General features: G+C 46.2%; 3 protein-coding genes across 4 annotated transcripts; 2 read left to right on the forward strand and 1 right to left on the reverse strand.

Moving 5' to 3' along the window:
• Positions 1 to 153,348: 153,348 nt before the first annotated feature.
• Positions 153,349 to 153,681, reverse strand: LOC138247083 (uncharacterized). The gene has a single exon (XM_069201830.1). It carries the CDS (start codon positions 153,679 to 153,681, stop codon positions 153,349 to 153,351), a length of 333 nt encoding a protein of 110 aa, XP_069057931.1.
• A 15,291-nt stretch (positions 153,682 to 168,972) lies between these two features.
• Positions 168,973 to 770,195, forward strand: LOC138246527 (uncharacterized). Its single transcript, XM_069201183.1, has 27 exons — positions 168,973 to 169,216; positions 353,615 to 353,683; positions 413,931 to 414,254; positions 415,276 to 415,590; positions 495,668 to 495,991; positions 497,044 to 497,358; positions 528,810 to 529,127; positions 536,111 to 536,431; positions 536,846 to 537,160; positions 564,551 to 564,862; positions 566,965 to 567,282; positions 569,503 to 569,823; positions 594,537 to 594,854; positions 597,518 to 597,835; positions 599,858 to 599,974; positions 610,511 to 610,581; positions 662,329 to 662,367; positions 663,211 to 663,279; positions 669,160 to 669,222; positions 686,659 to 686,721; positions 687,361 to 687,423; positions 692,914 to 692,964; positions 708,694 to 709,455; positions 713,947 to 714,033; positions 758,039 to 758,773; positions 760,413 to 760,484; positions 769,984 to 770,195. Exons 1-27 carry the CDS (start codon positions 169,159 to 169,161, stop codon positions 770,011 to 770,013), a joined length of 6,168 nt encoding a protein of 2,055 aa, XP_069057284.1. The 5' UTR covers positions 168,973 to 169,158; the 3' UTR covers positions 770,014 to 770,195.
• A 98,461-nt stretch (positions 770,196 to 868,656) lies between these two features.
• Positions 868,657 to 1,054,096, forward strand: LOC138246528 (free fatty acid receptor 2-like). 2 transcript variants are annotated; one of them, XM_069201185.1, is made up of 5 exons: positions 868,657 to 869,840; positions 941,157 to 941,225; positions 965,308 to 965,474; positions 1,039,349 to 1,039,411; positions 1,052,136 to 1,054,096. In XM_069201185.1, the coding sequence occupies exon 5, from the start codon at positions 1,052,152 to 1,052,154 to the stop codon at positions 1,053,118 to 1,053,120; it is 969 nt and encodes a 322-aa protein (XP_069057286.1). In that variant the 5' UTR covers positions 868,657 to 869,840; positions 941,157 to 941,225; positions 965,308 to 965,474; positions 1,039,349 to 1,039,411; positions 1,052,136 to 1,052,151; the 3' UTR covers positions 1,053,121 to 1,054,096. The 2 variants fall into 2 exon arrangements, with proteins under 2 accessions (XP_069057286.1, XP_069057287.1); XM_069201186.1 differs by lacking the exons at positions 868,657 to 869,840; positions 941,157 to 941,225; positions 965,308 to 965,474; positions 1,039,349 to 1,039,411 and adding an exon at positions 1,041,788 to 1,041,899 and having other exon boundaries at positions 1,052,136 to 1,053,241.
• Positions 1,054,097 to 1,153,433: the final 99,337 nt, after the last annotated feature.

Raw genomic sequence — 1,153,433 nt, forward strand, 5'->3', positions numbered from 1 at the left:
TAACAACAGCCTTTCCTGGGCAATGGTGGTCGGATGTAGGGAGATGTGACCATGGGGAGAGGTGACACTCACTGTTACCTGGCGGCTCAGTGGTTGTCAGGCCACAAGGTCGGATGTTTATGCAGAGAGGCAGCAGGGGCTCTACCACTGGAAGGTGTTGTTTTCTTCACTCCTCGTGAGATTCCAGCTTCGTTAAATCTGAAAGATGCCCATAGTGTCAGTAAAAGTATTGTCTCTGTAGAGAGAGAGAGAGAGAGAGAGAGAGAGAGAGAGAGAGAGAGAGAGAGAGAGAGAGAGAGAGAGAGACTAGTTAGGAATGAACAGAGGGACAGCCAGCAGGAGAGTGTAGGGGGAGATGGGCAACACTGGGGTGAGCAATGATCAGGGAGTAGTTCGGAGCTGATGTTTGGGAAAAAGTGGGTAAGTCTTCGGTGTGAGGGGTAAAAGTCCCAGTGGTGAGTTTTAGCACTTGTATGGCGAGCGACTGGTGAGAGATGGAGAGGGGGTTACAACAAGGAGCGTGAACCACTAAGGTAAGGGGTGAAACGAAGAGTGTTGAGTGAGGGGCTAATAGATGAGGGGTGAGGACATGGATGGTGAGTCACTAACAGATAAATAAGGTGAAGGGTACTGAGTAGGGGTTGGAGAGAGGGACGCTGAGAGAGGGGTGAGGTGGTGAATGGTGGAAGAGCGAGAAAAGGGTCTGTTAAAGGTGTAATGAATGGGTCTGTGAATGAGTGCGGACAGGCTGTGGAGGGACTGGTGGTGAGAGGGTGGCAAACAGATGAGCAGATAAGCAGCAAGTGAGGGTGAGGTAGGATGGACGAATGAATTAAGTGGGTGAGACAACTAAAGACCAACGGCGAGTCCTCCGCAATGGTGGAGGAGCATCGCCCCGCTGGCTCAGAGCCAGCATTAGAAAAATAACGAGCATTTGCAATGCAATGGGTCTTGCGTTTGCTTGAGTTCGAGCTATTAGCCCTGTAAAGTCCTAACTGGACTTTTCTGTCACATAAACTGAAAATGAAAAGTAGCACAATTTCACATAAGGGAGACGATTTAAAGTGCCACACTATGAGCGTGAAGATGACTAATCAGAACACAAAGACAGGTCAGTTTCTCCTTTGCATAGCAATAAAAAAAAAGCACGATCGCGCTGTGTAAAACCTTGAATTTGCACTGCAGCGCTGGGATAAACAATATAATTAACCTTTTATTTATAAAAAGCGCTCGATTACTGCCCAGCGAGATCATGCTGCCTACGAAATAAAGAGAAAAGTAGTCCAGAAATCATATGGAAAACTTGGAGCCTCGCATGTTCACAGTAGTTGGTCAGTGCTCTCGAGGAGGGCTAACCACTGGAAAACGCATGACGTATGCATGCCTTTTTACTAATGAAATCAAGCGAATTTTAAAACGGAAGCCCACGAACCAATGAAACTGATGGGCGTGACATGGGCATGGGTAAATGTCCACAGAAAGATTACAACAGGGAAAGAGCGCTTGCACGCTGGACCCTAAAAAGATATTTAACTATCAATGTATTTTCCTGCTGCTGGCTGAGCCAGCATGTGCAGGGAGGGGCGTTGCAGGGCAATGGAAGGAGGGTTGAGGGAGGGGGGAGTGAGTGCACTTAATCGTGCATGTCTGTTTGGCCAGACGTTCTTGGCTGCCCAAACAGACATGCGCCGCCGTTAGGTTTCTCCAACCCGGCTGTATTTGACAGCCAGGTTGGAGAAACAGCACAGACTCCCTGTGCCTGAGCGAGCAGCAATCCAGTCCACTCAGCCCTATCCCCGCGCTGCTCTCATGCTTGGTCATGGCATGAGAGCAGCGCAGGGGTTTTCACAGGGAGTCCTTGAGACCAGGAAGCAGAGGAGTGAGAGGCAGCCGGCAGCACTAGGAAAGTGTTTTTTTTATTATTTATTATTATTAAACCGTCCCCAGTGCGCCTCCCCCCTCCACCCCGCACGCTCAACTCGCACTGCCCCACGCACCTCATCCACCCGCCCCACCACTTTCATTTTGTGTCGGCTGCCGCTGCTAAAGACTGATGAGGAGAACGTCGATGACTGAGAAGTACTAAGAGAGGGTGAGAGAAAGAGACAGGAGAAAGAAATCAGGAGGCAGGAAAGAGATAATAGGAAAAAGACTGTGAGTAAGCAATGGATAGAGAAAAAATAACAGCAGTAAGTAGATGCTTGGAATGTGCCTTCCTGGGTGGTAGTTAACTCACCTTCTTTGCTCATCCGCAACAGTGACGTAGTCACGCACGCAGACAGTGGTGCGCCAATGCAGGTATGTGCGGGTTTCAGAGTGTCTACCGCCCTAAACTGAATCAAAGTGCCAACGAAAGGGCATGGCACATACAATTAGGAGTCCCTGCTCTCCTTCAAACTTTTCTCACAAAAGAGCAGGAATGTAACAGACAACCTATGCAAAACCATGTGTGCCGCGTACTTACATTAAACGTTTATACATTACTTGATTCCACTTATATGCTTATTGTGATTTCAAACTATTTTATAATATGCACTTTTTTTTCCCAAGTGGCAGTTTTCTGGTACTGGCAAAAACCGCAACTTGGGTGAATGTTTGCAACGAGGGAGGTAGAAAGAAGGATGTGGTGTTAATCGCAGAGCTGCCGACTTCCAAACTGAGAAAGCAGCTTTGAGTCTCAGCGTCGCCTAAACATCCTGTGATTCTAGGCAAGTCACCTAATCCCCCTGAGCCCTGATAAGAAAAAAAATGAATGTGCAAAGTAACTGGTGCTTATGTAATGTGCTGATATTGGTGCTAGAAGAAAAAATGCAAAATCACAAAAAATGTACCTCAGTCAGGATGGACACTAATTAAATACAATAAATCTGTATTTGGTCCATGTGCTGCTCATGCTAAAGGAAGTGACGGCATTGAACACGCTACCGAATTAGAATGCGGCAAAAGAGAATTGATAATGATGCTAACGAATGGTAAAGAGTGGATGGGCAAGAAGCCCCTTTTTGAGGTTTTATTTTCTTATTAGACACAAAGGATCGTCGCCATAGCGACAGCGCATGCGCGCTGCATGTAGCATCGACATAAAAAGTGACCCACTTGACCATGGGAAATCAGCAGTAAAAACTGGCCCAGCAAACCAAACAAGCCCGGACACCGGCCCACCCACTGACTTGTCAGACCTGTCCGTAGTGCACTTCCTAATTGCCCTCGAGGCCAGTCCACCTCCGGCCCAGCAATGGTGCAGTGGACAGAGCAGGTCCCTGCCCTTAAAGGACCTGTCTTTGAAAGTCAAATGGTCACGTTTTGTGCTCCACAAACCTACTTCACGCAATCGTACTGAAGTTGATGTTACTAAGGCCCGTATTTATACTCCGTTTGCGCCGAATTTGCGTCGTTTTTTTCGACGCAAATTCGGCGCAAAACTAACGCCATATTTATACTTTGGCGTTAGACGCGTCTAGCGCCAAAGTATTGTCAAATAGCGTCATTTTTTTGCGTGAACGCCTTCCTTGCGTTAATGAGATGCAAGGAAGGCGTTCCCGTCTAAAAAAATGACGGCGACGCAAATGCGTCATATTTATACTCCCGGGCAAAAATCACGCCTGGGAGTTGGCGGGTCAAAAATCCCCGCATTTGCGCCACTATTTAACGCCTGGGTCAGGGTAGACGTTAAGGGGCCTGTGGGCTCAAAATGAGCCCACAGGTGCCCTCCCCTGCCCCCAGGGACCCCCCCTGCCACCCCTGCCCACCCCAGGAGGACACCCAAGGATGGAGGGACCCACCCCAGGGACATTCAGGTAAGTTCAGGTAAGTATTATTTTTTATATTTTTTTACTTTTTTTTGGGTGGCATAGAGGGGCCTTATTTGTGCCCCCCTACATGCCACTATGCCCAATGACCATGCCCAGGGGACACAAGTCCCCTGGGCATGGCCATTGGGCAAGAGGGCATGACTCCTGTCTTTACTAAGACAGGAGTCATGAAATGGCGTCTGGGCGTCGTAAAAAAATGGCGCAAATCGGGTTGAGGCGATTTTTTTGCCTCAACCTGACTTGCCCCATTTTAAGACGCCCTAACGTCATTTTTTCCCAACGCCGGCGCTGCCTGGTCTACGTGGTTTTTTTCCACGCAAACCAGGCAGCGCCGGTCTGCTTGCGCCGGCTAACGCCATTCCATAAATACGGCGCCCGCATGGCGCTTCAGAATGGCGTTAGACGGCGCTAAATTTTTTGACGCTAAACTGCGTTAGCGCAGTTTAGCGTCAAAAAGTATAAATATGGGCCTAAATGCCTTGCGGCTTGTAATGTCAACGTTGAGACTCTTTGGGACTCACAAGAAATGTATTGTTGATTCGTGACTCATGCTACTCTCTGACATTACTTTTGTATACGACGTATGCCCTCATGAAATGTATTACATAAAAATGCAATACATCACTTTTTTACTTTAATACAGTAATTTTGTGTAGTTTTGCAAAATTCATGGAATTCCACAAAAGTCCATGAAAAATCACACAATTTCACACATTCCTACTCGTAACCTGCAGGCAACATCTGGTTCTCTGCATCAAATGCATGTGTCCACTAAGCTCTACTAATATGGTAATAACTTGTAACATCCAGGTCACGTACCAAAAAGTACTTTGAGGCAGCCACTTAAAAACTATGGCCCATATTTATACTTTTTTAGCGCCGCATTTGCGTCACTTTTTGATGCAAAAGCAGTGCAAACTCACAAAATACAATTGTATTTTGGAAGTTTGCGCCGCTTTTGCGTCAAATGGCGGCACAAATGCGGCGCTAAAAAAAGTATAAATATGGGCCTATGGTTTTTATCAGTATTAAAAATTAAGAGCCAGATTAATGTGGCCCTTTGCGCTACACTAATGTCATTTTTTACGCTAATGTGGCTCAACAAGGCAATTTCCGAAGCGCCAGATTTACAAAGTGGAGCAATGCATTAATTGTGCCACTTTGCCCCGCCTTGTGCAACACTATGTCTGTGCCAGGCATAATGTAAGCAAGGAGGGGGTTTTGGCATTAGGATGCCAGCAAAAATGGCGCAATTAAATCTACATGATTTCATTCTGACATTTTTGGCGTCATTTTTGACGCCAGCTCAAAGGACGCACTCATTGAAATCAGTGGGCCTCCTTGCACTTTGCTGCACTAGCTTCAAAATTTTTGATGCTAGTGCAGCAAAGCGCCACAATAGCATCACAAATGTTGACGCTATTGACCTAACGGTCGCCATGGTCAGCCATATTGTCAATACGGCACGCCCGTGGTCGCTAGGTGGTGGTGGCGAGGGGGGTGCAAGAAATCTGGCGCATCACTACTGATTCTTGTAAATCTGGGCCTAAGACCTGATGAATAAACCAGCAACTTTGTGCAAGGGCAGATAGCCCCCTAATCTAGTTTACCAGTTGGTATTCTTAGCCATCAGACTTAGCAGCTAAGGCAGCTTAGTGGGTTAACACACCTACTGTAAACATTTGTGGCCGATTTAAAAGTCACATTTTCAAATCTCCTTCTGGCTATGTCATGTTTTCATCCTTATGCAGTTGTTAAAATCTGTATTACTGAGTTGACAAATAATACTATATACTATTGACAATGCTATCCAAGTGCAAGAAAGTGGTAACAAGCAGCGTGTATGAAACAAGGGCTATTTTTCGTATGTAGAAACTTAGGGCCAGATCTACAAGAAAGTGGCCCATCTTCCTGATGTGCCACTTTTCTTGCACCACCCCTGCCCCACCAAACGACACCATGGTGCTTGTTTCCACAATAGCATCATCATTTATGACACTCATGTTGAGCTTTACTGGATTAGTGCCATAAATTATGGTGCTAGTGCAGCAAAGCGTTAGGGAGGCCCATAGGCTACTATGGGCCCGTCACTTTAACGCCTGCCCCACGCAAGCGTTAAAAATGACAGAAAAAATGGCGCAGTGAAATCATCTAAATTTCACTGCACCATTTTTTGCGGCCTTCCTGCGTGGCGATGCCCCCATGCATATATTATACCTGGCGCAAACGGAGCAGGAAGCGGAGGTAAGGCCGATTTAGGCTATGGTGGGAAAAACGGCCCGAGAGTGCCTTCCCAGCCTTCAGAAAGGCCTGGTTTGAAAGGTGACATTCTCCCCTTTCAAAAGAGGCCTTCCTGAAAGTGTTTCCTGGGCATGTCCCCCCCCCCACCCCCAGAGCATTTAAAAAAAATAAACCATGTTCGCCCCGTGGGTTTAAAATATATATATATATATATATATATATATATATATATATATATATATATATTTTTTTTTTTTTAAGGATATTGAATCGGGAGTCTGCCCTTTAGAAAATGGGTCTGCCCCCCCAATGTATTTTATTTTAAATAAGTGTGTTTACCCCTGGGGGGCAATCACATCCCTTAGGGGTTAAAAATAAAAAAAAACATTAAAGAAATGAACTTGATAGGGTGTCACCCATTAGCAGGCCTGACCCCCTTGGGGTATGTTTTTTTTTTTTTTTAATAGATGTGTGGTTTCTCTGCGGGCCACAGTCGTCCCCCCAAGGAAACCACACAGCTATTAAAAAAACTCTCTCTCTCTCTCTCTCTATATATATATATATATATATATATATATATACATATATATATATAATATATATATATATATTTAGAGAAAGAGACTCTTTCTGAAGAGGGCGAGAAATCTCGTGCACATATATATATTATTATATATATGTGTGTGTGTATATATATATATATATATATATATATATATATATATATATATATATATATCACTTTTGTCATTGCCTGTGTGGTTTCCATGGGGGCTGCGATCTGCCCCAGGGAAACCACACACATATATAAAAGTGATCTCTTTATATATACATGAGGAGAGATATGGAGACAGATACACTCTCTCCCTACGCATGTGTATAGGTCATATATATATATATCTTTTAGGTAGCAATACAAATAACTCTTGTGGTTATGTTCCTGCTAGAGAAAGAGAGATTAGACTTTTGTCTAGTGGAAGTTTTGACACCATAATATGGCGCAGAAGGTTTATATGTCTTCTGCAAAGAACAGGTCTGTATTTTATTTATGTGAATTGCTGAGTGGATTAGCAAAGCCAGCTGTTACCTGCGCTTTAAAACGAATGAAATATATGTGCAAGGGGGGATGATGATGGAGAGATGAAGGTCTATTTTGCTAGGTGGTAGTGAGGGAATGCAAGGAAGAGGTCATGGGAGGGGAGCTTCAAAAAAGCTTGTCGCACTGGCACCACAAGTGCTAAAGACTGTGATAATGTGATAATGTGTATGTGGCAAGGTGAAGTAACACACAAACACACACACAATAGCAATTTTGTCACCATATCCTCCACCTATGTAAGCTAGTGTTTTAGAGGAACAGTTTAACCAGTATCAGAGATGGCATCTCGCTGCTGCTGAAGACGTAACTCGGGTTATGGTGGACAGCTCTGACGTAGGATCAGAGACTGAGACAGCATCTGAGGGAGAGGACAATGGAGCAGAATCTGGGAGTGATTTTTCAGTCTCCAGAGTCCCATCTGACTACACCACTTTCAGAGGGAGACAATGAGGACAGCCGTGCTGTCCCTTTGCAAGCACAGTCTGTGCAGCAGGACAGCAGAGGGTTAGCCCAAACCAGAGAGCAGATGCATGTGGCGGCAAGCAAAGAGAGTTCTTTCTTTGGCAGACCCCAATTTAGTTCAGCCCCAAATTCCCCCTTTTACTGGTGACGCTGGATGTAAAGTAGATAGAGCCATCTTTTTGCCAATTGACTACATTCATCTCTTTTTCAATGTTGACTTTCTTCAGCAAATTGTGCAGCATACAGATTTGCATTCCAACCAATTTCTGAGGGAACATGGAGGGACTCCAGGGCCCGGTTCTAGGGCAAGCCAGTGGACTCCCACTTTGCTGGTAGAGTGGAAGATAGTTTGAGGCCTTACGCTCATAATGGGGTTAGTGCAGAAACCACCATGCAGTCCTGCTGTACGACTCGCATGGTTTGGGTAACCCCTATCATCGCCCAGTGCTATGACAGGGAAGACCCAAATCGTATTGTGAACACATCAAAATTATCTGTCACAAACAACCTTGTTTTGTAAGGCGGGCACCTGCGTTTTGGGTCCTGGGCTCAACAGGCATATAGGGAAACCTACTAAACCCAGATATTTCTAGGGGGAGTCCGCAGAGGTGTAGCTTGTGTGGATTCTCCAAAGTTTTCTTACCCAGAATACCCTGCAAAGGTGAAACATTTAATAAAAACTCTATTTTTCCTCGCATTTCTGTCACGCAAACTATAGGAATGTGCTGGGATCCACAAAATTCCTACCACCCGGTGTTTTCCTAATTGTCTTGATAAATATGCTACCCCTCCCGTGTGCCTGTGCCTAGTGCCTGCGTCAGAAGTGGATCACCCCTGGCTCACCAGTCGCCCTCATGAAGGACTACCATTGACCATTGTGTGATCCATTCCTGTCACAGAAAGTAAGCCCAGGCACATCAGTGGGGTAGCGGTTTTAGCGGGACAAGATAGGGAACTCTGGGTGGTAAGCAGTTTGTGGATCCCTGCATATTCCTGTAGTTTACGTCACAGAAATGCAGGGAAAAATAGGGAAAAATAGTGCTTTTATGCAATGGTTTACCTCTGCAGGGCATTCTGGAGAAAAAATATTTGGGAAATCCTCACAAGCGATACCTCCCTCGACTCCCCTTGATGTCTACTTTACAGAAATGTCTTGGTTTGATAGATTTCCCTAAATGGTTCCCAATCCCATGACTAATTAGTACACTCATCTTAGTTGTCATTATCGCCACAATACATTTTGGGATCTTCCCTGTTGCGGATATGTGGCCTACCCACACAAATGAGGTAAAATTTTATCGGGGGGAACGCTGGGTGGAAGGAAGTTTGTGGCTCTCCTCAGATTGCAGAACTTTCCATCACTGAAATGTGCGGAAAAGGTGTTTTTAGCCACATTTTGAGGTTTGCAATGGAGTCTGGATTCCCCTAGGTGTATAGTTTTAAAAAATAAATCGTTTTGCTAGGTTTCCATGGGTGCCGACTGAGCCAGAGGCCAAAATCTACAGCGAGGCTCTTTGCAAAAAGCAAGTTTTTTTCTTTGGGAAAATGTGATGTGTCCATATTGTGTTTTGGGGCACTTCCTGTTGCAGACACTCGTCCTAACCACACGAGTAAGGTACCATTTTTATCAGGAGACTTGGAGGAATGCTAGGTGGGAGGATGTTTGGGGCTCCGCTCAGATTCCACAACTTTTCAGCACCGAAATGTGAGGAAAAAGTGTTTTTTAGCCCAATTTTGAGGTTTTGAAAGGAGTCTGGGTAACAGAACCCAGTGAGAGCCCAACATGTAAACCATCCTGGATTCCCCTCGGTGACTCCTTTCCAAAAATGCACAGGTTTGGTAGGTTTCCCTAGGTGCAGGCTGAGCTAGAGGCCAAAATCCACAGCTAGGCACTTTACAAAAAGCACATCAGTTTTCAATGGAAAAATGTGATGTGTCCACGTTGTGTTTTGGGGCATTGCCTGTCGTAGGCACTAGGCCTACCACACTTGTGAGGTTCCATTTTTATTGGGAGACTTAGGGGAGCGCTGGGTGGAAGGAAGTTTGTGGCTCCCTTCAGATTCCAGAACTTTGCAGCTGGAAATGTGAGGAAAAAGTGTTTTTTAGCCCAATTTTGAGGTTTGAAAAAGAGTCTGGCTAACAGAACCCAATCAAAGCCCCACATGTCACCCCATCCTGGATTTCCCTATGTGTCTACTTTCCAAAACTATATAGGTTTGGTAGGTTTCCCTAAGTGCTGGCTGAGCTACAGCCCAAAATCCAAAGCTAGCACATTCCACAAAACACAGGTTTTCAATGGAACAATGCGATGTGTCCATGTTGCGTTTTGGGGCGTTTCCTGTCGCGGGCACTAGGCCTGCCCACACAAGTGAGGTACCATTTTTATCAGGAGACTTGGAGGAACACAGAATAGAAGAAGAAGTGTTATTGCCAATTGTCTTTCTGTACATTTTTGCCTTCCAAATGTAAGACAGCGTATAAGAAAAGTCATTTGGCGAAATGCCATATAATTCACATGCTAGGATGGGGACCCCCGAATTCAGAGATGTGCAAATAACCACTGCTTCTAAACTCCATATTTTGTGCCCTTTTTAGAAATACATAGGTTTTCTTGATATCTATTTTTCACTCTTTATATTTTACCAAATACCCGGTATACAATGAAGTCCCATTGCAAGGTGCAGTTAATTTATTGGCTCTGGGTACCTTAAATTCTTGATGAACCTACAAGCCCCTTATATCCTCACAACCAAAGGGTTCAGCAGATGTAACGGTATATTGCTTTAAAAATCTGCCATAGCTGGAAATATTTACAGAAGATAGAGTAGACAGAAATAGCTGTTTTTTTCAACTCAATTTCAATATTAATTTATTTTAACTGTTATTTTCCAGAGGAAAATCTTGAAGGATCTACACAAAGGACCCCTTGCTGAATTCAGAATGTAGTTTCCTTTTCAGAAATGTTTTGCTGTCCAGGATCCACCATTGGTTTCATACCCATTTCTGTCACTAACTGGAAGGAGGCTGAAAGCACAAAAATAGTAAAAATGGGGTATGTCCCTGTAAAATGCCAAAACTGTGTTGACAAATTAGGTTTTCTGGTTCAAGTCTGTCTGTTCCTGAAAGCTGGGAAGATGGTGATTTTATTATTGCAAACCCTTTGTTGAACCAATTTGCAGGGGAAAAAACAGATGCTTTCTTCTATGGTACTTTTTCCCAATTTTCCCCAAAAAAGAAATTTTAGACATATTTTGGCTAATTTCTTGGTCTCCTTTAGGGGAACTCTCAAACTCTGGGTACCTTTAGAATTCCCAGGATGTTGGGAAAAAAGTACACAGATTTGGTGTGGATAGCTTATGTGGACAAAAAGTTATGGGGACCTAAGCATGAATTATCCCAAATAGCCAAAAAAGGGCTCAGCACAGGGGTGGGGCAGCAACTAAGGGGTTAACGCCACATTAGCATAAAAAAATGATGCTAGTGTGGTGCTAAGAGGTGCTAAGGCCTTGTAAGTCTGGCCCTTAGATTTTAGGTATGTGAAAGTGGGTACTCGATCAGCTCCATGAACACTATTTGCTCTCCATTCACTCATGTATATATACTTCTCAACGACACTTTCATCATTCTGTCATGCTTTTTCTGCACCGAGTACCTCCAACATCTCCTCTTTACCTCCCCACCTCTGGTACTACTCAAGAAATGTTGCAAGAAAAGTAATTATTCACAAATGGTGGTACCTATTTTTATGGTGCTGAAGGACTTTTCAATATGCCAGATTAGTGCAACCATTATAGCGCCAACAGTTGATTGCAAAAATACTGTACAAACTCTGGCTACTGCTGAAGGTGAAACTGCACACTATGGGGCATTTTTCTGAGCCCCTTGTGCCGCTGTTGTGTCATTTGTGCCACAATGGCGGTGCAAACCTTGAACTCATTTCTATTAGGCCACGCAAAGCCACTTTGCGTGTATTTGAATCGCCTCATAGATATGGAGTAAGACAATGCAGGGCAAATCGCTGAGTTGCCTTACCCTGTGCAAGGAAGGCATTTTATGGGTGTTGCGGTGAGAGTTTCCATGCAGCACCCATGAATTTTGATGCATCCCCAGATTTACAAGAGCTTGTAAACCTGGGGATGCACCAAAACCTTACCCCGCCCCAGGGGAGGTGCAATGGGAGAAATATCTTTATTTCTCCATGTTTTTTCTCTTTCAGCACACATAGAAAGAGGAAAAAGCCACCCAGCATTGGTTTCCTGCAGGATGCCTCCATTGACACCAGGCTGTATTACTTTAATATGGCACATTCCTGCCCTTTCCTTTGACTCAGGCCAGGGCAGCAATGTGACTTGCTGACTTTCTGAACTGGCCTGCACCAAATAAACATGGGCCTATGTTTACAGTTTCTTGTAGTGGTATACAAGCAGGGCCTATCAGAATTAGGCCTCCAGTATCTGACCTTGGTAAAAACTTTTTTTATATTGTGTGAAAATTTGTAATCATCCAAAAATGTTTTGCTTTTTATTTTTTTACGGGCGAGTTCTGGCATCAGAACATGCCTATAAGAAAGTGATGCACCTCAGTCACTTGTAATGAGTTATCACAAGCTACATCACAATGCTCAAGGGGCTTGGCGACCTTCACTCACCTGAAGAATTTGGTGCATGTGAGCCCAAGCACTGTGTGCGAGTAGTAACCTGTAAAATAAACTGTCACTTCAGAAAGTGCTTGGGGCCGTGTTCATTGTCTCTTGGAAAGAATGCAGGCTGTCTAAGGCACCATGCAGGAAAGGTTAAAGCTGGTCAATCTCAGAAATGAAAATTAATACTTTCATGGCCTAAGGCAAAAGGAACTTGTTTGGTTGCTTCGCTACCTTTCACCCCTCAAAGTAATGATTTTTAGGTTGCGCATAAGCGTACGTCCTCTTGTAGATTCTTATATACTTCTTTGTGGGTTCTCTGATTTTTCATTGGTTTATTTCAGTGTCCTTAAAAAATCCTTGCTTGCTAGAGGTCACTCCTTCCTCTTTGTCCCACCTTTTCTCAGTTGTAGACTCCACTGGAGCATGGCCCCAGTACTTATATCCTTCCACTTGTGCCACTATAGCATCTCTTTAGGGGCTACTTTTCTCTTAGTCTAGGAGCAGTTGACCAGAGTGCTGGATGTTTTCAGTGGCTCCTGTCCCTTTCTGTAATTAGGGCTGTAAATCATGTTCTTCTCTGTTTGCATGTGCTGTGCTTTCAAAGAGGGAGGTCAAATGTTAGAGGCTGTTTTCTGATGAACCTCTTTCCACCCCTCACTCCCCCCCTTCCCGGCAAAGACAATTGTGACCACAACTATGTTTGCAGTACATGCTGCTGATCCATGGAGAAAATCGCTACAATTGCGACATTTATTGTATAATGCCCCAATTTAAGATGGAGGCCGCACGTCATGCACGATGATGTCATTAACGTCATGCGCGATGATGTCATTAACATCATGACGAGGCCGTCTCTTTCCTTTTGCCATTGCTTGTTGTTTCTGTGACCTTTTCAGTAGTTTTGTTTTCACTCCTCATGGGATCTTCACAACATTGATTGAGCCTATAATGTGAGTCTCGCTCTGCTCTGCATCGGCATCTCCACGTAAAGTCGTACAGGGCAGTCCCCACGATAGTCACACCCTGTTGCCTTTATGATCAGGCATATATTTGAAATCCGGCTTGTGTGCCTATCAGGCCTCTGAGAGGAGAGGCGTGCACCTAATGACAGTAAAGACCAGTCACGCGCATCGCATTTTTTGCGTGGGTATCCACCATGTGTGCTGAGCCCAGTGCTTAATTTGTGCTTGTTGTTACCAGCACTGGCACTTTTGAGGGCCGGGACTTATTTTTCTGCCTCAAGCATTTGCTGCAAGCGAAAGACACATATGGGAAAGACGGAGGGAGAGAAAAACGAAAAAGCGTCACAACGGGAGAAAGCAAAAAGCTACAAGAGTGAGCGGAGAGGGGCATGGAGGGGTTGTAAATGGATTGAAGAGGCTAGAGATGGCTTCAGGGTTACGCTGCCTGCCTCAGTATTCGTGTTTGTCGCGTGTTCAAGAGGAGGGCTTTGGGCACCGGCACGTTTTTATTTACAAATTAAGCACTGGCTGAGCCGTTTGTTCATAAACACCTCAAGTGAGGGCCCCGAGCACTGCGTGGCTCGGTGTAAGAGGTCCTTTCATGCGGCTGCCTCGTTCAGCACTCCCCCCAACAGGACCCCGCTAACACGGGTTAAGCGGCGCTCGCTGCTTCACGGTCGCAGGCATTGTTGACTGGGTATGTCATAGCGCTAATATAGAAACAGAACGGCATCTTGGTGTGTACTCGGACTTTTCCTCCCGCTCAATCTTATTACAGAGGGCTGATGGTGCGTGCAGGGACGGTGGGTGATGCCCTGTACTGACTGTGCCCCTGTGAGGAGGAGAACGACGTAGATACATGTTGCATGCGGGGTAAAGATTTCAGGTTCAAGCATGACCTGTCCGTGCTACTTGGTTGTAAATAAACTGATAATTTAATATAACTGCACACCGTTGCAGTACGAAGGTCCCTGGCTGCAGCGTGAAGGAATCTATGACATGGCGTTGGTCCATGATAAACGGAAATATGATTCTGCTACAATGTGAACGGTCTCTGGCTGTGAACATCCCTACAGAGGTCGACTCTCTTCCCGGTTAACTCTCAGTCATTCAGACTGGCCTCCAAACTGAAGTTACAAACTTTTCTTGTCGCTCCACCTGCCACCGAGTCGTCCTCCCTGTGCTGCAGGTGAAAGGGCTCGGGTAGAACTGGTCCACTGTGCAGCAGAGAATGCTGAAGAACAGGCGGTAGTCACAATAGTATCCTGCCATCAAAGGCATGAGGGGCAACTCTCACACCTGCCACCTTCACACCGAGTTTGTGTCTTTTGTTTAATAGAGTGCTTCATATTGAAGTTTTGTCATTCCTAAGCACTGTCAGCGACAACTTTGTGTTTCTCCCCATAATAATGGTATTTGGTTTATCTAATTTGTACACGTAGGCCCTCAGTGTGGGCTCACCATGCCAATTGAGAAATGTCAGGAGGGGTGGGGCAAGAGCCACGATTGCCACTGCAGTTTACCACCAGTGTCTGACACTGGTCAGGCAAGGGGGAATGCACTAAATGAAGTCCTAACTAGTTCCTGAGAGACGCCTTCGCCTCCATCCTCTGGTTGCACCTCGTTGCCGCCAGCGTGTAGCACAGGGTACTGATGGAACAAGGATATGTACTGAGTTGACTGAAAGAGATTCATGAAGTATTATTTGAGATGGCTTTACTGTTAATATATGTTCAGCTATGCAGTTTCTCATCCCAAATTAGGCAAATGTGAAATGCTTGGTAGTGGAGTTCCGCTAAAGCTGCATAGTAGGATGCTGTTGTGTTATCTCTGTTGATACATCCATTATACTCCAATCCAAAACACATAGGTAAAAGACTTTGGCCCTCATTATGACACTGGTGGTAACTACCACTTACTGCCATGCTGACTGCCGCCAACATACCGCCGCCGCAGCGGATTACCGCTACCCATATTATGACACACACATAGCAATCCGTCACAGCTACACACATAAGTCCACCAGCCCAAAGGTCAGTGATAAACTGGCAGTAACAAAACCCACACCGTTACGCCAATAGAACTAAACCCACAGCATTATGACCCACGAATCACAGCGGCGGACATTCAATGGCGCTAAACCTTTGGCGGTACATACCACTGCGCTCAAAATACACACACACATGCAAAACAACACTACATCGGACAATTTGAATAACACACACCTGACACCCATACACACACCACAACCACACCACTATAAAACACCCACCCACATTACCCACAACCCTTTACGACTAAAAACAATTGCCACAAGAGAGATACCAGGACCACAGACCACCATCACCTATACACCATCCACACAGCTAAAATCACACATCCCAACACATCACCCTTAACACCCTCGCCCACACCACTCACACTACACCCATGGCACCACAACAACACCCCAGGTTCTCAGAGAAGGAGCAAGGGTCCTGGTGGTTGAAATCATCCGGGTAGAGCCACAGCTGCAGCAGACACAGGTGCAGCAGACATCCATTGCAAGGAAGATGGAGCTATGGCGGTGAATCGTGGACAGTGTCAATGGCATGGGACAGCACCACAGAACAAGGGATGACATCAGGAAGAGGAGGAACGACCTAGGGTGGAAGGTGCGTTCCACAGCCGCAAGACACCAACTAGCTGTACAGAGGACTGGCGGTCGACCTCCACCTCCTCCCCCACAATCAACAACATGGGAGGAGAAAGTCTTGGAAATCATGCATCCAGAGAGCCTGGCAGGAGTAGGAGGAGGACTGAACTCCGGTAAGTCAAATATCTATTGCTATCACTCCCCCTACCTGCATTCCATCACAAACCTCCACCCTTACCCTCACTCCCATCACTCCACCACCTCACACACACCCCACCATCACAACCCACACCTCCCAATACCAAGCCCTGCATGTAACACCAATGCACGGACCCCCATCACAGACCTGTATGGACACCCATCACTAAAGCATGCACACTAGAGAGAATCACCTAGCCCACCAAATAACTGCTCACACAAGGCAAAGCTGCCAGGGCAATAACAACCATAGAGGACAACACACCCATGCACAAGATGTCACACGCAGAAACAATAACACTGCATTTACATCCCTACAGGTCCCCCACCCAATGTCACCAGAGAGGAGGTGCCAGCAACATCCACTCCCCCCCAGAAGAGGCCCACAGTGATGACAGCAGCTCTGGACACCTGGATCTGAATGACCAACCTGGCCCATCAGAGACCTCTGGACAGTTGGTTAGCCATGCACAGTCCCATACCACCCCAGAGCCTCCCCCTCAGGAAACACCAGCACAGTACCCACCCAGCAGGTGTGTGTCGCTCTCTTTTTCCTCCCCCCTCCCTTGTGTCCTAGGTGGCAGTACTCACCGTGGTCGTCTTCGCCGGTGTTGATGTTTATAATGCAGCAGAAGGTAGACAAACATCCTAAATATGTGCAGCTCGGGCTCCATGGCGTTGTGGTTGTTCCCTGAGTCTCCACAGGTGAGTCCTTTGACTTGTGTGCAGTGTTTGCGCCATGCTTTTGATGTAGTTGGTGCCACCCCAGGAAAGGTGGCGGATTAGCCGGTCATAATAGTGTGGGCGGTACATTGTCTTCCGCCTGGCTGTTAGCGGTTACCGTCGTGGTGCTTGTTGATTCCGCTGTGGCGGTCGGTGTGTTAAAGTGGCTGTCTGCCTGAGTGGTTTCCGCCGTGGTCATAATTAAGTTTTGGTTACCGCCGGCCTGTTGGCGGTATTACTGACGCTTTATCACCGACCGCCAAGGTTGTAATGTGGGCCTTTGTCATTTACAACTCCAATAGCTCTAACTCTCACCAATGAGAGACATATTGCACTCCAAATGATTGTTGGGTTTTTGGATGGGCCAGCGCTGATGAATCCTGGGGGCTGCCTAAGCAAAGCTGCTAAGCGCCCCCACGTCATGACCCATACCATCAGCACTACCTGACTTTCTAGCCTGCAGCAGATTACATTCTGGGACTTGTAGTTTTATTTCAAAATTGAAAATCTGAATATGCAAGTGCTGCAGGCTGAAAAGGCAGGACAGAAGAAGGTTTCAAACAAAACACGTGGCCACTTGCATGATTGTCAATCCCCCAAAATGCCAGGGGTAGAGGAAATGACATCAGATGCCCTTTCACCTTCACTTTCACTTACACACACATGGTTACAGACACTCTCATACTCACACACACAGTCACACATACACACACTCTCTCACATTAACACACTCTCACCGCAAGCATGCATACAACATACTTTTAAAAGCAAATGTTACTTACCTCATGGTCATATTCCAGCAAATTGTACTCCATTCTTTATTACACTAAAAGTGGATAAAATAGTATTATTCACTATTAGTTTAATAAATTGTTTTTACAGAAAACAAGGAAACTGGAGCCCCAAAAACATAGATATGGACAAACTGCCACTCTGTTCCTGGCACTGGTTTGCAAACCCTGAGGCCAGGGGTCAAAAAGGCAGTTGTGGAGGTCTCAAGGGGGAGGCCAGGGGTCGTAGCTGAAAACCCTAGCAACCCCTAAATGATATCAACGGCCACTTGTAGGCAATTTATTGTTTTCAGGAGAAAGCAAAGCTCATATACTATATGGAATACATAACCCCCTTACTATACATTAAGGGGCTTATTTACAAGCCCCCTGTGCCACCAGAGCGCCACCTTTTTTTTACATTCCTGTGGCGCACAGTACAGACCCATATCTACAAGGCATTGCTTTTCATGGCCTTGTAGATATGGAGTGAGGCAACGCAGTGAAGTTTCTCTATTGCCTCACACTGCATCTGGGAGGCGTGTCTTGGGCGTTGCTGTGGGTGTTTGCACTCAACACTCATGGTTTTTGACATGGCGAAAATCTAGGGCAGCACCAAAGACGTACACCTCCGCAAAGCAGATGTAACTAAGAGAAATGTTACATTTCTCCTCCTATTTTCCTCTATCCACTTGTGCTGCATTCTACATCATAAATAGAATGAGGAAAATGCCTCTTGTGATTGATTTTGTGCAGGAAGGGGCAAGACAATTGTGCCAACCACACAGACACCCTTGCACCATGGTGCAACGTTGCCTGTGTTGGGACTCAGCAGGCATGCACCATATCTTGTAGATACGGTGCATTCCTTCCCTTTCCATTTGACGTAGGGCAGCAATCAATCAATCAATGAATCACAAATTTGTAAAGCACACTACTCACCTGTGAGGGTCTCAAGGGGCTGAGGGGGTGGGGGGGCTGCTACTGCTCGAACAGCCAGGTCTTCAGAAGTTTCCTGAAGGTAAGGAGGTCTTTGGTCTGGTGCAGGTGGGTGGGAAGAGGCAGCACAGCTAAAAGGCTTGTGGCACTGCCCTATACCAAATGTTTCTAAATAAAGCCCTGTGAGTATACTGCAGGCCACTTTGGAGTTTCGTGACCAATAAAGGTGCTCGCCCTGTGATCCCATGCCTTTACTTGGTAGCTGAGCTACTTAGTGACTTGCAATATCCTTATAATATATAGAAGGGGGTACTTTATCCCAAATGTAACAAATGGGTGTTGTGATATCTTTAATAATCACTGTCTCTAATTTTCTTATAACATGACCCAGTAATAAAGAAATGGCATTGCTGCTCAACTGTAGTAAGCTATCTCAGTTGGGTTCTGAAGATACCTGCAGTCAGAGTGAGCAGCCAGGGTGAAAGGCAAGTCAAAGAGCATAATTGCAGTCGTAGTTTATGTAACAAAAATGGTAAGTGTCTTTCCTTCTTCTGATTTCTCTTTCTAAAAAAGAAAAAGTGGTCAGCAGACTGAAGATATTTATGTCAACATGTTTATTTTTTCCATGCTATAGGCCAGTGGTTCCCAACCTTTTAACTTCTGTGTCCCCCTACTTTATCAGTACTGGAACCCGGGGACCCCCATTGAATCATTATTGGAATCTGGGGATCCCCCCAGTGAGTCATTACTGAAAGATGGGGACCTAATCTGTTATTATTAATAAATTTTCTAAGCAGCCGTGGACCCCCTGAGGAGGATTCCCAGACCCCCAGGGGTCCCCGGACCACAGGTTGGGAATCATTGCTATAGGCCATTACAGGAAAGATAGATTTTTCAACACAATGTGAGCAGCGACATTTTTTAACCGGACTTATTATACTGATTTCTGTTGCAAAAATTCAAAACTGCTTTTTGGTCTTTTTAATTTCTCTGGTCTACAGGCTCTGCATGTATTCATCTTTTCTGCAATGAACATGAAAGAGCAGAACACCAAACCTCAGATTTATGAAAAAATCATACAACGCAGCGCAGCAACTAAAGTTGCTGCTCTGCATTACAGGAAAGGGAGGGAGAAGAACACTGCAATATCCATTAAGATATGGTCCTGTTTTCCTCTTTCCCAATGGTGGTGCACTTTAGGGCGTCATGAGGTAATGCAAATACCTTTACGCCACAGTGAATGGATGCGTGCGCTCTGTAAAGAGTAGTTTTGTACTGCAAACACACACTTCCAATACACAAACTATTCTTTAACACTTTTCCTGCTTTGTAGATGTGCTGTACAATGCAGCAAACATGCAAAGAAGAATAAACAAGGAAAAATGAAAACAATTCTTATTATTCGCGCCTCCAGGAGGTGTATGATTTTGGCACAAATCCTTGTCTAAGAATATTTGTAGACAGAGATTTGCATCAAAACCCTTGGGTAGTTGCGAGTGAGCACCCATTCACCACCCATGGAATGCCCCTTGGACACACAGTAAAGAAAAGCAGCGCATAGCACAACTTTACATTAGTTAAGTAAACTATCCAGAGCAAACCCTGATTATGTTTCACTATATCAAAGAGTAACCATATTCTAATTATCTGCTGCCACCTACTGGTAGTTTAATTGCTATTCCTTATATAGAAGCAGGTCAGCAGCACGGCGAGAACATGTTCTCATCATATTATAGACACTTTTTAAAAACACTTACCTGTGTTTAAGATACTTAGGGCCAGATGTAGCAAAGGTATTTCCCCATTCTGTGTCTAAGGGAAAAAGTGTTCGTACATATGGCCCTTAGTGGCATATTTACAAAGCCCCTTGTGCCTCCTGTCTCCTTGCGCCACATTAGCGTCATTTACATTAGCGTCATTTACATTAGCGTCATTTTTTTTACACTACTGTGGCATTAGGTAGGCATTTCCAAGGCACCAAATTTACAAAGTGGTGGAATGCTTGCATTGCACCACTTTCTAACCTCTTGCATCACATCATGTCTGCGCCAGGCATAATGTGTGCGAGGAGTGTTCTGGCATTGGGAGACCTGAAAAGAAGGCACAGTGAAATTCACAAGATTTCACTGTGGTGTTTTTCTGTAATTTTTAACGCCTATTCAGAGCAGGTGTTAAAATGACGCACCCATCATACTCAATGGGTCTCCCTGTGCTTTGCTGCACTAGCATCAACATTTTTGGCTCTAGTGTAGCAAAGTGCCACAATAGCGTCAACAATTTTGACACTATTGTGCTAACAATAGGCAGGGAATCGACAGAGCAAAACGCCCAAGTGGTTTACAACATACCTACAGGAATCCAAGCGCAAGCGGGTGATCAGCACCACCCCTTCTGTCTGGAACCACTTCTGGTGGCACACAGCTCTGTGTAACGCCCCCACAAACCATGTGCGCAACCTGGGGATCATCCTAGACTTCTCTCTATCAATGACCCACCAAGTCAACACTGTCTCTTCGTCATGCTTTTACACCCTTCGACTCCTGCAAAAGATTTTCCAGTGGATTCCTCCAAAACGAGGAAAACAGTGACCCACGCACTCATCACTAGCAAACTGGACTATGGCAATGCACTCCATGCCGGCATCACCAAGAAACTTCAATCAAGATTGCAAAGAGTCCAGAATGCAGCAGCCAGACTCATCCTGGACATCCCCCAACACAACCGCATCTCCTCCCACTCAGAGACTTACACTGGCTCCCAGTCAACAAGCGCATCACATACAAATTCTTGATCCAAGGAACTGCACAACATAGGACCAGCATACCTCAACCACCGCCTCGCCTTCTACGAACCCACAGACATCTCCGTTCCCCCCAGCTCATTCTTGCAGTCGTCCCCAAGATCTGGAAAAGTAAAGCAGGAGGAAGATCCTTCTCCTACCTAGCAGCACGGACATGGAATGCACTACTTCTCAAGCTCAGGCAGACCACATCTCTGAAGCAGTTCAGGAAGGACATCAAGACCTGGCTCTTCAACTTAGCAGCACGCCACATGCAGCACCTTGAGCCCCTGTGGATGATGAGCCGTGCTCTACAAATCTTGTTTGCTTGATTGATTTAACACCGCCATGGTGCGCCGTATTGTAAATACGGCGCAACCATGGTGTTGTTAGGTGCCGGTAGGGGGTGCAAGAAAAGTGGCGCCACTTTGTTGTAAATATGTCCCTTAGAGAAATGACAGAGTTGAAGATGAATTAAATGAATGAGAAAGTGATAAAACAAGAGAGTGGGATGGCAAATCTGAGAAAAAGATAGAAAAGGAAAGAGAAATTAGAGTAATGTGTGTGTGTGTGAGAAAGAACATTTAAAAGGCAGAAGGGAAAGGAAAGAGATGGAAGAGAGAAAAATAAAGGGAGGTGAAACTCTAAGGGGGAGGCAAATAGAGTTAAAAAGTGGGAGGAATAGTGGGAAAAGAACCAGGAACAAAAAGTGGGAAAATAAAGAGAAGGGCGGAGTGAGGCAGAAAAGGACAAAGATGTAAGAAAAAGTGATGAATAGGGAAGGAGAATGGGAAATAAAAACAGTGAAATAGAGACCAGAATACTGTCGAAAGAAGAAATGAACTGAGGGTAATAATGTGCTTAAAAGATGATACAAAACAGAATGAAAGGAATGTTTTGTTTCTTTATTACCACACTCCTAACTGGGGCATATCAGTAGTAGAGAGCGTGAAGTGATGAGGTGATGTTGTGGGTACTTAAAGGGGTGGGGACATTGGACAGCATGGAAAATGAATAGCTACTACACACAGAAGTGACAGGTGCTGCTACCAATCAACTAATGGGGTGAGGCTGTGAGTAAACATACAGGTTGAGTTGATAAAGGCAGCAGAGAAGTGGAGGCATGTCATAGCTGTAATGAGCCATGCAACTCTTGGCGATGTGATCCCTTGTTTGTTCCATGCTCGCGAATATGCACCTAACACATCCTCTGGCCAGGCATGGCTGGAGGCTATACACAGATGGGGGAACGACTGCACGGGTCTTCCACCCGCACAATATATTGAGGTGTGTGCCTTTAGTTTAAGTCACGCTGCCAATGCTACATCGCAGCACAGTGACCTCATCAGTCAGGTCACCACACTGGCGACGAGGCTCCCCTGCCCACGTTCCTCACCTCGGAGGTAGCCTGCAGCCCTGCGCGCCACCTTCACCAGCCCAAGTGGAAGCCACACACCTAGATGTCCACGCCCATTGCCCTGTTTCCTGCACTTGCCCCCTCAGGCATTTTCAACATCAGCAGTGCCTACCTGCCACCTAGGCCTGCCTCCGACACCACTGCGTCCCTTGCTATGCGGCTGGCGTGCCACCCCAACAGCAAGATATCGTGCCTGCCTCCCCGCGGCCTATTGACTGCCTCTGCAGCCGGCCCTGACACCCCACCCACACTGCTCATCTGAGCAGCAGCGGACCAGAGAAGACACTCAACGCAAGCCCTAGCCATCCACATCCATTTGGCCACCCTGATTAGTGCATCAGCCACAGCAAGCACCATTCCAGGCCCTGGAAAGCTGATCTGCATACTGCAAGAGATATTTGTGACAAGTGTGTTTTACCAAGGCACACCAAGCCAAGACTGTCCTGATTGCCATGCCCATCGCACATTCCTGCACAACTTGCTCTCTCATTGAACCTCCACGCACCATCAAGGCATGCTACCGCCCAGCATATCCCAGTGAACATTCTGGAGCCATTCTGTTTTCTGTACCACATGCTCTCTGTTATCTGCAGCCCAGGCATTAGCACGGCCCAAGAGACTTCCTGGTGTTCACCAGGTAAAAGTGTGACTGTGACAAGGGAACCCCCTGAGACGATGCGCATAGGCTAGCCAAACAGCCGTGCGACCATCCAAGACTAACAGGTCATACTACCAGAAGGCCACTGGTGCACCTCACGGCCATCAGCCATGGCAGATGACCCAGCACTGGCAGCGACCCCCATGCACCTTTTGCAACAGCATTCCGTGCTAGGAGCACTTCTACCATTAAGGAAACTTGTGGACCCCACCACAACGTCCCCTCGCTGGAAGTAATGGGTAGGGAAGCTTGAAAACTAAGTTATCCTCACTCATGAACAAGACGGAGTTGGGAAAATGTTGCTTCTCCTACACTTCGGGGTAGATAAAATATACAAACTCTTCAGACACCTCCCAAATACAGGCACTATAAATGACTATGGTTCTGCGGTGAGGGTGCTCAACACTCATTTTGACCCACAACTGAATCCAGATTTTGACTGCTTTAAGCTCCACCAGGCACACCAGAGAGAAGGGGAATCAATTGAACAATTTTACGCCTGCCTCAGAGAACTTTTCAGCACAGTAGATGACCAACCCAAAGAGATACAAGCGCAAATTATCCAGGGGTGCCATAACAAAACGCTCAGAGGCCTCATCCTGCAACAGCTGAACATTAGTTTGTATGACATCCTGATAATGGCACAATGGCATGATCTCTCAGCTGCCAGAGCCACGAGCTAGATATGGCAATAACACAAGCACCCAAAAAGGTCCCCGCTATAAAAATGGAACACACTGATGCGATACAAGCACAAAGTACAAAAGAAGAGACACATAACACCTACCACAGATTACATAATTGCGACCTAAATGGCTCCCTTTGTTTCTCCAAGTCAGACCTGAATGCCGGATACCATCAGTTATGCCTGTCTGAGGAGAGCAGTTATATAACTACCTTCTCAACACGCCTGGGAATAAGGACATACACGCATCTAAACTTCAGCATCTCCTCCGCAGAGGTAACACCAAAGTGTGGAGTTTCTTAGGAATGACCATCTACTGCTGCCGGTACATACCAAACCTAGCCAGTACTGCCCCTCACCAAGGCTGATGCCCCTGGTTGTGGGTTCACTGAGAAGAAGAGGACTTTCAAGCCCTCAAAGAAGCGCTGCTGTGAAAAACAACAATGCCATATTTTGACCCCAAAAAGAAGACAGAGATCATAGTGGACACCAGCCCAGTAGGCCCAGGAGTCATTCTGACCAAACAAATAGAGCCTGGCAGATGGATGCCACTTGCTTTTGCAAGCAAAACTCTCATGCAGACCAAGACGGGCTATGCACAGATTGAGAGAGATGCCCTAGCAATAAAATGGGCCTGCAGACATTTCCACCTCTACTTCTGCGGAAGGCCCTTCAGAGTGGTCAGCGACAACCAGCCGCTCATTCAGTTGATCAAGGACACTGCACCACATACTCCTCCATGGATAGAACGCTTAGCCATCCAACTTCAACATTACTGCATGGAAGTTAGCTATCACCCTGGTGCCAGGAACCACGCAGATTTTTTTTTCTCCCAACACCCACTGCAACTTGCCAAAGAGAGCACATCTGCTAATGAGGTACTAAAGAAAATGTGCAAGTGTTGGTCCACAACAACTGCCCCACAACACTTGACCTGAAAGAAATTTCAGACACCACCACTGATGATGTTGTACTGACCAAGGTGAAAAACGCAGTAACCAGGGGCTCCTGGCAAGATTTCCTCAAAGATCCTGATAACTGGGCAAGCCTGGAAAAGGAAAGACTGATGAAATTCTGGAGGGTCCATTATGAGCTCAGTGCAACCCGGGATGGTCTCATACTGAGAGGACACCAGCTGGTGATCGCCGACAGCCTCCAATGACGAGAGACATTGCTAGCCCATCAGGGGCGACATCAGGGCACAGCAAAGATGAAGTCAAAAAGGTGTTGTTTCCTGGCCTTGAAGACGCTGTAGATGACCTAATGAAGCAGTGCCCAGCCTGCCAACTGACAAGTACACCCGAACCATAACGAAAGAGCCATGCACAACGCCCTGCTCTAAAGTCAGTGTTGCCTTTGGGAGCTTCCCAGATGGGAAGACCACTTTAGTCCAGATGGATGGGTACTTAAAGTCATTGACTCCACTGCTTTTCCGAAGATTGCATCTCTCTTAGAGAAGGTGTTCCCAATGTTTGGACTTCCCCAGTAGATCAAATGGACAATGGGCTGCCCAAGAACTGCTGAAGCAATTAGGCTTATAACACCGACAAATCACCCAACAGTGACCAGAAGCGAACGGTGAGGTTGAGCGCTTCATGAGAAGGTTGTCCAAAGCCCTTCGGATTGTCACACTTGAAGCAGCTCATCCAGAGTTCAGTTTTCAGTGTTTTCTGAGGGAATTCAGAGGAACCCCACACCACCACGAGACGGGCCTCTTGGTTGCTCATGCTGAATGGGGAAGGAGGTGACAACCTACCAACCTACCCAGGGTGGCGTGTGCCCCCTAAGTGCCTCGAAGAGACCCAATCAAGAAGACAAGAAACAAATGTTCAAGAAAGAAAAAGAAGACATGCAACAACACAGCACCTACACTTCGGCGATCAGGTGATCTTTAGGGAAAAGAGGCCTGCATGGAAGTTCTGAATTCCCTTTGAACCTGGGATATGGTCGGTCATCGGCTTGGCTGGCACCATGGTCACTGCAAGAAAAGGAGTCAAGCAAGTGACCCAGAACATCTGGTTTTGTAAAGCAACCTTCATTGATCCCCCAGAGGTAATATGGACCAAGCTGACACCACCTGGGAACTGACCCAATCCACCACCAAGTCAGAGACCAAGGGACTTTATGTGTCGCACAACTGAGTGACCATTAATGCTGAGTTCGCGAGGGATGTAATGAGCAGCGCAAGTCTTCGGAGGCACGTCTTAAGTTGGATTTTTGGCTTTCTGAGGTGGCAGCGCAGATATGGTGTTATTTGATGAAAAGCAACATGGACAAAACAGAGACTCTTGGCATCGGGAAAGGTACTGCAGTCTGTTCTGTCCTCCAATTGGTGGCCTCAGGGCTGGCTTTAGCACTGGTGGTGCAGGTACAACAATGTTTGTTTGCACCCCCTATGACCACCTCTGCCACAGTTTCCCTCAATACTACCCTTTAACAGAGCCCCTCCAGTCTTGATAATCACGCTCTATCTCAGATGCATTTAACTAGTTTTATAGTACCACTCATACTAGTGTAGGGTGTATGAGCACTTTGAATCACACACACGTTATCCAGAGACAAGCTGACCTCCAAACTTGCGGGGAGGGCACTGCTGTCATGCTGGCGGCATCCCTCCCATCTTATTACAATGTTCCTGTCAGGTAGACCAATGGGAACATTGTATTAAGACTCTCCCGTTGGGCTGACCGGCAGGAAAAGTGCTATGGTATTAGTCTCTTCTCCCTTAAGGGATCGGAGGCCAATACCTTCGAACACCAGCACCCTTGGAATGTGCCCTTTCTGCAAAGCAGACAGTGCACATTCCGAGGGTGCTAGTCATGGGCAGTGCAGTGGCCCACCTGTGGCACCTGGCACCGGCTTTCCACCAGCCTTTCCATGGCGATGGAGTTGTGATCAGCACGGCGGCACTGAGTTCAGAGCTGCCATGGCTGTCTGCCAATCCAACTGCCGTCAGCCCGCCCGGAACAATGTTACTGGCTGGGACGGCGGTCTTGAGGTGGGCCATCCGCCAGGGTTGTAATATGGCGGTCCGACCGCCACTGAGATGCTGGCTTTCTGAGGACCGCCAGCCTCGTAATGAGGTCTTAAATGTAAAACAAATAACTAAAACTGCACTTCATTATAAAAAGCAGACCGACTCTATGGATTGCAGCCAGCAGCTAACTGTGATGTGGCCTGTAACTGGTTGTGCTCTCTGCTTTTTCTTTCTCATTTAAGCCTAACAATATAATCTTCAAAGATTACCAAAGTCTGCTCCTTGTTTGTGCTGCCAAGCAGAAAATGAAGTGAAGGGCTTTGATTTGCCTTTCTGCCTCCCCTGGGCGAGAAGCCAATCTAATCATGATGCTGAGAAAATGGCAAACACCAGTGAAAATGGGTTATGAGGTCTTCATTCACAGATTGTTTGCACACCTACGGTGTCTTTACATGTGCAGAAAATTGAAAAAACAAAGGATTCACAGGATCCGGATCTTCATATATTTCCAACTTCTAAATCGATTTCCTACTCTAGGAAATCCACCATTAGTAAGTGTAGTGTTACTGGAGGGAATATTCATGCTCCTCGTAAAGGGGGTAAGGAGCTATTTGGAAGGATGCAAATGGTTACACTGTCCTAAGTTTGTAGGTATTCTCAAGCCTATTGTGATGAATCCCTGTAGCTACTGGTCCCAACCATGGGAGCTGAGGCATTTAACTCCTGATGTCCAGAGGCCCAATTTACTATGGATTTTGAGAAGCTTGGCATAGTATCCCTTCAGCACTTCACTCTTAGTGGTAGGGTGGCTTCTCGAATGGATTGGGGGTTAAATGCATGAGGGTGAACACAGGCTCACAACTCAAAATAAGGGGCATATTTACAAGAAAGTGGTGCATCAGTCCAGATGCGCCACTTTTCTTGTGTTGCGCCTGCCCCACCTAACAACAACATGGTTGCATCGTGTTTACAATACAGCACACCATGGCGGTCGTTAGGACAATAGCGTGGAGTTTTGCTGCACTTGTGTCAAAAATTTTGAGCAGAGGGTGGTCCATTAGATTAAAATGGGTGTGTCATTTTAACACCTGCTCTGGGCAGGCATTACAATGACAGAAAAAAGGTGCAGTGAAATGTTGTAAATTTCACTGCGCCATTTTGCCAGGGCCTCCCCTGCGGGGGAATGCCCCTTCTTTCATGCAATATGCCTGGCACAGGCATAATGTGGCACAAGGGTTTACAAAGTGGTGTAATGCAAGCATTGCGCCACTTTGTAAATATGGTGTGGGAGAAAGGCCTTCCTAAAGCCGCCTTCTCGCAAAAGAAAATGACGTTAGGACAGTGCAAGGTGGGGCTAGGGGATTGTAAAAATGCCCCTTAGTTCAACAGCAGCAATAAATGATTGTTCAGTCAAACACTTGCCTTTATGAAATAAGGAGTACTTATATAATGAACACAAAATAAAGTACGGTATACACAAATAATAAACACAGCCCCTAAGGTCAGTGCCCTAGTATTTGATAGGAGGGTCCCTGAGGCCTAATTACCTCTCTCTAATGGTGGTGGTTAAAACATACTCATGATAGACAACATTCTGGTTAAGCCTCACAAGTAGTCTGAGTCTCAGGAGTCCCACTTTGACTCTTCCAAAGTCAAAAGAGTTCCAGTACCTGAAGCAATATGAGGCAGAACAAGTTCCCCTGGGCCTTTCAGCCCCTAGATCAGTCTTACCCCCTCCTCAGGGTTTGTGCTAATGGAGTACACAGGAGTGTTTCACTCTAGATGTTGCAGAGAGGTGCTGGAGCTGCAAATGGTGAGTGGCTCTCTAGGCTTTGCAGGGCAGCGGTGATAAGACAGTAAGTTTCTCTGATCCTTCATACAGCTAGGGGGATCATTTGTAGTCAGGGCTTGGGGACACGCCAGTCATCACAGCTTACGCTCCTCTCAACAACGGTGGAATCAGTCAAATTGTTTGTTCTTCACGGTACGCCCTCTGGCATACGGGGTCACACATGGGCGATAGATCAATCAGCACAGCAGTATTTTCTTCTTTAGGGCAGCCCCATCTATCATACGGGGCCACGAAATTCACTCTTCACATAGGCTACTGCCCTATTAACTTGCCAGTAATGCAATCTTCATGGTGGCCCCCTTTGGCATACTGGGTCGGGGGCATACTGGGTCACCAACATCAATCTGCACATGGGTGATTAACTCTTCATTGCAGCAGCTGTCTCCTCACACCTCTATACGAGCATCTGCTCAACAGGATCCCCTACTGAACAGCGCTCCTTCTTCTTTTCCTCACAGGGCACCCTTTTCTTAGCAAGCAGGCAGGCACTGGTACTTCAGGCACCAGGGCAAATAGTCTTGGATCCCCAGGGTGATGTCCCTTCACCCAGCTGAGAGACTAGTAGACCTTAGTCCCAAGTCTTGGTCGAAGGCAGAAGCCTTTCAAAGTATCTTCTCCCCGACATCCAGCCCAGCTGGCTGGTTGACGGTTGATCATTTTGGAGGCTTTGAGTTACCCTTCTTATACTCAATTTCCATACACAAGTTTCTGTTGGGTGTCTGCTTCCTTTTGAGGTACCCACTCCTCTGTCATGTCCTTCCTCTTAAAAGCAGTTTGTCACAGCAGCAGTGTTAGACCTTTCAGCCCTAAAGTGGTCTAACCACAAAACCTTTTGTCTTTGCCATCACTTTTTTTCTGAAATTAATTTTTGTTGGCCCTTAGGACTGACTCTGTGTACTTTACCAGTGGTAAAGTGCTTATGCTCTCTCATTTTAGCATGGGTAAATTTGCTCACACCTGATTGGCATCTTTCATTTACTTATAAGCCCCTTGTAGAGTGGTATAATGTTAGACCTGACATCTTGGCAAGGTATCCCTAGACTTTTTGCCATCTGACATCCTGTTTTTCTGACTTTATTTTTGCTGGCTTTAGGATTCTTACCAGTGCTAAAGTGCAGGTACTCTGAACATTAGACATAGTGACATTGGCTTATCCATAATTGGCATATTTAATTTACTTGTAAGTCCCTAGTAAAGTGCATTATATGTGCCCAGGGCATGTAAATTAAATGCTACTGGTGGGCCTGCAGCCCTGATTGTGCCACCCACTACAGTAGCCCTATAAACATGGCTCAGGCCTGTCACGGCAAAGTCTGCGTGTGCAGTTTTAAACTGCCAGTTCGACCTGGCAAGTGCACCCACTTACAAGTGACGGATATACCACCAGCCGCATTACGAGTTCCATAGGATATAATGGACTTGTAATACGGCTGGTGGTATATTCGTCACTTTACCGTCACTTTTGGGACGGATTAACACCTCCTCCAAAGTTGTAATCAGGCCCCTAGTGTATTTCAAAGGCATGTCTTTGAAGCTTTGCTACCCGCTTTGCTGTCCTGAGCTGCTGCCTACTGCTTCTTGCCTGGGATTGAGAAGGACTGGACCTGCCCTTGACATCCTTCAACCCAAGTTCACTTGCTGGCTGCCTCCTGTTCTCGAAGTCCCAGGGCCATCAAAAACTTTATTCAACTCTGCTTTAGCTGCTGGACTCTGTGAGTCCTACCCTACCAAGAGGTACCAATTCAGTCCTCGGCCTTGAAAGTTGGAACCAATGCAGTGCCCTTCGATGAAGATACGGGTCCCGACTGTAAGGTTCGATGACGACACAGCGCTGATCTAAAGACACTGCTGCGAGGCTCAATGGCGAAGCAGCACCTGCATCATAAGGGGTTTGATGGCGACGCAGGACCCTATTGTGAGGCTCGACCACATTGCATCTACCCGAGTACCTGAATCAGAACATATGCATCAAGTCTTCATGGTATCCTAGGGCAGTAGGGAGCGCGTGCAATACTTTGTGTTTGCTCACTCTCTTTCTGGCCGCATGCGTGAGACTTTGCGTTTACCTGCACTGCTTCCAACCTTGACGGTGGGCAAAACAGTCCCACTCACAAGAGCAAATGCACCTAGAGTAGATTTTCTACTTGAGATACATCTAAGGGCTTCATTATGAGTTTGGTGGTCAGACCACCAGATGCCATGTTGGTGGTCCTGAAAAGACGGCCATGTTGGTGGACATTCAGACTGCCCTATTACGAGTTATACAGACAGGCCCCCCAACTGCCAACCAAGAAAGGCAGACCGGCAGCTGCGTGAAGGCCCAGAAACAGGCATTCTGACCTCCAGCGCTTACAGCACCGTGACCAAACGCTGACCATATTACAAGTCCAAAGTTGGAGTGGTGGACACCCATGTGAGCCAGCCAATGGCGGGCCGAACCATGGCAGTTTGCAGTAGCAAAGTAATTCACAATGGCACATTTGATCGATTTGAAAACACACAGCTGACACACATTGTCACACTGGAAACACCTGCAAAAGACACTATAAAACACACACCTTCACATACCACAATCCTGTGCATTTACACTGCAACACACGGTTTTATAGTGTCTTTTGTTTGTTAGCTCCCAAATGAAGTTACTCATCTGGGGGATATACATTTGTCAAGTGTGTATAGTACAGGGACTAACAGGACGACAACTCCCAGCAGGCACTGCTACTGTTACCCAAACCACCAGCACAGTGTTTCCTCCAGTAAATATCCTTGTTTGTTCAGTCCCAACTGAAGTGTACTCACCTGGGAGGATAACATTTGTCAAGTGTGTGTAGTACAGGAACTGACATGACTACAACTCCCAGCAGGCACTGTTATATTGACTCCAACCCCAAGCACAGTGTCCTCTTCTCCAAATATTCCTGTTTGTGAACTCACAATTTAAGTGTACTCACATGGGAGGATACCATGGGCTAACGGCTGGGAAGTAGACGGAGTGGCATGACTGTAAAGCCCAAAAACCCTGTTTCTCCAAAACCAAACACCATCCCAGTGTTCACTGGCCCAAATACACCTGTTTGTGAACTCTCAAATAAGGCTTACTCACCTGGGAGGATACTATTTGTCAAGTGTGTGTAGTGGAGAGACTGACATGACTGCAAAACACAATAGGGACTGTTTTTATAACTCCAGACACCAGACCAGTGTTCACTTGCCCATATACCATTGCAACACACAAATGAAGTGTACTCACCTGGGGAGACAACACATGGATGGTGTTTGTAATAAAGGGACTGGCATGAATGCAAATCCCAGGAGGCTTTGGTACTATTACTTCAACCACCAGCACAGTATCCTCTCAAAATCCCCTTGTTTGCTAATTCCTAAATGAAATGTACTCAGCGGGGGGATGACATATGTATGGTGTGTGTAATAGAGGGAGTGACATGACTGCAACTCCAAGGAGGTACAGTTTTCATACTCACAATCACCAGCATAGTGTTCCCTTGTCCAAATACCCCTGTTTCTCAAATCACAAATTAAGTTTGATAAAGTGTGTGAAGAATGTAGAATAACTTGAATGCAACTCACAGGTGGCACTGTTTCTCTGAATCCAGACACCAGAACTGTGTACATTAGGTCAAAGAGCCCAGTTTGGCAAATCAAAACATACGTTTATTCAGATGTGAAGATACCATTTGTAATGTGTGTGTAGTAGAGGGAGTGACCTGACTGCTAAGGCTAGGTGGTTGTTTATCCCTCACTTCAGGCACAAGCCCAGGGTCCATATCCCATGTGTGTGAAATCCCAATTGAGGTCCACTCCCCTGGAGGATACCACATGATAAGTGGTGGGCAGTAGGGATAGTGACTAGAATGCAAAGCCCAAATGGCCGTTTACCTAACTCCAACATCAAAACTAGTTTCACTTGCCCAAATCCATCTAGTAGAGAACTCCCAAATGAACTCCACACACCTAGGAGGATGTAAATTGACAGGTGTGTGCTGTAGAGACAGTGACACGACTATAACTCCCAGGAGGCACTGTTTCCCCAACTAAAAATACCGCACCAGTGGTCACTTGATCAAAAACCCCTGTTTGCTAAGTCAGATTTCAGGTTTACTCATCTGGGAGTGACTAGGATACAGATCATGCCCAACTCTGAAATGGCTCTGGCTACCTAGCTCCATCTTGACGTGCTAACCCAAGATGTAACTATTGAGGACATGAAGGACACCTTACCCAGTGTGCAAAACAATTACCCCAAAGGCCTCAAGATGCATCGCCAAGATTGTATTTGCAGCAGACACATTAGCACTGCAGTAACCACATGATGACTCCAGTCACCTATATAATATTCTCTTGGGTCTGCCTGTACCACATTCAACTAGGAGCCAAAAACCTAGCTTGACTAGCCACTGTTTAGCCTCTAATAGTGGCACAATGACATTCTCAGGCTAGCCCCCAAAGGACAATGTTTTGCTCATCCCAGCAGCTGTTTCAGGCAAGGAGATCTGGCATGCTCCACAAACCTCATATCAATACAACCAATACCATGTGTACCTGTCACAAGTGGATTAACCACAAATCAGATAAGTACAAGGTCTTTGCAAAATGTCACTGTAAAGTTTTGGAGGTTGATGTCACAACACAACCAGTAACATTGTATCTTTCACATCAACAGGTCAAGCTGCCACTGGCTACACAAAAGCCTCTGAAGAGACTGCCACTATCCCCGTGGATGAAACCCTTAGTGATAAAGACACTCCTTGGCATCTGGAGGTAGAGGATGGTTCTGACCCATCTAGACAAACTGGCCAGACACCAGCAGTGGGCCTCACAATGGCCATATCAACATCCCCCAGCCTGGTTCCCTCTACTTTATGGGCAACCATGCGCCCCCCCAACATGTGTCCCTAGCACAGTGTCAACCATCTCGTGCCCCCAGTCCAGGATTCTGAGTCGCAACACAACACCTCTGACAATGACGGTCCAGGGACCATTAGGAGAGGGTACCCTGTGGCAAGGGGACAGGGCCGTGGGGGTAAGGTGCATAGGAGGGATGCTGTGGGCAAGCAGGGTGAGGCCACTGAGGCTGCACATGGCCAGGACACCATCATCCATGTCTTGGGGGTCTATCAGGAGTCCCAAGGCGTGATGAGCTGTGTACTTTCCGAAGTCTGGGAAATGAAGCAGCTGTAAAGGTTCTTCCATCAGGAAATGCGTGAACAGTGGGATGCTCACAATACCAACATGGTCTCCCTAACAGGACTTTTGAGGGGCATTAATACCACCCAGAGCACGGATCAACAGCAAAACTCCAGCCCTTCCTTTGGCACATCTACCCCAGGCCCTTCTGCATTGGTGCCAGCCACTGGAAGGGAGGCCCAGTCCAGGGAAGAACCCACCATGGATACCCCTGCCTCTGAAGCAACAGATCCCCCCTCCCACTCACAAGGGGGGGCATCCAGCTAAGAACCCAGGGGGTGCGGATGTCAAGACACCCACTAATGCCAGCAAGTGACCTCTTCCAAAATTACCTTTTTTGTGAGCCATATATTCACTCTGTTGACTGTTCTTAAACTACCTTCCATTTCCAATGGGAGGAGTACACTGGACTTTGGACAATGGTGTGGCATCTACTCCAATTATTTCAGCAACCATGACTGAACCCTTCACTTTTCTGTTCCATCATGCCCAATTTATATTCCTCATAAATTTCCAATAAATTCACCAATCACAAAGTCATTGTCTGCTTGCTTCTTTCCCACACTTTGCTATGTAGAGATCTAATACCATGTGAAACAAATGAGAAAGACACAAGATACTAATGCAAGGATGGATATGTTACAGGTATAGTGTCCTGCTAAGGATTTCTACCAACACACACAAGCACATTGAAACAAGTGTCCGATCACACCAAACATTTTATTGCACTGTACAGCACATAAGCACATACGCTGTTGAAATGTCTGGACTGTCATAGCCAAGAATGGCTGACTCATATTGAGTCAAGGTACACATACCAAGGTACAGCACCTCAGACCAGGGAAGGAAGGGCTCTGTCAGACGGTATCCTAAAGAATAGGCAAACAAAAACGTGGATGGTGTCACCAGCTTGAGCCTCATCACATATCACACCAGAGTAATCCACCATCACATAAACCAAGGCACAGACAAAGGAGAGTCCAAAATTCACTGATCACAGGCCCAGCATTATCCAATGACCATACATCTGGTGGTATGACACAAACACATGCCAGTGCTGTGGTATAGGCACTGTGGCCTGCAATGATGAAACACATCTACAGCTACATATACGTCACACAAAAAAGTGATTTGCCAGTGTGAAGGGTGAATGGCTTGCTTACAATTGATGACTACACATTTAGGGGGTCATTCTGAGTTTGGCTGGCCAGCCAAATGGGAACTGCCAGAATACCGCTGCGCGGTCAAAAGACCGCCGCGGTTATTCTGAGTTTCCCGCTGGGTGGGCGACCGCCAGAAGGCCGCCCGCCCGCCCAGCGGGAAACCCCTTCCCACGAGGAAGCCGGCTCCGAATGGAGCCGGCGGAGTGGGAAGGGTGCGACGGGTGCAGTTGCACCCGTCGCGATTTTCAGTGTCTGCTATGCATTGGCCCCCAGGGGCCCCACGACACCCGTTACCGCCAGCCAGGTTCTGGCGGTCAAAACCGCCAGAACCAGGCTGGCAGTAAGGGGGTCGGAATCCCCAGGGCAGCGGGAAACCGGCGGGACACCGCCGGTTTTCCGTTTCTGACCGCAGCTGTACCGCCGCAGTCAGAATGCCCATTGGAGCACCGCCAGCCTGTTGCCGGTGCTCCCGCGGTCGTTGGCCCTGGCGGTCCATGACCGCCAGGGTCAGAATGACCCCCTTAATGCCCACATGATGGCACACATGATGCAATTGGCCCAACACAGCACCCTAAATAAGTCCAATGTGCACTTCAGACCTTCCACCCAAACACTGTTCAACCTGCCTTGGCACAGGTCTCATACACCCCAAATCTGTGACCTACATTACTTGGAACAATCCCTGTCTACTTCCTATGTCAGAACAGCATCAGATACCTGCCAGTGTCACAATTCTGAAATACCCACATGAGGAAGTCATGGTGAAGGTACCTGTACAAAGAAAAAACAAGGAGTATGGGCTTGAAAACATATCTATTACACAAATCACACAGAAAGTATCTGGAAATGGAATAAGATTGCAGTGAGACTGTCACAAACAAAGCAGCATCATCAAGTTGGGGATATGTCAAAGGCTAACTCACCAAGCACTCTTTGGCTGAATATTGCAAAGAATAAGCTCCCTAGTTGTTGCCAAGACACTCAACTCCACACCTACATTATACAGTCACAGTCATGACATCACGTGTCATACACTCATGAAAAGTAGCTGTTGATGAGATGTTCCCACAAGTCAGCTCCTTCCTCTTCAACACTGTCATCCTCAATTGGCATTTCAAGAGTCTTAGGGCCATATTTATACTTTTCGACGCACAACTGCGCCAACGCAGTTGTGCGTCAAAAAATCTAACGCCGGCTAACGCCATTCTGAAGCGCCATGCGGGTGCCGTATTTATTCAATGACGTTAGCCGGCGTTAGCCGGCGGAGCTGCCTGGTGTGCGTCAAAAAAAATGACTTACACCAGGCGGCGCCGGCGTAGGGGAATATGGAGCTTGGGCGTCAAAAAATGGGGCAAGTCCGGCTGAGGCAAAATTTTCACCTCAACCCGATTTGCGCAATTTTTTTTGACTCCCAACCCCCATTGAAATGACTCCTGTGTTAGCAAAGACAGGAGTCATGCCCCCTTGCCCAATGGCCATGCCCAGGGGACTTCTGTCCTCTGGGAATGGTCATTGGGCATAGTGGCATGTAGGGGGGCACAAATCAGGCCCCCCTATGCCACAAAAAAAAATTACTTACCTTAAGTTCCCTGGGATGGGTCCCTCCATCCTTGGGCGTCCTCATGGGATGGGCAAGGGTGGCAGGGGGTGTCCCTGGGGGCATGGGAGGGCACCTCTGGGCTCCTTCCGAGCCCACAGGTCCCTTAACGCCTGCCCTGACCAGGCGCTAAAAAACGACGCAAAAGCGGCTGGACGTCATTTTTTTTTACCCGCCCACTCCCGGGCGTCATTTTTGCCCGGGAGTATAAATACGGCGCACATGCCTCGGAGTCATTTTTTAGAAGGGAACGCCTACCTTGCATATCATTAACGCAAAGTAGGTGTCCACGCTAAAAAATGACGCAAACTCCATGAACTTTGGCGCTAGACGCGTCTAACGCCAGAGTATAAATATGGAGTTTGTTTTGCGTCGAATTTGCGTTAAAAAAAACGACGCAAATCCGGCGCAAACAGAGTATAAATATGGCCCATAGCCTGTGGCACTGCAGGCTGCCCCTCCTCTGGGATGTACGGGATATTCATCTGCAGGGCAATGTTGTAAAGCATGCAGCATGCCATAGTGATCTGACACACTTTTCCAGGTTAGTAGAGAAGGGCTCCACGAGTCCGGCCAAGACAGCTGAATCTGGCCATCAGGAGCCCAAAAGCATGGTCCACTACCAGCCTTTTTCTTACATGGGCCTCATTGAAGAGGACTTTCCCTGGCATAGTTGGGTTCCTTAATGGTGTCAACAAACAAGGGTGATTTGGATATGTGGAGTCTCCTGGTAAGGCATGGGACATATGTGCAACGAGTCACTCAATTAATGATGGGGTCTCCTACTTGTTAAATGGTAATTGTGATTGCACAACTTCAGCCATGCAATTGCAGTTGTCTGAGATCCTGATTTTCGTGTGGGAAACTGTTGACAGTTCAGATGGCATGCATGTATATGGTATGACACATGTATGGTCTACTTAGTTGGAGTTTGTTGTCATGTCCTACTTGATATCATTGTAATGTTTGCTACTATGAGCTGTTGTTCAAGTGGGAGTGCCACGGGGGAGACCGAAACATCCTCTTCATCATCAGATTCTTCCTCCAGAGGACTCCCCCTAGTGGTGGCAGACCCACTGGGGCATCCCCCGTACCATCTTTATCCACTGCCCCCAGTTCTAACACCGCCCACCCTGTTGCTCCCCACCCAGTTGTCCTTGCCCTCTCTCCCAACATGGTGGGCGTCTCCTTTGCTACAGGCACCTCCGCCCCAGCCCCTGTTACCCCTGCTGCCCTCAGTGAGGAAGCTACTTGACCTCTTGAGAAGTATCTCTGTGGGTCAGGCAGCCACTGTGAATGCCATCCAGGGATTGGTAACCCAACTCCAAAAACAAATGCTATCCTGGAAGACATTCTTGGTGCAATGGCTGGCCTACAGAGACGTTTTCTGGATCTGGTCTCCTCACTGATGGCAGCCAGTCACCCCCCCCCCCCCACCTTCCATCACCCCTCCACCTCCCTCTTCTCAATCCAAAGCCCCCTTCCCATACCTACCCAAAGCACACAGGCAGATCTGCACACATCCACCTCAACACATAAGAGCAGCACCCACAGACACAACAGTCACCTCTTCCCCGGACACCCCACCACCCCATGTATTACAAGCCCAACATCTAGCATACCAACAGGTGCAACCACAACAGTCTGTGGCACACCCACCACACCCAACATACCTGTAGGCACCATCCCAACAGACACCCAGACATCCACCACAAGTACCATACCCACAGATACCACCAACACAGACAGACATCCACCACATACAGCATACCCGCAGTTACAACCCCCACAGACACACACACATCCACCACTCCGTACCGCAGCACCTCCATATCCCAGACCCCCAATACACACAGACACACTCACTCACCCACCCAACAGACACCAACCAAACACAAGCATACCTCTCAGAAGCATGTTCCCATGACATCCACACCTACACAGCAGACAACCACTACCTCGACCTCCCAATTCCCACACCCTTCTGCTGACCATTCCCATGTCCCTAAGAAAGTTTTTATGTTTGACCTTAACCTTTCTCCTGTTCCCTCCCCCTTGTTCCAAACCCAGGAGCACCTACCCACGTCCCACCCCTCCCTTCCACCTCCAAGGCCTCCCCTGAATGCTCGCAAGCACCCATACCTCTCACCCCCAAGGAAAGCCCACCCCTCCCAAAAAGCAGACCACCCCTCCCAAGCCCAGGACCAAACCCACACTCCCAAATCCGACCCCACCACCAAGGATAATCCATGAGGAGGCTGCCTGGCCACTTGATACCCCTTCCTGTGGAGGTTCCCTGGCAGCCCGAAGTCAAGTGTGGGCACAGTGATGTGCATTGCCTATTGAGTATGGAGTGGCCAATGGCCTTGGACTTTTTGAAGTTCATAATAATAAACCCAAATAGTTATTTTTCTGGGTACATATTTGTCCTGCAATTCTTTTTCTACCTTTATGTTGTTCCTGAGTAACTTGTGTTGTGTGCTGACAGTTGTGTTGTTTCAGCCTGCTTGCTGATCCATTTGCTGTTGTTTGCAGTATATGAGTTTGTAGGCAGTGCTGGTGTCTCCTTAGACAAGGGTATATATTGAGTGTATGGATATGTGGGTATAAATGCAATGGTGGTTTTATGGTATTGTGTACTGCTTCTTCAGGTAAGTATTTCATCTTGTATTGTCCAATGTGAGCATGTATGGTGTTAGACTTGCCCCATTGATATGGATTATGTATTCATCTGATGTGTGGCAGCTTGAGTTTTGTTTGTGCAGACATGGAGTGTGTTTATTTGTGTTACCTTTGTTTGCATTACACTGTGCATCTGTCCATAGTGCTATGTACACCTTGCAGTTAGTTCATATAGAGGTATGTCCCATACAGCTTAAGTTGTATGTGCTTTGTTGACTTGCACTTCCTCATTGTGCAGATAGGCTTGTCATTTGGGTCTAGTATTTTTTGTCCCAGAGATACCTGAAGGGCCAGTTCCTGTGCAATAGTTATTTTATGGGCAGTTGCAAGGTGATATGTGTCCCAGTGAAGCCACCTTCCCTGGGTGTTGCTGCTGGCCCCATCACGATTGTGCAGGTATTGTTTACATAGTGAGGTTTGTATATTTGTCTCTCTGTGTCTTATGCATCCCATTCTCCTTCTAATGTGTCCCAGAGTGTGTGATATGTGTGTCCATTGCAGGGCTTTTTTACTGGGAGTGTTTGTTAGACCTCGCATCCTTAGCGTGGTCTCCCCTAACTTTTTGCCTCTGCGTCCCAGGTTGCTGACTGTGTGCTAGACTCTGTTTTTGTTACTCTGGGCACTTTACCACTGCTGACCAGTGCTAAAGTGCAAGTGTTCCCTATGTGAACTTATTTGTGTAATTGGCTTTTCCCTGATTGGCATATTTGATTTACTAGTAAGTCCCTAGTAAAGTGCAATTGAGATGCATAGGGCCTGTAAATTAAATACTACTGGTGGGCCTGCAGCACTGATTGTGCCACCTACATAAGTATCTCTGTAAACATGTCTCTGACCTGCCACTGCAGTGTCTGTGTGTGCAGTTTTGCACTGCCAATTTGACCTGGCAAGTGTACCCGCTTGCCAGGCCCAAACCTTCCCTTTTTATACATGTAAAGCACCCCTAAGGTAGGCCTTAGGTAGCCCCATGAGCGGGGTGCAGTGTATGCTAAAGGTGGGACATGTGCTGATGTGTTTTACATGTCCTAGCACTGAAATACTGCCAAATTTGGCTGGTGGTACTTCCTTGCCCTTGGTAGCTGGTGGTGCCTCATTGCCCTAGGTAGCTGGTGGTGCCTCCTTGCCCTTGGAAGTTGGTGGTGCCTCCTTGCCTTTGATAGCTGGTGGTCCCTTCTTGCCCTTGGCAGCTGGTGCAGGCACACTGCCAGTGCTGACGGGTGTCTCCTTGGAGCCTCTCACACCTTCAGTAGCTGCCGAAACTACAGTGGCCATGGACTGGGTGGATGAGGTGCTGGCAAGGTTCTACCCACCCTAGCCTGAAGTGAAGGACGGGGGGAGGGGCAGGGAAGAGGTCAAGGCTGGAGAGGAAAAGCTTTTTAGGGACACTGGGGAGGGAAGAGGGTGAAGGTTTGGGAGTAGAGGAAGAGGGAGTGGTGGTTGGAGGTGTCTGTCTGCTGTGTTTGGGTGCAGGTGCATGGGCTGGATGCTGTTGTGAGGTGGTTGGCTGTTGGGTGTCTGAGTGCTTGCGTTTGTGTACTTTGGGAGGAGGGGGCACAGGCACAGTGGGAGAGGACACAGGGGACGTTTGCATGGATGTGGGGGTGGTGACTACCAGTGAGGGGTGTGTAGTGATAGGCGTGATGGTGATGAAGGTAGTGGATGAGGATGCAGTGCATGCAGGTGTGAGTGGAGACGCTACTGGGAGGGAGGTGGACGAGGAGGAGAAGGGGGACACAGTGAAGGCAGTGGATGTTGGCATGTCTGATTCTGGATGGTGTTTGTGAGTGCCTGTGTGATGATGTGTGGTGCTTGTGTTTGCCTGATCCACTCCTGTGTGTTGTCTTGGGTGCATGCTGGTCTAATGGTGTGCTCGGGATAGGCTGGGGTTGAGGGGAATGCGACTGGGTAGAGGAAGTTGGAGGGGGGAGGCTAGAGACAGGGACAATGGCTGCCATCAGAGAGGAGGCCAGAGCCTGGAATTATATCTGTTGGGCCTCCACACCAGAGTGAATGCCCTCCAGGAATGCATTTGTTTATTGCAAATGTCCTGCCAGCCCCTGGATGGCATTCACTATGGTTGACTGCCCAACAGAGATGGATCGCAGGAGGTCTATAGACTCCTCACTCAAGGCAGCAGGGCTTACTAGGGCAGGGCCTGAGGTGCCTGGGGTGAAGGAGAGGCCCACCCTCCTGGGTGAGCGGGCAAGGGAAACACGCTGAGGGGCTGCTGGGAAGGCGGTGCTGGTACAGGGGGTTGCAGCTGTACCTCTAGTTGGGGTGGCCACAGAGGTGTCTGCCACCACCAAGGAGCTTCCATCGGAGGAGGTATCACTTGTCAGAACTGTCCCCTCCAAACTCTGCCGTGGTGCTCCCCTCGCCCTCTGTCCCACTGGTGTCCTCACCGTCGGTGGATTCAGCCTCATGGGCCATGTGGGGTGCAGCTCCCTCCGTCGCCGGTGCCTCTGCTCCTCTGCCAGATGATGCTAATGCACATAAGGACACGGTGACAAAACAAAAAGGGGGGGAAGAGACAGAGGATACACTTGGTCAATGCCAGCAACAACAACACCGTTGGCATACACAACACACAGGTAACAGCCCTGTGCACTAGGCAATGTACTACCAGTCACAATGCCAGTCACCAGGCCATGGAGAATAATGCCTAACGCCAATATCAGCATACCTGAGACCCACAGAACCCTGCCCAGTAGTAGATGCACACTAGCATATTTGGGGGTGGAGTGCAACAGACCTGTCCCAACATGGAACCTACCCTGCAATGTTTGACCTGGCCTAGGGGCACCCACAGGCCCACATCCCCCACCCAGATAGCACCCCACCACGCGCAATTTGCAGAATTGGAAACAGTACTCACCCCCTTGTGGCTGCTGTGATGCCCTCAAGCTCCCATCCAACTCCGGATAAGCCACCGCCAGTATGCGGAACATCAGGGGGGGTCAGGGTTCGACGGGCACCCCTTCTTCTTTGGGAGGCCATTGCCAGCTGGGCCTCCGCCGTCTTCCTTGCCCAGTGTCTCAGGTCCTCCCTCTGTTTGCAACAGTGGGTCCTCCGCCTGCCGTAGACCCCCAGGGTCCGCACATCCTTGGTGATGGCACGCCATATACCCTTTTTCTGATGGGCACTGACCTGCAGACAAATAAACATAGAAAAAAGGTATCAGTCATACCGTCCGGCCTGTTACACCCATGGCCCACCATATCCCTCCCATCCCCTCCCAATTCAAATGCATTGACCACCATACAGGCAGCACTCTGCCCAGGACCCCTCAACCACTCCTCCTTACACAAGGCCTTCACACACAGCACTCCATGCATTCATGCCCCATGCATCGTGCACACAGTGTACTCACGTGTTGGTCTGGAGGCCCATAAAGCAATCCGTACTGGGGTAGGACCCCATCCACCAGTCTCTCCAACTCCTCCGAAGTGAAGGCTGGGGCCCTTTCCCCAGAGACTTGAGCCATAGTCGCTTCCAGACACAGGTCACAGAAGCACTTGCAGTGTAGGTCCTCTCCTGTTGAAGGTCAGGTAGCTAGTGAGTGATAAGATAGAAAATGGCGGTCACGTCCGCAGCGGTGTGTACCGTCACCGCCGCCGTACATCACCATTAGCTACTGTACCCCATAGGGCCCAATGATAACCAATGAGGAGTTGCACGGCGGTCCTCGACCGCCTCCCGCAACGGCGCATGTCAGTGGAATTACCTCATTTCCACCTGTCCCTCCAGACAGGACAGGCATCCGCCATTTCAGGGGGGGAGGCCATGGCACATAACTGCGTCACAGCAGACATAAGCACATTTAGGGACTACACGTAAACATACTGTTTCCGTCACAACATGCAATGCATTTTACTCTGAGGATATGTTTGAAAATGACCAGCTCCTCACCGTTTTGCCCCCTAGATTACAACCGCTGAGGATGATTAGGAGATGGAGACAACCCCCCACGTACAGGCCCCTGGTGGACTTGGCAACAATGGAGGACAGGCATATCATCCTCACCTACAGACTTAATAGGGCCACAATCCAAGAGCTGTGTGCCTAACTGGAGCCAGACCTGATCTCAGCTATCCGTCAGCCCACCGGGATCCCCTCTCTTGTGCAAGTGCTATCAGTGCTACATTTCTTGGCAAGTGGCTTCTTCCAAGTGACAGTGGCCATGGCAGCAGGGATGTCACAGCCAATGTTCTCAATAGTGCTGACCAGAGTGTTGTCTGCCCTGATTAAACACATGCACAGCTACCTCGTTTTCCCCCAGGTGGAGGATTTGGCCACAGTGAAGGCTGACTTCTATGCAAAGGGACATATCCCCAACATCACTGGAGCAATTGATGGTACACATATTGCCTATGTCCCCCCCAGGAGAAATGAACCAGGGTTCAGAAATTGAAAGAGCTTTCACTCTATGAATGTGCAGATAGTGTCCCTGGTGGACCAGTACATCTCCCATGTGAATGCAAAGTATCCTGGGTCTGTGCATGATGCCTTTATCCTGAGGAATAGCAGCATCCCATATGTGAAGGCTCAACTCCAGAGGCACCTGGTGTGGCTAATAGGTGAGCCCATGGTCCCCACCCAATGTCTGTTGGTATTTGGGTGTGGGGTTGGCCCTAAGGGTGAGTGTGTGGCTAACAGGTATCCCTCGATATTTGCAGGTGACTCTGGTTACCCCAACCTCTCATGGATACTGACCCCAGTGAGGAATTCCAGGACAAGAGCAGAGGAATGTTACAATGAGGCACATGGGCGAACAAGAAGAATTATTGAGCGCACCATTGGCCTCCTGAAGGCCAGGTTCATGTGCCTCCATCTGACAGGTAGATCCCTGTGCTACTCACCAAAGAAGGTGTGCCAGTTCATCGTGGCATGTTGCATGTTGCACAACCTTGCCTTGAGACGCCAGGTGCCTTTTCTACAGGAGGATGGGGCTGGAGATGGGTGTGTGGCAGCGGTGGAGCCTGTGGACAGTGACGAAGAGGAGGATGAGGATGTGGACAACAGAACAACTATCATACAACAGTACTTCCAATGACACAAAGGTAAGACACTTAGGGGGTTATTCTAACTTTGGAGGAGTGTTAATCCGTCCCAAAAGTGACGGTAAAGTGACGGATATACCACCAGCCGTATTACGAGTTCCATAGGATATAATGGACTCGTAATACGGCTGGTGGTAAATCCGTCACTTTTCCGTCACTTTTGGGACGGATTAACACCTCCTCCAAAGTTAGAATAACCCCCTATAACTTCACCTTCCATTGCTATTTTGAGTAGTGAATTTTCTCTGGCAGGCTGCTGTTCCCTCTTCTCTGGCCACTTACTGTACCCTTTGGCATGTCTATTTACAGATATTTGTGCCCTACTCTGGCTCCTGGTGTATTGACTGCAGCACATTACAGGTCATACTTATTTATACATAACTGTACAGTCTAATTGCAATGTCTACAGATTGTTAAACAAATACATCCTTAAATCATTTGACATACTACATACTTTTATTTTTTCAAAGGGTGTTTACGTCAGTGCTGAAAAGTAAATGGGGATGTACAATGGGCTGGGGTAATGGTGGAGGAAAGTACAGGATAGAGTATAGTCTATTTGTATCACTGGTGAATTGTCCAATGGGGCATAGGAAGGGGAGCAATGGAAGTTCAAGGTGGACAGGGTAACAGAGTGGGACACAAGGGTGACAATCAGGAGAGCCTTATTTCCTGGTGGGGGTCTTGGCAATGTTCTCTGGCTTCTGCCTGGATCACAGGGACCGTTTGCGTGGTGGTTCTCCTTTTGCAGGGGGTGGGGTGCTGGTGGCCTGTTGTTCCTGTGGTGGGGCCTCCTGTCCACTAGTATTGGCAGAAGTGGAGGGCTGTTCATCGGTGTGGCTAGTGTCAAGGGCCCGTTGGTGTGCCACTGCCTCCCTCATGGTGTTGGCCATGTCAGCCAGCACCCCTGCAATGGTGACCAGGGTGGTGTTTATGTCCTTTAAGTCCTCCCTGATCCCCAGGTATTGTCCCTCCTGCAGCCGCTGGGTCTCCTGCAACTTGTCCAGTATCTGGCCCATCGTCTCCTGGGAATTGTGGTATACTCCCAGGATCCCTGCAAGTGCCTCATGGAGAGTCGGTTCCCTGGGCCTGTCCTCCCCCTGTTGCACAGCAGTCCTCCCAGTATCCCAGTTGTCCTGTGCCTCTGTTCCCTGAACCGTGTGCCCACTGCCACTGACCCCAGGTCACTGAACGTCCTGTGTTTGTGGGGTGCCCTGGGGTCCCTGTAGTGGTGGACACACTGCTGATTGACATGTCCTGGGGACAGTGGTATGGGCCTGCTGGGTGGGTGCTGTGGTGGTGTTTTCTGAGGGGGGAGGGTGGGTGGTGGTATGAGACTGTGGCTGGGTAACTGATTGTCCAGAGGTCCCTGATAGGCCAGGTTGGTCATCCTGATCCTGGCCTGCAGAGCTGTTGTCATCACTGTGGGCCTCTTCTTGGGGGGGACTGGATGTTGCTGGCACCTCCTCTCTGGTGATGTTGTGTGGAAGACCTGTGGGGATGTAAATGCAGTGTTATAGTTTCTGCGTGTGTCATCTTGTGCATGGGTGTGTTGCCCTCTATGGTTGATATTGCCATAGCAGATTAGCCTTAGCAAGAGTTTTTATTTGGAGGGCTAGGTGATTGTCTCTAGTGTGCATGTAGTGGTGATGGCTGTCCATGCATTGGTGGGGCATGCAGGGCTTGGCATTGCGATGATTGGGTTGTGATGGTGGGGTGGATGTGAGGTGGTGGAGTTATGGTGGTGAGGGTAGGGGTGTGGGTTTGTGATGGCATGCTGGTGGGGGAGTGATAGTAATAGAGATTTGACTTACCAAAGTCCAGTCCTCCTGCTACTCCTGCCATGCCCTCAGGATGCAGTATTGTCAAGACGTGCTCCTCCCATGTTGTTAGTTGTGGGGGAGTAGGTGGGGGCCACCGCCAGTCCTCTGTTCAGCTATCAGGTGTCTTGCAGCCACGGAACACACCTTCCCCGTAGGTCGTTCCATCTCTTCCTTATGTCATCCCTTCTTCTGGGGTGCTGTCCTACGGCGTTGACCCTGTCCACGATTCTCCGCCATAGCTCCATCTTCCTAGCAATGGATGTCTGCTGCACCTGTGATCCGAATAGCTGTGGTTCTATCCAGATGATTTCCTCCACCATGACCCTTAGCTCCTCCTCAGAGAACCTGGGGTGTCGTTGTGGTGCCATGGGTGTAGTGTGAGTGGTATGTGTGAGGGTGTGTGAGGTGATGTTTTGGGGTGTGTGCTGTGAGGTGCATGGATGGTGTATGGGTGATGGTGTTCTGTGGCTCTGGTTCTGTGGGTGCTCTTGGTGTCTCTCTCTCTCATGTCTAAATTCTTTTAGTCGTAAAGGGTTGTGGGTATTGTGGGTGGGTGTTTTATAGTGGTGTGGGTGTGGTGTGTGTATGTGTGTCAGGTGTGTGTAGTTTGAATTGTCCAATATAGTGTTGTTTTGTAAGTGTGTGTGTATTGTGAGCGCAGCGGTATGTACTGCCAATGGTTTACCGCGGTTGAATTTCCACCACTGTGATTCGTGGGTCATAATGCTGTGGCCGTAGTTCTGTTGGCGTAACGGTGTGGGTTTGGGACTGTCATTTTATCACTGACCTTTAGGCTGGCAGACTTGTGTGTGTGTCTGTATAGTGACATAATACAGGTAGCAGTATACCGCCGCGGTTGTGGTATGTTGGCGGCAGTCAGCATGGCGGTAAGCGGTACTAACCGACAATGTCATAATGAGGGCCATAGTCAGCAACATACTGACCACCTGCAGATGAATCAGCACTCATTTCAGCCATTCTTTGAAAGCCTGGAAACATTTGCAGATTATTCAGCGTGGTAACAGAGTACCATATAAAGCCCTGATACAGGAGGTGCCAACACATTGGAACTCAACCAATTATATGTTGCAAAGTCTGTTTGAGCAGTACAGACAGGTCAATGACTATGCTATTCTAAGAGGAAGGGATGCAATTGGAAACGCTATGAGCATGGATGCAGACAAATGGAGCCTAGTTAAATGCCTTAAACAGATGCTGCCCCCTTTTGAGGTTTTCACGTGGTAAGTTAGGAAAGAGAACAGTAAAATGGGGCAATCTATCCCATTGTTGCATCTGCTACAGGAACAGGTAAAGAAAGTGTCTGAAAGGTTCACCCTCAGAGATGTGAACTAAAACTTAGAAGCCCGTGCCTTGGTTGAGAGCCTGAGCTATCACTTGACTTGTAAAATTGTGAATTTCTTTCTTTCTTTCTTATTTTGTTTCTTTCTTTGTTTGCAAAAATATAAGAGCTAGTAGAACATTGTATGTGTGAGATTTATGCTGCACCACCAATTTTTAGTCCCAACTGTGGTCGTATTGAAGTTGGACCCGTGTGCAATAAAGAAGACCCCACATTTGCTTCAGGACATTGGAGACAATGCCTGCCTCCCTCACATGCCATTGCCTATCCTTTTTTCCATCACCTAGTAGGGCTGCCCCAGAAGTTAATTGATTAAAGGACTGCCAATGCCAATGTGTTGCTGTAGGAGGCTGGCCTGGTATGTAGTGGGTACCTTGGGTACCTACACCTTATACCAGGTCCAGTTATCCCTTATTAGTGAAATGTAGTAGTGTTCTAGCAGCTTAGGCTGATAGAGGAAGCTGTAGTAGAGCAGCTTAAGCTGAACTAGGAGACATGCAAAGCTCTTGCAATACCACTATAGTTACACAGTACTTATACAAAAGTAAAGACAATACTCAGTGTTACCAAAAATAAAGGTAGTTTATTTTAGTAACACAAGACCAAAAATATCTTAGAGGCAATACCCCTTCTGGAGGTAAGTATTATACACAATATATACACTAGACACTAAAATAAGGTAAGTAATCAGACATAGGATAGTGCAAACAATAGAAAATACCATAGAATGCAATAGGAAGAAATAGGTCTAGGGGCAAAACAAACCATATACTAAGAAAGTGGAATGCGAATCACAAATTCCTCCCTAGACAAGTGTAGTGTGTAGAGAATCACTGGGAGAGTAAGAAAACCACAAAGGTGAGTAAAATACCCCACAACAGAGCCCAGGAAGGTAGGAGTAAAGTACTGCAAGTTTCCTTGGGACACACTACAAGTTGTGATTAGAGTTTTTGCAAGAACCAAGCAAGACTGCAAGCAACAAATGGTGGATTCCTGGACCTGAAGACCTATAAAGATAGGAGACCAAGTCCAGAAGTCGCAGAAGATTCCAGGAAGGACAGGAGCCCCTGCCAACCTAGAAGATGGTGCAAAAGAGGATTCTCTGGTTAGAAAAAGTCCACAGAAGAGCACCAAAGAAGATGGCTGTGGGTTCCTGCATGATGCAAAGAATCATGTTCCACATGGAGATGTTGGATGTAGGTGAGTTGGAGCGCTGGATTCATCCAACATGCCTTGGTTCAAGCAATGTTGCGGATTGCGTAAAAATGTTGCTGCCTGGACTCAGGAGCGACCTAGGGGCCTCAACTCAGACTGAGGAGGCAGAGGGGGCTCCCAACACTGGAGGGAACCCACAGATGACCAGGCAGCACTGACGGAGGTCCCATGTTAGGGTTTGTGCACAGCAAAGAGCATGTCCCCTCTCACTGCACTAGTGGGTTCTGTAATAGCTCCCTTTTAAACTTACTATTGAAAGCCCCCCCCTAGGCTTCTGTGTATGTTGTTTAATGTGCTGTTTTGTTTACACATTGGGCCTTGCTTTTACCAAGGCTTCTTTAAAACACTCCTCTCTAGGCCATGTGTTAATTTAACTCATTTGCATAATAACTGAAACTCTGCACACCTTTCAAGAACATGTGCAGCATGTGAGGACCACACCTAGCTCTTCAAACCACACCCAGCTCTGCACACCTTTCAAGAACATGTGCAGCATGTGAGGACCACACCCAGCCCTGTCTATAAAAGGCAGCCCCCGAGCCTCGCCCAGTGCTTGTGCTCGTCTACCTCACGCTTACCTGAGGACAGATCCCTCGGCGCTGGCACTCCTGCTCTCTACAGACTTTCATTGGCTTCAACGGGCGCAGCTGCTGGCTCTTCCTTCTTCCGGTTTCCGGTTCCTCCTTGCCTCAGCCTCTCTCCTACAAGCAACCTGCAAAAGAGAAAGAAGACAAGGTTAGACTGATCAGTATCTCTTGCCAGCAACAAGTAAGTGCAAAACTTTTATTACCTGAAAGAACTTTGACTACAATTTCTGGATTCGTGTATAGACAATTTGAAACAAGATACCTTCCACGAACATTGTGATTCAAACTCTTTGTTACAACAATACTTTGCGGAACTTTGTGAAGCAAACATTTTTTTATGGAACTTTTAAGAATCGAACCGTGGAAACCATTAACAGCAAAGCAAACAGTAAATCAAGGACTTGCACAAATTACATGCTGTATTTTGACGTAAAAGTACAGTATTTGTTTTATAAAAGATTCTGGAAATATGGGAAAAGTGAGTCTGCTATTGGCAATTTAGGCTTTAGTTATATTAAGATGAATGTTTGATATTGATAATTCTGATAACGGTATTTGTTTAATGTTTTAGAAGCTTTAGAGTAATAGGAAGCACATCCCAGAGCAGTAACACATTCCAAACCTGGAAACTAGAGACCAGGATCCAAGAGGTACTTTTAGAAGAAAATTTCTAATAAATAAAGGGATAGTCAGGAACCCAGTTAGGAATAGGATGTACTTATCTGTTCTTTGTTTATGTTTCCTTAGGCACCAGTTTCTACAGAAGTCAGAGAGGGCCGCAGATTTGTGCAGCACTTCAACAGTGGAAACGCAAGAACGCTGTTGTCTCTTTATTTTATTTTATCCACTTCCCCCCTTCCCTTGAGCTTCGGTTCTTAGTGCACTGTTTTAAAAACTAGTGTGCTGGAACAAGCAGTTTCAGGGTGGGGTCGGATTGTCTTCAACCTGCATCAGAACTGAACAAGGACTCAGGTGAGCTGGGCTTTGACAGAAGCACAAGCCTTAAATAAAAAAAAAAATTCAGTTCTGGTGGACGATGAATATCGGGGAAGAAATAGAGTGCATTGACGTCACGGATATGGCGCAGGCCCTAAATGAGGACTTGGCTCATAATGAATCAGTGTCTGGCATCTTGCAACATATGCAAGAGGAAATAGAGAGATTAAAGATGGAGAATACCTCTTTAAAACAGGATTTAAGCAGGTATAAATTTAGGGTATCTCAGTGGAACACAGCTTTTACGCCTTTGTTTAAAACCTCCTCAGAGACAGGGGCGCCATCAAAACATACAACTTTGCCTCCCCCAGTTGAGGTCACTGTTAATGTTCCTAATGCTGTGCCCTTAGCAGCACCTGAACGTTTTCATGGAGATAGTAACAAATTCCATGTTTTTATCAATTAATGTCAATTACACTTCGTTTGTAAGCCACAACAGTTCCCTACTGATGCTACGAAAGTGGCATTCGTCTTGTCTTATTTGGGTGGCACAGCAGCCAATTGGTCAATTCCTTTCGTGGAGAGAGATGATCCCATCCTCCATAATTGGAATCAATTTAAACGTACCATGACCAGCCTTTTTGCAAAACACACTTTCATGCAGGCAAGTGATAATGAGCTTTTAAATCTTAAACAAGGTAACAAGGATTTATTGACCTATCTCACTAGTTTTAATCGTTTACTCACCGAGACACACTGGCCAGAAGAAAAGCGTGTCTCCCTTTTCTATAAAGGTTTGAGAGACGAGTTAAAAGACGCGCTGGCTCATATCGTTGATTTGCCAGAAGACTATTCGGACTTTGTAGATTTAGTTGTGAAATTAGAACATAGACTAGGAGAAAGAAAGGGAGATAAATACAAACTGGAATCACGGTTAACTTTTATTAGACACGAGAAGAAAGACCCAGATAATAAACTCCCTGAACCTGAGCCTATGCAAATAGGGACACTCAGAGGTTCACTCACATCAGAGGAAAAAGAAAGAAGGAGAAAACTTCAATTATGTTTATATTGTGGAAGGGCAGGTCACTTTGCCAGAGAATGTCCAGTAAAGCCTAAAAATCCACGAAAGGGTGCTGTTTCCTCCACCTCCTCAACTGAATCGGGAAACGATTAAGCTCGACAAGGGGAGAGGTTACTTGTTCGAGAAAACATCTTAATCAAACCTCTAATGCTGCAGCCTTCATGGTACCGCACATACCTAGACATTTCATAATTCAGGTCGTTTTAATTGTTACTACCCAAGTGAGGCATTCTCTCCCTGTCCTACTGGACTCAGGCGCGACAGGAAATTTTGTGGATAATAAGTTAGCTGAAAACTTAGGACTTCCTATGTGCCTAAAGCCTTGTCCAGAAGCAGTATGTGCAGTGGATGGGTCAGAATTGACCTCTGGATTAATCACAAAACAAACAAGTCAACTTGTTATGGTCTGTCAGAACGGGCACACAGAGGTGATTAGCTTTGATCTGATAGATACTCCTAATTTTGGTTTGATTCTCGGGGTACCCTGGTTAGCAACTCATAACCCAAAAATTGATTGGGTGAATAGAAATGTTACTTTGGATTCCTCTTTCTGTAGAACCAATTGCTATCAAGAAGCAGGTACAGAACAGAGCACAGTATTACACTGTGCTAGTGTTATACAAGATGAACCAAGTCTCCCTCCTGAATATTCTGACTTTAAAGACGTCTTTGATCCAGTAAAGGCTAGTGTGCTGCCCCCACATAGGTCTTATGACTGTCGTATAGATCTTATCCCAGGGGCCCCTTTACCTAATAACAGAGTATATGCTTTGACTGACAAAGAAACCAAATACTTAAGAACCTACCTAGATGACCTACTACAGTCTGGGTTCATCCGTCATTCCACATCTCCGGTGTCATCTCCACTCTTTTTTATCCCGAAGCCGGATAAATCCCTGCGCGCGTGTACCGATTATAGAGGACTAAATAAGGCTACAATAAAGAATAAATATCCTGTTCCTCTAATACCTGTGTTGTTGGATCAGTTAAGACATTCTACTGTATACACTAAACTAGATCTGCGGGGAGCTTACCACCTGGTCCGAGTAAAAGAGGGGGATGAGTGGAAGACAGCTTTCAAGACAAAGTTTGGTTTATTTGAGTACACAGTAATGCCCTTTGGGTTATGTAATGCCCCTGCGGCCTTTCAGTTCTTTATAAATGAGGTCCTACACGAATTCCTGGACGTTTGTGTCATAGTATACATAGACGACATCCTCATTTACTCTAAGAACTCAGAAGAACATACCCAACATGTTCGTGCAGTATTATCAAAGTTAAAAGAATATCATCTTTTTGCTAAGTTAGAAAAGTGTACTTTTAATGTCAGCAAGGTGGACTTTTTAGGATACTGCCTGTCACCTCAAGGAATAACTATGGATGTAAAGAAAATCAGTGCTATTGCTGATTGGCCAGAACCATCCTCTGTAAAAGATATTCAGAAATTTCTGGGTTTCGCCAATTTTTATAGGAGGTTTATTGCACATTTTGCAGACATTGCGGCCCAATAACTACCTTGTTGCGGAAAGGGCAACGATTTCTTTGGACTGATGAGGCAGCACACGCCTTTCAACTCCTAAAACAAAAGTTCACTTCAGCCCCAATTCTGAAACATCCTGATCCTGACTTGCCTTTTTTTGTTGAAGCGGATGCTTCACAAGTAGCTTTAGGAGGAGTTCTCTCTCAACGAGATGCAGTAGATGGCCAGTTACATCCTATAGCCTTCTATTCCAAAAGGTTATTACCAGCTGAACAAAATTACACTGTGGCTGAAAGGGAACTACTAGCTATCAAAGTAGCCTTTTCAGAATGGAGGCACCATTTAATGGGAGCCAAGTACCCAGTTACAATCTTTTCTGACCATAGGAACCTACAGTTTTTTGGATCACTTAAAGCACTAACACCACGTCAGATGCGCTGGTTAATTTTTTTTAGCACATTTGACTTTGTAATAACCTATAGACCAGGTGCACAACAAATTCAATCTGATGTGTTATCTAGATACGGACATACTTCAGACATGAAACAAGATAAAATAGGAGAACCCATTATTCCTCCCCAAAAGTTTTTGGCACCAGTACAACAGAAGGATTTCATCACAGATCTATATAATGCACACATGCAAATAGCACCTCAGGATTCGTTAAAGGATTCCCATAACACAATACAACGAGGTTTATTGTATCACGACAACATGCTGTTAGTGCCCACCTCTGAATTACAAACACAGGTGATAATTTGGCATCACGCCTCACCGTTGGCAGGTCATCCTGGTTGGGTAAAAACCCTGGAAAATGTGCAAAAACACTTTTGGTGGGACACTATAAGAAAGGACATTAAGCAATTTGTCACTACCTGTCCAATTTGTGCAAGACATAAATCTTCTCATAAGGCCCCTGACGGTTTGTTAATACCAATGCCAACACCCAAGCAACCTTGGCACACTGTGAGCGTAGAGTTTATTGTAGGTTTACCACCTGTAAAATCTTACACAACAGTGTTGGTTATAGTGGATTTTTTATCTAAAATGGCACATTTTGTACCATTACGGAAATTACCCACGGCGGCAGAATTTGCCGATATTTTTATAAGGGAAATTGTGTGCTTACATGGTTTGCCAAGCAAAGTGGTGTCAGACCGAGGGAGCCAGTTCAACTCTAAATTTTGGAAAAAATTATGTAAAAAACTGAAAATAGATGTGGCATTATCCACTGCTTTCCACCCAGAGACAGATGGACAGACTGAACGACTGAACCAAACCTTACTTCAAACGCTACGTTGTTTATTGGTTGATTATTCTAGTGAATGGTTGGAAGCTCTCCCTGTAGCGGAGTTTGTTTATAATAATACTGAGCATTCAGCTCTACTTTGCTCACCATTCTATTTCTTGCAGGGGTATCATCCAAGAGCTATACCCATTTTGTTAGAAGATTCACTGTTACCTACAGTAACGGATAGACTAACAAGGTTAGGTGACATACAAGACAAAGCCAGGAAACATTTATTAAAGTACAAGGAAAGCATGAAAAGACAAGCAGACAAACACAGATCTGAGGCCCCAATGTATAAAATCGGTGACAAGGTATGGCTCTCCACAAAGAACCTAAACATAGAGGGATCCCGAAAGCTGCAACCACGTTTCATTGGACCCTTTAGTATAACTGCCATAGTAAACCCGGTAACAGTAAAATTAGATTTACCAAAAGAATATCCAGTACATACTACATTCCATGTGTCCTTGCTTAAGCCGTACAATCCAAAAACCCGACCTGAACCACCACCTCCACCCATACCAATTAAGGGAAATCTAGAATATGAAGTGAAAAGCATAAAAGACTCAAAAAGAATTAGTGGACGTCTGTTTTATTTAGTAGAATGGAAAGGATATGATGAATCTGAGAATTCATGGGAACCAGCATCATATGTACATGCCCCACAGCTGATTAGACGGTTTTATTTAAAAAATCCAGGAAAACCCCGTCCTGTAGGAGGGCCTTTGAGGGGGGCAACTGTTAGGGTTTGTGCACAGCAAAGAGCATGTCCCCTCTCACTGCACTAGTGGGTTCTGTAATAGCTCCCTTTTAAACTTACTATTGAAAGCCTTTCTTGTTATCTCACCTTCCCCCCCCCCTAGGCTTCTGTGTATGTTGTTTAATGTGCTGTTTTGTTTACACATTGGGCCTTGCTTTTACCAAGGCTTCTTTAAAACACTCCTCTCTAGGCCATGTGTTAATTTAACTCATTTGCATAATAACTGAAACGCTGCACACCTTTCAAGAACATGTGCAGCATGTGAGGACCACACCCAGCTCTTCAAACCACACCCAGCTCTGCACACCTTTCAAGAACATGTGCAGCATGTGAGGACCACACCCAGCCCTGTCTATAAAAGGCAGCCCCCGAGCCTCGACCAGTGCTTGTGCTCGTCTACCTCCCGCTTACCTGAGGACAGATCCCTCGGCGCTGGCACTCCTGCTCTCTACAGACTTTCATTGGCTTCAATGGGCGCAGCTGCTGGCTCTTCCTTCTTCCGGTTTCCGGTTCCTCCTTGCCTCAGCCTCTCTCTTACAAGCAACCTGCAAAAGAGAAAGAAGACAAGGTTAGACTGATCAGTATCTCTTGCCAGCAACAAGTAAGTGCAAAACTTTTATTACCTGAAAGAACTTTGACTACAATTTCTGGATTCGTGTATAGACAATTTGAAACAAGATACCTTCCACGAACATTGTGATTCAAACTCTTTGTTACAACAATACTTTGCGGAACTTTGTGAAGCAAACATTTTTTTATGGAACTTTTAAGAATCGAACCGTGGAAACCATTAACAGCAAAGCAAACAGTAAATCAAGGACTTGCACAAATTACATGCTGTATTTTGACGTAAAAGTACAGTATTTGTTTTATAAAAGATTCTGGAAATATGGGAAAAGTGAGTCTGCTATTGGCAATTTAGGCTTTAGTTATATTAAGATGAATGTTTGATATTGATTATTCTGATAACGGTATTTGTTTAATGTTTTAGAAGCTTTAGAGTAATAGAAAGCACATCCCAGAGCAGTAACACATTCCAAACCTGGAAACTAGAGACCAGGATCCAAGAGGTACTTTTAGAAGAAAATTTCTAATAAATAAAGGGATAGTCAGGAACCCAGTTAGGAATAGGATGTACTTATCTGTTCTTTGTTTATGTTTCCTTAGGCACCAGTTTCTACAGAAGTCAGAGAGGGCCGCAGATTTGTGCAGCACTTCAACAGTGGAAACGCAAGAACGCTGTTGTCTCTTTATTTTATTTTATCCACTTCCCCCCTTCCCTTGAGCTTCTGTTCTTAGTGCACTGTTTTAAAAACTAGTGTGCTGGAACAAGCAGTTTCAGGGTGGGGTCGGATTGTCTTCAACCTCCATCAGAACTGAACAAGGACTCAGGTGAGCTGGGCTTTGACATCCCAGGACATGGGGACAAAGAAGGTGCAAATTGTGGTTGTTGTAGCACTACAAAAGAAGGCCCCACGTCGCCGGAGAACAACTCAGCGAGTTGAGTGTCGCAGGATAGAGTGCTAGGGACCTGGGCCTGGCTGTGCACGAAGGATTCTTGCAAACACTGCACAGAGTCCTCAGGAGGTGAAGATGACGCAGTGCACAGGGGTACTGTTGCAAACGGGGAAGGCAAGCTCTAACCTCCTCCAAATTTGGACAGCAGGAAGTTAGGACAGTCCGTGTCGAAGGGGTCCACCACCTGTGTTCCAAGGAACATGCTCGTTGCCAGGAGAGGAGTCCAAGAGGTTGTCATCTTAGAAGGTGCCTGCTGGAGCAAGGAAGTGACTCTGTCACTCCACGGGAGATTTCTTCGGTCCTTCTGGTGCAAAGTGAAGACAGGGAGTCCCCAGAGTGTGCACACCATGGAAATTGTTGCAGTTGCTGGATGGAGCTGAAGTTGCAAAGTCGAAGTAGCCCTTTTGGATACTTTGTTGCAGTTACAGTGGTTCCTGGAGCAGTCTGCGGTCGATCCAAGGTCAGAGGACGAAGTAGTAGTTGCAGAGGATTCCTGATGGAAACTTGCAAGCAGAATCTGAAGAGAAACCTACACGAGAGACCCTAAATAGCCCTGAGAGGGGGATTAGCTACCTTATCAGGTATGGACCTATCAGGAGGGGTCTCTGACGTCACCTGCTGGCACTGGCCACTCAGAGGCCTCCAGAGTGTCTCCACACCTTGGAAGACAAGATGGCTGAAGTCCGGGACACACTGGAGAAGCTCTGGGCCCCACCCCTGGGGTGTTGATGGACAGGGGAGTGGTCACTCCCCTTTCCTTTGTCCAGTTTCACGCCAGACCAGGGACTGGGGGTCCCTGAGCTGGTGTAGACTGGCTTATATAAGGAGGGCACCATCTGTGCCCTTCAAAGCATTTCCAGAGGCTCTGGGAGGCTACCCCTCCCAAGCCTGTAACACCTATTTCCAAAGGGAGAGGGTGTAACACCCTCCTCCCAAAGGAAATGCTTTGTTCTGCCTTCCTGGGACTGAGCTGCTCAGACCCCAGGAGGGCACAACCTTGTCTGTGAGGAAGCAGCAGCTGTAGCTGCAGTGTAAGCCCCAGAGAGCAGGTTTGGTAGTAGTGGGGGTCCATGGTGGAGCCCCAAGGATGCATGGAAGTGGCTCCCCAATACCACATTTGGAATGCAGGGACAATTCCATGATCTTAGACACCTTACATGGCCAAATTTGGAGTTACTATTGTGAAGCTACATATAGGTATTGACCTATATGTAGTGCATGTGTGTAATGGCGGCCCCGCACTCACGAAGTCCGGGGATTTGGCCATGGACAGGGTGGGGGCACCTTTGCTAGTGCAATGGGGCCCTCACATTTATTAACTTTTCACCTAGCCTTCAGTAAATGAAGGTTAGACATATAGGTGACTTTTAAGTTACTTAAGTGCAGTGAAAATGGCTGTGAAATAGTGTGTGCACTGGTTCACGCAGGCTGCAGTGGCTTTGTCTGAGCTCTTTATCGGTAGCAAAAGAAATGCTGCAGCCAAAAAGGATCTCCTGGACCCCCGATGCCCTGGGTACCTAGGTACCACATACTAGGGACTTATAAGGCTGGATCCATTGTTCCAATTGCAATTGGTAAATGAAGTCACTAGCCTATAGTGACAAATTTAGAAGCAGACAGCGCATAAGCACTGAGGTTCTGGTTAGCAGAGCCTCAGTGACACAGCTAAGCACTACTGACAACACACACATTAGGCCACAAACTATGAGCACTGGGGTCCTGACCAGCAGGATCCCAGTGAGACAGGAAAAAACATATTGACATACAGGTAAAAATAGGGGCAACATGCCAAGAAAGATAGAACTTTCCTACACAAGCCCCCCGTGTCTATGTTCCACTGTAAAGTCAATCCCCTGTAGGGAAATGGACAACCTCAACAATTTAGGGTTATCACCTTTCATTTGTTTAAGCCATAATAGAGGTTTGTGGTCTGTTTGAACAATGAAGTGAGTCCCAAATAAGTAGGGTTTCAACTTCTTCAAGACCCAGACCACCGCAAAGGCCTCCCTCTCTATGGCAGACCAACACTTTTCTCTAGGGGTCAACATCCTGCTGATAAAAGCAACAGGTTGATCCTGGCCCTCTGAGCTAAGTTATGTTAACACTGCCCCAACCCCCAGTTCAGAAGCATCTGTATGGACAATTAATTTCTTGGAGTAATTTGAGCTTTTTAAGACAGGTGCAGTGCACATAGCCTGCTTAAGCTCCTCAAAAGCTTTCTGACAGCTGGTTGTCCATAATACCTTTTTAGGCATTTTCTTTGAAGCAAGGCCATTAAGAGGGGCAACAATGGAGCCATAGTTCTTAATGAACCTCCTGTAATGTAATGTAGTGAGAACTAAGAAGGCTCTGACCTGGGTCTGAGTAGTAGGGGGAGCCCAGTCCATAATTATCTGGATCTTCCCCTGTAGTAGTTCAATCTGTACTCCACCTACCAGATAAATCACTTTCCCCTTCCGTATCTGGCACTTTGAAGCCTTGATAGTTAGGCCTGCCTTTTGCAGGGCCTCCAAAACTTTCCAAAGGTGGACCAGGTGGTCATCCCAGGTGGAGCTAAATACAGCACTGTCATCTAAGTATGCTGCACTAAAAGCTTCCAAACCGTGGAGGACTGTGTTCACCAGCCTCTGGAAAGTGGCAGGTGCATTTTTCAAACCAAATGGCATAACAGTGAATTGATAATGCCCTCCTATGGTAGAAAATTTAGTATTTGCTTTAGCATCCTCTAATAACTTAATCTGCCAATACCCTGCAGTCAAATCAAAGGTGCTTAGAAACTTGGCAGAAGCCAGTGTATCTAGTAGCTCATCTTCCCTGGATATAGGGTGAGCATCAGTTTTGCTTACAGTATTAAAACCCCTATAGTCTACACAAAACCGCATTTCTCTCTTTCCTTCTTTGCTATGCGGTTTGGGGACAAGCACCACTGGGCTGGCCCAGGGGCTATCAGAAGGTTCAATAACTCCCAGGTCTAACATTTTCTGGACCTCAGTTTTAATGCAATCTCTGACATGGTCAGGCTGCCTGTAAGTTTTACTTTTGGCAGGTAAACTGTCTCCAGTATCAATTGAATGTTCACACCAGGTAGGTGTACCAGGTATGGGGTAAAGGAGGTCAGAAAACTATCCTAGGAGATTTTTGCAGTCCTCCCTCTGCTCAGCAGTGAGGCAGTATGCAAGCACCACTCCTTCCACTAAGCCATCAGCTTCAGTGTTGGAGGTCAGGGAGAGGGTCACTCTCTTCTTCCTGCCTCTGATCTGTGGCCATGAGCAGGGTTAAGTCAGCCCTGTCATAATAAGGTTTAAGGCGATTGACATGAAGCACCCTAAGGGGGCTTCTGGCAGTGCCAAGGTCCACCAGATACGTGACCTCACCTTTCTTCTTCACAATGAGATGGGATCCACTCCATTTGTCTTGGAGTGCTCTTGTGGCCACAGGTGATAATACCCACACCTTCTGTCTTGGTTGGAACTCTGTCAGGACAGCCTGTAACATACACATTCACCACCCCTTATCATCCACAAACAAATGGATTGGTTGAGAGGTTTAATACAACTCTCAAAGGCATGATCATGGGACAGCCTTCTGGTCATGCCATTGTTTATGGAGCTCTTGGCTGGCCTGAAGATTTTTAGTGGCCTTTTTCATGTACTCAGCCATTCTAGATCTTAGGCCAAGTACATATTCCACAATGTCTTGTTTAGGGGGCTTTAAAGGTTGCTCCCAACTCTCCTTCACAAGAGCAAGGGGACCCCTAACAGGGTGATCAAAGAGGAGCTCAAAGGGGCTGTAGCACACTCCTTTTTGGGGTACCTCCCTGTAGGCGAAAAGGAGGCATGGCAAGAGGACATCCCATCTCCTTCTGAGTTTCTCAGAGAGTCCCATGATCATGCCTTTGCGAGTTGTATTAAACCTCTCAACCAATCCATTTGTTTGTGGATGATAAGGGGTGGTGAATTTGTATGTTACACCACACTCCTTCCACATTGCCTTGAGGTATGCAGACATGAAGTTACTACCTCTGTCTGATGCAACTTCCTTAGGAAAACATTCCCAGGAGGGCCTTTGCCACTGCAGGTGATGTAGTGGTCCTTAAGGGGATAGCTTCTGTATAACTTGTGGCAAGGTCCACCACCACAAGAATGAATCTATTGCCATAAGCTATTGGAGGGTCAAGGGGGCCAACAATGTCAACCCCTACCATCTCAAAGTGTATCCCAACCACTGGCAGTGGGATTACGGGTGCCTTTGGTGTGCCACCAGTCTTGCCACTGGCTTGGCAGATGACACAGGAGGGACAAAACTCCTTTGTGTCCTCTGACATATGAGGCCAGTGAAAATGGGGAACAAGTCTGTCCTATGTTTTACTTTGCCCCAGATGTCAAGCCAATGGAATGTCATGAGCTAGCGTTAAGAGGAATTCCCTATACTGTAAGGGGATGACCAGGTTTAGGGTCCCTTGCTTCAGTAAAGAGGAGATTATTCTCCCAGTAAACTCTGTGGCTGTCGTTGACATCCCCATTCTGCTGTTTGACAGCTTGCTGTCTGAGACCCTCTAGTGTGGGACAGGTCTGCTTTGCCACACTTAGTTCCTCCCTGGAAGGCCCCCCTGCACCCAAAAGCTCAGGTGTGTCTGCTTCAAGCTACTCTGGTGTAGGCTCTGCACAGGGAGAAGACTCCTCCTCATCAAAAGGATAATCATCTGGAGAGGGAGGGATAGTGGACAAGGGTTTGCGGTTTCTACCCCTAGTTTTTGGGAGCACTTGGTCCATTGTTCCAGGATCTAAGTTTCCCTGTCCTCTTTGCTTCTTGGCCTGTGCCCTGGTAAGAGCAAAAATATGCCCAGGAATGCCGAGCATTGCTGCATGGGCCTCCAACTCCACTTCAGCCCAAGCTGAAGTCTCCAAATACTTTCCTAAGAGACACTCTACAGGTACCCCCCCCCCCAGTTGAGATTCACAACAGCCATGGGGTGGCTAACATTGTTGTTATGGGTGTCTGTCTACTGATGACCAAGTAGGTGTTGCTCAGGGGCTACCAGTTTCTCCATCACCATAGTGACACTGGCACCTGTGACCCTGTAGGGCTCCACCGCAACACCATTTATTAGGGGTAGTTGCTTGCACTTATCCATGTTAAGGGGACAAGCAACTAAGGTGGCAAGGTCAATGCCACCATCAGAGATTAAAACAGCCTCAGTGGTCTCCCTAACTAGACCAACCCCCACTACATTATCAAAAGTGAGCCCAGCTACACCCTTTGACTGGCTATTTGTAGTGGGAGGTTTGGTGTTTCTTTTTTTACAAGTGGGGTCACTTGCCCAATGGCCTTTGGCTTTACAGAGATAACACCATGGCCTTTTCTAATTGTGTGAAGAGCATTTGGACTTTTTTGTGGGCTTGATGAAGACTCTGATGATTTTTTATCTTTGTCATGAGAATTACCATCCTTCTTCTTGCTGTCTTTGTGTAGGAGGCTGGCCTGGCTTATAGTGGGTACCTTGTGGTACTTACACCTTGTGCGAGGTCCAGTTATCCCTTATTAGTAGATTAGTAGTGTTCTAGCAGCTTACGCTGATAGAGGTAGCTATAGCAGAGCAGCTTAGGCTGAACTAGGAGACATGCAAAGCTTCTACTATACAACTTATATCACTTTGCACTATATCATAAGAAACACAATACTCAGAGTTACTAAAAATAAAGGTACTTTTTTTTTAGTGACAATATGCCAAAAGTATCTCAGAGGATATACTCCCTTAGGAGGTAAGTAATATACACAAAATATACACACAAACCAAAATCAGGTAAGTAAACAGTTAGAAAAGGAGTGCAAACACTGTAAGACACAATTGAATGCAATAGGAGACAATAGGCCTAGGGGCAACACAAACCATATACTCCAAAAGTGGAATGCCAACCACGAATGGACCCCAGGCCTAGTGTAGAATGTAGAGGGTCGCTGGGAGTGTAAGAAAACACTAAGGGTGTCCAAGATACCCCAGCCCAAGACCCTGAAAAGTAGGAGTAAAGTTACCCTACTATCCCAGAAAGACAGTAAAGTCGAAATAGGGGATTCTGCAAAACCAACAACTGACTGCAAAGCACTGAAGACGGATTCCTGGACCTGAGGACCTGCAAAGGAAGGGGACCAAGTCCAAGAATCACTCAAGTGTCCGTGGGGGGCAGGAGCCCACTAAACCCCGGATGAAGGTGCAAAAGGGCTGTCTCTGGGTGGAAGAAGCCGAAGATTCTGCAACAACGGAAGGTGCCAGGAACTTCTCCTTTGGTCAGAAGATGTCCCACGGCGTGCTGGAGGATGTAGAGTTGTTTTCACGCAGAAAGACCGAAAACAAGCCTTGCTAGCTGCAAGAGTCGCAGTTGAAAGTTTTGGGTGCTGCCAAGGCATTCAGAAAATCTGAGCACGACGGTCAACTCAGCACAACAAAAGGGGGTCCCACGAAGTCAGAGTCCAAATCAGTGAGTTGGGGAATGCAGGACTGAGTGCTAGGAACCTGGGCTAGGCTGTGCATGAAGGAAGGCTTGCAAAAGTGCACAAAAGCCCAAGCAGCTGCAGTTCCCGCAGTACACAGGATTACTGTCTGGCGTGGGGAGGCAAGGACTTACCTCCACCAAATTTGGACAGAAGGTGCAACTGGTCTGTCAGGGACACTTGGATCCAGCTCCTGTGTTCCAGGGACCACGCTTGTCAAGATGAGAGGGGACCCAGAGGACCGGTGATGCAGAAGTTTGGTGCCTGCGTTGGCAGGGGGAAGATTTCGTCGACCCACTGGAGATTTCTTCTTGGCTTCCAGTGCAGGGTGAAGGCAGACAGCCCTCAGAGCATGCACCACCAGGAAACAGTCGAGAAAGCCGGCAGGATGAGGCGCTATAATGTTGCTGGTAGTCTTCTTGCTACTTTGTTGTGGTTTTGCAGGCGTCCTGGAGCAGTCAGCGGTCGATCATTGGCAGAAGTCGAAGAGGGAAGTGCAGAGGAACTCTGTTGAGCTCTTGCATTCGTTATCTGATGAGATACCCACAGGAGAGACCCTAAATAGCCCTCAGAGGAGGATTGGCTACAGAGAAAGGTAAGCACCTATCAGGAGGGGTCTCTGATGTCATCTGCTGGCACTGGCCACTCAGAGGTGTCCATTGTGCCCTCACACATCTGCATCTAAGATGACAGAGGTCTGGGACACACTGGAGGAGGTCTGGGCATCTCCCCTTGGGAGGTGCTGGTCAGGGGAGTGGTCACTCCCCTTTCCTTTGTCCAGTTTCGTGCCATAACAGGGCTGGGGGGATCCCTGAGCCGGTGTAGACTGGCTTATGCAAGGAGGGCACCATCTGTGCCCTTCAAAGCATTTCCAGAGGCCAGGAGAGGCTACTCCTCTCAGGCCCTTCACACCTATTTCCAAAGGGAGAGGGTGTGACACCCTCTCTCAGAGGAAATCCTTTGTTCTGCTTTCCTGGGACTGGGCTGCCCAGGCCCCAGGGGGTGCAGAAACCTGTCTGAGGGTTGGCAGCAGCGGTAGCTGCAGAGAAAACCCTGGAAAGTTAGTTTGGCAGTACCCGGGCTCTATGTTGGAGCCCCGGGGATGCATGGAATTGTCCCCTCAATACCAGAATGGTATTGGGGTGACAATTCTATGATCCTAGACATGTTACAGGGCCATGTTCGGAGTTACCAGGGTGACGCTACATATTGGTATTGACCTATATGTAGTGCACGGGTGTAATGGTGTCCCCGCACTCACAAAGTTCGGGGAAATTGCCCTGAACAATGTGGGGGCACCTTGGCTAGTGCCAGGGTGCCCTCAAAATAAGTAACTTTGCACCTAACCTTCACTAAGTGAGGGTTAGACATATAGGTGACTTATAAGTTACATAAGTGCAGTGTAAAATGGCTGTGAAATAACGTGGACGTTATTTCACTCAGGCTGCAGTGGCAGTCCTGTGTAAGAATTGTCTGAGCTCCCTATGGGTAGCAAAAGAAATGCTGCAGCCCATAGGGATCTCCTGGAACCCCAATACCCTGGCTACCTAGGTACCATATACTAGGGCATTATAAGGGTGTTCCAGTGTGCCAATCAGGATTGGTAAAATTAGTCACTAGCCTGCAGTGACAATTGTAAAAGCAGAGAGAGCATAAACACTGAGGTTCTGGTTAGCAGAGCCTCAGTGATACAGTTAGGCACCACACAGGGAACACATACAGGGCACACTTTATGAGCACTGGGGTCCTGGCTAGCAGGATCCCAGTGACACAGGCAAAACCAAACATACATACAGTAAAAATGGGGGTAACATGCTAGCCAAGATGGTACTTTCCTACACTTTGGCCCATATTTATACTTTTTGACGCAAAACTGAGCCAGCACAGTTTTGCGTCAAAAATATTACCGCCGGCTAACGCCATTTTGGTGCGCCGTGCGGGCGTCATATTTATACTTTGACGCACGGCGGTGCAAACCACAGGTGGAAGACATTTTTTTTTACACACACTGCAGCGGCAAGTCGTAAAGCAAAATGACGTTAACGCCGCAGACATGACTGTGGGTCGATTTACGACCCGCAAACCAGATATGCGGCGTTTTTTGACGCAGTAGCGTCAAAATTCCCCACAAACACATCCATTTCAGCAGAGGAGAGCCAAAACGGATCCCAGATACCTGTACAGACCCCAGGAAGATGACAACAGACCAGGAACCAGCCAGGAGGACCCACACAAGACTCAGGACAGTTTGAAGAAGAAAAAAAGTGTTGTTTCAGTGCAGAGGAACAGGAAATTCTGGTTAAAGAGGTGACGGAACACCAGCACCAACTGTTTGTCACCTCAAAGTTGCCAATCAGTAGAAGAGAGGCAATATGGCAACTGTTGGACCTGACATTTTTGACAGGGTAATCCCCAAACTTTTTGCCTCCTTCCTCCTATTTTTTCTGACCTGTTGTTGTTGGCTTTTGAACTCTGGGCACTTTACCACTGCTAACCAGTGCTAAAGGGCATATGCTCTCGGTGTAAATTGTACTATTGATTGGCTTATCCATGATTGGCTATTTAATTTACCTGTAAGTCCCTAGTAGAGTGCACTATATGTGCCTAGGGCCTGTAGATTAAATGCTAGTAGTGGGCCTGCAGCACTGGTTGTGCCTCCCAATTCAGTAGCCCCTTAACCTTGTCTCAGGCCTCCCATTGCAAGGCCTGTGTGTGCAATTTCACTGCCACTTCGACTTGGCATTTAAAAGTACTTGCCAAGCCTAGAACTCCCCTTTTTCTACATATAAGTCACCCCTAATGTGTGCCCTAGGTAACCCCTCGAGCAGGGTGCTGTGTGGGTAAAAGGCAGGACATGTACCTGTGTAGTTTATATGTCCTGGTAGTGTAAAACTCCTAAATTCGTTTTTACACTACTGTGAGGCCTGCTCCCTTCATAGGCTAACATTGGGGCTGCCCTGATACATTGTTGAAGTGGCAGCTGCTGATCTGAAAGGAGCAGGAAGGTCATATTCAGTATGGCCAGAATGGTAATGCAAAATCCTGCTGACTGGTGAAGTCGGATTTAATATTACTATTCTAGAAATGCCACTTTTAGAAAGTGAGCATTTCTTTGCACTTAAATCTTTCTGTGCCTTTCAATCCACGTCTGGCTAGGTTTAGTTGACAGCTCCTTGTGCATTCACTCAGACACACCCCAAACACAGGGTACTCAGCCTCACTTGCATACATCTGCATTTTGAATGGGTCTTCCTGGGCTGGGAGGGTGGAGGACCTGCCCTCACACAAAGGACTACCACACCCCCTACTGGGACCCTGGCAGACAGGATTGAACTGAAAGGGGACCTGGTGCATTTCTTAGCCACTCTTTGAAGTCACCCCCACTTCAAAGGCACAATTTAGTATAAAACAGGGCCTCTGCCCTACCTCATCAGACACTTGCTGGAGAAGAAACCTGAACCAGAAACTACATCCTGCCAAGAAGAACTGCCTGGCTGCTCAGAGGACTCACCTGTCTGCTTTCTACAAAGGACTGCTGCCTTGCTGTTGGCCTGCTGCCTTGCTGAACTCTTGTCTGGCTGTAAAAGTGCTCTCCAAGGGCTTGGATAGAGCTTGCCTCCTGTTCCCTGAAGTCTCAGGACAAAAAAGACTTCTCTTTTGCATTTGGACTCTTCGTGCGCCGAAAATTTCGCCGCACAGCTTGCTCCGCAGTGAGAAAATCACCGCACACCGACGCTGCTCGACGCGACGCCTACGGGGCGACCGGAACTTCAACGCACGGCCTCGCATGGACAAAGCCGCCCGACTTCCAGAAGGGAAATCGACGCGACGCCTGCGTGAGAAAGAAAATTCCACGCACAGCATCCCGGAACGACGCACAGCCGGAAAACAAGCCGAAGACTCCACGCACAGACCCTGGGACATCTGGTAATCCCGTGATCCATAGAAGGAGACGGTCCGCGTGCCGGAAAACGGCGCATGTCTTCCCCGAGTGAAAAATAATGATGCAAGTCCGTGTGTGAAGGGGCGCAACCGACGTACACACCATTTTTTCTCCCGAAGAACGACGCACGTCTCCCCACGTAAAAAATAACGACGCAAGTCCGTGTGTGAAGGGGCGTAACCGACGCACACACCATTTTTCCACGCATCTCCTCTTCTGCGGCCCTCTGCGGAGATTTTCCACTCCAAACCAGGTACTTTGTGCTTGAAAGAGACTTTGTTTACTTTTTAAAGACTTAAGACACTTCATATCACTTTTTAGTGATATCTTTACAAATTCATATTGCATCTTAGATCGTTTTGACCTGCAAATACCCAGATAAATATTATATATTTTTCTAAACACTGTGTAGTGTATTTTTGTGGTGCTATATTGTGTTATTGTATGATTTATTGCACAAATGCTTTACACATTGCCCTCTAAGTTAAGCCTGACTGCTCAGTGCCAAGCTACCAGAGGGTGGGCACAGGATAATTTGGATTGTGTGTGACTTACCCTGACTAGAGTGAGGGTTCTTACTTGGACAGAGGGTAACCTGACTGCAAACCAAAAACCCCATTTCTAACATTGGTGATCAGCGGTGAGGATAGGACTTGTATTTGTGCAGTTACATACAGTAGCTAAGTATTTCACTACCTACCCACAGTTGAAGGTCAACTTGATTTTTCATATTTTTGCTTTTGGTTCTCTGATGTCCTCCTGGATATATTTTTGATATTTTGGACTTTGGATTTTGGTTTTTGCCTGTGATACCTTATCAGATTGAGAATGGGAATCTACCGTGTGTCATCCTTTCTGCCTACTGAATCCCTCACTAAGGCTGACCTGAGGAGGCTTTGCAGAAAATGGGGACTTCCTATGTCAAGGAGATCTCCTAAGATGGAACTGCTAGATACCTACATAACCTGGGGGGAAGAAAGATGGGCAGAGGAAGAGGCAGCAAAAAAACAAATGACTAAGTACTCCTCAGATGAGGAGGACTGCTCAGATGAGGAGGAAGACTACTCAGATGAGGAAAGAGAACCAGTGAAAAATGAATGGCTCCTAGAGGCAGAGCGGTCACTAGAGGAGCTAGATGACTTTATTGAAAGGGCTGAGGCAGCAAGAGCCTTATCCATGGAAAAAGAAAGGATTGCAGTTCAGGAGCTGTGCTGTGAAGAGCTGAAACTGGAAGCCGGAAGGGCTGAGTCCAGTTCAGATGGTGGCAGCAAAAATCATGCATCCAGTACTGCTGAAGAAGGGCACAAGCCCAGAGATGTGGTGCCCAACTTGAAGAGGGGAGTTGACACACCCCAGGCAGTTCAAGAGTATGAGGTAGTTCCCGTTATGCACAGGGTCCCTGAGAAGGATTGGGGAACTGGCACAGGGAGTCATATTCCTACTGGGGGGAGGGACACTTTACTGGCTCTAGAAGAGAGTGACAGGGAAAAGGGTTCCCCCCTGGTGGACGTCCTGGATATAGAGTTTGGAGACATCCCAGAAGAGTATGGGTTGAGTGTCAAGGACAGTCAGATACTGTCTCACCAGTCTCAGGAGGGTGATGTAGAGTGCTTTTTCAAGGCTGAGTCACTGGATGGTTGGGTGAAGGGTACTGTGGTTAATACATGTGAAGGGCAGAGTGATGTAATTGCTGGAGAGCATATGTCTGGTCCTTATTTTCCAGAGCTACGCCAACACCAGGTGGAGTGTGAGTTCTCTGACCCCAGGGAGCTTCCAATGGAGGCAGACACTCGGGTGAATACCAGAGAGTCTGAAGAGGCATTTGGGGTGCTCCTGAAGGGAGTGGTCCAGGTGTTTCCCAACCAAGTGAGGTGGGAGAGGATTGTAGTGTCCCAGGTAGGTCCCAGGTCCTAGAGGGTTCCATGAGGGAACACCAGGAGGGAAGCCTTGCCTGTACCGTAGGGCCACCTGTTGAGGGAGGCCCTGCAGTGTCAGAAGGACTTGGGGGGGTGACTGTAGCCAGCATCCCACCAGTTCTGGTGTCTGGCAGTACCACTCCTAGTGAGGGGGTGCAGAAGTCCAGACAGAGGGTTGAGAGGGGGTTGCGGACCCCAGTGGAGGTCCTGGAGAGTCAGGGGTCAGCTCTGAGAGCAGAGCCCCCCAGGAATGACCCAGGTGAAACCGTTTCTGGTTTGGGGGAGATCCAGACTCTGCCGGATGGGCAGAGGTCAGGAGACCTGCGCCAACCAGACTCTTGTGTAGCCCTTGGGGACAGTGTGTCCCTTGTGGGGGGTGAGTGTGCCCCCCAGGAAGTCCTGGTGTGCCAGGCAATTGTTCAATCTCAGGGTGGTGACTCTGGGTTGGATGACCAGGTTCAGAGGTTAAACTCTGACCTGGTGGGGGGTAGGTGTGCCCCCCAGAAAGTCCTGGTGTGCCAGGCAATTGTTCAACCTCAGGGTGGTGACTCTGGGTTGGATGGCCAGGTTCAGAGGTTAAACTCTGACCTGGTGGGGGGTAGTTGCGCCCCCCAGAAAGTCCTGGTTTGCCAGGCAGTGATCCAGTCTGAGGGTGCAGACCCTGGGCTGGAAGACCAGGTTCAGGGTGTCCCCCCGGACCTGGAGGGAGGGGCTACTGATAACAGTGCCCCTACCATGTTGTCTTCTGAGGAGGCCACTCCTAGTTGGAGGGTCCTGGACCCCAGAAGGGAGGGCAGGGGGAGGGAAGCCTCACCCCGGGCCCTAGTCCAACCTGAAGGTACAGACCCCAGGTTGGAGGACCAGTTGCAGGTTAACAGCCCTGCGCTGGTGGAGGAATGGTACAGGGCGACTTCTATAAGCACCCTGACCATGTTGGACTCTGGGGGTACCGCTCCAGGAGGGAGGGTACAGAGCCCCAGAGGGGAGGACCAGGTTCAGGCAGTCATCCCTGACCTGGTGGAAGGGAGAGTGGTTAAAGGGTGCCCAGCACCTGGGGCTACCGCCCCCCACTCTACACAGCCACAGTGGTGGGAGAGATTTGAGAGGCCTGGGGCCTGGCTCTCATCCCTGACAGCTGTCAGTAACCACTGTGGCTTGCTGTCCGGGTGGACAGAGTTATCCCTGGGGAGGGGACAAGGGTCACACCCCGGGGGTAGAGTGGGCAACACCACTGTGTTGGTCCTGGTGGTACTATCCTGCTCCTGGGATACGTCTGTGAGCAAAGTAAGGTTAGGTGCTGCACAGATGGTATCCGCAGGTAAGGAGAAAGGTTCCCCATGGGTTGGCGTAGTGGGCACTGAGAGTATAGACAGAGGGATCCAATTGGAGTCAGGAAGGCGAAGAACTGGAGCATGCCCCTGCTGTTGTGGGCCTGGGTCCTTGTTCTATCGCCTCAAACAGGGAAGTACATCAGGATAGTGATTGTTCTCCCCTGGCTTTAGGCTGGTGGGGGGTCATGTTGGACCTGGCGTTTTTGACAGGGTCATCCCCAAACTTTTTGCCTCCTTCCTCCTATTTTTTCTGACCTGTTGTTGTTGGCTTTTGAACTCTGGGCACTTTACCACTGCTAACCAGTGCTAAAGTGCATATGCTCTCGGTGTAAATTGTACTATTGATTGGTTTATCCATGATTGGCTATTTAATTTACTTCTAAGTCCCTAGTAGAGTGCATTATATGTGCCTAGGGCCTGTAGATTAAATGCTACTAGTGGGCCTGCAGCACTGGTTGTGCCACCCACTTCAGTAGCCCCTTAACCTAGTCTCAGGCCTGCCATTGCAAGGCCTGTGTGTGCAGTTTCACTGCCACTTCGACTTGGCATTTAAAAGTACTTGCCAAGCCTAGAACTCCCCTTTTTCTACATATAAGTCACCCCTAATGTGTGCCCTAGGTAACCCCTAGAGCAGGGTGCTGTGTGGGTAAAAGGCAGGACATGTACCTATGTAGTTTATATGTCCTGGTAGTGTAAAACTCCTAAATTCGTTTTTACACTACTGTGAGGCCTGCTCCCTTCATAGGCTAACATTGGGGCTGCCCTCATACATTGTTGAAGTGGCAGCTGCTGATCTGAAAGGAGCAGGAAGGTCATATTTAGTATGGCCAGAATGGTAATACAAAATCCTGCTGACTGGTGAAGTCGGATTTAATATTACTATTCTAGAAATGCCACTTTTAGAAAGTGGGCTGGGAGGGTGGAGGGCCTGCCCTCACACAAAGGACTGCCACCCCCCCTACTGCGACCCTGGCAGACAGGATTGAACTGAAAGGGGACCTGGTGCATTTCTTAGCCACTCTTTGAAGTCACCCCCACTTCAAAGGCACAATTTAGTATAAAACAGGGCCTCTGCCCTACCTCATCAGACACTTGCTGGAGAAGAAACCTGAACCAGAAACTACATCCTGCCAAGAAGAACTGCCTGGCTGCTCAAAGGACTCACCTGTCTGCTTTCTACAAAGGACTGCTGCCTTGCTGTTGGCCTGCTGCCTTGCTGAACTCTTGTCTGGCTGCAAAAGTGCTCTCCAAGGGCTTGGATAGAGCTTGCCTCCTGTTCCCTGAAGTCTCAGGACAAAAAAGACTTCTCTTTTTCATTTGGACTCTTCGTGCGTCGAAAATTTCGCCGCACAGCTTGCTCTGCAGCGAGAAAATCACCGCACACCGACGCTGCTCGACGCGACGCCTACGAGGCGACCGGAACTTCAACGCACGGCCTCGCATGGACAACGCCGCCCAACTTCCAGAGGGGAAATCGACGCGACGCCTGCCGTGAGAAAGAAAATTCCACGCACAACCTCCCGGAATGACACGCAACCGGAAAACAAGCCGAAGAATCCACGCACAGACCCTGGGACATCTGGTAATTCCACGATCCATAGAAGGAGACGGTCCGCATGCCGGAAAACGACGAACGTCTTCCTTGAGTGAAAAATAACGACGCAAGTCCGTGTGTGAAGGGGCGCAACCGACGCACACACCATTTTTCCTCCCATAGAACGATGCATTTTCCACGCATCTCCTCTTCTGCGGCCCTCAGCAGAGTTTTTCCACTCCAAACCAGGTACTTTGTGCTTGAAAGAGACTTTGGGGGTCATTCTGACCCTGGCGGTAAATACCGCCAGGGCCAGGGTCGGCGGTAGCACCGCCAACAGGCTGGCGGTGCACCGCCGGGCATTCTGACCGCGGCGGTACAGCCGCGGCCAGAAGCGGAAAGCCGGCGGTGTACCGCCGACTTTCCGCTGCCCATGGGAATCCGCCATGGCGGCGCAGCTTGCTGCGCCGCCATGGGGATTCTGGCACCCCATACCGCCATCCAGTTCCTGGCGGTTCACCCGCCAGGAACAGGATGGCGGTATGGGGTGTCGTGGGGCCCCTGGGGGCCCCTGCAGTGCCCATGCCAATGGCATGGGCACTGCAGGGGCCCCCGTAAGAGGGCCCCACAAAGAATTTCAGTGTCTGCTTTGCAGACACTGAAATTCGCGACGGGTGCAACTGCACCCGTCGCACCTTCCCACTCCGCCGGCTCCATTCTGAGCCGGCTTCCTCGTGGGAAGGGTGTTTCCCGCTGGGCTGGCGGGCGGCCTTTTGGCAGTCGCCCGCCAGCCCAGTGGGAAACCCAGAATGACCGCCGCAGTCTTTTGACCGCGGTACGGTCTTCTGGCGGTTCCCGCTTGGCGGGCGGCTCCCGACGCCCGCCAAGCTTAGAATCAGGGCCTTTATTTACTTTTTAAAGACTTAAGACACTTCATATCACTTTTCAGTGATATCTTTACAAATTCATGTTGCATCTTTGAACGTTTTGACCTGCAAATACCCAGATAAATATTATATATTTTTCTAAACACTGTGTGGTGTATTTTTGTGGTGCTATATTGTGTTATTGTATGATTTATTGCACAAACGCTTTACACATTGCCTTCTAAGTTAAGACTGACTGCTCGTGCCAAGCTACTAGAGGGTGGGCACAGGATAATTTGGATTGTGTGTGAATTACCCTGACTAGAGTGAGGGTTCTTGCTTGGACAGAGGGTAACCTGACTGCCAACCAAAAACCCCATTTCTAACACAATGCAATTGCACATCCACTGCGTCATGTATGAGGCATTTTTTTCCCTTATTGACTGATGGTGTCTTAGTTGTCTGCCATATGCTGCGATGAACCATGTTGCCAACATGTATGTGTGAAATAGGTGTGGTCCTCTGCTATTGCCCTTCAAAGGTGAAATGTACAGGATATTTGTCATTTACAGTGTGTGTGTATGTGACTGTTGTATGATACGCATCACAATTGCTTTGGAATGTTCTGTGTCCTGATCGTATATCAGCAATGCTCCATGAGGCTACACTGTTATTCTGATAGTTAGATATAAAGGTGAGCACAAATGATTAGCCAGACCATGATATGGTGATTATTATCGGTGTTTATTTACATTAGTTAATACAGTGGTGATGGTGAGTTGTTTCAAAAGAAATTGTTCACAATATGTTGGCGCCTACGCAATCCAGCAGCTGTGTTTTGTTGTTCCCCCTCATGTTGCAGGCCAGCATCCTCCTCTTCCTCCTCTTCAGGCATGTGTGGCTCTGGTTCTAAGAGGGGAATGTTCCTTTGTATGCAAATGTTGTGCAGGATGGCACATGTTAAAATGATCTTACAGACCATTTCTGGGGAATATAGGAGGCTACCACCAGTGATGTTGAGGAACCTGAATCTCCACTTGAGGATGCCGAAGGTCCTCTCCACTATGCTGTGTGTCCTCCTATGTGCGTCATTGTAGGCACGCTCTGCTGCAGTGCTTGGGTTGCCAAATGGTGTCATTATCCATGGCTAGATCCCATACCCCTGATCAGCTGAAAAAGAAAATGAATGGGATCATGTTGATGTAGCTTGCCCCATTGATATCACCTTGCATGGCAGTAGTTGTCTTCTGTTGTCTGTGACTCTTTTGTGTTATTGTGTTCCTTCCTAGTCTTGTAGGATGTACCATCTGCATTGTGTTGTTTCCTTGGCTAAACGAGTGTTTGCCTGCTGACCGGTTGTCAGCAGTATGTTTGAGTATTTGCAGTACAGTGTGCACTCCCTAGCATTGTGACTTGTGATACAGGTGTCCCTGTGTCTTAACTGGGGGTGAGATGATAGTTCCATACACAGATTCATTTTGACAGTGGTGGTAACACGTTAGCATCTATGTACCCTGGACATCACATACCTTTAGACATATGCAATGGATTAAACATCAGTGAGATGCTTAAATTTTGCAAGGTGACAATTGGCCAAACCTCTCCAAACGTTGTGATCATTGACATCTTAACATTAGACTGTACACTAATTTCAGATGTGTGACAGGTTCACTGCAGACCTATGAAACATGGCTAGCGATGTCACGACCTCTGTGTGTTCTTGCCCACATGTTGCTGTCGTGGTCTATGTGTTGTTTGTCCTAGAGGGTTGCTGTGCAGTGTGTTTATAAGTAGGTTTCTGTACTTACCAACAAGTAGTCCATTGCCATATCGTCCATCCTGGAAGTGTTGATTGATGGTAGAGTGACAGAAGATGAATGAGTCATGGATACTCCAAGGTACTTTGCCACGATGTTGGTGATCAATCCTTGGTGATCGACAATGGCCTGCACATTGATGGAATGTGTGTGCTTCCTGTTGCGGTAGAGGTGTTCAGTTGCAGCAGGTGGCACAAGGCATACATGTGTGCAGTTGATGGCACCAAGGACGTGTGGGAATCCATTAATGAGGTAAAACCCCTGTTTTGTCTCCTGCTGCTTCTGCAGTGTGTTTGGGAAGCAGATGTGGTGGGGTGTGAGTCCAATGATGGCATCCAGTACTTTGGGCAAGAAGGCAGAGAATGATGGCTGTGATATTCCGGCAACCAGGGCACCAGTGCTTTGAAAGGAGCCACTTGCCAACATGTGAAGTACAGCCAGCAGCTTGGTTTCTGTTGGGATGGCACGGGGTGTCAGCAAGGTGGGTGCCAACTGTGGCTCTATGTTGCGCAGCAGCTGCTGAATGGCCTGCCAGTTCAACCTGTACCTCTAGATGATGTCATGTTCCCTGAGGCCATGAAGGGTTGTTCTGGTGTGGAATATCCTCTCCTGCCATCTGCACTGCCTTTGGGGTCCCTGCTGGTGTTGTGGTAGCTGCTGTTGTTGTTGCTGGGCTCTGCGTCTGCGTGCACGCTGGATGAGAAGCACCTCCATGTCTCCCTTTTGCTGCTCTGCTGTTGGTTCTGTGTGTTCTGATTAAATACAGCTGTGTTTGCCCCATTTTAACGCCTGCCCTGACCCAGGCGTTAATTTTTTATGTAAATCGGGTTGTGCGTCATTTACCGCCTCCGCCTCCCGGCTGTGCGGCATTTTTGCCCAGAAGCATAAATACGACGCACTGCCGTTTAAGTCATTTTTTGGACGGGAACGCCTACCTTGCATATGATAAACACAAGGCGGATTCCCGCATCTAAAAAATGATGCACTCGGCGGGATTTTGACGTCTTTGGGCTCGGGCGTCAAAGTTTAAATATGGGGCAAGTTTTGCACCGATTGTACGTCAACATTTGTGACGCACATTTGGAGCAGACGGAGTATAAATATGCCCCTTTGTCTCCCCCTGTATGACTTTTTCTGCTCACCCTTGTTATGACCCATTTGTCTGCCTTCTTTCCCAATTCTTGAGGAGAGGGCAGATCTGAGTCCACAAGATACTGATGCAACAAATCAGACACACAATTGTTCAATATATGCTCTCTGAGAAATAAGTTATACAGGGTTTCATAGTCAGTCACCTTACTGCCATTTAACCAACCTTCTAGGGCCTTCACTGAACAGTCTACAAAATCTATCCAATCCTGTGATGACTCCTTTCTGGTCTTTCTGAACTTTATCCTGTATTGTTCAGTGGTTAAGCCCAGACCATCCAAGAGTGCAATTTTAAGTATATGGTAGTTATCTGCATCATCCTCCCTGACAATAAGGAGTCTGTCTCTCCCCTTGCCAGTGAAAGATAGCCACAGGGTAGCAGACCACTGAACTTGAGGGACCCTCTGAACTTTACAGGCCCTCACAAGTGCAGCAAACCACTTATAGATGTCATCCTCATCCCTGTAAGGGGGAACAACTTTTAGCAGATTTCTGGAATCAAATGTAGGTTCCCTAACACTGGAGTTCCTGAAACTGCTGCTGCCACCATGGGGAGCTAACCGCAACCCCTGCCTTTCCTTTTCCACAGCCAGGGATTCCCTGTCTAAGGCCAACTGTTGCTGCTGTATCCTCAGTCTGGCCTCCTCTAACCTCAGCTTTATGAGTTCCCTATCTACGGACTCGTCCTCAGCATTAGAAGTGTGGGATGCTTCTGAAACATAAGTAGCATTGGAAGTGGTAGAGGCTGATCATTCCCTAACTTGAGCCACCCTAGTGACCTGGCCTTTAGGTGTGAAGGGAGCCCTACTAGTTTGTGAACCGTTCCCACTCCCAGCTACACTAGGGTGTTTGTTGACAGAAAGATCAGTGGAAGGACCCTCCTCAGGATTATCAGAATGCTCCTCTGAGTCTTCTTGGTTGGAATTTTCCTCTACTTCCCCCTCTGGCTGTTCCTGACACTCTTTGAAGTGTACTAAAGAGCCTGGCTCTTCCTCCTTCCATTGTGCGTCCCACCCAGTTCACAGGAATGCAACAATCACAAGTATGTCTGGGGGTTGCCTTTATCTCCTCATTGTTCTTCATTCAGCCCTGGGTTTCTCAAAATTGCACCCTGAGTCTCCCATGTATTGTCCCACTCCCAGGCACACATACACCTAGCACCTGAGTGCAACTACACAAGCTCTGCATAGCACTACATACTAATTTGCTGAAGACCGAGGGCAGGTTAAGCACCAAGCATCAGAAATATGCATGTTTGGGTCTAGAGGACTCAATCCAGTGATATAGATAAAAAGGCCTGTTTAGTCACCACACTGTATGATGCTACCACTGTCCTCATGCTACTTAACTCCTGGTATATTTGTTTTCCCTTCACCACTTGGAGGTCAGTGCTAGGGGCACCTCTCCTGGTCCAATCAAGACCGCAATCCATGAAGACCATCCTATGTCATGGCACACATGAATGATCTTTGTTCACCCATGATAACAAGAAAAGGCACTAGGGATCCAGATATCATTGCAGCTGGGGCACCTAGGGCAGGGCGCATGTCAATCAGCATGCAAGGGACCTTTATGTGCCAAGACCTGTTGAGCGATTCATACCCCTAATTGACTCACTTACATTTACTGCACCAAAGCCTCAATTAATTGTGCAAACTTCAAGCAAACACTCTAGTGTTTTAAGTGATGTAAGCAAGAAATGACTCGACTTGGAAGAATTAACAAGGATAGTTCAGGCTACACATTCTCTGCAGATTGTCCACAACACAAACAGTTTTTGGGGAGTAGGTATGGAGAAAAAGTAAGCATTCACCTTGCTTACATTGATTGTGTACTTCTGAGGTGTATTTAGTGACTGCCTGAAAATCAAACATTCTGTGGATAATTGAAAAAGACAGCCTATGATGCACATTTTTCTAAATTAAGAAATCTTCATTGTGTCTCAGGCCCTAAATGTTAAAAATATTTTTATAAAAGAGAAAGGTCAAAAACAGTGGTTTTCCTACTTTGGTTTATTAGTAGCACACATGATAACATTATAAGCAGTTCATTAAGAAGTTGAAATGCTACCTGCCTGAATCCTTCTGCAGCCCCTCTGAGGGTATCTGGGCAATGTCCATATATAGGTATTTGCATTTGACCTGTTTCTCTGTTCTTTGTGATCCCATCTATTATATTAGATTACTGATGCTACTTTTAATGGTGTACTGTTCTATGAGCTAGGTCTGCACTCTACAAATACAATAACTGAGATCAATTTAAATAAATCAATACCTTGACTGACTTGAGAGTGTGGGCTAATGAAGGAAATTGGGTTATTAGTTGTGCAGGATGTAAGGTCCTCACAAGTAGTAGGACCATAATATTCCCTTACTGGGAACCAAGGACTACTGAGGAGAGGTAGTGTAGGCTAGTAATCACCATTCGCAGGCACCCAATAATAACATTCAATAAATAATTGTCCAGTCAGTGCTTTTTCTTTAGAAAAAGGAACAGTACATTTATTACACACACAATGCTAAATACTACACATTAATTAACATATAGATACATTAGGAAGATTACAAATACCATAGATGACATTATGAAATCACATCTGAGTCCTATAGGGTCATGACCCCCACAGTCACAGTACCCCCTCTACCTATACCAGATAAGACATCACAATATAAGGGGGTATCACTTTAGATAAAACAGTCCTATTGGCTTTATCAAGGGGTCACCACATTACAAGAACAAAAAAACACATGTTAAAAACCTCGTAATTTCTTGTTACATGGACATCTAGCTAAAATCCACCAATCTCTACATGGCAAAACATTTTTCCAGTCTGGCCCCTATTGTGATTTTTTTAACGTAGGTGGTCATCTTCAGAGAGCTGCTTCTCATGTAGATTTACTACCACATGAGTAGATTCTCTATTTGAGTGGCAGCAGAATTAACTTGAATGGCTGTGCCTTTTTGGGAACCACATGGTGCGTTTGCAATGATTCTTTGGTGATGCCCCTACTACTGCCGCTAATTTGCAGCAAAGGCAGCACAATGTGCATATTTTCCACCCATTGGCAGAACTCAGTGAAATTACGCAGAGTTTTTATGTACCTCCACGGAATTCTGCGGAATGGAACTCACCATCCACCCCTTGTAAATGCAATCATGAATAATAACCACGTGTCAATGCACTTACAACAATAAAACATATAAGCTTTGATCAGTAATCACTGTCAACATTATTATATCAATAAAGCATTTTAAAATAAAGATAAAATGTGTTTTTTTTATAGACATTCAGGTTACATAAAAATAAATCATAAAATCAGCCTCTAGAAAATACCACTTTCTGGCCTCATAAAATGCAACCATAAATTTAGCACTTCACTCCATGTATCACATCCATCTCCAGATCACACTAAATGCAGCCATTAAACAAGTCCCAGGAGAATGCCACATTTCCAGCTTTAGAGCGAAATCTCCAGTCTTGAGAGAGCTTTAAAAAATATGTGAAGTTCCCAGAAGGTCATGGATTTCTTGATCTCTCAAGGATAGTACCTTAAACAATTATGTATGGGGATTGCTATACCTCTTACAGCCTCCCTCAACAATTCTTAGGTTCGCTGGTAGTGGTCCTGCTGTCCTGGGGCCAACATGAAAAGGAAACACACAAGCAGATGAGCCTCTCGTGAGGCATTATGGGGCACTCCTCTGAGGAAGCTGGGAACCTGCACACCTTTATTTCCGTTTTCTTTTTTCTTCTTGGGGTTGTCTGGTTCCAGCCAGGGGTCCAACATGCCTCCAAATGCTTGGGGTAGTTCAAGGAGTCCACCCCTGACTGCCATCTCACCGTTGGAGGAAACCCTCCTTCCTGCTGTGGTAGATGGCATCTCTTCTCCATGCAGGGAGTTTCTCTTCTGTGGTAGCCGCCCGCTCCTCCCAGGCGCAGGCACGGGGAGCAGGGGTCAGGCTCAACACCTTTGGAGGCCTGGAGTTTGGATCCAGCGGTCCCCACTCTCTTTATCAGCCTTGGAGAGATCCGGGGTCCCCGGGGGCAAAAGTATGAGCGGGGAGGGGACCCCATGCACCCCCCCTTCTGTGTAATATATGAATGAATTGTACACTGGGCCCTGGCCCACCCTGGGGCTAGCAGAAAGGAGATGCAGCAGGGCCCCACGTGCTCTGTTTATCAGAAAAAGTTACCAACCTTTACAATGCCATAGCTCTGGGCCAGGTTAGAATGGTTTGGACTATCATGAACTCATTTTACTCCTGGTGGAAAGCTCTAGCCACCAGTAGCAGTTTTAGAAGACCTCCTTGCCTCCAAAGTTGTGTAATTTACAGGGAGCCGGTTCCACTGACTCCCTGCACCAGCTTTCCTTCTGCTCATGGTCTCTGGGCACAGAAGCTTCACTGTGCATGCCCCAGCGGCCCTCTTCTGTGACTACTGGGAGTTTCTGTGACATTACACACCTGACACTTGTGGGAAGCAAAAGTCCTTTAAAAGTCAGCTGTTGTGCATTCACAGGTGACATTTATGGGCCCTTTGGGAAGCTTGTTGCTGCCTTTGTGCCTCATTGTTAATGGAGGCTTTCTGTCCTGCCCAAATATTAACAGTGACCATGCTGTCTGTCTGGCAAAGATGTGATATAGTAGAACCTATGTCATGCCTATATGTTAACAGTGACAGAGATGTGCAGTCTGGCAAAGTCCTGTGAAGAGAGACCCTGCATCCTGACTACATGTTGACAGTGGCAGAGGGGCGCAATTGAGCAAAGAAGTGCTAAGTGGGTCATTGTGTCCTTGCCTAAATGTTAACAGTGACAGAGGTGGGCCATCCAGAAAAGATGTGTATAGGGGGGCCCTCTGCCCTGTCTAAATGTTAGGATACAGGGTTCTGAATTAGCACATCATTTCTGCCCCCTGAAGTCTAAGGGGGTCATTCTGAGTTTGGCTGGCGGCGGGCGCTGCCAGCCAAACGGGAACCGCCAGAATACCGCTGCGCGGTCAAAAGACCGCCGCGGTTATTCTGAGTTTCCCGCTGGGCGGGCGAACGACCGCCAGAAGGCCGCCCGCCCGCCCAGCGGGAAACCCTTCCCACAAGGAAGCCAGCTCCGAATGGAGCCGGCGGAGTGGGAAGGGTGCGACGGGTGCAATTGAGCCCGTCGCGATTTTCAGTGTCTGCTATGCAGTGGGGCCCTGTTAGGGGGCCCCACGGCACCCGTTACCGCCAGCCAGGTTCTGGCGGTCAAAACTGCCAGAACCAGGCTGGCGGTAAGGGGGTCGGAATCCCCATGGCGGCGCTGCCTGCAGCGCCGCCATGGAGGATTCCCCAGGGCAGCGGAAAACCGGCGGGACACCGCCGGTTTTCCGTTTCTGACCGCGGCGCGCCAGCCTGTTGCGGTGCTCCCGCGGTCGTTGGCCCTGGCGGTCCATGACCGCCAGGGTCAGAATGACCCCCTAAGTCTGTCTCATCTTCCTTAGTTCTGCATGCATTCATCCTATATACTACCTTTGCTCTCTGGACCCATCCTGTTCTTGCCCAGTGCCCTTTTTTGTCTTTATGGGCTCTGTCTTTCTATCTTTTCTCCCTTTGAGCTGTGCCATCTCTATTCTCTCTGTCCTGGTGCTGCCTGTCCCTGTTAGTCTGTTCTTCCCCTATGCTCTGGTAAAGTGTCATTCAAAGTGTCACATATAATATGTACGAAATGACACACATAATAATGCTGGAAAGATGAAAATGTCGCACACGAGTAATCAAAAACGTTGGCAGCTATGAACACCCTTAATATTAGCTGAAGAAAAATCACTTCCCACAAACTTGTAAGAGAGAAGATATATTTCTGATCACCATGTGGTAGATCATCTCTGCTCTATTGAGGGCCTAAGAGCAGGTGATTGTCAAAACAAGGCAAAGATGACAAACTATGGTCAGAAACACACTGATGTCAGTAACAATAAAGGTATTGCCAGTATTGACTAAAAGTACATACATATATCACATTAGGAATATACAGCAGGATCCATAAAACCTGAGGTGATGCGTGGCCAGCAGGAGACAGGCTTCAAAGAACAGGTTTTGTGCCTGTTGGTGATTACCTCCTTGCAAATTGGAATTATGAATTACACCTTCACATTTGGATGAATGATGTGGCACACAGCATGCCTGCTATCTGAACTGAAACAGATTTCTTCCATGAACAATGGCCCAATATTGAGAGAAAAACATCCTGCGCTAGTCTGAAACATCCTATTATTAGGTATCAGTTCAAAGAAGCAGACCAGCCCACATTAGCTCAAAGAGAAAAATAAATGTAATTTCTAAATGGCTCTTTTAGGCATACTTTCTATGTGCATTTGGGAAACACATTTTGTGGCTTATGGAGACTCCTATTAGTTACCTCAATTTTCAGTGGCTGCTGCAGAAATAATTATGATAATCTTTCTCAATTAAACGTTGCGGGCACTGTTGCTGTAAAGAGCACAACCAAAGTGATGTGAATCAAGACTTCAAAAAGATGGTGGCCGTAAGCAGAGAGTATTCTTAAACCAAGCATTCAGCTCCAGGCTGGAAGCACATTAGACCTACAATGACATAGATACACAATACAGCCATATGACAAACCACCGTGAAACAGCCATGCATGTCAATTTCACAGTATACATCAGTGGGTCATAAATGGGTTCAGAATACTTGCTCATCTAAGCCTTGGACTGCCTCTGCAGAGGACCTAGAGAGCAATGGCCAGGTTTGTGAAATAAGTGTGCTAGTATATGAATGTGTGTGAATGAGGAATGCAACTTCTGAAATATTGCATGTATATGTGTGTGTGTGTGTACACAAAAAGGCCTAATTTACAAAGATGTGGCGTAGCGTGGTGCTGCTGCAAATTTTGCAGTGCTGCGCTGCGTCATTTCAGAAAGGCAGGCATGCGCCATATTTACCACAATACGGTGCACCCCTGTTTTTTCTCTAGCACTGGCACTACAATTACCTGCCCAGCCCCAATGCAGGCAACCTTGCACCACAGTACAAGGGTGCCTGCGTTGCAGGGAATGACTGTTCATGTGTCAAACATAAGAAACCACTTCCAGAGGCAAAGCAGGTGAAGAAATGTTTCCTTTCAGTATTTGAAATTTTATTTGGAAACTATATTAATAAAGCCAGTATTTTAAAGGAAATTGGCGCATTACAGCTATAGGATTCCACATGTGCAGCAGAACAGAGGCAAGGTGATCAAAGCAGTCAGAGACTCACCGTTCTTCAGCATTGCCAGGGTTGAATCCACAGAGATAGGCGATGTGGCCCAGTTATTAGTGTAGGTGAGGTACTTGGACCAATTGCTTCATGCCAAGAAGAGCTCCTGTGCCTTCTACCACTGGAAGGGCAAACAAAAGGGAAAGATATACTGGGCAGGCCATGACAGAGGCTTTGTATGTCTGCTGAAAAAGAACGTCACAGGAAATTGTTAATTTAATTTGTGCCAAGGCTCGTAACCTTAGACTTTTTAAAGAAATGCTGCAGGATTCCTAAGCTGGATATATAGACCTCTTGATGCACATTGAAACTGTGATAGCTAAGCAAATGGAAACACTTTGTAAGCAGTAGAGAACAATTATTTGCAGAACTAAAGGATGTGAAACGGCTTATAATGCTCCATTTTCTTTCAGATCTATTCAAGCACTTGAATGCTCTCAATTTGACACGTCAAGGCAAACAACACCGTATGTGATCCATGATGAATGGTATTGACTCATTTGAAAGTAGGCCTGTGCTATTCAAAGAACAAATGGATGATGCTGACTTCACCCACTTCCCAAAACTGTTCTCTGTGACTCAGAGGTCTCTAAATTCACAGGAAATGCTGTCAATGCTAAACTTTGGTGCATGTCTTGAGGAAATATCTTGGGAGATCAAATGTTGATTTTCTTAAATCAGTTCCCTCTGTTAAGCATGAGTGAAAGCACCCCAGTAGTGACTGCAGGAAATCTTGATGTTATTGAAATTATTGGTATGAAAAAGGCACAAGCACCTATAGAGCTGATTGACATGCAGCACAATTAAGCTCTTGAAGCATCTTTTTGGGGGCAGGAACCATAAGAATTCTAGAAAATTCTACCTTCTGACGAAGTTCCTCTTCTTTTTACAGTGGCTCAGAAAGTGATTTGTATGTTTGTGTCAACATATGTTTGTGAAACTCCATTTTCCACAATGGGACTGTTGAGAACACCAATAGGAGACATGAAGTGTAAAATAAGTTCCTAGTATATCTGTCTTTGACATACCTATTTTTCAGGCTCAGTTAAACCTGTGCTGCAGTGGGCCTGTGCTGAATATCCCGTTAATGAGGATTACCATGCACTGCCTCTCAGATTGCTATTGTCTGATAATAAAACTATATTATCAAAATGTCCCACTTGTAGCTTTGTAGTTACATTTGCTTTAAAAAAAGCATAATCTAGTAATGCTTTAAAAAAATGTGTTTTTTTTTTTACTACTCAAGTAGCTCTGCCCCCACCCGACCCTTCTCTCACCCGCAGGCCCATCAGTGTGGCCCTCGGCCACAAACTAGACTGTAATTTTGGCCCCTGAGTATAAGGTTGTGAGTACCCATGTTCTAAACCAACATAGAAGTGAGCATGGAGGAGTTGTAAAGACCAAGGGGGTCATTACAACCTCAGCGGTCTTTTAACAAGACCGCCGAGGGACCGCGGTGCGGAAGACCGCCAGTCGTGGCAGTTTGCCGCTCGGCGTATTATGACCGTTGGCTGCCCTCCGTTGTTTTTCCGACGGAGAGCCGCCAACAGCCATACTTGCGGGCGGCGGGGAAGTGGAGGTTGCTCCACCTCCACCGCCACGCCAACAGAACACCGCCCAGCTAATCACGTCCGGTGATTCTGCGCAGCAGTGTTCTGTTTGCGGTGTGGTGTCGGCAGAGCTGTCCCCATGGCTCCCGTCCCCTCCCGGCGGATCGACGGAACAGGTAAGTCGATCGTCAGTTAGGGGACGGGGGTGGAGAGGTGTTGTGTGTTGTGTGGGTGCATGGGGGTGTGCGTCTGTGTATGTAGGGGGGGTGTGAGTGCGTGTATGCTTGCGGGGGTGTTGCGTGTTTTGGGAATGAGTGCGTATATGTCTGTGGGTGTGTCTGTATAGATGTGTGCGTGTATGTTTGAATGTGGGTATACGTGTCTGACTGTGTGTGTGGATGTTGGCATGTATGTCGGTGTGTGCGCGTGTATGTGTGTTGGTGGTGCCTGCATGCATGTCGGGTGTGTATGTGTAAGGTAATGTCGGGGGTTGGGGTGGGGAGGGTGGCCCTGCCACCTTTGGGGGGTGGCAGGGGTGGTGGGGGATGTAGGGGAGGGAGTCGGGAGGGGGTGAGGTGTGGGGGAGATCCCTATCAGTGCCAGGGAATGAATTCCCTGTCACTGATAGTGCTTACCGCCATGGATTTCATGGCGGTTCCTACCGCTGGAAATCCACGGCGGTAAGCCAGGTGTGACGGCCGCCGGGCTGGAGACCCAGGTCTCCAGCCCAGCGGGCGGAACGGAGAACCGGCGGATAACCATGGCGGTAACCGACATGGTCATGATTCCACAAAGTAAGACCGCCAGCCTGTTGGCGGTCTTACCGCCGGTTTAACACCGACCGCCAGGGTTGTAATGACCCCCCAAATAATTTCATAACAGAAGAGCTCATGAACGATCTCTAGCTTCAAGCTACATTTGGTATACAAAAAAAATGTCATTTTCACAACCATATCATGAAGCCTAGCTGAGGTCTGTCTTTTTAGTTCACCTAGCTTTCTAGAGGAACAAACACTGACAGTGTTATTTTTCAAAACAAATTAGCAACTTTCATGGTTACTCTTTAATGCAATGCAGTGGTGATGCTTTTCAAAACCAGAATCTCCTTATTTTGTTTGATCATACAGTGGTATGAATGTGGTTGTAGCTACTTCAAGAGGCATACCCACCCATTCAATCAAACATCCGGAGACCATCAGCTCTAACATGGCCCAACAATTAGACTTTGCTGCAGTAGCATCTAAATGGACAACATTCATAATTTTCTAGACACCACCAAAACATTTTCTCCGTGCTGCTGCCATCAGTAGTACCCTTCTACAACCACAAAACACATTAGCCCAAATTTAAGAGGGCCTAGCATCTCCTTGTGCCACATTAGCATAATTCTTAGAATCAACAAGGCCAAATTTGCTGTGCCAGGTTTACAAAGTGCATGCATTGCACCACTTTGCAACCCTGTGTGCCACATTATGCCTGTGCCATGCATACTGTGTGCAAGGGTGGCGGACCGCAAAAATGGTGCAGTGGAATCTATGAGATTCCCCTGCACCCTTTTTAGCGGCTATTTTTAACACCTGCACAAAGCAGGCATCAAAAGGGGGCACACCATTACACTTAATGGGCCCCTATGTACCTTGCAGGATAGGCGCCAATATTTTTGGCACTAATCCTGCAATGTACTACAACAGCATCAAAAATGTTGACACTGTTGTCCCTAACCTGCACCATGGTGTGCAGTATGTTTAATACGGAGCACACATGGTGGCGTTAGGGGGGCGCTAAGAAGCGCAAGAAAAGTGGCGCTGCATATGATGCAGCACCACTTTTCTTAAATTTGGCCCATTGCGTATAACTTTGAAAATGTAGGAGCAGCAGAGTAGCACTGATCAAGATGATGAGCACATCATGGTCAAAAGTCCCACTACCTTCTTCATCTTCATGATATTGGTCACTGATCATCCTTCAAAGCTGTGAAGAGATTTATATGCAGAGCTCAATGACCTATTACAGCACTTAATGTCTGCACCAAATTAGTCCAACTTTGGGGGAAGCCCTAACAAGTATTCCATGACCCCTCCAGTTCCTAAACACTAAGGCCCATATTTATACTTTTTTAGCGCCACATTTGTGTCGTTTTTTGACGCAAAATCGGCGCAAACTTACAAAATACAATTGCATTTTGTAAGTTTGCTCTGTTTTTGCGTCAAAAAATGACGCAAATGCGGTGCTAAAAAAAGTATAAATATTGGCCTATGGGGTATATTTATGATAAGCTTTCACCACTGGAGCATCACTTTATTTGACTCTCCGGTGGCAAAAGCCTCTCAGCCTTATCCATGATGCCACACAAATCCACTTTGGTGTAAGATAAAGCAGCACAAGTTGCTGTGTTGCCTTACTCTGCGCCTTGTAACTGCAACATCCATGGTTTTTGATACGGCCCCAGATTTACTTACTTACTTACCTGTAAGACTTGATGTGCTGACCTACACCAATTCCCAATAAACATGGGCCTAAGGGCCATATTTATCAAAGTTTTCCATCACCCTTGCGCAACACAAGGATGATGCATTGATGAAATCTCTAGATGAGATTTACCAAGCCAGGCACGGCTTGGCTGTTACCTTTTCAGGTTCAACCAAAAATGATTTAACAATAAATTGAGAGATCATGCTATTAACTGAGGATTAGAAAACATCAAAACAACAACAATTATCAGCTATACAAATAAGAACATCAACAAGGCATAAAAACAAATAGGGTATATCCAAAAACGAATATAAATAAAGCAGTTCACAACAATGAAAGACAGAGGCATGGACATCTTATCAGTATGGATGATGAGAAAATAAATCTTACACAACCAAAGTTAAAGATTCACACATGTTGAAATGTGCAGTGCTACATTCACAACAGGTATTTTCGTTGTAGATTTCTAATATTTGAAAAGCTTGCATTTGGAGACCTTCACCATGTCTACTAGCTAAAGTTTAAAAAAACATTTTAACACTATTGCAGCTGCAATAACATTGACCACGCTTATGAGAGGAGTCTTAACAATATCTACTCATAATCTGGAATAACATTACAACCCTCAATGTGAGATTCTTGTTCGCCATCACTGTGAGTATGCTCTACAGGTGCACAGAGCGCTGAAAAATAATGCTGCTGTCAAAATGAATCCTGGGCCGTATTCGGAATTCAGGCCAGTGCTGTGCGCAGCGAAAGGAAACTGCCATTTCAGGCCTTTTGTGCACTGGCCTGCCCTATGTGCACTGCACACAGCACAGGCCGTGCACAAGAGGCCTGAAACGGCAGCTTTCATGGCCTACTTCCCTCTCCTGAATGTGCTTGCTAAACAGGGTCAGGCTTGGTTAACGAGATCAGGTGCAGTCAGGACTTTGCGGGTTACAGAACTCCGCCTCGACAGAGTTCCATGGAGATTTTAATCACCTCCTCGGAGTTCCACCTAGTTTCAAAGTATCACCTCTCTTCCACTAGACCAGCTTGAATCTAGTGGTATAGTGAGCATGGTACCCACCTCTGGGCATACCCTTCCCACTTAGGGCAACAAATGCAAAAAGAAAAGATAATTGACGGAAAGCTGAACAATGTCAAACTTTGAACCCCCTGACTGATCTGGGCCTAAATCCATAGTTTTGTTTTTGCTTGCCACGCCATTACAGTTTGGACCTAGCCATATGCAAATCAGACTTGTCCCTTCTCCCCATGGAAAAGTCCAGCTCGAATTGCCAGGTCAGGTGCTCTGAAATGCATATGTCTGGGTCCAAAGTGGGGTGGGTTGGTGGGCATTGAGCGATTGCCAGTGACTGAGATTAATTCAAGCATTCAATGTATTATTTTTTTTTGCATTTGTCATACTGAGGGGCATATTTATCCTTTTTGACTCTGAACTGTGCTAACGCAGTTCATCGTCAAAACGTTTCCCGTCGGTTGTGGCATACAAAGATGCTGGCCAGGTGTCATATTTATGGTATGACGCCAGCCAGCAGTAAGGCCATCTAGCGTCATAGAAAAGAACGCTAGCCGAGTGGGGGAGGCATTGGGGGAACAGGGAGTTTAGCATCAGAGGATGACGCTAGCACGGGCAGAGGAAAAAAAATGCCTCTGCCCAGACTAGCGTCTTTTACTGACGTTAGAACCCCATGGACATGACTCCTGTCTCAGTTAAGACAGGAGTCATGCTCACCAGCCCAATACCCATGCCATGGGGAATTATGTCTCCTGGGCATGGCCATTGGGCACAGTGCCATGTAGGGGGGCCCAAGTTAGCCCGCCATGGCACTTCGGGAAAAAAATACTCACCTCTACCTACCTGGGATGGGGTCCCCCCATCCTTACGTTTCGTCCTGGTGTGGGGGAGGTGGGTGAGGGTGTCCTTGTGGCCAGGGAAAGGAACCTGTGGGCTCTTTCCATGGTCTCTGACCATGGACAAAGGCCCACAGGTCCCCTAATGCCTGCCCTGACCCAAGTATTAAATAGTGGCACTAAGCATGCTTAGTGCCATTATTTAAGGCCCAGAGTCCCCTAGTGCTAGATTTTAACACGAGGGATAAATATGACACAAGGGCCATACCATTGTTTTCTGCACGTGAATGCCTACCTTGCATCTCATTGACCAAGGTAGGTTTCCACGTCCAGAAAATGATGTAAACTCCATAACTTTGGGGCTAGACTTGTCTAACGCCAAAGTATAAATATGGAGTTAGGTTTAGGTGGATTAGCATTAAAAAATAAAATGACACTACATCGGCACAAACCGAGTATAAATATGGGCCTATGTGTACTGGGTATGCCCAGACATAGGTTCCGGGCTCACTGTGCCACTGGATTCAAGCTTGTCTGGTGGATGAGATTTAATACTCCGAAACTGGCATGGACATGTAAAGCTTTATATTTCTTTTGATATTTTTTTTGTAAAGTGACACGTAATCCTCTCAACACGCCTATTGGCTTGAGGGGCAAACAATCAGCCCTCAAGTGTAAAATATATAGAAATTCCTAGAACAAGATTTCAACACACTGGAATCTGTAAAATATGTTCTGGCTGAAGCCCATCACGTGAATTATTGGCGGGAAAAGGAAGCTTCTCTGATAATGGATGGCTGGCACCACTATGATTGTGGTTTTCATATAAGACATTGAACAAAACTGATGTTACTCAGATCATGCAAGCATTTATGATTTTTAGCATACATTTTCAGATTTGGCATAATAGTAATTTTTTACTTACTTTGTGCAATTGTTGCTAAAAACTGCTAGCACGATTGTCGATATATTTTATTCTACAAAGCAGGAGAAATTATTTAGACCGAAATAACCTTATTTTTACACCACAGAACAGAAGCACCTACTTATATTTCGGATGTACAAAATCATGCCTTGGGAAAATTATTTCAGAAAGGTAAACTCCCTCTCTCACAATAATAGCAATAAATAAAATTCTATGAGTTTTCCATTATATAAGAGGCAGGAAGGATTTGTGGAGCATGGGCTCTACAGACGATAATCCTGGGCAAATTACTTAAATTCCAAAGTGGGTAAAAAAAAAAAAAATGTGGCGTCTTGTAATCTAACTGCTGCTAATGTGAAGCGCTGATACCTTCCCTGCAAAAAAAATGCCAAAAAAGAAGAAAGAGTACGTTATTCACAGCCCGAGCAGAGAAGGGACACTAGTTAGGTAATTGATCTGTACATGGTCCATGCGCCACCCAAACAAAAGTAAATGACGTGTCGCATATTCTGCTGAATTAGAATACAGCAGAGTGATAAGGCTGCTACTGAACGTTTAGTAATGAGCAGGCAAAAAGCCTTTTTATTTGATTTTTTTTTTGTTAGGCACAAGAGATCGTCACCATAGTGACGGCGCATGCGCACTGCCTGCAAGCGGTTCCTAATGACCATTAAGTTGTTTCTGGCAAGCAGCTTTGGCAAAACCCTTCAACGCTCAAACCAACAACCCCATCATTATCATGCACATATATTTATTTGGAAAGTTTAACGAGTTGTAGATTGGGGCATTCATGGTGATAAAAAACACAACTGTTACAATGCATCCCATATTAGTCATCAGCTGCCGCACGTGTACATACCACAGCCTCTATTGTGCTCATCAATTACTATTTGGCAGAATTTGGGTTTCATGCGGAAGTTTTTCAGATTTGGTTTTTTTGTTCTCCCTCTTAGACGGATTCTGCTGACATGTTCTGACTTAACATCAGTGACGTACTTTTTAGAGTTTGCAGCTTTGTGGCCTGGCAAACCAAAGTAGTTTAATGCGTTACTTTTAGGTGCTTTTTACACTGATTCTATGTCAGGACCGAAGGCTCAGATTATGCTTCTCTTTCCATGCTTCATTTTAACAGCAGCCAATGAAAATCATGGAAAACAAAAAACTTCATGCCCCAACACTAGCAATATCAAGTGATAAGCATAGAGGAGGAAGCCTATAAAGTGTTGCACCACACCCAGCCACTCCTCTTTCTTTGCAGCTTCGCAGCCAGTTAAGTGATTTTTTCCCGTTTTTCTTCTTATCTGTTATCGATTGTTAAAATGTATGGAGCGGTATTTCCCTCCTTTCTAAAGCGTCCATTGGATTGCTTTTTGTAAATTGTGGAGTGGGAGCAGGGGAGCGAGGGCTCGCGCGTTCCCGCGCAGTCCTCTCTTTTTGCCTGTGTTTAAAGTTTTTATTGCCCAGACGATTTTATTACACGCGTGCTACGTGAGCGCGTTGGCCGGAGCAGTGCTGTTCTTGTGCACGCTTCTCCGGAGTCCATTCTGTTCATCGTGCCCCTGCGAACAGCCGCGTTTTGTTTATTCTGCCCCGGGGGGCCTTTCAATTACTCGCGCTTGACAGCCGAGCAGAGTTTTGTCTGTTTTTCCCCCAGGGAGTCCCCCTTTCAGCTAGCGCTCGTTCCGGAGCGCGTGTTTTCACCTAATTAAGCCTTTTTAGGCCGATTGTCTTCACGCTCATGTGAGCTTCTACGGAGGCTCTGCCTCTTCAAGTGCTAGCGCTGCTGCGCTATTAACTGCTTGTCTCTTTTTACCACCGGCTCAGCTCCCCACCTACACCCCAGTACCTGGACACTGGGGTTGAAATAATTATTATTCAGGCTGGGCCTGCTTCCAGGGTTATTAAACCACTTCACAGGGCAGCTCCCTCCACATCTTATCTGATTACTTTGTTTTCTGCCCTGCTTCTTAAGACTATTTTACTGCTCCTTTGGAGCCCATTCTGCTGTTACACAGTATGGCTGCCTACGATGACCAGGCCGAAGAATTGTACTGTCTGGATGATACAACTGGGTCATTTGACCAAGATTTGGTGTATGCTCTTGATGCAGGAGTGCGTCACTCAGTCAATCAGGCTTTAGCTCAAGCCATTCAACCCATCAAACACCATCTATTGGGTTTGGTGGAGCAGCAACGCTGGGTAGCCCCGGCGAGCGCCCAACCCATTGGGGAATCTTCCCTTTCATCAAGCACTCAGGCTTCTAAACAGGTTACTAACCCGCATGCTGCGGACTTTGAATCCCTTATAAGGAACATGGCAAGGGAGCATGACTATAATGTGGGATCGCAAAAGAAAGCTGTTAGTGACCCAGCTTCTTCTTCTTCCTCTGAGCACTCCTCCGAGCAGGGTGATGCCCCCCCTCGTAAGCGCAGAAAGAAAGCTCATCATCAGGAGGCTCCTGCCCCTAAGGTTCTGACTTTCGAACCAGAGGACATAGTGCAGCCCAGATCTTCACTGTGGTTACCACCCCCTGAGGTAGCGGATTATGTGGAGGCCCACATTAGACACAGCTTCGAGAAGGATATTCGCTCCAGGCTGAGGTCTGAGTGCCCCAGGCCAGACTTTCCCTCCAAAGTTACAGAGACACCCGAATTAGATCCTACTCTGGTCACTTTCCTCAAGAAATCCGCAAAAGGGTATAGATCGTGCCTGGCGCGGATGACAAGATATGCTTTTAGATATTTCCGGTCCTTTAACAAAAATTTTAGAATTGGCTTTTCAGGCCAAGGAGTCCGGGGATCCTATCAATCCGGACATTCTAGTTGGTTGGGCTCAGAGAGCTCTTTGCTTCTTAGGCAATGCCAATTGCGCCATTTATTCGGAACATCGCAGATCTGTGTTGATACAGCTAGACCCCAAATTGGCGGACCTCGCTGCATCTGAATCAGGCCCCGTGGCCCAAGGTTTGCTGTTTGGGTCCCCCTTTATGAAAGAACTTTCCAAGTTCGTTTCCACTTACGCCAGTTTGGACAAGGCACAAGGATCCATCCGGAGAGTGCTACGTCCACTTTTTAGAGGGGCCGGACGCTACAGAGGGCGTGCCTTCGGCCGCTTCCATCAACAAGGCCCTCAACGTGGCTTCTACCAGCAAGAAAGAGGAGGTTTCCAGGAGTACAATTCCTCCTCTTCCACCTTCTACCGGTCGAGACCAAGATATGGTCGGGGCAGATTCCGCAGGGGGAGAGCCAAAGGCCAGCAATCTTTCTCTCAGGATTCGGGAGCCACAGGTGAGCTTGATTGTAATTTCAGGAGTAATGTTGGGGGGCAGAACTCAGAATTTCTTGGAGACTTGGCACCTGATTTCCTCAGATGCTTGGGTCTTAGAGACCGTGCAGAGGGTTCAAGCTAGAATTTTACGAATCCCAGTATCAACAGTGCCTTCCCAGGCAGGTATATTTTTCCCGTCAAGGACTCAGTCTCATTTCCACAGAAATTTCAGCTCTGGTAAAGAAAGGCGCCGTTGTCAGGGTGCCTTGTCACCCTTCGGGCTTTGTCAGCCCAGTGTTTCTAGTAGACAAGAAAGGTGGCGGTTCTCGTCTGGTGTTAAACTTAAAAGACTTCAACGTTTTTTTGCTATATCGTCATTTCAAGATGGAGGGCATCCATTTGCTGAGAGACGTTCTCCAGGAGGGAGACTGGTTGGTCCGACTAAATCTAAAGGACGCTTACCTGACCATTCCTATTTTTCCTCCGCATCGGAGATTTCTCCAGTTCTGTTGGGAGAATGTATATTACGAGTACAAAGTTCTCCCTTTTGGTCAGTCTTCTGCCCCTTGGTGTTTCACGAAGGTAATGCGTCCAGTCGTGGAATTCCTTCGGTCCCAAGGGGTCAGGTTAATTATTTATCTAGATGACATTCTGATCATGGCCCAGGATCGAGGTCTTCTTTTGTCTCATCTGGAATGTTCAGTGTCTCTGCTTCAGAGTCTGGGTTTCATAATCAATGCCCAAAAATCCATTCTGGTCCCATCTCAACGGATAGACTTTCTGGGTTTCCAGATAGATTCGATGCAGTCTCTATTGATTCTTCCCCCCGGTAAGATTAATTTGATCAAGATAGAGTTGAGGTCTCTATTATCCAAACAGACTGTATCCTTGAGGGCGATTGCCCGCATGGTGGGCCTACTTTCTTCTTCGATTCAGGCAATTTGTCCAGTTCCCTTGCATTACCGAGCCCTTCAACGTTTGAAGATATCTCATCTTCAGAAAGGCCTCCATTATGCGGATCAGGTTCCCCTATCAGAGGAGTCTCGTGCAGAGATGAATTGGTGGTTAGATCATATGGAAGCCTGGAACGGCAGAGCCATCTTCAGCTCTTATCCAGATGTAGTGATATAATCCGAAGCTAGTCGTTGGGGCTGGGGAGTCCGGTGCGGATCAGTGTCCACGGGAGGCAGATGGTCCAGCACAGAGTTGAGCCTCCACATCAATTGTTTGGAACTCCTAGCCGGCACTTTTGCAATCAAGAGTCTCTCTCCCATCAGAGCGAACTGTTGTATCCTCCTTCGCATGGACAATATCTTGGCCGTGAGATATGTCAACAAGTTGGGAGGAACTCGTTCCCGCATTCTAGCGGAGATAGCCAAGGAGTTTTGGCACTTTTGCCTTCAGCACAGGATTTCAGTTGTGGCGGAGTACCTTCTTGGGACCAACAACTTGGTAGCAGACTGGAACTCTCGCCATCTGAGAGACTTCAGCGATTGGAGGTTGCATCCCAGAGTTTTCAGAACTCTGTCTGCACTGTGGGGCCCCTTTTCAATCGACCTGTTTGCGTCTCGCCTCAACCGGCAGATAAAACGTTTTTTCAGTTGGAGACCAGATCCGGAAGCGTCAAAGACGGATGCCTTTCTTCAGGACTGGTCGCAGGAACGGAGTTATGCCTTTCTTCCTTTCTTGATGATTCCCAGGGTCTTGGCTCAGATCAGACGTCAACAAGCGGAGTTGTTCCTGGTGACTCCTCTTTGGAGATCTCAGGCTTGGTTCCCGTTGGCAATGGAATTGAGCTGCGATCATCCGATCCTTCTTCCCTTCCGGGAGAATCTTCTCCAGGACCCTCTGGGGTTGTTACATCCTTTAATCCTGTCGGTTCAGCTATCCCTGGTGGCTTGGCGTCTTTCAGGGAAAGATGGAGCATCCCAGGGCTTTCGCAAGTTCATTGCAAGTTCCTGGTCCTCCAGTACTCAGAAGAGATACTCTTCGGCCTGGAAGCAATGGAGTTCTTGGTGTAGTTCTAGGAGTGCGGATCCTTCTTCAGCAGGTTGCTGTCTGGTCCTAAATTTCTTATCCTCCCTTGCAGCGTCAGGTCTAGCATATCGCTCTCTCAATAATTATCATTCTGCTATTTCGGCAGGTCATTTACCAGTGGAGGGTAAACCCATTGGGGAGTCTCCAATTGTGTGTAAATTAATGAGGGGTATCAGATTGTCTAATCCCCCTCGTCCTCGTTATTCGTCCCTTTGGGATGTGAATATTGTTCTTCGTTTTTTTAGAAGCTTGGCCTTCCAATAGATTTTTGTCTAGGAAACAGTTGTCAGCTAAACTAACTATGTTGTTATGCTTAATTTCTTGTAAGAGAGTTTCGGACGTTAAGGCCCTGGATCTGGCTAGGAGAGTTTTTTCCCCTGAAGGGGTTTCTTTTTCTATTTCGCGTAGAACTAAATGCAATCTGAAGACTGTTTCTTATCCCTGTTTTGTGGACAATCCCAAGCTTTGTGTGGTGCAGTGCCTTAGAGCTTATGAGGTGAGTACAGAAGAATTTCGTTCTGATATGGGGGGTCAGTTACTCATTTTTTTTGTTAAGCCGTATCATCCTGTTTCCTCAGCCATTCTTGCAAGGTGGATGCGTTGGTTACTGAGTGAAGCAGGCATTGATATTTCTGTTTTTGGTGCTCATTCTGCCAGAGGCGCTATGGCTTCAAAATCTTTAGCTTTGGGTTCTCGTTTAGAGGACATTTTAAAGGCGGCGGACTGGTCTTCCCCGTCGACTTTTAAAACCTTTTATTTTAAACCTATTGTAGATATTGCATCAGTGGTTGTGAATCAGCTTTGAACAAGCATAATCTGAGCCTCCGGTCCTGACATAGAATAAAAAATCTTCTAGCTTTCGCGTTAAGAATTTTTCAATTCTATTAAGGACACGGAGGCGAGGATTATCCCACTGCACTGTTGTATATGTTTTATTGTGATACATATTATTTAAGTTCATGTACAAGTTACGGTATTTCAGTGCTAACCCACCCTACTTAATAGTAATATAAGTATATCTGTATGGTATGCAGTTTTTATGGCCTGAATTTTTTCCTTTTTCCTAGGAAATGATGAGAAGTAGTTCGGCTCGTTCCAGTTTCGCTCTTCTTCCTGTCAAGTTGGATTCCAGTTCTTCAGTTTTTTCAGGATTTCGTTTGCAAGTTTCATGTTAAGACTTTGACTTATCTGTTGCGAGTTGGACAAAGAAAGAGGAGTGGCTGGGTGTGGTGCAACACTTTATAGGCTTCCTCCTCTATGGTTATCACATGATATTGCTAGTGTTGGGGCATGTAGTTTTTTGTTTTCCATGATTTTCATTGGCTGCTGTTAAAATAAAGCATGGAAAGAGAAGCATAATCCTCGCCTCCGTGTCCTTAATAGAATTGAAAAATTCTTAACGCGAAAGCTAGAATTTTTTTTATTGTGTTGTGAGAAAAATAAAATAAAATACATTGCTTTGAAGTGAAGTGGAGACAACGCAGTGCAGTGAAAACAAGCTATTACACGTGATGTAGTCAAAAGAGAACTTTTAAATATTGCAGTTGTGCCAGCAGCCGTGTTGGTACGCTGCATTTTTATTACCTATCTAACTACAAAATGTGTAACATTTTATGGAATTAGGCAAAGAAAAACCTTCGAAGATGCCACAGCTCTCTCACAAATTCTAAACTGTCACCCTTTTCTGAAGCACAATCCAGCAAAAGGCCTTGTAAATCAAACGTCGGCCATCTTAAAAATGCAGGAGAACGGGTCGTATAAGGTGCCCAGATGGTCCAAATTTGAACTACACTGCTCTTTGGCACCACTCTACAATGTGCAGTTTCACTCCATTTCTCTTTGGTGACCAGTGTCGTTTCTTGAAAGCAAACATTGTTTGCATAAAGATGTGGAGTAAGGGATACAGCTGGTGACTTTGGAACTCGATGTCCAGTGATTGTGATGCAAATCACTTAATCTCCCCATGCCTACAAAAAACAAGCATTGGCAAAGTCAACTGGTCTCACTTTATGCAAGAGCTGTTGGCTTTGCCAATGTGTTTTAGTCCTGTCGTTCACCAGCGTGGCTGCGTTCAGCAAAGTTAGTGTCATAGAGTGGAATGGCAAGGAGTGGAGTGGTGTTGTAGAGTGGAGTGGCAGAGAGTATTGTGAATTGGAGTGGCATGGTCTGGAGTCACATGGAGTGGCATACAGTAGAGTAGACTGATGTAGAGTGCATTGACATAGAGTGTTGCAGAGAATAATGGTGTGGAGTGCAGCATCATAGAATGCAGTGACATAGATTAGAGTGGAGCATAGTAGAGTGCAGTGGTGCGGAGTGGAGTGGCACAGAGTAGACTAGTGTGGCCTAAACTGGAGTGGTGTAGAATGCAGTGGTGAAGAGAGCACTGTCTTAGAGTAAAGTGGTATAGGGTAGAGTAGAGAGGCGTAGTGTGAAGTGGCATAGAGTGTAGTGGCGTAGAGTGGAGTGGTGCAGAGTGCAGTGGAGTGGCGCAAAGTGGAATGGTGCAGAGTAGAGTGTAGTGGTGTGGAGTGCTGAAGTGTAGAGTGGGGTGGGGTAAAGCAGGGTATTCATGGTGTGGTAGCAGTCTGCCTTTACAGACAACAAATTTTCAATCAAAATGACCAGTACATATGCACAGACACGCCCAGATTTAGCGCTGGTGGCGCCTGGTGCAACAGTATTTTTTAGAGCTCCCTCTATCACTTTCTCCTTGGATTCCCTCACTACCACCCAGGAAAAGTGGCCTCATCTCCCCCTAGTCCCTCTCTTACATACATTTCACTTGTTTTAAAATGCAGGTAAAGGCTGCCTTTACTGATCCACTCTGCTTTACACATTAAATACGGATCTGTACTTTGCAGCAGTAACATTAACCCTCTGCGCTACTTTATGGCGAGTTAAAACTGCCACTAGAGATCTCCCCCTCTAGCAGGAACATTAATCACAATAGTTATCTTGACATTTTTATTTCTGTCTGAAAGCTGGACACACATGGAAATCTGCAGCAGTTGTTTTAAAATTTAAAGTTATTGCTCAACACCATGCCCCCCTGCCCAAGTTCAGTGCACCCTCTCCAGGTCAGCACCCAGTGTGGCCGTACCAATTGCATCCCCCTAAAGCTAACACTGTGTACATACATGCAGTTTTACTATTAAATTATATAGTGCACGGATGAAAATGTGTGGAAATTGCATCACCTACTTTGATCATTTGTTTTGATCATATTATAGTATTTGTTTCCAGCACACTTCGGAAATAATAATAAATGTGCTTTTACATTGTTTTGTGCTAGAAAAAAACTCTTTCCTACTTCCAGTATCCAACAACATTGTCACATAAATCCTGTCAAAATTGAAGTCTGAGAAAGGTAAATAAGCACCTTTGGAAGACAGCGCCTGACATTTGACCTTGGCCTTTTGAATACACAACTAATGTGAGGAGATAAAAACAAGATTTAAAGGACTGTTATCAAAAAGCAATTTTGTGGAAGGATAAAGAACAGGCAACGAGAGGGGTGAACTGAACCTGGAGAGCCTAAAGTAAATAAAGCCAGAAAATGGAAAGCCAGAAAGTGTGAGTTACAAATCACAAAGCCAATAGTAATCAACAGGCGGAATGCATTCCTAGGTCAACTACTTGAAAGTCCCCAAGACATCTTTAGCAAACCAGGAAGCTATTCTGTTAGGCTGTGACCTAATGAATGTGTCCTTGTGTAATCTAACTGGTGCTCCCGTAAAACACTCCACTACATTTAGAATGAGTTTGCACTATATAAAAACTGCAATCAAAATACTGAATGCTGTATTCTAGACAAAATGCATGTTTCAGGGCCCTGACAATGCTGTGCCACTATCTGTTTTTTTTACTTAAAGGGTCGCAATGATTGGCTATAACAGATGAGAAGGCCGATGGGCAAAGCCATCAAAGGCATCTGGCAGGGGAATTTTGGGAAGCTTTGTGTTACCAGGATTTCAGAGGGTCTGTTGGTGCCAATAGTCCTCTAGCGCTACCAACTGTCCCACAACATATGTTGCTTGTCTACTGGTGTTTCAGAGTCAACAGTGCTCTGGGGCATAGTAGGCTCTGGTACTGCCACATGATCATCATCCCTAGACCGCTCCTTCAGCTTCAAAACCAAAGGTGCATTTGGCAGTGATCTGCTTTGTCATCCAGTCAGCCATCTTTTCAGACCTGCAAACCTGGAGGAGGATGTGGCATAATGGCCAGAGCTGCTATTTTTGGACCTGGGGAGCCAGGTTTGAGTGGCAGCATTGATTCTTCATCCTGTGATTCTGGCCAAATCGCCTAATCCCCCTTTGCCTTAAAAAAAAACAAAAAAAATATTTGTCCTTTTGTAATGTCACTAGTGCTCATGTAAAGTGGAGGGATGAGTTTGAGCTATACAAAACTGCAAACAAAGATATACAAAAAATACAGCATTGATGTTTGCGACTAACACAAAATGAGATCGGTCAAAACATTGCAACCTTTCACCATAAAATATAGGATAGAGTAAAAGCACCATCTAGTAATGCTTGAAGTGAACAATTAAATCTTAACAGTTTCAATATCAGACTTCATTAACTATTTACCAATAATAAAGTGAGGTGAGATATTGTTGCTGTGACAGGATGTAGCATGGTGCCATTTGTGCTCTTCGCTCGGCAATATGTGGGGCCATAATTATGGCCAAGTGGCGCAGCTCAGTATGTCACCTTGCTACACTGCGTCACAGGGAAAGGGCATGAATGTGCTGTATTTTTACCAAGACAGCACATTACTGTCCTTTCCCCGGTGCTGGCGCACAATGGGCAGCCTAGCGCCAATGCAGGCACCCTTGCACCCTGATGCAAGTTTGCCCCTGTTGCACGTAGGATTGTTTTTGCGTGGGAAGGGGCACCTTCCTGCACAAAAACAATCCCCTGCAGAATGCAGCACAAAAAGAGGAAAAAAAAGCCTCACCTGGGGAGGTGTAGGTTATTGGCGCAATCACACGTCTACCACTTCTGATAAATATTGGAATGCATCAAAATCCATGGATGTTGCATAGAAACACTCACACAACACTAATTGAACACCTCCCTGGCGCAGAGTATGGCAACACAGCCATTTGCGCTGCATACTTTACTCCAGATTAATGAAGCCACTCAGGACTACGCAAGGTGGCCTTGCGTGAATTCATAATTCTCATTTTTGAGTTGCGTCACGCATGCACAATGTTGCATAGTGCAAGTGCAACGCAAGTGGAGTCATAAATATTGCCCATAAATTCTGTGACCTGCGCCTCACCCTTGCACTCTTGACATACTTGCTGGTTCCTACTACTGAGAGCACTGCATTGGAAATTTCATGATGGCAGTCATCTGTGATGAACTCATCACCACACTACACACTTCCTTGAATATGAACTGTTGTAATGAAACTGGTGCTAATGTAAAGTGCTGAAACCATCAGTTAGGATCATGTTCGTGCTATAAAAAAAATACCAAAAAACAAGAAATAGCACGTCAATTACAGTGCGAGCAGCACATGGACACTAATTAGGATTAATTAATCTATATTTGGTCCATGCGCCACAAAAACAAAAGGCAATCATGCGTCCCATGTGATAATGCTGCCAACGAATGGTAAGTAATTGGTGGGCTAAAAGCACCCTTCTGGTGTTTTTATTTTTTTTAGAAACAAGAGGTCTGCATGCAGGCAAGACTTAGAAAGATACATTCTCTGCAAAGTGCAGCTGAGAGTAGATGCTAGTTGTGTAGTGCACTTCCATAAGTGCGGTTGAGTTCGAATGCAGCCTACATTAGGCACAATCCATTTTCTAAAGGATCATATTGGTTCCCTCGAATTCCTGACATTCCTGTTTCCCTATATCAAGTACAATTGAATCAGTCCCTGGTCCATCCTTGTGTCTGCCTTATGTACGCCCCCTTGCTGAAGATTGTGCCCAGGCTTTCACTTAACATAAGCCGGCCAATGCCTGTGCCCATCGCTTAGAACACAGGTCTGCAGTGTACTGAAGACCATACAATGAAGACCTGCCTGGCTGTGAAATATCAAGATCTTCCTTGGAGGAATGAACATGGATCTTCAAAATGGCAGGGTACGGCCAGCTGCGTAGTGATAATTCGTATGAGTTCAAATAGAATAATGAAAAGGCCTGCAATAAAGACATGGGTCAGAGAAAAATCTGATCTTCATGCTAACAATCTCTGACAAAGTCTGTCATTTTAGCTAAAAGGTTTGTTCAGATACCCTAAGGCAACAAAGAACAGGTACTGCATGGGCATCAGTAATCCAAGCTTCCAGTGGCATGAGCAAGAATGCTATGTGTCCTAAGACAAGAAAGGAAAATGGGTCACTTTACTGTTATTTAGGTTATAAAATACAACAGTTGTTAGAGTTCAGTGGGCCACTGCTCCCAGTACAAGATTAACAGAAAAGCTCTTGCAAGCTTCCTTCTCACAGAAAACAGCAATAGTATAGATGGGAACACTGCACACTTCCCTCATCCACAGAGAACAGGCAACACTGGGGCAAACTTCATGTGCACTCAGACGACAAGGCCTTCACTAACAGCTGCAGTGCAAGATCCGCCCACCCATATCAAGTACAGCACAGGTAGCAGCCCTGCAAATTTCTCTCTCACATACACATGCACAAATGTTGCAACACAGGCAGAAGTAGTGCAAACACTTCTCAGGCACAGAGCAGGTCCTGTGTCGACAGGAGCTTTGCAAACTACTTTCATAGATAAAACAATTTTAGCCTGTACACATCAGCAATCCAAGCTTACCTCACACACAGATGAGGCGCAACTAAGGAAATTATATTCCAAGGATTCAGAATGAATAGAGCATGGCTGTATTATACATTGTGTCTGGGGGGGGGTGTAAGGAGCATGTGTGCCTGCTTTGTGCGCCTCTGGGGCACAACGATATTATAGAAGAGTCTGCAGAAGCTTGTGCACCCCTTTCTATAATACTGATAGCATTCATGCAATATAGCTCCAGCGTTATTATGAGAGGGTGTTTCCTCATTTGCATGGGGGCGTGACCCAATCCAAATGATGGAATCAATTTGTCTCGGCGCATGCTCCCTATTAGGGACGCTGTTACAGAGGCAAACTTGCCCGTAGGAAACACATTGAAAGTGTGCCACAAAAAGGCGGGACACTGTCATGGTGCCTCCTGAAGGAAGCCCGTTCAAGGGGTGAAAGGAGTTAACATGCCCCCCCAGACACACTCCAGCATGTGGGCGAAGTCACTCACTTCACCCACATACAAAGGGATGTCTCTCCCCTCTTCAAAGTGCAGGAGGCATGCCACCTGCAATGTGAAACACAGGGTGGCTTTGAAGCAGCGGCTCTGCATTTCAATGAATGTGCTGACTCAGGGCAGCACACGTTTGTGGCAAGAGCAATATATTATTTGTATCAGGACGCACTGTCCCTGTTTGTACCCAGCACAACTTTTGAAAGTTGTGCCGTGGTACAGGCAGGGAAAGTGCACTATATGCATGATATGGCCCCTGGAATCTCACAAATAATACAGCAAACTCATAATAAAGGGCATTAGACTTTAAACTACATACAGGAAGCACCCTATATCCAGTCAAGAACATTCCTAGCTGTAGGTTTTTTAAGCTGAAATAGGGTTATTCTGTAACCTTCTCTGCACTATACAGCCTGAGGAGTGGGAGTGGTTCAGTAGTCATTCTCAGCACACATCATGCCTTCTGGATTCTCCTGCAAGAAGCCTGTTTGTGAATATGTACCTCAGCTTACCACTGGCTCCTACTGTATGACTAGGGAATTGGGCCATTTGTGACTTCAAAAACCTCAAGTACATCTGGCTCCAAGTGACAAAAAGCAGATTCTACACCATGCATTCTACACGATGCACAACTCACAGTACATCTCTACGTCATCTAGGTTTCCAGCAGAATTTCCAGGCTACCACTTCTCTCCTTCTGCCGTGCCTTGACTATGCCAACGTACTCAACCAGGAGCCACACTTTCCTTGCTGCAACAGATAGAAATAATTCAGAATGCTGAAGCATTGCCACGTCACTATCTCACCTCACCAAACACCCAAGCATCAAGACCATGTGCATCACATGAAGAGCATAGCAAAAAGTCCTAAAAAATAAGGGACATATATACTAGAAAGTGAAGCAGGGCAGCGCAGCAAGTGGCCTTGCTGCGCTGCCCTGCGCTACACGGAAAGGGCAGAAATGCACCATATTTACAAAATACAGTGTTCTTCTGTCCGCTCCTCTTGTGCTGGCACTCTTTTGGCTACCTAGCACCAAAGCATGCACCCTTGCAACAGGGTGCAAGGGTGCCTGCTTTGCATGCAGGATTGTTTTTGTGAAGGAAGTGACACTTTCCTGCACAAAAGCAATCCATGTTTGCATTTTCCTCTTTCTATGTCTACTGCTCAATGTGGCACACTGTCAGTACACCCTCTGCAGGTAGCCCTCAGGAGGAGACATCTCCTTGCAGGTGGGTACAGTCACTCATGCACCTGCATGCAGGAGGACCTCTGCCCCCTCTCCAAAGTGCAGACGGGTGCTGCCAACCTCCTCCAGATTTCTCTAAATATTCTGCCCTCAGGGCAGCCCTAAGTTCATGGTTGCCCTGAGAGCAGTACCTTTATTGTAATTGGGCAAACTGTTCATGTTTGTTTCCAGTGCACCTGTTTAAAGGTCCACTGTGACCCAAACTTGAACGATGCACCCGATACACAATATGGCTGCAGGGGCCAGATTTATTACCCTGTCACACAATGCAGCATCGCACCCAAAGTTCCTGCGCTGTGCTGCATGACATGTAGAGGAGGAAAGCACCACATCTACAGAGATATGGCACTCTCCTTCCCTCTCCCTAGCACCAACGCACAATCAGGCTGCAAAGATACACACACAAGCACCTTTGCATCATAGTGCAATGACTTCTGTGTGAGTCTAACATAGGTTTTGTACTGAAAGAATACTTTTCCAGTACAAAATAATATGCCTAGACAAATTGTAAAAATGTCACTTCTTTGCATGTGCTCTACACTGTACAGGACACTTACAAAGTCGTAAAAGAAAGGAGAAATAAAAGTATTTCTCCTTCTAAAGCTAGCTTTAAAGTAGCTTTATTGTTGGGTGCAAGACCCTGTCAACTACTGTTAGTGGGTAGGGTTCTGCATCTAAAAACATGAGCGGTAGCATTGGACTGCCTCCGTACCACCCATGTAATGCATGCCCCCGTACCACCCACGTAATGCAGAGTAATGCAAAGCATTGCGCTTTTTTTCACTGGAAAGTAAATCCAACAAATAACGGTTTGCGTGTGTTTGCGTCACTTTTGTGACACAAACCAGCGCAAAAGGTTTGTAAATCTGTCCCCAGGTGTCTTCCCTTGAGACATGAAGGCCCAGATTTAAGAGGGCCTAGCGCCATTCTAACGACATATTAGCGTCATTTTTTTACGCTAATGTGGCGTTAGATGGCCAAAATCGCCACCCTATATTTACAAAATGGTGCAATGCAAGGATTGCGCCACTATGTAAACCTTTGCGCTACATTATGCCTGAGCCAGGCATAATGTATTTAAAGGAGGCTTTCCCTCGTTGGGGTGGGTGGCGGGGGAGGAATGGCACAAAGAAATCTTAGAGATTTCTTTGCATCATTTATTCCGGCACTTTTAGCACCTGCTCTGAGCAGGCGCTAAAAGGAGACTCCCTTTGGTTACAATGGGCCTCTAGGTGCTTTGCAGGACTAGCGTCAACATTTTTCAAACTAATCCTGCAAAGTGCCAAACTAGCGTCAAAAATTCTGACTGTAAGTGCCTAACTATTGTCATGGTGCGCTGTGTGGTGAATACGGTGCACACATGGTGGCGTTAGAGGGTGCACAAAGGGGTGCAAGGAAAGTGGCGCTGCACTAGTTGCAGCTCCACTTTTCATAAATATATCCCTAACAGCCTTAGGCATTACCTCAAGATCACAGGGAGGGTCTGAATTGCTAGTTATTACCTTAAATTAAAACCATGCTATCTCTTCATTTCATCTTACATTCAGATTTTAAGACGTCTTCTTAAGTAAATGACGTATCTAATTTCTAACTAACTCTAGAAGTTAATCAAGCATTGCCCCTAAACTGAAAGCCCTTCTTATTTCCAGCTGAAGAAATGACACTGTTCTGGCAGATGCGACCAAGACTGAATGAAAGCACAAGCTGGTGCTCTTCTTGGACTGCATTAGAAATCAACACCAGCCTTATTCCTGAGAGAGCTTCTACCAGTGCTTAATTTGTGCTTGTTGTTTCCGGTGCTGAGCACCGGCACTTATTTTTGAGGGCCGGTGCTTATTCTTCTGCCTCAAGCATTTGCTGCGAGCAAAAGACACATATGGGAAAGATGGATGAAGGGAAAAACGAAAAAGCGTCACAAAGGGAGAAAGTAGAAATCTTCAAGAGTGAGCTGAAGGGGCAGGGAGTGGCTTTATATGGATTGAAAAGGCCCGAGTTGGGTTCAGGATTACGCCGCCTCAGTATTCCGTGTTCACACATTTAATTGCATTAGCCACGTATTTAAGAGGAGGTCTTTGGGCATCAGCACCTTTTTATTTACACATTAAGCACTGGCTTCTACTCCAGGTCATTCTGAGTTGCCAGGTGTCACAACATCTGCAATTACCGGGTATGGAACCACCAGCCCCGGTTTTACTGGGTACATTATCAAACCTGATGAAACGGCCCCCTGAGCCACTGTAATTTCCCAACTCCTTAGATAAGTATAAAATGTCTGCACTTAAGTCATCGGAATCGGGGAGAACACGCAGAAAAGTAATTCAGGGTCCTGTGTGTTATTCCCCATTTCAGGGACTTTAAATCCCAATGGCTGGATTGAGAGGTGGAGCTACAAGACTGAATCCGTAACTAGCTATTTAGTTGGCTTTCGAATTAACATAATTAATCATGTTTGCAAGTAATCATATTCTGCTTCTTCCATTAGAAATGTAGTTATTGATTTGATGTCCATATAAAATGATATACTTTTAATAATATAAGCTATTATATTTACTTTTGTATTCTTCCTCACCTACTTTTAAGTGTAAATAAGTAAAGTATGGAGTGCAAATGTTTCAGCCATTATACTTCTCAGTAACCCATAATTCCTTCATGCAGAGCTGTGGATCAATATTTGCTCTTCATATATAATTGATACTTTCTTAACAAATCTGTGCTCATTTTATTGCCCACAGAATGCTGAAAGGATGAGCCAGCCCTGTTTCGGCATGAACCTGCTAGAAGCACAGCATGCAGGTGTGAGGAGCAAGTTTTAAACTCAATCATGCATCTACCATTGCAAAACAGGGCAAATTATGGCCCTCATTCCGACCCTGGCGGTTTCAAACCGCCAGGGTGGAGGACCGCGGGAGCACCGCCGACAGGCCGGCGGTGCTCCAATGGGCATTCCGACCGCGGCGGTAAAGCCGCGGTCGGACCGGCAACACTGGCGGTCTCCCGCCAGTGTACCGCCGCCCATAGGAATCCTCCAAGGCGGCGCAGCTAGCTGCGCCGCCGAGGGGATTCCGACCCCCCCTACCGCCATCCAGTTCCCGGCGGTTCTCCCGCCGGGAACCGGATGGCGGTAGGGGGGGTCGCGGGGCCCCTGGGGGCCCCTGCAGTGCCCATGCCACTGGCATGGGCACTGCAGGGGCCCCCGTAAGAGGGCCCCTAAATGTATTTCACTGTCTGCTTCGCAGACAGTGAAATACGCGACGGGTGCAACTGCACCCGTCGCACAGCTTCCACTCCGCCGGCTCGATTCCGAGCCGGCTTCATCGTGGAAGCCTCTTTCCCGCTGGGCTGGCGGGCGGCCTGAAGGCGGCCGCCCGCCAGCCCAGCGGGAAAGTCAGAATCACCGCTGCGGTCTTTCGACCGCGGAACGGTATTCTGGCGGCCCCCGACAGGCCGGCGGCGACCGCCGCCGGCCAATGTCGGAATGAGGGCCTATATCTTGTCTTCATGGACCTTAAGTTCAGCTTTTGACTTTGTCAGTGGGTCCAAATGATGGTGTGTGATGCTGAATCTTGGGGGTAGCAGTATATTGTTAACTTTGAGATGTCAGATATGAACTTAATGGGGAGACCACTATCCCATGTAAACTGAATAGGGGTGTCCAGCAGGGCTCCTGCTTGCATCCTTTCTTTTTATGCTATACCATAATGGCTTGCAGAAGTTCCTGGGTAATTCTAGTATAGTCCTTTAGCGACTTTATGCAGGGATAAACAGAACATTGTAACCTATACCATGCAATTTGCCTTCAACTCTGATGAAGTTTCTAGGTCATTGTGCTATGTTAGGATTGTAACTTGTGAACTGCAAGTAACAAAAGGATCTGTGTGACAAAAGCAATAACCCACTAAGCTGTCTGCATAAAATACAGTTCTCTTCTTTGCAGCAGGTATATTAACCCTCTGTGCTACTTTATGATGAGACAATACTGCATCTAGACAAAACTCTCTCTCTCTAGCAGGAACATTAGTCACCAGAGTTATCTTTACATTTTTATTCTTGCCTGAAATCTTCTAGACACACAAGGAACTCTGCAGCAGGTGCTTTTAAATCCATAAGTTATTTTTTAACAGCGCCTAAAGCCGGCCCTGCTTCAAGGTGACTAATTACCTCCTGACTATCACATTGCCTGGCACAGAGCCTTATTTAGGTTAGATCTCCAGCCCATGGCATAAATGTCTATTTACACGTTTTAGATTAGGATGCTTCACTTTTTAGGTGCCTTTCTGGTGCCTGCTCCTACTTTTTCAATTTTGTGCCCTTGTGATTCCTGCTCAGCGCAGCCAACAAGCTATTTCTGGCTCTTTTGTATGCTTATACTCTTGTAAATCTGTGAGTTTTAGGCAGTGTAAAGGAGCATTCCTGTATTTATTAAATTAGGGGCACATATACGAGATAGTCACACAGTGCACTGCAGCAAGCCATCTTGCTGCGTGCACTGCATGATAGGGAAAGGGCAGGAATACGCAATTTTAAAGTCAATATTGCACATTCCTGCCTTTTCCCCTGCACTGGTGCCCTTTTGGCAGTGTAGCCCCAATGAAGGCACTGTTGTACCATGGTGCAAGGGTGCCTCCGTTGCATGCAGGATTGTTTTTGTGCAGGAAGAGTCATCTTCCTGCACAAAAACAATCCCCTTAGACTTTTTTCTCTTTCTATGTGTGCTAAAAAATGCAGCACACACAAAAAGGAAAAAAAACAAGGAAAAATAAAGCTATTTCTCCTTGTTGCGCCTCACCTGGTACGATGTAGGTTTTTGGCCCATTCCTAGCTCTACCGCTTCTGGTAAATCTGGGAATGCATCAAAATCCATTGATGTTGTGTGGGAAACCCCTCGCAAATCCCATGGAACGCCTCGGTAGCACAAAGTATTCCAGCAAAGTGATTTACTCATAAATATGCCCCTTAGTGTCCATGCCTAACATTACTTATGTTTTGCGGTGGTGAACTATGTTTTGTGGTGGTGAGCTATACCAAGTATTACCTTAAATATAGAAGGACTTTATGAAAGGGGATTTAGGGGGTCATTACAACCCTGGCGGACGGTGTTAAAGCGGCGGTAAGACCGCAAACAGGCCGGCGGAAAAAAAATAGGGAATTATGACCGTGGCGGAAACCGCCAACAAAGACAGCCACTTTAACACTCCGACCGCCACGGTGGTACAGACAAACAGCGCGGCGGTCAACGCCAACAGACAGGCGGGAGACAAAGTACCGCCCACAGTATCACAACCTACCAATCCGCCACCTTTTCCGGGGCGAATTCACTGTGGAGAAAAACACGGCGGAAACAGCCATTTCAATGGGAAAACGCTCACCTCTACACACTCCACGAGGAAGGAGGCACAATGGAGCCGGAACTCCAAATACTTCCTGCGATAGTCTTCCTGCTCCTGTACGATCATCAGCAACGCCGCCGCCGAAGACAACGGTGAGTACTGCACCTACGACATAGGGGTGGGGGGAGGCAAAAGTCAGGGACACACACACGCAACACCCCCACCCCCACCCCGACCCTCACCCACTGCAGGAGCATCAGATAGAAATACAACAGGCACCTCAGGGGGAAGGGAAGGGGGGGCACCTCAGCCGGATGACAACACCACGCCAGATCCACGAGGGGGCTCCATGCCCATTGATGTATCCTGGGGAGTGCAAAGCCACAGTCTCTCAAGTCTCTACAGTGGGTGGGTTGCCCACTGTACCATCCTGGGGAGTGCAAAGCCACAGTCTCTTCAGTCTCTACAGTGGGTGGGTTGCCCACTGTACCATCCTGGGGAGTGCAAAGCCACAGTCTCTCAAGTCTCTACAGTGGGTGGGTTGCCCACTGTATCATCCTGGGGAGTGCAAACCCACAGTCTCTCAAGTCCCTACAGTGTGTGGGTTGCCCACTGTACCATCCTGGGGAGTGCAAAGCCACAGTCTATCAAGTCTCTACAGTGGGTGGGTTGCCCACTTTACCAACCTGGGGAGTGCAAAGCCACAGTCTCTCAAGTCTCTACAGTGGGTGGGTTGCCCACTGTTCAATCCTGGGGAGTGCAAAGCCACAGTCTCTCAAGTCTCTACAGTGGGTGGGTTGCCCACTGTTCAATCCTGGGGAGTGCAAAGCCACAGTCTCTCAGGTGGATGACAATCTCCACTGGTTCTGGAGGGGGACTGGTGCCCAGAGTGCTTCATCCTGTGCAGGGCAGACGGAGTGGATGCTGTTCTCCACTGGTTCTGGAGGGGGACTGGTGCCCAGAGTGCTTCATCCTGTTAAGGACTGAGGTAGTGGATGCTGTTCTCCACTGGTTCTGGAGGGGGACTGGTGCCCAGAGTGCTTCATCCTGCCAAGGACTGAGGTAGTGGATGCTGTTCTCCACTGGTTCTGGAGGGGGACTGGTGCCCAGAGTGCACCACTCTCCCCGTGATGGTCCCAGTTCCGTCACTGCCCCTGCCGCATATGGGCTAGCGGTGCTTGAGTTGGCGGTGCTTGCCCTGTTCAGCGGTGCTTGCCCTGTTCAGCGGTGCTTGCCATGGCGGTCTTTGCCCTGTTCAGAGGTCTTTGCCCTGTTCAGCGGTCTTTGCCCTGTTCAGAGGTCTTTGCCCTGTTCAGCGGTGCTTGCCCTGTTCAGCGGTGCTTGCCATGGCAGTCTTTGCCCTGTTCAGCGGTCTTTGCCCTGTTCAGCGGTCTTTGCCCTGTTCAGTGGTCCTTGCCATGGCGGTCTTTGCCCTGTTCAGCGATGCTTGACTTTGCTGTCTCTGACCTGTGCAGCGGTGTTTGCCATGGCGGTCCCTCATTGCCCAGCGGGGCTGTGGCTGCCGGGGCCCTCCTGGGCACTGACTCTGGCGGTGGCCTCCTGGCCACTGACGATGGGGCTGGCGGTGGCCTCCTGGGCAGTGGGGATGATGGCGGGCTTCTCCGCCGTGCTGCTCTTCCCAGACTTTGTCGCCATCTTCTGCCCCTTTCCCACCTTGGGAGGAGTCACAGCTGAGTGGACAGTCCCCCCGGGACCCTTGTGAGCGGCTTTGCCGGCTGGAGTCTTCCCCCTATCCCGTCGGGCACTGTCCAACTTCTGGTGCTGTGGCTCTGTGTCACACTGGCTGCCCTGGTGCCCGGTGCACTCCACATACCTGTAACAGGCACCACTGGTACCGGAGATTTTTTGGCTGAGGTGCTAGTACGGGACCTATGAATTGGAGGGGGGGGTGGTGGGAAAGAGGTCAATATTGCTCATGAAAAGTTTCTGACGAACACTGGGACGGGTAGCTGGAGGGGGTCTGGGAGTGGAGGAAGAGGAGGTGGTTGTAGGAGGTGTAACTTTTGTTGATTTGGGTGCAGGTGCATGCGCTGGAGGCTGTCCTGAGGTGGATGGATGTTGGGTGGGTGTGTGCCTGCGTTTGTGTACTTTGGGAGGGGGCGTCACAGACACACTGGGAGAGGACACAGGGGACGTGTAAATGGTAGTGGGGGTGGTGAGTGCAGGTGAGCGGGGTGTGGTGGTGGGTGTGCTGGTGCGGGACGTAGTGGCTGTAGTGGTTGTGCATACAGGTGAGAGTGTAGACGATACTGGGAGGGAGGAGGGAGACGAGGAGGAGGGGGACACAGTGGAGGCAGTGGATGTTGCTGTGTCTGTATGTGGGTGATGCTTGCGTGAGTGCCTGTGGGATGTGTGGTGCTTATGGTTGCCTGAGCTTCCCTTGTGTGTTGACGTGTGTGCATGCTGGTCTGATGGTGTGCTTGGGATAGGCTAGGGTACAGGGGATGGGGTCTGGGTGGAGGAAGTTGGAGGGGGGGAGGCTAGAGACAGGGACAATGGCTGCCATCAGTGCTGAGGCCAGAGATTGCAGGGTTCGATATGGGCAGTCTGACCAGAATGAATGCCCTCCAGGAATGCATTAGTGTGTTGCAACTCCCTTTCTACACCCTGGATGGCATTCACAATGGTAGACTGCCCAACAGTGAGTGACCTGAGGAGGTAAATGGCCTCCTCACTGAGGGCAGCAGAGGTGACAGGGGCTGAGGTGCCTGGGGCGAACGTGATGCCCACCCTCCTGGGTGAGCGGGCACGGGGCGAAGGCTGAGGGGCTGCTGGGAGGGCGGTGATGGTAGGGGGGGTGGCGGCTGTACCTGTAGAAGTAGGGGGCACAGATTTTGCCACCACCACAAGGGAGCTCCCATCGGAGGACGAGTCCGTGTCGCTGGTTGCTGATCCTGTGACCGCCGTGAAGCTCCCCTCGCCCTCCGTCCCACTGGTGTATTCAGAGTCTGTGGCGTGGCCCTCCATGGCCATGTGGGATGCAGCTCCCTCGTGCTCCGGTGCCACTGTACCTCCGCCTGATGATGCTGATGCACAAAAGAAGAGGGAGAGCACAAAAAGGGGGGGGGGATGACAGAAGAAAGACAGGTTGAGTGCATGGCTTACCGCTACCGTTGGCGGACAATACAGACACAGCAGCCCCCTGCACTACGCCGCGCTGTTGGGCTCTACTGATGCAGTTCCTGGGATATGGCCTACATGGCTATGGTGGACATCAGCACACATAGATGACACAGGGGCATGTATACCTGTACCTGGCACTCTACAGAGGTGGGGTGGAGTTCCACATGGCCTGCATTACGGAGGGGCCTAGCCTACGGAACTCGCCCTGGCCTAGGGAAACCCACAGCCCTCCTCCCCCACCCAGACACCTTCACTGCATGCAAAGTCCGCTGCATGAGAGTGTACTCACCCCGTTGTGTCTGCTGTGATGCCCTCAAGCGCCCATCCAACTCAGGGTAGGCCACCGCCAGGATCCGGAACATCAGGGGGGTCATGGTTCGACGGGCACCCCTCCCACGTTGGGAGGCCATCCCCAGCTGAGCCTCCGCCGTCTTCTTGCTCCAGCGGCGGATGTCCTCCCATCTTTTACGGCAGTGGGTGCTCTGTCTCTGGTGGACCCCCAGGGTCCGGACGTCCTTGGCGATGGCACGCCAAATATCCTTCTTCTGGTGGGCGCTGACCTACATGACATGTACAGGGGAAGAAGAGAAGTCATTACCAACTGCACCGTCAAAGTGAGTGGCCCACATCCCTACCCTTGCCATGTGGCACATGCATTCACAGTCCTTCATGCACGCAGAACTGTGCCCCCTTCCTTCTTACAACCCGCCCTCTCCACCCAGCCATAGCCCATACAACTTGCTCCTTGTGTACTCACCTGTTGGTCTGGAAGACCATAGAGTAGCGTGTACTGGGGGAGGACCCCGTCAACGAGCTTCTCCAACTCCTGTGCAGTGAAGGCAGGGGCCCTTTCCCTAGACGCACGAGCCATTGTCTCTTCCAGACCGAGGTCACAGCAGCACTTGCAGTATAGGTCCTCTCCTGTCGAAGATCAGGTATCGAGTGATTGAACAGATAGAAAATGGCTGTTACGTCCGCGGCAGTGATGTCCGCGGCGGTGCGTATCATCACCGCCGGCGCACTTCGTTGTTGGCTCCTGGGACCCATAGGGTCCAATGTTAACCAATGCAGCATTGCGCCGCGGTCTTCGACCGCCTACCGCGACGGTGCACAACACCAGCGCAGTTACCTCACATCCCATTGTCCCAGTTTAGAGGTCAGGCAGCCGCCATTTCAGGGGCCCACATGGCTTCATTTTCAACTGCGTCGCACATACCTAGGCCTGGACTCAACACACATACAGACAACTTTTTGGATTATGTTTCGTGTTCTGTGTAGCTGTGGGTACATACCTCTGAGCTGTTTGACTCTGTGGTCGCTGTTGTCCTTCCTAGTCACCGTCAGCTGGGACATGTGAGGAGATGGCGGAATCCTCCGGTGTACCGACCGCTGGTGGACCTATTGACAATGGAGGAGCGACATTTAATCATCACCTACAGGTTTGACCGTGCCACAATCCAGGAACTGTGTACCCAGTTGGAGCCTGACCTGATGTCATCAATCCGCCATCCCACAGGAATCCCCCCTCAAGTGCAGGTGCTATCAGTGCTCCATTTCCTTGCAAGTGGGTCATTTCAAACAACAGTGGCCATGGCATCAGGGATGTCCCAGCCTATGTTTTCCAACGTGTTGTCTAGAGTGTTGTCTGCCCTGCTGAAACACATGCGGAGCTACATCGTTTTCCCTCAGGTGGAGGATTTGGCTACTGTTAAAGGTGACTTCTATGACCTTGGACATATCCCCAACATCATAGGTGCCATTGATGGGACCCATGTGGCTTTGGTCCCCCCCCACAGGAGTGAACAGGTGTACAGGAACCAGAAGAGTTATCATTCCATGAATGTACAGATGGTATGTTTGGCAGACCAGTACATCTCCCAGGTAAATGCTATTTTCCCTGGCTCAGTGCATGACGCCTACATCCTGCGGAATAGCAGCATCCCTTATGTGATGGGTCAACTCCAGAGGCACCGTGTGTGGCTATTAGGGGACTCTGGTTACCCCAACCTGTCATGGCTACTGACCCCAGTGAGGAATCCCAGGACCAGGGCAGAGGAACGCTACAATGAGGCACATGGGCGGACTAGGAGGGTGATCGAACGTACCTTCGGCCTCCTGAAGGCCAGGTTCAGGTGCCTCCATATGACAGGTGGTTCCCTATTCTACTCACCAAGGAAGGTGTGCCAGATCATCATCGCCTGCTGTATGCTTCACAATCTTGCTTTGCGACAACAGGTGCCTTTTCTGCAGGAGGATGGTCCAGATGACGGTGTTGTGGCAGCTGTGGAGCCTGTGGACAGTGATGAGGAGGAAGCAGAGGAAGAAGACATTGACAACAGGGACTCAGTCATCCAGCAATATTTCCAGTGACACACAGGTGAGAACACTTTCTAGCCTACTACAAGTACTTTCATACTTCTACCTCTGTCCTGTCTGTCAATTTCAAGCAGTATTTGGTAACTAAGTTCTACATTTCCATTACGGTTTCACAGGTGTGGTTACCAACGTGTGTCATCTGCTTGCATTCTTCATGGACTTGTGATGTGTGACATAGATATGTTGACATTACATTTGAGTACGGATTTTGTCACTGTCATAGCTAATACACATTTTCAAAATCACAGACTGACTCCAGATTGTTTTGTGCTTCAAGGGTGTTTATTGAAGTGCTAATTATTGGAGGGGGTGCCCAGTTACTCCCTGAACCCCAAATACTGGTCCTCCTGCAGGCGCTGGGTCTCCTGAAACTCGCCAGGACCGTAGCCATCGTCTCCTGGGAGTGGTGGTATGCTCCCAGGAGAGGGCCAGGAGAGGGCCTCGTGGAGAGTGGGTTCCCTTGGCCTGTCCGCCCCCTGTCGCACAGCAGCCCTCACAGTTCCCCTGTGTTATTGTGCCTCCGTCCCCTGGACCGTGTGCCCACTACCACTTCCCCAAGGTCCCTGTTGTTGTTGGGGTGGTGGGTAATCCTGGGTGCCCTGTAGTGGTGGACACACAGCTGATTGACGTGTCCTGGGTACGGAGGTATGGGCCCACTGGGTGGGTGCTGTGCTGGTGTTTCCAGAGGGGGGAAGGTCTGTGTTGGGCTGTGCCTGTATGAGGGGAACCGACTGTCCAGAGGCCCACGATGGTCCGGGCTGGTCATCTGGATCCAGTTGGCCAGAGCTGCTGTCATCACTGTGGGACTCTTCTATGGGTGGGGTAGAGATGTCTGGACCCTCCTGTCTGGTGAAGTTGGGTAGTGGTCCTGCAGGGGTGTAAAAGCATGGTTATTGCATCCTTGTGTGTCATGGTGTGCAATGGGTGGGTGAGCGTGTACCCCAGTGCTAGCATTCCTGTGTGGGGGCTTGTGTGATGATGGTTGGGGGGATGTTATGGGTATGTGCAGTGGGCATGCTTTCGTGAGGGGTGTCCATGCTTTGTTGTGTCATGCAGGGCTTAGTGTGGGGATGTGTGGTTTGTGTTATTAGTACATTAGTGAGGAGTTGGAGTGATAGGGGCGGGGGTGAGGGTGGGGGTCTGTGATAGCATGCAGGTAGGGTGGGGGATATGATAGTTAAGATTTGACTTACCAGAGTCCATTCCTCCACCGACTCCTCCGAGGCCCTCAGGATGCATGATGGTCAAGACCTGCTCCTCCCATGTTGTTAGTTGTGGGGGAGGAGGTGGGGGTCCGCCGCCAGTCCGCTGTACCGCGATGTTGTGCCTGGAGACCACAGAACGCACCTTCCCCCGTAGGTCGTTCCACCTCTTCCTGATGTCCTCCCTATTTCTTGGGTGCTGTCCCACTGCGTTGACCCTGTCGACTATTCTTCTCCATAGCTCCATCTTCCTAGCTATGGAGGTGTGCTGCACCTGTGCTCCAAATAGCTGTGGCTCTACCTGTACGATTTCCTCCACAATGCTCCTCCTCAGAGAACCTGGGGTGTCTTTGCCGTGCCATGGGGTGGTGTAGGTGATGTGTGGGGTGGTGTATGTGGTGATGAGTGTGGTGATGTGTAGTGGTGTGTGGTGTTTTGTGCGTGGATGTAGTGTGGGTGATGGTGTTGTGTGCCTCTGTGTGGTGGGGTTGTCTATGCTGTGCAGTCTCTCTGGCCTTTATCAAAAATTTTTGGTCGTAGGGGTTTGTGGGTCATGTGGGTGTGTGTTTTATATTGTGTTGGGTGTGTGGGAGTGGTGTGTGTATGTGTATCAGGTGTGTGTATTTTGAATTGTCCAATGTGGCGGTGTTTTGGAGATGTGTGTGTATTTTGAGCGCAGCGGTCTGTACCGCCAATGGAATACCGCGGTTGAAAGACCGCCGCGTGGATTCGTGGGTCGTGATAGCATGGGCGTGTTTCTGTTGGCGTGACGGTGGAGGTTTTGTTTTCGCCAGTTTATCACTGACCTTTGGTGTGGCGGACTTGTGTGGGTGTCTGAGTTTCGGCGGATTCCGAGATGTGGGTCATATTAGCTGTGGCGGATTTCCGCAGCCGCGGCGGTGTATTGGCGGTCTTCTGCACGGCAGTAAGCGGCTTTTACCGCCAATGTTGTAATGACCCCCTTAATGTTTCCCTTTCTTTTAATGTTGAAGCCTATCCTCTATTGATGTGTAGTTTTATGCTGTATATAATTTTTGCAATTTAAATATGATCTATTTTAGCTTGCTATGTATCTGTTATGTTTACATTTTAACCCAATAAAGATTAACAAACTGAGTGACACAGATTTATCCGGCATCCAGACTTCCAGCTGTGGGTAAAACCTCACCAAAAATCTCAATCTCCATGATCTTTCCTGGTTCAAAAAATACAGATTTTGAGTATGGACAGGGCCACTGAAAGGATGCAATTGCCTGGCTGTTGCAGTTGCCGCATAAATATAGATTTCCCACATAATTCTCCATCTGCTGCATAATCTGCAGATTTAAACAAAAAACATTGTTTCTTTCTCAAATCTTTCAAAAGTTAGTAAAGTGCAGCAACACATTGCCGCACAGTGGAAGGCCCTTTGCAAAGCTGGACTTGTCACCTTTCTGCTTTCTATTGTTTATTGCTAGTTTTGAGTGCTAAACTGTTACTCATGAGGTGCAGTCAATGCCCAGAGAGTGTTAACAAGTGTAACAAGCATTTAGGTGCAATAGGTCTCACGTTTGTGAGAGCTAGAGCTATTGTAATTGTAATTGTAAATGACAATGGGGGTCATTCTGACTCCCGCCGGCCGCGGTAACCGCAGGGCCGGCGGGAGCCGCCAGAATACTGCTGCGCGGTCAGAAGACCGCCGCGGTTATTCTGTGTTTACCGCTGGGCTGGCGGGCGACCGCCAGAAGGCCGCCCGCCAGCCCAGCGGGAAACACCCTTCCATGAGGATGCCAGCTCCGAATGGAGCCGGCGGAGTGGAAGGGGTGCGATGGGTGCAGTAGCATGGCAGACACTGAAAATCTTTGTGGGGCCCTGCCAGGGGCCCCACGACACCCCATACCGCCATCCTGTTCCTGGCATCCGAAACCGCCAGGAACAGGATGGCGGTGTGGGGGTCGGAATCCCCTTGGCGGCGCAGGAGGATTCCCCAGGGCAGCGGAAAACCGGCGGTACACCGCCGGTTTTCCGTTTCTGACCGCGGCTGTACCGTCGCGGTCAGAATGCCCATGGGAGCACCTCCAGCCTGTTGGCGGTGCTCCCGCGGTCCCCAACCCTGGCGGTCTCGGACCGCCAGGGTTGGAATGACCGCCAATGTCTTTTACATATGTGTTTTGGTTTGGAGTGAAGTGGATGCGTGCTTGGTGCCACAGCAACCCTCCCAGGCCTGTCGCTGCAGAAGAGAGGACACAACAGGATCACCAATTGAGAGTGTTTTTGCCTCATTATTACAGACTGGCTGTGATACCCTAGAGATTCAACCCTTTCTAACGTGTTTACCTAAACTTTTATTGCACCAAACGAGCCACAAAGAGGCACCTTCGTGGCATTTAACCCGGAGAATGAGGGGGATCCTAAAAGTTAGGACCAAAGAAAAGGAGGCAGCCATATATTTCTGTGTGTTATACTTTTAAAGGAGTTATTCCTCTACATTGGCAATATCAGCCAAGATTTATAAACATTGTCTCTTTACAAAGAGAATACCAGAAGAGGCAGCTTAACAGAACAGGAGGCTTCGAATGTGTGCAGATTAGTGAAACATAGCTTCAATGGAAGATGGGCCTGCAGGACAGGTTCCAGAGGTGCGACATGTGTGACCTTGGGTCAGTGTTTTAAAATGAAATACAGAAGGGCTGGCACTCTGTATTCATTTAAAGCACTGCCTTGGGTTATTAGTTTCATGACAGCCCTCAGCTCAGGGCTGGACTCTAGAATAGACGTGTGTACCTGAATCCCCTGGGCCTTGATGGTGCCTTTTGGGTGCACAAATTTGTGCACTGGCTGACAGTTCTGAAGTGAGAATTATCTCTATTGGGTGGCTACTCAAAATTTGACTCCTTGGCCTTGCCATCTAGACCACTCAGAGTAGAGCGGAAAGCCTAGGTTTGAATGAAAGAGTGTTTTTTCGCCTAGACCAGTGGTGCCCAGTGAGGCTCCTACAAGGTTGGTTCATTGGCATTTTTTCAGGCTATGAAAAAGATTCAAATGTATGTTTTTCTTGGGAATCCAAGGTAGTTCTAGAACCATGTCACAGTTTCTTGATAACCACATAAATTACGTAAAAATAATTTATATGGAATTTATTTACATCGTGGTTACCCTGCAAGCCTGGCATTGATCCTGCCTTCTCAGTCCATCAATGGGCATGCATGTTCTATAATGACATGCAACAAATGTGTTCTAATAACCTCAACATATACTTATAATATGCATATGGAACATAAGAACCGTAACATAAATATGAAAAAAAAAACTGCTGTGCAGTGCACTGCTTCCTGTTTTACCTTGTGTTCTATAAATAGGCCACTCACTGTCAGCTTGTGAGGTCACTGATGCCTCTCCTCTCTGAGCAAGGAGAATGATGACAGAGGCCCAAAGCAAGCGTTTCCAGCAAGTAGAAAAATCCAGTGTTCAAAATGTTTGAAAAGAAAGTACCTTAGGCCCGTGTGAATTATGATGTGAAAAGTTACCCAGCCCGAACAAGCTTCGAAGCAGCCATGGCTCTGCAGCCCGAGCAGCAGATGACTGTTTCAGAATGCAAAGACATGCAACTAGCAAATTAGGTCAAACCTCTGTGCACAGAAGAAAACAAAGAATGTCTGGCCACAAATCACAGGCTTAATTTTAAATGGCAAGTTAGAATTACAGAAACGAAACAGTAACATAAATATTCACAGGGAGGACAGGGCATTAAGCTGTCACCTGGCCTGGAGTAATGGCTCCTCCAGTTATGTCCTACGCTTGCGTGTGTGTTTTTTTCAGACAGGAGGGGCCACATTCTCTGAGAAAGCCTACAGTCTTAAGTTTACTCCTACATTATGGGTGAAATTTTCGATTCTGGAATTCTTGAAGAATAGCAGAAGTAATCTTGGAAACCTGAAACAGTCACAACTTTTCAAAAGTACTCACAATCGGAAGCAGAAATACATACATAACTGCTTATGGAACAAAATTTAATTTGAGAAAATAATGATTAATATGGCATTTATCTTTTCTAACTTTTTCCCCCATTTTCCAACAGGAAAATGTGTTTCCCTGTGGAGAAGCCATATCTCCTACAACTCCACAAATTTTAGTGATGCCTCCCCTCATTCTGCTACTGAGACTTGATTTACTCCTGTCTGTGACCACAGTAAGTCTCTAAACTTTTCCAGGCTGAGAATGTTTGTGAGTAGTTACCAATTCATACATTTGTCAGTGTGCACAAACTCTCTATGGCGTCCCCACTGTGGAATGCACACTGCACACCCATGAGAGCAGATTTACTCCAACCTAATGTTACATAATACAAGTGTTATATTAAGTGTGTGTAAATTGAGTTATAAGCTCAAATTCATATTCCACTTTTGTAAATCAAACCATTTACACAAGTAAGTTGAACGTACACATGCAAATGACTGTGAATCGGACAATGAGTGCTATGGGGCACATAAACCCAACTTCCTGCCTCCTGGGAAATCATTTGGCAAGTAAATCTCATGGTGCTCAATTAGGTGCTGGAAAATGGATTGCATTCAAAATGTACCTGCAGACCAGTATGTTGACATTGATCCAGCCAAGGTTGGCCACTGTCCATGTTACTCTTGTGACACTGGATACTGCAGTGGCGGTGCATTGTGTTATATCATGCTGATGCTTGGTCCCCTTTCCAGTTTTGACACAGTTTGGTTGTGTGGTACAGCCGTAAATGAGAACTCACACAGACTTTTTCCAGCTGGCGAGCAGCTCTATCTGAATTGTAATATCAAATACAATATTCTGAGACATGGTGAGGCACATTCCGCTCCATCATTTTTAGCTTGTCTGTGCCATTACAGGCTGGGACAAACCATGTGAGAATTAATTTTGCCCAGCCATTCAGTGGATGTTCTGTTGGAAAAGCTGGGCCAGGAACAGTGCAATTTTCAGCTCCTTTGGCAAAGTAGAACTGTGCCAATGGTGCCGTCCCCATATAGGTTTTTAAGGTAAATTGTCAATAATGTCACCTAACCACTAGTTGACTCCATAGGGCACCTTCCTTACACCACATGGCTTGGTTAGACCATATACCCTTTGAAAGAGAACTTGTGCATCCCCAAATGCAACAAATATAAAGCATACAGAATTAGTGTACTTCTGGTGTGTAGTCATAGAACACACAATAACTATAGGCTAAGCAAGTCATGTCCCTCTCAGGCAGTGACTCAGCTCTGACCTCTCTTAAAGTCAAAGAAGATGTCCAGAAATAGTCTGGTCATGTGACAGGAATATTTGTGTATATTTAAGATGCCGTGAACTGGTGGTCTGAAACAGATCAATGTTGTTGTGATGCTGAGAGCAGATGTGTCCTAGTCTGTGAAGCATAAATAGATGTTTAACTAGCCACAAGTTCTCAGTGCCTCACAAGTCATAAATAGGAAGCATGTATTACTTTGGAGAAAATATTAACTCTTGTGTTGGAAACCTAGACTTCATCAGGTATACATAGTTCATTTGTAAAGATGCATTCCTTTTCATAACCCCATCACACAACTAATGCAATAGCAATAACAATAATAATAAAATTATAATGATCAATTATGTAGGCCACATTAAGCATGCAGTGTCTCCTCTTGGTGCATGGTAGTAAGAGGAAGGGTCACTGGAATGATGCAGTTCTGTGACTCTGGCCTATTCTGAGAGGCAGATCCTTTGCAGAGGTCACCTGATCACTTTTTAGTTGCTGCCTCTTGTGGTCATGCATTAAACTGGTACTAATAAGGATAAATATTTGTTCAGACTGTATTAATGTGTGTTAAGTGGCATGCGCTGGCTTAACATCCTGTGATCCTTGATATTACTGATTACGAGTTTGGCAGCCAGACCTGTGGTAAGGAGACGGCGGCGGAGCAGGGGGTCTCCCCACTGGCCCCATTACAAGTTTTCCACTGGGCTAACCAGCAAAAACTAAGGGTTCTGCCTGTCAGTCCCGTGGAAAATGTACGGTGGCACTGGACTCGGCACTATGGAGCTGAGTCCAAAGCAGACAGTGTGCATTCCGACGGTGCTGGGGAGGGGGACCACTGCACTGCCCACAACGATGTTGTGGGCAGTTCAGGTGCCCCTCTGTAGCCCCCTGCACTTGTTCTCCGCCAGCCTTTTCATGACAGTTGAACCACCATTAAAAGGCTGGCAGAGAACATGGTTGTAATCAGCACGGCGCCGCGGCCGTTGCTGGTTACAACCAGGACTGCCGTCATCCAATCAGGATCAATGATCCTGGTGGAGGTGACAGTCGTTTGGCAGCACTGAGCACCAATCTCGTAATATGGCAGTTGGACCGCCACAACCGCGTCAGTCTCACCTCCACATGAGTCTGGCAGTCTTCGGACCGCCGGATTTGTAATAGGGCCCTAAATCTCCCCTTGCTACTAAAAATTAATGTGTTCTTGTGTAATGGAACCGGTGTTTATGCAAAACGCTGCAATACCTTTGTATCAAGTTGGCGCTAACTGTACTCTATTTGAAGAGGCCCAATTTACATCCAAAGGCAAGCTGTCTTTTGCTATCAAGCTTGAGGCCGTAAAGTGCTCGGGTGTGGAGTCATGACTCCTTTTCCACCATTTAGGAGACAACACCTTTCGCCATCTTCTTGCCTAGAACTAAACTGTGTGCTTAGTTGGTGACCCTCCAGAGGTTATCAAGAGCCTATGCTATTGCCTAGTGTTAAGCTCTACTCAAGTCAGTTGGTTAATGCACCCACTGCAGAGGTCTTGACAGAACGAGAATCTCACAGATTACAATCCTGACATAGCTTTTTCACCTCTTCATCTCTGCAAGGTGGATGCAAATGAATTATAGCGATTTTGTTCAGAAAGGCACCTGCTTTGCAGCGCTAAGAAATGGCAGAGCCTGTATTACAAAGCGCTATCTAAAAAAATGAGTTATTCCCAGACTACCCCAACAAGTACCAGACAAAGAACTCTAGGGGAGAGGATGTGGCGTAAGGGCCAGAGCTGCTGACTTTGGAGCTGGGGAACATGGTTTGAGTCTTGGTGCCAGCCCAACAACCTGTGGCTGTGGGCAAATCACTTCACCTCCCCTTGCTACCAAAAATGAATGTCTTCTTGTGTAATGTAATCGGTGCTTATGTAAAGCACTCTAACACCTTTGTATTGAGTTCACGCTAACTGAACTCTATTTGAAAAGGCCCAATTTACCTCCAAATGCTAGATGTTTTGTGCTATCAAGCTTGAGGCAGTGAAGTGCTTGGGTCTGGATTCATGACTCTTTTTCCACCATTTAGGAGACAACACATTTTGCCATCTTCTTGCCCAGAACTAAACTATGTGCTTGGTTGGTGACCTTCCAGAAGTTATCAAGAGCACATGCTGTAGCCTAGTGTTAAGCTCTACTCAAGTCAATTGATTAATACACCCACTGCAGAGGTCTTGACAGAATGAGAATGTCACAGGTACAATCCTGACATAGCTTTTTCACCTCTTCATCTCTGCAAATTAATTATAGTGATTTTGTTAAGAATGGCACCTTCTTTGCAGCGCTATGAAATGGCAGAACCTATATTAGCGCTATAAATTTTTTTAGCTATTTCCAGACTGTCCCAACACGCACCAGACAAAGAAGCCTAAGGGGCAGGATGTGGTGTAAGGGCCAGAGCTGCCAACTTTGGAGCTGGGAAACACAGTTCTAGTCTCAACGCCGGCTCAACAACCTGTGATCCTGGTTAAATCCCATAATCTCCCCATGCTACCAAAAATGAATGGATTCTTGTGTAATGTAATGTAATCGGTGCTCATGTAGTGCGTTGCAATACCTTTGAATCGAGTTTGCGCTATATAAAACTGCTAAATAAATTAATAAATAAAGCACTCCAATATCTTCGTGTTGAGTTAGTGCTACACAAAACTGCAAAAAAAAAAAAAAAAGCATTTACAATGCAATAGGTCTTGCGTTTGCTCGTAATCGGTGCTCATGTAGTGCGCTGTAATACCTTTGTATCGAGTTTGCGCTATATAAAACTGCTAAATAAATTAATAAATAAAGCACTCCAAAACCTTTGGGTTGAGTTAGTGCTACACAAAACTGCAAAAAAAAAAAAAACAAGCACTTGCAATGCCATAGGTCTTGTGTTTGCCCGACTTAGAACTATTAGCGCTGTAAATTCCTAACTGGACTTTTCTTGCTACTTAAATTGAAAATTAAAATTAAAACAGTTGACAAAAGTGAGCCGATTCAAATGCCATGGCCGCCATGAGCATGAGGGTGAAGGAGAGACACAAAAAGAAAAAGAAGTTCGCTCATAGTCAAACGTATCAGCAATCATGCAATTATCTGTGTAACAGAGGCAGTCTGCAAGGTGGTAAAAAACCTCCCCCATGGAAGGACAAAAGTAAAGCATTTACCAATGATAAAAAAGGATTTTTGAAAGGCAAGCCCACGAACGAGTGAAAGTGATGGGCGTGAGGTGGGTGTGGTTAAAAGCCTACAATACTTACAGCAGGTCAAAGCACTTGCACTCTCGACCTAAAAAGACCCCGCAGACATAGCAAAGAAACAGCAAGAAGCCAAAAAACAAGGAAGAAACAACATAACGCCATGAGCACGAAGCAGGGAGGCCAAACAAAAAGATAGTGCCCACACTAAGGTACATGGACGATCGTACAATAATCCATGTAACAGGGCCAGTCTCCAAGGCGGTAACATAACAGTCTCAAGGTGGGACAAATGTAAAGCATTTACCAACGACATCAAGGGATTTTTGAAAGGCAGGCGCAGGAACAATGAAAGTGATGGGAGTGAGATGGGCGTGGTTAAAGCCCACACAATAGATTACAACATGTTGAGAAAAGCAGCGCTTGTTCAACCTAAAAATGACAAAATAATGAAGTAATAGTATCATAAAATGTGCCGCATTACGCTGCATAATTTGCTCTTTCTTGCCAGATAATTTACTCAACCATGCAATAATTTGGCCCTCCCCAGCAGCATAATTTCACTGGCCCTGAGTATGGCGTGCTTGTAAGAGGCATTTAGTACCCAATGCAAAAAGTGAGTTCGTCCTTCAACACACACTTATTATTGATATAACTAAAAAAACACAGATAAAGATCTTCAGTAATGCCCAACAGTAGCAATAGGTGAATTTACTTATTTAAACGTTTTGTAAAGTTCTGCCTGTAGCTATTTAGGAAAGTTTGTAGCCAAGCCACTCTTCTTTATTCACGACCCCTGATCTGTGTAAAGTTTCGTTGAACTAGATCCTCCTGAGGCTGATAAATTGCGCAGGCAATAATCCAGCTGATAAAAATAACTTGTGTTATTTTACCTTAGAAATAGCATAGAAATATGACATTAAGCAGGAGAAAATAACAGTTAATAACAGTAGCCCAGGGCCTGGGAAGCCGCAAAATGAACGCATTAATTGGTGGCATCTGTTGTCAATGTTCATACTCAAGTTTGTATTGCACCAAACACCCTTCCTGCTTTTTGGTGGCATCACCAGGACATCGTCTTCCTATTTTGCTCCCAATTTTGGCAGAGCTATGCTGGCCGGATTTGAGTTGTTGTAAAGTTTAAAATAATCATTTTCGGCAGTTGTGAGCTTCAATTCCATTTGAAAAGTCACCTTTTATGCCAAACGCAAGCGCTTTGTCAAATGTACAGTATATGAATTTATGTAGTGAGTTGGCAAACACAGGGCCAGGGGCCAGATGTATGAATCTGGCCCATTGCGATTCGGTAATTGCGATTTTTAAGAAATCGCAATTACCGACTCGCAAAGGGCCATGTATCACATTTGCGATTCGGTAATTGCGATTTCTTAAAAATCGCAAATGCAATTACCGAATCGCAAATTGCGATACTGGCCCCATTCGCATTTTTTGCATTTCGCAAATTGCGATTTCTGAAACAGAAATCGCAATTTGGGTAAAGCAAAGGGCCAGGGTGCTGGGGGCCTAAGGCCCCCTCTCCTGCACTCCATTTTTTTTTTTCCACATGTAAAGTACACACATGCCAAAAGGGCATGTGTGCTTTAAATATCAAATTTAAAAATGCAGTTTTACTGCATTTTTTAATTTTGCACCAGGTTACCACCTGGTTGCAGGTCATGGTAATTTGTACTTGCAAAATACCATTCTGCGAAAAATCGCAATTTGCGATTTTTTGCAGAATTGCATTGCGACCTGGGTTTTGCGAATCGCAAGTTGCGATTCGCAAAATCCAGGTCGCAACGCAGAAAATCGCAATTTTTGCGATTTTCTGTTTTTGGTCCGCGAATGCAGTTGATGCATTGCAGACCCCGATTTTGCACTCGCAAACGGCCGATTTCGCTGTTTGCGAGTGCAAAATCAGATGATACATCTGGCCCCAGATTTACAAGAATGTGGTGCATCAGCTTTCATGCGCCACTTTTCTTGCACCCCCCTAACGACGCCATGTGTGCACCGTATTTACAATATGGCACACCATGGCGCACGTTAGGACAATAGCGTAAAAATGTATGATACTATTGTGGTATTTGCAGGACTAGCGCCATAAATTGTGGCACTAATCCTACAAAGTAAAGGGAAGCCCACTGAAAGTAATGGGCACGTCATTTTAATGCCTGTTCTGAGCTGACGCTAAAAATGACAATGAAAATTGCGCAGTGAAATGCTATAAATTTCACTGCAGCATTTTTCCAGGCCTCCCTGCGGGGGAACGCCCCCCTTGCATACATTATGCCTGGTACAGGTATAATGTGGGGCTCGGGGAGGAATGCAAGCATTGCAACACTTTGTAAATATGGTGAAGGAGGATGGCCTCCTTAACGCCACATTAGCGTAACACAATGGTGCTAGTGTGGCACTGAGAGGCGCTAGGGCCTTGTAAATCTGGCCCACAGTTTTTTAAAGACAGCCCCAAAAAAGGGAAAACTAAAAAAAGTTCCAATGAGTTTCTAAGGCCCATAGGGGATACAGTTAATGTCTTTCATCCCCATATGAAAGCCAGTCGCGGAAAAAAGCATGACAGACGTGAGTAGAAATACCAGCCACAAAGAGAACGGGGTGCAAATGAGACGGGGAAACTAAGAGCTGGTCGACAGAAAATTTGTCAAAATTTGACCTATGACCTGTGCCGTTCAGCTGTAAATAGGTTTCTTACTGTGCAGTCGGCATTAAGGGCGCATTCCTAAGAAAGCAGAGAAAAGTTTGAAAATCAGGAAAGACCGCTTTAAAAGATACATCATTCACTTGTGCCTGTGCACATAATTCACGGTGTCCCTGTTATGTGACGTGCTGTAATTACGTGCGAGCCTCAGGAGCAGAACGTACAGAACCCACCGGAAACCTCACGACAGCACGAAGTGCAAAAAAACTAAACATTTCAAAGCCAGTGCACAGAAATGTACATTATATGGACATACCAGGTCTTTCTGATACTTTTCTTAATAGTGAAAGTAAATTAATTCACTTTAAACCAGTGTTTTAGTTTGTGGGCGCAACTCTACAAGGAGGACTGCATAAATGTTCTCAAAAAACAAAACTGGTGTTATTTATCGGGTAAAAGCAGCAAAACAAGGGTGGTTGAACTTCAGTACAAGATGGCACATGTGAACCACATGTTCAGCATGTGTTAGTTAATGATGGATTATTAATGTACTTAGAGCCATATGTACAAACACTTTTTCCCATAGACCCAGAATGGGGAAAAACCTTTGCTACATCTGGCCCTTAATGAGTACTCACAAATATTTTCCCGGGCGAAAGAAAGTGTGGTTCGAGAGCCACAACAGGATGGCAGTCGGGGTAGGGGTTTCAGGGGGGGCTGGGTTTCGGGTGGATGAAAGGCGGGTCTAGGGGAAACAAAGCATGCAATTTAAAGTTGAATTGCACAATGTTAAACAGAAAACCTGGGATTAATCCTGGTTCCCCCACTTGACCAAATTGTGTGATCCTAGGCAATAGTTTTATTTTACTTTGCCTCTTTTTTCTTCACTGTCACATGTGAGGGCCTCGAATTACCTGGCTTCAGGATATCCACTTTACAAAACCTTCTCTTGTGTACATAACAATTGATATGACTCTTAGTTCAATATTTGCAATGTTGCCAGGGTGTGGTTAAGCATGAATGTTTTTAAATTCATGTTTGTAAACTATCACTTAAAAAATACAACTTCTCAATGCACTGATATAATCTGATGTACTAAAGTGAAACGCCTCTGCATGTTAATGAAAGTCACTTTATATTGTTTAGATCTTTACACCTACAATCCTTACAAGCATGTGGTTTTCAAATATAAGTGGTAAGGACCTCAAAATTGCACTTACTATTAAAACGCCAGTGGATAACAGAGCTGGGCTGTGGAGAGCCTTGAGGGCTCCTTCTTGCTCGCTAGCCTTGTTAAATGTGTACATCATCATATGCAGACCAAACACAACTCCTACTTCAGATCAATAGAGAAGGCCTCTTAGTAAAACAAACAAGAGGGTCTTGTCCAAATCAGCTGACGGATAAGCTCTCAAACCAGACTGTTCTAGGCTCTCTCTCCAAGCTACTTCAGTCTGGATATTTCACGGTCTATGAAGTAGAAAGTCGGACAAGTTCACACTGTCTTTATCATGCTGTCCTTAAATAGGGCAGCTATTTCATTTGATGTCTTCCTATCATCGCGAGACAGGGGTTGGACCAAAAGTCAAGTCAAGGCCAAAGTAAACCAACAGCCTCTTGCTGGAACCACCCAACATCTCATTAGGAAATTGTAACTCCCATATACAGAGGTTAGAGTGACCACAGAGACCTGCAAAGATGACCATATTCTATAGGGACAAAGGTCATTGCGCTGGCTCAAACTGGAAGGTCTTATCCGATTCAGTGGCTATGCTTGGTACTTGAATCAATGGTGAAAGAACCAGACAGGAAACCAAAAACACCCTCTCCTCGCTTTCTTTCTTCTCTCTTTTTCTATCCATCCATTGTTAGGAAATAGCCCTTTCTGCAGGGTCATCGCCAGACTTTTTGCCTTCCTCCTCCTTGTTTTCTAACCTTGTTTTTGTTGGTTTTAGGATTCTGGGAACTTTACCACTGCTGATCAGTGCTAAAGTGTAGGTGCTCTGTACTCAATCATGGTAAAAAGGCTTTTCCACAATTGGCATATTTAATTCACTTGTAAGACCTTAGTAAACCACACCATATGTGCCAAGGGCCTGTACATTAAATGCTACCAGTGGATCTGCAACACTGATTGCGTCACCCACTACAGTAGCCTTCAAACATGTCTCAGGCCTGCCACTGCAGAGCCAGTGTGTGCAGTTTTAAAGTGCCATTTCGACCTGGCAAGTGTACCCACTTGCCATTCACAAACCTTCCCTTTTATTAGATACATGTCACCCCTAAGGTAGGCCATAGTTAACCCCAAGGGCAGGTTGTAGTGAATTTCACAAGCTTGATATGTACTTTTAGGTATAACTTGTCCTGGTACTGAAGAACTATTAAATTCATTTTTCACTATGTCAAGGCCTATCTCTCCCATGGGATAACATTGGGGTTACCTTGAAATAGCCTTTAAGTGTAACTTCCAATTGGGAAAAAATGGAAATTTGAAGTTTGGTGTCTCTGGACTCACAATTTAAAATTACAACTTATAGTGACGTTGTATTTTAAATTGTAAGTCTGAAAATGCCACTTTTAGAAATTTGACATTTTTTTAATTTTCCCATTATGTGCCTCTGCCTGTCTCTGAATACATGTCTGGAGTTGGTGACAGCTGAGCTTTGTGCATTCCCTCTAGACAGTAACAGACAATGGGAGCATAGGTGTGACTTAATAGGCCATTAGCTGGCTTGATTGAGGGTGAAGCTTAGCACATTTTTGTTGTTTTGGTCTTGTTTTACTCAGATAAATATTTCAGTTTTTCTATACTGGTGTGGAGTCTTTTAGTGGTGTATTTCACTGTGTTACTGTAAATTAAGTGTTGCACAAATACTTTGCACATTTTTTCTTCAATTAAACCTGATTGTTATGTGCCAAACTACCAGAGGGTTAGCACAGGTTATGTGCGGTGTGTATCTGACTAACCCTGACTAAGATTGTGGTCCCTACTTGGATAGGGTGCATACCTTTGGCAGCTAAAGACTCAATTTTTAACATGCATTCTCTGTCTTCTTCTATCCTCTCTCCCTTCTGCCACTCTGATTTCTTACGATCACTGTTCTTCTCTCTCCTAAAGCCCCTGCTGAGCCTTCTGCAATTAGGCTGGGGGAGCTGCAGAAGGTGACAGAGGCAGTGGTGCTGATGAACTTTGAAAATGGAGAGTCATAAATATCTACCTTGTACAGGACTGAGCAAAGCGATTGAGTGAGCCATAGTCCTTGTAAAGAGAATACAGCATAAACTCACAGCCAGGTGGTACATTTAACAGTACAGTAATCAAATACATTGCCTAATAAGCCAGAGGATTTAAATGAACTATTCCATTAATTTTGTCATGTGCCAGACAGGCATTGCCATCCACAGGATTGTCGGGCTTGTACGCCCCAAGACAACCATTTTTCAGAATGCACATATTACCTTTCTTTGCTTCACTTTTCCCATCCTGCATCTTCAGTGTAGATTTTCAGTCATGGGTTATAACTACATTTCTACTCAGAAAGGGGTGGAACTATAACCTTTATAAAAATCTTGCGATACTAAGCTAAAGGCACCAATGTGTACCTATTAATGCTTTATGTGACCCCTTACTGATAGTTCTACTGGGTCTACTTATGCTTTCAATGCTGTTCTAAATATCTGCAATACAGAGATGCAGGAGGTGCATGCACACACACACCCATGCACACCCACACACACACACACACCTACACACACACAGTCATGTGTGCAGATGCTCTACCAGGAACCCTGAGACAATTGGTATAAACGCAAGCCAGCAGTCAAATGATGAACTCACATGCACCTGTGCAATCCACAGTGAGACCTTCCCCAGAGAAGTGCGAAGTGCACAGTGTGCCTCACACATCTTCTGAGGTTTTTTTCTCAAATAACTAGGCTCAAAGAGATAAAGTTAACCACTTCATCTCTAAAAGTCAGTGAGTCAGACTCCACATAAGGGACCAGAATTATTGATTGATTGATTAAACAAATCAATAGAGCTCCAACAACTTACACTTAAGTAAAAAGAAGTGGAGCAAGTACTGCGTCGATTACACAGATAGGGGCATAATATATACTGGGCAATGTGGAGTGAGAGATGGTAGTGATGTAAACAACCACCACCATTAGTCGCAAACAATATAATGTGCTGCGGGTTGCTGTACCTTCGTCTTGAGATTTTCCAACTTATTGAGTAGAAATGCCAGCGGTATATGAGCCAGGACAGAAATCATTCTTATATGAGAACCCTCTTATCTCTGCATGAGCCTCAATCTCTGTTGTGCAGGACATTTTACACAATTTGTACTTAACTCTGCCTGGATCTTTTTATCCTACAGGATATTCTCTACACAATGTACATGTGTCTGCCTGAGGCTGCAACAATATCTTAAATGATAGTCTACATGCAAGAACTTATCACCAGGGCGTACAAGCACATGCTATACTACTCTCTTAAGGGCCACTGTCATCTCTATCATACAGGATACTTTAAACATTGTAGGTGAGGTTGCTAGTGAGAATGTACAAATTCAATTTTGAAGTTAAACATATTCCTGTGTCTAAGAATTCCAGGCCTGATTTCCTGTCTAGAGGCCCAGTGAGTGGAGATGAGAGTGAATAAAAATAATAAAATTATGTTTGTGTTATCAGTAAGGTTGATAGCATTATGGTTGCTGGGGGCATGATAACATTTCAGGAATACAATGTTTGTTCATTGTTCGATGCACGCTAAATAGCTTCAGAGACATTTATTACCAAGGGTGGCCTCAGCAAATAAATTTGGGTTATGAGTTCAGGTCCTACTTGAAGATCAGAGATGAATTGTCAGTGGTAATGGAGTTGTTGTTATGGGGAAATTTGTTAATTCCTCTAGCAAACTTGAGATTGCAACTGGTGAAGTTGGCCCACCAAGGACATGTAGGTATGACTGGGACCAAGAAGAGGGTACGTGTTTGTTATTGGTGGGTTGGAATGTCAATAAGATTGAGGTGATGGTGGGACAACTGCAGTGGATGCAATGGGGCTGATAAATAACATTAACATACACCATCCCCGGTTGAGCCATAAAAAAGACCTTTAATCAGCATCTCCATGTAATTGTGGGCTCTCTAATGTGGAGCTGTGAATAATTTGTGAATAAGTTCAGCTCCTGTTCGTTTTCTTTTTCAAAACTGGTTCAGAACCTGGCTTTTCACTTTTTAGTAATGTGTGTAACTTAATGTTTGTAATTTGTATGTTACACATATATTGTGTATGTTACAAATGTTTTTGCGGTGCCAATTAATCACATTAAGCATTTGTATATTGCTTTATTTGTCTTTTTGTGCATGACAAGTACATTTGATACAATTCAAGAAATTCTTGGACAAAGTTTAAAAAGTAAATTTTGAGAGTGGTAATTTGTTTGCTTGCACAGTGTAAATAATTTTTTCAAAGTACTGGCAGTGTTGGCTTTTGTTTTCTTCACTTTGTGAAAGTGGCATTTTCAAACTCACAGTTCGAAAACCAACTTCAAAAGATGTATTTTTAAATTGTGAGTTCAGAGACCCTAAACTCCAGATCTCTAACTGCTCCCAATCGGAAACTTCCCTTAAAAGTTAGCTCAAGGTAATTCCCTTGTTACCCTATGGGAGAGATAATCCTTGCTATAATGAAAAACAAATTTAGCAGTAGTTCACTATCAAGACATGTAAACACATCTGTACATGCCCGACCTGCAACCTGTCCATGGGGCTGCTTTGGGCTTACTCTAGAGCTGACTTACATGTAGTAAAAGGGAAGGTTTAGACCTGGCAAGTGGGTTCACACTGCAGTGTCAGGCCCGAGACATGTTTGCAGGGCTACTCATGTGGGTGGCACAGTCTGTGCTGCAGGCCCACTAGTAGCAATTGCTTTACAGACCTTGGGAACACACCTGGTGCACTATACTAGGGACTTAATAGTAAATAAAATAAAACAAACATGGATAATCCAATCACTAATACAATTTAGACAGGGAGCACTTGCACTTTAGCACTGGTCGGCAGTGGTAAAGTGCCCAGAGTCCTAAAGCCAGCAAAAACTAAATACAGCACACAGTCGAAAACAGGATGTCAGAGGCAAACATTTTGGGGATAACCCTGCAAAAAGGACATTTTCCAGCACCAGGTAATGGGGGTGGGTGCTCTTCTCATGGACTGAGTATGGGCAGATGCGACTATCAGCACTATGTTCTTGCTAGGAGGTAGGAGTTAGGTAGGATTCCTAAGAATATGTTACTCCAATATGCTTGGGTTATTCATTTCCTTCTCACTGGTCGTAACAATCCTAATCTTGCTATTTCTCATTGCTCTAATAATTGCACCTCATATATTTTAGCATAGGTTACAGTCTTTTGAATAACTGTATTAAAAACCATCCTGTATCTCTTCTTTGGCCTACGTCTGTGTATGAGATCTTTGCTAACGAGAGAAAGGGGTGAGATTTGTCGACCACAACTTCCCTGAGAGGTCACTGAGTGTCATGTGTCAGGCTGCCGCAAATCACCTTTGCTTTCTATGTTTGGATGAGGTGCTACTACCTAGACGAAAGGGTTGGGCCGACAGCTGCCAAGACAGTGTGGGATTGACTCAGTCACCCACAAGCTGTGGTGCTGCCACCCCGAATCCAGCAGTTTTGTTCCAATAACAAGAGTCCTACGACACCTTACCACCAAGAGGTCAAACTTCTTCTTCAGTGCCTTGCAGGCTTCTCTTATCTCCGCTTGGTTTATTTCTGAAGTCGCAAAGCCCCTTTTAATATCGCTAGTGAGAGCATGGATCATCCTCTCCATTGGAGTATTTCGACAGGAACAGGGACAGGGACAGAGACTGAAGTAGGAGTTGAGGTGGAATGGGATAAATCATCAGATAGTTCTGTTACCTGGGGGCTCTTATATTCCTGGTACTCCTAGAGCGGCTCCTGAGGGTGGGCGGTCCACTTCGCTACCCAGCTGTGGGAGACCAGACCCCCCTATGTCCCCACTGTGTTCCTCTGGAATGCCTGGTGTTGCTGGGGTAATTGTGACTGTGAGCAGCCTCCTACTTTACATTCTTCTGACCTCTTCTCGCCCTCCATGCCTAACCGACCTGGTGGGCTAAGGTCCCCAACTTCTGGTTCATTGTTCATTAGCCTTGCGGAGGTAGCCATTGCCACCGGCCTTATCTTAAAATAATACATCAACGATGCAGTAATTTTATAGTTAGATTTGGTAACAGGGCTTTTTCTCTGTTTTTTTGTAACCTTATGAAAGCTCTTCTCATTGCCCCCTTTGCTATTAGCCAGTGTTTGCCTTGGTTGCCCCCTACGGTGCCTCGTTAATTCTCCCTCACTCTAATCTGTTTCCTCCAACCTCCTTTTCCAATGAGTTACTAACTTTTCACGCCGCTCACCCTCTTCCACACGGGGGGCTGAGCCACAACCCCCTTTCTCGATTCCTTCCCGACCTCTCTGCCAGCTCAACCACTTTCTTTACCAGCTCTGCGTCTCCTGTTGTCTGCTGAAATCCGCCGGCACTCCGACTTGTGCTGACTCTGCCACAGTTCCCCTGCAGGGGAATGTGCGCCGCTACTCGGCATGTCCATCTGAGTTCCAGTGTGGCTTGTGTCCAACCTAAGGCTCCGGCAGACCTGTCAGAGCCCCCGCGAAGTGCCTTCAGGCCTCGTGCAGTACACCAACACATCAGCCAGTTGCGGGCGGTGTGTTTTCCAGCAACAACGCTCAGGAAACCCAGGTGAGTGCTCTAGCATGCTGCAGCTACCTTGAAGCCTGCCATGTTCTCCAGTGACCGAACCTTTGTGTAACTCAGGTTCTTGAAGAGTCAGTGGTCAGCAAGGAAGGAGGAATTGAGGTTACATAAGGAAGAAATACAACTTCTGAAAGAAAATGGACAAGACCTACAAAACAAACTTGAACAGTTGGAAAATAGCTCAAGGAGAAGTAATTTGAGAATTTTAAATGTTCCGGAGGGAGAGGAGGGGGACAATCTTAAATCATGTGTGGTTTCTCTTATTAAATCCTCACTTTCTCTGGAGGAAATATCTGAAGAAATAGCGATCCATAGAGACCCTTTCCAGAGAAACCCCAAAAGTAAAAAGCCCCAAAAAATCCTGTTAAACTTTCAAACATACATGTTGAAGGAAAAGATACTGACCAAGGTCCTAAGACTAAAAACTTTAAGAGGAGAAGATTTTTCATTTGAGATTAGGTCAGACTTGTCAAGGGTAACTATAGAGACGGATGGAAGAATTCAAAACGTTAGGTGCAGCAGCGCAACTCAAGTTCCCAGATGCCCTCCGAGTAATGCATAATAACAGGATGTACAATATAAGAGAGATTAAACCAGCGGATGAGCTGTTGAAGGTCATTAAAAACGGGGGTGTTGAAAAAAATTAAAAGGTTAATCTGTGTAAAGATGATTCTGCCCGGGAAACCCAAAGGCGCTCTACAATTGTACTAACAACAGTCCACTATGCAGGGGGGTTCTCCAATGGAATGGAAGGGGGGGGTCACGGTGGTGAGGTACTGGGGGGCACTGGGTGGGGAGCATGTGTGAGAAAACTAAGAAATAAATCTCATACACCTCAGCTAAAAAAAAACTGTAAACTTTGCACTTGTATAGCGCACTACTCACCCGGTAGGGTCTCAAGGCGCTGTACTCATACCGCTATGGAACCCCTCCTGGCTTTTCCCTGTGAGGTGCCCACTCCTGGGCACCCCCAGGGTGAAGCCAGGCATCCAAGCGCTGTTGGGGCCGTTGTGGAGATTAAGCAAGCTATTGCCCAGAGTTGCAGAGTGGGACTCATTAATTAGATTAGGCACCGAGGCGAGAATTATCTGGTCCAAGGGAATTGAGCCCAAGACCTGCCGAAGCGGGACTTGAACCCTGGTCTTGAGCCAGATCACTGCTTGCTAGTGTTAAATTAACCACAACTGATGGATAATATCAGTGGGGGCCAAGAGGCGAGGTGTAGAGAAATTCAGATTCTGCCATGGAATGCTAATGGACTGATAACTAGAGGGAGAAATGATAGAATTCTAAAATTCTGCAAGAAAGCACTTAACTAGAGTCAAATGTATGGAGTTGTTTAAGGCACAAAAGTGGGTTCAACACTGTTTTTGCACTGAGCACAACTTTAACACTAAGGGTGTGGCCATTCTGATTAAGCATCAGGTCAATGCAGCAATACTGGGTGTGAGGTCAGATATAGCAGGAAGATGGATAATAGTTAAGTCACAGATAACAGGTAGGAATAGTATGTTGGCGGGGTTCTATGGCCCTAACTGCGATGACATAGAGTCTCTCAGAAGGATATTTTCTCAGCTCCTGGTGTTCCCTGACCCAATTATAATGGCAGGGGATTGTAATGTAGTTTTAGATAACAGATTGGATAGATCAACGAAATGTGGATCAGTAGCTATTTGAGGGGAATGATAAGGGAACTCGAGTTGTGCAATCTACGGAGGCAGAGAGTAGGGATGAAACAGGGCTTTTCTTATAGTAATACAAAATATGGTCACACCTCACGGATAGACTATTTCTTTTTGGACCAGGTGTTGTGTGATTCAGCAGAGGATATGGTGCCAGCTCATTTGTCCGACCATGCCGCAGCAGTACTAAAAATAAGGCTATCACTGGATGCATGAAGCAAGAGATGGACGCTAGACTGTATGTTATTGTTAGATGATGTGGTTGAATCCCAGCTACAAAGAGAGGCAGAGGAGTATTTTAAGATTAACTCAGCGTCAGCTCTGGGCTCCGTGGTAAGGGATACATTCAAAGCAGTCCTACGAGGGAAACTAACGAGCTTAGCCAGCTATAGAGATAAACAATATAGTAATGAAATAAGCTGCCTGGAAGCAGAAATGGTAAAGTGTAGGAATCAATTAACCATGAGCATCGAGGGTAAGGAAAAGAAGGAACTGTTCAATAAGTTTAGTGATTTGAAGCATCAACTTGAGGATGTACTACAAAACAGAATCACAAAGAGATGTGAGGCAAATAAACTGGCTCACTTTGAGTATGGAGAAAGTGCAGGGAAGTTGTTAGCCTGGAAGATCAAAAAAGATCAAGTGAGGAATTATATTAAAGAAATTGAGCTTGATCAGTCGGGGGAAAGAACTACAAACAGTGAGAGTATAGATAGTGCTTTCAAAAGTTTTTTTCACAACTCTATAGAGAAGATTTAGAGGTTGGGGAGGAAGAGGTACGAACCAGGTTAGGAAAGGATATTTCCCCTAGACTCACACAGGAGGAGCTCCTCTTGAATAAACCAATCTCCCTAGGGGAAATAAGAGCAGCCCTAAAGAGAAGTAAAGGAGGGAAAGCAGCTGGTCCAGATGGCATTCCGGTAGAGCTTTATAAAGTTCTGGGGGAGGCAATAGCTCCGGACATATTAGAATTCTTCACAGGTATTTTCAGAAACGGCTCTTCTATACCGACTTCTTAGAATGAGGCAATTGTTTGATTGATTTTAAAGCCAGGTAAGAGTCCAGTCAAGTGCTAATCATTCGGGCCTATTTCATTGGTAAAGAGTGATTACAGGCTAAATGCAAAAATATTGGCAGATAGACTGAACGGAGTAGCGAATGGTTGGATACATGCAAATCAGAAAGGCTTTATCAGAGATAGATTCTTACATGAACTGACTTTCAACTTGGTGGGGGCAATGGATTTGACAACTACTTATAAAGTCCCTCTAGCAATTATAACTTTGTGTGCAATGAAGGCCTATGATAGGGTTAACTGGGAGTTTTTAAACATGATTTTGAGACACTACAACTTAAGTGATAAATTGTGTAGGGCCATAGGGCAGATTTATCACACTCCCTCAGCAAGGATTATGCTTAATGGGAATCTTACACAGTCCTTTGTGATATCTAGGGGCACCAGGCAGGGTTGCCCTGTGTCTCCGTTGTTACTCAATGTGTATATGGAACACTTTGCGAGGAAAATTGGGCAAGATCCCACTATTGCACCGTTTAGGTGTAATGATTGGGAAAAAAAGTTAGAAATGTACTCGGACGACCTACTGGTGTACACTGCGGACCTATCAACCGATCTTCCTGCTCTGTTGCGAATAGCAGAGGACTTTGGCAGAATGTCCGGTTACCATTTAAACCTGGGAAACAGAAATAATGTCTTGAAATCAGTGGAAGGGAACACAGCAATGAAAGGTTGAAATGAGGTACCTAGGTCTAATGATCGCACAGGATATTGAACAACTTACTGCGCAGAACCAGAAAAAGCTTTTGAGAGACTGTAGTAAGTTAATGAAGGGATGGGCGCATCTCCCCTTGACAATATTGGGCAGAGTTAGCTTGGTCAAAATAGTAATCCTGCCTAAGATACATTTTTTGCATAACTCTATTCCACTTCACATGAACAAAGGGTACCTAGACAAAATCCAACAAGCTATAAACTCATTCATATGGGCCTATAGGGTATTAGGATTTCCTGGAAAAAGCTGCGCTGAAGGGAGGATTGACGCTGCCGGATCTATTATTCTATGCATGAGCTTTTCAATTTAAAAACTCAAGGATGTTGTTCGCCTCCCTGGATGCCACAACAATCGGTGCTATGCTTAAAGCTATGACAGGCACTGTGAAAGGGGCAGCAAAACATTTTCTATATAGATTTAGAGATCCAAAATTCTTCAAAAATGTAAAAATGAAGGTATTGCGAGATCTTGCGAAGAGTTGGTATCAGCTGAGATCAGCACTGAACATTACTTACTATAGTCATAATGCCCCCATTTGGGATTCTCCGGGCACACCGGAGTGGTTAAATGATGTGCTAGCCATACCCATCAGAAAGACTGGCATAGAGTCATGGGGGGACCTTTGTAAGGAAGGATCCTTACTTTCATGGGAAGAGTTAAAGGACAAAACAGGGGGCTCCTTATCTATACTAAAGTATATTCAGTTGAAAGGTTGGTCACAGAGTATTCAAGTGAGCTTGGGAGCGGCAAACCCCTTGGAAGATAATCTGCTCAGTTATCCTTCCAGCTCAAGGAAGGCGTTGGTTTGGTACTGGGATATCCTTGAGCTATTGGATGGTGAATTTAAGTTGCCAGAAAGTCTTTGGGGAGAAAACATGCCTCGGGAACAGATACAAGTGTGGTGGCAAGCATCAATTAACACTCTGTTTGACGTAGTAAAGCCCGTCCCATTAAGAAAGAAGAAAAGAAAAAAACACCTTTACTCAATACACAGAGCTTATATCTCTCCAGCAAAGCTCACCAGAATGAAGAAAGGGGGAGCGGTAGGATGTGCTAAATGTGGAACCCAGAATGCAACAGACATTCATATGTTTAGGGATTGTCCAGCTGTTTAATCCTTCTGGGTAGAAGTGTGTAAAACGCTCTTGAATATATTGAGGTGAGAGATCCTGATCATTTTTGGGAACCTCAAAGTTCTAAAGGGTGGAGCATAGAAGGGAGGAGCGTGCTCTTCTATTCTATCATTTTGGTGAGAAGAAAAATATGTCGGAAATGGGTGGTAGTGTCTCCCCATGTGCACAATGATTGGCTCACTGCCCTTTTTTGCACGGCTAAAATGGATCCAGTGGTGGGAGGATCAAAGCAGAAAAAGGAGAAATGATGGGCCCCCCTACTGGAGTGGAGGGGAAATCTGGGGGACTAATTGAGGTTGGGTATGGGAGAAAGACTAAGGGGGTCATTCCTACCCTGGCGGTCATAGACCGCCAGGGTAGGTGACGGAGAAAGCACCGCCAACAGGCTGGCGGTGCTTCCGGGGGCATTCTGACCGCGGCGGTAAAGCCGCGGTCAGAAAAGGGAAGCCGGCGGTTTCCCGCCGGCTTCCCGCTGCCCCAGGGAATCCTCCACGGTGGCGCTGCAAGCAGCGCCGCCATGGGGATTCCGACCCCCTTCCCGCCAGCCTGGTTCTGGCGGTTTTCACTGCCAGAACCTGGCTGGCGGGAATGGGTGTCGTGGGGCCCCTGGGGGCCCCTGCAGTGCCCATGCCACTGGCATGGGCACTGCAGGGCCCCGCTAACAGGGCCCCACATTGATTTTCAGTGTCTGCGTGGCAGACACTGAAAATCGCGACGGGTGCAACTGCACCCGTCGCACACCAGCAACTCTGCCGGCTCCATTCGGAGCCGGCATCCTCGTTGCTGGTGCTTTCCCGCTGGACGGGCGGGCGGCCTTTTGGCGGTCGCCCGCCCGCCCAGCAGGAAAGCCAGAATTACCGCGGCGGTCATTTGACCGCGCAGCGGTATTCTGCCGGGGGAACTTTGGCGGGCGGCCTCTGCCGCCCGCCGAAGTTAGAATGACCCCCTAAGTCCAATGATTAAACACCTTTCCCACTCTCCAGCCAAGTTGGTCTTTCTAGGGAAAGCTGAGTGAGAGAGATCAGGTCTCCATGGTACAGGTCATCTCCACATATGAGAGGGTGAGAAGGTTGAGGTACGGAGTTTTGACTTGGAGTCTGAGGTGTATGAGGGCAAAAAAACTAGAGCCCTACGCCATCTTGATCAGGAAGATGGAGGGTCAGCGGGAGGTTGATGGTGCTTTCACAAGGGTACTTATGGCAAACATGAGTATTCCTGCTAATTGGTGGATTGAAAACGAGTGCAGAAGTGACAATTTGGATGCAGAACAAGTAACAATTTCGGGGCTACAAAGAGGTGGGAGTGCAGTTGGCGATGTGTGGTCCTGGCAATTTGGGAGTTCACTAACACTGCTCATCATAGGAGTGTGAATGCAAATACTCATGCTGTTCATGAACTGGTGGCTGGGTCCTCAAGGACAATGGGCAGAAGGGCTACAAGCTATCCCAAATACCTGCAGGGCTATATTCTGAACTAATGCTTGTATGATATTATAATGTTACGGTCATCAAATTCACCTGGAGGACAATGTTTTGAACTAATGCTTTCATGCTATTATAATATGTTTTCATATTTTGTTGAGCCATTTCACATCTGTTGTTGCTACGTAACTACAGGACCTTTACTTTTTCTTCCCCGCTTTTTAGCTTCATCGTTTACATTCCATTTTTGTTTAGTTTGGGATTTCCATTTTCTTTGTTCACTATTTAGGATTTGTTTTCGCAGTTTTTGTTCATTTTTAGTTCACGGGTAAGATGTGTGTTGTGTTATATTGTATGATGTTCATCCCAGGGTTTCAGGTGAGTTTTCCAGATCTTGACAGTTGCTGCGGGACCTGTAGCAGTCAACAATGATCCTCAGTGGTACCCTGATGTTGCAGTCTACTATCCATCCTCTAGGAAACACCACACTCCTTCCATCAGCTAGAATAAATATGCTGACCACCTCTAGTTGCTGGGGTCAGAAGATAAGAAAGAGTGATTTTTCCTTTTTAGGGTTTAGTTAATGGACTGCACTAACTCATACCCTCAGGCAAGAGGACGAGTACCTTGAATTATGTTCCGCTATGATAATATTGCCAGTTTTATGGATAGAGGCATTTCACTTCTGTTGGACTTTTGCTTATGCAGGGTCATCCCCAGTCTTTTTGCCTCCTGCCTGCTATTTTTTTCTGACCTGTTGCTGTTGGCTTTTCAACTCTGAGCACTTTACTACTGCTAACCAGTGCTAAAGTGCATATGCTCTCCGTGTAAATTGTATTTAATTGGTTTATCCATGATTGGCCTATTTGATTTACTAGTAAGTCCCTAGTAAGGTGCACTAGAGGTGCCAGGGCCTGTAAATCAAATGCTACTAGTGGGCCTGCAGCACTGATTGTGCCACCCACATAAGTAGCTCTGTAATCATGTCTCAGACCTGCCACTGCAGTGTCTGTGTGTGTATTTTTACACTGTAAATTCGACTTGGCAAGTGTACCCACTTGCCAGGCCTAAACCTTCCCTTTTCTTACATGTAAGGCACCCTTAAGGTAGGCCCTAGGTAGCCCCAAGTGCAGGGTGCAGTGTATGGATAAGGTAGGACATATAGTAATGTGATTTATATGTCCTGACAGTGAAATACTGCCAACTTCGTTTTTCACTGTTGCAAGGCCTGTCTCTCTCATAGGATAATATGGGGGCTACCTTTAAATATGATTAAAGTGTAGATTCCCCTAGAGAGTAGATGGACATGTGGAGTTTGGCGTCCCTGAACTCACAATTTAAAAACACATCTTTTCGTAAAGTTGATTTTAAGATTGTGCGTTTGAAAATGCCACTTTTAGAAAGTGAGCATTTTCTTGCTTAAACCATTCTGTGACTCTGCCGTGTTTGTGGATTCCCTGTCTGGGTCAGTTTGACAGTTGGGTTGTTTTTCACCTCACACTAGACAGTGACACAAAGGGGGCTGGGGTGTAACCTGCATTTCCTGATTAGCCATCTCTGCTAGGAGGGAGGGGTGGAGTGGTCACTCTCATCCGAAAGGACTGTGCCTGCCTCTGACAATGCCGGCTCCAACCCCCTGCTGTGTGTCTGATGCCTTGCCTGGGCAAGGCAGGATTTCACAAGTAGGTGTGAGTCCCCTTTGAAGAAAGGTGACTTCAAAGACTAAAATGGGTATAAGAAGGGCACCCAAATCTACAGACTTGAGAAACACTTCTGGAACCAAGAGGAACCTCTGCCTGGAGAAGAGCTGATAGCTGAGGAAGAAGTGCTGCCCTGCCTGTGACTGTGCTTTGTGGAGCTTTCCTGCAGTGCTGCTTCTGCCAGAGTAAGAGGGCAAAGACTGGACTTTGTGTGCCTTCCATCTTATGAAGAAATCTCCAAGGGCTTGATTTAGAGCTTGCCTCCTGTTGTTTGAAGTCTCAGGGACAGCAAAGACTTCTCTCTGCCAGCACCTGGAGTCTCTGGAGAGACCCCTGCTCTGACAAGTGGTGCCCTATCCAGTCCCTGGGCCCTTGAAAGGAAAGCTGGTGGATATCCAAGGAAATCGACTTCGGACGACTCTGGACTGACGCCGCTGCTGAATCCGGTGACGCCGCCTGCACCCGACGCCGTAACCTTCGCTGGAACGCAACGCTCTTCGCAGGCCCGACGCCGCTGCAGCCCCGCTGAAGTCCGCGACTCCGTGGAAGTCGCTGCACCACGTCGTGACCGACGCCGCACGAAGTGCACGGATTCAACGTTTCGCACAGACACAGCGATCCCCGACTTCGCGCATCGGCTTGTTTTCATTTTTCACCAAAGGTACTGCACTTGGGGGTCTACACGACTCCGTGTCCGGCGCCGCTGGTGTCGGCATGTTGGGAACGACTCCGTCACGACGCCGTGTTAACATCTCATCGAAGCATTTTTGTTTCTAAACGCTATTTTTGAGTTTAATCTCTAAAAATTCATAACTTGACTTGTGTATGTCGGATTTTTGTCGTTTTGGTCTTGTTTTGTTTAGATAAATATTTCCTATTTTTCTAAACTGGTGTTGTGTCATTTTGTAGTGGTTTTCATTAAGTTACTGTGTGTGTTGGTACAAATACTTTACACCTAGCACTCTGAGGTTAAGCCTACTGCTCTGCCAAGCTACCAAGGGGGTAAGCAGGGGTTCTCTGAGGGTGATTCTCTTTTACCCTAACTAGAGTGATGGTCCTTGCTTGAACAGGGGGTAACCTGACTGTCAACCAAAGACCCCATTTCTAACAACTTCCCTTAGAGAAAGACTTAGGCAACTCAGAACCACAGCCCTAAGAAACATAGGGGAATATTTATGAGCTGGTTGCATCGCGTTTACACCCCACAACATAGTACATGCATGACGCAAACCTTAAATGTGATTTATGAAGCCACGCAAGGCACTTTGAATGGCCACACGTGACCATAAAAGAACTGAAAAATGCTACCACACATGGCCATAAAAGAATAGCATATATCAACAAATGAATGGAAAAACTGACCTGTTGGTAGGCAAAGAAGAGCACCCGAACAGCAAAATATGAAGTTGCCAAAGCATTAAAAAATCCCTTCATTGAAGCTGCTTCTGTGAACCTTCAACTCTTTATCTATGTATGTGCCAATTTAAATGCAGACACACATTCAGTATGGGTGCCTTGGTGCATTGAAAGAAGATAAATTTGAGAATCTGTTGTGTTATTTTTCCAAGATTATCTCAATTACAGCTAGCTCAATGAAAAAAGTCGCCGGCATGATGACTCAGTTAGTTGAACCACATTTTGCCGAGGTTTGCGCTATACTAGTGCCAAGTACATACATTAGTTTGAATGCTGGTCAGACTGACACAGCCTTCCATCCTTCTTAGACTGATACATTGAGTACCATAAATGTGTGCAGAGTAACATGTGCTAATTACAGTGCTTTAGAAACGTAAGTAGTGTAGAAATATGTTTTAATCATATATGGTGATTTCTTTAACTATTCCAGTAACTGCTGACCCTGTCTCCCCTGTTAATACATCCGCTGGGAAAGTCATCCTGTTGGTCTTCAGGCATCAGATGTGCTGGGTCGTCACATTCATGTCTATTTGAACTGAAATAAGTATTGAACCGATCAGGGGAGTGACAGAGTGGATTGCATTATTGGGGAGTGCTGAGAGATGATAGAAAATCGTGGACTTCAATTGAAAAAACATTTGAAATACTATTTACCTTCCTAGACATTTAAAATTAAGTAATGCAGCAAAAAAATGCAAGAGCCAAAACCGGCTTTTAAGTGGGCGAGGTATGCGCTATATCACACCTCCTTCTCAAGGGGCAGCGGGAATGTAATCTATTCCTTTTAGAAATCTTTTTATTCTATTGCATTTATTGTTACAAAGTAGGATCTCTTGAAGACAATTATGCCCAAGGGGAAATTATTTAGGAACCTTTCATGAAATATATATACATGGACGGCTATTGAACATTCACCGTAGCAGCGTCGGCTTCTTTCGTCCCACAGCCTGGCACCGATGGCACCTATGGGCCATGGCTCTGTCCATGCTCAAAGTGCCCAGTTCATTACGCCAGAGGTTCCCAACCTGTAGTCCGGGGACCCTTGTGGGTCCGCGACTGCTTAGAAAATGTTATAATTTTAACAGATTTGGAATCCAGCTTTCAGTAATGACTTATTAGGGGGTCCCCGGATTCCAATAAGGATTCAGTGGGGGGTCCCCAGGTTCCAGTATTGATAAAGTGGGGGTCCACAGAAGCCAAAAAGTTGGGAACCACAGCATTACACTGTTCCAGGGCCGGATTTAGTTCAATGAGACCAGTACAGCCGCACTGGGTGCTAACCTGCAAAGGTGGGGGGGTGGGCTGGGAGGGAGTGCGGATCTCAGGGATGGTGCTATGTTTACCAAAAACATATGATTTTAAAGCACTTGCTGCTCAGTTCCTTGTTCATCCAGCTTTCAGGCAGCAAAAAAAATGTCAAGATAACTCTTGTGATTAATGTTTCTGCTAGAGAGAGAGCGGAGCTTTGTCTAGTGTCAGTTTTCACTGGCCATAAAGTAGCGCTAAGGGTTACTATGCCTGATGCAAGGAACAGGTTTGTATTTTATGGGCATAGCTGAGTGGATCCGTAAAGCCAGCCTTTACCAGCACTTTAAAACAAACGAAATGTGTGTGAGAGAGGGGCTATGAAGAGATGAGGGAAACTTTTCCTGAGTGGTAGTGAGGGAATCTCAGGAGGTCATGGGGAGGGTCGCCAAAAATGATTGTCACTCACACAAGGTGCCACCAGTCCTAACGCCAGCCCTGAGCCTTTTAAGTACCTAAGTTCAAATGAAATAGTGAAATGGATTTATTCACCAACGTAAATTAACATTTTCATTTAAAAAAATCTTAACGGCCCTCATAAACTTATATAGAAGGGTGTAATATTAAGTATGCGTAACGGTGGGCACTGTTGAGCTGGAATGCTATGGAAATTTGCTAACATTTACAAACTTACTAGTCTCTAGCCATTCAAAAACTTTCCAAAGGTTCATTCTTACACTGGATATAGTCTAAGATTGTAGAATATTAGGTTACTGGTTGAGGGGGGTGAAGCCCTACTCAAGCAGCAACCACAGTTTCTGTCAGGGTGTAGTCACCAGCAATCCCCAAATAAACCTTTGCCTGACCCTCCGCACCTTGGCATGAGAGCAGTCACGCTTATCATGGAGGCAATGTTTAAATTATTTATGCAGCTATTTAAACAGTAATAAAGTAAAAACCTAACACAAGAAAAATATTACACCAATTTAGAAAAAATTGAGTTAATTGTATTAAATTATTTGAGAGCAAAACCACAACGTGGATGGTTGTTGCTGGAGATTCACGTCGGTGGTCACTGTGGGCTGTCCTTGCTGTACCGCAAAGCACAGATTTCGTATTGCCGGTCTGCGCTGGCAGTCGCTGTAGCGAGACGAGTCAGGTTCACATGAGCATTGCATTGGCGGTAAGCAAGGAGGCAATATCTTGGCGTAAACAGGCCCATTTGCTATACGAAGAGTCCAAAACGTCAGGATTTCTCTTTTTCTTAAGGGGGGAGCTCAAATGATGCCACGCAAAGGATCCAGGACCTAAGGAAAACCTCTTTGAGTTCAGGAACTCACTTCAGCAGAGGCCAGCAGGGTTCAGGCAGGATCGGACAGTAGGTCAAGGCAGCAGCTCAGCTGGGCAGATGCAGGGAGCTTCTTATGTCTCAGTAGCTCAGTTACAGGAAGTGAGTCAGATGACCCTTGAAATCACTCTTACTGGGATGAAGGCATCAGGTCCAGTATTCCTTTCAGATAGCAGGGCAGACGTCAATCAGCAGGGCAGTCCTCTGGCAGCAGGGCTGTTATTCTTCTGTAGTATCCACAGGTCCAGCAGTGCACTGGAGAGTTGGTCTAAGGGTCCAATAGTACAACCTGGTGCCAGCTTTGAACTAGACCTCTCACCCCAGATGGGTCTGGAATTTCTGTCCTTTCCATGCCTTGGCTCTCTGGGGTCTGTGGTGACAATATACTATTGTGAACCCCTTTGTGAGTGTGATGAGGCAGCTCCTTTGAAGTGCAGGTGTGGTAGGAGACAGCTCCACCCCCACCCCTACTCATCCTGTAAAGATGATCCTTTCTGCCACACCCTAAGTCTCCTTTGTGATACTGTCTGGAAGGAATACACAAAGGCCAGCTGCCAATCACACCTAGTCATTTGCCCAGAATACAGTCTGCAGGCACCAAGGGCCAGATGTAGCAAGCAGTTTGCACGTCGCAAACAGCGAATTTCGCTGTTTGCGACGTGCAAAAAGCATATTGCAATGCACAAACCTCGTTTTGTGATTCTGTAACCTGGTTACCGAATCGCAAAACGGGTTTGCGAGTCGCAATTAGGAAGGGGTATTCCCTTCCTAACTGAGAGTCGCAGTGCCATGCAGGATTGGTTTGTGACCGCGAACGCGTTCGCAAACCAATCACAATTTGCATCCCTTTCCAATGGGTGGTAACCCATGCGCAAAAGGGAAGGGGTCCCCATGGGACCCCTTCCCCGTTGTGAATGGCACTGCAAAAAAATTGGACCACTGCCTGCTCTGAAAAAATGAAACAAAAACGTTGAATTTTTTTGTTTTTGTAATGCATCTCGTTTTCCTTTAAGCAACGCAAAGAACCAGAATGTGAGTGACGTTTGTTTGTGGCAATTTTGTTTGCTATTTGTATTTTTTTAAATGACAAAATGTACACTTTGGAAGCCTCTTGCATGGAAATTGTAAGCAAGTAAGCTAAGTACCTGTCCAATGCATTTGGCGGTCTTCTGTGTGAATTCAGTAATCACTTGTTGTCCTTTTGTACAAACATTTTGCAAGCTACCTGTTCAAAGGCATTTGCAGCGCAGACATACAGTTTCACAGTCCCCATAAGACATTTTCCTTTTTATTTTATTTTTAATAAAGAACTTTATTGGTTTTTCAGAAAAGGCGAGTAAAGTAATACAAACATAAAAGGGTTAATGTGTGACACCGATCGGTGCTTAGAGACGGCTGCTACCCCAACCCCAGGACAAGTCCTCGTAGACAAGCTTAACAGGTGTTGTATTTCTCTGAAGAAATTTGATAAGACCATTCAATGGGTGAACAGGAGGAGCAAGCCCCCCCCAGAGTTCCAGTAATGGTGGAAGGCACCTGGAGCTCTTAGTCCGTTTAAGTGCACACCGTTGCCTCCCATCCCCCCCACACCTTATAGTACTTATTTGGGCAGCCTCTAGCTTCATATACCAATTTTTCACGTCGGGCACACCAGTCCATGCCTCGCCTCCACTTGGTCAAGACCGGCGCTACTCCAGCCTTCCAGTTCCCCACTATGTCTCTCTTAGCCACTAGGCATGCCATTCCCAGGAAGATTCTCTCCGCTCTTCTTAACCCTATGTCCCCCATTATTCCCAACAAAAACGCCTCCGGCGCCATTTCAATACCACAGCCCAGGACACCAGAAATCTCCGGAAGGTCCGCCCTCCAGAAGGCCGCTATGGATGGACAAGACCACACCATGTGATAAAAGTCGGCATTCGGGCCCGAGCATCGAGGGCAGTCAGCCCGGGCCCTGAAGCCAGCCCTAAACAGTCTAACAGGCGTGATGTATGTTATGTGGAGATATTGGGATTGTATTAATCGGAAACGGGTGGCCATAGTCAGGGTGCGGGGGCCATTAATGCTTCTCTCCAATCTTCTTCTGCTATGGGGCCCAACCAGTCGTCCCACTTCTGGCGAGGCCCCTCGAGTGGGCGGGTTGTGTTAGCTATCAGGGAGTGGTATATCTGTGAGATCCCTCCCCTACCCAGGCTCCCCATCAGCACCTTTGCCTCCATGGGGCTGTATTCAGGTATAAAGTCTCCTACTTGGACGTGTGTCAGTATTGCATGACGGAGTTGTAGGTATCTATAGAATTGGGTTTTATTCAAGGAGAAGAGTCGCTGGAGATCTTCAAAGGATCATAAATGTGACCCGCCCCAAAAATCTCCCAGTGTGGAAATTCATATGTTATCCCAATTCCGGAATCCCTTCAGCGCAGAGGATTCTGCCAACCATTTCCCGTTCCACAATGGGGTTTGCTGGGTGAGGTGGCCCCACCAACCCGAGACCTTCTGGGCTTCCCGCTAGCCCAGCAAGACCATTCTAGTTACTTTGGGCAATGATCGGGGGACTGGGCGGCCGTATAAAGCATCAAGGATCACAGGATAGCCCAGTGTTTGAAGTTCCAGTCAATCAATCAATCAATCAATCAATCACGGTATTTATACAGCGCGCTACTCACCCGTGAGGGTCTCAAGGCGCTGGGTTGGGAGGGTCACTGCTGCTCGAAGAGCCAGGTCTTGAGATGCCTCCGGAAGGCGAGGTGGTCCTGGGTGGTCCTGAGGTGGGCAGGGAGGGAATTCAACGTCTTGGCCGCCAGGTAGGAGAAGGATTTCCCCCCTGCGTTGGTTCGGCGGATGCGAGGGACGGTGGCGAGGGCGAGGCTGGTGGAGCGAAGCTGGCGGGTGGGCGTGTAGAAGGTGAGGCGACGATTGAGGTATTCAGGTCCCTTGTTGTGGAGGGCTTTGTGTGCGTGGGTGAGGAGCCTGACGGTGATCCTTTTGTTGACGGGTAGCCAGTGCCGGTGTCTCAGGTGGGCGGAGATGTGGCTGTGGCGGGGTACGTCGAGGATGAGGCGTGCCGAGGCATTTTGTATGCGCTGAAGACGTTTCTGAAGTTTTGCAGTGGTTCCTGCGTATAGGGTGTTTCCGTAGTCCAGGCGGCTTGTGACGAGGGCGTGGGTCACAGTTCTTCTGGTGTCGGCGGGGATCCAGCGGAAGATCTTTCGGAGCATGCGAAGTGTCAGGAAGCAAGAGGATGAGACGGTGTTGGCTTGATTGGTCATGGTGAGAAGGGGGTCCAGGATGAATCCGAGGTTGCGTGCGTGGTCTGAGGGGGTCGGTGCAGTGCCCAGGGCCGTGGGCCACCAGGAATCGTCCCAGGCGGACGGGGAGTTACCGAGGATGAGGATTTCCGTCTTGTCCGAGTTCAGCTTCAGGCGGCTGAGTTTCATCCATTCTGGGACATCTTTCATTCCGTCATGCAGGTTGGTTTTTGGCGGTGGCTGGTTCTTTGGTGAGGGAGAGTATCAGTTGGGTGTCGTCGGCGTAGGAGATGATGTTGATGTTGTGTTTGCGTGCGATATCGGCGAGGGGGCTCATGTAGACATTGAAGAGAGTAGGGCTGAGCGAGGAGCCTTGTGGGACGCCCCAGATGATCTCGTGGGTTCTGAGCAGAAAGGCGGGAGGTAGACTCTTTGAGGACGGTCCAAGAGGAAAGAGATGATCCAGTCCAGGGCCTGTCCTAGGATACCGATGGAGCGGAGGCGGGTTATTAGGGTGCGGTGGCAGACGGTGTCGAAGGCAGCCGAGAGGTCGAGGAAGATGAGTAGGGTCCGTTGTCCAGTAGGGTTCGGATGTCGTCGGTGACTGCGATGAGGGCAGTTTCCGTGCTGTGGTTGGCCCGAAAACCAGACTGGGAGGGGTCCAGCAGGTTATTGTCTTCGAGGAAGTTGGTCAGTTGTTTGTTGACGGTCTTCTCGATGACTTTGGCCGGGAAGGGGAGGAGCGAGATGGGGCGGAGGTTCTTCAGGTCGTTTGGGTCCGCTGTTTTTCAGGAGGGCGTTGACTTCCACGTGTTTCCAGCTCTCGAGGAAGGTGTCAGATGCAAACAAGCTGTTAAGGATGGTCTGGAGATAGGGGACGATTCTGGTGTCGGCTTTGTTGAATATGTAGTGTGGGCAGGGGTCCGATGGGGCACCGGAGTGGATGGTGTTCATGGTAGTTTTGGTCTCTTCGGTGCTGATGGGTGTCCAGGCGTTGAGGGTGACGGCTGGGGCTGTGAGTTCCGTGGTGGTCGGGGGGATCTGTGGACCGAAGCTGTCGTGTAGTTCGTGATCTTTCGATGGAAAAAGGTAGCGAGGGAGTTGCAAAGTTCTTGTGAGGGCGTGATGGAGTTGGAGCTGGCGTTGGGATTGGAGAGCTCTTCGACGATGTTTAAGAGTTCTTTGCTGTTGTGGGTGTTCTTATCCAGTCTTTCTTTGAAGGATGCTCTTTTGGTGGTGCGGATCAGTTGGTGGTGTTCGCGGATGGCGTTTTTGAGGGCTGACATATTTTCTGCGGTGTGATCTTTGCGCCAGGTTTTTTCGAGGGTCCAGCAGGTTCTCTTGGAGTTTTTGAGGGCGTCTGTGAACCATTGGGGTTTTCTTGCGTTGGTTTGACTAGGGTGGCGTCTGAGGGGGGCAAGGTTGTCTGCGCAGTTGGTGATCCATTGTGTGAGCCTGAGGGCCACGTTGTTGGCGTCGGAGGTGATGGCAGGTTGGTTGTGGTTGAGGGTGGAGAGTAGCTGTTCTGCTGAGATTTTGTTCCAAGGTCTGCGGGCGATGGGTTGTGTGCACGGGTGGTGAGTCTTGCGTCTGAAGGTGAAGTGGACACATCTGTGGTCAGTCTAGTGTATCTCGGTAGAGTGGCTGAAGGATACGTGGTTGCTGGCGGAGAAGATGGGGTCGAGTGTGTGTCCAGCGATGTGGGTGGGCGTGTTCACCAGTTGCTTGAGGCCGAGGTTAGCGAGGTTGTCGAGCAGGCTGGTGGTGTTGGTGTCGTTGTTCTGTTCCAGGTGGAAGTTCAGGTCTCCGAGGAGGATGTAGTCAGGTGAGGCTGGGGCGTGCGGGGAGATGAAGTCTGTGATGGATTCGCTGAATAGGGCGCGTGGTCCAGGGGGCTGTACACGAGAGTTCCTCTGAGGGTGGTCCTGGGGTCGGTGTGGATCTGGAAGTGCATGTGTTCGGAGGTGAGGAGGGTGTCTTCGGTGGAGGTGGTGATGTTGATGGAGCTCTTGTATATGATGGCGATTCCTCCTCCGACTTGGTTGGTGCGGTCTTTCCTGGTGATCTTGTAGCCGTCGGGGATGGCTATGGTGATGTTGGGGGCCGATGAAGCGTTCATCCAGGTCTCAGTGATGAAGGCGACGTCCGGTGCGGTAGAGTCCAGGAGGTCCCATAGTTCAATGGCGTGCTTGTGGACGGAGCGTGCGTTGATGAGGATGCACTTGAGGTGGTTGTTGGAGCGTGGGCTGGTGGACGGGATGCAGTCGTGGTGGAAGGTATGGTTGCAGGTTTGACAGGCGAAGGGTCCATGAGTGCGTTTCGGGCTGGCTTGGTAGCAGGTGGTAGTACGTCCCGGGTTGAGTGAGTGGAGGGAGGCGGCGTCATAGCAGTGCTGGGGGTTTTGGGAGCACTGGGGGCCCCGGGGTTCTGGCGCTGCGCGCGGTCAAGGCGCGGACTGGCACAGACGGGCTTGCCTTGGCGCACCCGCGCAGCGTCCGCCATAAGAGGGAGGGGGGTAGGTGTCAGCTGGGGGCGGGAGGGAGGGTGACGAATGGGAGCAGGGGGGAGAGGGGCCGCACGGGTGGCAGCAGCGGGAAAGCAGAGAGCAGGAGGCGGGAGGCCGAAAAAAGAGAAAAAGTGGGAAGAAAAGGGGAAATTCACAGAAGAAAGGTGAAGATGGCAGGAAAAATCAAAAAGTAGAAAAAGTCAGAGGGGTAAAGAAAGCGCAGTGGAAAAAGAGGGGCGAGATACACAGAAGTAGAAAGGCGCAGTGGCAGAGTGTAGAAGGGGAAATTCACGAGGGGAGAGCCAGGAGAAGAAGAGAAAGGACGAGGAGCTGGCCAGGAGACTGCCAAGAGGAGAGGAGAAAGGACGATGAACTGGACAAAGAGAGAGCACAGAGGAGAGGAGAAAAACGGGAAACTGGACAAGGGAGAGCCAAGAGGAGAGGAGAAAGGACGAGGAACTGGACAAAGAGAGAGCACAGAGGAGAGGAGAAAAATGGGAAACTGGACAGGGGAGAGCCAAGAGGAGAGGAGAAAAGACGAGGAGCTGGACAGGAGAGTGCCAAGAGGAGAGGAGAAAAACGAGGAGCTGGACAGGAGAGAGCACAAAGGAGCACTTACTGTCTACTGGAGGTGGCAGGGGCCTGCGCAGGTGGAGCTGCAGCAGCAGGGGAAGCGACCTACCCTAGGGTCAAAGGTCGATATGCTGGGTCCGACCAACCACCCCCCCACCAGTCGTTTATCACGAGTAAATGCATTGCCAGATGGTAATAGTAAACTTTGGACATTCCCAGGCCTCCATCGAAGACATCTCTCTCACAGGTAGCTAGGGCTAATTTGGGGTGAGAGTCGCCCCATTGCAAATGACGCGCCACCATATCTATATCTTTGAACCATCTTCGAGGAATTGGATGTGGGAAGTTCTGCAATAGGTGGAGGAGCCTGGGGAGGATTATCATTTTATAAAGTGCTATTCTGCCAAGCAGGTTGAGGGGCAGGGCACACCAACGGTGGAGATCGTCTTTAATGCGTTGGGTAAGTGGGGTGATGTTTAGGGCTCACTCCAGTTCCGGCAGCAGAGACACTTGTACTCCAAGGTATCTAAAACAATTGCGCCTGATCAGGATGCCTTGCTGCCAGTCAGTGCATTCTCTAGAGGGATGCAGGGGGACCAACAGGGACTTGCCGGGGTTAAGTGCCAGGCCCGATACCTCGAAGAAGAGACCCAAGAGCCGCAGAACTCAGGGACCGATTTTGACGGGGTTGGAAAGATATACGAGCACATCATCTGCATATAACGATACGCGGTCCCCGGGTCCGGCGGGCCACGACCAGCCCTCAATCAAGGGGTCCTCCCTCAGCAGCTTCGCAGGGGCTCTATCGCAAGCACGAAGAGCAATGGGGACAGCGTACATCCCTGGCGGGTACCCTGAAGTATGGGGAACTGGTCTGAGATCACCCCATTCACCAGGACACAGGCGGTCGGGTTAGTGTAAAGGAGCTTCACCAGGCCGCGAAACCTGGGCCCGAAACCGTTGCTCAGTAGCACGTGTTCCAGGTAGGACCAGTCTACAGTATTGAAGGCCTTCTCAAAGTCTAGTAAAAGGAAAGCTAGGGGTGATCGGGTGAGGCTTTCCCGGTGGGCCAGGGCCACGTGCAGGCGTCTAATGCAGTGTCTTGTGCTACGCATGGGCATAAACCCACACTGGTCAGGGTGCACCAGTAAAGGAAGCACTTCTTTCAGTCTGGCAGCCAGGATTGTGGACAGTATTTTGATCTCGGTGTTTAAAAGATAGATGGGACGGTACGCTGATCAGTGCTGTGATGGTGGTTGGGTCTTAGGGATCACCACGATTGTTGCCTGGTCAATTCCTGATGGGAAGCAGCCAGTTTTCTCAGCTTCTTCGTACATGCTTAGCAAATGAGGGCCCAGAATGTCTCCGCATCTACCGTACTGTTCCACTGGGAACCCGTCGGGACCAGGCGTTTTTCCTGGCGCCAACGCGGCTATCACCTTATTGATCTCTTCGAGGCTTAGGGCTTCGTCTAGTTTTTCCCTGGTCGTTTGCAAAATCTTTGGGAGAGTGATTTCATTCAGGAGGGGGGATTCTCTTTCAGCCTCAGGCCGGGGGCGCTCCGCGTAGAGTCGAGTATAGCAGGAGGCAAAACATTGTGCAATGTCACTTGGTTTCCTGGACAAAGCCCCTGATTCATAGACCACTTCATGGATAACTCTATTTGCTAGTGGTCAGTGGCCAGCCAGTGTAAGAGCTTCCCGTTTTTGTCTCCCCAACCGTATATTCGGGCCGCTGATGTCCGCCAGAGATACTTTGCAGTTTCCAGCAATAGATGTTTAATCAGTGAGCTGCCTCCAAGTAGGAGCTCAGGCAGAGACCGCCTGTTGGCGCTCGAGTCGCAGCGCCCTGGCCTCGAGGTCCGACACCTGTGCGTTGCGAGCGCATTCTTGCACACGAAGGTGGTGTTTGGCGTATCCCCATAAGGTAACTTTGCACGCAACCCAGACCGTGCCCGGCGATCGCACCGACCCCATGTTTTGTTCATAGTATTGGTTAAGATGGTTCCGGATCGCCAGTGTGTATTCGCCATCTTGTACGTGCCATGCGTTCAAGCGCCAGGTCTGGCGCTGTGTGGGCTCTGCACCTCCCAGACGAACTTGTATTGGAGCGTGGTCGGAGACCCCATGTGGTAGTATTTCAGCCCCAGCTACTCCGGCCATGTCTAATGCCGGCATGAACACCATGTCGATTCTAGCGTGTGTTTGGTAGGCTGCTGAAGTGTTTGTGTATTGCCGCGTCCTAGGGTACCAGACCCACCATACCTCACACAGGCCAAGACTCTCAGCCCCATTATTTAGGCTTGCTGCTCGAGATGAGCGGATAGCGGATATGGTGCCAGATACGTTTAGTCTGGGATCCAGAACAGGGTTAAAGTCCCCACCGATTAGGGTTGTCCCCTGGGGGAGTCCTGACAGTATCCCACGGAGTACAAGTGGAAAGTTGTAAAAGGCCGCCGGGGGGGCATAGGCGCTCACTAAGTTGATCGACCTACCGTAGAGTGAACCGGTCAAAGCGGTCACTCTCCCCTGGGGATCAGTGTGGGTGGCAGTAATCGCCATGGGTAGTGAGCGATGGAGCAGGATTGCCGTTCCCCTGGAGCCCCTCGAGAATCCAGAGTGATACACTCTATTGTACCCTCCATGTGCCAGCATGGGGCATTTATTGCACATTAAGTGGGTCTCTTGTAGTAATACTATTAAGGGGGCATGCCTGCGGAGTGTGCTAAAGACTGCGGATCTCTTGAACTTGTCAAGAAGTCCGTTCACATTCCACGAGAGGACTTGTGTCTGTGAGGGGCAAGCGTGGAGCGCCAAGGTGTGTTCAAGTGTTGAGGGCCCGCCTGTGGGTCTAGGGGCAACCGTCCCAAATAAGAGAAGGGGATGAAGGAAACCTGAAAAAACCTTATTAAAACCCTATAACCTAACCCCTTAATAACTTTCTTACCCCTCAACTGCCCCCCACCCCATACTTCTACCCCGGACGCATCTGTCGCCCTATAACACAAACTAAACAACACAGCCAGGTAGTCTGCTGTTGGAGTGGAGTGGTGGACCCCTCCCTTTAGACGGATCTTCTGCAATTTTAGATAGATGCCGGCACGGGTCCGCAGGAGACGGACACCGGTCCGAGAGCCTCGGGGTCGGGGGAGGCCCCGTCCGGGGGGGCGTACATCTGCGCTGCATTACATCAGTCGTCCCCGAGGCGCCTCGAGGGAGCCATGCCTCCACCGTCAGCCAAGTGTAGGGGTCTGGCTCAAGCGCTCTCCCACTGTTACGCCGTCCGGGTCTTGGGTTTCTGAGGCGTCTGGGGGGGGGTCCCATCAGCCCGAGAGCCAGGATCTATTGATTTGTTCTTGTCCTGAAGGCATTCAGGGCTTCCTCATCTCCCACGTCGAGACCTGGTGCGCTTTCGACCTCTTCTAGTGGTCCGTCCGAGGTGCAGGGCAGCGACTTGGGATGCCCCCCGTTGGGTCAGGAGGACCTCTTCGAGCCCCGACACCTTCCTCCGTCAACCAGTCCCATGCCTCTTCTGGGGATTTGAAGAAGTGGGCTCTCCCATTCATAAGGACCTTCAGGCGTGCGGGGAAAAGGAGCATGTAGGAGAGTTGCATAGCTCTAAGTTTTTGTTTGACATGTTCATATGACCGGCCTTGTGTTTGGACTTCTCGGGTGTAATCTGGGAATGCCAGAATTTTATGGTTGCTCCAGTGAAGATCACCGCATCTTCTGGCTTCCTTGAGGATGTTGTTGCGGTTTTTAAAGTTCAAGAAGCGTGCTATCATTGGCTGTTTGGGTCCACCCGGTGGGGGTCGCGGTGTCAGAGCTCTGTGTGCTCTTTCAATTGCAAACCATGGCGAGAGAGCTTGGTCCGGGACCCAGGATTTGATCCAGAGCTCGAGGAAGTCAGGGGCCTTGTTTTCTTCCGCTCCTTCCGGGAACCCTACGAAGCGCAGGTTGTTGCGCCTGGAGCGGTTTTCGCCGTCTTCGGCACGGCGGTGTAGTTTGCCCGTTCAAGTCTGTAGTTGGGCCACCTTGAACCTGAGATCCGCAAGGTCATCTTCTGTTTGGGAGACACGGCTCTCGACCTCCGTAATTCTACCCACAGTGTTTCTGAGGTATTGCCTTATAAAGGCCATGTCTTCGTGCACCTCTCCGATCTTAGTTTCTACGGCCAACTGCAAGGAGTGGATAGCCTGAAGGATTGCATGTACCCCATCCGGGGTAGGACCCCCCGATGCCAAGTCACTCTCGCTCCGGGGGGGTCGTTGGTGCGGTGAATTGGTCTATCCTCTGCTGAGACGCCGGAGGCTGCCTGGTGGCTCTGTCCTTGCCCATGGCGCCACTGAGATTCAGTCAAAGGCCTCACTCGCCCGCGTCACAAACAGGCTTCTTCTGGGCTCTGTTCCCCCGACGGTTTCCTGGTGTTCCACCCAATTCGATGGGTCCTCTGGGGGGGCCTCACATTCAGTGGGAGGGACACCGACCAGCACCTTGTGGTCTTAGGAACCCAAGAGAGGGGGTTTCGCACGTAAGGGCACTCCGGGGTGGTATTTTCAAGCGGAGAGAGGGAAGGGCGTGCCCCCAGCGGTCCCACGCAGCCGGGGGGGCCGTCGGTCCAGCCCCACTCTGCGCCGCGCCACCCTCAGTCAATCAGTCAGGCCGGGGGTTCATGTTCAGAGGGTCTCTGAGGTTATTTTATTTAGTGACCCAGAAGAGGGGGGTGGTCTGGGGGGGTGATAGGGCACACACTCCCCTCCGTCAAGACGCCCGACGTTGGGCTGTATTGTCTGATGCCTTACACATCTCTTCCAGCCTCCACTCCCGGTGGGTTATCAATGTCTCTGGGGGCACAAAACTGCCCAGTGTCCAGGGGGTCTAGGCGCCTCACCTCTTTCACCTCTCGACGGCCGCTGGTCCACGCAGCAGGATCAGGGGGCCAGGGCTCTCTCCGTTACAGCTGGTTCTCACTGCCGCCGAGGACCACACTTTCAGGCGTCTCGGACGGCTGGTTGGATCGTTGCTTCTCTCCGTGCCTGCGGCAGCGCCTGCAACCAAGGCCGACCGCCGGAACTTGCCATGGCATGTTCTGCCAGGCAGGGCCACCCGTCCCAGATCTTTCCCAACAGGGGGGGAGGGAGCCATGCCCCCGACTCGCGGCACGGGGCCGGCTCCCGCACCTAGGGAGGCCTCCTGTGCTGCCCGCAAGACGCTCGAGCGCGTATCGGCCTAGGAGCCTGAGGGCCCAGCCCGTGCCCCTTGGTATTGCTCCCGCCCGGGGCCCCCCGCTGCAGACCGCTCGGGGATCACCCGGCCCGCCGCTCACCGGGTCCGCTCGTTGGCCCCCTCCGACTCACTCACTCTACGCCCTCTGCAGATATTGAATGTTTGGGCAGCAGCTTCTTGCGGATCACGGGACCCCGTGCCAGCCACAGCTCCCGGCCGCCATGTTTCAACCTCCACTCCGAACCCGGTCCGAGTCTGCCTCTTGTGTGTGGGCCCGTCAGCAGCCCATTCAGCAAGATCGACAGGTTCTCAGGCGATCTACGGCTCCCATAAAGACCCCCGGGGTTAATTATACAGGTAGGATGGTAATGGCTTCAACAGGTGGATGACGGAGGGGTCCGGAGCACTCTTAGAGTGCGACCGCCATCTTGACGCCCGAAGCCACGCCCCCAACATTTTCAACTCAAACTAGTCTATCGCTTACATAAATTATGCAAAACCCATGTGTAAAAAAACCTAAAATGCAACATACACAAGGGATATTTTTACCAAAACTTGGATCAAGCTTAATCTATTGGATAAAAGGATGCTGTGGTCAAAAATTCAAAATCATGTCATGAAGCTCCACTTTTCTTGTGGCCCATTGCGCCCCCCATAACGCCACCATGTGTGCGCCGTATTTAACATACGGCGCACCATGGCGCAGGTTAGGGACAATAGCATCATAATTTTTTACGCTATTGTTGTACTTTGCAGAATTAGTGCCAAAAATGTTGGCGCTAATCCTGCAAAGTACATATAGGCCCATTATAAATAACTGTGTGCCTCTTTTTAACACCTGCTCTGTGCAGGCGTTCAAAATGCCACTAAAAATGTCACAGTGGAATCTCCTACATTCCACTGCACCATTTTTGCGAGCCCCCTAATGGTGAAATGTCCCCCTTGCATACATTATGCCTGGCACAGGCATAATGTGGCGCAAGGGTTTATAAAGTGGCCATGCATGCATTGTGCCACTTTGTAAATATGGCACGGCGTTTTTGCCACACTAGCACCCAGGAGTCATAGTTCATTTGTTGCAGCAAAGACATTTGCATGCTCAAGAAGGACATTTATGTGACTGCTACAGACATTGATGTGACTTAAATGAATTGGATCTATTTAATAACACACTAGAACCGTAAACTGTATGGTTATAGTGTCACTGCTCTTCACATTACTGTGCTTGTTATTCTGAAGTCTGCAGATGTATTCACTACAAGTTCACCATAACTACAAGATATCATTCTTCAACCTTTGGACGACAATATGTCAAAATTTACATAGAAGCTATAAATATTGCCAACATACATATATGTGGAGTTAAGAATCATAAATGTATAGCTATCTGCACATATGCACATACTTACCTCCATCTTTTTTTGGAACTAAGAGCCAGATTTAAGAAAAGTGGCGCTGCACATAGTGCAGCGCCACTTTTCTTGCGCACCTTAACGCTCCCCTAACGCCACCATGTGTGCGCCGTATCTAAGATACGGTGCACTATGGTGGTAGTTAGGGAACTAGTGTCAAAATGATTGACGCTGGTGCAGAGCTTTGCAGGATTAGCGTCAAACATTTTGACACTAATCCTGCAAAGCCTATTGAGGCCCACTGTAAACAATGGTGTGCCTCCTTTTAATGCCTTCTCTGAGCAGGAGTTAAAAGTGGCAAATAAAATTGATTTCTTTGTGCCATTTTTTCGGCCCCCCTAACAGGGGAACGCCCCCTTTGCATACATCATGCCTGGCGCAGGCATGACGTATGGCAAAGGGTTTGTAAATTTGGTGCAGCGATTTTGGCCTCGTTGGGCCACATTAGGGTAAAAAAAAATGACGCTAATGTGGTGCAAGGAGGCACTAGGGTCTCTTAAATCTGCCCCTGAATATTTAGGTCACAATATTTTTTGATATTATGGTATTTTCTCAGGATTAAGCAGCAAATTAAGGGCCTGATTAGAGTTTGGTAGAGAGGGCCCTTTGTTGCAACTGCAGTGGAATACCCTCTCTACCAAACCCTCTGTCCCACTGCCACAGTTACACAGGGGCGGTCAGAGGGTTTGCTAAAGAGGGAAGGCTCTTTGGCTGACATTCTTAGGGCCTCATTTACAAGGCTCTATTGGCACACTGTGCCACCGGAGCGTCAATTTGTTTTTGACATTCTGGTGGCACAGTGTGCTACCCCATATTTACAATGCTATGCAAAGCCATCTTGGGTGGCTTTTCATGGCCTTGTAAATATGGACCCCTTTCACGCATAACAAGAAAGGAGCGTTCCATGGGTGTTCCCAAAAAACAGATTTGCAAGTCTGGGAATGCATCAGATTCCTAGGACATCTCAGGGGTGGCGTAAGAATGATGCAATGGGGAGAAATATCTTTGTTTTTCCCTCTTTTTATGTGTGCTGCATATTGCAGCACACATGGAAAGAGGAAAACACCTGTTGTGATTGTTGTTATGCAGGAAGGTGCCCCTTCCTGCACAAAAGCAATCATCGCCACAAGGCAGGCATCCATGCACCATAGTGCAAGGGTGTTGGAATTGGCGCTAGGCAGCAATTTGTGATCCATCGCAGGGGGAGAAGACAGAAATGCGCCGTATCTTATGGATACAGCCCATTTCTGCCCTTTTCCGGTGGCGCAGGGTGATGTAGCAAGTAACTTGCTGTGCTGACCTGCACCATGGGCCTCGTAAATGAGGCCCTTAATGTCTGCCTGCCTGATTTGCAGGTCGGCAGACCTTAAGTACGCCGGCGAAGGAGCCTACTACGGACCCATCGCTGACATACTCCTTCGACAGCCTGACAAAGTACTGGCTGTCAGAGGCGGACATATAAAACTATCTGTCCGAGTTAGAGTGAAAACATTTTTGGGGTTTTTTTTTTCTGCTAGTCATCACAGCTATTCTCAAAAAGGAAAAAATTAATAAGCCCCACACCATAGGAGTCATCTCCTGTCTTGTGGCAGTCGAGAAGTGTTGCTTTTTTCCACACAAAATCTGTTTGGGATTTTATTTTTTTCACACAAAAAAAACGCAATAACTTTAAAAGTTCGACTGGCAGCAGCTATGCTTGACAGAGCTGTCTCCTAAACTTTTAACACACTGACAGGAACCGACTCGAGGGCTGTTCCTGCCAATGACTACAGAGGGACAGCGGGCATAAAAAAATGCGGTGTGTGTACTCCTCTCTCTAGAACAGGCCTCAAATTCAGGGGCGACGCTTCAGAGGGGTTGTTTGGGGGTGTTATATCCCCCCCAATAAATTTATTTTCTGATGAAAAGTTTCGTATAGGTGATTTCAGTTGGGTATGTGAAGTGTCTGTTAGATTTTACCTAGGAGTTGTGCATGCACACACTGACAAAAAAACACACACACGCTCTCATCTCTGTTTTGAAAGCCTTAAAAATGTTCACTATTTCACAAAATATTCTATTTCTCTCGCTTAATACTCCTACCAAACCGCACTGCTCTCCTCTTCCACGGCCACTTAAGCCTCTCTCAGACGCCCTGCTTGTAATATAACATTACAAGTCACCTTGATTGTCGGGAAATCTGAAGTTCGCCCCGCACCAGCTTACTGACCAAACTGCGCCCCTGCTCAAGGTACTCAGCACCTTGTTAACTACACAGTGCCAAATTTGTATAAAAAAATAAAACATGCCGGTGCCCAAGCCCTTCTCTTAAACACGCGGCTGTTGCAATTCAATGTGCGAACATGGAATACTGATACAGAGTAATCCTCAAGCCATTTCGGGCCTCTTTAGTTCGTTTACAGCCACTCCCTGTCCTTCAGCTCACTCTTGCAGCTTTCTGCTTTCTCCCTTGGTGACGGTTTTCCGTTTTTCTCTTTCTCCCGCTTTCCCGTTTGTGTCTTCTGCTGCAGTAAATACTTGAGGCAAAAAATAAGTGCAGGTGCTCCGCCCCGGAAACCACACACACAAATTAAGCACTGGTTCAAGCTACATTATGTAGGAATCTTACCCTTGAATAATGTATTGACCTCGGCAGGAGGTATTTCTGTGCGCCCCTAGTGGGATTATTTATACATGTAAATGTTTCTATTCTCTTTGGAGCACGAAGTTAGTTTGGTGACTCCTACACAGACATGGCGGAGGCTCAGTTGCCAACTTGTGCAATTAGTACATGTCCAAGAAAGTCAGACCTCTAAAAGAATGGATGGTGAGACAGGGTTAACAATGTGGCCAAGTCCATGACGTCAGCCTGTCGCATTTAAATGCCGAGTAGTAGTTCAGTTGCAAAGAAGTACTAGTCCGTGGTTTGTTCAAGATGAACGGTTGGAAATTAGCAACCCTGCCTGTACTCTGCTCTGCTTGAAACTGCCCTCCGGGACAGAGAGACGGGGCTGGGGTCAGGGTCACGTCACAACATTTGTCCTTCCGTTTTGAAGTGGATTTCAATGGAAGCAACGTTAGGAGACATTCTTTCAATTGTTTGCTGACAGTTCTTATTTCTCTTTTAGGATAGTTTGGCATAACTCTTTTTTCACGTCAGTTACAGGTGCCTATTCATACCTTATCTTAACTGTCAATCCTCTTATGTTTCTTAACACTTGCCCAGGGCTTCGTCCTTCGTCATCGGGTATTTCTCAGATACCCCTCATGTTCTTTGGTATCTCATGCATTCTGTGGAATTATGCCACTCCTTTCTATCTCTTTATAGCCCCATGCTTCCACATTCCTTGCCCCATAACTGCCCCCAGACATATACAACGCGTTTGCTCTGTCATGAATTATCTTTGGTCCTTTAATCAAGCACGAGGCGTTTACTGAGCAATTTATTCAGTAGTTATGAGTAAATTATGCGGCTGAGAAAGAGCTATTGTTCAGCATATTATGCAATTTAATTTAAGTTGCACGGTTAAATCAGTGACATGTGTGTAGTTATTTTGAGGGCAACACTTACATCCTCATTAGGAGAGTAATGGTTAGGCCACCAAGCATGCGAGGGGAAAGACCCAGGTGTCAGTTCTACCATCACCACCACTACCCACACAGCAGAATTAGGTTCGTCCACTCCATAGATTTAGACTTGTTCACTCAATGGATTTAGGATTGTCCCCTTGAACAGATTGCGGCTTGCCCACTCAATCTATTCAGGCTTGTCTCCTCAAAAGATTTAGGCTTGTTCACTCAATAGGTTTAGGCTTGTCCACTGAACATATTTAGGATCGTCCACTCAATAGATTGAAACTTGTTTATTCAATAGATTTAGGCTTCTCTTTGTAAAAAATGTAGTCTGTCCACTCAACAGATGTAGATGATTTAGGCCTTTCCACTCAACAGATGTAGGCATGTCCACCCAATGGATGTAGGCTTCTCCGCTCAATAGATTTAGGCTTCTCCATTCAATAGATGTAGGCTTCTCCGCTCAATAGATTTAGGCTTCTCCATTCAATAGATGTAGGCTTGTCCGCTCAATAGATGTAGGCTTGTCCACTCAATAGATGTAGGCTTGTCCGATCAATAGATGTAGGCTTGTCCACTCAATAGATGTAGGCTTCTCTGCTCAATAGATTTAGGCTTCTCCATTCAATAGATGTAGGCTTGTCCGCTCAATAGATGTAGGCTTGTCCACTCAATAGATGTAGGCTTGTCCACTCAATAGATGTAGGCTTCTCTGATCAATAGATTTAAGGTTATTGGCTCAGAAGACTTAGAGTTACCTGCTCAATTGAAATAGGCTTGTCCTACATTCAGACTTGACTGCACTGTAGATTAGGCTGGTTCGCTCAATAGATTTAGGTTTTCCCGCTCAACATATTGAGGTCTGCCACTTCTCAGCTTTTCCTTTGGGGTCCTTGCTGTACAGTGGAGAACTGTCATGCCAAAAGTTCTTCTCCGCACACAACTTGGGCATTTTGGCCAAAGTATGCAATGCCCTGTGGCTGGCATTGTCATAGACGAATAGTTTACCCAGGCAAAATATTTTTATTTTCAAAAAGATAGCCCTTTATACCAGGATTTCCTTACTATAAACAACAAATCAATGTGGCTGACATGTGAGGAGGTTCATCCTAGCACATAAGGGACGTTGTGTCTCTTGTACGACGCATGGCGGTGCCAGCCTAGAAGACAACATCGAAAGTGGTGTTGGTTGTCTTTCTTGCCAGCAGATCTCCTGTGTTTCAAGTTCCAAAAAGCAGAGCATATGTGTGTCCACCATTGGGAACAAAGTGGCATCCCCCATTTAAGTAAGTTATGGAAACAACAGGGCAGGAAGGCATCTGTCATTCCGTTGAAAAATTCCACTTACCACACCTGTGAATGATCTCATCGATACAAATGAAATCCTTTTACTCTAGGGAATACAGACGAAAACTATTCACATTCAGCACAACCTAACCAAAATGTTATTTACTGTCCATTATTGTTTTGCCCTGGGTGGAAGTGTAGGAAACTGATTTTAATACCACAGGGAAAGATGTACTAACTTGTTGCAATTACAGTTGCAAATAGTGTATTGACATTTTGCCACCAAAACAGCTTATTTTTTAAACCAACCAATGTAATAAAATGCTGTTTCACAAAATAAAGAATCATAGTAGGTCGCAGACCAATCTGCGAAGTGAATTTGTGACCCACACAGTTGGTTGTCATCACAGGAATGTTAGCCAGCGAGGCTCATTAGACAACATCCCTGTGACTGCTTTTCACAATTAAAAACTTTTTTTAAGAAGCCCTATTTCCTTAAAAACACAGGGCTAAGCATTTCCCATTTGGAACAACTTCAGTGAGAAACTGGCAACCCAATTTACAAGAGAATGGGTCCCAAGGGGACCTCTCTCCCTTTTGTGAATTATTTATCCCCCCTTCTTGGCATGTAGCACCTGATTACAATTGGAATTCTGGGTAAAACAAATGATACTTAGGGTACCATGCTGCAATTGGAAGGGAAGCTCACTACACAATCCTTCCAAAGTGCTATACTGTATCCATTTCAAAACCTATTCCCTAGTGGGTAATACTTTACAGACTTCGATAATGTGATTAGTACATAAAATTAACTGTTTAAGTGTCACAAACCCTTTGTGGTTTTGTGAACTAGAGTATTTCCAACAGCTAAAAATGTAGTTCTTCTGGCCAATGGCTCTTTTGTACCACACAAAGTAGGTTCTCAGTAGAAAACAAGTCTACGTATGCAAACTTCTGTAATGAAATGAGCCTCTCAAGTATTCTCCACACTCTGTCTCTTTCTTAAAACCTGCCTTCTACAGCTTGGTTTTCGGTTTATTCATTCTGTGTTCACAACCTAAGACCAAGGAAACTGTTTTTATTCTACAAGAAACCACCCTGCTAAACACTATTCTACTTTGCATATTACATAAATTTCTGTCTTTAAGTAAGATTGAAGATTTGAGATGTAGAATAATTACTGCTTTGAGAACACTACAATGCAAACATAATTTTGCCTGAATTGTGTAATAATACATTTTCATGACAAAGAATGAATATTTGCTTCTACCCTGCTGAGATATCTTTAAAATTTTAGATTTTTTTAAATCTCCTGTAGAAATCAAGTCGATTACCTGAACTTGTGAACAGCATCGGGGAACAATGTTTACCTTTTTGATGCCTAAATAAATGCAAATTAATGCTGTATACAATTTGTAAAAAACACTATCTATCTGTCTGATAAAAAGAGATATGCTGAAATCTACAGATTATGCAGCAGTAAGCCTGGCAATAAGTGCAACAAAAATACTGGAACTGCAGCACAGTAGAACACTAGTGACCCTGATAATAGAAGTTAGTTCTCCACTGTCTCAGAATTGCCATGACCTTGACATATTCCATTTCTTCTTTTTTATTCCTTCAAACTTTCACACCCTTAGATCTCCTCAACACCTGTTTATTATTGTCCCCCATCCTTGAGGAGGGAAGCATTTCATTGCTTGTGAGCTCTGTGTATTTAGGGGGTGCAGAGTAGATGTAGGTTGGATTATCATAGGGGGTTCACAATTGGTCAGTGGTGTATCCTGATGGCGAGGAATTTGGGGACACGTCAAAGGATGCCTTTGTGGATTAGGCAAAGGGCTGGACCATCCCCTATGCTTTGATAGGAGGCAAGCCAACTGGCCTTAGTGAACAATAGATGAGGTCCGAGGTTGTTTTACCTCTTCTCATCTGAATGCGAGATTTTTTTATTTTCCGGATACAAAGGAGAGTGTTTGCATCATCAGAGTGAATGGATTTGTCCACAACCATTAACAGAACATCTTTTGGATGAAGGAGAGGATGCATGAGGAAAAACTGGGTGTACTGCCCACAGATTCAGTTTTGGCATCAAGGGAAGGCCTTGATTATCTACGGATGTCCAATCAAGGCTGGAGCAGTTAGGGTGTCTTAAGCTTATTGGGGGATTGAGTTGAACATTAATTCTGTTTTTGAGCTGGTTACTTTGATGAAGAAGAGAACCATTATCACAAACAAGGAGATTTCTGGGACATTATACTGGTTTTCCATCTTTGCAATATTTTTGTAGAGGTATATGTTATCAGATTAGGTGTGCTAGAGAAGGTTGTGGTTACAACTGTATTTCAGGAAAGGAAGTGATAAACACTAGCCAATCACAAACTGTCTATTATGTCTGAGGCACTCCTCTTTGGACCTGGTGAGAGCTACTTACAAAGAGGTCTGGCTTGACAAACTCTGTCATATGGGATAGGAAATAGGCAACGCACGAATTTTGGAATACTTGATTCCTGATAGGTCAAAAAGTGGGCAAAGAAGAATATTGTGCTCTACCTTGACAAGGACCATATTGAATTATGTTACTGCTAGGAGGTATGCCATACCCTTGTCAGCTGATTTGATGGGGATGGTTAAGGATATCGGGTATGGCTTTTGTGGTTCCATGCTTGAACAGATGCCACATCATAGTGGTTTGGGCATATAGATAAGGTGACTGTGAAGTAAAGATAAAATAATTTATCCAGATACACACACAGGATGGTGCAGGTTTTCACAACACTTCTTGAGTGTTGGTGTGTTTGGTGGTTTTGTAATTTGTGCTTTGAGTATTGGCATAAATGTATTATTATAGATTCAGGAAGCCGATCCTTTCCTTCTATAACTGATTTATGCCACACTAAGAAGTTGAGCTTTAATGTCCTACCCTTTAAGAGCGTTGATAGATATCATGTTGCTCTGGGTTGTTTACACGTCATGTGCCAGGTTGTTCTTCGTGGTAGAGCTGGACTGCTGTGTTGTGTTAGTCCATGGGATGTAAGGGCACAAAGTGACAGCCACCTTAGAATGGTATAACCATAAGAAAGAATACCAACCAAACAGAGTTCTAAGTCAGCAGCTCAATACAATTGGATTTTCCAATAGTTGTGCTGCATTAAACAGGGATTCCCATTGAATGTCATTATGCTTAAAGAGGGCGGCCACTTAGGTCAGCTGGACCTCTCCTCTTGAACCTAAAGGATTCCAATACAAACACTCTTTCAGTTGATGAGCACTATCTATGCACATATCAAGATGTTTAGGAAGAAGATCAAGAAATGGGGAGAACCAAGGTTTCTTCACTCTACTTCTTTTACCACTCTTCTAGTGGTCGCTTGGGCAATGACAAACAGGTGCACTGTCAAGCCAGACCTAAATAAGAAGCTAGATGATTTGTTTGAGAGTGGCCACACCCCTATTTAAAGAAGTGATGTTCATTTCAGGCCTGCTTGGACCACACCCTGGGGAAGCACTCCCTTGCAAAGGCAACTTTAGCATCTGACATTTCAAAGGATGGAACAGTAGAGAGGTCAGAATACACACGTATATTGTGGGCCTCTGAAGAGGTTACAAAAAAGCAAAATATAGATGTGAGAGATACAAGTGATGGGAAGTTGAATTGACAATTGAGAGACAACAAGTACCATAATGGCATGTGCAAACTCCTCAAAAGAAACCAAACAGAAATCACACCTGCCTGCCCTCATTGAGGGGTACACACTTCAAAAATGAGTAGCAAGCTGGCTTGTTTGAGTGTGCGGAGGCGTAGCTCTCAGTGGTACAGCAGGTGGGCTGAGGTGCACGGTGCTGCCCAGTTACACATGCACCAGGGGATGCAGAGTCCATTTTTGCCATGAACTAGGCCCTAAGGCACTCTCGCTGCAACACATAAGTGACTACCACACCCTTTCTTCATCTGTCTGGGTCCTAACTTTGGGTCTCAAGACAATTGTATCTTACCACCCTCTTTATGTGTCCTCCATGAGTGCTCTCAAGCTCTCTCTTTTGGCCCATAAACAATTGCCACCCATATCTCCATCATCTGAACTTAGAAACCATGTGAGCGTTATGAAAAAATGTAACCCATTCTTTTCTGCTTTAGCACATCAAAGCTAGGAAATATCGCTTAAGCATCTTGATGTCATGTAGCGCTATTTAACCTTACCACTGTGGCAAAGACGGGGGTCTCAATTTTTGAGACAGCCACAATATGTCTTCTCTATGAAGAAATACTGTTAGGCTGTCAAAGTTAAAAGTGCATTAAAAAATATATTTTTGGAAACAATTGAAGTGTGAAATGCTTCTTTCGCCACTTAAAAGCAATCGAGGGAAAGTAATTTCGGAAATGTGTTCACTCTGTCTGCTCCTAGTCTTTTGCATTGTACTGTACTACAGCATTTACTATTCCTTTGTGGGGCGTTGAAGACCTCGCCCATATGGGCAGCACACTACACCGTGCAGTGTGTGTGTGGTTGGAAGGAGGTTGTCTTTGTTTTGATGCTATGTGGGAAGTGTTTCATGTCATGTGTGAGGACCACCAAGGGGCGGCTCTCCTGTTATGAGACACAGCGCTGAGCAGGAGTTCCAACTGTTCTAGAGACAAAACATGCAAACCCTTTGTTACATTTTAAGATTCTGCTAAGACCCAAACACGATTCTTAAGTGGAAATGTATATGAAAATATTTGGATTGATTTCCAGCATGGAACTATCTGTCCTTTACTTTGATTCTATGTCGGTGGTCATTGACGTATGTACTGATAAGGGGATAAATACAGGCTGTGTGGCTCCGAACTGGAAATTCCAGATGCCAGAGGAGAATGCTCGCACCCTCGGGCGCTGTCGTTATATCTTCGACCTAATGTCCCTGCTTTACAACCACCTGTCCATTCTCCTCTGCACGCAGCTCCTCTGACTTGCGCTGCAGTGCCGAGCCAGGGTCTGCGCGCACAGGGACTTGTCAATCCTTCCATCGGCGCAGCCCTCCTTGGCAAGGGATGGTAACGTCGACATGATGCCACGGTAATGGTTGGCCGCCTCCGTGTTAGGACAGGGAAGGCCCGATCCAACAACGGAGCACAATGGCGAATTTATTAACGGGCAACCCGGTACCCCTGGTCGTGCTGCTGCTGTTCTACGGTAAAGTTGTGCCCTGCGCACATTTTATTTTTATTTGTTTCTTTGTCTCACGCTCAGTCTTAGTTTTAGCGCTTCGAAATTCCTGACAGCCAGCATGCAGCGCTTTGCAAAACGTCCAAACAGATAAGTAAGCGCACTTCTTAAGGTGCCCCTCATACTGAGCCAATTGCTGAAACTGGCTCGGCCTGAGCGTGGTCAGTGGGCTTGGGGCACTGCCAGCCAGGCCTGACATACAACCGACTTTCCCCAGTCCTACCAGCCCTCAGAGGCCATGGCATGCGTCCTCCTCCGTTTTCCCTCTGACTTGCCCCCCTCAGTGCCGACCCTTCCTTGCAGAGACCTTTGTTAAGCAGAGGCGCAAATGGTACAAAGATCGCTGTGTCAACATTTTTCAAGATGATTCCATTATAGGTACTGAACCAAAGTCTGCAGGACATCAGCGCCCTGTGAGCAAAGTATTGCATTCGGTACTTAGAGAACTCCGCGCAAATTACTTGTTGCCCTGCGGTATCGTGCTTCCATTACCACGTTATTCTGCGTTAATCATACCGTAGTTATCCGGTAATACTGAAAAACGTGCATTTGTGAAATTCCTATCTGTCTCCGCATATTTTCCCATTATCTGGCGATTTACCTGGTATGTATTCTACCTGTGTTTTTTTAACAGGTGGCATTGTACCTGGTTTTTACTGCAACAGGTAACTCAAGTGCAATAAAACCTAGAAACGTCCTGTAATCCTGTTTCAGCTACAAACTGGTTAACAATCAGAACAGAATTGATGTTCCATCCATAATCGAGCCTTACCGAGCGCAAAAATCATGTTTGCACCGCACTATTGGTACAGAGTCTCGCGTTTTGTGGGGCCAACTGGTACAAATGTTACTTGTGCAACTGTATCTGAAAACGAAGACACCATTATGGATACAACGTAATAAAGTAGAGAGATATTGCAGTTTTTAAAACATTTTTTTTTTAGTAATAAGTACAAAAAATACTATAACAATGTCAATTAATTGTAACTTTTTATTGGTAGATAGACAAGTTATGGCCTTTGCATACAAATGTAAAAATGAAACATAACATTAAATAAATCGTTTCCCAGAGTAGAAATATCATACATGTTCACTCATGGCTAGTTTCTGGTGGGTACCATCATGGAGGGAGGGAAGAGAGACAGAATGCATATGGGACTGACGAGTCTTTAGTGTGCATAGGCGCGGATGAATCATTTTGAATTGGTCTTTTCTCACTGGGTTTGATGTGGGTTTGTACTCCTTGCTCCAGCTAGATGACAACCCTTTGAGTTTCTCAAATCTGAAATATGAGGGTAGTTTGGATTAGATTGGAGCAGGGCCGGCTTTAGCGCTGGTGGCGCCCTGTGCGACAGTCTTTTTTGGCACCCCCCACCAGTGCTTAATTTGTGCTTGTTGTTTCCAGTGCGGAGCACCGGCACTTGTTTTTGAGGGCCGGCGCTTATTTTTCTGCCTCAAGCATTTACTGCGAGCGAAAGACACGTATGGGAAAGACGGAGGAAGAGAAAAACAAAAAAGCGCCACAAAGGGGGAAAAACAGAAAGCTGCAGAAGTGAGCTGAAGGGGCAGGGAATGGCTGTAAATGGATTAATGAGGCCCGAGATGGCTTCAGGATTACGCTGCATCAGTATTCCGTGCTCGCACATTTAATTTTAGCAGCCGAGTGTTTCAGAGTAGAGCTTTGAGCACCAGCACGTTTTTGTTTGCAAATTAAGCACTGCCCCCCACCCCTTGACCACCTCCACGGATTCCATAGGTACCACCTGGAAAATGTGCCCCTGATCTATCTGTAGCCCCGTCTCTCATACATATGTTTGTTTAAAAGTGCTTGTAAAGGCTGACTTTACTAATCCACTCAGCTATCTACATAAAATATCGTTCTGTTCTTTGCAGCAGGAATATTAACCCTCTGAGCTAGTTTATTGCGAGTCAAAGCTGCCGCCAGACTAAACTCCCATCTCTCTCCCTAGCTGGAACATTAATCACAAGAGGTATCTTGACATTTGGATTGGTTCCCAAAGGCTGGAGGCACAAGGAACTTATCAGCAGGTGCTTTTAAATTGCAAGTTTCCAAGTTATTGCTAAACACAGCACCTCCCCCCCCCCGAGGTTAGCGACCCCAATCCAGGCCAGCGCTGGTGGGGTCGCACCGCTTGCACGGCCCTAAAGCCGGCTCCGGGTTGGAGCCCTTATTCAATGAAAGTCTTTCAAGGTTCACTGTTGACAGGCACAAGGTGAGACACATCACTGTGGAAAACCCTTCCCTGTCCATGCCCTGGATCATTCTCATTGATGTTCTGCCAGTTCTCCGCTTAGCACCACAAATGGGGAACGTCGACTTTCTGGTAGTCCATAAAAATGCACTCCAACGAACCTTCTATTTCTTTTCTGTAGACTTCGTTCATGTCTTGTGGACTGATTAAACCTGAGCCCACTAATGGTCTTTGTTCTTTCGTACTCCCTTTAGTTTCTACTTATTCAGTATACAATTCTGTGATTAAACAAAGTGTTCAACCTTGCACAATTGTGCCTTTCACCTGAACCAGGTAAACTTTTGCCAAACACCTAAGAACCTTCCAGGAAATCATTTGTTGACCTTCAGAGTCCTTGCAATGTCTTTTAGAACCCATCCTCTCAGGTTGGATGGCCACAGAGTTCAGATATATGGGATATATGGTGCATCTTTTAATGGGTGCAGCTACCCTTTTGATGGAGTAGCTAATTGATTTACCATATAAGGATCACTTCTTGTGGCAGTTAAAGTTGCTAGAATTTTGTTTAAATCTTGGCCTGGTCTTCCACTTACCTGCTTGCCCATCCAAGGAAGGAAGTCCCCAATCTTGTCACAGCATGAGGGCTTAGGTGAGATATTTTCTTGAAGGGTTAGCCTTGTCTTCTCATCATTCTGTGGTTGTGGGTCTTACTCCCACACCTTCTCCTTTATTACCACCTGGGGAGATCTAGGAGAAGTTGAGAGAACTAAGGGGGTGATTCTAACCCTGGCGGTCGGTGATAAAGCGGCGGCCAACCCGCCAACAGGCCGGCGGTCCAAAAAATGGAATTCTGACCCTGGCGGGAACCGCCAACACAGCCTGCCACTTTAACACTCCGACTGCCACGGCGGGACAAACAAACAGGTTGGCGGTCACCGCCAACAGACAGGCGGGAGACAATGTACCGCCCACCCTATCACAACTCACCAATCCGCCACCTTTTCCGGGGCGGGAGCCCCGCCGATAAAAACACGGCGGAAACAGACTACGAACGGGAAAACGCTCACCTCTATACACTCCACGAGGAAAGAGGACAGCATGGAACCCGAATTAAACATCCTACCTGCTCTCGTCTACCTGCTCATCTACCACGAGTACGAACGCCGGCGCAGACGACAACGGTGAGTACTGCACCTACGACACAGGGGAGGGGGGAGGAGGACAGGTTACGGCACACACATATGCGACCCCACACCCCCCAAACTATGTACACACCAATGCAGAGCAACAAGTCACAGTGACACCACCCAAACCCCCCGGAAAAATGCAAAGACATAATTAAATAGAGAAACAAAATTTATGTAAAAAATAGCCTCTGTTAAGTCATGGTCAAATAGCAATAAAAATAATACAAAAGAAAATAAATATTTTGTGCAATCGATAAACCGAGGCAATTAGTCCTGCACATTTAACGAAATTCCAAGTGTTCGTGGGCCAAAGTGTATCAACACAAGGGCAAAGCCCACACAGGAGACCTGAGTCCGTTGGAGAGAACACTGCTGGGGCATCTGATGATAAAACTACAGGCACCTCAGGGGGAAGGGAAGGGGGGTCACCACAGCCACATGAGTCCACGACGCCAGATCCACAAAGGGGCCACCATGCCCACTGTGCCATCCTGGGGAGTGCAAAGCTACAGTCTCTCAATGTCTCTACAGTGGGTGGTTTGCCCACTGTGCCATCCTGGGGAGTGCAAAGCCACAGTCTCTCAATGTCTCTACAGTGGGTGGTTTGCCCACTGTGCCATCCTGGGGAGTGCAAAGCCACAGTCTCTCAATGTCTCTACAGTGGGTGGTTTGCCCACTGTGCCATCCTGGGGAGTGCAAAGCCACAGTCCATCAGGTGGATTACAGAGACCACTGGTCATGGAGGAGGCATGGTGGGCACAGTGAACCGTGAACAGTAGCTCGACACAGAACCGGCACTGTCATTGTGCCAGCGGTGCTTGAGACGGCGGGGCCCAGCGGAGCAGTGCTTGACAGGAAGGGCCCAGCGGAGCGGTGCTTGACAGGAAGGGCCCAGCGGAGCGATGCTTGAGACGGCGGGGCCCAGCGGAGCGGTGCTTGAGACGGCGGGGCCCAGCGGAGCGGTGCTTGACAGGAAGGGCCCAGCGGAGCGGTGCTTGACAGGAAGGGCCCAGCGGAGCGATGCTTGAGACGGCGGGGCCCAGCGGAGCGATGCTTGAGACGGCGGGGCCCAGCGGAGCGGTGCTTGAGACGGCGGGGCCCAGCGGAGCGGTGCTTGACAGGAAGAGCCCAGCGGAGCGGTGCTTGACAGGAAGGGCCCAGCGGAGCGTTGCTTGAGACGGCGGGGCCCAGCGGAGCGGTACTTGAGACAGCGGGGCCCAGCAGAGCGGTGCTTGACAGGAAGGGCCCAGCGGAGCGGTGCTTGAGACGGGGGGGCCCAGCGGAGTGGTGCTTGACAGGAAGGGCCCAGCGGATCGGTGCTTGACAGGAAGGGCCCAGCAGAGCGGTGCTTGACAGGAAGGGCCCAGCGGAGCGGTGCTTGAGACGGCGGGGCCCAGCGGAGCGGTGCTTGAGACGGCGGGGCCCAGCGGAGCGGTACTTGACAGGAAGGGCCCAGCGGAGCAGTGCTTGAGACGGCGGGGCCCAGCGGAGCGGTGCTTGAGACGGCGGGGCCCAGCGGAGCGGTGCTTGACAGGAAGGGCCCAGCGGAGCGGTGCTTGACAGGAAGGGCCCAGCGGAGCGGTGCTTGAGACGGCGGGGCCCAACGGAGCGGTGCTTGAGACGGCGGGGCCCAGCGGAGCGGTGCTTGAGACGGCGGGGCCCAGCGGAACGGTGCTTGAGACGGCGGGGCCCAGCGGAACGGTGCTTGAGACGGCGGGGCCCAGCGGAGCGGTGCTTGACAGGAAGGGCCCAGCGGAGCGGTGCTTGAGACGGCGGGGCCCAGCGGAGCGGTGCTTGAGACGGCGGGGCCCAGCGGAGCGGTGCTTGACAGGAAGGGCCCAGCGGAGCGGTGCTTGAGACGGCGGGGCCCAGCGGAGCAGTGCTTGAGACGGCGGGGCCCAGCGGAGCGGTGCTTGACAGGAAGGGCCCAGCGGAGCGGTGCTTGACAGGAAGGGCCCAGCGGAGCGGTGCTTGAGACAGCGGGGCCCAGCGGAGCGGTGCTTGAGACGGCGGGGCCCAGCGGAGCGGTGCTTGAGACGGCGGTGCCCTGTTCAGCGGTGCTCTTCTGCACGGCGGGGCCCTGTTCAGTGGTGCTCTTCTGCACGGCGGGGCCCTGTTCAGTGGTGCTCTTCTGCACGGCGGGGCCCTGTTTAGCGGTGCTCTTCTGCACGGCGGGGCCCTGTTCAGCGGTGCTCTTCTGCACGGCGGGGCCCTGTTCAGCGGTGCTCTTCTGCACGGCGGGGCCCTGTTCAGCGGTGCTCTTCTGCACGGCGGGGCCCTGTTCAGCGGTGCTCTTCTGCACGGCGGGGCCCTGTTCAGCGGTGCTTGTCCAGTAATTCGAGGGAGCCAGACCTGGCCTGGACTCCCTGCTCAGTCGCCCTCCGACCGTGCAGTTGCTGGACCCTTCGGTGACGGAGTCCTGGGCCCTTGGGTGTCCTCCCTTACACCTGGGATTGGGCTTGTGGGGCCCTCCTGCTCCGCGCTCCTGCTGGCTGACTTCTCCGCCCTGCTGCCCTTTCGCTCCTTAGATTAGGCTCTCTGGGCCTTGCCTCCCCTGGATGTTGTGGCAGGTGAAGTGGCCGAACTTTGGTCCTTGGGGGCAGCCGTGTCAGTCTTCTCACGGCGGCCCTTGAGTTTCCGGGTCCTCTTGCCAGGGGGGGGGGCTGGCTATCCCCTTGCTGCTGACAGATGTGTCACTGCTGCCAAAGGGTGGACTCCAGAACCCATGCACTACAGTGACACTTGTAGCTGGGCTGGTGGTGGCTGAGGTGCTCTTGGGACTCTTAGCAGATGGAGGGGGTGGGTCAGGGGAGGGAAAGAGGTTAAGATTGGAGAGGTAAAGTTTTTTAGGACCAAGGTAAAGGGTGGGAGTAGTGGTGATGGGAGTGGAGGAAGAGGATGTGGTTGTAGGAGAGTCAGGTGTGCTGTGTTTGGGTGCAGGTGATTGTGACGTAGGCTGTCGTGAGGTGGATGGCTGTTGGGTGGGTGGCTGCCTGCGTTTGTGTGTCTTGGAAGAGGGGGTGACAGACACAGTGGGAGAGGACACAGGGGACGTGTAAATGGCAGTGGGGGTGGTGACTGCACGTGTGCGGACTGTACTGGAGGGTGAGGTGGTGATGGAAGCACTGGCTGAGGGTGGTGTGCATGCAGGTGTGAGTGTAGACGTCACAGGGAGGGAGGAGGGAGACGAGGAGGAGGGGGACACAGAGGTGGTAGTGACTGTTGGCATGTCTGCATCTGGGTGTTGCTTGGGTGACTGTTTGTGGGATCTGTGGTGCTTGTGTCTGGATGAGCTGCCCTTGGGTGTTGAGGTGTGTGCAGGCTGGTCTGATGGTGTGGATGGGATAGGCTGAGGAACAGGAGACAGAGACAGGGTGGAGGCAGTTAGAAGAGGGAGGCTGGAAACAGGGACAATGGCTGCCGTCAGTGCTGAGGCCAGAGCATTGAACGATCGTTGATGGGCAGCCTGACCCGAATGAATGCCCTCCAGGTAGGCATTGCTCCGATGCACCTCCCTTTCTACCCCCTGGATGGCATTCAAAAGGGTAGTCTGCCCAACAATGATGGTCTGAAGGAGGTCAATGACCTCCTCACTGAGGGCAGCAGGGGTAACAGGGGCAGGGCCTGAGGTGCCTGGGGCGAAGGAGATGCCCGTCTTCTTGGGCGAGCGGGCACGGAGCGTAGGCTGAGGGGCTGCTGGGAGGGCGGGGCTGGTGCGCTGGGTGGCGGCTGTACCTGTAAAGGCGGGGGGCCCGGATGTTGCCGCCACCGCTAGGGAGCTCCCATCCGAGGACGTGTCGGTGTCGCTGGTGTCACCACCGGTCCCCGTTGTGGTGCTCCCCTCGCCCTCCGTATCACTGGTGCCCTCGGTGTCTGTACCACGGCCCACCGGGTCCTTGTGAGTTGCAGCTCCCTCGTGCTCCGATGCCAATTCTCCTCCGCCTGATGATGCTAATGCACACATGCACAAGAAGATTAAGAAAAAGGGTGGGGGGAGAAAAAATAAAACAGGTTGAGTGCATTGAATGTCAACACCGTTGGCGGAGAGGACAGACACAGGAGCCTCATGCACTACTCTGCGCAATCGGGGTATACTACTCAGTACTTGTGACCAGGCCTACAGGTCTATGCACAACAAATACACACATGGATGATGCAGGACCATGGATAGCTGTACTTGGCACCCTACAGAGGTGGGGGGCGGGGGCACTGGGCCATGCCTAAAGGAGAGGACTACACTACAGAAAGTGTCCTGGCCTAATGTCACCCACAACCCTCCTCCCCCACCCAGACGCCTCCACTGCACATAAAGATAGCAGAATGTGCTGATAGTCACCCCCTTGTGTCTGCTGTGATGTCCTCAAGTGCCCATCCAAATCAGGGTAGGCCACCGCCAGGATCCGGGACATCAGGGGGGTCAGGGTACGACTGGCACCCCTCCTAGGTTGGGAGGCCATCCCCAGCAGTGACTAGGCGGTCTTCCTGGTCCCGCGGCGGATGTCCTCCCACCTCTTGCGGCAGTGGGTGCCCCGTCTGATGTGGACCCCCAGGGCCCGGACTTCCTTGGCGATGGCACGCCAAATGTCGACTTTCTGATGGGCGCTGACCTATTTGACATGTACAGGGTGGGAAAGGAAATATCATAATTTATCTGCATGTTAGATGTGATTGCCCCCCCCTCCCCAACTTTGCCATGTGGCACATGCTCTCATCTGTCGTGCTCTGCACTCCTCATTCGCTCCCCACCCCACCATCTTACATCCACCCCACTCAACACAGGCATAGCCCATTCAGTGTGCACCCAGTGTACTTACCTGTTGGTCTGGAGGACCGTAGAGTAACGCATACTGGGGGAGGACCCCATCCACAAGTTTCTCCAACTCTTCAGACGTGAAGGCAGGGGCCCTTTCCCCAGTCGCAGCAGCCATTGTCTCTTCCAGACCGAGGTCACAGCAGCACTTGCGGTATAGGTCCTCTCCTGTGGATGATCAGGTCTTGAGTGATTAATCTGATAGAAAATGGCGGTCACGCCCACGGCGGTGCGTACCGCGGCGGTGCGTACCGCGACCGCCGGCGCACATCCTCATTGGCTCCTGAAACCCATAGGCTTCAATGTTAACCAATGCGGCTTCGTACAGCGGTCTTCGACCGCCTACCGCCACGGTGTGCCACACCAGCGCATTGACCTCACATCCCATTGTCCCACTTCACAGGTCAGGCAGCCGCCATTTCAAGGGCCCACATGGCTTAATTTCAACTGCGTCACACAGGCCTAGGCCTTGCATTGCCACACATACACGCCTTTCAATACATAGATAACCGTGTGCTATGCAAGCTGTGGTGAACGTACCTGTGATTTGCTTGACTCCATACTCCATGTTGTCCTTCCTAGGCACCGTCCGCTGGGACTTGCGAGGAGAAGGATGAATCCTCGCGTGTACCGACCGCTGGTGGACCTGTCGACAATGGAAGAACGCCATATCATACTACGTTACCGACTTGACCGTTCCACTAAACATGAACTGTGTGCCCAGCTGGAGCCAGCCCTGATGTCCCCCATCCGCCAACCCACAGGAATTCCCCCTCTAGTGCAGGTTCTGTCAGTCCTCCATTTTTTGGCAAGTGGCTCATTCCAGACAACAGTGGCCATGTCATCTGGAATGTCTCAGCCTATGTTTTCAAAGATTTTGTCCAGAGTGTTGTCTGCCCTGATGAAACACATGCGGAGCTACATTGTTTTCCCTGAGGAGGCTGATTTGGCCACTGTGAAGGGTGATTTCTATGCCCTTGGACATATCCCCAACATCATTGGTGCCATTGATGGGACCCATGTGGCTTTAGTACCCCCAAAAGACGATGAGCAGGTGTACAGAAACAGGAAAAATTACCATTCTATGAATGTCCAGGTGGTCTGTTTGGCTGACCAGTACATCTCCCATGTAAATGCCAAGTTCCCTGGGTCAGTGCATGACGCGTATGTTATGCGTAATAGCAGCATCCCTTATGTGATGGAACAGCTACAGAGACAACGTGTGTGGCTAATTGGTGACTCTGGTTTCTCCAACCTGCCTTGGCTATTGACCCCAGTGAGGAATCCCCGGACCAGGGCAGAGGAACGGTACAATGAGGCCCATGGTCGAACTAGGAGGATCATAGAAAGAACCTTCGGCCTTCTGAAGGCCAGGTTTAGGTGCCTGCATATGACAGGTGGATCCCTGATGTACTCACCAAAGAAGGTGTGCCAGATCATCGTGGCCTGCTGTATGTTGCACAATCTAGCATTGCGACGGCAGGTGCCTTTCCTGCAGGAGGATGGTCCAGATGGTGGTGTTGTAGCAGCTGTGGAGCCTGTGGAGAGTGAAGAGGAGGAAGACGACGGGGACGACACAGACAACAGGGACACAGTTATCCAACAGTATTTTCAGTAGCACACAGGTAAGAATCACCCGCGCCATTTAACATTTACTTAAAGCCTCCTGCATCTCTACTTTGTGTATTTCCCCACAGTTCTTTTTAACTGATTTTTGATTTTCCCTTCCCTTTTCAGTGCTGTATGACCCACTGCGTGACTTCTGCTTGGTTAGCCCATGGACTAAAGCTTATTGACATCGGTATGTTGTCATCACAAATTGACTGAACATTATTGAACAGTAATGTGTAATACATTTGTAAAAAATACAGGCTGACTCCTGAATAATTTCAGTGCAATGAGTGATTTATTTTTAGTGCTAGATATTGGTCAATGATATTAAAACGGTGATGGGTGATGGTGGAGTAATGTCCATGGCAGAGTCAAGTTCTCAGTTTCACAGGTGCATTGTCCATATGCCTGTGGAAGGATGGAGCAGGGGCTGTTTAAGGTTGGACAGGGTGACAATGTGGGACAGTGGGATGACATCAGGGGGTATCTTATGCTGGCGGGTGTCTTGGCATCCTACTCTGTCTTCCTGTGAGATCTCAGGTTCCGCTTGCGGGGTGGTTGTTCTTCAGCAGGAGATGGGGTTCTGGTGGCCTGTCGTTGTGGTGGGGCCTCCTGTCCACTAGCGCCGGCGGAGGTGGTAGGCTGTTCCTGGTCCTGGCTAGTGACAGGGGCCCTTTCTGGTGCCACATGGTCCCGCAATGTGTTTTCTATCCGGTTGAGGGCCTGGACTATGGTCCCCATAGCGGTACCGATGTTCCTGAGTTCATTGCTGAACCCCATGTAGCGTTCCTCCCGCTGTGCCTGGATCTCCGTGAACCTGGCCAGTACCGTCGCCATCGTCTCCTGGGAGTGGTGGTAGGCTCCCATGATGGTGGTGAGGGCCTCTTGGAGAGTGGGTTCCCTGGGCCTGTCCTCCCCCCCCGTCGCACTGCAGCCCTCCCAGTTGCCCTGTTTCCCCGGGCCTCTGTCCCCTGGACGGTGTGCCCACTACCACTGCCCCCAGGCCCCTGTTGTTGTTGGGGTGTTGGGTCAGCCTGGGTGCCCTGTAGTGGCGGACACACCGCTGATTGACGCGTCCTGGAGACAGAGGCATGGGCCCGCTGGGTGGGGGCTGTGCTGATATTCCCAGAGGGGGTTGGGTCTACTGTGGTCTGTATCTGTGTGTGGGGAACCGACTGTCCAGAGGTCCCCGATGGTCCGGGCTGGTCATCAGGTTCTAGGTTCACAGAGCTGCTGTCCTCACTGGGGGCCTGTTCTGGGGGTGGGATGGACAAATCTGGACCCTCCGTGGCGGTGTGTTGGCGTTCGGGCCCTGCAGGGGTAAAAGAGTATGGTTATTGCTTTTGTGTGTGCCATGGCGTGCATTTTGTGAGTGCCCTTGTCCACCAGTGATGGCATTCCCTTGTGGGAGGTGTTGTGAGGGTGGTTGGGGGGGGTGGATCGGTATGTGCAGCGGTCATGCATAGGTGATGGGTGTCTATGGTTTGTGTTGGCATTCAGGGGTTGGTGTTGTTTAGGGTGGGTTGTGCTGGTGAAACATTGGCAGGGAGGATGTGTGCTGGGGGTTTGAGATTGGGGGTGAGGGTGGGGGTGTGGGTTGGCATGCTGGGGGGGGTGAAGTAGTGGAGAATCGACTTACCAGAGTCCATTCCTCCGGGTACTCCAGCAAGGCCATCAGGATGCAGGATGTTTACTACCTCTTGCTCCCATGCTGTGAATTGGGGTGGAGTGGGTGGGGGTCCGCCGCCAGTCTTCTGCACAGCGATGTTGTGTCTTGACACCATCGAGCGCACCTTCCCCCGTAGGTCGTTCCATCGCTTTCGGATGTCTTCCCGATTTCTGGGATGCTGTCCCACAGCGTTGACCCTGTCTACGATCCTTTGCCATAGCTCTGCCTTCCTGGCTATTGTGGTGTGTTGCACCTGTGTGCCGAAGAGCTGGGGCTCTACCCTAGTTATTTCCTCCACCATGACCCTGAGTTCTTGGTCCGAGAACCTGGGGTGTCTTTGGGGTGCCATGGGGTGGTGTGGATGAGGTGTGGGGTGGTGTTTGTGGTTTTGTGCGTGGTGATGTGTGCGTAGATGTGGTGTGGGTGATGATGTTGGGTTCCTGTGTGTGTTGTGCTTTGCGTTCCCTGTGCTCTCTCTCAGTGTATTGCGCCTTCTCTCAGATATTTGTGGTCGTAGGGGTTTGTGGGTGATGTGGGTGTGTGTTTTATATTTAATTGGGTGTGTGGGAGTGTTGTTTGTATGTGTATCAGGTGTGTGTATTTCAAATTGTCCAATGTGGCTGTGTTTTGTATATGTGTGTGTATTTTGACCGCGGCGGTGTGTACCGCCAATAGAATACCGCGGTTAAAAGACCGCCGCGTGGATTCGTGGGTCAGAATGGCATGGGCGTGTTTGTGTTGGCGTGGCGGTGGAGGTTTGGTCATCTCCAGTTTATCGCTGACCGCTGATGAGGCGGGCTTCCGTGGATGTCGGGTTTTTGGCGGTTTCACAGTTGGAGGTCAGAATGACCGTGGCGGTTTACCGCGGCCGCGGCGGTAGAATGGCGGACTTCTGACCGGCGGTAAGGGCCTTTTACCGCCGAGGTCAGAATGACCCCCTAAATGTTGAATCCCAGCTGGATCACTTGCATCCTCCTGCACAGCAGGTAATAAAGCATACTCGTACTGTCTGGATGGGTTACAATACAAATTGAATTTGTCCAAGACTTTTCTAAATTTTACGGTAATGTAACCTGCTCCCGAATCCCTCTTCCATCCAGGTTCAAGGCAGAGAGCATTATAGAAGCCACTCGATCTACCAGCACTCTGCAGTGACGTGTGACTTCCTACTGGACAAAGAGACATGGAACATTTCTGGATGCGAAGCCTTGGCATCCCGAAGGAACATCTGCAGTGTAGTTTTTAGGACTCTTGTTACTTGTCCTATATACAAGAGGGCATCAAGGTGGGCATTGATTTGGCAGGCAACTTGCTCTTAGGCAGAAGGAGATCTTGAAACATGATTGTTTACTCTTACTGTCAGGTTGTTTTCACCAGCCACTACTAAGACCTTTAGACTCCTCCCTCCCCACTATTCCATTCTCTGTTCTCACCCCACTGATTCAACATTGGATGATCAGAGTGCAAAATCAAGGCCAAGGCGTTCATGAGGAGGCAGCACTTAATGGAAAGGCAGGTATGGAACAGGGTGAAGCCTCCTTCTGTAACCCCCACACCTCCCCACAAGACCTGTACATCTTCAGGACCCTTGCTGGCACTGTCTGCTCTCTAATGCTCACAAGCGCGTGATAGCTCACATGCTTTCAGAGGCTGGCATCCACATCAAAATGTCATCAGGGCAGAGAAAGTGTGCAGCACATTCACTGTCAGGGGCTGGTCACAATGTGGGTCTGTCTAAGGTTGTTCAAGAATGCCTGAGGAAAGGGTGACTCCACCCAGCAGCCATGATGCCACCCTGCACAGAATAATATATGTGTAAGATAACATGTGTCTCCTTTAGTAGTTCATGGCTAGGAGGAAAAACCTTGTGCAGAAATCTGTGTTGGTTATGATGGATGATGTAAATGTAAATATGAATATATTTATTTATCTTTTACGGCACCTGACAAGGCACTGGAATGCTTTTTTGTCTGGTAGCATGTTTTTCACATACCCAAGATCAGTAGTTAGTAGGTTAGTACTACGATCATTCTTTTGCTTTTCTGGTGCATTAGTTGTGTTAGGTTTGTGCCCTTGATTTGATGCATGTTTAGATAGGAATTGATATGTGTTAGAAATGGGGTCTTGGGTTGGCAGTCAGGTTACCCCCTGTCCAAGCAAGGAGCCTCACTCTAGTCAGGATAAAAGAGAATCACTCTCAGCTAACCCCCGCTCACCCCCTTGGATCTCGACACAAGCAGCAGGCTTAACTTTAGAGTGCTAGGTGTAAAGTATTTGTACCAACACACACAGTAATTAAATGAAAACACTACAAAATGACACAACACAGGTTTAGAAAAATAGAAAATATTTATCTAAACAAAACAAGACCAAAACAACAAAAATCCACAATACACAAGTCAAGTTATCAATTAAAAAACAAAAATAGTCCTCATGTAATTTTAAACACAACGCTAGAGCTGTTAGCGTGGAAATGTACCTGGGTGCATCAAAAAGGACCCCGCACGGGCGATTGTGCATCAAAAAGGGCTTGCAATGCGTCCATATCACTCACGAGCGAGACCGTGCGTCATTTCTCCTTCAGTTGAGTAGGCGTGCGCTGTTTCTTCTCTCCGTAGGAGCGCGATGCATCGATTTGAACTGCACTCTCGGGTCCGGGCAGGCCTTGCATCATTTTTCCATGGCCATCGATTTTGCGTCGGAAATCATGCCGCACGATAATCCGAAAACCACGCAGCGCGGGTTGCGATCTCACCAGCCTCAGTCAGAGATGCTGCACGTTATTTCTCCAGCCGCGGGTGTCGATCTCCCGGTCGCGTTTCAGGCGAGTGTCGATTTTCAGCTGTGAAGCCGGCGACAAGTAGATTTCTCAGCCGCAGATCGGAGTTGCGTTGATCTTTTCCCCTCACGGCAGTCGGTGCGTGGATTTCTAACTCTTGGCCTGCCAGCTTCCCCTTTCAGGGTCCCAGGAACTGGAGGGGCACCACTTGGCAGAGTAGAAGTCTCAGCAGAGGCTCCAGGTGCTGGCAGAGAGAAGTCTTTGCTGTCCCTGAGACTTCAAACAACAGGAGGCAAGCTCTAAATCAAGCCCTTGGACAGTTTTTCACAAGAAGGAAGGCACACACAGTCCAGACTTTGTCCTGTAGCACAGGCAGAAGCAGCAACTGCAGGATAGCACAGTCACAGGCAGGCCAGCTCATCTTCCCAAGCTCTTCAGCTCTTCTCCAGGCAGAGATTCCTCTTGGTTTCCAGAAGTGTTCTAAAGTCTGTGGTTTTGGGTGTCCTTCTTATACCCATTGTGCCCTTTGAAGAAGGCTTACTTCAAATAAAAGTCTCTCTTGTTTGTGAAATCCTGCCTTGCCCAGGCCAAGCCCCAGACACATACCAGGGGGTTGGAGACTGCATTGTGTGAGGGCAGGCACAGCCTCTTCAGGTGTAAGTGACCACTCCTCCTCTCCCTCCTAGCACAGATGGCTCATCAGGAAATGCAGGCTGTACCTCAGCTCCCTTTGTGTCACTGTCTAGAGAGAGATGCAAACAGTCCAACTGTCAAACTGATCCAAACAGGAAATCCACAAACAGGCAGAATCACAGAAATGGTTTAAGCAAGAAAATGCTCACTTTCTAAAAGTGGCATTTTCAAACACAATCTTACAATCAACTTTACTAAATGATGTATTTTTAAATTATGAGCTCAGAGACCCCAAACTCCACATGTCTATCCGCTCCCAAAGGGAACCTACACTTTAATCATATTTAAAGGTAGCCCCCATGTTAACCTATGAGAGGGACAGGCCTTGCAACCCAACGAATGACCCTTGAAAAACGAATTTAGTAGTATTTCACTATCAGGACATATAAAACACATTACTATATGTCCTACCTTAACCATACACTGCACCCTGCCCTTGGGGCTACCTAAGGTCTACCTTAGGGGTGCTGTACATGGGTCCACTTGCCAAGTCACATTTACAGTTTAAAACTGCACACACAGACACTGCAGTGGCAGGTCTGAGCCATGTTTGCAGAGTTACTAATGTGGGTGGCACAACCAGTGCTGCAGGCCCACTATTAGTAGCATTTGATTTACAGGCCCTGGGCACCTCTAATGCATTGTACTAGGGACTTACTAGTAAATCAAATATGCCAATTATAGATGAACCAATTACTTTCACGTTTTGTATAGGAGCACTTGCACTTGCACTTTAGCACTGGTTAGCAGTGGTAAAGTGCCCAGAGTAACAAAAACAGCAAAAACAGAGTCCAGCACACATCAACGACCTGGGAAACAGAGGCAAATAGTTAAGGGAGGCCACGGCAAGGATAAAAAGTCTAACACACGTTCCCCCCAGCTGACAGTAGGGAGCAATTACCTAACCTCAAGGGAGTTCTCATCACTAAGGTGGAAGAATCTGGACAGACCATCAGCATTGGCGTGTTCTGTACCAGGGCTGTGTTCCACCGTAAAGGCCCTCCCCTGTAGGGAAATGGACCACCTCAACAGTTTTGGATTCTCACCCCTCATCAACATTAACCATCTGAGGGGCCTGTGGTCGGTCTGAACTCAGAAATGAGTCCCAAACAATTAGGGTCTCAGCTTCTTCAGCACCCAGACCACAGCAAATGCTTTATGTTCTGCATTCCCTGGGAAGTAACCTCCTGCTAATGAAGGTCACGGGTTGATCTAGGCCTCTTCATTAAGCTGTGAGAGTACTGCTCCATTACCATGCTCTGAGGCGTCTGTTTGCACGGCAAACTCCTTGAAGTAGTCAGGTGCCTTCAGCACAGGTGCTGTGCACATGGCAGCCTTCAGGGCATCGAAAGTAGTCTGGCAAGCCTCTGTCCAGATCACCTTCTTGGGTTGCATCTTAGAAGTCAACTCAGTCAAGGGGGTAACAATGGTACCATATTCCTTGACAATCCTCCTGTAGTAGGCAGTGAGACCTAAAAAGGCTCTCACCTCAGTCTGGGTTTTGGGGGGCTCCCAAAACAGAATGGTGTCAATTATTGGCAGTATGGGTGCCACCTGGCCACTCCCTAACTGGTGTCCCAAGTATACACCAGAACCCTGCCTCATTTGGCACTTGGTTGCCTTAATAGCGAGGCCTGCCTTCTGCAGGGCCTCTAACACTCTCCAGAGGTGTTGCAGGTGTTCCTCCCATGTGGAACTGAAAACAGCAATGTCATCCAGGTAGGCGGCACTGAACTCATCCAGCCGAGCCAGCACCTGGTTGACTAACCTCTGAAAGGTAGCAGGGGCATTCTTCATCCCAAATGGCATCACTTTAAATTGAAAGTGTTTATCTGCGGTAGAAAATGCTGACCTCTCCTTGGTCCCCTCAGTCAAGGCAATCTGCCAGTACCCAGACGTTAAGTCAAACATGCTGAGGTACTTGACAGCTCCCAACTGGTCAATGAGCTCATCAGCTCGGGGATGGGGTGTGCGTCAGTCTTGCTGACTGCATTGAGTCCCGGGTAGTCCACACAGAACCTGAGTTCTGGAGTGGCACGAGGTGCAGCAGCATTTGGTACCAATACCACTGGGCTGGCCCAAGGACTGCTGGAGTGCTCAATAACCCCTAGGGTAATCATTTTGGATACCTCATCCTTAATGCATGCCCTGACCCTGTCATTCACCCTGTAAACCTTCTGTTTAATAGGTGTACTGTCCCCAGTGTCCACATCGTGTGTGCACAAGTGTGTGACTCCTGGGATTAGGGAAAACGATGAGGAAAACTGTCCCAACATGTGGCGACAGTCACCTTGCTGCTCCTCAGTCAGGGAGAGGGAGAGGATCACTCCCTCCACTGACCCATCTTTTTCTCCTGCAGACAGGAGGTCAGGAAGAGGCTCACTCTCCTCCTCTACCCCATCATCTGTCGCAAGGAGCATGGACAGTTCAGTCCACTCAAAGAGAGGTTTGAGGAGTTTGTCATGCAGGACCCTTAAAGGATTCCTTGGAGACTGCAAGTCCACCAGGTAGGTGACTTCACTCTTGCGCTCCACCACCTCAAATGGCCCAGTCCGCTTATCCTGGAACGCCCTAGGCTCCACTGGTGCCATCACCCACACTTTTTGCCCAGGTTGAAACTCGACCAAAGTGGCATTCTGGTAATACCAGCGTTTCATGTCCTCCTGGCTCGTTCCAGGTTCTCCTGTGCGAGACTGCTGAAGCGTGCAGTCTGGTTTCTCAAAGCCAGCATGTAACTGAATACATCCTAGGTGGGGTTTACTAGGAGTTCTCTCCAAAGCTTCCTTAACCAGACTCAAAGGTCCCCTGACAGGGTGGCCATAAATCAGCTCAAAGGGACTAAACCCAAGTCCCTTTTGAGGCACCTCCCTGTAGGCGAACAGAAGGCATGGCAAGAGGACATCCCACTTCCTCCTCAAGGGCTCTGACAGGCCCATGATCATGCCTTTCAAGGTGCGATTGAATCTCTCAACCGGACCATTACTTTGGGGGTGGTAAGGGGTGGTGAACTTGTAAGTTACCCCACAGTCCTTCCACAGAGACTTCATATACATGGATATGAAGTTGGTACCCCTATCAGATACCATTTCCTTGGGGAACCCCATGTGGGTAAAAACCTCCATCAAAGCACGACTTACCACAGGGGAAGTGATTGATCTCAAAGGAATGGCTTTTGGGTACCGGGTGGCAGGGTCCACCAAGACCAGGATAAACCTGTTGCCCATGGCTGTCTTGGGATACAGAGGCCCCATAATGTCAATGCCTACCCTCTCAAAGGGAGTACTGACAATAGGTAAAGGTTGGAGGGGAGCCTTACATTTCCCCCCTCTCTTGCCACTTGCCTGGCAAGTCTGACTAGACCTGCAATGTGCATCTGAGTGCCTGCACATTAGGAGCCAGTGAAAGTGGGTGACAAGCCTCTTAAAGGTCTTGTTCCACCCCAAATGTCCGGCTAAAGGCACATCATGAGCCAACCCCAGTAGGAAGGCCCTGAAGCACTGGGGTACCACCAGCACACCGGCTGACCCAGGCTCAGGAACCTTAGGCTCGCTATACAGGAAGTCATTCTCCAAATAAATCAGGTGTGATCCTGGCTCCTTTCCAGCCACCTGGTCTGCCGCCTGCTGCCACAAACCCTCCAGAGTAGGGCATGTCTTCTGTGCTGCACAGAATGCTTCTGTGGTGGGCGCCCCTTCCTGCTGCCATTACGACAGCTCAGGGACCTCCCCTAATTCAGCCACCTGTTCCCCTGTAGGCTCTGGGGTGTCACCTTCGGGCTTTGCCTCCTCCCGGACCGTTGGAACTTCTGGGACCAGTTTCCAGCGTCCCCTGCCTTTCCTCCCCAGAAGCTACACTGGCCAAACCCTGGGACAGCACACCAGTGGGTGCCGGTGTACTTTTGGGGCATTTGGGGTCCCCCCTCACATGACCCACCTGGTCACATGCATAGCATTTATGTGGAGGGCCACCTGCCACTGGCTTCCCTTTGGAAAACCATAGCTTCTTCTCGCTGGGGGGTTGGGAATCCTTACCCTGGTAATCAGTTTGGGGCCCTTTAGAGAACTCCCTCTGTTTACCCTTGCCCCCCCTTTCTTCTGCGAGGGACCCTGCCCACCCTTGGTGTGGTCTCCCCCATACCTCTTTTGGACCCTGGTGCTCTCCCAGCGAACCGCTTCCTGTGCAAGCTTCCTGGGATCAGTCAGCTTGCTGTCAATCAGGTGCTGGCGCAGCTCTGGAAAACATGAACTGTACAAGTGCTCCTAAGCTCCTCCTTCCTGGATGAGATCTTAATGGGACAGTCCAAACTTTTACAGAACTGCTTCAACTGAGTCTTGGTATAACTCTTCAATTTCTCTAGGTCAAAGTCAGCCCCAACTGCATCTCCAGCTTGGGACATGATGAAGATTCAAAAACAAGGGCAAAGTTCCAAAGGCAGAAAAACAAGTTCCCAAATGAAGTTTAAAAAAGTCAGTCAAAGGGTCATCGAGAAATAGAACAAAAAGAAGTTCCAAAGGAAAAAAAGCAAAAATCACAGGACAAGTAGTATGTGGTCATGTACTGGTCTGAACTCAAAACAGTAGTGTACACTTAATTACTGTATGTCAAGTACAAATACAAGTCCAAATCCCACCGCTGCAACCAATGTTAGAAATTTGGTCTTTGGTTGACAGTCAGGTTAACCCCTGTTCAGCAAGGACCCTCACTCTAGTCAGGATAAAAGTGAATCACCCTCAGCTAACCCCTGCTTACACCCTTGGTAGATTGGCAGAGCAGTAGGCTTAACTTCAGAGTGCTAGGTGGAAAGTATTTGTACCAACACACACAGTAACTTAATGAAAACACTACAAAATTACTAAACACAGGCTTAGAAAAATAGGAAATATTTATCTAAACAAAACAAGACCAAAATGACAAAAAATCCAGAATACACAAGTCAAATGATCAATTAGAAAGCAAAAAGAGTCTTTATGTAGTTGAAAACACACACTAACACTGTTAGCGTGAAAATATACCTTGGGTGTGTCAAAAATAACCGAGCACGGACGAGTGTGCATCAAAAAGGGCTTGTCATGCGTCGATTTCCATCATGAGCAAGACCTTGCGTTGTTTCTCCTTTTGTCGGGTCACGGCGCATCGTTTCTTCTCTCCGCAGGAGAGCAATGTGTCAATCCGGTCAGCACTCTCGAGTCCGGGAAGGCCTTGCATTGTTTTTACACGCCCAGTGAGGCTTGTGTCGGAAATCCAGCCGCACGATGATCCGAAAACCGTGCAGCGTAGGTTGCTATCTCCCAGCCTCAGTCAGCGGTACTGCGCGTCGTTTCTCCAGCTCTGTGCGTCGATTCTTGGGTCTTGTTTCAGCCGAGTTTCGATTTTCAGCCACAGTCACGGGCAGGGCAGCTCTTCTACCTCAGCTCTTCAGCTTTTCTCCAGGCAGAGGTTCCTCTTGGTTTCCAGAAGGGTTCTAAAGTCTGTGGTTTGGGTGCCCTTCTCATACCCAATTTCTCCTTTGAAGTAGGCCTACTTCAAAGTAAAGTCTCTTTTGAATGTGAAATCCTGCCTTGCTGAGGCCAGGCCCCAGACACTCACCAGGGGGTTGGAGACTGCATTGTGTAGGACAGGCACACCCTTTCAGGTGTGAGTGACCACTTCTCCCCTCCCTCCTAGCACAGGTGGCTCATCAGGATATGCAGGCTACACCCCAGCTTCCTTTGTGTCACTGTCTCGTGTGAGATGCAACCAGCTCAACTGTGAAACTGACCCAGACAGGGAATCCACAAACAGTCACAGAAATGGTATAAGCATGAAAATGCTCACTTTCTAAAAGTGGCATTTTCAAACACACAATCTTAAAACCAACTTTACTAAAAGATGTATTTTTAAATTGTGAGCTCAGAGACCCCAAACTCCATATGTCCATCCGCTCCCAAAGGGAATCTACACTTTAATCAGATTTAAAGGTAGCCTCCATATTAACCTATGAGAGAGGCATCCCTTGCAACAGTGAAAAACAATATTTCACTGTTAGGACATATAAAACACATTACTATATGTCCTACCCTACCCATACACTGCACCCTGCCCTTGGGGCTACCTAGGGCCTAACGTAAGGGTGTCTGACATGTAAGAAAAGGGAAGGTTTAGGCCTGGCAAGTGGGTACACTTGCCAAGTCGAATTTACAGTTACAACTGCACACACAGACACTGCAGTGGCATTTCTGAGACATGATTATAGAGCTACATATGTGTGGCACAACCAGTGCTGCAGGCCCAGTAGTAGCATTTGATTTACAGGCCCTGGCACCTCTAGTGCACTTTACTAGGGACTTACTAGTAAAACAAATATGCCAATCATGGATAAGCCAATTACATACACATTTTCTAAAGGAGCACTTGCACTTTAGCACTGGTTAGCAGTGGTAAAGGCCCAGAGTAACAAAAACAGCAACATGGGAGTCCAGCAAACATCAACAACCTGGGGAACAGAGGCAAAAAGTTAAGGGAGTCCACGCCAAGGATGAAAAGTCTAATAATGGGTTTACTTGACAAAAGTGGATCATTATTGAAAAGCCTCCATTGTTTAGAAATTATCTTCCTAATTGTGTTGTATTCTGTACCAAAAGCAGAAAGGAACTCTATGTTGAATTGACTGGATCTGCTTTTTTTCTTTGAGGAGCACTTTGCAATTATGATACCATGTCATTTAATGGATCTTTTTATCAATCTGATGTATAGGTCTGGGCTTTTAGCTTATTGTAAAGTTTCTTAACTTCTAAGAAATATTCTGTTTTCTTATAGCAGTTGCGTCTGAGTCATAGAAACTGACCAAATGGTAAGTTATCTTTGAGATATTTTGGATGGTGGCTATCATAACTTAACTGTGTATTTTGAGCAGTAGGTTTAGTGAAAAGGGTTGTGTATAGTGACCCATTTTCTTCAGCAATTGTTAGGGAAGGCTAAAGAGTGTTTGTCTGCCTGCCTTGTAAAAAAGAGGGTATTATTTTGAGAGTTTACCCAGTCAAGAAACTGTGATAGCAGCTCAGCATCAGCTTTCCACAATCAGAAATCAATCAATCAACATTTATAAAGCATGGCTTATCAAGGTGCTAGCTGGGGGACGGGGTCAGTCGAAGAGCCAGGTCTTGAGGTCCTTCCTGAACTGAGCCAGTGGTGTGGACTGCCTGAGGTGGAGCTGCATCGTGTTCTGGGTCTGTGCAACGAGGTAGGAGAAGGATCTTCCTCCAGCCGTGTTCTTCCAGATCCTGGGGATGGTAACGAGGGCCAGTTGTGTTAAGCGGAGTTGCCTGGAGGGTGTGTAGAAGGAGAGGTGGAGGTTGAGGTAGGCAGGTTTGATGTTTTGGAGGGCCTTCTATGTGTGGGTCAGGAGTTTGAAGGTGATGTGTTTGTTGATGGGGACCCAGTGTAGGTCTCTCAGGTGGCTGGAGATGTGGCTGTGGTGGGGGAAGTCCAGGATCAGTCTGGCCACGGCGTTCTGTGTTATCTGCAGTTTAGCTTGGAGTTTTTTGTTGATTCGGCCATAGAGTGCATTGCCGTAGTCAAGTTTACTGCTGGCGAGTACGTGGGTGACTGTTCTCCTTGTATCAATGGGGATCCACTTGAAAATCGTCTGGAGCAGGCGGAGGATGTAGAAGCATGATGAGGAGGCAGAGTTGACTTGGTGGGCCATGGATAGTGATGAGTCGAGAATGACACTGAGGTTGCGGGCGTGGTCAGTCGGAGGTGGGGCAGTTCTGAGGCTACTGGGCTACCAGGAGTCGGCCCAGTTGGAAGTGGCGGGCCCTAGGAAGAGGATCTCTGTCTTGCCCAAGTTGAGTTTGAGGCAGCTGTCCCACATCCGGTCAGTGACTGCCTTCATTTCATTGTGAAAGTTTGTTTTGGCTGTAGATTCTTCGTCGGTGAAGGAGAGAATGAGCTGTGTGACGTCGGTGTATGAGATGATGTTGAGCCTGTGGTGTGTGATGATCTCGTCTACCGGGCTCATACTGAAGTTGAAGAGGGTGGGGCTCAAGGAGGAACCCAGGGGAACTCTGCATCTGGTTTTTGTCAACTTTGAGGTGAAAGGTGGGAGCCTGACTCTCTGGGTTCGGCTGGTGAGGGCTTTGCCGTGGATACCAGTGTTGTGTAGTCTGGTGCACAGGGTGGTGTGGGAGATGGTGTTGAAGGCAGCAGAGAGGTTGAAGAGGATATGGGCAGCTGTCTTGCCGCAGTCTAGAGGGGTGCGGATAGCGTCTGTGGCTGCTAGGTGTGCAATTTTGGTGCTGTGGTTGCTCCTGAATCCAGTTTAGAAGGAGTCAAGCATGTGGTTGGCTCCGATGAACTCGGTGAGCTGTGTGTTGATCGCTTTTTCGATTACCTTGGATGGAAAAGGGAGCAGTGAGGTAGGTCTGTAGTTTTGCAGCTCAGTAGGGTCTGCAGAAGCTTTCTTCGGGAGGGGCTTTATCTTCACATGTTTCCAGGCATCCAGGTAGGTGGTGGTTTCAATTGAGTAGTTGATGGTGCAGCATAGCTTGAGAACGATGATTTCGCTGGCTTGATTAAAGATATGGTGGGGGCATGGGTCTGATGGGGCCCAGAGTGGGTGGTATTCATGAGCTTGAGGGTGTCTCCCAGGTGAGAAAGGTCCAGTGTTCCATGATTGGCTGGTGATACGTGTCCGCTGTGCTGCTGGACTGCAGGGGAGATGGTAATTTGCTTGTGAATCTTTTGTAGGTGTACTGAATTTTCAGGTGGAAGAAGGTGGCAAGACCATCAAAGAGGTCCTGAAAGGGTGGGATGTCTGTGGTGTCTGTGATGGGTTTTGTGAATTCCTTCACTGTGGTGAAAAGTTCCTTTCTGTTGTGTGCATTGGTTTTGAGTCACTCCTGAATGGCTGATTTCCTAGTTGATCTGATGATCTGGTGGTGCGATGTGACGGTGTCTTTGAAGGCATTGTTGTCTGTTGCGCTCTTGCTGTTTCTCCACTTTCTCTTGTGTGCTCTTGGACTGTTTGAGGTTGGGGGGTAACCAGCTGGATCTCCTGTCATGGTAATTGCCGGCGGGATTCCTTAGGGGACGAGGGTGTTGGTGCAGTCGGTGATCCATTGGTTGAGGTTGTGGGCTGAGGAGTTGGAATCCGCAGTGTCTGATGGTGGTGAGTAGCAGAGCGCGAAGGCGAGCTGGGCTTCGGTGACCTTGGTTCAGTTTCTGCATGGGGGCGGTGGGCTTGGTGCTGTTCAACAGTCTTGGTGAAGGAGAAGTGGACACATTGGTGGTCGGTCCAGTGGAGTTCAGAGGTGTGTGAGAAGGAGATGTGGTTTCCAGCAGAGAAGACAGGGGTGAGGGTGTGTCCTGCTGAATGTGAGGGGATGTTGACTAGTTCCTTGAGTCCAGGTGTAGCGAGGTGCTCCAATGAGGGTACAGGTGTTCAGGTCGCTGTGGTTGTCAAAGTGAAAGTTGAGATCACCAAGGAATATGTAGTCAGTTGAGGTGAGGGCATGGGGTGCGATTAAGTCGAGCAGTGCTTCGCTGAAGGGTGGGCAGGGTCTGGGGGATCGGTAGATGAGTATTCTGCAGAGGGTGGTGTTAGGATTAGTCTGGATCTGAAAGTGAAGGTGTTCGGTGATGAGGGAATGGGTATCGACGCTGGTTGTGAGGCAGAGTGAGTTTTTGTGGACAATGGGGACACCTCCTCAAGGTTGGTTGATGCGGTCTTGGTGTATGATCTTGTAGCCATCGGGAATGGCACTGGTGATCTCCAGAGCTGAGGTGGTGGTGAGCCAGATCTAAGTGAAGAAGGCAACATCGGCGGCGATGGAGTTAAGGAGGTCCCAAACTTCTATGTCATGCTTGATGAGGGAGCAAGTGTTGAGTAGTATACATCTGAGGTGTCCGGGAGGTCCAGGGGGGTGGCGTGGGGTTTGACATGCTAGGACAGGCGAAAGTGCAGTCGTGGAAGGAAAGCAGGCCTCACGCGTCCTTGGGCGAGGCACAGTGGCAAGCAGTAGAGCCACTGTTGTTGAGGGTGTGTAAGGTGCTGGCGTCATATCGGTGGATGGAGCAGGAACCAGGATCCGTGGCACTGGGCATGGTCAGGTGCAGATGGGAATGCCATCGGTGCGCCAGCACAGCGGCTGCCATTAGGAAGCAGAGGGAGATGGGAGGAGTCGCTAAGCTGGAAGGGGGTGGGGCTGCCAAAGTCACTGGGGCAGCAGCGACAGGGGAGGTGCAAGGAACGGAAAACAGAGAGAAAAAGGCATAAAGGGCAAAAGGGGTAAAAAACTGAAAGAAAGGCAACAGAGCAAAAAAAGCAGAAAAAAGGCACAGAAAAGGCAGAAGGCAGCAGAGAGAGAGAGAGAGAGAGACAGAAAGCAACCACTAAGCCACCAGGGATGAGGCACAGGCAGGAGCCAGCAGGTGGAGGAGGGCCTCAAACACAACGAGCCAGGCAGGCTCAGAGGGTGAAAGGCAGCTGCAGGTGGACATGCACGGGGGAACAAAGCTAACGCTGACCAGAGGTCAGTGGAGTCAAGTCAGTTAGTCAGTAAACAGATCATCTGTGTATTAAATCTATTTCTTGATGTTATTTTTATAAGGCTGTTGCATGTTTCATGTTGCATGTTTTAAATGTAATTAGATTCAGAATCAGCTAAAGAGAGATTGTCTATGTCTGAAGCAAACATGGCTCCCATTGCAACACCCTGTTCAAAAATGTGTTCTAAGATAAAGTAATTTCTGGAAAGTGCAATATTAGCACAGACAAGAATGAAAGAGGTTTGTACTCTGTGTGGTCCGATCCTAGATTCAACAATGTTTTCAAATATCCTGAGAGCCTCAATTTGGGGAATAGTACTACGCAGGCTCTCAGTGTCCATTGCAGCCAAAAGGCCACAGGATACATCAAATGGGAAAGCTTCAAGTGCATGGATCACAGCAGTGCTATCTTTTATGCAAGAAGGACGTTTGCATACAAAGGGTTTGACGAAAAAAATCATCATACTTTGCTAATGGTTTTAGGGCAGATTTTGGATTTAGGTTTAGTTTGATTGACAGCCAAAACGATTGAACAACCACGTGGTTCTGAATATTTTTATGGGAGTTTGGTACAATGTACACAGCAGGCACAACATAATCGTTGTAGTCAAGAAGGCACATTTTTTGTCAGTAAGACAACCTTCATCAAGTGCTTGTTTGATTAAGGAAAAATATTCCTCTGAATATCAATTGATGGGTCATTTTTCAGTTTTTTTCTAATACGTTTGTTTAAGTTGTCTCCAGATTGTTTTCTTATAAATACATTGTTTTTAGAAAGAAAGATTGAAAACGACATAAATAACAAACTAGACGAGGGAAAAAACAAGAAGAACAAACTGTAAACATCTTTGTAATTTCTTCATAGAAAGAAAACCACTGAGCGACTGCCAGGCTAGCTCGCCTCATTCATTTCCTCATTGCCATATTGAATATGTTTCAAAGTGGGGTGTATTTTACTTTTCTGGCTACTCCCATGACTTTAGGAGTGGTTCAACCTCATTGTGTTTCTATGGGCTGGTCGGTTTTCATTGCAGAGCATGAAGGGCTAATTTGTATCCGAATAATGTACTTGATCGTCAATCCTTTTCTCACCTCATATCCTTTATCTCAAAACATTCAGAAAGAAAACCTTCTTGTTATAATTTCCAATGACCTCACCTCTCCTCCACCTTGCCTACTACTGTCCTCTGACTCAGTGCTTAATTTGTAAATAAAAACGTGCCGGTGCCCCAAGCTCTCCTCTTAATCCCGCGGCTGCTGCAATTAAATGTGCGAGCACGAAATACTGAGGCAGTGTAATCCTGAAGCTATCTCGGGCATCTTTAATCCATTTACAGCCACTCCCTGACCCTACAGCTCACTCTTGCAGCTTTCTACTTTCTCCCTTTCTGACGCTTTTTCGTTTCTCCCTTCTTCCATCTTTCCCATATGTGTCTTTTGCTCGCAGTAAATGCTTGAGGCAAAAGAATAAGCCCCGGCCCTCAGAAATAAGCGCCGGTGCTCTGCACCAGAAACAACAATCACAAATTAAGCACTGCTCTTACTGCTTCTGTGCTGCACCTCTTCGCTGCCACTCAAAATATAGCACCTTTGGAAACCTACTTCACATCACACTGACGCTACCCAGTCCCCAGGTGGCTTTCTCCCACTGCAGATTCACCTTATATCATATGTCTTGGTGTACACCCTGCTCTCACCCATGGAAGCACCGCCAATGGGACAGCCAGCTTTCAGGCTGCGATGATTCTCTGACTCCATCGCAGCTTTCTCTAGGTCTAGAGGAGATGTCACTTGCTATGAAAGTTGTCACATTTTTCAATGAGAATCCACTGTGTGACTTTGGGGAGATTCTTGCAGAACAGGAATTAAAGGTTGAGCGTCGTGACCCTAACATGAGTGACCTTGCGCGCATTCCTTAACACAACAATAGCGCTAGCTATGTGGCAGTAGAGAGAATGGACCCAAATATCTCCAAGTCCGATGTTTTTTTCTTAGATTCGTCCCCTAAAGGGACATTGCCGATGTATGAGCAACGTGCATTGCTGAGTCACCGAAAATGTTAAAGTTTCCCTGTCACGAGCTTAGAGTGTCTGAGCGAAACTAAGTCATCAAAGCCTAAGAAATATACTGAGGGGCTGTTTCTGAATTGGAAAGATACTAGTTGAATGTAATTACTAGATTGGTAGAATCTACTTTGTCATAATCACAGATTAGATGGAGCTAATGCGATTACGACGTCAGTGATGATCAAAAGAGATCTTTTGTGGTTAGGACACAATATTGATGGCATCTGAAAACCATATTCTGATACTTCGCCAGGGGTCTTGACTCAGAACTACTGACTCCTAGTTGGAAGGATCCAATCAAAATAGCACCTCTGAATAAACACAGTACATAAATAAGCTGTAGTTGTCAAGGTGCACACAAGAATAGTGGTGCCTCCATAATGGCCAACACCACTTCTTTGGCATGCAGAGTCTTCTGGATATGAGTCCATTGTTTTCAGTGCGTTGTACCCTTAGATATTTTGGGTCTCATTTACGAGGCCCTGGCATCATACTGTGCCACCCTGCACCACCGGGAAAGGGAAGAAATGCGTTGTATCTACAAGATACAGCACATTTCTGTCCCCTTCCTGCGCTGGCACACAAATTGCTACCATGTGCACCTGATGATTGTTCTTGTGCAGGAAGGGACACCTAGAAAGCACACATAGAAAGAGTAAAAAATGGGGAGAAATAAGGATATTTCTCCTAGTGCGTCACTCTTAAGCCACCCCTGAGGTGGCATAGGAATCTGCCAATTCCCAGACTTGTAAGTCTGGGAATGCATCAGATTCCTTCGGTTTCCTTGGGTGTTGCGTGGGACCATCCCAAGCAACACCAATAGAACGCCCATTTCACACTGTGTTGTGTGTGAAAAGGGTCAATATTTACAGTGCCATGAAAAGCAACGCAAGGTGGTCTTGTAAATATGGGCTGGCACACTGCCCCATCAGAGAGTCAAAAAAATGACACTCCAGTGGCTCAATGTGCCGCTAGGGCTTTGTAAATGAGGCCCCTTGTATTTGAGATTCATCTGATACAATAAAAAATGTTTCATGAAAAGGTCTTCAATGTCCTTGGAGCTAGACCTTCTCTTTCTCAAATACCTATAAATTAGAAAATGTTACAGGGGTTTGCTTTCTTGTATTAAACATGTTTTTTATTAACCTTTTCAGGGTCATTTGAAATTATAGTTTCCCCCTGACATTTGTAATTCAGAAATGAGATAAATTCCAACATGTTTAAATTTGAGGTGGGACTTGCCAGAAGTGTATGCATCAGGAAGGCGAGTTTTAGTAAGTTGATCGGCTTGGGTTCCTGGTTTCATGCAGGATATCATGTGAGTCAAGGCTGGGTGACGTGGGCTGAGAAGAGGCTTGCTCTCATCCTCATTCCTGACCCCATTCAAAAAGTTGCCTACTTTGTATCCGGGATGGTGGAGGCTATCCATGGTTTAATTAACATAAAATGTAAACACAACGTGCCAACCCTTTTGACACATGGTTAGCAGGTTTTCTGTAAAGGATGCAGTAAACAAAGAGATTGGGTGGTCATGTGCTGCCATTTTGATGTCAGCTGAACAGATTTTTTTTTTTTTTTGCTTTCATAGTGCAAACTGCAAAACTTAATTGCTTATGAACTAAATTTTAATGGGTTGCAATACATGTCACCATTGTAACAGGTACAGTGACTTGATATAGGCTTTCTCAAGGCAAGTGTTCTAACAGTGGTTACATAGTTTAGGGCAGTTTTATATAGTTACCTGGTTACCTAGGTTGGATATGGGAGGTTCAATAGCTGCAGAGGTGTTATGACTTATGAACGGGTGTTTGATTGAGGTGTGGAATGTTGGGCTTGGTTTGTCTTGTGTGGTGTTCCAGACCAGAAGGAGAGCTGTGACTAAGAGTCTGCAAGCCTTAGAGGCATTATTTGTTGTTCCTATTTCGAGAGAATAAACCTGGTTTCTTCTTCACCCATATATCTCAACTATTTCATTGATTTAACCCTGCAATATATTTTGGTGGCAAGCAGCTCATTGAGCACCAAAGGGAAGAAAATGTGACCGTTCTGCCAAGACGTAATTATATTTTTGGCAATATATACTGTACTTTGCAAGCTTTTCTTTTCTACCGAAGAAGCCAGTGATTCAACATTTACCACTCTACTGCTCGTGCTGCCATTGAAGTACTGCTCGTGCACAGCTATCTGTTGCAACACCATGTGAAGTTCGAACATACGCAATAGATATTGGCGCAGTGTTTTAATCATCTTTGTATCTGCTAGCAACAGAATTTCCATTTACACAGTTTTCTTGCTCTTACTTTGCTACAACCCTGTTAGAAATGGAGTCTCTAGTTGGCAGTCAGTTTGCACCCTGTCTAAGTAGGGACCCACACTCTAGTCAGGGTAAAGGAGATGCACAGTTCAGATAACCTCTACTCAACCCCTTGGTAGCGTGGCACAAGCAGTCAGACTTATCTCAGAGGCAATGTGTAAAGTATTTGAACTAACACACACAGTGAAACCACCGGAAAAGGACCCCACACCAGTTTAGAAAAATAGCCAATATTTATCTAAAGCAAACAAGACCAAAATGTCAAAAATCCAACATACACAAGCAAAGATATTAATTTTTTAAAGTAAAAAGAGTCTTAATCTATAGAAATCAATGGATGCGTCGTTTTAGCACCAAGTATCTTGTATGCGTCAGAAATATAGCCACACAGGTGAGCGTATGTCGGAAAAGCAAGCGATGCATCAATTCCTTACTTGCAAGTGAGGCCGTGCATCGATTCTTTCTCCGCCAGGCAAGCGATGTGTTGATTTCCGGACCATCAGCCTTGGGTCCGTGCGGTGATGTTGCAGATTTCGATGCCCAGGGAAGATGCATGAAAATCTGAACACACGGCAGCAATTAATCTGCATTGAGCTGGGAATGCATCGATTTTTCAGCCACGTTGCAGGTACTGCATTGATTTTTCTGCTCCTCGGCTCCAGTGCGTGGATGTTCACTCTGGTTCTGCCTGCTTTTCCTTCCAGGGGCTCACGGACTGGATGTTAAACCACTTGTCAAGTCAGGGGGTCTCAGCAAGAGAGCCCAGGTGCTGGCAGAGGAAGTCTTTGATGTCCCTTAGACTTCTCAACAGGACGCAAACTCAGTTCAAGCCCTTGGAGAAACTTCACAAGCAGGATACACAGCAAAGTCCAGGCTTTCTCCTCTGTAGGGCAGAATCAGCAATGGCAAGCCAACCCAGCAAATCACACACAGCAAAGGGGCAGCACTCCTCCTCCAGCTCCTCAGCTCTTCTACTTGATAAGGTTCCTCTTGATCCAGAAGTGTTCTGAAAGTCTTGGGTCCACTACTTATAATCATTTCTGCCTTTGAAGTAGGCAAACTTCAAAGGAAAGTCTCTGTTGTTCACAAGAACCTGCCTTGCCCAGGTCTGGCCTCAGATACACTCCAGCCTAAAGCCAGGGGAGACCAATCAATACCTTGATGGACTTCCCTGATTTCGGCGATAGAACATGGACCCTAGCCTGCAATAGCAGGGGCGTGCTCCAGTTCTCCGCCTACCTGAACCCAGTTGGATCCCTCTGTCTGTGCTCTCAGGACCCACTAAGCTAACCCATTGGGGACCCCTCTCCTCACCTGCAGATACCATCTGTGCAGCCCCAAACCTTACTTTGCTCACGGATGTATCCCAGTAGGCAGGCAGTACCATCATGGCAAATACAGTGGTGTGGCCCCCTGCCACCCCTGTGGGGTGACTCATGTCCCCCCCAGGGGCAATTCTGTCCAGCAGGACAGCAAGCCACAGTGGCCACTTACAGCTGTCAGGGATGAGAGCAAGGCCTCAGGCCATTCAGGACTTTCTAACTACTGTGACTTTGGAGAGTGGAGGGCAGTAGCCCCAGGTATCAGGCACCCTTTGTCCTCTCTCCCTTCCACCAGGTCAGGGATGGCTGCCTGACATTGGTCCTCCCCCTCTGGGGCTTTTAACCATCCCCCCAGGAGCTTCACCCCCAGAGTCTAAAATTGTCAAGGCCTTTGTGGAAGCACTCTTGTACAATTCTCCCACCAGTGCAGGGATGTTAACCTGCAACTGGTCTTCCAAAATAGGGTCACCTCAGGTTGGACCGGGGTCAGAGGTGAGTCTTTCCCTCCCCGGCCCCCAATCCAGAGTACTGTGCCCCCCAGACCATGGAGAGTACCTCTAGAAGTCACACTGGGGGAATGACTGGGCAAACCACCCCCCCATTAGGCCAGAGATTACCCCCTGAACCTGACCATCCAGCCTAGGGTCTATACTCTTTGACTGGACCACTTTCTGGCAACCTAGAACTTCCTGAGGAGAATTCCTACCCCTTCCCCAAGGAAACACCTGGAGATCTTGCACAAGAGTCTGTCTGGTGCTGGTCTCCCAACCCCTGCCTGCCTGGCAGGGCATGGACCCCCCCAGACCAGAAGTGATTTCACCAGGGTCATTCCTGGGGAGCCCTGACCTCAGAGCTGACCCCTGACCCTCCAGGTTCTTCACTGGGGACTGCCTCCCACTTTCACCCCACTGTCTAGTCTCCTGCAGCCCCCACTGAGTGGTACTGCCAGATACCAGGAATGGCGGGACATGGGTGACAGCCAACCCCCAAATTCTCCTAACACTATGGGGTTCCCTTAAGCAGATAGCCTCACTGTACAGGCTAGGATCCACCCTGGTGTTCCATCATGGAACCCCCCCAGGCTCTGGGACTGGGTCTCAAGCAACCTGGGCCTCTGCCCACCCCCACTCCCTCTCTCCTGAGACAGGAAATTGGACCCCTCACCCATCCCACTACACAGGGACCTTCCTGGGTCACTGAAAACCTCCCCCACCTCCCTTGGTTGGGGAAAACCTGACCCACTCCCTCAGAAGCACCCCAAATGCCTCTTCAGACTCTCTGGTTCTCACCCAGAGGTCTGCCTCTGGGGTCAGAGAACTCACACTCCACCTAGTGTTGGCATAGCGGTGGAAAACAGGGAAAGAACATGTGCTCTCCAGCAATCACATCACACAGCCCCTTACATGTGTTAACCAAACTACCTTCCACCTCACCATCCTGTGCCTTGAAAAAGTACCCCACATCACCCTCCAGAGACTGGTGAGACAGTATCTGACTGTCCTTGACACTCAACCCACACTCTTCGGGGTGTCTCCATACTCTCCTACCAGCACTTCTACTAGAGTGGGACCCTCCTCCCTCTCACTCTCAGCTCCCTTTGTGTCACTGTCTAGAAGGAATTCACAAACAGCCCAAATGTCAGTCTGACTCAGACATAGATTCTGTGGTAGATGGTAGAATGTAAGGGATCTTATTCCTGAGGCTGATGTCATACTTGACATCAGATTAGAGTGTTGGGAGTAGAGGTTCCAGAGGAGCTGATGGAGAGCTGTTGGACAGATGGTGGTCTTCGTTGGTTGTGGATAAGATACTCCTATTAAAGAACCTACTCATCGTTTTATGGACTCATCTTCTTTATTACAGTTGGCGACGAGGGTGAAGACTTTAGGAGTATCTTAATGCTGTGTCAAGTCTCAAGGAAGTTTCTTTTGGAACTGTCATGACAGCGGAGATTTCAAAGTAAAACTGCTCCATCCTCAACAAACTATTTTTCTACAATCTGTTGAGCTCAAAATATATATTTTTTCCTCTCCGTTTCTCTGCTCTTAAATAATTATTTCAAATGGGGAAACCTGACTGTTTTAAAATCAACCGTTCAGTGTTATCCTCGAGCGCTTGCCTCGTGTGCGTGTATAAGCTTTGTTGCTGCACACGCGCTGGTTATGCTCGAGGGCCTTCGCTCGTAAAAGGATCTTTCACACGTGCTCCAGTGCACGTGTATTCGCTTTGTTGTTGTGCGGAGACGGACTGCACGCGCGGCGCGCATTCCTCTTACCTATGCAGCGTACACAAGGGGGGTCATTCCGACCCCGGCGGTCAAGGACCGCCGGGGCCGGGGATGCGGGAGCACCGCCAACAGGCTGGCGGTGCCCCGCAGGGCATTCTGACCGCGGCGGTTTGGCCGCGGTCAGACAAGGAAAACCGGCGGTCTCCCGCCGGTTTTCCGCTGCCCTGGGAATCCCCCATGGCGGCGCAGCTTGCTGCGCCGCCATGGGGGATTCCGACCCCCTCACCGCCATCTTGTTCCTGGCGGCTCCGACCGCCAGGAACAGGATGGCGGTGAGGGGTGTCGTGGGGCCCCTGGGGGCCCCTGCAGTGCCCATGCCAATGGCATGGGCACTGCAGGGGCCCCCGTAAGAGGGCCCCACCTTGTATTTCAGTGTCTGCGTTGCAGACACTGAAATACGCGACGGGTGCCACTGCACATACCCACTCCGCCGGCTCCATTCGGAGCCGGCTTCCTCGTGGGGAGGGGTTTCCCGCTGGGCTGGCGGGCAGCCTTCTGGCGGTCGCCCGCCAGCCCAGCGGGAAAGCCAGAATGGCCTCCGCGGTCTTTCGACCGCAGAGCGGCCATTTGGCGGCTCCCGCCACCCGCCGGGGTCTGAATGACCCCCAAAGTCTTTCAGCTCTTGTGAGCTGTGAATCGCCACTCTCTGCTTGTGGAGGTGTTGAATCGAAGGCTCCCGGAAGTATTATCCGCAAGAAGTTTCCTGAGGAACTACGAAAGAGAATGGACAAGGGAGATTCCCTTTAGAAAACAAACTGAAAGTTTTTTTTTCTGTGGAACAACGAAAGAGAGCATACAAAGGAGATTCCCTAGAGACAACGAACTCAAAGTTTTTCTTCTCTCTCTCTTCTATATAACATTATAAACAGCACTTTTACAAAAAAAAAAGATAAAGAAAACATCTGTCAAGGATCACATAGTTTTACAACATTGTATATACATAAAGCTACTCTTTGTCAATGTTTTTTTTTTTTTGGAGTGAAAAGAAACATTTTGCTAGTTTTTTTTAAGCAAACAGTAAATTTGTACAATTACACTTTGTGAAGTTTATAATGCAGAATATATCTCCTCCACCCTTTTTCCTATCCATACCGGGAGAACCACCTATAAAGTGGTCTAAGTGGAAAAAGACATTTCTTCACTATTCTAGACTATGCGAGGAGCTGAGATGAATTATTCCACTTTTACGAAGGAAGCTTTGAGTGTATATTGGGCAGTCAACAAATTAAAGAATTTTGTGTGGGGAAAAGAATTTCAGATTTTCACCGACCAAAAACCTCTCGTGGAGGTTTTCATGAATAAGGGTCTTGATACGATCTCCAGCAGGATTAGTAGGTGGGTTGTTGGACTACAGGATTTCTCTTTCATGGTGTTCTATGTTCCAGGACCCAATAACAGGATGGCCAATTGTTTATCAAGACTTAGGTGGTCATTCTGACCCTGGCGGTCTTTGACCGCCAGGGCGGAGGACCGCGGGAGCACCGCCGACAGGCCGGCGGTGCTCCAATGGGGATTCCGACCGCGGCGGTAAAGCCGCGGTCGGACCGGCACCACTGGCGGGGTCCCGCCAGTGTACCGCGGCCCCATTGAATCCTCCGCGGCGGCGCAGCTTGCTGCACCGCCGCGGGGATTCCGACCCCCCCTACCGCCATCCAGATCCCGGCGGTCGGACCGCCGAGATCCGGATGGCGGTAGGGGGGGTCGCAGGGCCCCTGGGGGCCCCTGGGGGCCCCTGCAGTGCCCATGCCACTGGCATGGGCATTGCAGGGGCCCCCGTAAGAGGGCCCCTACATGTATTTCACTGTCTGCTACGCAGACAGTGAAATACGCGACGGGTGCAACTGCACCCGTCGCACAGCTTCCACTCCGCCGGCTCGATTCCGAGCCGGCTTCATCGTGGAAGCCTCTTTCCCGCTGGGCTGGCTGGCGGTCTGAAGGCGACCGCCCGCCAGCCCAGCGGGAAAGTCAGAATTACCGCCGCGGTCTTTCGACCGCGGAACGGTAACCTGACGGCGGGACTTTGGCGGGCGGCCTCCGCCGCCCGCCAAGGTCAGAATGAGGGCCTTAGTACTGAAACAGAAGAATGTTTGAAGAAGGATCTGGAAAATGAAGTTAGTGTGTTTAGTATAACAAGAGGAATTGTAGAACAGGATGAATGGTTGAGCACGGTGTTGGAAGATTCCTTGTTACAGCGTGTGTGCAAAGAACTCAGTAATGGATGGGGGTCGAATGTGAAGCGTGATGAGGAATTAGGAGGATTTTGAAAAGTGAGAGAGGAATTGTCTATGGAGAGAGGCATACTTTTGCGTGGTGTTAGTTGTTCCAACTACTTTGAGGGAGAAAATTATAGATTTGGGACATGAAGGACATCAGGGAATGAGTAAGACGAAAGCTAGAATTCGTCTTAATTATTGGTGGCCAGGCATGGATCTTATGATAGAAAGGAAGATTAGAGAATGTCCAGATTGCTGCAATAGTGACAAAGTGTACAAAACCAGAGTACCACCTATGTGTATTAGAGATGCTTCTAACAAACCTGGGGATGTTGTGGCTGTTGATGTGGTTGGACCTATTCATGGGAAAGGTGGATTCAACTATATTCTAGTATTAGTGGATCAGTTTTCTAGATGGGCTGAAATAGGCATCAGTAGTAGCATGGAAACCAAGAAAATAATAGATTTTTACAGTGAGATTTTCAGTCGTGAGGGTTTTCCGAACACTATTGTGACGGATAATGGGCCACAATTTTTGTAATGTGAAATGGAAGATTACCTTAGGTGCAGAGGTATTGAACATAGAAAGTGTTCTTTATATCATCCCGAAGGAAATGGTACATTGGAGAGATTCAATAAATGCATAAAAGAATGTATGCAATTGGAAGTTGCAGCAGGCAGGAATTGGAAGGAGGGCCTTAAAGGTTTTCTTCACGCATACAGGTTTTCTCCTCACACAACCACTGGCAAAGTTCCCTTTGAACTTTTTAGAGGTCGAAAAGCTAACAGGCGGTTAGCACCAGGTTGGATATTTTGGGGGAAAAATGACTGTGTGCAGTGGCGAAACAAGAGTGAGAAAGATGAGTATGAGAGAAGATGTATACAAAGAAGGAAATAATATTTTGATAATAGAAAGAACACATGTAACATTGAAGTGAAAGTAAGGGGTGAGATTTTAGTTAAGAAATCAACTTTATGTAAAAGTGGAAGTAAATTTATCGGTCCATTTGAAGTCATCAAACATTTCAGAAATGCTGTAAAGGTTAAGGATGGTAGGGTATGGAATCTCAATCGGGTTGTCATTTCAAAGAAGATTTCACGTCTCTAAGTAATTGTACGTAATCCTGTTTTAGTTTTTTTTTTCCTATTTATTTGTTATGTTTTGTTTCAATATGTTAACCATTTAATTGTCTTTAAGGGGGAAGGTGTGTGGTAGATGATAGAATGTAAGGGGTCTTATTCCTGATGCTGATGTCTTACTTGACATCAGATTAGAGTGTTGGGAGTGGAGGTTCCAGAGGAGCTGTTGGAGAGCTGTTGGACAGATGGTGGTCTTTGTTGGTTGTGGATAAGATACTCCTATTAAGGAACCTACTCATCATTTTATGGACTCATCTTCTTTATTACAGATTCCACAGGCAGACAGAGGCACAGAATGGTTAAGCAATAAAATGCCCACTTTCTAAAAGTGGCATTTTCAAACAGTCAATATAAAACCCAACTTGACCAAAATACGTATTTTTAAATTGTGAGTTCAGAGACCCAAAAGTCCATGTCTCTATATGTCCCAATGGGAAACTGTACTTAAAAGATATTTAAGGGCAGTCCCCATGTTAACTTATGAGAGAGATAGGCCTTGCAATAGTGTAAACCACATTTGGCAGTATTTCACTACCAGGACATCTAAAACACACTGGTACATGTCCTACCTTTTAAATACACTGCACCCTGCCCACGGGAATACCTGTGGCCTACCTTAGGATGACTTACATGTAGTAAAAAGTAGAGTTTGGGCCTGGCAAGTGGGTACACTTGCCAGGTCAAATTGACAGTGCAAAACTGCACAGACACACTCTGCAGTGGAAGGTCTGAGAAATGTTTACAGGGCTACTCATGTGGGTGGCACAATCAGTGCTGCAGTGCACTAGTAGCATTTGATTCACAGGCCATGGGCACCTCTGGTGCACGTTAATAGGGACTTACCAGTAAATCAGATATACCATGGATGAGGATAAACCAATCACCAATACAATTTAGACAGGGAGAATATGCACTTTAGCACTGGTTAGCAGTGGTAAGCTGCCCAGAGTCTTAAAGCCAACAAAAACTGGTCAGAAAAGATAAGAGGAAGGAGGCAATATGTTTGTGGATGACCCTGCAAAAAGGGCCAGGTCCAACACACCCATTCTCATTCATCCTCATTTACTCAATTTCATTCTGACTCAGTCTTATGCAGTTTCACTCCCACCCTGGCTCGCTCAGTCTCATTCTGACTCACTGCGACTCCCTCTGTCTCACTGATTCATGCAGTCCTACTCACTCTCTTTCAGTCCAGCTTTTTCTCACTCGTTCTCTCTCACATTTTTATTCAATCTCACTCTGACTCACTTAGCCTCACTCAGTTTCACTTACTGTGACTCACCCTGATTCACCTGGTCTTTGACTCAATCAGGCTCAGTTATTCTCACTCATTCTGATTTACTTATTCTCATGCTAACTGACTCCGTCTTACTCAGCCCCACTCATTCGGACTCACTCAGTTTTATTCTGAATTATTCTGACTCACTCAATCTCCCATTGTCTAACTCATTCTCACTTGCTCACTCACTCAATCAGTCTCAGACTTTCTCACTTTTTCGCTCTCTATCACTCATTATCATTCAGTATTGCTCATTCTCACTCAAACTCGCCTAGTCTAACTCAGTCTCACTTAGTCCCACTCATTCTTACTCACTCGGACTCAGTCAGTTGCACTCCAACTCACTTTATCTCAGTCTCATTGATTCACACTCAGTTTAACTCATTCTGAGTCACTCAGAATTTGAATGACTGAGTCTCACCCTGAATCTCACAGTCTTGTACACAGTAACACTTCTCCCTAACTTACTGACATCATTCTTACTCATAATCATTCTTCCTATTCCTCACTTTCACTCATTTCTTCAGGTATTCTCTCTCACACACACAAACATAAGCACATGCTCTCCCTCATACACACTGTGAGAGTGTGTATAAGTTTTAATACCTTTGTCAATGTCTCGCAATATTGATATTTTAACTGTCAAAGGTAACATACCTAAAACATAAGTGAAACGAGGCACTATAATCATTTTCACTGCCTGGACTCTACCCCAAAAGGACAGGTTAAGATGGGACCATTTTTCATATTCTGACTTCGTTTTAGCAATGAGTGGATCTAAGTTATCTTTAACTATATGTTCTAAACCTGTGTTGATCTAAGTACCAAGATACTGCAGGCGGTCCGGTTTCCACTGGAAATTGTAGACTAAGGTAGCTACTTTTGATGTACCCCGGGACAATGGGAGAGCTTCACTCTTATTCCAATTGACTGTGTATCCAGAAACGTTTGAGATGCGAGAAATAGTAGATATAAGTGCTAAGAGTGAAGTAGGTAGATCTCTAAGTGTGAGTAATATGTCATCCGCGCATAGAAGTAGTTTTGAGATGTCTGCTAGTGTGGGAATTCCTGCTATTTGTGAACACTGTCTTATTGCTGCAGCCAGTGGTTCAAGTGCAAGAAGAAATAAGAGGGGTGGTAAATGGCAACCCTGGCAGGTAACTCTTTGCACTAAAAAGGTTTTTGAAAGGAAACTCCCACAATTCACTTGTGCAGATGGTGTCTCATACAACCATTTGACCTTAGAGTTAAAATCATTACCTAATCCCAACCTATGCAATGCACGGAACATATAGCTACATTCAATGTGGTCAAAGGCTTTCTCGGCTTCTAAGGATAATGCTACTCTGTCTTCTCCAGCATCCTTGGAAAACCAAAGTATGTGAGCCAAAGTGCGGCTATGTCTACGAGAGTTTCTGCTTGGCATGAAGCCAACTTGAGAATTATGTATGAGTTTAGAGATAACTTGTTTGAGTCTTTTGGCAAGAATAGTGGCTAATCGCTTCAAATCTGTATTCAGAAGAGAAATCAGACAATAGTTACTGCAGTATAATGGATCTTTCTCAGTTTTGGAAGGACGGCTATGATAGCTTTATTTGAGAGTGAGGCGAGACTACCACTTTCCTCTGCTTCTTTATAAACCTTGTAAAGTGCATCTATTGCTTCTGGTTTTACCCAAGAAAACCATCTTCTCCCAGTGATTTATTGTATAGGAGACTGGAGGTTCCTTGCGTAATTTCATCCTTTTTTATTTCACCCGCCAGTATGAGCTGGACCTGTTCATTGAGATAGGGGAGTGTTATTTTATCAAATAATTCCTGTTCTTTGAGGAGGTCATCATCAACTTCTGGACTATATAACTTGGTATAATAATCTGCAAACGTATTAGCTATTGCTTGAGTCTCAGTTATTAGCTTACCCTCAGGGTTAGATACAGCTGGAATAGCTGTCATAGCTTCTCGCTGTTTTAATCGTGCCACTAGTAAACGGCCTGCTTTTTCTCCTTGTTCATAATTGCGATCCTTAAGTCTATGTAGCAGATGTTCTGCTTTGGAAGTATATAGTGTATTGCGTTCCATCTTAGCTTTTTCCAATATGCATCTGGAAGTTTCAGTTGGATTACTAAAATGAGTATGTGTCAGTGTTTTGATATCATTTTCCAAAATGGCCTGTTGTTCTATTCTGCATTTATTTGTTAGGGCAGAATCTCTCATAATGTGCCCTCTAATAGTGGCTTTTGCGGCTGCCCGTAAGATTTGTGGAGAAGAAACTGAGCCTTTGTTATCTTTCATATAAGTAGTCAAATGTGATTGTAATTGTGACCTTTCTGCCAGTAGTTTGTAGCGAGATATGTTTAATCTCCATGGTTTCCTACTAGGGTGTTTCAGACCCCAATCAAGCTGGAGACTGATAGGAGCGTGATCTGACAGTGAAATTTCTAAAATATCACAATCTAGTACTTGTGGTGTAATAGAATGTGAAATAAGGAAGTAATCTATTCTAGAATAGGAATCATGTACTGCTGAGTGATATGTAAACTCCTTATCTGATGGATGTAGTAAACACCAGATATCGATCAAACCATGATCTTCTCTGATGTCTCCAAGTATGGCTCTATCTGTACCATGAGTTGTTTCCAGAGGACCCGTTATGTCTAAGATCACATCTGGAGCAAGACTCCAATCTCCTCCCATAACTATTCTGGAAATTCCCATTTCTGTTAGAATTCTATTTAGATGAAGGAAAAAGGGGGCTTTAGTCCCAACAGGGGCATAAATGGAACCCACTCCTAAAATATTATTACCAACTTTGAGCTTAGCTAAAAAAATCTACCACCCTTATCTGACCATGACTGTAGTATTTGGCATTGCAGTGTTTTCCGTATTAGAATGGCTACGCCACTTTTCCTAGTAGTAGTGTGGGATGTAGGATCTCCTGATACGTGAGAAGGGGATTTGCAGCTGTAAAGAATCTGGCCTACCCAATCTTGTTTTAATTTTTCTGATTCTATATCAGATAGATGAGTCTCCTGGATGAGAGCAATGTCAGTATGTTTGGAGGCTAAATGGGAAATAATTTTCTTCCTTTTAATGCAATTAGTGAAGCCATTGACATTGATAGAGACAATTTGCATAGGACTTGTTGTCATGAAGCTGACTGGAAATGTTAGAGTATATTTGTACTGTGTGAAACTGAGTCAAAATGCTGAAAAAGGGAAAAAGAAGTAGATAAATTATATGGTAATGTGATAATGGAAAATTACTGGAGGTAAAAAAACAAAAACAAAAAATTCTCGAATATAGTAAACCTGGAACCAATATGTGGAAATATAATCATAAAATATTGTTATCACTAAACTCTAAATGGTGTAAGTACGCCATTCTAAGTGCTAGAATGTAAAAGAACACTGCATATCTAAGAATATGTATCTTCAATCGGTGGGTCTAAACCTCAATTCGAGACCCATACTCTGCAGGGGAGGAAAGAAAAACCACCATTGGTAAACAGATTATAAGAAAAACCGCTCCATGGAGTTCTAAAGTCTATCCAAGAGAAAATCTGCATATACAAATACGGCATGAAATGTACATGGTTATTGAACAACAATATATAAGGAAAGGAAATGAATCATATCCATCAGAATGAATAACTGCAGTAAAACAGTAATAATATTATATTAATACATAGCATGTATAAATATACTCATCTAGCTGGAAGAAGTGATAGTGGAAGGTTGAGCATCAGTTACTTTATTAAAAGACGTGGATGACTTTAGAGGTGATCTCGATTTATCTCTGGAATTTTCCTCTGTGAGTACCTCTACGCAGTGGACTGCTTTCTCTCTGTCAAACTGTTTCTTAAAGGTATGGACATGTAATCTACCGGTACAATGGCTTTTTAAAATCATTTTGTAATTGAAGCGGACTATTCATAGATGTTTTGTTCAGGGGTGGTGTTGTTGAGTCCATATGTTGGTCATCCAAACTGTCCAGGAAGCGTACCAGATCCTCAGGCTCTATGTAATCCTTTGATTTCCCATAATTTGTGATCCACATTGTGGCAGGTTCTAAAAGACCATATTTGATATCCCATTTGCGAAGTCTTGGCCCAGGTTGCAGGAACACTTTTAGTTTTGCATTGGTTTCAGTGGAGAAGTCTGCAGCACTAAATAGTTTATGGCCTTCCAAGTCATACGGACCATGTTTACGAGCAGCTGTTAATATTTGGCGGACCTGTTAATGACATAAGAGGGATGCTATAATTTGTCTAGGTCTAGATTCAAGAGTTGGAGTTGAAGTTCTTGATTGAATTCTGTGAGCTCTCTGCAACTTAAGGGGATACTTAAAAGATATGTTCAGTCTGTCTTCCAAATGTATATCTTTTTGTTTTAGGTGCCAGATACCCAGGCCCCATTACGCCGCATTATCTAATTTCTCTTTCAAAAGGGTGGTTCTTTTATCTAAAATTTCCACTTTTCTAAGAAAGGAGTTTAGATCCATCCGTATTGTCTTCATTTCTGTTACGAGATCTGAAATTTTGACATCCATAGATGCCAATCTTTGCCCCACGGCAGAGATCTCTTTTAAAATAAGGTCCATAGAAGCAATGTTTCGTGGGACAATATTAGAAGTGCCTGGAGGTACAGTGTTCCCTACTATTTGTGTAAACAAAGGATTTCTATCAAATCAAATCAAATCAAATCATTAACATTTATAGAGCGCGCTACTCACCCGTGCGGGTCTCAAGGCGCTAGGGGAAAAAAAAGGGGGGGTTAACGCTGCTCGAACAGCCAGGTTTTTAGGAGTCTCCGGAAAGCGGAGTGGTCCTGGGTGGTCCTGAGGCTGGTGGGGAGGGAGTTCCAGGTCTTGGCCGCCAGGAAGGAGAAAGCTCTCCCACCCGCCGTGGAGCGGCGGATGAGAGGGACAGCAGCAAGTGCGAGGCCAGAGGAGCGCAGGTGGCGGGTGGGGACGTAGAAGCTGAGGCGTCTGTTGAGGTATTCCGGTCCCTTGTCGTGGAGGGCTTTGTGTGCGTGGGTGAGTAGTCGGAAGGTGATCCTTTTGCTGACTGGGAGCCAATGCAGGTGTCTCAGGTGTGCGGAGATGTGGCTGCTGCGGGGTACGTCTAGGATGAGGCGGGCCGAGGCGTTTTGAATGCGTTGCAGGCGATTTTGGAGTTTGGCTGTGGTCCCGGCGTAGAGGGTGTTGCCGTAGTCCAGGCGGCTCGTGACGAGGGCGTGGGTCACGGTTTTTCTGGTGTCGGCGGGGATCCAGCGGAAGATCTTACGGAGCATGCGGAGGGTGAGGAAGCAGGCGGAGGACACGGCGTTGACTTGCTTAGTCATGGTGAGAAGAGGGTCCAAGATGAAGCCGAGGTTGCGGGCGTGGTCTGTGGGGGTCGGTGCGGTGCCGAGGGCCGTGGGCCACCAGGAGTCGTCCCAGGCGGACGGGGTGTTGCCGAGGATGAGGACTTCCGTTTTTTCAGAGTTCAGCTTTAGGCGGCTGAGCCTCATCCAATCTGCGACGTCCTTCATACCCTCTTGTAGGTTAGTCTTGGCGCTGGCGGGGTCCTTGGTGAGGGAGAGTATAAGTTGGGAGTCGTCGGCGTAGGAGGTGATGATGATGTCGTGCTTGCGTACGATGTTGGCGAGGGGGCTCATGTAGACATTGAAGAGTGTCGGGCTGAGTGATGAGCCTTGAGGTACGCCGCAGATGATCTCGGTGGGTTCTGAGCGAAACGGAGGGAGGTAAACTCTTTGTGAACGGTTTGCGAGGAAGGAGGCGATCCAGTCCAGGGCCTGGCCTTGGATCCCGGTGGAGCGGAGGCGGGTGATTAGGGTACGGTGACAGACGGTGTCAAAGGCAGCCGAGAGGTCGAGGAGAATGAGGGCGACTGTTTCACCGTTGTCCATCAGGGTTCTGATGTCGTCTGTGACTGAGATGAGGGCGGTTTCAATGCTGTGGTTGGTTCGGAATCCGGTTTGTGAGGGGTCGAGCAGGTTGTTGTCTTCCAGGAAGGTGGTCAGCTGTTTGTTGACGGTCTTCTCTATTACTTTGGCTGGGAAAGGCAGAAGAGAGATGGGGCGGAAGTTTTTCAGGTCGCTCGGGTCAGCCGTAGGTTTCTTTGGTAGGGCGTTGACTTCGGCGTGTTTCCAGCATTCGGGGAAGGTAGCAGAAGAAAAAGAAGAGTTGATGACGGTCTGGAGGTGCGGGGCGATGATGTCGTCGACTTTGTTAAAGATGAAGTGCGGGCAAGGGTCCGAAGGGGCGCCGGAGTGGATAGAGTTCATGATGGATTTGGTTTCTTCTGTGTTGATGTGGGTCCAGTTGTTGAGGGTGATGGCCGGGGGTGCGGGTTCGGTGGTGATTGGTTGGGTCTGGTGTCCGAAGCTGTCGTGGAGGTCGCTGATCTTGCGATGGAAGAAAGTGGCAAGGGATTCGCACAGATCCTGTGAGGGCGTGACGGCGTTGGCGCTGGGGTTGGAGAACTCCTTGACGATGCTGAAGAGTTCTCTGCTGTTGTGGCTGTTTTTGTCCAGTCTGTCGGTGAAGAAGTTCCTTTTGGCAGCGCGGATCAGGTGGTGGTGTTCGCGGGTAGCGTTCTTGAGGGCATTCATGTTGTCAGCGGTGTGGTCCTTGCGCCAGGCTTTCTCAAGGGTGCGACAAGTTTTCTTTGATTCTTTGAGGGTGTCAGAGAACCAGAGAGGTTTTTTGGTGTTGGTCTGTCGATGCGTGCGTTTGAGGGGAGCAAGGTTGTCTGCGCAGTTGGAGATCCAGTTTGTGAGTTTGAGGGCTGCGTCGGTGAGGGTGGGTTGGTTGGCGGCTAGTGCGGAGAAGAGTTGCTCTTCAGGGATCTTGTTCCACTGTCGATGAGGGATGGGTTGAGTGCAGAGGTGGCGGGTCTCGCGTCGGAATGTGAAGTGGACGCAGCTGTGGTCGGTCCAGTGTAGGGCGGAGGTGTGGCTGAAGAAGACGTGTTTGCTGGCGGAGAAGATAGGGTCGAGCGTGTGTCCGGCGATGTGGGTGGCGGTGTTCACCAGTTGTTTGAGGCCGAGGTTGGCGAGGTTGTCGAGCAGGGTGGTGGTGTTGGGGTCGTTGTTTTGTTCCAGATGGAAGTTGAGGTCGCCTAGGAGGATGTAGTCCGGTGAGGCGAGGGCGTGCAGGGAGATGAAGTCGGCGATGGCGTCGCAGAAAGGGGCGCGTGGTCCGGGAGGACGGTAGACGAGGGATCCTCTGAGGGTGGTCCTTGGGTCGGTGCGAATCTGAAAATGCAGGTGTTCAGCGGCGAGAGGGGTGTCTTCGGTGGAGGTGGTGACGCTGATGGAGTCTTTGAAGACGATGGCGATACCTCCTCCTGCTTGGTTGGTGTGGTCTTTCCTGGAGATCTTGTAGCCTTCGGGGATGGCGGTGGCGATGTCTGGCGCAGAGGAGGCGTTCATCCAGGTCTCCGTGATGAAGGCGACGTCCGGTGCTGTGGAATCCAGGGGGTCCCAGAGTTCGACGGCGTGTTTGTGGACGGAGCGAGCGTTGACTAGGATGCACTTGAGGTGGTTGATGGCGTGTGGGCTTGTGGTCGTGGTAGTAGCGTGGTGGAAGATGCGTTTGCAGGAGTTGCAGGCGAAGGGTCCATGGGTGCGTTTGGGGTGAGCTTGGAAGCAGGTGTTGGAGCGTCCTGGGTTGAGGGCGTGGAGGGTGGTGGGGTCGTAGCAGATCAGCGAGGCTTGGGAGAGCTTGGGACCAGGGGTCGTGGCGCTGGGCGCGGGCCAGGCGCGGACGGGCGCAGACGGGCTTGCCTCTGGCGCGCCTCTGGCGCGCCAGCGGCGCTGTCGCGCAGCGGCCGCCATATGAGGTAGGAGGGGGGGAGGCTGGGGGGTCAGCTGGGGGCGAATGGGAGCTGGGGGGCGGGGGCGTGCAGGAGGTCGCGGCAGGAAAGCGCGAGGGAGGGGGGACAGGTAGAGTGAGAAGAGCTGGGGGAGGGGGGTTTAAGGGTGGAGGGGGGTGAGTGTTAGGAGGTTTAGGAGATTAGGGAGAAAGATAGGAGTAGGGTTGTGAAGATAGGGGAGGGGGGGTTGTAGAGGTGGGTGAGGGTGAGAGGTAGAGTGAGAGGATAGGAAGATAGGTAATAGAGGGGGTGGCGGGAAGGGGGGGAAAGATAGAGAAGTAGAGAAAATAGATAGATAGAGAAATCGATAGATAGGGAACTAGATAGAGAGATAGGAAGATAGGAGGAGGTGGAGAGTGAGGGAGATTAGATAGTGGGATAGAGAGATAGAGAGATAGGTAGATAGGAGGAGTGAGGGAGGTAGATAGTGAACGGGTTAGATAGGGGAGATAGAGAGGGGGATGCGAGTGAGGGAGGGGGATGAGGTAGGAGCAGGAGGGCAGGCGCGGGGAGAAGAAGACGGAGGAGGCAGAAGAGCCGAAGGCAGAAGATAGAAGACCAGAGGACCGGAAGAACAGAAGAACAGAAGAACAGAAGAACAGAAGACCGGAAGAACAGGGAACAGAAGACCGGAAGAACACAGAAGAACACAGAAGAACACAGAAGAAGATACAGAAAATGAAGAACAGAAGGCAGAAGACCACAGAAGAAGATGAGGAAGAAGAGAAGAAGAGAGAAGACGGGGAAAAGAAGAGTACAGCAGAAGATTACAGACGAGGAGCGAGGAGGAACAGCAGAGAAGAAGAAAAGAAGCAGGAGCAGGAGAGAGGGTGAGTACCGCGAGGCAGAGCGAGGGGCTGGGAAGTGGGGGGGTACTTACTGTTAGGTGGGTCTCAGGAACTCAGGAACCTGGAGGAGCTGCAGCGGCAGGGGGAGCGACCTACCCTTGGGTCAAGGGTCGCTACCACTGTCGCGTAGCGGCCGCCATATGAGGTAGGAGGGGGGGGAGGGGTCAGCTGGGGGCGAATGGGAGCTGGGGGGCGGGGGCGTGCAGGAGGTCGCGGCGGGAAAGCGCGAGGGGGGGGCAGGTAGAGTGAGAAGAGCTGGGGGAGGGGGGTTTAAGGGTGGAGGGGGGGGAGTGTTAGGAGGTTTAGGAGATTAGGGAGAAAGATAGGAGTAGGGTTGTGAAGATAGGGGAGAGGGGGTTGTAGAGGTGGGTGAGGGTGAGAGGTAGAGTGAGAGGATAGGAAGATAGGTAATAGAGGGGGTGGCGGGAAGGGGGGGAAGATAGAGAAGTAGATAGAGAAAATAGATAGATAGAGAAATCAATAGATAGGGAAATAGATAGAGAGATAGGAAGATAGGAGGAGGTGGAGAGTGAGGGAGATTAGATAGTGGGATAGAGAGATAGAGAGATAGGTAGATAGGAGGAGTGAGGGAGGTAGATAGTGAACGGGTTAGATAGGGGAGATAGAGAGGGGGATGCGAGTGAGGGAGGGTGATGAGGTAGGAGCAGGAGGGCAGGCGCGGGGAGAAGAAGACGGAGGAGGCAGAAGAGCCGAAGGCAGAAGATAGAAGACCAGAGGACCGGAAGAACAGAAGAACAGAAGAACAGAAGAACAGAAGAACAGAAGACCGGAAGAACAGGGAACAGAAGACCGGAAGAACAGGGAACAGAAGACCGGAAGAACACAGAAGAACACAGAAGAACACAGAAGAACACAGAAGAAGATACAGAAAATGAAGAACAGAAGGCAGAAGACCACAGAAGAAGATGAGGAAGAAGAGAGAAGACGGGGAAAAGAAGAGTACAGCAGAAGATTACAGACGAGGAGCGAGGAGGAAGAGCAGAGAAGAAGAAAAGAAGAAAAGAAGCAGAGCAGGAGAGAGGGTGAGTAGCACGGGGCAGAGCGACGGGCTGGGAGGTGGGGGGTACTTACTGTTAGGTGGGTCTCAGGAACTCAGGAACCTGGAGGAGCTGCAGCGGCAGGGGGAGCGACCTACCCTTGGGTCAAGGGTCGCTACCACTGTCGCGCAGCGGGCGCCATATGAGGTAGGAGGGGGGGAAGGGGTCAGCTGGGGGCGAATGGGAGCTGGGGGGCGGGGGCGTGCAGGAGGTCGCGGCGGGAAATCGTCAGGGAGGGGGGGACAGGTAGAGTGAGAAGAGCTGGGGATGGGGGTTTAAGGGTGGAGGGGGGTGAGTGTTAGGAGGTTTAGGAGATTAGGGAGAAAGATAGGAGTAGGGTTGTGAAGATAGGGGAGAGGGGGTTGTAAAGGTGGGTGAGGGTGAGAGGTAGAGTGAGAGGATAGGAAGATAGGTATTAGATTTGCCACTGGCCATACTGTTATACTTTAATGTTAGAGAAGACAATAAATAAGTACAGCTTAGTAATCAAATATGGTATCCAATCGACTCACAAAGTAGGTAGATATTAACACTGTAAATGGTGACAGACATCTGGGATTTTAAAATTATGGTTATTTGTTTTCTAGTGGGTGTCGCTGAAAAACAGTGCATCAGAAATGTTGTAAAGTTTTCGCCTGTGCTAGCGCGCCTTATCCTTAGTAAGTAAACTTACAAGGGGACGCGTATTGGTCGATTAATCTTTTGGATCGCATAGAGTATCCTAGTTAAGCGGTAACCAATGGAACATCAATAAACATTATAATCGACAAATAAAACCATTAAGAAACTTTACCTAGCAAGAAAAATACCATCACTCTCAAAAAGGTTAATCGTTTTATTCACTATTTGTTACAATTCTAATCAAAAACCTTTATTTCGACTTTATTGTTAATCAAACTTTATTAGCATCATGAGCAACAATTTCACCAAGTGTTATTGATAAGTAAAAACAATCATCAACATAAGTCAGCAAATTCTTTAATATTGAATAATTCAGCAATGAAAGTCAATCAGTCTACCGTCACCATTGAGTCACCCTTGTCGGCCTACCCATCTCAAATTAGCATCAGCATGTGGGTCTTCATGCGAAAACAATTTAGAAAAAAAAAATCGTTAAGTTGGAAATAATCTATCTAAGAGAGAAAAACATTTTAAAACAGCGCAGTTGGTACCTAGAAGAAAAAGTACACATTAGTCAGTCAACATTTTATAGCTACCTATCCAAGATAGATCAGCAACGAGTCAGTCTTCGTCTCCAGGTCATCAGTCATCAGCAAGTATCAGGCCCACAAATAGTAAGCCCAATTATCAGCACTTCGGACAGCGTCTTCCGACGTCATCAACCTTCGCCTCTCCGCTCTGAATTCCCTTCTTGTGTCATGACTTTTTATTAGGGTCTCTCAGTCCGTCCCACAAATTGCTAATTGGTCAACCTCATCAGGGGTTATGATTCTAACCTATAGTTTTTGTTTACCACTTGTTGGCGTCAGTTCAAGCATCAAGTTCCATTAATATGATTGGTCCTTCTATCGATGAGAACATCATCCGGCTCTTCAGGTAATGGAATTGTTGCCCACAGTCTTTTAGTCAGTGCTTCCATTGTTTAAGTCCTTGGAAAGTACATTTAGCCTACTCTACACATAATTGTATCAATTTGTTCTGATCGTCTCCTGTCCGCTGGTACACTGCAGAAAATTCTAGCAGAGCTCATCTGAACTCTGTACAGTTCAAGGTCCCTTTTTTCCAGTTCCAGTCCTCGGTAGCTCATCGCGTCTTCACGGTTAATCAAGCAAGGCCCAGCGCCTACCAGGCCTCTAGTTCGGCTAAGTTAAGGATACGAAGCATCATAAAACATAGATTATATCATCAATTATGGCATATTAATACAACATTTTTATAATTCACATTATTTTAGTACGTGTTAACATTCATGGTGACCACTCCCAGTGGGCACATTTTACTCATTGAACGTTATTTTCAATTATTCAAGTATTTTGTCATAATTTGTTCATCAGTATGTATACGCAAATCATTTGAATATTCTCATATTAGCATATCTGCTCCAACACCTGCCTATCCAAATTCACTTTACCCCCTCTGCTGATAGGAATTCCTGTGTTTACTTAATTTTGTAGTAGAGTCTGAATTGTCAAATTTAGAGAAATACCTCAGAAGTGAAAGTTCCTTTGCTTCTCATTCAGCAGCCTTTCGACATTCAAAAAACAGAATTTCACTTATCTCTTTAGAAACTGTCTGTGTTTCCTAATAGAATGAGTCATTTTCACAAACTCAGCTGTAGGAACGGTGTACAACACTCACTTGCCAAACTGTATTTACGCCACACACCTGTAGACAAGAAATTCCTGCACTTACATAATCACGTAATGGATTCTGAACAGTTAAGTGAAGAGAAATACCTCAGAGCTCACATTCTCATATGCTTCGCTTACAGCAGCCTTTTCACTTATCTCATCAGCAGCTGGCTGTGTTTCCTGACAGAATTAGGGGCATATTTATGCTCTGTTTGCGCCGAATGTGTGTCAAAAATTTTGACGCACATTCGGCGCAAACCATGCACCATATTTAAACTTTGATGCCCAAGCCTGCGGACGTCAAAATTCCTCGTTATGCGTAATTTTTTGGATGCGGGAAACAGCCTTGCGTTAATGACATGCAAGGTAGGCGTTCCCACCCAAAAAATGGCTTTAAGGCCTGTGCGCCTTATTTATACTCCAGCGTCATTTTGACACACAGGAGGGGGCGGGCCTTAAAAAATGGCGCACAGCCTGAAGTGCGCCGTTTTTTAACGCCTGGGTCAGGGCAGGCGTTAAGGGACCTGTGGGCTCACTTCCATGGTCTCTGACCATGGAAGGAGTCCAGAGGTGCCCTTCCCTGCCCCCAGGGACACCCCCTGCCACCCTCGCCCAGCCCTGGAGGACGCCCATGGATGGGGGGACCCATCCCAGGTAAGTTGAGGTAAGTATTTTTAAAAAATGTTTTAAAGCGGCATAGGGGGGCCTAATTTGGGCCCTCTACATGCCACTGTGCCCAATGACCATGCCCAGGGGACAGGAGTCCCCTGGGCATGGCCATTGGGCAAGGGGGCATGACTCCAGTCTTTGCTAAGACAGGAGTCATTTCAATGGGGGTTGTGCGTCAAAAAAAGGCGCAAGTCCGGTTTGAGGCATGATTTTTGCCTCAAACCTGACTTGCACCTTTTTTTGACGCACAACCCCCATTTTCCCGTACACCGGCGCTGCCTGGTTTGAGTCATTTCTTTTTACTCTGACCAGTCCGCAGCGCCGGCTAACATAATTCCTTGAATAAGGCGCCCGCATGGCACGTAGGAATGGCGTTAGCCGGTGGTAAAATTTTTGACGCAAACCAGCGCCGGTCAAAAAGTGTAAATATGGGCCTTAGTCTTTTCCACAGACTTCTAGAATTAAAAAAAATTAATGACTGAATGCTTTCAGACAGGTGTCCCTGAAAACCAGTGCATCAGAAATAGCTCACATCTTTTGCCTGCCTATCCAAATTCCCTTTACACCCTCTGCTGATAGGAATTCCAGCATTTACTTAAATGCATAGCTAAACTGTCAAATGAAGAGAAATACCTCAAAAGTGAAAGTTCATATGTTTCCCCTACAGCAGCCTTTCAACTTTCAAGAAAGGGAATTCCACTTATCTGTAAAGAAACTGGCTGTATTTCCTGACAGAATGAGTAACTTCCCTGTACTGTGTGGAGAGTTCAACCAAAGGTCAACAGTCATTTAATTCCCCTGGAGCAGCTTCCCAGTTTAACCCCTAGGGTGCCTTGGACGAGGTCACCTCGTCCTACACCCAGGAACTGGGGGGAGCGCTAGCGCTCCCCCCATGTGCACCCCACCCACCCCCCCAAGGCAGGGATGGAAGGAGAAGCCTTTCCCCTTCCACCCCTGATCCCCCCACCCCCCCTGTGACGTCAGCACGTGATCGCGCGCTGATTTGTCACAGGGCCTCCTCCAATCGTGCTGGAAGCTCAGCTTCCAGCGCGATCGGAAGAGAAATGCTTTGCCTTTCTCTTCCGATCACGGGGGGAGGCCGAGAGAGGCTTCAAAGGGAAGGAAAGTTATTTCAAAGTTATTGCAAAGCAATCCGGCTTTTGAAACGCCCACTAGACACCAGGGATTTATTTTTTATTTGTGAAAGTGGAATAAGGGAGCGGCCCCTTGGGCAAGGGTCGCTCCCAGGCGGGGCATTTTTTGGGAAGGCCTTTTCTGCCCCCCCTGGGGGCAGATCGGCCTATTATTAGGCCGATCTGCCCCCAGGGGGGGCAGAAACCTCTAGGCACCAGGGATCATTTTTTTCCTTTTTGTTTTGTTCTGTTTTTTAGTAGGTGGGGAGTGACCCCTTAGGCAAGGGTCGCTCCCCTAGGGGGCAAATTAGATTTAGGCCATTTCTGCCCCCTTTTTTGGGCAGATTGGCCTATTTTTATGAGGCCAATCTGCCCCCAAGAGGGACAGAAACCACTAGACACCAGGGAGTTTGTTTTTTTTACGTGAATTTCACGCAAGGGGAGCGACCCCTTAGGCAAATCGGCCGATTTTAGGTCAATCTGCCCCCAACGGGGCAGAAACCACTAGGCACCGGGGATTTTTTTTTTGCGCCAATGTCACGCAAGGGGAGCGACCCCGTAGGCAAGGGTCGCTCCCGGGGAGGGGGTGGGGGGGCAAATTTATTTTAGGCCATTTCTGCCCCCCTGGGGCCAGCTGAGCTAGAGGCCAAAATCCACAGGTAGGCACTTTGCAAAAAACACCTCTGTTTTCTGTGAAAAAATGTGCTGTGTCCACGTTGTGTTTTAGGCCATTTCCTTTCGTGGGTGCTAGGCCTACCCACACAAGTGAGGTACCATTTTTATCGGGAGACCTGGGGGAACGCTGGGTGGAAGGAAATTCGTGGCTCCTCTCAGATTCCAGAACTTTCTGTCACCGAAATGAGAGGAAAAAGTGTTTTTTTGGCCAAGTTTTGAGGTTTGCAAAGGATTCTGGGTAACAGAACCTGGTCAGAGTCCCACAAGTCACCCCATCTTGGATTCCCCTAGGTTTCTAGTTTTCAAAAATGTGCTGGTTTGCTAGGTTTCCCTTTGGTTCCGGCTGAACTAGAGGCCAAAATCCACAGGTAGGAACTGTTTTCTGTGAAAAAATGTGATGTGTCCACGTTGTGTTTTGGGCCATTTCCTTTCGTGGGCGCTAGGTCTACCCACACAAGTGAAGTACCATTTTTATCAGGAGACTTGGGGGAACGCTGGGTGGAAGGAAATTTGTGGCTCCTCTCAGATTCCAGAACTTTCTGTCACCGAAATGAGAGGAAAAAGTGTTTTTTTTGGCCAAATTTTGAGGTTTGCAAAGGATTCTGGTTAACAGAACCTGGTCCGAGCCCCGCAAGTCACCCCTCCTTGGATTCCCCTAGGTCTCTAGTTTTCAGAAATGCACAGGTTTGGTAGGTTTCCCTAGGTGCCGGCTGAGCTAGAGGCCAAAATCTACAGGTAGGCACTTTGCAAAAAACACCTCTGTTTTCTGTCAAAAATTGTGATGTGTCCACTTTGTGTTTTGGGGCATTTCTTATCGCGGGTGCTAGGCCTACCCACACAAGTGAGGTATCATTTTTATCGGGAGACTTGGGGGAACACTGGGTGGAAGGAAATTTGTGGCTCCTCTCAGATTCCAGAACTTTCTGTCACCGAAATGTGGGGGAAAACGTGTTTGTTTAGCCAAATTTTGAGGTTTGCAAAGGATTCTGGGTAACAGAACCTGGTCAGAGCCCCACAAGTCACCCCATCTTGGATTCCCCTAGGTCTCTAGTTTGAAAAAATGCACATGTTTGGTAGGTTTCCCTAGGTGCCGGCTGAGCTAGAGGCCAAAATCTACAGGTAGGCACTTTGCAAAAAACACCTCTGTTTTCTGTCAAAAATTGTGATGTGTCCACGTTGTGTTTTGGGGCATTTCTTATCGCGGGCGCTAGGCCTACCCACACAAGTGAGGTATCATTTTTATCGGGAGACTTGGGGGAACGCTGGGTGGAAGGAAATTTGTGGCTCCTCTCAGATTCCAGAACTTTCTGTCACCGAAATGTGAGGAAAATGTGTTTTTTTTAGCCAAATTTTGAGGTTTGCAAAGGATTCTGGGTAACAGAACCTGGTCAGAGTCCCACAAGTCACCTCATCTTGGATTCCCCTAGGTCTCTAGTTTTAAAAAAGGCACAGGTTTTGTAGGTTTCCCTAGGTGCCGGCTGAGCTAGAGGCCAAAATCTACAGGTAGGCACTTTGCAAAAAACACCTCTGTTTTCTGTCAAAAATTGTGATGTGTCCACGTTGTGTTTTGGGGCATTTCTTATCGCGGGCGCTAGGCCTACCCACGCAAGTGAGGTATCATTTTTATCGGGAGACTTGGGGAACGCTGGGTGGAATGAAATTTGTGGCTCCTCTCAGATTCCAGAACTTTCTGTCACCGAAATGTGAGGAAAACATGTTTTTTAAGCCAAATTTTGAGGTTTGCAAAGGATTCTGGGTAACAGAACCTGGTCAGAGCCCCACAAGTCACCTCATCTTGGATTCCCCTAGGTCTCTAGTTTTAAAAAATGCACAGGTTTTGTAGGTTTCCCTAGGTGCCGGCTGAGCTAGAGGCCAAAATCTACAGGTAGGCACTTTGCAAAAAACACCTCTGTTTTCTGTCAAAAATTGTGATGTGTCCACGTTGTGTTTTGGGGCATTTCTTATCGCGGGCGCTAGGCCTACCCACGCAAGTGAGGTATCATTTTTATCGGGAGACTTGGGGAACGCTGGGTGGAATGACATTTGTGGCTCCTCTCAGATTCCAGAACTTTCTGTCACCGAAATGTGAGGAAAACATGTTTTTTAAGCCAAATTTTGAGGTTTGCAAAGGATTCTGGGTAACAGAACCTGGTCAGAGCCCCACAAGTCATCCCATCTTGGATCTCCCTAGGTCTCTAGTTTTAAAAAATGCACAGGTTTGGTAGGTTTCCCTAGGTGCCGGCTGAGCTAGAGACCAAAATCTACAGGTAGGCACTTTGCAAAAAACACCTCTGTTTTCTGTCAAAAAATGTGATGTGTCCACGTTGTGTTGTGGGGCATTTCCTGTCGCGGGCGCTAGGCCTACCCACACAAGTGAGGTATCATTTTTATCGGGAGACTTGGGGGAACGCTGGATGGAAGGAAATATGTTGCTCCTCTCAGATTCCAGGACTTTCTGTCACCAAAATGTGAGGAAAATGTGTTTTTTTAGCCAAATTTAGAGGTTTACAAAGGATTCTGGGTAACAGAACCTCGTCAGAGCCCCACAAGTCACCCCATCTTGGATTCCCCTAGGTCTCTAGTTTTAAAAAATGCACAGGTTTGGTAGGTTTCCCTAGGTGCCGGCTGAGCTAGAGGCCAAAATCTACAGGTAGGCACTTTGCAAAAAACACCTCTGTTTTCTGTCAAAAAATGTGATGTGTCCACGTTGTGTTTTGGGGCATTTCCTGTCGCCCCCGCTAGGCCTACCCACACAAGTGAGGTATCATTTTTATCGGGAGACTTGGGGGAACATAGAATAGCAAAACAAGTGTTATTGCCCCTTGTCGTTCTCTACATTTTCTCCTTCCAAATATAAGAGAGTGTGTAAAAAAGACGTCTATTTGAGAAATGCCCTGTAATTCACATGCTAGTATGGTCACCCCGGAATTCAGAGATGTGCAAATAACCACTGCTCCTCAACACCTTCTCTTGTGCCCATTTTGGAAATACAAAGGTTTTCTTGATAGCTATTTTTCACTCTTTATATTTCAGCAAATGAATTGCTGTATACCCGGTATAGAATGAAAACGCACTGCAGGGTGCAGCTCATTTATTGGCTCTGGGTACCTAGGGTTCTTGATGAACCTACAAGCCCCATATATCCCTGCAACCATAAGAGTCCAGCAGACGTAACGGTATATTGCTTTAAAAAATCTGACATTGCAGGAAAAAGTTACAGAGTAAAACGTAGAGAAAAATTGCAGTTTTTTTCACCTCAATTTCAATATTTTTCTTTTTCAGTTGTTATTTTCTCTAGGAAACCCTTGTAGGATCTACACAAATTACCCCTTGCTGAATTCAGAATTTTGTCTACTTTTCAGAAATGTTTAGGTTTCTGGGATCCAGAATTGGTTTCATGCCCATTCCTGTCACTGACTGGAAGGAGGCTGAAAGCACAAAAAATCAAAAAAATGGGGTATGTCCCAGTAAAATGCCACATTTGTGTTGAAAAATTGGGTTTTCTGATTCAAGTCTGCCTGTTTCTGAAAGCTGGGAAGCTGGTGATTTTAGCACCGCAAACCCTTTGTTGATGCCATTTTCAGGGAAAAAAACACAAGCCTTCTTCTGCAGCCACTTTTTCCCATATTAAAAAAAAACACGAAATGTTCACTGTATTTGGCTAATTTCTTGGCCTCCTTCAGGGGAACCTACAAAGTCTGTGTACCTCTAGAATCCCTAGGATGTTGGAAAAAAAGGACGCAAATTTGGCTTGGCTAGCTTATGTGGACAAAAAGTTATGAGGGCCTAAGCGCGAACTGCCCCAAATAGCCAAAAATAGGCCTGTTACAGGAGGGGGAAAAGGCCTGGCAGCGAAGGGGTTAAACACAAGAAAGCCCCTTATCTCTTCAGCAGCTGACTCTGTTTCCTGACAGAAAGTGTTGTTCTTTGCTCAGCTGAGGGGCCAGTGTTCAGTTGGTTTGTAGCCAGGCTCCACTTAAAAACTCAGTTTCAACTGTCATCTCTCACTTCAGAAATAACTTCAGAGTTATGTCGCTGTTATCAAATTTATATTGCCTTTCATTCTGGCTCCAAGGAGGCTTTTTGACAGCTGTTTGGGTGATCCTTCTCCCCTCGAGTCTCGGAGCCCATTTCAAACGGCAGCCAGACTCCGCTCACAGTCATTCACTCTTGATATAATAAAAACAGCCCATAAAACATGGCTTGTGTAGCACTGGAGCCCATAAGGGAGAGCCACTATTGATGGATACGTTGTGTTCCACAGATTCCATCCCTTATAAATGTTCTCCAGGTGCAAAACTGGATCTGGAAACGTATCCCCCAGGTGGCTTCATGTGGCCTAACCCACTACTCAACCCATCCTAAATGTGACAATATCATAGTATATACCACACCATCTGGTGTGCTGGAGTCAGTTCTAAATACTTTTTCCACACTCCATTGAGACAGGCAGGGAGGGACCAAAAGAGCATCAATAACACAGTATATGACATGATTGCAAGCCTTGTGATCTTATTAATTATGGTACTACTTCGGATTGGAGAAGGGATGGGATGGGCGGTGTAGAAACCACGGGAAAATACAGTATCCATCATAAATATTCTCATCCAAAGTAAGTCTTGGTTCTGAAGATTGTTGTTTCTGGAGATCCCTCTTTTTAAAAATGAGTCTGAAAACAATGCCCTGATGGAGGTGGGACTGAATATAGCCAAGGATCCAAGCAAATCATGTAACACAGCCTTATAAAATATCCACCACTGCATGCTTGAGCTTTGAGGCAGCAATGTTTAGTGCAAGTAAGCAAACATAATTGTTTGGCTACACAGCAGATGTTAACTAAAGGAACACCTCTCGTGAGAGACGCGGAAACAGGCTTGGCCCTAATAGAATGGGCCTGAAATCCAGCTGGCGGGTCTTTTGGGGTCAAGATATAGCAGATCTTAATGCAGTATGTGACCCAATGCAAAATGGTGTGCTTGAGTAATGGTTTGCCTTCTTGCCACAAGAAAAGCCCACAAAGAGTTGATTATCCTCTCTTTCAGATCCCGTGTAGTCGATGCAGGAAGGCACCACACACCCAGGATCCAGTCTATGCAGCCACTCCTGCTGAGTTATGGAATAACCCAACTGATAGTCATAAACAATTTTCGGTAGAAATATTGGACAGGTGCGAAGAACCAGTTTGATCAGGTAGCATGCCCTTAACAATGGCTGAGCCGAAAAGGCATGAGGCTCGCAGACTCTCCAGGTTGAAGTCACTGCCATAAAGAAGACAGTTTCAGAGTCAGAAGCTGCACTGAGTAACTGAACATCAGCTTGAAAGGAAACGCTATAAGGATAGCAAATCCCTCTGAGGATCAATAAATGGACAGAGGGTAACCAGTTTTGTAAACCTTTCAGAAAATGTGGCACTAATAGCAGCTTAAGCAAAGAAGGCTGGTCAAGGAGACACATAAAAGTGAACAGAGCAGCCACATTGCTTTTAAAGTAGAAACTGCTAGGCCTTGCTGGGCAAGAAACAGTGTGAAGCATAGAACTTCGAAGCTGTGATTGAAATGAGTTCCTGTCTTCCAGCTCACTGAACAAGTTTGTAAGAGCAGAACGAGCAGGTCCAGCATGTATAAAATAGGACGAAAAGGCGGAGTGCTAAACCCCAGACAATCAACGTAGCAAATCCTCATCTCCCAGTCTCAGGTGATCAGGATCAGCTGTGCACAATCATCCAGCACCTTTTAATGACTCTAACCAAAGTCAGGTTGTGAGGAATGTGTAAAGCAGGCCCTGTGATCAGTGAAACCTGAATGTATTACAAAGGAAGGGCAAGCTGATAGGCCCATAACAGAAGCAACTGAAGTCAATTGCCAGCAAGGGGATGATACATAAAACAGAGGGCCAGATTTACAAGGCCCTTGCGCCTCCTTACACCACATTAGCGTCATTTTTTCTGATGCTAATGTGGCATTAAGGAGGCCATTCCTGTTCGCCATATTTACAAACAGGGTGCAATGCATGCATTGCACCACTTTGTAACCCCTTGCGCCACATTAAGCCTATGCCAGGGGCCGTTCCAGCACTGGGAGGCCGCAAAAAATGGCACAGTAAAATCTACAAGGTTTCACTGAGTCATTTTTTCCATCTTTTCCACCTTTTTTAACGCTTGCACAGGGTAGGCGTTAAAGTGAATGGGCCTATAATAACCAATGGCCCTCCAAAGTGCATTGTGGAAATGTGTGCCACGGTGCACCGTATTGTAAATACCGATGCACCATGTTCTTGTAGATCTGGCCCAGAGTGTATTGGTCCATACATTTAGGCATTTATGATATATGACTCATTCAATTGAATCATAAGAACCAAACACAATCAAGTGTTCAACCATTTTAAAACAACTGCACAAATCAATTGAATTTGATAAACATAATCACTCGAGGGTCACAAAATAAATGAAAAAAATGAATAAAAACAGGATTCCATAAATAACACTATTGCATTCACTTCATGTATATGACAGAAAAACATACATTAGTAGAGGTACAGAGAAAACTAATCAGACACACGTATCTCCAATGTGTAGTTTGTCCATATTGGTGACGAGTGCCTACACCACTCTCAAAACACAATCAGAAGAACATATCCAGGAGCTGTAGAATTTGTTCTAATGGTAATTAAATTGCAGAAGGGTAGTAGAACTGTGTTGACATTTCGGTCTCTATAGTGTTAATGATGTGAGATCATCCTCAAGGCTAATAGCATTTGTGAAATCTGAGGTCTCCTAAAATGTACCATTCCCCATGAGGTGAGAGAAATAGACCAGATTTTATTAATTAACATTGACAGAGTCCTAAGCTGTAGGCACCAGCTCCAGTCTGGTGTGGAAGAACTCACACCAGTAGCCAGCCTTGAAAAAAAAAAGCCAGCTCTCCTGCCACAACACAGCATTTCGCTGAACAGCGTACTGATGGAATAAGGATTCCTTTGAGCTACTCAGGGGCAGGGCAAAAGGGAGCCCTGTCTCCCTCTCCTTTTTTACTGCAGTCAGGTACCCCTCTGGAAATCTTTCTCAAGCAAGCTTAACATTCTTTTAAAGGTTTAGGTACATATAGGTAACCTTCTTCTTGTACTGAAAAACCCTTGACAATCTGTGCTTCTTGAGCATCAGTGACACCTTCTCCCAAGTCAGTATTCCAATTACAAGATAATCTGGAGCACATCTTAGTTGTTGACTATCGCTGCATTCTGTCTCAAGCATGTGTTTGTCAAATTTATAGTGCATTGCAATGTGCTGGGATTAATGAAAACCACTAATCTTCAATCACCTGGGTCAACAGATAATTTTATAAAATTAATGTTGCCCCTAAGGTCCATTTCCTGCTTACATTGATACCTTTACTACTATTCTTGTCTGTCCTCAAATATATTCTTAGAATGTGGAGGAATCAATGTGGAATAGGAATTTAGCTCTGTGGAACTTGCATTTTCTATCATCAATGCAAGGTGTGAATTTTTCAAATTTAAAGCTACAAATTGACCTTCTCTGTCAGCACAGACACTAATGACTTTGCAATAGAGACGATGAAAGGGTGAAGGTAAATGCATATAAATCCTCTTGGATTGAGCACAGGCTCCAATATGTTGGAAAGCAGGCTTATGCTCCTTCCTGACCACCTGCTCTTCATTTGAGCAGTATAAGAATTTGGGTTGCTGGTGGAGTAGAGTGTTAACCCTGGTCCAGCAGCTACCACAATTCTTGTCATGGTAAGCTCAAACAAACCCCAAATTAATCTGTCCTCACCCTCTTATAGCTACTCACAGAGCAGTCAGGCTTAACTTGAAGGCAATATGTAAAGTTTTTGTGCAACACTTCAAACAGTAACAAAGGTGAAAACACCACACAAAAGGATCCCACACCAAGTTAGAACAATAGAGTAAGTTTCAGTAAATAACACAAGACCAAAATGACAAAACTCCAATCAGTAGAACATGAAATATGAATAAAGAATAAACTGAATATAGCACCAAAAGCAAAAAGCAGCAAGTGGGGCTATCAGGTCATGCCAGACCAGAACAAAATCAACATTTTAGCCCAACTATGATGGAGCACGGGCCGGGTATAAGGTCCCAGTTGGGCCCACTGACAAAGTACTTTAAATCATGGTTGCAGAGCGTTGCGTGGATCTGAGTCAGATGCGTCCTGCAGCCGAGGTGATGTGCCATTTCTGAGATGCGAAAAGGCTGCGGTGCAAGGTACTGTTGCGTTGATGATGGGGATCCCTAGATGGAGCTTGTGATGTGAAGGCAGGTGTCAGGGATGTATCACACAGTCAAGACGATGCGTTGGTTCCAATGAACAGTGAGGCTGTGACATGGAGCTTTGGTGTCATTGTCAAGGCTATCGTTGATGAGTGGTGCAAGCACCTACTCCGGGGAGGCATCACACAACAGCATTTCCAAAGGTGATAAGTGGAACCCAAGATGTGGGATGCTTTGGTGATGCAAGTCTTTTGCGCAAGGTCCAACCCACGCAGCAGCAGTGATGCGTCGTTTATGCTTGAGGATGCACCACTCAGCCGAGGGGATGCATCATTTCAGCTCAGGGACGCACCACTCAACAGGTTGTGTCAGTTCTGCTGGTAAGCACCTTTGGCCCACTTCCAAGGGTCCAGCGCTGGGGTGGAACAACTTGGCAGGGTGCAAAAGAAGGATGATCGGAAGTCTTTTATGTCCCTGAGACTTCAGATCAGGAGGCCAGCTAACTAGCTGTTTGAGTCACTCTGGATTGGAGAGATGCAGGTCAAGTCCTTTTCACTCCCAGGCAAAAGAGCAGCAGGCAGCAGGTCAGCACAGCAAAACAGGAGTACATCACAGTGGCAGTCCGTCAGCAGCACAGCAGTCCTTCTTCCTGGCAGAGTATCCACAGGTTAAGAAGTGTGCTGAAGTGGTGCTGTCTAAGGTCTAATTGTTATACCCAATGGTGCCTTTAATGTGTGGGGGACTTCAAAGACATACCTTTGAAGTGCACATATGTCCTGCTTACCTGCCTTGGATCGAGGCTAATTATAGGGGTAAGCCGCCCTTTGTGTGGGGACTGGGCACAGGCTATTCTGGTTTAAGTGAAGCTGTGTCCAGCTCCTCCCTCCCATCTTGCCCAGGATGGTCCATAAAGTCACGTCTAAGCTCCTTTTGTGTGTGGTTGTCTAGGAGGAACACACAAAGCCCAACTGCTAACTACACTTGAGCAGAGACAGGCTATAGGCACCAAATGGCTAAGGAAAAAAAAGTCAGCTTTCTAAAAGTAGCATTTTCAGAATTGCAGTTTAAAATCAGACTTCACCATAAGTTAGGATTTTAAATTGTGATTCCAGAGACACCAAACTTGAAGTGGTTATCTCTTTCCATTTATAAATTACATTTCTAATGTTTAAGAAGGCAATTTCAATGTTAACATATGGAAAAGATAAGCCTTGAATGGTGAAAAATGAATTTAAGAGTTTTTACCACCAAGACATTTAAAACACAAGTGCATGTCATATCTTTTAAGTACCTTGCACATTGCTCACTGGGCTATCCAGGACATACCCTAGGGGTGAAATATGTGTTAAAAAGAAAGGTTTGGGCCTGGCAAAAGGTCTATTTTGCCAGGTCGCAATGGCTGTTTAAAAGTGCACACACAAGCTTTGCAATGGCAAGCCTGAGACATGTTTAAAGGGTTACTTGAATGAGTGGCACAATCAGTGCTGCAGGCCCACTACTAGCATTTAATATACAGGTCCTGGGTACATATGGTGCACTTTACTAGGGACTTATAAACAGGGCTACTGGAATTACGCAATTGTGCTGTTGCAGCAATTTTCGCATCAGAATAGGTTTGCCTCTGTTGCCACATTACCCATCATCTGCTGCCTAACCTGCAAATTTTAACAAAACAACTTGCTGCTAGATCAAACGGTTCAAAAGTTACTAAAAAATCAGAAACGTGTTCACAGGCACGAGAAAGCCCTTTGCAAAGCTAGACTGGTTATCTTTTTTTAGCTTATTGTTATATTTGGGTATTAAAATGGTACTAATGAGGTACAAACAATAACCAGACTTACCAAGTTTAAAAATGCCAAAATAATGACTATTATTACTATTACAAAATGTGCTGCATCATTGCGCATAATTCGCCTTTCTTGCTGCATAATTTACTCAACCCTGCCCCATAATTTGGCCATCTCCTGCTGCATAAATCCAGTGGCCCTTCTTATAAGCCAATTAAATATGCCAATTGGTTACATGCCAATGTCAAAACGTTTTAGGGAAAGAGCACAAGCACTTTAGCACTTGTTGTAAAGTGTGCAGAATCCTAAGGAAGGCAAAAATGAAGTCAGCAAAAAGAGTAGGTCTGAAGGCAAAAAATTAGGGGGAAACTATTCCAAGGATGCCAGGTCTAACAATCAGCCATATACATTTATATGAACGTGATCCATATATGTTTGCTCTGACATTCTTGGCCAGATATACTTTGAAAGCACAGGGCACAATTTCATCTATGAGAGACACAAGGTCCGTTGCCATAGTGTAGACCATTACCTACGTCATCCCGAACGTACTTCGCCCATCAAATTTAGAGATGACTGATGGCCTTGTGGTTTCGGCATATACGCCACCATACAGGCTATGTCAATGTGAGGAGTATACAGTTCAAAAATGAAAAAAAAAAAAGGAAGATATAGGTTGCGCGTAGCCTGAGACAACAGATTGGAGGAACTGATTACTCAGGAACAAGAGCCCTCACACGCCCAAAAGGGTGTCATTCTTCATCATCGGGCAGCTCCTCGATGGGCCGGCGCTGCAATGTCCAACCGGCCCCACCAGTGGGCTCTTTGCCGGAGTTCTTTTGTATTATGCCAGGGTGAAGAGTGAGGTGCAATGCACAGTGTGATTATGTGATAAAACTGGTGTAGACTTGTGGGTTGACTTTTGTCCCACAGACTTTTACACTTTTTTGTTTTACAGAAACAAACTCCAAAGCTGTGGTTTGTTTCTGACAAACAAAAAACTGATGACTCCCACACCCTGTGAGTTACCTACAAGGGAGTTAACTCTTGGAAGTGTCAGGTAGAAAAAATAGGACATTTCGTCATCCAACCTAAATAGGGTGAGCAATATAATGTTCTTCTTGCATTAACCCCCTACTCTGTCGGCCCTTCAGAGGAAGCTTTCTGTTGACGGAGCCAATAGGGGCTCTCTTGATGGAAAGGTTACTGCCCACCCACCTGTCAGTGAGTTTAGCGATCAGGGTACTCTGACGCATTTGCAACAGAGTATGCTGCCTAACAAACTCTAAATCAGGCCCTTAGATTTTAAAATTGCAAAAATATAGACAGTCTAAACTGCAACCTTAATAAATACTCTCCAACAGTTTCCAGTGTGTGACTGGGTAGGAAATAAGCCTATAAACACCAACACAAGTTTTTATGTTTTCTCAAACTTTTCATTCCAGACCCACAATGGAACACCCACTCTTCACTCCTTGAGTAATATTTACATATGAGTAATAGAGGGTAATATTATGAAAGTGCAAAATCCATTTGGCAGTGCCAATTTGTATTTTGTGAATACCAGACCTAGATATGCATTTGTAAAGCCATTCGTTTTCACTGGCTTTGCGAATCAGACCCTAAATATTTGAAATAATGCTGTACGAAACAACAGAAAAACACAAGATGTTGTGGCCTAACTTCTAACTTCAAACCAAACTGATTGCAAATCTCTCCAACGGCTGTTACTAAAGTAGAGAAGAAAATGTAGAAATAGGGGTTTCGTATACACCGTTTAACATTCACCAACATGCACAATATGTGAAATAAAAACTATGAGAAACCGCAATACAATTCTGGAATGTTTTGTGGAGATTCATCAAATCAATGGAATTAGCTCTCCAAAAACACTTTCCTATGGGCTAAGCACCCCATTGTCGCTCTTCTGTAGTATATGAAATAGTGGTCCTCATGGTAGTATATGAAATAGTGGTCCTCATGGCTTGGAATATTTACGAAGGTTGGCTTTGCCAGGGAGAGCTCTAGACAGGCTGGTGCTGGCTTAGAATCACACTCACGAATTACCAGCTAGGTGAGAACTCCGACTTCGAACATAACCACCAGGCTGACATCACCATAGACTGGTTATACTGCAGCAAGAGCTGGTTATCTAGTCAGGTGCACCAGAAAGGAAAAATCATTAACTTCAAGAAGTCCAGAAATCAGACTCAATCTAAACCTTCAGAACAGCGACAACATAATTAAAGTGCAAATGAAATGGTATCTTCCTTACAAGAGCAGCTAATCTAATCGTCCCCAACAACTGTGTCCTGGTCATTAATCCATTCTATTCTGCTTCCTAAGACATTCATAATTTCCTCACATATCTGCCATGTTTATCCATGATCAATGGTTCACAGGTGATGTTTTTAAACTATACCATGTTAAACTGGAATGTGGAAGACTTGGCACACAGATTGGTAGATGTGGGCCTGTGTGTTTAGTGGATAAGGCAGTGGTATGTACACTGCATGAGATATTATGTTAGGCAGATTTGTAGAGCACGCAATATCACCCTGTGGAGTTTCTTGGTGCTAGCCACAACTAGGGACTACTTGAGAAGTCACATCTTCAGGTTCTTGTGGAATTCAGGAAATGAGGAGGAGGAAGCTGATATGTACAGTGACTGGTCGTGCTATGCTCAAGGCCTGCTGTTTTGGAGAAGGCTCAACACCCTGATCTGGTTTTTCATATACAAGGGATTTGTGCAAGTAGAAGTCTGTAGCAGCAGAGGTGTCTAGTAAGCTTGTGAAAGCAGGTGCAAATGTTGAAGTAAGCTGGGCCATTGAAAGTGTTTGAAAGGAGTTTGAATTGTGCTTGTTTTTAATTGGGGAGCCAGTGGAGCTCCTTCAAGTGTGGTGTGATATGAGTGCAGTGTGGGACGTTGAGAGTGATTCTGGCCACCAAATTCTGAATGGTCTGCAGGTGCAGAACTCTGGTGAGTTTTTTGTTGCCCCCAGCATAGAGGGTGTTCCTGTAGTACAGCTTGTTTATGACCAAGTCATCCTGGAATTCCTGGTGCTGACTAGGAGCAATTGGAACCCCCCCCGTAGCATTTTCAGGTTATGAAAGCATGAGGTGTGGACAGCCATGACTTGGGCAGTCATATTGAGTTTGCTGTTGACAATGATCCTGAGGTTCTTGGCGTTGGTGTAGCTCCTAGCTCTGTTGCCATTCAGGTGGAGTCCCATGGTGATCTGCTCTTCCAGAAGTTCACAACTTCGGTCTTGGCGTTCATCGTTAGACAGCGTTCTTCAACCAGTGGGTGATTTCAGTCATATAGACATTGAACTTGGACCTGGGTACTGGGTGTCTTGTCTGTAAAGGTGTTTTGTGCCACTGGCAAAGGAGATGACATTGATGTCATGAGAGCGGATGATGCTGGCTAGATGGATCATGTATGCGTTGAATAGGATCAGGGAGGATCTTTGCAGAACCCTGCAGATGAGATTGTGCACATCTGAGGTGTACAGTTCCAGGCTGACTGACTGGGTCTTTACAGTCGGAAGGCGCAAATCCATTGAGTCCATAAATTCCCATATCGTCTAGGCATTGGATGAAGATGAGATGGGAGACTGTGTCAAATGCTGTACAAAGATCAAGGAGGATGAGGGTTTCTGCCCAGAGTCATGCAGATGTCATCTGTGCCATTGACAAGGTCAGATTCCATGCTGTGATTGAGTCTGAAATCAGACTGAGTGGTGTCAATGAGTCATCAGTCATTGAGGTATTTGGTGAGGTGTCTGTTAAAGATCTGGGCCGGTAATGGTAGTAGGGCGATAGGCCTGTAGTTGGCGAGTGTTGAGGGGTCCACAGAGGTTTTCTTCATCAATGGAATGGCAGTTGAGTGTTTCCAAGCATCTGGGAAGGTCACAGAAGAGGTGGAGACATTAAAAATGGGTTATGAGCATGCTACTGATGGATTGCAGTCCTCCTGAGTAGAAGTGGTGGCGGAAACGGTCTGATGAGGCCCCTGAGTGGATGGACTTCATGGTTTCAGCGGTTTCTTCTGGGGTGATGATGGGGCATGTCATTAGCATTGGTTCTTTAGATAAGATTGGAAGGTGTTTGGAGAGGTCTGTCAGTCGGATATTTTTTTTTTACCTACATTGGCCCTGAAAATGCTGTGCCAAAAATAGCAGCGCTGCGTTGCACCACTTTTGAAACTGAGGTATGCGCTGTATTTACAGGAATACCGCGCACCCCTGCGTTTCACCCTGCACTGGCGCTGAACTAAGCTGCCTGCGCCAACTCAGGCATCCTTGCACCATAGTGCAAAGGTGTCTGCGCTGAAGGATAGATTGTTTCTGTGCAGGAAGGTCTCCCTTCCTGCACAGAAACAATCTATAAGGGTGATTTTGCACTTCTGTGCGCGCTGCAAAATGCAGCACACTTGGAAGCACACATGGAAGTACCAAAGCATTATTTTAGAATGATTGTTTATGTGCAGGAAGGGACATCTTCCTGCACATAAACAATCATCCATGGTATTTTGCTTCTTCTATGTGTGCTGCAGAAAGCAGACGAGGAGGAGTAAAAGCATTCCTCCTCGTTTTGCCATGCTAACGCTCTCCCTGGTGAAAACTGCGTCAGCCTTGTAATTATGGAGCAGGGGTTAGCACCACTGGAGCGTCACAAAAAGTGACGCTCCTGTGGCGATAGGGGATCTTAAATCTGCCCCACTGTGTATATGTAAAAAATTATTCAAATCTACAATGCACTATAAAAGAAATATATCACCATACACCACAACTTACTTTTGTTTAAACTTTTCCTTTCAACAGTATTAGAGTTCCTGTTATCTACGAAGGGAGATGTAAATAATTGGTCAAACTGATGATGAGAAATAAGTTGTTTCACCAGGACATTGCTACCCTATTGGTTTTACTATAAAATGCATGTACACAAAGCTGTAGCCACGTGGAGGCTATTTTTCTTTGTTGGTTTGTAGCCCAGGTCCTGTGGGATGATGTGGGCAAACCCTTTTCTTGATGAGAGGGAGTCCATGTTGTGGCAGCCATTAGGTAGGTCTTGTGAGGGGACAGGAGTGATGTCACTTCCCATGCAGATCGATGATGGGAAATCCATGATGTCACTTCCTGTGCAGGCAGACGATGGATGATGGAAATGAGATGTGTGTTTATATACTCATCTTTTTCAATGGCTCTTCAAATTATTGCATTAAAGCTTCCCCAAGCCTGAGAGGAAGCCTGATTGTAGGGCTGATATCTAGACTGTAGGGTTACAACAAAATCAACTCAGTCATTTCGCATCTTGATGTTACATTTTTATTTCCAACTTGAAAAAGCTAATTAGTTTATTTATTTGTGGAACCAAGGAAAAACACCTACCATATAGTACACAAGCCTATATTTGCTACAGGATCCATTTACAATGAATGTAGGCAGTAATATGGGTCTTTGATCATGGAATGGATCACTGGCAATTTCAACACGGACTCTGAGCTACTAGTGGTTAACTCAAACTCATTAGCAAAGAAGTGGATCTGTGGGGCTTCTTCACCGACTCAAATTGCCCCATTTAATTTGCACAAAGAACTCTCACTAGTTGGCCTCTGTTCAGCTGCTGGAGTTTGTAACAGCAGAACCCCTCAGACTTGACCCCGAAACTGATATGTAGACCTGGGGAGCTCATTTGTCCCATTGGTGGCGTTCTAGTCAGTCCTGACAATTAGAATGTGTTGAAAGACATGATGAGGCTCTACTGTGTCAAGAGAGATGATACCACTCGGGTCTTATCCTTGTTTTCATATCATTCCTCAGACCTAACGAGCTGCTAAACTTTGTAGCTTACAAAACCACATTTGATACTGAAGTGGTATTGTGGGATACAGTGCAAACCATGCGTCTTTCACATAATTTTCTCTTTATAATCAGTACACTACATAAAGCAAACATCGCAAATGTCAGATGTAATGCAACATAGCAGAGGAGATCTGGCTCCAGTTACTTTGATGATTTATAAATTATGTTTTTTCAATTTGGACCCAATTCGTGACTGATGTGCATGAAGAATGAATCTTCATCTTTGAGGATGACACATTTCTTGTCTCTAAGTCACCAATGGGACTTCAAAATCTTGTGGACGGGTTTGCAGTATTTGTGATCTACTTGAGTACTACAGTTAACCAGACTAAGACCAAACACATTATTGAAAACCTACATCCGTCCTATAGGCTTAAAATCCATCTTGGTGGGCCACTGCTACAGCGGGTTACTGGGGATATGGCTGATTGATAATGACAAGTGAACTAGAATTATATGGTTTGCTCCATAGCCCTTTATGTATCTATGACTCGTTGACATGTGAAGTGAGATAAACTGACAATGACCACTTTTTGAAGAGCATGCTCAAATTGTCCACTAGTATCCCAATATCCGCTTTCACACAGAGATAACTCAGACTAAATTATTTGTGAGCATTAGGCCCACTTAAAATCTTTCTCCGTCTGGATTAGAATGTAAATTACAAAAGAGCTTTTGAATGATATGAATATCCTAAAATAAATTGAATTTTGATCTCAAAAGATCCAGATATAGGCGAAAAGATAGGAAAACAACTTCTATGACTTTTTTAAAAGCACCACAATTAAAGGATATATTAGGCAGAAGCCATTTCATGTTCTTCATCTTGAAAAACATGCAAAATTGGCTGGAAGAATTGCAAAAAAGAGTCACAAAAATAAACATGTAAAGCATGCGAAATTGGCAAAACATTTGCATAATTTTTTTTTACGCTAATGTGGCCTACTGAGGCCAAAATCGCTGCACCAGATTTACGAAGTGGGGCAACGCATGCATTGCGCCACTTTGTAACCCCTTGCGTCACTTTATCCCTGCCCCAGGCATAATGTATGCAAGGGGGCGTTCACCCCGATAAAGGGGGGGGGGGCGGGAACAAAAATAGTGCAAAGACATCTAAAAGATTTCTTTGCCCCATTTTTTGTGGCATCTTTAACGCCTGCTCAGAGCAGATATTAAAAGCGGGCACACCATTATTTATAATGGGATCCTACGTACTGTTCAGGCATAGCACCATAATTTAGCCCTGAACAGTACATTCATAGTGTCAAAAAGTTTGACGCTATTGCCCCCTAACCTGCGCCATGGTGCACTGTATTTTAAATACGGCGCACACATGGTGGCGGTAGGGGGCGCTAAGAGGCGCAAGTAAAGTGGCACTGCACTGGGTGCAGCACCACGTTTCTTACATCTGCCCCTTAGTGACAAAGATAATCAGATGCTAAAAATCACCAAATGGTAACGTTCGTATCACAATATGTGGTTTATGTTCTGGAATGTCACTGTGGACTGAAATGTACAGGAAGCACAGATAAAGAGAATTCTAGAACACATGAGATCAATAACAAATAAGGACCCAGCATAGTCAAGAGTTGTATGAAAAATCTTGGGGAAGGATGGGACAAGATGAGACATGGTCTAGATATTGTAGGAAGCTAGGAATCTATGAAGTGTACCAATATAAATGGACACTGTGCAGATAGCCAGGCTGACCCTTATTGGCTGAGGGGGGTTAAATAATAACCCTAAAAGCTGTCTTTTGTGGTTGTGTGGGTGAGCAGTTAGGCTTATTAGAGGACAGTGTTAAGAATTTATTGCAGACTCAGCCAGTAAGCGAGACACACACTCAATAAAGAAATCAAACACCAATTTATAAAAATTAACACTTAATTTTCTATGACTTTAATTACCTAGATCATCAGATAAGTACTTTTTGAGTTATGGATTTTCATATGTTTCAAAAGTTGACAGCGCCGTTTTTGGAGCAGGAATGTTATCCTATGGCAGAAAACAATTTTTGCTTTCGGGCATTTGTCGGCGACTTACAGGACTGTTCTTCCGTACTTGAGGTGAGTATGGGTCAAGGTCCAAGGTGACACCAACAGGTCACCTCAGAGGGCTTTGGAGCATCTGGGTGCAGAGGTGTGTCACACCGTTGGATGTCCCAGTCACTTCAATGGCAATCGGTACGGTTGGAAAGAGGCTGAAGGCAGAGAGTCAGGGGCCAGTTCTGGGGAACCCACAGGGGGGGCTCGACCCTTGAGATGCTTGGGCACCTAGGGACACAGTTGGTCCAATTCTCCTCAGGCTGTGGGGGGGTCAGGTGCAGTGATGTCTTTTGGTATCGGTTTGGGTGCTGGAGTCACTCGCGGTTGGAGGAGGGCCTGCAAAAAAAAGGCTGCAGGCAGTGACTGGAAGTCTAGTCTGGCCCGACCCAAGGATGGGCTCGGCTTTTGTGGGTCTCAGGACCCTGTGGTCACTGTCACCTCCCCCAGACTCCGGCTGTGGGACGTGGGTGCAGAGTCACTTTAAGGTGTCGGTCTGTGGCAGTCAGGGACTCACTCTTTGTCTTGGGTTCCGCAGAAGAGGGAAAGCAGGTTAGCTGGGCCACTCTTGATGTGGGTCTGAATGCCCCTCGACATGCAAGTTGGGTTTCCTCGCGGACTGAAAACAACATGCCTTGACTGCTGCAAGTGGTCTGGTACGTCAGGTGTTGGTGCTGTGACTCTCTGGTCAGTTCTGGCATCCACACACATGGAAGGAGGATGAATCTGATCTGTTGGAGCGGCAGGACTGTGAACCGGACCTTGCTTCTTTTGTGCCTGTGGCTCCAGGGGAGTAGCTCCTCTACTCCAAGGAGATTATCTGGTGATTAGTGAGGCACTGGCAGCCCTCTGGGGTTCTTGGAGTCTGCACAGCAGCAGGATGAGTCTGTTTCTTCCAGTATTGTCAGGGCAGCTGGCAGGCTGGCAGGGTTGGCGCCAAGTCAGTTGTGGCTCTGTGGCTCTGTGGCTCTCAGGTCAGCATTCTTCTTTATCTACCTTTTATATGTACCTCGAAATCTGTAGTCCTCATGTCAGGGGGTCCACTAAATACTCAATCTAGGGGCATTAAGGGGAGTGAAGGGTAGTAACCAATGGACTACTCACTCCTACGGTCACTACACCCCCTAGATGACCACTTCCTTTGCTTCTTTTGGAGAGGTGGCATCACTCTGTCCCATCATTTCTAATTCCACCACACACAAGAAGGTGGAATTCCTAACTTTGTGTTCACTTCAGGATGGTCACCTTAGCGGTGTGTCCAGCCTGGCAGTGCAGCACCTTTCCTGCATAGCTAGTTTTTCCCACCTGTCCTGGTGCCAAATGGTCTCAGGGTAGGGGGTTGCCTCTTCCAGGTCTGAGTGTAGCTGGGGGTCGTATACCAAAGACGGCAGGGACTTTGAAGTCCCTGGCCTTGATATGCAGATTTGCTAGCTGTCCCGTTGGCAGAGGTGATAACACCTCCTGCCAGAGCAAGCATTGTTTCTGACCTCGGAAAGCAGAGGCTGTCATCCCCAGGGGGTCAAAAACTCATCTGTGGTGGCAGGCTGGTCCATACCAGTTAGCCAGCACACAAGAGGACTACTAGGTTTCAGGGGGCACTTCTAAGGTGGCATAGTATACTGGCATCAGTATACTATGCATCAGTATGGATTTATTAAGACAAGGTGTTTGACGCCAAACACCACTATTTTCCGTGTAGCCATCATGTAGCTGGGTCACTCGTGCTGACCGGTGTCCAGTACATGCTTCAAGATGGTTGCCTGGTCACTTGCAATGTCTAGGAGTAGAACTAGACATCACGAGGGCATACCTGCTCATGCCCTCATATGTATTATAATGCACTCTGCCTTAAGGCTCTTAAGGCCTGCTGAAGATGTGACATAGATATAATGCATGCAGTGACTTTGGCATGGCACACAATGTGTGCGATGTTGTGTTTTCACTCAGGGTTTGCACCCTGACATGCAGTCTGCAATGGCAGACTGTTACCCATGCCCTTTTAGGGGTGCTAAAGTCCTGTGCCAGTTGGGCAACAACCAGGCATGCTTTGTTTTAAGGAAATAGCACTGGCACTGAGGTTAGCAGGCCTCAGTGCACTGCCAAAGTTGAAAACCAGCATCTAGTAGTTCTAAAAAGGGGCATAAAGTGTGGGGGGTTCCTGCAGAGAAGCTCAGTTTCCTACAGATATGATCATGAATAACGAAAGAGTTTGTATGCCAATTACACCAACTGGAGTTAAAGTATATAATACACATGAAGACAAGCAGTATGGCCCCAATAATGATGGAGAACTGCATATACACCTTTGAATAATAGTCGAATAACAAGCAGATGTATTAATTCAGCATGAAGACAGCCAAGAGAAACAGTTGCAAACCCACTGCTGCTCAGTGGATTGGAGTTGGATCCCAGTAGACCTTCCAACCAAGGCCTATGTCAATTGAAAAACAGCAAATATAAGAAAAACTCAGTGGTAAAGGAAGAAGCCATAAAAATATGCTTCTGAAATTTAGATGGCTTGAATCAAAAGATAAATGATCATGATGTGACATGTTATTGGAAAAACGTTCACATAATTATGCTACAGGAAACACAAGACAGTATGTAATTTATCCACCCACCATGATAAGCAATGAATGTAATATTTCAGTACAATAACTTAAAGACCTACTAAGATCCATTAAAACTATTTCATATATAAATCCAATTAACGCTTAATAAATATAACGATACACACAAAAGATGCATCCAAAAAACAGTAACATAAAATCAAATTAAAACCTCACAGTTAAACACATGCATAATCGTTAAACTTCAAAGGTCTTGACTTGATACAGGTTTTTAATCTAGCCCTCATATAAGCTTCCAAGCCTTACCACTATACGCGGAGTTCTTTTCATCAAAGCTGGAACAGCAGCTGTGCAAGCAACTCTGCCTTTCAACAAAAAAACTGTGTCTCCTGAGTGGCCTATTGTGGAGCTGTTCTATAATATCCTTTGACTCTCTTTTCCAGCCTAAACCGTAACCCAAGGCTAGCTGTATGCATTCTCCTAGTACTCAGTTCTGGCATTCTCACATGGGTTGTACATGGCAGTCTTGTAACGACTGACACCTTCATTTCTGAGAAAAAAATCATATTCCTCAGATACAAACAGAGTTTCATTATCAGACACAATAATGCTTGGACATCATTCTCTTCTAACTATTTCTTCACCAAACAATACTCTTGCTGTTATAACATCTCTCAAAAAAGCAACTTCAAGCCATCTGGAAAGTAGTCCACCATTACAATGGAAAACCCAGTTTCTGGACCAAGACTGTGAAATGGCCCACAAATATCAATTGCCACCTTCTCCCATGCGTTGTTACAGAAGGGACCAGTACTATGGATGTCTGTGACACAACGTGATGTTTGTCACTGCATGAACAAAGCACACAATCATGAACAAACCTATCTATTTATTTACCAATTCCAGGCCACCAAAAATCGCAACATGCCTTCATCACAGAAATATCCCTGTGTCCTCCATGTAATATCTTCAATAGCCTTTGCCATCATGAACCAGGTATAACCAATCTGTCACTCCTTCTAGCAATACTATTTACTATTGACAATTGAGACCACTTAGGTGAAAATTCACTCCAACTGGCTCTATCTTCACAATTGAGATTTTATTTTATTTATTTTTAATTTCATGTGTATGCTCTTATCCTCTTCTATAACATCTCTCCATTCCTTTTCCCACATAGCCCCTTTACTAGCTTCCTGAACCTCAGCTACCATCTCTCATCATGTTCTTCAGGCTCACTGTTGCACAATGGTAGTCAAGATAAGCAATCTGCACTAACATTCTTAGACATTCTTGGACCCTGGTAGACCAGGTCTTAGACCCTGGGTCATACTTAATGGTAAACATGTACTCCTGCAACTGATATAACCACTTTTATATTCATGGAGCCGCTTTCACAGCTCCTCATGTAGTAAACAGATCTATCAGTGGTCTATGATCAGTCTGCAATTCAAATTGATTCCCCCAATCATTTGTTCTGAAACGCTCTACTCCCTCCAACATACCAATGCCTCCTTATCAGTCGTGGAGTAGGTGCCTTCAGCACCCTTGAGAGTATGTGATGCAATTGCCACAGCTCTTTCATGTGCAGTTTCTCCACTTGCATTAGTACTGCTTCTAGGCCATACCCACTAGAATCTGTCACTACCATAGTTTCATCATCAGGATTTAAAGGTTTTAACACATTTGTATTCACAATTGACTCTTTCATAACCTCACATGCCTTTTGACATGAATCTGACCAGTCATACATGACACCCCTTTTCAGCAAGGATCTCAACACATGCACCTTTTCTGAATAATGACTCACACACCTGTAGTACTATTCAACGATTCCTAAAAAGGGTCTCAATTGCTGCTTGTCTTTGGGTGGAGGTGCCATTTCAGTGGCTTCAATTAGTCTTAACTTAGGCTTCGTACTTTGCCACAAATATTCTACCTCTTCTTGTTCAAATTTACATTTGTCAATACCCACAGTTAACCCAGAACTCTCTAGTTTTTCAGGCCCTCTCTCTAGAGCCATATTATGCTGCTTCTTATCAGAAACCTATACTAATATGTCATCATGGAAGAACACTACATTTGATGAAGACCTGCAGCACACTTTACATGATTCTCTGGAAAACAGTGGATGCCGAAGCTAGATCAAATGGCATGCAAACAAATCAATATTCCCCCTCGGTCGTGATAAAAGGCATTAGGTGTTTTGAATCAGAACATAATTGCACCTGGTGATAGGCACTAGACAGGTCCAATGTTGTGAAGCACTTGGCATCCCTAACACACATCAACATGTCATTGATTCAAAGCAAAGGATGCTGATTCACCCAAATGCTGGCATTCAAATCCCTCAGATCTACTCTTATTCTTAAATCCCCATTAGGTTTAGTTGCTAAAACAATTGGGACTAAGCCACTCAGATGAATCAGTGGGTTCCATGATTCCTGTTTTGCATAACCTTTCCAATTCATCTTTCAGTTTCTTTTGAAGAGTAAATGGAACATTGTCTCTTTATGTATCTTCAGAATTGCACTTACATTCAGACCTATTCACTGTGCAAATTTCTGTAAACATCATAACTCATGAGCAAATAATATGGAATAACTGGCTGTCCATGTTTTCATGGAAGAGTGTGAAATAAGCAAAACCTGATTAGGGTGATTGAGATCAAGTCGTATTCCCAATGCATATTGTTCTTTCCACCCTAATAAAGTCTTTCCCTTCTCCACAACAAACATTTCCCACATGTTTCCTGTTTTTGTACATTAACAGAATATACAATTGCTGGAAATTTAACTCCACAAAATCCTCACTGTTCCACATCAGGGGAAATCAAATTACATTCTTTTACTGTTTCCCATATACATTTGTAAACCGATGTATATGGAGAACAGGAATCTGCTGACATGTGAACTTCCAACTCAGTAGTCAGGACAGCGCACTTCGGTGGATGATTAATATCACCCTGATCAATGTGTCTTTTTAAAATATGTTTTTCTTTTCTTTGGGAATCATCCTCACTCACTTCCAAAAGCCCCACTTCATCCGAGTCTATATCATCACTGTATGTTTTATTTCTCAGTCTCAGGCCCCCTGATTAGATTCACTTTCAGTACACCCTTATTACAAATACTCATCCTACACACTCTAGAGAAGTGTTTCCATTTTTTACATTGATAACACCTAGCTTTGACATCAGGTTACACAGCCAACTCATTTAGATGTCTTATACTACCACACCTGTAACACTGTTTTTTGTAACATGTTGTGCTTCCATCGCATGGTCTCCTGCTGACTTATTTTCCTTGACTCTATATTATGTAACCCATTCACATCACTTCTATCATTCAAACCACTTTTATTCTGACCTTCACTGACCTCCCAGACATATCAATATGTGTTTAAATCCACCACTCAATGTCAATAGTTTTTTCCAAAGATGGATCCTTTAGCCCTAATAGCATTTCTTTTATTTTCATGTTATTTGTTATATTAATCATTTGGCCTCTGATAATTTCTTCATGCAACTCCATAAATGTATGAAGCAGCCAAAGTTCTTAATATAGCAATATATTGTTCAATAGATTTGCCTGGTAATTGGGCACAAGAGACAAAATATGTGCCTTTTTACCACTATATTTACTTGCCTCCTAAAAGTATTTTCCAGAGCTTTCATGGCCTCAGTATATTCATCTTCAATTACATCACCATCATCCGATCCTGCTTCTCCATTAACACCCCATCTTCATTGATGGGCATTGGCAAGGTTTTTAAAGCCTTCCTACATTCCACTTCTAAACTGTGGAACATATTTATGAGCCCTGTTGTGTTGTGCTGGCACCACGCAATGTGGTGCAAGTGAGATACAACTTAAATTATGGATGTATGAAGCTGCATAAGGCCACTTGACATGGCAGACGGCATCAGTCACTCCTGGATGGAAGCCTCAGATCATTACCTTTCCATCTTCATGCATGTGGATTCTTCCTCCATCACACCTGTGTAGACTTTATGGATCACTTAACGTGACGGCATGTGTCCAGTAATTGCTTGTAGATTGATCCTCTGTCAATCCTGAGTGGATGCTTCAGATCTTTGCCAGAGCTGCCGGTATCCAGTGCATGCCTGCTGTGGCTCCTCTGCAGTTCCACCCGACCAAGAAGCATAACCATTGTCATGGCTATACCATGTGGCCATATACATACAAGTATAGTTCTTGTTGTAATGGTAAAGGCAGGAATGATGCAAGAAGTACCCAGGCGGGGCTCATGGGCATGACCAGACACAATATTAGCATTGCCTCTTTTTTGACAGCTCTGCTATAGGCTACTAAGTTAGACTGACTGCCAAGTATTCGAGGCAGTGCGTCTCATGTGCCTTCTGCTTACCAGAGCTCACTCAATATAATCTGGCACTTGAGAGCCAGTCAACATAGGCCCTTTACATTAGGATTGATTTGGGAGCTACTGAGCGCCATTTGGATGCTTTGAGTTCATTCAGTGACTTGGGGCTTTGCTTGGTCTGCAAAGTACTGAACCCTCTGCTAACTTTTTTGATAAATCATTTACACTAGGAGGACTAAAATCACAATAATGCCTGGAGATGTCTTTTACTCAGGTAAACCTGAGTAGGGTGAGTGTTTTCTGGGGTTTGGTTAGTTGTTTGTAGGTTTGACACAACCCTCCCCCTGCCAAATGCTGCCTAATCTGGACCTCAAATGTTACTGAGGGTAACTGCTCACAGAAGCAGCCTAGCAGTGAGTGCCAATTGGTCACCTCGAGGTTCAAAGTTTTAGAAAAGGGTTTCATTCGAAAATATGGGCTGCAAAGGCTTAGGCCCATATTTATATATTTTTTTGCGCCACATTTGTGTCACTTTTTTGCGCAAAAATGGCGCAAACTTACAAAATAAATTATATTTTGTAAGTTCGCGCCGCTTTTGCGTCAAACAATGATGTAAATGCGGTGCAGGAAACTTTAAGTATGGGCCTTAGTGTAGAAATATCTGTGGTCACACATTTGAGAGGTATCGCCAGACAAGAGGAGAGATGGGTTAACAGCACAGACGCTGCATTTGCATTTTTATCCCTGCACTCCAAAAATAACATTGGTGTTGGCATGCACCCACTGCATTGTTTCTCATTAGCCTTGTGAGCATGGTGAGAGGATTCTGCTGATGTCAGCAGATTTCTTCCATCATATTCAAGTTACCCAAAGACGTAAACTGACTGCTTTGGACCTCATTAGTTTGTATTTCCTCCCCTGCCTCAGTAGTGGAATTCTGTCACAGAAACGCCTGTTTATGTGCTGCTTGGGAAAACCATTTTCACAATATGGTCCTTTGGTACAATTATAGAGAGTGTCAAAAATCTAGAGTACTTAAACATCAGCCCAGATATTGTCCAACCAAACTCACTTCCCAACGATTGTAGGACTACATTAATACATTATAACGATTCCATTTCCCAGGTCTATACATGGGGCAGAAAACTGCGAGCATGCAGGGTGGAAGACTTGAGAACTTACTGTATACCACTTTTTTGTTGACAGTTTTCAAAGTAAACTCCTCTGATTGGTGGAGTCCTTCCTAAAAATTGCGGATGATGTGCCTCTTTCTGTATAATACTCATATTGTAGAGGAAATGCCACTAGAACTCTACTCTATTTAACATTTTCGTCACAAATATTAGGATATTCCTTTACCACACACCTCTACATCAGGAGTAGACAAGAGTGTGTTAGGCCATGTTGGATTATTTTGAACTTTTAATTGACTGTTGTTTCATGTGTCAGGTAATTATTTGGCAATTGTAAACATCAGTTCAGCTCGCAGCATCAAGGTTGCAGTTCATACTGGCTCACCCAGGTGTCCAATTTAATCTGATGGGACTGCGAGGTATTGCTTCTTCCAGTGCAAGTTCCTGAATTCTTAACCCAACTAAAGTCAATACGTATCAATACATGTCTGTGTAGCATAATTGTTGCTTAATTTGTGCCAGTGTTTCCGGTTCACAGCACTGTCATAGGACTCTTACCTTGGAGGTAAGGCTGCTTGGTTTTGGGCTGCAGCCCCATCACATGTGGGTAACTAAGTCCGTCCCACACTGGCTGGAAGTTGTTGGCCTAACCGTTTCGGCTAGTTAGCAGCACCTCACCAAAACCTAGAAAGTAAAGGTGATTTGTGGCAGCCTAAATTCATGACACTGTGACTGCTCAGGGAAGTTGTGGTAGACAGACCGTACCCTTTTCTCTCAGTTACAGAAAGTTTTCACAAATGGGTAGACAGACAGAGAGATGCAGGACAAGTTTTAGTGCATTCTACACTACAAAACATGAGCTGCGATTATGAGTAGGATGAAACATCTCACAGAGATGATAGAGAACAACGGATAAACAGTCCCAACATCCTCGAATAAACATGTGTGTAAGAATTCCTATGTACACCCTATTCTCTAACATGAGAGTATAGCAGTGTTAGCCTTTTCTGCCCATCCCAATGTTATGGAAGGAGCCCATACCCGAGAAATAGGCCAGGGTCTTGCCTGTTGGTCTTCTTGATAATCCTCCCGATTGGCTGGAAGACAACGCCAAGATCAGAGAAGCTGCAATGAAGTGGCACAAGGCATAAGATGGCTTCTCTGGCTGGAATGTTCTCTTTGACTTCCTTTGGTCTTCGTGGTGTTTTTATAAAAAAACATGTCCTGACAACAGGCCTGACATGATTGTCTCTGTTACGCCGTGCTCTTGTAACAGCAATACGCACTACACTATTGTGGATAAATATAACAGCCTTGAGCAGAGCACAGAACGAAATGTATGCAAAATGCAGATAAATGTAGAACACAAAAAGAATGTGTTTTCTAAGAATGTCAGCTGATAAAACATAAAAACAACAAGCTGAAAAGCTAGCTGTGGTAAAATATAATAAAGTGAATAAAAGCGAATAAAACATGTGTGTGTGTGTCTTAAAGGCACAGGCTATTGGCCTAAATACTAAAATATGGGTACCCAACCTAGGCGCTAAAATGTGAACTCATGGCAGCACTGTCACTTATTTTTAATCACCTGCCCTTATTTATGAGATTACACCACACAGTGGCATCCTCAGACTATGGGGGTCATTCTGACCCTGGTGGCCGGTGACCGCCAGGGTCACCGACCACGGGAGCACCGCCAACAGGCTGGCGGTGCTCCCAAGGGCATTCTGACCGTGGCGGTTCAGCCGCGGTCAGAAAGGGTAAACCGGCGGTCTCCCGCCGGTTTACCGCTGCCCCATTGAATCCTCCATGGCGGCGGAGCGCGCTCCGCCGCCATGGGGATTCAGACACCCCCTACCGCCATCCTGTTCATGGCGGGAAACCCGCCATGAACAGGATGGCGGTAGGGGGTGCCGCGGGGCCCCTGGGGGCCCCTGCAGTGCCCATGCTAATGGCATGGGCACTGCAGGGGCCCCCGTAAGAGGGCCCCATAAAGTATTTCAGTGTCTGCTTTGCAGACACTGAAATACGCGACGGGTGCAACTGCACCCGTCGCACCCCTGCAACTACGCCGGCTCAATTCTGAGCCGGCGTCCACGTTGCAGGGGCATTTCCGCTGGGCCGGCGGGCGCTCTTTTGGAGAGCGCCCGCCGGCCCAGCGGAAATGTTTGAATGGCCGCCGCGGTCTTTTGACCGCGGTGCGGTCATTTGTCGGCGGGACCTTGGCGGACGGCCTCCGCCGTCCGCCAAGGTCTGAATCAGGCCCTATGTTTTTTAAGGACAGCACACATGTTTACCAATCTAGGCCCCGATTTATCAAGGGTTTCAGTTGCCCTTGGGTCACTCAAGGTGACACAAGCCCTTAAGTTAGATTTGCTAGGGCACTCAAATACACCTTGCGTGGCTCTGAGTGACATAGTAAATCTGGAGTAACACAAGGGACTAGGAAGCAACAGTCATACCAATGGTCACAAGGTTGCCTCATTACATTTTAGACAATAAAGTAGTTTCTTTCCATAGGGGACGCCATTGCCTATTTTTCACACATATATATAACAGCCCTTTCAGGCTATGTGCTGCTTTGGCACACTGTCATCATGACCCTGAGACATTCCAACAATTCAATGCAGACACCAGCTGAAGCTTGGCAAGCTCAGAGAAGAAGTAGTCACACATGAAGAAAGGAAGCCTGTCAGTAGTTTGGGTCTGCAAATACTTACTTTAGATTGTGCATGTGAATATTTTCACAGTAGTCACTTATCATCAAGCTCTTGTATCCATACTTAGCAAATTCAAACTCAAGATGCTCCTCACATGGAGAAGTGAGGTTTGCGGCTGCGGCTTATCTGTTTAAAAATAGCCACTACTCTGGAAAAAAAAGATATCCACATGCTGCACAGGCAGACATCATAAAGGCCTCATATAAAGGTCTACACCTTCTGATTGTAATGGAACTGACTGACTTAATTCATGCAAGATTTCAGGAGGGCCAATACCACATATTGACATTGTGTTCTTTTTGAAATGCATGCCACAGGACAGGTTTCATACTCAGGAGTACACACCTGGTTATTTCTAAAAACCAAGTTGTGCAACATCCCCAAGAGCATCATTGAGTTACAGCAGCTGCTAAAAGAATTAAAGAAAAACGTGTGGTTTCTTGCTCTTGACCAACTTGTAGGGAACATGCTTAATGTCCATCACTTTTGAAAGCACCTGGAGAAGGACTGTCCTCCTCTGACAGTGCTAATACTTCCTGTGCAAACCTGAGAAGAGACCATTTATTTTTTTGACTTATCGGTGTAGGGTCAGCAACATCTTGAGGTATTGGATGAATTTTCCAACACTTTATGGTTGTCGCCAGCACATAAACCCACAAGGTACTTCTACATTTCAACAAAGTAGTTTCTACTTCTGGCATTCCTGAAACAGTCACTGGTAACAGTTTCCACCATTCAAAGTTAAGGTCTTTGAAAAATTTACTGAATACTCAGGGTTTCAACACCTTTATGGCCTCTCTCATTGAGAAGCATATAACTTGAAAATTACAAGTGTGCTTCTCTATGGCTCTGAAATCTTGGTAGACAAAGAAATAAAACCACTGGAAGTAACTGAAGTGAATATTTGGAAGTCATGGTTAGGTCTTGCTTTTGACTTAAAAGTCTTAAGTGTAAATACTTTGAAAGATTCAAATGCGGGCCCTTACTCACTGTGCTACTGGATTCAAGTAAACCTGGCTGATGAATGGTGATACCCTGAAACCGGTCCCAGGATGCTTGTTTCTGGTCCAGGGAGGACCTGGCCTGGCAGTTCAGGCTGCACTGTTCCCATGGAGAACAGGGTCAAGACTGATTTGCATATGGCTAGGTCCAAACTGAGGGGGCATGGTGAGCAACAGAACAATGGATTTGATCCAGATCTGTGACTTGGGGTGAATGTTTGAAAAGTTTCAGCACTCCGTCCGTTATCTTTTTGTATTGCAAGTTTCCAAGGTGACAAAGTCCCCCATACCCGAAGCTTTGGAATTAATGTTTGGCTGTAAAGTTAGGATTTGTATCCAGAGGCTGTGTCTGAATCATATTTTGATTCTGAGAGTGTAAGACAGCATGACCAATACAAGAAGAGAAGGATGACTGTTTATGGAAATAAGAGGAGAAATGCAAGGAGCTTTATACACATTCTAGAAGTGCTCACCCAATCAATACCTCCTCACAACCATGATCCATCATTTGAAACAGAGCCATATGTTGTAACTGACGTAAAGGGATCCATGCTCACAGGATAGAGACAGACACATGGTCACTGGCACACTTCTGTATGCTGCATGACGATCTCTGTGAACATTCTTCCAATTATGAGTTGTTTACCATTGAGGAGATCCCTGAAGAAACTGGCCCATCTGATGACTTTGCATCTGACCCTACTGATTACTTGACATTTCATCTCTGATGGGACCGGAAATGTCCCCTGCATGATGATCTCACATGTATTCCTGCCCTTGGTTCCAGCCCATTAATGAATCTGATATCCTGACATTTATTTTGTCCAACTCCAACTTATGCACACCTACCCTATATCAGATTACCTAAATAGAATTGGTTGAAGGAATTCCTATAGGAAAATTGCATATTCATTGATTTTAGAGGAGGAGAGGGGATATTTCAGAATTCGGCTGCTAAATAACTGGAGACATGACTTTCATGGTGCGCTTTCTCAAAACAGGTTAGATGTAGACTGTGGTCCTGAGCAGACTTATGAGATCAAGCTTGCTAGTATCCCTGAAATTTATCTTGGAGATAGAGAGAACCTCTTTCATGTACCGCTTGATGTACCAGACAAAGTGATTTAAACAGGTTTCTTTTTTCAACAGGAAGCCAGTAGAGAACAGACCTATATGTTGAAATATGCATCTACCTTTTGAGGTCAAAAGAGTAGTTGGAACTTCCTAATAAGCACAGTGGGAGCCCCAAAAGCAGGTTGCTGCAATAGTCCTTTCTCAATCATATTAGGGCCCGTTACCCTCATGAGAAAGAACTTTAAACATTTTGAGGTGGAAAAAACATGCATGCAGACACCGCCTTATAAACTTGCTGAGATAAAAGAAGGTTATCATCCAGGGTTTAAGGGAAAGGTATGCGGCAAAGCTGAGTTTGCCACCAAATATCAGACTCATTAGTCTTATTGCTGCCAAGAACAAGTACTTCTGTTTAGTCTGTATTATTTTTAATGCATTGTTCTTCATTCACTTGGCAGCAGCTGAGAAACAAGCTTTGACAGATACACTATTCTGCTGTTGATCATCATATAGGCAGGTAAAAAGCTGAGCATCATCAGCATACATTATAAAATGATACCCAATACAAAAAGATCAAATTAGTTTGGCCAAGGAAGGTTGCATACCATGGCAAGCCCTGTGTTACTCTAACAAACAAGAATATACCTTAATTCTTCGGTCACTAAGATATGATGCATGTTGGCAGGAGCCTTGGCCTGTCCGTGACAATCGAGGTTTTGGACATGTCCTGTGAAGTGGAGGGGCACATCAAGCATCCCTTCATAGTGGACAGATGACCAATGTTCCTGGCCTGGATATAGCACATAAAGCAGTTGTGACAACATACCATGTTTTGATATAGTGACCTGACTTTTTCATCTGTATTACAAAAGAGTGTGGCATAGAGGCATACAGGCCCCTCTTGTGTAAAAGCTTGCTGTTATGTGAGGCCTGGAACTAGTGCTGACTTCCTATGTGTATATCGATTGCAAGTGCATATACAGTGTACATTTAAAATATGTGTGGTAGTAAGAATCTGTGTGTGTTTGTCTGAGTCCTTTTTGGATGCCCCTGGGTTTGGCATGGCACAATATGGAGGATTTCCCCAATCAGTTGAAGTGAATTGCTTGCATTTCCTGTGGCTTGAGAGTGGAGATCCAGACACTGAAACGAAGAGATGAACCTATGGGATTTAGGTTTCGGTCGACAGGATATCCATCACCGCTGTGACGGATTAACCTGTACGCTGAGTTCTAAATCAGGCCCTTAATCATGAATGTGAAAGACCGTATGGATAAGGCAAGCTGTTTTAAAAATAACTTGTTGTTTACAGGAAGCCTTTGTGGCTTTGATGATAAGATATAATCCTATTTTGAAACCAGGGGAATTCCTGACAGCAAATTTTGAAAAAGTTGATTTTTTTAAAACAGGAATCCTGGAAAGCCAAGGCACAGTCTGTTGCCTTAGCATATTTAGGAGATCTTTCAGGCTGAGATGATCTTGGATTAAGCAGTGTTTTTGAAGTGTATGGGAGCAAGAAGACTTAACCTTATTTTTGTGAGGTTCAAAAGATGGCTCATCATCAATATGAACACCTAAGGGTCTGACATGTGAAAACTGGATGAAAGGAGGCATTTAGGAGGACCAGAGACAGTTAGTAAACACTGTTACTTGTAAGCTCCAGTATCTTCTTTCGGCTTAAAGTTGTGTCTCAGTCTGCAACAGATAATTATCAGCTATGGCTTTTGCAGTTAAGTTGTCTGATCCAGCCATCAGTGTTTAATCAATGTACAATACAATGTGCATATTGACTTGAGATCTGAAAAGAAAGTACAGCTCATATTTCTGCAACAATGTTGTGATTATTAAGTAATGTAGTGGCCATTAGGAATGATTGTAGTGGGGAACATTAAATCCCAAATATCGACGTAACAAAATATCACTATCACAATATTGAAATACAGAATATCGAAAGATAAGTGCTCAGGGAGAGGCAAGGATTTACTATTCTTAACTTCACATCTACGCACCTTGAATACATGTAGATCTCCAAGGTACGTATATATGGAGTTGTAGAACATGTATAGAAATTTACCTTTCAACATTGTGTCCCTCGAAATTGTGGTAATGATATTCTGTGCCATCGATATCTGCGATGCGATATTTACAGCCTACACCATTAGGAATCCCAAGATTACACTATATTTGCCTCCAACATTTTGAATACTTACAGTAGCATGTCAGAGAAATTGCTTATGTCAGATCGATGTGACATCTTAAAATTCTCCTTTGTGTGCGCCACGCATGCCTGGAATCTCACCCCTCACTGCTAGTGAACCCTTGTTTCTCACAGAGTGCCTTTCCCTTGCACTGCTGCTCTTTGTAAATATGTGAAGAACACTTGCCCTGTTCCTGTATTTGCTCCTAATGTTCTGCAGCTGGTATTGTACAGGAGTTGCAAAATGGGTTCCACCCATATAACACACCAATATTTGTTGATATTTTGATCACCTGTTTTTGGGCTTTTTGCTGTGGGTGAGTCTCTCTACTTGTGTCTCACCCACGGTAATCACATGGTTAATGGACTGTGCCTATTTACCATCAGTTGCACCTTTTATGATAAGGCTTCCGAGACTCAGCTATGGTAAGGGGCGCTTGACTCATTACACGTGAACAGTAAACATGCATGCACACATATGTGCACACATGTGCGGGCTGCATGTGTGGCACAACTGTCATGCACCACACTGGTAGCCTGCCACAGAAGAGACTGTGCATGGATAGCTACCGACCTGGGTAAGCCTTACAATAGTAGTGGGTACTCATAGGTAAAGTCAGTATAATTTACTGTTTTGTCTGCAGTGACCCTTTATTATACACATGGGGGAAATCTGTCTTTGAGTGCAGTTCCACTTACTTTTGGCCCATAACATCCAGCAAGATATCAAAATGGGGTGAAACATGTGCATCAGGATTGATTATGTAGGTGCCACACAGACATATGTGCATGTTTTGGGGTGTTCAGAAGTTTTGAATTTCTCTAGCTCAGCTCAGGATTAGATCACAGGTATTTTGCCACCATGTTTAGCCAATTTAATTACTTTGGTCCCCAGCAGAGGTAACAAATGCTTCACAACGTAAAAGGAGTAATTACCAGTGATTCCCTCAGGTCTTGAGGAGGACGTGGTGGGAAAGAAAATCTGCATCTGTTAATAACTTGTCACACTGATTCAGGGCAGGCCCACTGAACAAAGGAGGAAGCCCAGACAACTGGAGCCAACACAGGAGGGGGCTTCTGTTTGAGGTTTTGGTGGGGAACACCCTGGCATTGATGGCAGTTTGGGGCTGAGCAAAAGGCTCCCAGAGGAGATGCGATCAATGTCTTCTGAACAACTCCATCTTGAGCTGTCCCAGCATGCTGTGCTGGAGAAATGATGTAGCACTCTAGGATTGGCCATGTGTGCCTTGCTTATAGAACCTTTCACCCCATTTTCCATTTAGAAGCTCTTGCATAAGGGGAAGAATGCTTTTTGCTGTTGCACTCTGGACACTGGGGCTGCAATGATGGCAGCTACAATAGACAGGCCCCCTGATGCCCTAAAGGACTAAGGACTATGCCCCCAGTTGACCCAGGACCAGTGGGTCTCTTCAAGGGTTATTGGGGTTGGCCCTCTTACATCCCCAAAGGACTAGGTGGGGGAAGTTCTGGACTTATGTATCCCAGCAAGAGGAAAGGTGCACCACAGAGAAATGATAGGAGTAGAGCTGGTACAGAGAGCAGAAAAAACAGCTCCCGAGAGAATGTGCCACCTTGGAGATGAGAAGGTATGCGAAAACTGCTCCTGGTGGCTAGAGTACCCCACAAGGAGTAACACAAGCCCAAGGACATTGAAATTGGTCCATCAGAGTCCAAGTTATGCTCACTTTAAGGATTTGACTCCCAGCTACGATTGAAGCGTGTGGCGGTCTACCACAAACACTCAGATAACTCTTGGGGTGGCCAGGCCCGGGGGTAGAGGCAAGCTTTATTAATTTTTAATAAATCTGGGAGGTGATGTGCGTGGAGTCCTCTTCCCTAGAGCTCCCTTGGGATATTATCCCTGAGATTGTATGCTAAAGGGGCCAGAGACCCAATCTCTAGGCCCCACCCAGAAAATGGATGTGGGTGGGCCATAGCACTACCCGAGAAGAGGAAAGGGGTTCCAGGCCTCCGACACAGATAAACCACTGCCATGCTTCCATTAACTGTAGTGGGCTTGTCCCCATCCCTTTGCCCGTGTCTGGGAGATGTGGGGCAGCCACCACAGAGAAGACACCCTGCCCTCATAGAGCAGGCAGGGGAGAAGCATGCTGCTGGCTCCAGCTCCATAAATAAAGGAGGCTGTCTGGGTGCAGAGCTGGCGAGGGTTGCAGGGGATAGCCTCCCCAAACTGAGCCCAATGAGGAGACAAGTTGGAGTGTCCTGGAGGGACTGCGACCCCCATAAAAAAAGAAAACCATAAAAAGCCATGAGGCTGCAAAGGAAACTGTCAAAGCCACTATTATAATATTCATGCTCTAAGGTGGGAGCACCCCATGATGCCCTGCGGGGCTTGTTTGATTTTACAAATGGTGTTTTGCGGTTGCCCCAAAATGGTTGTGTGGACTGCAGGAGGCACAGCAACCCCCCCCACTATCTGTTTAAAAACTGACCATATGTGCCTTGGGTTACGATATTTATATCAGTATTTTCACCATTTTTTTAAAGCACTCCCAAGGCTGGAGATTTTGCTCTTTAACTGGGAGTGTCCTGCTCTCTAGTGGCTGGATCTATGGCTGCATTTTATGTGGCCTGAGAGGATATAAAAGACATATGTTATATTTATTTCCACATCCAATTAATTATTATCAATGTTGAAATGAGTTATTTACATTATTAATTGCATTTATGCACAATTTTAATTTACAGTGAAATTATGGTGGTTTTAACAGATGGATTATTTGTCTTTTAATGGGATGAACCTGTGACTAAGTGGGGTTGCCAGTATATGTGGATGTGATGACCCTTAATAAAGCCAATCGGCTCGAATTGTGATGTCTGCCTAGTATAGATGATTATAAGAGTCATGGCCCTCTAGGGGTCAAATGTGATTTCAGGATTTCATCTTAGGTATTTTTAACCTGCCTTATGTATATATTTGCAAATTAATATGTAGTATTCACTAGAACGTGTGTAGCAAATGTACTTTTTATTTTTCGTAGGAAAAGCTCTGACTGCACAATCATTTATTGAGTGTTATTATTGCTTGCCAGTGAATGTTGATTACCAGCTCAAACCACCTCCTGTAAGTAGGCCTTGGACTACTCTGCTTCACTACCCTGTGAGAGTCAAGCGCTACAGTGGGGTGCTTAGTTCCCAGGGAAGGGAGAACTGTGTACCTCATATCATGCACAACTTATAGCCCAATTTTCTACAGTGGATGTGCGTCAGTAAAGATTATTCTGAATAGTATGCAGCAATGTCGATTTCATTTATGGTTGAAACATGAACCATAATGGTTTCAAATTTTAGTATTGCTTCCTGCAGAGGAAGTTAGTATGAGTAGTTAGCAGTCCTCAACATACCATTCTCCCATTACTGAGACATTCAGAGAGCTCTTCAGTCAGGAATGTTCTAACTCACAGTGCCTGCTGGAAACTCCATAGGTACATCCACTGCTCTCTTGAAGAAGTGTTTTGCCCAAAGCGTTTCAGTGGTAAAACTTGTTCGTCATTACTCATCGGGTTAAATAACATGTCAGCTGAATCGCTACAGTTACACTTTAAAAATCTGAAGTGGCTAGCTCAGCTTTATCCTTTGGAGGTCAACAGAGCGAATACTAATGGGTTTGGTAAAAATATCTGTTGTTAAAGGGCTTCACTTTTAATGAGCTGAGCAAATTCAACTGCCTTACTCAAGCACATGAGCAGCCTAGCACTTGATTAGGAACAATTGTATGTGTCAGCTGGAGAATCTCAAACTGGGAGCACTGTTTATAGAGCCATATAGTATATATTGAATCATATATGCACTGGATGAGACCAGATTTAGCAATAAAGTTTTAGAGTCCCTTGAGTGAGATGTGTTGGTACAAAGGAACATTATAAAGGTCCAGGAGGGTGTGTTTCTCTGCCTGGAGTGCTGATAACTCAAGAATTAGAGGACAGGCATAACTACCGACCCACAAATGTACTCCTGAGGTGGATCCCACCTCTAAACGTTTGAGAAGATAGACCTGAGTGTTCAAAAACCACATTGAAGATTTTGTCAATACTTGTAGCAGCTGGGGGATGGACTATGATACTGTTCTGCAGCGGTACAAGATGAGGAAACCAATCAAAAGAAATTATTGAGTATGGGTTCACACAAAAAGCTGTTGCATGATGGATATCTCTACACGAGGATTTGGTAAAATTGTACAGGCTGTTATGCCACGCAACAAGACTAGTGATCACTTATTGGACAAGTTATTCAATCTGGTGGATGGCAGATATGTGCAAAAGAAGACACAAAGGGCCTGATGTAGACCTCAGTGATAACGCAAAATAGGAGTCGATTTAGCCAGATTAATTTCGCCCAAAATGGTCTTGTGGATGAAATTCAGATGGTGGATTATCATCCACATTTTTGTTGCAGAAATTGGAGGGCTTCTGAGGCCCACCAAGCTCTAATTCAGGGCACAATATATGGATTGGAAGTTTCACCACCAGCAGTGATAAGTTGATATATAGGTCTTTGAGAAAAAAGCTGACTTGGAACGGGGACATTGTAGGCTGTGTTAACAAATTAGCCTTATTCATATACCTTTCAGGTTGGTGTTGCAATGATGGATATTTCTAAGTGTGTGCAAAATTAGTATTCTACCAATGAAACTTTACGCTAGTGATACAACTTATAGCCTGGTAAAGCTGGAAACCTACGGGCATGTTTACAAGCCCCTAGCACCACCGGAGCGTCACTTTTTGTGACATTCCATCGGCGCTGTGCCCTGCGCCATATTAACAAGGCTGCACAAATCCACTTTTTGTGGCTTAATGCCATCTTGTAAATATGGACCCCCAACAACGTTTTCTGTGGCAGAGGGGCATGCATTGGGTGTTGCTGCGGGCGTATCCACGCAAAATCCATTGCTTTTTGACACTGCCCCAGAGTTTCAATGAGGAGAAATACTTTTATTTCTCTGAGTTTGTGCTTTTTTATGAGTGCTGCATTATGCACACATAGAAAGAGCAAAAGGCCATTCATGATTGTTTATGTGCAGGAAGCTGTCCCTTAATGCACACAATCATTAAATAATGACAACTTGTTACTTTTAGTTACTTTTAGTCTAGCGCTACAGTGGGGTGCTTAGTTCCCAGGGAAGGGAGAACTGTGTACCTCATATCATGCACAACTTATAGCCCAATTTTCTACAGCGGATGTGCGTCAGTGAAGATTATTCTGAATAGTATGCAGCAATGTCGATTTCATTTATGGTTGAAACATGAACCATAATGGGTTAAAATTTTAGTATTGCTGCCTGCAGAGGAAGTTAGTATGAGTAGTTAGCAGTCCTCAACCTACCATTCTCCCATTACTGAGACTTTCAGAGAGCTCTTCAGTCAGGAATGTTCTAACTCACAGTGCCTGCTGGAAACTCCATAGGTACACCCACTGCTCTCTTGAAGAAGTGTTTTGCCCAAAGCGTTTCAGTGGTAAAATGTTTTCGTCATTACTCATCAGGTTAAATAACATGTCAGCTGAATCGCTAGAGTTACACTTTAAAAATCTGAAGTGGCTTGCTCAGCTTTTTCCTTTGGAGGTCAACAGAGCGAATACTAATGGGTTTGGTAAAAATATCTGTTGTTAAAGGGCTTCACTTTTAATGAGCTGAGCAAATTCAACTGCCTTACTCAAGCACATGAGCAGCCTAGCACTTGATTAGGAACAATTGTATGTGTCAGCTGGAGAATCTCAAACTGGGAGCACTGTTTATAGAGCCATATAGTATATATTGAATCATATATGCGCTGGATGAGACCAGATTTAGCAATAAAGTTTTAGTGCCCCTTGGGTAAGATGTGTTGGTACAAAGGAACATTATAAAAGTCCAGGAGGGCGTGTTTCTCTGCCTGGAGTGCTGATAACTCAAGAATTAGAGGACATGCATAACTACCGACCCACAAATGTACTCCTGAGGTGGATGCCACCTCTAAATGTTTGAGAAGATAGACCTGAGTGTTCAAAATCCACATTGAAGATTTAGTCAATACTTGTAGCAGCTGGGGGATGGACTATGATACTGTTCTGCAGCGGTACAAGATGAGGAAACCAATCAAAAGAAATACTTCAGTATGGGTTCACACACAAAGCTGTTGCATGATGGATATCTCCACACGAGGATTTGGTAAAATTGTACAGGCTGTTATGCCACGCAACAAGACTAGTGATCAGATATTGGACAAGTTATTCCATCTGGTGGATGGCAGATATGTGCAAAAGAAGGCACAAAGGGCCTGATGTAGACCTCAGTGATAATGCAAAATAAGGAGTCGATTTAGCCATATTAATTTCGCCCAAAATGGTATTGTGGATGAAATTCAGCTGGTGGATTATCATCCACATTTTTGTTGCAGAAATTGGAGGGCTTCTGATGCCCACCAAGCTCTAATTCAGGGCACAATATATGGATTTGAAGTTTCACCACCAGCAGTGATAAGTTGATATATAGGTCTTTGAGAAAAAAGCTGACTTGGAACGGAGACATTGCAGGCTGTGTTAACAAATTAGCCTTATTCATATACCTTTCAGGTTGGTGTTTCAATGATGGATATTTCTAAGTGTGTGCAAAATTAGTATTCTACCAATTAAACTTTACGCTAGTGATACAACTTATAGCCTAGTAAAGCTGGAAACCTAGGGGCATGTTTACAAGCCCCTAGCACCACCGGAGCGTCACTTTTTGTGACATTCCATCGGCGCTGTGCCCTGCGCCATATTAACAAGGTGGCGTAAATCCACTTTTTGTGGCTTAATGCCATCTTGTAAATATGGACCGCCAACCACGTTTTCTGTGGCAGAGGGGCATGCAGTGGGTGTTGCTGAGGGCGTATCCACGCAAAATCCATTGCTTTTTTACACTGCCCCAGAGTTTCAATGAGGAGAAATACTTTTATTTCTCTGAGCTTTTGCTTTTTTATGAGTGCTGCATTATGCACACATAGAAAGAGCAAAAGGCCATTCATGATTGTTTATGTGCAGGAAGCTGTCCTTTAATGCACACAATCATTAAATAGTGACAATTTGCTACTAAAAGCAAATTGTCACTATTTAATGATTGTGTGCATGTTATTTAACCCGACGAGTAATGATGAACAAGTTTTACCACTGAAACGCTTTGGGCAAAACACTTCTTCAAAAGAGCAGTGGGTGTACCTATGGAGTTTCCAGCAGGCACTGTGAGTTAGAACATTCCTAACTGAAGAGCTCTCTGAATGTCTCAGTAATGGGAGAATGGTATGTTGAGGACTGCTAACTACTCATACTAACTTCCTCGGCAGGCAGAAATACTAAAATTTGAAACAATTATGGTTCATGTTTCAACCATAAATGAAATCGACATTGCTGCATACTATTCAGAATAATCTTCACTGACGCACATCCGCTGTAGAAAAGTGGGCTATAAGTTGTGCATGATGTGAGGTACTCAGTTCTCCCTTCCCTGGGAACTCAGCACTCCACTGTAGCGCTTGACTCTCTCAGGGTAGCGAAGCAGAGTAGTCCAAGGCCTACTTACAGGAGGTGGTTTGAGCTGGTAATCAACATTCACTGGCACGCAATAATAACACTCAATAAATGATTGTCCAGTCAGAGCTTTTCCTACGAAAAATGAAAAGTACATTTGCTACACACGCTCTAGTGAATACATAAATAGTGACAATTTGCTACTTCTATGTGTGTTGCATTCTGCAGCACACATAGAAGTAACACATCGCCATTATTGATTGTTTATGTTCAGGAAGGGACACCTTCCTGACCACAAGGATCATTCCCTGCGTTGCACTGTGGTGCAAGGGTGCCTGCGTTGGTGCTAGACAGCTAAATGTAGTACCAGCGTTAGGGGAAACACAGGGGTGCGCTGTGTTTTTGTAAATACGGCTCATACCTACATTTCAGAGGTGACTCTGTGAATAAGCCAAGTGGAGAGAGGATGGAGCCATGACAGGACCTACCGGTTGTTGCTGTAACCTTAATGCCTAAAAGCATATAAAGAACTTACTGCCAACAAGTGGACTCAGACTTGTGTATGAAGACCCTGCCCTCTGGCTTCAACACATTGTCTTAACAAAGTATCTTGATGGACTAAATGGCATAGTAGTTATCTTCAAAATCCATTATACATTGGGGCTGCACGCACTCGAGCCATCTTCAGTGTATTTTTGCTCCATGCAAGAATGCTATTCATAACACCATATATGTAGCACCTAGTAAAGAAGTGTAGTCATTTCTTGTGTTCAATAATTAAAGGAGATATTGCTAACTATAAAGTTCCTGGACTGTATAAACCTCAGCGCTGGAGGAGTTACACTTGTGAATATTTCAGAAATGCATATATAGGTCTCAGCGCACCACATTCATGCTTCGGACCTCATTTACAGTCTGGCAGACTGGGAGCCTAGCTGTAACGTGCTAGTTCTCACATCCCCTACCAAAAACTAGTTTCCCCTGCCTCATTTAGAAGTGGGGGAACTGCCATGTTTCCAATGGCAGAGCCTTAGGGCCAGCTTTACAAGACCCTAGCGCCTCCTTGTGCCTCCTAGCGCCTTCTAGCGCCTCCTTGCACCACATTAGCATCCTTTTTTAATGCTAAAAATTGCCACGGCATATTTACAAAGTGGTGCAATGCATGCATTGCACCACTTTGTGACCCCTTGCACCACGTTATAATATAATGTATGCAAGGGGGGCATTCTAGAGTTTGGAGGTACGCAAAAATGGCGCAGTGAAATCTACAAGATTTCATTCCGTGTGCTCTTAGTGTAGCGCATAGAGGTAGATATTAGGGTCCTAGATTGTAGATTACATTTTAACCATGTTAGAAATGTTCATTTTATTCTTGCTATTTATAATGTGCCTTCTTACTGTTTTTTATAATGTTGTGTGAGGTTGTCTTAGATGTACTTAGAAACAGGTTGTTCCTGTAGTAATAAATACTTTTACTTAAAATTGTTGATCCTTCTTAGTGCAATGTGTGTGTATGTGATATCGTGAACAACAAATTTGGTTTGTTACTGTTTCCAGGGTGCTTCTGATCCCTTTATGGGCGTTTGTTGTGACCCAAAAGCAATAACTATATAAATAATACATCAATTAGGGTTCTGTGGGAATACAATAACATGTCTTTCACATTCACAGTGATGTAACAAAGGCACATTGTGAAAGGGCAAATACCCTTAAGAAAGGATGGAGGTCCTAACACCTCAAAAGAGACTGGTGTCGGATGTTGCATATTACCCAAAAGGAGAGCTGTCCTTTCCGACATACAGGACATGGGTGCCCGCAGTGGCACACAAGTGAAAGACACTCATGATATTGAGTTTATGGAGGATGTTTATTGGAGATTAAATAACCTCTCTTAAACCTAAAGCATCTGGTTACTACTATTGGTTGAACCTCAGACACTGCAAGACGTTTCTGCATCAATCTCGCTAGGTCTTCTCCCCCTCTATGTGGCAATAATCCAACCACCAACAAAATATGAGGCCATATTTAATCATTCAGGCTTGGTCTTAGATTCTATAAGTTACCTCTGCATCAGTAACATGTAAATATACTTAATATATTTGCAATTATTAATTCCATTGATTTGATTCATTTCCATACAATGTTCTTTTCAATCTGTCCAACTCGGAAAAAGGCCTTATTTATTTGGCTTTCATCTTTGAGGTACTGCACAACATATTTTGGAGCATTTGCATCATTGCACCTTGCACAGCTCCTTAGTTGGTTGCTGTGACAGTTAATCACAGGCATTAATGAACAATACAAATCCCTCTGGTTCAGGGGTCTCCAAACCTTTCTGCAATAAAAGCTACTCCTGTTTAATGAAAATCATCCAGAGCAACTAATATTATTAGTGTGGTAATGGTGGTCATTTCACACAAGGTTACATTAGTGTTCAGGCAAATACAAGAATACCAGCAGTATTCACCCCAGGGCATCAGGTGGGCCGCCAGCTCTAATATCAAAAGGCTTTTTCAATTTGAAATGCCCCTACAAGTGTAATACATGATACCCACAGCTACAATCCCCGACGTAAAACGCCCCTGAGGTCCGACTCCATTTTATGTAGGCCCTGGCACCATCATAGATAATGGAGGTAGCCTTTTTCTCAATCTTAGATAATGGAAGTCACCATCTTTCCTGATTTATGCTGAATCATTGTGATGTCTTCCATTTGACACACATATCATCTGACCTTATCTTTCAAAGAACTGTGAGAATGTTGTGTAATTTGACTAACGGCATAGCTATAGTACCTGATGTGATATTAGTCTGGGGCAAGTGTCTGCTTTTTACAATGTCAAGAACAAATACAGACATATCGCCGAAATAGTGTAGTCTGAATTGATGTCCTTTTACCTTATATGTTTTTAAGGAAATGTCTGGGAGGCACACCTTGATGCACCTTATCGATGACAGACATTCCTAAACGTATGTCAGAAAATTACAACTGCTGATAAGATTTAGTAAGGACTGCAAATTGACAACTTGTTGGAAGAGGTCCTTCACCTAGATTATTACACAACACTCTGCCAGAGACGGTCTTACCTACTGCAAGGGCACTATGCAGATGTCACAGCTCGCCTGAAGTTGATAATGCCGAGTCCTGAAGGAAGAACGCTAATGCATCGTGTGTGTGCGCCATTCACAGGGAACACTATCTTCACATCTTCGCTGTTAAAGACATCCTTTGCTATCAACAACATATGCAATGCACCTCTTTTCTCTTTCAGAAACACTAGACTACGGGGGTCATTCTAACCCTAACAGGCCGGCGGTCAAAAAAATGCAATTCTGACCCTGGCGGGAACCGCCAACACAGGCCGCCGCTTTAACACTCCGACCGCCACGGCGGAACAAACAAACAGCGCGGCGGTCACCGCCAACAGCCAGGCGGCAGACAATGTACCGCCCACCCTATCACGACCCACCAATCCGCCACCTTTTCCGGGGCGGGAGCACCGCCGATAAAAACACGGCGGAAACAGACTACGAACGGGAAAACGCTCACCTCTACGCACTCCACGAGGAAGGAGGCCAGCATGGAACCCGAATTGAACATCATACCTGCTCTCGTCTACCTGCTCATCTACCACGAGTACGAACTCCGGCGCAGACGTCAACGGTGAGTACTGCACCTACGACACACGGGAGGGGGGAGGACGAAAGGTTACGGGCACACACATATGCGACCGCCCCCACCCCCCCAATATGTACATACCAATGCAGAGCAACAAGTCACAGTGACACCACCCAAACACCCGTAAAAAATGCTATGACAAAATCAAATTGGGAATAAATATTTATGTACAAAGTAGCTTCTGAAAAGTATTTTTCAACCATCAAAAATATTTACATTTAAAAAAAAAAGTACACAGCAGTGGATAACTGAAGCAAGTAGTCCTGCACATCTGACGAATTAAATATGTCCGTGGGCCAAAGTGTAGCGAAACAAGGGCAAAGCCCACACAGGAGACCTGAGTCCTTTGGAGAGAACACTGCAGGGGCATCTGGTGACAAAACTACAGGCACCTCAGGGGGAAGGGAAGGGGGGAGCACCACAGCCACATGAGTCCACGACGCCAGATCCACGAAGGGCCCACCATGCCCACTGTACAATCCTGGGGAGTGCAAAGCCACAGTCTCTCAATGTCTCTACAGTGGGTGGCTTGCCCACTGTGCCATCCTGGGGAGTGCAAAGCCACAGTCTCTCAATGTCTCTACAGTGGGTGGCTTGCCCACTGTGCCATCCTGGGGAGTGCAAAGCCACAGTCTCTCAATGTCTCTACAGTGGGTGGGTTGCCCACTGTGCCATCCTGGGGAGTGCAAAGCCACAGTCTCTCAATGTCTCTACAGTGGGTGGCTTGCCCACTGTGCCATCCTGGGGAGTGCAACGCCACAGTCTCTCAATGTCTCTACAGTGGGTGGCTTGCCCACTGTGCCATCCTGGGGAGTGCAAAGCCACAGTCCATCAGGTGGATAAATGTCTCCACTGGACAATGAGGATGCATGCTGGGCACAGTGATCCGTAAACAGTGCTTGAGACGGCGGTGCCCAGCGGAGCGGTGCTTGAGAGGAAGGCCCCAGTAGGAGCGGTGCTTGACACGGCGGTGCCCAGCGGAGCGGTGCTTGACAGGAAGGGCCCAGCTGAGCAGTGCTTGAGTGAAGGGCCCAGCGGAGCGGTGCTTGAGATGAAGGCCCCAGCGGAGCGGTGCATGAGAGGAAGGGCCCAGCGGAGCGGTGCTTGAGAGGAAGGGCCCAGCGGAGCGGTGCTTGAGATGAAGGGCCCAGCGGAGCGGTGCTTGAGATGAAGGCCCCAGCGGAGCGGTGCATGAGAGGAAGGGCCCAGCGGAGCGGTGCTTGAGATGAAGGGCCCAGCGGAGCAGTGCTTGAGATGAAGGGCCCAGCGGAGCGGTGCTTGAGATGAAGGGCCCAGCGGAGCGGTGCTTGACACGGCGGTGCCCAGCGGAGCGGTGCTTGAGAGGAAGGCCCCAGCGGAGCGGTGCTTGACACGGCGGTGCCCAGCGGAGCGGTGCTTGACAGGAAGGGCCCAGCGGAGCAGTGCTTGAGATGAAGGGCCCAGCGGAGCGGTGCTTGAGATGAAGGCCCCAGCGGAGCGGTGCATGAGAGGAAGGGCCCAGCGGAGCGGTTCTTGAGATGAAGGCCCCAGCGGAATGGTGCTTGAGATGAAGGCCCCAGCGGAGCGGTGCATGAGAGGAAGGGCCCAGCAGAGCGGTGCATGAGAGGAAGGGCCCAGCGGAGCGGTGCTTGAGAGGTAGGGCCCAGCGGAGCGGTGCTTGAGAGGAAGGGCCCAGCGGAGCGGTGCTTGACAGGAAGGGCCCAGCGGAGCGGTGCTTGAGATGAAGGCCCTGTTCAGCGGAGCTTGAGACGGCGGTGCCCAGCGGAGCGGTGCTTGAGATGAAGGGCCCAGCGGAGCGGTGCTTGACAGGAAGGGCCCAGCGGAGCAGTGCTTGAGATGAAGGGCCCAGCGGAGCGGTGCTTGAGATGAAGGGCCCTGTTCAGCGGTGCTCTTCTGCACGGCGGGCCCTGTTCAGCGGTACCTCTCTTCACTGCGGGGCCCTGTTCAGCGGTGCTCTTCTGCACGGCGGGCCCTGTTCAGCAGTACCTCTCTTCACGGCGGGCCCTGTTCAGCGGTACCTCTCTTCACGGCGGGGCCCTGTTCAGCGGTACCTCTCTTCACGGCGGGCCCTGTTCAGCGGTACCTCTCTTCACGGCGGGGCCCTGTTCAGCGGTGCTCTTCTGCATGGCGGGCCCTGTTCAGCGGTGCTCTTCTGCACGGCGGGCCCTGTTCAGCGGTGCTCTTCTGCACGGCGGGCCCTGTTCAGCGGTACCTCTCTTCACGGCGGGGCCCTGTTCAGCGGTACCTCTCTTCACGGCGGGCCCTGTTCAGCGGTACCTCTCTTCGCGGCGGGGCCCTGTTCAGCGGTACCTCTCTTCACGGCGGGCCCTGTTCAGCGGTACCTCTCTTCACGGCGGGGCCCTGTTCAGCGGTGTTCTTCTGCACGGCAGGCCCTGTTCAGCGGTGCTCTTCTGCACGGCGGGCCCTGTTCAGCGGTGCTCTTCTGCACGGCGGGCCCTGTTCAGCGGTACCTCTCTTCACGGCGGGCCCTGTTCAGCGGTACCTCTCTTCACGGCGGGCCCTGTTCAGCGGTACCTCTCTTCACGGCGGGGCCCTGTTCAGCGGTACCTCTCTTCACGGCGGGGCCCTGTTCAGCGGTGCTCTTCTGCACTGCGGGCCCTGTTCAGCGGTGCTCTTGCAGTATGTCAAGGGAGTCAGACCTGGCCTGGACACCCTGCTCACTCGCCCTCCGACCGTGCTGTGTCAGGCCCCTTCGGGGACGGAGTCCTGGGCCCTTTGGTGTCGTCCCTTGCAGCCGGGATGGGGCTTGTGGGGCCCTCCTGCTCCGCGCTCCTGGTGGTTGTCCTCTCTGCCCTGCTGTCCTTCCGCTCCTTAGATGGGGCTCTCGGGCCCTTGCCTCCCCTGGCTGTTGTGGCAGGTGAAGTGGCCGGAGTTACCTCCTTGGGTGCAGCCGTCTCTGTCCGCTCACGGCGGCCCTTCACTTTCCGGGTCCTCTTGCCTGGGGGGGGGCTGGCTGTCCCCTTGCTGCTGACCGAAGTGTCACTGCCGCCAAAGGGTGGACTCCATAAGCCATGCACCACTTGCACCTTAGAAGCTGGGCTGGTGGTGGCTGAGGTGCCCTTGGGACTTTTCCCAGATGGAGGGGGTGGGTCAGGGGAGGGAAAGAGGTCAAGATTGGAGAGGTAATATTTCTTGGGACCAAGGTAAGGGGTAGGAGTAGTGGTGATAGAAGTGGAGGAAGAGGATGTGGTTGTATGAGAGTCAGGTGTGCTGTCCTTGGGTGCAGGTGACTGGGACGTAGGCTGTCGTGAGGTGGTTGGCTGTTGTTTGGGTGTCTGCCTGCGTTTATGTGTCTTGGAAGAGGGTGTGACAGACACAGTGGGAGAGGACACAGGGGACGTGTAAATGCCAGTGGGGGTGGTGACTGCAGGTGTGCGGACTGTAGTGGAGGGTGTGCTGGTGATGGAAGAACTGGCTGATGTTGGTGTGCATGCAGGTGTGAGTGTAGACGTCACAGGGAGGGAGGAGGGAGACGTGGAGGACGGGGACACAGAGGTGGTAGTGACTGTTGGTATGTCTGCATCTGGGTGTTGCTTAGGTGAATGCTTGTGTCTTCTGTGGTGCTTATGTTTGGATGAGCTGGCCTTGGGTGTTGAGGTGTGTGCAGGCTGGTCTGATGGTGTGGATGGGATAGGCTGAGGTACAGGAGACAGAGAAAGGGTGGAGGCAGATAGAAGAGGGAGACTGGAGACAGGGACAATGGCTGCCGTCAGTGCTGAGGCCAGAGCAGTGAACGCTCGTTGATGGGCAGCCTGACCCGAATGAATGCCCTCCAGGTAGGCATTGCTCCGATGCACCTCCCTTTCCACCCCCTGGATGGCATTCAGAAGGGTAGTCTGCCCAACAATGACCGTCCTCACGAGGTCAATGAGCTCCGCACTGAGGGCAGCAGGGGTAACAGAGGCAGGGGCTGAGGTGCCTGGGGCGAAGGAGACGCGCGCCTTCCTGGCCGAGCGGGCACGGAGCGTAGACTGAGGGGCTGCTGGGAGGGCGGTGCTGGTGCGCTGGGTGGCGGCTGTACCTGTTGTTGCGGGGGGCACAGATGTTGCCGCCACCGCTAGGGAGCTCCCAAACGAGGACGAGTCCGTGTCGCTGGTGTCTCCACCGGCCCCCGTTGTGGTGCTCCCCTCGCCCTCCGGATCACTGGTGCCCTCGGTGTCCATTTCAGTGCCCACCGGGGCCTGGTGACTTGCAGCTCCCTCGTGCTCCGACGCCAAATCTCCTCCGCCTGATGATGCTAAAGCACAAGAAAACAAAGAATAAGGGTGGGGGGAGAAATAAAACTAAGTTGAGTGCATGCCTTATCAATACCCTTGGCGGAGAGGACAGACACAGGTGGCTCATGCACTAAGTCGCGAACTTGGGGTACACTACTCAGTACTTCTGACTAGGCCAACAGGTCTAGGGACAACAGACGCGCACATGGGTGATGCTGGTCCATGGGTAGCTGCACTTGGCACCCTACAGAGGTGGGGGGCGGGGGCACAGGGCCATGTCTAAGGGAGGGGACTACACTACAGAAAGCGCCCTGGCCTACTGTCACCCACAGCCCTCCTCCCCCACCCAGACGCCTCGACTGCGCGTACAGATAGCAGAATGTGCTGATACTCACCCCCTTGTGTCTGCTGTGCTGTCCTCAAGCGCCCATCCAAATCAGGGTAGGCCTCTGCCAGGATCCGGGACATCAGGGGGGTCAGGGTACGACTGGCACCCCTCCTAGGTCGGGAGGCCATCCCCAGCAGTGACTCGGTGGTCTTTCGGGTTCCGCAGCGGATGTCCTCCCACCTCTTGCGGCAGTGGGTGCCCCGTCTGGTGTAGACCCCCAGGGCCCGGACTTCCTTGGCGATGGCACGCCAAATATCGATTTTCTGATGGGCGCTCACCTGTTTGACATGTACAGGGTGGGAAAGAGAAAAGGTCACATTTCTGCATGTTTGGAGTACATGGCCCCCCCTCCCCAACCTTGCCATGTGGCCCATTCTCTCATCTGTCGTGCATTGCACTCCTCATTTCCTCCCCACCCCACCAACTTACATCCCCCCCCACTCCACACAGGCATAACCCATTCAATGTGCACTCAGTGTACTCACCTGTTGGTCTGGAGGACCGTAGAGTAGCGCATACTGGGGGAGGACCCCATCCACAAGTTTCTCCAACTCTTCAGACGTGAAGGCAGGGGCCCTTTCCCCAGTCGCAGCAGCCATTGTCACTTCCAGACCGAGTTCACAGCAGCACTTGCAGTATAGGTCCTCTCCTGTGGATGATCAGGTCTCGAGTGATTAAGCAGATAGGAAATGGCGGTCACGCCCGCGGCGGTGCGTACCGCGGCGGTGCGTACCACGACCGCCGGCGCACATCGTCATTGGCTCCTGAATCCCATAGGGTTCAATGTTAACCAATGTGTCTTCGCACAGCGGTCTTCGACCGCCTACCGCCACGGTGTGCCCCGCCAGCGAAGTGACCTCACATCCCATTGTCCCACTTCACAGGTCAGGCAGCCGCCATTTCAAGGGCCCACATGGCTTAATTTCTAATGCGTCACACAGGGCTAGGCCTTGCTTTGGCACACATACAAACATAGCAACCCATACATTTACCTGTACTGTGCAAGCTGTGTTGTACGTACCTGTGAGTTGATTGACTCTGTACTCCATATTGTCCTTCCTAGGCACCGTCCGCTGGGACTTGCGATGAGAAGGAGGAATCCTCGCGTGTACCGGCCGCTGGTGGACCTGTCGACAATGGAAGAACGCAATATAATACTCCGATACCGACTTGACCGAGCCACCATCCATGAACTGTGTGCCCAGCTGGAGCCAGCCCTGATGTCCCCCATCCGCCAGCCCACAGGAATTCCCCCTCTAGTGCAGGTTCTGTCTGTCCTCCATGTTTTTGCAAGTGGCTCATTCCAGACAACAGTGGCCATGTCATCTGGAATGTCTCAGCCTATGTTTTCCAAGATCTTGTCCAGAGTGTTGTCTGCCCTGATGAAACTCATGCGGAGCTACATCATTTTCCCAGAGGAGGGTGATTTGCCTACAGTGAAAGCTGATTTCTATGCCCTTGGACACATCCCCAACATCATTGGTGCAATTGATGGGACCCATGTGGCTTTAGTCCCCCCAAATGACGATGAACAGGTGTACAGGAACAGGAAGAATTATCATTCTATGAATGTGCAGGTGGTCTGTTTGGCTGACCAGTACATCTCCCATGTAAATGCCAAGTTCCCTGGGTCAGTGCATGACGCGTATGTTATGCGAAATAGCAGCATTCCCTATGTGATGGAACAGCTACAGAGACAGCGTGTGTGGCTAATAGGTGACTCTGGTTACCCCAACCTGCCGTGGCTACTGACCCCAGTGAGGAATCCCAGGACCAGGGCAGAGGAACGGTACAATGAGGCCCATGGGCGTACTAGGAGGGTGATTGAGCGAACCTTTGGCCTCCTGAAGGCCAGGTTTAGGTGCCTGCATATGACTGGTGGATCCCTAATGTACTCACCAAAGAAGGTGTGTCATATCATCGTGGCGTGCTGTATGCTTCACAACCTGGCTTTGCGACGCCAGGTGCCTTTCCTGCAGGAGGATGGTCCAGATGGTGGTGTTGTAGAAGCCGTGGAGCCTGTGGAGAGTGAAGAGGAGGAAGACGAAGAGGACGACACAGACAATAGGGACAGAGTGATACAACAGTATTTCCAGTAGCCCACAGGTAAGAATCACCCACACCATTTCACGATTGCTTAGAGCCTCCTGCATCTGTACTTTCTGTATTTCCCCCAAGTTCTTTTTAACTAATTTTTGGTTTTGCCTTCCCTTCTCAGTGCTGTATGACTCAGTGTGTGACTTCTGCTTTGTTTGTCCATGAACTACATCGTATTGACATTGGTATGTTGTCCTCACTAATTGACAGAACAGATATTGAACAGTAATGTGTAATACATTTGTTAATAATACAGCATGACTCCAAACTGATTTGTGTGCAATATGTGATTTATTTACAGTGCTAGATATTGGTACATGTGATTATAAGGGTGATGGGTGGGGGTGGAGTAATGTCCATGGCAGAGTCCAGTTCTCAGTCTCACAGGTGCATTGTCCTTTTGCCTGTGGAAGGATGGAGCAGAGGCAGTTCATGGTTGGACAGGGTGGCAATGTGGGACAGTGGGAAGACTTCAGGGGGTATGTCCTGCTGGCGGGGGTCTTGACATCCTACTCTGTTGTTTTTTTGGATCTCAGGCTCCTCTTACGGGGTGGTTGTTCTTCAGCAGGAGGTGGGGTTCTGGTGGCCTGTCGTGGTGTTGGGGCCTCCTGTCCACTAGCGCCGGCGGAGGTGGTAGGCAGTTCCTGGTCCGGGCTAGTGACAGGGGCCCTGTGTGGTGCCACATGGTCCCGCAACGTGTCTTCGATCCTGTTGAGGGCCAGGACGATGGTCCCCATTGCGGTCCCGATGTTTCTCAGCTCGTCCCTGAACCCCATGTAGCGTTCCTCCTGCTGTGCCTGGATCTCCGTGAACCTGGCCAGAACCGTCGCCATCGTCTCTTGGGAGTGGTGGTAGGCTCCCATGATGGTGGTGAGGGCCTCTTGGAGAGTGGGTTCCCTGGGCCTCTCCTCCCCCCCCTGTCGCACAGCAGCCCTCTGAGCTGCCCGGTTTCCCCCGGCCTCTGTCCCCTGGACGGTGTGCCCACTACCACTGCCCCCAAGTCCCTGTTGTTGTTGGGGTGTTGGGTTAGCCTGGGTGCCCTGTAGTGGCAGACACACCGCTGATTGACCTGTCCTAGAGACAGAGGCATGGGCCCGCTGGGTGGGAGCTGTGCTGGTGTTGCCAGAGGGGGTCGGGTCTGGTGTGGCCTGTGGCTGCCTGAGGGGAACCGACTGCCCAGAGGTCCCCGATGGTCCGGGCTGGTCATCAGGTTCAGTGTCGACAGAGCTGCTGTCCTCACTGTGGGCCTGTTCCGGGGGTGGGATGGACATTTCTTGACCCTCCTGAGCGGTGTGTTGGCGTTCGGGTCCTGCATGGGGTAAGAGAGTTTGGTTATTGTTTCTGTGTGTGCAATAGCGTGCGTGTTATGGGTGCCCTTGTCCCCCAGTGCAGACATTCCCTTGAGGGAGGTGTTGTGAGGGTAGTTAGGGGGGGGGGGATGGGTAAGTGCAGTGGTCATGCTTAGGTGATGGGTGTCCATGGTTTGTGTTGGCATGCAGGGGTTGGTGTTGGGATGGGTGGGTTGTGCTGGTGAGACATTGTCAGGGAGGATGTGTGCTGGGGGGTTGGGGGTGAGGGTGGGGGTGTGGGTTGGCATGCTGGTGGGCTGGGGGGGATATAGTAGTTGAGATTGGACTTACCAGAGTCCATTCCTCCGGCTACTCCAGCGAGGCCCTGAGGATGCAGGATGTTCAAGACCTCTTGCTCCCATGATGTAAATTCGGGAGGGGTGGGTGGGGGTCCGCCGCCAGTCTTCTGGACCGCGATGTTGTGCCTGGAGACCATCGAGCGCACCTTCCCCCGTAGGTCGTTCCATCATTTGCGGATGTCCTCCCTATTTCTGGGATGCTGTCCCACCGCGTTGACCCTGTCCACGATCCGCTGCCATAGCTCCGCCTTCCTGGCTATACTGGTGTGCTGCACCTGTGAGCCGAAGAGCTGGGGTTCCACTCTTAGGATTTCCTCCACCATGACCCGGAGTTCTTGGTCCGAAAACCGTGTGTGACTTTGGGGTGCCATGGGGTGGTGTGGGTGAGGTGTGGGGTGGTGTATGTGATGATGAGTATGTTGGTGTGTGGTGCTTTGTGCTTCTATGTGGTGTGTGTGATGGTGTAGTGTGCCTCAGTGTGTATTGCTATATATTGTTTGCTGTGTCTCTCTCTCCTTCGTCCAAATTTTGGTTGTAGGGGTTTGTGGGTGATGTGGGTGTGTGTTTTATAGTTGATTGATTGTGTGGGAGTGGTGTGTGTATGTGTATCAGGTGTGTGTATTTCGAATTGTCCAATGTGGCTGTGTTTTGGTGCTGTGTGTGTATTTTGACCGCGGCGGTGTGTACCGCCAATGGAATACCGCGTTTGAAAGACCGCCGCGTGGATTCGTGGGTCGTAATGGCATGGGCGTATTTCTGTTGGCGTGACGGTGGAGGTTTGGTCATCTCCAGTTTATCGCTGACCGCTGATGTGGCTGGCTGCAGTGGAGGTCGGATTTTTGGAGGTTTGGCCGCTGTGGGTCAGAATGACCGTGGCGGCTTACCGCGGCCCCGGCGGTGTTATGGCGGTCTTCTGACCGGCGGTATGCGCCTTTTACCGCCGAGGTCAGAATGACCCCCTACATGTTGCTATTTAATTGCACCATTTTTGCGTCATTTTTAACGTCATTTTTAACCCCTGCTCAAAGCAGGAATTAAAGGGATGCAGACATTGAAATCAATGGGCCTCTTTGCACTTTGCTCCACTAGCGTCCACATTTTTGATCACAGTGGAGCAAAGCGCCAAAATAGCATCAAATATTTTGAAGACATTGGCCTAACCTGTGCAATGGTGTACCATACTGTAAATAGAGTGCACCCATGGTGTCGTTAGGTGGCAATTGGGGAGGGCACAAGAAATGTGGTGCATCAGTACTAATGCACCACTTTCTTGTAAATCTGGGCCTTAGTTTGTTTCTCTATCATAAACCTTTAGCTCAGCAGCCCAACCATTACAACGTTGCCGATTCACCCTGGCAGAATGTCTGAGCGAATTTCCAGGGAAAAAGACAGAAGATCTCCGCTGGACAAGAAGAAAACTCACTGAACATTCTTTGTTTCTGAAGCAAATCCTCGTTTTGGAGGTATGTTTCTGAAAAACAAAAAAGAATGCTGAGAAGGACACAACAACATATTCTCAACAAGGCTCTGCCTGCCTAATTGTTCTTCTAGACCTCTCAGCGACTTTCGAAACCGTTGATCCTAAAAGACTCATTCAAATTTCTGAACACCGCAGGTGATTCATATTAAAGTTCTAACGGTCTGATTTAGATATTGGCGGACAAGTTAATCCGTCTCAATAGTGACTGAATCTTGCCTGCCGAAATCTAAATACTAGAAGGAGGTAATGGGATTTAGATTTTGGTGGACAGGCTATCCATCCGCTAATAATCAAATCAGTCTGAATCTTTTTTAAATGAGGAAGATCTTGGTCCAATGATACTCCACTTTCAACATGTCTAACAAGGCTTCATTCTAGTGACCACTCTTTTAAGCCTGATCTTCTATAACTAAGGTGTGGCCCTCACCAATATGCAGATGACATGGAGCTTCACCTAATATCTGCCAAATTAACGGATGTTACGCTCCTCAGAAACTGCCAAGACAAGAGTCTTGCTTCTTAACACAAACAAAACTAAGTTTCTCCTCCTCTTAACCTCCATCAAAACAGCTTTGACCTCACGCTTCCTGAGCGTCATTCTTAGGGTTACTTGGCTTCTCACTTGATCCATCATATCAGTAAGGTGGCAAAAGACACAAACTTTAATTTCCATGCTTTCAAATAAAATTGTTCCTTCCTGATCTGCTATAAATCTTCCACTGGTGATTTAATGGCTTGGTTCAACAATTCTCTCTTCTGGCTCAGGTTCACACTCAAAGGCTTACTTAGTCCATTCTTCTGGCAACCCTGGTGATCTGTGTTAAAGCAGCGGTAATACTGCCAACAGGCCGGCGGTAAAAAAAATGGGATCATGACCACTGTGGAAACCGCCAGCACACTCCAACCACCACGGCGGTAGCAACAAACACCGCAGCGGTCACCGCCAACAGACAGGCGGAAGACAATGTACCACCCACCCCATTACAACACACCCATTCGCCAGCTTTTCCAGGGCGGTACCAACCCCATCAAAAACATGGCGGAAACAGTACTTTGAAGGGAAACCAATCACCTCTCGACACTCAACGAAGAACCAGGACGCCATGGAGCCCGAGCTGCACGTTCTGCCCAAGCTGGTGTATCTTCTCATATATCAGGAGCACCAACGGCAGCAACGACGACCACGGTGAGTACTGCACCTAGTAGACAGGGGAGGGGGGAGGAAAAAGAGAGTGACACACACACACAACACGCAACATCCCACCCCCACCCTCACCCTTAACACCATACACACAAACACATGCAACAATATTACATATACACCCCGTAACCCTCTGGAAGAATGCAAGGACAAAAGGAATTGAGTCAAATCAGTGTAATATTAGAATTCCGGAGTAATACGTTAATAAATAAATAAACAGTATGTACAATATATACAATATATACAAAATGATGGACAACGTCCACACAAAAATAGTCCGCGGCCCACTGGGCCATAACACATAGGCCAAGCCCACACTTGACTCCTGCCTCAAAACGGAGAGAACACTGCAGGGGCATAAGGTCAAAAACACAAAGGCACCACAGGGGGACGGGGGAGGGGGCGCACCTCAGCCGGAAGATGGTACAACGCCACTGCTCCTGGAGTGGGCTCCATGCCCACAGCGATGTCCTGGGTAGTGCAAGGCCACAGTCTCTCAAGTCTCTCATGTGGGTGGTTTGCCCACTGCTTGGGCCTGGGGAGTGCAAGGACACAGTCTCTCAAGTGGGTGGTTTACCCACTGTCGGGTCCTGGGGAGTGCAAGGCCACAGTCTCTCAAGTGGGTGGCTTGCCCACTGCTTGGCCCTGGGGAGTTCAAGGCCACAGTCTCTCGAGTCTCTCAAGTGGGTGGTTTTCCCACTGCTTGGTCCTGGGGAGTGCAAGGCCACAGTCCCTCAAGTCTCTCAAGTGAGTGGTTTGCCCACTGCTTGGTCCTGGGGAGTGCAAAGCCACAGTCTCTCAAGTGGGTGTTTTTCCCACTGCCTGCTCCTGGGGAGTGCAAGGCCAAAGTCTCTGAAGTGGATGGCTTCTTCCACTGGTTCTGGAGGGGGCATTGTGCCCAGTGTGCTTTATCCTGCTAAGGATAGGGTGAGTGGATGCGTTTCTCCACTGGTTCTGGAGGGGGCTTTGTGCCCAGTGTGCTTCATCATGACAAGGATAGGGTGAGTGGATGCCTTTCTCCATGGTTCTGGGGGGGGGGGGGGGCTTTGTGCTGAGTGTGCTTCATCCTGCCAAGGATAGGGCGAGTGGAAGCCTTTCTCCATTGGTTCTGGAGAGGGCTTTGTGCCCAGGGTGCTTCATCCTGCCAAGGATAGGGTGAGTGGCTGCGTTTCTCCACTGGTTCTGGAGGGGGCTTTGTGCCCAGTTACGCAGCACGTGGGGGGTGCCAGGTCACAGTCCCTCACCTGGGTGTCAGACCCAGGAGATTTGCAGTGGTCAGGATTCATGATGGTCCATGGAGGCAGGGCTACTGTCCATCCGCCAGCGGCTACAGCTGCACAGTGGTGGTAGTGGCGATGCTGGTGGGGGTGCTGCAAGTAGTAGGGGGAGGCCCCAGCCCTTCCTCTGCAGCCTCAGACGGCTGCCCACTGGGGCTGCTGCTGGCAGTGGTGCCACTTTCAGCAGTGCAGGTTGCGGTGTTTGCGGTGGTGCTTGCGGCAGTGCAGGTGGCGGTGCCCTTCTCCTGCAGCCTCGGACGGCTGCCCACTGGGGCTGCTGCTGCTGACAGTCGTGGTGCTTGTGGCGGTGCAGGTGGCAGTGCAGGTGGCAGTGTTTGCTGCGGTGCTTGCGACGGTGCAGGTGAAGGTGCTAGCGGCTGTGCTGGTAGCCACCAGGCCTTCACCTGCAGGCTGGGATGGCTGAAGTGCCTTGGCTGGTGTTTTGTGCCTCTTCCTGCCCTTGGCAGATGGTGGTCTCACCTTGGGTCTGGCAGCTGGAGTCTTTGAGGTGGCCTTGCTGGGTGGTGTTGGCTCTTTCCCCTTACTGGATGCTGTCCCCTTCTTCACCTTTCACTTTGCCAGGTGGCAGAATGTTCTTAGCCTTGGCAGAGGTTGATGGCACACTGGCTGGCCTGACGGGTGCCCCCTTTGAGCCTTTGACAGCTGCAGGAATCACAGCGGATGTGGACTTGGTGGCAGAGGTGCTGGGCTGGGTTTTGGCCACCCTGGCCCGAGGGGAAGGACTGGGGGGGAGAGGTAAGGAACAGGTCATGTTGGCTAGGGAAAGTTTCTTAGGGACATTGGAGCGGGAAGAGGGTGAAGGTGTGGGAGTGGAGGAAGAGGGAGTGGTTGTAGGAGGTGTCAGTCTGCTGTGTTTGGGTGCACGTGCATGAGCTGGATGCTGTTGGGAGGTGGATGGCTGTTGAGTGGGTGCGTGCTTGGGTTTGTGTACTTTGGGAGGAGGGGTCCCAGACACAGTGGGAGAGGACACAGGATGTGAGGGTGGTGACTGCCAGTGAGGTGTGTGTAGTGATGGGCGTGCTGGTGATGGAGGTAGTGGATGAGGATGTAGTGCATGCAGGTGTGAGTAGAGACGCAACTGGGAGGGTGGTGGAGGATGAAGAGGAGAGGGACACAGTGGAGGCAGTGGCTGTTGGTGTGTCTGCATGGGGATGGTGCTTGTGTGAGTGCCTGTGAGATGAAGTGTGGTGCTTGTGTTTGCCTGGGCCACTTTTGTGTGTTGATTTTGGTGAATGTTGGTCTGAAGGTGTGCTTGGGATTGAGGGGATTGGGACTGGATAGAGGAAGTTGGAGGGGGGAGGCTAGAGACAGGGACAATGGCTGCCATCAGTGCGGAGGCCAGAGCCTGAAATGGTCTCTGTTGGGCCGCCACGACAGAGTGAATGCCCTCCAGCTATGCATTTGTTTGTTGAAAATGCCTCTCGACAACCTGGATGGCATTTAGAATGGTTGACTGCCCAACAGTGAGGGATCTCAGGAGGTCAATAGCCTCCTCACTGAGAGCAGCAGGGCTGAATGGGGCAGGGCATGAGGTGCCTGGGGTAAAGGAGATGCCTACCCTCCTGGGTAAGCGGGCACGGGAAACACGCTGAAGGGCTGCTGGGAGGGCGGTGGGGGGTGTACCTGTTGCTGGGTTGGGCACAGAGATGTCTGTCACCGCCAGGGAGCTTCCATCGCAGGAGGAGTCGCTGTCTGTAGCATCCCCTCCTGTCTCCGTCGTGGTGCTTCCCTCACCCTCTGCTCCACTGGTGCCCTCACCCTCCATGGATTTGGCCTCCAGGCCCATGTGGGATACAGCTCCCTCCGTCGCTTGTGCCTCTGCTCCTCCGCCAGATGATGCTAATGCACACAAGGACAGGGTGACAAAACAAAAAGGGTGGGAGACAGAGGATACCCTTGGTCAATGCCAGTAACAACACTACCGTTGGTGTACACAACACATAGGGAACAGTCCTATGCACTAGGCCATGCGCTACCAGTTACAATGTTAGTCACCAGCCCATGGTGGACCTGGCATAACACCATCAGCTGCACACCTGAATCCCACAGGACATTGCCCAGTTAGATGCCCACTAACACTATTGGGTTTGGAGTGCTTGAGAGCCGGCCCAACAAGGGACCTACTCTACCATGTTTGCCCTTGCCTAGGGGCACCCACAGTCCACATCCCCCACCCAGGTAAAACCTTAACGCATGCCAACTCATGAATCTGAATTTTTACTCACTCCCTTGTGGCTGCTGTGATGCCTTCAAGCGCCCATCCAACTCCGGATAGGCCACCACCAGGATGCAGAACATCAGGGGGGTCAGGGTCTGACGGGGACCCCTTCCTCATTGGGAGGCCCGCCCCAGCTGAGCCTCCACCGTCTTCCTAGCCCAGCGTCGCAGGTCCTCCCACCGTTTGACATTCATGGCCCACGCATCATGCACACAGTGTACTCACCTGTTTGTCTGGAGGACCATAGAGTAAAGTGTAGGTGGGGTAGGACCCCATCCACCAGTCTCTCCAACTCCTCCGCAGTGAAGGCAGGGTCCCTTCCCCAGACACATGAGCCATTGTCGCTTCCAGAAACAGGTCACAGCAGCACTTGCAGTGTAGGTACTCTCCTGTTGAAGGTCAGTTAGCAAGTGAGTGAACAGATAGAAAATGGCGGTCATGTCTGCGGCGGTGCGTACCGTCACCGCCGGCATACATCGCCATTGGCTCCTGGAAACCAGGGGGCCCAATGATAACCAATGCGAAATTGCGCGGCGGTTCCCGACCGCCTACCCAACAGCGCACTATGCCAGCGGGATTACCTCATTTCCACTTGTCCCTCCTCACAGGTCAGGCAGCCGCCATTTCCGGGGGGCACAGGCAATGGCACCTAACTGTGTCACAGTAGACATTGGCACATCAACTGACTCTCGGAATCAGATACTGGTTCTCTAAATGAAGAGATACATCATGATTGCAATTGATGTGTGAATATGACCCTCTGCTCACCGTTTACCTCCCTAGGCTTCAACCGCTGAGCATGAATGTGAGATGGAGACATCCTCCAGTGTACAGACCCCCGGTGGACCTTGCGACAATGGAGGACAGACACGTTATCCTAACATACAGACTTGATTGGGCCACAATCCAAGAACTGTGTGCCCAATTGGAGCCAGACCTGATGTCAGCTATCCGCCAGCCCACAGGTATCCCCCCTCTAGTGCAGGTTCTGTCAGTGTTCCATTTCCTGGCAAGTGGTTCCTTCCAAACAACAGTGCAATAGCATCAGGGATGTCTCAGCCAATGTTCTCAAACGTGTTGACCAGAGTGTTGTCTGCCCTGCTGAAACACTTGCACAGCTACATCGTATTCCCCCGGGTGGAGGATTTGGCCACAGTGAAAGCTGCCTTTTATGCCCTGGGACATATCCCCAACATAATTGGTGCCGTTGATGGTACACATGTAGCCATTTGTCCCCCCCCCCCCCTGGAGAAATGAACAGGTATTCAGGAATAGAAAAAGCAATCACTCTATGAATGTGCAGATGGTGTGTTTGGCTGACCAGTACATCTCCTATGTGAATGCCAAGTATCCTGGGTCTGTGCATGACGCCTTTATCTTGAGGAATAGCAGCATCCCATATGTGATGGCTCAACTCCAGAGGCACCAGGTGTGGCTAATAAGTGAGCCCAAGTTCCCCACCCTGTATATGTTGGTGTCTGGGTATGGGGTTGTCCCTAAGGGTTAGTGTGTGTCTAACAGTATTCTCTTGATGTTTGCAGATGACTCTGGTTACCCCAACCTCTCATGTCTACTGACCCCAGTGAGGAATCCCAGGACAAGGGCAGAAGAACGTTACAATGAGGCACATGGGCGAACAAGGAGGATTATGGAGAGAACCTTCGGCCTCCTGAAGGCCAAGTTCTGGTGCCTCCATCTGACAGGTGGATCCCTGTTCTACTCACCCAAGAAAGTGTGCCAGATCATAGTTGCATGTTGCATGTTGCACAACCTAGCCTTGAGACACCATGGCGGTCATTCTGACCCTGGCGGTCAAAGACCGCCAGGGCGGAGGACCGCGGGAGCACCGCCGACAGGCCGGCGGTGCTCCAATGGGGATTCCGACCGCGGCGGTAAAGCCGCGGTCGGACCGGCACCACTGGCGGGCTCCCGCCAGTGTACCGCCGCCCCATTGAATCCTCCAAGGCGGCGCAGCTTGCTGCGCCGCCGAGGGGATTCCGACCCCCCCTACCGCCATCCAGATCCCGGCGGTCCGACCGCCGGGATCCGGATGGCGGTAGGGGGGGTCGCGGGGCCCCTGGGGGCCCCTGCAGTGCCCATGCCACTGGCATGGGCATTGCAGGGGCCCCCGTAAGAGGGCCCCTAAATGTATTTCACTGTCTGCTGCGCAGACAGTGAAATACACGACGGGTGCAACTGCACCCGTCGCACAGCTTCCACTCCGCCGGCTCGATTCCGAGCCGGCTTCATCGTGGAAGCCTCTTTCCCGCTGGGCTGGCGGGCGGTCTGAAGGCGACCGCCCGCCAGCCCAGCGGGAAAGTCAGAATTACCGCTGCGGTCTTTCGACCGCGGAACGGTAACCTGACGGCGGGACTTTGGCGGGCGGCCTCCGCCGCCCGCCAAGGTCAGAATGAGGGCCCATGTGTCTTTTCTGCAGGAGGATGAGCCTGGAGATGGTCTTGTGGCAGCGGTGGAGCCTGTAGACAGTGAGGAGAGGAGGCAGTGGAAGAAGATGTATACAGCAGAAGTAATATCATACAGCAGTACTTCCAGTGACACACAGATAAGACACTGTAACTTCACTTTTCTTTTCAGTTTTCTGTTGGACATTGTACATGGCAGCATGATTTCCCTATGTCAATGGCAACTTACTGTACCCTTTGGCATCTCTTTCAGATCTCTGTGTCCCACTCTGGCTCCTGGTATGTTTACTGCTGCCCACTACAGGTCATACCAATGTATAAATTACTGTATATAAGATTTGCAATGTTTTCAGAATGTTGTACTAATACATATGTCAACCTATTGACAGACTCCAGATTTGTATTTGTTCCAAGGGTGTTTATTTAAGTGCTAACAAGTAGAGGGGGATGTGAAATGTGCTGGGGTGATGGTGGAGGAAAGTCCAGGGTAGAGTCCAGACTCTTGGTATCACAGGTGCATTGTCCTACGGGGCATAGGAAGGGGAGCAGTGGCAGTTCAAGGTGGAGAGGGTGACAGAGTGGGACAGAAGGGTGACATTCAGGAGAGTCTTATCTCCTGGCGGGGGTCTTGGCAATGGTCTCTGGCTTCTGCCTGGATCGCAGGGACCATTTGCGGGGTAGTTCTCCTTCTGCAGGGGGTGGGTTGCTGGTGGCCTGTTGGTCTTGTGGCGGGGCCTCCTGTCCACTTGCGCCGGAGGAGGTGGAGGGCTGTCCATCGGTGTGGCTAGTGTCAGGGGCCTGTTGTTGTGCCACTGCCTCCCTCATGGTGTTGGCCATGTCAGCCAGCAACCCTGCAATGGTGACTAGGATGGTGTGGATGTCTTTGAGGTCCTCCCTGATCCCCAGGTATTGTCCCTCCAGCAGCCGCTGGGTCTCCTGCAACTTGGTCAGTATCTGGCCCATTGTCTCCTGGGAATTTTGGTATTCTCCCAGGATCCCTGCAAGTGCCTCATGGAGAGTGGGTTCCCTGGGCCTGTCCTCCCCCTGTCGCACAGCAGTCCTCCCAGATTCCCTGTTGTCCTGTGCCTCAGTGTCCTGAACCGTGTGCCCACTGCCACTGACCCAGGCCCTTGATCGTCCTTTGTTTGTGGGGTTGCCTGGGGTCCCTGTAGTGGTGGGAACACTGCTGATTGACATGTCCTGGGGACAGTGGTATGGGCCCGATGGGTGGGTGCTGTCATGGTGTTTCCTGAGAGGGAGGCTATGTGGTAGTATGGGACTGTGGCAGGGTAACCGACTGTCCAGAGGTCCCTGATGGGCCAGGTTGGTCATCGTGATCCAGGCGTGCAGAGCTGCTGTCATCACTGTGGGTCTCTTCTGTGGGGGGACTGGTTTTTGGTGGCACCTCCTCTCCGGTAACGTTGAGTGGGGGTCCTGTGGGGATGAAAATGAAGTGTTATTGTATCTCCGTGTGACATCTTGTGCATGGGTGTGTTTCCCTGTATGGTTGTGATTGCCCTGTCAGCTTTGCCATGGGTGCGTGGGGATTTTGTGGGCTAGGTGATTCTCTCTAATGGGCATGCTTTATTGATGGGTGTCCATGCAGGTCTGTGATGGGTGTCCATGCATAGGTGGTACATGCAGGGCTTGGTATTGGGATTGGTGGGTTGTGATAGTGGGGTATCTGTGAGTTGTTGGAGTGATGGGGTGAGGGTAGGGGTAGGAGTTTGTGATGGCATGCAAGTAGGGTTGGGGATATAGTAGTAAAGATTTGACTTACCAGAGTGCAGTCCTCCTGCTACTCCTGCGAGGCCCTCAGGATGCATTATTGCCAAGACTGGTGTCTTTCAACCACGGAACGCACCTTCCCCCGTAGGTCGTTACACCTCTTCCTGATGTCATCCCTTGTTCTTGGGTGCTGTCCCACGGCGTTGACCCTGTCCACTATTGTCCACCATAGCTCCATCTTCCTTGCAATGGATGTCTGCTGCACCTGTGATCCGAATAGCTGTGGCTCTACCTGGATGATTTCCTCCACCATGACCCTTAGCTCCTCCTCTGAAAACCTGGGGTGTCTTTGGGGTGCCATGGATGTGGTGTGAGTGGTATGTGTGAGGATGTGTGGGGTGATGTGTGGGGTGATGTGTTGTGGTATGTGCTGTGAGGTGCGTGGATGGTGTATGGGTGATGGTGTTCTGTGGCTCAGATTGAGTGGGTGCTCCTGGCTTGTCTCTCTCTCTCTCTGTTCGCAATCTGTTTTTTTCATTGAAAGGGTTGTGGGTAATGTGTGTGTGTGTTTTATAGTGGTCTGGGTGTGTGGGTGTGGTGGGTGAATGTGTGTCAGGTGTGTGTGTAGTTTGAATTGTCCAATGTGGTGTAGTTTTGTAAGTGTGTGTGTATTTTGAGCGTGGCGGTGTGTACTGCCAAGGTTTACTGCGGTTGAAAGACCTCCACGGTGATTTGTGGGTCCTGATACTGTGGGCGTATTCCTGTTGGCGTAATGGTGTGGGTTTTGTTACCACCATTGTATCACTGACCTTTGGTGTGGCGGACTTGTGTGGGTGTCTGTATAGTGGCGGATTTCTCTGTGTGGGTCATAATACCCGTAGTGGTATACCACCGCGGTCACAGTATGTTGGCGGCCGTCAGCACGGCGGTAAGCAGCATTTACCACCAAGGTTGTAATGAGGGGCTTAGTCTTTTCTTTGTGAAATACATAGGCTACCCACTGTCGACAGAGTTAAATTCAAATTCTGCTTCTTTGTCCACAAGGAGGTAAGAAGTCACAGTTCTCTCCTACTTGACACCCCCCAAGTTTAGAAGCTCAACTGCTCAAAGACAGACATTTTCCAGTATGGACCCAATAACCTGGAACTCTATTTCTCCAGCCCTCATAACTTTGCAAACATACACCACCTTCTAACAATATCTAAATGCTCATCTTTTCAAATATTACATCCTATATTATATCACAAAAACTGATGGTTTCGCTCAAACTGATCGCCAATGCACTTTCTAATTTGTTCTCCCACCTCATTGTGGTGTAACCCAGTAACTTTTGAGTCTTTAATTGTAAAACTTCCTAACACCATTAAGGTTCCCGGTGTGCTATATGAATATCAAAATAAAATGTTAAAAATAAATAAAGTACTATGGCACCCCATCCAGAATTTTGCTGAAAGTTGTGCTCAGGCTGATAAACCTTCAGTAAAAAACATTTCCACTAAACAGGTGGGGATCTTTAAACAGGCAGACAGTCATTCACCAAACCAGCAACCTAGCAGCTTGCCCAGTAAAGTGTAAATGATACCCATAGGCCTGACCACAATGCTCCCTATCAAACCCTGTTTGGCTGACCATGGGGCAAGTACGCTCTACTGGAACACAGAACTCAACAATCATCCAGCAGTGCAGTAACAGATTGTCCAACCCAGTGCTTTACTTTAGAAAAGAAAAGTACTTTAATCCAAACACTATTGAATTCTGCCCACTCCACCTCTTTCCCACATATCCCCACTCTCATGGGTCTAGGCAAGTTCCTCTAGGTTTAGAGTGTCTATTAGGCATGTTTCAAGACTCAGGTGTAGATTATCCTGAATCAGTATGTTTGCCCTCAGTTCAATAGAGACTTCTTTTATTCAGTCTCACCTCAGCGAAGTCTCAGTATTTACTTTCAATGGCCAACAAGGACCTACAGTATGTGTCCCTCTTATTACCACTTCTGGAAGAAGATACAACAGCTATGAGCTTGTCCCATACTCCAGGTGTTCAGCAATAAAATAAATACAGCATCAACGACCACCGCCTGATCTCCTCGCAGATGGGTACAGGCAATGCACATTAACATAGGTTTATGAGGTTTCTGGGTATTGAAGTGAGATGCAGCAAATAGGCCACCACAGGGTTAGAGGTCAACCATGTAGCAGCATGAGAGAAAGCCTTCAAATGCGACCACAGTATTCACCTTGGCACACTGGGCACAACTCTAGTCAGAGTGGCAATGTAGACTTCACAGAACTCAGGTCACAGCAGTGACATCTGCCATGCACAACTCATGCCACAGTAGTAATGTCCACCTCAGGTACAGCTCTTGGTCACAGGGGCAACAGCTACTTTCAATGATTCCCACTCAAAAGTGATCCTGGGGAGACTGCGCCCCCCAGTCCTTGAACTTGCAGATTGTTCTCCTCATTCTTACTTCTGGCAGATCCTCACTTCACAAAAGTCAAGCTGCTTCTGGCAACCCTCTAACAGTGGCACCTCCTTCAAGACTGGCAAGCTCCTGCCCTCTCTCAGTAGACGAGCTGTCATGTAGGCATTCAGGTCAGAGTAACAGCTTCTTCTAGCAAGGCAATACTTCAGGTGATCTCTTCTTACCTCTGGGAAGCTGGCTGTCAAGTGAACATCAGCTTTGATTACCAGCAGTTCTTTGAGTGCTCTCTGAAGTGCTCCCTTCCTTCATCAAAGAACTAGAAAAACAATTGGGTCAGTGGTATCCTCCTCTTCTCTACAGTTAAAGCATGCAGGAGATGTGGATTCCCTGTCCTTACTTTTTGAACCCGATTGGAGTGATTCTTCTTTCAAGTGTCTTTTCTAGGACACTCTCCTGACAGCTTCTGTGTCGAATGACAGAATTGCACGGTAGTCTCCAGCATGGGGCATTAATACCAGTAGCACAAAAAGCTGTGGGCCCTTTGTGCCTGGCTATAAACAGCTGCGCTGAACAGTGATTAGGAAAGAGACAAAAGTTAGCCTTGTTAATAGGGGTAGCTTTCACCTTGAATAACAGACTGCACTCCACCTTTTACACTCACCGTCTACTAAATGGCAAAGCTACAGGGAGACTCATTATCGACTCCTCTCTGAAGAAGGACAAACTGCACTTCAAAAGGATATCCTAAGCGTCCTACATTGAGCATCAGGAACATCAGCAATACACTTCCCCTACCTGGAAATAAAACCTTAGCCCCATCCTCTGCTGGGCCAGATGCTTCCAAAATTGAATCACACAGCTCCATTATTCTGGATTAGTCATGCATACAGTGCATGTACCACACAGGCCACATACACAAACATGCTCAACATACACTGGATGGTAGTCTTCTGATCTGGGTTAGTGCATTGAAGCAGAAATTTACATAGGTGGGCCATGAGACCTCCAATCCAGTGGTACACATAAAATTATGGATTCCCAACTGTGGAGTCACAAAACACAATACACTGCTACCGCCGCTCTGCCTGGTAAGTCCACAAAAGAGATAATTGTCCACTAACAGTAAAATGGGGACACTCTTGGTGCACTCATCCAGATCACAGGACAGGTCCAGGTCCTCACTCATGTCAAGGCATTCTCTATCTTATTGTAAATCTAAGGTCAAAATAAAAAACCAGACACCAGATGCTCACAGTCAGGCACTCAGTGCATGGGACTGTACATCGTGGAGAGGACATTCTTGTCTCTACACTCCTCTTTTAGGCTGTATCAATCCCACTCCCTCCTGGGAGGCAGGTACCTACACCCTGCCTTGTGGCCCTCACTCTACATTGGACACCAAAGAGGGACAAGTTGCTACGGAGGGTGATGATATGTTAATTGATGAATTGTCTCACATTTATTTGTAAGAGTTTGATGTTAGTGGTTAAATTATAGACATTGGAAGATTATACTTAGTCTTTCCACCATTTTGAGCATGTTACAATAGATGTTGGTTCACTAGTTGACAGCAATAAGTCTTAGTGAGTGAACACTCGCTGCTGACTTTGGATGTTATGTGCAAGCCATGAGTCCCAAAAGCCAACGGACTGTTCTATCTTTTCGAAGTGAGTAAATCAATTACTGCTATTTTATTATTGGTATTATTCATTACCTTTGACAGAGTTGCTCATAAAAATAACATTATCTGCAGGAGGTTGTGATGGTGTTGCTAACAGAGTTCAAGTAAGGCTCCCACATCATTGCCAGGAAAGGTCATCAGTCATGCCATTGCCTTTGAATGTCATGAGGTGTGTTCCATTGGTACATTTGTGAATTCATAGTTGTAAAAGAAAGTGTTAGTAATCTTGACTGGGTGGCTCCCAAAACATGTAATGATGGTGTCAGCGCTAAAGGGCAGGCACAGTGGCATAACAAAGGCCCCTGCAAGCCCTCCAGTGCGGGGGTTTAAGCTCCAGGGGGCCCCCTCAGCACAGTACACTATGCACGGATGGGAGGCCCCTGACTGGGTTCAGGGGGGAAGGGCCCTCATACTAATACTTTGCAGGGGGACCCCCTTCAGTTTCATTACACCACAGGACAGGTGTAGTCAGCTGAGTTTCTGACATGAAATGTACAAGGCACTCGAGCATCAGACACGGATTGATGGTTCTGAACGCTAACATGCAGCAGTAATGTACGATTCACAGCATATGATCCTGTAGGATTTTGCTGGGTGAATGGGGGAGGATGTAGCGCAGCAGTCAGAGCGACTGGAGATCTGGATTCAAGCCGAGGGGTTGGTGCAATGTCCTGTGATTCTGGGCAAATCACCTAATCTCACTGTGCCCATGGACAGTACCTTGATACCCTCAGGAGTGATAAGCCGTGCTATATAAATCTACATTTCAACAATCTCAGGTGCTAGTACAGAAATGAAAAGGGGTTCCACTGCTGCTGCACCAACACAGGACAGGCTTTCGCACTTGTGGTGCGTGGTGCAACAATCTTTATTGCTCCCCCCTCAGCGATAACCTCCTCTTCCGCAGGCTCCCTCACTAACACCCCCAAAGTTGAATCTAACCTCCCCATAGCCCCTCTCTCACATGTGTTTGATTTCTTTCATAGCACTAGTCACCCCAATATAGGGTATCAAATCGCTTTACATCATAGACATACAGAGCCAATCAATCAAACAAGTGTGTAAATCGATGTATAGGAAACGTTACATAAGCAATTGAGGACTGGAAGGTGTAGTAGTCACATGTCATCCATACGGGTAAACATTAAACGTGAAGAGGGCATGGTCTGGAGAAACACAACCTTAGAATTTAAATTGTAACACAGTGGCTGAAGTTTTCTTCACTAATTTGAATGTATTACTGCCAAAAGGAACCCTTTTTAGCAGCCTTAGAATAATGAGATTATGGAAAACATAAGGTTCCAGCGCCCTGATACATTAGGATTGCAATTTAGGATAAGCAATTAAATAAAGGATCTCTCTGACAAAAATAGTCGCCCACTGAGCTAGTTGCATCAGTGGATCTAAACCTTTTGACTTCTGAGGGCCCCCACTTAATCATTACTGGAACCTGGAGACTCCCACTGAATCATTACTGGAACCTGGAGACTCCCACTTAATCATTACTGGAACCTGGAGACTCCCACTGAATCATTACTGGGGTCCTGGGACACCCAGTGAGCCATTACCAAAACAGGGAACCCTGGTCTAAGCAATTGCAATGTTTTGAACTCCAAAACAATACACAAAGTTACAGAAACGAGCATTAATCAAACAAATACACAAATGTGAAATATTTTATTTAATTCGCAAGTATAAAAAAATCACGAATTAAATTTTAATAGGAAGGTTAACGCATTTCTAAATTCACTTTAGGCCACTTATAACCCATATTATAATTGGTCTGCCAAATCTGCGCTGATCCCATGAATCAGTCTGAGGACACTAACTTAATTATTAACCTCCAATTTCAACTTCCTTCACCGTCGCAGACCCAATAGGTCCCTGGACCACAGGTTAAGAACCACGGAACGTTGTGCTTTGCAGGAGGCACCTTAACTCTCTGAGCTAGTTTATGAAGATCTCTCCAGGTGGTACATTATTCACCAGCGATATCGTGACATTCTTTTCATCTGAAAACTGCCAGGCACACATGAAACTCAACAGCAGATGTCTTTCACCCCTCAAGTTATTGCAAAATGCTCGCTCCCAAGCCTGGTGCCCGGTGCAGCGACATTGGTCACGCTACCCTATGGCCGGCCATAGACAGATACATTTGTCGAAGGGCAGCCGGAAGGTATGTGTTGTAGAATGAAGAAATGTCGCATTCCACCCAAGTACTACCTCTTGCAGACGTCACAAGGCTATAAATTTTGCTCTCATGGGACAAAGGATTTAGGGCCAGATGTAGGAAGAAAGCAAATTGCGAATTGCAATTTGCGAGTCCGTGCGACTCGCAAATTGCAAGTCGCAATTTGCTATGCAGAAAGGTGTCTCAGACACCTTCTGCAACTCGCAATGGGGTCGCAAAGACCCACCTCATAAATATTTATGAGGTGGGTCGCAGTTTGCGACCCCATTGCGAGTATGGGCACTCACGGGGATGGTGGCCTGCTGGAGACAGCAGACCACCATGTCCGTGACTGCTTTTTAATAAAGCAGTTTTTTTTTTTTTCTATCTGCAGCCCGTTTTCCTTAAAGGAAAACGAGTTGCACTTAGAAAAAAAAACCGAAACCTTTTGTTTCGGTATTTTTCAGAGCAGGCAGTGGTCCATAGGACCACTACCTGCTCTGAAAAATTGTTTTTGTGATCATTCACAAAGGGGAAGGGGTCCCATGGGGACCCCTTCCCGTTTGCGAATGGGTTACCATCCACTTCAAGTGGATGGTAACAGCGATTTCATTTGCGACCGCTTTCGAGGGCGCAAATGAAATTGCATAGCATTGCGAGTCGCAAATAGGAAGGGAACACCCGTTCCTATTTGCAAGTCGGAAATGCATTTTGCGAGTCGGATCCGACTCGCAAAATGCATTTCTGCATAGCAGAGAGGCTTTTGCGCCTCGCAAACGGCGTTTATCGCCGTTTGCGAGGCGCAAACCGTTTGCTACATCTGGCCCTTAGTGTTCTCTCAGTGGACACATGTGGTACCAATAATAATAGTCACATGCCACATATTGCGTCAGAGATAACACTTTTTTAGTATGCTTTATTGAAACATGGAATTCAAGACGTACAGGAATCTTATATGACCAAGAGATACAAAAGTAACAAAAAATATGCACATGGAGTTTACCAGCATTATATGAACACAGATTTTAAACAAAAGACCTGAAAACTCACCATAGTGGTGCTGCTGTATACAATATAGATTGCAGCCACTCAGAACAATATACATGTTTGTAAATTTTGCATGCGGTAAAAAGGGAAGAAAGACAAGAAGAATTACAACTGCAGGTATTACAGGAGCTGGAAACTAAAAAGGAAACAGTATATCAATCGAAATAATGTGACCTAATACTCTTAATACCTAAATAACAATTTACTATAAAAGCATAACAATATGTTATTAAAAAGATAAATACGAAAGTACCAATTTCCAAGGAGGATCAAAAATATCAGCTATTGTGGGAACCCTCTGAACATGTTTTTAGAAAACGACACGATAAGGGCATCCACAAAAGACTCTTTTGATAGCTACTTGGGCCCATTAGGTGTTTACCCTGTCCTATTTGTGATTACAACAAATCATATTCCACCTTTCTGCATTTTTCTAATTGGCTCTGATAACGGATAGAGCTACAGCAATTAGAAGGTCTACAATCCTTCCAATCATAGGCCTATAAGACCAAAATGTAAATGCATCACCGAAAGAGACATCTGTTATTTCATAGGGCAAATTTACAGTACGTGTGTCTGTAATCTTTCCCCATGCTTGCGTCCATAACAGGCTTATCTTAAACATTCCAAAAACATATAAAACATGTAAAACGTCACAATTAGTTCCACTGAATGACCAACGTTTACAGTTTCAACTTGCAAAAGATATTCTGCAACAGAAACAAACATGGTTTGAGTTGCACTCGCAGAACGAGAAGTAGAGTATAACTTATAAATATTTTATCCCAAGAGAAAATACGAAAAACTTGATTTAATTATTTTTCCCACAAAAGTTCTAACTTGAGTTTCAATCTCTTAGAGCTGTATTCAAGTGTGTGTGTGTATGTATATATATATATATTGTTTTGCAATATATATATATATATATGTATATATATATATATATATATATATTTAGGTAAGGAGATAATATATAGGTAGGTAATATATATTATATATATAGATAATATATATATCTAAGTAGGTATATGTATATCTATATATTTATATAGATATACATATTTATTTTACATTTTATAAATTATTTTTTTGCCGCAAGTTCGCAACATTTGAAAATTTGCAGCAAAAAAAGAAAAAAAAAGCAAGCGCAGGCTCCCGTACTTGTTTTTTTTATAGGCCCCGTGTTGGACAGGTCCCAGGGAACTTAAACATTTAGTGTGGGGGCCTCCTGGCCCACACCACTGCTCCAGGGACCGCCACCTCCCCGGAGATTTTAGTTTTTTTATATGCGGGGCGGGGACTGCAGTCCTCCCGCTGCCCTGGGAACCGCCACCTCCCCAAGGGTCTCAATTTAATAAATACCGGGGGGGGCATAGCCCCCGCACCCTGGGGACCACCACCTCCCTAGGGCAAAGTGTAAAAAATTAACACCACCACCCCCTGCGTTATGTCCTGTTGGAGGGGGGCTGCGCTGGCCCCCTCGTGGAGCCACTGATGGTCCGAGGGACCGACACCCCCCAGGGCCAGCTCCTGCTATGTCCCGGGGGTGCTTACCCGTGGGACATTGCTGTTTGCTGTGGCTTGGCTGCAGCACTGCAGCTGCAGCCAAGCCACAGCAAACGCTTCGAGTTTTGACAGCAGGACCTCTGAGGCAGGTCCCGCTGTCAAAATCCGAAGTTTCATCTCTGTAATAAAAAAAAAATGATGATATTTAAAAAAAAAAAAAAAACATTTTTTATTTTAAATTTGAGACAAATAACTCATTCTAAGTATATCAGACATCAAAGCCTAAAAAACTCTCTCTCTCTCTCCCTCTCACTGCCTTTCTCTCTCTGTCTATCTTTCAATCAATTCTCCCAATCACGCACCCAATCAGACACTTACGTACCCACTCACAGACCCACTCAGAAACTCATGCATCCACTAACAGACCCACTCAGAGACTCATGTATCCACTCACAGACCCACTCAGAAACTCATGCATCCACTCACAGACCCACTCAGAGACTCATGTATCCACTCACAGACCCACTCAGAGACTCATGTACCCACTCACAGACCCACTCAGAAACTCATGCATCCACTAACAGACCCACTCAGAGACTCATGTATCCACTCACAGACCCACTCAGAGACTCATGCATCCACTAACAGACCCACTCAGAAACTCATGCATCCACTCACAGACCCACTCAGAGACTCATGTATCCACTCACAGACCCACTCAGACCCTCATGCACTCACTCACAACCCCAGCCAGACCCACATGCAGGCACTCAGACCCACTCAGACAGTTATGCATTCACTCATACACCCACTCAGACCGTCGCACACCCACTCACACACCCACTGACACCCTGATACACCCACTCACAGACTGCGCACATACTGATGCATCCACTAAAACACTGATGTACGCACTCTCACACCAAGACAGACACTCTGACAGCCACTTTTACCCCCAGATACAGCCTCTTGCACCTATTGTCACACCTTAGAGGCCGCGGCTAACTTCTGCCGTGCATGCGCACAGGGACGTACACAACATCGGGTTGGGTGGGTTGGCCACAGGGACTGGTTACAGGCCAGCCCTTGCCAGCAACCCCTACTGCGCACGGGAGAAGGCAGTGCACGGTGCAAGGTTGGGTGCTTATAGGGGGTTAGCCTCAGGGTCAGGCTGAAGGCTGTGTGCGGCGGTGGTTGGATTCACATATAGCAATTCAAATTACTATACGTTAAAAAAAACATAGAAATTCACTGAAAAAAAACAAAAGTTACAGGGACGTTATAGTTAGGTTTTGAATTTACTCGTACAAAACCATAGAAATTCAGCAGTTAGAGTTGTTTCAAGTAACTAAAACTTGCACCCTAGGGTAACTATGACTGGCGCCTTCACTATGCACAGTTGTTGCATCAATGAGTTATTGCAAATGTTGCATTGAGAGAGTGAAAGATGGCATAGAATATCTCATCAATTATATAATATGGGATTAATTAGCTGTGAGTTGCAAAGGCACGAGTTATAGTTACTTTAAGGTGTTTTTTTATATATATATATATATTTTTATATATCTATATATATAACTATATATATATATATATATATATATATATATATATATGGATATATATATATAAATATATATATATATAAAAATATATATATATTATATATGAAGCTCTAATGTCTGAAGTAAGGTCATATTTGGGAGTAGAGGTTTCTGACAAATGGTTATTAAACCTATATTGTATAATTGTATATATATATATATATATATATATATATGTGTGTATATATATATATATAATTAATTTACATTAATTTGGAAAATTGTAAAATCTAAAAACTGTAAACTATTTTTATGTTAAATATTGATATAATGTAAATTATAGATTTATTTTGTAGATCATCATAAAACTGCTACAGCTGTATTAAACTAATGTTGAATTTAATCTTTAATTAATTTAGATATATTACTTTGAATAAAAATATTTTACGGAGTTTAAATTAAAAAAAGTAAATCCTAAATAAAGTAAGAAATATATAATTTTGAATAAATATTATTAATATTGATGTAGAGAATAAAAGTAATTTAATTATATTTTAATAAAATATGTTATATTCATTTATAAATTCAAAAAGTGTGTTAAAATATGTTATAACTAAACAATAAATGTTTAATCGTTAAATTGTTTTAACATTAAATTATATTTATTTTTAAGTTTAATTTTTTGAAATATTTAGGGCCTTATTTATACTTTTTGGTGCAAAACTGCACTAAGGCAGTTTTGCCCCAAAAAGTTTTGCACCGGCTTGCACCATTTTTTAGCACCAGCTGGGCACCATATTTATGGAATGGTGCAAGCCGGTGCAAAGGGTAGGCTAGCTTAAAAAAAAAATTACGTTAGGCAGTTTTGAGTCAAAATAAATGATTCTGACCAGATTAGCATCATTTTTTGACGCTAAGGGGCGTATTTATACTCTGTTTGCAATGAATTAGCGTCATTTTTTTTTTACTCTAATTCAGTGCAAAACTAACTCCATATTTATACTTTGGTGCTAGACCCGTCTAGCACCAAATTTATGGAGTTAAAGTCATTTTTTGGAAGTGGAAACCTACCTTGCCTTAATGAGATGCAAGGTAGGCGTTCCCGTGCAAAAAAATGACTCTATGGCCTTAACACCATATTTATACTCCCATGTAAAAATGGTGCAAAGGAGGGAGGAAGGGTCAAAAAATGGGGCAAAGCTTGCTTTGCCCCATTTTTTAAGACCTGGGTCAGGGCAGGTCTTAGGGGACCTGTGGCCCTATTTCCATGGTGGAACACCATGGAATAAGCCCAGAGGTGCCCTCCCTAGGCCCTAGGGGCACCCCCACCCACACTAGAGGGACTGCGAGGATGGGGGACCCCATCCCAGGTAAGTACAGGTAAGTGCATTTTATTTTTGAAAGTGCCATAGGGGGCCCTGAAATGGGCCCCCATATATGGCACCGGGTGCAATGGCCATGCCCAGGGGACCCCTGTCCTCTGTGCTGGCCACTGGGGTGGTGGGCATGACTCCTGCCTTTCCTAAGGCAGGAGTCATGTGGCATGGTAGGTTTAGCACCATAAAATGACGCTAATCTGGTTAGAGTCATTTATTTTTACTCTAACCTGCCTAAAGCCATTTTTTGGTGCTAAACCCTCTTCTTCTATACTGCCAGCCCCACCCGACTAAAGTCATTTTTTTAAACTCTAGCCTACCCTTTGCACCGGCTTGCACCATTCCATAAATATGGTGCCCGGCTGGTGCACAGAAATGGTGCAAGCCGGTGCTCAACTTTTTGGTGCAAAACTGAGTTAGTGCAGTTTTGCAGCAAAAAGTATAAATAAGGGCCAATATTTTGTAAGTTTGCGCCACTTTTGTGTCATAAAATGACGTTAATGCGGTGCAAAAAAAGTTTAAATCAGGGCCTTGGTGCTAGATGGGTCTAGCACCAAAGTATAAATATGGAGTTAGTTTTGCACCGAATTAGAGTAAAAAAAAATGACACTAATTCGGTGCAAACAGAGTATAAATACGCCGCAGAGTATAAATATGCCCCTAAATATGGTGTTAAGGCCATAGAGTCATTTTTTGCACGGGAACGCCTACCTTGCATCTCATTAAGGCAAAGTAGGACTCCACTTTCAAAAAATGACTTTAACTCCATAAATTTGGTGCTAGAGGGGTCTAGCACCAAAGTATAAATATGGAGTTAGTTTTGCACCGAATTAGAGTTAAAAAAAATGACACTATATTGGTGCAAACAGAGTATAAATATGCCCCTTAATTTAATATTATTTCCTAATCTGTTTTATTTTAAGTCCCTATCTTCATTATTTTCTATAGAAGGATGTTGCAGTACCAGCGACTGGCCATGTGTGCTACTTCTGTGATAGAGTACTTTACTACTGTGTTGGGTCCGTTTTTGGCTGTAGTAACTTTAGAAGTGCAGTTTGTGAATAGCAATTGACCATCTCTTTTGTGGGTGGGTGCATGCTCTCCCTTAATCCTTCCGTAACCTTAACTAAACTCCTCCTTAGCGCCTCTATAAACCCACCCGCTATTTAGTAGTAGGTATGACCCCTTTTTAACCACTTCCCCTAGTCCCTCTAACATTTATCACTAAGTAGTAAACTTATTTGAATGAAGATCTCTCTGTAGAAAAGATAGGAGAGATGGAGGTAGAGATTTACACTTGTAACTTTGTGAATAGGTTTTTGTAGAACTTTAGTATTATTGTACTACTACTACAGGTACATACAATTTCGGTTTGGGAGCATGCCCCTTTATTTTTTAGAACTCCCTAGAAGCCAGAATAATTGAACATATGTTTAAGGCAGGTAATGACCCTGCACCTCCTTTAGGGTTGACTCTCTGAGGCAAAAATACTTTTTTAAAACTTAACATAGCTACTAAGGAGCAAGGAACTCTTTAATCCTTCCTGAATAAATCAGTGTGTTCCACTGGAATGAACTGCCTTGGAATAATGACTCTGCCACTTTGTCTATCACTGCTTTTACTTGATATTTATTATCAAGCTTCTTTGGTCTGATTTGTTCTGCTTCCACAGTGTGATCACTAACACTACTGAACACATTTTTCCAGCATAATTTATACAATTCTGTAAAGGATGCTTTGTGCTTTATTACATATATGGTTATAAAGTAACTCTGCTCCATACACGGTCTAAAGGAAATACTTTGTATTGTATATTAATTGATTATCTAGATAGAAGTTACAACTATTGTACTAATCATATCTATTGTTTTATTGATACCAGGTTGGACACTGTTGTTTTCTATGCGCTATATCCCTATCCTCCCCGGATCTATTCACTGCAAACCAAAAGCAAAATAGCAGCTACAAGGTGCAGTGTAAGAAGTGACTCGAAAATCAGCTAAAAATACTTGTAGACTCCATACAGGTCGGAACTTTTCACCACACCGCTTCCCAGCTGAAACGGTGCCCACCGAAGTCTTGAAATAGTGGAGCAACACAGCACTTTCATCTCCTGCTTTATTTCTTGGAACTCGGGAGTGCATGGTTCACACAACGATCTTGAGGCTCATCAAACCAAACCCTACATTGTTTTGTTTTTTTCATTTTTTCTGGTAGTGGATACCATCACTATATTTTACCATCATCCTGATGTTGCAGGAGAGAAACAGTATTAAAATACATCTATTCATCCCAAAATACAATAAAAAAACAATCTGAAAGAATTATGCCCCATGTTCAAAATGTGAAATTAATCTTTTGATCCCTCACTACACCCTCACAGAATACCACATGCCTCCATTTTGGTCCGACTGTTTTCAGCTTGTGCATTGAAACCCCGAATGAAAAACTCAGCTACATAGATTTTGATGGACACCAAGATGCTAGTGCTAATCATCTCTCCTTAAAATTATTGTTACACTTCAAAGCTGATAGCTTTCTAAGGCTCACCACTCTTAAAAGCTGCTCTTTCGTGTGCCTGTTACTTTTTGTCTTCTAGCGGGTCTTTGTTCCTAAAAATTAAAATATCATAGAGTGAACATTCAAAGCTCTCATAGAGAAAACACCAATGCAAAAGTTCTGCACAATCAGAAACCTTCCTTCTCCGCTCTCCTGCTGATTCCTCACCCAGGGCAGCAGTCAGTCTGACATTTAAATTTTTTGAAAAAGGAGAGTGAATCTATTTTTCTGCAATCCTCTGTACAAAAAGAAGCATATATTTTATTTCTATACCTACTGGCTTTCGTTGTTATTTTTGAAAAAACAGAAGTAACTGAATGTAATATTTTATGTTAGGGGGGCCCTTCAGTCCTCACTCGAGTTTCCTTATGATTGGAGAACCTAGCTAGATATCATTGTGGGGCCTTCAGATTTTTTCTTATGAAATATGTATATTTTTTTATGAAATTTTGTGAGTTTTGCAAGAAATATATTTTGTCATAATCTTGACTTACCTTTTACTGTAAATGGCTACCTCTCACACAAAATGGTCATGCGGGATACAAGGAGGAGAGTGGTTTGGAGAGCATTGTCTCACTGGAGGAGATAAGGGGGTCATTACAACCCTGTCGCAGTGGCGGTCTGACCACTGCAAAAGCGGTGGTCCGACCACTTTGGAGGTGGTTTGACTGCCACATTATGACTGTGGGGGTTGCACCACAGTCGGACCGCCAGCACCGTCAGTTTCCCTCCACAGGAGGGACTGGCGGGGCTGGCGGTCTGAATCCTCCAGGGCAGTGCGTCATGCAGCGCCGTCCTGGGGATTACGACCCCCCCTCTCTGCCAGCTTTGACATGGCGGTAGCACTGCCATGTAAAGGCTGGCGGAGACAGAGTGCAGGGGGCCCCAGGGTGGCCCCCTGCACTTCCCATGCACTTGGCATGAGCAGAGCAGGGGACCCCATAGCCAGCCCCATTGCGCTGTTCACTGTCTGCTTTGCTTTGCAGACAGTGAACAGCGCAATGGGTATTGGTGCACCCTACTCATTGCAGCATTGCTGCAGGCTCAATTATGAGCTGGCGTCAATGTTGAGGGCTGTTTCCAGCTGGACAGGTTGACGGAAACACCATTTCCGCCTGCTGACCCAGCGGGAAAACTACTAATGGGGCCCGCGGGAAGACAGAAGCACTGGCACTCCAAATGACCCCCAATGTGTCTCAGAGAGACATTTTTTACTCATACCAGTCTCCCACAAGCAAAAGTTAAACAAAATTCCATATTATGAGAATTGTGAAACTATCCTACATCTCTTATATTTTTCTAAATGTAAAATTCACAGATTGCACAAACTACGCCAAAATAAACTTTTTACACTGGTGTCATCTTATTGACTCAATAGAGTTTCATTGATCTTTTTGTGACTTTCCACATCCATATTATTTCATTGAAGGAACAAGTCAAGGTATGCATTTTGTAAGGCATCTGGCTTTGTAGTTTGAGCCATAGAGCACTGCCCTTTCTGTTGATCCTTATTGAAAGAATGTGGCTGCTGTGTATCCAAAATTACACTCCAAAATGGATTGACTTGTAATCTGCACAAAACTGAAGTCTACGCATTTAGGCCAACTTTAGCCATGAAACTGTTCTGCTAACCTCAGAGAAAAAGACTAAGAGGGCATGGGGAAATGTCAGGACTTTTAAAACTGGATGCTGATAGTTGTATGAAAGGAATTCAAAGAATCTTCTTGGGCCATAATGGTATCTTTAGCAGATGAGTCAGTTACCAAAACAATACTTTTTAATGTCAACCAGTTAATACTTTCTAACTGCATAATTGTGTCTCCTTTCCATCACGCCACTTCAAGGCAATTCCATCCTCCCTATACATTTTGTAATAACACCCTTTCCCTGATCCAAGTTCAAGAGAATGAACTCTTCTTGTTCTATTCATTATGCCAACCACATATTTATGATCCTAGTTCAAGATTTTCTTCAACACTGATCAACCTCATTTGCATTTTCCTATCCTTGCTCACTGTCCTGAGATTTCCTTTTACCAATAACTCTCATGACAGCAGACTCTCCCTGCTTCCCCATTTGTGCAATCTCTTTTACAAACTCCATTCATTGGATGTGGCAGCAGAATTTCATGCACAAAATCTTGTGCTACAAGAATATTGTAGGAAAGATACCATCAAGAAAAATATTAACAAGGTAATTTTGAGAAATTGGGTTGTTGCCTGAAAAAGCTAAGCCTAGGACTCTCCAAAACTGAAATGATTCCAAGTCAGATTGCCCCAGAACTATACAGCACGATTTCAAGTGACTCCCCAGCCTCCCTTTACGCACTTAAAGTTCAAGATATGGCATTTGGTTTTCAGAAGGCATGGGGTAAGAACCAAAACTTATATGTACTAGATCAGTTGAGTGACATGCAAGAGCTGCAGCAAACAACAGCAAGCACAGATTCCAAACAATAAGGAGGAGACAGCACAAGTGTCATACACAGGTGAGGTAGCTAATACGTTAGCAAACAGAAGCACCTATGGCTGGACCACATCTGCACACTGAGGTGGTCATTACAACCCTGGCGGACGGTGTTAAAGCGGCGGTAAGAGCGCCAACAGGCCGGCGGTAAAAATTTAGCAATTACGACCGTGGTGGAAACCGCCAACAAAGACAGCCACTTTAACACTCCGACTGCCACGGCGGTACAAACAAACAGCGCGGCGGTCACCGCCAACAGACAGGCGGGAGACAATGTACAGCCCACACTATTACAACCCACCAATCCGCCACCTTTTCTGGGGTGGATTCACCGCGGATAAAAACACGGCCGAAACAGGAATTCCGAGGGGAAAACGCTCACCTCTACACACCCCACGAGGAACGAGGACACCATGGACCCGGAACTCCAAATTCTCCCTGCGATAGTCTTCCTGCTCCTCTACCAGGAGCACGAACGCCGGTGGCTAAGACCACGGTGAGTACTGCACCTCCGACACAGGGGAGGGGGGAGGGAAAAAACAGGGACACACACACGCAACACCCCCACCCTCACCCACTACAACACACACACTAATGCATATTGATACATCACAGTTACACCCCCCACCCACCCGGAAGAATGCAAAGACAATAGAAAATGAGTGTAACCATTGTAATATATTAAAATCAAGTAGGCAAAAATATATATATACACCATTTACAAAATATATACCAAGCATAGTAGTCCAGGTAGTGCTCCATTTAAGTCAGTGGAACACTGGGCCCACACGGTATGGGCGAGGCCCACACAAGATCCCCGACCATGACGGAGAGAACACTGCAGGGGCATCAGAGAGCAACAAAACAGGCACCTCAGGGGGAGGGAAAGGGGGGGCACCTCAGCTGCTTGAGTGCACAACGCCAATTCCACGAGGGGGCCACAGGCCCACTGTACAATCCTGGGGAGTGCAAAGCCACAGTCTCCCAAGTCTTTACAGTGGGTGGGTTGCCCACTGTTCCATCCTGGGGAGTGCAAAGCCACAGTCTCTCAAGTCTCTACAGTGGGTGGGTTGTCCACTGTTCCATCCTAGGGAGTGCAAAGCCACAGTCTCTCAAGTCTCACAAGTGGGTGGATTGCCCACTGTTCCATCCTGGGGAGTGCAAAGCCACAGTCTCTCAAGTCTCTACAGTGGGTGGGTTGCCCACTGCCTTATCCTGGGGAGTGCAAAGCCACAGTCTCTCAAGTCTATACAGTGGGTGGATTGCCCACTGTTCCATCCTGGGGAGTGCAAAGCCACAGTCTCTCAAGTCTCTACAGTGGGTGGGTTGCCCACTGCTTTATCTTGGGGAGTGCAAAGCCACAGTCTCTCAAGTCTATACAGTGGGTGGATTGCCCACTGTTCCATCCTGGGGAGTGCAAAGCCACAGTCTCTCAAGTCTCACAAATGGGTGGATTGCCCACTGTTCTCTCCTGGGGAGTGCAAAGCCACAGTCTCTCAAGTCTCACAAGTGGGTGGCTTGCCCACTGTATCATCCTGGGGAGTGCAAAGCCACAGTCTCTCAAGTGGATAACAGTCTCCACAGGTTCTGGAGGGGGCTTTGTGCCCAGAGTGCTTCATCCTGCCAAGGACTGAGGTAGTGGATGCCTTTCTCCACTGGTTCTGGAGGGGGCTTTGTGCCCAGAGTGCTTCTTCCTGCTAAGGACAGAGGTAGTGGATCGATCTCTCCACTGGTTCTGGAGGGGGCATGGTGCCCAGGGTGCTTCAGCCTGCTAAGGACAGAGGTAGTGGATGGATCTCTCCACTGGTTCTGGAGGGGGCATGGTGCCCAGAGTGCTTCATTCTGCTAAGGACAGAGGTAGTGGATGGATCTCTCCACTGGTTCTGGAGGGGGCATGGTGCCCAGAGTGCTTCATTCTGCCCGTGACGGACTCAGTAGCGTCAGTGCCCTTGGCACTCATGGGCCAGCAGTACATGAGACGGCGGTGCCCTGTTCAGCGGTGCTTGAGGCGGCGGTGCCCTGTTCAGCGGTGCTTGAGGCGGCGGTGCCCTGTTCAGCGGTGCTTGAGGCGGCGGTGACCTGTTCAGCGGTGCTTGAGACGGCAGTCTCCATTGCAGTGACTGCTGGCGGACCTTCATGTCCCAGCAGGGCTTTTTCTGGCGGTCCTTCATGGCTCAGCGCGCTTGTGCTGGCGGTGGCCTCCTGGGCAGCTGGGCTGGTGCTGGCGGGGGCCTCCTGGGCAGCTGGGCTTGTGCTGGCGGTGGCCTCCTGGGCAGCTGCGCAGGTGCTGGCGGTGGCCTCCTGGGCAGCTGGGCTTGTGCTGGCGTGGCCTCCTGGGCAGCTGGGATGATGGCGCTCTTCTCCGCCGTGCTGCTCTTCCCAGACTTGCTGACCTTCTTGTGCCCCTTCCCCACCTTGGAAGGTGTCACAGCTGACTCCACACTCCCACCTGTACCCCTGGGAGCGGTTTGGTGGCTGGAGTCTTCCCCCTCTCCCGCCGGGCACTGGCCAACTTCTGATGCTTCACAGGTGGGCGACTGTCTGTGCTGTGGCTCCGTGCCACACTGGCTGCCCTGGTGGCCGGTGCACTCCAGATTCCGGTGACTATAGGCACCACTGGTCCCGGAGATGTTGTGGCTGAGGGGCTAGTTCGGGACCTAGGAGACGGACGGGGTAGGGGAGGTGTGGGAAAGAGGTCAAGGTTGGACAGGAAAAGTTTTTTGGACACACTGGGACGAGTAGCTGGAGGAGGTTTGGGAGTGGAGGGAGAGGTTGTGGTTGTAGGAGGTGTTCGTTTGCTTACTTTGGGTGAAGGTGCATGCGCTGGAGGCTGTCGTGAGGTGAATGGCTGTTGGGTGGGTGTGTGCCTGCATTTGTGTATCTTTGGAGGAGGCGTCACAGACACACTGGGAGAGGACACAGGGGACGTGTGAATGGTAGTGGGGGTGGTGACTGCACGTGAGCGGGGTGGGGTGGTGGGTGTGCTGGAGAGGGACGTAGTGGCTGTAGAGGTAGTGCATGCAGGTGTGAGAGTATACGAGACAGGGAGGGAGGAGGGAGACGAAGAGGAGGGGGACAAAGTGGAGGCAGTGGATGTTGCTATGTCTGCATGTGTGTGATGTTTGCATGAGTGCCTGTGGGATGTGTGGTGCTTATGTTTGCCTGAGCTTCCCTTGTGTGTTGACGTGTGTGAATACTGGTCTGTAGGTGTGCTTGGGATAGGCTGAGGTACAAGGGATTCGGTCGGGGTCGAGGAAGTTGGAGGGGGGAGGCTAGACACAGGGACAATGGCTGCCATCAGTGCTGAGGCCAGAGTCTGAAAAGCTCGCTGAAGGGCCGCCTGACCAGAATGAATGCCCTCCAGGAATGCATTTGTTTGTTGCAACTGTCTTTCTACACCCTGGATGGCATTCAAAATGGTAGACTGCCCAACAGTGAGGGACCTGAGGAGGTCAATGGCCTCCTCACTGAGGGCAGCAGGGGTGACTGGGACAGGGCCTGAGGTGCCTGGGACGAAGGTGATGCCCACCCTCCCTGGTGAGCGGGCACGGGGCGATGGCTGAGGGGCTGCTGGGAGGGCGGTGCTGGAAGGGGGGGTGGCGGCTGTACCTGTAGATGGGGGGCACAGATGTTGTCTCCACCACAAGGGAGCTCCCATCAGAGGATGAGTGCGTGTCACTGGTCTCAGCTCCTGTCCCCGCCGTGGAGCTCCCCTCACCCTCCTTCCCACTGGTGAAGTCCGATTCCGTAGTGTGGCCCTCCGTGGCCATGTGGGATGCAGCCCCCTGGCGCTCCGGTGCCACTGCTCCTCCGCCTGATGATGCTAATGCACACAAGAACAAGGAGACCACAAAAAGGGTGGGGAACGACAGAAGAAAGACATGTTGAGTGCATGCATTACCGCTACCGTTGGCGGTCACGATAGACACAGAAGCCCCCTGCACTACGCTTCACTCTTGGGCTCCACTGTTCAATTCCTGGGAAATGGCCTACAAGGCTATGGACGACATCTGCACACATAGATGTCACAGGGGCATGACTAGGTGTACTTGGCACTCTAGAGAGGTGGGCTGGGGTGCCACATGGCCTGCCTTACGGAGGGACCTTGCCTACGGAACTCGCCCTGGCCTAGGGAAACCCACAGCCCACCTCCCCCACCCAGACCCCTCCACTGCACGCAAAGCCAGCAGAATGCGAGTGTACTCACCCCATTGTGGCTGCTGTGATGCCCTCAAGCGCCCATCCAACTCCGGGTATGCCACCGCCAGGATCCTGAACATCAGGGGGGTCATGGTGCGACGGCCACCCCTCCCACGTTGGGAGGCCATCCCCAGCTGAGCTTCCGCCGTCTTCTTGCTCCAGCGGCGAATGTCCTCCCATCTTTTCCGGCAGTGGGTGCTCCGTCTGTGGTAGACACCCAGGGTCCGGACGTCCTTGGCGATGGCACGCCAAATATCTTTTTTCTGGTGGGCGCTGACCTACATGATTTGTACAGGGGGAAGAGAAAGTTATTACCAACTGCACCATCAAAGTGATTGGCCCCCATCCCTACCCTTGCCATGTGGCACATGCACTCACCGTCGTTTCATGCATGCCGCACTCTCCCCCCTTCCTTCTTACATCCACCCCTCTCCACACAGGCATAGCCCATACATCATGCTCCCATTGTACTTACCTGTTGGTCTGGAGGACCGTAGAGTAGCGTGTACTGGCGGAGGACCCCGTCCACGAGTTTCTCCAACTCCTCCGATGTGAAGGCAGGGGCCCTTTCCCCAGACACTCGAGCCATTGTCTCTTCCATACCGAGGTCACAGCAGCACTTGCAGTGTGGGTCCTCTCCTGTCGAAGATCAGGTATCGAGTGCTTGAACAGATAGAAAATGGCGGTCACGTCCGCGGCGGTGCGTACCGTCACCACCGGCGTACATCGTCATTGGCTCCTGGGAACCCTAGGGTCCAATGTTAACCAATGCAGCATTGCGCTGCGGTCTTCGACCGCCTACCGCGACGGTATACAACGCCAGCGCAGTTACCTCACATCCCATTGTCCCACTTTACAGGTCAGGCAGCCGCCATTTAAGGGGCCCACATGGCTTCATTTTCAACTGCGTCACACATACCTAGGCCTAGACTCAACACACATACAGGCCACTTTTTGAATATGAATGGTGTTCTGTGTAAGCTGTGGGTACGTACCTCTGAGTTGTTTGACTCTGTGCTCGCTCTTGTCCTTCATAGGCACCATCCGCTGGGACATGTGAGGAGATGGCGGCATCCTCCGGTGTACCGACCGTTGGTGGACCTGTCGACAGTGGAGGATAGACATGTGATAATCACATACAGGCTTGACCGTGCCACAATCCAGGAACTGTGTACCCAGTTGGAGCCAGACCTGATGTCAGCTATCCGCCATCCCAAAGGAATCCCCCCACAAGTGCAGGTGCTGTCAGTACTCCATTTCCTTGCAAGTGGGTCATTTCAAACAACAGTGGTCATAGCATCAGGGATGTCCCAGCCTATGTTCTCAAACGTGTTGTCCAGAGTGTTGTCTGCCCTGCTGAAACACATGCGCAGATACATCGTTTTCCCTCAGGTGGAGGATTTGCCCACAGTGAAAGGTGACTTCTATGCCCTGGGACGTATCCCCAACATCATAGGTGCCATTGATGGGACACATGTGGCTTTGGTACCCCCCCACAGGAGTGAACAGGTGTACAGAAACCGGAAGAGTTATCATTCAATGAAGAGTTATCATTCAATGAATGTACAGATGGTATGTTTGGCAGACCAGTACATCTCCCATGTGAATGCCATGTTCCCTGGCTCAGTGCATGACGCTTACATCCTGCGGAATAGCAACATCCCTTATGTGATGGGTCAACTCCAGAGGCACCGTGTGTGGCTATTAGGTGAGCACCTGGAAGCTAGTCAGTGGGAATGGTTGTCTGGGTCTGGGGATATCCCTCCAGGTTAGTGTGTGTCTAACAGTTGTCCCTCGCCATTTGTAGGTGACTCTGGTTACCCCAACCTGTCATGGCTACTGACCCCAGTGAGTAATCCCAGGACAAGGGCAGAGGAACGCTACAATGAGGCCCATGGGCGAACTAGGAGGGTGATCGAGCGGACCTTCGGCCTCCTGAAGGCCAGGTTCAGGTGCCTCCATATGACAGGTGGTTTCCTATTCTACTCACCAAAGAAGGTGTGCCAGATCATCGTGGCCTGCTGTATGCCTCACAACTTGGCTTTGCGACGACAGGTGCCTTTTCTGCAGGAGGATGGTCCACATGGCGGTGTTATTGCAGCTGTGGAGCCTGTGGACAGTGAAGACGAGGAAGCAGAGGAAGAAGACATGGACAACAGGGTGCTCAGTGATCCAGCAATATTTCCAGTGAGACACAGGTAAGAATACAAACCTGCTTACTACATGTACTTAAACACTACTACCTCTCTACTGTCTGTCGCTTTCACCCAGTGTATGGTCACTGAGTTGTCACTTTCCCGTACGATTTCACAGATGTGGGTCCCACTGTGTGACATCTGCTTTGATTCCTCATGGACTAGAGCTGTGTGACATAGGTATGTTGCCATTGCCAATGAAAAAGCTTTTTGCCACAGTTATTGCTAATACAGTATTCCGAAATCACAGACAGACTCAGATTGTTTTGTGTTTTAAGGGTGTTTATTTAAGTGCTCAATATTGGAGGGGGTTGTAAAATGGTGAGGGGTGATGGTGGAGGAATGTCCATGGCAGAGTCCAGTCTATTAGTCTCACAGGTGCATTGCCCAAATGGGCATAGGAAGTGGAGCTGGGGCAGTTAAAGGATGGACAGGGTGACAAAGTGGGACAGTACAGTATGATGACAATCAGGGTGGTCTCATTTCTTGGCGGGGGTCTTGGCATCGTTCTCTGTCTTTGTCCTGGATCTCAGGGACAGTTTGTGAAGTGGTTCTCCCTCTGCAGGGGGTGGGGTGCTGGTGTGGTGGTCCTGTGGCGGTGCCTCCTGTCCACTAGCACCGGCAGAGGAGGTGGGCAGTTTATCGTCCAGGCTAGTGTCAGGGGCCCCTTGTAGTGCCACAGTGTCCCTCCTGGTGTTGAGTACTTCCTTCAGCACCCCTACGATGGTGCCCAGGGTGGAATGGATGGTTCTGAGTTCCTCCCTGAAGCCCAAATACTGTTCCTCCTGCAGGCGCTGGGTCTCCTGAAACTTGGCCAGTACCATTGCCATCGTCTCCTGGGAGTGGTGGTAGGCTCCCATGTTGGAGGAGAGGGCCTCGTGGAGAGTGGGTTCCCTGGGCCTGTCCGCCCCCTGTCGCACAGCAGCCCTCCCAGTTCCCCTGTGTTCCTGGGCCTCCGTCCCCTGGACCGTGTGCCCACTACCACTGCCCCCAGGTCCCTGTTGTTGTTGGGGTGGTGGGTTAGCCTGGGTTCCCTGTTGTGGTGGACACACTGCTGATTGGCGTGTCCTGGGGACGGAGGTATGGGCCCGCTGGGTGGGTGCTATGCTGGTGTTTCCAGAGGGGGGAAGCTCTGTAGTGGCCTGCGACTGGGTGTGGGGAACCGACTGTCCCGAGGTCCCCAATGGGCCGGGCTGGTCATCTAGATCCAGTTGGACATAGGTGCTGTCATCACTGTGGGCCTCTTCTGTTGGTGGTGTGGACATGTGTGGACCCTCCTGTCCGGTGATGTTGGGTAGGGGTCCTGCAGGGGTATAAAAGCATGATTTTTGCATCTGTGTGTGTCAGGGTGTGCAATGGGTGTGTGACCGTGTACCCCAGTGCTAGCATTCCTGTGTGGGACCTTGTGTGATGATGGTTTAGGGGGTTGTATGGGTATGTCAGTGGGCATGCTTTAGTGATGGGTGTCCATGCTTTGTTGTTGCATGCAGGGCTTGGTGTTGGGATGGGTGGGTTGTGATGTTGGGACATTTGTGAGGAGTAGGAGTGATGGGGGTGAGGGTGGGGGTATGTGATGGCATGCAGGTAGGGTGGAGGATGTAATAGCTAAGATTTGACTTACCAGAGTCCATTCCTCCACCTACTCCTGCGAGGCCCTCAGGATGCAGAATCGCCAAGACCTGCTCCTCCCATGTTGTTAGTTGTGGGGGAGGAGGTGGGGGTCCGCCGCCAGTCCCCTGAACCGCCAGGTGGTGTCTGGAGACCACGGAACGCATCTTCCCCCGTAGGTCGTTCCACCTCTTCCTGATGTCCTCCCGATTTCTTGGGTGCTGTCCCACTGCGTTGACCCTGTCCACTATTCTTCGCCATAGCTCCATCTTCCTTGCAATTGAGGTGTGCTGCACCTGTGATCCAAATAGCTATGGCTCTACCCGAACGATTTCCTCCACCATGACCTTGAGCTCCTCCTCCGAGAACCTGGGGTGTCTTTGCCGTGCCATGGGGTGGTGTAGGTGATGTGTGGGGTGGTGTGTGGGGTGATAAGTGTGCTGATATGTAGTGGTGTGTTGTGTGAGGTGCGTGGAAGTTATGTGGGTGATGGTGTTGTGTGCCTGTGGATGCTAGTGTTGTTGATGGTGGTGTCTCTCTCTGGCTTTCGTTCGTGATTTGTGGTCGTAAGCGTTTGTGGGTGATGTGGGTGTGTGTTTTATATTGTATTGAGTGTGTGGGAGTGGTGTGTGTATGTGTATCAGGTGTGTGTATTTCGAATTGTCCAATGTGGCTGTGTTTTGGAGATGTGTGTGTATTTAGAGCGTGGCGGTGTGTACCGCCAATGGAATACCGCGGTTGAAAGACCGCCATGTGGATTCGTGGGTCGTGATAGTGTGGGCGTATTTCTGTTGGCGTGACGGTGGAGGTTTTGTTTTCGCCAGTTTATCACTGACTTTTGGTGTGGCGGACTTCTGTGGGTGTCTGAATTTTGGCGGATTCCGAGCAGTGGGTCATAATGACCGTGGCGGAATTCCGCCGCTGCGGCGGTGTGTTGGCGGTCTTCTGCACGGCGGTAAGCGTCTTTTACCGCCAATGTTGTAATGAGGGCCTGAGTGCCTAAACACAGCAGTTAGTCTCAAACTCCATTTATAAGAGATGCAAAGAACTGAACTAACAAAGATACACAGAAGAAATGGTGAAAAGGGAAAACAGTTTGTGGCCAGGGGAAAAAGACTGCCAAAGCTATACTAGGAGCCAGTCACTAAAGCGATACATTAAAGCAACAAAACAAAAGGGGCATACTACAGTAACTTCAGTGCGGGTTACAGCTATATGGAAAGGAAATGTAGTAATGTGGAATAGAAAGGCTGAGGGAAGTGGTGCCTAAATTGTAAATTTACAAGTAATACCAGAGACTTATAGTTGAAAAAAAAAGTTACAAGTCCTTAACACCTGAGAAGACACTTGCTAAATTGCAAATGGACCAGAACCATGCAGCTCAACTCATATTTAGCGTAGGAAGTAATGACCAAATTGCACCTGCCTTCAGGAAATTCCACGGGATCTCGGTTAAACAGATAATTGAATGCTAGACCCTTGCAAGACCATTTCCTTCATCCACAAATTGCCCTGTCACTCCCCAGGTACCTAAGCAAACATGTTTGATCTTTCAAACCCCAATGCAAAGTCTTCCTCCCGGAACCTGCTGGCTACCTACTTGCATAGGCTCAGTATTTGGCAGATCACTCCATGTGCAATAATTTACTCTGGTATGGCCCCTCACCTCTCAGCTGCCCTCTTCCCCAGCAGATACTGTGCTTGCCCAGTCCGCACCATTGCCATTCTACACATGAAAACACGCTGGCTGGCTGTGTGAGCATGGTCAGACTGACTGCACATACCAACCTTAAGGCTGCAGCAACCTTTTGGATTGTGTAACAAAAGCCAAGCCAGCCTAGCAAGGAGGCAGTTTATCCACGGTCATTAAAAAATCAGTTCACCAGCCAGCCTGGTCATAGGCGTGTTGGTTAATTGTATTCCACGTGTTTCCTACTTAATCTTAGCCCCTTCCATGGGCCTCACAGCACTGAGTCTTTCAGGCTGGAATACCATCCATTCTCACTTTGCAGGACACTTTGCACACACAGAGCTATTGTAAGATGTTTGTTGGGTATTCGGGGACCATTAGTCACAGAACACATTCTTTGCTGCTTCATCCCAAAACCATCTATTATAAATCAGTCCCTTTTAAAAGCATAGCTAGGCTGGCTGGATATGGTGGTAATCAGGTATGATTAATATGACATAGTCTATTTGAAGTCCAGTACCTTTATTACCTTCTGAAGCAAGAGTTGACTGCTCATCATTGCCATCTTTGGAGAGACACGTTTCTAAAAGGAGGAATAACTCTTAACCAAATCAAATAGTCAGCTCTGAAACAGCAATATTAATCAGCAGTATCCTCCACAGATGCTGCTACTTAATCACCTATTGCCTCTGACCAAATTAAAGATCTCAAAATACTTCTGCCTTTTTCCTGTTACAGAAATATACTGTGGGACTTTCAAGAAAAAGGTAGTAAAGAGATGTCAGAGGATGTGGAGAGTTTTTGAGCCTGCTGAAGATTTCTTGAGCAGAGTTTATTTCGTTTTTACACTGGTAGGAACATAGGTTGAGGCAAGCAAGATATTGCAAAAGGAGTTGAGGACAAGAGTTACGATCTCTAGATCTCCACTCAGGACACAGTCAGGAAAGGGTCCAAATGGGAGTGAGATTTAATAGAAAGGTCAAGAGGGATAGTACAGTACACAGACAGCAGGATGAAGTTCAGCAGATACATTAAGGATGGTTCAAGATTGCAACCCTTACATGCATCTCAAAACTAAGATTTTTTTTTTGCATTTTGTAGCAGGAAAATAAAGAGATTGGGAATTGCAAATTTCTGCAGATGGTTCAATGGCCTTAGAAGCACACACTGGATCAACAACCTATTTATCTCTTCTCCAGCCTCTTACCTTTTTGCTGATTCTGCCCGCTTACATCCAGACCTCTCACCTACATGCTTTCCTTTTCACCTCATCTCTTGACCAATCTATCACCTACTCTTGCTGCTTCATACCCCTCTTATATCCACTTCACCTCTGCATTATCTCCTGTTCACTTATCTCTCACTAAGCACCTTACCTTCTCTCTTTGATTCTGCCACTCTTACATCCATCTTCCCCTCAATCCTCTACTCCTTTCCTCTCTTCTTTCCAAACAGCCTTTTACGTTTTCCTGCCTCAGAGTTTTTGCTGGTTCTCCCCCCTTTACATCAATCTCTCCCATTTCCCTAACCTCTTATTTCTGGTTCTGCCCTTCCTACATTCACATCTTGCTGCCATATGCTGCTGTTTATCACTCTTCGCGCCCTAGCCTCTTACCTTATTTTAGCTGTTCTCTTCCTTTTGATCTTCCTCTCACACACTCTGAACATTTTTGCATGGATTCTGCCCCTCCTAACATTAATCTTTTATGCATGCTATTGAAGGCGGGCAAGCCACTGCAAACTCAAATCAGAGGCCTGGCTCTTAGAAGCTCTTGGAAGCTCTTGGAACCTCGAGCCCAAAATAAGCTGAGCTTTCACAGGAGGCGATGTGGCCTAGTGGCCACATCTTCCCACCATACATCAATGGAAGCCCGTCTTCAATCCTAGTCTTAGTCAGGATCCTCTTAATTCCAGCTAAATATCTGTGCTTGAAAAAAATTACTGTAGTCTGTGTCTGTTGTGACTCATTCTTACGTCCATGTCCAACATTTGTGGTATGTTAAGCTATCAAAAATACAATGTGGACGCTGCCTCTCAATCAGACAATAGTCCGTAATTAGGGCAGTGGAATGAGTGAAGGGCTGTGCATGGGGGCCCCTTCACTGCCCATGCAATGTGCATGGGCAGTGAAGGGGCCCTCAGGGGCCCGAGTCCCCTATTCAGCCAGCCTTTTCATTGAGGTGCAAACTGCCATGAACAGGCTGGCAGATGGGGACTCGTAATCCCCAGGGCAGCTCTGCTTACAGTGCTGCCCTGGCGGATCACAACTGCCGGGACCGCCAGGCTGCAGGCTGGTAGCAGTGTCGGCGGTTAGATAATGGCGCCACAGTCATAATGTTGCGGTCGGCGGCGGTCCAACTGCGACCCTGGAGGTCTGGTGACCACCAGGGTCATAATGAGACCCTGGGTGTCCATTTTATTTATTATCACTCATCATAGCACATTCAAATACGTGCAGTAAGGGTGTGTACTGTACAACAGCTCTTGTGTTTGATCTAATGGACTATAATTTTTCAGCATATGTAATAACAATCTAGTCCACACATAGAGCACACCTCCTGGTCAGGGTCACTGGCATTATTTGAATTTGTGGTCCCTGTTTCCTCATTATCATGGCTTTGTTGCTTTTGCCACATAAACTATCTGCTGCATAATCTGCAGCTTTTAGCAAAAAAATAGTTTCCAGCTCAAATGTTACTAAAACATAGCACTTGTTTCTGCACAGTGGAAAGAAAGCACATTGCAAAGGTTACATTCTCATCTTTCTGTTGCTTATTGCTGTATTAGGGTGACTGACAATATAATGAGGTAATACTATCACAAAATAATTCCCATTATGCCACATAATTTGCATTTTCTGGCCACATAATTTAGTAAACCCTGCTGCCTAATTTGGTCTTTTCTTGCCACATACTTCCTGTGGCCTTGCTTTTAGCTCACTAATACCATTATCATCAGGGCAGAGGCAACAGTGTTCTCAGTTCATGTTTAAAAACTCTCACTTTTACTAAATGCATCTCAATGCAGTACTATAGACCCATGTAGTAAGGTAAAACACTTCTCTGTGTTAAAGAAATGTGCCTTTTTTTAATAATGATGACGTCTGTCTTCCTTTCCTGCATCCCAGGTGATGGGATATGATTCTCTTTCTTTTGTTGTGAGCTCTGCAGGGCACCATGCTTTACATTCAGGCAGGGGCAGGACTCACTTCACACCTAAGGGCACTTCAAGTGCCCATCTAACTGCTGCTTTCATGCAGATGCATCAATTAGATTTCTAAAGCTCTTTCAGGCCATGGATGCCCCCTCTCTCCCTCCCCCTAGGCCTTGCAACACTGCACCTCGGCTGCTTCCTGGGCCTTGTAACACAGGAGTCTCTTGAAAGGCAGTGCGAGCACCTTTGTTGTGAGCAGTAGCGGGGCACTGGGCACTTGCCCACACGATCCATGGCTAGCACTGGCTCTGGTATTGTCTGTCAACTCTCTCCCCGTTCTGATCCTTACAATTTAATAAATAAGCAAATTTAGCTATTCAAATGGTTATATCTTCAGCAATAATGTCCTAGTTCTCGTCCTTATTTAACAATGTTGTTTGACAATAGGAATTCAGATCATACAAATGTTTCTTAGGCTTTAAAAATCTGACCATTATTCCTGCACTAAAGGATTCAGGTACTTTAACTCTCTTTAATATGTGATTCGCTAATCTCCACCCATTGACCTGCTAAATAATTTGATAATACTCAGCAAAGTATTCATCCCTGTCAATAGGCTTTCCAAATGGATGTTAAACTTACAATTGAAAGCCAACTTCATATGTCAATCTTGAGATGAGTAAGGAAAGATCCCATGCGATTGGTATAAATTTATTGGTTCTGGGTATAAATCCTTCAATAATGATCTAAACATATTTCATTCTTTTCTCTTGGATTACCTATTCTCACACCACTATTTGGATTTCAAATGGACCCAATATTGTTTCTTGTGTCCAAGCTAAAGAATTACTATAATATTCACCTTTTTCATAGCATTTTTTATGCAAGTATTTTCATTTAGCTGCAGGTGCTTCGTATTTAGCTTTTTTCCACTCCTGTCTATACAGTGGGGAATGATTTATAAAAATACCTTTATTATGAGCATGACGGATCTTTCACTCTATTTCAGCAGTCTCTGCCTTCTTTTTTTGTTAGAAAAGATTATTCTTTCCCTTGAAGTTTTTTTAGAAGCAACCCAAATCACAGAAATGTCTGGTATGTTTTGATTGCATGAAACAAATTAATCCACACATTTTTTAGCATCATTACACCACTTTTTCAAGTTCAAAAAGAAAAGTATTACTCTCTCTGGCTGCCTTTGTTATCTTAGTGCTTAGCTTAATAATTAGCATTATGGCAATCAGATCAGAGAAACCACATTCGTGAAATTCCTGATCTACAAAATTTAAAGAGGTTAAGACCATTAAAAAATCTATTGCCTACAAGAATTGATTACATTAACATCAGACTTAAATTGTTAGAATACTTAGGCTTATTTTGCTTCCTGTTGATACTCAAAATATCAAGGGAGTATGACTGAATACAAATAAAATTGAACAGTCTCCCTGTTATCACTTTACCTTTTAAAGGCATGAGAGACAAAAGTAAGAAAATAATTTGGATAGGCTTATCTCTCACCAAAGCCCAAATGTTTGCAAAAACCATTGTTCTCAAGGAAACAAAAAAGCAAACCCATACTCATAGCACTTGTCTATCTAATAACTGGTAACTTTTAGCCTAGGCATTTGTTACTTAGCTTTACCACTTATATTTATTTGATATAATAGCTTAGACTTTCTGTCCATCATCTTCCAAAGGGCCTTATACTCAAGAACTTAAAGTCCCTATTTTGACTGGCCATTTTCTTATGCTCCTCTAAACCTACCTACTCTCGTGACCCTTGTCTCTCCCCTCCGCCCTCACCCAAACCCCCTCAATTAATCCAAGTCTTCATTGGTACCATGTTGTGCATTTTTGGTCAGTGTCATAGCACAAAATAGTCACAAGCATATGGAAACTTTGCCAAGTTCTTATACTGTGTGAGTAACATGTGGAATAATCAGTTCTAATAAAGTAGCTTGTTTAAAAAGTCTTTTAATATTGAGACGTCTGCAACAGTAGACCATTTTTAATCATATTCAAGTTTACTTCTTAGAACAAAAAGCTTTGGCTACCACTGCTATAAAATCTGGAATTGATTGCTTGAAATCTCTGCATCGCTTTAAGGTTTCAAACGTTAGATCTGAGTAAATCTGAAAAGAGAAGTCATTTCCTGACCTATAAGAGCAGCACTAATATTCTGATGTAAAATGTGTTCTTCAACTCAAAATCTTCAAAATGAACCAAGATCATTTATGGTCGCTAATGCTGTGTAGACGGGCCCATAAGAAATCTGGTAGATGTCAAATCGCTTTGAAAATCAGGTAACACTTTTCTTATCAGTTGGTCAGTTAAAATAACATCTGAGGCTGCTGGCTGAATTCATTGGAATTCCCATAAACTGAAGATTCAATCTCTGAGGTCTATCTTTTAGATCCTCCTGCATTCATTTCAAGCCTGCAATTTCTTTTCATAAATTAGTGGTTCTCCTGTTTGTAAATTGCTGATGGTCTTTGACAGATTCTGCTCATTGCCCTCCTTTTTATCCATAAACAAATTCAATTTGGTATTATAATTTTAAAATTACCCATTAATGGACAAAGCAGAATGTCCTTGTGACTTTTCTGTTTCACATATTTCTTCCTATATATCATTTAGACGGTCTTCCTGTTTCCCGTCCATTTGTAGGAACCTCTAAATCTTTGTTACAACAGTGAAAATTGAGTTATTTGTAGTTTTTGGGCTGGAAGATAGATTCTGGTCTGAATCTTCAGGCCCTAAGTCACAGTGGTTACCTTAATGCGGTAACATATCTTTGCATTCTGATTTTTTGCTTCTGTGATATATTTGACTTACAATCATTTAGTGCTCAGTTTTGACTTTCACAGTATTTGTCAATTTTCTGAACAGGGTGTAAGAACGTATTAGACGGTAGGGTGATAACACAGCTACCATTTGTTCTGATTGTTGTAATCACTTACAATTCTTGACTTGCTCTGCCAAATCCTTAGCCTAACTACTCAGATGTCTGCTCTTTGTTTATGACTATGAAATTATCTACCTGTGTTTTGTCTACCTCTATTTCTGCTTTTCTTCATTTGCTCTAAGAAAGGTTGGGAAGCCAACAACTTCTATTTTGTCAGCTTCTTTGATGGTATAATCAGCTTCTAATTCATCACCTGAATTGTTTCTGTGTAGTTGATTACTGCCCCTTACCTTTTTCAAAAGTTCAAATCATAGCAGAGGTACTACAATAGTTGATTCTATTTTCTCATATAATTACTAATATTGTTGGAAATACTCTGCTAAAGTTGGGTTAAACATATGGGGCTTATGTATGTTTTCAGTCTGTCTAGCAAGAAATCTTGATTTTTACTTGTTTACTTCACATAAATGACACATAAGGGGTCTCACCTTCCCCTTTGCCTCACCACTTATTACTTCCTCAACTTAAAACAAGGAGCAAACCCTTATTCAGAGAAAATGGATTATGTGCAACAATGCCCTGTTGGGATAATGGCACCATGGTTAATACACTCCCCTTAAAGATTACACATATTATAGTTTTGTGCAAGTCTTCTCTAAAAAACATATTTGGAATATTACTGGGTTAAGGTCTGCCAAGACAGCAGTATGATGTGGACAAACCATTGTGCCACTAGCCCACCTGGGAATTATTGGCATGTATAGTGGTTCATAGGGAAATCTGGTGGGAGGGTTATGTGCCCACTTGGGCTAGATTGGTATATTTCCTCGCCTGCTGGATACGATGTTGGAGAATGAGATACCCATGGGACCAACATCATGTACTTATGCAATGGAGTCCATAGTGTTTTGATTTCACTTTCCCCACCACTACATAACGCTATTAGAATGATAAAAATACCTATACTCTTGTTTTGACTGCGCAGCCCTAATTAGATAATTCCTGAAGCCTACACCCTTGGGGTTATATTATTTGAATAATGATGTTAGAGCCTCTTTCATAGATACTTGAAATGTAACGGTATATATTATTTGAACATATTCCCTTTTTTTTTACAACTGTTGAATCTATCTGTGTATAGTGTAACATGTTGTATATAAGGCAAAAAATCTGAGGCTAAATATCTATGGAAATTAGGCATCGACTGAGTGGATAGAATGTTTGCAAATGATGGCATTAAACACCCTGAGTGTTTTACAAAATGGCTGCCACATTTGTTGATGCTCGAGCATGTATGGGTTTTGTTGTCCCTTTTCCATGTTTATGTTTTAATACCCTTATAAGGTGGTGCTAAGCACAAACATTATGCAAGACCCAGGCCAGGATATATATATTCACTTAAAATAAAATGTTACTGGGACATTAGAGTTAGGCTTACATTTTAAATGCACAAAACCATATAAATTCACCTGTTAGAGTTATAGTTACTTCAAGTAAATATAACTTATGCCCTAAGGTAACTACAACTTGTGCCCTCGCCATGCACAGTTTTTTTAATGAATAATTTACAGCAAATGTTGCAGTGATGTTGTCAATGATGTTATAAAAGATGTCGTGAATACTGTACTATCTGAGGTAATTAGCAGGGGTGTGAGTTATAGTTGCCTTGACCATGAGTTATAGTTACTTGAAATAACTCTAACTATAACAGGTGAATTTCTATGGTTATGTATTTTTAAAATGTGAGCCTTTCTATAGCGTACGTTTTTTCAATTCTATTTCGTAACTGTAATGTCCCTGTAACCTTTGTTTGTAATTTTAATTATTCTAAGTGTATCCCATCACCGCCACATATGGCCTTAGGCACAGCAGGGGTCAAGAACCCATCTCCAAAACAAGTAGGAAAAGCATTCAGGGAGCCTTTTTAGTAAGCTGTCCAAATTCATTGGAAAAGAGATAACACAATATCTGGTATCAGCAGCAGATGACTAGAAAGAACCCACTCATCACTGTTACTTCATGAGATATAAAAAAAAGGCAAGGATGCAAATACCTCATTCAAAGTTACCTCATTACTTTTCATGGTGAACATGCATTTAAACACACTTTCTTTGCTTTGGCCATGCGCACGAACTTGGGATGATTAGTACTTTACAGAAAGGGAGCTTCAACTTGGGCACCTGCTATGTTTATATGTGTAAATGCTTCCATTGAGCTTTATTTTCTGTGAAATGAGCATTGTGCCAGAATGAATCCTGCCTTGCACATTTATCTAAGAAGAGGACAATGTTTTCCTCAGAATGTCTACCCAACGGGAGTACTTTCTACTGGCTAATTCGTAAGTGCTATCTCGTTGGATAAATGTATTGTGCATCTCCTACACTACAGCTGCATAAAGGATGCCAAAGTTATGTCTCCAGTTACCTTGTGTGCCTATAATTTTGCTAATGTGATTGTTCCTCAAGCAGCTCCATCAGATAACTTTACAGGGTAAACCTGCAGAGAAAACACACTTGGATGATTTGTTCTTTACAGACGTTGGTGCTTCTTTGTTTCTATTTATGAAAGAGACCATAGGGGAAGCCTCAAGGCCCCTGCAGTCCCATTTGTCTCCCCGCCTCCTGGGGGATCCGGCATTGCTCCAGCATGCAGGAAGCTGATGAAAATGCAGCTCACTATGCCTGGGCAGGAAAAGAGATGAAAACTCTACTTACAGCAAGCGTGAGCATTTTCACAGCTGTCAATTGCTGGAAGTGGAGTGTTTGCTTTTGCATATGTTCCCAAAAGGTAACTATCAAAGTGGTGGAAGATGATTTCGCAGAAAAAGCATATCACTATGGGAAGAATTCCACCAAGTTGCGAGCACCTCTTTCCTGACCTACCGAAAGAATGGGCGGAACACAATGCTCATAGCCCACTAGGCCTGGTTAAATTTGTAATAAAATATGCAGAATTGGACAGAAATGGACGTAAAACAAATTAAAGAACTAAACGAGCAACTTGACAAACAGGAGGATAAAGATAAAGTTGGCAAAGAAAAAAAACCTATAAGAGAGTTGGAGGAAGTATGAAGAAACGGTGAAAGCAAGGAAAGCATTAAAGTTCCAAAGAGACTGCCTAGATTACAACAGAGGTCTGATTTCTACTATTGCTAAAATATTTGATTTCCTCAGGAGAGAGAGAGAATGGGGGATTTGAACAAAACCAAACAGTACGTCCGGGCAAGTTCTGGCTCTTAGTTAGAATCATATGAATAGGAAAGTCTAATTTAACCTATGATGGTCCCCACACATCAGTAGCGGATGACCTGAGTTATTTTAAAATTAGAACAAAGAACTAACCACAGACCCAGACAAACAAGGGAAAGAGGAAAAGGTGAAGATGGTAGAGGAGAGGAGGAGAGAAAACTGTGGAAGATTGAACAGCAAAAACACAAGGAGCAACAGGAAGAAGTGATGAAGTAAGGCCAGTAGTAAATCTTACTAAAGAAGTGACATCTAAAGCAGAATTACATATTTTGAGTTTGGGACTCTCCTTCTGTACTGAATCCTGTTTTGATTATGTTCAGAGTAAGGTACACTTGTACAAGTATATTAGAAAACTGAAATTGATGAAAATATTTGAAAAAAGAAAGTGTAAAATTGTTTAAATTCAGTCTAAGATAAGTGAAGATATACATGTCCCCGAAAGTAATCTCTTGGTCTCAGATGTAGGTTTTATGTTGGATTTAATAGAATTGGACCTGGGCCCTGAAAGGGACCAATCAGAGAACCTTGACATGTTGTTCTCTGACTTGTCTATGATAGAAACAGATGCATGGGGGTGGTCAGGACTGAGAATGAGGTCTAAGTTTATCTCTCACACACCTCATGACAACATTGATACCTTTTCTTTGGTGTTAATCAAGGAATTCAAAAGCATTTGGAATAAGGGTGTTAGAAATAAACCCACATTTTGTGCAACAGAAAAGTTGAATAAAAGTGAGACCATAGTGGTAAGATCTTCTGATAAAGGCGGAAACATGATAATCGGGCCTAAAGATTTCAATGAAGCATATAAACAATTGAAAGATACCAGCTGTTGTGAGAGGATACCTATATAGTAGTACTATGATATCAAGGGCAAATATGATGGCCTTTTGAGTAATTGGAGAGATGAACGTTTAATTAATGAAGATGAGTATTTGTTTCTAAAAGAGGATTCGACCAGAATGCCAATCTTCTACCTCATCCCTAAAATTCATAAAAATTCTAGTAACCCTCAGGTAGACCCATAATTGCAGCACAAGGTAACACATTTGAGAGGGTATCCAAATATGTAGATTCATTTCTGAACCCTATAGCATGCAGTTTACCTTCATGTATAAAGTATACCTCCGATTTTTTATGCAGGATATTTGATATAGGATGGGATGATGAGATGCTATTGATATCACCGGCTATTGCTTCCTTATCTACCAGTGTTAATCATGGGGGCAGTAAAGCAATTCCTAAGAATGCAACCAATAAAGCTTTACACGAGATATTATGGACTATGATGGAGTACTGTTTGAAAAGCAATATTTTGATGCTCAGTAATGACATTTTCGGTACAAAAGTGGGAGCCTGCGGTGCTCATCTACTTTGCCCCCAGCTATGCTAATTTACCTATTGGCTGCTGGGAGGAGCAGGTGGTTGGGGGGCCTCAATTCGAAAGATGGTTTGAAAATATCACCTTATGTGTAAGGTTTATTGATGACCGTTTTATTATTTGGAAAGGGAGTTGAGTCTCTGCAGAAGAATTTATAAGTAATGTTTGTAATAATGATTTAAACTTGGGCTTTATTTACAAAATAATTGATAAAGGAATAGAATCTCAAGATGTGAGTGTGAAAACTGTGGAGTATCGAGTTAGTATAACACTGTACAGAAAGCCCACAGTGGCAAACAGTACCCTGCGTGCGCGGAATTTCAATCCAGGCCCTCTCATTAGACATATACTATTTTACGAATTATACAGAGTCAGACAAATTTGCAGCAGCAAAAGTGAATATGATATGACAGAAAAGTAAATTTTGTTGTGTTTCAAACAGAGAGGATACAATAAAGATATCCTACGCAGCGCTTCAATGAGAGCTAGGACTTGTTGAAGGGATGATGTTTATTTGTTGAGAAGACGAGGAAAATACAGATAAATACGGGGTGGACACCTTAACTGAGCACAGATACATCCCAACATATACTCGGCAACATCAGCAAGTAAGGAGAGCTTTATATAACCATAGGCACTTAGTACGAGGTGATCCCGTGATAAGTGACTTAGCGCCCGATTACAAGTGTGGCGGTTCTAGAACACATTACAAGGTTGGTGGGCAGACCTGCCAGCCTACTGCCAACCCCCACAGGATCCTGGATCCTGACATGCTGACGGAAGTGCAGGTTGTAATCAGCCAGGGCAGTGCTGAACTCAACACTGCCCTGCTGATTACAACCTTATTCTCTGTCAGCCTTTTCATGGCAAATGTAGGGGACCACATGGGGCCCCTGCCCAGCACCCGTGAAATGCTTATTGTCTGCTGCGCAGAGCACCCTTATAATGTGCCCTGTCTGCTGAGGCCAGACTCATTCTAGAAATGGACAGTAGAGAACCGAAAGTTTTTAACATTGATGAGGAGTTTCATGTTTTTCTGTGAGAAAAATGGATTAAAGATTTAGGCCCTCATAATGAACACAGTGGTTTTCACCGCCGTGTTCAGGCCAGCGGTCATTTTTATTGACCGCCAGCCCCCCTGGGATCCCGCCGGCCGCATAATAAACATTCTGCTGGGCCGGCGGGCGGAAGCAATGTTTCCGCCCGCCGGCCCAGCAGAATGCCTGTCCGGGACATTGCCAGCGGCACCACATGGAGCCCCCGTCAATGCCTCTGTGCGGCAGGTGCACCTGCACCTGTCAAACGGATCACTACACTTAAATCGGGCAGTGACCCGCCAGGGAAAGGCTGGGGGCAGTAGGGATCATTATCCGACAGGGCAGCAGCGCTGCCCTGTCGGATAATGATTCCTTCCTCCGCCAGGCTGCATGTCAGAGGCAGCCTGCCGGTGGACAAGGGCCCCCTATGGCGGCCCTCCATGTGTCCATTATATAACGGTTCAGCCCGCCATGCCGGTTTTTCACCTGCCGCCGGCATGGCGGGCCGAACCGCCGGGGTTCGTTATGACCCCCATAGTGCTGTTTTGTTCCCTAATAGTTCTGTTTTCAGATAATTGTTATTAGAATTTTTAAATCCTAATTCTAATTTCATCATTTTAGATAGGCATGTGTAAGGATACAAAGGAATCACCCACTGGGGATAATATACTGTGAGGTTGAGAGAACCTGCTTGTGATAGCGATGCAAGACGAGCCAGTACATTTAGCATGTCTATTATATATCGATATTGATATGTAGGGGGTACCTGTGAAACCCGTATTATGACATCAATTGTAAAGACCCACTGGGGATTTGAGCCAGCATGTTGAGTAATCTATTATGGTCAAAAATATGAGCCTTGACAGCAAAGTGTATGCATAATGTGTTAGGCAATAAATTAATTTGATCAAAGTTATATGTTGAATTGTTATTTTCAGGTATTGTGCTCAACTTAATTGTTATTGCCGATATGATTATTTTTTTAATGGAATGTATTATTTACTGAGAGTGGAATTCAAATTCATACAATGGTGTTTAGGGGACTCCAGCAGTGGGGAGAAGAGAACAAAATATGATTAATCAATAATGTAGTAATTGGATAAAAAGAAGATTGCAAAAAATGAACATACGCACATATAAATAAGACCAATACAAATACCCAATGTATATTGATATTAGCCCTCTAATTGCAAAAATGAATTGTAAGTTGATAGAGCGGTCCGTACTAGTAATTTTACCTGTATTCGGACGCTCTTTAGGCCGATGAATCTTTTGACTAAGTGGGACTCTCCGTACTCTTAATCGGTCACCTTAATCAAATCAATAATCAATATCGAACATAAGCAATACCTTGATCAACATAACACTTAACAATTAATCCAGAATACATTTCGGCGAACCCTGACCTTTCAGTCAGGAATAACCACACCAGTTTATTGCAAAGTTAGTGAATTTATTTCCCTATATTAACAAAGCTAGCACAATATAAATGTGTCTCAACACCAAATGATAAACGTAAATGAACATTAATAGCTGTCCATAGCGGCGAAACAAGTGCAATCTATTCAGCATTTGAATCACAAGGCATTCGATAATAGCAATGCAAATCACTAATACTATAATCTGTAATGAACTAATTGCATACATTTAGTCAGCATAACAAGGTCTCAAATTGCATCGTGCAACAAAAGGAATCCTCGTCTAACCTCAAATTAGCATCGGCATGTGGGGCTTCATGCGAAAACAATTTAGCAACATTAATTTAGTAAAACTCCTAGCTAGGGCTCTTATCAAAAATCAGCAGTTGGTTACCTAAAAGAAACACAATGCAATTGTATAATTTCCTTTCATATTTACCAATTACGCTCAGCATACAAGGAAGTCTTCGTCTCACAGGTACCGTTTCTCGATCAGCATGGGACGGGGCAAAGGGGCAAGGGTGGACGGGGCAATTGCCTCACGGCGGCAAGGTGAAACTATTACTTCATGCAAAGGGACAAATCAAAGTTAAAGTCTCTAGGGCCAGAATCATTTAAGTTCTCTTTCTCTCGATTAGAGAAAGCATCAAAGTCTCTTTCAAAATGGCGTCGCAGCAAGGTGGGCCATAATAGCTACGAAGTCTGCAAATGGCGGGTATCGAGCTGATAATGGCCGTAATGATCTAATTTCTTCTCGTGCACCTGGTTTTTATAGACAACAGTTCAAATCCAGTAGGGTCTCCATTGGAGGGTTCATAGGTTAGCTTCAAATTGACCAATCAAAAACAACAGTTCTCAAGCTTTTACTTAAGCATACATTATCCTTGGAGATGGGTACGCAAGTTGCAACATTTTATACCAATTAGCTCACTTTCAGAGCCTCCATTGTCCGCACCTGCAGATCGACCTTGGAGTAAAGAGAAAAATGCCAAGCTGGCACGAAACTTTAAGATAAGCATGTGAACGATCTCAGTGGAAAAGTACAGCTTCAAGCAAAAATACACGTTTAATAGCACATTGGAAAAATACGAGCATCTAAACCGTGAGACCAGGCAACTAGGCCAAAGCCTCCGCTAAAGTAATGCTAAGCTAAAACATTTCAAGCAAGCAAATCGTAGCACACGTTTATAATTATGTCGGATTAGTGCAATTCTAGTACATCACGTTATATAAAGCACGCTTATAAATGTTGGCAAACTACTCTAAGGGCACATTTGGTCCCCGTACAATCTTTATTAGTTCGGTTAGAGTCACACATGATTATTGCAGTACTACGTTTAAGCGCTAATAAATGTAAAACCTTCATTTCTGCTTCATCAAAGTACACCATTGCAAGATGACAGAGTTATCATAAGTATGATGTTGTCCTTCAACAGTTTCTGGGATTCTGGAGTAACACTTCCTCACAAGAGTTTGTTTGTGCACAGGAACTGGTGAGCATATCTAAAAATTATGAATTCAATATGGCACCCCTAATGTGAAAAAGGCTTGTGCCAAAACATGTTGTTAGTCAAGAGAAAATAAACCTTTTCAAACATCCGTTGCAAGCAGAGTGGCAATCTTTTTCAAAGAAGTTTTGGAGATAAATGTGTGTGTTATATATATATAGATATATATATATATATATATTCACAGAAAAAACCAAAGGTTACATAGGCGTTATAGTTAGGTTCAGAATTTACTTGTACAAAACCATAGAAATTCAGCAGTTATAGTTACCTGAGCTAACTATAACTGGGGCTCCCGTAATGCACTGCTTATGACCTTACATATTACATCACTCATGACATGATCAGTGACATCACTGATGACATCTCATATGACATCACTGATGACATCATCCACACAAACAGTCACACACCCACCCAGCTCAGGTAACTATAAGTGCTGAATTTCTATGGTTGTGTAAGAGTAATTTCAGAACCTAACTATAACGTCCCTGTAACCTTTGTTTTTTTCAGTGAATTTCTATTTATTTTTGTTAGATTTAACAAAAAAATTGTATCTAATATATTTTAAAAAGTATATATTTTTGTAATAAAAAAAAAAAAAAATGGAAATGAGTGCAGCTGGAGTCGAACCCCCATAGCTCGCGTGCAGCGGACTGAGATGAAACGTCAGATTTTGACAGCGGGACCTACTTTAAAGGTCATGCTGTCAAAACCCGAAGTGTTTGCTGTGGCTTGGCTTGGCTGCAGCCAAGTCACAGCAAACAGCTATGTCCCAGAGGTGGGCACACCGGGACATAGAAGGAGCTGGCCCTAGCAGGTGGCAGTCCCCAGGGCCATCAGAGGTTCCTCGATGGGGACTGCCCAGTCCCCCTTCAAGGAGATCTTATCCCCGGGGTGGTGGTCCCCTCCGCTCCAACTACAGTCTTGCCCTAGGGGGTGGTGGGACAGCGGGGGAGCCACAAGGCCCCCTGCATTAATGACAAGATCGTCCCGGGGAGGTGGTGGTCCCCACTTGGCCCAACCGGCTCAGTTTTTTTAAATTTTACAAGCGGATTCACAGATCCGTTGTGTCTCAGCTTGTAAAATCTTTAAACAAAATGCTTTTTAGCCTTGGGTGTTTGTACCCTGGTCCCTTTTGTTAGGGTCAAGGGCCCAAGCGCTCTGGCCCCTCTTGTGATCTCTCTCTGGGCTTTTAACCAAGCCCATGTCACGCCCATCAGTTTTGGTTGGTTTGTGGGCTTGCCTATTAAAATTCGCTTGATTTCATTAGTGAGAGGAATGCATACGAGAGTACTTGTTTTCTGCATGGCTTCTGGACTACTTTTTATTTTTATTTCTTATGCAGCGCGATCTTGCTGGGCAGTAGTCAAGCGCTTTGCATGACATCAACACTGTTACATGGATAATTGCACTTTTGCCTGTTACATGGATAATTGCACTTTTGCCGATAGGTTTGACTGACAAACTTCTGTTTCCTTTTGTTTAACTCCTTCATGCTCATGGTGGCCATCGGCTTGCTTATGTGAAACTGTTTTACTTTTCATTTTCAGTTTTTGTGGCAAGAAAAGTCTGGTTAGGCGTTTACAATGCTAATAGCTCTAACTCGAGCAAATGCGATACCCATTGCATTGCAAATGCTTGTTTTTTAATACTTTTATTTTTGGATTACCAAGATGACTGACAACACTTCAACAGCTTCTGTTGTTGAAGTGTTATCAGCCAATCAGATCTCAGCAAGAGATTGTTAGGGGTCTTGAATCCTTTACCTCCAGAGATATACAAATTTGTTTTCCCCTTAATTACTCATAAACTACTGAACGCAATTACACCAAAACAAAAAAGCACTCTTTCTGGACCAGGACATACCTTCCTGCCACATTTGGTGTAATTCCATCCAGTCGTTTTTGCGCTATCGCTGTTCAAAATCCCTAGGGAAAAATGAATGGGGAAAACGTGTTTTGGGACCCCATATAATTTGTTTTGTGTCAGCAGTGTTGGAGCGCTCCTGGCTGCCGTAGGTGCTCCGCTAAGCATGACCGCCTGCACACTGTTAATTATTCCAAGAGTTCCCTCATATGGGTAACCGAAGCGGCAAATACAGTACACCAGAGGTCTGCAGCAATCTTTATTTAGTTAGGCATCCCGCATCAACGTGTTTCAGTCCCACAGGGACCTTGATCACAGTACTGGGCTCCATATTGCCCCTTCCTTTTAACATTTTGTGCTCTGCATCATAACAATCAACATCAAAAAAGGACCAGAATTCATCCTACTAACATGGCAGACATTTGGGTACTTGCACGAAAGAGAGAGTTGCGTGCTGATTTTCTGACAATAATTAAATGAATAAACATTTTTAAATGTGCAATATTGCAAATTTGTGCATCCATCCTTATTAGTAACATACAACTCAGTAATCCTGAGTCACATTACTTCACTTTTCCACCTATGCTTTCGTCCGGATTTTCCATGAATGGAAGCATACACATAAACAAAGGACCAAAATTCATTCAATTACATTGGCAGACATTTTGGAATATGGAAAGTAAGCCACCTAATTATACTTGACTTTTACAAAAATACTTAATTCTTGATACTTTTATATTAAATAATTTTATGATCCCTGTGTACATATATTGAGACATGTCTCTGAGTTAGAATATTAACACTCTTTGGACATACCTGATCATACATCACCACCCTGCCCCAATCTTCCTCATGCTGGCTTTTTATTTGTCCCTTTTAGATAAAAGGTCCTGTAAATAAAACACACACAAAAAACTACTTAACCCCAAATACACACAAAAATGTTTTAAAACTTTTTTTTTCCATTATAGTTTTCATTACAACCCACTTTCTTGTGTGAGTAGGAGAAGAGCTGAATGAACACATGTAATTCCGCATCCACATTCAATCCTTTTGATTCTAAGGCATCCATCCTTAAGATATATCTAACCTCTAATCTTCGTAGGCCTCTCTCTCGGTTTCCCCCCCTTGTGTTTTTTGGAACTCTATGTATTACAGAATAACGCAGATGATCTGCCTTTCCATTATGTATTTTCCAAACATGTCTTACCAAGGGGTAACTGATATTTCTATTTTTAATGGTCCTAAAATGCTGCTAAATCATTTTGTGCACCTGCTGGACTGTACTCCCTATGTAAATGTTTTCACAATTGCACTTCAACATATAAACTGCAAACTCAGACTTATATGTTAAGTGTTTGTTTACTTTTATACTTTGTCCAGATTGTATACTTATGGAGGTAATGTTTTCCCCGTATTTGCATGCTTTGCACCATTTTTGCAGATGGGCCATCACACAAGCACTCATCGCCAGCAGGCTTGACTACACTCTCCATGTGGAAATCTCCAAACAACTCCTACACAGTCATTTTCAAACTTTTCACACACAGATCCAAAGGCCTACACAAATTCTGACCAGAATATCTGAACAGCTGCATACACTTTCACTAATCTACCAGACACCCCACCTCTTCCTCACACTTACACACTCCTCCCACTCGCAAAAGCAAAACTGGAGGTTGCTCATTCTCCTACATCGCACTTTAGACACGGAAAGGGCTCCCTTCACACATCAGAGCCTCCTCCTTACTTCTTGAGTTCCACAAGAAACTGAAGACCTGGCTCTTTATATAAGCACCTTGAGGACCACACAACTACACACGGCCCAAGTACGTGGTTATGGTCTTGAGTGATTGTGCGCTGTTCAAATCAACATAACTTAAAACGACGCCACATAGCATAACAGGTGGTAGGAAATTGGGTGTCCAGGTGTATCTTGCCAATACTTTCCAGTATGGAAAGTTAACAGCATGATCATTTAATATGTCATAAGTGATGTAATATATGAGGTCATAAGTAGTGCATGGTGTGGGCAAAAGTTATAGTTACCTCACTGAACTATAACTGGTAAGTTTTTAGTACTTTTTTATTTTTATAGCTTTATTTTTTTACTTATTTCAACACATAACTAAATTACTTTGGTTCTAAGGTTTTTTTTATCATAAGCTAGGACTGTTTTACCATATCTAACTATATCATCACTTTAACCTTTAGATTTTTCACTGAATTTCTGTTTCTTTTGTTATTTTAGGGAAGATCATATTACCATAACACACTTTAACATCTATTTACCCTTTGTTTTTTTCCCAGTGAATTTCTAGGGTGTTTTGAACATGTCCAGCCAACAATACCATTGCACACAGCTTTCTGTCATTCACAACTAGAGAATGGTACAGGCCTACTCTCTGCTTGCTGCCCTTTCTTTTCTCCTGCTTGTCATATGTTTTCCATCTGCATTTTCCCTCCCTCACCTCCTGCTCTGAATGATGAGCTTGCTGCCTCTGCCTTCTTTCTTCCTGCCCTGTTATCCATATGCATGCTCTGGCTTCTCTTGCCTACCCTCCCTGGTCCATTGTACTGTCCCTGCCCCTGCCGGCTTGCCATCTGTGGTCATCTTGATACCCCTACTTATCTCCTCAGTTGTCAGTGTGAGTACTCCTGCCCCTCCCTCCTGCCCTGCAAGGTCCATTGTGCTAACCATGCCAATGCAGGCCTGCTCACTGTGGTTCAATTGCTGCCCCTGCCCCTCTCCCCCCCTGCATGCTCTCCATTCACCATCTGCATGCCCCTGTCCCAGCCTGTCAGCCCTCTATGGACAACATACTGCCCCTACCCATGCCAGCCTTCCCTACGTGGTCCACTAGCTGCCCGGCTCCTGCACCCATCCTCTTTGCCCTTCATTTTCTGTGTGCAGGGCTCTGCCCCTTTCTTCCTGCTCTCTGTGGTTAGATTGGAGTCCCTGGCCTTTCTGTCTGTTGTCCGAGTCCATGTACCTGCGCCCTTACCCAGTCACTGCCCTTACCTGCCTGTCTTGCGTAGTCTATTGTGCAGGCACTACCTCTTCTGTCTGCTGTATGTGGTCAGCTTGCTGTTCTGTTCCTTCCTCCTTCTCTCCACTGTCCAAGTTTGTGCCCATACCCCCTCCCTTCTGCCCCCATTATCTATTGTCTTGACACTGCCCCTACCTACTGCCCTCCACCATCCACTCTGCTGTTTTCACCCCTTCCACTTCAGCTTGTTACACTGTCCTTGCACTGTCTCCCCTGCCTTCAGTTGTCTGAGTCCATTGCACTATCCCTCCCCTCTTGTCCTCATTGATCCATTGGTGTGCCCCCGCCCCTTCCTCGTGCCCTCCATGGTCTGTTATGCTGCCACTGCCCCTCCTGCCTATCCTGTGGTCAGCTTGCTTCCCTTGCCTCCTTTCCGCCTGCCCTCGACTACATCTGCAGAAGTCCCCTGCCCTCTCTCGTCTGCTCTCTATGGGTTGTTGTTGCACCACTCCCCCTTCTACATACATCCCAAAATGTTAAAACAGGAAAGTGTGAGTAAACAAAATCAGGGTAACTGTATTTTCCACTTTGACTTCTATTGAAGCAGAGGAAACTACAGGAGGGAGACATCTAAAATAAAGCCATTTTTGGGAGTGTTCCTTATGAATTGGGTCTGTAGGCCTGTCTGTTTCCCCCTCCTTGCATGGTCAACTTGTAAGCCTTGCCCCCTTCCTCTTGCCCACCATGGCCTGTTGTGCTGTCACTAACCATCCCATCTGCCATACACAAATGGCTTTTAAACTAGTGGCCATTTTTATGCTTTTATCACTTTATTATTTATTGCATGAGTTACTTAAGGATTTTGCAGACATTGATTCAATTGGGCTATATTTGGGCTACTTTTGGGTGCTATTCGAAGTACATTTGTGCTCTCGTTTTGGAAGTGGCTATCTTGGCAGACTTTTTTTTTTTACAAGCTGCTGCATTTCATTTACTGCAGTATCCTCTGTGGGAAATGTGTTCTCTTCCACAGCTGTGATTACTTACAGATAGCATGCAGGTGCATGATACTGTTTTGTCATAAATAGAGAATGCCACTGGTGTTAAAAGTACGTTTCAGTCTGCATGACAGAATATGTTACTGAAATGGAAGAGGAGGGTGTTAAAGAACACATAGAAAATGTGTCCTAATTTTACTATCCATAGCACTAATCATGATTTCTATGACAAAATAAACCCCCTCATTTTGTTAATTTCTAAGGGAAATGTTTGAGGTTTTGCAGCTTCGATCCCATCCATATAGCTTCAGGCGTGCCCTACATTTGTCATAAATACACAATGTTAACCCTCTGGTTGTTCATTAGAAAACTGTGGGAAACTGCAGAAGAACACTGGGGAATCAGCTGACAGGCTGCTGCTGCTGCTGGATGTAAATGTTTTACTCAGTACGTCAGACTTTCTTCTCACATGGCTGAAGAAAATCTGTAACACCTTCCACGGCCTCTATGAGAAAATCATGAGATAATCCAGTTTTCTCTCAAACATGATTGATCAAAGCTCAGCAGGGAAATTGGATTTAAACAAAATAAAATCACCTCAGCATATACCACAATTACTAAAATAGGTACAGTACCACAAACAAATGATTTATAATGTGACTAGCATATGTCATCACACTATATATGTACTCCTTTTTTGTGCACCTGATAAAACAGTCTTTCATTATAATGCATTTCAACAGAGACCATGTCCAGAGTCCTGAAAAGGTAATGGCTGTCTCAACATGTAGTTAAGCCAATTGGGGGTGGGGGATTGTTTTGAGACCCCTTCTCCCACATGTCCTTTGTGTTCTGAGAATATTTACTCTGTCCCACTTATTTATTTTTGTAATTAACTTTCAGAACATAGGGGCCATGCAGTGGTGCGGCAGGACCCCGAGCTCCAGGGGGATCCCTTGGTACAGTAACTCGACCCTCTGGGTGATTTAGGAGAGGAGAGCCCTTGATGTACTGTGAAGGTGGGCCCTCAAGTTTCATTATGCCTCTGGGGCTATGACCTTGAGTCCTTTAATGGCTGCCACAACATATTGGTCAAGTTGTAGCCAGCCAATCAGGATTGGTCAATCAAAGCTTATCTAGACACCAACACCCCAGAGATCTATTCATTTTTAACCTTGATTTTCAAAAGTTACTAAACTGATTTACACTAAATCAGAAAAAAAGAATGATGCTTTCTGGGTAAAAATTTAGTTTTCAGGCAAATTTGGTGTTATTCTTCTGTATCATATACTTTTTCCTGTGGAAATTACCTGGGGGAAAAGGTTCCCTGCTAGTCCTTCTCAGAGCTTGCTTGACAGGTCACCTTGAAAATTTTCAGTAAGGAGTTGAGGAGGATACATTTTTGTTTAAAATGTTTCATGAAGATTTGTCAGTGTTCTTAGCAAACTTTCTCTAGAAAAGTCTGACCTAACTATAACTATGCAATGCCTTTGTGTAATATATATATGTATATATATCAGTTGCATATAATTTGAAGTGTGCATTTTCAATTTGCTGATCCATACAGAAAGTAGTCCATTCATTTTGCAGTACTTGCTAATCAGTTACAACTCTTGTTGACAGTGTGGGGTGGCCTTCAAGAGCCCTCCCACACCCTGTGCTAGGGAGAGTGGTGATGATGACAGTAGCATAGTGACGGTGTGAACCATTGTGCTCCTACTTGAGGGCTGACAAAGGTTGGCGTGGTCAGCATGGCACTGTGACCCATAATGTGCCTTGTAATGTTAGCATATTATTGGCAGATTTTGCACTGATAAATCCTTTGCTCTTCCTTAAGTGATTGTGACGGGTTAGGAATCCACTGGCAGCGATGCACTACCACAAGCAGACATAAGAGCTTGTGGCCCATACCTTGCCTTGCATTCAACAAGTCAAGTCCTGTTTGTGACATACCCTCTTAACCAAGGCATTTTGTGGTTTGCAAATGCTGGTCACCTATCTCTCGCATTATCACCAATTGAAGCATGATGCATGTATGTGTTTCTGCTTTGAGCGGTCTCTATTCATGGATCTAAATATAGCAGGTGAATAATATTTGTCAACAGTCATTTAACATGGAGTCTATAGCTGTCTCTCAATCTTTCTCCTCTGATACTCTTGCTCTCTCTTTATCCCCTTCTGTCTATTGCTCTAATCTGTTTTCAGATGTTCTCTTTTAAGCTCCCCATGATCTGCTGTGCTCATGTCACTCCCATTACTTTATCTGTCTGCTTTTGTAGCAGGCCCTCTGATGCTCTTGTTCTCTCACTATGCCTCTGACGCACTTCCTTCGTCTCAGACTATCTCAAGGGCCAGATCACGATCTTGGCTGATGGGTTACTCTGAGACAAACATGACAGATAGCTCATCCGCCAAATTACAAATGCATTATATCCTTTGGAATTCATAATACGGCGGACAGAATACTGCATCTACCACAATCGTGTTCAGACCCTTAGGGGCAGATTTATGAAAAGTGGTGCTGCACCTACTGCAGCGCCACTTTTCTTGCGCCCCTTAGCGCCCCTCTAATGTGCTAAAGGACACACCATGGTGGTAGTCAGGGGTACTAGCATCATACTTCTTTACACTAGGCAGCACTTTGCAGGATTAGCGTAAAAAATGTTGACACTAATCCTGCAAAGCACCAAGAGGCCCATTGACAACAATAGCAGCCTCCCTTTAACGCCTGCTCTCAGCAGGCATTAAAAATGCCGATAAAAATGATGCAAAGAAATCTCTTTGATTTATTTGCACCATTTGTTCGGCCTCCCCCTAGTGCTGAAACGCACCCCTTGCATACATTATACTGGCACAAGCATATTGTGGCACAGGGGGTTACAAAGGGAGCAATGCAAGCATTGTCCCACTTTGTAAATATGTTGTGGAGTTTTTGGCCTTCCAATGCCACATTAGTGTAAAACAAATGACGTTATTGTGGCATTGGAATGGCGCAAAGCCCTCTTAAATCGGGGCCTTAGTCTGTTTGTCACTCTCTGCTGCTTTTCTGATCTTTATCAATCTGCAGCTGATTATCAGCTACTTTCTTAGTATCCCAGACGTTTTCTGGGAAATGCTTCAGATTTTCACATCTTTACATCCATCTCCTCCCCCCATGCAGAATTGCAGAAACATCTTTTGAAGTTTCGGGAAAATGTTTGTTGCTTTTTTTTCAGCTCCATGTTTTTGCCAATACTAAAGTATGAATTGATACCATGCACTACTAATAGATTAGATCCTATATCTAAAGAGTGTTCAATCATAAGTGTGTTTGTGTGCCTATGCTGATGTATGTCTGTTGAGTCTGTGCATGTGTGCCTGTATGCATAATGGTATGGTGCATGTATACTTGCACGTATGTTGATTTGTGTTCATGTTTTGTTATGTTATGTTGATTTGTATAGCACGGTAATTACCTGAGAGCATATCAAGACGCATAGGCAGGTGTGTAGGTGTGTGGATCCGAAGGTGCTTATATGAAGAGCCAGGACTTTAGCTTCTAGTGGAACTCAATAAGTGAGAAAGAGGTTCTGATGTGTTGATGGTGCTCGTTCCATGTCTTTTATGCAATGTAGGAGAGCAAGTGACTTCCAGTTTTGCTTTTGAGTATGCAAGGAATGTGTGCGGGTGAGAGTGAGGCAGCAGATAGTTGTCTGGTGATATTGACAGTACATCTGCAGGTAAGACAGATGTATTTTGGGCAGAGCAGTTTGTCGGGAGGGTGCCATGTTTTTTTTACCCCGCTTCTTAAACTGGTTTGTTTTGGTAGTTTGTTTTAGAAAAACAAAAATATAGGGGGTCATTTCAACCCTGGCGGTACAGGACCTCCAGGGCTGAAATGACGGAAGCACCGCCAACAGGCTGGCAGTGCTTCCAGGGACATTACGACCGCGGCAGTTGCGCTGTGGACGCACCTCCGGGGCCGGCAGTTTTCCCCCACATTTGCCCCGGCGGTGATAATCCGCCTGGGCAGCGCTGCTAGCAGCGCTGCCCAGGGGATTACGAGACCCCGACCCTCAACCCTGGCGGTACAGGACCTCCAGGGCTGAAATGACGGAAGCACCGCCAACAGGCTGGTGGTGCTTCCAGGGACATTACGACCGCGGCGGTTGCGCCGTGGACGCACCGCCGGGGCCGGCAGTTTTCCCCCACATTTGCCCCGGCGGTGATAATCCGCCTGGGCAGCGCTGCTAGCAGCGCTGCCCAGAGGATTACGAGTCCCCGACCGCCAGCCTTATCCTGGCGGTTTGAACCGCCGGAAAAGGCTGGCGGTACGGGGAGTCGCGGTGCCCTGGGGGCCCCTGCACTGCCCATGCCACTGGCATGGGCAGTGCAGGGGCCCCCTGACAGGGCCCCATGCAGCTTTTCACTGTCTGCTATGCAGACAGTGAAAAGCGCGACGGGTGCAACTGCACCCGTCGCACGGCCACAACACCGCCGGCTCCATTTGGAGCCGGCTCCCATGTTGCGGCCCAGCGGGGATGTCAAAATGGGCACCACGGGAGTGCGGCCACATTGGCTGGCGCACGGCGGTTACAACTTGGCGGGCAGCGGTTGCCGCCCGCCAAAGTTGTAATGAGGCCCTTAATGACCCTGGTGAGCAAGGAGTTTTCTTTCTGTTTGTGGGGACCAATGATTGACTCCCTGCTCTAAGGATTGGGCAATTGCCAATATGACCTGGAAGCTCAGAGGCGGAGATCAAGGATTTCCAGTGCTGAGGGTAGATATGCTATTTCTTTGCAGATACACTATGGCCCTCATTACAACCCTGGCGGTCGGTGTTAAAGCGGCGGTAAGTCTGCCAACAGGCCGGCGGTAAAAAAAACTGGAATCACGACCATGGCAGAAACCGCCAACATAGATAGCCACTTTAACACTCCGACCGCCACAGCAGTAGAAACAAACACAGCGGCGGTCACCGACAACAGACAGGCGGAAGACAATGTACCGCCCTCACTATTATGAGAGGCCAATCCACCACCTTTTCCGGGACGGATTCAACGCAAACAAAAACACGGCGGAAACAGGACTTGGAAGGGGAAACACTCACCTCTACACAACCCATGAGGGACTAGGATGCCATGGAGCCAGAACTCCAAATACTCCCTGCGATAGTATTGCTGCTCCTCTACCAGGAGCACGAAAGACAGTGGCGACGACCACGGTGAGTACTGCACCTACAACACAGGGGAGGGGGGAGGGAAAAGAGAGTGACACACACACGCAACAAGCAACACCCCCACCCTCACCCTCACCCACAACAACATACACACAAATACATGCTGCAACATTACATTTACACCCCCCAAAACCCCTCTGGAAGAACGCAATGACAAAAGGAAATGATTGTAACAATTGTAATCAATAAAAAATCCATTAGTCAAAACATTAAATACAGTATAAACAATTATGTACACCAACTATTCAAGTCAGGGTAGTGCACCATTCATAGTCCTTGGACCACTGGGCCCAAAATGCAGACTCGAAATGGAGAGAACACTGCTGAGGCATCAGATCGAAATGAAACAGGCACCTCAGGGGGAAGGGAAGGGGGACACCACAGCCGGATGAGTGCACGACGCCAGCTCCACGAGGGGGCTCCATGCCCATTGATGTATCCTGGGGAATGCAAAGCCGCAGTCTCTCAAGTCTTTTCAGTGGGTGGGTTGTCCACTGCTTTATCCTGGGGAGTGCAAAGCCACAGTCTCTCAAGTCTCTCCAGTGGGTGGGTTGCCCACTGCTTTCTCCTGGGGAGTGCAAAGCCACAGTCTCTCAAGTCTTTTCAGTGGGTGGGTTGCCCACTGCTTTATCCTGGGTAGTGCAAAGCCACAGTCTCTCAAGTCTTTTCAGTGGGTGGGTTGCCCACTGCTTTATCCTGGGGAGTTCAGAGCCACAGTCTCTCAAGTGGATAACAGTCTACACATGTTCTGGATGGGGCTTTGTGCCCAGAGTACTTCATCCTGCCAAGGACTGAGGTAGTGGATGCCTTTCTCCACTGGTTCTGGAGGGGGCTTTGTGCCCAGAGTGCTTCATCCTGCCAAGGACTGAGGTAGTGGATGTATCTCTCCACTGGTTCTAGAGGGGGCTTTGTGCCCAGAGTGCTTCATCCTGCCACGGACTGAGGTAGTGGATGTGATACTCCACTGGTTCTGGAGGGGGCTTTGTGCCCAAAGTGCTTCATCCTGCCAAGGACTGAGGTAGTGAATGTGACGCTCCACTGACGGTGGTGCAACATGCAAGCTGCCCAGGCTCCTGGAACTGACTACCAGCCTTGTACGACTGACCACTGGGGATGGCAGCCATGTCTGCGGTGGTGCCACTGGCTCAGGATGTTGCGGGGCCGCCGGCGGTGCTGGCGGTGGGGGCAGTAGCGGCGGTGCTTGCGGCCGGCTCTGTGGCATTGGTGCTGGCGGCGGTCTTTGTGGCGGCGGTGCTGATGGTGGCCTCACTGACTGCGGTGCTGGTGGCGGCCTCACTGACTGCGGTGCGGGCAGCGGTGTCAGTAGCGGTGGTGCTTGTTGCAGGCTCACTGACTGCGGTGCTAGCGGCGGTGTCAGTAGAGGCGGTGCTGGTGGCAGACTCACTGACTGTGGTGCTGGCGGCGGTGTCAGTAGCGGCGGTGCTGGTGACGGGCTCACTGACTGTGGTGCTGGTGAAGGCACAATGTCTGCGGTGCTGGTGAAGGGCTCAGTGTTTGGGGTGCTGGCAGCGGTGTCTGTGGAGGCGGTGCAGGTGGCGGTGCCGGTGGTGGTCTTGTCCACCGTATAGGTTGGCGACGACGTGGACCTGCCTTTGATTTTCAGGCCCTTCCGCACCTTGGATAGTGGCGCAGATTGTAAAGAAATGGCTCCCTGTTGCAGTTACCCCCCACTTTTTGCCTGATACTGATGCTGACTTGACTGAGAAGAGTGCTGGGACCCTGCTAACCAGGCCCCAGCACCAGTGTTCCTTCACCTAAAATGTACCATTGTATCCACAATTGGCACACCCTGGCATTCAGATAAGTCCCTTGTAACTGGTACTTCTAGTACCAAGGGCACTGATGCCAAGGAAGGTCTCTAAGGGCTGCAGCATGTCTTATGCCACCCTAGAGACCCCTCACTCAGCACAGACACACTGCTTACAAGCCTGTGTGTGCTAGTGAGAACAAAATGAGTAAGTCGACATGGCACTCCCCTCAGGGTGCCATGCCAGCCTCTCGCTGCCTATGCAGTATAGGTAAGACACCCCTCTAGCAGGCCTTACAGCCCTAAGGCAGGGTGCACTATACCATAGGTGAGGGTACCAGTGCATGAGCACTGTGCCCCTACAGTGTCTAAACAAAACCTTAGACATTGTAAGTGCAGGGTAGCCATAAGAGTATATGGTCTGGGAGTCTGTTTTACACGAACTCCACAGCACCATAATGGCTACACTGAAAACTGGGAAGTTTGGTATCAAACTTCTCAGCACAATAAATGCACACTGATGCCAGTGTACATTTTATTGCAAAACACACCCCAGAGGGCACCTTAGAGGTGCCCCCTGAAACTTAACCGACTGTCTGTGTAGGCTGACTAGTTCCAGCAGCCTGCCACACCAGAGACATGTTGCTGGCCCCATGGGGAGAGTGCCTTTGTCACTCTGAGGCCAGTAACAAAGCCTGCACTGGGTGGAGATGCTAACACCTCCCCCAGGCAGGAGCTGTGACACCTGGCGGTGAGCCTCAAAGGCTCACCCCTTTGTCACAGCCCAGCAGGGCACTCCAGCTTAGTGGAGTTGCCCGCCCCCTCCGGCCACGGCCCCCACTTTTGGCGGCAAGGCTGGAGGGAACAAAGAAAGTAACAAGGAGGAGTCACTGGCCAGTCAGGACAGCCCCTAAGGTGTCCTGAGCTGAGGTGACTCTAACTTTCAGAAATCCTCCATCTTGCAGATGGAGGATTCCCCCAATAGGGTTAGGATTGTGACCCCCTCCCCTTGGGAGGAGGCACAAAGAGGGTGTACCCACCCTCAGGGCTAGTAGCCATTGGCTACTAACCCCCCAGACCTAAACACGCCCTTAAATTTAGTATTTAAGGGCTACCCTGAACCCTAGAAAATTAGATTCCTGCAACTACAAGAAGAAGGACTGCCTAGCTGAAAACCCCTGCAGAGGAAGACCAGAAGACGACTACTGCCTTGGCTCCAGAAACTCACCGGCCTGTCTCCTGCCTTCCAAAGATCCTGCTCCAGCGACGCCTTCCAAAGGGACCAGCGACCTCGACATCCTCTGAGGACTGCCCCTGCTTCGAAAAGACAAGAAACTCCCGAGGACAGCGGACCTGCTCCAAGAAAGGCTGCAACTTTGTTTCCAGCAGCCTTGAAAGAACCCTGCAAGCTCCCCGCAAGAAGCGTGAGACTTGCAACACTGCACCCGGCGACCCCGACTCGGCTGGTGGAGATCCAACACCTCAGGAGGGACCCCAGGACTACTCTGATACTGTGAGTACCAAAACCTGTCCCCCCTGAGCCCCCACAGCGCCGCCTGCAGAGGGAATCCCGAGGCTTCCCCTGACCGCGACTCTTTGAATCCAAAGTCCCGACGCCTGGGAGAGACCCTGCACCCGCAGCCCCCAGGACCTGAAGGACCGGACTTTCACTGGAGAAGTGACCCCCAGGAGTCCCTCTCCCTTGCCCAAGTGGAGGTTTCCCCGAGGAACCCCCCCCTTGCCTGCCTGCAGCGCTGAAGAGATCCCGAGATCTCTCATAGACTAACATTGCGAACCCGACGCTTGTTTCTACACTGCACCCGGCCGCCCCCGCGCTGCTGAGGGTGAAATTTCTGTGTGGGCTTGTGTCCCCCCCAATGCCCTACAAAACCCCTCTGGTCTGCCCTCCGAAGACGCGGGTACTTACCTGCAAGCAGACCGGAACCGGGGCACCCCCTTCTCTCCATTCTAGCCTATGTGTTTTGGGCACCACTTTGAACTCTGCACCTGACCGGCCCTGAGCTGCTGGTGTGGTGACTTTGGGGTTGCTCTGAACCCCCAACGGTGGGCTACCTTGGACCAAGAACTGAACCCTGTAAGTGTCTTACTTACCTGGTAAAACTAACAAAAACTTACCTCCCCCAGGAACTGTGAAAATTGCACTGTGTCCACTTTTAAAACAGCTATTTGTCAATAACTTGAAAAGTATACATGCAATTTTTATGATTTGAAGTTCCTAAAGTACTTACCTGCAATACCTTTCGAATGAGATATTACATGTAGAATTTGAACCTGTGGTTCTTAAAATAAACTAAGAAAAGATATTTTTCTATACAAAACCTATTGGCTGGATTTGTCTCTGAGTGTGTGTACTCATTTATTGCCTATGTGTATGTACAACAAATGCTTAACACTACTCCTTGGATAAGCCTACTGCTCGACCACACTACCACAAAATAGAGCATTAGTATTATCTCTTTTTACCACTATTTTACCTCTAAGGGGAACACTTGGACTCTGTGCATGCTATTCCTTACTTTGAAATAGCACATACAGAGCAAACTTCCTACATTGGTGGATCAGCGGTGGGGTACAAGACTTTGCATTTGCTGGACTACTCAGCCAATACCTGATCACACGACAAATTCCAAAATTGTCATTAGAAATTGATTTTTGCAATTTGAAAAGTTTTCTAAATTCTTAAAAGACCTGCTAGGGCCTTGTGTTAGATCCTGTTTAGCATTTCTTTTAGAGTTTAAAAGTTTGTAAAAGTTTGAATTAGAACCTAGAACTAGTTGTAGATTCTTAAAAAGTATTCCAACTTTTAGAAGCAAAATGTCTAGCACAGATGTGACTGTGGTGGAACTCGACACCACACCTTACCTCCATCTTAAGATGAGGGAGCTAAGGTCACTCTGTAAAATAAAGAAAATAACAATGGGCCCCAAACCTACCAAAATACAGCTCCAGGAGCTTTTGGCAGAGTTTGAAAAGGCCAACCCCTCTGAGGGTGGCAACTCAGAGGAAGAGGATAGTGACTGGGAGGAAAATTCCCCCCTACCAGTCCTATCTAGGGAGAACAGGGTCCCTCAAACCCTGACTCCAAAAATAATAGTCAGAGATGCTGGTTCCCTCACAGGAGAGACCAACACCTCTGAAATCACTGAGGATAACTCCAGTGAAGATGACCCCCTGTTAGCCAGGATGGTCAAAAGATTGGCTTTGGAAAAGCAGCTCCTAGCCATAGAAAGGGAAAGAAAAGAGATGGGCCTAGGTCCCATCGATGGTGGCAGCAACTTAAATAGGGTCAGAGATTCTCCTGACATCCTAAAAATCCCCAAAGGGATTGTAACAAAATATGAAGATGGTGATGACATCACCAAATGGTTCACAGCTTTTGAGAGGGCTTGTGTAACCAGAAAAGTAAACAGATCTCACTGGGGTGCTCTCCTTTGGGAAATGTTCACTGGAAAGTGTAGGGATAGACTCCTCACACTCTCTGGAAAAGATGCAGAATCTTATGACCTCATGAAGGGTACCCTGATTGAGGGCTTTGGATTCTCCACTGAGGAGTATAGAATTAGATTCAGGGGGGCTCAAAAATCCTCGAGCCAGACCTGGGTTGATTTTGTAGACTACTCAGTAAAAACACTAGATGGTTGGTTAACTGGAAATGAAGTGTGTGACTATGTTGGGCTTTATAATTTGTTTATGAAAGAACACATTTTAAGTAACTGCTTCAATGAAAAGTTGCATCAGTATCTGGTAGACCTAGGTCCAATTTCTCCCCAAGAATTGGGAAAGAAGGCAGACCACTGGGTCAAGACTAGGGTAACCAAAACTTCCACTGGGGGTGACCAAAAGAAAGGGGTTACAAAAACTCCCCAGGAGAAAGTGGGTGACACTAGAAACAAAGAAAAAGAGTCCTCTGTAGGCCCCCAAAAACCAGAACAGGTGGGTGGGCCCCAAGACACAACCCAAAACAAAGGTGGGTACCAGGGTAAGAACTGGGATGCCACTAAGGCATGGTGCCACAACTGTAAACAGTCTGGGCACCACACCAAGGACACTTCTTGTCCCAAAAACAAACCCCAGAACAAAATTCCAGGGGTAACCAGTGTAGCCATGGGAGATGACTCCTCAGATGAGGAGGTCTTCATAGCCTTCAACTGGAAACAGGGCCCAACAGGTGAGTTGGAGATTCCAGAGGGAAGTAGACACTTCCACCACCTACTGGTGAATGGAATCCCAACCACTGCCCTGAGAGACACTTGTGCCAGTCACACTATTGTGCATGACAGGCTGGTGCTCTCAAACCAGTACATCCCAGGTGAGACTGCCAGGGTAAGAGTTAGCCTAGACAGGGTCACTAAGAGGCCTGTGGCTTTAGTGCCCATAGAAGTGGGTGGCACTCTTAGCTGGAGAAGGGTAGTAGTCAGTACAGACCTCCCCCTTGATTGTCTCCTTGGAAATGACTACCCAGAGGTTAGTCAGAGCCCAAGAGAGGAACTGGTCCAGTGCCAGTCCTCTCCCAAGGATTCTGGAAGTCCTGCCTCTGCAGTAAATGCAAGCAGGCCCCAGAAGAAGAAGAAAAGAAAACAGAGTAGGAAGGGTGGACAACCTTTAGCCAAGGTTACAGCAAGCCAAGGAGATTCTGCTCCAGTAGGGGAGAACTCCAAAAATGGCCCTGATAAAGTCCAACCTGACCCACAAGAAGTCCTGGCTAGTCAGGCAACTGTTAAACCTGAGTGGGTGGCTCCTCAGCTAACAGAAGAAAGAGTGGAAGAAGGGTGTTTACTACAAGATGTGGTAACCCCCCACTCTAATACAGCAGACAGGCAACCTGAACCCAAAGAGGCCTGTAACTTAGCCCCTTCCCTTTTAGGTGAAGAGCTAAAGGTGTGGTTCTGGGCACTGACAGCTGTCAGTGGCCTCTGCTGGGTGTTAGCCTTTATGGCTGCACTATCCTTAGCATGGTGGTCTGACCCCATGCCAAATAGCAAGTTAGGCCCCCTGACCCTATTGGTCATGGTGGGGTTACTCCAGCTCTGGGTAACCTCTCTGGGTAAGCTAGGGGTAACCCTGGCCAAGATAAGGTTAGCAGAGGTGGATACCTCTAAGACCAAAATAAAAAGAATGGGTGGAGACATTGAAGAGGCAGACAAGAGGCAATTCAGACTAGGTCCTATCACTGTGGAAGTAGGTCAGTTCCCCAAAGGGAATGACCTGAACAGAAGGATGTAAGGCAGAGTAGGCCCTGCAACTAACCAGCCTATTTCTCCTACTCTTCCTCGCCTGACAGACTAGGAAGACTCTCCCAGCTTGGGCTGAGTCTCCTGGCCTGTGGGCTGGGGGGGGCTTGTGTAAAGAAATGGCTCCCTGTTGCAGTTACCCCCCACTTTTTGCCTGATACTGATGCTGACTTGACTGAGAAGAGTGCTGGGACCCTGCTAACCAGGCCCCAGCACCAGTGTTCCTTCACCTAAAATGTACCATTGTATCCACAATTGGCACACCCTGGCATTCAGATAAGTCCCTTGTAACTGGTACTTCTAGTACCAAGGGCCCTGATGCCAAGGAAGGTCTCTAAGGGCTGCAGCATGTCTTATGCCACCCTAGAGACCCCTCACTCAGCACAGACACACTGCTTACAAGCCTGTGTGTGCTAGTGAGAACAAAATGAGTAAGTCGACATGGCACTCCCCTCAGGGTGCCATGCCAGCCTCTCGCTGCCTATGCAGTATAGGTAAGACACCCCTCTAGCAGGCCTTACAGCCCTAAGGCAGGGTGCACTATACCATAGGTGAGGGTACCAGTGCATGAGCACTGTGCCCCTACAGTGTCTAAACAAAACCTTAGACATTGTAAGTGCAGGGTAGCCATAAGAGTATATGGTCTGGGAGTCTGTTTTACACGAACTCCACAGCACCATAATGGCTACACTGAAAACTGGGAAGTTTGGTATCAAACTTCTCAGCACAATAAATGCACACTGATGCCAGTGTACATTTTATTGCAAAACACACCCCAGAGGGCACCTTAGAGGTGCCCCCTGAAACTTAACCGACTGTCTGTGTAGGCTGACTAGTTCCAGCAGCCTGCCACACCAGAGACATGTTGCTGGCCCCATGGGGAGAGTGCCTTTGTCACTCTGAGGCCAGTAACAAAGCCTGCACTGGGTGGAGATGCTAACACCTCCCCCAGGCAGGAGCTGTGACACCTGGCGGTGAGCCTCAAAGGCTCACCCCTTTGTCACAGCCCAGCAGGGCACTCCAGCTTAGTGGAGTTGCCCGCCCCCTCCGGCCACGGCCCCCACTTTTGGCGGCAAGGCTGGAGGGAACAAAGAAAGTAACAAGGAGGAGTCACTGGCCAGTCAGGACAGCCCCTAAGGTGTCCTGAGCTGAGGTGACTCTAACTTTCAGAAATCCTCCATCTTGCAGATGGAGGATTCCCCCAATAGGGTTAGGATTGTGACCCCCTCCCCTTGGGAGGAGGCACAAAGAGGGTGTACCCACCCTCAGGGCTAGTAGCCATTGGCTACTAACCCCCCAGACCTAAACACGCCCTTAAATTTAGTATTTAAGGGCTACCCTGAACCCTAGAAAATTAGATTCCTGCAACTACAAGAAGAAGGACTGCCTAGCTGAAAACCCCTGCAGAGGAAGACCAGAAGACGACTACTGCCTTGGCTCCAGAAACTCACCGGCCTGTCTCCTGCCTTCCAAAGATCCTGCTCCAGCGACGCCTTCCAAAGGGACCAGCGACCTCGACATCCTCTGAGGACTGCCCCTGCTTCGAAAAGACAAGAAACTCCCGAGGACAGCGGACCTGCTCCAAGAAAGGCTGCAACTTTGTTTCCAGCAGCCTTGAAAGAACCCTGCAAGCTCCCCGCAAGAAGCGTGAGACTTGCAACACTGCACCCGGCGACCCCGACTCGGCTGGTGGAGATCCAACACCTCAGGAGGGACCCCAGGACTACTCTGATACTGTGAGTACCAAAACCTGTCCCCCCTGAGCCCCCACAGCGCCGCCTGCAGAGGGAATCCCGAGGCTTCCCCTGACCGCGACTCTTTGAATCCAAAGTCCCGACGCCTGGGAGAGACCCTGCACCCGCAGCCCCCAGGACCTGAAGGACCGGACTTTCACTGGAGAAGTGACCCCCAGGAGTCCCTCTCCCTTGCCCAAGTGGAGGTTTCCCCGAGGAACCCCCCCCTTGCCTGCCTGCAGCGCTGAAGAGATCCCGAGATCTCTCATAGACTAACATTGCGAACCCGACGCTTGTTTCTACACTGCACCCGGCCGCCCCCGCGCTGCTGAGGGTGAAATTTCTGTGTGGGCTTGTGTCCCCCCCAATGCCCTACAAAACCCCTCTGGTCTGCCCTCCGAAGACGCGGGTACTTACCTGCAAGCAGACCGGAACCGGGGCACCCCCTTCTCTCCATTCTAGCCTATGTGTTTTGGGCACCACTTTGAACTCTGCACCTGACCGGCCCTGAGCTGCTGGTGTGGTGACTTTGGGGTTGCTCTGAACCCCCAACGGTGGGCTACCTTGGACCAAGAACTGAACCCTGTAAGTGTCTTACTTACCTGGTAAAACTAACAAAAACTTACCTCCCCCAGGAACTGTGAAAATTGCACTGTGTCCACTTTTAAAACAGCTATTTGTCAATAACTTGAAAAGTATACATGCAATTTTTATGATTTGAAGTTCCTAAAGTACTTACCTGCAATACCTTTCGAATGAGATATTACATGTAGAATTTGAACCTGTGGTTCTTAAAATAAACTAAGAAAAGATATTTTTCTATACAAAACCTATTGGCTGGATTTGTCTCTGAGTGTGTGTACTCATTTATTGCCTATGTGTATGTACAACAAATGCTTAACACTACTCCTTGGATAAGCCTACTGCTCGACCACACTACCACAAAATAGAGCATTAGTATTATCTCTTTTTACCACTATTTTACCTCTAAGGGGAACACTTGGACTCTGTGCATGCTATTCCTTACTTTGAAATAGCACATACAGAGCCAACTTCCTACACAGATGTCTTGCCACTTTCAACTTTTGTCTTGCCTGAGCCCTTGGTGGCAGGCGTTTTTGCCTTCTCCCTCCGGGATGTGGGCAACTTTTTCAGTTGTGGAGGTTGCAGAATGTCCTTGCCCTCGCTCCTTGGGACACTGGCAGCCCTGTTGCTTTGCGCACTCTAAAATCCCGCTATTGCTGGCACCACTGTGCCCGGTGATGTGGTGGCTGAGGTGCTGGGTTGGGACCTGGAAAGGCGGGCCCTAGGGGACGGACGGGGGGGGGGAAGTGTATGGAAGAGGTCAACATTTGATAGGAAGAGCTTTTTAGACACACTGGGACGGGTAGATGGAGGGGGTTTGGGAGTGGAGGAAGAGGTAGTGGATGTAGGAGGTGTTCGTTTGGTGACTTTGGGTGAAGGTGCATGGGCTGTAGGCTGTTGTGAGGTGGATGGCTGTTGGGTGGGTGTGTGACTGCGTTTGTGTACTTTGGGAGGAGGGCTCACAGACACACTGGTAGAGGACACAGGGGATGTGTGAATGGTAGTGGGTGTGAGAAATGCACTTGAGCGGTGTGTGGTGATGGCCGTGCTGGTGATGGAGGTAGTGGCTGAAGATGTTGTACATGCAGGTGTGAGTGGAGACGTGACAGGGAGGGAGGAGGGAGACGTGGAGGAGGGGGACACAGTGGAGGCAGTGGATGTTGGTATGTGTGCATGGGTATGATGCTTGTGTGAGTGCCTGTGGGATGTGTGGTGCTTATGTTTGCCTGAGCCACCCTTTTGTGTTGATGTGTGTGCATGCTGGTCTGATGGTGTGCTTGGGATAGGCTGAGATACAGGGGATTGGGTCTGGGTGGAGGAAGTTGGAGGGGGGAGGCTGGACACAGGAGCAATGGCTGCCATCAGTGCAGAGGCCAGAGCCTGAAATGCTCTCTGTTGGGCTGCCTGGCCAGAATGAATGCCCTCCAGGTATGCATTTATTTATTGCAATTGCCTCTCTACACCCTGGATGGCATTCAGAATGGTAGACTGCCCAATAGTGAGGGATCTCAGGAGGTCAATGGCATCCTCACTGAGGGCAGCAGGGCTGGCTGAGGCAGGGCCTGAGGTGCCGGGGGTGAAGGAGATGCCCACCCTCCTGGGTGAGCGGCCATGGAACACATGCTGAGGGGCTGCTGGGAGGGCGGTGCTGGTAGGGGGGGTGGCGGCTGTACCTGTAGAGGGGGTGGGCACAGAGGGGCCCGCCGCCGCAAGGGAGCTCCCATCAGAGGAGGAGTCGGTATCGCTGGTCTCTGCTCCTCTCCCCGCCGTGGATCTCCCCTCGCCCTCCATCCCACTGGTGACTTCAGACTCCGTTGTCTCGCCCTCCACGGCCATGTGGGATGCAGCTCCCTCCTGCTCCGGTGGCACTGCTCCTCCACCTGATGATGCTAATGCACACAAGAACAGGGAGACCACAAAAAGGGGGGGACGAAGAAAGAAGAAAGACATGTTCAGTGCATGCAATATCACTACCGTTGGCGGACACTACAGACACAGCAGCCCTCTGCACTACGCCATGCACTTAGAGTTCCCTAATTAATCACAGGGACATGGGGTACAAGGCCTATGCCCGATTGCTGCATACATGGAAGTCACAGGAGCCTGACTAGGTGTAGATGGCTCTTACCACTGGTGGGGTTGGGGTGCCACATAGCCTGCCTCACAAAGGGTCCTTGCCTACAAAGCTTGTCCTGGCCTAGGGTAACCCACTAACCATCTCCCCCAACCAGACACCTCGTAATGCGCGCAGAGTCAGATGAATGTGACGGTACTCACCCCCTTGTGGCTGCTGTGATGCCCTCAAGCGCCCATCCAACTCCGGATACGCCACCGCCAGGATCCGGCACATCAGGGGGGTCATGGTGCGACGGGCACCCCTCCCACGTTGGGAGGCCATCCCCAGTTGGGCCTCCGCTATCTTCTTGCTTCAGCGGCAAATGTCCTCCCATCTTTTACGGCAGTGGGTGATCCGTCTGTGGTGGACCCCCAGGATCCGGATGTCCTTGCCGATGGCATGCCAAATATCCTTCTTCTGGTGGGTGCTGACCTAGAGGAATAGTACAGGGGAAAAGGAAAAACTTTACCCGTCCAGACCGTCACAGTCATTGTCCCACGTTCCCACCCTTGCCCTAACGCACATACGCTCACCGTCCGCTCATGCAGGCCTCAGTCCCCCCCCCTGTATCTTCCATGCACACCACTCCAAACAGGCATTGACAATACAGCATGCTCACAGGGTACTCACTTGTTTCTCTGGAGGACCATAGTGTAGCGTGTACCGGGGGAGGACCCCATCCACTAACTTCTCCAACTCCTCCGAAGTGAAGGCAGGGGCCCTTTCCCCAGACACATGAGCCATCGTCGCTTCCAGACACAGGTCACAGCAGCACTTGCAGTGTAGATCCTCTCCTGTCGAAGGTCAGGTATCAAGTGAGTGAACAGACAGAAAATGGCGGTCACGTCCGCGGCGGTGCGTACCGTCACCGCCGGCGTACATCGTCATTGGCTCCTGGGACCCATAGGGCCCAATGTTAACCAATGCAGGATTGTGCCGCAGTCTTTGACCGCCTACCGCGACAGTGCATTTACCTCATATCCCCTTGTCCCACATTACAGGTCAGGCAGCCGCCATTTCAGGGGGCCTCATGGCATTATTTTTAAATGTGTCACACATATCTAGGTCTTGCATACACACAGAGACAGGCATATAGCGGATTGACAAATGTGTGCAATACATTCATTTTTTACTACCTCAGTGTTGGCTGACTCTGTGTTCGCTGTTCTCGTCCATAGGGCACGTCCGCTGGGGCAGGTGAGGAGATGGCAGCATCCTCCGGTGTACAGACCGCTGGTGGACCTGTCGACAATGGAAGAGAGACATGTAATAGTCACCTACAGACTTGATCGTGCCACAATCCATGAACTGTGTGCCCAGTTGGAGCCAGACCTGATTTCAGTTATCAGCCATCCCACAGGAATCCCCCCTCTAGTGCAGGTCCTGTCAGTACTCCATTTCCTGGCAAGTGGGTCTTTTCAAACAATAGTGGCCATTGCATCAGGGATGTCCCAGCCTATGTTCTCAAACGTGTTGTCCAGAGTGTTGTCTGCCCTGCTGAAACACTTGCGCAGATACATCGTTTTCCCTCAGGTGGAGGATTTGCCCACAGTGAAAGGTGACTTCTATGCCCTGGGACATATCCCCAACATCATAGGTGCCATTGATGGGACACATGTGGCCTTGGTACCCCCCGCAGGTGTGAACAGCTGTACATAAACTGGAAGAGCTGCCATTCAATGAATGTGCAGATGGTGTGTTTGGCCGACCAGTACATCTCCCATGTGAACGCCAAGTTTCCTGGCTCAGTGCATGATGCTTACATTCTGAGGATTAGCAGCATCCCTTATGTGATGGGGCAACTCCAGAGGCACTGTGTGTGGCTAATAGGTGAGGACAAGGACCCTATACCCTGTGAATAGTTGTCTGGGTCTGGGCTTGTCCCTACGGGCTAGTGTGTGTCTAACAGTTATCCCTCGACATTTGCAGGTGACTCTGGGTACCCCAACCTGTCATGGCTACTGACCCCAGTGAGGAATCCCAGGACAAGGGCAGAGGAACGCTACAATGAGGCACATGGGTGAACTAGGAGGATTATAGAAAGAACCTTCGGCCTCCTGAAGGCCAGGTTCCGGTGCCTCCATATGACAGGTGGTTCTCTGTACTACTCACCAACGAAGGTGTGCCAGATCATCGTGGCCTGCTGTACGCTGCACAACTTGGCTTTGCGACGACAGGTGCCTTTTCTGCAGGAGGATGGTCCAGAAGGAGGTCTTGTGGAAGCTGTGGAGCCTTTGGACAATGAGGAAGAGGAGGCAGAAGAAGAGGATATCGACAACAGAAACAACGTGATCGAGCAATACTTCCAGTGAGACACAGTTAAGAAGACATCACTGCCTCCTACATGTCATACAATTGTTAGACTTATCATATGTCTGTCACTTTCACCCAGTGTATGGACCCTGACCTGTCACTTTGCCTTTCCATTTCACAGATGTGGGTCCCACTGTGTGACCTCTGCTATGTTACCTCATGGACTAGAGCTGTGTGACATAGGTATGTTTACAATACAATGGACATTGCTATTTTCCTCAGTTATTGCAAATACACATTTGTGAAAGCACAGACTGACTCCAGATTGTTTTGTGATTCAAGGGTGTTTATTTAAGTGCAAATTAGTGGAGGGAGTTGTAAAATGGTCAGGGGTGATGGAGGAGAAATGTCCATGGCAGAGTCCAGTTATTTGTCTCACAGGTGAATTATCCAAAGGGGCATAGGAAGTGGAGCTAGGGCAGTTTAAGGATGGACAGGGTGACGAAGTGGGACAGAAGGATGACATTCAGGGTGGTCTCATTTCTTGGCGGGGGTCTTGGCATTGTTCTCTGTCTTGTGTCTGGATCTCAGGGACGGTTGCGGGGTGGTTCTCCATCTGCAGGGGGTGGGGGGCTGGTGTTGTGGTCCTGTGGCGGTGCCTCCTGTCCACTAGCGCCGGCGGAGGTGGTGGGCAGTTCATCATCGAGGCTAGTGTCAGGGGCCCCTACAATGGTGACCAGGGTGGTGTTGATGGACTTGAGTTCCTCCCTGATCCCCAAATACTGTTCCTCCTGCAGGCGCTGGGTATCCTGAAACTTGGCCAGTACCGTTGCCATCGTCTCCTGGGAATGATGGTACGCATTATGATGTTGGAGAGGGCCTCGTGGAGAGTGAGTTCCCTGGGGCTGTCCTCCTCCTGTCGCACAGCAGTCCTCCCAGTTCCCCTGTTTTCCTGTGCCTCTGTCCCCTGAACCGTGTGCCCACTGTCACTGCCCCCAGGTCCCTGATGTTCTTACATTTGTGGGTTTGCCTGGGTTCCCTGTAGTGGTGGACACACTGCTGCTTGATGCGTCCTGGGAACAGAGGGATAGGCCCGCTGGGTGGGTGCTGTGCTGGTGTTTCCTGAGGGGGGAGGCTCTGTGGTGGCATGTGCCAGTGTGTGGGGAACCAACTGTCCCGAGGTCCCAGATGGGCCGGGCTGGTCATCTAGATCCAGTTGGACGGAGCTGCTGTCATCACTGTGGGCATCTTCTGTTGGGGGGGTGGACATGTCTGGAACCTCCTGTCCGGTGACTTTGGGTAGGGGTCCTGCAGGGGTGTAAAGGCATTATTATTGCATCTGTGTGTGCCATCGTGTGCAATGGGTGGGTGACCCTGTACCCCAGTGCTTAAATTCTTGTCTAGGACCTTGTGTGATATTTGGTTTGGGGATCTGTGTGGGTATCTGTCGTGGACATGCTTTGGTGATGGGTGTCCAAGCTTTGGTGTTGCATGCAGGGCTTGGTGTTGGGATGGGTGGTTTGTGATAGTGGGACATATGTGAAGTGTTGGAGTGATAAGGGTGAGGGTGGGGGTATGTGATAGCATGCAGGTAGGGTGGGGGATGAAATAGTTAAGATTTGACTTACCAGAGTCCATTCCTCCAGCTACTCCTGCGAGGCCCTCAGGATGCAGTATAGCTAAGACCTGCTCCTCCCATGTTGTTAGTTGTGAGGGAGGAGGTGGGGGTCCGCCGCCAGTCCTCTGAACTGCAATCTGGTGTCTTGAGACCACGGAGCGCACCTTCCCCCGTAGGTTGTCCCACCTCTTCCTAGTTCTTGGATACTGTCCCACTGAGTTGACCCTGTCCACGATTCTGCACCATAGCTCCATCTTCCTAGCAATGGAGGTGTGCTGCACCTGTGATCCGAATAGCTGTGGCTCTACCCGGGTGATTTCCTCCACCATGACCCTGAGCTCCTCCTCAGAGAACCTGGGGTGTCTTTGCGGTGCCATGGGATGGTGTCGGTGATGTGTGAGGTGGTGTGTGTTGTGATGTGTGAGGGGATGTGTTTGTGTGTGTTGTGTGAGGTGCGTGGATGTTGTGTGAGTGATGGTGCTGTGTGCCTGTGGATGCTAGTTTGTTGATGGTGGTCTCTCTCTCTCTGTGCTTCTTTCTCAATTTCTGTCGTAGGGGTTTGTGGGTGATGTGGGTGTGTGTTTTATATTGTATTAGGTGTGTGGGAGTGGTGTGTGTATGTGTATCAGGTGTGTGTATTTCGAATTGGCCAATGTGGTTGTGTTTTGTAAATGTGTGTGTATTTTGGGTGCGGCGATGTGTACCGCCAATGGAATACCACGGTTGAAAGACTGCTGCGTGGATTCGTGGGTCATGATAGTGTGGCCGTATTCCTGTTGGCGTGACGGTGGAGTTTTGTTATCGCCAGTTTATTACTGACCTTTGGTGTGGCGGACTTGTGTGGGTGTCTAGATTTTGGCAGATTCCGAGCTGTGGGTCGTAATAGCTGTAGCGGAATTCCGTCGCCGCAGCGGTGTGTTGCCGGTCTTCTGCACGTCGGTAAGCAGGATTTACCACCAATGTTGTAATGAGGGCCTATATCTGCTAAACTCAAAATGACCCATCAGTACTTAAGTACATTCTGCTGTCTGTTTGTGACAGTCTCACAGGTGATGTTAAGGATTCATACCTATTGAATAACTAACACTAGTTACTCCTTCAGCTGTTTTGGGATATTATTTCCTGTGATAATGTTCTTATGATCTATTGCATAATTATGGAGAAACAATAGTAAACTCTGGTGATGAATGCCCTGTTTTCTGACAACTAAAGTTATACATGCACCTTGTAATTTAAGGCTTTCTCGTTCTCCCCTGCAGGATCCTTTAGCCTGGAAAGGCTCAGCTCTGCACTGGAAGACCCCCACAGGGAGAAACGAGAACTAACAGGTGAATGAACACTGCATTCGTGGGGGGGTAAAGCTATCTCAGGACATTTTTCACAGCCTTCCTTAATGAGGGGAAGTAGATGTTATTTCATGGTCTGAGACACTAGAATCATTTGGCAATCGAAGCCCGAATTCAGGAACAATTTTGACTGAATTATGCAGCACATTAGGCTGTACTGTATTTGATTAATGGTAAATTACACATAAGGCTGACAAGTTTCCCCAGGCCTATGCGTGATGTGTCACGCCAGTCCACAGTTTTTCTTTGAATGCTGGGAAGAGTAGTCCTGTTTTCTAAAGGAATAAACAAGACTATACGTCCCAGAATTTAAATAAAACATCTGGACTGGAGTGTCACACCATGAATGGACATGAGAAACCTACCAGGGCTGTATGCAACATACTCTAGATTACTTTGTTATAGCAAATTTAACATTTTAAACAACGGTCGGGTACAAAATGCATTCAAATCCTACAGAAAACACAGATTAGTGGTTAACTAAAAAGGAAAACATTTACACAGTCGCCAGATCATATTCAAATTGTTAAACATTGACAAGTATTTTTTGTCATGCATAGAAGTGCAGGAGTACCATTAAATGTCTCAGATGAAGGCAGTTGGCATAAGGGAAATATGAACTAGCATTCAGCACACGAAAACGCTTACATGTATACACATTTAGAAACAAAAAGCACTCCTGGCTATGTTTTCTGGTGCTGATTTTCCTGTTTATTCAGCCTTAAGGCAATCTCAACCAGTTGTTTAACTCCCCATGCTATGAATCTGCCCAGCTGTTGGCCTGGAAATCATGAATAACAGCATGGTGAGTCACTCAAAAGATGCCCAAATTTCTTTATTTTTCTACTTTCAAAAATAAATACAGAAAGGAAGCACATTATTTTCTGTCTGTATTTATCTGTAAAAATGGAAATCTGGGAGTCTTACATATAATGTAATGAGAGCACTGGGAGCACGAAGTTAAGACAGTGGCTGCCACAGTCATGAATTGACTTGTTTTCTTATGTAGCTAAAGAGTGGGAGCAGTGCTATTTTAGCACCTCAAACAGTGGTAAATCGTTGCCTCCCGTGGGAACCTTAAATTAATGTACTACTTTTGGTAAATTTAGTAAATAAAACAAAACATAATGCACAGAAAAGAACTCAACACAACAGTCACAGTCCAGCACAACAAAGGTATAGTGCAATAATGCAACACAAATTCACAGCAACACAAAAACACAACAGAACACATCACCACCAAAACAAAATGCTAAACAGCAAACATGCTCAAACCTTACTGTCACACAATAACACCTCATGAATCCTGTTTTCATAACATATTAGTAAAATGTGTTTAGAGCAAGCATTGCCTTAAATTACCAACTAGGACATGAAGTAATGTGATCTGGCCAAAGACGGTTATGCCTTAAAAAATGACAAAATTGTTTTCCTCTCTGAGTGTCAATTTGAAATAATTGTTACTTTGGGAACACTGCAATTTAAATATGGATTTTATGACTGTAAATAAAATAAATTTGGGGCACACAATGAAGCATTTTCCTCCCATTCCAAACTGTTTTAAAGTATGTAGACATATCAGACCTGATTAACGAAGGTAAACTTACACTTTTGGTCTAAGTATAGAACAAAAGTTACAATTTTCAGGTATTCACAAATGTAAGTTACGATTGGAATCTTTACATCCGCACTCGGGCGGATCATCCAATCTGGAGCTGGATTCATTGTAATTACATGCACCTGCACATAATTAATGTCATATGCAACCCTGAACCAAAATTCAGATAAAAGCAGCCCACAAGCAAGATTCAGGTTTCTCAACAACAACACTGAGTTTACCTGCTCGGCCTCTACAGAAGACATGCTATCCAACAAGGAGGAAGAAGACCTACACAGAGGAGGAGACCACCATGATTCACCAATATATCATAGGTACTACAAGAGCCTGCATGGTCTCCCACCCTACGGCAGCAGTTCCGCACAGAAGGCAGCCCTATGTCAGCAGTTGGCCATGGCAGTAACTGCATTAGGGGAAAACACCTGGACTGTCAATGACATGAAAAATAAGTGGCAGGATGAGAAGAGCAGGGTGAAGAAGAAGTACACCAGGATAGAGGTGGCCAGAGCTCTTTCTTATGTATCTCATGAGCCCGCCTCCCACTCACCCCACTTGAGAGGGACATCCTCTCCACCATTGACCCCTACTTGCTCTATGGACTGCCTGTGAGTGATGCCCTCAATGTGGTGCCAGGTAATATGTGATAATACTAACAATGACACCAACAAAGCGATGTCAATGATACTCTACTAATGTGACCATGAATGTTGTCCCAAGTATGTGCAATCAGCATGGTGAGTCAGACCCTCCTGGAATCGTACAAAGGGTGATGCTCCGGTGCATTGAGGGGCTCATAAATATGTCCCCAAATCTCTCATAGAGACCATGACATGGATACTTTGTGACCAAATCTCCGGAACAAACAGCTACAGTAATAATGTGGATGAGAGGTGCGCTGATACCAGCAGACATACGTTCGGGGAGTTGGGTTGTGGCAGGTAAGGTGGATGTAGAGCATGGGTACTCACAAACATTTTCCCAGGGGCCACAAAGTTTGGTCTGTGGTGTGACCGAGGGCCGCACTGATGCTAGCAGCATGGCGATCAAAGGGAGGAGGGGGGCTCTGGATGGGGAGGGGTGGTGGCATTCTGGGGGATATGGGGGCAGCAAAGCATAAAGATCTAGTGGCTGAATTGCTTAATGTGAAACCAGAAAACCTGGCATTAATCCTAGCTTCCCCAATTTACCAAATTGTGTGATCCTAGTCAATTGTTTTATTTCACGTTCCCTTCATTTTCTTCATTATTGTATGTAAGAGGACCTCACAATGCATGAATTCAGTATGTGTGCTGTGCGAACCCTTCTCCTGTGTTTTATTTAGTAAACTATGAAGTTGTTCATGTATAATATCAAATCAGGCCTATCAAAGAGTGCAGATAACAACTGTCTTAATTCATTATTGGCATTGTTATCAAGGTGGGGGTATGAATGAATGTATCTGAATTTATATTTGAAATCTATTGTTTAAAAAAAATTACTTCTCCATGCACTGACAGAATCTGAAGTAGTAAGATGAAATGGTCCTGCGTGTAAATGAAAAACACTTTTTGAATTTTTAAGAACCCTTATCATAGTGGCAAGATTTTATTTTAAAAATGAAAGTGTTCCTGCAGGTAAGCGGTTCAGGACAAATTCCTCACTTCCTTTCTTTATCTTCAATAATGTTTAAATAAAGTACTGCCTGTGACACTCCAGTAAACAGCAGCCTAGTGCTACAGCTGCAGTGGGGCCGCATGTAAAGGTCAAAAGGGCCCCATGCGGCCCCCGGGCCGTACTTTGAGTATCACTGGTGTAGAGGAAGCAAAGCCTATACATATAGTGGGTGAACTGCACAACATGAAACTAGTAAAGGTGGTGATCACCCCAGCTTCCTATCAATAGATGTGACCTGCACACCATGAAAAATAAGTATACATGACAAAACATTCAACCTTGTTCTTAAATTATTGCATGCTGCATAGGGACGTGTCTTGCCAATTGCACGTTACAGTAATGCAAATGAAATAGCGGATCACAGATGTGGTCAGGAACCAATGCGGACAGCATAAAATAAATAAATTCTCAAATATCCCCAAAAACATTTTGACAGAATTTTCCAAGCAAATTTACAATGTGTTAATCCAAAAAATTTAATGACAAAACTCTCTCTGGAAAATCTTCACAAATACGATTAAATCTGTGCTGATATTATTCCATCTATCTAGCTACAGCACACCAAATGATGATTAAATGTCCATGATTGAAACATTCATAACAAAAACAGCATTCCAGATGTCGAAAGTTACCTGATGCATTTCAGGACTGAATGTCCCTTCTTGAGGGGCAATGCCGTAAACTGAAAGAATCGAAGAAAAATAGAAAAGAGAAACACAGAAACAAGCAACCAAAAGAGGGATTATCTCTCATAGACATACGTACCATGACAACAACCCACCCTCAAGCCTGTCCTCATGCATGCATCCTCTTGGTCATATCCAGCCCCCTAACTGCACCCCAGTCAACCCCTAAAGAAGATATAGAGGGGCAGATTTATTAAAAGTGGTGCTGCACTTAGTGCAGCCCCACTTTTCTTGCGCCACTTATCGTCCCCCTAACACCACCAGGTGTGCACCATATTCAAAATACCGCGCACCATGGCAGTATTCAGGGGGACTAGCATCATATTTGTTTACGCTAGTCCGGTGCTTTGCAGGATTAGTGTAAAGAATTATGGCGCTAATCCTGCAAAGCACCCAGAGGCCCACTGTAACCAATGGGAACCTCTTTTTAACGCCTGCACTTAGCAGGTGTTAAAAAATGCCGATAAAAATGGTGCAAAGGAATCTCATATATTCCTTTGCACCATTTTAAGGCCCCCCTAGTGCTGGAATGCCCCCCACTTGCATACATTATGCCTGGCGCAAGCATAATGTGGTGCAAAGGGTTACAAAGTGGCATTTTGTAAATATGGCATGGCGTACTTGCCCTTCCAACGCCACATTATCATAAAACAATGATGCTAATGTGGCGCTTGAATGACTCAAGGCCACCATAAATCTGGGCCTAAATGTGAAAGTTGATGTTGTGCCAGGTAAAGTGGGTATGGTGGAGGCAAAGCCTATTCATCTTGTAGGGTGAACTGCACAGCATGAAACTAGTAAAGGTGGTGATTACCCCAGCTTCTCCACCTGGCCAAATTGTGTGATCCCTGACCAATGTTTATTTCACTTTGCCTCCCCTTCCCCATAATCAAAAATGGGTTAACTTTTTAATACAGGACCTCAGGATGTGTGCTTTACATAACCGTATCCAGTGTCAGGTAAAATAGACAATGATGTTGTTCACGTACATTTTGAACACAGGCAAGAAGAGTGCACAACAGAAATGGCTGACCTCACGGTCCACAATGGGCAATGTTGTCCTGTCGGCGGGGGAGTAAAACAAATGTTAGCCATAGCTTGCTTGATAATTGTGTAAATCAAACATGAACCAGCTCTGCAAGTTGTGGAAAACCCCTTTACAAATTAGAAGACACCACTTCATACCTAGGATATATGATGCCCCTAAAAATGGAGGTGTGTCCAAAGCTAGGCAGGGCAGGATACCCTAGATGTTTCTGTAATGTAGCTTGCAGTAAGCTCTAAAACATGTTTGCCTGTAAGTGTGATAACTGGTTAATATGAGCGTTGTCTGTAACTTGTAGATCACTGAAATGTACATGTAGATTCATCAACATCATCCTTTGCACTTAGTTACATATATGTATGTTACATTACAGCTCACATCTGAGCTGCAAGGGCTTTGTCAGTGATACAGATGACAGGGGATGAGGAGACATCCTGGCAACAGCAGTCAAACTCACTGCCATCCATCAGTCAAGTACGTCTGCCATGTAGGGTTGTATACTATTGATACACTACCCATTTACAACCACCAAATCCTTGTGGAAGGGGATGAGCAGATGTTGCATTTTCAGCATTACATCTGAAGATGGTGTGTCAAATGTACCCGACATAATCAGTGATGTGTGTGCCAAGTGTGTATTTCTCATATGAATCCTGCAGGAAATTAACTATTGTGCCGTTTCTTTCACAAGTTGCTGTCTCAAGGATCATATTTTCTGCAACACACTCAAGAGCTCGGTCCAGCAGCTGACATCAAGGGGGATCTCAATGCCACACTGAGATGTGACCTCAATGCCACACAGAGATGTGACCTCAGTGCCACCAGAGATGTGGTTGGACCTGGTGAGTTTGCTTTTTCATTTCACATCTGCAATAAACATTACAATTCCACAGTGTGAGCTATCACGTGTAGGGGTACACAAACCAAGTCACATGTGGAACATCAGTTGATGTGAAGAGAATTTGACTCAATCCCTGTGTTGCACTGCATCATGTTGTAAGGCAAATACTTAGCCTGTTGCAACCAATGTCTTACAGGTGGTGAGGATGATGACTTGAGTCTGGAGAAAGGGCTATCTACCAGTGGCGGGCTACGGGAAATCCAAAGGGAGAACCCACTCCTCTTCCAAGCTACCTTGTCAGCTGCCAGAAGAGCACAGGAGGAGGAGGAGGAACTAGAGAAGGATGAAGATCAGGGCCTGATTCCAGCAGATGTAGTGGCCTATCCCCTGAGCACTAATGTTGGCCACGCAGCATACCATGAAAGCCCTCATCTGCTCTGGTCAGCATGGTGCCTCCTTCTACATCCCCAAGGATTGCCCATTCCTCACTCACCACCAAACGACCATCACCTCCTCACAGCCCTCACATATGTGTCAGACATGTGGGTTCCCCTACACACTCGCACTCTGACAGTGTCTCCTAAGCCTTGTCTCCAACATCCGAGGTACATGCCAGCCCTGGTGAGGAGCAGGTAGCCCCTAGGCATGAATCTCCTCCTCATAACATCCCCCTTGCCACACCCCTACCCCTTGCTAAGGGACCTGCAGGGCACATCTGAGGCCCTTTCAGGCAGAGAGAGCTGGCAAGTATTCTTGGTGGAGAGTGGGAGGAAGATTTCTTCCAACAGCAGTCGAATGTGAGGCAGGACATAATTGCCATAGGGGCTACACTGTCTGACATGTCTGCCTCACTGCAGGACATGTGTCAACTCCCACAGGTGGTGCACAGAAGGACCCAGGTGTTGGAGAGGATGGATGCATCCTGGAAAGACATGGGGAAGAGGCTGAATGACATCATGGCCATACAGAAGGAAGAGCGTGCAAGACACCATGCATTGGCTATGAAGATGGTAGACTGGAAATTCGACATGATACAAATTCAACCTTCACAGCCAATGCATGGCGGGGAGCAAACACATCTACTTGCACCTCCTCACCGCTAGCCCCTGCTTAGGCCACCTGCACAGGGCCCCCAACTATTGATGACGAATACACTCCCCTTGCACATGTACCCCACCACACAGACACATCCTCACCCTGTACATGCACCACTACACCCTGTCCAGGACTCACCACCCCCTGTTCAGAATGCACCCCTCCTGTCCAGGACCCACCACCGACTCTTCGGAATGTACCCCCCCATATAGGACCTGCCACCCTCTCCCCAGGATGCCCCCCGTCTAGGACCCACCACCCCCTGTCCAGGATGCACCCCACTGTACAGGACTCACACCCTCCCGTACAGGACCCACCACCACCTGTCCGGGATGTACCTGCCCTCTGTTTAGGACCCATCATCCCCTGTCCAGGATGCACTACCCCTTGTCCAGAACCCACCATCCTGTGTACAGGATGATACCCCCCATTAAGGACCCACCAGCCTCTGTCCAGAATGTACCCCCATGCACAGGAACCACACCAACCTCCAGTGAATGGCCAAGCTCACAGCCCACAGGCGCAAAGGAGACCTTCCTTGAGCACTGTAATATTTTTGCACAAAACAATGTAAATAAAATACATAATCAACATTTAATTTGAGTTGAGTAATAGTTGATGAAGGTCATTTGCTTAATGTTGTTATAGGCCGTATCTGTTGACAAACATGGTGAAGACATTTCTATTAGCAGAATCATCTGTGTACAAAGGTATCATGTTGAAGGCATAGCTAAACCACTCCAGACGTATACTTCCCTACATGGATACAATGAACAACACAACACAGTGATTGTTCTTTTTATTTTTTGTGTGATTTGTGAATGGAATGAAAAAAAACGTCCATTGGAAAGTGAGAAACAAAATCAAATTATCCTCTTTATCCAGAATGGGCAGTGGGACTTAGGGGTTGGAACAAAAAAACATAAAACACATCAAGAAAAGTCAGGGGAAACAGTCTATTTACAAGGGCAAAAACAAATGTCCAGTCAAAGTCAACTGTCCATGTCATCTTGGTCATTCTCCTTTTCGATGATCACAAGTTCCTCTGCCTCTGTGGCCTCTTCCTGGCTGGCCGGTGGAGGATCTGACACCCCACGGGGATGGGACACATGAGGGGTATGGGTGAAACAGAGTGAGAGGACAAACAGAGAGACACATGGAGGGTTTTATGGGTGGGGAGTTGGGACAGGGTAGCCATCATGGCTGTACCCAAGGAAGTGAGGGTTGCATTGATGGCAGCAAGGGCATGTGCATTCTATTTAGGTAGGTAGAAATGTAAGACCATGTGAACCATACGATGAGGATACAAGCTACTTGTGCAAATAGGGATATGTTACAGGTACACAGTATCCAGCTCAGGATTACAACCCATACACACCAAGAATGAGTGACTCATACTGAGTAAGTGAACATTTTTTCAGGTACAGACCCCCAGGCCATAGTGGATGGCATTTGCCAGACATTTTCCTGTAGAACAGGCAAAGTGGTTGATGTCAGCAGCTTGAGCCTTATCACATACCACACCAAAATAAACCAAAATAAACCAACATCACATAATCCAAGATACAGACAGATTGCACTAAAACAGTCCCTGATCACAGGGACATTATCATCCAGTTCCCATGCATCTAGTGTTATGACACAAACATATGTCAGTGTTGTGGCACAGGCACAGTGGCCTGCAATGATGAAACGCACGGACAGCTATATACAGGTCATACAAAAAGAGAGTTTAGCCAATGTGAAGGAAAAATGACTTGGTCAAAAGCTAGGACTACATATTTTATGACGATATGATGACACTCATGATGCATCAGGCCCACCACAACACACCAAACAAGTGCAATGGCCACTTCTGTACCTCCACCCAAACACCGTGCAAACTGGCTCGATACAGGTCTCAAACATCTAAACTCTGTGACCTACATTACCTGGAACAACCCATGTCCACTTTGTATGTCAGAAGAGCATCAGATACCTGCCAATCTCACAATTCTGAAATGCCCACATGAAGATGTCAGGGTGAAGGTATATAGGTATATAGGCTTAAAACCATACGTATGACACAAGTCGCATAGAAGGCACCTGAAAAACAAAGTACATTGCAAGGAAACTGACACAAAGAAACCAACACGATCAAGGTTGGGATGTGTCAAAAGCTATCTCATCAAGCATCCTTTGGCTGAATACTGCAGAGTATCAACTCCCTCGCTGTTAATAAAATGCTCAGCTCCACACATTCTCACAACTACAGTTCATTGTATAGTCACAGTCATTGCATAATATGACATACTGATACTCATTAAACTTAGCTATTGATGAAATCTTCTGGCAGTCCAGCTCTTTCCTCTTCACCACTGTCATCCTTACTTGGCACTGAAGCAGTCACACCTGGTGATACTGCAGTCTCACCCTCCTCTGGGATGTATGGGATATTTTGCCACAGGGCAATGTTGTGGAGCATGCAGCATGCCACAGTGACCTGACGTACTTTCTCGGCCGAGTAGAGGAGGGCTCCACCAGTCCATTCGAGACAGTGATATCTGTCCTTCCGGAGGCCAAAAGCCTGCTCCACTGGCCTCCGTGTTCTTCCATGGGCTTCACTGATGCGGACTTCCCCTGGCGTTGTTGGATTTCTCACCAGTGTCAATAACCAAGGATGGTTTGGTTATGTTGAGTCTCCTGTTAAGGAATGAGGCATAACGACAACAATGTGTCAATGATCTGACATTGCACACACACATCAGCACAGACGTGACTTACCAACCAGACAGGCCCTCTCTTGGTGCAGTTGTGACATCAGCTGGTGTATGGTGCTGTTCCGCATTATGAAGGAATCATGGGCCGATCCTGTGTAATAAGTACAGACATGAGAGATGTAAAGATCCGCCAAGCATACACTTGCACATTGATGGAATGGAAGTTCTTTCTGTTGCAATAGACTTGTTTAATGGCCTGCGGTGGCACCAAGCCAACATGTGTGCCATCACTGGCCCCCACCACATGTGGGAGGCAGCCATAACCAAAAAAGTCACATTGGCCAAATCCTCACGCGGGTGAACTTGAAGTAGCTGTCAATGTGTTTCAACACTGCTGAGAGGAAATCCTTCAACACCAGACTGAACATAGGTTGGGAAATAACAGCAGATAGGGCCACAATATGTTGTAAGGACAATGTGGCCAGGAAGCGTAAACCTGACATGACTTGTACAATAGGTGGCATGCAGGTTGGATAACTAACAGCTGGCATCACATCTGACTCCAACTGACGGCATAAGTCCACTACTGTTTGTCTCTCTAGGTAGCAAGACATAATTATATGACATTGCTCCATGATCTGAAGGTCTGACAGTGTACGGTAGACAGGAGGTTGTCACATACTCCCTCTCCTAGGGTACCTATGTGTGACAAGACATGATTTGTAACATTAGATAGAGTGTCCACAGCAACATACATTATGCATGCCAATCATATCATGTGACAAAGCATTTCTTACTGGATAGACATGACACCCTGTACACAGCACAATTGGCAACTACACAAGGGTTCACATGTGACCTCCTTGATTGTCAACACGTGTCCACAATACGCATTTGGATGAAACTCAAAGATGTGCTACACAATGGGCCCTTGCAAATTGTATATTCCATCCACCAAAATGACCGTTGGCAGCAATGGACAGTGCACCACCATCAAATGCCATCTGTGCCCTGCAACACACTACACTGGTACAAAGGACATTCATGACTAGATAGAATAAGGATGTTTGTAGTGCCACATATATTGTAGGTGTGACGCAGTTTATAAAGCCAAATATTGTATTTCATGCCAGCAAAATGGCGGATGCCTGAATTACTCCACTGGACATTAGAAACCGGCCGCAACCACCGGTGGAAGTCATCAGGGTGGTAGGTGGTTCCAACTGCAGCGGACATAGCCATAGGCTAACGTAGTTGCCTGTGGCAGTCCTGGCCTAATGGCTGTGTCCACCAGTGGTGATGACCCCGTACGTGGCACATGTGCACATCTGTTAGACCTGGCATCCTTGGTGTGGTCTCCCCTAACATTTTGCCTTTCTTCCGAGGTTTTTGCTGTCTGAAGGAATCTGTTTTGCATGACGCTGTGTTACTCTGGGCACTTTACCACTGCTGACCAGTGCTCAAGTGCAAGTGCTCCCTATGTGAAATTATAAGTGTAATTAACTTTTCCATAATTGGCATATTTGATTTTTAGTAAGTCCCTAGTAAACTCCCTAGAGGTGCCTAGAGCCTGTAAATCAAATGCTACTAGTGGGCATGAAACACTGATTATGCCACCTACCTGAGTAGCTCTGTAAACATGGTTCAGACCTGCCACTGAAGAGTCTGTGTGTAAATTCAACTTGGCCAGTGTACCCACTTGCCAAGCCTAAACCATCCCTTTTTATACATGTAAGGCATCCCTAAGGTATGCCCTAGGTAGCCCATGGGCAGGGTGCAGTGTATGTTAAAGGTACAACATGTACTTGTGTGTTTTTACTTGTCCTAACGGTGAAATACTGCCAAATTCGGTTTTCACTGATGCAACGCTTATCTCTCTCATAGGTTAACATGGGGGCTGCCTTTAAATATTCCTAAAGTGTAGTTTCTCTTTGGGGGCAGATAGAAATTTGGAGTTTGGGGTCTCTGAACTCACAATTTAAAAATACATCTTTTAGTGAAGTTGTTTTTTAGATTGTTAGTTTGAAAATGCCACTTTTAGAAAGTAGGCATGTTCTTGCTTTAACCATTCTGTGACTCTGTCTGGTTGTGGATTCTCTGTCTGGGTCAGACTGACGGTTGGGCTGTTTGTTAATCTCCTCTAGACAGTGACACAAAGGGAGCTGGGGTGTAGCCTGCATATTCTGAAGAGCCATCTGGGATAGAGTGGCAGGAGTGGTCATTTACACTTGAATGGGCTGTGCCTGCCCTCAAACAATGCAGTCTCTTCCCCCAGATGTGTGTCTGGCCTGTGCAAGGAAGGACCCTGTAAACAACAGACTTTTATTTGAAGTTGGGCAACTTCAAAGCCAGACTTTAGATTTCTTCATGATTTGCTACTGGAACCAAGAGGAACCTCTGCCAAGGAGAAGAGCTGAAGAGCTGAGGAGTTGAGGAGTAGTGCTACCCCTGTCTGTGACTGTGCTTTGTTGGGCCATCCTGCAGTTGCTGCTTCTGCCTGTGAATCTCCACGGTCTGAAGTCTCAGATCCATCAAAAACTTCCTCTGCCAGCACCTGGACTCTCTGCTGAGAATCCTACCCTGCCAAGTGGTGCCTAATCCAGTCCATGGGCCCTCAAAAGGAGAAACTGGTGGAAAACCAAAGAAAACCAAGTGAACCCGACTTCCACCAACTCCGGACTGACGCCGCTGCAGAATCCTGTGCGCCACCTGCAACCAAAGCTATGGTCCTCGCTGGACTGCGATGACCCCGCAGACCCGGCACCGCTGCAGCCCCTCTGAGGCCCACGACTCCGTTGGAGTCACTGCCCCACGTCGTGACTGCCGGATACTGACTCCGCGGGAAGTGTGCAGATCCAACGCTTCACACTGAAGCCACCTCACCTTCACCACTCCGCAGCAAGGACCCAATGCCTCTTTGTGACGCCTCCTCTCCTTTGCTCCACAACACCGGAACTGATGCCGCCTCGAATCCAGTGACGCCTCAATCCCCGACTCCATGCACTGGCTTGTTTGCTCATTTTCACAAGGTATTGTATATGGGGGTCCGTGTGACTTCATGACCGGCGCCATTGACGTCGGATTGTTGGGAACGACTGTCACGATGCTGTGATATCACCTAAATGAAGCATTTGTGTTTATAAGTGCTATAGTGAAATGTAATCTTTAAAAATTCATAACTTCGTCTGTGTTTGTTGGATTTTTGTCATTTTGGTCTTGTTTTGTTTAAATAATGTTTGCTATTTGTCTAACCTAGTGTAGGAGGCTGGTCTGGTTTGTAGTGGGTACCTTGGGTACTTACACCTTACACCAGGTCAAGTTATCCCTTATTAGTGAAATGTAGTAGTGTTCTAGCAGCTTAGACTGATAGAGGTAGCTACAGCAGAGCAGCGTAGGCTGATAGAGGTAGCTACAGCAGAGCAGCTAAGGATGAACTAAGAGACATGCAAAGCTCACGCAATACCACTTATAGTTACACAGTACTTATGCACAAGTAAAGAAAATGCTCAGTGTTACCAAAAATAAAGGTAGTTTATTTGGGTGACACAAGGCCAAAAATATCTTGGAGGCAATACTCCTTCTGGAGGTAAGTATTATACACAATATATACACTAGATATCAAAATAAGGTAAGTAATTAGACACAGGATAGTGCAAACAATAGGAAATGCTATAGAATGCAATGGGAGAAAATAGGTCATGGGGCAACACGAACCATATACTAAGAAAGCGGAATGTGAATCACAAAGTCCCCCTAGACAAGTGTAGTGTGTGCAGAATCGCTAAGAGAGTAAGAATCCAGTAAAGGTAAGTAAATTACCCCACCCCAGAGCCCAGAAAAGCAGGAGTAAAGTATTGCAAATTTCCTTAGGATAGATCACACCTCGTGATTGGAGTTATTGCAAGAGCCAACCAAGCCTGCAAACAACAAATGGTGGATTCCTGTACCTGAAGACCTGCAAAGGAAGGAGACCAAGTCCAGAAGTCGAAAGAAGTTCCAGGAAGGACAGGAGCCCCTGCCAACCCATAAGAGGGTGCAAAAGAAGAGTCCTCGGTTGGACGAAGACTGCAAAAATGCACCCAAGGAAGATGTCAGCTGGTTACTGCATGATGCACTGGATGTCCTACGTCGTGAAGTTGGATGCAGGCATGATTTGGCACTGGAATGCTCTAACAAGCCTTAGTTCCAGCAAAGATAGCGTTTTGTGTCAAGTAGGTGCTATCTGGACCCAGGAGGGACCTGATATTGGGGGCCTCAACTCTGTGTGAGGAGGAAGAGGGGGCTCTCAACACTTCAGAGAGCCCTCAGAGCACCAGAGAGCACCCATGGGAGTCCCAGGACACGGGGCAAAGGAGGAGCAAAACGCGGTTGGTACAGCACTCCAAAGGAAGGTCCCACACCACCGGAGAACAACTCAGCGAGTTGAGCGTCGCAGGATGGACTGCTGGGGACCTGGGCCAGGCTGGAATTTTGCAAATAGTGCACAGAGGCCTCAGGAGGTGAAGAAGACATGGTGCACAGGGATACTGTCCTTCTGGGGGAAGGCAAGGTCTTACCTCCTCCAAATTGGAACAGCAGGACCTCAGGACAGTCTGTGTCGATGGGGTCCACCACCTGTGTTCCAAGGAGCATGCTCATCACCAGGAGAGGAGTCCAAGAGAACCGGTTGTCAACTTAGAAGGTGCCTGCATCAGCAGGGGAGTGACTCCATCACCCCACGGGAGATTTCTTCGGTCCTTCTGGTGCACGGTGAAGACAGGGAGTCCTCAGACCGTGCACACCATGGAAACTGTTGCAGATGCTGGCTAGAGCTGGAGTTGCAGAGGAAAAGTATCCCTTTTGGATACTTTGTTGCTGTTACAGCAGTTCCTGGAGCAGGCTGCGGTTGATCCGAGGTCAGAGGATGATGTATTAGTTGCAGAGGATTCCTGCTGGAAACTTGCAAGTAGAATCTGAAGAGAACCCACAGGAGATACCCTAAATAGCTCGGAGAGGGGGATTGGCTACCTTATCAGGTAAGGACCTATCAGGAGGAGTCTCTGGCGTCACCTGCTGGCACTGGCCACTCAGAGGCCTCTAGAGTTCCCCCACACCTTGCAAAGCAAGATGGCTGAAGTCTGGGGCACACTGGAGGAGCTATGGGCACCACTCCCCTTTCCTTTGTCCAGTTTTGCACCACAGCAGGGACAAGGGGTCCCTGAACCGATGTAGACCGGCTTATGCAAAGAGGGCACCATCTGTGCCCTTCAAAGCATTTCCAGAGGCTGGGGGAGGCCACCCCTTCTCAGCCTGTTACACCTATTTCCAAAGGGAGAGGGTGTAACACCCTCCTCCCAAAGGAAATGCTTTGTTCAGCCATCCTGGGACTGAGCTGCTCAGACCCCAGGAGAGAAGAATCTTGTCTGTGAGGTGGCAGTAGCTGTAGCTACATTACAAGCCCCAGAGAGCTGGTTTGGCAGTACTTGGGGTCCATGGTGGAGCCCCCAGGATGCAAGGAATGCAGTACCCAATCCCAGATTTTGAATGGGGGAACAATTCCATGATCTTAGACACCTTACATGGCCATATTCGGGGTTACCATTGTGAAGCTACATATAGGTAATGACCTATATGTAGTGCACGCGTGTAATGGCATCCCCACACTCACAAAGTCCTGGGAATTGGCCCTGAACTATGTGGGGGCACCTTTGCTAGTGCAAGGGTGCCCTCACACTTAGTAACTTTGCACCTAGCCTTCATGAAATGAAGGTTAGACATATAGGTGACTTATAAGTTACTTAAGTTCAGTGAAAATGGCTGTGAAATAATGTGTGCACTATTTCACGCAGGCTGCAGTGGCAGTCCTCTGAAAGGGTTTTTCTGAGCTCCTTATGGGTGGCAAAAGATATGCTGAAGCACATAAGGATCTTCTGGTACCCCAATGTCCTGGGTACCTAGGTACCATATACTGGGGACTTATAAGGGGGGTCCAGTGTGCCAATTGAAATTGGTAAATTAAGTCACTAGCCTATAGTGACAAATTGAAAAGCAGAGAGAGCATAAGCTCTGAGGTTCTGATTAGCAGAGCCTCAGTGCCACAGTTAAGCACTATACAGACACACATTAGGCCATAAACTCAGCAGCAGGATCCCAGTGAGACAGGCAAAAACATACTGACATACAGGTAAAAATGGGGGTAACATACCAAAAAAGATGGTACTTTCCTACACCTGGTGTTGAGTCATTTTGTGGTGTATTACTGTGTGTGTTGGTACAAATACTTTACAGATTGCCTATGGGTTAAGCCTTTCTGCTTGTGCCAAGCCACCAAAGGGATAAATGGGTGTTAACTGGGTGTGTTTCCCCTTTGCCCTACTAGAGTGAGGGTACTTGCTTAGACAGGGGGTAACCTTACTGGCCACCAAAGACCCTATTTCTAACAACATTCACTCACTTGACTCCTGATACTGCTGCCAGCAACACCTCCACTACCTGAGATGCTGTGTGCCGCCTCTGGAAGCAATCATACCATGTCTAGCAGGTAACAGAGACACAGCCTTCTCTCCAGAAGAGCTGGGGAGGCTTGTTGATGAGGTCCTACCCCTGCATGAACAGCTCTATGACTAACCAGAGGAGCAGGTAAGATTATCATGGGCACAATTGTGTCCCTCCCCACAGGCTACAATGTGCCCATGTGTGCCAGTAAGACTTCTTGTGTGCCTGTTGTTGCAGCCCGTGTGGCATCAGTGGGCTGTACACTGTGTAGGTATTGGTAGCCAATACTATATGTTAAGTTCAGTCACATTCTATTGTGTGAGGTTTTTGATGTCCTAGATCCTCCTTGTGTTGAGTGCATATGACTAGGTAAGGAGACTTTACTGCCATGCAATGGCATCTCCTTCTTCGTGATTGTTGTAAATGTTGGACAACATGTATATATGACAGCATGAGCCATCTATGCTTCTTGTATGATTCATTCGAGGATCTTTTTAAAAAAAATATCTTTATTAACATTTTTATTAACATTTGCCATTTACAGGTTGCATTCTTTACTACATGTACAGTTTCAGACATTATTTGTGCTTCTACATCATTATTCTTTTTTTCTTTTCTTTTTTTCTTTTTTTCTTTTCCACATGCGTCATTGTCATTTGTTTCCTATATATTCGATGTCTTATTCTGCATTCAGTTTAGTGAGGTGTAGTAATTGACTGTCCTTACTATTATCCTGCCGGCTTACCTAAACTTAAACATGAACTTAAACTTTCTGATGCCATTTTCCCAAATGTCTTTTTATGTGGGTGCGGTTTGGAGCATTGTCCTATTCCATCCTGCTCTTGATTAGTTCTTACCCCTTCTATTGACATTTTGGGTCAATTCATTCGAGGATCTTGTAAGCAATGTACCACATAACTTCCAACCCACATCCAGCCTTGACAAACTGTTGTCTGGAATCCACATCCTGACTAACTCTGCTTTTCAGACTGCCACACAAACCACATGCCAAATTGCTGATGGCCACATGATGTATTCTCATGCATGTAAGTAATAGAAATATGAGTGTCATATAGGTTCTGTATGCTTAGCCTGTCAATTGTATCTCCCAGTATGGGACCTAATACAGGCTGTCGGACAGTCACTGTGTCTATGCAACTGTGGCACTGTGCCCACTCCCTGTACACCAGCAGATCTGTCATGGTGACAATATGATGATCTAATGGCAAAATGTGCCCTGAATGCATCAGTCTATTAACTAGATTAGGAATGGGTACTGAGGTACATCCCAGAAGTAGTCCATATGTGCATTTTGCCTTATTGTCAATGTGTGTCTTTGATTCTTGAGAGGTCCTTTACTCCCACAGCTTTGTTGTCACCTTCACAGAAGTCAAATTGGTCCTGTACAGGCTTATTACACTAATGACAGTCCCACAGTGCAGAGAAGGTGTTGATTCCTAGGAAGCCATGCTATGTGAGTCAGTACCTTGGTCACATCACAGAAGTTGTACAATTTATACCTTTGTATGTTGGATGCTGTAGGAGGCTGGCCTGGTTTGTAGTGAGTACCAAGGGGTACTTACACTCTGCACCAGGTATCCCTTATTAGTGTAGAAGAGGTGTCTAGCAGCTTTAGCTGATAGAAAAGGGTAGCTTAGCAGAGCAGCTTAGGCTGAACTAGGAGACATGCAAAGCTCCCACTATGCCACTAGTGTCATATGCACAATATCATAAGAAAACACAATACACAGATATACTAAAAATAAAGGTACTTTTTTATGACAATATGCCAAAAGTATATCAGTGAGTACCCTCAGTATGAGGATAACAAATATACACAAGATATATGTACACAATACCAAAAATATGCAGTAATAGCAATAGTAAGCAATGCAAGCAATGTACAGTCACAATAGATTGCAATGAGAGCACATAGGTATAGGGGCAACACAAACCATATACTCCAAAAGTGGAATGCGAATAACGTATGGACCCCAAACCTATGTGAGCTTGTAGAGGGTCGCTGGGACTGTAAGAAAACAGTGAGGGTTAGAAAAATAGCCCACCCCAAGACCCTGAAAAGTAGGTGTAAAGTGCACCTAAGTTCCCCAGAGAGCACAGAAGTCGTGATAGGGGAATTCTGCAAGGAAGACCAACACGAGCAATGCAACAACAATGGATTTCCAGACAAGAGTACCTGTGGAACAAGGGGACCAAGTCCAAGAGTCACACTCAAGTCGTGAGTGGGCAGATGCCCAGGAAATGCCAGCTGAGGGTGCAAGGAAGCTGCCACTGGATGGTAGAAGCTGTAGATTCTGCAAGAACGAAGAGGACTAGGAACTTCCCCTTTGGAGGATGGATGTTCCACGTCGTGAAGAAGCTTGCAGAGGTGTTCCCACGCAGAAAGACCACAAACAAGCCTTGCTAGCTGCAAGGGTTGCAGTTAGGGTTTTTGGATGCTGCTGTGGCCCAGGAGGGACCAGGATGTCGCCAATTGCGTGAGGAGACAGAGGGGGCGCCCAGCAAGACAGGGAGCCCTCACAGAAGCAGGCAGCACCCGCAGAAGTGCCAGAACAGGCACTACGAAGAAGAGTGATCCGGAGCTCACCCGAAGTCACAAAAGAAGGTCCCATGACGCCGGAGGACAACTCAGGAGGTCGTGCACTGCAGGTTAGAGTGTCGGGGACCCAGGCTTGGCTGTGCACAAAGGAAATCCTGGAAGAGTGCACAGGAGCCGGAGCAGCTGCAAATCACGCGGTACCCAGCAATGCAGTCTAGCGTGGGGAGGCAAGGACTTACCTCCACCAAACTTGGACTGAAGAGTCACTGGACTGTGGGAGTCACTTGGACAGAGTTGCTGAGTTCCAGGTGCCACGCTCTTCGTGCTGAGAGGGGACCCAGAGGACCGGTGATGCAGTCTTTTGGTGCCTGCGGTTGCAGGGGGAAGATTCCGTCGACCCACAGGAGATTTCTTCAGAGCTTCTAGTGCAGAGAGGAGGCAGACTACCCCCACAGCATGCACCACCAGGAAAGCAGACGAGAAGGCAGCTGGATCAGCGATACAAGGTTGCAGTAGTCATCTTTGCTACTTTGTTGCGGTTTTGCAGGCGTCCAGAGCAGTCAGCGGTCGATTCATTGGCAGAAGGTGAAGAGAGAGATGCAGAGGAACTCTGATGAGCTCTTGCATTCGTTATCTAAAGAATTCCCCAAAGCAGAGACACTAAATAGCCAGAAAAGGAGGTTTGGCTACTTAGGAAGGAGGATAGGTTAGCAACACAGGTAAGAGCCTATCAGAAGGAGTCTCTGACGTCACCTGCTGGCACTGGCCACTCAGAGCAGTCCAGTGTGCCAGTAGCACCTCTGTTTCCAAGATGGCAGAGGTCTGGAGCACACTGGAGGAGCTCGGGGCACCTCCCAGGGGAGGTGCAGGTCAGGGGAGTGGTCACTCCCCTTTCCTTTGTCCAGTTTCACGCCAGAGCAGGGCTGGGGGATCCCTGAACTGGTGTAGACTGGCTTATGCAGAGATGGGCACAATCTGTGCCCATCAAAGCATTTCCAGAGGCTGGGGGAGGCTACTCCCCCCCAGCCCTGACACCTTTTTCCAAAGGGAGAGGGTGTAACACCCTCTCTCTGAGGAAGTCCTTTGTTCTGCCTTCCTGGGCCAAGCCTGGCTGGACCCCAGGAGGGCAGAAACCTGTCTGAGGGGTTGGCAGCAGCAGCAGCTGCAGTGAAACCCCGGGAAAGGTAGTTTGGCAGTACCCGGGTCTGTGCTAGAGACTCGGAGGATCATGAAATTGTCTCCCCAATGCCAGAATGGCATTGGGGTGACAATTCCATGATCTTAGACATGTTACATGGCCATGTTCAGAGTTACCATTGTGACGCTATACATAGGTAGTGACCTATGTATAGTGCACGCGTGTAATGGTGTCCCCGCACTCACAAAGTCCGGGGAATTTGCCCTGAACAATGTGGGGGCACCTTGGCTAGTGCCAGGGTGCCCACACACTAAGTAACTTAGCACCCAACCTTTACCGGGTAAAGGTTAGACATATAGGTGACTTATAAGTTACTTAAGTGCAGTGGTAAATGGCTGTGAAATAACGTGAACATATTTCACTCAGGCTGCAGTGGCAGGCCTGTGTAAGAATTGTCAGAGCTCCCTATGGGTGGCAAAAGAAATGCTGCAGCCCATAGGGATCTCCTGGAACCTCAATACCCTGGGTACCTTAGTACCATATACTAGGGAATAATAAGGGTGTTCCAGTATGCCATTGTGAATTGGTGAAATTGGTCACTAGCCTGTTAGTGACAATTTGGAAAGAAATGAGAGAGCATAACCACTGAGGTTCTGGTTAGCAGAGCCTCAGTGAGACAGTTAGTCATCACACAGGGAACACATATAGGGCACACGTATGAGCACTGGGGCCCTGGCTGGCAGGGTCCCAGTGACACATACAACTAAAACAACATATATACTGTGAAATATGGGGGTAACATGCCAGGCAAGATGGTACTTTCCTACAGATGCCATCTCTGTAGGCCAGACACATATGTCCAAATTAGTGTTCTGTGGTACAGGTGCATACCTCAGAACCCACCCCTGAAATGGCATGAGTCTGCATTTGGTAGGCCACATGTCAACACATGTTAGCATGTATCCCTTTCTCTTTTGACAAAATGTGTACACTGATGTGTCATGTATGGTCTACCTGTGTCAACAGGATAATTTCTGCATTCCCTCACATATATGTGCATGCCAACCTGTTTGTGGAATAGGACATTTGAACTGGGGCTACATTTCATGTGGTGCCAGAGACAGGAGTGTTCCACCATTGATTGTTGGCTGACACATACCCTCAGCCATCATTGAATGTCATTTTTGCATGTACAGCTGCAGGTGCAATGAGAGACAAGACGTGTATGACCAGATTTTTTAGCCACAATGTGGATTTCCAGGCCAATGATGGGGCATCATGTAGCAAAATGCACTGCACATGTGTAATGGGGAAGGTTTGTAACATAATTGTTGGCATGCATCATGGAGTGACTTGTAGTTATGTTGAAATCACACTTAGTTGGGTACAACCATTCATCCACAGACATCTGGGTTTGCATGACCAAAATGGATGTATCTTCCCATTCGGCAACATGTTGGGGTCCTTCTACAAGTACTTACATATCTCTGGGCCTCTCCAACATACAAAGGACTAATGGTGTTTACTGATGCAATCAGAGCATGTCATTGTAAGGGGTGCCGGACATTAGTGGTGATTTCCCTGGGGCTTGCTGATTCATTGTATTGTGGATTTGGGGGACATTTCTCCCTCGCAATTTGCACATTATATCTACAGTGTACATTTCCATGACAAATGTGTGACATATCAGAGCAACATTAGTACTACCTCCATGACTCTATTAGGACAAATTTCACTTGGTGAAGTGTGCATTGTTGATATGTTTCCAGTGTGACATGAGTCATTCCATGTCACCTTCTCCAGGTTACTGTACTGTTGTCAGCAACATGGCATGTTCTGGAAGCATCATTTCACATTGTTGTGTAGTTCTGTATGTGACAAACAAATGTCTGTATGACCTTGCGTGGGAATGAATTTGGGATCAGGCTACTATTATCTGACAGCAGGTAACTGAGGTATGCTTCATGAGGCAAAGCATTGAAGGTGATGTGGTGTCCTACTTCCTCAGTGGTTACTGTGGTTGCACAATGTCAGCCATTCAAATGTAGTTCTCTGAGATCCTGATTTTCCTGTGGGCAACTTCTGACAGTTCAGATGGCATGCATGCATATGGTATGGTACATGTAGGGGCCACTTTGGTGAAGTTTGTTGATGGGGCCTACTTGACATCATGGTAATGTTTGCTAATCAAAGCTGTTGTTCAAGCATGATCAGGAACATGTGGTGACCATTTTTCTAATTGCATTTGCAGTGTCAGCCCAGGCAAGCGGAGACAAGACCCAAACAAGTCGGGAAACCTTTGACCACGGTACATTTGGTCAAGACGCCACCAACACAGAGGGACCTAGTGGCCAGTAGGATGAGGGAAATTCCACAGAGGAGACCGGATCTACATTCTCATTTTCATTTTCAGTGGTCACTCGCTAGTGGTGGCGGACCCATCGGCATGTACTCCTGTACCATCTTTGTCCACCACCCCAGTTCTATCACCGCCATCCCTTTTCCTCCCCAGCCAGTTGGCTGTGCCTGCTCACCCAAGAGTGTGGGCATCTCCTTTGCCACAGGGACCTGCGCCCCAGCGCCTGTTACCCCTGCTGCCCTGAATGAGAAGGTTAATGACCTCCTGAGGAGCATCTCTGTGGGGCAGACTGCCATTGTGAATGCCATCCAGGGGTTGGCCAGCCAACTTCAGCAGACCAATGCTTTCCTGGAAGGAATTCATAGTTCCATGACAGGCCTACAGAGATCTTTGCAGGCTCTGGCCTCCTCACTGATGGCAGCCAGTCACCCCCCACATTCTGGCCCCCTTTCACCTCCCTCTTTCCAGTCCAAATTCCCCATTCCTCTACCTATCCCAAGCACACAGACACATCCTCATGCACTCACCTCAACACACACAAGCAGCACACATTAAAACAAACACTACAAGACACACTGTCATACAGACACTCACCACATACCCACTAACACAACATCCGCCACCACTTCAGCAGATACCCCCACCACCCCCACTGACCCACACACCACATGAAGCAATCTCACAGGGCCACCAAAACAGCCAGTGGCACATCCACCGCCTCCAGTATACCTGCAGACGCCACCCAACAGACACACAAAAATCCACCACATCCACCAATACCCCTCCCTCCAAGATGAAACCCACCCCTCCTAAAGAAACATTTCACCCCTCCCAAACCTAATCCCAGCAACCCCAAATCCGACCCCCCACCCCGCCCAAGGATGATCCCTGAAGTGCCTGCTTGCCCACTTGATGCCTCTTCCTGTGGAGGTTCCCTGGAAGTAATAGGAGTCAAGTTTGGACACAGTACTGTGCAGAGACTTAAAAATGGACTGGCCAATGGCCTTGGATTCTAAATATTCTGTCTTTAATAAACCCAAGTTGTTTTTCATGTACACATTTTTCCTGCAATTCCTTTTCTACTTTTATGTTGTTGCTGAGAAACTTGTGTTATCTGCCTATAGTTGTGTGTGTTTCAGTCTGATTGTGGATCTATTTGTTGTTGTTATGAAAATCTGAAACTCACTGTGTTGTCAATTCTTGCACTTCCAAATTTCTCTTCTGAGGCTGCTGACTCTTTGGGGCTTCATACATTCTTTTTGTACCTAAGGAGACACCAAGAGTAGAAGGGGGTATACCAAGAGCTGACTGTTCCCCTAAGTTGGTAAGGTGCATGATTACCATACATTGTTGGATAAATACTTGCTGTCCAGTGCTGTGACTCCATGATCTCTTGTGGATGATGACTGTTATTTGGAATTTTTCTACTATGGCAGAGTGATTGAAATTTAAAACGTTTGTTTCTAGACACTTTTTGGCACTCCATGGAGCATTACTCCAATCCCTATGCTTATAGATATTTGTTTTTGAGAGACGTTGCAGGAATGATTTAATTTGGTCTGCCTTAGATCCCTGTTCTTTTTTTTTTAGGTAAACTTTGGGTGTTGTAGTGAAGTGTTGGTAGTAGTACATTGTTAACTTGTTTTGATACCCTTAGGAATTTAGCTTCTAAGCCAGGAGGTAAAACCTCCAAATAGGATAAACCTGGTTTCTGTATCCAACCTGTGTACCATCATGGTTTGCCTCAAACAGTGCTGAGGTCCCGGTCAAGTGCTTAATGCTTTTTGGTGGTATTTTCATTTAAAACTTTAACAATTCATAACTCTGATTCTCCTTACTGTTGTTTTGGTGTTATTGTGTTCACTAAATAATTCTCTGTTTTCATAAATTGCAATGGGATTGTTATTATGTTGTTGATGTTTTAATTGCTTTGGTACTGGTACTTCCAAATGTTTTACACGTTTTCTTAAGTTAAGCTCTGTGCCATGGCTGCTAAGCACTGAGCTCAGATATATAATACTGAATTTTTACTTGACCTAACAAGAATTGTGGTATACTGCCATCCATCCCAACTAATTATCCACTTTCTTACAGGAGGTGACACCAACCATTGATTCACAGTGCCAAGCTCAAGTTCACTAGATGGATCCAGAGGGGATGGTGTAGAAGAGACTGTGCAAACAGCAGAAGAAACTCAAAAAGCAGAGGTTGTGCAAGAAGCAGAAGAAGCACAAAAAGCAGGGGAAGCACAAACTGTGCAAGTCACACTGTTTCAGTTGAAGACAGCACAGACCCAGAGGCACGTGAAAATGAAGATGCGGCAACTGTCATAAATAGGTTTGAAGATGAAAACTGGCCCCAAAACAATTTGCCTGTAAGCATGAGAAGGAGGGGGAAAGTGCCAAAAGAAAGCCAAAGACATAAAACAGTTGAAGAAGAAAAAGGACAAAGAGAAGCACATTTGAGTGATAGAGAGTTAGAGCAAACAGTGATCAGAAGATCCACAAGAGTAAGAGTGCCAAACGGGAAGTACGCAGCACATGAATGGACTTATCTGCCCAGGACTGAGCCAGATTAGAGAGACATTTACTTGAAAGATTATTGCTTTATTTTTTAAGAAGCACTGTGAACTTGTTGTGAAACATGATTGGAGAAAATCAACTATGAATAATTCCAGATGAGCAAATATTTTTTTGAGATTTGTTGAAATTTTCACAAATGCATACACTATGGGCCTCATGACATTGGAGGTAAGTGGCGCTTACCACCATGCTGACTGCCGCCAACATATCGCGACCGCGGCGGTATACCGCTACCCGTATTATGACCCACACATAGACATCTGCCACTATACATACACCCATACAAGTCTACTAGCCCAAAGGTCAGTGATAAAATGGCGGTACCAAAACCCACACGTTACGCCAACAGAAATACGCCCACAGCATCATGACCCACGAATCACTGCGCGGTCATACAACCGTGGTAAACCATTGGTGCTACATACCGTTGTGCTCAAAATACACCCACGCATGCAAAACATTGGACAATTCAAAATACACACACCTGGCACACATACACACAACACACACACACACCCACACCAATATAAAATACACACCCACACTACCCACAACCCTTTACGACCCAAAGATTTTGGCAAGTGAGAGAGAGACAAGCCAGGAGCACCCACTGAATCTGAGTCACAAAACACCATCATGCATACACCATCCACGCACCTCACAGCACACACCACAACACATCACCCCACACACCCTCACACACACCACTAACACTACACCCATGGCACCACAAAGACATACCAGGTTCTCTGAGGAGGAGCTAAGTGTCATGGTGGAGGAAATCATCCGGGTAGAGCCAGAGCTATTCGGATCACAGGTGCAGCAGACATCTATTGCAAGGAAGATGGATCTATGGCGGAGAGTCATGGACAGGGTCAATGCCGTGGGACAGCACCCCAGAAGAAGGGATGACATCAGGAAGAGGTGGAACAACCTACGGGGGAAGGTACGTTCCGTGGTTGCAAGACACCAGATAGCTGTACAGAGGACTGGTGGTGGACCCCCACCTCCTTCCCTACAACTAACAACATGGGAGGAGCAAATCTTGGCGATCATGCATCTTGAAGGCCTGGCAGGAGCAGCAGGAGGACAGGACTCTGGTAAGTCAAATCTTTACTACTTTATACCCGCCCTTACCTGCGTGCCATCAAAAACACCTACTCCTGCCCTCACCACCATCCCCCACCACCTCACATATACCCCACCATCACAACCCACACATCCCAATACCAAGCCCTGCATGCAACACGAATGCATGGACCCCCATCATAGACCTGCATGGACACCCATCACCACAGCATGCACACTAGTGACAATCACTTAGCCAACCAAATCACAGCTCACACAAGCCAAAGCTGCCTTGGTAATAATAACCATATAAGGAAACATACCCATGCACAAGATGGCACACACAGAAAAATAACACTGCATATACATCCCCACAGGACCCCCACTCAATGTCACCGGAGAGGAGGTGCCAGCCACATCCAGTCCCCCCACAGAAGAGGTCCACAGTGATGACAGCACCTCTGCACACCTGGATCACGATGACCAACATGTCCCATCAGGGACATCTGGACAGTTGGTTACCCAGGCACATTTCCAACCCACAACAGAGCCTCGCCCCTCAGGAAACACCACCACAGCACCCACCCAGCGGGCCCATCCCTCTGTCCCCAGGACACGTCAATCAGGTGTGTGTCCACCACTACAGGGAACCCAGGCAACCCCACAAACACAGGATGATCAGGGACCTGGGGTCAGTGGCAGTGGGCACACTGTTCAGGCGACAGAGGCACAGGACAACAGGGAAGCTGGGAGGACTGCTGTGTGACAGGCGGAGGAAAAGCCCAGGGAACCGACCCACCACAAGGCACTCACCAACATCCTGGGAGCATACCACCATTCCCAGGAGACCATGGGCCAGATACTGGCCAAGTTGCAGGAGACCCAGCGGCTGCAGGAGGGACAGTACCTGGGGATCAGGGAGGACCTGAGGGACATCCACACCACCCTGGTCACCATTGCAGGGGTGTTGGCAGACATGGCCAACACCATGAGGGAGGCAGTGGCACACCAAAGGGCCCCTGACACTAGCCACACTGAAGAAAAGCCCTCCACCTCCGCCGACGCTAGTGGACAGGAGGCCCTGCCACAAGAACAACAGGCCACCAGCACCCCACCCCCTGCAGATGGAGAACCACCCCGCAAACGGTCCCATTGCCAAGACCCCTGCCAGGAAATAAGACTCTCCTGATTGTCACCCTTGTGTCCCACTCTGTCACCCTGTCCACCTTCAACTGCCATTACTCCACTTCCTATGGCCCCTTGGACAATGCACCTGTGTTACAAATAGACTGAACTCTATCCTGGACTTTCCTCCACCATCAACCCAGCCCATTGCACATCCCCATTTAATTTTCAGCACTAAAATAAACACCCTTGGAAGTATTACAAGTATGGAGTCTGTCAATTATTTGAGACATATATTGTTCCAACAATCTGTAAACAGTGCAATTCAAATGTACCATAATATTTACATAGGTATGACCTGTAGTGGGCATCAGTAAACACACCAGGAGCCAGAGTGGGGCACAGAGATCTGAAAATAGAGATGCCAAAGGGTATAGTAAGTGGCCATAGAAATAGGGAAATCAGGCTCCCATGTTCAATGTCCAACACAAAACTGCAATGGAATGTGAAGTTACAATGTCTAGCATGTGTGTCACTGGAAGTACTGTTGAATTACTGTAGTTCTGTTGTCCACATCCTCTTCCTCTGCCTTCTCTTTGTCACTGTCCACAGGCTCCACCACTGCCCCACAACCATCCCCAGGCTCCTTCAGAAAAGGCACCTGGTGTCTCAAGGACAGGTTGTGCAACATGCAACATGCAACGATGGTCTGGCACACCTTCTTGGGTGAGTAGTACAGGGATCCCCCTGTCAGATGGAGGCACCGGAATCTGGCCTTCAGGAGGCCAAAGGTTCGCTCAATGATCTGCCTTGTTCGCCCATGTGCCTCATTGTAACGTTCCTCTGCCCTTGTCCTGGCATTCCTCATTGGGGTCAGTAGCCATGAGAGGATGGGGTAACCAGAGTCACCTGTAAATATCGAGGGAAATCTGTTAGCCAAACACTCACCCTTACGGCCAACCCCACACCCATATACCTACATCAACTGGGTGGGGACCATGGGCTCACCTATTAGCCACACCCTGTGCCTCTGGAGTTGAGACATCACATATGGGATGCTGCTATTCCTCAAGATAAAGGCATCATGCACAGAGCCAGGATACTTTGCATTGACATGGGAGATGTATTGGTCCACCAAACACACCATCTGCACATTCAGAGAGTGAAAGCTTTTTCTATTTCTGAACACCTGCTCATTTTTCCAGGGGAGAACAAATGCAATATGTGTACCATCAATGGCACCAATGATGTTGGGGATATGTCCCAGTGCATAGAAGTCAGAGTTCACTGTGGCCAAATCCTCCCGGGGGGGGGGGGAAACAATGTAGCTGCGCACACTCTGGTCAGCACGTTTGAGAACATTGGCTGTGACATCCCTGATGCCATGGCCACTGTCGTTTGGAAGGAACCACTTGCCTGGAAATGAAGCACTGACCGGACCTGCACTAGAGGGGGGGTACGTGTAGGGTGGCGGATAGCTGAAATCAGATCTGGCTCCAATTGGGTACACAGTTCTTGGATTGTGGCCCTATCAAGTCTGTAGGTTAGGATAATGTGCCTGTCCTCCATTGTCGCCAGGTCCATCAGGGGTCTGTACACGGGGGATGTCTCCATCTCCTATTCATCCTCAGTGGTTGAACTCTAGGGTGAAAAACTGGTGAGCAGAAGGTCATATTCAAACATTTTCTCAGATTTATTTGCAATTTTTGCTTTACAGAAACCTTATGTGAACTTGTAATTCAGTTGATGTGCCAATGTCAGCTGTGACGCAGTTAGGTGCCATGGCCTGTGCCCCCCTGAAATGACGGCTGCCTGACCTGTGAGGAGGGTCAAGTGGAAATGAGGTAATTTCGCTGGCGTTGTGCGCCGTTGCGGTCGGCGCTTGACGACCGCTGTGCAACACCGCATTGGTTATCATTGGGGTATATGGGTTCCAGGAGCCAATGTCGATGTACGCCGGCAGTGACGGTACACACCGCCACGGACATGACCGCCATTTTCTATGTGTTCACTCACGTGCTACCTGACCTTCAACAGGAGAGGACCTACAAAGCAAGTGCTGATGTGACCTGTATCTGGAAGTGACAATGGCTCGAGTGTCTGGAGAAATGGCCCCTGCCTTCACTTCGGAGGAGTTGGAGACACTGGTGAATGGGGTCCTACCCAGTACCCTTTACTCTATGGTCCTCCAGACAAACAGGTGAGTACACTGTGAGCATGACATGTGGGGCATCAATGTATGGATTGCATGTATCGTGGTCAATGTATGTGCGTAAGGGGATGGGGGGATATGGTTGGCCATGAGTATAACAGTTCGCACGGTATGAATAATACCTTTTCTGCTGTATTTTTTCTGCAGGTCAGCGCCCATCACAAAAAGAGTATTTGGCGTGCTATTGCCAAGGAGGTGCGGACCCTGGGGGTCTTTGACATGCGGAGCACCCACTGCTGCAAACGGTGGGAGGACCTGCGCTGCTGGGCAAGGAAGACAGCAGAGGCCCAGCTGGGGCTGGCCTCCCAACGAGGAAGGGGTACCCGTCGTACCCTGACCCCCCTGATGTTCCGCATCCTGGAGGTAGCCTATCTGGAGTTGGATGGGTGCTTGAAGGCATCACAGCAGCCACAAGGGGGTGAATACAGATTCAGATTCATGACTTTGCGAGCGTTAAAGTGTTCCCTGGGTGGGGGATGTGGGCTGTGGGTAGGCGGACAAGGTAGGGTAGGTTCAATGATGGGCAAGCTCAGATGAACTCCAACCCCAATAATGTTAGTGGGCATCTACTACTGAGCAGGGTCCTGTGGGTTTCAGGTGTGCAGCTAATGGCGTTAGGCATTGTACCCCATGGCCTGGTGACTAGCATTTTAACTGGTAGTGCATGGCCTAGTGCACAGGGCTGTTCCCTGTGAGTTGTGCACCTCAACAGTAGTTTTGTTGCTGGCATTGACCAAGTGTATCCTCTGTCTCTCCCCCCCTTTTTGTTTTGTCACCCTGTACTTGTGTGCATTAGCATCATCTGGTGGAGGAGCAGAGGCACCGGCAACGGAGGGAGCTGCATCCCACATGGGCCTGGAGGTAGATTCTACCAATGGTGAGGGCACCAGTGGGATGGAGGGCGAGGGGAGCACCACGGCGGAGACAGGAGGGGACACTACCGACAGCGACTGCGATGGAAGCTCCCTGGCGGTGGCAAACACCTCTGTGGCCACCCCAACTACAGGTACAGCTGCCACACCCCGTACCAGCACCGCCCTCCCAGCAGCCCCTCAGCGTGTTTCCCTTGCCCGCTCACCCAGGAGGGTGGGCATCTCCTTCGCCCCAGGCACCTCAGGCCCTGCCCCAGTAAGCGCTGCTGCCCTCAGTGAGGAGGCTATTGACCTCCTGAGATCCCTCTCTGTTGGGCAGTCAACCATACTGAATGCCATCCAGGGTCTAGTAGGGCATTTGCAAGAAACAAATGCATACCTGGAGGGCATTCACTCTGGCATGGCGGCCCAACAGAGAACATTCCAGGCTCTGGCCAACTTACTTATGGCAGCCCTTGTCCCTGTCTCCAGCCTACCCCTCCAACTTCCTCTACCCAGTCCCAATCCCCTCAACCCCAGCCTATCCCAAGCACACCTTCAGTCCAGCAATCACCCAAATCAACACACAGAAGTGGCCCAGGCAAACCCAAGCACCACACTTCATCTCACAGGCACTCACACGAGCACCAGCTACATTCAGACACACCAACATCAACTGCCTCCACTGTGTCCCCCTCCTCCTCCTCGTCCACCTCCCTCCCAGTAGCGTCTCCACTCACACCTGCACGCACTACAGCCTCATCCACTACCTCCATCACCAGCACGCCTATCACTACACACCCCTCACTGGCAGTCACCACCCCCACATCCATGCACACGTCCCCTCTTTCCTTTCCCACTGTGTCTGTGACCCCTCCTCCTAAAGTACACAAACGCAAGCACTCAGACACCCAACAGCCATCCACCTCACAACAGCATCCAGCCCATGCACCTGCACCCAAACACAGCAGACTGACACCTCCTACAACCACTCCCTCTTCCTCCACACCCAAACCTTCATCCTCTTCCCACCTCAGTGTCCCTAAGAAGCTTTTCCTTGTCAACATTGACCTATTCCCTACCCCTCCTCCCCGTCCTTCACTTCGGGCCAGGGTGGCCAGAACCCAGCCCTGCACCTCAGCCACCCAGTCCACGGCCACTGTGGTTTCTGCAGCTACTGCAGGTGTGAGAGGCTCCAAGGAGGCACTCGTCAGCCCAGCCAGTGTGCAAGCACCACCTGCCAAGGCCAAGAAGGGTCCGCTACCTAGCAAGGGCAAGAAGGGGACACCAGATAGCAAGGGAGGCACTACCAGCCAGCAAAGGAAAGGAGGCACCACCAGCCAACAAGGGAAAGGAGGCACCACCAGCCAGCAAGGGTAAGAAAGGGTAAGAAAAAGACACCAGCTGGCAGAAGCAAGGAGGCACTACCATCTTCCAAGGGCAGGAAGGGGCACACAACACCAACCATGGCGCTTCAGCCATCCGAGGCTGCAGGTGAAGGCCTGGAGGCTACCACCACCGTGTCCAGCACCGCCACCTGCCCCGCCGTCAGCAGCACCACTGCGAGCAGCAGCAGCCCCAGTGGACAGACATCCGAGGCTGCAGGTGAAGGCCTGGAAGCTACCACCACCACGGCCAGAACCGATACCACCACCGCAGCCAGCACCGCGACCTGCCCCGCCGCCAGCAGCACCACTTCCAGCAGCAGCAGCCGCAGTGGGCAGCCGTCTGAGGCTGCAGGTAAGGGCCTGGAGGCTCCCACCACCACTGACAGCACCGCCACCTGCAGTGTGTAGCAGTGACTACATGGGCTGCAGTACGTCCTGGCCCCTGCAACACCTGTCGGTGTGACACCCAGGTGAGAGACTGTGACCTTGCCCCATCCAGTATGGAGGCACAAAGCCCCCTCCAGAACCAGTGGAAGAAGGCACCAACTCACCCCTTCCTTGGCAGGATGAAGCACACTGGGCACAAAGCCCCCTCCGGAACCATTGGAAGAAGGCATCCACTCACCACCTCCTTGGCAGGATGAAGCAGAGTTGGCACAAAGCCCCCTCCAGAACCAGTGGAAGAAGGCATCCACTCACCCCCTCCTTGGCAGGATGAAGCACACTGGGCACAAAGCCCCCTCCAGAACCAGTGGAGAAGCCATCCACTTGAGAGTCTGTGGCTTTGCACTCCCCAGGACCAAGCAGTGGGCAACCCACCCACTTGAGAGACTTTGGCTTTGCACTCCCCAGGACCAAGCAGTGGCCAAACCACCCACTTGGGAGACCAAGCAGTGGGCAACCCACCCACTTGAAAGACTGTGGCTTGCACTCCCCAGGACCAAGCAGTGGGCAAACCACCCACTTGAGAGTCTGTGGCTTTGTACTCCCCAGGACCAAGCAGTGGGCAACCCACCCACTTGAGAGACTGTGGCTTTGCACTCCCCAGGACCAAGCAGTGGACAGTGAGCCCCCTCCAGGCCAGTGGCATTGTACCATCTTCCGGCTGAGGTGCGCTCCCATTCACCATCCACCTGAAGTGCCTGTTTTTTTTCGACCCGATGCCCCTGCAGTGTTCTCTCAGTATTGAGGCAGGAGTCAAGTGTGGGCTTGGCCTATGTGTTATGGCCCGGTGGGCCTCGCACATTTTGGACTGGGCATTGTCCCTCCTTTTGTATATATTGTATATATCGTACATACCTTTTATTGTTTAAAGACGTGTATATCTAAAACTGTACTATTACACTTATCTTAATACATTTCTTTTGTCCTTGCGTTTTTCCTGAGGGGTATGGAGTGGATGTGTAATGTTGTTGCATCTGTTTGTGTGTATGTTGCTGGGGGTGGGGGTGTTGCGTGTCATGTGTGTGTGTCACTCTCTTTTTCCTCCCACCCTCCCTTGTGTGCTAGGTGCAGTACTCACCGTTGTCGTCTTCGCCGGCATTTGTGTTCCTGGTGTATGAGAAGGTACACCAGCATTGGGAAAAAGTCCAGCTCGGGCTCCATGGAATTGTGGTTATTCCCGGAGTGTCGAGAGGTGAGTTGTTTCCCTTCAGAGTACTGTTTCCGCCGTGCTTTTGATGGCATTGGTACCGCCCCGGAAAAGCTGGCGGATAGGCCTGTTGTAATGCTGTGGGCAGTACATTGTCTTTCACTTGACTGTTGGAGTTTACCGCCGCGGTGTTTGTTGCTACCACCGGGGTGGTCGGTGTGTTAAAGTGGCTGTCTGTGTTGGTGGTTTCCGCCGTGGTCATGATTCCATTTTTTTTAACGCTGGCTGTTGGCAGTGTTACCGCCGATTTATCACTGACCGCCAGGGTTGTAATGAGGGCCTATATTCCTTATTTAAAGTCTGATTCCTTATTTTGAAGAAGATTAATTTTGTATCTCAGATGTACAATCAAAGATAGGAAGTTTCTTATGCACATTTCTTGAACTTCAAATCGTATTGATGGAATTGGAATTCTGAAATTCTGAAGGATTTTTAGTGATTGGTTTTTGCACCATATTTAGTAGTTTAGATTTTTGACTTTCAGTAGATATTTTTTGAGAAGGAGTCATATCCGAATTGAAAAGAGCTGTTATTTAGCCTTAAAGATATTTTTCTATAAGATTTTTGCTGATTACCTCAGTATGTACTACGGTTAGTCTTCATTCTTCTGTTTGATATGCGCCATCTAGGTCTAAAATTGTTTACTGACCGTAATAGATCTTTGGATAAGAAGTTTGATTGTAATGTGCCTATTAATGATTACGAAGAAAGTGTGCATATTAGCTTGTTAAAAATGAATATACAGGGAGTGCAGAATTATTAGGCAAGTTGTATTTTTGAGGATTAATTTTATTATTGAACAACAACCATGTTCTCAATGAACCCAAAAAACTCATTAATATCAAAGCTGAATATTTTTGGAAGTACTGTAGTTTTTAGTTTGTTTTTAGTTTTAGCTATGTTAGGGGGATATCTGTGTGTGCAGGTGACTATTACTGTGCATAATTATTAGGCAACTTAACAAAAAAAATATATATACCCATTTCAATTATTTATTATTACCAGTGAAACCAATATAACATCTCAACATTCACAAATATACATTTCTGACATTCAAAAACAAAACAAAAACAAATCAGTGACCAATATAGCCACCTTTCTTTGCAAGGACACTCAAAAGCCTGCCATCCATGGATTCTGTCAGTGTTTGGATCTGTTCACCATCAACATTGCGTGCAGCAGCAACCACAGCCTCCCAGACACTGTTCAGAGAGGTGTACTGTTTTCCCTCCTTGTAAATCTCAGATTTGATGATGGACCACAGGTTCTCAATGGGGTTCAGATCAGGTGAACAAGTAGGCCATGTCATTAGATTTCCTTCTTTTATACCCTTTTTTGCCAGCCACGCTGTGGAGTACTTGGACGCGTGTGATGGAGCATTGTCCTGCATGAAAATCATGTTTTTCTTGAAGGATGCAGACTTCTTCCTGTACCACTGCTTGAAGAAGGTGTCTTCCAGGAACTGGCAGTAGGACTGGGAGTTGAGCTTGACTCCATCCTCAACCCGAAAAGGCCCCACAAGCTCATCTTTGATGATACCAGCCCAAACCAGTACTCCACCTCCACCTTGCTGGCGTCTGAGTCGGACTGGAGCTCTCTGCCCTTTACCAATCCAGCCACGGGCCCATCCATCTGGCCCATCAAGACTCACTCTCATTTCATCAGTCCATAAAACCTTAGAAAAATCAGTCTTGAGATATTTCTTGGCCCAGTCTTGACATTTCAGCTTGTGTGTCTTGTTCAATGGTGGTCGTCTTTCAGCCTTTCTTACCTTGGCCATGTCTCTGAGTATTGCACACCTTGAGCTTTTGGGCACTCCAGTGATGTTGCAGCTCTGAAATATGGCCAAACTGGTGGCAAGTGGCATCGTGGCAGCTGCACGCTTGACTTTTCTCAGTTCATGGGCAGTTATTTTGCGCCTTGGTTTTTCCACACGCTTCTTGCGACCCTGTTGACTATTTTGAATGAAACGCTTGATTGTTCGATGATCACGCTTCAGAAGCTTTGCAATTTTAAGAGTGCTGCATCCCTCTGCAAGATATCTCACTATTTTTGACTTTTCTGAGCCTGTCAAGTCCTTCTTTTGAACCATTTTGCCAAAGGAAAGGAAGTTGCCTAATAATTATGCACACCTGATATAGGGTGTTGATGTCATTAGACCACACCCCTTCTCATTACAGAGATGCACATCACCTAATATGCTTAATTTGTAGTAGGCTTTCGAGCCTATACAGCTTGGAGTAAATCAACATGCATAAAGAGGATGATGTGGTCAAAATACTCATTTGCCTAATAATTCTGCACTCCCTGTATATTGAATATTATAAAATATTTTGTTTGCATATATTTGTCTGTTTTACTTTGCAGAGAGGGAGGCCTACAAACAACTATTGTTTGTATGCTTTGTCCTGCTGTATATTAATGTTGATTCTTTGTGATCAGAACTTTCTTAATGTTTTAGATGTAGATCTTTGATTAAAGAAATGGCTCCATACTAGGAACTTGTTAAAACTATTAGCATTACTAACATGACTGTTGAGAAGACTTGTCTGTTATTTGAGTGATGAAGAACTGCATTGTATTAGCAAATTCAAAGAAAAGAGTGCACATTAGTTGGAATTTGAATGAAACAAAAGAGATTTAGTTGCAAGAAGACGCTGAAGAGAGAAAGAAACATTCAATGATGCATTCTAGACTTAGAATTGAACACGAGAGCAAAGGAATTGTGTGCATGATGCATGAGAAACCTAATAGTGTGGAGTCATGCTTTGTAAGAGTGAATGTAGTTATCATGTTGTGGTTGAGGAAGGCAAAAACCTAATGTAAAGGGGTTTATTATGTTTTTGATAAAATAGCTCATTTTAACCTACCACAAAATTAGGTGGATAGCTGCTATCTTGCTCTAGTGCTTCCTTGGTGTACTATGTAAATGAAATAACTGAAAGTTGAATCGAAGGACAGTGTTCTGTGTATATGCCAGATAATAGTAGGCTCAAAGGGCAGTGTTGTGCATATGTCTGATAATAGCAGGTTTATTCATCGTTAGATTTTTACTATTACAAATGTTTCACATGAGGCAACATCTCTTAAAAAAATAGTTGTGTGAGAAACGGTTGGTTCATGGTTTAGTGCAGATGGTAAAGGATTTTCAAAAGCTGGTGAATGGTTTGTCAATTTGGGCAGTGAAATTGTGAGAAAGGTCCTAACATTACTAATTATAATCATAAGTTTCATTGTAGTTATCATCCAAAAGCATCTGAGGTTGTGGAGGGATTCAATGGTACACTAAAATTAAAGTTGGCTAAAAATTGTAACTCAACATCACTGAAGAGGCTAGATGCATTCTCATTAGCTTTAATGTCTGAGAGGCAATCCAGTAAGGTGACAAGGCTCTTCCATCAAGCGATATTTATAGGGTAAGTAGTGCAACATTTTCCTACTTCTGCTCTTGTAAATGTTTCTGATGATCTTGAATTGGACTGTTGCAAAGGCGTGTTTGATGTGGGAAGCTCTATCTCTCACCAGGTGAAATTGAACACACCATTGACAAGTAAGGAGCACTGCCAAGACACATAGCCTGGAGATTGAGTTATGGTGCAGAAGCCTGTGAGTAAGGGATGCCTAGATAGATGTTTAGACAAAAATATTTTAAAAATATACTGTGGTACAAAAATATTGTGTGAAGAATATTGGGATATCAAAAATTTTGTTGGCAGGAATATTGAGGGTTTTTTTTTTTTTTGTTTTTTTTTTATTATCGTTGTACAAACAATTAATGTAGAAAACATTGTTTGCAAGTTTTACTGTGTCTGTAATTTCTTGTAGTAAGTTTGATTGCATATCTTTCTTTTGTATTTGTGTTTTAGTAGGATAACTTTCTTAGTTATAAAATTGTTAAAATTTGTATTTTTAGTTGTATTAATGTATACATTTAATTGTTGAATACTTTTTTATAGTAGCAGGTTATTTTTGTTAGGCAATTCGGGGGAATTTAAAAAAAAAAATATGGTTTACATTTTAATTTTATTTTTATAATTTTAAAGATGCGCAAATTAGTAATTTGGCATTCTTGATCTATTTTGTCATTTTTTACATTTTTTATATTTTTGAATTTGATGTTAATCAGCATATAAATTAATGGTATTATACATTTCTAAATGAGATTGAATACATATTATAAAAATAAAAATGTAAACGTAATTTAATAAAGTAGAAATAATTTAATGTTGAAATATAAAATGTTATTTTTTTCAAGTATTTAAAATTGGATACACATTTTCAGCTTACATTTTTAATTTTTGTTCAAATTGTTTTAATAGTTTTTAAAATATAACATTTATTTTAATACTGATTACATTTTTTTTGTTAATTTTGTGTTATGATTTTATTTTTAGTTTATTGTTTAAAGTTTATGAATGGTAGTAATTATTTTCAACAATCTATTCATTTTTAATAATAATTAAACTATTAATTTTATATTTTAATATGTATATAAAGGTTTCTAGTTTATATTTGTGCGTTTTTGGATCACATGTTTGGTAATGTTCATTTTATACTAAAAAAAAGTGAAAATAGAGTATTGATTGTGTATGTACATTTTTTATTTTGTGTTACCCTGTGAAAATGTTTTATTTTGAAGTTACTAGTGGAAATTTAACCTCTTTAGCGCTCAAAACCTTCTTCAAATAGCCATAGTTTGGAGTGGGAATAGTAAATGTAAACCCTTTAGTGTCCAACACTTCCCCAATATGATTAATTCGAACTAAGAATAGTAAATGTCACCCTTTAGTGCCCCACACCTTCCCCAAATTGGTTTAGATTAGAGTGGAAATAGTAAATGTCACCCTTTAGTGTCCAACACTTTCCCCAATATGGTTATATTGGAGTAGGAATATCAAATCTCACCCATTTGTATCCAACACCTTCATCCAATATGGGTAGATTGGGCTTGAAATGGTAAATGCCACCCCTTTAGTGTGCAATGCCTTCCCCAAATTGGTTTAGATTTGAGTGGGAATAGTAAATGTCAAGCTTTTAGTGTCTAACTCCTTCCCCAAATCGGGTTCGATTGGAGTGGGAATAGAAAATGTCACTCCTTTAGTGTCCAACACCTTCCCCAAATGATTCACTTGAAGTAGAAATAATAAATGTTACCCTCTCAGGGCTTAAGTACGAAGTTGGTGGTCCAACTTCTGGCCCACTAGCCCCATGGAGAGGAGACTGCCCCAGAGCTGGGGGTCTCCCTCCAGTTCTATTAGAAGTTGTCCACTGGACTGACCGGCAGAACCATCCTTATTAGAATAGTAAATATCACCCCCCTTTAGTGTCCAACCCCATCCGGAATTTGCTTTAGATTGGAGTAAGCACAGTAAATATCACCCCTTTGGTGTCCAACACCTTCCCACCAATATGGTTAGATTAGAATGGGAATAGTAAATGTCACCCCTTCAGTGCCCAACACCTTTGCCAAATTGGTTTAGATTGGAGTTGGAACAGTACATTTCACCCCTTTAGTATCCAAAACCTTCCCCCAGTAGGGTTAGACTGGAATGGGAATTGTACATGTCACCCCTTAAGTGTCCAATGCATTCCCCAAATTGCTTAACGTTGAAGTATTAATAGTAAATGTCTCACCTTTAGTATCTAAAACCTTCCCTAAATATGGTTATGGACTGGAAATAAAAAATTACACCCATTTAGTGTCCAACACTTTTCTCCAATATGTTTAGATTGGATTGGGAATAGTAAATGACACCTCTTTAGTGTCCAGCACCTTCCCCGAATTTGTTTAGATCTGAGTGGGAATAGTAAATTTCAACCCTTTAGTGTCTAACGTCTTCCCCAAATAGGTTTATATTGTAGTGATAATGGTAAATGTCAATCCTTTAGTGTCCAATATCTTCCCCAAAATGGTTCAATTGGAGTAGGAGTAGTAAATGTCACTTTCTTAGTGTCCAACACCTTCCCCAAATTAGTTCAGATTGGTGTGGGAATAGTAAATTTCAACCTTTTAGTGTCTAACTCCTTCCTCAAATCGGGTAAGCTTGGAGTGGGAATAGTAAATGTCACTCCTTTAGTGCGCAACACCTTCCCAAAATTAGTTCAGATTGGTGTGGGAATAGTAAGTATTACCACTTTAGCGTCCAACACCTTCCCCCATTATGGTTAGATTGGAGTTGGTATAGAAAATCACAACCCTTTAATGTGCAACACCTTCCACCTATTGGTTTTGATTGGAGTGTGAATAGTAAATGTGACCAGTTTAGTGTACAACGCCTTCCCCATTGGAGGGGGAACAGTAAATGTCACAGCTTTAGTGTCTAGTGCCTTCCCAAAATTGGTTTAGATTGGAGTGGGAATAGTTTTAGCCTTTAGTGTCCAACACCTTCCCCCAAATGGTTTGATTACAGTAGGAGTAGTAAATGCCACCCTCTTAGTATCCAACACCTTAGATTGGAATGGGAATGGTAAATATCCCCCATTTACAGTCCAACATCTTCCCCCAAAATGGTTAGATTGGAGTGGGTATAGTAAATAACACCCCTTTAATGTCCAACACCTTCCAAACATTGGTTTAGATTGGAGTGGGAATAGTAAATGTCACCCCTTTAGTGCCCAGCACCTTTTCCAAATTGGTTTAGATTGGAGTGGGAAAAGTAGGTATCACCTCTTAGGACCTCATTTCAAGATTGTCGGTCGGACCGCGCTGTGGAAGCAGCGAAAAGACCGCCATGTGGATGGTCATACAGACCAGTGTATTAGGGGTTACACAGCCCGGCCCGCCAAAAGACAGCTAATATCCCAACACTGCCAGGACCCTGGAGGGCGGGAAAGAGGCCGTCTGACCACCAGCACCGCCAGCCCGTAAACCAACCACCGAACCTATTACAAGTAAAAAATCACCATGGCAGTCTTACCATGGCAGTGCGAACTGCGGGGGTCAGTGGTCACCTCAGTAATACACCACACGACATTGGATAGATTTGAAAACAACACAGCTAACACACATGCAGACACCCGATACACCTACCAACCACACTATGAAACACACCCCTCCACATGCCACGATCCTTTGCATCTCCCACGCCAAACACAGTAGCCAGAGTAACATTGAAGCAAACCAAACCATAGATCAGGCAGCCCACCATCTCTCACAGAGTACATATCACAAATCCTCACAGCTCCCCCAACACACATACTTGCACCCTACCAAAGTTTGTACTCCCTGTCACCCCCTCATCACACAGTGCGATCAACTTATCACATCCATCATTTCATTACCACCACCATGTCACCACAAAAGCATCCCTGTTTCACAGATGACGAGTTTGGAGTCATGGTGGATGAAGTCATTAGGGTAGAGCCACATATATTTAGAGCTCAAGTCCAGCAGACTACTATCACAAGGAAAATGGAAATGTGGCAAAGCTTAGTCGACAGAGTGAACTCTGTAGCCAGCTACCCACGCACAAGGGATGATAACAGGAAGAGGTGGAATGACCTCAGGGGCAACTTTTTTCCATGTCTGCCCGGCACCAGCTGGCGGTCCACAAGACTGGTGGCGGTACCCCACCACCTACCCGACAGTCCACAACATGGGAGGAGAAGATCTTGGCCATTCTGCATCCTGAGAGCTTGACAGGGATACCTGGGGAATTGGAGTTGGGTAAGTCATATCAACTAATGTAGTTCAACAATATGTATTGCCATGCATGCTCACTGATCACCTTTCCCCACCTACAATGTCACCCCATTCAACAGTCCAGTGTCCACCTGCTCATAAACCCCTCTCTGGCCTCCAACATGCCAACCACACCCACCCAGGGGAACTACATCTCCATATAGTGTGCGTAGTTCAGGGTTTGACAACACTACAACTCCCAGCAGACACTGTGTTACTATAACTAACACCAGACCAGTGTCGTCCAATCCAAATCACCACCCTTGTCTACCCCACATAGGACTATACCCACCGGAGAAGATATCAACGGAATTGTGTGTGTTCAGGACAGGCAAAGGCAGCAATGACAAGCTCAGCAGACATAGGTAATGTCATACCACTCAGCCAAGACTGTCCTCTCTACTACTAGGACCATTCGCCCTCTACTCAGCCTTTGCCATGTTCCACCTATGGGGAGATCAACTGTATAGTGTGTGGGTAGGACAGGCAAAGACAGCAATGCCAAGCTCAGCAGGCACTATCTGCAAAACACCTGATCACTGTGCATCTCTCCTAGCATTCTTGAACAGCAACTCGTCTACTCACCTGAGAGGATGACTCATGTATGTTGTGTGTAGTATTTGCTGTAAAATCACTGTAAACCCCAGGAGGAACAGTCCTGTTAAATCAAATTACCAGGTCACTGCCCACAACAACATTGTACAGCTGTCTGTTGAATCACGAATGCAGGATTGCTACCTGCGAGGGACCAGCATACACAACATAGTACACTCTGTGATGTACCTAATCAACTAGGTCCATCCTAAGCAGATAAGGTACAAGAATAATAATGTGGAAAGGAAGGACAGCCCAACCTATGTACACAATGAATGAAGCACAACTCAAAGCTACCAAGATGCTTCAGTTAAATACTTGTGGCACAACACATATACTCAATGCACTGAGCACATGTAGACAATTAACATATATATCAACAAAGATCCAGGCCTGCCCGCAAAACAGTCTGCTAGGTCTTGAGATGACCTAAGCTACATTATGTCCAGCCACTGTTTTAACTGGACTGCAGGAAAGATAGGAGTCCATGAACTGACATCCAAGTGCAAAGATACCCAGCCCTCCTGTAGCAAGGTGACTTGATATGGAATTGGTCTGTTCTCCAGATGTCAGGTCTATATAGGTAATACCAGGTGTGCCCCTCACATAACGGACTAATGCTAAGCCAATGTGTACATGGCCCTAATCAAATATCACTGCAAACTTTTGGAGGTACATGTCACAATACAACCAATAACATCATCTATCTCACTTCAACAGTTCTACCTGCTACTAGGTACACAGACATCAGTCAAGATACTGCCAGTCCCCCCAATGAATCAAGCCATCAGTGAGGATATCACTGAACGCTGGCCCATCTGGGGAACCTGGTCAGATGACACCTGTCAGCCTCTCCTTGACCACATTGCCTCCTCTCAGCCCTGTTGCATCGACATCTCAGGCAACCAGTCACCCCCAAACCTGTGTGCCGAGGACAGATTCACAATCATGTGCCCCCAGTCCAGGTACCAGAGTCACATCTAGACACTTCTAACAATGACGGACCTAAACCCAGTGGTAGGGCCCAAACTGTGGTACGTGTGGGTAGGGTGTGTGGGAGGGATGGGTTGGGCCTGCGGCATGAGGCTGCTGGGGATGACTCTGGCCAGGACACCGAGGGACAGATACTTACTGAACTCAGGAAGATCAAGGAGCTGCAGACAGAGAGATCACCAGCAGGAAATATTGCAAAAGTAGGAAACCCACAATGCCACCTAGGCATCCCTAACAGGGGTGCTGGGGGACATCAACACCATCCTAAGCAGGGATCAAGAACAACACCAGAACCTGTCCTTTGACCCTGTAACATCAGCCACTTCATCCTCTATGGCAGCCAGTGGAAGGGAGGCCCTGCCAGGGGAAAGACCTGCCTCAGACACCCCTGCTTCTACAGCTGACAAACTCCCTGCGAGCAGGGACATCCACCCAAACATCCAGGAGTTGCAGATGCCAGGACCTCATCCACTGCCAGGAAGTGACCTCTTCCTTATGGACAACCTTTGTGTGCCACAGAATCACTCTGTTGACCATTCTTCAAACACAAACCATTTTCCAGGATAGTAGGACACTGGACTTTGGACTCCAAATGTTGTGGCAACTACTGCATTGATCACATCCACTATGACTGAACCCTTCACTGTTTGACTCCTCTTTTTTTACTTAACGCCTGCCTTATGTTCTGAGTACATGTGAATAAGCACAACTAATACACAATCAATGCTTAAGAGTGATTTCTCTTCATTGTGGGATGTACAATGTCAAATTCATGTGATGCATAGGATGTTCTTATAAGATGGAAACGTAAGAAGGGATATGTCACAGGCAGTGTCAGGCTGATGATTACTAGCAACACGACAACACACTGTACAGTCCATAGTCAGCAACAATGTCTGGACTGTCATTGCCAAGAATGAGAAAACATTGTTGCTTCTGGCTAGTCATCTCAAAGTAACATCCCCCTGGCCACATGGGAAAGGGCTATGTCAGATGCTGCCCAGTAGTATAGGTATATTACAAACCACACAGGGTGACCCAGTAATCAGACCAAAGGATATGGGTTAATTATAGTACCAAACAACACTGATTCATCCTGTGACAAATATTTTCATTAGTCCTATCATTTTAAAAACTGACATCACCCAGGTAATAAATCATTATGCCCCTCAGCTCTGCACATAAGCGGCCAATGTAATTTGGATGTGGGCTACATGATGTACATCATGTACTGTGATGCATGCGATTGAGTGGGCATGGTATTTTGATTATGTTTGTCTGCTCATTCTGAATAGAATAGAATGGGACTAGTGTTTTGTCATTCACTCCACAAGTGGACATTTGGGCTTGAACCTTCAAGTGTGACACTGTGCCTACTCCCTGTATCCCTGGACAGCATGTGATGGTCCCAAATCATGCCACACTGCCATTATTCCACTTCTTGAGCCTATGTCCAGTGATTACTATGGCAATTGAGTTTGGACAGGCTCATCATCTGTGAGTGATTTGCTCGTATCATCTGACAATATATGTCACTTAGCCTTGACAGATCCCTTGATCCCACATGCCTGTTGTCTCTTTCATCCAGCTCTGATGTGTCCAGTGCTAATTTTTTTTTTTTACATTTTACATGGCACATCTACAGGCAGAGTGCTGGCGAGTGACGGGCATGATTTAGGGCTCTGTGGGTATGGTTATTGATCTAAACATGTACAGTACATGGCCAGGTTTTACCTTATGTGTTATTGGTTTAGGGAACACACCTGTGTGGTTGTGTTTACCTCAATGTTGATGTGACACACAGACCACCACCACCAGAAGTAGAAAGTGCCTACATCTGTATCTGCACTTGTGCACACATGGACAGACTTGCATCTTGTCTGCTTAACATGTCACTCCCTTCAATGTGGTTGAAGAAATTGGTCTGTATGTAGACTTGCTGTGACATGGTAGGACTGTATACAGCATGTGGCATTAAAAGGTGTTGGATGTTGCTGCCCATTGTTTGCAGTGTGCTGTACCTGTCACCTGTCACATTGTGAGATGTGTGCCATTGTGTTCCTGGTAAATGCCATGTGAATGACTCATGTGTCAACAAGGTCAGTGGTTAACTACCTAGTCAGTGCAGGGACTAAGCTGTGGTGTGTGTAGGGTACCCTAATGGAGAGTGTTTGCAGTTATGTCCCTGTGTCCAATGTATTCTTTGTGCCACAGGTGGAGAGGATGGTCAGGACAGGATGTCTGCAGCTAGATGCACTGACATGTATGTGAACCTGCCATTTCGTGTGGGGCTTGTGGACATAATAGTCTGTCTTGTCATTTGCATCCATGCAGGTCAACGCCCATCAGAAGAAGGGGATCTGGTGAGCCATCGCCAAGAAGGTGCGGACCGTGGGGGTCCACAGCCAGCGGAGCACCCACAGTTGAAAAAGGTGAGACATCGGTCCCGGAATACCACAGAGGACCAGCTGCGGATGTCCTCTCAACAGGGATTGGGTGCCCGTGGGACCATGGCCCCACCAATGGTCTCCATTTTGGGGTGGCCTACTCAACCTTAGATGGATGTTTGAAAGCAGCCACAATGGGGTGAGTACATGGCAAAGTAATGTTTGTACTTTTAGCAGGTGATTGAGGGAGCAACAGACTGCACCCCTTGACAATGTGGCATATGTCATGTGTCACATATCTTCTGGATTCAGATAGGTGTAGACAGGCCATGTGTTTCCAACTGGTGTGCTTATCAATTTCGAGGTGAAACCTAGGACTGAACTAAGGTGAATCCTCAGTCGATTTGCCCAGCATGGAGCAGATCTGACTGTGTTTATTGACCCAGGGCCAGATGTATCATGCATTTTTGCAATCGCAAATGGGCCAACATGAGGTTTGCGATCGCAAATGCGACTACATACCGATTTGGTATTATGAAGGGGCGTATCAAGGACGTCCCTTCCTTAGACCGAATAGCAGCGGTATGAAGGAATATTTTGTGACCCAAATGCGGTTGCAAAACATTCGAGGAGGTGGTAACTTATTTGCAAACTGGAAGGGGTCCCTAAAGGACCCCTTCTCCTTTGTGATTGCATGTGAAAACATTTTGTAAGAGCAGAGATTGGTCCCACGGACCACTGCCTGCTCTTAAAAAAATGAAAAGAAAACTTTTAATTATTCTTTTTTACATGCATCCCGTTTTCCTTTAAGGAAGGAGATGTCAGGCGAGGCTACCCACCCCACCAGAGCCCCCGTGGTGTTGTGCACGGGCAGGGGGAAAGGAAGCCTCAACTGAGGCTCCCCCTGCCCCCTTGAAGTCCTAATTTTGTTTGAGGAGATCGCGGGTAGGGCGGAAGCCTCGACGGTGGCCCCCGCACGGCAGGTCCCCTTCTACGGCCCTGGTTGTTTTGTTTGGGGCTTGTCTTGCCCCAATTGTTGAGGTCCAGTGAAGGCCTGGGATGGGGTGCCTCCAGATATTGCTGGCCCTAGGAGGGACCTGTTATAAAACCACAGGAGAGGGTGCAGACAGCCCCTCTCCCCCAGGATCAACTCGTGGCCCTCATTTCCCGCAGCGCAGGGGGCCCCACATTTATCTTTGTGGCACTGGAAGTGTCTTTCCATTACCAAACAGGTACCTTTGAAAGGACACATGATGTAATGTTATGTTAAACTGTTTCTTTCCGTGATGTGCCATATGTTTGCTAAATGTTCCTTTTATGGACATTACAGGCTTATATGTGTTGTGGGACTTGCCATAGGTTTTTATAATGCTCTCAATATAGGCATTTATTATATTTCCATGACAAGTGCATTTCTTTTATAATGTGATACCTGACTACTGATTATGTTGCAGAATCCTGAGTATTTACGTCTAGTAGTGTGACTACTGCTTATTGTTGCAGAGTATTAGTAACCTGTGTAACGTTCTGACAACTGCTTAGGTAGCAGGCTATTACTGACATGTAATGTTTGGTCTAATTATGTTTTGTGCAATACAGTTTATTTTTACATAGCTCAGTGTTGTGTTTACTTTGTGGTATGCATATTGCCTCACATGTGTTGTGTGTGTTGTGCAAACCCTTTACACATTGCCTCCAGGTTAGGCCTGACTGCTCATGCCAAGCTACCAAGGGGGTGAGCAGGGGTTATCGTGGACGTGTAACTCCCTTGCCCTGACTAGAGTGTGTGGATTCTGCCTGGCTTAGGTGCATACCCTAGCCAACCAGAAACCCCATTTCTAACATTGAGACATTATTTTGGATGCATGTTGGATGTGTGGCTGGGCCAATAGGTAGGTTACCTAACTAAGGGATCCAAATTTTGTCTACTGGTTCATTGGGTTGTGCTGTATGTGGCACTGTTTTGTCATGTAAAGGTCACCTAGTTGTGTTATGGTCAGTGTGTTACCCTGACTCCAGCCATGCTGTTGTAGTTATCTGAGAGCACGATTTGCTAATGTTTTACCTTAGGGAATCCAGATGGCATGCATGCTTTTGTATTGGCACATGATGGTACCACTCTGCTGTCAGCTAATGCAATGTGCCACTTGACATTATGGTATTTTCTGTCTCTCTGGTTGATGCGTCATCATGAACATGTTATAACCTTACTTCACTTCCTTTCTGCAGCATCAGCACCGGCAGGTGAAGGAGACTGCACCGAGCCAAGTGGGGAAGCATCTGGCTACAGAACCTCAGGTCACGAGACCACCGACAGCGAGGGACCCAGTGGCCTGGAGGACAAGAGGAGTGCCATTAGGAAGACCAGATTTGCCTCTACCCTCTCGGATTCCTCCTCTTGTGGCCCCTCCCTAATGGTGGCGGACCCCCAAGTACCATCTTTGTCAGCCACTCCCATTCTATCATTGCCCACCTTGTTGCTTCCCACCCAGGTGGCCGTTTCCTTTGCCACAGACACCTCTGCCCTTGCCCCTGTTAGCCCTGCTGCCCTCAGTGAGGAGGTTACTGACCTCCTGAGGTTGATCTCTGTGGGTCAGATGGCCATCCTGAATGTCATCCAAGGACTGGCAAGCCAGATCCAGCCGAGAAATGTGTTCCTGGAGGGCATTCATGGTGCAATCTCTGTTCTACAGAGATCATTTCGGGCTGTGGCCTCCACACTGACGACAGCCAGACACCCCTTTTCTTCTGTCCCCCCGCCACCTTCTTCCTCCCATTCCAAATTCCCCATTCCCTGACCCACCCAAAGCACACAGACAGAATCACATACATCCACCTCAACAGCCGGGGGACCGCAGACAAACATAACCACCACAAGACACACCACCGGCACACACACAAACAACATCCACCTGCAGACACAGCAACAGTTACGACTTGCCCTGACACTCCCCCAGCATCACACACACAACATCTGGCACAGCTACAGACACCACCAAATCAAGAGTCACCGATCCAGCCACCATACCTATCATATTTGCAGACACCATCCCAGCTGACCCTCAGACATCCATCAAAGGCACAACACCTGCAGACACCACAACCATAGACACACCAACATGCTACACATCCACCATACCTGCAGTGACCACCCAAACAGATGCCCACTTACATACCACGGCATCACCCTGCACCTAGACCCCCTCTCAGCCCAAAACAAATAAACACCCTAATTCACCCACCCAACAGACACCCATCACACACAGGCACATCTCCCACACACTCGAGGCATCCTCACCTACATGTCAACCACTCCTCAACCTCCAAATCCCAACCCCCTTCTGATGACCAGGCCCGTGTGCCTAGGAAAGGTTTCTCTGTGGTCTTGTCATTACCCCTGTTTGCTTCCCTGTACCACCCCCAAAAGCTAATTTCCCCCCCAGGCCATCCCTTCCAACTCCAAGGCCTCCCCTGCCCCCCTGCAAGCACCCATGCCCCTCCTCCCACCAATAAGAAGTCGACCCACCCAAACCCAAACCCCCACCTCCCAAACACTCTCCGACTCCAACCCCTGATCATCCCTGAGGTGCCTGCCTGTGCTCTTGATGCCCCTACATGTGGAGGTTAATTGGCAGTCAGGAGGTACGTTTGGGGCCCAGAACTGTGACTTTTGGCCCTGTGTTGTTTTAGACTGCCCGATGGGCTTGAGCATTGCATTTATGCCAAAGCATTTTTGCTTAATTAAAAAAACAACCTGTTGTTGGTGTTTCAAAGACAACTTTGTCCTGCATATCCTTCCATGGGTTTCTGTTCTTTCTGGCAACATTGATTGTGTGCCTGTAGTTGTGTGTGTTTGCCCTGCTTGCTGCTCCTAGTAGTTTCTGTTACCGTATGTGAGTTTGTGTGAAGTGCGGTTGTCCCCCAAGGTTAGGGATGTGTGATGGGTATGTGTATGTAGGATGAATGTTGGTGTCATAGCATTGTGTTGTGTTTGTAGTGGTATGTTTCTTTTGTGAGTTGTGATGTGGGCATGTGTGGTCTCTGACTTGTCCCCTGATATGGCTATTGTCAACATGTGGTATGTGTGTTCTTGGGTTTTGTCAGTGCAGACCTGGAGTGTGTTGAATTGTGCTAATTTGCTTTGCACGTGAGTGCACGTCTCTATTTAGATGTGTGTCCATCACAGCTGGCTGGTGTAGAGCTATGTCCCATGGAGTGTGAATTGTGTGTGATTTGGCGCCTTGCCCTTCCTACAGTGTATGCCTGTGCATGACAATTGGTATTGGTATTCATTGTCCCTGATAATCTATTGTGGCCAACTGCGGTGCTGTTTGGGGCATTGCTCACCGTGGTATCTGCCCCAATGCAGTCTCCTATGAGTTATTGCCCTGCTGCTCCCATCCCAGCTGTGCAGGTGTTGCTGTGGTGATGCGCTTTGTGTCCTTTTTTATTTGTCTCTTTGTGCATTGTGCTTTGTGTGTGTATGATGTGCGTGTCACTTGCAGTGTTGTTAGTTGTTTGGTGGTGGTGTCGTGTGTGTGCCATGGCAGATGATTGAATTTGTGTGTTGTACCCCTGGCCAGTGTTGAATGTGAATGTGTGAAATGTATTTGTTTATGTGCAGTAGTTGTATTGTTGTTGCTGTGTGTGTGTTGTTTTGCCTTCAGTGTCCCTGATCCTTTGCTGTGTGGCCATGCGTATTTGTGTGGTATTGCCGTGTAGTGTGTGTGTGCTGGCTGAAGTGTGAACGTGTGGGTGTCTGTGTTGCAGTATGTGTGTGTGTGTCTGGAAGATCAGTGTAGCTGCTGCCCTGGCCGCTCCCCCCTGAGATGTGTTTTGTAGCGGTACAAATTTGTTGTACATGTTAGTAATACAGGTAGGTGAGTGTACTAACGGTTGGTGTCGTCCACGTTGCCGTTGGAATTGTTGTCTTTTGGCAAGCAGCAGCATGACGTTCAGGAATGGCTCCATGATGGCGCCAGATGCGTGGGGCTGTCTGCAGGTGAGTGTCTCCCTTTCCACTGCTAGTTTCCGCCTGCTGATCTGTGGTGGTTGGACCACGGCGGTCATATTGACGTGTGCTACCTCGTAATAGGTCCGGCGGAAACAAGTTCTCCGCCGGTCTGTTTGTGCCTCCGGAGGACTTTGGTGGTCTGTGCTGCTTGGCAGTGGCCCACTGGTGGTATTCTATTGTTCAACTGCCAAATTCATAGTGCGGCAGTCTGCTCTGCCAGCCTGACGCAATGCAGATTGGAATCAGCCAGGGTGGCGCTGAAGTCAGTGCTGCCCTGCTGATTACAGGCTAGTTTCTTGCCAGGCTTTTCATGGCGAATTCACTGCAATGAAAAGGCTGGCGGAGAACAGGTGCAGGAGGCCACAGGGGGCCTATCACTCTTGTAATGCGCACTGTCTGCTGTGCAGATATTGCACATTACGAGGGTGCTGTTGCCTCCCATGGCGGCTCGATTACGAGACGGCAACAATGCTGCTGCTACTTTCTCCTGGGCTGACTGGCAGAAACTTTGCTTTCCACCTGTCAGCCCAGCAGGAAAGTCCTAATGGGGCTGATGGGAAGGTAGACAGTACAGTGGCAACCACCCTGTCAGGAGTTTGGTGGACTGGTGTTCCCGTCCACCAAAGTCATAATCGGGCCATTAGTGTCCAGCACCTTTCCCAATATGGTTAGATTGGAGTTGGTATGGAAAATTACACCCCTTTAATATTTAACACCTTTTCCACATTAATTTAGATTGGAGTGGGAATAGTGAATATCACTCCTTTTAGTGTTCAACACCTTCCCTAATTTGGTTTAGATTGGAGTGGGAAAAGTAAATATCACCCCTTTAGTTTCCAACACCGTCCCGCCAATATGGTTAGATTGGAATGGGAATACTAAATGTCACCCCTTTAGTGTTCCATATCTTCCCTAAATTGGTTTAGATTGGAGTGGGAATAGTAAATGTCACCCATTTAGTGTCCTTCACCTTCCCCCAATATGGTTAAATTGGAGTGGCAAAAGTAAATGTCACCCGTTTAGTGTCTAAGGCCTTCCACAAATTGGTTTAGATTGGAGTAGGAATAGTAAATGCCAACCCTGTCAACATTTATTTAAATGCTTTAGGTTGGAGTGTGACAATTTAACTATATAAATTTAATTAAGGCTCCCAGTTTTCCGTTTAAACTGATTTTTACTTATAAATACAGATGGAAAAATGTTTTTCCTTTGTCTGTATGTATAAATAGAAACAGAAAAATGGCTATAAAATATTTTTACTTTGCTGCTGTTTGCAGGGAGAAGACAAGCCTTTCCGGGTGCAGGCTGGGAGATGGCTTATTCGATTTCAGCTGGGCCAATAACAAAGGTCAACGTTAAGGGGCCATCAGGCCTCCTTTTGTTTAAATATCCTGAGTTGGAGCTATGAGGTGGGTGGGGGGAGTGGCACACCTAAAAGCAATTGAGAAACAACAAATGCACACAGGTTATCACTTCACAGATATTTAAGAGAGGCATGCTTTTGACTTTGTTCAGTCTCTAACAAAGCGTTTTTTTTCTTGCAACAAAATAAAATACCAGCCTCCTGGTAGGCTCGATGGGCATGGTCCAGCCACGCCAGCTGTATAACATCTAGGTATGCTGTGAGATCTGGGTCATCCACCACTGAGGTCCCCTGGGAAAATTTAGCATAGAATGATTAAAAGACCTGTGCAACCTCCGGTATGGTGGATACTAAGTTGTCTTCAGAATTTAAGATCTCTGCTAAATGAGGGGAGGTTAAGTTGGGGCGTAATAATCTCGCTAGTGTTCTGCCCGGTCGGTCCCCTTCACCATATGAACGTGCTTGCGCATCCCTATTCAGGTAATAAGTTTCCCGGATGGGTAACTCCTGGAATTCTTTTAATTTGGCATTAATATCTGCCAGAAGGGCCATGCTCTTAAGGTGAAAGTATCGCATTTCTAGAGCGCGGTTCTCGCTTTTGAGATTAGGAAGCGTCTTACGGATAGACTTCAAAACACCCACCTGATGTGCTATGCATGTGCCTCCAATGCACACCTTGAAGTGTGTACGTTATGGGCAAAAAACTCTACAATACCTTTCCATATCTCTTTCCAGAATATGGCATCATGCAAGGAGCCTGACTCTAGGTGGCAAGAGAAGCGTTTGGGTATGGATTGCGGAAAATGAAGCACAAGAAGAACCGGTGGGTGGTCTGATATTATATGGGGATGGTGGGTGACTTCCACTGACCACGATCTCACCTCATGCGATACTACCCAAAAATCTATTCGGTACCATGTTCTGTGGTATGTGGAGATGCATGTTCTCTCTAGCGCATGTGGATGTGTCAGCCTCCAGATGTCTTGTAGTTGGTTGTCCTTCATAATCGTATGGAGCATCTTGGAGGCACAAGGGTGAAGCTCCCGGGAATTGCCCGATCTGTCACATTGGTCTTCCAGAACGGTGTTAAATTCCCCGCCCATATGAGATTCTGTGGGCCCAGCCCCTGTATCTTGGACCATAGTGCAGGATAAAATTCAGGGTCATCCGCATTTGAGCCGTATACGGCAGCCAGTGTGATTGAATGCCAACAAAGTGACCTCGCAAGGAGTACATAACTGTCTTCAGAGTCAAGGACCTTATCACTTACTTGCCATGCGAGACGACTGCGTAGGATTATCGCGACCCCACTAGTGTAGTTCGAATATGTGGATGAGAAAGCAGCATCCCAAACCTTTGGCTCTTAGGCGTGGGAACGGTGGGTCAGTGACGTGTGTTTCTTGTAGGAAACAGATGTTGATATTGTGTCTATTGAGGTATGAATATACTAGGTGTGCTCTTCTGGCATCATTAAGGCCGCGTACATTCCAGGTTACCCACTTTAGGGTTGTCATATTAGTGTGGTCTGTGCTATTTGAAGGGTCCGTGCAGTGTCACAGGCCATATGTGGAGAATTTCTATTTGTCTACCCTGCTGGAAGCTATGAAAACAAACGGGTAACGAAAATTCATAACAAGCAAACCATCCCACCCCCACCCACTCCTACCTACCCAACTTGGTCAAGATGCAGTACCTTCCTCCCCAACTACCCCGCACCCTGGAAAGGAGAGTAACATGGAAAACTTCCCTGGGGGTGAAGTGACTACAGGCATAAGCCCAGCCAAATGGCTGGGTGGCCGGAGATGGGTTTTTGTCCAATTAGAGATAGTGTTCAGGAGCGGAAAGGGCACAGTACACAAACAGCTCTCAGTCATCGGGGGCATGTTCACTTGATCCTCCGCCAGACCTCGTTTTTTAGGTACACTTTTGGCAAACTTCATTGTTGACTTGGCATCCGTTATAAAAGTGTGGTTTATCCTCCACAGTGACTCCGAGTTTGGTGGGATACAGCGTGGCGTATGGGATTTCAGCGTTTTGCAAGAGATTTTTTACCGGTATGAATTTGTGGTGTGTGACCTGCACACTCTGAGTAAAGTGAGGGAAAAAGGATATGACATTGCCATCGTGCTCTATCTGGCCTTCTTCTCTGGCTTCAGGATCGTATGTCTGTCCCAATAGTTCAGTATGTGGGCGATTATGGGCCGGGCTAGCGCCCCAGGTTGTGGTCAAGAGCCCAGCGATCGGTGGGCTCGCTCAACAATGAACACTGGTGATAGATCTGTGCCAAACAGGTTGCACAGCAGTGCCTCAACAAAGTCTTCCATTTTTAATATTGCAGTGGACTCCGGGATTCCAGTGACGCGAATATTGCTGCGCCGAGACCTAGCCTCCAAATCTTGTTTTTTGGCCTTAATGACATCTAGTATCTTGACCATTTTTAACTGGTGCTCATTTGATTCGGTTTGTTGGTCGTCCATGTCAGATATACGATTCTCCAGACCATCCATCCTGGATTCATGCATGTCCCATGTTGTTTGATCTGGTCTAGGCGAGCACTTGCCGTAAATGGTCCTTAAGTAGTTTTCACATCCATGAGTATACCTTTAAGATCGAGCTCATCTAGGTCTACTTCCAATGGAGGGTTTATAGTTGTGCCATGGAACCTTTCGACTTTTGTGGCACGATTTAGTTTCTTGCCCTCGAAGATGAACTTTGCTTGCTTGGTGTTTGTTTTACCCATGATTTCAGCCAGTAAGCGCCGTCAGCCTGCGCCTAGTGTCATATTTCATCACCGCTCAGAACTTTGTGGGGGTCATTGCGTTCAGCAGGCCCATTCGTGGGTCCAGGGGCTCAAATGTTACAGCCACGCGGGCCCCGCCACTCCCCGTCATCGAAGGTGGGGGGCACGAGCAGGCCACCGCAGCCTCTTCCGGCTTTGGGCGGCTTCCAAACTTCCTCTTCGCCCAAGGCCACTTCGTGCAGCAAACTGATGGAGCGCTGCAAAGCCTAGAGGGCCCAAGACTCTCCGCCGCATGCGCAGTGAGGTATTGCTTTGCAATTAAGCAAGGGGGAGAGCCAGCTGCGACCCTCCAGCGTTCGGCTTGCTTCGACTTCAGAGACCTGAATCTCTGACCCAGAGTCCTACCAGATAACACCACCACTTAGCTCCTTGTGTGCTTATGATTCTACGTTGACAGAGCCCTACCTCACTCTGAGCTGCTTATACAGCCCTCCTCAGTGTGCGACTGTGCACCACTTGCTGGGCTGGCATCCTAGATCCTCACCAGGCTGCGCCAAGCCCAAGTGCTGCAGAGCACCCCCCGGATCCTCCACGGCTCCTCACATTGTCTGCAACAGCCTCTGTGCACTGTGCACTGTGCTCCGCACTTGTCAGTCACAATGTCATAAGATTGTTCAGATTTATACAGGATTATTAACTCCGGTTTGCGAAGCCCCTCTAAAGAGCAGCCACCTTGCAGCCCAGCGAGACTGCACCCCAGTTTTCAACATTATTTTGACATTTTTATTAGTATATATTAAGTACATGCATATGTTTTTATTTTTGTTTGAAGATTTAATCAACATTTTTGGGTGAAGGTTTGCCATTCAAAATAGTATTTTTTTATGTTTCATTTAGTGGCCAATTTTTTTCACTGCTTCCTTCTTTTTTGTAATCTGTTTGTGTTTTTTTAGTTTATTTGCAGTGAGGGGCTTCTGTTCTTTGGAACAGGTAAGCCCTTTTTCATGGATTTTTAATGTAAGGGTTTTGAGGGTAGGGTCGATTTAAGAGGGAGGTCTAGAAGTTAGTCAGTTATAGTGTTATTTGTGGGGGTCTTTTGTATATTTAGATGCATCACTGTTCCCTATACATAACAGTTCATCAAACTATAACATGACACAATTTAACATAATATACTGATACATTTCTAAAATAGTATAGATAATGCAAAACTACAAATAGTGAAAAACACTAACCAAGTCATGAATGTTTTATTTACTTTTTATTTTCAAAAGTGCATACACTATTTCCTTAAAGTCTCATTCTTTGTTTTGAAGATGTTGATGATTAATCTTGGACCTTAGGTATTCTCTCAAAGATAGTAAGTTTCCTATGGACATTTATTGGACTGACCCTGTTAATAATGACATTACCATTCTGAAGTTCTAAAGGTTTTTGTGATTGATTTTTGCACCATATTTAGTGGCTTACATTTTTTACTTTTTGTAGAATTTTTCATGGCTGAATTAGGAAGAGCTGTATTTAGTGTAAAAAATATTTACTACAATACATTTGATGATTATCCTAATAGGAATTCCGGTTGAGTATTCACTATTTATTAGGATATTCTTCATTTAAGTATAAAATTGAATTATATATTGGTACTATTAGTTGTGGGATAAGGGGTTTATTATAATGTGCATAGTATTACAAAGAAAATATGTATGCTAGTAGGCTAAATGAAATTTAACAATAATTATTGTGCAAAATATTTTTATTTGCATCTATTTGTCTTTTTCTGTTGCAGAGATGGCGAAGTGCAATCCCCCACTCCTTTCATATGCTGTGTCCTGTGGTATATTAAAGTTGATCTGTTGTAATAAAGACTTTCTTGAAGTAAAATATGTGGATGCAGACCTTCCATTCGAGACATTACCAAATATTTTGGATTTAGTTTCTGTTGCAGAACATAGGAATTATTACACCGATTAGCATTATTAACATAACTATTGAGAGGAGTGTGTGTAAATTTACTGGTGTAGAAATTACTTTTATTAGAAAATACAATGACAGAAGAGTGAAAATGAGTGGGCATATGTAAGAAGCTAAAGAGATTGAGCTGCACGAATAGGCTGATGAGAGATTAGATAGTCAAAGATGCATCCTAGACGTATATTTGAACAAGAGAGAAAATGAATTTTGTGTATGATGCCTGAGAGTTCTGATAGTCTAGGGCCACATGAAATGGTTAGGAAGAGTGAACGTTTGTGGTTGATAATGAATCTGTGAACATATATATAGAGGCATTTATTATGTTTGTGGTCAAATTGCTTTTTTTTTAACCTACCGCCGAATTTGATTGGTAGCTGCTATCTTGCTCTAATGTTTCCTCGGGTGTACCACGTAAATGAAATGAGTGAAAGTTGACTCAAAGGAGTGAAACATGATTTTGGACAAATGTGTGTGGATATTTTCGGGTTTTGATTCCTTCTTTTGATGTTGCCTTGAATATTGATAAGATTAGAAAGTTAATCGAAATGCAACTAACCAAGATTAACGAAGAAATTATTTCTTTGTGTGCAGTTGTTTTGCAGTATGAACTAGCCTTAGATATTCCTCTTGCAAAAGAAGGAGTTGTGTGCCATGTGTTGAAATTGAAACGGTGGTGTGCTTACACGCCTGATAACAGCAGGCTTGGTAAATAAGATATTGTTAATATTACTAATGTTTGTCAAGATGCAAAAGCTCCAGAAGAAACTGGTATGGGGGAAACAGTTGCTTTATGGTTGGTGATGTGGGTGTTGGAATAGTGAGAAAGGTCCTACCATCACTAATTATAATCACATTGCTTGTAATAGGTTCCAAAGTTATTGCTGGACTGATGTGTTATGAAAAAGGGGTTACAATGGAGGCCTAAGAAAGAAGAAGTGACAACTGATAAAAGAAGGAAATGCTCCGCATATGAAATGGAGAACATCAAAACAAAGCTTTTAGTCGAATTGCAGGAATCAGAGAATTTAGAAACAGAAGAGGCAGTGACTGAATTATGAAATGGTTTTATAGTGTGATTTCTTGCGATGAATATCATCAGAGGGATTGATTCTCGCAAAGTTTCCACAATTAATAATTCTGCACTTTTAATCAATACGAGAGAATCACAAATGAAATGTTTTAACTGTGTTTAATATGATGAAAAAGTTAAGCTTGACATTAGTAGGCCTTGGCGTACTTGTGTTTTCAGATGGCGCCTTTCAAATGCGTGTGAGGCGCTGATGGCACTGTTTGGTCTTTCTTTACCTACCTAGTCACCGATGAACCTCAATATTTAATTAATATACAATATTCAGTTATATGGTCTTGTCAGCAGTGTAACACTTCTAAAATGATTTAATGTCTGCTCAAGTTGTCTCTGATGTTCCTGGAGAGGATGGATTTACAAATGAATACAGAATTGAAGGACACTTTCTTCATCCGAATGGAGATAGTATTTATGTTTTCAATGTGTCATTGTGTCTAAAGAGCGTGATAGCACCCTGGCCTGGTATGTGACATGGTGCTTCTGTAAATGGGCGGCCCATGTGCTGACTAGGACAGTGCAACCTATCACAGGTAATGTTTAGCCCACTGTGCAGCTCCAACCTTCATCCTGACCTTTTACAGCACATTGTTGAAAGGCAAAAGGCTATGTGGAGCACTGTTCCTCCTTTCACTGTGAAGTCATCCCCCTGCAGGCTGATTCAGTGAGCTACTGCACCCACCTGAAGATGGATTGCTGGGGCATCCCTGGTACCTCCATTGTTCCCTCAATAAAGGTGCCCTCAGGCAGCACTGATTATACACCACCCCTATGTGTCGTGCAATCAGTGCTCCTCCTTTTGCATCTGTACCTGCATCTATAACAACATATAGGGGCAAAGATAAAGGGTTCCCTCATTTGCATATGAGTACGCCCTGTGCAAATGAGGGAGTTCCTCCTTGATGTGGCCAGCCCACATTTAGCATTCGGAGCAATCTGTATTACACAAAGAGCTACACAAGTGTCTGCGACCCCTTTTGTATTATCAAGCTGCCTTGGAATTGAAAAAGAAGGTGCACACACCCATTGCTCCCCCCAGCACTTTTTTATATTATAAACCCTAATCTAGTCTGTGTGTCCCAAATGACAGGAGAGTGATTTGAAGAATATCAGATCCCAGAGAAGGAAATAATCTTACAGGTGTGTCCTTCATGTTTGTCCTTATAGCATGGTGTAGCTTTGGACTTTAGATTAGGTATTAATTTATTAGGTATGCCCTTCATGTTTGTTTTAGTGTGGCAGATATCAATAAGAAGAGGGGAGGAAGATTGGGGCCATCTCAAGAAGAGTTTCAGATGTATATCGAGGTAGCAGGCAAATCTCCTAGCAGGTTGCAAACCGTGAGTAGGCCTTGGACGCTGCAGAGATAGCAGGATTAGTGTTATGGGCATCAAATAGTTTTTTTGTCAGGAATGTTTTGAATAGCAGGTCTGTAAGAAATGGGGGTATTATAAAGGGTGGGCTGCTGCCCGCCAAAAATAATAATCACAACTCTTGTCAGGGTGAACCCTTAAAATCACTACCTTAACCTGAGCTCAACCCATTGCACCCTAAAGTATGGCATGGAGAAGACAGGCTTAACTTGGGTCTATGTATAAAGTATTTAGGCAGTACCAAAACAGTTGTAAAGACAAAATGCAAAACAATAAAAGTCCTACACCAAATATAGTAAAAGACTTTCCGGTTTGCAAGCAGAGGCCAACAGCAGGATTCAGTCCATGTCTAGTTCCTACTGGTCAGCTCGGTACTTCCAGAAAAAGGCCTCTAGCAGCTTGTTGTCTCCTTGTAGCCATACAGGAGGTGAGCCAACAGACCCTTGCAGTCCAAAAGCAGCGTCCTTCAACAACCAGGCAGTGGATACACAAGCATTGTCTTGTCATCCTGTTCTCTCCCTTTCAAGTTTACCTTAAGTGTTACATTTGGAACAACAGGTCCGACAAGCAGGATTTGACACTGTATTGGCAATAGGAGGCCCACAGCCCCCACCCATCATATTCTGTTGATCTTGTAGGAGTAATCTCTTCCCATGCAAGCCAACCTAGTGTTTGCTCTTGGTGGCATTTCACAACTCACTCATACCTATCCAAGGCATGAGCACAGGCTGAGAGCTGGCAGAGACTTATGGCAATTAGCCTTCTGACAGTTCAGGCTACTAAAGGGTACATTTCTGAAACTTACTTCTCCTTAGTATTTATAAAAAATCTGACCTCAACATTGAATTGGATTTTAATAACTATTTAAATATTTGTTTAATTGATTTTCTAACTGTTCCCTTTTCCAAGTTAGCATTATTGGTATTTCAATCTGCACTGTAATTTTCTGTGTGGACAACTAGGCCAGCGACAGTGAAAATATCGTTTTGAGCCTTGTAACTATAGGGACATCATAATATTAATTTTGTATATGCCCCATTTTTTAATTCCATACAGTCTACTTTAAGGGCTACAGGGTTAATATTGAGGTGACTTACTATTTTATTTAAAAGAGAGGTTTTTTCAATTGAATAGTGTTATTTTGATAGGTCACACTGCAGGATTGCAGCTGCAGCAGTCAGGCTACATGGGGTAGGCCTGAAGCCATGTTTGCTTTGCAACTGTAGTGGATGGCACAATAGGTGCTGCTGTCCTCTAGTCGCATTTAATAGCCAGGCCCTGGGTTCCCTCTTTGGACACCATATTAGGGACTTATAGGCAAGTTTAATATATCAATTAGGAATAGGCAAATTCAATTATGTTTAAAGGCGGAGCAGAGGCACTTTACTACTGGTTAGCATGGGTAACGAGCACAATTTAAAAAAACAGCATAAATACAAAGGTACCTTAGTTATTACGTGACATGGTGAGAAAGGAATGGAGGGGCAGATCATAATTGGCAGTGAGGTCCCGATTTGTGGGGTCACTGAGAACTTGTCCTTTTTTTAACTTTGCAAATGTCAGAGAAGTCAGGGAAATCTGTGATGTCAGTGCTGCAAATGTGCCTCCTCTTTAGGAGTTAATTCCAACTACCCACATTTTCCGACAGTACTTCTACAATGACCTTTAGAAATGGTGGAGATGTCATCCTGAAATTTTACACTTAAGCTGTCTCCTGCTATGCCAGAAAGAATAATTGCTAGGGTAAAACAAAAGCAGCTGGGGTAACAAAGTTTAAATTGGGTGGAATTCCCTCTGCTGGTGTTGCAGATATACCTACTGAGCCACACGAGTGGCCGGAAGGTTCTTCTACCACTTTCTAAACCTTCTGATTTCATTTATTGTCTTACTTTTCTTGCATGCCATACTTTCTCTTTACATTTCATTTCATTGATCTTTTCCCATTTTTATTACTTGTAACCAGAGCACCCTTCTGTTTCCACAGCGTTTAACATTTTCAACATTTCCGCCCCCAGCATGCTGGGCCTCTTGAAAGGATATGTGATCTCCATTCCAATCACATACACTTTCACAACACTGACTCCGACAATCATCTGGAAATTGAACTCAACCACTCTGGTGACATGGGTGGTCAATTCTACAAATCCACTGATCAATGACGCCTACAAAGACCGACTAAAGATCTTCTACCCAGGCTTTATCAATATTTCCAGTGCTGAGTTAACAGACAGCGGCAACTACACGGTAACAGCGAAAGGACCACTTGATCAGATTCTGGCAGAAGCAACGACCCAAGTAAACATTCAGGGTGAGTGAGTTCTGCATAGTGAGTATGAGTACATTCAAGTGAATTTGCAGTCCAAGCTGATTGAGAAAGCAATTTGATAGATCACCAAAGGGAGAAAGTGGCTACTTTGGAAAGTCCCCTGGTGGGGGTAGGTTTAACATGCTAGCCTCCAATTTTAAAATTATTTCTTTCCAAGTACTTGAATTATACATGTGCTTATTATTATCAAAATCAAATGTATTTATTTTATTCAATTCAGAACAGTGAGTCAGCCATAACTAGATTAAAGCATGTGATGACCATGTTTCCAGGAATTAGCTCTCTCCCATATGCTGTGTCTACTACCACCAATCTCATGTATTTTTTGTATCTATTCCACTATTTCTATGTGAAGCTTTGGGAAATATGCTGTTGGTGGTTGAGAGTTTGTGCTTAAAGTTGCTCTTCTATTACACTTGGGTTTGACCGGTCCTCTGAGAGGAAGGCAAGGTTTTCGATTTCTACAGTCATTAGGATGTGAATATTTCCATCTTGCCTATTTCTTTTGGCATTCAGACTAACCAATGTTGATGTTCCTATTGCCTTCACTCCCAAGTGTATTGTCATGTGAGTATGAATGATGGAACCCTTTTAGCTCCTGAAGGACTCAGCAGAGCTCTGATGTAAATGTTAGATTGTGGTGAACTGAATGTAGGTGTGAATGTTGAGTTCGCTGTTACACGCAGATTAATAAAGACTTGTAATAGATAGCTCTGTGTATGACATATTCATTGCCAGGTATTCAGGCTGGGGAGGTTGCTACACCAAGGTCTTTTAAGTAACATGCACACATGTGAGAGTGGAGTGGACAGGATCTTTCACCTTATTTTCTCCCATAAGGTTGCCAGCTCAATGATCTGTTACTCTTTAATGGTTTTATCAATGCAAAAATCATATATCAATATTTCTTATACTTTTGCTCCTTTGCATAGCTTTCCCTCCTCGCTATCTGAGGCCTTCACTAGACTGTGCAAACCTGCAACACTGTTTTCTTTCATTACAGACAAAATCACCATATTTTCCCCGATTGCTGTTGAAACTACAGTAGGTGGCTTAATTTCCCTGCCCATCACATTTTCTCCACCCTTGTGGAGACCCATCATCACTTGGACCCTGGCTAAAAAAAACCTTGTCACGTGGGACAAAGGCAATGACTTTCTGCTGATTGATGAAGCCTACAAAGGACGATTGGAAGTCTACGGTGATGGGTCCATTAACATTTCCAATGCCGAACTTTTGGATTTGGGCATCTATACTGTGAGCGTGGAAGGAGAGAATACCGGTCCAGTGACAAGAAACATCCAAGTCTCTGTTAAAGGCAAGTTCGCGTCTACATATTTAGTTCAAGTATGGTAACCTGTTCAGCAGAGGTAACAAAGCAAGTTGTCTATTATTACAATAGATTGAGCCATCTGTGGTAGAGTTTGGTTACCCCTTAGAGGCATCAGTTTTTTTACAACCTGCATTTATACATATTTCAAACCAATTGACAAACAATACCAACTTTCCACAAGAATGTTTATATCTAAATATGATATTCATATGATTAGCAGTATTAGTCAGCACATCGTTCTGACATTTTCTTTTAATTTGGTCAGTTGTAGTCATGTACTTGAAATTAAGAAAAAAGAAAATAAGGTAAATGCCGCCAGCCCAGCGAGGAAATGCCCAGTGCAAAAAACTGACAATTCAGGCAGGGTATGGGGCTATGTCTGTTGGGTCCTATCCTGTTCCTTATTATTTTGGGGGTTTGGGCAGTCTCAGTATGTGTGGGTGTTGTATTTCTATCTGCATGCCAAATGTGGCTAATACTGATTCTAAGGTCTCTTTTTACTTCACTGTGTAATGCAGAGCTTTCGCTCGTCATCCAAATTTTAATTTCCCTTTGTCTGCACTGGAGTGGTGAGGCTATTGCTGATCGCCAGGATATAGCTATGGCTCTTTTTGCTAGCAATAATGCTAGATCTGAGAATACATTTCCAGTCTTCTATGGTTTAGGAGAAGTATGACAGTATATGGAGGACAAAAATATCGCGTGGCCAGTATATCATAGCAAAAATATCGAGGACAAGAATATCAAGAAGCTAAGCGCAATTAGGTAAGGATAAATTTACTATTCTTAACCCTACAACAACGCACCTTGAAGATACATTTGATATATATTGCCAAGTTAACGTTTTGTTGAGTTACGCATAGGAAAGCTTTACCTACCCATAGAAACTTACCACCACTATTCTTGTCCTCAGTATTCTTACCACCATATTTTAGCTGCACAATATTTCACCTTAACTATTGTGGTCAGTTACTGGTTTAGGGCATATATCCAGGCCCAGCATGCAATGTTTTGGTGACTTCACAATGGGATGATGTAGTTCTTCCTTTAGAACATGTTACTTTTTTCCAATATTCATTGACTATAGTGCCTGCCCCCATCATATGAAAGAAGCCTGTGTAATTAAGGGCAATCACGTACAGCTCCCCAATCCAGGTCTAGTCCAGGTCTCCAATTGTTAGGCTGTAAAATGGCCTTGATTACTAGGCAGACCTATCAGTGGAAGCAACAGGGCATGTAGTGGTAGATGTTTGGTCTCTATGTTGCTTTTCTTCCTGCATATCAGTCCCATCTAGAGTAATTTCCTTCCACTTTCTTGTTCTTCCATCTCCTTTTATATTCAGCAAAGGAATGTTTCTTTAGTCTTATCTACTCCCAATTGGCCTCTTTCTTCAAGGCACTTTTCTGCAACCTAAAGCGCTACCCACTTCAACTGTGTTGATTTATGATATTGTTCAAAATCTGGTGTGCTGAGACAATCCAACCATAATTGGGAGTTTTGAGGTTTGGTAGTCCAACCCAATGTCTATCAGATCTCCAGATCTGATTGGGCAGTAGAGAGTCTGTTTTCTTAGGTGTCTGTACCCACTGTGGTAGGATTTTTGAAGTCATGTAGGTGGCAAGCAGCATTACCAATTTGGAGAGATCTATTTCAACAGGTACCAATATTTGTGAGGTGTTCCAGGATGCTGTACATTCCTTGGGGGATTGTAATACCCTGTCCATGTTTGCAGGCAGTAGATCAAAGTCTGAGTGGGTGCCCAGTTATTAAAACATATACATTTTCCAGGTTATACCTGTATCTACCAATTTGGGTGGGAGATTATCCTATATAAGTATGAGTGGGAAGGTACACATGTTGTTCCAATTAACCCTATAATCCGACTATTGTCTCACCTTATTATGACTATCTGTCATCTGAGGCAGACCTGAGTTTCAGTCTCCTACACAAAGCAAAACATAATCTTCATATAGAGTAATGGTATGTTCCCTATTGGTCAGCTGTAGCCTTCTCTCATTTCATTCCGCTCACATAATGCTAGCAAAAGGCTCTACCGCCAAAGCAAAAAAACACAGGCTGAAGCGGACAACTCTGCCTTGTTCAGCAGAATATAATTATGGTGGCATTTTTTTTACCCATCTTGACACTTGCAGTGGTGTCACTGTATAGTAAAGAGATCCAGTACCATGCACCAAACATATGAAATGCCTTTTCCGGGTCTACAGAAAACACTGTTGCACCTGGATGGTCACATGGAATCTCCTCTGCAATTCTGAGAGATGGCATGAATTTAAAGAAGTGTGGAATTTGGTGATAAATCCATTTTGATGTGGATGTGATAAGTCTGGTAACAGTGACTTTATAACTCTTGATAACATTCTGCTGAATCTTTCATAATCACTATTGAGCATAAACAATAGTCTATGTGAGGCCCTGTCTAAAAGGTCCTTTTAAGTTTTCATTAATGAGGTTATTACAACTCCCCTGATAGAGTTAGAAGTGCACCCATCCCAAAGCAGCCAAATACATGGAGGCCACCCACGGCCCCAGTATATATGCGTATGTACAATAACATTTTTCTGAAGAATATTGGGTCTCGGGATTTTATATTTTTGGTTGTTTCTTTCATAGCTCCTTTAAATTCCCCATTGGTTATAGGATTGTTCAACAGTTCACTATCATTCTCCAAAATTCGGATTAGTGTTACTCATTCGAGATACATGTTGATAGAGTCATCTGTCTCTGTTGTTTTTTCCCTGTATCATTCAAAATAGAACTTTAGGAAGGCATAATTAAGTCCAATTTGTGCAAACTCTATCATGCCTAAGTCATTTCTGATCTCTGTAACTTTTTGTGCTTCTCTGTTTAGGTTTAATAAGCTACAACAATAGGGAACCTACCCTGTCTGTCTGTTTGTGGAAATGTGTTAGGTACTTAAGGGCATATTTATAAGGAACTGGCGCAGTGCAATACTGCGCCAAAATTGGCAGCGCCGTGCTACCTCAGTTCTGAAATGCAGGTATGCACCCCTGTGTTTTAGCTACCAGTGCCAATGCAGGCATCCTTGCGCCATAGTGCAAGGGTATCTGTGTTGTAGAGAATGATTGTTTATGAGCAGGAAGTTGTCCCTTCCTGCACAAAAAACAATCTACCATGCTGATTTGGCACTTCTATGTGTTCTGCAGAATGCAAGAAGTAACTTGTGTCTGCAGTAGAACACAGGGGAACCAACTGACAGGCTGCTCCTGTTGAAGTACAGCTGGAAGATATTTGAGAACTCACTAAAAACTTGTCCTATTTTTTCTTTCTACCGCACTAACCATAATTTCTATGACAAAATGAACCCCCTCATTTAGTTCCTTTCCAAATTAAGGGCCTCATTTACAAGGCCTCTGAGCCACAATCGTGTCATGTCTTTTTGACGCAACAGTGACGCAAGCAATGCTCTATACAGCTCTACTCTGCTCCACATGTGCAAAATGACGCTTTGGGCCCAATGCATCAGTTTGAAAAGCCTTGTGTCATAGTATAACAGTGCCAGGCATTGCTTCAGTAGCATCATTTGTTTTACGCTAGTCCAGCAATGCATGAGTTTACCACTACAGATGTGTCAGAATTTCTGAAGCATCTGTGAAAAAGTGTGCCACGGAGCTCTGTTTGTAAATACAGTGAATCCATTGCGTCATTAGGGGTCATAGGGCAGTGCCAATGCGTCAGATTCTTGTAAATGAGGCCCTAAGGGGCGGATTTCTGCAAAGTGGCGCTGCACCGAGTGCAGTGCCACTTTGCCTGCACCCATTAGCACCCCCCTACCACCACCATGTGTGCCCTGTATTTAAAATACAGTGCACCATGGCGCAGGGTAGGGGGCAATAGCGTAATTTCTCATGACGCTATTGATGTACTTTGCAGGAGTAGCGCCAAAATGTTAGCGCTACTCCTGCAGAGCACATAGGGGCCCATTCTAAAGAATGAAACCCCCTTTTAAAGCCTGCTCTTGAGCAAGCGTTAAAAGTGCCGTAAAAAATGGCGCAAGAAATTCTCATAGATTTCTTTGCTCTATTTTTCCAGCTCCCCTAATGGGGGAAAGCCCCCTTTGCATACATTATGCGTAGTGCTGGCATAATTTTGCGCAAAGGGTTACAGAGTGGTGCACCATTCTATAAATAAGGCGCAGGGATTTCGGCCTTGTTGGGCCACATTAATTTAAAAAATAATGCTGTTAATGTGGTGCAAGGTGGTGCTAGGGGATTATGAATATCCCCCTAAATGCTTTAAGTTTTACTAGCTTGATTCAATCAAAATAGCTTCAGACGTGCCACACTTTTGTCATAAGTAAGACTGTTAAGCGCTCTAATGTCAGACTTCATTTTCATATGGCTACGAAAGATAGTGTGAATTTACAGAAAATATGCTTTCATTTTAGCTTCTGGAGCACCTTTCATAACCTCTATGGGAAAATCATGAGAAAACAGTTTTCTCTCAAACATGATTCATGAAATCCCAGCACAAGCCTTTTTCACGTGATAAAATCATCTTAGTAACAAATGATTTATATTGTAACTAAAATCTGTTATCACCCTCCATATATTCTCCTTTTTGTACCCTGAAAACCTGCCATTCACTACAATGTATTTCAATGGATGCTATCATGTATATTGGTCCCAAGACGGCTGCCATCACTTTGTGAATGAAGTGCTGACAGCCAATCAGATCTCACCATGACATCTGTGCCTAGGCTCCCTCAGATATAAACATTTGGACCACCAATAAGTAATATATAAAACCAAATTTGTATATACAGGGATGCAGATCCTCCTTGGATCTTCCACAGATCCTCCACGGATTTGGAGGAAGGCCCTGATTGTCTGGCCGCAACTTTAGAGAAACGTTTTATCTGACATTTTGTTTTTCTCATTGACTGGTGGGGGGACTGTGTAAAAACATTGGTTTCCGTCACCGGCAGGGAGGTAGCCAACACAGTGGCAACCACTCCATCTGGAGTTTGGTGGACTGGTTTTCCTGTCTGCCAAACTCATAATCGGCTCCTTAGTGTCCAACACTTTCCCCAGTATGGTTAGATTGGAGATACAAAATTACACCCCTTTAATGTCCAACATTTCCCCAACTTGGTTTGGATTGGAGTAGGAATAGTAAATGTTACCCCTTTCACGTCCAACGGCCTATACAAATTTATTTAGATAGGAGTGGGAATAGTACATATCACTTCTTTAGTGTCCAACACCTTCCCACCAATATGGTTAGACTGGAGTGGGAATAGTAAATGTCAACCTTTTAGTGTCCAACACTTTCCCCCAAATGGTTTGATTGGAGTAGGAGTAGTATTTGTTACCCTCTTAGACTCCAACACCTTCCTCAACTTGTTTTTGATTTGAATGGGAATAAGAATGATCACCCCTTTAGAGTCCAGCACCGTCCCCTAATATGGTTAGATTTGAGTGGGTATAGCAAATAACACCCCTTGTATGTCCAACACCTTCTCCACATCATTTTAGATAGGAGTGGAAATAGTAGATATCACCTCTTTAGTGTCCAACACCTTCCCTAATATGGTTAGATTGGAGTGGGAATAGTAAACATCACACCTTTAGTTTTGAACGCCTTCCCTATATTGGTTTAGATTGAAGTAGGAAAAGTAAATATCACCTCTTTTATGTCCAACACCTTTCCGCCAATATGATTAGATTGGAATGGGACTAATAAATGTTACCACTTTAGTGTGCAATGTCTTCCCCAAATTGGTTTAGATTGAAGTGGGAATAGTAAATGTTACCCATTAAGGGGGTCATTCCGACCGGGGTTGGAGGATGCACCGCCAACAGGCTGGCGGTGCATCAAGGGCAATTCTGACCGCGGCGGTTTCCCGCCGGTTTTCCCCTGCCCCTGTGAATCCTCCACGGCGACGCTGCAAGCAGCGCCACCATGGGAATTCCGACCCCCTTCCCGCCAGCCTGGTTCTGGCGGTTTTCACCGCCAGAACCAGGCTGGCGGGAACGGGTGTCGTGGGGCCCCTGGTTGGGGGCCCCTGCAGTGCCCATGCCAATGGCATGGGCACTGCAGGGGCCCCCTAACAGGGCCCCACATTGATTTTCAGTGTCTGCCTAGCATACACTGAAAATCACGACGGGTGCAACTGCACCCGTCGCACACCAGCAACTCCGCCGGCTCCATTCGGAGCCGGCTTCCTCGTTGCTGGTGCTTTCCCGCTGGGCGGGCGGGCGGCCTTTTGGCGGTCGCCCGCCAGCCCAGCGGGAAAGTCAGAATGACCGCCGCGGTCTTTTGACCACGGTACGGTCTTCTGGCGGTTCCCGCCAGGCGGGCGGCTTCCGCCGCCGGCGGGGGTCAGAATGACCCCCTAAGTGTCCAAAACCTTCCACCAATATGGTTAAATTGAAGTGGGAATTGTAAATGTCACCCCTTTAGAGTCTAAGAGTTTCCACATATTGGTTTAGATTGGAATAGGAATAGTAAATGCCAACCCTGTCAACATTTTTTATTATTTAGGTTGGAGTGTGACAATTTATCTATATAATTTTAATAAAAAAGTTTTTATTGTACTTTTATTTGCCTGTTGTAGAAATGCTTTTGGAAATATAAAAAAAGCTGTATGTTTATAACCAATACTATTATTATTTACTTTTTTTTTAATAATAAAGACGCCCCACATTTCTTTATTTTTGTTTATGTTTTCAATTTTCATTTATGGTATATTTTACATTTGTAATCTTACATACTTCAAGTAAAACACAATGAGGCAAATAAAATATGTTTCATGTTTTTATCAAAAATAAAATATGTAAAAATGTATATACATTTGTATGCTGTATATTTTCAACTTTTATTTTCCATGGTTCAGCAAATTTTTTATATAAATATTTTCAACATTATTTTAACATATGTTTTATTAGTATATATTAAATACATGTATTCATTTTATACTATTATTTTATACTTTTTGCATATTTGTATAACATTGTTTCATATGTGTTACACATTCAATATTTTTTTACATTTGTTTGAACATTTAATCAACATTTTGACAATGTTGGCCATTCATTTCCCTGGGGAGATAGTATTTTATTTAGTTTCATTTAGGGGCCAATTTGTTTTCACTGCTTCCTTTTATTTTGTAATCTATTTGGTTATTTTTAGTTATTTTTCCTGTAACCAATTTGCAGAGAATGGCTTTGGAACAGGTAAGTCCCCTTTTAAGGATTTTTAATGTAAGGGTTTTGAGGGTATGGTGGATTTAGGAGGGAGGTCTAGAAGTTAGTTATACTGTAGTGTTATTTGTAGGGTCTGTTGTATATTTAGATGCATTACTGTGTCCTATACATACCAGTTAATCAAAATATAACATCACACAGTTTAACATAACGTACTGATACATTAGTAAATACAGTATAGAAAGTGCAAAACTACAAATTAGTGAAAAACACTAACCAAGCCATGATTTTTTTAGTTTTTTTAATTTCCAAAGTACATACATTATTTTCTTAGAGTCTGTTTCTTTGTTTTGAAGATTATTAATCTTGCACCTTAGTTATTCTGTCAAAGATAGTAAGTTTCCTATGGAAATTTATTGGGAAGACAATGTTAAAAATGACATTGATATTCTGAAGTTCTAAAGTTTTTTGTGATGGATTGTTGCACCATATTTCGTTGATTTTTTATTTTTAGTAGAGGTTTTCACGGCTGCAATTAGGAAGATCTGTATTCAGTGTTAAAAATATTTGATACAATACTTTTGATGATTATCTTAATTGGAATTCTGGTGAGTACTTACTATTTAATAGGGTATTTTTCACCTCGGTCTAAAATTCTAAAATTGAATTGTATATTGGAATTAATAGTTTTGGGATAAGAGGTTTGATTATAATGAGGCTATTATTACAAAGACAATATGTATGCTAGTTTGCTAAATGAAGTTTACCAATAATTCTTGTGCTCAATATTTTTATTTGCATGTATTTTTCTTTTCCTGTTGCTTAGATGTCGAACTACAATCATCCACTCCTTTCAGATGCTTTGTCCTGTGGTATATTAAAGTTGATTTGTTGTAATCAGGACTTTCTTTAAGTAAAATATGTGGTTGCAGACCTTCCATTAGAGAAATGACCTAATATTCTGGACTTAGGTTCTGTTGCAGGACATCTAAGAATTATTACACCAATTAGCATTACTAACATAACTATTGAGAAGAGTGTGTGTAAATTGACTGGTATGGAAATTATTTTTATTAAAAAATGTAATGACAGAAGAGTGAAAATTAGTAGGCATTTGGAAGAAGCTAAAGAGATTGAGCTGCACGAATAGGCTGATGAGAGATTAGATAGTCAAAGATGCATCCTAGACGTATATTTGAACAAGAGAGAAAATGAATTTTGTGTATGTTGCCTGAGAGTTCTGATAGTCTATGGCCACATGAAAAGGCTAGGAAGAGTGAACATAGTTATACTTTGTGGTTGATAATGAATTTGTGAACCTATATATAGAGGCATTTATTATGTTTGTGGTAAAATTGCTTTTTTTAACCTACAGTGGAATTTGATGGGTAGCTGCTATCTTGCTCTAATGTTTCCCTGGGTGTACCAAGTAAATGAAATGAGTGAAACATGACTCAAAGGAGTAAAACATGGTTTTGGACAAATGTGTGTGGATATTTTTGTGTTTTGATTCCCCCTTTTGATGTTGCCTTGAATGGTGATAACATTAGAAAGTTGTTGACTTTGGTTAATCGAAATGTAACTAACCAACAATAACCTAGATTAACACAGATATTATTGATTTGAGAGCTGTGGTTTTGCAGTATAAACTAGCTTTAGATAGTCTTCTTGCAAAAAGGGGAGTTGTGTTCTATGTGTTAAAATAGGTTTAACACTTTCTGTTAAGTTTTTTGGACTGTGTTATAAAAAGGGGTTACACTGGAATCTTAAGAAAGAAAACGTTGCACCTGATAAAAGAAGGAAATGGATGAGTATGAAATGGAGGACATCAAAGCAAAGCTTTTCATCGAATTGCAGGAATCAGAGAATTTAAAAACAGAAGAAGCAGCAAGTGAATTATGAAATGGTTTTATAGTGTGATTTCTTATGATGAATATCATCATTGGGTTGATTCTTGGCACAGTTTCCACAATTAATGACTCTGCACGTTTAATTAATAGTAGAGAATCACAAATGAAATGTTTTAACTGTGTTTAAGATGATGAAAAAGTTAAGCTTGACATTAGCAGGCCTCGTTGTTTTCAGATTGCACATTTCAAATGCGTGTGAGGCACTGCCTGGCACTGTTGGGTCTTTCTTTAACTACCTAGTCACCGATGAACCTCAATATTTGATTAATATACAAAATTCAGTTCTATGGTCTTGTCAGCAGTGTAACACTTCTAAAATGTATTAATGTCTGCTCATGTTGTTCCTGATGCTCCTGGAGAGGGTGGACTAAAATTTATACAGAATTGAAGGCCACTTTCTTTGGCCAATGGAGATACTATTTATATTTTTAATGGCTCATTGTGTCTCTTATAGAGCATAACACAGCATCATTCAATAAATGTAGAGTAAACGTCATATTGCCATGTGATGAGCTTTCTGTTTTATTATTGGATAGAGGTCAATGTAACGTCCTTTGTCAGACCTCAGTGACTATATGGTTTCATTGTCAAAAAGTGTAGATAACTCACCATTTGGAAAAATTAGCCTGGTGTTCCTCTGGCCCTCTTAGACAGCAGACTCTACACTAGCCTGTTTATCATTGTGAATCTAGAATATTTCTTGTGTTCTTTACTTAACCTTACTGAGCAGTCCTTACATCAAGATCTCTTTATTTCTCATCTTCGTTGTGCTTGACCGTTGTTGGTGCTGGCTTCTGATTTAGCTTAGGTTTCAGTTTCCTCTACCAAGTTATATTTCAACATGTATTTGTATTTTGAATTGACTGACTAACTGTTAGACCTGACTGCCTTAGGGTGGTCACCCCTAACGTTTTGCCTGCCTTCCTCCACTTTTTGGATATTGTTTTTGCTGGTTTTAGGACTCTGCGCACTTTACCACTGCTAACCAGTGCTAAAGTGCACATGCTCTCTCCCTTCAAACATGATGACACTGGATCATACCCAAATGGATTATTTAATTTACTTATAAGTCCCTAGTAAAGTGCACTATATGTGCCTAGGGCCTATAGATTAAATACTACTAGTGGGCCTGCAGCAATGATTGTGCCACCCACTTAAGGACCCCATTAACCATGTCTCAGGCCTGCCATTGCAAGGCCTGTGTGTACAGTTTCACTGTCAATTCGACTTGGCATTTAAAAGTTCTTGCCAAGCCTAAAACTCCCCTTTTTCTACATATAAGTCACCCCTAAGGTAGGCCCTAGGTAACCCATAGAGCAGGGTGCTGTGTAGACAAAAGGCAGGACATTTACCTGTGTAGTTTACATGTCCTGGTAGTGTAAAATTCATAGGCTAACATTAGGGCTGCCCTCATATACTGTTTGAGTGGTAGCTGCTGATCTGAAAGGAGTAGGAAGGTCAGATAGTATGGCCTGCATGGTAATACAAAACTCTGCTGCCGGTGAAGTTGGATTTAATATTACTATTTTAGAAATGCCACTTTTAGAAAGTTAGCATTTCTCTGCACTTAAATCCTTCTGTGCCTTACAATCCACATCTGGCTAGGTTCTGCTGACAGCTCCCTTGTGCATTTACTCAGAAAGCCACCAAACACAGGATGCTCAGCCTCACTTTCATACATTTGCATAATGAATGGGTCTTCCTGGACTGGCAGGGTGGAGGGCCTGACACTTACATGTCAAAGGACAGTAGCCTGCCCTCACACAAAGGACTGCCACACCCCCTACTAGGACCTTGGCAGACAGGATTGGACTGAAAGGGGGCCTTGTGCACTTCTAAGCTTCTCTTTGAAGTCTCCCCCACTTCAAAGGCACATTTGGGTATAAAACAGGGCCTCTACCCCTACCAACTCAGACACTTCCTGGAGAAGAGAACCTGAACTGGAACCTGCAGCCTGCCAAGAAGAACGGCCTGGCTGCCCAACAGACTCACCTGACTGCTTTCTGTGAAGGACAGCAACCTTGCTGTTGCCCTGCTGCCTTGCTGCTCTCTGGCTGTGCTGAGAAGTGCTCTCCAAGTCTCAGGACCAAAAAGACTTAATTTCTGCAAGAAGAACTCCCTAAGCTGCGGATATTGACGTACAGCCGCCAGAAAAACCCACAGCCCACTGGATCGACACACAGCCAAGCTGGAACGACACAGCCTGACTTCCTGAGAGGAATCGACACAGCGCCTGCCATGCAGTAGAATTTTCCACGCAATGCGTGCTTGTGTGAGTGCCTGTGAGATGAGGTGTGGTGCTTATGTTTGCCTGAGCCACTGTTTTGTGTTGATTTGGGTGAATGCTGGTCTGAAGGTATGCTTGGGATAGGTTGGGGTTGAGGGGATTGGGACTGGGTAGAGGAAGTTGGAGGGGGGAGGCTAGACACTGGGACAATGGCTGCCATCAGTGCTGAGGCCAGAGCCTGAAATTCTCTCTGTTGGGTTGCCACGCCAGAGTGAATGCCCTCCAGGTATTCATTTGTTTGTTGCAAATGCCTCTTGACACCCTGGATGGCATTCAGAATGGTTGACTGCCCAACAGTGAGGGATCTCAGGAGGTCAATAGCCTCCTCACTGAGGGCAGCAGGGCTGAGTGGGGCACGGCTTGAGGTGCCTGGGGCTAAGGAGATGCCCACCCTCCTGGGTGAGCGGGCACGGGAAACATTCTGAGGGGCTGCTGGGAGGGTGGTGCTGGTAGGGGGGGTGGTGGCTGTACCTGTTGTTTGGGTGGACACAGGTGTCCTCCACCGCCAGGGAGCTTCCATCGGAGGAGGAGTTGCTGTCACTGGTTTCCCCTCCTGTCCCTGTCGTGGTGCTCCCCTCGCCCTCCGTCCCATTGGTGCCTTCACCTTAAGTGGATTCGCCCTCATGGGCCGTGTGGGATGCAGCTCCCTCCATCACCGGTGCCTCTGCTCCTCCGCCAGATGATGCTAATGCACACTAGGACAGGGTGACAAAACAAAAAGGGGGGGAGACAGAGGATACACTTGGTCAATGCCAGCAATACCACTACCGTTGGCGTACACAACACACAGAGAGCAGCCCAATGCACTAGGCCATGCCCAACCAGTCACTAAGGTAGTCACAAGCCCATGGGGGACAATGGCTAACACCAGCATCTGCACACCTGACACCCACATGACCCTGCCAAGTAGTATATGCCCGCTTACACCATTTGGTTTGGAGTGCTTCATAGCCTGCACACAAGGGACCTAGCCTCCGATGATCACCCTAGCCAAGGGTTACCCACAGTCCACATACCCAACCCAGCTACCTTCTAAAGCGCGCAAAGTCAGGAATCAGAATCTGTACTCACACCCTTGTGTCTGCTTGTTCTGCTTTCCTACATATCTCATATCGGAGCTCTCTGGAATGCACTTCTGAGTTCAAAGAAGACCTTTATTGTTGTTAATTCTTCCCCACCCACAAATTCTTGAGAGACAAATTAGTAGATTTCAAGCACACAACGTAGTCGCAGCAATGAAAGCAAAATATATCATAGTACTTCTCAGTTGCAATGTACACAGCAAATATATAATATATTCAAAGCAAAGCATAAAAGTCAAATTCATCACCGTTTGAGCAAGGCGTCAGGGCCTAAATATTCCGCTTCATCTTTCTGGGGTCTGCAAGTTGATGACTCCGGTCAACTGCGAGAAAGAGATTATCTACCCAAACGGGAGACTGGCAACTGACGTCTAGCTCCAGCCTGAAGTCAAGCAGATTTGAATCTAAATCACTGTAGCCCAGAGTCATCCTTACAAAAGCGTGCCCCCTCCTCTCAGACTCCGTAAAACTACGCAGGCCTTTGGAGACTGGCCAGATCTCCTAGACTTCTCCTATTCCCAAGGCTGAGCAGAAAGGAAAACACCAAATGTACTCTCTCTTATCAGTTGTGAAGAAAACAGCTTGGTTCATCTTGTGGAAAAACACAGCTTGGAAGAATACAGACATCTGCGATGTTTCAACTGCAATGTCTAATTCCACATTAAAGCCAATAGGCAGCTAACCTAAATATCAAATGTAATGTCTAATGTCATGTCAAAGCCAATAGGCAGCTAACCTAAATATCAAATGTAGGGCCAGATGTAGCAAAAATAAAAATTGCGACTCGCATTTTGCGAGTTGATGCGACTCGCAAAATGCGAGTCGCAAAGTGGAATGCCAGAAAAAAAAGCGATCTGATTTTGCGACTCGCAGCCGGACTCGCAACGCTGTGTGCGAGTCCGCAGTTTGCAAGGTCGCTGTTTGCGAGTGTGCAAAAACGAACTCGCAATTAGTGAGTGGGTGTCGCAAATTGCGAATACCTTCAAAATTGCTTGCAGATGCAGCGGAACACTCCAGAAAGCATACCAGAACACCCTGGAAACACTTCCTGGCACATGATGATGACATCACAGCCAGGAAGTTAACAAATACACCTGGGAGGAGGGCTCAACAGTGAGCAGTGTCTCTGCCACTCACAGTAGCGTGCTGAGGAGTGGTAGGCACAGCACCATGGACGCAGCAGGGACCAGCCAGGCTGGCAGGAGGGGCAGGAGATCATAGATAACAGCCAGGACAGATTCATGTGGCACATGGCATTAATGTGCCACATGACTGGTTGGCATTTTCCTGCCCATGGACAATTTCAACTTGTATATAGTTTCTTCATGACATTAATAAAACAGTTATTTTTGTTCCACTTAACAAATGGTTAATAGGTGAGTATGGTGGGAGTTGACACGTACCGTCCAGAATATTGCGTTGCAATGTGGTCCCGTCTCAGTCTGCCTTGATTAGCTATACTCCTATCCCCATGATGGCGATGTGGTTGTTCTTGCTCTTCATCATCAGGATCTGGGTCTGCAGGGGTGAGAGGTAGCCCACGTCGGGTGGCTATGTTGTGGAGGATGGCGCATGCGACCACCATTTTGAAAGCGGTAATGGGGGTGTATTGGAGGGCGCCTCCGCTGCGGTGGAGGCATCGGAATCTTGCCTTCAGGAGGTCGAAGGTGCGCTCTATGAGGCTCCTGGTCCTCTTATGCGCACTGTTGTATTGCCTCTCTGAATCATTGCTGGGTGTTAAAAATGGAGTCATGATCCATGGCCTTAGAGCATATGCACTGTCACCTGTTGGGCACAAAAGTACACTGTTAGGAAGTCCAGATAATCGTGCACAGTGACCTGTGTGTATGTCTGCAAGGTGTATGCAGCTCTACCTAGGAGGTATCCGTCTCCAAACTCCCCACGTTCCAGGCGTTGATGTATCCCACTATGTCTAAAAATGTATGAGTCATGGGTACTGCCTGGAAACTTAGCTATGATGTCCGTGATGACGTAATGGGCATCACAAACAACCTGTATGTTGAGTGAGTGGGTACACTTTCTGTTGCGGAAAATATGTTCCAGATTAGTGGGGGGGCATATTTCAATGTGTGTCCCATCTACACATCCAATTACATGGGGGAAGTGGGCAATGCGGTAAAAGTCCAGCTTCGTGCTGTTAATTTCTGCCTCATTCCTTGGTAAGTATATGAACTGAGACCTGTGCGCTACTAAGGCATCTAGGAATGCCCTGAGGAACCTTGACACTGCACTTTGGGATACCCCACCTGCCACGGCAATGACCCCCTGATAGCTCCCTGAGGCCAAGAGGTGCAGTGCGCATAGTACTTGCACATGCGTAGGGATGGCGCAGCCACGCAGAGTCTTGTGTTCTAACTGTGGTTTTAGTAAATCTATTAATTCTAGAATGGCAGCGCTGCTAAGGCGGTATTTATCATAGATCTCCTCTTCAGTTTGCTGGAAAAGGGTCTGCCTTGTTCTATATATCTTCTCCTGTCTGTGGCCCCTCCTCCTCCTCTGCTGGGCTGCGTAGACTCTCCTCCTCACTGCTATCAGGTATATGTCCGCCATCTTGAGTGACCCAGATGCCTTCTGGGTCTCCTTTTATACTTTGGTAATGGTTACCACCTGCTCTGAGTTAGTGGGAAATGCGACTTGCAAACTGGGCTTTTTGCGACTAGTCGCAATTTGCAAGTTGCAATTGCCTAAGGTTTGTGACTCGCAAATTGCGACTTGCAATTTGCGGGTCGCAAAATGGGGTCGCAACGTATGCGACTCGCAAACGGGTCCCATTGCTTTTTGCGATTCGGAAATGGGCTTTTTGCATCCCATTTCCGATTTTGCACTGTTGCAAATTGCGAATCGGCCCGTTTGTGAGTCGCAAACGTTTGCTACATCTGGCCCGTAATGTCTAATATCATGTCAAAGCCAATAGGCAGCTGAGCTGAATACAAAATGTAATGTCTAATATCATGTCAAAGCCAATAGGCAGCTAAGCTGAATACAGAATGTAATGTCTAATATCATGTCAAAGCCAATAGGCAGCTAAACTGAATACAGAAAGTAATGGCTAATGCCATGTCAAAGCCAATAGGCAGCTGAACTGAATACAGAATGTAATGGCTAACTCCATGTTAAAGCCAATAGGCAGCTAAACTGAACAAAACATATAGGTGGTCATTACAACCCTGGCGGACGGTGTTAAAGCGGCGGTAAGACCGCCAACAGGCCGGCGAAAAAAAAAATGGGAATTATGACCTTGGCGGAAACCGCCAACAAAGACAGCCACTTTAACACTCTGACCACCACGGCTGTACAAACAAACAGCGCGGCGGTCACTGCCAACAGACAGGTGGAAGACAAAGTACCGCCCACAGTATCACAACCTACCAATCCGCCACCTTTTCCGGGGTGGATTCACCGTGGATAAAAACACGGCGGAAACAGGAATTTCAAAGGGAAAACGCTCACCTCTACACTCTCCACGAGGAACGACGACACCATGGAGCCGGAACTCCATATTCTTCCTGCACTAGTCTTCCTGCTCCTATACGACGATCATCAATGCCAGCGGCGAAGACAACAGTGAGTACTGCACCTACGACATAGGGGAGGGGGAGGCAAAAGACAGGGACACACACATGCAACACCCCCACCCCCACCCTCACCCACTACAACACACACACCAATGCATATCCAAACATTACAGTAACAACCCCCAACCCCCCCGGAAGAATGCAAAGACCAAAGGAAATGAGGGGAACCATTGTAATATATCAAAATACAGTAACCAAATAAATCCATATATATATATGTACACATTAAACAAAATATACACCAAGATTAGTAGCGCAGGTAATGCACCATTCATTGTCCGTGGACCACTGGGCCCAAAATGCATGGCCGAGGCCCACACTAGATACCTGATCAAAACGGAGAGAACACTGCTGGGGCATCAGATAGAAATACAACAGGCACCTCAGGGGGAAGGGAAGGGGGGGCACCTTAGCCGGATGAGTGCGCCACACCAGATCCACGAGGGGGCTCCATGCCCATTTATGTATCCTGGGGAGTGCAAAGCCACAGTCTCTCAAGTCTCACAAGTGGGTGGTTTGCCCACCGCTTTATCCTGGGGAGTGCAAAGCCACAGTCTCACAAGTCTCTACAGTGGGTGGTTTGCCCACTGCTGCATCCTGGGGAGTGCAAAGCCACAGTCTCTCAAGTCTCTACAGTGGGTGGTTTGCCCACTATACCATCCTGGGGAGTGCAAAGCCACAGTCTCTCAAGTCTCTACAGTGGGTGGGTTGCCCACTGTACCATCCTGGGGAGTGCAAAGCCACAGTCTCTCAAGTGGATAACAGTCTCCACTGGTTCTGGAGGGGGACTGGTACCCAGAGTGCTTCATCCTGTGAAGGACAGAGGTAGTGGATGCATGTCTCCACTGGTTCTGGAGGGGGACTGGTGCCCAGAGTGCCTCATCCTGTGAAGGACAGAGGTAGTGGATGCATGTCTCCACTGGTTCTGGTGGGGGACTGGTGCCCAGAGTGCTTCATCCTGTGAAGGACAGAGGTAGTGGATGCATGTCTCCACTAGTTCAGGAGGGGGACTGGTGCCCAGAGTGCTTCATCCTGTGAAGGACAGAGGTAGTGGATGCATGTCTCCACTGGTTCTGGAGGGGGACTGGTGCCCAGAGTGCATCACTCACCCCGTGACGGTCCCAGTTGCGTCACTGCCCCTGCCGCCCATAGGCTAGCGGGGCTTGAGTTGGCGGACTTTGCCCTGTTCAGCGGTGCTTGCCATGGCGGTCTTTGCCCTGTTCAGCGGTGCTTGAGTTTGCAGTTTCTGACCTGTTCAGCGGTGCTTGCCCTGTTCAGCGGTGCTTGCCATGGCGGTCTTTGCCCTGTTCAGCGGTGCTTGAGTTTGCAGTTTCTGACCTGTTCAGCAGTACTTGCCCTGTTCAGCGGTGCTTGCCATGGCGGTCTTTGCCCTGTTCAGTGGTGCTTGAGTTGGCAGTTTCTGACCTGTTCAGCGGTGCTTGCCCTGTTCAGCGGTGCTTGCCATGGCGGTTCTTCATTGCCCAGCTGGGCTGGCGGTCCTTCATTGGGCAGCTTGGCTGTGGCTGCTGGGGCCCTCCTGGGCAGCTGGGCTGTGGCTGGCGGTGGCCTCCTGGGCACTGACTCTGGCGGTGGCCTCCTGGCTAGTGACGATCGGGCTGCCCTCCTGGGCACTGACTCTGGCCTCCTGGGCAGCGGGGATGATGGCGGTCTTCTTCGCCGTGCTGCTCCTCCCAGACTTTGGGGTTTTCTTCTGCCCCTTCCCCACCTTGGAAGGACTCACAGCTGAGTTGAAACTCCCCCGGGACTCTTGTGAGCGGCTCTGCTGGCTGGAGTCTTCACCCTCTCCCGCCGGGCACTGTCCAACTTCTGGTGCTTCACAGGGGGGGGACTGGCTGTGCTGTGGCTCCGTGTCACACTGGCTGCCCTGGTGCCCGGTGCACTCCACATACCTCTAACAACAGGCACCACTGGTCCCGGAGATTTCTTGGCTGAGGTGCTAGTACGGGACCTATGAATTGGAGGGGGGGGTGGGAAAGAGGTCAAGCTTGGTCAGGAAAAGTTTCTTAGGAACACTGGGATGGGTAGCTTGGGGGGGTTTGGGAGTGGAGGAAGAGGTAGTGGTTGTAGAAAGTGTTGGTTTGGTGACTTTGGGTGAAGGTGCATGCGCTGGAGGCTGTCGTGAGGTGGATGGCTGTTGGGTGGGTGTGTGCCTGCGTTTGTGTACTTTGGGAGGGGGCGTCACAGACACACTGGGAGAGAACACAGGGGATGTGTAAATGGTAGAGGGGGGGGTGAGTGCACGTGAGCGGGGTGTGGCTGTGGGTGTGCTGGTGCGGGACGTAGTGGCTGTAGTGGTAGTGCATGCAGGTGAGAGTGTAGACGAGACTTGGATGCAGGAAGGAGACGACGACGAGGGGGACACAGTGGAGGCAGTGGATGTTGGTGTGTCTGTATATGTGTGATGCTTGCGTGAGTGGCTGTGGGATGTGTGGTGCTTATGTTTGCCAGAGCTTCCTTTCTGAGTTGACGTGTGTGCATGCTGGTCTGATGGTATGCTTGGGATAGGCTGGGGTACAGGGTATTGGGTCTGGGTGGAGGAAGTTGGAGGAGGGAGGCTAGAGACAGGGACAATGGCTGCCATCAGTGCTGAGGCCAGAGTTTGCAGGGTTCGATGAAGGGCAGCCTGACCAGAATGAATGCCCTCCAGGAATGCATTTGTGTGTTGCAATTCCCTTTCTACACCCTGGATGGCATTCAAAATGGTAGACTGCCCAACAGTGAGTGACCTGAGGAGGTCAATGGCCACCTCACTGAGGGCAGCAGAGGTGACAGGGGCGGGGGCTGAGGTGCCTGGGGCGAAGGTGATGCCACCCTCCTGGGTGAGCGGGCACGGGGCGAAGGCTGAGGGGCTGCTGGGAGGGCGGTGCTGGTAGGAGGGGTGGCGGCTGTACCTGTAGAAGTGGGGGGCACAGATTTTGCCGCCACCACAAGGGAGCTCCCATCGGAGGACGAGTCCGTGTCGCTGGTTGCAGATCCTGTGACCGCCGTGAAGCTCCCCTCGCCCTCCGTCCCACTGGTGTATTCCGAGTCCGTGGTGTGGCCCTCCATGGCCATGTGGGATGCAGCTCCCTCGTGCTCCGGTGCCATTGTACCTACACCTGATGATGCTGATGCACACAAGAACAGGGAGACCACAAAAAGGGGGGGGACGACAGAAGAAAGACATGTTGAGTGCATGGCTTACCGCTATCGTTGGCGGACAATACAGACACAGCAGCCCCCTGCACTACGCCGCGCTGTTGGGCTCCACATATGCAATTCCTGGGATATGGCCTACATGGCTATGGTCGACATCTGCACACATAGATGACACATGGGCATGTATACCTGTACTTGGCACTCTACAGACGTGGGGTGGGGAGCCACATGGCCTGCATTACGGAGGGGACTAGCCTACGGAACTCGCCCTGGCCTAGGGAAACCCACAGCCCTCCACCCCCACCCAGACACCTTCACTGCGCGCAAAGTTCGCTGAATGATGTTGTACTCACCGCCTTGTGTCTGCTGTGATGCCCTCAAGCGCCCATCCAAATCAGGGTAGGCCACCGCCAGGATCCAGAACATCAGAGGGGTCATGGTTCGACGGGCACCCCTGCCATGTTGGGAGGCCATCCCCAGCTGAGCCTCCTCCATCTTCTTGCTCCAGCGGCGAATGTCCTTCCATCTTTTACGGCAGTGGGTGCTCCGTCTGTGGTGGACCCCCAGGGTCCGGACGTCCTTGGCGATGGCACGCCAAATATCCTTCTTCTGGTGGGCGCTGACCTACATGAAATGTACAGGGGAATAAGAGAAGTCATTAGCAACTGCACCGTCTAAGTGAGTGGCCCACATCCCTAGCCTTGCCATGTGGCACATGCATTCACAGTCCTTCATGCACGCAGAACTGTGCCCCCTTCCTTCTTACAACCAGCCCTCTCCACACAGGCATAGCCCATACAACGTGCTCCCTGTGTACTTACCTGTTGGTCTGGAGAACCGTAGAGTTGCGTGTACTGGGGGAGGACCCCGTCCACGAGCTTCTCCAACTCCTCTGCAGTGAAGGCAGGGGCCCTTTCCCCAGACGCACGAGCCATTGTCTCTTCCAGACCGAGGTCACAGCAGCACTTGCAGTGTAGGTCCTCTCCTGTCGAAGATCAGGTATCGAATGATTCAACAGATAGAAAATGGCGGTCACGTCCGCGGCGTGGCGTAGCATCACCGCCGGCGTGCATCGTCCTTGGCTCCTGGGACCCATAGGGTCCAATGTTAACCAAAGCAGAATTGTGCTGCGGTCTTCGACTGCCTACCCCGACGGTGTACAACGCCAGTGCAGTTACCTCACATCCCATTGTCCCACTTTAGAGGTCAGGCAGACGCCATTTCAGGGCTCCACATGGCCTAATTACCAACTGCGTCACACAGACCTAGGCCTTGTCGCACAACACAAATACAGGCCAGATTCTGTTTATGAATGGTGTTCTGTGTAGACTGTGGGTACATACCTCTGAGTTGTTTGACTCTGTGGTCGCTGTTGTCCTTCCTACGCCCCGTCCGCTGGGACATGTGAGGAGATGGCGGAATCCACCGGTGTACCGACCGCTGGTGGACCTGTTCACAGTGGAGGACCGACATTTGATCATCACCTACAGGTTTGACCGTGCCACAATCCAGGAACTGTGTACACAGCTGGAGCCTGACCTGATGTCAGCAATCCGCCATCCCACAGGGATCCCCCCTCAAGTGCAGGTGCTATCAGTGCTCCATTTCCTTGCAAGTGGGTCATTTCAAACAACAGTGGCCATGGCATCAGGGATGTCCCAGCCTATGTTTTCCAATGTGTTGTCCAGAGTGTTGTCTGCCCTGCTGAAACACATGCAGAGCTACATCGTTTTCCCTCAGGTGGAGGATTTGCCAACAGTGAAAGCTCACTTCTATGCCCTTGGACATATCCCCAACATCATAGGTGCCATTGATAGGACCCATGTAGCTCTGGTCCCCCGCCACAGGAGTGAACAGGTGTACAGGAACCGGAAGAGTTATCATTCGATGAATGTACAGATGGTATTTTGGCAGACCAGTACATCTCCCAGGTAAATGCTATGTTCCCTGGCTCTGTACATGACGCCTACATCCTGCGGAATAGCAGCATCCCTTATGTGATGGGTCAACTCCAGAGGCATTGGGTGTGGCTATTAGGGGACTCTGGTTACCCCAACCTGTCATGGCTACTGACCCCAGTGAGGAATCCCAAGACCAGGGCAGAGGAACGCTACAATGAGGCCCATGGGCGGACTAGGAGAGTGATTGAACGCACCTTCGGCCTCCTGAAGGCCAGGTTCAGGTGCCTCCATATGACAGGTGGTTCCCTATTCTACTCACCAAGGAAGGTGTGCCAGATCATCGTGGCCTGCTGTATGCTTCACAATTTGGCTTTGCGATGACAGGTGCCTTTTCTGCAGGAGGATGGTCCAGATGACGGTGTTGTGGCAGCTGTGGAGCCTGTGGACAGTGATGAGGAGGAAGCAGAGGAAGAAGACATTGACAACAGGGACTCAGTTATCCAGCAATATTTCCAGTGACACACAGGTGAGAATACATTCCTGCCTACTACAAGTACTTTCACACTTCTACCTCTATCCTGTCTGTCGATTTCAACCACTATATGGTAACTGAGTTGTACATTTCCATTACGGTTTCACAGGTGTGGTTTCCAACGTGTGTCATCTGCTTAGATTCCTCATGGACTTGAGATGTGTGACATTGGTATGTTGACATTACATTTGAGAACACATTTTGTCACTGTCATTGCTAATACACATTTTCAAAATCACAGACTGTCTCCAGATTGTTTTGTGCTTCAAGGGTGTTTCTTGCAGTGCTAAGTATTGGAGAGGGGCTGATGGTGGAGGAATGTCCAGAATCCAGTCTATTAGTCTCACAGGTGCATTGCCCATATAGGCATAGGAAGTGGAGCTGGGGCAGTTCAATTATGGACAGGGTTACAAAGTGGGGCAGTAGGATGACAATCAGGATGGTCTCATTTCTTGGCGGGGGTCTTGGCATTGTGCTCTGTCTTATTCCTGGATCTCAGGGCCCGTTTGCGGGGTTGTTCTCCGTCTGCAGGGGGTGGGGTGCTGGTGTGGTGGTCCTGTGGCAGTGCCTCCTGTCCACTAGCGCCGGAGGAGGTGGTGGGCTGTTCATCGTCCGTGCTAGTGTCAGGGGCCCCTTGGAGTGCCACAGTGTCCCTCCTGGTGTTAAGTATCTCCTTCAGCACCCCTACGATGGTGCCCAGGGCGGTGCTGATGGTTCTGAGTTCCTCCCTGAACCCCAAATACTGTTCCTCCTGCAGCCGCTGGGTCTCCTGAAACTTGGCCAGGACCGTTGCCATTGTCTCCTGGGAGTGGTGGTATGCTCCCATGATGGAGGAGAGGGCCTCGTGGAGAGTGGGTTCCCTAGGCCTGTCCGCCCCCTGTCGCACAGCAGACCTCTCAGTTCCCCTGTGTTCCTGGGCCTCCGTCACCTGGACCGTGTGCCCACTACCACTGCCCCCAGGTCCCTGCTGTTGTTGGGGTGGTGGGTTATCCTGGGTTCCCTGTAGTGGTGGACACACAGCTGATTGACGTGGCCTGGGGACGGAGGTATGGGCCCGCTGGGTGGGTGCTGTGCTGGTGTTACTAGAGGGTGGAAGGTCTGTGGTGGGCTGTGCCTGTGTGAGGGGAACCGACTGTCCCGAGGCCCACGATGGTCCGGGCTGGTCATCTGGATCCAGTAGGACAGAGCAGCTGTCATCACTGTGGGCCTCTTCTGTGGGTGGGGTGGAGATGTCTGGACCCTCCTGTCTGGTGACGTTGGGTAGCGGTCCTGCAGGGGTGTAAAGGCATGATTATTGCATCTATGTGTGTCATGGTGTGCAATGGGTGGGTGAGCGTGTACCCCAGTGCTAGCATTCCTGTGTGGGGGCTTGTGTAATGATGGTTGAGGGGGGTGCTATGGGTATGTGCAGTGGGCATGCTTTAGTGATGGGTGTCCATGCTTTGTTGTGTCATGCAGGGCTTGGTGTTGGGATGGGTGGTTTGTGTTATTAGTACATTAGTGAGGAGTTGGAGTGCTAGGGGAGGGGGCGAGGTTGGGGGTCTGTGATAGCATGCAGGTAGGGTGGGGGATATGATAGTTAAGATTTGACTTCCCAGAGTCCATTCCTCCACCGACTCCTGCAAGGCCCTCAGGATGCAGAATAGTGAAGACCTGCTCCTCCCATGTTGTTAGTTGTGGGGGAGGAGGAGGGGGTGCGCCGCCACTCCGCTGTACCGCGATGTTGTGTCTGGAGACCACGGAACGCACCTTCCCCCGTAGGTCGTTCCACCTCTTCCTGATGTTGTCCCTATTTCTTGGATGCTGTCCCACTGCGTTGACCCTGTCGACTATTCTTCGCCTTAGCTCCATCTTCCTAGCTATGGAGGTGTGCTGCACCTGTGATCAAAATAGCTGTGGCTCTACCCGTACGATTTCCTCCACCATGACCTTGAGCTCCTCCTCCGAGAACCTGGGGTGTCTTTGCCGTGCCATGGGGTGGTGAAGGTGATGTGTGGGGTGGTGTATGTGGTGATAAGTGTGGTGATATGTAGTGGTTGGTGGTGTTTTGTGCGTGGAAGTAGTGTGGGTGATGGTGTTAAGTGCCTGTGGATGGTAGTTTGTGGATGCTGGTGTCTCTCTCTGGCCTTCTTTCAGATTTTTTTGTCGTAGGGATTTGTATGTGATGTGGGTGTGTGTTTTATATAGTATTGAGTGTGTGGGAGTGGTGTGTGTATGTGTATCCAATGCGGCTGTGTTTTGGAAATATGTGTGTATTTTGAGCGCGGCGGTGTGTACCACCAATGGAATACCGCGGTTGAAAGACCGCCACGTGGATTCGTGGGTTGTGATAGTGTGGGTGTATTTCTGTTGGCGTGACGGTGGAGGTTTTGTTTTTGCCAGTTTATCACTGACCTTTGGTATGGCGGACTTGTGTGGGTGTCTGAATTTTGTCGGATTTCGGGATGTGGGTCATAATAGCTGTGGCGGATTTCCGCGGCCACAGCGGTGTGTTGGCGGTCTTCTGCACGGCGGTAAGCGGCTTTTACTGCCAATGTTGTAATGACCCCCATAATGTGCTACTGGTGAACATTGAGCAACTAATATGCGCAGCGGTGAAACACAAAGTCATTGGTCAAACACAATTAATAGCATCACATTGCACTCTATGACCAATGAATTTTTGTTTCACATATCTCTTGTTTCAAACAACAAAAAAAACATCAACACAAAAAAACATTATCAGAAAGTCAGATTTGAATGATAAAAGCAGTCACTGTAAAGCAATGGAAGTGGATTAACATATTGATCTCCTAATCTTTCACATCAGATACATCTACACAGAAAAGACTGAAATTATATACTCTGATTGAGATAATAGTGTCTCTAATATAGCAATTTGATGTAGCATGAGTACTACTCATGTAAAGGTGCACGGTCCATCTGAAAGGTTTGCTGGAATGTAAGTCAAAGTCAGAGTTCCACACGAAATAACACAGACAGTTAACTGTTAAGGTTGCTTAGTTCCAGTGAAAGAATGCAATCAAACAAGTTGAACTTGAACTGAAGGCGCCATTTGTGCAAAATGGATCCATGGTGCTTGCACTTTACTCAGTCAGGTTCAGGTTGGGGGTTCGGTCCCTTCCCCGACCCCACACGCACACACCCGAAGGGAGACCACACAGCACACTCAGGGACAGTGGCGAAACGTGGTAGGATCTGCAAAAGAAAAAAGTATGACTTTTCTTGTAAATAACATTTATCCTGGGGAGTGCAAAACCACAGTCTCTCAAGTCTCTACAGTGGGTGGTTGCCCACTGCTGCATCCTGGGGAGTTCAAAGCCACAGTCTCTCAAGTCTCTTCAGTGGGTGGTTTGCCCACTGTACCATCCTGGGGAGTGCAATGCCACAGTCTCAAATCTCTACAGTGGGTGGGTTGCCCACTGTACCATCCTGGGGGGTGCAAAGCCACAGTCTCTCAAGTGGATAACAGTCTCCACTGGTTCTGGAGGGGGACTGGTGCCCAGAGTGCTTCATCCTGTGAAGGACAGAGGTGGTGGATGCATTTCTCCACTTTTACTGGAGGGTGACTGGTGCCCAGAGTGCCTCATCCTGTGAAGGACAGAGGTAGTGGATGCATGTCTCCACTGGTTCTGGAGGGGCACTGGTGCCCAGAGTGCTTCATCCTGTGAAGGACAGAGGTAGTGGATGCATGTCTCCACTGGTTCTGGAGGGGGACTGGTGCCCAGAGTGCTTCATCCTGTGAAGGACAGAGGTAGTGGATGCATGTCTCCACTGGTTCTGGAGGGGGACTGGTGCCCAGACTGCATCACTCACCGCGTGACGGTCCCAGTTGCGTCACTGCCCCTGCCGCCCATGGGCTAGCGGGGCTTGAGTTGGCGGTCTTTGCCCTGTTCAATGGTGCTTGCCATGGCGGTCTTTGCCCTGTTCAGCGGTGATTGAGTTTGCAGTTTCTGACCTGTTCAGCGGTGCTTGGCCTGTTCAGCGGTGCTTGCAGTGGCGGTCTTTCCCTGTTCAGCAGTGCTTGAGTTTGCAGTTTCTGACCTGTTCAGAGGTGCTTGCCCTGTTCAGTGGTGCTTGCCATGGCGGTCTTTGCCCTGTTCAGTGGTGCTTGAGGTGGTAGTTTCTGACCTGTTCAGCAGTGCTTGCCCTGTTCAGCGGTGCTTGCCATGGCGGTCCTTCATTGCCCAGCTGGGCTGGGGCTGGCGGTCCTTCATTGGGCAGCTTGGCTGTGGCTGCCGGGGCCCTCCTGGGCAGCTGGGCTGTGGCTGGCGGTGGCCTCCTGGGCACTGACTCTGGCGGTAGCCTCCTGGCTAGTGACGATCGGGCTGCCCTCCTGGGCACTGACTCTGGCAGTGGCCTCCTGGGCAGCGGGGATGATGGCGGTCTTCTTCGCTGTGCTGCTCCACCTAGACTTTGGGGTTTTCTTCTGCCCCTTCCCCACCTTGGGAGGAGTCACAGCTGAGTCAACACTCCCCCCGGGACCCTTGTGAGCGGCTTTGCTGGTGGAGTCTTCACCCTCTCCCGCCGGACACTATCCAACTTGTGGTGCTTCACAGGGGGGGATTGGCTGTGCTGTGGCTCCGTGTAACACTGGCTGCCCTGGTGTCCGGTGCACTCCACATACCTGTAACAACAGGCACCACTGGTCCTGGAGATTTTTTGGGTGAGGTGCTAGCACGGGACCTATGAATTGGACGGGGGTGGGAAAGAGGTCAAGCTTGGTCAGGAAAAGTTTCTTAGGAACACTGGGACGGGTAGCTGGAGGGGGTTTGGGAGTGGAGGAAGAGGAAGTGGTTGTAGGAGGTGTTGGTTTGGTGACTTTGGGTGAAAGTGCATGCGCTGGAGGCTGTCGTGAGGTGGATGGCTGTTGGGTGGGTGTGTGCCTGCGTTTGTGTACTTTGGGAGGGGGTGTCACAGACACACTGGGAGAGGACACAGGGGATGTGTAAATGGTAGTGGGGGTGGTGAGTGCACGTGAGCGGGGTGTGGTGGTGGGTGTGCTGGTGTGGGACGTAAAGGCTGTAGTGGTAGTGCATGCAGGTGAGAGTGTAGACGCGACTGGGAGGGAGGAGGGAGACAACCAGGAGGGGGACACAGTGGAGGCAGTGGATGTTGGTGTGTCTGTATGTGTGTGATGCTTGCGTCAGTGCCTGTGGGATGTGTGGTGCTTATGTTTGCCAGAGCATCCCTTGTGTGTTGACGTGTGTGCATGCTGGTCTGATGGTGTGCTTGGGATAGGCTGGGGTACAGGGGATTGGGTCTGGGGGGAGGAAGTTGGAGGGGGGAGGTTAGAGACAGGGACAATGGCTGCCATCAGTGCTGAGGCCAGAGTTTGCAGGGTTCGATGAAGGGCAGACTGACCAGAATGAATGCCCTCCAGGAATGCATTTGTGTGTTGCAATTCCCTTTCTATACCCTGGATGGCATTCAAAATGGTAGACTGCCCAACAGTGAGTGACCTGAGGAGGTCAATGGCCTCCTCACTGAGGGCAGCAGAGGTGACAGGGGCAGGGGCTGAGGTGCCTGGGGCGAAGGTGATGCCACCCTCCTGGGTGAGCGGGCACAGGGCGAAGGCTGAGGGGCTGCCGGGAGGGCGGTGCTGGTAGGAGGGGTGGAGGCTGTACCTGTAGAAGTGGGGGACACAGATTTTGCCGCCACCACAAGGGAGCTCCCATCGGAGGACGAGTCTGTGTCGCTGGTTGCAGATCCTGTGACCGCCGTGAAGCTCCCCTCGCCCTCTGTCCCACTGGTGTATTCCGAGTCCGTGGTGTGGCCCTCCATGGCCATGTGGGATGCAGCTCCCTTGTGCTCTGGTGCCACCGTACCTCCACCTGATGATGCTGATGCACACAAGAACAGGGAGACCACAAAAAGGGGGGGGACGACAGAAGAAAGACATGTTGAGTGCATGGCTTACCGCTACCGTTGGCGGACAATACAGACACAGCAGCCCCCTGCACTACGCCGCGCTGTTGGGCTCCACATATGCAATTCCTGGGATATGGCCTACATGGCTATGGTCGACATCTGCACACATAGATGACACATGGGCATGTATACCTGTACTTTGCACTCTACATAGGTGGGGTGGGGTGCCACATGGCCTGCATTACGGAGGGGACTAGCCTAGGGAACTCGCCCTGGCCTAGGGAAACCCATAGCCCTCCTCCCCCACCCAGACACCTTCACTGCGCGCAAAGTTCGCTGAATGATGTTGTACTCACCCCCTTGTGTCTGCTGTGATGCCCTCAAGCGCCCATCCAAATCAGGGTAGGCCACCGCCAGGATCCAGAACATCAGAGGGGTCATGGTTCGACGGGCACCCCTCCCATGTTGGGAGGCCATCCCCAGCTGAGCCTCCGCCGTCTTCTTGCTCCAGCGGCGAATGTCCTCCCATCTTTTACGGCAGTGGGTGCTCCGTCTGTGGTGGACCCCCAGGGTCCGGACGTCCTTGGCGATGGCACGCCAAATAGCCTTCTTCTGGTGGGCGCTGACCTACATGAAATGTACAGGGGAATAAGAGAAGTCATTAGCAACTGCACCATCTAAGTGAGTGGCCCACATCCCTAGCCTTGCCATGTGGCACATGCATTCACAGTCCTTCATGCACGCAGAACTGTGCCCCCTTCCTTCTTACAACCAGCCCTCTCCACACAGGCATAGCCCATACAACGTGCTCCCTGTGTACTTACCTGTTGGTCTGGAGGACCGTAGAGTTGCGTGTACTGGGGGAGGACCCCGTCCACGAGCTTCTCCAACTCCTCTGCAGTGAAGGCAGGGGCCCTTTCCCCAGACGCACGAGCCATTGTCTCTTCCAGACCGAGGTCACAGCAGCACTTGCAGTGTAGGTCCTCTCCTGTCGAAGATCAGGTATCGAATGATTCAACAGATAGAAAATGGCGGTCACGTCCGCGGCGTGGCGTAGCATCACCGCCGGCGTGCATCGTCCTTGGCTCCTGGGACCCATAGGGTCCAATGTTTGCCAAAGCAGCATTGTGCTGCGGTCTTCGACCGCCTACCGCGACGGTGTACAACGCCAGCGCAGTTACCTCACATCCCATTGTCCCACTTTAGAGGTCAGGCAGCCGCCATTTCAGGGCCCCACATGGCCTAATTACCAACTGCGTCACACAGACCTAGGCCTTGTCGCACAACACAAATACAGGCCAGATTCTGTGTATGAATGGTGTTCTGTGTAGACTTTGGGTACATACCTCTGAGTTGTTTGACTCTGTGGTCGCTGTTGTCCTTCCTAGGCCCCGTCCGCTGGGACATGTGAGGAGATGGCGGAATCCTCCGGTGTACCAACCGCTGGTGGACCTGTTCACAATGGAGGACCGACATTTGATCATCACCTACAGGTTTGACCGTGCCACAATCCAGGAACTGTGTACACAGTTGGAGCCTGACCTGATGTCAGCAATCCACCATCCCACAGGGATCCCACCTGAAGTGCAGGTGCTATCAGTGCTCCATTTCCTTGCAAGTGGGTCATTTCAAACAACAGTGGCCATGGCATCAGGGATGTCCCAGCCTATGTTTTCCAATGTGTTGTCCAGAGTGTTGTCTGCCCTGCTGAAACACATGCGGAGCTACATCGTTTTCCCTCAGGTCAAGGATTTGCCAACAGTGAAAGGTGACTTCTGTGCCCTTGGACATATCCCCAACATCATAGGTGCCATTGATAGGACCCATGTAGCTCTGGTCCCCCGCCACAGGAGTGAACAGGTGTACAGGAACCAGAAGAGTTATCATTCGATGAATGTACAGATGGTATGTTTGGCAGACCAGTACATCTCCCAGGTAAATGCTATGTTCCCTGGCTCTGTTCATGACGCCTACATCATGCGGAATAGCAGCATCCCTTATGTGATGGGTCAACTCCAGAGGCACTGGATGTGGCTATTAGGGGACTCTGGTTATGTCATGGCTACTGACCCCAGTGAGGAATCCCAGGACCAGGGCAGAGGAACGCTACAATGAGGCCCATGGGCGGACTAGGAGAGTGATTAAACGCACCTTCGGCCTCCTGAAGGCCAGGTTCAGGTGCCTCCATATGACAGGTGGTTCCCTATTCTACTCACCAAGGAAGGTGTGCCAGATCATCGTGGCCTGTTGTATGCTTCACAATTTGGCTTTGCGACGACAGGTGCCTTTTCTGCAGGAGGATGGTCCAGATGACGGTGTTGTGGCAGCTGTGGAGCCTGTGGACAGTGATGAGGAGGAAGCAGAGGAAGAAGACATTGACAACAGGGACTCAGTTATCCAGCAATATTTCCAGTGACACACAGGTGAGAATACATTCCTGCCTACTACAAGTACTTTCACACTTCTACCTCTATCCTGTCTGTCGATTTCAACCACTATATGGTAACTGAGTTGTACATTTCCATTACGGTTTCACAGGTGTGGTTTCCAACGTGTGTCATCTGCTTAGATTCCTCATGGACTTGAGATGTGTGACATAGGTATGTTGACATTATATTTGAGAACGCATTTTGTCACTGTCATTGCTAATACACATTTTCAAAATCACAGACTGACTCCAGATTGTTTGTGCTTCAAGGGTGTTTATTGCAGTGCTGGGTATTGGAGGGGGGTTGTAAAATGGTGAGGGGTGATGGTGGAGGAATGTCCATGGCAGAGTCCAGTCTATTAGTCTCACAGGTGCATTGCCCATATGTGCATAGGAAGTGGAGCTGGGGCAGTTCAATTATGGACAGGGTTACAAAGTGGGGCAGTAGGATGACAATCAGGGTGGTCTAATTTCTTGGCGGGGGTCTTGGCATCGTGCTCTGTCTTGTTCCTGGATCTCAGGGCCCGTTTGCGGGATTGTTCTCCGTCTGCAGGGGGTGGGGTGCTGGTGTGGTGGTCCTGTGGCAGTGCCTCCTGTCCACTAGCGCCGGTGGAGGTGGTGGGCTGTTCATCGTCCGTGCTAGTGTCAGGGGCCCCTTGGAGTGCCACAGTGTCCCTCCTGGTGTTAAGTATCTCCTTCAGCACCCCTACGATGGTGCCCAGGGCGGTGCTGATGGTTCTGAGTTCCTCCCTGAACCCCAAATACTGTTCCTCCTGCAGCCGCTGGGTCTCCTGAAACTTGGCCAGGACCGTTGCCATTGTCTCCTGGGAGTGGTGGTATGCTCCCATGATGGAGGAGAGGGCCTCGTGGAGAGTGGGTTCCCAAGGCCTGTCCGCCCCCTGTCGCACAGCAGCCCTCCCAGTTCCCCTGTGTTCCTGGGCCTCCGTCACCTGGACTGTGTGCCCACTACCACTGCCCCCAGGTCCATGCTGTTTTTGGGGTGGTGGGTTATCCTGGGTTCCCTGTAGTGGTGGACACACAGCTGATTGACGTGGCCTGGGGACGGAGGTATGGGCCCGCTGGGTGGGTGCTGTGCTGGTGTTACCAGAGGGTGGAAGGTCTCTGGTGGGCTGTGCCTGTGTGAGGGGACTCGACTGTCCCGAGGCCCACGATGGTCTGGGCTGGTCATCTGGATCCAATAGGACAGAGCTGCTGTCATCACTGTGGGCCTCTTCTGTGGGTGGGGTGGAGATGTCTGGACCCTCCTGTCTGGTGACATTGGGTAGGGGTCCTGCCGGGGTGTAAAGGCATGATTATTGCATCTGTGTGTGTCATGGTGTGCAATGGGTGGGTGAGCGTGTACCCCAGTGCTAGCATTCCTGTGTAGGGGCTTTTGTAATGATGGTTGAGGGGGCTGTTATGGGTATGTGCAGTGGGCATGCTTTAGTGATGGGTGTCCATGCTTTGTTGTGTCATGCAGGGCTTGGTGTTGGGATGGGTGGTTTGTGTTATTAGTACATTAGTGAGTAGTTGGAGTGATAGGGGAGGGGGTGAGGGTAGGGGTCTATGATAGCATGCAGGTAGGGTGGGGGATATGATAGTTAAGATTTGACTTCCCAGAGACCATTCCTCCACCGACTCCTGCAAAGCCCTCAGGATGCAGAATAGTCAAGACCTGCTCCTCCCATGTTGTTAGTTGTGGGGGAGGTGGTGGGGGTCCGCTGCCAGTCCGCTGTACCGTGATGTTGTGTCTGGAGACTACGGAACGCACCTTCCCCCGTAGGTCGTTCCACCTCTTCCTGATGTCGTCCCTATTTCTTGGGTGCTGTCCCACTGCGTTGACCCTGTCGACTGTTCTTCGCCTTAGTTCCATCTTCCTAGCTATGGAGGTGTGCTGCACCTGTGATCCAAATAGCTGTGGCTCTACCCATTCGATTTACTCCACCATGGCCCTGAGCTCCTCCTCCGAGAACCTGGGGTGTCTTTGCCGTGCCATGGGGTGGTGAAGGTGATGTGTGGGGTGGTGTAAGTGGTGATAAGTGTGGTGATATGTAGTGGTGTGTGGTGTTTTGTGCGTGGAAGTAGTGTGGGTGATGGTGTTGAGTGCCTGTGGATGGTAGTTTGTGGATGCTGGTGTCTCTCTCTGGCCTTCTTTCTGATTTTTTTGTCGTAGGGGTTTGTGGGTGTGTGTTTTATATAGTATTGAGTGTGTGGGAGTGGTGTGTGTATGTGTATCAGGTGTGTGTATTTTGAATTGTCCAATGTGCCTGTGTTTTGAAGATATGTGTGTACTTTGAGCGTGGCGGTGTGTACCGCGAATGGAATACCGCGGTTGAAAGACCGCCGCGTGGATTCGTGGGTTGTGATAGTGTGGGCGTATTTCTGTTGGCGTGACGGTAGAGGTTTTGTTTTCGCCAGTTTATCACTGACCTTTGCTGTGGCGGACTTGTGTGGGTGTCTGAATTTTGTCGGATTTCGGGATGTGGGTCATAATAGCTGTGGCGGATTTCCGCGGCCACGGCGGTGTGTTGGCAGTCTTCTGCACGGCGGTAAGCGGCTTTTACCGCCAATGTTGTAATGACCCCCATAATGTGCTACTGGTGACAATTGAAAAAACTAATATGCGCAGCAGTGAAAAACAAAGTCATTGGTCAAACACAATTAATAGCATCACATTCCACCCTATGACCAATGAATTTTTGTTTCTCATATCTCTTGTTTAAAAAAAAAAAAACATCAACACAAAAAAAACATTATCAGCAAGTCAGATTTGAATGATAAAAGCAATCACTGTAAAGCAATGGAAGTGGATTAACATATTGATCTCCTAACCTTTTACATCAGATACATCTACACAGAAAATACTGAAACTTTTATACTCTGATTGAGATAATAGTGTCTCTAAAATAGCAATCTGATGTAGCATGAGTACTACTCATGTAAAGGTGCACGGTCCATCTGAAAGGTTTGCTGGAAGGTAAGTCAAAGTCAGAGTTCCACATGAAAAAACACAGACAGTTAACTGTTAAGGTTGCTTAGTTCCAGTGAAAGAATGCAATCAAACAAGTTGAACTTGAACTGAAGGCGCCATTTGCGCAAAATGGATCCATGGTGCTTCCACTGTACTCAGTCAGGTTCAGGTTGGGGGTTCGGTCCCTTCCCCGACTCCACACGCACACACCCGAAGGGAGACCACACAGCACACTCAGGGACAGTGGCGAAATGTGGTAGGATCTGCAAAAGAAAAAAGTATGACTTTTCTTGCAAATAACATTTATCCTGGGGAGTGCAAAGCCACAGTCTCACAAGTCTACAGTGGGTGGTTTGCCCACTGCTGCATCCTGCGGAGTGCAAAGCCACAGTCTCTCAAGTCTCTACAGTGGGCGGTTTGCCCCTCTACAGTGGGTGGGTTGCCCACTGTACCATCCTGGGGAGTGCAAAGCCACAGTCTCTCAAGTGGATAACAGTCTCCACTGGTTCTGGAGGGGGACTGGTACCCAGAGTGCTTCATCCTGTGAAGGACAGAGGTAGTGGATGCATGTCTCCACTGGTTCTGGAGCGGGACTGGTGCCCAGAGTGCCTCATCCTGTGAAGGACAGTGGTAGTGGATGCATGTCTCCACTGGTTCTGGAGGGGGACTGGTGCCCAGAGTGCCTCATCCTGTGAAGGACAGAGGTAGTGGATGCATATCTTCACTGGTTCTGGAGGGGGACTGGTGCCCAGAGTGGGGGGAGGAGGTGGGGTCCGCCGCCAGTCCGCTGTACCATGATGTTGAGTCTGGAGACCACGGAACGCACCTTCCCCCGTAGGTCGTTCCACCTCTTCCTGATGTTGTCCCTATTTCTTGGGTGCTGTCCCACTGCGTTGACCCTGTCGACTATTCTTCGCCTTAGCTCCATCTTCCTAGCTATGGAGGTATGCTGCACCTGTGATCCAAATAGCTGTGGCTCTACCCGTACGATTTCCTCCACCATGACCCTGAGCTCCTCCTCCGAGAACCTGGGGTGTCTTTGCCGTGCCATGGGGTGGTGAAGGTGATGTGTGGGGTGGTGTATGTGGTGATAAGTGTGGTGATATGTAGTGGTGTGTGGTGTTTTGTGCATGGAAGTAGTGTGGGTGATGGTGTTGAGTGCCTGTGGATGGTAGTTTGTGGATGCTGGAGTCTCTCTCTGGACTTCTTTCAGATTTTTTTGTCATAGGGGTTTGTGGGTGATGTGGGTGTGTGTTTTATATAGTATTGAGTGTGTGGGAGTGGTGTGTGTATGTGTATCAGGTGTGTGTATTTTGAATTGTCCAATGTGGCTGTATTTTGGAGATATGTGTGTATTTTGAGCGCGGCGGTGTGTACCGCCAATGGAATACCGTGGTTGAAAGACAGCCGCGTGGATTCATGGGTTGTGATAGTGTGGGCTTATTTCTGTTGGCGTGACGGTGGAGGTTTTGTTTTCGCCAGTTTATCACTGACCTTTGGTGTGGCGGACTAGTGTGGGTGTCTGAATTTTGTCGGATTCAGGGATGTGGGTCATAATAGCTGTGGCGGATTTCCACGGCCACAGCGGTGTGTTGGCGGTCTTCTGCACGGCGGTCAGCGGATTTTACCGCCAATGTTGTAATGACCCCCATAATGTGCTACTGGTGACAATTGAGAAACTAATATGCGCAGCGGTGAAACACAAAGTCATTGGTCAAACACAATTAATAGCATCACATTCCACCCTATGACCAATTAATTTTTGTTTCTCATATCTCTTGTTTCAAACAAAAAAACACATCAACACAAAAAAACATTATCAAGAAGTCAGATTTGAATGATAAAAGAAATCACTGTAAAGCAATGGAAGTGGATTAACATATTGATCTCATAACCTTTCACATCACATACATCTACACAGAAAAGACTGAAACTTTTATACTCTGATTGAGTTAATAGTGTCTCTAAAATAGCAATTTGATGTAGCATGAGTACTACTCATGTAAAGGTGCACGGTCCATCTGAAAGGTTTGCTGGAAGGTAAGTCAAAGTCAGAGTTCCACATGAAAAAACACAGACAGTTAACTGTTAAGGTTGCTTAGTTCCAGTGAAAGAATGCAATCAAACAAGTTGAACTTGAACTGAAGGCGCCATTTGCGCAAAATGGATCCATGGTGCTTCCACTGTACTCAGTCAGGTTCAGGTTGGGGGTTCGGTCCCTTCCCCGACTCCACACGCACACACCCGAAGGGAGACCACACAGCACACTCAGGGACAGTGGCGAAATGTGGTAGGATCTGCAAAAGAAAAAAGTATGACTTTTCTTGCAAATAACATTTATCCTGGGGAGTGCAAAGCCACAGTCTCACAAGTCTACAGTGGGTGGTTTGCCCACTGCTGCATCCTGCGGAGTGCAAAGCCACAGTCTCTCAAGTCTCTACAGTGGGCGGTTTGCCCCTCTACAGTGGGTGGGTTGCCCACTGTACCATCCTGGGAAGTGCAAAGCCACAGTCTCTCAAGTGGATAACAGTCTCCACTGGTTCTGGAGGGGGACTGGTACCCAGAGTGCTTCATCCTGTGAAGGACAGAGGTAGTGGATGCATGTCTCCACTGGTTCTGGAGGAGGACTGGTGCCCAGAGTGCCTCATCCTGTGAAGGACAGAGGTAGTGGATGCATGTCTCCACTCGTTCTGGAGGGGGACTGGTGCCCAGAGTGCCTCATCCTGTGAAGGACAGAGGTAGTGGATGCATGTCTTCACTGGTTCTGGAGGGGGACTGGTGCCCAGAGTGGGGGGAGGAGGTGGGAGTCCGCCGCCAGTCCGCTGTACCGTGATGTTGAGTCTGGAGACCACGGAACGCACCTTCCCCCGTAGGTCGTTCCACCTCTTCCTGATGTTGTCCCTATTTCTTGGGTGCTGTCCCACTGCGTTGACCCTGTTGACTATTCTTCGCCTTAGCTCCATCTTCCCTATGGAGGTGTGCTGCACCTGTGATCCAAATAGCTGTGGCTCTACCCGTATGATTTCCTCCACCATGACCCTGAGCTCCTCCTCCGAGAACCTGGGGTGTCTTTGCCGTGCCATGGGGTGGTGAAGGTGATGTGTGGGGTGGTGTATGTGGTGATAAGTGCGGTGATATGTAGTGGTGTGTGGTGTTTTGTGCGTGGAAGTAGTGTGGGTGATGGTGTTGAGTGCCTGTGGATGGTAGTTTGTGGATGCTGGTGTCTCTCTCTGGCCTTCTTTCAGATTTTTTTGTCGTAGGGGTTTGTGGTTGATGTCGGTGTGTGTTTTATATAGTATTGAGTGTGTGGGAGTGGTGTGTGTATGTGTATCAGCTGTGTGTATTTTGAATTGTCCAATGTGGCTGTGTTTTGGAGATATGTGTGTATTTTGAGCGCGGTTGTGTGTACCGCCAATGGAATACCGCGGTTGAAAGACCACCGCGTGGATTTGTGGGTTGTGATAGTGTGGGCGTATTTCTGTTGGCGTGACGGTGAGGTTTTGTTTTCGCCAGTTTATCACTGACCTTTGGTGTGGCGGACTTGTGTGGGTGTCTGAATTTTGTCGGATTTCGGGATGTGGGTCATAATAGCTGTGGCGGAATTCCGCGGCCACGGCGGTGTGTTGGCGGTCTTCTGTACGGCGGTAAGTGGCTTTTACCGCCAATGTTGTAATGACCCCCATAATGTGCTACTGGTGAACATTGAGCAACTAATATGCGCAGCGGTGAAACACAGAGTCATTGGTAAAACACAATTAATAGCATCACATTCCACCCTATGACCAATGAATTTTTGTTTCTCATATCTCTTGTTTCAAACAAAAAAAAAACATCAACACAAAAAAACACTATCAGCAAGACAGATTTGAATGATAAAAGCAATCACTGTAAAGCAATGGAAGTGGATTAACATATTGATCTCATAACCTTTCACATCAGATACATCTACACAGAAAAGACTGAAACTTTTATACTCTGATTGAGATAATAGTGGTGGTCATTCTGACCTCGGCGGTAAAAGGCGCTTACCGCCGGTCAGAAATCCTCCATAATTCCGCCGCGGTCGCGGAAATCCGCCACGGTCATTCTGACCCGCAGCAGCCAAACCGCCTAAAATCCGACAGCCACAACAGACCCCCAGACCAGCGGTCGGCGGAAAAGTGGAGGTGACCAAACCTCCACCGTCACGCCAACAGAAATACGCCCATGCCATTCTGACCCACGAATCCACGCGGCGGTCTTTCAAACGCGGTTTTCCATTGGCGGTACACACCGCCGCGGTCAGAATACACACAAACGAACAAAACTCAGCAACATTGGACGATTTGAATTCCACACACCTGATACACATACACACACCACTCCCACACACACAATACAATATAAAACACACACCCACATCACCCACAAACCCCTTCGACCAAAATCCAAAAAGAAGCACTGAGAGACACAGCAGCGATCATAGAACACCATCACACAGAGGCACACTTCACCATCACCCACACAATATCCACACACAAAACAACACACACCACCACACTCAACACACTTAACTACACATACTCCACCCCACACATCATACACACCACTCCATGGCACCCCAAAGACACCCCCGCTTCTCAGACGAAGAACTCAGGGTCATGGTGGAGGAAATCCTTCGGGTAGAGCCCCAGCTCTTCGGCACACAGGTCCAATACACCAGCATTGCCCGGAGGACGGAGCTATGGCAGAGGATTGTCGACAGGGTCAACGCTGTGGGACAGCACCCCAGAAATCGGGAAGACATCAGGAAGCGATGGAACGACCTACGGGGGAAGGTGCGTTCCATGGTATCCAGGCACAACATCGCTGTGCAGAAGACTGGCGGAGGACCCCCACCTCAACCCCCACAATTTACAACATGGGAGGAGGAAGTCTTGAACATCCTGCATCCTGACGGCCTCGCAGGAGTCGGCGGAGGAATGGATTCTGGTAAGTTGAAGCTTCAATACTGCTTCCCCCCCACCTGCAAGACAAATCATACCCCAACCCTCACCCCCATCCTCGAACCCCACCCTCACCCCCACCCCCATCTTCACCCCCACCCTCACCCCCACCACCATCCTCACCCCCACCACCATCCTCACCCCCACCCCCAGCACACCTATTCCCTGCCAATGTCTCACCATCACAACCCACACATCCCAAAACCTAGGCCTACATGCGTCCACTAAGCATGGACACCCATCACCAAAGCATGCCCAATGCATATACACATCCCCCCCACAAGCCACCCTCACCAAAGCCCCCACACACGAATGCCAGCACTTGGGGACACGGGAACCCACAGATACACCCATATGGCACACATTGAAACTATAACCATACCTCTATACCCCTGCAGGACCCGACCGCCAACACACCGCCACGGAGGGCCCAGAATTCTCCACACCCCCCACCCAAGAGGACGTCAGCGATGACAGCAGCTCTGTCGACCTGGACACTGATGACCAGCCCGGACCATCGGGGACCTCTGGACAGTCGGTTCCCCTCAGACAGCCACAGGCCACTACAGACCCAAACCCCTCTGGGAACACCAGCACAGCTCCCACCCAGCGGGCCCATGCCTCTGTCTCCAGGGCGCGTCAATCAGCGGTGTGTCTACCACTACAGGGCACCCAGGATAACCCACCACCCCAACAACAACAGGGACCTGGGGGCAGTGGTAGTGGGCACACCGGCCAGGGGGCAGAGGCCCAGGGAAACAGGGGAACTGGGAGGGCAGCTGTGCGACAGGGGGGGGACGGGCCCAGGGAACCCACTCTCCACGAGGCCCTCACCACCATCATGGGAGCATACAACCGCTCCCAGGAGACGATGGCGACGGTACTGGCCAGGTTCCAGGAGATCCAGGTACTGCAGGAGGAACACTATCGGGGGTACAGGGAGGACATCAGAGCCCTCACCTCCACCCTGGTTACCATGGTAGGGCTGCTGCAGGAACTCATCAACACCAGGACGGACACTCAACAACAACAAAGGGCCCCTGCCACTAGCCTGGACCAAGAACAGCCAACCACCTCCGCCGGCGCTAGTGGACAGGAGGCCCCCGCACAACAGCAGCCCACCAGACCCCCACCTCCTGCAGGAGAAGAACCACCCCGCAAGAGGGCCCTGAGATCTCGCAAGAAGACAGAGTAGGATGTCAACACCCCCGCCAGCAAAGGATACCACCTGATGTCATCCCACTGTCCCACATTGTCACCCTGTCCATCCTTGAACTGCCCATGCTCCATCTCTCCACAGGCCTATGGACAATGCACCTGTGTGACTGTTACTCTGGACTCTGCCATGGACATACCTTCACCATAGCCCCCACACACTTGAAACCACCCATCCCATTTTGAGCACTGAAATAAACACCTATTTTGCACAAAACTATCTGGAGTCTGGCTGTGATTTCAAAATATTGTAATTGACATGACAGTGCAAATATGTCCTTGTACATAGTGAAGTCAACAAACCGCTGCCACAAAGCTGTAGTCCATGGGGAAACGAAGCACAGGACTCGTAGTGGGGACCCCAGATCTGAAATAGGGAGGGAAAAGCCACAACTCAGTCATCATACACTGGGGCAAATAGACAGGCAGCAGAGATGCAGGAGAGTAGTTTACATTTACTAAATTATGTTTGAATTGTTACCTGTGTCCTATTGGAAGTACTGTGCAATGATTCTGTCCCTGTTGTCTGTTTCAGCCCCGTCGTCTTCCTCCTCGTCACTCTCCACAGGTTCCACAGCTGCCACAACACCACCGTCTCGACCATCCTCCTGCAGGAAAGGCACCTGGCGGCGCAAAGCCAGGTTGTGAAGCATGCAGCAGGCCACGATGATGTGACACACCTTCTTAGGTGAGCACATTAGGGATCCACCTGTCATATGCAGGCACCGAAACCTGGCCTTTAGGAGGCCGAAGGTGCGTTCGATCACCCTCCTAGTACGCCCATGGGCCTCATTGTACCGTTCCTCTGCCCTGGTCCGGGGATTCCTTACTGGGGTCAGTAGCCACGACAGGTTGGGGTACCCAGAGTCCCCCAATAGCCATACACGGTGTCTCTCTAGCTGTTCCATCACGTAAGGGATGCTGCTATTCCTTAGGATGTAGGCGTCATGCACTGACCCAGGGAATTTGGCATTGACATGGGAGATGTACTGGTCAGCCAAACACACCACCTGGATGTTCATAGAATGGTAACTTTTCCTGTTCCTGTACACCTGCTCACTTCCTTGGGGGGGAACCAAAGCCACATGGGTCCCATCAATGGCACCAATGACGTTGGGAATATGTCCAAGGGCATAGAAATCACCCTTCACTGTAGCCAATTCGCCCACCTCAGGGAAAAGGATGTAGCTCCTCATGTATTTCATCAGGGCAGACAACACTCTGGATAACACCTTCGAAAACATGGGCTGAGACATCCCAGAAGCAATTCCCACTGTTGTCTGAAATGACCCACTTGCCAAGAAATGGAGTACTGACAGGACCTGCACCAGAGGGGGAATCCCTGTGGGTTGGCGGATGGGGGACATCAGGTCGGGCTCCAGCTGGGCACACAGTTCATGTATAGTGGCACGGTCAAGCCGGTAGGTGAGGATAATGTGGCGTGCTTCCATTGTTGACAGGTCCACCAGCGGTCTGTACACGGGAGGATTCCTCCTTCTCCTCGCCAAACCCAGCGGACGGTGCCTAGGAAGGACAACATGGAGCACACAGTCAAGCAACCCACAGGTACGTACTCACAGCTTGCACAGTAAACGATTCTCTATGCAGTGAATGGCGTGTATGAGTGGCTATGCAAGGCCTAGGAATGTGTGACGCAGTTGAAATTGAGCCATGTGGACCCTCGAAATGGCGGCTGCCTGACCTGTGAAGTGTGACAATGGGATGTGAGGTCAATGCGCTGGCGTGGCACACCGTGGCGGTAGGCGGTCGAAGACCGCGGCGCGAACCCGCATTGGATAACATTGAAGCCTATGGGTATCAGGAGCCAATGGCGAAGTGCGCCGGCGGTGGCGGTACGCCCCGCCGCGGTACGCACCGCCGCGGGCGTGACCGCCATTTTCTATCTACTTATTCACTCGCGACTTGAACTTTCACAGGAGAGGACCTATACTGCAAGTGTTGCTGTGACCTCGGTCTGGAAGGGACAATGGCTGCTGCGACTGGGGAAAGGGCCCCTGCCTTCACTGGAGAAGAGTTGGAGAAACTTGTGGATGGGGTCCTCCCCCAGTATGCGCTACTCTACGGTCCTCCAGACCAACAAGTGAGTTTAATTCAATATGGATTTGGGGCCACTGGCTGGCTTGGGGGCCTGGCGGGGGGCATGTTGGGCCTGGCGGGGGGCCTGGCGGGGGGCCTGGCGGGGATGGGGGGCATGTTGGGCCTTGGGGGGGGCCTGGCGGGGGGCATGGCGGGGATGGGGGGCATGTTGGGCCTGGCGGGGGGCCTGGCGGGGGGCATGGCGGGATGGGGGGCATGTTGGGCCTGGCGGGGGGCATGGCGGGGATAGGGGGCATGTTGGGCCTGGCGGGGGGCCTGGCGGGGGGCATGGCGGGATGGGGGCATGTTGGGCCTGGCGGGGGGCATGGCGGGGATAGGGGGCATGTTGGGCCTGGCGGGGGGCCTGGCGGGGGGCATGGCGGGGATGGGGGGCATGTTGGGCCTGGCGGGGGGCATGGCGGGGGGCATGGCGGGGATGGGGGGCATGTTGGGCCTGGCGGGGGGCATGGCGGGGATGGGGGGCATGTTGGGCCTGGCGGGGGGCATGGCGGGGATGGGGGGCATGTTGGGCCTGGCGGGGGGCCTGGCGGGGGGCCTGGCGGGGGGCCTGGCGGGGATGGGGGGCGTTGGGCCACTGGCAACGAAAATGCAGACAAACTTGAACGTGGTATTTCTCCCTCCCTGTACGTGTCACATAGGTCCGCGCCCATGAGAAGATCGGGATTTGGCGTGCCATCGCCAAGGAAGTCCGGACCCTGGGGGTCCACCATCGACGGGGCACCCACTGCCGCAAGAGGTGGGAGGACATCCGCCGCGGGACCAAGAAGACCGCCGAGTCTCTGCTGGGGATGGCCTCCCAACGTGGGCGGGGTGCCTGCCGTCAACTGACCCCCCTGATGTTCCGGATCCTGGCGGTGGCCTACCCTGATTTGGATGGGCGCGTGAGGGCAGCACAGCAGACACAAGGGGGTGAGTACAAGCATAATCTACTCTGTTGTCGCGCAGTGGAGGTGTCTGGGTGGGGGAGGAGGGCTGTGGGTCCCCCTAGGCCAGGGCGATATCTGTAGGCTGGGCACCCCCGTAAGCCCCTGTGTCCCCAGCCACCACCCTCGGTAGTGTTCCAGTACAGCCATCCCTGGGCCGTGTCATCCATGGGTGCAGTTGTCAACTCTAGGCGTGTAGGGCATGTTCCACGGAATGCGTAGCGGACCCCAAGTGCGCAACTTAGTGCAGGGGGCATCTGTGTCTGTCATGTCCGCTAACTGTACCGGTGATCCATATACTCAAAATCTCTTTATTTCTCTCTCCCCCCCCCTTTTTGTTTGTCTTTCTGTGCTTGTGTGCATCAGCATCATCAGGCGGAGGAGAAGTGGCATCGGGGCAGGAGGGAGCTGCATCTCACATGGCCCAGGAGGGCCATGCCACAGAGTCTGACTGGACCAGTGAGACGGAGGGCGAGGGGAGCTCCACAACGGGGACAACTGGAGCCTGCAGCGACACGGACACGTCCTCGGAAGGGAGCTCCCTTGCGGTGGGGGCAACCTCCGTGCCCCCCGCCATTACAGGTACAGCCGCCACCCAGCGCACCATCTCCGCCCTCCCAGCAGCCCCTCAGCGTTCGCCCCGTGCCCGCTCTGCCAGGAAGCCGGGCATCTCCTTCGCCCCAGGCACCTCAGGCCCTGCCCCTGTTACCCCCGCTGCCCTCAGTGAGGAGGTCATTGACCTCCTCCAAACGCTCATTGTTGGGCAGTCTACCCTTTTGAATGCCATCCAGGGGGTGGAGAGGGAGGTTCATCGCAGCAATGCGTACCTGGAGGGCATTCATTCGGGTCAGGCTGCCCATCAGCGATCGTTCCAGGCTCTGGCCTCAGCACTGACGGCAGCAATTGTCCCTGTCTCCTGCCTCCCTCTACTAACTCCCTCCTCCCAGTCTCCTGTTCCTCTGCCTGTCCCACCCACACCATCAGACCAGCCTGCACACACCTCAACACCCAAGAGCAGCTCATCCAAACATAAGCACCACAGATCACGCAGACATTCACACAAGCAACATTCCGATGCAGACATGCCAACAGTCACTACCACAGCTGTGACCCCCACCTCCTCGTCTCCCTCCTCCCTCCCTGTGACGTCTACACTCACACCTTCATTCACCTCACCATCAGCCAGTGTTTCCATCACCAGCACACCCTCCAGTACAGTCCGCACACGTGCAGTCACCACCCCCACTGCCATTTACACGTCCCCTGTGTCCTCTCCCACTGTGTCTGTCACCCCCTCTTCCACACCACACAAACGCACCCACCCACCCACCCAACAGCCATCCACCTCACAACAGCCTATACCTCCTGCACCTGCACCCAAAGACAGCAAACGTCACTCACCTACAACCACATCCTCTCCCTCCACTCCCATTCCCACTGTACCTATCACTCTCCATTGTCCCAAGAAAATCTATCTCTCTACTGCTACCTTCTTTCCTGACCCTGAGCCCCCCCCTCCTTCTCGTCGGGGTAAGAAGAGCACCTCAGCCACCACCAGCCCTGCAGCCCCCTTGACAAGGGTGCAGGGGTATTGGAGCCCACCAGCCCGCATGTCTGGATCTTCGCCCAGCAGCAAGGGGACAGGCAGCCCACCCCCTGGGAAGAGGAGCAGAAGGCGGAAGGGCCGCCGCAGGAGCCCGGGTTCTATATCCCCCCAGGACACTAGCCAGCCACCGTCAACAGCCACAGCTCCAAAGGGAGGAAAGGGCCACAGACTCCCGACTAAGGAGGGCAAGGGCAGCAAGGCGGAGAAGTCAGGCAGCAGGCCTGCTGCCCATGGAGGACCCGTCACAGCTGCCCAGGAGGAGCCCACAACCCCCATAGCCGCTGCCCAGGGAGGAACCGTCACAGCTGCCCAGGGAGAGCCCACCACCCCCATAGCCGCTGCCCAGGGAGGAACCGTCACAGCTGCCCAGGAGGAGCCCACAACCCCCATAGCCGCTGCCCAGGGAGGAACCGTCACAGCTGCCCAGGGAGAGCCCACCACCCCCATAGCCGCTGCCCAGGGAGGAACCGTCACAGCTGCCCAGGGAGAGCCCACCACCCCCATAGCCGCTGCCCAGGGAGGACCCAGCCCAGCTGGCCAGGAGGGCCCCACCACCCACAGCCCAGGTGGGCATTGAAGGAGCACCATCCCCGCTGCCCAGGAGGGCACCACCAGGCAATGAGCAGTTGGCCATAGAATGGCCGCCGTCTCCAGCACCGCTCCGCTGGGGACCGCCGTCTCAAGAACCGCTGAACTGGGCCCTTCAAGGCAAGAACCGCTGAACTGGGCCCTTCAAGGCAAGAACCGCTGAACTGGGCCCTTCAAGGCAAGAACCGCTGAACTGGGCCCTTCAAGGCAAGAACCGCTGAACTGGGCCCTTCAAGGCAAGAACCGCTGAACTGGGCCCTTCCAGGCAAGAACCGCTGGCCCTTTGGCAGACGTGGCAGGGCAGGATCTGTCTCGGGCATGGCTGCAGGATGTCCTCTGGCCAACATGCCTCCTCCAGTGGCAGTGGAGTCTTTTATGGACTGTTTGGACTGTGGCTTTGCTCTCCCCAGGATGGCCCAGTGGGCAGGCCACCCACTGTATGGACTGTATGGACTGTGGCTTTGCTCTCCCCAGGATGGCCCAGTGGGCAGGCCACCCACTGTATGGACTGTATGGACTGTGGCTTTGCTCTCCCCAGGATGGCCCAGTGGGCAGGCCACCCACTGTATGGACTGTATGGACTGTGGCTTTGCTCTCCCCAGGATGGCCCAGTGGGCAGGCCACCCACTGTATGGACTGTATGGACTGTGGCTTTGCACTCCCCAGGATGGCCCAGTGGGCAGGCCACCCACTGTATGGACTGTATGGACTGTGGCTTTGCTCTCCCCAGGATGGCCCAGTGGGCAGGCCACCCACTGTATGGACTGTGGCTTTGCACTCCCCAGGATGGCCCAGTGGGCAGGCCACCCACTGTATGGACTGTATGGACTGTGGCTTTGCTCTCCCCAGGATGGCCCAGTGGGCAGGCCACCCACTGTATGGACTGTATGGACTGTGGCTTTGCACTCCCCAGGATGGCCCAGTGGGCAGGCCACCCACTGTATGGACTGTATGGACTGTGGCTTTGCTCTCCCCAGGATGGGCCAGTGGTCATGGAGTCCCCTCGTGGATCTGGCGTCGTGTACTCAAGTGGCTGAGGTGCCCCCCCTTCCCTTCCCCCTGAGGTGCCTGTCCTTTTTTCTTTCTGATGCCCCTGCAGTGTTCTCTCCGTGGAGTTCTTGTCGTGGGACTGGGCCTTGCCCCTTTGCTCAGAACCCCTGTGGTCCACGGACAGTGGTTGGACTACATATAGTAGATGTATATATTTTGTACATAGTTTATTTATTTATTTGGATTACTGCTGTCCATTTTTCAATATATCTGCCCGTTTAAGATCTCTTCTTTTGGTCTTTGCATTATTTCGGAGGGGGGGGTTTGTGGGTTGTGACAGTGATCTGTGGGAATGCATTGATGTGTGTGTTGTAGTGGGTGTGGGTGGGTGGGTGTGTGCCGGTAATCTTTTCCCTCCCCTGTGTCGTAGGTGCAGTACTCACCGATGTCTTCCGCGCCGCCGGGCGTGCTCCTGGTACAGGAGCAGGTATAGGAGTGCGGGGATGACCTGTAACTCGGGTTCCATACTGCCGGAATCTCGCGTGGAGTATGTGGAGGTGAGCATTTTCCCGTTCGTAGTCTGTTTCCGCCGTGTTTTTATCGGCAGGGATCCCGCCCCGGAAAAGGTGGCGGATTGGTGGGTCGTTATCGGGTAGGCGGTACATTGTCTCCCGCCGGGCTGTTGGCGGTGACCGCCAGGCTGTTTGTTTGTACCGCCGTGGCGGTCGGAGTGTTGAAGCGGCTGGCTCTGTTGGCGGTTCCCGCCAGGGTCAGAATTCCATTTTTTGGACCGCCAGCCTGTCGGCGGTATGGTCGCGGCTTTAACACCGACCGCCAGGGTTGGAATGAGGGCCAGTGTCTCTAAAATAGCAATTTGATGTAGCATGAGTACTACTCATGTAAAGGTGCACGGTCCATCTGAAAGGTTTGCTGGAAGGTAAGTCAAAGTCAGAGTTCCACATGAAAAAACACAGACAGTTAATTGTTAAGGTTGCTTAGTTCCAGTGAAAGAATGCAATCAAACAAGTTGAACTTGAACTGAATGCGCCATTTGCGCAAAATGGATCCATGGTGCTTCCACTTTACTCAGTCAGGTTCAGGTTGGGGGTTCGGTCCCTTGCCCAACCCCACACGCACACACCCGAAGGGAGACCACACAGCACACTCAGGGACAGTGGCGAAACGTGGTAGGATCTGCAAAAGAAAAAAGTATGACTTTTCTTGCACATAACATTTATCCTGGGGAGTGCAAAGCCACAGTCTCACAAGTCTCTACAGTGGGTGGTTTGCCCACTGCTGCATCCTGGGGAGTGCAAAGCCACAGTCTCTCAAGTCTCTACAGTGGGTGGTTGCCCCTCTACAGTGGGTGGGTTGCCCACTGTACCATCCTGGGGAGTGCAAAGCCACAGTCTCTCAAGTGGATAACAGTCTCCACTGGTTCTGGGGGGGGACTGGTACCCAGAGTGCTTCATCCTGTGAAGGACAGAGGTAGTGGATGCATGTCTCCACTGGTTCTGGAGGGGGACTGGTGCCCAGAGTGCCTCAACCTGTGAAGGACAGAGGTAGTGGATGCATGTCTCCACTGGTTCTGGAGGGGGACTGGTGCCCAGAGTGCCTCATCCTGTGAAGGACAGAGGTAGTGGATGCATGTCTTCACTGGTTCTGGAGGGGGACTGGTGCCCAGAGTGGGGGTAGGAGGTGGGGGTCCGCCTCCAGTCCGCTGTACCGTGATGTTGTGTCTGGAGACCACGGAACTCACCTTCCCCCGTAGGTCGTTCCACCTCTTCCTGATGTTGTCCCTATTTCTTGGGTGCTGTCCCACTGCATTGACCCTGTCGACTATTCTTCGCCTTAGCTCCATCTTCCTAGCTATGGTAGTGTGCTGCACCTGTGATCCAAATAGCTGTGGCTCTACCCGTACGATTTCCTCCACCATGACCCTAAGCTCCTCCTCCGAGAACCTGGGGTGTCTTTGCTGTGCCATGGGGTGGTGAAGGTGATGTGTGGGGTGGTGTATGTGGTGATAAGTGTGGTGATATGTAGTGGTGTGTAGTGTTTTGTGCGTGGAAGTAATGTGGGTGATGGTGTTGAGTGCCTGTGGATGGTAGTTTGTGGATGCTGGTGTCTCTCTCTGGCCTTCTTTCAGATTTTTTTGTTGTAGGGGTTTGTGGGTGATGTGGGTGTGTGTTTTATATAGTATTGAGTGTGTGGGAGTGGTGTGTGTATGTGTATCATGTGTGTGTATTTTGAATTGTCCAATGTGGCTGTGTTTGGGAGATATGTGTGTACTTTGAGCCCGGCGGTGTGTACCGCCAATGGAATACCGCGGTTGAAAGACTGCCGCGTGGATTCGTGGGTTGTGATAGTGTGGGCGTATTTCTGTTGGCGTGACGGTGAGGTTTTGTTTTCGCCAGTTTATCACTGACCTTTGGTGTGGCGGACTTGTGTGGGTGCCTGAATTTTGTCGGATTTAGGGATGTGGGTATTAATAGCTGTGGCGGATTTCCGCGGCCACGGCGGTGTGTTGGCGGTCTTCTGCACGGCGGTAAGCGGCTTTTACCGCCAATGTTGTAATGACCCCCATAATGTGCTACTGGTGACAATTGAGAAACTAATATGCGCAGCGGTGAAACACAAAGTCATTGGTCAAACACAATTAATAGCATCACATTCCAACCTATGACCAATGAATATTTGTTTCTCATATCTCTTGTTTCAAACAAAAAAAAAAATCAACACAAAAAAACATTATCAGCAAGTCAGATTTGAATGATAAAAGCAATCACTGTAAAGCAATGGAAGTGGATTAACATATTGATCTCATAACCTTTCACATCACATACATCTACACAGAAAAGACTGAAACTTTTATACTCTGATTGAGATAATATTGTCTCTAAAATAGCAATTTGATGTAGCATGAGTACTACTCATGTAAAGGTGCACAGACCATCTGAAAGGTTTGCTGGAAGGTAAGTCAAAGTCAGAGTTCCACATGAAAAAACACAGACAGTTAACTGTTAAGGTTGCTTAGTTCCAGTGAAAGAATGCAATCAAACCAGTTGAACTTGAACTGAAGGCGCCATTTGCGCAAAATGGATCCATGGTGCTTGCACTTTACTCAGTCAGGTTCAGGTTGGGGGTTCGGTCCCTTCCCCGACCCCACACGCACACACCCGAAGGGAGACCACACAGCACATTCAGGGACAGTGGCGAAACGTGGTAGGATCTGCAAAAGAAAAAAGTATGACTTTTCTTGCAAATAACATTTATCCTGGGGAGTGCAAAGCCACAGTCTCACAAGTCTCTACAGTGGGTGGTTTGCCCACTGCTGCACCCTGGGCAGTGCAAAGCCACAGTCTCTCAAGTCTCTACAGTGGGTGGTCTGCCCCTCTACAGTGGGTGGGTTGCCCACTGTACCATCCTGGGGAGTGCAAAGCCACAGTCTCTCAAGTGGATAACAGTCTCCACTGGTTCTGGAGGGGGACTGGTACCCAGAGTGCTTCATCCTGTGAAGGACAGAGGTAGTGGATGCATGTCTCCACTGGTTCTGGAGGGGAACTGGTGCCCAGAGTGCTTCATCCTGTGAAGGACAGAGGTAGTGGATGCATGTCTTCACTGGTTCTGGAGAGGGACTGGTGCCCAGAGTGGGGGTAGGAGGTGGGGGTCCGCCTCCAGTCCGCTGTACCGTGATGTTGTGTCTGGAGACCACGGAACTCACCTTCCCCCGTAGGTCGTTCCACCTCTTCCTGATGTTGTCCCTATTTCTTGGGTGCTGTCCCACTGCATTGACCCTGTCGACTATTCTTCGCCTTAGCTCCATCTTCCTAGCTATGGTAGTGTGCTGCACCTGTGATCCAAATAGCTGTGGCTCTACCCGTACGATTTCCTCCACCATGACCCTAAGCTCCTCCTCCGAGAACCTGGGGTGTCTTTGCTGTGCCATGGGGTGGTGAAGGTGATGTGTGGGGTGGTGTATGTGGTGATAAGTGTGGTGATATGTAGTGGTGTGTAGTGTTTTGTGCGTGGAAGTAATGTGGGTGATGGTGTTGAGTGCCTGTGGATGGTAGTTTGTGGATGCTGGTGTCTCTCTCTGGCCTTCTTTCAGATTTTTTTGTTGTAGGGGTTTGTGGGTGATGTGGGTGTGTGTTTTATATAGTATTGAGTGTGTGGGAGTGGTGTGTGTATGTGTATCATGTGTGTGTATTTTGAATTGTCCAATGTGGCTGTGTTTGGGAGATATGTGTGTACTTTGAGCCCGGCGGTGTGTACCGCCAATGGAATACCGCGGTTGAAAGACTGCCGCGTGGATTCGTGGGTTGTGATAGTGTGGGCGTATTTCTGTTGGCGTGACGGTGAGGTTTTGTTTTCGCCAGTTTATCACTGACCTTTGGTGTGGCGGACTTGTGTGGGTGCCTGAATTTTGTCGGATTTAGGGATGTGGGTATTAATAGCTGTGGCGGATTTCCGCGGCCACGGCGGTGTGTTGGCGGTCTTCTGCACGGCGGTAAGCGGCTTTTACCGCCAATGTTGTAATGACCCCCATAATGTGCTACTGGTGACAATTGAGAAACTAATATGCGCAGCGGTGAAACACAAAGTCATTGGTCAAACACAATTAATAGCATCACATTCCAACCTATGACCAATGAATATTTGTTTCTCATATCTCTTGTTTCAAACAAAAAAAAACATCAACACAAAAAAACATTATCAGCAAGTCAGATTTGAATGATAAAAGCAATCACTGTAAAGCAATGGAAGAGGATTAACATATTGATCTCATAACCTTTCACATCACATACATCTACACAGAAAAGACTGAAACTTTTATACTCTGATTGAGATAATATTGTCTCTAAAATAGCAATTTGATGTAGCATGAGTACTACTCATGTAAAGGTGCACAGACCATCTGAAAGGTTTGCTGGAAGGTAAGTCAAAGTCAGAGTTCCACATGAAAAAACACAGACAGTTAACTGTTAAGGTTGCTTAGTTCCAGTGAAAGAATGCAATCAAACCAGTTGAACTTGAACTGAAGGCGCCATTTGCGCAAAATGGATCCATGGTGCTTGCACTTTACTCAGTCAGGTTCAGGTTGGGGGTTCGGTCCCTTCCCCGACCCCACACGCACACACCCGAAGGGAGACCACACAGCACATTCAGGGACAGTGGCGAAACGTGGTAGGATCTGCAAAAGAAAAAAGTATGACTTTTCTTGCAAATAACATTTATCCTGGGGAGTGCAAAGCCACAGTCTCACAAGTCTCTACAGTGGGTGGTTTGCCCACTGCTGCACCCTGGGCAGTGCAAAGCCACAGTCTCTCAAGTCTCTACAGTGGGTGGTCTGCCCCTCTACAGTGGGTGGGTTGCCCACTGTACCATCCTGGGGAGTGCAAAGCCACAGTCTCTCAAGTGGATAACAGTCTCCACTGGTTCTGGAGGGGGACTGGTACCCAGAGTGCTTCATCCTGTGAAGGACAGAGGTAGTGGATGCATGTCTCCACTGGTTCTGGAGGGGGACTGGTGCCCAGAGTGCTTCATCCTGTGAAGGACAGAGGTAGTGGATGCATGTCTTCACTGGTTCTGGAGAGGGACTGGTGCCCAGAGTGGGGGTAGGAGGTGGGGGTCCGCCTCCAGTCCGCTGTACCGTGATGTTGTGTCTGGAGACCACGGAACTCACCTTCCCCCGTAGGTCGTTCCACCTCTTCCTGATGTTGTCCCTATTTCTTGGGTGCTGTCCCACTGCATTGACCCTGTCGACTATTCTTCGCCTTAGCTCCATCTTCCTAGCTATGGTAGTGTGCTGCACCTGTGATCCAAATAGCTGTGGCTCTACCCGTACGATTTCCTCCACCATGTCCCTAAGCTCCTCCTCCGAGAACCTGGGGTGTCTTTGCTGTGCCATGGGGTGGTGAAGGTGATGTGTGGGGTGGTGTATGTGGTGATAAGTGTGGTGATATGTAGTGGTGTGTAGTGTTTTGTGCGTGGAAGTAATGTGGGTGATGGTGTTGAGTGCCTGTGGATGGTAGTTTGTGGATGCTGGTGTCTCTCTCTGGCCTTCTTTCAGATTTTTTTGTTGTAGGGGTTTGTGGGTGATGTGGGTGTGTGTTTTATATAGTATTGAGTGTGTGGGAGTGGTGTGTGTATGTGTATCATGTGTGTGTATTTTGAATTGTCCAATGTGGCTGTGTTTGGGAGATATGTGTGTACTTTGAGCGCGGCGGTGTGTACCGCCAATGGAATACCGCGGTTGAAAGACTGCCGCGTGGATTCGTGGGTTGTGATAGTGTGGGCGTATTTCTGTTGGCGTGACGGTGAGGTTTTGTTTTCGCCAGTTTATCACTGACCTTTGGTGTGGCGGACTTGTGTGGGTGCCTGAATTTTGTCGGATTTAGGGATGTGGGTATTAATAGCTGTGGCGGATTTCCGCGGCCACGGCGGTGTGTTGGCGGTCTTCTGCACGGCGGTAAGCGGCTTTTACCGCCAATGTTGTAATGACCCCCATAATGTGCTACTGGTGACAATTGAGAAACTAATATGCGCAGCGGTGAAACACAAAGTCATTGGTCAAACACAATTAATAGCATCACATTCCAACCTATGACCAATTAATATTTGTTTCTCATATCTCTTGTTTCAAACAAAAAAAAACATCAACACAAAAAAACATTATCAGCAAGTCAGATTTGAATGATAAAAGCAATCACTGTAAAGCAATGGAAGTGGATTAACATATTGATCTCATAACCTTTCACATCACATACATCTACACAGAAAAGACTGAAACTTTTATACTCTGATTGAGATAATATTGTCTCTAAAATAGCAATTTGATGTAGCATGAGTACTACTCATGTAAAGGTGCACAGACCATCTGAAAGGTTTGCTGGAAGGTAAGTCAAAGTCAGAGTTCCACATGAAAAAACACAGACAGTTAACTGTTAAGGTTGCTTAGTTCCAGTGAAAGAATGCAATCAAACCAGTTGAACTTGAACTGAAGGCGCCATTTGCGCAAAATGGATCCATGGTGCTTGCACTTTACTCAGTCAGGTTCAGGTTGGGGGTTCGGTCCCTTCCCCGACCCCACACGCACACACCCGAAGGGAGACCACACAGCACATTCAGGGACAGTGGCGAAACGTGGTAGGATCTGCAAAAGAAAAAAGTATGACTTTTCTTGCAAATAACATTTATCCTGGGGAGTGCAAAGCCACAGTCTCACAAGTCTCTACAGTGGGTGGTTTGCCCACTGCTGCACCCTGGGCAGTGCAAAGCCACAGTCTCTCAAGTCTCTACAGTGGGTGGTCTGCCCCTCTACAGTGGGTGGGTTGCCCACTGTACCATCCTGGGGAGTGCAAAGCCACAGTCTCTCAAGTGGATAACAGTCTCCACTGGTTCTGGAGGGGGACTGGTACCCAGAGTGCTTCATCCTGTGAAGGACAGAGGTAGTGGATGCATGTCTCCACTGGTTCTGGAGGGGGACTGGTGCCCAGAGTGCTTCATCCTGTGAAGGACAGAGGTAGTGGATGCATGTCTTCACTGGTTCTGGAGAGGGACTGGTGCCCAGAGTGGGGGTAGGAGGTGGGGGTCCGCCTCCAGTCCGCTGTACCGTGATGTTGTGTCTGGAGACCACGGAACGCACCTTCCCCCGTAGGTCGTTCCACCTCTTCCTGATGTTGTCCTTATTTCTTGGGTGCTGTCCCACTGCGTTGACCCTGTCGACTATTCTTCGCCTTAGCTCCATCTTCCTAGCTATGGAGGTGTGCTGCACCTGTGATCCAAATAGCTGTGGCTCTACCCGTATGATTTCCTCCACTATGACCCTGAGCTCCTCCTCCGAGAACCTGGGGTGTCTTTGCCGTGCCATGGGGTGGTGAAGGTGATGTGTGGGGTGGTGTATGTGGTAATAAGTGTGGTGATATGTAGTGGTGTGTGGTGTTTTGTGCGTGGAAGTAGTGTGGGTGATGGTGTTGAGTGCCTGTGTATGGTAGTTTGTGGATGCTGGTGTCTCTCTCTGGCCTTCTTTCAGATTTTTTTGTCGTAGGGGTTTGTGGGTGATGTGGGTGTGTGTTTTATATAGTATTGAGTGTGTGCGAATGGTGTGTGTATGTGTATCAGGTCTGTGTATTTTGAATTGTCCAATGTGGCTGTATTTTGGAGATATGTGTGTATTTTGAGCGCAGCAGTGTGTACCGCCAATGGAATACCACGGTTGAAAGACCGCCGCGTGGATTCATGGGTTGTGATAGTGTGGGCGCATATCTGTTGGCGTGACGGTGGAGGTTTTGTTTTCGCCAGTTTATCATTGACCTTTGGTGTGGCGGACTTGTGTGGGTGTCTGAATTTTGTCGGATTTCGGGATGTGGTCATAATAGCTGTGGTGGATTTCCGCGGCCGCGGCGGTGTGTTGGCGGTCTTCTGCACGGCGGTAAGCGGCTTTTACCGCCAATGTTGTAATGACCCCCATAATGTGCTACTGGTGAACATTGAGAAACTAATATGCGCAGCGGTGAAACACAAAGTCATTGGTCAAACACAATTAATAGCATCACATTCCACCCTATGACCAATGAATTTTTGTTTCTCATATTTCTTGTTTCAAACAAAAAAAAAACAACAACACAAAAAAACATTATCAGCAAGTCAGATTTGAATGATAAAGCAATCACTGTAAAGCAATGGAAGTGGATTAACATATTGATCTCATAACCTTTCACATTAGATACATTTACACAGAAAATACAGAAACGTTTATACTCTGATTGAGATAATAGTGTCTCTAAAATAGCAATTTGATGTAGCATGAGTACTACTCATGTAAAGGTGCACGGTCCATCTGAAAGGTTTGCTGGAAGGTAAGTCAAAGTCAGAGTTCCACATGAAAAAACACAGACAGTTAACTGTTAAGGTTGCTTAGTTCCAGTGAAAGAATGCAATCAAACAAGTTGAACTTGAACTGAAGGCGCCATTTGCGCAAAATGGATCCATGGTGCTTGCATTTTACTCAGTCAGATTCAGGTTGGGGTTTCGGTCCCTTCCCCGACCCCACACGCACACACCCGAAGGGAGACCACACAGCACACTCAGGGACAGTGGCGAAACGTGGTAGGATCTGCAAAAGAAAAAAGTATGACTTTTCTTACAAATAACATTTATCCTGGGGAGTGCAAAGCCACAGTCTCACAAGTCTCTACAGTGGGTGGTTTGCCCACTGCTGCATCCTGGGTAGTGCAAAGCCACAGTCTCTCAAGTCTCTACAGTGGGTGGTCTGCCCCTCTACAGTGGGTGGATTGCCCACTGTACCATCCTGGGGAGTGCAAAGCCACAGTCTCTCAAGTGGATAACAGTCTCCACTGGTTCTGAAGGGGGACTGGTACCCAGAGTGCTTCATCCTGTGAAGGACAGAGGTAGTGGATGCATGTCTCAAATGGTTCTGGAGGGGGACTGGTGCCCAGAGTGCCTCATCCTGTGAAGGACAGAGGTAGTGGATGCATGTCTCCACTGGTTTTGGAGGGGGACTGGTGCCCAGAGTGCTTCATCCTGTGAAGGACAGAGGTAGTGGATGCATGTCTTCACTGGTTCTGGAGAGGGACTGGTGCCCAGAGTGGGGGTAGGAGGTGGGGGTCCGCCTCCAGTCCGCTGTACCGTGATGTTGTGTCTGGAGACCACGGAACTCACCTTCCCCCGTAGGTCGTTCCACCTCTTCCTGATGTTGTCCCTATTTCTTGGGTGCTGTCCCACTGCATTGACCCTGTCGACTATTCTTCGCCTTAGCTCCATCTTCCTAGCTATGGTAGTGTGCTGCACCTGTGATCCAAATAGCTGTGGCTCTACCCGTACGATTTCCTCCACCATGACCCTAAGCTCCTCCTCCGAGAACCTGGGGTGTCTTTGCTGTGCCATGGGGTGGTGAAGGTGATGTGTGGGGTGGTGTATGTGGTGATAAGTGTGGTGATATGTAGTGGTGTGTAGTGTTTTGTGCGTGGAAGTAATGTGGGTGATGGTGTTGAGTGCCTGTGGATGGTAGTTTGTGGATGCTGGTGTCTCTCTCTGGCCTTCTTTCAGATTTTTTTGTTGTAGGGGTTTGTGGGTGATGTGGGTGTGTGTTTTATATAGTATTGAGTGTGTGGGAGTGGTGTGTGTATGTGTATCATGTGTGTGTATTTTGAATTGTCCAATGTGGCTGTGTTTGGGAGATATGTGTGTACTTTGAGCCCGGCGGTGTGTACCGCCAATGGAATACCGCGGTTGAAAGACTGCCGCGTGGATTCGTGGGTTGTGATAGTGTGGGCGTATTTCTGTTGGCGTGACGGTGAGGTTTTGTTTTCGCCAGTTTATCACTGACCTTTGGTGTGGCGGACTTGTGTGGGTGCCTGAATTTTGTCGGATTTAGGGATGTGGGTATTAATAGCTGTGGCGGATTTCCGCGGCCACGGCGGTGTGTTGGCGGTCTTCTGCACGGCGGTAAGCGGCTTTTACCGCCAATGTTGTAATGACCCCCATAATGTGCTACTGGTGACAATTGAGAAACTAATATGCGCAGCGGTGAAACACAAAGTCATTGGTCAAACACAATTAATAGCATCACATTCCAACCTATGACCAATGAATATTTGTTTCTCATATCTCTTGTTTCAAACAAAAAAAAACATCAACACAAAAAAACATTATCAGCAAGTCAGATTTGAATGATAAAAGCAATCACTGTAAAGCAATGGAAGAGGATTAACATATTGATCTCATAACCTTTCACATCACATACATCTACACAGAAAAGACTGAAACTTTTATACTCTGATTGAGATAATATTGTCTCTAAAATAGCAATTTGATGTAGCATGAGTACTACTCATGTAAAGGTGCACAGACCATCTGAAAGGTTTGCTGGAAGGTAAGTCAAAGTCAGAGTTCCACATGAAAAAACACAGACAGTTAACTGTTAAGGTTGCTTAGTTCCAGTGAAAGAATGCAATCAAACCAGTTGAACTTGAACTGAAGGCGCCATTTGCGCAAAATGGATCCATGGTGCTTGCACTTTACTCAGTCAGGTTCAGGTTGGGGGTTCGGTCCCTTCCCCGACCCCACACGCACACACCCGAAGGGAGACCACACAGCACATTCAGGGACAGTGGCGAAACGTGGTAGGATCTGCAAAAGAAAAAAGTATGACTTTTCTTGCAAATAACATTTATCCTGGGGAGTGCAAAGCCACAGTCTCACAAGTCTCTACAGTGGGTGGTTTGCCCACTGCTGCACCCTGGGCAGTGCAAAGCCACAGTCTCTCAAGTCTCTACAGTGGGTGGTCTGCCCCTCTACAGTGGGTGGGTTGCCCACTGTACCATCCTGGGGAGTGCAAAGCCACAGTCTCTCAAGTGGATAACAGTCTCCACTGGTTCTGGAGGGGGACTGGTACCCAGAGTGCTTCATCCTGTGAAGGACAGAGGTAGTGGATGCATGTCTCCACTGGTTCTGGAGGGGGACTGGTGCCCAGAGTGCTTCATCCTGTGAAGGACAGAGGTAGTGGATGCATGTCTTCACTGGTTCTGGAGAGGGACTGGTGCCCAGAGTGGGGGTAGGAGGTGGGGGTCCGCCTCCAGTCCGCTGTACCGTGATGTTGTGTCTGGAGACCACGGAACGCACCTTCCCCCGTAGGTCGTTCCACCTCTTCCTGATGTTGTCCTTATTTCTTGGGTGCTGTCCCACTGCGTTGACCCTGTCGACTATTCTTCGCCTTAGCTCCATCTTCCTAGCTATGGAGGTGTGCTGCACCTGTGATCCAAATAGCTGTGGCTCTACCCGTATGATTTCCTCCACTATGACCCTGAGCTCCTCCTCCGAGAACCTGGGGTGTCTTTGCCGTGCCATGGGGTGGTGAAGGTGATGTGTGGGGTGGTGTATGTGGTAATAAGTGTGGTGATATGTAGTGGTGTGTGGTGTTTTGTGCGTGGAAGTAGTGTGGGTGATGGTGTTGAGTGCCTGTGTATGGTAGTTTGTGGATGCTGGTGTCTCTCTCTGGCCTTCTTTCAGATTTTTTTGTCGTAGGGGTTTGTGGGTGATGTGGGTGTGTGTTTTATATAGTATTGAGTGTGTGCGAATGGTGTGTGTATGTGTATCAGGTCTGTGTATTTTGAATTGTCCAATGTGGCTGTATTTTGGAGATATGTGTGTATTTTGAGCGCAGCAGTGTGTACCGCCAATGGAATACCACGGTTGAAAGACCGCCGCGTGGATTCATGGGTTGTGATAGTGTGGGCGTATATCTGTTGGCGTGACGGTGGAGGTTTTGTTTTCGCCAGTTTATCATTGACCTTTGGTGTGGCGGACTTGTGTGGGTGTCTGAATTTTGTCGGATTTCGGGATGTGGTCATAATAGCTGTGGTGGATTTCCGCGGCCGCGGCGGTGTGTTGGCGGTCTTCTGCACGGCGGTAAGCGGCTTTTACCGCCAATGTTGTAATGACCCCCATAATGTGCTACTGGTGAACATTGAGAAACTAATATGCGCAGCGGTGAAACACAAAGTCATTGGTCAAACACAATTAATAGCATCACATTCCACCCTATGACCAATGAATTTTTGTTTCTCATATTTCTTGTTTCAAACAAAAAAAAAACAACAACACAAAAAAACATTATCAGCAAGTCAGATTTGAATGATAAAGCAATCACTGTAAAGCAATGGAAGTGGATTAACATATTGATCTCATAACCTTTCACATTAGATACATTTACACAGAAAATACAGAAACGTTTATACTCTGATTGAGATAATAGTGTCTCTAAAATAGCAATTTGATGTAGCATGAGTACTACTCATGTAAAGGTGCACGGTCCATCTGAAAGGTTTGCTGGAAGGTAAGTCAAAGTCAGAGTTCCACATGAAAAAACACAGACAGTTAACTGTTAAGGTTGCTTAGTTCCAGTGAAAGAATGCAATCAAACAAGTTGAACTTGAACTGAAGGCGCCATTTGCGCAAAATGGATCCATGGTGCTTGCATTTTACTCAGTCAGATTCAGGTTGGGGTTTCGGTCCCTTCCCCGACCCCACACGCACACACCCGAAGGGAGACCACACAGCACACTCAGGGACAGTGGCGAAACGTGGTAGGATCTGCAAAAGAAAAAAGTATGACTTTTCTTACAAATAACATTTATCCTGGGGAGTGCAAAGCCACAGTCTCACAAGTCTCTACAGTGGGTGGTTTGCCCACTGCTGCATCCTGGGTAGTGCAAAGCCACAGTCTCTCAAGTCTCTACAGTGGGTGGTCTGCCCCTCTACAGTGGGTGGATTGCCCACTGTACCATCCTGGGGAGTGCAAAGCCACAGTCTCTCAAGTGGATAACAGTCTCCACTGGTTCTGAAGGGGGACTGGTACCCAGAGTGCTTCATCCTGTGAAGGACAGAGGTAGTGGATGCATGTCTCAAATGGTTCTGGAGGGGGACTGGTGCCCAGAGTGCCTCATCCTGTGAAGGACAGAGGTAGTGGATGCATGTCTCCACTGGTTTTGGAGGGGGACTGGTGCCCAGAGTGCTTCATCCTGTGAAGGACAGAGGTAGTGGATGCATGTCTTCACTGGTTCTGGAGAGGGACTGGTGCCCAGAGTGGGGGTAGGAGGTGGGGGTCCGCCTCCAGTCCGCTGTACCGTGATGTTGTGTCTGGAGACCACGGAACGCACCTTCCCCCGTAGGTCGTTCCACCTCTTCCTGATGTTGTCCTTATTTCTTGGGTGCTGTCCCACTGCGTTGACCCTGTCGACTATTCTTCGCCTTAGCTCCATCTTCCTAGCTATGGAGGTGTGCTGCACCTGTGATCCAAATAGCTGTGGCTCTACCCGTATGATTTCCTCCACTATGACCCTGAGCTCCTCCTCCGAGAACCTGGGGTGTCTTTGCCGTGCCATGGGGTGGTGAAGGTGATGTGTGGGGTGGTGTATGTGGTAATAAGTGTGGTGATATGTAGTGGTGTGTGGTGTTTTGTGCGTGGAAGTAGTGTGGGTGATGGTGTTGAGTGCCTGTGTATGGTAGTTTGTGGATGCTGGTGTCTCTCTCTGGCCTTCTTTCAGATTTTTTTGTCGTAGGGGTTTGTGGGTGATGTGGGTGTGTGTTTTATATAGTATTGAGTGTGTGCGAATGGTGTGTGTATGTGTATCAGGTCTGTGTATTTTGAATTGTCCAATGTGGCTGTATTTTGGAGATATGTGTGTATTTTGAGCGCAGCAGTGTGTACCGCCAATGGAATACCACGGTTGAAAGACCGCCGCGTGGATTCATGGGTTGTGATAGTGTGGGCGTATATCTGTTGGCGTGACGGTGGAGGTTTTGTTTTCGCCAGTTTATCATTGACCTTTGGTGTGGCGGACTTGTGTGGGTGTCTGAATTTTGTCGGATTTCGGGATGTGGTCATAATAGCTGTGGTGGATTTCCGCGGCCGCGGCGGTGTGTTGGCGGTCTTCTGCACGGCGGTAAGCGGCTTTTACCGCCAATGTTGTAATGACCCCCATAATGTGCTACTGGTGAACATTGAGAAACTAATATGCGCAGCGGTGAAACACAAAGTCATTGGTCAAACACAATTAATAGCATCACATTCCACCCTATGACCAATGAATTTTTGTTTCTCATATTTCTTGTTTCAAACAAAAAAAAAACAACAACACAAAAAAACATTATCAGCAAGTCAGATTTGAATGATAAAGCAATCACTGTAAAGCAATGGAAGTGGATTAACATATTGATCTCATAACCTTTCACATTAGATACATTTACACAGAAAATACAGAAACGTTTATACTCTGATTGAGATAATAGTGTCTCTAAAATAGCAATTTGATGTAGCATGAGTACTACTCATGTAAAGGTGCACGGTCCATCTGAAAGGTTTGCTGGAAGGTAAGTCAAAGTCAGAGTTCCACATGAAAAAACACAGACAGTTAACTGTTAAGGTTGCTTAGTTCCAGTGAAAGAATGCAATCAAACAAGTTGAACTTGAACTGAAGGCGCCATTTGCGCAAAATGGATCCATGGTGCTTGCATTTTACTCAGTCAGATTCAGGTTGGGGTTTCGGTCCCTTCCCCGACCCCACACGCACACACCCGAAGGGAGACCACACAGCACACTCAGGGACAGTGGCGAAACGTGGTAGGATCTGCAAAAGAAAAAAGTATGACTTTTCTTACAAATAACATTTATCCTGGGGAGTGCAAAGCCACAGTCTCACAAGTCTCTACAGTGGGTGGTTTGCCCACTGCTGCATCCTGGGTAGTGCAAAGCCACAGTCTCTCAAGTCTCTACAGTGGGTGGTCTGCCCCTCTACAGTGGGTGGATTGCCCACTGTACCATCCTGGGGAGTGCAAAGCCACAGTCTCTCAAGTGGATAACAGTCTCCACTGGTTCTGAAGGGGGACTGGTACCCAGAGTGCTTCATCCTGTGAAGGACAGAGGTAGTGGATGCATGTCTCAAATGGTTCTGGAGGGGGACTGGTGCCCAGAGTGCCTCATCCTGTGAAGGACAGAGGTAGTGGATGCATGTCTCCACTGGTTTTGGAGGGGGACTGGTGCCCAGAGTGCTTCATCCTGTGAAGGACAGAGGTAGTGGATGCATGTCTTCACTGGTTCTGGAGAGGGACTGGTGCCCAGAGTGGGGGTAGGAGGTGGGGGTCCGCCTCCAGTCCGCTGTACCGTGATGTTGTGTCTGGAGACCACGGAACTCACCTTCCCCCGTAGGTCGTTCCACCTCTTCCTGATGTTGTCCCTATTTCTTGGGTGCTGTCCCACTGCATTGACCCTGTCGACTATTCTTCGCCTTAGCTCCATCTTCCTAGCTATGGTAGTGTGCTGCACCTGTGATCCAAATAGCTGTGGCTCTACCCGTACGATTTCCTCCACCATGACCCTAAGCTCCTCCTCCGAGAACCTGGGGTGTCTTTGCTGTGCCATGGGGTGGTGAAGGTGATGTGTGGGGTGGTGTATGTGGTGATAAGTGTGGTGATATGTAGTGGTGTGTAGTGTTTTGTGCGTGGAAGTAATGTGGGTGATGGTGTTGAGTGCCTGTGGATGGTAGTTTGTGGATGCTGGTGTCTCTCTCTGGCCTTCTTTCAGATTTTTTTGTTGTAGGGGTTTGTGGGTGATGTGGGTGTGTGTTTTATATAGTATTGAGTGTGTGGGAGTGGTGTGTGTATGTGTATCATGTGTGTGTATTTTGAATTGTCCAATGTGGCTGTGTTTGGGAGATATGTGTGTACTTTGAGCCCGGCGGTGTGTACCGCCAATGGAATACCGCGGTTGAAAGACTGCCGCGTGGATTCGTGGGTTGTGATAGTGTGGGCGTATTTCTGTTGGCGTGACGGTGAGGTTTTGTTTTCGCCAGTTTATCACTGACCTTTGGTGTGGCGGACTTGTGTGGGTGCCTGAATTTTGTCGGATTTAGGGATGTGGGTATTAATAGCTGTGGCGGATTTCCGCGGCCACGGCGGTGTGTTGGCGGTCTTCTGCACGGCGGTAAGCGGCTTTTACCGCCAATGTTGTAATGACCCCCATAATGTGCTACTGGTGACAATTGAGAAACTAATATGCGCAGCGGTGAAACACAAAGTCATTGGTCAAACACAATTAATAGCATCACATTCCAACCTATGACCAATGAATATTTGTTTCTCATATCTCTTGTTTCAAACAAAAAAAAACATCAACACAAAAAAACATTATCAGCAAGTCAGATTTGAATGATAAAAGCAATCACTGTAAAGCAATGGAAGAGGATTAACATATTGATCTCATAACCTTTCACATCACATACATCTACACAGAAAAGACTGAAACTTTTATACTCTGATTGAGATAATATTGTCTCTAAAATAGCAATTTGATGTAGCATGAGTACTACTCATGTAAAGGTGCACAGACCATCTGAAAGGTTTGCTGGAAGGTAAGTCAAAGTCAGAGTTCCACATGAAAAAACACAGACAGTTAACTGTTAAGGTTGCTTAGTTCCAGTGAAAGAATGCAATCAAACCAGTTGAACTTGAACTGAAGGCGCCATTTGCGCAAAATGGATCCATGGTGCTTGCACTTTACTCAGTCAGGTTCAGGTTGGGGGTTCGGTCCCTTCCCCGACCCCACACGCACACACCCGAAGGGAGACCACACAGCACATTCAGGGACAGTGGCGAAACGTGGTAGGATCTGCAAAAGAAAAAAGTATGACTTTTCTTGCAAATAACATTTATCCTGGGGAGTGCAAAGCCACAGTCTCACAAGTCTCTACAGTGGGTGGTTTGCCCACTGCTGCACCCTGGGCAGTGCAAAGCCACAGTCTCTCAAGTCTCTACAGTGGGTGGTCTGCCCCTCTACAGTGGGTGGGTTGCCCACTGTACCATCCTGGGGAGTGCAAAGCCACAGTCTCTCAAGTGGATAACAGTCTCCACTGGTTCTGGAGGGGGACTGGTACCCAGAGTGCTTCATCCTGTGAAGGACAGAGGTAGTGGATGCATGTCTCCACTGGTTCTGGAGGGGGACTGGTGCCCAGAGTGCTTCATCCTGTGAAGGACAGAGGTAGTGGATGCATGTCTTCACTGGTTCTGGAGAGGGACTGGTGCCCAGAGTGGGGGTAGGAGGTGGGGGTCCGCCTCCAGTCCGCTGTACCGTGATGTTGTGTCTGGAGACCACGGAACGCACCTTCCCCCGTAGGTCGTTCCACCTCTTCCTGATGTTGTCCTTATTTCTTGGGTGCTGTCCCACTGCGTTGACCCTGTCGACTATTCTTCGCCTTAGCTCCATCTTCCTAGCTATGGAGGTGTGCTGCACCTGTGATCCAAATAGCTGTGGCTCTACCCGTATGATTTCCTCCACTATGACCCTGAGCTCCTCCTCCGAGAACCTGGGGTGTCTTTGCCGTGCCATGGGGTGGTGAAGGTGATGTGTGGGGTGGTGTATGTGGTAATAAGTGTGGTGATATGTAGTGGTGTGTGGTGTTTTGTGCGTGGAAGTAGTGTGGGTGATGGTGTTGAGTGCCTGTGTATGGTAGTTTGTGGATGCTGGTGTCTCTCTCTGGCCTTCTTTCAGATTTTTTTGTCGTAGGGGTTTGTGGGTGATGTGGGTGTGTGTTTTATATAGTATTGAGTGTGTGCGAATGGTGTGTGTATGTGTATCAGGTCTGTGTATTTTGAATTGTCCAATGTGGCTGTATTTTGGAGATATGTGTGTATTTTGAGGGCAGCAGTGTGTACCGCCAATGGAATACCACGGTTGAAAGACCGCCGCGTGGATTCATGGGTTGTGATAGTGTGGGCGTATATCTGTTGGCGTGACGGTGGAGGTTTTGTTTTCGCCAGTTTATCATTGACCTTTGGTGTGGCGGACTTGTGTGGGTGTCTGAATTTTGTCGGATTTCGGGATGTGGTCATAATAGCTGTGGTGGATTTCCGCGGCCGCGGCGGTGTGTTGGCGGTCTTCTGCACGGCGGTAAGCGGCTTTTACCGCCAATGTTGTAATGACCCCCATAATGTGCTACTGGTGAACATTGAGAAACTAATATGCGCAGCGGTGAAACACAAAGTCATTGGTCAAACACAATTAATAGCATCACATTCCACCCTATGACCAATGAATTTTTGTTTCTCATATTTCTTGTTTCAAACAAAAAAAAAACAACAACACAAAAAAACATTATCAGCAAGTCAGATTTGAATGATAAAGCAATCACTGTAAAGCAATGGAAGTGGATTAACATATTGATCTCATAACCTTTCACATTAGATACATTTACACAGAAAATACAGAAACGTTTATACTCTGATTGAGATAATAGTGTCTCTAAAATAGCAATTTGATGTAGCATGAGTACTACTCATGTAAAGGTGCACGGTCCATCTGAAAGGTTTGCTGGAAGGTAAGTCAAAGTCAGAGTTCCACATGAAAAAACACAGACAGTTAACTGTTAAGGTTGCTTAGTTCCAGTGAAAGAATGCAATCAAACAAGTTGAACTTGAACTGAAGGCGCCATTTGCGCAAAATGGATCCATGGTGCTTGCATTTTACTCAGTCAGATTCAGGTTGGGGTTTCGGTCCCTTCCCCGACCCCACACGCACACACCCGAAGGGAGACCACACAGCACACTCAGGGACAGTGGCGAAACGTGGTAGGATCTGCAAAAGAAAAAAGTATGACTTTTCTTACAAATAACATTTATCCTGGGGAGTGCAAAGCCACAGTCTCTCAAGTCTCTACAGTGGGTGGTCTGCCCCTCTACAGTGGGTGGATTGCCCACTGTACCATCCTGGGGAGTGCAAAGCCACAGTCTCTCAAGTGGATAACAGTCTCCACTGGTTCTGAAGGGGGACTGGTACCCAGAGTGCTTCATCCTGTGAAGGACAGAGGTAGTGGATGCATGTCTCAAATGGTTCTGGAGGGGGACTGGTGCCCAGAGTGCCTCATCCTGTGAAGGACAGAGGTAGTGGATGCATGTCTCCACTGGTTCTGGAGGGGGACTGGTGCCCAGAGTGCCTCATCCTGTGAAGGACAGAGGTTGTGGATGCATGTCTCCACTGGTTCTGGAGGGGGACTGGTGCCCAGAGTTCTTCATCCTGTGAAGGACAGAGGTAGTGGATGCATGTCTTCACTGGTTCTGGAGGGGGACTGGTGCCCAGAGTGGGGGGAGGAGGTGGGGGTCCGCCTCCAGTTCGCTGTACCGTGATGTTGTGTCTGGAGACCACGGAACGCACCTTCCCTTGTAGGTCGTTCCACCTCTTCCTGATGTTGTCCCTATTTCTTGGGTGCTGTCCCACTGCGTTGACCCTGTCGACTATTCTTCACCTTAGCTCCATCTTCCTAGCTATGGAGGTGTGCTGCACCTGTGATCCAAATAGCTGTGGCTCTACCCGTACGATTTCCTCCACCATGACCCTGAGCTCCTCCTCCGAGAACCTGGGGTGTCTTTGCCGTGTCATGGGGTGGTGAAGGTGATGTGTGGGGTGGTGTATGTGGTGATAAGTGTGGTGATATGTAGTGGTGTGTGGTGTTTTGTGCGTGGAAGTAGTGTGGGTGATGGTGTTGAGTGCTTGTGGATGGTAGTTTGTTGATGCTGGTGTCTCTCTCTGGCCTTCTTTCAGATTATTTTGTCGTAGGGGTTTGTGGGTGATGTGGTGTGTGTTTTATATAGTATTGAGTGTGTGGGAGTGGTGTGTGTATGTGTATCAGGTGTGTGTATTTTGAATTATCCAATGTGGCTGTGTTTTAGAGATATGTGTGTATTTTGAGCGCGGCTGTGTGTACCGCCAATGGAATACCGCGGGTGAAAGACCGCCGCGTGGATTCGTGGGTTGTGATAGTGTGGGCGTATTTCTGTTGGCGTGACGGTGGAGGTTTTGTTTTCGCCAGTTTATCACTGACCTTTGGTGTGGCGGACTTGTGTGGGTGTCTGAATTTTGTCGTATTTCGGGATGTGGGTCATAATAGCTGTGGCGGATTTCCGCGGCCACGGCGGTGTGTTGGCGGTCTTCTGCACGGCGGTAAGTGGCTTTTACCACCAATGTTGTAGTGACCCCCATAATGTGCTACTGGTGAAAATTGAGCAACTAATATGCGCAGCGGTGAAACACAAAGTCATTGGTCAAACACAATTAATAGCATCACATTCCACCCTATGAACAATGAATTTTTGTTTCTCATATCTCTTGTTTCAAACAAAAAAAAAACATCAACACAAAAAAACATTATCAGCAAGTCAGATTTGAATGATAAAAGCAATCACTGTAATGCAATGGAAGTGGATTAACATATTGATCTCATAACCTTTCACATCACATACATCTACACAGAAAAGACTGAAATTTTTATACTCTGATTGAGATATTAGTGTCTCTAAAATAGCAATTTGATGTAGCATGAGTACTACTCATGTAAAGGTGCACGGTCCATCTGAAAGGTTTGCTGGAAGGTAAGTCAAAGTCACAGTTCCACATGAAAAAACACAGACAGTTAACTGTTAAGGTTGCTTAGTTCCAGTGAAAGAATGCAATCAAACAAGTTGAACTTGAACTGAAGGCACCATTTGCGCAAAATGGATCCATGGTGCTTCCACTTTACTCAGTCAGGTTCAGGTTGGGGGTTCGGTCCCTTTCCCGACCCCACACGCACACACCCAAAGGGAGACCACACAGCACACTCAGGTACAGTGGCGAAACGTGGTAGGATCTGCAAAAGAAAAAAGTATGACTTTTCTTGCAAATAACATTTATCCTGGGGAGTGCAAAGCCACAGTCTCACAAGTCTCTATAGTGGGTGGTTTGCCCACTGCTGCATCCTGGGGAGTGCAAAGCCACAGTCTCACAAGTCTCTATAGTGGGTGGTTTGCCCACTGCTGCATCCTGGGGAGTGCAAAGCCACAGTCTCTCAAGTCTCTACAGTGGGTGGTTTGCCCCTCTACAGTGGGTGGGTTGCCCACTGTACCATCCTGGGGAGTGCAAAGCCACAGTCTCTCAAGTGGATAACAGTGTGCACTGGTTCTGGAGGGGGACTGGTACCCAGAGTGCTTCATCCTGTGAAGGACAGAGGTAGTGGATGCATGTCTCCACTGGTTCTGGAGGGGGACTGGTTCCCAGAGTGCCTCATCCTGTGAAGGACAGAGGTAGTGGATGCATGTCTCCACTGGTTCTGGAGGGGGACTGGTTCCCAGAGTGCCTCATCCTGTGAAGGACAGAGGTAGTGGATGCATGTCTTCACTGGTTCTGGAGGGGGACTGGTGCCCAGAGTGGGGGGAGGAGGTGGGGGTCCGCCGCCCGTCCGCTGTACCGTGATGTTGAGTCTGGAGACCACGGAACGCACCTTCCCCCGTAGGTCGTTCCACCTCTTCCTGAGGTCGTCCCTATTTCTTGGGTGCTGTCCCACTGCGTTGACCCTGTCGACTATTATTCGCCATATCTCCATCTTCCTAGCTATGGAGGTGTGCTGCACCTGTGATCCAAATAGCTGTGGCTCTACCCGTACGATTTCCTCCAACATGACCCTGAGCTCCTCCTCTGAGAACCTGGGGTGTCTTTGCCGTGTCATGGGGTGGTGAAGGTGATGGGTGGGGTGGTGTATGTGGTGATAAGTGTGATGATATGTAGTGGTGTGTGGTGCTTTGTGCGTGGAAGTAGTGTGGGTGATGGTGTTGAGTGCCTGTGGATGGTAGTTTGTGGATGTTGGTGTCTCTCTCTGGCCTTCTTTCAGATTTTTTTGTCGTGGGGGTTTGTGGGTGATGTGGGTGTGTGTGTTTTATATAGTATTGAGTGTGTGGGAGTGGTGTGTGTATGTGTATCAGGTGTGTGTATTTTGAATTGTCCAATGTGGTTGTGATTTGGAGATATATGTGTATTTTGAGCGCGGCGGTGTGTACCGCCAATGGAATACCGCGGTTGAAAGACCGCCGCGTGGATTCGTGGGTCGTGATAGTGTGGGCCTATTTCTGTTGGCGTGACGGTGGAGGTTTTGTTTTCACCAGTTTATCACTGACCTTTGGTGTGGTGGACTTGTGTGGGTGTCTGAATTTTGTCGGATTTCGGGATGTGGGTCATAATAGCTGTGGCGGATTTCCGCGGCCACGGCGGTGTGTTGGCGGTCTTCTGCACGGCGGTAAGCGGCTTTTACCGCCAATGTTGTAATGACCCCCATAATGTGCTACTGTGGAACATTGAGCAACTAATATGTGCAGCGGTGAAACACAAAGTCATTGGTCAAACACAATTAATAGCATCACATTCCACCCTATGACCAATGAATTTTTGTTTCACACATCTCTTGTTTCAAACAATAAAAAAACATCAACACAAAAAAAACATTATCAGCAAGTCAGATTTGAATGATAAAAGCAATCACTGTAAAGCAATGGAAGTGGATTAACATATTGATCTCATAACCTTTCACATCAGATACATCTACACAGAAAAGACTGAAACGTTTATACTCTGATTGAGATAATAGTGTCTATAAAATAGCAATTTGATGTAGCATGAGTACTACTCATGTAAATGTGCACGGTCCATCTGAAAGGTTTGCTGGAAGGTAAATGAAAGTCAGAGTTCCACACGAAAAAACACAGACAGTTAACTGTTAAGGTTGCTTAGTTCCAGTGAAAGAATGCAATCAAACAAGTTGAACTTGAACTGAGGGCGCCATTTTCGCCAAAATGGATCCATGGTGCTTGCACTTTACTCAGTCAGGTTCAGGTTGGGGGTTCGGTCCCTTCCCCGACCCCACACGCACACACCCGAAGGGAGACCACACAGCACACTCAGGGACAGTGGCGAAACGTGGTAGGATCTGCAAAAGAAAAAAGTATGACTTTTCTTGCAAATAACATTTGTCATCTGAAATGTACCCTTCCTCTTTTCCCTGTTTTATAATAAGCAGGAAGTTTTTGGGGCCCTTTCTTATAGTTTCTGCAGGTTGTGGAGGGTCACTTGGGGCTTCAACCCACACCTCAGCACTGAGGTTTCTATCTGCTTCACCACAGCTTCCCTTTTCTTGCACTGTCAGAAGGGCTGGTGCAGACTCATTCTTTACCAAACCTCCATTCACTGCACTTTTGACAAGTTGGGCCATTCTGTCTCCAATTTGTATGAATGAATCAGATTATTTTCTAGTCATCAGCATAATTTTGATTTCTCCATGGTAATCTGCAGCAATCAATCGCCCTAAAACCTGATCAGTTTGCCATATCTGTCCTGGTAACTTTCCGCTCCCCAACTGCTCTGTGACTGCTTGTGGGACAGATCTCTCTTGTGCGTGCTGCACAGTGTTTATCAAATCTAGGAGAATGTGCATCTCTCTCATCTCTGCCCACCTGTAAGTGGCTTTTTCTCCCAGCTGTCCACATTTCTGGTGCACCCACCTAGCCATCCCCACTAAGTCAGAATTCTGGGTGTACACTTCAGACTCAGAATTTTTCTCTTTAACATCTGCAAGGGAATTGAACCAATTATGCACAAGCCATGTGGAAAACCAAACAGCTAAACCATTGGCAGTGAACCAAGAATCAGTGTAAAAATGACACATCTCACGCAGCTCTTGCTTTAAAATCTGACACACATTGTACAACACTGATCCTTCTCCTGTGCTCGAAAACAGCATTTCAGTCAATGAATCATTAGTCAAACAAACATGCTTTTTATCCTCAGGGGACATGAATTCAAATGGTGCACTCAATTTCACTGGTGACTCTTTTACCTGTGGTACTCTAGCCCTGTCTTGCACATACCAGATCCAGTGTATGATCCTAGCTAGGGGCACTCTTTTCTTCCCCTGTTCCTGATTTACATGTAAATCAGTGTTTCCCTCTTGAACTGCGCAGAAATCTAAAGTCATTATTTAATTTGCCAAATCACAAGCGCGCAGCTGCTTATATTTTTTCATAGTGACTATATACCAAAGTGTTAGGATTTCACTCAGATGAGGGCTATACTGTTTCCAAAAACCAAACAAGCAAATGAAACTCTGTGTCTCTTGCTTAGTACAAACAGTAAGAAACTCTCAAATCTTTCGACATTACCTCGTAAATCACCTTCTGAGCTCTGTTCTCCCTGTTATCAGTTAAGGAATGCACTTCAGCTGCCAAAAAGTCAGGCTCACACGGAGGCTCAGACTGGCTCACAGCTGTCTTAACCCTCTCATTACTGGAATGGGAAAAGACAGATTCTTCTAAAACAGCAGTTTTATAACTTTCAGCATTATCTTGCATTAATGTATTCTGGCTAATTTGCTCACGTAAATTCTTATTTTCATGTTCTAACTGCCTACATCTCTCCTGCATTTTTCTGTAAGCAGATAAAAGTATCCAAACCCTTCTGTCCAGAACAAAAGGAACATCATTTCTATCAAAAGGCACATTTTCTAAATATGCTTCATCACAGCAAGAAAACATGTTTCTCACAGCACCATCAGGCAGTTTAACTGCACATGTATTTTCAAACATGGTCTGCCGTGCTTCTGAAATTCTCTAAACAACAAAAAACAATTACACTTTTAAATTGTGCACGTAGAAATCTATAATTCGACTTTCAAGACTGCTGACTACGCCAAAATGTTCTGCTTTCCTACATATCTCATATCGGAGCTTACAGAACCTCTCTGGAATGCACTTCTGAGTTCAAAGAAGACCTTTATTGTTGTTAATTCTTCCCCACCCACAAGTTCTTGAGAGACGAATTAGTAGATTTCAAGCACACAACATAGTCGCAGCAATGAAAGCAAAATATATCACAGTACTTCTCAGTTGCAATGTACACAGCAAATATATAATATATTCAAAGCAAAGCATAAAAGTAAAATTCATCAGCGTTTGAGCAAGGCGGCAGGGCCTACATATTCAGCTTCATCTTTCTGGGGTCTGCAAGTTGATGACTCCGGTCAACTGCGACAAAGAGATTATCTACCCAAACGGGAGACTGGCAGCTGAAGTCTAGCTCCAGCCTGAAGTCAAGCAGATTCAAATCTAAATCACTGTATCCCAGAGTCATCCTTACAAAAGCGTGCCCCCTCCTCTCAGACTCGGGAAAACTACGCAAGCTTTGGAGACTGGCCAGATCTCCTAGACTTCTCCTATTCCCAAGGCTGAGCAGAAAGGAAAACACCAAATGTACTCTCTCTTATCAGGTCTAGTCTGGTGTGAAGAAAACAGCTTGGTTCATCTTGTGGAAAAACACAGCTTGGAAGAATACAGACATCTGTGATGTTTCAACTGCAATGTCTAACTCCACGTTAAAGCCAATAGGCAGCTAACCTAAATATCAAATGTAATGTCTAATGTCATGTCAAAGCCAATAGGCAGCTAACCTAAATATCAAATGTAATGTCTAATATCATGTCAAAGCGAATAGGCAGCTGAGCTGAATACAAAATGTAATGTCTAATATCATGTCAAAGCCAATAGGCAGCTAAGCTGAATACAGAATGTAATGTCTAATATCATGTCAAAGCCAATAGGCAGCTAAACTGAATACAGAAAGTAATGGATAATGCCATGTCAAAGCCAATAGGCAGCTGAACTGAATACAGAATGTAATGGCTAACTCCATGTTAAAGCCAATAGGCAGCTAAACTGAACAAAACATATAATGCGCTACTGGTGAACATTGAGCAACTAATATGCACAGCGGTGAAACACAAAGTCATTGGTCAAACACAATTAATAGCATCACACTGCTGTGATGCCCTCAAGTGCCCATCCAACTCCGGATAGGCCACCGCCAGGATGCGGAACATCAGAGGGGTCATGGTGCGACAGGAACCCCTTCCACGTTGGGAGGACAGCCCCAGCTGGGCCTCCGCTGTTTTCTTTGTCCAGCGGAGCAGATCCTCCCGTCTCTTGCGGCAGTGGGTGCTCTGCCTGTGATAGACCCCCAGGGTCGGCACCTCCTTGGTGATGGCACGCCAAATTCCCTTTTTCTGGTGAGCGCTGACCTAAAGGGAAAAGACAGGAGGAAAGGAAATAACTCACCCGTCTGGACCAGCATACTCATTGCCCCCCAGTTCCCACCCATGCCCTAATGCACATACACTGACCACCTCTCATGCAGCACTCAGGCCAGGACGCCTCAGCACCCCCCAACATGTGGCTTACATCCACACCACTCAAAACATGCATTGCCCACACATCATGCTCTCAGTGTACTCGCCTGTTAGTCTGGAGGACAGTAAAGTGACGTGTACTGAGGTAGGACCCCATCCACCAGTTTCTCCAACTCCTCCGCAGTGAAGGCAGGGGCCCTTTCCCCAGACACTGTAGCCATGGTCGCTTTCAGGTCACAGCATCACTTGCAATGTATGTCCTCTCCTGTTGACGGTAAGGTAGCAAGTGAGTGAGTTGTTAGAAAATGGTGGTTACGTCCGCAGCGGTGCGTACCGTCACCGCCGGCGTACATTGACATTGGCTCCTGGAACCCATACGGCCCAATGATAACCAATGCAAAGTTGCGCGGTGGTCATCAACTGCCTACCGCGATGGCACACAACAGCAGCGCACTTACCTCATTTCTACTTGTCCTTCCTCACAGGTCAGGCAGCCGCCATTTCAGGGGGGCACATGGCATGGAACCTAACTGTGTCACAGCAGACATTGGCCTATCAACTGACTCTCGACTTCACACACTGCTTGTGTGACTTAACTTCAGCAACAGTTGTGCATTCTATGTGGAAATATGACGTTCTGCTCACCGTTCTCCTCCATAGCCTACAAGCACTGAGGCACATGATGAGATGGCGGCATCCTCTGGTGTACAGACCCTTGGTGGACCTGTCGACAATGGAGGACAGACACATTATCATCGCATACAGACTTGATCATGCCACAATTCAAGAGCTGTGTGCCCAATTGGAGATAGACCTGATGTCAGCTATCTGCCAGCCCACAGGAATCCCCCCTTCTAGTGCAGGTTCTGTCAGTGCTTCATTTCCTGGCAAGTGGTTCATTTCAAACTACAGTGGCCATTGCATCAGGAATGTCTCAGCCAATGTTTTCCAATGTGTTGAGCAGAGTGTTGTCTGCCCTGCTGAAACACATGCGCAGCTACATCGTTTTCCCCCAGGTGGAGGATTTGGCCACAGTGAAAGCTGATTTTCTATGCCCTGGGACACATCCCCAACATCATTGGTGCCATTGATGGTACACATGTGGCATTTGTTCCCCCCGGAGAAATGAACAGGTTTACAGGAACAGAAAAATCTATCACTCGATGAATGTGCAAAAGGTGTGTTTGGCAGACCAGTACATCTCCCATGTAAATGCCAAATATCCTGGCTCTGTGCATGACGCCTATATCTTGAGGAATAGCAGCATCCCGTATGTGATGGGCAACTAAAGAGGCACCGGGTGTGGCTAATAGGTGAGCCCAAGGTCCCCACCCACTATAGGAAGGTGTCTGGGTATGGGGTTGTCCCTAAGGGTTAGTGTGTGTGTAACAGTTGTCCATTGATATTTACAGGTGACTTTGGTTACCCCAACCTCTCATGGCTACTGACACCAGTGAGGAATCCCAGCATAAGGGCAGAGGAACGTTACAATGAGGCACATGGGCGTACAAGGAGGATTATTGAGAGAACCTTCGGCCTCCTGAAGTCCAGGTTCCGGTGCCTCCATCTGACTGGTGGATCCCTGTACTACTCACCCAAGAAGGTGTGCCAGATCATCGTGGCATGCTTATGTTGCACAATCTGGCCTTGAGACATCAGGTGCCTTTTCTGGAGGAGGATGAGCCTGGAGATGGTCATGTGGCAGCTGTGGAGCCTGTGGACAGTGAGGAAGGGGAAGCAGAGGAAGAAGATGTGGACAATAGAACAAACATTATAGAGCAGTACTTCCAGTGACACACAGGTAAGAGACTGTAACTCAAATTTACATTACAGTAAACTTTTGGAAATTGTACATGGTATCCTCTTACCCTCTGTCTATGGACACTGACTGTTCCCTTTGAAATCACTATTTTTAGATCTGTGTACCCCATTCTGGCTACTGCTATATGTACCGCTGCCCACCAAAGGTCATCCTGTGGTATATTTCACTGAACACAGACGTTGCAATGCTTTGATAATGGTGTAATAATACATCTTTATAATCATTGCACTGACACCAGTATGGTTTCTGTTTCAAGGGTGTTTATTTTCTGTGCAAGATAGTATGGGGGTAAGTGCAAGGGGCTTGGGTGATGGCAGAGGAATGTCCAGTTAGAGTCCAGTCTATTGGTATCACAGGTGCATTGTCCAATGGGGCATTGGAAGTGGAGCAATGACAGTTCATGGTGGACAGGGTGACATAGTGGGACAGAAAGGTGACAATCAAGAAAGTCTTATTTCCTGGCGGGGGGTCTTGGCAATGTTCTCTGTCTTCTGCCCAGATCGCAGGGACCGTTTGCGGGGTGGCTCTCCTTCTGCAGGGGGTGGGGTGCTGGTGGCCTGTTGGTCCTGTGGCCGGGCCTCCTGTCCACTAGCGCCGGCGGAGGTGGAAGGCTGTTCCTCAGTTTGGCTAATGTCAGGGGCCCTTTGTTGTGCCACTGCCTCCTTCATGGTCTTGCCCATGTCAGCCAGCACCCCTGCAATGGTGACCAGGATGTTGTATATTTTAGTTAGGTCCTCCCTGATCCCCAGGTACAGTCCCTCCTGCAGACACTGGATCTCCTGTAACTTGGCCAGTACCTTGCCCATGGTCTCCTGGGAACGGTGGTAAGCTCTCAGGATGTTGGAGAGTGCCTTGTGGAGGGTCGGTTCCCTGGACCTGTCCTCCCCCTGTTGCACAGCAGTCCTCCCAGCGTCCCTGTTGTCCTGTGCCTCCGTCCCCTGAACCATGTGCCCATTGCCACTGACCCCAGGACCCTGATCATCCTGTGTTTGTGGGGTTGCCTGGGGTCCCTGTAGTGGTGGACACACTGCTGATTGACGTGTGCTGGGGACAGTGGCATGGGCCCGCTGGGTGGGTGCTGTGCTGGTGTTTCCTGAGGGGGGAGGCTCTGTGGTAGGTTGGGACTGTGGCAGGGTAACCGGCTGTCCAGAGGTCCCTGATGGGCCTGGTTGGTCATCGCGATCCAGGCGTGCAGAGCTGCTGTCATCCCTGTGGGCCTCTTCTGGGGGGGGGCTGGATGTAGCTGGCACCTCCTCTCCTATGACGTTGGGTAGGGGTCCTGTTGGGATGCAAATGCATTGTTAATGTATTTGTGTGTGCCATCTTGTGCAATGGGTGTGTTTCCCTGTATGATTGTGCTTTCCCTGTCGGCTTGGCCTTGTGTGAGTGGTGATTTTGTGGGCTGGGTGAGTCTCTCTATTGGGCATGCTGGGATGGTGGATGTCCATGCAGGTCTGTTATGGGGGTCCATGCATTGCTGTTGCATGCAGGGCTTGGTATTGGGATGGGTGGGTTGTGATGGTGGGGTATATGTGAGGTGTTGGAGTGATGGGGGTGAGGGTAGGGGTAGGAGTTTGTGATGGCATGCAGGTAGGGTGGGGGATATAATAGTAAAGATTTGACTTACCAGAGTCCAGTCCTCCTGCTACTCCTGCAAAGCCCTCAGGATGCATGATCACCAAGACTTGCTCCTCCCATGTTGTTAGTTGTGGGGGAGGAGGTGGGGGTCCACCGCCAATCCTCTGTACCGCAATATGGTGTCTTGAAACCACAGAAGTAGCTTCCCCCCTAGGTTGTTCCACCTCTTCCTGATGTCATCCCTAGTTCTTGGGTGCTGTCCCACGGCATTGACCCTGTCCACGATTCTCCGCCATACCTCCATCTTCCTTGCAATGGACGTCTGCTGCACCTGTGATCCGAATAGCTGTTTCTCTACCCGGATGATTTCTCCACCATGACCCTTAGCTCCTCTTCAGAAAACCTGGGGTGTCTTTGGGGTGCCATGGATGTGGTGTGAGTGATATGTGTGAGGAAGTGAGGTGATGTGTGGGGTGATGTGTTTGGGTGTATACTGTGATGTGCGTGGATGGTGTATGGGTGATGGTGTTCTGTGCCTCTGAGTGAGTGCGTGCTCTTTGCTTGTCTCTCTGTCCTTGGTCTCTGTTCTTTTCGTTGTAAGGGGTTGTGGGTAATGTGGGTGTGTGTTTGATAGTGGTATGAGTGTGGGGATGTATGTATGTGTGTCAGGTGTGTGTATTTTGAATTATCCAATGTGGTGTGGTTTTGTAAGTGTGTGTGCATTTTGAGCGCAGCCATGTGTACTGTCAATGGTTTACCGAGGTTGAAAGACCGCTGTGTTGATTCTTGGGTCGTGATAGTGTGGGCGTATTCCTGTTGGCGTAACGGTGTGGGTTTTGCTATCGATAGTTTATCACTGACCTTTGGTGTGGCGGACTTGTGTGGGTGTCTATATTATGGAGGATTTCTATGTGTGGGTCATAATACCCATGGCTGAATACCGTCACGGTCATGGTATCTTGGCGGCCATCAACATGGCGGTAGACGGCATTTACCACCAGGGTTGTAATGAGGGCCTATATATTTTTCTAAACACTGTGTGGTGTATTTTTGTGGTGTTCTACTGTGGTATTGCATGTTTTATTGCACAAATACTTAACACATTGCCTTCTAAGTTAAGCCTGACTGCTCGGTGCCAAGCTACCAGAGGGTGGGCACAGGATAATTTGGATTGTGTGTGACTTACCCTGACTAGAGTGAGGGTCCTTGCTTGGACAGGGGGTAACCTGACTGCCAACCAAAGACCCTATTTCTAACAGTAACCATTGCCTTTTCTCTTCTGTATTGATTCTTAAATTTTAATAAATCTTCCTGATTTGCATTTTGAACCTTGTCTCATGTTTCTTTCTTGTGTCAAGTTTTCTATATAATTTCTCTGCGTTAAAATGAACTTTATATTTAGGGTTCTTATCTTTCAAGACTCACATACAGTCCTCATCCATCAATCAGCACTTTTGATGTAAAGAGCGTGATAGCACGCTGTCCTGGTCTGTGCCATGGTATTTTTGTAAATGGGCATCCCATGTGCTGACTGGGACCGTGCAACCTATTATAGCTAATGTGAAGACCACTGTGCAGCTCCAAACTTGATCCACACCTTTTCCAGCACATCACTGAAAGGCAAAAGGGCTATTTGAAGCACTGTTCCTCCTTTCACGGTGCAGGGGCAATATAATGGGAGGGAAGTCACCCCCCTGCAGGCTGATTTAGTGAGTTACTGCACCCACCTGAAGATGAATTGCTGGGGAATCCCTGGTACCTCCATCACTCCCTCAAAAAGGGTGCCCTCATGCAGCACAGGCAGCACTGATTACACATCACCCCTATGTGGCGCACAATCAGTGCTCCCCCCTGTACTTCTGTACCTGCATCTATACCAACATACAGGAGCAAAGGTAAAGGTTTCCCTCATTTGCATGTGGGTACGCCCTTTGCAAATGAGGGAGCTCCCCCTTAATGTGGCCAGCCCACATTTAGCATTGAGAGCGATCCGTATTACACAAAGAGCTACACAAGTGTCTGCGACCCCTTCTATACTATCAAGGTTCCCTGGGGTAAAAAAACTGGTGCACACACCCATTGCTCCCCCTTGACACTTTCTATATTATAGACCCCAATCCGCATTAACCCAGTCTGTGTGTCCCATGTGATTGGAGAGGGGTTTGGAGGATATCATAACCCAGAGAAGGAAGTAATCTTGCAGGTGTGTCCTTCATGTTTGTCGTAAGGTGTAGCTTTGGAGTTTAGATTGGGCATTTATTTAAAAGGTATGCCCTTCATGTTTGTTTTAGTGAGGCAGTGTATGAGATATTAGCAAGAAGAGGGGAGGAAGATTAGGGACATTTCAGATGTATATCGAGGTAGCAGGCAAATCTCCTAGCAGGTTGCAAACCATGAGTAGGCCTTGGATGCTGCAGAGATAGCAGGATTAGTGTTATGTGCATAAAATTTTCTTTTTATCAGGAACGTTTTGAAAAGCAGGTTTGTAAGACCTTGGAATATCATAAGGGGTTGGCTACTGCCGCCGAAAAGAATATTCACAACTCTTGTCAGGGTGAACGCTTAAAATCACTACCTTAACCTGAGCACAACACCCAAACCTTACCCCCCCGAACTATGGCATAGAGCAGATAGGCTTAATTTAGGGCTATGTATAAAGTATTTATGAAGTACCAAAACAGTTGTAAAGACAAAATGCAAAACAATAAAAAACATCAACCAAATTAGAAAAATGTAGTAACATTTTATATGACACAAAAATTACAAAAATCTATAAATGGGGACCAAACATATGATTTTTAAAAAGTTTTAAGTAGAGATAGTTCCAACAAAAAGTGAAGCACTAATGCTCATCAATGGTCATGGTAGACCGGGACCAAGGTGCAATTTCAGGCTGACGACGAAGGAGCCTGGGTCAGAGGCACCTGGTGAAAGTCTGGATCTCAGAAAGTTTGAAAACGTTTCTAAGTCTCACTGGTCTGAAGGAACGGTTTTCAAAAGTTTCCAAACTTTCTTCTTGACAACCACAGGAGTACACTTCTGACATCCCCAGAACCTCCGGGGATGCACATAGAGATTCGTCGGTTTGCAAGCAGAGGCCAACAGCAGGATTCAGTCCATGTCTAGTTCCTACTGGTCAGCTCGGTACTTCCAGGAAAACCCCTCGAGCAGCTTGTTGTCTCCTTGACGCCATACAGGAGGTGAGCCAACAGACCCTTGTAGTACAAAAGCAGCGTTCTTCAACAACCAGGCAGTGGATACACATGAATTGTCTAGTGATCCTGTTCTCTCCCTTTTAGGTTTACCACAAGTGTTACATGTTTATCAACAGGTCCGACAAGTAGGATTGGACATTGTGCTGGCAAAAGGAGGCTCACAGCCCCTGACCAGCATATACTGTTAAATTTACAGGAGTCATCTCCTCCAATATCTTCCCACCTGGAGCAACCCTAGCATTTGCTCCTGGTGGCATTTCACAACTCATTCATACCTATTCAAGGCTTGAGCACAGGCTGAGAGCTGGCACAGACTTCTAATTATCCTTCAAACAGTTCAGACTAATAAAGGGTAAATTTCTGAAACTCACTTCTCCTTAGTATTCATAAAAAATCTGACCTCAACATCGAATTGGATTTTAATAACTATTTAAATATTTGTTTCATTATTTTTCTAACTGTTCCCTTTTCCAAGTTAGCATTATTGGTATTTCAATCTGCACTGTAATTTTCTGTGTGGACAACTAGGCCAGCGACAGTGAAAATATTGTTTCGAGCCTTGTCACTATAGGGACATCATAATATTAATTTTGTAAATACCCCATTTTTAAATACCATACAGTCTACCTTGAGGGCTACAGGATTAATATAGAGGTGACTTACTATTTTATTTAAAAGAGAGGTTTTTTTAACTGAATAGTATTATTTTGACAGGTCACACTGCAGGATTGCAGCAGTCAGGCTACATGGGGTAGCTCTGAAGCCATGTTTGCTTTGCAACTGTAGTGGATGGCACAATAGAATAGGTGCTGCTGTCCTCTAGTAGCATTTAATAGCCAGGCCCTGGGTTCCCTCTTTGTACAGCATATACTAGTGGCTTATAGGCAAGTTTAATATATCAATTAGGAAGAGGCCAATTCAATTATGTTTAAAGGCGGAGCAGAGGGACTTTACTACTGGTTAGCATGGGTAACGAGCACAATTTGAAAAACCAGCATAAATACAAAGGTACCATAGTTATTACGTGACATGGTGAGAAAGGAATGGAGGGGCAGATCATAATTGGCAGTGAGGTCCTGATTTGTGCGGTCACTGAGAACTTGTCCTTTTTTTAACTTTGCAAATGTCAGAGAAGTCAGGGAAATCTGTGATGTGAGTGCTGAAAATGTGCCTCCTCTTTAGGAGTTAATTCCAACTACCCACATTTTCCGACAGTACTTCTACAATGACCTTTAGAAATGGTGGAGATGTCATCCTGAAATTTTACACTTAAGCTGACTCCTGCTATGCCAGCTAGAACAATTTCTAGGGTAAAACAAAAGCAGCAGGGGTAACACAGTTTAAATTTGGTGGAATTCCCTCTGCTGGTGTTGCAGCTATAACTACTGAGCCACACGAGTGGCCAGAAGGTTCTGCTACCACTTTCTAAATCTTGTGATCTCATTTATTGTCTTACTTTTCTTGCATGCCATACTTTCTCTTTACATTTCATTTCATTGATCTTTTCCCATTTTTATTATTTGTAACCAGAGCACCCTTCTGTTTCCACAGCGTTTAACATTTTCAACATTTCCACCCCCAGCACGCTGGGCCTCTTGAAAGGATATGTGATCTCCATTCCAATCACATACACTTTCACAACACTGACTCCGACAATCATCTGGAAATTTAACTCAACCACTCTGGTGACATGGGTGGTCAATTCTACAAATCCACTGATCAATGACGCCTACAAAGACCGACTACAGATCTTCTACCCAGGCTTTATCAATATTTCCAGTGCTGAGTTAACAGACAGTGGCAACTACACGGTAACAGCGAAAGGACCACTTGATCAGATTCTGGCAGAAGCAATGACCCAAGTAAACATTCAGGGTGAGTGAGTTCTGCGTAGTGTGTATGAGTACATTCAAGTGAATTTGCAGCCAAAAGCATCTTAAAAACTTCTCATAACAAACTGTCAATCCAAGAGGGTTGAGAAAGCAATTTGATAGATCACCAAAGGGAGAAAGTGACTACTTTGGCAAGTGTCCTGGTGGGGGTAGGTTTAACATGCTAGCCTCCAATTTTAAAATGATTTCTGTCCAACTACTTGAATTATACATGTGCTTATTATTATCCAAATCAAAGGTATTTATTTTATTCAACTCAGAACAGTGAGTTAGCCATAACTAGATTAAAGCATGTGATGACCATGTTTCCAGGAATTAGCTCTCTCCCATATGCTTTGTCTACTGCCACCAATCTCATGTATTTTTTGTCTCTATTCCACTACTTCTACATGAAGCTTTGTGGAATATGCTGTTGGTGGTTGAGAGTTTGTGCTTAAAGTTGCTCTTCTATTACACTTGGGTTTGACTGGTCCTCGGAGAGGAAGGCAAGGTTTTTGATTTCTATAGTCATTAGGATGTGAATATTTCCATCTTGCCTATTTCTTTTGGCAATCAGACTAACCAATGTTGCTGTTCCTACTGCCTTCACTCCCAAGTGTATTGTCATGTGAGTATGAATGATGGAACCCTTTTGGCTCCTGAAGGACTCAGCAGAGCTCTGCTGTAAATGTTAGATTGTGGAGAACTGAATGTAGGTGTGAATGTTGAGTTCGCTGTTACACGCAGATTAATAAAGACTTGTAATACATAGCTCTGTGTATGACATATTCATTGCCAGGTACTCAGGCTGGGGAGGTTGCTACACCAAGGTCTTTTAAGTAACATGTGAGAGTGGAGTGGACAGGATTTTTCACCTTATTTTCTCCCATAAGGTTTCCAGTTCACTGATCTGTTACTCTCTAATGGTTTTATCAATGCAAACATCATATATCAATATTTCTTATACTTTTGCTCTTTTGCACAGCTTTCCCTCCTCACTCTCTGAGTCCTTGACTAAACTGTGCAAACCTGCAACACTGTTTTCTGTCATTACAGACAAAATCACCATATTTTCCCCGACTGCTGTCGATACTACAGTTGGTGGCTTAATTTGCCTGCCCATCACATTTGCTCCTCCCTTGTGGAGACCCATCATCACTTGGATCAAGGCTAAAAAAAAACTTGTCACATGGGACAAAGGCAATGACTTTATATTGATTGATGAAGCCTACAAAGGACGATTGGAAGTCTACGGTGATGGGTCCATTAACATTTCCAATGCCGGACTTTTGGATTTTGGCATCTATACTGTGAGCGTGGAAGGAGAGGATACAGGTCCAGTGACAAGAAACATCCAAGTCTCTGTTAAAGGCAAGTTCGCGTCTACATATTTAGTCTCAAGTATGGTAACCTGTTCAGCAGAGGTAACAAAGCAAGTTGTCTATTATTACAATAGATTGAGCCATCTGTGGTAGAGTTTGGTTACCCCTTAGAGGCATCATTTTTTTTACAACCTGCATTTATACATATTTCAAACCAATTAACAATACCAATTTTCCACAAGCATTTTTATATCTAAATATGATATTCCTATGATTAGCAAAATTACTCAGCACATCTTTTAATTTGGTCAGTTGTAGTCATGTACTTGAAATGAAGAAAAAGGAAAATAAGGTAAATGCCGCCAGATCCCTGGGGAAATGCCCAGTGTAAAACACTGACAATTCAGACAGGGTTATGGGGCTATGTCTGTTGGGTCCTATCCTGTTCCTTATTATTTTGGGGGTTTGGGCAGTCTCAGTATGTGTGGGTGTTGTGTTTCTATCTTCATGCCAAATGTGGCTAATACTGATTCTAAGGTTTCTTTTTACTTTACTGTGTAATGCAGAGCTTTCGCTCGTCATCCAAATTTTAATTTCCCTTTGTCTGCACTGGAGTCGTGAGGCTATTGCTGATCACCGGGATATAGCTATGGCTCTTTTTTCTAGCAATAATGCTAGATCTGAGAATACATTTCCAGCCTTCTTTGGTTTCGGAGAACTATGACAGTATATGAAGGACAAAAATATCACGTGGCCAGTATATCATAGCAAAAATATTAAGGACAAGAATATCAAGTAGCTCCGCGCAATTAGGTAAGGATAAATTTACTATTCTTAAACCTACAACAACGCACCTTGAAGATACATTTGATATATATTGCCAAGTTAACGTTTCGTTGAGTTAAGTATAGTAAAGCCTTACCTAACCATAGAAACTTACCATCACTGTTCTTGTCCTCAGTATTCTTACCACCATATGTTTGCCACATGATATTTCATCTTAACTATTGTGGTCAGTTACTGGCTTAGGGCATATATCCAGGCCCAGCATGCAATGTTTTGGTAAGTTCATATTGGGATGATGTAATTCTTCCTTTAGAACGTGTTACTTTTTTCCAATATTCATTGAGTATAGTGCCTTCCCCTATCAAATGAAAGAAGCCTGTGTAATTAAGGGCACATCTAGAGCAAGACAGGGTTATTTGTGCACTTATTTGGTTTAGCCTCTTGGGGGCAATATGTGTCCTGTGTCTGTGTTTGAATTAAAGGTACTGAAATAAAGTGCTCTTTGAAATTTTCTAGGTACAGTCTAGTTTTATTTCCTATTCTTTATAGGTTATTCCCTTCCCCAAGCTTACTTTCCATTTATGTATCACACCATCCATATCACCCATATTCCACTGCATCCATATATCGCTGGTAATGGAGCAGCTGTTTGTTAAGAATTTATGGGGTGGAATTCCTCTATCAGCTGTTCCATTTTAACATAGCAATCACCTACAGTTCCCACTTTAGCTCTAGTCCAGGTCTCCAATTGTTAGGCTGTAAGATGGCCTTGATGACTAGGCAGGCCTAGCAGTGGAAGCGACAGGGGATATAGTGGTAGATGTTTAGTCACTATGTTGCTTTTCTTCCAGCATATTAGTCCCATCCAGAGTAATTTCCTCCCTATTCCTTGTTCTTCCATCTCCTTTTATAGTCAGCAAAATAGTATTTATTTAGTCCCATCTACTCCCAATTGACCTATTTCTTCAAGGCACTTTTCTGCAAGCTAAAGCGCTACCCACTTCAATACTTCAATTGTGTTTATTTATGATATTGTTCAACATCTGTTGTGCTGAGACCACCAACCATAATTGGGAGTTTTGAGTTTTGGTAGTCCAACCCAATGTCTATCAGATCTCCAGATCAGATTGGGCAGTAGAGAGACAGTTTTCTAAGGTGTCTGCACCCACTGTTGAAATAGATCTCTCCAAATTGGTAATACTGCTGGCCTCCGACATTACTTCAACTGTGGTAGGGTTTTTGAAGTAATGTCGGAGGCCAGCAGTATTACCAATTTGGAGAGATCCAACACCTCACCAATATCGGTAACTGTTGAAATAGATCTCTCCAAATTGGTAATACTGCTGGCCTCCGACATTACTTCAACTGTGGTAGGGTTTTTGAAGTAATGTGGGAGGCCAGCAGTATTACCAATTTGGAGAGATCTATTTCAACAGTTACCGATATTGGTGAGGTGTTCCAGGATGGTGCACATTCCTTGGGGGATTGTAATACCCTGTCCACGTGCACAGACAGTAGATCAAGGTCTGATTGGGTGCCCAGTTATTTAAACATAAATTTCCCAGAGTATGCCTGTATCTACCAATTTGGGTGGGAGATTATCCAAAATCAGTATGAGTGGGAAGGTACACATGTTGTTCCAGTTAACCCTATAATCCAACTGTTTTCTCAACTTGTTATGACTATCTGTCATCTGAGGCAGACCTGGGTTTCAGTCTCCTACAAAAAAAACAAAAAATCATCTGCATATAGAGCAATGGTATTTTCCCTATCGGTCAGCTGCAGCCTTCTCTCATTTCCTTCCGCTCACATAATGCTAGCAAAAGGCTCTACCGCCAAAGCAAAGAACATAGGCTGAAGCGGACAACTCTGCCTTGTTCCGCATAATATAGTTATGGTCACACTTTTTTACCCATCTTGACACTTGCAGTGGTGTCACTGTATAGTAAAGAGATCCAGTACCATGCACCAAACATATGAAATGCCTTTTCCGGGTCTACAGAAAACACTGTTGAACCTGGATGGTCACATGGAATCTCCTCTGCAATTCTGAGAGATGGCATGAATTTAAAGAGGTGTGGAATTTGGGGATAAATCCATTTTGATGTGGATGTGATAAGTCTGGTAACAGTGACTTTATAACTCTTGGTAGCATTTTGCTGAATCTTTAATAATCTCTATTGAGCATAGACAATAGTCTATGTGAGGCCCTGTCTAACAGGTCCCTTTAAGGTTTCACTACTGAGATTATTACAACCCCCCTGTTAGAGCTAGAAGTGTACCCATCCCCAAAGCAGCCAAATACATGGAGTCCACCCATGGCCCCAGTATATATGCATATGTACAATAACATTTTTCTGAAGGATATTGTGTCTCGGGTTTTGTATTTTTGGTCATTTCTTTCACAGCTCTTTTAATTTCCCCATTGGTTAATGGATTGTTCAACAGTTCACTATCATTCTCCAAAATTCGGATTAGTGTCATTCATTTGAGGTTGATAGAATCATCTGCCTCTATTGTCTTTCCCCTGTATCATTCAAAATAGAACTTTAGGAAGGCACCATTAAGTCAATTTTGTGCAAACACTATCATGCCTAAGTCATTTCTGATCTCTGTAACGTTTCGTGCTTCTCTGTTTAGGTTTAATAAGCTACAACAAAAGGGAACCTACCCTGTCTGTTTGTGGGAATGTGTGAGGTACATACGGGCATATTTATCTGGCACTGGCGCAGTGCGACACTGTGCCAAAATTGGCAGCGCCATGCTACATCAGTTCTGAAATGGAGGTATGCACCCTATTTACAAAAATACGGCGCACTTCTGTGTTTTAGCTACCAGTGCCAATGCAGGCATCCTTGCGCCATAGTGCAAGGGTATCTGTGTTGAAGAGAATGATTGTTTATGTGCAGGAAGGTGTCCCTTCCTGCACAAAAAACAATCTACAATGGTGATTTGGCACTTCTATGTGTGCTGCAGATTGCAAGAAGTAACTTGTGGCTGCAGTAGAACACAGGGGAACACACACACAGGCTGCTCCTGTTGAAGTACAACAGGAAGATATATGAGAACTCACAAAAAACCTGTCCTATTTTTTCTTTCTACCGCACTAACCATACTTTTTATGAACCCCCTCATTTTGTTCCTTTTCAAATTAAGGGACTCATTTACAAGGCCTCTGAGCCAAAATCGTGTAATTTTTTTAAATACAAGCGATGCTCTACACTGTGCCACATTTACAAACTGACACTTTGGGCCCAATGTGTCTGTTTGTAAAGCCTTGTGTCACATTATACTTGCACCAAGTATAAGGTATGCAAGGTAGGCAATTCCACAGGAAAAGCCATGCAGATCTGACACAGTGAAATTCACAACATTTCACTGTGTCATTCTGCGACTTTACTGCATCAGAATTTTACCTCCTCCTCAGAGCAATAGTAAAACTGACACAGGGCTTTTCTCAATGGGGGCCTCCTGGCATTGCTAGAGTAGCGTAATTTTTTTGATGCTAGTACATCGATGCGTGAGTTTAGCACCACAAATGTGTCAGAATTTCTGACTCAGTTATGGAAACGTGCCATGGAGCTCTGTGTTGTAAACACACCGCATCAATTTGTGTCATTAGAGGGTTGTAGGGCAGTGCAAGCCAACAGGGAAGTGTAAGCCAATGCGTCAGATTCTTGTAAATGAGGCCCTAAATGTTTTAGGTTTTACCAGCTTGATTCAATCAAGATAGCTTCAGATGTGCCACACTTTTGCAATAAGTAAGACTGTTAGCGCTCCAATGTTAGACTTCATTTTCATATGGCTGAGAAAGATAGTGTGAATTTACAGAATAAATGCTTTCATTTTAGCTTCTGGAGCACCTTTCATAACCTCTATGGGAAAATCATGAGAAAGTTTTTTTCTCTCAAACATGATTCATGAAATCCCAGCAGAAGTCTTTTTTGCAGGGTAAAATCGCCTTATCAACAAATGATTTATGTTGTAACTAAAATTGGTTATCACCCTCCATATGCTCTCAATTTTGCACCCTCAAAACCTGCCATTCACTTCAATGCATTTCAATGGATGCTATCATGTATATTGGTCCGAAGATCGCTGCCATCACTGTCTGGTTGAAGTGCTGACAGCCAATCAATCCCGGTAATTGTACTTAGAGGCCCACCAAGGGCAGAATTGGTATTTAACAGAGTAATTAGGTGCCTGCAATTATATGCTGAACTCAAGCATTTGGCCTGTGAACAAGGACAGAGATGTCTGAAGCGCTTAAGGCCTGAAGAAATGATAACAAATTCTCTGCATGTTGCTGGCTTCGCTGTTGGTTGCTGGCTTTACTGCATTCCAAAATAAATATTAACCTGTTGGGAGTGTTCTTTTGGTCCGAGGACAACTTTCTTTGCATTTATATATGTGTATATCTTGTGCTGAAGTATCTCAAGTATACTTCTAGTATCAAAAGCAGTCTACCATTTTCTCAGTAAAAATATTTGTGTAGTGCCCCTTTTCATTTTTTCCTCCCATAACTATTGAATTAATGTTTCAACAACCCTTAACACTCATCCCATATTTAAATATTTGAACTTACTTACTTACTTTATTAACGTGCTTGGTTAATTAAAACCTTTACACAGACCATAATGCTCATTAAACACAATACAATTTCATATCAAACCCATACCCAATGTCACAGATATATTTTATAATACAAAAGCTTGTAATTTGTACAATCCTTTAAAACTCCAATTAAAATTCCATTACACTTTTATTGATACATATAAAAATAAAAGATCAATACTTTTTCTCCTTAAAACAGTCCAATGTTGATTTATTTAATAAGGTAAAAGTCCGAGCATACCAATATCTCACTGGCTAGAACCCTATAAACTAAAACAACTATATGTCGGCTGGTGTCTCGTCAGTTATGACTCTAAAACTAATAAAATCTTATGACCAGAACTCAGACTCATTCAACACCCACCACTGATTTTAACGTACTTCGAGCTTCCAGCTTTTTCGAGGCCTGACTTAGAAACTTTACTAACCTCGCATTCAATGAAGTATCCGAGGAGTTAAAGCAGGCAATCACAGCCTGCCTACAAGTACGTATGCGTCTCTGATTGAACAAGACCTTAAGGTACCTTCTTCGTTTTTGCCCTAAGATTTGGCATATTCAAATCAGGTGTAAAAGATCCCCAAATCCACTCCGGCCTAGAGAGCAGGATGATCATCCTGAGCTAGCCTATTGTGCAAAATCTTGACCTCCAGGAAGTTGACCAAATCTATATTTAATAAATAGATCTTTTTCTTTTGTTGACCAGCCCAGGTCCAGGTACAACCGGCATTTTAACCCTCTATACTCCTTTATTATAGATCATGAATGGGACCTACCCACAAGGAGACTCTTATCCACAACCAAGGACTTTTTGTTTCACCATATGTTGATTAGTTTTTTCAAAAAATGGCCACTGGCAAGCTCTGACCCCATAACGAATGGGCACCCAAATCATCCAGAGACTGTTCTAAATATAACCGTGAGAGGGACCTCAGGTTCATATTTAACTCTTTCCAGAGAGCTTGACTTAACCCATTTTCGTTTGCAAGTTGCATGCTTTTCCAGATTTTAATGTATTTAATGTCTTGCAATCACTTGATTCACATACCCAAACTCCAGCCTTATTTGGGCCTGAGATGCTTTCTTGGGAAGGTGGAAAAGGGATCTAAAAACGTTCCCAATTATCCTATTCAGGGTGATTGTGTCTCTACCCCTCAGGGCTTCGCTATCATAGGTAACACTTGGAATTAACTTAGCAGCTATCACTTGTAACAATGGTCTATAACTGGGGCCATCTAGCACTCTTAATAAAGAATGAAAAGCAAGCAGCAGAGTGTTTCCTTTTCGTACTAAGTCAATTTTTTTTGGGGGAAAAGACCCCCTCTCATCTAATTAAACCCCCAAGTGTCTGTACAATTTAACTTGTTGCAGTTTTGAGCCTTGTAGTTACCACTTATATGCTTTCTTTCTTCTGCTGCTTATTTCTATAATTTTTGTTTTCTTCTTATTCATAACTAAACCATTTTGTATTGCAAAATCTGCCAATTTCGTTATCAAATGCTGTAATCCAACTTTTGTATAGCTTAGAAGAACAACATTGTCAGCATAAAGCAAATTTGAAATTAAGAGATCCCCAATCTTTGGGAGGTGCGCATTTACCCCGTTTAATATATAGGACAGATCAAATTAAAAAAAGATTGAAAAGATAGGGTACTAGGACGCAGCATTGTTTAAGACCACGTTCAGTCCCCACCTTCCTTAATAGAAAGGTACCATCCCCAATTTTCACTCTAATCCATGTGTCGGAGTACAGCATCTGTCCTGCTTTTAATAATTTCAACGGGATACCTCAGGAGTTTAATTTTGCCCACAGCAGGCTATACTGTACAGAGTCGAAAGCGGATTTAAAATCCACAAAACATACATACAGAGGTTGTTTTCTTTGTTTACATTTGCCTGTAATGGCGGTAAGGGATAAGATGTTTACTGCTGTTTCACGCCCTTTGATGAAGCCTGATGGGTTGATCTGAATAATGTTTTTTTCAGCAGTCCAAGTCTGAAGGTCTTCCAAGTGGGCATCCGCATAGTATTTGGCCTCTGAGTCGGTTAGTGTGATTAAACGATAATTCTCGGGGTTGGCATGATCACCTCCCTTACAAATCGAGTGGATAATGGTGCCCTTCCAGGAGCATGGGATAGTTTTGCGCTCCAATGCACTATTATAGATCGTGACCAGCCTCTCTGCCCAGAAGTATGGATTGGTTTTATATAAAGCATTTAGGATCCCATTCGGACCTGGGGCCCCGCCCTGCCTGGTTCTATTAATAAGTTTTGTAATCTGAGGAATGGAGAATATTTGATCAATGTCATCCCTAGGTCTCTAGCTGACTGAATTATTGTCCGATTGCAACCCATGAGTCACTGATAGACTCCATATGCAAAATGCCTCTTCTTTCAGTTGTATATCTTGATTAAAATGCTGAGTCAGAAAATTGTGCCACGATAACTCAGAGATATCTGAACTTGATAGAATTGTAGGTGCCTTGTTTAGGTTATTAATCATTCCCCAAAAGGCCTCAGAGTTATTTTGGTTACTTAAGAAATAGGCCTTTGCCCAAAAGACCTGCCTTTTCTTTATTTTTTCTTATGATATTGACTATTTATGACTTTTAAGTCTTGTTGTATATGGGGATCATTAGAATACTCTTTGGTCAATCCTAATAAGCTGTTCCTCTTTTTCCTCAATAGTGTAGTAACAGCTGTTATTTTAATTTTATCTCTGTTTTTTACCTTCTCTAACTCATAGTGCAGGTAAGGTTTACGCGGGGGTCAGAAAGAAATATAGCTTCAAACTTCTCCAGGAATAATGACCATAGGGTTATTGGTTCCTTTGTTGAATCACATCTAATTTGGTTAAGTAGTTCATCAGAAGTTTTCCCAATAATTTTGATTAAATCCACACGCCACCGAAGTTTCTTGTGATTGGTTGAGATAAGGTTCCTAGGAAAGGTAATAGCTGTTTTATGCTTAAAGAACACTATAATTTATCTAAATGCTTTGCAAGTCATAATCACTTAAATCTGTCCTTAAGAAGCAATTAACACCAGTGGCAGGATAACCATTGCACAATCAATTAATGACTGATATCCCAAGGCATAGCAGTTAGGAGCTTGAGGAGTGTCTTGTGGGTATCTCCTGTTCAAGATTCGGAGGCCGGACCCTCCAAATCTTTGACGAAAGTGACCACTTTAGCCTCTCCCCTGCCCTTAACTTGATTCCCTAAAGTTTTTTGTTGAACAGACCATATGAAGTCCTGATTTACTATCTGTTCCTCTCTGTCATATGGTTGCAGTAGCTTCATGTTAAAATCTCCTGCTATTAGCAGCTCCGCGACATCGGGTTCTTGTAACCCAGTTAATAGTAGCGCTATAAGTTTAAGGACAGTAAATTCTTACCCAAAAAGCTATCAAATTTGAAAGATTTTGTTGCCCAAGTCTCCCGAATAAGGACAATTTTATAGGCTTTTAACAGGAATAGGTCTTTTCGCTGATTATTAGTACTTATCCTGTTTATGTTAAAGGAACAGATTTTTAATGCGTTACAATGACAATTAACTTTGGGAGATATAAATGAATAGGAATTTTGTCAGGGGCTTGCACCGTGGTGAAGAGCCGCTGAAAGCCATCCTATATTTAATTGCCCAGGGCCCTGTCCATTATCTAACGTGTCATTTATTGGATGATAAATAGCTGGTGTAAAATTTCCAATTGCCTTCCTCAAAATTGAATAAGGTTTTAAGGGTTTACTCATTCCTGTGGAATCTGCCATGCAGCTAGCTGAAACCAGGTTACCGAATCGCAAAACAGGTTTTGTGCATTGCAAAGTGCATTTTGCTTGTCGCAAACAGGTATTTTCACTGTTTGCAACGTGCAAAATGCTTCCTAGATCTGGCCCCAAGTCACCAGAGTGGATTCTTGGTAGGGGCTATGTGATGTCCTTTCCTCAGTTAAAAATTCTGTGGAGTCTATGTCTGCAGATTGAATATTCTCCAGCGGGGTATGGCTGGCAAGAGTTTTAATATGTTCCCACGATTTAATATGTCATGCATACCCCATTATTGATGTAGCCTCTGCCTCTTCTAAACGAGGGGAGGACACGCTTGACTCTAAAGTGAAGGACCCCTCTTTTTGATTGTTGAATAAAGGGTACACCTTAGTCGTTAATAATTCCCCCATTATTTGCATTGTTCTTAAAATTGTTCCCTTTTTCGATATTAATACTAGCAGAAATTGGAATAATTTGCATATCTACATCGTAGGTCCTAAGAGGAACTTTCAACCTTTTTCTAGCCTTTCTTTTTTTCTTTGCCTTTTAGTTTCTGATAATTCAGTTAACTGTTGAAGTTGGGTTTTTACAGGCAGGGACGAGGGGGAAGAGAGAGACAAAAGAGATTGGTCGGATGCCCCCCCCCCATGCTCCTAAAAACTCACTTACTGATGGCACTCTAATACATTTGTTAAAGGGACTATGATAATCCTTACTTTCATCATCCACTGTTATACCAAGTGACTGTATAAAATCTTCATTACCATGGTAATGACAGTCCTTTTGTTTACCAACCTATATTTTATCCCCTTCTTCCTCTTCACTGTTTCCAATCCCGACCTGCTCACCCATACTTAACTTTAATTTAAATCCATATCATAACTTTTTGAGGTGGCCAGATTAGCTTTAAAGTCGGTCATCAAAGTTTTTATAACCTCAAGAAGAGAGGGTAACCTGTTGATTTTAGGGGCGCAGATAAGATCATGCGCTGTCGTTTCGGCATAGGTCTGGGCTCATTTGATGAAAGCATTTAATTCAGCCAATGTTTGGTCAATACCAGCAACCGAGTGCGCCATTATGTTTAGTAAGTCCATCTGCACTTCCATCTTTCTAGACTGATAGGATAGAGCTTCCAGAGTTAATTGTGACATTTTAAAAAAGGTGTCCCAAACTTTATCTTGGTCTAAAGGACCCTTGTTGATCTCTTCAAGAATGGGACAGTCATATTGTTGACCTAACATTGGGTCACTCTCCTTTGAGCCTAATTTGCCTTGAGATGGTAAATTGGACTGATAATTGCTTGCAGTGATCTGTGCTGTATGTGGCACATCCACAGACTCTGATATAGAATAATTGTTTATGTCGCTGGATAAGCATTTACCTTGGCCCTTATGGGAACATATCTGCTCTTCATTACATAGTCTCCCACTGCCCACACTGGAACTTATGACTGCTGTTTCTAAGGAGTGCGGAAAAGTTTGCTACTGATTGCTGGGATAACTTTGAGAGCCCCCGTTGGCTATTTACTACCCAACATTTTGGAATATTCTGGGGCTGTAGTCTTTTTAATAATGACATGTACATCTAGAGGGATCAGATCTTTAGTCTTCAGAAGATTTTTGGCTTTATTGAGAGAGGGTGATGGTAGAGGAAAGGGTGATCTCATCATCAATAGCTCCAAATCAGTAATTGAGCCCTAGTCATTTCCTTTATCAACCAATGAATTACTAAGATTTTCAGGGGAGTTTTTTGCCCCTTTCCCATCTGATTCTATTTCGACTTGATTCCTGCAAAGATTCGTCGAGTTCCTCCCCGTGGTGTCATTTGATTTCAATGAGGTCAAAATATGAGATGCCCCTCGGGCCTCGAGAGCTTGAAGAATGGCAAAATTAACCTGGACATTTGTTGGGTCCACTTGACCAGCATCTAACCCAGAGTTATCTCCCTTTCCCATTACAGTGCTGCATTTGTTTTTCGTTGGTGAAATGGGAAGTGGAAGAGCTGTTTGGTCTTTGGTGGAGGAAAAGATCGCTTCCAAGGGGTCTGGCAAAAGGTCACATTTACGCTGCGGTTTTGCTCTCTTCTGAAACATACGTGCAACGGGGCAAATCAGAGTCAAACTTTCCTCCTCTGAGATTTTTGATCGCCTTGACTTCACAGATTGCATAATAGGCGATTTTTGTTTCCTCTTATTTCTTTTTGCCTGTGGGTGCAATGTTCTCTCTCTCCTTGATCACATACTCCCTTGCGAGGAACGATTAAATCCTTTAATCTGGGATTTCCACCAATATTCAGTATATTCACTTTGCCACTAAGCAAACTGGAAAAAATACTCAATCGATGTGGTATACTAAAATACCCTGAAAGTGCTGCCACACCTCAACAATCGAGGGGCAGGAGCACGCAGAGCAGCACTAGTTGGTCGGGGGAAGAGGAGGAGGGAAAATAAAGATTACTATGGATTATTGAAGTTTGAAGGGGGGGTTTTGACATGCTACCTGATTGCGAGGAGCTCCCCTAACCACTAACATGAGGACATAGCCTCTTAATAGGTCTCTGGGAGACCAAACCTACTGGCGCAAGTGGGGCACTCAGGTCACATGGCAAGCCGTACCCGAGCCTACTCGGGCCGCTTCCGCAGTGGGCCTTGGCTCACTCTCTGTAGTGGACTTCCCTCTTCCAAGCACTCCTCGTGCCCTTTTTGCCTTTAAGTGCTGATGACTGTTCTAAAATGGATGCCGATGCTGGTACTTGTGGAGCAGGAACACGGTGGTGATGCGGGTAATACGCGCAAGGGACTGGGTGCGGGTGACTAAGGAGATATCTGGACAACTGTTACCCCCCTTTTTACTCCCTTTTTTGCAGTTTTCCGGTCTTTTTTTTTCATTATTGCCCTCCACACCTCTGTGCCATATATCCGTACCTCTGTATCCATATTGCTGAGCCTTCTGGGGCTTCCGGGGCCACAACCACACGACTCCTCCTCCTCCGGCGCAGCGTGGGCAGAGACCTCTGCAGCTTGGACCTTTGCAGACCTCTGCAGACTTCTGCTGCGGACCTCTACTGGTTCTGGAGGGGAGCGTCCGCTGGTCCTGTCACCACAGGGGGCCGTATAGCAGGCGAACAGCCGCTCCTCTGCTCTTCTCCACTCTCCTCCGCTCTCCTTGCTAACTTGCCCGCTCTGCACTGCACTTCCCAGTTGCTGCGAAAGCCATGTTTCTCCAGAGGCACTCCAGCCGTGTCCTCCTGGAAATGGAAGCTCCTGACCTCACAACAGTATTAATCTCCACGGAAGTAGCCAGAAACAGGGAACGTGATGTCAGAATCTGCTGCTGGTGCTATCTCTGCCGAACATGCAGTTCCCCACTCAATAAGAGAGGGTAGAATTTAGAGTGAGGTAGATTAGCCTGAAGATCTCCCTCAATTCTGTTGCTCCACTCCAATTGTATCTATGAGCTTGTGTTTGATGTCTGATGTCTCTTAAGTATCCTATTTATCTTCCATCCTCACTTCTTTCCTGATGCTTTAGCAGACAACCTTAGCACATGTCATTTACAAATCTCAGGGGCCAGATGAGCAGCTCATTGCAATCAGCTAAAGACTGTTCAGAGTCAGAGCCAGTACTCAAGCCAACAGGTGCTTCAGGAGTAATTTTAAGCTTTGGTGTCTTCCATTGCCTGTACTGCCTCCACCGCCACAATTCTCTCAGCTTTTTCAAATTCCAGGAGGGTCTTTTCTTGGTAGGCTTTCTGAGATTCTTTTTTCAGTTGTGTCTGGCGTAGGCTGTTCCTGGACAGTGATTGTAACACATATAGGTCTAGACAGCCCCAGGCCAACTTGGGGATCTGCAAAGAAAGATATCTTATCTTGTACTATTGTATCCTGCTGTGCTAAATAAAATAGCATGTATTTTACATCTGCTTCACCTAGGCATTTTTTCTGTGAAAGATGCTCACTCTGCTATACCATATTTTGTTCTCTCCAGCTGTGTGCCCCTACTGAAGCAGTGTATTCTTGTCTTTATATTGTAGTAGTCTCACCACCACTGGTCTACGGGGAGCACTCATAGGAGGGAGAGCATCCTATATTCCTGCATGCTTTCTTAAGGTTGATGAACTTAGATAGTCTTTATCGTGCAAAGCCTAGCATCAGCCAGTTGTCCAGGTAGGTTTTCATGTTGTTGTCTTCAGTACCTTCTGATAAACCCATTGGAGGAAAGTAGCCTCTTTCTAGCTTGGCTACACCTACTTTTGGCCTATTTGTCAGTGTGTTTGACTGTGTCTACTGGGATCCTGCTAATCAGGACCCCAGTTTTATGCTCTCGCCTTGTAAATTTGGTTGTTGGTTACTGTTAACACAGTATTTCACCCACAATTTGCATACTGGTGCCCCCCTATAAGTTCCTAGTATAAGGTACCTAGGTACCCAGGGCATTGGGGTTCCAGGAGTTCCCTATGGGTTGCAGCATTTCTTTTGCCACCCACAGGAAGCCCATGCAAACACTTCTGCTGGCATGCCATTGCAGCCTGCATGAAAGGGTGCAAGGCCCTTTTCACTGCCATTTACACTGCACCAGGTCTCTTATAAGTTGCACCTATGGCAGGCCCTGCAGCTATGAGGGCAGGGTGCAAAGTACCAGTGTGTGAGGGCACCCCTGCACCAGCAGAGGTGCCCCCATGACCTCCAGGACCATTTTCCCAGACTTCGTGAGTAGGGGGACACCATTTTCTGTGTGTACTAGACATAGCTACATAATGGTAACCCCGAGCATAGGCAAGTTTGGTATCAAACATGTTGGAATCATACCCCAAGGCTTTTGCAAGCATTGGTTGTATGATTCCATGCACTCTGGGGGCTCCTTAGAGGACCCCCAGTATTTCCATTCCTGTGGGTTTTCAGGCAGCCCACACCCGCTGCCACCTCCTGGACAGGTTTCTGCCCTCCTGTTGCTTGAAAAGCTCGAGCCCAGGAAGGCAGAACAAAGGATTTCCTTTGGGAGAGGGGTGTTACACCCTCTCCCTTTGGAAATAGATGTTGCAGGACAAGGGGTCGCTTCCCCAAGCCACTGGAAATGCTTTGAAGGGCACATTTGGTGCCCTCATTGCATAATCCAGTCTACATCAGTTCAGGGACCCCAAATCCCTCCTCTGGTACGAAACTGGACAAAGGAAAGAGGAGTGCCCCCAGGGGTGGTGCTCAGAGCTCCTCCAGAGGTTCTGCCATCTTGTTTGCAAGGATGGTAAGGAACTCTGGGAGCATCTGAGGGGCCAGTGTCAGCAGGTGATGTCAGAGCCCGCACTTGATAGGTGCTTACCTGGTTAGGTGACCCATCACACTTTCAGGGCTATTTAGGGTCTCTCCTTTGGGTGGTTCTTCAGATTTGGATTGCAAGACTCCAGCAGGATTCCTCTGCATCCTCCACTTTACCTTTTCACTGAAGAAACTGCATCTGGACCCTCCAGGAACACTACAAGCTGCATCAAAGAGGCCAAGACGACTTCTGCAACGTTGTATCTTCAACTCCTGACAGCATCTGCAACTGTTTCCCAGTCATGCATCCTCAGAGGACACCCTGTCTTCAGCCTGTACCACAAGAGCGAAGGAATCTCCCTAGGGGTGAAGGCATCACTCCCCTGCTTCAGCAGGCACCTACTGCATCAACAACCGGTGGCTTGCATCACCTCTCCTGCAGAGCTGCATGGATCCTGCATCATGGGTGGTGAATTGAAGTGGTCCCATCGGTCCTGACATCCTACTATCAAACTTTGGTGGAGGTAAGAGCTTGCCTCCCCGCGCAAGACAGTACCCCCATGCACTGTGATTTTTGCAGTTGTCAAGGCTTGCTGGCATCCTTCCACAAAGTTCTTCGTGCACCATGCAGCTCCTACCCCCAGCACTCTGTCCTGCGACGCACAGCTTCCTGAGTGGTTCCCCGGCAGTGTAGGAGCCTTTGTTGTAGTGCTGCATGGGCCTTCTTTCACACCTTCTTTGTCCCCATGCGGTGGGACTCCTGTGTGCGCTGCCTGGTCTTCTGTGGGCTCTCTGAGTTGCTGAGAGTCCCCTCTGATTCCCCCTCATGGGCAGAGTCTACCTGGTCCTTCCTGGTCCCGGGCAGCACCATTTTCCGCTAACTGCAACCTTTGCGTTAACCAAGGCTTGTTGGCGGACTTCAGCAACACAAACCAGACTGCAGTCTTCCATCCGTGCGTGGGACAACGCTTGCACCAACCAGGAAACTGACTGTGCCTTCTTGGGTGCAATCCTGAATGTTCTTCTTCACCTGTGGTTCTGCTTTTGCTCCTTCATCCAGGTTAGCAGGGGCTCTCATTTTTTCCTGGACTCTTCTGTGCTTTTTGGACTTGGTCCCCTTCTTCCACAGGTCGTGATGCCCATGAACCCACTGTTGGTGTCTTGCAGTCTCTTCTGGTTCTTGCATAATCTTCTTTCTCATGTCTGTGTGTCATCTGGGAAAGTTACTGTGTTTTACTCCTGCTTTCCTGGACACTGGGGTGGGTTCTAGTACTTACCTTTGTGGCTTTCTAGTACTCCCAGGACCCCTCTACACACTTGCCTAGGTGGGAAACCAACATCCGCATTCCACTTTCTTAGTATATAGTTTGTGTTCCCCCTAAAGTCCTTTTCTAACTATTGTCATTTTCACTAATTGCACTGTTTTCTTGCCTAATTTTGGATACTAGTGTATATAATTTGTGTATTACTTACCTCCTAAGGGAGTACAGTCTCTATGGTATTTTTGGTATTTGTGTCACCAAAATAAAGTACCTTTTTTTTTGTAACACTGAGTATTTTCTTTCATGTTTGTGAGTACTATGTGACTGTAGTGATATTGCATGAGTTTTGCATGTCTCCTAGTTAGGCCTTGGCTGCTCATCCACACTACCCCTAGAGAGCCTGGCTTCTAAGCACTGCCTACATTTCACTAATAAGGGATAACTGGACCTGGTATAAGGTGTAAGTACCATAGGTATCCACCACAAGCCAGGCGAGCCTCCTACACCAATTACATGAATGTTGCTGCAACTGAAGTGCCTGGAGCACCCCTCGCAGCACCCCCTCGGAATCTTTAGCCCTGTACTTGAAGGAGCACACCCTTTCAGTCAGGTCCCACACTTGTTTTGTGAGGTGACGTTGGTCAGTTGCAGCCTGCTTAGGGCCACATCTGGTTGATTGATCCTATCTGACAATTTACTCTGATCATCCCTTAGTAGTCCACTATCTACTGAGCAGCACCAATCATAGCCACTAGTGCGTCCCTTGTCACCATAGTGCCATCCAGGTTAATATCCAGCTCATCAAACCCCAAGGGTTGTCTCTTTAGTTTCATTTGTTTTGTTTCATGTCTATACTCAGTGGGATCAAACTTAGAGGATCATCTTGAAACAATGATTCCTTCAGTACCTTAGGCTTGGCCATTTTGACTTGGTTTAAGATCCTATATTTTGTGTTTGCAGTTATGAAAACCAAGGTACCAGTGTCTCAGTTGCTCCTTGTGTATTCAAGTCTCATCCTGAATTTTGTTTACTTTTGTGATTCTGAGTATGGGTCTCCAGTTGTCTACCCTGAGACAGTGCTGTGAACAGAAAAACAATCTTACTTGTTGTCAAGGGTCTCAACTCCAAAGGAGTTTAGATTTGATTCTGACATTGGAGGGATAGGGGGCACCTTGAGTCCCACTCAGTGTTTTTCTCAATAGAGATCCCTCATTCTCTTGTGTGGGTTTGTCTTTTGGTGCATGTACATGTCCTGATTTCCAGATAGTAAATGCAAAATCCAGCTGGAGTGCCACATAATCCCCAAATGTAACAGAGCCGGTGTGACCCCAAAATACCAAGCTACATGTACTCAATGAGATTTTCAGTCACATAAGGCATTGGTATGATTACACCACCCATGGAGTTCTTTGTTTCATCACAATCCCCCAATTCAGGCCAGACTCTTCTGGCACACACAGTCCCAAGTCTCAACCCATAAGAATGCCATATTCATTCAGGAGTGGTGGAACCCCCTTCCCCCCAAGTGAATGGAGAAGTCATCCTGGCCTTTGCAGCTGTTTAACAGGGGGCACTTGTGGCAAACCTGGTCCTCATCTTCAAGCCGTGAGCACTTTACTGACATACCAGTACAGTGTCTTGGCATTCACTGTGGCAATCATGGTGTAGTCCCTCGATCACTCTGCCTGTCCTTTGCTAGAGCTTTACTTCACTGTGGGATATTCCAGGTCTCACTCTCAATACCCTTTTAGATATTTGAGATAGGATCAGCTGATATGTCTTACTTTTCCCCTTGCTGTACACTGTTTGTTGTGGCCAACATCTTGCGTTATGGTTAGCCCAGATCTGCCAAGGTCTCAGCCTTGTTTTTGCAGTGCTGACATTTAATTTCAGCAGCAAAGGGCTTGCATGGGGTGCAAGGGTTTTCAGTGCTTTACTCACATCAATACCCCTCTGGCTCACTCTGTTTTTTGAGGGTGGTGGTGAATTCAGTGCAGCTGTCGGTAGCTTCAGAGTGCATGCTCCTCCATGTTGCCTTTGTTCGCATCCACCGCCTGCATGTGTCAGACTACTCAGCAAAGAGAAATATTGTAAATGTTTCCATATCAGTCATATTTCGTCCTCTTTTTGACAAATTCTATTATTGTCTTTTCCATCATTTTTGTGTTCATATTTCAGTCCCTGTATCTAATATAAAACTAAGCATGACTGCACAAAATTGAGTGCTCCAAAAAATGTTGTGAGCTCACTCATGTAAAGGCTTCAAAAACCATATGTGCTTTAGTGTTGCTATGGTACTTGAAGTCCATGATAGCTTCTCAGGTTTAGATGAACATGCTATAAAATATTGTGGGCTATTGTGTATTTTGACTGTTTTAAGTTCTCTGGGCATGTTTAACCTAAAGTTGTAACAAGGATGTCATCAGAATGAAACCAATTGCATTGTGACTTTAGAGGTCTTAATAAGTTGTGGTGGTATTGCTGTTCCCCCAAAAAAAGAATTGGGGTAATTATTCCACTTTGAGAAGATGGTACTATTGTGGATTACATGCTATTGTTGCTCAAATGTAAATTTACCTTGAAAAAACAAGACAAAGACAAGAGGCATTTGGTAAAACAGAAACAGTTGGTTTAATCAAACAGTACAGCCGGGAGAACAGTCTGAGGACTGTTTCAAAGTACAAACGATCTGAGTGGTGTTTGATACATTTTCTCTGGGCATCATAATACAATTTCAGCATTCTTTTTCAGGTAAAGAATGTGGACCGTTGTCTTGTAGTCATAAAAAAGGTCTCTGATAACAAATGCTGGTGGGCCTCGATCTTGCGTGGACACAATGAGGGCCAGTGGGTAACATAGCATTCCCATCTTCTTAAACAATTGTGCGTGTCGGGGAAATTCCACTTGTGATCTCCCTCTCTGTTCTGGATGCAGTCTTATGCAACGGCCATGTTCTCTGGTTCGAAAGATCCTTCCTCCAGCCAGGTTCTATTGTACTGGTCTCTTCCCTAGGAACAGTGGGCCAGCAGGTGACAGATTGGCCATTTAAAGATCTCACCTTCCTCTCAGGCCCCTATCTCCCTTGGGGTCAGTTTGGCTGTCCTCTAGGGCCACTATCTCTCTTAGGGCCAGTTTGTCTGCCCTGCACGTTCAGGGGGAACAGAGGACGCCTTCCCCAGTGCTCCCCTAGAGCACACACAAAATTGCAATCTTGGTTCTCCTGAGTCTAAGTTGAGTTTTCACCAGGCTACCCTTATCTCCTATTGCCTGGTCAGCCCCTGTCCTATTCTGCCGACCTGGTGAGGCTCAGATCGCAGTCAAAAGCCTCTCCTCTAGTCCTGCCTCGGACTCTTCCCCAAACAGTGCTCTGTTCCTACCCCCACTCTCCTCAGGTGGAGGGCTCTGTTTTCTCGTTGTGTTTCCAGGGTGTGAGCTCTCTCTCCCACACCTTAGTTTGCACCTTTCCTCGAAATCCAACCAAGGTTGCCTCCTTCATTCTGAGCTATGCTCTGTTCTTTTTGATTAGGACTTGCCCTCAAACTCGCTTTATATTGTTTCTTTGGCGACTGGAGCAAACCCTGTGCCACCCCCTCGTCATCGGATCCCGGAGGACCGGGATCCCTTTCCTCACTCCCGCTAGTTTTGTCACTGAACGGAACCGATTTGAATCTCTCTGTCACTCAAGTGTTTTTAATGGAACCAGTAGGTGTGCATGTGTTCTCCTTGCCGCTGGGTTTCGCTGGGCTGAGCACGACAGAAAGGGGGGGGCGAACTTCAGGGAACTCTAGGATTGGACTGGGGTGGTGCTGGTAGTCCCCGGGCCTGCTGGCCTATTCATTTGTCATGGCTGGACCTAACAGTTCATTGTTTGGCAGAAAACCCGCTGAATCCCTAAAGTGGTGAATTGGTATAACATAATGGGGGCTTAAGAGGAGCACCTCCATTTCTGCAGATGGCAAGGGAGGTGCGGACGCCTTGCTTTCTGACTGTGGGATAGGATTATTGGTTTGGCTCCTCGAAGAAGGCCCATAGTTATAATAGTGCTTCTCTCCTGTCCTTTTTTTGTCTTACGGATTTTGTGCGTACGTGTGTCCTCATGTGTTCAATTATGTTAGTGTCAAAGGTTTGCTCCTTTGACCATGGAAACACATGCACCTTAGTGTGGGTGTGCTATTCGTGGCACAACTTGTTTTTTATAATACCACTAAAGAGAGGTAAGAGAGTTACCCATCCCCAGTCACTCCTAATCTATCAAGCACTACCACAAATAGAGATGATGTATTTATCCACTCTTATATCCTTCGGATGTCTGTATCACACCTGGTATATACACCTCCTTACCCCGAGAGGTTTTCCCTTTATGGATGGAAACGCCTCACCCACTTAATAGTGGCAGGCTTCATCATTGGCTAGTCCAACCCACCGGGTTCAAATGGTATTAACCCAGTGGTCTCAACCATAGTCCTCGGGGAGGGTTACCTCCCGTTAGGTCAGGGAGATCAGAATAAATTGTTGTCTGGTCAGTAGGGTAGCAGGTTGGTAGTAAGTTAATTAAAACTACCTCAGCATCTATACAACAACAATTCTTTATAGGGGATGATGTTGGGTAGGGTTAAAAGGATTACAAACACCCTGTCAACTAGGAGGGTGATAGCGGTGATATATGGATCTATAATGGATCCATGCACCTTGTATGATCTGCCAACATGTTTCAGCCACTGGGGAGGTACTTGCCAGGAAATACTTCTCAAAGCATCCATCCTCAGGCCTTCTTCAGGCCACTATATTCTTCTCCCTACTGTCTTCATATGTATAGTTAATCAGCATGCATAAAGGAACCAAGACTAATTCTTACCTTAATCCTCTAGTTGTCTCCTGAAACAATAAATCACATTGGGACATTTAACAAGGAGAATGTATGTATATCTAAACACACCCATTGTGTCCATTTGACAACCCAGGTGAAGCTTACATTCATGGCTAACTCTTCACACGTTGTCTAAAAACAGTGCACAAGAACCCAGTGTGAACCAACATAATTAACAAGCATTAGCAATGCAATAGGTCTCGCAATTATTTGAGTTAGAGCTATTGGCGTTGTAAATTGACAACTGGACTTTTCTTGACTTATAAAGTGGTCAACCCTGCTTCATAATTTGGTATTTTCCTGCCACATAGTTCCATTGGAACTGCATATAACTGAAGCACTTCTGTTTACATTCGAAGCGGGCGCGGCAAGAGCAAGTAGCCACCTTATGAAACAAACAACTCTCTAAGTTCCAGATAATTCACATTCAGCTGGTCCTCAAATATGTTATTTTTTACAAAGTGTTGCGTAACCAAATCTTCTTGGTGCTAAACAAATTAAACATAAACACAGTAAAAAGGAAACTCACAGGTTTTAATAATTGTTAGTCTTTTATCTATTATGTTTACTCAATGCTATATTAGAGTAAATGAGAGCATGTTTGCGCGCTGCTATGCTCAACCTAAAAATTGTGTTCAGCAACAATTACAAAGTACTACACACCAAAAGAGCATATAAGTAACTATGGAGGTTTTGACAAACATGTTTGAATTTTATGTGGTAAATCCTCTGTCCCTATGCCGACATTCATTTGGCTGAAAACAAATCGGATGACATGAAAAAACACGCTAAACCAGGGTGGGGGACATGAAAACCATCACTTTTAATAAGTGCCTATCAAGGTGTTGATATAATCAATGTGCTAATGTGAAACACCTTCGGTGTGTTAATGAAATATAGTTGTTTGGGTTTTAAAGTGAGTTCATCATATTTTTTAATCAAAGTTCGTTAAACTATTTACATGCCCCGTGGTGCACGGTCTCTTAAAGCCGAGCCAGACTCTTGGCTCGACTCTGGCTTTGCTCTTTGTTTTAGTTCCTTGACTCGCCCACCTCTAGTGCCCACTGGAGTGATTGCGGAGTGTGCGCGTCCCCATTGCTCCCCAGGGGTTTGAGAATATTGTGCCATTGACTTAATACAAAAGGAGAGTAGATTCCAGTGTGCAGCAGGTGCAGTGGCCCTGGGGCTTGAGGGGCCCACTGAGCACTGATTATTGCTGAAGGTTCATAGAGCGCACTTCCTGCGGGATGCAGGGCTCAGGTCTGTATGGCATCTTTCAAAGCTGGGCCATCTTTTTATCCTGTATTCCTCTTTCCACCAGGAATGAACACGAAACACAGCCCACATTGTGCGTTTAAATACTCGCTGTTAATAAATACATGAGCCCTTTCCATCTTAACATAAGAGAGGTGTGGTATTGTATGCCTTTGTTTAGCGAGGGGCATGAGGGCTGAGAATAGTCTGCATGTTGGCATCAACGTCAATGGTGTCTTTTTTGTATATGCTGTGATAATGTAAGATAAACTAAAGCAGCCACTCCCTGTCCCTCCAACACAGACACCCCCACAAAACACAGGCACACAAAGAAACCATATAAACACCCATCCAAACACAAATCATATAAAGCACACACACACACACACACACACAAAGGTGCGAACCCACACACGCACACGCAGACCCTTTAAATATTATTTATGTAATCAGTTCTATAAGTGATTTTATTTTGTAAGACAATTATCAGAGATTCCAAAACCAGTTTGTGTTTTGTCTCGATATGTTGGTATTGTACCCTTCGTGGGAACAGCAAACTAAAGATAATAAACATAACCAGAAAGGTAGACCAGATGAGGGATTAGGAATAGAACAAACCCTGCCCCATCCTCATTTAGAAGACCAACGTGCGTTCGCAAAGTAAGTGAAAAAAAATCACAAAATTACTACTACTCCTACCTTGTTATTGTTTGTCATTATCCCAGCTCAGGATCAGCTTGAATGACGTGACTCTTCCTCTCTCAGGGAAGATAGACGCTGCCCACTCACGAGCTCTGAGTATGCGCGTGCCTTTGCAAAGCGTTTTTCATATAAAGATGCTTCTGATAATCCTAGAAAGCAGAGTGAAAGCAGGAATAAAACAATGCAACAGGTCTCTCATTTGCTCGAGTTAGAGCTATTAGCGTTGTAAACTTCTTACCGGACTTTTCTTGCCACAGAAATTACAAGAAAAAACAAGCATTTGGAATGCAATGGTGTCGTCTGACTGGACTTTTATTGCGGGACAGACTGAAAATAACAAGAGGAAGAGAGCAAGAGCGAGCTGGCCCTGGAAAAGCCCCCCTCTAGTTTTATTATGTTTGCAGAGGGAGATGGTGGTGAGGAGGAACTGAACAAGCACCCACACTGTTGAGGTGAAACAGGAAAATGCCAAAAAAAAGTCCCTTACACAAGAGATAAACAGGATATAGCGTAATTACACAGTACTTTGTGCTGCTCCCAAAGTGAAAAAAGGCAGGACAAAGAGGCAGAACTGACCACCAGCAAGCAAGGATTTTTGAAGGACACTGCAACTAACAAATCAAATAGCTTTTCTTCACAGTATAAGTATACTTAAATATACAACACGTCGAACGCTAACGCTCGACCTAAAAATAGTTAATTGTCATAATTTAAAAACACCTTACCGCTTCAGTTATTCTCATCTTGCTGACATTTCTATACCCATCCTGCAACTGTCGGAGAAATGCCTCATCATTCATTAGGATGGGAGGATTCCCCTATTGTCACACTCCGCAGGTAAAAACAATCTCATTAACACAGTATTTCCAAACGCAGTTTTTCAATCTCTTTTTACAATTATCTTACTTCCTTAAAAACACGACCAGTACTGCACTTCTGTATCCTCTTGTCGGGTCTGACATCAACTAACTCATCGTCCCTTTGCTTTTCCTCATTCCATACGGGTGTGGTGCAGACCCACTTACACTTGGGATCTTATACTGGCGTCCCATCTTTACTTGGAATTTTTGAAGTTGTTGTTGAGATGTAAGATACTCAAAAACAAGCTATGATCCCTCTGAGTTTTTGCATTTGTTATGCTCTCGTAACCTCATGAAAAATGGTGTTTTTGGCATCATTAAATCTGTTGTGTCTACACCAAACTAAACTCCCACAATACCAATTGTATAACCGCATTGCATATTGCAACTAGGATAACTTTTCTAAAAACATAATTTTCCCATGACATATCTTGAATTTTTTTGTATCACCCAGAACCTTACCTCACTAATATAGCAAACCATTGTTGCACACACACACATTCTGAAAAAAAAACGCTCTTGCACAGATCCCCTTCTTGGTCATATTAAAACATTTTTATCTTCCCAGACTCCTAGTTGCGATGATCCCAGTTTTCCCATTGTATAAGTTCTCTTTAAATTTAGTACTTCACACCATAGTAGAAACAGGTCCAGAAGACACCTCTAGATCATAACAGAGCTTATTGCTTCCACTCCTTTAGACCCCCTTGTCCTCCTTAAATCATCAAGGGGAGACCTCTGTATTTCCACCTCATTCCACCGGGGCATCGAGCAACCTCTAAGTTGTTTTTCTTAAAAGAGAGGAATTCCTGAACTCTTTGTTATTTTAATAGTAGAACGAATTGTGACTTAGTTCTGGGCACATATTTCTCTTACTGACTATATATATATATACTTATACTACTAAGTAGGTGTTCTGCATCTTATTCAGCACTTGGGGTTGCTTATCTAAATGTCACAGGGGTTAGAGTCACTCATTTCCCTTTTCTCTACCCTGATCAAGATGTACACCTGATCCTATGCCACTCCCAGACACTTCTCCAAGGTCACAGTGTCCCTGATTCAGGAATTCTTTAAAAAGGGTACAGTAGCCTCTTTATTGCCAGCGAAATTACACTGTGTGTAACGGGTATGTTGCAACTTTCCTCTCTACCTATTATTTACCTGTGCCCATGGTATTTCATCCTGTGGACCATGGTATCTGTATGGAGGCGAAACACCCATCTTTGTTCTCTTATGAATAGTGCACAGGCAGGGTCTGGAGTGGTGATGGTTACATGTTCGATGACTGACCATAAGAAATCATCTACTCCATGTCCAGTATCAAAGAAGTGGTACATCAGTTTGGCTGAGGTCTTCTTACACCTAAATGTACTTCTATGTTCATTGATCCGTGTTTTAACTGCTAAAGTAGTCATGCATATCTGAGTCCCCACCTGCATGTGATTATATAAACCACATTCTTGGTGTTAAAATTCTGAAGTTCCCATGATGTGCGTAACCCCGGTTTATCACCTTTTGTTTTCTAGTCAAGTGACATACGGTGCTTTCTCCCATGTGAAATGACCTACCACCTGAGGAAGATCCCAAAGTGGCCTTTGTTTATTACTTTCTGATGTTATCCTTGGTCCCGTATGAATGATCCAATCTCCTAGACTTTCAGGACATTTTAAAGAGAACAATGGTATTTCCAGATACAAACCCCGTTTTTAAGAATTTCCAATATCTGTGACTATTCTCATCACTGTATTAGATAGAGAGGTGTACGTGGTCACACAAATGACAATATTCTGAGGCTCTTTTACACGTCCTTCCAAAAGTGCTTCCCTATTGCTATTCCATGCCCTTTTGTCAACTGTTTTAATGACTTTTGATGGGTACCCCCTTTCTCTAAGGCCCAGATTAAAGAGGGCCTCACGCCATTCTAATGACACATTAGCATTTTTGATGTTAATGTGGTGTTACATGGCCAAAAATGCTAAGTCATATTTACAAAGTGGTGCAATGCATGCTTTGCATGCACCACTTTGTAACTCTTTGCACAACATTATGCCTGAGCAAGACCTTATGTATGCAAAAGGGGTATTCCCCCCTTGGGGGGCCGAAAAAATGTCGCAAAGAAATCGAAGAGATTTTTTTGTGTCATTTTTTTGGGGCACTTTTAACAGCTGCTCTGAGCAGGCGTCAAAAGGAGGTTCCTGTTGATTACAATGGGCCTCTGGGTGCTTTGCAGGATTAGAGTCAAAAAATTTTACACTAATCCTGCAAAGAACCGAACTAGCATAAAAAATTCTGATGCTAGTTCCCTAAATACTGCCTGGTGGCCATGGTGCATCGTATACTAAATATGGTGCACACATGGTCGTGTTAGGGAGGTGCTAAGGGGTGCAAGAAAAGTGGGTTTGCACTAGGCCACTTTTTATAAATATGGCCCTAAGTTTGTTGGTAAAAAGGTCAGCATATTTTCTGTAGTCTCTTCTAAGGGTGCAGTTTTTTCTGTGCCTAAGAAACTATCCTACTGGAAGGTTATCCCTAAGGCTCTTCAGGTGGAAACTGTGGTACACGGACAAGTTATTCCTGTCTGTAGGTTGGTATAATACCTCCGTCTGCAATATTGTGCTGTCTGCAAATATCCTTAAGTCAAGAAAATTCAGTTTGTTATTGCTCATGGTACTGGTAAACCTTAAATAAGGATTAATGTCATTTAGCCATAGGCAGAAACCCAGTGCCTCATCTCTTGTTCCGTACCAAATCAGAAGTACATCATCAATATATCTTTTCCATATATGGATGTTCTGCCGATATGGATTTTCTTGTGTTTGTATCTTGGATCTCTCTAGATGGTACACGTAGAGACAGGCCGGGATCGGGGCATATGTACTGGCCATCGAGGTCCCATGGACCTGCAGAAAGTATTTACATTCATAAGCAAAATGTAAGCATGTAAGTGCCAAATGAGCACAGTCTATAATGTAATCCTTTGGTGTTATAAAGTTCAAGTTGGACTCTTGTAGGATAGAGTCGATTACCTTCAGTGTCTCGTCTTGTGGGATACTAGTCTACAAAGCGTCAACATCAAGTCTAACCAGGAGTTATGAATCAGGGCAGAAAGACATCTCTTTGATCAGGTTCAGCACTTCTTTTGTGTCTTTTGAATAGGTTGGTGTCTTTTGTACCATGGGTCTCAATAAAAAATAGTCACTAAGGGGGTCATTACGACCCCGGCGGTAACATGGCAGGTAAGTACCCTCAAAAGGCTGGCAGTACTTACTGCCATATTATGACATTGGTGGGTTGGCTGAAGCCAACCCGCCAATCTACCACTCCGACCGCCACGGCGGTAACAGCCGCCGGGCTGGAGATATACATCTCCAGCCCAGCAGCCGTCACTGTACCGCCTGCGGGATTATGACCCCGCCTACCGCCATGGTTTTTGTGGCTTCCTTACCACCACGAAAACCATCGCGATAGGCACTATCAGTGACAGGGAATTCCTTCCTCGTCACTGATGGGGGTCTCCCCCAACCCCCTTCCCTCTCCAGTTACCCCCATCCCCCTGCCTGTCCAAAGCCCCCCACCCACCTACATTCACGCCCCCTCTTGACAGACTCACACATACACACACCCTTTTCACACAAACATCCACGCATGCATACATCCACTCACACACACCAGCACACACTTTCAAACATGCACGCACACACGCATTCACAAAACACAACATACATGCACTGACACCTCCATACATGCACACTCACATTCAACACGCAACACACACCCGCATCCACGCACATACAAACATACACACACACACCCACACACACACAACACTACCACCTCCCTCCCCTGTCGGAGACCCAACTTACCTGTGTGCAGGGGGTCCTCCAGCAGGAGACGGGACGCGGCGATGCTGCCACCAGCAGCGTCCGCCAGCAGAACACCGCCAGGCCGTATTATGGTGGCGGTCTACTGGGGAGGCCACCATCTGCCGGCATGGCCACAGCCGGATTTCCACCATCCTTCTGGCGGAAATCCGTCTGTGGTCATAATACGGCAGACGGCTGGTAGCCGCGGCGACGGTCTTTTGGTGGGCGTTGCCACGGTGTTAGGGTTTTTTTACCCCAGTATCAAAATGAGGGCCTCAATTTTAAAAGTGGTTCTAACAGTGACCCTATCCCCGAGATGATAATAGTGATTTGATTTTGTTTTTATATACGACTGTATCATTGTGCACATTGACATTTTCAATATTATTACTATCAAACCACTAGACGAGGCTGTATACCGTTTCATGGATTTACAACATGAATGACCCACAATGCAACATTTATATTTCTCTGGAGCCTCTTTAATTTGTTGGCTGTTACCACAATATCCCAATGATGATACACAACTTAATTAGTAGTATCTTTTAAGTACAATTCAAGGATGATCTGAACCATACTCAGGGTATAATACATCTGAGGAGCCTATTGAAGAAGGGTCTTGCATTTGTGAATGAAGGCTACTGAAGAGAGTTTGAGGAGGTGATGGACTACTGCTAGCAGGTTTTCACTCTAAAGACATTTGTTTTCCCTTTGCTAAGAAGCTCTTTGGCATAAAAGCACTCCATTAATGTGGCATACATTACACCACATTACATTCAAGAGTTCCACGGTCCCTCACCTATGACTATGGATTTGGCGTGGCACCTATTCAAGAGAGTGTTGCAAATGAGCTTACTTTGGCAATTGCATCTAGTATACTCATAAAGGTTCCAATATAAAAATTGAGGCACAAGATTGTGGGATCGAAGGGGATTGACATTCTGAAGATTTTTATGTGAGACTTTTCTTTATTATACAATGTGATATGGGATATTAAAGACAGTTTTAAAGACTATAAGTTATTTCTTCTACAATATGCAGCTGGTTTAACAATGGCAATATCCTATGTTTGATATGGAGCTTATTCGACATATGGGAAATTACCACACACTTGGGCATGATTGCCATATATTAAGGAGAATAGTGCTTAGGATAAAGCAGAGATGAAGAATGTCTTTATGGTGGTTGTGAAGGTAGTGATGGAAAAGGAATTGAAGGGTTCAATGCTATAAGAATTTACTTTATCCAGGTGTGCTCTTATGACAGTTGGTAGTGGCCTCCCAGTAGAGAGGTAGTGGAGTAAGTTTCTTTGTCAGGTTCAAAACAAGCTGAACATTGTCAATTAGGTACACCTTCAGAGTGTTTAAGATCTGGGGTGTTGAAAATGGTTCATTTTGAAGACTGGGGGAGCGGGGGTTAAGACCCAGCAGAGGCTACAGGTTAACTTTTCGTGGCATGAGGCAGACAGAAAGCTTAAATAGTTTATTAGAAAGTATGTGCTACATGAGAACTATGGTAGAGAGCTGACATTTTCCACCTGTGTCATGGTACAAAGATACATCTCAAACTGTAATAGTTGTTTTTGACTTTATAGGTCAATTTGAAGTGTTGACTGACCATTATTAAAAGAGCCCTTCGCTCAGGATGATTGCAGATATCCCACACAGGAGTGTCCCCCACAGGATGAAGGATGTCCATCATCTATTGTGAATAGCAATAGGGTCCACTTATGCTGAGGGCAGGGCAATTGGTTACAAACAACATTACATTGCCTTAAATCCAATAGCAAGGACAAATGTTTTAATAGGGCCACTGAAGGGTGTGCAAAATTGGCACTTGTGAATGGGAGTGCCAAAAATGACATTACCTTTCAACATAGGCTTAATACCCTTTGAAGTGTTACTGACCTGAACGTTTAACACCAAATATGTCCCAGGCAGATGAACATGGTAAATTGGATATGTTTGCATAATAACTAGATACATTCTATTTTCTCAATTGCTGTTTGTCTAACATCTCCTGATGTTTTCCTTGTTTACCATTTCCTCGTCATTGGATAGTTAACCACCTTTTTAATATTTCAATGTCACCACGTTTCAAGGCTATAAGGCTCCCCATAACCCTTTACCATTAATCCCTTATCATTACTCTTAATCCTTTACCTTTAATACATTGCCTTTTACCTCTTAACTTAAATCCTCACCTGCTAAGCACCTTGCTCCTTAACCCCTATGTTTAACCTCTTATGCAATGCACCTAAGTCATAACCCTTACTGTTATCCTCTTATTCCTTTACTCCTTAATCTTAGCCCTTTTATTTCCCAACCCTTATAGTTAACCCCTGCCTGTAACTACTTATCTATAATCTTACCATTGACCCTGTACCTTTACCCTCTATCTTAACTCCTTGTCCCTTGCTTTAGTACCTTACCCTATTACACTTAACAGCTACCCTTCACACCTTCCTTAACCCTTTACTGCTTCCTCTCATTCTCATATTCTTTTACCATTGTCCCTGTACCCTTCACCCCTAACCTTTTTTGCCTTTTACACTTAACCCCTTACCCTTATCTCCTTAGATTCAGGCTTACCCCTATCCCAAGTCCCTTGCCCTTACCTGTAAATTCTTACACTTACTCTTAACCACTTACCCTGTGTTGTTAACCTTTCCCGTTAGCCTCCTACTCGTATTTATCTTTATCTTTCACCTCTTACCTTTAATCCATTACGTTTACCCCTACCCCTACCCATAACTCTTACAACTTACCATTAATCCCTCATAACCCTTACCTTAGCACCTTTCCTTTGCCCTTTATCATTAACCCTAACACATTATCCTTATTACTTTTAATCATTTTACCTTGAACTCTGTAGCTTCTACCCCTTGCCCAATTACCTCTTACCCCCAACCATATTGTAAAACAATTATGTATTACTTAAACATTTTTTATCGTATGACATTCGCGATCAGATGTTCAAATTAATGCCCATGTAGCAACAGCATGACAATGAAATGGATGCAGACAAATGGTATCTTCCCAGATAACTGCATGAGACGTAGGGTGCAAAGCTTACAACAACAGGACAAAGCTAATTTGGCATATTAAAGTGTGCAAAGGAGTAGACTTAACAATTGGTGAATAGTTAAAGATCAACCTTCTTGGTATTATCTGGAAGACCTTGTCTAGGTTTCATGAACTCATCAATGTTGTGGGGATGTGCACATCAAATAAACATGTCTGATAAACATGTTTGAAACATAAAGTATGTTCTCAACACTGGAGGAATTCATGTTGGTGTCCATGAATACTGCAGAGCCAACATGGGTAGCAGCGTCTTGAAGGTTTTCTAGTAGTGCTGCTTTATTGGAGGAAGATGTGTTGCCTACCACATGTTTCTCCCACATAGTAGATCTCTACCACGTTTGTGCTTCCTGTTCCAGCCACTGTTGGATTCTGCTCCCTCCTACTTACCCCGTTCTCCCATCTCTATTTCCCTCTAACCTTCCTCAAACTTTTTCCTCTTCTAAACCTCTATTATACCCTTCATCCCTGCTTCTTCACCAGCCTCACACATGATTGGGCCTCCTAGCCCATACATACTCTCACTTGTACTCGGTGCTTTGTAGGCTGACATGGCCTCACTTTTCCCCCTCCAGCGCCTAACATTCTCCCCCTCCCAGAGTTCTTTGTTACATGAGTCTCATCTTACTTTGAGTCAGCTCCTATTAACTGCTGCTTCACTGCCTTCCCTACCACTTTCCCTCCCCCACCCTCTCCTACTATTTGATTTACCTTGCATTCATCTAATTAGAATACAACTTGTTCAATGTAAAACAATTTTGGGCATCATGTAAGGAACTGTAATAATTTTCTTCAGTGTTCAGTATATTCCTCAATTAGTATATTTGAGCCCCAGCATTAAGAATTTAATTTCTACTTACTCAACTTTCTCTTGGTCACAACTACCCACGTGCTTAGGTTTGACTATGATTTGACCGCTTGTGGGATAGTGAAATCGATGATGGGCACAGCAAGAACATTTGGAATAGTGGTTCTGCTAACCTGTTAGGGTACTTGACACTCTTGTGTCTACATGTTCCATACACCTGTTGGTGTAAGCCATCATATAACCTACAATTTTCAAATAGCTAGAAGTCACATTGTTATTCTGTATGGGCAAAGATAAACTGTTAAAGTTTAAGCCATATGTTGTTATTTCATAGACAGTGATAAGGTTTGATATACTCATTTTTTTAATGTATCTATTCCTTTAGCAACTGAGCTCATCAACATATCTGCCCCAACTGTTTTGAACGTCTTGGTTGGAGAGATGGTCATCATACCGATTTCATACCCTTCCAATGTTTCTAATCCTGTGATTTCCTGGAGTAAAGGTGTGTCCCCTTTGGTCGCTTGGAAGGGGAATGCAACTCTACAGATAAATAACTCCTACATTGGACGGCTACAGATCTACTATCCCGGCTCCATCAATATATCCAATGTTGTGGTAACAGACTCTGGCAACTACACAGTGACAGTAGAAGCTGCAAATATAATCACTGCACAAGCAATTGTCCAAGTCATGGTTTATGGTAAGTTTCAGTTAAAGGAGGACTGGATTCAGTATGTGATATTCCTAATGGCCAAATTCCGCAAACAGTGAGCATGGTCAGATATGGAAAACTTTAAACCCCTGAACAGCATGTTGCCCTTGTTTGTCGTGGCATCTGGGACAGACCTTCTTATAGATAATGTTTGTAATTATAGCAGTACCTTGATCTGCGAAGGACATAATTGTAATTGATCAGAAGACATTGAAATTCTTAAGTCATATCAGCCTCATTTTTGTATCTTTGCCTAGGCTTCACATTTCAATAATAAATACTTTTTACTTACAATTTCCATAACTGAGCACATTAGTAAATGGGCAGGCACCAGGTACATACAGTGTTACGAAAACCAATTAAGGGTAAATTGAACAACAAGATTTGTTGGAGGCACTTACTAGGAATTATTCTGAATTAATTATTTCCAAGCTTGAATCTCAGAGACAGACCACCTTACTAAAGAACAACCCCACCAAAAGTCAGATATTTAGCCGCTGAACAATTTATGTGATTACCACCTGTATTTTTCATTTAAAAATTACTCTTGAGAGACCTACAATTCAAGAAACACCTCCTCCCAGTAATTTCCCAGCCCTCCAACATTTTCATGGAGTTCTCCTCTACCACTGAGGATGAAGCTTTAGAATTCTTAAATCCTTCAAGAAATACTCCCCATAGTGTAGTGTCTGCAGCACCAAAATTGGTCATCCCTGCATTTCATCCACGCATAACCAAGGTAATAAAGGCCTCATTTTTTAGGGGTCTCATCTCTCATCGCTAAAGTAATCTGTCAATAAATCAGCCTGAAAAAATGTTCCTTGGACTCTGAAACCTTCTTACACAAAACTAATCCCTGCAGGCATTTTATTTCTATGTGTGCTACAGAATGAGCAAACACATAAAGTGGAAGTAGCAAGGAAAAATAAACATATTTCTCCACGTTACGGCTGCTTCAGGGAGACATAGCTTTTTTAAGCATTCCAAGGTTTACAAGTCTGTGTAAATCTGGGAATGCACCAAACTACATGGGTAGATGCATGGGAACACTTGTGCTGCACCCATGTAATGCCTCCCTGACGTAAAGTAACACAAGGCAGCTTTCTGGTCTGCATTGTGTTCCTTTGCAATTTCTAAACCACGCAAAGTCACAGAAGGTGCTACACCATAAATGTGATACAAAACCTTAGTAAATATACCCCCATATCTATGCTGAGGATGCTCATCTACATGTAAAGCGTGACAGCAGTTCTGGCAAAACTTTGGCAGTCTCACAGTGCTCATCTCAGATCTACTAGGGGAATACAGAAGAAATTGACTATGCCTGAGTGGTGAGGAGGCTGAAATTGTGTTAATGGGATCTATCACTCTGGCCCATCAACTTTTTTTACTGGGCTGATCCCATCTAACCCCTTCCCCAAAACAGTAGTGAAAAAATGTTACAACTTGAATGTGTTGTTCGACAGCAGCGGTTTATTCATTCTTTCTTTATATGAACACTGTTTTAAAAGTTGCCTGTCACCACCTCCACCTACTGCACGGTGTCCTTCCTCTACTCTTATGGCAATTTGAAAGTAGCCATCCTACTTGCAGTGATAGTATCCCAAATTAACTATTATAACAACCTCTAAACTGGCCTCCCTAGAACGCCTCTAAGGTTCCCTATGCCTCTAAGACCTGAACCTGCCTTTGGCAAATTCAGAAAACTGCTAAAAACTCACCTAATATTAACACTCCTTTTTGGTCTCAAATACAATATTATGAGATGTTCAAGATCCATTTTTATGACTGTGATACACGAAGTTCCTCAAAATACAAGAGTGATACCCAAAATATAGAGATACCAATGACTTAGACAAATATATTAGCAAGGCCTTTATTTACTAACATTTTGTGTCATGTGTGCGCCACTTCTGTAATGCAGCAATGAAGTCAAATGCTAGTAGCTATTTACAAAGCGATAAAGGAGCGATTTGTGCCACCTTGTGTGACTTTATAAAGCAATGTAACGCAATGCAGCAACTTGCACTGCATTGCGTCACACATCGCTCTAGGAGACGTTCCAGAGGTGAAGCATGGGTGTTCCCATCTATCCACCCACGGATTTCATGCATCCCCAGATTTACAAAGGTTTGTAAACTTGGGATTGTGTGAAATTGCTAAGTCTCCTAGAGGATGGCTGTTAGAAATGGGGTTTCTGGTTGGCTAGTGTATGCACCTAAGCCAGGTAGAACCCACCCACGCTAGTCAGAGCAAGAGAGTTACACGTCCAAGATAACCCCTGCTCACCCCCTTGGTAGCTTGGCATGAGCAGTCAGGCCTATCCCACAGGCAATGTGTAAAGCGTTTGCACAACACACACAACACGTGACGCACTATCTCTACAACAAAGGAAACACAACACCAAGTTATATAAAAATAAACTGTATTGTACACAACGTAATTATTAGACCAAAATCATGTCAGTAGTATCCTGCTACCCAAGCAGTTGTCAGAACGTTACACAATAGTTAATCTGCAGAACCAGCAGTAGTCACACATAACACACAGGTTACTTATTATTCTGCAACATAAGCAGTAGTCAGGAATCACATTACTAAATAAATGCACTTGTCATAGCAATATTATAAACGCCCATATCAGGAACATTATAAAACATGTGTCAAGTCAAGAAAACATATCAGCATGTCATGCCCATAAAAGGAACATCAGCACATATATGTAGCACATCAGAAAATGAACAGGTTAACTTAATAATACACCATGTCCATACCAGGAACATTATAAATTATATGTCCTTTGAAAAGTACCTGTTTTTCATGATAGGACACTTCCAGGGCCACAAAGTTCCAAAAAGGGGGCCCGGCTCTCCTCTGTGCCAAACGGGGGCCTTTCGATCATTTGGAGGGAGGGGTACCTGCACCACCTCTGGTTTGTATAAAGGGCCCCTCCTGGGGCCTGCGATCTCTGGGGCCCCCTGCCACAACTGGCCCTCCAAAAAGGAGGCGTGGGGGGTGGCTAAAGCCAGCAACAATGATTGGGCCCAAATCAGTATGGGCCTTACCTGACTCTCGCGGGAGCCTGACTGGGGAGACCTTGCAGTGCGGGAGGGCTCCAGCGAGGCTTCCTCACCGCCCGCTGTCTCAAAAGATAAATGGGGTCTCTGTTTGGGGCAGGTGGAGCTTCCGATGCGGCTTCCTTCCCCACGCCCGTTCACCAAACAACTAGGGGCTCCAGTGGGGCGGGAAGCCTCCGATGAGGCTTCCTTCCTTGCCTGTTTTGTAGAACAACAGCAGAGCCCACCCAGGCCTGCGGCGGTGAAGGATCACCGGGGGCGCTCCTTGGAGCATGCTTCACCCTGGGGCCACGGTAGGAGCGCACTCGCTCCTTTCCTCAAACTGGTTGTGCCCCGGGGGTCCCGAGGGCAGTGCAAATCACTTGTGATCAGAAAGACAGCCCGCCCGGGCTGCGGTGATGATTTCGGATGGCAGAAAGCACTCTTGTGCTGGGGGCAATTTCTTGGCCACCAGAACGCGCTTTCAGAGCGCGTTGCAAATCAGTAGATAAGCGTTCCTCCAGGTGCTAGATTAATGACGAGAAAGTGCTGCTCCTTGCACTACCTGATTCAAAAGAAAGACTTGAAGCAGACCTTTGCAGGGATCAGGGGCCATGGCTCCCTGCCCCTGGGGGACAACAGCAAACAGGGAGCACAGCGCGGCAGGGCCCAGCAGCAGGCCAGCACAAGGTGAATGCAGGCAGTTGGCAGTTACTCCTCATGAACAAGCAGGTCACAGGTCAGCACAGCAGCAGCAGTCCTTGGTGGTTCCTGGTGAGTCCCTTCAGCAGCATTCTGTGTCCAGTTCCAAAATGTCACCGAATTGTGGGGAAAACTCCCCGGTACTTCTACTCAGTTCTACAGTGTGTTTACAAAGAAGAGGAGAGGAGGTTCCAACCAGTTATAACTGGTTCTGCGAGTGCCCCCTCTCTCCTCCCGCTCAGACTCCAAACATCAGTTGAGGGGAAACAACCCTTTTGTGTGAGGCCAGGGCACAGCCTTTACAAATGTAGGTGTGCCCTCCTCTCCCTTCCCTCAGCCCAGGAAGACTATTCAAAATGCAGATGCACCTCTGTGACACCTCCACCCTCCCTGTGTATAGGCTGTCTGAAAAGTATGCACAAAGCCCAACTGTCACTCTGCCCAGACGTGGATTGGAGTAAAGCTGCAAAACACCAGAATCATAAGCACAGAGAAATGTTCACTTTCTAGATGTGGCATTTCTGTAATAGTAATAAAAAATCCACTTACACCAGAAGCAGCATTTCTCACTACCATTACAACCATACTAAACATCCCTATGCTACCCCTCATAAATCAGACAACACCCCCTAGACATGAGGCAGGGAATTTCCAATGCAATCCTATGTGAAGGCAGTACTCACAGCAGTGAAAAACCAAATAGGCTGCCTGTCACTACCAGGACAGGCCATGCAACCAGACACACGTTCTGCCTTCTACATACATAGCACCCTGCCCATAGGGCTAGATAGGGCCTACCTTAGGGGTGACTTACATATAGTAAAAGGGGAGTTCTGGGCCTGGCAAGTAAATTTAGATGCCAGGTCCCTGTGGCAGAAAACTGCGGATGCAGGCCCTGCGCTAGCAGGTCTGGGACAGGTTTGAAAGGCTTCTTCAGTGGGTGGCGCAAGCAGCACTGCAGGCCCACTAGTAGCATTTAATTTACAGGCCTTGGGTATAGAGATACCACTGTACAAGGGACTTATAGGTAAATTAAATATGCCAATCAGGTATAAGCCAATCATACTAACTTTAGATGGGAGAGAACCTACACTTTAGCACTGATCAGCAGTGATAAAGTGCTCAGAGTCCTAGAGCCAACAGCGAGAGGTCAGAAAAAATAGGAGGAAGGAGGCAAAAAGTCAGGGGATGAACCTGCCAAAACGGCCAGGTCCAACAATAGCGTAACAAGGAGAAAAACGTTTTTTCTCCTCATTAGTTCCTCTTTCTAGGTGTGGTGCATTCTGCAAATGCCTTGAAGCATTGTTTTTGTGCAGCAAGGTATCCTTTGCGGCACAGAAACAATTCTGCTTGTAACACAGGCACCCATGCAGCGTGGTGCAAATGTGTCTGCCTTGGCACTAGCTAGGCTACCTGAAGTGCACCAGTGTTATGAGAGAGCATAAGTGTACCATATCTTAGATATGTCACATTTCTGTACTTCCCTTTCACGCAACACAGAGCAGCAAGTTGCCTTGCTACACTGTGTAACATGAAAGATTAGTAAATCCAGCCTTTTTAGGTCGAGCTTAAGCGCTCGACCTGGTGTATACTTTTAGTATAATGCTTATGGCTTAAACAATTTCATTTGTTGGTTGCAGTGTCCTTTAAAAGTTATTGCTCTCTCATGGTCAATTCTGCCCTTTTCTCCCTCCTTAATCTGTTTCAAAGTAGTGACCAACTTCTGTATTATTCCACTTTGGTTTCTTTATCTGCTGCTGTGATGTTTTTCACTGTGGGTGTTTTAGGCTTGTAGCTTCCTGTGTGGAGCATTCCGCTCCTCTCATCTCCTCACATGTCACCGACATTTGTTTTGGCTTTCTTCTAGTGCTGTCCTTGTTTACCTCTGACTTCTAAAAGCAGCTTATTTTACAAAAGAAACACCCAGTGCCTTAACATTTAGATCAATGCTCTTGCACAATGTAGCTAAACCTAGAAGCAACGATGTGAAACTTGCAGAGCCCCACATCTGGAGTCTGTCTCTCCAGGCCCCCTACCAGCCAGCCCTCAGAGACATCAACACATAGGGCATTGCTTATCACCTTGACTGGGGCCATAAATCTTCTCAGGCTGGTCTGCTATTGTTAACTTCATTAGAGCTTTGTGAAATGCAAGGCAAAAAAGCTTGCAAGACCTTTCATTCTGTTAACATAAAACAAATACTTTTCCACCCTTATTTTCCAATTTCTGTTCAGATGTTTACACAACTCGCGGTAGTGCTACTCGAGTTGTGTAAACAAGTCCTTGTCTCTCCTCAAGGGCTTGTGATTTCTGATGTCAGTAGCTGCCAGTGACCACCAAAACATGGCAGGAAAAGACGAAATTATGAGGCAGGGCTGACCAGTTTATATGGCAAGAAAAGACAAGATCTTAACTTACAATGCCAATAGCTCTTCCTCAAGAAAATGTGCAAATGCTTGTTCTTTTTGTTAGGTTTTTCTCAAAGTCAACATTAAAATATAATGGCAGAGTTTAAAGAAGCAATTAAAAGATCAAAAAGTGTCAGTAAAATAAAACAACCAGCTAGCATCACACCATTTGTACATCATTTGTACACCCAGTCTAAATTCTTCAGTCTTGAATATAAATCAGTTGACAGACTCATCTCAGCTTACATTGTACCAGCTATTGAACAACATATGTACAACCACTCGCACTCACCATGTGGTTTACCTCCATCAACTCTTTGCTGCCTCCAGATATTAGTGTCCACCATCCGGCAGTCACTCCATTGGACTATCTGAAAACACAGGCCTGATGTAGACACCATCCTTATGCCATGACCCCTAAGTACGTCACCCTTATACTGGAAGGTCTATGACTGCTTTAGTGCAACTATTCGCAGCACCTGAGAACACATTATTTGCACTCTGGACTTCTAGATAGAAAGCATTATGTCTCTCACCACTCCCCTACCTGCCCATCACATTTTGGATAACCCTGTTTAGCCTTTCTAACCTCAGAACCACATGCTTTGTAAAGTTATTTTCTTTATAAACCAGCTTATTTCATGTTTCTTTTCTAATCCACCCTCTCTCTCCGACTCTTTCCTTTATCATGTTTCTAGTCTCTATAGTATATTTATAAATCATTACTTTACACTTTACACTCATCATATTTAGTTTCTTTTAATTTTGAAGAAAAAACGATTAACCCTCTCTTATTGCTACTGCAGCAAAAGCGGTCACTGTTTCTTATCCCACCATGAGGGAAGTCGTTGAGGGAGCAGTACTCTCCTTTCCAATTGCATATCCTCCAACTCTCCTGCCTGCAACCATCTCCTGGAAGAGGAATTCTGACTTACTCGTTACCTGGGTGGTAAATTCAACCCTGCTGCAAATAAACACAACCTACCAGGATAGGCTGCAGATCTTCTACCCAGGATCCATCAATATTTCTAGGTCAGAAATCTCGGACGCAGGCAACTACACAGTGATGGTGTCAGAAGGAGCTGATGTGCTTCCTGCACTGGCAGTCATACAAGTGACTGTGTATGGTAAGTTTTCTTTGATGGTTTCCTCTAGGACAAGAAATTGTATTCAAGTATTTTAAGGGGCTTTATACAACTTGAGGAAGCATGTAATTTTTCAAACATAATTTATGTTTTAGTGCTTAGACCCTCAGCAGGCACAAGTAACTATCAATGGTAAGCTTGCGTTGGTCGTTTCAGTAGGACAGGGAATTACATTTAAGTATTTTAAGAGATTTATGCAACTTGAAGAAGCATATAATTTTTGTGTTACATTTTTTAACATAATTTATGTTTTATTGCTTAGGCCCTCTTCAGGCGCGACCTGACCACTTCATTCTGATGGGGCCATTAATTAAATCTCCTCTAGACCTTTTGCTCTTGAATATCTGTGTCTCTTTATATCTGTCATGCTATACACACAGTCTTCTCGATTTGCAGAGAAAATCAATCTATCTGCCCCTTCTGTGCTGGAGGTTTGGGAGGGTGATGCAATCTTCATACCCATCACATACCCTCCGGTTGTGCCGAACGCTACCATCACTTGGAGGAATGCTTCTAGCACCATGGCTATCTGGGATTCTTCTAGAAACATGCTGACTATAGAATATTCCTATCAAGGGCGGCTGGAAGTTTACGGTGATGGCTCCATCAATATCTCCAATGCCTTGGTTTCCGATGGCGGCCTCTACACTGTGAAAGTGGAAAGAGGAGGCCAAGTGTCTGCAGAAAGAGATATCATGGTCCATGTACAAAGTAAGTTGACTGTTTCGAGACCTTAGTTTGAAGATTCCAGGTTAATTCTTTATTTCTCAGATACTGAGCATTTGACAAACTAAGTAAATCAAAAAAATGGATCTTGCCTTGTCTTAGTATGGAAAGCTGACATCAACTCAGTTCTTTATTAACATTCCTACTGGGTGTCTAGCCTCTTCTTTTTACTGTTTTGGGTGTTTTTCTTCATTCACACTTCACTATCTCAAGACATTGTGTTGATGGAACACAAAAAAGTGATATATACATTGCAGTTGGTTCAGAGGTGGGCTGGCTGATCATGCATCAGTTTGTAGGAGTCCCATCACATCCAACCCAAAACATACATTTATAGACCAATAAGCTGTGATAAGACACGACATAGTGACTCTGTAAATGTCTCCTAGTGATTAAACATTTATATGTCCAGAAGATTGAAATTCTTTGTAATGTTGAATCAATGAAAAATAAAGTGACATAGGTTTTTTTAAAGATGGAGCCTCTAAATTATGTTAGTACCGTATAATTATACAATATTATAATTGCACTGAACAACATTGAACAGTTCTGAAACACTTTACGTTTTTTGCAACGTAGTTATTTTTTTGGCAAAATGCTGTTATCCACAAGACTTGTTGGGCAGGGTGTACCCCACCATTGTCATCAATTCACTGAAATGCCAGAGGATTGCAGAAGCGACATCACAGGCTCTCTGACCTCCACTTTCACTCACAAACACATACCTCCACATACTCACAAATTTACTCTTTTTGACATTAACACTCTCACCGCATGTTTTAAAAAGGCACCCTGCGATTTTACAAAATGTATTAAACACAATGTTGTTCTTACCTCGTATTCATCATTGCACATTTTACTGTTTTCAAATCACTAAAAACACCAGCATTGTTCTAAATCTTCAGTAAAGCTTGGCAAAATAGTTTTATTTTTGGGATGTTCGTCAACTATAATTGCTACCGCCTTGAAGGATAGAAAGAAAGCACTCCACCCCAATCCGCCAAACCTAGAAATGACGGGTTCTGGCAGTTCGAGTCATTCTCCCCTTAGTGTTGGCGACGTTAGGAATGACGGGCGCTGCAGAGATGCCGCCGCTCATCAATGCGCAGACCACGCTCACTGCAGATTAACGGTCCGGCAGGTCACTTTACACCCTGTCTTACCGACCCCGCCTCCCCACCTAGTCACTTTTATATTGACCTCGGGTCAGGTGACCAGAAGGCTAAAACCCAATACCCACACAAGGGTGCATCATGAAATACCCCTATTCAGTCTGTGTTTCATGGTAGTACTTGCGACCCTGTTTCGTCACGGGCAGAAAAGAAATTAAGTAGTCACATTAAACTAACTTCAGCAATTGCAGGCGACATAACAAAAACAACATACCTCTGTCCAGTCCACAAATACCCACCCACCAGTCACACCAGGTGATCTTTCAAACGGACTGAAGGTGCACGATTACTTCACAGTTCATATTGGGTGCAGGTGGCACGACTCACAGGTGACTCAGACTGGCAGCTGAGGGAACTGGGCTCAGGATCCCTCTCCTGGGGCTATACGTCACGGCTAGGAGAAAAGTTCAAGGGAGTAAGCATATCAGACTCCCCTGACTCAGACCTTCAATTTGCATCATCTGGTATTGAATTACGCCCATTGACAATCCCAGTTACCGGGAAGTAAAATCTCTTCAACCAGGAAATGTTACGAGTTACCTGTTCAGTCCCTCGGCAAGCAACCACTAAGGATTCTTGGTTACCTAACAATAACCTCTGGGTAGCACTCCAATGCTAGCTGGAACTTGCCGGTCCTTGATCAATACCTGATCTCTAACTTGCAAGTCAGAATGGCGGCCCGGCGATGGCAAGTGGCCTTCTAATTGGAGTTCTTCCTTTTTGTGGTACGCTAGCCTTTCATCTATGGGGGTAGGCGTCTAATACTAATGATGAGGAATGCCATCAGCAGTGATGCGGCCCATGGAGTGATGTATAGGGGCTCTTCCAATGGTGGAGTGGGGGTTTGATGATAGCCTCGCAGAAATGAATACACAGCGAGATCAGGAGCTACCTGGCTGGCAGAGGCAATTCTTATTACCTTATTTCGAGGTCTCATAAACCTTTCTACTTCTCCATTCACCTTGGGCCACCTTGCAGTAATCTTCCTTTACACTATGCTGAGTTAACCCAGATATTCAGCAAACTCACGACTCTAAAATGGAGGACCATTGTCAGTTTTGAGTTCTTTGATCAGACCATGGGTAGCCAGGTTTTTCTCAATCTTCGGGATAACTTCACTGGTAGTTAATAACGTAACTATTTCCACCTCCGGGTATCTTGAAAAATCATCGATCAGCACCGTTGTGTGTCCGCCATCAGGTAGACTTCCAAAGTGCAGGCTAGCTGAGATCCAAGGTCGTTGGGGTCCTCTTTCCTTCTCAACTGGGGATGCCGTGCACGGCTCCCCTGTCAGTTGACACTAATGGCATGACCCTATCAGGTCCTCTACTTTCTCATCCATCACTGGAAACCATACTTTCGTTTTTAGCCGACTCTTGGTCTTCACCATGCCCTGGTGACCAGCATGGGCTAGCTGAACAGCTCTCTCAGTGAGGCTGGTGGGAATTACCAGCCAGTGTCCTCGGAGACATCCATCAACACCGACTTTAAGGTCTTGTTGAACATGGTATAGACTTTCCATAGTCTTTCAGGCTTCTGGGGTAAGGTGGGGGCATTGTTTCGGTGCCCTGTGCCACTTGTTGCTTTGCATTGCCTCCAGAATCCTTCGAAGGCTTTCATCTTCTTTGGTCGCCTGGCAGATGGCCTCTAAGGAAAGGGCAATGGTTGAGATCTTTCCACCACACACTTCACATATTCCTCAGTTTTCTTATCCTCATCTTCTTCAGGTGATGTTGCTGCCCTAGTGTACCTCAACAAATAATCTGCAGGATTAGTTGGCCCGGGGCAATATTCCAACATTCCTGTAGCCGTGGGGAGGCTTAGAGGTGGTACCATTAAAAAGAGGGATGAGAGGCTTGTGATCAGTAGTGACCGTAAAAGGATACCCATAAATGTCTGAATCCCCAATGAATGGCAATGGCCTCCTTTTCAATTTTGGAATATCTCTGCTCTATTTCAGTGAGAGATCTGCTGGCATATGCCACCGGGGCCTATTCTTCTTCATTCACCTTTTACATCAGCACCACACCCAACCCTTTTGGGCCAGCATCAATGGCAACAGTGGTGTCTCTTTTTGGATCAAAGTATTGCAGAGTAGTGTCTGCTGAGAGAGCATCCTTAGTGGCCTAAAATGCCTCCGCTTGAGCAAGACCCCAGGACCATGCTGTTATGGCCTTGGTTTGGTCCCTCAGAGGTTGTGTTAGAGAGGTAAGACGCTTGATAAAGCATCCACAATAGTTTATCATTCCCAAGAAACTTCAGACTTCAGTCACATTTGTAGGTGGGGGTGCTTCTTTGATGTCAGCGACTTTCTTGGGATCTGGAGCAACCCCCTCCAACGAGAGTACATAGCCACAGAATTATAGATTTTGCTTTAGAAATTCACATTTTTCTTTATGAAGCGTGAGTCCTGATTCATGTATTTGCTGAAGGATATTCCATAATAGAAAATTATGTTCCTGAATGGTCTTGGCATGTATTAAAATGTCATCGCTGATGTCACAGGGGTGGTCCGCTAATAGCTCATGGATAGTGTTCTGAAACACTTCTGCAGCATTGGAGATGCCAAAACTCAACCTCTTGTAGCACTGGAGGCCCACAAGGGTAAAAAATGTGGTGATATATTGGGACTCATCAGCTAGAACCAACTGGTGGTAGCTGGATCTCAGGTTTAATTTTCAGAACCAGCTTGCTCCAATCAATTCTCCAATTAGATTGTCCATTGTGGGAGAGAGATGTCTCTACCTCTTTATCGCTGCATTGGGTAACCTCATATCCACACATATCCTCTTCTCTCCCAGTTGCTTTGGTATTTTGGCCATGACAACTGGCAATACCCATGGTGTTGGTCCTTCAACCCTCTTGTTGATTCCCGCAGTTTCAAGTTTCTCCAGTTCCTATTCCAAAAGAAGGTTCAGGTGAAATGCTATGCGCCTGTGTCGGAGGGCAACAGGTTGTATTGAGTGGTCTGTGTGCAGGGTGGCTTCTTTACCTTTAAAACAGTCTATTCCTTCAAATACTTGAGGGAAGGTGTCTAGAATGTCATTGAGAGATTCGATGTATTCGTCAAACATGAAAGTCACTGCACCAAGAACTTCGGTCTTGCAGCATCCAAGAAGGGTGTGTTGGCCCTCTTCAGTAACGTATACCTGCGCCTTTATTTCCCGGGAGTCATAGCGTACTAGGGTCTGGAACCTCCCTTTCATGGTGAGCGGTCGCTCTTGTCCATAAGCGAACACTTTGACTTTTGCTGGTTTCGGTAAAGGCGGTGGCATGAGTCCCTGGTAAGTGGTGTATGATATGACATTGATGGACACCCCTTTGTCTACTATGGCAAGGAGAGGACACCCTCCTATCAACACCTGGCACTTCCGATCATCTGAGCAGCAGTGCTGATAGTCAAAAAGGAGTAAACTGTCTGCTCCTCTTCCTCATTATCGTCCATATCGCTGCCTCTTGCTTGAACCTCGAGGGCAGCATTTACCATGGCCAGTGTGGGTCCTCCTCTACTTGAGTGGCACAGTCTAACATAATGATTAAGTTTGCACCAGTTGGTGCATTTTTTTCCTGCAAGTCGGTGTGATGGTCATCCGCAGCGACCACATGTTCTCTGAATCGGTGTCATTATGCAAAGGTTTTGGTTTGTTGGGGGCGAGCATCACTGCGGTGACCTGTTCAACTTTGATTGGACTCTGTAGTGCTGCTTCCATATAGGAGGCCTGTGGTTTTGATAACTCTTTCGTCCTCCCCATGGTCAGGATGTCAGCTAGGGATCGCCCTGACTCTTCTGGAATGCATTCTCTTAATTTTGATGATTTGTCCCCTCATTTCCTCGTTCAGCTATTGAAACCACACGTGCTCTTGTAGAACAAATCAGTGGACTCCTCAGGTTGCTGCCTGGATTTCCTGACAACTAACTTTTCATAGTCAGTGTTAGCCATTGACTATGAAAGGTTAGTTGTGCCTTTAGGGCCTCGATGAGAGTGAGGTGTATCTTTGGCTCAGCTTCCTCAATTGATTTGGATATGCGGTGTATGTCTTTACCCCCGAGATGTAATATCATAGCTCTCTCATTTTCAACTTTCGTGGCTTTGAAAAAAAACAGTAGCACAGTCTCTACCCAATCATTTCATCTTGACGCCTGTGCTGATGGGGTATCCTCTACAACGAACGGCTCAATGGAGAGTATGGTGGCCATTGAGATGTGCTATTAATGGTAGCGGTCACTCAACTGTGCTGCATCTGTGGTTGTACTTTCACTATAAGCAGATAGTCACTTTATTTCTTGTGGGGCCTCCCTTTACTGGTGTATTTATTGTTTTATTTTTTTGATGCCTTAAGTGTTTCCACATTGTTATTCTGCTTCAGTTCTTGTTTGTGTTAGGATTCTCTTGTTTGGTCCCCTCTCACCTTTCAGAAACGGTGATGTACCACATGATGCAGCACACAGGGCGTCTCCACTACTTTAAAATGCTTTCCCAAGTGCTCGGCTCCATGTTCAGGCATGGGGCGGGGCCAAGATACACTCCAAGGCCTTCTCCTCCTCAGAATGAGTCGCATTCAGCAATCCTCGTGAGCTCTTCCTTCCCTGGGGCACACACGCAGTTCAGCAGCTCTGCTGGTGAGGAAAACAACAACAGCGATCAGGTAGGCTCCGATCCCCACACCACCAAGACAGCAGGCCTTACTTCAGATGCAACATGAGCACCGCCGGCCATGTCCTATGGCAAGCTGCTGCCGCATCAGAACCTGCATGGGTGGTAAGCCATCCTGGTCGCCAGTGTAGTGTCTGCAATGTTAGGTACGACGGGCGCTGCAGAGACTACAGCGTTAATAAATATATACACAGACCACACTCACTGTAGATTAATGAATACGGTCCAGCAGGTCACTTTACTCTTTGTGTTACTGGCCCTGCCTGCTGGCCAGGTCACTTTTTATTGGCCTCGGGTCAGATGACCAGAGGGCTAAAAACAACAGTACCCACACAGGGGTGCCTCATTAAATACCACTAATTAGTCTGTGTTTCATGCTAGAACTTGCGACCCCTTTTCGTCACTGGCGAGACACTACACTCCCTAGCAAAAAGACGTTCATTCAAACAGTTAGTTTGGTTTTCTCTGTACCTCATTAGGCCAGGTGGACCCACCAAAGTGCATCATCTGAGAAATCCCCTGTTTCTCGAGTTCACAGACCTAACAAATTTGGGCAGTTTTTGTTGTCCAGTTTTACTGAGGATGTTGCTTTTTTTTTTTAAATGGGTGGATTTTACATATTTTCAGGTTTACAAAATAGTTCTGACCAATTCTAGTAAGAAGACTTTGCACACATACTTGCACAGAAGTGTAGTCCTTCCTCAACTGAATTCTTTGGAGATGTGTAGCACTTGGCAGCTTCTGAAGTTTGATGATCCAGTAATGTCTGGGGAAACTGAATATGGTTTGAATAAATATTTCAATATCATCCAAGGATGCTTTTACTGTCCTACAACCAATTCATAAGCTTCTTTAGAAATAACATAAATGAAAAAAGCAAAACTATCAAAGCAACCATACTCCTGTCATGCTTCAAACCTAAGTAACTCTTTAGCAATGCCTTTTGGCTAACTAGACTAACGCACTCACTTCAGGGTTCTGCACTGATCTCCCTCAGTCACAGGTATGGGCCCTGGCAGACCAGTGGTGCATGGCCAAGATGGACCCCAAGTGAAGAGCTCTGCGCAGCCTACTCGCCCGACGCCCTCCTGTCCAATGTCAGACCCTTTCTAGAGTGTGCGTGGCCTGTTCACACCTTCCTGGACTGTACCAGTAAGAATCTGATGCCCTATGGTCCATCAGTACAGAGCGGCAAACGGAGGTGAGACGCAGACTACTTCATACAAAAGCTGCCGGCTCATGTAGGTCTCTGGCAGCCCAGCCGCAACCTGAGCCTCAACCCCAGATACACGGGTGAACTCAGGAGTGTTCATCTAAGCGGAGGCCCCTCCAATGCCCCCACTTTATTTGCCTTGTGGGGGCCTCTCCCCATCTTCTGTAGGGGGGAAGGGCCCCTCCCACTCTACTCATTGGCCTTTGGGGGCCCTCCCCCTCTACTGCAGAGCGGTTTCACTGAGGAATACCCCCACAGCTCCCCCTGCATCAAATACCAGTGAGGGGGCCTGGAACGCCAATAGTAGGGACTCAGCATGGGAGTAGGCACTGGAGCAGCCCCTCTCCCTGCCAACCATGAGAGTAACTATCTCTGGCATGGCTGCTCACTACCTGCCTACTGAGTACAGGGGCGGGCTTTGCTGCCCCATCCAGGTTGATCTCGGGGTGTGGCATTGTGGTTCGCACTACAGCCTTCCCTCCTGCATATACTGATAACAGGTGGGCTAGAGGTGACATCTGCGCCTCACCACCCGAGGGCCCCTCCACCCATGCCACTAGATTACAGAGCAACCTACTGGAGATCTCTATCTGATCTCATGATTTGAGGATTGCATCTGTTTGGATTAGTACTCCCCTCTTGTTTATGGAACGCAAAGGGCGTACACCAACAGGGCCCACAGAGAAACAGAGAGGCCCCTCCACGTCCTGCTGTTTCCATTTGTTGGCTTCAGTATAAGTGCTGACTTGGACTGAATATCACCTGTATCTGTCCTCCTCAGCACAACGTAGCCATGGTAAAACAACAACACACCAAGGGCTGTCCGAATGGGAGGGCTGCGACCCACTCTTCCACGACCTCCACTGCATTAGAGGGAGTGTATGGTGCCTCAACCTCTACTGCATAGGCACAAACATAATGGTTTGACAAATTATTGCAGGCCATTCTGGACTTCAAATCTTCTTTGGAATCCAAAATGGACTCTCTGATTGACATGGGACTTCTGTGGGCTGACCAGCCAAATCTACGCCGAAAATCAATCCACACTGGCCCGAATATGCCTGCACATCAAGGCCCTACAATTGGTGGTCTCCATTATGCGCACTAAGGCCAATGGCACAGAGGACCAGTCGCTCCAAAACAATATCCGTGAGGAGCACCAACAGTGAACTCCTCCTGGAGGACTGGTTGCTACACACTATCCTTGGCTGTATTCGATCTTCCTACTTATCAGTCAAGAGAGCACATAGGTTCCTGCTAGGGCCCCACTCAGGGTACCTCCTAGGTCAATAGTTGCGTGTCTGTTTAATTACTGAGATTGCTAACACATTTTACAAGTTGCCAGAACCTTGTGCCCCTGGCAGATTGATAATAATCAATGAACATTCATCTGCACTGCACTGTCGAAGTACAGAGATATGTGGGCTCATTCATGCTGATCAAACAGAAACTTAGCCAGTTGGGATTGTGATAGTCTCCTATGTTTGTGTCCAAAATAAGTGTCATAGACTTTGAACTACATAGGGAGACACCTGGGAGAGGCTGGAATCAAAGGGATTATATCTGGCACCCAGTGACTTTCTAACAAGCACAGATTGGTGCTGCCAGAGATCACGACGACAACAATGCAGAGGTCTCAGAGGCAAACTCATGAGTGAGCAGGTGGCAAGAAGGCAAGCACGAGCAGTGGTGGAACTGGAATCACCCCACGGCCTAGACACAGGATCCCCTGATAACAAGCCGGGCTCCCCGAGTGAGAGCTAGCCATTGCCTTATAGAAAATATCAGTGGAATAACAGTCAGGACCTCATCTCACTCCAATGACGGCGAACCAAGTACTCTGAATACTGGCATTATATCCCATTAAGGGGGCCGCCGCACACACAATGGAGAGTGAAGGGAGGTTAATTGCCTACAAATAGGGAAGTAGGGAAACCATTGATGTGTCACGAGTGTGGGCTGTATGCGGGTACAGTTGCCCTTGGCTGCAATACCTCCTTTGATTCCAAATGGAGCAGACTCTTTCTGTATTTGTTGCACTTTTCATTTGATCATGAGCTTGTTCCTGTCCTAGACATGGGAGTTTTTGGGTACAAGTTTTTAATATTTTTTTTGTAAGCTGATGACACCACATCACTGTTACAAGATGGGGACCAGACATACAAATGGTCAGTAATGGGCCGCCTTCTAGGGGTTTGAGGGATAGTGTCACATTTTGCTGTGGCTTCACATCACATAAACACTTCCCCTGTGTATAACATCATGACATAGAATGCCCGAGGTATGGCCACCCCTAAGAAGCAGCGCCATCAGATATATTCCTTCTTGAGACAAAGAGAGACACATATTGCATACCTGCAAGAAATGCATATGTCTCAATTTATGAAACTATAGAAGAGTTGGAGAGGCCAGGTTGTGGGCACATTGTACTCTCCATAAGCAAAGGGGGGGCACTCATTTGGCTGGCACCTCCAGTGCCTCTGGTAATAATCCATACAAGAATAGACCTGGATGGGTGCTATGTAATGGTTGGGGGAGTATTAGATGGGGCACCGATTACTCTTGTTGCCCCCCACCCAACAGCAGTCAGCAACAATTCTTAGCAATCCTTGCTCCTTCAATGATACACTAACTGACAGCGCTGAGCATATGCAGTGGGGATTTTAATAGTGTACATGACACCAACCTAGACAGGTCACTCCCCCACCCTCTGCAGAACACATCAGCAGCTCAGACCTCTAACACCTTCATAGATTGGCTCGAGCCTTGACACTTGCACAGTATATGGTGCATATAATACATATTTGCCACTATTTTGATGACAATAATGAGACCGCTTCTGACAGAAGGATAGAGTGTGATTCATTTATGACAGTCATACAATGCCCATGCCTGAAAACATTTGGTGTGAAACTTACACTATGCAGCAGATCTTAGATACTAAGTTTACTATAAGGGAGACTAAGGTGCAGGTCTGGGAAGGTGTAGGCAATGAATGCAACATTGTGCCTCTTAGGAGAGACCACAGGGCTGTAGTGGACAAGCTTACACAGCTAGACAACATGCAGAAGGGCACACAGTGGTTCATCTGCTGGCATGGATTCTAAGATCAGAGGTCCCTAAGTCCCATATGAACACTATTAGATCCCAGAACAAGGAGATACCTAATCCATAGGTGACTATATAAAGTCTTCTTGAATTGTTATAGAACCCTATAAAAATTGAGTGAGGGGATTGGGGTCCTTACTTTGCAAGAATACCTAGACAGGTTGCCGATCCCAAGACTAAACCCCCTCTGAAGACAAACTTTTGATGAACCACTCACATTCGAAGAGGTATGTCTTGTGATTTACAAGATGGTATGCTATAACACCCCTGAAAACCCCTGTGATAGATGGACTCCTGGTGGAATTCTATTCAACCTACAAGATGACACTGGTTCCAAAGCTCTTTCAGATGTTCCAGCTCACAAAGGACAAGGGCACTCTCTCAGCATCTCTGCAGGAGGCACTGACTGTGGTCCTCCCCAAACCAGTTAGAGATCCACTGGAAGTGTGCTTGAATAGACTGCTGTCCCTCCTCATTACTGACATTAAGATACTTGGGAAGGTCATCACAAATAGACTAATCCCATGGCTCATCATTCTGGTCCATCACAAGCAGAACAGCTTAATTCCGGGGAGGAACATGTTCTTTAACTTGAAACACCTCTTTAGATTTAAAGAGGAAAATCCACAGGTGAACTCACCATGTACAGCTTTACCTTCAGACACTGAAAAGGCTTTCAGCAGCTTGTGGTGGCCATATGGTGGTTTTGCACAGGATGGAATTTGGACCTGAGATACTGCAATGGATAGGCCTATTTGATGCCAGTCCAGTGGCCCAGGTTTGCATTGGGCAGGGAGACCTCTGATGTATTCGGAGTGTGCAGTGCCACCAGGTAGGGCTGCCCACTATCACCAATCATATTTGGCCTGACAATTGAGCAATTAGCGGGGGCCTCTTTTGGATGTAAAGCCCCCAATGGAAATACCGAGTGGGGACTCCTGGGAGACAATCTTGCATTACAGGGATGGCGCACTGGTACACTTGCAAGATGTATGTAGAGATCTGCCACAAGTGATGGGAGAAGTAGGACGCTGTGAACGTTATCATTACTAACCAGGGCTTCTGCTCTCTCTTTTAAACATGGTTAAATTGACTTACACCCCATTGACATATTTAATTTACTTTAGATCCCTTGTAGAGTGGTATATCATATACCCAGAGCCTGGAAATTAAATGCTACTAGTGGGCCTGCAGCACTTGTTGTGCAACCCAATTAAGTGGCCCTTACAACACGTCCCAGGCCTACCATTTCAGCCTGTGTGCAGTTTTTAAGTGCCCATTTGACTTGGCAATATGACCCGATTGCCAAGCCTCAAACTCGCCTTTCATAGCATATACACCACTTCTATGGGAGGCCCTCGTACCCCATAGGGCAGTGTGCATTGTATTTAAAAGGGTAGACATGTATTTTTGCGTGACCTGGTAGTAAATCTTAAACTCTTTTCTCACTACTGTAAGGCCTAGCTTTCCCATAGGATAACATGGAGCCGCCTTATTACATTTAATAAATGCTAACCTTTGACTGGGAACTGGTAAGCATTTCATGTTTTCAGGTTTGTTGCTTGGGAAATTGTAATTTAAAATCCTCTTTAATGATAAAAGTGGATTTTTAGTTACAATTTTGAAAATGACACTTTTAGAAAGTTGTGTTTTCCTGCCCCAAACTGTTTGATGCCTACAGCCTAACCTGCGTCACATGACTGGGTGTAGTTGGACTTGTTTATTCCTCCTAGACAGCCACAAAATAGATGGATTAGATGTGCCTGGATGGGCAGGATAAGGGAGTGAGCCCCACTTGCAAATGCATAGGCTGTGCTCTGCGTTCACACAAAGAAATTGTCACCCACGCAGCCAGCTTGGAGCCAGGGCAGGGGAGTCAAGAAACTTCAAGCACTTTAAAGGGAATTCTCTAGAAACTTCTCCTACTTCATGTATAAAATGGGGACCCTCAGACCCACTCTTCAGTACACTCTCGGTCCTGTGGATCTGTGGATACTACAGAAGAAGGACTGCTGTGCTGCTTTGCTGCCAGAAGGACTGCCACTCTGCTGCCCTGTTACTCTGCTCGTCTGATGCCTGCTGTTCTACTTGCTGAGAAGAATGGAACTGCACCCTTCATGCCAGGCTGAAGTGACTCCACAGGGTCAGCAAACTGACCTCCTGTTTTGACCTACAGAGACCTTACAAGCTCCAGGGGCTCACTGCAACTGCCCAGCTGGCATTTTTCGTGGACCTGCATCTGGACCTTCCTGAGCCCTGCTGACCTCTGCTGGACTCCAAGAGGTGCTTCTCAGGTTCTGGACCCTTGATGTGACCTCAGTTGAACTCCTCTCCTGAGAAGAGGAGAAATCCTGAAGATTTGGGCTCTTAGCAAACAAGCCCATTTTTGCCAAGTTCTTGCCTCCCACCCTGCCAACCAATGTGAAGTTACAGTGAACCTGACTGTTCTGCTACAGCGACCGGTGATGAGACCAGGCAGCATGAAATCTGCACTTTGCACTGCAGCATCAACAGTTTGCGGTGATCGTCTATTCAAAGCTCCAGCAATGACCGTATGAGATGCCCAACAGGATCTTTGAGCTAGAGCAATGACCGTCCATGACACCCAGCCTGCTGTTCTTGCTATATCGACAACCAACGCAATGCACTCCCTGCCCTTCCTGGTGCAGGCATAATGTGGCTGAAGGGGTTACAAAGTGGCGCAATGTAAGAATTGCGCCACTTTGTAAATATGGTGCGGCTTTTTTGGCCTTCCAACGCCACATTAGCTATCTGCCATTGGATTGGCGCTAGGCCCAGTTAAATCTAGGCTTTTATCTCTTCCCAAGTCTTAACTACAAAAAAATAAGATATGAGTATAACAACTTAAGTAAAATCAAACTACTACTTTAATTTCTATAAATATGGAAAAACGTTAGCTAATTATTAATGCATTAAAAAAGATAAAAATCAAATCATTGCTATTTAAAAATCAGATGATAGGTCTTTTTTGTAAATCAGAAGAGGCAGCAATACAATTTTTATCCTACTATTTGTGCTTTTTGACAAAGATGCACTCCTCCACACCGATACCCTTACCTCAGAAATATACTGAAGATTTACTCAACCTGGAAAATCCAATAAGTATCCAAGGAATTCAATTATCAATCAACTCACTAACCTCAAAAAGTCACCTGGTCCACCTTGTATGGCAGCAGAATTTTACAAATTTTCCAGACTTTACTTTCCTTATTTTAGGATTTTCGTGGGCAGCGCATTTTCACAGCAGCCACAGGAGGAGGGGCAGGCCAAGGAGGACCATTAACTTTGAACTCTCGCACTTCCCACTTCGCGGGCAGCGCATTTTCACAGCGGCCATGGGAGGAGGGGCAGGCCAAGGAGGCCCTTTAACTTTGAACTCTTGTGCTTCCCGCACGCGGGCGCCGCCCGGGCCAAGCCCGGGCCCGTCCTTCACCCGTCATCGCCAGGAAGAGGCTGGGCTGGGCCACCCCCCTGACATCTCCTCCACGATTGTGCTATTGTGACATTCAACCTTCCGCTGTCTGAAGGTACCCTTCTTAATAATTTTCTTAATTTTGGTAAGGTTGTTCCATTTTTATAGTCATTCTACGTTTAATTCCTGTTGGTAAAAGTCACTCTTGCGTTAGCGGTTGTTGGGGGTGGAACCAAGCCCCCAAAGAGCTGTTTCCATGCTCCGCCTGTGCAGGAAAGCGCTGGATTCTGTCTGTGGCAGTTGGGGGTGGCCCAAGCCCCTACAAACTTGATACTGCAACTGTATATTTGGGAAGTGTTAGACTCATCTGTGATTGTTGGGCGCAGGTCAAGCCCCTATAAACTTGACAGTGTGCTCCTTTTTGCCTTATTTAAATTTGTGAAATTTATTTATTGCAGTCAGGATGGGGAAAAGGAAAGCTAGCGGCAATCCCACCGGGCGGGGGGGGTGAAGAAAATACCTCGCCATGCCGCCGAAAATTGTACTGTATCACAAACTGATGACCTAATAGAAGAAGTCGAGAGTATGTTAGCCACCAAACCGTCCAAGCACCCTAAGGGAAGACCTGATGCTGTGACTAAAGATATAAAAAACCTTTTTTATTTCTGTGACTCCTGCAAACAATGAGACCCCGTTTGTGCCACCACGGGGGCCCCAATTATAGCACATCATGCCAGATACTCTGGCTAACCGCATAGAGAGCTCGAAATTGTGTGTGGCTAATCAGCAGGACAGTGTATCTCCCCATATAAACTGTTCTAATTGTTTCTTACCTCTGGCTTCATTGGTAACCCCTAGCCCAGAGAAAGGTACATCAAGGGAAGTTGAGGAGCCAATAACACATTTAGCCATTCAGACGGAACGGCCTGTAGAGGCTCAGTTAGTACAAATAATGTCCGAAATAATGAGCTTAAAAGAGTATCTCACTTCCCTTAGTCACATGATCCATGCGAAGCTCGACGGCTTAACAGCCGTGATCGGGGACATAAGGAAATCTTCTCTTAACCCCAAGTTTAACTCTTCATCCACACAAACCCAGCAAATTGACATATCTATGAAGGGAACGCATAGGGGAAAGAATGCAGGAGTGGTATCACTACCCTGTCAACGGGAAGTGTGCGTAGCTCCTGTTGTGGCTAAATCAAACAAATATGATACTAAATTGATTAGAGGGGCTAACCAAGAGAAGCCCAGTGTTAAGCCTCTAGCCAACGTTAATAAAGCCTCCCAGTCAAGCACCCTGTCTAGCCAGTTGACGTATGGTCAGTGTGACGTCTATATGACGAACATCCCTAAGTTGAGATATGGAGCAAGGGAACTAGAGGATTCACTGAAGAACAAAGTAATTCACTGGATAAGGGGTGTAAAAAATGTAGGTCCGTTATACGGGATGACATAATAACCGCCCAGAGATTTATAAGCGATACCTCAGAAACGGACCTCAGAGGGTTGCAGCTGAACAGTCAGAGTTTAGTAAAGGGCCTTTTAGCTCTTGAGTTTAGATCGAGACCAGACACCTTGTCTCAAGTAACTCTTGTCCAGTCGATCCCCCTTCCAATGGCTAATTTGTTCTTTAGAGGTAGTCCTAATACCAGACCTTCTCCCAATACATGCACCACAAGATGGGGACGTAGGAGTAGTTCAACCACAATTGTAGATTGACGTAAAGCCCCATCAGTGGAGGTAGGGAAGGATGATATTTCTGGCATAAGGCCTTTGGAACTATGCGATCTAAGTACTCTACCGTTGGGCACTGTGGGAGCAGAGTCAGGAGTATGTTGCAATGTCCATGTAGAAGGGAGGCATAGTGGAACTATACCCCTTAAAGACAAGCGAATAGTGAGATTGCTCAACACTGGGGATAGCAACGAACCTTTAATCAATTTCTTATCCTGGAATGTGGCGGGTGTGTCATCTAAGAGAATCAATCCAGAGTGGTATAGCTTTATGGATCAACATCACATCATTTTCCTACAGGAGACATGGGCCCCCTCTACAAGTTATAGAGCAGGATATTGGTCCTTCCAGAAGGCTGCACTTCCATCTCCATCTGGTAGAGCATCCGGGGGTTTAATAATCTGGCTCAAGCATGATTTATTTCCCAAGGCAAAGGAGTTGCCCTCCCCTCTAGGGATATACTAGCTATGGAGGTCGTATTTAGCGGCCCATGGGGGCCAGTTCGTATAGTATTTGTAAACATATATATTAGGCTGGCCCACAAAAGTCTCAGACCGTCCAGATAAAAATGCTTATTGAACCATTTACCTTGGGGGGCAGGGTTTACTTGTTGCAGGAGACTTCAATACACAGTTGAATTGTGAGGATGATTTTCAGCAAAAAAGAATTCAGTTTGTCCACCCATGGGACAGATCAGGTCCGAATCAGGTTGCAATAAAGCCACCAGGGGGAGTATTAGATCTAGTGGAGGACTTGATAAAAAGAATGGGGCTTAGAATAGTCAATGGGAATACGAAATCAGACACTCCTGCATTGCCTACATATAGGAAAGGCCTATACAAGAGCCGCCTAGACTATGTTCTAGTAGATGATTTTCTTTGGAATTTCCTTATTGACATTGTAGTTTCTCCACGTGACAACAGTGATCACCAAGCTCTTTCTATATCCTTCTCAATCTCCCCATTCAAATGTAGTCTTCTTTCCAAGTGGGTGAAGGATAGTACCTTAGTTGCGACAAATGATTATAAAAATGTAAGGTGGGAAATGGTGGCAGATGACATAAACTTTCAGGCATCAATATATAAAGTGGTGATATCAACGCTTTTCCCTTTGAAGTATATTGACTTGGTACCGGTTGACTTAATTAATTTGCACAACATTATGGTCAACCAGCTAAGGCCCTTCTTCCAGGTAACAAGAAGGGGGGCAGAAACCAGGGTTAGATCCTTGAGGTGGTTCTCTAGCTCTTGTCGACTGGCCAAATTACGGCTTTTGGAAGCACTGAAGGCAGGGAGTTGCTGTGCGATAAGAGCCTCCAGGTCTGTATACAAAACAGAACTGAAAAAAGCAAAAAAAGAGTGGGAATCTAAACACTGGAAGGCTTTGGAAGATGCTTTACAAGTAAAGGACACAAAATTGTTCTGGAAACTAGTGGCAGATAAAGGACATTCTGACAACGCGGAGACTCACCAAGCAATTCAGCCAGCACTCTGGGTGTCATATTTCGGAGCTGTGTATAGCGTGGCTCAAATTAGTAGTTTTACTGTCCCACCATCTTTCGAGGGGCCCCTCCATCTACCTATTTCCGGGTTAGCTACAGCATCTAAATTCGATCTGGCTCCTTTCTCCTTAAAAGAAACAACTCTGGCACTCCAGACGCTACGCAAAGGGAAGGCCCCAGGGCTGGATGGTATCCCTGGTGATTTGTATTTGTCCCGACCTAGAAACTGGTCCCTATATTTAAACACATTTAGTAATGAGATTCTGAGAGGCGGGGGTCCCCTTCCACATGGCAAGGAGCAATTATAATTCCCGTTTTTAAAAAGGGCTCAAGGGAACTTCCTTCCAACTATTGGACAATAAGTTTAATCCACATTAGCCAAAAAGTTTTTTGTAAGCAAATCTTGACTAGATTGCAGGCGTGGATAGAGGACTCATATATCCTCTCTGACCTCCAGGCAGGTTTTAGGAAGGGCGTGAGCACAAACGATCAGGCATTTAGGTTTAATCTCCTTTGTTGGAAACATCTGACACTAAATAAGGGCCACTTGTACGTGGCCTTCATTGACCTAAAAGCTGCGTTTGACATGGTCCCAAGGGATCTACTGTGGAACGTCCTTGAGACCTATAAACTTGACAGAGAAATGCTGAAATTGATCAGGTGTCTCCACGAGGGCACTCATGCCCAGGTACACTGGCCCCAAGGCGGAGATCTGACAGAAGCCATACCTATTGACAGGGGGGTAAGACAGGGGTGTGTTCTGGCCCCCACGCTGTTCAATCTTTATATTAATGGTGCGGTCGACCTGCTGATGCATTCCAATCATGATGCCCCAAAGTTAGCAGGAACTTCCGTTCCTATTTTAATGTTTGAGGATGACACCTTACTGATCTCACGAACCCCAATGGGCCTTCAAAACGAACTAGATGCCTTTTCTAAATTTTGTATTAAGAGGGGCCTAGAGATAAATTCTTCTAAGACTACATTTATGGCTTTTAATCCTCACAAGTCTTTTAGGGGGAGTATGACTCTGGTAGGTCAACCGATAGAGAGATTTAATCAGTTTGACTATCTGGGGATTAGGATATTGGACGAACAACGGTTGCAAAAATTGCTAACACTACGGAAGGAGAAATTTCACCTGCTATCACAGTATACAAGGCAGCGGCTGTGGCTGCTTCAATTTATGGTGCTGAATTATGGGGGCACTGCAACTCTAGTTGCTTGACGATGGTGGAAAATCGCTTTATGCATAACTTTCTGTGTTTACCGACAAGTACTCCACTCACACCCCTTAGATTTGATTTTGCCCTAAATGAGATCCACAACGAGGCTGCCTTAAGACCCCTCATGTATTGGGTCCGCCTTTGGACATCCGAATATCTGTCCCACTACCAAGCAGCAGTTGCCGAGTTTTTAGCGGACTGTGGCGTGTTAAAAATTCCCTGGTTCAAATACATCAGAGACACGTGCCAACTTATCAAAATGGACGAGGTGTGGAGAGACCCCACAACTTAACACAGGAAGCAAAGGCACGAATAAGGCAGTGTTACTGGGAGTTCATTTTGACCCAACTTTGGTCCAAAAAGGACCATGGTAGCAGGACGCTACTGTTCCTGGACCACAAACGTAGCCCCAAGTTTGAGGCTTATATGGACAATATCAATCCCCCCTATGTCAAAACTCTCTTTATTAAATTCAGGTTAGGGATATTGCCTCTTAATACATTTACTGCAAGATGGTGCAAAGAGGTTCATAAATCGAGTTTCTGCCACTCCTGTCCTGAGCAACCAGAGACATTGGCCCATTTTATGTTTTTTTGTCCTAGATATTCGGCGCCCAGAAAGAAGTGGATAATCCCTTTATGTAGATCAATGGGGATAAGGAAACATAACACATCCTTGCGAATTCTTGCAAGTGACACAAGCGGCAAGGTGGTCTTTGCCGTTGCTAGGTACCTACAAAACGTATGGGCCATAAGAACTAGAGAAAACATTGCTGACCGATTGGATTAGCCATAATCATCCTATGCCATAGTCGATCATTATGGGCATGAAACCGTGAAGGCTCTCCTGCTAAAGAAAAAGAAATCTTGACGTTAGTTTTGTATTGCTGCTACAACTATGTGTACCAACAACTAATTTTAGCTTAAATTATCGTAGGAAGAAATAGATCACTATATGGAACCAAGTCTAAACAGGCCCTTAGGATTTTAAAATGTAGATAGTTGCCCTGAATCGTGTTAATAATTGAGTTTTAACATTTTAATCCAGTAGAATCATTTGTTTTTCCTTTTAATGTTCTATGTGAATCTGTATCTTTCACTAATTTATAATTTTATTGTACGGTTATTGTTTGTTGTTTATTGGACACTTTTATGGCTTTTAGCCGAAATAAAGTTATTTATTGATTGATTGATTAGGATTTTCAGATAATTTCTTCTGTTGGAGATTTTTCAAAGAAGCCATTGTCCTTGTTATAGGAAAATTAGATCCTACTTCAGTTACCAACTGTGTATGGTACAATAGTAGCTAATAGAATAACTCTCAGTCTAAATTCTATTACACATCTGATCAAACAGGTTTTTTGAAAGGGCAACTTCTACACTTAATATACCACTCTTATGTCATGTTTTTCCCCAGATGATAAACTCAAATGTCCGGCTGATTGGTTAGCTTTGGTTGCAACAAAAGCTTTCGATAATATGAGTTAGCAGTTCTTATTTCAAACATTGGAAGCGTTTAATTTTGATTCTAATTTTCTGAAGATGATTAAAGCATTATGCACTTCTCAGTCAGCTAGACTTCATATCAATGGCATTACTTCACCTTCCATTAATTTGCCTAGAGTTACTAGACAAGAATGCCCTATGTCACCTTTTTTATTCATAATTGCCATTGAACTTCTAGTATGCTCTTTTCACATTATAAAAAGGTTCTACAGGTATTGCTATCAATATTGTTGTTTTATAAGTTTGAACCTATTCTGCTGTATTGTGCTAACCCTTCTAATTATGTTCCAATTATTTTACAGCTTAATCATTAATATGCCCATGTAAATGATTATACACTAAATATCGGCAAAACAGATTTTTCTACTTCCCTTAAATATTTAGGTATTAGATTTTCTAATATACTAAAAAAAGTCACTACTAAAAAGACACATGTCTTTTGATTAAATGTTTAACGCCAATATGAGATCTTTTAAAAAGATGTTCCTTGATCCCCATAGGGCTTTGCTGTACTGATGATGTCAGTGCCATAAGGGCTGTGACATCTTCAGTTTGGCAAACCTTTGCTAAGTGGGACAAATGCATCAGCGCATGAACAGTGCCTGGATATCTGACCTTGACTTGACGGTGTCTGATCTTCTCTCAGTCTGACAGACACTCTTCATTCACTGGTAAAATTAGGAGGATTAAGTCCCGCTGACAGCGCAACAAGCTGCCAATGAGCCAAAATAGAATATTCATCAAAGTATTTTTATCTCGTCCTTGGTTTTTGTGGGCTAAGATCAAGATTTATGTTGATGGAGCTGTTTACGGTGTAAAGATCAACAATTCAAAGGTAATAAAGCTGAAAGAATAAGGAGTTCCTAGCAAGGTTCATATAAAAGAGTAATGTATCAAGGTGAGCTGTAACTGCTGGTGATAGCTTCTATTCTGTACTGGGTAGGTGTGCCACTATGCATGCATGCCATCAATGCCAACCTTCTGTCCAAATTGAGGTACAGACACTTTCAAAAGCAGTGAACATGTGCTAGCCTTTCTGATCTCCCGCTTATCGCTCATCTGCTGGTAGATAGCAGTAAACATTGTAAGATTGAACCCATCTAACACTGAAATCATACAAATGAAGAATCCGTGCTACAGGATCTAACCTCTTGGCCTTCTTTAATGAATACTAACTACATTCTAGCAAAAACAGGGGTCAAATTTTGAGTCCTCCTGTTTCAACCATCTTAAGCAGGCAAATGTTGACTTTTTTTACTATAATTTCCACACAATGATGACCAATGCCCTCATTAAATCCTGACTGAATGGTGGCAATAGCATCAATCTTGATATCTCAGAAAAGATCATAGCAAACTACAACGTGTCCAAAATAAAACAGCATGATTTATCATGGAACTGCATAAGAAAGTGTCAGAGTCACCAGATCCTCGGGGTCTGTGCACGTCCCCAACAGGTCCACCACTGAACAGCTCCAAGACTCTGATAGATAAATCACAGAGACTGAGAGAGTTCAAGAGGGGAAGAGGGGATTAGGAAGGGAACAGCTGGGAAGGAAACCTGTAGTAAGAAAAAGGTTAGAACACACAATATGAAAATTATATCTCCTGAAATCAATACTAGACTATGATTCTAAGCCTAGTCACTCTGAAAACATGAACAATCTAAGAGTTAAGTTTAAAATGACTAAGTTTCAAGATGGCAGGATACCTGTAGGGGAATCAAGATGAATTAAATGAAAACTTTCTTATTCAAGTACTTTCCTTTACATGAGAATCAGAAAAAACATTCTGACTAAATTTTAAACCAGTCGTATAAATCCTGTTTTGAGAATGTATACTAGGACCATACAATTGTGCATCTAGAAAGTCTGGCCTTCTGTGTACTCTTAAAATGTTTCAACACAAATTGCGCATATTGCAGATATATATATATATATATATATATATATATATATATATATAGTAAACACCATAAAAGGATTGTGCACTATGAATAACACAATATGGATTCAGGAAACAAATCACATAACTTGTCAACTCGAATATTACATAATAAATATCTTAGAATAGTGGCATACAATAAACAACATGAATGAAACTCAAGGAGAGAATCGTGCGTCTTGCCAATTCGAGTGTTACCATGTAAAATACCAAGAAATGGTAGCACGCAATGAATATCAAAGTCAAATCATCATTAATCGAATCACGCGTCTTGCCGATCCGTAAAACATGATGTAAATGTCGAGGAATAACAGCTCACAATAAATAACAAGATCAAAGTATAATGAAACAAATCGCGCTTCTTTTGCCGATTCTTAAACCACCATGTAAATGTCAAGAAATGGTAGCGCGCAATGAACAACAAAGTTAAATGCTCATGAAACGAGTTGTGCGTCTTACCAATTCGTAAAACATCATGTAAATGTCAAGAAATAGTAGCGCGCAATGGACAACAATAGTTTAAACACCATAAAACGAATCGCGCGTCTTGCCGATTCTTAAGCCACCATGTAAATGTCAAGAAATGGTAGTGCGCAATGAATAACAAAGTCAAACCTTTATGAAATAAATTGCGCGTCTTGCCTATTTGTAAACTACCATATAAATGTTAAGAAATGGTAGTGCGCAATGGACAACAATGTTTAAATACCATAAAACGAATTGCGCGTCTTGCCGATTCTTAAGCCACCATGTAAATGTCAAGAAATGGTAGCGCGCAATGAATAACAAAGTCAAACCTTTATGAAATAAATCGCACGTCTTGCCTATTTGTAAACTACCATATAAATGTCAAGAAATGGTAGCGCTCAAGTAATCTGTTACTCATTTAAGAATTTAACCCGAGAATATGAAAATTCTCAATAACGGTGTCGGGACAGTCCAACCACCGTTTTACCGCCTGGAACAATGATCACCAATGAAGGATTAGGGCAGAAGACTGGAAGATCCAAATAGGCCGCTGGGACAGGAGCTCAGGAAGAAGCTGCTGCTCTGCACCGGAACCTCTGAATAGTGAGCACTGGGAGTTGGGCTGGCTCTCTTTTATAGAGTCTTGGCCCAGCCCAGAACCACGCCCAGGCATGTTGCAGGGAAAGTCTCTGGAAGGCCCTGGAAACCTACAGCAATACATTGCAAAGGAACAGTATTTGTAAGCATATTAAAAATAAGTTTTCAGGATTAAACTCTGCAAAGCAAAAGGTTAAACCACAACATATCAGCTCAATGCATTAATTACTTTGTTTTGAGAGTGCTGGATTTTTGCATTTTTGTCGCCAATTGAGCGCGTACTGCTCTGGTGTTGACAGAAAGACCACATTTTGGCTACATTATGTAATCACTATTGTATGACTTTGAGGAAGTTGGAGCATGGTGATTGTTTCGAAGACGTCAGCAGGAACAGAACCCAGCTTTTAGGTGACCAAGTTTAAACAATGAACCCCCTTTGTTCTTTGAGATTCACCCTCTAAAATCCTTTAATAATCTCTCAGACAAGACATGCTCAAATGAGTAGGAGAGTATTTTTTTGTGGTGCTAACCAAGGTTGTGGAACTCCTAGACACAAACTATATTTAGCAACAATCACTTGAAATTATGAAAGAAATTAAATAACCTTTGTTTTTAATCAATAGATATGAGGTTGGTGGTATGTTAGGGTTTTACGTGTTCTCACAATGTCATTAGGATGTGCCAAGTGATTCTTGATAAGGAATTATGTTTAGTACTCAGTTTGCTGAAACTATAAAATAGTCCACATCCGCCAAACATAAGGATGAATCGGTGCCTTAGAGATCCAGGGCCATGGGAGTGCTGCCCAGGGATGCGCTTCTCAGAGTATAATACATACACATAAACACACACAGACACACACAATTTGTATATTACTCCAGAGTTTTAGCATTGCTGTTGCAGAACATAACAGTGCAAGGGCGATGGAGTATACCATTTATATGGGCCATCCTAATAATGTGTGGTTGTTTTACCTGGCATCCTTAGGGTGGTCTTACCCCAGACCTTTTGCCTTTCACCTCCTGGTTTTGCTATACCTCTTTGTTGGCCTTAGGGCTCTGAGAAGTTTACCACGATTGACCAGGGCTAAAGTGCATGTGATTCTCCCCTAAATTATGGTAACATTGGTGTATCCACAATTGGCATATGTAATTTGTCCCTTGTAAAGTGGTATACCATATTCACAGGACCTGTAAATTAAATGATACTAGTGGGCCTGCAGCACTGATTGTGTCACCCACTTAAGTAGCACTGTAAACATGTTTCAGACCTGCCACTGCAGGGCCTGTGTGTGCAGTTTTACTATCACTTCAACTTGGTATTTAAAACTACTTGCCAAGCTTTAACCCTCCCCTTGTATTACATATGAGTCACCCCTGAGGTAGGCCCTAGGTAGACCATAGAGCAGGGTGCTATCTAATTAAAAGGCCCAAAATGTACTTTTAAGTTTTGCATGTCCTGATAGTGTCAAGCAGCCTATTTCGTTTTTCACTACTGTGAGGCCTGCTCCTCTCATTGGCTAGCATTGGGAATTCCTTTGCATATATTTTTAAGCTGTAATTCCTAATCAGAAAGGAGTGGCTGCATCATATTTCATATCATTGGAATGGTAATGATAAGTCCTCTTTATTGGTAAAGTGAGATTTATTATTACTAGTTTAGAAATCCCACTTTTAGAAAGTGGGCAGTTCTTGACTCTCACTGCTCTGTGTGCCTGACAGCCTGTCTCCAATATACCTCTGGACTGTGCTGGGTGACAGCTATATTTATTCATTCCCTTCAGACAGCCACAATACAGGACACTCAACTGCATCTGCCTTCATCTGCATACTGATGGGTTTTCCTCAGCAGGAAGGATGGGAGGGCTTCAAACTTATACTTCAGGGGGTACCACACAAAGTACTGAGTACCCCCAACCGATAGTCAGGAGCCAGGGTTGGGATGAAAGGGGGACCTGTGAACTTCAAATGGCTGATTTGAATTCACTCCCACTTCAAAGGCACTTTTGGGTATATGTACTGAGGCTCTCACCCTAGGAAATCAGATCACTACTGGAATTGGGAAGAACTCTGCTGGAGTAAAGACTGCTGTGCTGTAAGGTTTGCTCCTCTGGCTGGACTGACTGTTCCAAGGAACAGCTTATCTGTTTTGCTGAGCTGCCGTGCTTCCTGCTGATTTCTGCCCTGCTGAGGACAAGGACTGGACCCATCCTGCTGAACCAGAGTAACTCCAAAGACCGACGCATCTCCCGAGTGTGTGAGAAATTCGTCCGCATCGCTCCTCTGACATCGATGCTGTTCAACGACAGTGGATTCACAGCCTGCATGGCTCAACGATGACGCATCGCATTCACTATAGGGAAGCTTGACGACGACGCAGTGATCCAACTGAATGGAAAATATTTAGACATCGTGCCCTTGTTGTCAACCCTTTGTTGCATCAAAGGTACTGTTTAAGTGGACCTGCATGGGTTCTGTAGCTGAAATACACTCTATCGTGGTCGACCTGAACTATAGATTTGCACCTGTCCCTCGCAACCTCAAGTAAGCATTCAACCGCTAGTGACTTCTAAGCACTATATTTGCATTTATTCTTTAAAAATTCATATCTCAACTTCTATTGATTGGATTTTTATCGACTTGGACTTGTTTCACTCAGACAAATATTCTCTGGAGTCTTTTGTGGTGTTTTCATTATGTTACTGTGTGTGTGTGTGTTGCACAAATACTTTACACATTGCCTTTTATGTTAAGCCTGACTGCTCTGTGACAAGCTAACGGAGCATAAGCACAGGTTAATTTAAATTGTGTATCTGACTTACCTTGACTAGGATTGTGGTCCCTACTTGGACAGGGTGCATACCTCTACCAGCCAGAGACCCTATTTCTAACTGTGGTTGTACAAGTGTCAAATGCAAAAACAACAAGGTGATCGCTGAAATGCTTGAATTAATCTCACTCTCTGGTAAGCACCAGGGCACACACTCCAATCCATCTCTTTTTGCCCACGATACCACCTCGGTTTAATTTAGACTCAGTCATTTGCAAATCAGTCTTCACCTTGATCCTCATGGGTATAGTTCGGCTTGAACTGCATGGCCTGTTCCTCCCTGAGCCAAGCCACAAGCAACCCAGGACTTGTTTTCCCTTTTTAGGGCTCTTCAGATGGTTGTAGCTTGGTTCCAGTGGCCCAGTGAGCCCGGGACCCCCTTCTGGGCATACCTGGTGCACTTAGAGCATCACATGAAAAATCAACAAGATGATGTATGGAACGGATGAATTAATCTCAGCCACTGGCCAGATCCTCCCTGAACAGGAACACAAGCAACAGGGACTGGTTTGCCCCTTATTTGAGCCCAGGAACCATGTCTGGGCATACTCCACATACTTAGGGCATCAAATGCAGAAACAACTAGGATGGAATGCTTTATTTAATCTCAGCCACTGGCAAATGCTCAGGAGTATTTCACCCCCCATGCCACCTCAGTTTAGACCCAGTCATATGCAAATCAGTCTTGACTCTGCTTCTCATGGCAACATTCCAGCTCAAACTGCCAGGCCAAGTCCTCTCTGAGCTGGAACACAAGCAGCCGAGGACCAGTTTCACCCTTGTTAGGGCTCTTCTTTCAGGTATAGCTTGATTCCAGTGGCACAGTGATCCCGGGACCCAGGTATGGGCATGTGTTTGATTTGCAAGTTATCCAGCATTTGGCATCGCAGAACTAACTTTGAGGCTGTATGTCTAAAATCAAGATTGTGACTGACGAGCAGACTACTTGAGGTTAATGTTATAAAGCTACCAGTTTGGGTAAATGTAAGAAATGAAAATAAGGGGCAATCTAACAAGACAGGTAAAGCAGATGTATTTGCAGAGGAATGTATGGTGACCTTTCAGCTCACGGATGAAGCAAATATCCACAAATAGACCACAGATAGAAAGAAATATTCTATCTTTGAAGATTTATAAAGATTTATAAAAAACAATCTGAATTAATTATTATTTTTTCTCCTTGCTAGATAACCTAGATTCTTATTGATAGAGGGTCACTCCTACGTTTTATATGATTGACAAACTCAAGCCAAATTAAAAAATGGCCACATGCAATTTGCCTTATGCCAGGTGCTTTTAACATGTCTCACTGTGTCCCAACCCTGAGTCACAAGCTCATCAGTTTCCACACTGTGTTGTAGTGGAAGGAAGAATTTATATTTATTGCCATTCATTTTGACCAAGGTCAAATCGTGTTAGATCCCTAAACCAAGCATTCCATCTACAGTGGTCAATTGTAAGGCTCTGTTTCCTCCACTGTAAGACTTCACCATCAGCATATTTGGTTGATATTTTGTTGTTGTTGGCAACATTATGGCCCTATAATTGATCACCATACTTAATGTATCATATCCTAAGAACTCTGATGTGACCACGAGTATTTTTCATTAGTTTACAAAACACAAAAATCAAATCAAATAAAAATAAAATAAAACAAATATTCACCAAAGATCTTCTTTACTCCCCCATCTCTCTTTCTCTGATCCTTTTCTGAAATGATGGTGCTGTAGTTCTACTACTTCTTTGTTTGTATCTTTTGCATTTTCAGATTCACATCTATACTCTTTGCTTTATGTTTAGTCAGTATAAAATTGTCTCCATTGTCAAATATCTCATCTTTTATTGTCTTTTTCCACATTCTTCATTCCGCCCATTCACACCTCTTAGATTCTGCTAACTTCAGTATACATCTTTAAAACAAATGTTTTCTTGTAGCTATCCCTTTGTCAACAGTCATTAAATTACTCTTTCTATACCTTTTGTTACAGAAATTGTCATATCGGCTCCACTTGCAATAGAGATCCTAATTACAGATGATATCTTGATACCAATTACGTACACGCTCACAACTCTGACTCCCACTATTTCGTGGACCATGGATGGCATTACCCTGGTGTCTTGGGTTGTAAATTCCACAGCTCCAGAGATTGAGGCAAACTACAAAGGCCGGCTTCAGATCTCCTACCCCGGATCCATCACCATTTCAAAAGCTATCTTCAACGACACTGGCAATTACACCGTGATAGTGGCATGGGCAGACAACATCCTGGCCCAAGCTGAGATTTTTGCAAATGTCTATGGTAAGTTATTATGCAGCAATTCACAGTAAAACGCCAACCCAAGAAGCAAGATGACACAAATTTATTTTGCAAGCAGGAACACTTTCAGAACTCTGAAATACAACTGAAAAGCAGCAACACAATAATTAGGAATACAGTAATGCAAGGAAATGTTATTGATCTCGAGTATATGATGGCCCTGAAGATGGGAAACAGTACTAAGGAGTAACCAGCTCAGGAAGGAGTGATTCTGAAACGTGAATTGGGTCATGTTTCTAAAAAAAGACTGTGAGTTACAGCAGAGTAGAGAGTAGAGTCATATGCAGGCAAAATTACTCTAAGGGCATCATTGCAAGGCTGATTGTCGGACTGCCGCAGAACAGGCAGTCCAACCGTCACATTACGACCCTGGGGGTCGGACCGCCAGAGGGTTCGCCATCCCTGCCAGGAACATGGTTTGCGATGGGCTGAGTGAAGTACCGCTGTGCTGACCACCAGTCCCTTTTCTGACAGCCTTTTCATAGCATTTTAACTGCCACGAAAAGGCTGGCAGGAAGGAAGTTCAGGGGGGCACAGGGGGCCTCTGCATTGCCCACGACCATGTCAAGGACAGTGCAGGGGCCCTCTGCCCAGCACCCTCAGAATGCGCACTCTCTGCTTTGCATTCTGAGGGTGCTTTTAAGACATGATGTTGGCTTTGGCCCCCTCAAGGGAGGGAGGAAGAACCGTTACCAAGGGAGAAAGCAGGAAGCTGCAAGAGTGAGATAAAGGTGCAAAGAGGGTCTAGTAGTGGATTAAAGAGTCCTGCAGTGGATTCAGGACTAGTTGTTATCTGATGTACTGACATTTAATAGCACCAGTGATGGACCTCTGGGCACTCACATTCATTATTTTACAAATTAAGCACTGCATGCAAGATTATGATGTGGTCAACAAACTGCACATGCAATTCTCTCAAATTTCCCAACAAGTCTATTTAATAGTTTGAATCCATGCTAAAAGTTTATGGAAGTCAAACTAGTGTATTTGCATTAACAGAGAGTATTCACAAAAATGGTCTAGAATGGTAGCTAGGTCAGGATCTCAATTTATTAGCATGAACAGGGTCTACTCTGTCTATAGTCATATGCGATGTTACTGTTGATTACAAAGCCCAGGATAAGGGGACACTCATGCCACTATCCTGGAGACAAATGGGGGGTTAGGTGATGGTGTAGCACAGAGGGCCACCAGTTATCAGTGGGACAAAATGAATTCCTTTATCTGCTGTAATTCCTGTGACCGCACATATTAGAATTCACAGAATTCACATTTTTGTGGTCTTCACTCCAACTTCCCGAATGTTCCCCCAGTAAATTGTATTTGGTCAAAACATGCTGAAATTGGGGAAAAGGAGCTGGTAAATACTGATACATGCCAAAATCAATCCTGTAAGTACTAACTTCCCTGCATGTGCACTTTGGAAGAGAAGTAAAGGAGAGTAGTAAGGTTTGCTGGTGTTTCATCGCACCCACGTCTTAGGTCTAGCTTACAAAGGTTTGAGGTGGGCAATGGTGGGGGTGTATAAAGAGACGAAGAGGGATTTGTTGTGCTTGCACACCCTTTTGATCCCACATGTAAATATACAGCTGTTATGCTATTCAGTCACATATTTTGGGTCTCAGGGACTGTCCTGTTGCTGAACAGTTCACGTTTTAATGTGTCTCCAAGAATATGTTGGTTTACCTACGCTGGGTCAAATGGATTAAACAGGGAGAAAGATCCCTAAGAGTGCAAGACCTAAGGCTGTGGGATGCCCTTGTCCTTTCCGTGATATCTGAAATCAATAGCATGCCTTTCAGAAAACGTCTGAAAACTGAACTGTTCATACACTTGTTGTAATAGATCTGCTAGACTACTAGGATGAGTGATCGCAGAAGTTCAGCAACCCTACCTGAACCAACAGGTTCTTTGTCCCTATCATTACTCACTCTATTTAAAATATTATCTGAGCTGTTAAGTAATCATAGGTCACACAATGCACTCTACGAAGGGCTATACGAGTGAAAAAATCTATGCTAACACCCCCTTCTCTTCTTGTAACATTGAAAGAGTTAAACTTATCTTCTCTTTGTAATTCACAGTTACGGATGTGAAAATATCTGCCCCAAGTGTGGTGGAAGTCTGGGAAGGAGACATGATCTCCATACCTATTGAGCACACTTACACAGCTTTCACTCCTATTATCACCTGGGTAAAGACTGAAAAGACACTGGTCACCTGGACGGAAAACTCAACGAATCCACACATTGAGAAAGCCTACAGTGACAGACTACAGATCACCTATCCTGGAGCCATCAGTCTTTCCAAAGCAAGTTTGAATGATACAGGATTCTATACAGTGACGGTGGAGGTAAATGGTAAAGTCCTGGCTGAAGCCACTATTGAGGTGATTGTTAAAGGTAAGTAGACATGATGTCTGGATTTGAATTTATATTTATATGCAACATATTTTCAGCAAGCATATATGGAAAGTGGATAAGGTGTGGTAGTGTAACTAGCAAATATGATTCTTGTTTCTTTTTTGCAGCTTTTATAGCACAAACCTGGCCTCAGGGAACCACAGCACTTTATAACAGAACCAAAAGTTACACATTTGTGTTTTTTAGCTACAGGGAGATTAAATGATTTGCCCAGAATCACAGGCTGTTGAGATGAGGCTGGGATTTGAGCCGGTCTTCCCAGTTCCAAAGCCAGAAGCTGTAGTCTCTAGTCCACATATCATCCCCTTGACTTTCATGGCTGATTTCCCAGCCCACCTTTCCCCATATAGGAATGTTTTTACACTACCCCCCTCATTTTGGATAATGGAGAGGTGGTTTGTCCAAGAAGCTAGAACAGGACCACTGGTATTCATCCACAGGGCAAACCTAACTACAGCACAGTGGCACATCATTATAGGCAAAGCATTTAAAGTCTCTGACGTCAATATTCTTTAGCCGCTGGTCCAAATTCTCACCATGAGCTTCGATGTTCACAGTCACCATTATCATGTTATTACTTGTACGCAATAGAAAAACACAAAAACGAGTATTAATGAAAGGGTAAAAGAGCATGTACCTACCCTTGGCAATCATTCCTGTTTCATAAAACTGAGAAATGTTGTTTGTACTTCTGCTTAGTATCTAAACACCATGAGAAGAACAGAAATGATAACCAGTGGTCAGTCAATAAATCTCCCATTTTTCCTACAGGTCAGGCTACCCTGTTAGTTATGAAAACAGATATTTGGGATCATTTGATCACACATGATCCATTCTAGCAAATTTGAACAAGCATCTTCTGCCCTTATTGTGAGTGGGACAGAATTTGGTGTGGCGCTACTAGGGGTATCTCTGCACCAAATGCTCGCTTTTATGAGCTTTTTCCTGAACTGGGGAATAACTTCTTGGGTCCTGGGTTACCAAATCCTTTATGGGCAAGTTTTCCCCGTTTTTGCAAAAACTGATATTTTCTGTCTACTTTGGGCAGGTGGAAAGTGTTGACTCGGGCAGGTGGAAGTGCCTACTTTGAGCAGGTGGTAGGGCTGGTGGGGTGGAGGCTAGTGGGGTGGGATAATAGTTTATGGGGGAGGAAGGATGCAAGGCATGCTACTGTTTGTCCAGTGGAAGTGTTGTCACGTCCCCTGGAGAGACGCAGCAGCTTTCATGGCTCGCGGGCCAGATATGCCTGCTGACTGCAGCCGCTGCCCATACAGCAGCTGTGACGGGCCCTTGTACCTAGGCTGTAATTTATCACCTCCAGATTTCTGGGGATTTTTTGGGCCCTGGCACACTTAAAATTGTATCTTACGTGATTTAACTTGGAGCTATCACTATGGGTGAAATACCCCAAAGAGGGTCTTAGAGACTGTGACCAGAATATGATAACATTTACACACAAGAATAGGTTACATTCACTGGCACTGAGGTACATTGAGGATCTCCCTGTCTCATTTTGGTGTCCCTCCCTGGCTGCATCCATCCTTTAATTTCCAGTTTTCCTTTTTCCCCTCCATTGGTATAGCTTGCTATATTTCCTTCTTCCATTCCTACCTGTCCCCTTCTAAATGACTTTGCTGCTGTCTTTAAATTCTTGTATACATTTCCCTGTTGGTCTGTCTCACATCTCTGTATACATTCTTCCTGCTGGTCTGTCTCCCTCTAAACCACTCACTACTAAGCTCCCTTCTTACTTTTCTTCCCCTTACTTTCATACCTTCAAAACATCCTTTCTCATAACCTTCCTCTCACCTTTTCATCCCCCGCCCCCACAGTCAAATCTAATGGTTTCTTAATTTATCACTTGCTTTCCTATGGATTATTTATTAGTGTTTCTTTGATCATTTTTGTACCTTCTTTCACGTTTTCTTTTTTTCTTTTCTCCCTACATTTAACTACCTCTGCTGTCTTCTGCAGCCTTATTTGCTTCCTAAAAATTTCCTTCTAAAATATGCGTTTGTTTTTTTACTTATTCCTGCTCACACTATGGAACAATATCTCTAAACCTCTGCTTTTCTTCTTTACTTTATTCCCCCTCCCCCCCCCCCAGCAGTCCCTCCTATTCAGTCCCATCTTTGCCCCCTGGATTTCCACCTCGACATCCCTTCTCATCAAAACTATCCACCTGTTTTGTCTCCACAGCTTCTGAGGTTATCAACATTTCCGCCCCCAAAGCACTGGACGTCATCCACGGAGACGTGCTCTCAATTAACATCTCCTATTCCAACACAATTTTCCCGCCCACAGTCTCCTGGAGCATCAATTCAACGTCACTGACCACCTGGGTGGTCAATACGTCATTACTGCAGATAAACACGACCTACAAAGATAGGTTGGAAATTTACTACCCGGGTTCCATTAATATTTCTGAAGCACAGTTTTCCGATTCTGGTAACTACACAGTGAGGGTGGAGGCGGATCATGCCCTTCCGGCGGAAGCAGTTATCCAAGTGAATGTTTCTGGTGAGTTGGCTTCTCTTGGCCCAAAAGTCCGAACTGTATGCTAGCTCACCAACATCTAAGGAATGTTTTCCTGTACATATAGCTATGCATGTTATTATTTTATTTTGTGAACAAATGTATATACCATGTGAAGCTAGACTTATGGGTTTAGGACAGCTCCATTTAAAACCACAAGACCAAAACGATCGAGAGAAGTAATTTAATGTGTAAATCTGCTGAAGGAGACATGCAAATTTCAGAAGCTCGTTTGAAAAATTAGGAACTTAGAAAGTTGGCAGATTTCTTCTGAGAAAAAGTTCTACATTGTAGGGGCAAACCAGACAACAACATGTTTTAAGGGTGTCATTCTCATGACTGGATTTCAAGAGCGAGGATGACCTTAAAGTGCCCCAGGAATGGCATCTTTGTTCTTCAGGTGAATGACCCAGGTTTATCTCTCAAAACTAGCCACCAATCAATGAAACTGAGACAGCCATCATAGGAGAGCAGATTAAGTTAGGCCAGGAGGTAGTAGATGCTGGGATCTGTGTGGTTAACCGGTGTAACCTTTTATTATGCAGGAACGAAGAAGAGGTGCCTCCGAAAGGATGCTTTGTAAACTGTGAGAAATGTTGCACTCTAAACCTCATCAGGCAGTAATATTGGTCTTAACTTATACGTTTTAACTATAAATGTTGGCGGAATGTTGTGAAGAAATGAGTGGTGCATCTTCAGGCATTGGTGAGAAATGAATGATGCATTTTCAGACATTGGACTAGTAGAATTGGTCATAACTATAATGCTTGCGCCGGGGGAATTGGGGTGTTCTGTGGGTCACCTTCCCCAAGGGGGATTGACTGTCCCAGCTGAGCAGCTGCAACACTTCCCTTTTTTCATTTCCACTCTCCTTCACTGCAGCCTTTTCTTCCAGCCTTTTGCATGAGCTCTTTCTTCCCAGCTGAGCATCCAGTACAGATTCCTTATTGGTACCAAGTTCCTTTCTTCCCCCATCTCTTCCTTAATTCCTTATACCTCAGCTTCCTAGTCCATCGCTCATCCTGGGTCTTCTCTCACTCCCTCTTTCACACAAACTCCTTTGCCTTTTTCAAGATTCATTTTTCTTTCCTCGGAACACAGCTACCCCGCCTCACCTCTGCTCCCCTCTACCTCCTTTACTCTAGTTGCCTTTTCCACCCACATTTATCTGTCACTCTCCTCTCCACTTTTCCTCAAACACACCTGCTCTTCCTCACCTGCATTAGGTGTGACTGAGCTCCCCTTTCTGATCCCTTAATCATCTGTAGTGTCCTGCTGGACACATTCCAGTTTTTCCACCAGCCACTCTGCAGAGGGCGGTCTTCCACACTCACCGCACGCCCATCCATCACAGACTTCACCAGTCAGATGACCCTGCTAATAAAAAGGGTTGGGAGCATGTGCCCTGGCCACTTACCAGTCACCCTACCATTGTGTCCGTGTCACTTATTTGAGAAGCACAAGGGCCTATGGGCCCAACACTACAATAGCGATGAGTGGGTCTACCCCATGGATGAGCTGGCTGCAACTCGGTTGCATCTCATGGAGAAAATTATCTAGGCTCCTCTGTGCCTGCCAGCCATCTGTGCATGCCCCTGGAGCCCCACCTGCCGTGATTCCATGCCAGCACACCAATGCATGGTATCCCCCGATGCAAATGGGGGGAGCTGGCCGAATGTCCTACCCTCCTTAACCCAAGCAACGCACTAGAGGATCAGGAGAGTACTCGCTGACACATAGGGCATGAGGTGAGCCCTGCAGGCAGAACCGAGATAAAGCTGGGTGGAAAAGAAGTGTGCTTTGGGGAGGAAAAGTGCCCTCCTGTGAGGTGGTCTCTGCCATTATGAAGGTGGTCGAAGAAGCTACCGCGTTGCAAGTGAGTGTATCCCCCTCGCCATCGCTGCTGCCCTGTTCCGTGAGAGGTGGACTCACTTCCCGCACTGACAAGTCCCATGTGTGGCAAAGAGGCTTCACTTCAGGGAGCCCCTGCTGCAGAGCAGCTTGCCTGCTGACCCACCTGCCACCATCTGGTCCCGAAGAAAAGAGAAGAGCAGCCAGCGACCACATTGCAACAGAGGGGACCCCCATCACATTAGAAGCGAGGAAAACAGGTGTGCAGCAGCTGCATCGGAGGGTCACTCCTCCCCGAGGCCTGCATGGACAGCTCCGAGTCCTGGAGAGGCCTGCCACACAGACACTGAAGTGGCCCCACCGCCCTCACCATCCCGTGGTGCAGTGCCAACACCGTACGGAGGAAAATACGTTTGCAGCCGGTCGCTGCCAGAGAGTGGCACCGCATTACTTTAATAATAAAATTGAGCACCCACCTTTTCTGAATGCTGTGAGGCCGCATCATGCCCAGCGCCATTGTGGACTGCAAACAAGCGCACTGTGCACCGCCTGGCATCCATCTGCTGGCTTGTGCCACAGAGAGAGACATTGATCTCCTGCAACTGCCCTGGCACGGGTAGACAGAGCCGGTGAACCGGCGGATGGAATCCTTGCCTGGTCTGCTCCATGAGAAGAGCTTGGCCCTCCAGAAAGAGTCAGGCTGCAGTGTCACCCAGTGGCCACCGGTGGTTACTGCAGTCCTTTAAATGGAAATACAAATAAAAATAAATAAACTGCAAATTAGCCAAATTAAAAACCTGCAGCGCCAAGAAAGCTGCCATGCCCACAGTTGAGGTGGTAGCAGCACCCAGAGACATTGACTGCCACAAGGAGAGATGTGTGCACCTCCTGCACAACAAATTGAGAGACTGCTACCGCTCAAAGCTGCCCCAGCCAAGCAGCAAAGCCTCTGAAGGCTGCAAGCATAACGTGGCCCCCAAGGAGAACATGCGTGGCATGCGCAGCCCCTAGTGGCTGTCTGCTGTCACCACACCTAATGAGAAGATGGCACTGCATGCACCCAGCGGTAAGTGGCCCGTAGAATGGGCATGCCAGGCGCCAACAAAGGGCGCCCATAGAGGAAGAGACAATGTCAGAGGTGCGCTGAGGGCCGCACCGGGGAGCCTGACAGTACAGGCAGGAGCCCGAGCGACAGTGAGCCCTCTGAGAGCGAGATACAACGCCAGTCAGAAAAGGCTATGCCAGCTGGCCACACTGCAGCGCAAGATGGCCACTGTTGGCCCATGGGTAAGCAGGTCAGGAGAAGTGACCAACCCTGCCAAGCAAGGAGCAAGCGCTGCAATAGTGCAGTCTCAAGAAGCAAGCACTGCACCCTCAAGTGAAGACAGGAAGAAGAGAACAGTGATCCTGCTGTCAGGGAACGGACCACCAAGAAGATCCTGGAACGGACCAGGCCTGCAAGAGTTCTGAAGGGTGAAAGGATCAAGTCCTACTGACAGGACTAAACCTGTGAGAGGCCGCAACAGAAGACAGTGCACCGGCTGAGGTGTAACACATGACCAGCGAACGGTCCATGTGGTGCAACATACGACCCATGGTGCAACGCCACATCAAGAAAGGAGAAGAGAGAGAAATGTGGCACGACACCATGACATGAAGAACCAAAGAAGAAAGGGTGTGACAGACCTGTCAAACAGAAGATTAGGAACACCACAGATGCGCAAGAGAAAGGGAGATGAGTGACAGGGCTGAGGACTCATCTCAGCATAGGAGAGGGCATCCATCACCACAAGCCAGCCACCGGGGTAAGCAGACGTCACTGGAGACAGCTCTGTGGGTGAACCAACTGTAAACCACCAGCATGCGCAAACTGTGTTCAGGCCCTGCACTTCTCAGTATAACTGTCCTGCCACCTGTCACCGTCTGCTTGACATCAATGGCATCCCTGCTGCCAACTGCACAAGCCACGCAAGCCATGCAAGAACTGCATGTGGCCACGAAGTCCCTTCTCCAAGAACGGCTCCGCCACCTGTTGATCTAACTACTATTTGGTAAGATCGTCATCCTTACAATGTACATCAACCAAACCACCTAAGGAGCACAGCACCATCAGAGTAGAGCCAAAGTCAGCAACAAGACCAGAAGTTCACAATGCATCCCTGGCACCGTGGGAGGCTGACCACCCAGAAACCTGCTGTGAGCCCCTGTAAACCAGACACCTGCTGAAGAGAGCATACTCAACCATTTGGATCATCCACCTTCAGGGTTGCACAAGGCTGGATGTGGCCCTGTTAGGAGTTCCGCAGCGATCCCCTTGGCGCGGCCTACCAATGGGCTGCATAGCCCACGCGTTCCCATGGCAATCCATGGGCAAGGGCCTCAAGGGAATTCAGAGGAATCCCGCGAAGAGAGATGTGTCTGAAGCAGCTCCACGACAGGCACCGGGAAGCAATGAGATCACGAACTGAGACTGGTTACCCAAAGACTATTGCACGAAGGTCAGAGCACCTGAGTCCTGACAGCCAGAGAACGCAAACCCTGTGACAACCACCCTTGTAGCTCTAAGCGCGACTTGGATGTGGTCCAGTTGGCAGTTCATCAGCGATGGCTCCGCTTGGCCTGGCCCAGTCCACATGGTCCTGTGGCAGCCCGCCAAAGGGCCTTGAGGAGACTTCTGTCGGATGGAGTTGTGGCACGAGAGGGAAGCCTGAAGCTGCTCTACCAGCGGACATTAGGAGAACCCAAGGCCTTCAAGGACAACGCCTTTTTATCCAGGTCATTCTCAGTCTTTGAAGGTTTGCCACCCATGGAGCCTGAACGCCTTCCCAGAGATCCTTTAAGTGGACTCCCTACTGCTCCTGATGCACCTGCATCGAACTTTGTAAACAGACTCCAACGCCGTGAGCCCAGGCGGGACAGGACTGACAGTCCCAAGTGAATGGTAATGTTTGGGACAGGCAATTGAGGTATCCGGACTTCATCAACATTGCCATTCATGTCCAGAGCAGCCTGGTTAAGTGACAGAGTCATGCCGTAATACCGGGCACCCCCAGCTGTACCTGTTCCATGCATCCTGTCCGGCGGACTTCCTGGAGAGACTCAGTGATTGTTTTAGTGTTTATGTTTTCTCTCCAACAGGTTGGACTTGGTTGTTTGTTTTTCAATAAAGTTTGGGAGGGATATAGTGTCCTTCTGGACACATTCTAGTGTTTCCACCAGCCACTCTACTGAGGGCTGGCTCCCACACTCACCTCACACCCATCCATCACAGGTGTCACCAGTCAGATGATCCTGCTAATAAATAGGGCAGGGTGCACGTGTACTTGGCCAGTTACCAGTCCCCCTACCATTATGTCTGTGTCACTTATTTCAGTAGCATGAGGGCCTAGGGCCCCCAACACTACAGTCATCTATTCTGTTCCTTCTTCGGTCTTCTTTCCCTCATCATACACCTCTCTCCTTTCCATCCCCCGGCCGCATCTCATCTTTCCATCTACAGCACCATGAAACATCCACCTCCTTCAGAGTGTGGGCCCCCTTTCCCCGTCATCTTCTTCCCATGGCCTCAGCTTCTTGAAGAACCAGAGCACAAAGACTCCTGGAGAAAACAAGTCTAGTTATTCAAGGTAAACCGGGGGGGAAAGATAAATTGGCGGGTTCACTGGTGCCAATTTGTAGATGTGGGTGTATTGGCAGCTCTGCATGATGTGTTGAATTAAAGCAACTCTGATGGCCCCAGACTGTTGAATCTCTGATTTGGCAAATTGATCTAAATGCTGACATGCAAACATCTTACAAGTTTCCTACAAATAGTACTAGACCAGTATTGAATTCCAGGTCAGGTGTCGAAAAATAAACAACAAAATGCCTTACATTAAAAAAATGAAAGCATGGTGTGGATATACATAGAAAGAGATGCAATAGTGTTTTTTACTCATTTCATGGTCTAAACAGAAAGGAGAGACAAAGCAAAGACAAATAACCAGGCCAGATATTGTAGCGGGCAGATGCAAGGGAAACCTGTGTAACAATAAGGAGGCAAGGGCTTAATAAGCAGAGATGATTAGGAAGGGCAGGTATTGGTCCTGTGTTCATTGTGTTCTGGTTCAGGGAGGACCTGGCCTGGCAGTTCAAGCAGGAGAGTTCCTGTTGGAGCAGGGTCAAGACTGATTTGCATTTGGCTGGGTCCAAACTGAGATGGTATGCTGTGCAAAACAACCATAGACTGGGTTGAGAAAATATCAGTGGCTGAGATTAGTTCAAGCATTCCATCCAATACCTTTTTGCATACTTCAGTAGAAGGGAGGGAGGTGCCAGAAAAAAAATGAATAATAGGCCAAGGGGACAATGTGAACACAATTATTGGGCAATAGAAACTTTTTTTTGTTACGACAAATGTTTGGAAATAGTCAGGCGACTTTGTGAGAGTTGCCCAAGTTGTCCTATAAAAAATACAGCATCTTAGGATGCAACATTACAGAGTTTGAAAGAAGGGCCTCTTTGCTGAACATATTTCACCAACATAGTTTAGCTTTATCCTCAAAGAGGAGAGTGAAGATAAGGAGTCAGAAGGGAAGATTGTACTGCAAGTGTGGAACGTAAAAGCCATACAAGGCAAAACATTGCACATAAGATCCTTTTGAGAAAGATATTTTATTTTCACTTGCAAAACCTTTATGCACATGTGCCTTTACGTTGCGAACAACAAAAGCTGTAAACCCAACAACATGGTATTACAGCAAAGTAAAACAAATGAATGTGCATGGGTGATCACTGATAAGTTCTTTGGCTTCCTGACAAGCTTATTTGGCCAACCAACACTCACTCCCTAAATAAATTAGTAATCAAAATGTCATCTGATTAGAAAAGTAAATACAATGAAGGACACGCACTGGCTCTCACTTAGAAGCTACACATCATGTTACAACTGCCCTCTAGCATACAGTTCTTTGATCTCCAGCACCAACACTTGATGGGAACTTTAATGAGCTGTGTAGCAATCTTCAAAATGTAATGGGCTTGATGGACAGTCCATCCAAACAATGGCAAAGCATTAAAATATTAAGGCTGCGAATGAATGACGCAAGCTGACTGAAAGACCCTCCTCTGTCTGACCTTTTTCTAATACTTTTTAAGATAATTTATAAACATGACATCTAGACAGCAAATGTGGTCTGTAGTCAGACATAAAATTGAGAAATAGAAGTAATGGCGCAGCAGCAAGAGGACAAACAAGTGGAGGAAGGGTGCAGGGAGCACTAATGTTATGTTACGTGGATTTGTAGAGCACAGCTAATCACCCATGAGCATATCCAGGTGCTTAGTAGGGCAGGCCTGAGGTTGGGGGAGGAGATCATGACTATTTCCTCTGAAAGAGCCATAACATGAGGTTCCTTCGGAAGTACATGAGGGAGGGAGCAGTTGAGAGGTGTAGTGGGAGATTGTTCCAGGTCTTGGCTGTGATGTAAGAGAAGTGCTCTCTGCTTCTTATCATCTTGATGTGAAGGAGGGGTGTCGTTGCCTGGGACGCAGGTATCTGGTGGCTTGGTAGAAGCTGAGGCGGTGGTTGTGGTACACTGGACTGGTGTTGTGAAGAACTTAGGGCCTCAATATGACAGGGTGCATACCGCCACATTATGAGCACAGCCAACCCTCCACATCTCAGCTCATACCGCCATGGCAGTATGAGCCAGAGGGCCGGAGATGTTTCTGTCCGACCCAGCGGCCCACAGATTACCGCCGGTGGCATTATGAGCCGGCATACCACAATGGTATCCATGGCATTAGCAAAGCCACGAAAACCATGGCGGTAGGCCCTACAAGTGACAGGGAATTACTTCCCTGTCACTTATAGGCGGCTCCCCCACCGCCCCAACAATCACCTGACCCCCCCCATCTAAACCCCCCACCCCCTCTAATACACACACTAACCCCCCACCTCCCAAGTCAAACACCCCCCCTCCAATACACACACTAACCCCCCACTCCCCTGAGTCAAACACACACACCTACCCCCTCCGATACACACACTAATCCCCCAACCCCCCATAAATGCACACACACATGACAGCCATTCAAGCTCACGCAGACAAGCACCCACCACACACCTGCCCCACCCGCCACAGCCACACACGCACACATCACCCCCTCCCTCCACCCCCACTACAGTCACAGCGCCCCTCACACCACAGCCCCCCTCCCCGCATACACACACACAGACACCCAGATGCACCACACATACACCTAATCACGTACACTGGCAGAAATGCATTCACTCATTCACTGGCATATACACATTCACATGTTCACTGGCATACACGCATTCACACATTCACTGGAAATCACGCATTCACATACGCATTCGTCCAGACATACTCACACACATTCTTACACACAAACACACTGAAATGCAGACATGCACTCACTTCACCATTCTTACACACATTCACTCACATGCATACAACCACGCATATAACACAAAGCACACAGGCGCCTTCACACATGCACTCACACACTCAGATACACACACACACATACACCCCCTAGCCTCCCTCCCACCCCCCCATCCTGTCAGACGGCCGACTTACCTTGTCCGACGAGGAGGTCATCCAGTAGGGAACGAGTAGGGGTGCTGCTACCACCAGTATCGCCCCCCCAGCAGAACACCGCCAGGACGTATTTCAGGTCAAAATACGGCTGGCGGCTTCCTACTGGTGGGGCGGGGCTGTTGTTAGCAGCGCCAGATCACCATCGTCTGCCAGCATTAACACTGCCAGATTTCCGCCCTTATTGTGGCGGAAGTCAGGTAGTGCTCATAATCTGGCGGACAGATGGTCGCCGCTGCAGTGGCATGTTGGAGGCCGCCGCCACGGCGGTAGGCAGTTATTACTGCCAAAGTTATAATGAGGGCCTTTCTATGTATGGGTGAGTAGTTTGAACTTACATCTTTCTTGGACTCGCAGCCAGTGGAGAGTGTTGAGGTGTGGAGAGATATGGTTATTTTGCAGGATGTTCAGGATGAGTCTGGTAGCAGTGTCCTGGGTAGTAGGGTGATCAGTGAAGAACATGGGCTGGGAACCCAAAGTAGAGGCCATTTCCATAGTCGAGTCTACATGTGATAAAAGCCTGGGTGACTGTTCATCTGGTGTTAAGTGGGATCCACTTGAAAATCTTTTGTAGCATTTTCAGGATGTGGAAGCATGATGAAGCAACAGCGTTGATCTGTCTACACATGCAGAGGTTGGTGTCCAGGATGATCCTGAGTTTCTTGGCATGGTCCGCAGGCATGGGTGGCAGGCCTAGTTTGGAGGGCAGCAAAGAGATGTCAGACAGGGAGTGGTTGTTGCTGAAGATAAAGACTGTTTTTGTTTGTGTTGAGCTAGAGGCAGGTGTTTTTCATCTAAGCAGGGACATTGCTCATGAAGTTGATGAACTTTGTTTTGGCGGTGCTGGTTGAGTCGGTAAGGGAGAGGATGAGCTATTGGTGTAGAATACTGTTTTGATGCTGTGGGTTGTGGTGATGTCAACAAGGGCCGTCATGAAGATGTTGAAAAGTGTTCAGCTGAGCGATGAGCCCTGAGGGACTCCGCAGATGGTATAGGGGGAAGTCTAACTCCTTGAGTTCTGTCTGTGAGAAAGGAGCTTATCAATTTGAGGACCAGTCCACACATACCCAAGTGCTGAAGTTTTCTGATGAGTGAGTAGTGGGGGACCAAATCAAAAGCTGCAGAGAGGTCAAGGTGGATGAGTACGCCCATTTCTCCTCGGTCGAGGATGCTTCTGATGTCATCGGTGGCTGCAATGAAGGCTGTTTCTGTGCTGTGGTTGATATGAAAGCCAGATTGAGAGCTGTCTAGGAGTTGATGGAGTTCTAGGTTTTCTGCCAGTTGGTTATTGATGGCTTTCTCTATAATTTTAGCTGGAAAAGGCAGGAGCCAGATGGGTCTTAAGCTACTGAGGTTGTTGGGGTCCACTGTTTCTTTAATAGGGCATTGACTTCTGCATTTTTGCAGCAAGATGGAAGGTGTTGGTGGTTATGTAGGTGTTTCTGATAGCAGTGAGCACATGGGAGATAATGGTTCTTCCAAGGTTGTATATGAAGTGGGGGCATATGTCTGAGGGGGCTCCTGAGTGGATGGTATTCATTAGGGTAGTGGTGTATTACTTCAATTAGGACTCCTAGGCCCATATTTATACTTTTTTAGCGCTTTTGACGCAAAAACTGGGCAAACGTACAAAATATTGTATTTTGCAAGTTTGCGCCGCTTTTGTGTCATAAAATGACGCAAATGCAGCGCTAAAAAAGTATTAATATGGGCCCTAGTTTCTTAGCTTCTGTCTGGCAATGAGGGTGGTGCCCTGCTGGGCATTCATATTGGAATGCTGTGGGTTGAATGTGCGGTAGATCATAGCAATCTTCTGTTCGAAGAAGTTTGAATGGTCTTTGCAAAGTGCTTGGAATGGGATGATGTTGTTGGCAGCTGCAGTTTGGAAAACTCCTTGATGATGGTGAAGAATTCTTTGGTGTTGTTGGGGTTGACTTTGAGTATGAGAGTTAGGGCCTTTTTCTTTGTGTCTCATAGGTGGTGGTAGCAGTTGAGGGTGGTTTTGTATGTGGATCTTGCGATTGTGTTTTTTCAAGTCTCCATTTTCTCTCAAGTTGGTTGAAGTGGAGTGTTTCTGATGGGAGTGGAGCGGTTGGCGCAGTCTTGTGAGCCATTTAGTGAAGAGATTGATGTATGCATCAAGGTTCACAAGGTGGTTGGGTGGACATTCCTGTAGTTTCTTGGTCCAGTTTTCTTTAGATATTTTGCTTCAGTGTCTTGATAGTGCTTTGTTTTTTTTTGGTGGGGTGGCTTGGTGGGTGGGTATCTTGAAATATATGATGTGGTTGGACCATGTGAGAAAGGTCATGTAGGAAGTGGTGTTCCCGTTGTTGAAGGGGAAAATAGAATTGAGAGTGTGGCCTGCTCTGTGGGTTGGTTCTTGGATGTGTTGGGTAAGTAGGTACCTAGCCTGCCACTTGCCTTTGGCCTCTAGTTCCTGTTCTTGCTTGATCCAGTTGCCACCATTGACCAAGTGACACTGACGCTGTCTGGATTTTCCTGCCTTGGATTTCCCGCTCAGTGTTCTTGCTGCCAACAGAAGCCCCACCCACCCCAGGACCTACTTAATACAGGCTGCAGGGAAACCACAATAGTAGGCACCTGGGCACCTAGTCTGCCTGTCACTTGCCTTTGGACTCCAGTCCCTGCTTGTTCCAGCCTGATACAGTTACTGCTGTTTGACCAAGTGACACCACTGCTGCCTGGGTTTTCTCACCCAGGTATTCCCACTCACCGTTCTTCCCATCAACAAGAGCCTGCCCACCCAAGGACCTACTTAATGCAGGCTGCAGTGTGACCATGCAGCAGATGCACGTAGAGGGAACGCCTCTGGTGCACTGAAGGCACGTCAAATGCAAGCCAGTCTGTATCCGTCTGTGCCTGGACCGCACCCAGTGCTATGAACCCTGGCCCCACAAGCATCTAAAGCAACACCAAAACTACAGCCACAACCACCACTTGAGTCACTGAATTCTGCCACTGCTCCTTCACCATCCACTGGGACCCAACAATACACACCGGCAAGCACACTGCTGCAATGTATCCACCAGCACCACAGTAGGACTTTTCTCCTGCACCCATTGCGACTTCACCTCTGACACCTCAGACGCTGACACCACTACCTTCAAACAACTGACACACGCCACCACCCCACATCAGCTGTCTGTCATGCTCCTTAAATCTGATCCCTCGAGAAACACTCCACCAAAATCTGGGACCTCAACAGCAACACACCTGACCTTTTCCTGAGCGAAACATGACTCAACACAGCCTCCAACCCAGACATCGCTGAAGCCATCCTGCCTGCCTACAGAATAATACATCAGGACCAAACCTACAAACCAGGAGGAGGACTTCTGATCATCTAGAACTGCACCATCTCTATGGACTCGGACACCAACCTCATGGAGCACTTCCACTTCAGAATAGGAAAGGACTACAACGCCACCCTGAAGGTAACCTTCGCCTACTGTCCCGTGGGCCCCCAAGTGAAACTCTGCAACCACATTGCAGATTTCATCGCTCCCCTCACCATCAGATTAACCAACTACATCCTTCTCGGGGGGCTCAATTTCTACCTGGAAGACACCCCAGACCCCAACTCTGTCACATAGGCTCGATTATCCTAATGAGACTGCTTGATTCAGGTGGCAGAATCACCTGAATTGTGGTGAACTGAGTCCAATCCCACACCATGTGACAACTGTCAGCCCAATCCAGTTTTACGGCTTAGTAGAACCGCCTCACCTCTCCCAATAACGGGTGATTTGTGGCAGCCGGGCGCATGACAGAAATGACTTTTCAGGGAAATCGGCGTGGATCAGATCTCAGTTACATTAGTCTCACACATGCAAAGACAAACAGAGGCAGAGAATGGTTCAATAAGGTTTATTAAATTAGCTGCATCTTAGATAAAATGGCATGACTTGAAATAACTAGGCTGATAAAACACGATAGAAGCAAAATGGTGACAAGAAGAGTGAAATACAGGAAAAGTCCCACCATACTGTTACTATGCATAATAAATGTGGTTCCTACGTAAGCTATGTTAGAGCACAGTGCAATATGCCCTAATCTGCCCTTCAGGTTTCCCCCCTGGGAAGAAATCATCCCCCATACCTAAGCAAGGAAGCCTGTTATCTAGAAAGACACCATCCCCATGTAGGCCAGGGGTCCGGTAGTCTAAGCAAGCAGCTGTAGTGCAGGCAATCAGCATGCAGTTGTGGTCGTCTGGCTGAAATCTCCCTCTAACGTGTGTGGGACAGGGAAATGTTTTTACAATGAAATAGCTGATGTTCTGAAAAGATGTCCTCATGTAAGACTGTGTATGTTTCTGTGAATGTCAGAGATGCAGTATACCACTTTGCAGGTAACTCTATCTCGGTGCAGCCTTGAGGAAATCACAAAGTGAAAAGAATGTCTTGCTATAAACGCAATGCTTTCCCAAGAGAAAGAACAACTATATAAAGAAAATAAAACAGCACTGCAAATGTGGCCTATACTAAAATAATAAAATGAAGCTGACTAAAGGCCCAGTTGCTAAAATAACGTGTCTAAAAAAACATGACTAAAATGGCTATACAATAACTCCACAGCCCTCCTCAACAGCCTTGACAGCCTCTGTATTATTAGACAAAAGTATGTAAAGACAGGGGAGGGAGACATGGTAGGGAGATCAAAGATTGACATTACAGAAAGTTCATCCATAATTACAAGACTAGAAATATTCAGCAACAAAGCATGTAACCCAAAAGATTCATCAAAAAGAACAAATATTGACAAAGTCAGATCTAGTTAATTTTAGCTGTATGTGTGCTTTGTTATGATACATGTTGTTGTACCATATGTTATGAAGCACAAGCAGATATCAGACTCAGAGTCAGAAATGAAAACAGCACAATACAAAGAGAGCTATGCAAACACAACTCACATACAGGCACACATGTGGAACGGCATCCACCAACCCAGATGTTTTGATAGATGTGTGAATGGATTTATGTTGTTGAATGGTTGTGGTGAATGGATGGGCATGGTGATGGGATAAGTGCATTCCATGGCCCAAATAAAAAAACAATCTGCAGACAACTTTTCACTCTTACAAAGAGCCCTTCATGCATTGATGATGGAAGCAGTTCGCTGAATCTGCCCTATAACTGTTGTTGGCTTCCACCTTTGTTCTTGTTTACCTATGATGCATGTTAGTGAAGATTGGTGAACACCATTTCACTACTGAAAAGCAAACACAACTGTTAGAAATTGGGTCTCTAGTTGGCAGAAGTATGCACCCTTGCCCAAGCCGGGACCACAATCCTAGTCAGGGTAAGTCACAACACAACACAAATTATCCTATGCTCACCCTCTAGTAGCTTGACATAGAGGAGAAGGCTTAACGTAGAAGGCAATGTGTAAAGTATTAGTGCAATAACTCATAGAGTAACACAATGAAAACACGACAAAAATGCACCACACAGGTTTAGAAAAATAGATAATATGTATCTAAATACAATAAGGTAAAAATGATGAAGATCTAATGTACACAAGCAAAGTTATGAATTTTTAACAATTAAATCCCACTAAAGTGTTTAGAAACACAATAGCCCCAATTGAGGCTATCACGGTATTGTTGACTAAGTCATTCCCAATAGTCCGATGCCACAGATGCCAGTCACAAAGTTGCACAGACCCTCAGGCACAGTATCCTTGAAAACAAAGTAACAAAGATGTTGTACGAAGTCATGGAGGTGATGCATCACTTGAGCTGCTGTGGCGTCAGTCCCTTCTGGCATCCAGGGAAGTGAGGCGTCAGTTTTGTACTGCGAGGCAGGGGAGGCGAGGCATTGGTTCCGTCCGGTTGCAGAGGGAGTTGGTGCGGTGTTAGTTCCTTATGACCTGGTGGGGTAGATGGATCCAGTGGGTTAAGACATGATGTGTTCACTTCACAGTGTCTCGATCACACTGAGGGACATCAGCAGTGTCGCTGTGATGTAAAGCCGCGGCCGATGTGTGCAGTGAGGACCACAGAGAGGGCAGTGGTGTGGCGTCGGGCAGTGGCGCTGGTGCTGGAGTCGCTGAACTAGCTAAAAGCTAGTAGATGAAGTCTTTGTTGGTCCTGATACTTCAGAACAGGAGGCAAGCTCAGTCCAGGTTCTTGGAGAGCACATTTGGGGAAGGCAGGGTCCTTCCAGCAAAGTCAGAGGCCAGCAGGCAGCAGAGCAACAATCAGGGCAGCAGTCCTTCTCAACAAAGCAGCCCAGATGAGTCCTTTGGGCAGCCAGGCAGTTCCTCTGACAGAGTTCAGGAGTAGATCCCAAAGTGTCTGATTTGGTGGGGTCAGAGACCCAGTATACATACCCAAAAGTGCATTTGAAGTGGGGGAAACTTCAAAGAGTGGCTTTGAAGTGCATAAGTCCCCCTTTCAGCCCAGTTCTCTATGCCAGGATCCTTGTGGGGTGTTACCAGTCCTTTGTGTGAGGACAGGCCACTGACCTTTGAAGTGTAACAGAGAGCCCCTCCATCCTTCCGGCCCAGAGAGACCCATTCAGTATGCAGATGAATGCAGATGTGACTGAGTGTCCTGTCTTTATGGCTGTCTGGGTGGAATGCAAAAGGGGAGTTGTCAACCATCACAGACCAGACATGGATTGCAGAGAGGCTGCAAGGAACAGATGGCAGTCAGTGCAGAGAAATGCCCAGTTTCTGAAAGTGGAAATTTTAAAATAGTAATATTAAATCCAACTTCATCAGTAAGCAGGATTTTCTATTACGATTCTGGCCATAATAAACATGACAGGGCTACTCTTTACAGATCAGAAAAGTATATGAGGGTAGTTCTAATTTTAGTGTATGAGAGGAGCAGCCCTCACAGTAGTAGAAAACAAATTTGTGAGTTTTTCACTACCATGACATGTAAAACACAAAAGTACATGTCCTTTCTTTTACTTACATAGCACCCTGCCCTATGGGGTATCTAGGGCTTACTTTAGGGGTGACTTATATGTAGGAAAAGGAGAATTTAAGGCTTAGCAAGTCGTTTTAAATGCCAAGATAAAGTAGAAGTGAAATTGCACACACAGGCCTTGCAATGGCAGGCTTGAGAAGTGGGAAAGGGGCTACTTATGTAGGTGGCACAATTAGTGCTGCAGGTCCACTAGTAGCATTTAATTTAAGGCCCTGGATACCTGTAGTGCATTTTACTAGGTACTTACAATTGGATATGAGCCAATGTTACCAAGTTTTAGGGAGAGAGCACATGCACTTTAGCACTGGTTTACAGTGGTAAAGGGCCCAGAGTCCTAACATCAACAAAAACGATGTCAGAAAAAGAGGAGAAGGAAGGCAAAAGGTTTGGGGTGATCCTTCAGAAAGGGCCATTGTTCAACAAGTGACACTAAGGAGTGATCTCAGGGTGCTAGCTTTCTTTGCATACAACAAAGAGACACATCACAGCCAGGACTCGTAGAAAATATGTCACACTGCTATGAGGGTTCAAACCTTACAAGCGTACACAGAACAGTGATAGCTAAAACTGCATGTAAAATATCCCTAAATTAAGATGTCCAGTTTTGAAGGAAACCACAAAAAATCATGTTCCGAAACAGAGAATAGGGTTCTTCTTTTTAAAAGGCAGGCAGGGCATTTCTAATTCCTGGCCAATATTATATAAACTCTATTCATTTTATGTTTTAACTTCAGCTTAGAAGGACGTGCCTAGCTTACATTTGTTCTCCATTTTGGCAGGGCTTGTGTAGTGCAGTCTTTTAATGGTGAGAATAGCAGGAATTTCAAGCAGGGGGCATGTGTATGTTGAACGAGAAAGGCAATGAGATCTTCCTTATGTGACATGAGGTGTTCAGGCCCAGACTCACCTTTGCTGTTGTCTAATGAGGATTGTGATGGTTCCCCCTTCTGCTGCCTTCATATATGTCAGCTGCACCGTCACAGTGTCTGTGTTCCCCTCCAACACAGTAACCCTACAGATGGCTGCTTTGAGTAAGGCTGTATGGGCACTTCCTGCAAAGAAAGGAGACTGAAACAATCAGAAAGGTGATTGTTAGAAATGGGGTCTTTGGTTGGCAGTCAGGTTACCCCCTGTCCAAGAAAGTACCCTCACTCTAGTCAGGGTAAGACACACACAATCCAAATTATTCTGAGCCCACCCTCTAGTAGCTTGGTACTGAGCAGTCAGGCTTAACTTAGAAGGCAATGCGTAAAGTATTTGTGCAATAAATCATGCAATAACACAGTATAGCACCACAAAAATACACCACACAGAGTTTAGAAAAATATATATTTATCTGATAAAATGCAGGTCAAAACGATCAAAAGGCAATAAGCATGCATTGAGATATCACTATAAAAGTGATTTAAAGTGTCTTTAGTCTCTTTAAAAAATAAATGTCTCTTGCAAGCACAAAGTACCTGGTTTGCGTTCAAAATCTCCGCAAGGGACTGCAGAGGAGGCGATGTGTGGAAAACAGGGAGGTGTGCATCGGTTTCGCTCCTTCGCACACAGACTTGCGTTGTTATTTTTCACGCAGGGGAAGACTTTGTGTCGGTTTCCACCTCGCGGACTTGGTTCCTCTTCGGGATGCAGGGTTTTTGAACGCCCTAGGGATGATGCGTGGAATCCTGAGCTTGCGGAGTGAAGTCACAGGGGCTGTGTCGATCAAGTGGGCGTTGCGTGGAAATTTCTCCCACACCGCAGGCGCTGCATTGATTCCTCTCTGGAAGTCAGGCTGTGTCGTTCCGGGTCGTCTGTGTGTCGATCCAGTGGGCCGTGTGTCGAAGTTCCGGTCGCTACGCTGGCGCTGCGTCGATCTTCTCATTGCAAAGTCGGGCTGCGTCGTTCCGGGTCGGTGTGCAGTGAATTTTTCACTGCGATGCAGGCTGTGCGTAGTTTATAGCAGGCTGTGTGTCGAATTTTCACTGCACAAGGAGTCCTGTTGCAGGAGTGAAGTCTTTTTGGTCCTGAGAATTCAGGGAACAGGAGGCAAGCTCTATCCAAGCCCATGGAGAGCACTTCTCAGCACAGCCTGAGAGCAGCAAGGCAGCAGGGCAACAGCAAGGCAGCAGTCCTTCTCCGAAAAGATGTCAGGTGAGTCCTTTAGGCAGCCAGGCAGTTCTTCTTGCCAGGTTGCAGGTTCTGGTTCAGGTCCTCTTCTCCAGGAAGTGTCTTGATGAAGTAGAGTGTCTACCTTAGAAGTGTCTAAAGTCTGTGGTTTTGGGTGCTCTTCTTATACCCATTTTGGCCTTTGAAGTAGGCTTACTTCAAAGGAAAGTCTCACTTGTTTGTGAAATCCTGCCTTGCCCAGGCCAGACCCCAGACACACACCAGGGGGTTGGAGACTGCATTGTGTGAGGGCAGGCACAGCCCTTTCAGGTGTGAGTGACCGCTCCTCCCAATCCCTCTAGCACAGATGGCTCATCAGGATATGCAGGCTACACCCCAGCTGCATTTGGTCACTGTCTAGAGAGAGGTGCAAATAGCCCAACTGTCAAACTGACCCAGACAGGGAATCCACAAACAGGCAGAGTCACAGAATGGTGTAAGCAAGAAAATGCCCACTTTCTAAAAGTGGCATTTTTAAACCCACAATCATAGAACTAAAAGAAGTATTTTTAAATTGTGAGTTCAGAGTTCCAAAACTCCACATGTCTATCTGCTCCCAAAGGGAATCTACGCTTTAATCATGTTTAAAGGCAGCCCGAGGTTAACGTATGAGAGACATAGGCCTTGCAACAGTTAAAACCGAATTTGGCAGTATTTAACTGTCAGGACGTATAAAGCACATTAGTATATGTCCTACCTTAACCATACACTGCACCCTGCCCATGGGGCTACCTAGGGCCTACCTTAGGGTTGTCTTACATGTAGGAAAAGGGAAGGGTTAGGCCTGGCAAGTGGGTACACTTGCGAGTCGAATTTACAGTTTAAAACTGCACACAGAGACACTGCTGTGGCAGGTCTGAGACATGATTACAGGGCTACCTATATGGGTGGTACAACCAGTGCTGCAGGCCCACTAGTAGCATTTGATTTACTGGCCCTGGGCACCTCTAGTGCACTTTACTAGGGATTTACTAGTAAATCAAATAGTCCAATCGTGGATAAACCAATCAACAGTACAATTTACACAGAGATCATATGTACTTTAGCACTGGTTAGCAGTGGTAAAGTACCAGGAGCCCTAAAACCAACAAAAACAGGTCAGGAAAAATAGGAGGAAGGAGGCAAAAAGTTTGGGGATGACCCTGCAAAAAGGGCCAGGTCCAACAGTGATGTGCTATATTATCCCTTGACATTTATGTATATTGTATTCCCTTTGATGTCTTGGCCTATGTCACTTCTTGACAGCACCCAAAGCCCTTTGGGCCTTGTAGTTTTTAACAGGAAGGAACTAGGCAGCTCTGTGAAAATAATTACTGCACTGGTGGGAGCAGCCACAACTATACCCAACCATCCCTTACCCGTCCCCTGCATTTCCAGGCCATGATATCTCCATCCTTGGCCTCCTGCTAGGAACACTGGCTGAGAGCCCATCTGGACTACCTGCTGAGCTTCTCCCCTTGGAGCACAGCAGTGGAAAGAGTGGTGGCTGCTGGCGCCTGACTACTGTCACTATTGACAACTCAGTTCCATTGTGCAGCAGGTGTCATTGGCAGGGAGACTGCGGCTAGGGCTGGATCATGCTCTGTGGGGCAGATGCCACCACATCGATTGATTTTTCCAATTCATTGTAACCAAAATAGCTAGTTATCTTCTCACATAACTTTGCAACATGAGTTTATGTGAGACTGTAGAGATGGTAGACCCTTCTTATTAAGGCTTGGCAGCTGTAAAGGCAGAATACACTATATACGCATATAATCCCCTACGCCACTACTTCAGAGCCAGAAAAAGTGCAGGGGTTATTGAAGCAGTGTCATGTATGGTCACCATTTTTCTTTAGGATACAATTGGTATGACTGAATTGGTATGGCCAACCATCTTATAACAGGACCTCTGTAATCCATCTACAAGTCACTGAGTTCCCCGGTACAGGCCACAGTTGCTTACTGCCCTCCTAATCATCTTGACATCAACCCACCCTCCCATGCAGCTTTCTCTTAGTAATACTGTATTGGGCGGAGGGGTCCTGTGTGGAATCTGCACCCAAGCCACCCACCCACGCATCCCTGCCTGCTACCTTATTGTACAACCCATCACAACCTCCCTTCTTCCATGAAGAGGTGCAGCTCAGAGGAAAGATTCTGTGCAGGGGCATGAGTGTCAAGACTTTCATGAGAATCAAACACCACTAGGGCAACTCCTTATTCTCAGAAGGAGCTGGATATATAACAATCAGCGAATTTTTCATACATAATATTCAATCACTCACAAGGTAGATATCCATGCAATCCAACCTCTAATTGAGTATTAAGGTAGACCACCAACTTCTGTTTTTAAAGTAATAGTCACACATTTATGTTTTTAACTTATTATACCGTTCATTCCATTTTGCATATGAAAATAGTTAATCAGTCATAATACATGTTCCTACTTCTGCAATGTAAACATGGGTTTACAAATAGCCGACAAACACATATATCCATCATAAAAAGTTCACTTACTGAATTATTTTAGTCCGTGAGAAAGGTTTTTCGAATTCCCCTCAAATCTACTGCATCGTTCCACAGAGAGGCTGTAAACGTATGTGAACTGAGCACTTTCAATGTTTCCCAAATTGGAAATAGACACAAACATTTCGGTTTTCAGGGTCCTTGGTCCATGAGACCATTATCAGGACAATGTCAGAACACCTATGGTCTAGTCACAAAGTAACACGTGTATATTAACTCACATATTTATTTATTATTGCACTTAGGTGTAACTCTATTCTTTGCTATTCATCATTTCCAAGTGCAGAGTTACACCTAAGTGTAGACTTACATGTCTCTACCCCACCAGTGCAGTGGATAGAGAAGTCTGAGACTGAATTTATGTGTGTTAAGTTTCTATCAGTAACTTTTCACACATAGGAGGAACATATTCATTTGTATGTATTATTTAGTAACTTTAATTAAGACATGTTTTAATGTAAATTAGTTTTAATTAGCAGTGAACGTTTACAAATATAAATTATTGTTTTTAAATAAGTTAACTATTGTTAAATAATAAAATATTCAATTATTATTTTTATAGTTTTGCAACACCAAATAAACATATACTTAGTTTAAAGGTCTAAATAATTAAATTATGTTAAAATTATTTCCCCTCACACCTAAGATAAGTTATTTACCATGTTTCAACCACTCCCCATTGTCTAACAGTTGCATGTAAATGGTATGCTTATGGGTGTTAAAATCTCCGCTACAGTTGCAGCAATCTGGAGGTCTTCACCAGTAGAATAGTGAATAGAACTTTGCAATATGTGCCTTTTGCTCGCAGTAAATGATCGAGGCAGAAAAATAATTGCCTGCCCTCAAAAATAAGTGCCAGTGCCCTGCACCGGAAAACACCAGCTCAAATTAAGCACTGCTTCTCTCTGATACTAATGTTTAGGATATTTATAAGAAGTTATTTAGTCTTGCTTCCTCCTTACGCCTCTTTCTTCCACCACTCCACAATTACACTCTCCTTATTTCTCACTTGGCCACTGATGTCTTAGCTTCTTTTTTCCATTTACTTCTTTACTTCAAAACTAGGGTTCAGCCTAGCTAGATGGGAAATAAGTGCCAATCTCTACATATGAGGGAGTTTTCACCACCTGCAACTGCTGGCACTAATTAAACACTAGGACTTTCTGACTGACAAAGAACTGACATCCAAGGTATTGAAATTCAGCCCCTCTCCTTCAATTTTACTCAAATGTAATGTTAAGAAATAAACAAAACGTTCTATTTCACAAAACACAGCTAGCATATGTCAGCTAATCTCACTGCTTTATCCACCCATAGGTATGTATTTATCTATATATACACTTTTTGCTTTGAATCTTTTCTGCCACGTAATGGTGTTTTGGCACACCTCAACCTGTTGCCAACACTTGGATCAGGTAAATGCGAATTTTGCATCACCATTCTTGGTGTTAAAGAGGCAAGCAAATTATTCCATGATACTAGGATACAAGATGATCCTGAAAAGATAGCTTTTTTCAGGGTTTCTAGGGTTGGTTTTTGTTCTTCCACAGCTATTGCATTGCACAATACAGACCCTATTTCTCCATACCTGGTCTGTTGGATAGTTTGATGTGGACAGCTGGATGTTCAGCAATATTTCACAACTGGGGTTGAGAGAGGTGGGATGGATGATAGTGAATCCTGAAGTGGAGGAAGGGAGTGGTGAGGTCTGAAATGCAAGCAATGGGGCAGAAGGAAGACCTCCATAGAATGTTTTTTAAAGAAAAGACAACATTGATTTAATAAGAGTGGAAGAGCTATGGTTGTGAAGTGACAGAGGCATGGAGATGAGGTTCTGCAACTACAAAATGGTGGGTAGTACCCCTGAAACAGAAGAAGGGCATTTAGGGTGGCACGCAATATGTTGAGCTCCATATTATGAATGAGAACACTAGTATGTGGACACAGTTTCAACGTTACAGGTGGCAAGTGTCAGGGGGCAGGCAGGTACCGAGGATATAGGCGAGGGCTAAGTATAGAAATGGGTAAGGGAAAAAAAAGTGGCAAAAGACAGGGCAACAGAAGAAGAAAATAGATAAAAGAAAGGCAACAGAGTAAAGCAGGAATGAGAACAAGAAAATGCGATCAACTTGGAAATGAGGATTGCCATGCAGAATCTGTTTTTAACACACCGAATTCCACGGGTTTTTTTTCTGAGCCTTTCCCCTGATAAATTTTAGTTTCAGACCTGCTGGAAATTTTCAAGGAGCATTGCAATGGTATGATTATTATCACCCGAGTCCTAAATTGTGTAAACTTTTTTATGCAAGAATCATTATTTAGCCCTGCGCTTGTAATAATGGCAATTTAAACAAGCATTTGCAATGCAACGGGTCTCGCGTTTGCTCATGTTAGAGCTGATCGCGTTGTAAACTCCTAACCTGACTTTTCACCTATTGGGCAAAAGTGCATTTATGTACATAACCCGAAAAAGTGAAATTAATTATGTAAAGCGCTCGACTTCTGCCAAGCGAGATCGCGCTCGTAAATGAGAGAAAAAGAAGTCCACGAGCCCGATAGAAAACAGCGAGCCTCGCATGTTTTCTGTACTTGGTCACTGCGCTGTAGGAGGGCTAGCCACCGGAAAAGGCATGACATATGCATGCCTTCGACTAATGAAAGCAAGCAGATTTTGTTAGGCAAGCCCACGAACCAATAAAAAACACTGACGTGATGTTGACAGGGCTCCGAGCCCTTTTCTAAACACTAAAGCGTCTCGCTGCGATACGCATGCGCGAGCTCATGCAACGCAGGCTCGACCCTAAAATAAATACACAATTTACTGAGTTTTCTTTTCAATTGTAGAAAGCCACGGTTACCCCTGCCACACTAATGTGCCGCTTATTTCTTCAGGTTTTGATAAGTGCTGCTAGCCGGAAGCTGCTCTCGGAATTACTGTACTCTGAGGTTTTTGACACAAGACAGTGCACTTAGAGTATACTTGTAAAGTGTTTGCAGTGCATGCCCCTTGCATGCCCCTTGCCAACTATTCACTTTCCTCATGTTTCGGTGTGCTCGGTGGGTGTGCAAAGATGAAAAGATTTTCTCCTGCAAACTTAGTGAAGGATTTTTAATACACGTTTGCAATTCTTTTAAGATTTAAACTTCAAGGTAACAGTAACGAAAAACTTCCCACAAAAAGTCACTTTTAACAAACAATTATCTGGGAAATTTTTTGTAAAGAAATGTTTCTTCCAAAACCCTTTTGGGGGAGCAACTATTGAGTTAGATAATCCATTACCACCCGACTAAAAATTTATTTATACTACTAACAGAAGGAATGATAAGGCTCAGTGATAAAACTTCAATTTCACTCCCTATATATTGGAGCATCTTCCCCTGCCTGGATACCGCCACAGGTGGAGCTATGTATTAAATGCCTTTACTCTTCTGCGTGTAGCCACAAATTTAACTTTCTAAACCTGCATTCACATCCCCACATTCTAACACTTATATCACAGCTCTACGGAGTTCTTCAGGAGTCAAAAGTGGTCCGTGATTCACACTCAGACATACTTCCTACACCACACTGCATATGTGAAAGGAAATTAGGTGTTTGTTTGAGGACCTCTTCTTCCAGGACGTCACACTAGATTTCACTGTTGTACAAGTCACATTGGAAGGACTATAACATAATTTTGGGATTATGAAGAATGCACCAATGCTGATGTAATTTAGTACCATTTGAGCACCCATGTTATTTTTGAAATGGATAATCAGTGAATATGTTTTTTTTCAACTCTCAGGTGGTGTAAATATCGGTGCGAAACTTCACCAGTGACATATGTGTATTCTGGGAGTAACAGTGCAAAATTGTCCATGGCCTCTAGATCTTTAGGAGCACATGGATAGACAAAGAGTTTGTCCAAAATGTTACTAAGAGGAGTACATTAGAAGGACGTTTATATAATGTTGCCAGTATGTCCTACACCAGGTACCAGATTTCCCTGCCTGAGATGCCAAGCATGGATAGTCATCCACCAGGGGAGCAGAAGCTAGGTCCTCCATTGATTTGGCAGTCTGGTCAGATGGCCCTGCAAGCTCTAAATGACTGAAATACTATATTCATATATTTTTGTAAAAAATGAACAGTCAAAGTGCAAGAAATTAAAGTGGGAACCTTAGCAAACAGAATCTCGATATAGTGCAACCTGGTGGCTTAAGCCACTCCATAACCGTACCATTAATACACATACCATCTTATTTGCATTTATCTTTTACTTCTTTCAAGAAGAAAATTTCCATTTCTATTTTACTTTACTCCTTTTAATCTTTTATTCTTGCACTGTTGATCTAGCTTACTCTAATTTCTGGGCCTGCTTTCTTTGTTTGCCATTGTTTTCATTTTTTGTTTCTTCTCCACCAAAGCTCTTTTTTCTCAGTTGGGCACCTTTTCACATTGCCAAACAATTTGCCATTTATGCAAGATGATTTTTTGCAAGATCACATTTTTTACCAGTCAGCTGTTCCCTTTGTGCCCCTACCGTTCTTTCATCCTTGGCCCATGTTTGCTACTGGTTTCCTACCCCTTTGATGATTCAAGACTCTAAATTGTTGCTTCTTTCTTCTTGTATTCTGTCACAGCTGATTCCTTCAAACTGTCCACCCCAGAACAAATAGACATAATGGAGGGTGGAGTGATATTGATTCCTATCATGTACACCCCGACGGAACAGATCACTAAAATCACATGGGGAAGGCATTCAGCTGACCTGGTCACGTGGGTGGTGAATTCCACTCTGCTGCAGATCAACTCAACGTACCTAGACCGACTGCATATCAACTACCCGGGGAACATCCGCATTGTCAATGCAATGAAATCAGACAGTGGCAACTACACTGTGAAGGTGGAAGCAAAGCACAAGATCTCAGCAGAAAGCAATATCCTGGTCAACATCTATGGTAAGTGGATTTCAAACGTGAGTGGTTCTAGAGTGGTTCGAGATTATTTCATTGTCTTGAAATGCATCTTCAATCCCATAAAATGGTGGAAATTTGTTCTACAAGGCAAAGTAAGCTCATATGTCAACTTAAAGTATGCTGTAATTAGGAGGGTCCCAAGGGGAAGGAATAGAAAATAAGAAGGCAGATGGGAACATAAATGGTTGAAAACAGATCACCTGTGTTGAATGTCTTTTACCTCAAGCTACACGGTTGGATCCTGAGCCTAGGTTGTAGACCTTCCCAATTACTATGTGAAAAGAGCATTCTAGTTTCAACCTAGCTCCCACTGATTATGCCATCCGTGTTTAGGCACTATCAAATGCTACCTACACACAAAACAGAGTGAGCTGAAGGGGCAGGGAGTGGCTGTAAATGGATTGAAGAGCCCCAAGATGGCTTCAGGATTACGCTGCCTCAGTATTCCATGTTTGCACATTTAATTGCAGCAGCCGTGTGTTTAAGAGGAGGACTTTGGGCACCAGCACCTTTTAATTTACAAATTAGGCACCCTCCAATCTGATAATGTGATCTCCATCATTTATCCTCATCATAGGTACCAAAGCACCTATATCGGTGTGCTCATGTGGCAGGCTCAACTGAAGCTGGGATAAGTGCCTGTTGATGGAATGTGCGCTCCAACAAGAGAACTGCGTGACCACACACTGCAAAGATTGTCATTGGGTCGGGACCAGTCTAGAAGACTAAGGCCCTCATTACGAGTGTGGCGGTTTTAAGACTTCCACACTTGTGGTGGCGATCGGACTGGCACCGAGAGGGGCGGTCTGACCACCACATTACCACTGTGGTAGAGCCACCCCAGTCGGACTGCCAGCACCGCCAGGTTGCCGCCAGTCAGCAGCCTGGCAGTCTCAGTCGTTGTAATCCACCAGGGCTCTTTGCGTGGCAGTCGGACCGCCATGCAAAGGTTGGCAGAAAGGGGGTGTCCACTTGGGATGGGCAGTGCAGGGGCCACCATTGACAGCCCCGTCGCACTTTTCAATGCCTGAATCATGGTCAGCGAAAAGCACCATGGGTGCTGCTGCACCCAACGCACCGTAACATTGCCACCGGCTCGATTACGAGCCCGCGTCAATGTTGTGGTGAGTTATCCATTGGGCCGGCCAGTGGAAATGCCCGTTTACACCCGCTGGCCCAGTAGTAGGGCCGGCAGAGGGACGGCTGCATAGGCGGTCCCCAGACTCAGGACTTTGGTGGGCGGCCTCTGCCGCCCGCCAAAGTAATAATGAGCCCCTAAGTAATCTGAGAAGTGCAACAGGGCATCTAATGAAGGATTGTGCCTAGCATCCGCTGCACTGAAGAGTTCTCATTTGTGGGTGGGTGGCTGCCATGCTCCAGATGAAGCTCCAAGTACGTACTGGAATGTTGGAGTGAGCAGCACCATGAATCAAGTACGCACCAGAGTGCCAGAGCCGACCATCTAAAAGTGGACCCCCTGTAGAAGTTTCAGCTCCTGCTACAATCCTCTGAGTGACATGGTGTGTTGCTGCTTACCGCACAGCTTCTGAGAAGCCTGCCATATGCCACTGAGGTTACCTACTACCAGTGAGATCCTGCTGCCCAGCACTGCTCCTGCAAACTTGGTGGGAGACTTAATGGGCTTTGGCCCAAGAGTGCTAAAATCAAAATGTGGAGGGAGCATGAACTGCAGCCACAGACCTACTTCAAACTTTAGGTAGAAGAAGCCCCTAAGACCACAACGACTTGCACATGTGCACCAGGTATTCATGCGTTGTTGAATGTGTTTTAGAATTCTATGTCTCTGAGTAACAAAGTGCTTGTCTTTTCCACAAAGAGAAGCACTGGGTTGGATATTGATCTTATTGCGCTTTTGAGAAACCTGTGACTACTCGCCCTCATGACTACTGAGAGAAAAGTGCATTAAGGTGTGGACTTGGCCCCATTTGCAGAGCCGAGCTAGGGTAGACCCTGGGACAGCAGTGGTGAATGGCTTCAACCCCCACACTTGTGGCCCAATAACCCCCACCTGCCCAGTGGCCTTTTGAATAGGGTCTGATATGGCATAATAGAGCTTCTGCTTTTATGCAGCTTTAATACAATGTTTTCAAACACCTTCTTAAACTCACAGTATGTCTCCCATCCCCAATAAATGTAGCCAGCTTCAGGGATGTGATAGGATACCTGCTGGAAATCTATGCTCAGTCCTTTATACCAGTGAGGATAACTTCTTTACCTCCTGCCCCCACAAGTGCCTATGCTACTAATATTGGTCTTTGGAGACCTCACAGGGCCTTTGGTGCATATTGGCCTTGCAGGAGAAGCACATTAATGACATTGTTTACAGTAACATTGCTGCATGTAAATATTTTTGGGATTCACGTATAATAAATACATATTTCAGTTCATAAATAGGTAGGTTACTAATGCAGAGAGAGCTAAAGGGAAGTTTGTACTATGGGACTCAATGAATAGCTCGCCATTAAGGAAGCAGAATCCTGACCAAAGGTAAATAAGGTCTACTGAAAATAAAGACAGAATGAGTCATTAAATAAATATATATATATATATATATGTTTTGTATCTTTTATTTTAGTTCTATCTCTAATTCACTCTTTTTCATGTCCTTATTGCTCCTTTTGCAGGTAGTGCCATTAAATTCTATGGTGATAAAAATTTCACCTTCTCCGAAGGAAGTACCATCTCCATACCCATCAACTACACACCCAGAGAACTGAACCCCATCATCACTTGGTCAATGAATTCTACTAAAGTAGTCTCCTGGATGGTCGGCAGTCCTACGGTGGCTGTGGAGCATGCATATCAGTCACGTATCACCATCTTCTCCCTTGGCTCCCTCAACATTTCCAATGCAATGCTCTCAGACACAGGCACATATACAGTGCGGGCAGAAGGGACTAACCAATCTGCAACTGAAATAGACATTGAAGTGGTCATTTTGCGTAGGTTAACTTGCATTAAAATGTCATTCATTCAGTAGGGTATTAGGCGGTCTTAAGTGACTGCAGGTCAAACGAGAAAACTAGAAAGGCTGTCTTATGGTCTATTTGTTTCTGGGTTAAACATTTACATATTTCTGCATTGTGTATTCTAATAATACTTTTTCCTTTTGATGCTTAGTAATCCATTGGTTATTTTATTGTGTGCCATATAGTTTCATTTATTTGCCCACATTGATTGTGTATAAAGTTCTATAGATCTAAAATATACATTAACATTTATTTATTGGGATTTTGTAATGTGCCACTTGACACAAACTTTGTCATATTCAATCATTATATCAGAGCACACACAATATGTGACTGTTGGCCACATGTACAAAGAAATAGGTCACAGTATTCAGTAATTTATCTTTTGATTGCAATGCAACATATGTACTATTTGGTCAGATACACTCTCTAGTGAGGGTCTCAGAATGACCTGCTAATTATATTAGCTAGAGAGGGCACTGAATGCAAACCCTGTGATTAGCTATAAACAGTTGGATGTGGCATGCAAGGAACAACAGACCACCATCCCTGTGCTTGCATTCCCATATGGGAATCGTTTTTTTATTTGTTAAGTAGCCTAGTTTCCTTAAAGGAAGCAACTCTGTTTAAAAAAAGCAAGTTTGCATTTGGGAAGAGTGCAGGTTGCCCAACATAATTCCCATTGCTGAAGTTACTATCACCTTTGAGGAGTCAGTAACTTTTCAGTGGTTTTGAAAACCATTGAGAATAGCTGTTAGGTGAGGGTGCCCCCTTTCTAATTAAGATTTGGAAAGGGTAGATAATCCTATTTTGTTAGCTTGACATGCTTTTGAAACTCACAGATTGGATTTAATGCATAGCACAAATCCAGTTGTGGTGGAAAACCTTATGATCTTCAGAAAATGGCTTTGTACAGCTGAGCTAGGTTTTTTGTTAGTGTTATAAAGTACTTCGACTTTAGTGTAATTTCTAAAATGTGGTCCTTTGTCTCCTGATTTATTCTTATGGTGCTCTGAGGCCTGAACCCACACTAGGTGTTGGTCTAAACTATTCTATTTAGGCAGGGCCGGGCTGGGACCCCAAAGCAACCCCACAAAACAGCAGTTGAAGCAATGGCTGGGCCCGGGAGGGTCAAAACAAGAGTGAGTGGATTATGCTGGCTTGCTGCTTTTGTTACTTGGGGCTGCTCTTCCAGCATTGTTGCAAAACTGGCCACCAGTAACAAAACCAGACCCATCATCCAGCCTCCCAGGGAAATGCCTGATTCCCAGTACGGCCACTCCGGCCCTGGATTTAGAGTCCAATCATCACTGGACCGATACTCCCAACAACTGTTTGATCTAACTAACTGGAAAATCTGGCCAGTAAAATTGCAGGAGGATTGGACAGGGGTTGCGGGCACAAGTGCAGACCAAACCCTGCCAGACCACAATGGGGGGAGCATGGACGACATCTTCCAGTCTGCCTGCTGCCTCACTGCCCCTCTCCATGCTGCCTCATATATTTCCATTTCCATTTAGCACCTGCTTACAAGTGAAAATGTGAGCATTAATCTGTATAGAATAGAGAATTCTGTGTATAATTTGACTCTTAAAAACAAGTTCCTCATTCCATAGGGATTAACTCGTCATTGTGTCATACTGTCGGAATGTTACTGCATGGCATCAGTACTTACGTGTACAGAGATGCAAAGATTGCATCCCGCCAGTACTATGCCATTTGTAATTGACGCCTTAGAGTACAGCAAATGTCACACGCTTCATGGGTCATAGGAACAAAGTGTAGTTGCTAAAGCATTATGACACTTCAAATACAGGACCTTGTCAAAATAGCATACCATTTTTTTGGAAGGGTGTGATTGGATTCAAATACAGCATGACGAAAGAGTGTTAAGGAAGTGATAAAGAAAGTAATAGCCTCTAGCCTCCCCTTTAGATGTGAGTGCAACTCACTCTCTTAATAAATTTCTATCACTTTTGTCTCATCCTTTTCTAGCTATCAACAAGACCGAAAGCCTCACTGGAGGACAAATCGCAGGAGCGGTGGTCGGTACTGCAGTGGGAGTCCCAGGTGCTATTGGAGTATCATACATAGCAGCTAATAAACTATTAAGTATGTTGTGTGTTCTATATAGTGAAACTCTATGCACAGCTACAATTGTCTGAGGCAACACAGCACTAGTGGATGTAGAAAATCTGAAAAAACTGAAAATAATCCATTTAATATAAAAAAACAAAGGTTAAAGTGACGTTATCGGTAGGGTAATAAGATCTTACTGTACATTAGAAAAACTCAGAAATTCATTGAAAAATCAAAAGCTAAAGTGATGTTACAGTTAGGTGAAAATGTGAGTTAAAAAAATAATTTTAAACTTAAAGAAACTGAAGTTCATCTATTAATAGTTTACTATGTTAACTACAACTTGCGCCCCTGTCAAACACTGCTTATAGTCTCACATATTACATCACTCATGATATCTTCAATGACATAATTGATGACATCACTAATGATGTCTAAAATGACATAACCAGTGTATGGCAAGGCCGAAAGTTATAATTTTTGCATCTTGCCCAGCCAGGTACCCGCTGAATGACTAGGCCACACACGGAGCTGTAAATCACACACCTTTATTCCTCTGCGTGTACTTGTGAACTCCAACATTCAAAATTAAGGTGTCATCTATTCTATTCAAGTGATTATATTATACTCCAATACGTAGTCCTCTGGGAACTATAAAGGATTCATTCTAAATCATGCAAGACACTACCTTGCTCCCTCTGTTAAATGAAAAATTGAAAATTTGGTTTTAGAAAGTTGTTAGACAGACACAACATCTATATATACACAAACATATACAACTATATCTCTTTAAATAATCTTCTTGATGCTTTAATCTATTGACCTGTTCCAGTTACTGGAAGCTTTAAACAGTCATCTTCAATGTCAGAAGTTGCCAATGTTGGTAAGGAATTAGCAAAAGTCATTAAGTTTTCATAATCATTCTTTCTTTCACCACCTAGAGCTGAGGATAGATGAAACACAGGCCTAAAGTGAGAAGAGTCTCTGGTAAAGGACTTCTCTGGTCAGTAGGCAGTCACCGTGTACTTTGGTAGACACTACTTGAAAAGTTTCAGCATCGTAATGATCATCAGAGTTTCTTTCCCATAGCTGTTGGGCAATCACCAAATCTCCTTTCCAGAATAAGTGGACTTTCACATGTTGCTTCTTGCCTGCATACATTTTCATTTCTTGTTTTTTAACCAAATCCCTGATATAAATCACATTTTCATTAGTATATGTTTCTGTGGTATATTGGGGTACCTTGGTTGCTGATCTCTCCTGAACATCAAATTTGCAGGACTTTCACTTGTGGAGGATGAGTGGGGTGCCGAGCGATAAGCTCGTAGAGAAGAGTTCAGCACTGTTTTTAAAATAACTTCTCAAGAGATGCACGTTGCCCTGATTTTTTTAGTATACTCATAAAATGCTCAACAAGTCCATCGGCCTATTGGTGTGATCTATTGATGTTTTACGTTCAAATGCTCCAAAACTTCCTTAAATTATTTGCTATTAAAGGTTGGACCATTGCGCAACTTCACAATGGCTGGCAATCCCCATGTTTCAAATATGCCATAAAGTTTTTTTATTACTCATTCTTGTGTCATGTATGAGAGATCTTTGACCACTGAAAAATGTGAATATTCTATTATTAGTACTATTAAATGATACCCATTGTCAAGTGGAGCAAAGAAATGGCTACTTTCTCCCAGACATGTTTGGGGAGTTCTGGCATGCTTACCTTATGTTGACTGACTTTGGTTGATAGGCAATTGCATATGTGACAGTCCTTGATTTCCTCTTGAACTCTTTCATCTATTATGGAAACCAAACTCAGTCTTGAAGAGCTCTCTTTGTAAAAACAATACACAATGTCCTTCATGAGCCACTTCTATGGCTTACTTTTTGTCTTAGACGCTCTGTAATCAGGATCGTCAATCTTTGCAGAATAATTCATCATCATTAATGAGAGGTTGACCATGTTTGTTCCACGACTGTTGTGTGATTATGTCTTTAAACTTTAGCATGTCACTATCATGACTTGTAGCAGTGACAATCTGGGCTAACGATGCAGCAGCTGGTGTACTTGACTTGACAATGAAATTGATGTAGGCCTCAGCCATTTTATCTGGAGTGCCATAACCTTGAATAGGCACCCTCGCAAATTAGTCAGCAGGATTTGGATCCTTTCACAGTCGATGCACAAATGTATAATAGTACTCTTGCAGTTGTAGTCCCCATTGTTCAATTTTAGGAGGCATCTTGGCCTTTAGATTGCCGAAGATAGTCAGCAAAGCTTGATGATCAGTTACAAGCATAAAAGGCTTTCCATAAAGGAATATATGGAAATGTTCACTAGCCTATACTACAGCCAAACTTTCCTTTTCAGGCTGTAACAATGTTCTGTTTGAGATAAACTTGTACTAGCATAGGCCACAATATGTCATCTTTCATTTGGGCATCCACTATGTTGTGCAAGTATAATGCCTAACCTAACAGGACTAGCGTAAACTACAATCTAGGTATGTGGCTATGGATTGAAGTGTGCTATTTTTGTAGCATTTCATTTAGCATGTTTGATTCTCTTGAAATTCTTTCACATTCTCTTGACCATCAAAAAGAAACAATTTTCTTGGTTAACTCTCATAGTGGAACAGTGACAGTGGCAAAGTCCTATGAGTATCCTGAACAATATCTGTCCATCCTAAGAAAAGAACGTACCATTGAAACATCTTGTGGGGGTTCAACATTTGTTAAAGCTTGTACTTTTGCAGGGTCAGGTATCATGCCTCCATTAAAATATACGGCCAAAAGATTTCAATTTTGTTTTATTGATCTCCCACTTGGCATTCAAAGTAAAACCTGCATCACTAAGTAATTTACATACTTGTGTGATGGCTCAATCATGCACCTTGTGTGTCGTGCCAAAAACCAATATATCATTGCTATAGTTAAATACATTCACAACAGGTTGTATGATGCATTGTATGACGTCTTGGAAAAATTCTGCAGCCGATGACACACCAGAGCTAAGTATCTTGTTTCTATACAAACAAACATGTGTAGCAAAAGTTGTTATATATCAGCAATTTTCTTCTAGTTTCAACTGCTGATAACCCTTATTCAAGTCAAGTCGAGAAAAGATCTTGGCACCATTTAATTGCGTAATCATGTCTGCAGTGTGCGAACCTGGTTGAAGCTTTTGTTCAATTACTTTGTTTGCTTGGTGCATGTCAACGCATCTACGAACTGCTCCTACATGGTCCTTTTTAGGCACTACTTCTATGAGAGAAATCCATGGCGATGGACCAGTGGAACGATCGATAATGTAATGCTTAAGCAATGATTCAAGTTCTTTTTCAAGAGGTTCTGGTAAATGAAAAGCAACTTGTAAATGTCTCTGAGCAACGGGATAAACATAATCATTAATATGCAGTTTTACTTTCATATTCTTTAACTTTCCCAAACCATGAAACAATGGAGGTAATTGACATACTATCTTGTGGTGAGCATTCATGTGCAATCTCATGCCAGCAGCCGTGTTGAAACTGAGCAAGCAGGCACTTCTTGTTGTAACTACAAACAAACCTTTGTTCTTCATGGGTGTCTTTGCAGCCCAAGTGCATACTTTGGTCGTTGATGGCGTGAGCCATGGTAACGAAGACAGTTCATTGTATTTTTCTCCAGGCATTATATTTATCGAAGCACCACTATCAATGGTGAAAGGTATTGATCATCCTTTTATTTTTATTGTAATCTTTGGACAGTGTTTGTTTGATTTCATTACTTTGATATGTCAACTTTTCTTTAACTGACTTTCCCCTCACAGGCAACCACTCCGACATGTGCAGGTTTTTCTGAGGTAGACCTGGCACTTATTATTGAAGCTGAGGAACTGTTTTGAGATGATTTAGATGATGATCAACTTCGGTTAGTATCTATTTGCCTCAACTGTTGTTGCGGCTTGGCCTTGTGGGCGCGTCTTGAACATTTCTTCTGGAACGTTCTGGCATCCATTTTGTCTCTGTGCTGCAACACACTTGCTTTTTGCTTCACTCTGCACATCATCACAAAATGGTACTCCTTACCACAGCCTTTGCATATCTAACCAATGATGAGGCACTTTCTTTCATGTGGAAATGCAAATCCACATTTGAAACACAACTTTTTACATGTATCACTTTGTGTCCTTCAGTCTTTTGTTTCAAATTACTTTTCACGCTCATGACTGACTCACTCAGGGCATCTCCGGCTTCCATTTCGGCAGCACGTCTCTCAGCATGTTCTTCAGCTCTGGCAGCCCTAACACTCACTCCAGACGAAGAATTTCTCACAGCATACGTTGCCTGAATGAATGAAGACAAGCATCCATCAATCACTCTATGCTTCATGGCTTCTTCATCATTAAAATAATCAAACTTACAGTGTTTGATGAGTGTGTCGAGGCTTTCCACAAATTCATTGAATGTTTTACCAACTCTTTGATGTTCTTGACTGAAAACATATTGTTTATAGTCAATGTTTGGTACTGGATTAAACTTGAGATTCAAAGCATTCTTAATCTAACGGTATGTGACTTCTTCCTCAGTTCTTGGCATTTTCTTTATTTCTTCTTTCACACCATCACCAGCAAGATTTTTGAGGTATTTGATAATCATCCTATTATCAGTCACTTCAAGTGCATCAATGAAATCTTCAAATGTCTCTATCTATGCAGCCCATCTATTGCCATATTTTTTTCTTTTGGCAGAGTTGAATGGTTATAGTGGTTTGAGAAAGGCGGCCGCATTGTATTCTGGTGTGGAACTTACGGACTTTGAGAGTAACACCTCCACTGGCCTCCCTGATTGGAAATCAGGATCTGTTCCATTCATGCTCCAGCCCTGCCCCTGCAAAGGACCAGCCTCAGAGTCATCCTTGATGGCCTCCATGGGCAAAGCAGCTTTCTGCTGAGTTTATAGATGCTGTAGATATGGACCGCTCATTAGCACAACCACTGTGCTTCTTCTTAGGCTTAGTCTTGGCATTGATGCAGCAATTCTCTTTAGTGGGCTCAATTTATTCTTTGTATATTTCAATTCATATTGTTTTACACATGGTTGATCTTCCTTTAGTGCTAATGCTCCATACATTGTATGAATTTACTTTGCGTTTTAGCGCAGCACCTTTTTGTAGGATTTTGGTTGTAGTTTCTTGGCCAACAAGGTGTAGACTTTTCCGTCAAGCTCTCTTTCCTTTCACATTACTCACATCGGCTGGAGTTGTGCTTCAACTTCACATACGGCAACCGTTGACTCAGCACTTTGATTAGGATGCATGAGCAGTTTGTTTGAACCATGGCAAACTCTCCATCTTCTTATTCCTTATCTCGTTGCCAATAGAAGCCTCTTCCCCACCCTGGTAACTACTGATTAGCTAGTCTATACACAGAGCTGTAAATCACGTCTTCATTCATCTGCATGTACCTGTGTACTCCAACATTCTGTTCTAGCGATTACGTCACACACTGATACAGAGACCTCTGGAAGCCATAAAGGTTCCATTTTTAATCACGGAAGACACTACAATAATTAGTTCAGTAAACTATTAATGACTATACATGTGTTTTTTGTGCTGTTGTGCAGTAACATTGCTGCATGTAAATATTTCTGTTAACCAAGTCTAATAAATATTTTTAGCTTATAACTAGGTAGTTTACAAAAGCAGAGATAGGTGAAGGGCAGTTTGCACTGTGAGACACAATCAATAATTCACCATTTGGGAAGCCAAAGAAAATAATCTAATAAAATTTTTAAGTTTAAATGGTATTGTTAAAAATGACATTTAACCCAATTACAATTTCACTTTAGAATGTGTTTTTTTCAATGAACTTCTAAGGGTTTTCTAAGGTAAAATATAATCTTACTACAATACCTGTCTATAGCATCACTGGGCTGTGGCAGCAAGCCCTGCACCCAAACCACGGGGGCGGCAAACCCCCGTCTCACCCCCACACATGCATGGCCAGCCAAATAAAATTTCTCCTCATGATATAGAAGGGTGACATTTTAAATAATGACCCACGGTCATTGTATGGCTCAGGGAGGGGGGGCATTACCCTTATTTAATTTATCGACCCCCGGAGTTTTGGGTCCCCTCCCCTTTATTTTAAAAACCAGCCCTGGAGGATGTGATCCCCTGGGCCTTTTGGAGGGCTGAGAATGGAGCCACGCACCTGCCTCCCCCTAAAATATACCTTGTGTCTCGCTGTGGTCCACCCAAGGTTTTTTTATTTGTGGCCAAGTAAAAAAAGAACATTTTTGGCCCTAGTCAGTGTATCCACACCCTGCCCCCGATGTCATTATTTGTTTGTTTTATTTTAGAACTCGGGACTGAGTCCTGAGTCCTAAGATGGCTCCTACCACTTTCTATTTGAGGTGGCGGCAGCCAATTAGATCACAGGATGAGATCTGTTGGCTCCATGGACCCTCAATGGAGTGATATACACAAAGGATTGAACCTCAATTTTTCCAAAACTATTGAACAGAAGTTACACCAAATAACATAAAGGATTTTTTCAGGACCAAGAATTAGCTTTCTGCTAGATTTGGTGTAAATCTGTTCAGCAGTTTGAGCCTTATCAGTGTCTAAAGTTCCAAAGGAAAAATGAATGAGAAAAATAAGTTTTGGGACCCCTTTTTTTCTGGATCCCCACTTGATGGATCACCTGTAAACATGCCCAAACTAGTTGAAATGTAGCATCTTTTTGGGACGTTTTGTGGAGAGTAGTCAAACAGTGCCATAGGTATTAGCAAAATAAATGGCATTTCATATGGAAACTCAATCATGTAACCTCCACTGGGATATATATATATATATATATGTATATTTATACATATGTATATATCACCTAGTGGCAGCCGCATTAGGTAGTTATAGTTCCATGCACTGCTGATTACCCCAAATGACTCCAAATTATTGAAGAAGAAATTGTGCATGGCAGGGTCGCAAGTTAGAATTACTTTAGGGCGCGAGTTATAGTTACTTGACAGAACTCTAACTATAACTGCTGAATTTCTAGGCTTTTGTACAAGTAAATTCAGGACCAAACTATAACGTCCGTCTAACCTTTGTTTTTTTCAGTGACTATCTATATATATATTCACTGAAAAAAACAAAGTTTAGAGGAACATTATAGTTAGGGAATAGAATTTAAAAAATCATAGAAATTGAATTCAAAAACCAAAGTTGGAGGGACGTTTGAGTTAGGTTCTGAATTTACTCGTACAAAAGCAAAGAAATTCAGCAGTTATAGAGTTCTTTCAAGAAACTATAACACGCGCCTCGCCATTCACAGTTTTATCCTCAGTAGTTTCACTGCAAATATTGCAATGATATTATCAATGATGTTATTAAAGGTGTCATGAGTGTTGCAGAATGTGGGGTAATTAGCAGTGCATGGTGAGGGCACAAGTTATAGTTACCTTAGGGCACGATTTATAGTTACTTGAAATAACAGCTGCTAAGACTGCTGAATTTCTATGGTTTTGTGCAAGTAAATTCTGCTTTAAATAGCAGCTCCCTGCTTGCGGGAACAATGTTTTCATCTTTTTCCCTCTACGCTTATATGCGTGCAGGGAAACAGATGAAAACTCTTCTTTGTGCAAGCAGGAGCTGTTTGACAGATCCAGCTTGCAGAAAGTGTAGTTATGTTTGCTTTTCCATAGTGGGAGCTGTCTGCTCTCATGAAGCAAAAGCAAACACTTATCTCCCAAGAGTGGGCCCCTCAGCAGGTGTTAGTAAATGGCCCTGGGGGTTATGTCACCAGGACCATCTATGGCTCCACAAGGGGGGCCACACGGCTCCCTTCCATCATTTATTTTAGCCCCAGGAAGATGGTGGTCCCCGGGGCCAGGAGTCCGTGATGGACCCCCTTCATGAATTTATTTCAGCTCAGGGGATGTGGCAGCCCCTAGGGCCCGGGGGAGGGGTCTGTAAGCTCCCCCCAATAATTAACTATTCCTTGCCCTGGGTAGGTGGTGGTCTCCGGGGCTGTGGGGGTGTGGGGTCACGCATCCCCCCACACAAACTTCATCTTTCTATCCCCGGGGAGGTGGCAGTCCCTGGGGCCCAGGGTGGTCCAAAGAACCCCCCTTATATATATTTTTTTTACTTTGCCCCAGAGATGTGGTGGTCCCCAGGATGCGGGGGTTGCACGGCCCTCCCACATAATTTATAAGCAAAAGCCTGGGGACGTGGGGGTCCCTGTGGGCTTCAGTAAGCCCTTGGAGGGGGACTTGTGTGCCCCCCTCCTTAAAATAGTATGGCCCCATGGCCTGGCACCCGAGGGCAAAATAAAAAGTAAGCGCAGGACATTTCACTTGCTTTTTAAAAAAAATGTTTTCATTGCAGCAAAATTTGTAAATAGTTGCAATTTTCACCATTTTTTTTTTAAAGATGCTTTTGAAATTTCATAGGGATTTTTTAACAGCACTACAGCCCAAACGGAATTAACTAACCAGAAAGCATGCCTTTTGCGATTTTGTGTAAATACGTTCAGTAGTTTCAAGGTTCAAAATGATGTACACCTGGACAGCTGGGTACACAGGAGTTTGATGGGAATCCAGAGGGCACGCAACTTCAAATAGGAGAGCATTCTGATTGGTTCTGGAAACTTTTTTTCCTGTCAGCCACCTCACTCCCGCAAGAGGCGAGCCAGAACTTGAAGACCAATGTTGCGGATGCCATTACAGAACTTAGGAACGCCATTCCTGTGTCCTGGAAATGAAAGGTTTTCTGGGGCAGGGAAGTTTTCTTTTTGGGCTGTCTGGCGGGAGTTTCACAGGAGGTAGCACAGCACCATTGTTCCTGTGAGAGTCCCTTGGGATCAGGAAAAAAGTTGAAAAAAACGAGGGGGTAAGTTTGGATTAGGGGCTGGCCAGCTGCAAGGGTGTTGGGAGCAGGGCCTGGCCACAGGCCAGTACCTGCAGCCATCCGTATCCCACGAATGGCCTTTGGCCCCAGCAGCACAGAGGTTCTCACTTTGCCACCACAGTTGGAATCAGCCACCTGAAATCTTATTGTAAAGCATGCAGTGAGGATGTGCTATTATATATGGGATAAAGTTGTCCCTGCTTGGGACATTTTAAGGATATTGCAAGTTACCAAGGAGTTCCATGCCCATCTTGAGGCTCGAAGTACATATATATACTACAGCAAAAATAGGCCTCTAGGTAAGCTCTTTGTAACTAAATGAACTCAAACAATGAAATAAATATGAATGTAAAAAATGTTGAGACTGTCCAAGAGATGATTGTGTTTGTAGAATGTGACACAAATCACATACATAAATAATGGATAAGGATGATACTGGTCTCAAATGAATGAAAAATATATAGGATGTCCCTCCTTTTATAAGGCAGTATTTCCCCTGTGCATCACCCACACAATCCCTCCGCCTGAGAAGCTACATTTATTTTCTACACACACAAATATGCTGCTGACTAGACTGAGCCCACATCTGCAAGCAAGTCAGATCAGGGTACAATGCACATACTGCGTGCATCTTCTACAACACTGACTCAAACTAACCATTTTGTCTCACTAAGGATGGTAAAATGAACGAAGGTGACAACTATTGTTTTTCTACATTCATCTCTACGAATTTAGGTTGGGTGCTGGAATATGTTTTTCCTACCTGTGACACAAGGTAACAGATCAGCACGCATAGCCTGCTTTCCTTGACCTGCTTCTGAATGTATAGACACACACAATTGCACTAAAGCAGGCTTCCTTCAGCAAGGTGCCACAAAATGTTGTTATTACCAGCCTGAGACTGAGTGGCTTTGCCTAGTGTGGCAGAGGTATTTTGAAAGGCTGCAGACATATGATGAACTCATGAGTTCTGATTGGATTGGTTGAAAGAAAGCCAATCACACTGGCTGAAACAATTCTGATTGCTGCCTTTCAACCAATCAGAATAAATGTATGTGTTTATACACTTCGTATTGGCTATTAGACATCCAATTAAAATGGCCTTAGGCAAACTGCTCCTCGCAGCACCTTTTTGTAGTCCATATTCTGGCATGAAATCTTCCCTCGGTTTAATTTCTATGGTGAGTAGGTCTTGGCATATTTTGACAAAATATGCTCCACCGCTAGACTTATATAGGTCTGTTCCACTGTATTGGTTTTTCAGCAGATAATTTTTCAGAGGCAGAGATATGTTGTTATAGGAGAGCAAGCTACATAAACATTAACACTATTAATTCCTCATAGCTTTTTCAAATCGTTGATATTGTCATTCATTCTAACTGTTTTCAGTTAGCCATTTGCTGGTATAGCTCCTCAGTAAATACAGCATGGAACCCACACTCTATGATGTCTCTTGTAGGAACACTCTTGTAGGAACAACCATGTCACTTTGTATCCTGCCCTACTTACCCAAGTTTTTTAAACTCTACCAACTGTTGGTGCCAACCTTGTGAGACTCAACTGCTATCATCAATTAATTTCTCTCCATCACTGTCTGCCTTCATGCTCTGCTCACAATATACCACTGTTAAAGTTCTGTGCACTTAAGATATGAAAGACTGTCATTTTTCTACACAGGTTCATCCCCTTCACTGCCACAGTCACTACAGACGTCACAGTTGGCACAGACATTGCAGCAACCAGCCTTGGTAAGTCTGTTGTCATCCAGAATGTTGAAGCTAACCCAAGTGAAGTAAATTCATTAAAGCAGAGAAAGGCACTACCCTACCGGGTATGTTCCAAAGAAGCTTTTACATTTTTCTACTTTCCATGAAGAACAAATTGCTTACCTTTGGGGGGGGGCTTTTTCTTGTAGATAGGCAATCTAACTGAAGATGCCTTACCCAAGGGACCCCTTTCCTTCGCGAATCTAGACAAAAACATTTTTTATGCAACACATCTTGTTTTACTTTTAGGAAAATATTCTGCTTTTACTAAAAAAAAGATTGTTTTATTTAAAAGCAAGCACAATCATAGTGGTCTGCTGACCCCAGCAGACCACGATACATGTGACTCTATTCACCAGTAGTTGGCCTCAATTTACAACCTACCTCATGCATATTAATGAGGTGGCTTGGATTGCAACCCTTATATGAATTTGTATTTTGTGAAACAACCTACTAAGACATAGCTAGTTCACAAAATACCAAATTGCACCCACTTCTAACCAATCCATTGTAATAGATTCCTAATAAGAAATTTCAAATCATTATTTGAGGCAATTTACAATTTCTTATTAGAAATCTTTGTACATCAATCGCTTGGGCTTTGCATTGAAAGGCCATTTAAACTTGAAGAAAGGAGTGCAAGAGTGTACAGTGAGTGGAGTGAAGCAGAAGGAGGAGCAAGTGCTGTATAGATGTTTATAAGCAGCTGTCTTATGACACCAATACAGGTTTAAAACAAACTGTGTCAACCCAATAGACCTGTCTTTATTGTGCTAACACATGCACAATGAATCATGCACAAATGCTGACTGCATGTGTTAGCATATCACAGACACATCTATTGGTATGTCTGTGTGAGAGTTGCTTCTCTGTCTATGTGTCTCATTCCTCATTCCACTTCCTCAAGGCCGGGCATATGGGCTACTGGAGGTTTCCCACCCCAAGTGAAGTGCAGGAGCCTGTGCTACCACAGCCAGTTGCTTGTGACTTTGTGGCAAGGACTTCCTCTATGGGATTGGAGCATTTTATAAGGTGGATGTCTTGCTCACTGTTTCTGGGCATGCAGAAACAGTGGAGGCATACTGGCCAAGGATGCATGCTGTTTCTGGTGGCCCACTCTCCTAGCATCACACAGGGGACTATATCCCTGCTACAGGTGTGCTATGTACCTGGCAATTGGAGATTTCTACCTAGTGGACTGACAAAATGGCATGCATTGACTCAGTCAATAGACACTGCACAATTTCCTAAACAGATCCTTTTTGTAGAGTTGAGCAATGCCCCTTAGGTTTGTACAAAGGAGCCTTACACAATATAGGCATCTGCATTGATCATTGTGGGAATTACGTCTGAGGTTCAGCTCCTGTATGTAGAGAGAGTTTTTGTCTGATGGTCCATTGTTGCTCATTATTGACCTATTTCTTGAAAACTGTTGCTAATCCACACTGTTCCTAGAGACCATTGTCAATCCGAACCACATTTTCTAGAGACTACTCAAGATAACCATGTTTTTTTACAATCAGTTCTGCATGTAGTATGAGGAGGATTGCTGTTTACAGTGTGCTGGGCCAATCACTACATGGTCACTGCTGCTAATTTTAGTAATTTCAAGGCTTGTTAAGACAGCTTGAACTATCTGTCACAACTAACTTTAATATATACAGAAAATGTCTAGATTCAGCTCTGTCAGCTCTTGTACAGGCTGCTTCAGCTATCTGCTGTAGGTTAACACAATACTTAATATATAGAAAAGAGTTTGGTGACAAACTCAAAAACTACTCTCACATTGTAAACATCCATGCTGTTGGCTGACCCACAATGAAAAGGACATTTGGACTAAGGAATGGCTGAACAGCTTAAGCCTAAATAGGCCAATGAATCATGAGGGCTAGCTCAAAGTGCACTTTTTATAAAAAAAAATTGGCTCCAAATATGTTATTAATTTCCAAAAAACAACAAGAAAACAGTAAGAGAAGAAATAATGAGGAAATAAAAAACAAATAATATACCATACTGAAACATGGATTTCAAAAAATGTTTTGTTACAATGGGAGGGGAATGCCGCAGTGGTGAATTGTCATTTTCTCTGAGGCTCTAAAAATCCCACTTTGAAGGCTAGGATCAGCAACATTCTTAAGTTCCAACAAACATTCTGGTTATTCCTGCATGTGGGAGACTGCATCCTTCCACACTGCCCTACGGCGAATGACCAAAATATGGAATCAATATTGTGTGACATGAATATCATGTCAACAATATTGTGACTACCAAATATTGTGGAACAAAATATCTAAGGCAAGAATATCGTTTTTTTGTATTTAATATCGTTTTTAAGAATACTGTTATTTTTATTTAATGTATTAATATTGCTGTTATTATTATTAATTATTACTATGATAATACTAATACTAATAATAATAATAATAATAATAATAATAATAATAATAACAAAAGCAATAATAATGTATTGTTGTTATTATTATTATTATTAGTAGTAGTAGTAGTAGTAGTAGTAGTATTATTATTGTAATCATAATAATAATCATAATAATAATCATAATAATAATAATGATAATACTAATTTAATTCAATTAATTTTACACATTTTTTAGGATAGATTGTAATTCGAAATGTGTAGTTTTGTTTTTTCAATTTAATTAGTAATCGATGATGTAGTTGCGAGCTGTTGGATGTGATAGGGAATAAGCGGCCTTATTACGAGGCTGGCGTCCAAAGACATTAAGAGGTTGGCAGGAAGATCAGGATCAGTGATTCTAATGAGCTGACGGCAGTCCTGGTTGTAATCAGCCAGGGGGGGCGCTGAACTGAGCGCTGCCCTGCTGATTACAACCTTGTTCTCCTCCAGCCTTTTCATGGTGGTCTGACTACCATGAAAAGGCTGGCAGAGAACAAGTACAGGGGGCCACAGGAGGGCCCCCCTGCCCAGCATCCTTGAAATATGCACTATCTGCTGCGCAGTCGGTGTGTATTTCGAGGGTGCTGGTAGTCCTTAGCTGCAGCAGCATTGCCGCAAGCTCTATTATGAGCCAGCGACAAAGCTGTCGCACCTTTCATACTCAGCCCAATGGGAAAGCCATAATTAGGCCAGGGGGAAAGTCACCAGCACCTCGGCAACCTTTCCGTCAGGTGTTTGGCAGACGGGTGTTTCCGTCTGCCAAACCCATAATCAGCCACAAACTGTGAAGTTAATTACATAATACTTATTTTATTTTAATGTATTTTTTATTGTTAATTAAAAAATCCAATTGACTATTAATTGTTTAATAGTTATTTTATTTCTTTGAGCTTAATTTGGTAGTTTTAATTGTTATTTTAATTCTTCAATTAGGTCTATGTAATCCTTATGAACGTCACCACTTTTCCCAATGTTGCTTAGATTAGAATGGGAATAGTAAATCTAACCCCTCCAAAGTCCAAACACTTTCCCTCCTGTTGCTTAGACTGCATTGGGATTAGTAAATCTACACCTTCCAAAGTCCAACACTGTCCCTACTGTTGCAAAGACGGGTATGGGAATGAACCCCTCCAGAGATCAGCAGCACCATGTTTGTGATTCCTTTTCATAATGCAATAATTAGTTTTTTAAATGTAGTCTAGTTTCCCTAAAGAAAAACAAAATGCATTTAAAAGAAAAATTACACGTTTTACAAACGTGTTAAGACTAGCCAGTGTTCCCTAGGACCACTGCCTACTCTTAAAAAAACATGTTTTTGTCAACATTCACAAAGGGGAAGTGATCTCTTAGTGACCAATTTGCGAATAGGTTACCACTACGTTTGTGTAGTTGGTGAAACAGTAATGTTTTACAATCAGATTTTGCTTGCAAAACAGTGAAAAATCCCATTCCAAATCGCTATTCAGAAGGAATGCCCTAAAATGTAGTTGTAAATACAAAATGTAATTTGGTAACTTGTTAAAAAAATCATGATTTTTACATTGTACATACCAAAAGGCCATTTTACAGTAAGGAAATGGTCCAATACTGCAAATTGGACCCTTTGTGACTGTAAAAAAAGACTCAATAAATGTAGCCTTACGTTTTGGCATGTCCAGTTTCATGCAGGTCCGTCTGGAGGTAGAAGTGATGAAGGGGACCAACAATTGTTCTTTTTTCAATGTTCCACATGAAAAGGTTATCTGATAAATAATTGACAAAAGAGAAATATAGAAGCTACTGAATAAGATGCCAAAGGAAGAAGGAAAAAATAGATACATTAGAGTAATTATGTACATTCTCAGAGAATTCAAATAATGCATTTACAGGATCAGTGCTACGTAAAAGAATGTCATAATGCACAAACTGGCAACTTTATTTAATTATTGCATGGCTAACTGAGACATTTTTGCTAAAGAAAGTTTAAACAAATGGGGCACAGAAGGCAGTCTTCTCTAACTCTCCTTTCAAATGAGAAAAATTATGATTACATCTTTTATGAAAGACCATATTTTGGGAAGAATTGTATAATATAGATACAAATGTCATTCTAAAGCATTTATTGTGAGATATCAGCCAACATAACATTTTTAGCTTCTAAGCTAAAAGCAGAAAATAAATATTTAAGGAGTGACTCTTCTGATAATATATAAGAAGTTTGTAGTTTTGTCAAATGCAAATTGACCTTTGCTGAATTCTGATTATTCATTATTATATAATTTAGACAGGAAAGATTATAAGGCTAAAATTGTAAGTATATATTTTCAATATAGTATTTTGAGCACCATGATAATTTGAAAAATAAGAGAAATAATTATAGGAAAAACTCAATAGGCCTGTATGTTTACTTTTTGTTTTTACACATGGCAATTTTATGAATACATTTTCCAAGAGTTAAATTTTTTCTCCAGTGACAAAACTAAAAGATCGGATTTTTTTTAAAATACCTTTAAAAGAACTATAAATATTTTAAATTAAAAGAAGTTCTGGAGGATTTATGATTTTATAGGAATGCAGAAAGCAATAAGCAGTTTCATAACCCAACTTAGATTTTATGATGGTAAATATTTTTGTGTCATTTAAATTAAAACATTTTGGGCCCGATTATGAGTCTTGCAGTCCAAAGACTACCAGACTCGCACTGTAGATCAGACTGCCACAGCTGTGGCGGACCGATTGTCAAACTGCAAGATTGTCGGTCAGTGTCATCAAAAGACCTCCATCTCTGTCAGGATCTATGATCCCGACCACATGACGGTGGTCATGGTTGTAATCAGCCACCGCAGCACTGAAGTCAGCACCGCCATGCTGATTACTACCATGTTCTCCTCTAGCCTTTTCATGGCGGTTCAACTGCCATGAAAAGGCTCACGGAGAACAAGTGCAGGGGGCCAAGTGCAGGGGGCTACAAGGGGGCCCCTGCACTGTTGGAATGCTAAGGTGGCCCCATGTGCAACAGCATTGGACTCGGCTCCCCTCCACAGCACCATCAGAATTTGCACTGTCTGCAGACAGTGCGCATTCCATGTGTTTTAGGGGGGGAGGGGCCCTTGCGACAGCATTAGACCCTGCTCCATGTGGATCCAAGTCCAATGCTGCCACACGTTTTCCACTGGGTTGACTGGCGGAAACCTTGGCTTCTGCTGGCCAGCCCAGTAGAAAACCTGGAATGGGGTTGGTGGGGAGATGGCCAGCTCCACTGCGGTCTCCTCACCGAGGGTCCGGCGGTCGGGTTTTTCAGAGAGCTAAATTTGTAATCAGCCCCTTTATGTTATAAATACTTAAGAATTGTTAAGCATTGCTAGGCATTTTCTGATGCATTTGTCTATTAGAAATACTTGAAATATATAAGAACTTGTTTTTTTTACAGCATTTCAAACAAGACTTTAGTAATAGATGCACTTAACATGGGTAATCTCAATTACTCAATTTATTGAGACTAAGGGCTTCATTACGAGTCTGGCGGTTGGAGAAGCCAACCGCCGGACTAGCGGTGAGGAGACCGCCGTGGAGCTGGCGGTCTCCCCATCAGACCCATTACAAGGTTTCGACTGGGCTAACCAGCAGAAACCAGGGTTTCTGCCGGTCAACCCAGTGGAAAATGTGTGGCAGCATTGGACTGCCGGTCAGGTCAGTGGAAACAATGCGATTGCATTGTTCTCGGCTCCCACAGGGGTCCCCACAGCACCCTCATAATGAGCCCTGTCAGCAGAGCAGACAATGTACATTCTGACTGTGCTGGGTAAAGGGGCCCCTGCACTGCCCATGCCATAGGCTGTGGCCTCCAGCACTGGCTGTACACCAGCCTTTTCATTGCAGTCGCATCATGAAAAGGCACGTTGAAAGTGGGGTTGTAATCAGCCAGGCGGCATTGCGTTCAGCTACTACTTGGACTACCGTAACCCTGTTGAGAACAATGTTCCTGGTGGGAACAGCGGTCTCCTGGAGGGTCCGCCTGACAGGGTTGTAATTTGGTGGTCAGACCGCCACAGTTGATGCAGTCCAAAAGCCAGCCACGTGATAAGGCCCTAAGTCTATTGACTCTGAATGGTGGTGGGCTGAGTTGACTTAGTTGGTTCTGCCAGAAATTGAGCTTGTGATGTCAAGTTCATAGCCAGTGGCATCAAAGCAAACAACCCAACAAGAATTATGCCTCTTACCAAGCATATTCTCCGCTCCTCGGAAGAGCATATCACCACCATCCATAAGAAACTTTGCCAAAATCATTAGGTTGTCCTTGAGTGAACCCAGTCACTTTCATTCTTCCAGGTTAACAGCAAAAGGCTTGCAAAGCAATAGGAGTGATACAAGAGTAAGCTTAGAGACCTTCTTGAAAAATTCAGACTCAATGCCAACTTACCAATTTGAGATAGGAATCCTGGTGGACTGCACCCTGTGAACTACCTGCACATTCTGGCAGATTGATGTAAGTATTTCTTGTTAGTGAGTTATAGATCTCTTTTCTCCATGAACAGAAATACTCAAGAATAGGCCTAATCAAAATTTAAATTACACCGGTGTAATTCATGTAATTTCGGGAATGTCATGTTACGCTTTTTATCCGACATTCCAGAAATTTCACCTTTACGCCACATTGTGCAAGTATAGACCATTCACTTTCAAAATTACATTGAATGTTGCATTTCACAATAAAAATGTACTCCAAATGCACAGCAACAACAGAACTCGAAAGGTTGTTGTTCATGGTGCTCTTGTTTAAATACATCCATGAACCAAATGAACAAAATATTAAGAAGAACAGCAACATTGTAGCTAACCTTGTTAAGCACCAAAAAGGCCTACAAGGAGTTTCTAAACTGGCCTTTCACCTGCATACTTTATCAGAACAACAGAAGTGTTGTTCTGTGTTGAGAGGTTACAATGTCCCCAGCAAGCTAATGAGGCTAAGCTGGCTTTGAGGTGCCTGTTTGTTCTTTACAGCTATGCTTGCTGAAGACATGCCTTTCAATCTTCTCTGCCATTTACTTGTCTGTACCCAGCTTTAACATACTTTTCTGTTTATTTTGAAAAGAGATAATCTTGCATTGAATGATGTCAAATTCAAGAACCAACATACTATTCTTGTTGCACATTCACTTAATTCTACAAGGCATTATAACTCATGTGAATACATTTTTGAACATCCGATACACTATCAAACTATAACAAAGCAATGTGCATTATAAATGTGCAAACGCTACTTAATCTAACATTTTTTTATAAATAAAGAATATGCTTCCAAATAAATTAATGTATACAGTATATGAAATGCATTGGGTACATAAGCAGAAAATATGAAGAGTATGTCAGGGCCATCATGATATACTGACATAGCTAAAGATCATATACTACCTATCCTCTACTCAACCTAAAATAAAGATTTCAACTAATAGTCCTATATATGCAAGGACTAAGGGCCTGATTATGACTTTGGTGGTCCAACAAGCGGACTGCCAAAGCTGTGGGGAGGAGGCTGCCATCAAGCTGGTGGCCCCGTCATATCACAATGTTCCCACTGCGCTGACTGGTGGAAATGTCATATTACGATGTTTCTGCCAGTCATCCCGGTGGAAACAGTGTGGCGGCAATACCCTTGGCTCCCTTACGGAGCTGAAGCCACTGCTGTTGCACGGAGGGTGCTCCCACTACCCTAGGAATGCGCACTGTCTGCTACAGCAGACAGTGCGCATTCCTAGGGTGCTGGCCTGTGTTTACCAGCTGGATGCTGAGGGTGGGATTTGCTGCTTTTGTCTGAGCATATGGCATTAAGGCTTTAGAGGTCATACACAGGCAAATGTCAAATATGACAGTCATTGAGAAGATCAGGTGTTTGTGCCTAAAATTCTCAGAGCAATGAAATGATAAAATGTCTTCTGTGTTACTTTTGCAGCTTATATGAGAAATCTAAATGGTCATGCTCATTTTCTCTATTCTCTAAGACATCCCAAAGTGGTAAACTATGCTTAAAACATAACAATCAATAGAAGTGCCTACATTATGGGCCTCATTATGACTTTGCTGGTCTGACAATAAGACCACTGCTATTCCAGCCACCAAAAGACCGCCATGTTGGCAGCCATCTGACCACCATATTAAGAGTTACATAGCTCAGCCCGCCAATAAAACAGCCAGAATCCCAAAACTGCCAGGACACTGGAGGATGGAAAAAAAAGGCGGCCAGACCACCAGCACTGCCAGCCCGACAAAATTCAACTGATCTAAGTACGATGCACAAATCACAACAGCAGTTCTTCCATGGTGGAAAACCATTGGTGGTGTGAACCGCGGCGGTCTGAATTCACATCAGTCAGAACACTACACCACATTGGATAGTTCGAATACCCCACACCTGACATACATTCACACACCCAACACACCTACACACTGCACTACAAAACACCCCTACACAATCCTTTGCAACCAGAATGCACTAAAAGCCAGATACTAGCCAAAAATTAAAGAACTAGTAAAACAAACGATAGGCACCCCTACAAATTACACTCAGCACACCTCCCACATTTGCACAACATACACAACACACAATTCACAAAACCACACAATACACAATCATAACCCACTCACATCACAGCACCCACATCTCATCACAAGCATTATTCATCCTTTTATTCACTACTTCACCGTCTTTACCACCACTACCATGTCCCCATAAAAACACCCATGTTTCACTGATGATGAGTTGAGGGTCATGGTGGATGAAATTGTCAGGGTAGGACCATACCTATTTAGAGCACAGGTCCAGCAAATATCAACAGCCAGGAAAATGGAGTTGTGGCAATGGACAGTCAACAGGGTGAATGCAGTAGGCAGTTACCCACGCACAAGGGAGGAAATCCGGAAAAGGTGGAACGAACTCAGGGGAAAAGTATGTTCCATAGCAACCAGACACCAGCTGGCGGTCCTCAAGACTGGTGGTGAGCCCTCACCTCCTCCCCTACAGTTCACATCATGGGAGAAGAATGTCTCGGGCATCCAGCATCCTGAGGCCCTGACAGGAATTCCTGGGGGAGTGGAGTTAGGTAAGTCACAACAACATTCATGTCACCAAACAGTAATGTCTTGCATGGTCACTCATCACCTTTCCCCACCTCAATGACCAAACCACCCACCACCCCCTGTCCAAATCTCCAAATATCTCTCGCTGCCATGTCTCACGTCAAGTAAACTCACCTTGGGCCACAGTGGTTGGGAAGGGCATGTGAAGTCCTGAAAACTGACATCACTACAACTCCCAGTAGGCACTGTTTCAACACTAACAAAACCAGAACCTTGCATTACATTTTAAATGTCTTGCATGTGACTTTAACAATCAAAGTAATCAAACGGAATTTTCCACCATGTAACAGTCCACTGCAATGACAGCTCTGCACTGGTCCACTATCAGTACCATTACAAGCTAATCACAGCTACAGCTGCGCCCCATGCAAAACTGGACTTAGAGAAAACATCCCTTATAATGACATGTGCTCTCTTGGGGGCACACCTAAATGGGAAAACTGGACACACTTGTAGTACATCCAGACAGAGGGCCAGGGAAAATTGGAACACCAATTTTGTGTGCCTGCTCCGACACCATTGTGCATTGTTCAGCTTCAAGTTGGCTCAATGATGCTATACACCTTTTTTTAGAGATGTACGTTGTCATGTCTTCACTCAGACAGGCAATTGTGGTATTTACAGCCATTTAAACACCAGCATACTCCAAGAGCATGGAGCATGCTGAATGCAATTGCACATCTCTGTGTCCCACATTGCATTAACCTAGATTAAGCAGCATGTCATTGTCATGTCAGGGGGTTATGCAAAGGCGGTGTGTGCATCTAGCATAACATGTTTAGTTGTCTAATTTATACATCACTAGTTGCATTACTTGTACCAACTGTGTGTTTCACTTCTCCTACAGGTAACCTTGCCATCCCCAACATGGGGAGGATACCAGAGACAGACACTACCCTTTTGGATGAAGGCCCCAGTGAGGAAAACAGCCCTGCATGTCTGGACACTGAGGACGAAGCTGGCCCATCAGTGGTGTATTGTGTGTTTGTTCATACATTGACAATATACAACAGGTATAGGGAAGTGTGGGTACTTATGGTTGCTGTCATCCTCGTAGGCAAAGATTCTGTTGTCTTTGTGCGAGCAGGAGCAGCAGGATGATGTGTACTTCTGGTGCCATGGCGGCTTTTATGCAGTTTGTTTCCGCCTGGGTTTCCGTGATGGTGTGACCGCGGCAGAAACTCTGGCCAGCGGTAACAGTGTATCCACCGGCCTGCAGGTGCCTTTGTCATCTGTTGCGGTCTGACCGCAGGGGCGGTGCCAGCAGTGTTTTGGCTGTATTCTGTTGGGAATCCCGCCATGGCCATAATTTAGCGGCCTTATCCACCAGCCTGTTGGCGGTATGACTGCCAACATGGCAGTCTTGGGACCGCCAGACTCATAATGAAGCCATCTGTGCTTAAGCAATAGTTATTTGGTATATGTAGGGAAATTTTCCCTTGATGCATGTTTGATTCTATGGCTTTGATTTACTGCCATTATGTTATAATGGACAGTGGAAGTCTGCTGCTAGACACTTCCCTGAGCATGCGTTCATCACGCTACATATGGTTAACCTGAGTCCTTTTAATTGACATACCTGACTCTTACATGATGCCAGGGTGGCCTACCACAGACTTTGTACCCATATAATAATGGTTGGATGTCTCATGTGGATACTTCCACTAGTGACTTGAGAAATTATGCTAGTGCTGTCTAAATAGCCCTGACCTGCTGGAAGCCAGCACAACCAGAAGTAAACCATTTTAGACATGGGTGAATAGTGTGCACAAGTGCACCAAGCTAAAATATAAAATTCCATGTCTCTGTAGTAGTTAAATTCAAAAGTTTTATTTAGTGCATAAGCTTTGCTCAAAATTCCAAGTCACTTTCTCATACGTTAACTTAGGGAAGGGCAAGAGACATTTTCTTTGTGGCCTTACAAAACATGTTAAAAATGTAATATTTCAGTATTCAGTGAGCTGGATTATTAATAAATATGCAACACAAATGTTTTGTAGGAAGCTGTTTTCCTCTTCCTTTTTTGCCAGGCTCCCTCCCAGACACTGACAGTAATTTTATTTCAGTAGTTCTCCTGAAAGTGTATGCTATGGCTTCAAGACAAAAACAAAGTATCCATGGTAGCAGACTGGATACAGGCTGATCTCTGCTTGGAAGGCAGAGAAAGGGAGGTTAAATGTATATTCAGGCACTTGAAAAATAGAAAGAGGACTTGTGAATGTGACCATAGAGCATGAGCAGAGACTTCTGTTCCACCCTGGAATTTATTACCTTTTGCCTCCAGAAAAGCTCCTTGAAGCTAGGAGCAGGTTAATGTACAGGCATGTGAACTGGATGACTGTACAGTAACCTTCCAACCTGGGTTAGGCAGCAAAGCTGGCGGGAGACAGTGTTTTCTTGTTTGATGCAAGAGAAGCCTTTGCCCACTTTAGTAATACACATGAACTAACACTGAATTTACACTGCCATGTTTCATATGAATGGTTTTGGCATGTTCTTCAAAAATACATATTTCCTCTACACTTTATTCAAAATGTAATCTTGGTGATCCCAAGTCTTTTCACTAAAACTGTATTTAACTCTTGTAAATAATCTAGGATCTTGCAACACACAATTGAATTAATTTGTACATTATTTTCAATGTAAAAGGTCACACGGATTGCAGTATTTGGTTGCAGGTCAGATGCCATTAGAGAACATCTACTGAGGGGATAGCTTGGCAAGTGGTAAGAGTATGTCGAGAGAGTAGTATATTGAACTGACGATAAATTACTTTAAAAACCTTTGTAACTCGAGGAGAGATGGGAAAATCTTACATACATTTTCAAGTCATTCCAGAATCTAACGGTTTCAGGACAAAGGTGAAACACATTTGTCCTTTCCTGGTTGGTGTCTGAATCTCCAGAAGGGGTGATGCTGATATTCAACATTTCTTTTTGACGACTTGAGGCTGTAAGTTTATTTCTGAGATGGTTTAGTTTGCTGGTGTTAAAGGTTTTGTTGATAAATGTATGTTTTTCATTTCATGAGGGCTTGTATGATGCACTAGTATGGATCTGTGTAGTCTGTAATTCATTTGGGATGAATTTGGGGTTTCCATAGTGGTACATAACATGGATGAGGGGGAGCTTTAATGCATTCTAGAAGGCTTGGCTAATAACCACCTGCGCGTGCTTTCCTGGCTACAAGGGCTTTGAATGGAATTAGAACTTCAATGTATAAATTGTGAAAGATTTCATAAAGTGACAGCGTAGGTGAGAAAACCTTAGGGACCATATCTACTAGCAAGGATTGGATTAGGAATTGATGTACCCCAATGAAGAAGAACAAAAATACTGAGTTTGCTGGTTTATTTTAAGGTATCTGGCAGACATCCAAGATTGGAGGAGACTTAGGGCCCAATTACAAGTCTGTCAGTTTCCGTCAGTCAGCCCAGTGGGAAAATTGTGATGGGGCTGGCGGGGAGGTTGCCAGCACTGTGGCGACCCCCTCCTCAAGATTTTGGCAGACTGATGTTTCCATCCACCAAACTTGTTATCAGCCCCTCAGACAGGATCTGAGATTGTAAATGCTGTTTGCTGACAATATCATGAGAAAAAATGGGTGTCGGTATATTGATAGTTTGTCCAGACCTGAGTGGTAGGCAGAGTGCAAGGAAATATTGAAATGGGAATAGGGTCGGAACCTACTGGAATACTACAAGTGCTAGATCTTGAGATCTCCTTTTGGGTCAAATGGTGATGTGCAAATGGAAAGAGAACAACCACTGGAATGAGGTTGGTGTGATGAAATGTGCAAGGAGTGTCTAGTTGGGAGGGCCTGGTGATCAACAGTAGTGGAAAATGGTGGTAGGTCAAGAAGCACAAGGACACTGGGCCCCCTTTTATGGATGTTTCTCAGTGTGTAATAGATTACCAAGATGAATCAATCAATTACCTGGATTCACCAGTCAGGCTTCTGCTCCAGATATGCTGCATCTAGAGCAGATGTCTGGTGGATTCAATATTAGGAACCCAGCAATGTTGATTTGCGGCTCTAACAATGTTGGTGTTTCCAAACATGAGGCAAGAGGTTTAGATTGGGATAGAAAGGATATGACAAGTTTCCAGTGAAGCGAAGTTTGTCTTTCTTAAAAGTGAGATTCTGGCAATCTTCAGGAGCAGGAGAACAAGTCTCTGGGAGTAAAGTGTTGAATATCATGCTCATAAGAGGTACCTAAAAGTCAAAATCTGCAATGCAATAGTTGATGTCAGTAGATTTGTGCATTAAGCGAGAGTAGGAAACGATCGGAGGAAGGAGGAGTGTGAATTCAAAGTTTTGTGGCTCAAAGATGCCATATAGTGTAGAGAGAAAAAGGTTTCCTTACCCCATCCGGCAGTTGTAACAATCACCGACAACTTGCATTCTAGAATGTTGCTTAGTTTGATGATGTGAGCTGGGGTGTTGGCATGTACTGTGAAATCATTCCAGGATACCCCTTTAAGGACTGCTCTCCTCTGTTTTTGAGCCTTTGATTTTGTCTGCCACCCATACACGCATTTTCCTTTTGGTATATATTGTGAGTATGCTTGCGTGTTGTTAATTCTGGTGGGATCTGTTGGTCATTTTGTTTTGTGCAAGTTCTTGTCTATTTTGTGTACACCTTACTTGTTTGAGGTACCAAAGCCCTAAGAGTATGTGTTTGGTGTTTTAATGCATGAGGTGCATATGGAAAAACTGAATGATTTAGCAAGTGACTCGATGTGTTGTGATGGTATGTGTTGTCACAATGAAATGTTACAGTTCCGCCTTTTGAAGTTTTAGAATAAGCCTGCAGAATGTGCTGTCAAACCTCACATCATATAATGGGACGGTCAAGAGTCGAAAAAAAGTAGCCACCAGAATTTTCTATCCTAACATTTTTTAAGAGTTTGACACATAAAAAAGATGTGTGTATTTGTTGCTCACCTACATTGTCTCTTCCATCATTAGCTACTTGTGTTGTTTCAGAAGTTAAGGTCTGTTACTTGATCATGATGGTTCTATAACAGAATATTGAGGACAATAACAACAGATTATATAAATGTTGTGTCAGGAGTATTGTCTACAAATATATATCATGTTTACATATGTTGCATGTAAACGAAAAAAAATATTTTAGAACAGATCACCATATAAAAGGTCAGAATCTTGTTTAAAAAAAATATCAAATGATAAGTAATGTATTTTAAATGGTAATTTAGTATATAATAATATATTATAAAATACAGAGCAACAATTAATTATATTAAAATGCATGTATATATTTATTTAAACATATAGGGCTTCATTACGAGGCTGGTTGTCTTGAGACCACCAGCCTCACAGTGGCAGTCAGGAGTGCCACTGCTGTGGCGGTCTGACCGCCACTTTAAGACCTTGGCAGTTAGACCGCCAGGGTACCACCATCACCACTGGGATTGCTGGTACACTCTGAGGCGGCAGCATTGCTGCCGGCTCAATTATGAGCCAGCGACAATGCTTCCGCCAGCCCAGCGGGAAACTCCTAAAGGATCCGGCGGGGAGGTAGCCAGTGTGGCGGCAACCTCCCCATCGGAAGTTCCACTGACAGTTCAAACCATTCGCCAAACTCATAATAAGGCCCAGACTCTTTTAAATATATAAAAACTATTATTAAACAGTTTTTTTCACTATATTAGATTTTAAATATTAGGAATAACATAAAAGTGAAAACTTTAAAATTTGCATAAAAAATAATCGAAATAATACTTTAAAATAAGTATATAAATACAAATATACCTATATTTAAAAAAATATATAAAAACAAAAGTTAAACAATTATAGAAATTGCATTGGTAAAATTAACGGTAAATACATTACAATTAAATAACATGAATTAACAAAAACATATCTAACAATTGAATTAAAACAAATTAAAATAAAAAAGTGAATAAAATATGACTTTTAAAAAGTACTATCAACATTAACAAGAACACAAAATGTAAAAAATAACAACTGAAAAGAAATAAATGCATTGATACATTTACTATTCCTGCTACAATATAAGCAAAAGAAGGGGAAGTGGTAGATTTCAGAGAAATTAGATTGACTATTCCCATTCTAATCTAAATAACAGAAGGGAATTTGTTGGATGTCAGAACTGTTAAATGTATTACTCCCAGTGCAACAGTAGCAACAGTAACAACATTATGGAAAATGTCGGACTTCAGGAAAGTTACATGAGCCATTCCAAATCATAATCATTTTTTTTTTAAACGTAAATACCTGACTAAATGAAGTAAAATAAATAATAAAAAATATAAAATAAACTATCATATGAATTAAACATTTAAATACATTTCACTTTACCCTCACAACCTAAAAAGACACAGACACAAAAAATAAATTAAAATATTTTAAAAAAATGCTGAAATGAAATGCCATTTTATTAAAACAAATCAAATTGTAAACAATAATAAATATAAAATACATTTTAAAATATTATTGTTTAATTCATTTATCAATCAAGTAATATACAATTCAATAAAACAAATTATTTACTTAACAAATAACCAAATAAAACAATGTATTATCAATTATTATATTTAAATAACATGAAAAATTGATTGAAATATAATTAGAATTTGAACAATTTCCCGCCCTAAATCCCTAAAAAAGCCTTCAACCCACTACTAAAATATATCTTACTAATTAAAGTATTCAAATGAAATATAAATTATAATTCACACATTGAATAAGTAAAATAATATTTAACCAATTAAGCAATTTACATAATAAATAACCAAGTATATATTTTTTAACTGCAGAAATGTAATTAAAGTTAAAAAAAAACATTTAAAATGTACTTAACTTCCCACTATATTCTGCTACAAACCCAATAACCATTGCTAAATGGTAAACTACTAATCGACCGACACAAAAATAAAATATATATTACAAAATAAACAAAAAAATGAAATACCAATTAATCTAATATAAATTAAATCATTAATAACCAATCAAATATTTAATTTACATTCTAAAGACCTAAATATTATAGATCCATAACTCTAAAGATATACTTCAATTAACTCAATCTCATTGCCCTATAATGCTAACAACCCACAATTAAAATATAAATGACTGAGAAAAGTATAAAGTATAAAATCTACATTAAACTGCACAATTATTTAATAAATAAAATATCAAATGAGCAATCCATCTATTTTAGTAATTAATAGCTAATTCATTATTTAATTTACATCTATAATTTAAGTAACTTCCCACCCTTGTCCTGTACAAACCCAACAACCCGCTACTACATTATAAATTATTAATTCAATTTGAAAAACACATTTGAAATTACAAACTATAGTAAAAAGTTATACCATTATATTACTATAAGTAAGACCTACAATTAATATACTAATCCACATGTGATTAATTAAAAAATATGTTATTACAACTAAATGAAAGTAAACAATAATAAATACAATATTATTCCAACAAATTGGGTTATACACAACAATAATATTCCTGTGATATATAGGGGGTGATTCCAACCCCGGTGGGCGGCGGTCGCCGCCCGCCTAGCTGGAACCGCCATATGGCCGCTCCGCGGTCTTTTGGCCATTCTGACTTTCCCGCTGGGCCGGCAGGTGCCCGCCAAGGGAGCGCCCGCCGGCCCAGCGGGAAAGGGCCTGCAACACAGAAGCCGGCTCCGAATGGAGCCGGCGGTGTTGCAGGTGTGCGACGGGTGCAGTTGCACCCGTTGCGCTTTTCACTGTCTGCTAAGCAAACAGTGAAAAGCATACTGGGGCCCTGTTAGGGGGCCCCTGCACTGCCCATGCCAGTGGCATGGGCAGTGCAGGGGCCCCCAGGGGCCCCAGGACACCCGTTCCCGCCAGCCTGTTCCTGGCGGTGCATTGCTGGTGTTACAGCCGCGGTCGGAATGGGCAGGGAAGCACCGCCAGCCTGTTGGCGGTGCTTCCGTCATTTTAGCCCTGGCGGTCGCGGTGGGGAGACAATTCCATGATCCCCCGAGTTTCTAGCTCAGACCCGGGTACTGCCAAACTACCTTTCCCGGGGTTTCACTGCAACTGCTGCTGCTGCCAACCCCTCAGACAGGTTTCTGCCCTCCTGGGGTCCAGCCAGGCTTGGCCCAGGAAGGCAGAACAAAGGACTTCCTCAGAGAGAGGGTGTTACACCCTCTCCTTTTGGAAAAAGGTGTTAGGGCTGGGAGGAGTAGCCTCCCCCAGCCTCTGTAAATGCTTTCATGGGCACAGATGGTGCCCATTTCTGCATAAGCCAGTCTACACCGGTTCAGGGATCCCCCAGCCCTGCTCTGGCGCGAAACTGGAGAAAGGAAAGGGGAGTGACCACTCCCCTGACCTGCACCTCCCCTGGGAGGTGCCCAGAGCTCCTCCAGTGTGCTCCAGACCTCTGCCATCTTGGAAACAGAGGTGCTGCTGGCACACTGGACTGCTCTGAGTGGCCAGTGCCAACAGGTGACATCAGAGACTCCTTCTGATAGGCTCCTCCAGGTGTTGCTAGCCTATCCTCTTTCCTAAGTAGCCAAACCTCCTTTTCTGGCTATTTAGGGTCTCTGCTTTGGGGAATTCTTTAGATAACGAATGCAAGAACTCATCAGAGTTCCTCTGCATCTCTCTCTTCACCTTCTGCCAAGGAATCGACCGCTGACTACTCTGGAAGCCTGCAAAACTGCAACAAAGTAGCAAAGACGACTACTGCGACCTTGTAACGCTGATCCGGCTGCCTTCTCGACTGTTTTCCTGGTGGTGCATGCTGTGGGGGTAGTCTGCCTCCTCTCTGCACTAGAAGCTCCGAAGAAATCTCCTGTGGGTCGACGAAATCTTCCCCCTGCAACCGCAGGCACCAAAGAACTGCATCACCGGTCCTCTGGGTCTCCTCTCAGCACGACGAGCGAGGTCCCTTGAACTCAGCAACTCTGTCCAAGTGACTCCCACAGTCCAGTGACTCTTCAGTCCAAGTTTGGTGGAGGTAAGTCCTTGCCTCCCCACGCTAGACTGCATTGCTGGGAACCGCGTGATTTGCAGCTGCTCTGGCTCCTGTGCACTCTTCCAGGATTTCCTTTGTGCACAGCCAAGCCTGGGTCCCGGCACTCTAACCTGCAGTGCACGACCTCCTGAGTTGTCCTCCGGCGTCGTGGGACCTTCCTTTGTGACTTCGGGTGAGCTCCGGTTCACTCCACTTTGTAGTGCCTGTTCCAGCACTTCTGCGGGTGCTGTTTGCTTCTGAGTGGGCTCCTTGTCTTGCTGGACGCCCCCTCTGTCTCCTCCCGCAATTGGCGACATCCTGGTCCCTCCTGGGCCACAGCAGCATCCAAAAACCCTAACTGCGACCATTGCTGCTAGCAAGGCTTGTTTGCGGTCTTTCTGCACGGAAACACCTCTGAAAGCTTCTTCATGACGCAGCACATCCATTCTCCAAAGGGGAAGTTTCTAGCCTTTGTCGTTCTTGCAGAATCCACAGCTTCTACCATCCGGTGGCAGCTTCTTTGCACCCACAGCTGGCATTTCCTGGGCATCTGCCCACTCCCGACTTGATCGTGACTCTTGGACTTGGTCCCCTTTTTCCACAGGTACTCTCATCAGGAAATCCATTGTTGTTGCATTGCTGATGTTGGTCTTCCTTGCAGAATTCCCCTATCACGACTTCTGTGCTCTTTGGGGAACTTGGGTGCACTTTGCACCCACTTTTCAGGGTCTTGGGTGGGCTATTTTCTTAACCCTCACTGTTTTCTTACAGTCACAGCGACCCTCTACAAAGTCACATAGGTTTGGGGTCCATTTGTGGTTCGCATTCCACTTCTAGAGTATATGGTTTGTGTTGCCTCTCTCCCTATGTGCCCCCATTGCATTCTATTGTGACTATACATTGTTTGCACTGTTTTCTATTGCTATTACTGCATATTTTGGTATTGTATACATATATCTTGTGTATATTTGCTATCCTCATATTGAGGGTACTCACTGAGATCCTTTTGGCATATTGTCATAAAAATAAAGTATCTTTATTTTTAGTATATCTGTGTATTGTGTTTTCTTATGATATTGTGCATATGACACTAGTGGTACTGTAGGAGCTTCACTCGTCTCCTAGTTCAGCCTAAGCTGCTCTGCTAAGCTACCTTTTCTATCAGCCTAAGCTGCTAGACACCCCTCTACACTAATAAGGGATACCTGGTGCAAGGTGTAAGTACCCCTTGGTACCCACTACAAACCAGGCCAGCCTCCTACATTGGGTGTGCAGCGGTGGGATAAGTACTTGCAACTACTTACCACTTTGTCATTTTGTACTTTTCATAGGAGAAAAATATACAAAACAAGTTCAGTGTATGTACACCTAACCAAAAAGTTTTGCTTTTCTTCTCTTACTCTTTTGCTAAGTGCTGAAAAGTACCTCTAAAACTTTCAAAAATTTCTTTAAAAGTTTGAAAAGTTTTTTTTTTTCTGTTCTTTAAAAAGTTCTAAAACTTTTTCTTTCTTTTTCTGTCCCTTAAACCTTTTCTATAATGTCTGGCACAGGTCAAACTGTTGATCTGACCAAACTTGATTATGATCACCTTAGCTGGAAAGGAGCAAGGAGTCTCTGCATTGAAAGAGGTTTAGGGGTAGGGAACAATCCCTCAAGAGAACTGTTAGTTAATATGCTCCTTGAACAAGATAAGACTAATGTTGGCACTTCTGGTGAGAGATTAGCTGATGGTTCCCACTCTGATTCTGGGGCACCCCCAGTAAAAAATTTAGAAGGGAACCTTCCCAACCTGCCCATTAGCAGACCACCTAGCAGGGCTGGTACTGAGGTGAGTTCTCATCATAGTATAGAGATAGCCCCTTTAGGCCACGTTGTTAGAGTGCCATCTGTTAGGGACAGGTCTCCCTCTATTCATTCTCACCATTCTTCTGTGTCAAGGCATGCCCAACCCACCCACCCTGATGACAGAGTGTTAGAAAGGGAGCTCAATAGATTGAGAGTGGAATAATCCAGACTGAAGCTCAAGAAGCAACAGCTGGATTTAGATAGGCAAGCATTTGATTTAGAAAAACAAGACAGAGGTTGGGGTTTGGACCCCATGGTGGCAGCAGCAGTATCACAGATAGTAATCCTGTAAAAGAGCATGATTCTAGGAATCTGCACAAGATAGTTCCCCCTTACAAGGAGAGGGATGACATTAACAAGTGGGTTGCTGCACTTGAGAGGGCCTGTAATGTACAGGGGGTCCCTCAAAGGCAGTGGGCTGCTATCCTATGGCTATCTTTCAGTGGAAAGGGTAGGGATAGGCTCCTTACTGTTAAGGAAAGTGATGCCAATGATTTTACAGTTCTTAAGAATGCACTCCTTGATGGTTATGGCTTAACCACTGAACAGTACAGAATCAAGTTCAGAGAAACCAAAAAGGAGTCTTCACAAGACTGGGTAGACTTTGTTGACCATTCAGTGAAGGCCTTGGAGGGGTGGTTACATGGCAGTAAAGTTTCTGACTATGAAAGCCTGTATAACTTAATCCTGAGAGAGCATATTCTTAATAATTGTGTGTCTGATTTGTTACACCAGTATCTAGTGGACTCAGATCTGACCTCTCCCCAAGAATTGGGAAAGAAGGCAGACAAATGGGTCAGAACAAGGGTGAACAGAAACGTTCATACAGGGGGTGACAAGGATGGCAAGAAGAGGGATGGTAAGTCTTCTGACAAGGTTGGGGACAAATCTAAAAATGAGACTTCATCAGGCCCACAAAAACACTCTGGTGGGGGTGGTGGGCCCAAATCCTCTTCAAATCAAAATAAAGAAAAGAAACCATGGTGCTATTTATGTAAAATAAAAGGCCATTGGACTACTGATCCCAGTTGTCCAAAGAAAGCACCAAGCCTCCTACCACTACAACCCCTGCTGCTACACCTAGTGTCCCTAGTAATAGCAGTGGTGGTGGGAGCAAACCTACTAATAGCCAATCCAAGGGAGTAGCTGGGCTCACTTTTGGTAATTTAGTTGGGGTTGGTCTTGTTAGGGAGACCACAGAGGCTGTGTTAGTCTCTGAGGCTCTGAGGGGGCTAATGATTTGGCCACCTTGGATGCTTGTCCCCTTAATATGGATAAGTACAAGCAACTTCCCCTAATAAATGGTGTTGAGGTTCAGGCCTACAGCAAAGGTCTTCAATCTGGGGGTCGCGACCCCCAGGGGGGCAGTGGAGTCCTGGAAAGGGGGTCGCGCATTCCCCCAGCCATCCTCAAAATGCCTCAGCTGAACTTCGAGTCTCCTGTGCTGTGAAAGCCGCACAGACAGCTAAGGAGGCCTTCCCAGGGCGTCTGCTTCCTGAATGAAAGGCAAATGTGCTCTACGAGCTCATCTGCAAAAACTAAAGGGTGCTTGGGAGCAGCTTTAAATGACAAAAATATTTATTCACTTTGAGGGTAGTGCAAAGAGTTAACAACTGCGCTGTGAAGTGCGCGCTTTTAATTGTAATTGTATTTCCACAGTGCTTACTTCACCTGGAGGTGGTGAAGGGACAGCTATTAAAAAATAAAAAAAAGGTATTGCATATGCTCTGGTATTTCTTAAATCTACATTTTGGAATCACAGTTTTATCTTAAACCTTTTTGTAGTGGCCTATCTTATAGTGTGTGTAATGCAAGTATAAAATAATGCCTCATATATTCACAGTGCTTTCTGTCACAGGCTGTGACCTCATGGCACTAAAAATACACAAGTCACTATTCTCAACTGTACTAACAAAGATTTAGTTCTGTCGCTCTCTGGTTACACGCAGACCTCTGCAGTGCATTAACTAATAGAGGTTTCATAATGCACTACAGTGCATTTACCAATGAGTAGCAACTTTCTTTTATTTATTTTTCATTTAAGCTGGCTGTTATTTTATATGTAGCTACCTGACAGTGAAAGACCTAAAAAAAACATAGAGAATATTTTGAGTTTATTTATGAGAGACTTGCGCTGCTGGAGCATCACTTTTTTGGATGCTCCAGTGGCACAAGCCTCTCAATCATACTTATGAGGTGACGCAAAGCCTTCCTGAGTGGCTTTGAATGGTGTTGTAGATATGGAGTAAGGCAAAGCAGTGCAAGCTGCTGCATTGCCTTACTTTGCATCGAGGAGGCGTTCCATGGGAGTAGTGGTGGGTGTTCCCATGCAACACGCATGGATTTTGACACTGCCCCAGATTTACAAAATCACATAAACTGGAGCAGTGTCAAAATCTTAAGCCTCCCCAGAGCAGGCATAATGAGGAGAAATGTTTTCATTTCTCCTTGTTTTTTCCTCTTTCCATGTGTGGTGCTATCTGCCGCACATATAGAAAGAGGTACAATGCCTCTCTAAATTGTTTTTGTGCCAGAAGGTGCCCCTTCCTGCACAAATACAATCCTGCCTATATTGGCGCTAGTCAACAATTGTGCGCCAGCGCGGGGGAAAGGACAGAAATGCACTGTATTTCCTAAATACAGTGCATTCCTGCCCTTTTGTATTGGCGTGTGGCAGTGTAGCAAGAGGACTTGTGGCACTGTCCTATGCCAAATACTCATAAATGAGAACCTTTGTTTTTAGCCACACCCTTGACCACGCCCCCACACTCACTGACCTTTGGTTTGCTAAACACTGTTAAAATTGATTTGCTGTGGGAAATGGGGATGTTTATTACTGTTGTTGATGATGAGGAGTACCAGGTTCTAGAAATTTTTATCAGAAGGGGGTCCTTACACCGAAATATTTTTAAGAGGGGGTCCTGGCATCAAAAAGTGTGAAGACCTCTGGCCTACAGGGACACAGGTGCCAGTGTTACAATGGTAATAGAGAAACTGGTCCACCCTGAACAACACCTACTTGGTCACCAGTACCAAGTGACTGATGCTCATAACAACACTCTTAGCCACCCCATGGCTGTTGTGAATCTCAGCTGGGGGGGGGGGTTACTGGTCCAAAGAAAGTTGTGGTTGCCTCAGATTTACCAGTAGACTGTCTACTAGGGAACGATTTAGAGACATCAGCTTGGGCAGAAGTGGAGTTGGAGGCTCATGCAGCAATGCTGGGCATTCCAGGGCATATTTTTGCTTTGACTAGGGCTCAGGCCAAAAAGCAAAAAGGACAGGGTGACTTGGATCCTGGAAGAATGGACCAAGTGCTCCCTAAAGCTAGGGTTAGTAAAGGTAAAACACTACCTACTATCCCTCCCTCTACAGTGGATTCAACTTCTGAGGAAGAAGAATTTCCACCCTGTGCAGAACCTACACCAGAGGAGCTGGAAGCAGACACTGCTGAGATTTTGGGTGGAGGGGGGCCTGCCAGGGAGGAGCTGAGTGTGGCACAGCAGACCTGTCCCACACTAGAGGGTCTAAGACAGCAAGCTGTCAAACAAGCAAATGGGGATGTCAGTGACTCTCACAGAGTTTACTGGGAGGACAACCTCTTGTATACTGAAGCAAGGGACCCAAAACCTGGAGCTTGCAGGAGATTGGTGATTCCTCAGCAATACAGAGAGTTCCTCCTAACTCTAGCCCACGACATTCCCTTAGCTGGACATTTTGGGCAAATGAAGACTTGGGACAGGCTTGTCCCCTTGTTTCATTGGCCTAGAATGTCAGAGGACACAAATGAATTTTGTAAGTCCTGTGAAACCTGTCAAGCCAGTGGCAAAACAGGTGGCACCCCAAAGGCACCCCTTATTCCACTGCCTGTGGTTGGGGTTCCCTTTGAAAGGGTAGGGGTTGACATAGTTGGCCCCCTTGACCCTCCTACTGCTTCAGGCAATAGGTTTATCTTGGTGGTAGTGGACCATGCCACCAGATATCCTGAAGCAATTCCTCTAAGGACCACTACAGCTCCTGCATTGGCAAAGGCCCTCCTGGGAATCTTTTCCAGGGTGGGCTTCCCAAAAGAGGTGGTATCAGACAGGGGAATCAAATCAAATCAAATCATTAGCATTTATAAAGCGCGCTACTCACCTGTGCGGGTCTCAAGGCGCCAGGGACAAAGGGGGTGGTTATCGCTGCTCGAACAGCCAGGTCTTTAGGAGTCTCCGGAAAGCGGAGTGGTCCTGGGTGGTCCTGAGGCTGGTGGGGAGGGAGTTCCAGGTCTTGGCCGCCAGGAAGGAGAAAGATCTCCCACCCGCCGTGGAGCGTCGGATGCGAGGGACGGCGGCGAGTGCGAGGCCAGAGGAGCGGAGGGGGCAGGTGGGGACGTAGAAGTTGAGCCGTCTGTTGAGGTATTCCGGTCCCTTGTCGTGGAGGGCTTTGTGTGCGTGGGTGAGAAGTCGGAAGGTGATCCTTTTGCTGACTGGGAGCCAATGCAGGTGTCTCAGGTGTGCGGAGATGTGGCTGTTGCGGGGTACGTCGAGGATGAGGCGGGCTGAGGCGTTTTGAATGCGTTGCAGGCGATTTTGGAGTTTGGCGGTGGTCCCAGCATAGAGGGTGTTGCCGTAGTCCAGGCGGCTCGTGACGAGGGCGTGGGTCACGGTTTTTCTGGTGTCGGCGGGGATCCAGCGGAAGATCTTGCGGAGCATGCGGAGGGTGAGGAAGCAGGCAGAGGACACGGCGTTGACTTGCTTGGTCATGGTGAGAAGGGGGTCCAAGATGAAGCCGAGGTTGCGGGCGTGGTCTGCGGGGGTCGGTGCGGTGCCGAGGGCCGTGGGCCACCAGGAGTCGTCCCAGGCGGACGGGGTGTTGCCAAGGATGAGGACTTCAGTTTTTTCAGAGTTCAGCTTTAGGCGGCTGAGCCTCATCCAATCTGCGACGTCCTTCATACCCTCTTGTAGGTTGGTCTTGGCGCTGGCGGGGTCCTTGGTGAGGGAGAGTATAAGTTGGGTGTCGTCGGCGTAGGAGGTGATGATGATGTCGTGCTTGCGTACGATGTTAGCGAGGGGGCTCATGTAGACATTGAAGAGTGTCGGGCTGAGTGATGAGCCTTGAGGTACGCCGCAGATGATCTCAGTGGGTTCTGAGCGAAACGGAGGGAGGTAGACTCTTTGGGAGCGGTTTACGAGGAAGGAGGCGATCCAGTCCAGGGCCTGGTCTTGGATCCCGGTGGAGCGGAGGCGGGTGATTAGGGTGCGGTGACAGACGGTGTCAAAGGCAGCCGAGAGGTCGAGAAGAATGAGGGCGACTGTTTCACCGTTGTCCATCAGGGTTCTGATGTTGTCTGTGACTGAGATGAGGGCGGTTTCAGTGCTGTGGTTGGTTCGGAATCCGGTCTGTGAGGGGTCGAGCAGGTTGTTGTCTTCCAGGAAGGTGGTCAGCTGTTTGTTGACGGTCTTCTCTATTACTTTGGCTGGGAAAGGCAGAAGGGAGATGGGGCGGAAGTTTTTCAGGTCGCTCGGGTCAGCCGTAGGTTTCTTTAGTAGGGCGTTGACTTTGGCGTGTTTCCAGCATTCGGGGAAGGTAGCAGAAGAAAAAGAAGAGTTGATGACGGTCTGGAGGTGCGGGGCGATGATGCTGTCGGCTTTGTTAAAGATGAAGTGCGGGCAGGGGTCCGAAGGGGCGCCGGAGTGGATAGAGTTCATGATGGATTTGGTTTCTTCCGTGCTGATGTGGGTCCAGTTGTTGAGGGTGATGGTCGGGGATGTGGGTTCGGTGGTGTTAGGTTGGGTCTGGTGTCCGAAGCTGTCGTGGAGGTCGCTGATCTTGCGATGGAAGAAAGTGGCGAGGGATTCGCATAGATCCTGTGAGGGCGTGACGGCGTTGGCGTTGGCGCTGGGGTTGGAGAACTCCTTGACGATGCTGAAGAGTTCTCTGCTGTTGTGGCTGTTTTTGTCCAGTCTGTCGGTGAAAAAATTCCTTTTGGCAGTGCGGATCAGGTGGTGGTGTTTGCGGGTAGCGTTCTTGAGGGCAGTCATGTTGTCAGCGGTGCGGTCCTTGCGCCAGGCTTTCTCAAGTGCGCAACAAGTTTTCTTTGATTCTTTGAGGGTGTCAGAGAACCAGAGGGGTTTCTTGGTGTTGTTCTGTCGCTGCGAGCGTTTGAGGGTAGCAAGGTTGTCTGCGCAGTTGGAGATCCAGTTTGTGAGGTTGAGGGCTGCGACGTTGGGGTCGGTGGTGAGGGTGGGTTGGTTGGCGGCGAGTGCGGCGAAGAGTTGCTCTTCAGGGATCTTGTTCCACTGTCGGCGAGGGATGGGTTGAGTGCGGAGGTGGCGGGTCTCGCATCGGAATGTGAAGTGGACGCAGCTGTGGTCGGTCCAATGAAGGGCGGAGGCGTGGCTGAAGAAGACGTGTTTGCTGGCGGAGAAGATAGGGTCGAGTGTGTGTCCGGCGATGTGGGTGGCAGTGTTCACCAGTTGTTTGAGGCCGAGGTTGGCGAGGTTGTCGAGCAGGGTGGTGGTGTTGGGGTCGTTGTTTTGTTCCAGATGGAAGTTGAGGTCGCCTAGGAGGATGTAGTCCGGTGAGGCGAGGGCGTGCGGGGAGATGAAGTCGGCGATGGTGTCGCTGAAAGGGGCACGAGGTCCAGGAGGACGGTAGACGAGGGATCCTCTGAGGGTGGTCCTCGGGTCGGTGCGAATCTGAAAATGCAGGTGTTCAGCGGCAAGAGGGGAGTCTTCAGTGGAGGTGGTGACGCTGATGGAGTCTTTGAAGACGATGGCGATGCCTCCTCCTACTTGGTTGGTGCGGTCTTTCCTGGAGATCTTGTAGCCTTCGGGGATGGCGGTGGCGATGTCTGGAGCAGAGGAGGCGTTCATCCAGGTCTCCGTGATGAAGGCGACGTCCGGTGCTGTGGAGTCTAGGAGGTCCCAGAGTTCAACGGCGTGTTTGTGAACGGAGCGAGCGTTGACTAGGATGCACTTGAGGTGGTTGATGGCGCGTGGGCTTGTGGTCGTAGTTGTTGCGTGGTGGAAGATGCATTTGCAGGAGTTGCAGGCGAAGGGTCCATGGGTGCGTTTGGGGTGAGCTTGGAAGCAGGTGTTGGAGCGTCCTGGGTTGAGGGCATGGAGGGTGGTGGGGTCATAGCGGATCATCGGGGCTTGGGAGCGCTGGGGACCAGGGGTCATGGCGCTGGGCGCGGGCCAGGCGCGGACGGGCGCAGACGGGCTTGCCTCTGGCGCGCCAGCGGCGCAGTCGCGCAGCGGCCGCCATATGAGGTAGGAGGGAGGGGGAGGGGTCAGCTGGGGGCGAATGGGAGCTGGGGGGCGGGGGCGTGCAGGAGGTCGCGGCGGGAAAGCGCGAGGGAGGGGGGGGACAGGTAGAGTGAAAAGAGCTGGGGGAGGGGGGTTTAAGGGTGGAGGGGGGAGAGTGTTAGGAGGTTTAGGAGATTAGGGAGAAAGATAGGTGTAGGGTTGTGAAGATAGGGGAGGGGGGTTGTAGAGGTGGGTGAGGGTGAGAGGTAGAGTGAGGGGATAGGAAGATAGGTAATAGAGGGGGTGGCGGGAGGGGGGGAGAGATAGAGAAATAGGTAGAGAGAAAAGGTAGATAGAGAAATCGATAGATAGGGAAAAAGATAGAGAGATAGGAAGATAGGAAGATAGGAGGAGGTGGAGAGTGAGGGAGTTGGATAGTGGGATAGAGAGATGGAGAGATAGGTAGATAGGAGGAGTGAGGGAGGTAGAAAGTGAACGGGTTAGATAGGGGAGATAGAGGGGGGGATGCGAGTGGGGGAGGGGGATGAGGCAGGAGCAGGAGGGCAGGCGCGGGGAGAAGAGGACGGAGGAGGCAGAAGAGCCGAAGGCAGAAGACAAGAAGACAAGAAGAAAAGAAGAACAGAAGAAAAGAAGAACAGAAGAGCAGAAGACCGGAAGGACTGAAGACCGGAAGAGCAGAAGACCGAAAGAGCAGAAGACACACAGAAGAACACAGAAGAACAGAGAGGAGTACAGAAGAACAGAGAAGAATACAGAAGAACACAGAGGAAGACAGAAGAAGACAGAGGAAGACAGAAGAAGACAGAGGAACACAGAAGAACACAGAAGAACACGGAGGGAGATACAAAAAACGAAGAAACACGGTGCAGAATACCACAGCAGAAGATGAGGAAGAAGAGAAGAGGAGAGAAGACGGGGAGAAGAGGAGTACAGAAGAAGAATACAGACGAGGAGCGAGGAGGAAGAACAGAGAAGAAGGAAAGAGGAAAAGAAGCAGGAGAGAGGGTGAGTAGCGCGGGGCAGAACGAGGGGCTGGGAGGTGGGGGGTACTTACTGTGGGGTGGGTCTCAGGAACTCAGGAACCTGGAGGAGCTGCAGCGGCAGGGGGAGCGACCTACCCTTGGGTCAAGGGTCGCTACCACTGTCGCGCAGCGGCCGCCATATGAGGTAGGAGGGGGGGGAGGGGTCAGCTGGGGGCGAATGGGAGCTGGGGGGCGGGGGCGTGCAGGAGGTCGCGGCGGGAAAGCGCGAGGGAGGGGGGGGACATTGGAAGCAATTTCATGTCTGCTTACTTAAAGGCCATGTGGAAGGAATGTGGTGTGACATACAAGTTCACCACACCCTATCATCCACAAACAAATGGACTGGTTGAGAGGTTTAATAAAACTCTCAAAGGAATGATAATGGGACTCCCTGAAAAACTCCGGAGGAGATGGGATGTCCTGTTACCTTGCCTCCTTTTTGCTTACAGGGAGGTACCCCAGAAAGGAGTGGGCTTCAGCCCCTTTGAACTCCTATTTGGACACCCTGTAAGAGGTCCTCTAACACTTGTGAAGGAGGGTTGGGAACAACATTTAAAATTTAAAAGCTCCAAAGCAAGACATAGTGGACTATGTACTTGGCCTAAGATCTAGGATGGCTGAGTACATGAAAAAGGCCAGTAAAAACCTTCAGGCCAGCCAAGAGCTCCAAAAGCAATGGCATGACCAGAAGGCTGTTCTGATTCAGTACCAATCAGGGCAGAAAGTGTGGGTCTTGGAGCCTGTGGCCCCAAGAGCACTCCAAGACAAATGGAGTGGTCCCCACATTATTGTTGAGAAAAAGGGAGAAGTCACCTACTTGGTTGACTTAGGCACTGCCAGGAGTCCCCTTAGGGTGCTCCAAGTCAATCGCCTGAAACCCTACTATGACAGGGCTGATCTCACCCTGCTCAGATGAAGGACAGGAAGAAGAGAGTGACCCTCTCCCTGATCTCTTCTCTTCCACAGAACAAGATGCTCTAGTGGAAGGTGTAGTTTTGGCAGATTGTCTTACTGCTGAGCAGAAAGACCACTGCATAAATCTCCTGGGTCAGTTTGCTGAACTCTTTTCTACTGTGCCAGGCACCACTTCTTGGTGTGAGCACACTATAGATACTGGAGACAGCTTGCCTGTCAAAAGTAAGATCTATAGGCAGCCTGACCATGACAGAGACTGCATAAAACAAGAAGTTCAGAAAATGCTTGAACTGGGAGTGGTTGAGCACTCTGAAAGTCCATGGGCCTCTCCTGTGGTACTTGTACCAAAGCCTCATTCCAAAGATGGGAAAAGGTAAATGAGATTTTGTGTTGACTACAGAGGTCTCAAACAGGTAACTAAAACTGATGCTCACCCTATACCCAGGGCAGATGAGCTAATAGATACACTGGCATCTGCCAAGTATCTAAGCACTTTTGATTTGACTGCAGGGTATTGGCAGATCAAGTTATCAGAGGATGCAAAAGCAAAAACTGCATTTTCCACCATTGGAGGGCACTACCAATTCACAGTAATGCCTTTTGGATTGAAAAATGCACCTGCCACTTTTCAGAGGTCGGTGAATACAGTCCTGCAAGGGCTGGAAGCTTTTAGGGCAGCATATCTAGATGATATAGCTGTCTTTAGCTCCAGCTGGGATGATCACCTGGTCCACCTATGGAAAGTTTTGGATTCCCTGCAGAAAGCAGGCCTCACTATCAAGGCTTCAAAGTGCCAGATAGGGCAGGGGAAAGTGGTTTATCTGGGACACCTGGTAGGTGGAGAACAGATTGCACCACTTCAGGGGAAAATCCAAACTATTATAGATTGGGTTCCCCCTACAACTCAGACTCAGGTGAGAGCCTTTTTAGGCCTCACTGGGTACTACAGGAGGTTCATAAAGAACTATGGCTCCATTGCAGCCCCTCTTAATGACCTCACATCAAAGAAAATGCCTAAAAAGGTATTATGGACAGCAAACTATCAGAAAGTGTTAGACCTGACAGCCTTAGGGTAGTCACCCCTAACTTTTTGCCTGCCTCCCTCCTCGTTTTGGATACTGTTTTGCTGGTTTTTAGACTCTGCGCACTTTACCACTGCTAACCAGTGATAAAGTGTATATGCTCTCTCTCTGTAAACATGGTAACTTTGGATCATACCTGATTGAACTATTTAATCTACTTATAAGTCCCCAGTCATGTGCACTCCAGGTGCCTAGGGCATATAGATTAAATGCTACTAGTGGACCTGCAGCACGGATTGTGCCACCCACTTAAGTAGCCCCTTTTCCTTGTCTCAGGCCTACCATTGCTAGGCCTGGGTGTGCAGTTTCACTGCCACCTCGACTTGGCATTTAAAAGTACTTGCCAAGCCTAGAACTCCCCTTTTTCTGCATATAAGTCACCCTTAATGTGTGCCCTGGGTATCCCCTAGAGCAGGGTGCTGTGTAGGTAAAAGGCAGGACATGTACCTGTGTAGTTATATGTCCTGGTAGTGTAAAACTCCTAAATTCGTTTTTGCACTACTGGGAGACCTGCTCCCTTCATAGGCTAACATTGGGGCTGCCCTCATACACTGTTGAAGTGGCAGCTGCTGATCTGAAAGGAGCAGGGAGGTCATATTTAGTATGGCCAGAATGGTAATACAAAGTCCTACTGACTGGTGAAGTTGGATTTAATATTACTATTCTAGAAAGGCCACTTTTAGAAAGTGAGCATTTCTTTGCACTTAAATCCTTCTGTGCCTTACAATCCACGTCTGGCTAGGTTTAGTTGACAGCTCCTTGTGCATTCACTCAGACACACCCCAAACACAGGGTACTCAGCCTCACTTGCATACATCTGCATTTTGAATGGGTCTTCCTGGGCTGGGAGGGTGGAGGGCCTGCCCTCACACAAAGGACTGCCACACCCCCTACTGGGACCCTGGCAGACAGGATTGAACTGAAAGGGGACCTGGTGCACTTCTTAGCCTCTCTTTGAAGTCTCCCCCACTTCAAAGGCACATTTGGGTATAAAACAGGGCCTCTGCCCTACCTCATCAGACACTTGCTGGAGAAGAAACCGGAACCAGAAACTACATCCTGCCAAGAAGAACTGCCTGGCTGCTCAAAGGACTCACCTGTCTGCTTTCTACAAAGGACTGCTGTCTTGCTGTTGCCCTGCTGCCTTGCTGAACTCTTGTCTGGCTGTGAAAGTGCTCTCCAAGGGCTTGGATAGAGCTTGCCTCCTGTTCCTTGAAGTCTCAGGACCAAAAAGACTTCTTCCTTTCACTTGGACGCTCCGTGCGCCGAAAATTTCGACGCACAGCTTGTTTCGCGGCGAGAAAAACGCCGCACACCGACGCTGATCGACGCGACGCCCTCGGGACGATCGAGACTTCGACGCACAACCTCGCAAGGACAAAGCCGCTCGACTTTCCAGGAGAAATCGATGCGACGCCCACCGTGAGTGTGAAACTTTGACGCACGGCCTCGCAAGGACAACGCCGCCCGACTTCCAAGGAGAAATCGACGCGACGCCTGCCGTGAGACCAAACTTTCGACGCACGGCCTCGCAAGGACAACGCCGCCCGACTTCCAAGGAGAAATCGACGCGACGCCTACCGTGAGATCGAAACTTCGACGCGCAGCCCCGCAGAACGACGCGCAGCCGGAAAACAAGCAGGTGAATCCACGCACAGACCCGGGACATCTGGTAATCCCCGCGATCCACAAAAAGAGACTGTCTGCGCGCCGGAAAACGACGCCCGACTTCCCCGCGTGGAAAAGACCGACGCAAGTCTGTGTGTGCTGAGGAGAAATCGACGCACACACCCCTTTTTCCACGCATCTCTTCTCCTGTGGCCCTCTGAGGAGATTTTCCACCAGAAACCAGGTACTTTGTGCTTGAAAGACACTGTATTGCATTCTAAAGACTTAAGACACTTTATATCACTTCCCTGTGATATTTCTACAATTTTCCATTGCAACTTTATTCTTTTTGACCTACAATTATCCTGATAAATATTATATATTTTTCTAAACACTGTGTGGTGTAGTTTTGTGGTGCTATATGGTGGTATGGTATGATTTATTGCACAAATACTTTACACATTGCCTTCTAAGTTAAGCCTGACTGCTCGTGCCAAGCTACCAGAGGGTGGGCACAGGATAATCTTGGATAGTGTGTGACTTACCCTGACTAGAGTGAGGGCTTTTGCTTGGACAGGAGGTAACCTGACTGCCAACCAAAAACCCCATTTCTAACATTGGTGATCAGCGGTGAGGATAGGACTTGTATTTGTGCAGTGACATACAGTAGCTAAGTATCTCACTACCTACCCACAGTTGAAGGTCAACTTGGTTTTTATCTCTTTTTGAAAATCCGTTTTTTCCTGACAATTTTCAAAAACTAAATCCTCACTCAACATGTCTCTGACTGGGTCTCAGACAGGGGACTTTGACCTAGTCCAGTTGGATACATACACGGTCAAACAACTAAGAGGATTCTGCAGGGCATTGAGGGTACCCACCCAAGGGGCCTCCAGAAAGGAGGACTTTCAAGTGGCGCTGAGGGCCTGGGCAGAAGCCCATTTAGAGGATGATGAGGAAGGGGAGCCAGAAAATGGCCCCTCAGAAGGATTTTCACTATCTATGGATGGTGTTACCACTGCAATTGTGCACCCTTCCAGACCAGGGAGCAGTGTCTCCATGCAAAGCCTGACCGCAGAGGAAAGGAGAGAGGAAAGGGAGTTCCAATTGCAAATGGCAAAACTGAAAATTGAGGCGCAACAGGAGGAGAGGAGGGCAGAAAGAGAAGCCAAACAAGCTGAGGCTGAAAGAGCAGCCAAACAGATTGAAGCTGAAAGGACAGCCAAACAGATTCAAGCAGAAGCTGAAAGGGCAGCCAAACAAGCAGAAGCTGAAAGAGCAGCCAAACAAGTGGAAGCTGAAAGAGCTTTGGCTGAAAAGAAACTATTGTTGGCTCATGAACTGAGTCTCAAGGAGCTGGAGATCAAGGCAAGACAGTCTGAATCCAGCAATAATGGTGGCAGCATACAGACAGGACCTGCTGGAGAAAAGGTGGTTCGTATACCCAAAAATGTGGTGCCCAGTTTTGTGGTGGGAGATGACATAGATAAATGGTTAGCTGCTTATGAAGTTGCACTAAGGGCTCATGAGGTTCCTGAAGGGCAATGGGGGGTAGCTATGTGGGGTTATGTGCCGCCATTGGGGAGGGACACACTTCTCACATTGGATCCACCGGATCAAAACACATACCCACTCCAGAAAGCCACTTTACTTGCCAAGTTTGGGCTGACCCCTGAGGGATACCGTCAGAGGTTCAGGGACAGCACCAAACAAACCACACAAACATGGGTAGATTTCTTTGATTTCTCTAGTAAGGCACTGAATGGATGGGTGCGGGGCAACAAAGTAGCAGATTATAAAAGTTTATATGATTTGATCCTGAGAGAGCATATGCTTAATGTTACTTATACAGATTTGCGCCAGCACCTAGTGGATAGTAAGCTGACTGATCCCAGGAAGCTTGCTGAGGAGGCGGACCTCTGGGTTAGCACCAGAGTGTCCAAAAAGGTACCTGGGGGGGACTCCCACAAAGGTGGTCAGGGTTCCCAACAGAAGAAAGAGGGGGGAGATAAACTTACAGATAAGGAACTCTCTAAAGGCCCCCAAAATAATTCCCAGGGAGGGGGTGGCAACCCTTCCTTTTCCAAATTTGGGAGAAAGCCAGGGACATTTGACAAGTCAGGAAAATCTAGCCCCAAATGCATGGAATGTTACCAATATGGTCACTACAAAGGCGATCCTCAGTGCCCCAAGAGGGCACCGTCCACTACCGGACAGGCACCTGGGTTGACTAGTGTAGCACTCGGGGGGAGATGGACCCAACTAGCTTTGGGGAACAGGTAGAGATTTCCCTAGTGTCCCTGGGAGAAGGAGAAATGGTGCCCAAGGCCCACATGCCTAGAAATACTTCCAAGTACCGGCAGTGGGTCACCATTGATGGGCAGAGGGTGGAGGCTCTGCGTGACACAGGAGCCAGTATGACTACTATCAAGAGTCAGCTGGTGTCAGCAGAGCAGATAATGCCTAATACATTCCACCAGGTCAGAGTAGCTGACAATCGCGAGAGTCACCTACCGGTGGCTCTGGTTCCCTTTGAGTGGGGGGGGGTCTCTGGTACTCTGAAAGTAGCTGTGAGTCCTGCCATGCCTGTAGATTGTCTGTTAGGCAATGACCTTGAGCACACTGCTTGGAAAGAAGTGGAGCTCAGGTCTCACCTGGAGATGTTAGGGTTACCTGAGTGGGTCTGCATGACCACACGGTCCATGGCTGACCGAGAGGGAAGTCAAGGGCATCTGGAGCCTGGAACGATGGCCCAGAGAGCTGCCAGGAGGAGGGACCAGGGGTGCGGGAAACCGGCCCCCGCTGTTCCCACAGTGGCTGACGGGGCTCCTGAGGAGGAGGCTTCCGAGCCAACTGGGGAAGACATCGCCGCCCTAGGTGACTTACCTGAGCTTGCTGGTTGGCAAGTTGAGGGTGGACCCACCAGGGAGGACTTCTGCAAGGCGCAGAAAGAATGTCCCACTCTAGAAGGTTTGAGGAAACAAGCCTCAAACCAGGCAGCCGGCGACGCCTCTGGCGATCACCACCTATATTGGGAGAATGATCTCCTTTACAGTGAGCCTAAGGTTCCGGGCTTTGGGGCAGCACGTGTGCTGGTGGTCCCCCAATGTTACCGAACCTTCCTACTGGGTCTGGCTCACGACATTCCCCTGGCAGGACATTTGGGGCAGGGCAAGACCTTTAACAGGCTTGTCACCCACTTTTATTGGCCCAAAATGAGGACACACTCAGACAAGTTCTGCAGATCCTGTCCTACCTGCCAGGCCAGTGGTAAAGCAGGAAAAAGGGTTAAAACCCCCCTGATTCCACTTCCTGTCGTTGGCACCCCCTTTGAAAGGGTGGGCATCGACATTGTTGGCCCCTTGGACCCCAAAACTGCCTTAGGCAACAGGTTCATCCTGGTTTTGGTGGACCATGCCACCCGTTACCCAGAGGCAATCCCTCTAAGGACAGTAACTGCACCGGTGGTGGCCAGAACCCTGATGGGGATATTTACCCGTGTGGGGTTCCCCAAGGAAATAGTGTCTGACAGAGGCACTAACTTCATGTCCGCATAAATGAAGTCGCTGTGGGATGCGTGTGGTGTAACTTACAAGTTCACCACACCCTATCACCCCCAGACGAACGGTCTTGTGGAGAGATTCAACAAGACCCTGAAAGGCATGATTGGTGGCCTTCCTGAGGCCATGAGGCGTAAGTGGGACGTCCTCTTACCATGCCTTCTCTTTGCTTACAGAGAGGTCCCCCAGAGAGGGGTAGGGTTCAGTCCCTTTGAACTTCTCTATGGGTACCCTGTCAGGGGACCCTTAAGCATTGTCCAGGAGGGATTGGAGAAAGCTCCAAAGGCACCCCCTCAGGATGTGGTCAGCTATATGTTGGCCCTCCGCAACCAGATGACCCGCTTCTGGAAAGAAGCCCAAGATAACCTTGAGGCCAGTCAAGAGGTGATGAAACAATGGTATGACCAGAAGGCCACCCTGGTAGAGTTTCAACCTGGAGACAAAGTGTGGGTAATGGAGCCAGTAGAGCCCAGAGCTCTCCAGGACCGCTGGTCTGGCCCATTTGAAATAAAGGAGCGGAAAGGGGAGGCCACTTACCTAGTGGACCTCAAAACCCCTAGGAATCCCCTAAGGGTGCTCCATGTGAACCGACTAAAAGCTCATTGTGAGAGGTCGGAGATCAACATGCTTCTGGTCACAGATGAAGGAACGGAAGAGGAGAGTGAACCTCTCCCCGACCTCCTCTCTGCCCAAGAAGGTGATGGGTCAGTAAGCGGGGTCATTCTGTCTGGCACCCTGACTCTAAATCAGAAAGGAGACTGTTATGAGCTGTTGGAGCAGTTCTCCCCCCTGTTCTCCCTTACTCCTGGGCTGACCCACCTCTGTGTTCATGATATTGACACCGGTGACAGTCTCCCTGTGAAAAACAAAATTTACAGGTTGTCGGATAAGGTGAAGACCAGCATCAAGGAGGAGGTCTCCAAGATGTTGACTCTAGGGGTCATTGAGAAATCCAGTAGTCCCTGGGCCAGCCCAGTGGTATTGGTCCCTAAGGCTACTGCCCCAGGTGCGAAGCCAGAGCTCCGGTTCTGTGTGGACTACCGGGGTCTCAACTCAGTCACCCGGACTGATGCTCACCCCATCCCCCGAGCTGATGAGCTCGTGGACAGGCTAGGCGCTGCCAAGTTCCTGAGTACGTTTGATCTTACTTCAGGGTACTGGCAGATCGCCCTGACTGAGGGGGCTAAGGAAAGGTCCGCCTTTTCCACCCCTGACGGCCATTACCAGTTCCGAGTGATGCCGTTTGGATTAAAAAATGCCCCCGCTACCTTCCAACGGTTGGTTAACGGGGTCCTGGCTGGCAAGGATGCCTTCTGTGCAGCCTACCTGGATGACATAGCTGTCTACAGTTCCAGCTGGGAGGAACACCTGCTCCACCTCAAGGAGGTGCTTCAGGCCCTGCAACAGGCAGGCCTGACCATCAAGGCTAGTAAGTGCCAGATTGGGCAGGGTTCCGTGGTGTACTTGGGACACCTAGTAGGTGGTGGCAAGGTGCAGCCACTCCAGGCCAAGATCGAAACTATCAAGGCCTGGCAACCACCTCGAACCCAGACTGAGGTGAGAGCCTTTTTAGGCCTCACCGGATACTACCGCAGGTTTGTCAAGGGCTATGGTACCATTGTGTCCCCCTTGACAGAACTCACGTCCAAGAAGCAACCTAGGTTGGTGAATTGGACAGAGGCTTGTCAGAAAGCCTTTGACGCCCTAAAGGAAGCCATGTGCACGGCCCCCGTGCTCAAGGCCCCTGACTACTCCCAGGAATTTATCGTGCAGACAGACGCTTCAGAGCATGGCATAGGGGCAGTCCTAGCACAGCTAAATGAGGAGGGCCAAGATCAACCGGTAGTCTTTATTAGCAGAAGGCTATTACCACGGGAACAGAGGTGGAGTGCTATTGAAAGAGAAGCTTTTGCTGTGGTCTGGGCCCTGAAGAAGCTGAGGCCCTACCTGTTTGGGACTCACTTCCTAGTTCAGACAGACCACAGACCCCTCAGATGGCTCATGCAGATGAGGGGTGAGAATCCAAAACTTCTGAGGTGGTCCATTTCCCTACAGGGGATGGACTTTACGGTGGAACATCGCCCAGGGGTTGACCACGCCAATGCTGATGGTCTCTCCAGGTACTTCCGCCTTAGCGATGAGAGCTCCCAGGAGGTCGGGTAGCTCTCCCCACTTTCAGCTGGGGGGGACACATGTTAGACCTGACAGCCTTAGGGTAGTCACCCCTAACTTTTTGCCTGCCTCCCTCCTCGTTTTGGATACTGTTTTGCTGGTTTTTAGACTCTGCGCACTTTACCACTGCTAACCAGTGATAAAGTGTATATGCTCTCTCTCTGTAAACATGGTAACTTTGGATCATACCTGATTGAACTATTTAATCTACTTATAAGTCCCCAGTCATGTGCACTCCAGGTGCCTAGGGCATATAGATTAAATGCTACTAGTGGACCTGCAGCACGGATTGTCTTGTCTCAGGCCTACCATTGCTAGGCCTGGGTGTGCAGTTTCACTGCCACCTCGACTTGGCATTTAAAAGTACTTGCCAAGCCTAGAACTCCCCTTTTTCTGCATATAAGTCACCCTTAATGTGTGCCCTGGGTATCCCCTAGAGCAGGGTGCTGTGTAGGTAAAAGGCAGGACATGTACCTGTGTAGTTATATGTCCTGGTAGTGTAAAACTCCTAAATTCGTTTTTGCACTACTGGGAGACCTGCTCCCTTCATAGGCTAACATTGGGGCTGCCCTCATACACTGTTGAAGTGGCAGCTGCTGATCTGAAAGGAGCAGGGAGGTCATATTTAGTATGGCCAGAATGGTAATACAAAGTCCTACTGACTGGTGAAGTCGGATTTAATATTACTATTCTAGAAATGCCACTTTTAGAAAGTGAGCATTTCTTTGCACTTAAATCCTTCTGTGCCTTACAATCCACGTCTGGCTAGGTTCAGTTGACAGCTCCTTGTGCATTCACTCAGACACACCCCAAACACAGGGTACTCAGCCTCACTTGCATACATCTGCATTTTGAATGGGTCTTCCTGGGCTGGGAGGGTGGAGGGCCTGCCCTCACACAAAGGACTGCCACACCCCCTACTGGGACCCTGGCAGACAGGATTGAACTGAAAGGGGACCTGGTGCACTTCTTAGCCTCTCTTTGAAGTCTCCCCCACTTCAAAGGCACATTTGGGTATAAAACAGGGCCTCTGCCCTACCTCATCAGACACTTGCTGGAGAAGAAACCGGAACCAGAAACTACATCCTGCCAAGAAGAACTGCCTGGCTGCTCAAAGGACTCACCTGTCTGCTTTCTACAAAGGACTGCTGTCTTGCTGTTGCCCTGCTGCCTTGCTGAACTCTTGTCTGGCTGTGAAAGTGCTCCCCAAGGGCTTGGATAGAGCTTGCCTCCTGTTCCTTGAAGTCTCAGGACCAAAAAGACTTCTTCCTTTCACTTGGACGCTCCGTGCGCCGAAAATTTCGACGCACAGCTTGTTTCGCGGCGAGAAAAACGCCGCACACCGACGCTGATCGACGCGACGCCCTCGGGACGATCGAGACTTCGACGCACAACCTCGCAAGGACAAAGCCGCTCGACTTTCCAGGAGAAATCGACGCGACGCCCACCGTGAGTGTGAAACTTTGACGCACGGCCTCGCAAGGACAACGCCGCCCGACTTCCAAGGAGAAATCGACGCGACGCCTGCCGTGAGACCAAACTTTCGACGCACGGCCTCGCAAGGACAACGCCGCCCGACTTCCAAGGAGAAATCGACGCGACGCCTACCGTGAGATCGAAACTTCGACGCGCAGCCCCGCAGAACGACGCGCAGCCGGAAAACAAGCAGGAGAATCCACGCACAGACCCGGGACATCTGGTAATCCCCGCGATCCACAAAAAGAGACTGTCTGCGCGCCGGAAAACGACGCCCGACTTCCCCGCGTGGAAAAGACCGACGCAAGTCTGTGTGTGCTGAGGAGAAATCGACGCACACACCCCTTTTTCCACGCATCTCTTCTCCTGTGGCCCTCTGAGGAGATTTTCCACCAGAAACCAGGTACTTTGTGCTTGAAAGACACTGTATTGCATTCTAAAGACTTAAGACACTTTATATCACTTCCCTGTGATATTTCTACAATTTTCCATTGCAACTTTATTCTTTTTGACCTACAATTATCCTGATAAATATTATATATTTTTCTAAACACTGTGTGGTGTAGTTTTGTGGTGCTATATGGTGGTATGGTATGATTTATTGCACAAATACTTTACACATTGCCTTCTAAGTTAAGCCTGACTGCTCGTGCCAAGCTACCAGAGGGTGGGCACAGGATAATCTTGGATAGTGTGTGACTTACCCTGACTAGAGTGAGGGCGTTTGCTTGGACAGGAGGTAACCTGACTGCCAACCAAAAACCCCATTTCTAACAGAAAGCTTTTGAGGAGCTGAAGCAGGCCTTGTGCTCTGCACCTGTCCTGAAAAGCCCCAGTTACTCCAAAAAATTCATTGTCCAAACTGATGCATCTGAATTAGGGGTAGGGGCAGTCTTATCACAACTTAATTCTGAGGGCCAGGATCAACCTGTTGCTTTTATCAGCAGGAGGTTGACCCCTAGAGAAAAGCGTTGGTCTGCCATAGAGAGGGAGGCCTTTGCTGTGGTCTGGGCACTGAAGAAGTTGAGGCCATACCTGTTTGGCACTCACTTCATTGTTCAGACAGACCACAAACCTCTACTTTGGCTAAAACAAATGAAAGGTGAAAACCCTAAATTGTTGAGGTGGTCCATATCCCTACAGGGAATGGACTATACAGTGGAACATAGACCTGGGAGTACCCACTCCAATGCAGATGGATTCTCCAGATATTTCCACTTAGACAATGAAGACTCATCAGGTCATGGCTAGTCTTATTGTCCTTCGTTTGGGGGTGGGTTGTGTAGGAAAGTACCATCTTGCCTGGCATGTTACCCCCATATTTCACTGTATATATGTTGTTTTAGTTGTATGTGTCACTGGGACCCTGCCAGCCAGGGCCCCAGTGTTCATAAGTGTGCCCTGTATGTGTTACCTGTGTTATGACTAACTGTCTCACTGAGGCTCTGCTATCCAGAACCTCAGTGGTTATGCTCTCTCATTTCTTTCCAAATTGTCACTAAGAGGCTAGTGACCAATTTCACCAATTTACATTGGCATACTGGAACACCCTTATAATTCCCTAGTATATGGTACTGAGGTACCCAGGGTATTGGGGTTCCAGGAGATCCCTATGGGCTGCAGCATTTCTTTTGCCACCCATAGGGAGCTCTGACAATTCTTACACAGGCCTGCCCTTGCAGCCTGAGTGAAATAACGTCCACGTTATTTCACAGCCATTTACCACTGCACGTAAGTAACGTATAAGTCACCTATATGTCTAACCTTTACCTGGTAAAGGTTGGGTGCTAAGTTACTTAGGGCCAGATGTAGCAAAGGATTTGCGCCTCGCAAACTGTGAAAATCACCGTTTGCGAGGCGCAAATGCCTCTTTGCTATGCAGAAATGCATATTGCGAGTCGGGACCGACTCACAATATGCATTTCAGAATAGTAAATAGGAAGGGGTGTTCCCTTCATATTTGCGATTCTGAGTGGTATGCAATACCGTACGCGGTCGCAAATGGTGTCGCAGTTGCCATCCACTTCAAGTGGATGGTAACCCACTCGCAAATTGGATGGGGTCCCCATGGGACCCCTTCCACTTTGTGAATGGACCTAAAACAATTTTTTCAGGGTAGGTAGTGGTCCAAGGGACCACTACCTGCCCTGAAAAAAAACCGAAACTAAAGGTTTCGTTTTTTTTTTTAAGTGCAGCTCGTTTTCCTTTAAGGAAAACGGGCTACACTTAAAAAAAAAAAAACTGCTTTATTGAAAGCAGTCACGAACATGGAGGTCTGCTGACGACAGCAGGCCTCCATGTTTGCGAGTGCCTATACTCGCTATGGGGCCGCAATTTTCGACCCACCTCATGAATATTGATGAGGTGGGTCATTGCGACCCCATAGCGAGTCGCAGTCGGTGCCTGAGACACCGTACTGCATACCAATTTGCGAGTTGCAAATTGCGAGTCGCATGGACTCGCACTTTGCAACTCGCAAATTTTTTATTTGCTACATCTGGCCCTTAGTGTGTGGGCACCCTGGCACTAGCCAAGGTGCCCCCACATTGTTCAGGGCAAATTCCCTGGACTTTGTAAGTGCGGGACACCATTACACGCGTGCACTATACATATGTCACGACATATGTATAGCGTCACAATGGTAGCTCCGAACATGGCCATGTAACATGTCTAAGATCATGGAATTGTCTCCCCAATGCCATTCTGGCATTGGGGAGACAATTCCATGATCCCCTGAGTCTCTAGCTCAGACCCGGGTACTGCCAAACTACCTTTCCCGGGGTTTCACTGCAGCTGCTGCTGCTGCCAACCCCTCAGACAGGTTTCTGCCCTCCTGGGGTCCAGCCAGGCTTGGCCCAGGAAGGCAGAACAAAAGACTTCCTCAGAGAGAGGGTGTTACACCCTCTCCCTTTGGAAAAAGGTGTTAGGGCTGGGGAGGAGTAGCCTCCCCCAGCCTCTGGAAATGCTTTCATGGGCACAGATGGTGCCCATTTCTGCATAAGCCAGTCTACACCGGTTCAGGGATCCCCCAGCCCTGCTCTGGCACGAAACTGGACAAAGGAAAGGGGAGTGACCACTCCCCTGACCTGCACCTCCCCTGGGATGTGCCCAGAGCTCCTCCAGTGTGCTCCAGACCTCTGCCATCTTGGAAACAGAGGTACTGCAGGCACACTGGACTGCTCTGAGTGGCCAGTGCCAACAGGTGACAACAGAGACTCCTTCTGATAGGCTCCTCCAGGTGTTGCTATCCTATCCTCTCTCCTAAGTAGCCAAACCTCCTTTTCTGGCTATTTAGGGTCTCTGCTTTAGAGACTTCTTTAGATAACGAATGCAAGAACTCATCAGAGTTCCTCTGCATCTCTCTCTTCACCTTCTGCCAAGGAATCGACCGCTGACTGCTCTGGAAGCCTGCAAAACTGCAACAAAGTAGCAAAGATGACTACTGCGACCTTGTAACGCTGATCCGGCCGCCTTCTCGACTGTTTTCCTGGTGGTGCATGCTGTGGGGGTAGTCTGCCTCCTCTCTGCACTAGAAGCTCCGAAGAAATCTCCCGTGGGTCGACGGAATCTTCCCCCTGCAACCGCAGGCACCAAAGAACTGCATCACCAGTCCTCTGGGTCTCCTCTCAGCATGACGAGCGAGGTCCCTTGAACTCAGCAACTCTGTCCAAGTGACTCCCACAGTCCAGTGACTCTTCAATCCGAGTTTGGTGGAGGTAAGTCCTTGCCTCCCCACGCTAGACTGCATTGCTGGGAACCGCGTGATTTGCAGCTGCTCCGGCTCCTGTGCACTCTTCCAGGATTTCCTTTGTACACAGCCAAGCCTGGGTCCCCGGCACTCTAACCTGCAGTGCACGACCTCCTGAGTTGTCCTCCGGCGTCGTGGGATCTTCCTTTGTGACTTCAGGTGAGCTCTGGTTCACTCCACTTTGTAGTGCCTGTTCCGGCACTTCTGCGGGTGCTGCTTGCTTCTGAGTGGACTCCTTGTCTTGCTGGACGCCCCCTCTGTCTCTTCCCACAATTGGCGACATCCTGGTCCCTCCCGGGCCACAGCAGTATCCAAAAACCTTAACTGTGACCCTTGCAGCTAGCAAGGCTTGTTTATGGTCTTTCTGCACGGAAACACCTCTGCAAGCTTCTTCACGGTGTGAGACATCCATCCTCCAAAGGGAAAGTTTCTAGCCCTTGTCGTTCTTGCAGAATCCACAGCTTCTACCATCCAGTGGCAGCTTCTTTGCACCCACAGCTGGCATTTCCTGGGCATCTGCCCACTCCCGACTTGATCGTGACTCTTGGACTTGGTCCCCTTGTTCCACAGGTACTCTCGTCAGGAAATCCATTGTTGTTGCATTGCTGGTGTTGGTCTTCCTTGCAGAATTCCCCTATCACGACTTCTGTGCTCTTTGGGGAACTTAGGTGCACTTTGCACCCACTTTTCAGGGTCTTGGGGTGGGCTATTTTCCTAACCCTCACTGTTTTCTTACAGTCCCAGCGACCCTCTACAAGGTCACATAGGTTTGGGGTCCATTCGTGGTTCGCATTCCACTTCTAGAGTATATGGTTTGTGTTGCCCCTCTCCCTATGTGCCCCCATTGCATTCTATTGCGACTATACATTGTTTGCACTGTTTTCTATTGCTATTACTGCATATTTTGGTATTGTGTACATATATCTTGTGTATATTTGCTATCCTCATACTGAGGGTACTCACTGAGATCCTTTTGGCATATTGTCATAAAAATAAAGTACCTTTATTTTTAGTATATCTGTGTATTGTGTTTTCTTATGATATTGTGCATATGACACTAGTGGTACTGTAGGAGCTTCACTCGTCTCCTAGTTCAGCCTAAGCTGCTCTGCTAAGCTACCTTTTCTATCAGCCTAAGCTGCTAGACACCCCTCTACACTAATAAGGGATACCTGGACCTGGTGCAAGGTGTAAGTACCCCTTGGTACCCACTACAAACCAGGCCAGCCTCCTACAGGAGGCCAAGCCAGCAGCCTCCGCACCTCCATATTACGGCACTACCTCCGGGCACAGTGCAGCACCAGATACACCTCAGGCACAGTGTTGCCATGCACAATGTTGTGGATGTCAACAGTGTGCACCGACAGTGCAGGCATAGGATGGCACAACATGTGCTCCCCATCACACTGCCCAATGGGCAATTTCTCTCTGGGGCCCTGTTTAGGGCCCCTCCCCTTCCTTGCTACTGAGCTTTTCATAGCGGGGGCCCCGTCATTAAAAGCTTAGTGGAAAGCTAGGTCATGATCAGCGTGGCAGTGCCAGCATCTGCACCTCCCTGTTCACCACTGCTTTCCCCACCACCGCAGGATCCAAGTTCCTGGCAGTTGTGGCGGTCCGACCGATGTAATCGTAATCTGGTGGTCGGATAGCAGAGGAGGTGCTGTCGGACTGCCACTCCAAGTACGGCAGTCCCAAGACCACCGTACTCGTAATCAGACCTAAAGTAATTTAAATAAACAGAAATCTTCAATGGATTCGTCTGTGTTTAACCGTTGTTCCATATTATCAGATGTGGCCCAAAATGGAATGGATGTCAGAAAATCAACTACCAAAATATTGTGAAAGATAGTAAACATAGCTTTAATATTGTTTTTTTTTATTTTTTCTTATTGGCAGTTTAAAGAAGGAAAACAATACAACAACATTAAGGTTGAGAGGGAGTCAGGGGCACAGCAAGAGATCAAATGTAAGTGCAGGGTAAGTTAACACATGGCCCCATCAGTATAGGTGCAAGGGTACAGCCTGCTGTTGCTGACTTCGCCCACATAAAGTGCAACCCAGGGCCTGATTCCGGATAAAATGGCCAAAAAGCATTGATTCTCAATTCCCCCCAACCCTCAGGTAACTGTCAAGCGGATTGGGATGACAGTGCTGCTCGTAATCTGGGTGTTGGGGGAGAAAGGGGCAACATCCAGGATGGGATTACCTGTGTCTAATCCAGAGGATGGCTCTCTTTTTCTGAGGAATATTGGCAGTGGGTCCCAGGTGTCCTTGAGGCATGATCATGGTAGCATAAGCTCCCAGAAGTTGGAGAGTTGATCCTGGCAATAAGTTGCATCCTGCAGCCATGCCTCCATTTTGAAGGCTGTCTCCCCCAGTGCATGGCCACTTAACATTTGGCCAGAAGGAGAAACATGGCGATGAGGTGGCAGACCCCGAGGGGATGCTCTTCTACATATCCCAAGAGGCCACGAGTGGAGTTTGTGGAGGGGAGTAACCTGTGATAGGGCGTACAGTAAATAATACCCCAATCCAGAGGTCAGCCACCCACAGCACTCCCAGGCGAGATATAGAAAGGAAGCCTGATGGGTCACGCAATGCAGGCCAAGCCCATGTGGTGTAGCTGCATCAGTGTACGATATAGCCTGTGAATGAATTTAAAGTTAGTGAGGTACAGCCTGTAGTTGAGGGAGACTGCCACAATTTGTCCTCAGCATAAAAAACACTGGGTGTCAGTGATAGGATTAATGTCTGAATTCCATGCCATGCTGGCCATTTAGGCTAAGACTGGTGCCATTTCTTCCATGGTTGAGTAAAGGAGAGTGACCACTTTGCGCGGCAATGGGTTGATGAGTATTTGTTCAAAGACTTGTAGTTGTTAGGGGGAATGGGAAAGGTGTCATGTGTCACGCAGCAGAAGGGCCCAGACCTGGTGAGAAAAGGAGACTCAAGCGCTGTGGAACGTGGCAGTCCAGCAGGCTCAAATGGGGGTATAAAGTGGTTGTCGGGATACAGATCCACAGAGATTGTGAGGCTGCATCCTCATGCCCTCATCCTGGCTCCCTCATCTGGCAAAGGTGACAGTAAGAGATTTTATGCAATGGGAACCATGGGTGCAAATGGGCAGGCAGGGCAGGCACGTCATTGCATGCCATCCCATGTCCACAGCATGCACTTCACTATGTCAGTCTTGGCCTGCAGTAGTTTGTATTGTATGAATAAAGCTATGGTGAGGGGGAAAGGTGCTGCATAAGCTGCATCAACAGCTGTGTGTGGTTGAAGTTTCATTGGGTAGAGCCTAAAGTGAATGTGTCATGCCTAGGCATTGAGTGCATATAGGGTCATATCGGGCAAAACTAAGCCCCCTCTTGAAGAGGTAGCGTTAGTGTTTCCCATGAGATCCTTAGCTGCTTGCCAGCCCAAATCAAGGTGATTAAATTAGATCACAGATGACAGTAAATGGGATCTGAATATTTATGAAGACATACAGAAATTTTGAGAGTACATCCATTTTTGCAATGGCTATACGTTGTGTCACAGATAATGGCAAGCGGTTTCATACCGGTATCCTTTCTTCCATTAAAGACATGGTGCAGGTATAGTTGAACTTCCAGATTTCATCAGGGTCCCAGCTAAACAGAGTTCCAGATAGTGCACTGGATCAGAAGCCCATTGCAACGGTTAGTTAGGGATGAATGGTTGTGTGGATTTGGTGAGGGGGAGTATTGTGGATGGAGCCCAGTTGACATGAATACCGGAGTATCTCTCAAACCGTATGACTTCATGAATAACTGGAGACAGGTTCTCCTGAGGATTTTGAATGTATACCTTCATGTCGACCGCATACGTTGACACTAAAGCTGAGGCCTTGCCGTGCATGGTGTTCCTGCAATGGGTCCGTGAGGGGCTCCATCGCCCTCGAGTTATTGAAAAGGGCTGTGATAGCATACTCTTGAGTCAGAGGCAGGACGTTGGGGAGGTGTATAGAAGATGACACAAGGAGCTGGAATAGGTATTGGCACTCTATTGAGTCAAATGCCTTTGTGGCATCTAGTAAAGCGGTGGCAAGCTGCCGGTCAATAGTATGCATGATGGTGAACATTGTGTGGAGATTATGTGACGTGGACTGACTCAGCACAAATCCGGACAGATCCAGCCACACAATAATGGGTAGTAAAGGGAGAAGTCTTTTAGCAAGCAGTTTCATGAAGATGTCTACACTTATCACAATGGTCCATTGACATATCCAGAGTAAAAGTGAAACTATAACCGCTTCTCGCAGGGATGGTGTCAATAGCATGGACGCCAGAGAGTCCTCATACATCACTAGTAATTGGGGAGCTAGGAGGTCTGCAAGTTCTTTGTAGAAGGAGATAGTTAGGCCATCCATTCCAAGCGCCTTATCTCTGGGAAGGCTCTGCATGACCTGTGTAACCTTCTCCACCGTGAAGGGGGAATCTAGATATAAACTGAGAGCCCGTTCAAGCCACAACAACTGGATGGAGTCTACGTAAGCTACCTGCTCCTCCACGTCAGGTACCAAAGTTGTTTCACAGTGCCTGGATTGGAAAGTGGCCAATGTTTGCAGAAGCTCCACAGGACTGAACTGTCATTCCTGTCCAGGAGCCCCACCACTGAGGCAGAAGCCCAAGGTTTGTGCAACACACAGGCTAGTTTCTTGCCACGGCGGTCACCCTCCCCTTGCCTGCATGCTGTTGCTTTGCAGGTATTTTGCCCCTCGTAGGGCCTCTTCTTTGATTTTGGTAAGCTTTGCCGGAATCTCTGCCATGGCAGTGGTGCTTTTGGTTGTATATTCCAGCTTCAGGGACCGAGGGTCCTGTTACAACCTGAATATTTGCCTGCTTATGGCTCGGAGGATGCCCAGTTGTTTCATTATGCATATACCATGGATCACCCCTTTAAAGGCCTCTCAGAGGGTTGATAGAGAGGACACTGGCATGTATTGTTACTAAAGTATTCAGTGAAAGCTTTTTTGACCTCTTCTTGGAACACTGTGTCCTGGAGCTGCCCAGAGGGCAGACCCCAGTTGAAGCCCCAAGAGGTAATCTATGATAGCGGAAGCTCGAGCAGGACAGGGGCATGGTCTGAAAGGGTGAGGAGCATGTGTGCCACCAACGTAGCCCAGGTAAGGGCATCACGGGAGAGCAGCCAGTAATTGATATGTGATCATGCACCGTGTGAGGAAGTGATGCACATGCCTTCCACGCTGTCTACATGTGAGTGCATCCTAATGTCATTTAAGTAATTATCACACATTAATATGAGAAGTTGAGCTGCTGCATTCGGGTATGGGTGCCTAGGAACACCCAAGCGATCCAACCCATTGTCTAGTACCACATTGTAGTCACCTCCCCAAATGATGGCTCTCGGGCCCAGGTTTGTAATCAATCTCCAGACCTCGGAGAAGAATTCAGGGCTATCTATGTCAGGGCAATATTTTGAGGACAGTATAACAGAGTGTCTGTGCAGTGCGTCAGCCAGTAGAACATACCACACCCTTGCCGGCATATAGAGCATGCCGCAACCGCCATGGCAGGCCTTTACATATGAGTACTACTACTTCCCTGGTGTAGTTGGAGTATAGAAATGTGTACCAGTCTCGGCCTTTCTGTAGTCTTTGAGCCCATGTATGTTCCAGGTCAGGCATCTGATAGCAGTCATCGCACAGTGAAAAGGAGACATGGATCATGATGAAGCCGGACCAGTGGCAATGTGCAACTGGGATGGGCAATGGCAGGGTACAAAGTAGGGAACATAGTGGGGGGAGACAGAGGCAACCAAGGGAAATTCTCAAACAAAACCCACCCTCCATCCACTCCAATCTCCAAACATGGTTGAAAGTTATGAACCCACCCCACACCCCAACATTCATCTCAAGAACATTCAAATAGTTTGAGAATCATCCTGGGAAGCATCAGCAAGCCATGTGAACAACCCAGCCCAAGTCCAACTGAGTGGCCAATGTAGAGCCGAGGCACCAACTATGTAGGCAGCTGGCTCACAGTGCAGTTTTTTAGTGTGGATGAACGTGGCAACTATATACATGTGCTAGACAGCTGGCGACGGAGGTGGGCCACCAAGGAGGAAAGAGACAGTGCCATTATTGGAGGGGGAGGTGGATCACTGCTCTCTATGGCGGTGAGCCTGCACAGGGATCAGTCATTATCCCTGAGGTGGTGCTCTTCCTGGTGCTGAGGAGACACCTGGGGCAATGCTCTGTGAACCATGGTGTGCTTTGTGAATTTAAGTGAAGCCTTGGAGTCCGTAAAGTAGTGATATTTCCTCTCTTGCAGGATGCACATTTGGTGAGATACAGTAGAGCATATTGAATGTCAGCTTTTTGAAGTAGTATATTGGCTGGCAGGAACTCCTGGCATGCAGCCTGCACCGTTAGTGTAAAGTCCAGGTAGAAGGATACTGTGTTGCCCTAACATTGAACTGAGTGCTGTTCATTGGCCAGGCGGAGGACGACTTTATGGTCCCTACAGGCAAGAATTCTGTCCACTATGGGGGAGGAACGTAGGTGGTGGGGGAGAGCCGTTTAATTGATCGGGGGCACTCCACAATGAAACTTGGAGATCGTGCATCACCGAAGAGTGTGTGGAGCATCGACTCCATGTAGTGCTCCATTTTGTTGATGGCTGTGGTTTCCGGAATCCCAGTGATGCAGAGATTATTGCGCCAGTGAGCACACCTCCAGGTCCTTGTTTATGAGTTTAATGAGTTCAGGGACCTTGTTGATGCATAGAAGGTGCTGAAACATGAGCTTCAAGGTGGTCCAGTCAGTCATCATGCCTATTCACCCTCTCTTTCATGCGGTCGAGACAGCTTGTCAGAAGGTCGAGTTTCACGTCTGTGGCCTGCAGGCTGTCTTTTACATCTATCAGGAGCTCCTTAGGTCATTATCATGTTGCATGTCCCACGGAGTTGGTCAGGGGGCTCCTCGACTGACGTCTTCTGTTCAGTATGGTGAGTTTGTTGCTTGCTCGCGAAGGTTAATTTCGGTTGACGTGCATCTTACTTCCCTATAGCTTTGCAATCTGGTGGTGGAAGACAGCCCGCAGCAAAGGAAGAAGGTAGGTAGTCGGCTTAGACCTGTGGCACTGAGAGGTGTCAATACAGTACAGGGTAAATCCCTGTGGAGCTAACCAAATTGAATAGTAGCAGACAGTGTCTAGCAGCCCCCCTTGAACCCTTCTTCACCCAGGATTGGCCATGCATGCCGGGGGCACGAGCAAGCCCTGGTCCTAGAATTCACCAATGGGGGGGCACAGACACAGTAGCCACAGTGGCAGCCCAGTGATGCAGAGTTTGGGGGTCTGATTACTCCGGGGGGAACTTGCTGGCAGAAGAAGAGAGCAGGGGCAACATTGAGCCTGGTGTGGCTATGCGCCCAAGCTGGGAGTATGCTATCCACCCTGCGCACCACAGATTTGCAGTTATTGCCTCTGGGGCCAGCTGTGAATGGGGGCAATCCGGGGAGGGCCCAATCCCAGGGAGAGTTGCAGTGTGGATCGCTGCTCACTCATAACCTATGACACAGCTCCTCCGCTCGCTGAATTGATGCTGGGTTCAGGCCCCAGATAATATTCAGCAGCAAGAGATTTGCAACAGATTCCGGGTGGGTCTTCTGCCGCTCACATCGATAATTGTTGAGGCTCGGCTAGTAGGGCAAGATGAGGGACTCCTGGCAGACCCCGGCAGTAGGCTGCGAGTCTCCAGCAATGTGCTGGCTGTCTAAGGCCACAAGCCAGCTGATGGTGTCTCAAGGATCTCTCCTGGTCCCCGAGGCAGGAACAAAGCTCCCGGTGTGCATCGGGCCCAGCCCGGGTGCTCCCACGCTGAGCAGCCTCTTTGGAGAGTCCCGTCAGATGCAGGCCATACGGCCTCCACTGGCAGACTAGCTGCAAGGAGTTGGCCGCATCCATTGCCCGGCATGGGCCACGATGTAGACTGAGGTGGCACACGCCTCCCAAACGCCCAGGCAACCCACTGGTCACACCAGAAGCCTCATGGAATCACAGAAGTCCCCCACAGGCAATCATCGATGTTGGGGCTATGAGGGAGCTGGCTGTAGAAAGATGTCTAGCGCATTATGGCATTGGCCAGCACAGCCCGCTAAAGAGCAGCCATATTGCAGCCTGCCCCCTATAGCTTTAATATTCTTAAATGCACATCTTTCTAACTTGAAGGAATCAATATTGTCAGGAAGTGGAGTTAAGTATAATACATCTATACATACTTATGTGTATTTTTAGGCCACAACATGCTGGTGCAATACCTTCTAAATTAACACATATGTTGTCTTATATGTGCACTTTTGGGCCAAAAGGGCCAAGTTTGTGTAAATTTCAAGTATTTGCTCGCAATAATGCAAAGTGGTCCTGAATAAGTTGTGTATACTAATGAGCAACCATTGATGATGAATCAGTGAGAAAAACATTGGTATCTTTCATTGGAATGCTTGATCTACTGTCTCAGTCTGTATTTCTACTCTGCAGGATCAACAGCCAAAGCAGAAGTCATTGAAGACTCCGAAGGTATAGTAAAACCACGCATGAGCATTGGATGAGTAGCAGCTTGTCCCTCGGTTGGAAATCTGACAACCACAGGTTGAATGTGTGCCAGATGTGCTAAGAAATCATTTAGAATTATCAGGGTTAGATGTATTGCCCTTACTCGGGATGTGCAATCTGGTTGGGATGTGCTGTCGTTATCCCTGAAGTACTATTGAGTTTGAGTGTACAGGTGTTACCCTATCCTCAAAGAGTATCCACCCAAATACCAGACCGCCTTTGAAGGGCTCCCACTCCTTCGCATCTTTGTTTCTTCCCTACCCGCCTCTCCGCCACAGCCTTCTCTGACCCTCTCTCTGAGCTTCACCTCTGCAATCTTCTCTCCATTGTAAACCATCACCCATGAGAAGTTAACCCCGCTATCGCCACTCCTTCTTAATGCAAATCTGGCTTACTGACCATAAATCCCCAAACATGTTCAACCTTGTGTTCTTTGGAGCTCTGTTTGTGATATATAATTCACATGCATAGACACAGGCTCACATGCTCTGCTGGATACAGTTTTAATTGTTCAGGGAACTGGAAAAATACAACCTCAGCAGGTACGGCTTCCTGTTCATTCACAGTGGGAAGTGTCGAGGATAACACATTTCAAACGCGCTATTAGGAGTGGAGAGCATAGTGCCTTTGTGTAGCTTAAGGCTGCCATTTCTCTTATTTGATTTAATTGCACCTGCTGCCTTTCATTTACTTGTCATCGCAAAGAGCTCACCAACACCTGCCCCAAAGTCCATAGGTCTAGCCTAAAAAGATTTCTATATTTTGGTTTTAATAACTTAGTATTTCGTTCTCCATTCTTGTATTCAGAGATCATCATCTCGGCAGAAACTGAAATCATCTGAAGAAGGGGATGACGGAACAGATGGGCAAGAAAAGGTAACTAAATTTCCTTTCTACTTCCTTTGAATAAGCTTAAATCGTATTATTGCATTAGGATAGGTATTCTAGTAGACATGTATGCCAATGATAGATGTATCGTTCCTCGGTAATAGGTCTCTGGAAGAAAAACACACCTGTATTGATTAGAGAAAACATTTTTAGTGAATCTATACTAAAACGATCACAATACATATAACTAACCTTCGAATTTCTTTATACTTTAAGGTTATACAGAAGTGTACCAGCTTAAATTGTGTCGCAAGTCGTTCACCAGAGTTTATTGGATGCACATTCTTGATTCAGTTTGAGCAAATTACTCTGCATACATTCTATACATTTTTTTAGCTTGCCTGTGCCTTTGCAGCTAAAATGGGGGTTGTCCCTGCCCAAAACACGCAGAGACATTTTTACTAATAGTTGACTAAAGGCAGAAAGGCCAGGCAAGTTCCTGCACTCAACTGTATGGATGGGAGAGAGCTATTTACCAAGAAATGGTGCTGGTCAGCTTCCTCTATGCAAAGGCACTGTTGCACAATGGTGCAAGTGTGCCTGCGTTACGAGTAGGTTTATGTTTGTGCAGGGAAGAATACCTTGCTTCAAAAAACATTCCTTAGAGGTGCAGTCCTCTTTCATGCGTGTTGCAGAAGGCACTACATGTAGAAAGAGGCAGTAAGGAGGAGAAGAGGAGATGTTTCTTCTGCATTGTGTTACTTGGTATGTACTGAAACACGTAAAGCCATGCAAACAGACTTTGCTTGGCCTGGTGAGTACCAAAATGTATTTTGCGTCAGGGCGGTGCCACAAAAGGGACTCAACCCCAATGCAAAATCATAGTGAATCTCGGCTAGGGAGTCCAGCCTAAACAGCTAGATACCATTTTAACTGGCTGGAAAAACAAACACCCAAAAACATGCTTCTACCTCATCAGAAACTCATCAGAAACATATACGTTGAATACATATAGAAACTTAGCACCCATATCTAATTTCTACTAATGACAATGTGTTGTTTTGTACAATCGCTCATGTCGCGATGTCAGTTCCGGAGTCGGTGCTGGAGTCATTAGGCCCTTGAAGTCACACGCGTTGCAGATCGAACTCCGGTCTGATGAATTCAGCAATGCTGGTGTGGATGGCGTCGGGCTGCGGTGCAAAGCAGATAATGCAACATGCGGTGCCCACAGGTCACGGTGCAGGCAGCGGCTTGATGACAGCATCCAGCGGCGTTGGTGAGACCAGGGCTGCGGTGTGAAGTGGGGCGGTGCGACGTGCGGTATCACCAGGTCACGGTGCAGGCAGCAGTGTCATCATAGCTGAAGCACTGTCGTCAGTAGGCCCAAGCTGGCAGTGCGGGACCGTGCTTCGTGACCCTCACAAGTGGTGTCCACAGGCCATGGTGCAGACAGGGATGCGTGGTGACAACACTGGAGTCGATGGTGCTGGCGTCGGTAGACCAGGGCTGTGGTGCGGGACTGGTCGGTGCTTCGTGTACCGCACGAGTGGTGTCCACAGGCCACAGTGCAGGCAGTGGTGTCGATGTCAGCAGGAGCGGTGGCGTCGGGGATGCCCAGGCTGCGGTGTGAGCAAGGCGGTGCCGGAGTGCAGGGCCCACAGGTAGCGGTGCGAGCAGCAGCCCAGTTACATCGTCTGATGACGGCGTCGGTGACACCAGGGTTGTAGGTCAGAGCGGGACAATGCGAGTCCGTGTGGCGTTGGCAGGTGATGGTGAAGCCCAGCGGCGTCGTTTATGGCATCGCAGTGGTTTTTACTCTTGAACAGCACAAAACACACAGTTCCCAGTGCTGCACATCGAGGAAGCGGATGTCTTTGGTGTCCCTGAGACTTCCAACAGGAGACAAGCTGTACTTCAAGCCCTTGGAAAACTTTCTCAAGCAGGACACACAGCAAAGTTCACCCTTTGCACTCTTTTCAGGCAGATACAGCAACTGCAGGCCAGTCCAGCAAAGCAACACAGCAAAGGGACAGTACTCCTCCTCCAGCTTTTCAGCTCTTCTCCTGGGCAGAAGTTCCTCTGGGGCTTTGGGTCCAATACTTATATCCCTTTGTGCCTTTGAAGTTGGCAAACTTCAAAGGAAAGTCTCAGTTGTTTGCAAGATCCTTCCTTGTCCAGGCCACGCCCCACACACACACCAGGGGGTTGGAGACTGCAATGTGTGAGGGCAGGCACAGTCCTTTCAGGTGAGAGTGATCACTCCTCTCTCCACCCTAGCTCAGATGGCTTATCAGGATATGCAGGCTACACCCCAGCTCCCTTTGTGTCACTGTCTAGAGGAGCGGTGTAAACAACCCAACTGTCAAACTGACCCAGACTGGGAATCCACAAACAGGCAGAGTCACAGAATGGTTTAAGCAAGAAAATGCCTACTTTCTAAAAGTGGCATTTTCAAACTAACAATCTAAAAAACAACTTCACTAAAATATGTATTTTTAAATTATAAGTTCAGAGACCCCAAACTCCAGATTTGTATCTGCTCTCAAAGGGAATCTGAAATTTAAAGTTATTTAAAGGCAGCCCCCATGTTAAACCTATGAGAGAGATAGGCCTTTCAACAGTAAAGACTGAATTTAGCAGTATTTCACTATTAGGACCTGTAATACATCAGTACATGTCCCACCGTTAATATCCACTGCACCCTGTCCATGAGGCTACCTAGGGCCTACCTTGGGGGTACCTTACATGTAGTAAAAGGGGAGGTTTAGGCCTGGCAAGTGGGTACACTTCATAAGTCGCATTGGCCGTTGAAAACTACCCACACAGACACTGCAGTGGCATGTCTGAGCCATGCTTCCAGGGCTACTCATGTGGGTGGAACAATCAGTCCTGCAGGTCCACTAGTAGCATTTGATATACAGGCCCTGGGCACCTCTAGTGCACTTTATTAGGGACTTACCAGTAAATCAAATATGCCAATCAGGAATAAACCAATCACCAATACAAATTACATAGGGAGCACTTGCACTTTAGCACTGATCAGCAGTGGTAAAGTGCGCTGAGACAATAAACCAGCAAAAACAGAGACCAGTACACCATAAAAACAGGAGATCAGAAGGCAAAAAGACAGGGAAGACATGCCAAAAACCTGCCAGGTCTAACACTTGGTTTGACTCGGACTGCAGGGATGCCAAAGATTTCTTAATGAGGGCTCCGAAAGCAACCCCACAGGCCTCAGCTGAGATTGTGGTTTGTAGGAAGGCTTATAAGTTATTCATTTGTAGGAGAAAGGCAGAAATAAAGGAGGAGGTCTGTAGCACCTTGGCCATGGCCTGTAGGACAGGGAACATTGGTTTATTTTAGCAAATAGTCAATCATAGCATTGATCAAAACTGACACTAATCGCATTTGCGATAACAAAAGTGCTGATTCCTGGTTGGGCATTTCAAGCAGGTCTATGATAGGAATGATTGCACTGATCCTGCCATGCCCCTGCCATCTATCCCACTTGATATGGAGTTTACAGTCAAGGAAATGGCTGAAGCAATTTACAATAGCATGACACACAAAGCCTCAGGCCTGATGGTGTTCCCATGGACTTATACAAACTGGAGGTGGATGTGTGGGCCCTCGATTATAACTAATTGTGCCAAATTAGCCTGTCAGGTAGGGTTGCCTAGGATCTGCCATTCCACCACCATTGTTCCTATTTTTAAGAAGGGGTATGGGGGTTCCCCTTGCAGCTTTAGGCCTTAATTCCACCGTCAAGGTCTTGACAGAGTTATCTTGGACAGAATCCTATCCTGGGTCTCGGACAATAACATAATTACCGATACCCAGTACATTTTCAGAAATGGGCTTGGGACCCACGACCAGTATCCTAGTCTCTATCTCCTCATCAGTAAATACACTGTGGCCAAAGATGGGCCCTTGCACCTTACTTTTATGGACCTGGCATGCGCTTTTGATAGCATAGTCAGTTCCAAACTTTGGGAGGTTCTCCTTTCCCTTGGGCCTGATCCTGGTCTGGTGGCCTTCCTCTGTCCCCTGCATCATGACTTGAGTGCTTGTGCTAGATTTGGGCAGGAAGAAGAATGCACGTAGAGTTTTGGGCTGGGATGCGGGGGCCCACAGGGATGCTTTCTTGGCCCAATTTTGTTTGTTATACATATTAAAGGCCTGGAGGTTGTGTTGACAGCTGGGGGGCGAAGACTCACCGCCCATAACAGGAAGGTGTACGTCCGTTCTCCTGTATGCTGACAATGGTGTCCTAATATCTCGAACACTGAACAGTCTGCAGGCTTTATTGAATACCTTTGCTGATTTTGTGAGCAGGTTGGGGTTGTGTACAACCTGACCAAAATGATTGTGATACCATGTGGATGGGCACCCCCTTGGGCCAAACTCATGAATTCCCTTATCCTGAGGTTACTTTTGACTTGCCTGGTTCTTGGGAACACTGTTTAAAACAGAGATGCCAGAAGTTTTGTAATTCTTCAAGGTTCCTTTGCAGCCTGGTGTCCAAATTAGGAAGTAAGTCAGTGATGGCTCTTGTTGAGATTTATGATAAGAAACGTATTGCAACTTTCACCTATGGCTCTGGTTTGTTGGGTACAAAGCTGTTAAGGGATTACAAGCCACGGAAAATATGACCTGCAGGCGTGTCGGCAGGGTCATCCATCTGTGCCATCCTTGATGAATTGGCCCTGCTGTTTGTAACCGACACCTTCAACTTGGCCCCTCTGATGTAATGTTGCTCTATCTGGCAAATGAGGAGACCTCGCTGAATAGGGACATCATCCTTGAGTGCCTTGGTTGTGATACCGGCCTCCACTCCCCGTGGCTCAAACATATCAAAGATGCGTGCAGTAAGATGGGCAGACCAGAGATCTTTTCCTCGCCTGGCAACCTTACGGAGAAGGATAAAAACTGGCTAAAATAAACCTTTAGGGACAATCTACTTATGGAAAGGGAGGCTTGTGAATTGTGGAAACCTGCAAATAAAGGGTATGTGCTGGTAGAAACCACCCTCAGCATGGAGTCCTATTTGGCTATGGTAGTGTGTGGAAAGGATAGGGTTCTCCTTACCAGGTTCAGGTTGGGTCTTATCAGGCACCAGCTTTCTTTTCTGCTGGGCCAGTTTTATCCAAAATAAATCTTTATCTGCTCTGGTGATGAGCACTCATTGCAAACTCTAGCTTACTTTACCTTTTTTGCAGGTTTTATAATAGTTACACCAGGATGTTCCTATTTCCACTGCTGAGGGGTACACCATTCTCCTGACACATCCTGGCTCTTTTGTATTTACAGCCTCCCAAACCTCAAGGTGTGCTGCCTTGGTGTGGCACCTTTCTTAAGCATGCCTTACAGTTTAGGCGATCTTAATTGTTTTGTTTGTCTGCATTATGTTTTGTACTGTGTGTTCCCAGCCTTTTGCTCTGTTTTTATCTTCTTTTTGGTACTTTATAGTTATGGCTGCTCCATTTTATGAGTGTTGTTGAATTACTGTGGCACCACCGTGACTGTATTTGTGGCGTATGCTGTCCTTTTCATCTACTGAAATGCTTATGTATTTTACAAGGTAACTACGCTTTTATGGTTCATTCTAAGAGCCGAAATAAAAAAGAAATGAATTGATCATTAGTTTGACTTGAAGATGATGACAGAAATATGTGTGAAAGGTGACATGATTCGTTCAGCCACTATCTATAGGTTTTCCAGGTGACCCTAACCCAGGAACTGCAGTCAAACGCATTAATTTTTAAATAGAACTAAAATAGCATTTGCCATGCTTTGTGGCCACAATCATCTTGTCTTCTATTCTAAACCATAAGGTGGCCCCCTAAGGCTGTTCTGTGAGGTAGCCCCATTCTGCATGCAGCACCTCATCAGCGAACTCTAACATATCATCATTTGTTCATGCAGGGATCAAAGCAAACTCGGAGATCACCAAAGTCTCAGCCCGAGGAAGAGGAAATACAGCAGGAGGTAAGTTGTATATGCATAATAATCCTCTTTTATACACAGATATTCATATTTCATCAGAGTCGTGGGCAGTAGTTGGTCAGAGTAGGAGAACCTGGCATCCCTTGGGCTAGTGCTTTATTTGTAAAAAAATAAGTGCCTGGGCCTTTGTCAGGAGGTTTCTGCAGCTCGCACCACCCATCGCCACTGCCAGCTTTGCCAATGACAGTCCCTACATAACAACCAACCCACACTCTGCTACAAGTGTGGAATTCAGACTACTCCAGGCCTCTGGCACATTTAAAAATGGCCTGGGCAGCATGTCTTAGTTGTTTTCAATGTATACTGAATTAATAAACAATTGCTGTTTTGCCCATTCCTACAGCGCCACCATGAGGCAGCTGTCATAAGTGCTACTGTAGACAATTAAGTGCTGGTGCCAAGCGTGGGAAAAAACACGCTCAAATTAAGCACTGCCTAGAGCATCCTTGTCTCCCCCTTCAGAAGTGTGGAATGAGCTCAAGGCTGAAGGTCTGTTTTCGATCTTGCAGCTCTGGAGGTAAACTTAGCAGCTCAGCTTCCTCTAGTATACTATTGCTTGGGTGACTGGTTTGCCCTTAGATTGGAAGAAGAACTGAAAACACCACACCTGAGAAATTTCCAAATTTTTTCGGCCATTCACACAGAGTAATTTGGCCAGCTCTCAGGTGGTGAAATGGCAGGGATGAAAATGCAGTATTCCTTCATTCCTTGAAATTCCCTCTGTCAGCGGAAGAGTAAGTATCAGTGATGGGGCCAAACAGTGTTGGATGAATGAATTAAAAAGAACTTGAGTAGTACAGTTTTAACCATTATTAATTAAGGTCAATGAGGTAATCTGATAGCATAAAAATGTTTGAAAATTATTACTAATGATTGACAAGTGTTTCACTCATCCAAAAACTATCAACATCAGCATCAAATTAAAAACTATTGAACGGCAAATGTGCAAAAACACAGCAAGTGCTTACATGCAGTCTGCTTCCCATAGGATATCCAAAGATCGTGGTTTTCTGATTTCTAGGACAAACAGGGTGCATCCTAAATAATTAACATTTTATTGGCTCTTCTCACCAGAGTCACAACACTGGGAAAAAAGAAATGCAGCGTGAAATGAGTTGTAGATCATTCAGGTGTTGATTCTCAGGATCAATTGTACAATACCAGTGATCAATAATTTAATATCAAATGCATGTTATCTGCCTGCCACGCTGTACGCTGACCACTCTGGGGGAGACAGAAACTGTGCAATCTACCTTGTCCCACTTCTGCTGCTCACACCCAGTGCAGCCTACACACGGATGCTGGTACACGCCGTGTGGATCTGTTGTCTGGAGGCGCGGCCTTGGGGTAAGGGCGTCCGCAGCTCTCTGCTAGCGTGGCCAGGCTGCCAGGTAGGGACTTGGACTTGGCCAGGCCTCCAAAGTGCAAGCATTGACAAAGTCACAAATACAATTGAAGATCTTCAGACCCGATCTTGCTGCAACAACATCAGGATCTTGGGTCTGGCAAACTTTACACACATGGCCAAAGATATTTGTAGAAAATATGAAGTTAGAAATGTTTGGCCAGGACAACTTCACTCCTCTCTTTTTGATAGAGCAGACAAATCACTCCTTAGCCCCCAGACTAATAATACCTGGGGTGACTCCACATCCGATAATTACGTGTCTGCTCAATTATCGTGATTGAGACATGATCCTGGGACTGGCTAGAGAGGAGTGTCAACTATGCTGTCAGAACTATAACATTGCCATATTTCCATAATTACAAACATGGTTTAGGAGGCCAGGAGGAAACGTACAGACTCTAAATAATTGTTGCGCATAAAGGAGGCCAAATATGTGATGCAATATGCAGAGGAACTTAGGTCCCGATTACGAGTGTGGTGGTCTCTAGACCGCCACACTCGTGCTTGCGGTTCAGACTGCCGCCAATGCGGGGGTCCGACCGCCACATTACAACCCTGGTGGTCCCGCCAGCTCCACCAGGATCTCAGATCCCAGCGGCCTAAAGGATAATGGCAGTCCTTCTCCTCCAGGGCAGAGCTGCAAGCAGCGCTGCCGTGGGGATTACGATCCCCTTCTCCGCCAGCGGTTTCATGGCACATGGTGGAGAACGGGTGCTGCACTGCCCAGGCACTTGAGATGGCAGTGCACGGGTCCCCCTGGCCAGCACCATCACAATGTCCACTGTCTGCTTTGCAGACAGTGGACATTGCGACCGTGCTGGTGCACCCTGCAGGCTACAGCATTGCCGCCGGCTTGATTATGAGTTTGAGACAATGCTGTAACCTGTTTCCCGCTAGGCCATCAGGAAACTCACCCTGTCGAGAGTTTGGCAGACAAGCCTACAGAGCCCTTCACAACAGCGGACCCAGCTACCTCAACCACTGCATCACTTGGTGCTCCCCTTCCAGACCTCTCCACTCGTCGGCAACGTACCCTGCATAAAGAAGTCCTCGGCTGGAGGAAGATCATTAACATACCTTGCAGCAAAAGGTTGGAACACCTTACCCCTTCATCTCAGATAGTTGCCATCACTGCCTCCATTCAGGAAGGACCTCAAGACCTGGCTCTTCAACAGATCTCTGAGGACCCACCCCCAACGCCTTGAGACCCTACAGTGAGTAGTGCACTTTAAAACACCTGATTGATTGATTGATTGACAGGCTTTCCTGTCCTCCAAACTCGTAACAGGGCCCTTTGTGTTGAGATTGGGGGGACCAAATTTCTTCACTGGCCCAAGACAGCAATGATCTTCATGGATGCCAGGGTCCAGAAGGGTCAGCTTATTGGGATGTGGGGTTTTATAGAGTGTGTGTGAGGAATGCTTAAGAAAATGTTTTACATTTGTTGCAACATAATTATTTTTTAAGTATTATTTTTTCATTTCTTAATTACTAATAAATGATATTTTCATGATGTTGTTTATATTTCAGGTTGTTGGGTTTTGTAGGAATTTGGGATGGACAATATCTAACAATTGGTATATTTTAAAGATGTTTCACAAATCTGTTATTTGGATTTTTGTTAAATATTTTGGAAATGTTATTTTTCTGTCTTTTTGATTTATTGAGAAATAAATTAGTGATATTTTAATTGCTATTCATTTCCTATTTATTTAAATGCATTTTCACAAATTAATTTTTTTCTTTAATGCGGAGTGTCTATAGTAAGTTTGATGGCTTCTACAATGCTGTCGATTTTGTTTTGGCAATACTTAATTTCTTCTCCTCCCTTTGAGTCCAAGGCTTACATCAATGTTCCTTAGTTTGGAGTAGGAACAATAAATCCAACTCCACCCTGAAGAGTTTATCACTTTCACAAATGTTGCTTAGTTTGGAGTGGGAATTGTAAATTTGACCTTCCAGAGTTCACCATGTTCCATATTGTTGCTTAGTTTTGAGTGGGAATAACAGTAGCAGCTCTCCCTTATAGTCTGCAAGGCTACACCCTTCTTGTTTTCCAACCCATTAGTATCATATCAACATTGAAAAATTAACTATTATTATCTGTTCATTTAATTAAACAAATGCTGACCTGCTTGGTGTCCAGCCACAGACTTAGGCAGTTAGAGACACTGTCCGATGGCTGGTGCTGGAGAACCAAGCCCTGGCCTCAAGGCCCTGGCACGCCTCGGTGCCCACCCCCCATCTGTAACATGCTAAAACATTAAAGGAAGCCATGAATACGAAGACCTAAGCCCTACAGTGCCAGAGGACACATTCCGATCCACCTGTCACCCCATCATTTCCCAACTTGGGGTTCACACAGGACCTGCACCGGAAGAAAGATTAAAAACACTTTTCAATGTTGTGTACATATGGGAAATAGTGTGTGCTTGTATCTGTCTGTGTTTGTCAGTGAGTGTGTCCATGACTGTGCATATGAAAGTGTGTGAGTGAAAGTTAGAGAGAGTTAGTGAAGGAGTGAGTTAGAGTGAGAGAGAATGAGTGGCTGGAATATTGAGTAGATTGAACATGAATGAGAGTGAGTGAGGGTGAATGAAAGTGAGTGTAACTGAGTGTTACTGTGTGTCAGACTGACTGAGTCAGAGAATGAATCAGACTGAGCAAGAGCGAAAATGAGACAGAGTTATTGAGTCAAAGTGAGCCAGAGCAAGGCTCGGTGAGTCAGAGTGAGTCAAAATGAGTGAGAATGAGTCAGAGCACCTGAGAATGAGAAAGACGGAGAGAGACTGTGCGAGTCAGAGTGAGATCAATTGAGAATGAGCGAGGCTTCATGAGACTGAGAGGGTCATTACGACCTGCCAGGGTGACGGTCCAAGCGCCACATTACGACTGTGGCGGTAGCGCCACAGTCGGACCACCAGCACCACCAGTTTTCCTCCTGGGGGCCCCTGCACCCTCTCTCCGCTGGTGGTTACATGAGGGTAGCTGGTGTACCCTACGCACTACAGCATTGCTGCTGGCTGTATTATGAGCTGGTGTCAATGTTATAGGCCATTTGCTGCTGGGCCTGTTTCCACCGGCTACCCAGCGGGAAACTCTTAATCAGGCCAGCGGGATGGCAGTCGCACTGGTGGCAACCTGCCCATCGGGACTTCGCCAGATGGCCTTTTACTTCCGCCGAAGTCATAATGACCGCTTGAGTCAGAATGGATGAAAATCCATAGAACTGAGTGAGAATGAGAATGAGTGAAATGAGACTGAGTAAAATAGATTAAGTGAGTCAGTGAGATTGAGTGACATCAAGGGATTCAGAGTCAGATTCAGTCAGTCAATGTGAGAATGAGTGAGACAAAATGAAACTGAGTGACAATGAGTGAGACACAGTGACATTGAGTGAGTCAAAATGAGTGATAATGAGTGCGACTAAGAGGGTTTGAGTGCGTTAGACTGAGATTGAGTAAATCAGTGAATGGGAATGAGTGGATCTGAGTGGGATTAAGTGAGAATGAGTGAGACTGAGTGGGTCAGAGTTAGAATGAATGAGACTCATGAGTCAGGCAGACTGAGTGAGACTAAGTGAGACTGAGTGAGTCAGAGTGAGCAAAAGTGTAAGTACAAATGATAATAAGTGAATGTGAGTGAACAAGACTGAGTGCAATCATATGTGAAAGAATCCCTCAAACACTTCAAGAAGACCTTAGGCTTGCCCACTAGAATTCAAGCCAAGAATTACACCCACCCACTTTTAAAGCTCACCAGCCATCACTGTGGAATAATAAATCTGAATTGGACTTGAGGGAGAGTAGTATATATGGCCCCTGATATTTCTATTTTTTCCAATGTTATTTCATTGGAGTTCAAATACTGATTCGGACCCCCCCTAAAACATGTTAATTTATTAAAAATTTAAATGTACTAAATATTAATTGTTTTACATCTTAGTAGATTTAAAAAACAATAGTTTTAAATAAAAGATATGTAATTGTTTTTTTTTTTTTTTTTAGACAAATAGATGTAAGATAAATGATTTTCGGTTTGTTAATTGATTAATGTTTTGTAAATTAAATCTTTTTCAATTTAGAAACTGTGTAAAAAACAATTTTGTTGATTATTTGTAATTAAGGAACATATGTTTAAAAAGTAATAACAAAATAAAATATTTTACATTTTAATTTTATAAAATATATATTGTAGAACATATAGCTATGTAAAATTCTTTTTAATTAAATATGCTCAGGATATTTAAATAATATCAATATTTTATAACTTGATTTTGGCTTTCAATATTTCTGTTAATTTGAAGGTAATAACAAAATTTAAAAGTCAATATTATTTTTATATATACTTTTGTATTATATGTTTTTCAACTTTAGATATGTTTGTAGAACGATAATTTGGAATCAATATTTTTGTTACTTTATTCATAAGTATAAGGAATGCAATAGCTTAGTCAATATTTTGAGCTTGATGTTTTATTTTTGTAATCAATATTACAGACTACAATCATATATTCAAATTTATTCATACATTTACACACAAAGGTTTATGTTTCACAGGGCTGCTGAGCATTATTTTGTCAATGTAAGAAATAAGCCTGAAAGTTTAATAGGATAGAGCATCCAGCATATACTTCAACTTTCAGGTGGTGAATAGTCTGAGAGGGTGGATAACTCTGACATTGTATCAGGACACTTCACAGTTCCCAATTTGACACTAGGGCTAGAGGCCTAGGGGTGTTAGATATATTGATAAAAGAAACAGGTGAGGTGCGTGGCGGTTGCCTGGCCCCTTTCTATCTTTTTTCCTGTCCTTCTGGGAAGCGCTGTGTGTGGTCACTCGCTGAGGGTGCGCAGAAGAGCTGAGTGCCGCCCCCCGATTTGTTTGTGACGGAGTGGTGGCTGGGTCCTTGCAGGGCGCTTTTGCAACCTGTTTTTTATTTTTTTATTGTCGCGCTCTCTCCCCTGCCTCCTTTAAAAAAAAAAGATTTTATCCTCTCTCCCTGCGACGACAGAGAATACGGACCAGAGGATTACCTTGGATGGGAGGAAGAAGTGCAGTCAGGCCAGCCGGTCCGTGGAGGATTTGCTAGAGGAGGAGGACAATCCGGCAACTTCGATAAAGGCTATGTTCTTGGATCTTAAGCACAGCTTGGCCACCATTGATGCCAAGCTAGATCCCCTGACGGAACAAATAGATTATTTAAAGGAATGCGTGGATGGCCATGATACGTGCCTCAGGCAGGTGAAATCTCGTACTTCTGATCTGGAGGACGGTTGGCGCAGAGACGAGGTGAAATTACTACAAATGGAATGAGTGTTGGAGGTAATACGGAACAAGAATGAGGACCTTGAAGCTTGCTCCTGCCACAGTAATATTCGTATTCTGGGCCTCCGGAGTCAACGGCTATGGGGTGCATGGAAGATTATGTGGAGACTATGTTGTCAGCACTTTTCCCTGGTGAGCTATCTCAGGGGTTGGTGGTGGAGAGAGCCCACAGATCTTTGGGGCCGAGGCCGCCACCTGGTATGCCGGCACACCCAGTCATTGTGTGCTTGTTGAACTATAGAGATAGAGACACATTACAGAGATTAGTTAGATAGTGTTGTCCCGTGATTTACAATAATAACAAACGGAATATTTTCCCAGACTTCACTCCTGGGGTACAGGTGGCCCACTGGGCGTTTCTGCTGGCTAAGCGCACTTTGAGCCAAACAAATGCTAAATATTCCCCTATTTATCCTGCCAAACTGCGTGTGCAGCATAAGGACAAGTTGCATTTTTTCATTGACCCAAAACTGGCCATCAAATATGCTATGTCTGTTCCTAAAAAGGCGACTCCGGATTGTTCGCAAGCTGCTGGTGCTGGTAGGGATAATATTTGTGATAATGATTGAACTTGTTTTGTTTCTGTGGGCCACCGGCAGCTCTGCACAGTGGTTGGACTCTAGACTATGTTATCACTTTCGGTGCAGCCTGTCTTGTAATATAACCGGTGCTGCGTGTGCTCCTGCCCACCCATCCCCACGTGGGTGGTTCACAGATGACCATGCTGATGAGTCCAATTGAGCTGTTTGTTCCTATGCTGTGGGATATGTGTTTGGGTGTGGGTGGGTTTGTAGTGCGGGCCTGATTGGGAGCTCAGCGTGGGTGGGGTGTGCTCATTTTTTTGCTGCTTACTACATTTTCTGCTTTCCTTCTATCTCTGCATTGCTGTCTCTCTTTGTCCTCGGTGATGTTATGTATGATCTATAGCCATATGGTAGCTAGGAATGAGTTGAGGGACCTACTATGATGACTCCAAAAGTGGTGGCAAATGTGAACTGTATGAACTGGAATGTTCGGGGGCTGAATGGTGGGCATATTTACAGTGCCATGCCGTTGATATTTGTGTGCTTCAGGAGACTCACCTGACGGCTGCCACATTACATAGGCTGCGAGCTGGCTGGATTGGGGAATGCCATGTGGCTGCATGTTCATGGTACGCGCGTGGGGTTGCCATTGTGATCCAAAGGTCTGCAGTGGCATACTGAGAGGGTGATTCTAGACCCGCAGGGTCGCTATGTTTTTCGTCAGGGTACCCTGCATGGCAAACCGTTCCCCTGATGTCAGTATACCATCCTAATGTGGATGACCCGCAGTTTTTTGATGAGATGTGGCGAGTGATATGCTCCTTGGGGCTGGAGTCGATCCTATGGGGTGGAGATTTTAATGTTGTTTTGGATGTGGATGCGGATGGTGAGAGCCGGATGCTGCCTCAACATGTGGCGGCTGCCATGGTTGATCTATGGAGGGAAAAGCATGGCACTCTTAGGGAAGGCACTTGTGTCAATACTATCCATAGCAGCTGGTCGCGACTTAAGCTTGGTACCAGGCATGATGAGCTCTGGACGTAGGCTGTCGAGCACCTGCCCTGAACATTGTCGGACCATTCCCCTGTTTTGATGCATTTGGGGCTTCCTAGGTGTGCGTGGCGGGACTTTTTGTGGAGGCTGCCATGCAACGTATTGAAGGACTCAGTTTTTAGAGAGGAGGTCTGCTCGGCCATAAAGGAGTACTTTGCGACTAATAAGGGCTCGGTCATGTCTGCAGGTATCTTGTGGGAGGCATTTAAAGTGGTGATTCGGGGGATATGCCTGGCTAAACAGCATAGCGTGCTCAGGGCAATACGTCACAAACTAGCGACTCTAGAGGCTCAGTTGACTGCGTTGGAAAAAAGCCTGTACATGGATATGTCAAATGCTCTCCTGATGGAGTTTCAGGAGAAGTTGTCTGATTATGGGGAGGCGGCGCTCCGCAAACTTTGCTTTCTGGACAAAGAGGCTACGGCGCGACGGCATGGAGAGGGTGAGCGAGCTGGTAGGACACTGGCGAGAATGCTGTGTCATCCATGGGCTGGGAATTATGTTGTGGAGCTGCTGGATTCTGCAGGCGTCTCTCGAACAGGTGCGGAGGAGGTTGGGCGGGTGCTGACAGAGTTCTATGCTTCCCTCTATTTCGCCTCAGGCAGCTCGGCCTCGGAGGCCTATTCCAATTATTTTGAGGATATTCATTTATTTGGCTGGAGAACGAGCACCGGCAATATTTAGATGTGCCTTTCTCTGCTAAGGACATTGTGCAGGTTATCCGAGGTCTTCCCGGGGACAAGGCCCTTCGCCTTGATGGGCTCACGGCGGCCTTCTACAAGGAATATACAGATTTGCTGGCATGGCATTTATTAGACGTGTATGCTGAGACGCTCAAATGCGGCACTTTGTTGCCGACGCTGAGGGAGGCCCTTATCGTTACTATACTGAAGCCGGGCAAGGATCCGCGCACTTGCAGTTCATATCGGCCATTGTTGGTTATAAATCTGGATTACAAGATTTTAGCGAAGCTGCTGGCTATGCGCCTAAAGCCTCTTTTACCGTCAATGGTGCTCCCGGACCATTCCGGCTTTGTGCCAGGTTGCTAAACCTTGTATAATCTACATACCTTTTGTGCAATTGCACAGATGGTGTCCCCTGAGGACCACATTGTGGCTGTATTTTTGAACACTACTAAGGCGTTTGATTCTTCAGAATGGTCATATTTGTTTGGCCTATTGGCGTAAATGGGCTTGAGTCTCAAATTTCTCCAATTGATTCACCTTCTCTACTCGGCTCCCGTGGCAAGATTGTGTGTTAACGGGATGACATCGGATCCTTTCCCGGTATCTAGGAGTACCCGTCAGGGTTGCCCCCTTTCTCCCTTGCTCTTTGCGGTGGTGATGGAGCCACTGGCTGCGCAGCTTTGACAACATCATAACCACAGAGGTTTAGCGTTTAGACAACGTCCAGTCTTGGTTCCTATGTACGCTGATGATGTTGCTTTATATGTTCGGGACCCACATATTCACCTTGATATACTTCTAGATGAGATTGCACGCTTTGGTTGGATCGCTGGGATCTTCATCAATTGGTCTAAGTCTGTGGTCTTACCTCTGTCGGTTGTCACGGTGCAGTATTGTTTGCGATATCCTTTGCGCTGGGCTGATGGCCCGGTCCTGTATCTGGGCATCTCGGTGTGCCGGGAACTGGATGAACTTTGGTCCGCCAATTATGGTAGGGCCATTGACTGGCTGGAAGATAAGGTTGTGGCTTGGCGTTCCTTGCCGCTTTTGCTGACTGGCCATATGGCCATTGTGAAGATGGTGGTTCTGCCTAATTTTCCCTATTTGTTTACCAACATCCCCCTTGTGCTCACTTCCAGTTTTCGGAAGAGACTCTGGTCTTTGCTTATCTCTTTGGTTTGGGCGGGTAAGCAGCCCAGGATATCGTGGGAGACGCTTGTGCTGCCATTCGAGCTGGGTGGTATGGCTGCTCCGGATCTGGATCTTTATTACACGTGCGTGCAAACTTACTATGCGCATTTTTGGATGCATCCTATAAAATACTTGCTGCAGTTGGCTCCGGAGCAGGACTTGATTTGGCCTCCTCGCCTGTCTAGTGTGCTATATGATGCACCTCATCCTGCGTTGCGAGGCATAGATTTGGTGGCGTGTACGGTGCCGGCCTGGCAGGTGCTCCTGCGACGGATCGGAGACGAGATGCCGTTCGCGCATTAGGCGCTGATGAGGGACGTTGTGCACCTGCATACAACGGGTGGTGGCCGATTAGACAGGCATCTATCGGATTTGCAGCTGACAACTTTGGGCTCCTTGTACCCTCAGAATTTATTTATTCCTTCCGAGGTGGTGCTTCGTGCACTGTGTGACGCCATACAGTACCGACCTACTTACCTTCAGATCATGGAATCCCTGCGCTCCAGGTATCCCACTTATCCTGCAGTGCCCCCGGTGAGTTGGGTGTTGGAGTTACTGTATAAGTCTCCATCCTCTCGAGCCTTATCACCAGGTTGTATGTGTGTACGCATGTGACAGCGTCTACAGTGCCCTCTAGGGCGCAGAGGACAGTGAGACTTGATGTGGGGGAAGCCCTGTCAGATGACGTGAGTAAATATTGCTGCGTGCATATTGTGAGTTATCCCCCAACTACAGATTGCTTCTGCTACACTTTACATTTCTACATCACTTGTATTACACGCCGCATAGCCTTCAGAGGATAGGTGTTCGGGCTGATGATCGCTGCAATAGATGTGCGGCGCGGGGTGCAGATTTTCTGCACTTGGCATGGGGCTGTAGGGCGCTGATGAGCTTTTGGGAGGATGTGATGAATGCGCTGGAAGAGATGGTTGGGCTCACATTACTGAGATCTCCTATGTTTGCGCTCTTGGGTTATATTAAGGAGGTTATCCCTGAGAACAGGAGATTGGTGGGGTTGCTCCTAGAGCTGGCAAAATGCAGAGTTGCAATGTGCTGGGGCAGAGTGCTGGCCCCTCGCTGCTGGGACTGGCTGCGGGATGCTGTGTACTGTCAGGAGCAGATGGTGGCCTATTGGGAGTTGATGCCGCCCAATCCCCGTCCAAGGGATGTGTGGTCCCTTTTGTGGACCTTCCTTGAACGCGGGCAGCAGCATGTTACGTTGTTGACTAGTGTTTGGCATTGTTCGCCTCGGTGGCCCTCCTTCCTCTCCACCCTCTCCTTCTCCATTGCCATGTGATTACGCTTGATTGGTCCGGTTTGGCAGTGATAGTTGCGTGGACTTCTTCCCACTTCTTTTCCTTTCTTCCTTTCTTCTCTGATTATTCTTTTCCTTTCCTTTGTTTTCCGATGCGGATGGGGTTTAAACACTTAGGCTAGTTGGCCTTTTTCGCTTACGTTATATTGGTACAGTTGGTATTTACTGTTTTCGGGCAGGCTATGTCTGCTCTTCCAATTTTACTGTTCATATGTTCTGCTGCCTTGGCTTTTGGAAATTTTGCCAGATGCATCAGTGTTGTTACTTGTATTGTGTTATACCATTTTGAAAACGCAATAAAACAACAATAAAAAAAAGTAGTGTATTTCAACATGTTAATATTTTACACACAAAGGTTTTTGGTCAGCCCTAGCAATCTGCCTGGCAGTCGCAGTGTGTCAAGTGGTCATAGCTCAAAACACATTTGTCACAAAGACACACTACGGATATACATCAAGTATCTTTGCCTCACCTTTAAATCATGTGGAGTGAGCTCAAGGCTTCAGTTCTGATTTAGAGCTGGGTGCTCCGGAGGAGTATTCAGCGCCTCACCTTCCTCCACTATTTTGTTTCTAGGGTGACCAGTTTGCTGGTGGATGCTCCTCCCAGTTTATTACTTCCTCATAGATCAGAGAGTTTTCCATTACTACACAACTCAAAACTAAGACTTCAGTCTTGGAGAGATGTCAATGGGAAGGAGGAGGAGTAGGTGAAGGATCAGCAATGTAGTCATAGGAATAAAGGAATAATTGTTCACACCAAGGTGTAGTATGAAAACAAAGTATTAGCATTCAACCATGAAGGCATTATCATAGGTCCCTCAGGAATTGAGCTTTCATATTCCTCTACGGAAAATGACTGATACTGTGGTTATCATTAAATGTAGTGGTGAGGAAATACGTAGGTATTTTCTTGGTATTGTAAATGTGCCCCTGAGGGTTTCTTCAGAAATGGGAAATTACCCCAGAGATTAGGAATTTAGGTGGTCATTCTAACCCTGGTGGTAAAAACCGCCAGGGCGAATGACCGCGGTAGCACCGCCAACAGGCTGGCGGTGCACCGCTGGGCATTCTGACCGCGGCGGTTCAGCCGCGGCCAGAAACGGAAAGTCGGCGGTGTACCGCCGACTTCCCGCTGCCCTTGAGAATCCTCCATGGCGGCGGAGCGGGCTCCGCCGCCATGGGGATTCTGACACCCCCTACTGCCATCCTGTTCCTGGCGGGTCTCCCGCCAGGAACAGGATGGCGGTAGGGTGTGCCGCGGGGCCCCTTGGGGCCCCTGCAGTGCCCATGCCAATGGCATGGCCAATGGCATGGGCACTGCAGGGGCCCCCTTAAGAGGGCCCCAAAAAGAATTTCAGTGTCTGCCTAGCAGACACTGAAATTCGCGACGGGTGCTACTGCACCCGTCGCACTCCAGCAACTCCGCCGGCTCCATTCGGAGCCGGCTTCATCGTTGCTGGGTCTTTCCCGCTGTGCTGGCGGGCGGCCTTTTGGCGGTCGCCCGCCAGCACAGCGGGAAAGCCAGAATGGCAGCCGCGGTCTTGTGACCGCGGTGCGGTCATTTGGCGGTAACCGCATGGCGGGCGGCGACCGCCGCCCGCCGCGGTTAGAATCACCGCCTTATTTTGCTTCAAGATGGTGAAATTCTCGGGGAGGATTAGTTGGAATGATTATGCAGATTCTTTGTAATTCACAATTTAGCCTGTAATACCACGACCAGTGATGGGAAACCAAACTGTGTTAGATGAACTGATAAAAAGTCTGTGAAACCGAATATTACTGATGTTGATATTGGTCCAAAAGCTATGACCAATATCAACATCAGATTCACAACTGCAGGACCACAAAAACGAATGCTGCAAAAACATTAAAAAATAAGGGCCTCATTAGGAGTTTGGTGGTCCCACCACGGGATCACCAAACGTGTGGGGAGGACGCCACCGTCTTGGCGGTGCCGTCCTCCCTGACCTATTACAATGTTCCCACCAGACCCGTGGTGAAGAGACCGCCGTCTAGGTGGAGGTCTTCCCACTGGCACTATTACGACACAGCATTCTGAGGGTGCTGGACAGGGGGGGGCCTTGCACTGCCCATACCCTGGCCCACAGCACTTGTTCTCTGCCAGCCTTTTCATGGCGGGGTCCCTGCCATTAAAACGCTGGAAGAGAACAAGGTTGTAATCAGCCAGGTGGTGCTGAGTTCAGTGCCGCTCTGGCTGACTACAATCAAGATCTCTGTCACCTCGTCAGGGTCTGTGATCCTGGCAGGGTCAGAGGTCTTTAGGCGGGTCTGCCCCCCAAACTCTTAATGTGGTGGTTGGACCGCACTGCTGCAACGGTCCGACCGGTACTGCAAGGCTGGCGGTCCTAGGACCGCAGCCTCGTAATGAGACTATAAGACTAAAAAAGGTACATTAAACGAAGATTAAAATTAAGAAGTGTGATAAAGAAAAACAAACAAGACAATAGGCTCTTTTTCATTCATGCTGCCAAGATGTGGAACAACATCCCTCTATCCATTAGAACAGCTTCAACACAGCATCACCTTAGGAAAGAGTTAAAGACTAACCTTTTTAAAGAAAACTAGGGCCCTGATTTAGAACTCAGAGGATGGGTTACTCCGTAACAATGGTGACTGATACCTGTCTGCCGAAATTTAAATCCCATAAGATGTAATGGGATTTATATTTTGGCAGAAGGGATATACCTCACCGTTGTGATTGAGTTTCCTGTCCTCCAAGTTCTAAATCAGTCCATAGATTACAAGACATAAGCCATCCATAAACTAGCTTTTGCCCCTATCAGTTGTTGACTTCATGCCTGCCTTTGATCATCTACAGCACCTCGCTGCCTTTTAGCTACATAAGCACAGTTTTGGCTGGGTCATAACCAAATAAAATGTTCTTCTAAGTGCAAAAGGGTACATTCTAAACAAAGAACACTCCATCACCTCTCTCACTGAAGCAACAGAATAAAGCAAACTGCATGAACACAGACACAAACACATACACCTTGTCTCAAGGTAGCCCCACCTCCACTGGCAACTAAAATAAACATTACAAAAACAGATGCTTAAGGTTGAATAAAGTAATATATTTGTCAGTAGCATATTATAATAAAATGAAAAGAGAGGTTTGTGGATGGAAAGTGACACACATGCAGAAAATGTCAAGCAAAGAGATGACATATCAAAGTCAAAGAAGAGGGTTGTGGAGAGAGGGCTGAACAGGCAAATTCCACCCACTTGAAAGGGAAAAGAAAATTAAAAAACACTGGCAAAAGAGAAATTGATATCAGGATTAACCATTTTTACAACCAAAATAAGCCTTAGGTGTCCCAGGGGTGTGGAATTTTATAAAATATCTACTTGTCCATGGGACAGGTTGCTTCAGAAATCTACTTGTCCTGCCACAAATTCTTCTTGTCCCTTTGGTGCCATGTAGTGTGGTGACAAATCATGGCGGCAATCTCATTATATCAAAGCTCTAATAATAGACTATCTGATTATGCCAGCAGGCATACTATAGTGGGGCTTGAATACTAGCCATTTCCTTATTTTGGCACCTTTCAGCAGATCTACATCCTCAGGCTGGAGATAGGGGTAAGCAATTGTTCTAGGGCTGGAATGCCCTTTTGAGTATATGCAAACCTTCAAAATTGCATGTTTTAGGAGTTTTTACCAGCTCTTCTCTAATCTTTTCCCATACAGAGAAAAGGGCAGAAGTAAAACCTTCTCCAGGATTGGGAGAAAGTGGTTGGCAGGAACTTGTAAACGCTTAACAGATTTTTGCATGAGCAAATCCTCTCATGCATACTTGCTCGAGTTAAAATAGAGTTCACAAATATTTTCTAGAAGTATGATTTCCTGGCCTACTTCTGTAAATTATTGTGAATTCATGAAAGTCATAAATCTGCATTAATGCAAGGACATATATTATGTGTGCATTTCTGTGACTTCCTTTAGGAATTGGGCCCCTAATTGATTATCCAAGACCTTTTGATTGTATTAAAATTCTAGTTCTCCCTCTGTTTATCGGTTGACTTCACTGTGAGCAACAGCATTCTACTCTTTCACAAAGATCATATTGGCTCATCCGGTAGTTTTGTTCAGTACCCTGAACTACAGTGGCAAGGTGTGCTTTTAGAGACCAAAAATATTTTTGCTTTTTGCCAGTGTTTGTTGTGATGGTGAGGGTCCAGCAGCTTGCACAACAATAACGTTTTATAAAAACCATATTAAAACAAGACAAGCATTGACGAAACCAAACTGCTGACCATCAATGTCAGACCTATTGACTTTGCCAATGCTTGTTTATTTTCATTTTTCCCACAATCGTGTTGGAACTGGTTACACTAATTTTTCTATTATCAATTTTTTTTCTCAGAAATACTAGCATGCATCAACACATTTTACTGAATGATACTTCAAAAAAATGGCACCTAAATTTCACAGTAGCTTAGCAAAACATTTTCTCAGCTACTTGCATTTTTCTTGTGTATATTCTATTGAAAAGCTAAGAATCACCAGTCTTTCTTTCAAGCTTCTGCCATTATTTGCATCAAATCAAAGAGCATGGGAGCATTATATGTAGCCTCATATTGTTAAACTTCGGAATTGTGTGTGCACATTTTTATTCTGGAACCACTGTCATTAGTGCTGTCTGAGCTTACACCATTTCGTTAGAGTGCTCACCCTAATAATAAAGACTTTGCATTAATGAACCATAGATACAAGTTCGAATAGCGTTAACATATGGACACAAATGTTATCCTAATTGTAGACAATGCCCTTCACTGGTCCATAATGTGGTACTGTAAACTGGCAGCCAAGGGGTTTGTGCGGCAGGGGTGTGGGCTTGCTTGCCCAGGGACATAAAAAACATGCAAACTTGATGTCCTTGACTGCAAACAATATGTCCTGGGTGTTGGGCTGTAGGAATTCCACACCCCTGGTGTCCTCATATCAAATCCTGAGAGCAGCATTAAGGTAGAAAATTAATTGTAGAAATAGACTCTAGGGAAAAAAGTCTGTAAGAATATTTAAGTCACTTTTGAATCTTCTTGGAGGAATCAGGGACAAAATGACCTGGTTAGTGTTGACCTGGGGTTTGTACCATTGAACAAACTTTCTTTTGTACCTGAGGTTAAAAAGAACAATCACAATCACATTAGAAAGGAACATTCATTTAATCAGTTGATGATGCTTTGCAAGATCTTTCTTCTCTAGAGTGGGAGATGGTGGCAGACTGAGGCTTCACAGATTTGTATGGCCTCTAGTTGAGCTTGTGGAATCTGCTGGTGTAAATGGTTTATTTAGATTAAAATCTTTAAGCAAAACAAAAATTATGACAGAGGGGAGGGTGGGTTTGTCTTTCCCACAATTATGCTTTAGCTTGTTCTCAATTTTTGATTCAGTCTTCCAGTAGAGCATCAAAGATTTCTGTGTTTAAAATCATTAAGACTTGATCAGCTTCAGTGTTTTAGGATACCTAGAGTATCCTTTAGGCTGGTTGCCCCGCAACCAGTGGCTAGCATAGGCTTACAAGGCTCACATAGGCTATGAGCAGGCAAACCCCTAGCTTAAAATGTTACATCTGTAGTTTTTTAGGTTCTTTAGGCCAGTACAGTGGCCATCAGCCTGGGCGTCGCAGCACCTGAGGCTCCAGCAGTAGGCATTAAAAGTACTACACCCCTCTATCCAGTTATTTAGGAAGCTGGATTCCATCAGCTTTCTTAAATAAATTCTCTTATTGAGGAATTTGATGCAAATGAGAACAACTCTATTTGTTTTCCAAGTTAACATATTTCTGCAATCAAAATGACTACTCTCTGAGCTAGTTTCCTGAAGTTACCTCATTCTGCGTGCCTTACCTCATAAGTAAACTTTCAAATATCATAATTTGTTCATTTAGGAATCACAACAAACTCAGAGCTCCCCAAAGTCACAGCCACAAGAAGAAGAAATGAAGGGCGAGGTATGTTGTAGATTCAGACATTCTCCTATTTTATGCACATATGTTCCAATTTCATAGCGGTGGTGGGCAGTAGTTGGTCTGTGTAAGAAAGCCTAGCAGTCTAAGGGGATAGCGGAGGCACAGAGAAGATTACAAGTGATGTGGCTCAGTTCCTAGAACACTTTTGTCACAAAGGCACACTAAAGATATCTCTAAAATGTCCTCTTGTCACCCTTTAGCAGTGTAAAGTGAGCTCAGTGTTGCAGTTCTGGTCTAGAGTTTGGTGCTCCACAGGAGTAGTTGGCAGCCCAGCTTCCTCCAATAAATAGTGTTGCTTGGTATGTTGGTTTGCAGTAGATTGTCACAATATTTTGGCCATTCACACCATGTAATTTCTCCAGCTCTCAGGTGGGGAAATATCCACTTTCTCCAGCTCTCAGATAGGAAAATTTCTAGGGAAAATTGGGGGGGGGAGGGAGGAGGCACTCCTCTCAATTCACCCCAGGCAAGTAATGGGGCCATAGCTTGTTGGATGAATTCATTAAAAAAAACAGAAGAAATACAACATTAACCACTTGAGTGATGTTCAATTAGGTCATTTGATAAAATAGAAGTCTATGAAAACCAGTGTTAATAACATATCATAATTTGTGCATTTAGGAATCCCAGCAAACACAGAGTTCACAAGAGCCACAGCCCCAGGAAGAAGAACCTCAGCCTAAAGTAAGTTGGTCATCCAAACATATCTACTTTTACAGAACAAATGATCAATTTTCATAGAGGGGGTGAGCAGTGTTTGGTCAGTGTAAGAAATAATCCTGGCAGCTTAGGGAGTAAAGAGGACAAAGAAGGTTATAAATGCTATTATTAAGAATGAGCAACAGATTTATAAAGTGTACCGCCACCCAGGTGCCCCAGCTCTAATAGACATAAGATTAAAAAGTAAAGATAAAACTGGAGGGGGATAGCCTAATAAGTGGGATGGAGATGTGTTTTAAGACGTGTGTGGAACACAGAGTGATAAGCAACTGATCTCAATGAAGGAGGAAGCTTTTTCCAAGCTTTTGCCATGATCACCTCAAACACGTGGTCTCCAACTCAAGCTCCTTTGAATCTGGGAGTGATGATCACATTCGCCATAGCTGATTAGAGAAAATAAAATATCCCCGCTAAAATCAGGCTGTTCTTAAATGAATTAAAATGAATAAATGAAAATAGAGCATATAACTATGTAAAAGGGCACAGGTCCAAGGCCTACGGTAAAATACCTGTGCCAAAGCAAGGCTCTGAAATAAACCCACAACAGCATTGCCCAATCTACCTTGTTTCTAGTATAAATTACATCAATCGTCAACCTCATCTGCGTGGTATCCTTCCCAGTTGCCCCAGGTTTTACAATGTACATAGGAACAACCTCTAGTCTCATATAATGGCCACTCGAGTATGCAGCATCTGTCCATGCCTTGTCTCTATGGAGACACACGATGTGGTGTTACCTTCCTCCAGTTCTATGTTCTAAGCTAAGACACATTTCCGTAGTGCTAATCACAGTCTCAGTAGGGTCTTCACGGCCCTCATGAAGCCTTCATCTACTAGTATGTTCAGTAAGGCAAGTTTTGGACTCAAGACTCAAGCATAAATACAGAAGCTAAGACTTTTTTTCAATTTTAATTTGGAAGAAATAATGTACATTGTTATATAGCTGATGAGATGCCTAGTAAGCTCCCTCAACACTGCTGCTACAGAGTCACACCAAACATATCTGAAAAGTTTCTTTGTCTCGCTCTTCAGCAGTATGGAGTGAGCTCAAGGCTGAAGTTTTGGTTTGGAATTTGAAGAAGTATGTAGCAACTTTGCTCCCACCACTATACTGTTGCTAGGGTGGCTGGCACACTGGTGGACCTGCGTCCAGATGTATTAATTTCATTACAAATTGAAGGCACCAACAAAAGTCCCTCATGAATTATGTTTTGGTATTCTGCTACTGAAAATTACAGATATTGTGGCCATCAATAATGTGTATGTTGAGAAGTCCTTGAGAAAAGGGGGATTACCAGAGGGATTGAGAATACTGCACCTGATTTCCAGAGTAATGCTCCATTTCATGGCCCATTGACACTAAGCAATTTCTGTAGCTTTCAATAGGTGAAATTTCGGGATGGGTTACTGGTAAGGCATATCCACTTTCTTTGTAATTCACAATTGAGCTAGAAACGACAAGACGTGTAATGGACACTGTTATACATTTGGTTTCTGGTTGGTAGAGGCATGCACCCTGTCCAAGCAGGCACCACAATCCTAGTCAGGATAAGTCACCAACACACCCTAAATTAACTTGTGCTCGGCCTCTGGTAGCTTGGCACAGAGCAGTCAGGCTTAACTTGAGAGGCAATGCATTAAGTATTTGTGCAACACTACAAACAGTGAAACAGTGAAAACACCACAGAAAAAGATACCACACCTAGTTAGAAAAATAGATCTTAATTTACAAAACAAGATCAAAATGACAAAAATCCAATTAGTAGAAGTCGAGATATGATTTGATAAAGAATCAATTTGGTTGTAGTGCTTTAAAAGCACAATATGGCTGGACATATTAGACCAGTTCAAATTTGAAAAGACATGACTACTGCAATGGAGCATGTGTAATATATGGGGACCAGCCTTGGCCTTGGCCGCTGAAATAGTACTTTGGTTCTGAGCTTGGTCGACGTTGAGAGGAAGATGCGAGGAGCAAAGGAGGTGATGTACTGGCATTGATCTTGAAAATGTAGGGGATGCCATGCAAAGTTGGAGATGCATTGGGAATGGAAGTGATGTAGTGTTCCTGATCCTTGCAGCAGCAGTGCGCCGGTGCCGACAGTAATGTGGTGTCCTCGATCCTAGCAACAGCAATGATGCATCAGCTTCGATGGAGATGCACCAGTTCCAAGTGGCGCAACAGCGCCAATGCATGGATTTTGGACTGGAGTAGACCTTGATACCCAATTCCAAGGGCCCAGGTCTGGCTTGGAAGCACTTGGCAGGGCAAGGCTTGCAGAAATCAAAGTCCAGGTGCTGGAGGTTGGAAGTCTTTTGTGTCTCTGATACTTCAGAAGAAAAGGGGGCAAGCCAGCAAGCCCTTGGAGTCACTCTAGTTCTGGGTTCAAGAGTTGTAGATCAAGTCCTCCTCACCCAGGCAAGGAGGGCAGCAGTCAGCACAGAAAGAAAGCAGTTATTCCAGAGCAGCAGTTAAGCAGAGTAGCAGTCCTTGTAGTATCACTGGACTCCTTCTTCCTGGTAGAGTATTCACAGATCCAGAAATGTTCTGAGTTAGAAGGGTCGAAAGTTCAGTACTTATACCCAGTGGTGCCTTTGAAGTGGGTTAGACTTTAAAGAAGGGCTTTGAAGTGCACAGAGGTCCTACCTTCCTATCCTGCCTCCAGACACAATACAGGGTTTGTGTGAGGACAGCACACTGCCTATTTAGGTGTCTCAGTCCCTCCCTCCCAGCCTGCCCAGGATTACCCATCATGGTGTGGATGGCCTATGAGTCACACCTAAGCTCCCTTTGTGCCTAGCTGTCTAGAGAGAATGCACAAGTCCAGCTGCCACCTCACCCAGTCATGTTTTGGACACAGGCTGCAAACACACAGGGCTAAGAGCAGAAAAATGCCACCTTTCTAAAAGTGGTATTTTCAAAATTGTAATAAACAATCGAACTTTACCATTAACGAGGATTTCCCTAGGTACTAGATATGACAGTTCTACTCCTTCTCAATCAGGTATTTCAATGTATTAAATATAATAAGGTATCCCCAATGTTATCCTATGAGAGGGGTAGTTCTCACAGTAGTGAAAACAAATTTGAGAGCTTTTCCCTACCAGGACATGTAAAACTTAAAAGTATATGTCCTGCCTTTTACATGCATAGCACCCTGCCCCATGGGCTACCTAGGGTCTACTTTAGGGGTGACATATGTAAACAAAGGGAAGCTTGAGGCTTGGCAAGGGGTTGTAAATTGCAAGTCAAAATGGCAGTGTGACTCTGCATTCAGGCATCAATGGAAGGCCTGGGACATTTTTTAAAGTGCTACGTAAGTGTCTGGCACAAGCAGTGATGCATTCACACCGGTAGCATTTAATTTATAGGGCACATATAATGCACTTGACTAGGAACTTATAAGTAAATTTAATACACCATAAGGGTATATACCAATGAAACCATGTTTTAGGGAGAGAGCACATGCACTTTAGCACTGGTCAACAGTGGCAAAGTGCTCAGAGTCCTGAGGCCAACAAAAATAAATCAGAAGAAATGTGAGGCAAGTGGGCAAAAGGTTTGAGGGAAGACCACCCTACGGCTGTCAGGTCCAACAGACCCAAATGATTTTAGATGTACTGAGAAAAAATGGAAAATTATACCTTGAACCAATTTCAGTCAAGTTCATTGTGACCATCCAAAATGTTTATGAAAGTTAATGTTGTTCTGAAATGTGATTTTAATGTTCCAAAAACTACAAACAATATAAACATGTTTAGTCTGTCACTCTGTATAAACCACCCTTTCATTTGCTTTTCCCCCTTTTAGTTTTTTTTAGTAGAATTAAGGAGGGATCTGAGTGATTGTATTTTAAGAATGATACACCTGGAAGTGACAGAGCCTGAGATGTTGTGTCATCTCACAACAATGAGCAGTAGAGCTACCTCATTGCAACTCCTGGAAGTCTTATCTCACTAATGGGAAGATTTATGGAAAGTGGAGCTGCACCAAGAGCAGCGCCACTTTCCCTGCGCCCCTTAGCACCCCCATACCACCGCCATGCGTGCGCCATATTTAAAAATATGGCGCACCATGGCGCAGGGCTGGGGGCAATAGAGTAATTTGTTTGATGCATGTATTGCGCCACCCTGTAAATACTGCACAGGGACTTTGGGCTCGTTGGGCCACATAAACGTCAAAATAAATTACGTTAATGTGGCGCAAGGTGGTGCCAGGGGCCTATAAATATCCCCCTAAGTGACCTATTCATCAAGACCATGCAAGGTAATGCAAAGGCTTAATTAAGATTTACCAAGCCACGCAAGGGACGATTTGCATCACCTTGCATGGATTTGTAAAAAGAGTTAATGCAACAGAGAAGCAATGTTGCAAAATCTTTTTTCTTTTTAATTTCCATTCTACATCACACATAGAAAATGGAAAATGCTTTTTAGGATTGTTTTTGTGCAGGAAGGCATGCATTCCTGCACACAAACAATGCTGCCAGTTAAACAAGCACTCTTGCACTCCAGTGCAAAGGTACCTGCATTGGCGCCTGCCAGCATAGAATGCACCTGCACAGAAGGTTGAAGTGTTCCATATAGTTGTAAATATAGACCATTTTGTCCTCTCCCTTTTACTTCCCTTCTCTACCCTGTTTCACACTTGTCTTGGAAAAGTGAAGGGCAGCAGTCAGTGTATCCACTTGAAACCCTGGGCTTCTCCATGACTGGTGGGAAGGCTAAGGCTACTAGCTATGGACACAGGTATCAGATTTGATGCCCTGAAGGCATGCCTCACATCGCCCATCTGAAACTTCTCTCCCAAACTCTGAAGCATCTGCTTCATGCAGGAGCCAGCCTCCGCCACTGCCCTTAGTCACCATTGCTCCACCTGCAGGACCTGGACAAAAATAAGGATACATTTTTTTATCCATGCAATGGCACTGTGTTGTCTCCAACGTCCTGCTTGTAGGACTGGTCCTTTATCCATCCAGTGGTGGTGTATTGACTTGGGAGCCCTTCTTCTAGGACTGGTCCTTAAGCCATACATTGGTGGTGTGTTGACCTCTGGAATCCTTATAGGACTAGTCAGTGACAAATCCCTCCCTTTCCTACATTTTGGGCCTGAGCATGCTACATGAACCCTTTTTCCCAGAATCAGAAATGTACTATCTAAATAACTATTTGACTTTAGGCTGTTTTGAGAAATAATTATAAAAGAAAATATGAGTCAATTATACGATGACTATTTGCTTTGGAAGTGATCTTAACATTTCTGAAAGTTATCTTATTATATCTATTGCTTTCGTAAAACAATAAATGAGCTAATATCATTTGCAGTGTTTATGTCAGTGTGCTTTTATTGTCTTGATATTTATAGTCATATAGTTCCTAAGTGAGAATCTTGAAAAAACTTAATGCTGCGTGAGATATCTAATAAGCAAGTCTTATCATAATTGTTCTATTTAGGAATCAGAACCAACTCAGAGCTCTGAAGAGAAAAAAGACAAAACGCCTAAGGTAAGTTATCAATAAAAATTCTGTAGGAGTGCGCTTTCAGTGCAAGAAATCTACCTGGTAGGTTGAAACCACTTTATCACTTCTAAATATGTATCCTGAAACTCACTAAACTCTGTTGGAATTGAAGATTCCTTCTTGGTCAGCAGGAGTCAGGTAGCCAGTTCATGTAGGTTAACAGATTGTAGGTATATTGAAGATGGTATGTTACAGGTGAAGCAGCGCGGGATGGGATTTGCACCATGCAAATCAATGCAAGTTCATGGTTCCACAATAATGACAAAGAGGGGAAGATTTACAAACCATGAAGGTTTATTAGTCATAAATCAATAATGACCTTATAAAGGCCTTGTTCGGTCTAATCCAATGTGAGTCAAAATAGCAAATACAAAGCCAAACTATTTAAAAATAGTCATATACAAATTGAATAAAATTCAGTTTCGTTTCTCCTGAAGTGAAATTCCCTAATGTTAAGCTGAGGAGTCCAATGAGGTCAAATGAGGTCGGGGAAGTTAAGCAGTTAAGCAGTAGGTGTCAGCAAGTAAAGCTCCTAAGGGAAAAACCAAATGAAGGTTAAATCAAGTAAATGAGAAAGGATTTGCTTCTGAGTCTACCTCTTTGAGCAGGAGAAAAGGCAAGTAACAGGTGTCACAATCCTGGAAAGTGGTATCTAGTTTCAAGCAAGTGGGAAAGCATATCTGACACTAACTAGCTCACAAATACACAATTAAACATATTACTTCTACAGTGCAGAACTACTCCCTTTGGTACCCAAAATCCAGCCTTTCTTGATAAGATGGCTTCGCCCTCCTTCCCAGGGACCGCACAAAGAAAGGTCATAGCGGCATGCTCTTCAGGAGATATCTAGTAAAACATTGATAAACAATTCTCACAGAAATAGCAACAAATATGACTACTAGAGCTTGGCTCCTGAAACAAGAGAAACATCTACAACATCTAAAACCACATTTGAAATGTTAGCATGATTCGTTTAACTGAGGCCTACCATGACCGTGGCTAACTTGAACACTTTTTGGTTAACTATAATGTGAATGTCATGCCTTGAATATGGATATATATATAATAATGAGCAGATTAATAAATTTAAAGCAAGAAAAAACCTAGTGACAGAGTGTCATCAGTTCCCCCCTTATGTCTGAAAGAGCCACATCACACAAAACATTCATAAGTCTCACATGAATGATTTTCAAATGCCTGTTGTTCTCCTGCTTACATCTAGACTCATCTACATCTTTGAGCTTGTCATGGATGTGACACTACAGCTCTTCAAGATCTATTTATTCACTGTTTTATTTTTTTCAAACTTCCCTTTTTCACCAATTCTCCTCTCTTACTCTTTGAACCACTTCTTCCACTCATCGCCCAAATCCATCTCATACACAATAAGGAAGAGATAGCTAGCATAGTGATCATTAATATGGAAGTAAAGTCCCAAATACCCCACTACCTATACAACTAAGCCAGTTACCTAATTCACATAAACCCTTCCAAATTGCTTACCAGGCACCTGTTGCCTCCAATTCCTTCAAATCTTTCGAAATTTCAGTAATATTATCTACATATTTGTCAATCTTGTTGCTCTTATCAGACACGTACTTGCAGCACTTCTGAACGTGTAACATGCAACAGACTCTGCCCTTGCGAGTGAGATATCTAAAGCAAGCCCATTCTGTAAAACCATAGCCCTAATGGCCACAAGTTCCGAGTTATCAACAGACAATACTTCTACAGTGTTGGTTACAAGAAGTTCAACCAAAGTAGAAAGCTTGCTAATGTTCAGGACATTCAAAACTGTTCTTACGGAAGGAATCAGAGCACCAAAATGTCACCTACTATTTGCGAAGCACTATGCTTGTGTCTTCCATGAAAGACAACTCATTAGCAACCATTTTATTTACATGATACACCTTAGGAAACACTAAAAAGCCTATCTACCCTATTTGCAGGACCCAGAAAATAAGCATTCTTCTCACACTCACAATAATATCCAGGAATGGCAGGATTCCTCCAACCAAACACTCATTTTCTCAAAACATTAAATAGCTATGAGCATTCACTCCAACTCATCATCTGAGGATTTCTAATATATTCCTTACTGCTTTTAAAACAACATTTTCCTTGCGTTGGCCAATCCAAACTCAACTTTGGGTGTGTCCGATTATCCTTTAGTTTTTCTTCCTCCTTTTCCCCACTCAACCTGAGACCCCCTCTTTACCACGTGCTCAAGTCCTTGTCTTCTGTCCTCCAATTCTTCAATAGACTCTTTCTAAGCTGTATTAATCTTACATATCAAACCTTCTTTCTGTGCATTGGAAACATCAATCTTTGTCAGAGACCTAAAGAAATGCCATACTGTATCCATGTATATAGCAATATAAAGTTTAATATACTGAAAGGCAAAGGGTGTATGAGAGGTAAATGATGGTAGGTCACTGCAGTAAATGCAGGTTAGTGGTATAATGAAACTTGTGGGGCCCCCCTGCAGAGAACAGGGAGACCCCAACCTCCGGACTCACCCAGGAGCTCTCAGGCCAGAGTACTGTGTTGAGGGGGCCCCCTGGAGCTTGCCCCCCCGCCTTTGTTATGCCACTGATACAGGCAACTAAACTCAGATATACCAATTATGAGTATGCAGAACTGTAGACTATTCATGAAACAGGTTATAGAAAATGTTGTGACTATAGTTTGCTTGGGCACCATCGTCATGTAATATCATCATACTAAATCTATATTACTCATCTAAGTGAGTTGAATTAGGCTTAGCTATGGTGGGAGTATGCTCAGCAGGAGAATTTAAGTGCACTAATAGGCAGATAATGAAAAGAAAAACAGAAGCTAACTGCCTATACAGTTAATCTCGCTCTGCTTTGGTTGGATGAATTAGACACCATGGTTTCTTCAGGTTCAGACTTCAAGGAATACAATCATCAAAAACAAAAGTAAAGTATCTATGTCTGCTTCTACTTGTGCACATCTGCAAAATGTTGATAACTTCAAAGATGAGTATATGTTTGTTAGAAGTTATCCCTAAACTACACCAGCTTCTTCTAAAATAACAATCTGTCATTTTTGCTGGAGCATGGGCCCTACAAAGTTTCATAGGTTCAGAAAGGTTCAGTTTGTAACAGTTCACTTGGGTGTGAGTCAAAATCAATCAATCTTCCCTGTGGTAACCCTAGTCATGGAGTCTTTTTAAGCTCTTTTTGCTGATTTTCAGCCTATTGTGTTCTTGAATATAGCTCACTCTCAGTAATGTATGTCTATTCAGGAGCGGAGTACCTTCGTCTAGACATCCATCTTCTCTTTGATCTCCTGAATATCGGCTGTTTATCTTTACTGTCACTTTGCTCACTGGTCTCTGTTTCCTCATTGACTGTCCCCCAGTTACGCTCCTCTGACACACCACCTTTCAGTCTCTCTCTCTAACCCTTTCTTGGCCACTTCTCACTTCTTGGCTCCCTTCTGGCTGCACTTATTGACCCTTCTTCGGACTCAGAGTAAATGTCTACAGTCATTTCCACTTGTTTCACTCTGGGTACCCTTGGCTCATTCACCACAGTCTCAGCATTAATCTCTGGTTGACTTTGAGACCCTGGGCACATTCTTCTCTCCCATATAGTCATTCAGGGTGCTAAAGAGCAATTCTCCACAAAACAGTGATTGTGGTCACCACCTCTTCATCAGCTTGTCGCACTCTTTAGGTGTAAGAAACATGCACCCTTTTCAGAAGGCTACCACACTTCACAGTGGGGCTCCAGACACAACTTCCTGATGTGTTTCTTCACCAGGACCCAGTCCCCTGGACCAAGGTCATGACACTGGTCTTGGCTTGTAAGGGGAGTTGCCAATTTGACCTGAATAGAGACAGAATGCACCACATCAGCCAATCCCTTGCAGTAGTCGAGTACCATATCATATGTTATGTTCACAAACGCAGCAGCAAGTACAGCAGCAAGTCTCATGGCTCTCTCCGTGTGGATTTGTTGTGGGAATAGCCCTATCCTCCGTCCAGGGGTACTTTGAAGACTCATCAGTGCCAAGGGAAGGGCATCCAGCCAAATAAGGGATGTGGACGCATACATTTTGGCAAGTCAGAACTTCAGCATCCTATTGAACTGCTCGACAATACCAGATGCTTCAGGGTGGCAACTACAATGACGTCTTGGATCAATTTGCAGAGCTATGCAAAGCATGTGCATAATCTTGTTCAAATGACTTCAGAGATCTGACTCTGTTACACGGTTCCCACCAAAAAAGCAAGACTGTGCATTTGGGGAAGCAGAACCTTAGGACGAGAAGGCTGAGTCCCTCTACACCATCAGAAACTGTGGATCTGATTCCTAGCTAGCTTATAGTGCCTCACCTGAACCCCCAACTTTTCCAGGGTAATATATGATTATAGAAAACTTGAACATGACACTCTGACTCCCAAGGAAGTCGTGGAAACAGATCTTACCCCTGTTGTTGTTTACTCATGCCTGCCCAGGGTAAACACGAAAAAGATAAGGATGAAGGTTTTCAAACATTTTTTTGAAATAATCATATTCTTGCCTAGAGAGAATGACCTGCAATTATTAGGCAGATGAAACAAAGAATTGTAACCAGTGTTACTACCATCGTAAAAACAATAAACAGTCCAACTATGATAATCTTGAATGTATATCTTCCTACATAGCAGTATCTATAATCTGAGAACATAGCAGGTGTACCCTCTGCCTGTACCCGATCTAATGGAATAGCCTAAGACCCCCATACCTGGAGAGCTGAGCCAGGGTGCCAGTCTAGAGTGAAGTTGGCAATCCTTCTGTGCAAGGTGGAAGATCAGCATCAGCAGAGCTGCATGTCAAACACAGAAATCCTTCCAGGACAGTAGTGGCTGGAGTGCTCCTCTGCTCCCTCTGGGTCACTGCACTGTTTATGTAATCAAAGCCAAACTGTGTTAGAGGTGCAGCTCTGATGCAATGATATGTCTAGATGTTAAAAACTCTCCTGGAGGGCAATGCAAGCCCTTGGATATCTTATTCTATGTTCCTAGCCTTGAACATGGTGTACAGATTACGTGTTGAGAAAAGCTAACTAAAAACAAGCAGCATGTACAATGTATTCTCGGAAAGTATAAAAGTGTGGAAAACGCCATTGCTAAAATGTGATGACAGATAAAACATGTAAAATGTAAAATATGAAACTAAACTAAAATGGAGCTAAAATGGAGAACCGTGGGTCTAAGAAGGCCTCACGACAACTCCAAAACAAACGGCAGACCAAATCGGGGGACCAACTTCCTCAATACCAGCTTGGCCACAGTGAGACTGTCAGTCCTCCTTGTTGAGTATGCTTCTACTCAGCATGAAAAAAACACACACAGTACTTCTGGAATGTAGTGAAGCCCATTGCAAATAGGCATCTCAAATAAATCTAGTTGCATATAATCGAACGGAACACCTTATTTTCCTGTTTGACTCAGTGTCACCACTGTCCTCGTTCCTGTATTTAACATTGGTGACACTGATTCACAGCAATGACATGTAAATAAGGATTGAACCAATGCATCTTAAACAAGTGTACAATTGCATCGCTCACTATATGGGTTGGACTATGAAAATTCTGACCATAGGAGACAACATGGCAATGGAAAAGACAAGTCTCCTGTCAGGATTAAAGCCAGTTCTCATCTCGGTTCTTCACACTCCCTGCCTTGACCCATCTTTCTATTCACTTTCTAGAACTTCCTCCTGTAAATGCTTGACCTCTGCCCACATAGCAACAACAGTCAACAACAGACTTGTGGCAACAACATTTTCAGAATCATTTGAATAGTTTCCATTGAATGTGCAACACCCAAGAGTGCAGTATTTGGCTACTTCATCCTTGTAGCATTTGCCAGCGGTCACAAAATCACATCCGCTCTTGTGTTATGCACATTTTAAGACTGTTGTTTCAGCTGGAAATTGCAGAGCCTCAAGCAGGTAAAAAAAAATACAATTCCTGTTTCAGATGGAGTCAGACAAAGTCAATAAACCCATCTGGAACCAAAACTGTCCAAAACCGTGGACCACACTATTCCCATACTGGTTATCAGCATACTGGTTATCAGTGTAGATGGTGAGGGTATTAGAGACACAACAGGCTCTAGTAAGAGCAATCCGTTTATCCACCAGTGCAGAGGTTACATTACGCAAACAGGATGCTTGCACTACACCTTCTAAGGTGCAAACAGCTTAGGATACTTTCAAAATCCCTTGTTTTTCTCTTAAGCAAGAGCAGTCCACAAACAACATATAATCAGGCTCTTCCAGAGGAATGTCTTAATTGTCATGTGTTGGCTTGGTATCCAATTCTGAAACATCCAGACAGCTGGATCATTTTCATCAGTCACAGGTAAAGGCAACAGTGTGGCAGGGTTGTGACAGGAGCACCTCCGCAGAGAGATGTTTTCTGCAGTGAGGATAGTCATGTGCTGGGTTTGAGCACGGGTGAGCAAGATCTCAACAGATTGTGGACCATGACTGTAAAACAGTAGTCCATTACCATACCATCACATTATTGAATGCTGACACCAACTGTGGCTACTGCTCTTAGGCAATCTAGCAATGCTGAAGCTACCGTTTCAAGAGTGGCGAGGAAATATGCAACAGGACCTTTAGAATTTCCATGGGCTTGTGGGAGTATAGAGAGGGATTGTAGAGCCCGGGCAGAGAAGAGACATTCTCTTAGCGTAGTACAGGCACTCATTTATTTGTTGTCCCATGGTAATGCATAAGACGCATCTTTATGTGTAAGCCTCTGTAAAGGCTATGACTCTAGGGAAAAGTTGTGAATACTCTGACAACAAAGGCCCACCATTCCCAGAAACATCCTGACTTCTCTTTGTGTTGTGGGAGGATTCATTTTCAGTATGGCGAGATGCTCTTAGGAAACTTTTGTAGCTCCTTTCTCAATATACAGATCTAAATACAGAACTTTCTTCTGACAGTATCATAATTTAGTTGGAGACACTTTCTCTTCATTTTTAGCCAAATGGTTTAACAGGGAGATGGTGACTTGTCTGCATACGTCTGGCATTGTGGAAGCCACCCATCGGTCATCGAAGTACTGAACAAGGACTGAGTTGCATGGCAGCTGCAAGGTCTCCAGATTCTTTTTTAATACCTGATTGAAGATTGAGGGACATTCTGTATACACCTGTGGCACTCAGTCCCATGCCAGAACTTAATTTTGGAATCAGAATGGAAAGAGGAATGTATTGTTCTCATGCAGAGGAATGGAAAAGAATGCTTGGCACAGGTCGTTGACTGTGAATCACTCAACATCACAGGGTATTTTGAACAATATCATGACTGGATTTGGTACCACATTACAATGGACAACAATATTATTGACCTTTTGAAAGTCCTGCATAATTTTCCTTCTCTTGTTTGGTGTCTGCTAACCCATTATAAGAGAATAGCAAGGGCTCCCTAATATCTCTTTAAGACGCCTTGCTCTAACCTTGACTGTATTGCAGGAGGAATTCCAGACAAAGCCTCTGGTGAGAGGTTCTACTGGGGCATTTAAGAATACTCTGGATTCTGTTTGGATCTTATTCTCACAGGTTCAACATCTTTCATCAAGAGAATATCTTTGCAAACATATTTCCAGACTTCCTCCCTATAGGAGTCTTTTAAGTTAGAGGTAAGTTTGCATGGAGAGTTTGTTGTCTAGGATGATCCTTACTTTCTTGGCATGGTCAGTAGAGGTGTTTGAGTGACCAGGTTCAGAGGACTGCCAAGAGGCCCCCCAGGGGGAGTTGTTATTGCCAAACGTAAGCATTTCGGTTTTGTCTGTGTTGAGCTAGAGGCAGTTGTACATCCAGGCAGCAACAACTCTCATGCATTTGGCAAAGATTGCTTTGGCGGTGCTGGCAGTCGGTAAGGGAGAGGATGAGCTGTGTGTCATCAGCGTAGGATCCTATGTTCATGCTGTTCATGCTGTGGGCTTTGATGATGTCCATGAGGGGCTTCATGTAGACTTTGAACAGTGTTGGGCTGACCAACAATTCAGTCACTTAACCAACCCCCTTCTAATGCAGGTGTATCCACTTCTCCACCACCGTTATGTAATTGGCGTTCAGAAAGTAGCACATTGGTGGAGTAGATCACTCCCTCCTTAAGCCAGAATCTAGATGGAAGCCTTGATGTCTAAATTTGACTGCAGTCACAACAACAGTGGCTGTTAAAAAAATTAACACTTTTCTTGCTAGCAACAAGAGGAACTCAACAGTGTTGCAGACTGTCTTGCCAGTCTTGCCTTGTCTCTTAAATTGTCTCTGGTGCTTTCGAATTTTCCATTCAACCTCACGATGATGAGGATGCACCAAGCACACCTTGAAAGATCCATACAACTAGAAGGTAAGCTTGTATAATTGCACACCACAGGATCCACTCCCTATTCCAGAAAACAGGGTGGTTGTTTTTCACTTTTTGTCTCTAGTGAAATTTTGTACTTCGTGGTCACATATTTTTAAGCTATAAAAAAAAAGTATAGTAGACCTATTGGGAATAACAGGTCTCATGTACAAAAGCCTTTTGCAATCATAAAGTCTGTGATTTGCAAAATCACAGGGTTTGCAACTACAAAAGGGCTTGTCTTTATGTACTAAAGTCCTTTTACAAGTTGGAAAAGTATTTCTGACTCACAAAAGGGCATTTGTGACCCTGTCCAAATCACAAATGTGAGGGGGAGAGAAAAGGAAATCCCCCTTCTATTTACAAGTTTGAAAGAAATGTATCAAAGGTTTTTTAATGCAACTGCAGTCGCAAACCATTGATCAGATACCAACACCTCAAATGGGGTAGTACCTGACTTGCAAAAAGGAAGTGGTCCCTCTTGAGCTCTTTAGCCTTGTGAATCTTGAAAAAAGGTTTGAGGGAGAGTTAACTGACAGTGAAACTTTCTAAAAACACAAAACTCTTTATTTTTCTTTAAGGAAAAACATTTCTTTATTTGAACGCAATCACAGACATGGTAGTCTACTGTTCCTTGCAGGCCACCATCCCTGTCATTGTGGTCAATTGCAGGGGTGGCAAATTGTGACCTACTTAATGAATAATATTTAGGAAGGCTATTGTGCAACTCCCTGTGTTTCAGCATTTTGTGAACTGACCTATATGTGCTAAGGTCGATTTGCAAGCTCAGAAATGAATTGACAAAAGTCGGTGAGCAATTTGTGGCCACTTTTTGGTAAGAATTTTTTAGTACATGAAGTACTATTACAAGCACATAATATTAGGTTTCCCAGCAGTGCATAAATTTGAAACTTTATTAATCATGATATAGGGGGTCATTATGAGTGTTAATGTGGTGGCAGTACCACCAACAGGCTGGCAGTACATACCACCACATTATGAGAATGGTGGGTTGGCTGCAGCCAACCCGCCACTTCGCCAATCATACGGCCATGGCGGTATCAGCCGCCGGGCCGGAGATGTCAATCTCCAGTCCGGCAGCTGGCATAGTACTGCCGGCAGCATTTTGAGCCTGCCTACCACCATAGTTTTCGTGGCGTTAGCAATGCCACAAAAACCATGGCGGTAGGCCCTGCTGGTGACAGGGAATTCCTTAGTTAGTTCTTGATCGAGAAGCCCAAATTCTAATCTGATGTGCGCAGGTAAAGTATGTTGTGGCAGGTTAAATGCTAGGTGATGAGCTTTGCTCTAGGTGTTTGTTGAAAAAATAATTCCACTGCACCGGAGAAGCCACTGATCCACAGGAAAGCGTTGGAATCAGTGTTGATTTGATTACCGTTAGAGTGGGTTTCCAGGTTGGCATTCAAAATTTGCTGTGTAATTTTTTTAATGAAGCGATCAGCAAGGCCAAAATGCGGTTTCAGGGAATTTAAATGCAGCTTGGACGAGTGCCTTTCTTGTAGCCACACCCCCAGATTGTAGCTGGCTCTTCTTTCTGCTGTGCTACTGCCCAGGTACTATTTTATTCCTTTTTTTTGCTTTTTTCAAAGATGACAATTTTGTTTTTTTCTAGGTTAACTGTCATCTAGTTTGTTGCGCAGTAAGATGCCAAGGAGTTGAGTAGGTTTTGCAGACCTATTAGTGTTAGATTAATGATTACAATGTTCTGTGTACTTTAAGGACGTCATCAGGTGCTGTCCCAGTTTAGGGGGTGAGAATGTGCTTCATCCAGTGCTGGCTTAGTTCTGAAATAAACAAGTTTAATAATTTTGAAGCAAGGACACAGCCCTGTTTAAGACCTCGGCCTATGTGAATTTGCCCAAGTTTCTGAGTACAGTAACTGTATTTCCCGCAGGAGGTTGGTTGGGATATCCCACGCAACTAGTTTGCGCCACAGCAAGTTCCTGTCCACATGATCAAATGCTTTTGAGAAATCGAAGCACCAGAAGATTGTCTGTTGTGCTTGAGTGGAGCCGAAAGTGGGTTTGGTTACTTGCAAAACGCCCTGATTCCTCCAGCCATTTCTCCAGTTCCTGAAGAAGGATTCCTGCAAAGATCTTTGCCTCAAGTCTAGTAGAGCTATTAGACGATAGCTGTCTGGGTCCGCGTGGTGGCCTTTTTTGTAAATTGGGTGCAGGATTGACCCTTTCGATGACTCTGGCTTGTTGTTCTTACGTAAGGCAGAATTAGGTAATTGGCCAAGTGTGCTACCTCAGAACCCTGGATCTTGCTTGAATATTGAGACGGAAACGCCGTTTGGGCCTGGGCCCCCGAAGCCTCTTATTGCCTTTATTTGTTCGACAATGGTGGTTTGAGATATTGAGAGAGCCGGCGTTTGTGCTTTCAGGTTGGAATGTGGCGGCTTTGGTTCATTGCAGCAATATAATGACCTGATGTGTCCCAACCATGCATGTTGAGGGACATTGCTGCCAGCGTTATGGGCCTGGCCTCAGTCTAACTGATTTGTCAGGGTCCACAATGGTTTGCTGTTTTTTCCTTTACAGGCGTTTAGAGTTTCAATACATTGTTGTTCATTCCTTCCGCTTTTTGCTTTCCAGATGGATTTCTTCTATTCCTTCCTAATTTCTGTGAAAGTCAAAGCTGAGGCGTCTGGTGCATACTGATGGTGTGTAGATTTGGCAGCTTTTAGAGCGCGCTCCTGCAGTTTAAGGGAGCTGTTGAACCATTTGTTGTGTGGCGGGCATTGTTGAAGAAGTAATTGACGCTTGTTTGCTCCTAACACATTCTTTAATCCTATCAGAACTTTTTCTCTGTCAGCCACCGGGTTTTGAAGTTCGCTGGTTCCTAAAGAAATGAGGCTTTTCCAGATCGCATTTTGGCTTGAGAGGCTTCGACCGCTAATCCAGCAGCGCTCCCCCCCCCCCCCCTCAGCGCCTCGAAACCCTGACGGGTACATAGCGCGCTTTATAAATACCATGATTGATTGATTGATTGATTTCCGTCAATCTTATCTCATCAGCGCCATCCAGATCCTGGGTCTTGGCGCTCTTTGTTATGCCTTCCAAGGGCCTCCTCATGATTATTTATTATCTCCAATTTAAGGGAGAGGTGGTCACTTTCTCTTCGTTCCTCTACTTCAACAACTGTAACCTTGTTGAATAGATGAAGAAAAACAAAAATGTAGTCGGTATTTCATTGTGCTGCTTTAGTTCTGCGGGTCGCTGCCATTGACTGATTTCTGATGAACCTTCCATTCAGAGCATGAGGCCCGTTGCTTCAAAAGATGTCAATAACAGATGGTCTTCTCTGTCGGATTTTGCATATTTCGATACTAGCTCCGTGCCCAGCGACATCCAGGGTGCGGGTCCCTGTGTCATTCCCCAGGCCGTTGGACAAATTTAAGTTGAAATCCCCAGTCACTATCCAATGTGAGCATGAGTAACAACTGTTGTGCAGTGCAAGAGAGCTTTTGCCAGGCGCCGTGCTATCCCAAGGAAAAAGGACTGCAAGGTAAAAATCTTAGCCGCTAGACAACTGAATCAAAAATTAAGGCCCAGATTTATGCACCACTTTTGAAAAGCAGGATGCACCCTTCGTTTCCCCCTGTGCTGGAGCTGAATTACGCTGCCAGCGCCAATGCAGGCATCCTTGCACCATAGTGCGTTGAGGGGATAGATTGTTTATGTGCAGGAAGGGACTCTTTCCTGCACATAAACAATCTATAATGGCGATTTGGCCCTTCTAAATGCAGCACACATAAAATTACCAAAGCGTTGTTTTGAATGATTGTTTACATGCAGGAAGGTCTCCCTGCACATAAACAATCGTCCATGGCATTTTGCTTCTTCTATGTGTACTGCAGAATGCATCACACATTGAAAAAGCAAAAAACAAGGAGGAATGAAAGCATTCCTCCTCGTTTTGCCATGCAAACGCCAGCCCTGGGGTGTCATTAGTTTTTGCCACTGCCTCAGGTTTACGACAACTCCTAAATCTGAGGCGTTGTCAAAAGCAATGGGTGCTGCGTTCAAACGCCCACACCAATACCCATTGCCCGCTCCTCTGATGGAGAAAATTGCATCGGAGGGGCCCATATTTACAAGGAGGCGTAACGCCACAAAAAAGTGGTGTTACGCCTCCTTGTAAATATGGAGCAGTGCTTAGCACCACTGGAACGTCACAAATAGTGATGCTCTGGTGGAGCTCGGGGCTCCAAAATATGCCCCTGAGGGTCACGGAGCAACCCAGGCATAAGTTTAAAGGAGGAACCAGGCGGACAGTAAGTGTTTGCTCGGTGAGTGGATTATGGAGATCAAAGCATCATCGCAAAGTACCAACAGTGTCCCAACAATCACCATGACCCTGAAGACTGCATGCAAACTCTTTGATATGAATGATTGGTTCATTTTGTGAAAAACATAGTGGATCTAAGTTGTCTCCTGGTGATTTTTGTAGGTCTGTTTTTGTTGTTTTTAGACTGTAGTGACTGTCGGTTGGAGATTCAATATTGCTGTTCTCAGGTGAAGGTATTTTTTGATTTGGGGAGATGCTTCTGGCTCACCGTGGTTAGGATCTGTGGACTACCAAGCCCACATCACTTTGCTGCATTAGGAGGCGGGACCGGGCCGATTTTTTGAACGGCAACAGCCCACGGCATGGGATGTGGTTAAGGCACACTGTGGTTGGGCTCAGCAGACTACCAAGCCCACATTACCTTGTTGCATCAGGAGGCAGGGCTGTGGCATATATATTGAATGGCAACAACCCGCAGCTCGCGACCCGCTTCAGGTAACAGCAGTTGGGCTCTGCGGACTACCAAGCCCACATTGCTTTGCTGCATTGGGGGGCGGCGGAGGTCATAAATTGAATGGCAACATCCTGTGGCATGAGACACACTTTAGGCACAGCCTGGTTGGGGTCTCTGGACTACCAAGCCCATATTCCTTTGTTGCATCAGAAGGCGGACATATAAATTGAACGGCAAGAGCCCGTCTTGTGCGTGCACAACACGTGCATGCCTGGGTGAAGACTGGGCCAGGAGCAGGCTGCACCACCCTTTGCCCTACTTTCCTGGATTTCCCTGGACTCTCTGGAACCCCAGTAGTTGTCAAGCCTCTTTAAGTTACCTTTCAGGTTTTCTTCCCTAATTAACTGGTTGGTGCTTTTTACAATATGGGGAAACACAAATTTAATTTATCTGCAGAAAAAGTAAGCAAAAAAGTGCTGCCACTAAATCTATCAAAAATTACCTGTCGTCTGTAATGGAGGTAGTTGACTTTGAAGTAGGGCAGGTGGGGGCCAGGTTAGATGCTCAACTCAAACCTGCATTTGACTTTGATGATGCAACCAGATGTAACATCTGTTCCCAGCTGGCATCTTAATGGAGAGTCCTCCAAGACCTCGTCTCAGCCCCTGTTTGGCCCAGATGGAATGTAAGCTACAGGACAAGGTATCTGTCTTCAACTTGACGCCTGAAATCCATATGTGATACAAGATCCAGTGATTGATATTATCTCAGTGCCCTCATTAACACAACAAACAAGAAAGCAAAAGATAGAGTCTAAAGGGAGAGAGACAGAGCGGAGACCCTGTACTAAATCCCTAGCATCTGCCTCCCATTCTCTATGTAACAAGTGAGGCAATAGAAAATCCCCTATAGATGTAACTGAGAGTCTTAAGGATCACTGTGGCAAATGCCTGGAAATAATTTATAAATTGGACAATCTGCTTTCTACTTTTGCTCCCAAATATTAAGCAAAATGAAAGACTTGTACAACAGGTTCACATTTGTTCGCAGAGCCTTTGGCACTAACCCCACTTTGGCACCGTGTGGACAGCCTGGGAAATCTGGGAACATTTATAACAGAGAGCGCAGCCCAAAGTCATGCATTGACTGATAAAGGGCAACAAAGGGGTAATGGCATGAAGGGGGTCTCACCAAACCTTATACAACATGGCAACCAAAGAGACCTTTCAGAACTTGAGTGCTGTGTGACTACTAGTCCTGAAAACCTACAACACACAGGGGGTTATTACAACTTTGGAGGAGATGCTAATCCGTCCCAAAGGTGACGGTAAAGTGACGGATATACCACCAGCCGTATTACGAGTCCATTATATCCTATGGAACTCGTAATACGGCTGGTGGTATATCCGTCACTTTACCGTCACTTTTGGGACGGATTAACACCTCCTCCAAAGTTGTAATAACCCCCACATTGTCCAAATATGTATTCCCTCAAATCTCCCCGGATTGTTAACCGTATCTTACAGTGCTTGAGAATGTTCCTAAATTACTGCACCCCCAGAAGGAAGACCATGTGTCTCATAGAAATAAAGTTGTGCACTGGATCCCTAAAGTTGGTCGCTGGGCATAGCAATGAAGATACAAGATACTAAATGACCATTGATAATACATTGATTTTCGAGTAGATCTCCTTAGCCATTTCGAAACAAGTTAATACTGTATGTAAAGCTATTCACTCTCATCAGCATCAGATGTAACATTCCTTACATAGGTCTTAGAGGTTTCAAATGTAAATGCAGACAAAGGTTGTTGACAAGCACTGTCTTATTGGTACCCTTTGAGAGCTGGTGCCTGGATTGGGAGTGTTCCCTTGCAAGAGGGGCTTTTAAAGGCTTTGATAGAACTTTGAGTCATCCTAGGTGGAGGCTTGTCATTGTTACAGTGCTTCTTTCACAACCCTTTCTTTCCCCAACCCTATTTCCTTTCATGACCCTTACATCTGGTCCTTTTTTATTGAATGGTTCTTTCCTGTGGCCTTACTCTGTTCCTCCTTTTTTAAAGCTTGTATTTATTTCTATCAAAGTATATCAAATTACACTGTGTCCATTGTTTACAGAACGGCAGACCCTGGCTCTAGTACTGGGAATATCTTCATACTATGTTCAGAACAAGCAATAGTCTTATCTCATGTGCCACTTGTATGAATTTGTGTGTTAGCTTGTGAAATATATACACCAATAAAGTGAATTTAATGAACTAACAGTGTTCCTGTTGATCAGGTGTGATCTCTGGTTTGTGTACTTCCTGACTGAAAAGAATCCTGTTCTTTATTTATCAGTTGTTGGAATTTTGGATTAAAAATAGTTTAATCCCCTGTGGGTCAGAGGATTAACATTTGATTTTCTGTTATTCCACTTGACTAACACCCATTTTCAGTATTTTCTCATCAGAATCTGTGGCAGGTTTGGCAGCTGTTACTGTGTTATTGATAGGAATCTTAGAGGTAATACCAGTAGGAAACTTTCATTTTCTTAAGCTTTCATTTGTTTTTTGTCCCAGAAATCACAGGACAAGCTTGAGGAAGAAGAGAGTGATGAAGAAGAGCAGGAAGAGGATAAAGAGGAACAAGCGCAAGAAGAGCAGAAAAACGAGAAAGAGGAACAAGGGGTAGAGGAGCAAGAGCCCGAAGAAGAGCAAACAGCAGAAGAGAAGCACGAGGAAGAGGCGCAAGAAGCAGAGGAAGAGAAGCATGAATCTGAGGAGGAGGCGCAAGCAGAAGAAGAGCAAGAACCTGAGAAAGAGGAGCAAATGGAAGAAGAAGAAGAAGAAGCCGAGGAACAAGTGGAAGAGGAAAAGGAGGAAGGAGCAGAGGAAGAGGAACAAGTGGAAGAGGAGGAGGAGGAAGTGGAAGAGGAGGAAGAAACAGCAGAAGAGGAACAAGTGGAAGAGGAGGAAGTGGAAGAGGAGGAAGAAGCAGAGGAAGAGGAACAAGTGGAAGAGGAGGAGGAGGAGCAGGTGGAAGAGGAGGAGGAGGAAGTGAAAGAGGAGGAAGATGCAGAGGAAGAGGAACAAGTGGAAGAGGAGGAAGAAGCAGAGGAAGAGGAACAAGTGGAAGAGGAGGAAGAGCAAGTGGAGGAGGAAGAGGAAGTAGAAGAGGAAGAAGAAGCAGAAGAAGAAGAACAAGTGGAAGAGGAGGAAGAGCAAGTGGAGGAGGAAGAGGAAGTAGAAGAGGAAGAAGAAGCAGAAGAAGAACAAGTGGAAGAGGAAGAAGAGGAGGCAGAAGAAGAGGAGGAAGAAAAGGAAGAGCCTGTAGACCCAGAGGTAATGTCATCTGTATGTTTTTCAAATAGCCAGTGGCATCCTTTTGGGAAACTTTAAAAATATTCTATGTGACTGATTGCAGACCTGTGAACTGATATGTGTTCACAGTGGTTTAACCAATGTACCAATGTACCCGTTGATCTTTTATTTGTGTCTATAAATAATTAGCATTTATTCACGTGCTGAAGGCTCAGGGGTTAAAAAGATAGTTAAAGAATTTGTGACATCACTACCTTTGATATCAAGTGGTATCAAAGGGCAAAATATGTCACTTCCACTATTAATACCTCATACCTTCGGTGAAACAGTGTCAGTATATGCGCATAGAATTTCAAAAGTTTTGCCAACATGAGGATATTTAGTCATGTTTACTCAGCGGCATAACACTCACTAACAGGAGCTAGCTAACTGCACAAGTAACCCTCTGGCTGGATGGGCTCTCTACATAAATCAGTACATAATAGATGATTTGAAACTCAACCCAACAGAGATAAAAAGTTAACAAAACAGTGATTTCTACATTGGCTATTCTTTTTATTTGTTTGTATAACACACTCAGAAGATCTTTGCACAATGCAGAGCAGTAGTTACACAGGAAAAGGTGGAGGAGACACTACCAGCAGAATGAAAAGGACAATCAAGACTGAACGTGTGCCGAAGAGACAACCCTGGTGTTTTTTGGTTTATTCCCAATACAAAGAAGCTATGGAACATTGATCTGCCCTCAGACCTTCCTCTGAAGTCTTTGGAGAACAGTATTTAAAGGCAGATCCTGGGCATCTACTTGAGCTGTAAGGTGTGATAGTTTACACCAGTAATCCAAGGCTGCCCCATGCAAAGCCTTGTGTACCAGGCAAAATGATTTTAATTCAGTCAGTCCTTTGAATGCCCACCCATGGACTGATTTTAAAACTTATGTGATGTGGACCTTTCAGCCCAAGGGGAAGTGGAATGATGAAGCTTTGTGATCTCTGTAGTTTATATGTGTTTTTCCAGAAGGCCTTTGCAAACTCCATTGTAGTAACTGAGGTGCATGACAGCCACCGCTAGGATGATGGTGAGAACGTTAGCACAGCAGCTTGGATCCTAGATCCTTGCTTAGCAGATAATGCCTAGATTACTTACTGGTGCTCCTATTACCACTTCCTCGTCCCAGACCTTACATATGAGAAAGTCGCCAGAAGACACTTCTGTAGCTACAAAACTCTTTATTCCTTTCTCTGCATCCATCTATGTAGGCCCTATCATGAAAGATTCAAACCAGAAACCCTCCTGGTCATGGTTACCAAACCCAAAAGCTGTAAGCCAAGAAGAGAGGTAGGGGGGTACTAAGGCCTGGGACAAGGAAGGAGGAATTTGAGTGAAGGCATCATAAGTAACCAAGCATTACCTCCTAAAGCCCATCCTAATCCCCATCCTTACACTTGAGCACCAAGTAAGTAAACCAGTTTTAAATCACAGCACAATAAAGGCACATGCACCAAACACAATACAGCACCTAAGTGCATCTTAATAATGATAGCTCAAACAGCAACCACAAGTGAATCAAAGATCCAGATACTAATACCAAATGAAACAAAGTGATTCAAACCTATATCCAACTGGCAATGGGACAGAAAGTTAGTGGGTGATGCCTAAGTAGATACCTGTCAAATGCCATAAAGGGAGACACATAAAACCTCTACACATGAAGCTGGGCATGCACCAGACCAGGCAGAGCCCTCCCAGAAAGGGCATAGATGAAGGACACATTGAGCAACTCAGAAGAAGGATACAGCCTCTGATGAGAGACTCCAAAAGACAGAAATAGTTTGTCACAGCACTAAAAAGCAGCTGTACAATTTACATAAATTGATAATGCCCTTCACGAATGAAAGACATCCTCCCGAGGGGGATCACGGTTAGGGTGGTATACCAGAAGCACAATCGCATAGCCCAGATGAAGCCTAGTAGCCACTGTATGAACAAAACTAGGACTCAACCACACATCTATCCAACTGTCCAATCCAGAAGAAGATGGAGAACTAAGTCAGAAATATCTCCTTCAGAGGTTCAAATTAAGGATACTGCAGTATGGATGAGAACAAATCTAAATCCCAGGGAGGAAACCCCTGAACTGTACAGCAGGCCAACCAGGAAACAAGAGTATGTAACATTCCTCCCCTGTATGGCTTCTGATAGGCCCTGATGGATGTTTACTGGGCCCTCATTGTGGTAAGCAACAGACCCCAAGCAAAGCTGTTCTGCAAAGAATGTAGCACCATAACCAGATGACATTGCAATAGAAAAATCCCCCTCTCAGTGCAATATTTCTGGAAGAAACCCCACTGATGATTGTACACCTGACTGGAAGACCTGCAATAAACCTAAACCACACAGGTGACCTCTGAATAAGGCCAGACATTCTAGGCCTAGGAGTTCAACAGCCAACAGATTCCTTCTTGGAACAACAAAGTTGAGAAAGGAAGAGACTTGAGACAGGATGACCCACAAGCAGGATCTACTCTGGGGCTAGTGCCATCTGCTGGAGAGCGTTGAATCAGGGGTTTCAAGGTCAAAACACATCCACCAAAATGGCACTATGTCTGACCCTCAGAAGGTAAGTCAGAATCCTAACAGTGGCTGAAAATGGGGAAATGCAAACAGTGGTCCCTTCAGACAAGGGCACGTCAGAGTGTTCATCCTCCGATCTCCCTTTGAAAGAACCTAGGAATCAAGGATGTTATACTGTTCGTAAACAAGTACTGCACCATAGTGATTATCTTGTTGCAAATCACCTGGACAGATAAACAATCTAGGATGAGGGAAGTGCCCAATTCTGGGATTCCCTTATTGAGGTCTCTACTCCTCAGATGTTGATGTCTGACGGGAAGGGCTCAGAGTGTGCCCAAAAGGCCACCTCTGCCCTCTCTCTACAGTGTGTGTCCACTTGGCAGTTAACTTTAGGCTTGTTGGTAGTGTTGTTTGTCTTCAAAGTGCCACCTTTCCTTCCATGGACTCCCCAAACAGCGGAACGGGCAGCAAGATGAAGAAAAGTCCCTTTTAAGTAGAGTAGTTGTGCAACTCCTCCCAAGCCTAGACACCCTAAACAGAGCAGTGATCAAGAGTTGCACCCAAGCAACAACCTAAGACATCTTTGGTCATCACCCCTAGATACAGGGCTGGAAGAGCAAACTCCCTCTCCAGATGAGCAGGTTCCAGCTACCCTCTGAGCATCTAGACAGTCTCCAGCCTCAGAATCATGCTGTCAGACCAATGAGATGCTGGTTCCCACCAGTGCAGAACATGTTACGACATGGGACCCAAATCTGTCTGTGCCCCTTGGACCATAAAAATCTTTAAAGTGAGGTCCTATACACCTGCATCTTTCTCTTAGGTGAAGTGAGCAGAGACAAAATATGTGAACCAAAGCACACAAGACAATCTGGAGACATGGACATTTTTCCCATCACTTTATAGAACCTTGCTCCAGGAAAATGCAAATCCTGAGTAAGGTCCAATGAGACATGGCAGCATTATTCAGAAATCCCAGGGGTGCCAGAAGCTGACAAACTATCGCTACATCCAACATAGTCTTGGGCTTGGAAGGAAAATTGATCTGCCAGTAGTCTAGATATAGATGCAGTCCTTCCTCCCTGTTCTTGCAGCTATCCCATAACAGGAGTGAACACCTTGGAAAAATACATAAGGAGGGGACTTCAGATAGAACATCGAACCATGAGAGGAAAGAATGGAAAATGTCTGGAACAGATGATTAGATGGCTGAACATGAATGTTTAAGCAGGTATTCTGAGGGTGCAGTGCTTCCATGAAGTGGCCTGGTAGAATTAGAGGGATGATATCTTGGAATGGATGGTCCACAAAAAAAGGATCACCTTCTCCAAATAGAAGATCCTGCAGAACATCCAGTTCCCTATGAACTTTGGAACCAGAAAGTACATCCCCAGTTCCCACTCCTCAGGGGAAGAGGGTAGAGCACCTGCTTTCCCAACAGGGACTTAACCCCTTCCCAGAGAGCCTCCTTCTTTCCTCCAACATTGACCAGTGGATAGATAACCAGAGGCCTCAAATCTGGTGTAAGAGGAGAATTTTGTTCTTTGCCTTTGTTGCACAATGTCCAGCATCCATCCACCTGAGAGCAAGTGCCTCCAGCGGTCCAAGAAACTCTGAAACCATCACCAAAAGGACCAACCACTAGTTGGTTAGCATCCTTGTCAGACTGGTAGAATGAGCACCACTGAGTTGATCAATAATGACATGTTATTTACATCACTAAGAATACCATGTTAATTATTATTATTTATTTCATTATTGTTGTGTTTTGGTATGGTCTTGGTGTTGCTGACCTAGTATATTATTCATTTATTATTAGTAGTAGTATTGTTGTGTTAAAATGAATACTACTTTATATAGTACTAGTAGCTGCATTAATAGAGGTAGTTGTTACCCACATTTTAACTCTTGCTAATTATATTTACTTCTGACTCACAGATTCTCAAGATCATTTTTCCATTTGTGGAAGGGATCTTTGTACTGTGGATTTTCCAGTACTTCCATACACTGGATTCCTTCTCAGAGGTATGGAAACTGTTTACCTTGTAATTTCAGTGCTCTAGGGGTGCTCTAGTTCTCTGGTGTTTGTCACAATTGGTTTATGTCACATAAAGATAACAGTGAACCTGTTTAAATAGGCATTTATTTATGTATTTATTTATTGATTTATTTATTTCACTTGTTTATATTACGCTGCAGGCACTTCACATAAATTAAATAATCAATATAATAAGATGCTATTTGAATGTGAATACGTATTAACACAAATTTTGTGCAGTACCTTATCTTTTTAAGAGATGAATAAGTGCAAAATATTCCAAAGAGGGGGTCTCAGGGATATGAGCTGAAAGGAAGTTTCAACTGAACAAAACAATTGTTTCAGGCATTGCTCAAAGATAAGTGATCAGGAATGTTCCACTAACAGTTAAGAAGTCCACCTCAGCCCAGCTTTACTAAGGCTTTGCACTGTCTTGATCCGGCTCTGGTTTCTAGACATACATTAAAATTTCCCAATACAAATTACTTCGAATTTAGGATAACAGGATGGTTATCCTAGTAGAATCAGGGAGGGTTCCCCAGGGTAGGGGGGTTGGGTTTGGGTGGGAGTTGGGGTTGGTGTTGGTGGAGGGGGTGGAAGGCACTGGGTGTGGGGGTTTGGGTTGGGTTAGGTGGGTTAGGTGGGTTGAAAGGATAAAAATAAGAAAGTCCTCATATGTTGTTTACCTAGGAGGGGGGTGCGCTGTGCTTATGACGTTTTCCTTTTCTCCTGACAGATATGTCTAAGTATGGGAATTTAAGATTGAAATTTCTTTCTTGGAATGTGAATGGTTTAAGAGTGGTAAGCAGGAGGAGGAAGATTTTTGAATATTTAAGATTGGCGGAAGAGGAGATTATCATATTGCAAGAAACTCATCTCCAACAAACAGAGTGGGAGACCTGGGTTAAACGGTTGAATTGGGTTTCTCTTAGCGTATGCTCCTCCCAAACTAGTGTGATAAAAGGCGTGGCAGTTCTCATCAAAAAATCCATAAAGCTTAGGATAGGATCGGTGCAAGTTGACCCTAGAGGGAGATGGGTAGTGGTAGAACTGTGCGTATGTGGTTATTGGGTCACGGTGGCAGGCTATTATGGACCTAACCTAGATGATCCCACACCATTTCAAGAGTTATTCAATATTTTACTTCTAGCTAGATATCCAGTGGTACTAGGCGGAGACTTCAACATTTTGTTAGACCCTGTACACGATAAGTCAACCCCTCGAGGTACGGATAACTCTCCTAAAATGAGGGCACAGGTGAAACAAGCCATGCAAGATTTAGGATTGGTAGACATATGGCACTGCAGAGGAGGCGAAGGAGACAGATATACATTTTACAATAAAAAATATGGGCATAGATCTAGAATAGATTTTTTTTTAATACATAAAAGTTTATGCCCAGAGGTCAGAAAGGTAGCCCACAATCCAGCTCACCTCTCAGATCATTCAGCTGTAAAATTACACTTGGATATCAGGGTCGTAAATAAAGGTATTAGATGTATAATTAATCGCGCTATACTATTAGACGACTCTATAGTAGAAGCATTAAAAAAAGACACAAGAGATTTCTTTCTTTTGAACCAAGGTACGGCAAGTTTATGGTGTGTTTGGGACGCCTTTAAGGCTTATATTAGAGGGAGGCTTATGAGCCTGGCAATATACAAACATCGTGAAGAAAAAGAGAAATTGGGAGATATGGAATTATCTCTAAAAACCTTGCAAGCTGCAATCCATAAAGCACGAGCAGAAGAGAAGGTCAATTTATTAGAGGACTTGATATGTCAAGAGGTTAATGTTCGGACTAAGCTAGAGGCTTTTTTGGAAAATCGCAGTAAGTTAAAATGGGAAGCTAGCCGATATGCTCACCATGAATATGGAGAAGGTTGCAGTAAGCTACTAGCATGGAAGGTTAAGTCAGACCTCTCTAAAAGATATATTTCAGCAGTCAAATCGGACAATACGATTTGTGTGGAGCAAGAAGAGATTGAGGGGGCATTTGTATCTTTTTTCCAAGACGTATACTCAGAAAGCCTGGTTAATTCAGACGAGTCGATTAGTGATTTTCTAGAAAAACTACACCTTCCAGCTCTAGAAGATTCTGAAAAGACCCTATTAAATTGTAAAATAAATGAGGCTGAGCTTATTGAAGGCATAAAAGCGTTAAAAAAAGGAAAGGCCGCTGGTCCAGACAATCTACCTAATGAATTGTACAAGGTCTTGGGGGAAGTTATTAGTCCTTTTTTATTAGAATTATTTAATTCTATGCTGGTTGAGGGGGCTCAGACGCCTAAATCCTGGAGAGAGGCTATAATTTGTCTAGTTTTAAAGCCAGGTAAGGACCCAATGTCTTGTGCATCTTACAGACCCATCTCCCTGTTGAATGCCGACTACAAACTTTATACAGGGATTTTAGCCAGGAGATTAGGGAGTGCCATAGGCAATCTGATTCACACGGATCAAAAGGGTTTTATGAAAGGGAGGTATCTCCAGGATGTAACACATGAGTTATTTGCTGCAATAGATCTGGCGGAACAAGAAAAGACCCCTCTGGCGATCCTGACTTTTGACGCAGCAAAGGCCTTCGATCGGGTCAATTGGTCTTTTTTGAGGTTAGTGCTGGAAAAAGGAGGCTTGGGATTTCCTTTTGTTAGGACAGTCAGGGAATTGTATAGATGCCCCTCAGCGAGAATTCTGGTCAACGGCCAGTTATCACAAGAATTTAGGATTTGGCGGGGTACGCGACAGGGATGTCCATTGTCTCCCTTGCTTTTTAACTTATATATTGAGCCTCTGGCAATTTCTCTTAGGTTAAGTAAGGAAATTACTCCATTTCAAAGTGGGGACTGGGAAAAAAAAGTAGCATTATATGCGGATGATCTTATGCTATACACCAAGGATGTTAGTTCTACCCTACTAGCGTTCAATACTTTGATGGAGCAATTTGGTAAACTTTCTGGTTACAGCGTAAACACAGAAAAGACAGAAATAATGTGTTGGAATTTGACTTATGCTTCTCCTTTAGTCAAACAAGAGATCAGATATTTGGGTATACGATTAACAAATGATCTAAATGAGGTACCTAAACTAAATTTTAACATAACATACAGAGAAACCAAAAAATTGCTAAAGACGTGGGCCGCTCTCCCTCTTTCCATAATTGGAAGATCCAACATTTTGAAGATGTGTATTCTCCCAAAATTCACCTTTTTATTCAACACTATTCCACTAGAGTTTAAGAACTGCTGGTTTAAAAAACTACAGGGGGATTTATCCTCGTTTGTATGGGCCTCTAAAGGAGTAAGGATCTCGTGGAAAAAGATGAGTAAAAAAAAAGAGTGGGGGGGCATTGCGTCTCCAGATTTCTTCAAGTATTATCTGGCATTTCAATTAAAAAACATTAGAAACCTATTGAATAAGAAGTCAGAATATGATCCGGCGTGGAAAGCCTTAACGGCACACCTCGAGGAAAAAGCAGATCATTTTCTATATAAATTCGGCCATCCTAAGTACTTCAAGAAGGTACGCTTGAAGACACTCAGACATGCATGCAACATTTGGATGCACTTTCGGAAGGTGCTAGAGATACCCTATTTTTGCAGCTCTTCCCCCATTTGGGATTCACCTGGCACTCCTGAATGCCTCACTGATAAATTATCAATTCCTTTGAGAGTGAGTGGGATTGTAAGATGGGGCCAGATAATGGAAGGACCAGAACTGTTAAGCTGGTCGACACTTTATGAAGGGACTGGAGGCACAGTCTCCAAATTCAAGTATCTTCAGATAGCTAGTTGGGTTAAATCGCAACAAATAGGAGAAATAGGAAGGAATATATGGGAAGGGAAATTAAACCAGAAAATCATTAATAAGGAAGTTGCTCTGTGGTACCATGCTCTGTTGGAAGCAACAAGGGATGGGACATCCCTTCCCTTGTCGAAGTGGGGGGGGATCTTTCCAACTCTAGATGTGAAATCTTTATGGAATAGGTCCTGCTCAGAATTGTGGTTCACGACCAGCCCGGCAGAGTTGAAGAAAAACCATTTGTTCACACTTCATAGGGTTTACTGGACGCCGGCCAGATTAACAGCTATCGGGAAAACTCAGAAAAACTGTCCGAGGTGTGGTGACGATAAGGCAAACGATATACACATGTTTTGGCAATGTTCAAAGTTGTGGGAATATTGGGAGGAGATAGGAAACACTTTAAAGATAATATTTAATGTGAACGTAAAATTGGATCTTTCTATGGTGGTGTTTGGGGTCAGTGAACAGGGTATGAATTATCAAAAATTGTCAGCACATCAGGAGCACCTGTTGTTTGTATTAATACTTTTGGCTAGACGAGAAATTTGTCGTAAATGGGTTGACCCCTTTCCCCCCCGTTCTAAGGATTGGCAAATATCTGTAAATCGAATGTGCATAATGGAACAACGAGGTCCCCTTTCTAGAAGGGATAACTTCTGGATGAACTGGGAAAATGTCTACCAATAGTATATTACTGTTTTGCTGTCTGGTCTCCTCCTCGTGCAACTTAAGTCCAATGATTAGTACTCCCCTTACCCAATACTGGGCGATGCTTTGGTTATGACTAGGTTTCATAGAAAATAGTATATCCTGGTTGATGGCATACGATTGGGAGAATAATAAAACGTAGACCAAACGGGACGACCCAAGGGTTACGTTTCCCCCGTCCGGTACCATTTTTCCTCTACCAAAGCATGGGTGATAATTATGAGGACGAAAAAAAAAAAAAAAAAAAAAAGAAGTCCACCTCAGCCCAGCTTTACTAAGGCTTTGCACTGTCTTGATCCGGCTCTGGTTTCTAGACATACATTAAAATTTCCCAATACAAATTACAGTGTAACGTATTGGCCACACATTGAATCTCAGAGACCAAATAAAATTCAATGAACTTTATTACAGGCTCAAAGTCAAGCTTACATAAATGAGTCTCAAAGCCATAGTATAGATATATAAAATCGTCAAAGGAGAATCAATGTCACACTACATTGAATTTAATCAGCATGTGCAGAACCAATATTTCCATAGCGATAATGCAGAAAATGAGAAACAGCATCTGATGCATTAAATCCAAAACCGGTTTTTCCTGCCTAACAATAAAAAATCTAGATTTCTAGCTATTTTACTATCTATGAAATTTAGAGAACAAGGTCAGCACAACAGAATTTCTGTAGACATTTCTGTCAAGAGAGGTGTGAGTCGCATGAAGCCACTTAGGAAAAATGTGAGGTGTGTACCTCAGAGATGTCTACTCTGATCAAGGGGCAAGGGGAATCTGAATCTGCCTCTAGCTAAACAACACTTAAATCTTGACTCCCCCAGAAGCTGACATCACAGCCACAACTTTCCACTGAAAAAAAAAGTTGCAAATCAAACATTCTAATACCCATGTTCATCCGTTCAAATCTCTTCCATTTACTCTTGGTGCACCCTTGCACTTTGGAATTTCAGAGGAGAGTTACAGCTGCCAATTCAGGATACTCCTTATGCCCTAGGTAACACGTCTTCTTCATACAATAGCCTCCTCATTAGTCAAAGACTCATACCATCACACCTGCAGTTTAGTAAGATATGCAATAAAACTAGCTTTCATGTTGAAGGTTAGAAATGCAAAATAAATTAAGCCTTCACTCTGGCCAAGCTAAAATAAACATGAACACACTTCAGATTAAAAGGTTTGCCACACAATTCTCATGATGAATATAAAATGATCATGGAAATAAAATTTCTAAAATACTATAACATGACAACCTTGCAAAAACAATGAATAAATGTGGTTTACTTAAAACGTTATATTCATACGTGCCCTTTACATGTATGCATTTCAGGAAAATAACCACTACTTCATTTCTTTTTGAGACATAATGGCACAGCCAAGTTATGCTTTCTCATTCTCAATGTGACGCTGGGTTACGCAAAGCAACGTATTTGTAATTACTTTCCAATGCAAAAACTAATTGATACTGCAAAAATGCACTTTTCCCAGTACAACAAGTATTTTGCGCTGCTTCACACTGCTTTGTGCCACCTTCTGTCAAATGGATGTTAGTGGGGTGATCAGTGCAAACACCCACAAGACTGATCTATTTAGATAGCCTGACCAAAATCTGCGTCAAAGAGTGACATCTCTTCGAAGCAGACATTAACAAGTGGATGACAGAGGTAGCAGGCCACTCCCAGTAGATATGGCATTTTGTTTTCCACCTTAAGCAACACAGCATAGCACATTGAAAATGTGCATGGTCAGGGCTCACATGTGTAGAGATCTAGAAGGAAACAAATAGCCAACAAAAGGTTGATACTCAAATTCTAGCTAAATAAATATGTGTGGAAGCTGGCAGGCTCGCCAGCATTCATGCAGGTTGATTGCCAAGCCACTGCCACTGAAAGCTGTCCAGTCCCTGTAAAGTATCTTGGATAGGACAAGTACTCAAAAGAGCAGAGTGTGAGATGAAGGGTTCGGAGGGTCTCAAACCATCCTACTCAGAGAGAATTGTTGTAAATTAGCCAAGATTTCACAAAGGTTTTAGACTCTGCGCACTTTTAGAAAGTGAGCATTTCTCTGCACTTAAATCTTTCTGTGCCTTACAATCCACGTCTGGCTGGGTTTAGTTGAAAGCTCCTTGTGCATTCACTCAGACACATCCCAAACACAGGATACTCAGCCTCACTTGCATACATCTGCATTTTGAATGGGTATTCCTGGGCTGGGAGGGTGGAGGGCCTGCTCTCACACAAAGGACTGCCACACCCCCTACTGGGACCATGGCAGACAGGATTGAACTGAAAGGGAACCTGGTGCACTTCTAAGCCCCTCTTTGAAGTCTGCCTCACTTCAAAGGCACATTTGGGTATAAAAACAGGGCCTCTGCCCTACCAACTCGGACACTTCCTGGAGAAGAAACCTGAACCAGAACCTGCACCCTGACACGAAGAACTGCTGGCTGCCTAAAGGACTCACCTGACTGCTTTCTAAAGAGGACTGTTGTCTTGCTGTTGCCCTGCTGTCTTGCTGCTCTCTTGCCTTGCTGCAGAAGTGCTCTCCAAGGGCTTGGATAGAGCTTGCCTCCTGTTCCCTGAAGTCTCAGGACCAAAAAGACTTCTCTCCTGCAGCTGAAATCCCCGTGCGGTGAAAATTCGATGTACCGCCTGCCAAGAACGACGCACAGCCTGCTCGCAGTGAAAATTTCACTGCACGCCGAGTCCAGAACGACGCAGCCCAACTTCGCAAACAGAAGGTCGCCACAGCGCCAGCGACCGGAACTGCACCTGCCGTACCGGAATCGACGCAGGTGCTGTGACTTCGCTTCGCAAGCCCAGGGTTCCACACATCGTCCCCGGGGCGTCTGAAAACCCCGCAACCCGAAGAGGATCCAAGTCCGCGCACCAGAAATCGGCGCAACGTATTCCCCGCGTGGAAAATAACGACACAAGTCCGTGTGCGAAGGGGCGAAACCGACTCACACTCACCGTTTTCCGCACATCTCCTCCTCTGCGGTCCCTTGCAAGGATTTTTCAACGCAAACCAGGTACTTTGCCCTCCAAGAGACACCTGTTGTTTCTAGGAGAACTTGACACTTTTTATTGCTTTTACAGTAATCTTTAACTCTGAAGACACTTGACATCACTTTCAGTGATATCCCTACATTTACTTATTTCAACTTTAATCGTTTTGACCTGCATTTACCCAGATAAATATTATGGGGGTCATTCTGACCCCGGCGGGCGGCGGTTGCCGCCCGCCTGGAGGGAACCGCCATTTGGCCGCCCCGCGGTCAAAAGACCGCTGGGGCCTTTCCAACTTTCCCACTGGGAAACTAAGGTGGCGCCCGCCGGCCCAGCGGGAAAGGGGCCTGCAACACTGAAGCCGGCTCCGAATGGCCATAGGCATGGGCAGTGCAGGGGCCCCCAGGGGCCCCAGGATACCCATTCCCGCCATCCTGTTCCTGGCGGTAAAAACCACCAGAAACAGGCTGGCAGTAAGGGGGTCAGAATCCCCATGGCGACGCTGCTTGCAGCACCGCCATGGCGGATTCGCCCAGCCGGGGAAAATCCGGCGGGAAACCGCCAGACCCGGTTTTCTGACCGCCGCGGTCAGAATGGGCAAGGAAGCACCGCCAGCCTGTTGGCGGTGCTTCCGTCACCCGCGGCCCTGGCGGTCTATGACCGCCAGGGTCGGAATGAGGGCCTATATATTTTTCTAAACACTGTGTGGTGTATTTTTGCGGTGTTATTGTAGGAGGTTGGCTCTGTATATACTATTTCAAAGTAAGAAATAGTGTTCACAGAGTCCTAGGGTTCCCCTTAGAGGTAAGACAGTGGCAAAATTAGATAATTCTAATGCTCTATTTTGTGGTAGTGTGGTCGAGCAGTAGGCTTATCAGAGGGTAGTGTTAAGCATTTGTTGTACACACGCAGGCAATAAATGAGGAACACACACTCAAAGATTTACTCTTTAGGTTAGGCCATTAGGCCATTAGGTTTTTATATAGAAAAATATATTTTCTTAGTTTTTTTTTAGACCCACAGGTTCAGGTTTTGAAGTAAACACATAAAATGCAATGTATTTCACACAGGTAAGTTAGAAACTTTGAATTAGAGCAATAACATATACAGTTTTTGTTAAAATGGCAATAAGCTATTTTAAAAGTAGACACTGCAAAAATCAACAGTTCCTGGGGGAGGTAAGTATTGGTTAGATTGTGAGGTAAGACACTTACAAGTCTCAGTTCCTGGGCATAGGTAGCCCACTGTTGGGGGTTCAAGGCAACCCCAAAGTTACCACACCAGTAGCACAGGGCCGGTCAGGTGCAGAGGTCAAAGAGGTGCCCAAAAAACATAGGCACCTATGGAGAACAGGGGTGCTCCGGTTCCAGTCTGCCAGCAGGTAAGTACCCACGTCCTCGGGAGGCAGACAAGGGGGGTTTTGTAGAGCACTGGGGGGGACACAAGTAGGCACACAAAACATACCCTCAGTGGCACAGGGGCGGCTGGGTGCAGTGTGCAAAGCAGGCGTCGGGTTTTAGATAGGATTTGATGGAGGGACCCGGGGGTCACTCTAGCGGTGCAGGCAGGCATAGGGGGGCTTCTCGGGACAGCCACCACCTGGGCTAGGCAGAGGGTCACCTGAGGGTCACTCCTGCACTGAGGTTCAGTTCCCTCATGTCCTGGGGTCTGCGGGTGCAGTGCTTGTTCCAGGCATCGGGTCCCTTGTTACAGGCAGTCGCAGTCAGGGTGAGCCTCTGGATTCTTTCTGCAGGCGTCGCTGTGGGGGTCCAGGGGGGTCCTCTCGGGCTACTCACGGGGTTGCTGTCGCCTGGGAGTCCTCCCTGTGGTATATTCAGTATAGCCATTATGGAACTGTGGAGTTCGTCTTTGACAAACTCCCAGACCATATACTTAATATGGCCACACTTTGCTTACAATGTCTAAGAATAGACTTAGACACTATTGGGCATAATGCTCATGCAGCTATGCCTTCACCTGTGGTATAGTGCACCCTGCCTTAGGGCTGTAAGGCCTGCTAGAGGGGTGACTTACCTATGCCACAGGCAGTATTTTGTGTGCATGGCACCCTGAGAGGGATGCCATGTCGTCTTTGCCTTTTTCTCCCCACTAACACACACCATTTGCAATGACAGTGTGCATGTGTTAGGTGAGGGGCCGCTAAGAGTGGCACAACACATGCTGCAGCCCTTAGAGACCTTCCCTGGTCACAGGGCCCTTGGTACCACTGGTACATTTTACAAGGGACTTATCTGTGTGCTAGGGGCGTGCCAATTGTGGAAACAATGGCACATTTTAAGTGAAAGAACACTGGTGCTGGGGCCTGGTTAGCAGGGTCCCAACACACTTCTCAGTCAAGTCAGCATCAATATCAGGCAAAAAGTGGGGGGTAACTGCAACAGGGAGTCATTTTCCCACAGTTATATTGTGGTATTGTATGATTTATTTCACAAATACTTTACACATTGCCTTCTAAGTTAAGCCTGACTGCTCAGTGAAAAGCTACCAGAAGGTGGGCACAGGATAATTTGGATTGTGTGTGACTTACCCTGACTAGGGTGAGGGTCCTTGCTTGGACAGGGGGTAACCTGACTGCCAACCGAAGACCCCATTTCTAACAGCATACATTCAGAATATGCATACTCAACAGGTTATTTTATGTAACTCAATGGTCCTCATTTAATCAAACTTGTAAGATAAAAGACCGGTTGGCACATCAGGACTCAAACCTGTGACATTGGTGTCACACACCTATCCCTGAAATTACTGTTTTAGTTGACTGAGCCATCAGAACCATGCCCTTTTCCCTCTGAAATTAGAGGGCCTGATTATAAAATTGGTGGTCGGCAAAGTGCCATTGAGGTGGCAGTCTACCCACCGGCCCCATTACAACTTTCCCACTGGGCTGATGGGTGGGAACCAAGGCCCATAATTTCTGCTGTTTGAGGCAGGAGAACATGTATGTGAAGTTTCCAGGTGGAACCTACCTGAAAGAGCCTGTGAACACCAACTAACTTAGGTGTTTGTAGTTATTTGCCTATTTCTGCTGGGAGTCCCACTCAAAAACACCCGCAACCCGCCACGAACCCTAAGAATGTCAATGTGGCAATTCCCACATTTGTAAGTGTATTTTTACCTACAATTCCACTAATACAGAGTATGCATCAAGAATGGTTGTATGGTTGCAAAATGCTTTGTTTCCACTGCTAGCTATATTTGGCCACACCAGCAATTTCGTGAGCAGCATCCATTGTTTTCAAAATCAAGCTTTGTTTTACAGCTCCCATGAATTCTCAAATTCTGAAAACATTGGCTGGCCATTTCTCCTCTACTTAAATAGCAAGGAAGAGCAAAAGTAATGCGCGTTTTAGTCAAACCTGCTTCTAACAAATCTTGACTGTAGGAATGCACAAAAAATAAATAACCTTTTAATAACCGTATCTCATTTCTGAAAGCACAGCATTCATGTCACTAGGAACCGACATCACAAAACTACACATTGGTTATTATCAGAGTCTCCTGCACATCACATCAATATGTACCATGTTCTGAGGATCATCAGAGGTTCTTTCAGATTAACTATTTACCTGTGCATCCTGCCTTTCAGGGGTTTACTTACCTGCTCAGCAGACACATTTTTGATTTTGAAGATCCATTAGGGAAGGAAACTATTCTGTGGATCCCCGAAATCATTGCAAAGCAGAATTAGTGATGTGTTTCAAAGCATACTGTCTGTAATGGTGTCTAATGACAGCTCGCTCCATTCTGATGGTGAAAGCATTACTTCTTAGCAGTGCTTAATTTGAGCTGGTGGGGGCCATTGACACTCATTTTTGGGGACCAGCATTTATTTTTCTGCATCAAACATTTCGCGGGAGCAAGAGAGGAAAAACACCCAAGCAGGAAAGAAGGAGGAAGAGAAAAATGGATTGAATTATCACCAAGGTAGAACTCAGAGGTGGGAAGGAGTGAGATAAAGGGGCAGGCAGCGTCTGGCAGTGGATTACAGATAACTAAGGAGAATTCAGCACTATGCAGCCTTGCAATTCGGCCTTCTGACCATTAATAGCGCCAGTCGGGTTTCTGAGCATCACTTTGGGCACCAGCACTCATTATTTCACAAATTTATCACTGCCTCTTGAGGACTGAACAGTGTGACATCAAAGTTAGAATCGTGGGACTCTACTAACTAGACAATTAGAGCAAACTATGGTGTCAAGGCAAGAAAGGAACTTTACTCCTACTCTTTTTAAATAGAATATTGATGATTTGTATGATTTACTCCTGCCAAGTGTTTCAGGTTTATGTATATGGTATTTCTATAGCACGAACCTAGCCAAAAGGCATCTGAGCACTCTACATGGTCAAAGAGGAGCATGAAGGTAATAAGTAGACAAGAGGGAGCTGAGTTTATGATGGCTAGTGCATAGTGATGTAATGTTCTTTGAAGACGTAAGCCTTTTCCCTAAAGCGGAGCAGTGTTGAGGCGTCCTACTGGATGCAGGGATATTGTTCCATATGCTAGGTGCAGAGATGGAAAATACCGTTTTTTTTATACACTTCTTAGTCTGCAGTCTGATGTTGTCCTGGCAGCTGATGTACAAAGATTTACCAGCGATAGGGCGCTTGTCTGCAAGTTAAGTGAGGGTGCTGATCATTATACTGTTCTAAATGATACAGCTGATTTTGTAGATGGGGTAGGCCTAAAAGAGGAGCCAATTAAGTTCTGTATGGGGATGATGTGATCATATCTATTTAGGCTCTGAATGAGACGTGCTGCAGCATGTAGGATGCTTGGTGTGGCGTCTGGGAGGCCAGGGTTTAGGGTATTGCCAGATGCCAGAGTACATGTTTTTTTTGGGCAGTGCGTTACTTGAGGGTGAATTTGGTATCAAGGGTGAATCTAAGTGACTTGGGGCCAGATGTAGGAAGAAAGCAAATTGCGACTTGCAATTTGCGAGTCGGTGCGACTCGCAAATTGCAAGTCGCAATTTGCTATGCAGAAAGGTGTCTCAGACACCTTCTGCAACTCGCTATGGGGTCGCAAAGACCCACCTCATTAATATTAATGAGGTGGGTCGCAGTTTGCGACCCCATTGCGAGTCTAGGCACTCACGGGGATGGTAGCCTGCTGGAGACAGCAGACCACCATCTCCGTGACTGCTTTTAAATAAAGCAGTTTTTTTTTTTCTCTTTGCAGCCCGTTTTCCTTAAAGGAAAACAAGCTGCAAATAGAAAAAATACCGAAACCTTTTAGTTTCGGTTTTTTTCAGAGTAGGCAGTGGTCCATAGGACCACTGCCTGCTCTGAAAAAAAATCATTGTGAGCATTCATAAAGGGGAAGGGGTCCCATGGGGACCCCTTTCCGTTTGCGAATGAGTTACCATCCACTTCAAGTGGATGGTAACTGCGAGTTGATTTGCGACCGCTTTCGCGGTCACAAAGCAACTCTACATTGCAGTGCGACTCGCAAATAGGAAGGGAACACCCCTTCCTATTTGCGAGTCTGAAACACATTTTGCGAGTCGGTACAGACTCGCAATATGTGTTTCTGCATCGCGTGAGGGCATTAGCGCCTCGCAAACGGCGTTTTTCGCCGTTTGCGAGGCGCTAATGCCTTCCTACATCTGGCCCTTGGTATTCAGTGAAAGTTGGAGTTCGAAGCTGTTAAGGTTTTTAGCATTGAGCCAGATTTGTACGGTATTGTGTTTATTGTTCTTGGAATATGACAGGCATCCAGTTTTCATTGTATCGAGCTTCAGGTAGTTGCTAGACATCCAGGTCTGGATGATGGACTTCAGATACAGTTCATACATTTCAGACACTTTCTGGTGCTACTTTCCAGGTTTCAAAATGGATGGGGGATATGGATGCATTTTGTTTTTTTGTATGGTTCTTAATAGCACTTTACAGTCATTTCTAAGTGCTAAAATTCAGTGGTGGCAGAGGGGCAGCCAACAGGTATGAATAGTGAAAGTCAATAGGTAACAGCAAACACCTCAAGGTAGCGGTGTAGTCAAAGGAAGATTGTTAGGTGTCTCTGGGCTATTAGGGATCCAATCATCCAGTCCTGGGTTTATCCTTTAGAAATGATTGTGTTCAGTTGTGTCAAGTAAAGTGAAAAAGGACTGCAAGTCCCAGTATGCAATAGTATATTAAATGGATGTCCGAAAATGAAGCATTCTCGATACATAGATTAACCTGGTACTCTTAATGAGATACATCAAATATGACCATTGAGATGAGTTGAGGCTGAAAGCCTGGCGAAGCAAACATTTTTTAAATAAAAAAAAAATGGTATTCAAGGATAAGGTGGAGGGGTGAAACCTTACTTATGGAGGGGCCTCCTGTTCAACAGCTTGTGTTAATACTAAGCATGGTCAGGAAAGCCAACCATATGTGCCTGGTTCCTTTGCACTTTTCAGAGAGCTCGGTAAAACTATTTGAGCCATTGTGGACAACGCATGTAACATTGATCATTATCACTGCATCACTGGTCGTAGGGTTATCTTCTCCCTCCATTGCCATGATGTACACTGTTTCCAGCCGTCCAGTGTCTTATGATAAATGAATGCATTCTGAGCGTTGTACTTTTGCTTTGCTGACATTGAATTAGACTAATACATCTGAAAACAATGATTTTTGGATAAAAAGTCCAGAACTGAAGACAGTGTCCATGATGACCTGGAGTTATGTGGTCTGCCTAACTGGACGCCAGTGGAGCATGCACAATTCACGGGTGATGTGCCCACTTGCAAATGATCTTGCATTAATCTAGCCTAGAAATTGACACTGCGAGGGTCAATGCAACAGAGTGTAGTAGGGTCATCTAAGCATGGATATCATTGAGGGGTAGTGAGGAGTGAATAACAACTTTAACCTTATTGTTGTTGGACATGACTCCAAGGTGTGTTGAGTAGCCCAGAGGGGTTATGCAGGAAGATAGCTGGGGTGGGCCCAAAAGAAGACCGCCAGACTTGGAATTGTTGTAGCAGACAGATTTTAATGTTTGCTTAACAGTCCCTGATCAAATAGCTACAAATGCAGCAGAGCATCACAAATGTACAAATGGAATATTGCATTGCTAGATGCAGGGGGCCTCGGGTGTGAGGGGCCACGCGCACCACACGTTTGACTGTATTTTACTAACCTAATGCAATTTGCCTTTGTTAGTATATATTTTCCTTTATTAGTACCCTTACTACAACACTGATCAGAGATACTTTCAGGAGTCATACGGTCAAGCAAACATTGAAAAGCCTCCAATCAAGAGATCAGACACTCCATATTCATAATGGGTGTTGTATGCTTTAAGTGCATAATTCACCAGTAAGAGTGTTTATGCGCTTTGTAAAGTACTTTTTTTTATAAATCTACTGTCATTGGTGACCCTCAACATTTTGAACAGGTTCAACACTGCAAGATGCACACCTTTTCCAAACCTTTTCGTAAATGGTGGCATATGTGTACCTGAAGGAAGCACGGAGTCAGACTGGGGCAGAACCTGGGCCCGGACACCAAAATTGAATTGTCCCGCATTATTGAATAAGAAAGCTAAAAAAGTGGCCTATGTTTTCAAATTTGGGCCAGTTTGAACTAAAAACACAGGGTCTGATTCACAAAGGTCGGTAAACTTAGACCAAAATTCTAAGTTTAGACCTAAAGTGCAACTTTACTCGTAGTAAAGTTAGACTTTTGGTCTAAGTTTAGACTATGGTCTAAGTTTAGACCTAAAGTCTAAACTTACACCAAAAGTCTAATTTTACTCGTAGTAAAGATAGACTTTTGGTCTTCCTGCTTACCTGCTTTCCAACTGGTGACCAATAGAGAGTTCTCAAACCCTCCCTTGTGGAACAGAATTTTGGTAGACCCAGGACCAAGCAAACAGCAGAATTTTGAATGACTTGTAACTTTTTGAAGGAATATTAGTTGGCATTCAAATAAAGGGCATTCCAATTGTCATGGTGAGATGTAATAGGCGTAGTGACCACTGATACCCTAAGTTCCCTGGGTAGGAAGGGAAGTATTTTCTTTAAGGTCTTGAGGATCCAAAAGTGAGAACTCACTGTTCGATTGACCCTGGTATCAAATGTCAAGTGTCAAAGATGAGCCCCAGATTTTTAGTCCAGATCGAGTTCTCTACCCTAAAGACTACAATTTCTGTCTTCTTCCCATTCATTTTAAGCCAGTTCTCCTTCATCCATATATTGACCTAGGCCATACAAGTTCTAAATCTGTTGGTCACCACTACCCAATCATCTGAGATCGAAACAATGATTTGGGTGTTATCAGCATAGGAAGAGACCTGAAAACCAAGCAAGGGTACCAGTTTCACATGAGAGGCGACCTGCAGGCTAAACAGCATGGGACTGACGGAGGAGCCATGTGGGACTCCGCAGGGAAGCTGAAAAGGATGAGCCCTGAAATCTCTGCAGCTGACAGTAAGAGTTCTACTCGCCAAGAAGGACTCCAGCAAGTTTAATACAAAATCCCCCAGTCCTGCCTGTCGCAGCCTTTGCACCATAATAGATATGGCATCATAACTTGTCGGCGGATGTAATCTGCCACCATAAGAAAAGCAGATTCCATACTACGATTGCTTCTGAACCCATTTTGAGGGGTCCAGGTGTTCATAAGCATTGAGAAACTGCACAAGTCCCTGGTTAATGTTTTGCCAGGATTTTAGATGGAGCAAGCCGCAAGAAAATTGGATGAGGATTTTTTAGGTCATGCAAATTCTAATTAGGCTTTTTTTTTAAGGGATGACAGTCGCCTCCTTTCAGCACTTAGGGTACACTCCAGACTACAATACCTGGGAATAGACGTTTTCTAAAGAATCTGAAATAATGTCTGGGACCAATCGAAGCACCTTAGGCAGACAAGGATCATCCAGTAATCCCAAAGTGGTTTGTGCCAAAAGGTTTTAATATTTGCAGCTGGAATAGACGAGAACCTGGCTAAATAACCATCAGAAGGCTGACTGTGGGAAACCTCTTCCAAAGAAGAGGCCTTGGGCCTGTCCTCCTACTCTTGGAATTTCCCATAAATCTTCATAATCTTCTCCCTGAAGAACCCCACTACCTTTTTACAAAAATCCTGGGAGTTCTCCAAAGCCTGTTATATCGGGGGGACACAAGACTGCTAACCATCTTAAATAATTATTTCAGTGTGTTGATGGCAAATCTTATCTTCTAGGAGAAATAAGAAGATTTAGCCTCACTGATAGCACATTTGTACTGTCTAAGTAACTCTTGTGCTTATTCTTATCTTCTGAGTTGAAAGTCAGTCGCCACCTAAGTTGTTGTCTGGGACGTTTCCTTTGAAGATTTTTATGATCTTCCAAAAACCATGGAGCCGAGGTTTACCTCCTTCCATATTTCTTAAATGTGACCGGGGCAAGCTAATTGATAGCAGACAGAATCCAATTATTAAAGTTGTCTGCAAGGGGTCCCAGGCCACACATGTCTCTCGCTTGAGATTTAGTCAGGGCCTCAGTTAACTCATTTCTCATAATTAGTGCACTTTCTGAAACTGATGGCACTACCCTAGGTACTCTTTCCTGATGACTATCTATGCACTTTAAACAGTAGGGTGTGATCGTCAGACCAACTTAGAAGACGACACGCTTCCACTACAAGGGGTTTAAGGTTGGTGAAAATTCCATCAAGCGTGTGACCAGCAATATGGGTTGAAGAGTTGACCCTTTAGGAAAGGCCAAAGCTGTGCATTACATCTGAAAAGGCACAGACATCATTATAATCCTGTTTTACTAAATTAATAAAAAATGAACGGTGCAATTACTGCAGGAGATGAATGGTTTTAGCACATGGTTCCAGTTCATTAAGAACAGAGTTTTAGGTCCTGGGGGCAATTCACCAGCAATCCTGTTAGGATCTGAGTACGACTGGAATGTATTTAAAAATATTCCACCTTGCAGCCCTCAATGACAGAGGGAGGAAAAGGTTCAAGAGTATATTCCAGCCAGTCCTTAAATTATGGCCAGCCCACTCTTCTTCAGTCACACCTATCAGCCCTCATAATGGCATACCGGGGGGGTAGAATTCACTAAATCAGGACCTGAGTCTTCCCTAGCCTAGGTCTCTGTGATAAACAGGCAGTCCACCTGTGTTGTACCAATCAATTTACTAATTTCAGTGCAGTGTTTAGTCAGAGCGAGCGTTAGTCAAAGTACAACTTAACATTTCTTTCCCTGCCCTGCCCTCCTTATCCACCTTAACCCTGCCATCCAAAGTAGGCTTGCTGGTTACCACCAGACTCCTAGTGGACCAGTTACAACTCGAGCCATACCATCTCCCCCCACTACACAGGTCCATTCAGTCACATCTCAAACTGCTATTGTTCTGGTCCAATTTAAGCAGGCCAGCCTGGATTACGCCACCCTCTCTTTTCCTGGATGCACAGGCAGCATACTTGGGCCCTGGAGCAGCTCAGGCACGGATGGGTGCAAACGGGCTTGCCTTAGGCGTGCCAGCGGCGCATCCGCGCGCCGGCTCTCTTACAAGCAGTATTGATGCCCATGAAAAGAGCACTAGAGCATTAACTAAACAGTGAAGTAGCACGCCCAAAATGGCTGCCAAATTAGGTAAAATGCAGGCTCTAACAAACCCTACAAAAACCAACAGACCCTTCCTAAAGCCCCGTATCAGGCAGATTGCAAAAATCATGTCCGGAAATTATTCCCAACATTAAAAACAAGAGAATCTCTGGTTAAAAGTGCAGCATTTGACAAGTAAATTCCCCCTCTCCGACCTTACCAGGCCAGCATCCAGACATCAGCACCCCTATAAGCAGTGTTGATGCCCATGAAAAAAGAGTGCTGGAGCGCTAACTGAACAGCGAAGTGGCACGCCTAAAATGGCCTCTAAATTAAGTAAAGTGCAGGCTCTAATAGGTCGTACAAAAACACAACATCCCTCCTAAAGCCCCGTATCAGGCAGATCACAAAATAGAATCACCCTCTGAAATCATTCCCCACATTAAAAACAAGCAAATCTCTTGTTAAAAGTCCAGCGTTTGACAAGTAAATTTCTCCCTTTCTGACCATACCAGTGCTAGTGCTCTCTCCTTTAGACATGGTGAAATTGGCTTCCACTCAATTGGCACAAGAAAGTTACCTGTAAATCCCTAGTAAAGTGGTACTAAATATACCCAGGGCCTGTTAAATGCTACTAGTGTGCCACCCAATTAAGTAGCCTTTTAAACACATTTCAGGCTAGCCTTTGCAGCTTGTGTGTGCCATTTTAACCTGGAAAAATAAACCTTTTGCCAGGCCTAAACCTTCTTTTGTAATACACATACACCCCCCCTAGGGTAGGCCCTAAACAGCCCATAGGGCAGGGTGCTGTGTATTTAAAAAGTTGAGCTTGTACTTTTATCTTTTACATGCCCTGGTTTCGAAAATCTCTTAAATTAGTTTTTCACTACTACAAGGCCTACCTCTCCCATGGGAGTAACGTTGGGTTACTTAATTACATTTAATAAGTGCTGTCTTTTAATTGGGCAGATGTAGGAATGTCAAATTTGCTGTCTAAAGAATTGTATGGAGTTGGAGGTTGGTCTTTGTGTACTGCTCCTAGACAGTAAGACAAAGGGGGACTAGGTGGGGCCAGGGCAGGGAAGCAGGAAATTCCAACCACCTCTGGGATGGTAACCTTCAGAACCTACTTCAAAGCTGGCACCAGGTATAAACAATGGACACTCAATATATCTTTGGACCTGTGGATATTTCAGAAGAAGGACTGCTGTGCTGTGATGCTGCCAGATGGACTGCTAAACTGCTGCGCTGCTACTCTGCTGCTATGCTGCCTGCTGTCATGCTTGTTGAGACGGAAGACTGCACCTGCACACTTCATCCCAGGCTGAAGTGACTACAAAGGTCAGCTGACTGACCTGTTCTTAGTTACAGGGACAGAACAAGCTCCAGAGGCCTCCCAGCATCTTCCAGGCTGAAATGCAACTGAACTTACCTGACCCCTGCTGACCTTTGCTGTAGTCAGTTCCTGATCCCCAAGATGTGCCTCACAAGCCTTGAACTCTTGGTGTGGCATCAGTTGAGCTCTCACGCAAAGAAAAGGCAAAATGCTAAGGTTTTGGGTTCTTTCTGACCGCAAACGGGCCTGTTCGCACTAAGATCCTTCCACCAGCCCCACTGGCCAATGCACAGCTCTGGTGAACCTGACTCTTCTCTGACTCTAGTCTTTGTCACTTTAATCCACTTTGCAACATATTATTCCATTCCACTCCACCCTATGTCCCTCCACTATAAGAGAGCCCTCAACTCCACTTTACACCACTCCACTTTACTCTATGCCACTCCACTCTATGCCATTCCACTGAGCACCACTATGTTCTACGCTACTTCACTTTATGATACTCCACTCTATTGCACTCTACTCTATTCCTTCACACTCTACAGCACTCAACTCCACTCTATGCCACCCTACTCTATGGCACTCTACTATATTCCACTCCACCAGACTCTATGATACTCTACTGAACTCTATGCCACTTCACTCTAGGCCACTCCACTCTATGACAATTTACCCCAGTCTCGTCCCCTCTAGGCCACTCCACGCCCCTCCATTCGATGCCCCTCCACTCTACCCTGCTCCATGCTCCTCCACTCTATGCACCTCCACTCTATGGGAAAACACTGTATGCCACTCCACTCCACTCTATTCTATGCCACTCTAAGCCACTCTATGCCACTCCACTCTATACCCTATGACTCTCCACTCTGACAGTACACACCGCTCCATTCCACTCTATTTTACAACACTGCTCCACTTTACCCCACTCTATGACACTGTATGTGACTCTATGCCACTTAATTCCACTCTATAGCACTCCACTCTACGCCACTCCTCTCATCTCACACTACTTCACTCTATGCCACTCCTCTCTATGACACTCTGCGTCTCTCTACAATGCTTTAATCCACTCTACTCCACACTCCTCCAGTACTCGTCCTTCCACTCTTCGACACAACATTCTTTGCCACTCTAGTCCACTCTGCTACATTCATTCCACTCTATGCCACTCCAGTCTATGCCACTCCACTCTGTGCCACTACAGTCTAAACCACGCCAATCTATGATGGCCTACTCCACTCTACTCCACTATATGCCACTCCATTCTACACCACTCTATGACACACTACGCCATTCTGTGCCACTTCACTCTAGGCCACTCTACACCACTCCATTTTATAACACTCTAGTTCATTCCACTATACTCTCTTCACTGTAGGACACTCTGACACTTCGCTCCAGGCCACTCTACTCCACTCTATGCCACTCCATTGTATGACCATCCACATCTCTCTGCAACACTCCGCTCTATGAAACCATTCTCCTGTCTATGCTACACCACTCCATTCTAGTCCACTTTACAGCACTCCATGACATTTCACTCTACAAAACTTTACTCTACTCTATGCTATGACACTCTATGCCCCTTCACTTAATGTCAGTCTGCTCTATGACACTCTACTCCACTCTGCGCCAATCCATGCCACTCTAGTCCACTCTATGCCACTCCAGTCCACTCTACAACACTGTACTCTCCTCCACTCCACAACACTCAGCACCACTCCACTCATGCTCATCCATACTACACCACTCCACCCTACGACATGACACTCTATAACATAAAACTTTATGCCACCCCACTCTACACCACAGCACTCCCTGCCATTTCACTCTTTGCCACTCCAATGTATGGTACTCTACTCCATGCATCCATTACAGGCCAGGGGCTCCTGCCTATGTGCACCGGCCTGACATGTGGCTGCCATCACTACTATCAGAAACTGAGGCACTTTAAAAGGATGCTGTTCTTCTCACAGCATGGGATGGACCCGGGCGAGGACCGGGCCAACAGTGGGCCCGTCTGTGCCTGTCCATGGCCGGATGAGGCTACTATGGGCCACCCCCCCTTGGCCTATCTTCTAGAGGATTGGTGGATGTTATAAGGTACTGTATACCTCTCTGGTGAAGGTTTTATTAGCTACTCCACAAAATGTGATTATTGGTTTACGCTGACCCCTAGTGACTTATTGTTGGATGTGAACTTTTTTGAAGTGGTAGATATAGGGAAATGTAAAACAATTCCTGCGCCAAGACTACTAGTACCACCCTGGATGGTTTTCTGCAGTGAGCGGTAGGAATAAAAAGCAAAGAAATCAAACTTGCAGAGAGAAAATTGTCCTTGTCTTTGGCATCGCTCCCCAAAATGGCTGCAGCACAGGAAACGGTATCCCAATCTACAGTCTCTCCCATAGATGTTCCTGATAAATCTGCTAAAAACCTCGTTAGGCGCTCTCAACTTTTAGTTCAGGATACAGGCGAGGAACAGAGATCAAAGCCTAAGGGAGGGAAAAGGAAAAAAGTTGAGGCTGGCACAAAATCCAAAAAGCAATGACTTGCCCTTCCAAAAAGTTTGCAAAGCTCCAGCAATGAGGAAAGTATTTCGAATAACCATATGATTGAACGTAGGGCTATAACTTCATCAGAGGAGCTTTACTCCTGCATTGTAAACTTAGTTTCAGATTCTCTGAAACCTATAATGATCAGGTTGTGGAATAGTGAGGATCAACTTGAGTCCCTGGTAAATGTTGTCAAACAGGACCATCAAATAAGTCCTCCCCAGGTGGGTTTTGTAAAACAAGACTGTGTCTGTCTACAAGCAAATGAAGCCCGTGTTACAAACTTTCCATCTACTGCTCCCACAGAGTATACCCAAGTTCATACTACTCGACCTAGTATATGCATTTCCATGTCTATCCCCAAACAGTGTGCACTGGGAGACAGGGGTACGGACCCTTTGTAGGAAAGTACCATCTTGCCTGGCATGTTACCCCCATTTTTCACTGTATATATGTTGTTTTAGTTGTATGTGTCACTGGGACCCTGGTAACCCAGGGCCCCAGTGCTCATAAGTGTGCCTGAATGTGTTACCTGTGTAGTGACTAACTGTCTCACTGAGGCTCTGCTAATCAGAACCTCAGTGGTTATGCTCTCTCATTTCTTTCCAAATTGTCACTGACAGGCTAGTGACCATTTTTACCAATTTACATTGGCTTACTGGAACACCCTTATAATTCCCTAGTATATGGTACTGAGGTACCCAGGGTATTGGGGTTCCAGGAGATCCCTATGGGCTGCAGCATTTCTTTTGCCACCCATAGGGAGCTCTGACAAATCTTACACAGGCCTGCCACTGCAGCCTGAGTGAAATAACGTCCACGTTATTTCACAGCCATTTTACACTGCACTTAAGTAACTTATAAGTCACCTATATGTCTAACCTTTACCTGGTAAAGGTTAGGTGCAAAGTTACTTAGTGTGAGGGCACCCTGGCACTAGCCAAGGTGCCCCCACATTGTTCAGAGCCAATTCACTGAACTTTGTGAGTGCGGGGACACCATTACACGCGTGCACTACATATAGGTCACTACCTATATGTAGCTTCACCATGGTAACTCCGAATATGGCCATGTAACATGTCTATGATCATGGAATTGCCCCTCTATGCCATCCTGGCATTGTTGGTACAATTCCATGATCCCAGTGGTCTGTAGCACAGACCCTGGTACTGCCAGACTGCCCTTCCTGGGGTTTCTCTGCAGCTGCTGCTGCTGCCAACCCCTCAGACAGGCAGCTGCCCTCCTGGGGTCCAGCCAGGCCTGGCCCAGGATGGCAGAACAAAGAACTTCCTCTGAGAGAGGGTGTGACACCCTCTCCCTTTGGAAAATGGTGTGAAGGCAGGGGAGGAGTAGCCTCCCCCAGCCTCTGGAAATGCTTTGTTGGGCACAGATGTGCCCAATTCTGCATAAGCCAGTCTACACCGGTTCAGGGACCCCTTAGCCCCTGCTCTGGCGCGAAACTGGACAAAGGAAAGGGGAGTGACCACTCCCCTGACCTGCACCTCCCCTGGGAGGTGTCCAGAGCTCCTCCAGTGTGCTCCAGACCTCTGCCATCTTGGAAACAGAGGTGCTGCTGGCACACTGGACTGCTCTGAGTGGCCAGTGCCACCAGGTGACGTCAGAGACTCCTGCTGATAGGCTCCTTCAGGTGTTAGTAGCCTTTCCTCTCTCCTAGGTAGCCAAACCCTCTTTTCTGGCTAGGGTCTCTGTCTCTGGGGAAACTTTAGATAACGAATGCATGAGCTCAGCCGAGTTCCTCTGCATCTCCCTCTTCACCTTCTGATAAGGAATCGACCGCTGACCGCGCTGGAAGCCTGCAAACCTGCAACATAGTAGCAAAGACGACTACTGCAACTCTGTAACGCTGATCCTGCCGCCTTCTCGACTGTTTTCCTGCTTGTGCATGCTGTGGGGGTAGTCTGCCTCCTCTCTGCACCAGAAGCTCCGAAGAAATCTCCCGTGGGTCGACGGAATCTTCCCCCTGCAACGGCAGGCACCAAAAAGCTGCATTACCGGTCCCTTGGGTCTCCTCTCAGCACGACGAGCGAGGTCCCTCGAATCCAGCGACACCGTCCAAGTGACCCCCACAGTCCAGTGACTCTTCAGCCCAAGTTTGGTGGAGGTAAGTCCTTGCCTCACCTCGCTGGGCTGCATTGCTGGGAACCGCGACTTTGCAGCTACTCCGGCCCCTGTGCACTTCCGGCGGAAATCCTTCGTGCACAGCCAAGCCTGGGTCCACGGCACTCTAACCTGCATTGCACGACTTTCTAAGTTGGTCTCCGGCGACGTGGGACTCCTTTGTGCAACTTCGGCGAGCACCGTTTCACACATCCTCGTAGTGCCTGTTTCTGGCACTTCTCCAGGTGCTACCTGCTTCAGTGAGGGCTCTTTGTCTTGCTCGACGTCCCCTCTCTCTGCAGGTCCAATTTGCGACCTCCTGGTCCCTCCTGGGCCCCAGCAGCGTCCAAAAACGACAAACGCACGATTTGCGTGTAGCAAGGCTTGTTGGCGTCCTTCCGGCGGGAAAACACTTCTGCACAACTCTCCAAGGCGAGCGGGATCCGTCCACCAAAGGGGAAGTCTCTAGCCCTTTTTGTTCCTGCAGAAACCTCAGCTTCTTCTGTCCAGTCGAAGCTTCTTTGCACCCGCAGCTGGCATTTCCTGGGCATCTGCCCATCTCCGACTTGCTTGTGACTTTTGGACTTGGTCCCCTTGTTCCACAGGTACCCTAGATTGGAAATCCACAGTTGTTGCATTGTTGGTTTGTGTCTTTCCTGCATTATTCCTCTAACACGACTCTTTTGTCCTTAGGGGAACTTTAGTGCACTTTGCACTCACTTTTCAGGGTCTTGGGGAGGGTTATTTCTCTAACTCTCACTATTTTCTAATAGTCCCAGCGACCCTCTACAAGGTCACATAGGTTTGGGGTCCATTCGTGGTTCGCATTCCACTTCTGGAGTATATGGTTTGTGTTGCCCCTATCCCTATGTTTCCCCATTGCATCCTATTGTAACTATACATTGTTTGCACTGTTTTCTAAGACTATACTGCATATTTTTGCTATTGTGTATATATATCTTGTGTATATTTCCTATCCTCTCACTGAGGGTACACTCTAAGATACTTTGGCATATTGTCATAAAAATAAAGTACCTTTATTTTTAGTATAACTGTGTATTGTGTTTTCTTATGATATTGTGCATATGACACTAAGTGGTACTGTAGTAGCTTCACACGTCTCCTAGTTCAGCCTAAGCTGCTCTGCTAAGCTACCATTATCTATCAGCCTAAGCTGCTAGACACCCTATACACTAATAAGGGATAACTGGGCCTGGTGCAAGGTGCAAGTACCCCTTGGTACTCACTACAAGCCAGTCCAGCCTCCTACATTGGTTGTGCAGTGGTGGGATAAGTGCTTGAGACTACTTACCACTCTTGTCATTGTACTTTTCATAAGAGAAAAATATACAAAACAAGGTCAGTGTATATACACATAGCCAAAAAGTTTTGCATTTCCTCTTTTCACTCTTTTCTAAGTGCTGAAAAGTACCTCTAAACTTTCAAAAAGTTCTTAAAAGTTTAAAAAGTTTTTTTCTGTCTTTCCAAAAAGTTCTGAACACTTTTTTCTCTTTTTCTATCACTTCAACTCTCTCTAAAAAATGTCTGGCACAGGAAAAAATGTTGAACTGTCCAAACTTGCATATGATCACCTTAGCTGGAAAGGAGCAAGGAGTCTCTGCATAGAGAGAGGTTTGAGTGTAGGGAAGAATCCTTCCTTAGAACTGTTAATTAATATGCTTAGAGTACAGGATAAGGCCATAAGTGCCCAATCTGTAGAAAAAGTAGCTAATGGTTCTCAATCTGATCCAGGGACTCCCCCAGGAAAAGGTTCAGGAAAGAAACTTCTCAGCCTGCCCATTACTAGACAGTCTAGCATAGTTGGTACAGAGGTTGAATCACACCATACTAATGGTGTGCTCTCACATTATACTGGTAGCCAAGCTGTTAGGGTGCCCTCTGTAAGGGACAGGTCTCCTTCTGTTCATTCCCATCATACCTCTGTATCTAGAAATGTCCCTCCCACCCACCCTGATGACAGATTGTTAGAAAGGGAGCTCAATAGATTGAGAGTGGAACAAACCAGACTGAAGCTCAAGAAGCAACAGCTGGATTTGGATAGACAGTCTTTAGAAGTAGAGAGGGAAAGACAGAAGTTGGGTTTAGAAACCCATGGTGGCAGCAGCTGTATTCCCCATAGTCATCCTGCAAAAGAGCATGATTCCAGGAATCTGCACAAGATAGTTCCCCCTTATAAGGAGGGGGATGACATTAACAAGTGGTTTGCTGCACTTGAGAGGGCCTGTGCTGTACAGGATGTCCCTCAAAAGCAGTGGGCTGCTATCCTATGGCTATCATTTACTGGAAAAGGTAGGGATAGGCTCCTTACTGTAAAAGAAAATGATGCTAATAATTTCCAAGTTCTTAAGAATGCACTCCTGGATGGTTATGGCTTAACCACTGAACAGTACAGGATAAAGTTCAGAGATACCAAAAAGGAGTCTTCACAAGACTGGGTTGATTTCATTGACCAGGCAGTGAAGGCCTTGGAGGGGTGGTTACATGGCAGTAAAGTTACTGATTCTGACAGCCTGTAACTTGATCCTGAGAGAGCATATTCTTAATAATTGTGTGTCTGATTTGTTGCACCAGTACTTGGTGGACTCTGATCTGACCTCTCCCCAAGAATTGGGAAAGAAGGCAGACAAATGGGTCAGAACAAGAGTGAACAGAAAAGTTCATACAGGGGGTGACAAAGATGGCAACAAAAAGAAGGATGGTAAGTCTTCTGACAAGGGTGGGGCCAAATCTAAAAATGAGTCTTCATCAGGCCCACAAAAACACTCTGGTGGGGGTGGTGGGTCCAAATCCTCCTTTAATCAGAACAAGGAAAAGAAACCATGGTGCTATTTATGTAAAATAAAAGGCCATTGGACAACAGATCCCAGTTGTCCAAAGAAAGGCACCACAGCTCCTACCACTACAACCCCTACTGCTACACCTAGTGTCCCTACTAATAGCAGTGGTGGTGGGAGCAAACCTACTAATAGCCAATCCAAGGGAGTAGCTGGGCTCACTTTTGGTAATTTAGTTGGGGTTGGTCTGATTAGGGAGACCACAGAGGCTACTTTAGTCTCTGAAGGGGCTATTGATTTAGCCACTTTGGTTGCTTGCCCCCATAACTTGGAGAAGTACAAGCAACTAACCCTAATAAATGGTGTTGAGGTCCAGGCCTACAGGGACACAGGTGCCAGTGTCACAATGGTGATTGAGAAACTGGTGCACCCTGAACAACACATACTTGGACACCAGTACCAAGTAACCGATGCTCACAACATAACACAAAGCCACCCCATGGCTGTTGTAAATCTCAACTGGGGGGGGGTAACTGGTCCAAAGAAAGTTGTGGTAGCTTCAGATTTACCTGTAGACTGTCTATTAGGGAATGATTTGGAGACATCAGCTTGGTCAGATGTGGAGTTGGAGGCCCATGCAGCAATGCTGGGCATCCCAGGGCATATTTTTGCTTTAACAAGGGCTCAGGCCAAAAAGCAAAAAGGACAGGGAAGCTTGGATCCTGGAACAATGGACCAAGTGCTCCCTAAAGCTAGGGCTAGTAGAAGCAAACCACTTCCTACTATCCCTCCCTCTACAGTGGATTCTACTTCTGAGGAAGAAGAATTCCCTCCCTGTGCAGAACCTACACCAGAGGAGCTGGAAGCAGACACTGCTGAGCTTTTGGGTGAAGGGGGGCCTGCCAGAGAGGAGCTGAGTGTGGCACAGCAAACCTGTCCCACATTAGAGGGTCTCAGACAGCAAGCTGTCAAACAGGCTAATGGGGATGTCAGTGACTCTCACAGAGTTTACTGGGAGGACAACCTCTTGTACACTGAGCATAGGGATCCTAAACCTGGAGCTGCCAGGAGATTAGTGATTCCTCAGGAGTACAGAAAGTTCCTCCTAACACTGGCACATGACATTCCCTTAGCTGGGCACCTGGGTCAAATGAAAACTTGGGACAGATTGGTACCATTGTTTCATTGGCCTAGGATGTCTGAGGACACAAAAGAATTTTGTAAGTCCTGTGAAACCTGTCAAGCCAGTGGCAAGACAGGTGGCACTCCAAAGGCACCCCTTATCCCACTGCCTGTGGTTGGGGTTCCCTTTGAAAGGGTAGGGGTTGACATAGTTGGCCCCCTTGACCCTCCTACTGCTTCAGGCAATAGGTTTATCTTAGTGGTAGTGGACCATGCCACAAGATATCCTGAAGCTATTCCTTTAAGGACCACTACAGCTCCTGCAGTGGCAAAGGCCCTCCTGGGAATATTTTCCAGGGTGGGCTTCCCAAAGGAAGTAGTATCAGACAGAGGAAGCAATTTCATGTCTGCATACTTAAAGGCCATGTGGAAGGAGTGTGGTGTAACTTACAAGTTCACAACACCCTATCATCCACAAACAAATGGACTGGTGGAGAGATTTAATAAAACTCTCAAAGGCATGATTATGGGTCTCCCTGAAAAACTCCGCAGGAGATGGGATATCCTTCTACCATGCCTCCTTTTTGCCTACAGGGAGGTACCCCAGAAAGGAGTGGGCTTCAGCCCCTTTGAACTTCTTTTTGGACACCCTGTTAGGGGTCCACTCACACTTGTAAAGGAGGGTTGGGAACAACCTTTAAAAGCTCCTAAGCAGGATATTGTGGGTTATGTACTTGGCCTCAGATCAAGGATGGCTGAGTACATGAAAAAGGCCAGTAAAAACCTTCAGGCCAGCCAAGAGCTCCAGAAGCAATGGCATGATCAGAAGGCTGTTTTGGTTCAGTACCAACCAGGGCAGAAAGTGTGGGTCTTGGAGCCTGTGGCCCCAAGAGCACTCCAAGATAAATGGAGTGGACCCCACACAATTGTTGAAAAGAAGGGTGAAGTCACCTACTTGGTTGACTTAGGCACTGCCAGGAGTCCCCTTAGGGTGCTCCATGTCAACCGCCTGAAACCCTACTATGACAGGGCTGATCTCACCCTGCTCATGGCAACAGATGAGGGACAGGAAGAAGACAGTGATCCTCTACCTGATCTCTTCTCTTCCACAGAACAAGATGCTCTTGTGGAAGGTGTAGTTTTGGCTGATTGTCTTACTGCTGAGCAGAAAGACAATTGCATAAATCTCCTAGGACAATTTTCAGAACTCTTCTCTACTGTGCCAGGCACCACTTCTTGGTGTGAGCACACTATAGATACTGGAGACAGTTTACCTGTCAAAAGTAAGATCTATAGGCAGCCTGACCATGTCAGGGACTGCATAAAGCAATAAGTTCAGAAAATGTTGGAACTAGGAGTGGTTGAGCACTCTGACAGTCCATGGGCTTCTCCTGTGGTACTGGTACCAAAACCCAATTCTAAAGATGGAAAGAAAGAAATGAGGTTTTGTGTAGACTATAGAGGTCTCAACTTGGTAACCAAAACTGATGCTCACCCTATACCCAGGGCAGATGAGCTCATAGATACACTGGCATCTGCCAAGTATCTAAGCACTTTTGATTTGACTGCAGGGTATTGGCAGATCAAATTGTCAGAAGATGCTAAACCTAAGACTGCATTTTCTACCATTGGAGGACATTACCAGTTTACTGTAATGCCTTTTGGTTTGAAAAATGCACCTGCCACTTTTCAGAGGTTGGTGAACACAGTCCTGCAAGGGCTGGAAGCTTTCAGTGCAGCATATTTGGACGATATAGCTGTCTTTAGCTCCAGCTGGGATGATCACCTGGTCCACCTATGGAAAGTTTTGGAGGCTCTGCAAAAGGCAGGCCTCACTATCAAGGCTTCAAAGTGCCAGATAGGGCAGGGTAAGGTGGTTTATCTGGGACACCTTGTTGGTGGGGAACAGATTGCACCACTTCAGGGGAAAATCCAAACTATTATTGATTGGGTTCCCCCTACCACTCAGACTCAGGTGAGAGCCTTCCTAGGCCTCACTGGGTATTACAGGAGGTTCATTAAGAACTATGGCTCCATTGCAGCCCCTCTTAATGACCTCACATCCAAGAAAATGCCTAAAAAGGTATTATGGACAGCAAACTGTCAGAAAGCTTTTGAGGAGCTGAAGCAGGCCATGTGCTCTGCACCTGTCCTGAAAAGCCCTTGTTACTCTAAAAAATTCTATGTCCAAACTGATGCATCTGAATTAGGAGTAGGGGCAGTCCTATCACAACTTAATTCTGAGGGCCAGGATCAACCTGTTGCTTTTATTAGTAGGAGGTTGACCCCTAGAGAAAAGCGTTGGTCTGCCATTGAGAGGGAGGCCTTTGCTGTGGTCTGGGCTCTGAAGAAGTTGAGGCCATACCTGTTTGGCACTCACTTCATTGTTCAGACAGACCACAAACCTCTACTTTGGCTAAAACAAATGAAAGGTGAAAATCCTAAATTGTTGAGGTGGTCCATATCCCTACAGGGAATGGACTATACAGTGGAATATAGACCTGGGAGTAGCCACTCCAATGCAGATGGACTCTCCAGATATTTCCACTTAGACAATGAAGACTCATCAGGTAATGGCTAGTCTTATTGTCCTTCGTTTGGGGGGGGGTTGTGTAGGAAAGTACCATCTTGCCTGGCATGTTACCCCCATTTTTCACTGTATATATGTTGTTTTAGTTGTATGTGTCACTGGGACCCTGGTAACCCAGGGCCCCAGTGCTCATAAGTGTGCCTGAATGTGTTACCTGTGTAGTGACTAACTGTCTCACTGAGGCTCTGCTAATCAGAACCTCAGTGGTTATGCTCTCTCATTTCTTTCCAAATTGTCACTGACAGGCTAGTGACTATTTTTACCAATTTACATTGGCTTACTGGAACACCCTTATAATTCCCTAGTATATGGTACTGAGGTACCCAGGGTATTGGGGTTCCAGGAGATCCCTATGGGCTGCAGCATTTCTTTTGCCACCCATAGGGAGCTCTGACAAATCTTACACAGGCCTGCCACTGCAGCCTGAGTGAAATAACGTCCACGTTATTTCACAGCCATTTTACACTGCACTTAAGTAACTTATAAGTCACCTATATGTCTAACCTTTACCTGGTAAAGGTTAGGTGCAAAGTTACTTAGTGTGAGGGCACCCTGGCACTAGCCAAGGTGCCCCCACATTGTTCAGAGCCAATTCACTGAACTTTGTGAGTGCGGGGACACCATTACACGCGTGCACTACATATAGGTCACTACCTATATGTAGCTTCACCATGGTAACTCCGAATATGGCCATGTAACATGTCTATGATCATGGAATTGCCCCCTCTATGCCATCCTGGCATTGTTGGTACAATTCCATGATCCCAGTGGTCTGTAGCACAGACCCTGGTACTGCCAGACTGCCCTTCCTGGGGTTTCTCTGCAGCTGCTGCTGCTGCCAACCCCTCAGACAGGCAGCTGCCCTCCTGGGGTCCAGCCAGGCCTGGCCCAGGATGGCAGAACAAAGAACTTCCTCTGAGAGAGGGTGTGACACCCTCTCCCTTTGGAAAATGGTGTGAAGGCAGGGGAGGAGTAGCCTCCCCCAGCCTCTGGAAATGCTTTGTTGGGCACAGATGTGCCCAATTCTGCATAAGCCAGTCTACACCGGTTCAGGGACCCCTTAGCCCCTGCTCTGGCGCGAAACTGGACAAAGGAAAGGGGAGTGACCACTCCCCTGACCTGCACCTCCCCTGGGAGGTGTCCAGAGCTCCTCCAGTGTGCTCCAGACCTCTGCCATCTTGGAAACAGAGGTGCTGCTGGCACACTGGACTGCTCTGAGTGGCCAGTGCCACCAGGTGACGTCAGAGACTCCTGCTGATAGGCTCCTTCAGGTGTTAGTAGCCTTTCCTCTCTCCTAGGTAGCCAAACCCTCTTTTCTGGCTATTTAGGGTCTCTGTCTCTGGGGAAACTTTAGATAACGAATGCATGAGCTCAGCCGAGTTCCTCTGCATCTCCCTCTTCACCTTCTGATAAGGAATCGACCGCTGACCGCGCTGGAAGCCTGCAAACCTGCAACATAGTAGCAAAGACGACTACTGCAACTCTGTAACGCTGATCCTGCCGCCTTCTCGACTGTTTTCCTGCTTGTGCATGCTGTGCGGGTAGTCTGCCTCCTCTCTGCACCAGAAGCTCCGAAGAAATCTCCCGTGGGTCGACGGAATCTTCCCCCTGCAACCGCAGGCACCAAAAAGCTGCATAACCGGTCCCTTGGGTCTCCTCTCAGCACGACGAGCGAGGTCCCTCGAATCCAGCGACACCGTCCAAGTGACCCCCACAGTCCAGTGACTCTTCAGCCCAAGTTTGGTGGAGGTAAGTCCTTGCCTCACCTCGCTGGGCTGCATTGCTGGGAACCGCGACTTTGCAGCTACTCCGGCCCCTGTGCACTTCCGGCGGAAATCCTTCGTGCACATCCAAGCCTGGGTCCACGACACTCTAACCTGCATTGCACGACTTTCTAAGTTGGTCTCCGGCGACGTGGGACTCCTTTGTGCAACTTCGGCGAGCACCGTTTCACGCATCCTCGTAGTGCCTGTTTCTGGCACTTCTCCGGGTGCTACCTGCTTCAGTGAGGGCTCTTTGTCTTGCTCGACGTCCCCTCTCTCTGCAGGTCCAATGTGCGACCTCCTGGTCCCTCCTGGGCCCCAGCAGCGTCCAAAAACGACAAACGCACGATTTGCGTGTAGCAAGGCTTGTTGGCGTCCTTCCGGCGGGAAGACACTTCTGCACGACTCTCCAAGGCGAGGGGGATCCGTCCACCAAAGGGGAAGTCTCTAGCCCTTTTCGTTCTTGCAAAAACCTCAGCTTCTTCTGTCCAGTCGAAGCTTCTTTGCACCCGCAGCTGGCATTTCCTGGGCATCTGCCCATCTCCGACTTGCTTGTGACTTTTGGACTTGGTCCCCTTGTTCCACAGGTACCCTAGATTGGAAATCCACAGTTGTTGCATTGTTGGTTTGTGTCTTTCCTGCATTATTCCTCTAACACGACTCTTTTGTCCTTAGGGGAATGTTAGTGCACTTTGCACTCACTTTTCAGGGTCTTGGGGAGGGTTATTTCTCTAACTCTCACTATTTTCTAATAGTCCCAGCGACCCTCTACAAGGTCACATAGGTTTGGGGTCCATTCGTGGTTCGCATTCCACTTCTGGAGTATATGGTTTGTGTTGCCCCTATCCCTATGTTTCCCCATTGCATCCTATTGTAACTATACATTGTTTGCACTGTTTTCTAAGACTATGCTGCATATTTTTGCTATTGTGTATATATATCTTGTGTATATTTCCTATCCTCTCACTGAGGGTACACTCTAAGATACTTTGGCATATTGTCATAAAAATAAAGTACCTTTATTTTTAGTATAACTGTGTATTGTGTTTTCTTATGATATTGTGCATATGACACTAAGTGGTACTGTAGTAGCTTCACACGTCTCCTAGTTCAGCCTAAGCTGCTCTGCTAAGCTACCATTATCTATCAGCCTAAGCTGCTAGACACCCTATACACTAATAAGGGATAACTGGGCCTGGTGCAAGGTGCAAGTACCCCTTGGTACTCACTACAAGCCAGTCCAGCCTCCTACACCCTTTATCCCCAGCTCGGGCGCTGCAACTTAATTATTCACCTGGGATTAAGAATTTACCCAATCGATTTTAGTCAATCTCTTCTTTTCAACCCAAAGGTTCTCCAGAAAGTTTACAGTTTTATCCTGACAGCATTCCATATACAATAGTCCTTGTGGGAGTTCCGCCTTTGGCAGAAGGCATATATGAGAGTTGTCAAAGCCTTATAAACAAAGCTGTACGCTGGGGTACGAGGAATGCAGACTGCCATCCAGCAGTTACTGACAAATTTATTATTGTGACTCACAGAGTAAATTGGGTTAGTCTCAGAATGAAATCTATTGAGGGGGATTGTGTTGTAAAATGTAATGATCCTGGGTGTGTCCGTTTTCTACTGTCACAGTTGAGTTTTGTGAGTATAAATTCCTAAAGGCACGTCCATTAGGATAATTCTATCCCTCTTCATTTGGTTATACCTTTAGTGTTCCGCATAGCAGAACCACAGACCTCTGCAAAGGCTGCCACCCCCAGCATCACTAGCCCACATTTAGGGGCATACTAATGGAAACGTGGCGCATCAGTAATGATGCAGCACTTTTCTAGCGCCCCATTGCGCCCCCCTAATGACACCATGTGTGTGCCGTATTTACAATACGGTGCACCATGGGGGTCATGTCCACATTAGCGTCATAATTTATGGTGCTAATGTAGCGCTTTGATAGATTACCACCATAAATTATGGCGCTAATGCAGCAAAGCACAGGGAGGCCCATTGTTTCAATGGGAGCGTCATCTTAAGGCCTGCCGTAGGCAGGCGTTAATAACGATGCTAAAAATGGCGCAGTGAAATCTAGGAAATTTGACAGAGCCATTTTTAGGGGTCTCCCACCGTGGGAATGCCCCCCTTGCATACATTATGGCTGGACAGGCATAATGTGGTGCAAGGGTTTACAGAGAGGCACAATGCTTGCACTGTGGCACTTTGTAAATAGGGCATGTGGGAAATGCTACCTTAATGCCACATTTGCATAAATAAATGAAGCAAATGTGGCACAAGGTGGCACTAGGGGCATCATAAGTATGCCCCTTGAGGTCTTATTAGGGCTCACAGATAACGATTGACACCTAGAGTTACTCCTTGTTCAAGTAATAATTGGACCAACTAATGTAACAGAGGTTTCTTTTAACTATTTCCCCTCCCAGCCATTATGTAATGTAAATATTGATATGACCAACGAAGATTGTGGGCATGGTATGCCGCTTCTTTCTTGGAACATTGCAGGGGTTCGGGACAAACTTATCAATGAACACTGGGTGACTTATATCCAAAAGGTTGACATTGCGGTCGGAGACCGCCAGGGGTAATGTAGCGTCCGTACCGCCAACAGGCTGGCGGTACGGAGGCCCTTATTACGACCGCAGCGGTAGCGCCGCGGTCGCACCGCCGGGGCCGGCGGTTTCCCGGCGGTTTCCCGACGTTTTAGCCCCGGCGGTGATAATCCGCCAGGGCAGCGCTGCTGGGGATTATGACACCCCTACCGCCAGCCTGTTTCTGGCGGTTTGCACCGCCAGGAAGAGGCTGGCGGTAAGGGGTGTCCTGGGGCCCCTGGGGGCCCCTGCACTGCCCATGCCATTGGCATGGGCAGTGCAGGGGCCCCCTAACAGGGCCCCGGCCAGCTTTTCACTGTCTGCATAGCAGACAGTGAAAAGCGCGACGGGTGCAACTGCACCCGTCGCACGGCCGCAACACCGCCGGCTCTATTAGGAGCCGGCTCCTATGTTGCGGCCTCATCCCCGCTGGGCCGGCGGGCGCAAAATTGGTTTGCGCCCGCCGGCCCAGCTGGAATGTCGTAATGGGGGCCGCGGGAGTGCGGCCGCATTGGCGGCCGCACGGCGGTTACCGTAATGACCCCCTATATGTTGGCAGGAAACTTGGGCTGTTGATTCCATTGCCATTAAATGGGTTTATATCCTACTGCTCCCATGCAATACCATCACCTGCAGGGAGAGAAAATGGGGGTTTAATTATCAATGTATTATGCACCATTGGAAATCTAAAGGCTAAAATCGTAGCGTCTACCCCATGTTATCAAATTTTACATGTACAATCAGCCACTCTGCTAAATGTGATTTTAATACACTTTTATTACAGCTTGAGGAGATTGTTGAAGAATTAGGGAGGACACTTTCGTATTGTGTTAATAGAGGAATAATAATATTTCAGTTATATGGGCATGCAGTTTTAATATTATGAAATGTACTTATTTTGGGGGTCTCATCTGTGGTTTTACTAACGTTCAAGGCATTGCTATTAGCCACTTCACACACTCAGCTTATGGAGAAGCTTTAAATCAGATTATTTAGAAACACAATTTGATCTACTCATCGGATTTTCATGGCCAGGGTAATGTAAATCCTCCCACATTTATAGGAAGGGGCAAAGGGAGTAAGATTGACTTCGTGCTCCTGATGACTGATCTCATAGACTGTGAAGTGTGCCCTCTCCCTTATAGTGATCTTTACCCTATCCATTTATGTCTTGCTATCAATTAATGTCCAGAGATATCAAACACAATAAGGTTGCCTGTTATCTACTCTGTAAACAAAGGGGTCTTACTGAACTGGAGGAATGTAGAACCAAATAAGTTCTTTAGCAGTCTGATCACTGTAGCCATCAATTATATTTTTGTTGCCTTTCGTTGGATAGGGCTTCTGAAAATATTCTGGAAAGCTTTACTAAAACTAAGCAGAACTGTGACACGTAACTTATATACAAATAAACCATTGAGGGAGTGTTCTGCTAAATCATGGTTCAGCCCTGAATGTACAGCTACGCTTAAGGCATTACAAAAAGGCTACTAATACGACTCCACACAATGTAGAGGATATTAGAGGAGCAAGAAATAGCTACAAGCAAGTTTTTTGAAATAGGAGTCAAGAAATTAGAAGTAAGGCTTGAGAGGATTTAGAAAACGTTGCCCATCTGAAAGATAACAGACTTCTGGGAAATTGTAAACCAGACTTGTTTTACAGATAATCCAGTCACTGGCATTGAGTGCCATATTTCCAGGCATGACTGGTTTGACCATTTTACTCTCATTTTCAATCTGGATCGTGAGGTGGATGATCGGGGAAAGGGCCGTAGGTCATGTTCCCTAGCATTAAATGAGGACTGGTTGTTAGATCTTATAGATCTAGTATCTGTTACTAGGCGATCCATAGCGCAGCTATTGGTAAGGCTCAAGGCCCTGATGGGGTCCCAATAGATCTATTTAAACACAATGTAGACTTCTGCCCCCCTTGTAATTAATGTTTTGAGGGCAGCAGTTAAGGATAATGTAATGGATTCATAGAGAGAGTGTTATAGTGTCAATATAAAACAAGCATTTGCAATGCAATAGGTCTGGCATTTGCTTGAGTTGGAGCGCTTGGCATTGTAAATGCATAACTGGGCTTTTTTACCACATAAATTTGTCAACCTTGCAGCATAATTTGGTCCTTCTGCCACATAATTCTACATCACTCCACTCTACACTGCTCCACTCTCTGCCAATCCACTCTATGATACTTCACTGTGTGAAACTCTACTCCACTCCACTCTGCCCCTTTGTATGACACTCTACGCCACTTTATGCCACTTCACTCTAGGCCACCTACTCTACTCTATGCCACTCCACTCCACGCCACTTCACTCCACTGTATGACACTCCACTCCATTTCACTCCACTCCACTCTGCAACACACTACTCCACTCTAAGCCACTTCACTCTAGGCAACTGTATTCCGCTCTGTGCCATTCCACTCTACGACCCTCCATGATGCTCCGGACTACCACGATACTCTTGGATACTTTTTACCACTCCACTCTATGACACTTTACTCCACTCTATGCTTCACCATTCCACTCTAGTCCACTTTGCAGTGCTCCACTCTACTACATTCCACTCTTCTCCACTCTACAACGATCTGTTCCACTCTACTCTACAACACTTCTCTTATGATGCTCCACTCTACGACACCCTATTCCACCCCACTGTCCTGCACTCCACAACACTATATGCCCCTCCAGTTTATGCCCCTGCAACCTATGACACAACACTCTACGACACAACACTCTATGACAAGGCTCTATACCACTCTACTCCACTCTACATCACTGTACTCCACTCTACGCCACTCCACTGCACTCTGTGCTACTCTACTCTATGCAACTCCACTCTACAAAACTCTATTCTACAACACTCTACTTCACTCCACTCCACTCTATTCCACTCTATGCCACTCCATGCCTAGCCACTCTACCCCACTGTATGACACTCTACACCACTGTATGCCACTTCACTCTACGCCACTCTACTCCATTCCAATCTATGACACTCTACTCGGTGCCTCTTCATTCTAGGCCACCTTACTCTACTCAGTGCCACTTCACTCTATGACACTCTACAACACTTCACTTTAGGCCACTCCACTCCACTCTGCTCCACTCCATTCTATGACCATCCTCGACTTTCTGCATCACTCTATGACACTGTACGACAGTCCACTCTCCAGCACTGTAAAACTCTATGCCACTCCACTCTATGACATTCATACTGACACTTCACTCTATTCCATTCCACCCTATGACACTGTACTCTATTCTATGGCACTTCATGACATTCTAGTCTACGACACTTTACTCCACTCTAGGCTATGCACCTATAAGCCCCTCCACTCTTCGGCACTGACCTCTTTGGCACTCTACTCTACGCCATTTCACTCTATGCCAGTCCACTTCACTCTGCGACACTCCAATCTACTCTACTCTACTCTACTCAAGTCCACTCCACTCCACTCTACTCTACTCTACTCCCCTCCACTCTACACCACTCTATGCCACTCTACTCAATTCTATGCCACTCAACTCCATGACAGTCTATGACCCTCTACTCTACAACGCAACACACTCTCTGACCCTCCACAACACTGTTCTCCACTCTGCTCCACACTATGACACTATTCTATGACACACCACACCACTTTATGCTACTCTATGCCACTCCACTCTATGCCACACCATCTATGCCACTATATGACATCCCACTCTATAACTCTCTATCCACTGTACTTCACTCCATAGTACTCTACAATACTTTACTCCACTCTACGCCACTCCATTCCATTACACTCTATGGCCCATCTCTGTGTGACCCTCCATTCTACAATCCTCCACACCACTCTAGGGCCCTTCATTCACTCTATGACCCTACATGACACTTAGGGGCATATTTATACTCCGTTTGCGCCGGAATTGCGTTGTTTTTTTTGACGCAATTTCGACGCAAAACTAACTCCATATTTATACTTTGCCGTTAGACGCGTCTAGCGCCAAAGTCCATGGAGTTTGCGTCATTTTTTAGCGTGGACACCTACTTTGCGTTAATGAGATGCAAGGTAGGCGTTCACGTCTAAAAAATCGACTCCGAGGCATGTGCGTCAGATTTATACTCCCGGGCAAAATTCACGCCCGGGAGTGGGCGGGTCAAAAAAAATGACGTACGGCCGCTTTTGCGCCGTTTTTTAGCGCCTTCAAAAGGCAGGCGTTAAGGGACCTGTGGGCTCTGAAGGAGCCCAGAGGTGCCCTCCCATGCCCCCAGGGACACCCCCTGTCACCCTTGCCCACCCCAGGAGGACACCCAAGGCTGGAGGGACCCATCCCAGGGACATTAAGGTAAGTTCAGGTAAGTGTTTTTTTTTTTTTTTTGTGGCATAGGGGGGCCTGATTTGTGCCCCCCTACATGCCACTATGCCCAATGACCATGCCCAGGGGACAGAGGTCCCCTGGGCATGGCCATTGGGCAAGGGGGCATGACTCCTGTCTTTGCTAAGACAGGAGTCATTTCTATGGGGGTTGGGAGTGAAAAAAAATGGCGCAAATCGGGTTGAGGCGAAAAAATTGCCTCAACCTGACTTGCCCCATTTCTTGACGCCCAAGCTCCATATTCCCCTACGCCGGCGCTGCCTGGTGTACGTCGTTTTTTTTAACGCACACCAGACGGCACCGGCGGCTAATGCCGGCTAACGTCATTCAATAAATACGGCGCCCGCATGGCGCTTCAGAATGGCGTTAGCCGGCGCAAATTTTTTTGACGCAAAACTGCATTAGCGCAGTTTTGCGTCAAAAAGTATAAATATGGACCTTAATGTTACTGTACTCTGCAACATTCTATTCTACTCCACATCACTCTAAGCCACTCTATGTCACTCCCTGACACCCCACTCTACAACACTCTACAACACAATATGCTACTCTACCCCCTCCATTTTATGACACTCTATGCCACTATACTCTATGCCACTGTATGCCACCCGACTCCACAGCACTCTACTCTACTCTATGACATTTTACTCCACTCTATGCTACACCACTTTATGCACCTCCACTGTACGTCACCCCACTCTGTGACACCTTACTTCACTCTACCCCAGTCAACTCTGTGCTACTCTGCTCCACTCTATGGCACTCAGCGCTACTGTGCTCCACTCTGTGACATTCTATGACACTCCACTCTATGCCACTTCACTCTATGTCACTTTATCCCACTCTATGCTATGCCACTCCATTGTACTCCACTCTGTGGCACTCCACTCCACTCCTTTCTATGACACTCTAGTCTACACTACTCTAATACACGTTACTTCACTCTATTACACTTTATTCCACTCTATGCACCCCACTCTATGGGCCTCCACTCTACATCACTCCACTCTGATACTCTACTTCTGTCTATGCCACTCCACTATGTCACTCTATTCCACTCTATGCCACTCTAAGCCACCCACTCCACATTAAGACATTCTATGGCACTCCATTCCATTCCACTCTACAACACTCCACTACATTTTAACCCACTCTAAGGCCCTTCATTCTATGTCACTCCACTCTATGCCACTCTACAAAAGTCCACTCCACTCTTTGACATTCTATACCACTCTATGCCACTCCACTCCACTACCGTCCACTCTCTGATCCTCCACTGGAAGACTCTCCACTGTACAACCCTCTGCTCTATGACCCTCCATTTTACAACACTCTATGACACACCACTCTATGTCACACTACACCATGCCACTCAGTGCTGCTCCACTCTGCTCCACTCTATGCCACTCCACTACACTGTCCTCCACTTTACAACATTTTACTTCACTCTACAAAACTTTACTCTACTTTTATGCCCTTTTCTCCACTCCACCCCCTTCACTCTACGCCCCTCAATTCTATGACCCTCCACTCTATGCTCCTCCAGTCAATGGCTCTCCAATATATTCCCTGTACATCTCTCAACCCTACTCCACTCCACTCTACACCACTCCACTCCACTGTACTCCATTCACTCTACTCTACTCAAGTCTCCTTCACACTACTCTATGACACTCCATTCTACTCGAAGGCACTTCACTCTAATCCACAACACTTTACTCCACTTTACAACACTTTACTCCACACTATGCTATGCCACTCTACACCTTTCCATTCTACACGCTGTCACTCTAGGAAACTGTTATCCTCTCTCTGACACTCTACTCAACTCCACAACATTCTACTCCCCTCTGTGCCACAAAACTCTACACCTCTTGACTCCACATTACCCCTCCACTCTATGCCCCTCCACTCTATGCCCCTCCACTCTATGCTCCTCCACTCTATGCCCCTCCAATATACGCACCTCCAATCTATGCCTCTCTACATCACTCCGCTCTACAACACTCCACTCTTGCCACTCCACTCCACTCTACTCTATTCTACGACATTCCACTCTAATTCACAACATTTCACTCCACTCTATGACTTTCTACTCTACTCTGACACTCCACTCTAATCCACAACACTTTACCATACTCTACATCACTCCACTATACAACACTCCACTCTATGACACTCTCTGTTAGTCTGCAACACTCCGTGATACTTCATTCTACTCTATGCCATTTCACCCTATGCCACTCTACTGCACTCTGTAACTCCACTTCACACCACTCTCCTCAATGCAACAAACCTTTAGCATGCTGAACAGCATCCACACTGGTGTACAACATTGCTAAAACACATTGGCAAAGCCAAGCTGTTGCATAGGCAAGACCTATACGCTTTGCAATGATTGTTGAAAATGAAAGCGGAGGAATTAGTGGGGCAGAATGTGGACCTCTACAAACACCCTTTCCCTCCCTCAGGCTGAGGAGGTGGAGTTTGTACACCTGCATAATGTAGGTTTCGGTATGCAATAGAGGAGATAACATGAAGAATCTGACTCTAAGAATGGTCAATAAATGCAAAGTAGGAATGAGGAGAGAGAGAATGCCTTGTGTGGTTCAGTGTATAACGGGTGTTTCAATGGGAGGAGGGTGCAAGAGAGTGCATCTGAGTGAGAGTGTGTGAGGCAGAGAGAAGTATTTTAGAGAGAAGGATGTGAAAGAATGTGAGACTGGAAGATGGATCAAAAGAAGTTCTGGGAAAGGAAAAAAACTGTAACACGCACAGAGATTGTTTTTTTGTGCAGGAAGATATCCCTTCCTGCACAAAAACAATTCTCCTTGCAACTTTGCTTGCTGCTCTGCGTTGCGTGAAAGGTTAGTAAATGTGCTCCTTAGTACATGTTGCTTTTTTGCCTTGTAGAAGGATGAAAAGTTGAGGCTTGATGCCAATACTTGCACTGGTGCCCTAAGGAAGTATTATGAGGATGATTTGGAGTTTGGGTACAGGAGCACCATTGTACATCAATGGTGCTTCTGCTGTTCCAAAAGTGGGTTTACACCAGGGAAGCTTTAGCTGGCTCTGCCAGCATAAACCTTTGACTTGATAGCCCATCTGCAACAGAACTGTCAAACATCTCTATTTAGGGCAAGGCAACTGTCAAGATTCTCTTCTACCTGGGACCGCCACGCGAGACATAGCTGTCTTTTATAGGGAATACGCATAGTGCCTCTCAAGTACAGGCAGAAAACTGCTAGCTCATTAGGGACATTAACTTTATTTTTTCTTTTTTCCAAAAAGCAAACTCTCAAGCTGGGAGTTTGTATCTTGAAGACAATAAAAAATGTGCTAAATGGATACAGCAAACATGACACATGCTCAGCAAAGTTCAGTGTTTCAGTTGAGCCACTGCACCAAGTGCTCCACTAAAAGCACAGAGATCCTTGTCTCCCTGTTGGGAATCTCTGTTTATGGTGGGTGGTCATCTACTAGAGAGTGGAGAAAAGTGCCTATGCTGACCAGACTGGCCAGCTGGCTACTATCCATGGTCTAAATTACCCTGTTAATGATATGCAAAGCAATCTTTATATTTTTGTGAACTAAATGAGATGGGTGCACAGCATATGTTTTTGAATAATTGTCAAGCTAAACATATGCTTGTACAAGACACAAATGTTTGTGAAAGCGAGAATGGGAGTATGGGCAAAGAGTGACGCCCATCATGTTTTGGTGACCTACAACTTCATCACAATGATTTTGCACCAAATTTGCACAATTATTGTTTTGTACCAAGGAGTATACATTCTAAAATTTTGCACCATGTTTGCCTTGACAAAAGTGAAGCAAATGGACGCAAACTATTTTTTTACGTATTTACTTTCTAGCGCAAAACTTGTTTTGTTTTGGAAAATCACTTCAAGCAAAGGGGGCGTTCCGTGGGTGGTGCATGGGCATTCCCATGCAACCACCCAAGGGTTTTGATGCAAAACCCTATTTACTAAAAAAAAGTAGACAGGGTTTTGCATAAAACAATAGCACCCATTCCAACGAGGCGCTATCATGGAGAAATGCTTTTACTTCTCCTTTCCTTTCTGACTTTGCATGTATGCTGCAGTGTACAGCACATGTACAAAGTGGGAATAGTTTCAAAGTTAGTCTAAGCATAGTATTTTGTACTAGAAGGCAATACTTGAAGTTCAAAACCTATGCTAGACTCACGCAGACACCCTTGCACTGTGGTGAAAAGTGGTGTGTGTGGTACACAGCAGAGAATTTCTGCACCAGCGCTAGGAAGAGGGGAGGAAAGTGACATATTTTTTTTTAAACATGTAGCTCTCTTGCTCTCTCCTTGCGCAGCACAGCATTTCTGCCTGCTGCACTGCTCTGCCTGAGAATTTAGTTAACCTGGGCCCAAGCTTCCTGCTTATTCCATAGGGAACAAAGAAAACGTATTTGTCTCATAAAAGTATTTACATTTCAGAGGCAGAACTACATTAACATGGGTTATCACAGTCCATAGTGTCAAATTCGTATTCACCTGTCTTAGCTTAATTATTGAGTAAACTGAGCCTGATAGAGAATGTCCCTAAGGTTAACATGTCACATTATTATAAAGAAAAGAGATATTGTCCTTGTTTACTCCTGAGATAACTTTGATTTGTGTTTCAGGATTCACAAGTTGTACAGCACTATGCATCACAATTACAGACTGGAAAAGTAGAGCCAGAGTTTGAGGACCAGGAGTCACAGTCAAAGGAGCAGTGGTCAACATCTGAATCAGATTCCCAGGCAGAGATAGATTCAGAGGATGAGGAGCAAGAGGGTGAAAAATGTGAACCAGAGGCTGAGGGACATGCGCCAGAGTTAGAAGGACAACAGACAGAACCCGAGGTAGGGTCAGAAGGTGAGATAGAAGAAAAAGAGCTAGAAAAAGGAGAGTCAGAAGAAGAACTAGAGGAAGAGCCAGAAGAAGGAGCGCCAGAAGAAGAAGAGTCAGAAAGAGAACCTGAAGGAGAGCCAGAAGAAAAAGAGTCACACATAGGAGAGCCAGAAGAAGAAGAGCTAGAACACAAACCAGAAGAAGTGCCAGAAGAAGAGTCTGAAGAAAGAGAGCCGGAAGGAGATCCAGACAAAGATTCAGAAGGAGAGCCAAAAGAAAGAGAGCCAGAAGAAGGAGAGCCAGATGACAAACAACAAGAAAAGCCAGAGTCAGAAGGAGAGCTAAAAGAAGGAGAGGCAGAAGATGGAGAGGCAGAAGAAGCAGAGCCAGAAGAACCAAAAGAAGAACCAGAAGGAGAGCCAGTACTGAGAGAGCAAGAAAAAGGAGAGCCAGGAGAAGAAGAGGCAGAAGACGACCCAGAAGTTGAACCAGAAGAAGAACAAGAGAATGAAGAAGAACCTGAGGTAATGTCATGTGCATGTTCTTCCTCAGAGCACAGTCTTGGCATCATCTCTCCACTAACCTTTATTCTATCACACAATCAGTAGAAGAAATAATCAATAACTAGAAAAAGTATAGGTTGTATTACTGCTAATGTGTTTTATTGCACAAGACATGGAATGCCCATTTTCCACTAACTTCTGAAACTTTAAGGTGTGTGCATTTTATGTACATGCACATGTGCAAAGGTACTGTTAGTACAGATCATCAGGTTGTTTTAAGAGTCCTTTGTGGTTACCAAATTAGTGTAAGCATCTTGGATGCATATTATTTCTGGATATCTGCAGAGTGCTAGAACAAGACCTGTTCCTATGAAGATGTTGATTAGAAGGGGAGAAGAGGAGAAGGGCAGGAGAACGTGGTCAAAGACAGTAGATAATGAATCTCTAGAGGTGAGTGTTTTACTGCTATGTTTAGGCAGACAAAGGTGACTGGGTTTCCAGAGCTACCTGCAGGTCTTTTTAGAGCTGAACACATGTTCTACATTTTCATGGTGTATGAACATGTAGGATCTGACTGTAGTTACTGGTTGGGTTGTAGTTAAGAGCAGTGGGGTTTAGCTATTGTGGGACAAGTTTAGTGTAGATTTTGAAAATCTAACTCAGTTCTTTAAAAACAGTACATGGTTTGGAGTTCTTATACAGTAGTTGATGTCTGGTCTTGTAAATGTGTCCAACTCCTTGATTTTGCAGTCATTAAAGTTAGGTGAGATATTTTTATGTAAGGATAAAGTAGCCTAAATTATAATTCCCTTGCTAGATTAGTCTACTGTTGATGGGGGAATAAGGATATTAGTGGTTTTACCCTTTTAGTCAATAGGTCACTTTCCAATTTATTCTATTTATACTTAGTGTAAAGCTCTAACACCACAACATACCAAATCAGATCACTTTGGTGGAAGTAAGAAAAATTATAAATATAGAAGTCTGGCATCACGTCAGAGATGTCTACTAGTGGGATCAGAGAACGAAGTGCAGAAGACATTTTCATCAGTTAAAGTCATGTGTCACCGAGGGTGTAAAAGCATTTAAGAGGGAAACATAAACTGTAGCGGCCACAAGGCTATAATGTGTCAGTCTTAGATGTTTGGCTGGCAAAAAAGTATAAATGGCCATGAGAGGAAGGGCAAACAGGGAACCAGGTATTACATTTTGCTGATGTCAGATAAGCCCATTTCTTCCCAACGTAAGGGCTGAGGGTTTGTTTGACATGAAAGAGCATTTTGGAACTTGGACACCTTGTCAAAGGGGGTCCAAGTTCAGAAGTGCAGAAGGTTAGGGGGTTGCTCCGGCCTTCATGGCCAATGAAAAAGTGGTGGATTTGCCATCAACAAGTTGTAGCTAATTTGACCTCATCACAACTGGATCTCAGAAAGGCAACATAATTAATAGATGACCGCCCTTCATGACGTTTGGTATAGAATCGAGAATTTTTGTAACTGTCATCACGGCTATGGATCACCCTGGCCAGAGGTCTCATGCAGAAACTTTACAACAGTGTGGCAGTTTCAGATCCATATTGTAGTACATTAAAAACTTTTAGTATGGGGAGGACATTTTGACTGCATAAGTTTACTCAGACTAACTCTATCCTCTATTCTAGGATGCTTCCAGCCAGTCAGAGAGCACCAACAGTCCTGATGATGATTTTGACCCTGAATACCTCTATTTCGAGGTACGTAACCTTTAAACTCTAAATAGTTTAGAGCATAGGCTACTTTGGCATATCACAATGATCTGCTGCCTTTCAGCTAAGTTTACCATACACAAATTCCACATTTAAACATAAATGACGACGACTCTTGGCGCCAGATTTAAAAGGCCCTATCGCCACCGGAGTGTCACTTTTAGTGACGCTCCTGTGGCGCTATGCACTGCGCCGTATTTACAAAGTGGCGTTAAGCCACTTTTTGTGGCTTAAAGCCACCTTGAAAATATGGCCCCTTCACATGCAGCGCTTTGTGTGGAAGGGACATGCAATGGGTGTTGCTGTGGGCATGCCACAGTAACACCCATTGCATTTTGACGCTGCCCTAGATTTACAAGTTTTCATAAACCTGAGGCAGTGCCAAAATCTAATGCCACCCCTTTAGCATGGCGCAACGAGGAGAAATGCGTTCATTTCTCCTCCTTTTTTGCTCTTTCTATGTGTCCTGCGTTCTGCAGGTATTGATATCTAAATTACCAGGGTGTGCCTGTTAGCTAAATATTGTGCAAGTGACCATCCACAGGTCATCTGATTTTACGTTATTGATATGGTGCATATAATACTGGCCTACAAAATCTATAAGGTGCGTGGTGGCTGTTGTGTAGTTATACATGCATCAATTCCACATTAATATTTCTTGTAGTCAGGCCCACGTTAGTAAGGTATTGAGTAGTAAACATGCCCTATAAATTTGACAGTGTGAGCCCTGTTGCAAAAATCATGCTGCCAGGTGCAACAACTTGTGCTGAGCCCTTTTGATGTTGTTTTCTATGAGTCCTGTTAGCCAGGCCATTTTTGCACCAGGAAGTTGTCATTTGCATGAGGCAGAGACTTTTTGAACGCCAGGGGCAAGCGGGGGCTGGTCGGTGTCAGTGGACACTGATCTTGTTGGAATGAGCCCAATATTATGAAACTGTACCTGGTGACATTTTACAGTTTTGCCCCAGTGCCAAGTATCTGCCTTTTTTGCCATGTGGCAACAATTGGTTTTATGAGAGTTAGCGTATCTTCATGAAGCGTGCCACCACCACAAATGCTGACAACCTTCAGAATTCAGACTTCTCTCCAGGCTTTTTGCAGATTTTTCACCTTTCCTGGCCTATACTTTTGCTGATTTTCTGACCCTGTGACCTGTGCAACTGCCACTCAGTGCTAGAGCGCGCATGCTGTTTTCCTTAAACTTTACTATTAAATTGTTTACACCCAGTTAGCCTACTTAACCTTATAGTAAGGCCATGGTAAGATGACCTAGGAAATGCTCTTGTGGTATGGGAGTTAAAACTCAGAGCCAGATTTACAAGGCCCTAGCGCCTAAGGGCCACACTAGCGTAATTTTTTGTACGCTAATGTGGTTTAAGGAGGCCATTCTCCTTCACCATATTTACAAAGTGGCGCAATGGTAGTCCAGCGGAGACCCCTTCCCGTATGCAAATGGGTTACCACCAACTTTAGGTTGGTGGTAACTGTGATTGTTTTGCGACTGCATTTACAGTTGCAAAACAATCTTACATCCCCCAGCGACTCGCTATGAGGAAGGGACGCCCTCGGCATGTCCCTTCCTAATAGCGACTCGCAAACCTGTTCTGCGAGTCGGTTGCAGCCTATCGCAGAATAGGATTGTTTCATTGGGAAAAACCTTTTCCCGATCGGGCTGTTTGCGACTGAAAAAAGGCTTTCATACATCTGGCCCTAGATGTTTGAAGGCCAGAAAGGACGATTTAGCTTTCTGAGGTCCTTAATTTAGTAAGAGTGAGAGCAGATTTATGATGACTTTTCAATCCCACAAAGTCACGTACAGTGACACAAAGCAGCGTAGGCTCTTGACATGGTATTTTTTTACCAGTGCAATTTGTTTTGCTGTGAACGAGTACCCTTTTTGTAGCGCAGATAGCGTATGGAATGTTTTGCACTACTTTGTATCAAGGGGCGTTCCATAGGTGATACTTTGTTGTCCCAGGGTAACCAACCATGGTTTTTGAGGCAAAGCCTTATATAGTAAGATTGCTAGACTGCCTTTGCTTCAAAAATAGCCTCCTTGAGGCAGATACAAAGTAGACGAAATGCTCTGTACAATGTTTGAAATGCTTTAAAAGATGTCCAGAATAGGGGTTCGTATTAGGAGGACCCTCCCAATAGAGTACTTATGCTAGGCAGCACGCAAAATCCTTTGCACTATAAGGCAAAGGTACGTCTGTGTGGTGCTAGGCAGCCTTAAAAAGTGCCACACAGGGGAAGAGAGCAGCAGCAGGCCAGGCTTGCTAAAAAAAGGCTTGGCACAGCTCTCTCCCCTAACGGAAGTCATGAGCTGGCTTTATGGAAACCTGCCCCTCAGTTGGGTACAGTGATATATTTTATGTTTATATGTCTTTTTAGGGACTGAAAACAGCAGGTGTGGATGAACTGCTACGTAAAAAAAACTTATGAATATGACAAGACCTAATTCATCAGAGAAAGCGCCTTTCTTTAGGATCCCTAATCATATCATACATTGAAAAATCAGGTGAACCAGATAAAATCAGAGAATCTCGCACTGAGCACGTGTTAAGCAGTGGCTGGTGCTTCATAGAACATAAGAGCTAGAACCTCATGCTCTGTTTGTCTCTAAGAGCTAGAACTTCATGCTCCGCTCGTCTCTAAGAGCTAGAACATTATGCTACACTCGTCTCTAAGAGCTAGAACCTCATGCTCCGCTCGTCTCTAAGAGCTAGAACCTCATGCTCTGTTCCTCTCTAAGAGCTACATCCTCATGCTCAGTTCGTCTTTAAGAGCTAGAACCTCATGCTCCACTCGTCTCTGTCAGCGCAAGGTGCAGCTTTTGAACATCATATTCAGTGGCGTAGCATGGGGGGTGCAGGGGGGGGCGGCCGCACCGGGCGCAACATCTGGGGGGGGGGGCGCTCTCACTCGCGAGTGCTAAAATCCACGGGTTAGGGGGCGCAAATTACTTGCCTTGCCCCGGGTGCTGACAACCCACGCTACGCCACTGATCATATTGGGCCTATTGTTAGCCAATTCAGGTGCACTCATACAATCTCACTGTGTGCATATCTTCGACAGGCACAGAGGAATCATTAAAACCTAATGTACTGAATTCTCTATTGGTGGCAGTTTTTCCCCAGAACCTCAGAGCTAGTACCTCATGCTGTGCTTACCGCTCCCTAGAGCTGCACAAGATGAATATCTGTGGCAGAGGCAGGCGCATCACTAGACCCACATGTTGTGCATCTCTCTAGTAGGGACCTCGTGCATTCTCTTGTGGTAGCAGGTGCTTCCCCAGACCCTCAGAGCTTGCACCTTATGTGGTACCCATCTCTGGCAGTTGAAGAATCTCACAATGAGAATGTCATTAGCAGTGTCAGGTGCATCAGTAGAACCACACCTAATGATATGAAATCTGGGGTCCCCGGAGCCGCAGGGATGAACTTCTAATTCTCTGATGCAAGTACTAAGATCGATGAACCGACATTGAATTAGAAAGCTGGTTGGACCACAGACCTAACACAAACCAATTGTGCAATCTTGTGGAGGCTGTGTTTTCAAGTTAGTATCAGTCCCTCTACTGTAGATGAGTTCAGGGATACGGTGGCAGTCCAAACAATCTGTTGTTTATGAATAACACTCAAACATAGCACTAAGAAACAGGACATGTACTTTAAAATGTTTACTTTAAAATCCTCAGCCTAGTGCAGCCTAGTGCATAAATTATATGCTGTAACCACAGAGAATAGTCAGCAATAACAAGATAAATGTTTCTAGCATTATTAGAAAGTTTATGACACCATAAAACGCTAAAGCTATTTGAAAGTGCTATACTAAAACTTAGCTGAAGCATTAAGGGCCACATGTGCAAAGTTTTTTGCCGGTCACCAATGGGCCGAAACACAGAGATGACCCGTTTGTGAATGCAAAAAGGCTTTTTGACGTGTACCAAACCCAAATAGCGATTCACTAACCTGTTACTGACTTGCAATTTGGGTTTGCAATTCGGTAAAAGGAATGGCCGCGTTGAGGGTGTTGCTTCCTAATACCGAATCGCAATCGTGTGTGTGAATGTTTTGTGACTGAAATGCAGCCACCAAACAGTCACATTTTACCACCAATTTCAAATTAGTGGTAACCCATTGTGAATATTTCTAAAAGCATTTTTAAGAACAGGCAGTGGTTCCATGGACCACTGGCTGCTCCTAAAAAGTGAAAAGACAACTTTTCATTTTGTTTTTTGAATCACCCCTTTTTCCTTTAAGGACAACGGGCTTCAATTTAAAAAAAAGACTGCTTTATCGAAAAGCAATCACAGATGGTGTTCTACTGACCCCAGCAGGCCTCCATCCCTGTGAGTTTTGCAATTCCCAATTGGTCTCAAAGCGAGACCTACCTCATTAATATTCATGAGGCAGGTCTATTTGCGACACACTGGGAATCACAAATGAACCTCAAGAGAGTTTCATACATTTGAAATAGTGATTTCGTAATTGTGATTCGCAGGAAATTGCACTTAGGAACTTGCTATTGCAAACTTTTATACATGTGGCCCTAAATAACAGAAACTGCCTTTCAAATTTGGGATTTTGTTAGGATAGCTCCTACAGCATACCTATGAACAGCTGGCTGCAGCTATTCTTTATTCTTATTCTTCATCAGAGCTCGGCCTAGCAAGCAAAATATATGCTCTGCGTGAAGGACACCTTCTGCGCAGTGGATGTCTCAGCAAGCTAACGTGACCACTGACATAATTCTAAAGAGAAGACCTCTCCAAATCAGAGAGTTTATATACTGTTTGACGACTGATTTTATTTTTATACTTACAAAATAAAATAGGGTATGGAGACAGTAAAGATTCTCTATGACTGAACTAACAAGGCACAAAATGTATTAGCTCCATCCATTTTTCATTAAACCTCCATCTTTGTAAACAACAGGCTTATACTGTAATGGCTACACTCATTAACATAAACAAAAAACATGTCGGCCTACAGAGTTGTCACCCATGATGATAACAGCATTTGTGGGTGCGCTTGAAGAACTTCATACTTTTTAATAGAGATAAAGAAAAGGCTAGCCGCAGTCAGGGAATGAAAAGAGACTGACTTAATGAGAGCTGTAAAGGTGACCATGAGTGTAGGGAATATCTATAGCAGGTGGAGGCATATCCCTAGCAGCTTGCACTGTTCATTTTCGTAGCTGGGGCAGCTACATCCCGAGACATCAGAGCTAGTACTTCATATTGTGTATATCTCTGGTGATGAAAAGTGCATCCTCAGAACTACACAATGTGGATTTCAATAGCAGGGGCAGTTGCATCTGTAGAACCCCACACTGTGCATATTTCTAGCAGTAGCTGGTTCATCCCTAGACTGTCATACTGTGCATCTCCTTAGATTTGGCATATGCAAACCTAGAACCTCATACTGTGCATAAGTCTAGCAAGGGGAGGTGTATCCTTAGATCCTTATGCAGCACGTTTCTTAAGCAGGCACAAGTGCATTCCTTCATCTCCCAGATATGCTTTATCTATCAGTGGCTAGTATATCCTTAGATTATCATACTGGACATATCTCTAGCACTGGAATTGGGTGGAATGCATTGTTTATGTCCTGCTGTGCATATGTTTGGCAGTAGAAGGTCCACCCCTAGAACCTCACCATGCATAACAACTAGCAGCAGCTGTATTCCTAGAGCCTCACATTGTGCATAGCAGTGGTAGGTGTTTTCCAAGAATGTGACACTGCATATCTTCAGCAGGTAGAGTAGCAACCCGAGACCTTCATCCAGCACCAGTCTCTAGCAATATTGTGCATTCCTACAACCTCATAGCGTTAATATCTATACTGGAGGTAGAGGCATCCTTTGAACCATCTCTGGAGCTCAGATCTAGAGCAACATCTGTCTTCTGGCAGTGGAAGGCAAAACACTAAAGCCTAAGACTGCATGTCTAGCAGAGAAGTCACATCTGTAGACCCACCTACTGCACACGGCTCTGCCAAAGGCAGATGTTTCCTTAGAACAGAGGTCTTCAAACTTTTTGATGCCGGGACCCCCTCTTAAAAAAATGTAGGTGTAAGGACCCCCTCCTGATAAAAATTTCTAGAACCTGGTACTCCTCATCATCAACAATAATAAACATCCCCATTTCGCACAGCAAATCATTTTTACTGTGAGGAAATAATATTAAACAGTGTTTAGCAAATCAAAGATCGGTGAATGTGGGGGCATGGTCAAGGGTGTGGCTAAAAACAAAGGTCCTCATTTATTAGGAATTGACATGGGGCAGAGCTGCAAGTCTTTTTGCTACACTTCCACACTCTCAATACAAAAGGGCAGGAATGGACCGTATTTATGAAATACAGTACATTTCTGTCCTTTCCCCCTGCGCTGGCGCACAATTGCTGCCTAGTGCCAACATAGGCAGGATTTTATTTGTGCAGGAAGGGGCACCTTCCTGCACAAAAACAATCCAGAAAGGCATTGTACCTCTTTCTACATGTGTGGCAGATAGCAGCACACATGGAAAGAGAAAAAAACAAGGAGAAATTAAAACATTTCCTCTCATTATGCCTGCTCTGGGGAGGTGTAAGGTTTTGGCACTGCTCCAGTTTACATGATTTTGTAAATCTGGGGCAGTGTCAAAATCCATCTGTGTTGCATAGGAACACCCACCACTACGCCCGTGGAACGCCTCCTTAACGCAAAGAAAGGCAATGCAGCGACTTGCACTGCCTTGCCTTACTCCATATCAACAAGGCCATTCAATCCACTCAGGGTGGCTTTGAGTCAGCTCATAGGTACGATTGAGAGGCTTGTGATGCTGGAGCATAAAAAAAAGTGATGCTCCAGCAGCGCAAGCCTCTCAGAAATAAACCTTAAATATTCTTTAAAAAATTTTTAAGTCTTTCACCGCCAGGTAGCTACATATAAAATAATAGCCAGCTGAAATGAAAAATAAATAAAATAAAGTTGTCACTCATTGGGAAATGCACTGTAGTGCATTATGAAACCTCTATTAGTTAATGCACTGCAGAGGTCTGTGTTTAACCGGAGAGCAACAGAACTAAATCTTTGTTGGTACAGTTGAGAATAGTGACTTGTGTATTTTTAGTGCCATGAAGTCACAGCCTGTGACAGAAAGCACTGTGAATATATAAAAAGGCATTATTTTATACGTGCATTGCACACAGTATAATATAGGCCACTACAAAAAGGTTTATTATAAAACGGTGCTTCCAAAATATGAATTTAAGTAATATCAGAGCACATGCAATACCTTTTTTTAATAGATGTCCCTTCAACACCTCCAGGTGAAGTGAGCACTGTTGAAATACAATTACAATTAAAAGCATGCACTTCACAGCTCAGTTGTTAACTCTTCGCACTGCCCCTCAAAAAAAAAAAAAATGTTTGTCCTCACAAAGCTGCTCCCATGCACCCTTTACATTTGCAGATCAGCTCGTAGAGCACATTTTCTTTTCATTCAGGAAGCAGAAGCCCTGAGCTGAAAGTCTCCTTAGCTGTCTGTGCGGCTTTCACAGCACAGGAGACTCAAATTAAAGTTCAGCTGAGGCATTTTAAGGATCAGCTGGGGGAATGTGCGACCCCTTTTCCAGGTCTCCACGGCCCCCCTGGGGGTCCCGACCCCCAGATTGAAGACCTCTGCCTTAGAACCACATGTGGTGGATATCTCGAGTCGGGGTAGATGCATCCTTTGGCCCTTAGCTCTAGTAGCTGGTAAATCTCAGGCAGTGAAAGGCGCACCCTCTTTATCCGGACACTGCATAACATCTAGCAGCAGTATGTGCGTTTCTTAGAACTTCATGCTGTGTATATCCCTCTCAGTGGCAGGTGCATTTCTAGAATCTCACACAGCATATGTCCTGCAGGGACAGTGTCATCCCCAGACCTACATGCTCATCAAGTCTCTAGAAAAGTCATGTGCATCCCTAGAACATCATACTGTTCATATCTCTAGTGGGAGATAGATGCATCCTTTGGAGCTCAGGTCTAGCACATCATTCTGTGCACATCTATTGCAGCAGAAGGTGCACCCCTTGGGCTTCACAGTGTATATCTCCAGCAAGGCCCGGTGCATTCCTAGCCCTCATCTTACATATAGCTCTATCAACAACAGGTGTGTCCTTATAGTCACCAGCTGTAGACATCTCTAGTGGGAGCAGATGCATCCCTTGGATCTCAGATCTGGTAAGTCATGCTATGCTCCTCACTGACAGTAAAAGTAAGTTCCTTGAACCTAACTTCGTGAAAATCTCTGGCAGTGGAAGGTGCTTTCCTGGATTCTCTTATTCACTGCAGTGTCGAGAGCACCCATATAACCTCTTGCTGTGACTATTTCTGCAGGAGTAGGTGTATCCCTAGAGCTGCAAGATGCACACATCTCTAGCATGAGTGGGCGCATCCTTAGAACCTCTCGGCATGCATATTTCTGCAATGGCAGGTGTATCTCTAGAGCTGCTCTCTGTGTACTTCTCCAGCAAAAGCACGCGCATCGCTAGATCCTCTTGCTGCACATATTTCTGCAGTTGCAGGTGTATCGGTAGAGCTGCACGCTGTGTACATTTCTAGCAAGGGCAGACGTATCCTTAGAACTTCTTGCTGTGCATATCTCTGCAGTGGCAGGTGTATCGCTAGAGTTGCTCACTGCGCACATCTCTAGCAAGGACAAGCACGTCCCTAGATCCTCTCACTGTGCATATCACTGCAATGGCAGGTGTATCGGTAGAGCTCCAAACTGCATATATCTCTAGCAAGGGCAGGTGCATTCCTAGATCCTCTGGCTGTGCATATCTCTGCAGAGGCAGGTGTATCGGTAGAGCTCCAAACTGCATATATCTCTAGCAAGGGCAGGCGCATCCCTAGATCCTCTCACTGTGCATATCTCTGCGTTGGCATTTGCATCCCTCAGACTACTAAGCTAGTACCTCATTCTGTGCACATCTTTTACATTGTAGGGAATATCCCTAAATGCTCATATTGGGCTCATCTCTCAGAGTGGCAAGTGAAACCCTAGCACATCATACTGTGAATATGTCCCTGGCAACATGTATTAATTCCAAAAAACCTTACCATATGCATATTTCAGGTGCACTCCTACTATCTCTGGCTGTGCACATCTGTAGCAACAGCAGGTGCATCACTAGAAACTCATATTGTGTATATCCCTAGTAGGGGAAGCACCATCACCGGACCCTCACGCTTCGCAGGTCTCACATCCAGGCCTAGTCCATCACTGAAATATCACACTGCATCATGTCTCTAGCTGTGGTACTTAGAACCTGGTGTTCTGCATAGGTCTAGAAGGGGCAGGTGCATGTCTGGGCTGCAGAGGTCATTCTTTACATTATACACCTTCCGGGCATGGGCAGGTGATTCCTCCCAATCCAGGACTAGGCCTCAGCTGCTCCTTCAAGAGTTACATGCATGTAATAACCCACACCTGTGTCTCTCTTGCTTACAGATGCTGCTGAAAAACATTAGGAGGAAGTAACATGCACCTCTAACCTCGGACAGTGCTAAACACAGTCTTGGTGTCCCGCAACAGGTGTTAATTGCCTCCTAATCACACACATGGATGTTCAAGAGGAGGAGAACTGGTCATCGAAGGCACATGAACAACACTGGGTCTTCAACCCTATGGCTAAAAATGAGGCCAGGAGACATTTGCCAATACTGACAAGGGGACTTCGGTAACAGCGAGATTTGGCTGAGGACAGGCCAACACTGTTGAGCAGATAACGTCCACAGGGCAAGAAGTGGAAATGAAGAGAGACTTTCTCATCCAAATAGGCCAGTGGGAGTATTTTTAGAGGCTGTCATGTAATGAGATCTTACCACCCCCTTTCTCAGACACAGAGGAGATACTGGCTGGTTGTAAGGACAAACAGCTCCTCTTCACTTTGGGCTTCCCATCATCAGACCGTGTTCGCTTATATATGTCATATTATACTCCGCCGAGGCATAGAAATTGTGTTTTTTTTCTGTCATTTTTAAATGTATTTTCTTCCTGGTAATTTTCTACGTGTAAATCGAAACCGAAGATTTAGGCCCAGATTTAAGAGGGCCTAGTGCCTCCTTGCGCCACATTAGTGCCTTTTTTATGACGTTAGTGTGGCCCAAGAAGGCCGAAAACGCCACCCCATATTTACAAAGTGGCGCAATGCATGCACTGCGCCACCTTGTAACCCCTTGCGCTACATTATGCCTGTTCCAGCCATAATGTATGCAAGGGGGCGTTCCCCCGTTAGCGGGACCGCAAACATGGCGCAGTGTAATCCAAGAGTTTCCGCTGCGCCATTTTTAGTGTATATTTTTAATGCCTGCAAAGAGCAGGCGTTAAAAGGGGGTACAACATTATTTTCAATGGGCCCCTATGCACTGGCATATAATCCTGCAGAGTACATCAAAAGCGTAAAAAATGTTGACTCTATCGCCCCTACGTATTTAATATATGGCGCACACATGGTGGCGGTAGGAGGGCACTAAGGGGTGCAAGAAAAGTGGCGCTGCAGTGGATGCAGCACCCCTTTTCTTAAACTCGTACCACAGTTTCAACTCATATTTTTTACACAGTATCAACTAGCATTTTTTACATCTTTTTTTCATTTGTTCACGAGAGGTGTGAAAAGGCACAAATTCTTGTGTACCTTTGAAATTTTGAAATTGCCTTTCTGCTGCTAAAGTCCATTATCCTCTTCCGGTCACTAGGTGACATTTCGGTGGTTTGATGCTCAGTAATTACGGTCTTTCCAACAGTCCATATACCAAGTCACATATATCAATGCAACACAGCCATTTACTTCACTTTTATCACTGTTTGGATTTTGCTCTGTTTTGGAACCTCAGCACTTTCAAAAGTGAGTACCTTTACTCTGTATTTTATATGAAATTTTTTTGTTGTCTTATATTTAGCTTTCAGAAAAGATAATATCCTAGCCCTATAAGTATAAATCCTTTTTTCAATGCATTATTATTGGAAAAAATGTTGATGGGTGGCTGTTGTACAGCTGCAATGAGATACACTTGGAATATTATCGTCGAGTGAAAATGTACTTTTTTGGTCTTTTTCTGAAATATCTTTCCAGGGCCATAGCAAGATGTAAATATTGCGGTCGTGGTGCCACAGAACGTATTTCAGCGCCAGTTTTAAAAATAAAATAGTGACAGCAGTTTTCAAGGTTTCTAAACAATTTGCTAGGCCTGCCATATCAGTTTTAGCTTAGCCAGTAGATGAAGGAAAGAAAGAAACGCTGCTTTATTGAAAGAGTTCGGTTTAAATCACTAATTATTTCAATATTGAATGGAATTTGACAAAAACAGTTTACACTACTTGTCTCAAGTTTTTTAGATATGTCACATGCACTTATAATTTTGTTTCGACAATAAATGACGCTCTGTTTTACTGATTTTACTTGGTCCTTTGTTACAAATCCTAAAACTGCCAAATGATTCTAATGCTCCATCAATATGAGTGAAGTTTGTCCTGCCGTAAAGTAAACGTGATGTAGAAATGTATTCCAGTTGGTTCATCTGTGCTGAGCCAAAATTATAAATTCCAGATTCAGGTGCCGCTCGCGGGAGATAAAAGGGGCGGGGCGGCGGCCATCTGCTCTGCTCTGTCGTTGCAGGCACAGGCTCCCAGCCAGCCCAGCGCCCAAGGATTGGCTGGGAGTGCCCCGCCAGGGAGCTCCCAGGCAGACTGGGACCCTGTGCCTGCTCTCTCCAGCCGGGCTGGAGTGCGCTCTGTGCGCATGTGTGTTTGGATGGCCCGAGACGGCCGGCCAGGCATACATGTGCACTCCCCCTCCGTCCCCATCATGCCTGTGGCCCCGCCCACTTTTATAGTAAAAACATAATAAACAAAGTTTATTATGTTTTTACTATAAAGGTTTTGCGGCTCCTGCTGCCGGCTGGGTGTGGGGTGACTCTCCTCCGCCCTAGCGGAGGAGCTGCCACTGTCTAGATTGCAATGAGTTGTTCAGTGACAGACCGGCACTGGAATGTGGCCTCTCCGAAGAGATGGACTCTGTTTCATCTCAGTGGTTCTCAACCTCAGGAGCAGTTTGGAATATCGATACATGGCCATAAGACTGTACATAGAGCTCAGTAGCAAGAGGTCAAGTAGTCAACCCAGAAGTGGCTGCTCCTTTTCAGGAGCTCCTTGGTGCAGCCCCCCCTGCCTCCTGTGAGCCCCCCACATCCTAAACTTTGCCTCTCTGCATCCCGACACTGTACAATATTTGATTTAGCAGTGTTCAGAAAAACAAAAGCCCTTTTGGTCTGTCTCTAGGCTCCTGATGACATGAGAAGGAAGAGGAGGGGGTGGTAAGGGAGCCAAGGCATGTTTCAGTTACAGTGTGCTGTTAAGCACAACACTTTGTAGGTGGATGACTGGACTGCGCATATCTAAGGGGCGTAGTTCATCTACGGTGCCCTCACACAGGCACAATCCATCCTCAGGTAGCAGAGTATATCTGCTAAAATGTGGCTGTCAGGGCATATATCAGTGCATCCCTGAGGCCAGTGAGAAGCCACATAGAGCAGAAGGGACAGGATCTCCAGCTCTTTCCTACCTTCTTATAGGGCTTGCATCCTGTCCTCATCAAGAAGCTAATAGAGGTATAGAGGTAATCTTTTCCTTTTCAAACCTGCCCTTGCTGCACTGGCTGGCTCCTTGTTGGGACTCACGACGTGCTGATTCCAATGCCCAGCACCAGATTTCCACTTTGCTGCAAAGGAAGCAAGGTAAGTAAAAAAGATGATGTTTCTCTATTCATGTATGTATGTGTTTGTGAGATATTGAAATCAAATGGGATTGAGTGAAAGATTGTGTGTGTTTGCGAGTGTCAATGAGAGTGAAAGTGAGCGAGAATTGGAATTTGAGTGCCTATGAATAAGTGAAAGCGAGTACGAAGGAATGAGTGAAGGAGTGTGAAAGTGTTAGAAGGAGTGAGTGATTGTGTGAGGGATTGAAAGTGAGTCAAGGGTGTAATTTGAGCACATTTGTGCGTGAGTAGCAGTGCGTGGGAGTGAGTGTTAGTGAGAATGAGTAAGTGAGAGAATATGAGTTACAGTTAGTGAGGGGGAAAAGAGTAAATATGAGAGCGAGTGAGTATGAGGGAGGCAAATTTTGAAACAAATGGGGTGAACTCTTGGAAGTTGTTACAAATACCACTTTCAAAAGACCACAAGTCGCCACTGCAAACTAGTGAGATATCTAACTCACTCCTGCAAGTAAAAAAAAATGGCTATTCTGAACATAACAATTCCCACATGCTGTGGCACTTAGACTGCTGTCCGCCATAAACATGGTTAGACTATCAAAGGCCAGTGAATGAATAGTGGTTTCCGAAGATTTATACTTTGCGAGCGGTCGGCTGAAGCCAAGAAACTTCCTCCTTCACAAAGGTAGGTGGCTCGATGCCCCCCCCTTAGAAATATAGCTATCATTTTTGCATTGCCACTGTACCATCCTCCATTTGTTATAGAACCTCTGGTAACACCACTATAGATGGAATACTTGTGTACTAGTACTAAAGTTTGTGATTGGGCACCAATCCCACTGGGGAGGAGAAGCACACCTTCAGTATTCTGTATTTACTCCACCAGCATTTCGCTTGTCTAAATTATGTTTACCATGTATACCTTGCTAATGTGGGTGAAGGTAGCAGTCCCAAAGGTATGAACTGAGGTACATATGGCAACCTCATCTGCAGGAAAGTCACCTGTTCAAAATAGAATAGAAATAAAAACAACACTCAAGGGGTACTCAAATATACACTCAGTATCTTACTTTATGTGGGCAAATTTCTTATTCAGTAGTCAATGTCTTGTGGATAATAGCATTTTGAATCAGAAACAGCACAAAATCAGTTGATGACTGTCAGTACTACAGCGTTATTTTAACCAATCTCCAAAAAGATTTGTTCTTCACAACCAACATGTGGTTTGGAGGCCCTCCATTTGTTCATGGCCGATAAACAAATAAAAATTGAGATACAGATCTAAAAACAAACAAATTGAGCCCATGTTGCTCCTTAACACGGATAGAACAATTTGTTTGTTTTCGCAATACTAGATGATTTGGAAATGTGCTGAGGACACTATTGCCATATCCTATACATTCACAAGATGTTATCAATATTGTTTGTCCTAGTTAAATACATTTCTTATGATTATATGTAGTAGATATTGACTGGTCATAACCCTAACGTATGGACAGAGAGAAATCAAATCAGGGTGCATAAAACACAACTACTCACCCGTAAGGGTCTCAAGGCGCTAAGGATGTTTGTCCTCTGAGCTTCAGTTGAAGAGGCAGGTTTCCAGGTCCTTCTTGAACTGAGGAAGCAATGGTGACTTCCTGAGGTGCAGGGGCAGGGTGTTCCAGCTTTCTGCTGTGAAGAAGGAGAAGGATCTTCAACCATCCGAGGCCTTCCGTATGTGGGTACGGTGGCTGTGCTTCTTATTTCTCCACCAGTGGTATCTTGTCCAGAAGTGTCTCAGTTGGTAAGGTCAGAGGCCCTGTTTAAGTACCCAAATGTGCCTTTGAAGTGGGGAACACTTCAAAGAATGGCTTAGAAGTGCTCTAGGTCCCCTTTCAGTTCCATCCTGTCTGCCAGGGTCCCGGTAGGGGGTTTGGCTACAATTGTGTGAGGGCAGGCCACTGTCCTTTCAAATGTAAGTGTCAGGCCCTCCACCCTCCCAGCCCAGGAAGACCCATTCAGTATGCAGATGTGTGCAGGTGTGACTGAGCATCCTGTGTTTGGGATTGTCTGAGTGAAATGCACAAGGGAGCTGTCAAGTAACCTAGTGAGACGTGGATTGTAAGGCACAGAAGGATTTAAGTGCAGAGAAGTGCTCACTTTCTAAAAGTGGCATTTCTAAAATAGTAATATTAAATCCAACTTCACCAGCCAGCAGGATTTTGTATTATCATTCTGGACATACTAAATATGACCTTGTTACTCCTATCCAAATTTACCAGTCAAACAGTATATGAGGGTAGTCCTAATGTTAGCCTATGAAAGGAGCAGGCCTCACAGCAGTGTAAAACGAATTTGGGAATTCTACACTACCAGGACATATAATCTACACAGGTATATTTCCTGCCTTTTGCCTACATAGCACCCTGCCCTATGGGCTACCCAGGGCCTACCTTAGGGGTGACTTATATGTAGAAAAAGAGGAGTTTAAGGCTTGGCAATTACTTTTAGGTGGCAAGTCAAAGTGGCAGTGAAACTGCACACACAGGCACTGCAGTGGCAGGCCTGAGACATGGTTAGGGGGCTACTTATGTGGGTGGCACAACCAGTGCTGCAGCCCACTAGTAGCATTTAATTTACAGGCCCTGGGCACATGTAGTGCACTTGACTAGGGACTTACAAGTAAATTAAATAAGCCAATTGGGTATGAGCCAATTTCACCATTTTTAAAGAGAGAACATATGCACTTTAGCACTGATTAGCAGTGGTAAAGTGTGCAGAGTCCTAAAGCCAGCAAAAATTAGGTCAGAAAAAGAGGAGGAAGAAGGCAAAATGTTTGGGGGTGACCCTGCAGAAGGCCCATTTCCAACAGTTCGCATTTAGTTGGATTTGTGAACGATGGCTAGGCCGCCGCATGAGCAAGAAGGCCAGTCTTTGCGGATCAGTTTGTAGTCGCTAGGGATTGCGTTGGCGACGTCCAGTGCAGATGCTGGGTTTGTCCAAGTTTCAGTGAGGAAGGCAATGTCCAGGCGGGTGGAGTCCAATAGGTCCCAGAGCTCTGTGGCTTGTTTGTGGAGGGAGTGAATGTTGAGGATGATGCAGCTGAGACACTCCCGGTTGGTGTTTGATGGCTCAGCAGTGGGAGGGTCTGGTGCTTGCTGTAGGGTGAGGGTGTGGTGGCAATGGAGGCAGGAGAATGATTTATGGGTATCTCTGGGTAATGCGTGATGGCAGGCAGTGGATCGTCCTGCGTTCAGTTCAAGAAGGCTCTCCGCGTTATAGTGATGAAAGGTCAGAGTACCAGGGTTCATGGCACTGGGCACAGTCCATGCATGGACGGGTGTAGATGGGCTTGCCTTAGGCTCACAAGTGGCGCAACCATTAAGAAGGGGAGAGAGGTGAGGGGTCCTTCCAGTCAGCTGTTAGGTGGGAGGGCAGGAAAGCACTTTGCAGGGAGGGAGGGGGCAGGGCTGCAGGGGCAGCAGCAGTGCAAGAAATGCGTGGAGAGTGAAAGGCTGAAAAAGAGACAAGAAAAGAAAGAAAATGAAAATAGAAATAAAAAAAAATAAGGCAGAAAGAATAAGCAGAAGTAAAAAGAGACAGCAAGATACTGATATACAGATGGCCACTAGATCACCAGGGATAAGGTGCAGGTGGGAGCCTGCGGGTGAAGGTGGGCCTCGAACTGAGAGTCAGGCAGGCTCTCAGTTCTAACGCAGAAGAGGCAGCAGTAGCAACAGGTGAAGCTGCACAGAGGAGAGCAAGCAGGTGCTGACCAGGAGGTCATAGAAGTCGCCTTCTCAGTGCCCTGCAGCCGCCATTAAGAAGGGCAGGGAGGTGGGGTCTGGTTAGCTGGGAGGCGAGAGGGCGGGAAAGCACTTCGCAGAGAGGGAGGGGGCAGGGCCACAGGGGCAGCAGTGGTGTGGGAAACACAGTGAGAGTGAAAGGCTGAAAAAGAGACAAGAAAGAAAGAAAATGAAAAGAGAAATAAAAATGACAGAAAGAATAAGGAGAAGTAAAAAGCGACAGCAAGATACTTATATACAGATAGCCACTAGGCCACCAAGAATAAGGCGCAGACGGGAGCCTGCGGGTGGAGGTGGGCCTCAAACTGAGAGTATGTGAAAGGAAATGGAAAAAAAACGAAATGGAAAGAAAACAGTGAAAAGCATAGGGGAAGAAACCAAAGAAATATCCTAGAGTTAGAACTATAAAACTCTGACACACTTCCATTAGTGACTTTCAAATATCAATTCCATTAAAAGACCCTAGGTGATGATGTATCCCAAATTACTATATTTCTCCACTTAAGTTGAAAACATTGCATCCTACCTGTAATTATTATGGTACACCCTGTCAACTTCTTGTCAAACTTCTCTTTACGAAGATATATCCATTGTCAATCTTACATTTGAGGAAGTGGACAAAAATGTCATAAAATACTGAAAATATACAAATTAATTAATACTGAAATCCAAATTTTGTGGAGAACATAGCCACACAACAATGAGCATTTGAAAAATAAGAAATCACATCTCACCAAAATGATTCTTAATTTTAGCATCAGCCACCTCATAAGATTCTGGGACTCCCAATCATGATACATACTGAGTTTTCTCTTTAATTCAATATGTGCTTCTGCAAGGGAATAGTGTTAATATCAACAACGTCTCTCCTAAAATGTGCTCCTGTTATAAACTTGAACCACCTTTACTATGCATCTCTTTCAAGTTAAACCATTTTCTCAATAATACCGATAGTTAACTCATCTCTTTTTTAGTAAAAACACTTTTTAAAATGTGACCAATAGTTTAACTCCAAACTCACCTAGCTCTCCAAAGCATTAAAGTACCTTAATCACTATAACCTTATAGCCTGCTGCATAGGCTATACCAGTGATTAAATCCCCTGAAGCCGAATTATACACCTAAGCCACTGGCGCGGGCCCAAACAAGGCAGAGGGCCTTAAAAAACTAGTATAGCCCAAGGCGGAAGGACTATAAGACTATTCGAAAATTCCACTCACTAAGGGTAGTAAGTTCTCAATTGAAAAGGGAGGAACACGAAGACAAATGGTGGAATCATGGAGCTCCGGGCTTATACCGGAGATTACAAGCTCGGAGCTACCCCATTATCTTCAATGGAGCTCTCAAAATTCCAGTGTTCTAGTATAGCCTTATAGTCCACCGTAGGGCACTATACCAACCATTAAAGGCCCTCTCCAGGGTTTAACAAGGGAGCGGGCCTTAAATTGCCGGTATAGGCGGCTACGAAGGGCTGTAAGGCTGTTAGAACATTTCACCACTGTAGGGCAGAATCCTCACGGAGCAGAGAGGATTGAAATCCCCTCGTGCACCGTGAGGCCTGTGTTCACAGCTGTTGCTGTGAAGAAAGGACATTGGAACGTTAACGCTCCAGGCTTTTACCAGACATTAGAATCCCAGAGCACTCAATTGTCTTCAATGGGGCTCCCAACATTCCAATGTTCTAGTATAGCCTTAGAACCCGCCGTAGCGGGCTCTACCGGCTATTAAAGGCCCGCTCCCGCGTTTAACAAGGGAGAGGGCCTTTAATAGCCGGTAAAGCCCGCTACGGCGGGTTCTAAGGCTATTAGAACATTCTGCCACTCAGGGCAGAATGTTCTATTAAATAAAACAAATTCCTCACGGAGCCCGAGGGGATTAAAATCCCCTCGGGCTCCGTGAGGCTTTGTTCACAGCTGTTGCTGTGAACAAAGCGAACATTGGAATGTAGGCGCTGCGGCCTTTTACCGGCCAGTAAAAGCCCGGAGCACTCCATTGTTTTCAATGGAGCTGCCAACGTTCCAATGTTCTAATTATCTTTATTAGATTCATAATCATCCAACCTCTGGCGCTTTTCATCACATCAAAATCGTCTTCCTCCAGGGGAAGTGCCTTTAGGCAACAACAGTTTCCAGGCCTGACTCACAATTTGGTCGCCGTGTTGAACTCGTTGAGGAAGACGGTTCAGAAGAGCAAAAAGTTATTATTTTTAAAGAGCACGAGCTCCAGCTCGACACTAGGGTTAATTGCATTTCGTTAATGATAACGTGTTTTTTGTAAAAAGCATCCCATGATCCTAATTAGATATATGTGCCTTTGCTTTTATGTATGACATGGTATGTATGCAAATCCAATAATCTTTCCAATAACGTTGTATTATATACATATATATAATAGACATTGAAATAAGCAGTTTTCTTGAAACAAAAAGTGCAATGTATGAATTTAATTTTACTCTTTTTTCTTGATTGATATTTAAACTTCGCGTGTTGTTTTAAATTAAATGCTAATATTCTATTTGTACGGACATTATTTCTTTTCAAGAAACTAGTAAAGAAATAAAAAAAATGCTTCGCCACCACAAGCAGTGATGCCTCAAAGTGCCCCTGCACTTCCCTTCTGAAGGTAAAAGCAACGTGTAAAACCTGCTGATGGTGACAAATGATGAGTGTCAGTGTGTGACCAGAAAGGACCTAACCACAAGCAGGGGACAGAGCAGTGGTGTCAGTGTGAGGTCTGGCCCCATGTAGTCCATGCTCCTGTGGGTGCTTTAGTGTGGTCCATGACACCTACCTAAGACTCCCCAGTGGCTGGGCACAGCAGAGGGCATAATGAAAAGGAATATGACCACTTGTGATTAGGCCCAAGTGTGTGGTGCATTGCATTGTGACGTAGAAAAGTAGCATTCCCAATGGCCAAGATTGGGACCTTTGTGACCACCACCACAGGTGTGGGACTGCTTCACTTTGCTCATGAGTTGCCTAGTATCCACATCATGGAGTATAATTAGTGCCAAAAAACGACATGCATACACCTGAACTGCCCCAGCCCACTTGACCCCCCTGCATAACTAGCACAAGAGACCAATGTTCTGACCACAAAATGGCTCTCACAATTCGAAAGCAGGTGGCCCTCTTCAGCATCACCCAGGACTCCAAAATGGTGCAATTCCCACCAAGGTCCATCCTAGTCAGTGGCACTATCACTAGGATGGGCCCATTAACCACAGGAATTTACAGACATCAAACCACCACGGGTGGTATCATGTCCACCAACACAGTATTTTACACATCCTACACATTATATAGGGGTGTTGAGTGACAAGACAAATGTTATCTAGGTTGAAAGGGTCTTCCAGTAAAGAAAAAAATACAGTTATTTTTACCCAGTCCTGCATCACTAATAATCACCAGCAGAAAGCATTCTAGAATATTCTCCTGTTTGCTGACGTTAGCTGGGGTTTTAGGCCCTACTGTGACAACATTCAGCAGATGGCCTCTTCAAGTGCTTGAACGCGTGAATGCACTGTTGGTAAGAATACAAAAGACAGCAAAATCAGGTTCTGCTTTGTTGACCAAAGTTCATTAAGAGAACTAGTCAATGTAAAATGCCAGTCCTAAAACAATGCCACGAATGAGCCACAGATGGGCTGAGGGTCGGACTGGCCTGTAGGGCAATCAGGTAATACCCGCCAGGCTGGTCTGATGAGTGTGAGAACCGTCTTTGTTTTTTATGGTTTTTGTTTTTTGGCTGGTGGTGGACCTGTTTTATGGTCTTCTGGCTCGTTTGAACTGTTGACTTTCCTGATATTAAAACAAACATTGCCTCCAGCAAGCTCAACTTCGTGCAACCTTCCATACCTTGCAAAACACTTGTACAGCGTGTCCTTACAAGTTCAACACTGCCCCAATTTGCAAACAAGTGACACTTTGTCAGTTTTTTTAATTTACTAATGAGAGACACTGATATTTTGGTGCCCGGGTCAATTTTCTGTCCCTGTCCGACACTTAAATGAAGCTGGAGGATAATAGGGCTGTGATGCTGGCGAGCTTTTTGTAATGGCTTTATGTAACATAACATTAATATTTTCCTGGATGTGACGTTCACCACCTTTCATCGACAAGACAAAGTCAGTTCTCGGAAGACTCCAAGGCCCTGTTCCACGGGAGAACACATTTGAATACTGAAGTACACGGATAATGAGGGACGTGATGGCCATCTTCACACCTGCTGCTGAAGTAATCCCAATGTTTCATGCTACAAGTACATACAAATAATTAGAGGTGCCCTGTGGAGAGGCTTCAGGCACTTACACAGTCGCCTCCTTAGACTCACACATCTCTACCTCACATGCTCACCTTCAAAGGGAGCCTTGTGTATGTGACTTCTGCAAATAAGTCCATAAGAGTGAAATAGCACGTTGTCCTTTTTTACATGACCTCAATTGTTCTTCTTACATACGAGGTCTGAGTGACTGCCTCTGCCCATTCTCCACCCCACCACTGCCCTCATTTTGACCATGTCAGGGCCATCTTCGGAGTAAGTTGGCAGAACAATGGCAGGGTGATGGGGGAGATCATCTGTTGTGAAGGGCAGTAGGATTTACTATCCTAGACTGAGGGGCATATTTATAATGCCCTAGCGCCACCTAGTGCCACATTAAGGTCATTATTCTTTACGTTAATGTTGCCCAATGAGGCCGAAATCCCGCACAATATTTACAGAGTGGGGCAATGCATGCATTGCGCCACTCTGTAACCCTTTGCGCTACATTATGCCTACGCCAGGCATAGTGTCTGCAAAGGAGGAGTTCCCCCGTTAGGGGAGCAAGTAAAAATGGCGTAAGGAAATCTATGAGATTTCCTTGCGCCATTTTTTACGGCACTTTTAACGCCTGCTCAAGAGCAGGCGTTAAAAGGGGGCTTCCATTCTTTAGAATGGGGCCCTACATACTCTGCAGGAGTAGCACCAATATTTTGGCGCTACTCCTGCAGTGTACATCAATGGCGTCATGAGAAATTACGCTTTTGCCCCCTACCCTGTGCCATGGTGCACTGTATTCTAAATACGGTGCTCACATTGTGGCGGTAGGGTGTACTAGGGGGCACGAGGGAAAGTGGTGCTGCACTCAGCGAAGCGCCACTTTCCATAAATCTGCCCCTGAGTATCATATACGTGCAGAGGAGCAGTCAGTAATCTATTAACATAAGACAATGGATTTCAAAGAGGAGGAGGAGAGCCCATGAGATCTATGAACATTGGTGAACAAAAGCATGGTGCGGAAACCTCTTCTTTATTCACTTGAAGTTACTTATAGTGTGTCCTTTGTCCTCAAAATAGGTTGCAGTTCTGTAATCTCTTTTCACTATCATCAATATTGTCTTTGAAATCTTCTGATGTGAGTTTATATTAAGAGAATCTCCTGAACAGGTCTATAAACTAACACAAACTGCACATCCTTATCATGACTCTTGTGCATTTCTTGGAGGGGGCTGCTATGGGGTGTTTCTGCAGCCATTGGTGTAGCCTGGAGGTCGGTGTTAAAGCGGCGGTAATACCGCCAACAGGCCAGCGGAACAAAATGGGGTTTGGACCCTGGCAGTTACCGCCATCCAACGCTGCCACTTTAATACACTGACCGCCAGGGTGGTAACAGCCGCAGGGCTGGAGGCTTCGGTCTCCAGCCAGGCAGCCGTCGCATTCCCACCCTCAGTATTACGACCCAGCCTACCGCCATGGTTTTCATGGTTTCTGTACCGCTACGAAAACCATGGTGGCAGGCACTATCAGTGCCAGGAAATCCCTTCCCTGGCACTGATAGGGGTCTCCCCCGCCTCCCCCCTCCCCGGAGTACTCCCCCACTCTCCACCACCCGCGCCTGCCCCCGCACATATACACACCCACACGTGCACCCATATACACACATGCACACATGCATACCCACACCCACCCACGCATGGATCCAACGCGACTCACACCCGCATGCACGCATCCCAAAACATACACACACACACACACACACCCCAACATACACACAACACCCCCCACCCACCTCTCCGGTCGGAGAACCCGACTTACCTGCTTGCAGGGGGTCCTCCGGCTGGCGATGGTCCACGGCGCTGCTGTCAGCAGCAGCATCCACCAGCAAAAAACAGCCAGGCCATATCATTGCTCATGATACAGTCGGCGGTGTTTTGCTGGCGTGGCGGTGCTGTTGTCAGCAGCGCAGCCTTCCGGCCGTCCGCCGCCAGAATACCGTCTGCGGTCATATTACGCGTTGCCGGCTGGTAGCCACGGCGGTGGTATGTTGGCGGCCGTGGCGGTAGGCGGTCATTACCACCAATGTTGTAATGAAGGCCTAAGTATATGGACAGACAGCAATTGTTGAGCATGCATACAATGCCCTTGATTGCTCTTTGGGCTAAACTCCTTAAATGTTAACCCCCACACCTTAGAATGTCAAACAAAAATTAAGAATACTAAAAGAACATTTTTGCATCTCCAAATCAAGTACTGGACATCAGTAAAGAAAAAAATTAAAATATTGGGGGACTTTTAAATCTCTAAAAGGCTTAAATATATAAAGGGAAGTGGTGAACTGATTTATCATTTAGCTGTTTGAGTTACAGTTTACTACTGAAGAGACCTATGTGTACAATGTTGATTCATTGGAACCATAGCCACGCCATCTCACACTTTCACCATTGTGTAAAACTGAAGTAATTAGAACCACATAGTTGAATTAGGGATAACAGATGTTATAAGTAAATTGACTGGAGTGAGTCCCTAGTAACTGCTTAAAACAGTGTTGAAACTTGTCAGACAGATCAACGGTCAAGACCTGGGACACAAAGTTGATGAGGAGGAGCTGGAAGAATTGGAGAATTAGGCCAAGACCCTCAGGAGGATCTTGGACTGTGCCCTGTTGAGGAGAGAGGTAACAAACTCTCAGGACTGGATATCCCTCCAGGGGAAGGGATCAGTGTGTCTTTCAAAGGCCTTTCCTCAAAGGAGCTGGAAGACAGGCAGAAAGAGAGGAAGTTAACGTTGGAGCTGGCTAAGTTGAAACCGGAGAAGGAGAAAGCCTTAGAGAAAAAAAGGCTGGCCATGGAAATAGAGGAAAGGAAACGAGTGTTGCCTCATGAACTGAGTCTGAAGGAGCTGGACATTAGTCCATCAGGGATGGTGGCAGCATTATCCCACTTATCTCTGGAGACAAGAGGGTCCACATTCCCAAGGATCTGGTGCCTGACTTTGTGGTAGGAGTTGACATATATAGATGGTTTGTGGCTTATGAGATTGACCTGCCGATGCACAAGATCCCTGAGGGGGGTTACGGGGTGGGGCTAGTCTGTGTGAAAGAAGCTCTGATGAGAAAATATGGTTTGACCTCAGAGAAGTAATGGCAGAAGTTCAGGGATAGTCAGAAGCTATCTCAACAAACCTGGGTGTATTGTGTTGATTCTTTTTGCAAGGCACTGGGGGGTTGGGTGAAGGGCAGTGAAGTCAAGGATGATCAAGGGTTGAATAACTTGATTGCAAAAAAGCACATGTTCAGTCTTTGTATTACAGCTCTATGCCAACACTTGATTAACAGTAAGCTCTCTGACCCTAGGATGCTTGCTGAGGAGGCTGACCTCTGGGTCAGCAAGAGGGTCCACAGGAAAGTATCTGGGGGGATCATCACAAGGTTGGGAAGGGTCCTCACCAGAAGAAGAAGAAGGAGGGGGACAAAAACAAAAGAAAGGAGTTCTCTAAAGAGCCCCAAAATAGTTCTTCAGGTCAGGACTCACATCCACTACTGAGAAGGAAAAGAGATACTACCCTGACAGTGAGTCTCCAGGGAAGGCACCCTCTAAGTGCTTTGAGTGTCAACAGAGAGGGCCCTTCAAGGAAGATGGCAAGTGTCCCAAGTGGCTTGGCTAGTGAAGCGCTTAGTGAGGAGATTGTCCTAAATAGTGTGGGGAACAGAGTAGAGGTTACCTTAGTGTCCCTGGGTGATGGAGAAATCGTGCAGATAACCCACATGCCTAGTAATACTAGGAAGTGAGAGACACTGAAGCCAGCATGACAACTATCAGTTGTCATGCTGGCGTCCTCAGAACAGGTAGTCTCTAATGTGTTCTACTACGTTGTTGCAGCTGACAACTATGAGATCCACTACCCAGTGTCTCTGATTCCCTTTGAATGGGATTGAGGGGGTCTCAGGTTCCTTGAGGGTAGCTGTGAGTCCATCTATGCCTATGGTAGGTGTAGGAAAGTACCATCTTGCCTGGCATGTTACCCCCATATTTTCACTGTATATATGTTGTTTTAGTTGTATGTGTCACTGGGACCCTGCCAGCCAGGGCCCAGTGGTCATAAGTGTGCCCTGTATGTGTTCCCTGTGTGATGACTAACTGTCTCACTGAGGCTCTGCTAACCAGAACCTCAGTGGTTATGCTCTCTCATTTCTTTCCAAATTGTCACTAACAGGCTAGTGACCAATTTCACCAATTTACATTGGCATACTGGAACACCCTTATAATTCCCTAGTATATGGTACTGAGGTACCCAGGGTATTGGGGTTCCAGGAGATCCCTATGGGCTGCAGCATTTCTTGTGCCACCCATAGGGAGCTCTGACAATTCTTACACAGGCCTGCCACTGCAGCCTGAGTGAAATAACGTCCACGTTATTTCACAGACATTTACCACTGCACTTAAGTAACTTATAAGTCACCTATATGTCTAACCTTTACCTGTTAAAGGTTGGGTGCTAAGTTACTTAGTGTGTGGGCACCCTGGCACTAGCCAAGATGCCCCCACATTGTTCAGGGCAAATTCCCCAGACTTTGTGAGTGCGGGGACACCATTACACGCGTGCACTATACATATGTCACGACATATGTATAGCATCACAATGGTAACTCCGAACATGGCCATGTAACATGTCTAAGATCATGGAATTGTCACCCCATGATCCCCCGAGTCTCTAGCACAGACCCGGGTACTGCCAAACTACCTTTCCCGGGGTTTCACTGCAGCTGCTGCTGCTGCCAACCCCTCAGACAGGTTTCTGCCCTCCTGGGGTCCAGCCAGGCTTGGCCCAGGAAGGCAGAACAAAGGACTTCCTCAGAGAGAGGGTGTTACACCCTCTCCCTTTGGAATAAGGTGTCAGGGCTGGGGAGGAGTAGCCTCCCTCAGCCTCTGGAAATGCTTTGATGGGCACAGATGGTGCCCATCTCTGCATAAGCCAGTCTACACCGGTTCAGGGATCCCCCAGCCCTGCTCTGGCACGAAACTGGACAAAGGAAAGGGGAGTGACCACTCCCCTGACCTGCACCTCCCCTGGGAGGTGCCCAGAGCTCCTCCAGTGTGCTCCAGACCGCTGCCATCTTGGAAACAGAGGTGCTGCTGGCACACTGGACTGCTCTGAGTGGCCAGGGCCAGCAGGTGACGTCAGAGACTCCTTCTGATAGGCTCTTACCTGTGTTGCTAGCTTATCCTCCTTCCTAAGTAGCCAAACCTCCTTTTCTGGCTATTTAGGGTCTCTGCTTTAGGGAATTCTTTAGATAACGAATGCAAGAGCTCATCAGAGTTCCTCTGCATCTCTCTCTTCACCTTCTGCCAAGGAATCGACCGCTGACTGCTCTGGACGCCTGCAAAACTGCAACAAAGTAGCAAAGACGACTACTGCAACCTTGTATCGCTGATCCAGCCACCTTTTTGACTGCTTTCCTGGTGATGCATGCTGTGGGGGTAGTCTGCCTCCTCTCTGCACTAGAAGCTCCGAAGAAATCTCCTGTGGGTCGACGAAATCTTCCCCCTGCAACCGCAGGCACCAAAAGACTGCATCACCGGTCCTCTGGGTCCCCTCTCAGCACGACGAGCGTGGTCTCTGGAACTCAGCAACTCTGTCCAAGTGACTCCCACAGTCCAGTGACTCTTCAGTCCAAGTTTGGTGGAAGTAAGTCCTTGCCTCCCGACGCCAGACTGCATTGCTGGGTACCGCGTGATTTGCAGCTGCTCCGGCTCCTGTGCACTCTTCCAGGATTTCCTTTGTGCACAGCCAAGCCTGGGTCCCTGACACTCTAACCTGCAGTGCACGATCTCCTGAGTTGTCCTCCGGCGTCGTGGGACCTTCCTTTGTGACTTCGGGTGAGCTCCGGTTCACTCTTCTTTGTAGTGCCTGTTCCGGCACTTCTGCGGGCGCTGCTTGCTTCTGAGTGGGCTCCTTGTCTTGCTGGGCGCCTCCTCTGTCTCCTCACGCAATTGGCAACATCCTGGTCCCTCCTGGGCCACAGCAGCATCCAAAAACCCTAACCGCGACCCTTGCAGCTAGCAAGGCTTGTTTGCGGTCTTTCTGCACGGAAACACCTCTGCAAGCTTCTTCACGACATGGGACATCTATCCTCCAAAGGGAAAGTTCCTAGTCCTCTTCGTTCTTGCAGAATCCACAGCTTCTACCATCCGGTGGCAGCTTCTTTGCACCCTCAGCTGGCATTTCTTGGGCATCTGCCCACTCACGACTTGAGTGTGACTCTTGGACTTGGTCCCCTTGTTCCACAGGTTCTCTCGTCTGGAAATCCATCATTGTTGCATTGCTGGTGTTGGTCTTCCTTGCAGAATTCCCCTATCACGACTTCTGTGCTCTCTGGGGAACATAGGTGCACTTTGCACCCACTTTTCAGGGTCTTGGGGTGGGCTATTTTTCTAGCCCTCACTGTTTTCTTACAGTCCCAGCGACCCTCTACAAGATCACATAGGTTTGGGGTCCATTCGTGATTTGCATTCCACTTTTGGAGTATATGGTTTGTGTTGCACCTATACCTATGTGCTCTCATTGCAATCTATTGTGACTGTACATTGCTTGCATTGCTTTCTATTGCTATTACTGCATAATTATGGTATTGTGTACATATATCTTGTGTACATTTGCTATCCTCATACTGAGGGTACTCACTGAGATACTTTTGGCATATTGTCATAAAAATAAAGTACCTTTATTTTTAGTATATCTGTGTATTGTGTTTTCTTATGATATTGTGCATATGACACCAGTGGTATAGTAGGAGCTTCACACGTCTCCTAGTTCAGCCTAAGCTGCTCTGCTAAGCTACCTTTTCTATCAGCCTAAGCTGCTGGACACTTCTTCTACACTAATAAGGGATAACTGGACCTGGTGCAGAGTGTAAGTACCCCTTGGTACCACTACAAACCAGGCCAGCCTCCTACAGTAGGTCTGCTTGGCAATGACCTGTAGCATACCTCCTGCAAGCTGGTGGAGGTCAGGTCCTTCTTGGAGATGTTAGGGTTGCCTGAGTGGGCGTGCCTGACCACAGAGTCCATGGAAGCCCAAGAGGGTAGTCAAGAGGGCCTGGAAGAATGGCCAAGTATCTGCCAAGAAGAGGAGGGGTAATGGACGTTGGAAACCCGCTCCTGAAACTTCCACGGTCTGGGAGGAGGATGACCCTGACAGGGATGCACTGGAACCTTCAGGGGAGGATGTGACCAAACTGCGGAACTTGCCTGAGCTGTCCAACTGGCAGCAGGAGGGGAATCCCACCAGGGAAGAGTTCTGCAAGGTGCAGAGAGAAAGCCCTCATTATGTGGGTCTTTGGCAGCAGGCCGAGGACCAGGCAGCTGGTGATGTCTCTAGCAAAATCCTGATCTACTGACAGAATTATCTCCTGTTTCGTGACCCTCAGGCTCCTGAGCCTGGTGCAACCCGTATGATGGTTGCCTCCCCAGTGTTACAGGGAATTACTACTGGGGATGGGTCATGATGTATCCCTGGCTGGTTATTTGGGCAGGACAAGACCTTTGACAGGCTTGTCACCCATTTTTACTGGCCTCAAATGAGGAAGGCCCCAGATGTGTTCTGTGGGGCCTGTCTGACCTGCCACATGAGTGGGAAGATGGAGCTTAAGTGCAAGGTCCCCTTGCAACCTTTTCCTATCATGAGCACCCCCTCTTAAAGGGTAGGAATCAATATCATTGGGCCTCTGGACCCCAAGACTTGATCGATTTGTTCTGGTGGAACATGCTACACGGTACCCAGGGGCTATCCCTGCGCCCGCATGGGTTTCACCAGGAAGATGGTATCTGACAGGTGTGCCGACTTCATGCCAGGGTACATGAAGGCCATGTGGAAGGAATGTGGGCTAAACTACACGTTCTCCACTTCTTACCATTCACAAATCAATGGGCTTCTTTAAAGGTTCAACAAGACCCTAAAGGGCATGACTATGGGCCTACCAGAAACCATGCGGCAGAAGTGGGACGTCCTCCTGCCATGCCTTTTGTTTGCATACAGAGAGGTACCACAGAAGGGAGTTGAATTTAGCCCCTTTGAGCTTCTGTGTGGGTACCCCGTGAGGGGGCATCTCAGTTTCGTTAAGAAGGGCTGGTTCCAAGCTCTCCAGAGAGCCCGTGAGAATGTGGCCCAAGGCCCGTCAAGACTGCTGGTCTTGGCCTTATGCCGCAAAAGACGCAAGAGTGATGAACCTACTTCCTGGACCTCAAGACTCCCTGGAACTATTTAAGAGTCCTTCATGTCAACTGCCTCAAGACCCACTTTGAGAGGTCTGAGCTTACCGTGCTGCTGGTTACTGATAATCGAGAGGAAGCGGAGAGTGAACCTCTCCCCTACCTCCTGTCGTCCTTGGAGCAATGACAATGGATCAACAGAGAGGCTGCCACCAGTTACTGGGGCAGTTTGCCTCTTCTTTCCACTTACCTCAGGACTCACTACATGGTCTATCCATGATACTGATACTGGGGACAGCCCACCTTTGAAAACAAAATTTTCAAATTATTCAACAATGTGAGGTGAGGGTTAGCATTAACCCCTCCCATGCCGGGGATGAGCTGGTCTCGTCCAGGTACAAAGTTGCCGTGTGCCCTCGACGAGACCAGCTCGTCCTGCACCCGGCCCACGGGGAGCGCTAGCGCTCCCTGTAGGGCCTCCCAACCCCCCAGTCGAGGATGGAAGGGGAATCGCTTTCCCTTCTACCCCTGACCCCCCCTCGGCAATCTGATGACGAGCTGGAACCCATTTGCTTCCAGTGCGAGTGGAGAGAGGATGCAGCAGAGGTGAGTCCTTCCCCTGGGGGGCAGTTGGGGGTGGAAAACAGGCACAGGGGGAAAGGAAAGAGTTTCAGAGGATTCCTGCTCCACGATCGCAGGTGGGGCCCGCGATCGTGGAGCAGGAATCCCCACTAGGCACCAGGGATTTTCTTTTAGTTTTATTTCGGGGAGAGACCCCTTGGGCAAGGGTCGCTCCCCTGGGGGGCAATTTTAAATCCTGTTTCGGGCCCCCCTGGGGGCAGATCAGCCGTTTTTTCAGCCGATCTGCTCCCGGGGGGGGCGTGGCGAAAACCACTAGACCACCAGGGATTTTATTTTCCTTATGTTTTTGGGCAGCGACCCCTTAGGCAAGGGTCACTGCCCCGGGGGCAATCATTTTTTATATGTTTCGGCCCCCCAGGGGCTAGATCGGCCATGTTTTTGGCCGATCTCGGCCCAGGGGGTCAAAACCCACTAGGCCCCAGGGATTGTGTGGTGTGTGTGTGTTTTGTGTGTTTGGGGGCACCCCTTGGGCAAGGATCGCTCCCCCAAAGAGGGGGGAATTTGTATTGGCCATTTCTGCCCACCTTGGAGGCAAATAAGCCTATTTTTTGGCCCATCTGCCCCCAAGGGGGTCACCCCCCTCCAAAGGGGACACAGAGCTGTAGGCCATTTCTGCCCCCCGCTGGGAACAGATTGGCTTATTTTTTTTAGGCCCATCTGCCCGCAAGGGGGGCAGAATCCACTTAAGCACCAAGGATCTTGTGTGTGTTTTGTGTGGGGGGTGGCCCCTTTGGCAAGCGTCGCTCCCCAAAGGGGGGCACATTACTGATGGCCATTTCTGCTCCACTTGGGGGCAGATCGGGCTATTTTTTTAGGCCTATCAGCCCCCAAGGGGGCAGAAGCCACCAAGACATGAGGGAATTCTTTTTTTTTTGTTCCCCTTAGTTTATTTTGTGTTGGGGGTGCCCCCTTTTGCCCCCTTTTGCCCCCTTTGGCAAGGGTCACCCCCAAACAGGGTCCAGAGCTGTTGGCCATTTCTGCCCCCCTTGGGGGTAGATTGGCCTCTCTTTTTTAGGCCCATCTGCCCCCAAGTGGGCCAGAAGCCACTTAGGCACCAGGGACAATTTCAAAGTTCTTGGTGGCAGGGTGTTTGTCAACTGATGAAGTATTTGTATTTGTGATTATAACAGTTTATTTCTTCTTTTTGTTCTAGTTCAAAGCTTTTGCTTCCTTTGCTGTGGATCCTCGTGGTTTTGGCAGTAGTTGTCCTGCGGTTTGCATAGTTGCATGTTTTAGGTAAGTAAAAGCAATTTACTCCAAAGGAGTATAGTTGACATCCATGAATGACATGTTTGTAGGTGGTGTACTAAACGCAAGATTGTGTGTGAAATTGTCCTTAGATTTGAGCGTAATGATATTTGTGTTGTCATATGTCTAATTAGCTTTTTTCTTTTTTCTTTTTAGTGGGATATCATTGGTGATGGCTGGGTCTGTGCAGAGTAGTTGCTGGTGAGTAGCTTTTTCAGGCAAGTGAGTGGTATCGTTTTTTAGTACATGACTCTTTGTGAGAAAGCTACACTTTGTTTATTACTTATTTTAGTGCTGGTTGTTGTTGGCAATCCATTTGTTGTTAGAAAGGATCATGGCTAGCCCACTCATCAGGTTGTTGGCATGCTTTTTGAGGTGTCTTCAGACCATGATTATAAGACTGACTCTGCATCTGAGGCAGAGGAGGAAGTGAGAGATTCTGGCAGTGAGTTTTCTGTCCGAGAGGATTCTTCTGATGAGGAAGCCACTCTCAGTGCAGATGAAGGGCCTGTTTTAGAGGAGGACATTGATGTGTCAAGAGTGCCGCAGCCTGGGGCTGAAGGCTTTCCCATTAGATGATCTGACACCTGGATTGCCCCAAACATGGATCAGCCACCCTTACCTGCATTTACTGGTCTCCTAGGGTGTAGAGTCAATAGGGAAAACTTTTTGCCTGTCAAATTATTTCACTTGTTTAGGGACAATGTATTTTTGGAAGAGATTGTGGAGCAGACTAATTTGTACGTGGAGCAATATTTGAGGGACAACGCTGCCAGACTTAGGCCTCAGTCTAGAGCAACTGAGTGGGTTCCCACATATCTGGAACAGATGAAAACGTTTTTAGGTTTGACTTTTTTGATGGGATTTGTAAGGAAGCCGTCACTGGCTTCTTATTGGTCTACTAGTCCCTTGATGGCAATGGCTATATTTCCTGCAACTATGACACGTAATCGTTATTTGCTTCTTCTTCATATGCTGCATTTTGTAGACAATGCTTTAGCCTTGCCACAAGATCACCCTGATTGTGACCGTCTTTTTAAGATTAGGCCTGTCCTTGATCATTTTGTAGATCGTTTTTCAGAGGTCTATGTTCCAGGCAAAGAGATAAGTGTGGACTAGTCTTTGGTCCTTTTCAAGGGGCGTTTAGTTTTTAAGCAGTACATTTCTAGTAAGAGGGCATGGTATGGAATTAAATTGTATATGCTGTCAGAAAGTAGTACAGGATACGTGTATAATTTCTGGGTCTACACTGGTAGTGATTCCAGTATTGACCCTCCTTGGTTGTCCGCCCACTTTTGGAGTTAGCGAGAAAATTGTGTGGGAACTTGGTAGACGACTGTTTAACAAAGGCCACCATTTGTACGTAGATAATTTCTACACTGGAGTGCAGTTGTTCAAGGAGTTGTTTAGAGTGGACACTGTTGCTTGTGGAACAATGCGTTCTAACCAGAAAGGCTATCCAAGGGAGCTTGTCTGTAAAAAACTTGAGAGGGGACAGTGCAGTGCCTAGCGGAATAATGAGCTGCTAGCTCTGAAATTTTCAGACAGGAGGGATGTGTACATCCTATCTACTATCCATGATGAGAGTACTTCCCCTGTGACTGTTTGGGGTCAGGTTGCCGAAGTGCGCAAACCTGCGTGCATTTTGGACTACAATAGGCACATGGGTGGTGTTGATAGAGTAGATCAGAGGTTGGAACCTTACACTGCTCTTCAAAAGTCTTACGTGTGGTATAAAAAGTTGGCCCTACATTTATTTCATTTGGCAACTTTTAATGCTTTTATTGTGTTCAAGGATTGTTCACCTGAGTAAAGGATGAAATTTGTTAAATTTCAGGAGTCAGTGATAGAGAGCCTTATTGTGGTGGAACAGGCAAGAGTTCCTAGAGTAGCAGTGGTGGAGGATGTGGCTAGATTGAAAGATCGCCACTTTCCAGACAACATTCCATTCACTCCCAAAAAAGACTTGCCCACTAAGAAATGTAGAGTATGTGCCCGAAGAGGTATCCGGAGGGAGAGGCGGATGTACTGCCCCGATTGCCCTTCAAAGCCTGGGCTGTGTGTGGCTGGCTGTTTCAGAAGTTGCCACACTAAGAAACATTTTATGGAAATACCATGAGCGTAAACTGCCTATTTTATATTTTCATATGTTCAGTTTCACGGTTGGCATTACTGACATGTATTTAGTTAGAGCTTTTGTTTTTGTAGTTTTGTACTTATTTTATCATTAGTTAGTGGTTTCTTTGTTGTTTATAAACAAAAAAAAAGTGATGGCGGTGTGCGTGGGGTGGTGCTTGGCTGGCGGTGTGTGTGGGGTGGCGCTTGGCTGGATGTGTGCGTGGGGTGGCGCTTGGCTGGATGTGCGTGTGGGGTGGCGCTTGGCTGGCGGTGTGCCTGGGGTGGTGCTTGGCTGGCGGTGTGCGTGGGGTGGTGCTTGGCTGGCGGTGTGCTTGGGGTGGCGCTTAGCTGGTGGTGTGCATGGGGTGGCGCTTGGCTGGCACTGTGCTCGGGGTGGCGCTTAGCTGGCGGTGTGTGTGGGGTTGCGCTTGGCTGGTGGTGTGCTTGGTGTGGCCCTTGGCTGGCGGAGTGCGTGGGGTGGCGCTTGGCTGGCGGTGTGCTTGGGGTGGCGCTTGGGGTGGCGCTTGGCTGGCGGTGTGTGTGGGGTGCACTAGGCTGGCGGTGTGCTTAGGGTGGCACTTGGCTGGCGGTGTGCGTGGGGTGGCGCATAGCTGGCGGTGCCAGCCAAACGTCAGTCCACACACTCCCATCAGCTAGTGTGACTGCTGTATCAGGCATGTGGGCGTATGTAAGTGATGGGCCCTTGAGTGGCGCTGTCTGTCGATGATAGTGTTGTAATGTGCTGGGCCAGTGGCTGGCGGCGTGAATGGTCTTGTGCATGTCATGTATGAAGGGTGTGTGAATGGACTGTGAAACGGTTGGTGCCTTGACGCGGCTTTACAGCTCATGAGCTGTGAGCCATTGGTTCAATTTTTGGGCCTTTCAGTTATTAACAGTGCATTTCACTTTTGTGAAATCTCTTGTTAATAAAATTTGATCTACTGAACCATCACTCACGCTCGTGCCAAATCCAACCTGTATGTGTGGTAAAAATGACAAAACCTGTTCCGCTGTAATCAGACGTCGCAGCACACTTGTGACACGCTAGGTGTCTCAGGTGGGACCCCGATGATGAAAAATGCCACCAACTTGGTTGGTGGGTGAGGGATCTTTTTCACATAACCTAAGTGTGTTTCTTTTCACAATTTTAGTGATTGGCACATCACAGACGTGCATGGACACATAAAAATGGTATATTACAAAATTACCTGTGTTTCGGGGGAGAGGGCACCTATGTTTTTGGTCCTGGGTGCAGCCTTCATCTAGGGAAACCTACCAAACCCAGACATTTTTTTAAACTAGACACCCCAAGGAGTCCAGGGAGGTGTGGCTTGCGTGGATCCCCCAAAATTGTCTTACCCAGACTCCTCTGCAAACCTCAAAATTTGCTTAAAAAAGCATATTTTCCTGACTTTTCTTTGTAGGATCACAGCTCCAGCACACAAGTCCTACTCCCCAGCGTTCCCCTCAGTCTCCAAAGTAAAATTACACCTCACTTGTGTGGATCCCCAAACCAGAGTCAGCCTAAATATGTATAAAAGAAGAATATGTGCTTATCAACTCTGTGCTATCCCCTCAATCTCTACCAGTTTTTGGCCTTTTTCTGTTGCAGGCACCTGGCCCACCCACACAAGTGAGGTATCATTTTTATTGGGAGACTTGGGGGAACGCTGGGTGGAAGGACATTTGTGGCTCCTCTCAGATTCAAGAACTTTCTGTCACCGAAATGTGAGGAAAAAGCATTTTTTTAGCCAAATTTAGAGGTTTGCAAAGGATTCTGGGTAACAGAACTTGGTGGGAGCCCCACAAGTCACCTCATCTTGGATTCCCATAGGTCTCTAGTTTTAAAAAATGCACAGGTTTGGTAGGTTTCCTTAGGTGCCGGCTGAGCTAGAGGCCAAAATCCATATGTAGGCACTTTGCAAAAAACACTTCTGTTTTCCATGGGAAAATGTGATGTGTCCACGTTGTGTTTTGGGGCATTTCCTGTCGCAGGCGCTAGGTCTACCCGCACAAGTGAGGTACCATTTTTATCGGGAGACTTGGGGGAACACCTCTGTTTTCTGTGGAATAATGTGATGTGCCCATGTTGTGTTTTGGGGCATTTCCTGTCGCGAGCACTAGTCCTACCCACACAAGTGAGGTATAATTTTTATAGGGAGACTTGGGGGAACGCTGGGTGGAAGGAAATTTGTGGCTCCTCTCAGATTCCAGAACTTTCTGTCACCGAAATGTGAGGAAAAAGTGTTTTTTTTACCAAATTTTAAGGTTTGCAAAGGATTCTGGGTAACAGAACTTAGTGAGAGCCCCACAAGTCACCCCATCTTGGATTCCCCTAGGTCTCTAGTTTTAAAAAATGCACAGGTTTGGTAGGTTTCCCTAGGTGCCGGCTGAGCTAGAGGCCAAAATCCACAGGTAGGCACTTTGCAAAAAACACCTCTGTTTTCTATGAGAAAATGTTATGTGTCCACGTTGTGTTTTGGGGCATTTCCTGTCGCCCCCGCTAGGTCTACCCACACAAGTGAGGTACCATTTTTAGCTGGAGACATGGGGGAACATAGAATAGCAAAACAAGTGTTATTGCCCCTTGTCTTTCTCTACATTTTTTCCTTCCAAATATAAGAGAGTGTGTAAAAAAGACGTCTATTTGAGAAATGCCCTGTAATTCACATTCTAGTATGGGCACCCCGGAGTTCAGAGATGTGCAAATAACCACTTCTCCTCAGCACCTTATCTTGTGCCCATTTTGGAAATACAAAGGTTTTCTTGATATCTATTTTTTACTCTTTATATTTCAGCAAATTAATTGCTGTATACCCGGTCTAGAATGAAAACTCACTGCAAGGTGCAGCTCATTTATTGGCTCTGGGTATCTAGGGGTCTTGATGAACCTACAAGCCCTATATATCCTCGCAACCAAAAGAGTCCAGCAGATTTAATGGTATATTACTTAAAAAATCTGACATCGCAGGAAAAAGTTACAGAGTAAAACGTAGAGAAAAATGGCTGTTTTTTCACCTCAATTTCAATATTTTTTTATTTCAGTTGTTATTTTCTGTAGGAAACCCTTGTGGAATCTACACAAATTACCCATTGCTGAATCCAGAATATTGTCTACTTTTCAGAAATGTTTAGGTTTCTGGGATCCAGCATTGGTTTCATACCCATTTCTGTCACTGACTGGAAGGAGGCTGAAAGCACAAAAAAACTAAAAATGGGGTATCTCCCAGTAAAGTGCCAAAATTGTGTTGAAAAATTGGGTTTTCTGATTCAGGTCTGCCTGTTCCTGAAAGCTGGGAAGCTGGTTATTTTAGCACAGCAAACCCTTTGTTGATGCCATTTTCAGGGAAAAAACACAAGCCTTCTACTGCAGCCCTTTTTCCCATGTTTAAAAAAAAACGACATTTTGACTGTATTTAGGCGAATTTCTTGTCCTCCTTCAGGGGAACCCACAAAGTCTGGGTATCTCTAGAATTCCTAGGATGTTGGAAAAAAGGTACACAAACTTGGTGTGGGTAGTTTATGTGGACAAAACGTTATGAGGGCCTAAGCGCGCCCTGCCCAAAATAGCCAAAAAAAGGCCTGGCACATGAGGGGGAAAAGGCCTGGCAACGAAGGGGTTAAAGTGGTGGTTTCCAAGATGTTGGTGTTAGGGGTTATTGAGCCCCTCTATGTGTGATGCATTCTGCAGCACACATAGAAGAAGCAAAATGCCATGAATGATTGTTTATGTGCAGGAAGGTGTCCCTTCCTGCACATAAACTATCATTCCAAAATGAGTCCTTCGTACTTCTATGTGTTCTGCATTTTTCAGCAGACATAGAAGTGCCAAATTGCCATTGTAGATTATTTATGTGCAGAACGGTGCACCTTCCAGCACATAGGTACACCTTCCAGCACATAACCAATCTATACCTTCACTGCAGATACCCTTGCACTAAGGTGCAAGGATGCCTGGGTTGGCAGGGGCAGTTTAATTCAGTGCTGGTGAGGGGGAAAACACAGGGGTGCGCCGTATTCCTGTAAATAGGGCGCATTCCTGTGTTCCGAAAGTGGCAAGGCACTTCTGTTTTTGGTGCAGCGCTGCATCACTTTGCTATAAATCTGGGCCCAAGTTTCTTTGGGCTCACTTATAAGGAGCCCGTCGGATTGCAATTCTTGTGGCGTAGCACTTCGTTATTTCTGCATGTTGCAGGGGACTGGTAGCACCAGTCAGGGGAGTCTGCTTTCACTTCTGGCATCCACTGAGGTCCCTCTTGCAGGGACTGAAGAGTTTCAGCCACGGGCACATGTCGACACACAGCTTAAATATATGGTCTCTTCAGGACACTTAAGAGACCTCTCTTTGCGCTGCGGCAGAGTCGAACGTCCTCTTGTCGGTGACAGCATCCTCTTTGTGCCTCTTCGTAGTTGCAAAGCCAGAACTGAGCTTCAGGTGCCAGGGGAGCCCCTCAAATCCTGGTTTAAGGGGTGTTAAGGGTATGAGGGACGGTGGGCAATTGCTACTGGTCCCTTCGGCTAACCCGCCTCTCTACTCACAACATCCTGTGGGTGTATGTCACTAACCCACCCAGAATGCTGTAGTGGAGGGTCTTTCAAAATGGCAGGGACCCTTCTTCGCCTGTAAAGACCTGCTATCCCAACCTAGGGGTGTGGCTAGACCTTTGGGAGTGTGTGCCTCCTGAATACCTAATTTTCCTGTCTGCTGGACTGAGCAATGCGGGAAGCCCTTTGTCCTTATTTAGGGGGACAGGAGATCACGTATTCAGAGTGTAAAAAGCCTTTTGAAGTTCACCGCTCTAATTACAGTAAACACCAGCCAGCCTGGGAGAGAGGGGCTGTGACCACTGGTCACTTGCGGTAATAGGGCTGTGTATTCTCGTGCATATATGTCCACACTCATAACATGGTGCACCCTACCTGCTCGGCTATAGAAGGCCTGCTTCAGGGGTGTCTGACCCATGCTATGGACAGTGAATGGACTCTGCCTGCACTTAGTGTGGTCAGAGTAGAACTCGAGCAGGCTAGCTGTTCTTGCGGGCTGACATTGCAGCTCTGCAGGCTCACCTTTACTCGATCAAACAGGGTGGCACAAATAGTGCTGCAGCCCTGGTGACCAATTTACCACCCATGCCCTGGGTATCACTGGTACCATTTACTAGGGCCTTACAAGTGTGGTAAGGTCTGTGCCAATTGAGTTTGCAGAATCAGAGTACAATTTAAGGGAAAGAGCACTGGAACTGATGTCTGTTTAGCGGCCCTCAGTGCACTATCAGAGTCAGAAACTAACATCTAGCAGTTCAAATGTGGTCACAAAGTGGGGGAGGGCATCTGCAAGGATGCCTAGTTTGCTACACAAACCCACACCCCCAGCCAACACACCCAGGAGACTTAGTACACCCCTGGGAGAGTAACCCTTTCTTGTTAGGTGAGGAAGAGTAAGCAAACTGGCTATTTTATTGCAGGACCTACTCTGCCTCATATCCTCACTGTAAGGGCACTTTAACTGGGAAGTGGGTCAATCTCTACAGTGGTAAGAACTATTTTAAGACTAAACTTTGCAATAACTGTACCTTTTTAGGTCGTATATACTTTTAGTATACTTCTTATTGCTTAAAGCAATTTCAGTTGGTGATTGCATTGTCCTTCAAAAATTCTTGTTCGCTAGTAGTTAGTTCTGCCTTTTTTCTCCTCCTTTTTCTTTTTCAGAGGAGTAACCAACTACTGTATTATTCCACTTGGCTTCTTTATCTATTGCTGTGTCGGACTATTTTTTTTATTTCTTTGGTGCTCCCCCTTTACTGTGGGTGTTTTAGGCTGGTAGCTGCCTGCATTTTATTGCAGCATTCTGTCCCTCTCATCTCCTCCCATGTCACTGACATTTGTTTTGGCTTTATTCCAGTGCTGTCCTCCTTTACCTCCTAAAATAAGTGTATTTTACAAAAGAAACACCCAGTTGTGCATCTCAGTGTCTCTCTCCAGGGCCCCTCCCTGCAAGCACTCAGGACATTGGACACAGGGCATTGCTTATCTCCTTTATTGGGGCCATAAATCTTCTCAGGCTGCTCTGCTCATTGAAATGTGAGGCAAGAATGCTTGCAAGACTTTTCATTCCGTTAAAATAAAATTAAAATACTTTTCCAGCCTTCTTTTCTAATTTCTGGTCAGACAACTCAAGATAGTGCAGTCATCTTCTCGTCTCTCCTCAAGGGCTTGCGATTTCTGAAGCCAGTAGCTGCCAGTGACCACCAAAACATGGCAGGAAAAGATGAAAATATGAGATAGGATTGACCAATGTATGTGGCAAGAAAAGTCCAGTTCTGATATTATGATGACAATAGCTCCAACTCACGAAAATAGGAGACCTATCCAATTGAAAATGCTTGTTCTTCTTTCTGTTCTAGTCTGGGTGGAGAAGTATTTTCCTCCCCTATTCCTATTCTTGTATTTTCCTCCCCTATTCCCTAACTGAGGTTACTTGAGCAACCCCACCATAGCCAGAAGTGTCAGTGGGCCTATCTTGTTTTCTGGTTATGGGTCAGCCTCCCATGCCAAGGTCAGTGCTGCCATGAAGGCTAACACCCAGCAAAGGCTACTGACAGCTGCCAGTATCCACAACCACACCCTAAGCTCTCCACTGACAGTGGGTTGAGCAACTCTAGGGGAGACAGTGGGCTTTTGGAACATGTCATGTCAGAGTGGGGGTCGACCACCTCCTATGATAGGGACCCTTCCTCCACTCTCCCTTCTGTCAGCTGAAGGAGCAAAAGGCCATGAATGATTGTTTATGTGCAGGAAAGTGTTCCTTCCTGCATGTAAACAATCATTCCAAAATAACTCATTGGCACTTCTATGTGTGCTGCATTTAGCAGTACACATAGAAGTGCAAAATTGCCGTTGTAAATTGTTTATCTGCAGGAAAGAACACCTTCCTGCACATAAACAAACTATCCCCTCAATGCAGTCACCCTTGCACTATGGTGCAAGGATGCCTGCGTTGCAACATGCAGCTTGATTCAGCACAGGGGCAGGGGGAAACACAGGGGAGCACCGTATTCCTGTAAATACAGTACATCCCTGCGTTTCAAAAGTCGTGCAGCGCTGCTGTTTTTGGCACAGCGCTGTGCCACTTTGTCATAAATCTGAACACAAGTTTCTTTGGGCTCACTTGCGAGGAGCCAGTTGGGTTGCAATTCTTGTGGCATAGCATGTTGTTTCTTCTGCAAGTTGCAGAGGACTGGTGCCACCAGCAGGGGAGTCTGCTTTTGTTTCTGGCATCCACTGGGGTCCCTCTTGCAGGGACTGAACAGTTTCAGCCATGGGCACATGTCGACACGCAGTTCGATTATATGGTCTCTTCAGGATACTTAAATGACCTCTCTTTGCCCTGCGGCAGAGTCCAAAGTCTTCGGAGTTTTTTGTGCCCAGGGAGCCCCTTAAAACCTGGTTTTTGTGACGTTAAGGGTGTGGGGACAGTGGCCAATGGGCTACTGGTCTCCGCAGCTAACCTGCCCCTGTAGTGACAACATCCTGTGGGTGTACATCACTAAGCTAACCAGAATGCTCCACTGGGGGGGTCTTTCAAAATGGCAGTACCCTTCCTCAGCTGTACAGACCTGCGAGCCCACTCTTCGGGTGTGGCTAGCCCTTTGGGAGTGTATGCCTACTGGCTACCTAATTTTCCCACCGCTAGACTGAGCAGGGCTGGAAGCCTTTTGTCCTCTTGGGGGGAACAGGAGATCATATAGTCAGGGCGCGAAGAGCCTTTGAACCTTGCCGCCCTGATTACAGTAAACACTAGCCAGCCTGGGTGGAAGGAGGTGTAACCTCCTTCGAGCTCAGGCTTTTTGTCTCCATCCAGTAGACATGCTAGCAGGATCAGCAGTAGGGCAGAACTCTGTCTTGGCAGCAAAACACCTGGGGAAGCACAACCGGGCAGTAGAGAGCTGGTATCACGGTGGGCATCCAATCAGGACGCCACCTGGGTTTATGTTAGGTAATCCGGGGCAGAGGATCATGTTCAGGGTTATAAAGCACAATGTTTAACACCAAACACGGGGAGATTTGGGCAGGCCATTATGGAGCTGGACATCTGGGGTTTGCCCATTTGCCAGCCCATGTTATCCAATGGACCACCAGTGACTTGCAGTGATATTAAGGTTATGCTCGTACATATACGTCCACACTCATACCATAGTCCACCCTACCTCCTGGACTATAGGAGGCCTGCCCCAGTGAATGGACTCTGCCTGTATTTTGGGTGGGCAGAGTCAAACTCAAGCAGGCCAGCTGCTCATGCAGGCTGTCATTGCAGCTCTGCAGACTCACTTTTACTTGTGTCGAACAGGGTGGTGCAAATAGAGTTGCAGACCTGGTGACCCCTTTACCACCCATGCCCTGGGTACCACTGGTATCATTTATTAGGGCCTTACAGAGGTTGTAAAGTCCTTGTCAATTGGATATGCAGAATTAGAGTACAATTTAAGGGAAAGAGCACTGGCACTGAGGTCTGGTTATCAGAGTCAGAAACCTGCATCTAGCAGTTCCAATAGGGCAAAAGTTAGGGGGGTATCTGCAACGATGCCCAGTTTGCTACAAGAGATGAGAATCCCAAACTTTTGAGGTGGTCCATCTCCCTACAGGTAATGGAACTTAATGTAGAACCCCATTCTGGGACAGACCACACCAATGCTGATGCTCACCTTAGTGAAGAGAACTCTCTTGGTTAGCTCTCCCTAATTTAACCTGAGGGGGGGAGGGAGCACGTGTTAGTCCTGGCATCCTTGGCATGGTTTCTCCTGACTTTTTGCCTTCAGACCTCCTTTTTTGCTGAGCTCTTTTTAGCTGGCTTTAGGACTCTGGGCACTTCACCACTGCTAACCAGTGTTAAAGTGCATGTCCTCTCTGCTTAAAACATAGTAACATTGGCATATCCACAATTGGCTTATTTAATTTACTTATACGTCCCTAGTCAAGTGCACTAGCAGTGCCTAGGGCATGTAAATGTAATACTACTAGTGGGCCTGCATCACTGATTGTGTCGCACACTTAAATAGCCCTTCAAACATGTCTCAGGCCTGCCATTGCAGAGCCTGTGTGTGCAGCTTTAAACTGACATTTCAACCTGGCAAGTTAATGCTCTTGTGATATAAATGATAGAATGAACTCCAAAATGTAAATATAAAAGAATTAAACTTCACCTATGTCAAATGTTCATAATCAATGTTTTTAGTGCGCAATCCTGGTGCATGCTTTGCCCAAAACATGGGTATTAAACTAAATGTCAGTAGCTGGCAACAGGTTAGTTACTCCAGACTGTTTCACAAGGTAAATTGTGTACTTATAGCTACTGTTCTAAACCACATTAATGGGCAGCATTTTAGCATTTTGCCCGACTCATGCCATCTTAGCAAGTCTTAAATCTTTGGTATCGGGACACTTGTTCTATTACTCAATATGCAGTTGGCACATCAGTTAGTTCTGCACGTTTGAAGGTAAATGCATTGGACTACCTTTGAGGTTGCACTCACAGCATGTAATATATAGAGTCACATTTACTATTGTTTTTTACAGGTTGTTGTCGTACCATCAAAGCTTCAACAGTTCATTGCCTGTCGTATGCGTGAGTGCTTTTGCACCTATTGCTTTCTATTATTGTGCACGAGCACTGTATCACCACAAGCACAGCTTTGCCCATGGGGGGTGTTCCCACTCTTTTCACATGTGGGTTTATTAATGCAACCACTTTGTTACAGCAATCCTGGTTGTTCCTTATTGTTTCCTAATGGTTAACTACAGCTTGGAGGTGTTTACGATCCATTTGAGTTTACTGTTTCACTCATCAGCACCCTCACAGTTTTTGCGTTTTGCATGAGCCACTTACACTGGTCAACTTTGGGTCACCAATTGCCAAGCATTAATCTTAGACAGTTTTCCTATGATATGTTCTGATAGGAGCTTTTAATCTGTTTATATAACATTTACCACCACTGAAAGGCTTTCCCGAAATGCAGTGGGTCTACGATGAAACTGTTACTTATAATTCACTCTGAATTGGTATAAACTACAGATACAAGCTTGGAGCAGCATCCTGTATGAATTTTGAATACTGGCACACCATGTCTTCAATAAAGTATTTGAACCATTGGACATTATAGTCTCAGTTAGACTAATGCACTCATGGTATTGATTCTGTTCAACTTTGGAAGCCTGTTGGCTCAACGGTTGTGCGCCCTGGGTCTAGTTTACTACCCAGTGACCAGCCACTGACATTATTTTAATCCTCTTGCCTGGCCCAAATCTTCTATTTCAATATATACAAGGCAACGACAAGGTAGGCCCTGGATAACTGAAGGGCGGGGTGCAGTATAGTTAAAAAGCAGGACATGCACTTTTATGTTTTACATGGCTAGTAGTGAAAAACACTTACATTCATTTTTCACTACTGCAAGGCCTCCCATAGAACAACATTGGGATTACATTATTACATTATATCAGTGTAACTTCTAATATGGAAGAGATCGGACTCACAAGTTTGGTGTCTCTGGATTCACAATTAAAGATCACAACTTATGGTGAAGTCAGATTTTAAACTGAAATTCTGAAAATACCACTTTAAGAAAGTTGGCATTTTCTTATTTTAGCCATTTGGCACCTACTGCCTGTATTTGAAAATATGTCTGGGGTGGGTGACAGCTGGGCTTTGTGCATTCCTTCTAGACAGCCTCACACAAAGGGAGCTTAGGTGTGGCCGATGCCCCATCCACATACTGATGGGCCGTCCTAGGCAGGAAGGGAGGGAGGAGCTGACACACCTGATTAGGCTGTGTCCTGTCCCCACACAAAGGGCTGCATACACCCCTGTAGTGAGTCTTTAGCCTGGGCAGGAACGGCAGGGACCCTGTGCATTTTAAGGGCCTATCTGTGAGTTCTTCTCTACTTCAAAGGCACAACTGGTATAAGTACTCAACCTCAGATTCCACCAACTAAGTACACTCCAGGACCTGTGGATACTCTGCCAGGAAGGAGGACTGCTGTGCTGCTTAAAGGACTTCCGCTCTGCTGGACTGTTACTCTGCTGAACTTCTGCTCTGCTGTACTGACCTGCTGCCTCCTGCCCTCCTTTCCTGGGAGTGAAAGGAACTGGACCTGCATCTCTTCAACCCAGAATCAAAGTGACTCCAAGAGCTTGCTGCTTTGCCTCCTGTTTTCTGAAGTCTCAGGGACATGAAAGACTTCCACCCCACCTGCTAAGGCACCTGTACTATGCCACCTGTGAGCCTTGCCCTGCCAAGTGGTGCCAATCCAGTCCTGGGCCCTTAGAAGAGAGTATAATGTGATGCACTAGACAAAATTAACGCATTAAAGCCATTGGTCCTTCGGAACCGGCACATCTCAATCGATGACGATGCATCGCTGCTGCTGCAGGCATCGAGGACACCACATTGGTGACAGCACTGCGTACCGCCCCCCTTTCCAAGTATCTCCAACTTTGTACAGCTTTGAACTGGCGCATTGCCTACATCCTAAGTATCAACTACAACACATCGCCTACCCTGCTCCTCGATCTCTCCCTCGATGTTGATGCAAACAAGGTACAGTTGCAACAGGCCAAGGCTGGTTCCTGTACCCGACCAGCGCTCCATCATTGTCAACCTGAACTTTTAGATTTGACCTGCTCTAGCGCATCCAGATAGCTCCAGTTGGCGCTTTATGCTTGCAAGCACTACATTTCAGTTTTTTCTTTAAAAATTAATATCTCGATTTCTAATAATTGGATTTTTTTCATTTTGGTTTTGTTTTGTTCTTTAAATTAAGCTCTGTTTTTCTAATTATGTGTGGTATTTTTTGTGTGTTGTTTTCAATGTTTTACTATTTGAAGTGTTGTACAAATACTTTACATAGTTCCTCTTAAATTAAGCCAGACTGCTTTGTGCCAAGCTACCAGAGGGTGAGAACAGATTATTTTAGGGTGTGTGGTGACTTACCCTGACTACAACGGTGATTTGTACTTGGACAGGGTGCATACCTCTGCCAACCAGAATTCCAATCTCTAACCCCTACCCTTGTTATTGTGTAATCATACAGTATATCACAAACTTTGCAGCAGCGCTATTGTAGGTAGGTGTGACAAGGGCGAAGAACAAGACCAGCCACACTCCAGCAGAGTAGCAACTCGGCAAACTTTAACATGACATATGCAGCGCACTCGAATTTCTAGAGCTACAAAAAAGCAACTTGTCTTCATTTCAAAGAAAAAGCTCTTCAACATTTAGTGACTAGCACTAGTAAATAAAGCACTTAATTTCAAATGTTTGGAAAAAGTTTTTTGTTGTGTTATGGATTTAGATACTTCTGCATAATATTTGGGTCAGGAAGGAGCAAGCAGGATTATGCAAGGCATCCCTTTTTGAAGTGAAAATTTGAAAAATGCACAGCTGCAGCATGAATGTGAAAAAAAGAGAACACACGATTTCTAAATGTTGGAAATAAAGTGCACACGAATATGAGGTACTGACCAAACATAAAAAGGTCGGTTTAAGTTGACAAGTGTAGCATACACACATTGATCTACACTTTCACAAATGAACAGCAATAAGTATAAGCTGAAATGGGGCTTAGCTACGAGTGATAAACATGTACATTTTTTGTGTAATTTAATCAGTGCTTAATTTGTTAACTAAAAGGTGCCGGTGCTCAAAGCCCTCCTCTTAAACACGCGGCTGCTGCATTTAAATGTGTGAACATGGAATACTGAGGCGGCGTAATCCTGGAGCCATCTCGGCCTCTTCAATCCATGTAAAGTCACTGTCTGCCCCTTCAGCTCACTCTAGCAGCTTTCTGCTCTCTACCTTTGTGAGTTTTTTCGTTTTTCCCTTCATCCTTCTCTCCCAGCTGTGTCTTTTGCTCGCAGCAAATGCTTGAGGCAGAAGAATAAGCCCCGGCCCTCAAAAATAAGTGCCGGTGCTCAGCACCGGGAACAACAAGCACAAATTAAGCACTGAATTTAGTCAACTATAATATTGTTCTACATGTAATAACAATTTATGCCATTTAGTGGGTGCACTTGATAATTGACTTTCACGTTGCTTCCGCCTGCCACCCACGCTCCAACCTCCAAGAAAGAAGCCAGTATAACCATTGATGTAAAACAGGAGAAATAAAGAGATGTTCATTTAGTGGCTGAAATGAACAATGTGAAAGCAGAAAGCCTGGGAGCAATCCCAGCGTCAAAGCTTACCCACTCTGTGTGATCGTAGGCAAATCTCTCTCTTGTGTTCGATTTAATAGGCAAGAATGTTGCACCATGTATAATATGAATCTAGGCCAAATATATAGGTTGCTGTTGACACGTGCCTATCATGTGGCTTCTGTCTGCCGGGCATACCCTAACCTCAGGCACCAACAATTAAAGACAAAACATTAACGTTTTATGGGAAATAGAAGAGAAAGGCATCCATTTAGTAGCTGAGTTGCACAAAGTGAAAGCAGAAAACCCTTGTGCTGCCTGCGGCTCCAGTATGCCAGGTGGGGGCCGTGGTGAAGATTGAGGGCTGTTGCCCTAGTGCATCAGTGTATCGAGAAGAGGGCCAGTCCTTTGCAGTGCTGTGAACTGAAGGGACCATGGCCCTGGGTGTGCTATTACTTCACATGGAATGCCAAGAGGGGGCTGTGGTGAAGTTAGAGGATAGTTGCCCAAGATCAGCATGCACCCCTTAAAGACAAGATGGCTGTGACCCATGAGGAAAGAACAGAAATTCAATTACCCAACAATTCTGGAGCACCCAGGACCTGCTGCCGCATTCAGGATGACTTACAGCAAGGCTAGGGGAGCGCCATGGGCTCCTGTCACCCCTCCTGCAGCATCAAGACTTCTGCTCACCGCCAGGCCTCGCACACAAGCCAGAGCACTCCATACTGCCGCAAGCACCATTTAGACTAGTGAAACTCAAAATACGGCCCGGGGGCCGCATGCGGCCCTCTCGACCTTAACATGTGGTCCCCTGGTGCACAGCAGCACTCTGCTGCTGTTTACACTAATAGATGCTAACAATAAAAAAAAGGTGTTCAAGAAACAGGCAAGCATTTATTTAAAGCATTATTAGTGTTAAAAAAAGAAGGTAACTGTTACGTCGTGCATAATTTAACTTTAGGAGCACCTTCATTTTAAAGAAATCTTGCAGCGAAGTGCAAACATATGATAAAGTCTCAAAATTCAAACAGTGCATTTAATTAACATGCAGAACCTTTTCACTTCAATACATCAGATTATGTCAGCGGATTGAGAAATATTATTTTAAAACTGATAGTTTTCAAACATGAAGTTAGAAACATTAATTCTTCTCCCTACCCTGACAATGCCAACAGTGAAATGTGCAAAGTAGGTTGTTATGTGCACCCTTTAAGTGACCTGGGTTCCTATTATACAAGTAAAACATTATAGTTTTTTTTAATCAAACATAGGAGAAGTTTTTGTACAGTGGACATCATGAAGTCATGTATTTATTAGGCCCTGTTTATGTGATAATAAAGGGAAGAGAAATAAAACTATTGCCTAGGATCACACAATTTGGTAAAGTGGGGAAGCTGGGATTAATCCAAGGTTTTCTGGTTTGTGCAATTCAGCAACTACATGTAAATGCTTTGTTTCATCTACACCCACCTTACAACCGGTGCCCCCCCAACACCCCCAACCCAACCACACCCCGCTGATATCAATGCGGCCCTCGGACACATAACAGACCACATCTTTTGACCCCTGGGAAAATATTTGTGAGTACCCATGGTTTAGACTGAATACTAGATTGCTGGGTCTCAGGGGCAACTTGCTCTGACTGACATTCTAAGGCGCAGAGACTGATTTTCTCAAAGCCATCATGGATTTTCTAAGACTTGAACTCACTAGCAGGGCCTAGCTGGAATGTTGCCTCACGTGACACAGTCCTTAGATAGGGACGTGGGAGTCGAGAGCTGACCTTGAGAACGCTAGTGTACCGGCCCTAATGATACTGTGTCTATTATTCATACACAAAATAAATGGGTCGATGCACCGGAGCGCCCATGCGCCACCCATGTAATGCCTACCAGATGCACGGTAGCACATCAACAGAATGCCTCATTTGACAATATCATGAGCACGCCTCATTTCACACTATCACAAGCATGCCTCATTTCACACTGTCAGCAGCATTTCCCATTTCACACCTCCAACAGCATAGCTCACTTCACACTGTCAGCTCTACAACTCATTTTGTCCCAAAAAAATCATGTGGCATTTTACAATGCCACAAGCATTGAGCATGTCACTTCACCAGATGTGTGGCACACTGTGTGTAAAGAGTATAAACGGACAGGTGACAGGATGGGTGGAATGACGAAAGGGTGGATGGATCGATATGTGAACAGAAAGTCAATAGAATGATGAAAGAATGGATATATGAAAGGATGGTAGATGGAAACCGGAAAGGATGGATGGGTGAAAGTAGTGATGGATAGGTGAAAGTAGTGATGGATGACTGAAGGGTCAATTTGTGAATAGGAAGGTGAAATGTATGGATGGATGGATGGGTGGATGGATGGATGATGGGAAAATGGGAGGATGAATATATGCGTGTTGTCTTATACGGTGAAGGCACCATTCCAAGCAGTGGCAGGCTTATTTGCCTCCCTCACTCATTAGTAGTTTTACTCCAAGTGAGGGTATCTTAATGTTCTGGCTGCTCTTTTTCTGCCAGCTTGTATGTGCTGCTCCAAGGAGGCCTCACTCTCTTCCAGCAGGTCCCACTATGTGGTTCATGGCCCACCCTGTACTGTCCCCACTGAGTCTAACTGTGATCAGCTTTCAATTCTGGAAGTCACTGTGCTTTTCTAGAATTCGAAATACTTCCATGACTAAAAGATTAGGAGGTAAATCACTCCCTTAACAAAAGCAATAGTGAGGGCAGGAAGGCCAGGTTAGGGCAAATGGCAGGTGGAACCCTCAGAGATGTTTTTGGACCTGAAGTTCATCTGCAACTTCCAGTCCTTGGCGTTTCAGGAGCAGTTTGACGCAGGCTCTTGAGGTCCTCTGTGAAGGAGTCTGACAGGAGAGATGAGTTAGAGGTAGTCCAATCTGTAGAGGCTCCTAATGTGAAGTGTGTCCTGGAAGATGCCTGGAGCACTGTTGTGTAGCTATTTTAGCCATAGCGCCATGCACGTTATTTTAACACACTAGGCCAAGCCGCTGTGCACCTTAACCTAGATATATTTTATTCGGCTTCATTTTATTATTGTTACAGTAGCCACTTTTACGGTCTTGTTTTATTTTCTGTTTATCTAACTGTTTTCGCCCAGGCCAGCACTCTGTTCTCAAACAAGACATTCTTGATCACTCTGTGCTTTTTCCAAGGATACAGCACAGTACATTGCCAGTGAACGTGGTAGACGTTTAGTCTCCAACATTCATAGAAAACACATCTTAGGTAGGGACATTTTCCCAGAACATCAGCTGTGTTATTATAAAAACACTTCCTTGTCCCTTATACGTTAGAGGGAGATTCCAGCCAGAGAACCACGACTGTATGCTGATTGCCGAATGCTTCGCTACAGATGCTAATGCAGACCGCAGGCCTTTGCTCAGGTAAGGGGGATGATGTCCTCCCAGGGGAACCTGAAGGGCAGAATTAGAGCTTAACATGCTGTGCTCTATCATAGCCTAGGTAGGAGTTAGTCTATTGACCATAGTAACTCCACAATAGAATTATTTCTATGCTTCACTCTCAATATTGTTATGTTGTGTCATTCTGGTTATTGCAGCTCACTCTTTGCTATCTAAGATGCAGTCCTTTTATTAAACTTATTATTGAAACATATACTGCTTCTGTATGTCATTTATGTATGAGACTGAATTATAAATGAGAGAAACGGATGAGACCTGAGTGACCACAACTTCCGTGAGAAGCCAAGTATGTCATGCGCTCGGCTGCCCAGTCATCCCTATCCTTGGGTAGAGATGAGGCACTGCTAGTTAGCCGGAGCAAAACCCAGATTGGAGCGACAGGTGTCATCCGCAGTGGGTTAGACTTAGTCTCCCACACCGAGGGCGATTCTGCCGCTCAAAATCCAGTAGTCTCATTAGAATAATGAGAGCCTACGCGACAGCACCATGGTTCAGCAGGAGTGCCTGGCTCACTGAGGATTTCTAGACTCCATTAAACTAGAGGACTGAAGGTGCACAAACATGTCAGTGTTTGGTGGATGGTCATGTTACTGAGACTATGAGGAAGAAGATCATAGTGAGGGCGAAGATGATTCCTCAGGCTGCAGTAAAAAAACACAGGAGAGATTCTGAACACCCCATGACACCTATGCTTCATGACCCGAAACAAGAGGTACATCAAGGCTAGGGCTCCCAGTTTTATTATATTTATTTTTGGAACATATCCGTCTGTATTTATCCATATTTATTTTTTGGCCATCAATATTTATTTTGTGTTTTGTGAACAGATGAGGAGATAACTCATATATTTCCACATTTATTTAATGGATAAGCGTGCACTCATACTTTGATGATTGTCAGGTTTTAGCACATTACACAGCCAAAACTAATGAAATAATAAAACCACATAAAAAAACTTGCATAATAGCACAAATACATGTTACGATATGCAGTAACTTAAGCATATCTGATTGAGTTTTGTAGCTCCCCATGCTGTCAATGTGTACAGCTATTAGCTTGAAAGTCATTAATCTTAGCATGGAGAGTCAATCAAAAGAAGCCAAATTATCTGCATTTTTCTGCTTTTAACAATAAATAGAGTCAGGAAACATTATGGGGGTTATTTCAACTTTGGAGGAGGTGTTAATCCGTCCCAAATGTGACGGATATACCACCAGCCGTATTACGAGTTCCATAGGATATAATGGACTCGTAATACGGCTGGTGGTATATCCGTCACTTTACCGTCACTTTTGGGACGGATTAACACCTCCTCCAAAGTTGTAATAACCCCCTATGTTTTTTGTCTGTATTTATTTTTGGGAAAATCAGTAAAAACGAAAAACAGGGAGCCCTAATCAAGACCAAAAATGGCCCAAAGGGCAAAAAAACACAAAATCCCTGGACTAGCAGGGGCTCTGCAACCAATGCAGTGAACTCAAATGGACTAAGGATTTCAGACGCCCTATATCTCGGCTATTAATATATGAGGAACCAAGGTACTAAGTAATCTGCATAACTTAGATAAAGAACTTCAGTAAATCACCAAATGCATATTTTTAGAAGGTGATGCTTGCTAAATGCCTTTAAGGAGCCATCAGAAAAAGCCATTTGAAGATGAGGAAAGTTTAACAGTAGCAAAACAATCAATATCTGTAAAACTGTAAATTGATAGACATAGATCCTGGCCTGCTCAGAAGAACATGATCTAATAATGGACACTATGAAGTTAAAATTAATGAAGAAAAGTAGTCCCACAAACCACATTGATGAGATCACAGGTCGACCAAGAACAGACACGAATGCTCAGTTATCCGCATCACAAAAAAAGAGATATCTCTCCATTCACTTCTCAATCCAATTTAGGGCAACACATAAAATAGAGATTATAGAGACCATGACATATAATTCCCAGGACCTAAAATTCCCAGGGATCCCTGCAACAAGTCCACCAGTAGAAGATTTATAGATGATTAACGATGCAAGGGATTTGCAGGGCAGATAGACAAAACCTGTCACCTGCATTGAAAATCCAGACTACCTAAACTGCCAAAGCCACCTGTTGAAGTAAGCCTCAGCAAGGCCTACTAGTGCAAGGGTTTCGCCCTTGTATGCACAAAGTCCTCAGACCATATAGGAAGAAGTTGGCACAGAAACTGAAATAAAAGACAAAGGCGGTCATTCTGACCGCGGCGGGCGGCGGTTGCCGCCCGCCATGCGGTTACCGCCGAATGACCGCACCGCGGTCAAAAGACGGCGGCGGTCATTCCAACTTTCCCGCTGGGCCGGTGGGCGACCGCCAAAAGGCCGTCCGCCGGCCCAGCGGGAAAGCCCCTGCAACGAGGAAGCCGGCTCGGAATGGAGCCGGCGGAGTTGCAGGGGTGCGACGGGTGCAGTGGCACCCGTCGCGATTTTCACTGTCTGCAAAGTGGCATGGGCAGTGCAGGGGCCCCCAGGGGCCCCACGGCACCCGTTCCCGCCATCCTGGTTCTGGCGGTGGACACCGCCAGAAACAGGCTGGCGGGAAGGGGGTCGGAATCCCCATGGCAGTGCTGCAAGCAGGGCCGCCATGGCGGATTCCCTGGGCCAGGGGAAAACCGGCGGGAAACCGCTGGTTCCCCTTTTCTGACCGCGGCGGTAAAATAGCCCAGGAAGCACCGCCAGCCTGTTGGCGGTGCTTCCGCCGCCCTCCGCCATGGCGGTCATGGACCGCCACGGTCAGAATGACCCCCAAAGTTTACTAAACCTCATGAGGTGGTACTACAGTTCAAACAGCACCCTTTGGTAATGTTTGAAGTAGCACACTGAACTAAGAGAGCATGGTCCTTTTATACCCACGCAGAGGCTAAAAGAAGGTGGTACAATTATAGAAGCAAGACTTACATACATGTAAGGTCATATGGAAATGCAAAGTCGACAGGTAGGAGGGGCTAACAGTATCAAGGACTAGTTGACACATTACTGTCTGTTACTGATTACTAACAGCTGCAGATCTTACTGGGCATGTGCGAAAGTGGGAGATGCTAAATATAACTTGTCACTAGACAGATTTTCAAGAGTAGTTAACAGAAAGGTAGGACAGAGCACATGGCGAGCACATGGAAGCGAAAATGGCTGCCATGAATACAAAATGGATTCTGCCAAATGTTCACAATTGTTGCAAAATACAAGATGTCTTCTGCTAATGCTTAATCTAATCGCTATTAAATTACAACACACCCATAATGTCTAGAGTTTTTCTGGAGGACTGCGATGTACGTTTCAATGGCCACCACGGCCACCTCAATTCCATGCAGCTTCCAAACCCCTGTTGTAGTATACCTGGGGGCACCACGTCCCTGAACTGGTGCCCTTACTACAGTCTATTTTGCCTGTCCACCTAAGTTTCTACTGATGAAGGGTGTGGCAAGAATACGTCATTTGCTTCTCCTCATTGAAGTCATGCTCAGGGTCATCCAGTCAGGAAATGATGAATGAGGAACTGGGCAACTTCCCCCATCTCCTTGTCAAATATTTCCTGTCTGGTGATCCATGGGCAGGACATCATTGAAGTGAAGCAGTGATATAGTCAGGCTAAGCCCTCCCAAGTGGTGGCCGTAGAAACACCACATGGCAATGGTCCAAGGGAAAGTGGGGAATTTTGTCAACTACTCAGCGGCCAGAAAACGTACTTAATTCACTTTAATAATAACTTAGAATATTTAGGGGCATATTTATTTTTAAAAATCACACAGCGCAGCAAGTTACCTTGCTGTGATGTGCTGCCTGATAGGGAATGGGCAGAAATGTGCCGTACTTAACATTGTACGGCGGGTTCCTGTCTTTTCCCTACGCTGGCACACAATGTGCTGCTTAGCGCCAATGCAATGTGCCTGCATTGTAAATAAGATTATTTTTGTACAGGAAGGGGCACCTTCCTGCATAACAACAATCCTGAGAGGCATTTTCCTCTTTCTATTTATGCTACAGAATGCAGCCCACATAGGAAGAGGAAGTAACAAGGAGAAACAAAAATATTTCTCCTCTTTACACCTCACCTGGGTAGGTGAAGGATTTTGACGCAGTCCCGAGTCTACCAGTAATGGTATATCTGGAAATGCGCCAAAGTCCTTGGGTGGGTTTGTGGGTGACCAAACGCTCCACTCATGGAATGCCTTCCCAGGGCACAGTAACACAACTCCTTGATAAATCTGACTTAGGTTTTGTATTGCTCCTTCACCCCCTTGCACACTTGCGTGGTGCAAGGATGACGCAAAACCTACATAAATATACGCCACAGTGTATAAAAACTGAGCAGTGCATGCTTCATGCTATAACAGTGTGTCTACTGCTTCTGGCAGAGCACTCTTTCTACGGTTCGAGATCATAAAATGATCACCAATATCTGCCTACTCTTTTAACAAAAAGCACACCACTGATAATGTTTAATTAATTACTAGGATCACCAGCTGACTGCGAGTCACAAAGTGTAAAATGGAGAATAGTAATAGTCATGTCAAAGTAAAATTACTTTGTTATACAACTGTAACTTTAACTGACCTTAATCAAAACACAAACAAAGAAAATGTGATGGCAAACAATTAACAGTGTACTTGTTTGACCTAGAAAGAAGGGGCAGTGTTTTGAGGCTTATCGATAGGACTAATAGTGTTTCTGGTTTAGACAGCTGGCTACCTCAAGGCCCTGGAGCCCTAGGCCAGTGACTCCTCATACAAGATGCCCACAGTGTGACCGAGAGAAAAGCGTGTAAGCCAAAAGGCACAAAAGCCATGATACACTTAGCATCTAGCCAACCACGCTGTGGACCACTAAACCAGCAGTAGTTTCAAGCGAAGAGGAAAATCAACTTAAGATGGTACAGTAAGAAATTGTGCTCTCCAGGTACAATTCCCACTCTATTCAAACTTGTAGCAGAGAATGTCTTGAGCAACCCTCATCTGCTTTGGGGTGAGGGGTGAGGAGGTCGTCTCTGGATGACTTGGGCTGGCTTGGGCATCAATACAGGAAAAGGCGGCAGCGGAGCAGGCTTTTGCTCCGTGTTCGGGAACCACTAAACGTAGCAGGACGCATGCTTTTCAGAACCAAGGGCCAGATGTATCATCAAAGCCATTTGCGATTCGAAAATAGCGATTTTTAAGAAATCGCTATTTCCGACTCGCAAAGTGCCATGTATCACATCTGCGAATCGGTAATAGCGATTTCTTAAAAATCGCAAATGCTATTACCGATTCGCAAATTGCAATACCGGCCCCATTTGCAACTATGGGCCAGTTGGCCCAAATCTGCAAATGTTTTGCATTTCCAAAATTGCGACTTCTGAACCAGAAATCGCAATTTTGGAAATGCAAAACCCCAGGGTGCTGGGGGCCTAAGGCCCCCTCTGCTGCACCCCAATTTTTTGGGGGGAAATGTAAGGTGCACACATGCCAAAAGGGAATGTGTGCTTTACATTTACAATTTAAAAATGCATTTTAAATGCATTTTAAAATTTTGCACATGGTTACCACCAAGTTCAACTTGGTGGTAATTAGCGATTCCTAAATGCCAAAATCGCATTTAGGAATTGCTTCATACATGTGCAAAGGAATCGCAAATAAGGAATCGTTATTTGCGATTTCTAATTTAGAGAGTCGCAATTTGCGACTCTCTAAACAGAGTCGCAACTTTAAGGAACTGCTATTTTAGCGATTCCTTAAAATTGCGTTCAGAATGTATTTCATACATTCTGAAATGGCATTTTGCATTCGCAAACAGGCATTCGCACCGTTTGCGAATGCAAAATGCTTTCATACATCTGGCCCTAAAAGTGTTCAAAACATATATAATTAACCATGAGTAAATATACTTTTGTTAAACAGACTTGAAGAGGATGTTTATAATTAATTATTATGAAATAGTAACTATACATATTTCTTAAAGAACTCTACATATCTAGAATATACACATAATCAGATTATGAATATTTATCAACACAGGCATATGCAGTCCATTGCTGTTTGGATATGGTGGTTATGAAGGAAAGAGCCAACACTTGAGTAGTCTTCTGAAGACAATATAGTTATTTGTGGATCTTATATTTGGGGGTAAGGAATTCCATTCTTTGGCTGCTTGAACAGAGAAGGATGTACCACCTATTGTCTTTTTCTTGTATGGTGGTGTTTTAAGGTGCGGTGCAAATCTTGAGTGAGGGTTTCTTTGTTGAATGTCTTTGGTTACTTTGTTTCTGATGAAAAGTGGACCTGTTCCATATATAGCTTTGTGGGCGATACAAAGCAGCTTGAAGGTGGTTCTTCTCGCAACCAGTAACCATTGTAGTGCTCCCAAGGCAGAGGAGATGTGGGCTTGTGGCTTTACATGTAATAGTAGCCTGGCTGCTGAGTTCTGAATATATTGTAGTTGTTTCATAATAGATAGAGATGATCCATGGTAGAGGCCATTGGCATGGTCCAGTTTAGATAGTACCATAGAATTAGTAGCCTGCACCTTGTGTGGAAATCCAAAGTGGGGGAAGATGCGTTGCCGAGTCTTCAAGGTGATGAAGCTTGATAGTGCTATTTTGTCCGCTTGGGCATTCATTGTTAACTTGGAGTCCATGGTAATTTCAAGGTTTTTAACTTCCTTGGATACTTGAGGAGGTGGTCCCAGATCATCAGGCCAAGCGCACAGGGGGTCATAATTCTTCCAGTCATCACATGTGAGTATTTCCGTTTTGGAAACATTGCATTTGAGATGGATCAAAGTCATTCACCGATCAACGGTTCTGAGGCAACTGAAGATTTATGAGTTTTCAATATCTTTGGGGCATTTCAATTTAAGTAGTATTTGTGTGTCATCTGCGTAGTTGTAGCATGTGAGTTGAAAATCATGTATCAATTCTGGTAATGAAAACATGTAGATGTTGAAAAGCATAGGTGAGATGATTAATCCTTGGGGAACCCCTGCTTTTGTGAGGTAGGGTTTGAACAAGAAGTGGTGAGAATAGATAATATTCGTTCTGTTTTGAAGGGAGGATCTAATCCACTCGAGAGCAGTCCCTTCCACGACAGATTTGTGGAGTCTTTGAATTATGGTATCATGGTCAATAGTATCAAAGGCAGCTGAGAGGTCCAAGAGAAGTAGTGCAGCAACTCCATTACGGTTGACTGTGTTTTGAAGATCATCCCAGATTGCTATGAATGCAAATTCTGTGCCTCTTCCTGGTGGGAATCCAGTTTGGTAGTCTGAAAGTATGGAGCTGTCTTCAATGAATTGTGACATCTGGGCAAATGCTGCTCTTTCTATCAGTTTGCCAAGGAAAGGTCCAACTGTAATTGGTCTGTAGTTGTTGGGGTCATGCGGGTCTAGGTTTGTTTTCTTTAATAACGGATGTATGTATACCTTTTTCAGGTCTCTAGGAAATGTTTCTGTAGTTAAAGAGTTATTGCTGATTCTTCTTACAGGTGAGGCAGCAGAAGTAGATGAAAGAATGTTCTTAAATATGTGTGGTGGACATGGGTCAGAAGGGCAGACCAAATCTATAAATTCACCTTGTGATATGTGAAGGAGTGCAGAGGCTGGTTTGGTTTACTCTTGGAGGGGATTTTAGGAAACGGGTTGGTACTGATAGCTTTCTTCTATTTTAAATAGGAATCCAATGTGTCTGCCTTGGTTGTGTAATGAATTGCCAGTTTGTTTGTGAAATGTTGATTAGTGGAATGACTTCCATCCATGCATTTAGGTTTTTGAAATTCATTGAGAATTTCATAAAATTCTTTAGTTGCAGATTTAGCATTTTGAATTCTGTCTCAGTGGTACCTGTTTTAGCTTTTTTGATTGATGATTTGTATATTTTGTTAAGTTTGTGTAGCTGAAGTTTGTCTTGAATGTTGTTTGTTTTGTGCCAGGTCCGTTGCAGCCTTCCGATTTGTTGCTTTATCTTTTTAAGTTCTGTGTTTATCCAAGGTGTTGGTTTACGTTTGTCCTGTTTAGTTTTTCTGAGTGGTATTAGGATATCGAAAGCTTCCTGTAGCCACACTTAGGGGGTCATTCCAACCCTGGCGGTCGGTGTTAAAGCGGCGGCCAACCCGCCAACAGGCAGGCGGTAAAAAAAATGGAATTCTGACCCTGGCGGGAACCGCCAACAGAGACCGCCACTTTAACACTCCGCCCGCCACGGCGGACAAACAAACAGTGCGGCGGTCACCGCCAACACCCAGGCGGGAGCCAATGTACCGCCCACCCTATCACAACTCACCAATCCGCCACCTTTTCCGGGGCGGGAGCCCCGCCGATAAAAACACGGCGGAAACAGACTACGAACGGGAAAACGCTCACCTCTACACACTCCACGAGGAATCTGGACAGCATGGAACCAGAACTACACATCCTACCAGCCATTGTCTACCTGCTCTTCTACCAGGAGCACGAACGCCGGCGCAGAAGACAACGGTGAGTACTGCACCTACGACACAGGGGAGGGGAGAGGAGAAAAGATTACGGGCACACACATACGCGATACACCCACCCTCACCCACAACTACCTACACATCAATGCAGAGCAACAACTCAGAGTGACACCCCCTAAACCCCCCGGAAGAATGCCAAGACAAAATAAAATCATTATGAAATTTAAATATAATGTTAGGCAAAGTTACAAATTATTTCCAACACCTATAACTATATACACATATGTAAAATGTCCAGTCTAAATTGGCTTTCAGTCATTGTACGTGGGCCAATGGGCCTCAATACATGGGCAAAGCCCACACAGGAGACCCCAATCCATTGGAGAGAACACTGCAGGGGCATCAGATAGAAAAACTACAGGCACCTCAGGGGGAAGGGAAGGGGAGGCACCTCAGCCACATGAGTCCACAACGCCAGATCCACGAGGGGCCTCCATGGCCACTGTCCCATCCTGGGGAGTGCAAAGCCACAGTCTCTCAAGTTTCTACAGTGGGTGGGTTGCCCACTGTACGATCCTGGGGAGTGCAAAGCCACAGTCTCTCAAGTCTCTACAGTGGGTGGGTTGCCCACTGTACTATCCTGGGGAGTGCAAAGCCACAGTCTCTCAAGTCTCTACAGTGGGTGGGTTGCCCACTGTTCCATCCTGGGGAGTGCAAAGCCACAGTCTCTCAAGTCTCTACAGTGGGTGGTTTGCCCACTGTACCATCCTGGGGAGTGCCAAGCCACAGTCTCTCAAGTCTCTACAGTGGGTGGGCTGCCCACTGTGCCATCCTGGGGAGTGCAAAGCCACAGTCTCTCAAGTGGATTGCAGACTCCACTGGTACTGGAGAAGGCATGGTGCCCAGAGTGCTTCATGCAGCCCTGCCCGACACAGATCCGGGCCTGCCCCTTCTGCCAATGGGCCAGCGGTGCTTGACTTGAAGGGCCCAGCGGAGCGGTGCTTGAGATGAAGGGCCCAGCGGAGCGGTGCAGAGACTGGGGTTCCCGGCGGAGCGGTGCAGAGACTGGGGTTCCCGGCGGAGCGGTGCTTGAGATGAAGGGCCCAGCGGAGCGGTGCAGAGACGGCGGTGCCCAGCGGAGCGGTGCTTGAGAGGAAGGGCCCAGCGGAGCGGTGCTTGAGACGGCGGTGCCCAGCGGAGCGGTGCTTGAGAGGAAGGGCCCAGCGGAGCGGTGCAGAGACGGCGGTGCCCAGCGGAGCGGTGCTTGAGAGGAAGGGCCCAGCGGAGAGGTGCTTGAGATGAAGGGCCCAGCGGAGCGGTGCAGAGACGGCGGTGCCCAGCGGAGCGGTGCTTGAGAGGAAGGGCCCAGCGGAGCGGTGCAGAGACGGCGGTGCCCAGCGGAGCGGTGCTTGAGAGGAAGGGCCCAGCGGAGCGGTGCTTGAGATGAAGGGCCCAGCGGAGCGGTGCTTGAGATGAAGGGCCCAGCGGAGCGGTGCTTGAGATGAAGGGCCCAGCGGAGCGGTGCTTGAGAGGAAGGGCCCAGCGGAGCGGTGCTTGAGAGGAAGGGCCCAGCGGAGCGGTGCTTGAGATGAAGGGCCCTGTTCAGCGGTGCTTGTCTTGAAGGGCCCTGTTCAGCGGTGCTTGTCTTGATGGGCCCTGTTCAGCGGTTCTTGAGACGGCAGTGCCCTGTTCAGCGGTGCTTGTCTTGAAGGGCCCTCTTCAGCGGTGCTTGTCTTGAAGGGCCCTGTTCAGCGGTGCTTGTCTTGAAGGGCCCTGTTCAGCGGTTCTTGAGACGGCGGTGCCCTGTTCAGCGGTGCTTGTCTTGAAGGGCCCTGTTCAGCGGTTCTTGAGACGGCGGTGCCCTGTTCAGAGGTGCTTGTCTTGAAGGGCCCTGTTCAGCGGTTCTTGAGACGGTGGTGCCCTGTTCAGCGGTGCTTGTCTTGAAGGGCCCTGTTCAGCGGTGCTTGTCTTGAAGGGCCCTGTTCAGCGGTGCTTGTCTTGAAGGGCCCTGTTTAGCGGTTCTTGAGACGGCGGTGCCCTGTTCAGCGGTGCTTGTCTTGAAGGGCCCTGTTCAGCGGTGCTTGTCTTGAAGGGCCCTGTTTAGCGGTTCTTGAGACGGCGGTGCCCTGTTCAGCGGTGCTTGTCTTGAAGGGCCCTGTTCAGTGGTGCTTGTCTTGAAGGGCCTGTTCAGCGGTGCTTGTCTTGAAGGGCCCTGTTCAGCGGTGCTTGTCTTGAAGGGCCCTGTTCAGCGGTTCTTGAGACGGCGGTGCCCTGTTCAGCGGTGCTTGTCTTGAAGGGCCCTGTTCAGCGGTGCTTGTCTTGAAGGGCCCTGTTCAGCGGTGCTTGTCTTGAAGGGCCATGTTCAGCGGTGCTTGTCTTGAAGGGCCCTGTTCAGCGGTTCTTGAGACGGCGGTGCCCTGTTCAGCGGTGCTTGTCTTGAAGGGCCCTGTTCAGCGGTGCTTGTCTTGAAGGGCCCTGTTCAGCGGTTCTTGAGACGGCGGTGCCCTGTTCAGCGGTGCTTGTCTTGAAGGGCCCTGTTCAGCGGTGCTTGTCTTGAAGGGCCTTGTTCAGCGGTTCTTGATACGGCGGTGCTCTGTTCAGCGGTGCTTGTCTTGAAGGGCCCTGTTCAGCGGTTCTTGAGACGGCGGTGCCCTGTTCAGCGGTGCTTGTCTTGAAGGGCCCTGTTCAGCGGTGCTTGTCTTGAAGGGCCCTGTTCAGCGGTGCTTGTCCTGAAGGGCCCTGTTCAGCGGTGCTTGAGATGTGTCTCCAGGGCACCATATCCGGCCAATGTATGGAGTTCACTCGCCATCCGACTTCTCGCTTGTGGGGCCCTCCTGTGCTGGAGTCCCGGGCCCGTGGGTGTCCTCCTTCACACCCGGAATGGGGCAGGTGGGGCCCTCCTGGGCAGCTCGCCTGCTGCCGGACTTGTCGGCCGTGCTGCCCTTGCCATCCTTCCGTGAATCTCTGTGGCCCTTGCCTCCCTTTGTAGATGTGCCAGGTGGCACCCCACTTCCTGACGGTGCCAGGGTAGTGCCTTTTGAGGCTGCCGTCTCTGCCCTCTCGCGCCGTGCCTTGCCTTTTTTGTTTTTTTTCCCAGGGGGTGGGCTGGCAGTCCCTTTACTTCTGGCCGATGTGGCTGCCCTTGAAGGTGGTGGACTCCAATATCCATGGACTATGGTCCTTGTAGGTCCAGGGATTGTGGTGGCTGAGGTGCTGATTGGACTCTTACGAGATGGAGGGGGTGGGTCAGGTGATGGAAAGAGGTTCATTTTGGACAGGAAAAACTTTTTAGGAGCAGTGGGAAGGGTAGGTGCAGTGGGTATGGGAGTGGAGGAAGAGGATGTGGTTGTAGGAGAGTCAAGTGTGCTGTCTCTGGGTGCAGGTGCTTGTGACGGAGGCTGTCGTGAGGTGGATGGCTGTTGGGTGGGTGGCTGCCTGCGTTTGTGTGGTTTGGAAGAGGGGGTGACAGACACACTGGGAGAGGACACAGGGGACGTGTAAATGGCAGTGGGGGTGGTGACTGCACGTGTGCGGAGTGTTCTGGTGGGTGTGCTGGTGATGGACGTAGTGGCTGATGATGTTGTGCATGCAAGTGTGAGTGGAGACGTCACAGGGAGGGAGGAGGGAGACGAGGAGGAGGGGGACACAGAGGAGGCAGTGGCTGTTGGTATGTCTGCATGTGGATGTTGCTTGTGTGAATGCTTGTGTGATGTGTGGTGCTTATGTCTGGATGAGCTGCCCTTGGGTGTTGAGGTGTGTGCAGTCTGGTCTGTAGGTGTGTCTGGGATAGGCAGAGGAACAGGGGAGTGGGACTGGGTGGAGGAAGTTGGAGGAGGGAGGCAGGAGACAGGGACAATGGCTGCCGTCAGTGCTGAGGCCAGAGCGTTGAACGATCGCTGATGGGCAGCCTGACCCGAATGAATGCCCTCCAGGTATGCATTGCTCCGGTGCACCTCCCTTTCTACCCCCTGGATGGCATTCAAAAGGGTAGACTGCCCAACAATGAGCGTCCTGAGGAGGTCAATGACCTCCTCACTGAGGGCAGCAGGGGTAACTGGGGCAGGGCCTGAGGTGCCTGGGGCGAAGGAGATGCCCGCCTTCTTGTGCGAGCGGGCACGGCGCGAACGCTGAGGGGCTGCTGGGAGGGCGGAGCTGGTGCGCTGGGTGGCGGCTGTACCTGTTGTTGCGGTGGGCACGGATGTTGCCGCCACCACAAGGGAGCTCCCTTCCGAGGACGTGTCTGTGTCGCTGATGTCTCCACGTGTCCCCGTTGTGGAGCTCCCCTCGCCCTCCGTCTCACTGGTGACCTCCGAGTCGGTTGCATGGCCCTCCAGGGCCATGTGAGATGCAGCTCCCTCGTGCTCCGATGCCACTTCTCCTCCGCCTGATGATGCTAATGCACACATGAACAGGAAGACCAACAAAAAAGGGGAGGGGGAAATAAAGACATGTTGAGTGCATGCATTGGCAACACATTTGGCGGAGAGGACAGACACAGAAGCCCCCTGCACTACACCGCGCACTTGGGGTACACTACTCAATCATTGGGACCTGGCCTACAAGCCTATGGATAACAACTGCACACATAGGTGACACGGGCCATGGATAGCTGTATTTGGCACCCTACAGAGGTGGGGGGCGGGGGCACAGGGCCATGCCTTACGGAGGGGCCTAGCCTACAGAAATCGCCCTGGCCTAGGGATACCCACAGCCCTCCTCCCCCACCCAGACACCTCCACTGCGCGCTAAGATAGCAGAATGTGCTGGTACTCACCCCCTTGTGTCTGCTGTGATGTCCTCACGCGCCCATCCAAATCTGGGTAGGCCACCGCCAGGATCCGAGACATCAGGGGGGTCAATTGACGAGTGGCACCCCTCCTACGTTGGAAGGCCATCCCCAGCAGAGCCTCCGCGGTCTTCCTGCTCCTGCGGCGGATGTCCTCCCACCTTCTGCGACAGTGGGTGCCCCGTCTGTTGTGGACCCCCAGGGTCCGGACGTCCTTGGCGATGGCACGCCAAATGGCGATCTTCTGATGGGCGCTGACCTATGTGACATGTACAGGGGGAGAAAATAAAAAATCATCGCCTTCTGCATGCTCGATGTGAGTGGCCCTCCATCCCCACCCTTGCCATATGGCACATGCTCTCATCTGTCGTTTGATGCATGCCTCAATCGCTCCCCTCCCCACCATCGTTCATTCACCCCACTCAACCCAGTCATTGGCCATAAAGCATGGTCCCAGTGTACTTACCTGTTGGTCTGGAGGACCGTAGAGTAGCGCATACTGGGGGAGGACCCCATTGACGAGTTTCTCCAATTCTTCAGAAGTGAAGGCAGGGGCCCTTTCCCCAGTCGCAGCAGCCATTGTCTCTTCCAGACCGAGGTCACAGCAGCACTTGCAGTATGGGTCCTCTCCTGTGGATGATCGGGTCTCGAGTGATTAAGCTGATAGAAAATGGCGGTCACGCCTGCGGCGGTGCGTACCGCGACCGCCGGCGCACATCGTCATTGGCTCCTGAAACCCATAGGGTTCAATGTTAACCAATGCTGCTTTGCGCCGCGGTCTTCGACCACCTACCGCCACGGTGTACCACGCCAGCGCATTGACCTCACATCCCATTGACACACTTCACAGGTCAGGCAGCCGCCATTTCAAGGGCCCACATGGCTTAAATTCTACTGCGTCACACATACCTAGGCTTTGCATCAACACTCATACAAGCCATTCAATGCATAGAGAATCGTGTACTGTGCAAGCTGTGGGAACGTACCTGTGGGTTGATTGACTCTGTGCTCGCTGTTGTCCTTCCTAGGCACCGTCCTCTGGGACTTGCGAGGAGATGGAGGAATGTTCCCGTGTATAGTCCGCTGGTGGACCTGTCGACAATGGAAGAAAGACATGTCATACTGACATACAGGCTTGACAAAGCCACTATACATGAACTGTGTGCCCAGCTGGAGCCAGTCCTGATGTCACCCATCCGCCAACCCACAGGGATTCCCCCTCTAGTGCAGGTTCTGTCAGTACTCCATTTTTTGGCAAGTGGGTCATTTCAAACAACAGTGGCCATATCATCAGGGATGTCTCAGCCTATGTTTTCAAAGGTGTTGTCCAGAGTGTTGTCTGCCCTGATGAAATACATGCGGAGCTACATTGTTTTCCCGGAGGTGGGCGATTTGGCTACAGTGAAGGGTGATTTCTATGCCCTTGGACATATTCCCAACATCATTGGTGCCATTGATGGGACCCATGTGGCTTTGGTACCCCCCAGAGAAAGTGAACAGGTGTACAGGAACAGAAAAAGTTATCATTCTATGAATGTCCAGGTGGTCAGTTTGGCTGACCAGTACATCTCCCATGTAAATGCCAAGTTCCCTGGGTCAGTGCATGACGCGTACATCATACGAAATAGCAGCATCCCTTACGTGATGGAACTACTTCAGAAACACCGTGTGTGGCTAATTGGTGACTCTGGTTACCCCAACCTGTCTTGGCTACTGACCCCAGTGAGGAATCCCAGGACCAGGGCCGAGGAATGGTACAATGAGGCCCATGGGCGGACTAGGAGGGTGATCGAGCGGACCTTCAGCCTCCTGAAGGCCAGGTTTAGGTGCCTGCATATGACAGGTGGGTCCCTAATGTACTCACCAAAGAAGGTGTGCCAGATCATCGTGGCCTGCTGTATGCTTCACAACCTAGCTATGCGACACCAGGTGCCTTTTCTGCAGGAGGATGATCCAGATGGTGGTGTTGTGGCAGCTGTGGAGCCTGTGGAGAGTGAAGAGGAGGAAGACGACAAGGACGACACAGACAACAGGGACACAGTGATACAACAGTATTTTCAATAACACACAGGTAAGAATCAACACCGGCATTTTACATTTACTTACAGTCTCCTGCCTCTCTACTGTCTGAGTTTCCCCCCAGTGTATGTTGACTGAGTTGTGACTTTCCCTTCCAATTTCAGAGATGTGGGCCCCACTGCGTGACCTCGGCTTTCTTTCCACATGGACTACAGCTGTGTGACAGTGGTATGTTGTCATCACAATGTAACTGGACATTTTGGCACGGTTATGTCTAATACATTTGTTCAAAATACAGGCAGACTCCAGATTATTTTTGTGCAAGAAGTGATTTTATTGAAGTGCTCAATTTAGGGACATGGTTGAAAATCGGTGATGGGTGATGGTGGAGGAACGTCCATGGCAGAGTCCAGATTTTCAGTCTCACAGGTGCATTGTCAATATGCCTGTGGAAGGATGGAGCAGGGGCAGTTTTATGTTGAACAGGGTGACAATGTGGGACAGTGGGATGACATCAGGGGGTATCCTTTGCTGGCGGGGGTCTTGGCATCCTACTCTGTCTTCTTCCTAGATCTCAGGCCCCGCTTGCGGGGTGGTTCTCCTTCTGCAGGGGATGGGGTTCTGGTGGCCTGTTGTTGTGTCGGGGCCTCCTGTCCACTAGCGCCGGCAGAGGTGGTAGGCTGTTCCTGGTCCATGCTAGTGACAGGGGCCCTTTGTGGTGCCACATGGTCCCGCAATGTGGTGACTATCTGGTTGAGAGCCACGACGATGGTCCCCATTGCGGAACTAATGCTTCGGAGTTCTTCCCTGAACCCCAAATACTGTTCCTCCTGCAGTACCTGGATCTCCTGGAACCTGGCCAGGACCGTCGCCATCGTCTCCTGGGAGTGGTGGTATGCTCCCATGATGGAGGAGAGGGCCTCGTGGAGAGTGGGTTCCCTAGGCCTGTCCCCCCCCTGTCGCACAGCAGCCCTCCCAGTTCCCCTGTGTTCCTGGGCCTCCGTCCCCTGGACCGTGTGCCCACTACCACTGCCCCCAGGTCCCTGTTGTTGTTGGGGTGGTGGGTTAACCTGGGTTCCCTGTAGTGGTGGACACACCGCTGATTGACGTGTCCTGGAGACAGCAGCATGGGCCCGCTGGGTGGGAGCTGTGCTGGTGTTCCCAGAGGGGGTTAGGTCTGCTGTGGCCTGTGGCTGTGTGAGGGGAACCGACTGTCCAGAGGTCCCCGATGAGCCGGGCTGGTCATCTGGGTCCAGGGAGACAGAGCTGCTGTCATCACTGGGGGCCTCTTCTGGGGGTGGGATGGACATTTCTGGACCCTCCTGGGCGGTGTGGTGGCGTTCGGGTCCTGCAGGGGTATAAGAGTATGGTTATTGCTTCTGTGTGTGCCATATCGTTCAATGGGTGGGTGGCTGTGTACCCCAGTGCTGGCATTCCCTTGTGGGGGCTGTTGTGACGGTGGCTTGTGGGGGAGATGGGTATGTGCAGTGGGCATGCTTAGGTGATGGGTGTCCATGCTTTGTGGACGCATGCAGGGCTAGGTGTTGGGATGGGTGGGTTGTGATGGTGAGCCATTTGCAAGGAGTTGGTGTGATGGGGGTGGGGGTGAGGGTGGGGGTATGATTTGGCATGCAGGTGGGGTGGGGGGGAAGAAGTAGTGAAGATTTGCCTTACCAGAGTCCATTCCTCCAGCTACTCCTGCGAGGCCCTCAGGATGCAGGATGTTCAAGACTTGCTCCTCCCATGCTGTAAATTCTGGGGGAGTAGGTGGAGGTCCGCCGCCAGTCTTCTGCACCGCGATGTTGTGCCTTGATACCATGGAACGCACTTTCCCCCATAGGTCGTTCCACCGCTTCCTGATGTCGTCCCGATTTCGTGGATGCTGTCCCACAGCGTTGACCCTGTCCACTATTCTTTGCCATAGCTCCATCTTCCTGGCAATGGTGGTGTGCTGCACCTGTGTCCCGAAGAGCTGGGGCTCTACCCGAACTATTTCCTCCACCATGACCCTGAGTTCTGCGTCTGAAAACCTGGGGTGTCTTTGGGGTGCCATGGGGTGGTGTGGATGAGGTGTGGGGTGGTGTATGTGTTGATGAGTGTGGTGAGTGTGGTGGTGTGTGGTGTTTTGTGCGTGGATATTGTGTGGGTGATGGTGTGGTGTGCCTCTGTGTGATGGTGTTCTCTATTCTGTGCTGTCTCTCTCTGGCCTTCGGTCTGATTTTTTGGTCGTAGGGGTTTGTGGGTGATGTGGGTGTGTGTTTTATATTGTATTGAGTGTGTGGGAGTGTTGTGTGTATGTGTATCAGGTGTGTGTATTTTGAATTGTCCAATGTGGTTGTGTTTTGTAAATGTGTGTGTATTTTGACCGCGGCGGTGTGTACCGCCAATGGAATACCGCGGTTGAAAGACCGCCACGTGGATTCGTGGGTCGGAATGGCATGGGCATATTTCTGTTGGCGTGACGGTGGAGGTTTGGTCATCGCCAGTTTTTCGCTGGCCGTTGGTGTGGCGGACTTTTGTGGATGTCGGATTTTTGGCGGTTTGCCAGTTGCGGGTCAGAATGACCGTGGCGGTTTACCGCGACCGCAGCGATGTTATGGCGGGCTTCTGACCGGCAGTAAGCGCATTTTACCGCCGAGGTCAGAATGACCCCCATAATGTTTTGGAACATAATTTATTGTGTCTAGATCTGTGTTGGCTGCTAGTTGTGTTTCTAAGTCTTGAAAACTGAGTTTACTCCATGGTCAATATATGTATGTATGGGGTGTGTTGATTTTTCGGTGTTTTATGACAGAAAGTTACCAAATGGTGGTCTGACCATGTGATTGGCGTAATGCTTTGAATGGTAACTAGTTCAGGGTTTGCAAAAATTACGTCTAGGATGAGTCCAGCGATGTGTGTGGGACTGTGTGCAATCTGATCTAGGTTCAATGTGACTAGGCCAGTGGTGATAGCTTTTGGATGGGACATATTGGGTTTGTCAAACCAAATGTTTAGGACACCAAGAATACATAGATTTGAGTATAATGTTATAAGGTTTGAGACTGTGTCTAGAAAAGTGGCTGATAATGTTGAATTGTTAGGTGGAGGTCTGTAGAGGAGAAAGTTGCAGGAGGAAGTTGCTGTAGGGTTGCGTCTGGTGAGGAGGGCCTCACAACCTTGTATGGAAATGTTGTCTGTTTTACTGAGATTTATTGCTTGTTTGAATATAATATCTGGTCCATCTTCTCTTTTGCCTATAAGGTTTTGTGTGATGGTTTGACGGCTTGAAGGAACGGCTTCATGCAACACTGGGGCCATGTTATCTGCCGACCATAATTCCACTACGAATAGTAAATCAGGTTCTGTGTCAGGGAGCAGGTTGCAGGTGTGGGGCTTGTTTTTTTAAAGCGATCGAACATCTATGAGCAGGCAGTTTAGAAAATGTGTGTTTGTGGCAGTGTCATTTTGTTTTGGAGAAGGGAGAGCTGTATATGTTAAGTTGTTGCAGGTGTGTTGTTAGTTGTGATAACTGTATGAGGGTCACAATAGACCTGTTTTTCTATATAGTGTTCCTCGCTCAGCAGGCATTTTGTTGGGTCTGTGTGTATTGGTGGTGGACTAGGTGGCTGAAAGTAACATAGTGAGTGTATTTATTTGTAGAGTAGCCTTATTGTGTAATAGACAAGGGGATGTGAAGTTGTTAAGAGTGGCATGTTGTTTATTTTGTTTACGTCTGTTTAGTGTGGAAGGCGTATGGGTTAGGGGTGGTGGAGGAGCACGTGAATCATAATGTAAGGCTTTAAATTGTTCAATGGATGAGAGGCGGGTGAATGAATGTTGCTGTGTGTGGGGTGCTTGTGGTAGATGTTTGTGAAGAGTGAGAATATAGGAGTAGAGATTGGTCAGAATTTGTATTATTTGTTTAGTCACGAGGGTGGGAGTGGGTGTGAAGGAAAGTATGAAGGTTTGTGTTATTTTGATGTGCTGATGTGTGTGGTTTGTTTTATTTTTGTGGAATAGTGAGAGGATATATTGATGTAGTGGTTTTCTGTGAAGGGTTTGTATATGTGTTAGTGCTGGTTAGTGGTATTAGAATATTACAAGGGTTGTTAATGCGTTTTGGAGAAGAGTGTAAGAGGTGTGTAAGAGGGGGTGGATGAGAGTTAGGGGTGTATGTATTAGTTTTGATCACTGGAAGAGGTAATATGTATGGTGGAGTGGAGTGTAAGGATTGTATGGTTGTGTGTAATTGGTGAAGAGGGGGAGGGTGTTTGTGGATGTTGTGATGGAAGGCTGACTTTAGGTATTCTCATGATAAAAGGGGGTCTGGCAGGAGCAAATAGAGGATAGTGCTGTTGGCTTGTATGGACAGGGAGTGTGTGTCTGGATGGCTGAAAGTAATGTATGTTGTGGTTTTGTGTTGTGAAGGGTGATGGTAGGATAGGTTAGTGGGAATGGACAGAGTTGTATTTGGTGTGAGAATGAAGGTGTCTTAATGTTGTAGTTGTGGTGGATATGTGTATAGGTGCGGTATGTGGGGTTTTGTGCTGGTTGAATGAGACATTGCAATCTGTATGAGGTCTGTTTGTGGTGCATGAGTTGGATGCCTTTGCTGATATTGTGTTCGGATGTTCAAGGATTGTGAGAAGGTAGCCTCTTTCTAGCATTGTTACCCCAACTTTTGGCCTGTTTGTGAGTATATGTCAGTGTGTTTTTACTGTCTCACTGGGATGCTGCTAGCCAGGACCCCAGTGCTCACAGTGAAAACCCTATTTGTCAGTGTGTTTTATCTGTCTCACTGGGACTCTGCTAGCCAGGACCACAGTGCTCATAGTTTGTGGCCTTAGTGTGTATACCTGTGTAGTGCCTAACTCTGCCACTGAGGCTCTGCTAATCAGAATCTCAGTGCTTATGCTCTCTCTGCCTTTAAATTTGTCACTATAGGCTAGTGACCACTTTTACCAATTTCAACTGGCATACTGGAACACCCTTATAATTCCCTAGTATATGGTACCTAGGTACCCCGGGTATTGGGGTTCCAGGAGATCCCAATGGGCTGCAGCATTTCTTTTGCCACCCATAGAGAGCTCAGACAAACCTTTACACAGGACTGCCACTGCAGCCTGAGTGAAATAACGCACACGTTATTTCACAGCCATTTTCACTGCACTTAAGTAACGTATAAGTTACCTCTATGTCTAACTTTCATTTGCTGAAGGTTAGGTGCAAAGTTACTAAGTGTGAGGGCACCCTTGCACTAGCAAAGGTGCCCCCACATAGTTCAGGGCCATTTCCACGGACTTTGTGAGTGTGGGGACATCATTACCCGCGTTCACTACATATAGGTCAATACCTATATGTAGCTTCACAATGGTAACTCTGAACATGGCCATGTAACATGTCTAAGATCATGGAATTGTCCCCCCATGCCACATCTGGTATTGGGGGAGCCAATTCAATGCATCCCTGGGGCTCCACTATGGACCCCGGGTACTGCCAAACCAGCTCTCTGGGGTTTTCTCTGCAGCTACCGCTGCTGACAACCCACAGACAGGGGTCTGCCCTCCTGGGGTCTGGAAATAGGTGTTAAGGGCTGGGGAGGGGTAGCCTCTCCCAGCATCTGGAAATGCTTTGAAAGGCACAGATGGTGCCCTCCTTGCATAAGCCAGTCTGCACCGTTTCCGGGAACACCCAGTCCCTGCTCTGACGCGAAACTGTACAAAGGAAAGGAGAGTGATCACTCCCCTGTCCATCACTACCCCAGGGGTGGTGCCCAGAGCTCCTCCAGAGTGTCCCAGATCTCTGCCATCTTGGATCCAGAGGTGTGAGGGCACTCTGAAGGATGAAGGCCACTGAGTGTCCAGTGCCAGCAGGTGACGTCAGAGACCCCTCCTAATAGGTGCATACCTGACTTGACTTGAACTAGTGCTTAAACTATTGACTGTTTTTGCTACCAGAACACAACTTAACGAAAAATTGTATATTGTTTCTTTTTTCTTGTACAGTCAAAATGTTTGCTTCCAATCACATTACTATCTTTCAGCGTAACGTTAAACGTATTTATTCAATTTGCATGCTCTCCCTTATAATAAGTCAGTCCTGGTAACTCCACAACTGTCTTTTGATCGCCTTTATTTATTCTTAAGGACACCTATAACAGTCACCAACAACTAATATTCATTCATTAGTTCTTGTTCATCTTCACTCTACTGTTTGCTTATTTATCATCTGGCACAGGTTTCTTTTTGGCCTCTTTTGGATCCAAGAACCATGTCTTTGGATTGCATGACTCTTCTCACAGCCCTTTGGGTTCCTATTCTTTGGGATCTCTTGGGATTTTTCGGCATTTCTTGGTTTTTCTTTACCCTCCTTAATATAACTACACTATACCATACTATATTCTCTTGTCTTATTACATCTTTCTTTCTTTCCCAGCCTTGAGAAAGCCCTGGCCTACGTGCCTGTGGGGCAAAACACGTGTTGGCTGGCCTAGTTTTCACACACTCTTTTGGACTTATGAGTGTCTACATTTCTACTGCAAATTGTTTGCTTGTCTAAAATAAAAAAAAAGATTGACATTGATTATAGCCTTCTTGATGAATATTACACGCTTTAAGACAAGTTGATTTTGAGAAACAAACTGTATTTACTTAGTGGGACCTCACCTTTTTTCAAATTACGTTTTTCCTATGGAGGACTAGGGTCCAATGTCCTCTGGTGAAGCTCCCACGCCATGCAGTATTAAAAGGCATTCCTATACAGCGAGATTGTGGTTTTGGACCCCTCTTTCTTTTCCTTGCAGTAGCTATTGCATACCATTGTATTCTACAGTGTTTGCTCTACTTTCTGACTGTTTTACTTACCTGATTTTGGTTTGTTTGTATATTTTGTGTATTTTACTTACCTCCTAAGGGAGCATATCCTCTGAGATATTTTCGGCACATTGTCACTAAAATAAAGTACCTTTATTTTTAGTAACCCTGAGTATTGTCTTTCTTATGATATAGTACCTATATGATATAAGTGGTATAGTAGGAGCTTTGTATGTCTCCTAGTTCAGCCTAAACTGCTCTGCTATAGCTACCTCTATCAGCCTAAACTGCTAGGACACTACTAATCTACTAATAAGGGAAAACTGGACCTGGCACAAGGTGTAAGTACCATTGGTACCCACTATAAGCCAGGCCAGCCTCCTACAAGGATGTGTATGGAATAAGGTCCTTTCTAATAAATGGAAAATTGGGCATCATTTCTGGTCTTAGGCTCGGCCAGTCCCAAATAGGCCCAAACAGGCAACTGCCCTTGTCCTCTCTGCCCTTAGACTCGACTCCCAGGCTGAGACGTCCTGAGCTCTAGGCTTAATTAGCCCTATTGGCCAATAGAAACCTAGTCCTCACCCTAACCAATCAGATTTGTAACCCTAAACCCTAGAGGCAATGGGAGAACTAGCCCTATTAACCATTCACACTCTAATCCTCACTGCCAATCACAACAGTAACCCAAAAAGCACAGTCCAATACGAGCCTAAGCCCTAGTACCAATCACAATAGAAGTCCTAACACCACAGTCCAATAGGAACCCTAGTCTTAGTACCAATCAGAACGCAAACCCTAATCATTAAACCAATAGCAATACTAGCCCCAGCAACCAATCACAACAACATATGCAACAACCAATAGAAACTTATATGAGGACCAAATTAACTTAAGCCCAAGCCCCTGTGAAAGGGAGGAGGGGTGCTGCTCTATTCAGAATCTCCTTGGATACAGACAGGCAGAATCCACACTTCCAAGCTAGCTGAGTCTACTTTCCTGGTAAGGGACAGATTGAAAAGCACTGAAATACTGCTTGCCGCACACTCAGATATTTGGCTTTTTCAAGGCAAAAAGAAGTGGTGAAGACTCTTTCTAAATACATTTTGAATCACAGAAGCAGATTAAGCATTTACAGTCACTGGTGAAAAACAGCCGTTTAAAAAGACCAAGCTGGCTGAAACACACAGAGTCTACAGTAAACAGGCACGGGTAGCAGTATAAACACTTCTTAACAAATAAAAAGAATTCCCAGAAAGTCTGGGGATTTCTTCATCACTGGGCTGCATTAGGGCGCAGGTAAAGCTGGGCTCATAAAATGGAGGGGGCTGTCTTAGAGTTCCCTCCACAAACTTAAAGGCCCAGTGCAAGTGTTACAGGGGGCTCAGGTTGCCTAGGAGCTAGAGAGCCAATCACCAAGCCCCTGTGGAAGGGAGGAGGGAGATGCTGCTCTATTCAGAATCTCCTTGGATACAGACAGGGAGAATCCACACTTCCAATCTAGCAGAGTCTACTTTCCAGGTAAGGGACAGAATGAAAATACATTTTAGGAAGTGGCAAATTTTACCTGCTTTCATAACTTTTTATCTGTGACTATTTAGCTTGGAAGTTCACAGCAGATAATCTCCATATAGAACTACTAAGCAGTTAGCTTAAATAGTAACATCCAGACCTCAGCAGGAAACCTAATGTAGCATTACCTGCACAGATCTCTTACCTGAATGCTAATTCTGCCAGATTTCCAAAATCCCAGGCCTCCCTCATTTCTTTCCATGTCTAAAAGTGAGCTCACGTAGTGTCAAGGAACAGACGCCCTTTTCTTGACTGAGGCAAAGATAGATCATACTGTGGCATTGGTGAGGCAGCTGAAAGAGGGCCCACAGAATGGATCATTTCCTTTTTCTTTGGAAAGACCCATAACTAAGGCAATGTGGAAGAGATGGGCTAGCTCACTTTGGCTGCTCGCTTGGTGCAATTCACGAAGGATCTTTCTGCCTCACTCTTTAAAAATTTCACAACCACCACTGCCTTGCAGTAATCACTGCATAAGTGCAATCAAATAAATTTTCCTTGGGGCTGCCTTATCTGGAAATATTGTGAGTTCCTTACATCCAGACCTGGAAACAAAGACCAGCTAAAAGTTGGGGGCAGGTTGTCCATTATAGGCAACATCTCTCCTCCATTTGATACTGATTGCAAAATAAATGTTCACAAACAGCTAAGAGTAACCCTCGATGACAGATGCACTAATCGAATTTGTGAAGTATTTACAGTGCTTAATTTGTAAATAAAAACGTGCCGGTGCCCAAAACTCTCCTATGAAACACGCGGCTGCTGCAATTAAATGTGCAAACACAGAACATCAAGTTAGTGTAATCCTAAAGCCTTCTCGGGCCTCTTTAATCCATTCACAGCCACTTCCTGCCTCGTGGTTCACTCTTGCAGCTTTCTTCTTTCTCCCTTTCAAAGCCTTTTCGGTTTTCTCTTCCTCCTCCTTTCCCATATGTGTCTTTTGCTCGCAGTAAATGCCTGATGCAGAAAACTAAGCTCTGGCCCTCAAAAATAAGTACCGGTGCTCCGCACCGGAAACAACAAGCACAAATTAAGCACTGAGTATTTACAATGTGTAAAAACTGCAAAGATCGTGATCGCTTATTGAAAAAAGATAGGCTAAGAAAGTTTGTCAACATTCCAGTCAGAGAGCCAATTAATGAGATTGTTTATTTGCACTAAACTAATGAATCGTAAAAACAGCAACGTGCAATCACGATTACTATAAAGTGATACAAATCAATAAAACAACTAATACAAACTCATCAGAACATCTAGTCGCCTTCGAGCGGTAGGCAGGAAGCAATTGACAGCATTAAATACCCACGCAGTACAAAACAGTACAAAAAAAAGTGCTAGCCTACAGCTCTTAAGTGTATTACTTCTCAAAACAGGTCCTGTCTCGTGGTTTTAAAGTGATTACGGAGAAACATCATCTGCATAAAAGGTGCACAGACCTACAATCAAAAGGGCATGAAGCAGGGATCTCAGAAAAGACTTGGCTCTTTGGCAATATTAACATACACTGTGTCCCTGTTCTGAACTTTGCAGAAAGCTTCTAGTCATACATGGAGGATACCAACCTTAGATACAATTCTACCCAAAATCACGTTTTAAGTGTACTTTGAAAGTTAACACTCTCATTTCTACTGTTTCTCTCCAGTGGGCCCAATAAATGTCTGCAGAATCTGCTTTCTTCTCTCTGGGAGGGTGGGGGATGGTATGTTAGCATGACTCCAGACCCTTACAGGGTATGTCAAAGTTAGAACACACTTTCTACAATAAATATTTACCATGTGATTTAGGGGTCTCCAGCCTTTTCTTGAGGAAAAGTCAAATATTGTTTCAGTGACATTAGTGTTTTTTTTCTTGTTGTTTTAATACATAAATATGGAAGCAATAGTGCCCTCGTCAAACCTGTATCTTGTACGTAATATGTATGTTGTTTAGGGACTTTTTCCTCATGGCGAATATGAAATGTTTTGAATAATTTGAGTTTTTTCCCAATCCTTCTGTGATAAACGCATAGGAGTCTATCAATGTCTTCAGGGTGTTGGAGTGCAGGGCAGGAGGGCTGCATCATCTGCATACAATCTGAATATATTTCCTGCTAATCCTTAAAGTGTCTTGTCTCCATGTTCTCCACCTGTACAGAGTGTAAAGAGCAAAGGACCCGAGACACAACCCTGTAGGACCTTTCTTTCCAGGACCGCGTATTCAAAGAACTCACCCCCATAGCCATATCTCACCATAGCTTTTAGTTTAATTGTAGACAATTCCAAAAGTCCAGCACTGAAACGTCCATATACAATCTAGCCTAAATTGATCAAATTGATCACAATTTTTATATATAAACTCGGTCCAAGACCATAATGAGATCTGTTTTTGCATGAAAAGGTGAACCGGTAGAAGCCATTGTATATTCCTCAATCAATATGTAGGTTCGGACACTGTGAAGGAATGAGAATTACTCATGTGCCTTCTTGAAGTCTACTCATTGTTATTAAGTAAAAATAAGATCTCCAAATGCAACGCTATAAGTGGTTCCTCCCCTTTGCAATGAACATCGAATGCTAGCCCCTCCCCCTATGGAGTTTTTATAAGTTTTCTTTATTGGTACATGAAATGGAATGCATGTGACAGAGTCCAAAAGTCTAATAATACTGCCGGTGCCCAGTTTTCTCCCATACGAAAGAAATTAAATAAGGGTATAAGAAGGTAACTTCTAAATGCTGAGATTGTCTAATTAAGAATCTTGCTTAGTGATGTCTAGCATGAGGGTGGGGCTAAATACGTCATAGGTGTAGAGTCCAGCTGGACTCGTTCTAGTGTTTCTGCCAGCCACTCTGCTGAGGGCTGGTCTTACATGTGTACCCCACACCCACCCAACACAGGCGTCACCAGTCAGGTGACCCTGCCAATAAAAGGGGCCGGGCGCACGTGCCTGAGGCCAGTTAGTAATACCCTACCACTGTGTCTGCGTCACGTTCCTTTCCAGCATGAGGGCCTAGGGCCCCATACTACATTGGCGACGAGTGGGATTTGCAACCCCACGTGGTTGCAGACATGAACCTTGATACAGCAAGCAGTGGAGAAAGAAGGCCGTTGCAGCCCCAGCCCTACCGGTGTGAACGAAGGGGGTGAGTGCTGCCGATCAGCGTGTCCCGCAGCACTGCCAAAACGGCTGCGGGCGCCGAAAATAAAGCGCTACGAAGCGCGCTGAACTGCTTTTCCCCATCCCCCGAGGAAAAATGCCCTGAGGCCCCCCCCACAACCCCCCCCCCCCAAGAGTCGGATGCAGCGCGGCCAGCAGAGTGAGAGAAAGCTGCTGGGTCCGCCCAGTATGTGGGGGAAATGGCGCTGTTGTGCGCCATGGAAAAACAAAAGAATGTAGAGTCCAGCTGGACTCGTTCTAGTGTTTCTGCCAGCCACTCTGCTGAGGGCTGGTCTTACATGTGCACCCCACACAGGCGTCACCAGTCAGGTGACCCTGCCAATAAAAGGGGCCAGGCGCACGTGCCTGAGGCCAGTTAGCAGTACCCTACCACTGTGTCTGCGTCATGTTACTTACCAGCATGAGGGCCTAGGGCCCCATACTACATTGGCGACGAGTGGGATCTGCAACCCCACGTGGTTGCAGACATGAACCTTGATACAGCAAGCAGTGGAGAAAGAAGGCCGTTGCAGCCCCAGCCCTACTGGTGTGAACGAAGGGGGTGAGTGCTGCCTATCAGCGCGTCCCACAGCACTGAAAAGGCGCCAAAAATAAAGCGAGGGCTGGTCTTACATGTGTACCCCACACCCACCCAACACAGGCGTCACCAGTCAGGTGACCCTGCCAATAAAAGGGGCCGGGCGCACGTGCCTGAGGCCAGTTAGTAATACCCTACCACTGTGTCTGCGTCACGTTCCTTTCCAGCATGAGGGCCTAGGGCCCCATACTACAATAGGAAGAGCAGCCTGGGCCACCTACGCTTAATGTGCACAAGTCTTGATTGAACAATTATGCAACATGATGTAAGATAATATGGCAAATTCAAAGCAAATAGGTGTGTTTTCTCAGGACAAACTGAGAATTAATCATTAATGGGTGCATCTATGAGCGCCAGGTTTTGACTTGAAGTCTCCTGCTAAAAGAGTGACCAGACTTAAGCCATATTTGTCAAAATATTTGTCCAATTGTAATTCTAAAAATCTTCTTAGTTTCAGAAAGTTAGAACGTTTGGGAAGATCAGCATTTTTATTTTATTAATTAACAACTTGTATATTGCTAACCTTAACTTAACTTAATAGAAAAGCTAGAATAATCGTCAGTTCGGGCTGTATAACTGCCCCCTCGCAATGGAGAGAGCCGACACCGAGGTAAAAAGACTCCCATTTATCGTGCCATTTGATGATAGAGTGACATGTATAATAGATACTGACTCAAAAAAGGCAGAGCTTTTAAAATTAATATCCATACAACCCCCCAATACTCCTCTCTGGTTGCCAATCCATTTCTAAAATGGATAACTTCGTTTAAACTCACTCAGTCATCACCTGCTTCCCTATTTGAACAATAGATCGCGTTAGTGTATTTGATAAATGATTAATGCCCTCAATGTTCGGCTCCTTCAGCGGGAGAACATTCAATAAACTCATCACACAAAGAGCAGCCTCTGGAGGGAGCTGAATCGCAGGTAGGTGTGTCACTTTGTTAGCACTAAAAGCAGCTTCCCTACTGACTGATATCAAATTGAGGGGAAGATTATTATCAATGGGTCTGTCTTTCCTCTACTAGTTGTTGCTGAAAGTGCCTATATACCTCCTTATGATGAGTAATACCTAGTGATATTTTGGTGGTTCCAACTTTAGTGGAGAAGTTCATGCACTTTCATATGGCAAGGCTTGTGGCGTTCTGAAAGCAGGTCATCAGCCGTTTTTAAGATGGACTTCATTTTTCTTCAACCTACCCATAATGCTTTGAATTACCAACATAAACTGTTTTTTTGATTTTATCAAATATTCCCTCTAAATGTGAAACTGGATTCATAATCTGGGCCTCTGCAATTTTTGAAAACCATTTAATAGCATTATTGTTTTCACTTTCTTAATTTGTGTAAGTAGTTTTGAAAGAAAGGCACCACTTAATAAGTTGGCTGGTGGCCAGTCATCTCTCCATCATAAAGCAGGTTTTTTGTTTTGCAGTTTTTGTATAGCACAAACTCGGGCCAAGGGCATTGAAGCGCTTTACATGAACACAAGTTACATTACACACAGTCACATTCATTTTTAGGGTCTAGTCTGCGAGTGCATGCATTACGCTTGACCCGCAAGACTATGTTGTATACAGAAAAGGGTGTGGGGCCCTCCCATGCTTACCATTTGTGTGCTGCAGCATCACTCTGCATCCCAGCGTCCCTAATTGGCTAATTTAGCCATAACGTCACTTCTGGTACCTGCAGTGGAGCACCAAACAAGCACAGATTGATAAAACGTAATCACTGCTCGTCTGATGCTCATGACGCAATTGAGGTGCAATTATTTTTAGATTGCCTCAGATCCTGTTCAGATGTATGCGTGCAAATGATGTTTGCAACCAGCGTTACTGCGCTCCCCTCCCACACACCATTTCTTCGTGTGCTGTCCCCTTCCCACCACTTCCTGCTCCGACCTTATTATTAAATGATTGTTCCGAGCACCCCTGCTCCTGGCTAGGTCCCACCCACAGCCGTCGCTTCAGAGTGCCACTTCGGTGTCCAGGCAGACTGATCTCACATTTAGAGGGAATATTTGATAAAATCAAACCATCTCAGGCCAGCATCGCCACCGAGGCCACCATGAGGCCTGTAAGTGCAACTAGCGTGACTGCAGTAAAGTTTTGGGGTTCTAATTTTCTCTGTGATGTACTCTACTGTCCCAGCCACCACACCCACCTCTCCACGGGGATGCCTCATTTCATCCATTACCCCATGTTGACAACAGCTGAGGCTTGAGTATTTGCAAGTTATCGAGCAGGTCAAAATCTGTCCGCTCTGTGCTGTTGCCTTTCTCTGGCTTGTTTGTGATGTTGCTTCATCCCCCGCCCTAGAACTCCTCAAACCAAACTCAGAGGTGGGCCCCAGTCAGGCACTCGGAAAAGAGCCTTAATGGCTGTTTCAGAGGTGACTGGTCCATTAATTCTTTCATCCTTCAAACCCTTGACTTCAATTACTCACAGCTCTCTACAGAAAGCACTCTAAGCGACTTCTGTATTTACACGTATTGGAATCTGAGAGCTGCTGTGTCTCCGCAGCAAGCACTGTAACCCACTGAGATGCCTTACCAGTGGATACTATTGTCCACCGGAAATAGATGAGTGCTGCAAAGTTGTCAACTGCAAGTGTATGTCTGCGTGTGCTTGCCCGTGTGCTTGAGTGTGCGACTGTGTGTGCATGTGCTTGTGTGCTCCAGTGTGCGTCTGTGTGTGCATGTGTTTGTGTGCTCTAGTGTGCGTCTGTGTGTGCATGTGCTTGTGTGCTCTAGTGTGCGTCTGTGTGTGCATATGGTTGTGTGCTCTAGTGTGCGTCTGTGTGTGCATGTGCTTGTGTGCTCCAGTGTGTCTCTGTGTGTGCATGTGCTTGTGTGCTCTAGTGTGCGTCTGTGTGTGCATGTGCTTGTGTGCTCTAGTGTGCGTCTGTGTGTGCATGTGTACTCTAGTGTGCGACTGTGTGTGCATGTGCTTGCGTGCTCTAGTGTGCATCTGTGTGTGCATGTGCTTGCGTGCTCTAGTGTGCATCTGTGTGTGCATGTGTTTGTGTGCTCTAGTGTGCGTCTGTGTGTGCATGTGCTTGTGTGCTCCAGTGTGTCTCTGTGTGTGCATGTGCTTGTGTGCTCTAGTGTGCGTCTGTGTGTGCATGTGCTTGTGTGCTCCAGTGTGTCTCTGTGTGTGCATGTGCTTGTGTGCTCTAGTGTGCGTCTGTGTGTGCATGTGCTTGTGTGCTCTAGTGTGCATCTGTGTGTGCATGTGCTTGCGTGCTCTAGTGTGCATCTGTGTGTGCATGCGCTGATTAGCAACATAAATGTGGCTTCAGGAAGGAGCTGCCGGTTTGGGAGCCCTGGCCTTGCCTTTTGTACTGGACACACACCGTGTGCGTCCGCCTGCACAGGGAGGCTGCTCCTGCACGTGCTCGTCAATTCAGAGATAGACAATGAAACACAGGGCACAGCAGCGGAGCTTTTGTTCCTAAATACTGGTACGTGGGTTTGAAATTACCAGATAAATCAAAAGGTAATCAAAGGCGCGCAGATTACTATGCTCTTTTTAATGCATTCTAACTATAGTGTGACTTGACTCCTTCAAAAATAAGTTTTAGTGTGATTCTAGCCGGCTCTGTTTAGCACACCTTAGCCCCCTGCGTGGAGTTAATGTCACCTCTTTCTGTTTGGAATGTCTGGCTGATTTGTGCTGCTGCTAGCCACTGGCTTGTTAGGGTCGAGCCTGCGTTGCATGCACTCGCGCATGCGTATCGCAGCGAGACGCTTTAGTTATTAGAAAAGGGCTCGGAGCCCTGTCGACGTCACGTCAGTGTGTTTCATTGGTTCGTGGGCTTGCCTAGTAAAATCTGCTCGCTTTCATTAGTGGAAGGAATGCACACCTCATGCCTTTTCTTTTCCAGTGATTAGCCCTCCTCGAGCGCACCTCGAACCAAGTACAGAAAACATGCGAGGCTCGCTGATTTCTGTTGGATCGTGGACTACTTTTTCTCTCTTTTCCTACCGTGGTTTCGCTTGGCAGAAGTCGAGCGCTTTACACAGTTAATTTCACTTTTTTGGGTTATGTACATAAAAGCACTTTTGCCGATAGATGAAAAGTCGGGTTAGGAGTTTACAACGCAATCAGCTCTAACATGAGCAAACGCGAGACCCGTTGCATTGCAAATGCTTGTTTTTGACTTTGCTTTAGCCCCCAATTTATACCTCCTCAAAGCAAACTCAGAGAGGGGCCCCATGCAGGCACTCCCAAAAGAGCCTAATCAGCAGCTTCTGAGGCGACTGGTCCATTAACTCTTTCATCATTCAAACCCTCCACCTGGATTACTCACAGATCTCTACAGAAAGCACCCTTAGCAACTTCTGTATTTACACATATTGGAACGTGAGAGCTGCTGTGTCTGCTCAGAAACCACTGTAACCCACTGAGATGTTTTACCATTGGATATTATTGGCTCTCATATATAGATGTGATAACCTCTGTAGGCTCATATTCGTTTTGAGGGCACTTTTGGCCAGCTGCCTATTTCTTCCCTCTGAGGTATATAAAATGAGTTCTGCAGAGTTGTAAACTGCAACGGTATGTCTACAGTATGTGTGCTTATGTGCGTGGGTGTGTGTCTGTGTGTCCTTGTGTGCTTGAGTGTGTCTGTGTGTGCTTGAGTGTGTGTGTGTGCTTTTTAACACACATTGACAACCATTCGGTTTACATCACACTCTGGCAACGGTAAGTCTCAAGAAATCCTTTGGTTCATCAAACAATACCATTCACTCTCCCTATGTTTCATGTAAAACCACCCTCTATTTAACATTGTTCTTTTATAGCTTCCAAATACACTTTAGCTCCATACACTCCACAAACTTCTAATCAGCATAATTTCACTCAACACCACACAGTTCCACACAGCACAATGCCACTCCACACATTTTCATTCCACACCACATACTTCAGCTACAAACCATATAATTCAACTCAACAACACATTTACATAACACACCAAATACATCCAATCCACACCACAGAATGCCACATCATGCAACAAAATTCAACAGTACACCACATAATTAAACTCCACAACGTACCACTATGCCACACAAAATGCCATTCCACATATTTACACTCCATGACACACAATCCCACTCCAAATAATTCCAGTACACTCAAAATCACATAATTCCTATCCACATAACTCCACTGCGCACCATGTCACATAATTCCACTACATACATCCACTCCAGGCAATTCCATGCCACACAATTCAACAACTAACAATTCCAACCCAACCCACATAATTCCACTCCACACCACATACATCCACCCCACTCCATAACGCATGGGTAAAAGACCAATGTCTTTACAACGGTAATAGCTCTAACTCTCACAAATGCGAGACCTGCCAATGCTTGTTCAGGAATGGGGAGAATCACAGGAATTTGAGTATATGCTGGGACTCAAATCTGTTTCCCCAATTCAAAAGTTGGTTACATGGTAATAAGGACACATCTTCAGACAGAGTTGCTTAGTCTTAGCCCCAGCATCATCAATACAGCCAAAAGACGAGGCAGCAGATACGATTTATTGCACAGAGATAATTTTCCAATGGCTTCTTTGGTGAGTGTAGATGCCACATTCTGTTTTCCTATATTGTTATGTTACACTTATTTGTATGGCATGCACACTACCTCATAGTGTATTCTGTCACTTTAAGAAGGGGGTGTGCAAAGCCGCCTGTTACCTATTGGAAGAGATCAATCAATCAATCAATCAATCTATCAATTTAATTTATAGAGCGCCAGCAAAGGGATTTGAGGTGTGGTGAGATTCGTTTGTGGCGGGGAGGCCAAGGACGAGGCGTGCTGCTGTGTTCTGGATTCTTTGGAGTTTGCGTTTGAGTTTGAGTGTGGTGCCGGCGTAGAGGGCATCTAGTCTGCTGCTGATGAGTGCATGGGTGACTGTCTTCCTGGTCTCTGGGGGAATCCATTTGAAGGAGTTTTTTAGAGCGCGGAGTGTGTGGAAGCAGAAGGAGGTAAGAGCATTGATTTGCTGTGTCATGGAGAGGGAGGGTTCCAGGATGATGATCCATTAGTGGATAGGAAGTTAGTGAAGATCCTTCAGGTGTTTAGATATTTGTGAGTGATGTGGAAGTTTGAGAGTGATTTTGGCTGCTGCTTTCAATATGACTTGGAGCCTCTTAGTGAGTAGAACGGGGATGCCGACATAGACGGTTTGCCATAGTCCAGTCTGCTGGTAATTAGGGCTTGCGTGACGGACCATCAGGTGTCTAGCGCAAGCCATCTGAAGACTTTGTTGAGAAGCTTGAGAGTGTAGAAGTAGGTGGGTGCGACCGTGCTGACTTGGTTGGACATCATGGGTTGGGGAAGCCGGTGATCGGTTTCTAGCCAATGGCTTCAGGTCCCCTGAAGACATTTTTTCAGGAGTGGTGAGATGGTAGTATGTTTCCAGGAGCCTGAGAAGGTGACAGAGGTGATAGAGTAATTGAAAATCAGTGTGAGGAGTGTGCAGATGGGGTTGAGTCATTTGGTGAAGATGAAATGAGGACATTGGTTTCAACAGGGCTCCTGAGTGAAATGGAGTGCAGGTGTTGGTGGTTTTTGGTGGTTTTTGGTGGGGCGATGACTGGCCAACAGGTCATGGTGGTTTCAGGGATGCCCTTGTCATTGTAGTGAAGGACAGCCATGGTGGGAAGGTCTGGTTGAGGTGTGACATTGTTGTAAATGGTGTTAATTTTGTTTCGGAATATGTGGGGAAGCTGAGTGCAGAGTTCCTGTGAAGGAGTGACGGTTATGGAGCTGTTGTCAGGAGACCTCAATTCATTCACTGTAGCATAGATTCCTTTTTAGGTGCTGTAGCTGTTTTTGGATCATTTCAGCAAGTACTGAGCACTTAGTGGTTCTGAGTAGCTGATGGTAGGTCCAAGCGGACTGATCTTTAGGTATCTCTATTGCTGTTGTCACGGGTATGGTGCCATTTGCAGGCGTGCTTGGTGCATCTGCGGTCTTTTGTGTACCTGCCTGCTTGTGGCTTGTAACGGGGCCAGGGAGTCTGCACAGGAAGTCATCTATGTGTTGAGGTTTTTGACCTAGTATGTTTACATTGTCGTGATTACTGAAGCTCAGTGCTCCAGACATTTTGGGGATCTTGTTTTAGTTACACTGGGAGGTCTTGGTATGCTTGGTTCTGTTCTGGTTGGGCAGGTTTAGGTTGAAACGGATGAGGGAGTGTTCTGTCCAGGAGAGTGGGTGGGCTTGTTCACCTTGATGTTGGAGAAGTTGATGAATACGGGATGGAAGAGGTGTCCAGCTCTGTGGGTGTGGCCAATCATTCGTTGGGTGAGTCGTAGTGTGCTCAGTTCTTCCAGGAGGTTGATGGTGTTGGGGTCGGTGTACTCCTACAGGTGAAAGTTGAGGTCATCAGCTAGAAAGAAAGAGTTGAATGCGAACATCAGTGGGGTAATATCTGCAAAAGTGGTGCCAAAGTTGGATCTTAGTTCTGGGGTTGCTGGTAGAGTAGGGCTCGTCCCGGGGTGAGGGTGTTCAAAGTGCTGAGTTTGAAGGCCGTGTATTCTACGCAGTCACTGTTGTTTGCTGAAGTAATAGAAGATGATTATGAGTCATCCTCTATGTTTGCTGGTTCTATCTTGTTTTAGGATCTTGAAGCTAGATGGAAGGGCCAATGTGATTTCTGGAGAGGATGCTGGGTTGAGTCAGGTCTCAGTAAGGAAGAGTAGGTTTGGAGAGAGATTGTGCAGAAGGTGGGCTGTGTGTAGTGCTGTCTGGTGGGGCAAGGTTGTACGTGCACTACACATTGGCGGTGGGGGGCAGTGAACCCAGATTGGGGGATGTGCAGGAGGAGAGGAGGTCCAAGGCTGCAGGATTGGCACATATAAGTAAAAAGGCATGAAAGAGCATGGACTGAGGTAAAAAAAAAGAGGCATAGCACACATGTGCAAAAGGGTCTCTAGCTGAAGAGACTGGAGGGTAAAACAAAGAGTGAAAAGGTGGTGCCTAAAAGTGGAAAAAAGTAAAACGGAGAATGTGAGAAAGGACCGCTCTTTGGATGGTTAGCCCCCCATTTTTTTGCGTTGAACATTATGTGGTTTCAAAATTGTAAGTGCCCTGGACCCCTGCTAAACAGATTCCCAGGGACAGATCTCTTTCTCCAAAACTGTACCATCTGTTGGCACTTCAGCTGCCCTTGTAAGTCCCTAGTAAATAGTACCTCTGGTACCAAGGGCATGGGTACCGAAAAGGGCCCCCAAGAGCTGCATCACTAATTGTGCCACTATGAAAGGCCCCACACTAACCACATGCAGACTGTCATTGCAAGTGCATGATAAGGTGAATTTAAAAGCTGCAAACTCGACATGGCACTCACCAAGAGTGCCCTGTCCACTAACAATGCATGCCCTATAGGTAAGTCACCCCTCTGGCAGGCGTTACAGCCCTAAGGCAGGATGCACTATAATGCATGTGAGGGCATATGTTTGCATGAGCAGATATGCTGCCTCTGTGTCTTTACGAAACATTAAGGCATGGTAAGTGTACAGTGAAGCAATAGCAAAAACATTTGCTGGACACTGGTCATTACAGGTTACCCAGCTACATGATGGACTCTCTGAATACTGGGTTGTTTGGTATCAAACAACTCAGAATAATAAACCCCAACTGGTGCCAGGGTTGGATTTGCCTGAACCCAGAGAACACTTTAAAAGTGCCCCCTGCAAAACATACCAGCCCTGGCATGGTGGCGGAATTGGATTTTACTAGCCTGCCACCACCAGACACGCTTTGCTTGTTTGAGGGGAAGCACTTTGCTTGTTTGAACTGATCACACTCACCAGGTGATTTTGCGGCTGGGGTGGGATGCGGTCCCCCAGCTGATTGGATACTTGTGGTGGGTGGGGCCTGCCCAGACTGTTTAAGCAACTGAGGGAGCCAACAGCACGGGACGTGTTTTGCTTGTTTGAACTATTCACACTCACCAGATGATTTTGCGGCTGGAGTGTGGTGCAGTACCCCAGCTGATCGGAGACTTGTGGTGGGCAGGGACCGCCCGGACTATTTAAGCAACTGAGGGAGCCCGCAGTGCGGGATGTGCCCAGGCACGTGCCTGGGCCAAGAACAGGCCAAGACTGGGCCCGTCTTTGCCCGTCATTGCCCAGAGGAGGCTGGGCTGGGTCATCCCTCTTGGTTTTGTTACTTTTTTGTGTTAGTCTTCCTTGGTGTATGCAGACTTTTGTCTCTGTCTGGGATCACTTAACATTTGGGCTTTTAGTTGAAGTATGAGGAAAAGGAAAACCCAGGTGAAGAATCTTACTGACAAGCATCCCAGGACCAGTAGTTATATTTTACATTTTTGAAATAACGTTGTGGGAGTCATTACTAGTGAGATTTCCTCACTGGAGGAACAACTTAGCAACTTGAAACAAGCTCTGGATGTGGCACCAGTAGGGGGGTCCATTGATTTACATGTGTTATGTAACAGGGCTTGCCCTAATCACAATCTTCAACAAGAGGAAGGCGAGGAGACTATTCTGAATCCCAGTGCTCTGACTACTGTACTAGGTGCTCAGGTACATTGGAGGTGGTAACTCCAGTTGGGGATACTACTTTGAAAGGTACCGAAGGGAGGGTTATGGTTGGGTCAACTCTACCTCCTAGAGCTAGTATCCTGCAGAAATCTAAACAGGGGAAATCAGTTGATACGAGCATGTCTATTGCACAGATTGTTCTTAGCTCAGTAGAAGCAAAAATCTTACCAGTTCTAGAAAAGATAACATACATATTGACCACGCTGGAAGACAGGGTGGATTCTCTGATATGCTCTGTCAGCCAACTGAAATATCAACTAAGATCTTCGCTCAATAGATCCATTCCGAACCCTACAGATTTTAGACCAGGCCCAGTTAACGTTTTAAAAATGGTGGATCCAACTATGCCAAACAAACCTCTTTTAGTCGCAACCTGACTGACTCAAATGAAACTTCACAGCGCCCGGCTGCCTGCGCTGTCGGGCAGGGTCTTCGCGCTGAGGGTTTTGTCATGACAAACTTGAAGGGTAGCCCTATGACCACCGTTTCTAAAGCCAGGTTAGTTAATCAAGCCACTCTATTGAATGGGCCCCTTTCACCCCCTCAGTTCTATCCTGATATCTTGCAACTCCTTCCCACCTGTTCGCTGTATGTTATAATTCTGGCCAATGTTCCGTCTGTGGCGCATGCGGTGAGAGAGGACTATCACCAGCTTAAAAATAAGGTTGGTCATAGGATGCATGGAAGGATATCACTTAATGGCAGTTTTCAGCAGCATGATGAAATAATTATGGTACGAAGGGTGAGCTTGATTGGTCTCTCTCCTAAACCTATTGGTGGGGGTTGCATTGTTGTCACTTTTTCCAACAAATGTAGGGTGGGCAGTTTAACCAGGAAGTTTGGGGCAGGTGTTAGTGCCAATGGGGGCACTAAATCTTTTTACAAACGCTGTCAGGTCATCTTCAATGGGTCTCCCACCAGAGTCTTATAAAGCAAAAGATAGTGTTCATAGTTTTTATGTTTTAATGTTGGGAATGCAGTGCCAAACCTTGTTTTGTCAAATCAGTTTGAACCTCTTTCTGACCTGAATAAGAAAGACTGACTTGTGGGAGATAGTAGCATTAGTAGAGGATCAACAGTAACAGCCTCCACTAGGGCCCTTCGAATTTCCCACATGGAATATAGCAGGTCTAAGGGCGAAGTTTGATGAGCCTGATTGGTTGAAACTGCTTACACCCCTTGATGTTATATATTTTCAACAAACTTGGGCTCTAAACATGGAATTTCATGTGGATGGCTATGTGACTTTTTCAACTAATTATTTTCCCTCATCAAGTGGAAGACCTATGGGGGTTCTGATTTCATTGATTAATACAGACCTAGCTCCTTGTATGGAAGAGATCAGTCTCACATCATATTCTTGGGGTGCTTTTAAAATGTAATTTAATATTAGGGATTTATGTGTTAATGTTTATGACGCTGTACATGGGAATCAATCAGAGTATGTTATGATTTTGTTAAGTTCCTTAGTCCACACATTTACTTCACTCCACTCTGGTCTTAATAATGTATTTATGATCCTTGGTGACTTTAATTTGCACCCACGCAATGGTTGTTATCGCTATGAAGATCAAGAGGACGGGGATTTTTTAAGTCAAGTACACCTCAGTCATACTAGGCAAGAGGAAATTGTGAATGGCTTGTCGGCAGAGTTTAATTTGGTTAATCTCATGAGTGGAGAGAGTCTGCTTGAAGGTCATCTGGCTCCTATTTTTAAGGGATCATATTTATGTTTCTGCAGTTTTGTTCCCCTTACTTAGATCCTTTTCTGTGAACTGGAATGCTTTAGTGACCATAACCCTCTCACCACCAGTATACTCTGTGTTACTGACAGCCTTAGGGTGGTCACCCTCAACTTTTTGCCTGCCTCCCTCCACTTTTCTGGCACTATTTCTGCTGGTTTTAGGACTCTGCGCACTTTACCACTGCTAACCAGTGCTAAAGTGAATATGCTCTCTCCATTAAAACATGGTTCATACCCAATTGTCATATTTGATCTACTTGTAAGTCCCTAGTAAAGTGCACTACATGTGCTCAGGGCCTTTAGATTGAATGGTAGTAGTGGGCCTGCAGCACTGGTTATGCCACCCACATAAGTAGCCCCTTAACCATTTCTCAGGCCTGCCATTGCAAGGCCTCTGTGTGCAATATCACTGCCACTTTGACTTGGCCTTTAAAAGTGAATGCCAAGCCTTAAACTCCCCCTTTTCTACATTCAAGTCACCCCTAATGTAGGCTCTAGGCAACCCAGAGAGCAGGGTGCTGTGTAGGTAAAAGACAGGACATATATCTGTGTGTTTTATATGTCTTGGTAGTGGAAAACTCCTAACTTCGTTTTCCACTGCTGTAAGGTCTGCTTCTTTCATATGCTAACATTAGGGCTACTCTCATATACTGTTTGATTGGTAGATTGGCAGAAATGGGTAAATAGGTCATATTTAGTATGGCCAGAATGGCAATACAACATCCTGCTTATTTGTGAAGTTGGATTTTATATTACTATTTTAGAAATGCAACTTTTAGATTTCTCTGCATTTAAAATCCATTGGTGCCTTACAGCCAGTCTCCAGTCCATGTTTGGGCTGGGCTGGTTGGCAGCTCCCTTGTGCATTTCACCCAGACAACCACAAAGACAGGATGCTCAATCACTTCTGCACACATCAGCATACTTAATGGGTCTTCCTGGGCGAGAAGGGTGGAGGGCATGACACTTAAATTTCAAAGGACAGTGCCCTGCCCTCACACAATGGACTGCCAAACCCCCTACTGGGACCCTGAAAAAGGACCCTGTGCACTTCAAAACCACTCTTTGGAGTCACCTCCACTTCCAAGACACTTTTGGGTATTTAACCTGGGTCCCTGACCCCACCATCTCAGACACTTCCTTTGACAGACACTCTAAACCAGATCCTTCAACCTGCCAAGATGAGCTGCCTGGCTGCCCAAAGGACTCACCTGGACTGCTGTGCTGTGAAGGACTGCTGCCTTGCTGTTGTCCTGCTGCCTTCCTGGCCTCTGGCTCTGATGAGAAGTGCTCTCCAAGGGCTTGGATTGAGCTTGCCTCCTGTTCCTGAAGTCTCTGGGCCAAAAAGACTTCTTCTCTGCAAGGAAACTCCTTGTGTGGCGAAAACTGACGCACGGCCTGCTGAAATCGACGCACAGCCTGCCCAGCAGTGAAAGAATCACCGCATTGCCGAACTGGAACAATGCAGCCCGGCTCCCTGACTGGAGATCAACACAGCGCCAGCACTGCGACTGGAACTTCGATACACTCCCCTACCGGATCGACGTATCGCCGAACTGGAACAACGCAGCCTGACCTCCTGCATGAGGAATCAACAGAGCACCTGCTGTGCAACAGAAACTCTGACGCATTGCGACACCAGATCGACGCAGCACCTGTGACTTCCTCCTGCACGCCCAGGATTTCCACGCATCGTCCTTGAGCTTCAAAAGACCCTGCAACGCATTTAGGATCCAAGCCTGCGTGCCAGAATTCAACGCAAAGGCCTTGCCGAGTGGAAAAGAATCAACGCATATTTCAACTTGTGATTTTCAAATCTTGATAGTTTTGACCTTAATTTACTCAGATAAATATGTTTTCTAAACCTCTGTGGTGTATTTTTGTGGTGTGTTATTGCATGATGCATTGCACAAATACTTTACACATTGCCTTCTAAGTTAAGCCTGACTGCTCAGTTCCAAGCTACTAGAGGGTGGGCACAGGATAATTTGGATTGTGTGTGACTAACCCTGACTAGGATTGTGGTCCCTACTTGGACAAGGGTGTATACCTCTGTCAACTAGAGACCCCATTTTTAACACTCCGGAACTTTGAGCCAGAGCAATCTAGTTGTTATTCCCCCCAAGTGAGGTCTTTGGATTAGGGTCGTAGTCTCAGGTGGTGTAAAATAATTCCTGAGCACTTTCTTGCAAGGTTAGTGGCATCTTGCACTCAGGAATTTCAGATTTGTCTAGATATTAACTCTCCCAAACAATGTATTTTAGCTGCATATGACAAGATTTCTCGTAGTATTAATGAGGCTTTGACTAAGCCGACTGGGGCGGCCTCCCCAAACCTTTGTCAATAGATTAATAATGATTGCACAAGGGTCAAAAAGTCACTCCTTTCTGCTTTAGAAAGCAACCTCTGGATAGAGGGAAGTAAGACAGTGGAGGGACAAATGAAGAGAAGTGTTAAAAACAAGCAAGATAGATATAAAAAAGAATTATGGGAGGATCTGCTTGAGGCCAGTAGCTAGAAGTCTAGTACAATGTTTTAGAAAGTGGTTAATTATCCCTTTTCTAAGGTTGATAAAGTAGAGGATCAGGCAGCATTAGGTGTGGGAGTCTCATTTCTCTCCCTTATACAAAGGGGATGAGCTCATTTCCTTACCCCTTTACCAGCACAGGAATCCCATATTACTTTAGTATGGGAAGAAGTTAGAGATGCAATTGAATCCCTCGCTTTGGGGAAAGTGCCTGAGGCAAATGGTGTTCCTGCGGACTTGTTGAAGTCCCTGATAGCTCTATGGGCCCCTTTACTCACCCTTTAGCTCAATGTGGCTTTTAGTTGTATCATTCCTGCTTCGTGGCTTCATTTCACCATTTTAACAGTTTTTAAGAAGGGGAGTTAGTGTAGCCACTCATTAAAGGCCCATTCCTTTAATTGAGGTTGAGGTCTAGATCATTGGTAGGGTTGTGTTGAATACACTAACCCAATGGATGGAAGAGAGGAATTATTCTATCTGATGTCCAATATGGGTTTCGCTATGGGCAAGGCATGGTTGGACAGATCCTGAACATCTACCTCATTGTCAATAAGTATATCAGAGATCTCACTTTCATGGACCTCCGCTCTGCCTGTGTTAAAGTGAACAGAGTAAAGCCCTGGGCAGAGCGGGGTTCCATGGAGGTCAATGCAAATCTTGTAAAAAATGTTGAGGGATCTTCACCAGGGCCTAATGGCTTCTGCCCATTATCAGAGTAATGGTGAATATACTAGGCACTTTTCTCTTCAGAGGTGGGTTCGCCAGGGATGCAAATTGGCCCCTCTCTTTTTATTATGTTTGTTAATTAGTTGGAGAGAGCACTTTTTGAGCCAGGGATTGATGTGCCAAAAGCAGGGGGGCAGGCTCCTTCCTGCTCTTTTTAGATGCAGACAACGCTGTTTTAACTGCACGCACATCCAGTAGTCTGCAAAAGCTTTTAGATAATTTTGTTAATTTTATGGCCAACCTGGATCTCACCACTAATTTCAACAAGTCACATGTGATGGTTCTAGAGCCTAAAAATACAAGAAGTGTGTCATTTTGTGTTAAGGGTCAAAACATTAGTTAGGTAGAGACCTTTACTTATTTGGGAATTTTCACTGACTCCAAAATTATTTGGCAATCCCTGATCAATCACAATGTAGGCAAAATTAAAAGGGCATGAATGGCTGTTTGTGGTTTACCATCCCAATTACTCATAGACCACAGAGGGTAACCCATATACCCAAAAGGGCTGGGTAAAGACTAAATATTAAAGACTACAATGCCCTTAAGGTAAAACAAGAAATATTTACACATATCATAAAACAACATAGGTGAACATACAGCAATCTATTTATTCATTTACATATAAACATTAAAAATATATCTCTATATTCATCCCCTAGGAACAACCCATCTCATAATTAAAAAAAAACAGAAGGACAAACCAGTGTGAGGAAAAAGTGCTTGTGATAAATAATAAAAGAAAGAAAGAACAATCAATATCCCAATCAATCCAAAAACTACATAAAGATAAAAACAGTGGGTTGGTTCCTCTTTTACTGCATTGAATCCATTTAAAATCATCACAGAATATAAATCTATTTTTTATGTCCTTCTTTAATATCCTATGCAGAGACCAATCCAGACTGAAACATATACGCCAACGTTTCGACCCCTTTATATCCTGGGCCAAATCACTGCTCCACAATGGGTCTTCTTCAGGACTAACTGATGTATTTATGATATGTGTAATTAATTTTTGTTTTCCCTTAAGGGCATTGTAGTCTTTAATATTTACCATCCCAATTAGGCCATAAAACCTTCAAGACTATATTGGAGATCTATAAAGTCAAATGTCTACCTATTTTCATCTTTGGTTGTGACATTTGGGGTTATGTGAATATAGATCCTCTGGAGGTGGCAGAGAATACATTTTTAAGTGGCTTTTTGGATGTTGGGCAAAGTACTGCTTCTGAGATCCTACATGAAGAGCTGGGTCTGGGCTACGCGGGGGGATTATATCTACCTACGTCCACTTTTGTTGTGGTGCGCTATCTGGTGCAAGACTGAATTGAGCTTTAACAGGTTAGTTATTGAAGATTGTGTGCATTTGGATAATATGTCCAATATAACATGGCTGGCTTATGTCAGGGATAATTTTAGAAGTTTGGGGAGTCCAGAGATTTTTGCAAATTCTAAGGGATAACCAAGCAGGATGTTGCCTGGTTGAGAGAGGCATTTCTTAATGGAAAAAGTGTAATTTGGTAAATTTGTTATGCTGAAGACTGTCCTTGCCATTGATCCTAATCTCCTGTTGGGCATGCCCTGCTGCTTGCGGTGAGTAATTACCTATTTCAGGTTGGGTTTATTCTATTACTTGATCGCCCCAGCAGTAATATGGTGCAAAACTTCTGATCTCCCAACTTGCTCCTGTGCTTCGATTTCTATTTTTGACACTATGCATATTTCACTGTTATGTCCTTTTTATTCCTCCCTCAGACACAAATGCATTAAACCTCTTTTTTTAAGTGAGCACTTTTCCCAGGTGAGGCCTGCATTTTTATATCTGCAACTTTTAGCCACAGAAAAAGCTTGATTTTTTCTATCAAAGTTTCTGATAGGTGTATTGAGAGTTGTCAGATAGAGGTTGATTCCAGTTTTTTTTTTATTGGAGTCAACCTATGTGAATCTTTTCTATTACCTGTGAGTTGATAGTTGGTTGTAAGATGTTTTATGATATTTTTATTGAAAGTATGTATTCTGTATTTTTATGATGAAATGTATTCTACATTACTTAAACGTTCTACGTTGTACTTTTATGAGGAAATGGTTTATGATGTACATAGTTTTATGGATCTTGAATCTGAAATAAACTTATTTGATGATGATGAACTCAGGATAATAAACCCACACTGATGACAATGTTGGATTTATCAAACCCTTATTCCATAGGGCACCTCAGAGGTGCCCCCTGCAATTCCTACCTGCCCTGGCATGATTGCTGAACTGTTTTTACCAGCCTGCCACCAGCAGACACAGATCTGGACTCCTGGGTGAGAGCCTCAGCTCTCAGGAGTCAGAACACAAAGCCTTTCCTGAGTGGAGGTGTTACACCTTCTCCCCAGGCAGGCACCCAGGCCTAACGGTCAGCTTCAAAGGCTTAACCGCCTTTGAAATCTGATCTCTGACGCTGCAGCTAGCAGCAGATGGCCGCCCAATGTGGACATAGCAGCCAGATCAAATTCCAACCAACAAACACAGAGGACAAACCCTGCCAGTGTGCCAAATTTGGTGACACTGCAACCTCCAGTTGCAGAGAGGTCCTATAGCCGGGGTGCTGGACCCCCAACATTGGGTATCCAGAAAAAAAGTCCTCTCCAGACTCTCAGAGGACCGGAAGCAAGTACCAGTCGAGGGACTTCAGGACACCTAAGAACCAACTCCTAGAGTGGTCCTGCTGACCTGCAAACCACCCTCAAAGTGACCTGCCCCTGGTTCCAAAGGGTCCTTTACATACAGCCCTTGGCTGGCCTATCTGCAGTGCACCCAGCCTCCATGGTCCCTGCATCATAAAGCCAGCTGTGCTCTAGGGCTCCCCAACACCTTGCAACCTCTACTCCAGTAGGACCCACCCGACTTACCGTTAACTCCTCCTGTGCAGTTTGTTTCCAAGTGGTCCCCTTTCCGTTTTGCACCCGCCCCAAGACTTTCAGCCCCTGCTACCGCTTGAACCGGAAACCACCCGAACTTCTCCGGCTGGCCCACAGGAAATCCCGACGACCTCAACCTAAAAACAGAAGGTGACACTTGTTAGAGCATTGCCTGATTTTATGTGCATTTTTAAAGTTTTCTCCCATGGATTCCTATGGTGCCTAATTGCGCACAAAAGGCTATTTTTGCTAAATTTGAAAAATCATAACTCAAAAAGTACTTACCCAATTTTAATGATCTTGGTCTTAAAAAATTTAACTCTAAAGCATTTTTGTAAATTGATTTTGAGTTATTCTTTTGAGTGTGTGTCCACATTTATCGATACTGTTAGTACATGAAATGCTTAGCACTTCTCCAAGAATAGCCTAACTGCTCAACCAAGCTACCACTAAAAAGAGAGCATTATGTGGTCTACTTAATACCTCTGGATACCAAGGTGGGGTTGCTTGGATTCTCTGCACAGTGCACATCCCTTTTGTGTAGGATATAGAGAGCCTCCTACAGAGAAAAGTGAGCATAAGTGCTAAAGATTGAGAAAGAGTGGAACACAGTCAAAGTGAAGAGCTCAGAAATGGAGAAGAGTGGGATAGGGAGGAAAGTGGGAAAAACAGGGCAAATTGAGAAAAGAGTGAAGCTGGGAGAAAGGGACAAATTGAGAAAATGGGTAAAAGTGAGAGGGGGAAGCAAAAAATGAGAGAAAGGTGGCAAAGCCAGAGTTATGAAAGTGGCTGAAGAGAACGTAAGAGTGAAAGCAGAGGTCATGAGGCAGATGGGGAGGGGGGCTCAGCCAACTAAATCAAAGCAAAGTCGAAGGTGGGCAGACTAGTCAGAGTACCTGTCACTTGACTAGCAGTTCAGGCAAGCAGGCTGGGCTGGGCAGTGCAGTTTAAGTTATTTCAACTCCATACAATTAGAAGACAATTACTATGCACCAATAGAAGCCAGGGTTAAACAACAGAGCCCAGCCCATGCTCCCCTGGCCTCTGGTGGTTTGTGAATGGGCCCGCCTTTAGCCTCGGCTTCACCCAGGTACCGCCTGGCCATGCCTTCAGAAGTCCCGCACTGTGCTACAAACAGACATAGGCCCTCATTATGTCTTCCGACCACCATATAACAAGTACTGAAGGATTTCCACCACAATTTGGGTGGAAAAACTCCACTAGTTGTGCTGGGGGGTCGGAGGCACAGGGGCGGTTTCATCACTGGCCCGGCCCGCCAAAAAGGACTCCGCCAGCCATATTACGACCTGTAATATGGCCTGCCGGTGTCCTGATGGCGGGGCGCTGCAGGCGGTGGAAGCGTCTGTTCCCTGCCGGACAACCTCCTTGCAAGGTAAGTTGATCATCTGACGGGGGGGTTGATGTTGTGTGCGCGTTTGTGAGTAGGTGTTGTCTGTGTGTGTGAATGTAAGTGTGTATGCGTGTGTGTACATGTGAGTGAATGGGAGTTTGAATGGGTGTTGAAATGCGTGTTTGAATGCATGTGTGAATGGGTGTTTGAATGTGTATTTGAATGCGTGAGTGAATGCGTGTGTGAATGGGTGTTTGAATGCATGTTTGAATGGGTGTGTGTGTATGGCTGTGTGAATGCGTGTTTGAATGCATGTGAGTGAATACGTGTATGTAAGTGTTGGTAAATGATTGTATGCAGGGTGTGTGTGGGTGTGTGTGTGTATGCGGGGAGTGGGTGCTGTTATGGAAGGGGGGTGCTGGTATAGAAGGGGGGGTGGAGGGTATTGAAATTGCATGGGGGTTTGGGGAAGTCGTCTGATGGTGACAGTAAAGAAATTTCCTGTCACCGGTAACCTTTCTGCTAAGGTTTTCGTGGCAGTGCTACTGCCATGGAAAACCTGGCGGAAAGACGACTCATGACACTGCCGGCGATCTTCAGTGGACCGCCGGGTCAAAAATGCTGATCTCCGGCCCGGCTGTTTAACCACCCTACCCTGGTGGTAGAAGTGGGGATGTGGCAGTTTGGCAGAGGCCAAACCACCAACACTCATAATGTGGCAGTCTTCACTGCCGGCCCGTTGGCGGTCAGACCGCCACCGCGGCCCTGGAGGTCTTCGGACAGCCAGGGTCATAATGAGTGCCATAATCTGTTGCAACGGTGTTAGGTGGAGTTATTGCCCACATGTCTTCCAGTACTCCTTCATTGCCCACAAACCTGCCTCAGCATTCAAAGACCCAATCTTCTCAAATTATATTGACTATGACCCTTTTTTAACCCAAGTATGGGAGGTTTTTGGAAGTGAGTGCCTTGAATCTTCAAGTGTCTCCTCTTTCACCCAATCCAACATTCAATCATAAAAGAATTTATGCACCTAAAAAGGGCTCCCATCTTCCCCAATATACTGGAATTAATGTACATAAAGAGGTCAGTAGAATTCTCTGCTGGGCATGACAACTGCACACTAAAACTATACAAATGCTGCCTCCAGCCGGGGCCCATGGAAAAGAGGCCAAGGAAGGCTACCCAGTTAAAACTACAAGATTGGAAGACCAATTGAGGGTCTCCCCTCTCAGGGTGCACAAAAGGCATGTCCCTGAGGAGCACCACTTTGGAGTCTTAGGAATTCTTCATAATCAGGAGCCTAAACTGTTGTCAGAAAGCCAAAATGCAATGTCAGAAGTCGCACAGCTGAAGCCAACACTATTGGTGATATTGATGGGGATTTGGCGCAGAGCAGCGCAGCGATTCATCTTGCTGTGCTGCCCTATGTCAAAGTGAAAGGGCAAGAAAACACTGTATTTACCCAATATGGTGCACTTCTGTCTTTTCCCCCTGCGCTGCCATTTTGGCAGCCTTGCACCAATGCAGGCACCCTTGCACTACTGTTCTTCCTGCACCAAAACAATCCTTAGAGGAGTTTTCGTCTTTCTATGTGTGCTGCAAAAATACTGTACGATGTTGGATTATTACTTGGTCCGGTTTACTGCCTACCTTAAGGATTAATTAAAACCCTTGTCAGAGCAAACCCTTAAAGTCACCAATTTATCCTAAGCTGAACTCCCTAGTAGCTATGGCACAGAGCAGAAAGACTTAAGTTACAGTAATGTGTAGAATATTTATGCTGTACCAAAATAGTAAAAAAGTAAAATAAATAAATGAAATGATACCAAAATGACAACAAATCCAATTAGGGGAACCGGAGATATGAGTTTTGAAATGTTTAAGTAAAAATAGTGCAATTTGATGCTGACTGCAATGGAGTATGCATCATATATGCATCATATATACCAATCAGTTTTGTCCTGGCCAAGGATTTTATCTTCTGTCTTTATCCTTTAAGTCCATCACCGGAGTACACTTCTAAAGCCCCAGAACCTCAGCGGAGGCACTTGGAGACTTACACTGTGTCAGGCAGAGGCCAAACAAAAGGGTGTCCAGGTGCCATGGTCAGCTAGGCAGTTGTAGAAAAGGCCTCTTACAACTTGTTGTGTTCCTGTTGCTTTAACAGGAGGTCAGACTGACGAACCTTGGAGTCCACTTCTTTGTCCTGGGTACAAGAGGGAGAGCAGATCCAGTCTTCTAGGCTTTTCTCAGATCTCAGACAGCAGGTTCAGCCCTCTCCAGATCTTTCTCAGGATAGAAGTGTCTTGAAGTCAGTGACTGGAGGTGCCAGATTTATTTCTTGCATGAGCTAATGGGTGTCAATGTCACCTCAGCATCCTTAAACTAATGGAGTAAAGGTTCCCAAGGCCAACCCAACCCTACCTACTTTGGGCATTTTCAAGATGGTGGACATCTTCGGCCACTTTAAACTTGAGATCTGAGGGCTGGGTGTGTGTGGGGGGAGTGTACCATGGTAGTTGTAGTGTGTTCCCACGTATAACATTAAAATACAGTTTGGGGCAGTCACTATACCTCCAATAAATCTAGAGACATGAATCTGAAAGAACAAATCAGGGATTTTTAAGCGATCAGACAGTGAATTGTTTTGGCATCCTGTTCTCACCCCATGAAGTGTGTTCCAAGTGTTTTATGTGGAACTCCAGCAGAACTGTCAAGCAAGATTTAAAATCCGTACAGGAGTTGACGCTGTGATGTCAAAAAGGATGCTCACAGCCCCCACCCTGCATATCCTGCCAGGTTTATTTGTGTCATCTCTGCTCTTTCAAGACAACCAATTGTTTGCTCCTGGGAGCCAACTGACAACAATTCACACACATTTAAACGTTAATCACTGGATGGCAGAAGTGGAAGAAAAATGCAAATTGGTCTCCAGAGGCTTTAGGCAATGAAATGGTGACTTTTTAAAAGTAGCTTTTCTTTAATATTTATCAGCAATCCAAATTTACCATTGAATTGGATTTTAATAACCATTAAAAATAGCGGTGTAATTATTTTCTCAGCTGTTTCCTAACTGAAGTTGGCATTATTACATGTAATAATGTAACCCAGCGCTTTCCTATACAACAGTCAGACTTTCTATAGTGCTAATAGCTTTGGGTGCTTTTTCACTGTAACAAATTGTTTAATATTAAATCCCTATATGTCCTACTTTTAAATACCATGAATCCTGCCCTAATGACAATAAGGCCTACATGGGAGCTATATTTAAAAGAAAGGTTTTTTACTTGTCAAAGGGAATTTTCATAGGTAGAATTTGCAGTTTTAAAACACTGTAACAGCCAGGCTGCAAATGGTAAGCCTGCAGTCATGTTTGCACTGTCACTGTAGGGGTGGCACAATGGGTGCTGCAGTTCACTAGTGACATTTAACTTACTGGCCCTGGGCACACTTTGTACCTTGCATTAGGGATTTATAGCTAAGTTAAATATGCCACTAGGTGCACAAATTTCATCATGTTGAAAAGTGGTACACAGTCACTTTACCCCGAATACCAGACGTAATGTGCACAGAGCTCTATTGCCAGAAAAAATAGGGTTGAATGAAAAGGCAAAAAATGCAGGGTGACAACTGTAGATTCCATATATTTTTTTTTTTTAATCCTGATTTTAAGTGTTAAAATTGTGGGGACAAAAGCTGTTTCAATTTTGTAATGTAAACATTGCTTACTTTCATTTGTGCATATCATATTCTGTGATAACTAATGAAAATGTATGAGATCAGAACTGCACATGAAAGTTCATAAGATTGTTATTTATAACACAACTTGTTCAGAATGGGATAAGCAACAAACACAGAACATCTTAAAGAAGTAAAACATAATTTTCATTCTTAGCATTATAAAGGCATAGTCCCTGACTGCGAGATGGGTGGTTAATTCTGATCTGTGGGTAAACCATTGTTTACTCATGTGCTGGAATTATGAGTTGCTAGGTATTTAGCACATCCAATAATTATCGTATACATTAAATAAGTCAACCATCGTTAAATTTAGGCAGGTCAAAACTGCTGAACTTTAACGGGGGAAAACCATATGGTATATGCCATATCATGTGGATTTGAGAGCGTTAAACACCATAATATGCATGTTACTCCCTAACAACTCATAATAGGAGGTACTTATCACACTCAATAAATAACATATCCTGGAATATTGTTATTTATCATGTGAGATAAATATCACCTATACTAGTAATCGGGCTCAAAACGTATATTTTACTATCAGTCAAGGTGTATAGCTGTTAAATGGCCCAATGAATTGTGACATTTCATGTGCAGATTCTGGCTGCATAATCAGCAGACATTTGCATTCTGGGACTTGAAGTTTGAACTGGGACTTTGTGGTTTTGTTTTTGCCACTGTGAGTTTGGTCTTAAAAATTCAATCATGCCAAATTCTGCTGTCTAAAAGCCCTGAACTGTCTGATTTTGTCATACATGACAGGGCACAAACTGACATGGCTCCCCATTGTACATTACCATGTGCTCCCATGGTACCTCATCCTGTGTCCTGTGCTGCAGATCACATAGTGATGCCCTAATACGCACTACGGTGTCCATAACTGGACATCATACAGCTCTCCTCAGAAGCACAACATTCCTTGCTCTCTTGATGCTGAATACCTCTCCCTCGATGGGGCACATCTGCCAGTGCTCCTTGGATGACCCTCACCCAGTGCTTCCCTGCTATACAACACCCAGTGGTCCCCTGAGGTGCATCACCCAGGCCTTCCCAGCTGCACACCACTCTGCGTTTCCTGGGCCTGTATTACGGATAGAGTGCGCTGTCCTTCTTTGTGTCACTGCACACGTTTAAACAGGTGCGCTGGCTGCAAATAGGGACAGTGCGTCCTATTACAATTAATGTGATGCCTAAAGGTGAGGCACAAACCCACACCTGCCCATGGGGGAAGCACTTTCAGTAAAATACTGTTCACAAGCTGCCTTGTGTTTCATAGTGCAGGCAGCAACCCGCCTGCAATTTGAAGAGGGTAGAATGATCCCCTAAAAGACAGATGAAGTGAGTGATTGCACCTTCCTGCAGGGGATTGACTTGGGGGTACACAGAGCCCACTTTCCCCCTTCCATAGGGCTGGCTTAAGGAGGTACACTGAGAGTGTGCACCTTTTTGTGGTGCACTGTCAGTCCACGTCCTAAGGAACTGTTTGCCTCTGCACAGGTGCCGAGGCAAATGATTCCCTGACTTGCAGGGACCACACCCCATGCAACTGAGGGAGCGCCCTCTGAAGATAGCACTGGTGCTGCATGTGCGCCAACACTATCAGTATTGCAGAAGGGGCTCCATAAGCATCTGTGGCCCATTCCTTAATACCATAGTGCACCAGGGGCGCAATAAGTGGACACACATGCATGTGGCGCTTCTGGAGCACTGTGTGTAATACAGCTCCTGTGGCACACCATCCAGTCCTTCCTTGCTACACATCATCATGTGCTCCTCTGTGGCACACCATCCAGTCCTTCCTTGCTACACATCATCATGTGCTCCTCTGAGGCACATCATCCAGTCCTTCCTTGCTACACATCATCATGTGCTCCTCTGAGGCACACCATCCAGTCCTTCCTTGCTACACATCATCATGTGCTCCTCTGAGGCACACCATCCAGTCCTTCCTTGCTACACATCATCATGTGCTCCTCTGAGGCACACCATCCAGTCCTTCCTTGCTACACATCATCATGTGCTCCTCTGAGGCACATCACCCAGTGCTTCCTTGCTACACATCATCATGTGCTCCTCTGAGGCACACCACCCAGTCCTTCCTTGCTACACATCATCATGTGCTCCTGTGGCACACCATCCAGTCCTTCCTTGCTACACATCATCATGTGCTCCTCTGAGGCACACCATCCAGTCCTTCCTTGCTACACATCATCATGTGCTCCTCTGAGGCACATCACCCAGTGCTTCCTTGCTACACACCATCATGTGCTCCTCTGAGGCACATCACCCAGTGCTTCCTTGCTGCACATCATCATGTTCTCCTCTGAGGCACACCATCCAGTGCTTCCTTGCTGCACACCATCATGTGCTCCTCTGTGGCACATCATCCAGTCCTTCCTTGCTGCACACCATCATGTGCTCCTCTGAGGCACACCATCCAGTCCTTCCTTGCTGCACATCATCATGTGCTCCTCTGAGGCACACCACCCAGTGCTTCCTTGCTACACATCATCATGTGCTCCTCTGAGGCACATCACCCAGTGCTTCCTTGCTACACATCATCATGTGCTCCTCTGAGGCACACCACCCAGTCCTTCCTTGCTACACATCATCATGTGCTCCTCTGAGGCACATCACCCAGTGCTTCCTTGGTGCATATCAGTCTGTGATAGCCAGCTGCAGTATGCCCACTGCCTGTTATGAAGCATGTCACTTACTGATTCACTAGTGCACATCAATCTTGTCAGGCACATTAGCCAATGATTGACTGATGCACATCACCAAATGCTGGCCTGTAGCATATCAACCTGTGCACATCTTCTTGAGCTCCACTGGTGCACATTACCTCGCACTTCATGATGCACCTCATCTGTGCCATGGAAAAAGAATATGGACGACTGCTTCTCACTCTGTATTGATGCACATATCTCTGTATGGAAATGGTTCTGTGTGCATGTATGTGCGTGTGAAAGTGTACATACTCTGTCATCTCCGACTGATCACTTCCTTCCCTTTGTTACACATATATATGTGTGTGTATATATATAAACACACACACACACACACATTTACAAGACTACACATATAAAATTAGCTACGGCTTGACCTCCCACCCTGCACCCCGAACCCGCCCCCACCCACCTCTCTCTGCTCCCCACTCCATCTCTCTGCTGGGAGCAGACAGGGGACTGTGTTGCCTGACAGTAACAGACAAATTTCTCTAATTATTTCATATTGTACAGGCGCCTGTTAAAGGAGAGCATACCTTTAACTTATGCTTCCCTAGATGATGTGACCTTTGTCCCAAAAACAGGACATTTATTTAATGATCTGACCTATGTCCCAAAAAACGGGACGTTTATTTAAAATTAAGAGACACGGTCAGTGGGACACCGGGAAAAGTCCTCTAAACACCGGGACTCTGGGGAAATCCGGGACGTCTGGTCACTATATATATATATATATATATATATATAATTTTATATAAATATAAATTATATATAAATATATAAAATTAGCTATGGCTTGACCTCCCACCCTGCACCCCCAACCCGCCCCCACCCACCTCTCTCTGCTCCCCACTCCAGCTCTCTGCTGGGAGCAGACAGGGGACTAGGTTGCCTGACAGTAACAGATAAATTACTTTAATCTTTTCATACTTTGCAGGCGCCTGTTAAAGGAGAGCATACCTTTCATTTATGCTTCCCTAGATAATCTGACCTTTGGCCCCAAAACCGGAACATTTATGTAATGATCTGGCCTTTGTCCCAAAAACCGGGACATTTGTTTAAAATTAAGAGAAGCGTCGGGACACCGGGACAGTCCTCTAAAAACCGGGACTGTCCGGGGAAATCCGGGACGTCTGGTCACCTTAGTCCTAGTACTGTGGATCCGTGCCAGTCATCTCAACATACATATTTACGAACACGAACGGCTTGATTACGAGTCTGATGGTCACAAGACAGGCAGACCCGTGGTAGCCATCGGACCACCAGGATCCAAGATCCCGACAGCCTGATGGCAGACTTAGTTGCAATCAGCCAGAGAGGTGCTGAACTCAGCACTGCCTGGCTGATTACAACCTTGTTTTCCGCCAGCCTTTTCATGGTGGGTTCCCTACCATGAAAAGTCTTGCGGAAAACAAGTGCCTGAAGGCACAGGGGGGCCCTGCACAGCCCGTTACCATGGGCACGGGCAGTGCAGGGGCCCCCCTGCCCAGCACCCTCAGAATTTGCAGACAGTGCACCTGCCGAGGGTGCTGGTCGGCCCTGTAGGAGGCTGGACTGGCTTGTAGTGAGTACCAAGGGGTACTTACACCTTGCACCAGGCCCAGGTATCCCTTATTAGTGTATAGGGGTGTCTAGCAGCTTAGGCTGATAGAAAAGGTAGCTTAGCAGAGCAGCTTAGGCTGAACTAGGAGACGAGTGAAGCTCCTACAGTACCACTAGTGTCATATGCACAATATCATAAGAAAACACAATACACAGATATACTAAAAATAAAGGTACTTTATTTTATGACAAGATGCCAAAAGTATCTCAGTGAGTACCCTCAGTATGAGGATAGCAAATATACACAAGATATATGTACACAATACCAAAATATGCAGTAATAGTAATAGAAAACAGTGCAAACAATGTATAGTCACAATAGAATGCAATGGGGGCACATAGGGATAGGGGCAACACAAACCATATACTCTAGAAGTGGAATGCGAACCACGAATGGACCCCAAGCCTATGTGACCTTGTAGAGGGTCGCTGGGACTGTAAGAAAACAGTGAGGGTTAGAAAAATAGCCCACCCCAAGACCCTGAAAAGTGGGTGCAAAGTGCACCTAAGTTCCCCAAAGAGCACAGAAGTCGTGATAGGGGAATTCTGCAGGAAAGACCAACACCAGCAATGCAACAACGATGGATTTTCAGACGAGAGTACCTGTGGAACAAGGGGACCAAGTCCAAAAGTCACGATCAAGTCGGGAGTGGGCAGATGCCCAGGAAATGCCAGCTGCGGATGCAAAGAAGCTGCCACCGGATGGTAGAAGCTGAGGATTCTGAATGAACGACAAGGGCTAGAAACTTCCCCTTTGGAGGATGGATGTCCCACGTCGTGAAGAGTTGTGCAGAAGTATTTTCCCGCAGAAAGACCGCAAACAAGCCTTGCTAGCTGCAAGGGTCGCGGTTAGGGTTTTTGGATGCTGCTGTGGCCCAGGAGGGACCAGGATGTTGCCAATTGCGTGAGGAGACAGAGGGGGCGCCCAGCAAGACAAGGAGCCCACTAAGAAGCAAGCAGCACCCACAGAAGTGCCAGAACAGGCACTATGAAGTGGAGTGAATCGGTGTTCACCTGAAGTTGCACAAGAGAGTCCCACGCCGCCGGAGGACAACTCAGGAGGTCGTGCAATGCAGGTTAGAGTGCCGGGGACCCAGGCTTCGCTGTGCACGAAGGAAATCCTCGGTGAGTGCACAGGAGCCGGAGTAGCTGCAAAACACGCGGTTCCCAGCAATGCAGTCTGGCGTTGAGAGGCAAGGACTTACCTCCACCAAACTTGGACTGAAGAGTCACTGGACTGTGGGAGTCACTTGGACGGAGTTGCTGAGTTCAAGGGACCTCGCTCGTCGTGCTGAGAGGAGACCCAGAGGACCGGTGATGCAGTTCTTTGGTGCCTGCGGTTGCAGGGGGAAGATTTCGTCGACCCACGGGAGATTTCTTCAGAGCTTCTAGTGCAGAGAGGAGGCAGACTACCCCCACAGCATGCACCACCAGAAAAACAGTCGAGAAGGCGGCAGGATCAGCGTTACAAGGTCACAGTAGTCGTCTTTGCTACTTTGTTGCAGGTTTGCAGGCTTCCAGCGCGGTCAGCAGTCGATTCCTTGGCAGAAGGTGAAGAGAGAGATGCAGAGGAACTCTGATGAGCTCTTGCATTCGTTATCTAAAGAATTCCCCAAAGCAGAGACCCTAAATAGCCAGAAAAGGAGGTTTGGCTACTTAGGAGAGAGGATAGGCTAGCAACACCTGAAGGAGCCTATCAGAAGGAGTCTCTGACGTCACCTGCTGGCCCTGGCCACTCAGAGCAGTCCAGTGTGCCAGCAGCACCTCTGTTTCCAAGATGGCAGAGGTCTGGAGCACACTGGAGGAGCTCTGGGCACCTCCCAGGGGAGGTGCAGGTCAGGGGAGTGGTCACTCCCCTTTCCTTTGTCCAGTTTCACGCCAGAGCAGGGCTGAGGGATCCCTGAACCGGTGTAGACTGGCTTATGCAGAGATGGGCACCATCTGTGCCCATCAAAGCATTTCCAGAGGCTGGGGGAGGCTACTCCTCCCCAGCCCTGACACCTTATTCCAAAGGGAGAGGGTGTAACACCCTCTCTCTGAGGAAGTCCTTTGTTCTGCCTTCCTGGGCCAAGCCTGGCTGGACCCCAGGAGGGCAGAAACCTGTCTGAGGGGTTGGCAGCAGCAGCAGCTGCAGTGAAACCCCGGGAAAGGCAGTTTGGCAGTACCGGGGTCTGTGCTAGAGACCCGGGGAATCATGGGATTGTCTCCCCAATACCAGGATGGCATTGGTGGGGCAATTCCATGATCTTAGACATGGTACATGGCCATATTCGGAGTTACCATTGTGAAGCTATACATAGGTAGTGACCTATGTATAGTGCACGCGTGTAATGGTGTCCCCGCACTCACAAAGTCCGGGGAATTGGCCCTGAACAATGTGGGGGCACCTTGGCTAGTGCAAGGGTGCCCACACACTAAGTAACTTAGCACCCAACCTTTACCAGGTAAAGGTTAGACATATAGGTGACTTATAAGTTACTTAAGTGCAGTGTAAAATGGCTGTGGAATAACGTGGACGTTATTTCACTCAGGCTGCAGTGGCAGGCCTGTGTAAGAATTGTCAGAGCTCCCTATGGGTGGCAAAAGAAATGTTGCAGCCCATAGGGATCTCCTGGAACCCCAATACCCTGGGTACCTCAGTACCATATACTAGGGAATTATAAGGGTGTTCCAGTATGCCAATGTAAATTGGTGAAATTGGTCACTAGCCTGTTAGTGACAATTTGTACAGCGAGAGCATAACCACTGACGTTCTGGTTAGCAGAGCCTCAGTGAGACAGTTAGGCATCACACAGGGAACACATACATATAGGTCACAAACTTATGAGCACTGGGGTTCTGGCTAGCAGGGTCCCAGTGACACATAACAAACATACTGAAAACATAGGGTTAGCAGGATACCAATGAGACAGTGAAAACACCCTGACATACACTCACAAACAGGCCAAAAGTGGGGGTAACAAGGCTAGAAAGAGGCTACTTTCTCACAGGCCCCCTCTGTCCTACGAGATAGCACTCAACTCCTTTGACGGAGCCGAGTGCTATCTCGTAGCACTGGTCCTGCCAGTCTGACCAGCAGGAATGCTCTATTTCAAGTTTCCGCTGGTCAGCCAGGTCAGACAGGCGGAAACCTTGTGATAGGGCGAGGGGACGCCACCGCCATGGCGGAGGCATCCTTCTCGCGAGTATGGCGGCCCTGCCTTGGGACCGCCAAACTCATAATCGCCCCAAAGTGCCACTTTTGTAAAATTGTCTCTATTCAATGCTAAATCTTGAGTTGGGTTTTTCTTTGCAAAACTTGTTCGTGGTGGAAAATACCCCTTAAGTACAGTACTTAATGTGTAAATAAAAACGTGCCAGTTTCAAAAGCTCTCCTCTGAAACATGCGGCTGCTGAAATTAAATGTGTGAGCACAGAATTCTGAGGCAGCGTAATCCTAAAGCCAGGTTGGTGAAATTAAATATGCAAGCACAGACTACTGAGGCAGCATAATCCTAAAGCCATTTTGAGCCTCTTTAATCCAGTTACTGCCACTCCCTGCCCGTTCAGCTCACTCTTGCAGCTTTCTGCCTTTCTGCACTGTCCAGTCTTTCTTGTCCTCTGTCTTTCCCATACGTGTCTTTTGCTCACAGTAAATGCCTGATGCAGAAAAATAAGTGCTGGCACCCAAAATAAGTGCTGGTGCTCCCCACCGGAAAACACCGGCTCAAATTAAGCACGGCTTAACTGATAAAAAGCAGTGCAGTGCAATATTTTGAGGTACTTTGCACTAAGGGGGCGTACCATGAGTGGAGCATAGGCATTCACATGCAGCCACATATGGTTTTGATGCAAAGCCCTATCTCCTAAAAAAAAAAAAAAAAAAGTAGACTGGTACTTTTGTGCTAAAATGTACACCTTCTAGAGGCAGGAGTAACTGGATAAAAGTTTATTTTCCCTTAATTTTTCCAACTTTGCATGTGAGCTTTCGCGTACGCTTCTTCCTTTGGCACAGCGCAGTTCAGTAGCATTTATTGCTGCGCTTCGTTGCGTGACATGTAAGTAAAGTTGTCCTCGAAGGGAAAGCTCCATCTTTTGACGTCTGAGTGACTCAGTCCCAGCCCTAATAACCTTTCTATGACACCGGCCTGTGGAGCGCTCTGTTACTTTTCCTGTACATCACACCGAGCCCCAGACTATCTGCCAATTGATGGATGGGAGGGAGGGCAGGGCTGACAGTCTCCACATCCTGCAGGGAGACCTCATTGTGCAACCTGCCTGTGTGCAGAGAGCTCCCGGCTGAGATGTGCTTCAGTGAAGGCGCAGGGGGCACCAGGACAGGAGCGCCGCAGGCTGGGCAGCGGGCACAGCAAGGGCCAGCCGAGGAGGGCTTCAGCGGGGCACCTGTCTGAGCCAGGACCCGGACCAACCGAGGACGACTGCAGCCTGGGGACTGGCTTCATTACGAACCACCCGAGGAGCAGCGCAGCGGGCACCTAGCACCGGGTTCAGCACGGACTAGGACTGGGCACGTGGCCAGGGCTGAACAAGGACCAGCCGAGGATGATGGTAGCCCGGTACCTGGCAACGGGCTCAGCAAAGACGAGTAGTGCCGGTACTGTGTCCATTAGTGCCGGTTCTGTGCCCTGCAACTGACAGCATCCTCTGCGAAGTGCCCACACTACCGCCTTCAACAGAAAACGTTCTCCGAGAAGTATTGCGGCTGCCCCCTTCCACCGATAGGAGAGCTGGGATTAAGTGACGGTTTTGCGCCCCGAGACAGATAGCATCTTCTGTGAGGCGCCGATACCGCGCCTTTCAACAGATAATACCCTCTGAGGAGCGGACGTGCCATGCCTTTCAGCAGATAGCATCCCGTACGAAGTGCCGGTGCCATGCGCTTAAGTAGATAGCCTCGCCTGAGAAGCGTCGGCACTGTGCCGTCCGTCGCACTGTGCTGTCTCAGAAACCGCGGTGCGGCCTCATTTGAGATAATGTTGGAGTGCGGGGAACTTTTAAATGGACCCCGTCCTTTTTGCGAATAACTCCGTCCAGTGCCGCGCTGCTGAGAAGTGCCAGGGCCCTGCTGATGAGCTGTGGTACTAGACCGTGCAAGAGACACCGTCCTCGGTGAGGAGTGCCAGGGCCGTGCCATTCAGCACACAGCAGCCCTGCAGGGCAGAGCCACACTACGCCGGTCCTGCGGAGGGATGCTGGTCCGCCGCCCTGGGCGCCCGCTCAGTAACGCCCCTTCCTCCACAAGAAACGAGGCTCACACATGGAGTCAGTGAGAGGAGGAGCGAGTGATTCATAGAGCCCGGGGACTAGATCACACCCCGCGGCGGTCGCAGCAAGGACAAGTTCACGGGCCCTCAAAGTGAGCTGAAGGGCAGCCCAGCTTCACACACGTCCCCAGGGGAGGAAGGGGAGGAGCTTCCTGCCAGAGAGGTAAGTGCTGGCTTTGTATGTTTCCATGCCGTAAACACTTTACCGTACCAGGATGCCCACTTTTTCAGCGCTATATAGCACCTAGCTGTGTCTTTATATTTGTACTTCATGATTTTCACCCAACTGTAAACAAGGCCCCAATATTGAAGGCCCCAATATTGAAGGCCCCATCAGGCTAGAGAGTACATGTGTTTTAATTAATAAAGCAAGCACACTCTACTCTAGTGCTCTGAAGCAGCCAAAAGACTATAACAAGCGCCCCCATCAGGCACAGTTTTTTCGTCAATAATTTGACTTCTAATGTTTCATTGATATTTGTATTGGTTATAATAGTTGTCACGAGTGCTGTAATAGCTGGTGTAATTAGCAGTGCATAGAGAGGGCGCGAATTATAGTTACCTTAGACCGCGACTTATATGGCTTAAAAAAACTCTATAACTGCTGAATTTCTCTGGTTTTGTGTGAGTAAATTCAGAACCTAACTACAACGTCCCTGTAACCTTTATTTTTTTTAACTGAATATCTAAGATTTTTTAAATTCTATTTCCTAACTATAATGTTCCTGTAACCTTTGTTTTTCAGTGAATTTCTATGTTTTTTTAATGCAAAGTAATTTTCATTACTATACGTTAATCCAACATTGTTGCAAATTCAGAGCAAAAATGTAAAAAAAAAAAGTGTTTTTTTGCCCTGGCAGGCTCCCTCTGGGTCCCCATCACCAGAGCTAAGGGATCAGGGTATCCCTACCCTGGCCCCTTTTTTTCTTCACTTTTTTTAGAGACTTGGCTGAAGCCAAGTTCCAAGATGCCTGCCAACACTGCCTGGTTGAAGTGTTAGCAGCCAATCAGAGGTCTGCAGATCTCTGCATGAGCTCTTATTATTCACAAGGTTTTCAGGGAGGATCCGCTGCCTTAGATACACAAATTTGGATTTCCTTTAATTTCTCATAAACGTTTGAATGTATTTACACCAAATAACAAAAAGAATAACTTGCGTACCAAAAGCTATCTTTCTGCCAAATTTGGTGTAATTCCGTCCAGCGGTTTGGGCTGTGGTCGTGTTCAAAACTCCTATGGAAATTAACATGAAAAACTTTTTTGTTTTGTTTACCCCCCCCCTTTTTTTTCTTGACGGATCATCCCGAAACTTCTGATGTGCAACAAGAATCACTGCCACACTTTTTTGGGGAACATTTTGTGTAGATTTATCAAACAGTGCCAAAGATACAGGCAAGTCAAAAAACGCTTTTTTCTATGGAAACATGATCCTAACTATAACTACCTACTGACAACCGCCAGCAGGTTAAAAATAAATAAATAAATATATATATATATATATATATTTGTTTTTTAAATATATCTTCATTGAACTCCTTAGTAACTTACAATAGCTTTAGAATCTATAGTAGAAGACACTCGATCTGAAATAGATAAGCCCAGAAGAAAATATTCTAATTCTGGCAGATATCTGAGCTGCAGACACGGGCAGATAGTATTAGAAAATCGCATAAAGGGTTTAAGTGGTAGAAAATGATTAGAAGTTAATACACGGGCTGCAGAGCCACATTTTTAGCTCACAGATCACTGATTCGAATCTTGATGCAGCCTGCTCATTCCTTTATCATTCCAAGGCCGCTACAGATCCTATGTTCTCACTGGACCTATGAGTCTTATGACCGTTCTATGCTCCTGCAGGGCTCGGCCAGCTTTTAAGTCATTATCACCAAAACATAGCTTCCCTGCCCCTTCTTCTGAGCTCTACAACCAATCACCGCAGCTTTTGAAAACTGTTAAAAACGCATCGATTTCAGATGACTATGAAGAAATCTTTCCTGTCTGCACTGGCTTGTAACCAGTAATTAGACTAGTGCCGAGACATCCTGCATGTTGGGTATTTGTGCGCTCTATGAACATATTAAATAAAAAAATTGATAAATTCAGTCCTATAAGATTGGGAGATTGTCCCCCCCTAATGTAAACAGAACTGCAGGAACAGTGGCAAAAGGTGATAAGGAAATCATACTTTAATTCAAACTTCAGTTAATTAGTCATTACTTTATTGTAACAGGCTTCAACCTTTTTAATGCCAATGCATCTGTGCTATATACTTTTTTATGGGGGCCAACAAAATGGCAAACATGTAATCTCACATTTATTCTATGCAATGTTAAAAACTGCAGGCAAGTTAAATCATTTTATGTGGATTGAGGAATTTGTAGCAGTACCTTCCTTTCAGCTTTTCACCCTAAATGTACTACGATTCTAGTGGCCAAAGGCCACAGGAATTATGCGTCAGGGAGAGCACCAAATTATGCTGCAGGGTTGACTAAATTACTGGCAAAAAAGGCATATTGTGGAGCAGAATGCAGCACATGTTTTGATAGCGTTACTTGATTATTTTGTAATTTATACACAGAGTAATGCTGTCTGGGGAAAGATTTTACCTCATTAGTATCAGTTTAACAACCAAATACAAAATCAGCAAATGAAAGATGACCAGTTAACCTTTGCAAATGGTCTTCCACTGTGCAACACAATTCCATGGTTCTATTTACATTTGATCTCATTGAGCAAGAAACTACATCTTTTGTTAAAATCTGCAGATTATGCGGCAGATAATGGATTATGTGGCAAATGCAGCATATCCATAATAATGCAAAAAAAGCCATGGCCGCAGAATCACATAATTTCAGTGGCCCTGGATAAATGCTGGCTAAATCGTGCCAAGGAAGTCAAAATTTAAACTGAAATCGTAGGATAGAGAGAGACATTAAAAGAATTGAGGCAAAGCAATGCTCTAGTACCTTACGGTTTTCGTATAATAAGTATTGTAAGCAAAGGATGCCAAAGCAAACTGTTTAAGGGCCTTTTGGGGAACACCTAAGACATTTTGACAAACCATGATATTCATTCTTGTGGTTTGTTTGGTAACACTATTGTAGACACCTGACACCATGACCTGTTACTCCTCCAGCCATTCCTGGCTCCTCAGCAAAAAACTCTTCCCATGTTTGAATTTGTGAGCCCATCATTGCAATGGTACACAGGAAAAGGCAAATTCCAAAATTCAGCAGTCAGCTGTAAAAAATTCCAGGACTAGAGTAAATGTTTCCCAGGACCTGGAGTCACTTGGAAGCTCAGAGCATCTGTAACACTCCATACATTGCACTTATGGTCACTTTCTAAAAAAAAAAAAAAAATGATTGAGCTTATGAAAAAAATATACTGTGATATATGAAATACATACAATTTATATGCTCTGAATTTACAATAATTTACCATTAATTCCTTCTCTTGTCTTTATATCACTATATTTCACTATTAAACATACATCGTACTTATGGTCTCTCATTACTTTTAAAAGTGCAGATGCATAGCTGCCAGCTTGCTGTTGGCAGAAATGATGTATGCAGTCCACGTCACCTCTAAAGTTCCCACAGTCTGGACGTTTATCAGAAGGCAAGATTGTGACATTGGGGGTAATTTGGAGGGCTCCTTTAAACACTTACTCACAGCCAGGAAATGACTGACACCCTCACTCTTGGCACGGTGCAGAGGGCTCACCTCCGTTCTTTTGCTTCTATAAATGCAGTGCTGGTTCCACCAGGTTTCTCTGTGCTCCCCGGGGTATAGTAAACGCTCCTCTTGCACAGAGCCTGACCCACAGTTTGAAGACCTCATATGCCAAATATACTTGTGATTTCAGGTAGTTCTGCTCTACAGTGCTTAATTTGTAAATTAAGAGGTGCCGGTGCTCAAAGCCCTTCTCTTAAACACGAGGCTGCTGTAATTAAATCTGCCAGCACTGAATACTGAGGCAGCGAAATCTTGAAGCCATCTCGGGCCTCTTCAATCCATTTACGGCCACCCCTGCCCCTTCAGCTCATCCTGCAACTTTCTACTTTCTCCCTTTATGACCCTTTTTAGTTTTTCGTTCTTCCGTCTTTCACATATGTGTCCTTTGCTCGCAGCAAATGCTTGAGGCATAAGAATAAGCAAATAAGCAAATAAGTGCCGGTGCTCAGCACCGGAATCAACAAGCACAAATTAAGCACTGCTGCTCTATTAGAAGATGAGAAAGATCAGGGGTTTACAATACTACCGCATTGAGGTTTGTGTGTTTCATAAGGCCACAGACTTCAATCCTGATAAAGCCAACTCAGCCCTTCATCCTGCTGAGGTAAACAAAAAGAGAACCGCTGTGTCTGTATTGGCTGTGCAGTGGAATAAAGTGGCAAGAGTGTGGCAGAATATTCTAGCAAGCACATCGTTGCATTGCAAACGATGCATAACTTTCTTATTGAGACATAAATGATAACAACATCCTTAAACCAAACTTGCACAGCAGTGAGTAAGATATTTTGTAGGGCATCCACCACCAACCTTGTCATGGCTTTCATGCGCTGAGTGACAGCAAACCACTGATAAGTCGGCCAAGCAACCGACCAATCACTGAATGTGTCAACCCAGGAATAAACGTCTTTTATGATGTCATCAGGAGAGGGATATTGTTGGAAAGAACAATTTTTGCATGGTATTCCCTTTTTGTAGCTGAACCCAGTTGCGTTGTCATTAGGACTCTGTGCACTTTGCCCTTGCTAACCAGTGGTAACGTGCATGTGTTGTTCACTTTGAACATGATAGAATTGGCATATGCATGATTGACACATTTAATTTAGCTATAAATGTACCAAGGGCCTGTAAACTAAATGCTACTAGTGGCTGCAGCACTCATTGTGCCCCCCACTAAAATGACACCCTTATCATGCCCCAGGCATGCCATTGCACCTGTAGAACAGTTTGAAATTGCCATTTCGACATTCCAAAATTAACCCCTTTGCCAAACCTAAACTCTGCATTTTAATACTTAAAGACACCCCTAAGGTAGGACCTAACTGCTCATAGGGAAAGGAACATGGTATTTAAAAAGTAGGCATTTACGGTTTTAACTGTTCTAACATTGAAACACCCCCAAAATTGTTTTTTGGCCTCCCATAGACTACCTTGTCATGTTTTTTAATAAGTACTAAATACAGTCTGAGATCAGCTAGAGAAATATGTTGTCCACTTGTAATTATACTTTAAAATTCGCTGGTAAAGTCAGATTTTAAATTATTATTTTGGAAATGCCACTTTTAGAAAGTTGGCATTCCACTGCCTTAGGTTTCTGGGGCATTCCTGTGAGTGGCCTGCTACCTTGGGCTCTTGATGGCTCCCTCACTGGTAAATGCATATTGGAGCGAGACAGTGGACAAAGGGCCTGGGTGTAGAGGGGAGTGGGTCTTCCTGACAGGATGGCTGGGGAGGAGCTGTGCTCTGCTCTGATAACACTTTAAAGGGACCTGCACTTGCACACACAAGGAGACCTGATACCAGGCCTGCCCCAGCCTTTTATTCCACCAGCCAAGCTGTTGCCAAACCAAGGGAAAATGGGAAAACTGACCAGAACTAGTTTAGACAGTAGAGACAGGATTCCTCCCTCACCCTTAAGCTGGCACCAGGCCTACAATTGGCACTCTCAGAACCTGAAATCAGAACACTCAAGACTCAGAAGAAGGAAGGCTGTGCTGTCTGTGACCTGAAGGATGGCTGGACCTGTTTGCCTTTTCTCAGGACGTCAGGAGTGACTCTAAAGATTAGTTGGCTGACTTCCTATGTGAGCTAGAAGTACACAATAAGCTTCAAAAGGCCATCATTAGCAACTTTCCTGTTTCTCCTGACAACCAGTTCCTACTGGACTTGCTCTGGACCCTTCTCCTGACCTCTGCTGGAGTGAGACCTAACACTCTATAGGTGTTCCACAGGTCCTGGACCCTTGGTTGGTGTTCAGTTGTAATCCTCATGTCCAAAAACTGCAAAATGGACACTTAGAAACTTTTTCTAAACTTTTCTCCAAAAAAACTAGAGGCTATCAGGGCCACTACCAAGCCACAGACATAGACGTCAAATCACCAGTCAGGATCAACTTGTTGGTTGGCCCCACTGAAGAGATCTTGACTTCAAAAAATGTATCTGAGTCAGAACGTAGAGTATTTCGCGAGACCAACACTGAGTAGCAACCTGCCATCGACAACGCCCTCCTGGGTCCAAAATTCAGACTTGCTCGCTTGGAGCTTTCTCACTGTAAGCATCCAGAGCCTTGAACTTCTTACTGGAGCTGAGACTCCCACCGACGTACTGCTCTTCAACCAGCTGCCGTCGATGGGTCCCTCTTTGGATCCAGCCTGTAGTCTGACCTGCCAATGGCCCTGTCAACGAGAACGTTTCTCTAAAAAAGTTTCTAATTGCGAAGGTACATTTTGACGGGGATGAACCAGGTCCATAATCCGATCAGGCCTCCATTGGGGTCGACTTTAACTTTTGACTTTGATCCAGACTAGGGTGACCAGATAAACGCAGTTGGCGCTTTGCACTTTTTCATGCTATCTTGAATTCAAATTTTAAAAATTCATATCACCAGATCTACTTATTAGATTGTTTTGTCACCTTGGTGTCATTTTATTTTATTTTATTTTATTTGTTACGTTATCCTCTTTTCGAAATTGGTTTGGGATTTTTCCCTTTATTATTGGTTGAGTGCTGCAAAAATACTTTACACATTGTTGCTAAGTTATGCCTGACTGCTTTATGCCAAGCTACCAGAGGGTTAAGCACAGGTTTATTTACTGACATTGATGGCTCACCTTGACAAGGATTGTGATTATTTCTTGAAGTGGATTCTCATGCCCATTTCTTAAAGATATCACTTTTCGTTACTATGCATAACGAAACGACGGATTCATAAGCATTTGCTATAATCTAGGAATAGTACTAGTATGAGTAATAATAATTTTAAGAATAGCTATGATCTATTATTGTCACAGTAAGTATTATTACAGGTTCTGAATTATGAGGCACCTGTTCATCTTGAAATGACTTTCATGGGTACCAAGTTATCAGTAAAAAATATTATGGTCATGCTATTTTGGGTCCATAAAGGAAGCGTCCTTTATGCTCCTTGGAAACCTGCGTTGCTCAGGATCACACTGGTATGGTGTTTTGTGTGATCTTGCCTTTCTATAGATGATATCTATGTAAATACCCAGGAGTTAATCGACGCTCATTGGCTTGAAAAGACAGCTGTTTCTGTTGCAAGAAGGTACAGTGAAGACAAAGAGAGCAGAAAGTGGATGGAGAGTGGAAGCGACAAAAGGAGGGAGAAAGAGAAGTGAAGAGGGATAGAAACAAGAGAAGAGACAGGTTTGAGGGGATAACAACAACTCTATATATGTATTTACATCATTTGCTGTAATTTCTTGTTGTAGGATATTGGCTTTTTGGTTGAAGAGGGTGTGAACTCTTCTCAAGCAACAACCACATCCCCTTGTAGGGTGACCACACAAACTCACTAAATTAGCCTGAGCTTAACACTAGCTTGGCACAAAAGCAGTCAGTCTTAACTTAGAGGTTATGTGTAAGGTATTTATGCAGCACACAGACAGTTATAAAGTGAAAACACAAAATGTGAAAAATCCCACACCAATTTAGAAAAATAGAATACAATTTAATAAATAAAGTAACATCAAATTAAATATATCCAATCAGCAGAAACAGAGTTATGATTGTTTTAAAGGTGTTAGTGAAAAATAGCTCCTAAATAATCAAAGTCTAGTCAAGCCAGACAGGGGCAAAGTTAAAAAGTTATGACCGACTGCGATGTAGTGCAGTTCAGATAGAGGAAGTCGGTTGGGCCTGGTCTCAGCTTACCTTCGAACTTAGAAGAAATGTGGAAGAAAAATGTCAGAGAAGGTAAAGTTCAGCAGAGCAAGGCAGTCAGTGGTGTCAAAGGAGAGCGCGTCGTCATTGGGAAGCCGCCGGACAAGGTTGCAGTACAGATTTCTAAGTTAGGACTTTTTTGGAAGTCGAAGATTTCCAGCGGGGGAGGAGACTGCAGTGGGAGCTACCATAAAGCCAGGCCAACTGGTGATGCACCTCAGGTGGATCGGCGAGCAGGTAGGTCCCTGAATTCTGTCAGTTCTCAGGTTACTCTTTTGTGATAACTATTCTAAGTCCCACGTTTTGGATTTTTGGGTGTTTGGGTATTTGGGTACTTTTAACACCACTTTCAAGGGTCTAGGAATGGGTGGGCACCACTTGGAGGACAAGGACAGCACTCACATCAGGCAGGGTGCAAGGTTGGTGGAGCTTGTTGTGTCCATGTAGTTCAGAACATGAGGCCAGCCAACTCGCCCATGGAGTCACTCTGGTAGTCCTGGGTTCAAGTAGGACGGCAGGCCTCAAGCAGCATGGCAGTCCTTGTAGGATATTCGGCAGGCTTCACGCAGAAGGGCAGTCCAGAGGTAGCATCAGAACAGCCGTCTGAGGTACAAAGAAGGCCCCAAGCAGGGGCCAAGCCTTTAACGTGGGAGAAACTTCTGAATTTCATCCCACAACTGGTTTTGCCAATTCCTTCCTCACAAGCCCAGGCTCCAAGAAGTCTAGGGTGACAAAGGACTGGTGTTAATTTTTGTGTGAGTGTGTTGGAGGCAGTTCCTTCGAAATGTATGTGGGACAGGGAACAGCTCTGCCCCCATATACTGGCAGGATGGCCCATCCAGCCAACCCATAGCATCTTTCACAATATCTGGGTGAAGTAGACAAAGGCCAACTATCCTTCTATTCACAGTCATGTGATCCATGACACAGGCTGCAGGCACCAAATGGTTAAGACAAGAAAATACCAACTTTCTAAAAGTGATATTTTCAGAACTGTGACTTAAAATTGCACTTACTCATTAAAGAGCATGTTAAATTACAATTCTTTTGAGACCACACATGACATTTCTACCTGTTCCCAAACAAACTTTATCACTTATTAAATGTAATAATGTAACCCAGCATTCTCCTATAGGAAAGGTAGGCCTCACAGTAGTGGGCAATACATTTGGAAGTGTTTTAATACCAGGACATATAAAACTTAAAAGTACATGTCCAACTTTGTAAATACAAGGCATCCTGCCCTATGGGCTGTCCAGGTACTATCTTATGGGCGACTTTATGTATTAAAAACGAGGTTTGGCTTGGAAAAGGTTTATTTTACCAGGTCCAATTGGCACCTTAAAACTGCACACAGGCTGCAATGGTAGGCCAGAGACATGTTTTAAAAGGCTACTTAAGTGGGTGGTACAAGAAATGCTGCAAGCCCACTAGTAGCATTTAATTTACAGACACTGGGTGCATGTTGTACCACTTTACTAGGGATGAATAAATAAATTAAATGTGCCAATCAGGTGTATGTCACTTTTAGCATGTTTTAAGTGATCACCCGCACTTTAGCACTGGTTGGCAGTGGTAAAGTGCAAAGAGTTATAAAGTTAACAAAAATAAGCAAATTTCAGCAACAGGAGGTGAGTAGGCAAAACATTAGAGGGAAGGCCACCGTGAAGACTGACAGATCAAACATTTGCCTTGGAATTTTTTTCGAGGCATGCTCTTTTTTCTCTACTGTTTTGACTCATGGGTGAGCAGATGTCAGGAGCTAAAGGAAAGAGAGGAAACAGAAGACCTACCGGAGCTCCTGTGCTGGTTAGCTTTCCGATCAGACCCTGTAAAGTAAACAAAAAAGAAAATGGATCATATAAAAGAAGGACTAACATAAACAGGAAAACACAAGTTAAAGGAAGAACTGGTACTCTTACAAGAGGAAAGGGAGGCAGGAAGAGAAGACAGACAAGATCAGGAGAAGTGAGTACAAGGGGTGGAGCTGAAAGCAGGCACAGAGACGAGGAGAATGCTGAAAGGAGAACACGAAGCAGGAGTGAGGATGTCAACCAAGTTACTGAGCTGTACGGGAAGGGCCACCCCAGTAAACTGGAGCATACCAGGAAGGGTGGCCGAGAGGGAGACTGAAGGAACGCCACCTGCAGAACCCCACTGGAGTAGCATCTCAACCCACCACACTCCAGGAGGAGCGTGGCTACCCCAGGTGCGTCAGAAGGTATCTGGGTGGAGAGGGGAGAAGGGAACAACCCATAAGTCCAAAGAAGGGACTCTGGTTACGCAACCAGTTAAGCAAAATATATTCATTGAGGGACAAGATTAGTTTAGAACGATTTTCTTTTCTTTCTTGTTAAATTTTGTGATACTTTATTTAGAATATGTTCTATTTCTTTATAACCAATCTTCAAAATACAAAGTATAAACTCAGCAATAAGGTCATTAGGCTGTGAGTTGGAAGGGATCAGGCTCAAAGACATAGAACACTGTTTTTTGTTAAACCAGACATAGGAGAAAAATAATCAAAGAGTAGATATGTAGGGAAAGACTACTCAGTAGAAGTAGTAATAGGAACTATCAAGAATGATGAAAGACAGAAAAGGGCCATAAACTATGCTGTAAAACAGGGAAGAGAATAACTAGATATTTATAGAGATAGATACAGGAAAAGAAAGAATAAGGGGACAAGAGATTTATCCTTAAATAAGAGAGCACTCATCAGTGGTTTTCATTTTGTTTCTGCCAAAGGCTCCGGACGGGTTGATCCCTAAAAGAAGGAAGAAAGAAGAACATTATTAGATACAACTGATTTATAAATCACAACCGGACTGTCAAAGGAGACTCAAGAACCTGAGAGAACGTTAACAAACTTTTTTTTTTTTTAAGAATCAATAAAAAGGCACTATTGCCAAGCTTCGAAAGAGGTGCCCACACTTAGCTTGATGACCGGATTCCAACAGTGGGCGAGTCCCCACTAACATTCGGTCCCACCTTCATCTCACTCTAGTGTCCTTGCTGTAGTCGGACTAACTTGTCAACTTGTGTAAGTGCCATTTACTAGTGTCTGACCCACCGCTGTTATGTGGGTGGTCCGTTTCCATTTTGAAGCCATTTATGATTTCAATGTCTTTTCTGATGAACTGAGGAATTTTTATTTTCCTTCATGATAATATCAATACTAAGTATATTGCTAATAATCATAATAAGGATGGCGGTAACAGGCTCCTCTTTTAAGTAGTGCTAACTGCTGCAATTGTGGCATTTCATAGCACTATGATTGGCATGTTGGTGTTACTAACTCACTGGCAACCTGTTCCCTACTGATACCTGTTGGAAATGGCCTTTCTGCAGGGTCTCCCCCAAACCTTTTGCCTGCCTGCCTCCCTCTACTTTTTGGACACTGTTTTGCTGGTTTTAGGACTCTGTGCACTTTACCACTGCTATCCTGTGCTAAAGTGCATATGCTCTCTCCCTTAAAACATGGTGACATTGGTTCATACCCAACTGGCTTGCTTAATCTACTTGTAAATCCCTAGTAAAGTACACTACATGTGCCCAGGGCCTGTAGATTAAATGCTACTAGTGGGCCTGCAGCACTGATTGTGCCACCCACATAAGTAGCCCCTTAACCGTGCCTCAGGGCTGCCATTGCAAGGCATGTGTGTGCAGTTTCACTGCCACTTCAACTTGGCATTTAAAAGTACTTGCCAAGCATTAAACTCCCCTTTTTCTACATATAAGACACCCCTAAAGAAGGTCTTCGATAACGCATAGGGCAGGGTGCTATGTAGGTAAAAGGCAGGAAATATACCTGTGTAGATTATATGTCCTGGTAGTGTAGAATTCCCAAATTCGTTTTACACTGCTGTGAGGCCTGCTCCTTTCATAGGCTAACATTAGGGATAACCTCATATACTGTTTGAGTGGTAAATTCTGATAGGAGTAACAAGGTCATATTTAGTATGGCCAGAATGGTAATACAAAATCCTGCTGGCTGGTGAAGTTGGATTTAATATTACTATTTTAGAAATGCAACTTTTAGAAAGTGAGCATTTCTCTGCACTTAAACTTAAATCATTCTGTGCCTTACAATCCACGTCTGGCTAGGTTACTTGACAGCTCCCTTGTGCATTTCACTCAGACAACCCCAAACACAGGATGCTCAGTCACACCTGCACACCTCTGCATACTGAATTTGTCTTCCTGGGCTGGGAGGGTGGAAGGCCTGACACTTACATTTGAAAGGACAGTTGCCTGCCCTCACACAATGGACTGCCAAACCCCCTACCGGGACCCTGCAGACAGGATGGAACTGAAAGGGGACCTGGTACACTTCTAAGCCACTCTTTGAAGTGTCCCCCACTTCAAAGGCACATTTGGGTATTTAAACAGGGCCTCTGCCCCTACCAACTCAGACACTTCTGGACAAGATACCACTGGTGAAGAAACTCTGAACCAGACCCTGCATCCTGCCAAGAGGAACTGCCTGGCTGCCCAAAGGACTCACCTGACTGCTTTTCTGCAAAGGACTGCTGCCCTGCTGTGGCCCTGATGCCTTGCTGCCCACTGGCTCTGCTGAGAAGTGCTCTCCAAGGGCTTGGATGGAGCTTGCCTCCTGTTCCTTGAAGCCTCAGGACCAAAAAGACTCCCTCCTTCAAAGAACTCCTTGTGCAGCGAAAATTAGACTCACAGCCTGCCAGAAACGACACACAGCCTGTGACGCAGTGAGAAAATCACCGCACGCCGAACCGGAACGACGCAGCCAGGCTCCCCAAGAGAAGATCGACGCAGCGCCAGCATTGCGACTGGAACTTCGACGCACGGCCCAGTGGATCAATGCATAGCCGAGCCGGAACGACGCAGCCCGACTTCCTATGAGAAGAATCAATGCAGCGCCTGCCGTGCAACAGAAATTTCCCCGCATCGCCCAGTGGATCGACGCAGCTCCTGTGACTTCGTCCTGCACGCCCAGGATTTCTTAGCATCATCCCTGGGGCGTCCAAATACCCAGCAACCCAAAGAGGATCCAAGTCAGCGCGCCGGCAATCGACGCAAAGCCTTCCCTGCGTGGAAAATTATCAACGCATCATCTGTGTGCGCCCAGAGAAACTGACGCACACCTCCCCGTTTTCCATGCATCTCCTCCTCTGTGGTCCCTTGCGGAGAATTCGAACGCAAACCAGGTACTTTGTGCTTGCAAGAGACTCTTGTTGCTTTTTAAAGAATAAAGACTCTTTTTATCATTTTCTACATTGATATTTCATTTTGACCTGCATTTAACCAGAAAAATATTCTATATTTTTCTAAATACTGTGTGGTGTATTTTTGGGGCGGTATACTGTGTTATTGCATGATTAATTGTACAGATACTTTATACATTGCCTTCTAAGTTAAGCCTGAATACTCAGCGCCAATCTACCAGAGGGTGGGCACTGGATAATTTGGATTGTGTGTGAATTACCCTGACTAGAGTAAGGGTCCTTGGTTGGACGGGGGTAACCTGACTGCCAACCAAAGACCCTATTCCTAGCATTGGTGATCAGTGGTGGGATAGGACTTGTATTTGTGCAGTGACATACAATAGCTATGTGTACACTACCTACTTACAGTTGAAGGTCAACTTGATTTTTTTTATCTTTCTCTGCAATTTCGTTTTTCTACCTGACATTTTAACTAAATCCTCATTTAACATGTCTCTGGCTGGGTCTCAAGCAGGAGCTGAAGATTTTGACCTAGCCAAGCTGAAGACATACACTGTTAACCATCTGAAGGGGTTCTACAAGGGGATGTGAGTACCTACCCAGGGTGCCTCCAAAAAGGAGGAATACCGAAAGGCACTGAGAGCCTGGGCAGAATCCCAGTCAGATGAGAAAGTTGAGGAGGAGGGCCCAGAGGAGGGCCCCTCAGAGGCTTTTTTTGCCAGTAGTGGGGGATGTTACTCCTGGAATTGTGCCCCCTAGTAAACCAGGGAGCAGTGTCTCTAGCCATGACCTGACCGCAGAGGAAAGGAGGGAGGAGAGAGAATTTCAACTACAAATGGCAAAGTTAAACATGGAAGCAGAGGAGAGGAAAGCAGAGAGAGAGGCTGAGAGAGAGGCTGAGAGAGCAGCCAAACAAGCTGAAGCTAAGAGAGCTGAGGCTGCAGCTGAGAGAGCCTTGGCTGAAAAGAAACTTTTGTTGTCTCATGAACTGAGTCTCAAAGAGCTGAATATCAAGGCAAGGCAGTCTGAGTCCAGGGAAAGGATGGTTCTTATACCCAAAAATGTAGTGCCAAGTTATGTGGTGGGAGATGACATTGATAAGTGGTTGGCTTCTTATGAAGTTGCACTAAGGGCTCATGGGATCTCTGAAGAGCAATGGGTGGGGGGGCCTTGTGGTGGTACGTACCAGTAGTGGGGATGACACACTCCTTGAATTGGATCCTAAGGATCAAAACAGATACAAACCCATGAAAACTTCTTTGCTTGCCAAGTTTGGGTTGACACCTGAGAGGTACCGTCAGAGGTTCAGGGACAGCACCAAACTCTCCACACAGAACTGGGTAGACTTTCTTAATTTCTCCAGTAAGGCACCGAATGGATGGGTGCGGTGCAGTAAAGTAAACAATTACACAGGGTTATGTAATTTAATTCTGAGAGAGCATATGCTCAGTATTTGTTCTACAGAGTTGCGCCAGCACCTGGTTGACAGTAAGCTGACTGATCCTAGAAAGCTTGCTGAGGAGGCAGACCTCTGGGTTAGTACCAGAGTGTCCAAAAAGGTTCCTAGGAGTGGCCCCAAAAAGGGTGTATCCGGTTCTCCCCAACAGAGTGAGGGGGAGGTTAAAGATGACCCAAACAAGTCCCAGAGTAAGGGGGGAGGAAAGGGTTCCCATGCCCCATCTGAGAAACAGGGTGGTGGTTCTGGTGGGCGGTGGCCCAAAGCATCCCATTCCCATCCCCTCTGCTTTGAGTGCACACAGATAGGACACAGGAAGGGGGGACTCTTTCTGTCCAAAGAAATCACCCACTGGTGGGACCTCTACAGGGGTGGCCCATGTCACCTTAGGGGAAAGTAGTCCCCAGGGGCGGGTCATAGACCATGCCTTCATCTCCTTTAGTTGGAGGACAGACTCAGAGGGTAAGCTGGTGATCCCAGAGGACGGGAGTCGCCGTTTCCACCAGGTGGGAGTGAATGGGGTCACAGTCACTGCTCTGAGGGACACAGGGGCTAGTCTTCCCATGATAGTGGAGAGAATAGTTTCACCAAAGCAGTACACCAGCCAGGTGTGTAGGGTGACTCCAACCCATGGGGAGGATTTCTTCCACCGCATGGCCCTGGTGTCCCTGGAGTGGGGTGGGGCGGTGACCCAGAGGCAGGTCATAGTTAGTCCCCAGATGCCTATTGACTGCATTCTGGGAAATGAGTTACCCCTAGAGACAGGAGAGCTGAGAGGGGTGACCCCTAAGGGTGCCCTGACAGGTCAGTTATCTGGCAGTACCACTCCCCAGATGAGGGTATGTGAGCCCAGATGTAGGGGCATGGAAACATGGAACCAAATGGGCAGGCAAGGGATTGCACGTTATAAGGAGCTATCTGTAGCTGAGACCCACCATCACCATGGCCACTTGCCCTTGCCGCCTCTTCTCCCTTTGCATCAAAGCCCTAAAGTCGGACGGTCCGGAAATAACATATATTGGTCAAGAGGCAATAGACCCGAGATGACTGCATACATGATGACTGGTCAGAATGTGGCTGGTAAGAGGCGACTAATTAAGTGACGATTGGTCTAGAATTGATTGATGTGAGATGGTTCTCTTGGTTTCAACTTTTAGAGTCCTATGATCCTTGAGTAGTTTTTGTTTTGGGTGTGGGATAGTGTGCATTTACAAAATATTATGTTCATCCAGCTCTCAGGTCTCCTTGTCTGTGCCCTTTGCTGACGTATAATGCAAATCGACAGCTTCAGAGTTGGATGTCTGCAGCTTCATTTTCAGCCCCTGATCGAGGTCTTCCACACATTCCGGGGTCTGTTTACCAAATTCTCACGCAGCGTAGCAGTAAAAAATGCTGCAGTGCATAAGAAGGAGAGATCAGGAACGCATCATATCTACAAAAACATGGCACTCTCCTCCCCCCTCCCGAACGCTGGTGCACAACCAGGCTGCAGACCGCCACACATACACCTTTGCTCCATAGTGCAAGGGTGTCTGGGTGAGTCTAGCATAGGTTTTGTACTGGAAGGGTCCTATGCTCAATAGTACAAGGGTGTCTGGGTGAGTCTAGCATAGGTTTTGTACTGAAAGGGTCCTATGCTCAATAGTGCAAGGGTGTCTGGGTGAGTCTAGCATAGGTTTTGTACTGAAAGGGTCCTATGCTCAATAGTGCAAGGGTGTCTGGGTGAGTCTAGAATAGGTTTTGTACTGGAACGGTGCCCTTCCGCTGGAAAATACTATGCTTAGACTAACTTTAAAACGTTTCACACTTTGTATGTGTGCTGTACAGTGCAGCACACAAACAAAGTCAGAAGAGAAATAGAAGCATTTTGCCTTGATAGCACCTATTTGAAATGAGCATTATTTTTTTTACCCAAAACCTTGTCTACTTTTTTTAGTAGATAGGGTTTTGCATCAAAACCCGTGGGTGGTTGTATAAACACCTATGCACCACCAATGGAACATCTGCTTGGCGCTAAGTAATGAAAAGCAACTCTGTGCTCTCCTTTGCATTATTTTCGAATAAATTTCTAGCGCAAAAAAAATTTGCACTGTAAAGTAAACTGGGAAAAAAGATTTTGTTTTGATTTGCATTACTGTTGTGCACAAACACGGCGCAAAATCTTAGTAAATATACCCCCCAGTTTTCTACTCACTTTTACTACCCGCCTCTCTCTCTCATGTTCTCTCCTTCAAATGAATAGAAAAGTGATCCCATCCAGTGTGCAAACATAAAAAAATACAATTATCACAGCATTAGGGGCTAATAGAGCCATTAAAAAATGTCATTGCTGCTGGGTTTATCATTTACAGTGCTCTAATCAATTAAATATATTTAAAATGCAAGATATAAAGCACCCATAATGCACTCCTTTTGTGCTTTTCACCAATGCTGCTCTGTTAATCGTCCACACCACCTCCTTATCACTCGTTCACCCATCTCTTATCCACACCTCACTTCTCTTACTGACCTTGGATCTCAGTCTGTCTTAATGTAAAATTCGCTATCACGCCACATACGCACAGAGCAGCTCAGTTATCAGAATATTTGTTTATTCTATATTCGATTTCTCATTTGAGGCAGGATGTTTACTCCAGATTGTTAGATTTTCTATTCCATGTAGGAGACGCTGTTGTTTTTCCCTCTACTAAATGGTCTGATTTCTTGTGTTTGGTTTTAGTCTATCTCCTGAGCAACTACCAGTGGACCAATGAAATCGTTCCATTAACTGCCTGCTGCAGCTACTTGAGTCCATACAGGGGTGGTTTGTCCATGCAAGCAAACTGGGCAGTCGCTTAGAGCAGTGTTCCCCAACCCCCGGGCCGCGGACCGGTGCCGGTCCGTGGATCAATCGGCACCGGGCCGCCCGAGGAACTTCAACTTCATTTCACTGTGGCGGGCGGCCGAGGCGCAGAGCATTGCGCCCTCCCAAGCGGGCCACGGAAAAATTATCCAACATTTACCGGTCCGCGGCGATAAAAAGGTTGGACAACACTGGCTTAGAGTACCAAGTTAGGGGCACTCTTAATTCAAATTAAAAAATAGAATTTAGAAGATATATAAATGAAAAAACATAGGGGGACGTTGACTGCATGGCTTGCCAGTCATGGTCTAGAACAACCCCTGAGTCTGAAGGAAAAGCTCACCCACAACCTTATCATTTCCTGACATCCGAGAGGAGAGACTTGGTAGTTTGTGGTAAGGGCTGGCCTATGACCTGTACTAGCCTATGTGGAAATTGGGTGATTATCTTACCATTCTAGGATCTGTATAGGGGTGAAGCCCTGCCTCCCACACCTTGCAGTGACACCCCTTAAGGTCTTCCTACATGCTGCAGCATGTCTCAACCAGTGCCTGAAGAAATACGACCACATCATCCCCATTTAAAGAAACTGCACTGGCTTCCCTTGCTGGGCCTCACCATCTTCTAAACAAGATGTATCATTATCAAAGCCGTCATGACCACCACCCCTGCTAATCTTGCAAACAAGCTCACCATCTCTGGCGGTTCTCCCCACTGCCAGGACACCATCAGACTGCAGACTAAGGAGTGTAAAACAGAAAAAACGAGGCAGCAAGACTTTTCCATCTATGCACCTATGATCTTTAACAACATCCTTGTATCCATCAGAACCGCCTCAACTCTGCTCCAACTTAGGAGAGTTGAAGGCTCACCTATTTAAAGAACAGTACATCACAATGCACAAAAAATCCACACACCAGCCTCCTCTCCTATCACTTGTTGACTTTTTGCTTGTCTTTGGCCCAGTACAGCACTCCACTGCCTTTTTGACTAGGTTTGCACTATAAAAATGCCACATAAATACATACATTAGTTCGCATAATTATTTGTGCAAAGGAAATTATAAAGCTACACTACGGGTTTCTTAAAAAAGATGATACATATTAATCAGATCGTACATTTAGTGTTTTTCGCTAATAATTAGTAATTTTGTCTTGCATATGAGCACATTTTATTATCACCATCCTTTCCACCTCCCACAGCAAAAGGATTTGTTGATAAGAAATATAAAGCTTCACTCACTAAAAAAATCTACATGTGCACATTTCATGTATGCCTCTTTAAGTTTGCACATTTCTGCTATATTTTATTACCTGATTTCTGAACCACAGTCCCAAATTCATTCTTCGTTCACTACTGTTGAGAAAGGTTTGAATCACGCCTGTGAAGTAGGGCACAGTCAGGGGGAACTTGACGCATTGCAAAGAAGTGCAAAGTTTACCCACTTTGTCCATGACTGGCGTTTCACCCATTCCCACACTCTGTGCAGGTCAATGTACTTACCCATAGCTGCCAGGTTTCCCAGGTCCATGAGTGAGGCAGCTCCAGTCCAGGTTTTTTCTTTGGATTCTGAGACTTGCAGGATTGTTTATTCCATTAAAAAACAGGGCTACAAGTTCTAGAATTAAAAGAAAAAAACTGGGCTGGCGAACCATATCCCACATGAACCTAGAAAACTACTTAGCAGCTACTCCGACGGCTCATTTCCACTTAAATGTCTGCCCAAATTCTACACCACAATCAGTCTAAAGGAAATTGTTTTCTCTCTGTCAGCTGAGTGACGGCACATAAACACAGTTGCTGCTGCTGCTCACTAGCACTTCATCTCATTGCCCCTGTGCTAGAAGTCCCGCCTTCGGACTTCCTGCAACATGTAAACTGCTTCCAGGTGACTTTATAAGGCAACACAAATAATCTCACCATAGCACAGGCCCACTGAGGAAAAAGGGAGCGTAACCAAGACTAACACCGGGCTGTGTGAAAAAGGTCTCTTTATTGAAAACAGGTGCACCTACCAAATCAAAAACCCTAGGCCTTTGCCTCACAAAACTAACAACCTCACTATATACATAATTTACCTGTAACACCCCCACCCCTTCTCTACCACCCCACTGGCTCTCCCACTTTCAGTATTGCAATCCGGTCCTCTTCCCTTTGTAGTTGAGTGATTGTTGTTTTACAGCTCTTTTCCAAATGATAGTACTCTGCAACTGTAACTACCATAACTTCCTGCTGAACATTTAACAACCTGGCTCGTCCAGGTGTAGTCCAGTCTACCCTTTCCTTTCCCTCCCGGGCTGCCGATTTCAAGCCTACACCTGTGCAAACCATGCCAACTTGGCCTGAGCCCGCTAATGCACCTGCTTCCAAGCAACAACTAACTACAAACACACTTCCCCTAGCGCACATGTAAACAAGAAGGCATCCCAAATCACATCTCTATAAAACTTTCCACCCACCAACCAACTGGCTCAAGGGATGGGAGGGAGGTGAAAAACCTTGCCACCCTGCCTAGTGACCAGCTACTGTGTCGCCTCGCCAAAATGGTGGCAGGCGGCACAAAATGGACAACTATATATCTGGAGCCCACAGAGGAAGCTCTAGGAGCCCAAAGGAGCCCAAGCATTCATGGACTACTCCAATTCCCCAATAATCTTGGGAGGGGGTGCTCCCCGGGGTCGGCTGCCCCCCAAACCCTCGTTTTTTTAACACCTATCTGTTTTGTTTTTTAAATGAGTCCAACTTTAAAAAATATTTACAGAATTACAAGGTTGACAAATTTGCAACTATGTGCAAATTTACTTTGATTCATTTGATCACCTCTTTCCAACCTCTGACAACCTTAGAAAATAATATTGTTGAAAACATATTTAACTACTGAGTGCCTCGCCGGAAGCCCTTTGAAATTAAAGATTTCAGACCATTAAAAGAGTTGTATAAGTTTATAAGTTTTCTAAATTTAGAGACCATTCACGAAAGAATGCTGCTTTCAGAAGACTGCAACGTAAACATGAATTTACAAGAACAATGAAGCAAAGCAGTTTTTCAAAACCAACAATGAATATTTGCTACATGTTTGAATGACCATTTAGACGGAAAGGGTTATGTTTTCTGCTGGAGCCAAAACTTTACTAAATATTCAACTTGTGATATTGACACCTTGATATAGTTTCCACAAACTTCTTTATTTGTTAAGCACAAACCAGTAGGCCCACTTACAATGGCACCAACATATAAACCAGCATCTGTGTAATCTCTCTCTAACTCCCCCTTGTGCATTCTATATATAAATACATCCCATGTGTCATCATCATGACTGATACTCATTGGATAATAAGTATATGCAGGTGCATGAGTGAATGTATGGGTGTTATGTGTCTATGTATGAGCGTTATGTGTGTACAACTGTATGAATGTTTGAATGAATGATTGTATGCATATAATGAGTTATGTAATATATGCTATACATGTAATTAACTATGTACAACAACCTTCTGGACAAATCTCTCACCACTGTAAATAGTGAATCCAGTAATAGGCTGTTGAAATGTGACTCTTCTAAACTGTTGGGTGTTATGTTGCCTTCCCTGTGGAATCTGCTGGCTTTGATAGCGATGGAAGGAGAACGCAGGAAATGATTCAGTCTACCAGATGTCGTCTAATAGCAAGGAGCTAGTTCATCCCAGGTATGACCCAAATCAAACCGATGGTAGAGGAATGAGGGAAGAATGCAGGCAACCTTCTGGTACAAATCCATCAAGCATAAAAATAGATGGGAAGAAGTTGAATTGCGACCTAATCAACACCCGCTCCCTGATAAAAACACTCTCCCGTGTGCAGCCCAGCCTACTAAAGTATAAGCTTGTGCTTGGTTGAATCAACGTAGTTGTACCAAAATGTAAAAGGGTGAATTTGAGATGAAAATACGTATATTTTCAGAACTCCTAAACGGGTGTTTGGACAAAATGGTTGAATTTTCAATATATACTGAAAGCTGATATTTGAGTGATAAATCATGCGGGTTTTGGGAGACTTAATATTAGTGCTCTGCACCTATGGCTGATGTGTATTGCTCATGTGGAGGCATTCCACAATGGCAAAGTCATGCATTGCTGCTGAATACAGTGCCAGATCCACTGGGTGATCGCTGCTTGTCTGATGTGATCTGTATTAAAACACCAACAATATTAGTAGCTCAAGGTGATTTCCTTTGAATATAAGTAGCTTATTAGACAAAGGGCAGGGTTCTACTCATCTATAGCTTCTGCACACCCTACCGGTCCTATCTTCATATAATAAGTGCCCATGCCTACTCTTGTGGTACTGTTATTATTAATATGGTTTACATAGACAATTGCAGATAGTTTTTTTATTTTAATTTGCAGTACTCTCTTAAAGAGGAGAGCAGAGGTGGGATTTAAACATCAGACTTGAGCAAATGCAAGTAAATGTAGACTCAAGAGAGACGCAAGCCTGAGAGTGTGGATGATGAGTTTGACTAACATAAGGGAGCGAAACATTTCATAGCTTTTGAGAAGGTGGTGAGGATCTGTTTTACATTCTCGAATGCAACTTACTAAACTTCATCAGTTATAAGGAGAAATGAAGATTCAAGTTTAACACTGACGTCATGAATCTATGCCATAAGGAAAGGGTGACTAGGGATGGGTGGAAGACGATGGGCAATGTGCTAAAGAATGCTATGGAGTAAGGTTGGGATCCAGAACAGGCCCATTTGAGGCACAGCATGAGGCACAGTATGAAAGTGAAAGATGGGGAGGGTCCATTGCAAGAAATAGAAATCCATAGCAGGGAAAAATTGGCTGTGAAGCAAAGGCAGACCAGCCTATCCAGAGAGGAGCAAATCTTTAGGGGTGGCAGTCCTGGTGCAGAGTGTGTCACATGTCAGGCTCAGTGACCATTATTCATGACTTGAAATGGGGTACTGTCACACTGCTGTGGGAGGTTTACATCCGAGGAGGCTTTGCAAGTGTTTAAGGCTGGAATAGACTACTTTTATTTCTGCCTACCAAAAGGCGTTGACAACAGCAGCTTTTTCTGAAGTGACATTTGAGATGTGTATCCATGCACCCCACTTTATAGCCTATTATACTTCCCAGTGCTGTGCGAACTGCACCCTCTGAAGCCACAAGTTTTGAAATACATTTATTTCATATGTATTATATGCATATGTAATACATACATAGCATTTTCCTATTATCAACTCTAAGTAACAAATAACTTTGCTAGAGCTGCGCTGAAAACCTCTAAATAGTTTTTATTTTAAATGTCTTTAGAAACTCTGTGCAAGCTCAGCAAACGTGACGTAAAAGCTGGAGCTGAACAGCAGCATGCGGCCTGATATCCGAACTGTCAGGAGAAGTGTATGGGGGGGTGTTATAGCAGTCTTCACGTCCCCTGATTGCGTAAATGCAGGTGGGCATGAAAGCATGTCAATGGGAACACAGTCCTCGTTACATCACAGCTCTAGGCGAGGCTCTAGAGAACGTTTATTGGGGAAGAAGGACACCACCACCGCACCTTGTTGTGTGTAAAAGGCCGCTTTATTGGAAACAGGTGCACTTACAAACTGTAATAACCTTTGGCCTAATGCCTCACAAAACTAAAACCTCACTATACATTGAGTTATCCTATCACCTTCCTCTCCCCTCCCTTTCCCTTAACCACATGGCCTCTTACCACCCCTTACATTGTAAAGCTTCTTTTCTGAAACCAATTGTCAAGTTAATAGTCTCCTGCTGCTCCCTACCCCTTGACGTGTAACTCCCCAAAACCCCTAATGGCCACCTATTCCTGTCTGAGTTGTCCTGCTGTCATCCAGTCCTTTTCTCACTTGATAATGTCTTGTCGTCTCTGCCGTCCCTCCCTGTTCTCCTAGTTGTGCGAACTGTCTCAGTTCCCACTTGCACCTGTTCCCAGCGACAAATTACAATATGCGTTCCCCCCGTGCACCCATTTCCAAAAAACACCTAACCAGGTGTTGGAAATTGCCCTTCTGCAGGGTTATCCCCAGACTTTTTGCCTTCCTCCTCTTTTTCTGACCTCATTTTTGCTGGTTTTTAGACTCTGCACACTTTACCACTGCTAACCAGTGCTAAAGTGCATATGCTTTCTCCATTTAAACATGGTAACATTGGATCATACCCAATTGGACTATTTAAGTTACCTATAAGTCCCCAGTAAGATGCACTGTATGTGCCCAGGGCCTGTAGATTAAATGCTACTAGTGGGCCTGCAGAACTGGTTGTGCCACCCACTTAAGTAGCCCCTTTACCTTGTCTCAGGCCTGTCATTGCAAGGCCTGTGTGTGCAGTTTCACTATCACTTTGACTTGGCATTTAAAAGTACTTGCCAAGCCTAAAACTCCCCTTTTTCTACATATAAGTCACCCCTAATGTGTGCCCTAGGTAAACCCTAAAGCAGGGCGCTGTGTGGGAAAAGGCAGGACATGTACCTGTGTAGTTTACATGTCCTGGTAGTGTACAACTCCTAAATTCGTTTTTACACTACTGTGAGGCCTGCTCCCTTCATAGGCTAACATTGGGGCTGCCCTCATACATTATTGAAGTGGTAGCTGCTGATCTGAAAGGAGTAGGAAGGTCATGTTTAGTATGGCCAGAATGGTAATACAAAATCCTGCTGACTGGTGAATTTGGATTTAATATTACTATTTATGAAATGCCCCTTTTAGAAAGTGAGTGTTTCTCTGCACTTAAATATTTCTGTGCCTTACAATCCACGTCTGGCTGGGTTTGGTTGACAGCTCCTCGTGCATTCACTCAGACACACCCCAAACACAGGGTACTCAGCCTCACTTGCATACATCTGCATTTTGAATGGGTCTTCCTGGGCTGGGAGGGTGGAGGGCCTGCTCTCACACAAAGGACTGCCACACCCCCTACTGGGACCCTGGCAGACAGGATTGAACTGAAAGGGGACCTGGTGCACTTCTACGCCACTCTTTGAAGTCTCCCCCACTTCAAAGGCACATTTGGGTATAAAACAGGGCCTCTGCCCTACCACCTCAGACACTTCCTGGAGAAGAAACCTGAACCAGAACCTGCACCCTGACAAGAAGAACTGCCTGGCTGCCTAAAGGACTCACCTAACTGCTTTCTACAAAGGACTGCTGCCTTGCTGTTGCCCTGCTGTCTTGCTGCTCTCTTGCTTTGCTGCAGAAGTGCTCTCCAAGGGCTTGGATAGAGCTTGCCTCCTGTTCCCTGAAGTCTCAGGACCAAAAAGACTTCTCTCTTGCAACTGGACTCCTTGTGCGGTGAAAAATTTGACGCACAGCTTGTTCCGCAGTGAAAAATTCACCGCACGCCGGACTGGAAAGATGCCGATTGACTTCGCGAGGAAAAGATTGATGCGCCGCCTGCGGTGCGACCGGAACTTCAACAACGCCACCTGACTTCCAGAGGGGAAATCGACGCAGCGCCTGCCGTGAGGGAGAAAATTCCACGCACAGCCCACCGGAACGAAGCTCAGCCGGACAACAAGCCAAGGATTCCGCGCACAGACCCCGGGGCATCTGAAAACACCACGACCCACAGAGGAGACCTGTCCGCGCGCCAGAAATCGACGCAACGTCTTCCCCATGTGAAAAATAACGACGCAAGTCTGTGTGTGAAGGGGCGAAACCGACGCACACACCATTTTCCGCGCATCTCCTCCTCTGCGGCCCTTTGCAGAGATTTTTCACTCCAAACCAGGTACTTTGTGCTCGAAAGAGACTTTGTTTGCTTTTTAAAGACTTAAGACACTTTATATCACTTTCCAGTGATATCTTTACAATCTCTTATTGCATCTTTTATTGTTTCGACCTGCAAATATCCAGATAAATATTATATATTTTTCTAAACACTGTGTGGTGTATTTTTGTGGTGCTATATTGTGTTATTGTATGATTTATTGCACAAATACTTAACACATTGCCTTCTAAGTTAAGCCTGACAGCTCAGTGCCAAGCTACCAGAGGGTGGGCACAGGATAACTTGGATTGTGTGAGACTTACCCTGACTAGAGTGAGGGTCCTTTCTTGGACAGGGGGTAACCTTACTGCCAACCAAAGACCCCATTTCTAACACCAGGGTACCCCAAAATGAAACTGGAATTGCAACCCCCCCGTCATACCCCTGGGGAGGGCGGGAGGGAAAATGATGCCCAACCGGTCACAGTGTCCATACAAAATGGTGACCGGTACATAAAATGGCCGGGTTAAATACCCAACCTGCATAGCCCAAAACACACCCAAACGGCACCTGTGGGCTGCACCACTTCCCCAAACTCCCCGGGGGGGGGAGACCTCGAGGCTCGGCTATACCCCCTGGGACTTCCTTTGCTTCCTCTTTACAGAAAAAAGTGTCACGTTCATAGGACCATCTCCCTAAATCACTGATTGGGGTAAACCAGTGAAAGGATTTTACAAAGGACAGATTAATGAGCATAAACGTAATGTGACAGCAAACACTCAGCTCGAGACAGTGTGATGTCACAGGAAGTAGAGAACAGAGTAGGGCGGGATCTGAGGTCAACATTTGTGCTTCTTTTTAATGTCTACTGCAGTGTAAGACAGGTAGGAATGATGCCTAATGTGCTTTGGCGAAAAGCATTAACTCAGGGACTACAATTTCTGAACGTCTGCTTTTCATCAAAACAGTCTAATAATACACTGTCTCTCTGCTTGTCCTCACAAGACATGCTCCCTGGAACTGCACCAAAATCGTTTAAAAACAGACAAAGGGCCTTCAGGAACAGGAGAGTTCAGGAGCAGCTAGAGGGATGAAACAGAACGGCCGGGCCTAGGCCAGCAAAGTGTCTAAATTACTAGTACAACAGCTTTGTAGGTTTAACAACCACTGGATGGATTTGTGTGTTACACAGACTTGAATCTCTGCAGGGCCGACTCGGATATTCATCTAACGTAATAAACTGAGTGCTATGGGATTCAATAATAACACATTAGAACCCAAAATGAAGGGCTGAAATTCGCTCAGCCAACCAGAAGGCTTGGTATATTATATAAAGTGATGTTGTGCTGTGTTGTGCTGTGTTGTGTTATGTTGCGCTGTATTGCATCGTGTTTTCAGATATTTGTGCAGCACCATATTGCCATTAGTATGGCCCCCGCAGCGAATGCTGTTTGCATGAATTCTCAGTTTACTAAAACTGTGGAAATAAACATGTATGATATGTTTCTGAGCCCACCTTAGCCTTTCCCTTCATTGTGTACCTCGCCTACGGTTCAGGGCCACAATTGTGGGATGGGCAAAATACCCTCTGCAAATACTCTTGACAAAGGTTACCAACAGTTGCTTCCTTGAAGTCAGAGTTCAATGAAACTTAGGAAAATGGACGCAGGAAAAACAGGGAAAGTGCAAGTTTGTTTCTCCATCTGGTGGGCGCGGTGCTAAGTGCCTTATTGCCAACATACTGCCACCCCGGGGTTGCCATGTGCCTGGTGGGGTACTCCCTCGGTGCTCAATGACTTTATATAGATTTTGATGCTGTATTTTCACTTGTCCACAAAACTTGGGCTCAGAGACCAGAATTATTATTTTAAAGCATGTGGTGAAAATATGTTGTTATAACTGGACACCAAAACCCAATTTTTGGGAACACGCGCTTCGTGTACTAGACAACATGGGGGCCCAGCATGTATTTTTCCTCAGGCGCATCCCCTTGTCAAGTGTCTCCTCTCTGCCACCTTAACCAGGTCGGAATCGGGCTATCCGTTCTCTGTTGCTTTCAACACATCTCACCTTGATAAACGTCCACACACAGGTCATTGGTGATCTCTATTTCTTTCAATTAATTGGTGACAATTCTCATATATAGTTGGAGATGCAGATTCGAGGAGATGAGCTAGACAGACAGTGCCACGGACAGATGGTTAGAACAGTTCAGGACAGAAATCACTAACACGTGGACCAGAGGTATCAAATGAGACTCTAGAACACATAGGATTTTCCTCAGTGTATGCAAGATGAAAAACTTTTTTGAATGCCTGTCAATATGATTTTTGAATGAGAATTTTGTCCAATACAATCTCTAATTTTCTGGTGGAATCACCAGGTAGGGGAGGCGTTCCCATTTCCTCTTTCCACCATTTTATGGACCGGTAAAAGCCGTTCCCAAAGAAGAAGGTCTGCGTCTTATTGTTGCTAAGTTGTAGGGAGCATTCTCCCTTCTATGGGACAACTTTCCTAACACAGGTATTGACTCTATTACAATGGTGGTCATTCAGTCCAGACACGCGCTCAGTTGAGTATTGTTTGCATGAGAGTCAAATTTACCCCCAAATAAACATATTAGAGTCGAATGCTCAACCTTGTAGAACTCTGCAGACTATTTTTTTAAATTCTGAAATAAATGGTACCAGTGACAATCTGATAAAAATTAGATGACTTAATGTAAAAACCTGTCTTCCACACCAAAGTCCCCAAGGCTTTGTATAAATACAGAATGGGACACAGAATGGGACATGGTGTCAAAAGTCGCCCACACATCCAGCAGAATCAGTTCAGCAGTTCCATTTTTGTCCAGAATCCAGCTGGTGTTGTTACCTACCAAATCCAGCACTTCCAGTGTTATATGATGTCCAAAAACCTACTTGATGGGCTTCCAGGATGTTATTGGATTCAATAAAATGTATAAACCGGAAGTTAACAATGCTTTACACAATATTTGCTGGGAACAGTAGTAGAGATATTGTCGATTGTTAGATAATACAGTTGAAGCAGCATTAGATTTGTTCAGCTGGGGAGAGATAATCACTCTCTCGTAAGGGTTAGGCACTGCTTGTTTCCAGTGAAAGTTTGCAGAGTCAGCATTAGAAATAATGGAGTCTTAAAAGTAGTTTAAACATTTAGCAGAATAAGAATCTAAAGGATATTTTGAAAAAAAATGTGTTTGAATTTGTACTTTTACTTGCTCATCCACTTCTGAAGAGACACATGAGAAGACTACAGATGTCCCAGTATCTTCTAGTTAAATGGCTAAGGGATGTTATTTTGTTATGTTTATTTTGTTTCGAAAAAATGGAATTTGGCAGTCAACGCTTGCTTCCAAAGGTGAAAATATCTAGGATTTACTGGCAGGGGCCACAAATATGTTGATGATATTCAATGGAACAGACATCTATCTCAGTAGTAGCTAAAACTTTAATACCAAAAATCTTCTTTGGAGGTATTTGATGATTCAGTGGTATTAGTGGAGTAACACATGCTCTGTGCTAGTTTGATCAGTCTTTTGTAGGATTTTTAGAGCCTCTTTGTCATTTAGTTTAACTTCAGGCACATATATTTATCTCCAGGCTTGCTCTAATTGTTTAAAATTTTGTTTAGTCATAATGAGCTTGGGGAATACCAAGGTTTAATCAGTATTGTTTGTGGTTAAAAAACATTTGTGATGAATACATGCATTAAGTGCAAGGATAATCCAGTTATTAACTTCTTCCACATCATTCTCAATGCTACCGGACAGTGCAGACGAGGAGGGCGGGTTCTTTAACTGTTTAGTTTGGCCCATGGTTGATCAAGTTATTCTCATTTACTTGAACCCACTTTGCCTATTTGTGCAGTGGTTAGGGTAAAAAAACTCCATTGTGATCTGTCCATGATAGATCAGAATTTGTAAATATCATGTCCATGGTATGATTTTCTTTTATATGTATAGTAATTGCCTTCTTTCACTACATGAAATTGAAGTCTCCAAATAGAAGTATGTTATTAGAGAGGAATTTAAGTGGCCTCATACTTTCCTTTAAATGATTTATAACGAAATTAGTAGAATCGAGAGGTCTGTAAGCGCAAATTGCTTTGTTATTTTCCATTATGTTGAGTGTAATATTTAGTACCAAAGTTAGGAGAGTGATATTCACCCCTAGAAAGTTTCACGATAGATTAGTGCCACCACTTCTCCGCACTGATCTTGGCGGTCTTGATGGGGGACTTTATAGTCTACACAAGTAGCAGTCTCATTTTCTGGTCCAGAAGAGACTTTGATCGATGTTTCTGTTATAAAACGTAATTAAGTATTAAACTCTATAATAAGACGATACAGCTTAATTGCATTTTGTTTTATAGATCTACAGTTATTTACTACACAGAAAAATTCTACTATGGTTCTTGTAGATGGGCCATTGGAGAATGTGATACCGTGGATGCATCTCAGTGATGTGAGTGGAGACAGGAAATTTCAGGAAAAGACTCTGAGTACAACTTGGGATAAAATTACAATTAGCAGAATAACGATGAAGAACTGATTCGCTCCTTACTTCTAAGTTGTGGGAAGTCTATCCTCCAGCATTTCTCGCCCTGTGCCTAGCCGGTGCACTGCAAAGTGCAGACAGACTGGTCTTCGGCACCCAGCTCAATCAATCAATCATAGTATTTGTAAAGCGCGCTACTCACCCATGAGGGTCTCAAGGCGCTGAGGGGGAGGGGGCTGCTACTGCTCAAACAGCCATGTCTTGAGATGTCTCCTGAAGGTAAGTAGGTCCTGTGTCTGACACAGGTGGGTGGGAAGAGTGTTCCACGTCTTGGTGGCTAGGTGGGAGAATGATCTGCCACCGGCGGTCGTTCTGTGGATGCGTGGGATGGTGGAGAGGGCAAGGTCGGCGGAGCAAAGCTGTCGGGTCGGGGTGTAGAAGGAGAGTCGTCTGTTGAGGTATTCTAGTCTGGTGTTGTGTAGTGCCTTGTGAGCGTGGGTCACCCTTGATGGGTCAGTAAGCTATTCCATTTAACTAAAGCCCAGGTGCTGCATAGTATTCTAGTGCATGTGAGATTGTAATCAGGCTAAGGCTCAGAGGACGAGCATTGTTCAGATCTTTGGGGCTACTGATTGGCTGAACTCTTAGCAGAGGCCATGACGCCACCAAGGGATATACCACTATGTGTAGAGCTGTGGGGGCTCATCAACAGTGCAACTGTGGGCAAGTATCCTTTTCCAAACATGAGACAAATGCAGGCTTATGGGGAATGCCACTTTTTTATCACCCTGGACTTGTTGTCCACATTCTACAGATCAGACCTGGAAATATATGAGCATGGCGGGTGGCTTGCACTTCCACAGGATGCTATTTAGGTTAACCTTGCTGGCAGCCTTCATCGTTATATCTGTATTCCTCCGGGCTGAACATGACTGTGATAGCACTATTTGGGATTAGTGCTAAATTTTAAAAAGTGAAATAAACAACAAAAGCATCGTTAAAATTCAGGCTTATGACGTTATAACCACATATGTCCTTGCTTGCTGTTAGGGGTTTAGCAGACACTAAGGGACATATTGACAAGCCCTTAGCGCCACCTTAGCGTCATTTTTTTTACGCTAAGGCGGCGCTAACCAATCCCCCACCCTGCGCCATATTTACATAGTGGCGCAATGCAAGCATTGCGCCATTTGATAACCCGGTGCGTCATATTATACCTGCGCCCGGTATAATGTATACAAGGGGATGTTCCCCTGGAGGGAGACACACAAAAAATGGTGTAGTGAAATATACGAGATTTCACTGCACCATTCTAGCGTCATTTTTTACGCCTGCTCAAGTGCTAATGCACCAGCGCTAAAGTGGCGCTGGTGCATTAGCCTATGCGCCTCCCCGTGCTTTGCTGGACTAGCGACAACATTTTTGATGCTACTCCAGCAAAGCGCCACAATAATGTCAAACATTATGACGCTATTGTCCTAACGTGTGCCATGGTGCGCTGTATTGTAAATACAGCGCTACCAGGGTGACGTTAGGGGAGCGCAGGGTGACGCAAGGAAACTGGCACATCGGAGCCAGTGCCCAAGTTCCTTTGCGCCAGTTCCTTGTAAATATGCCCCGAAACATCTGCAGGGGACATGGACTGTTTGGGTCATAGCCGAGCAGGAGGTCTGAATTGGCTCTAAGAGCCAAAGCACGAACCGAGCCATCAAAAGAGGTAAATCAGGTAACAAATGTAATGAAGAATTATGATGAAGACTTTAAAATAAAAAAAAATATTTTCAACATGTTTCGGTTTCTAAATTATATACCACTTAATTGTGTTACATTTGTTGAAAGTGATATTTTTTAACCATGAAACGTTCAAAAATGCTCTCGTGCCCTGATGTCGCCAAGAGGAATTCAAAATGTGTCAGTTTCTCGTGGTCTCTATTGGTACGGCCTATAATGTTATTAAAGGACAAACAAGAACATTTTATTTTGACCATGTACGTTTTTGGGGAACACAGATCCTGCAGTAAATTACTTCGGAGTGTTCTCCAACTGTATGTTTAATGAAAATGATATATAGTGAAGTAAAGCGATTGGCCGTGCATCACATAATTTGGTCAAGTGAGGAAGCAGGGATTAGAACCCAGAAGTTCTTCTTGTGCAGTTTAGAGACTGTAGGGTCACATCGTGTTATCACCTGCTGCAAACAGTGGGCCTCCGATTGTGGTGCCTGCTGCTGTGACATCACTTCCGGCCCACTGCCGTCACCTCTCTGGTGCCCCGGAAGCCGGATTGGTGGTGTTTGGTAAATGGTTAACACTCCGCCCTTGCTTATTTTTCTCTTCTCAGCCCTCATTTACCTCGAAGAGCAGTTAATGAACGAGCTCTCAGGCCCGCCCTGCCCTGACACGCACACATCCCTCCTATCGATTACAGGCGGGTAATCTGCACTAAGAGGATTTCCCCATATCCTGGTCTGTCGGTGCTCAAATGTCACGTTATTGCTTTTTCCCTGTTCACATATTGCACCATGTGTGAGTGTCACTGGGGGAGACGGATGGAGTGTGGGGCTGGGCCATCCTGCGGACGCGTGCCACCAGACCAACATGATTAATTCTAGCCCTCGATGTTTCCTTTCACAAGCCATTGTCCTGTGAAGAGTTAACAAAGACTACAGCTCCCAGAGTGCATTGTTTAGCAGAGTTTTCGGCACTGGTGAGAAAGTGAGTAACTGGAGTACCTCTTTCCCTACCTCTCGGGGTGACTGGCGTGGCCATTTAAGTTGGGGGCGAGGGGGAGTGACACGAGTCATGAGGGGTGTAGGATTGCTCCGGACCATCAGTGCCTCAAGGAGAGGTTGTGGGGTGTCAGCAGTGCTTAATTTGTAAATAAAAACGTGCCGGTGCTCAAAGCCATCCTCTTAAACACGCGGCTGCTGCAATTAAGTGTGCGTACACGGAATTCTGAGGCAGTGTAACCCTGAAGCCACCTCGGGCCTCTTTAATCCCTTTACAGGCACTACCTTCCCCTTCAGCTCACTATTACCGCTTTCTGCTTTCTCCCATTGTGAGGCTTTTTCGTTTTTCTCTTCCTCCGCCTTTCCCATATGTGTCTTTTGCTCATAGTAAATGCTTGAGGCAGAATAATAAGCGCTGGCCATCAAAAGTAAGTGCGGGTGCTCTGCGCCGGAAACAAGAAGCACAAATTAAGCACTGTGTGAGGAGTGACATTTCAATGGGGCTGGTAGGATGGTTTGTGGATATGGCGCGGGACAGTGCTGTAGCAGTGATGTCAGTGCCCTCTGTCTTAAACAACACGTGTTCTGTAAATAAACGGCACGTACTGCCAACAACACCTTAGTGTTCACTATAAAGGGAGAAGACGGACATTTAAAATACCCCCCACTTCGAACCAAAGCTCGTATAGCACCAATCACTCATCCATCCATTTTTTACTCATCCTTCATTTCTCTCATCCATCCTTTCACTCATCCATCCTTTCTCTTATTCATCCACCCTTCACTTATCCATTCATCTACCCATCCATCCACCCTCCCATCTATTCTTTTACTCACCTATTCATCCACTCTTTCACTCATCTATCCACCCTCCCTTTCACTCATCCATCCATCCATTCTTTCACTCATTCATCCTTACATCTATCTTTTCATTCATTCATCCATATACCAATCCATCATTTTACTTGCCCATCCATTCACCCTTTTACTCACACAGCTTTGCCTGCCAAGTTCCAGATAGAAAAGGTCCATCAAGAACTTTATTGCTGCTGTAGTTACTAAAATTGTGGTCCACGACGCCCCAGCATCCATCCTTTCACTGGTCCATCCTTCCATCCTTTCTCTCATCCATCTATCCACCCTTTACTCCGTCCAGTCACACATCATTTCACCCCAAGCATCAATCCACCCTTTTACGTGGCATCGATACTTTCACTCACTCATGCATCCATACTATTATCATTCATCTACCAATTGACTCATCCAGCCATCCACCCTCCCTTTAACTTATCCATCCATTCTTTCACTAGCCATCAGCCCACCCTTTTACCCAGCCACTCTCTCTTTCACTCATCTATCCATTCTTTCACTCACTCACCCATTCACTCATCCAGTCTTTCACTCACTCCTACATCCTTCCAACCATCGAGCCATTCTTTCACCCATCTTTCACTAACTTTATGTGACCTTATTTGCGAGCCTTTGTCTGCCGAGTAAATTCCTACCCAGTAGTTTGGGTCTGGTGGTGCACAGTGAGAGCCCTGGGTGAAGGACGTGGGATGATGGTAGCTCAGCAGAGGTGGCTTCAGTCCTTGGGCTCTTCTATGACAAGTGTCAGTAGGATTGGATGCCCAGTGGTTGCTGGTGATGATTAGTCCTGCCCAGTGCTTAATTTGTGCTTGTTGTTTCAGGTGCAGAGCACCTGCATTTATTTTTGAGGGCCAGCGCTTAGTTTTCTGTCTCAAGCATTTACTGCGAGCAAAAGACACACACATGGGAAAGACAGAGGAAGAGAAAAACGAAAAAGTGTCAGAAAGGGGAAAAGCAGAAAGCTGCAAGAGTGAGCTGAAGGGGCAGGGAGTGGCTGTAAATGGACTGAAGAGTCCCAAGGTGGCTTCAGGATTACCCTGCCTCAGTATTCCGTGCTCGCACTTTTAATTGCAGCAGCCGCGTGTTTAAGAGGAGAGCTTTGAGCACCGGCACCATTTTATTTACAAATTAAGCACTGGGCCTGCCTGGCATTGTTTATTACTCCTATGCAATATTCTGTAATTTCCTGCAATTCACTCAAAGATCGTTGTGCGAAATTCTTGGATTTCCGCCAGTCGGCCAGCAGTGTAATTTGAAGTCCGGTTTGGTAAAAATCCTGTCACAGAAGGACAGGAAGGCCGTGAATAAACAGGAGGAGAGCGGCTGGTGTTTGCAGCACTTGCATTCAGGGGCGTAGCTAAGCTACCAGTGGCGCAGCAGGTACATATTCCACTTAAATTTTCAGACATTTTTGCATTATTATGCAAGAGAACATTACGCCGATTTCATACACTCCTAATGACAATTAGGCCTTGGCGGAGTAATTGATTCCACCGGTGGAAGGGGAGAAATTTAACACAGAATTATTTTTAAGTTACAGTGCTCCGTGCGCAGAATTGATCAGCAGCAATTATTTGTTTCTGAGAGGGCTGGGAGAGGGAGCAGCCCCTCTATTCTAAAAATCACTGCAGATTAAAATTATGGCTCTTAAACATAGAGGGACTGCTTCCCTCTCCCAGCTTTATTAAAAATGACTGCAGTGCACTCCCCTCCGCTCCCTTATGTACCCTATGGTAAGATGAGCTTGGCTAGGCTTGCTCGCGTCAGAGCTGTTAGCGTTGTAAATTCTTAACTGGACTTTTCTTGCCACATAAACTGAAAATGAAAAATAAAACAGTTGATAATAAGCGAGCCGATACAAAGCGCCACCGTGAGCGTGAAGAGAGAGGCAAAAGGAAAAAGAAGTTAGCTGCAGCCAGAGTTTTCAACAAAAGTGCAATGAGCCGTGTAACAGGGTCGATGGCCAAGGTGGTAACAAAACGGCCCTAAGGAGCGACAAACGTAAAGCAGTTACCAACGAAAACAAAGGATTTTTGAAAGGCAAGCCCATGAACGAGTGATAGTGATGGGCGTGGTCAAAAGCCCAGATACATACCAACACGTCCGCTCGACCTAAAAATGTAAAGTATACTCTGCCACTTCCTTTGCAGCTCTGATAGAGCGAGATTTGCATTATTTAATCTCTCTGTAAATACCCATTGACGTTTACGCTCTAAATCATGTTTCCTTATCCGCCTGTTCCTACCAGGTGTTTTTCCATTCATCCATTTCAGTTTCTCATGTGCTGCTTAGCATCCATGCTTGGCATCTATAAACCCAAGAAGAAAAAATATACCAGCTCTTGGTCATTGGGATCAAAGTTTTATGAGGAGAGTGTGTTCCAGGCTGAGGGCAGCCTTCCTCCTGCTCTTTGGTGTTCTTGAAAGTAAGATACTCACAGGATTTCTGGAAAAAGTGTAGAATCCAGAGGCTTACCCACCAATGTAATACAGCACAGCCATGTAAGAAAAACATTGCATAGACTGAATCCGAATCAGAAGATTTACATCAGCTGTGTACAACTTAGTTCTAGAAGGGACAGATGCTTGCCAGGCCTCCGGAGTAGCCATTGTATGAGTTCAACTTAGACTCATTTTATTTACAATTGTCATTAAACATGGACCGGTCTTCTTGAAATCTGGCATGAATCCGAACTGCTTGAGCCTTTGCTGGACGCTCATGAACTACACAGTGAATTTCCAAAACTCTACCATAGATTCAGCCTCCTATACCAAGGTTGGACACCTCCGACACACTAGATATTAGTTATTATGGATTTCCATAGAAATAACCTAACCTTCTGGCTTTCTCTACAATTGTAAGAAACACAATTGTTCCTAGGCATTATGGTAGATGTTACATTCTTGGACCAGCTGATGAGTTTGACAGTGTGATACATTATGGCCACATTTTAATTGACATTAAATTAGGATGAGCGATGCCAGTTAAATTACAATTGGTTGAAACCTAGTCTTTAGAAGCTAATGGTAACTGAGTCTCAGTGGAGTGAGATAAACACAGAAACAAATAAGATTCCTGCTCCCTGTGCTTTTAACATATTCATAATGATTCAGAGGTGAATCTCACGAGCAAAATGAGCTAATGTTTCAATATTTGATCAAGATACTAAGGTGAGTATAAAAGTAAATAAAAAGGATCACTGATATTACACAGGGCCTGAACACTGGTATATCAGTGAGTGCTTAATGACGCAATCCACCACACAACACACAAGATAAGTACAGACTAAAAGCCAAAAGACAGTATCTGAGCCACATCAAGAAAGCAAATATACACACACACTTCCATGGTGTAGCTTTCAGAAAGGAGCGTGCACTGCCTACAATAAAGTGACCTTGCTCTGGAGAGGATGTAAAGTCAGGAATCTATCTGCACACAAACCCTGGGCCAGATTAGAGTTTGCGCTGCTAATGACGCAACGCAAACTATTGGGCAGCATCACAAAGCACCGCAAACAGGAACAATGGATCAATTTTCACTCTCCAAATTTATCCTGTGCCGGAAGTTGACCCTCACGCTTCATCAAAACCCCTTTGCACAAATCCCCCTACTAGTAGAGGCAAAGGGGCACGCCTGGGGCAGGCCAGCACAAAAACCAGAGGTTTTGATGCAAAGGCCCTCGTCACCAGCCTCTCGACTACGGCAATGCTTGCTAGGCAGGCATCTCCTCCCAGCTCTTCAAAAGACTCCAGACCATACTGGGGCGGGCCAGCACATAAACCAGAGGTTTTGATGCAAAGGCCCACATCACCGGCCGCCTCGACTACGGCAATGCTTGCTAGGCAGGCATCTCCTCCCGGCTCTTCAAAAGACTCCAGACCATACTGGGGCGGGCCAGCACATAAACCAGAGGTTTTGATGCAAAGGCCCACATCACCGGCCGCCTCGACTACGGCAATGCTTGCTAGGCAGGCATCTCCTCCCGGCTCTTCAAAAGACTCCAGACCATACTGGGGCGGGCCAGCACATAAACCAGAGGTTTTGATGCAAAGGCCCACATCACCGGCCGCCTCGACTACGGCAATGCTTGCTAGGCAGGCATCTCCTCCCTGCTCTTCAAAAGACTCCAGACCATACCGAATGCAGGAGCCAAACTTATCATGGACCTCCCCAAACTCATCCACACCACCGTCTACCTCCGAAACCTCCACTGGCTCCCCAACCAGAAGAGATGCGGGTTCAAGATCCTCATGCACGCCTTCAAAGCTCTGCACAATCAAGGAACATTCTACACTAGCTATTTCTGGCTCCGAGCCCCAGCATTGTCTTCAATGGCGCTCTCAACATTGCAACATTTTAATTAAGCATTATTGCCCGCACTGGAGCAATAACAGGCATTAATTATCCTCCATCCAATTATGGGCCAGAGCCACAGGCACAGGACCAGAACAAAGGAGGTTAATTAACAGCTGTTATTGTCCTGCACGTAAAGGCAGTAATGCTATTATCACCACCCTCCCACCCAAAATAACAATTACTGTTGGAACAGGAGCAGTCTCTCACTGAATGCCTGGGTGAAAAACACTACGATTCTCCTGCTGCACTCCCTAAACCTCTCCTCAAATATTGTAGGTTCACAGAAGGCTGTCTGAGCTCCTCCTCCTGTTTGTTGAGGGAAGCCCAATCAGTCAAAGAAAAGTAAAAAAGATAGTTTATTCACAAATTTCAAAGTAACCCTTATAGACAGTCATAAGCCTGCTCATCTAAGGGTACAGTCTATTGTTGGACAGTGAGAGGAAGGATGGTACAGTGGAGCTGGGAGTCGCACCGCCCATCACTAGAAGCTGATGACACTCCAGAAGGCCTGAGATATGGATGGCCACAGACAGCATCATAAATTCATAGTATACAAGTTCACCATATTATTGGTGGGGTCGAAGTCATATGAGTTGTTCCATGAGGAGTGAGATGATGAACATGCCCCAAAGCATGCCCTTACACACATACATGATGGTCCATGGAAAACACTCTGGAATTTAATAACTCACCCTTAGTCAAGAGCAATAAATAAGCAATGTATATGCCTTTTGTGTAGTTCTACCCATGATATACATTGCATATATTCACATATAAACAATTTTGGGCCCCCGTCCCAGACAATCGCACTCCATGTCTTCTAATTTTATGATCATGTTTTGTGTTTACTGGTGCCCTGCAGACTCTCTTAATACTATAAAAACTAGATAGCATTGTATTATATAGTATTGCAGCATTTATATAACTCCTGCTACCTCTATGTGGAGCTCCAAATTTCTTCTTCATGTGGGCAGCAAGCTACGTCACGTACTGTGTGTGGTTCGAAGGTTGTTGTCTTTGTTTTTGATTATATGTGGGAAGTGCTCACTTGTGCGTGATGACCACAGAGGTTCGGTTACTGTGTTCTGATACACAGCACTTAGCAGTGTGCTGAATAATGAGGTGTGAGAAAAAGACATGCAGTCTATGGTTTTCAGTAATCTGCCGGCTTTGAGCAGCTCTGCAAGTTCCTTTATGCTATTTATTTTGGTCGTTTTCTACTTAGCTGGTTACTGCACTGGGTTCTCCAACCTGAATTTTGCTGCTATCACCCCATATCTGAGTATCATCGTGAGATGTAAAGAAGAAGATATAGGCCCTCATTATGAGCTTGGTGGGTGGCCTCCTCCATCCCGTAATTCGGGCAGTGGAAAGCATGACAGGGCTGTCCATGGAGGCCCCTGCACTGCCCATGCCAAGTGTATGGGCAGGGCAGTGGCCTCCAGGGGGCCCCGCACCCCCCCCATACGCCAGCCTTTGCATGGCGGGGCTACCGCCATGCAAAGGCTGGCGAAAATGGGGCTCGTAATCCCCAGGGCAGCGCTGCAAGCAGTGCTGCCCTGGGGATTACAACCGCGTAGACCACCAGGCGGTCGACTGGTGGCTACCTGTCAGTGCCGGCGGTCCGACTGTGGTGCTTTCGCCACGGTCCTAATATCGCGGTCGGACCGTCACATTGTTGGCGGACCGACCGTGACCCTGGCGGTCTGTTGACTGCCAGGGTCATAATGAGGGCCATAGTGTATATCCAAAATGGAAATGTGAAAAGTTAATTTAAGTTCTTTTTCTAATGTAAACCAAATGCATATTATCCAGGTAATAAGGAGTTGACCTTATGAATGAGCCAAAATAATGTTTTAAAATGAGTGGTACATTTGCTCAGTGAATTTCAAAAAAGTGTTAGAAATGGTTTTTTTATGCCTTTAATGTTATAATGCATAGGTGCTAAAACTATGAGAAATGTGGGATTGTTTTGAATTGCAGCCCTCTAAATCTCCGTAGATGTGGCCGAGTCACTGAAAGCTCCAGACGGATGCTTGTCACTGACTCAGCTTGAGTTGAACATCAAGCCTAAAAATGAGCCAAGCTTTTATGGAAGGCAATGTGGCCTAGTGGCCACAGCTGCAGACATTAGTAGTATGGGGGACCACATTTGAATGCTGCCCTCGACTCACCAATCGGTGAATTCCAACAAATCTCCCTGTGCCGGACAAACTCTAATGTCATAAGGCACTCTAATTTCGTAAGGCACTCTAATGTCATGCACTCTAATGTCATAAGGCACTCTAATGTCATAAGGCAAGGTTGACACTATGTAAAACTGTCTAAAAATAATTCTGCCTTTCACCCACGCTCGCCTCTCATCCTCTGAGAATTAAAGTTAAAGCATTAAACGTTGATGTCAGAAAGAGATACCCTTTTAGTCTCTAAATTGTACATTATGAAACTGGAAAATCTAAGATCAGTACCAGCTTCCTTGATTGACCAATGTGTGTGATCCTGGGCAAATATTTTATTTCACCGAGCACTCTTTTTGTTCATTATCACATATTACAGTACCTACAAATACATGAGTTCAGGATGTGTGTTGTACAAAAACCTCTCTTGTGTTTGATCTATTAGCTATAATGTTGTTCCACGTATAGTAAGTATCAGGGCCACATACAGGGTACACATTACAAATGACTTGCCTGTTGGGTCGCTAATGGCACTGTTGTCAGGGCAGGGACAGCAATTTTGCTTCATTCATATTTAAAAACTCACTTTTAATTACTTCTCAATACAGATATATAATCTAAGGTACTAAGGTGAAACACTTCTGCATGTTAAAGAAATACACTTTTTTGAATTTTAAAGACATTTTATCATATGTTTTACATATCTGTTGAGTGATTTAAATGCCAGATATTTGCAGGGGTTCGGCTCACGCACAGGCTCTTAGAGCCAGGGCCAACCCTTGGCTAGGCTCTAGACCAGTTCTTCCTGTTAATGTGTTGCCTCTTCCACCTCCATGTCCCTGACATGGCAGTCCCCTTTAGAAATGTTCATCTGGTCACTTTTTCACACCTTGGCCCTGATTTATACTTTTTTTCCATCGCAATACCGTCATTTATTGACACAAAAGCGGCACAAACTTACAAAATACAATTGTATTTAGTTAGTTTGCGCTGCTTTTACATAAAAAAATTACGGTAATGCGGTGCAAAAAAAGTAGAAATCAGGGCCCTTGTCTTTCCGGCTGGCAATAGTCATTCAGCCAGTAAATCATGTGAAGGGTCCTGGCTGACCTAACCCTTGGGCACTCATCATAATTTATTACTGGGACCTGGCGCGTAACACATGGTCCCCGCACTGCGGGCGGGGGCAACCCTTCACGGGGCTCCTAATTCCTCAGGGTACCCCCACTGAGTCCAAGGCCAAGGAATATCTGTGAGATATGGGAGATTCATGGACCTCTCATAACAATCAGCAGGTGGGCCCATAATTCGCCATCACGCCACTGGGTGGGGCCCAAGCAGCACAAGCCATTATTACCAGGCAACATAAATCCCGTCTCCACTGCCCCCTGGGGATGGCCAGGGGCGAAGCTTCAGGGGGTTGTTTTTCATGTTACCCACCCCCTAATAAATGTATTTTCTAATAGGTGGGTAAATGGGTACAGGTGCTTTCCGTCGGGTATTGTGAGACGTCCGTCAGATTTCACCAGGAATTTTTACATACACACAGACAAAAACGCACACAGACTGTTTTGAAAGTCCACAAAAATATTAGTTATTTCACAAAATATTGCATTCTCTCTCTTAGTACTCCTACCAGTCTGCATTTCTCTCCCTTTCCGCTGCCCCATAGGCTCCTCTCATGCACCCTGCTTGACGTATAATAATGCAGTTAAGCATTATATGGCAGCCTGATTGTCAGAAAATCTGAGGCTCACCCTGTACCCCCTCCCCAATCTTACTGACCAAGCTATGTCCCTGGGGATGGCATCTGTGTTGAGTGGGTAGAGTGAGGGGAGTCCTCACAGTGGAGCTGGACGCACTGTCCCCCCTTCAGCAGAGTCTGCGGATAGTTCAGTAGGCCTGTAGTACGTATAGATGCAGCAGTGCTTAATTTGTGCTTGTTGTTGGACTTCTTTTTCTGCCTCAAGCATTTACTTTGAGCAAAAGATACATATGGGAAAGACGGAGGAAGAGAAAAAAGAAAAAGCCTCACAATGGGAGAAAGCGGAAAGCTGCAAGAGTGAGCTGAAGGGGCAGAGAGTGGCTGTAAATGAATTAAAGAAGCCCGCGATGGTTTCAGGTTTGCGCTGCCTCTGTATTCCGTGTTCGCACATTTCATTGCAGCAGCCCCATGTTTAAGAGGTGAGATTTGGGCACCAGCACGTTTTTTATTTACAAATTAAGCACTGAGTTTCAGCCAACTAGCCTTACAGTAGCATTGCTGCACACCCCTGGCTTCTGTCCCAGGCCGGCGCACTCCATGTTTACGGCCTGCGTGTACCTACGTGTGAAGTCTCCTGACTGTCACCCCGAGGTTAGAGCGCTTCCTGTCCGTAAACACAGAGCCCTGTGCCAGCCAAGGAAAGCAACACTCACAGAGGGGCGGGAGCGGGAAGGTGGAGCAAAGAGGCGAGAATGCTAAATGTTTTTAAGTGGAGGAAAAGCCTGGAGCTTTTTTCTTCATAGAATTATGTCTGTTTATGTTCCCTCTCAGCACGGTTCTTTTCAGTTTGCACAGAGATGTCAGTTTGTCTCTCCCAAATGTATTTCTGTTACCATTAGTAGAATTCGTAGAATGTGGGTGAAAGGTTGTAGTGAGTTCTTGATGCTCAAGGGCGAGCTAGAAGTGTATGAGTGCATGGCTGCCAAGTTTTCAGACTCCTTACATGTAATATTTGCAGGACTCATCACGCAATGAGATAAAGTACACTGAACTGCATAGAGAGAAGTTCTAGAAAATGTATGAAACAGCTGCGCCAACCTTAAAGTGCTTCTTGAAGGCCAATAACGCAGCTGTTGGGCTAAAAAATGAAAGTTCAATGGTCCAAGCGACAATTCATCATCAAAAAGCTGAACTTATTAGGTATTTCCTACAGATAGCTTTAGCTGTCTATTGTTAAAGCCCTTTTGTCAACAATACAGTACATAGAGCTTGATTTGAATCTTGGCGGAGGGGGATTCTCATTCCGTCCACCTTATTATGACCCCATTATCTCCTATGGAGATCACAATACGACGGACTGTATATCCGTCACATTTGTGACAGAGTATCCTATCCGCCGAGATCTAAATCAGGCCCACAGATTGGACATTGGGTAAGCCCCTTCCAGTTGATTCGATCATTTTCCTGTCCAGCTCATTACTCTGCACTTGATTTGTCCACTGCTGATATGAGGGAGCTCATTTTTTTTTTTTTAGTATTCCATTTGCATGCATGGCTTTCCTGTTGGTCTCTCCAACAGCTAAGCGCTTTCCCTTGCCCCAATGCAAGCAGGTATTGGCAAAGCTAATAGCTTTGCAATTATTAATATATACACTAAAAAAAACAAAGGTTACAGGGACATTATAGTTAGGTTCTGAATTTACTCTCACAAAACCAGAGAAATTCACTAGTTATATTTATGGTTAACTCAAGTAACTATAACTTGCGCCCTGCCAAGCACAGTTTTCTCAGCAATAATTTTATTGCAAATTTTGCAGTAATAATATCAATGATGCCATAGACGATGTCATTAATGATGATATATGTGGAGTAACTAGCTGTGCATGGCAAAGGCGCAAGTTATAATTACCTAAGCGTGCAAGTTATAGTTATTTGAGTTAACCAGAGCTATAACTGCTGAATTTCTCTGGTTTTGTGTGAGTAAGTTTAGCACCTAACTGTAATATCCCTGTAACCTTTGCTTTTTTCAGTAAATTGCTATGGTTTTGGGATCCTACCTTTTCTCGACCCCACTTTACAGATCACCCCGAAACTTTCAAGACAGCAGCTCATCTGACCAAAGCATATGTTTTGAAAATTTTGTGAAGGTTCGTCAAGCGGCACCAAAGTTATTGGGAAAACAAAAAAGGCTCAGTCTATGGTAAAAAAAAACCATAACTATAACTACCAAGTGGCGACTGCCACTAGGTAATATATATTGTTAGACTTTTCATCCTTGGCGTGGTCTCCCTTTAACTTTTTGTCTCTGTTTCCCAGGTTGTTGATGTGTGCTGGACTCTGCTTTTGCTGTTTTTGTTACTCTGGGCACTTTACCACTGCTAACTAGTGCTAAAATGCAAGCGCTCCTTTAGAAAATGTGTATGTAACTGGGTTATCCATGATTGGCATATTGGATTAATTAGTAAGTCCCTAGTACAGTGCACTAGAGGTGCCCAGGGCCTGTCAATCAAATGCTACTAGTGGGCCTGCAGCACTGGTTGTGCCACCCACATAAGTAGCTCTGCAATCATGTCTCAGACCTGCCATTGGAGTGTCTGTGTGTGCAGTTTTAACTGTAAATTCGACTTGGCAAGTGTACCCACTTGCCAGGCCTAAACCTTCCTTTTCTTACATGAAAGGCACCCCTAAGGTAGGCCCTAGGTAGCCTCAAGGGCAGGGTGCAGTGTATGGTTAAGGTAGGACATATAGTAATGTGTTTTATATGTCCTGAGAGTGAAGTATTGCTAAATTCGTTTTTCACTGTTGCAAGGCCTGTCCCTCTCATAGGTTAACAAGGGGGTTACATTTAAATCTGATTAAAGTGTAGATTCCCTTTGGGAGCGGATGGACTTGTGGAGTTTGGGGTCTCTGAGCTCACAATTTAAAAATACATCTTTTAGTAAAGTTGATTTTAAGATTGTGTGTTTGAAAATGCCACTTTTAGGAAGTGAGCATTTTCTTGTTATACAATTTCTGTGACTCTGCCTGTTTGTGGATTTCCTATCTGGGTCAGTTTGACAGTTGGGCTGGTTGCACCTCACACTAGACAGTGACACAAAGGGAGCTGGGGTGTAGCCTGCATTTCCTGATGAACCATCTGTGCTAGGAGGGAGGAGAGGAGTGGTCACTCACACCTGAAAGGGATGTGCCTCCCCTCACACAATGTAGTCTCCAACCTCCCGGTGAGTGTCTGGGGCCTGGCCTGGGCAAGGCAGGATTTCACATTCAAGAGAGACTTTGCTTTGAAGTAGGCCTACTTCAAAGGAGAAATTGGGTATAAGAAGGGCACCCAAAACTACGGACTTTAGAACACTTCTAGAAACCAAGAGGAACCTCTACCTGGAGAAGAGCTGAAGAGCTGAGGAAGAAGAGCTGCCCAGCCCGTGACTGTGCTTTGTGGAGCTATCCTGCATTGCTGCTTCTGCCAGAGTAAGAGGGCAAAGACTGGACTTTGTGTGCCTTCCATCTTGTGAAGATCTCCAAGAGCTTGATTTAGAGCTTGCCTCCTGTTGTTTGAAGTGTCAGGGAAAGCAAAGACTTCTCTCTGCCAGCAACTGGAGTCTCTGGAGAGACTCCTACTCTGCCCTGTGGTGCCCATCCAGTTCCTGGGACCCTGAAAGGAGATGCTGGCAGCCTAGTTGGAAGAAATCCACACACAGAACGCCGTGTGGGGAAAAGATTGATGCAATTGCGATCTGCGGCTGGGAAATCGATGCGCCACAGGCTTCGCGGCTGAAAATTGACGCTCGCCTGCAATGCGACCGAAGAATCGACGCACGGAGCTGGAGAAAAGACACGCAGCATCGCTGACAGAGGCTGGTGAGATCGCAACCCGCGTTGCGTGGTTTTCGGATCAACGTGCAGCTGGATTTCCGAAGCAAGCACCGCTGGGCGTGTAAAAACAATGTGAGGCCTGCCTGGACCCGAGAGTGCTGACAGGATCGACGCATCGCTCTCCTGCGGAGAGAAGAAACGGCGCACCCGACCCGACGAAAGGAGAAACGGCGCAAGGTCTAGCTTGTGAGTGAAATGGACGCATCGCGCGGGGTCATTTTTGACGCACCTAAGGTACAGTTTCACACTAACAGTGTCAGTGTGTGTTTAAAACTACATGAAGACTCTTTTTGCTTTTTAATTGAGAACTTGACTTGTGTATTGTGGATTTTTGACGTTTTGGTCTTGTTTTGTTTAGATAAATAACTTCAATTTTTCTAAACCTGTGTTGTCATTTTGTAGTGTTTTCATTAACTTACTGTGTGTGTTGGTACAAATACTTTACACCTAGCACTCTGAAGTTAAGCCTGCTGCTCGTGCCAAGCTACCAAGGGGGTAAGCAGGGGTTAGCTGAGAGTGATTCTCTTTTACCCTGACTAGAGTGAGGGTCCTTGCTGGACAGGGGGTAACCTGACTGCCAACCAAAGACCCCATTTCTAACATATATATATATATATATGTATCTCTATACAGCACTTCGTGTGCATGCTACTCTAGTCTTTATTTCACTGTCAGCATATTACAGAGTACAACAGAACGCGTTTCTATGGCAAATTGCCTTTGTCAATCTGCAAGCTCCCATATCTCGTGCCCTTAAATATCCTTATGTGATACACCGCCCTGTGTACAAAGTAAAATAACATACCTAAAATTACAAAAACCCATGTGTCTTCAAATTTAATCTCATGTTACAAACCCACTATACAAGCCATTTGCTAAAAATGTAAGTGAAAATCTGTTTTAGAGATACTTTCGTAGTCCTCCTCCCTCTCACATAACAACGTGGTCTGATTACACAAGAATCAACCAGCTGCCATTATTGGTCTCTACAACATAATATCTCTCAATCAAGCATCAGTGGGCTACTAAACACAAATGAATAAAAACGTAATACCATAAAGATAGAAGATAGTAGGAGTGTGCGACGCATGCGGAGAACAAGCACCAATGGTGTTCTGGAGCAATACGGAATAGTCGTTGCGAGTGTGGAGCTGTATGAAACCAGCCAGCTCCAGTGCCCGTATTTGGCAGAGGGGTGCACTTTACCGCAGACCGGGGACCCAGGATCGGGATTCGGAGGACCACGAGAGAGGAGTTACCAGTTAGGGTAAGTGTCAGTCGTTTCTGCAGGGGGATTATGGAGTCAGTCGCTGCACTAAAGGTAGCATGGATAGTGTGACTAGCAGTGCCTGTGGATGCACTATTGGATAAGGATTTGACTTGAACATAATTTTGTCATGGATGAAGCAGAAAGCAGCTAAAATATTTTCTGTCACAACGAGTGAAGGTCCGAGTGGAGTTCTGGATCCAGTGCAAAAGACTGTTGGGGACATTTATAGTTTTTTAGGAACTTGGAAACATTTAAAAAAGGCAGAGAAAAGTAAATGGTGGGAGTGTGAATAGCTACAGAAGTATCTTGAAGTTGGAAGAGTACCCAGAGGGTTAGTAATACTAATAGCCCCCATCCACCAGGACCCAGATCCTTATATGTTGAAGGAATGGGCTGAAATGTGGTGGCGGTGAAGTAAAGATTGGAATAGCATGCACACGGAGCGCCGCTCCTTTGTTTGATTTGGAGGAGAGTATGGAAGATAGTAGGCGTGTGAGGCGCATGCCGAGAACAAGCACCCCTGGCACTCTGAAGCAGTCCGGCATAGCCGCTGTGAGAGCGGTGATATATATTTATATATAGATAGTTATAGTTAGGACCTAGTTTCCGTAGGAAAAGCATTTTATGTTTTGACAATAACTTTGGCTCTGCATGACTAATAGTCATGAAGTTTGCAAAATGTAAACTATAGTCGGTTCAGCTGCTGCCTTGAAAGTTTTGGGGTGATCCGTCAAGTGGGGGCTGAGAAAAGCATGGGACCCGAAACGCTCTTTCCCTATTCATTTTCCAATAGGGTCTTTAGATGTACCTACAACCCGAACCGCTGAACAGAATTATACAAATTTGACAGGAAGCTAGATCTAATAGTGCACAGATTGTGCTTTCTGTGATTTGGTATAAATCCATTCAGTATTTTTGGAATGATTAAAGGTTAAAAAAATATAGATATATAAGGACGCAGATCCTCTGCGGATCGACTGCGGGTCAATCTGCGTATCCACGTGCTACAGCAAGAATGTAAATGACTGGCTGCAATCTGAGAGAACAATTGTCGCATCGGCTGGGGGGTGCGAAAAGAAGAGTGCAAAAACACATAAGGGGCACATTTACTGCAGCTAGTGACATCCTGACAGAAGAGAACACTCACGTTTCTACTGAAGTTTCTAAATTGTAGGCCTTGGGAGTGAATGCCTCAATGTAATCCTGGCTTCAACTTGTCCCCGCATTGTATGACTATGTGCACAACTTCTCTGTGTGTCCCAATCCTGGAGTGCTGTATGCTATAACCCAAAATGTTGGGGTCCCATGCTGAATGTTATGAAGGATCCCTGAGTTTTCCATATTTTGACATATTCATTGTCCATGGGCTGACTAGGGCTCCCCTGAAGAACTGCGCCTCTGAGCCTGCAGTCCTGTACCTGAAACCTAAACATGCAGAGGCGACCCTCTGCAGGTCACTGGCAAGGCAGCCGACTGAAGGCGAACCCACGAACACCCAATTAGACCGAGAACTGAGGTACCTCCCCACGCCCTCACACCCCTCCCCAATGTGCATACACACACTAAGTTCCAGCAGATAGAGACAACAGGGCTGTCTGTCCAAGATCACACATGTGGTCAAAGGAAGGAGCCGGGTATGAACTTATTCTGCTTTTTCGTCTCTCAATCAATCAAGGTCTTGTATAGCGCACTACTCACCCATAGGGTCTCAAGGCGCTGAGGGGTGACCTCACAGATCAGTCGAACGGCCATGTCTTGAGGTCCTTCCTGAACTGAGGCAGCGATGGTGACTATCTTAGGTGCAGTGGTACGGTGTTCCAGCTTTTTGTTGCAAGGTATGAAAACGATCTTCCTACAGCCGAGGACTTCTTTATTCGGGGTATGCTGGTGAGTGACTGTTGGGCAGAGCGGAGGGGTCTGGGAGGGAAGTACCAGTTGATGCGGTTCTTGAGGTACTTGGGTCCATTGTCATGGAGTGCTTTGGAGGCGTGTATGAGGAGTTTGAAGTTGATCCTCATCTTGACGGTGAGCCAGTGGAGATTCTTCAGGTGTTCAGTGATGTGTTCTGGGCTAGGGAGGTCTAGGATGAGTCTGGCGGTGGAGTTCTGGATCTGTTGTAGCTTGTTCAGGTTTTTCTCTGAGGTTCCAGCATAGAGGGCATTGCCGTAGTCAAGTCTGCTTATGATAAGGCGTTGTGTCACGGTTTTCCGGCAGTCGGTTGGTATCAATCTGACAATCTTTCGTAGGAGTGGGAGGGCATGAAAGCAGGTGGAGGCGACGGAGTCATATTGATCGTTGAGTCAAGGACGATGCCGAGGAGTAGGGAGTTTGCCGAGTGTTGAGGGCCACCAGGAGTCATCCCAGGCCGACGGTGAGGGTCCCAGGACAAGGATTACGGTTTTGTCCGAGTTCAGCTTGAGGTAGCTTTTCCTCATCCAGGTGGCTACTGCTTCCATCCCGTCTCTGAAATTCTTCCTGGCTGTTGATGGGTTCTCGGTCAGGGAGAGGATCAGTTGGGAGTCATCAGTGCAGGAGACAATATTCATCCCCTAATTCCTGACGATGGGGGCGATCGGGATCATGTAGATATTGAACAGAGTGGGGCTCCGCAACGATCCTTGGGGTACTCCGCAGCTGATGTTGGTGGGTTCTGACTGGTGAGGTGGGAGCCTGACTTTGTGTTCTGCTTGTCAGGAATCAGTGATTCCAATGAAGGGCCTTGCCTCATATGCCTGCTGCGTGGAGTGTGCCGCATAGTGTACAGTGGGATACTGTATCGAAGGTGGCTGAGAGGTCGAGTAGGAGGAGGGCTGCTGTCTGTCCTTGTTCGAGGAGGGAGCAAATGTCATCTGTGGCTGTGAGCAGGGTGGTTTTGGTGCTGTGGTTGGCTCTGAATTCTGATTGGGGGACATCCAGGATGTTGTTGACCTCGATGTGTTGTCATAGTTGAGTCTTGATTGCTTTCTCTGCAACTTTAGCTGGGAAGGGTAGCAGTGAGATGGGACGGTAGTTCTTGAGGTCAGTCGGGTCGGCAGTGGGTTTCTTTAGAAGGGGGCGAATCTCAGCGTGCTGGCCAAAAGGTCAGTTCAGCTGCCCCTCACTGCGCAGCCGCCACCGTTAAGAAGGGCAGGTGAGGGAGGATCGGTCAGCTGGGAGGTGGGAGGGCGGGAAGCGCCACAAGGGTGGTGGCAGCAGGGGCAGGGTAGCGAAAAGGAGAGTGAAAGAGAGGAAAGGAGAGTGAAAGAGAGAAAAAGAGAAAATGAGGAAAAAGAGGCAAAGTAAAGCAAAAGAATGAAAAACAAGAACAAACAGACAGACCTGACAGACGCCTCAAACACAGAGCTGGCAGGGTCTGTGATGAGACAAGCAGCAGCAGTGGTCATGCAGGGGGAGCGACAGACACTGGCCAAAAGGTCAGTTCAGTCACCCCTCACTGCGCAGGGGCCACCCTTAAGAGGGGGGATTGGTCAGCTGTGAGGCGCGAGGGTAGGAAACGCTATGGGGGCGGGGCTGTGGAGACAACAGTGGTGGGGAAGCGAAAAGGAGAGTCTTTGGGGTAGGTTGCTTCATCTAGAGAGCAGTTGATGGTCTTGCAGAGTTCTGGCGCAATTGCGGCGCTGGCCTTGTTGAAAATGTAGTGTGGACAGGGGTCAGTCGGGGCTCCGGAGTGGATGCTGCTCATGGTGGAGAGGGTGTCATCTGTCGTGAGGGGGGCCCAGGTGTGCAGGAGTCGAGGGGGTTCGGCTGATCCTTGTGGGGTGTAGTTGATGGGTTCAACGAGTGTTGGGGTCTGAAACTGTCATAAATGTACTTGATCTTCTTGTGGAAGAAGGTGGCCAGTCTGTCACAGAGCTCCTGGGATGGAGGAATGTCGGTGGTCTCGGCTTGTGGTGTGGCGAATTCTTTGATGACATTGAAGAGTTCTTCAGTGTTGTGAGAAGTGGAGTTGATGCGGTCCTGCAGGGCATCCTTCCTGGTAGACCTGATCAGGCTGTGGTAGGATCTTGTGGCGGCTTTGAAGGTTGCAAGGTCTGGAGGGGATTTGCTGTTTCTCCACTTCTTATCCAGCCTCTTGCATGAGCGCTTTGATTCCTGGAGTGTGGGGGTGAACCAGCTAGCTTTTTTGGAGGAGTGTTTCCCTGTAGTCGTTTGGAGAGGGGCCTGGGTGTCGGTGCAGTTGGTGATCCATTTGCAGAGGTTCTGAACTGAGGTGTTGGTGTCTGTTTTTGTGGGGGGGGGGGAGAGTTGCTGAGGGTGCTGTTACGTTGCTCCTCTGAACTCTGGTTCCATTTTCTGTAGGCGGGGCATGTTGTGTGGACGTGCTCTGTGGGCGTGGAGATGGAAAAATGGATGCAGTGGTGGTCGGTCCAGTGTAGCAGGGTTGAGTCGCTGATGGTGACGTTGCTGCTGATGGAGAAAATGAGGTTGAGAGTGTGTCTGATGGTGTGTGTTAGTGAGGTAACCAGTTGCTTGAGCCCTATTGTGTCCAGGTTCTCAAGTAGTGTTGTGGTGTTGTGGTCGCTGTGATCGTTGAAATGGAATTTGAAGTCGGCTAGGAGAAGGTAGTTGCTGGAGGAGAGAGTGTGGGGGGCTATGAGGTTGTTGATGGCGTCCCTGAATGCTTGTGGTGGTCCAGGTGGTCTGTAGATGAGGGTGTCACGGGTGGTGATCTTTGGGGTGGTGTGCACTTGGAAGTGCAGGTGCTCCATGATGGGGTGAATTCCTGTGTGTTTATCGTCAGTTGGAAGGTAGTTTTGTGGGTGATGGCTATCCCGCCTCCTGGTCTGGACAGACAGTCCTTGCGTAGCAACTTGTAGTCTCTGGGGATAGTGATGGCGATGTCAGGACCGGATGTTGTCTTGGTCCATGTCTCGGTGAAGAAAGCAATGTCCGTGGGGGTGGGGGGTGGTCTCTATCAGTTCCAAAATCTCCACGGCGTGTTTGTGCAGGGAGCGGACGTTAAGGAGAATGCATTTGAGGTGGCCTGGGGATGGTTCTGACATTGTGAGGATTGGCGTTTGGCATGCGGAGAAAGCGAGGCGGCAATGACGGCAGAAGGATCTGTGAGTGTCCTTGTGGGAGGCAGAGTGGCAGTTGCTCTGTTGTCCGGGGTTCAGAGTGTGGAGGGTCTTAGCATCATATTGATGGGTAGTTTGAGAAACAGGGTCCATGGTGTTGGGGCCGGTCCAGGCCCGAATGGGGGCGGTCCAGGCAGTGTCCGCCCTTAAGAAGGGTAGGGAGGGGGGGATTGGTCAGCTGGGAGGCAGGAGCGCGGGAAGTTCTATGAGGGAGGGGAGCAGAGGTGCGGGGGCAGCAGGTGCGGGGAAGTGAAAAGGAGAGTGAAAGAGAGAAAAGGAGAGTGAAAGAGAGAAAAAGGGACATTGAGGAAAAAGAGGCAAAGTAAAGCAAAAGAATGAAAAAAGAGAAAAAAACAGACAGACCTGACAGTCGCCTCTAACACAGAGCTGGCAGGGTCTGTGAGGAGTCAAGCAGCAGCAGTGGCAACGCAAGGGGAGCAACGGACGCTGGCCAACAGGTCAGCTCGGTCTCTAAACCAGAACTCCCTGCTAAACATCAAGACAGCACAAAAGTAACAGAGCAGGCATCTTTACCCACCTTCCCCCTCGGTGACATCAGCATAATGTAAGCATTTGATGCTTTCCGCTTTATTTTGTACGCTATTTACACCGCCTTGGTGTTTACAGGATAGCACGGTTGTTTCGGTGCCATGTTGGCCCCTGCTCTGGTGGACCCACACACCTCATCTGCTTCTGAGGTTTTAAAGATGAGATTTCACGTTTTTCTGAATCACTAAACATTGCTCCTTGCAGTGCTTAATTTGTAAATAAAAAGGTGCAGGTGTCCAAAGTCCTCCTCTTAAACACACGGCTGCTGCAATTAAATGTGTGAACACGGAATACTGAGGCGGCGTAATCCTGAAGCCATCTCGGGCCTCTTTAATCCATAAAAAGCCACTCCATGCCCCTTCAGCTCACTCTTGCAGCTTTCTACTTTCTCCGTTTGTGACGCTTTTTTTTTCATTTTTCCCTTCCTCCGTCTTTCCTATATGTGTCTTTTGCTGGCAGCAAATGCTTGAGACAGAAGAATAAGCCCCGGCCCTCAAAAACAAGTGCCAGTGCTCAGCACCGGAAACAATAAGCACAAATTAAGCACTGGCTCCTTGAATGTATCTCTTTCCATAGCACCCGCAATCAAGCACTCACTGTTCAGCGGGCGGCAGAGCGCTGTTACTTTCTACTTGTTTCTTCCTCTCAAGGCCTCTCATGTATCAAATCATTCATTTGTAAATCATTCATTCGGGAACAACTTCTTATTTGCCTGAATGGGTGCTCATTTATCTATTCATGTGCACATTATCTAGCAAACATAACTAATGACAGAGTGGTCCAGTGGGCTCCGTCACCCCCTTAAAGTCCCATGAGGCCGCATGCTCGAAACCCAAAAGTCTATCATCCTTCACGGGTCAAACAATGAACACAAAATGTCATTGTGTAATCATGCTTCGCCTTTCATGCTTCTGATGCTGATGTGGGTGCTGTGTTCCTACCCTTCGTGACAGTGCAGCGTGTGATGTCATATATTGTGTACATTGCCTTTATACATCAGGTGATGGTCGCGAGCTAAGAGGAGCCCTGGAGATATTGTTATTCCAGGCATCCCCCTCCTCTTCTTAAGGGGGTTCAGAGCCCCAGTATTGAAGTGATTTCTTGAAAAAGTAAGATGCCTAACACAATAGGTTTATACACAGCTCTTAAGAGTAAATCGTAATGTTGCAATATACCAGCGTCTCGCTCCCATCAGGAGCCTCCTTTCTCCACAGCAGGAAATCCTGCCTGTCCCTATAAATATATTGCGTTGTATCCAGAGGGGCTGCTTGTGGTGATGGGCAGCGCCCGCCCATGCTCTCTGCATATATCATGTCAAAATAAAGCAGACATGTGGCCGTTCATTGCAGTTCGGGATAACGAGGCAGCACGAAGGACCTTGCACCTGGCACTTGCCCTGCGGCACTTTATGCAGATATGTCTATAACAAATGTAGGCCCAAATTTAAGAAGGCTTTGCGCCACATTAGCATAATTTTTTGGATGCTAATGTGATGTTAGGCTTGCAAAATCACCGCTCCATATTTGCAAAGTGGCGCAATGCATGCATCGCGCCACTTTATAACCCTTTGTGCCACATTATGCCTGCGCCATGCATAAGGTATGCAAAGGGGGCGTTCCATCACAAAGAGGCCCGCAAAAAGGGCGCAATTACTGTTTCATTTTTGGCGTCATTTTTCCCCCCTGCTGAAAGCAAGTGTAAAAAGGATGCACCCATTGGAATCAATCGGCCTCCTTGCAGTTTGCTCCACTAGTGTCAAACTTTTTGACGCTAGTGGAGCAAAGCGCCCAGTAGCGTCAACATTTTTTACATTATTGATCCTAATACCGCCTTGGTGCGCCATATTATAAATAGGGCACACACATGGTGGAGTTAGGGGGGTGACGTAAGAAAAGTGGTGCTGCATTGGATGCAGCTCCACTTTTCTTAAATTCTTCCCATAGTGTTTTAGAGTCGTTTCAAGGGCAATAAACCACTCACAGAAGGGGGTGAACAGACAGGGGGCAATTAACAGGGAGCATAGTATTATTTTGTTAATTACTAGCTCAGACATGCACCGTGTGAAAAAAAATGATTACAACTGTACTGTCCTTTCACTTATGGTAAAATTGTTTCTCAGCACTTTTCTCAAACCGACAATAAAAAATGTGCTCAGCTAGGTCGACTTAGCATTTCGTCTTCCAAAAGTGGACACATTAAGTAACAATAAATTGGTTGATGGTATCACCTGTAGTTTACGGTGATTCAATAGAACAGACCACTTTAACAAGCGCTATATAATGCGAAATATTATTTAAAAGAGTCAATAACAAGGCATGTACATGGATGAATGTATGAATCGATCTATGAATGAAAAACTGGATGCCTATCTTCTGCAATCTAAGAGTATCATGTCTGGTAACAATTTACACCACCAGACAGGTAACTCCATACAGGAGGAGTCTGACACACGATTGGCTGCACAAAGTGCTAGATTTGTAAAAAGAGTGGCTAGTGAGTGACACTTGGATGAATGTGTTCATGTCCAATTATATTATAGAATGTCAAATGGATAAAAGGGTATCAATTTATTAAACACATAACGGGTATGTAGGAAATTATATATATATACTCTGATCTGTGGGAGGAATTAAAGTAAAATGTGTTCTTGAATGCACTGGGGGAATGCCTCACAAATGTGTGGTCTGATCAAAAATGTTAAATGAATTTTAAAATGTGAAATATTCTTGCAGTGGTGACACACGGAACCCTTGAAAATTCCAGGCTGTGGGCTGCTTTCAGGGGCTTAAAGCAGACCCACTGTATCAAACGCAATATTTTATACAGAGAGACATGATTTCCTGCGGTGGAGAAATGGTAGCTAGGAAATAGAATTTTAAAAAGCCTTAGAAATTCACTAAAAAACCTAAGGTTAGAGGGAAATTTAACAGTTGTAGGTATACTTATCTCAAGACACTATAACTCATGCTCTAAGGTAGTTATAACTCACGCCCTCGCCATACACTGCTACTTACCCCCACATATTACATCAGTAATGATATCTTCTGTGACATCATTGATAATATCACCGCAACATTTGCAAAAATATTATTGATGAGAAAAATGTGCATGGTAGGGGCGCAACCTATACAAACATTTTGTAGAGTGTGTTATAAGTGGATTTTAGAGGTTGTTCACATTGGGCCGTAAGGAAGACCCTAGTGGTCGAAACTCGTAGCCAAAAAATCTTTGAATACCTTTCTAAACTGTGAAGTGCAAGTTTATCCATGTCTGGATACCGCAGAGCTCCCAATTTACAATTGCTTATTGTGAGACTTGAACTTAGGCAAGCTGTAACAAATGCCGAAGTTCATAGCGGTGATTCTAAAAGGTGCATCACATGTGAATGCTTTTTACAAACATCATCAGAAACTAGCTCTGTTACAAGAAGGACATATGGAAAAAGACAACATCTTACATGTCGCTCAACATGCATTATTTATGTGATTCAGTGCCAAAGCTGTAAAAAACAATATGTAGGCCAAACAGTGAATAACCTCTACACACGATTCTGGAACCTCAAATCAGCAATATTTAAAAAGGAACTTGACCAGCCTGTAGTCAATCATTTTAACCTTGTGGACCAGTTACTATCAGATTTGAAGATTTTCCCTGTGGAACATGTCTTAAAGTAAGAAGTACTTGACATCAGAGAAAACTTCTGGATGTACTGTTTAACATGTGAACATTACTGAGAATACCACTTGATTTCTGCATATCTGAAGAGTTCTCAGGACTGCATTGATTCCACATTCCAACTGGAATCTTCACTCATGATGCTTTATGAAAATCCAGCAGTGTGAGATGTGCAGCCACTGAGCAAACCATCCTATACTACCCGAGAAAGGTGGAATGGAAATATATTTTTGTACTTTGGTGAGACATATATATATATATATATATATGTATATATATATATATATATATATATATCACACTGAAAAAGCCAAAGGTGACAGGGACGTTATAGTTAGGTTCTGAATTTACTCGTGCAAAACCATAGAAATTCAGCAGTTATAGTTAGAGATCTTTCAAGTAACTATAACTCGCAGCCCTAAGGTAACCATAACTCTTGCTCTTTCCATGCACAGCTAATTACTCCACATATTGACAATATTTTTGGCACAATTTTACTGCGTCACAATATTTATGTAGATAATATTTTGTTATACTACTATCACATCGTAGATCAATAATAAAGAGGAGTATTTATCCCTTATACATGCTGTTGCCTTTTTGGTGTATCATTCCACCTTCCCCAAAGTGCTTACACTGTAATGACTGTAGGAATATTTCACGTCTAAAAAGTACACTAAACCAGTGGTTCCCAACCTATGGTCCGGGGACCCCCTCGGGGTCTGCGAAGCCTCCTCAGGGGGTCTGAGATTGCTTAGAAAATTAACTAATATTAACAGATTAATAAAGTGTACATGAATAAAGTGGCTAAATGTACAACTGGAAATTAAAAAAATGTACTGTAAATGTCAATAAATTTGAAATTGGAGGCCAAAAATGTAATTAGTATCTCCAAATTGATTTGTGGGAGCAGCGCAGGTGCCTCAAACAGAATATAGTATGGACAATGTGTGTCTTCAATTGAAATTAGAAAAGCTCTAACCTTTCCATTAATTTAAAATGTGTTATTTTTATTTTTGTATTTGTGTGCAAATTAATGAATATGTGCTTTCATTTGTGTATGTGTTTGATGAAATGGTTGTTTCTGTATTTTGTGTGTGTTGTTTTGCAGTTGAATTCATGGACAATGTATAGGTCTGGTCCCCGGCTTCTAGTAATGACTCAGTGGAGGGTCCCCACATTCCGATAATGATTCAGTAGTGGTCCAGGGGTTCCAGTAATGATAAATTGGGGGTCCACAGAAGTCAAAAGGTTGGAAACCACTGCACTAAACCAGCCGACATTTGCCACATTCCTTTCTTTATTGCACACATGTTTTGTATACAACAGCAATCTTTATTAATGTAACCAGATCGACCAATGTACCTTACTACCACCATAATAATTGGTATTATACCAATACCATTGCCACTACCAATTACCACCACTAACACCACCAACACCAAAACCATATATCAATACCACACTGCCTATAACATAGCCACCAGTACTCCTAACAATACCACTAATACTGTCACCACAACACTGTCACAATCAATGTCACCAGTACCACAACTGTAAATACCACCAACAATAGCACTAATGCAAACACTATCACCAATTCCGCAAACAGAACTAGCAATATTACCACCACCACACTAGCACCTAATACCACTATTGCCACCAATACCTCTACCACAATACAGAAGCACCAATACCATTACCACCAATGTGAATACCACTAATCCCATCACTGCGAATACTACCACTGCCAACACGACCACCATAATACTAATATTGGCACCAATAGCACTACCACCAGAGTAGCATCACTATTGCCATCAATAACAACACCACCAATGTCATCACCACTGTCAACTTGTGCTGCCTTATGTTACTCCAGATTTACCATGCCACACAGAGTGACATTTTGTGGCTTTGGTTGGCATAATCAATCTTACTTAAGGGTGTGCGTTGCCTTTTCGTCAATCTGGGCCTTTGTGTTTGACCAGGCTTAAACCACTGTGGGGAGGGGCTCATATTTTCATTAAAAGCAGTAAATGTAGCACCATTGCTAACGTGGGTGGTACAGAAGAATGTACCTTGAATGGGGGATGGCCACAGACGGTGCTATAAGCGGTAGAGACAACTAAGAATGAGTAGGGGTATGTGGGAGGCAGAGGGACAGAGAGAGTGGGAAGCGAGAAGAGTGTGAGCGAGGCATGGATATGAGAGAGCGAGGGCAGGAGTGGAAGAAGAGCATGAGGGTGTTGAAGGTAAGCAAAAATGGTGAAAAGATGAATGAAGGGGAAGCAAGAGACAATGAGAAGAGACAGAGATGCGAGAGAGCTGTAAGCCAAAGAGGTGCACATGAGCGAGCTAGAGGGAAAGAGAATAAGAGGGAAAAGGTAGGAATAAATAGAAGGGATAGAGGTAAAGGCTGGTTAGAGAGAGAGAAAGAAATGTGCGGAAGAGATTATAGAGACAGAAGCGCCAATGGTAGGGGCGGGAGGGCAATGGAGCAGCAGAGAGCCATGGGTTTTTGTTTTCACTATTTTGTCATTAGGTGAGCCATAAGGGGCACAAGTCGCTCCCTCCATCCATCTGTGTGTGTTGGGGAAGTTGCCCTGCTGCTGCCCCTGTTGAAGGGGCCTAGCATCATATGGTGCAGCAGGTGCACCGGGGCCCAGAGAGTTCAAGGGCCCGCGAAGCCCTGATTGTTGTTGTATTTCACAGGTCAGATGGTGGCCGGGCAGCTACTTGGTTCCTTGCACTAGGGCCATGACACACCCACTGTTGTACCTCTTTGTGGCCTTGTGAAGCTCAATATTAAACTTTCCACTATAGGAAAGAGGACATAGATCCACATTGCCTACTTGCTATAATGCATAATGGAAGTGAAAAAGTGAACCCTTACAAAAAAATGTGAACAGGATATACTTTGTTTTAAATACGAAACACGCAGATATAAAACTGACTAGATGACTTCACAGACATTTAAATAATAGCCACCAAGTGGCTTGATGGCTTGAATGACACCTCAGGCCACCTCTCTGATTGTAGCCTACAGCAGTTTGCATGCTGAGGTCTGGAACCTATAATTGCTGTGTTAACAATACAAGGTCAAAATGCAACATCCTTCTGGATGAAACCCAAGGATCGGTGGGTGGTATTATGTAAGAACTACTGGAATTATGCAGCATCTTATTAACAAACAAATGCAGCTAGGAAAGGAAGCAGTATTATTACTTTATTTTGTCATTTTAGCAAGTATTAAAAATATCTGGCCAAACCAGTGCTACATTATTTCCAGTTTAACACCTGAACGCAGCTATCAGCAAGTGGAAGGTGACTGGTTGTTCTCTTTAAAGAATTTGCCACTGCCCAGAAATACATGTAGCGCTTTTTATTTAAAGCTAGAAACAAAATTTCTTTTTCGGAGGAACAGTGTTTTAATCCACGTTTCTGCAGAATTCTGTGGCCACAGAAAGGCATAATTCCAATGGCCATATTTATATGCCAAAGTGCCAATTGGCAGACTTGTAAAATGCAAATAAAATAAAATTATGTTCCTAACTTTCTTCCAGGGCTTGTAAGGGCTATGTAAATTCAACTGCTGCTTTTTTCATGCAGGCGCTCAAGGGTTAAAGAGCTCAGTGGGTGAGAAGGTAAAGATAGCCTTAATGGGCTAACATTAACACCCTGTGGATAAACACATAGGTGTACTAATGAGAGCTTTAGCAGAGCAGTGCGAACAGCAGGTAAAGTGTCTGAGAAAAGAAAAACAACGTGCTGGCACCGGTTTCCTGAGCCTTTCTTTGGTCTTGTGGTTGATGTGAATAAGATGGAGCTCCACAACGTTGCTAGGCATGCCAGCCTTAACGTGGACTTACCCAAACCCTTTTGACTTCTCGCCTCCTGCTTTTATGAATTCTTCTTTGTTGGCCTTAGGACTCTGCGCACTTTACCACTGCTAACCAGTCCTGAGGTGCTTGTTCTCACTCTCCTAAACCTGGAAAAATTGGCTTACACCCAATTGGCATGTTCAATTTACTTGAAAGTCCCTAGTAAAGTGGTACTATGTACCCATGGAATGTAAATTAAGTACTTCCAGTGGGCCTGCCACACTTATTGTGCCACCCACTTAAGCAGCCCTTTAAAATAAGTTTGAGGCCTTGCATTGTATGCTGTGTCTTCACATACGGGCAAAACCACCTGCATATTTGTTCAATGGCACTGCTGAGGAACAACCTGACCAGATGGAAGTTCCAGACTTGTCTTCAGCCATCAGTCAGACACTGTAAGGTACTTACAAGAAACGTTCTTTGAGGATCTATTCAGGTAACCCCATTTGGCCCTCATCATTACCAGGTCGCAGCCACCAAGGTGGAAGATGAACAAATCTGAGGGCCAGAGCACCTCACAACATTTTGCATTGGACACTGCCTGATGCAGATGTGTCATTATCAAAACTCTAATGCAAAAACACTTGAAGGCCAGACCTGATGGCACCGCAAGCCGCCTTCTCTTACATTGCTAGACCCTAGCTGCTGCTTGTTGAACAAATGAATGGTCCAACACCAAAACCATACACATGGACACAGCTTACTAAAAAAAACATAGACAAGTCATCACATAATCGAAGCATGGTGTTCCTTTACCATGTCAATGGTGGAAGCCCTAATCAGGAAATGGTACTGTCGCATATTGATAATGAGATTGTTGGAACGGATATGGAAGTGATATGTTGTGTTTCAGAGGAAACATTAGTACAGTCTAGAGTGTCCTGGGCATGCTGAACAATGCTGCTGATGCTATATGCCATTGTAAGATGCAGTAATTGAGAAGACATCATGTGCAAACAGCTAAAATAGATGGCCGACTTTCAGGAAGAGACACAGAAGTGCAGAGCAAAGTCTTGCAGAGTTGATTGCTGCACCCTTAGCACTTAAGATGTGCAGTGCTCACTCATGGGAAGGCTTTCTGGGCATACAGCACTTTTCTTGAGGATATGTAGGGAGGACATCTTTTCATCAGAACCGGTGGATTAGTTCTTTGAACATCTGCATGCACAAGGGAGGGCAGTCGCTAAAGTTTAGCCAGTCACCCCAGTACTCCTCTGTCTGTGTTTTGTTTGTGTCTCAAGCTGTTTGGGGCAGTGGATAACTCATTTGATGCCCCCATGAGGAAGGCCATGAGGAAGGCTTTAGCAGAGAAGGTTATGTTTGCTTGGAGCCATTGTGAAACCAGGAGGCCACTAGATACTGAAAATGTACAGAGCTGAATTGATCTCCTGCCACACATTTGTCCCACCCTGTTTCAATCACAGTTGTATGTAAAAGAATATTCATTGGCCTTTATTGGGCTTACCATGTTGAGTCCCTGGAAGGCTGGAGGTATTGAGATGTGTTATATGCACATGAGTGAATTGCATATAGTTATCAGACCTTCACACTGAAGGAGTAACCAAATGACAAAAGGTATAGTCATCTGTTTCCAGGTGTGCCACTTTGTTTTGTGAGACTGTTAAAACACGTTTTGACAGTATGCCTGCCTGCACTGTCTACAGCTTTGCTTATGCAGGAGAACAGGCCTGCTCTGTCACATCATTACATGCTCCTACTTTAAAAAGGATTAGGACATTCATAGAATAGAATAGAACTCGCTCAATGTCATTAATGATCTTGCATCATTAGTGTTCAGAAGGCCTTTCCTCTGATTTGTTGGTGGCGTGTATTCATACCAGTACTTTTCCACCTCATTCATTTTTGATAGGGACAGTGACTGCAGCAGCAGGGCTGGGTTGCAGTCCATGTCAGGTGAAGAAGTTGTGGCGGTTGTCTTAAAGTTGTTGCAAGTTTTGTGTAATACCTGAATTGCAATGATGTGGTTGTTTCATGGGCTGCCTGTGTTTTTTTGTCTTAAATTGAAACACAAGAACACATCAAATATGAAGGTCCTTCTAACCTCCACAAGGGATATCTTCAAGTGTGTTTCTCCAACAGGCCTACAGTTGCCTGTGTTATTGACCTGGAACATGGAAGACCGCCGTGTGAAATTCCGTCCTCCGCCTAAAATATGCAGTGCTGTTCATGGACACAGGCATATTTTAGCAGGCAGCAACAAAGACCTAACTTTGTGAGTCAGTCTCAATATCCAGGAAGTCAATAAATGTGGTGAAGCCATAGTCTTCATACCTCCCATGTGTAACACCATTGTCTTTCATAATTTGGAAAAAATACCTGTAATTGTATTACATATTATCTGGAACCAGCCCACCCATGAAAACAAAGTAATCAAGATAATTTAAGACATTGTTTGGTCCAGTTTACTGCTAATAAAACTACTTTATAAATGTCCTGGTGTTATTCACGTATGAGCATTAGATGGTGCAGCCTATGGGCTTACATCCATCAAAGGAAAATACTTCCTTAAACTGGAAACCCAAATGGTGTACAAGGTGTAAGCAGAAGCCTGATATGATATGCACGTTTGCCAATAGCGCCTGATCCAGCTCCCTCAGTTTTCCAAGTGTTTGATCAAGAGCTGAGAAACTCACTGTAAAGTTGTGTGTTGTGGGTCAAGGGCAACAAATGTGCCCTTTGGAGAGCAGAGATTGTGACTTAAGCAAGAGTCACTTGGATCCTTTTTCAGGTACCACTCCAAGCAGAGAACAAAGCCATCCATTGGGAGTGTCAAAATTGTCCAACTCTTTGGTGTACAGCTAGCCTTCCTTTCACTGTTTTACTTTTACTCTCTCATTTTAGTAAGCAGAAAGAGCTGGTTCTTGGGAGTGCTAGTGCTATTACCTTCCACATCAATAACTGCAATCTTCAAACCCTCTGAACAAAAACAGAATCTAAAAAACCATTGCTGTCTTGTGATCTGGGTGCACTGCTTAAAGTAGGACAACACAACTTAAATCTTTGTAGGAGCTGAGATCTTTGACATACCTGTGGTGATATTTGTGCAGCTCCTTATCATTTCTTTAGATTTCTTTGGGCTTCCAGACTCCAGGTGAGATGCAAGAATAGATGTTCCTAAATTTCCAAGTACCTTTGGGTCTAGAGGATGATGTCTTATTGCATGACCAGCATGTCCCTTTCTTGTCATCGTCTGAGAGGAATACTACATGCTGGAGATATTTCTGACTGAAAGGAGTCAAGACATTCTGTGACCTGTTTCTGATTCCGCAAAATATCCAGGTCATCTTACCCTACCCTTCTAAAGTCATGATCATAATTGTGTCAAGTGATGGCCCACCAGATCTGTGTGTTTCATTATTTTGTTAACGTAATATACCAGCTCGAGCACCATTTTGAATTTCTTTTCCAGCAGAATTGTCTGATAAACATTGAAACCAAGCAGAAAGTTAGTACGATTCTCCTTCACTTTCAGTTTCTTACATTTAGCAAAATCTTTGACATCTTCTGACTCTACCTCTCTGCTCTCTGTTCCACCAATGAACACTTCCAACCCATAGACTTTGTCTCTAGGGCAACCTGCGCATTCAATTCAATGGGTATAGATTACATGGATTCGGTTCCCTCCCCCTTTATTCCACCTTGTCTCTTGAGCTTTCCTCTCTTTCTTGGTTTGTGTTTTAGTATGCTGTGAGTCATTAACCACTACCTTAATACTCTCTGCCTCCATGTGAGCATCCTACTCCGCCTGGAGCACCATGGCTTCCGTTCATAGTGTGCTTCCTTAAGAAGGGTCAAAGTCCCATCATGAGATCCTTGCTCTGAGCTCTCTTTCACTGGTGGAGCAGACAAGGGACTGAGAGACGACTGGCCTTAAGGGGCCATTAGCCCCTTCGCGGACAGGTCTTTTCCCCCCTTAGGTGCCAGGCCTTTTTTGGCTATTTGGGGCAGTTCGCACTTAGGCCCTCATAACCTTTTGTCCACATAAGCTACACAAGCCAAATTTGGTCCTTCTTTTCCAACATCCTAGGGATTCTAGAGGTACCCAGAGTTTGTCGGTTCCACTGGAGGAGACCAAGAAATTAGCCAAAAATACAGCGAAAAATTCGTTTTTTTATTTTAAAAAAATGGGGGAAAAGGGCTGCAGAAGAAAGCTTGTGGTTGTTTTCCCTGAAAATGGCATCAACAAAAGGGTTTGCAGTGCTAAAATCACCATCTTCCCAGCTTTCAGGAACAGGCAGACTTGAATAAAAAAAACACGTTTTTCAACACAATTTTGGCATTTTACTGGGACATACCCCATTTTTACTTTTTTGTGCTTTTAACCTTCTTCCAGTTAGTGACAGAAATGGGTGTGAAACCAATGCTGGATCGCGGACAGCTAAACATTTCTAAAAAGTAGACACAATTCTAAATTTAGCAAGGGGTTATTTGTGTAGATCCTACAAGGTTTCCCTACTGAAAATAACAGCAAAACAAAAATTTGAAATTGAGGTGAAAAAAACAGCCATTTTTCTCCATGTTTTACTCTGTAACTTTTTCTGCAAGATCAGATTTTTTAAGAGCAATATACCGTTATGTCTGCTGGACTCTTCTGGTTGTATGGATATGTAGGACTTGTAGGTTCTTCAAGAACCCCAGGTACCCAGAGCCAATAAAGGATCTACACATAGCAATGGGTTTTCATTGTGTACTGCATATACAGAAATTAATTTGGTGAAATATAAATAGTGAAAAATAGGTATCAAGGAAACCTTTGTATTTCCAAAATGGGCATAAGATAAGGTGTTGAGAAACAGTGGTTATTTGCACATCTCTGAATTCTGGGGACCCCATACTAGCATGTGAATTACAGGGCATTTCTAAAATAGACGTCTTTTTTACACACTCTCTTACATTTCGAAGACAAAAGGTAGAGAAAGACAAGGGACAATAACACTTGTTCTGCTATTCTGTGTTCCTCTAAGTCTCCCGATAAAAATGGTACCTCACTTGTGTGAGTAGGCCTAGTGCCCGCAGCAGGAAATGCCCCAAAACAATGTGGACCCATCACATTTTCCCAATGAAAACTTACCTGTTTTTTGTAAAGTGCCTAGCTGTGGCCTTTGGCCTCTAGCTCAGCCGGCTCCTATGGAAACCTACCAAACCTGTGCATTTTTCAAAACTAGACACCCAGGGGAATCCAGGATGGGCTCTCACCAGGTTTTGTTACCCAGAATACTTTGCGAACCTCAAAGTATGGCAAAAAAACACCTTTTCCTCACATTTCAGTGACAGAAAGTTCTGGAATCTGAGAGGAGCCACAAATGTCCTTCCACCCAGCATTCCCTCCAAGTCTCCCGATAAAAATTATACCTCACTTGTGTAGGTGGGCCAAGTGCCTATGAGAGGGAAGAGCCAAAAACATATTGAAATTGAGGGGGAACCAAAGCGCGTCCAAAAGGGCAGGTTGAAAAAAACACGTTTTAGGCTGACCAGTGGGATATAATTTTTATCGGTATAGTTGCAGCAATGCCGGGTGGTAGGAATTTTGTGGATTCCTGCAGATTCCGGAAGGTTCTATCTTAAAAATGTGGGGAAAAATGTGTGATTTCAAGCAAAGTTGGAGGTTTTCAGGGCATTGTGGGTAAGAAAATGCTGTGTGGTGCATGTAAAGCATACCACCCTGGACTCACCCAGATGTTTAGTTTTCAGATGTGTCTAGGTCTCGTTGATTTTTCAAGATGGCAGCATCCCAAAGTCAGCCCTCACCATTCCAGGTGGGACGATTTTGAGAGTTAGACAAGCTCTCATGGCCCAAATGTAAAACCAAACCCCAAAATAATCAAATGTCCTCTTGCTTCCCATAGGATAAGATCTTTTAGTGTGCGGGGGAGAGCTGAAAGACTGTTATCCCCTTCAGTTGGGGTGGGGGCTGCAAGAAAGTAGCCTCTTTCTAGCATGGTTACCCCTATTTTCGGCCTGTTTGTCAGTGTGTTTTGACTGTGTCACTGGGATCCTACTAGTCAGGACCCCAGAGCTTATGGTCTGTGGCCTACTGGTCAGTCTGTTTCACTGTTTTTGTCAGTGTGCTTAACTGTGCCACTGGAGTCCTGCCAACCAGAACTCTAGTGCTTATGCTCTTTCTGGTTCCAAATTTGTACTTACATAATGGTATTTCACTCCAAATTGGCATACTGGACACCCCTCATAAGTCCCTAGTATATGGTACCTAGGTACCCAGCTCATTGGGGTTCCAGGGGATCCTTATGGGCTGCAGCATTTCTTTTGCAACCCATAAGGAGCCCATACAAAGGCTTCTACAGGACTGCCATTGGAGCCTGTGTGAAATAGTGCATGCACTTTTTCACAGCCATTTTCACTGCACCAGGTCACTTGTAAGCCACCTATATGTCTGGCCGTCAGACCCTGAAGGCTGGGTGCAAAGTACCTGTGTGTGAGGGCACCCCTGCACTAGCAGAGGTGCCACAAAGTTATCCAGGCCCATTTTCCTGGACTTCCTGAGTGGTGGACGCCATTTTAAGTGTTCACTGTACATAGGTAAATACCTATGCACAGCTTCACAACGGTAACTCCGAATATGGCCATGTAAAGTGTCTAACAACTGGGAATTGTGTCCCAATACTGATTCGAGTATTGGATGCACAATCACATGCACTCTGGGGGCTTCACGGTGGACCCCCAGTAAAGCCATACCAGTCTTCTGAGGTTTTCACTGCAGCCCCAGCTGCTGCCACCTCACAGACAGCCTTTTGCCCTCCTGGTGCTTGATCAGCTCAATCCCAGGAAGGCAGAACAATGAATTTCCTTTAGGAGAGGGTTATTGCACCCTCTCCCTTTGGAAATCGGTGTTACAGGCAGGGGAGGGGTATCATCCCAGAGCCTCTGTAAAGGCTTTGAAGGGCAAATAGGTGTTACAGGCATGGGAGGGGTATCCTCGAAGAGCCTATGGAAATGCTTTGAAGGGCACAGACGGTGCCCTCCTTGCATAATCCAGTCTACACCGGTTCAGGAACCCCCAGTCCCTGCTCTGGTGCGAAACCGAACAAAGGAAAATGGAGTGACCACTCCCCTGTCCGTCACCACCCAAGGGGTGGAGCCCAGAGCTCCTCCAGAGTGTCCCTGGGTTCTGCCATCTTGTTTTCAGGATGGTCAGGGAACTCTGGGAGCATCTGAGTGGCCAGTGCCAGCAGGTGACGTCACAGACCCCTCCTGATAGGTGCTTACCTGGTTAGGTGACCAATCACCCTCTCAGGGCTATTTAAGGTCTCCCCGCTAGTGTTTCTTCAGATTCGGATAGAAAGACTCCAGCAGGAATCCTCTGCATCCTTTACTTCATCTTCTACCGACGGATCAATCGCTGACTGCTCCAGGAACTCTACAAAACTGCAACAAAGAAGCTAAGATGACTTCTGCAACCTTGTAACTTCAGCTCCTGCCAGCAACTGCAACAGTTTCCAGGTCGTGCATCCTCCGAGGACTGCCTGTCTTCAGCCTGCACCAGAAGAACCAAAGGAATCACTTCCCTGGTTCAGCAGGCACCTCTCTACAGTGATGACCAGTGGCTTGGACCCCCTCTCCAGACGACAGGCATGGATCCAGCAACACGGATGGTGGACTAAATTGACTCCGGCAGTCCCACTGTCCAGCTGTCCAACTTTGGTGGAGGTAAGAGCTTGCCTCCCCATGCAAGACAGTACCCCCGTGCACTGCGTGACTTGCAGTTGCTAAGGCTTTTTTGCAGCCTTCCAAGGAGTTCTTCATGCACAACACATCTTAGGCCCCCAGCACTCCATCCTGTGATGCACAGCTTCCTGAGTGGTTCTCCGGCGGTGTGGGAATCCTTTGTGTCGTGCTGCGTGGGCCTCCATTCGCACCTTCTTTGTCCCCATGCTGTGGGACTCCTGTGCACTCTGCCTGGTCCTCTGAGGGATCTCTGAGTTGCTGAGAGCCCCCTCTGCCTCCCCCTCCTGGGTAGTGGCCACCAGCTCCCTCCTGGTCCCGGGCAGCGCCATTTTCCTCTAACCGCGAGCTTTGCATTTACCAAGGCTTGTTGGCGGAATCCAGCGACACAAACCAGACTGCATTCATCCATCCGGCATGGGACATCATCTGCACCAACCAGGAACCCGTATCTGTCTTCTCTGGTGCAATACTGACTTTGGGGGGGATGCGGGAGCACCGCCAACAGGCTGGCGGTGCCCTGCAGGGCATTCTGACCGCGGCGGTTTGGCCGCGGTCAGACAAGGAAAACCGGCGGTCTGCCGCCGGTTTTCCGCTGCCCTGGGAATCCCCCATGGCGGCGCAGCTTGCTGCGCCGCCATGGGGGATTCCGACCCCCTCACCGCCATCCTGTTCCTGGCGGCTCCGACCGTCAGGAACAGGATGGCGGTGAGGGGTGTCGTGGGGCCAATGGCATGGGCACTGCAGGGGCCCCCGTAAGAGGGCCCCACTTTGTATTTCAGTGTCTGCTTTGCAGACACTGAAATACGCGACGGGTGCCACTGCACCCGTCGCACATACCCACTCCGCCGGCTCCATTCGGAGCCGGCTTCCTCGTGGGGAGGGGTTTCCCGCTGGGCTGGCGGGCGGCCTTTTGGCGGTCGCCCGCCAGCCCAGCGGGAAAGCCAGAATGGCCTCTGCGGTCTTTCGACCGCGGAGCGGCCATTTGGCTGCTTCCTCCAGGCGGGCGGCTCCCGCCGCCCGTGGGGGTCAGAATGACCCCCTTTGTCTTCTCACCAGTGGTTCCACTTTTGCACCTTCATCCGGGTTAGCAGGGGATCCTGTTCTTCCTGGACTCTTCAGTGCTTCATGGACTAGGTCCCCTTCTTCTACATGTCTTCAGGTTCAGGAATCCATTGTTGGTGTCTTGCAGTCTCTCCTGGTTCTTGCATTATCTTCTATCACGAATTCTAGTGTGTTTAAAGAAACTTGCTGTGTTTTACTGGGCTCTGGAGTGGGGTATTTTACTTACCTTTGGTGTTTTCTTACACTCCCAGCGCCCCTCTATACACTAAACTTACCTAGGTGGGAAACCGACTTTCGCATTACACTATTTTAGTATATGGTTTGTGTTCTCCCTAGGCCCATTGCAACCTATTGTGATTTTCACTATTTGCACTGTTTTCCTACTGTGTACTTACCTGTTTCTGGTTACTAGTGTATATATTGTGTAGTTTACTTACCTCCTAAGGGAGTATAGTATCCAAAGTATTTTTGGCATTGTGTGACTAAAATAAAGTACTTTTATTGTTGTAACACTGAATATTGTCTTTCATGTGTGTAAGTACTGTGTGGCCGCAGTGGTATTGCAAGAGCTTTGATTGTCTCCTAGTTCAGCCTTGGCTGCTAAGCCTACAGCTACCTCTAGACAGCCTGGCTTCTAGACACTGACTACATTTCACTATTAAGGAATAACTGGACCTGATATAAGGTGTAAGTACCTTTGGTACCCACTATAAACCAGGCCAGCGTCCTACAGGGGCATAAGCATGCCCATACTAGTTGGTAGCTACACCCCACTATTTTTTTTTAATTCCCTGGCATCTAGTAGGCTTTCTGCCCCCCCCCCCCCGGGGAGTGGATCGGGGGTAATTGCCCCATATGCCCACCGGCAGGCAGAGCAACTTTGTCCCCATTTATTTGGGGTGGGGGTATGGTCATACCCCCAACCTCTTTTTTTGAAAAAAATTCTTCCCTGGTCTCTTCTGAGTTTTCTGCCCCCCTTGGGGACAGATGGGCCTTCCAGAAACAGTCCGATCTGCTCCCAAGGGGGGCAGAAATGGCCTAAAATAAATGTGCCCCACAGGGGAGCGACCCTTGCCTAAGGGGTCGCTCCGCATCTGTAAAAAACGGGGGGAAAAAAAAACCTTGGTGCCTAGTGCTTTCTGCCCCCTAGGGGACAGATTGGCCTAATTAAAATGGTCTAATCTGCCCACCAAGGGGGCCAGAAGTGCCCTAAAATAAATTTGTCCCCCCATGAGAGTGACCCTTGCCTAAGGGGTCACTCCCCTTGCATGAAACTGACGTAAAAAAAAAATCCCTGGTGTCTAGTGGTTTCTGCCACCCTTGGGGGCAGATTGGCCTAAGAAAAATAGGCCGATCTTCCCCCTAGGGGGGCAGAAATGGCCTAAAATGAATTTGCCCTCCAGGGGAGTGACCCGTGCCTAAGGGGTCGCTCCCCATCTGTAAAAAATAAAAAATAAAAAAATCCCTGGTGCCTAGTGGCTTCTGCTCCCCTGGGGGCAGATCGGCCTAATTACAATAGGCTGATCTGCCCCTGGGGGGGGGGCAGAAAAGGCCTTAGAAAAAATGCCCCTACCTGTGGAGCGACCTTTGCTCAAGGGATCGCTCTCCTCATGTCAATTACACTCACCACTAAAAAAACCTCCCTGGTGTCTAGTGGGCATTTCTGCAGCCCGATCGCTTCACGATCGGGCTGCAGAAATGCTCTGAGAAACATCAAAGGAAAGGAAAGGCCTTTCCTTTCCTTTGATGCCTGTCCCTCCCCCAGCCTGTGATCGGAAGAGAAAGATCTGTGCTGGAAGCTGAGCTTCCAACGCGGTGGGGGCGGCCTCTGATGAGGTCAGCACTCAATCACGCGCTGATGTCATGAGATGCCACTGGGGGTGGCGGGGGTGGAAGGGGAAGAGATTCCCCTTCCATCCCTGCCCATGGGAAGGGGGTGCCAGGTCCTCAGGGGGAGCACTAGCGCTTCCCCCGAGGGCCCAGACATGGACGAGGTGGTTACGTCCTTGGCGCCTGAGTGCCACGGCAGTGGATATAACAACCTCGTCCTGGGCCCCGAGGGGTTAAGTGCACCAATGGGTAGGCTCACAACTTATTATGTCATTAGGGAGGAGGAGAACAAACTAGATGGGCCAACACATGTGCAATCTGCAGTCTTTGGATTTTGGGAGCGCAGCCTGAAAAATCAACTGGAATTTAGGGAAGCAATCCCAGGACTAGTAGAGAGGAGACAGGGTTCAGCGTGGTTTCCAGCATATTCAGTGGTGCAACTGGTGAGTGTCGGGCACCTGTCCTGACGGCAAGGCCTTGTCTGCTAATAATGAGGTGCTATCACTTCCACGGTAGGGATGGTACTTGCTGGGTTTCCCACCAGGGCTCTGGTTGTGTTCCACAGGATCCCTAGATTGCTGCGGCTCTTGCTCACTTGTGTGCGGGGTTGGCTTGTCCCACTGCATGTGCTGTGTTCTGCTGCGGTGCTTTCCGGCACTGAGTCAGAGCCTGGCCCTCCCTTTGCATCCTTCAAACCAACTTCCCTTAGCTTCTCCAGCATTATTTGGAGGAGCTGGGTCAGCTGCGGGTCAAACGATTTTCGTTTTACAAACTACTTGGCCAAGTTGGGAAAACACACTAAGCTTGCAACAACAGGCCCCAGTGGTGGCTAAAATCTCTCTTCCAAATATGCCTAAACCCTCTCTCTGCAAAAACCCACTCTCGTCTCTGCCTCACCTGCCCTGCCCTCCCTCCTGTGCTCGCACCCCATCGTCTCTTTGTCTTCTTCACCACAGTCAGTGCGGGATGAGTGAATGCGCCTGTGGGCAGAAGAACCACTGAGTAAAACTATACACTAGTTTGTATCCCTCCAATATGACCGACTTCCTTTCTCGTCGCTTAATTTGCAGAATAAAGGAAATCGCTCAACATCACCTGCTGTTTTTATGCTTCTGTGCAAGTCAAGTCATCAGGCACAGGTAAGTGTAGAATTATTTTGTATTTGTGGAATTTGCCTGAAAGACTCCATGTTGCATATATAATGATGATGGGTCCTGCTCTAGTGACCCCATACTAATTACATCCGAGGTCCTGCTTTAGCGGACCCCTGTTGTGTGTCTTGTAAATAGCAGCCCCCCTGCTTATGTTTACACTCATTAGCAACAGCAGCGCGTGCACTAACTAGTAGTGTGTCCTCCAGAGGAAGCCCCCCCTAGTACTTGTGCAGAACAATCATGACAATTCCATAAAAAGGTGGTCTCAAGTTCTATTGCAATGCATGCGAAATATCAATTTCAGATCAATGGGTGTTGCTAATCATGCCAGGGGGATGCCTAGTAGTAATCCAGACTAGTCCTCCAGATTTGTTGTGGCTGACTCCAATGCCTGCACATCCCTCGAGGAGAAGGGCTTTGCAAGACAGAATTCACACATTTCTGCCAATGAAAGCAATAGTTCCAGTGCCATTTCATCAGAAGGACAACTGAGTATAGGCAATTCTCTTTCTTTAGGGGACTACAGAGCTATTACAGACCACTACTGGATTTAAAGACCGCAAACTCTTATCTCCCTCATGTAAAATTCAAGATATTAACATTGCAGGGGATTCCGCCTGTTGAAAGAAATGTGAGGAGGGATTGATGGCATCCTTGAAACTGCTTGATGCATAGGTGCCAGCTCATCCAACATCGCAAGGTGTCTATGCTTTTGTGCAAGGATAGCATCTCAAATTCCAGGTACTCTGTTTGGCATTACATCATCCCCTAGAGTATTCATAAAGGTGTTAGCTCCATTAGTAGAGGTAATTCATACCAGGTAAAGTCAGCTCTTTCCTTGTTTGGATGACTGGCTCATATAATGTTCTTCTCTTTCTAAGGCTCAACATGTAGCAGGCAAACTGGTCCAACAGCAGAGACTTTTGTTAAATCCTAAAAAAATCTCATCTTTAGTTCATTGAAGAACACTTCAGAACACACCTGGGCAAGTGTTTGTGCTGCTGCTCAGAAACTGAACAGACAACTTTGGCATCTGCTATCATGAAAGGCCCCTCTGGCAAGACAGTGGCCAATGGCATCCAGGCTAATAGTTCTGTGTTGGTCCCGATTACATATGCATCCCCTGGTATGCCACTTTTTGTTTAATTGGGATCTAAGCTCACTGCACTTTGAGCAGGAAGAAGTGCCAGTGACTCCTCCTAGCCGGAGCGTTCTACACTGATGGTTGAAGGAGGAGACCATAGCTGGGGATCCCCTGTTTCAGACAATACCATCCAAAATAGTGACCACGGATGCCAGCAAATTGGAGCAGGATGCCACTTTGAAGAATTAAGGGCAAATGCATAGCTCAGCAAGCTCATTACCATCCAATTGGAGAGATCCAATGCTGTTTATCTACCTCTCATCTTTAGCACCTCATTCTATAGGTCACCATGTGCAGATCAGAACAGGGTGGGAATGAGTTCCATAAACCTTCAGGGTGGTTGTCATGTTCACACACTGACACCCAGATTTATAAAGAAGTCACAGAATGCAGCGCATGTCCCAGTGTTGATGTGCTTTGACAGGGAGAGAGATGGGCTATCTACAGAGATATGTCACTATCCCACTCTCTCCCTTGCACCGTGCACAATTAGGCTGCCTAGTGCCACACACACACCTTTGCACCATAGGGCAAGGGTGTGTGCTTGAGTCTAGCATAGCTTCGCACTGGTAGGGGACATTTCCATTACAACATACTATGCCTAGATAAACGTTTAAAGTTTTCCCATTTCAGATGTTTACCATACATTGCAGCACATATGAAAAGTGAGAAAAGGTAGGAGAAACAAAATCCTTTCTCCTTTTAATGTCTGCTACAAAATGGCATAACTTTTTGGTGCAAAACCCACTTTGCTATTGTTAGTAGATAGGTTTTTGCGTCAGAAACCATGAGTGGTTGCATGGGATTGCTCATATACCACCCTAGGAACGCTTCCTTGACACAGTGAATAACACAAAGCAGCACTTTGCGCCATTTTGCATTATTTTCAGGCAACTTTCCAGCACAAATCAGGCTTTGCACTGGAAAGTAAATTAAAAAAAATATATTGTGGTTTGCTCACTTTTCTGACACAAACCTAGCGCAAAATAGTAAATCTGGGCCAGAATGTTCAGAATGTTTGTAAATGGGCAGAAACCAACTTGTTATCCCTAAGAGCTGTTTATCTACCAGAGAAAGAGAATTGGCAGAGTATTTCCTCCAATAGCTTCACTAACATTGACCGAAAAAGTATTCCAACAGTTAGTAAAGAGGATTAGAGTGCCACAGGAAAACCTCTGCACAGAAGGAGAATGCTGTGCACCCTTGTTTTTGCACAATTACTTCTTGCCAAGACGCTTGGAGACTGGATGCAATCCCAACCAAATACCCCAGGGTCCTGCTGTATGCATCCCTACCCATTCCCATGAAGCAGAAGGCATTGCAGAAAACCACTGAGGACAAAGAGTGTATTTTGTTGGTGTTATGGGCTGGACACAGTCTCTGCGATTTTCCTTGTTATTACATTATTACAATTGTTTATTTATTATTACTAATTGTTTCAGCTACAAGCCTTAGAGTAGTATAAAAACAGTATGCATAAGACGATAAAAAAAACTTAATTTACATATAAAAAGATAAGAAGACAAAACAGCAGCAAAGCAGTTCCACACAGGCAGTTCACTAATTATATAACTACCTTGCACATATGTGTGCAAATACAGTACCACCATCTGCAACTAGAAAACAACAACACCCCCATCTATGCCAGAAAAAAAGTGCTTGAGCATATAGCAATGGATACAAAAAAGACATTAAAAAAGATCTGCTACTGGGCCGACCCTCAATATGCAGAAGGTATTAAAGGGAAATGCAGAGAGGAAGTGCTTAAACATTTTCCAATTACAATTGTTGATCCAACGTCATTGGGAGATTCCAGTAGATCTCTATCCCCTGAGCGTGTCCCAGCTTTTGGGCTCCTACACCTAGTGGCCTTTCTATGGAGAGGTTAAATTTACTCTCAAAAGCTTGTTCCCCTAGTGTAGCAGAGCTCATACAGCAGTCAATATGTCCATCTAATGTAAGACCATGCTTTCTGCACTAGAATTAGTTTGATAAGTGGTGTACAGATAGAGCTTTTTCTAGTGTTTCAGTAAAACCCATTAAGGTTCTAGACCTTTTAGAGGATGGTTTATGTTGGGATTAACAACTCCTAGCAGTAAGTCCTCAACTGGAAGATAAAGAACCCTCCTACTCCGTCATGGGATTTACTGTCGGTGTTACAAGGTCCCCCCGTTTGAGCCGCTAAATATAGCAGCAGTGAGGTTTTTGACCTACACATTGGTGTTCTTGGTTGCCATTTCGTCAGCTAGGAGAATGGGGGAATTGGTGCCATTGTTGAGTATGGAATCTTATTTGTGGTTTTATTTCCCTCTCCTCAGTTTATAGCTAAGGTGGCTCCACAGTTTCATTGTAGTGAGGGTGTAGTTCTAATAGCGTTTATTCCTTGTCCTGCTTCAGTAGAGGAGGAACGTGTACATACCTTGGATGCAGAGACCTTTATTGATTTATTTGTTTAGAACAGAATTGTTAAGGAAAGTCTATGCACTGTTTGTGACATCTGGCGTACGTGGTTTAAACAAGCAATTCTTTGTGCTTATGAGTTTGAATGTAAAACTTTGCTGGACTGGTTGGAAGGGAGATCCATAAGTGAAATGGCTACCTCCTTGGGATGCATAAGGAGTGCATCTAGGTTAGATATGTGCAATACGGCTACTTGGTCCTCTCCCCACCCATTTGGGAACCATTATATTGTATAAGTAATGGGGGGAAATGGTCCAACTACGTTTGGACAGTCTGTACACAATTCAGTATTGTATGATGAATATGTGCACTTAATGTAATTATATATGCATTGCTATTAACTTTCAAAACTTTAGTAAGCACTTAGCAATTATGTAATACAGTCTTGTGACGCTAATAAGTTTGCTTGTGTATCAGCTCATGCTGAGGTAATGCCCTGGTTACTTACCTATAATCTTCATCACTCCAGGTCCAGGGGCATTCCTCACCTCAGAGTTGGGAGCCACCCACCAGCAAGGGAACTAGGTTGTAGGCAGGCTGAGAGGGGCCCGCTAAGCAGGCCAAGGGAGATCCTATGCTGTGCCCCACTGAAGGGCTTCACTACATATTTGCCAACACTAGTGTTTACGGAGTATGTGGCAGTCCTACCACCTATGCATTTAAGTTCCTCATCCTACAGCTTTTATAAGACCATGGAGGATCTAACTAGACTCCTTGGAACTCATATCACTACCATCAGCCACTTTGCCTGGCAAATCCGAGTGAATGATTGCGGGGTTACCTCCATACCCCTGAGATACTTATGTGGACCCATGAAGAGAATGAGAAAGATGGGCACGAGGGAGGGGAAAAGGGGAAGGCTGCAGGCAGGGGCAGCTCATCCACAATGGTTAACTATTGTTTTATTTTTCATATGCTGGCTCAGCCAGCAGTGCAGGGAGGAGCTGGGTCATGGGAGGTGGGAGGGGCCAGGAGGAGAGAGTGCACCTAAGTGTGCATGTGTGTTTGGCCGGCCGCCTCAGGTGTTGAACAGCCGGGCTGGAGAAACTGCACAGACCCCAGGACAGTGTCTTAACGGCAGTCGAAGCCACTCAGACAAATCCTGGCACTGTTTTCATGCTAGGTTTAGCATGAAAGCAGTGCCAGGATTGCTGGGTAGCATGTGCTGGTGTCCCAGGTGAATTCTGTGACACCACAAGAAGAGCAAGGTAGCAGGAAAGGCGGGACAGTTTTTTTTTTTTTTTTAAATCATTGTTTTCCCTGTCGTTCCCTCCCCCGCCCTTCAATCCCCCTCTTTGATATCTGCTGCGCCTGCCGCTGGCTGCAGGTAAGGGATGAAACAAACAGAGGGAGATGATGAGCAGCACAGATGTAGCGGAACAGGCTGCCCGTTGAAGGCAAGGGAGACCTACAAGCAGGACGCAACTTGGAGCTACATAAAGAAGGGATTTAACAATGTTTCAGCACCCATCATAAAGGGAAGGACAGGCTGCAGGCCCTTTTGCCAAATACAGGTTTTAGCACCAGAGGAAAGCTGATTTAACAAGTACTTAGAGAAACACCCACCAGTAATTCATAATATTATTCATACATTTACATGAAGAACGCCTAGACACCTCTGTACTCTGAGTCCATGTATGGTTTCAATTTACATGAAGATTCTCAGGTAACCTGGCTCCACAAAATCTGCATAATGCCTTCCTTTCTGGTGGTTTTAAGATAGGCCCCAGGGTTTAAAATGGCGCCAACTGCATAATGTTCAGCCCTCTTAAAGCTACCAGAAGGACTAGCAGTGAACGCGGGGCTGAGTCAGGTTTTGAAATAACAAGGTCTGGAGGGAATTATTTGAGGCTACCTCTTCAGAACTGGCTTTGAAGTTATAGTTTTTGTAACTTCCTTGTCTCTATTCTTTAAAAATTTCAAGGGGGTGAAGTTTCCAAATCCTCTTTAAATCAGTCCACCTCGCTCCTTTTAGGGTCAGGAACAACATTTTACCAGCCATCCCTGCTTTCCCAGTGCTAAAAACCCACTATTGCATCAATCCCTTAAGTTCCTAGACATTGAGTGGGTGACTGTAAGAAGTGAGTCAATCCTGAGCATGATGAAATGGCCACAATATTTGCAATTTGGGTGAGTACTAGGTCTTGCAAGCGATTTGCATTTGCAAACACAATGCAAAACTTTTTCTCAATTCAATTTTAATGTGTTTTGTCTATCACCTATAAGTCTGATTCCTGAAGTCAGATGTGTGCTAACATTGTACCAGTAGATGAGTGAGAGCCAGCTGTACGGTACTGCAGTGGTACACCAGTGCTCCACCAAACAGTGGCAGCTGGTCGAGGAGACAGCTGATAGGGCTGCTCTTAACTACTGCTACACCCCCAGATCTCTAGGGCATTGGTAATGTGACCCAAGGCGTTAGGTCACTTAACACAGGCGCTGTGATGTGCGCGTGAGGTGCCTTTCTATAACTGCGCAACCATGAGCCCCACCTTACAGACTCTTTGGCTAATGGTGGTCGGGTTGCGGTAAGGGAGAGTTTCACTTCTCCTGGGATCAAGGTTGCCTGCTCCACTCAGCCCCACCCAGTTCCACTTCCTGTGGTCACCAGAGCTGGGAAGTGATGAAATAATGACCAGGATAGATCATAGGGCATTAAAGGTCAAGAGGCTGCGACCTTGACCCTTCTTCCTTGCTCACTCGTCCAGACATGTCACCACTGTCTTCACTGAAAATCTTGTTTTTGTGTTCCCTGGGCTTACCCTGTTGCCACTGTATCTGCCTCCCTGATCCACATGCCTCAGCCTGCCAGCTGGACCAGTGTTGAGGTTACCAGTGGCAGAGAGCAGATTAGGGGGTTCACATACTTATCAACATTCTATCATGAAGAGGAGGTAAGATTTTCCACATCACAGATGGGCAAAACATGGAGGCATTGTTTGCACTGAGCGGAAATATGTCTGCAGCAATTACATTTGCGCTAAGGCAATATTGCAAATTTCACAGCGGGAATCTGAAATTGCGGGTTAAGAATTCCAGATTACCGGGAAAGGTTACTTACACATGAAACAGAGATGAGTAGAATGTTCTATCTTCCACAACTCCTTTGTTCACCTCTTACAGTTGATGAAGCATTTGCACAGCTCCACAACACAGCAGGTTCCCTGGAGCAGTATGCAATCAGAGCTTCATTCATAGCATTAGAGGCGCCGAGTAAGGATGCAGCAAACACGTCTCTGGCACAGTCAAGATTTTTCCCTCCATTAACAGAGTATTCACTGGGTTGGTGACTTTGGATGGGATTACATGCTTACTAACGAGTGGCTGTGATCAGGGGCGTGAGTCTGAGATTTCCCAACAAGCAACGTGGTGTACCCAACTAAAAAAGATCAGGTGGCTGGGCCACTGGTCGGTTGTAATGGACAGGGTTAGGGATATCAGTTTTCAGGTATTTGGAAAAGTACGGCTAGAAGGCATAGGCTCTAAGTGAGATAGCCTGGATTAAGTTGTCCTCTCTAGTCTAGTGTCTCTTCAAAAAATGTAGGGCAGAGAGGCCCAGGAGAGAAGGCCAGCATAAATTGATACCTAGCATCAACAAACTAGGCTTAGGATAGGAAGTGAGAGAAAACCTTCTAGTAGCCCAGGTCCAGTAGCAGATCATGTTTGGAAGAAGAGAGAAATCGGGAAGGGCAGGCTGGGAGAAAGTTGCATATATTGTAGAAAAAGCTGTAGAATACTAGCAGTGCATACTGATGTAAGGCAGCTAAGACTCCAGCAAAGGAAAGTTTGAAACTAATTGGACCATAAACCCCTTGTGCATTGTGTTGATCTATACAGCAAGGAACCAGTGACCCCTACCTCTTTCTCCATTTTAACAGAAATTAGAAATGGTATGACAAATATGAACATATGAAGATTATGGGCCTGATTCTAACTTTGGAGGACGGTGTTAAACCGTCCCAAAAGTGGCGGATATACCACCTACCGTATTACGAGTTCCATAGGATATAATGGACTCGTAATACGGTAGGTGGTATATCCACCACTTTTGGGACGGTTTAACACCGTCCTCCAAAGTTAGAATCAGGCCCTATGTGTGTTGATTCATGTGCTGAGGGTCGTTGCATTTGTTTCATTTTTCTGGGGAGTGTAATTGTCCATTGCTCTGCTTCAAGTGCTTGTTATGTTTTGAGCTACCTTACCTAAATATGTGGCTTTGATGCAATTCTGAGTATTTGTGTGTGTAATAGGTTTAATCTGACTTTTTCACAATATATATATATTGATTAACATAGGATATCATGTGCCAGTTTAGTGTGAAAGAATGTATCACTGACGGAGCAAACACTTCGGGCCTGATTTAGATGTTGACGGGGATACCACGTGAGGTGGGTGGCAGCAGTCTCAAGTCGGTGGAGTTCTGACTGCTGTATTTAGATGTATTGCAGCTAAACCGCCTCGATGGAGTGCACTTCCTCGCCACCAGGTTGGTGGGTTCCTGCCTACCATATTTCTTTTAATTGATTTTATATGATAACAGACAAATATGCAACACGTAAGCAATGCTATTTCTTGTCTGAGGAAGGGTTGAGATCCAGTCACAAATTATAGCAGTGTATTTCAAAACAATGGTACACATTATTGAACCTAGACATCCGCTGCATGAAACAAATAGGGGACATGAGCACAATGAAGTGAAATTGTTGACCAAATCATACATTGAGCAATACAATTATGGGTGCAAAGACAACACTGCCATTCCACCTGGGCCAAACAGCACAGACATCACCCCTCTCCATAAGAGTTCTCCTCCCAGCTAGTTACATTCTCTGCAGAAAATGTTGTGAGAAGAGACCCCCATAACATGATTGCATCTGTTGCCCCATCATCAGTACAGGCATGCATGTGCATCTACTCCACCACCGCCCATTCAAGGAGATCCCGCTGGCAAGCGGACACCAGCAGCAACAGGTTACCCAGCTAACTGATGTCCACTCACCTTTTTGCTAAGAGCAGTGCCAGATGAGCAAGCATATAGGGAAACCTCATCCCTCTGGGTTTTACCACCACCCCCAAAAGACATGACAACGGAGTCAAAGGGATGCCAATGCCCGTTGCTTCCACTATTTTTAGCACCACATGCCTCCAGGAGGTCCAAATTGCCACACGCTCCAAGGCCAAATACAAGAAGGTGGCCATCTCCCCACATCGGGCACACCATGCCTCCCTTGAGGTGTTCATTCTTTTAGGTTGCCCAGGGGGTCACATAGGTGCAATGTAATATAGTTGAAGGCAAGCAATTTAAGTCTGTGGTTGCAGAATGCCCTGCTAACCAATGCACATGCCCAGTCAGCATTCTCAATGGGTTCTTCCAGCTTATGCTCCCAGACCCCTCACGAGAAATAGGGGTCCCTCATTACATCACCCCTATTGGCCTTATAAAAAAGTAAATAAAATGCCTCCCCTCTCCCCACCGAAGAAAGCCGCCCATCACCATAGATGCCTGGGGCACTGTAGGGAAGCCAGCCTAAACCTCACGTGCAACACTCTCCAACTTAGCATAGGGAAAAAAGTGAACCGCCTCCTGGAATATAATGAACCTTGCCCGGTGCCCCTTCCAACCTCAGAGAGATCACCCCCAACCTTGACACAACCTGTGGAGCTAGGGTATAAACGCTTCACCCAGCTACAAAAGACAGGACCAAACCCCATCCCCTGAAGCACCGCCCACAAATAGGGCCACTCCACAGTCTCAAATGCTCGACCATATTTAGATGTAACAATTCTGCAGGCGTTGTTCTGGCAGTGGACTGCTGATGGAGGGAGTCTGTTACGGAAGGCAATGTAAGTTGTACAACAGCAGTGGCTATGGAAAGGATGCAAGTAACACACACCTCATGTACTTTAACTATATGTGTCTACCTGTGTAACACAGCACAACACACTACATACACACCATGATCTTTTGCCATTCCACCACAGCACAACATGTACATGCAGGAAACACACAATGCCATACATCCAAAACACAACATACACACACTATGGATACAACATCCACATACAACAGTACCACAACTACCACCATAGTGATACAATGATCTACACAAACATAATTGCACAAAGGTACAACTACACACATCACAACAATAACCATAACCAAACAACTACACTCACCTGTACGTTGCACACAGCAATACATCACACAACCAAACATACACAACAAACACCAGACCCACATGCAAGTGTCACACATACAGACACAAACACATCACCCATTCTGCCTCAAACAGCGAATCCACTCACATCCCTCATAAGTAAAAGCCCTGAGGTGCCAGATATGTGCCCAATATATGCCCATTTTTGATGAGGACACTCCTGGACTACAGGCAGAAGATAAGTGAAGGTCAAAGGAGCCAGGAGAAATTGTACCATCCAAACATTGTTCACTGCCACATATGAGTTATACTGCTTAAGCTACATACATGAGAGTAGAAGTACATATCTGATGATTTGAGTCCAACTTTCAGACAGTGTGTTCCACATTTTGTATTGCAATACAATTCATTGTGTCATTGGAATCGAATTCTTCTTCCCGTGAGATAAATGTGCTGACTCACATTAACCACTGGAACCACTATATTTCACTTACAGGTCCCATTGCAAAGTGCACACATGGCCATAATGTACAATTAGGATGTTCGTTTAATTTTGGTGCAAGCATTCATTTGGTATTGAATACTTACACCAAAGTACAATTGTGTATGTCGTTAATTTATTTTAAAAGCAGGTGTGTCTCGATTAATGTCTGATAGAGATGTTTTACAGACATATGCATGTCACTCGTTTTTTTTTATATTAATGTGACGTATGTTAATACACCGGTTATTTTTGCCTCAAAGCCCTGTCTGCTCCTGTAAGTAGATAGGGCTTTATGCTGCAAACCGCGGTTGGGTGCATGGGAAGCTGATGCACCACCCATGAAACGCCCCCTTGATGCAAAGTAATGGAAATCAGCCCAAGAGGTTGCTTTGCATTACTTTCAGTTAACTTTCCAGCACAAAACATGTTTGCACAGGAAAGTAAATTAAAAATAAATATTTGCGCAGGTTTACATTGCATTTGTGACACAAACCCAGTACACAATGTTTGTAAATCTGCCACAGAGCATTTTACAAACTGCTATTTAAGTATGTATCATGGCCCTTCAATATCCTCAGCATATAGGGAAATGTTGATTGTTTTTCTCTGAATAACATGGCAACCATCCAGCAGGTCTTCAAAGAAGATGGGGAATCATGGTTAGAACTCACAGCCAGATGTACCCTTATAGAGTCAACAGATAGGCACACAACACTGTGTGTGATTAATGCTTCTGAAACATGAGATTCCCAACTTGCTTCTTTCACAGAATAGGTATAGCACACCATCTGCAGTGCTCGTTTCCCTCAGAGAACAGGCACAGCCAGGTACTAGCAGTGCATGATTTACTCTCTCACAGAACAGATACACCTTACTCCTCAGTTGATTAGCTTCTGATCTTTACAGAAAAAGTATGCAACAATATCCCTCGCACAGTTGGCTCTATTGCTTATGGAACATGTGCAGCATTGGCAGAAGTACAAACTTCCCACATTTAGGGAACACAATAAAGCTGCCTCTCACCAATAACATGTACAACACAGTCTACAAAAAACATTGTTGCCTGTTTGATCAGACTGTTTCAATATGGTTATGTGGATTGGTAAGTGGATGGATAGCTGAGAAAGAAAAATATTTAAATTTGGATGGTTGCATATAAACATCTGTTATTTCATCACCAAGATGCCCAAAGGTGTGAACATTTGCTTTCAATTAAATATATGATGTCATGCTATGTTATGGTGTGTGTAAAGTGGTGAATGGCCATATGGAAGTAAATGTTTAAGGAACTGGATGGTGGTGTCAATTGATGCAACATCACAAAATAAAATAAAATGATGAACGGAGTGTTGTAACACCCAGTCACATATTTGGGTTTAATTCATTGTTATTTTGCTCGCCATGTCACCCCAGATTGGAACCAGTCATATGTAAATGAGTCTTGGCCCTGCTCCCTATGGGAACAGTCCAGCCTGGACTGCCAGGCCAGGTCCTCCCTGGACCGGAAACAAGCATCCTGGAACCAGTTTCGGGTTTCACCCCTCATAAGCCAGGCTAGCTTGAATCCAGTGGCACGTTGAGCAAGGGGTCACTTCTGCGCATACCCTGGCCACTTAGGGCAACTTTAGCAAAACAAAAGAATGATGGATGGAGTGCTGAAGCTTTTCAAACACTCCCCGCCTGTCACAGATCTGGATTTAATCCATTGTTCTTTTGCTCACCATGCCACCCCAATTGGGATCCGGCCATATGCAAATCAGTCTTGACCCTGCTCCCCTGGGAATAGTCCAACCCAAACTGCCAGGACAGGTCCTCCCTGGACCGGAAAAGCATCCTGGGACCAGTTTCGGGGTTTCACCCCTCATAAGCCAGGCTATCTTGAATCCAGTGGAGCAGCAAGCAAGGGACCCAATTGATGGACAGTTGGATGAGTAGGAGGCTAAATTTCAATTTCAATGAATGCTTAATTTGTGTGGCAGATGAATGCGTAGATGAATAGAGAATATGGATGGGGACTGTAAGTGAAATGAAAATGTCTTTGGAATGATGGGTATTTGTACAAGGGTGTTTGATGACTAGATTGTGAGTATGCAGGGATTCAAGGCACTTTGTGTCCGTCTGGTGTATGTATTGATGTGTGTACGCATGGATGTGTCTTGTGTGTGATTGTGCCTGTGCCCAGATGGACTCATATGTTTTTTGTCCTGTCAACAACTAAGCGTTTCTGACTGGAAAAAAAACTTGTGAATAGGTTCCATTATGTCTTAAATTGAACAATGTGTAAAATGTCATGATTACATACCCCTCTAGTAATATAATTATTCTGACATAGTTATGACCTGATTTACTGCACAATAATACATTTAAATGGTTTTTAAATGTGTTCTTTTTCATCCTTGGTACATTTATACAACTGGAATCAAAGGAAAACAAATCAGACCATCTACTAATACATGCATTAAATCTTTATAATCCTCTTAGCAACCACATATTTCTGTTATTTGATGAGAATAATAGCACATTTTTAAAGATCCCAATTGGATTCAGTCTCAGAGATAAAATCCATTACTCAGAAACAGGAGTTAAGTTCGACCTAATACATCACTACAGTGGTGAAATCGCATTATGACCAATATGACTACTTACAAGCTATTTGATTGGTGCTCCCCACCTCCAGCTCTTATTTCTCGAGTCTTTCACTTGAGCGGGGTCATCAGGCTGGCGCCACAGCCGCCATCTTACAGGATGTGCAGTCTGGGGGCAGCTCTGGTCACTGTGCACTGCTGTACTGGGAAGGGTTTTTAACGAGCCAGCAAACACCCAGGAGGTTCTCAACGCTGAATTGTTCACTTGAGAAAGACTACACAAGCGAGCAAAGAGAACAGCGCCAGTTTCGTCTGAGCTAGAAAGAGTCAAAATAATGGACCAGGAGATGACAGTGCTTAATTTGTAAATAAAAACATGCCAGTGCCCAAAGTTCTCCATTGAAACACGCGGCTGCTGCGATTAAACGTGCCAACACGCAATACTGACGCAGCGTAATCCTGAAGCCATCTCGGGCCGCTTCAATCCATTTACAGGCACTCCCTGCCCCTTCACCTCACTCTTGCAGCAATTCGCTTTGTCCCTTTGCGACTCTTTTTCGTTTTTCTCTTCCTCGGTTTTTCCCATATGTGTCTTCTGTTCACAGTAAATGCTTCAGGCAGAAAAATAAGTGCCGGCCCTCAAAAATAACTGCAGGTGCCCTCACCGGAAACCACAAGCACAAATTAAGCACTGGCTGTGAAAGATATTAGCGGAGGCACCTGGCTACAAAGAATTCTTGCCAATCAGGTGTCATATAATAAAGGATGTCATTACTATTCTCGTGTCCTTCTAAGTGAGTTTGTGGAGTTTGTTATGAACTACCCTGGGATGGTGGTCTATGTAGGAGGAGGTCACATATTTCACCTGGGGGGGAGGGTAGGTAAAGTGGTAGCACGAAACTTGAGAGCCCCCCCCCCTGCAAAGTACATGGAGGAGGCCCCCTCTGGACTCACACAGGAGCTCTCATGCCAGGGTAATGTGCTGAGGGGGCCTCCTGGAGCTCGGGGGGCCCCCAGTACCGCAAGGGCTGCGGGGGCCTTTGTTATACCACTGGATAGGTAGAACTAAGTAGATGGAGGCCCAGACTTATGACACGATTTAAGCAGCAGAGGACAGCCACATTAAGGCACGTGTGACGGAGAAATCTGCAGTAGTAAATATATTTACGCCTGCCAGGTTTATTTGTCAGCTCCTGGCTGCCACAAATGGAAGTGTCATCGGCCACCAGCATACGTTTATGGCTTCTGGTTAGAAATGCCTTTAAGAATAGAGCCAAATACATAAACAACGTATTTTATGCAGTAACTTGATGTGTGGTGTTTGTTTTAGAAAAGAGCCAGAAGGTGCAGCAAGAGAATCTTTGACCCACTCGATCAGTAGGGTTATGGCATTCCAAATTACACCTAAATTGTAAAAGCACTTGTAAAAGCTTCCCGCTAGCAGAGTTCTCCTCAGTAACAAAGGGCATGATGGCTACACATCCTACATCCATTAGAATGGTCGAGGCACCTTATGGAATTTACCAGCTGGCAGCCTTTAGAGAAGGAGCTATAATTAGTGTGACAGGTGCAGTGGCACCAGGGCTCGGTGGAGAGAGGGGTAATGCACCACAACTCTAGCTGTTTTTACAGACCAACAGGAGAATGGGGACATTTCCCTAGCTTATTCTCTGGCCCATTGCACCCTGGCGTCACCACTGTCAACTGAGGTCTATTCAAGTCTACATCATATATCACTTATTTCAGGTCGTGTCACAAATGTGGCAACGAAGACGCCAGACACACTAACGCCTCAGATGTGATGTATAATATTTCATGCCATCTTCAAGGGTGCAGGAGCTCCTTCTGGCAGAAAACGCTAACCACAGCGTTGGTGACCCAAACTAAGGCCCAGATTTATACTCTGTTTGTGCTGAATTTTCATCATTTTTTAACGCAAATTCAGCTCAAACTTAACTCCATATTTATATTTTGACGCTAGTCGCATCTAACGTCAAAATGTCGGAGTTTGCACCATTTTTTGGTTGTGTGCACTTACCTTGCGTCAATGGGATGCAAGGTACGCGTTCCCATCTAAAAAATTGTGCTATCCTCGTAGCCCCATGTTTATCCCTGTGCTAAAATGATGCTCAGGTGGGAGGAGGGGCTAAATAATGGCGCAAAGCTTGCTTTGCACCATTATTTAATGCCTGGGTCAGACTAGGTGTTAGGGGACCTGTGGACCCATTTCCATGGTTAAACACCATGGAATGGGTCCACAGGTGCCCTCCCGAAGCCCCAGGAACACCCCCACCCCACCAGAGAGACAATAGAGGATGGGGGACCCCATCCCAGGTAAGTAATTTCTTTTCTTTTTTTGCCATTGGGGGCCCTAACTTGAGGCCCCCTGCATGGCACTGGAAATTGGAAATTGGGGTTGTGGGCATGACTCCTGTCTTTCCTAACACAGGAGTCATGTTTTTGGTGGCTGTGCGCCAGAAAATGACGCTAGTCTGGTTAGAGGCATTTTTTTTGTCTCTAACTAGGCTAGCGTAATTTTTTGACGAACAACCCCCTCCTTCTCTACCGCCACCCCCACATGGCTAGCATCTTTTTTGAAGATGCTAGCCCAAGCTTAGTGGCAGCTTGCACCATTTCTTTATTAAGGCACCCAGATGGCACTGTGGAATGGCGTAAGCCAGAGCTATACTTTTTGCCGCAAAACTGCGTTTGAGCAGTTTTGCGGCAAAAAGTATAAATCTGGGCCTTAGTCTCATGGCCACTCCCAAGGTCAGAAGATCCCAACTGTGAATGCGCAGATGTTACTTCAATGCAAAAGTGGAAACCTGACAAGGGCCTGCCCAAAACAGAATACCCTTTAATATGGATGATGTTCAGTGGCGTGACAAAGGCCCTTGCAGCCCCCGAAGTGCGGGGGTGCCCGAGCTCCGGGGGGGTCCTCAGCACAGTATACTGGCCTGAGAGCTCCTGCGTGAGTACGAGGAGGGGCCTCTCCATGTGTTGTGCAGGGGGTCCCCTCAAGTTTCATTACGCCACTAATGATGTCAATGAAAGGTGCTCATTAGTATGGTAATCACTTGAGCCAGTTTATATCTTCATGAAGTTGGTGGAGAATGTTGATGAGTTTCTGGTTATGGTGGCATTCTTGCATTCAAATGCTCCAATGCCACCCCCTTTTCTATAGGCGTAGCCAAATACACCGGTCTGATATGGCCCTTATGGCTATACAATGGGCAAGTACATGTTTTTAACTGAAGTTCACCAGTGTAGTTGAGGGAATGACGTTGCTTTCTTCTCTCATCCTATGTCAGTGTATGATTGTTTGTTATCCTCTCGGTTGACCTTAGGTCCATGCTCCATTCAAAGATGGAACCCATTATTGATTACTTTGGGATCTTCCTGCTCGCCCAGTTAGAGAACACTTGTAGGCCCAGATTTCTCTTCCTGTGTTCAAAACTCTTCAGCTTTGTGAGCAAGTCTAGCACTGATTTCAGCCCAAGATCAAATTAAACAAGCTAAGAGGCTGCTCCATGTTTTCCTGCAACAAACTAAGCACACTACTCTTTCTGTGAACACAAGAACTGAGGAGCTCATGCAAAGCTAGGCAGATTCAGAAGCATAGGCCAGAAGACAACAGATGTCCTGTCCGCCAAACTCACTGTTACCCCTCACTATTCAGAGTCGAGGGGACACCAAGGCCCAGATTTAGGTACCTGTCACACAATGCAGCACAGTACCCAAAGATGCTATGTTCAGGGTTATAGCTTGGTCATTAAGATTAGGGTGGAGCTGAGGTGGGTGGGACAATCATGCTGACATATAATATTTAAATACATCATACAACAAGCAGGGCTCATTAGAGGGGCCTAAGGAGCAGTGGAAAGGGAGAGGAATAAGGAGTGGTAGGAGTACTATGAGAGAAAATACAAAATTTTGTAAAATAACCAATAGTTTGAGACAGGCAGAGAGCGTTTGTAATTTTTTGCCTGTGTGTATGGAAACATCCCTGGTGAAATCTGAATGACATCTCACAATACACGATCGAAAGCACATGTACCCAACTATTTATCCGAAAATACATTAATTAGGTGGGTATAACACACCAAACAACCCCCACCCCCTGAAGCAATGCCCGTGACTGCCTGTGGGACAGAAGAGAAAGGAGGGAAAAAGAGAGCACCATATTTTCAGTGGTATGGCACTCTCCTCCCCTCCCGTGAGGGCGGGGCAGGATTTTGCTGCCAAGCATCATGCACACACCATTGCACTACAGCGCATAGAGGTGCCACTCCAGTACAAAATACTATGTTTAGACCTAATAAAAAAAATATCCTAGTTTGTATGTGAGTTGTACAGTGCAGAGCACACGCAACCTCAGAATGGAATGAAAGCACTTCTCCTTTTAACGCCACTTTCAAGTGGTGTTAGTTTTTGATGCGAAACCCTGTCTATTGCTCTTAGTAGATAGGTTTCTGCGTCAAAAAACATGAGTGGTAGCACAGGAAAGCCCATTTATCACCCATGGAACACCCTCCTGATGCACTATAAAGCCTTTTTTATGGGCGAGCACAAAGTGCTCCGTCCATCCTGTAATCTCTCTTTGGGCTTGAAACTACTACCATGCCACGTCAGTCACTTACATTGGTTTGTGGGCTTGCCTTTTAAAATCCGCTTTCTTTCATTTGTGAAAGGCATGCATACGTCATGCCTTTTCCGGTGTTTAACACACCTGCACAGCACCGGTAAAGTACCAAAAACATACGAGGCTCGATGTTTTCAGCCTGGAGTCCGGACTACTTAGGGGGTGATTCTGACCCCGGCGGTACTAGACCGCCGGGGCCAGGGTCGGAGGTCTCCCGCCGGTTTTCCGCTGCCCTTCTGAATCCTCCATGGCGGCGCAGCTCGCTGCGCCGCCATGGGGATTCAGACACCCCATACCGCCATCCTGTTCCTGGCGGTTCGCCCGCCAGGAACAGGATGGCGGTATGGGGTGTCGTGGGGCCCCTGGGGGCCCCTGCAGTGCCCATGCCAATGGCATGGGCACTGCAGGGGCCCCCGTAAGCGGGCCCCACTTTGAATTTCACTGTCTGCATTGCAGACAGTGAAATTCGCGACGGGTGCAACTGCACCCGTCGCACCTTCCCACTCCGCCGGCTCCATTCGGAGCCGGCTTCCTCGTGGGAAGGGAGTTTCCCACTGGGCTGGCGGGCGGCCTTTTGGCGGTCGCCCGCCAGCCCAGTGGGAAACCCAGAATCACCGCAGCGGTCTAATGACCGCGGAGCGGTGTTCTGGAGGGGGGAACTCTGGCGGGCGGCCTCCGCCGCCCGTCAGAGTTAGAATGACCCCCTTAATCTGTTTATTTTCCACGCAGTGCGATCGCGCTGCATTTTACATAGCGCGATCGCGCTGCATTTTTTTTTTTGCTTTACAATGCTAATAGCTCTAACTCGAACAAACGCGAGACCCGTTGCATTGAAAATGCTTGCCTTACAAGCCAACACAAATACCAATTTGTGGTGGTTTGTGAATCACAAAATACATTTAGTGTCAGATCTGCATTAAAAAAACATGACACAAACCCTACGCTAAACCTTCCTCTATCTGGGCCAAGGTTTTAAATGGCAGAGCCTCCACTGTCTTTGCTGATGGAAACCTTTGACCAGCAGTCTGTCTGGACTATTGATCAATGTATCTCAGAAAGTTAGTGCTATTGCTTTTTTCTGTTCAGGACTGTCTATAAAGCTTGAGGGTCCTAAACAGGGAATCATCAAAATGACAGGCTAGGAGAGAAAACGTGCTGGGAGAAAACTCCTAAAATGAAAGGGCCAATTCTTTTTTTGCTTTCCATTAACAAATTCTTGCTTTGGAAGATTGTTTTTGAAAAATAAGCACTTTGCCTGCAATGCACATTGGACACAGCAACTGCTCTGAAAATTGACATTGCCTTTGACAGAGCTGTGCCAAGTTATTGCAGTCACAGAGATCTCCACCTGTGTAGTGGGGATATCAAAGTGTAGTGGGCAAACCCATAGCAAGGGTGTGGCAGACATCTCTCCTCTGACCTTGCAGACCCCAGGACTGTCCACAATACACTAAGGCCCAGATTCAAGAGGGCCTAGCGCCTCCTTGCGTCACATTAGCATAATTTGTTTTACGCTAATGTGATCCAAGGAGATCAAAATCGCAGCATCATATTTACAAAGTGGCACAATGCACGCAATGCTCCACTTTGTAACCCCCTGCGTCACATTATGCCTGCGCCAGGCGTAATATATGCAAGGGGGGCGTTCCCCCCTTAAGGGGGGGCTGAAAAAATGGCACAGTGGAAACTAAAATATTTCTTTGCTCCTTTTTTCGTGGCATTTTTAATTCCTGCACAGAGCAGGCATTAAAAGCAGGCACACCATTGTTTTCAATGGGCCTCAATGTGCTTTGCAGGATAAGCGTCAAACTTTTTGGTGCAAATCCTCCAAAGCGCCAAACTAGCATAAAAAATGTTGACGCTAGTTCCCGAACTACCGCCATGGTGCGCTGTGTGTTAAATATGGTGCACACATGGTGGCGTTAGGGGGGCGCAAGAAAAGTGGCGCTGCATTCGATGCAGCGCCACTTTTCTTAAATTCGCCCCTAAATTAGCACCTAACGAGTTTCTGACCTTTTCATCTTCAATTTCTCAGATATCCACAAATGATCCAGTGACACAGAGCACTTTGTATCCCAGTTGAAGCAAACCCTGCCACCATGAAGCTTCTACAAGAACCTTTGCTATTCAAGTGTGAGCTGGAGTACGCTCACCATGCTACACACCGGTGGTGTGAATGGATCACACAACCTTTCGCCACGGCTTTGCTTTGTGAAATATGATATAAACCACTCTTCAGCATGTCTGTTGGCCAACTGTTTATTGTTAGTAATGGCCACACTTGTAGGGCAGAGAAGTACTGGCACCTTTCCTGACCATGAAAATCCCTGGTTGCGACAGGTCCTTTAAATTCCCAGACACTGAGTGGGTGCCTCTGAGTAGTGAGTCAAACCTTACCCTGGTGAATCGTCCGGATTTTTTAAAATAAGGCAATGAACCACATCCTGAGGTTTACAGGGTTAAGTAGGCCGACGATATGGTTTAATCTTGCAAAAGAAATGTCCGGATTTTTTTAAATAAAGCAATGAACCACATCCTAAGGTTTACATGGATAAGTAGGCTGGCGAAATGTTTTAATCTTGCAAAATAAATGTGGCCAAGAATAAAATGCAGGACTTTTTCTCAATTCAATTGAATGTATTTTATTTTCACTTATCACTGCTACATTCCTGAAGTGAGACGTGTGTTGTTGTTGCACGGATGGAGTTGAACTCGTTGTACAGTATCATTTGGTACACCACCCATTCCATCCCCAAACAGGGCTAGTGGGTTGAGGAGACTGGTGGAGGGTCAGCTCTGTGCCCCAGGCTACCGTGGCATCTGACCCCAGGTCACACATCTAGTATGCACATGGTGGCAGCCATAAGGATAGGATTGCTTTTAAAGAGGTACCCAGGGCATCTTCATTACTTGTTGCATCTACGTCCACACCCTAACCACCTCCTGAGGAAAGCCTCAGCAGCACCATCACATCCGCTGCTGAAGCGTTAATCATTGAAAGCAGTATTACTTAAGGCCCTGGGGCAGGAAGGAGACAGATCAGTAGCACACACTAATGCTGCCATTTAACCACCACATGCCAATTACTCATCGGATGCCCATGGCCCAGCAAAAAGGCTGGCAGTGCCAGCAAGAGGTAGGGATCTATGACTGAGACAAATTAGCTCAGCTACTCGCATTTTCATAGTGTTCACACTGTTTTGTAGCTGACACATTTTCAGAGCTCTAGGCCAACCAAAGGATTAACATTGCAACTTTTTATTTTTGGAGTGGTGCAGGTGGAGGCATTTTCATTTTTCAGTTGAACCACAAGCACCCTCTCAGTGAGAAATGTTACATAAGTGTAATTAGGTATTTCTAAAATGTAATCTTGCCTCGATGACTGTAGGTAAATAAACAAGCATTGGCAAGGCCAATAGGTGTCGCCTATACAAAAGCTATTGGTTTTGACAACGTGTTTTGCTATGTTGTACACCAGTGTGGCTCCTGTTCAGCATGGCTAAACCTTAGTGGCGTGAGGTGTCAGTGGGGAGTGGGGGAGTAGAGTGGATGTGTTTGAATGCCATATAGTGGAGTAGGAGGATTAGAGGGTTGTACTGTTGAGTAGAGGGGAGTAGGGTACAGTGGCAGAGAGTGTTGTAGAGTGGAATAGAGTGGGATAGAATAGAGTGGAGTGGGTTGGCGTGGATTGAGGTAGTGCGGTAGACTGGATTGGAGTTGAATGGGGTGGGTTGGAGTGGAGTAGAATGGGGTGGATTGAGTGGATTGGGGTGGATTGGAGTGGGGTGGATTAAAAATTGGGTGAGATGGATGGGTTTGGGGTGGATTTGAGTGGGGTGGATTAGATTTGAGTGGATAGTTTGGATTGGGGTGGGGTGGATTGGATTGGAGTGGGATGGATTCAATTGGACTGGGTTTGGTGGATTAAATTAGATTTGATTGGAGTGTGGTGGATTAGATTAGATTGGACTGGAGTGTGGTGGAGTCAATTAGATTAGATTGGAAAGGAGTGGGATGGATTAGATCGGAGTGTTGTGGATTGGAATTGAGTGCATGGATTGGATTGGGGTGAGCTGGATGCGTTGGAGTGGGGCAGAGTGAACTGTGGTGGATTGTGATTAGGATAGAGTGGGTGGACTGCAGTAGAGTGGTGGATCGGAGTGAGTCAGTGGATTGGGGTGGGGTGGATTGGACTGGAGTGACGTGAGTTGGATTGGATTGCAGTGGATTTGATTGGGGTGGATTGTATGGAGGTGAGGTGGATTGTAGTTGGGAGGCCAATGGATTGGATTGGATTGGATTGGATTGAGTTGGGTGGGGTGGACTGACCTATGGTGAGGTGGAGTGGATTGGGCTGGGGTGGACTGGATTGAGTGGGGTGGATTGGAATGGATAGGGTGGATGATTGAGTGGTGTGGATTGGACTGAGTGGGATGGATTGGGGTGTGATGGAGTGGATTGAGGTGGGGTGGATTGGGGTGGGGTGGATTGCGGTCGATTGGGGTGGATTTGGGTGGGGTGGATTTGGGTGGGGTGGATTGGAGTGGGGTGGATTGGGTTGGGGTGGGGTGGACTGGATTGGAGTGGGGTGGATTGGAGTGGGGTGGATTGGAGTGGGGTGGATTGGATTGGAGAGTGGTGTACTGGATTTTAGTGGGGAAGATTAAGGCAGTTTGGAGGGGGTAGATTCAACTCGAGTAGGGTGGATTGGGTAGCGGTGGACTTCATTGAAGTGGAGTGGGTTGGAGTGGGGTAGATTGGACTGGATTGAGTGGAGTGAATTGGATTGAATGGGGCGGATTGTATTGGAATGGGGTGGATTGTATTGGAGTGAGATAGATTGGGTAGCTGTGGACTTGATTGGAGTGGGGTGGGTTGGATTGGAGTGGGGTGGATTGGACTTTAGTGGGGAAGTCTTGAGTAGGGTGGTCTGGACCGGAGTTGATTGTGGTGAGGTGTATTGGATTGGAGTGTGATAGATTGGACTGGGTTGGATTGGGGTGGATTGGTGTTGGGTGGACTGGGTTGTAGTGGGGTAGATTATGGTTGATTGGTCTAGGGTGAATTGGGATGAACTGAATTGGTTTGGGGTGAGGTGGATTTTGTTTGGAGTGGGGCTGATGTTTTGGACTGGAGTGGGTTGTTTGGGATTGTAGTGGGGCTGGTTGGAGTTGGGCAGGTTGTTTTGGATTAAATCGGGGCAGATTGGAGTGAGGCAGATTGAAATGGATTGGAGTGGAGCAGGTTGCTTTGGATTGAAGTGGGGCATATTGGAGTGGGGCAGATTGTTTTGGATTGGAGTGGACAGACTGGAGTGGGGCAGATTGTTTTGGATTTGAGTGGGGCAGATTGTTTTGGATCGGAATGGGGCAGATTGTTTTGGATAAGAGTGGGTCAGACTCTTCTGGATTGGAGTGGTGCATATTGCTTTGGATTGGAGTGGGACAGATTGCTTTGGACCAGCGTGGGGTGAACTGGAGTGGGGCAGATTGCTTTGGAGTGGGGCAGATTATTTTTGATTAGAGTGGGGTGAATTGGACTTGGGCAGATTGTTTTGGATCAGAGTGAGGCAGATTGGAGTGGGGTAGATTGTTTTACATTGGAGTGGGGCAGATTGGAGTAGGGCAGATTGTTGTGGATTGGAGTGGGGCAGACTGGAGTGGGGTGGATTGTTTTGGATTGGAGTGGGAGAGTTTGTTTTTGGGCAGATTGGAGTGGGGCAGATTGTGTTGGGTTGGGGTGAGTTGGATTGGGGCAGATTGGTTTGGATTAGAGTGGGGCAAATTGCAGTGGTGTAGATTGCTTTGGAGTGGTGCAGATTGTTTTTGATTAGAGTGGGGCGAATTGAAGTGGAGCACATTAGATTGGGGTGGTTTGGTAGGATTGAAGTGGGGTGGGTTAGAGTGGACTGGATTGGGGTGCGGTGGATTGGTGCGGGGTAAAGTGGAATGGATTGGGGTGGATTGTAATGGAGCGGATATGAGTGGGGTGTTAAAGCATCATGTCAGAGATTACCAGTGCTTAATTCGTAAATAAAACATGCCGGTGCCCAAAGCCCTCCTGTTTGCCCTCCTCTTAAACATGCAGCTGCTGCAATTAAATGTGCAAACACGGAATACTGAGGCAGCGTAACCCTGAAGCCATCTCCGGCCTCTAATCCATTTACAGACACTCCCGCCCCTTCAGCTCACTCTTGCAGCTTTCTGCTTTCTCCCATTGTGATGCTTTTTCGTTTTTCTATTCCTCCATCTTTCCCATATGTGTCTTTTGCTCACAGTAAATGCTGGAGGCAGAAGACTGAGCAACGGCCCTCAAAAATAAGTGCCGGTGCTCCACACCGGAAACAACAAGCACAAATTAAGCAATGGAGATTACATACAATAAAGAAACACTGTCACTTTGCAATATTTCGAACAAGTTAATTGTCATTGTTTGAGAAGGGTGCCAACTAGCAAAAAAAAAAGAAAACATGAGTGGAAAGTGAGAAAAGACGACTTGACAAAATAAAAGAAAGTTAGCTTTAAAAAATAAAACGTTGCAATTTTGTTTGTCCTGTGGGTCACGTTTTTGCCAGTCACATGTCTTCTGTTGCAGGGCACTAGAAGTTAAAAAGAACAAAATAGTACCTCGATCACATCGGGAGCAGTGGGCGGGCACTAATAAAGTTAAATCAATTACTGCTTGATCCCTGCTCCACACAAAGGAACGGAAGTGATGCCAGGCCTGAATTGATGAATTACGAGGCTGTAAAGAAGTGCCAGGTAAGCCTAGCAAATACACTCGCAGGCTCGGCCCTAAAAGTGTTTTGTTCCATTTTTATGTTTTCACTTTTTCCAAATTTGAATTACCTTTTTTAAGTTATATGCAGCGCAAACATGGCTCGAGGGCATCACAGTGCTTCAGCGAGATCCAGATATTACACTTTTTTAAGAACAGAAAGTTTGTATGATCTGCCCAGAATCACACAATGTTTAGCTGAGGCTGGAAATAGAAATGGTTCACTAGTTCCAAAGTCAGACGCTCTAGCCGCTGTGCAACACATCCTCCTCCTCTTGTTTGGGAAGGATTATTTCTTTGTTATTAACCTTTGTTATTATTAGGTCTTTAATGGGCATCACTATGATTATCTATAAATATTGGATCCAATGTTCTTGTACCCTGATTCAGGTTCTGACACAGCTGTGCTTGATCATCTTTCCAGGTGAACTTTGGTGTTGTTGTGAGGGCTTTGTCATCACAAATTATCATGAAATAGAGTAACAAGGTCCAGTCAAAGCACATTAATTCTTGGCCAAAGCGATGTCAACTCCAAACTCTTTGGCATATTTATGAGAGGATGGTGCTGCCATTGCGTCACTTTTGACCATATCTATGAGGCCATGCAAAGCCACTTTGTGTGGCTTTGAATGACCTCATAGATATGGAGTAAAGCAAGGCGATGCAAACCACTGTGTTCTGCAGTAGGGAGGTGCTCCATGGACATTGCAGTGGGTATTCTCACGCAAAACCCATGGATTTTGATGCATTCGCAGATTTTCAAGAACTTGTAAACCTGGAAATGCACGCAAACCTTACTCCTCCACAGGGGAGGCGCAATTAGGAGAAATATCTTTATTTCTCTTAGTTTTTTCTGGGATTGTTTTTGTGCCGGAAGGTGCCCCTTCCTGCACAAAAACAATCCTACATGCAACGCAGAGCATTGGTGCTAGGAAGCACATTGTAAACCAGCGCAAGACAAAAGGATAAGGATGTGCAGTATTTCTTAAATACAGTGCATTCCTGCACTTTCTAAGTGACGCAGTGCAGCGCAGCAAAGTGGTACCATCCTGCGCAAAAACAATGCCAAGAGGAGTTTTCCTCTTTCTATGTGTGCTGCACACATAGAAAGTGGAAAAAACAGGGAGAAATAAAGATATTTCCCATCATTGAGTCACTTCTATGCCACCCTTGGAGTGGAGTTTTGACGCATTCCCAGGTTTACAAAACCTTGTAAATCTGGGAATGCGTCACAATCCATGGGTGTTGCGTGGGAAGACCCAAGCAACACCCATGGAAAATCCTCCCTGACGCAAAGTAAGGCAACACCGCACCATGTAAAGCCATGCAATGTTGCTCTGCATGGCCTTTTACATATGGGTCTGCAGCCTGCACCTCCAATGCATCAGAAAAAGTGCAGGCCGCTAGGCCTAAATTTCAAGAAATTTTAGAAATATGGTGTAACGCAAAATTTGAAAATTATGTGACATGTTCTGATATAGCCAAAATATTGGTCAGGCATAAAGTACACTACACCAATGGGCTTTCAACCCTACACTGGACTGTATTAAATCTTTTCTGACTTGCCATTCCTCCATTTTCCTATATGGCAGAGCATATTACCTGTGACTCTTCTTGTTTAAAATCTACATGCAGCTATTGGCCACTCTAATCCATTCTTATAGCTTTGTCCTTTGCATGTAGGCCGATGACAGTCAGTCTACACTCAAGCTGTATGTTGTTGAGGGTGCAACGATCATCCCGCTTTAAGTGCGATCAAGTTGTGGGTAGATCTTGGACGAGTCGTAAGCGTTTAATTTTGAACTCCTATAACATTGATATCTCAGTGCTGCCGCCAACAAAGACTTCTGGTCCTCCTCTCCTGGCCTGGGCAGAGAACTGCCTCTCCCAGCTGAGTGGGTTCACCATTTGGGGCTCATTTTACTCTTCTCTGCCCCTCCACCCTCTCAGTGAAAGCTGTCATCTTGTCGCATTTCTACCATTGAGGGTAAAATTCAGAAAAATATCCAGGCACTGCCTTCGTAGGACGAATTATCAGAAGTGACAGCCCTCACGGGCCACACCTCATGTACACAAACTCTTTGTATCTAGTTGTCTCCACAACTATCTTCTTCAGCCCCCTCCTGGTTCCTTGCTTCGACTCTTTCTACCTCATTTTCCACAAAGAAACTGACCACGGTTCTGTTTGCTTGCTTGTGCAGTTTTTCACAAGTAGACAGTTCAGTGTGGAGAACCTCTTGGGTATTTGCTGGCTCTTTAAAAACCCTGCCCAGTACAGCAGTGCACAGTTACCAGAGCTGCCTCCAGACTGCACATCCTGTAAGATGGCGGCTGTGGCGCCAGCCTGATGACCCCGCTCCAGTGAAAGACTCAGAAATAAGAGGAGCACCAATCAAATAGCCCGTCCGCCTGGGACAACTCTTGGTGGCCCACAACCCTAGGCACCGCACCAACCCCCTCAGACCACGCACGCAACCTAGGATTCATCCTGGACCTGCTTCTCACCATGACCAAACAAGTCAACGCCGTATCGTCTTCCTGCTTCCTCACTCTCCGCATGCTCCGAAAGATCTTCCGCTGGATCCCCGCCGACACCAGAAAAACTGTGACCCACGCCCTCGTCACAAGCCGCCTGGACTACGGAAACACCCTATACGCAGGAACCACCACAAAACTCCAGAAACGTCTTCAGCGAATACAAAACGCCTCCGCTCGCCTCATCCTCGACATACCCCGCAACAGCCACATCTCCGCCCACCTGAGACACCTGCACTGGCTACCCATCAACAAAAGGATCACCTTCAGGCTCCTCACCCACACACACAAAGCCCTCCACAACAAGGGACCCGAATACCTCAACCGTCGCCTCAGTTTCTACACGCCCACCCGTCAACTTCTCTCCGCCAACCTCGCACTCGCCGCCGTCCCTCGCATCCGCCGCACAATGGCAGGTGGGAAATCCTTCTCCTACCTGGCGGCCAAGACATGGAACTCCCTCCCCGCCAACCTCAGGACCACCCAGGACCACCTCGCATTCCGGAGGCAGCTCAAAACCTGGCTCTTCGAGCAGCAGTAACCCCCTCCCCTAGCGCCTTGAGACCCTCACGGATGAGTAGCGCGCTTTATAAATATTATTGATTGAATGGTCATAATGCGATTTCACAATGCGTGTCACGTATTAGGTCGAACTTCACTCCTGGTTCTGCAAAATGAGTTTTAAGCCTGAGATTGAAACTAATTGAGATGTTTAAAAAATAGTTCTCATTGTCATCAAATAATTGAGAAATATGTGGATGTTAGTGGAGGGGATCATGAAAGGTTAATACGTGGAATAGTACGCAAATTGTTTTAAGTCTATTTTAGGAAGGGGGAACTGATGATAAGGAAGAACATTTTAAAATGATTTAAATGTCTTAGTGTGCAGGAGATCTGATCCTGACTGTCACAATAATGAGATTCATGGGGGGAGGGGTACGATAACATACAGGTGGTCAGACGTTACTGGGGGCTTGGGTGGTGAAAGGGGAAGCGATTCCCCTTTTATCCCTGACAGGGGGGTGTGGGTGGGGGCCCATGGGGGGAGTACTAGCACTTCCCCCGTGGGCCCGGTGCAGGACGAGGTGGTCTCGTCCCAGGCACACGGGAACCGTGTGCGAGGGCGAGACTACCTCGTCCAAGGCACCAAAGGAGTTAAGCATTATGCTGTATCATTGTGTACCTCCTTGTAAACAAATACTGGTAAACTCTTCTAAACATAGTGAAATATATGTAAGATGTAGTATTGAAGCTCACATGAGTAAACTAAATGATCAAGATGTACTGAGATGTAAGGATTTAGGACTGGAGTTAAAATAGTAAATTTGACCCAATCAAATACATTTATATTCACTTTCCCAGTAAATCTCACCATCCTCACTCCTGCAAATATATGTACCTTCCCCAATATATGTGGGATTGGAGCTAGATCAGTAAATCTGGAACCACCCTGCACTTTTCCCAAAGCTTGTGGGGCTAGAGTTAGAACAGTAATTCTGCCCGCTCAAATAAATGCACTTTCCCCGATATATGTGATTCTGGAGTTAGAATAGTAAATCTGACCGACCAAAAGACACAAACTTTCTCCAAGGTTTGTGGTATTGTAGTTACAATAGTATCTGTGACCTCCTCTGAGATGTATTTAGTTCTCCCAACGATTTTGGAATTAGAGTTAGTAAATCTACTCCTCACCCCAGCCCACAAATAAATACACTATCCTGAATGTTTTTTGGGACTTTATTTAGAATAGTAAATTTGACCTCTAAAAAAAACCTATATTTTACATACTTATTTTAGAATGGTATATCTTATATAGTATTTCGGGTGTGGACCTAGGATAATAAATGTGATTAAAAAATAAGCTCTTTTAGAAATATTAAGTATTTAAGTTATATTAAAAATTCTGACCATTCCACATTTTTACATTTTTTTTTTTATAAAGCTTGTAGAATTCTAGTTAATATATGACAATATTGAAATTTCATTTTAAAAGGCTTTCATTTTCCGAAGAAATATTTTAAAATATAGATATAACTTGTCATGTTTTATGCTCTTCCAAGGTTTTGTGTATATTTTAATAAAAATAGTGTATATCTTTATTTGGAAATTTGGTAACAGAGTATTTTTCAATTTATAGAACTGAATTTAAAAACATTAGTATAATTATTGTAAAATTAAATTGAAAATGTTTTGTAATTAAGAATATATAATGTTTGAAAATCTACATAATGTTTTTAATGTATTATTTTGTAATAACATTATTGTAAAATATAATAGATATATTTTATTTTATATAGACAAATTGTTCATTTATTATAGTTTGTTTTTTTTGTACGAGGGGCATGGCCAAGATGGCGACGCGTTAGACCTTTAAGCCCAGAGCTCCCTGTGAGCCCTACTTTTATCCTGCAACCCCTAGCGACCTCCGTTCCTTCTTAAACTCAAAGGGAGGGATCTTGCCCTGCTGCACCCACAGAGTGCTTTGAACAGCTGTGCCCCGCTCTGGAAGGGACACCTGGAGGGTGGTCGTGAGTGGAAAAGTTGAGGGGCAGATGGGCTGTGTTGAGTGAATGGTCTGCCTAGCCCTGCCTGAGCCCACGCTGCATCTACGTAGGGCGCCCAGGAAGGTAGCGTTGTTCGGGGACCCTACAGCGGATGCTGAAAATCCCCTGGAGCCAGGGATTGGACTTGCTGCCGGAGCGCGGCTCCCTTGCCGAGACCGCGCTTGTTTGGGCGGATGCCAGCGGCCTCCCGGTGCTCAGGAGTGGCAGCGTTGCAGCTGGTGCTGCACGATGGCGGCCTTCGCTAAGCTCCTCTATCAAGGGGGGGGCATTAAGGAAGCTGAGATGGGCTCCCTGGTTTTGCTGTGGTGCATTGACAAACCTCTTCCCCCCTCTGGGTGAGAACATAAACTCCTGCACAAGGCGATATTATTAATGGACCCTGGTAGACCCGAGATCCGAAACTGAACCCCCTGGCCTGGCAAGGTGTTAAGAGGTCTTCCTCTCCCGTTTCTAGACCTCATGGGATAACATATTGGAGCCTTCCCCACAATCAAAAGATAATTGCTGCTCTTTCATTTAACACGAAAGGGTGTATAATGCAGGACCATCAGAGACCTCGGGAGGGAGGAATGTAAGCGGCATATAAATATATAGACTGTCAATGTTGGTACCCCTCAGATGGAAAGACTGAATTACCTGATTTTTACTGCATAGCTTGCCCCATGTTAATGTAACTACCATAATACAGTTATGGGTCAGGGTGAATAGCACAGCCCTTTGAGGATCCTGTCCTGGAATTGAATCAGGCACACTTAGTCTCGTGCTCATATATCGTGCCCTGTCAAATTACTTTCCCTGCAACTTCCTTCTATTGCCCAGTAGCTGTCAAATATGATGGGGAAGACCAGGTCTCAAGTCTCTGATGATGGGGGCGTGCATGGCACAAACACCCTCCATCCCCCAGACAAAACCCTGGATAGCCTACACCAGCTCGAAGCCACACTGCAGGCACCTTCCTTGCAGTTTGATAAGGCCCTGCAGGACACAAAATCCTCCCTTGAAACCCAGATCTATACTATGTCACTGGAGGTCAACCTGTTGCGAGCATACCGTTGCAAATTGGTTGACCGTGTTGGTGACACAAAACCCACCCTCGCCATGGTGTGCCCCTCGGTCCAAGATCTACAAGATCGGCTGAAGCATGTTGAGACTGAGGTTTCCAAGCTTCACCACAGAGCAGAGGATGCAGAAGGACACTGCTGAAGAAATAATCTTTGCTTCCTTTGCTTCCCAGAGTGCACAGAGGTCCCTAGCGCAGTATTATTCATTGAAAACTGGCTTGCTGAGACAGTGCTGGAGGGCAAGATACTGAAGTTCTTTTCCATTGAACGGGCACACCCCATCCCCGGGCAGCCCCCACCGCGATTAATGATAGCGCGGCTGCTTAATTAACGGGACCGAGACATGCTCTTGCAGAGATCCTGGACTAAAGGACCCTGAAAGTACGAGGACAGAATGATCATGGCGTATCCCGATTTCACCTTGGCAGTACAGCGCCAACTGAACTCCTTAACCAAGGTTAAATTGCGATTCCGCAAGGTGAACTTGAAATATGCACTGCTGTTTCCAGCAACCCACCGGGTGATTGATATCAATAAGAGCCACATCTTCCACTTTCCAGAAGACTTTTGGACATGGCTGCATGCCAAGAACTTGGACGGGGAACCGAGGGAGGATTTAGAGAACACGCTTTGGCTCACACCTAAGTCGCGGACTCACAAAAGGAAGTCACTTAAGTCGACCAGGTGGAGGCAGTACAAGCATGAGCGGTTATGGAGTTTTCTCTCTGTAGTGCCAACCCCTGCTTACTGCTAGGCTCCGAACAGAACCTGGACTCTGGCTCAGACACTGGTGGCTCACTCTCCTCCACTGCCCAATCCCACTCAGGACCACAGGTCACACCACACTCTGCCGATTACTTATGATGATGTCATCCTTTTAAAACCAAGTAAGCAGCAGGAGGGTACCTTATCAGGGGGAGTGTACACCGATCTGGAGGTAAGATATTGGGGGCGGAGGGCTTCAATGTTCACTCCAGCCAACTCAAGGGGGCCCACACTAGACCCGCAAATACTCTTTATTGGATACCCACCCCCACTGAACTTTTCCGTAAGGGCATGGCTGAAAAGCAAACATCTGATGTATATCTGTTACTTTGTTTCATAGCGGTTGGCATGAGGCCGTTTCGCATTCAGGCCTGGGAATGAGGGATGATCATTTTCTTGGTGTATTGGTTTGTATTTGTTAGAAATGGGGTCTTTGGTTGGCAGTCAGGTTACCCCCTGTCCAAGCAAGGACCCTCACTCGAGTCAGGGTAAAGGAGAATCACCCTCAGTTAACCCCGCTCACCCTCTTGGTAGCATGGCACAAGCAGGCAGGCTTAACTTCAGAGTCTAGGTGTAAAGTATTTGTACCAACACACACAGTAACTTAGTGAAAACACTACAAAAGGACACAACACAGGTTTAGAAAAATAGAAAATATTTATCTAAACAAAACAAGACCAAAATGACAAAAATCCAACATACACAAATCAAATTATTAATTTAAAAAGCAAAAGACTTTTAAATGCTTGAGAAAAGAGTAATATCATTGCTAGCGGTGAAAAGTACCTGGGTAGCATCGTTTTTCCATGCCCAGCAAGGTTTGCATCGAAAATCCTGCTGCATGGGATCAGCAAAACCATGGGTTGCGACGTTATCAGCCTCCGTCAACGGGTGTAGCGTGTCGTTCTTCCAGCTACGTGCATCGATTTTCTAGCCGTGATGCCGGTGGAGCAACGATTTCTGCAGTGAAGCTGACGGCGAATTGTTTTTCAGCCGCGTCTCGAAAGATGTGTCGACATTTTCACCGCATGACGGTCTTTGCGTGGATTTTCAGTCTTGGTCTGCCAACATCACCTTCCAAGGACCCAGGAACCAGATAGGGCACCACTTACCAGGGCAGGAGTCTCAGCAGAGAGTCCAGGTGCTGGCAGGAGAAGTATTTGATGGCCCTGAGACTTCAACAACAGGAGCCAAGCTCAGGACAAGCCCTTGGAGATTTCTTCACAAGCAGAAAGGCACACAAAGTCCAGTCTTTGTTCTCTTGCACAGGCAGAAGCAGCAACTGCAGGATAGCTCCACAAAGCACAGTCTCAGGCAGGGCATCACTTCTCCTCAGCTCTTCAGCTCTTCTCCAGGCCGAGGTTCCTCTTGATGTCCAGAAGTGATCTAAAGTCTATGGTTTTGGGTGCCCTTCTTATACCCATTTTGCCCTTTGAAGTAGGCTTACTTCAAAGGAAAGTCTCTCTTGTTTGTGAAATCCTGCCTTCCCCAGGCCAGGCCCCAGACACATACCAGGGGGTTGGAGACTGCATTGGGTAAGGGCAGGCACAGCCCTTTCAGGTGTAAGTGACCAATACTCCCCTCCCTCCTAGCACAGATGGCTCATCAGGATATACAGGCTACACCCCAGCTGCCTTTGTGTCACACTCTAGAGAGAGGTGCAAACAGCTCAACTGTCAAACTGACACAGACAGGGAATCCACAAACAGGCAGAGTCACAGAATGGTTTAAGCAAGAAAATGCCTACTTTCTAAAAGTGGCATTTTCAAACAAACAATCTTAAAACCAACTTTGCTAAAAGATGTGTTTTAAAATTGTGAGCTCATAGACCCCAAACATGTTTATCTGCTCCCAAAGGGAATCTATTCTTTAATAATTTTTAAAGGCAGCCCCCATGTTAACCTATGAGAGAGATAGGCCTTGCAACAGTGAAAACCACATTTGGCAGTATTTCACTGTCGGGACATATAAAACACATTAGTATATGTCCTACCTTAAACATACACTGCACCCTGCCCATGGGGCTACCTTAGGCGTGTCTTACATGTGAGGAAAGGGAAGGTTTAGGCCTGGCAAGTGGGTACACTTGCCAAGTAGGATTAGCAGTTAAAACTGCACACACAGACACTGCAGTGGCAGGTCTCAGTGATATTTACAGAGCTACTATTGTGGGTAGCACAGCCAGTGCTGCAGGCTCACTAGTAGCATTTGATTTACAGGCCCTGGGCACCTCTATTGCACTGTACTAGGGACTTACCAGTAAATCAAATATGCCAATCATGGAAAGACACTTACATACACATTTTATACAGGAGCACTTGCACTTTAGCACTGGATAGCAGTGGTAAAGTGCCCAGAGTAACAAAAACAGCAAAAACAGAGTCCAGCACACATCAACAACCTGGAAAACAGAGGCAAAAAGTTAGGGGAGACCACGCCAAGGATGAAAAGTGTACCAGTATTGCACTGTCTGGAAATTTGTTTGTCTGGGTCGAGAACTGGGAGGGGCGTTTTGTGGATGGGGGATTACTGTACGACTGCGTATGGGTACACACACCTGCTACCCATGGCTACTATTTATATTGTGCTCACATGGAATATTAGGGGCATAGCTACACTGGACAGAAGGCATAAAATGTATGCATACCTCAGGCAGCGACAAATACACTTTGCATGTTTACAGGAGACTCACCTCACTAAGAGCGGACTTGATAAAGTGAGCAGACGGTGGGACAGACAGGTATATGGCACGGGCTATTCTGCTTATGCACGAGGAGTCCTTATCTGGGTTGCTTCGAAGTCCCATTTGTGAAGTGTAGGGTCTTGGTTGATGCTGAGGGCCGCTATGTAGTGGTGGAGGGCACCCTAGATGGACACCCTTTTTATTTAATATCTATCTACAACCCTAACACTGCTCAGGCTGTTTTCCTAGATTCTCTGTCACCTACCATGCTATTAACACCACTGGCTCCGGGGATGTGGGGAGGTGATTTTAACTGTATACAAGATACAGACTGGGACCGGTCACTAACCTCCCCTACCGGGTACAGCCGGTATACACACCCAAAAACATTTTCGACATTGATCCAAGACCTCCATGACATTTGGTGGATGGGTCACTCGGGAGAACAAGAGTACCCTTATTATGCACCGGGACACTAGGTGCACACGCGCCTAGATTATCTTACCTGCAACTCTGAGTGCTGGCCATTGAGACGTACCTCTGAGTATCTGAGCAGAACTCTTTCAGACCATAACTTGCTTAAAGTCACCTTTCAATGGGAGAGGCCACAAGGTATCTCTTCCTGGCGCTTGCTCACTGGCGCTTGCTCACTGAGGCCTTGCTTGATACAGTTTACCGCACTATGTTGGCCACGCAGATATCCACTTATTTTGCTGAGAATGCTGGTACTGGGACCACTGGAGGGGTAGATTGGGAAGCTATGAAAGTTGTTACGTGAGGAGTATATATTTCCACAACATGGGGCGTCAGCACCACCTTAACCCTAAGTGTGGTGGAGTTAGAGACGCTTCTTCATTCTAAGGAGTTGGAGGTGATTACGTCTCCATTGGCTTGACCGAAATTGGTGGAGCTGCATCACAAATACTGGCCTCTGACTGTGCTGGAAGGACTTTACCTTCCCCTAAAGTGCTCTCCACGGGCTTGGTTTGAGCTTGCCTCCTGTTCTGAAGTCTCAGGGACAGCAAAGACATCAACTACTAGCGTTTTGCCAGTACCTGACTCTAACGACTCCGGAACAACTTCAAGGACGCCAGCGATGCCGCAGCCTGCTCCCGCTCCATGGACCTCGCTGCACGGAATGACGTGGCTTGCAATGCAAGTTGGACGTTGCCGTGACTCCGCTGAAGTCGACACATCACGTCCTGACGGACCGGAACCGGCGACCCCACCGCGTCACAAGGAATCGACACATCGCGATGATGACGCATCATCTCCCCCTGCATGCGGACGGACCCAACGCCTCACGTCCACCTGCTGTGCAGTGCGGAACCGACGCCTCTTTCATCGGAAGCCGTAAGGGACTGACGCCGCACCAACTCCATTTACGCCTTTTTCCGACTCCGTGCTATGTCCTTGGATTGTACGACGAAACAACAACTTCAAAAACAACTACTGCCTTAACAACGAGGTCGGAACACCGACCTTGTTGCTACTACTAATGATTTTACCACGAATGCCTTAACAACGATATTTTGTTGTAAAGGCATTCCAGATAAAAGCATTAGCAATAGGCACCATTCACCCTACATCCCTCACCCCACCCCCCCAACCCCACCCCAAAACCTAAAACCCCCTGACCCCCCACCTACTCCCCAAAACCAAAAACGCCCCACCCCCCCAACCCCACCCCAAAACCTAAAACCCCCTGACCCCCCACCTACTCCCCAAAACCAAAAACGCCCCACCCCACCAACCCCACCCCAAAACCTAAAACCCCCTGACCCCCCACCCCCTCCCCAAAACCAAAAACGCCCCACCCCAAAACCTAAAACGCCCTGACCCCCCACCCACTCCCCAAAACCAAAAACGCCACACCCCCCAACCCCACCCTAAAACCTAAAACCCCCTGACCCCCAACTCCCCAAAACCAAAAACGCCCCACCCCCCCAACCCCACCCCAAAACCTAAAACCCCCTGACCCCCCACCCCCTCCCCAAAACCAAAAACGCCCCACCCCCCCAACCCCACCCCAAAACCTAAAACCCCCTGACCCTCCACCCCTCCCCAAAACCAAAAACGCCCCACCCCCCAACCCCACCCCAAAACCTAAAACCCCCTAACCCCCCACCCACTCCCCAAAACCAAAAACGCCCCACCCCCCAACCCCACCCCAAAACCAAAAAACCCCTGACCCCCACCCACTCCCCAAAACCAAAAACACCCCACCCCACCCTAAAACCTAAAACCCCCTGACCCCCCACCCACTCCCCAAAACCAAAAACGCCCCACCCCCCCAACTCCACCCCAAAACCTAAAACCCCCTGACCCCCCACCCCCTCCCCAAAACCAAAAACGCCCCACCCCCCCAACCCCACCCCAAAACCTAAAACCCCCTGACCTCCCACCCACTCCCCAAAACCAAAAACGCCCTACCCCCCCAACCCCACCCCAAAACCTAAAACCCCCTGACCCCTCGCCCCCTCCCCAAAACCTAAACCCACCACTTACCTTCGCCAACTCCCTTCTTTGTACCTTAACCACGCATGTTCGTTGTTCAGAACATACGTAGTTAAGGCACAAAAAAACGGAGTTGTGGTTAAAAAAAGCGTTGTTGCGCTTTCGTTAACCACGACTTTCGGAAAAAAAAAGTCGTAAAAAAGGATGTTTCCCCGTCCTTGTTTTTCCTTTTCATAAGGTACTGTACCTGGGGGTCCGTGTGACTCCGTGACCAGCACCGGTGGTGTCAGATTGTTGGGAACGACTCCGTCAACGACGCCGTGATAGCCCCATTTGGAACTATTGTGTTTTCTAGGTGCTTTAGTTGAATTTATTCTCTAAAATTCTCTAAAAATTCATAATTTTGCTTGTGTACATTGGATTTTCATCCTTTCAACAGTATTTTATTCAGATAAATATTATCTATTTTTTCTGAACCTGTGTGGTGTATTTTGTGGTGCTTTCACTGTGTTACTCTATGATTTATTGCACAAATACTTTACACATTGCCTTTTAAGTTAAGCCTGACTGCCCTGTGCCAAGCTACCAGAGGGTGGACACAGGATAATTTGGATTTCGCGTGATTTACCCTGACTAGGATTGTGGGCCCTGCTTGGACAAGGGTGTACACTTCTGCCAACTAGAGACCCCATTTCTAACAGGGTCCCTTATTCACTTGGATTAAAACGGCTTTGTGCCGGCCAGAACCACGTTATATCAGGTGCCTGAGTCATATCGTTGACGCTTAAGTAGTGGGACCGGGCCTTCCAGTGGTGGTCTCCTTAGATTTTGAAAAGACGTTTGGCACGCTTAGCTGGAATTATTTACTTCTGATCTTACAAGTTTTTGGTATGGGCCCTAGCATTCTGAGATGGATTAAGATACTGTATAGTACTTCAAGGGCCCGGGTCCGCACAGGCCAATGTATTTCACATTCCTTTAATATAGAACGAGGCACTCACCAGGGTTGTTGTCTATCACCTGTGCTGTTTGCTCTGGCCATGGAGCCTCTGGCTGCTGTGTTATGTACGAAGGCACCAGAGTGGAGCATTCAGGAAGGGTCTGCTCAGCATATCATCTCCTTATATGCAGAAGATGTTCTTATCTACTTATGAGATCATGCTTCAACTCTACCATATTCATTCAATCTCCTTGCACGGTTTGGGGATTTAACAGGCCTTGAGATTAATTGATGCAAATCATGCAGTTTTTCCATTGCGGAGAGTCGAGCAAGCTCAACGCCACTTGTTGGAAGGCGGCCGTCTTCCTTGGGCCTCCGATACCTTCTGATATCTTGGGGGGAATGTGTATCATACGACTAGGGATCTACTTGATGGTAACCATGGGGAAGCATTGACATCCAAACGTCAATCCATGCAGTTCTGGGTGCATCTGCCCCTGTCTCCTATGGGGAGAGCATTGATTGATAAAATGTTGGTTCTCCCATGGTTATTGTATTTTTTTGCAGCCCTGGCAGTGCTCCCACCCACATCCTCATTCGCCACCCTTCATGGTTTAATGTCGACTCTGATATGGGGTCAGGCAAGAAAGAGGGCATCTCTAACGAGCCTCCAATGCCTTGGAGGGGGGCCTAAGGTGGTCCAGATGTGGAACTGTACTTTGCAGCGGTGCAACTCCAGTGGCCCATGCGGTGGTTAACAGGGTGAGAGGAGGACGATATGATACGAGTGCTCCTGGATAACATAGATCTTTTAGGATGGCATTTCTCCCCAGACAAACCGGGCCGCACCTTGGGTGTGCTCCTATGTGTGGCCAAACATACTTGGAATTGATACATACATGTCAGATGTGCGCCACACCCTTACGCACCTCAAATACCCATATGGAGTCCTAGATACACACGACCCAACACCATGGCGGGATGCAGAATTGTCCCAATTAGGCACACTGTATCGAGAGGGCTAACTGCTTTCCTTCCCCGACATACAAGATCAATATGGCATAGGGGCTGGCCGCTTTCTCTGTTATTCGGCTATCAGGGCAGGGATTACAAGTATCTGGCCCCAGGGAATGTCCGAATTCCCAATACACTTAGGACTTCAATGTATACTGACACATGATATGGGTTACAGGGTGATTTCACCCTCTATACAGTACTACACCACAGTAAGGTTGGCCCTCCACCTCAGAGTGAGGACTCCTTGTCCATAATACTTACTCCTCAACAATGGACTATGGCCCTTAAGCAAGTCCAACGAATCTCCCGAAACGCACGCCTGAAATACACACAGTTTAATTATGTGCACCAGACCTATCTCACGCTGTATCGCCTCAGCAAAATGTTTCATGAGATGCAGCCTAGATGCCCCAGATGCAATTTGGACTGCTCATCTTTTATTCACAAGGTATTGGACTGCTCCCCACTTCTGCACACCTGGGTTCAGGAAATAGAATTGATCTCATCTGTTATAGAGGTCCAGATTTCTTTGAATCCGCTGATTTGCTTACTGGGTATCATGCCACACACAAAACAGAATGAACATTATCTGAAGTTTGTCGATTTGGTGACTAGTTTATACAGCTGCCTAATCACTGTGCAATGGAAGGACCCACCCCCCCCTTCAGTAGACTGCTGGCTCCGGGTGACCCACAAATGGGCATTAGCTGAAGCTGAGGCGTTAGTCCAAAATCACAGATTGCAGGGTGGCACTACCTTTGTCACAACCTGGGACATGTGCATCCTACAATTGTCTGAAAAACTTCATACATCTGAGGATCATTGATAATACATGTAGTTGGCACCATAAGTGTCCAGTTCACTTTAGCTGTATACCTGAGCCCCTGCTTCAAGCACCGGCTGGACGCGTGCTATTTTGCCCCTGACGTACAAGACTTCATGTCTCGTAGGCAATATCTCTCTCATACTAGGATCATGTGTTATGTGAATATACATATCCTCATTCCTCCCCCTTCCTCCTCTTCTCCCCAGACTACTGCAAGGATGGGACTCACTTTTCTTGCTGATTTTCAGGGACAGCCGTTTGTTGCAAGAATGTTATATTGTTGTTAAGTAATACTATTTCTGTAACGTGTTTTCTCTTATTGGCTTACCCTGTGTTTATCTCGATGTTCTGAGACCTTGCTTTCCCCAGGTACAATCCTCTCTATCAATCCAAATTGACTCTGGACTCCTGCTCAGCATTTGATGCGACATCAGTTGTACTTATTGTTATTTGATTTATTATGCTGCTTATGTATCATGTCCTTTGCATTGCTCCTCTGTGTATGCTTATAGACTGAAATGCCAATAAAGAAATTAAAAAAAAAAAAAACTTTTTTATATGTTTGAGAAACCTACAAAATATTTAATATTTTATTTAAAATTAAAGCTATGCAATTTTACATATGTGAAGGGATGTACAAGACGTAAAACAATATTTTGATTTAAGAAGGAAGTTTATTCCTAGCTCAAGGTAACACCTCATCCAACACCTGGTCAGTGCACTGCTTTGCCTCCTGTGGCTCCACCTTGCAAGTAGAGCCCTTTCCCTGGCTCCTCTGAACTCATGACCCTTGTCAGGAGTTCGAGGCCCTCCTCCACCATCAGGCTTCTGCCTGCGCCTCATCCCTGATGCCTAGTGGGAGAGCTCTGCTTTCCTACTAGGCTACCTTCTTCCTCTCTCCTCCTTTTCTCCTCCTTTCTCTGCTTTGCTCTCTGCTCTGCTTCACTTCTGTCCCTTTGTGCTCTTTTTGCTTTGCATTACTCTCATTCTCATTTTTCTCTCACTCCGCTCTCTCTCACTTTCTCTCTCCTGCCTCTTTCTCCCCCGCAGCTGCAGCCCCCGTGGCTCTGCCCCCCTTTTGCGGCCCACCCCCTTTTTCGCGCTGTTTTTCACCCCCACTCCCAGCTGTCCTCTCCTCCTTCCACCGCCCTACTTAATGGCAGTCCCTGTGCGTGCGTGCCACTGGCACGCCAAAGGCAAGCCCGTCTGCACCTGTCCGCGCCTGGACCACACCCAGCGCCAGAACCTCTGGCTCCCATCCCCCCACCACCGCCACACACATCTTCACTACGACGCCGCCACCCTCCATGCCCTCAACAGCGGCCGCCTGCCTTCAAGCCTCCCTGCAGACCACCCGCGGACCCTAATCCTGCCAGAACTGCACCTTCACCAGACTCCACGCCAACGACCCACCCACCAAGGCAGGACGCAACCATCTCAGATGTATCTTCCTCGGCACCCGCTCCATCCACAAGCATGCAGTAGAGCTATGGAATCTACTTGACTTAGCCTCCTCAGACGTCACCTTCCTGACCGAGACCTGGATGAACCCCAACTCAGCACCTGACATCGCCATAGCCATCCCAGGCGGCTACAAGATCACCCGCAGGGACCGCTCCAACAAACCAGGAGGAGGCATCACCATCATCCACAAGAACACCCTCAGGATCACGACTAGCACCGAAGACACCATCAGCACTGTCGAACATCTGCACTTCCAGATCCACACTGACCCAAACAGGGACCCTCACCTACAGGCCCCCTGGCCCCTTACAGCAGTTCAGCAACTCCATCACCGATGTCATCAGCATGCACGCTCTCGCATCCACTGACTACATACTTCTCGGGGACTTAAACTTCCACCTTGAGAACAACAACAACACTGTCACCCTGCTCGACAACCTCTCCAACCTCGGCCTCAAACAGCTCGTCACAACACCCATCCACTCCGCAGGACACACACTTGACCCTATTTTCTCCGCCAGCAATCACGTCTCCTTCAGCCACACCACCGAACTCCACTGGACAAATCACCACTGCATGCACTTCTCCTTCAAGAAACCCACAACACACCACCACCCACAAAGGATCCGTAGTTGGAACAAGGCCACCGAAGACCAACTTATTGTGACCCTCTCCAGGAACCCACCCATCGACACCACCGACACTGATGCAGCTACCCACAATTTCAGGCAATGGGTTGAAACCTGTGCCAATACTCCCGCCCCAATCAAGAATCCCTCCAACAGACGCACAGACAGAAAGGCCTTCTGGTTTACCGCCGACCTCCACGAATCTAAGCAAACCTGACGAAAATTAGAAATAAAGTGGCACCAAGATCAGACTCTGTACAACCACACAGCCTTCAAAAACGCCATCTGCAGACACCACCAATTCATCCGAGCCGCCAAGAGAGCCGCCTTCAAACACCGAATCAACAACAACGCACACAGCCACAAGGAGCTCTTCAATGTCGTGAAGGAACGCTCTAACCCCAGCTCCAACGCCAATGACTTCCCGCCATCCCAAGACCTCTGCGACTCCCTAGCCTCCTACTTCCACCACAAGATTGCAGACAACCACAGCAGCTTCAGCACCCAGACCCCCGCCGGCAACCACCAACACCACAGACTCACCTCCGACCAACCTCCTGCTCTCCTGGACCCCCGTCAATGACAACAACACCATCAAAATCATGAACACCATCCACTCCGGCTCTCCATCTGACCCCTACCCTCACCACATCCTCAACAAAGCAAGCTCCGTCATAGCACCCCAACTACGGAAGATCAACAGCTCCTTCGAGTCCGCCACCTTCCCGGAGAACTGGAAACACGCTGAGATCAACGCCCTCTTAAAAAACCCAAGGCAGACTCAAAGGACCTCAAGAACTTCCGGCCTATCTCCCTGCTCCCCTTCCCAGCAAAAGTCATTGAGAAGGCTGTCAACAGACAACTAACCCGCTTTGTTGAAGAGAACTGCACCCTGGACCTTTCCCAATCCGGATTCCACAGCAACCACAGTACCGAAACCACCCTTAACGCCGCCAGCAATGACATAATAACCATACTGGACAACGGCAAAACAGCGTCCCTCATCCTCCTGGACCTCTCAGCCGTGTTCGACACTGTCTGCCACCCCACCCTACGCTCACGCCTCAGCAATGCAGGAATCCGCGACAGAGCACTGGACTGGGTCACCTCCTATCTCACCGACAGAACCCAGAGAGTCCGCCTCCCCCCGTTCCGCTTGGAGACCACTGAAATCATCTGTGGTGTACCCCAGGGTTCGTCCCTTAGCCCGACCTTCTTCAACGTTTACATGGCCCTGCTCGCTAACATTGCCCGATCCCACAACCTCAACATCATCTCATATGCCGACGACACCCAGCTGATCCTCTCCCTCACCAAGGACTCCGCCAAGACCAACCTCCACGAAGGAATGAAGGCCATCGCTGAATGGATGAAGAGCAGCTGCCTAAAACTCAATTCTGGCAAGACGGAGGTCCTCATCTTCGGCTCCAACCCCTCCGCATGGGATGACTCCTGGTGGCCTGCCACTCTCGGAGCCACTCCGACTTCCACCGACCACGCACGCAACCTAGGATTCATCTTGGACTCCTCATTATCCATGACCCAGCAAGTCAACGCCATCTCCTCCTCCTCCTTTAACACCCTCCGCATGCTCTGAAAGATCTACAAATGGATACCCACCGAAACCAGAAGAACAGCCACCCAATCCCTCGTAAGCAGCAAACTGGACTACGGCAATGACTTCTACGCAGGAACCATGGCCAAACTCCATAAGAGACTGCAATAAATCTGGAACGCCTCCGTACGCCTCATCCTAGACATCCCCCGCCACTGCCACATCACAGACCACCTGATAAACCTGCACTGGTTCCCAGTCAACAAGAGAATCACCTTCAAACCCCACACCCACGCTCACAGAGCACTGCACAACACCAGACCAGAATACCTTAACAGACGGCTCTCCTTCTACACCCTGACCCGGCATCTCCACTCCACTCCAACCGACCTCGACCTCACAACCATCCCGCACGTCCGCAGAACTACAACCGGTGGTAGATCATTCTCACACCTTGCAGCCAAAACGTGGAACGCTCTTCCCACCCACCTGCGCCAGACCAAAGCCCTCCTTACCTTCAGGAAACTTCTCAAGACCTGGCTGTTCGAGCAGTAGCAGCACCTCTCCTGTCCCTCCCCCCATTCAGCCCCCACGGGTGAGTAGTGCGCTTTACAAATTCCTGATTGATTCATTGATCCAGCTTCTGGTTTCTCAATCAACTGTTCATTCTTTCTGAATCACAATATTCTCAGAATCTCCAGGTCTCATCACAATCTATCCGCAGGGAATTCTATATGCATGCTGGATTTCTCACACCAAGATACCACAAACCTTACCCTCTTAACAATAACAATTACACAACTATACACACCCCATATACTTAAATTCTAATTGAAAATATAAGCAATGCAATTTGAATCTATATAGTAATTTACAAGTACAGGTGTCAAGAAATGACCACACTTATCTAGATTGCTACAAGATCCTTCAAATAAGTTGGTACAACCAACTCCTCACTCCTCACCGACTTCCTCACTCCACCACCGACTCCCTCACTCTTCTTGTTTGTAAAAACACTTTGCTTGTCCCATCTCCTCGTTCTTCTTGTAGTACTTTGCAACTCTATTCAAGTTCCACACTCTGTGGTTCTCTGTTGTAACAGCATTTCTAAGTAGTCTAAACACTCTCAAGAGTTTGCTGTATTTCGATCCACCTGACAACCCCTCCACCTGGAAGTCTGATCTTAATGCAATCACCCACTTTTACAAGCGTTGCTTTTATACTATCGCAGTTGTCAAACTCTTTCATCCTATCCATCCTGTCCCTTACCCTTTCTTTCCACTCTGACTCGTTCACACTGCTTCCCATACCATTGTCTTTCTTCATCTTCATCCAACTTGGGCACAACGAACAATTGGGTCTCCTGCCCCTAAATAGTTCAAAGGGTGTCACACCTGTGATGGAATGAGTGTGAGTCTATGACCCTTCTCTTTCTCACTCACGTCATCCTTCCATGATTTGCCACTCACCCTAGGACGTTGTATGGTTTCCTTCAAAACTTTATTAAATAGCTCAATAATACCATTACATGCAGGATGGTATAATGCAGATTTTTTGTGCACTATGTCGCTTTCCCTAAGAAACCTCTCTCCATTTCTCTAGAAGTTAACTGAACACCATTGTCAGAAAAAAAGACCTGAGGTATAACCTTCAGGATCAAACAAAGTCTTTAGGAACAGTCTCACCACACATGATTCGACCGATGTCACAATCGCAACTTCCAGCCATCTGGAGTAAACATCCATGCAGCTTATTAAGTAATGGTCAACTCTCGACATACAAATGGGAGCCACAATGTCAAGGGGAATCGTCTCCAAGGACTAGTAGTCAATTTTCTGATAACCAATGGTTGTCTTACACTTAATATTTTATCGCTTTTCAGACATTCAATGCACTCCCTTGCTTTCCTCTCCACCATCATATCATATCATCTTATTTCATATCATTTAATAAAGAAAGATCAATCCTCGTCACCAGAGTAGGGATGTACAAGGCGTAGACAATATCTTGATTTAAGAAGGAAAATTATTTCAAACTCAGAATAGCACCTCATCCAGCTACTTCTATCTCAACCAACTGTCCACTCTTTCCAAATTCCAACAGTCTCAGCATCTCCAGGTCTCATCACAACCCACCTGCAGGGAATTCCATGCGCATGCATGGAATTCTCACACCAAGACACCACAATGTGTAATTTTAATATTGAAAATTGATATTGTTGTAACTATATTTTTACATACAATAACATGGATTTTTTATTAAAATACACTATTTTTATATATTTTGGAGGCAGCATTTTTGTGTTTCCTAAATTTTCATCTCAATATTTTTGTTGTTGATATTTTTGTTACTTTAATGTTAAGTAAATAAAAAATATTATTTTGGACACAATAGTTTTTGTGTCATGATATTTTTGTTGTTGATATTCCAGCATACAACCATTTAACTTGTTTCTGGAAAACCTATTTCACCCAGCTCTCACCATTCAGAGAATCTCCAGAGTGGAAATTTGCCAGTAGAGATGCCCTTTGAAGAGAATGGCTAATGCCAAGACAACCAACCAAGTCATACCCTTTAAATGGAATTTGGCCTATGACCATACAACATACAACCAAGAAACAGAGATGTGAAGAGCTACTTTCACTGGAACTGTTTAGACCTATGGTGCTTCTGAACATCAAACAAAATGCAAATGTTCTACTGAGTCTGTAACAACTCTTGACAATTGTCTGCCATTGGGTGAGCATCTCTACCTACCTTCCTAACCCATTCCAAGGTTATGATGCAGAATGAGCAGCAGGCCTTCAAAGACCGTCTTAGAGTAAATGAAGGACGGCTGCTCCATGATGACTAGGTCCATGTGCTTTAGTCTGCTAAGCATACTTGCATCCACATATATCTGACCTTGTGATTAAAGAAGGTCTGTTAGGCCAGTTCTCTGGGGCCAGTGTGACTTCTGGGAAGTGGAATAACCCTTGTGGTAAGTATTGCTGATGTATGTGGAAACACAGGAGCCAGATACTAAAGCAAGCATATTCTTTTTAGTATGGGATTCCCAGGGTGAAGCAAAGTCAAGGAGTCAAGGATTTCTCTTGTAGGGTGGTGTGGGTTAGAATGGCTAGTTCAGGAAGCCCTTAACCATTCACAATAAATATGCCATCTAAGAGGTGCAGTTCTTTTATAAACAAAAAAGACATGTGACTAGACTTATAGCTTTCATTATTACTGCAGTAACATGCAGAGTAATGTTACTAGGTTTTTTGGCATTAATTAAGCATAGCGTACTCAAGAACTCCAGGGTGCTCAGCCGCTGTGCAGTGTGCAAAAAAGAGGTTTACAATCGTTGCAGAGGGCCTAAAGCCAAGCTCAGGATTTGATCTTCGATCACCAGGTTCTAGATTGTGCAAGTATACTACTCTCTCTGATTTCTGTTCATGTCCTTTTAGTGGTCACTAGTTGGCCACTGACTTGGGAGGAAGAAGACAAGGACCACACAGTCCTCAGCAAGCAGATCAGCAGCATTAGAGCAAGGGCTTAGTGAAGATGAATGGCTTTCTCGACAGATGTCAGCTCTTCTTGGCGCTTATGTTGCTGAGGAAACAGATGCCTGCAAGTTGTGGTCACTGCAGTGCTGCTGAGCTTGGAGAGGATTGCGAGAGCTCCAGAGAGATGCTATGTCTTCTTTGATTCTCTGGGCCTTTGGGCAGGGTGCACACGGTGGGTGAATAGATGATGTGGTGGGGTCTAACTCTTCAGCCTCACACCTGCATCAAAACATAGGGTGCACGGCACCACAGTGGTAAGCGGCCCCCAATCCAAGGTACCACGGCAGAGTCAGGCATGCCACATTCATGCCTACAAAGAGGTGCTGCTAATGGGAGCATGACGTTCTGGGTGCAGGAGGCCTCAGTGGTGAAAGGCCACCATGGGAGAGGTGCCATAATGATGACACAGATGCTGTCCTCTTGTTTGAGAACATTATTGGTCAAGAGTGCGCTCCTCAAGACTGACTGCTTCTTCAAGTGGAGGAGGAACAGTGGTTCGGAGGTTACATCCTCGGTCTGAAAGCACAAATAAGTGCTTCATGGCACTACAAGCACACAACTAAACCTCAATTTCTTTATAGGCAAAGTACATTTTGAGTATTCCAAGCAGTCTACCTCTTTCCAGAAGGGTTGAGCAGCAAGATCTTGTCCTAGTGTTCTCTTTGTGAAACTGGCAATGATTCTGCTTGTGTTGCTTGTCTTACTCTATATGGCTGCCCAGAGTTTCTTCAAGTGAAAGGTGAAAACAGGATATCCTGCAGGGTCCAGTTTATATACGTCAAAAACAACAAGTGATGGACGGAATGCTGAACATTGTCAAACATTCACCCCCAGTACAGTGATCTGGGCCTAAATCCATCGTTTTTTTGCTGCCCATGCCATTCCAGTTTGGACCCAGCCATATGCAGATCAGCATTCCGTCCATCACTTGTTGTTTTTGCTCCAGTTTATATACAGGGAGTGCAGAATTATTAGGCAAGTTGTATTTTTGAGGATTAATTTTATTATTGAACAACAACCATGTTCTCAATGAACCCAAAAAACTCATTAATATCAAAGCTGAATATTTTTGGAAGTAGTTTTTAGTTTGTTTTTAGTTTTAGCTATGTTAGGGGGATATCTGTGTGTGCAGGTGACTATTACTGTGCATAATTATTAGGCAACTTAACAAAAAAAATATATACCCATTTCAATTATTTATTATTACCAGTGAAACCAATATAACATCTCAACATTCACAAATATACATTTCTGACATTCAAAAACAAAACAAAAACAAATCAGTGACCAATATAGCCACCTTTCTTTGCAAGGACACTCAAAAGCCTGCCATCCATGGATTCTGTCAGTGTTTTGATCTGTTCACCATCAACATTGCATGCAGCAGCAACCACAGCCTCCCAGACACTGTTCAGAGAGGTGTACTGTTTTCCCTCCTTGTAAATCTCACATTTGATGATGGACCACAGGTTCTCAATGGGGTTCAGATCAGGTGAACAAGGAGGCCATGTCATTAGATTTCCTTCTTTTATACCCTTTCTTGCCAGCCACGCTGTGGAGTACTTGGACGCGTGTGATGGAGCATTGTCCTGCATGAAAATCATGTTTTTCTTGAAGGATGCAGACTTCTTCCTGTACCACTGCTTGAAGAAGGTGTCTTCCAGGAACTGGCAGTAGGACTGGGAGTTGAGCTTGACTCCATCCTCAACCCGAAAAGGCCCCACAAGCTCATCTTTGATGATACCAGCCCAAACCAGTACTCCACCTCCACCTTGCTGGCGTCTGAGTCGGACTGGAGCTCTCTGCCCTTTACCAATCCAGCCACGGGCCGATCCATCTGGCCCATCAAGACTCACTCTCATTTCATCAGTCCATAAAACCTTATAAAAATCAGTCTTGAGATATTTCTTGGCCCAGTCTTGACGTTTCAGCTTGTGTGTCTTGTTCAGTGGTGGTCGTCTTTCAGCCTTTCTTACCTTGGCCATGTCTCTGAGTATTGCACACCTTGTGCTTTTGGGCACTCCAGTGATGTTGCAGCTCTGAAATATGGCCAAACTGGTGGCAAGTGGCATCGTGGCAGCTGCACGCTTGACTTTTCTCAGTTCATGGGCAGTTATTTTGCGCCTTGGTTTTTCCACACGCTTCTTGCGACCCTGTTGACTATTTTGAATGAAACGCTTGATTGTTCGATGATCACGCTTCAGAAGCTTTGCAATTTTAAGAGTGCTGCATCCCTCTGCAAGATATCTCACTATTTTTGACTTTTCTGAGCCTGTCAAGTCCTTCTTTTGACCCATTTTGCCAAAGGAAAGGAAGTTGCCTAATAATTATGCACACCTGATATAGGGTGTTGATATCATTAGACCACACCCCTTCTCATTACAGAGATGCACATCACCTAATATGCTTAATTGGTAGTAGGCTTTCGAGCCTATACAGCTTGGAGTAAGTCAACATGCATAAAGAGGATGATGTGGTCAAAATACTCATTTGCCTAATAATTCTGCACTCCCTGTACACCCTTGATGTGCTTCTGGTGGCCTAAATCCAAATGTTCAATCAAATTCAATGTTCGCCCCAAATGTTAGAGGGAAATCAGTCCTAACAAAGTGCATTTTCTTATCAGAATCTCCTTAATTTAGTGGCAGTGTGCCACAGGGAGTGGGCACTCTTGGGTTGTGTATTGCGTCTGGACCACATCTCTCCAGCTACACAACACCCAGGATGTGTGGGTTGGCCAGACAGCCCATCTTTCGGCACAAGGTGCACAGACTTGGGCCTGCCTGTGGCCATTGTTCTTGCTAGACCTCAGGCTTACCTGCTGGAGATGGCTTGGCCCAAGGTCTGTGAGTAATAATCACTCTTTCTGTGGTGATGATTCCAGCCGGCTGCACGTGGCTTTACAAAGATGTCTAGTTGACGGGTGAATCAGAGGAGCGGCGGGCATCAGAGAGAGGGGCGACAGCAGCACTCCTTAGGACAGCTTACAGCCTCAGTTTCATGCGTTCAAAGGGACAATCACATACAGCGCTAATCAGGAGACTAGTTACACGCGTCACCTACACAGCCAAATAAAACAGGTGGCTCAGAACGATGAGACAGGGGCAGGATGTCACATGGACAAGGCGTCAGGGACTTTCCACGCTACAATGCCCCCTCCCTTCCGTGCCAGCCTCAGTACCAGTATGATCTGTCCTGTTTGGCATCGATGACTTGCGAGACACAGTGCAAGTCCCACAGCCAGGTGGCGACAGAGGCCCATCAGCAGGCCAACGAAACGCACCCATCCCTGTAATCGGATAGCCCTGCCCCCGGGGGAGTCTTTCCGATTACACGACACGAGTCTCGGAACATGTTGCAGTTTCGAAAACTTATTCGGAAGCTTTCAGTGTCTGCGTTTATCGCGAGATCAAGAAGTTTAGTTGTTTAACACACCTGCTGAGAACATCACTATAGGCACAGGGCAGACCCACAACAGCACAAGTTATCGTAGGTTCATCTGTAGGCAGTTTCTGCAATTTACTCTCGTAGGGGTGACCAGACGTCCCGGATTTCCCCGGACAGTCTCCGTTTTTAGAGGACTGTCCCGGTGTCCCGACGCTTCTCTTAATTTTAAATAAATGTCCCGGTTTTTTGGACAAAGGTCAGATTATTAAATAAATGTCCCTGTTTTTGGGACAAAGGTCAGATCATCTAGGGAAGCATAAGTTAAAGAGGCCTATAATATATGAAATAATTAAAGTATTTTTATCTGTTACTGTCAGGCAACACAGTCCCCTGTCTGCTCCCAGCAGAGAGACAGAGTGGGGAGCAGAGAGAGGTGGGTGGGGGTGGGGGTCCAGGGTGGGAGGTCAAGCCATAGCTAATTTTATATATGTAGTCCTGTAAAAGTGTGTATATTTCTCTCTCTCTCTCTCTCTCTCTCTCTCTCTCTCTCTCTATATATATATATATATATATATATATATATATATATATATATATATATATACATAGATACACACACACACACCACGTATAGGCACACATTCAGAAAGCTATGCAAAAAAAGGGGACAGGCCAGATATAAAAGTGAGAGTAATGTCTTTACTCCTTCTTTTATGTCTGACCTGTCCCTGTTTTTGCTCCTCAAAATCTGGTTGCCCTAGTCTGGTAGGGTACCCACGCAGCAGCTCGAGCTCACGAGTGAGGCAGAAAGTTTAAGCATGTCCTGCGGCTTACCGGGCATGCACGTGGCTGCGCGTGGACAGCCGTGTGCACCGGTCATGGCTTGTGAAATGGTCTGCCTTCGACGACTCCATAAGGCCGGCATGGCGTTACTTAGGAGCAGGGGAATAACCCAGGATCCAGCATTTGCAGGCTCCAAGGAGCACAAAACCCTCCAAGAGGTCCCACAACATTCAGGAGGCCTCCAGTCATTTGAAGGTCAATTCATATCTGTGCGATATGGAAGATTTAGAGCACCCCATAGCATTCTGCAGGAAGGCCCAATCATTTTCTAATCCTCCACTGCCTATGGAGGAGTGTTCCGACCCCCCGGTCCTATAAGTGGAACAAAGCTCCTGCAAACCATAAATCTTTAAAAGCATCTCAAATATATATTTTCGAGGACGAAAAGAGTTGCTAAGGCAAGCGCCTTCACATCCCTGATGTAGGCGCTTTATAAATTGATTTGAATTTTGGGCCTGGATGAGTTCTATTCAGTTTAGTAATATAAACTACTGTCAGTAGTGTCGCTTGCCTTGTTTGTAGCATGAGCACCACTGCCCAGTATTATTTAATGAGCTTTTAGTGTACAAAAAGTTGGAACTACTCCTCGTAACAACAAAGAACAAATAACGTGCGAGGATGGAGGGGGTGGGGACGAACGAGGCCCTGCTGAGGGGTGGCGCGTGCGGACTTTGCTTGTGACAGGCTGGTCCCTTGTTTTCTTGACTTCACGTTTGTAACAAGGTGCACAACGGGGTGGTTTCTAGGGAGAGTTATGACCGGATCTATGAAGGGCTTGGCCTGGGTGGTAATGGCCCAGAAGGTGTCCAATGTCCTCTCTCAAAAGCCTTTCACCACTTAAGCCTTGATGGATTATGAAAACAGTCAGACGGCGAGGGCTGGTCCGCGAGGAGGTCGGGAGTCTCTCCAGGCAGGCTGCTGGCCCAGAAAAGGCCAGTAAGGGATAGAGAAGCATCGCTCGCGGCACCGCTACTGCTGAGGGCTGTGTCAGAGTCGGTAACCAGTGCTTAATTTGTGCTTGTTGTTTCAGGTGCTGAGCACCGGCACTTATTTTTGAGGACCGGGGCTTACTCTTCTTCCTCAGGCATTTGCTGCGAGCAAAAGACACAAATTGGAAAGACGGATGAAGGGAAAAACGAAAAGGCGTCACAAAGGGAGAAAGTAGAAAGCTGCAAGAGTGAGCTGAAGGGGCAGGGAGTGGCTTTATATGGACTGAAGAGGCCCGAGATGGCTTCAGGATTACGCCACCTCAGTATTCCGTGTTCAAACATTTAATTGCAGCAGCCGCGTTTAAGAGGAGTGCTTTGGGCACCGGCACCTTTTTATTTACAAATTAAGCACTGTCGGTAACAATACCTCTGAAAGGCTGGTGGGGCTTGGGAAGTCAGCCATGCTACCCCTGGAAGCCTGGTAGACCTGGGACACAGTCAGTCACGGTCTGAGGTACTCAGATGCATTTCCTTACTGGCCTTCTAGAGGCATCAACAGCTTGAAATATCCTCTGCTTTTACTATTGACCTGTCTGCCGTGGCTGACAGAGTCACGAATTTCAACTGAGAATTAAGAAACTGGAAAGAGGAGGCGGGAGCCAACAGACTGTGATTGGAGGGACCCCCCTGTCGGCCATCTTCAAGAGAGCTGACGTCCAATAGACAACAAGATACTGCGCACACCGGGGTCCTTGGATCAAGGCTGCTGCATTCCAGTTTCATGTGAGTCTTCACCTGCATGAAAACATTCCGGAAGTGTTTCATTGCTAAAGTGAGAAAAGAGGTTTGAATTTTTGGATAAAACCTTGCCCTGGCCTTGGACAGAAGCTGCTAGTTTGTGAGACCAAGCTGTCTGTTATTTTATGAACAATGCGGAAATGCTGTCTGAAATAGGTGATAGGGTTTTTCATAGGTGGGCGAGAAGAGGGGGATATTGAGCGCAGATTTATTAGTGGTACCAGGATATTTTTTATATATAAGGTTTTCGCTCAGCGGAACTCTGATGACCAGTGACAGAGGCTTGAACATGATTTTAGATTTGCATAGAATCAAATGTAATGTATGCATATTAAAGGTGATATGATAAAAAGCCCTTAATCAGGTCATAAAAGGAATGAGTTGCCATTGGAACGCGTAACCTTGACAGCAACAAATGTGGCACCGCATTGACATGCTATGAAGTCCGGGATAATGTTCTGACCAGTGAAACTGAGAGGCAGATTTAGAAGCCCCTAGTGCGCCTTGGCATCATTTTTATGACATTGAGGTGGCAATTCCCCCGCACAATTTTTACAAAGTGGGCAACGCATGCATTGCACCACTTTGCAACCTTTTTTGCAACCTTTTTTGTCTTTGATACCAATTGAGAACCAAGGGCCTGATATATAAACATTTAGCGCCGCTTTTGTGTCATTTTGTGACGCAAAAGCGGCGTATACGTGCAAAATAGGCATAAACGTACAAATGTTAATTTTATTTTGTACGTTTGTGCCGCTTTTGCATCAAAAAATGACGCAAAGGCGGCGCTAACTTTTCGTAAATCAGGCCGCAAAGTGCATTACTATTTTTTTTTTCATTCTTTACAATACATTCTTCATTACAAGCATGAGATAAAGATATGATGTTCAGGTGTGATGAAGTTGTACTGAGTTTTTTCTCTGCAAGTTCCTGAAAAAAAGTCATTCAAATGACATAGATATCTAACATTTTTCTGTATTCAGTGCGGACATAGTGCATTTTCCCAGGGACTGCAGGGGGAGCATTTTTACAATATGATACCTCTAGAAAAATATTTCAAAGCATTGTTGTGGGCTTAGCAAGCGTAATTTAAATTGCAACGTTATTAAATTTCATGGCACACAGAGGAGGGTATTAATTTCACGCTTGTTTCTTGTTCCGTTTTTTAATCTAGGGACATGAAAAGTTGAAAGTTCTAATGAGATGCATTTCCCTGATGTATTTATTATCTAATCTTGATTTTTAAATTGAATGAATTTAACTGCCCAGTAAAACGCATTACACTTGCTATCAAATGTAATTCGGATAAGCATTATGTTCTGCGGCCTGGTGTTCATGGAAAAGGGCGCTCCTTAGTCATTTGTATTCGTCGGGCGAAAATTATATTTTTTCAGATGAAAGCGAAGTAATAATGTTGCCATTCTGCTGTTTTTGCCGTGTTTGTCATCTGCCATTCTCCTAGGCAGGATGCCCACATGCTGCTCACAAAGGGCTAGATGTATCAAAGCTTTTTACATTCCCAAATGGTGCGAATCGCAAAATTTGACCATTTGCGAATGCAAAAATGCCTTTCAAGATTTATGAAAGGCATTGGCAGTGCAATTTCAAGGAATTGCTAAAATAGCGATTCCCTGAAATTGCGACTCCATTTAGGGAATCGTAAATTGCTATTCTCTAAATAGGAAATCGCAAACAGGGAATTCCTATTTGCTATTTCCAAAGCACATGTATCATGCATTTCCTAAAAGAGAATTGGGCATTTAGGAAATGCAATTACCACCAAATCCAATTTGCTGGTAACCACATGCAATTTTAAAAATGCATTAAGAATGCATTTTTAAAAATGACATGTAGCGCACACATGTCACTATGGCATGTGTGCGCTTCACATGTCCACTGATATTTTTTTGGCATGCATCAAAGGGGGCCTCAGGCCCCCAGCACCCTGGGATTTGCATTACCTAATTTGTGAATTTCTAACAGGAATTTGCAAATTCGGAAATGCAAAACCATTTGCACCTATGGGCAAGGATAAATGGAGTGCCATTCCCTAATTGCGATTCGGTAATAGCGATTAAGACTTTTAAGAAATCGCAATCTTCATACATCCCATTTTGCATTTCTTAACTAGCGATTTCTTAAAAATCGTTATTTAGTGAATGCAAACCGGGATAATTGTACATCTAGCCCAAAATGCCATGGTGGCTTAACTTTTTTCGGTGGTTTAAGCGGGTCACGTCTCCTTTTGCGCACCATGTCAGGCCTTGAAATGAATAGTTTCTAGAAACCACAGGAACTACACGTATCTCACTGAACATGAGAAACAGGCCACAAAACTCATGAAAACCAAGACATTCCTCCTGACAAATTGTACCCTCAAAAGCCAACTGAATACATACAAGTGGTAGAATATCTCAAAGGGCAGATTTCATCTGTTTCGTTTGCTACCAAAATGTCTCTACCAGGGCTAGTCATGGCTTCTGCCGCAGTGTGTCCATAGCCTCTCTGTAACGTGTACTAATTTGTGTGTAGCGTGCAGTGCTTGATTTTTACTTGTTTCCGGTGCGGAGCACCTGCACTTATTTTTGACGGCCAGCACTTATTTTTCTGCCTCCAGCATTTACTGCGAGCAAAAGACCCATATGAGACAGCTAGTGGAAGAGAACAACGAAAAAGCGTCACAATGGGAGAAAGCACAAAGCTGCAAGAGTGAGCTGCGGGGGCAGGGAGTGGCTGTAAATGGACTAAAGAGGCCCGAGATGGCTTCAGGATTACGCTGCCTCAGTATTCTGTGCTCGCACATTTAATTGCAGCAGCCGCGTGTTTAAGAGTAGGGCTTTGTGCACCGGCATGTTTTTATTCACAAATTAAGCACTGGTGGCGTGTGACTTATTATTTAAGTAGAAAAGAACAAGGGCTGGAAAGTATTACAATCTCCAAACATGTGAAAACAGATCCTTACTTGGAATAAGGGAGACACCCAAGATGGATAACAGAACAGGCAGCTGAACTATTGCCTCAGCTGGGTGTGCATTCTCAAAATGGACCCCAGAATTCTCATGGGGCACAATATCGAGGGCAAGCTATCTAAAAAAAATTGACAGTAAGGGTCTGATTACGACCTTGGTTGATGGGATACTCCGTCACAAACGTGACAGATATCCCGCCTGCCGTTTTACAAGTTCCATAGGATATAATGGAACTTGTAATACAGCGGACGGGATATCCGTCACGTTTGTGACGAAGTATCACATCCGCCAAGGTAATAATCAGGCCCTGGAATTTCCATGGAATTTCTATACCTAAATCCCATTATATGTACCTACGTGGTACATATATCTTCATGGTACACAGATGTGGAACTAGGATTAGTAAATCTTTACTTTCCCAGGTTTCACCTCATTAGTATCAGTTTAACAGCTGCTGTAGCAGTCATCACCTGAAAGGTGATCAGTTAACTTATGCAAAATGTCTGCCACTGTGTGGGCAGCCTGTGCCATGCTTTTTTAACCCACTGACTGAGCTAGAAACTAAAGGATTTGTAGCTTAATTGAAATATGTCAACTCTGTGGCTCATGGTCCACTATACATGCACCCCCAGAACAGCATCAGGCTTGTGGTCCTGCCTAATTACTTCTTACTGATGATTGGCATTAAAGATGCGGATTGCCCTTACCCTCAGTATGCCCAGGCATATTTGGCTTGAGCAATTAACACGCTCATTATAGGGAACTAACTACTTTTAATGACCTGAGAAGGTCCATGACGTTTAATTAGGGCCACCGTGAGCATGCACAGCGCCATAGAATGTTGCTAATCAGGACCCCAGTTCTCGTGGTTGCTTACGTCATGGCGTTTACAAAAGCGCGCCTGCGCAGAAAGGGATGTATGCAGTATTTTTTGCTTTGAGGGTATAGCTGGATATGGCAGAGTAGGGTAGGGAGGCAGATGGCTGTGTAGTACAGTTTCTTTTACACACTGTGCGTGGCCCAGTGCTCCAGTGTTGCCATGCAGGGACCTCTGCATGAGTGCTCCGTGTTTATCCAGCTCACTGTAATGTGCTTTTACAGAACATATGATCACATGATGGGTGTTTTTCTCAAGGGGGTATAGGTGTTACTGAGCTTAACAGTCCCATAAAGAATGCTTCTCATCGCTGCCTAACAGTATTTACTTCATCAGTAGTGACGGCAGCCAGAGCACTACTCTCTGTAAAAATATAGTGCAAACAATTCAGAGTAATAAAACTATTGGCCGTCTATTTAAAGCACTCCACTGCTTCTTGGTGCTTAATTGCTAGGTGTTACTATTACCCTAATCAATGTTCCTCATCGGATACAAAACAGTAACACCTGCTGACAGTCTCAGCAGACAGGCGGTCCGAACCCCTTTCAGGGGGACACGAGACAAGCAGGAGCTGCCGGGCCCAACGGTGGGGGCAGAGGCCTTTTACTCCTACTGTCACGGTGCCTGACCTACTATGGACTCTGGGTAACTGGACCAAGTACTAACCCTTCAGCACTTGACTCTCAGTGGTAGCCCAGGTTGAGCAGCCAAGCCTTCTGGGATGGGGGAGGGAGTTGCAAGGTATATACAGGGTAATGACTCAACCTCAGTTATATACTGTCCAGCCAACTACTGTCTTTTCTGAAAAAGGTAGTATTTATAAACGAACATAAAGTGAAATGTGACACACAACAAATATTATACAGCAGTGTGAGCAAGCTCTCCCAGAGGCTCAGTGGCCCAGCAATCAGTCTTATCCACTCTTGCTGGAGTGCGTGGTACAGAAGATGCAGGTGCATGTCAGCGGCCTGGAGGTGAATAAAATATACTCCAGAATCACACTTTAAGGAATCCTGGGTCATGGTCTTTGACTTTTTACTTTGTTTGGACTTCCAGATCTGAGTGCCGGGTTATCTACAATAACTTATGCATAACTACTATCCACTCATATCCATGCAGACCCATATTCCAGCACTATTACGTGTCCCTACCCGATGTACCTAGCTATGCAGACTTATTATAACCCGGACCCCGATAAACTAAGCTGTGCAGCCCTACACTGACAGGCCCAGCTGTGCAGCTGTGCAGATCTATTATTATTCATGGATGAGGTGGAGGAGATGCATGCTCGACAAACGTAGTCTTGAGTGTTTTTCTCTGTTGACACTGCCAGAGTGTGTGTTTATAGGTTTTCTTCCACAGTCGGTTGTTTGCACACCAGAGAGTGTCTCTCCTCTCATGCACTCATGCGCTTCTCATTTACGGGGTAGTAAAACGTGCTGTTTCCAGAGCAGGATCAGGCTGATCTTGGACTGTTTTTGGCCATTGACTGTTACTGCGTATTCGTCACTTCCCGGGCTTGTTGGACCACGCATGTTGTTGATTGCCTGTGATTCTGGCAGCATACAGCATGACCATGGCCTACCTGCTCACGCACATAGATTGCACTCCTGTCTCGCATCCACCTAATTCATTTAAGGACTTGGAGGGGTGGAATAATGCCTTGCTGGGATTTTAGCCGGTGCCAATCGTATTACCGCAAGTTTCAACATGGAACAAGAGCGTACTGAGCCTTAAATGCCAGCTGATGGTGGTGTAGCTACTTACACTGCACGTGTTGAAGTATTTCTTGTTGTGAGTGGCAAGTATAATTGTATGTAGGAGATGGGTTGTCATGTAACTGATTTTATGTTTGTGTTGATGGAGTCATGAGGGTACTAAAAACTCTGCTGTTGTCGGGTACAAAGCCCACACAAGTGCACTATCTTGCTCTCTGAAAATACACTGTTACAGTAATAATAATCAGTTCATGGGTTATTTGTTTCCAGGATGAGAGTAGGGGGCTATTCTGGAACACTCTTTGTCTCCTTTATGAAGCTTAACTCAGGCTACATCTTCCACAACAGAGGTAAGAGGGTTGAGCAAGCGCCAAGGATAAAGATGTTAAGACTTGGGTTTGTCTTCCCTTAAAAATGTTACCATTCTCCTCCATTTTTGCATACTTTGTTTTTGCTGGCCTTAGGACTCTGCACACTTTACACATGAGAATCAATGCTAACCCGCGATAAAATTAATGTGCTCCCTTTTTAAAACATGGTAACATTGGCTTATCCCCAAAATGGCATATTTAATTTACTTATAAGTCCCTAGTAAAGTAGTACTACCTATGCCAGCACCTGTACAATAAATGCTACTAGTGAGCCTGCAGCACTGATTGTGCCACCCACTTAAGTAGCTCTTTTAACATACCCCAGGCTTGCCATTGCAGCCTATGTGTGCAATTATAAACTGCTAATTTGATGTGGCAAAACAAACCTTTTGCCAGGCTCAAACCTGCCTCATTGATACATATAAGTCGCCCTTCGGGTAGGCCTTAAACAATCCACAGTGCAGGGTGCAATGTATTTAAAAAGTAAGACATGTAATTTTACATGTCCTAGTAGTGAAAAACTCCTAAATTTGTTTTTTACTACTGCAAGGCCTGCTTCTCCCATAGGATAGCATTACAGTTACCTTATTACATTTAATAAGCTGTAACTTCCAAATGGAAACAGGAAACCAGTCATGTTTGGTGTCTTTTGGAATTGTAATGAAAAATCCTCTCTTATGGGAAAGTTGCATAACCGGATGTAACTGACTGTTGGGCTTTGTGTATTGCTCCTAGACAGCCACACACAATAGAGAGCTTACGTGTGCCTGAATGGGCCATCACTAGCAGGATGGAAGGGCAAAGCTGGGCACAGCCCTACTTGCACTTGAATAGGCTGTGTCTTGCCTTCGCACTTTGGGCGTATACCCCCTATAGTTAGTCTGGAGCCAGGGCAGGGGAGGGAGGAAACATGTGCACTTCAAAGGGAAACCTCTTGAAGCTTCTTCCACTTCAAAGGAGGAACCTGGTATAAATATGTGACCTCAGACACCAACTCTTCAGTACACTTCCAGACCTGTGGAGACTCTGCCACAAAAAAGGACTTCTGTGCTGCTGAAAGGACTGCCAATGTTCTGGACTGCTGCTTTAAAGGACTGCTGACCTTCTGTGCTGACCTTCTTCCCTCTTGCCTGGGTGAGAAGGACTGGACTTGTATTTGTTGAGCCCACGACCCCAGTGTGACTCCAAGGGCTAGTTGGCTGGCCTCCTGACTAGAGCCTCTGGGACGGAAGGCTCCAACAAAGTTGATTCCAGCACCTGGCCTAAGCCATCTACAGTACATATGTATGGCCTACCGTGCCAAGTTGTGTCACCCCAGTCCTGGACCCTTGGAAGTGGACCTGTACAAGGACTCAACATTGACCTCATGGATAGCAGCAGAACCGCCACTGCACAACGCATGCAGGACCTTGTATTGCAAATATCTTGTCAACTGCATCCTCAACGATCATGCTGGTTCTTGCATCGCAGGCTTGCAGCTCCTCAGAACCAATGCATTGCCTTGTCTGCGTGATGCATCCCTCAGTAAAGGGATCCTCGATGAGGATGCAATACTCTCTATTGTACATTTGCAGCCCCTCGCGACCAATTCATTGCCAGTAACACAACTTCTTACAGCCAGGATACCACAAAGAGTATATATTATCAATAAGGGATATAGAGGTACTCAATCAGTCTGGTAATTGATAAGTATGAAGCCCTGAGCTCCACAAATGCTCCCTGAAGCACAGACAAAGAGGGGTGCTATCAGGGGGCAATTCAGGATGGACCTGTGCCTGGGCAGAATGTGACAGGAGACATACAAGCCAAACCCTCTAAGAGTGCTTGAGGAGAACTTGCCCATCCAAAATAGGTATACTGGGGTTGTTGTGCAAGTTGCCATCTACATTCTGCTGCCAGCAGGGGTGCTAACAGATAGCTGAAGACCTCTTCAAACTGTCTAACAGTGTCTAACATGGGCTTTTGATGTTACAGATGTCTCTGGGTTGCAGCAGCGTTATTTGGGAGCTGCAAACACTATCAACACATTTGGGCTCTCAGCTCTCAGATGAGTCACCGCCTATGTTTCAAGCCCCTGCAGAAGGTAACATAACACAGACATCCTTAGAGCTATCCAACGGGCAGTTGTTCTGTAGCAAAAGAGCAACAGGCACACACCAGAGGACTTTAACTGTCGGATGGCCATTCTGTGGAATATTTACTAGGGTGACCACCTGACCACGAGTGTAACAAGCATTTGCAATGCAACGGGTCTCACGTTTGCTTGAGCTAGATCAATTAGCATTGTAAACTCCTAACCTGACTTTTCTTGCCACATAAATTGAAAATGAAAATAAAACAATTTCACATAACTAAATAGACTTTTCTTGCCATATAAACTGAAAAGTAAAGGTTTCCCATAAGCAAGCTGATGGTCGCCATCAGTGCAACGCAGACCCACAAAGGGAAATAAAAGTTTTTCTCGTAGTGAAACCTATTGGCAAAAGTGCAATTATCCATGTAACCGGCAAAAGTGCAATTAACTATGTAACAGGGTCGATGTCATGCAAAGCGCTCAACTTCTGCTCAGCGAGATCGCGCTGCAAAAAAAAAGAAAAAAAGTAGTCCAGAAACCGGACGGAAAATGTGGAGCCTCGTATGTTTTCAGTACTTGGTCGCTGCGCTCGAGGAGGGCTAAACACTGGAAAAGGCATGACTTATGCATGCCTTTCACTAATGAAAGCAAGCCGATTTTAAAATTCAAGCTTACGAACCAATGAAAGAAACTGACGTGACATGGGCGTGGTTTGAAGCCCAAAGAGAGATTAAAACACGGGACGGAGCGCTCTGCGCTCGCCCCTAAAAATGTGGATAAGGATGCATATTTACGGGCACACCTCAAGAAGTAAAGTAATCTACACAAAACAAAACAAATGTACATCTAAGACAAGCAGACACAAAGGTAATATTCTTCTGTTTGTAAAATACAGCAATTCTGAGGAGACATTTATATTGGTCTGTATTACTCCCCTGTGTGTACTGTCTCTGCCTGTGCTGTGCCTCTAAGCAGGGGGAGAGGCAGCAAGAGAGAGTCAATCAGTCTGGACTGAGTCCATGGACACAGGGTTATGTGTTGCTGCAATGGGCTGTGCTGCCTGATAGATGTCATTACACTGCAGCCTTGGGGCACATCAACTGAGTCCTATATAGAAAAAGCAAACAATAGCAGCTTTGCAAGGTGTTCACAAGAAATCTCTCATCCTAGGAAAGACATCTGTCCCAGGCATGACTACTGAACTAGACTGTATTTAGAAAAGTATGGAAATTGGGTATCCCAACTATCTTTGCAATTAGATCAATCGAGAATCAGCAATGTAGCCCTTTATGCAGTTAAAAAACATATGTTTGTTTGCTCCACATATGAAGAAACAAAGGAATCAGTTTTGTTTGTGGATGCATGAGACTACTGTCACTATCCCCTACTCCATGGAAAGATTTAAAGGCGCGTCTGCACCAGAGCCTTCCTGACCGAGGTTTGGCCCACCATAACTGTCAGCCAAGCAGTGGACAACCTTTCTTGACTTAAAGGTGGGGAATGGGACTTGTTGATGAAATTAGGTGTAATTGCCGATGTCAGGTCAACGAGTGACATCTGTCTCCTACAGTCCCCCTACCAGGCACCAGCTGGACCTCATATGTTTGTGAAGCAAGGTGTCCTCTTCATCGTGGGCCACATGTTTGAGTGGTAAAGCCAGGAGCTTGTTCCGCCAGATACTGCCTAATGTTCGGTGGATGAACTTTGCCTCAGAATAGAACTGACTGAGCCGCATCACAGGCACGTACACTCCCAATTATACAGAGGTTCTCATTCTATCCAGATGCACTGTGATCAGTGGCCATTGGCCCTGAGGGGCCTTCACTTTGCCCTAGGACTTACAGCCTCCTCTCAGGAAGATATATAAGTGCGCAGGCTAGCCAATTCATAGGGAGTGCGAGCCACAATTGAGCCAGGAATTCTGTTGACCTTAAGAGCCAAAGCACAAGTAGAACCAGCAAAATATTTGGGGTGTAAGTTATGTAACGAACAACATGAAAAAACACATGGTGAATGATTTAAAATTTTAAAAAATATGCTTCTTTAACATTTTGGAATGTTTTAATTGCGTGCATTAGCTGCCATCACTGTATTTATTTTCAGTTCAAGTGAACATTTCTAAATATGAAATTAGAAACATTTCTGACTCCCCCCCAGCCCGGCCTAACAAGGATCCCATGAATGAAACAAGTGAACCTATTGAAAGCTGAACCTCACACCATGCTTCAATTACTTACCAGCGGTTGCATTACTCTGAGTCCTACTTCCTTACTGTAAATCTTACTCTCTCCCCTCTCCCAGTGCGGAGACACTGACTAGTGCAGCCTTCTCCAACGAGTAGCTTGTGAGCTACTGGTAGCTTGCTAGCTATTTGTGAGTAGCTCTCCTGTATGCAGCCAAGGCTGTTAAGTGAGAAGCTTTTGTTTGATTGAATTTATATGTGTGTATATACAAATAGAAAAGTGTGTTTTCGAGATGAAAGTGTGTGTATTTTAAGAACTCATTATTTCCAAAATATCTTTAATATATTAAGTCTAATAGTTGACTGGCATACAGCCTTGGAGACTAATTATTAATAGTACCTTGGTGTCACTGGCATCACAGTTATCACTGTTATGGATTACCCATGTAGAGGGATATCAAATGTACAAAGACTTTTTTGTGTTACTGCTAGCAACCCTGCACTGAGGTGGTCACTGCTGCTAATTTTGCATATGTTGACCACTAACCTTCTCCTGCCTGATGTAGTCAACACTAATAGTATTAGTAGCTCGGGGTGATTTGCGTTGAATAGAAGTAGCTCTTAATACTTAAAAGGTTGGAGACCCATGGACTAGTGTGTCGGTTTAGAGCTTGGTTACTGACAGGAGGAACGGCGGAAGGAGGAGGGGCTTTTATTGGGTTGAGGTATCTTGTGATTGGCGTGTGGGGGAGCCCCCATTTGTGATGAATTCAAGAGAGGGAGGGACGTAAGGGTAACGGCCAATATTAAAAGCAGGCAGAAAATAGAGGTTTGTGTAGGGCTGATCTTGAACTGAAATGTAATGTACACGGAAAATTAGGCACAGCGATAACGTGATCAAAGAATGTAGTCGTGCAGAGAAGGCATGATCTGAATCCGAGGTTCTAAGTTGCACATGGTACAACTCAGCAACCGAGTAGATAGCTATCTTCTTCTAGAACCAAACGGGTTGTAGGTAAAGTCTACACTGTGTTAAATAAATATAAAGATCGCCTGTTAATTCAATGGGACAAAATACATCTTTCCAAAAAAGTGTGTAGTTGAGTAAAGGGAAGGTATGGCACATATTTTATGCTGTTATTACTGGCTTCATCCAACCTAACATACGTGAGATTTCAGAAGTGGCTCATCTGCACAGTAAAGGCGATCACTCGCATTCGCCGGCTGATGGGAATGCTGGTAAAGAGACCACATTATATTCAGCTTACTGGCAAGCTTAGCTGGATATGAGCCTATCCCATACACAGAAACCCATGTGTGTTCTCCACTGGGGCGCAGTTTGCTTTCCTGCCCGGGTGATAGTCACTCCCCTGAAACCAGAAGTCATACTCACTGGTGCAGATGCACAGACCTGCACACCACTGGCTCCAGCTCGCTGGGTACGGGTGGTCACAGTGTGTGCAGGCCAGCCCACATCTCTGTGGTGTACTGGCAGGGATGGAGACGAGTCTCCAGGCATGACAACAACAGAGGCAAGCTGCTTCCTGAACTGACTAGCCAACAGAATGGCAACTCAATAATGGACAATGGATATTAGGCTTAATTTGTGGACAGCGCTAGTAAAAAGCGGGAAGGTGGTCACTCGGGTAGACTAAGGGTCAAGCATTCTGCGCCACGGTAACTGATGCATTCTGTGGCATGGAAACTTAGGGTTTTGGATCAGTCCACAGCAGAGTTGTGTAGGGGAAATGGCCATGCTTCTAAGCACCATGCCTGTTTCCTTCACGATGAATAGCTGCATTATGCTCTTTTATTGATTACCTCCTTATGCCCTTCCTCATTGAAGCTCCTACCTGGAAGGTGTCTCAGAATGTAAACCACCCAGACAAGTGCCCCATCAGATTCTGCAGAAACAATACCTCCCAAGGTGCTCCTACCAACTTGGACTCTAAAGGGGAGCTAACCCCTTCCATGCCCTATTTTTTAGGGTCGTACCTGAGAGTGCATGTGCTAGCACGTGTCTCGCTTGCGAAACTCTGTTGTGTACAGTAAAGGGCTCTTTTTTACAGCCTCAGAAGTCATCAAGTCAGGCCTGTCATCATTTCTGTTCTTCTGTGTGGAGCAGGGACAAAGCACTGATTGATTCAACTTGATTAGTGCCCGTCATCTGCTCCCGACGTGATTGAGGTTCTATTTTATTCTTTTTAACTTCCAGTGCCCTGCAAACAGAGAGCTTATGACTGCGAAACACGTGCCCAGCAGGACAAACAAAATTGTAAAGTTTTATTTTTTAAAGCTAACTTTCTTTTATTTTACAAAATTGTCTTTTCTCACTTTTCACTCATGTTTTCTTTTGTTATTGCCAGTGTGCGCTCTTCTCAAAAGATAACAATTACCTTGTTCAAAATTTTGGAAATCAACAATATATCTTTATAATGTGTAATTTCTGAAATTATGCTTTAACACATAATCATGCAGTACACCCCAATCTACCCACCTACAATCCGCCCACTACAATCCACCCCAATCCACCCACCGCAATCTAATCTTTCCTACTGCAATTTGCCCCACTCTAATAAAAAACAATCTGCACCATTTCAAAACAATCTGCCCACTCCAATCCAAAACAATCTGCCCCACTCCAATCCAAAACAATCTACCTCATTCCAACATTAACAATATGTCCCCAACCCAAAAAGGCTGCAGCACTGAAATCTGCTGCACTGTAATCAAAAACAATATACCTCACTACAATCTGGCCCAATCTAATCCAAAACAATCTTCCCCACTCCAGTCCAAAACAATTTGCCCCACTCCAAACCTAAACAATCTGCTCCACTCCAGTCTGCCCCACTTTAATCCAAAACAATCTGCTCCACTCCAATCCACGACCTCACCTCACCCCAATCAAATCCACCCAATCCCAAACCACACCACTTGAATCCACATCAAACCACCCCACTACAACCCAGTCAAAGCCACACAAATCCAATCCACCCCACACCAATCCAATGTACCCCAATCCTGCCTAGTCCAATCTACCCCACTCCAATCCACCTCACCCCAATCCACCACACCCAAATCCACTCCAGTCCAATCCACCCCACACTCCAGTCCAATCCACCTCACTTCAGTGCAATCCATCCCACTCCAGTCCGATTCACCCCACTCCAATCAAACCCACAGTACTCCAGTCCAACCCACTCCACTCCATTTATCTCACTCACACCAGTCATTACAACCAATTCCAATCCATCCCACTTTACTCCAATCCAACACACCACACTTGAGTCCTATCCACCCCACTCCAGTCAAGTCCACTGCTACCCAACCCACCTCACTCCAATACAATCCAATGTAATCCACTTTACTCAGTCCTATCCAGTCCACATGAATCCACCCTACTCCAGTCAAATCCACCCACTCCAAACCACCTTTATCGACCCCATTTCAATCCAGTACACTGCCTCTAATGAATCTACCCCACTCCAATCCAATCCATGCCACTCCAATCAACCTCACCCAATGCAATCCACCCCAAATCCAGCCCACCCCTATTCACTTCACCCCAATCCAATCTACCACATTCAATCAAACCCACCCCACAAAACCCTAATCCACCACACACAATCCAATCCACCCCATTCGATCCTAGCCACCTCACTCCACTCCTTTCCACCCCAATCTGACACACCCCAATCTGATACCCACTGAAGTCCACCCTACTCCAGTCCATGCCACCTGCAGTCCACCCTACTGCAGTCCAATGTACCCCAGTTCTATCCAATTCACCTGAATGCAATCCACCCCAGTCCGATCCACCTCAACCTAATCCAATCCAGCCCACCCTAATCCAATCCACCCCGTCAGTGCAACCTACCCAATTCACCGACCCCATTTCAATCCACTGCAATCCACCCCATCCCAGTTCAGGCCACCCCACTCCCACTCCAATTCAATCCATCCACCACACCGCACTTCAGTCCACCCCACCTCCATGCAATCCACGCTACTCCAATCCACCCCAATCTAATCCACTGCAATCCATTCCAACACACCCCACCCCATTCCAGTCCACCACACCCCCACTCCAATCCAATCCATTCACCCCACCCCACTTCAATCCATCCCACCTCCATTCAATCCACGCAACTCCAATCCACCCCAATCCAATCTATCGCAATTCAATCCAACACACCCCAATGCACTCCACCCCACCCAATCCATCCAACCCCACTCCAATCCAATCCACCCCACTCCAGTCCACCCACTGACTCCAATCCACCACTCTACTCCAGTCCACCCACTCTATCCCAATCTAATCCACCCTACCCCATCCCAGTTCAGTCCGCCCCATTCCAATCCATCCAGCTCACCCTAATTCAATCCAGCCCCAATCCAGCCCACCCCACTCCAATGCAAACCACCCACTCCAATACAAGCCACCCCAATCCAGTCTATTCCACCCCACTTCAGTCCAATCAAATCCACCTCACTCTAGGCCAGTCTAATCCACCCCACTCCAATTCAGTCTAATCCACCCCAGCCCAGCCCACTCCATTCCAATCCACTCCAGTCTTATCCACCCCACCCCAGTCACTCCAATCCAAACCATCCACCCAATCCATTCTAATCCACCCCACATGAATCTACCCTAATCCCATCCACCTCACCCTATTTCAATCCACCCCATTCCAATCCACCCCACTCCAACCTGTCCACCCCACTGTACCCTAATCCAATCCACCCCATTCTACTCCAATCCAATCCATGCACCCAACTACCTCAGTCCACTCCAACCCACTCCACCCTATTCCACCCCACTCCACTCCACTGTACGGAACTCTCTGCCACTAAACCATACTCCCCTTTACTCAACTCTATGACACTCTAATCCTGCTACTCTATTCTACAACATTCAAACAAATCCACTCAATGACACTCTACTCCTCCACTCCACTCTGACACTCCACGCCATTAACTTTAAGCCATGCTGAAGAGGAGCCACACTGGTGTACAACAAAAATATATTGCCAAAGCCAATAGCTCTTGTATAGCAAGACCTATTGGCTTTGCCAATGCTTGTTTTTTTAGTCTCTCTCCCGAGACAAGAGACAGCCTTGACTGGGACAGGCCTTTTTGTTGCAATTTATTTGGGGGTAGGGTCGGTAAGTGTATGGGATGTCCGAGCCCCTGCAGAGACACTGACAGCGCTGCTGCTGTCCCAGCCCCACGCAGGAGGACAGGCCGGTTAATGACAGAAGACAAGTACCCACATTGATCACAGAGCACACAGGCCCATGAGGAGAGCCTGGAAGATGGAGGCGACCGTGAAAGTCCTGCTTGACATGAAAGGAAGACGGCTCTGCGGCTCCTACAGTATATATTTTATTTGTTCATCCAAAGTATTTCTATAGTGCAGGCCTATTTATTGGGGCAGTGGAGCACCTTACAGATAACAGGACTGACATCAGTAACATAAACCCATGGATACAGAGGACAAAGGCAAAGTGAGGTCGGAGGAGAGACAAGTTACCCAAGGAGGTACAATTCGAATAGCCAAATCTTTAGATCCTTCTGTAATACCGGGAGATCAGGACTGCATAATCCTCAAATGACCCGGAAGTGTTCTAGGAGGACATGTTTTGGGGGCGAAGATACATGCCTGAAAGCCCCAGCCATGTAGGGGTAGCTTTATTTCCAGCGCAGTAGTATGGCTGCCAGAGTGACCATCCTTGGGCTGCAGCTACAGGGCTGCTTGAGAGGAGGATGGGCCCTAGCCACGCCCACATGACCCCCTCCTAGCCACGGCATCTTGCAGGGTGGGCTTGTTTGAGCATTGTTTTACCTGGGCTGAGTTTGGATTGCAGTCTGTCTGTCAGGACTACAGTGAAGACTTTGTGCAGAGACACTGGCTCCAGTGAATGGGAGAGGAGTACCATTTGTCAACTCTGTGCTCATCTTTTGAGTACGCCTCTGCAAGCCTAGTTTCTATGTGGACGACCTGGTTATAGCCACAAAAGTAGCTGTTGCATTCTGCTGGCCCCATCTTTGCCTGAGCATCTGTAGCAGCCGAGGGCACAGCTACATCTACCCCATCACGCTAAAGATGCTTGCACTTGAGAAACCTCTGCAGGGCGAGTTAGGTGTGGGCCACGTTGGACGGTTCTTGTGCAGGAAACTGACCATCTTGAGATGATCCAGAGAAGGTGCAGGGGAATGAGCTCAGTGCTGAGTTTTGCCCACCAGACTCACTATATGTATATGGTATGAGTCACTCTTCTAGGTTTGAATTGTTGCCTGCAGCAGTCGGTCATTGTGTGGTTGCGTCACCTTCTCAGATAGGCTTCTCGACCCTTGTAACCTAGAGAGTAATTAGCTGGACCTAATCACCCAGTAGTGTTTGCCCTGAGGTTTGCCTTTACTGAGCCCTGTGCTTGTACTGTTTGCACCAGATTGCATCGCCCTCATCTATTTGCCTGCTAGCACCTTCTCATGTCACACCACAGCACTTTGTTTCGACCCTTCATGCTGTTCCGGCCAGGCCCAGTTCATAAAGCCGGACCCTGTTCCCCTTCCTATCTTGGCCTGGCTTGTGAGTCTGGTGTCGTCAAGCATTGGGGGACCAAACAGCTGCAATGCTGACAACCTGCTCTACTTTACAGTTTTGTGCAGCCATAACCACGTCATCTCCTGTTGGAACCAGTGCCCGGCATTGTCAGGGTGTAGACTCATTTTGGTTTAGGTCTTCTTGCTAGTATAATGTTAGATTAATTTGTATTTCTTCATTTTGTGTGTGCACCTTGAATATCGACTCCCAGAATATCGAGGGGAGTCAATATCGAGGACAACAGATTGAAAAAACATATTGCCAGATAAGTCAGTCTAGATTTCTATACCTAAATTCACATATATGTAACTAGGCTGTACATTAAGATGTGGAGTTTGGAATAGTACATCTATACTTCCCTACATGCACTTACCTTTTGATATTTTGTCCCTCAATATTCTGTCCCAGTGCTTAATTTGAGCCGATGGTTGGCGGTGGGGGCCATTGGGACTTATTTTGGGGACCAACAGTTATTTCGGCTCATCAGACATTTACAAACAGGAAAGAAGGAGAAGGCAAAAGGCGGAAAACTCGTCACAAAGGGAGAAAGCAGGAACCTGCACTAGTGAGATGGAGGGGCAGGGAAAGTCCAGTAGCGGATTAAAGAAGCGTAAAGGGGATTCAGGACTGCGCACCGCTGCTATGCGGAAGGTGGCATTTAAATGCACTGGCCGGGCTTCTGAACAGAATTTCTGGCCCTGGCACTTACTGTTTCACAAATTAAACACTGCTCTGTCCTCGATATTCTTGTATCACAATATAATGGGGGTCGACGTACAGTAGTATAATCGTCATTTTGTTAGCAGCTGTTACTTGTAATTCATGTTCACCTTCATTGTTATCACGAAGATTCCCTGGCAATCCTGCGGCTAGCTGCCTTGTTTTTGAGGCACCTGTGATGGGTACAGCCAAGGTACTTCTGTACCGGTACTGGCTGACTGAAGTGATGCTGTCGCACAGTGTTAAAGGTCCTGCTTGAGGATGGATAGTATGAATGATGCACATGCTTTCAACTAAGACCTTTCTAGGGCCAGCCAGAGCCGACCCAGCCTGTGAGTCGCTATGCAGTGTGAGGTACAGCTTGAGTTGAGATCTTGGAGTTCAGAGTAAGCTGTACATCTCCTGATTAAAGCACAATTCGGGGCTTCGTTTAGGTGTATCCTGAGACTGGTCCCGTGCTCTGTTTTGGTAGAACCAGTCCTTACTGTAGAGGGACACAGGGGTGAGAGGTGAAACCTGTAATCACAGGAGAACTCGTGCACCTTCAGGATCTCACTTGAGTGGCACTTTGGGAAGGTTTTCCTAATATACTAACATGATGGCAACGAGTAGCAGAGAATGAATGCTTGAGTAAGTGTTTCCCAGAGATAATGCCAAGTGAGCACTCTTGTATTCCCAATTTTTGCCTGAACTGGGAAATATGCGATATCATAGAAGGGAGGTGTGCATGGAGAGACAGTTGACACTCTAAATTCGTTATGAAGCAGCCCAGTTAACTTTCCAGGTCCATGTGCTGCTCTATTACACGTTGTTTTAAATTCTGGGCATTTACTATTTTTTAGTCCATTATAAAACTGGACTACAAGTCCCAGAATTGAAAGAAAACATCCTGGTCTGCACTAGCACATCAAGGATGGCTCTGGGAACCTTGGCAGCAATTGTGAAGGGTACGATAACAGAGAACATGTTTGGATTATGACATAGACCCATTGTTATATAATGTACCTTCATTAACTGAATGACTGTGTACATGTTCACAAACACTGCCATACCTTCTTTCCAAACGAAGGGGAGTGGGTGAACTTGGAAAACCGTGGAAGTTTTTAATGTCCTTTCCAAAAATATTGCATCATTGGAGTTGATAATAGAAAACCTATACCCAATAAAGCAATATTTTTGTAAGTGCTATGTGAGCAATGAGATTTATGTCAGACAATATTTTTGTTATGGCTATTGGGGCATACAACCAAACTGAAACGTGTTCTCCTTTATGCATAATGCATGGCTTGGCCAACTTGAAGAAACTGAATACGCAATTATCTTTCAGGATGTTCCTATATTTATATTAGGGCTGTGAGAGTTATGGGTTCACCCACATATTGACATATTCAACTCATGTAGAAATGGGGAGACATTTTGGAGGCATAATCACCCACCTTATTGTAGTCTGAAGAAAAACATGGTCGCTGAGAGCTTACTAGACACCTCAAAGGACAGGAGAACGTGTAATTCCTTTCATGCCAGCAGAAAAGCCTCTGCCTCTAAAACCCCAAACTCCCCTCAGCCACAGGTCCAAGGCAGTGGGGCAAGAGGTGGCCAACCTATGACCACTTATAAGCATCAGGGGTGGAGGAGCAGGTTAACAAATGCCCTGAACCTCAAAGTGCAGGTATTGATGTAGGGGTCCTCATGACATAGGCTCGAGAAGGACTCTTAAAAGTGACGTTTGTAGTTTGGTAATCACTATCTGAACTCTGGGGCTAGATGGTGGGGCTTCCAGGACAAAGCAAGACATCTGGTCCAAGAGAGAGGGAAAGATCGAGTAAGAGGGACAAGCTATTGGTAAGTTTGGAGTTTGCCATCCCCTGCAGGTACTGAGCAATTATTTGAAGTGTAGCGTAAGGATATAAAAACAGTACAGGTTGCCAAATGTATGCACCAACGAAGAATTCCCTAATACCTCACCCTTGTATCTACTCAGCATTCCCCTTGTGCTCATAGGTGTCCTTAAGTTATCAATTGATGCCATGTCATCAATTTTCTAGGCCTGGGCCTACCTTTAACAACCTAATGCTCTCTGGACACTGTAGTCTTGGTTCACTTCAACTCACACCATTGGAGTAACACATCTGAAGACAATGATTTGTGAAACAAAAGCCCAGGACTGCAACCTGGTGCAGTGATGACACAAAGTCATCCTTTTCCAATGCAAAGACAAGGCAGGGAGGGAGTAGGGGGCCAATGATGGCACAGAGGCATGTGTTTCCAATGATTGATCAAGGCAGGAAGGGGTGTCCATTTCATGGTCTCCTTGGCATCTCAGACAAGTCCTGGACATTTTACTTGTCAGTCAATCTAATGAGTTCACCAGAAGCAAGGCGAGATTTAACACCCAAAATGTATGTTGTGGTTGCACGAAAGCCCGGGGCTTGAAACCGTGTCCATCATGACATGGCACGAGGTGGCCACCACAGCAGGAACTTCTTACTGTCTGAACTGCCTCTTCTGTGTCTAAGCCTCTGTCTCCGGAAACCTGCTTTCCACATGTTTGGTAAGAGTGATGTGTGGCCACCAGCCCCTGATGATGTACTTATCCTCTGTCTTTTCAAAGAAACCCATAAACTTTTTACCTTTTACTTGTTGCATTGAGTAATACCCCTATTTCTGTTTTATTCCTGGAAAAGCAGGTTACTCTAATGACAACAACTTGTCACTTCATGTACCAGCAGGATCCCCTCAGGCTCAGGGAAAGGGTGTCTGTGATTGGAGTCGTCTTCTATCTGGTGATCGATAACTCTCAGTCTGCAGCCCCTTTATTAAAAGTCAATAGGCGCAATCAAACTCCCCGTCTCAGTTCGATGCATCATCAGACTGACACCGAACAGAAGCGCCCATACAGCGGCCTGGGCTGCAGTATCCTCGCAGGACTTTGATGTCTCCACATTTATGTAATTATGGCCCATTACCCTATTTGTCTGTACTCCATCAGATCAATTGGGTGATTTGCATGTTTCACAGCGACACAAATGACTGCTCCCATTTACTTCCTATTACATACGCCTGCAGACTGAGTGCAACATTGTGCAAGTGTAAACATTAGCAAATGACTTCCCTAGTCCCATGCTACCAGTCCTGGCTCTTTCTGTTACAAATAGATGTGTCAGTTCAGTGGGCTCAGGGGATGCATGCCAAGCCTAAAACTCAGCACGCTGGATGAAAGGCAAGGCCTAGAGGCCTGGAGATGGGCCACAGCCCAACCTGGGAGTGACTTCCTGGGCTAAGGGTGTGAGGAGGTCTGACAGACTGTGCTTTCTTGTTCTTCTGGGTGCTGCGCCCTGCTTCTAAGTGGGTGTCAGGATGAATGAATGGTTGTATGGGAATCAGGAGCAAAACCTACTCAAGTTTTAGAGAAACGTTCTCCAAAAAGTTGTTTTCCAGCATTTTACCTAATGAATGGAATTCCCAGGATTTGGATTCAGTATTGGTGAATGCCTTTCAACTAGAGTGAATCCCATCAATGATTTTATTCCAGTACTAGGTGGAATCCTTTTTTTTTTATATATGATTTATGAGAAGCCCAACCCATCTCCCCTACTCAGGCTTTGCCTTTTTTGTGTGTAGGGCGGGGGGTGGAGGGGTGGGGGTGGCTACTACTTCACTCCCATCTCTTCATTCTTTCTGGCTGAATTCGTTTTCCGATATCCCACCCATTTCCCCCATCTTCTCCTTTATCTGTTTCTCTTTACTCCTATCGTCTACCCCTGCCTATACCCCAGTATGTTTACTGTTACCTTAGTATCTCTACCCCTCCCTACCCCACCGTACCTCTGGACCTGCTTATACTCTAATACCTCTACATAGACTCAAATGTCTCTAATTCCCTACACAATTGTACCACAATACCCTCATATACTCTAGTATCTCTACCTAGACTCAAGTGCCTCTAATTCCCCAGACCATTGTACCACTATACCCTCATATACTCTAGTACCTCTACCTAGATTCAAATGTCTCTAATTCCCTACACCTTATACTCTAGTACCTCTACCTAGACTCAAGTGCCTCAAATTCCCTACACCATTGTACCACTATACCCTTATATATTCTTGTACCTCTACCTAGACTCAAATGTCTCTAATTCCCTACACCATTATACACTAGTACCTCTACCTAGACTCAAATGTCTCTAATTCCCTACGCAATTATACTCTAGTACCTCTACCAAGACTCAAGTGCCTCTAATTCCCTACACCATTGTACCACTATACCCTTACGTACTCTAGTACCTCTACCTAGACTCAAATGTCTCTAATTCCCTACACCATTATACTCTAGTCCCATTACCTAGACTCAAATGTCTCTAATTCCCTACGCCATTATACTCTAGTACCTCTACCTAGACTCAAATGTCTCTAATTCCCTACGCCATTATACTCTAGTACCTCTACCTAGACTCAAGTGCCTCTAATTCCCTACACAATCGTACCTCTATACCTGCTTATACTCTAATAGCTCTACCTAGACACAGGTACCTTTACTTCTACCTATCCCCTAGTAGCTCTACCCCTGTCTAAAAATTCATACTTTCTTTTTTATCTGCGAATACTGCAGGACTTGTACCCTCATCTGTTAACTCTACCATATCTATATCCTACTATCTCTATCCCAGCCTGTACTCTAGTACCTCTACTACCCCATAAGCACTAGTACCACTACCCCTGAATATAACATAACACCTCTACTCATGCCAATACCCCTGCCCCACTTCTTCTCCCCTGGTACGTCTAACCCTGCTACTACGCTATTAATTCTACCCATCCACAAGCGCTATTACTTCACAGCAGATCCTAGCTCCTCTACCCACCTACCCTCTTGAGTTTATTCGTAACTACATTCTAGTACCTTTCTATCTATATCTAAGTTAGTTTGTCTACCCTGCATATGCCAAAGTACTTGAATGTCTACCTGCGGGGGCGTGGTCGGGCCACGAAACAAGATGGCCGCTTAGAGCGAGAGCTCCGTGCCGAGGCGGTCCCGGAGGGGCGACGGGGGCGAGAAGACAGCCGGACAACACACTGGGTTCGGTGCCCCTCCACCCCTACAACAGCGGCGACACGGAATCATGTCCGGGGACCCCGTAGGAGCGGGACGCAAGGCAGGAAACTCGCGACTCGCCCCAGGCCGATAAGGCCTGACAAAAGGGGCGGAGTTGCGTCTTCTGAAGACCGGGGACGGTGTGCCCGCAGCGGCAAGGAGCAAGCTGAACAGGCCGCAGGGACTGCGGGAGCCGTGACGACCCGCACCCATCTCCCTACAACGCCAACAAACACCCGTGGACCTTCGACCTCCCACAGGGAGACGGGGAGACGCAGCAAAGGGGTGCGGCCCCTTCGACAGCCGGGAGAGAAACCCGGTCAGAGTGGTAGGATCGAGTCTCTCCAAACTAAGAACGGCATCGCTGGAGGCAGAGGCACGACTTCTCCCCTCTTTTCCATCACAGAGGGACAACAAATACCCTCCCGCTGGGATAATAAACTTTCGCCCCCCCTCCCTCCAGACAACTAATACTGAGGAGGGCAGAGGGGCACGACGGGAGGCACGTGGAGGCGAAGAGACGAGAGGGGTGAGCGACTGGAGGGGCATCGGGGATGAAGAGAGCCAGAGGGAGCCAAGAGAACAGAGATACAGGAGAAGGGAGAGGACTGGCACCAGCGTAAGCCACCGAACATCTATATCCATATCGGAATCCACGGAGGGAATCTCGGGCCCCACGTGGCCAGACTCTGTGGACAATTGAGGCGATGCCCGGCAACAAACCGAACCATAAAACTGTCAGCAAGCCTGCACGACAACTATTATTCTCAGAAGCGCTACAACACAAACGCCTAACCCCCACGAAGATAAACCCTCAAACATCTCCACCTTTAAACGAGTCCACCACGATGTCTGATAAAGATCAATCCACAACTATGGACAGGATACTACAAGAGATCACCACCGTCAGCCGCCGCATAGAGGGGATGGACGCCTCTATAACTTCATTGACACTAGAAACCAAATCCATGCGATCTGACATTGCAGGCTTTCAATCTAGAGTGACAGGGCTAGAGCAACGCATGGGATCACTAGAGACGCAGATCAACACGTCTCAGGAGCGAGAACAAGACTTCATCTACCTCAGGAGCAAACTAACGGACATGGAGGACAGGAGCCGGAGAGACAATATCCGCGTACTTGGGATCCCGCAAAATGAAGAAGGCTCGGATATGCAGGTTTTTCTGACCTCCACTCTTCCAAAAATAATTTCATTGGACTTTGACCCGCCGTTAGAATTCCAACGGGCACACAGGATAGGCCCAAAACGCTCTGACAACTCCTCAAGGCCCCGCCCAATCATCGCATGCTTGCTGCGGCATAATCAAACCCGACAAATACTCCAAGTAGCACGCAACCACAGCCCTTTCCGAATAGATCAGCACGAGATCCGAATAACCGCCGATTACTCCAAGGAAACCAACGAACGTAGAAAGGCTTTCCTAGCCCTACGACCCCGGCTTCGCAAACTAGAGATGAAATACGGTCTCTTTGACCCTGCAAGAATGTGGGTTACTAAAAATGGAGTATCCAAGGACTTTTATAACCCCGACGAATTGAGACTCTTCCTTGACTCTTTCCAATCCCAGCCTATGGACTCTCTCAACACAGACAGTGAGCATGACATTGTAGGAGGCAGTGATAGGGCCGAAACCCCCCACTCGGGAATAGAAAAGGTGAAGACGGCTCTACACGACACCGGAGCCAGTCATAGAGGTAGAGACATGGAGAGACTAACCAGATCATATGATGACAGGGGTCAGATTTTACACGCAGTAGTAACCCACACCCAACTATCGGAAAGAGACAAATCCCGCTCCCCTTTAAAGCCTACAACTGGGTCTTCTTGAGAAGGTAACGCGACAAGATGACTTGTGGGACTATCGCTAGAGTCGAAAATAACAACTATGGACTCTGCGGAAGGATGAGTACCTTTCCAGATCATATGTGTTTTACTATTGTAATTGTCTAAGACTGCTAGTATCAATGTTAAAACCAGATACATGAAAAACCTATGTTCTTTATGACTAGAGCCGAGGCCCTATAATGGAAAACTACCAGTAAATTATTATTTGCCCTCAATACACAACAGATGATGATTATTAGAACAGGGATCAGACCCCACCAACTCCCTGTATGTTGAATAAGAGCCCGGTCCCGACCCTATAACCCTATAACAAGGTAACAAGGTAACAGGGGCATTAAACAGATAACAAAAATAGACACTAATTAACTATCATGGAACTTACCTTATATTCCACACACTACAAAATATCTCATGGTAGTAAATAACAAAGTATGTGAAACCTCCCTAATACACACCACACTCGACCATTAGAACCGTTTAGCCCCCATTATCACCCCAAGGGATGGGACTAGACCACGTAAAGATAAATTAATTCCAATACAGGGACACACAATATGATATAACCTGAGACATATCAAAGCTCCCATTACTTGACTTTACTTTATTCTACAATAAGAAACTGGGGAAAAAAATAAAAAATAGAACACGAGGACATAATACAACATAATACCGCATAATGAAGCGAAATAATGTGACATTCTACACTGCCACTCCGCACCACATTATAACATCACAATGTAAATTATAAACTATTAGCTATTCCTTTCCCCAGATGTTCGTACCTACCTCCATCCTAATCATTATTACTATCTTAACCTACCATCTACAATAGAACGACTATGATGGTGGCACATACCAAGTAAGACCTTAGTAGGTCAGTATTATGATGTAATAATACATGGCAAGGAGTTAGTAATAGGACGAGATACGCATTATCCTCGCGTAATCCGGGGCTCAGCTACACTCATTACCTATCCTACGATTAATAGAGAGACGCTTGGCATACTGACTCCTAACATGATAATGTGATAAGATACCAGGATATGCTATGTTGATCAACCTAATATGTCATTGAAAAGTTGTAAGTCGAGATGAGACGAGGCAGTGTTATAGTTGAATAGAAATGCTCAGGAAGTATTATATTATACTGTATATTGGTATCTTTATGTACCCATGCATACGCGAGAACTGTAATACTCTGTTTGAGCTCTTTCCCCCCCCTCCTTCGCCCTGATCCCCCCCCCCCGCCAGCTGGTCTCGGTCTTTCTGTCTGCCCAGTCCCTACTTCAATTTACGACCCTATCTTATGAACTCTTAAACACCCTACGATACCATACAACATCAAGTACTAGGCACAACATCCTAAACACCATACCCCATCAACACCCGACACCCCCCCCCCTCCTCTCCAGCGCCGCCCAGGTACTATAGTTATTAACCGACCATTACTTCTGCCAATATACACTTTAGTTATATAACTAATACACTAGCCACTAACCACTGATGAACAGACCCACTTCCCGATACATAAACATAAGCACTGCTGTGTACCCCCCCCACCCCTCCTTATCACCGACATATTGATAACTGGCTGTCTGTTATTTCCCCCCTCACCCCCCCCCGATCGAGATCGCCCGACGGCACGAGAGGTCCGAGAGAAATCGGTCCCGCCGTTTACAGACCTAACGAACGAAGGAGGTTGGACTCCTAACGTCCCTCATCCCTATCCTTCTCCACTTCTTCCCCCAAATTGTACGCTCTCTTGCTATACTCTCAATCTCAACTTTAGCACACGCATCCATCCCTTCCCCCTCCTTCTCCCTCTTTTCTTCTCCCTCTCATTTCTCCTTGTCTTCTTTTCCCCTCATATTTCCCCTCCATCTGGCTCTCATCCTACTTATATTGCCTCTCTTCCTTCACCCTCTCCTCTCTCTTCTCTTTCTTCTCCAGAGGACCCCCTTGGCCTCCACCAGCCGCTAACCCCCGTATAAAATAAAACACCGTATCATATCGAAACACAACTCCCACTCTACCAACTAAGTCAATATCTCCCACCCTCCCTCCCCCCCCCACCAACACCAACCCCGGAACGAGGGTGCTTACTCACAATTATCCAATATGTCGAAGTCCCACCCTCTAGCGACGCGACCATTACGCATACTCTCTTGGAATGTACACGGCATGACGAGCTATGTTAAGCGGAAAAAGATACTGTCCTATCTTCAATCCAAAAAAACAGATATAGCTCTGATTCAAGAGACTCACCTTGACACTCTGGAATCCAGTAAACTTAAACGGGATTGGGTAGGGAGGGTTGCCTTCAGCTGCCGTCCGACGAGTCAGGAATCTGGAAGTAACGGACCCCGCAAATGTGGAGTGGCGATACTAGTACGTAAATCCCTCCCGGTCACTATCATTAAAACCTGGAATGATACGGAAGGAAGGTATATATTTGCTAAACTAAAACTAGGGGACACTGTTTTATGCGTGGGATCCATTTACGCACCAACCGGCCCAAAACGCCCATTCCTTCTACAGCTAAATCACCTCCTGACAGAAATCGGAACTACTTGATACATAATCGGGGGAGACTGGAATCTCGTCCAAGACGCCATAATGGATAGGACAGGCCCTGTTGATATATGTAACAATCACGACAGAGCGCTTCTGACAGACCTGACCACCGACGTCGGTCTGGTGGACTGCTGGAGAATACAACACCCGAAAGATAAGGAATATACTTTCCTATCCACCGTCCATGGCACCCAATCGCGTCTGGATTATTTCTTAGTATCACACACTGTAATCCCTCATATACAAGACACCTGCATCCTAGATAGCGGGCTCTCAGATCACTCCCCAATACTAATCCGGATCCAGGTGGGACTCTCCTTCTCTGGTCGTAAACCATGGCGATTGGCTGTACACAGATATCGCTCTCCCCAAGGGAAGGAACAATTAAAAGCTCATGTAGCTACATACATGGCCGAGAATACAGGCACTGTATCCTCAAAAAGGATCCTATGGGCGGCAGCAAAAGCAACCCTAAGAGGGAATATGATGCGAGATGCAGCACTGGCCAACAAAGACAGAATAGCCCGCCAAACCACCTAGAGACCACGATACAGGACCTCACTAAACAATATACCGCCCAACCATCCCCTAGGCTGCGACACGCCTTAGAACAGGCCCGCATGGCACACAATGAACTCTATACATCTCAGGCGGAATACGCACTGCAAAAATTGCGAGGCCGCCATTACGAACAAGGGGAAAAAGCAGGTCGCCTACTAGCGGCGCAGCTCCGACAAAGAGAGGCAGCCTCTGCCATTGCGGCCATAACATCTTCTTCAGGAGCAGTACTAACTCGCCCACAAAACATTGTAAACGAGTTCGCCAAGTACTACCGACATTTGTACACTCCTGAAACAACGACAGATCAAACACAAATGGAGACATTCCTTACCGCGGCCAATCTGCCCCGTCTGTCTGAGGCAGGCAGGGCCCTCTTGGACGGTAACATAAGCAAAGAAGAGATAACCCAAGTTATAACAAGCCTCCCCTACCATAAATCACCAGGAGAGGACGGATTCCCTGCGGAATTCTATAAATGGGCTGGGGAAGAGGCAATAACCGCAGTACATGAAGCACTGACGGAAGCATGTCAAGAAGGCTCCCTGGGCGCTCTATCCAATAAAGCCACGATTGTCATCTTGCCTAAGCCAGGGAGAGACCCCCTTCTTTGCGGCAGTTACCGTCCTATCTCCCTTTTGAATGGGGATGTCAAACTCCTAGCCAGTGTTCTAGCAGCACGGCTACGCAAGGTGATACCATCATTGATTCACAATACCCAAGTAGGATTTGTACCAGGCCGTACCTCCAGAAATCATATGCGAACTCTTTGCCATACACTGTTAGAATCCATACAATTACCTGACGAAGCCCTAGCCCTGTCCCTAGACGTGGAGAAAGCATTCGACCGCATTGAGTGGTCCTACCTATTCACAACCATGAAACATTTTGGCCTGGGGGAACAATTTGGCCCTCATTCTGACCTTGGCGGGCGGCGGAGGCCGCCCGCCAAAGTCCCGCCGTCAGATTACCGTTCCGCAGTCGAAAGACCGCGGCGGTAATTCTGACTTTCCCGCTGGGCTGGCGGGCGGTCGCCTTCAGACCGCCCGCCAGCCCAGCGGGAAAGAGGCTTCCACGATGAAGCCGGCTCGGAATCGAGCCGGCGGAGTGGAAGCTGTGCGACGGGTGCAGTTGCACCCGTCGCGTATTTCACTGTCTGCGCAGCAGACAGTGAAATACATGTAGGGGCCCTCTTACGGGGGCCCCTGCAATGCCCATGCCAGTGGCATGGGCACTGCAGGGGCCCCCAGGGGCCCCGCGACCCCCCCTACCGCCATCCGGATCCCGGCGGTCCGACCGCCGGGATCTGGATGGCGGTAGGGGGGGTCGGAATCCCCGCGGCGGTGCAGCAAGCTGCGCCGCCGCGGAGGATTCAATGGGGCGGCGGTACACTGGCGGGACCCCGCCAGTGGTGCCGGTCCGACCGCGGCTTTACCGCCGCGGTCGGAATCCCCATTGGAGCACCGCCGGCCTGTCGGCGCTGCTCCCGCGGTCCTCAGCCCTGGCGGTCAAAGACCGCCAGGGTCAGAATGACCACCTTTATCTCTAAAGTGCGTTTATTATATGACCATCCCACAGCACAGGTTAACTGTGGGGGCATCATGTCAGACCCATTCCCTATCGGAAGGGGCACACGCCAGGGATGCCCCTTGTCGCCACTTCTATTTTTATTGGCCATGGAACCCCTAGCTGCCACCATATGAAATTCTCACCAAATAAAAGGGATCCATATCACCGGGGGCATATCCAAAATACATCTCTACGCAGACGACATTCTGTTAACAATGTCCGATCTAGAAACCTCGCTCCCAGCACTACTTTCCACTATAGAAGACTTTGCATCCCTATCCGGATATCGGGTAAACTGGGATAAAAGTGAGGCACTACCATTATCCCGCATAACGACGAGGGCAGCGATACATGGCCTCCAATTCAAATGGACCCCGACCCGCCTTAAATATTTAGGAACGTTCATTAACAGAGGTCTAGAACATATGGTCAGGGACAACATAGACCCCCTTATATCTAAAATGAAACAAGACTTTGCCAAATGGTCCCTACTAGGCCTGTCCATGTGGGGCAGGACACAGGCGGTCAGAATGGTCACCTTACCACGCTTCACATACGTGCTAGGCATGCTCCCCCTACAGATACCTCTTTCCTCACTCCGATTAATAGACGCATCCATAAGGGCCTTCGTCTGGGGCTCCTCACGGCCAAGACTGAAACCTGCAATAATACTGGCACGACGGCTCTACGGAGGATTAGGACTACCCTCGGTAGAACAATACTCTCTGGCCCTACAACTCTCACAGCTAATATATACACTTCCGGATATAGCCGATCCACCGCAATGGGTGATCACAGAGAAACTCCTATATGGACAGTATACGGAGATGGGAGGAACATACGCCGACCATGTTCCCTTAGCTAACCCCATCCTCAAGGCTACAAACACAGCGTGGTGCAGAGCCCATCGACTACTAGGAGTACACCCCTCCCTGCATACTCAGGCTCCCATAGCAGGGAATAAAAGCATTAAAATAGGAGGGAATATTCTCAGATGGCCCCAATGGTCCGAGGCAGGTATCCACAATATATCTCACATAATAGATGGAGATAGCTTCCGCACATTCGCCTCCCTCCAGGAAGAGTTCGGCATCCAAAGTAACAGGAGTGGCGATATCTACAGCTCAAACACTGCATGCGGAGAACATTAGGAACCCCCCGTGGATGCTCAAAACCTCACCCATCGTCACCTATCTTCAGAAATGGGGCCGACAAAAAGGCGTCTTGGCTGGCCTCTATGCCGAATTAACTAACCACCTTTACTCTCAGCCTTTACTTGAACGACTACGCTTAAAGTGGCAGGATATACTAGAGATAACCTACATGGACGAAGAATGGCCAGACATACTAGAAGCCCTCGACAGGGGCGTACGTGAAGCACGCCTGAAATTTTGCCTATTTAAAATCCTTCAGGGGTGGTACGGGACCCCCGTTAAACTTTTCAGGGCAGGGCTGATACCTCACGCGAACTGTTGGAGATGCACAGAGCCATATTGTGACCAACTTCATATTTTATGCCAATGTCCAACGGTACAGTCACTATGGGACGCGGTACGCCTTGCCTTATCGGACTTCATACAGATACCAAAACCGACCCCACCAGCATTTATCATTCTACATGACATTCGTCCGTATCCCTCCCTATCGCGGGCACATAAACGATTAATCCACACGGCGCTTGCCACGGCCAAAATATGCATACTCCGGCACTGGAGATCTAGCATTGCCCCCACACCCATAGAATGGATGACGGCCATGTATCAAACGGCTACCCATGAACGAGTGATTTATAACCTACAGGACCAAGCAGAACAATTTGAGGAGGTCTGGCGCCCATTCTTGAAGAGACCATGAAGCGGCTGGTGGATGACCAACGGATGATCAATGTTCAATGATCAATGATTAGGGAATATCAATTACCAATCACCCTCTGAGAATCCTAGACTCCGGAAACACATTTAATCTCCTACTGTCCCCTCCCTCTCTCCCTAGCTACGCTATCCTCTCCCCTTTCTCTCTTTTCTCTCTCTCTCTATCAATCCACAGGCCTCTAATTTTGTCATATGCACAAGACCCTGAACTACCCAACATAGTACTACAAGTCGCTTCCTAACACAAACAAGGACTGAGAAATCAACTCACATAAGACGTAGACACTCTCTAACCGACCTTACCATATCTAATATACATACTATCTACCCCTAGATAATAACTTGCTACAGACGGAGCAGCACAGAACGCTCTACTCTTAGGCCTGAACAAGCTAGTCTCAGGATACAAAGACCCCCTGCCTACCTCGAGTCTCTTCATTCTACATTCCCCCGCGATTACCCTTCCTCTTTCTTCTTCTTTTTACCCCTTCTTTTCCCCCTCCCCATTTCATATGACTATTTCGTCTCTCCCCTATACCAAGATCAACCCCTCCCACACAATCCTATCCTCGCTCCCCCTCCCTTTACAACCCCACCCCACCTGTTCTCCACTTTTCTTCAAAATAAGGGTACAAAACTCAACTATGCAACTGGGAATTTTTACCTACCTGACAGTACATGCATATATGCTCACAATGGAAATAATTGTGGTAAAAGAACAAAAACAATGTTTTGAAAGCTAAACAGTTTGTTTATATGCTGTATGTATCGCCTTATATATTCTTAATAAAACTTTTGAAACTTAAAAAAAAAAAAAAAGAATGTCTACCTGCACCCTACCACCAGTACCCCTGCCTAAACCCTGGTATCTTTATCTCTTGTATACTCAAGTACCTCTCCTCCTGCCACCTATATCTTAATACCTCTACCCTACCTTTAATGTAGTACTCTTCTCTATATCCCAGTACCACTTCACCCTCCCCCTCTCCGTTACTTCTTCTCACTTTCTCTTCGGCTGTTTTTTGTGTCATTCCCTCGGTGCACTTTTTATGGTGCTTTTTTGTTGAAGTTCCTCACATTTTTTGAGGAATAGCCTTTACCAATTTTCGAGATTGGCTAAAATGGAGTTGCAACAGAGGAGGTCATCAGACTGACGTTCTCAGTTTTTGTTTCTCTGAATTGAGGTACAGCCGAGTAAACAAAATCACAGGTTGATGTCAACAGAACTAATCATGGTGTGGCTCTCTGCATCTCTTGTGCTTTCCTTGCAAAACCACTCTGCTCCAGCACTCCCTGTATGACTCCCTTCCATACTGCACATGGGTCCAAGATCCTCCTTGGTCAACTTTCTGTCAATTCCTTAAAACTTCCCCCTTCCCACAATGTACCATGCCTTGCTCCCTGTTCTGCTGTTGGGCCTACATGCGCGTCTGCCCACTGTGTGTGTCTCCCTACCCCACTCTATCGACCCTCACCGGGCCCTGTCTCCAGGTACTCCTTGTGTCTGTCCACCCCGCTCCGGCTTACATTTCACACTCCACGAGGATGATGAAATGGTCACCATCAGTCTACTACGTCACATACTTTGTAAGTTTGTGGTGGGTAATAAAATCCAGGGGTATTCCGAGTGGTAATAGATGGGGTTATACCTCCCAGCCCTGCACCGCGCCTCTCCCTACCCATATTTTCCATCTATCCCACATTCAGACTCATACTGGGTGCTCTGGAGTCACAGGGATAATAAGAGGGACCTGACTGGTCCCTTCGAAATGAGGAATTAGCAGTGGAATCTGCAACTCCCTCCCATCCACTGCCTTTCCGCATAACTGACATATTCTGTGCCCTCCATCCCTCCTGGACCTACTGCAGAATAGAGGGGAGCAGGTGGGGCCGGTGCTCTGTCTCCACTGCCCTGGCCCCCTGGTGTACCCTGCCACTGGGTGACACCCGCAGCCTGCCCTCTGAGCCTGGCATCAGCGATGTTGTTCCATTTTAAATTTCACGTTCTACCTACTCTTGCATTTCCAAAGAATATTTGCTTTTTCTAGGAAAAGAGTTGCCTTTATGTATCTGTGTGAGCAGAGGTTGTGGATGGGTGTTTATAACAGGCAGTGAATGAGAGCTGTGTGGTTCAGGTCAAAAGCAGGTGAAAAGGTCTCACAGTGCCAGTCAGTGGGTTGAAAAAGGTTCAGAATACATGCTCATCCAATCCTTGGCCTCTCTGCAGAGCGCATAGACCAATCAGTAGTCAGGTGTGGAGGCAGAAGAACAAGTGTGTGTGTCTAACCAAGTAACTGCAGAAGAAAGTCTTGTGATTGAGATACCCCAAGACCACTTCCTTCCACAGACCTTAGCAACCCTGCCAAGTTTCCACTGTCCACGCGTGATGTGTGGCTCCAGTCGAGGCTGTTTCTTCGAATTCCGGGGCTTGTAGTCTTCTTTATTCCATTAAAAAACACAAATACATTTCCCAGACGCCAAAGATAAAAACCTGGACTGGAGCAGCACATCACTCATGGGCCTGGGTAGCTTGGCAGCTGTGCCTTAGTAGTGTTTAGTTCACAGAATTCACGGTCTGCTTAAATGTTTGAATTACTTTGTACATGTATGTGTGTGTATATATATATATATATATATATATATGTATGCGTGTGTGTATCTTTAAATGTATTACTCAATTACTCACATGCACACAGTCTTCATCATTGTCCATTGTAATGGGGCTCACTGGTTATATCTGCGGTCCTTAGAGTGCCTCTCACTAAAAATCACTTCCAGAGAGGCCAGCGCTGCAGGAAGGCCATTGACCGCCCCTGGGCTTGATCGTGAGGTTTTAATCACGAGTGTGGTTTGTACTGAGCGCCATCTTAAGCAGGGGTCCCACCTGTCGGAAGTGGCGCCGCGTGGAATTGAGCACAATGGACGACCTCTCAATGTGCTGCGGACTGAAGGTTCAGGTGCACGAGGGACATACATTTACCTATCACGAGGCGTAGCCAAAAGGAATTCTGAAGTAGGAACCCCGTTTTCTGTCCCCCAAAATCAATTCCTCAGCCATCCAGTGCTTTAAATGGACAGGTACTGTCCGGTACGGAGTACCTGCACTTCTTTCATTTGAAAGGGAAAGTATCTGTACTTCTCAGCACCCCCGCAATACATTTAATGGGAGAGTACTGCCAGTTTTCAGCACTACTGCAATACCTTTAATGGGAGAGTACTGACACTTCTCAGCACCCCTGCAGTACATTTAATAGGAGAGTACTGCCACTTTTCAGCACTGCTGCAATATGTTTAATGAAAGAGTACTGATACTTCTCAGCACTGCTGCAATACGTTTAATGGAAGAGTACTGATACTTCTCAGCACTGCTGCAACAGGAGAGCACCGGCACTTCTCAGCCCTGCTGCAATACATTTAATGGGAGAGTACCAACACTTCTCAGCACTGCTGCAGTAGGAGAGCACCGGCACTTCTCAGCACTGCTGCAATACATTTAATGGGAGAGTACTGCCACTTTTCAGCACTGCTGCAATACATTTAGTGGGAGAGTACCGCGCTTCTCAGCACTGCTGCAATAGGAGATCACCACCACTTCTCAGTACTGCTGCAATACATTTGATGGAAGAGTACCAACACTTCTCAGCACTGATGCAATACATTTAGAGGGAGAGTACCACCACTTCTCAGTACTGCTGCAATACATTTGATGGAAAAGTACTCACACTTCTCAGCACTGCTGCAATAGGAGAGCACCATCACTTCTCAGTACTGCTGCAATACATTTGATGGAAAAGTACTCACACTTCTCAGCACTGCTGCAATAGGAGAGCACCATCACTTCTCAGCACTGCTGCAATACATTTAATGGGCGAGTACCGACATTTCTCTTCACTGCTGCAATATGAGAGCACCGGCACTTCTCAGCACTGCTGCAATACGTTTAATGGGAGAGCACTGCAACTTTTTAGCACTGCTGCAATACATTTAATGGGAGAGTACCAACACTTCTCAGCACTGCTGCAATAAGAGATCACCAGCACTTCTCAGCACTGCTGCAATACATTTAATGGGAGAGCACTGCAACTTTTCAGCACTGCTGCAATACATTTAATGGGAGAGTACCACCACTTCTCAGCACTGCTGCAATACATTTAGAGGGAGAGTACCAGCACTTCTCAGCACTGCTGCAATACATTTAATGGGAGAGCACAGCAACTTTTCAGCACTGCTGCAATACATTTAATGGGAGAGTACCACCACTTCTCAGCACTGCTACAATACATTTAGAGGGAGAGTACCACCACTTCTCAGCACTGCTGCAATACATTTAGTGGGAGTGTACCAACACTTCTCAGCACTGCTGCAATAGGAGAGCACCTGCACTTCTCAGCACTGCTGCAATACATTTAACAGGAGAGCACCAGCACTTCTCAGGAGCAAACAGGTACTCTAAATAGTGAGAACTTGCACTTCTGCAGTTCCCTTTAAAGCACTGCATCTAGCATTCATGTCCAAGGAGGGACAATCCTGAGGCATGCTGAAAAGGAAATGAATATGTGTCCACAGAGACACATTAGAAGGCACAGTCTCAGGAATCAATGTTTGACAGTACAGCAAAATGGCAATTTCAAAGCAGGAAACGTTTTCTGAAGATGTCCCTGTGATTTCACAAAATCAGCTCAAAGCTGGAGTCCCTACCAATCGCCTGCAGTGATTCGAGGACGTACAAATGGTCTCGTGTCTCCACGCAAGAACATTTGAAGGCCTGCCAACCTCCTGACGCCTGGTCACTCACAGTCCAAGAGCACAACATTGTCCGCCGTCATTGAAGGATGCACCTGAGGGGACTTTGTTGCTTGAAGCACAAATGATTTCGGGTTGCTATAAAAGAACGCATGAAGGCATGCCAACTTCCTGAGACTTTGTCACTCCCACAGGAGAAGAAGAGAACATTGCCTGGGCGAGTCAGAATAATAGGACTGCCCCCATGAGTCAGCCCAATTTACTGTCAATCATAATCCATAATATGCAGTGTGGGTGCACTCAAATAAACCAGAATTAACAACTCTCAGGCTGCGTTTCTTAGCTGTAATACAACCAGTGCTTTAAATGGGCCGGTACTCTCCGGTACTGAGTACCGGCACTTTTTTATTTTGAGGGGGAGAGTACCGGCACATCTCAAGAAAAACATAATACTTTTAATTGGAGAGTACCGGCACTTCTCAGAAACAAGCAGGTACTCTGGTACAGAGTACCTGCACTTCTATTTTTCCATTTAAAGCACTGAATACAACCCAGACTCGTGTTGTGATCTCCAGTTGCATTGTGGACCTTGAAGTAATATTGTTTGCAGTTCATCACAATGTAATGCAACCCGTGGCATGATGGCCCATATTCTCAAGGCCCAGTGCATATTGGCCATTGTAGTGTTTCACATTGAAACACATTTCTTCACATGTTGTTTCAATATTCTTGTTTGCAGTCCTTGTAATAATGAATGTTGAAATAAATGTTCTCACATTTTGGTTTAATATACAACTCCTGGTATACAGTATATTTAATTTTATTAGAAACTTATCAGAGATGTGTTACAGTTACGTTTTTATAAAATAATACCCCAGTTCTTTCACAACACTAGCTTTTCTACAGAGAAACCTCGCCTCTACCCCATGGAAGACATAATAAAAATCCTAAGCGTAAACAGGGATAATCACAAAAGTAACTGACACTTGTGAGTCATTTACACATGTTTCCTCTTACACTTTTGGGTAACTTTACTACTTTGGGCTATTCTGCATGTAGAAGTAGTAACTTACTCAAAAGTGTACCCATATATGTCTCTACCCCATGAAAAGGGGATGGAGCCAATTTTTTTTGTGTAACTTTCAACAGGCAAAGCACCACACATGGCCAGCCACTGATACTGCAACACTCTCCCTTAGAAAATAATGGAAGTGCAGACTTAAAATAGACCCCTATGGTAAATAATGTTAAGTGGAATTAAATATTTAAAATAGTTAACAGTATAAATATATTTAATTTAGTATGAAAACATTTATATAAAAATAAAATATATTTATTATTGAACTTCAAAATATTTTAATAACCCGTTTAATGTACATTGAAGGTAAAAATATTGATAAACTACTTTTAATCAACTCTATGCACATTATTTACAAATTATTTATACGTTATAAAAATGTCTAATTTTTAGGTGAAATGTTCATTTAAACTTCAGAATTTTTTTAATTTAATTTAATATATACATATCTGTATATTTATATACATATAAATATATGTATATATATATATATATATATATACATAATGTTTTAATCTTTAATTAGAAATGAAGTTAATAGTGCTAGATGCTTTATTTAAAAAAATGCTCTACATTTTAAACAAAATTGATAACATTGATATATAATACTATTTAACATAAGAATACTTTTACTATTTGTTCAGGTTTAATAAAGAATTTTACTTTTCCCTATAGTTTACAATAGGGAGATCTCGGCTGAGCAATATTCTCAATTGGATGGTTTTGCGGTATTAGTGGTTGACCATGTGTGGTGGTTGACTTCCGACAGCTCTGACCTGGAGTACATTTACTACAATTTTGGGTCATTTTGTCTGTAGTGACTTTAGAAGTGTAGTTTGTGAATAGCAGTGGGCTTACCTTTTTGTTGGTGGGTGCACGTGCCTTGCTAAACCACTCCTTTGCCCCACCTTAAGCCCCTCTTTACTCCTCCTCTAACCTATCCCATTTATTCCTGAGTATTCCCCATTTCCTAGCCACTCCCTTCTGTCCCTCCTACATTTACTACAAAAACTTATACTTATGAGTGCAGAGACTGTAGTCAGGGTGACATCTCCACACTGAAAAAGGTAGGAGAGGCAGAATTGCCGCATGTAGGTTTGTGAATCGCAGTGTGTAGTACATCAGCAGCCCTACTGTAGTACTACTACATGTACTAAAGAATGCAGTTTGTGAATAGGGTCCCTAGTCTTTAAATAGTGTTTTCTCGCGCTTTCTTCTGATTACTTTTGTGAAACACAGTTATCATTTTTGAAGTTCACCTGCCACTTCAAAAAAGGTATAGTATCAATCACAGATTAGACGAAAGTTTACTCCTTTACGCAGAAGTCAAATCAGGAAATGGGTGTGTCATACCATAAATATACAAATAATGTTACTTGTTATACATACCATACAGAATGGACGATTGGGTGGAAAGAAGGACAGATGGAGAAATGAAAAGAAGCACAGATGATCAGATGGATGGACGGACAGAGAAACAGTTGGGTGGGAGGACGATTAATGGATGAAGGCATGAACACAACGACAAACGGAGGGATGGATGGGAAAAGTGACAAATGGAAGGACAACTGAAGAGATGAGTAGAGAGATATTGGGACAGAGTGATGGAAAGGCAGAGAGGTGGGATGGAAAGATGGATGGTCAAATCGATAAATTGGGGGAGACACAGGCGGAAGGAGGACCAGATATGTAAATGGCTGAATTGTTGAGCAGAACTACAGACAGGTGGTTCTATCCCTCTAGTATCTCCCAGTGTCGCCTGATGAGTTTGTAGCTTTATTTTGTCCTACTTCAACAAGCATATATCTGGAGCGCTCACTCTTTTATCTGCATAAAATCAATATTTATTATGTTATTTCAGTATTATGTATTGCAGTGATGTCTACAATCCAAAATCTAGAAATGTTTGCTTCCTGTCAGCATGGCCTGATTGGAACAGAATATAAGCCTGTGCACCAAAATAAAAGTGATCCCCATTAGTCAATTAAATTGCTAAAAAAGTTTTGAACTTATAAAAACTTGTGTATTCAGTGCTTTGTAGTGTATACTGCAGGAATTTGAGCTCGCCACAGGGAATGTTTGTTTTAATATCAGGGAAATCAACAGGAAAAACCTTCCGAGCAGACCATAAACAAGCCCAGAAGCAGCCGAAAAACCTGTCCACACACTGAGCTGTCAGACCAGCCCTTTGGGTCCTGCCTGCCCGCCCCAAAGGCCAGTCCACCCCTGCCTGTCAGCACCTGCTCTCGAGAGGCCAAGAGCCACTTTCATCATTCTCGTTTAGCCTCCTGGGAGGGGCTGTTATGGAAGCTTGGTTCTGAACAGAAGACCAAAGGCCCACTCATTGAGAAATATGAATGTTTAACACATTTCAGATACAATATTTTAACTTTAAACTACTGGAATTTCCAGTTGAATTCACCATTGTAGAACAAGCAGGGCAGAGGAGAGGGGCTTAAGAGGCGTGGAAATGGAGACCAATGCGGATTGGTAGGAGTAATAAGTGAGAGAAACACAATATTTTGTAAAATAATCAGCATGTCTAGTGCTGTCAAAACAGGGATGAGAAGGGGGGGGGGAGGTGGTGTTGTGTGTGTGTGTGTGTGTGTGTGTGTGTCCTGCCCCCCCCATATCACCTGTACCCAACTATTTCTGAGAAAATACATTTGTTGGGAGGGTGTAACACCCAAAACACCCTCCCTGAAGGTATGCCCCTCTGTATAGTCACAAAAAATAGAGCGTCCAAACCGTTTTTGAACTTAATAACATTGACTACGAATCTTCTCAAATTGAAATCCCTTTAACATTTTCTCATCTAAAGATTTTGTACGGGAGGGGGTCATGATGAGAACTATATAGTGCCAAGACTGGCGCACCCTTCGGCTCGCGAGCTTACTAGGTGCAGCTGCAGTGAAGAGCCCTTTGGTTCTTAGTGTCAGGCTAACAAACCAAATCAACGCGCAGATAAGGTTTGAACAAAAAACTGCTCATTATTAACCTGTCACGCACGCTGAGTAATGACTGCAGAATGTTTGATAGGGCTTAGATCTGGCCAGTGATCTAAAAAGGGTGCCCGGGACCCAATTGCAAGCAATGAATTTATGCCCAACTGTCCCCTGGTTCGGTACTAAAAAAAAACAACACTAATTAAGGTGGAGCGGCCCGTTATGTCCACGCACCCGGTGCTACTGCACCTGCTGCACTATTGATAGCCATGCATGTGGATCTGATAGCCATGCACCTGCAATTGACACATCTTCAGCGCAGTGATGCAACTGCAGAGGGATTCACAGCGCTCTATAAACCAGTTCATACAAATTGTTTAGGGGACTTCATTAGCAATGTATTTGGAGGTTTTTACTTCAACATGTTAGGTTAGTGGAAGTGAGGAGAGAAATACAGCATAATGAGGATAAGGTGGAGGTTAGAGCCCCCATGTCTAATATTCTGCAATTGCGACTCCAGATTTGTGAGTAATTCAGTTATATATTTTTGCTAGATTCTACATGATATGTAAATCACATGTAATCTGCATCTGATGTATTTCAGACCAAGGGGTGTCCGTATATAAGAACACGTATGTGAACTAAAGACACCGGGCCATATTCACAGACTGCATTTTGTAGTACTTAAACTACAATTCACAAACCTAGGAGTGTAAATCTCCACCTCTCCTGTAATTTCTGCGGTAAGATCCCTACACATGTAGGTTTTCTATTTAGGACCAGGAGGAGTCTGGAAGAACTTGGTTACGTGTAGAAGGACCAGGGGGAATGGCTGCACAAAGGGTAATAATTACTACTAAATGGAAGGGGTTTAGGGAGTAGTAAGCAAGGGTTTACTGGGGATAGGGTGTGGCTAGGGGAATGACATGCACCCACCCACAAAAGAGGAAGCCCATTGCTATTCACCATCTCCACTTCTAAAGCTATTATAGGCAAAAAATGCCCTTAAACAGTAGTAAATATGCTCAGGCTCAAAGCTGGACAGGCTCAGCACCACACATGTACAACCACTGGTACAGCAACGCCCTTACATAGAAAATAATGAAGGCAGGGACTTAAAATATAGCCCTATAGGAAATAATGTTATATTAAATTAAGTTATTTAAACTATTTAAAAATATAAATACATAAAATTTAACTATTGAATATAAAAATGAATGTAACATTATTTTTGGCAAACTATAATTAAATTACTTTCCCATCTAATAATTATTAATACATAATAAAATAATATAATTGTGTTATTTTAGGTGGGAGTTTTTTTAAATGAATCTTCAGAAAAATATTTAATTCAATATTCTGTAACTAGTACTGTAACATACATTAATGTTTAACATAAAACTTTTTTTTTACAACTTTTTTTTTAAAGTTTAATGAACTTTTTTAAAGGTTCCTTATTCTTTGCCATAGGGAGATTCTATATCTGTATTCATAATTATTAAAAGTGATGAATATTTAATTATTTTTTTAGGCACTTATAGAGCACATAGCTACTCTAGGGCATCCCAGCGCTATAGTGTCCTATACATTACACAGCGGTGACAATGTTAAACATCTCCCTTCGGAGCCAGGAGATCAACAAGACTGTGCAAGCAGCCAAGCTTGGAAACATTGTACCGGAAAGATGGGCTGCCTCTTCTCACTCTCTGGATCGGCAGAACCAAAGCTGGGCAGGCGCTGGAAGAACGCAAGCATCTTGTAGGGATCTAAGGAGTGATCCATGCATTCCCAATCTCAGGACCTGACTGGTTGACTGATCTGCGAGCAATGCATAGGGATTTAAATTTCATTCTTGAGCAGCCCTCAGCCAGTGTAGCGACTTTGGAGCTTGTCAGGGGGATTGAAATTTAGAGATGTTACATAGAAGACGGACAGCAGCGTTCTGCATCACTTGTAATTTGTCAACTGTTCATTTGGAAGCGCCCAAATATAGCGCATTTCCATAATCCAGTCGTGCCAGAATGAGTGCTTGGACTACTAGTCTTTTGGACAGGGAATGGAGAATGTATAACATTTTGCTAAGAGCTCTCAACATCATAAAGCAGGTATCAGCCACTTTCGTTGCTTGGGTGTTCATGGTCAAGTCTTTGTCCAGCCAAATGCATAGAATTTTTACCTCTTGCTTTGGTTTTGGCGGGGCGCTTAAGTTATTAGGCCATCCCAGATTTATCATATTTAGAGAAGGGCTACCTAGAATCAGGAAATCTTTTTTCTCCCCATTGAATTTCAGAGCTGAATGGCTCATCCAATTAGCTACATCCGCAATGCAGGAGCCAAGAGAGAGAGGTCGATCGTCCTTTATATGGCTCACCGAAAAAATAAGTTGGGTATTGTCAGCATACAATACTAGCGAGAAATCATGTGCAAGGACAACCTCAGCCAAAGGACCCCACAGTTAAGTGGCATGGGATCTGATCTACAGTCACCATCGAATACTTGGAACATTCTCTGATTGAGGAATGATTTAAGCCAAAAAAGAGCCTGTCCAGTCACTCCGACATTTTGGAGCCTCTCCAAGAGGATCTTGCGCATTACAGTGTCAAAGGCAGCACTAAGGTCCAGGAGGAAGATAGCAACCACCCATCCTTGACCTAGAAGTCTTTTTGCTTTTTCCACTGCTGCCAAAAGGTAAGTTTTGGTACCATGGAAAGGTCTAAATCCTGATTGAGTAGATGAGTCATGTTCCTCAAGAAAACCCGAAAGCTGTTTATTTACGTATTTCTCAAGGATTTTGCCTGCCCCAGGCAAGAGTAGAATCGGCCTATAATTCTTAGGCTCAAGCAGGTCCAGGTTGTGCTTTTGTAATAGGGCTCTTATCATTGCATGCTTCCAGGCAACCGTCACCATTCCTTGAGCCAAGGACAGATTAAGGACCTCTAAAAGGGAAGGTCCAATCACATAAAAGATTTTGAATAAGACAGAAGGAGGAGCCGGATCAAGCGGCAAGCCTGACTTCAGCTTATTAAGGAGAGAAGAAAGCATTTCCACAGGTATTTCTGGGAAACCTGAAATGTCATTTAACTGGGCCCTACTATGAACCTTGGCTCCAGGGGCTGAGTCTACACCTCGGAGAGAGGAGTAAATATCATCTATCTTTTCCTTGAAGAATGTGGCAACATTATTACAATGCAGGGTCGAGAGTGCTTGAATTGGAGAGTTACAGACTGGTTTTAGAAGAGATTTTATAATCTTGAATATCTCCATTCAAAGCAGTCTATATTTTACTATGATAGTATGCTACTTTAGTGGTCAGGATTTCCCAATGGTACTTCCTAACAGAGTCCCTATATTTCGCCTTTGCAGTCGGTGAGTAGTACCTTCTCTCGCATCTCTCAGCTGTTTTACAGGCTTATTTTAAAAGTCTAAATTGAGGAGTATACCAAGGAGCTGAGCTGGCACTCTGATGTGTGGATTGATTAGTGGTGGGACACACTAAATCCAGAGATTGAGTGAGCAAGTGAGTGAACTCGGCATCTGCTATGGCAAGGTCTGTTTTCATATCAACTCTAGTATTATTAAGAGTGGAGGTTAAATCGTTAATGTTAAGCGTAGACCATCTTTACTTAAATGACGAAGAGGACGTGATCATGGGGGGGGGATGCTGAGGACAGGTAACCCTAAAATGAACTACCAAGTGGTCCGACCAAATAACTGGCACAGGTTTTATGCGTACTAAGTCGTACTTATTAGATAAAATAGTATCAAGCAGGTGGCCTTTTGAGTGTGTTACCTCGGTTATCCTCTGAGCAAGCCCGATTGCCAGGAGATCTTGACTAATTGCAGTGGCTTGCTTGTCTGCCAGATCCTCGAAATTAAAATTTAGGTCACCTAAAAGTGTGAAGCTAGATTTTGAAGCTACACAATTGGCAATCATCTCGGAAAGGGCATTTATAAATTCCTTGCCCTTTCTTGGTGGTCAATAAATCAATAAACCAGAAAATGTATAGGTGACAGAGAAATAAATAGAGAACACTAGATTTTCACAATCAGGGAGTGGATAAGTGTAGGTAATCCATTTGAAGGAGGATTTAAGAATGCAAGCCACCCCACCTCCTCTTTTATTGAGACGATATTTCCTACAAATATAGTAGTTGTCAGAAAGTGCCTGGGCAAGGTCAGGGCCGGACTTGTCCTGCAACCAAGTTTCAATTAAGAACAGCCCATCCACTTGCTCGTCCTCTAGGAGGGAGAATATATCAAATTGGTGTGTGGGAAGAGACCTACAATTGATGAAAAAGAACTTATGACTGCCCTCAAACCCAGGATTAACATGCAAGTTAATATTCCCTAACAGAGCGAATGAACAGTGTTGGCAGGTCAAATGAGCATTTCCACAATCAATGGAATGATAGCAGTCACACTTACGGGAACCCTGTAAGGCAAGGAGCTGAACTGAAGTATAGTTCTCATACTTGTATCCTGTCAAGCACAGTCCTTGGCCACAGGTCCCAGCCGCGTGCAGACTGGCTTGCCTTAGGTGTGGCATTGGTGCACCCAGTGCGCAAGAGCGCTGCACGCCAGGTCCATCAGCTTCTTAAATAGTGTAAATGAGAGCAGCCTCTAGAGTGCTGCCCAAACAAAATGGCCACTCGTAGTGGAAACCAGGAAATACAAACAGAATGTAGCCCAAAGCCATACCACAAAAAGCCCAAAACAAAATGTAGCCCAAAGCCCTACCATAAAATAGCCTAAACCGCTACTAAAAGAGCCATTACTAGAAAATAGCCCAAATCGCTACTAAACATGAGCGATTGGGACAGCCTCAAAATATTTTAAAAAACACCCTTACAATACCAAAGTGCAGATAAAAAAAGTTGTTAAAATTAACTCAATTAAATTTTACTACAAATGAATGCTGTTTTTTTTGTTTTAATTAAAAAAAATAGATATATGTTTTATTGTGGGATACGTTTTTTAACATTCAATTTAGTTTATATATGTTTTGAGAGGTAGACATAAAGTTTTTATTTTAATATTATTTCCTCCATTATCTTATATGGAACATAGCCGCAGTATCAGTTGTCGGGCAGTGTGTTGATCTGACCTTGCCTCTGCTCCTTTTTGACAGTACTGACTTGTAAATTTGGCTCCACCTCCTGTTTCAGGGGGTGGAGACAAGTAAGTTGCACTCTTGAGTAACTTTACACTCATAAACAGGAATAGCCAAAAGTAGTAAAGTAACTCAAAAGTGTACAAGTAAATTTACATGTTAGTCACTAAGAAGTGTAATCTATCCTTGTGAATAGCCACCATTAGTATTTAGTATGATAAGGTTAAAACTCTTTTTTTAAAATATCAAAAGGCTGTGGGAAACAAAGTGGTATGTGTGTTGGAAGGCAAGGGTTTATAATGAAACTGACATTTTGGAAGGAGAGTGTTTCTAATTGGAGGGACATCTTGGAAAGTATAGGTTTCTAATGAGGGGCACACTTTGGAAGGTGAGTGTTTCCAGTGAGACAGACATCTTGGAAGTAGAATGTTTCTAATAAGACTGACATCTTGGAAGGAGCATATTTGGGAAGAAGTGGACATTTGGAAGGAGAGCTTTTCCAATGAGGCAGACATCTTGGAAGAAGTGTCTTCCCAATGAGGTGGACATCTTGGAAGGAGACTGCTTCTAATAAAGTGGACATCACAGAAGGAGATTGTTTTAAATACGGTTGAGTGTTTCTTACCGGATGGACAAGTTAATAAGGGAGTTTATGATGAAGCAGCTGAAATTGTAGACAGTTTCGGAGTGAGTTGAGTTTCTTGTAAGTGGGCATTTCTGATTAAACTATTATCTTGAGAAAAGTGTATTTATGATGTGATGGACTTTTAAAAAGAGAAGAGTTTTAATGCGGTGGATGCTTCAAGAAAGTTACTAAGGAGGACGATGTGGGAAGGCGCAAGTAAAAATGTAGCATGTGGCAGTGGAGCTTGTCATACAATGTGGAATAGTGAGTACCCCTTCCTTTTCTGACTTTTTTCATTTTTACAGACACCAACTAAAGACTGTCTTGAAGATCAGGAGCACAACCACAGACCTGACTACAGGGCACAGGTAATTTGTCAAAATGCAATGCGTTCCCTAAATGCTGTTTCTGTTTCGAAACAACTCAACATCTTCTATAAAAATGGATTTTACCGCCCGTGGCTGCAATTTAATGTCTTGTTGAAGACCTATCACAAGACGTTCTCCAGAGTAGAAGAAACGTGTACAATTATGCAGACAAAACACAAATTTTAAAAACATATACCCGGGTCTAATCTTTATGAAATAGCTTCCTGCAAATCATTTCTATTTCAACATATGTTTGGAAATAATAATAATCAGTAGAGTTATTAGATGCCTTTTTCAATCTGTATCCTCTTATGGGCCAGGCTTCTAATTGACTTTGTAAAAATGAAAGCCTGATGTATCTACTGGGATTAAAAGCATATCTGTCAATTTAACGCTTGTATTTTTGTACTGGATGCCTTCATGCTATGAGCTATGACACTGGCAACACTTATTACAATTATTGTGCTGCTTAACAGTTCCTAAACATGGCTGCATGGTACTGGAACCTCATCAATTAGGAGTGTGTCTCGTTCACTGGGAGGTTAGGACCGATTTAGGTTAATGTCCAGACTGGCTGATGCCTCAGAAAGAAGACTGAAGCTTCCATGAGACTGGCTCCGAGCCAATCACACAGGATAGTGAGAGGCACAATTAGCTGGAAAGCAGCCCTGATCACTTTCTTGATGTTTCATATATCCATGTACTTTCTCTGGAGGCCTGGGTGAAATTGTAATCACTCCGGGGTAATTGGAGTAAGTTCAGTAATTACACATTACTCTTGTTATGCCAAATTACTTAAATCACATGATTACTCCAGTTTGAGTAATTAAGAGTAATTTGGGGCAAAAATCCTACCAGAGGACCACAGGAGCATTGAACTAAGGAGAGCAAGTGGCTACTGGCTACTGCTGTTCGTGGCCTGTTGCATTTAGTGTTCTGTTCCTAGCACAAAAGGCATCCTCTGGCCTACTTTCAACATGAGGGTGCATTTTGCACTAAGAAAGCAGTTCTAAATGGTGGATTAGGCTTCTCACACAATTATGCATATTTATGAGTAATTGTGAGGTAATTAAGAGTAATTACGCTACAGAGAATTGTGCCAGTTACGTCCACCCCTATTTCTTCCATGTTACTGTTCGCTAAGTTGTCCCATTACGGACAACAGGACACTCTAAGCGGGCAAAAACACTTAACTTTCCTGCGTCTCTCCTTAGAGGGTACTGACTAAAAAACAAACGGTTTGTGTTAAAGTAAACTTAAAATAACACGTTATTTAGGAAAAGTAACGTTATTTTACTCCAAACTTGCCACAGAGCTAGAAAATTGTTAAAAACAGTGTCTTTGAGTAGTTTGGTGTTAATCCATTCAGTATTTGTGAGACATGTGCTTTACAAAATGGTGTGAGGTGGCTTTCAAGTGACTTTAGTACATCTTGTTTATTAATTCATGGATTATTTGAAGATCCTGATCTGCAAATCTTCCAAATATAATGCACCTGAGAAAATATTGAAAGCCCTTTAAAAGGGTAAGAATATTTGTCATTCACCCAATGCAGATTTCACTGTTCCTCAGAGGTTTTGGGGATCCAAGCAGCCCAATTGGCTAGCAGAAAATGAAAATATTTGCTGCTGCCCATACATGATGGCAGGCACTGATCCCTGCTACCTGGAAAAAAAGGGACAGAAGTGTTGCAAGGTGGTCAAAGGAGAATCATTTCACCTCATGGAGGCCGTGGTGGTGGGAGTGGAATGCCTAGAGTGGCAGATACTAACTTCATTTAAAAAATAATAAAAAAAGCAGCTGTTTTTCTTCGGATTCAGCTATCCAACTTTTTGTAAAAACATTTTTCCAAAGACTGCAAAAAAATAAAAAAGCATTGACAATGCAACTATGCATGTCACGCCATGTTCTGTGAGCCAAGTAGGGGCAACTGGTGTTAATGGGCACAAGGGTCGTTGCCCTGCCACCCTCGGGGGAGAGGCAAGAACAGGGAAAAGAAAACAGAGCAGCTGAAAAAAATTACTGCTCTGAGCCTGTGTTGAATCTCCCGGGTGAACTCTAGTAAACTTTGCAGATGTCCTGCTGCGCAAGTGCCAGCCGGGCGAGGTTGTCTACAACCTGCAGGCACAAGCTGCAGCAGTGACATCAGAGAAGAGGAAGTGCTGAGTTAGACCGCCAATCATCCGGTTGTTCGTGGGGCACATGTACAGTGGAGCTCCATTCACTTCAACGGCTGGGTGGGGCAGGACGATAAGGACAAGGAGGGAGTGGGCAGCAACAATTCGTTGGTCGTCACAAAGGGGCAGGCTGTAGGAGGGGTGCAGGGGGCTACTCTCCTTACAGTAACAAGTAGTGCATTTGTTTTCACTTTGAAAAGAAAACATCATGGAGCTGAGCCTGTCCTTTAAAGTGCTCCTTATCTCAGCTTGTTTGCTGCAGCAGAGGCCCAGGAGAAGGAAGGAACCAGCTGCAGATAACAGTTACACTGGTAAGTATGCAGTTAAGCTCCTGTTTCAGGGCGTGGAGGTGGGGATCTTGATGGGCCTCGACTGTCCGCAGCTTGGCAGTCAAAGGCTCAGAACTAATGTGGTAGGGTGAGTGAGTGAAAGGAAGGAAGGATTCGTGGATAGATGGATGAAATGATGGATGAATAGATGTATAGATGAATGAGTAAAAGGATGGATGTAAACATGGGAGAGTGAAAGGGAGGGAGGGTGTATGAGTGAAAGGGAGGATGGATGGATGGATGGATGATTGAAAGGGTGAATGGATGAGTAAAAGAATGGATTGATCGATGATGAGAGAAAGGATGGATAGATGGAAGGGTGAGTGAAAGGATGGATGGATGGATGGGTGAAAGGGTGAATGTATGAATGCAGTGAAAGACTGGATGGATGAGGGAAAGGATGGATGGATGAGTGAAAGGATGTATGTAAAGATGGCTGAGAGAAACAATGGGTGAATGAGTGAAATGGGGGTAAATGGATGTCAGGGTGAAGGGGTGGAAGGATGGATGAGTGAAAGGGAGAATTGTAAATGGATGAGTGAAAGGATTAATGAGTGAGTTAAAGAATGGATGAGTGAAAGGGTATTTGGATGAATGGATGAGTGGATGGGTGGATGGATGGATGGGTGAAAAGATGGTGATATGATTGAAATGGAGGATGGATAGATGGCTGGATGGATGAGTGAAACGGTGGATGGAAGAGTGAAAGAATGGATTGATGATTGAAATGATCGATGGGTGGATGAATAGATGGATAAAAGGAGGATGGATAAGTGAAAGGGTGGATGACTGAGTGAAAGAGTGGCTAGATGGTTAGACGTAATGGATAGGTTTGAAAATGAATGAATAGGTTTGGATATGGAAGGATGGACAAATCGATGGACAGACAGAAAGGTGACCATTTTCAAGGTGATAACTCAAAGTAGAAAATTGTTATCACTCCCAATAATTTCCGAACACAGGGCCCCTCATTTTATCAGGTGCGATATGAATTGCATCAGATGCTAAGCCCTTGAATTAGATGCATACGTGTCCTTGGGCCAATGGCAGCTCTCCTTTATGGGCTCCACAACTACACTACACTCGCCTTGTTTTCTGGTCACTTTTTAGTATTATATCAAGAGTGAATACTCTTGGTATAATAAAAATAAAGTGCAGACCCTTTCGGGTTAAGCAACAAACTGAGGCAACTTGTGACATTGTCCGATTGCTGACGCAGGTGCATGAAAGTGCCTGTGCCAGCCATCAGGGAGCTTGTTCAGAGCTGGTGAAATCCAAGCCCTGTGAGCATGTCTGTATGACTGTGTGTAAGTTAAAGTCATAGAGAGTCAGTGAAGGAGTGAGTCAGAGTGAGTGAGAATGAGTGACAGTAAGGGCCAGTATGTGTGAGAATGAATGTGAGTGAGGTCGAATAACAGTGAGGGTAGCCGAGTGTTACTGCCTGTGAGACTGAGTGGGTCACAGTAAGACTGAAAAATTCAGAATGAGTGAGACTGAGTGAAACAGAGTGGGTCAGAGTAGAATGAGTAAGACTGTGTGAATTAGTGATACCAAGTGAGTCAGAGTGAGAGTAAACATAGTGCAAGCAAGTGTAAGAAAGCCCTTCAAGAAGAAGCTCCTTGGAATTTGAGTTAAGAATTGCACCCCACCACTTTTAAAAGTCATCAGACTTGAATGAGGCTGACTTTATGATGCAATTTGTGCAAATCTCTGCGTTTGACTATTGATGGGTTTGTCACTTGTTTGAACTGTTTCATGTGTCTTTGTCTCTGTATTTCTTCTTCTGGAGATGTGATCTTAGCAGTGGTACATCCTAGAGGAAGTACTTCCTTAGTGTCAGGGAGGACGATAGGTGGATCAGAGGACAAAACAGCACACTAAGGGCCACATTTATCAAACTTTCATACACTGCAACGCAGCAAGTCACCTTGCATTAAAAGGGAGAGGGCAGGAAAGCACTGTATTTAAAATCATACAGCACATTGCTGTCCCCTTTTCTTGGACTGGTGCCCTTTTGGCTGTCTGGTGCCAACGCAGGCACCCTTGCGCCGTGGTGCATTTTGACACTGGTAAGTCTGTTGTTGGTAAATCTGGGAATGCACCAAAATCCACAGTAAGATGCATAGGAATACCCTCGCTCCACCCATGGTATGCCTCCCTGGGGCAGAGTAATGCAACACAGTGATTTGTGCTGCCTTGCTTTACTCGAGATGTATCTAGCCCTGCAGAGGCATGTAAGGTGGCCTTGAGTGGCTTGATAAATCTGACTTAGTAGATGCGAGGAATAAATGTGACCCTACGTTTCTTAGGGGGTGTAGATTAGGGGAGCTTGTCCTGGGTGTAACTGGAATTATTGCTTTTCAGATAACTGTCTAGACCCAGCCATCACTTCAAACTTGCTTTCTTCAATGTAGTAGTGGCGACGAGGTAAATTAAAGAGTTCACCGACATTGTCTGTCGACTTTTTATGAAAGTAAAAGGCAAAAGATGACACTAAGAGCCCCATCAGAGGTAGCGCAATCTGGCAGCCATGTTAGTGAAGGGTCTTCATCATCTGAGCCAGAAAGGAAGTTAAGGATGATGTCAGGTGACAGTCATGTAACTGCTCCTTACTGCCAATAATGTGCTGCAGTTTCAGTGGCACAAATGATGTGAGTGCCTGACCCCAAGCAGTAGTAGCTAATGGCAGACATACCAGTGGGTGGATAAGGGTACTGCAAATAAACTGCATGAAATGTGTGCTTTTAAGAAGTGCTTTCAAGTCTAATTTGGAAAACAAGTCCAAGGCGGGTTCCGTTTTTCTTTGTTTCGAAGTAAGTACAGAAACAAATAAATACAATTTTAGTGTAATTATACTTAGGGATTTTCAAAACTTGCAAGCTGTGCTTGTGCAAGTTACATCAACTTTCTTTAAGGAAAAATGTCTGACAAAAAACCCGCAAAAAAGGCTTTAATTTATAATGAATTTAATGGATAAACATAAAAAATTAAATTTGTGGTAGAACTGTTCCAGAAAAATGTTTTGACACAAAACATCTCCTGGCAAAACTTGGGACCTCATTTACAAGAACTGACGCATGGCTGAGTTGCGCCAGCGATGCATCAAAAATACATGCACTCAGACAAGAAATCTTATACTTTCATGTGGGGTCCCAGGATGCATCAGAAATACTGACACATCGCAGGAAGGATGCCGCAGGCATAAACTCAAAAAGTGAGGCATTGCTGAAGCTGGTGTCAGAACTGATGCGACTTCAACAATGTGTAAAAAAATCTGAGGCAATGCATTCAGATTGACACAAGGAGCCTAATTAGTGAGGACTAATGTGAAATACTGTAAAATGGTTGAATATCACCATCAACACTTTTACATTGGTTCTGGATGTAAGAGGTAATGTATGCAGTATGGCTATGTGTCACATTACAGTATGCATAGTCTACCTATGTGTATGTAGAGGCCTAAGTATGGGTGACATAGTGAGTGACAATGTAAGGCAAGTGAATACAAGTGTTGGCATGTGAAGTGGCAATCAATACATGTATTACCTACGTTATGTGTGTACTTATCTGTCGTTTGGAGTACGCAGGCCTGGACTTGAGGACTCCTTCCTCCATGGAGAAGTGGTAATCCTAGCCTGTCCCTTATAAAAAGAACACAACGTCACATAGCCTAGTTGCAGTGGATGATGGAATCATTGGTGCCATGGTCCGCGGTTGGTCAAGGAGTCCTACAACATGATTTTCACATGTGTAGACCTACTACAGCTAGTGGGGATGTGAAAAACAGACATCTTCCAGGGTGTGAAGTGACTTCAAATGGTCAGATTCATGTTTTAAAGCCACTGCATCAGTCCCTATGCCTGGATTTTGGAGGTGTAGGAATTCTGACGTATCTTGAAGAAGCGTCAAATAAAGAAAGCCTTATAAATATCATTGCATCAGTTGTAAACAACTTTTTCCGACAGAACACCCACTCTGCATGCACTAAAATCTTCATGACGCAGCCAGATCCACCCCAAGTTTCTTTTTTACGCCTGGCCAGAAAAACTGATGCATTTGAACAAATGCATCGCATTTTAAATACGGAGTTAACAGAGTGCTACCAGTGAACCAGAAAAAATTATGCAACGGCTTCTTCTAATAAAGTTTTCTTTGAAGACAATTTCACATTCATATAAAGTTTTACAAAGTCGACAGAGTAAACAATTCCACAAAGCTGGAAGGTTTGTCAGTAGAAATTTTGCAGCCATCTAGGTGCACAGTAGGAAGTCCATTTGCATCCCTGTTTTAACTGATTTGCAATTCACATCGGGATGTGCAGAGAAATTATTCAATGGTATATTTTAAAATGGCTTTCTCAAGTGATGTGTGCACTTGCAGCATATGTAAGAAGCGTTTAAGGGAAAACGCATCCTGGACATGAAATTATGGCCCTCATTACAACTTTGACAGCCGCGCGGCCGCCTATGCAGCCGCACTTCCGCGGTGGTCATTTCAACATCCCCGCTGGGCCGGCAGGGATGTCGGCCGCAACACGGGAGCCGGCTCCAAATGGAGCCGGCGGTGTTGCAGCAGTGCGACGGGTGCAGTTGCACCTGTCGTGCTTTTCACTGTCTGCTATGCCAGCCTTTTCATGGCGGTTCCTACCGCCATGAAAAGGCTGGCAGGAGGGGGACTCGTAATCCCCTGGGCAGGCGTGCAAGCAACGCTGCCCTGGAGGATTACAACCGCCAGGACCAACGTGGCGGTAAACCGCTGGTCCCGGCTGTGTGACCGCTTCGGTAATTCTGCCTGTTGGCAGTGCATCCGACGAAACAGCCCTGGCGGTCTTTGACCGCCAGGGTTGTAATGAGGGCCTATATGTTTTAAATTTATGAGTACGTTTACTGTGGTCAGCATCCTTGCTTGTGAAGTTGCAGGAGAGTTCATATATGGTACATAACTATATATGCAAGAGTGCAAGTTTCACAGGCTGTTTATTTGTTTACATAAATTTTGATTGCGCTGTGTAACACAGTAGGCCCTGGGTGTTTACAAGAGGGAGGTTGCAGTCTGCTGAATGACCATTGCCCTGCGGTCTTCGCATGAAGCCCTAAATGAGGCCACTCCTTTTTCTTTGGTATTAGTCCGTTCGAACGACTGGACCAATCCTGGGAGTACATATTTCCCGGGCTGCTGCTCTGATCGCTCGTTTCCATGCGCCCCTGTGGCACGTTAGACACAGACGCAGTTGTTGGAGTGTGTCTTTTAAAAAGCAATATTAACATGAAAAGCTTGCAATATATTGTGTGATGAAGCTGCATAGAAAATGTGTTAACGTAGAAAATAATGCACGCGTTGAAATGTGCCCACAGGGAGTGGCTACCAATGTATACGAAGACTAATGAAAGTTGTTAATGTTGAATTAATTATGTACTAATGTTTTGAATTTGTACTATCATATCCTAATTAGAGTCATGTATTAGGGGTTTGCTCAATTAATCATTAGGCCTTAGCTTAGCGAGGGTCTGGGCCTAGCTGCCTGGTCTCATATTTCTAATGTGCAATGTGCTGTTTTCCTGAAGGACACAAAGCTGTACTTTTCCAGAAGTTATGTGTGTAGCCGTAGTTAATTGTTTCTCATGAGACCCGACTTGCTCAAGGAGACATTCTTGCTGAATGCAACAGTGTCATTCGTAACGGGTGCAAGGCTGCCTGGAGTAGGAGAAAATAATTGAGCTATTGACTGGAGCATAAAGTGTAACTTTTCTTACCTGACATTTCAACCGATGAAGACGTCAATAACATAGGCCAATCAGCGACATGAGAACTGTGTTTTGTGGAAAATTCTAGTGAAGCGCGTGGAGAATTATTGGACAGAGATAACGATGCACCAATTATTATCCAATGAAGAATTAAGAGCAAATCAGGCAGTTTTGATTTAACCGCACAACACAAGGAGAAGAGGGGCCATTCCTTTGAGACTTTGCAGTTTATTCGTCCTGATACTCTAAATCATCCTCTGCTTATTCCTTTACCTGATACGTACCTCTCTTCCATATGAGGAAAGCTCTCGTTCCTTAGCTATGCTATACTGAGACTTTGCCCTGTCCCATTTTGGCTGATGATGAAAACGACTGATGTCCTGAGGACGAAGACTGACACTGTTTGCTAATCTTTTGGATTGGTAACTATCTGATGCAAATTGTAATTGTCTGTTTGCCTTTTCTTTCTAGGTACCAACTGCTCTTTTGATAGAGGCCATAGTTTAGATGTTTTCCAAATTTGTGTTTGCTAAAATGTTTTGCATGAAGCCCAACATGCTAATGCTAATTTGAGGTTAGTTAAGGTGTTCACGGATATTGTACGCAAATAGACAAATGACTGAGTTCTTGTTTTTTTTAATCATGTACTACTGAGACTTTGCTAAGTTGCTTCTTATTGATGACGTGTTAAATACTGACTGAATATTCTCTATGCATTGATTAATTGCGTTCTAATTGCAAATCTGAAGAGTTACTAATGAGATGAATTGCTAATGAAATTAACAGAAATGATATTAGATTGTGACTAATAGGGAAATAAATATCCTACCACTTAACTAAATTGGTGTGGTTATTCATGACTGAAAGGTCATGGCCCCTCATTCTGATTCTGGCGGGCGGCGGAGGCCGCCCGCCAGAATTCAGCCCTCCATAATACCGCTCCGCGGTCAAAAGACCGCGGAGGGTATTATGAGTTTTTCCCTGGGCTGGCGGGCGGTCTCCAAAAGACCGCCCGCCAGCCCAGGGAAAAACTCCCTTCCCACGAGGATGCCGGCTCGTAATCGAGCCGGCGGAGTGGGAAGGTGCGACGGGTGCTGTTGCACCCGTCGCGTATTTCACTGTCTGCCAAGCAGACAGTGAAATACTTGTAGGGGCCCTCTTACGGGGGCCCCTGCAGTGCCCATGCCATTGGCATGGGCACTGCAGGGGCCCCCAGGGGCCCCGCGACTCCCCCTCCCGCCATCCGGTTCCCGGCGGGAGAACCGCCAGGAACTGGATGGCGGGAGGGGGAGTCGGAATCCCCAAGCCGGCGCAGCAAGCTGCGCCGGCTTGGAGGATTCCTGGGGGCAGTGGAAAACCGGCAGGAGACCGCCGGTTTTCCCGTTCTGACCGCGGCCAAAGCGCCGCGGTCAGAATGACCAAGGGAGCACCGCCGGCCTGTCGGCGGTGCTCCCGCCCCCGTTGGCCCTGGCGGATTGTATCCGCCAGGGTCAGAATGAGGGCCATGGTGTGTTCAACTTATTGACTCTTACTAAATGTTATTGATTGGGTTGCTAATTAGTTATTGGAAATTATTTATTGGTTTGTTGATCTACTGATTTGGGATGCCCAAAAGATACCTCGTACTGGAAAGTCCCCAAACGTGGTCCAAAGGTTCATCGACTTAGGCGTGTCTCCTTGTAAGTTTACTTATCAAGGCTCTGACGCGCTGGCTTAACCTCCCCAGCCAGCTTCTCTTATAGTATTGCCCTGAAGTCCATTAAGTTGGGGGCTTTGTATATGTGGGGTTAATGATTATTCTGTCCTTTGAATCTGGTTCTTGCAATGACTAGGATGCTGGCTTGGTTGAAATTAAAGGGCAGATTTAAGAGCCCCTAGTGCCTCCTTGCGCCACATTAGCTTCATTTTTTTTACGCTAATGTGGCCAAACGAGGCCAAAATCACAGCACCAGATTTACAAGGTAGCACAATGCATGCATTTATACCACTTTGTAACCCTTTGCACTACATTATGCCTGCGCCAGGCATTGCCCCGTTAGGAGGGCTGAAAAAATGGCACAAAGAAATCTAAGAGATTTCTTTCTGTCATTATTTTTAGCACTTTTAATGCCTGCTCAGAGCAGGCATTAAAAGGAGGCTCCCGTTGCTTTCATTGGGCCTCTGGGTGCTTTGCAGGATTAGCATCAGAATTTTTTATGCTAATCCTGCAGTGCGCAAAGGTAACGTAAAAAAGTCTGATGTTAGTTCCCTAATTACCACCATGGTGTGCCATATATTAAATACGGCACACACACGGTGGCTTTATGGGGGCACTAAGGGGCACAAGAAAAGTGGCCCTGCACTAAGTACAGCACCACTTTTCATATATCTGCCCCTAAGTGAGTGAACTCAGGGCTTAGTTTGAGCCGGTAGTTGCCACTGGGGATCACTAGCACTCATTTCTCATCAGAAACTTCCTGAGAGCAAGGGAGGGAAACACAAACACAGGGGAAGAAGCAGGAAGAGAGAGATGGACACTCCGTCACAAAGGAAGAACGCAGGAATCTACAAGAGTGAGATAAAGAGTCGGGTAGTGTTTGGTGGTCCATGAAAGAGGCGCAAAGTGAATTGCAGACTCTGCATCTTCAATATTCAGTGCACCAACATGTTATAGCGCTGTCCTCATGCTTCTGAGCAGAGCTTTGAGCATGGACACTCATTCTTTTACAAATTAAGCACTGGTTGTGCTGGTTGGTAGAGTGTCCCAAACTGGTGTGGGTGAAGCAAATCATTTGGTTGACTGATTAATTTTTAATCCAAACATGAGGCAGGGAGCTGCATTTGCACTTTTTGCTGCCTGCTCATTTGGTGTACAGAAGTTTGCCATGATCTAGGGCACCTACTATCATATGTTGCAATTCTGTTGGCAGGTATGGCAGGGTTTGCTTAATGAGTTTCAGCACTTTTCATGATTGCTGTGTGTGTCTTTGGATAACAGGGTTCTTGTGACAGACCCTAGGCAACATGGATTTGAATTTGTTCTCCCTACATCCGGTGTCCACGTTGTTAGCAGAGGCATAGGTTGGTCAGTAGGACTGAGGGAGTGTGAGCTTCAAATAATCCAAAAATCAGGAAGGCATATAATTTTTAAATACATTATAAGACAAGCAGGGCACATGAGAGTGGCCTAAGGGGCAGTGGAACGAGTACTAAGAGAGAAAACAAAATATTCTCTAAAATTATTTTTGAAGACTTTCAAAACAAGATGAGAGTATGCCTGCGTTTTTGTCGGTGTATGTAAACATTCCAGCGGAAATCCAACTAACATCTCTTAATACCCGACTAAAAGCACCTGTACCCAACCTGATTGTTAGAGACAAGTCTATTAAGTGTCAGTTTCCTTTTAGGAGAGGGTCATGTGTCTATGCCTCAGCATCCCTGCTCCAGCTCCCGCATAAAGTGATACAGCTAGCATCTCTCAAGGAGTGTTGCTCCCGAGTTTGTTGGCGCAAACACATAAGCCCCCTCCTGGTGGGAAGCTGTATTACATGTATTACCCAGCTTGGGTAATACAAATAAACTAGCTTCTGAGTAACTAGTGTACTATTTATAAATTATCAAAAATAACCATCGTCTAAATATAGTAATGGATGCAACACTGCGGCAGATGTGTACACACCATACAATTGGGGAGCTAATTAAACTGGGGAGCTAGTAAAATTGGGGAGCAAAGATCCTGCGGAGCAGAGGGTAGAGCCTGCTGCAACAGCGCCATCACCGGCAGTTTTAGCACAGATGAATCCTTTGAGCTATGCAATGCTGACTTTTCTACTAGCTTCCAGGGTGTAGCTTCAGGGGTGTTGTTTGGGGTGTTACCCCCTTCTAATAAATCTATTTTCTGGTGGGTGCAGGTGCTTTCAGTCGGGTATTGTGAAACGTCAGTCGGAACACAGAAAAAGTTATACACACTTTCTTTCTCTCTCTGTTTTGAAAGTCTTCAAAAATGTTGGTTAATGTCAATAATATTGTGATTTTTCGCTTAGTACACCTACCAATCCACATTCCTCTCCCTTTTCACTCCCTCTTGAGCTCCTCTCAGGTGTCCTGCTTGTCGTATAATACATTTTAACATTACATGCCAGCCTGATTGTTGGAAAATCCGAAGCTCACAGACCCCCAATCTTACTGACCAAGCAACACTCCTGCCCAATTTAGAATAATATAGGAAGGATGGCCTAGAGGTAGTGATTGATTAGTTAAGGTATCGGTATGGACAAGTCACAGGTCCATTTCAGGACTGAAAAACAGCTCAATGTTTATGTCACTGTTTGACCACAGCCTCTAAAACCACAGCCACTGAGCAAGTCTTTTACTATCTATGTATTTTTTTTAATTCCTCAGTCATATGCTTATGAGCACTCGCCATTGCTTTGTGTGTCTGTGTGTCTAGTTGTGTATTTAACCAAGCCACTAATTCTCAGTTTTTTCTTCCTAGGTGAAATGATTGCAATATGGTTCTGAAACCAGAACACAAAATCTTGTGCCTGGTGGTCTACATCTTCACCATCATAACTGGGCTGCCAACCAACATGGTGGCCCTCCAGGCCTTGATCCACAAGATGAGGCGGAAAGCCACGCCTAACGCCATACTTCTCCTCAACCTGACTATTTCTGATCTCTCCTTCTTGGCCTTCCTGCCCTTCAAAGCAGCAGAGACATTGCAAGGGCAGTGGAGTTTGCCCTTATTCCTCTGCCCCCTCAGTGGGCTCTTCTACTTCAGCACCATATACTCTAGCACGCTGTTCCTGACGGCTGTCAGTGTGGAGCGGTACCTGGGCGTGGCCTTCCCTCTTCAGTACAAGATGTACCGCAAGCCTGTCTATGCCATAGCCACCAGCTGCGTCCTTTGGGTTTGCTCTTTTGCCCACTGCAGCATTGTCTACGTTACAGAGTTCTATCAGGAGGAGAACAATACCGCGACAGCTGTATGCTATGACAATTTCACCAAGGAGCAGCTGGCGGTCCTCCTGCCCTTCCGCCTTGAGTTGGGCATCGTCCTCTTCTGTGTCCCCTTCCTCATCACTTCCTTCTGCTACTGCAGCTTTGTGAGAATCATCATCTCCTCTCCCCACATTCACCGGGAGAAGAAGCAACGGGCCATTGGGCTCGTCCTAGCCACCCTTTCTGTTTACATCATCTGTTTCGCACCTTATAACGTGTCCCACGTTATTGGGTACATCCAAGGTGAGAACCCTCTCTGGAGAGATGAGGCGCTGCTCTTCAGCACCTTTAATGCCAGCTTGGACCCCATCATCTTCTACTTCTCCTCCTCTGCCGTCCAGCACACCTGCAGACACTGCTTCGCCAAGGTGCTTCTCTGTGACTCTTTATCAATTATGAAGAAAGTTGTCAACAAGCAGACGGTCAAACTGGGTCACCCTGATAGCACAAACAGCCAAGTGCATGGCTCCAACTTATAACTACTCTGCAATTAATTTATTATTGTTATTTTGTGTCTTTCTTCAATGCATTATTTATGGGAGTAACATGGCATCCATTAATTGGCGGACTAATGGTTTGACCTGAAGATGGTTTGTTATTTTATTGGTAAACCGAACTATTCTACTCAAATGTTTGTCTTGGAAACAAAATGGCAAAATGTGCTTGTAAGTGGTTCACTGGATTAGGATGGGGGTTTGTTTGCAAATTATAAGGCATGGATAATAAGACTTTTGTTAAATGTTAGTGATGCTGGAAAGCAGACCTCTAGCAGTTTTTGAAGGTTTCCTGCATTATTGTGTGCCACATTATGGACAGCTGCTTGCAAGATGCCTGTTGGACATCTAAATGTGGTTGACTTAGTGCAAGTCATGTCCTACATATCCTGATTGCCTCCTATCCTGTGGGTTTTCGAGAAGATGTTGGAGTATGAAGGCTGCGGATAGATTCATGGAACTTTCTAGCAATGGCCAGTGTGCTGTGAAGACACCCATGAAGGCCTACTAGAACGAAAAAAAAGAATCTTGCAAACACTTCAGTACCAGGGCACTCTTAAGGCTTGGAGGTCAGGTTGCCCAAAACTGACCCTGAAATGGCCTAAAAGCAGAGGGTACAGATTCAAACCGCTTACCTCAATGCACCTTCTAATTCAACATGGCTGAGAACTTCTGTGAGTGATTTGTTTCAGTACCTTGCATCGGTCTCCTGCATTCTTCAGCACCAGAGATTCTAAACTTCACTTCATCATTAAGCTCAAACATGGCTATTCAGATAACAACTGCCATTTAAAAAACGGGTTCAACAACAATTTACTGTGACTCTCTTTGCTTGACGTGGCTAGTTGTAGCCTCTACTTCTATTGAGACAGTTTTGATTGTTTAATAACTCTTGACCCACTAATCCAGTGTTGTTCATTTTTGCTCCTTCATTTTTATTAAATCATATCTGTTCATCAAACTTAGTTTGGAACTTGAAGTAATTTTTTCTTCTTGGTGTATTATTGATTTAAATAGCGACACCTGCGACATCCACTTGCTTCTCAAGCGATGCTGAGATAAACTAAGACTACCGGAAGGGCTTTTACCATTGGTGGTCTGCCTGGGTAGTGAGGATGTTAAGTGCATCTCACATGTACAGCATCCATTTTAGGACATCCTCATTCCTCACTCCTCAGCCCTACTTCTCAACCCTGCTTCTCATCTGTCATCCCTACTTCTCATCCATCATACATCATCCCTATTTCTCATCCATCATCCCTGCTTCTCTCCCATCATCCCTACTTCTCATCCATCATCCCTACTTCTCATCCATCATATATCATCCCTACTTCTCATCCATCATCCCTAATTCTCATCCCTGCATCTCATCCCTGCTTCTCATCCATCATCCCTACTTCTCATCCATCATCCTTGCTTCTCTTCCATCATCCCTACTTCTCATCCATCATTCCTACTTCTCATCCATCATATATCATCCCTACTTCTCATCCATCATACATCATCCCTACTTCTCATACATCATCCCTACTTCCCATCCATCACCCCTACTTCTCATCCATCATCCCTGCTTCTCTTCCATCATCCCTGCTTCTCGTCCATCACCCCTACTTCTCATCCATCATACATCATCCCTACTTCTCATCCTTCATCCCTACTTCTCATCCATCATCCCTACTCCTCATCCCTGCTTCTCATCCCTACTTCTTTTCCATCATCCCTACTTCTCTTCCATAATCCCTACTTCTAATCCCTCATCCCTGCTTCTCATCCCTACTTCTCATCCATCTTCCGTCATTCCTACTTCTCATGCCTCAGCCATCATCCCTACTCCTCATCCATCATCCCTACTCCTCATTCCTCATCCCTCAGTCATACTAACACATTTTCAGTTTTGTGAAACACACCTTCACACTGATTGGTTGGGAACAGCCAATCAGAGTTATGAGAGAGAGCTGCATTCTATTTCAATGAAAAACAGCCTCCTCATTGCACATGGTGGATGAAGAGGGAGGAGAGGAAATGCAACTGTGTGTTTGTTTCCAGTGAATTCAAGGCTGCACAATATTTCATTTTATTTAACTCAGTGTTTTTCTGTTTGCACAGGCCTCTGCAGAAAGCTCTGCTGGTTTGGGAAATACAAGGAGCCCTAGCAAGGGCCATAAATCAGCTCTTGGAGAAAGGGTTATAGAGGTCATCTGCAGTTCAAACGAAAACCTTTCTGGTTTCAGTTTCATATGTAGAAAGAAAATGTTTAAAATCAACTCTGGTGACAGTGCAATCCAATTCATCCAAACCTTTTCTGGTTTCATTTTTATTTGTAACAAATAAAATGTTTAACTCTCAGCCTGCTTTTTATTTGTAACAAATAACATGTTTACATCTGATGCTGCTTTTATGTCTGAGAGCTGTTTTTTCTTTTCTTTTCTGAAACCAGAAAGATTTTCAATGAACTGCATAACCCTTTCTCCAAGAGCTGATTTATGGCCCTAGCTGTGGAGTCCTTGCATTTCCCAAACCATCAGAGCTGTAAGAATGCAGCTCTCTCTCATAACTCTGATTGGCTGTTCCTAACCAATCAGTGCGAAGGTGTGTTTCACAAAACTGAAAATGTGTCCGTATGACTGAGGAATGAGGAGTAGGGATGATGGATGAGGAGTAGGGATGATGGCTGAGGCATGAGAAGTAGGAATGATGGAAGATGGATGAGAAGTAGGGGTGAGAAGCAGGGATGAGAAGTAGGGATGATGAAAGAGAAGTAGGGATGAGAAGCAGGGATTGGGAGTAGGAATGACGGAAGAGAAGCAGGGATGATGGATGAGAAGTAGGGATGATGGATGAGAAGTAGGGATGATGTATGATGGATGAGAAGCAGGGATGATGGATGAGAAGTAGGGATGATGTATGATGGATGAGAAGTAGGGATGATGGATGAGAAGTGAGAAGTAGGGATGATGTATAATGGATGAGAAGCAGGGATGAGGGATGAGGAGTAGGGATGATGGATGAGAAGCAGGGATGATGGATAAGAAGTAGGGATGATGGAAGAGAAGCAGGGATGATGGATTAGAAGTAGGGGTGATGGATGAGAAATGGGAAAAATGTATAATGGATGGGAAGTAGGTATGATGGATGAGAAATAGGGATGATGGAAGAGAAGCAGGGATGATGGATGAGAAGTAGGGATGATGGATAAAAAGCAGGGATGAGATCCAGGGATTAGAAGTAGGGATGATGGATGAGAAGTAGGGATAATATATGATGGATGAGAAGTAGGGATGATGGATGAGAAGTAGGGATGATGGATGAGAAGCATGGATGAGAAGTATGGATGAGGAGTGAGGAATGAGGATGTCCTAAAATGGATGCTGTACACATGAAAGCAAAACCTTTTTGCCTCCACCCCCTCATAGCCATGTGGGTGACTTCCTTACAATACTTCTCTTGGATCTTCTAACAATATATTTAGGAAATTCCATACAAAATCCTGTACCTGGGACTCTTCATGCAGAACCATCTCTGAGTGTGAGGTTAGGAAACATCTGGCAGCCAATATTAGAGCTTATTTTCACTACTGTAGGATCTTGATAATTATTATTATTATTATTATTATTATTAATAATAATAATAATATTACTATTAATATTATTTTCCCAATTGTTTTTAGTGTTAATGAAATATTATTGTTATCGATAGCAATAATAACAATAATAATAACTTTAATAATAATAATAATAATCCATATTTATACAGGGCAGTCAGCTGTTGTCCTTAGGAAGTTCTTAAAAAGCATATCATATTGAGCATATATTATTATTATTAGTAGTAGTAGTAGTAGTATCATTATTATTACTTGTATTATTTATTTCCACAATTTTTAGTATTAATAAATTAATATTGTTATTATTGTTATTAATAATACTACTACTAATAATAATAATAAATGCCACAATGATATGCTTTTTTTTAAACTTCCTAAGGATGACGGCTGACTCTGTCCGGTATAAATATGGATTTGCTGAACTTTTTCAGAAGAAATGGATCAAAACTTATTACAAGCTTCACAAAGTAGAAGCAACTTGATGCCAAACAGTTTGTGAACATTTACTGGTCACCTTTCAGGTTCCGAATGTATTTACCCAGTTTGAGAGTCACATATTATGAAATACAAGCACAGAAATTTAGAGGCAAAAATACAAGAGCACCTCACTAACCTTCCCATGTCCATTCCTCTTTCCATTTTGGTGGGGAGCAAAAAAAACTAAAAGATAATGTTGTGGTAGTCTGTCTTTTTGTGCCCCCTTTGACATTGAAGAGAACGCAAAACTATGGCTGTACACCAGAAGACAAATGTAACGAAGACTAGGCAGGGAAGGAGTATGGTATTATGAGTAGGAGGATACACCCTCAGAGAGGAGAGAGATGCAGAGAAAAACTGAGAGGCAAAAAAATAAGCCTCCATGCCTGAGATTCTAAAGTGACAGCAATTTAACATTCCAGAAAATGGAAAAAAAAAGTAAGAACTAAAGCATATATATTGGTCTGCCAGAAAATCAAAATCAGAAAAGAACAATGACCATCTAAGCAGCCTGTGAGCAAATGCCCTAGTAAATTTAAAAACTTAAGATTTCTATGACCAGTGTATACTTCTAGAGTGTGTCTAGAGTAGATCCAATACATAATGCCTCTGTTCTACAAAAGATTTTTTAATTGCTTGTCAGTGATGGTATAATTTTGTTCTATCCAGGAATACTTTGGGGAACAATACGCCACTGGATGCACCATCCGAAATACTTGGTGTTTTTGGGATTAACCTGTTCGCTGCCAGGCCTTTTCCCCCTCAGGTGCCAGGCCTTGTTTTGGCTATTTGGGACAGTTCGTGCTTCGGCCCTCATAAGCTGTTTTTAGGAAAGTGCCTAGCTGTGGATTTTAGCCTCTAGCTCAGCCGGCACCTAAGGAAACCTACCAAACCTGTGCATTTTTGGAAACTATACACCTAGGGGAATCTAAGATGGGGTGACTTGTGGGGCTCTCACCAGGTTCTGTTACCCAGTATCCTTTGCAAACCTCAAAATTTGGCCCAAAAAAAACTTTTTCCTCACATTCCGGTGACAGAAAGTTCTGGAATCTGAGAGGAGCCACAAATGTCCTTCTACCCAGCATTCTCTCCCAAGTCTCCCGATAAAAATGGTACCTCAATTGTGTGGGTAAGCATAGTGCCCGCCAAAGGAAATGCCCCAAAACACTATCTGGACACATCAAAATTATCAAATATAAAACTACTTGTTTTTGCGGGGGTCGCCAGTGTTTTTGGTCCTGGGCTTAGCAGCCATTCAGGGAAACCTACCAAACCCAGACATTTCTGAAACCTAGACACCTGAGGGAGTCCAGGAAGGTGCGACTTGTGTGGATCCCCCAATGTTTTCTTACCCAGAATCCTCAGCAAACCTCAAATTTAGCTAAAAAATCACATTTTTCCCACATTTCTGTGTGGGATCACCACACCGGGACAACTTTCCTACCGCCCAATGTTCCCCTCAGTCTCCCAGTAAAAGTTATACCTCACTTTAATTCCCTGGCATCTAGTAGACTTTCTGCCTTCCCAGGGTGTGGATCAGGGGTAATTGGGCAGAACAACTTTGGCCCCATTTATTTGGGGTGGGGGTATGGCCATACCCCCACCCTCTTATTTTGAAAGAAAATCTCCCCTGGTTTCTGGTGGGCTTTCTGCCCCCCCAGAGGGCAGATGAGCCTTCCAAAAATAGGCCGATCTGCCCCCAAGGGGGGCAGATATGGCCAACAGTAATGTGCCTCCATGGGGAACGACCCTTGCCCAAGGGGCTGCCCCCCAAAAACACACATACACACACACTGGTGCCTAGGTGGTTTCTGCCCTACCCCCTTCCCCCTGGGGGCAGATCGGCCTAATAGAAATAGGCCAATCTGCCCCCAAGGGGAGCAGAAATGGCCTAAAAATAATTTTGCCCCTCCCAGGGAAACGACCCTTGCGTGAAATAGGAGCAAATAAAAAATCCCTGCTGCCTAGTGGTTTCGGCCCCCTTTGGGGACAGATCGGTCTAATAGAAATAGGCCGATCCAGAAATGGCCTATAATACACTTGCCCCCAGGGGAACGACCCTTGCCTAGGGGGTCACTCCCCTTGCGTGAAATTGACGCCAACAAAAAAATCCCTGGTGTCTAGTGGTTTCTGTCCGATTGGCCTAGTAAATGAGAATAAAAGCATGTTTTTTCAAAAACAAAATGCCTGGTCTGCCTCTTTAGATTATACAAAACAGCCCTGTTACGGAAACGTTTAGTAATTGGTTATAATATTTTAGAATACTGATGAAACAAACTCCTATAAAAGATAGAAAAGCCTACAAACTTTGGGCAGCTTTACAGAGGTTGGTGTTGGCTGCTGAACTAGTAATTGAAACTATTTTTCATGTCAATCTTAATACCTTCAGCAGTAATTACATAACCCAAACAATCTACTGTAATGGTATGAGAGAGACAATTATCTAATAATTGTCTCTTAACCTTTGCCTTGATATTTTGTATGTGCGTCTTCAAAGAATCTGAGAAAAACAAAAATATAATTCAGGTAAACTATGCAAAATATATCCAAATAAACCACTCAAAACATAACTGATGAAAAATTAAAGGGCTTCAAAAGTGTTGCAGACTCTGAATGCATGACTTGACAGTCAAATAATCCAAACTTTGTGTTAAATACAGTTCTCTTCTTCAGCTCTGACTAAATAATATGTTCCCCTACACTCAAGTGTTTTAAAGATTTTGACGTATTTAATCTAATCTAACCTAACAGGCATCAAAGACAAGGGGAATGGATTTTAGACTATGATCCTGTAGTTTGTGCTACAAACGTTACACATTCTTAACTTGCCACTTTTCTTTGGAACAAAAAATAATTGGGAGGAGGTGGATGATTGCAGCAGTCTGATAAAATCACTGGCCAATTTTTCATCACTATACTATCTAAGATGCTCATTCTATGATTCTGGGAGTGCATATACATGATTATAAAGTATATGTGTACCAGGTTCTAAATCAATCTCACAATCTTAACTTTTGTATGGTGATAATACACTTGCATTCTTATCAAATACATAATTGAAACTTTCATGAAATAATAGTAAAGTAATCTCAAAACTAATTACATGAGTTAGCACGATTCCTGATAATGCCTTGAAAAGTAAACTCTTGGATGATTCACTGGAAATCAGACAATGGTTCCTACAGAATCAGAATTAAATCATAAAGTTTTTGCTTTCCGTTCAATAATAGGATTATGCAATGTCAACTACTGCATACCTAGAATCACTTTAAACAGAAGTGTGTCAATTAAATGAAAACAAATATTTTCTTGATGGGTCCCAAAACGAAACCAAGGAAACCTTATATATATATATATGAAAATGTACTGGACCTGAAGACAGCCAAGAATCATCAACTGCTATAACCACTTCTGAAACTTAATGCTGGTATCATTAAAGAATCAGAAAACATAGGTTCAGATTTACTAAGGGCTTGCACTGCCCCTGCGTCATGAAAGGTCACGCAAGCCCTTAAATCAGATTTACTAAGCCATGCAGAGCCACTTTACGTGGCTTACTAAATCTAGAACAATACAAGACAGCTGCCTTGGTTACTCTGCCTTGAGAGGGTGTAGTGTGGGCATTCTCATATAGCCACCCATGGATTTTGGTGCATCCCCAGACTTACTAACAATAGTAAACCTGGGAATGCATCAAAATGGTACGCCTTCCCAGCAGAGACATAACAAGGAGAAGTATGTTTATTTCTATTCATAATTTCCTCTTTCTACACGTAGAAAGAGGAAAATGCTTCTGAGGATTGTTTTTGTGTAGGAAGGTGTCCTTTCCTGCACAAAGCATTCCTCCCTGTAATGCATACACCCTTGCACCATGCCTTCAAAAATGGTCACCGATGTTTGCAAATATCATAACAGTGCTTTCCTTTAATGGGACATTTACTTTCCTAGGCTAAACTCAGGCATCTCACATCCCTCGAAAATGCAAAGCTACATTCCAAGCAGCACCAACACTCTGTGCAGCTCCACCCTTCCCTGCTTCTGAAGGGGTGCATTTCCCAGAAATTTGGCATATCCAGCTAGAAGAGCATGAAGAGGTAAGTGTTGGACACAGATCATGATAGGACTCCTTGACACTGAGGAGGGAGACTAAACAGAAACTAGCAAGTGTAAACATTAGATTAGTTAATTAAAATGGATAGTTTTTTGTTTTTTCTCCGATATAGCATGAGGGTCTTTTTTTTACACAGTTCGGACAGAAGAGGTTTTGAAAGTGAGGGGGCAAGAATGAGAGGAAAAGTTGTGCTCTAGCCGTAGCAAGGTGTAGACTTAGGGAAGAGAGATTGAGTCTCGGCTGGTCAGTTTCTCAGAGAGTGTCTTGAGTGAGTATCACATATGTGGTTCTGCAGGGGCAGTGGCTAGGTGAAAACAGAGCTCCTCTAATGAAACAGTAAAATTCCTTAGGTTTTCCACTCGTGGGTGGAGCAGGGAGCGTGGGGGGTATTGTCTGTGGTAACTGATCCTCAGTCGGGGCTTAGACCTTCACAGGTCACCACAGCAGCCTCTCCTCACCACAACGGCATCCACCAGGCTGCACTGTTTGTCTTCCTTCAGTGTCCCCCTCTTGCATACGGGGTTGTGACATCTGCTTCCCAATAGGGCAAAGGCCAAATTGGCACAGCACCAGGTTCCTCTACACCAGTGGTTCCCAACCTTTTGACTTCTGTGGACCCCCACTTTACCATTACTGGAACCCGGGGACCCCCACTGAATCATTATTGGAATCCGGGCACCCCCCACTAAGTAATTACTGAAAGCTGGGGACCTAATCTGTTACAATTATTAAATTTTCTAAGCAGTCGCGGACCCCCTGAGGGGGCTTCGGGGAGCCCCAGGGGTCCCCGACCACAGGTTGGGAACCACTGCTCTACACGCTTCCCCCCCCCCTTCGACAGACAGGGTTGCCGAATTACACTACACATAGGCAACACCCCAATCAGCAGAACAATGTTCACAGCAGCCCGCTCTGGAATATGGGGTCGTAGACTCACCGCACACGGTCGACAGGCCAATTGGCATGACACCCTTTATGATGCCCTTCCCAGCCCCCCAGCATATGAGGGTTGCCGACCTAACCCTTCAGACGGGCAACAAACCTATAAGCGTAGCAACATTAATGGCTCACTTCACTGCGGCCCTCTTCTAGCGGGGGTTGCTGCTTAATCCTGCACACTGGCAATTACTTATTCAGTGCAGCAAAGCTCATGGCTCACTTCGCAGCAGCCCTCAGCTGGCACAAGGCAGTCTCCAACTTAACCCTGCACCTGACTGGTGCAGCAGCTATCTCGTCACACTGCGCTGCTGGGATACACTGGCCAGGATTCCCCACCTCACACTATTTGAGGGTCCCAAGCACCTCACATTCAGCTCATGAATCCAATGCTCCTCACAGTGTCTGTCCTTGTGTTCCAAGCTTCTTACCTATCTATCAATAGGTCTAAAGCTCTAGCTGTCTGTCCACGGGCCCCAAGCACCTCCTGCTTGGTCCATTAGTAGCAAGCATCTCACAGTCTCCTTACGTGTCCAAAGCTTCTCACGTTGTCTGTTCATGTCTTAATTTCCTCATGTGTGTGCCAATGGGGCCACAATACTTCACAATGTCTGCTTATATGTCTCAAGCACCTCACAGTCTCTCTGTATGTCCCACGTTCCTCACATTCTCTGTTTATATATGTGTCTGGTTCCTTATATGTCCACCCATGGGCCTCTACTCTTCATGCTGCACATCTGCCCAAATAACTCAATCTTCTCAGAATGGCATCGGGGCATGCACTGTAAGCTACTAGTCCAGTCTGTCAAGAGGCCCAAAGCACTTTACAAATACTGGTCTGATGCCACTAGCTTTACATATTGTATGCCCATTTTCACCAAACTCTTCACTCAGTCCATGCACACCAAGCACCCCATAGTGATCATGTACCTCAGTCTCCTCATATTGGTCATATGCCCAATGCTTCTCAAACTGCCTGTCCATGAGTCCTAGGCTACTGACACAGTGTGGCCGTAAGTCTCAAGTTCCACACACACTCTGTTCACGTAACCAAACTTTCTCGTTAGTTTGAGTTAAAGGTTTCTGGGTTATCGCCCAGAAGGGTCTTCAATAACCATTTTACTTGGTCCTCATGAAGGAACAGTAGGTGAGCTATCCCGCCCAAAGACCCACCTTAGATCTAGCAGTGGGTTCCAGCCTAGTGCCACCTCATCCAAAACCATGGACTGGAAGCCACCCTACCTTTCCTCACCACAGGAGAGTAGTACATGCCACACTGATTAGTGGAAGCCATTGCACTGCCCCATGCTCACCAGGATACGGTAGTGGAAATCTCCCTACTCTGTTCTGTCCAGAAGTAAGTTACTTTAGCATGTTTGAAGTTTTGGTATAGTTAAAAAGAAAGCATGTGGTTGTAGATGATACATACATATTTACACTGCCCTATATGTATCTACCATTTTGTTCTATCTCACGCACATGTTACCCTGAAAAGTAAAGACCTGTTTTAGGTCTAGACTGAGAGAAATACTCCATCACAAACATGACAGATATCCCATCCATCATATTACGATCCCGTTATCTCCTATGGGGATCGTAATAAGGAGGAGAGGATATCCATCAAGTTTGTGATGGAGTATTCCCTCCGCCAAGACCTAAACCAGGCCCTAAGTCTGGATCTTTACCCACTTCTCCTTTGGCTATTTCATGTCAGGAGGCCCTACCAAAAACATTTTCTAGGGTACTGTGGTGATGACTATAATCCATCAACAGAGCCAAATTCCCCCTTGCTTTTCCTTTCTACTGTTTTTTATTTGCCCTTTTACAGAGATTGGACATTCCAGTCCTAGCCGTGTTTCTTCCCTCCTTGGTCGCCTGCGGGTATTGTTTTTTTGGCTGATTCCATATCCTGCATGTCTGGCAGGAAGCATGAAGGGCAGTGTCTTCTTTCCACGTGCCACCTACTCTGTGGATCCACCCTTCGCCTCTCTCACTGACTGTACAAGACCAATGTATCTCAACAGCAGAGTTGGAGCCGGTGCACAGTAAGCACTTGCTTACTCCACTGGGGATCAAGACCTACACAGGCATGTAATGGGTGGCATGATGCCTTACACCACAACACAAATAACACAATCAAAATAATAGAACACATTAAACACATACAGGCGACATTATTCCAGAGCATAACATAACTCACACTCGACCACGGCACTGGCACAACAGGGCTCTAAAATCTACCTTTCCAAAAACAAACGTACTGAATCACACATGTAGTCCCAGATTCTCAAAGGTTTAGAGTCGGTTTAGCATTGCTTTTTTAATGCTAAACCAACGCTAAACTTTTTTGGGCATTCACGAACCAACACAACTGGGTATTTGCGTTGGGTTGTGTGGCAAAGTAACGCAAAGCAGTGCGAAACACTGCTTTGCAATACTTTGCATCAAGGGGGCGTCACATAGGTGGTACATGGGCGTACTCATGCTACCACCAATGCTTTTTTACCCTAAATCCTATTCTGAACCATCAGAAGAAAGCGTTTGGAGCCAAAAATTAATGCCTTTGAACTTTAAAAAGAAGGTGCAAAATGGAGAAATATTTGTATTTCTCCCTGCTTTTCCGACTATGCGTTTGTGTTGCACTGTACAGCACACATACAAAGTGAAAAAAACATTTGCTCTTGTCTAGGTATTGTATTTTCTACAGGATGGATGCGCTTCCTGTACAAAACCTGTGCTAGACTCACGCACACACCCTAGCACTGAGACGTTAAGGTGTGTGCATAGTACAGGGCAGCTGAAATCAGCACCGGCACTTGGGAACGGGGAGGAGAGAGCCATGTCTATGCGAATATGGCGCTCTCCTGCTCTCTTCTTGTCACGCAGCACGCTTTTTTGAATGCTGCACTGCGCCGTATGATACCTACCAGAATCTGGGCCATAGTGTTTGTTGGAAAATGGGTTATTGGTAAGGGCAGGTAGGTACCTACACTTAGCAATAGGCCACTAACCTCCACTAAGGTCCAGTTAGGTCTCAGTAAATTAACCTCAGCTCAACCCTTGGTAGCTTGGCAACGAGCGTCAAGGCTTAACTTAGGAGACAGAGGGCCTCATTCCGACCCGGACGGGCGGCAGACGCCGCCCGCCGGGCGGAAACCGCCCAAACACCGCCCCGCGGTCAGAAGACCGCGGGGGGCATTTCAACTTTCCCGCTGGGCCGGCGGGCGATCTGCAAAAGATCGCCCGCCGGCCCAGCGGGAAAGCGCCTTCCACAAGGATGCCGGCTCCGAATGGAGCCGGCGGAGTGGAAGGTGTGCGACGGGTGCTGTGGCACCCGTCGCGCTTTTCAGTGTCTGCTAAGCAGACACTGAAAAGCAATGTGGGGCCCAGTTAGGGGGCCCCTGCAGTGCCCATGCCATTGGCATGGGCACTGCAGGGGCCCCCAGGGGCCCCACGACACCCGTTCCCGCCAGCCAGGTTCTGGCGGTGTAAACCGCCAGAACCAGGCTGGCGGGAAGGGGGTCGGAATCCCCATGGCGGCGCAGCTTGCTGCGCCGCCATGGAGGATTCCCATGGGCAGCGGGAAACCGGCGGGAGACCGCTGGTTTCCCGTTTCTGACCGCGGCGTTACCGCCGCGGTCAGAATGCCCATGAATGCACCGCCAGCCTGTTGGCGGTGCATTCGCTGCCCTCGGCCCTGGCGGATTCAATCCGCCATGGTCAGAATGAGGGCCAGAGTGTAAAGCATTCAAATATCACAAAACAGTATTTAAATAAAACACAGGAAACAGTTTAAAAATCCAAAACCAATTTATAGAAATAGAATATATTTTTATCTTTAAAATGACACCAATACGAATAAAATCGGATAAGGGGAACCAGAGATATGAATTTTTAAAGAATTATTATTTTTCTAGCGCTTAGAAACAAAAAGCGCCAATCGGGTCATCTGGTTGCACCTCGACCGGGGCAAAGTCAAAGTTTCAGGCCGACCGCGATGGAGCCCTGCTCGGCTACAAGTCGCGGGAGGCCTCGGTTAAAAAGTTACCTTCTGACTTAGGGCCTGATTACAACTTTGGAGGACGGTGTTAAATCATCCCAAAAGTGACGGATATACCACCTACCGTATTACGAGTTCCATAGGATATAATGGACTCGTAATACGGTAGGTGGTATATCCGCCACTTTTGGGACGGTTTAACACCGTCCTCCAAAGTTGTAATCAGGCCCTTAGTCTTTATTTTGAAGATTTTCTTCAGCGGGATGAACCTGCCAGTTGAATCCGACCTCCTGGAGCCCTTGTCCGGATACGCGATGTGGGTTTCCTCGGTGGAGACTTTTACCTTCGGACTTAGTCGTTTTTTCGAGGTGAAAATCCTTCGACCGGGGTAAACCTGGATCTTGATCCGACGTCGGTGGAGCCCTTCTCGGATACGATGGCTGGGAGGTCCCGGTCAACTTTTACCTTCGGACTTAGTCTCTTTTTCGGAGGTTTTTCTTTACCGGGACGAACCACCAAGTCAGGCCGGGTCGCGGTTGAGGCAAGCCGGCTAGAATTTCCGCGGCGGGTCGGTCCCTCTCTGGAGCTTTTTTACAAAAATTTTCAAATCTTTTCCAAACTTCTGGGGCTTCACCCAGATGTTCTTTTAAGGTTCTTTTGGGGTCCACAGCTCACCCCAAGGGTCCAGAAGTTCTGTGATGGTCCTTGGGGGGTGCGGACTTCAACTCCCAGAATGCACCTGGCGCAAACTCCTTTTTGGCCACTGGGCAGTGGTCAACTGGTCTCTTTTTTCAGGAGTTGGTGCAGGGGACTCTGGATAGCAATTTTTCACCTGTAGCAAACAGGGAGTCCCTCCTTGAACCAGTTGAAGCCAGGCAAAGTCCTTCTTGTGGTGAAGCCCAAGTGTGCAGCTGGTGCAGTCCTTCTGAGTGCAGGTTCCAGGTGCAGGCCAGGGGTCCAGCAGGGCAGTCCTTCTTCTTCTGTTGTTCTTCCTTGTTGGATGTGGTAGGGAACTGAGGTGTGGGTGCAGGTCTGCCAGTTTTATCCTTGCTCCTGGGTGAAAAGCAGGGGGGTCCTGGTTCTCCAATCAGGTGCAGGGTCATTCCCCCTGTGATGACCACTTCCTGGGAAGTGTGGCAAAAATCAATCCCAGGAGGCAACATTCTCTAAAAATCCATCATGGCTGAATCTGATTTTTGGAGGTTACATCTGGCTGAGCCCACCCACTGGTGTGGCTAAAAATCATAAACACACCCCTCTCCTGCCCTCTCCTAATCTAATCAAGGGGGCACCTAGTTGTCTGGGGTTGCAGGATGTGGGGGTGTTGCTGGTTGCTCCAAATGTCCTTCTCTGCCTTTGAAGACCAGTTTGGCAGCCCTCCCCCTTCCTGCCTCACCATCTGCTGAGGGGAGATTCCCTCCCACAAGCACATTCCTTTGTGTGAAGCCAGGCCACTTCACACCTAATCAAGGCAGCTTGGTCAAGCTGCTCAAGGCTGGCCAATCAGAGCACAGCAGCAAAAACAATGCAGGGCTGAAATTGGCAACTTTTCAGGTAAAGTTTAAAACTCTTCACCTGAACAAGTTATATTAAATCCACCAACTGGAAGTTGTGGGATTTATTACAACAATTAATTTGATACCAAACTCATGGTATGCATCATTTAAGGAGACTTTAAAAATTAAAATAAAGTCTCCCCATTCTAGCCTATGAAGGCCATTTACTACAATGAGGGAAAAACTAATTTGGCTGTTTTTACATCACCAGGGCTTATAAAACTATTTTTATAAAGTCCCTGCTTATAGTTACATGGCACCCAGCCCTAGGGGCACATAGGGCACACCTTAGGGGTGACTTATATGTAAAAATAAGGTAGTTTAAGACTTTGGAACTACTTTTAATTCCAAAGTCGAATTTGCATATAACTTTAATTTAAAAGCAGCCAGCAAGGCAGGCCTGCCTTTAAAATGACACTGGGCACCTCAGCAGTGCACCTATGGGCGCACTAGCTATGCTGTGGTCCCTAAACCTACATGCCCTACCATATACTAGGGACTTATAGGTAGGTTAACTTAGCCAATTATAATTAGCCTAATTTGCATATCCATTTTACACAGAGCACAGGCCCTGGGACTGGTTAGCAGTACCCAGGGCACCATCAGAGTCAGGAAAACACCAGCAAAAAGTGGAAAATGGGGGAAAAAAGTTAGGGGGCCTCTGCAATCAGCCCTGTTTTCTCACACAAGCCCCCCCCCCCCAGCCCACACGCCCAGGAGACTCAGCCCAACCCTGGGAGAGTCTTCCTGGCTTGTTAGGCGAGGAAGACAGTGAAGAAAACTGGCTGTCCCTTTGCAGGGCCTACTCTGCCTTACATCCTCCTGTCAGGGTCACTCCCTCTGGGTAGTGAAGCCACCCCAACAGTGAAAGGACCCATCTCAAACTGAAACTTCCCTCTAGGGGGGTCTTCCTCCTCTCTCTCTGCCAACTTGGGTAGTGAGGTGCCCACCTCCCCTACTCCTAACTTTGCTAGGGCAACACCTAGCTTACCCAAAGAGGTCACCCAACACTTGAGCAACCCCACCATGACCAACAGGGTCAGGGGGCCTACTTTGCTACTGGCCCTGGGGTCTGCCTCCCAGGCCAAGTACAGTGCTGCCAGGAAGGCTAGCACCCAGCAGAGGCTACTGACAGCTGTCAGTACCCAGAACCACACCCTAAGCTCTCCACTGGCAGGTGGCTGAGCTGCTTTAGGGGCAACTGTGGGGTCCTGGCACCTCTCTTGCTGTCTAGAGTGGGGGGCTACCACCTCCTGTGGTAGACACCCTCCTTCCACTCTCCCTTCTGTCAGTGCAGGGGCAACACCCTGCATCTGGACAGCTGCCTGACTACTCAGGACTTCCCTGGGGTCAGGTGAGGCCTCACCAGTGCCAACTCTGGTCTCCCCCCCTACCGGGGCAGAAGGCCTTTGGCTCCCTGGAACTCTCTTTAAGAGTGGCCTCCCCTTCCTTTTCTTCTTTCCTTTTCTTGGGGACCCCTGTCTCCTAACTGTAGGGACTGACTCCGCAGGACTTTGGGTTGGGGGGGCGCCCTGGGCGACCGCCCCATCTGGGACCAGGCTCACCTCTGGGAGGTCATTGCCCAGGATACAATCTATGGGGAGGTCAGCACTGACTACCACCCTAAACCAGTCAAGGATACCCTCCCTCTCTAGGGGCACTATGGCTACAGGTTTGGAGGTGACCTCCCCTGTGGCTATCCTGACTTTCCTAGTCTCTCCTGGGACATACATGTCTGGGGTCACTAACCGGTCACTCACTATAGTGTGACTGGCACAGGTGTCTCTCAGGCCAGTGGTAGGGATCCCATTCACCTCAATGGGGTGGAAGTGCCTACTCCCACCCTCAGGGATCACCAGCTTACCATCTGGTCCTGTCTCCCAGCTCAATGCTAGGAGGACTTCATCATCTGAGGAGTCCTCCTCCATGGCTATACTGGACAGCCCAGTGCTAACCACCTTCTTTGGACAGGCTGCATCTCCTCTGAAGTGACCTGTCTGCTGACAGTCAAAGCACGCCTTACTGTCCAAGAGCTTTTTTAACCCTGGGTCTCCCTGTCTCTGCTTGTCAGAGTGGGAGTGGGATTTACTCTCCTCCTTCTTAGGGTTCTGGGGTACAGAGGGAGTCTCTGTGGTGGGCTTACCAACTCCCTCCTTAGGTTTTTGGGGACCTGACCCCCCCTTCTTGGAGTCTCCCCCCTGGGACTTGACAACCACCCTGGTTCTCAACCACTCATCAGCTGCCTCCCCTAGCTCTCTAGGGTTGGTCTGCTTAGAGTCCACTAGATGCTGGCGTAACCTTTCTTGGGTACAATCGGTCAAGATGTGCTCTCTCATGATCAGATTGTATAACCCCTCATAAGTATTTACTTTGTTACCAATAATCCAGCCCTCTAGTGCCTTAAGTGAGGTGTCTACAAAGTCAACCCAAGACTGGGTACTGACCTTCTGGGTGTCCCTGAACTTCATTCTATACTGCTCTGGGGTCAGACCAAACTTCTTGGTTAAGCACCTCTTCATACTAGGGTATGAATCTGCCTCCTCCCCCCTTAAGGTCAGAAGCCTATCCCTCCCTGAGTTGGGGACCAACTCCCACAAAAGGGAACCCCAGTATTGAGGCCTAACCCTTCTCATTTGGAGTGCCCTCTCAAAGGCCTCCAACCATTTGTCTATATCATCACCCTCTACATAAGCAGGAACCACCCCCTTGGGTAATCTGGGGCAAACTCCCCCACCCATGGACACCTCAACTTCTCTGTCGCTGCCACCATCTCTTTTCTCTCTCTTTGCCCACTTTTTCTTTTCTAGGGCCAGCTTCTCTGCTTCCAAAGCTATAAATGCTAGCTGGGCCTCCAGCTCTTTTTCTCTGAGGGAAAGGTTCTCTCCTCCTGAAAGGACCCCCTTCCCCCAACTAGCTTTGGGTCTGCCCCTAGTGACTGTATGTACTGAGGACCGGTCTTCCTCATCCTCACTTAGGCTCAGATTCCCTCCCTCCCCTGAGTGGTTAGAGCTAGCATCCTCCCCTACTTCTCCCTCCTCTGGAGCTTCCTCTGGGTCTACCTCTTGGGCCTCAGCCCATGCTGTCAGGGATTTGATCAGGACCTGCTTCCTGAGGTCAGTGGTTGCAGGCAACCCTCTTTCAGTACACAACCACCTAAGCTGGACTACTGTCAGTGTGGGTAGGCTAGCCAGATCAAGCTCCATGGTTCCCTGGTTTTGTGTCAACAAAACTTTTTGCAAAAATTGGAAACAAGAATTTAGAAAAATCACAAAAATTCAATAATTGAAATTAATCCAAATTAAAAATTAAAAACAATGTTTGCACTAGGACAATTTAAAGGATTTTTAATTTGTTTTACTTAAAATTGTAACGTGATACTGAACACAAGTACAGGATCCCACCACTGCTCACCAAAAATGTTGGAAAATGGGTTATTGGTAAGGGCAGGTAGGTACCTACACTTAGCAATAGGCCACTAACCTCCACTAAGGTCCAGTTAGGTCTCAGTAAATTAACCCCAGCTCAACCCTTGGTAGCTTGGCAACGAGCGTCAAGGCTTAACTTAGGAGACAGAGTGTAAAGCATTCAAATATCACAAAACAGTATTTAAATAAAACACAGGAAACAGTTTAAAAATCCAAAACCAATTTATAAAAATAGAATATATTTTTATCTTTAAAATGACACCAAAACGAATAAAATCGGATAAGGGGAACCGGAGATATGAATTTTTAAAGAATTATTATTTTTCTAGCGCTTAGAAACAAAAAGCGTCAATCGGGTCATCTGGTTGCACCTCGACCGGGGCAAAGTCAAAGTTTCAGGCCGACCGCGATGGAGCCCTGCTCGGCTACAAGTCGCGGAAGGCCTCGGTTAAAAAGTTACCTTCTGATTTAGTCTTTATTTTGAAGATTTTCTTCAGCGGGACGAACCTGCCAGTTGAATCCGTCCTCCTGGAGCCCTTGTCCGGATACGCGATGTGGGTTTCCTCGTGGAGACTTTTACCTTCGGACTTAGTCGTTTTTTCGAGGTGAAAATCCTTCGACCGGGGTAAACCTGGATCTTGATCCGACGTCCGTGGAGCCCTTCTCGGATACGATGGCTGGGAGGTCCCGGTCAACTTTTTACCTTCGGACTTAGTCTCTTTTTCTGAGGTTTTTCTTTACCCGGACGAACCACCAAGTCAGGCCGGGTCGCGGTTGAGGCAAGCCGGCTAGAATTTCCGCGGCGGGTCGGTCCCTCTCTGGAGCTTTTTTACAAAGTTTTTCAAATCTTTTCCAAACTTCTGGGGCTTCACCCAGATGTTCTTTTAAGGTTCTTTTGGGGTCCACAGCTCACCCCAAGGGTCCAGAAGTTCTGTGATGGTCCTTGGGGGGTGCAGACTTCAACTCCCAGAATGCACCTGGCGCAAACTCCTTTTTGGCCACTGGGCAGTGGTCAACTGGTCTCTTTTTTCAGGAGTTGGTGCAGGGGACTCTGGATAGCAATTTTTCACCTGTAGCAAACAGGGAGTCCCTCCTTGAACCAGTTGAAGCCAGGCAAAGTCCTTCTTGTGGTGAAGCCCAAGTGTGCAGCTGGTGCAGTCCTTCTGAGTGCAGGTTCCAGGTGCAGGCCAGGGGTCCAGCAGGGCAGTCCTTCTTCTTCTGTTGTTCTTCCTTGTTGGATGTGGTAGGGAACTGAGGTGTGGGTGCAGGTCTGCCAGTTTTATCCTTGCTCCTGGGTGAAAAGCAGGAGGGTCCTGGTTCTCCAATCAGGTGCAGGGTCATTCCCCCTGTGATGACCACTTCCTGGGAAGTGTGGCAAAAATCAATCCCAGGAGGCAACATTCTCTAAAAATCCATCATGGCTGAATCTGATTTTTGGAGGTTACATCTGGCTGAGCCCACCCACTGGTGTGGCTAAAAATCATAAACACACCCCTCTCCTGCCCTCTCCTAATCTAATCAAGGTGGCACCTAGTTGTCTGGGGTTGCAGGATGTGGGGGTGTTGCTGGTTGCTCCAAATGTCCTTCTCTGCCTTTGAAGACCAGTTTGGCAGCCCTCCCCCTTCCTGCCTCACCATCTGCTGAGGGGAGATTCCCTCCCACAGGCACATTCCTTTGTGTGAATCCAGGCCACTTCACACCTCATCAAGGCAGCTTGGTCAAGCTGCTCAAGGCTGGCCAATCAGAGCACAGCAGCAAAAACAATGCAGGGCTGAAATTGGTAACTTTTCAGGTAAAGTTTAAAACTCTTCACCTGAACAAGTTATATTAAATCCACCAACTGGAAGTTGTGGGATTTATTACAACAATTAATTTGATACCAAACTCATGGTATGCATCATTTAAGGAGACTTTAAAAATTAAAATAAAGTCTCCCCATTCTAGCCTATGAAGGCCATTTACTACAATGAGGGAAAAACTAATTTGGCTGTTTTTACCTCACCAGGGCTTATAAATCTATTTTTATAAAGTCCCTGCTTATAGTTACATGGCACCCAGCCCTAGGGGCACATAGGGCACACCTTAGGGGTGACTTATATGTAAAAATAAGGTAGTTCAAGACTTTGGAAGTACCTTTAATTCCAAAGTCGAATTTGCATATAACTTTAATTTAAAAGCAGCCAGCAAGGCAGGCTTGCTTTTAAAATGACACTGGGCACCTCAGCAATGCACCTAGGTGTGCACCACCTATGCTGTGGTCCCTAAACCTACATGCCCTACCATATACGAGGGACTTATAGGTAGGTTAACTTAGCCAATTATAATTAGCCTAATTTGCATATCCATTTTACACAGAGCACAGGCCCTGGGACTGGTTAGCGGTACCCAGGGCACCTTTAAAGTCAGGAAAACACCAGCAAAAAGTGGAAAATGGGGGCAAAAAGTTAGAGTGCCTCTGCAATCAGCCCTGTTTTCTCACAGTATTTGTCAGAAATACAAGACTTGGCAGCTGATGTGGTTTTCTCCAAATATGTAAAGGGTGAACGCTCAGGTCCCTCTTGCAAATTGTGTTAACTATGGAAATGGTTCTATTTTGGCAGAAGCACATTCTTATTGATGGTGAATATAACAACATGTAACATGTTTCTGAAGACAAATGCTTGGGTAGAATGTGAAAGAATATATGGTATCTTAAACAGCGCGATCTTAGTTATAAAGCAACGGAGTGCTGCACAAGGTGAGAGGAAAAAGCGCCATCTAGCATCCGCGGAGGTTACTGAAAGCTTGCTCTTGCATTGAACAAAGGACTGGCAAGAAACCTTCATGCAAGCACTGTGAATTTTGGGATCCCTTTTCCAGTTTAGACCAGGGGTGGCCCCTCTGCTATGGCGAGGGACCGTCGCCCCACTGCTGAAAGGCAGCAGAAAAATAAAACGATAATACAACTACTATATTATAGTAAATTTTTTGCTTCCTCCTCGTAGGGTAGGGAAGGCGGGGGTGGTGTGCACTTCTAAGTGCGCATGTCAGTTTGTCCGTTCGTCCAAGGCCAGACAAACTGACATGCACGCTTAGAATTCTCCACTCAGGCTGTGTATCACAGCCGGGGTGAAGAACCAGTGCAGTATCCCAGTCCCCATCTGAGCGGCAATTCAGGCCGCTGAGACCAATCCAGGCGCTTGTCTCATGCTGTCTCAGCATGAGACAAGCGTCTGGATTAGATGGGGAGAGAAGACAAACAGAAGCACCGAGGCAGCGAGGAACACTGAGACGGCCTTCTTAAGGTAAGTGGTTAAATTTTTTTAATGTTTTTTTATTACTCCCACCACCTTCCACCCCGCGGAAACACCCTTCTCCAACCCCCCAACATGAACATCCCCCTTTGCCGCGTGACCCCTCTCCCTGCCCCACTGAGTATTATTAAAAGCAGCCACTGCTGCAGGGCATGAGACAAGCGTCTGGATTGGATGGGGAGAGAAGGCGCACAGAAGCACCGAGGTGGCGAGGAACACCAAGGCGGCCTTCTTAAGATAAGTGTTTTCTTTTTTTTTCTTTTTTTTTTTAATTAATCCAAACGTGAACATCCCCCATCCCCCCAAGCATGAACACCCCCTCCACCGCTCAACCCCTCCCCACCGAGTATTATTAAAAGCAGCTGCCGCTGGTTTAGACTCCTAAATATTTAAGGGATCACAAGAGAGGGAACTAAATGCTGTGATTCAGTAAACATCTGTTTGACGATTTTAAGTTCATAAATTTGTTAGAATATTTAAATCATCACAAAAGAAAAGAAAATGGAATGTGGTGGCGAACAGAGGAAGAGCAGGGATAATTCATTTGGGAGCATGCAGTATGGGCAGCCATATACAACTGAATGTTGCCATTCCTAATTCAAGGCACTGTACTGTGCGAATGCAAACCGCAGTGGTGTATTACATGGACATACTCAGAGGCCTACATGAATGAAAATTCAGAGAGGAATTTAGGGCAGATTAGTGCAAGATGGGAACATATTTTGGAGCAAGATGAACCTGGACCAAAAGGTTTATGGCCGAAAACACCCTTGTGAATCGGGTCCAATATGTCAAGGATGGGCATCCTTATCCGAGGGTCAACATTATGCCACCAATGAGTTCCATAATGCCAAGGATACCGACAACATGGCTAGACTGGCTAGTATTATGCCAGGAACATGCAACATCTGTCAAGGATGCGAAAATATGAATAAGGGACGGGCACCATCATGCCAAGAAAGACATCAGTATGCCGAAAGTACCACAATTATGGCATTATGCCAGAAGTGGCATCATCATGGTATGGTGCTCACAATATCCCAGTTATAACCACAAAATGCCACGAGAAGTCGACATGCTGCGTGTCAAGTATATGTAAAAGCGGGCACTGCCAGGCCAAGGGACACCACAGATGTGCGCACACCCGTACAAACACATGAAACAACATACACAAATGCGCGCAAACATATGCCCACATGCAAGTACACCCCACATCTTAGGTGCCCGGTGGAACCAATACATTTTTTATTCTTATCTGAGCCCTCCAGTGTCTTTCTATCTGGCTCCCACACCAGACACACAGTAACTAGAAGCTAAGAGCCACATGGAGATTGGTTTTGCACAGTGTGAGTGCAAGGCCCCAGCACTGACTCTCTGGCCATTTTAATATGGGTGTACATGACACAATTAAACAGGTGTGTTTCTTGGTTTGAGACTCTCATCTCCAGCATACACTAGAACACCCACCCAACAAAAAGAGAACAGCTCAGGTGTGATGGGCCACAGATGCTTAGTTTGAATTTGCTTGTCTTGTCACCCTTAGAATCTAGAGATGTGTGATGCCAAACAATAACAGGCAGAGCTACTTATCTCCAGACATTCAAATTGACAGCATAAGAAAGTTAGGGCGAGGTAAATCCCTAGTACCTTTGGTGGGTGGCTACCACTGAACTGGGGCTGCTGAAATGAGGCAAGAAATAAAGGTTTTGGTGCGGTCCCTCTTTAGGCATGTTTTTTTGTTCTTGGCAGCCCACTTAAATCATTATAAACAGCTACATTTCACCTGAGCTATTGGACCAGGGTGGAGTTTGGAGCTCACCACCTTCTGTACCAGTTTCTGTTGACTCGATGATGAGATTACCTATGATTATACCTTACTGAGGCTGCAGCGTTTTCTGCATAATTATGGAATGTCTGCATTTGACACAAGATCCATCATCTGTGGCATAGTGTGCAGACTTTACCAAAATACATTTTTGTTTCTAGCTAAAATGGACCAAAAGTTACTATAAATGCTGCAACACGTGTTGTCACGCTGTGGAAGGCCCTTCAGTACTAAACTGTTAATAATGAGGTGAAACCGTTGTCAGAGTTAAAATGTGTAAAAAAAGGACAAAATACTGCAGCAACACTGTCACAAAATGTTTTGCATTAGGCCACTTGTTTGGCCTTTTATTGATGCATAATTTAGTCAACCCTGCCGCATAATTTAGTCCACTCCTTCCACACAATTCCAGTGGCCCTGCTATGATGTATATCCAGAACGTTGACGTCTCCTGGATTTACCTATAAACAGCATTTTTTCTGAAAACATCCTCTTATCTACTCAATTAACCCACAATCTTCCATTACTCGTATTTTCCAAACCCTGATGAAATACAATGCAGACACTAAACAGTCCTAGGAACGGTTGACAAGCACTTGAACTATTGGGTCACGGGTCAAAGGTGAACAGGGAAGAAGAGGGATGCTGAACTGCGAATTCAGCTGCATCTCTCTGGCTCCACTTCAGAGGAGGCTTCATTCTAATAGTATTCTGCCTGGCCATGGGATCCCAGTCACTCTCTGAGGTCCGGCCAATAATAACAGGATGTGTGTGAGCTGCTACTCAAAGAAAACATGTTAAGGCCTCAGCTGGAAGGCTTCCGTCTGAGAACCATGACTGGCTTCAGTTAGGTTCTATGGTGGGAATCTGACCCACTTTGGCTCATAATTCATTTTCCAGACAGTGTTGTGTGGCCTCTCCTGGCCAGAAGCAAAGGTTTTCAGTAAAGTGTTCAGCGCTGTCCTGTGTTGGTTTTTGCTATATTTGTGTCATGATAAAAGGTGTCCTTAGACTTTTGCCTCAAACAAAGTTGTTTTCTATTTTTGCATTTTTTTGCATTTTGCATTTTTTTGCATTTTGCGTTTTTTGCATGCTGATTTATGGTCCACATTTCACAATGCAGTGCAGTGTGTGAAGAGGTGGCTGCAAAGACCTTGACTGCAACATGCCAGTAACATTTTAGAAACTCCATGGATTCCCTCCATCTTTCAACTGTGTGAGGTTGATTAAATGTACATCGGTGTATGATGATGCTGTCAGACCAGCAATATATGATTCAGTCATACTATAGCTGATGCAGTGGTCGATTTAATTTTTCTTGCAAAAATTGCAAAAAATGCAGGCCATGCAGGGTAAAGACCCTGCATGGTAAAAAGGAATGTACCAGTGCTCTGAGTGCCTGACTGCATGTAAAACTGGTATTCTTGTGTGCATAGAGGCCTAGGCCTGTCCATGTAAGGTCCAGTACCTGTTCTGTGACCTGGAGAGCAGCACGATGAATGCCCCATGAACGACATGGCACTACTGTCCATGTCTGTAGGAAGCTGACCCTTTATGTGGTATGCTAATACCATGTAAAGCCAGGGGTTCCCCAGTGAGTGGATAGGACTTGCTATGCAATCTCTATTTAGGGGCAGTGTGGTCGAGCAACCTTATGCTTAACACAGAGGAGTGCAAGACATCTACAAATACACACAATAGTCAATAAATGAGACACGTGACTCAAAAAGGAGATCCAAACCAATTTAAAAAAATAGCAAGTTTCTATATATATGTTTAGACATAAGAGAAAAAGTGTTCAGGTCAGGACATTTTTTAAATAGGAATTCTTTTCACTTTAAAAAGTAGACTCAGTGCAGTTTCTGAGTTCTGCAAAGTTATCCTATGGGAGGAAAAACAAGTTCAGCAAGCAGGTAGAATACAGTGACTTACAAGACCACTCTCCTGGGATTAAGGTGAGTAGTGGGCAAGGTCCAAGGCAGCACCCACAGTATACCCTCAGCGACACGGGGACGGCCAGGTGCAGAGTCCAAAACAGCACTGGGTGCCTAATGCGTTCCTCTGAAGATCAGTCACTGCAGAAAGAGGCTGCAGGCTCTGGCCAGGAGGACAGTCGGCCTGAACGAAGTGGGGCTCAGACTTCAAGAAGCCCAGTGTTAGAAATGGGGTCTTTGGTTGGCAGTCAGGTTACCCCCGGTCCAACCAAGGACCCTCACTCTAGTCAGGGTAAGTCACACACAGTCCAAATTATCCTGTGCCCACCTTCTGGTAGCTTGGCACTGAGCAGTCAGGCTTAACTTAGAAGGCAATGTGTAAAGTATTTCTGCAATAAATCATACAATAACACAATATAGCACCACAAAAATACACCACACCGTGTTTAGAAATATATATAATAAGAAGCAGGTCAAAACGATTAAAATGCAATAAATAGATGTTGAGATATCATTGTAAAAGTGATATAAAGTGTCTTAAACCTTTAAAAAGCAAGTAAATGTCCTGTAGAAACAATAAAGGTCTATTGCAAGCACAAAGTACCTGGTTCGCGTGCAAAATCCCCGCAAGGGACCGCAGAGGAGGCGATGCGTGGAAGACGGAGAGGTGTGCGTCGGTTTCGCCCCTTCGCACACGGACTGGCGTCGTTATTTTCCACGCAGGGGAAGGCTGTGTGTCGATTTCCGGCGTGCGGACTTGGTTCCTCTTTGGGTTGCGGGGGTTTCTGGTGCCCCAGGGACTGTGCGTGGAATCCTGTGCTTGCGGAGCGAAGTCACAAGCCCTGTGTCATTCCAGTGGGTGTTGCGTGGAAATTTCTCCCGCACGGCAGGCGCTGCGTCGATCTTCTCTGTGGGAAGTCGGGCTGCGTCGTCCCGGTTCGGCGTGCAGTGAATTTCTCACCGTGGGGCAGGCTGTGCATCGTTTTTAGAAGCCTGTGCATCGAATTTTCACCGCACAAGGAGTCCAGTTGCAGGAGTGAAGTCTTTTTGGTCCTGAGACTTCAGGTAACAGGAGGCAAGCTCTATCCAAGCCCATGGAGAGCACTTCTCAGCACAGCCAGGGATCAGCACGGCAGTAGGGCAACAGCAAGGCAGCAATCCTTGTCAGAAAAGCAGTCCCAGTGAGTCCTTTGGGCAGCCAAACATTTCCTCTTGGCAGGTCTGGTTCAGGGATTCTTCACCAGCAGGTTTCTTGTCCAGAAGTGTCTGTGAGGTAGAGTGTCTACCCCAAGAAGTGTCTAAAGTCTGTGGTTTAGGGTCCTCTTCTTATACCCATTTTGGCCTTTGAAGTAGGCTTATTTCAAAGGAAAGTCTTACTTGATTGTGAAGTCCTACCTTGCCCAGGCAAGGCCCCAGACACACACCAGGGGGTTGGAGTCTGCATTGTGTGAGGGCAGGCACAGCCCTTTCAGGTGCGAGTGACCACTCCTCCCCTCCCTTCTAGCAGAGATGGCTCATTGGAATATGCAGGCTACACCCCAGGCCCCCTTTGTGTCACTGTCTGGAGAGAGGTGCAAACAGCCCAAATGTCAAACTAACCCAGACAGGGAATCCACAAACAGGCAGAGTCACAAAATGGTTCAAGCAAGAAAATGCTCACTTCCTGAAAGTGGCATTTTCAAACGCACAATCTTAAAACCAACTTTACTAAAAGATGTATTTTTAAATTGTGAGTTCAGAGGTCCCAAACTCCACATGTCTATCTACTCTCAAAGGGAAGCTACGCTTTAATCATGCTTAAAGGCAGCCCCCAGGTTAACCTATGAGAGAGATAGGCCTTGCAACAGTGAAAAACGAATTTGGCAGTATTTCACGGTCAGGGCATATAAACGACATTATTATATGTCCTACCTTAACCATACACTGCATCCTGCCCATGGGGCTACCTAGGGCCTACCTTAGGGGTGTCTTACATGTAGGAAAAGGGAAGGGTTAGGCCTGGCAAGTGGGGACACTTGCCAAGTCGAACTTACAGTTTAAAACTGCACACACAGACACTGCAGTGGCAGGCCTGAGACATGGTTACAGTGCTACTTATGTGGGTGGCACAATCAGTGCTGCAGTCGCACTAGTAGCATTTGATTTACAGGCCCTTGGCACCTCTAGTGCACTTTACCAGGGACTTACTAGTAAATCAAACATGCCAATCATGGATAAACCAATCAACCGTACAATTTACACAGAAAGCATATGCACTTTAGCACTGGTTAGCAGTGGTAAAGTGCTCAGAGTTCAAAAGCCAACAAAAACAGGTCAGGAAAAATAGGAGGAAGGAGGCAAAATGTTTGGGGATGACCCGTAAAAATGGCCAGGTCCAACACCCAGGCACAGGTAGGCACCTTTGGTCCTCTTCTCCATGGCTCAGGGGTGTCCGTTGCAGAGGTATCCCTAGACTTTGGGTTTTCTGGACCAGAGCAATTGCGGTAGAGGGGGGCTGTGTGCAGAGGCTGCAGGCATCGTTGGGGAGTCTAGGAGGGGTGAAACCATGATGGACTCAGACTCTGGAGGGCTGAGGAACCTTGTTGGCACCGGTGGCCTACTTCAACTCAGGTTGGAGACGACGGGTGCAGTGGGACTTCAGGTGTCGGGTTTTGGCGGTTCCAGAGGCTTCAGAGTCCCTTGTTTTGGAGTTGCTGGAGAACAGAGCCACTATTCACTGTAGGTCTTGATTCTTTTTCAAAGGCAGGCAGTCCTCCTCGGTTTCTGGAGTCGCAGCTGTAGGATGAGTCCACTTTGGGTGCAGATTTTGACAAGGGATGCAGACAGGCTAGTTGGTGCCAGATCAGCTGCTTCTTTTCTGTTCTTCTGCTTTCACAGCTTTTCTTTGTCCTTGGTCTTCTTAGGTCATCAGGATCTGCCCGGGGTTCCCCTAAATTCTGAATTTAGGTGTGTGAGGGGGTGTGTATGTTAGTAGCCAAGGGACTACTGACCCTTGGGGTCACTACACCACTGCACCCCCTATATGACGACTTCCTGTGGGAAGTGGGCATAACTCTGTCCCAGAATTCCTAAGTATGTCATCACAAAGATGGTTACTTCTGAAAACGTTGTGTCCACCTCGCAGTAGCCCACCTTAGGGTGGTACTTGTCTAGAGGTGGCACGCCTTCCTGACTAGGTAATTTTTCAGCCTGTTCAGGTGACAAATGGGTCCTGGGCAGGGTGGTGGCTTCCTCTCCTGTGAGGGGAGCCAGATTCACATTTCAAAGGTAGCAGGCCTTTGAGGCTTCCTGCCTTAGGAAGGATAATCAGCAGGTCAGCCAGTGGAGGGGGTGTTACACCCTCTCCCCAGACAGGCTTTTGTTCTGGGCCTCCTGAGAGCAGAAGTCTCTCACCATAGGGGTCCAGAATGGTGTCTCGGGTGGCAGGCTGGTAGAAACCAGTCTGTGAGCACACCAGAGGCTGGTAGGATTTCAGGGTGCACCTCTAAGGTGCCCACTGGGTGCATATATTGGCAAATCCAATACAGGCACCAATACAAGATGTTTGATACCAAACAGCCCTCTCTTCAGTGAAGCCATCATGTAGCTGAGGAATTCGTATTGACCAGTGTCCAGCACATGCATTTAAAATGGCTTCATTGGTCACTTACTATGTTTAAGAATTGACAATGGCATACAGGGGCATATCTGCTTGTGCAGATATGCCCTCACATGTAATACAATGCACACTCCCTTAGGACTGTAAGACCTGCTAGAGGAGTGACTTACGTATATTGCATTCAGTGTTAGTGGACATAGAACACAGAGTGTGTGCCATGTTGTGTTTTCACTTTTGTCTCCACCAAGACAAATAGCCTGCAATGGCAGCCTGGCATGTGTTTGGTGAGGGGTCCCTTACGGTGGCACAGTTCATGCTGCAGCCCTTAGAGACATCCAGGACCTGGGTACCATTTACTAAGGACTTACAGAGGGAGCTAAAGGTTTTGCCAATTAGGGTCCAACTGTGAAGTTTTGGGAGAGAGCTCTGGTACTGGGGGCCTGGTTAGTAGGAACCTAGTGCACTTTCAGTCAAAATCACATCATGTATCAGGCAAAAAGTGGGGGAGCTGACTCTGTGTAGGAGGCTGGCCTGGCTTGTAGTGGGTAACAGAAGTACTTACACCTTGTGCCAGGTCCAGTTATCCCTTATTAGTGTAGAAGAGGTGTTTCTAGCAGCTTAGGCTGATAGAAGGTAGCTATGGCAAAGCAGCTTAGGCTGAACTAGGAGACATGTAAAGCTCCTACTATACCACTGGTGTCATATGTACAATATCATAAGAAAACACAATACACAGATATATACTAAAAATAAAGGTACTTTATTTTTATGACAATATGCCAAAAGTATCTCAGTGAGTACCCTCAGTATGAGGATGAGAAATATACATAAGATATATGTACAAAATACCAAAATTATGCAGTAATAGCAAAAGGAAGTAATGCAAGCAGTGTAAAGTTACAATAGATTGCAATAGGAGCACATAGGTATAGGAGCAACACAAACCATATACTCCAAAAGTCGAATGGGAACCACGAATGGACCCCAAACCAATGTGAGCTTGTAGAGGGTTGCTGGGACTGTAAGAAAACAGTGACGGTTAGAAAAGTAGCCCACCCCAAGACCATGTAAGGTAGGTGTAAAGTGCACCTACAACCCCCAGAGAGCACAGAAGTCGTGATAGGGGGATTCTGCAAGGAAAACCGACACCAGCAATGCAACAACAGTGGATTTCCGTACCTGAGTACCTGTAAGACAAGGGGACCAAGTCCAAGAGTCGCGACAGTGTCGAGAGTGGGCAGGAGCCCAGGAAATGCCAGCTGAGGGTGCAAGGGAGCTGCCACCGGATGGAAGAAGCTTGGTGTTTTGCAAGAACGAAGAGGACTAGGAACTTCCCCTTTGGAGGATGGATGTCCCACGTCGTGAAGAAGCTTGCAGAGGTGTTCCCACGCAGAAAGACCGCAAACAAGCCTTGCTAGCTGCAAGGGTCGCGGTTATGGTTTTTGGATGCTGCTGTGGCCCAGGAGGGACCAGGATGTCGCCACTTGGATGAGGAGACATAGGGGGCACCCAGCAAGTCAGGGAGCCCTCACAGAAGCAGGCAGCACACGCAGAAGTAATGGAACAGGCACTTAGAAGAGGAGTGAACCGGAGTCCACGCGAAGTCACAAAAGGGAGTCCCACGACGCCGGAGGACAACTCAGAAGGTTGTGCACTGCAGGTTAGAGTGTTGGGGACCCAGGCTTGGCTGTGTACGAAGGAAATCCTGGAAGAGTGCACAGGAGCCGGAGCAGCTGCAAATCACGCGGTACCCAGCAATGCAGTCTAGCGTGGGGAGGCAAGGACTTACCTCCACCAAACTTGGACTGAAGAGTCACTGGATTGTGGGAGTCACTTGGACAGAGTTGCTGAGTTCCAGGGACCACGCTCGCCGTGCTGAGAGGGGACCCAGAGGACCGGTGATGCTGTCTTTTGTTGCCTGCGGTTGCAGGGGGAAGATTCCATCGACCCACGGGAGATTTCTTCAGAGCTCCTTGTGCAGAAAGGAGGCAGGCTACCCCCAGAGCATGCACCACCTGGAAACAGTTGAGAAAGCCGGCAGGATGAAGCGATACAAGGTTGCAGTAGTCGTCTTTGCTACTTTGTTGCGGTTTTGCAGGCGTCCTGAGCAGTCAGCGGTCGATCCTTTGGCAGAAGGTGAAGAGGGAGATGCAGAGGAACTCTGATGAGCTCTTGCATTCGTTATCTAAAGAATTCCCCAAAGCAGAGACCCTAAATAGCCAGAAAAGGAGGTTTGGCTACCTAGGAAGGAGGATTGGCTACTAACAGAGGTATGAGCCTATCAGAAGGAGTCTCTGACGTCACCTGTTGGCCCTGGCCACTCAGAGCAGTCCAGTGTGCCAGCACACCTCTGAATCCAAGATGGCAGAGGTCTGGGGCACACTGGAGGAGCTCTGGGCACCTCCACTGGGAGGTGCAGGCCAGGGGAGTGGTCACTCCCCTTTCCTTTGTCCAGTTTCGCGCCAGAGCAGGGCTGGGGGATCCCTGAACCGGTGTAGACTGGCTTATGCAGAGATGGGCACCATCTGTGCCCATCAAAGCATTTCCAGAGACTGGGGGAGGCTACTCCTCACCAGCCCTGACACCTATTTCCAAAGGGAGAGGGTGGAAACCCTCTCTCGGAGGAAGTCCTTTGTTCTGCCTTCCTGGGCCAGGCCTGCCTGGACCCCAGGAGGGCAGAAACCTGTCTGAGGGGTTGGCAGCAGCAGCAGCTGCAGTGAAAACCCCGGAAAGGCAGTTTGGCAGTACCCGGGTTCTGTGCTAGAGACCCGGGGGATCATGGAATTGTCCCTCCAATGCCAGGATGGCATTGGAGGGACAATTCCATGATCTTAGACATATTACATGTCCATGTTCGGAGTTACCATTGTGACGGTGTACATAGGTAGAGACCTATGTACAGTGCACGCGTGTAATGGTGTCCCCGCACTCACAAAGTCCGGGGAATTTGCCCTGAATGATGTGGGGACACCTTGGCTAGTGCTAGGGTGCCCTCACACTAAGTACCTTTGCACCCAACCTTCACCAGGTGAAGGTTAGACATATAGGTGACTTATAAGTTACTTAAGTGCAGTGGAAAATGGCTGTGAAATAATGTAGACGTTATTTCACTCAGGCTGCACTGGCAGGCCTGTGTAAGAATTGTCAGATCTCCCTATGGGTGGCAAAAAAAAAGGCTGCAGCCCATAGGGATCTCCTGGAACCCCAATACCCTGGGTACCTCAGTACCATATACTAGGGAATTATAAGGGTGTTCCAGTATGCCAATGTGAATTGGTGAAATTGGTCACTAGCCTGTTAGTGACAATTTGGAAAGCAGAGAGAGCATAACCACTGAGGTTCTGGTTAGCAGAGCCTCAGTGAGACAGTTAGTCATCACACAGGGAACACATACAGGGCACATACTTATGAGCACTGGGGCCCTGCCTGGCAGGGTCCCAGTGACACATAGACTAAAACAACATATATACAGTGAAATATGGGGGTAACATGCCAGGCAAGATGGTACTTTCCTACACAACCCCCGCCCCCAAACTAAGGACAATAAGACTAGCCATGACCTGATGAGTCTTCATTGTCTAAGTGGAAATATCTGGAGAGTCCATCTGCATTGGAGTGGGTACTCCCAGGTCTATGTTCCACTGTATAGTCCATTCCCTGTAGAGATATGGACCACCTCAACAATTTAGGGTTTTCACCTTTCATTTGTTTTAGCCAAAGTAGAGGTTTGTGGTCTGTCTGAACAATGAAGTGAGTGCCAAACAGGTATGGCCTCAACTTCTTCAGTGCCCAGACCACAGCAAAGGCCTCCCTCTCTATGGCAGACCAACGCTTTTCTCTAGGGGTCGACCTCCTGCTGATAAAAGCAACAGGTTGATCCTGGACCTCAGAATTGAGTTGTGATAAGACTGCCCCTACCTCTAATTCAGATGCATCAGTTTGAACAATGAATTTCTTGGAGTAACATGGGCTTTTTAGGACAGGTGCAGTGCACATGGCCTGTTTGAGCTCCTCAAAAGCTTTCTGACTGCTAGCTGTCCACAATACCTTTTTAGGCATCTTCTTGCTAGTGAGATCATTAAGTGGGGCTGTAATGGAGCCATAGTTTTTAATGAATCTCCTGTAATACCCAGTGAGGCCTAGGAAGGCTCTCACCTGGATCTGAGTTGTAGGGGGAACCCAATCCATGATTGTCTGGATTTTCCCCTGAAGTGGTGCAATCTGTTCTCCACCTACCAGGTGTCCCAGATAAACCACTTTCCCCTGCCCTATCTGGCACTTTGAAGCCTTGATAGTGAGGCCTGCCTTTTTCAGGGCCTCCAAAACTTTCCACAGGTGGACCAGGTGATCATCCCAGGTGGAGCTAAAGACAGCTATATCGTCCAGATATGCTGCACTAAAAGCCTCCAACCCTTGCAGGCTGTATTCACCAACCTCTGAAAAGTGGCAGGTGCATTTTTCAACCCAAAGGGCATCACTGTAAATTGGTAGTGCCCTCCTATAGTTGAAAATGCAGTTTTAGCTTTAGCATCCTCTGATAATTTGATCTGCCAATACCCTGCAGTCAAATCAAAGGTGCTTAGATACTTGGCAGATGCCAGTGTATCTATGAGCTCATCTGCCCTGGGTATAGGGTGAGCATCAGTTTTTGTTAGCTGGTTGAGACCTCTGTAATCTACACAAAACCTAATCTCCCTTTTTCCATCTTTTGAGTGAGGCTTTGGTACAAGCGCCACAGGAGAGGTCCATGGGCTTTCAGAATGTTCAACCACTCCTAGATCAAGCATTTTCTGAACTTCTTGCTTTATGCAGTCCCTGACATGGTCAGGCTACCTATAAATTTTACTTTTGACAGGCAAGCTGTCTCCAGTATCAATTGTGTGTTCACACCAAGATGTGGTGCCTGGAAGAGTTGAAAAGAGTTCAGAAAACTGTCCAAGGAGATTTATGCAGTTGTCTTTCTGCTCTGCAGTAAGACGGTCTGCCAAAACTACACCTTCCACTATAGCATCATCTTCAGTGGAAGAGAAGAGATCAGGGAGAGGGTCACTCTCTTCTTCCTGTCCTTCATCTGTTGCCATGAGCAGGGTGAGATCAGCCCTGTCATAGTAGGGTTTTAGGCGGTTAACATGGAGCACCCTAAGGGGACTCCTGGCAGTGCCCAGGTCAACCAAGTTGGTGACGTCACCCTTCTTTTCAACAATTAGATGGGGTCCACTCCATTTGTCTTGGAGTGCTCTTGGGGCCACAGGCTCCAATACCCACACCTTCTGTCCTGGTTGGTACTGAATCAGAACAGCCTTCTGGTCATGCCATTGCTTTTGGAGCTCTTGGCTGGCCTGAAGGTTTTTACTGGCCTTTTTCATGTACTCGGCCATTCTGGATCTTAGGCCAAGTACATAGTCCACTATATCCTGTTTGGGAGCTTTTAAAGGTTGTTCCCAACCCTCCTTCACAAGTGTTAGTGGACCTCTTACAGGGTGCCCAAATAGGAGTTCAAAGGGGCTGAGGCCCACTCCTTTCTGGGGTACCTCCCTGTAAGCAAAAAGGAGGCAAGTTAACAGGACATCCCATTTCCTCCTGAGTTTTTCAGGGAGTCCCATTATCATTCCTTTGAGAGTTTTATTAAACCTCTCTACCAGTCCATTAGTCTGTGGATGATAAGGTGTGGTGAATTTGTATGTTACACTACATTCCTTCCACATAGCCTTCAAGTATGCAGACATAAAGTTGCTACCCCTGTCTGATACAACCTCTTTTGGAAAACCCACCCAGGAAAAGATTCCCAGGAGGGCCTTTGCCACTGCAGGTGCTGTAGTGGTCCTTAGAGGAGTTGCTTCAGGATATCTTGTGGCATGGTCCACTACCACCAAGATAAACCTATTGCCTGAAGCAGTAGGAGGGTCAAGGGGGCCAACTATGTCAACCCCTACCCTTTCAAAGGGAACCCCAACCACAGGCAGTGGAATAAGGGGAGCTGTTGGTGTGCCACCAGTCTTGCCACTGGCTTGGCAGGTCACGCAGGATTTACAAAAATCTTTTGTGTCCTCTGACATCCTAGGCCAGTGAAACAGGGGGACACGCCTTTCCCATGTATTGATCTGGCCCAAATGCCCAGCCAAAGGAATGTCATGTGCCAGAGTTAGGAGGAACTCTCTGTACTGCAGGGGAATGACCAATCTCCTGGCTGCTCCAGGTTTTGGGTCCCTTGCCTCGGTGTACAAGAGGTTGTCCTCCCAGTAAACTCTATGTGAGTCACTGACATCCCCATTTTGCTGCTTGACAGCTTGCTGTCTGAGACCCTCTAATGTGGGACAGGTTTGCTGTGCCACACTCAGCTCTTCCCTGGCAGGCCCCCCTCCACCCAAAAGCTCAGCAGTGTCTGCTGCCAGCTCATCTGGTGAAGGTTCTGCACAGGGAGGAAATTCTTCTTCCTCAAAAGGAGAATCATCTGTAGAGGGAGGGATAGTGGGTAGGGATTTACCCTTGCTACCCCTAGCTTTAGGGAGCACTTGGTCCATTGCTCCAGGATCCAAGTCACCCTATCCTTTTTGCTTTTTGGCCTGAGCCCTTGACAAAGCAAAAATATGCCCAGGAATGCCCAGCATTGCTGCATGAGCCTCCAACCCCACTTCTGCCCAAGCTGATGTCTCTAAATCATTTCATAGTAGACAGTCTACAAGTAAATCTGAAGCAACCACAACTTTCTTTGGACCAGTAACCCCTCCCCCCAGTTGAGATTCACAACAGCCATGGGGTGGCTAAGAGTGTTGTTATGAGCGTCTGTCACTTGGTACTGGTGACCAAGTAGGTGTTGTTCAGGGTGTACCAGTTTCTCTATTACCATGGTAACACTGGCACCTGTGTCCCTGTAGGCCTGAACCTCAACACCATTGATTAGGGTAAGTTGCTTGTACTTATCCATATTAAGGGGACAAGCAACCAAGGTGGCCAAATCAATGGCACCTTCAGAGACTAACACAGCCTCTGTGGTCTCCCTAACAAGACCAACCCCAACTAAATTACCAAAAGTGAGCCCAGCTACTCCCTTGGATTGGCTATTAGTAGGTTTGCTCCCACCACCACTGCTATTACTAGGGGCACTAGAGGTTGCAGTATGGGTTGTGGTAGTGGGAGGTTTGGTGTTTTTCTTTGGACAACTGGCATCAGTTGTCCAATGGCCTTTTACTTTACATAAATAACACCAAGGCTTTTTTACTTGATTTGAAGAGGATTTGGACCCACCACCCCCACCAGAGTGTTTTTGTGGGCCTGATGAAGACTCAGTATGTTTACTTTTGTCCCCACCTTTGTCAGAAGACTTACCATCCTTCTTCTTGCCATCCTTGTTACCCCCTGTATGAACTTTTCTGTTCACTCTTGTTCTGACCCATTTGTCTGCCTTCTTTCCCAATTCTTGGGGAGAGGTCAGATCTGAGTCCACTAGATATTGGTGTAACAAGTCAGACACACAGTTATTCAGAATATGCTCACTCAGAATAAGATTATACAGGCTTTGATAGTCAGAAACTTTAATGCCATGTAACCACCCCTCCAAGGCCTTCACTGAACATTCAACAAAGTCTATCCAGTCTTGTGAGGACTCTTTTCTGGTGTCTCTGAACTTAATCCTGTATTGTTCAGTGGTTAAGCCAAATCCATCCAAGAGTGCATCCTTCAAAACTGCAAAATTATTAGCATAACTTTCTCTAACAGTAAGGAGCCTATCCCTACCCTTTCCATTGAAAGATAGCCATAGTATAGCAGCCCACTGCCTTTGAGGGACCCCCTGTACCATACAGGCCCTCTCAAGTGCAGCAAACCACTTGTTAATGTCACCCCCCTCCTTGTAAGGGGGAACTATCTTATGCAGATTCCTGGAATCATGCTCTCTCACAGGATTACTATCAGGAATACTGCTGCTGCCACCATGGGGTCCTAACCCCAATCTCTGTCTCTCCTTCTCCAGGTCTAGGGATTCCCTGTCTAGAGACAGCTGTTGCTGTTTAAGCTTCAGTCTGGTCTCTTCCACTCTCAACTTTTTGAGTTCCCTTTTTAACATGTTGTCTTCAGGGTGGGTGGGTTGGGAATGCTTGGACACTGAGGATATATTGGAACCAACAGAGGGAGACCTGTCCCCAACAGTTTGCACTCTAACAACCTGGCCTCCACGAACAAAAGCATCCCTACTATGATGGGAGCTTCTATTACTACCAGCATTGCTAGGTGGTCTGCTAATGGCCAGATTTGGAATAGAATCCTCCACACCTCCCTCAAGGGGTTCCCCTGAGTCAGAGTGTGAGCTATCTACCATCTTCTCAATTGAAGTGCCAGCTAGGGACTTATCATTCTCAATGAGCAAATTAAATAGAAATTCTCTTGAAGGATTCTTTCCTATCACTAAACCTCTATCAATGCAGAGACTCCTTAGGCTCTTAAAGTTTAGATTGTCATAAGTTGTATTGACCATTTTAAGAGAAGTTCCTACATCAGACATGATGGAAGAAGGTTTAAAGACAGTGAGAAGAGAGAAAAAGTTTCAGGACTTTTTAAAGAACAGAAAAAATAACTTTTTCAAACGTTTTGAAACTTTTAGAAAGTTTAAGAGTACTTTTCAGCACTTAGCAGAAAGTGTAAGAGAAGAAAAGCAAAGCTTTTTGGTTAGGTGTACATACACTGAACGTGTTTTGTATATTATTCTCTTATGAAAAGTACACAATGACAAAGTGGTAAGTAGTTACAAGTACTTATCCCACCGCTGCCACCAATGTAGGAGGCTGGCCTGGCTTGTAGTGGGTACCAGAGGTACTTACACCTTGTGCCAGGTCCAGTTATCCCTTATTAGTGTAGAAGAGGTGTTTCTAGCAGCTTAGGCTGATAGAAGGTAGCTATGGCAAAGCACCTTAGGCTGAACTAGGAGACATGTAAAGGTCCTACTATACCACTGGTGTCATATGCACAATATCATAAGAAAACACAATACACAGATATACTAAAAATAAAGGTACTTTATTTTTATGACAATATGCCAAAAGTATCTCAGTGAGTACCCTCAGTATGAGGATGAGAAATATACACAAGATATATGTACACAATACCAAAATTATGCAGTAATAGCAAAAGAAAGTAATGCAAGCAGTGTAAAGTTACAATAGATTGCAATATGAGCACATAGGTATGGGGCAACACAAACCATATACTCCAAAAGTGGAATGCGAACCACGAAAGGACCCCAAACCAATGTGAGCTTGTAGAGGGTCGCTGGGACTGTAAGAAAACAGTGAGGGTTAGAAAAATAGCCCACCCCAAAACCCTGTAAGGTAGGTGTAAACTGCACCTACAACCCCCAGAGAGCACAGAAGTCGTGATAGGGGGATTCTGCAAGGAAAACCAACACCAGCAATGCAACAACAGTGGATTTCCGGACCTGGGTACCTGTAAGACAAGGGGACCAAGTCCAAGAGTCGCAACAGTGTCGAGAGTGGGCAGGAGCCCAGGAAATGCCAGCTGAGGGTGCAAGGGAGCTGCCACCGGATGGAAGAAGCTTGGTGTTTTGCAAGAACGAAGAGGACTAGGAACTTCCCCTTTGGAGGATGGATGTCCCACGTCGTGAAGAAGCTTGCAGAGGTGTTCCCACGCAGAAAGACCGCAAACAAGCCTTCTAGCTGCAAGGGTCACGGTTAGGGTTTTTGGATGCTGCTGTGGCCGAGGAGGGACCAGGATGTCGCCACTTGGATGAGGAGACAGAGGGGCACCCAGCAAGTCAGGGAGCCCTCACAGAAGCAGGCAGCCACCGCAGAAGTACCGGAACAGGCACTTAGAAGAGGAGTGAACCGGAGTCCAAGCAAAGTCACAAAAGGGAGTCCCACGACGCCGGAGGACAACTCAGAAGGTTGTGCACTGCAGGCTAGAGTGTCGGGGACCCAGGCTTGGCTGTGCACGAAGGAAATCCTGGAAGAGTGCACAGGAGCAGCTGCAAATCACGCGGTACCCAGCAATGCAGTCTAGCGTGGGGAGGCAAGGACTTACCTCCACCAAGCTTGGACTGAAGAGTCACTGGACTGTGGGAGTCACTTGGACAGAGTTGCTGAGTTCCAGGGACCACGCTCATTGTGCTGAGAGGGGACCCAGAGGACCGGTGATGCAGTCTTTTGTTGCCTGCGGTTGCAGGGGGAAGATTCCGTCGATCCACGGGAGATTTCTTCAGAGCTCCTGGTGCAGAAAGGAGGCAGGCTACCCCCAGAGCATGCACCACCTGGAAACAGTCGAGAAAGCCGGCAGGATGAAGCGATACAAGGTTGCAGTCGTTGTCTTTGCTACTTTGTTGCGGTGTTGTAGGCGTCCTGAGCAGTCAGCGGTCAATCCTTTGGCAGAAGGTGAAGAGGGAGATGCAGAGGAACTCTGATGAGCTCTTGCATTCGTTATCTAAAGAATTCCCCAAAGCAGAGACCCTAAATAGCCAGAAAAGGAGGTTTGGCTACCTAGGAAGGAGGATTGGCTACTAACGGAGGTAAGAGCCTATCAGAAGGAGTCTCTGACGTCACCTGTTGGCCCTGGCCACTCAGAGCAGTCCAGTGTACCAGCACACCTCTGAATCCAAGATGGCAGAGGTCTGGGGCACACTGGAGGAGCTCTGGACACCTCCCCTGGGAGGTGCAGATCAGGGGAGTGGTCACTCCCCTTTCCTTTGTCCAGTTTCGCACCAGAGCAGGGCTTGGGATCCCTGAACCGGTGTAGACTGGCTTATGCAGAGATGGGCACCATCCGTTCCCATCAAAGCATTTCCAGAGGCTGGGGGAGGCTACTCCTCCCCAGCCCTGACACCTATTTCCAAAGGGAGAGGGTGTAAACCCTCTCTCGGAGGAAGTCCTTTGTTCTGCCTTCCTGGGCCAGGCCTGCCTGGACCCCAGGAGGGCAGAAACCTGTCTGAGGGGTTGGCAGCAGCAGCAGCTGCAGTGAAAACCCCGGAAAGGCAGTTTGGCAGTACCCGGGTTCTGTGCTAGAGACCCAGGGGATCATGGAATTGTCCCTCCAATGCCAGAATGGCATTGGGGTGACAATTCCATGATCTTAGACATATTACATGGCCATGTTCAGAGTTACCATTGTGACGCTGTACATAGGTAGAGACCTATGTACAGTGCACGCGTGTAATGGTGTCCCCGCACTCACAAAGTCCGGGGAATTTGCCCTGAACGATGTGGGGGCACCTTGGCTAGTGCCAGGGTGCCCTCACACTAAGTAACTTTGCACCCAACCTTCACCAGGTGAAGGTTAGACATATAGGTGACTTATAAGTTACTTAAGTGCAGTGGTAAATGGCTGTGAAATAACGTGGACGTTATTTCACTCAGGCTGCACTGGCAGGCCTGTGTAAGAATTGTCAGATCTCCCTATGGGTGGCAAAAGAAATGCTGCAGCCCATAGGGATCTCCTGGAACCCCAATACCCTGGGTACCTCAGTACCATATACTAGGGAATTATAAGGGTGTTCCAGTATGCCAATGTGAATTGGTGAAATTGGTCACTAGCCTGTTAGTGACAATTTGGAAAGCAGAGAGAGCATAACCACTGAGGTTCTGGTTAGCAGAGCCTCAGTGAGACAGTTAGTCATCACACAGGGAACACATACAGGGCACATACTTATGAGCACTGGGGCCCTGCCTGGCAGGGTCCCAGTGACACATAGACTAAAACAACATATATACAGTGAAATATGGGGGTAACATGCCAGGCAAGATGGTACTTTCCTACACTCTGTATATACATTTACTATATCAAAATGAGATATAGGGCCTGATTCTAACTTTTGAGGACGGTGTTAAACCGTCCCAAAAGTGGCGGATATACCACCTACCGTATTACGAGTTCCATAGGATATAATGGACTCGTAATACGGTAGGTGGTATATCCGCCACTTTTGGGACGGTTTAACACCGTCCTCCAAAGTTAGAATCAGGCCCATAGTGTGCACAGAGTCCAGGGGTTCCCCAAGAGGCTTGACAGAGGCAATAATAGATAATACTAATGCTCTATTTGTGGTAGTATGGTCGAGCAGTTAGGCTTATCAGAGGGTAGTGTTAAGCATTTGTTGTACATACACAAGCAATAAGTGAAAACACACACTCGATGACAACTCCAGGCCAAAAGATTTTTATATAGAAAAATATTATTTTGTTAATTTATTTCTAGAACCACAAGATTCATTTAGCAGGTAAGTACATTAAATGAAAGGTACTTTACACAGTAATACTTAGAACTTTGAATGGAATCAACAATGTACACAGTTTTCTTTAAAATGGCAAAAAGCTATTTTAAAGGTGGACACTTGATTTTTCAACAGTTCAGGAGGAGGTAAGTAAAGTACAGTTTTTGAGGTAAGTAACAAACTTACGGGTTCAATCTCCAGGGCTTAGGTAGTCCACTGTTTGGGGTTCAAGATAACCCTAAACACCCAGCACCAGCAACACAGGGCCGTTAGGTGCAGAGGTCAAACAGGAGCCAAAATAACGTGGGCCCCTATATTGACAGGGGGGTACACCGGTAAGGTCTGCTTGCAGGTAAGTACCTGCGTTGTCAGAGGGCAGACCAGGGGGGTTTGGAGGAGTACTGGAGGGGCCCCAAGTAGGCACAAAAATCACACCCTCAGCGACACGGGGCGGCCAGTTGCAGTGTGCAAACAGGTCATCGGGTTCTCAATAGAATTCTATGGAGGGACCCGGGGCGGGGTCACTTAGGCACTGCAGTCGCTGGGGCCTCTCGGGCAAGCCAACGACTAGGCAAGGGTGAGGTCCGCCTGCTGGTTGTTGCTGCACCGGTGGTCGGTTTCTCTCGGGCCTGGGGCTGCGGGCGCAGTGCTTCTCCTGGCGACAGATATCTTTGTCCCGGGCAGTCGCGGTCAGGGGGTCCTCGGGATTCCCTCTGCAGGCGTTGTTGTGGGGGTGTAGAGAAGTCAGCCCACGGTGAACAGGTCATCGGAGTCACCTAGGGATCCTCTCTGGCTTGTTGGTTTCTCTGGACACGAGCCGGGGGCGTCGGGTGCAGAGTAGTTCGACTCACGCTTCTGGAGTGAGGTGACAGTCCCTTTAAAGATGGTTCCTTTATCTCCTTTTTGGACAGCTCTGCTGTCCACAGGAGTTTCTTGGTCCTCTGTGATTCAGGGGTCGCTGGTCCTGCTGAATGCATTGCTTCTTTTCTTGCAGCTTTTTGAAGCAGGACACGGACCAGTAGGGTTGGTGCCTCCTTCTCTTCTCTGCAGGGTTTTCAGCTCAGCAGTCCTTCTTCTTTCTTGAGGTCATCAGGCATCTGACTAGCTTGGTTCAGGGATCCCTTAAATACACGATTTAGGGGTGTTTTAGAGGACAGAGGGCAGTAGCCAATGGCTACTGTCCCTGAGGGTGGCTACACCCTCCTGAGGGGGCACATTCCCTGATCCTCCAAACCAAGATGGATAATTCTGCAAGGATGGGGTCACTTCAGCTCTGGACACCTTAGGTGTTACACTTCCTGCAGGGGGAAGGTGTGAAGCAGTTCCACCCAGTGCAGGCTTTGTTTCTGGCCTCAGAGAGCACAAAGGCTCTCACCCCAGGGGTCAGAAACTCGTCTCTCAGTGGCAGGCTGGCACAGATACAGGGGGCATCTCTAAGATGCCCTCTATGTGCACTTTTTATAATAAATCCAACACTGACATCAGTGTGGGTTTATTATTCTGAGAAGTTTGATACCAAACTTCCCAGTATTTAGTGTAGCTATTATGGAACTGTGGAGTTGGTTTTGACAAACTCCCAGACCATATACCTAATATGGCCACACTGAACTTACAATGCCTAAGAATGGACGTAGACACTGTAGGGGCATATTGCTCTTTCAGCTAGGCCCTTACCTGTGGTATAGTTCATCCTGCCAGGCCTGCTAGAGAGGTGACTTACCTATGCCACAGGAAGTGTTGTGTGTACATGGCACCCTGAGGGGGATGCCATGTCGACTTTGCCTTTTTCTCCCCTCCAAGACACACAATTTGCAATGGCAGTGTGCAATTGTTAGGTGAGGGGTCCTTTAGGGTGGCACAACACATGCTGCAGCCCTTAGGGACCATCCCTTGTCACAGGGCTGTTGGTACCACTGGTACCTTTTACAAGGGACTTATCTGTGTGCCAGGGGTGGGACAATTGTGGAAACAATGGTACATTTTTAGTGAACTAACACTGGTGCTGGGGCCTGGTTAGCAGGGTCCCAGCACACTCTCAAGTCAAGTCAGTATCAATATCAGGCAAAAGGTGGGGGGTAACTGCAACAAGGGCCATTATCCTACAGTAACCATGTCAAAAAGAGGCACTTTCCTACAATGTCTTTGATAAGACAGATAAGTGGTGGTGATGGTGTACCTAGTTTTTGTGATTTATTAGTATTGCCAGTCCTTTTTTTCTGTGTCAAAGGAACGTGCAGTCTACAGACCTCTCACATGTAAAGTTTTACTTATATGTTACCCCAGATCCTTGTTCTGGCATTCCAAGTGGGTACCAAGTGTGCATTTGTAGTGGATGTTTAGCAAGTGTGGGAGTGAGGCCCTCGCCATGTGTCCAAGAGACTGATGCTGCCACTCCCAGGCATCAGAGATAAAGATCATTTGACACCGTTGATGCAGAAGCTTTGATCAGCCCACTGAAGAGCTGGCCTTGATGCTGCAACTGATATGACCAAGTACCATTTGTATTCATGGTGGCAGGCCGCAACTGCCGAAGACAAGTGCACGCATTGCAGGTCTGCAACACTGATGCTGCCCAGTAACTGCTGTTTTGCCAGGTCTTCAATGCAGCTCCCGGATCAAAGAAGCCATTGCTGCAGCAGTAGGTGCACGTAATGGGTCTGCAGATTCACCAGTGCTGCATCTCCACCGAGGGGGTAAAGGCAGATTTTACCTGTGAACAGAACTAGAGATTTAGGGCCAGATTTAGATTTCAGTGGATGGGTTACTCTGTCACAACGGTCATGGATATCTCATCAGCCCAAATATTAATCCAATAGGAGATAATGGGATTTTTTTTCGGTGGATGGGTCACTGTTGTGATGGAGTAACCCATCCACAGAAATCTAAACCAGGCCCTTAGTGAGCAGAAAATCTTCTGTATAAACATAAGATGTTTGAACTCAAGTCGGGGAAAGCCACTGAACCAATTTAGGCCTCTAGCTGAGGGTGTAATAAAGAGTGAACTGCACCTGTGCCTAACTAATGCTATAACCCGTTTCACAAGCCTGAGCTGATAGACATTAGGGAAATCCTACTGCAGGCTGAGGGCATTGCAGGGGGTGCAGCACGTCACTGACGATCGTAGATGAAAGAACAATCCAGTACCAGAAACCCCTGTGTATAGTTTGTTTTGCTATGAGGTTGAATTGCTTTATTCTAACAAAAATATAGGAACTGTACAGCACTATACGCTATTGTGTCTCCTGGCTGGCTCTTGCGTTTTGAGCTCTTGGCCAACACATCAACTGCCTTAGAAGCCTTTGACTGCTCACCCTTGCTATCCTGAGGGTCAAGTGCAGAAAGGGTGTACTTGGCTGAGTTTGCAAAGCCATACCAGGACGAACCACAGTGAAACAGCCTCACCCGCCATGGTTGGGGCTCAGTAGCACCTGTCTGCTTACGGCTCCCCCAAACAGGATCTGACAGATTGCATTTATAACTATTCAATTTCCCCGTTGTATAGTTTTCCTTTTCCTCATCTACCTGTACTATCACCTTTATGATTTCATGTAGACTCACTGATGTCTCTGTATTCTTACCATACACTTGCATCATCTTTTGTATGTCATATATCTTTGCACTGCTTTTTACATAACTTCCCGTGAACCTGCAATGGTTTGTGTATTATTCCCCAGACTTAAATGTTCAGTATAAAGTTTCTGTAGCATTTCTTGCAGCCCTGCATTGCTTTCTGTCTAAATTCCCAAAAGACTTGTATTGACTTATGAAGTATTCTTCAAAGATTTCAATTCTATACCATATAATTTTCCAGTGTTCTTGCTTTGCCTTGAGTATTATTTCCTGTAGCCCTGAATTGACTTCTGTATAATTTTCTCATTTAGTTGTATTGCCTCCTTTTTTATTTTCAGCAGACATGCATTGCCCTCTGTATAACTGCCCAATGTATTAGCACTGATGATGCATTATTTTCTGTAGTCTTGTATTACATTCTGCATAATTTCCCCATAGACCTGGATTGCCAACTATATAACTCCCCTCGTGACTTGCATTAACTCCTGCCTAAAATCTCCACAGAATTGTATTGCTTTTCCAATATGCTTGCATTGCCTGTTGAGTTATTTCATGTGCATTGTTCACATAGGCCTTTATTCTTTCCCCATTTCCAGTGGTCTCTATCCCAACATCATGGCATTCCTTTTGATGTATCCGAATAGACCTTTGAGAACCTTGTTCTACTGAAAAGTATGAAAAGAAAAGACACTGGAATTTGAGGGGAGGGAAAAGGTTTGAACTTTTGTAATGCCAACTTTTGTTTTAGCAAAAATGAGTTATAGAAGTCAAAAGGACAATTTAACTGAGTCTGTACTGCATGGCACACACAAATGCGGCTGTTAGCACTGCCCAGGCTGCACAGTGTGACCCTAGATGCTTTTGGTCAGCCTCACTAAATACTAGTTTGAACATCTAGTTTATTCATCAGCAAATACACATCTTATCTTTTTTTCAAAACTAAAGGTATGAGGTATGGTTCTGCAAATAACTGCACTATGTTGGTACTGCAAAGCTGAAATGGGTTGAATAATGTACATACCTAGGGTTCACTGTCCCGGCCAGATTACTATGCAACAAATGCTTTGCCCCTAATTACAAGTTATGCAGAATGGTATCTTCATAGGAAATACCATCCAATGCCTGGTTGTACTGGATACAGGAAGACACTTAGTAAAACCAAATGTTTTTCTGCTATATTTCCCACTGAACAGCCTTGAAAATATACATAGAAGTAGGCCAGAAATAGGGTCCACATGTGGAATAGGCCCAAGTAATTCTGGGTCAAGACTAGTAGTTCTCATTTCAGGAATGACAACTCATGAAGGCCAGTGACTGGAGAGAAGATATCGACCAGAATAGGTACCTCTGACTCTGGTAGATATATTTTTACAGGGGTAAGCCTTCTTATTGAATGTTTACCAGTTGTTAGAAATTGGATTGCACAATGGCATAGGTATGCACCCTGTCCAAGCAGGAACCACAATCCTAGTAAAGTAAGTCAGTTACACACCACAAATTAACCTGTGCTCACCCTCTGGTAGCTTGGCACAGATGAGGCATGCTTAACTTAAGATGTAATGTGAGAAGTATTTGTGCAAGGGCAGTTTACAGGCCCAAGGGGTTAAAGGCGGAAAAATGCCAACTTTTTAAAAGTGGCATTTTCAAACTTGTGACGATAAATCCAACTTTGCTATTAAAGAGGGTTTATCATTACAAGTTCATAGGTACCAAACATAACATATCTACCACCTGTGGTTTAGGAATTGCAATGTATTCATTTTAATTAGGACACCCCAATGTTACCCCATGGAACGGGTAGGCCTCTCAGTAGTGAGAAAACAAATGTGGGTGTTTTTTACTACTAGGACCTGTAAAACTAAAACATACATGTCCTACCTTTTAATTACACAGCACCCTGCCCTGTGGGCTACTTAGGGCCTACCTGGGGGGTGACTTATATTTAATAAAAGGGGAGTTTGAGGCTTGGCAAGGGGTTTTAAATGCCAAGTAGACATGGTAGTGGGACACTACCTTCTGGCTGCAATGGCAGGCCTGGGACAAGTTTTAAGGTGCCACTTAAGTGGGTGGCAGAATAAGTGCTGCAGGCCCACTGGTACCATTTCATTTACAGGCCCTGGGTATACGATATACAATGCTACAAGGGACTTATACAGTATGTACATTAATTTGCCACTCAGGTACAATGCCAATCAAACCATGTTTAGGGGAGTGAGCACATGCACTTTAGCACTGGTTAGCAGGGCTAAAGTGCACAGAGACCTAGGACAACAGAACACAAATCCAGACAAAATAGAGGCAAGCAGGCAAATGATTTGTGTGAAGACCACCCTAAGGCTGACAGGTCTAACAGTAGGCAAGCCAGCAAGCCCTTGGAGTCACTTTGGTTCTGGGATGTAGAGATGCAGGTCTAGTCCTTCTCACTCCCAGAAAAGGGGGTCAGCAGGCAGCAGGGCAGGCACAGCAGAGCAGTAGTCCAGCAAAATCCAGCAGAGTCCAGCAGAGTGACAGTCCTTTCAGCAGCACAGCCGTCCTTCTTCCGGATAGACTGTCCTCAGGTCCAGAAGTGTTCTGATTTGGTAGGGTCAGAAGTCCAGTTCTTATACCCAGTGGTAGTTTTGAAGTGGGGCAGAATTCAAAGAGAGGCCATAGAAGTATGCAGAGACCCTGTCCTTCCTGCCATGGACATTACAAGGGTTATGCACAGCTTATTCAGGTGTAAGTGTCAGCTCCTTCCTCCCATTCAGTGCTTAATTTGAGCCAGTGGTTACGGGTGTGGGCACCAGCACTTATCTGTGAGGGCCAGTGCTTATTTTTCAGCATCAGGCTTTTACTGCGAGCAAAGACGCATATGGGAAAGACAGAGGAAGAGAAAAAACAAAAAGGGTCACAATGGGAGAAACCAGAAAGCTGCAAGAGTGAGTGGAAGGGGCAGGGAGCGGCTGTAAATAGATTAAAGAGGCCCGAGACAGCTTTGGGATTACGGTGTCTCAATATTCTGTGTTTGCACATTTAAATACTGCAGCTGCATGTTTCAGAGGAGAGCTTTGGCCACCAGGCACATTTTTATTTACAAATTAACCACTGCTCCCTACCTGCCCAGGATGGGCAATCAGCATGCAGATGGCCACTCAGTCACACCTAGGCTCCCTTTGTGTGTGGCAATCTGGAGGGAATACACAAGACCCCAGATGTCACCCACCCGGACGTGTATTCAGAGACAGATAGAAGGCACTAGATGATTTTAAGTAAGAAAATGCCAACTTTCTGAAAGTGGCATTTTCAGAATTACAATTTAAAATCCAGCTTCACCATCAGTTGTGGCTCTCAATTGTAATTCCAGAGACACCAAAAGTGGGGGTCCCATCTCTTCCTAATTGGGAATTACACTTATAAAATGTAAAAGAACAACCCCAATGTTAACCTAATGGAGAGATAAGCCTTGTAGTAGTGAAAAACTAGTTTTTCACTACCTGGACGTGTAAAGCTTAAAATTACTTGTCTACTATTTAAATACACTCCACCCTGCCCTTGGGACTGTCTGGGGCCTACCTTAGGACTGACTTATATGTATTGAAAAGGAAGGTTTGGGCTTGGCTAGAGGGTTAACCTGCCAGGTTGACATGGCAGTTTGAAACTGCACACACAGGCTCTGCAATGGCAGGTCTGAGCCATGTTTGATTGGCTGCTGCTTTGAGTAGCACAATCTGTGCTGCAGGCCCACTGGTAGAATTTAATTTACAGGCTCTAGGCACAAGTAGTGCACTTTAATAGGGACTAAAAAGTACATTTAATATGCCAATTTTAGACCAGCCAGTGTTATCATGTTTTAGGGAAAGGCCACATGCACAATAGCACTAGTCAGCTGTGGTAAAGTGCTGAGAGTCCTAAAGCCAGCGAAAACGAGGTCAGCAAAACAGGATGTCAGAAGGCAAAAAGTTAAAGGAAAGCACACCAAGGATGCCAGGTCTAACACCAATGATTTCAAAACTTGTATTTCACAGAAAAAAAGGGATTCACCATGAAATATTTTCCACAAATCAGAGCTGAATTCATTTGCAGACTATTTAGCTCCTCTAAATAAATAAGAAAAGGTAATGTATAGATAATCCTCCACTTCCTCTTTCTTCCAGAGCTGGTAAAAAAAACCCTTTCACTATGACAGTGCTACTGTCAGAGCTTTCACAGTGCTGAATTCATTTGCAGTCTATGTATCTCCCCTAAACATATAAATAAAATAAATGGATGGATAACGCACCATTTCTTCTTTCTTCTACTGCTGGTAACAAAGGAAAACACTTTCACTCTGGCAGTTCTGCTCCCAGTGTATTAATCAGCACACCTGACAAGCTCAGCTTTGCAGGCCCAAACATGATGCAAGCTCCTAACAATAACAGTAAATCCTACCCATGTGTGGAAATATGTATTGTAAATACAGAACCCTATTAGTAAACAGTTACACTGGCCAGCACTGCATTTTACATTTTCTTGATAAATGTCTTGCTAAACCTATTCTACAGTCTCAATGTACTACAAAGGAAAGCGCATTTTAGAATACGTTTTTAATTCCCATACAATGAAGTTTGTATTTTATATTTCATTCATATTTTTTTTGCATATAATACATTTTAAATAGTAGCACATTATCTCCCAAAACACACATTTCTTCAGTATCCGGCAAACAATGAATATTAAATAGATGATGCCCAAATGCTCCTAACATCAAGAGATGTACAAATTACATGACAAGTAACATGTGTAATAGGGTCCAATAACATTACAAACACTCAGTCACTGTGTAATAATTGTAGGAAAGTGGAGTATTATGCAGTGAGGCTGGTTAGGCTTCACTATGTAATACTCTCACAATACCACAAAGATGGTCCTTTGGATTCACAATAGTAAATCCTTATCTCCGTCCTGGTAGTGTGGCACAGAGCAGTCAGGCTTTACTAGAAAAACATGTTAGGCATTTCAGAGTACCAACATAGGTGATAAGTAATTGACACAACTCAAAAGAAATCTGACACCATTTTACAAAAATAAAGCAGATTTGTATATAGTTTTAGAATACCAAAACAGAGTAAATCAGATACATATAACTGGAGTTATCGATTTTAGAATGTAAAAAAAAGCAGTACATTCACAAGCTGTCATACCTTACCCTTGCAGGCAATTGGAAACATCACTGGTGACACTCAGTCACCAGCTGGGTCAGTTCAGAGGAACCCACTGGTAGTTAACGTTGTGTGGGTCACAGAACCAAGCCCAATTTCACTTGGCTCGTGGGGCCCGGGTGCATTGGTGTCCTTGGTGCTGAACATGGCAGCCACAGGTGCTGACAATGGTACTTGTGACACTCGTTCACTTGCAGGTCAATTTTGTGGGAGCCAACTGGGGTTACTTTTCTGTGGACCCCTGGACCAGGATTCTCCATGCAGAAGAACTCTACCTAGCTTGGGTGTCTAGGGTGCAGAGGTGTGTGTGTTATCCTTGGTGCTGCCCTGGAGCTGTGTTTGCTGATTTTACCACTTAGACAGTGCTGGTGAGGCAGCACATGCAAAATTCGACAATGGAACCACAGAGATGTCAGATGAAGGTGTTGCGGTGGGCCCTTGAGTTGCAGCATTGAGTAAAGGGGGAAACATTAGAACACCGGCCTTTTCACCAACTAGCCTTTACCACACATGCATTACAATGCATGCATCATTACCACAAATAGCCTTTACCATGCATACCATTACAACAAATTATCTTGTAATGGTATGCATGGTAAGAGCTATATGTGATAATGATGATAAAGGCTATTGTCGTTGTTAGAGGAAACAGAGAGATCCTTCCTTTTTCTCAAAACGACTTGCGCCTCAGAGGAGCTGACCCTTCGTTTCATGAGTGAGGTAAGGGGGATTGGGCCTTGTGGGGTGGAGGGGCTGTGTTAGGGCTTGGGCAGTGCGGAATACTGTTTTGGGACCGGTGATACTTCTTGGGCTTGGTGCGGGGGAATGATTTTAGGGCTCAGGATGGGGGTGGAGGGGTACTGGGTTAGGGTTCAGGGCAAGGGACGGGTATATTTTAAGAAGGGTTGGGTGTTGGTGGGAGGTTACACTGGGTTTAGGGTTCCAAGTTGAGGTAGGTTTAGGGCTTGGAGTGGGGGGAATAGTGTTTTGGGACGGGGACGGTATTCGGGCTTGGTAAGGGGGGATGATTTTAGGGCTCAGGGTGGGGGTAGCAGAGTACTGGTTTAGGTTTCAGGGTGGGGCAGGGGCAGGTTTAGGGCTTGAAGCCAGGGGTAATACTGTTTTGAAGCGGGGATGGTTTTCTGACTTGGTGCAGGGGGCGATTTTAGGGCTCAAGGCAGAAGGAAGGGGGGTACTGGTTTAGGGTTCAGAGCAGGGAATGAGTATTTTTTTGAAGGGCTGGGGGTCAGTGGGGGGCCTCGCTGGGGTCTGGTTTAAGCGTTTTTGGCAGGGGTTGGGTAGTTTTAAGAAGGGTAGTGGCAATGGGGGTCACACTGCGGTCCGTTTTTAGGGGAGAGGTTGGGTAGTTTTTGGAAGGGTGAGGGCATAGGGTGTCGTGCTGGGAGTCTGGTTTTAGGACAGGGGTTGGGTAGTTTTTAGAAGGGTGGGGCTAAGGAGGGTCGTGCTGGGTTCCAGTTTTAGAGCTTAGAGCAGTGGTAGTGTAGTTTCTAGAAGGGTGGGGGTCAGGGGTGGGTTGGCATCAGGGACCTCATTTAGGAGTCAGGGCAAAGGTCGTAGGCAAGCATTAACATGCCTTTAACATGTATGCTTTTACAATGTAACTTGTTGTAAAGGCATGCATGGTAAAGGTTATGCATGGTAATGGCATTCATGTTGTAATGCATGTGTCTTAACAGCATGCATTGCAATGGAATGTATTGTTCCAACATACAACTGCTAAAGGTGGTGATGAATGGAATGGCCACCAACAAGCCCTGGCAGTGGTAAGGTGGAGGAGAAGCTATCTTCCCTTCTCGAGTTCCAGTGGAAAACTGTAGCCTGCTGAAACCTGACAGAGAGCTGGACTACACTTCCCATAAGGCACAGTACCTATCTTTGGGGGAACTTCAGAGGGCCCATGGCAAGAGCTTCTTTGGATCTGGTAGATGCGTTTTACCTGCGGTGGGCAGGGGACTAGTGCCATTAGTCCAAGGGAGTCTGGTCTTGTCTTCGGCTCACAGAGGGTTCCCTCTCGCTGGATGAAGAAGTCTTGGTCCAGGACAATCCGCTGTAGAGCTGTTCCAGAAAGGTTGCCACAGGTTCAAGGTATCACACCTTTTGTTAGTGCAGGTTCCTGTTGTCATCAATGCAGGTCTCTTCTTGTTCTTTCTTTGCAATTGTTACAGATCAGAGGTGCTGGTGCCAGGGGAACCTGTTAAATTCTAGATTTAGGGGCTTTAGGGGTATGGGTGTAAGTAGCCAATGGGCTACTAGTCTCAGCAGTTAATCTGCCCCTGAGGTGACCACATCCAGTGGGTTGTAGCACCATTTCTACCCACTACCCTCTATTTTACCACTTTTCAAGATGGCAGAAGACTTCCTCGACTGTACAGACCAGGCTGTCCACACTAGAGGTGTGGCTAGCCTTCTGCAGGGGCATGCCTCCTGGCTAACTCATTTTCCTGCCTGTCTGGTGACGACTTTGTCCTTCACTGGGGGACAGCCTACTTGCATTCCAGAGGCGGTGCCCTTTGAAGATCACCGCCTTGTTGTACCACTTCACTAGCCTTCCTGGGAGGGAGGGATGACCCCTCCTTCCCATCCAGGCCACTGTCCTTACTCTTGGGAGTATTCACATTTCTGCCCAGCGGGTCAGAATCCTTTCTTGGTGGCAGCAGCTGTGAACTAGCACCCAGAGCACAGGAAAATTGAGGCAACTCTGTGGGCAACATCTAAGATTGCTTTCCAGGTCCATGCCACTTCGCCCTTGACACGAGATTCATGTCAGATCAAGGGTGACAAGGCATGTTGTTTGATACCAAACATGACACATGTCTGCGGTATCATAATAGAGCTGCTGCCCTCAGGGTTGCCCGGGTGCCAGCTCATCTTAGTTTATGTACCGTTGTTTACTTATAGTAGCCTTTAATGGAAAGGGACACCATAGGGACATATAAGCTTGCATGTATATGTCCACACCTTCAATATGATACACCCTGCATTCTTGGCTCAGGTGGCCTTCCTTAAAGGTGATTGACGTATATTAGAGATAGTGCTTAGGCTGTGCCACACATCGTGTGGGCGTAGTCGAGTTTGAGCAGTTTGTGCTGTTCCTGTAGTCTGCAATGGCAGGCCTGCTGTCAGTAGTTTACTTGGGTCACTCAGGTTGGCACAAACAGGGTACTGGGTACTACTGGTACCATATACTAGTGACTTATAAGGGGTTAACGTACTTGCTAATTGGGGATGCCAATTCACATATACCAATTTGGGGAGAGAGCACTGGCATTGGGGCCTGGTTAGCAGGCTCCAGCGCACTTTCGGAGTCCTAAGCCAGCAGCTAGTATTCCAAATGCAGGAAAAGTGAGTGGAAACCTGCAAAAAGCCTGTTTTCCTAGTCCATAAAAGGTAGATGTGCAACATGGTCCTAAATTGGCCATCTCAAGTGTTCAGGTGACATTTATAAACCACTCAGTCTTCAGTCTTATGGTTTAAATATATGAACAGAACCCCTTGATAGCAATGTAGGCCCATATTATACAATTACCTTTTATGTATTATTACAGTGAATCAGTGTTTTTTGTTTTGCAATTAACCTTGACACCATTTGACGAATCTTCACTTTTTTTTTTTTTAAAGTTAATCTATCTCAGCTCCTTTCTGGAAAGTTTTAGGGTGATTCTTCAGGCGGGGGCCAGAGAAAAAGGTGATTCTCAAAACGTGTTTTTTTCATGTAAATTCTCATCTGACTTTTGGGACAGTACAAAAACAATGGTTGTACAGAATCAAATCAAATTTGCATGCTTTTTTGTGATTTGGACTGAATCCACACTACCTTTCTTGTGAAATAAGGTTCAACATATAGTGATAGCTAGGAGGTTGGTGCTGCTGGAGTACCGTGGCACTTCTGTTATTCCACCAATTAAAAAACTAAAGCATTCTGATTAACTAAGAGAGCTTTTTACTGTCTGTCCCCATGGTCCTGTGGGACCAAGCAATCTGACTGGCTGGCTGCAACATGAACAGAAATGTTGAGGCCGCCATTTCGGGACTTTATCCTTGTAACTTAAGTTAATAAAGAAATAAAGTACTTGGAGGCAGGGCTACCTTCACCCCCAGTTCTTGTGGGGATGGGTACGGAGCCAGACCTTAAACCAGCGGTCTACCCCCACCCGGCAAATTGCCAAAGGCCACCGACAGCGGGTTGGGTGCACAGTCAGAGACTAGGACCTTTGGCCAACCACAATTGTGCACAGCCAAATGATGTGTTCAGCAGGAGTTGGCTGCTGTGTGAGGGTGGGGAGCATGGAACTCTAGGATGTGGTGTGTATAAAAACGAAAAAAATCACTAAAAAAACAAAGGTTAAAGTGAAGTTATGGTTGGCATTGTTATGAAGCTTTCCACTATGTTTAAAAAAGCATTATATATAAAACACAGCTAAAATCCAGATATGGTTACAAAGTAAAACAAAAAAATAAATTTGAAAAAATGCACAAATTCACAGGTTAGTGCTAGGACTGCAATCCATAACTCAGATCCTTGATCCACGTGTTCACAGTTATTTAAATAGCAATTCACAAGAGGGCAGGGGGAGGGTACTTTGAAACCCCTGGCCCTTGCAGGGAATGTGATCAGTAACATCATCAATGATGTAATTTGAGGAGTCATCAATTATGTCATTGAAAATGCAATATGGGAGGTTATAAGCAGTGCATAGTGAGGGGGGGTGCAAGTTATAGTTAGGTCAGGAAAGTATAACTGGAGAATGTCAGTGTTTTATTGGTTTTGAAATGTTTTACATTACTCCAAGACCTAACTATAATGCTACTTTAACCTTTTTCAGTGAATTTCTATTTTTTTTAAACATAAGCTAAAATCTTAATACCTTACCTAACTAAAACTTCAGTTCAAACTCGTTTTTTTTGGTGAACTTCTGAGTTTTTTCATCATATTCACCCAGCTTCTTCACTGAGCATAAGTTTAGGCCATGTGCATCTTGGAGTTGACAGGAGGGCCTGGTCCCAAAACCCCGTGGGCAGCCAACCGCCTATATATTTCTTGTTTTCTTTTTCTTTTCTGTAGCACTGTATTACCGATGTTCCACAGCTGATGGCTAGGCCTAGATGTGGGTATTGTGCACACTGGAACCAAGCTATATCTGGTTGATGAGCCCTAACTAGGGTGAAACTTGTCCTGGGTTGCTTGTGTTCTGCTTCAGGGAGGACTTGGAAGTTCAGTTAGGGCTTTTCTGACTGGAGTAGGCTCAAGACTGATTTGCTTATTGCTGGGTCCAGTCTTCGGGCATACAAAATAATGATGGACTGGGAAGGGCCAGTGACTGAGATAAATTCAAACATTCCATCCATCACTTTTTTATATATTTTTTTGTATATTTTAGTGTGCAACAGCTAACGCCACCCACAACACCGACACGGTGCAAGCTTCACTTTTTGATGCTTGCATACTGCCAGTCATGGCCCAGCTCTAAGTCATGCCCCATGAAAAACACTTGGAAGTGTCTCTGTTCACCATATGCACTATTCAAGAGTGATATGTTGCACAAAAAAAACTTCAGAAGCATAATATATGGAAAAAGAAAATTACTCTTAGAAAAGTTAAGATGAAATAACACAGCTGAAATATAAACAGGGACTGTATCGCTGACACTAATTACTCTAAGGGTTTTTTGCAGTCATTGTTTAAAAGTCATAGTTTTTGCCTGTAAAGTTAAGGACATAAATATAGGACTTGTTAGGGACCCGTTGCAAGCTCTCTTTGCAGCATTCTCAACACTCGAAACCTAGTAATCAGTAGCGGCTCGCAGGGAGCAGAAGGGGCGGGGCGGCGTGTGCGGGGGAGGTAAATAAAAATGTAATTCTTTTTTTTTTAAAACACTTACTTTCATCGCCCCTGCCCTTCTGGCTGCAGGCACATGCTCCCAGCCTGCCCTGTGGCCAATCCTGACGCTGCTCAGAGCAACACAGTGTCGGGGTGGAGAGAGCCTACAGCGCATGTGTGTGTGGCTGGCCCGAGACGGCCGGCCAAACATACATGCGCACTGAGGGGAATGCTCTGTGCACTCCCCATCAGTGGTCGTCACAGCCTGTGGCCCGCCCCTTTTACCATAAAACAATAATAAACAAAGTTTATTATTGTTTTTTGGCAAAAGGTTTGCAGCTGCCGCTGATGGAGGGGGGCGACGCTCCTCCTCCCTGATGGAGGAACCGCCCCCTGTAGTAATCAGATACTCTGGTAAACCCAGAAAGAGAACATTGCCCTAAATATACTCTGGGTGAGGTGGCGCCGTGTAATACGAAACAAGATAAATACCGCTTTATTGAACTGAGTTTTGAAAGATAAGACATTATCAATCGGTATCCTGTGTTGAAGGGCAGACATCGGCGCTATGTAAACTTTACAATACAATATATGTAATTTACACACGCCCTTAATCAGCCTTTGGAAAACTCGACCGAAATTAGCTGCCGTAAAACTGGTCCATGCTATCTGCACACCTGTGACGTGTTAAAGGCAATAGATTTCCTCCTCTCCTCAGGGTTATCTGCGGCTTAACTCGGTAGATAACGTGAACGTCCTTCCTGCACGCGCCGGCCGGCAGCATGCGGGATCGGTTCCCAGTCAATAGCTGGCTAATTGAGTATTTTGGGGTTTGGTGTGTTTATTTAAGTATGTCATGGAGCACTGGTGCCATCAAGGGGCTAACGGAGGGAATACTTTGGTGATCTTAAATATACGGGAGGTGATAGTGGTTCATATGGCTTTAAATCAAATTCTTCAAGCGAACGTATAATTATTAGAGATTGACTTTATTTCCCTTAAGGGTTCGCCTCAAAGCGCTTCATGGAGAACAGACTTTTGAGATAAAGCGTGTACCAGGAGTTTACTCTCACTGGTTCTCATCGTATTGACTTCAGAAGAATGACGGGCTAATCCAGTGAAGTATGATGTGAAACTATCGCGTTGTTGTACGCAGATTTCCGCGGCAGGTGCATGAACCTGCTAAGCTGCGTGGCCGGCTAGAGCAAGTTGCAGCCCTGCTGACTGTGGCTTCTCCTCTGGACGAGAAAGAGGGGCAGCTGGAGTAACAATCAGAGGAGCATCGTTACTCCAGCTGCCGCGGGGAGTGGGGGCGTTGTAGGCAGTCAGTCCATGAAGTCACAGGGTTCCCCTCGATTACAAAAGCCTAGGCCTAGAGTAGGAACTGTGCCATGGAACTATTACACCTGTTTATTGTCTCAAAACTGCTCAGTGTATGCCTGAGGGGCCGGGCACTCAGCTAGTATTTAGTAAAGTGTGTGTCCTTTACTTGAGGGATAGCTCTGCTGTTCCTAGGGTGACCACCTGGCATTGAGGCCAGTTCTGGACAGGACTGTACAAAATTCAGGACGAAGGGTCAAAATTCAGGACAAAAATACAAGAACAAATGTCTGTTTTACAGACACACCCAAGAGAGGCCATCCCCATTACGTTATCAGTGCATTTATTTACTCTTTTTTAACATGGCACTATTTATTCACTGTGGTCTTTTAATGATTGCCTCCTGGTATGCTACATTCAGGTGTCGCATTACCTCCTTGTTCAGCAGTAAATTAATGCCCTTCAGCACTGTGTCAAGTCTGTCACCCCTACCCAAATCTACCCAATCTTTTTTAAAGAGAAAGTAACAACAATATTTTGTTGATGTTTCTGAACATTTTAAAACCTCTGGCAAACAGTTTGGGAAACATTAAGGTAATTAACCTTATGCTACTTTAAACAAATTGTACTAAAGCATCTGGCTCACCCCAAATGCCCATGGACTTTCAACCTAAAAAAAAATTAATGAGGCAGGGCAGATAGTGTGGGTGACAGTCGCACACCTAATGTCAGGATGTGAGGTACCCGCAACTTGTCTGTAGTCTCAGATTGTATGCCTGGGACTCTACATTTATCTCAGAAATGGGAGCCCGGACTTTAAATCAAAGATAATAAAAGAGGAGGATGAAATTGAGATCAAATGGGAGGTTGTTGCTAAGAACCAGATAAATAAGGAAGAGAAGAACAAGGTGGGACAATTCCTAAAATCATACAAGATGGGTCCACCAAGACTATTGGAAGGCACTCGGTACCTGGGGAGTTGTCTCTGCACACAGGAGAGAAACAGAAGGGGCACCATCAAGTGGTTGAACAAGCAGCACCCACCCATCTTGGCAAACTCTTCTGGTGCAATGGTCCGCTGTTCGTGCTTATGAAGGGTGAACAGGGACCAGACCCCTTGCAAGGTTGTGCAAGGCAATTGCCCGCTTTGTCCATGTCTTAAAATGGTTTAGAAATTAAGCAAAAGCCAAACTAGTGATCTGGGTTATCCCTAAGTGTCAGGTACACATAGAATCTTCAAAATAGTTGGGATGTAAATGGCACGAACAGAATGTAAAAATGTTAAATGTAATTAGTGTTTCTTTAACATATGACAATGTTTTCCCCTTTATATACAATTAGACCTCAGATTGAACTGGGAACCAGTTACTTTTCGATACCTAGTGATTAATATCTACCATTCACATGCTGCAGGTGTCTTAAAATTTGGGGATTTGTTCCTGGACGGTGAGCTACTAAATTTCCAAACCCTTTTGGCAGACTGCCATCTTCACTCCAGTCAACTCCGTACTTACAACCACCTTAAACAATCATTAAATGCCCTATTCCATGTCTGACACTAACACTAACCCTACAAGAGGTGTGCCGGAAGCTCTACACCATAGGGACTTGTCATACTACCTGGGTGACTGATGTGGCCTAACCTCTGTAAGATACGGACAAAATACTGGACTTTCCCCACAAGGTATCTCACAGCTCTCACTTTAAGTACATTCATAGAGCTTCCTTGGTAATGCATTCCACCCGTTGCTTGCCATTGCTTTGTAGTTTGTAACTCACATTTTGTTGCTTTCAATTTGCTGGCTATTATTTGTTTTAGGCTATGCAGCTTGAGTTCATCCCTTCCCTTGCCCAAATCTTATTTATAGTATCCTTCCAAGTGCTCCCTTTCTGTAAACAGGCCTGTATATCTTGTTCTTATCTCATCAAATTTGCTGTGCATTCAAAGAACAAGGTCAAATGTCAGGCTCTGTCTTCGGTGGGAACAGTGTTTACTTTTCTTTCTCTGACTTCAAAGTGAGAGGATTTATGCGACAATCTTGCTGGAAACTGGGGTTAGGAAAGAGTTTTTTCTATCACATGACAACATTTAAATAAACTTCAGAATATATATCAGAATTAGGAGTACAAATAAAGCAAATTTTTGTTAATTCTGAACTGTGCTGGAAACAAATACCTTTATATGATTAAAACAAATCATTGCATTAGATGATGCAATTTCCACACATCATCTTCTGTGCACTGTGCAGTTTTATTTGAAAAACTGTATGTCTGAGCAAACGTAATGGTCATTTCAATAAAAACATGTTGTCTGTAATGCAATGTGTTACTACACCATGCATACTCCACTCTAGATCTGCACCACAGCTCCCTACTCTGCACCACTCCACACCACTGCACCGTACTCTGCATCACTCCACTTTACACGACTCCATGCCACTGCACTGTGGGACACTGCACTCTTCTTCACTCTTCTCCACTCCACTCTATGCCACTGTACTCTATGCTACTTCACACTATGCATCTCAACTCTACTCTGTACCACTCTACTCTATGCCAATTCACTTTACGTCTCTCTACACCACTGTGCTCTGCAGTCTAGGCAACACCATTCTACTCCGTACAGCTCCACTCTATGTGACTCTGCAACACTGCACTGTACGCCACTGCACTCTGTTAATACACTCTATGCTAGTGCACTTTACTCAGTAACACTCAACCCTATGCCCCTGCATTCTACATCAATACACCGCTAATCTACTCTATGCCACAGCACTCTACACCTCTTTACTCTGTCATCACACTCTATGCCACTCTATGCAACTCCACTCTACCCTGCACCTCTCAATCCTACGCCACTTCATTCTACTGCGAAACAATCTATTCTACGCCACTGCACTCTTCACCAATGCACTCTAAACAACTGCACTATATGCCACTGCACTCTGCCACTCTAATCTGCAACATTGCACTGGCCGCCACTATACTCTACACCACTCTACTCTGTACTACTGCATTCTGCACCATTACATTCTATTCCACTGCACTCTATACCACTCTACTCTACATAACTCCACTCTATGTCACTGCACTTTACAGCACTATATTCTGCACTGCACCACGCTACACTACTCCACTCTGCACCACTCTACGAGACAACACAAAAGGATGATGGATGGAGTGTCGAAACTTTTCAAACACTCACCCCCAATCACAGATCTGGGTTTAATTCATCGTTCTTTTGCTCACTATGCCACCCCAGTTTGGACCCCGCCATATGCAAATCAGTCTTGACCCTGTTCCCCATGGGAACAGTCCAGCCTGAACTGCCAAGCAAGATCCTCCCTGGACCAGAAAACAAGCATCCTAGGACCGGTTTCAGGGTATTACCCTTCATCAGCTAGGCTAGCTTGAATCCAGTGCAGTGGCACAGTGAGCAAGGGACCCACATCTGGGCATACCCTTCCCACTTAGAGCAACTTTAGCAACACAAAAGGATGATGGACTGAGTGTTGAAACTTTTCAAACACTCACCCCCAGTCACAGATCTGGGTTTAACCCATCGTTCTTTTGCTCACTATGCCACCCCAGTTTGGACCCAGCCATATGCAAATCAGTCTTGACCCTGTTCCCCATGGGAACAGTCCAGCCCGAACTGTCAAGCCAGGTCCTCCCTGGACCGGAAAAACAAGCATCCTAGGACCGGTTTCAGGGTATCACTCTTCATTAGCTAGGCTAGCTTGAATCCAGTGGCACAGTGAGCAAGGGACCCACGTCTGGGCAGAACGAGCATGGTTCTTATCTCCAACTGGAGTCAGCCCTGCCTCTTATCCTTACCTGTGGATTTACATGATAATACGAAAGTCTTAAACGGGCACACATTATGACTATTTGCAGCAGCTCCTAGAAGCCCTCACAGCAGTAGACAGGGCTCTTCACAAATAGTGCTGGATGACACGAAGACTGCGTACCAGGCCAGGAGGAGCGACAGAGCTCTATGGCACCTGGGAAGGATTAACAGCACCGCAGCAGCCAAGGTGCCCACTGAGTTCATCAATGAAGCACGGGACACAAATTTCTTCATCTGCTACTATGAGGGCTAGAGTTGGGCGAGCCAACAAAATAACAGGAAGAGCCGGTCTAGAGGTGAGCCAGGGTTCGACTCTGGCTCTAATAGCCAGTAGAGGCTTTACGTCCTGAAAATATGTGGCATGTAAATCATGCAACAAACATTATGTTAAAATATGGTAAGGTGTCTTCAAAATAAAAAAAAACACATTTATGTAACACGTGAAAGCATTTCACCATAATACATCAGATTATGGGCCTGATTAAGAGTTACTCTGCCACAAATGTGACGGATATCCCGTACACCGTATCATGATGTTCATAGGATAAAATGGAATCGTAATACGACAAATGGGATATCTGTCAGGTTAGTGACGTACCCCATCCACCAAGCACAGGCCCTATATCTCTGCATGGACTTTAAAAAAGTGTAAGATTTTAAACACAAACTGATAAATATTCTGTTTGCATGTTCTTGACTGAACCGCGCCTGTTTGTAGACCCTGCATTTACCGCTAGTTCTTAATTGTGATTGGGAAGTGCATCCACTGTCTTATAGTGCAGAACTGGTTTTGGGGTAGTCCCCTTTCAAATGTATTTTCCAGGCTGCTAACCAACACGGTCTTTGTTCAGTGATGCCCCTCACAGCACAGTGGTCTCCTGCTTGGAGCACCCACAACAGAGGCACAACAAATTCTGAGATTTCTGCACCTGGCAATCATCAGCCCAATTAAAAGTGTGTGCGAGGAAGACAAAAGAGCGGGTCTATCCAAAAGGGTCTCCTTCACCTTGAACAACTGTCCCGCCCTTCACCCGTACCATCTCCCAAAGGAAGTGCTTAGGGAAGTCTAAGCAGCAGCACCTTGTTAACAAAATCCTCATTGAATTTATAAACGGAGCCCAAGCACAACCTGCTCACCTCACTGTCGGTCTCCCCACCTTCCAGCCACAGGTATGCAGGCACTACACCTACACTGGCTGGGAAGAATATCCTCACCTGTCATATTTTGTCAAACCAGAGGCACCTAAATGGATCCCACTTTACATTTGTATTTAATTCTGTGAGCTAAACTTGCGTATGAACATCACAAGATATCACTTCTAGCATTTGAAGAATCTCTTTTTCAGTGCTTGCATTATTTACCCATTTATGTTCTCACAAAGCTATGATTCTGAGGTTACTGCTTCCTTCGTTCACTGTCCAAAGCTTGTGAACTTTATACTTCCAGCACCTGAGCTGATCAGCTGACCTTGCTGGAGCAGTGATCTAGTGGGAGCCGAGCAGCAAACAGATTATTTGCCTAATTCTAGTGCCTATTAAAGTACCTAATATAGCATAAATAATACCATTCCTTTCTACAGTTTTGCATCCTCATGTTGTATGCTATTCAAATCTATTCCTGATTCCCTGCATGAAAAAATTACCTTTATTAAAGATTCTGACTGTTGTCTCTCTGTTCTATCCCTTCAAATAGGCCTCCCATTTCTTACTATCCTCTGCATGTCTCCACTCTCTGAGCACAACCTACACTAAGTCACATGCATGTTTGCATTTATCTCTTTTAATGCATTTCTGCAAAGTGCCTACAAATCATTTCTAGGATAACAACCTCACATTTGAAAACCATACTCCTAAAAATACATACGCCTAAAATTAAGAAAAATGGCACTGCATTATATTAGGGACAATATATAGGTTAGGGACAAGAGCGTCAAAATGTTGGTGCTAATCCTGCAAAGTACATAGGGGCCCATTAAGAACAACTGTGAGCCCCTTTTTAACGCCTTCTCTGTGCAGGCGTTAAAAATAGCCACTAAAAGTGGCTCCGTGGAATCTCATAGATTCCACTGCACCATTTTTTCAGTCCTCTTAACGGGGAAATGCCCCCCTTGCATACATTATGCCTGGCGCAGGCATAATGTGGAGCAAGGGGTTACAAATGGCAGAATCCATTGCGCCATTTTGTAAATCTGGCACAGTGAATTTGGCCTTGTTGAGCCACATTTGCTTCTTAAAAAATTATGCTAATGTGGCGCAAGGAGACGCTAGGCCTTTTTAAATCTGGGCTATAGTCTCCTTTAGCTCTTCTTTACGTATGGTAAAAGTGGATAAGCCAACCACACATCCTAGAGCAAAGTAGGCTGGGTAAAACCATACAAGAAGTTTACTTAATAGCACAATTTATATGAGGAATTGTGCTGCACACCTTGCATCATTGCTACCGACTATATGCACACTGAGTGTGTAAAGAACTACACTCAACAAAGACTTTTGAATTATCAACCACATACCTCTAAATGATGTCCAGACGTAAAGTACCACAAATTTACAAATATATAGTATAAGGAAAATAATTTAATGAATATTTAGAGTGCCAAGACAATCAGTTCATGAAAAGAAAATCTGATCAAAAACAACTGTAAAAACCTGAGACATAGGCAAGCGGAAAATGGTTGTTGAATTGGTCTGAAGCTGAAGTTTGTAAAGATGTACAGTTGAGCACAACTTGTGCGGTGGTAGCAACAGTCAACACCTGTTTCGCAGATTATAACTTTTTTAAAGCTGCAAAGTGTGCATAAATTATAATAAAAAGCATCAATGTCCCGTAGTCCATTTTTAGCAGAAGCTAGCCCCATTAGAAAATAGTGTGCACCCCAAAAAAAGAACCATTAACCAAATAGACACCGCTGGTGAGATTATAAAAGGATACAACTCATTCCAGATGGTCCCTTAGTTGAATTCTCTTAAAAGTGAAAAAGCAATCATAACATTTTTTTTATAGATTTCCTGCCAGGGTACAAAGAATGGATGACGAAAAGGGATATGTTTAGAACCGTTAAATATGGATGATAGTAGAGGGACAAGTTGAAGATACTTACTCGCAGGACAAATATTTGAATGACAAAAAGACTTCTAAAAGTACAAGTAGGGGCAGCTCCTCTGTTAGGGTGGAGGAGCATCGCCCCCGCCAGCAGCACCAATTTTAGTTTATTATTGTTTTCTTCTAAAGGGGTGGGGCCACGGGGGATGACGAGCAGTGGGGGGAGCACTCCCCCTCAGAGCGCATGTGTATTGGCAGCCGTCTCGGGCCAGCCAAACACACATGTGCAGTAGGCTCTCTCCAGCCCAGCAACATATCTCATAACCTGTGGTGGACTTTCCTGCCAGAGATGGTATGCCTATGTACAGGTTGGCTTAGGAGGGTGAAAATCTGGCTCCCATCACAATGCCTTGTGTTTGACGATGTCACTACTGGTCATGTAAGAATACATTATTCTCAAGAACCAAACTGATCATATCTAAGATCATGCTGGTATGGTTGAACAACGCAGCTAAATGTCAAAAAATGCTTTACAGCCACCAGACTCTTATCCTTCATAATGCACGCATAAAGTCAATTAACATTCAAGGTTATAAGCATCATCTCCTCAGCCCAAGGTACATCTGAAATTTTAATGATTAAGTCATCTGTATCTTGTATATATGAAGGTAAGTTTACCACAAATGGTTGCTAGAAATAATCTGTCTATTTCAATATCTTTTCAGTTGGTGAACTAGTACCGGAGTTTGATTCCGAAGGTAGGTGGGGACTGAGTGTATCCATGCAGATACTGAGGTTTTCCAATTTCGTGGGGTTCTTATTTAACTTGATCTCATCTATTAACAGTAAACTGACTGGTTCCCTCTTAGAGGTTTATAATAGAACGTGCCTCCCTGTTTTAATACATGGCTATGGGGTGTGGGGATACAAGGGCGTTAGATCACTGCAATCAGAAGAGAACAGGCGGTATAGAAGGCTCTTGGGCCTGCCAGCAAATTCCCCAGCTTTTTCCATTAATTAGGAATTGGGGCTTCCTTATGTGGAGAACTCAGTTAATCTCGCTCCATTATTAATATGGTGCTCATACTAGGGGAATCTGCAAGCAACTTTAAACATTGACATCATAGAATATTGTCCTATGATCATGGGCTCCGAATTCCAAGGCTTTCTTCTATTCAATCAATAGTCAATAAATTGGGCAGACCCTCATTTTTCTCAAATCCCCCAAAATTAACTTCCAGGGACAAAAGCTGGCTAAAAAATGTTTTTGACCTTAGGAGGGAGGAGAGGGAGGTTGTGGAATTAGACAAGGGTACAAACCGAGAGCATCTTAGTATTTGTACGACAACAGGTGCAGAATCCTACCTGGGCATGGTCATGAATAGCTGGGATGGGTCCCTTCTCACGAAAGTTCGATTTGGTATAATACGAAGCTACTTGTGTTTCCCCCTGGGGCAGTATGACCGATCGTCAATCTTGATTTTTCCCTGTGATGAATCCTCCACTCAAAATTTACTGAACTTTACCTTTTTCTGCAAATGTTATGTGACATTCATCAAGCAACTTCTAATCCCCATTTTGAGAATTGTAGGCCTCATTAACTGTAGATCTGCCCTGCTATAGCTCCATAAACTTAGCTCCCATCTTATATTTGTTTGTATAAATTCCAGTGGCAGTTGGTGACATACGAAACTGGTGAGGCACTATACGATCAGAACTTGACCCAGTATTGCAGAGCTTAAAATGAGCACCAGATACAATACCTTTTTAAATTAAAAAGCATGAAAAATGAAATGTTTAAATGTTAAACTTACCTTAGCAGCCTGCAGCATGTCCCAGCACATCTTCAATGTTCTCACGTCCCTGGCTCCAACTCCTCTGAGCTCGATGTCCCACAGCCAACTCCCTTATCCAATCTAGATACTGGTCTCATTCTGTTAACAATGTTAAGCAGCAAGAGTGAAGCACCTGGTTTGGCTGGAGAAGGCTGGCTCAGCGCTCCTAAGGGCACTGAAGGCTAAGACAGCTGGGTTGGAGAGGTTTGAATTGTGCATGTCAGGCTGGCCATCACAAGATAGGCAGCCAAACCAACATGCGCAGTTCAAACTGAAGTGTCCACTCCTCACTACTGCCAATCAGCAGCAATGGCCCACTGGCCCAGTTGCACTCTCACACTCGGTTCAGCTGGCGGAGTAAAAAATAAAATAGTAATAAAATAAAATGATGACCATCTTATTTTCACACTTTCTGCTCAGCAGTGGGGGATCAGGAGGGAGTCATTCCTTTTGTAGTCCAGGCTCAATGTTTTATTGCAAATACTATGTCCCACATCAATTTCGTTTTTTCTAGTGTCTGCATTACCTCTTGAGTATTTGAAACACCATGGTGCCTTATTTCTGTATCTATGGCCAGGCATGGTATTCGTTGTTCTGAGCCATTATCCCTTTCAGTGTAATCCTTCCCTCTTTCTGTTGTAAATGCATTCAATAAATTCTCTTCTCCTTTCTTCAGATCTAATCTCCTACACTTCTTTATTCTCCTTCTATCTTCTTCCTTCAATTTATTTGACACTCTTTCTACCAATTTTTCTTGCATATCTCCTACATAAGGTTCGTCTTCCAAACCATAGTCATCCCTTTTTCTCCTCATTTCTCCTATGTTTATATTTTCTCTTATTCTCTCCTTTTCCCTTTTCCTTGTTCTCATTTCTTTTAAATTTTATAATTATCTAATATGTTACATGCCACGAATTCTGTGAGGGGCATCTGAGTGTAATTTCTTTTCTCCTGGCTAGTGGTCAGTAGGTGGGTACAGATATAACAATCAGACACATTTGTTAGTTCTTTGTACATTGATACCATTTGCACAAATGTATTGTCCTTATAATCTTCTCCATCTTCTTTCCATTTTGTATATTTCACCCATTTTGTTTTATCCTCCACCCTCTCATGTTGTTTTGAGTTATTGTTGTTCTCACCACCGGTTGCTCCTTCACCTTGGCCACTTTTGGGGATGTAGTGTTCCTGGTCGAGCCATGGAATATGTATGTCGTCTTTATATACTATCAGGATCGTTATTATTATAGCTGCTACCGGGGTGAGTAATGCTGTGACCACCACTGGCCACTTCTTCTGCTCCTTTTTCTTACGTTGTAATCTGAAATCCATGTCGCCTTATAGGGTGTGGTCGGATGTGGCTAGCACTTGAAACCGGTTCTATTGGTATGTAACCTTTGGTACCTCCTAATTCCTGTAGGAGTGCCACACGAGTAGTCTATTCCTTTGGTATATTTTCGGGGCGACGTCGAATGCTATTTGACACTTGTAGTTATGCAGAGTATAAAGGGATGAATCTCAATGTCCAATTCTAAGGGAGTTGGGTGCGATAGTCCACTGACCCGAGGGATGGCCCTTTTGTCCTATTTTTGCTGTATTCCTAATTGGAAGAGGCACCTCCCAATGGGGCTACAAGCCGCACCGATCCTAGTGACCGGCCGCTTCCATAGGACTGGTATCAGTACCTCTCGGTGCAAATTTTTCTTGCGGACTTTTAGTATTCTGTTCGTTTATATCCTGATGTCTTTAATACTTAAGTGGGCTCACTTGACTCTCCGACTCCTGTGGAGAGTAGCACAAGCAGTTCTGAAAGAGTATCCTGGTGTCTTGAAGGACCCGCTTGCACCCTCCGACTCCTGTGGGGTTGCAGCACGAGCAGTCCAAAAACAATGTTCTGGTGTACTGGGGAACCCACTTACACTCTCCGACTCCTGTGGGAGTGTAGCACGAGCAGTTCCGTCAGTGTTGGCTGGTGGCGCTTGTTGAACGAAGGTTGTACCGCTGTGGTGAAGGTAGCACTACTCTCTTACTTATTTGTTGGTGGCTGGTCGTTTTTTGGTCCAGTGGCCTTCTTGGTGTGTGAGGTATGGACCCAGGATGTGATGCCCTCACACTTGACTGCTGTGGCTGTTGTCAACAGGACTTGGTGTGGTCCCTTCCACTGTGGTTGAAGGCAGTGACGTCTGGTGTGGGCCTTTACCCACACCCAGTCTCCAGGATGCAGTCCATGCTCCGGTGGTGTACCTTCTTCTGGTAAGGCCTGCATCACCTGGCGGTGAAGATAACGGAGTGTCTCAGTTATATTTTTACAGTATTGTAACAAGAGATCATCAGGTATAGCCAATGGGGCAACTGACATGTGTCCTGGTATGTTCATGGGGCGACCAAAAACAATTTCATGGGGGCTCAGTTTTGTGACGCGGTCAGGTGTGCTCCTCATTGCAAGGAGTGCTAATGGGAGTGCGTCTATCCATGATAACTCTGTCACTGTGCATATCTTCCCTCTCTTATTCTTCAGTACCCCGTTCCTTCTTTCCACAGCTCCCGCTACCAGTGGGTGATATGCACAATTATAACTTTTGAGTTATTCCCAGGCCTTTGCAAAGGCCCTGAATAACCTGGGAGATGAATCCTGGTCCATTATCAGAACTTAAAAGAGTCAGCACCCCAAAACGTGGTACAAGCTCTTTTAATAAACACTTTGCGACAGTTTGTGCATCACAATTTTTTGTTGGGTATGCCTCCACCCATTTGCTGAACATGCACACTATTACCAGAACATATCCTATTTTATTCACCGGAGGCATTTCAATGAAATCCATTTTGAGACTTTCGAAGGGTCCGTGTGGTGGGGGAAAGTGGCCTGGTGCTGTTGGGGTGCCCTTTCCTGTGTTATATTGTGCACACACAGTACACCTTTTACACAACTGTTCTGCACATTATCTGAATTTTTGGTTGAACCAGCACTATGAAAACAGTCGTATCATTCCATCCCTTCCCACATGTGAGGGGCCATGGAAGAGCCGTGCCATGGAGGTCAGGAACAGGGAGGGCAAGCATATCTTCCCGTTTGGTCCCACCCAAATGCTGTCTTCATTTTTCTTACAACCTGCCCCCTCCAATTCTGCACATTCCTTTCCGTGTGCCTGTAGCTGTACGCTTTTTGGGTCAAAGTGTGTGTTTTCCTCTTTACTTCTTATGTCAGGCGTTACCTGAACCATTTCGTATTCACACCCACTAAGTGCAATTTTTCGTACTTCCTTATCAATAAATTCGTTTCCCATTGAAACGTAATCCTTTGCTGAGGTGTGTGCTGCGCATTTTACAATCGCCACTTTCTTGGGCATCAGTAAAGCTTGTAGCTAGTCAACTATCAGTGATGCATGTTGTATCCGTTGGCCTGCTGAGGTGAGGAACCCCCTCATTGCCCACAGCTGACCAAAGTCATGTGTGACACCAAACGCATATTGACTGTCTGTGTAGATGTTTGCTGTCCGTCCTGCTGCCAATCTGCATGCTCTAGTCAGTGCTATCAATTCTGCTGCTTGAGCGCTTGTTACTGATGGTAACCTACCTCCTTTTAGTAACCTCCTAGCCGTTCCTACAGCATAGGCGGCCTGTACTGTTCCAGTGTGGTCTCTGATGCATGAACCATCGACAAATAGATCGCCTTCTGCCTCGGGGAATGGGGTGTCTCTCAAATCTGGCCTAACTTTGGTATGTCTCTCTGTTGCTGCAACACAATCATGGAAGGAATTGTCTATTGTCAGGTCATCAAGATCTCTTTCTGTTGGTAGCAGGCAGGAGGGGTTCAGAGTAGTGCACCTCTTTATTTTAATATGTGGTGCAAGCAGTGTTAGCTCATAGCGTGAGAGGTGGGCGTTTGGCAGGTGCTGCGTCTTGGTGGTGGTAAGTAACGTGTCCACTGCGTGGGGAACGTGTAATATTAATGTGTGTGCTAAGACAATGTTCTCTGATTGTTCTACTGTGAGGGCTGCTGCTGCTACCGCTCTTAAACATGGGGGAAGGCCTGCTGCCACTGGATCTAGGGTGGCTGAATAGTAAGCCACCGGGCGGTAGTAGGTACTGTGATTCTGTGCTAGGACCCCTAGTGAGCAGCCCCCCTTTTCATGACAGAACAAGTGAAAGTCCTTGGTGTAGTCAGGGAGACCTACTGCTGGTGTGGCACACAATTCTTTCTTCAACTCTTGGAAGGCCTCCTCACATTGTTCCGGCCAGGGTACCTTGTCTGGCACATCTTTGTGAGTTAAGTTTAACAGTGGTCTTGCAATCAGGGAGAAGTTTGGTATCCAGTGTCTACAGTAGCCTGCCACCCCCAGGAATGCACAAACCTCTGTTTGTGTCTTTGGTTTTGGGTGTTGTGTTATGGTGGCTATCCTATCAGGCAGCAATTTCCTAACTCCCTGGGATAGCTCGTGTCCCAGGTACTTCACTTTTGTTTGACAGAACTGCAACTTCTTTTGTGAGACCTTATGTCCTTTCCTTGCTAGGTGGCACAGTAGAGCCACTGTGTCTTGGACGCAAGCCGTCCGCGATGGTGAGGCCAATAACAAGTCATCAAAGTACTGTATCAGAGTAGATCCTCCCGGTAGATGTAGTGATGCAAGGTCTGACCTCAGAGCGTCCGAGAAGACTGAAGGGGAATCACAGAAGCCTTGAGGCAAACGTGTCCACTTGAGTCTTCTCGATCTGAATGAGAACGCAAAAAGATCTTGGGAATCCTCGTGTAGAGGCACTGAGAAGAACGCATTGCTGAGATCTAGGACGGTGAAGTGGGTGGCTGTACTTGGAATATTTGACAATATTGTCGCTGGGTTTGGAACTACTGGGAATGATGGTACTACTGCCTTGTTAAGTTCTCTAAGGTCCTGAGTAAACCTGTATATCGGGGCTCCATTGGGCCCTGTTGCTGCCTTTTTCACAGGGAGTATTGGAGTGTTGCATGGGCTACTTCTAATTTCCCGCAATATTCCTTGCCTCAAGAGATCTTCTATTACTGGAGCTATACACTCCTCTCCTTCCTTTGCCAATTTGTATTGTGGTACCTGCGCTAACTTTGCACCAGGGCGCAGCAACACTTTTACTGGTGGGTAGTCCAGAATTCTTCCTACATCATTCGGTCCCTTCGACCATACCTCATTGGGGACCACTTCTTCTAGTTCAGGGGGGAAGAGTGTGTGACTGTTCCTCCTTGACTGTGGTGCAATGGGTGAATGCCTGTAATGTTATCCCATTCTCCTTACTTTCCAGGAAGATGCCTTCCGGTGAGCATCTAATGGTACACTATAGCTTGCATAGGAGGTCCCTACCTAGAAAATTTACAGGGCAGTATCTAGTGAAGATGAATTGGTGGTTAACGGTGATAGGACCTACCGTGAGTGTTAATGGCTGTGTAAGGAATTCGTCTATGGGTTGCCCTGTCATCCCCACTGCTGTAATTTGTACTTCTGAAAGTGGTGCATTTGGTATATCGGAGACTCTCAGCATTGATCTAGTGGCCCCAGTATCTACTAGGAATGGCACTGTTTTGCTCATTACCGTCCCCTCCACGTAGGGGCCAGCTTGATCTACTGATAATACCGGTCCCATGAAGTTTGCCTCTGGGGTAGGAGGAGGAAACCCGTGTCCTCTTCGTGGTGCTTGTGGTGTGTCTTGATGCGTGCCCCACCCAGCGCATGCCTGTTCATAGGGGTAGGCATCGTATGCGTTGTTGGTGTAGGGTGGGGGTGGTAATGCTATTTCCTGCTGCTGCCTCTGTTGCCCTCTGCCCCCTTGTCCTCCAGCTAGCCATGGGCAATTTGCTTTCCAGTGTCCTTGTTGGTTGCAGTGGAAACAGGTAGTGCCTGGCGGGGGCGTGAAAGGTACCCTTTCCCCTCGTCCCCTGCCCCTTCCTCTTCCTCTACCCCTTCCCTGGCTGTTGTTGTAAAACCTTTCCTGTGCCACCATAAGTTTCACCTTATCCTTTTTTACCTTTTCTTCCTCTGTTTTTTGCATGTTTTCCTGGTAATCAGTGCAGTACCTAGCTGCTGCTAATACCTTGTCAATTGGTTCTTGTTGCCAGCACATAAGTGAAGTTTGTAAGTGACTCTGTATGGGTTGCTGTAATCCATACACAAAGTTAGTTACAAATGCTGGAATCGCCTCTCCTAGTGGGTTCTTCATCCCACTGCTCTGTTGGTACACCTGGAGTAACCGGTCATTGTAACTTGTTACACTTTCATTCTTTTCTTGTTTTGTATGTATTATTTTTGACCAGTCTGTCTTTTCCTCTGGTACCTTTTCTTTGATGTATTTAATTACCCTCTCTCTTGCATTCTCCACTGCTTTTCCTGGTGCCCCTCCTTTACCCCTTTCTGGTTCCTCTTTACCACTTTCTTACAATCCTCCCAGAGATCCCGTGGTATTATTATGCTGAACAGCATGTTTAAATCCTTCCACAGAAATTCCCACATTGCCACTATCCTGTTCAACTCTGTGTACCATTTCTGTGGCTCTTCACGTAGTTTCGGGTAGTCCTTGGTGAAGGCATACAGGTCACTGCGAAGCCATGGTACGTAGACGTATGTTGTTACATGGCCTTCCTCCCCTATTGTAGCTGTGGGCACCTCTCTCAGAGGCATCTGGTGCACTATCTTTTTCTGTTCCTCTAATTCTTGTAGTATCTGCGCTGTATTTAGCCCTTGTAGCAGTGTGTCCTAATTTTGTAACTTTAGTATAGCATTTTGTAATGTTTCGTACAATTTTTCATCCTCCCACCCTTGAAGTTCCTCATTAGTAAAGCTCATTCGCGAGGTGTCCCAATGGTGTTCTGCGGGCAGATCTTTTGCCATTTGTTGTGTATATTTCTGGTGTACTTGTGGGCCCCTGGTCATTAATTCTATGCATGCTAAGGTCACCAGTTCTTCCCTGTATGCCCTAGTCAGTTCGTCCTTTAAGTCCACCAACTTTTGCCTCCCATCTACCAGGTCTTTCATTAAAGACTTACACAATTTCCCATCTGATTTAAAAAAAATATATTTTCTTTGCATACCAGGGGAGCTATTGGGTGTTTTTCTTGACATGCTGGGGGAGCTACTAGGCGTCCCTCCTTGTGACATGTTTCCTGATAAGCTATTTCTTCTCCTTCCTCCATTTGTATCCTCATTTTGCGCTCCTTCTAACATTTTGGAGTTGTGTTTGGTTTTGTGAGTGAAAACACCTATATCCCATATTATTTCCTGCAGGTCTGTTACGCTTCTAACCTCATCTAGCGTTGTATCCTGAAACTGCTGTTTCCATTGTGTCTTCAGTAAATTAATCTTTTTATTTCTCTTTTCTACTTTTTCCTTTAGTTTTTCATTTTCTTTATCCAATTTTAATGCCATATGTACCACTTCATTTTTCACTTCCTCCAATATTTCATGCTCATTTAACCCATCTAATTCTACTTTTGTCATTTCCTCTCTTATCAACCTCAGTGCCACTTGGCGTGCCTCATTTGTCTGTGCCTTTTTATGTGCCAGTGATAGCTCCTGGGGTTGTGTTACTGTTATTTTTGTTGCTGTCGGCGCTGGCTCCTCCGCCCGCGCTTCTGTTCTACTTAGTCTCCCTGTTAGGAGGTCTTCAATGAGTGGGTCTTCAACCTCCTCCTCTGTAATTCCCTTTTCCCTTTCTTCCTGTGGTTGTGCACTTACCACAGGAACACACGGGAATGTACCCAACACCTCCATTCTTTTTTCTCTCCACTCTTCCCTTTTTTCACTCCTCTTACTCTTATCACATCCCTCATTCTTCCATTCCAACATTGTTTTATGTACTTTATTTTTCACATCGCTGGTCATCCGAAATTCTTTTAAATAGGAGGTCCATGCAAAAAAAGCGTCCCATTCTAAACCCCTTGTCTTAAGTCCCTTGAGAGTAAACATCTGTCTCAGCTATGTTATTTTATTCATGTCATAGGTGCCAGTAATGGGAAACTGCAAGTCTGGGCTTTTAGCTGTCAATTTATGCCATTTGTCTAAGAACAATAGTGCATGTAAGGCTTCCTTAGTAGCTACTTGATATGCTGGACTGTCCTTAGGGGGGCTTGGTTGCTGTGTGTCCAGTTTGTCTTTACTGAGAGGGTTCCTCATGACTGTCCTACCCTAGCCTTTTGTTACCTAACACAAAGACAATTACAATCGCTCCAGAAAACAGTAGGATGTCGGTGTGTTCTTTACACCGCTCATACCCTGTGACACAGAGGGGATAACATTGAGTGCATTCACGCACGGTGCTTCTCTCTGCCAACAGCAATCAGTTATTAGTAAAAGCAGGAAGCCGGTCTGCATTCATGCCACAACTCAGCCAGCCATGTCCACCTTAGCGCACACAAAGTTTGAAAACAGACAGTACCCAAGGTGCTAGTGACGGCGTCCACACTGGCGTCCTTTGGGGTGAATCAAGAGATGACAGAATAGTAAGGAGGGAAAGAAAAGAATATCACACCCTTGCTTTCCTGCCCTGGGGCAGGGTGCGGCTGTATGATATTGGAAACTGGACCAGATCCATGGCCAGTGACACACAGAAAATGCAATAGCAGTGAACAAGTCAGGCAACCACATGTGATGGCAGAACCATAGACAAGGGTCACAGTACAACTTGCCCTGTGGGGTAATCCTACTCCCACCCCTTGTATCAATATGTAGTGAGTGCAGGGTGGTGTTTGTACTATGGGATGTTGGCAGATTAAATGAGTCAATTGTCATAAAAATCGGTATTATGTCGCCCAGGAGTCCACCCACCTTGTCTTAAATTTTCTAAAAATTCTTATCCTAAAGCACAAATGCATGCAGTCAAAATAAATCACAGTACACCACCTTGTGGTGAACCCTTCCTTCACAAATCAAAAAACACTTTCGCACACACACGTATTCATAGATCAAAAACCACTTTCACACACACGCATTCATAGCTCAAAAACCACTTTCACACACACACACACGTAATGAAATCAGCATCTATAGTTCACACTATTTTACATGAGTAGCCGACAGTTCAATATGTCATAGGCATAGTTCAAAGAGCTGCCATATCACAGGAAACAGATAACATAACAATTGGCTAACACGACAAACAGAGCCTGGCACCGCCTGCCTGCTCCACTGGAATGAACCACTATCATTCCAATACTGGAATGAACCACTATCATTCCGATACACACGGGCGCTGACAACACCTGCCAGTTCCTCTTAATTCGACCACTACCATTCTCATACACATAGACACATAGACCCTGGCACCACCTGCCAGTTGTTCTGGAATGGACCACTACCATTCCACATCTAGGCAACGCCCTTTTAACCTGGGGTTGGCGCCTACAACCCCCTCTGTGGCCAGAGTTATACGCCCCAGCCCCTCCAGTTGGGGATTGCAAACAGAGACTCGCGCTGTGTTCTGAAGCAACACCGCTAGTTGCCTCTATTCCTCGGACTTCGTTTTTAACAGTAACAAGCTACATGAAATACAGGAAGCTAAACTAATTATACAGCTTCAGCACAGGGAGGAAGGAAATGGTGTAATACAATGGAAGGACTGAATTAACACAGAATGCTAGCAGCCGGCGAACGGCTATAGTTAATCATCTGAATGTTTTCACGAGGTGTATTAGAGGAGCCCGCAATAGAGGAAGAAATGCCCTTGGCATGCCACTGGAGACAGAGAAAAAATGCTATGATAAAGAAGAGCAGGCTAAGGGGTACGGTATATATGTATATATATATTAACCATAAATCCATCACCAACACTATGCACGAAACACATTAACGAAACAACTCAGTTTCCTTCCCGTCTTGTGATATTTACACTGAATATACAAGAAAGCAAACAGCGAGAGCAGGATCACGAGGCAGCAATGGATACTCACGACAGCCCAAGCCTGCGTCACAGGAGGGGCCTTGTCCAATTGTTCAGTAGTAGGCCCGACCGAAGCAGGAGCTGGGCTGAAGGGAGTCATCCGCTGAACGAGACCGCATTCTTCACCAAATGTAGAAGCCTAATTATTCATCACCCATCCAGGATTCAAACAACTGTTAGCCAGCTCTTCTAGGTAAACATAAATAATTTATTAGAGATAGAAAGACATGTACATGGAGGATGCTCGGTACTAGTTGTACACGAACAGCCTGATTAAAGGAAGTAATACACAATCTTTTATAGTATTAATCCACAAACATAATTTGATGTTCTATTGGTTCTTGACATTGTCGTATGCTTGACATATGATTATTTCTACATTATGGCGGAAGGTGGTTCTTCCTATCACACCATATATGCCCCACTCCAATCTGCCTCACATGAATCCAAACCAATCTGCCCCACTCCAATCTAACGCAGTCTGCCCCACCCCAATCTGCCCCACTCCAGTTTGAAACAATCTGCCCCTCTAAGTTGCTACACTCCAATCCAAAACAATGTGCCCCACACCAAACTGCCCACTCCATTTTACAACAATCTGCCCCACTCTAATCTGCCCCACGTCAATCCAAAACAAACTGCCCCACACCAATCTGAAACAATCTGCCCCACTCCATTGCAGAACAATCTACCCCACTCCAAACTGCCCGACTCAAATCCAAAACAATCTGCCCACTCCAATTTGCATCACTCCAGTCAAAAATAATCTGCCCCATTCCAATCCAAAACAATCTGCCCCACTCTAATCCAAAACAATCTTTCCCACTCCAATCTGCCCTACTCCAGTCCCAAACAATCTGCCCCACTTCAATCTGCGCTGCTACAATTCAAAACAATCTGCCCCACTCCAATCCCAAACAATCTGCCCCACTCCAATCTGCCTCATGTGAATCCAAAACAATCTGCCCCACTCCATTCTAATGCAGTCTGCCCCAGCCCAATTTGCCCCACTCCAATCCAAAACAATCTGCCCCACTCCAATCTAATGCAGTATGCCCTACTCCAAACTGCCCCACTCCAATCCCAACCAATATGCCCCACACTAAACTGCCCGACTCCAATTTACAACAATCTGCCCAACTCCAAACTGCCATACTCCAATCTAAACAATATTTCCCACTGCAATTCAAAACAATCTGCCCCATTCCAATCCAAAGCAATCTGCCCCACTCCAATCTGTCCCACTCCAATCCAAAACAATATGCCCCACTCCAAACCATAACAATCTGTCCCACTCCAGTCTTGCCCCACTCCAATCCCAAACAATCTGCTCCACTCCAATCTGACCCACGTCAATCCAAAACAAACTGCCCCACACCAATCTGAAACAATCTGCCCCACTCCAATGCAAAACAATCTACCCCACTCAAATCCAGAACAATCTGCCCCACTCCAATCTGTATCACTCCAGTCAAAAATAATCTGCCCCATTCCAATCAAAACAATCTGCCCTACTCCAATACAAAACATTTTCCCCGCTCCAATCTGCCCCACTCCAGTCCCAAACAATCTGCCCCACTCCAATCTGCGCTGCTCCAATTCAAAACAATCCGCCCCACTCCAATCCCAAACAATCTGCCCCACTCCAATCTGCGTCACGTGAATCCAAAACAATCTGTCCCACTCCAATCTAACACAGTCTAACCAACCCCAATCTTCCCCGCTCCAATCTGCTCCATTCCAAACCAAAACAATCTTCCCTACTCCAATCTGCACCACTCCAATCTGTCCCATTAAAAGCAAAAACATTCTGCCCCACTCCAATCTACCCCACTCCAATCTGTCCCATTACAATCTGCCCCACCTCAAGCCAAAACAATCTGCCCCACTCTAATTTAAAACAATCAGCACTACTCCAATCAAAAATAATAGCCACCACTCCAATCTGCCCCAGTCCAATCCAAAACAATCTGCTCCACTCCAATCTGCCCACTCCAGTCCAATCCACCCCACTAAATCCTATTTCAATCCACTCCAATCTACCACAATCCACCCCACTCCAATCCACCCCACACCAATTCAATAAAGACCAATCCAATCAATTGCACTCCAGTCCACCTCACACCAATCCAATCACCACACCAATCCAATCCACCCCACCCAACTCCACCCTAATAAACCCCACTCAATCCAGCCCACCACAATCCACCCCACCACACTCCAATCCAAGCCATCCCACTCCAGTCCAATCCAATCCATCCCACAACAATCCAACCCACTTCAGTCCAGTCCAACGCAATTCTTCCACTCAAATCCATTCCAGCCATTCCAATCCACTACAATCAAATCCACTTCACTCCAATCCAACCCATCACACTCCACCACACCCACCTAATCCACCCTACTCAATCAAATTCACCCCTCTCCAATCCACCCAACTGCAATACACCTCAATCAAATCATCCATCCCACCCATTCCAATCCACTCCAGTTCACCCCAATCAAATCCACCCACCCCATTTCAATCCACCCTACATCATTCCAATCCATCCAGCCCACCCCAGCCCATTCCAATCCACTCCAATCAAATCCACCCACTCTACTCCAATCCACCCCACTCCAAGCCTTCCTACTCCAACCCAATCCAGCCCACTCCAGTCCAATCCAATCACTCCATTACAATCTAACCCATCCCAGCCCAATCTGATCCACCCCACAGCACTCCACCCCACTTCAATTTACCCCAGTCAAAACCACCCCACTCCTATCAATCTCTCCCCAAATCAATCCATCCCACCAAAATCTTACCCCAGTCCTATCACTCCAATTCAATCCACCCACCCCAATCCAATCTAATCTACCGCACTCTAATCCATCCCACTCCAATCCACCCCAGTCCAATCCACCTCACCCCAATCCAATCCACCCCCTCCAGTCCACCCTCTCCAATCCACCCCACTCCACACAATCCACCCCACTCTACTCCAACCCAATCCACCAGACTACATGTATCCACTCCAGCCCATTCCACCCTATTCCACCCCTCCCCATTCCACTCTACACCACTCCACTGTATGACACCCTCTGCCACTGAACCACTGAACTCTACTCCCCTCTACTTAACTCGTTGATACCTTATTTACCCACTCTACAACATTCTACTCCAACAAATCCAATCTACAATACCACTTCCCAACTCCAGTCTATGACAATCCACACCACTAACTTTAAGTCATGCTGATCAGCAACCACATTGGTGTACAACACGGCAAAACACTGACAAGCCAATAGCCCTTGGATAGGCAAGACCTATTGGCTTTGCCAAAGCTTGTTATTTAATGTTTTATAAAGATATAAACTTTAGTTCATAAATCACACACTTTAGCGTTTCTCAAGGACACAAATGTAATGGTCCACCTGTAGGATGATGTAAGAAAATGCCATAAAATGTGTTTCTAATAAGTATTGTTTATGCCTTTTCTTCTCATCAGCTGACGTTTTAAATTTGGATTGATATGTCTTTTAATTGAAAAAGATTACAAGTGGCTCTAGAGTTTTTGCAAGTTTTTTTAATTATGTGCTTTTATGTTTTTTTAAAATCCGAATAAAGCTAACCGGAGACCTGGTTGGACTCTGCAGACACCGGGAGCTGGAGGAGAGATTTCCCGGCCCCTGTGAGGAGGCGGCAGGGACTGCGGGGACCCCTTGGGGACCAGGAGGCACCCCCTAGAGTGAGGGGAGCCACCGCTGGGCCCTGCTTGTCTTTCCGGGGGAGTGGACCTGCTGAAGCCAGGTGGTTGATGCGGCCGGAGCTGGAGGAGGTAGCGCCACCTCTGGAGCTGAGGAGAGGCGGGCGGACTCGTGCTGGGCACTCGAAAGACACCCCTGGACAACCCCCCCACGAGGACTTATGGCACACCGCGGCGACGCCGCACTCACGGAACGGAAAGGGAGCTGGCAGCTGACCCCCAAAAAATGACCTGCACTGGCATTCTGAGAGGGCAGCGAGCACACCTACTAGGTGGGCACCGGCGGGGGGAAATACCCATTGGCAAGGGAACGGTTGCTGCGACGTAAGCAGGTCCCATCGGAGTGTGCCACGAACGTAGCCATCGAGAACCAGGACCGGCCGCGGAGGGGGCCCACTCCAAAGGGGCACTTAAACTACAGAGTAGCGCTCCGCAGATGCCATCCAGGACCCAGGATAAAGGCAATATGACAAGCCGCAGAGCCCCAAACGAATGCGGCGGGGAACACACCGGAGACCTCAATCACCCAACAGCGCAAGCTACACTTGCTAAAATACTAGGTGCTATTGAGGATACCAAAACAACCCTGCAACGCGATATCAACCAGGTGGCAGTGGAGGTGGGCCTTCTGAGAGCGGACCACCAAAAGTTGACGGACAGAGTGCGGGTGGCAGAAACTACCCTGACAGAACTTGCTCCGAAACACAACGATCTGGCAGCCACGGTAATCGACTTAACCGACCGAGTCCTGCGCCTAGAGCGACGGGCAGAAGATGCGGAAGGGAGAAGTTGCAGGAACAATATGCGGGTAGTTGGCCTACCGGAAGGAGAGGAAGGAACAAACATGGTGGAGTTCCAAGAAGAGTGGCTGCAAACAGTGGGGGCACCAGAGAGCCTGACCCCATTTTTCTCCCTGGAGCGTGCGCACCGGGTGCCCTCAAGGCCCTTAGAGCCGGGAAGACCACCCCGGATGGTGGTGGCCAAGCTACTACGCTACAAAGACAGAGATGCTCTTCACCAGCGTGCCAGAGAGGCCGGACCCTTCAGGGTGGCGAATGGGGAGGTGACGCTGTTCCGGGACTTCACACTGGAAGTACATACCAGACGGGCTTCCTTCCTGACAGTGAAGAGAGGACTTAGGGAAGAGGGGATCCAGTACTCGCTCCTCTTCCCGGCCAAGCTGAGGGTGATTGTCAGTGACCAGACTATGTTTTTTCTGAAACCCGATGCGGCATGGAAATGTCTAGAGACGCATGGAATAGGAGAAGGGCGGCGAGGCGATAGCGACCAGACCGGACAGAACCTCTGTGGGGGACAGAGGAGACAGCGGAACAGACACCGCATGCAGGGTGAACCGAACTGGATCTAGAAGGATCTTGCTAAAAGAGCGGCCTTGGAGGCGGCGGCTTCCATCAGTAAGGAGATGTCCTCACAGGAGGGTAGTGGAGGTGAATCGGACCGGGCCTCTGTGTCCTCAATGGGAGGCTCGGGCTGCTCCACATCTGCTCCGAGTGTGACCCCCAAACGGCAGACGAACTGGGTTGAATTAATCCATAATCCGGACCTGAGGTGAGGAGCACAGTACAAACAGCAGGCCCTGACGGGCATGGAGCGCCCACCCCCCACAGGTGTCTCAGCCGCTCAGCTATAGATGGCGAGACCCACGCCTAACTTGTTGACTGAGTTGCACTGTTGCACTCTTTTATGGGCCACCTAGAGTTGGAGAGGCGCCCTGGGGACTGGGAGTTGGGAGTTACAGTTTTATGTTTTTGATGGTGATGTCGGAGTCGGAGGCCACATATATACAGGAAATGCAGGCAAAGGGCCGGTCTTGGGGTATGACCGGGCGGGCAGTGCGTGGCCCGCTACATAACAGAATATAATATACTAACATGGAATATAAGGGGGATGGGGTCACCCGCTAAACGACATAGAGTGTTAGCCAACCTAAAAAGACGGGGTATCCACGTGGCCCTACTACAGGAAACGCACCTCGTCGCGACCGAAATTGAAAAATTAAGACGGAGATGGAGAGGGCAGATATTTGCCACCAAATATTCGGCTTACGCTAGGGGAGCCCTGGTGTGGGTTAGAGCGGGAGTCCTCTTTGAAGCTACCTTGACAGACATTGACCAAGAGGGCAGGTTTGTAACAGTGAAGGGGAAGCTGCATGGAGTTCCGATCGCCTTAACTAGTGTATATGCCCCTAACCAAGACCAGATCACCTTCATGCAGCGCCTCTCGAGTCATATCACACGCCAACAAGGGGAGGAGCTATTGATTGGGGAGACTTTAATAGTATAATGGACATTGACCTTGATCGTTCCATCCCCCGCTGGCGGGAGCAGTAACACACAAAAGAGCTAAGAATTTGAGGGATTGGGTGAGGGCCTGGGAGCTGGTAGATGTCTGGCGCAGTCAACACCCTGGGGAAAGGGACTACTTCTATTACTCCTGCCTTTACAGAGTCCACACCAGGATAGATAGGATAGTATGCTTGACCTCAATAGCGCAGGAAATAACACACTCAGAATATATAGGGCGCACCCTCTCTGATCATAGCCCCCTCATGCTTACATGGAAGGCGCTCAACAATAGACCCCCCCATACCAATATGGAGACTGTCACCGGCAGCGCTGGAAGACCAGGCGGACAGAGAAGCGCTTCGCTCTCACCTGGCGAGCCATATCGCTATTAATAAGGGATCCGCGTCGGCTACACATGTGGAATGGGAGGCACTTAAGGTAGCGACTAGGGATTATTGCCTCGGGCAGACAGTCAGAATCAGACGCACATTGGAGCGGGAATTGAATAAGTTAGAGAAGATTATACATGAAGGAGAGAGGGAGGAAGCAGAGAGGCGACTGAATACGACAGGTACAAGGAAGCAAAGAAGACCCACTCACAGGTCAAGGAGCAGTTGAGATTCCATAGTACGCAGGGACACTGGGCTTCGGTGCAGGTGGAGGAGGGCAGATCGGGCAAGATGTTAGCTTGGATAGTGAGACCGAGAGGAGGGGGGACACCCATTGTAGGAGTCCGGGACATGAAGGGGGAACGCAGAAGTACACCGGGGGCCATAAATGATGCTTTTAGAGAGTATTATACTTTCCTCTACAGGACCCCAGAATCATTGGACACCTATCTGCACCCACTGCCCCTGAATAGACTGGAACATGGGGAGGGAGACGAGCTGGGGGGACCAGTGATTCTAGGGGAAGTACAGGAGGCCATCGCGCAGTTAGCATCGGGGAAGACCCCGATACAGACGGGCTCCGATGGACTTCTATAAGAGGTATTCGGCCCTGCTGGCACCCCAGTTGGTGGAAATGTACACGGAGGTGTTCCAGTGAGGCCGACTGCTGGACTCAATGAGGGAGGCCCTCGTGGTCCCTCTCCCCAAGTCAGACTCGGGTGACGTGTCTGTGACCGACTTTCGCCGATTATCAATTTTGAACAATGACTTCAAAATTCTTAGCAAGCTTATGGCCAACCGACTGCTCCTACATATATCCAATTTGATCCATGAGGATCAAAACGGGTTTGTACCTGCCCGCAATACATCCCCAAATCTTAGACGCCTTTTTGCCATCTTGCACATGCTGCACGAAGAGAGGCCCCCTACAGGGATGCTCCTCGCGATCGACTTTGAGAAGGCCTTTGACTCGAACGGATGGGACTACCTGAGGAATGTTATGCGTCGGATGGGATTAGGGGAGGGATGGGTGAGATGGGTAGACCTATTATACGAAGCTCCACTGGCAAGAGTAAGGACGGGCAGGGCGGTGTCAGAAACTTATCCTATATACAGGGGCACCAGGCAAGGGTGCCCATTATCCCCATTGTTATTTGCTTTAGCGATTGAGCCCCTGGCGGCCCGACTAGGGACGGAGGGCAGGGGAGTGGAGTGGGGACAGGATGAACATATTATCTCCCTCTAGGCCGATGACATCCTGATCTATCTAAGGGAGGGTGATTCGGGACTACCGTGGGCACTTGATAACCTGGACCACTTTGGAGGCTTGTCCGGCCTGCGCCTTAATAAGGGCAAGACCTTTGTATTTCCCTTGACAGCAGGAAGCCCGCGCCCTCCATCCTGCCCAGAGGATATGGTATGGGCACCACACACCTTCAAATATTTGGGCATACAGGTGTTCCACGATCTCAGGCACCTACGTGAAGGTAACGTAGGGAGGGCACTCCGATCGCTCAGTGCATCTGTGGGATTCTGGCGATCTCTCAAATTATCCATAATGGCCAGAATATCATTATCCAAGATGATTATGCTGCCACAGATCCTTTATTACTTTACCAACTTACCGGTATTACTCCCCCTGTCGTGGTTTAGGGAGCTGAACAGCCTCCTCAGGGACCTCATTTGGGATGGTGGTAGCAGACGCACTGCGCTTACGATCATGTGTAGACCGACTAGTGCAGGGGGATTGGGAGTCTCTGATTTTGAACTTTATTATCTGGCATGTCAGCTACATTGGATCTCCAGATGGTGCTCTGGGGAGGGTCGCCTAGACAGGTACATGGAAAACGGCGCAACAGATACAGAGTGGATCATAGCACAAATGATAGGTCGACGAGTGGAAGCGCAGGAAGGGAGTATCATGACGAAGGTAGCCCTGTCGTGCTGGAAGAGATGCTTGTGACGCGTGGGAACTGGAAGCCCTTACTCTGCAGCACTGCCTTTATCAGTAATAACACAGGGTACCAAGGAGGGCATCTTACTGGGTTCGGGGCTGGGAGTCTGAGCCAAAGCTGGGGTAGAGAATATAGGGGACCTCTTCCGTGATGGGGTACCTAGGTCTTTCACAGAAATGACTGATCAAAAGGGAATACCAGCCGGGCAATTTGTACTACATCATTACCTGTTACATCACATAAAGGTACATTGGGGCACGGTTAATGCGGAACCTACCATACACCGGGTCCTGCACCTCCTGCTAACCTCTGGAATCGATCGGCACCAGGTGTCTGGGCTGTATAAGGCCCAAAGTGACGACAGACTTGACCCACTGCAGACACTAAGGGAAAGATGGGAAAAGACACTAGGCAGAGATATGTCGGAGGCAGAGTGGAGAAGGGTACTGGCATACCCGCGGGTGGTCTCACGAAATACAAGACTTTGATACATACAGTATAATTACACCCACAGTACATACCTCACACCGCACCGGCTGAACCTTATATACAAGGGTGAACTCAGGGGGTGTCCCAGATGCGGAGAAGTGGACGCAGATCTGGACCATATGATGTGGCACTGTCCTGAACTCCTGCGGAGCTGGAGGGCAGTATTGACTGATCTGGAGGGCCTTTTGGGCGCTACTCTGGGACTGACCCCTTCTGTATGCCTGCTGGGCTTGTACCCGGGACCATCACTTGAGAGGATAGGCAATCGATTCCTAGACCTGGCCTTAGTGTTGTTTAGGAGACGGATCACATTAGGTTGGAAGTCGCCAAGGGCCCCCCTCATGGAGGACTGGAGACGGGACCTGTCAAAGTGGGCAAGGGCCGAACTGCAGGTACCACAAAGCGAGGAAGCTGGGGGGGGTGCGCCAGACACCCCTCGCTCCTACTTGGAAGGAGGCATTGACCAAGTGGGAGAGTAGGGAATGGGAAGCAGGAACATCGCCAGGAGGGTCAGGGGTCAACACAGAACAAGAAGAGAGAGAAACCGGAAGAGGAGGAACACACTGAACCTTAACACTAAGGGGGACACCCTGGACTGTCCCAACTCAAATGGGGGATTAGTGAAAGAGACAGAGAAGAAGGTGGGCAGAACTGGAGAGCACCAGCGAATATGGATATTATGAGGGACTATAGGTGGAGGGAGTACCCCAGTTCCACCTGGTGACATCGCCACCCAATAGGGCAATCACAGAGGTGGCGACTGGACGTGGCACCCCTCCCGGTGGGGAGCCCTTGACCCACACCTCTACAATCAGTAGTCAGTACCTGCCCCTTCTGCGATACACCACATGTTGATAGTTGTTTTCGTTTTAAAGCGTAGGATTGGTATGGGAACAAGAGAACGATAACAAAATGTACGACACAGGAACTTGTGCAATCAATTTGCAAATTGCACACAGAGACAAGACTACACAAAGTTTGAGCATCAGATCCGAATGGGAAACTAACGAATAATATGTTAGAGACTAACATTGGAAACTGTTGCAGCTTGTATAATTGCATGAATAAATGTAAGTGTATACAATGAACGGAATTGCTTATGTACACCAATAAAATGTTTTTTTTTTTTTTAATTATTACTTTTTTTTTTAAAGATATTGTTGATGCTTAGCATAGGATAAAAAAACACACAGGAAAATCATACGGGATGAGAACGGCTACAAATGTGGGGGGATATTCACACCATTGTGTACTCCGTCAATCAGATGTTTCCAGTATAGTCTATGATAATATGGAGGGTATTCCACCTACCTCCTTGCAAAACAAAACACCTTCTACGTTTTAGTAGGATTTGAGCATTTCCAAATAGGGAACAAAATTATAAGAAAAACAACCAAAATCCAAAAGACGTGGTTTCAAAAGACGGTTGAAAAAGAGCAGGTGGGGTGGTAACCAGAATAGCAACAGAGACAACCAAACAAGCCCCCAAAAAATTGACCTCTGATGATATGGTGTTGCACGTTTCTACATAACACCATGCTTGAAGATGGAACACAGGCACTTTCCTCATGTGTAGCACGGGTAAAAGTGCACAGTTTGAAGTCCAGTTTTTAGGTCATTGCAGCCAGGCTACACGTGGTAGGCCTGAAGGCATATTTTCCAGGCCGACTGTGCGGATGTGGTGCTGCAGTCCACAGGTGGCATTTAACTTTTAGGCCTTGGGTAAATCTTCTGTACCATACATTAGGGACTTATAGGCAAGTTAAGAAGGTCAATTAGGATAAGGCAATTTAACATATTTAAAGAATGATCACAGGCACTATACTCATGTTTAGCGGGGGTAACAGTGCACAGAGTTTGAAGTCCGGTATAAATAGGTTCCAGAAAAAGACAAACATTTGGAGTGGCCATGCAGAAAAGATTTCCCACACTAAAGCAGGACTATAACTGTGGATCTCAGTCCATAGTGAACGTGACCTTGTAGAAGCTTCCCTGAGGCCATGGTAGACCTGGACATAGGCTGACATGATGTAAATTGCTTTCTCAAGACATCATGTTTACGAAAGTGCACTGGTACCTTTGTTTTGTGAGGTGTAAATATGTGTAAATATGTTTAGGAATTCAGACAGCACAAGGACAAACAAAGGTTGCATAGCTCACTTTTCATCAGTAGTGCTAGATGGGAGGATTTTTATTTATTTTTATTAATTCCATTTATAAAGATATTAATCTAAATCTACAGGTAATAGAATGCAAGGGAAAAGCAGAACTAGAAGATCAATTAAGTACAGACTTTGGAAACTTAAGGGCAGTAAGAAGTGCTGCGGGGGTCTGTTCCTTTCTGATGTTTATGCCGCCTCCAGCTCCCCTTCGGCATTAATCTCTTCTAAAGTATTTTTTAATCAGACACAAAGTATGTGTTTTTAAACCACGCTCTGTAGGTGCTTCCCAGGACAACAGGCTCGAAATATAGAACAAGATTAAGACACCAACTAAGTTCACAGGACAAGACTGCACATGATGCATACAGATATGTTTTCTGCCCTAAACTATAGAATAATGAGTGCAGCCCATCAGTGAGTGTTGACAGACTTAAAACATCTTTTTAGGGCAAAAGCCTGTTTAGTGCCTCTCTTTTTCTTCTTTCTCCCTCTCTCATGAGAACAGCTGGCCTCCACTTAGTGCATCTGTAGTCCTACGTCTCTTATGAGACATCTTCTGGTACCAAAGTCAAATTTGTCTGCAGCTTTCCATCTTCGTATTCTCTTCTGGAAGAACATCTGTTGACTGCACAGTGAAACTTCAGCTTTCAGGCATCCTTGTACTCTCTGTTGAGGATGCCTGCTGGCAGTGTGGTGGAACTGCAACCTTCCTGCTCCATTGTACTGACCTGGGAGGATGTCTGCCGGCAGTAAAATGTACATTCAGCTTTCTTGTTCCATTGCACCCTCTTGTAAAGACCTCTGCGAGCTGTCTAATGTCAGCAGCATTGTATTTTCCTGTGAGGACATTTGTGTACTGTATCGTAGAACTGCAGCTTCCAAGGCCCTAAATCTGTGGCAATGGCTCATGGAACTCCGGTCCCAGACAAAGTAATTCCGGAGACCCAGGTCTCCTAGTCAGGACAAGCAGTTCGACACTCTCACTGACGCGATGACAAAAGCAATAAGAGAAACGTTTGCTGCAGTGCAAAGCAAAAAATTGCTGTGTTTATAAAAATTAATGGATAAGATAAAGTATTACATGTGTGATGACAAAGTCTGCTTTTCAGATGTAAAATAGTCACTCATATGTTCCAAAACACCGAGAGGGACACATCCAAGCGCCCAATAGAAAGAAAAGACTACAATGCTCCTGCGGGCTCATCCAAGGTGTGATTGACAATGTCTCAAGCCAATGGCTGAAGGAGGCTGACCGGAACCCACATTCTGTATTATGGAGAATGTATTGAGTACAGCATGTATCTAGTGGAACAGACTCCATTACATGTCAAAACGAATACAGTAGCAAACACTGTTGCACATGAAACCTAAAAACATACACACATTTCTTCTCTGGTAGTGACATGAAACTTTCCCATTATAGCGCACATATGATTGATCCACATGCATCGCTCTAAAATAGTTTGTGGCTACTGATGAAGGAGGTGGAGGTTGCGAGCCAGGAATTACAACACTGTTACACATAAAACACATGCTTGGCATGACCATGGATGTTCTGGAATATGTCCAGACTATAGAAAGAACTATAGTCCACCAGATTCCTAAGGCAATTGGAGCAAAGCCCCTCCTTCGCTTGACCCGCCTCCTCTCCTGTTTTGATTTTACCAAAATAATACATATAATATTAATTTAGAGGGGCCTTCAACCAGTCCACTTCATCCATTGGTCTGTTAAGTCATTCATAGTTTACTTCCATACACTACAACATTCAGAATGTGGCAATGTCAGCTCACTGTAGTCAATGGCTAACTTCATGATGAGTGACAGAACTCTGCCTCAGAAGGACATACACACAAAGTAGTTCCCTTCAGTACTTCAATATGTGACCTTAATGGCTTCACTATAGCAATGTATACTTTATGAGACCGGGATGAGAATGGCTACAAATGTGGTGGGATATTCACATATGGCAGAAAATATGATATTATTACCACTAATACTACTGAAAGACTTCATCAAGATACCACACCATTGTGTACTCCGTCAATCAGATGTTTCAAGTATAGTCTATGATAATATGAAGGGTATTCCACCTACCTCCTTGCAGAACAAAACACTTTCTACTTTTTTAGTAGAAACTGAACATTTCCAAAAAGGGAACAAAATTATGAAAAAAACAACAAAATTCCAAAAGACGTGGTTTCAAAAGACGGATGTAAAAGAGCAGGCAGGGTGGTAACCAGAATAGCAACAGAGGCAACCAAACAAGCCCCCAAAAAATTGACCTCTGATAATATGGTGTTGCACGTTTCTACATAACACCATGTTTGAAGATGGAACACAGGCACATTCCTCATGTGTAGCACGGGTAACAGTGCACAGAGTTTGAAGTCCGGTATAAATAGGTTCCAGAAAAAGACAAACATTTGGAATGGCCATGCAGAAATGATTTCCCACACTAGCTTTTAAAAAGAAAGAAGGAGTATAACTGTGGATCTCAGTCCATAGTGAACATGACCTTGTAGAAGCTTCTCTGAGGCCTTGGTTGACCTGGACATAGGCTGACATGATGTAAATTGCTTCAATATGTGACCTTAATGGCTTCACTATAGCAATGTATACTTTTTGAGACCAGAAAATGATTTTACTTGCAGAAAATGCCTTTTATTGTATTGGTAAGGGCCTGGCAGCTCCTCCAACAAAACATTTACCAGAAGCAATGACAAAACAAGCATTGAGTGGCTTTGTTAATTCCAGAATGTGCAAAACCTACTGGTACCGCATTTATAGGGATTATGGGGCAGATTTATGAAAAGTGGTACTGCACCTAGTGGCGTGTTACTTTTCTTGCACCCCCTTAGCGCCCTCCAACGCTACCATGTGTGCGCTGTATTTAATATACGGCTCACCATGTTAGGGAACTAGTGTCAGAATTTTTTACGCTAGTTTGCCATTTTGCAGCATTAGCGTCAGAAATTTTTATGCTAATCCTGCAAAGCTCATTGAGTTTAATTGTAAACAATGTTGTGCCTCCTTTTAACGCCTGCTGTGAGCAGGCGTTAAAAGTGCTAAAAAAAATGACGCAAAGAATTCTTGTAGCTTTCATTGCAACATTTCTTTGGCCCCCCTAATGGGGGAATGCCCCATTTGCATACATTATGCCTGGCGTAAATTTTGTGCAGTGGTTTTGGCCTCATTGGGCCATGTTTGTGTAAAAAATTATGCTAATGTTGCGCAAGGAGGCGGTTGGGGCCCTTAAATCAGCCCCTAGGTGTTTTGCAGTAAACACTACTCCAACGATTTTCCACAGCTAAATTCCACTAAGTCAAACTTGCCAATATAAACTGGGAGAAAAAAATCCCGGTAAATACTGAGGCACTCAGATTTTGGTGAGGAAAGCACTCACACCACATGCTCTGCGCCAAAGTCGGAACAGAGGCTGATGAAGGCACAAAATTGTTCACTGTTGGCTTTTATCGATCACTATCACATCTGGCAACAGGGAGGGCACTCGTAGCAAATACCCGAGAGCTGAGCATTTTGAAGATTTTTTGGGGAAATGTCACCTTCAAAGTGTTACATTTTGCAATGGCTGATTCTCAGGGTTAAGGCAATACCAAAGTATAAAATGTCACTCTCGGGGGCTTCCTGGTACTAACCACAGATGAACCACTAAACAGGACGTAACAGCAGTTTCTGTCAACCTCAAAGAAGATTTGCTGGGAATGACCAACTTTAGGATCTAAAAACAGGACAGATAGTTACTATCACTTGTCAAAAAGTGGGGGGGTCCAATATTGTGGTGTGTGCAATAAGAACACTCGTGCAACTCTGAACTTATAAATATAGGATCAGTTAAATGCCTACAGGAGGCCAAACCAATCACAATTAGCAAGTAAAACATTTTTGTATCTAATGAACCCGATGAGAGAAATCCCTTATACTGCGTAAAAGACAAACATAAGGCTTTAAAATTGAATCTTCTGGGCATGACTAGCCAATGAAAAATGGTCAAATGAGAAGCTATATGGCCACATTGTTTCAACCCCAAAACAAGGCGTGCAGCAGCATCTCGAAGCAGCTGGAATATTTGAATGAACCATCTGGTAGACTCTATCACAAATAATCTAAGTCGGCAGTCAGAGCAGCATTAATCACAGTTTCCTATCTGTAGGAAGACACCATCAAAGGTAAAAACATGGCAGTGACTGTGTAAAGTTAAAGAGAGAAAAGGCTCAAAACAGACCCCCCAAAATGCTCAGTATCTCAGGTGTAGAAGGGACCATTAGAAGAAGACCAGAAACATATTGGCCAAACACAAGCAGAAACTAACAAAGTCATCACGTCTATTTTGTCGAACTTGACTTTTGTAGATTTAGCCCACAGCCAACACAGGGTAGCCTTAAAGCAAAAACGTTCATCTACCATCCACGCTCACAAAACTTTGGGGGGATGGTCTAGGTAATAACATACTTAGAGAACTTAAAACAGGAGGAGCCCAGCATAGAAGTTGTAGGATACAGCGCTGGCTGAGGAGGTCTTCAGCAAATGGAAAGAAGGGGTAAATGGAGGAAGAGATGTTGCATTGATCCTGACATATGGAAAAGAAGATGTGTAACCCCTAGAGACAGATCATGCTTCCTTAAACCACCACCCCCTAAGATGGAACACACTATATATTTAACAGTATCTGGACTCTGATAATGCTGTCATCCAGGACACAGGACAGACTTTAGGACTTGGATGGACCAGAAGCCCACTTCGGCAGGGACAGGACTTCTAGGTAAACAGCTGTGGAATTAGGGTTTTCTTAAAACCTTTAGCAGGAGCAATAAAGAAATTGTCTCTAAATCCAATAAGATAGAAGGATTGGCTTAAGGCTTCTTGAGCAGCAGAGATGCAGTCGATGCTCCAAACACTTCTGGTAGATTCCCTGTTAAGATGGTTAGACTATTTGCAAGGTCTAGCCTTAAGGTGCTCGTTTGATCTAAAAAAATTGTCTAAATAGCAAAGACATAGAGGGGCTAATTTAGATTTCGGAGAACGGGTTATTCCGTCACAACTGCGTCGAAGGGTCACAATATCCATCCGCCGCAAACTAAATCCCATTATTTCCTATGGGATTTATATTTTGGCGGACAGGATATCCGTCACCATTGTGACCGAGTCATTGTCTGCCGAAATCTAAATCAGGCCCAGAGCTTGGAGGAACCCTCTAGACTGCCGATGCTGTCCCTCAGAACCAGACCTTAAGTTTGTACATCAGAACATCGAGGGAAAAAGTCACAAAAAATTGTAGCCAAAATGCAGAGCACACTAGTATTTTCAGGGTCTGTGTATTATAGTAAGTACAGATTTAATACTCTTAACCCCATATCACATATCTTGAAGATATATATATATCACCAAGGCACATACATGAGGAGCTAAGCACAGTAAACCTGCACTTAGCTGTATATAATTACCTTGGCAACATTTTTCTGTATATTTATCCCATGATATTTTTGACCCACAACATACCCATATAGGTTAATGGGAAGTTTGCAAGATCCAACCCGTTGGCGTAGCAAGGACTCCAAGTGCGCTGTGCAGCAGGTGCAGTGTCACTAGGATTCACACTCTGATCACATGCTGAGAAGCAGTTGGTTGTGTTGGATGAGGCGGCCCAGGGCTTATTTTGTGCCAGTGGTTTCCGTTGCGGAGCACCGGCACTTATTTTTTGGGGGCCGGCACTTATTCTTCTGCCTCGAGCATTTCATGCGAGCAAAAGACACGTATGGGAAAAACGCAGGAAGAGAAAAATGAAAAGCGTTACAAAGGGAGACAGCAGAAAGGTGCAAGGGTGAACTGAAGGGGCAGGGAGTGGCTTTAAATAGATTAAAGATGCCCGAGATGGCTTCATGATTACGCTGCCTCAGTATTCCGTACTGGGACATTTCATTGCAGCATCAGAGGAGAGCTTTGGGCACCAGCACTTTTTTACTGACAATTTAAGCAATGGGCTGGCCTATTATTTATAGAGCAGGCACTGCCAAAAGGTATCCAGGCTTGTCATCCCTCCAAAAAGACACATCAACATCTCCAATCAAAAAAATATGTTAATGAAAGTGGATCTCAAAACACTGCGGAAATGTAAGCTCCCTGATGGACCCGACTGACATGGCTGAGCCTCTGGAAGGATGCTGGGGCTGGCACTTGACCAGTATTGTACTGGCCTGGAAGATAAGAAAACAATCTCAGAAAATCATTAAAATCAAGTCGTTTTTTTCCTTTTTCAAAACATAAACTTACAGCAACAAATACAAGATAACGACTGACAGTAGAATTGTAATATTGTCTGGAACAGTCCTAAATGACTTATTGTGTTAAACAGCATATTGCAAAGGCAGTAAGTAAGTCTGGCATTGGCCACCACATTTTGGCATTGTTAATTCATGTTTTGTTCTGCCATGATTAGTGCAAAACTTTATTATTGGGGAAGCAGCCAGGTGCTCATCAATCTAAAGAATATCAATGGCTAAAGGCAAAAATATTTTAGGGTTAAAAAAATCACACACATTACCATAGTAGACCCTGACACAGAAGGGGACTACTTTGTGTGTGGTTGTGCTCCTTGCGAAATGGCAGCATGCTTTAACTCAAAGTGCAGTCAGCTGATGGCTGAAGCGTGCTGACCCATTGCCACATGATGCATGCTGTAGTGCCTGGATGAAAAACATAAATGGATGAAATCTGGCTGAAAACCCCTATTAGTAACTATATTATACATATAATTTGACTAGCACCATACATAAAAAGCCAGTTGGTCTGGCAGTCAGCCACTTGCCTTTGCTAATGCTTTAAAAAAATATATTTTTGTAAAACTTACTTACAAATAGAGAGGCTTTTAAAGACATATAGACAAAGATAATTGCAAAGACAGATAGAAAGAATTGTAAAGACAGGAAGATAGGGACGGATAGATAGATAGATAGATAGATAGATAGATAGATAGATAGATAGATAGATAGATAGATAGATAGATAGATAGATAGATAGATAGATAGATAGATTAATTAGTTGGCAGAGGTATGCACCCTGTACAAGTAGGGACCCCAATATTAGTCAGGCAAGTCACAATGCAACCTAAATTATCCTGTGCACACCCTCTGGTAGCTTGGGAAAGTGCAGAAAGGCTTAAGTTAGAAAGCAATGTATAAAGTATTTGCACAATAACTCATACAGTAACACAGTGAGCACGCCATAAAAAGACTCCACACCAGGTTTAGTAAAATATAAAAGTATTTATCTATATAGCAAGAGACCAAAAACAATAACATTCTGATCAAGAGATCTCAGGGTATCACTGTTCAATGGAATGAGGTAAAAGCAGTGCTTTCAATCATGAACAATAACATTCGGCTCAATGAACCACAAGGTATCACTGTTAAAAGGATTTAAGGTAAAAGTGGTGTTTTCAATCAGGTGTACATGTGGACCACTTCGGTCTGGTCCCAAATAATCACAGAGTACTTCCGTGCACTGCCCAGAGCTAGGGCTCGCCACGTTAGCTGGAATTACACAATACCTCAGATGTGGGTCCAAGTGAGGATGCTGGCAGCTCTCGTCATGTCTTCGGTGCCGTAGATGGTGCGGCATCAGCTGCCATCAGGGTCCCTCAGCTGGGGCTGGGAATCGGCTTTAGCTTTCCATTGTCGGTAGGCAACCAAGCGCAACTGCACAGCGGGCCCGCTCTGAAGGGGTGCAGTTCAGGATGGCTGTTCACACTCTCCTCAAGAGTGCAAATGGCAGTTACGGGTCAGACTGGCCGCCAGCAATATCTCAACTGAATGAAGCATGCTGAGCCCAACGTGGACAGTCACCAAAAGAGACGTTTGAATCTTCCAGAGCGGAGCACTGATGTTTGCAGGGAGAGGGGGGGTGATGCCGATGAATCCAGAAGAGAGGTCTTTGATGTCCCTGATACCTTGGGGAGAACAGGGGGCAAGCTAAAAAGCTCCTAGAAATCACTCTTGGAGAGAAGGCAAGGTCCTTCCAGTCGGGTTCCAGAGAGCAGCAGGCAACAAGGCAAAAAACTACATAGCAGTCCTTGCAGGAAAGCAGTTCAGTTGAGTTGTTTGGGCAGCACAGCAGTTCTTCTGACAGAGGTTCAGTTCCAGGTCCAGAAGTGTCTGATTTTGTGAGCCACAGACCCAAAATTTATACCCCAAAATGCCTTTAAAGTCAGGCAAATCAGATATCACAGGAGGTATTGGAAGGCAAGATCAGGGAGGAGCGCTCGTTCACCTTACTATGTCAAGACTTGAGGAATGTCTCTGAGAGGGTGGCAGTACCACAAACCAGACTGTTGGAAATGTAGGATACAGTACTCAACCTCAAAAAAGGGATACAGGAACACTGCAATACTAACAAGGACACCACATGGCATCTTCAAGACCCTGAGAACAGAACGCGAAGAAGCAATCTCTGCTTTGTCGAGGGGGCCAAAGGCACGAACGTGGCTGAGTTTCTGACCAAGTGGCTGAAGATTAACATCCCCCAGACCAATTTTCTACATGTTCTGTGATACAGCGGGCACTCAGAGCCCTGGGTGGAGGACAACGCCTGGGGGCCAAGGCTCATTGTAGCAAAGTTCCTAAATTTTCCTGGACCACGACATGATCCTCAGGGAGACACGCCGTAAGGGCGATACACAGTATGATAACGTGAAGTTCATGTTGTTCCCCGATTACAGCTGAGTTACAATGCCAAAGCCGTACATTTGATTCTGTAAAAATAAAAATAAAAGCCCTCCAGCTCCAATACATGCTGCTGTTCCCTGCTAAGCTCAAAGTTCTCTACCAGGGACAATCTGTCTTCTTTCAAACACTGGAAGTAGTCTGGCATGGGTTGGAAGAACAATCTTGCTTCTCACCACAGACCAGCATAGACACTGGAAACTCTCCTGAGAATTGGGCGCCAGACACAAAAGCCACCAGCGACGAAGTGGGAGATGGAACCGTGCATCGGCATCTGGTGGCAGGAGGACCCCATACCCCACGAAAGGAGCGGGATGCAGGTTGGAACTGACATCGGACATGGAGGGGGAGAGCAGACAGACACTGAAGAAATTTGGAAAATCCACCTTGCTCAAGACTTTCCCATTGGCATCCAGAGAAGATTAACTGTCCACTGATTCAGAAATCCCACACTCACTTGTCACAGAGATAGCAGCCCTGGAAGAAGACAAGAACAGTCGGGATCAGGTGATACAGGCAGTGGCCCTGAAGATGCAGCAACAGGACCCCTGATGATTCCTTTCTAAGCCGGTGTTCGGAGCGCGGGACACACTCCGGCCTACCATGATATACACCAGAAGACTTTATTGGTACACTGAGTGCTTTCATTCCAGTCCTCCTGCACTTTTCATTCCCCCCCCCACTTTTCCCCCTGTTTTCTTTCTTTCTTATCCCTTCTTCCTTTCCTTTCTTGTTCGCTTGGTTGTTTTTATGAGTCTTGCATTGTTGGGGCTTTGAGTGTTTGTAGAGGATGAACAACAGACCTCTCCTATTCTTGTTGCACACAGTGGTTGAATGAGGATGTGGTTGTGTGTTGCAGGGAGAAAGTGAGTTGGGTTGGGATTAACTTTATGGGTTTGCATTTTTTTCAAGTTGTCACAGTTTGTTATTAAAGGGCACACAGCAATAGAGGAATCCTACGCAATATGTGTACTTTGATAAGCAATGTCTGTAGAACCTCTGATGACACTGAGCACTGCCTTAGAGGAACCCAGTTTCTCAGTTCTAACATAGAATTTTAACAGCCTGGGAAAATAAATGAAACATGGGTTAGTGACACAGTATATAAAACAAATATAACCAGATATAGTCATGCTGCAAGAGACATCTACAGGGCACCCAACTTTGATTTCACAGGCGGGGGCCTACACAACTCCAGCCCATAGGGCGTACACCTCAGGTTCCCGGGGCATGGCAGTCTTGATCAGGAAATCCTTCCCCTTCGTGGTGACCCAACATTGGAACGACCCACAGGGCAAATAGGTTGGAGTATGGGGTCACAGGAAAAGATACAAGGTCACCATGATATGCATATATGCCCCCCCCAACTACAAGCCACTACACAGGGTGGTGAATATCCTTCTAGAAATGCCCACATCCCTCTACACTGTAGGTGGGGATTTTAATGACATCACAATACAGCACTCACTAGGTCCAAAACCCACGCAACAACATCACAACATACCCCGTTGGCCTGCTTTGCTGATACGATAGGGCTATCTGGCCTATGGCGACATAAACACCCATGAGATCGTCAATACTCATACCTCTTTGGGGCACATAGGCATACTCTCGCCTAGATTATATCTTTATACCCATGGGTGAGATGGGACCTGTAATACTAGCAGACTACCTGGCTAGGGTTTATCAGACCACTCTCCTCTTCTAGTCAAAGTGTTGATGAACTCCAGACACCCACAGATGGGGTGAAACTTAATGCCTGAGATCTTCAGGACAAATAGGTGGACAGGGGCCTGAGGGCAGACACAGAACTCTTCTTTGCCAAAAAAAATAATTCATTTCTTCCCATATTACCTTATGGAAGGCATTTAACACCATATTGAGAGACAGAGCTCAGAATCTGATCTCCCAAAAAAAGAAATGGGAGACCGTGAAAATAGAACACCTAGAACAACAGATCCTGCATTTAACACCAGACTCTCTGGTCCTTCTGCAGCTCGAAACTCTACATGCGGAATACTGCACGTGTGCACAAGACACCGCCCAAAAACACAGACTTCCAACACTACACCGGCTCTATGAGGTAGGCGACAAAGCCGGAAAGCTCCTGGCCTAGTTCAGTCAAAAAGAAACAGAGGCTAGATGGGTACAGACTATGCCTTATTGTGAAGGGGTCACTCACAACACAGACACACAGATAGGTCAGGCGTTCAATGCTTACCTCAGATCATTCTACGACGCCTGCCCCCTTAGTGACCCAGTTGATATTAACAGGTACTTGGAAGGTATTCCCACTCAAGTTCTGGAGGTGGACGCAATAGAGGGCTTAGAAGGAGAGGTACAGGCTGCCGTGTCAAAACGGAGAATAGGCAGAACCCCAAGCTCTAATGGTATCCCAGCAGAGTGCTATAAGCACTATCTGGACCTACTGCCCCTCTACCTACTAAAACTTGATCAGGAAATAGGTAACACAGGCACGCTCCCCCTAGACCTCCAGAAGGCAATGATAACGGTCCTCCACAAGGAGGGTAAACCCAGAGAAACGGTGCGAACCCAACTGCCCAGTCTCATTATTGAACACTGAAGTTAAAATACTTGTACAATTCTGGGAACATGTGTGCTGCAGGTCATCACACCCCTCATCCATGACGATCAGTCAGGATTTATACTGGGCTGTGCTACCCGACTGAGTCTGTGTCAGACACATAAGTGGATGATGGAGGTCAAAGACAGGACATCTCCCCATGACTTTCTGTTGTTAGGTGCAGAGAAAGCCTTTAACGTGGTACACTGGCCCTTCTTAAACTGTACACTACTCAAATTCGGACCCAAATTTCAGAACTGGGTTTCAGTGCTCTACAACAACCCAATAGCAACAGTGACGGTCAATGGGAAACTGTCCTCTGAATTCCCGATTAGGTGGGGGACCCAATAGGGTTGCCCACTGCCCCCTGCCTGTTTGCTTTAATGGTAGAATCCTTGGCCTGTAGCAAATGTACACACCCTGACGTTAAAGGCCTGCTGATCACAACCCGGGATGCCACAGAGGAGAAGATTTCCCTTTATGCCAACGATATCCTTCTTTACATTACAGATACATAAACAACCATTCCGGTCTTATTCCAACTAATAGAGGAGTACAGATGGCACTCAGGATTTAAAATCAAATGGGACAAATCCACGATATATTCCCCAAGGCCTGCCCAGGACTGGCCCCTTCTGTCAGGGAGAGCGAGGGTGGCACCAGAGGATTTCTAATACTTTGGAATATTGCCTCACAGAGAGACTTGTCACCAGCAAAATTTGGAGAAAGTAATAGCTAACTTCCAGAAAGACGCAGAACGATGGAAAGACCTCACACTACTGTGAAGGTTGTCCCTCTTTAAGATGATTACCCTACCCCAGTTCCTATATGCACTCCCGAACACTTACTTCCCAAGCCCAAGGACCATATTTGCAGACATTGCTGGAACCTAAGATCACAAATATGGAAGGGGGGTACCCTAGCACCCTAGAATAGTACTTTGGACCTTACAACAGAACCCATACAATGGGGACTGGTGCTGCCAGACACGGAGACGTATTATTGGGGAGCGCACCTAATTCCCATCAATGATTGAGTACACATGTCACAAAGGAGGCACATATGAAGGCCCACTCTCACCTCCACTAACTTTACGGCGGTAAAGGTGTATAGAGATTACTCCCTGCGACTCAGGCTACTATGGAAGTGTGGGAGAGGGGAACAAGAACGATACAGTAGACCCAAAAAATAACTAGGGAAACACCTTTGTGGCATGGAGTGTGGCTCAATGAAATACGTAAACTGAAAGGTTTTGGGTCATGGGACCTGTTAGGCATCTCAGCGATTGGGGACATCCTAGAAGGAGGGAAGTTTAAATTCCTAGCAACATTTTGTGAAGAATATACCCTGCATAAATCCCTATTTTTTAAATACGCAAAACTGAGACATGCATGGTTAGCGGAACGGGTGCCAGGCACTGATAAACCTGACTATACCCCCCTAGCGGGGAGACTACTGCAAGAACAGCTTTCTAAAGGAGCTGTGTCCCTTACCTTCAAGTCATTGAACAATAACATGCCTGATACCCTAGTCCATTGTAGGGATTGATGGGTTTGCAATGTGGGAGATATGGAAGACATAGACTGGGAGGCTGCCCTCATACATCCCAGGGAGGTAGCCATTAAGGCCCCATTATGCCTAATCCAATATAAGATCCTACATAGAGTATACTATGATAGATGCAGACTCCACATAATGGGTAGAGCCCTACATGTCTGAGGTGTCAAGATGACAGGAGGGACTTTATACATATATTATGGGGTGCCCCCACATACAGGAGTACTGGAATGTGATCATAGAGAAGCTCAATGCAATTCTGGAAATCACGCTCCCAATGGACCCCAAATGCATACTATTGGTCATTCTGAATGGAATAGACGCTACTCACCCCCAAATTATATTCAGCCCCTTGGGGCTGGTCATAGCTAAACTGAATGTAGCCAGATGGTGGGGCATAGCAGAAGGTCCCACAAATCATGAATGGAGGCAGGGGATGAATCTCTGTACGGCCACAGAGAAGGTTAAATATCACAGTAGGGGCTGCCCCAAAGAATTTTACAGTGTGGGATAGTTGGATAAACTATTATGACCTAGGCCTGATGAATGAGGTGTGGGCCCCCAGGACTACTACGTGGTCTGATATGCCCTATATATATATATATATATATATATATATATATATAAATCTCTCTCTCTCTCTCTAAATATATATTTATTATATAAGTGTATATATAAAACCAAAGGTTACAGGGACGTTATAGTTAGGTTCACATTTTAAACATACAAAACCATAGAAATTCAGAGTTCGAGTTAGAGTTTATAGAAATGAATAGCTAGACCTGAAGTTTCTATAATTCATGCGCTAAGGTAACTATAACTCGTGCCCCACCATGCAGTTTTTTCGTCACAAGTTTTACCTCGCATTAATATTATCAGT

The sequence above is a fragment of the Pleurodeles waltl genome, chromosome 7, assembly GCF_031143425.1.
Source record: "Pleurodeles waltl isolate 20211129_DDA chromosome 7, aPleWal1.hap1.20221129, whole genome shotgun sequence".
NCBI lineage: Eukaryota > Metazoa > Chordata > Amphibia > Caudata > Salamandridae > Pleurodeles > Pleurodeles waltl.

Bases quoted from the DNA above. Each gene is read 5' to 3' on its own strand.
- LOC138246528 (XM_069201185.1), top strand. From the start codon at position 1,052,152: ATGGTTCTGAAACCAGAACACAAAATCTTGTGCCTGGTGGTCTACATC.
- LOC138247083 (XM_069201830.1), bottom strand. From the start codon at position 153,681: ATGCGTAGCACAAGACACTGCATTAGACGCCTGCACGTGGCCCTGGCC.
- LOC138246527 (XM_069201183.1), top strand. From the start codon at position 169,159: ATGGCGAATTTATTAACGGGCAACCCGGTACCCCTGGTCGTGCTGCTG. The intron at 414,255-415,275 runs GTGAGTGAGTTC...CTTTCATTACAG, and splicing joins GACCCAAGTAAACATTCAGG to ACAAAATCACCATATTTTCC. The intron at 597,836-599,857 runs GTAGGTTAACTT...ATCCTTTTCTAG, and splicing joins CATTGAAGTGGTCATTTTGC to CTATCAACAAGACCGAAAGC.